At 35.8% G+C, this 1,020,094-nt stretch overlaps 2 protein-coding genes and 1 pseudogene across 2 annotated transcripts; 2 read left to right on the top strand and 1 right to left on the bottom strand.

The window, feature by feature from the left end:
* The first annotated feature begins 109,005 nt into the window (after positions 1-109,005).
* On the top strand, positions 109,006-867,899 carry SPAG16 (sperm associated antigen 16). The gene is made up of 16 exons (XM_054585688.1): positions 109,006-109,132; positions 118,604-118,650; positions 119,818-119,913; positions 123,923-124,041; positions 130,972-131,109; positions 141,425-141,532; positions 144,168-144,285; positions 150,033-150,102; positions 158,416-158,525; positions 218,900-219,027; positions 463,726-463,869; positions 503,863-504,048; positions 562,241-562,367; positions 632,948-633,013; positions 651,890-652,016; positions 867,724-867,899. The coding sequence occupies exons 1-16, from the start codon at positions 109,006-109,008 to the stop codon at positions 867,897-867,899; spliced, it is 1,887 nt and encodes a 628-aa protein (XP_054441663.1).
* Positions 867,900-871,726: 3,827 nt separating this feature from the next.
* Positions 871,727-1,010,624, top strand: VWC2L (von Willebrand factor C domain containing 2 like). The gene is made up of 3 exons (XM_054586177.1): positions 871,727-872,116; positions 893,505-893,634; positions 1,010,476-1,010,624. Exons 1-3 carry the CDS (start codon positions 871,727-871,729, stop codon positions 1,010,622-1,010,624), a joined length of 669 nt encoding a protein of 222 aa, XP_054442152.1.
* Positions 1,010,625-1,019,162: 8,538 nt separating this feature from the next.
* The window catches only part of LOC129080591 (tigger transposable element-derived protein 1-like), a 958-nt pseudogene continuing 26 nt past the window's right edge, over positions 1,019,163-1,020,094 (bottom strand).

The raw sequence follows: 1,020,094 nt of genomic DNA, 5'->3' as shown, positions 1-1,020,094 counted from the left end.
AGAACAATAAGAGGAACAATTATATATGACATAAAAGAAGCTGAGAAGTAAAGGAGGAAGAAAAAGTATCAAGAAATTCTGTTTATAAAAAGGCCACAGTTGAACACAAAGCTTAGTTCTGAACTCATAGCAACCAGGCAAAGGACAAACACACTAATTGATCTAATTGTCTGGGAAACCCAAACACAGACATAAAATTTCCCAGCTTGGTGCTCCAAGAGGAATTGGAGCCAGGTGATACTGACAGAGATGTCACTGGTGCCACAGTGACAAAAAGCCTTCAATCCAGACGGCCTAGGGGTCAAATCCCAGCTGTACCACATAATTGTTTGTTCACAGTTGGACAGATTTCTAGGTCTCTCTGTTTCCTCATCTGTTAAAAGTGTACTGTAATAATATAATTTACTTTACAAGTTTTTTTTTATTAAATAAGGATTAAATGAGCCAATATTTGTAACTGATCAAATCAAGGCTGAGAACTGCCCTGTACTCTAGTTCGGGTTATATTTTGTTTCTTTAATAAACTAAGCAACCCAATGTCCTGAAAAGCAGTTTTGCGGAGGACATTCTTAAATCAGTGTGATTGAAGTTGTATAGTTAATTATTGTAGTGTCTTAAAAAACATATTCTTTCCCACGTGGATTGGAATATCCATTTCTCATGCATGTTCTTCAAAATGTAATCCCCCTAATACAGTATGTCAGATTTGGATTTTTTAATACAGATCTCAGCCCACTGTAAATGAGCACATCTGTGTCACTCCCCAGAAAACCTCCTGCGGCAACAAGGCCTCTAAATTAACCCACTCTCACGCAGGTGTGCAAGGTCTACAGGAGTCTGCAAACTAAGATATCGCTCCTGAAGACTAAAACCTACCCAATTATTGTTTGTTCACCCTCACTGGGAGTCTTTAAAATGAAATAAAATAGACCAAACTTTTTTATTAAAAAAAAAAAACATTTATAGAAAACAACCTTTGTATACAAAAAGACAACCTATTCTATCACCATTATAAGGAGTTTTAGTTCTGTTGAATCACTAAACCACATTTTATGATATGTGTGCCCCTGAACTATGTTGCTACTATACATTATGAATACATGCTTTGTAATTCCATTTAGGTTAACTTACTTAGTATCAACTATCTACATCAATAATGTTTTCATTTAGTTCACAATAAGATTTATTTTTATGCATATGTAGCTTACTCCTTATAATCTTAGAGCAATTTTAGAGAAAGACTGGATCATCATCTTTTATGATTTCCTTATTTCTTAATGCAGTGCTTTACACAGATTTAGTGTTATCTTTGTTAATAAAAATTATCATAGAGATGGAATCCTTCATCAATAAAGTAGCATAAAATATTCCAATGCTGTGTAGTCATTCATTCATTAAAAAGTCGTTTAATGTATTTTCCTTTCTTTTTTTCTGTTGTCGAATGTCTATTATTTTTTTAATTTAAGCCTTCACACTTTGTCTGAATCAATGAAGCTATTATTGTCTTTTGCACTTATTAAACAAACATTTCTTTGGTTTCTCCCAAATCTGTGTAGTGTTTATAAAAAGCTTGCCTCTTAAGTGTTTTTATTCCTCTTTTAGAAGTTATATTATTATAGTATTTCAGTTCTCACTATATCCCTCAAACATTACTGTTTATTTACAGCACTGTATTCATATTACGTACTTTCAAAAAGTGAGCTTATGTCTTAAAATAGTGTTGACTTCAATATGATCGCAGGACTAAAACTAAAATTGAAGTCTAGCTCAGAAATACCTGTTACTTATTTTCATTTTTTTAAACTCAAACTAGAGAACTTAATGAACTTATGATTTTTGCTCTTCTATTTTTATTTGTTTGCATCTCTCAATGAAGTTGACAATTCAATTTTCATTTGAATGAAAATGAATAATTACTTTGGACATTAAGTTGAAAGTAAAGTTAAATGTAAATGCTACTACTTAATAGTAATGTAGATTTCCAGCCCAATGTATCTTAATCTTATCTTTTATGTTTTCATCTAAAAGATTGTTCAATAGTAGATTTCTTTACAAGCAATATATTTTAGGAATTGTCAAAACTGTTATTTTATCTCCTTTCCATTCAGTTTATATATTTCATTTAGCTATATAAAATTCTAAATTATTATTAGCAAATCTATGTTGTGAGTTGGATTTTTTTTTTTTTACTTCAGGGAGTGAGAAGTTTATTATAATTAGTTTCATTTTTATTTAAACTTTGATAAATCCTAAGAAATATTTGAGCTTTTGGTGAGTGATATTTGAGAATATGAAGAATTAACTTAGGAAGGTATCATCAAATGACCATCAAAGTATAGGATTAAATGTAAAGTGATATAATGAGAGCATTGTAATATATTGCATTTTGACACAACCCATTCATTTGGTATATTTTTTATCCTATCCGTGCATTTCAGGAGGTCATAGTCATAAACTTTGAATATCTTTTGTAAAAATCTCTAATAATTGAAGTAAAATTAATTGTAATATGAAGTAATAAAATGGTAAAAAAAAATCATAGCTTGCAGATTATTGTTACTGAGCTTTGATTCTTTACTAAAGTTGATATGTTGCTACCCATATCCATGGACAGAATAATGTGTGTTTTAGAAAAACTATCCAATGCATCTGGTAATAAAAGCCAAAAGATCTTTTCAATAGAATTAATAAATCATTGCTTAGATTTATTTTTAACAAAGCAAATTTATCAAGCCTTATCTAGCTAAGTACAATAATGACAATAGGGGAAAAATCAGAATCTCTCTCATTACCTGCTTCGTTAATTGTGCATGCATAAAGTATGCTGGGAGCCTTTGAAAGGAGGAATTGTGCCACCTGAATACTAATTTTGTGAGTACTGTAATCTCACGTCTGCTATCCATGTTAAAGCTGGATGTGCTTTGAGGAGCAGCTGAGATTTTATGGAAAACTTTGTAAAACATTCTATTTAGAAGCAATTCTTTTCCTTACATTATGTGCTCTGGGTATTTTTCTTCCTTTGTGTTTTATTTTGAGAACATTAGTATGAAAACAAGATCTTTGTTTCTCACAAGCCCATCTGCTCTTGCTTCTTGCAGATTATGAGAAGTCGTCATCCTCTGTGACATCATAATCATTGCCATGACAACCAGTTTGACATAATTTTTTTTCGAAAATATAATAAAAGAGTTACAAAAGGTTTGGGGAAAATTGGGGACAACTGTAATAGAACAACAATTTTAAAAAATTCCTAAAGAAAGAAAAAGTTACAGAATGTCAGTAGTGGCAAACTGTTTATCTCAAAACAGACACATAACAATTTCTGAGTTTTCTGTACCCACTGCATTCAGTGTGTTCATGTCAAAGCACCAAACTTTAGCCTAATGCCTTTATTTATTTATTTACTTACTTATTTATTATTTATTAAAAGATTGTATTTGTTTCCTTTTAAAGAGGGGGGAAGGGAGGGAGCAAGAAAGAGAGATAAATATCAATATGTGAGAGATACATTGATTGGTTGCCTCTCACACACACCCAAGTAGGGATCTGGTAGGAAACCCAGGCATGTGCCCAGATTGGGAATCGAACCTATGACCTTCTGGTTCGCAGGCCGGTGCTCAAGCCATGGAGCCACGCCAGCCAGGGCCCTAATGCCTTTAATTCCCTGAAAATCTGTGAGACCGTCCATTCCAATCATCCACAAACCAGAGAAAGATTAGAATTCTTGAGGAAACAAATTCTGAGTGACCAACCTTATCGTACCACAATGCCCTGCCCCATAGCTTGCCTAGTGTAAGTTCAATAAGAGAAGAAATATATGAGACCTTGGTGTTTTATGCTTTCCAGTCAATAATGATACAGATTTGAATAACAGCTGGAAGGAGCTTGAAACCCTTTATGTGAAATGATTTTATGAGCAGGCACTCCATTCACTCAGCCACTTCAGCGCTGTCACAACTGTGGTGAAATGCGGCTGTGAGACGCCTCAGAACATAGTCACATGGGTAGTGAGCCAAGGCTGCTAAAGAGAATTGGAGCGAGGAACAGACTTTGCGGCATGTTCTACTACATCAATATTTGTCAAATTTAGAGAGTTTTAGTCACAATAACCGAACAACCCATAAAGAAACATTTATTGAGTCCTTGCCATACATTGCGTGGTGTTAGGGATTGTGTGTGATATAAGGTAGTGCACACACAATCCCTAACCTCTCAAGCCCTTCTCTGAGGTTAATGCCTAATTATTGGTATCACTTTTTTTTTTTTTCAGCACAAAAAATATTTTTATTTCAATCACTTCCCCTTGTATTTAAAGTTTTATTTTATCTTATAAAGTGCATGTGTTTGATTTGAACCACACAATTTCAGGAGCTGATTCTGAATATTAAGGAAATATGGAGAGAGAAGGCTCAGGGGCCGCCGTGCCCTGGGCACACCTGGATTAGCAGGCAGCGATAAGATGCATGAGCTTGGGCCTGGGTGTGAAGCAAGGGTTGGTTGTACTGGTAGCACACACACTAGGTTGTGAATCTGAAGATGGATCAGGAATGAAAAGATGGGCACAAATGCTAAGGACAAAGCATCTAAATTAGGGGAAGAAGGCCTAGTGTCTTCTATCGCAGCAGAGGCGGGGAAGTTGTGGAGCAAGGTCAGAATGGCAGGCAAGTCTGAACAGGGGGAGGGGCGACCGTGTAGAGGTCTGACTGTGTGAATCAGGGACCTAGTCGAGCAGCTCAGGTAGGGGGTAGCCACTTATGATGTATCGGGGGACAAGGCAGAAACCAATAGAGAGGGTGTAAAGTATTAAATGTCCCATGATTGAGCATAGTTTATGCATATATTCATGTGTGTATTCATGTATTCACTCATTCACTCTTTTACACACAAGGGTTAAGAAAACTAACAAAGTTGACCTTATGACACACATTATACTGGGGAAACCAATGAAGAATTAATTCAGCAAATAGATGTATAATTAAAATGTGTACTATGTGTCATGAAGGAAAGAGACAAGGAGTGGGGATGGAGGGGTGCTCCTTAGGTATCACTGAAGGCCTCTTAGAGAATATAACATTGGATTGTTTTCTAATTTTCTTGACTCCACCCCTCACCTGCAGCCACTGTGGCCCCGCAAACTTTAAAACTATAGCTGTTTAACATGCACATCCATGGTTAGCCTTACTCCCAAGTTTTATAATCAACCAGTGGGCTCCTTGCACCCAGTGATTCCCACCAACAAAATATTCACATCCCTGAATTATCCCATATGTCTCTTCAGTCTCCAAGATCAGCTGACATCCTTAACTTGGTTTGTCTTGTCTCTTAAGCCTTCCTGATGATCCGTTCCTGAGTTAAAAGTAGCTTATTCTGAGTATGGAGGTTTCTTCTATTCGGAAGAGACTACCATTTGTAATAAACAAGCCCAAATATCATATTAGAAGTTTATTGTTTAAAATGTTTGGTGAGATCAAGACCTCTCTGAACTTGCTCAGTCATCCCTTTGGGATACTCAAGTCCTCTGCTCGCTTTTCCGCACCTGCCTGGCAGACAAGGGGAGGAAGAGCGAGGGCGTGATGAGGGACGTTTTTGTTGGCCAGGCACGGAACTGCTGGACACCCCTTCTGCCCACATTCTGCTGGACAGAGCTCAGTCATATGGCATCCAAACTAAGAAGAGGTCGGGGGGGGGTCCAGTCAATCTAATTTATTTTTCCCCTCGTTTTAGTGAAGACAATAATGTATCTTCTTATTAACCCAAAACTCCATTTCAATCTTTTAACTCTGCAAAGAACTTATCCTTTCCCCAAGTGAGACCACCCAAAGCCCCGCCCCCATCACAGAATCTGGCTCAGAGTCCAGGACCCGCAGGCCCATGTCTGTAGTGGTCCTCTCAGGTCCCGTCAGGACCAGCCACATAGGTGTGTGAGGTTCCCACACTCAGACAGGCCCCTGCAATTGCTTTAATGCTGTGTTCTCATTGTTATGAAATTACTAATCAGTTTATCTTTAAACTTGTGTTTTCTAAGTGAAGTCCAGTGGGATAATGGAGCACGCATATAATCAGAGCAGGTATGCTCAACATGTGCATTTGCCATGCCTTGCTATCCTATTCACGTACAGTGTTTGTATTGAACCATGAGCACAGAGTTCCAGTGGATTTATGATGCTTGGGAATTTAGTAATACTTAGTGTGGGCACAAGGTAAGCATGTTGTATTTATGATTGAGTAAGCAGGGTCCTGAGAGGTCATGTTTTCCATTTGAATCAAAAAATTACTTCAAACACAGGAAGAAGGTAATGGTGTTCTAAGAAACACAAAAGACCAAGAAACTCTGTTATACCCTTTTCTCTTGTTCTATTCTTTTCCTGGATTAGCCAATCATTTACACTGAAATGATGTCATAGAAGGAAAAGGAAAGATAGAACAACCATAGTTCCTTCTTTCATTCCTTCCTCACTCATTTGTAAGCCAAAGGTAGAGAGTATTGAAGAATGCGCACACATCATGAAGCAAAATAAAAACAGTCGAATTAGTTGTATGCCACATTTTCACTGTTCTGGAAGAACAAGTGCATCTTCAAGTAATTTCATAAGTTCCTTATTTGAGTTAAATGCTGTTGTATTTCCACTTAAAACTGGCAATGCACAATAAAGACATAAATAATGAAATTAAATATTTATTTAGAATGACACTAAGTAGCAAATATAAAATACAATGGTAAGTCATACATACTGTAAAAAAAGAAAGCTAATGTTTTGTATTTTAGTGCTTTAATGATAAGTTTTCCCTACTTATCGAATAAGGGGCCCTATATTTTTATTTTCCACAAATTATGTAACTTTCCTTGGACCTCGTACTCTGTGTCCTTGTCCCAGTACTACTGCAATAAAAGCTTCCAATCAGAAGAGGAAAGAATAAAATACACATAGCAGTCAATGACCCATAGAAATTATTAAATCTTTCTGGGCAGATACGGTGAAGGCTGACTACCCAGGAGCTAGAAAATTTCTTTTTCTGTCTCTGATTCTTCTTTCTGTGGTTCTTGGCTCCTCTTTCTGAGTTTCTTTCTTAACCATTATTCACCAAAAAAAAAAAAAAAGAAAAAAAATAGGATGATTGTTGAGGAATATTCACTCCTCGTGGATTGTGCAGCATTCTTATCTCCCTGTTTGAGGTAGTTATTAGCCCCTCCTTTTTTTTTTTTTTTTAGCCCTGGTTTATGGTTTCTTTGGCACTACTATTTCTTTTACAAAAATTATTAAGTTCCTGATCTATTTGCTTTCAGTTAGTTCCATGTGCCAAGGTTTTAAAATAGTTATTAAACTTGCCTTATTCTTTGTTTCCTGATCCCCACATTTTCCCTTCAACTGAATGGCAGCTACCTTGAGGCAATATGGAAGAGTATGAGGTGGAAAAGTACCTCTCTGAGCCTGATGTTTACTGAAGGGCTGAGTTGCTTGAGAAATCTCACTGCTCCTTTTGTCATTCTAGGCTATGTTTTACTTCAGGTCCCAAAGCTATTGACTTTTCAAACATGGAAGGCCCTTGACCCCTGAACTTTCTACAGTTGCCAGTTTCTGCTTGAAAATCTGCCCAATCTCACCTGAGTGTATGTCTTTCTTGCTGAGCAGTGGCCAGCACACCGTTGCTCTGGCAGCTCCACCTACTTCCCCTAGACCTACAGACTCAGTTCATAAGCAGTCTGCCATTCAGGCTCTCCCACAGCAGCTTACCGAAAATTGGCTGCGATATAACAGAAACCTCCTAATGTCCAGCCCGCTCTATTATTGTATTTTCCCCTCTGCTGGCCAGCTACTAAACCAATGACACTTACTTCTGGATTTTGTCACAAAAACAGCACATGTCAAAGTACCTGTTACTGTACTTATTGAGGTAGGATAGCTGCTGTCACTAAACACGAAAACCTCAGTGCTTACTATTCTAAGGCTTACCTTTATTTACATAAATTTACCTGTATTTACCTTTATTACCATGGGTTTATGATGAGTGACATACTACTCAGTGATTAAGAGGGCCAACCAGGTTCCTTTATTCTGAGTATGGAGATTTCTTCTATTCGGAAGAGGTTAACATTTGTAATAAACAAGCCCAAATATCATATTAGAAGTTTATTGTTTAAAATGTTTGGTGAGATCAAGACCTCTCTGAACTTGCTCAGTCATCCCTTTGGGATACTCAAGTCCTCTGCTCGCTTTTCCGCACCTGCCTGCAGACAAGGGGAGGAAGAGCGAGGGCGTGATGAGGGACGTTTTTGTTGGCCAGGCACGGAACTGCTGGACACCCCTTCTGCCCACATTCTGCGGGACAGAGCTCAGTCATATGGCATCCAAACTAAGAAGAGGTCGGGGGGGTCCAGTCAATCTAATTTATTTTTCCCCTCGTTTTAGTGAAGACAATAATGTATCTTTTTATTAACCCAAAACTCCATTTCAATCTTTTAACTCTGCAAAGAACTTATCCTTTCCCCAAGTGAGACCACCCAAAGCCCCGCCCCCATCACAGAATCTGGCTCAGAGTCCAGGACCCGCAGGCCCATGTCTGTAGTGGTCCTCTCAGGTCCCGTCAGGACCAGCCACATAGGTGTGTGAGGTTCCCACACTCAGACAGGCCCCTGCAATTGCTTTAATGCTGTGTTCTCATTGTTATGAAATTACTAATCAGTTTATCTTTAAACTTGTGTTTTCTAAGTGAAGTCCAATGGGATAATGAGCACGCATATAATTCATCTTGAATTATTTTATTTTGTACTACTAAAACTTATAATTTTTGAAAATCTTGTTTTAAATTTTTTTGTTGAAGCAATTAAAAGGTCTGTTTAGAAGTTTTTGGTTTAACACTTGCATTTGGTAGCTGTCACAGTTGAAAAAGACTCCTTCCAACCAAAGGTAGAACCAAGTGGAAGAAATATTTATTTGCCTGCACAAAAAAAATAATGGTACTCTATTTTTAATCCTGTTCATAAATCTTCAGAAAAAAGTAGTTTAAATTTTACTTATAAATTTAAATTTTCATTTTCCCTGATGTCATTTAGTAAGTCTTTCAAAGTAATCAAAAGGTTGACAAATTTCATTTTTGACAAATGCACTTCAAACACACTAAATTATTTTTAAGCATGTCAGAAAATTATGTTTTCAAATTTTCTAGGTATCAGCATATGTGAGATAGTTTTAAAGATGACAGTTACTTCCACTGTCTTAGTAATAAAATATATATAGTAGAAATCATCCTTTTCAAAATATGGCTTCCATAGCATGAGGTTCTTTTTAAAAGCAATTATTATTTCCCTCATTGTAAAAAATTACCTCTATCATGAAGGGATTGATTATTTACATTTTTGCTGCTGTCTAAACGGCAGTATAGCCACTAGTTACCACAGAATGTAACCAACCAGAATCTGACAGTCAAGGGTGCCCTTGGGTAGAGTGCCTTGAGGTCAGTTAACCGGGGTGCAGAGGAGAGTTAAAAAGAGTTGAAAAATAGATCTGGAGGAGCCAGTGAAAAATGTTTGATACGCCCATAAAATCACTTACCATACACAGACTGAATGTGAATGAATGAATGAGAGGACCATTGTCAAACCCTCTGGTTGTCAACTCCTACACTTCCCTCAGAAAACTTCCTATTATCTAAACAAACTAAGAAATAAAATGACATGTGACATATGAAGACAAATATTATTTTTATTACAAAAGCCTAGTTCAGAGAATGCAGCTTAATCTGAGAGTAAAATGGACCTGCCAATGGGCCCCGGAATTAGCAGACTCACCCAGTCCAAGCATGGCTTGTCTGGACAGACTGACAGCATTGGCTCAGAGGGGTGGAGAGGCCAAAAGTTTGACTAGGAAGCTCTCCTAATAGAAGTAACGTGCAAGAAAACAATGTTCCCTTCTACCGAAATGATATTTAACAGACAGATCTGATGAGGATGCCAGATTGAACCCATATATTAACTACAGGTATATTTTAATGTATTTCTTTTTAGATAAAAATGCATGTGAGTACAAGTTCTCATGTTTTTTTTACTTTCAACTCAAGAGATTTTTCTGTAGACTCCTTCGGGTAAATATACTACACCACTTTTGACGCCATTGGGCTAAAAAATATACTGTTGGACCACTATCCATAAACCTAGAAAGCAAGGTTAGTTCTAGCTTGGTTCCTGCTAAATAGCCTGGCCAAAGGCAGGAAGAATTTCATACCTCGTGTTTAGTTTTCCTTGAAACTATGTTGACTGTCATCAAAGTGTACTAGAATCAGCTTAGCCCTTTCTCCTCCCAGTAAAACATGGGGACCATCCTCCACTGAGCATTTTCTCTGGTTCTTTATGGATAGCTCAGCGTCCACCTGCCGCCACTGCTCAGCTCCAAGCTGAGCGGTATTGACAGTTTGTCAGCCTTATAGCTATGTACGAAGGCCAGCACATTATGTCAATGTACTTAGGTCTTTTCTTTATGTAGTGTGAATATTAGAATGACTTTTACTTTTTTATCTGCTTAACCCTCAGCAAATCAAGCAAGAGATTTTAAAAAGAAATAAAAGAAACCTTTTATAATGTCATTTATATGATATTCAGGATTTTATGTTTGTATCCAATGGCTTCATAGTACAAAGAGGACCTCAAGCAATAAAAAGACTAAAATGAGAAGCTAAATGACATCTACATGCCCTTCTACCATTTTCCCCCCAAGAAACCATTTTTAAAAATAAGTTTTTTAATTTTAGAATAGTTTTAGGTTTATGGAAAGATAGTTGCCAAGATAGTAAAAGTGGATGTAGAATTTGCTCTCAGTTCCAAACATTTTTAAAATATTTTGTTTGTTTATTTGGTTGGATTAATTTGCTTTTAATTTTTTTAATTATGTGCAATTAATGTTACTTTAACAACACATGACAATAATTCCAAGATTTGTGTAAAAATATACCACTTCCATATCCCAGGAATTCTAGTTAGAATAAGAATTCCACTTAATTAGAATAATTCAGAGCTATGGCCTCTGGCCTTCCTAACTAGATTTAGGAGAGTTTAAAACTGCCTCTCTGGGAAAATATTTAGGAGTTGGTGAGCATTTAGCCTCATTTAATGTACAGTTTGTCATTGATGTACCTCAGAGACTGACGATTTCTATTTATTGCTAAATGAGAGTGAACCTGGAGGCTACTGGAGTTCCTTGTCAGCCCCAGAAGAAGGAAGGAGATACATCCTGAGCAATGGACCAGTCTTGGTAAGGCTAGGAAAGTCACCAGTTTTTTGATGAGTTTGCAGTAGTTGAAAAGCTTGCTGCTCAATAACCCAAAGAGAATGAGCTCAAAATAAAGGAGCATGACCTCCCCTTTGCCACTCAAATGTCATGCCTTTAGGACATAAACTTCTTGGGGGCAGAGATCCTGATTCCCACACGTAGGGATTGTGCCTGGCACAGGGTCAGCACTCAGTATAAGGAATTTGGTGATCCTTACTCATTGTAAGGAGTAAGAAGAGGCTGCTGAGTTGTCAACAGAAAGGAGATACTTTAGGAGAGGGAACTTCATAATTTAGCTTCTTATTTTTAAACTTGTGGATTCTGCAGGAACAAATACATACACGGTTCACAAAGCAAACAAAAGTCACCAGCCCCTGCGTAGAATATGGGAAACCATTTCTCATTAAAATCTAGGACATCCAAATGACAGAGTATATTGTATAGCTGGAGATCCCACTGGCTAAGGCGGGGATTTGACTACAAAATCTTGTTAGTAGAGGCCAACAGTGAGATCACAGGTGAGCATAACTGAGCAATCATCCCACAGGAGATTCTCATTTCCTAGGACAGCTTTGAAATTACCTGTTGGAAGGGATGAAATTTGGTGTAAAACGTTGGTTCGCACTGGAGAATTCTCACTGTTTTTACATTATGAGACTTTAGATCTTTGGAAGCTACTTGCTGTAAAACATATGTTGCTATTTCATGTAATAACTTATCGACATGCAGTATGTCAGTATGCAGTCTTTTGCAGTTTTTAAGGAGCCACCTAGCCACATAGGAATTCCTTAGAGTAATAAGTTCACTTTATGCTATAGATATCTGATGATAACAGTATTTAATATTTCTTGAGCAATTAATAAGGTTTCAACAGAGTGCTAAATACTTCGCTCTAATTTTAAAACAACTCTATATGTTTGGTAGCGTTACAATTTCTATTTTAAAGATGAGGAACCAAGTCTCAGAGAAAAGTTAAGAATCTTGCCCATCCTTACACATCTAGTAAGCTGGATTCAAATCAGATTTTGTTGATTCCAGAGACTGCAAGCTTGATCACTATGTTACCTTCATTAAAAACCTAATAAATTTAATTTGTGTGCTTTCTTTTTACATTGTTCCAGGATTCTGTCACTGAACAATGTAGTTTAAATAAAATGTATATGGCCATATGATAGATCTGAGTTGGGGTCTGCTGCCTTACAATCAAATTTTTCTTCATTTACTTCATTCAACAGTTTTATTCTATGTCCCTCTTGTATTATCAGCACTGTGTAGTGGATACAAATAAACAAACATAAAAGACATAGACCCTGCCCTTAGGGATTTTATGTACTTGAGAATAAGAGCCTATACATACATATGACAAATGACATCATCATAAACTGTATGATAAAGTTCCAACTGAGGGGTCAGAAAAGTGTCAAAAAATCCAGAAGAAAGAGGAACCACTCTGCTTAAATGGGCAGGGAAAGTTTTATGGAGGTGGAAGTTGAGTGATTTCTTTAGAGAATGAGTAAATTTGGATAAACATAAATTTGGCCAATGGGGGAGACTCCCCAGCACTCCAACTGACTGTTTTGTGGTAACAGGAGTAACAGAAATTAGGGGAAGTTAGTTCAGAGAACTTAGAAGACCATCAAAGACATTTCCAGGCACTGGCTATTAGGAGAGGCAAGCCTCTTCACAGACATGGCCACACATAGATCAGTTTCAATATCTAGAATTAAATGTCTCCCACTTTTACTGATCAGGTTTCAGCTTTGAAAACTTTGACTTTAGGAGCTTACTTGGAGAAGTGGGGAGAGGAAAGGAAGATTCTGAATAAGATGTAGAAGTCAAAACAATTCTACCTCTAATAACAGCTTTCTCTGCCTGAAACTGAATGACTCTCTGGGAAACTTGAAAAACTGACATTTCATTATGTCTCATTCCAGTAAATGGAATACCACGGTGACCTTAACTTAACTAAAAATTTTGAAATGCCCTGCCTCTACACCTATTTCTTCCAACAGGAAAGAGAGCAAACAAGATTTCAAACCAATAATAATCACTGATGTGTCCATGGAGTAGTAACTAAACCAGTTTAACTAGAACATATAGTTTGTATTGGGGAACAGTGAAAGACACTGAAAATTAGAAACATGTAAGGAAAGTCTTGAAGGGCCAACCAAAAGCTTTATCCTGATGCAGCAGGGGAAGGGAGCTGGGATGTGCTGATACCAGGTTGTAGCAAGAAAGGTCAACTGGACTAGAGGAAGTGGGAGAAATCAAGTGATTAAGCTCTGGATGGAGGGGAAGAGTAGGTATGGTGGGAATGGGGCAGATGGCAGGTAAATTTATGGTGAAAGAGGAACAGCATCAAGACTGAAATTTTGGTGGGTCCGAAACCTGTGAAAATGCCATCTACAACAAGTTGGTCATGTTGTTGGGAGCTATTACAGAGGAGACATAAGTTAATGGATTTGAAGAAAGCAACGAATTATAAATTTATTACATAATGTGAGCATTCAGCAAAGAGTTTAATATTACTGATGATGACAACAGTTTTAAATACCAGAATAGATATGAGCCAGATTCTGAAACTCACAAGAGAGGATCAGTGTTTCCTGGGGCAGAAGAGAGAGATAGCAGGAAAAAAAGTAGGAAATGCAGAGAAGTTAGAAAGTGGCATTGGATGTTCTAAACATCAAAGGAAGAAAAATGTAATAATGATGAGCTAAGGATGTAAAGACCCACGGATCAGTCAGTTTCTCTTTTCCCCACTGAGTGATATGAGAAGGGCAAGATAATCTGTAATCTTTGCTATAGACTAAATACATGCTGCGATATTTTCTGAAAAAAATTAATATTCGATTGAATAATATTTAATATTCAAATTGGTGACAATTATAAATACAGAGGTGTGCAAGGAGGGTTTATATCAGTGAAGGGCAATTTTGCAATACACAGTAGAAAAAAAATGGACTCACTGTGAGAAACCGAAACAGAGAAGATAGAATCAAATTTGAGAGTCGGGAAGTGGTGGTGGGGAATTTTGGACCTTAGATAGTGTGAGCGTAACCAAACAAAAACAGAAGTTTGGCTGCCTGCCACTACAAAAGCCAAATTCATGAAGCAGGTGCTGGTGCAAAAGAAAAGAGATTTTAGTCAAGCGCAGTGCGGCCTGGGAGAAAGGTGGACCTCCGTCCCAAAGACCATCTCGTTTTCCTGCCCCAATCTGCAGTTCTTCCTGGGATAGGGAGGAGAGAGCGTTTTTTTTTTTTTTTTTTCTATCCAATTACCTTGCTCTCTTTTTGCGTGCCGGGACCCTAACCATTGATATTTATAGCTTTGCACTCCCAGTGTAAGAACCTCCCCAGACACCATTTTGGCCAATGGGGGAGACTCCCCCACTCTCCGACTGACTGTTTTATGGTAACAGGAGTAACAGGAATTAGGGGGAGAAGTTAGTTCAGAGATCTCAGAAGAACATCAAAGACATTTCCAGGCACAGGCTATTAAGAGAGGCAAGCCTCTTCACAGACATGGCCCCACGTGGGTCAGTTTCAATATCTAGAATTCAATGTCTCATAGTGCATTAAGCACCTACACTTACTGATCAGGTTTCAGTTTTGAAAACCTTGACTTTGGGAGCTTACTTTGGGAAGAAGGGAGAGGAAAGGAAGATTCTGGATAAGATGTGGGAATCAAAGCAACTCTACCTCTAAGAACAGCTTTCTCTGCCTGAATCTGAATGACTGACTTTCTGGGAACCTTGAAAAACTGACATTCTGTTGTGGTTTCACTCCAGTAAATGGAAAGAATGGTGACCTCAACTTACTCAGAGTTTGAAGTGGCCCCTCAAATCATCAAGAAAAAAGACACAGATTGTTGTTTATTACTTGTTCTTCAACGGTCACTTCAAATGCCCTCTCGTATTGAAAGGGGGTTGCGTATGGCTGCATGGGATGGACTGTAGAGGTCCTGCTTGCCTGTTGTCTTGTCTTCTTTTCACACTGCTCTCATTTATCAAGAAACCACACATTTTGAGTGAAATTAGGCCAGTCCAGCTCCTCTAAAATTGGACTCATTAGCTAATGTCAATCTGAATGACACAGCCAGGGGTACCCTTAGAGTAGAGATTGGCTCATGAAGGATGGGTCATGTTAACCAAGGCCTAAGCCGACTCGATACATGGAATTCTCCTGGTCAGAGAGACTATCCAAGGGTCAGTAGAGGATATACGAGGTTCAGTTAGAAGGAAGTACAAGACTTCAGTTGGTGTTTGGGGTAAAAATATTTAGCCAATTCATCATTCTCTTACTCCTTTTTTCTCTCACTCACACCTTTTTATTGCAGTTGTTGATAACCGTTTTGTAACCATAATGTTAACAAGTCTTGGAATAAATTTGCCACACAAAGAAAACTGAAGAGAAAAACAAAACTATTCCTTGGGAATACCACAGAGCTGCTGGGTCAAGTTTTACCTGCAATTTTCACTACTAGTAAAATTCTTTGTTTTTGAGCCAGTAAATTACCCTTATTGTCAAGGATACTTAAGTATCATAACTGAGACATTTTTCTGAATTACATTTATACCCATCTACTAAAATATTTTATTTTTCCCATTTATTTGAATTTCCATGCTGTCTCACTCAGAATTTATTTGCCTACATTTCTTATCTTTCTGCACAGACACTGTGTTCCTTGAGGGCAAGGACTGCAATTTACATGTTTCCCTGTTTCTCTTAGCTTTCAGAATATAGCTTTGCATATAGTAGTGCTTAATAAATATTTGTAAAATGAAAAAGTCAAACTTGTGCATTTGATCTCATTAGTACCATACTATGGTTAACACGTATTCATTATTCTAAAACTGTTGAATAAACAATATAAAAACATCATTGTTTATTGTTTGATATTTTGTTTATTTGCTTGTTTCTCTTCCTTGCTACAGGAAATGCTATAACAATGATGTGTTTTTTTACTTTCTTCCCCATGGACCACAAAAATTCCTAAGATGCCATGAAAGTTCATTTAAAGTTCTAAAGATTAGTAAGAAATAATCATTGTTATCAGTTCTACTGATGTAACTCTAGCTCAAAGCTGAGTATGTTGACATGGCTAATGCAGCTTATCTTGGATAAAGAGGAAATTTACATTGAGATTTGAGTACACTGAAGATAGCCCAAGGTTAAAAGAAATCTGCCTTGCTCTCAATTGAACCTTGACTCTTACTAGATATTTGACGTTGGCAGAATTATTTTGTTGTTCTTGGTCTCAGTTTTCTCATCTATAAAATGGAGGTCATTATACTATCAATCTCATAAGATTGTGATAAGGATCGAATGAATTAATAAAAAAGCAAGATACATAGATTAATTCCAGTTATAATAAATAATAAGTACTATTTTTCTTCTCCATTTCCCCCTTCCTTCTTATTGTTCTAAAATTATTCTGATATTGTTATTACCATACAAGTGGGGAAATAATTGCACTTTTTTTCATGTAAAAAGCAGCATTTCTACCTTCAGCAGCTATAAAACATTGTATTTACTGCTTCACAATAAAATAAAATAATCTTCCCATGTACACTGTAGATAAAATCTGGCTGCATTCTTTTTTAGTCATATACCAATATAACAAACAAATCTACATGTTAACAAATGAGACATGTCCTAGAAGAGAATACCAAAGTTATAAAAAAAATCAAATAAAATTTATAAACATAAGTTAGTTTTTAAATAAGGTAACACACAGTGGCTTTTCAATGCAATTTAACAATAAAATGTTTTTAATTTATAAAAAGTAGATTTTTAAAAAATTAATTTGATTTTTATTTTACTTCCCTTATATAATTACCTTTCATTTAAATTTTCACTGAGATTATTATATACAGGCATGCAATTGTAAAAAATAATACAGAGAGATCCTTTATACATTTTGTTTCGTTTCCCCCAATGGTAACATTTTACTAAACTATTATATAATATTACAACCAGGATATTGACATTGATTCAGTCAACAAGTTTAGTCAGACTCCCAGTGTTACTTGTCCTTGTGTGTGACTTTGCTATTTGGCTTAATCAACCCAAATTCCTATTTCACGTTTTATACACAACATTTTGCCCATGTTTATCAGATGTACATGACATTCAAATCCATTTATATAAGATATTAAAGTACAAATTTGTACTATATTTTATTTGTATTTTAAATAAAAAGATTTTTAACATAAAATATTAAAAATAAAAATTATTACTAGATGATCAGTATCCTTTAAGAGTAAAATTAAATAGAAACACCTATAGGCCAATAAATACATTGATCAGGTGTGAGAAATTACACACCCTTTAAATTTATGGCAGCAAGAGGGAAATACAGGAAGACGAACTTGGACAGTGTGCTGTACACCCTATAAAGGATGTCAGTGCAAAGCTTTCAGGAACTACTACAGAGAACACTTGCCTCGCTGTGTTCCCTTCCCAGTCATTGGCTCTCTCAGCTGAGACAATCTCTTTAGGTTTTTTTTCCACCAGGAAATGGAAATAAACCCATTATTTGTAAGAGATTAAATATTGATCATAATTTTATATTTATGTCATATTAAAATCTATATGTAAGTCTTCATTACTGAGTTCAGCTTCTGTGTGATTGTTCAGTTCAAAAAGCAGCACAGATGAATTTGCTTCTACTATCATCATAAGAAATATTAATACTGCATCCTAAAAAATGATAGAGATAACATTGTGTATCATTTTGTGAGGGACAGAGTATGACATTTAGCTCTCACCAGAAAATAACTGTTGATAAGTGAAAGGTCCTCAGGATGAAACACAGGGGCAAAGTAGCCGGAAAGAAAACAAACATGGGGGCCGTGGGCAGGGTGTAGGAGTTCTGGGCTCTGTCCCACAACAAGCAAAACACTCAGACTCTCAGTGCCTCGGTTTCCTCGTGTGTAAAATGGCAATAATAATAATAATAATAATAGTAATATAATAAAGTCTACTTTATAGAGTTGCACATGTTCAATTAGTTGATGCATGCGTAGCACTTAAAACAGGTGTGTATAACCTTTGGACACAGGCGACAGTGTGGTGATGGCCAGAGGGGAGGAGGAACGGAGGCTGGGAGGATGGGGGCAAAGGGGAGGTGGGCACACCTGCAACAGTGTCAACAATAAAAATAGTGAAAAAAAGATGCCCAAGTATATATTCATTGCTCAATAAATAAGCTGTGACTAAACAAGACATATTTTTAAAAGTAATTTCAGCTTTTATCCCGAGTTTCTTAATTGTGTAAAATGGTACTGAAAAATGTTGTTTATATCTGTTAAGACAGCAATCTCAGAGATCTTGCAATACTCTGAAATAATCATTGAGAATTAGCTGATTTTGTTATTAGAATTACTATTGCATTGTCAGACTGAACAATGAGCATCATGACTCTGTAACCAATAGAATTACACTGAAACCCAAATAAAAGTTTGCTAACTCTTCTCCACATGTTGATAAGGCATAACCTCCAGAGATTTTGGAGCGTTGCAAAATTTTACAGCAGTGAATGTCGTGGTGAGATTGAGGTAGAACGGGTATATAGGCTGTTAGCCTTAGTATGATAGTTCATTTCTGTCTTTTATTTCCTCTGTCATTTCTCTACTAGACATTTCCCAGCACCTTTCTAAACGTTATTGCTTATTTATCATATACCATATTTAATACCACACATGGCATTTTATTGATCAACCCATTATGTCTTTCCAGCTTGTCCATCTACTCTGTCCTGATGGTTTTACACATTAGCTTTTTTGAATGATGGTGTAATTTGATTCAGAGTCTCTTGGTGCATACTACTTCTTGAGAATATGTTAGGCACTTCAGAAAGCTGCTTTGCCCAGTAAGTTCTCTCCGGGCAAACAACAGTAGGTTTTCCTTTTACCTGCTGATCACTCCTTATTTTCCTTTGCAAGCTTTTCTCCCTCTACCTGCCTTTTATGTTTTCTTCACATTTTTATTCTAGGTTCTCTTCAAATCCTAATCTCCATGGTCTTCCTGGATGATCTCTTTTTCAATAGCTCCAATTATAATCTATATGGTAAATGATGCCAAAACCTAAACCGCTAGACTAGTCCTCTCTGTTACTGGCCTTATGATAGCTCCATATGGATGACCTACAGATATTTAAAATTATCATGACCACAATGAACTAATAATACCCAGAGCCAACCTATTGCAGAGAATGACATAAACATGTAAATTATTCCTAGCTTCTCACTTTACTGAACTCCCACAACTAATCAGTCACCAGTCCGTGATAAATTCGCCTTATAAAAACTGCCTAATTAGTCCTTTTCTCTCCATTTCTATCGCCACTACCCCATTCCAGGAGGCCACAAGCATCTCTTGCTTAGATTATTGTAAATCTTCCCAAATGGTTTTCCTCCACCCAAAATATTCTCCAGGGATGCTGTCAAAGTAATCTGCTTAAATATGAATCTAATGATGTCACTCTTCTATTTTAAACCCTTCAATAACTTTTTGCTCCCTGGAATAGAATTGAAAGCCTTTGACTCCTGAGGCCCTTTGTGACCTGGCACATCCAAGAGTCAAGATGTTTAATGGTAAAAGCATAATCTTTGAGATTACATGTCTGGATTTGGATCTTAACTATCCATCCAACCATCCATCCATCCATCCATCCATCATTGAGTAACCACTGTGTGCCTCTGTGAATGGAGCAGTGAAGAAAACAAACAAAGCCTGCCCTTCTGTAGGACAAGTATAGTATGTCAGATAATGCTGGAGTGCTCGAGAGTAGTAGTTATGATAAGATTGATGTACATATTTAGTGGCATTTCAAGAGAGAAAAAAGAAGGCAAATCTCCAAGGTAGAGAAGTATTAAATATAGTTTTGTGCCTCTTAATAACAGCAATGCATTTTGAAAAATGCTTTGTTAGGTAATCTAGATGGTATAGCTTACTACACACCATGGCTATATGGTATAGCCCATTACTTCTGGGCTACAAGTCTTTATAGCATGTTACTATGCAAAATAACACAAGATAAAGTCAAGCACAAGATAAAATGATACAATCAAGTGGTGTTAAACATGAGATGTATGAGGCTGCTAACACCGAAAATAACATACTGTGTTACAACAAACATTTTTTATAAGTAAAAAGAGTATACTGTAAAGTAAAAATAAAAATGTAGTACAGCAAATACATAAACCAGTAACAGTTGTTTATTATCATTATCAAGTATTATATGCTAAATATAATTGTATGTGCTATACTTTCTATACTTTAATATTACTGGTGCATAATATTACTATTACTATTACTATTACTATTAATATTACCAGTAATATTAATATTACTGGTGTTACTTCATAACACCATCAGCAGAAACAGATGAGTAAGGAGTTTCCTTGTGACATTACAACACGTATGATGTCACTGGGTGATAGGAATTTTTCACTCCATTGTAATATTATGTGACCATTGTCGTATATGCAGTTTGTTGTTGACTGAAATGTTATGTGAAGCTTGACTGTAGACTTTTTTTGTATTTTCAACTAAGGTTCTCTTGGGGTTAAATGTCTTTGCAGCATTTTAAATTTTATTTAAAATAAATAAATAAAATAGTAACTAAAAGAATCTTACAGCTGCTGCATGGAGAAGAGACTATGAGGAGGAAATGAGAGTGGAAGCAGGGAAATGGTTAAGAGGCTATTTGCAATCGACCATTAGAATGGTAACAATGGTCATGAGGAGCAGTCTGATTTAGCATATTTCTAAAGTAAAGCCCCAGGATTCAATGGATTGGGTTTAAAGGATAGGAGAAGAGAAAAAAACATCATGGATTGCTTAAAGGTTTTGACTCGGCAAACTGCAAGTAATGGAGCCATTCACTGAGATGGAACAAGGTAAGAACAAGAAAGATCTTATTTCAGGGGGGAAATCAAGGACCAAGAATTTGTTAAGATGCCTGGCGCATGTCCAAGTTAAGATGTGAGATAAGCAGCTAGACATGACACCATGAACTTCAGGTGAGTGGTTTTGACTGGAATATAACATTGGCTGTCATTTGCACATTTGTTTTCTTAAAAACCTTTATTTATTTAATTATTTGTTTATTTATTTATTTACTTATTTAATTATTTCTTCGAGACAGGGGAAGGGAGCAAGAAAGAGAGAGAGAGAAACATCGTTGTGAGAGAGGAATATCGATTGGTCGCCCATCGAGCTGAGCCACACTGGTCAGGGCCACATGGGCTTTAGAGCCTTGGGACTGAATGAGGCTATGGGCGAATGAGTGTTTATCAGGAGTGTGGTAGTATATGTTTAATGAATGACTCTGCATGAAAACATACGTCCACCAGCAGACAGTCTACCCATGTAGGCAGGACTTGCTCTCCCTCATTTGCCGCAGTCCGCACTACCCCCTTGGATATGCACATGTGCTTACAAAGGTCCTACTCACTCTCTATATTATCTGTCCTGCCCTTTTGACATTGAAGTTTGTTAGATAGGAGTAGTCCTTCTTTCTGAGTCTTTTTCATTTTGTTTATTTACTCCGTCCTGTGTTACATGGTATTTGTCTCCAATATCATATTGCTGGTGAAACTGTCATTAATCCCAGCTTGCTTAGGTCCAGACCAGTATCGGCTATGGCAGCAAAAGGACAAGATGGAAATACTCCACTTTCTAAATATGTTTTTCAATGCATGTAAAGATTATTATATTTTTCATTACCTTGAATTTGTTTAGTTTCTTCATGTTAAACTTTGAAGTTGGTACGCTGTATATAACTGCTGAGCTGTGCATGGCTCGGAAGCTGCGTTTTCAAAAGAAATTACCACATGGCCTTGGGTAATAATATACATGTTATGGATGACCCTCTTTAGGAGGACAATATTGTTGTATAAGGAATATCAGTACATTAGTTTTGATAAGTCCTCAAAATTGAGACCAAAAAGTTGAAAGAGATTTCTCGCCCTGACCAGTGTAACTCAGGTAGGTGTTGTCCTGCAAAGCAAAACATCACTGGTTCAATTCACACTCAGGGCACATGCCCAGGTTGCGGGTTCAGCCCCCGCATATGGGGCTTTTAAGGCAACTGATCGATGTTTTTCTCCCTCTTTTTCTCCCTCCTTTCCCCTGGCTATAAAAGTGAATACAAAATATCTTTTAAAAAGAAAAGAAAAAGATATCTAAAAATCCTTTTGAAAACGTGGTAAAGAAGACTCACTTTACCTTAATTTTTTTTCAGTAAACCAATAATTTCAAGGACAGTAAAAAGAGTGACAAAGGTAATTTATTATGGAAGTGATTCCATGTAGAAAAATTATACTCCAAATTATCTTTCATGAACTAGACTTGTCAGCAGGTGAATGAAAGGATCATAGGGTTACAAGAGGATGCTAAACATCGCCTGAATTAATTGCTCTCTCACTGAGGCCAGAAGGTCAGATTGCAGCCATATGCCATAATTTTTTAAGTGATTTTTCTTCATCTGGAGGATGTATGAGGTATAACAAAAAAGTAAGGGAAACATTTCACGTTAAACCCTAAATCATTATTTTATAGTCCAATAGAGGCCGTAACTTTCCCTTTTCACATCTTTATCTCTTTCTGTCTCTTGTCCTCTCTGCTCCACCTATCTTTCCTTTCATGGGTTTACATGTATTGTGATATTTTTCTTTTTCATGCAGAGCACCGCTATAATTTCCTGTGTGGCATTCATTATCTCCAAGACCTAGGATGCTTCTTGAGAAGTATGGTATGCTATTTTAAGGTAAGTTATAGCACAAAACTGCATTAGCTACCTCATTTGTAAAAATCATACAATTCCCAGATATGTGGTGAGCAGTTGCTAGTAAAAACACAATCCTAATGGTTTTCATAATTGATGTTTGCAAAACCAGAATAATTCTGACCATGTTGCATCCCCCTTTTAAGACTTTCATGATAAGAAAGAATTCTATGCTTTATAGTGTTAGTGGGATTACATTTATTATACTTAAACATTTTTATTGCTGTATTTTTATAGTAGAACAACTTAAAGAAGTTAATTTTCATATAGTAGTTTTTGAAATGCTAATGGAACATATGCGCATTTGTGGGTCTCTGTGTGTGTATTTCTACTTCTATTAGTAGAATGCCAGAATGTATTTTTGTGGCAGATGAGTCCACTTGGAGTACTTTTTCTTTTCAGTTAGTACTTTACAATATCTTTAAAAGAAGACATCATTGTACCACTCTGTTTACATTTTTCAATAAAATATAAGATTCCATGAGAGCTCTCCCAGTTAATTTTTAAATTATTTCTGTCCTACTTGAGAATAACCTTTGGAATTAAACTTTCTGCAGTGATTATTGGTCTACACATTAATTATAAACTGCTTGACCTTAATCAATTTCTCTTCTATCTATTAGTCCAAATTCATACTTAGTGTTTAAATAACTTAAGCAGCATGATCTGATTCATGAAAAACTTCCATTGACTTTTACTGGAGTCAGTGAAATTTTGTCAGACATCCAGAATCTAATTCTTTGTTACATCCCAGAATACAAACTATGAACGAGAAACTGGTGAACTTTGTGCCATATAGCAGGTTAATGTTCTTTTAATGTTTTTCCTGGTCTCAATGGGATTTTTTGATAAATACATAGCATTTATAATGACATTTAGATTCCTGGTAGATAAGCATTAATTTATAATATATACATCTACTTAATGATTATATTATATAAAATATTTATGTTACCATTTATTATCAGTATTGTTATTTTTTTAACATTAGTTTCTAGGCATCCTAGTTAAATGGAGTCTGGATACAGAAACAATGAATTATTGCTGATTATCCCTTCCTAAAATATTTAAATATAATTTTAATGGTGATATTAGGTAGCTGAAAAATATTCCTCATGTAGATGGAAATAAATTAAAGACTAGCTCAAGCTGGATGAATCAAAAGGAAGTTAACAATTCCAGTACAAGAATGACATAGGAGCACATGATTCTGCCCCAATCATAAAAGTATGCCTGTGATCAAAGTAAAGAAACCACAGGGGGCAGAGTGGGATGGGATGGGGGTTACTTATTTTGGAAATGATACCAAACACAGACCACAGACCGTCAAAGATTTTCTTCCAAATAGACTAGTTTAGAAGCCAATGAAAGGAAGATGCCATTTCTTTAGAGAGTATAACAAGCGTATGGAAAGGGATGGGAGTTCTGTCAAGCGCTGGTCATATCTGAGGGACCCGGATCACAGCTGCTGCAGGCCGACTCCGAGAAAGGATGGAGACTTGGAGCCTCTTCCCCAGCACAGTTCAACCACATTCCTGGGCCAGGCTGGCATCCCTGGAATGCACAGTGAGTGTCCAGCCCCTCCTCACTTTGTTCCTCTGATCGGGCCCTTCAGTAGCTTCCTGAGTTCCCTCCGGCAAAGGAGGGGATCTCCCTCATACAAAGGGGCAGGTCTGAGATGGGAAGGGACAGGAATAAGGAGGCCAGAGGACGTGGAGAAGAAAGTATCATGCTCAGGGCAAAACAAAACAAAACAAAAAAGGAAGCAGCATAAACCACAGAAAACTGAAACTAAGAGATGGGAGGAAAGCTCATTGTATAGTCAGTTACCCTGGGTTCCGATCCTGAATCACCAGTTCCTGTGTGCTGTAGAGCAAGTTTCTTAACTAGTTTGTGCCTCAGTTTCTTCATCTAGCACATGAGGATAATGAACATCTTACATGTAAAGATTAAATGATAATATATCACTTATACAAAAGGCTTTATGACAACATCTAGTGTATACTAAATATTCCATAAATGCTGATTGTATTAAATTAAAGAATTTAATACATTTAGTTTACATTATTAAATTAAATGTGGTTATTAGTAAATCTAAATTAAAATGTGTTTAACTCATTTACTTGAAAGATGAACCCTCTAATTAGGTTGAAAACAGTCTCAGGGATGTTTAAAAGAGAGATAACTGAAACAAAGGGGCTCAAAAGTGAAAAGAGGACAGTTTGACAGTAAACTAATTGCTGCTACCCAACCACAGGACAAAGGCCGTACTCCATCCCTTAACTCTGGACGCTCCCCCGCCCCTGCTACAGCTTTTTGGCTGAAGGGTGGACTGTTAATCAAGGATAACGATGCCATGATCTGGCTGCTGGCCTGTGCTTTGTGTTCTGGCTTAAAAGGCTGAGAGGGTCAGATTAATTTCTTCAATTTGGGGAATAAAACGAGCTGAGTGGAAGGGTACTGTTGGAGTTCATAGGTAAACCTTTGTGGGCTTAAATGAAGTACAGCGGGAAAAGGGACAGCGGGAAGGAAGCTTGTCCAATGGGGAACAGACAGGGAAATGCAGGGGTAGTGTATCGCAGCTGCCGGAAGTAGTTTCTGCCCCTGGTTCCGGCTCTGAGACCACTGAGTGACAGCAGCAGGGGCCTCTATTACGCTGTGTTTCTTTGGCTAAGATTGGGCTCCTGACAGGGACTGATGTTATCCCGGAGAATGAGGGGAGCTAGGAATGTTTGGCACCTGGCCTCCCTGAGGTACAGTACTTTCCCCTGTGGTCCCTTCCCAGGTGGGATGAGACTTCCATTTATAAATCGCTCCGGTGACCGAAGCTTGGAATGCAGGATGGGCTTTTGGAAGTAAGTGGAGGCAGATTAAGGAAGAAAGGCCCTTCGCTGTGACTTCTAACTGACGTTTCCCTTCAGGGCCCTAAGGCTTAAGCCTTTATTTCTAGAAGAATGGGGAGAGGAGGAGCTAGTCCCATTTGTTGCTAGGCAACCAAAGCTTTGCAGGCCACGTTCTCAGGTCGCATTTGCAGCTATTGAGAATCAGTGACAAGGTGATGTAGCAACGCAGGGAGAAGCCTCTTATTTCTAAATTTCTGACTCTGTATTTTGTTCTCAAGAACAAAATGGATTGAAAGCCTATCAGAGTTTTTCCTAATGGTATTTTTAGAAATAAGCCAGTCCCCAGGAGGAGGAATACATTTCAGAGCCAAACCAGCACAGCAGGGCATCTTATCTTCCCACGCAGAGTGCAGGCCCCAGACAAAGAATGCCCAGAATAAACTTAACAAGAAATATATACAACCTGTGTGAAGAAAAAACACAGACCAATCAACCAAATGAAGGACATAAAAGGATGTCAGAATGGAGAGATATTATTTGTTCTCATTGGGATGACTGGCATTATAAAGGTGTGAATTTTCTACAAATGTATTTATAAATATTACAGAGAGATCCTCTCTCTCTCTCTATCTCTCTCTGACATGACAATATAACCCTCATTTATTTGGAAAACTACATGTGTAGAGATGTTTAGAAACAATCTGATAAAGAAAAGGAATAAGTAGGAATTTACTAAAAACATATTAAGCTATATTGTTAAGGTGTGACAATTTAAAGCCATGTACTAGTGTGTGATACCAGCACGGAAATAAACAGGCAGGTCAAGGGAAGAGATTAAAGACTCCAGGAGCGGACACAAGTGGGAATTTAGCAAGCACTACAGGTGACATTTTTAAAATGACAGGAAATGAAAGTAGATAAAAGACTCTTGCTTGAGGAGGCTCAGGAAATCAAGTCTGTGGGTTTAGACATTTGGGGACAAGGACTCAGAGCTTTCCTGTGAAAGTTTTACGCTGTCTGTAGATGGAATGTGGCAACTGAGAAGGGTCCCTGCACCGATGAAAAAGAGTTTGAGAGGTACCCGGTCACCAGCCAAGTTTGTCTCCAAAACGCACCTCTTCAAGTGGAGGTTTATCCCTGATGTGGAGAAGCGTGCGTCAGGTTTTTTAAATTGTCAAAACCAGTTTTTAAGAGTAAAGAACCTTTTAACTCTTTTCGTTCTTACTATATGAAGTGTTGTTTGCTTGCTACATGAAGTATTGCTCATGTAGCAAGCTTTAGAGTTGTTTAGGTTTATTCTATAAGGGGCATGTTTGGTTTTAAAAGACCTAACACGTCCATATTGTATATGGCATAGAAAGGCGGGGCTGGGGCTTGCCGGGTGGGGGAAAAGGAGGGGGGATGGGGGACATCTGTAGTAGTGTCAACAGTAAAAATTTTTTTAAATAAATATTGAGACTTCCTCTTTTTTCCCTAAAAGAAAGTTCTGTTTTGGCCATCTATATCACACACTTTTGCCAATTTTAACTTTTTTAATTCCTAATACGTAAAAAGTATATTTTAAAATATGCCAAGTTTACTTTTTTATGGGCTGAATACTGAGTTTGTTGTGTTGATCCCATAACATATCCATGACGCTAAAATTTCCATGCTGGCATTTCTAATGGGAGAGAAAGAGCATACTGAATGATTTGCAGCAAGCCCAGAGCCAAGTGCTGAAAAAATATTTTTATTTATCATGAGTCCTTTTAAGTACCAACATGTATGGCTTCTGCATTTAGTATTGAAGAGAAAAATCAACAAGAAATGTATGATTATTAGGTTTTGATTACACATCATACTCCACGACCCTTATTTTTGTTTCTTTTTTTTTTTTAATAAAAAAGTACGTGCAAATTTGCAGCCACCTCTTCAAGTTTGCTTTCATACATGGTTGATGAAGTGTTCAGCAGTATGGAAGCAGCAAGAGAAGGCTGAGAACTCTGTAAAAGAGGGAACATGTCAGAGAGAATGTAGGTAAGGAAATACAGACCCTGTGGAAGGTGGAATCCAAACCCTGGAAGCCAGAAAGGGAAATAACAGACAAATAGAAAAGATTGAAGGGTGAGACATGGTACGTGCCAGGGGAGTTTAGTGTTTGGAAGTTCTTAACTAGAGTTACTGTCTCTCCTTTGCCCTAACACATATCCAGCAGAGGTGCTTCGCTTTTTCCTAACGGATGTGTTATTTTAATTCGTGACATTTTGAGTCAAGTCCTGTACTGAAAGTTTCCATTATATACATATTACATTTTAGAAAGATAAAAATTGTTCCTTCAAATATGTTATATATAGATCTAACATCAGCAAAGATTTCAAAAGAGAGATCAAAGCAACGTCGTTAAGATATTTAAAAAGAAGCAAAAATATAAGAGTAATTTAATCCATTCAAAATGTAAAATTTGATATGGGAAGAAGTATATATTTTTGAAAGATTGTAAGTGAAGAAAATCAGATGTAAGCTCTTAAGAAAAGTTTCTGAATGTCTGAGATAGTCATTTAGTCAATAAATATGTTAATGGGCACAGGATTGAGATCACTCCTCCTGTTTCTTTAGTTATATATTTGTGCTTAAAGAAATTTTGCCCCCAACAAGTAGATCATAAACGTGTTGTATTAAAATAACTTACAGAATTATGTAATTTATATTAAAATAGGCATATGTACACTTTATTACTAAAAAATATTTAAAAGCATTCAGCAAAATTAAATGTCATCTATAAATCAGTTTAGTAAATTTTTTAACATGAAAACTTATCTTTAATTATTTTTAAGTTTTAAGATATCACATTTTCTCAATCCATTAAAAAATTTTCCACTTTATGCTTTTTTTTTTTTTTAATGTGGTAAGGTTGCTAGCAACTTGGTACGTTTACGATCAGTTTTTTGACTTTTATTATACTTATTTAATATACATAACATGTTATTTAGAATATATATTTCCCCTTTGAAAGCATTTCCAAATGATATCCACAGTTTTCAGATTGTAAAAGTATAATTTCTTCTTTTGAGGCAATTGATGAAATTGCTTTGTAAAACAATTGGTAAAATACAAACTTTTTATAAGGGAAAGTTTCTAAACTTGAGAATGTCACAAAATGTAAAGGTTAGATGGAAATAACTGTGGTTCTGTATCATAAATACATTGTAAATGCTAATGAAAACATCCCAAATAAAATGTTTATGAACTCAAAATTATTCTGAGAATCAATGGATGTTAAACAAAATTCAATTTGTAAATGGTTACATTTTCTTTTTAATCTAGGAAGTAACAACACTCTCACTCTGAGCATTTGGGAACATGACTTTATATCCTTGACTCTCACTTTGGATATATATACTCATTAACAGTGTTCAAAGCCCTCTCATGAATTTATCTAATTTTATTATTACATAATGTCTTTAAGTTGAAATATCATCCTTACCATTCAGGAGTGGAAACTAAGAGTTATTTATTTTATCAATCATTGTATATTCACTGATTCTTATATGCCAGATATTGTGCTAGACTTTAGGATTGCAAAAGACACTGAACATCATCCTTGACTCCAAAGATTTAGTAACAATGACCATGGAGTGTAAGCATTGAGAGACAGCACCGTGTAGGGGATGTGCTGGGAATGCACAAGAAAGAAACCAAATTCAAGACTGGATCAAGAAAGGCATCTTAGGGAAGATGAGAGCTGAGCCAAGTATCTATCATGAAGAGTCATCAGACAGGCAGAGATGAGCAGTGAAAGAATGAGACTTCTTTTTTTTTTTTTTAAAGAAACAGCAGCCTGGGCAGAGGCACCAAAATGTGCCCATTTTGGGAAGAACTAAAGAACCCCAGAGGCCCCTTTTGGGTTGGGCTGGGAGAGGAGAGAGGAAGTGAGGGATGGGATAGAAGAGGTATCTAACGGCTAGATACGATGGGCTCTGTACACTGTTAAATGGACTTCATACTGAAGAATGTGGAGGAAGAGTAACACCCACCAGATTTGATTCTTTGAAGAGAATCTTATAGTTTGGAGCGGGGGCAGAATGGTAGGATGGTGAGTCTTTTGGGGAGGCAATTGTAATAAGCCAAATACAAAAATGATAAGGTTTTGAACTAAGGTAGCAGTAGTGGGAATAGAGAGAAATAGACGATGTTAAGTTTATTTAAGACATCAAGCCAGTGATTTTCAACCCGTGTGATGCAGGACATTTTAAAACATGCAATACTTGACTATTTAGTCAGGGGCACTGACCTCTTTTCCCTTAGATTGTCAAATCAAAAAAATGACAACAACCAACACAACAATAGCTGTCTGGTGTAAATGAATCAAAATTATACCTATTTATTTTGTCAGATTGGCAAAAAATATATCTTTTGGTGTGCTGCAGAATTTTAGTAATTAGTTTATATGTGCCATGAGATGAAAAAGGTTGAAAATCACTGCATTAAACAATTGCTTAATTTGGCAATATATTTCTTTAATTCACAATTTAAACAAGTAAAGATGAAAAAGACATGTGAACACCAAGTTTAGATGTCCAGAGTTCCTTAAGTGCAACATAGCAATGAAATTTTAGAAAGAATGACTATAAGAATAGCCAAGAAAGTTTTCAAAAATTAATAAAGAAAATAGGCAACTTATAAGATATTAAAGCCCTATAAAACTGACATAATAAAACAATGTGATTCTGATACAGAAAGAGCCAGGTCAATGGGACAAACAATAACAACAAAGGTATGGATGTCCAAAAACATCATAAGCAAAATTAAAAGGTGAACAAACTAGTAAAATGCATTCACCATGTAAGAAAGATAATGGATTTATTCATAACTTTAATGAATAAAGATCTCTTCCAATTACATTTAAAAATGGATATAACATTGACAAAAGATAAAAGCTTCTCCAAATATAAATAAGTGGGCAGTAGGCACAAGCTTATTTAAAGTCCCATTTAGTCTCATGTTAAGAATGAAGCCCAAATTTATTCTGATGTTAAAAATTATAACAAGGATATGCCATTTTTACATATTGAATTACCAAATAGTAAAAAATGGTCTCAATCCTTAATGAGTATGTGGGGAAGTGGTCACATTCGTTTATTCCTCATGTTAGTGAACACATGAGTGTAAACTGCAAATCATTCTTGAGAGCAATTTTGGCAACATGCTTTTAAACCTTCAAAATATGCTTTGACTCAGCAATTCCAGATAGAAGAATTTATCCTAAGGAAAGACAAATATGTGAAGAAACTTCATGTCTTTGCCTTTGTTCCCTGAAAGCAGACCCTGAAACAAAGGCCTACACATGAGTCCTTTATTGACATGTTATCCCATGAAGCAGAAGTGAGGACCAGGGAGGAAAGGAAGGAAGGAGAGAGAGCAGCCCAAGGATACTTGATCAATTCAGTCACCATATGGGCAAGAGGCTTCTTGATAGGTTCAGGCTCTCCGTATGAGGGGAAAGAGGCAGAACTAGGTACCTACTTCCATCTCTCATTGGGCAAGAATTCCCCACGAAGAAGTTAATGTGTCCACAATTCCAGGTTACACATAACCAGCTCCTCTATATCCCCAACCTTCCAGAACCCCAAATCCAGCTTGAATGTCATTCTACCTGGGCCTGAGGTGAGGTGCTGTCAGGCCACACCTGTCTGAACTGATCAATGACCTTGAAGTGGCTGAAATAGGAGGTTGGGAGGATCTGAGGTGGTGTACAGGTGATATCCAACGAAACTCACCCCTAGCAACACTGCCTGTGTCCTCCATTGTGTAGACTTCCCTACTACGTTCTGGGGCCTTCATTTTTTGGTGGGAATAAGTTGACCTCACTTCTCACCTGAAGGAAGAGATGTACAAGTCAAATTTGCTACAGAACAGTTCAAGGTCAAGGATAGTCACAGTTACTGTAAAGACTTAATATTAGAAGATGAGTGGAAAACAAGCAAACAAAAAGAAGACCAAACAAAATAAAACGCTTTACCATTCCCACTGATGTTGTTTGTCCTTCTTCCCTGGTTGAAGATTCCCCTCACCAATAGCCAGCACTTGGCCCTTGGAGTAGAAAGGGATCCAATATAATCAATCTGCCCAAAACTGGTTGTCTGACCTCCTCAAGGGGCAATACTATATCATCTTTTGCTCTCTGCGATACTATATCATCGGCAGTTCTGTCATTCAGCAGTGGCAGCAGGTAGGTTGCTCTTGATGAGAGGAAGGCAATACTGTTCAGTTTGTGCATTGTCTCTGTCACTGCCACTCTATCCACTGCATTCCTAGCACTGGTCCTACCAAGGAGAAGGCCAAGCCGTTATCTCAGGATAAGTCATTCCATTGTTTGTGGTGGATGTGTTCTGGTTGGCACGGAAGTTCGGTACAAATCCTCATGCTCTGTGCCCAATGATGTGCCTCTGTCACACTTCCATCTGTTTTCTTGTCACACTTGTTATTTTTAGATCACTGAAAAACCAGCCTAACCATTTGCCATGGTGTAGGGCTCTCTAAATATCCCTACCTGAGGTCGCTTTTCCTTCCATAGGAATCGAACAGCCAAGTGGTCTCTCGCCATCCTCCCATTGGGAGAATTTCCCCTTATCAGTGTCATTAGGTTATCCCTGAGTGGTGCTATAACGCAGCATCAAACCATTTATAATTAACACCAAAATAGTGTACTGATCCATCTGTGAACTAAACCCAATTATTTTTCTCCTCCATCAACTGGTCTATAGGGAAGGCTATCCACCACCATAAAGCCATGGATTTGAAATGATTAAGAGATACTGATGCAACAGAGAAGTTTACATGGAGTATCTGGGCCGCGTGTTCCTACTTAGGATACCGTAGCATGTTCCAGATCAATGGGCCCTTACAAACTGTATAGATGTGGCAGGCTTTTGAATTTTTATGGGTTTTATCATTCAAACTTTGATGGTTATGGGTCTTTCTAGGGAACCAGCTGCTCACCAAGTCCAATGGTATGAAGTCATTTACATAGATCAGTCAGTAACCTAACCTCAGAAATCATGTGGCTTCAGTTTAGCTGCATTGTGTTCAAAGAAGCAGTAACAAGCCTGCCCAGATCCAAACTCCCACTTCTTGATAAGCGATTGGCAAGTTTCTAGTATAACATGTGGGCTAAGGAATAATGTGGTCATCTTTGGAAAATATAATCTGTCACATGCATTCTCTGGATTTGCATAATCCCAAATTTTAAGTAACCATCCTAGGAGAGTATTGGAACCAGCTTTAGATATTCTTGACAAGATTTTTATTACAACACATTGGTTGTACATGCCTATGAGCCATTCCTACACTTTGAATCTTGTACATACAGAAATTCCATGTCCTGCAATTTTTGGTGTTTAAGCTAATTCTCTCAAGAAAAGAGACTGTATGTGATAAGTCATCAGATCTGACTTTGGTAATTGGCCTGGAGGCAGTGACACATTTCAAGGACAGGTCTTACATCACCTTGCAAGACACAGCCTCAGGCGAGGTCCTTGTACTTTCTCCATGCAGGGGAAATATCCTCTCTTCTGGCAAAGGGATTGCTTCAACAAAATGGCGGGTTCAGGAGAATGTGAGGGTTTGAGATTCTCAAGCTTTTCCATCTAAATGTTCTTATTTCAGTTCTCAGGTCTAAACCTTTACTTTTATGGGCACTGTTGTATGATTTAATATGGAGGATCTGTCCAGATGTTGCCTCATAATCTGATTTAAGCTCTGCCACCCTTACAATTGTATCTTGAGTCCGATATTCAGCCAAGGGGCCTTGGAGCTGGAGGAGATGAGATTCTCCATCAAAGAGGCCATAGAAGCTGGGTTTCACAGTTTGTTAGCATTGACAACTGACTTATGAGGTTTCATTTTCATTTTCAAGGTTCCCAACACAGTTAACAAAAGGTAACTTAAACCACAATCCTTATAATTATAATAATTATAATTACCCTTACCCCATTCAGATGTCTTACCTTCTACTTTCATCTCGTCTCAATCAACCAAAGAAAGAAGGCTTAGTGATTGTGATGCTATTCTATAGCAGGGTTTTTTTTTTTACCAACTCTTTGTGTGTGGAGGGAATCCTCATTAATGTCTGACTATTGAGTAATCCAGCTCCAAGATACTGTTTTGAGGATATGATTTCTAAGGTTATTCCTGATATCACATTTCTTGATTTATTCCCAAAAGAGCATAACCTAAAACAAAGGCTAATATATATGTGCCTTATTTGGAGAAGTGTGGTCAAGGGAAGCAAAGAAAAAGAAAGAGGAAAATCACTATGAATACCTAGTTGCTAAATCCTGTAATGCTCTCTGAAAACCTTATGAAATGTTTATCAGGTCTGTTCATCAGAAGAGAGAAAGGTGATAAGCATATATCCCCTAATGTTCATTCCTATCGGTCAAAACTTCATCCCATAAGAATAGGCCCCTAGGGGTTCCCTGGAATCTCATGCCTTAAAGCCAAAGAAGAATTACGGGATGGGAGGTGAGAGTCATCACAGGGACCTGAGGCAAAATGCTATCTGGCTGCATCTCTGTGAAGCTGGCCAGAGCCTGTGCAGTAGTGGCAGTCACACAGGTATCCGAAATAAAGACAGTTAAGAATGCAAGGACCTAAAGGATTGTTTAAGAGGTGTCCAATGCTACAGTCAGAAGAACATTCATCATATCATGAAAGAATTGAAAGTGCTATAGATTCCCATCATTTCACAACTTGTTCAATAAATGGTGGTATGTCCATTTAATGAAACAAAATGAGTCTTAACAAAAAACCCAATGATAGGCAGTACCTGTGACGATACAAAAATGTTCACAATAAATTTTAGATCAGAAAAGTCTGGTTAGACTAATGTAAGACATGATTTAATAAAATTAATTCTGTTTTTTCTAATTTCCTCATTTGTGGGGATGACTAAGATATAGATATATTTTTCTTTTTTGGTCATTTCTTGTTTTCTATTTATCTTGCTATCTATCCCCTGGGGTTCTACTCAGGCTACAGAAGATCTTGTTTCTTCTCTAGAAATTATTTCTAACTTTCTACCAATAAAGAATTTCAATAATAATAATTATTATAATAATAAAATAATACTTTTAATTTAATCTTTAAATAATAATAAAGTAGTAGTATTATTCTCCTCCTGTTCTTCCTTCTGCTTCTCCTCATTCTTCTTGTTCTTCTTCATAGATATTGCAAATGCAGGATAAGAGATAATGAATTAATGTTTCTTTTGGATGAATCTTCTCTCTTCTGAAATCTCTTATCAGTTACTTAACCCATTGTATTAGTCAGCTTGGGCTGCCATAACAAAATATCATAGCTGGGTGGCTTAAACAATAGGAATTTATTTCTCACAGTTCTGGAGGCTTTCTAAAAGTTGTAAGTTTGACTTGCCTAATTTTATAGTGGCAGACACTTGTCTGGTCATTGTGTCTGGAGACACAAGATTAAGGTGCATTCAGTTAGTTTCCCTAGACAGGGCTCTCTCCTTTGCTTGCAGATGGACACTTCCTTGCTGTGTTCTCCAATGGTGGGGAGAGATAGAGGAAGTAAGCTTTCCTTATAAGGAGACACCAATCCTAAACCAAATTACCCCTCAAAGGCCCCATCTCCAAATACCATCATGTCAATATAGAAATTTTGGAGAGGCACAGTTCAGTCCATAGCACCTGTTCTAATTGATTTTCTAGAATCAGAGTCTCTTACAATAGAATGGAATTTAGAGGGAATTCAATTCAATATTTTCTTCAAAAGGAGGGATCCTGGCCATACAATTTCTGAGAAATGATGACAGTATCATATATTTAAGTTATTAGTCTGTAGGCATAGAAAGTTTAATAGCCTAGAAGATGCTTTTCAAATGGTATACTTGTCTCTTAGGATCAGAACAACCTTGAGGAAGAATTAATTTTTAAATCTTAACACTAAAAATAATAATGACCACTTATTTTGTTCACAATGTGCCATGCATAGTTCCAAGTACTTTTAAAATGTTAACACATTTAATCTCCACTCTAATCCTGTAATATAAATGCTATTAGTGTCCTCATCTTCCAGATGAAGAAACTGAGGCACACAAAGTTTAAATAACATCTCCAAGGTCACATGGTTAAGAAGTGGTGGAACTAGGATTTGAAATCTAGCCATCTGGCTCCCAAGTCTGTACTCTTAAATATTACATAAAGAAAATAATTTCCAGAGCTTCCACTTTTATTTCCTTCCATCTCATTTACCATTGCTCCTTTATTTTTCATAAGGTTTCTAGGATCTCTAGGCCAAATGAGATTCCAAAAATAACAATTTTAATTTTCAAATCGAGGGCATGATTTCTAAATGGACCAAGTTATTTTTGTGAACCCTACATACAATTCAGGAACAGAACTTTGGGAAGGAACTTCCAGATGGCAATAAATCTTCCCAGTTCAGTAATTAAGCCTTTTGAGAATGTTACTCTGTTATGGAGCCACTGCCTGATTCACTGTACAATATCAATTATATGAAATGGCACTACTTTAATTCTGTCAAAATTTAGAGAAATCTGACATGCTGACATGAGACTCTATGAAGTGTGATAATGAGCTGCCAAGTGTCACAAAGTGCCATGAGTGTGTGTGTGTTGGGGGGGACTTGCTTTCAGACTGAAGATGTTTTTTTCTTAATTCATTTTAGAGTATGCTTTATTAAACACCATGGACATCCAGTTACATACACTTCTCCTATTTGAAATTAACAACCTAATCTTTTTTTTTTCTTTATAGGTTTCGTGAATGAAGTTCAAGTGATATAAACCAAACTTACAGAAGAAAATAAATACAGCATTAATTTTTGGTTAGGAATAATGATCTATCTAGGAAATTAGAGCCTTATACCTTTGTTTCCTGATTCCTGTGAAGAATGATTCTCAGAAAGTTAACTTTAACTTTCTAAAAGTTGTAAGTTTGACTTGCCTAATTTTATAGTGGCAGACACTTGTCTGGTCATTAAGGACAAATCCAGGCTATTTAAATAGCAAAGCTAGAGTTGTTAAGTGACAGGATCTTTCAATAAAGTTTAGCTTTCTTTATGAGATAGGCATGCCCTTTTCATAAAAAAATAGAAGAGACTTTATTAGAAATACAATATCATCAAATGTAAGAGCTTAAGCTTTTGTCAATACAGTAATAAGAACAGTTAAAAGGCACAGGCCACCCAGTTTTGATTTTTCCATCATTACTTTAATGCAATGTTGAAATATTTAATTTTCTCTTGACAAAAGGAGCTCTTCATTATGACTCAGAGAGATGTCCTTAATGAGCACTCTACCATGGAAAATTCATTCTTTTCATGTAGAAGGTAATCATCTCTTTCTGGACATCCACCATATATATACTTTTTGACTTCTTTTTACCTTCTTTCATATATTTCCAGTCAATTTCTGGGCATTTCCACTCAGAAATCCCAGCACCCCAATTGTCTAAACCCAACTCAAATTTGTCTAAAATCCATCCCATCAGTTTTTCCAGCCCCCTCCCAACTGGTGTCTCCCTCTCTCTTCTTTAGGCGAGACATCCTTTTCCAAGTTGTCCAAAGTTGAAACCTCAGAGTCCTCTTTATTTCTTCTTGTTAATGCTACTCTTAGTATCCTACAGATTTATAACTTATTAATTGAACCTTTTGAACTCAATAGGATGCAATCCCCCCCCCCAAAAAAGGGTTAATTTTTCTTGAATCACTGATTTCAATCAACACTCAAAACCTTGCCAACACTTAATGACATTTGGAGGAGATTCTAGTCTCCAGGAGTTCCCTGTACCATCGCTGGTAAGGTTTCTCCTTTTCCAGAACTCTTCCTCCGCTGTAGTTATCCTCCCTGCTACTCTCTGCTGATTGTCTCCCCACAGGGCATGAGACAGATTAAATTTTTCACTTGTGTTTCTTGGTTCCCAAGAAATATAGGCAGTCCTGCTATGATAAATGGTAGAGTACCTGGCTTATACAGGTACTCTACCTTCTTTTCTTTGTCCTGTAATTGTTTTCAAGTATATATTTTTCTTGGCTCAAGTAGACTCTGGTTAAAACAAAACTCCATCGGCTGAACCAGATGATGTCTCTCTCCGCTTCTGGCATGCCTTTTCAGTTTTATTTTTTTATGAGTGATTTTCTGATTTTCTTGAAGTTCCTCTCTTGTTGGTCTTTGGTAAGGGAAGGATCCCTCCCATCCCACTGTCTTCTTCCACCTGTGGTGGGACAAGGGGTAGGGGGGTAGGGTAAATAGAAATCACAGCACTTCAAGTCTGTGAATTCTGTTCATATAGACAGTAAGTCATAGTACAGCCGAGATAATACCTATCTACTAGGTAATTGCACCTGCTTTGCTTTAGCAAAATCCCATTGTATTCTTTGAAGTCAGAAAGTACATGTCAGTGATAGCACTTCTTACCAACTTCCCTGGACTACATGGGTCAGGTCTTACAGTGCCATTAAAGATTGTGAGTGGCCTCTTCTTATGCTTTCCTCAATATTTTAAAGAAAGGCGCACACTCTGAGCCCTCCTCTCAGACATGAGAAAAAAGACATATATGATATATACAGTTTGACATTTGTATGTTCCTAAACTTTGGGATTATTTCCTCCACATTATGCAAGGAAAGTTCTAGAATCTTATCTTCATCAGCCATAATCCATCACTGAATCTATGTTTCAGTTAAACAAACAAACAAACTTAAGATTCAGCTATTGGAGCTTATATATTGAACTCAAACTTTTTCCTGAGTACCTCATACTGATAACTTTGGTCTGATCCAAAGTCTATCCCATCCACTGGATCTAACATTGCTACAATTCATAGTCTTCAGAAATTTGTCAATATAATTAACAAATATCTCACAGTTCATTAGATACTTACTCCTGGGGGTGGGTAGGCTTGGTCTGTCTCTGGTTTTAGGTCTGGAATCAATGAAGAGTTTTGGAGGGTGTGAGGAAGAATAAGCTTTACTTTGCAAGGTAACTGGGTTAGTGAGTTTGGCTGTTGCAGGGTCCTCATGTGAGGAAATTGTTGTCTTCACAGGTAATAGAGAAATAACTACGTCTGCAGGCAAGGGAGTCTCAGGGAGATTCGACAGCCCTAGGCTCTTCTATTTGTCTGAGTACACGATTATGTGCTCATTCTGTGCTTCAAGGTCCATTTATTCCCAATCAAATCCCAACTTCCAGACAAAAGTTTTGGCAGAGCTGTGAATCCAAGTTATATTTTAATACTGTAACACATTTAATTGTTGAGTCTAAGTTCTGGCCATTTCTGCTCTATACTGAGCTAAGTTATCATTCGAGACATGTTTCTAAACAAACAGTGGAAGCTTATTATTCAAGGACCGTGCTGAGAGAACTATGTAGTGAGATAGTAATTGAAGTGTAAAAGAATTAAATGCCAAGGAGCAATGTGGGGCAAAGAAATTGGTGAAGATTTAAGCAAATCAAATTAAATACCAAGTCTTAAAATTAGACTAATTTGGGGGGGTTTCAATGTGAAGAAGAGCTAAAATACTACATGTGAGAGATTTGATGATTATTCAACAAATATCCACTTACTACTACTCTTCACCCTTCACATGCATCAGGAATATATTTCCCCACCAAATTTATGTTGGGCTTGGACTTGGAACTTTCTTTCATCAAAGAAATGCTAACAGTTGTAATGAGGGAAAAAAAGCTTGAAATGTGCATTCCTGTTGCTCTTGCTCTCCTGCTTTTTGCAACAAGAAGAGTGCGCTTCCAGGGAACCCTTGGTTCCAGGAAGATGGGAGCCGCCTGGAGCAGATGTGGGTCCAATGCACAGTGAGAAGTCAGGGATGAGCCCAGTCTCACTCAGCCATACCCAGATGACCTAGACACATAAGTGAGGAACGATTTCTTATTGTTGAGTGTTCCTGGGGTTTTGTAGTTGTCAGTTAAGCAGCATTGCCTAATACATTAGATACTAATGGATATATTAGATGTAAAAGCAGGGAAAATTGGGTTTAAAACATTCAAAGTTCCTTGCATTATTTGGGAGAAGAGATATTAGTTAACATATTTTAAATGATTATTTTTTGAAAATGTAATATATGGATATACCAAATTTAAAATGTACAAAGGATATTCAGTAAAAAGTATTTTCCTTCCCATACTTTTTTCCCCCAAGTGCCTATTTCTTCTCTCCGGAGTCAACTACTGTTACCAGTTTCTTAGGTACACTTCCAGAGATATTTTGTTCATTAATTTGCCTATGTATGTGTGCAAAAATAGTAACATATCATAAACACATAGAACTATTTCTTGTATTTTCTTATCAAACTGTGTAATTAGAGATTTTTCTCTGTGAGTACACATAGGAATACCTATTTTTAAAAAACACTTATTATAACCTTTTGTTTGAAGTGAAAACATTAATTAGTTTCCTCTGTAGAATAATTATGTTTAAATTTTGTTAATCAAGTAATGTATTACATTATAACAATAATCACTAAAACTATAAAAATAGAATATATAAAATTCTAAATTAGTTAAGAAAAAAATGAAGAAAGAAAAATCATCTGCCCATTAGAATGCAGGAAGAATGGGAAAAAATATCAAAGAAAACATATAGTAAATGTAAAGTTCAAATAATATGGTAGAAATAAATCCAAATACTCTAGGTAACATCACCATAATGTATATTATTAGTAAAACTAGTTAAAAGACAAAGATTTTCAAACAAATTTTATTGTACAAAAGAACATATGCACCCCAATGTTCATAGCAGCACAATTTACAATAGCCAAGTGTTGGAAGCAACCTAAATGCCCATCAGTAGATGATTGGATCAAAAAGTGATGGTACATATACACAATGGAATACTACGCAGCAGAAAGAAAAAAAGAAGTATTAAACTTCGCAACAGCATGGATGGAACTGGAGAGCATCATGCTAAGCGAAATAAGCCAGGGGGCGAAAGACAAATACCATATGATCTCACCTATAAGCGGAACCTAACCAACAATGCAAAGAAGCAAGGCAAATATGACCAGCAACACTGAAAGGAAAAGAAATCAACAGAGACAAGAGGGAAGGGGGGGGCAGGGAAAGGGAAGGGAAGGGGAAAGTCAAGGAACATATAGCAAGGACTCATGGACAAAACCAAAGGGGAAGAGCTGAGGGAGGGAAGGTGGGAGGGGGCAAGGGAAAGGGGGGGGAAGGCAGAGACAAATGTATTTAAAAAAGTAAATAAACTAGTTAAAAGACAAAGATTTTCAAACAAATTTTATTGTACAAAACATTCATTTAAACCATGATTGAATGTATAGAAATAGAAAAATTAATATCACAAAATAATTACCAAAAGCAACCTGGCATAAGTATTAATACAAGAAAAAATAAACCTTAAGAAAATATTATTAGTGTTAATAGAGTATGTATTTAATCATAAAGCTTGAATTCACCAGAAAGAGATAACACTTCTGATACTGTGGCATAAAACAGCATTGTCTCAAATATATAAAGCAAAACGGGCAGAATTATAAGAAGAAATGTTAAAATTTGTCATATTGCAGTAATTTAACACCTTTTTAAAAAGTTAATAAATTCAAGCTAAGCAAAAAGTGATAATGGTAAAGAAAATTTTAATAACATTTAAAAACTCAATCTACTGGTCAACATAGACTTTCAAAACAAACAAAATGTATGTTCTTTTCAATAACATATCAATTATGGAAAAATTAAACCATTTATTGGGCTGAGAGGAAACCTTTTAAATTATACAAATTTTATTAAATTAATTGCATTTTGATCAGAAAATACTATCTACATGTATATAAGGAAAAAAACCTCCTAGCCTTATGTTGGCTAACTAGGAAACTAAATTCTAAACATATGGGTCCAAAAATAAATGATAATGCAAATTATGAATTTAAAGCTGGATATCAGTAAATGCATTACATTACAAATTTGTGGGACACAGTCATAGAAGTTTTTAGAGGGATGTTTTTAACTTTTTATATTGAATATATAATCTAAGGGAAAACAAGAAAGAAAAATTTAATGAAGTAAGCATTGAACTTAGGGAGTTAAACTAAGAACAACAGAATAAAAGCAAGAAAACAGAAAATAATAAGCAAAAGCACAGATTAATAAAATAAAATATAAACAAAGGAGATCAATAAAATAAAAAGCTAGTTAAGGCTGGAAAGATTCATTAAAAACAAAAAAAGAAAGTACAAATAATCCATATTAGGAGGGAAAATGGGAACATAACTAAAATAAATTAATGTTGTATATTTGTTGGTCTATATAAAGGGCCAGTTGAAAAATAATCTTATGTCTTATACTAGATTCTTTCATGCTGTTCATTTGACTTATGCTTGTTTTGAAGCTTGTTTAAATAGCACTGCAGCAGTGCCTGTGACAGACAAACACAGGGGTTTTTTGGACACACACATTAGTGCTGTCTTTTGATATACCTTCCAATACAACCTTCATGTGGCATAGCTGGGTTGAATTCTGTAACAGCCTAGGGACAATTGTGAGAGGGTCAATTTCTGTGTGTGTGTGTGTGCAGGAGGTCCTATCTCTCCTTTGGGGGGTCTATATAATTTTTCATGATTCCATTTTTCTAGTGGTCAAAGACTAGTCAGTGACAATCATTCTCAAAGAATTTTTTTTTTTTGCTTTCAATCTCTTTCTCTATTTACCAAAGACTTATCTTAAAGAATTGCATAGTTGGAAAGAAAACAATAAATTAAGTTGTTCATGACCAGAAATTTTATATTTTAATGGAATTATAGACATCAAACCAGTGAAATGGGCAAAGCACTTTTAAATGTACAGGGCTTCAAGTACTCAGAAATATCTTGAAAGTTGTTTCCACTTGAGGTTGGCCTTGCAAAAAGGATGTCATCGAGGTCAAAGGTAGCATCTCTAACTCACCCCAGTCCAGGTTTTATGACTTACAAGTATGTAGAATTGGTTCTTGGAAGAAATTATAGATGAATGAGTACAACTTTATCTATATAAATAAAAAAAGTAACACGTTTAGTCCATGTTAGAAATCAATCAGCTTACTTTGGATAACCTTTTGGCTGGGTACTGCAGAAAAAGAACGTCAAAACCAGTTTGAGCAGGTCCAACTACGAAGTGAGTCACCAGAAGCTGCAATGCTAATCTTTCTTTAAAATAGCTGATTGTTTTTCTTTCAGGTTTCCTTCAGGGTCAAAGAGAGTTTCAGCATTCCAAGAAGAAAGATGGAACTACCTTCTGGTAGTAGAACATTTTGTCTTCATGTCACAAATATTGATGCATATATTCAACTAACTGCTATTTCCTGGCTAGAATGTTTCAAGATGATCTCTATTTACATTTCACATGGAGAAAAGAGTATGATCCCTTCAGAAAGTTATTTCTTCATTAGGACAGGTTCCATATCTGGCCATTTTGCAAAAGCCGATGTTAAAGAACAAGACTTGATATGAAGCAGTTTTTGTGAGGTAAACTACCAAATATTTCATTAGGAGTCCGTGGCAGCACTGAAATTAGAACTTGAGTATCTATACTATGAAATATTCCATAACATGGGGAGCAGATCCCCTATTTTTCGAATCTATAATGCATTGCTACTTCTTTTGTGTTAACTAAGGGATCTTATCAATATGAGAATTTAAAATGGAAGAAAAACATAATTGCATGTTTTTCTACTCACAGGTAACTTTTTTGAAGTGTTCAGTATCTCCCAGTCCCCGCCCCCCCAAAAAATACATCATATCCTTATGCAAACATTATCATCATCTCCATGTTACAGATGAGGCAGAAGAGGCCTGACAGAGTAGGTGACAGAGGTGACAGAGTAGGACTTCCAGAATGATAAGAACTCTTTCTCTCTGGAAAATATTAACTGGTGAAAATTATAAAAAGCATTCATGTATGCCTCAGAAAATTGTCCTAAGGGCATACAGCAAATGGGGAAGTACTCATTCAAGAAAAACTACTATGTCTCAGTGAGAACAATGAGGGTCTGTAGCATTTGAACCACGACTCCATTATTCACATGGTATTGTGTAAACTCAATCCCAGTGTGTACATCTAAGAGGGAATGCCTTTGCTCTCCAGCTCCCTGTCTGGGGCTCTAATATCTTACTGTGAGGAATAGGTTTCCAGAATTTTTATTACCCCCAGATCCACAGTGTAGAAGTAGGCATGGCCAAGAAGACTTTCGTACCCACTCAGCCACCATCTGTAAGGTAGAAGTTCTGTCCCCATCACATCACACCAAGAATATCGAGGTCCTGCTTATAACCCTCTGCTCCTTTCTTTTATCTCACTCACAGAGTTGAAATTCCATGTTGAGAAGGTCAAGCCAAGAAGTCTGGGTCAGTTACCACTTGTCCCTTGGCCACCTGTACAATAGAAGCATCTCTTCTGGAAAAGCAGACCCCCACCAGTGGCACAGGGGTTCCTCCTAGGGCACAAAGCAGGCCACAAGGAAGAAGAGCTTTGCTCTTCTACTTGAGAGAACAGACTTTATCTGGAACGGAGAGTGGAGAATCCATACCTAATGGTGTTGTCATCAATGACAGAAATCTTGGTGGAGATCAATCAAGAAGGGGTTGGTAGCTCTAATACAAACAAAATTGCCGAGGAGTCAGAAGTTAATAGAACAGGGAAAGAGACAGCCAAGAAAAGCCCTCCTGGGATAGTAGATGATGTTAGGAGTCAGAAAGTTTGTGCTCATATTTTAGGTTGCACATGGCCAGGAATAATAAATCTCCATTGCCTGGAACTGGTGACTTTGTTCTTCCTTTTTGGTTACTCCTTTCTTTTTTTCCATTTTCTCTATTTTTGAATGAATGTGTCAATAACTATTATCCTATACCTGCTCCACCATGTAATATGGGAATAGATAACTGTTTTTTAGATCCACAGGTCTAGAGATAGAGAAGAGTTTTGCTCCCAAATTGACCATACCCAGCACCTTAATCATACCGGATTAGATAATCAAATTTAGGACTTTTGAGAAGGTGATACTTAGATGATGTTTTGGACTTTGAGTTAATGCTGTCAAGAGTTGACCTTTTGGAGATTTTGAAGTGGAGTGAATGTATTTTGCATATGGAATATACATAAACCTTTGTGGTCCAGATGGCAGATTATGGTAGGCTGAGTCATGGCTTCCACAGTGATGTCCACTTCCTTATCCTTGAAACCTGGTCATATTACCTTATATGACCAAAAGGACTTTGCAGATGTGACTAAATTAAAGATATTCTGATGGGGAGGTTGTCCTGGATTATCCAGGTGGACCAGATGTAATCATAAGGGTCCTCATAAGAAGGATGCGAGGTCAGATAGGTGGGTTGACAAAGGGTACTACAAATTGTACCAAGTGTGGACTAGTAGAAATTTATGGGGAGGAAGAGGCAAGAGAGTTTAATGGCTTTATTTTCTCTTTAGTTCAAGAATTTTGAACTAAAGAGAAAGCAACTAAAATCTCTTTACACTAATATAATCTAACCTCATGAATATACAGAACAGGAGTACCTTTTTTTACGCAAGGTTGCTATGCAACTGTACCTACTATGCCTTTTTAATTTTTTTTAAAGATTTTATTTATTCACATTTTATAGAGAGAGGAAGAGAGTGAGAAACATCAATGTGTGGTTGCCTCTTGTGCTCCCTCTACTGGGGACCTGGCCCACAACCCAGGCATGTGCCCTGCCTGGGAAAACAACCAGTGGCCCTTTGGTTTGCAGGCCAGCACTCAATCCACTGAGCCACACCAGCCAGGGCTCTAGTATACCTTTATAATGTTGCTCCTCCATGTAAGAGATTTTTGCATACATGTGAACAATTATGTACCAAATATCATGTTCCTTGTTTTACTTAACTAGTTCTTTACTTACATGTAAGAACATAGTTTTTGAGAATGTAAAGAAACTTTCACAAACTCTAAGTGGCAGGGTTGTGGATTAAAATCAGCTCTGTCTGTCAACAGGGCCCTTGTTTTCTTTAGTGTAGCATGTGGCTTCTCATGGCATCACAAAATGGACAATTTAATATTCTATTTTTTCCTTAATGCAAAGAAGTATATGACTTTTTGGTTACTGAATGAGCTTTATCTATCTACATGTTTATGTTGCTCTTCATGTTTCATCACATGCAATGTATTCTGAGCTATTTTGGCACCTGTAATTATGCCCCAGCCTTTTCATGTGAGCACCTATTGGTGTTTGAAAGCCATTTAACTAGAATTTGGGCACCATCTGAGGCAGAGACTTATCTCCATAGGATCCAAGCAGGTAGCATAAGTGGATAGGGTAGGTCAGGTGTAGGACAAAGTGAGTAATGCTGGGCAGAGAGAGCCAATGGCTGCACAATATCCATCCTTCCTTTCATACTTAACAAAAGGCCTTGAATTTCAATCTGGGTGCATGTCCTTGAAATAATGCCTTCATTTCAAAGTCTTCCATATAGCTAGGACTGGCTCTGCATTAGCGTTCTTGACAGTGGTATGCAGGAGCTGTCTGGGCTTGGGAGAGTCAGTTGTGCAAATCTTTCCCCATCTCTGTTCGGTGACGTCAAGTGGGTACATTACTCATGGCCAGAGTATTTACATATGAACATTGAAGGCCATTTATCAAACATATACAAACACACTACTGTTTCAGGACAATAAGCTATACCTGTATTATTCTCCTATAAAACATCTTGCAGAAGCCCCTAGCAATTTTTTCCCTTGTGTCTCTTTTTCTGCTTGGCAAGGGAATGGGCTGGGTGCCGCTAAAGCAGCCCTCTTTTACTATGATGGTGGGAGGGGACTGGGCCCTTGATGACAAGGAAGAACTGTATTATTTGTTGACTGCCAGATGATGCAGATGCAGCTGGTCTGGGCACCATCCTTTGAGAACCGCTATTACTTAGTGTTTTGTTATATGCAGCTGCATCAAAGCGTGACTGATGTTGTTAGGAGATTCTGGTGAATTAGAGAAAATATATCTCATCTGAAGGCATATTTGTAGTTGAGTTTTTAAGACATGGAGCCGACCAATAATGCAAATCCACTGGCCTCACATCAAGCTGTGGAACAGAGTGGAAAGAACTGTAACCATGACCCACACAAAGCACTCTACAGTCAGCAACTGAAATCTCTCACCCCAGAAAAGAAGTAATGGGAAAGCAATATATGCATAACTAAATTAATAAAGAATAAAGACAGGTATCAGGAAAATAATTTTAGACAGTCGCCCATGTGGAGATTGGAGCAGAGTCAGTCCACACACCCCCATAACTTACTGCGCACTCCCCAAACTTGCTTGGATCTTTTTACAGTGCCATGCAGGCTGGCCTCCAATCTGCTTCACTCTTAAATTATCAGCACTATGTCTCTTTGCTGGAGGCTTTGCCTCAGGCTGCAAGACCTCACTTTGCTCCTTTTTATTAGAAGTACTTGGGATTTTACATCTCTCCAGCCACAGTTCTTAGCCAGTGATTGACAGGTGCAGGGGTATGTAAATTCCAGCTACTTTGTCTTGGTCAGGATGAATTGGAAGCATGACCTACGCTATCTGCAGTCTTCCTTTGTGGGACAAAGCTAGAGCTATCCTCCATAAGACTGCTTGATGACACCTGCCCACTTACTGTCCTTCCCTTACTAGACCCATTTTCCTACTCCTCTATCAGTATTTTTTTCTGGGAAACCTTAGTATTAATCATATTCACATGAATCTGTTTATGGGGGAACCCAGCTTAACACAGAGATAATAAGAGTTTTAATCTTCTTTGCAGAAAGCAGCAAAAAGATAAAGGAAAGATCAGTTATCTTGTCCTATCTTCTTGAATTTGAGCTTCCTCAGTGACATGTCTCAGCTATCTAGATGTGCTTGGGAAGAAAATCAACTCATTTTGTACATCAAGATTCATTTAGGAAGTTGGAAATATATGCCTGGACTTTAGGGGAGAGGTCAGGCTCAGAGATGAATTAAAACACTGGGTTGTCAACGGATAATGTATGTGTAAGGCTGATTTACTTTTCTATGAACTACTTGTCCATCCTCTCCTAATTTTAAAATTCAGTACAGCTGTGAGTTTCATTAAATGTTTATGATCTTATTATAGGATATATTTTTAGCCTTAATAAAAGGAAGTTGATAAAGCTTCATTGTCTGTCTTTTTTAGAGGAAGAGTAAAAAAATCTAACATCTTCCAAGTGAGTCTATAATATGTCACCGTAAATCTTCTATTTCCCGAGCCTTTGTCTCTCTCTGACATCAAAGATAAATGACTATTACTAGAATTAATATCTCTTAAATATATCATGATGCTTCAACATTATTAACCAAAAGGCTGTTATAAAAACTTCACTAAAACAGAATTTGATTTTCTTTCTATGAACTATAAGGGTGACTGTTATTTTTTAGTACAATACCTGTAGTGGAAATGTCTTCCGTATTAACTCAGCAGGTTTTCTTAGAGAAATAATTTTTTTTTCAACATGTGAGAAAGAAAATTACCAAATATAGTGACAAAGTTATTCTGTTTTTTATCTTTTGAACATTATGGCCATTTACATCACTTAGCTAGGAGAGGTTAGTATCACGGAGTCTTACATTAAAGTGGCATGAGCTTGTTAGCAAAACAATACAACTTAATTGACCCAGGAAGAGCTGTTAAGAAACATCCTCAAAATATTTGAAGTACTTCTACACTTCTACCAGATGCAAAAGATAATTTTAATGTAAGCTTCTTTGTACTATTGCGGGTTACAAACATAATTTCTCTAGAAATGTGTGTCCATGTAAATAAAAGCTCCTGTAACAGTTGCTATGGAACTAGTTGCTAATACTAACAATATTAAGGCTCATTTTGGATCGGAGGGAAATGCATTTGTAAGGCACTGAAAACTGCTTCTGTATTTGGGGCTGAGGAAGAAAAAAATTGGAGAGTGGCAAAAAAAATGAAAGTATTTGGAAGTGTTAGTTACCTTTGAATATTCTATATGTTTTTCTATAAAAATTTTCTGTAATGTTTTAATGGTGGTAGTATCTAAAAAGTAAGTATTTTACAGTATTATTTTATACATCTGCACCAATAAAAAGATATTTTAACTTTTGGAACTATGAGGTTTTTATTTTAAAAATTATATGATAATTTGGATACATAGGCAGAGTATTATAATACTGGCCCACATTAAATTTTAGAAATTTGCTTCTTTCTCTTCAGGTATTTGTTGATGGCGGCAAAACAAGAAAAAAATTAAAGAATTTTTTTCTAACCTAGATCCCTTAGGAATTTAGGGATTTTTATGTGTCCTTCATTCTTTCCCACTGTGAAAGCTTTTCTCTAAGATGGAGTCATTGCTGTAGAAAAGGTTGCCCCCAAATAGAATGCCATGCTGCCTACCAGTCCTTCCTCAATTTCATTTTATTTTTACTCTTCATAATTTTTCTCCTCTTAAACTTTTTCTATTTACTTTGGAAACTTCCTCAAATTCATTTTGACATGAAATCGAGGTATGAATACATACATAGAACTAATATGAATGATAAATGAAGGTTGTACAATAATTCAAATAATTTTATATTTATAGAGGTGAACGATTTTAGAACAGAGAGACAAGTGACTTGCCTCAATTTATTAGCAATTTTTTTTTTAGTTGCAAATCAGGCCTAAAACTCAAGCCCTTCAGATTCTTGACTCAACATTCCTCTCAGTGAGACCCCCGGCTTTTTCTAGGGCATCTGTGAAGCCAGGTTGTTTGTGATGGCCCTAACACCAAGTTTCTTAATTTTTATTTTAAATCCTATTTTTTATTAAAACGATTTGCACTCTGCAACATATTCCTTTCCAAGATTGAAACCAAAGATCTTAAAAGTTGGTGGTGTACTTTTAGTCAGCTACCAGGCTCTTCCTTACTGAAGACAAGCCCCACATGGAACAGTAGCATAAATGTGAGTCCTGCCATATTAGGTGGCTAAAAGGAGAAGACACTTGTTAAAGTGGTTGATACTGTTAAAAAAAAAGGCGGGGGGGGGGTATGCTGAAAACAAACTTCTTTATGTCAATATAATTACTTTCCTATTATATCATCCCTCAAGCTTCTGTTTGCAAACTTTTATTCTCATAAATGAAGCCTATAATAGGCAATGAAATTTAGTTTCCACATTATATTTGAGTTTTATTTTTAATATGAGGATCAGATACATGAAAGGATATGAGTTTGGTTATAATTAGAACTATATCACTTTTGAAACTTCAGAGTTTTTTCACTATTTTTAATTTTCTCAGACTTCCTGGATATTCAGCTTTACCTACTCATGCAGATTTTTATCATTAAATTGTAGATTTTGAGAGTGTTTCTTCATAATGTTCTGTTTCTTTTTTAAGTCAGTGCTTATATTTAAAACCAGAATATTTTTAATAACGTCTGTCAGTAAATAATATTTATGTCAAAATAATGAATTAAACAGCCACAGGTAACAAACACAGTGTTCCTCAAATGAGAGAAGAAATCTGTTATAGGTCCAAGGAGGGAAAAGAAAATCTAATGGAGAAAGAGGTGGATGAATGATTTTTCATTCAACAGCTATTTTCCTGTTGTTGAGATTGCTTTTACAACGAGTGTTCTATTTTTATTATTCTCCTTTTGCCTATGTTTGGCATTTTAAAAAGTGTTCTTCATGAGATATGCTATAAGATATTTTGTGCGTGCTTTTCTTTTGCATGTATTTTTCAGGATATATGTTGGCTAATTAAAATAGAAGTTTTGTGTCATAAACCTTTTATGAATTCAGAATCTACTTTTATGGATATAATTGAATAACTGTACCTTTAGAAACTCAAAATACAAGGTGATAAAAGGGTATGTTTTAAATTTACTACCTATTAAATAGGGGGAGGATGTTGGAGAATTATAGCTAACATAAATAAATTTAAAGCTAAATATCATTTTAACTATTGATCACTTACTGAAAACATTGCTTTGGAAAAAAATGTTAAGGAACTAGCTGTTTAACTATAGACAGGTCATTTGATATTTCCAAGTGCCATTTTTTTCCCAAAGGTAATATGAGGTATTGAATTAGATGAATTCCAAAATCTCTTTCAACTTTAACCTTACAGATGACTTTCTTTGCAACATTTTCACTTTAAAAATATTTAAGATAAGTAATAAGAATGTAGGGATATGCTTTTCTCTGTATGTTCCCAAACCTAATATACTTTTAAAGGAAGTACATTAGATTAATCTGGTCAGGCTATCTATTTTCTTTTTCCTGTGCATAATATAGGTCCAAGAGAAGCTGAAAAACATGATTAATAAACAAAGTGAAACAGAGGTTGTAACATAAGGAAGTGAATATGACCTGAGAGGCTGGGAAGAAAAAAAATCAACAGTAAGTTACACAATGAAAGGATATAATATTTGGTTCAAAAGAAACAACTGTTATTAAGAGAAGAACAAAGTGTCATATGTTAAAAATATATATTCCTTCATGAAAATCTATAGAATTATGGAGAGTATTTTTGTAAAGCTTAAAGGAGATTAGAAACAAAATTAGGCATGATCATAGTGGTTACTGGGCTGAACTTAGAAGTTGGATTGCCTGGATTCCTGTCCTGAATATGTCATTTATAGCTGGGGGACCGCATACATTTCATTTAATTTCTCTGTGCTTCAAATTCCTCACCTGTACAATGTGGATGATGATATTGTCTACCTCATAAGGTTGCTGTGAGGATTAAATGAGATTAAACATATATTTCCTGGCGTAAAGGAGGTGATTAATTAATATTAGCTATTATTATCAGTGTCGAAGTGTACTAGAGAGAATCTGACAAAGCAAGTGAATAGATTGAATTCACCTTGTACAAATGACAAAGTTAGACTTCAAGTACACATTCAATTGAAAATCTCATTTCTCGAAAGCAGAGCGTTTGATAAATTTTTGTCTTAGCTCACTGATAGTTTCATCCAGTAAAAGGTGAAGGAAGTTATTAGGGAAATTGGTACTAGCGACCTGACCTATCCATTTGCATATTGGAGGCATAAAAAAAAAAGAACAAAGTATTGAAAAGAGCCAGGGTAACCTCCCAGGAAATTACTGACAGGATCAGATTTTAAATTGGCAAAACAGGAGAAGAAAGGCCACATACTTAAATATTATGGTGATACCGACTGTCAGGATAATGTCAGAGGTGCTAAAGTCTAAAAAGAACTGTGATATATAAAAAATGTTAAGGTTAACAGAAAATTTTGAATATGTAAGGGAGTTTCCAGGTAAGCAGAATTACTATGCAAAATACACAGGGTTACGCAAAAGCAAGTTTACACTGTGAGTGTGCAAACAAAGAGCGTATTCTTGTATTTCTTTATTAATTATTGTATTATTTTCCATAAGAACTATAAAACCAACTCTCCCCCCCCAGCCTATATATTCTTTGTCAAAAGGTATTTAATGAGCAAAGCTTAAAGTTTGCTGGTGAAGGAGGTGATTGAGCCCAGTTGTTATTTAATAAGAAAGTGATCAAGGCCCTGAACCCCTTCCACTGGAGATTCAAAGTTGCTGAAATTTGTTGGGATGAGCTGAGGTAGCCTTGACCGAGGGCTCCCTAAGACTTAGTCAGCGTAAGGGGAAGGAAAAAGTGGGACGGCCGGGCTGCCCCGCCAAGCCAGGCCAGATGGCTGAATTAGGAAGAAGATTCTGAATCCAAAAGGAACGGTGCCCACGTACTGCTGCTGTCAACCTGGAGAAGGCCATGGAAGGCAGCGCAAGCAGCCTCAACACTGGCAGCCCAGACTGATGGTGACGTTTGGAAAGGGTTTTGACAGTCGAGGTTTCAGAAATGACAATGGGCAGAAAAAGCTTTTCATGTTGTCAGTCCTGGTACGGTTTCAGCCGGTAAGGGGAAAATGCTCTGTCACTAGCCATGTGGAAGCAGGTACAAGCATGGCCTCTACGAGCCAGATTTCACATAAAACACCAAGCCTCAGGTTTGATGGCCCTACGAGTATTGCGGCCCCATGTTCTAGTGCAGCTGCCATCAAGAAGTGACTCTGATTCCTTCAGCAACTAGGGAGCAGGTAAGATCACTGGCTTGAGTGTTGAGAGAATAAAATCAAGCTGACCTTTGAGTATAAATAAGCACGGGGAGATTCTATCAGGAGAGGAGGACGTAGGTCAACTTTCTATTCATCGGATAGATGTAGCCTAGGGCAGTCCTTCTCAAACTACGCAGAAGGAACATTGCCACCCAACTCCATTTGGACGAATAGCTTTGTAAAATAAGAATGACTTACTTGAATATTTACTTTTAAAAAAGATACATAATATATAGCACTATTTTTTATTATTAGATCCAAAAAACAAAATTAGAATTCAATAAATACAACTGTAACACATCGAGCATTGGGAAAATAATTACAAATGGCAGGGCTTGTTCATTGGGTAGGTGTACACAGGTGATTAATATACTTACACCCTTAACTAGAGCACTGAACAGCGTCTTAGCTGGTACTTCCCATCCTTACCACATATGGTACATATTGAGAATGTTAATATACTTGCAGTGCAGTGGAGTAATTATGTGAGGTTACTAGGCCACTGCAGGCCCTTCCTGGCCATCCCAGGACTGAGACACACCTCTAAGCCTAGGGGAAAATGAGGCTGAGCTCACGTAGTCACATATAGAACATATGGAGAGACAGCTGCTCCTGCTCTCATTCCATGTGTGCATACATGTTATGAGAAAGAGCACTAAGTTGCCACCCTTATTCACAAATAGTTCACTCTCTGTGACCAACTAATTGGAGACAACATGGGAAACCTTGAAACAAATCTTTCTGACATAATATAAATGCCTGGAAACTTGGGTTAATACCAAAAACTCTTTCATGAAGAACCTGTACTATGACAACACGTGTGCTGCATACAGCCCAACATTTTTAATGTCAAAATTCTTTTATTGTATTAAAATACACTATCCTTAATATATTACCATTCACGTTAGAAAGAATTAACACTAAATTTTATTTATGCAAGACTTTTATTTCACATTTAATTTAATGAGCAGTATCAAATTTTATGGTCCCAGTTTTTCAATTTTTAAGACTCAGAGGACATGGGTAATGTGCTGACTTGACATAAAGAGCTCTGAGCAGCAAATGGTGCGATGGGGTGGATCTCTGGAATGCCATCGTCCCAAAGTAAAGGTCCTGTCAGGAAATAAGAAATCAAGATCTCTCTTTATCCTCTCCCATGACTCAGTCTAGATGAGGTCTGTCCACATACAAAAGAAGCCAAGGCTTTAAAATGCTGGGGTGGGGAGTCATAAAGCAAGTTTATAGACGCCGTCTGTGAAGCAGGGCGATGGGTTTGGAATCGCACAGCCCACAGGGAAGCGGGAGAAGGAAATGCATAAGCATGCGCTCTCCACGGCCAGAATGTCTGGATCTGAGTTCAGGCCTCCCCACTTCCTGTTATATATTAAATGGTGAAGTTATCTGTAACGATGGCATTTTTCTTCACGTCGTCATTCTGAGAATTAAGTAAATTAATACACTTAAAGCCTGGATAATTGTAGGTCCAAAGTGTTAGGCAATTTGAACAACTGCAAACCAATGCAGGCCTATGGAAAATGAGCACAAAAACATTTCTTATATCACATTAAGTATTAATATATTTGAAGACACGTCATTAACCAAGGGCTATTCTGTGATTGGTTATTTGCCTTTATTTTATTTTATAGTAAGAGAAAAACACATTTTCTTTCCTCATTATTACCAAGTCGCATGATCCAAAATGTGTTTCAAATTATTTAGCCAGATTGCCTGCGGTTATTGGTGACAGAGAAGGCAGTCGGCCCCAGCAGCGTTGAGGTCTTCACCGAGGCGCCAGAGCTGGCCGTGCGGGAGAGCGGGGCTTCTACTTACCCAGCACTGGTCTCGTGGCCTGAGGAGGGTTTCCTTCCCTTTACCCCTAGGAATGCATCAAGATAGCTTGAGTTTCCATTTGGCAAATTATGGATCCTCAGTTCCTTTACTTAGAAACTGGGCGTAAGACCTATCTTGTAGGGCCACTGTGACCTTTAAACAGAAAAAAGTCATGCTACCTGCTGAGAAGAGACTTCAAACACACGTATGCTATGCCGCGCCGATTTTTATTCAGGTCTAGGGCTACTCAGGTTCTCCTTCCTGCTCCTCTCCTTGCCAAAGTGTCCTTTTAAAGTGTATGGGTAAGTATCATATTGTGTGTGAAAATCAGAGGCACTAGGCTAAAAATATATAACCTGGATTCTATTCCTGGCCTAGCTGCAGACTCCTGTTAACTTATTAATATGTGTATGCCTCAATTTCTTATACATATACATATAGAGATAGTTAACTCCCTCTCCCCCTCTTATAGGAATTTTGGAATGATGGATTGAGTGTCCATAAACCCTGAGTTCTCTTGAAAAAAGCAATATGCATATGCAAGCCTTATACTATTAGGTCGCATATGCTTCAATGAACAGAGTACTTTGGTGACAGAAAAAGGCTTTATCTATATCCTTATAGACAGGACACCGTGTTTATCTAATTGGAATTTACTTTTCTGATAAAATTTTGAGTTTTTATATAAAAAGTTTCTGATACTTAACTTTTACAAAATGAAAAATGGTTGTACTAACAAAAAGAAACTTAGCAAATACCCACTTCACCATCGTGACCTTAAGTGAGGGCAGACATGATTTGAATAACAACATCTGAAGATACGTACTCAGTTGATTGTCACACTCTATTAATTGCAGGTAAATGATCTTAGTTCTCTGGAATTGGAAAAATGGAGTATATGCTTTACCAATTATTTCTCTGCCAGATATGTTTGCTTTCTTTCTATGATCTTAGATTTATCTGCATGATAGTTACCTATGGAGACAAATATAAACACATAATTAATAGGCATTTGCATGTTAGGACTTCACCTCCAGAAATTCTGATGCATGCTGGCCTGCCCTTGGATATATAAATTTAAAATGGCTTACAAGTGGGTTTGAAATGTGTCCTTAATTAAACTGGAACAGAGCTTTCACAGACCTTTGTAATCTGAGGGGAGGTTAGCTCTGCCCCAGCCTCAACAGCCTTATCTGCAGAGAATAATCTATTGATATCCTGGAAATTTTGTTTTCCAATCTCATGTGTGTTTGGCTGGAGTGAAAAAAATAAGGATGTGGAAGAGAATGAATAGAACATAGTGATTTGTGAAGCCCAGCAATGAGTTCACCTGCATGTCAGATAGAACTGCTTTTGTGTTCTCTTGCCCTACAAAATTTTCCCAAACGAGTCCATCATTGTTATCAGAAGCACCAGAATTTAGGGGTTCTCTGTTAGAGGTTGACGACATTCCATGAAAGCTCAGTGTCACATAATAAAAAAGTATTCATTGTTTGAAGTGTTTTCTTGGACTTTAACATTTTCTGACTTGCGATGATTATACTACTCCTTAAATTTAGTAAAGTAATCACTTCAGAGGGCCGTTGTATAAAATATAGATGTAAATGAGTGAAGCTCTTTATAATCTGGAAATAATTTATAACCTAATTAAAAACCATTTTCCCAAATATAATGATCCATAGGATGCTAACCTTAAGGATACTTGATTATGTGTGTTCACTTAAACCTCACTTTTAAGAAAAAGGTTAAGGTAGTTTTCTTAGAGAACTTGTTCACCTTCACTATAAGAAATTGTTCAAGGTAACTGTTAAAAGAAAGGGTTTACAAATAATTACCAAAGTTCTGTGTGGTGATTGTAACAAAGGAGAGTGATGCAGTAATTGAAAAAGTAAGAAAATTGTTCCTACTCTGTTCTGCACTCCATGTTCCAGGGGCAATAACAACGAATATATTTGTATGCATTATTTTGGGATTTTATTTACACATATAGTATCTCTCCCTCCTGACCATAGCTTATTTTTCTTTTAGCAAAAGCAACTCATTTTTACATATAAGAAGTGTCCTCAACAAATGTTTTAAGTCACTTGTAAGTTATATGCTTAAAGCTTGAGTAACAACGTGCTTGTGCTAATTTTTTGACTCTGAGGATATCAAGAGTGAAAAGCTGTTCCTACCCAATTTTTCTAAGTGTCAGGGAAATGTACACCTGTTTTCATGTCTTTGCCTCTCTGTGTCTCCCCAGGGGATAAGGCTTTACTCAGGGGATTTCTGGTAGGGGGAAAAGGGTCTGCACCACAGTCTCACTCTAAGTGATTATTATCACACCGGTAAGTTTCCACTGTGGCTGCTGGTGCAGGCTGTGAACACATTTGAAGTCAGCAGGGGACCGTTAGAAACCTCCCCTTTGCTGAGAGGAGCTGTAGAAACCTCTGCTCCTCTGAAGCATACTTGCAGCCTGCGGTCAGTCGTCTCTTTTTTTCATGCAGTGCTGTTTCAAACTGTCTCCTATCCCACAGAGCAAAAACATACCCAACAAAAAACAGTACAAACAATCCCCATGAGTGTTTTTGAATTTTCCTCTGCTAATCTCATTGTTAATGGTATGAGGTCTTGCCAGGAGCCATTTGTGGTTTACACACACTAAATAACATAACATTCACACACTTAAAAACAATTAATATCAAGCATCAAATCAAAGTCTAGTTGATGCAAGACCTAGACTGCTTGGCTTTTCTACCTGTCTTATGGAAAAAGCATTTCATCTTCTTTAGAGGTTGCTGATTGCTACAAAAGGAGGTATATTTAGTAATCTGTAAAAGACGCAGGACGCTATACTTAATAATGATACAATTGCATAAATTACACACCTGTGAAGTGTGCGTATTAGATTATCAACAAAAGATTATCCCTTTTAACATAAAAATGTTCTACCATACTTAGTAGAAAGTGACTCAAACCTACATCCCCTTATCTATGTTTGTCCTTAGCTGGCTATGAACTTAGCAACAGTTAAATTCCTGTTTGGTATGAATTGAAATGATGTTTTTGGGATCGATTGCATCAATTTTTCTACCAAATGGAACTTAGGTAGAATTATCATTTATAGTAAGAATTTCAGGAGAAATTTTTAAAAATCATATAAATAAGAAAAGGCTCCTGCAACCATTATCCACAAGCCACCCACGAGTTTTAATCTTCAGTTAAAAAACATGGTATTAAATCTGCATCCTAACAGCTCTCATTCCTCTTCTCAAGGAGTTCAAACATTGATGGTGGAGATAAATTAAATTCTACCATCAAAGGACTGCTGAAACCATAGTATACCCTGGTGATGAGGTACGTCTGGAGGCTATTTGTTAATATATTTCTTGTCCTACTAATAAATGATAATGTCTTTTATAAAACCTAAACCTTGAAAAAATTATTGAGATAAAAAAATAGTAATGATATTTTTATCACTTTCATTTGCTTGAGAGAAGCAGACCACTAATAAAGTAAAAAAAAAAATTTGTTAGAAAACAAAATTACATAAAAACAATTTTTTCTATTTATTGGTCATTGATGCTGCCATTTAATTTTATGTTTGCCATTTGTACTTAAGAGCATTGACTTCATTATTTGGAACACTGATTTATTATGGGGGTTCAGAACTTCATTATCACTTTAATGTGATCTGGAGCCAAGTATTTAGCTTTCTGAAGTTTGTTGGCCTCCCTCTGAAACTGACACAATTATTTCTATCAATGCTTTGCTTCAAGAGTAGGGAAGGCTACCAGGCAGGAGAGGAAAACTCTGTGCTCCCTTCCCTTCCTAAGGTAACGCAGTCTCCGTCTCTACACCTGCCTCTGTCCCCAGAGGGTAGAGACAGTGTTCTGATTGGTGTGGACTCTCCTTTAAACTCTTGGTATTCTTGGTTCTTATGCTCCCAAGTGTTAAGAAGTGCCCTTCTTAGACTGCTGTAACTCCTGTGCCCTAGCCCTTTGGGTTGCTGTGAGCTCAGCCTTCCGGAGGGTCCTAAAAAGGGAGGACCTGCTGCAAGAGTAGGAGACCACTGTGACAACCTCAGGAGGCAACTCGTGAATGATAGGCATTCACAGGCCTGCGGTCCCACGTTTCTGTTTGTAGGGGGTGCTTGGAGGCAGGAGGTTGGTTGCCTGTCAGGTGAAAGAGCTCTCTAGGAGCTGGCTGCTCCTTGCCATTTCTCAGTTTGTTTCATTCACACTGTCCTTCGGAGAAATTCCTTGAAGAAGTGTTCAGCTAGCCACTGGAGCATCTTAATTGTCTCTGTGTTAAGAAATTATATTGTTTGTTATGTTTCCATGACTATTTCATTGGGAAATATTTCAGAGGGAAGGCTGGGGAAACTGAATTACATATGGTTATTTAACTGCCAGAATGAACCCAAAGTCTCTCAAATTGATAAAAATATTTTCTACACAAGTATCACGTTTCTTCTAGAAAAGTTATAAGACAAGGAGATGACTAAAAGCCATGACTTACACTTTCACCATTTTATATGGCTATTGTTAAAATGTTATTGTATATTCTTCTAGAATATGTCATTTATAGGCCAATAGATAATATATCTATGTTAATATTAGCTATTACTATTATATATAATATAATATTATTTATTATTCATTATATAATAGAATATAGACTATAAAGCTGTCTTATAACTTGTTTTTTAATTTAACATAATATATACATCTTTCTATATCAATACGTTCATTTTTACAATAATTTTAGTTGTTACAAGGTAGTCCAATTTCCCATTGTTTTTGTTTTCCTTTACCTTACCCTATATTTTTCAATGTATTTGTTATTGATGCTGCCATTTGATTCAGTAATTATAATTAAAAATGCAAAGCATAGGGATATTCCTTTATAATATCTACATTTTGTCTAATAAATGCATCTCGTTTTCAGTATCACTATTAATACTTTGTTTAGTGTATTTTTTAGTAGTATACATATTTGTCTGTCTGAGTTAAGTAAGGTGTAGGGTTCAGCCATTTTGTCACCGTGGAGTTGCTGCTTCTTTCTCTTAGCAGCTAACTCACTCTGACTTAGAGATTTCTGGTCTGAGGGTCTCTAGTCATGTTTGTTTTGTGTCTAAATGGAAGAGGCATCTAAATGACAACATATGAATCCTTAAATATACAACAGAATGAAGAGAAAACTTGAAGTTAATTAAAATTATTTTTTGCATAGATAATTGCTAACGTATCTATAAGTAAGCAGATAGGAAGTTTTGTTTTTTACTGGTTCATGCTATTAGGAATATTGATGTATATTTCTGTCTCAAATCTCTTAAGTTTACAATTTTTTACTTTTTAAAATGAAACTAAGTAGATTTATCACATACTTAGTGACATTAAAAGAGTGCTTCTTGTAGCAATTTGAGATGCCCAAAGAAAGGGCATTATGCCATGAAATGTCTGATCTTTCTTCTCATTCTGTTCAGTTCACCTCCGTCATGGCTGTGGCTCAGGGAACCACAGGACAATGAATTTCCTGAAATGGTAACTTTGGTTTTCGAGAAATCACTTTGTGTCAAACCATTCAGTATTCTGAGACAATTTCTGATCTTATGCTGCTGTTTTCCGGTCTGATTGAGCGAACTCCAAGCTTATATTTCTAGGGGAAATTCTGAGTAACTAACCCCAAAACTGGTTGAGTAAGTGGGTCTCCTTTTGGGAATAAGCAGATGCTTTCAGAACCTATATTCATACTCGAGGGAGGAATGTTAACTTGAGGAAAATATAGCAAGTGTCATTTTTTTGTGGGTCATAAATTAGATTCCTTTTTCACATGAGGAAGATAGCATCATTCTCTGTTCTTTTTTTTTTTTTTTTTTAAATGAGTGAGAGAGGCCAGAAGGAATCATTTGAACACATTTGATAATAGATTCGGGGGTATCGATGATCCTCCCAGCTCTGTGTTTATACATCAAAGTGTGAAAATAGACCAGTAAACATGCAAATGTCTTTTGTTTTTTTAATTAATCTGATTTTACCAGTGAAGAGAACTTTACATGTGTTGTAATTCCTTTCACATGCTGATTAGTGCACTGTAATATTTTAATGTTCACTTTTTTTAATGGGGAGAAATAGTGCCTCACTTAAACCTGTGATAAGAGAGGTTCCAAAATGAGCTGAACAGCTGTGGAGATATTTCTGCACCTCCTTGATGAAGAAGTAATCTAGTTTGATGGACGTCTTCATTTCTATCTTAATCACAGTATGCAAAATTAGCAATACATGTGTTTCACTTCAGTTAATTACTCAGAACACATGCACGATATAGGGTTTTTCTTCAATTAATTACTGTGAATTTCAATGCTTTAAGGAGAGGCAACACCAAAAGTGCCTGTTACAGTTCTTAGATGAACCTAATGAATGTTAAAGAAACTTCTTGTACCAGCATACTCTGGGTCTAGATTTTCTGCCATCATAGTGAAAAATTTGAAAATATAAACATGTAGAACATAAAACCATAAATCAGATAATTGGATGACCTAATATCCTGTCTTACCTATAGTCATTACCTGAGGATTCAAAGAACAGTGAAAAATGACTAGATTAACTATGCCGTGGTTATAGGAAAAAAAGGAAATGCATGTGTTCCTACTCATACATTGATCTACCATTTATGACCCTAACCATAAATTTTATTAGGAACTATTCTGTTGTGCTGGTCTTGGAAAAGTTTATAGATTTAAGATAAGGTTATTTTCTTATTTTTATTGTGTGTGCTAAAATGCCACGTTCTAACCAATGCCTGATTACTTGGTACAATGCAAGTAAACAATTAGCATTCTTTTATAGTTAGAAACCAGAAACAATCCTTTGACTCTGGGATATATGAAAAGCTTCAAAAATAGAGAAATAATAATAATAATAATAAATAGAATGTGAGCTCTAAAGAAAAATAGGCTAAAAGTAAAATAAAAAGCAGTGTAAGCTTCAGTTTCATTTACCAACGACCAAGGCTGGTAACTGGTAAGTATACCATGGAGAGAAGGCAGGGTGCTGATACGGATGCTGGAGTTCACAAGAAAGGTACCTTGTAGCTCCGGTGGGGGTGACTCAATTGGTTGAGCATCCTCCCATAAACCGAAAGGTCACTGGTTTGATTCCCAGTCAAGGCACATGCCTGGGTTGCAGTCACAGTCCCTAGTCAGGGTGTTTATGGAAGGAAGGCAACCAATCGATGCTTCGCTGTCACATCAATGTTTTTCTCCCTCCCTTCCTCCCTCCCTTCCCCTCTCTCTAAAATAAAAACAGAAAAGAAAGATACCTTGTAGAAATATGAAACTAAAAGTAACATAATTGTGTGGAAATCAAAGTTTATTAGAAATAACAGTTGCCAGGCAAAAGAAAAAAGTGATGGGAAAGACAATAGAAAGAGTATATAAAAGTAGGTGAAGAGATGTACTTAAAATTTAAAAAATAATGACAAGAAATAATTTTGTGTCTGGGACACTGTTAATGCATTATAACAACTAAAATTGATGATTGTACAAATATATATACTAAAAATGTGTCCATACCAGTTTGATAGCTTTCCATGGGCAGTATTGTAGAGGTCTCTATGAAAGAGGGAAAGGTATATTTTTATCTATTTTATTTTAAAGTTTATTTCTATTTTTAGAATCGCCAGATCAGCTGAACTGGGAAGAACCCACCAAGAGTGCTACAGAGAGAGAAGTTGATATTAACTTACAGCTCTCTAAGCTCTGGATATTTCATACGTAAAGATGTGATTTTTGACTCTCTTTATATATAGAGTCAAATGTGTGTGTGCGTGTGTGTGTGTGTGTGTGTGTGTGTGTGTTTGTAGTGCCCCAGTACCAAACCTCAAAGGACTTAGCTTAATTTCTGCACTCTGATAGAAGATGTATCTTAATTCCACTTATATCCTGCCTTAAGGGCAAAATTATTTATACAACAGAGTAATGGTCACAGGAATTTTAAGTGTGGAAACAATTGTTAAAGAATTGCCTTTCTAGTGCCATTGACTCCTTCACTAAATGAGCATTTGGAAGCTATTTAAAAAGAAAGTAAAGAAAACAAGCAAAAAAAATCTAGAAGCCTCAACAACCTTCCAAAATTCTGCTAAAAAAAATTCTATTGACAATAAATAGGGAAAATGCCAATGTGGTTCACGAGTTAAGTTTATAATGTAACACACGTTCGAGAGCCATTTCTAAAAAAAAAACCTGAGTGGATGAAAATACTTTATGAATTGCTGGTGTTTTCTTGAGAGAGAATAGTACAGTTGAAAGAACAGTTGCTTTCTGACTTTCGTTGGAAAATCTAAATTCCAACATAGTTGTTAGATGAAACTATACAATCCAAATCTCCTCTCATTGACAATGGAATTTGGCTTTGGGTAGTGACTACATTACTCATCTGTTAGTTATTCTCTGAACAAAAGCAGTTTTGTTGTTCCACCTAGAATCTGGACAGATAAATGTCTAACAGCCTTTGCACTGAGGCTTGGGGTGGTGCCAAAGCCATCCCCAGAGTCCCAGGGTTAGTGCCACAACACACAGGGATCTGTACATAAGGTTCCTTCACGCTCAATATCCATGGGCTGCAGAATATACAAATAATTGCTTTTCCTGAGATAATTTTTAACTTTTTTACAGTTACCAAACTGGAAAGTTCAATATTTCCAAAACCAAGATGTCACGTGCCCTACTGACCCAAGAACAACGGAAATAACTCACATTATAAAAATAGCAATCGTTCCAGAATATTGTGGAATAAGACAAAATGTAATGGGTCATTTTTATCTGCAAATTATAATGAACTATCCAGATATCAAAAAAGAGAGGCGGTTTGTTTTTAGTGTGTACTGGTTCATAAATGAAAAAATTAAAAAAAAAAGTTGTAAAAACCAAGTCCTCTTGTAGGTACAAAAATAAGGTGAATTTCCCTTACTGTGTATTTGGAAACCAGGCACAAGTTGCAGACTTGTTTTCATATCAGAACAATGATAGTGGCTGTTGCAGTGTTTGGTTTTGATCTTAAAATAAGGATATATAAAAAGTGGAATAAAAAAGACAAAGATTAATGTTTAGATGTTGGTTCCATTTTATATGACTTGATGTTAATATCCAACTTTTAAAACACACTGAACCTGCAGAATAAGTAAATGTTCAAAATTAGAACTACCTCTCCTTTGAGAGAGCACTGTTCAACACACTGCCAATTTTTTTGGACATTTCTACTTTAAAACATAGCTATTTTTTGTAAATCTCCTGCTCATTCTGTTCAGAAAAAGTCCAGCCATTGCTAATATAGTGAGAACGGTTTGGGCAACATTGATGTAACCTGGCAGCCAAGGACAGTGGCCTGGAATGCTCATGTTGTGTGAACAATGACGACTTCACTGCACTAGTCAGTAGGGTAGGAGACACCATTGAGTGAGCATGTGCACTGTGTGGCCGTTGCATTAAAAATGACTGAGCGAGTAGAGCAACGAATCTGCATCAAATTTTGCATTAAGCTTGAACCTTCCTTTGCAGAAACTATTCGGATGATTCAGAAGGCTTTCAGGGATGATGCAATGAATGAAGAAGCACAAGTAAAAATGTGGTACAAATGCTTCAAAGGTGATCAAGAACCTATCGAGAGTGATCCACATTCTGGAAGGCCCGCAGTAAAAAGAACACCTGAGAATGTTGAATGTGTACAGGCTGCAATCAACAAAGATTGGTCACTGACAGTGTGAGAACTAGGAGCTGATTTGGAGAATCCAAAATCTACTGTGTCTTGAGATTTTGGCACATGATCTTGGCATGAAACGTGTCATGGCAAAATTCATTCTGTGGCTTCTGCTACCAAAGCAGAAGGAACATCGTGTTGTAGTTGCTGATGACTCTGGGAGAACTGTGTGAGGTCCCAAGGTGCCTACTTTAAAGGGGACTGAGGAGTCATTGTCCTATGTACAATGTATCTTATGTCTTGTATCTTCTTCGATAAGTGTCTGTTTTTCATATTATGTGGCTGGATAATTTCTCGACAGACCTCTATACTGCATATAATGTGAAGATATGCTTCGAGACCCAATATTAAGTAACTATAATTAGAGAAGTTTGTGTTAGGTGAAAATCATTAGCATTTAAAAGTTAATACCTATTAATCTCTATGTGTATATACTCCTATACACACAGACACATAATATATATTTATATATGTCTCCATTAGCCCAAGGAAGATTATAAATAGTATGTATTTTTAATTTGATTCTGTTTTCACTGTATTTTGTCTAAAGAAAATTTTATTGAATAATAGTAGATATTCAATAATATTTATTGAATTTGTAAAATTATTTGTTTCACATACTTAAAGAGTGTTCAAGAGTGATTTCACTTATTTTCAATATGACAGGTTAATTCTGGAAAGTATGTTGTCTTTACTTTAAAACCATTGTGCCATAGTAGTTCAGTCTACCCATTATTGGGGAAAAAAATCGAAAGATGATCCTTATTTTTAGATTTAAATAACAACAACTATTGAATGTCCAACTTGGGAATATCTGCAGAACAGAAAGAAAAAAGACTTAGTTAAAACAAAGTAATGTAAATTGACACAATAAGTTGTCTCCCTTATTTTTTAAAATACCTCTCAGCAACTAGTAATGTTTTTCTGGAATAATTTAGAGGGTAGCAAGCCCAAATTCCTAGGGGCCAGACTTATCAGTACCTTCTAGAGTTGCTGTGTTGGTATTAGATTAGAAATGGGACATTGGCATACCCTCAACCTTGGTTTTTTTTAAAACTCTGTGCTCATCAAACAAAAGCATTTGCCTCCCTAATATTTGAGTGGAGCGACTGAACTAGCACGAACGTGCAATACCGGTTTTCCAGTGGCCTCTAGAAAGCCAATGCCAGAATAACTTGATTAGTTAGTCAGTGCAGATTCTAGTTCACAACTGGAGATTCTAATTCTGTGGACCCAGGGAACCATATTTTTATGCTCAAATGTATATTTCTAAGAATTTATTGATATCACTATATAAATAATCAAAAAAATCACACACATTTCAAAAACAATCAAGTCATCAGAAATGATAGTGAGTGACTGAGGTAGTGTTTGCTGAAATGAGAGGTACCAGAGGTGAGGCATTCCTATTGTTTTACTATTAGCTGGTTATACATATTCCTCTCTATTACATTTGTTGTGTTTGAGCTTCTGCTTTTGTAAAATATAGACACAGTATGTGATAGAGATCAAAGAAAGAGAGTAATTTGAGCAAGTAGATTAACACAAATGAATTCTCAATGGTCAGTGCTGAAATTTGTTTCTGTTCTTCCTTCCAGTGTATTCCCACTTTTTAAAAAGAAGCTTCCTAGGAGAGATAATGTTGATAAATATTGACACTTAACCAAAAAGCAGAAGTTGACTTAACTATAGGAACATAAATCTCAGTGTGTCATGATTTTCAGGGCTGCTATCAGCAAGCAGTTGTCTAAATTATATTTGTTTCCTTAATCTATTTTTTGTGACAGCTATATAGGGTAAAGAAAAGCTTCTACTGAAGCGGTGCAACAGATTCATCTTCCCCACTTTTTTCCACTTGACATGTTGGCCTCGCTGCAGTAGTGTCTTTGGTTTGTCACCCTCAGACCGCCATCTCGTGAGTGTCTGTCAACACCGGCTGTGTTGTTGCAGGCTGGTCCCTGAGTGGGTGGATGCACACCTGAGTAAGTATGCAGGGACCCACTCAGGGTGATGTGGAGTAGCCTGGCCTTGGATGGAGCCCAGGGAGGTGAAGCAATCTCAAAATCAAGAGGCTTTGGCAAGGATCCTTTACCAAAAATCTAGGCAGCGTAAGAGTCAAAGTGAGGAAGATGATTAAGGACGTGGGGACTTAGACAAAAGTCTTAAGTATTAGGAAAGTGTTGGGGGAAAGAAGTTTGCATTTCAGACCTAGAGTAACTACAGTCCTGAATAAGAGCCGTGGCAGAAACACCAGCAGCAAGGGACAAAGAAGAATCCACTCCCAAGAGAGGGGGACAAAGATGTCTCGTCTTGAATTCTAAGGTGCTTAGCTTCTTAAGGCAAGAAACTACTATTTAGCAGCTGAGTCTAAGATCCAAATGATACCTGATTCCAAGCTGATTCTCTGGAGTCTTAAAATCTTCCTGTTTAGCATCAAAGATTTGTTCCAAAATCAGATACCAGAAGTCAGAATTTAGTTGACCTGTTCAAGGTCAAAAGCTAAACAGTGCTGGGACCAAAATTATACTCCAGGAGTTTAATTCTCAGACTGAAGCTCTTTCTGCCATACCAGAAATGCAGATAAAATTTTGTAATTGTTCTTGACTTGTTCTCTCATCACTGTTGTTTCATTAATATAGAGTATTAGTTAGATTACTAGAGATATAAAGTGAAACAATTCACAGACGTATCTAGTAAAAATATACAGAAATTTGTCACGGAGTTTCAGAAAGCTGCAGAATTGGCTGATTTTCCAGATTATTATTTATACATTTCTCTAAATTGATTATAGATGAATTCATTATAGATTTTTAACCACAAGATTTTCGGATTAAAAATTCTGCTTTAAGCAAATTACTGTATAATACACAATATATTCTTTGTACTGATAATTTTTCCTTCATTTTCATTCTCCGAACTTGACATTAAAGAAATTTCTTGAGGTTTTATTTTACCATGGTTTGAAGTTTCCTGTGCTATTATTGCCAAGATTACAAAGTTTTGAATTAAAAGTTTAGACAGAATAGATTTCTGTATTACTTGAAAATTCAGCCATTAATTCCAAGCTATTAATGTCCTATCCAGTCATAATTGTATTTATAATTTTATGTTGTTTTTGCCTTATAGCCTTTAAAGTTAGCATAGACCCTTCTTTTCTTACATAATTGTCATTCCACCTCAAGTTTGCAAAATTGATATGAGGGATGAATATTTTTTATATTAACCAAAACATAAAAACAAGTATTGTTTCAAAATGTAGCAGGTAATGGTATTTTGGAGATGAATTGCTATATTACAGCACATAGTAGCTTTAGCTATCTTAGGGTTTTGTTTGTTTTAAACAGAATTGATTTTTTTTTTTTTTTTAACAGCAGAATCATTCAGCTTTCTGACCTTCATGGGCCCAGGACACTGATATTACAGTTTCATTTTTACACAGAATCGCACCAAAGAATTCAAGTGGGAATTGGCCTGAGCTAGAGACCGAGCCCTGCCATCAAGGTTCCTGGGGAAGCTGCAGGTTTGGGGAATGGGGGAGAAGGGGCCAAGGCAGGAGAAGGGGCCAAGGCAGGAGAAGGGGCCAAGGCAGGAGAGGGTTCTGCCATTGAGAATATAAAACTCAGTCAAGACACAGGATCAGGAGATTTTTATTTATTCATTTTTACCAACCAGAAAAGAAATAGAAAGTGGAAAATAAATGGCATGTCTGGAGACTGAGAAAAGTATTTGGAAGTGTTGGAAAGACGAGGAAAAAATGCTGTGTGAGAATATCGGTAACAGGCTGAAGGCTACCCTGCCTACTGAAAACGCGCGTCAAGAAGCAGCAGCATGAGCGCCAAAGGGGAACTGCTTCGAAAAGCAGACTCGTGAACCAAGATTTGCATTTTGCCAATATCCCCAGGTAGGTAGCATGCGCGTTAATGTTTGAGGTTAAAGTTAGGGGAGCCTCTTTTTGATTTTAAAGTGAATAAAAATATACATTGAAACATCACCAAAAATGCCTAGAAAGTTTTTCTCTAAAGTTAATCTTTTTAAAAATATGGGGAAGTATTAGAGAGCTTACCAAAATTTGTTTCTTCCTTCTTGTTCTCTCTCAATTTTCTTCTCATGAAACATTTAATTATCAAGGTATTTATAAAGTATGCATGGTCAAAGGGTCCCATGAAGTGTTCTATTGGAATATTAAAATATTTTATTTTTAACGGATTAAAATGACCTAGGAGCTTGCTTTTTAAGTTATAGTTGTGTCTCTTCCCTTTTTTGTTGTTGCATGGTAAATTTTTCTTTTACATTATTTTTAATAAACATGTGAAGATAAAGCATCGAGATCGCTTTACAACTGTTACCCACCTCCATTGTCAACTAGATACAGCGCTAGGTACCTCATTTTGTTTTGTTTCAAGTTGCTCATTAGCCAAGCTCACCTAATTACTTACTACTCGACTTCAAATGCCTTTTAATGCTGCTCAAAAAAACTGAAATCCACCACCCAAAGCAAAGTTTTGACAGAAACTGATGCTTAAAAAATGCGCTACCAGCATAAAAAACAGTTGCTAAAGACAAGCTGCAAAACACACTTTTAGCCAGGGCAGTACCAAGCAGGGTAAATGTCAGCCTCCCTGGGTGTCTGCTCTCAGGGAGTTTACATTCACACGTATATGCAGTTCTGATACACTTGCTAAAATATTCATTCTGTGGCCTTGAAAATATGTCAAATAGCTGAAGAAAGGGGAAAAAAAGGTAAAATTCAAATTGTAATTTTTTTTCCTTAACTCTAGGTGAAAACTTGACTTACGGGTAGAAACAGGGCAAAGCTGCTCACTATAAAAATGATAGAAGGTTCTAGGTCAAGTTGGCTATTGGAAATAAAGTCACTATCATGTTTCATCAAGTGTTAGGATTCAGTGCCAAGAGTTTTCATTATACACCGGGTACGAAATCCTTTCTAAATCACCATATCTGCTGACATTCAATTATATTCAGTCTTATTAATATGAACTGCAGAGTGTTTTGAGGTGTCTACTTGCAATAAAATCAGCCTTTTCATTAAAAAAGCTTGGCATTCAAACATGGCCCCCAAATTCACACACTACCTTTAAACATCCAAGATATAAATGCTAACCATTTTTAAATGTTTCAAACTACAGAATAAATACCTGAAACTTTAAAAATAAACACCTGTCTGTAAGTGAGGGCCTGATTACAATAGAAACACAGAACTTGTGCAAATCTGGGAGTGATTTTTGCAGGAAAAAGTAGTTCATATCTATTTCTATATGATCTCTATTTATTTTATACAGGAATAGATTTTTATGAATGGATCTGGTGCATTTATAAACTAATCTCGAAGTCTCCAGAAGAGGAAACACCCGTCTTCGTTTTTATAATTCCAGATTAATAGCCCCTGTGTGGAAGCGGTAGTGCTGAACGATGAGACTTAACATTTTACCAAGCTCATACTACCAGGTGACGCGGTAGTCATCTTTTCTTCCCATGTGGTTTTTTTTTCTTTTTAAGGATTTGGTGAAGATTTATCTTTTCCTATTTCCAGTCTTGCAGACACGTGTGCTTAGGATGAAGCCCGCTCTCAGAGCACGCACCACACACGGAAGGCAAGCCTCAGCCCAGCCCCCCGGCGCCGAGACGGGGAAGGGGGTGGCCACTAACAGCCGCCACCCCGCGCAGCACGCAGGCCGCCGCCTGCGCCGCCCGGGCCCCGCGGCGGGGCCGCGGCCAGGCCTCCCGCCGCCCTGTGGACGTGGGGCCGCCTGTTCGCTTGGTGTGAGTCCTTTATGGAGTCATTCTAACAACAGTATTCACTCTTTCAAAATAGGGAGGATTTTAACTGAATCGAGGTTACAGATCATTTTTCTTAAAACACTGCCTACATCCTCACTAGCACGGTCAAATTATTTATGCTCAGGTATTTATAATATCAAAGGAAATCTGCCACCACGTTTTTCCAGTAGGGTTACAGTGACGTGCTCCCTGGCGGGCCCCACGGGCGCGGCTGGGTCCGGGTTCGCGCGGCCGTAGTGTCCATCGCTCATCTCACTATGTCAGGAGCGTAGCGTTTCCAGAGCAGACGGACAGAGCGGCCGGCCACCGAGGGCCGGGCCAGCAGCGCCGCCGGCCAGGCCCCGAGCTCCGGTGTGAACCCCTCTCCCCTGCGGAAAGCCGCCGGCTCCAGTTCCTCGTCAGCAGGTGCTGGTGGAGGTGGTCAGACGCGGCCCGCTGTAGATCCGCAGCGCGACGGCCAGCAGGTGCGAGAGCCGCAGACACGGCGGGAAGACTTTGAGGCACTCGGCCGGGAAGACGCCCCCCTTCTTCAGGACGCCCGCGTGGCTCCTGCTGAGCGTGGCCGTGCGCTCCGGGTGCCGGAACGGGGACTCCTCGCGGGCGCGGTGTCCGGCCGCCTGGCCAGTCCCACATCCAGGCTGAGTTACACGTTCTCTTCGGCTGAAGAATCCTTACGCACACCTTTCAGATCAGAGGTTTAAAACACGGGCTACATTTGAGTCACTTATAAAGCTATAGATCCCTGGACCCGTCCCCAGGCATTCTGATTTAACGCTTTGTGGGATGCCCAGAGAGGGTGTTAGTATTTGATTGATTGATTGTTGTTGTTATAATAATAATAATTATTATTCCCTAGTAACACTAATATGGAATAAGGATTGATAAACACTCTTAGGTCCTGGCTGTTGGAGCTGAAAGCCTCAGTGTAATTTTTCAAGTACTAGAAAAGTGAACAGGTATTCTTGGAAGATGTTCTTAAGGCTATAAGAAATTTTATGGACTTTCCATGAACCGCACAATCTTTTGAGATTTATGTATATTGTACTATATATACATATAAATGCATATATAGTTGGATGCACGTTATGCCCTATATTTACATAGAAACAAATATTTTATTTGAATTCAATTTAAAATCAGCTGTTCAAAGCAAGGCATTTCTAACCTTAAAAGTATTCTCTTAGGAATGGAAGCAGCTTGATGAGAAATGTTTATCTATGAACACAAGGGGGTGCTAATGATCCGTAAATGTAAACGGTATAATTCAGAATTGAATTGGTATGTATATACACAAGTTTAAATTATTTGCTATTAACAAGTTTTTCTTTTCTTAGAAATAAATGTTATGATGTGTAGTAACAGTAACATAAACTACTTTCTAGGCTGTACGTATAATTTCTGCCTGCCCACAATGTAGTAAGAGGTTCTCTGCCTCTGGAAAATAACTTCCAGAAGCAATGTTACTTAAGTTTTCTGAGTAAAATGTTTAGGTATTGTCACAGTACAGAATTGTTAAATATATTTTAACGGACAGATAAGAATGTTTCCAGCATCTAACTAAAAATATTTCTAATCCCTAATTTATTTTCCATGAAAACATATTTTTATCAGAATAAAATGTAACATTTATTTTTCTTACAAATATGAAAGACTGAGCAGATTTAATTCATTTGTTTCCTAATTTATGAAACTCAGAATTGAAATGTGCTCATAATTTACAAATGTTAAAATAATTTTTTGATCATTTTAAAATTTTGAGGAGATACACATTCCACTTGGTTTAGACTTTTAAATAGTTAACAATTTTGCAAAAATTAACTTTGTAATCAAAGGACTTTTAAAATATAAACAGTAAACATTTACAGAATTTACTTCAATATACAGTATGAATGCCTTTTGTTGAGGCAGAAAGTGCTGGGATTTCCTGAATAAAGAAACGTGCAGTTCAATGAATTTAAAAAAGAAGTGCAGTTTAGTGAATTTATAAGTAGTGCTACAGTGGAGATCTAAGAGGTTTATAATCCCCTCCCCTCCACTCCTCCTCCCGGCACCGTTTTGTCAGGCCTCAGGCCTAACCCTCTCCCCTACAGGAATACTCACAGCACCCACCTTTCCGAGCACTAGAATCTCCATGTAGCACAGGGAGCTTGTAAGGCAAGCTTGAGTTCTGTCTCATAACAGGGAGCATCTGACTCCTTTGTAAACTATGGCTATGAGTGAAGCAGAGAAGGAATTGAACTAAGCCACAAAAAACCTATTTTTCAGTATTCCAAGAACAGCTGCTAACTCTGGAATCCCTTCCCAGCCGTCCTGTCCTCCAGCGGTCCGGGGCCGGGGTTGGACAGGTCCTCATTGCTTCCGTGTTGCAGCCCTTCCGAGACCTTGTCTCAGAGCCCTTCCTAACACACGTCCTTCACGGCAACCTCTCTCTCCACCTGTACCTTTCCATTTGCATCTCGTGCAAACATCAGTGCATTGGTATTTGTAAATACCTAGGCTGTATTGAGTCGGAGGCTAGTCTCTGCTTCCAAACATTAAGAACTGTTAAAAAGCCATCAGAGATGAGACCCAATGGAGTTATCCTCATTGTCATTGAAATCAGGATTTTCCTGCTGCTGAGATGCTACTCCTATTGCAGAAATAGCTGCCTGAATTCAGGTCACTGCTGCTGGGCTGTGAGCTTGGGTTTAGGATTCCTGAGGCCTGCTCTCATATACCAGCTTCCTGAGCCATGGATGTTGGACGAGGACGTGCCTCAATGCCTCTCTCCCTTCTTTTGAGATCTCTGGTTGATGTTTTGACTTCACTAACTTGTTTGGCCATGCTGTGGGATCTTATGAACTCCGATGCTTAAGTTTTTCGACTTGAGTCAATCACTTGGATATAGATGCTTCCCAGACCACTTCCATACCTGACCTTGATTATCTAATCTTGAACTGATGTGACTTCCCCTGTGCCCACCTGACACTGACCTGTCTAACTAATTGTTCCTTGTCTCACAATATGGCTTCTCCCCTGTGTCACAAATGCAATGGGGTCCTCCTCCTATCTGTGTTCCTAGTTCCTACAATGACATTTTCTTTTTTATTTCATCATCTATTGAAAACCTAACTTTAAAGTCACTGTCTATTTCCACCGCCAACACCTTTTGTTTCACTAGGATCTTTTTCCTGCAACCAGAATTTTCTTGTGTCTTCTTAGAGAACTTCCCTTTCTCTTCGTATCCTGGCTATTTCTTTGTTGCCCAGTTTTTAGGCAGATCTTTTTTTCATTGCTTTCTGGAGCTGACAGCCTTACCTTAGCGTCAATCCTGGGGCAAATTATTAATTTAACAAGAGTCAATGAGGATCTGTTATTTGCGATAAGCCTGCTGCTGCATTTGGTTTCATTAAAATGGGATTTGTTTTAAACATGTTGATAGCTGTGCACATGCTCACAATCAGTAAATGCGCCAAAATAAAGTTATACTTAAGTTTATAGTGGATAAAAATTGACTGGGTCGGAAAGAAAAAAAAAAAAGAGAAACGGGAGGGTATCTAGTTTCTTTTGTGCTTCAGGACAGACATATGTGACCACAGAAGTTAATATGAAGGAACAAAACTGTAAACAGAAGAATGAGACGAAAAAGAAATGAACTTATTAACTCAACACAGTAATTCAAGTTCACTGCTGTGACTGGTGGACCGGGGAGTACTGAGAGTCAGGGTTAGAGAGTCAAAATGAAATAAAGGGAAAAAAATGAACTTCAGGGGCCCCTGGGCAAGGTAAAAACTGTTCTGAATTGGTGGAAATGAATGGAGAGATTTTATAACTTGTAGAATAGCCAAGTGGAACAGAATTTCAGGTAGCAAAAGCAGGGCTTTCTACTGTACATCAGCAACATTCCTATGTAGCCAGCGCATACCCTTCCTGTTCATCCCTAGGTTTTCTACGCTATAATATGGGAATTTCTGAACTTTACTAAGGAGGGCAATTTCTGGTGTTTATATTGGCTCATTACTGACAAAGGACTTGCATAGCAAAGGAGCACAGTGGTGTTGTTTAAGCAGGAGATAGGAATGAGGCAGGGGTTAAATTAATGCCAGTAAGATGCATGGGATGGGAGGGTGTTCCCATCCTTCATCACAGCCCAGTATATATTTTGGAAATATCTTGCATTAAAACAGTGGCAGGATATCCTTGATTCCAAAATTTTAAAACAGATTTAAAGACAACCAACTTATTTTCTTACTACTTGGCCACTTGTAGTGCTTATGATATCAGTAGATTTCACAAGCGTAGTACACACCTTCAGGTCACATTTCATATTTAAAAACCTGTGCTTGTTGACTAAAGCTTATTGTTTTCCTCTAGGCCTGGTGAAATTTTGCCATTGTCCAGGTTACTTTTAGTGACTAATGTTAACAAATGCAATTAATCTATATGCCTTTTAATTAAGATTCCATGTGTGTGGTTTAGTTATTCAGGGACTTGAAAACGTATCTCCTCTACAGGATAGTTACTATATGAAGTCCATTAAAGAATTCACAATTACCATTGAACACTCATTATTGGCAATATTTAACAGCAATACAAGCAAACAGGCAGTAAAGTTATAAAACTGCCTGTTTCCTTTACTATCTTGCTTTGTGCAGTTTTCTCCAAAAACAAATCCTCCAAATTGAACAAGGAAAATTTCATTGTTAACGAGATTTAGAAAATAGTCTGGAAACTAATGGAAAAAAAAAATTTAAGAAGAGGGGGAAGTTTGTCCAAAAGTATCCATGAAATCTTTACTGCAATTGTATAAGGTATATTTTCAATTTCTCTTTCTATGATGTTTGTAGAAACAGTGTGTTAAATAATATACACGTGCATGAAAAAAAATAGCTGGTGAAAAAAGCATAGAATGGACTTCTTATCCATGTGAAAAGAGCACCCTCATTTTCCTGGATATTTTAGGGAATTTATACCTATTATCACGTAATTTAAAGATTTCCATCATAATAATAGTGCTAAAATCCACCAGTCACTTTAAGTGATACTGTATTTTCACAGCAGGTGGTGCTATTGTCCTTTTCTAAGAACATATGGTGCCAGCTGACAGAGGCCCATGCGTACGGGTGTTCTTTCATTAAGGGAAAAAACAGCTATCCAAGAATCAGTCTTGAAAGAAATTGTTAATTTGAACTAACATCAAGGTTTCATTCTCTGTTTTAAAAGCACAGAATTTCCCTCGCACCTTTGCTATTAACTAACTGCTGTGTGGCGTTAGCTACAATTCTTTTATGTGTGATTTTTTCTTTTAAATGATTCCAGTGCTTTTGCTGGCGTAACAGAACAAAGTCTCACAAAAATAATACTAAGAAAAAAATCTTTTTCTTCGTCATAAGGATAATAATAGTCCTTATTCATCTTGGATATTTATTATCCCTTTCAGCTATATTTCAACAGTATTTCCACAGCATTCAATAGCATTACATTGCACATGCCAGCGATCATAAAGGTTGGTGTAAACTCAGTTTTCATTAAGAAATTTACCTCTTTTTTTGCATTTTCTTACAAATTGCTGAAATTACCTCCTAACAGCTCTTTTGTCAACCCAAAATCCGAAATTTAGTGCTACTTTTTATCCTCAAAAGGGAAAGCGATAATAGCAACAGCAACAAACTTAGGTCCCTACATTTCCCTGCGGTGGCTGTGCTGTTTGCGTTGTCCAGTTTCATACCGAGTCAGCCGTCACTGAAGAATGGATTAGTGGATGGAAAAGGTGCACATTACTGACAGGCACACATGGATTGATTTCTAAGCTTTTCTATAAAAGTCCTCACTAATGTTCCTTTCACAGGCGCCGTTAAGCATGTCAGTCTCTTCTTGCAAAGTTTTGCTTTTGCTGCAAACAAAAAGAGAGGTTTGCCATCCTAGGATTTCATTTCGCTTTAATCACAGATATCTAGTTTGCCTTCCTAGTATTTTCATGGTTGATTGATGGTGTGAAATAATGTGTCGATAAAAGAATCATTTGGAGAAAACTCCACTGAGATCATCCTCTTTTGTTTTATGTGCTGGTGTGCTACCCTCTAACTCAGAAAATTGATATTTGGGCCTGTGTATATGTGTATAATTTTCTCTTCCATACTTGGGATGTCTTTCATCTGCTACAAAGACATATTTTATTCCAAGTAATCTGGGTATAAAGAGGGCACCCTGGGAGACCCCTATTCATTATATCTCGTCCACAGGAGAGCCAAGAAAGAAAGCTAACTTTTAAGTATCTGATTTGACAATCTCATACTTAAACAGAAATGGTATATATAATAATGTAACATTTTCCAGGACTATTCAAGGACAGGGAGATGGCATTTTGTTTAGATGCCTAGCTTCGTTCAGCTCTACTCTCCCATAGGTGTGACCAAATCAGGACAAAATTACTGTTATTCTTTATATTTAGGATTGAAATTAGATACCAAATGGCTTGCTGCTGGTATTGAATGCTTCAGCCTTATTAATAAGTGGAGTTATTCGAGACAAAATCATCTCTAATTTCTATTTCAATTTGGTTCAGTTCAATCAGGTTCAAGGCTTTGACCTCTTTGTTTTCATAAAAATTCATTACGACATGGCTTTTCTCTCTTCTGATATGTTAGGTGCCATAGTACATGCAAAATAAGAAAAGTCTCTATGTGCTCCTTGGAGTCAAGGAATGTTCTTATTTCTCTTTGTGGCCTGTGATTAGTATGATGTTTTATATAGGCTAGTATATTGCTTAGCAAATACTTATTAACTCTTTTACAAGCACAGTTGGCTCTCTGATTAAATCTGACAATTTACTTTTCAAAGTTTAATGTATTGGGGGCTACACACATCAGCCTGTCTTCTAAGCAGTGACTTGATTCTATTTTATCCTCTTTAGGAACCAGGAAAGTCCTGAAAAACAGGGTATTCTGTTCTACTTGATTTATGTGCCTTTCTTTAAAACATACCTGGAGATTTTTGTTGTAGGGTTGCATTTATTTTTAAATTTGAGACTTTATCAAGACAATACAAAACTTAGGTGAGAAGTATTGAAACCATATATGTACATAGTATATGATTTTTCACAAGCTATAAACCCCCCTGTGCAATCATATCACTAAACGTAGAAAGTGCGATCTAGTTATGTCCAGGCAATTTTGGTTATTGCTAAGATTTCTCTCAGGCATTGGCAGTCTCTGCTCAGTTAGAGTCAGGTTTATACCCCTTTCTGTCTGAATTTGATTTTAAATCACAGAGACTACACAGGTTAGGAGGCGGGGTCGTCGTCAGTCCTCTGCAGGCCCCTGAGGAGATGCACAATTGCTCTCTAGTCTCGGCACCTGCTGAGACTTCACAGGTCTCATTTGCTCCTGAGGGACAGGCACGGCCTCCTGTTATTGCGGCATCCCTCCTATCTGTCTGACATCCGCAAAATCTCTTTCTCTTTCTCTCTCTGGTAAATTTTGCCCTTTCCTCACGGACACTGGGAAGGGGCAGCCCCTCTCCTGTACTTCTTTGGGGTGTCGGAAAGTTGCTGGAGTTGCCTCAGGCGGTCCAACTCTCCCCTGCGGCCGTCTCTGCTCTCCTGCTCCCTGGCACAGTGGCATGTGTGAGGCTCCTGCTTCTGGGAGTTTTGGATGGACAGCCAGTGAGCTGTTCTTTTTTCCTCTTGGGGGCATCAGCCTTCTTGAAGAAGCCTTCTCTTTACCTGCTCCAGCTCCATGATCACCCACCCACTCTAAAGGAGCACAAGAGACACAGAACTTTCTGCACCAGGTTGCCCATCTCTCACTTTGCCTCCTTTGGTTCTCTGGAAGTTTGTATCTCATCAACATGGGAGGCAAAAAGCAAAGAAAACAAACAGCTTCCTCAGCAGGACTTCTTCTAAATACTTTACACCTAGGCTGGCCTTTTAAAGCTTCAGGTAAGACTTTGCTCTAGGTGTTCTGGCTTCTCCACTGCCACCCCTCCCTCTGGCAATGCTGGCGTCAGGGTTACGGGGGACTGTGGGAGTGGGAAATGGGAAGGAGACGTAGCTCGCGCCTCCCCTCCCGTCGCTGTCCTAACACCACGTAATGGACTCTGTAAGGAAAGGGTGCTAGGAACTTTAAACCTCTAATAACTCTGTAATCACCTCACAGGTGAGAAATGAGATTTAGCAAGATCAGGGTGTCATAACAACAGATTATAGAGCGGCACTGTGGCAGTGTGAAGCCAATGTTACCTATCAATCTTATCTCACTAAGATATTAGCGAAGAGTTTAGGCACAAATGCTGGGAGAATAGATTTCCCAATTCTGGCGTGGTTTTCTCTGGCCATCACCCCAGTTTTATGTCGTCTGCCTTAGCAGGATGGGATGGTCCGCAATCTCATTTTGATTCATGCTGGACGATGTCAGAATGGCCATTTACTGGTATCAGCACTGATAAAATAATTACAAGCCCATTTTCTCTCTGGCACTCTTAGTATAGGCCAGGGCTTCTCAGCTTTGTCACTGTTGACACTTTGGACAAATTCAAGTGACAAGGACAGTTGTGGGGAGCTATCTTGTGTGTTGGAGCAGCATTCGACCTTTACCCCTGGGTGCCAGGAGCACTCCCTCTGGGCACGACCATCAAACACGTGTCCAGACATTGCCAATGCCCCTTTGGTGGCCAGATTTTCCACCCCCACCCCCTCCATTAAGAACTACTGTATAGGTTTTTTATAAATCTCCAACTCTACCATATGATGCTCTTCTGGAATTATTTTTATTATTTATTCAAGGCTTCAAAACTCTGTGTGAAGACTTGTAATATGTTTGAGGGCAGATTCCAGTTTTGTAGGGCTTGACGTTTATATCATTTTGGGCCCCCTTGTTAAGATAAGGAATACAGAATTTTGTAAAAATAAAACTAAGCATAAAAGTTAACAATTACTTTAAATGAAAAAATGATAAGAAATTAAAAAATTTGTAAAAGCTGACAAATACAAAAATATCACAAAACCCAGGAAAAATAATATATTTAATAATTAGCTATTTATAACATTCATTTTGGACTACATGTGTGGCTACCCAGTCTTTGAAAACCTCACCCTAGGATGAGCAAAAAAACATTACTTTTTAACAGAGGAAATGGATAATTTAGGTTTTTTCTACAACTGGTCAATTGACATTTATTTGTTATTGATATTTAAGAAATGTTTATTTCAGCCTCACAACTTGTTATGTTTGTGATCCAATTATTGCAAAGCATAAAACATATGATTTTATACATAGACATTTTTTCTGCTTTCTGTATTGCTACAGGTTGGAGTCCTGTTCAAGAATTCTGATAAATCTTATTTCAGTGATTACCATCAGAAAAAAGACAAAATGTGAGGAGTGTTTAATCATGATTAATAATAATAAATGTGGCATTGTTGGGTTTATTCAGAACAGGAGGACGTTTCTGATTTGAATAGCCAACCGTGAGAGGTGAACTCTTTGCTCACAATACTACAGGTTTGATTATTAAAAGAATCTTCCACAGACTAGCTTATTTCAATAGTTTTCCTACTTCTGCGCCACACATTTGTGCAGTGCCTGTGCCATAGGACACATGCTTATGGGCACACAACCTTTGTCCTTCCACATTACTGCCACGGTCCTGTGTAAGCCACCAGGGACACATTGGGTACAGTGCACCTGGGCAGCTACCAGACACTTCATTATGCACAGAAACGGACTGGGAACCACATAAACATAGCCCGCCTTACCCAAACTAACTGCCTTCTCAACCCACTGTGCCCTCGACCAGGACCCTCCAAAGGCCAGTGACCACCTCAAAACCCCTCAGACGAAGTGGAAATAGCCCAGGGTGGACATTAGAGTGGAAGGAGACAGATGTCTTCGCTGATGGTAGTTGGGACATCTTCTTTTTTTGTAAATTTTACAAAAGTTGACTTCAGAGAAAATCCATTCCTACGGCCTCTCCCAGAGCCTTGGAAGCGACGTGCAGATGGGGGGCCCTGCAACATTTGAGGCGAACGCCTTGTCACTGGAGCTGCTGCTGTAGGACAGAGGGTGGGGAGCGGGAGCGGGCGAGAAGGCTGAGGCAGGGGGTTTATGTTGGGTCACGGGGAACAGAGAAAAGAGTTCAGATTTTCTAGTATTGTAGTTCTTCCTCCCTCCAACACAATATAAAAAAAAAAGTATTTTGTAACATTTGTGATACATGGTACATTCCCACTGGATTAAGATCACTCTTGATTTTATCTGTCCTAGAATTTCTTACAAATGGAATCAGACAGTATTTATGTTTTTGTACCTGGCTCTTCAGCTTGGTATAAAGTTTTTGAGATTCATCCATGTTGTTGCAGGCCTATCAATTATTTATTTCTGTCATAACTGAGTCGTATTTCACTGAATGTTGGACCATGATTTGTTTATGCATTCATCTGTTGATGGATGTGGATCATTTCCAGTCCTTGGGCATTATATGTGTAAAACTGCTATGAATGTTTATATTTAAGTCCTTATGTGACTTGTATGTTCTAATTTAATGTGGGATAAGTACCTGAATTGGACCATATGGCAAGCCTATGTTTAAGGAAATATGCTGGGCAAGTTACTTAATTTTTCTGTACCTCAGCTTCCTCATTTTCTGTAAATGGAGATGTTGCTATTTGATAGAGATTATGATAAGTCTAATCCAACAGCATGTTTAGCGCCATGTCTGGTACACAGTAAATATTCAATACATGAAATGAGGAAAGTCGATTTATCAGAGAAGAAACTTCTCTAGAACAGGAAAGACTGAGGCTCCAGCCTGTGGGGCTGTAGGCTGCTTCCCAGATGGAAAGGAGAATCAGGTTGCTGAGTGCCCACTGATAGCGCTGAAAGCCCCGCAGCGTTGCTTGGTTGCTTGGTTGCTTGGTATCCTTAGGAAAGTTCTTAACCGCTCTGTGCACAGTTCCCGCATTTGTAAAACTAGGCAAAAATCTGTACTGCTAGTCCCATTGGTATTATTATTTCCATATTATATTCAAAGGAAAGCCATTATATTGGGAAAGCATATTGTTTAAGTTTTGTGTAGCTTGATATTGAAACAAAAGGGGGTAAACTGCATTTGATAATTGACGGGCATATAAAGGTTTTTGTTTTTGTTTTTGTAATAACTGTAATTGACTGTCTCTCTCTGTTTTTCCTTGTAAATGCCCTGATGTTGGAGAATACCTTTGCCTATAACCTACAGCTTTCATGCTACTGCTCAATCAAAGCCCTCCCTGAAGGAGAGTTTTCTATTTTTACAACCCAAGTGGTGTTTATGGGAATAAGTTGATAGAGACCTTTTCTTCCTTCGGTGCTCTGTGAGATGTATGTAACTCAGGGTCCTGCGGTGCCGTCCCTGACGGGTGGGGAAGGGCACGGAATTCTAATGGCACTCTCGGACATGAGACCGTCTGGAGCTGTGATGCATCTAGAGCTTTTATGGTCTAATTTCCGTAGCACATAAAACACCAAAAGCTCGAATCCTGCCGTGCCTGGTCATGGCACTGCCTGGAGATAGGTGGCGATGGTGCTCGCCGGAGCTGGACTGAGAGGGAAACTAGAGAGCTGCTCTGGTGTGGAAAGGAGCCTTGCTTTGATCAGCTTTCATGGAAAATCATTGCTGTCAGCGAGAAGAGAGACACTATGTAAACTGGTCCCAGGAGGCTGTTGGGGATCCCAAGGTCAGTAAAATATCCTTCACTTTTGCTGGTCACAGTGTCTCTGTGTATCTTCATTTTGTGTCTTGGTATTACAAATTTCACTATTCTGTAAATGGCATAAAATAAAAAGTGTTTCCAACTGATTTTAGTGAAAAATAATGATTAGTGATAATCTTATAATTACTTAACTATGAGTACGCACTAATAAATCTAGCGTCTTTACTTTGCCTGTCAAATCATACAAATCTTCTAATTTTGATTGGTGCCTATGTTTTAAAAATTCAAGAGAAAACTTTTTCCCATGAATGTTACTGAGAAATTTATTCTCTGGCTTAGGGATTTTTCGAGGCTGGAGAATAAATGTCATCAATTCATTCATCCAGCCATCCATTTGTTCATTCGCTCATTCACCAAATACTTATCGAAGGTCTACCAATTGCTAGCCACTATTTTGGGCATGGGAACAACAGAGCTGAAAAGACAAAGTCCTTTCTTGGTGGTGAAAATAGGCACTAAACCAATAAAAAAATATGCAAATTGCAAGTAGAAACAGAAGATGTAAGAAAATATCATGTAAGACGTTCATGGTAACAGATTCCCAGGAGGAAGGCATAGCAACATGAAGACTTTAGGCCAGAATGAGATGGTTCGTCCAAGGAACAGGAAGAAGATGATTGTAGCTGGATGAAATAAATGATGGGGTTAGTGGACACCTTTTCCAACACAACCCCAAACCACCAGAGAAACAGCTCTGTCACTTGGAGTATATGGGAGAAATGAGGGCTACGGTTAAAAAGGGTCAGACTGTGGGAATGGCAAGAATAGAAGTTCCACCTTGTATGTCTGATACAATCGTTATTACTACTTACTATTTCTTCCTCTTTGCTGTAGTGCGAATGTTCATGGCCCCCAAAGTCCGTATGTTGAAATCTTAACTTCCAAAGGAAATAATACTAGTAGGCAGGGTCTTGGGGAATGCTTAAATCATGAGGATAGACTCCTCTTGAGCGGGGTTAGTGCCTGCTAAACGAGACCCCAGAGAGTGCTCTCGCCCCTCCCACCATGAGTGTACAGCGGGAAGCTGCTGGCTGTGAACCAGGAAGAGGCCCTCCTCAGAACATGACCAGGTCGACTCCTTGACCTTGGACTGTCCGGCCTCCAGAACTGTGGGAGACACATTGCTGTTCTTTACCAGCCACCCACTCTGCGGTATTTTGCTACAGCAGCCCAAATGAACTAACATACTCTCTACTGATGCAACATTTTGACCAAATGATTTACTATTCTTTGACAATGTTCCTTTCTTCCCAGGTATTTTTGCTTGTATACCTTTCTGCACCAGCAATGGTTTCTTTACTTTCCCATGTCCCCCCTCAACTTTATATGTTTTAAGGAAAGTTCAAAAGTGGATCCATCATGAAGAATGATTGGTTGATCCTGTGAATTGTCCATAATTTTTGGCATTTTTCATTGTTTATGTACCTATTTTTTGCTGTGTATTCTATAATTGTTATTCTCCCAACAATTGCTAGAGGGCGATATTCATGTCTCACTCACCGTGGAGAGTTTGCAGGGTCTAGCAGAGTGTTGGTCTTATTGGGTGTACTTACACTATAGCTGAACAAAAGAAATATACCTGTCCACTTTTCCGGTAAAACTCCTCTTACTTCCAAATTCAATTTTCAGCCACTTTGTACCTCTGATGCATAGTACCCCACCAAGGGTACAGGAAGAGCTCAGGATTTTAAATAAATAAAACACATAGTATTATTTTATTATAATTTAACAGAAATATTATATAAGGTTTTAAACAAATAACAGTTAATATGGAGAGGGCTAAAAGTAGTAACGATGTACCCAGCCTCTGTGTTTTCACATTTACTATAAGTAATTTTTAGAAGTGCATGATAGGAGGTTCTTGTAAAATACAGAAATATTGATTTATTGTTTTATAGGGCTAATAGCTTCTGTTGAACTGTTTAGGATTAAAATTTAGCTTCAGACTATTTATTTTCTTCATATAAGATTGCATCTCAGCAACATTGCTTGTTCTTCTATCTATTCTTATCATGTAGTCATTAAGTAGGGTAATAAATGATTGCTGTTGTCATGAAAGTCAAAAAAGTGCTTTATCACCAGGTCATTAATTATATTAGTACTTTATCTTGGCTACAAGTAGACTGTGGCTACAATAATTTGTCACCCTCATCCTTTTTGGGATAACATTTGGACTTACAGCCAAAACCACTTCAGAATTTTCTTCTTTAAAAAAAACAAAACTGTAACTATGCATGGATAGCTTTAACTTGATTAATTTCTTTACTGTGAATTTTAAGTAATTATTTTGTAGTTTATCAGTCACCATGTACTCATTAGCTTGCTTATATTTATACCAAAAACGTAGCATATGCTCATTGGAGCAAAAGGACACAGCAGCTTTGGAATTAGCAGCGGAGGGTTTAGAAAGGAAGAAGGAAGGCTATCGCCTGAGCAGAGCTAGCTCTTCTGGGGATTCTTGAATAATCGAGGGGCACTGAAGCCATCACCTCATAGACAGTGTCACGTAAACTCAAAGATCCACACATTTTCCTTATAAGCTGATAGATATATTGGGCACATTTAAGTGTTTTAACATGAAACAATCTCATGTCCAATTAGTCTTTCAGTATTTTGTTTTCTTTGATTGGCCGAATGCCAAAAATTTCATCAGATTCTCTCGGGCTAGAAACTGATTTGTGGCAATGTTTTAATAAATGATGTGGGGGAGAAACTATCTCTGTTAATCATAGTTTAGTACTTTTTTTATGACTGAGCAGAGGCTTTCTGACTTGCCAAACCATCTCCAACTGAGGCTGGTCTGAAGACTAAATTTAAGAGTGTGTCTTTCCAAAGTCCTAATTTTTCAGTCCTTGTTATGGTCTTATGGCAGATGCTTTCTTGACTTGATGTTCAGGATTCGGATGGATTTCTGGATTGGATATTTGAGTTTGACTTTGGTCAACGGGGATTCTAGTAGAGGGGACACTGTTGTGTGCTGTTATATGTGTGTTGTGTACCTCCGTTGTTGTGTGACATTCTTCAGCCTATGAATTACTAATATTATGCCTGGGCTGCTCCTTGTGCTTCTTATTATGATTGCAAGATGCCCACAGCAATGACTATCAGGAAGCTTTGAAACAAGGAAGATTTATTACTTATAAGTCGTGAAAATCACATGGCACACCTGGGGCCACGCAGTGAAGGCGTGAGGGGTCCGGGGGGCATAGAGAGACAGAGAGAACTGGGGACTGGGTTTGGGGTTTTGCTTTTATTGGGGTTGAAGGTGGGGACCTAAGTTTTCCTGAGCTCAGTGTTTATTGGTGAATTGAAAAATGACACCAGAAGGTGAAAGCACAGGAAGAGAAAAAAGAAGCCACCTACACGATCAGTTATCTAAACTAACCAAAATCTCTAAAAACAAAGACAGTTTGGGGGCGGAGCATCCTGGTTGTTTATCTAGCCTGCTGGCTGGCAATGTGTTTATTAGACATCGCTGTCTTTGAAGTGGGTGCCTTATTGGAAGTGGAAGCCTTAGCAATCCAAGCTTAAATCAGACACCTTACAAAAAAAAAGAAAACCTAGCTGTCGGGGCTTACAATACAGACTTGTACAGAGCTCTGAAATGTGCTTGAGTGGTTGATTTTGCCCATCTTTTGCTCTTTTTCTTCACCAAGGAAAGAACATGCTGTGCATAGCCTCTTATTAAGGAGGATGAAAGACACATGGAAAATATTTGAGTTCAGCCCAGACTTTGGTGTGAAGCCTAATCACAGCTGACTCACGAATGCATTAGCCAGAAGGTCTTATCGTTGGTCTGTTCCTGAGCTCTGGAGTGGTTGTAAGGCCACACTTCTGTGGTAGGAGCTGGTTGATAAGAGTTCACGATGTTCTACTTGATTAGTAGAGCTTGAGTTTCATTGTGCTACTGAGAAAAAGTGAAACATTAATTGACTGATTTTCCTAAGATCAGATCAAACTTCTGTAAGCAGTTTGAGACTACCTTTGTCTATATTACTTTACACTGAGTGAGGAAATTTTCAATCAGACTTCACAATAAACACCTTTGCTGTTTGTTTCAAAAGATTCCTGCAAAGCAATTTTTTTTTCCTGTACAAATAACTATCTCATCACAATGCCAGTTTACTCACCTGAATACACAACTCAGCTATTAGGACTTTCACCTTAGATGCTAAACTATTAGGACATTAACTTTGTCCAATTCTAACTAGATTGCCCCTTGAAAGACTCACCTTAAACCACTTTCAAGAAGGCTCCAAAACTCAAAATATTATTCCCTAAGCTCTATGTTTGAAATATTACTAGGACTATCAAAATGATAATCTTCCTTGTTGAAGTAAATGCAATGCCCTTAGCTTTGTTTGATTAACTGATTTTTTTTTTTTTTTTGGTAGTGGTGGCCTTTGGTAAAAATGAAAAGTTGAAATATTTTAGAATTATTCTGTTGAACATCACTTAATACATACATTAATAAGAACAGCAAAAACCTAGATAAGAGTTTATTGATTTCCAGTTTGTTTGTTTGTTTGCTCCCCCATTAACTTACACATTGATCTGTGCATCATGGTGACATCTGTAAGAGAAAGGAAGAGAATCATCTTTAACTTTCTATGTCTAAAATTCTGAGATCAAACACACTTACATGAAAATTACTGGAACGATGTTTTTATGTGTTTGTTCTTGATCTCTCTTAAGAGGAAGTGCCCAAATTGTAACATAGTTTAAATATAATTAACCTATTGTTTTTTATGTGTGATAAGTGTCCTTTAAAACATGGTATAATTTATCCTTTAAATTAGAGGGATTTTGTTATAGATATTTTGTTACAGATATAAAAATTCTTGTGGCGGCACACTGCTATGCCACAAGAATTTTTAAAACATGCGATACCTGCCTCTTTAGTCAGGACACTGGCCTGTTTTCCCTTAGGTTGTCAAATTAAAAAAAAAAATGACAACAGCCAACAAACTATTGCTATTCCATGTGCATGAATCAAAATTATACCTGTTTATTTTGTCAGATTGGCAAAAAATATATTTTTTGGTGTGCTGCAGAATTTTAGTAATTAGTTTCTATGTGCCATGAGATGAAAAAATTTGAAAATTGTTGCTCTACATATCAGGGGAAAAAAACCCCAAAATGAACTCTAGAGCGATGCTACACATAGGTATATAAACAGCATGTAGAAGTAAAAGAGAGGAGTTTATCTACTAAGGAAGAAATCACATAAGTAGCTATATGCCTACTAAGTGCAATATCTAGAGACATTTAAAATGGGTCAAACAGTTTCGCATACCTTTGATTTATGGATAGAGAAATAGCAGATGTTCATAATAATGGTGCTCCATCATCTGGAAGCTAACTTAGGGTATCAGCATACTTATTTAAGGATTCAGAGACAAGTATAATACCTTTTAGAAACATACACACACTAACATTTTGCTTTTTAACCTTTAAAGAAAATATGTGCCTATAAAATATGACCATTCAAAATGACAATTTATTCAAAAAGTTCCTGATAGCTGGGATTATAATACTTAGCTTTTAGAAATGTTACCTAATATTCCCTGGTTTTCTGCCTCTAAGTCTTATACCAATTTTATTGATTCTAAATTTTATTTATCACATACATTCCTTTAAAACTCATTATTTCAAATATATCAGGAGGATCTTATATGTGACTCACCGAGGAAAGGTCACCTCTAAGCAGGAAAATGTTACACTTTTGATTTAATCTGTTTTTGCTGTGGAAGTAAATGCAATTGATAGAGATTTTTTCCTTCTAAATCAAAAACTTTCATTTATTATGAGTAAGATACAGATTAATTACACTTTATGCTTCAGTTGTAATGATTTCATAACTTCAGCAGCACATAGTCTAGTCTCTGGGGAGGTCACTTTAGAAAGACACTTTCAACTCAGGTGTCACCTGCTGTCAATATTTTTGTCAGCTTAACTGCAGTATCTTTCATATAAGAAACAATTAGGGTGTTTACACAACTTACCAGAAGCATTTAAAGGGTAAGCAGTCAAACTTTTTTACTGCTTAACTTAGCACCAAGAAGATGGATATAGAAATGAATGAAAAAATAAGTAAAGAAAAAAATTGATACTTTCAAACATGATAGTTGAGATGAGTGAGAATAAAGTTATACTTTAGAATTTACAAATGGGAAGTTCCTACCACAATAATGATAGCTATGTTGAGAGGAAAAATCCATCCATCAAAAAAAACATTGATATATCCTGACCTAATGTTGATTTATGTTTTGACATATTTCAATTGACAACGGTTTGGGCACTTGATTTAGTTTTTGAATTCTCTACAGTTCAATTTTTGACAAGCTGAATAATAACCTTATCAGCCCTAGTTCTGTAGCTCTATAGGTATATTGTTAAATTAGTGAGAGCAAATGTATTTTAAAATAAGTGAAACACTATACTAGCTTCTACAAAATCAACTACTAATGTCCATTTTTGGGTGGTGCTATACTATACCTTTTTCCTTATACAAATATATTTTGTTCTTTTTATACAAAATAGTGTTTGAGTGTACACATTTATTTATATATCAGGTTGAAATGAAGTTGAACTAACTCTGTTTTTAGAATTTGACTATCAGGAAGAAAAACAGATGCTCCCTGTGGTCTTAGAAAATAAAGACTATGACTTGACCAACTACAACATTCTAATTCACATTTCTAATTTAGTGAAGAAATAATCAAGTGTTTTCACATATTTTGAGTTTAATGAAAATCCTATTAAACTCAGCATATTTGCTATTTCATTGTCAATTTCACTAAATTGGAGATGTTTATTTGGGAAATTATAGGACTTTCACTTTCTTGGGTGATTTGTTGTTAGAATATTTTCTCACTAAGGTCTTAGGTCTATTTGGGAGAATTAGCTTCCATTTTAAAATAGATATAAATAGGAATTAAAAATCGTATTAGTGAAATTTATCAGTGGCTGAAACACACTTTGAGAATCAATGTTCTTAGGTTTCCTGTTCTTGCTTGCTCAATACCTGAAGGGCTTGGAAGAGAAACACCAGGACAACAGAAATCTGGCAAAAGACATCCAGAAGTGCTTTAGGGAAAACTGTGGTCAACCTTGTCATTACACCAGCAGCTGAAATTTGGAAGATCTGCTAAGCCCCAGTAGACATACTGGTATTAGGTTAGTAGGTAAGATTTATTGCACTCTTGTGATGTTCCAAAAACTTTGCTACAACTACATATATGTTATTTTATAACTCCATTGTATAAATGAGTAATTGAGGCCCACAGGGTTAAGTAACTTTTAATATCACCCTACTGGTAAATGGTTTTTCCAGACTTGCACTATTTATGACTAGGCTGTACTGCCTCTAGTCACTATTATTCTCTTCTTGTGCTTGGATTTCTCCTCAATTTCTTGTGCATCATGACTCTGACAGGCATTCAATGCCAGTTCATAAGTTGTTTCTGCAATTCTATTGTGCATAATCTGTACACTGTGTTGTGTGTTCACCACCCTGAGTCAAGTCTCTTTCCATCACCATTTACCATCCCCTTCACCCTCCTCTACCTCCCTCAACCCCTTTTTCCTCTGGTAATCATCATACTGTTGCCTCTACACCTGAATTTTATTAACTAATGTCACCCCAATAAACTTAATACAATTTTTTAAAAAAGTTGTTTCTAGATCTTCATCTGCTTTTGTCCCACTTCGCTTCACCTGACAGGTGATGACAGTGAAGCTCCAGCACAGATAATGAAGCTATGGTTTGGTTAAGAGTCATATTGTGGCCCTAACAAGAGTGGCTCTGTTGGTTGGGCATCATCCCACACACAGAAAGGTCACAGGGTCAATTCCAGGTCAGGGCACTTGCCCAGATTGTAGGTTCAGTCCCCATCAGGGTGTGTGCAGGAGGCAACTGATTGATGCTTTTCTCTCACACTGATGTTTTTCTTCCTCTCTTTCTCCCTCCCTTCCCCTCTTCCTGGAATCAATAAAAAGAAAAAAATTTAAAAAAGAGGCATATTGTGCCTATGATATTTGATTAAAAATCAGTAAAACTACATATAAGGTTTATTATTCATTTATTTATTCATTTATTTATTAGCCTAAAGGTTGTATTGTTTTACCTATTATATCTGCAAATTTCACCTGGATGAAATCCATTCAAATAACTTATTATGCATTCATGTGTGTCCTTCCTTCAGTGGCAAAAGCATGGCTTGGATTCCTTTAGTTTTTCTTATTTGTCTTCCTTGGTTTGCAGCTATTTAGGATGTGTGATATGAGGCTGTTGAAATGCATTTTGTATGTGTAGTTATTTTCTGTTATGCTTTGTTTTGAGACTCTTCATTACTATTTGTCTCCTTTACAGATATACCCGCAGGGCACTGGAAATAGTAACCATTTTGGAGGTGGAGTTAATGTCATTGTCTCACTCATAGGCAATGTCATCTGGCCCTTTTTGAGTAGAAATTAGAGTAACACTGGGCATAGTTATGTATGGCAAAAAACTTTTGTGATTAGGAAATGAAGATGGGGTGGATTATCCAGAGATCAGGTTTAGTTAAGAAGCAATCTGGCACATGCTGGTAACTCCACCAATTCCTTAATGAGTGGCCAGAGACAACACTAAAACACTCTACTAAACATCTGCTTAGGTGCACTCTAATGTGTACCCTTACACTCAGGTGCATTGGAAACACCTGTTGGAAACTGGAAAGGTAAATGTGTTAGGGCAATTGTTCTTAAGTTTGTGTACATCAGAATCACCAGGACAGCTCATTAAAGTACAGATTACGGGGCCTTGTGTTAGAGATTCTGACTTAATAACTGTAAATTGGACCTTAATATGCGGTTCTTAAAGTCTCCAAGTGATGCTGCTGTTGCTGGTTTGAGCACTGAACTTGAAAATGACTTGGGAGAAAGATGTTTGTTTTGTCCCTTGAAATTATATGATCAGTTAACATTATAAATAGGAACTCAAAGATGAGATTAAAAAAATTAAACTTTATTCCAAGCCATGAAAAGCAAGGGCCTACAGCCAAGGCTGCTCTACCCAGCTAGGCTCTCCATTAAAATAGAAGGAGAAATACGGAGTTTCCCAGACAAAAGAAAGCTAAAAGAATACATCTCTACCAAACCAGCACTCCAAGATATGCTAAGGGGACTGGTTTAAGCAGATGAAGGAAAAGAATGAGACAGAGAGGAACACAAGTACAAAGAGAAAAGATGAGTAAGTTTCTATCAGTAATATCTCTCAATGTGAATGGACTAAATGCCCCAATCAAAAGACACAGGGTAGCTGAATGGATAAGAAAACATGACCCACACACATGCTGCCTACAAGAGACCCACCTCAGAGCAAAAGACCTACACAGATTGAAAGTAAAGGGATGGAAAATAATATTCCAAGCAAATGGACATGAGAAAAAGGCTGGCGTTGCCATACTTGTATCAGACAAAGTCGATTTCAAAGCAAAGGCCATAAAGAGAGACCCAGAGGGGCACTTTATCATACTTAAAGGAAGAATCTATCAAGAAGACATCAACATTGTAAACTTATATGCTCCCAATATAGGAGCCCCCAAGTTTATAAGGAAATTGTTGGATGACTTCAAAAAAGATATAGATAGCAACGCACTGATAGTAGGGGATTTCAACACCCCACTGTCAAAAATGGACAGATCTTCCAAACAAAACATTAATAAACATATCGTGGCGCTGAATGACACACTGAATCAAAGAGACTTAACTGACATATATAGAACCTTACATCCCAAAGAAGAAAAATACACATTCTTTTCAAATGCTCATGGCAGTTTTTCAAAGATAGACCACATGATAGGACACAAAGCAAGCCTCAGTAAATTCAGGAAAATTGAAATAATACCAAACTTTTTCTCAGACCACAAGGCCTTGAAACTCGAAATCGAACTCAAAGAGAAACTTCACAAACTTGGAAACTCATGGAGACTGAACAGTACACTATTAAACAATGAATGGGTCAATAATGAGATAAGAGAAGAAATCAAAAAATTTCTGGAAACAAATGAAAATGAACAGACAACTGTCCAAAACCTATGGGACACAGCAAAGGCGGTCCTGAGAGGGAAGTTCATAGCAATACAGGCTTACCTTAAAAAGATAGAAACATTTCAAATAAAAGACCTAACACTACAACTTGAAGAACTGGAGAAACAACAACAAATAAATCCCAGAGCAAGTAGAAGGAAGGAAATAGTCAAGATTAGAGCAGAACTGAATGACATAGAGACAAAAAGAACAATTCAGAGGATCAACCAATCCAGAAGCTGGTTCTTTGAAAAGATTCATAAAGTTGACAAACCTTTAAGCAGACTCATCAAGAAAAAAAGGGAGAGGACCCAAATTAATAATATCAGAAACGAAAGAGGAGAAATAACAACTGATACCACAGAAATACAAATGATCATCAGAAAATATTATGAACAATTATATGCCAAGAAATTTGAAAATCTTGATGAAATGGACAAATTTTTAGAAAAGTATAATCTTCCAACACTGAAGGAGGAAGAAACAGAAAGCTTGAACAGACCGATAAAGTTGGGGAAATTGAAGCAGTAATCAAGAAACTCCCAGCACACAAAAGCCCAGGGCCAGACGGTTTCCCAGGAGAATTTTACAAAACATTTAAGGAAGAGCTAACCCCTGTCCTTCTCAGACTATTCCAAAAAATCCAAGAGGAGGGAAGACTGCCAGACTCCTTCTATGAGGCCAGCATCACCCTGATCCCAAAACCAGATAAAGACCCTACAAAGAAAGAAAACTACAGGCCAATTTCGCTGATGAACATAGATGCTAAAATCCTCAACAAAATATTGGCAAACCGCATCCAGCAATACATTCAAAAGATTATCCATCACGATCAAGTGGGATTCATCCCAGGGATGCAGGGATGGTTCAATATATGCAAATCAGTAAACGTGATGCACCACATAAATCAAAGAAAAGACAAAAACCACATGATCATCTCGATAGATGCAGAAAAAGCATTTGACAAGGTACAGCACCCATTTATGATCAAAACACTCAGCAAAATGGGAATCAATGGGGCATTCCTCAACGTAATAAAGGCCATATATGAAAAACCTACAGCCAATATCATACTCAACGGGCAAAAACTGAAAGCTTTCCCACTAAGATCGGGAACACGCCAAGGATGTCCGCTCTCACCGCTTCTTTTCAACATCGTATTGGAAGTCCTAGCCACAGCGGTCAGACAAGAGAAAGAGAGAAAAGGCATCCAAATAGGAAAGGAGGAAGTAAAACTATCATTGTTTGCAGATGACATGATAGTGTACATAGAGAACCCTGTAGACTCTACCAAAAAACTCCTCAACCTTATAAGTGAATTTGGCAAAACAGCAGGATACAAAGTCAACATTCAGAAATCAAAGGCGTTTTTGAACACCAGCAATGCAATAGAAGAAGAAGAAATCAGGAAAAATATACCATTCGATATAGCACGAAAAAAGATAAAGTACCTAGGGATAAATTTAACCAAAGACACAAAAGACCTGTATGCAGAAAACTATACAACATTGAAAAAAGAAATTAAGGAAGACACAAATAAATGGAAACATATACCGTGCACATGGATTGGAAGAATTACTATCCTTAAAATGTCCATACTACCAAAAGCAATTTATAGATTCAGTGCAATCCCTATTAAGATACCAATGACGTATTTCACAGAAATAGAACAGACATTTCAAAAATTTATATGGAACCATAAATGACCTCGAATAGCCTCAGCAATTTTGAGAAAGAAACACAAAGTAGGAGGGATCACAATACCGGACATCAAACTCTACTACAAAGCCACTATACTCAAAACAATCTGGTACTGGCACAAGAACAGACCCATAGACCAGTGGAACAGAATAGAAAGCCCAGAAATAAGCCCAGGTCTCTATGGACATCTAATATTCGACAAAGGGGGCAGAAGCATAAAATGGGGCAATAACAGCCTCTTCAACAAATGGTGTTGGGAGAGCTGGATGGCTACATGCAAAAAATTGAAATTGGATCATCAGCTGACACCATACACAAAAATAAACTCAAGATGGATAAAAGACTTAAATATAAGTCGCAACACCATCAAAGTCCTAGAGGAGAACATTGGCAGGAAACTCTCAGATATCCCATGCAGCAATTTTTTCACTGATATGTCTCCTAAAGCAAGGGACATAAAGGAAAGAATAAACAAGTGGGACCTCATCAAAATAAGAAGCTTCTGCACAGCTAAAGAAAACATCAGCAAAATGAAAAGGGAGCCAACCATTTGGGAAAATATATTTGCTAATGATACATCAGATAGAGGTTTGATCTCCAAGATATACAAAGAACTCACTCGACTCTACTCCAAGAAGATAAACGATCCAATCAAAAAATGGGCAAAGGACCTGGGCAGATGCTTTTCTAAGGAGGAGATACAGAGGGCCCAGAGGCATTTGAAAGGATGCTCTGCATCACTAGCCATCAGAGAAATGCAGATCAAAACCACCATGAGGTACCACCTCACACCGGTCAGAATGGCCATCATAAACAGATCCACAAACAACAGGTGCTGGCGAGGCTGTGGAGAAAAGGGAACTCTAGTCCACTGTTGGTGGGAATGCAGACTGGTGCAGCCACTATGGAAAGCAGTGTGGAATTTCCTCAGAAAGCTGAAAATGGAACTGCCTTTTGATCCAGCGATTCCCCTGCTGGGACTATACCCTGAGAACACCAAAACGCCAATACAAAAGAACCTATGCACCCCAATGTTCATAGCAGCACAATTTACAATAGCCAAGTGTTGGAAGCAACCTAAATGCCCATCAGTAGATGACTGGATCAAAAAATCATGGTACATATACACAATGGAATACTACGCAGCCGAAAGAAAAAAAGAAGTAGTAAACTTTGCGACAGCATGGATGGAACTGGAGAGCATCATGCTAAGCGAAATAAGCCAGGGGGCGAAAGACAAATACCATATGATCTCACCTATAAGCGGAACCTAACCAACAATGCAAAGAAGCAAGGAAAATATGACCAGCAACACTGAAAGGAAAAGAAATCAACAGAGACAAGAGGGAAGGGGGGCAGGGAAAGGGAAGGGAAGGGGAAAGTCAAGGAACATATAGCAAGGACTCATGGACAAAACCAAAGGGGAAGAGCTGAGGGAGGGAAGGTGGGAAGGGGCAAGGGAAAGAGGTGGGGGGAAGGCAGAGACAAATGTATTTAAAAAGTAAATAAATTAATTAAAAAATTAAAAAAAAACATAAAAAAAAATTAAACTTATTTCCAAAATGTATTTTATATGGTTGCATATCGTCATATATTATGGAATCCTCTTTTTGTCTTTTTATTTTTTGAATGCGTTTTCTTCTAGGTAGAAAAACCCAGGCTGTGTCTTTTTCCTCTCTCTGATTGGGTAACATTTTCAAATTTTATGGTAATATATATTGCTGGAACAGTTATTCTTTCCTGAATTATTTTTTCAAATTAGAACTATCTATTAGATTATAAGCTTCTTGGAACAGAGTACCACATGCTATTCACTTTTGAATATCTATTTTCCTCCTGGTATTGATCATTGTACATAGAAATCAATAAGTATATATTATATTGAATATTATTGGATTGGCCAATAATATTGATTTGTTGTTTGTTGAAAACAACAAAAAGTTCATTTGTTGTTTTCTTTTGTAAGATGTCTCTAGTAGCACTTAGTTGTCTTTAACTTCATGTGAAACAATTTTCTTAGATTGTATTTTGACAGCTGTCATATCAAGTGTGCATTTAAAAAAACTTATCAAAACTGGTGAATTTTGTGTAGTTATTTTAATATTGAATGTGGAAGAACATACACAACATTTTTGGCATGTTATGCTTTATTATTTCAAGAAAGATAAAAATACAACTGAAACATAAAAAATGATTTGTGTAGCATATGGAGAAGGCACTAAGACTGATTGAATGTGTTAAAAGTGGTTTGCAAGGTTGAGGTTGATAGAGATCAAATCAAGACATTAATTGAGAACAATCAATGTTATATGACCCAGGAGATAGCTGACATACTCAAAATATTCAAATCAATAAAGGTATTGGTGAGAACAAAAAAAAAAATGTGTCTTTTATTTAATGGAAAAAACTACATGGACTTTTTGGCTAACCCAATACATTTTTACTCTTTTTTCTCCTGAAGACCAAAAACGTCGTGTATACAGTTTTTGATATTCTGAAATTTGCATGTGAGTAAGGCAAAAAATAGGGGAAAGAGAAGACTAAAGGACCAATAGTGTTAGCATAGTTAACTGGTTATTAATAAAAGAAAGGAGTAAATGAAATCAGACATTAAGCCTAATAACTAGGGAGCTGAATTGGACATTAAGCTTGATTTTCTAGGAAGCTATAGCTTTCACAGGCTACCCAGGGGACAGCCTCATCCTCCTGCCAAAAGAACTTAGTCTCTGACTGATCCCGGAGTGGGCAGGGAGAATCCCCCTGGGGTACAACTAGCCTGGTAGCAGGATTACTTGGGAAAGAGCAGGGAAAATTCCTTTGCTAGGGGCATGCAGAACAGAAATCACAATGGTGCAGGGAGAGGTAACTGCATGTGTTGTAGAAACCGGATGACACAGTGGAAGTTTGGGGCATGCTCAGTAAGAGCCAAAATGGCAATACAAAGGGATGGAGTCTAGCCTGGAAAAAGAAAGGCTGGATAAGGATGCAGAACCTGGATTCCAGGAAATGGATTGGTTAAGGGGAGCACCCAGCACAAGCCCCCAAAGGACAAGGAAGTAGGTTGGATAGTTTGAAAGAAAACCTGCTTGTTCTAAAAACCAAGAAAATATACGGAGGATCATCAGAAATCTCTGAGCAGTTGGTCCTAGAGCCCATCCACCCTCTATATCCCCCAGGTTGTATTATTTCCCTTCACCCCCATAAGTTTTGCCACTATACTTAAACTTCTGCCCCGTGCGTACCATTTGAAATTTCTTTCTGACAACACCACAAAAACCCATTTTTACCAGTAACAGTAGAAGTCCGTAGGAAGAGAAAGTAGTATGCAATAATTAAACCTGAATCAATTCAGATCTTAACTTATTAAGTCCTTTATTTGAATGTACCATGTTTCTTTATTATTTACTTGGTGTTTTATAGTGCAATATACCAAGAGGAAGCAATCAATGCAGATCTATTGATCAAAAATGAGTTATAACAGAACACAAAATGAAATAGTATTTCACCTGAAAATAGTTTTTAGAGGACACTGATTAAATTCAATAACTATTAAGTAAGTCAAATGAAATTCAATCATAGAGAATACTTCACAAGACAAAATGAAGGGATTTAAATCAAGGAAGTCATCATAACAGGGAGTTGTTATATGTAAAATATTTTCTCAAGTGCAAAAATCTAATCTCTGTAAAAGGTACATAGTAAATTATTTGCCATACTTTTATATATGTTTGAAATATTTCATGATATAAAAAATAAAATGTAATTGAAAGACATAAAACAAAATCGAACAAGTGGAAAGGTCTACTATGTCCTTGGACAAGAAACCTTATAGGAAGTTGATTCTTGTAAAAAAAAAAAAATATATATATATATATATATATGTACATTTAATGCAATGCTAGTTAGAATTCTAGTGTTATTTTTCTAAGAAGGAGGGGACTTACTTAAAGTAATATTGATATTTATTGCCTAAAATGAGCTAGAAATAAAAGAGGAAAGCAAAAGGGACTTGATGCGTTAGGTATGAGAACATCAAAACTGAAAATCCAATAAGCATAAATCAATATTGTATTGGTATAGGAGTAGACAAAAAAGTTATAGGAATATAGTATTCCATAAATAAATGTTATTAAAATGAGAATTTAATATATAAAATGATGATATGGGAAAGGAGAATTTTTTTAATTTTAATTATTTTTTTTTAGAAGGGGAGGGAGGGAGAAAGAGAAGGAGAGAAACATTGACCTAGGAGAGAAAAATTTGTTGTCTCCCGTCTGCCCTCCACCAGGGACCTGGCCCTCAGTGCAAACATGGTCCCTGACTGGGAACTGAACTGGCGAACTTTCTGTTTCCCAGGCTGGCACTCCACCCACTGAGCCATACCAGCAAGGGCAAGAAATGTTTTTTAAAGTTCTGTTATTAATGGCTATCCATCTGGAATAAATAAAATTGAGATCTATTTTATCTCTTTACATAAAAATAAACTCCAGATGAATTAAATATTTAAATATGGGAAATGAAATAAAAGAATGTGGAGAATTTTTAAAATTTAGAAGTGTGTTTTAATATATACTGTTTGGCAAAATATTCTTAATGAAAGCTGTAAACCCAGAAAATGTAAAAGAAAGTGTAGTCATAATTTACTGCAGAAAAATAGAATTTTTAAAATTTCAAAATATAGTATAAATAATGCAAATAATAAAATGACAAATGTAAACAAACATTTGTGACAGAATTAATATGGTAAGGCCTAATATCAGGTTTTTATGAATGACCCTCACAAATTGTCAAAAAATGTTAAAATAGGAAAAAGATAATGGCCACTTAATATTGCAAATTGAAATGGCAACAAACATAAAAAGACACTATAGTTCACTAGTTGTCAGGGAATAAAAATTAATGTGATATTGAGATGCCATGTTAGCCCTGGCAGAATCCAAATTTAAAGAGAAAGCTGTACAGGAATACATTGCAGATATAAGTGCGAGGGTTTCCAGTTTCTTGAGGAACACAATCTGGCAACAACTATTGAAATTGAAAACAAATATATCCTTTGATCCAAATCTTCTGTCATGTTACAGAAACTAGAAATCAAAGCCCCATTAGCTATGTTTTTATGTACATAAGCTTATTCTATTATTGCTTATGGTAGAAGGGTAAGTAAATAGCATTATATATACATTAAAGAATAAGATGCAGACACTAAAAAAAAAAAAGAACATTCTTTATACAAATAAGCCAGTCTCCCTCTCCCTGGGAAGCAAGCTATTACCAGCTAAGTAGCCAAGTTGTAGTAGGTAGTTAAGTTGTAGTCTCCCTGACTTTCTTCCTTGATGTACTTAGTTACATATGCGACCAGAGTCTGCTCCGTATCAGGAGATTGATAGGCCATATAATCTGGTGCATTCAGCGAGAACATGAAGTGATGCTTAGAGGCCATGGTGGGCTGCAAATGAGCATGGAGAAAATCTAGAAGGACATTATATTTTGAACATAGATAACCTTTGCAAGAGTGAGCTGATGTGCAAGAAAGGGTTAGGAGAGTGGAAAGAGTAAGGCAAACAGAAAAGAAATAAAAAATGAGTACATTTAATAAATACACAGATGATCACGTATATATGTATATGTACATATATACATTTATTTGTGATTATGTATGTAATTAAAGTATAAGTTACAAATAATTTTTTAAAAAGTTAAGAACCTAACAATTTGGCCATTTTACTCTCCTACTTAAATCCTTCAGTGGCCTCCAGTGAATTTTAGGATGATGTCCAAATACCTTGACATGGCCTATAGTTGCTTCTGTGTATACATCCTGCTTGACCCTTCATCCTCATTTTTGGTTGCATCCATTGATCTACGCCAGACATTTTGCATATTGTGGCTATTCCAAGGATCATGGAGCAAGAAAAATCACATGTCTATTTATTGATTTGCTAACTTTCAGTCATATTACAGTTGATTTACAAATGTGATTTTGAGAAGATCTATATATTCCATTAATACTATTTTGGAGTTTCATACTGTTCTAAAGAATGGTAGAAAAAGAGCTCTGCTGAATATGCAAATATTTTAGCCCTTCTGTTTATTAAAATTGGCCAATCACCATAACTTAAGCATTAGCTTTTGAAAGGTAATGGCTCTTTGTTACTTTGAAGAAGTATTTCTGTGAATACAAGTATGAGGCCTGTCAAGAAAGTATCCAGCCATGTAAAATGAAAAATAGAGACATTTACTAAAGAAGATATAAGACACGACTGGGCCTTCATGTCTGGATCATAACCATAGATCCATGATTAGTCTCCAGTTGTGACCTTCTTGAGGAAATCTGGCTCATTGGTAGTGGTTTGAATCAAGTCATCAGTGACTGTAGCACAATGTTCCTTCCACTCTGGTAGTAAAAGCTGTAGAATGAATTTTTCCATGATGCATTTCATGCCAAGATCCTGTGTCAAAATCTCAGACACAGTAGATTTTGGAATCCCCAGATCAGCTTCTAGTTCTCTCACTTGTCAGTTGCTGATCTTTGTTGATTGCAGCCCGTACACATTCAACACTTTCAGGTGTTCTGCTTGTTGCAGGCCTTTCAGAATGTGGATTGCTTTCAACAGATTCTCAACAATCTTTGAAGTGTTTGTGCTAAACTTTTATTTGTGCTGCACTCATTGCATCATCCCTAAAAACATTCTGAATCATCTGAACACTTTCCACAGAGGAATGTTCAAGCTTAAACCAAAATGTGATGCAGATTTGTTGCTCTACTTTCCCAGTCATTTTGAATGTGACAGCTACACAGTACACACGCTCACTCAACAGCATCTACCACCCACTACTGACTAGCACAGTGAAGTTGTCATTGTTCCAGTCCACTGTCCTTGGCTGCCAGGGTACATCAATGTCCTGCAAACTATTCTCATTATATTAACAATGGCTGGACTTTTTCCAGACCGACCTCATACTACCAATAAGAAAACAATTGGGAAATTTTACCAGAATAGAGAATTTTAGGATTCTTCCTGAACCTTTAATTCGTTGCATTTAATTTTTAAAAAATATTTTATGACGTAAACAAATTACAAAATCTTTAAATGTTATCTGTTTTATTACGTATGTAGCAGAAACTTCCATATAATACTTCAACAATGAATTGGCTGAAGGAATTCGAGAGCTGGGAAATGAGAGGAGGGACATTTCTGAAGGAGTATATGGTACATTCTTTTTGCCTTCCACTGTGGTCAGATTTGTTTAGAAAGAAGGGAAAATAATTGTTCTCATTCCTAGTTCAGTAAAGCACCAAGGCTTTATATAAGATCAGAATATTGGCTTGAAGTCTGCTTGGACAGATTATGATATAGTAACATAGAGGATAACAGGATAGCCCCTAAAAAGAATGTGCCTTATTCCTAAAAACTGACATCGATCAATGTCTGAAATATACTGTTAAGGAAATCTACATTATTTGTTTAGAATTTAGTAAAATTTGCTGTATATCCTAACTCTGAAAAACTCTGAAAGAGAACATGAACTCCCAGGGAAGGGTTTTCATTCCTGCTGCTCCAAGTAGGAGAGAGGGGACTTTGGTGAGCTTCACAGTGAGGCTAATTCTCCTGTATCAGGGACAACGGCATGCCTCCGGGGTGGAGCTTTCATTCCGTTAGCACTGCCTACATGAGATTGTGCAAGTTACTGATTCTCTCTGCATTGCAGTTTCCTCATCCCCCCTCAGTGACTATTTCAAAGGATTGTTGTGGGATCAAATGAAGAATTCCAGATGAAGTGTTTAGTCACTCAGTGGTTGCTAGTGCCATTCTCATTTTTACCATTGGAAAGCCAACAATAATAATAAAATAAAATTTCTCAGACTTTAAGGCTCTGTGTGGTGCCCAGCTCTCTACTTCAAGAACTAGATGCCTTTATGTGAGTGTAGTCATATGGTCGCAGAGGTAAGCGTGTGTGGGCCATGGTGCATGAGAGGACTTCCAGTGGCAGTGGGCAGTCAACTCAATGGTTTTCACAGTCATAAAGCCATATAGAAAGGCATATTTTTAGAAGTATTTTCCAGATTACTTCTTACTCTTAGAAGCCCAAATTGTGAACGATCTCATTGAAGAGTTTGTTTTTCTGAACTGAAGCTCTCTTAGGACAAAAAATATTTGTTTCCTCCTAAGTTAAAGTATATAATCCAGTAGCCATTGGACGTTCTGGTATGTTATTTAAAAATTCTTGATCACCCAGAAATAATTTTCATCATCCTCAGTCTCTGAGAACAATGGTCTCTATTGAAATGTTTTCTGGCTGCTAAGTTTACTCATATGAATATTTTATATTTTTTTAAAAATATTTTGAATGTTTCTCTGTAAAACAAAAAAATTATTCAAAGCATTGACTGCTTAAAGTATGTAAATATAAAAATAGCAGTGAAAGAGTACATTTACATGAGTAAACTTTGTCTGGATTTGGGAGTTATTTAAAAATTTAAAAATAATATTCTGCCAGAAATGCAAAAGCAATGTTAGGGAATATTGGTAAGATGTCAGTTTTCATAGATTTCTGTTAAAGTAGGAAAAATTGGAGCCTTTGTTATTGTCATCTCGGTGTGCCATCCTTGGCTCTGGTCCCCTTTCTTCGGCTCTATTTTGTCATCACCAAAGTCCCTCTGAAATTCTCATAAATCACAGATTATTTTTCTCCCTGCATATTTTACCAAAGCTTTAGAAGCACCTACTTTTGTCCAATTAATTTATAAGATTATTGAAAAATGCAAAATGTGTAAGTCCTCAAAATTAGGGTGTGTTTATGTCAGGTTGAAGGAGATGCCTCTAAAACAAAGTAAATTTATTAACATCAAAAATCCAATCAAAATAGGTTATAAATCAAGTGTGGATATTGAACTGAAGAATTTGCTTATTGAAGCAAATACAATGTTTTTTAAATTACAATAATTGAAATATAAGTAACTTTTTAAATTCACACATATCTTAGATTTTTTCCCCATTACTTACAATTTAATCTGTTAACCTCATTTTTCCTGAATTTGTGATTTGTGTGGCTCTGTGCTTTGCCTCTGGACACTCAGTTACACTCAGCTTTCTATCTTGGATCTCAACACTAAATTCCAACATTACCAGGAAATGATCATTCTGGATACAATGTGCTAACAGACCTATCTCCTACCAATCCTGTTTTCCCACTGAAGGAACAAAAGAAAAAAGAGTTGTCTTTTTAAAAGAAAGGAACATTTTGAACTTGGTTTTCTATCATTTCAAAATAATTGATCATTCCAGGTGTAAGTCTTAGAGGAAGGAAGGAGCTGTTTCCTTCTCTTCCCTCCCCTCCCCTCCCCTTCCCTCCCCTCCTCTTCTCCTCTCCTTCCTTTTCTTTTCTTTTTTTTCTTTTTCTTTTCTTTTTCCCTTGCTTTCTTCTTCCTCCTTTATTTCTAGTGGTATAGGTAATTACAGACATGCTAATAAACATTATAGTTGATCAGGGATTATAAAAAGCTTTAGATAAATCTGGTCTGTTGCTTTTAGTTATGGGAATGGAGCAGTTGAACCTGCAATTCTGGAAGAAAGCTCCATCTAAAAAAGGTGAAAAGGCTGTGTTGGAAATTGCTGTACACCCCACTGAATATGAACAGTGGAATTTACATAGAAGCTTCTACTACTTAAAGCGATCATTACATGTACATTAGATGTTCATTGCCAGGAATCGTCATGATGGTCTCCCAAGTCAGACACCCTTTTCTACTTACCCCTTCCCCATCTCCTGCCTCCAGTCTGTCCCTGGACTCTGCACAGTTCCTCTCTCCTTCCAATTGCTGCCATTGTTGTACTTTTTACCAATTTTTACCTTTCTCTTTTCAAGTTTAATGCACCAACATTGACACATTATTATTAGCTAAAATCTATACTTTATTAGATGTCCTTAGTTTTTACTTAATGTCTCTCTCTCTTTCTTTTTTTTTTTTTTTTTGGTTCCAAGATCCCACATTACATTTCGACATCACATCTCCTTTGGTGACTCTTGACTGTGATGGGTTCTTACACTTGACTTGCTTTTGACTGTTTGACTGTTGATTGTTTTGGGGTGTACCAGTAAGGTATGTTGTAGAATGTCCTGCACCTAAGATTTGTCTCATATTTTGTTCATGATTACTCTGGGGTTACAGGTTTCTAAGGTAGTGTTTGTCAGGCTTTTCCACTGTAGTTACCCTCTGGCCCCGCCCACTGCTCTCCATACTGTTCCCTGTGGAAGGAAGTCATCATGTACAGTGCACACTAAGGAGTGGAGGATAATGCTCTGCTCCTGGAGTGTGGGGCATCTGCATAGAATATTTGAAATTCTTAATAGAAGATGTACCCATTCTCCTCTATTTATGTATTTATATGATCATTTATTTATATCATTATGCATTTATGGATATTGGTTATATATTTTGGGTTATGTTTCAATGCTACTTTATTAACTTTGTTGCTCAGGCACATTTTAGCTTTGTACATTTTTTGGACTTCTTTCAGTTGGCTCTGGTGTCTTTTTGATATATCCCATATTTGTGAGATTTTTGTGCGGCACTTTTTAACTTTCTGGCTCTGTAAGGATCTACATGCTCATCTTCTATATTCACATCTCAGCCATAGATTTAGCCATTTTCCCAATGGCCATGGCTTTTATTGGAAAATGGTATTAGAAACCAAGACATGGGTGCTAGGTATGCTCATCGCTATGAGAGTATTGTTACTTCTAGGCTCTCTCAGCTGACAGAACAAGAAAATATATACATACACGCTTGCACACACATGTATAAACTAGGAGTTCAAGTGTTTTTTTCTGGACTAAGGCTTTCTCTTTCTTTCATCTGGGTCTTCCATGTTCATTCAGTTCTTGGACAGAAATTTTCTTTATATTTGCAAGGTAGCTATGGCAACTCTAGAAGTTAAGTTCCAAGGAACAGAGTGAGAGCCCCTTGTGGGGAGCAGGACCAATAAAATGGCATTGGTCTGGTCAAGATAGGACAGAGTATACAAAAGAAAGTAGACTCACTCATGTCAGCTAAGACAGCTGCCAGTCAGCCATGAAACTTTGGTTCAAGACCGAAACTGCCTAAATCATACTAGACACATCTAGCAAGGAGACACCCCTAAGATATCTGCACATGTGACCAGAATAGCTCGGTCTGCAGAGCAGGACCACCCACAGATAGGCTCCTCAGGAAATTCCCCACTTGCGACCAGGGCTGCCAAGACACTTAACAAGAGACCCGGAGGGTGGAGCACACCACTGTCAAGGTATAACTGAGGCCGGTTCCAGACCACTGCTGAGATAGCCGAGCTCCACACACCAGAGTGCTGCTCCACGCCACACTGATCTCCCTGGGCATCAGCTCCCTGGACTGAGGACTTCATCTTCCCTGCTGCCCACCTGGCTCGGGAAATTCCCCCTTGCAAGACACTGACGGCTCCCTTGCTCACTCTGCTGTCTTCTGGGTCCACAGACTGAGGCTCTGGGACTCAGGTTCGTTATCCCCCAATTCTCCTGTGTAATATCATTGCTGATTGTTTCTGAGTGATTAGTATTGTTATTAGATTAGTATGGATTTGGATTAAATCTACATTAGTAAAAGCTGAGTGAACCTGCATTAATGAAATCAGTGAATATCATAGTCACATGTGTTGGCTCCTTGTTATCTCTCAGTGCCAGTGTCACCTGTAGCACTGGTGGTCCTACATGTGGCTTGGTGTTTTCAGCTCTTAAGGCCTGGATCAGAGGACTGGAGCAGGGACCAAAGGCTGGTTTATAGGAAAGACTATGTTGTGACACATGCTCGCGAAACCCCTTTTCCAGAATTCCCAGCAAACTTCACCAAGTCTCATTGGTTCCTTTTATGTCACATGCCAACTTAGGAACTGGTCACTGTAGCCAAGCAAAATGAGATATTTATGTTAGCTCATGTAATACTTGCAGTCAGATTAATTACAGTGTGTGAACTACATGGGTTAAAAACATAGGAGACATGGATTTTCAAATTGGTTGGTATTTAAAAAAAGGGAAAATATAGTTGTAGGTTTGAAAATGATAATTTCCACCACAATTACCACCATTTACATGAATTCTGAAAGTCTAAAACTGCCTACCACTTACTGTGAGGATTTGAAAGAAAATTAGGTAGTTACTTTTTAAAAAATAATGCATCAGCAAATAGCTTGGGCTCTATTGAAAACAAATGAACATTCATAACTTCTAAAAATGGAATACTACTACTATATTTTTGCATATGAGTATTATCTGCTTTGAAACTGCAAATGTGAAGAATAAATCCATTGACAGATTACTTTCTGGTTTTGCTTTCAAAAATAATTTCACTTTTACAAAAGTAGAACATTCAGGTTTGGAGGCAATAAAATCTGTTGTCCTTTGTGATTGTTGCTTCATTTTGTCTGTCTCCATCAGTTTTCTTTATTTACCTCTTTCAGGAATATATTCAAAGGTAAACTAGAGAGCTTGCTGTTCATTCATCAAAATGTTAAGGCACTGCCTTTTTTTCCACTTCAAGGATGTTTGTAAAATATTTTTGAAAAGGAAAAGCTATAGGATGGAAATACTATAGGATAGCATAAAAACAAAAACCACTACTATAATTTGGAGTTTCTGGTTTTTCTTAGTGAGTCTTTCACATCACTTTTTAATGAAATCAGCAATTAACAAAACAATGGAAAAGGATTATTTTTAGATTCTCTCTTGCAAAGCCTTACTAGTTTTAAGATACTAGTAGTCACCACCGAAGATCGCATCTTAGTGTTTTTTTTAATATGTGAAAGCCATTTAATGGTTTCTGTTTATATTTTAGGTTATTTTTTCTTTTCTTTTATTGTTTTTGAAAATATTATCCATCCTTTGTAGAGATCTAAAGTTTTGCAAAATAAAATGATAAAGATGCTCCGAATTTGAAATTTTAAATGCACTGCTGTGTTAGGTTCCTGTGATGTGTTCAAATTGTAGTTGAGCCACAAATATCCTGGGGGACTTTTAAATTTAAAATCCATGAAGTGATGTTAAATTTGGAACTCTGAATTTACACATTGGCTATTTGAGGCCATTAGAGGATCAGACTTCGATAATTAAAAAAAAATTTTTTTTCGAGGAGTGCAGTAATGATACATATTAGAGCAGAAAACTCTGTTCTTTTCTTTTCTCTCCTTTTCTTTTCTTTTCTTTTAAGCTCTTGACAAGAATCTTTCCCATCTCTTGTCCACCTTAAGCAGGAGATAGTTGCCATAATACTTGTTCATATTTTCTTATGACTTTATTAAAATCGTTTCCTTTTTGGAGTGCTGGGTATGTCTAAAGATATTTTAGTTTTGTCTTAAAATATTCATATATATAGTAGTCCCTGACAAGAATAACATCCAATTTTGAATCAACATATCACTTAATATTTTAAGTCAATTTTATTGAAAACATTTTATACCAAACATGATGATAATAAGTGCTTTTTACATATTTCATTTACCCTTTATATTTTAGTAAGGTAGGTATTAAAATCTCAGTTTTAGAGAATAGAAAACTAAGGCTCAGAGAGCTTAATTAAGATCGTACAGAAGAGCCAGGATTTAAACCTATCAGTAGAACGTGACATACCATTGGTTTGACAAAAAAGTTCGTTTGTTTTTTTTCTGTAAGATGGCTCAAGTAATGCTTAGTTGTCTTTAACTTAATTTGAAACAATTTTATTAGATTGTATTGTGACAGCTGTCATATCAGCATGCATTAAAAAAATCAAAATTGGTGAATTTTTGTGTAGCCATTTTCATATTGAAGATGGAAGAAAATAAGCGGCATTTCCAGCATATTATGCTTCATTATTTTAAGAAAGATAAAAATGCAACTGAAAAGAAAAAAGAAAAGCAATGGATCCCCCAATTGTAGAGTGCCTTTCCTGTATCTGCAGCCACTTATAATTGTTCCTTGCATTTAATGCACTCTCAGGTTGTGTTTGATGTAAGGCATAAGGGACAGAGAGTAGATGATTACAAAAATAAATGCCAGGAATGAATTCTCCAAATATTATATCTGTGACCCTTGATTATTAAAAAAAAAAAAAGAAAAGAAGAAGAAGAAAACAAAACCCAAAAGAATTAACTTCAATAGAAATAAAATTTATTTCTCAGTGTCTACTACATGCCTGGTGAGTTCTTTATTCTTTATGTTGTTTTACCACTTGCAACAACGATTTAAGGTATGTAATCATTTTTCATCAAGAAATGTAGAATAAAGAATCGTGAAAGAAAAGGGTCCAGCCGATGCTTGCTTCTGATATATACGCAATATAAATCTCAGGAAGGTTCTGTCATAGCAAAAGGACAGCACATGATTGGGCAAATATCATGTATTATGCATTATGTTGGGGCCATTTGTACCTCATAATTCTTACGAAAGTGGTTTTACCTTGGCAAGAATCAATGCCCCAAATGCTATTCCAAGTCCCAGTGTATGAAATCGAAGTAAAGACAGAGGTACAGATAAATGTTTTGTAGGAGCACAAGAATGGATTGGACTGAGCCAAGCACCCTATTTCTTTATTGCTAAGCATCTGAGGATGGTAGTTCCCCAGTGTCAGTCTCTCAATCATGACTTCTAGGACTTTTTCTCCCCCTTCGGGCACCGAGAAACTTCTTCTTTTCCAGGAGTTTTTCCTGGGGATAATTGGGGCTCTACACACATCTAAAAATCGACTGATGATCGGCATGTAAGAACCAAGAGAGAGGCAATTTAGGCAAGATAACGAAGTAAGAAAAAAAATGCTAGGGTCAAAACGAAAGAAAACCAAGCTGTCTCGGTAAGAAAACGTGTGTAATCCAAGCCTACTGTCTCTTGCTTTTTACCGCGTCCACTCCAGGAGCAGCGTCCCAAGGCACTCTGGGCGTAACTAAGCAACTACGTTGCCGTGGTAACCCAGGACGCTCACAGGGCACCAACCCGTATCCTGGGGCAGCCTTTCCGTGCCCGGAGCTGGCCTGGGGGGTGGGGGTTGAGGGAGTGTCAGGCTCTCGCGAGAGCTGCGTGGGGAGGGGGTACTCGTTGGTCAGCGTCTTTAACGTTGCTCCTAAGGACGCATTGGGCCGGGGTGGGGACCCTGAGCGCCTCGATGGCTGCGCGGCAAGGCGGGACCGCCTCTCCCCTACGGGCTCTGGAAGAAGCACTGGGCATGGGCTTGACGGCTGCTGGGGAAGCCGAGGACGCGGTGGCCGCCGAGGGCACCTACTACCTGGAGCGTATCCTTCCCGTAGAGACATGGCCCCCGCAGGTGTCTGCCGCGGCAACGGGTATTAGGGGCGATAGCCGGGGCTTCCCACTGGGGGGCGCCCTGTGAGGCTTGGGGTCGCCCAGTGGCTGAGACGCCTGTCGGACTGAAGGGTGGTGTCTCTGCCACTGAAACCCCCAGTACACCTACGAGTGGACTTCTTGGCCATCTGTTAGATGGTTAGGCTGCCGCGTGCCTGTTGGAAGGCTTCAGGAGTTTCGTGCTTAGTAACCGCTCAGTGAACTTTGGATAAAAGTTTTATGGTGAAGGTGGAGCAGCAAGTGGATCCAACCCTCCTTTTGGCTTAGTGGTTTTCCTAAATAAGCCTCCAAACTTTCAGAGTACTGTTGGAACAAATTCAGTTGAGAAAGATTAGGGAAGGAGCCTTTGGGCTTCTAACAAGCTGAGGCTCAGAATATCCAACCAGTGTCCAAGGCTTCAAAGATTTATTTTGGTAGCATTAACTTCTTGGGTAGTTTCACTTTTGGCTATTTAAAATAATAATAATAACAACTTCTTTTTTTTTCTTCCCCTTTAGCCACTGACTGATATCGTGGTGAGCTGACAGGGCTCAGACATAGGTGTTGGGAAAAAGCCAGAAAGTGATGAGCAATTAACAGTGGAAAGAGCAGAAAAAAATCGAATACCCATATGTGGATAATTAAGTTCACTATTTATTGTGTAAAACTTTGTAGCTCCCCTCTTGTAGGCGTATAGATTAATTGGACTGGAGAGACAGGGACAGTTCATGAGAAAAAGATAACTTTTCCTTTCTTCAGGCAGGTAGGAGGGGTTATGTGTGTTATTTTTAAGTGTAAAGGAAACTCCAAATCTACCTTACTGTTTATTAATCTGTGTATTTAGTCCCACTGTTGTCGCTCCAGCTCTAATACATGGCTTCAGGGACCCAGTAATGGTTCGTTTTGTGAGCTTTGCCAGGCTAGTTAACCTGTCTTGACTCAGTTTCAGTACACATCTCTGTTACAGGGAACTTTGAAGAACTAAGGTGAAAAGATCAAAGAAAATTTGTAATATTTTACTCGAGGTGAATATGGTTTTTCCAGATATATAATTTCGAATATTTAGAAATTGATTTGAATGAGATGTGTGGGTGCTTTAGTGTCTTAAATGAGGTTTTATACTGTTTTTATAGCACTAGCTAGTTTTTTTTAGTGATAGTCTTTTTTAAATTAAAAAACAAAACAAAACAGAACAAAACAGGTCAACATTTATTTCAGAGCTATCTATGTCAAGTCTAAAGTTACCCAGTATTCTTGCTAGTGAATGATAACCAGACGTACTAACAATTTTTTGACTACATTAAAATGATTTCTATAACACATAGTATAATTGGTAACATGAGACAAACACAAAGAGGTAACATTTTGCAAACATTTTTTTGTGAAATAAATGGTGGGACTTCAATATAGCACAACTGTCAGCAATGAAAATCATGTTTACTTAATTGGCAGGGAGATCACTGAGTTGCAACTGCCAACACATGGCATTTTGCATGACACCTTTCTTATGAAGACCTCTCTTGAAAACCAGGTTTGCAAATATAAGCAACTCCAACTTTTCAGAATTTTACTCTCTAGTTTGTGAATTATGTAGGCCCTTTGTTTTTGTTTTTTTTTTCATTTTTTCTTTCCATCTCTCATTGCCTGAGTGACTACTATTTTGGGTTTCAACCAGAGTAGTCAGGGGATAGCAAAGCTAAACACTTAACCAGTCAATTTTCCTACGTTTAGTGCAAGCAAGAGGTATAGTCATGGGAGAGACTTTAACTCTTAGTTAAAATGAAGTTGGAGGATTTCTTCTGAATGCCAATTACCCCTGTATCCCTGGGCTCTCTTAACATGCGTAATTAAGAGTTGACTGTATAATGTTATTTGACATTGTTTCCTAAGGCAATTATGAGAGTTGCTGAAGTGAGATTTTCTTGGGTTTAAAGTCTTTAGCTCTCAGGTAATTTAATTGAGCTATTGCACTGGATAAAGAAAAGTTATAATATGCGCACATGAATCAGAAATCTGATGTTCTCTACTTTGCACATGCACCTTATCACTTCTAATCACCTGCATTTGATGTTGGACTTCCATATTTACGACTGAACAGATGCTCCTAGAACTCGAGACAACAAGCTATCGATATTGAGCAAGGCTTTGAAAGATGTTGACTCCCATTCTCCAGGAAATCACCCTGTTCTTTGTTTTTTAAACATTTAAATATAAAGAACATGGACACACTAGTGTGGCCCAAACCAGAAACAAAGGCAGGATCCATCATGGGGGGAATGGCTTCATTAAACTCCCCATATTCTTTACAACAGTTTAGAGAATGTATTCATGACAAAGACCCCTGCAACACCACTCGCTTTCAGCCTCCTAGCTGTAATAGTGCCACCTGTTTCTCTTCTGATGCACTTCACAGTATCATTGTTTTAATGCTTTAAACTTCCAAAAGATGAGATACAAACATACATGAAGTAGTTCTTATTTAATTATCACTGGTGCTTTAAGAAATCTGGTCTTGGAGTACATAAATCCCCTGGAGAACTCCTCATAAGAAAGAAATTTGCAGCATGTAGAATATAGGCTCCATTTTAAACCAAGTGATCTGTAAAGGGCCAAGTAGGTGTCTCTAGAACTTGTAAAGAAGGCTGGTTGTCTTTTGTGAATGAATCTTCTATTAGAAATCGATACAACTTGAGTGATGTTTTCAATTGTAGTCATGACTGTGGGCTACCTATTAATGTGTAGCTGTAGACATTTGGGCGTACCCAGATCTGTTGGGAGATGCAGGCTGGAATGAATGTACTAAGAAAGCTAATGCTTAATTGACTTTATTGCTCCCTGTCTAGAGAAAAACCTTGTTCAAGGAAGAGGCATGGAGTACATGACTCCAGGATAAAGTGGAGCCCACAAGATGTTGTTTTTGTTATCTACCTCCCTTTGCTCTGATCTCTGCTCCCCTAACTAGCTTTTGCTTATTCTATCATCTTTCCAGGCATTCTAACTCTAAAAATTTGGCTCTCTAAATTATGGACACACATTTTCTGGCCCCTGAAACGGTGTTTTCTGGCCCTAATAGCAATCTCTGAACAGCACTTTCTGAGAATTGAGTGCATTAAGCCAGTATTTTGAGGCAGCTCCAGAATTAACTTTCTCTGAAAATTCAAAATTAAGGATTCCAGACCCTGAAACAAAGCGATCACGCTAGCCTGATACCCATCTAAGATGCATGGTTGTCTTTTTAAGTGATATCCCTAGCTAATCTTTCATTGCAGTAGTATAATGTTCAACAATAACTTTGTTTAATTAAAATTGAGCTTTTGTCATTTAAGAACATTTTATTCCTTTTAACAAAAAAGATTTTCCCTCTGTTATGTTATTTATCTGGAATGTTTATAGTAGTACGTGAGAAGATACTCATAAAATCCTTAATAATCATATGTACTCAAGCTGTGCATTTCTTATCATCATTGGAAAACTCAGTTTGCCCACAGGGGGTTCGCTGCATGTTACATGTATCAAATAAAAAGGTAGACAAAGTAGACAATCTGAATGTAGGATCTAGACCAAGAGACATGTTTCTAAACTCACGTGCTGAATTTTACCTGCAGGAAAGTCACGGTCTATTTGGAAAGAAAAAATGTGTTTTGTTTTGTGTTCTCTAGTTCAGGCACACTTTAATGTGCATATGAATCAAAGATATGGATTTTTTCCTCTTTATTGAATTTATTGGGATGACACTGGTTAATGAAATTGTACATGTTTCAGGCGCACACTTCTACAACACATCACCCCCCGCAAGCCTCCGTCCGTCACCGTTTGTCCCCTCTACTCCCCACCGTCCTCGTTTATTCCCCCATTGCCCTCCTCCACCTCACCTCTCCCTGGTAAGCACCACACTGTGGTTACGTCTGTGAGTTCTTCCTCTCTCTCTCTCTCTCTTTTCTTTTTTGCTTTTTGCAACAGAATGGATGGACCTAAAGATACGATCTTTAAATGAAGGTTCTAATTCAGTAAGTGCCAGTGAGGGCTGAGATTCTGCAGTGCTAACAAGCTCCCAGGTGCTGCTGGTGAGAACTGTATTAGGAATGGCAAGGCTGTAGATAAGTATCTTAACCTTTGACCTTTATATTTTCAGATAGAGGTTACAATATGTGGAGTTGATATCTTTGGCTCTCCTGGATTACAAGTTGGAAAATTTACACTGCTACCTACTGTGAGAATTACGAGTCTTATATGTCAGAAGGAACTTATCCCCCAGTTTCTGAGGAAAACTTACACCACTACCTACTGTGAGAATTACAAGTCTTCTACGTTGAAAGAAACTTGTTTTCCAGTGTCTGAGGCAGAAGATGTGCAGGAGCTGTCTAGGGCGGAGGTGGCCAGTACATTTCCACCTCTTGGCAATGCTATTAAAATGGTAGTGGCTTCCTCATATGTGGTGTTAATAAGAATTCTGAGAGCTAATGAAGACTTGGTGAGAAAGACCGCAGGAAGCAAACAATGGAGAAACTGGCAGCAAACATGCCAGTTATTTACTATCTTTGGTTTATAGTATTCGGTTAACTTACTCTATTTAAACTGGAATTCCTCAGAAAGGGACCATGATTGGGATGTTTGCTATTTATAGTACTTTTTTTTTAAAACTTCAGTTTAGTAAGTAAAATGTTGATTATAGAGGATCCTGGATTTTAGATTGCCTCTGTATACATTGGCTCTGTAGTGATGGCAAAGATTACAAAGCAATTTCTGGCTATAGCAGCTTTGGGAAATCATGTAAAATATAATTAGCTGTATGTTTCACTCCAGTTCTTTATAAAGATGCTGCTGCTGGCAGTGATCACTACCTGTAAATGCAGTAGAGGAAGAGACTAGCGTGTGAGGAACTTTGAATGCTGCCTATATCCGAAAATTGTTTCTTCCTGGCTGTGGTCCATTTGCAGAACCTTGTGATAGAATCATACCAACCTGCACCTCAAGCTCTGCTCCATTACACCAGCTGAAATACTTCTCTGAGGCCTCTTGCAGTTGTATCTTCTGTTGTACTGTGAGGGATTTGGGGCTCCCGGGCAGTCTCAGTGTGGGTGTATATTGGTCGGTTCTCTGCTAGGATCTAGGAAGTCAGGATCTGGTGCAGATTCTGCTAAGGCGAAAGGTCCCAATCAGTTCATCCATGGTGACTAAGTACCCTAAGCACCAGGGTGCTGATTCATGCTATGCAAACTCACAAATACTATTAAATGCTTTTCAAGGCAAATAGAGATGGTGGGGTGGGGGTGGGGGAAGAGAGACCCTTGGTTTGAGCCTGGACTGTGACTCTCGGACACAGAGCCTGGCTTGGAAGTAGGCAGTGTTATGGATTGTGGCTGCAGACGGTGCCCTGGCGGAAGCAGACTGAAACCATGCGCAGTATTAAGTGTCACGTTAAGCTCAAATAGGCAGAAGGGCAAGAACCAGACGTGAGGGGAACAGGGTGGAAAAACATGAATTTCAGAACTGGAGTTCAGTGATGTTCTTTGGAGGAATACTGGGTAGATAAAGGGAGGAGCATTTTGCAAGGGCTCAGAGGTAGCTTGGCATTAAAAAACTGATTTTAAGCCAGATGCCAGCTTATTATTCTACAGTGGAAAAATAACTGCACTAGGATTGTGACCAGCTTAATTGTAGGGACATTTCCTGGGGAATAGGATCACCTAAGAGATTAGATTACAGATGAGAAAGTTTCCTAGTAAAAGTATTATAGAACCACAGTAAAGATTTCAGCTTTCAAGCAATTCTGACCAATTACCTATTTCCACTCTGGCAATTCTGCTTCTAAAGCAGTGCTTTTCACACGCGGTATTCTGTCAGATTCTGCTTCCTGCTGTCTTTCCGGCTGTCCCAAGGGCCAAGGGGGTCAATATCTGTACAGTCCACGGTGTCCTCTCCATGAGAAACTGGAAGTGTAATTTATTCATATTTTGAAACCAGAAATTGCTGTATATCTGCTGAGAAATGCATCTGTTCTCATTAGATGGATACTGAATTGATATCTCATTATATTCCCTTTTCACCCTGGCTGCTGGGAAGCTGAGAGTCAGATCCGTGGCTTACATTTAACAAAATTTATGAGACCTATGGCATGTACTGCATCTTTACCCTATTTCTACTATTTCCCTTTCTCTTCTAATTTACATATTCATTTATTTTCATATTATGTGATGTATGCATATTTGTAAACTGCCACAGAATCATTTTGGGATTTGTTCATGCATTTGTCCATGTGTTGCTAAGCAGTTAGCCAGATAGACAGATGTATACCAATATACATGCCAAAGTCCACTTATTTCTTCAGTACCACTGCAACATCACATTTCAACTGAGTCGCTTGTGGGAAGATTTTTTTGTGCGTCATATTACGGATACTAAAAATACCCATCAAAGAGGATACTAGTTCCTATTTTTCGATATTTGTTCTTTTTCTGATCTTTTGTGTCATTAATCTCTTGCCCTTGGTTAATTTAACTTTTGGGTCTGTAGCCCTTTTATACTTCTCCATCCTTTAAGGTTTTCACATTGAGCTATTTAAGTGACTTGATTTAGCTGTTGTTATTATCATTCTTAAGAGGTTGGAAAACAAATAGGTGAGGGTTTGTTACTTAGGCTATTGGCAAAAATTCCATATTCCTATTGTTTCACTGTAGAAATAATATGATTTACTTGAAAATTCTTGGCATTTATATTGAAGAAACTTGTCTTTGTTACTCATAGCTATGTCATATTAGGCTAATCTTTTTGATTCTGGTTTGTTTTTTTTTCTCACTTTAGAGATGACTGTATCTGTGCCATTCAATCTCACAAGGTTGTTACGAGAATGAATATGGTTATGTTCCATGTGACAATACTTTTTAAGCTTTACAAAAATGGTAGTTATTTTTTGTTAGTCTCTTTTGATTGTGTAGAAACAGAGTATTTTATTAGTGATAAATTCCTTTGCTTAGAATGTTTTCTGGGTAGAGTATACAGGTGTTGTTAGATATTTCCAAAGCTTTTAGAACAATTCATTTTTTCCCTTTACATATCACTATGTTTAGCAGACTTCACTTTCGTGTTTGCTCCTTACAATCTAGTCAGCTGTTAGTTAATTTACCATTATAAAGTCTATCCAGATCATGATAGAATATTTTTTATAGTATGAACGGTGATGAAGGGTATGGCATTGCTCTTCTGGAGATCTAATGACAAGTGATTGCTCACAAAATCAGTTTCTAGTAGTTGTCTCTCAGAAGGAAACATACTTTTCCATAAAAAAAGAGGCTGACTTCCTGTCTCTGATACGCAGGAACTTTTATCTCATTAAGTGAGACTGTGTCAGATAAATATGACTGTAGAAAAGGAGGAAGATTTAGAATGTCTTTTATCCATTCATCTTAACCTACTGGGGAACTGGGCCATGGGAGAATAAATGAGATTTTTTCCACAGGTACCCATCTCTTTCCAGAAGAGGGAAAATAGTAACCAACACTGTATAGACTTTACTAGAAGCCATGCACTTTTCTAAGTGACTTACATATGTTAACTCTAATACTCTTGAAAGCCTGTAAGGTGGTGGTGTAGCCAGCCTGCAAAATGATGCCCGGGGATCCCCACCTCCGGTGCGAATGCTCTTACATGGTGCCCTCACATACTGAGCAGTGTTGGCCTGTCTCACCAACGGACATTGAATAAGCGATGATTTGTGACTTTCTGAGGCTGTTCATAAAAGAAATTGTGGCTTCTACTTCGTTTTCTTGGCTCGCTTGTTCTGGAGGTGGCTGGCCACCATGTCTGGAGGAGGTTTAAGAAGCCTGTGGGGAGACTCGCGTGGGAAGGGTCTGAGTCTCCCAGCCAACAATATCAGTGTGCCTTCAGCAAGTAGACCCTGTTGCCTCAGTCAAGCCTTCAGGTGACGACAGCCCTGGCTGCCATCTCGACTGGGACCTCATGAGTGACCCCACATCACAATCCTCTACTTACGCCACTACTGAACTCTTGATCACAGAAGCTGTGGGATAATGAATGCTCGATGATTTTTTCTAAGCCCAAAGATTTTGGAAGTTTTTTGTGCAGCCATACATAAAAAAATACCAATTCTGATACCTAGAAATGACGTTTCAACATAAAAAGTACCTTAAAGTATAAGGGTGGCTTTGCAATAGAGCACTGAGAGAATTTGGAAGTACTTTAAGTAGGATGTTAGTAAAAGGTAGTTACTCTATAAGGCTGAGTTTAAGGTTATACTGCAGGCATGTAACTTTTTTGTGTGGTTATTTTAGTTTACTTTTAATGTTATTTTATATCCTAAATTACTTTTCACCATATTTTTGGGAGAGGCACTCATGTTTGACGACAAAATATTGGCCATTTGAAAGGTAGCTAGTTCCTGAGGGTTGGTTATAACTGAACTAGGCTTAAGTGTCTCCTCAAACAATAAGGCGAATACTAAAGAGTTATTGCTTATGATGGGGCTTAGTAACAAGATGTATTACCTATCTTTAGAGGTTTAGAACTATGTGGGATATAATTGGCAAACACCTCAAGTATTTACATGCACAGAAAACCCATAGAGAACAACGAGAGCGGGATATAGCATAGTGAAACCTGAACTGCTGGGGCTTTCTCCCAGCTTTGTTAGGCCCTAGCTGTGCAGCCTCGTGCCTTTGCGTCGCGTTCTGCAAAGCGGAGATAGTGATGGCTGCGGCCTCCCAGGATGAGGATGGAGTGAGTTAACGCAAGTATAACCCTTAGGACAACAGCTGGCTTCTGTTAAATACTACGTGTTATCAATTCATATTACAAACAATATACGTTGTTAAATACGCTTTCAGCTAACTCTTGGAAGACAGAATAACAGAGACAATTTCTTATAACCGGCAGCAAAATGCAAACGAGGCTAATCTCATCTTTGATTTTCATAACCATTCCTGTGCAGTAAAGTGTTTAATTTCATGCTTTTTAAACTTGGCACCACCAAGTCTGTACATTTGAAGAAAAAAAAGTAAACCTACCAACCAGCAAACTAACTTGATGTTTTCGTTTATAATTAGAATAACTTCTATAATTTTAAAAGTCTTACAGCAATGCTGTTAGAATTTTTATTAGAATCATTTGTGATATTTCAATGCTTATTTCTTGATAATTTATGAACTACTGAATTATGATTACTATATAATTTATATTTGCTTAAAAATTAGACTGCCTTTCCTGAGAAGAGCATTTAAAATTGAGAAATACATATAAGAAAAAAGTAGAGAATTAAATAACTTTCATTGATGAAAACTTTGAAATGTGTAAGCCCACCAAGTTGGTGAGCTAATTGGAGCTAAAACTGTATTTCAAGGTCAAATTGATTTTAAGTGTAATCATTTTATTCCATATATTTTGATATTAAGACTTAACAAAATGTTCAGAGGTCACCATAACCGAAGCATCTGAAGATGATTATGAATATGAAGAGGTAATTTGTTCATTTTGGGTATTCAGTAAATTCATTATGGTTGTTCTTGAGAAATATTTATTTATTCATTAAGAGTTACTAGTTTTTCAGCTGATTTTTAGCTAATCTCAGCTGATTAAAAGTGAGGTGTGGAAATTCTATTGAATTAAAAATTTAGATTGGTTAATACATCTGTCTGGCTTTTTGGGGTTTCCTCTTAATTGGGGAGTCATTCAAACTCAGCCCCTCATCACCTGCCTTGGCGATCGGTACCACAAACCGCCATCACCGTCTCGTCGGCATTAATGTCATCCAGCCTGCCCTTGGCCGGCCTTCCAAAATCACTACCAACCCATAGCCAGGGTGCGGGTCCTACGCTTCCTTCCAGCTAACTACACTTCTGTCTGGTGAGGTTGCTGTCTCACACCTCTCCTTTAATTGACTGTTCCACTGAGACTTACCATTACGTCTGAGACTTGGACGATAGAGACACTTGTAGAAGGCAGAAGCTGTGAGTGAAACTGTGTGGATGCAAGCCTGGCAATTTATGGCCTGGGCAAGCAAGAGATAGGACAAGCACGGAACATGGGCTTTTTATTACGGCTGGGACAATAGAGATAATATTGATACATACTGCATGAAGTTACTGAATGAGTTAAATAATTGCCAAGGGCTTAAAACTGTGATCAGCACATAAGAAGCATGCCATAGGTGCTGTTATTAATATCGCACTTGATTAGATTACATTCTTCTAAGAGCTTAACGTTCAGGCAGTGAGTTTTATTTATTTATTTTTTAATAAACCAGAGATTTGTAGTTGCTAGTAGTAATTATGGAAAAGTAATGGGGGAGAAAAATCTAGGATGAAGAGAGAATGGTGGCGTTTAGGTTACCTAACATATTTTTCAGCACAGACGTTAGTCTACATTTGTCATTATAGATAAAAGTAGTTGTCCATAAGCTAATACTGAATTTATTAAAAGTGACACTGAGTGATGTTTAAAATAAAGTCAGAAGGCTTCCTGCTTCTTATTTATTAATTTTTATAGATCTTCAAAATGATATGGTGTCTTACATAAAATATATTTCTTTGATCCTTTGTTTTGTAAGAAAAGACTGAAATGAAATAATGTATATTTATATTCTAGCTAACCCTTCTTCCTATCCTTCTCTTTCTCTGGGCTTTAGATACCAGATGACAATTTTAGCATTCCAGAAGGTGAAGAAGATCTGACAAAAGCAATGCATATATTTCAAGAACAGGTTACAGATACTCAAATTTTGGTGAGAATTTTGAACACAACCATAGCCTATAGTTTAGCAGTGATAACTTTTTATACAAAGTTTTGAAAGTCTATGTGAAGTAGCTGAAATAATTGAAAGTTGGAAATAATGTAAATAGTCTTTTGTTAAGTAAATTAACAAAACTTGGAAATAATGTAAATAGTCTTTTGTTAAGTAAATTAACAAAACTATTGAATAGTTGACATTTAAATAAATTCTTATGGCTATCTTTATACATTGGTAATATAGATGAAAAATTTCAGAATTGATTTCATGTTTTATTTCATAAACTTTAACTTGTGTATGTGATAAAATATCAGTTGTCTTAATATGTGCAATATTTCTTAACTCTGAAATAAAATATTTTTAAAGTGATTATTGAAAAAATTAAAAAAGTAGGAAATGTAATTAATTTGTAACAAATGTGTGGTTTGGTTATACTGTCAAGGATTTCTTGAAACTGAAGTCTTTTTTCTAAATATGAATATAAGTAGAGATAGGATACACGCACATTTATATTCCTTAGAGATATTTGTATGTATTTATGAAAATACTTACATTCAAGCTGGGTTTTCCCCTCTAAACTCTGAGCCTTCTTATTAATAATATTATTGTCATTTTGGGGGGTATAATTTGTTAGTCCCTTTGGTTCTTGGTTTTTGATGACTTTGGAGGTGTACTCTCAAAGATACTTTTCATTGCTATAATTCTCTAATAACTTAAAATTTTTATAAAATCAGAACTTTGATATGTAAAGACCGCAGTAGCAAGGCACATTAAAACAATTCTTAACTTTCCTGACGTCTCCTCTCCTCCTTCTCCATCCTCCCCTTCTTCCTTTGGGAATATAAGGGATTTCTTTGAAATAGTCGAGTGTTTTTGTAGAAGACGAGTTGATCACTGAAAAATCTGTTTAACGTGTTTATCAGTAGTTCTGAAAGTACAGTTGGTGTTCTGCCGGGGGTCTGTGTCATCCTCCGTTTTCTAACTACATATGTCTGTGTTTGATTTTCTTCATGTGGCTTAGCCAAGATAACATATTACAATAATTTGATGCAAAAGCACATATCAGGACCCAGCTGTCTCCTCTACACATTAAAGAGGTTTGCAAAACTTTGTAACAGTGTTACTCTTCATACTAATTTATTTATTTTTTGTTTTGGAAAATGTAGTTGTGTTTTATAAAACTATATTAATTTATGTTACTGGGTAAAAGTTTTATAGTTACTTAAAGTAAATATTTAAAAGTTTAATTTCTAATATGGTAACTTTTGATAGGTACAACCCATTTAAACAAAAGCTCTCTAGTTTTTGGGAACAAAAATGTACTGAGAACATAAAGTTTGAGAAGTTTTATAGAATTTTATGCTAAAATTTTTTTCAGTATATTAAGATTTTTTATCAAATTTTTTTTTGCTAAGAATTATGTTGCTATAACAAAACAGTCTAGGATTAATAAGTTTGTATTCCTTTTATTTAGAACTTCTTCATCCATTGAACTTCCTGTTTATTTATTGTTGTTTCTGAAAGCTTATTTTTTTCCATTACCAGTTAGCCCCTTACATCCCCTTCTAAACTCCAACCTAAGAGTCTCTGTAACAAAGCCTTTATGAACCTACTCCTTTATCATTTTAGAGAACAGCTCTCTATTGTTGCCCTTGTTATACTATCTAGAAACCTCCCTACTTAGGAAAATTCAAATTTATAATTTTAATATATAAAACTAAGCTAGAGTTACCTCTGTCACCAACAGATTTCTGAGTCATGTGTGAATGGAATGTATTTTTATAATTTGACAATCTTCAAAAAGAGGCATATTTGCTAGGTAGTAGAGTACTTGCTCTTTTGTGCTTATTCCGAGGTACTTTATTAACATCATCATTAAATTATTTATAGAGCCATAGGAGAATTGCATAGAATGTATAATTGAGATAAAAGTGCAGTGGAGGATTATGTAGAATTGTTAGTATGTGTATTCAATGTATTTAGGAAGTGAGAGAAAGAAAACATTTATTTAAGACAGCAGGAACCTACCAGCTGTGTCCCAACCATACATACCAACATACATACAAACAGCAGCCCACCGGCATTGTAAGAAAATAAAGTAGGTAACATTCTCTCTGTTTTTTCCTATTGTGTTCCTGATTCCTTCAACTATCATTCATCTAATCCTATAAAATATCATATTCAAGTTTATTGACCCCAAATTCCAAGGTAGTGTTTATTATTGTGTAATGAATGTTTTCATCCAGCTGTATGAGGCCCTCACCTAACAATTCTGAATAATCTTCCACTGGAATGCAAAGACCTGAAGGTGAGTATGATATACTCCGCTACTTTGGCATCTCTCAGCATGTTTTATATAGGGTCCTGAATATAATCAACGTTGTTATATATCTTTTTTTTTAGATTTTATTTATTTTTAGAGAGACGGAAAGAGGAGGGGAGAGGGAGAGAAATACCAATGTGTGGTTGCCTCTTGCGCGCCCCTTACTGGGGACCTGGCCTCCAACCCAGGCACGTGCCCTGACTGGCAATCAAACGAGTGACCCTTTGGTTCACAGGCCAGCACCCAGTCCACTGAGCCACCAGCCAGGGCTGTTATATAATATCTTTTAACAATAATTCTAGAAAAGAGATTCAAAGTTACTCTGCTCATTTTTTCTTAAAAAAGGTATTTAAAACCCCTAGTCATTTTAGGAATTTTCTATAACCCCCAAATTTGCTTCAGCTCCCCACCATTTTGAATGTGATAGCACCTACATGTAATTAATATCAGCATCAAATTGTGTAGAGTACTTTGAAAAGAACTTTTTAGGGCAACAGAGATTCTTTTTCCTCACTGTATTTCTATGTAATCATTCTGTGCGTTCTGAGTAACCTGGTGTGTAACTACTATCAGTGCAGGGAGAAGTATGAAGGAAAAGTCCACTGCTGAGTTTCTGTGTGTGAAACTAGATCTGTCTATCCAAATGATTGGTAGTTAAATGAAGAAGTTCCTTTAACTTCAGGAGAAGTTAAATGAAGAAAATGAATGCAAGCAAAAGGCAATGATGCTGTTGATATGTTCTAAGAATCTACCCACTATTTGATTTATTTTATACACTGAATTATGTGAGATAGTAAATTGTATGGCTGTCTTATATCTCACTTACTGAAAAGCGCCATTTTTCTAATTGAGGGCCATAGGGTAGGTTTCTGTTGCAAGTACTCCACTCTATCACACAGAGCAACAGCAGGCGCAGACAGTATGTAAACACATAGGAGTGGCTGTGTTCTAATTAACTTCTATTTCCAAGAACAGTTAGCTGACCTGTCCTCTAGTTGATAGATTTATTTATTCTCATTATGAAATAGTAGTGCAAGCCTCCTCCATTGCACATGATTTCTTTCTTATTATTTCTGTAATAAAAATCAAGGCACCAAAATTACTATACAGTATTTCTTTTTATAATGATAATAATTAAAATAATTTAAAGGTCCATCGATTTCTCTTTTTATTTAATGCATTTTGTGATATTGAGAGGGCAAGCTGACCTTATTTTTCTTCACACAATCCAATTACACTCTTGCCATAGGGCCTTTGTACTTGCTAGTGCTGTATCTGGAACCTCTTCTCTAGGTACCTGCTCAGATACTGCTTTATCAATGAAGTCTTCCTTCATCAGGGTACGTATGTGGCATCCAGGGTCCACACACATTTTTGCCCTAGACTTGGCTCTCCCAGGTTTTAATCCTCTGCTTTTTTAATGCAGACACTCGGTACCATCTTCCATACTATGTATTTTTACAGTGGTTATTCATTTCTGTCTTCATTCACTTGGCTATTAGCTGTGAGGACTGAGTCTCGTCTGTTTTTATCACTGCTTTATCCCTACTGATCATCCTTCAGTTATCTTCCATCTCAACAAAAATAGTTGAAAAAAATGAACAAATGAGTGAATGACTCAATGCTATTAATCAAAAATTTGATATTTTCAAAATAATTAATTGCACATTTAAATTTCAGGAGCAGAAAACAGTCCTTCCTTCAAAGCATGAAGTACCAGAAGTAATTGAAGACTTTCTCTGCAATTTCCTAATCAAAATGGGAATGACCCGAACCCTTGATTGCTTTCAATCTGAATGGTAAACAATTATGTAGATAAATAGTTTTATAGAAGTGCTAACAATATTTCATATGTATACTTTAACCCTCTTAAAATATGGAAATCACCCAATTTATGCAAAATGGATGAAATGGATGGAAACCTTTCCCATCCCACTACCAAAACCACTACACTCTGCCTCCCCCCCCAAATACACCCATGTAAACACACAAATGCACATAATCAGGATATCAGTTTCAAATAAATTTATATTAAACATATTTCTGAAATACTCAAAATTAGGTAATTTTCAAGTCAAGAAAATGGAATATGTCCTGGAGTAATATAATGTAATTCAAAGCTACTTTATGACATGCTTTTCCTAATATTTTCTGCAGAATTGGTAAGGGTATTATTTCCTGCATTATGAAATCCTACCGATAGCACTACTTTACTTGTTTTACTTGTTGTGGAATGGCCTGCCTTCCTCTACTCACACAAATGATTGATTCTCTTTTTCTATAAATTGTTTTTCATGCAGAAATAGAAGGAAGTGGAAAATTTTTCAAATGGTATCTAAATACAAGGTTTTTTTTTGTTATAATTGAAAATGTTAATAACTCATTGGTTATAAACATCAGCAGGTATGTTGTGTTTATTCCTTTGCTACCTCAGTTATGTCGCCAGGCCTGTTTTCAGAGTCTTAACATTCTTTAATGAAATATTATTATTATTTTTTAAAGATTTTACCCATTTATTTCTAGAGAGGAGATGCAAGGGAGAAAGAGAGGGAGAGAAACATCAATGTGTGGTTGCCTCTCGCATGTCCCCCACGGAGGACCTGGCCTGCAACCCAGGCATGTGCCCTAGACTGGGAATCGAACTGGTGACCCTTTTGTTAGCAGGCTGGCACTCAGTCCACTGAGCCATACCAACCAGGGCTAATGAAATGTTATTAAATGATCAGATATGAAAATGTTTGATCTTTAAAAACCATTGCATATTATAGAAAGAGGGAATTATATGATATATAAAGATGCTTATAATGCTTTTTGGATAATCCTAATTTTGAATAAAGGGTCAGGTTGTAATTTTTACTAATCCAGCTATGGTGTAATTCTTATTTTTTTCTTTTTTTTTGGTTCTCATCTACTTGGACCATGCAGATAGAAGAAATCAGTTTTAGTATTTTAAATTGCATCTCTAATGTTAATACATTAAAGTGTATTATAAAATAATACATTTTTATTATTATAGTTTAGGAAAAAGAGCAAGTTTGATGGCAGTAAAATAATACTGTTCTTATGAAATCTGAAAATTGTGTAAATGATTTTTATGAAAATGTCCCTAAAATATTTACAAATGCATTCCAAATACATTTTTGTAAAAGTAGATAGATGATTAATTTGTAGTACTAATGAAATGAAAGATTAATGTGGTTCAGTCACCTCTTATTTTTCTGAGAATATGTGTTAGGACATGCAGTGCTCACATGTTTGTTCAGTCTAAAGTGTTAAATGATTTCCATGGAGAAACGTGGAACCAGTATACTCTTAAATAGATACTTGTCATATTTTCACATTTAGCAGTTTGAATTGAGATGAAATTTTAGGAAACTGCAATTGTGGTAGGAATTTTAGAACACTAAGCATACCTTTTAGCATAATATTACAATCATAAAGTAAAATTTGTATAAAACATCCTAATATATGGCTTTAGTGATACTGTGGTTCAAATAATTTTATCCTTATCCCAGGGGGCCAGTCTGTAATGAGACTGCAAATTGTTTGTACTGAGGTTACACTGTATTGGACCCTTTTATTCACATGAAACAGTTTTTACTTTGATCAGAAACCTTTATATATTCTGCATAGTAGGATTATAGGAATATTAAATATATTACTTTTATCATTTTTATTATGGAGAAAAAACATATAATTGCTATGAGTTCTTTAAAACAAGGCTTTTCCGTTGTTGTTAGATTATAGAACAAACAAACAAACAAACAAACAAACAAACAAAAAACCCAACCCCAAAATCCTGGGTAGTGATATTTGACTAATGTCCTTTCAATCCTCAAACAGTAATAGAAGTAAATCCTTTAAATCTGGGGTCAACAAACATACCCTTGGGCCAACTCCAGCCTGCCTTTTGTTTTTGTAAATAAAATTTTATTGGAACAGAGGTATGACCTTTTTTTTTAAGTTATTGTCTGTGGCTGCTTCCACACTATAACAGCAAAGTTAATTAGCCACAACAGAGACCATATGGCCAAGAAAGCTTTTTAAAATTTTTTTCCTGGCTGTTTACAAAAAATAAAAGATTATATACATATATATGTGCGGGTTTATGTTATATATAGTATATCTCTTTAGAAGTACTCCGCAATGATAATTTCCCTGAAGGCAAAGATGAAGAGGGGGTTAAAATGGACAGAGTAGTAGTACACTCGAAGCACCCTCACCTGAGCATACGGTAATCAACACCTGACTCCGCAGGACCATTTCGCTCTCTGTTAACGCAGTCAAAACTTATTCACCAGAAAGCTCTGCTTTGCCTTTCCCTCTTATGATACCTCTTGTTCTCTCTAACTCTTCTTCCCATTATAAAATGTTTTGAAAACAAAGGTCTTTATTTTTCTTTCTTTCTTTACTCTTTCACTTCCTCTTTATCCTTGGTTATCTCCAGTTTGGCCTCTGCTAAAGGTTGGGTGGTAATAAAAATGCCATTACAGGTAATAGTAAAGTTATTTATGATATTTTATTGCTAATTTAATTTTTATTAATTATAGAAGAAATTATAAATTTTGTAGTAGTATAGTCCAGTCATTTTCTAAAAAGATAAATATTACTGCCTTTAGCCAATAAAATTTGGCATAATTTGTATAATTACTCAAACCTGGGCAGTATAGTTAAAACTTTCTGGGAATGGTTAGGTTGAAAGCCAGAGCCTAGAACTAAAATTAAACCTTATGTTGCCCAGTATGTGTGGGAAGTATATATGGTGCCGCGTGTATATTACTGTCTCAATGATTATTATACAATTAGTTTTTGTTCCTTCGTCATTTAAACTATAGCTGTTTTTTCAGTTGTTTAGGATTTGACTTCTGGTTAGGTGTCATGTTGTACTAATGTTTTTCTCCAACCAGGATTAAGTTAAACACGGAAATGTTGTGATTATTCTATCATGCTAATTTTTACTGTGCTACGATATGTTAAATTTGAGCTCTGTAAATATATATGCAGAGATTTATTTCTGTACTATGTTTTCAAGAAAGCAGGCTTGTAGATGAATACTTAACATATGCTTTGTAACCAAAACTAATAGTGCTCATTAAATATGAAAAAGTTAAAAATATTTAAGAAGATGAAGCCTAAGGTTTATCACTCAGGAATGAACTTTGTATCATTTTCTTTAGTTCAGTATGTTTTCATGCTTTTTCGCATTTACTTCTTCCAACAATGGTATATAGCAGGAAGCCACTATCATATCTCCATGATGTGGATGAAGAAATGGGTTTAGAGAGGTTAGGAAGTCTTGGTTAGTGGCAGCCAGTCACAGCCAGTAAGTGGCAGTCAACTCCTCTCCCCCCCACCCTGCTGAATTGTGGAATTGTACAAGGCATCTTGAAAAAATATCACTAAAGGAGTATTTTGATTTAGACTCCAAATTTGTACTTGTTTTCCCTATTAGCCTGAAGAATCATGGGACCAGTACTAAACTTGTTCAGCCATTTTGTATCTTTCTTGGGAAGGACTTTGTGCTTCTACAATGATGTCATGAGGGTGCTGGGCATTCCAACAGCCTCAGTTTTGGCAATAATTAAGGGAATTTTGTCTTGATTGGTGAAATATATCCCTAATTCTCTTTGTAAACATGGAGGAAAGATTCTCATTTGATGCTTATTATCTAGATGACTGTTTTTGTGGCTTTTATATCCTGTGCTTTATGCATAAAGGAAAAATAATGCTTACTCTTATTGCACCATTTATACATTCACTGAAATTCTATTCATAATAGTCATTACATGTGGCAGTGGGTGTTAAACTCTTTTGGTATATATACACATCTTATGAAAGTTTATGCATTTTCTCCATGAAATATATGTATTTATTTCTATATCATTATAATTGATTTATAGTGAATCATATGGTGAATTGAACTGATGGTGAATATGAAGAACATTAATGTAAATTTATTGGCAGTAATTCATTGGCAGTTCTATTGGTAGTATTTTATTTTCAGTTCTAATACTTACATGACAGTCTTTTTTCCCCATGTGAAAAGTTTTTTATTTTAATGGTAAGTGACTAAGGAGGAAGGAATAAAGACCAGGATATTTCTTTAAAATACACACACAGATACACCTCAGACAAAACCAAAAAATCTTATGTAGGAAAATGTAGATTTTATTGAGAAATATATTTCTAGAGTTTGTATATTAAATTTTGCAATTAATTTATAGTATTTTAATAGTTTTAATGAGTTTAAAGTCATGTTTGGTATTTTTGTATGGATGGCATAATTTTTGGTTGATAAGTGACTTTTGAATATCCTAAGATATATATATTGTAATATGTATTAGTTGTGTCGTTTGATTTTTACTTATTTTACCATATTCATTTGCATAGCATTTAATTTAGAGAAGGGTGCTCTATAATTGTTTTTCTTATTGAAATAATTTCTGTAGTGATTTTTTTCTGCATTAAATAAAGCAAGTTGCTGGAAACCAATTTTATGCTCAGAAAAACTTTATGGTCCAGTTCTTCTATCAATCCATATGCCTTTTCTTCTGAGATAAGTATAAATCACATTTCAAATATGGATAAAATAGTGAATTTATGATTAAATGCTTATCTATTTGCTGTTTTAGAAATTGTGGCAAATATTACCTAATAGTGATTCAACTATCTTAACCTTGTGAATAGTATGCAGGGCCTCTGTTGATTTTTTACAAAATTTCAAATAAATGGTTAACATAAAAACATATGACTATTAATGTGTAGTAAAATAAAGATTTGTGATATGAAAATACTGGTAATTAAACATTTTAAAACTAATGTTTAGCCCATTCAAAGCAAGCTTTGTGGGTATTTATTAATAACTTTATTACTTGAAATGTTTTTTATGCTGTGTTTTATATTCAGTTTTGTTGATTTCTATGTAGAATGATTCAAATTGTAACTGTTTACAAATCTGTAAATGATTCTCTCATGTTCCTTGTCATTTCACTGAGAAAATAGAAGTGCCCCGACTCCTGCTTCCCTCTCCAGCAGCCTGCTGCCTCTGTCCTCAGGCTTTCCCTCGGACCTGTCACAGGGCTGCGCCATACATGCTGTCACCTAAGGCCACTCCTCTTTGCTGGATGCCAGCTCCTCTGGCCTCCTCAAGGACATTGCTCGTGCAATTGTCCCCTTTCTATCCTGCATGTAAACTTTTCCCCTTCCTACTACATCATTCTCATAAACATACAGAAGTGCAATAATATGTCCTATATTAAAAGAAAGAAGAAATAAAAAAGTACTCTGAACTCCATATCCTTTTCTAGGTCCATCTTGATTTCTCGGCTCTAATTTAAATCATTTCTCCTTGGAAAAGTGTGTTACTGTGTCCTCCTTTTCAACTCTCTGATGCATCTAGTTCCACTTTCTATCCCATGACTCTCAAACTTTTTTCAGTGACTTCACCTTACCAACTCTCCGTGTGGTGTTTGTTACTGTCATTCATTTCTTCTTACAACACTTTATCACTTGGTCCCTGAGCCATAACTCTCATGCACTGCTTCCTCTCTTTTTTTAGTCTCTAGTTAGTAGTATTTCCTTTTCCCCCATTCTTTAAAACAGTCCTAGGCCTCTTCACTTCTCTCTTTACATATTGCAATTAACATGAATAGCAACAATTCCCTGATTTCTTTAACCACCCAATTTCTACTGCGTTTGTCCCCATCTCAGTAAATGGCTGTCTGTTGCTCACCCCAAAACCTTGGAGTCATCCTTGAATTCTCTTTTTAATCAATACCTGACAGCTGATCTATATTAAAATCCTGTTGGCTCCACCTTTACAAGTACGTCCAGAAGGGACCCATTTGTCATGTCTGCTGCTACCCATTTTGTCCCTGCCACCATTCTCTCTCTCTCTCCTGGACTATCGCAGCAGCCTCCAAACTAGTCTCTGACTCTGTTCTTGCTCCTCTAGAGTTTCTTTAAACAGATACCAGACAAATCTCTTCAACACACAAATCTGATCAGTGGCACTGATCTCCCAAAGCCTGCCTGTGACTTCAGTCCAGTTCAGAGTAAAATCAAGTTCTTCCCTCTGGCTCCCTGCAGTTTTCTTGACCCATCTCTCACCACTCTTTTCTTGCTCAGTTTGTCGGCTCCATCTCCAGATACTCTCGATATACTGGCTTTTAGCTCATTATATTTTATATGCCAAGCACTTCCTTGTTTCAGGGCCTTCACATTCGCTGTTCTAGCAGCTAAGAATGCTCTTCTCGCACTTTTCACATGGCTTATTCCCTCATTTCCTTCAGTTCCTTGCTCAAATATTACTTGGTCAGTCGTACTTTCTCTGGCCATCCTACACAAAACAGTGCCAACACCTCTGTCACTTTCCACTTCAGTCTCCCCCCTGCCACCCTGCTTTATTTTGCGTCCTACAGAACATGTCACCATCCACACTAGAATGAAAACTTCGTAAACACCATTAAATAGACTTGAACCATTTTGTTAATTTCACCGGTATCTACATTAGTGCATAAAACATAGCAGATGTTCAGTTATATTTTATGCACCATGATATTAGTACCTGATCATTAATTATTCTTTAAAAAAATTATAAACGTTGATAATTTATACAAGCAATATTGTAAACTAATTTATATAAACATTTGAATTTTTGAGTTGTACATAAATTAATCAAATTAAGAAGAAAGAAACAACATAAAGCTTTTTGTTTCATTTTATTCTAGGTACGAATTAATACAGAAGGGAGTAACTGAAGTCAGCGGTGTTGGGAATGTCCCAGATGTGTATATCCAGAACATGCTGTTAGAAAATGAAAACAAAAATTTGAAGAAAGACTTAAAGCACTACAAACAGGCAGCTGAGTATGTTAGTTTTTAATTGACTTTTTTCTTTATTTTGGACTAAATAAAAATAAAGAGTTAAATGAGACTAACATGTGGAGGGTGGTTAATGTACCAGAACTTTAATTCTGGAGAACTGAATTATATTTAAGTTTTAGTTGGAAAGAATATGAAAGGCTTCACTGGCAAATTAATTGGACCTGGGACCAGAACATTCACAAGTGCAACTCATCAACTGGAGAGGAATGCAGGGGGTTGTGTAGGAGATGGTTAATTTGTTATATAACTTTCACTTCCATATGTATTTTGATAATCTTTTCATGGTTTGTCAGATTTTCCCCTGTGAGGATAAGCTAACTGCTGAAATAATAATAAAATTATTGAAAGCAGAGAGGAATGAAGAAGCTATTGTATTTCTGGTAGAAGAATTTTAGTATTTGAAAATTCCCCAAAGGAAACTTATTTAGGAATTTTCTAGCATGAGTTTATCCATAGAGAAGAAACTTAACAAAGGCCAGATCTCTCCGCATCTTTCTCTCTTTCTTTTTTTTCTAAAATTAATGAGAGACATGCAGTTTTGGGTGAATAAATTTAAATAAACAGTGTTATTCTGGCAAAGACAACTATGTGAATGTGTTGACCTGTGTAAATCTACTCATCTAAGACAATGTTAGATGGAAAATCAATGCTTATATATTGAGTAAAGACAGTTCAAGTTTTGTTCATTAATTTTTATTAAACATATTTAAAGAAGGGCTTTCTTTGTAAAAGAATCATATTGGAACAAAAAAATTAGATAAACCAAAATACCATATAGGAACATAATATTTTTAAGATCTTTATAAAAAAGTTTACCTTTAACGAAATAAGACTTTGTATTGTGTACAGAAGGAATCACTTAACATAAGCTCCTAATTTTAAAAGGTGGTGGTAAATAAGAGATAATTTGTAAGGTCATTTATTCAGTTCTGTATACACTTATAGAAATGTTTTTTCAAGTTATATGAATTTAATATTATCTGTGGATGTACTATTTGGCATTTTACATTTTAGATAGAAGTGTATGATGATCCACAGAATAATATGTTACTAGAACCAGCATTCTGTCTATTCTCGGTTCCATTTCTCAGAAGTGATTTGTGCTGTTGGCCCTGATGCTCCCTATGATTTTGGATAGACACCTAATGGAAGCACTGGGAATTTGACACAGCAAATTTTTCAGAGTGCTGCCTGGCATACTGTTTCAGTTCCTGAATCCTTTGAATTATTGCTTGAGTTAGCTCATTTTCTTTGAATAGAGCCACTTTGTGAAATGAGTTTTACCTCAGTGGTATTAAATAATCATTGTTGATTATTGGTTGTTTATATTTATAATTATAATCACCATATAAACTATTAGCAATGAAATTATTAATGTAATGTTAAAAGAAACCAAGGTTAAAACAGATATCACTAAAATTAAATCTGTCCCTTGTTTATGTTTGCTAAATTATTAGATTACTGTTTACAAATTAAACTATTACTAAGATACAGTTTTGGTTAAACAACTTATGGCAATCTCTCAAATCTATCTTATTTGATAAACTTGAACAAATTAGAAAAGGAAAATATCTATTTGCTTTAATCTACCTGATGTAGAAAATTTGGAGAAAAGATGATTGGCCCTTGGTAGATGCCTAATATTTACATCATTGAATGAATATTAAGCTCATCATCTTTTCACAGTACATCTTGGTGAAGTGCGTCCCTGCAGCCTAATTCTACAGGAGACATTCTCAGAAAATGGAGAATGAAATTTGTTTAAAAAAATCCATAAACTATATCTGTTATGTCACAAGTTTGCCCCAAGTTGTAATGTTTCATCACATAGGTTTTAAAATTTGACTTGTGAAGATATTTTTCCAGTAGGAGTCAGTGATAAACATGGGATTTCCATTATGGAATTTACCCTGAAGTTTTTGTATGTAGGATTAAGCCTATTTCTTAAAGCAAGATTTGTTATCTATTATCTTGATTATACTGGAAGTATTTAATGATATATCTAGAAAAATCAGATCATAAAACTATAAGCTTAACATTTATCTAGGGGAGAGTTGCTTGGAAAGAGTTTTGAACTTAAAGTTCAAATACATAGCTTCCAATATTCTGCTACTTATTAACTCAGCTTTCTTATTGTTAAACTGGGAGTAATTATACATAATATTATTAACTCCTGGGGAGTGATGTGATAATTAAAAGAGACAATCTATATTAGAGAGCTGTGTAGATCACAAAGTGCTTTGAAAATGGCAGGTACTATTATCAATATCTAAAGACGGTCATCCCTAGATTTTTTTTTGGTCCTCAACATTGTTAACATTTTTTAAAATTCAGCAGTGATGAAGCATGAAGGAAGACATGAAAAGGCAAAATATTTCACTCTAAAATATCATTTGAATTGCTAGAATTGAAAATTAAATTGTCTTTCTGTTGTAAACTATGCCAACTTTAGAACAGAGGTTTTTCATATACTTACTACAAATGTAGACTACAGTCTAAAAAAATTTGGTGTATGGTATAGATGTATATATGGTGACAGTGTTAATTAGACTTATTTTGATGATTTTATATATATAAATATATATATATATTCATTATGTTTACACCCAAAACTAATACATTGTTGTCAATTTTACCTTGATATAAAAAGTATGGGAAATAACTTTCTGGAAGTTTTCCTTATATATGTTTTTAAGGGGGAAAATGTATTATTAAAAAAGATGTATAGTTACATTGAAGGTAGATGTATATTATGTACTAGTTTCTGGGGATGAATGATATATATGGTAGTTTGACATTCTTTTTTTTTGGCAAAGGAGAATATAACTGTACTTTTATTTTGAAATGTATATCAATTATTATTTTAAATTCAGAGGTGTAGAATTTAAGTGACTTGCCACAATTTTGTAAATTGTTTGTTGAATATAGACTACAAAGCATCATCGGAGTTATAAAATCTTCCACAGTTAAGATCTTGTTTTATGTGGTAGTTGACATGCTACAATATTCACCTCAGTCTAAGGCCTATAAAAACTATTACGACTTTTATTAATTAGGAACCTGTTTGTTTGATGTTTCTTATCTTGACTAGCATTTTCTGTCTTATTCTCATAATGTAGATACTGTAACTATGCTCAACGTGATGGTTTACTTCTAAAAACTTCATTCTGCTTGTACTTTCACAGCCTGTAGCCTGGCTTTCACCCCTCCTGCTCCACTAGTTCTCGTCCCTCCTCGGCCTCAGCTCTGAGACTGTACACTTTTCTGCCTTTCCTTCTGCCTCATCGGCAGGCGTCATTTTTTCTTCTCGCCGCCACCCTGGTTAGGGTAAGACTGCACTGTCTGATGAGACAGCCATTCACTGCGTGCGGATGTTGACAGATACAGCATGTATCAGGTGGCATAAATGTTGAGAAGAAAAATGACACGGGTAAAGGAGAGAGAGATAAATGGGGTGTTGTTTTAGGTAGGCTGGGGAGAGAAGTCCTCCTGAGCTCTTTGGAGGTCCTGAGGGAGAAGGCCATGTGTGAACTTGGGAAAAGGGAATTCTAGGCAGAGGGAGAAGAAAGTGCAAAGAGTTTACGGTTGGGACAGCCTGGCTTGTTTGGGGACGAACACAGGAGACCATAGGGACTGGAACCAGAGGCTAAGTGGTAGAGGCCTTTTCTCAGAATGTTTCTTTTTTCCTCTGAGTAGAATGTGAGGCTGAGGGACGGTCTTGAGGAGTTGGCTCTTGTGTGGAAAATGACTGGATGGCGGGACATGAGGGAAACAAGGAGAACGTTATTATATCCTACATAACCTTCTTATGGATGGACTTAGCTGGTTGTGACACAGTGATAATGAAGTCAGACAAGCTCCTTATGGGACAATTAAGTCCCAGCATCTGCCATTCTCAAACTCTCCGTTACTAACCCCACTCAAACTTTGGTTTAGAACAGATACTGATTATTAGATCAGGTGTTAATGAGAGAGCAACGTAAGTGCATGATGCTCTGCCACATATTAGTTGTGAGAGTATAATTTTCACTCCCCTTATATGTAAGTGAGGTAATACTACCTATTCTTGAGGGAATCATTTAAAAGTGGTCAGCACAATATCTAGCATGCAGTAAGTGCCAAATCAATGTTCTATATTACAAAACCGTTTTAAAATAAGTCACTACAGTTTATAGTTATATAACTGTATATTCTATTTCCTTATTCATTTTTCTCTATACTTCAGTAAAGTGATGGAGGCAACGATTGTGCTTGTCTTATCCATCACAATATAATGAGCATAGTATCTAATGTACAATATATGTTAACTGGGTAGAATAGCATCATTATCATCTTTATCAACCTTATTGTTAGCATCAGCAGCAACACTTGAATCAACAACCAAGAATTGTGTTTCTTCCAGAAGGCAGGTACGTGGCAATTTATTTATTTACCTATACTAACTTTTTAATTCTTAAAAAATAACAAGTATATAGAATGTAAACAGAATAACAAACCTCGTCGGCCTACCTGACAGTTTCAACTCATCAATTTTCTGTAAATATTTAATTCCTACCCCCGGTTATGCTCTACCCCACAAATAATGTACTCTTAGAGTTATATTTTACAGTTAACATGCATGGTTGAAATGTACAAGTTATAGCTATATAATTTGGATGAACAGATGATGTCTTGTAACTTCAGAACCATCTTGATACATAGACTATTTCTGTCCGTTCAGAAATCTCCATTGCCTGCCTTCTTGGACATTACCTACCCTAACAGTCACTGCTTTGATTATTTTCACCTTAGGTTAGTTACGTCTGTTCGAGAACTTTATAAATAGAATCACAAAACTTTTAGTCTTTGAGTTTGGCATCTTACACTCAGAATCAAGTCTGTAAAATTTATGTATAATTTTTGTGTTTATCACTAGTTTGTTCTCCTTTATTGCTGTGTACTGTTCTGCTGTATGGTGTATACCACACTATGTTAGTCCTTTTTCTGTTGATTTGTTTCCAACTGTGGTATTATAAATAACACTGTTATGGACATTTGTGTACATGTATTTTTATGGGAATGTGATTTCTTTATTTTGTATAAAAAGTTAGGAGTGAAATTTCTGGATCAAAGGGTAGATGTATGTTTAACTGTGTGAGAAACTGCCAGTCCATTTTTCAAAACAAAAGTTGGGTCATTTTACATTTTTCAATAGCAGCATATGAGATGTCCAGTTCCTTCACATTGTTACCACCGAGTGTCAGTCTTTTTAATTTTAGCAGTTATATAATGGCAGCTTGTTGTGGTTTAAATATACATTTTCCTGATCATAATTGATATTTAACATGATTTTAAGTACTTATTGGCTGTCCTGCTTTTGTGTAAATCTTTTGCCCATTTTTATTTGGATTGTATTGTTTGTTTTATCATTGAGTTGTAAGAGTTCTTTACATATTCTAGATATATTTTTTCCAGAATATTATATTTTCTCCTAGTTTATGACTTGAATCCTTAGTTTTTAAGTGGTGTCTTTGAATAAGCAGCGGTTTTAAATTTTAAGGAAATCGTATGTTTTTATAGTATTGCTTCTGATATTTTGTCTAAGATACCATTGCGTGCTCCCAGGTCACAGAGGTATTTCTTATAGTTTCTTCTAAAATCTTTAAGGATTTAGAATATTAATTTCGGCTGGCGACCTTACATTTTTATATATGATTTCAGGTAGGATATAGAGGTTAATTTTCTGTGGGAATATTCAGTTGTTCCAGCACCATTTTCATTCATCATTGAATGTCTTTGGCATATTTGTTGAAAATCAGTTTGTCCTGTAGTTGTGGGTACATTTCTAAACTCTATTCTGTCCCATTCATCTGTTTGTTTATCCTCATGCTAATACCATACACTTGATTGCTTTGTTCTTTTAAAAAAAAATAAATTTATTGGGGTGACACTGGTTCATGACATATGAGTTCCAAATGCCTGATTCTAAAATACATCATCTGTCTATTGCGTTATGTCCTCACCACCCAAATCTAGTCTCCCTCCATCGGCATACATTTGACCCTCTTTATCCTCCCTCTACCCTTAAGTAAGTCCTTGAAGTCAGATGGTATTTGTCCTTCAGTAACATTCTTTTTAAAAGACAGTTTGGTGATTATAGGTCCTTTGTATATCCCTATAAATTTTAGAGTCACTTTGTCAATTTTTATAGGAAGACAGGTATGTGATTAGCATTGGAATTTACTTGGATTTATAACTTAATTTAGGAAGAGTGTGTGTGTGTGTGTGTGTGTGTGTGTTATGTGTTTACATATAAATATATTTGGGGGGAGAAAGGGTTGATATATTTAAGTTTTAGTATTCTATTTTTGTGCTCTATCTCTTTATAGGTTATCTTTAATACTGTCTATTCATAAAGGAGCTTGAAACTTATGCCTTTTACATCTGATTAGCTAATGTATATATTTTGTTTTTACATTGTAAGTCCCATATAGTTCGGACTGTGTCTTGTGCTCCATGTGCCCCCAGGACCCAACTATAGCTGTTCCTGGCAAATAGGTGAGGGGCATAAATGAACGTGTGCTTTTAACATTTTTGGCTCTTTAATTAAGCAGTTAACCTTTTAATAATGAGTAGTTAATTAATAATTTTTGCCCCTTTCATGGAATTTCTTTGGAGTAGGGATCATTTTTCCTTCATGGTGGAAATTGAAATAACTTTGTGTAAAGCTAAGTCTTGCCACATTTATAGCACTGTCTTCCTTCGCTGGACTGTTTTATTAAGAAAGTGAAATGTAGACCAGAAAAGTTGTATTGAGAGGCCAGAAGATTTGGCAGAAAGTGACACTGATTGGGATTATTAATTAAAGAATTAAAATCTACCATTAAAATACTGAAATACTTTATTTTACCCTCTCCCAGAAAATAAAGACATAAAGAAATTATAATTAAATTACAATTAATTTTCAGGAAAAATTAGGTGCTTTATTATGGGGCCCTAATTACACTTACAAAATTCACTTTTATAAAAGGTCAAAGAGTACCCAGCTTTTCCAAAGACCCATTTAATGTAATGACTTTCAGAAACAAACACTGTGGAAATAATGATAATAATGAGGCACATAGAATTTTATGCTCTAGTGTTTAGGTAATTGCTTGTTAAATTAAGACAGTATTTTTTCTGGACGTGGGTATACCCCTTTCTTTTTTGGTTAAGAATATAATGAAAGTTTTGTTCTAGTCTGGTTGAATTCAATTTTCGTCTATTCCAAAATTATTCCAATATTAATTTTAGTGGGTTAAACTAATTCATTTATAACAAATCAAGATAATGAAATAATTGACTATCATATAGTATTGTTATCAGAAGTACATTGATTCAAGTTTTCACATGAGAAAAAAATGAAGGCTTGCTTTGATTAGTGCAGATAAACAAGAACATATTTATATACTTCCTTTTGCCAAATTATTATAACAAAATAACTCAATAAACCTATTATTGAATGGTCGCTCTAGCATTCTTAGTTAAAACTATTCAGCTAATAAAATCATTTTACTGGGCATACACTTAAAAATATTTTTTTAGAGCACACTATTAAGTCATATTCCTATGTGGAAACATGGTGCTTTAGGGACAGTGTTTTTATAGTAAGATAAAAATAAGACTATCTTAGTATTTTATACTTTAATTGTAGGTTTTGATATGCTGTATGCTGCTTTCCTGAAACGGGGATGTTAGATAGTGATTCTCCCATCTCCTTAAGAGAAGAAGCATGTAAAAGTGTGTTCTTTATGATACACAAACCTAAATAGAATGTTTCATGGAATACCTCTTACTTCATTATACTTGAAATAGAATCTCTCTGTTTGGTTTCTGTCTTAATAAAAGTTTATTTTTAACACAACATGCTCTGCTAATATAATGAGAAAACACTATATAGCTTAAAATATTAATTGCTTATAAATATTTTAAACTTTATTTTTTAGTACTTCTTTTATGTTCCTTTTATTAAGCTGATGGGCAGCAGGAAGGTCATAATAGGAAAAGCACCACCATGAAATGAATTTAAATTGTTCTACTGAGCAGACTTCATTTGTGCAAACAGAAAGCAAGTCCCAGAAAACCAATTTAATGGTCAGAGAAAAACTTTAAGGTCTAATACTTCAATCAATTCCTATGCTTTCTTTTCTTGGATGAGTACAAATAGGTCTTTAAATGTGTATTTAAAAAGTGAGTTGACGCAATGCTGCACACTTGTGATTCTGCTTAAGAAACTGTCCAGCATTATTTTTCTACATGCAGGTGGGTCAAATGTAGCTCTACAGTTGTGAGTATGTGAAACTCATTTTTGTATTATTTTTTATTATTGCATTATTTTCCATACACATTTGCCCCACCCTGTATTTTTAACCTAATTTGGCTTTAGATTCAGACAAGATAAATAGGACATAAGTTCATTTATATAGTTCATCAAGTTGTTGAAAGTTAGCAGTCTTATTACGTGTAAAATAGATGTTCATAAAAGTTTAAATTATTTATAAGTATGGTTTTACTAACGATTGTGAATTTTGATACTTTTGGCCCATCACAGGATATCTACCTATTGGCATGCCCCCTGTTTTAGGTAGATAATTTAGTTGTTAGAGGACCTGAATATAACTTTTCTACTATACTAAAGAATAATAATAATGATGTGATAATGATTATATTAACATTTACTGAATATTTTCCATGTGCCAGAGAGTATATAAGGCATTTTACATGCTTCTTCTAAATGAATGAGGATTCAGGTGTTCTTGTGTTTTCACAACCAAATGTCATCTTAGCTATTTGCCATTTCCAATCACTCTACTTAAATTCTTTCTTCCTCTTCCTGTATTATGCGTTGGCCACATGGTGGTGGCAGAGGGGGTCTCTCTTTACTAGCCTATCTTTATTCACACACACAGAGGGTTAAAAAAATGGGAAAAATAAATTATTTGTTCATCTAATAATTTGCATATTTATCAGATGAATTTTCAAGATGATATTTTAATGACTATTTTCTTGCACCTTCATGAAAATGAAGTTGAGTATTAGATGGTGGGAATAAACCAGGAGTATTGTGACATGTTTATTTACATGTAATAAACCCTACAACAGTGGTAATAAATAAAGAGTAATACAGGTCATCCTCCCTAAAAAGGGGAGTAGGGGGGAAAAAAGAAGAAGGCACCTTGGAAAAGTAGGCTACTGTCACCATATGCCACATGTGGCTTGATCTTGTAGCAAGAAATCTCACTGATCTTAATATGCTCCATCAGGAGCCTGAAAACTTAACCTCATCCCACTTTTTGGCAGCATCCCAGCCACTGCTGCTCAGTGATTGCTCTGATATAGCTCTTAGAAGATAAATCTATTTGTGCACATTTGTTTTATGTGAATCTGAATTTTGAAATACTGTCACAAGAGGAAGCAGATTTATTCCATTCTGATCATCTTGTGAGATGTCAGCACTCTAATTCAGTCTCTCCATTTTCAGAATGTGAGAGTTTCAATGCAGTAGTACTTTGTCATTTAACTAAGACTGTTGGATAACTACTTTTTCATTTTAAATTATATTTTACATTTTTATATTGAAGCTAACATATTATGGGATGAGTGAAATATTTTCATTAATTTTTCACATACAGCCTGGGCTTAAAATTAATATTCTTGCTTTATGCCACGGGTGCATAGAAGATATATCTAGTTGAAAAATGCCTCTGTATTTCAACACTGAATTTGAAGAACTTTCTCATCAAATTATCAACTATTTTAGTAATATGATCTGCTGGTGGGGTGTATTTCTCATATGTATTACCAGAATAAAATCTTGGTTTTTCCAGAACTTACATGCTTACTTTTTCACAGTTATCAGAATTAAGTAACTCAGTGCATTCTCTTTTAATTATATATTCAAGCAAGTTCAGAATTAAATTTCGTATTTTCCTTGTAGTTATTTTGAATTATCCTGTTTTATATGTATTTCAATTTTGTAAACATTCTTTTTGTAAGTAGATAGATTATAAGTTATTTTGGCAGCATATCTTTAATTTTTCTTTACTTAAATAAAATGTGAATAATGCTATTTTTGAAAGTACCAATTTAAAAGCACCCCCCAGCCCCGCATCCCAGTATACATCATGTTGGTTGGGATCCTTCAGAGAGACTTGTAATGGGGTCTGTGTTTTTCAATTTTCTTTTGAATTGCTCAATACTAGATTTTAGCTGATAACTAAGTAATATTTTTAGAAAGGAGTTAGCAGTGATATGTAAAGTTATATTTGTAATTTTTCAGCAAGGCTAGAGAAGATCTGCTGAAAACTCAGAAAGAACGGGATTTTCATCGAATGCATCACAAGCGAATAGTCCAAGAAAAAAACAAATTAATTAATGACCTCAAAGGGTAAGCTGCTAATATTTGTTGGCTTATTTATTTATTTATTTTATTGTTGTTCAGTTACCGTTGGCCTGCCTTTTTTTCCATTGCTCCCCTCTAACCTGACTGCCACCAGCACCCACACTTATTAAAGAATTATTTAATTTGTTTAGCAACTTGGTTATGGCAGAAGGTTTCAGGTAAATTTATTCAATATTTATTGAGCGTATACCAGGTGCCAAACACTATACTATGCATCTGATGTGCAAAGATGTTTAGGCTCTTGCTGTCCTTTACCCTCCTGTCTCCCAAGGCAGCTCGGGCATTTCCACCTTGCTGAGGGTTGACTATCACTTTTCCCACATTTCTGAGAGGCACTCCAGGAGTGAGCTCACCTCGTTCACTGCAGTTCTTGCTCCAGTACATGTAAAATTCAGTGTTTGAAGGAAGCTGTTCCAGGTCAATTAATTATTGTTTATCCAGTCTTAGTTTACAGCCCTTTTAATCAAGTTATTTCAAAGTTCAGTCTTTGGGCTACTCTGCTGGTTCCTGTTAGTATGTGCTGATTGTTTTTTGGAGAGGGTTGGATATACAGTCTCTTTCTGCCCTTGTCAGACCATTAGCTTGGCAGTCAGGAGAAGAGGAGTAGGAGTAACTCCAGGAGGAGATCTTTCATCTTGTGGTGAAGAGATCTCTGAGGCAGCGTTTCCTAGGGAAGGAGGGCCACCTTGGCAATCCCACAGGGCCTGAGGAGAGGGGCCTCAGAGCAAACATCCTCGGGGCATCCTGAGGACGGGAGAAAAAGAGGTATTCTCGTATTGATAAAAGAGCTAGCTGATCAGGAAGACAAATGCATTAATCTACTAGAGGAGTCAGAGTTTCAAAAATATATGGAGCAAAACCTGATAAAATGGAAAGAAAAAAATAAATATTTCCCCATTTACAACTGGAGATTTTAACACTCCTTTTTAAGCAATTAATAGAAAAATAGGCAAAATATTCTCTAAGTCTGTTGAAGAAGACATGTTAATGAGCATCATTGACCTTTCTTGAATTCTACTTTAGATTTTTCAAGAGCACATTGAATGTTCATCAAAATATGTCTGATGCTGAGCCATAAAATAACTGTCTACTAATTTCAAAGAATTGATGTCATGTAAAATATGTTCTCTGATTAAACCAAATTAAATTAAAATTTGATGACACAAAGCTCTCTGGAGAATTTCCAATTACCTGGACATTTAAGTAGCACACTTCTGAGTAACCCATGGGTTAAAGAAGGACATGTGAAAATATTTTGAACTGACTGATTGAAAATGAAGCATTTTAAAATTTGTCAGATGAAGCCAAAGCAATACTTAAGGTGAAATTGATAGCTTTAAATGCTTACATTAGGAAAGAAGAAAATTTTAAACCAGTGATCTAGTTGTGCACCTTAGAAGCTCAAAAAAAAAAACCACCCCAAATTAAATACAAAGAAAGAAAAAGAAATGAAATAATAAAAATAAGATCTGTAACAAACTAGCAAAGGGATAAGCATAAGAAAAAAATTAAACTCATATATCGGTTGTTTTAAAATATAATAAAACTGAAAAAAATTGATAATGGAATTGAGAAACTTTGGATAGACCAACCATTACAAAATGTTGACAAATTGTAGTATAAATTACAACTCAGCAGTTCATCTATGTTTTTTTTTCTCCTGAGAGAAATGAAGATCTATAATCAAAACCTATCTTATGTGACTGGTATAAGAATGTTCATGGCGACTTTATTTATAATAGCCCCAAACTGAAAACAGCTCAGTTCTTCATCAGCGTAATACAAAAGTTAACACATTTTAGATTACACATACAAGGAAATACTATCCAAAATAAAAAGGAATGAATTAATGATATACACAACAAAATATGGAAGAATCTGAAAAACATGCTGAGTGTAGGAAGCCAGTTTCACAAGAGAGCATATACTGTGATTCCGAATATATGAAGCTCTAGAATCTCCTGAGATTTTAGAAATGCCCTATATTTTAGTAACAACGTAGACTATCTGGGCATGCTATTTATTAAAACTCTGAACTGTGACGTTTAAGGTCTGTAGATTTTACTCCATGTAAATTACACTTCAATAAAAATAAAAAATTATTTGAAAACATTTTGAAATAAAACAGATTCTTCAAGGTGCTTATACAATGTGCTTAGTCAATTATTTTTTATGTGAGGTGTCAAAATATTTTTATACCTTATCTTCTTAATACAAGGTTAATCAAACCTGCTTTTAAGAACATCCTTTAGTTTATTTTGATGTGAATGACACTGTGTTTAATCATCTTTTGTTTGTAATCCTTGTCTATTTGAAAATTGTTTCTGAATTGATGAAAGGAATTCAGTTTTTTCCTTTTTCAGTGAATAGCAATGATCTTTTGAGTACGTATTTGAATACAGAGAAAGAGGACTTCCTAACTCCCACCAGGCTGCAGGGAAGTTGTACACCGTATAATACCTCTTGCACTTCTTGGCTCTGTTGTGTTGACCTTTATATGGTTATTCATTTTTTATTCTAATGCAAAAAAGAAACCCAAAAGAAATAAAGTGTTCAGATGTTAAATGGAAATCACTGATTTAACTGAATTACCCTTTAAGATGCCCTTTATTTTTCATAGGTTGAAGTTACATTATGCATCTTATGAACCAACTATAAGGGTGTTACTTGAGAAGCACCAAACTTTGCTGAAGCAGAAAATGCTCACCTCTTTGGAAAAAGACAGAGCAGTTGAGCAGGTAAAACGTGAGGTACCTCAAAATTATTTTTAACCATTTATTTTTTATAAGACAAATAGAAATATTGGTTTTGTTTCCGAGATATATTTTAAAAGTTTTCACCGCTTTTCATATTGTAAAAATGATTATTTGGAAACATTCAGAAAAATAATTTCATCCATTATAAATATTTTATCCATTTTATTTTATTAAGACATGCTTTAACCAAGTGTATTTGGTCTTTTATTGAAGGTAAGTTTTAGCTAACTAAAATGCAAAACAGCAGTTATGATTCTTTGTGCTCGAATTTTAATTTTGTATTCTTGAATGTTTAAGTTGTATTATTAGTGATATTGCATTAAATGAGTTTAATAATAATTTACATTTTAATGGCATTTCAGGTCACACCTTCTGAAATTCATCTCTTTTCTCCTTTTTATCCAGCCTGTCCCCCAGCCTCCCAGTAAGAGCCACAATTCTACATGTTGGTTTCCTGCAAGACAGATTTAGTTTGTTCCTACTTCTTATCTTGCCTTGAGTCCCACTTAAACTTTTGCTGCCCATCTTATTCTCCTCCTTCCCCTGGTCTCATGCTTATTTTCCTATTATCTTTCTCCAAGAAGGAATCCATCAGTGACCTGGCCGTACATTCCCGAGTGACCACGTATACTTTGGCATCTCTGACAGGCCACTCAGACTGAGTTTCACTCTTCAAGGATATCAGGGCCTTCCAGGCATCCATGCTGGCAAGTGCCTGCACTCCCCTCCAAATTGTTGATTTCTACACCTGCAACCTGTCCAGCGCTGGATCTGCCACTCAGTCCTCCTCTCTCTAACAGGAGTTTCTGTGGTTAGATTGAAGGCCATATTAAGAATGCATTTAGGCCACACACAGTCTTTCCATGTCAAATTGTTCTTCACTGATCTAGTTAGAAGAGCTAAGGATTGGGAGTGGAAGGTAGCCATGTGAATGTTCAGGTCATTTTACACATTAGTCTGTTTTCTCACCTATTAAACAAATAACTTGCCTTATAGTTGATACTGATCTGAAATGAAAACATTTAAAAAATTAACATCACTGTTTGTGGGAGGCAGGCTTGATTTTACACTCTACCATTCAGGTGTTCAGTGAATTTTGTTTTTATAATCCACAACTTACTTTGTCCTTGAACTCCTACCTCTGCTGAAGGCAAAAGAAAAACAGCCTGTTATTAAAGACTATTCAGATCTTTCTGGGTTACAACAGCTTCTAAGTTTAACACAGTGTGTTATAATAACTGACTGTTTAGCTATCAGTGTTCCTTTTCTGTCTTCAAGTGGCACCCTCTTTTCCACATTCTTTCCCAGATGATTCCTAACACAAGGGGCACTTATGTTTCCATAAGACCTGATGTCTACATACTGTCCTTTTAGTCTTCACCTTCTTTCTAGTGAAGTATGACTGGCTTGGCCATATTCCTGGTGTTAAGGTATATGGTTCTGGGTAATTCTTTTGGCTGCAAACTTAATGTACCTTGCGAAATCCAAGACCTCTCTGCCACAGCATCTGTGAGATCCTTAACATCTGTGGCCTCATTGTCCTGACTCTCATTCTTTCTCTGGTTCGGTGCTTCAAATGTTAACATTTTCGTGAACCCTACTGAGGCACTTTGAGACTTCTGATTTCCCTATACTGCAAATACAATCATGGGCAATTTAGAAACCATTTAACATATATCTACATAGATATACCTCCTTTAGTCAATTTTCAAATTCCACTTGGAGATTATGATGTTTATCCAGCATAGTGCAAAATATGAATGTCTATTTAAGGGGATATCAGTTTTCCTCGATGATTCCATGGAAAGCTAGGAGCAAATATAGTGTTCCTGAACTGTCTGGCTTATGTGCCCTTTGCTTCCAGCTAGCCCCATTTAGGGTTTTAGCTTGAGAGGTGAATCAGCTCACTCATATCTGACCTCACGTTTTTTCTTCCCCTCAGGCACAGAACCCTATGTATTTCTTTGTTCTATTGGATTGGATATCTTCCTGTCCTCTTCTATATTACTGGTTGTTGCTCTTCATCATCACTTGCCCCAGACACTTTTAAATTATACCTGTTATCACAGGGCCATTATTAATATCTTCCATTTTTATCCTAAAAAATCTAATTTGGAAAATCCTAACGAAGAAATTTTAAGAGTTTATTTCTTATTATCTAAAAACCAGCTGTTAGGATTTATAAATAGCTTTTCTCCCTTTATCAGTTCTGCTGTTTAAGATAGTAGGTTCATTATAATTCAAGGAAGTAAGATTTGAGTTGGCGGTGCCATGTCTGCCACCAAAGGTTTCGCTATGGACAATGCTAAGACTAGGCACTTGGGTGCCCTTCTAGATCTGTTTTATGGCTGTCAATGGAAACGGGATGTAGCAGCTGCCATTCTCAGAATGAATTCTTTATTGTACATGGTTCCTCACATCACCAGACATTTTGTTGACTCTCCAAAATGGATACACGTTATTGATGGAGCCTATGGAATATTTCTAGAATCCTAGTTACGAAAAAGGATTGCAACATCTAACATACACGGTGAAGGATGGAAGACTCACAATTTACTAAATCCAGAGTTCTGAGTGGCCAAAGTGACTGCAAGACATTCCTTATACCTGTATACCCTAGGATCAATTAGCATGTTTTCCAAATTAGGACAGAGAATATAGTCTCAGGCATATCAGGTCTGACCTTGGAAAACATGCTGAGGTTACCATTTAATAAGCTGAACCAACCCAGTCCTTTTTTTTTTTCTGTCGAGTCCTTTTTATCAGGTACACCCTGGGTACGCAGCCATGGATTACCCTTTAAACTTGAATCTGCTAATGTGTCATGAATCTGTGGGGTAAATTTATTGTGAAAATATATTGAAATGTAAGTGAAAATATGTTAGAGTATTTGAAAAGTTTCTGTATGATCCAAATGGAAGATGCTAATTTTTATGCTTATTTTTTATTATGTCTCAGTGTTTTCATGTAGTTACACTCTGAGAATTCATTCATTTCTAACAAAACTTTTATGATATGAACTAGAACAGGATGAAGTATATTGTGTTTTCTATCTGGATTCCTAAGCATTGCTTCCTTAAAAACCTTATTTTAGTGAACATTGAGCTTAATATGAATATCTTGCATGAAGAAGGATTAGAATTTAAAAATTTTAAATGTTATTTAGTTTGTGTATAAAAGACTGAAAAAGTATACTGTGAGATAACAAAAATCTGTATTTTCAGATTATTTTGATAATGAACATTGTAGCAACATTTTAATTTATTTAAATCGTTTAGAAAAACCTGTCATTTAATTATTTTAAGTTTGACAAATGTCCAAAATTCTGAATTAGAGTCCCATCTTTGAAATAAATGTTTTATTTATTAGCATGTATGTTTAATAAATTGTAGTTTATCATTTTGGGTCACAAGGCTCTAACTCAGGAGATTTTTTTTATATTTATTATTAGTTGTGACTCCTGAGAGGATCTAGAAATAATTACACTCCAATAACAACAAGTAAACCCTTTGTTTGGGTATTGGTTTCTAATAATATTCTTCAATAAAATGAAATAGGGCTTCTTGCAGAAGTGGCTGATTATAGGGTGGGCAGGGAAAACACAAGATGAGTCTGCAGTATTGGGAGCATCTTGTTATTCTAGGAAGTTGGAAATCAGATTGTAAGAAAAAGAAGAAAGAAGGGGGAAGGGAGGAAGTGAGGAAGGGTTGGGGCGAGAGAGAGAAAGAGTGAAAAAAAAAAGAAAAACAAAAAAGGAGTATGTGAGGGATTTGTTTTGGGCAACTGCAGAGGTAGATGGACTACCAAACAAATTTGTTTTGGATGTTGAGCCTGATGATGCCATAGACACACTAAGAGGGTATGAATACCGTTATTACGTACATGCGTGTGTTCTCTGGGGAAAACATTGCACGCCTACCATGCAGGTTGGAGATGGCGGAGAGCAAGGAAAGGAAACGGGCTTGGGGTTTTTATGTGGTTAGGATTTGAGGCCCCAGTGAGAGTTCTCATGTGCAAAGAGGGGTTTGTATGGTTTAAATCTTCCCCCAGTGTCGAAGGAGGGAGCACCAAGGCCTTCTTATCAGCTTGCCCAGATGTGGGACACAAAGGGAAGTGGGAGTGTGCGCTCTAAGAGCTTACAGCGGTCAAACATAAAAAATGGAGTCAGACAGGAGTCGCCTGAAAGAGCTTGCCATGGTCAAATTTGGAACAATTTGAGCAAGAAAATAAGTAATGCAGTATTGAATTATAATTCACAGTATAAAATAAATGTTCATAATGACATATATAAATGGGAGATGAAAGAGTAAAAGAGACATGAAAAATGTCCCCTCAAAGAATTCCAGCGACATATGTAGATAACCATTCTCTCAAGGAGGTCAAGCTCAATCCCTAAACTGTTTAGTGTGGCTACACTTACATTTGCTTCTGAAAGTGCAGAGGAAATGGCGGGAAAAAAGTAACTCTACAATGGTGAAACCTGGCAAACACTTCTTCAGAAAGGTGATCAAAGTTAGTATCATCAGTACTTAATGATGCTGATAGCATGTGCCCTTGATGCGACGTGTTAATAATAATGGCTCCTCTCCTCTGTAGAGTTCCTCCCTCAAACCCATAACTATAGTCTAACCATGAGAAAACATCAGACAAACCCAAGTTTATGGACATTCTTTGAAATATCACCTGGCCAGTATTCATGGGATCCTGGAACACAAAAAAGGATATTGGAAAACACTAATGAAGATAGAATAAAATATGGACTTTTGTTAATAATAATGTACCAATATTATTTCATTACTAATGACAAAAGTACCACGGCAATGCATGATATGAATGAGGGAAACACGGTGCAGTGTATACAGGAACTCTCTGTATTATGTTTTGAACTTTCATGTAAATTTTACTCTACTTTAAATAAGAGGTACATTTACAAATTTTATAATGCATTTGGCATCCAAGAATAGATATGAATTTTTTACTCTTTTCTAAACTCAGGCATCTCATGAGCACTAATCTGTGTATCATAATTTATTACTTGCTGTTTTCTATTAATAAAGAAATGTTGCTCAGTGAAATAAAAATTTGTATATCTACACATAATTAAATACATGGTATTTTGTGTTGGCATAATCATATACAATGAGGGATGAGATAACTTTTTAAGGTTGAATTTTAAATTCAAGTCTCTTGCTCAGAAAATATAGGGAATGATATGCCACCAAACTAACAAATGTTCTTAATTACAATATATGTTTAATAAAACAAGGAGTCTCTGTGGGTGGAAAATGAGTTAAGAGTTTTAGGAATAACGATAGTCTCTTCATATTTTACTTCCCAAGTAATACCTACTTCATCTTGTATGGACATAAAGATTAATTTAGTTGTGAAGCAATTTGAACAGAGGAGGAACCTCTCTCAAAGTAAGGATCTGAATATTTATCATTCAAAGTGTGCAGTTAGTATTTTTGATTGAGGAAACTGTGCTGTAAAAGAAATGTCTCAAATGCTTACTCGTAATAGGTAATAATTGCCTGTGGAATTTAATTTAAACTTAATAATTACCTTTTTCTTTTGTTGCCGTTTATGTTTAAAAATTTTAAATACATAGGACTTAATTCAAGAGAGAATAATTTTTTTTAAATTTTGCAATCAATACTTAAACATTGAACTTTTAAACTTTTTTGAGTTACTTAGTTTCTAACTTTGTGTCTTTCGATTTTATTTTTTAGATTTCTGGACTTGGAGCAACAATAAGGCATATGGAAAAAAAGCGTAGTCACCAACTTTCTAAAATTAGAGGTAAGAGTAAAATATGATAAAACTGTAGTTTAATATTGGTGATTTCACAACCTTATCAGAGGTCAAAATTCTAGAGCTATTTAAAAGTGAATAAATGGTGTGGTAACTATCTTACAAATTAAAATGTTAATGAAAAGATCAAGAGGAAGGATAGATGTGATACTGTGTAGGTTAATTTTAGTGAAAAATATAAGTAAACCATAATGGGAGGATTTCTGGCTATGATAGAGTACCTAGTACAGGCTAGTCTTCTCCCCATAAAAAAACTGGACTATATACATGAGGCACTGGAATACACACACACACAGATATATATTTCTGTGTGTGTGTGTGTGTGTGTGTGTGTGTGTTAAACAGTGGAAAACAGCACAAGTCTCAGAAGGCAAGTGACAGAAGGAAAATGGGTAAGTTGAACTGCATCATCACCACGACTTTGTGCCTTGGGAATTTTCCAATCTAAACTTCATGGAGATGGAGGTTAAGAAGATCATGGCACTCCTGCAAGACCTGAAAAGGCAAGCTGTGGAAGCAATTAGAATCTGTTGGAAAGGACACCAAAGAAGAGAGTCCTGCAAAAAGCAATGGTCCAGTTTGTGAAGAAGTTTACTATGATTCCTTAATTGATGGCTGGACTACTTATGCAAGAGTACCTGAGACTTACTGAGACTTACCAGAGAGAAAAGATTCTATCGGAGTAAGAAGAGACCAGAGATTCTAGATGTCAAGCAGTGATGGAAGACATTCGAGCTCTAGCCACTCCTGGATGGAGAGACCTCTTTAATGCCCTGGTAACACTATATTAACGTTCAGCATCCTGTATCCACCCTATAATACCAAAAACAAAGCTTACACTAAATTCCTGGAAGAAATAAGAGTTTAGAGTTTGAATCTTAGCAAGTTAGAGTACCTTGGGAAATATTTAGCAATTTCCGTGGATCTACCATACTAACAAAGCATAAAATTAAACCTCGAAATTCAAGGTGATCAAAAAGTTAAACTGTGTGCTAGAACAGAAATTAATACCCTTCAGAGGAACACAGTTGTCTGGATGCTTTATAACCTCTCATCTGTTATTGTCTTGTATATAATTAAAATTTTCTAGATATGTTATGGAAATGTGAAAATATGACCGACACTTAAGACAAAAAGCAATAAATGGAAACCTACACTGATATGGCACAGGTGTTAGATTTAGCAAGTACAATTATTAAAGAGGCTATTTTGAATATGATCAAGGACTTACAGGAAAATATGATATCAGTAAGTGAAGAGACAGAGAATCTTGGCAGATAAATGGAAACAAAAAGGAAATAGAAATTCTAGTACTGAAAAATATAACCACAACCAATGAAAAGTTTATACTTCTCAACAGATTGCATATGATAAAAATGTCAGTGAATTTGAAGAAATTAATAAAAATAATCTGTTGTAAAGAAGAAATAGAAAAAAATGAAGTAATGTATATGTAATTAGAGTCCCAAAGGAGAAAAGGATGAAAATGGGACATAAAAATATTTAAATAAAGGATGACCTGAAATTTTCCAAGCTTGATCTAAAACATCAACCTACATACCAGAATAAAAAAAGCATCTAACTATAAACACAAAGAAAATCATGCCTGGATGCATCGTATTTAAACTTGAAAAATGAGAAAAATCTTTTTTATGTGCTTTGTTTTGAATTCCATCTTTTAAAAAAAATTTATTGTTGTTCAGTTGCAGGTGTCCTGCCTTTTCCCCCATTGCTCTCCCCTGAGAAAATCTTGAGAGAAGCAAGGGAGAAAGGAATTACATAAAGGGGAAGAACACAAACACAGGCTGATTTCACACGAGAAATTGTGAAAACTAGGAAAAGGGAAATGATGTCTTTAAAATGTGGCAGAATTTTAAATCAGAATTTTATATACAAGAAAAATATTCTTCAAATATTAGGGTGAAATGTAGACATTTTAATATAAATGAAAGCTTAGGGATTTTGTTACAAGCCATTGTGAAGTACAGCAAATACTGAGATTTTTTTTTTTTGCACCAAAAAAAAAAAAAAATACCAGAAAGGAACTCAGATTTACAGAATTGAATACAGAGATTTAGAAATGATAAATTCTGGTTAATATAAAAATTAAGTTTTTCTCTTCTTAATATCCTTAAAAGAAAATATCTGAACCCTACATTTTCAAAGTATATATTCTGTTGTATGTAAATTATACCTTAATAAAATTGACTTAAAAAAGATGATGGAAACTCTAAATAATAGAAAGACTTTGAAATGCTGCATTTTCTTAATAAACATACTCTCATGTTATTTCTAGATGACTACTCACTGTGTTCTCTAATTAAGGCTTAAAAGAAATATGTAGCATTGTTATATTTGAAATGTTTTACTTAGCTTTGGTTCATTAGTTTCTTTCCTAACATTTTATGTTAAAGAAATATCAGTTATGCTCAGTGATGCCTAAAGAGACTATGCACAGGGACGTTTATTGCAATCATATCTATAGTAACAAAACAATGCAAGCAATATTAACCTTTAACTGCAAGTAAATGTTTAAATATAATTGATCATACAATACTAGAAAGTCTTTAAAAATATATGAGTAAGAAAATACTCATGTTATTATGTTAATATAATTTTAAGAAATAATATATAGTATGAGGGTAAGTCTGTTAAATATATGTTTAAAAAATAATTGGAGGATGCACAAAACAAAATGTTTATGTAATTTTCTTTCTGTGATGTGATTATTTTCTACATTTTTTGCTTACCACATTTGCTTATGTGTCTGTTTACATTAAAAATTATATTTCATGTGTAAATAACTTTTAAGTACATAATCAAATATAAATATGAAAATAGAATATGAAATTATCATAATCTTAGAAACTCTAGCTCCCAAAGTGACTAAAGATTATGAAAAAGAATACAAAAAAAGGCTTAAAGTTTGAGGAATGTTGCATTTGTTTGATGCTGCATCAGTTAATCTCTAATGCTACATTTTACTCTAATAGTTGATGATTTTACATGTTTATTCTTGAGATCTCTATTAAAATAAACTAATGGTGTAGATAGCTCCTTTATGAAGTTAGCTCCTGATATTTAAAATAATTAAAAAATGAACACATTACATGTTTTTCTAAGCTGATATTTATGTTACTTTAAATATTAAGTTTGTAATTATATTTTGATCGGTGATATTTTGAAGTGGCTTTTGATCAAATGGAATACATTCCTGTCCAACATCAAGAAATAACTTCTTTTAGTTGAATAATTCTAATTATGGGAATAAAATTAATTTCTTAAATCCTGTACTGAATAAGTTTTGTGCTTCTTATCTAGACAGACACCCTAGTTATAGACATAGGACTTGCAGTACCTTTTCCTAAGCTTCTGGTGTCAGCATTTGACTGTGTGATCACAGTATCTGTCATCACCCTGCCTGATCAACTTGGATCCTTACTTGGCCAGGGATTATAATTTAAGGAGTTGGCTTTATTGGTTAAGTTTGTTCCTCATAAAGAATGTGGTCCTTTATGATAATTTTCATATATTTAACACCTTCCCTCTTCCTTTGCTCATTTTAGTTTAATTTTTAAAATATTTTATTTTCTTTCTGTCATTCATCTATCCATTTATTTTCAGGCAGTAGAAATTTTTAAGATTACAATTATGTTCACTCTGTAGTTGGGGAAAAATGAGTTGATTGTCACACTGAACTTTGTGAAAAGGGCAGGTTAATTGTTGTTTAATTCAAATTTAGGGAATAAGACAAATATTGGACTCATTTGGAGTATAATTATCAAAGAATTTTAAGCATATGTTTTTGGACTAATAAGAGTAGGATGCTAATTTTATAATGGTAAAATACATTTAAAAAGTTATCCATTTAGTTGCTACCACCAGAGAGAATATTATTGATACTTTAGCACTTAACTTTCTCACCTGAAAGCATTTTTAATTCTATCTTTATTCTTATATGGCATGTAGAATAACAAAAGTTCCTAGGAGAAATAATGAAATATTATTTACTGATATTTGAAGTGACAATTTTGTACTCTTTTTTGTTATAAAAATACTATATCAAATATTTACAAGACAATACACAAAAAGCCTTTAAGTATTACATATTATGAGATAAAACTTTTTTGTGCAGATTACTTAATTTCAAAAATTTTTTGAATATGCTGGTTTTGATTGTTATATTTGTGTTTATATTACTTTGATTTCCTATAAGGTTGAAATTTGAATGTAATATTTTGTATTTCAAAAGCAGATTGTAAAGATACATATCATTGTATTTTAATATAACTTGCAATTTATGATAGGGAATTATGAATTCAAAATAAACAGCTAGAAATTGGAAATGTCTGATGAGGTTTAAAACTGAGTTAACTTCAGAGCTTCACAGAGGAAATAGATGTTATCCATAGTAAAGAACTCCTTAAGGTTTTTGGTTTAATTAGTAGCTACTTTTTTGAATCTGGGTATCTTGTTGCTGCTCAAAATTGCATTACTAGATGCCAATTTTGAATAACTATATGGAGTTTGTGATCTAGTTTAGAAAGATTTACTAACATTTTAAATATAACCTCTTCTGCCTTACCTCTATTACATTTCTAGATTCCGGTTAGAGTTCCTCATTTTAGCTTATATCTGTCCTAATCTTAGATATTTTCTAGTTATCTTTCTCGGCTAGTTATGGATAATTTCCTTAAAACCTTTTTTTTTCAGTAAAATAAATCTTTCAGCTGTTTATAATCTACAAGGAAGTGAGGGAATGGCATATTGGAAATACTTAAGTATTTATTTGTTACATGAACATATGAGGTTTGCCCAGAAGGTATCCAGCTATGTAATATGAAAAATTGAGACATTTATGAGGAAGATACAAGATACATTATATCTTCCTCAATAAATGCTCTATGCACTACATAGAGCAGTGACACCTCAGTCCCCTTCAAAGCACGCACCTTGGAACCTCACACAGTTCACCCAGTCGCCATCAGCTGCCTTGTCCTATTTTCTAGAATCTCACCAATGATCTGAAATCTCTTCCCTTTCAAAGACGATTTTGGTTTTGGGAAAAGCCAGAGGTCACAGAGCATCAAATCTGGGCTGTATGGGGGCTGAGTCACCTGGGTGATTTGATGTTTCACCAAAAATCTCTGCACAGGACATGATGCATGAACAGGCACGTTGTGGTGATGAAGCTGCTAATCACCAGTTGCCCATAGCTGTGGCCTTCTGAGTCATCTGAATAGTTTCTGCAGAGGAATGTTCAAGCTTAACATAAAATGTGATGCAGATTTGTTTCAGTACTCAGTCATTTTGAATGGGAGAGCCACAAAATACACATGCTCACTCAACGATGTCTCTTGCCCCCACTGACTAGTACAATGGAGTCATCCTTGTCATGCATGCGCATTCCAGTCCACTCTCCTTTGCTGCCAGGTTACATCGATGTCGCACGAATATTTCTTGTTATATTAACAATGGCTAGACTTTCTCTGGACAGACCTTGTATTCATTATTTTTGATATTTAACATGATAGGGACCTGAACATGTTCAATTAATGTTGGTTGAATGTGTGTATCCATGAAGGAATAGTTGAATGGGTGAAATTTAGCACCGGACTCACAATAAATAAAATTTCTGAAGCAAAAATGACTGTATTTGTTTCTTTGATGTTTCCTTTACTTCTCTTAAGGATTTGCACCTTCCTTAAGATGTTGATTGTGCCCAAGTAACATTTAGGAAACTACATAGCCCTAGTTAACACTATAGGCCTTGTGATTAATAAACATTAGATGATTAACATGAGGCTCTCGTGATAGAGACATGAACTTTGCTAGTATATTACTGAACATGAGGAAGTGCTATATGGAATATAAAATTTACAGAGACAAGAGGGAAGGAGGGAGGGGGGCGGGGAAAAGGAAGGGAAGGGGAAAGTCAAGGAACATATAGCAAGGACTCATGGACAAAACCAAAGGGGAAGAGCTGAGGGAGGGAAGGAGGGAGGGGGCAAGGGAAAGTGGTGGGGGGGAGGCAGAGACAAATGTATTTAAAAAGTAAATTAAAATAAAATTTAAAAAAAAGAAAAAGCTAAAAATGATACTGCCTTTTGACCCAGCAATCCCACTGCTGGGATTATACCCTAAGAATCCTGAAACATCAATTCAAAAGAACTATGCACCCCAATGTTCATAGCAGCACAATTTACAATAGCCAAGTGCTAGAAGCAACCTAGTGCCCATCAGTGATGAGTGGATTAAAAAACTATGGTACATTTACACAATGGAATACTCGCAGCAGAAAGAATGAAAGAGCTGCTACCCTTCGTGACAGCATGGATTTAACTGGAGAGCATTATGCTAAGCGAAATAAGCCTGGGGGTGAAAGACTAATACCATATGATCTCACTTATAAGTGGAAACTAATCAATGAAACAAACAAGCAAGAAAAATATAACCAGCAACACTGAAAGAAAAAACAAACTGACAGTAACGAAAGGGTAAAAGGGAGGGGGGTAATGGGCAAAATAAAGGGAAGGGTCAAATCAAGGAACATGTATAAAGGACCCATGGACAAAGCTAGAGTGGGGAAGGATTGAGGGTGGGAGGTGGGGGTGGGCAGGGGAAAGTGGTGGCAGGAAAATAGAGACAAATGTATTTGAACAATAATTATATTGAACAATAAAATATATATGTATAAAAAAATAAAATTTAGATGCAGTTAACTGTGAATGTGACACAGACTTTAATGTCTGAGACTCTCATTTGTTCTACAAACCTTTGTGTAAGTAAAAGTAATGTTTATCTGATGGAGACTGGAAATTATGTTTATTTTTGCTACATTGATAAGTAGGGAATGTTATTTATCTGCCAATTCCATATATATTCTGCAGTGTTTATTCTCATGTTTTGGTTCCAAATGTTGATGCTTTCCCCTAAAATATTATTAAAGTATGATTTTTTGGTCATTTTAGTTTGCTTGTGGAACAACTGCATATAATCATAAACCAAATTATTTTTGATTTTTGACTTTAATTTTTTATCCTTATTATTTTTCATTTGTTGCTTTTATTTTATTTTGCTTATGAAGTGCTGTTTAGTAATGTTTTTCATACTACCTGATATCTGCTCATATTCCTAGAATTATCTGCTGAAATCTTGAGTTTCTCCTTTCTTCCCTGTAGTTATTACTATACAAATTCTCCTGGTATATAAAGGAAATAAAAGGTAGTAAACATCACAGGATTATTGGCAGGATTTCATGACTGTTCAGGGAAGAGTATACACTTGGACTTCCCAGATGCTGTGGTTCTGTAACTAGTCGCACCACTGAGTGAGGACAGGCTATTTGGATAGCCAAGTGTCTGAGGTCTTTCAAGAACTTTCCTGTAAAACTAAGTTACACAAGATTCTGTTTTTATATTATAGTGGGGGTTATTTTGAGGACTTTCTCTTCTTTTGTCTGGAATAGATAGTGAATAGGAAAAATTAATTAGATGAGAGAAGAAACTAAATGCCAGCCATGTGTCCCCTGCCTTTATAACCTGTGGACTCTTTGAGAGCCTTGACATTGAAACCATCCCAGTATTTTTGTGTTCATTATCTTTTATCTATTATAATTTAGAACATTGAGTTATTTCTTTTAGAACATTGAGTTATTTCTTTTATTTATAAGTTAAGGGTTATAACATTATTTATTTGAAATCAGCTTGCTGTTTAGAAATACAGGAGAAAATTATGTATATTTAGATATGTATATAAAAGAAGGAAAAAGGAAATATTTTTCCTATCACTTTTATTTTTCCCTCAGATGATTCCATTAGGACTGTTCTTTATGTCCGAGAGAGTTTGGAGACCAGTTTTACAATCATATTGAAATATTACCCTGTGTTTTTCTTTCTGTTTTTCTCTACATTTAGAAGCATAGAGAATAATATTTTATTAATACAATATTATTTTAAAAATCTCTTATTTATTATCCAGTTCCACTTGGGAAATTTTGTTATTGCTTACCATTTTCTCCTTTGACCTTCTCCTTACACTCTCTTCTACTTTGTTTATAAAGACAAGAAACGTCATGATAACAGGAATTTGGATATAATGTAATTAAAGACTGGCTTCTGTGCTTTCTAACCAGCTTGCCATGCTATTTCACTAACCTTGCAGTAATGCCACCTGCATTTTTGGGGAAATGAATTTGAGACCTCACTTATGACATTTTGGTATGGTTTTAATATTATTAGTTGAAAATAAATGTATCATTACTTTGACTCTCATAATAAGAATAAATGTATTATCTCGTAGTTATTCCTGGCGGTAAGAAGGAACATGCGCAAGAAGGTCCTACTCAGAAAGGTCTTTGTGAGGCCAGGGAACAACACAAATGTAAAGCAAGGATGAAAGATAATACAAAGGTATGATATTTATTTTTGTTGTCATTTTAATTTATAGTTCACTTTCAAATCTTTAGATCCATGGACACATAGGGTATCATTATTTTACTGTGAAAGTTGCATAGAGCTTATATACTTCGGGCCCTCTAGTGTGGAGGTAGGAAAAGGGATGGCCTCAAGTGTTACGTAACTAGTTGAGGGACACACACTACTTAGCGGCAGAGACAGCTCAATGAACCCCTCTGCCTGTCCAGCCCAACTTAAGCACAGCCATATCTGCTCACCTGCTCCCTTTTCTGCTTAAAATTACTTCTGTCCAAAAGAAACAGCTCCCAGATAATTTCTTATTTTTTCATAGTATAACTTCAAACATTTTTAGTCTTCTTTAAAAGTAGAATGGAAAGAATTAAATCCCATTTAAGAATCTCCTTATATCTGAGTGCCTTTGCTTTGCAATTAAGCTGATAGTTAAAATCTTCTGTAATGATTAAAGAAAATGTTGTATTAAAAATGTCTGGTCAGGCCCTGGCTGTTGAGGCTCAGTGGGTTGGAGCACTGTCCAGTAAGCCAAAAGAGGAGGGGAGGGGAGGGACAAAGAGGGGGTGAGGGGGAGGGAGGGAGAAACCTCGCTGTGAGAGAAACATTCATCCATCCATTGACTCTTGACTGGGGATTGATCCTTCAGCCTTTGAGTGTATGGGATGATGCTCCAACCAACTGAGCTACCAGACCAGGGCTGGTAATCTTGTGTGTGTGTGTGAGTGTGTGTGGTATTCAGATTAATATTTTACTGTTCTTTCATTATCAGCATGAATTTCTGGATTTATGGTATTTGTGGTAGAACCACTTTTCTAATTGGACTACTTCCATCTCCCCGCCCCGGGGCAACAATTTCCTGTCAGGGCGGCAGGCCTGCTCCTTTTGCCACCATAACCCTTTTCCCCTCTGCCCCTTTTGCCTGCCTTTAGTTTAAGTCTCAGCCAAATAAGCAGAGCTGGTGGGTGACTGTTCCTGGCAATTCGTAGTGTTGTTCTTATGTGGGTAATTTTTGTTTATCTCCACAGAGGTTACTAGTTCAGGGAGCAAATAAAAGCATTCAGAACAATAAAAGAAAGAATAGTGTTAAGGATATAGATGTGATGATGGTGATTGTCATCAGGAACATTTTCATCCCCTAATGGCATTAAGTATTCTCTTTCCGGGGGAAAGTCATACCTAGAAATGATTTTTTGATTCATTCCCTAAGTGCTTATGGCTTGTAAGACTTTACATTAGTAATCCAAAGTGATAAAAAGCTACTAAAATATAGGACAAGTACATTATATAATTCTGCATAGTATATTATTTTTGGTGTTGCATTAAAATATTTAATATAATAACTACAACATGATGGAGAAACTCAGGTCTTACAAAAGAACTGAAGTGAAGAAATAGGAAATTATTCCTCTTTTCACTGAGGTATCATTTTTACTAATTAAAAAATATTTTATTTTCCAGCAAGTTTGTACACTTTGACTAATATCTCCCCTATTCCCCCATACCCCTGCCTCTGGTGACCACCACTCTCCTCTCTGTTTCCATAAGTTTGATTTTTTTAGGTTCCACATATAAGTGATATCATACACTATACTTTCTCTGTCTGACTTCACTTCAATGAGCGAAATGCCTTAAAGGCCAATTTATGTTGTTTTAAACAGCAGGATGTCTATTCTTATGGCTAATATTCCATTCCAGAGTGTGTGTGTGTGTGTGTGTGTGTGTGTGTGTGTGTGTGTTCCACATCTTGTTTATGCATTCACCCATTGACAGATACTTAGGTTGTTTCTGTTTCTTGGATATGGTGGCTCATCCTGTAGTGAACTTAAGAGTGCAGATATTTCTTCAAGATCCTGTTTTTATTTCTTTTTGAAATATGTCTAGGAGTGGGATTGTTGGATCATATAGTAGCTTAATGTGGAGCATTTTTTCATGTACCTGTTGGCCATTTGTATGTCTTATTTTGATGGAAAACTATTCAATTTCTCTGCCTGTATTTTAATTAGATTGTGTATTTTTTGTTATTGAGCTGTATGTATGTGTGCATATATATATACACACACATATGTAAAATATATTCAAATATTTACCCCTTATAAAATATGTGGTTTGCAAATATTTTTTCCCTTTCCATTCATTTTGTTGATTCTTTTGCTGTACAGAAAATTTTTAGTTTAACGTAGTCCCAGCTGTTGATTTTATTCTTTTGTTGCTTGTGCTTTTGGCATCATATTAAAAAAAATCATTGATCATTGATAAGACCAGTGATATGGAGCTTTTCCCCTATTTCCTCTAGAGGTCTTGGAGTTTCAGGTCTTATGTTTAAGACTTTAATCCATTTCTAGTTTATTTTTTGAAGATGGTATGAGATAGGGACCCAATTTCATTTTCCTACATGTGGTTATCCAGTTTTCCCAATATTTATTGACCCATAGAGTATTCTTGACTCTCTTTTCAAATATCTCTTGACTGTGTATGTGGAAGTTTATTTCTAAGTGGTCTATTCTGTTTTATTTGCCTGTGTGTCTATTTTTAGGCCCTTACTGTTTTGATTACTATAGCTCTGTAGTATAGTTTGAAACCAGGAGAGTGATGTGTCCAGTTTTATTCTTCTTTCTCAGGATTGCTTAGGGTGTTTAGTGTGTTTTGTGGTTCAGCAGAGATTTTAGGATTATTTTTCTTTTTCTGTGAAAAAATGCTATTTGAATTTTGATAGGGATTGCGCCAAATCTGTATATGGTGCTATGTAACATCTCACATGGCCAAGAGACCGTAGAAAGGGGCTGACAACTCCATTATTACATCAAGAATGTATTAAGGGAACTTACATATGCGGTGTGTCTCGGGCAGCAGCAAGAAGGCATGGATACCCACTCCCCCACCGTGCACTTCATGGAAGGTGCAAAGGTGTTATATAGAACAGAGTGGGATGGATAGGGGTACTGGGACGCGGCCCGCCTCAGAGAAGAGGGAGATGCCTTACTGCTTTCCCAGGGCAGGGCAACGGCCTGTGCCAGGAACCAACGCAAACCTTGCTCTGGGGCATCAGGGAGGAGGGGATCAGACCACCTTTGAGAGGATTTCAGGGAAGCAATCTCTGTTCTGACCTGGGTCTAGCTGGCAGGTCTTGCAGAGGTCAGGCAGCGGGCACATCATGGAATAGTCTGTCCTCCACACAGCTTTCGGCAGTATGGCCATTTTAACAAAATTAATTCTTCTGATTCATGAAAATGGGAATATCTTCCCATTTATACCTTATTCATTGTCATCCATGTCTTGTAGTTCTCATTATACAGATTTTTCACTTCTTGGTTAAATTTTTTTCTAAGTAACTTATTGTTTCTGATGCCATTGTGAGTAGGATTGCCTTCTTTATTTATTTTTCAGCTATTTTATTGTTCGTGCATAGAAACAACTGATTTTTTTATGTTGATTTTATACCCTGCAACTTTACTGAATTAGTTGAATAAGTTCCTACAGGTCTTTCATTGAATCTTCAGCATTTCCTATATATAAGATTAGAACATCTGTAAATAAAGGCATTTTTACTTTTTCCTTTCTGACTTAGGTGCCTTTTATTTCTTCATGTAGTCTAATTGCTCTAGCTAGGACTTTGAGTACTGTGTTGCATAAGAGTTGTGTGAACACGCACCCTTCTCTTGTTCCTGACCTTGGAGGAAAAGCTATCAACATTTTACTGTTTAGTATGATGTTTTCTGTGGGTTTCTTGTATATGACCTTTATTATATTGGGGTTTGTTTCTTAAATATCCAATTTGTTGAAGGTTTTTAATCATGAAAGGATGTTGAACTTTGTCAAATCCTTTTCTTGCATCTATTGGGATGATCATATGACTTATCTTTCATTTTATTACTGTGATACCACATTTACTGATTTGCTTATGTTGAACCATCCCTGCAACCCAGGGGTAAATCCCATTTGATAATAGTGCATGATTCTTTTAGTGTATTGTTGAATTCAGTTTGCTAATATTTTGTTGAGAATTTTTTAATTTGTATTCATCAGGGATATTGGTCCATAGGTTTTGTTTTTTTTTTTGTTTTTTTTTTTTGTATTGGGGTAATGCTGGGCTTGTAAAATGAATTTAGGAGTGTTCCATCCTCTTCAATTTTTTGGAAGATTTTGAGAAGGATTGGCATTAAATATATAAATATTTTGTAGAATTCTCCAGTGAAACTGTCTGGTCCTGACCTTTTCTGTGTGGGGAAGTTTTGATTACTTATTTATTCTCCTTGCTTATATTAGTCTATTCAGATTTTCTGTTTCTACATGATTCTTGGAATCTATCAATTTCTTCCATATTATCCAATTTGTTGGCATATATTGTTCATAGTAGTCTCTCAGGACCCTGTGCTATAAGTTGTAATAATTGATGTCTTCTCTTTCGTGTCTGATTACCATATTTTGCTGTGTATAATGTGCACTTTTTGGCCCAAATATTTGATGGAAATAAAAGAATGCACATTATACATTGGTAGTACTAATTCCATATCTATAGAAATGTTTTAATTATTTTATTTATGCTTATGCATTAAAAGTGTAACTCTAAAAAACAATAATGGTATCTGTATGCAAAATAATACCAAGAAATATTATAATTTGTGGAACATATTTACTTAAGTTAAATATTATTTTGATTGTATTTAGGGAATCTGGTGGAGCTTATGGGGGCTTTCGACACTAGCTTCCATGGATAGCTTTGGCCGCTTTCTAGACTGTCTTTAATAGTGCACCCTGGATGGCACTGAATATTTCTTCCTGAAATATGCCCCTATAAACTGGTCTTTTTAGACAACTATATATCTTTACTTCTCAAGTCTGTTAGCCATCTGGTTTTCAAATAGGTAATATTAATTCCTCTATATATTTCCATAACATTATAAAATCCCTTCTATAAGGTTAAGTTAATATAAGACTATACTTTAAAATTAATTCTTATGTTTTGAACTATTATCTCGAATTAAGGTAAACAATTTTTTGTAAACACTGGGAAAGCAGTTTCCTTCTGTTTTTAGGCTAATCATAGGTTACTAGTCAGTGGGTTAGTTTTGTAAAGATAACTATATATTATGACACAATTTCCTCTACCTGTGAAATATATTTTACTCTAAGGGAACTAAGAGCCATTACACAATTAACTGAATACTTTTATAATGACATTAGTCACAGTTAAGAGAAAAAAAATTACTACTTTAGTGAGACATTGAATGGTGATTATACATATGAAACTTTCAGTGGGCCAATATGTAAAGAGAAACAGAATGGATTTCATACAATATATTGAATTTTTTTCAATATAGTTTTAAAAGGTAATATTTCTGTGTAGAATTTATTTTTCATTGTAGAGGGGGAAAATCATACCCATTAACTGTAGTTCAAATCTGTTGTTTAATGACTCCCTGAAGATTTAAATTTGGAGCTTACAATCATAATTGTTATACATTCCAATTTATATATATTCAAAATCTACCACTTACCTTGTGTCCTGACCTATGTACTCAGTAATTATGCAGGAAAAGTGAAAATGCACCACTATTGAAAGTAATTCAATAAAGTGGGGAGAAAATTAAGAAATATAAGGGATTGCTAACTTGTTTCTTTCATCCTTTTGCTGCTTTATTTAATTCTTAATATCTTTTTGGTTGGATTGTAGACATGCTCTTCTAAATGAAAAGATCCTATCTAGGTTATTATGCTTCTATATGTAAACAGATTTATGTTCTTATTACCCCTTATATATTTCTGCTGGAAGACATGTTTTAAAGTATTGTAAAGATATTATCAAGAAGACATAGATGTTTCTTTTCCAAATGGATAGTAACAGAACATGTTGGGAAGGCTATATAAACATTATAATACAAAGTTTTCAAAATAGCTCATAACTTAAATATTTAAATGTTGTTAAAGGATAATAGGACAAATACCTCTTAGGTTTTAGGAAATATTCATATTTTCATACTTAAATAAAATTTAAAAATCTTACTAAAGGAACAATTAAAAGGCTTATACATATTAAAATTTTTAGATTACTTACCTAGGCAACAGCTGGTTTAGCAAAAATTATTCAGAACTTATTTTAAGAAAAAAAATTAACTGAAGTTTAAATGTTTTCCTTAAAGTAGCTTTTAACTTCAGTTAATAATTTAAGTTACATTATTTTTAATCAATGAATTTTGTATTTGTTAATCAATAATACATGTTATCTAACAATGACCTTTCAAAACTTGTAGTTTATACTACTGATATACAATAGCTATTAAAATAACTGCTTTCTAATAAGCTGTGAATGAGTTTTCATATATTTTTCCATTTATCTTAACTTCTTTTAGATCTTTATAAATTACATATGTGTATGTGTGTGTACATATATATATATATATATATATATATATATCTTTTGATAAGTGAGGAAAAGAATATTTTTTAGCCTTGATGTAGAGCTTTCATAATGTATCTTTGCATAAGTTAACTATCATAACCCTGTTCCCCTCAGCATAGCATCTGTTAATTACTGTAGCATGTTCTTTGGTAGAAGCTATTTATTAGAGTATGAATTACTTTGAAGCCTAATCTGTATTCGAACCAGTCTATCACTTATTACTTGTACAAACTTGGAAAAAAACTAAACTTCTATGCTTCCAACACTACAAACTGGGAAGACTATTATGTGCATGTAAGAGTGTTGGTCATAATTTAATGAAATAATATATATAATATATCTAGCATAGTGCTTATTTAGAATTGATACTGATGAGATGATAGTGTCTCTATGGAAGAGATTATTTAGCTAAAGATAAATAATACTTAATTGTTCATACTATTTCATTCTTTTGTGTGAAATATAATATAGGTAACACTCTATAGTAGTTTATTGAAACTTCTAGATTCATTCCTTTTAACCATTTTTGTCATTTTATTATACATTCTGTGACTTGAATAATTAGGCAATGGCTTTCTATGATTGTAGGCATCGTTTCCCTAATTCAGATTATATGCAGAGATAAGGAAATTAGAGCGTTATGGCGGCTAATTTGATGTTCTAACATTTACATTTTTCTGTTATGTGTTAGGAAATGCTGTTAGGTTTATAAACATTGTACACACCTCTCCACTTCTTTAGGAGCTATTCTGTATTTTGATTCGCTTAATGAAAAATTTAAATCTTATTTAATATCTTCGTCATGACATCTGTCAGTGATTATGTAAAACAGATTACAGTTTAAATATCATGAAAATATGAAGAGAAAGGGCTTCTTCATCTCTAGTATGACAGCGTATAACATCATGACGTGTTATGCCACGCTGGTTGTGATAATGGTATACTTCAAGATCAGTTAAATGCTCTTACATGGTGATACCTTGCATTTATTAGAGGGAGTTTAGTTGCATTTTGGCATCGTATTCTTGAATATTGCTATGTAGTTATTTATTTATTTGCTTAAAGCATCACTGTGAATTTGGCATCAACAAAAGATCTGGTGGATATTTTGCCAGTAATTGTGAATATTACAATAGGATGTTAAATCATTCTATTTATCAGGCATAAAGTTGCTAAAATGGAAATTAGTTTTGTATTTTTTTAGAGTTTAGAAATATGGGAGGTATTAAAAAGTCTATAACCATGTGCAAATGGGAATTTTAATGCCTATAATTTGATGATAATGTTGAATGTCTTCAACAGTTGAAATAATTAAAAATCCCTGAAGAGATATATTAATAAAAAATATTTATTCATAAAATCCTGCCATGTTAAATACATAAGGATTAACCCAACATGTTTATAATTCTGTTCTGAATAAAAATCAAATATACAGAAATATGTTATTACACTAAATATATTCTGCTTTCATAAAGAACAAGTAAATGTGAATCAGGATAAAATCAATTAAAAATACTAATTAGTCTCAGGTTTATAACTCTACTATTTATTTTGAATTATGCATAAATATAGATTATTTAGAAAATACAGAAATGAGATTACAATAAAAAATGCTTGGGGTTTTGAAAATTTCAGTTAATATTAATTTCTACATTATATTTCAGAATAACAACTTTATGAAACATTATAGATTTGTGCATTAAATTTTTAACCATTTAAAAAGTAAATATATTCAAGTAAATTCTAATTTAAATATATTATGTGTATCTTTGACCATAATATATAAATTAAATTATATGTATATTTTATATAAATAAATAACAAATGAAAGTAATATATAATATATGTAATCTTTTGTGGCTTGCTTTTTTCATTTGGTGTTTTTTTCCAAGATCGTTCATGTTGCTATATATGGCTATATAGTTTATTTCAAAATATTTCCTTCCCTAGTCTTTATTAATGCATGCTCAGGCTCTTTTCAAAGTCTTGGTCTAATAAACAATATGCTGCCATGAATATTCTTGTATGTCTCCAGGTGCACATATGCAAGATTTACTGTAGGACACTAATCTAGGAGTGGAATTGCTGGGTCATTGGGGGATGAGGATCTTACGAGATAGTGGCATATGCTTCTCTAAATTAATTAAACATGTTTATAATCCACACAGTTTCTATTACTCTAAATCCTTTCCAGCAATTGGTATTACTAGGCCTCTTGATTTTTGCCAATTTAATAAGTAAAATATGTTACCTATTGTGTCTTGATTTTCATTTTTCTGATTAATAATTAAGTTAAACATGTTCTCCTTTGTTTATAGGCAATTCATATGTTAGCTTCTATGAAATGTCAATTCATAAATTTTGCCCATTTTTCCATTAGGATATTGATCTTTTATTTACAATGAATCTTACATACCAATTTATGGTCAGTTAAATGAATACAGATATGTTGCCCCAGGTGGTGACTTATATTTTTCTATTTTACAGTGTGTTTTAATGAATAGAAGTCTTCCATTTTGTCATGTTTTACTACCAAAATAAAGTTTTTATTTTTAAAAAAGTGACTGGAAAAAGTTTTTCATTTTAATGTACGCAAATTTGTTAATACATTTTTATATAGTAAAATTTATTGATACTTCCTTGACATTCTGTCCTATCCTAAGGCCAGAATGCTTTGCTTGTATATTTTGTTTCAGTGTTCTTGTTTATTATTTATTTTTCCCTTCATCAAATATTTCAATGTATAATTTCTAAAAACATACTCTCTTACATAATAACAATATATATAATTATTTAATCAAGAAATAAACATTTTTACACTACTATATTTAATCTACAGAATTTACTTAAATTTTGCTCTGTTCTGCTAATGTCTACAATTTTTTAAAACCTTTATATTTTGAGACTTCCTGTAAAGATGGAGACATAGGTAGACACGCTTTGCCTCCTTGTGCAACCATAGAAAGAATTACAACCAGATTCTCAAAACTCATAACACCCAGAACTGTGAGAAAAATCAAGCTTTATGGAAATCCAACAAACAAGGATTTTAAGAAGACACATTCATCCAGACATGGAGGAGAACTGAAGTTGCAGAGACAGGCAGAGAGGCAGTGGGGGCGGTGGCAGCAGAACGGGGGAGGGACATCTTCAGAGTGAGTGATCCCAGCCTCAGGCTGCACAGCCCAGGCAGGGTTCCAGCACTGGGAATATAGATCCCCATTACCTCTTGCTATAAAGTCTACTGGGGGTTGGGACAGCAGAAGAAACTGCTGGATTTTTGCCTCTGAAAGTCCTAGTACTGTCTTAGGTATGCAAACTTACCCAGTCCAGAATTCCCCACTGGGGCAGGGATGAAAAGACAGGAAATGGGATGAGCACCAGGCAAACTGCCAGAAAACAGGCAGTGTCATTGCCCATCTCCAAGCCCTCTCCACATAGCCATGAAGCAGTGAAGTGGGTGCCCCACCTTGGCAATTACCTAAGGGTCTGCTCCACACAATTTGCAGGTGCCTTTCAACATAGGTCACACTACTAAGACAGGGAGTAAAAGCATCCCTACCTAACACACAGAAGCAGACACAGGGAGGCTGCTAAATGAGGAGACAAAGAAATATGGCTCAAGTGAAAGAACAGAACAAAACCCCAGAAAAAGGACTAAGTGAAATGGAGATAGCCTATCAGATGCAGAGTTCAAAACACTGGTTATCAGGATGCTCAGAGAACTCCTTGAGTATGGAAAAAAAAAAAAGAAGAAGAAATGAAGTTTACACCAAGTGAAATAAAGAATAATCCACAAGAAACCAACAGAGAAGAGAATGAAGCTGGGATTCAACCCAATGACTTGAAACATAAGGAAGAGATAAACATTCAACCAGATCAAAAAGAAGAAACAAGAATTCAAAAAAAATGAGGATAAATTTAGGAACCTCTGGGACAACTCCAGATGAGCCACATCTGAATCATAGTGATGCCAGAAGGAGAAGAGGAAGACAAAAAAAAATTGAAAAGTGACTTGAAAAAATAAAGAAAGAAAACTTCCCTTATTTGGTGAAAGAAATAGACATACAAGTCCAAGAAGTACAGAGAGGCCCAGACAAGTTGAACTCAAAGAGGAACACATGGAGGCACATCAAAATTAAAATGCTAAAGGTTAAAGATAAAGAGAGAATCTTTCAAGAAACAGAAAAACAGAGTTACCTACAAAGGAGTTCTCCTGAAGCTAGCAGCAGACTTCTCAAAAGAAACTTTGCAGGCAAGAAAGGACTGCCAAGAAGTATTCAAAGTGATGAAAAACATAGACTTATAACCTAGATTATTCTTTCCAGCAAAGCTATCATTTAGAATGGAAGGTCAGATAAAGTGCTTCCCAGACAAGGTAAAGCTAAAGGAGTTCATCACCACCAAGCCATTATTATATAAAATGTTAAAGGGACTTATTTAAGAAAAAAAAGATCAAAACCATGAACATTAAAAAGGCAACAAATTCACAATTATCAACAACTGAATCTAAAAACAAACAAACAAAACAACAACAAACTAAGCAAACAACCAGAACAGGAACAGAATCATAGATATGGAGAGCATTTGGGGGGTTGTCAGCTGGGAGGGGAAAAGGAGAGAATGGGCAAATGGTGTAGGGATTAAAAAGCATAATTGGTAGGTACAAAATAAATGGGAGAATGTTAAGACTTATACAGGAAATGGAGAAGCCAAAGAACTTATACACACGACCCATGGACAGGAACTAAGGGAGGAATTGCTGAAGGGAATGGGGGTACTGGGTAGAGGAGGGCAAAAGGGAGAAAATTGGGATAACTGTAATAGCATAATCAATAAAATATAATAAAAAAAAACCTTTGTATTTTGAGGTAGTTGCAGATTCACATGTGGTTGTAGGAAGCAATTAAATGTACTTTTAATCTGCTTTCCACCAGTGGTTACATCTTGAAAAACTACAGTACAATATCACAATCCAGATATCAACATGGATACAATCAAGATATGGAACAGTTTCATCACCACAAGGCCCCCAGCTGTGGCCTTTTTATACTCATACCCACTTGCTTCCTCCCCATGCTCCCAATTCCTAATCTTCAACTACTACTAATCTGTTCTACATCTTCATAATTTGTCATTTAAGAGAATTTTTTTAATTGTTCAAATACATTTGTCTCATTTACTCATCACCACTTTCCCCTGCCCCACCCACTCCCACCTCCCCTCAATCCTTCCCCACTTTGAATTTGTCCATGGGTCCTTCACACCTGTTCCTTGATCTGACCCTTCTCCTTCCCCTCCTCGTTATGCCCCTCCCTCCCTCCCTTCCTCTCTCTCTCCCTTCCTCCCTCCCATCCCCGTTGGTTTCTTCTTTCAATGTTGCTGGTCATATTTTCCTTGCCTGCTTGCTTTGCTGATTAGGTTCCACTTACAGGTGAGATCATATGATATTTGTCTTTCACCACGTGGCTTATTTCACTTAACATAATGCTCTCCATTTCTAGCTATGTTGTTGCAAAGGATAGTAGCTCTTTCTTCCTTTCTGCTGCATAGTGTTCCGTTGTGTAAATGCACCATAGTTTTTTGATCCACTCATTTACTGATGGGCACTTACGTTGCTTCCAGCACTTGGCTATTGTAAATTGTGCTGCTATGAACATTGGGGTGCATAGGTTCTTTGGAATTGTTATATACATGGAAATCATGGTATTTAACACCTGAGGGTTTACTTTCACACTCACCATAATTTGCTGAGATTCATCTAAGCTCTTGCATGGATCAATAGTTTATTCTTTTCTTATTGTTGAGTAGTTGCTAATTCTTTTTAAAATATTTGGTAGAATTCTCCAATGAAACCATCTGGTCTTGAAGATTTCTTTTTTGGGAGCTTGTTAATTACAAATTTAATTTCTTTAATGGTTTAGGACTACTCAGATTATATTATTTTAATTGAGTTTCAGTAGTTTGTGGCTTTTGAGGAATTGGTCCTTTCTAAATTATTACATTTATGAGCATGAAATTGTTTATAGCATTTCTTTATTATACTTATAATGTATATTAGTGATAGTCCCTGTTCCGTTCTTCATATTCATGTCTTCTTCCTTTTTTCTTTTTATAAGTATTACTTTATAGAGTTTTATCAATTTTGCAGAATTGTTTTTTAAACAACAGTTTTTAAATAACAGCTTTTTGTTTCATGATTTTTTATATTGCTTTTCTATTTTCAATTTTCTTGATTTCTGCTTTTATCTTTATCATTTCCTTTTTTCTTCTTCTAGCTTTGTGTTTCTTATGTTATCTTTCTACTTTGTTGAGGTAGAAAGTTAGAACAGTGATTTAAAACATTTTCTCTTTTGTAATGTAAGCATATAGTACTACAAATTTTCCTCTCAATACTGTCTTAGCTGCACATATTTTAATATGTTGTATATTAATTTATTCCTATATTTTTAAACTTTTGAGAATTTCTTTTTGATCCATGGATTATTTAAAAGTGTGTTAATTTTAATATATTTAATAAATTTTCCTGTTATCTTTGTTTTTTCTAGTTTGATTTGATTATGTTAAGAGAACACATTACCTTTTATTACTAGGTAAGAGGTCAGACCTGAGTCACCTTCTTCCATTGGGTAGGGGTGGCAAAATATTTTGCCACTGTGCTATTCTTCAATCCTAACATTTCTAACTAGTTTACCTTCCTATTTCCACTTTTCAGAGTTCTGTTTTGGTTGTGTCTTGAAATATTTCCAGGGTTTATAGTGGCACTTATCAAACAAGAACAGAAGGAGGAATAGTTTCTATCTCATATGGACTTGATATCTTCATAAAAGTTGCTTTCCAATTTTAAATATTTAATGACATTGGAACTTTTGTTCTTTTTTTAATGTGGAATGTAGTAGGAATCCAACTTCACTTGGTTTCATTCAGATAATTGCTGTCTCAGATAATTTATTTTTATGGTCCTTTTTTATCCCCAATGGTCTATAGTGCCAACTCTGTCATTTAGTAACTAGTTTCCATGTTTCCATGGCCTTGCTTCTGGACTTCTTAAATGTGAGGTTTTTTTACTCCTGTGGCAGTATGATACTTTTTAGTTAATATAGTTTTAAATAATGTTTGGATATATAATTTCCTCAACCTTATTCTTGTTCTTCAGAAGTATTTTAGCTTTTCTATAATTCTTTATATATTTTAAAATAGGATTGCCAAAATCTTAAAGAATTTATTTCTTGATACTTTTATTGGTATAGCTTTGGTTTTAGGGATCATTGTGCAGATAATTGGCATCTTTATGATAGTGCAGGTTTCAATGCATGAATGAACATAAATTCTCTTCCTATGTATTTAGATTTTGAAAATATATTTCAATAACATTTTTATACTTTTTTCCATACAGAAATTGTACATGTTTTTGTAAATATAATGCTGAGTACCTGATAAGTTCTGTTATTATAAATTATATTTACAAGTAGTTAAAATAAATAATTTGTCCTTTTGTTGGCTTTGAGGCCTCCAACAGAAATCGAGAGGAAACCTATGAGCTCAATGCAAGATCGACCCTCTGTCCAACTCGATGCCTCCATCATCAAGAGTTCAGAGGGAACTCTCAAACTTGGAATAAGACCACACCTCTGCAGAACACCGTTGGCCGTAGACAACAGAGTGTCCAGACACTCAGAGAAAGGCCCATATGCTGAACATCATACCTCTGCCCGCAGGAGCCAAATGGGAGATTCTGAGAAACTCATGTTCCCAGCCTGTCTTCCCCCAATTTCCTCTTCAACACCCATACCCTCTATCCATGCTCTTTTTGTTTTTTAGAAGGAGTCTAGGCCTGCCGGTTCATCATGTACTGCAGAACTCTTATTCTCCCTAAGGCTCCTTATATCATTTTTTCTCACCCAGTTTCTCTTTCTCCTTTTCTAACTTCTGAAACATTTCTCTGTGCTCCCTGGAACTCAAGATTTTTGATCAGAAAAACCGTCCATATTTTCAACCTATGTGAATGTTCCCTTCAGCTTCTGTGCTAATGGAAGTCTAGCTTTTCCTTGGTTACAGTTTCTCCTTCAGCCAGTGGAATTCTAGTAAATGTTCAACTCTCAGCCCTTTGGGAGGAAAATCCTTAGTTTTTCCTGATTTCCAGTTTCTGTGCTATAAATACTCATATCAGAGCTTTTGAGTTACCATCTTACTTCAAAAAAAGTGGAGTTGGGAAGGATGTCCGTGGTCAGCTCTCTGAAGACAGCTCTGGCTCACCATGTGGCACAGCACTGTTCAGGCTACCTGTTCTCTCTGCTCCCTCCTCACCCAGGCTTTGGGCCTGGATGTGATCTCATTGTGCCCTTGGCTGCTCATTGTGATTGCCGTTTCTTCTCCTGCTCCCTCTGCTCTGAACACATCCTACCTTGAATCTCATATCATCGGATTATCCCACCGACTATATATTTTTTTTATTACAGGCACTTTTTTTCAGGTTCTTTTTCTTGGTAAATTAAAAAAATCAAGTCCTGTGACATTGTCCTTCATAATTCTTTGTTATTTAAGTAGTCATGTGGATTATCCTTCGAACATGCTGGACTTTCAGTCCCTTGACAGCCTCTTTTGTTTGTGATCCTGTTCCATCCATTCTCAACCACTCAGTTTCTGGTCATTTTCCAGGCCCTGTTATTGCCAATAAATGCCATAATTTTCTATTTTCTTTACTGTTTGCTTCTCACCTCCCCAACCTCAGCATGTTGAGATGTTGTAGAGCTCCATTTTGGGACCTCTTTTTGCTGCCATCTCTATGTGGGTGTTTCAACAAGTCTCATTGCTTTAAATTACCTATATGTTAATGGCTCCATTGACATCTTCAGCTAAGGTTTCTTTCCTGAACTCTAGTTTTATATGTTTAACAGCATACTTGGCCCCTGCGGTTAGATACCAATTCTTCACTAAAGCTATGTTTTTAGCAATTTTCTCCATCTTAATTAATGGAAACTCCATTCTTCCAGTTACTAAGCTAAGAAACTAGAGTTGGCCTTGAGTCATTTCTCAACATTTCACATCAGATTAAAAAAAAACAAAACCCTTTTTCCATCTTTGAAAAATAGTCACACTTCTATATTTTGTTACCTGTTTTTTGTTTTTCCCATTATCTGTAGCTTGAGTTATTGCAGTAGCCTCCTAACTAATCTTTTAGACTTTTTTTTTTGTTTTCCTTCTGGCTCCTTTGAACACAGTGGCAGAGTGATTCTCTTAAAACATACGTCTGTCTATAACATTTCTCTGTTGAAAACTTTGTAGTTGCTCCTTATCTTTCCCAGTTATGAATAAAGTCATTATAGCCTCTGAGACCTGACATGATCTTGCCTGTTTTTACCTCTCTGACCTTATTTCTGGGTAGTCTCCCATCTTCTATTCAGTTGCAGCCACAGTTCCCTCCGACCTGTTTGTAGAATACTCTAGACATGCTCCTGCCCACAAAGCTCAGTCTTTTGCACCTGAGGTTTCCTCTGCCTGAGTTATCTTCTTTCACGTATCCTTTACTTCCCCTGAATTCCTTTAGATACACTCACATGCCCTCTTTTAGCTATACCTTCCATGGCCACCCAGTCTTAATTTTAATGCCACCCCTCATTCCCTGATCCTTCCTAGGCCTCTTTGCTTTCTTGCTTTTTCTTCTTACATGTCTACATATATTTTTCTTACATATCTCTGTTGTACTTAATAATTTGTTTATTGTATCTCTTCCCCAGTAGAATGTAAGCTCCAGGAGAGGAGGATATTTATCTGTTTTATTCACTGATATATTCTCAGTGCCTAAAATATGACTGGCAAATAGTAGTTATGCTATAAATATTTATATTTGAGTGAATGTGAAAATGAAAAAGATATGTTTTATTAGTTGTTATGTAGATATGAATTTGATTACTCTAAGTTGATCTTAAATTCAGTGACCTTATTAAACCCTCTATTTCAATAGTTTGTAGTTCTTCTTGATTATTTTATGTGAATGATATCTATGAACAGTGATATTTATGATTTTCCTTTTCCAGTTCTGGACAATTTTATGTATATTTCTTATCTTTGTGTATTATCTGGGACCTCTAAAAAGTGGTTAAAAGGAATTGGTTAGAGTAAGAATTCTTATATTGTTTTTGATTCTAAAGGAAATGCTTCTGAAGCTTCAGCACGGGAAATGATATTTATTGTCTTTGGTAGATATTTTTTCTAAGAAAAGAAAGTTCTCTCTGCTTCCACATTTGCTTAGTTTATTTGTTTGTGTTTTATCATGAGTTAGTGTTAATTTTTTAAATCACAAATTGTTTGTTTTCTCATGAATGAATACTGAATTTCTAGCTTCTGAGATAATTTTCTCTTAATATTTTATTGTGGTAAATGACAAAATTGATTTTCTAATGTAAACATTCTCTTCCATTATTGGGCTAAATTTACCCAAATTAATGTGTGTTATCTGGTTTATATATCACCTGGTCTAGTTTATTTTTCTTACAATGGTTACTTCTATTTTATGAAGAAAATTTTCCTGTAATTTTCTTTTTTAGTAACTGCCTTTTTCAGATGTTGGTATCATTTTCTTTGAAAGAGCTTTTATATTCTGGAAGACACATTCCATAAATATATGGTAGAAATCTTAAAACTAATAGGAGCTGATATGTTATTTATGGGAAGATTTTATTCTATGGATTCAGATTTTTTAATGCAGTAGAACTATAGAGGTTATCCTTGAATCAATATTTGTAAGTTATTAAGTAATAGTTATATGAATATAACCATTTTGTCTTAAGTTTCAAATTTATCAGCATGAAGGTATTTGTCATATTTTTATCTTTTAAATCTCTAATGGATCCATAGTTATATTGTCTTTTTATCTTTAATATCTCTTTCTCTCCCTCTCTTTTTACAGTTCCCCCCTCTTCCCATCTCTTATCTGTTTTCCTGGAGATATTTGAATTTATAGATATTTTTGAAGATTCAGTTAAGAGTTTTATGATTCTATATTATGTCTATATTTTTTCTTCATTACTTAAATGTACTTAACATTTTAAATTTTGTTCACTTTTAAGTGTTTTAAGATTTCCATTATGATTTCTTCTTTGTCCCATGGCTTATTTAGAAGACATTTTTAATTTTAATGTGTGCATGGGTTTTGGGGTATTTTTATTGGTTATTATATATTTCTATTTGAAACAACTCATGGAGCACCTAATCTGTCTGAAATAAATTTTTGAAAAATGTTGGGAGTTGCTGTGGCAGAGAATTCTAGTTCTCCAGTAAAACATATATTTTTATTCCATAATTTTCATGATATAACTAGGCATATAGTTAGGTACTATATTTCTCAACCTCCTTTACACTTAGATATTACCATGGTACTAAATTTTGCCAACAGTATATGCACCCTATTGGTGATGTCTATGGAATTATTTTTCAGAAATATTTACTCTTTTCCCTCATTTTCAAGGAAGGATACTACTCTGATGATTGATACAGAGCTTTGTCATGTGCTTATTTAGCCAATGATAACTTAGGAGATCAGACACAACAGAAGATTGAGGCATGCTTGGACATTTTGGTTTGCTCTCTTGTACCTTTGCCTTTGACATAAGAAGAATATGCCTCCTACCCTCTGGTCCAGGGAAAGCCATGAGCCTCAGTGCTGCACTGGGCCCACTCCATGTCAAGGACCTTTAGCTGATGCCCAATGCGTGAGCCAAATATATACTTCTGTTGTACAACACTGAGATATATGGTTTCTTGTTATGAAATACTAATACAGTGCCATTTCCATAGTCTTATCCTTAAAGGAGCATCGGGCTAGGACTCTTTATACTAATTTCCCTTCATTTTGTATGATCTACTTGTAACACATCTTGGACCATCAGACCATGTGTTATCTTAATACAATATTAAGACAAATTATATCTCTTACAAAATAAGTTATATCTTAGTAGTGTATTAAGTAAGTAAAACACCAAATTTAATATTAAGGTGACATCTGCTAATAAGATATAAAATTAAGTTATAAATTAGCATATTAACTAAGAAAATTTGTCATTTAATGGTCCTAAGTTTTTCAATACTAAATATTTGTTTAACAGTGAAATATCAGAATCAGAAATCAGGAAAAAATTCCCATTTGCTATGGCAACAAGAAAAATTAAGTACCTAGGAATAAGCCTAACCAAGGAGGTAAAAGACCTGTACTCAGAAAACTATACAATACTGAGGGAAGAAATTAAGGAAGACACAAATAAGTGGAAGCATATACCATGTTCATGGATTGGAAGAATTAATATTATCAAAATGCCCATACTACCCGAAGCAATTTATAGATACAAGGCAATCCCTATTAAAATAACAATGACGTATTTCACAGATACAGAAAAAACATTTAAAAAACTTATAGAGAACCATAAACAACCCTGAATAGCTGCAGCAATTCTGAGAAAGAACAAAGTAGGAGAGATCACAGTACCTGACATCAAACTATATTACAGGGCCACTGTAATCAAAACAGTCTGGTACTGGCATAAGAACAAACACATAGATCAATGGAACAGAATAGAGAGCACAGAAATAAACCCACATGTCTATGGTCAATTAATATTTGACAAAGGGGGCAGAAGCATAAAGTGGAGTAATAATAGCCTCTTAAATGCTGTTGGGAGAGCTGGACAGCTATGTGCCAAAAATTGAAATTGGATCATCAGCTGATACCATACACAAAAATAAACTCAAGATGGATAAAAGACTTAAATATAAGCCACAACACCATAAAAGTCCTAGAGGAGAACATTGGCAGGAAACTCTCAGATATCCCACGCAGCATTTTTTTTCACCGATATGTCTCCTAAAGCAAGGGACATAAAGGAAAGAATAAACAAGTGGGACCTCATCAAAATAAGAAGCTTTTGCATGGCTAAAGGAAACATCAGCAAAATGAAAAGGGAGCCAACCCTATGGGAAAATATATTTGCTAATGATACATCAGATAGAGGTTTGATTTCCAAGATATATAAAGAACTCACTCGACTTCACTCCAAGAAGACAAACGATCCAATCAAAAAATGGGCAAAGGACCTGGGCAGATTGCTTTACCAAGGAATAGACACAGAGGGCCCAGAGACATTTGAAAGGATGCTTGGCATCACTAGCCATTGGAGAATTGCAGATCAAAACCACCATGAGGTACCACCTCACACCGGTCAGAATGGCCATCATAAACAGATCAACAAACAACAGGCGCTGGCAAGGCTGTGGAGAAAGGGAATCCTAGTACACTGTTGGTGGGAATGCAGACTGTTGGTGGGGTGCAGCCATTGTGGAAAGCAGTGTGGAATTTCTTCAAAAAGCTGAAAATGGAACTGCCTTTTGATCCAGTGATTTCCCTGCTGGGACTATACCCTAAGAATCCCAAAATGCCAATTCAAAAGAACGTATGCACCCCAATGTTCATAGCAGCACAATTTACAGTAGCCAAGTGTTGGAAGCAACCTAAATGCCCATCAGTAGATGATTGGATCAAAAAATGATGGTACATTTACAAAATGGAATACTATGCAGCAGAAAGAAAAAAAGAACTACTACACTTTGCAACAGCATGGATGGAACTAGAGAGCATTATGCTAAGTGAAATAAGCCCGGGGTCAAAAGACAAATACCATATGATCTGACCTATAAGCAGAACCTAACCAACAAAACAAAGATGCAAGGAAAAGAAGACCAGCAACACTGAAAGGAAAAAGAAACCAAAAGAGACAAGAGGGAAGGAGGGAGTAATGGGCAGGGGAAAAGGAAGGGAAAAATATTTTAAAAAAAATAAAAAAAATGGGCAAAAGACCTGAACAGACACTTCTCCAAGGAGGACATACACAAGACCCAGAGACATATGAAAGGATGCTCAGCATCACTAGCCTTCAGAGAGATGCAAATTAAAACCACAATGAAATACCACTTCACACCCGTCAGAATGGCCATCGTAAATCAACAAACAAGTGCTGGTGAGGCTGTGGAGAAAAGGGAACCCAGTACACTGTTTGTGGGAATGCAGACTGGTGCAGCCACTGTGGAAAACAGTGTGGAATTTCCTTAGAAAGCTAAAAATGGAACTACCTTTTGACCCAGCAATTCCACTGCTGTGATTATACCCTAAGAATCCTGAAACACCAGTTCAAAAGAACCTATGTATGCCAATGTTCCTAGCAGCACAATTTACAATAGCCAAGTATTGGAAGCAATCTGTGTCCAACAGTAAATGAGTGGATCAAAAAAATGGTACATTTACACAATGGAATACTATGCTGCAGAAAGAAAAAGGAAAGAAGGGAGGGAGGAAGGGAGAAAAGGAAGGAAGGAAGCAAGGAAGGACTACTACCCTTCACGACAGCACGGATGGCACTGGAGAGCATTATGCTAAGCAAAATAAGCCAGGCTGTGAAAGACAAATACCATATGGTCTCACCTATAAGTGGAACCTAATCAACAAAACAAACAGGTAAGCAAAATATAACCAGCAACATTGAAATAAAAAACAAATTGACAGTAACCAGAGGGGAGGTGGAAGGGGAGTAACTAGGAAAAATAAGGGGAAGAGTCAAGTCTAGGAACATGTATAAAGGATCCATGGACAAAGTCAAAATGGGGAAGGGTTGAGGGGGAAGGTAGGGCTGGGTGGGGCAGGGGAAAGTGGTGGCAGGAAAAGGGAGACAACTGTACTTGAACAACAATAAAAAATAAAAGAAAAAAAGAAAAACATAAGAAAGGCTTTGTAGAGCAATTTTACATTCACAGGAAATTGAGAGGAAGGTACATAGATTTCCCACATATCCTTGGACCCCAAAGATTCATTGCTTTCCTAATTATAATCACCCCCTACCAAAGTGGTACACTTGTTATTGTTAACAAATGTACATTGACAGATCATAATCACTGAATTCCATAGTTTACATTGTAGTTCACTCTTGGTCTTGTACATTACATAGGTTGGACAAATATATAATGACATATATCCATCATTATAGTATTCTACCAAACATTTTCATTGCCCTAAAAATACTCTTGTGTTCCACCCATTCATCTCTTTCCCCCACCAATTTGTGACAACCACTGATCTTTTACTCTCTCTACAATTTTGTCTTTTTCACAATGTAATCATATCATATGTTGCAATAATATATGTTGTCTTTTCAGATTCGATTTTTTTACTTAATAATGTACACTTTAGGTTCCTTCATGTGTTTTCATGGCTTGACAGTTCATTTCTTTTTACCGCTGTATAATACTCCATTATCTGGATGTACCACAATTTGTTTATTCATTCACCTATTGAAGAACATCTTGATTGCTTCCAGGTTTGGGCAATTATCAATAAAGTTGCTATAAATATTCATGCTCAGATTTTGCGTGAATATAAGTTCGCAGCTCCTTTAGCTAAATACCAGAAAAAGAGCATGTTTACTGGATTGCATGGTAAGAGTACATTAAGTTTTTAAATAAACTGTCAAAATATCTTGCAAAGCAGCTACGCCATATTGCATCTCTACCAATGATGGGAGTTCTGTTGCTCCACATCCTTGCCATCATTTAGAGTTGTCATTATAATGAATTTTGACCATTCTAATTGGTTTTATTTTGACAGATCAATGATGTTTTAGTTTGCATGTCCCTGATGACATGATTGGAGCATCTGTTCATATGCTTACTTGCCTTTTGTGAGGGATCTGTGTATTCCCTTGGCTTCTTTGGTCCATTTTTCCTTTTTTTTTTGTTTCTTATGGCTTAGTTTTAAGAGATTTTTTTTATATTTTTGAGAACAATCTTTATCAGATGTTTGTTTTGCAAATATTCTCCAGCACATAACTCTCATGCTATTCACATTGTCTTTTGCAAAGCAGAATATTTTTCAGAACTTTAATGAACTCTAGCTTATCAATGATTTTTTCCATGGATCATGTTTTAGATGTTGTATCCAGAAAGGCGTTATCATACCCAAGGTTTCTCCTATGTTACCATTTAGGGATTTTATAGTTTTCCATTTTATTTCAAAGTCTGTGATTCATTTTTGTATTAACTTTTATGAAGGATGCAATGTTTGTGCCTACATTCATTTTCTTTTGCATGTAGGTGTTTACTTATCCTAGCACCATTTGTTGAAAAGACTATTTTTGCTCCATGGTATTGCCTTTGCAATGGGACTATATTATGCAGTATTTGGAAACTTACATATTTTTACTTATGCATATTCACCAATATTTACTTGATTCATCATTTCAATCAAAGATTATTACCTCCTGCTTTTCTTTTTAACACAGACAGAACATTGTAACTTATTGTTTTTTAAATTTTAAGTGGTTAGGAATTAGTAAAAGCAATGCAAATGCAGTCAAAATTCTTATTTAAAATATTTATTGATTTTAGACATAGAGGAAGAGAGAGAGATCAATTTGTATTCCACTTATTTATGCATTCATTGGTTGATTTTTGTATATGCCCTTACTGTGGATTGAACCCTCAACCTTGGCATATTGGGATGGCACTCTAACCAACTGAACTACTTGGCCAGGACCAAAATTTCTATTTATTAAAGACAATGGAAAGTATTTTAATTCTGTTTTCAGTGCTTGACTTGACTGTTTTGGAAAGAGACATTGATAGATCAGACAATATCATTCTTCAACTTAAAATTTCATTTCTTAGATTTCTTATACTGCTCTATTTTAAATTATTAAAATACTTGGAAGAAATAATTAATTTAAGTGGGAATTTAAATTCTTACAGACATTGTTTTATGAAATCTGTGTTCAAAGAACATTTTTTTGTGGTAAAATTGACAGAGAAGGATATAGTACAGTAATCCGCAGGTGGTACATTATGCTTTGTTACTATAAAATTAAGCTGTTCGATAATGCAGGGCTGTTCTGTGGACTGTGACCAAGCACAGATAAGAAGGAAGTAACTAAAATGTTAGTAGTTTGTACTATGTTCCAGGAACTGAATTCCAGGCTTAGCTTATATTGTCTCATTTTAATTTTACAAACAACAATTTAGGCTTTAGAAATAAGTTCCTTTATAAGGAATATATACTTAGTTGGAAATACACACTTACATAACCAATGGCCATGGAACTGTGATTTTTTAAAACTATAAACCATATTCTATAATACATATATTAAAAGTGTGCATATTTAGTTGCCTTCATAGACATATTAGATATAAATATTACATAATTCTGTAAAATATATGTACATTGTAATACCCTATTAAACATGCATATACATATAATAATACATGCAATTTTTATCTGTAGATGTATATAGATATTTTTCTCTGTAACTCTGTACAGAGACACACACACACACACACACACACGCACGCACTTATTATGGCAAGAGCATCCTACTTTGTTGCAGAAACCGGTGTCCCTAAAGTATGTTCCCAGCTCATTGCAGGGGATTCCCAGGGCACTGTCTGAAGGGTTTCCAGAAAGAGGCCCAGTCACTTTTTTAAAATTCTTTTATTATACCTGTTCTTTCTGTTTGCTACTCTGATGGGCATAGAAATCATCAACTGTTAAATATTTTTAAATTGAATTTATTGGAGTGATACTGGTTTACAAAACCATATAAGTTTCAAGTGTACAACTCAATAAAAAACATCATCTTCACACTGTTCGCGTGCCCATTGCCCCAGGCCAAGTCTCTTCCCATCCCCATTACCCACCCACCTTGTGCCCACCTGCTGGTAAATATTTTTGAATGCTGTGCTTGCTCATGGATAAAAAAAATATTATATTGTACAGACCAGCTTACAACTGTCCTACACCACTCTAGCTACCTCAAATTTTTCTTGGAGAGACACCTATCTTTAAAGATCTGTATTTGTAGTAAACTTTTTGTAGTTAACTTCCATACTCTGTCTGTAGGTTGTTCATAAAAATTGAATACCAGTAAATTCTTTTTCATTACTACAATGATGTAAATATTGTTTCCTATACAGCCAAGTAGTATTCTGTGAATGTGCGTATTTTTCTTTATGTGAAAGCTTTGGGTCTACTCAAAAGAGAATGTCCACATATAGAGTCCTGTTTTCACACCCTCACTGAATACTTGAAATTGGGCCAGATAATTGTGTTCTTTATTTGTAGCATGCTTTTTTGTGTACAGATTTTTTGCCTAACTGTAATTTCCAGTAGGAAGATGAAATGTGTGTTTATTTCTGTACTTCCAATAGTTATTATGTCTATTGTCTGGAGTCTGTAACGCTCTTCTTTTGAAGCCCACTGATAACCTGCTCTAATGAAAGTCGGTTGCTGATGCTGACTTTCCTATGCAGATTTTAATTTTCTGTATATTTTTCTCTGCCATTGTATTTCCTCACATTCTGTTCCTTTATCATGTCCCAAAGTTCTTTCAAACTCTGAATCATATCATATTATCTCTGTAATGAAATCTACCCTCTGCCTTGCTTCTGGCTTTCACATTTTCCTGGAGATCAGCTTCCCTTTGGCTGTGTTAGGGAGCGGTTAATCTCTAGGCCTTCTCCCCAAATATTATCCCAGCATTCCATTTGCTGTCCCTGGCTGAATATTTTGTTTCTTTTTTAAGTGGGGTTCACTTGCATTTTGCTAATGTATTTTCTGAAGCAACCTCCTAAGAAAATGTGCAATGCATACTAACTTTTGTCTCCTGATTGCTGTATGCTGTGGAGCAGTGTGGTAAGGGTGGCACAGCATCGAGAAGCAGGAATAAAACAGTCAGCGGTTGTGTGTAGACCCCTGAGCCCTCTAATTTTAACCTCTGTTTCTCAGTGCTGTTCTAAACCTGTATTTTTATGAGCTCCTTCTCTGTGAATATGTAAATCAAATTTATTATCTTTGAATTGTACTCCCTCCATAAAAATTCTGGGCTGTAGTTCCCTCTTTTTGCTCTCTCCGTCAGTATTTTCCAATCACTTTTTCTCCTTTCTTAATACCCTATTTTGGTATTTTTAACCTTGTGGGATTATATCTTTTTATTTTCCTTTATATTAAATGTTTTACCCATTACCCTTTGCACTTGCCTTCTCATTCTACAACCATTTTCTCCTTAATATGATTATAGAGAATATTCTTTTAGTAACATTAATTGAGGTCAAATGAAAATAAGAGTGAGAAGGAACATTATTTATAAAAAAGGAGCATATTCTAAACTTTGTAATACTTGCATGGTACTATGACCTGGTAGGCATTTAAGAAATAATGAAGTCCAATAACATTTAAAGGGTGCACATTTTTAAAAATGAATATTCTTTTTCTCTTTAAAATAATGTGCATTAAAAACACACAGTATTTTTTCTTTGAAAAGAACTATTAATATTACATATATGCAGCTTATTGTTATAGGAACTACATTGCAGTTTGGCATCCTAGATTATAGGCTTTGAACTGAAAGTGTGATTTAAAAGAACACATTGAATATGAGTATGAAGATAGTTTAATAATATAAGGGATCCCCATGAGTGAGTCGTTGTAAGGACACATTCTATTTCAACACTGAGTAACTTGGACTCTGGGTCAGGCTTTTCCATGCAAACACCTGCAATAAGGGAACTAGTTACATGTAGTTTTCTTCCTGCTCTTAAAGCAGATGAACAAATGACATGTTGCATTTATTGTGATTTCTGTGAACAATATTCCTTTCTCAGTTAATGCAAGATAAAATTAAATTATACATTTATTTTATCAAATATTAAACAGCAGTAAGAGCAGTATACAATGGTTTACAGTTTTAATTCCTACTGTATCTCACTTGCATTGTTGTCTGGCATGTGACATATCTCCCACTGATATTTGTAATGCATATCAAAGTGGCAGTGATGTTTATTGCTGTTTTTTTTTAACTTAACGTTCATGGAGAATAAACCCTGGATAAATGATACATTTGATCTGATGATGAAGGATAAGAATGATGATATGTACTGTCTGGAATAATCTATCACAAGGCACAGTTAGATAATCCCTAGAGTGTGTGCTCATGCTTTATAGGCCTTATTTTTCTTCAGAGACTGATATTACCCATTTTTGAGATGACAAAATGAGAACAGAAGAAAATGGTTTCTATGTGAAGCAAAAATGAGTATATTATCACTCACAAAATGTGTTACTGTAAACTTGAAGGCACATATACACATTTTCATTTTAAAAGACAAAGGCCAAGAAGGGATTTTACAATTTACACAGCAATGAAGATGTGAATGTAGGAATCATGTGCATTGCCTTAATACTCTTGAAGAAATTAAATGTTTCCCAAGGTAATTTTATGCAACCATACATTAGATTATTCTGTATTACATAAGCGTCCTGTAGCTCTTTTATTAACCTAATGCATTTACAGAGTTTCTAGAAACATTAAATATTAGGTATATTATAACTTCTTGGTTAATTTTCAAAATTGTTAGCTTAAATAAAGGTGTTATGCTTTTCCATAGACAATTAAAAAAATAAAACAATATCCATAAGCATGCATGTTCACACACATATATACTGAATTGCCAGGCTGTGTATTTGGCACACGGACAGGAAAACCAGAAATGGTACCAGATATCATGGAGCCCCTTGGCAATTATGCCATTTTCCAATTTCTGCCTCAAAATAGAATATCCCTGTGGCTATGCATTTACTCTTCCGCTGACACAGGGTTAATGCTTCCTCTAATTAAAGCTTAGGCCTCCGGGTACCGTCTTTTCCACCTTGGTGCAGGCCTGGCAGGCAGCGCGTGACCTCAGAGCCTTAGCCTCCAGAGGTAGATGTCACGCCCGCAGTAGCAGGCTGTCTGTGACGACCGATCAAGCGTTCTGTGCCCTTCTCCTCCCTGACCCAGCGCTGATCTGTTAGAGGAAGGCTGTCTTCTAATCAGTGCCTCCTTCACCATGGTGGTGCTTCAAACTCCAGAGGCTTGTATTTACTAACTTATGTCCTCTGGCAGAGGAATAGTGGTTTGGCTGTTACTGGTTTAATGTCTTTATGTTATTTAGGGGGATAGAGCCTTTCTCTCTCTGGGTTGTGTTGACCAGAACAAAAATCATCTCGTACTTTATGCTACATTTGAGCCAAAAAAACTCTTGCTACCTAAAATATGAATGTTTGTCTGGCCTTAGGATCTATTTCTTTCTCCAAGGGTAGAATCAAATATGCTGAAGAAAATATCCGTCCACAGGTCATAACTTACCTCTTTATGTTCAACTCCCAATATTAGACATAAACAAATGAATATTTAAGGAAGGGTTCATTGCAACGTTAGGCTACCTTAAAATTAATGGTGTAGTATGACAGGGTCATGAAGGTGAGAGACTCAGGAGCGAGGGGCGGTGACTGTATTCAGATGCTCGGTTGGTCACTTACTAGCTGTGTTGCCTTGATGCAGTTAAGTAGATTATTTGCTTTAATGCCTTCATCTATAAAAAGGGGTGGACTAACAACTGTGCCTACCACATTTAGTGTTTTTTTATTATAAAAAATGATAAAATAATTTATTAAGAATAAGTGAAAATTTATTCTAAACAGAGAACTGTATTTTTTATCATTCAATAATTGTAGCAAATGTATGTGCAGCATTGGGTGGGTATTTTAGTGTGAGTTTCTTTTTAAAAAATTTTTATTTATTTATTTTTTATTGTTGTTCAATTACAGTGGTCTCCATTCCCCCCCAATTACCCTCCCCCTGCCATACCCACCCCCACCTCCCACATTCAATCCTCCCCCCTCACCCTGTTGTCTTCGTCCATGGGTCCTTTATACGTGTTCCTTGATGACCCTTCCCCATCTTTCCCTCATTATCCCCCTTCCCCCACCCCGGTTACTGTCAGTTTGTTGGTCGTTTTGAAGTTTAAAGTGTTTAAAATAGCTCCTGTCTCACTTGTTAGCTATTATCACTAGTATTTTAATGACAATATGACACTATTAAATACAGACACTTTAAATATGTTATTTCATTTTGATTCTTTCAACAGTCCTGAAAGAGGAGATGTTTTTCCCATTTTGTAGGTAAGGATACTAAAGGCCAGGGATTTTATTTATTTGTAGCAAATTACACAATCAGCATGGGGCAAAAATAAGCTTAAATCCTAAGACTGTCTCCAAAGTCTTTGCTCTCTCCTTCGTTAGCCTTTCTTCATTTGCTTTGTGGAAGTGGGCATATTTAGTGAGGACAAATATTATCAAAGATACTTTATTTTTAGAGGGAATTTCAGCAGTGTAGATATTCTGTATTCAGAGCTGGCCTTAAACATATGGAACTTTAAGATATGAGGTGGGAACCCACAGGGCACTTTCCATGGAAAACTTAATTCCCCTATATACCTGCTCTAGAGATAGAGAGAACAGGGCTCAGAGCAAAGGATTATCTTAGCGCAAAGTCAGTCCAGTCAGGGCGCTGTAGTGCAGGCTGTGAGCCTTAAAGGGGCAGTATGAGAAAGGGGTTTGGAAGAGGGAAACAAAAGGTGGGCAGGAATATACAAGGGGAGTTCTCACACTTCACAATGTGCTTCATAACGTGGTTTAGGCCATATCATTGTTATCAGCAGGGACAGCAGACTATGAAATGACTTTTAAAAATGAAATAATTTCTGTGCAAGAATATATTATTTTGCCCATTACGGACCCAGCAAGAATATATTATTTTGCCCATTACAGATCCAACAATTTCCATTTACATTTAATCATATTCATTTTTAAAACCTGACTTTATGACCTAATAGGAAAAGATGGACACAATTGTCCTTTGCATTACTAGAGTCATATTAAAATACATTACTGAAACTCTATTAGTAAGATGAGTGGTCTTCTCATTATAACTGATTTATTTCAGTTATCTTTTTTAGATATCACTTTAAACTGTACTCATCTAGTCTTTCTTGAATATCCCATCTTTAGCTTTGAAAATGTTGATTTCCTGATGCCTAAATGATGCTACTGACAGGAGAAGACGTGGTACATTTATGTCCCAGTATGAGCTGGATGATGTCTGTTTCACTCAGATGAGGATCCCTCCCAGGGTTGCCATACTCCTCACACTTTTTTCAAAGATGTCTTTGTAGAATCTGGGATTTTAAATCTCTTGTTTAGGAGTGTATTCTGCTCCTTGGCTCTGGGCTTAGGAGGGAAATCATAGGCTGAAAATTCTGTCTCTGAGTTTCATTTTTTCTTTGCCATGGGCTGAGGGAAGCCTTTACATTTTGGAGAATTTTAGAAAGCAAGAAAGTGTGCATCCTTCAATGTCGGTATTGTGTCTAGTGTTTTTGTTGTTGTTGTTGTTGTTGTTGTTGTTTGGTCAACAGTAAGGGATGCACTCAATCCTGAATGAGAATTTGTGCTTGATACGTAACTTGATTGCTGCAAAAGTTCTGTATCTCCACATCTACTGTAATAACAACATTTTATATACCATTTTGTTAACATTCTATGTATGTTTCTATTAACGTTTTATATACCTTCTCTGTAATTAGTGAATTTTAAAAATCCAAAATCTTATTTTAAAAGCTGATATGGTATTTTACTGTGTTGAATATGGTGAACATTCTCCAATGAAAAGAAACAGGACTCCTTGGAGAAATAGTTGATGGTAGGGCTGGAGCAGGGAACATATGTGATGAGCCTGGACTATGTTATAGTGTTAGAAAGCAAAGGACAAAAACATGCGAGCATACCAAAGGGAGACTGGACACAGGAGTTAACATGAAGAAGCTGCCAATGACCAAAGCTGTAACAATTTGAACAAAATAACATGGTATTGTATTATCACTCCAAGTATAAAATATATAGGCACGAATTAATACTGATATAAATACATTTAAATAAATGATTCAATAAATAAAAGAGGTCAAATCTTTATTATAGAAGGATTCCAAAATAAGAACATTTTCTGTGTCATTCAATGTCATTCCACAATATCATTCTTAGTAATTATCTAGCACACCGTTATTTGGGTACAGCACAATTTGTTTAGAATATATATTTTGATATTTATGCTTTCTTCCCTATTTCCTTAATATAGTACATAATAGTCACTCAGATCCCTGCATATATATCTTTAGTCAGTTACTATGTTCTGTTATCAGGTTGTTGTGGGTATAGCAGCAGAAACTTTGGAAACTTTAAAAGTGTAACCATTTATTCAAAGGCAATGAGAAAATCCACACAAATAAAGATCATTTCAAGCTCTAGGTCTTGGAAAGGAGAGAAACCACGCAATTTTACTCTTGGGATGAATAAATTGTGTTGTTTCTCAGTATTTAGGTCAATTGGTTCAATGTTAAACTGTTGGTAGCTTATCTTGGGTTACCCCTCGGAGGTCAAGGTGCCACAGATGACTCTAACCAAGACTGCTCGCTAATACTGGAATAATTCCTCCAAGCACAACATGACTACTAAAACCAGGAGAAGGGGGGATGGACTTGAGTTTCAAAAATGAAAGGCTTTGCTTCATTACCATTGCATAACCTCCTGCAAGTGAAATTTTTAGGTGCAGCAGTATAAACATGTAAAATTTTAACATTCACTGCAAATTTTACCTCAGGAAAAGATAGAGCAGTTATATTTCCAACCATATGATTTTGTTCATATGTGGGATATAAAACTGAAAGCAACAAATGAACAAATAAAATAAACAAAAACACATAGACATGGACAAAAGTGTGGTGGTTACCAGAGGTAAGTGGGGTGGAGGGTAGAAAAGAGTAAACAAGGTCAAGTATATGGTGATAGAAGAAGACTTGACTTTGGGTGGTAGACATGCAATGCAATCTACAGATAATGTGTCATAGAATTGTACATTTGAAACCTATATAATCTTATTAACCTATGTCACCCCAAAAATTTATTTATAAAAATAAAATAAAAATGAAGAATACTCATTTTCTTATATTCTCACTGTGTTTACTATATTTGCCAATAGGACAAAAGACAAATATTTGCTCTTATTATTCATTAGCATCATTGGTTATTAGTGAACTAAACATTTTATTATGTTTATTGGACATTTGCAGTTCTCATTTAATTCTCAAATAAATGAACATGTCCTTTATTTATTTTCTACCTTTGTGATTTAATAATGTTTAAATAAGGATACTAAGCCCCTGTCTTACATTTACTTTGCAAATTATTGTGGTTCTTTCCTACTATTCTTTTAAATTCTTTTATGAAAATGTTCACCAAAGAAATTTTAAAAACTTTCTTTTGTAAAAATCACCACTTTTCTTATTTTACTGGATTTTTAAAAATTTTTCAATTACTGTTGACACTCAAAATTATATTATTCCACATAATGGTTTCACATTATATAATTTATGAGGAATCTCCCTGATAAGTCTAGTACCCCACCTGGCACCATGCATAGTTATTATAGTATTATTGACTATGTCCTTTATTCTGCACTTTACATCTGCATGACTATTTTTTAACTACCAATTTCTACTTCTTAATCCCTTCACCTTTTCCACCCAGTCCCCCAACCTACGCGCTCCTCTGGCAACCATCAGTATGTTCTCTGTATCTATGAGTCTGTTTAAGTTTTGTTTACTTATTTTGTTTTTTAGGTTCCACAGATATTTGTTTTTCTCTGACTTATTATACTTAGCATAATACCCTCTAGGTCTATCTATACTGTCACACATGGTAAAATTTTATTCTTTTTTATGTCCAAGTAGTATTCCATTTTACATATGTACTCTCTAGGTTAATTATTGAATATTTCTTAATATTTTCTTTTTTTAAAAAAAGATTTTATTTATTTATAGAGGGGAAGGGAGGGAGAGAAAGGAAGGGAGAGAAACATCGATGTGTGGTTGCCTCTCATGTACCCCCAACTGGGAACCTGGCTTGCAACACAGGCAGGTGCCCTGACTGGGAATCGAACTGGCGAACCTTTGGTTGTCAGGCCAGTGCTCAATCCACTGAGCCACACCAGCCAGGGCTTTCTTAATATTTTCATAAAAATTATTCTTCACCCAATTATTATAAAGGCAACCAAAGTTTTCTTCTAGTACTTTTATATATTTATATTTTACATATAAATGTAATTTATCTGGAGTTTATTTGGGCATATCTGGTGTAAGGATATAATCCAGCTCTCATTTTTCCTATAGCTAGTAAATGGTTCATTTTTCTTTAATTTGCACTGACCAAAAATATTCTCAAAATATGTATTATGTATAAACACTGCTTACTAATTTCTGTAATTATTTTGTTTTTATCCATATTTTGCTTCTTTGGCGGGGAGACAAATTATAACCTTCTTTTATAGTACCACCATCTCTAGAAACTCTCTGAACTGTTCTTTAAAAGGTTAGACATCTATAGATATACCTCCTACTTTAAAAGGCCACATTCATGCCCTCGCCTGGTAGCTCAGTTGGTTAGAGCATTGTGCCAATATGCCAAGGTTGCAGGTTTGATTTCCAGTCAAGGTGCATGCATGAAGCAACCAATAAGTGCATAAGTAAGTGGAACAGTAAGTCAATGTTTCTCTCTCCCTCTCTCCCTGCCCACTCTCAAATATCAATTAAAAATAATAATTAAAAAAAGGCCACACTCATTGGGATCATTTTTTGAGACTTTGCTCCTTGAGTTAATAGCCATTTTTCTAATATAAATTGAGTAAAAGAATGAATTTCTAATAGTTCTTTTTAGATTTGTGTCCCCAGCACAATGGAAACAAGGGCAACATTGAAACTCCCCACAGATAATTGCTGTATTAAATTATAGGAATATAGTTCATGGTATCTCAACTCTACTTGTTATAACTGAACATCTTGTCTGCTTTATAATGATTGTTTAGAAAAGACTGCTCTGGCAAATGGCTATCATTAAAATATACAGTGCAAATTTAATTTCCTTTGCTGAATACAAAATTCACCTAAGAAATAGTACATCTTATTTTCTACATAGTAATTTTGACAGAAATAGTGTTGAATGGAGAATAAAAGGCCTTGAGTCTTATTAGGTAGATAAATCAAACAAATAATTAAATGCTGATATGGAAAAGCAATGGGATAAAGTGTATTGAAGGATAACGTTTATTTCATTTAGTAATTTGGACATTTTTCATTCATATGGAGCTCAATTATATCACGTTGCACAAATTGTTCAGGACAGAAAACAAATCTAAACTCACTTGACTGCATCAGATTATCTGTTTTAATACATTTCATCAAGTAACAAGGTCATAGAGTCTGTATTTAGGGCCAGAGCTGGCAGTCTTTGAGACGTGTATCCAGGCTCACTCTACCGCTCTAGTACTACCTGCTAGCTGTGTAAACTTGGACAAATAATTTAATCTTGGTCTTTTATAATCAGCTCATCTTTTACTTAGTTGCCCTCGGTCTTTTTTATAATAGGCAGGTATGCCCTTTATTCCATATACCCTTTATATCTTTTAATTCCTATGTGCTGATAAACTTAGGTGTCTGAGAACTAACTTCATCATTCTCAAATCTCCAGTCAGATGTAGCTGAAAGTACATAATGTCCTAAGCCCTGAGTTTTAGCCCAAACCTTGCAATTTATTAGCTGTTTAGTGTTAAGTACATTACTTAATCACATTTGCTGCAGCTCTTTTATCAGTAACATGTGTGATGTGAATAGGACTAAATTGGACAATTGAAAACAGTGTTAGAGTCTTTTCAAACTTGAGGGCGTGAGGAGAAATGTCTGCTGCTAGTGGAGACATTGGATAAGGAAGGAGATAGCACAAAAATCAACATCACTTTCTTCTGAAGGCATTCATATTTATTTCAGATCTACATATCAAGCAATATAGATATTGGACATTTAGAAAACTGTGTAGTGCTGTAAATTCTGATGTTGTATACTCAATCTATATAATTTAACACAAATAAAATTACTTTTAATATAATTGTATAATTAGATTATTTTACTCTTATCATGCCATTCAAGTTGACTTAGTGTCTTATCCAGTCAGATAGCTTATAAGTTATTTGAGGGTCAGAAATACTGATTGTGTTGAGTTAGATATTGTATTTCTTCATGTTACCATGGCTAGCAAATCTTTATCTAAACTTATATTTCTTTCCTAACACTATTTAATTCCTTTTCAAATACCATTCAGTTCCTTTCTTTTTATGAGAACTTTTGCATTACCCACCACTAGCGGTAGCCCTGAGCTAAATCTTTTTCATTTCTTAGTTTGTAGTCTTTTCATTCTCAGTATAGCATGTAATACTATGCAAAAAAAAAAAAAAAAAGCCCTCTTACTTTAAACATTTTGATAAAAAGTATGAGGTTTAGAGTTACATAGCCCATGCCTTGTCTCTTACTAACTTAGAGACCTTGGGCAAATTAATTTCTCTGACCTTCATTTTTATCATCAATAAAGTCAGAATTATAATAACCCCTGTTTAAGTAACTTCTGCTGGAGTTAAATGATAAAATGTCTGCATAGCATTTAGTCAGGTTCTCAGCACACAGCAAGCCTTCATATTGTTACTCTTAATAAGAAGCTTTTTATATTTTTAAATTGTTTCTTAAAAATATTGTTTAAGCCTTTTGTTCCTGTTTACACCCAATTTATTCCACCACAAATTCTGACAAAATAAGGGTGACTTCAGTGTCCCCATAAATGCCTCCACATTACAGGTGTTGACTTGTTCTGCTATTGAGCTTTACTTTTGCACCCCAATCTCACAATAATACCCCAGTATTTCATTTTACATATTCCATGAAATTGGAGTGCCTGAATTAGGAAAACACTTGTTAAGTTTTGATTTACTTTGCCTTGATATCAAAGTGCTGTCCTTGCCTATTACTTTATCTTATTCCTCAGGCCGTCCCTCTGTCCACTTTGTGGCTAAGCAGAATATGTAAGTAGCTGTCATTAGTTAATGCAGTAAAAAACGTGGGCCCCTCTGTCACCTGTCAGGGCTCTCACTGGGAGGCGAGAGGGCAGACGAAGGCCCCTGACTCTGGGCCCGCTATGGGGGACTCAAGTACCAGGCAGGGGCTGTGGCACTGATAGCTCGCCTTGCTTCTCTCCTGGTTAAGCCTCGCAGTGGAGTGGGCAGTGAGTCAACGACAGTAAACTGGTTCCAGGGGAAGAGTAGAACCTACCAGGGAAAACACATATGTGGATTGTATGTTGTTTGAAGTTGTGCCCAAAAACACCTCAGAGGGAAGTAGAGGAGACTGTATTAAGAAGTGAGTTGATTGTTGACAGAATTTAAAAGTTGTTTTCTTTCTTTCTCTACCGGTTCCTCTTTCCTTCTATTTCTATACCTTCATTCTATCTCCTGTTTACTCTCCCTTTCTCTACTATGGCTTTTAATATTTTAGTATGATTTCCGGCTGTGTGTGCCTTTTCCTATTGGCACGTGGGGAATGTGAAACCACAGCCCTCCAGTGAAATTGCGGCCATGGCCGTATTACCATATTATTGGCTGCTTTTCCCTTCTTTACCATGTAGATAATTGTTTTATGTAATAGTAAATACAGAAGAATTTTGCTTTATTAATTTCAATGCTTCTTTTTTATGTTAACAAAATTTTCATCTATTTTTAAAGGAAGCAGTGAATATTTCATTCTAAAAGTCTAACATTTAAATATCTTAATATTATTTCTTTCCTTCAGTTACTACTGTACATATATTTTAGCCCATTGAACAAGATTAAGATTATATTTTCTGTATATTTATCTTGAAATGTATAACTTTGTTATTTTACATGTTTAAAACATAGTTAATAGGCTTGAAGTCCGCACTTTATTAGTATTCTAGATATGGTATCTTCAGAATTGCTTTGGAAATATGATCCCAAATTAATATTGTAGGTTAGATTTACTTCTTCATCTCTGGACTTAATCAAAATTTTCCCAGAATTAAAAATAATTGGTTCCCAAGGTGGATAAGTATATTGCTTAGGAGTGACTTTCTGAGTAGCCTGACGTTGTTTATTAACTGGACAGTTGGGCTAGGCCAAAAGATTTCTTGCTGCCAACATGTAAGGCAATATTTTTTTCATAAGCCTGAATATAGGACTGAACTCCTTTTATAGTTCGCTTTGTAATGACACACAAACCTACCACTGGAGGGGTCACATTCTGTGGGCCCTGGGTTTAAATCATGTATATTATTAAATTTTTTTTTATCTGATTAGAATGGACGAAAGTTTATAACCCAAGTATGAGTTGCTACACAAGGTTTCATTCACTTAATCAAGTTATAGTTTTATTCAATTATGATACCTACATATTTTCCCATTTTTATATTGTAGAAGTTTAGTTATATTAAGTCTGTCTCAAATGGTTTTGTCTGATATTGTGCTGTAAATTTATAAAGTCAATTTCTTTTTTTAATTAATTAATTTATTTTTCCAAATACAATTTGTCTCTGCCTTCCCCCCATCACTTTCCCCTGCCCCCTTCCCCCTCCTTCCCTCAATCCTTCCCCACTTTGGTTTTGTCCATGAGTCCTTGCTATATGTTCCTTGACTTTCCCCTTCTCTTCCTTTTCCCCACCCACCCCTCCCTCCTTCCCTCTTGTCTCTGTTGGTTTCTTTTCCTTTCAGTGTTGCTGGTCTTCTTTGTCTTGCATCTTTGTTTTGTTGGTTAGGTTCTGCTTATAGGTCAGATCATATGGTATTTGTCTTTTGCCCCCCTGGCTTATTTTGCTTAGCATAATGCTCTCTAGATCCATCCATGCTGTCACGAAGTGTAGTAGTTCTTTTTTTCTTTCTGCTGCGTAGTATTCCATTGTGTAAATGTACCATCACTTTTTGATCCAATCATCTACTGATGGGCATTTAGGTTGCTTCCAACACTTGGCTATTGTAAATTGTGCTGCTATGAACATTGGGGTGCATATGTTCTTTTGTATTGGCATTTTGGTATTCTTAGGGTATAGTCCCAGCAGGGGAATCACTGGATCAAAAGGCAGTTCCATTTTCAGCTTTTTGAGGAAATTCCACACTGCTTTCCACAAAAGGAATGGCTGCACCAGTCTGCATTCCCACCAACAGGGTACTAGAGTTCCCTTTTCTCCACAGCCTCGCCAGTACCTGTTGTTTGTTGATCTGTTTATGATGGCCATTCTGACTGGTGTGAGGTGGTACCTCATGGTGGTTTTGATCTGCATTTCTCTGATGGCTAGTGATGCTGAGCATCCTTTCAAATGGGCCCTCTGTGTCTCCTCCTTGGAAAAGCATCTGCCCAGGTCCTTTGCCCATTTTTTAATTGGATATTTTTGTCTTCCTGGAGTGGAGTCATGTGAATTCTTTACATATTTTGGAGATCAAATTCTTGTCTGAGGAATCATTGGCAAATATATTTTCCCATACAGTTGGTTCCCTTCTCATTTTGCTGTTTTCTTTAGCCATACAGAAGCTTCTTATTTTGATGAAGTCCCATTTGTTTATTCTTTCCTTTATGTCCCTTGCTCTAGGGGATATATCAGTGAAAATATTGCTGCATGGATATCTTAGAGTTTCCTGCCTATGTACTCTTCTAGGACTTTTATGGTGTTGCGACTTATATTTAAGTCTTTTGTCCATTTTGAGTTTATTTTTGCATATGATTTAAGTTGGTGGTCGAATTTCATTTTTTTGCATGTAGCTGCCTAGATTTCCCAACACCATTTGTTGAAGGGGCTACTTTTATTCCATTTTATGCTTCTGCTCCCTTTGTCAAATATTAATTGACCATAGACATGTGAGTTTATTTCTGGGCTCTCTATTCTGTTCCATTGATCTAAGTGTCTGTTCTTATGCCAGTAGCAGACTGTTTTGATTACAGTGGCCCTGTAATATAGTTTGATGTCAGGTATTGTGATCCCTCCTACTTTGTTCTTTCTCAGAATTGCTGCAGCTATTCAGGGTTGTTTATGATTCTATATAAGTTTTTTAAATGTTTGTTAGAATGGATGAAAGTTTATAACCCAAGTATGAGTTGCTATACAAGGTTTCATTCAACTAATCAAGTTATACTTTTATTCAGTTATGAAATCTACATATTTTTCCATTTTTATATTTTAGAGGTTTAGTTATATTCAGTCTGTCTCAAATGGTTTTGTCTGATATTGTGCTGTAAATTTATAAAGTCAATTTCTAAAGACTTTGAAAACATCTAGATTGATTCTAATTTAGTGGGGGAAAAGCCACTTTAATATCTTTTCTTTTGAAATCTATATTTTAAAAACACCTATTTAACAAATCCCAGATAATAAAATCTGTTTGTCCAAAATTTGAACTTTTGCTTATTTTTCTTATCTGATTAACTAGAGAGAACTTAAAAGTTCTCTTATGAGTAATTAAATGTCTTAAAGGATGTGATAATATTCATTGTTGCAGTCTACAATTTTAACTGAGGAAAAATAAAAACTCAAATTATGTTTTTTATTTGCTTAAGACACATATAAATGTTATATAATTTTTATTTTTTATTTAAAAATATTTTATTGTATTTTTCCATTACCATTTTAAATGTTATATATTAAATTATTATTCATAATAAATTATTCTAAAGTAAAATTTTTCATATTTCTTATTTTTAGCAGTAAGTTTAGAACAGTTTGATTCCTATAATTATATACATTCTTAGTCATGTTCTTCTTGCAAATTCAAGAGCTCCTAGGAATCTTTACCTTGTACCTCCTTTGTGACCTACAACCTGGAAGAACATACATAATTAATCACATACACTTTAATCCCCAACTCTACTAAGAGGGGGCCCTTTTCAGTTTGTGTGGCTGGGGAGAGATTATCAATGACTAGGAAGTGAACTTAGTGCAAGGAGGAAGCATATGCATTTGAGTGCTTATGGTTGAGTCAGGGAGGGAATGAGGGTTCCCAATTAAAGTCAGATATGAGTTGGAATCAAGTAATTATTATAAGAGCACCCAATTACTATAAGAGTGCCTTCAATCATACCCCACAATGTCTGAAAGAGCATAAGGAGTTCAATATCATTTTAAAAAGTTAAAAAACACACTTTATTATTAGTGGATTAAGATTGTTTCCAGAAAACTGTAGATTAAAAAAAAACTTCTCTGTAAGTTCACCCATACTGATTAAGCCTTAAATGGGAAACAGGAAGTCCTTCTTTGGTCTCTCTTCCAACTGCAACACACACATGCGCACACACGCACACTGGCCAAGATCTTGTTGGTAGGGCCATGGCAGACCATTAGTGCTATCAGTATGGGTAGGCTTAAAGTCTTTTAGATTCTTTGAATACAAAATTTTATCTTACTAACACTGTATATGTAACTCTAAGCAAATTTTCCATAGACAGTTTTGTAATCAAAGTCTCTGTCTTTGACTTTTTAACTAAGACCCCATATAAAAGCAGAAAACTACTTTCTGTTTTAGAAACTACAGGAGACGTTTTGTGGAAAGGGAATAGTGGCTGTGTATACAGAGAAACAATTTTAAAGAAAAGTCTCAATTGAAGAAGCATGAAAAAATGAGTTTAAAAGATTCCACGGATCAGAAAGGGGAAAAATGAATTTCCAAAAGTAGGACACCGAGCAAATGCAAATGTTTATAATACTACTTACCCACAATCTTAAACATATCTGTCACTGGATTTTTTAAGCATACTTTTTCATTTAGAATGATAGAACAAAAGTTATAGCTAATCCCTCATTCTCCCTCCTCGTATCTCTCCTTTTCTTCCTCTCTAACAACTAACAAGTATCTTTCCAGCAAACACTGGCCATGTTTGCCTGTGTTTGAAATGAATGTAAATTCACCCAGTATGCATGCCTTGTGCCTGACTCCTGTTATTAAAAAATATGCTTGTAAGATTCCTCCATGTTGCATGCAATGACAGTATGTTCATTTCTATTGTGCATTATTTTAATATAGAAATATATAAAAATTTATTTCTCTATTCCACTATTAATGGGCATTTTAAGGTATTTTCTTTTGGGGGCTATAACATAATGCTGCTACAAACATTAAATATGTCTTTTGATTCTATCTGTCCTGTTATATGTTCTATAGTTTTTTGACATAAAAGTAGGTACTGTAAATTGTGCATCAATAGTAATCTGTTGTGAATTAGGGCTTTTAGCATTAAAAAGTTCCTTTATTTTTCACATATAATTCCTTTTGCTTAAATTTACTTTGATGTCAGGGTCATTGCCCTACTCTTTTACTTTTTCATTTGCCTGTTAATCTTTTGTACATCTCTTTATTTTTAGTTTTCCTAAATCACCTTGAGGTAGAAGTGTTAATTGCGTATAGCGTGTAGTCCCATCTTGCTTGTGATCCAGATTGAAAAAAACCTTCTTAAACATGGAAACATGGGAGTTAAGCCCATTTATATTTATTGAAATGTGTGTTGTGTTTGGTCTTAACTCTTTCATCAGATGTTAAAATCATGCATATTATTTTATACATATATTATGCTCTCTTCTCTAAGAGATGTGTATTTTTTTCTTTAACAAAACATATTCTTTAATTTTTGGAGCTGTTTGTAATTTTTTTCTGGTAGTAAACTTTTGAACTTGCAACTTTTAAAATGCACTTATTCTCCTTTTTATTAAAATTTAAAATCTTGTCTTTTAATTTTAATATTTAACTATAACCTTTATTTTATTAAAATTTGATCTTCATTGTATTTTTTCCATCACCAATTAGTCCTCGTATAACCCCCTTCCCCCAGTAATCACCACCCTATTGTCCATATCGATGAGTCCCTTTTTTTTTGTTCAATCCCTCCAGCCCCTAACACCACCCCCCCAAACTAGTCACTAGCGTCACCCTTTTCTCCATCTATGAGTCTGTTCTCATTTTCCTTGTTAGTTCAATTTGTTCACTAGATCCCACATAGGAGTGAAATCATATGGTATTTGTCTTTCTCTGAATGACTTATTTCATTCAACATAATTTTTGCCAGGTCCAGCCATACTGTTGCAAAGGGTAAAATTTTCTTATTTTTTATAGCTGAGTAGAATTCCATTGTGTAAATGTGCCATGCTGCTTTTATCCACTCACCCATGGATCATGCTACAATGGCTTCAATGATATTGTACTTTTGTGAAGATGAACTCCGATAAAAAGCAAGTACTGCATGATAATCAGTGTGGAACTGGAATTGAGAGTGGTAGGGGCCAATCTGATTCAAGGTTTGAGAAGTGGTGTCCAGTTCAACAGGCTCATAATGTAACTAGTCGTACAGGTTGTTATTTAAGTATGAAAGAAAAATATTTTCTTTGTCTCTGTGTATTTTTTAAAATGTACTAGTATTTATTTCAGACATAAATACTCATTAGGTTGCTTGGACTTAATTGCTTAATAAACAAACTGTAAGGTATTTCTTCTGGCCTAGGGCTTCCTGGAAAAAATATTGAGACACTAAGGGATACACGAACTGAGAGACTTTGCGAACCTCTGGCCTATTCAACAACCAGTGTTCTTATCCCATTACCTTCTTTCTTTCTCCTTCCTCCATTTTGTGGCGGTTGTTTTTTTTCCCTACTTTGTCCTCACATATCCTATTTATACATTAATCATCCTCTCTTGCCTCACTTTTATTGGAGTCTTAGATTCATAATTCCAGTCTATATGGCAATATGATCACCCTTAGTCCTTTTGTTGAAGCATTTCCTGTTACTGTTGGCTGAGTGACTCTCTAATAGATTCCTCAAGAAGGGCATATTGGTATAGACTTCCCTAAATCCTTCTCAATGTTTAAAATTGTTTTTCTACAGCCCTGATACTTGGAGGACAATTTAGCCACATTTTAAATTCTTGGTTTACACTCTTACTGAATTTATGATTATATTTCAATGTGCTGCTTCATTGATACTTTTAATTCTTTTTGAAGGGTAACACTGTATAATTTTTTTTCCCTTTTACTTGATCTTTTTCCTAGAGATCTTGAAGATTTTATTTTATTTTTGAGAGGTCTGTTTTGCTAGGATATGTCTCAGAGTTGATATTCTGGGTTAATATTTCCAAATTTTCATGGACTTCTTTTACTATGTTGGTTTAAGTCTTTTTTAAATTTGTGGAAAGTTGTCAAGAATTTTAGTTTTAAATATTATTTCTGTTCCATTGTTTCATTTTACTTCTCTAGAGACTATTATTTTACAGATGCTATTTTTTTTATTTTCCATTTCTCTAATATTGTTTGAAAGTCTATGCTACAGATAACCCTTGAACAACACAGGTATGAACTGTTCGAGTCCATTTATGTGAACATTTTTAAAATAAATACTGAGAATATATTTTCTTTTCCTCATGATTTTCTTAATAACACTTTCTTTTCTCTAGTTTACTTTATTGAAAGACTATAGCATACAATACATATAACATACAAATGTATGTTAATCCACTATTTATGTTATTGGTAAGTCAACAGTAGGCTAATGATTTTTTGTGGAGTCAAAAGTTATACTGGGGTTTACAATTGGGTCGATGGTTGGCTTTCTTATTCCCCTCGTTATTCCAGGGTCAAAGGTGCTTTCTCATTTTTGTTACCTTGGTTGTTTTTACCTTTCTTCAGTACTCCATAATATATTTTAATTTGAACAGTTTTCCTGTAAGTATTTTGTAATTTATTTTTTATTTTTGAGATAATTTTATCTTTTCTTTCATTTATTTTGCGTTCAGTCAACTCTTTCTGTTTCTTCCTGTTTTTTGTCCATTTGTTCTTAACTTGTGAATTTACAATTCAAGATGTTTTTCCCTCAAGTGCTTCTTTAAATGTATTTAGTTCAGTTTTGACTTGTATTTTATATATTTCTTCTTCTCGGCTGTTTTTGTGGGAAATTTTTATCAGTTCAGATGAGACCAATTGTTTCTTTCTTTCTTTTTTGTTTTTTGTAATAACTCTGTCTAGATTTTTTTTCTTCTATTCATTTTCATTGATTTGTATTTGTTGTCCAAGCTCCTAATTCATAAATATCCTTTTTTTTTTAATGTCTGTATGTCAAAGCTGGTTTTTTTAGAATTTTTTTTTCCCTGATTGTGAGTGGCATTGTGTGTCATTCGATTTTTTTGTTTTCTTCATTTGTAGGATCCTAAATTTTTCACCTTGTATTTTTTCCTTTATACTGTTCATCTGCCAAAGGCCTCCTCTCTTTCTCTTTTTGTCTCTTTTCATTTCAACTCCCACCCTGAAACTATGCCTTTTGAAGACTACCACTTAAAGCTGCATATTTTTCTAATCCCTTTCTCCGTAATCCCAATCCTCTTCCAGGAAACAATTTTACTGTTTTCTTGCATAGGATGGGCTTGTTACTCTTTCTGTAGATGGACTTGCTTTACTCGCACTCCTTCCCTCACAGTTTTTTCCATCTTGCTCTTCATGAAGGCTTGCAGCAGTGGGGAAGGAGCTTGAGAGATTGCTTGCTGCAATTTGGCATTTCTTATCCTATTATAAGTATTTTTAAGCTTGGGAAGGCTATGTTGAAGGTTTGATTTTTGTGGTTTCTTGCTTTTTGTGCTCTTCTCTATTATTTTTGGAGGAAATATTGTGAGGTGCTGTCATGAGTATCATTGTTCTTTAAACTTTTGAGTTTAATATTTTGAGGCAATGTGCAGAAAGCTTAGAACTGTTATAGCTCCCCAATGAATCATATGTATTAATACCATTGATATTTCTTTTACTTGTTTTAGACTTTTTTAATTGAAGTCTTCTTATATTATTCTCACCAGATCAGATTTCTTTTAGGTGCTTGCTTGGTAAATATTTTTGGTTTTGTTTTATTACTTACTATGATTTTTGTTTCTAAGTGTTTTATTTTTGTATCTTAAATAGCATATGCTTAACTTTTGCTTTTGCTTTCTGTCTGAAAGTCTATTTTGAATATGGCATTTAGTCTATTGATAGTCAATGTAATTAGATAATGAGATAAATTTTACTATCTGATTTTATTTTTATTTGTCCTTATTTTATATTCCTTTTTTTCTTTGTTATGCCCCCCACTTTTTATTAATCTATTATTGTTGTTCAAAGTTTTCTTCTCTCTTGGCTTGCTAATGTTTAGCAGACATACTAGAGATTACTACCCGAATGCTTTGCTCATCAGATATTAATAAGTATTAGTAGTTTCACCTTTTCCCATGATGTTACAATTTCATTTATTCCCTTTACATTTTTACTATTCTACTCTTGGCAGATATCTTCATTTCTATATATTCTAAACTATATAAGACTTCAATATTGGCAATAAGGTCATTTTCCTTAGATATATTCAAATATTTACCTATTTCATTTCTAATTATTCCTTCAAATATCATTGAGCTTCCATCTGAGATCAATTGCCTTTTAACTAAAAAAAATTAAAAATTTTTTATAAATGTTGGCCTACACGTGAAAAATTCTCTATGTTGATTTATTCTAAAGATACCTTTATTTTACCGCCAGTTTTGAAGGATAATTTCACTGGGAACATATTTACAGGATGGCAAATATTTTTTCATCACTTTGATATACTGTTTCATCATCATCTACCTTCCCCTGGTTTTTTTTTGAGGTTGGCTGTAATTCTTACTCTTCCTCCTTTGAATGTAATATGTCTTTATTTTCCTCTGGCTTCTTTAAAGATTGTCTCTTATTCTTTGATTTTCATCTATTATATTATGAAATGATTATGGTTTCATTTTTATTTATGTTACATGTGGTTTGTCATGCTTTTTGAATTTGTGGCTTGATATTATTTATCAGTTTGGGAAAGTCACAGCTATTGTCTGCTCAAATACTGATCCCTCACCACTTTCTATTTCTATCTGGGACTCCAATTTACATTTTTTATAGATTTCTTCCTTTTTATTACATATATCTATCTATCTATCGATATATCTATTGATCTTTCATCTATCTAATCTTCTTACCTTTCCTATGTTGGCCAGGTTGTCAGCCAGGTTGCTTTCTTTGGACATCAGCCTTCCAGTTTACAGATTAACATCTGTGACCGATTCCTTCATCATCTCCATTCCTGTAGCTAAGTTTCTAATGCTCATGATTTCTATTTGGTTTTGATGACATTGTCTTGAATTTCATATGCTTGTTTTTGTTTATCTGTTTGTTTTGTTTTTGTTTTTTTTGAGTACTAATGTTTAAAAAAAATAGAAGTCTCTTTTGAGGCCCAAGAATGATATATATTATCTTCTTCCAAAGGGAGCTTATACTGACAATCTGGAGGTAGCTGTGCTAGAAGCATTATTAATTGCATATCATGTTATTCCGAGTAGTGATTTAGATGATTTGAACTTTAGCTTTGTCTTTAGGAGGTCAAGTCTGTTTCTAGTTCACTCATATTTTTCAGATTTTCAATCCGAAGCCTGGCATGTTCACCAGAGCCCATAATTTGGCTGGGCCCTGTGCGCTAACTTCAGTCCTCCTTGTTTCAATTTCTTAGCCTCCTCTATCAGAATTGTCTGGTAGCTACCAAAGTTTCAGGAGAAAATGAACTCCAAATCAGGTTTACTTCCATGTGTGTCTCTTTTCGTTTGGACCTTGACCCGTTATTACCCACTAACTTGTTAAAATCTGACACTTTCAAACACAGGTTTAAAATATATATCTTGACTATACTTTCCAGTTGTTTTCAGCTGGAAGCTTGTTTCATGTAATCTCATTCAACATTACTGAAAATCTCTTTTCTTTGAGGAGAAATATATATAAGCTTATATTTTTATGTAATTTAGGATGTATTGCCTATTGAATAATTTAAAATAGTATATTTTGTTGAAATTTGATATATTAGTTTAAATCCCATTTTGCCCAGAAATTTAGGTGCCTCTGCTGTCTTTAAAAGTCCAGTTGTTTTGTCTGGTCTTCTTGTTCCTTCATGGTCTTCTACCATTTGCCTTTCCAGTTTATCCAACCTCACCTACTTATACCCTCTGTTATTTCTTTTCACTTGCATTTGGGTTTCTCATTTACATACTCTGTCTCCCTCTAAAAATATGTGCAGTACCAGGTTTTGTTTTTCCTAGAGCCCATATTGTTTTTTTTTTAGATTAATGCATGTTATTTCTTTCTTTCTTGTTCAAAGGTCATTATTTGTCTACAAGACTGTGGTTCCCTAGATCTTGAGATCGGTTGGTCTGTATTCCTAGAGCAAGGCTATTTATTGTGTCATGATAGACCCATACCAGGGAACCTTCTCCTTCCTAGTTGCCTCACTCTGCTCAAAATTATCTGGCTGCAGATAAATTGTGCTTTACTCCCTTGTATGTGCCTGCTGATGTTGCAGGGACACTTGAGCAGGAAGGAAGCAAACTTGGACAAAGCAATTAAGATAATTTTGACCAGAGGACCAATGTTTGGACCTGAAACACAGGTTATTTTGAATTATTGCTGCGTAATCTTTGATTTTGTTATGAATGCACAGTAAGTTTGGCATATGTGTACATAACTAGAAGTCAAAAGACAGAATTGGAATCAGAATCTCTGAAAGGGTTTTACTAAAATATAAATGTATAATGGCTTAAAATTCACATTTACATAGTGTTACTGTTAGTCATTGTAAATCAGTAGATGCATTTTTATAGTCACTAAATCTTTAACACTCATTATCATTCCATAGTGCAAAATAAATAGTGCTTCCTGCCAGTCTCATGTAGGATTTACCACCTAGTGATTGAATTAGGGAAATAAAATTCATAGGTAAGTCCATGCACAACAATATAAATTATAGTTATTTTTATACCATTCCTACCTCAGAGGAATATATCAACTCTGTTCTGTGAATAAGATATGGACAACACATAGACTTTGGGGAAGGCCATTTGTTTACTAACTAGGCATTTATAGAGTGCCTATTATGTGTGAGATGCTATGCTAGAGAGGCAAAAGTGATTAATATGCTATACTTGTCTTCTACTAGCTTATAGTGGTATGGAAGGACTATGCAAGGACACTAGACACTATTGTGATATTCTGTAATACGTACAGTTCTCATTAATAACAGGGGTAGCTCAACAAAAGGGATAATGTGTCATGGCCTTATATTTAGAGAAGCAGTGGAAGGTGAAGTTAGAGGGGGAGGCCAGGATCATTCCCATGAGTGATCTATTATTGTAGGAGTTTAAAGTTTACCTTGGCAAAAATAGGGAGTCATTTGATGGCAATACATAGAGGAATGATATGCGAGTATGTATGTCTTTTAGTAATGTCATATTGGGTGTGGGATTCCTTAAGCACGGAGACATGTTGAAGGACACAGCAACCTCTTCTGGAAAATGATGGAAACCTATACTAAGAAAGTAACAAGTAAATACACAGGTAAAATGAATTTTTAAAATGTGATTCAACAAACATTAGAGTTTTACCAAACTTCAAGCTTGCAAGTGAAAAGTAGTGCCATTAAGATCATGAATTCAAAAAGCAAAATTGATTTGGGATGAAAAAATAAGAAAAAAATGTTTAGTGTTAGACAGTGAGGTACCTGTGGAACATCTAGGTAGAGTGAGATTAAAGCCAGCATAAGACCTCTCCAGAAAAAGTCCCACCATTGTTAATATAACAAGAAAGGTTTGTGTGACATTGACGTAGCCTGGCAGCCAAGGAGAATGGACTGGAATGCACATGCATGAACAATGATGACCTCACTGTACGAGTCAGTAGGAGCAGTAGATGCTGGTGAGTGAGCATGTGGACTGTGTGGCTGTTGCACTCAAAATGATTGAGTGAGTAGAGCAAAGAATCTGCATGAAATTTTGTGTTAAGTTTGAACATTCCCCTGTGGAAACTAATCAAATGATTCAGAAGTCCACAGCTATGTGCAACTGGTGATTGGCACCTTCTTTGCGACAATGCACCTGGTCACGCATCATGTCTCATGCAGAGTTTTTTGACAAAACACCAAATCACCCAGGTGAATGAACCCCTGTATAGCCCAGATTCGGCACCCTGCAACATCTGGCTTTTCCCAAAACTAAAATTATCTTTGAAAGGGAAGGGATTTCAGACCATCGATAAGATTCAGGAAAATACCACAGTGCAGCTGATGGTGATTGGGAGAACTGAGTGAGGTTCCCAAGGTCCTACTTTGAAGGGGACTAAGGCATAATTGCTTTCTGTACAACATTTCTTTTATCTTGTATCTTCTTCAATAAATGTTTCTATTTTTCAAATTATATGGCTGGATACCTTCTCAAGAGACCTTGTATACAAGCAAGGCTGTCCAACCTTTTGATGTCTCTGTGCCACACTGGAAAGAGATTTGTCTTGGGCCACACATTAAATACATTGTGACACATAATCACAAAAAAATTTCATAATGTTTAGGTAAATGTACAATTTTGTGTTGGACTGCACTCACAGCCAACTTGGGCTACATGCAGCCTGTGAGCCTCAGGTTGGGCACACCTTATGGGAAATCTTAGATATGGACAAAAAATGCTACAGGCTTAAATGTGGAATATTAAAAACAAGGATGATTATAGACTCTGGACAAGTTCAATTTTTATGGGGCAGGTCTGTATATGTAGCCTTCTGATCACTAAATTCAATTCAGTGGCAGTGCCCAGAAAGGCCAAAGAAATTGATGGCTAATATTAGATCATCTTGTTATAAATGGGACTTTGCTAAATGCTGAAAAAGTATTAAAAACTTTGGAATCTTAATAATACATAAAGTTGATAGTGAGATCTACAACAAATAAGTAAGAGGCAAAAGCATTCTGTTGAGTAGATTTAAAGATATTGACATGTTATCTTACGCCATGGCACTCAAGGCCACTTTTAAAGAATTGGTAGACTTTTGGGATGGGTTATAGCAAATTTTACATTAAACAGTGCAGGTAACTGTGCAGGTAATATACTATAGAAAAGGTAATTCAGCTGGACAGATTGTACTCAGTCATTCCTAACTGACACCCACAGCCATAATTTCTAGGCACAATTTTTAGAAATTGACTGGCATCCCATGCTGGATGTTGTATACAAAACAAAACCCTGATTATGTTTGGGGGAGACAGCTTGTTAGGTGAAGTTTAGCACCAGGGGTCTTTTAAGAAAAACAGATGACTACATTTTAATTTTGTATTTAGTTTATGTCAGGCCACTCTGACACTAATAAACAAATTCTTTGTGCTGTTTTGTTGTACTAGGTCTGGCCATATGAACAAAATAGTCGCAGCAGCAGTAGTAGTAATAATAATAGAGAAAACACCAGATACATGGATAAAATAGTAGCAGTAGTAACAGTACTATTAGTAGTAGTAGTAATAAACAAAATAAAACAGTAGGTATATTAATGTGACAATGTATGTGAAAGGGTTTTGTAAACTTTATCATGTTATAATAATGAGCACCAGAGGGAAACCTGTAGCAGTGTGGCTTCACTTGTTTTTGGAGCCTGTGAACATGAAAGTGATGGTAGCTAGTATTTACAAAACCATTCACTTAGTCCCTAATGTCTAATCTCAAGGATTATAATTCACTAGTAAGTTTCTCTTTAGGCACCTGTGAGTTCCCTAAGATCAAGGACTATCTCCCATATCCCTGTATTCCCAGTCATCTAGCACACCACTTGCACATTAATATATTTTTATGAACGAATGAATAGAAACCATGTGACCCATAAATTTTTGCTTTATTTCTGCTCTGTGAGTGGGGGGAAAAAACTAAGATTAAGAAGGATTCATTCAATTGTTATTGGCCATTTATTTTTTAATATTCTTAGTAAATTTCAATTAAACCAATAGTTTCAAATAACCCAAACTAAAAATTTTTAGCAAGTTTAATACATTAAAAATCATGGAGAAGGATTAGAAAATTGGCAATCAATATTTAGATGCATTTTGTTTGGCCCTGCCACTGTTAACATTTCTCAAGATTAAATAATCACTATAAATTCACCAACATTTATAATTCATTCTAATTTTCCTGATAATGTATCCCTTCTTTTCTTGAACCACCCTGACCTCCTTTCATGTTGGAACGACCATGTTCGCTCCCTCTTTTGAGTCCTTTTCTCTCTGCCTGGAATGCTCTTCTAAGTATCTTTTTAAAATTAATTAATTTATTCATTAAATTGTTGTTCGCTTAGAGTTGTCCTGATTTCCCTGCCGCTGTTCTCCTAAATTTCTTCATTGTCAACTGTCTTCAGGCCTTCGCTCAATGCCACCAAGCCTTACCCAGATCAGTGCATGCCAAATTTCACTACCACTCCCCACAACAGACCCATTTCCTGCCAAATACGCCCCCGGCCGCTCATATCCTGCCCTTTTTCTTGATTTTCATAGTAGTTTTTGTAGTTTAACACCTTATGTGACTTACTTCTTCTTAATTTTATGTCTCTCCAATATACTTTAGGCTACTTGTGGGCTCTTTGTGCTTCTGTTTCCTTGCTAGTCTTGTTTCAGGCAGTTGGTACATTGCCTGGTAAATTAGGATTATCAACACATGTTTGTTGAATGACTCATTGATAAACCCCAACATTTGGTTCCTTTTGAAAAGACATTTTGAAAATGTCTTTTAACATTGGGATTATGTCCATACTATGTTCCTTCCATTGACTGGAATTCAGTGCCAACCAGAGATGAAAGCAAGACGCAGATAGACTCCTCCGCCCCTGCAGCCCTCACGCCACGGCTGGCTGTCTTCACAGCACTGAGACTTACATGCAATGGGACTCTTCTTCATATGTCCTCTCGCATGTTTCTTACAGTAGAGTTGCGGTTAAAGTTAATTATATATTGTACTCATGTCTTTACCAAAAGAGGAAACATGGAATCAAGAAGGAGCAAAAAAGTTATATGTTTATTTAAACGAGGAGATTTCCTATGTATCTATGTATTTCTATGTATCTATGAAGCGATGAACTTATTTATATAATTAAATGTATGCAATGTATATCTTTCAATGCCATCTAATTAATTCATTTAGACTATGTTTCTGATACTTTGCTTTTTTATGTCTGACCCTGTTCTACATTGTCACAACTGTATCCTTCTTTAAAATCCATAGATAAGAAGGATCACCAAAGCATGTGTTAACAAAAAGATGATTAATATTGCAGAAGATAATATTAACAGCAAATACTTTGAATAACTCCAAGTAGAAGTTAGTTATTTTACTGTGAAACTTCATGACATCGTAAGTCACCAAGCCACAAACAGATCATCTCGATGAATATCCATAGAAAGTGAAGCTTCAGTTAGCTAAGATGTTATCACTTTAGGTACAGGCTTGCATTTGTATCTAGATATGTAAAACATGCCCATTGGTTGGAAGAGAAGTATTAGGCTTGTCCCCTTAGCCACTGATGCAAATTACTTACCTTTGCTACAGCCAAGTTTTGCCATTGAGGAATGGGCAGAGATAAAACCGGTGAGGACAGATATCAATAATTATCCATACTTTCTAGCCACAAAAATAATGAGAAAATCCTTGACATTTCCTGAGTAATGTCATAACTCAAGTTGATGAAAGTAGGAATTACTGATTTAGTAAATCCATTGAAATAGGACCACCAGTTAGAAAAGCTGCTCCATTATTGAATTTGTATAAAGCATTGTCTAGTGCTGCTTCAGCACCTGACGTTGACAGAAATGTTCTCTTGTTTCATCACTATAGTTCAATTTTCAGAATTTTCATGTGCTTTCTGCTACCTGTCTCTTTATTTCATCCAGCCTTTCTTTGAATATTTTTGACTTTGTAACACTTTTATGTGATTATAATAGTGTTAAACACAAGTTATAATTGTATAGCATTATTTTACATGTAATATATAATTAATGCTTTTTAGTTATTTGCATTATTGCATAATAAGCTTTATAAAAATGAAAAATTGGATGACTTAAGTTTTTATTAAATTATACTTATTAATTTAATAGCATTAAACCCAGGATAAACAGTTGAGCTAAGTGTTGCAATTTCAATTACAAAAATGTATGCTTATTCTTAATTTTGGAAACACACTAACTAGAGAATATTTTAGGCAGGGAGTGCAACTAGACAAGTCATCAAATTCAACAATTTCTAGCTGGTCAGATATATCTTCAGGCAAATTTAACCTTTGTAAGAATTACTCTTGGTCTCTACTACATAGAGTTCACACAATTGTCTATTTTAAGTGAAAATCATTGTGAGAGAGATATATTCCAAAAGCCATTGAAATTCCCACATCTGTCAATTTTAGTTTATATGCTATGAAGTGGGATTAATTAATACAGATTAGAAAGCATTCATTTTCAAATAAAACTGCTAGTGGAGAATTGCCTTACTTTACAAACCCAGATTGATTTTACTGGAAAATGTCCAATTCATTGACTTATGTCATAATTCAGTTAATTGTTTATATTTTTCTGTCAAATAGAATTTAAAAAGATGTTATAACCGTTTTCTTCCAGTAGTGAACTGACCTGTTTTAAAACCAGGAGGGAAATAAACAGTTGTATTTTAATAGCCATACATAAGCAATGACTAGATACTGTATGAGTGATCTGTGGCCTCCTTGAATCCTGCTTGGATTTTGATTAGCACCTGTTTAGGCTCCTGGGTACTGTGGGAGCCACCAGAGGGTGGCTTCCAGAGAAACCAAAGAATGCACAACCCAGCTGTGCTCAAAAATGTAGAAATGAATGCAAAATAAAATAAAAAGCATATAGAGTTAGTTACTGTTAATATTCTCACACTTCCTTCTAGCTGTACATTTATATATATGTAGCTATATCACACATATGTACTCTATATTGTGTATACATTTGGTCTGTATATGTTCTTTGTGAATATAATAATTATTAGCTAAATATAGTCTCAGCACCTGGATGCATGGTGTTTTAAATTCAATTAATCCTTTTTCTATTGGAATTTAGGTGTTTTAAGTACTTAAGTAATGGGGTGTGTGTGTGTGTGTGTGTGTGTGTGTGTGTATCTCCTAGTACATTGGTCTATTTTCTTAGAATACATATTCAGAAATAAATAAAAATAGAAGGTATTTAGTAATTTTTTCATGTTTGGTACATATGACCAAATTTATTTATAGAAAGTTTATATCAATTTATATTACCATTCACAGAGTATGAGAATATCTGTATCAATATCCTTCACCAATTTCCTCATTGAAAAATGTAGTTTACCAATTTTCAAATAAATAGCATGTCATTTGTTATTTTTGTATTCATTAATTATGAGTGAGATTGTATTGTTTTCCTGTTTATTGACTTCTTTATGGGTGACTTGTATATTTGTATATGCTGTACCTTTTCTTCTAAAGAGTTTTTTTATGATTTATTTAAAAATCTCTTTATGTTTAACTATATCATTATTTTAACATACCAACATTTTCCTTGCAATTTTTTATTTTATGTTTTAAAATATATAATCAAATATTGCTTTTTTCACAATGTCTTCCTTAATATGATTAGAAAGGGCTTCCATATTTCAAAGTCATATAAATATTTACTTCTATGTATTTTCTGTTTCTTTTATGATTTCCTTCTTTTAAAACATGGAACTCTAATCCATCAGGAATTAAACTGAGAGCAGAATAAGGTGCAATAGTCTACCATTTCCACCCAAATAGTTAAACCAGTTTTCGCAACTTTCATTGAATAATCCATATTGAGTCCTCTGGAGAATTCACTCATCAAAATGTAGATGCAACCCTCTAAGGAAGCGAACATCATGGGGACCTCACCGGAGACAAAGACATACATTAAAAATCTTGTAAGAGAAGTTATAAATCTATTTGTCCTTCCCTATATTTTTAAATCAAGCAAAATTTTATATCTGTTCTATTAGTTTATGGAACAAATAAGCAGGTGAGTCTAGAAATGTACTTTAAAAATATAAAGAACTAGAGGACTTTCAATTGATAGTTTCTTGAGTGTCCATTTTATTTTCTTAGTCTTTTTGCTTTAGCCTAATATGACATGGGTCAAAGAATGTCTCAATGGTAGCTTTAAAATGCATTGGATCAAAAAATTATGGTACATATACACAATGGAATACTACGTAGCAGAAAGAAAAAAAGAAGTACTAAACTTCGCAACAACATGGATGGAACTGGAGAGCATCATGCTAAGCGAAATAAGCCAGGGGGTGAAAGACAAATACCATATGATCTCACCTATAAGCGGAACCTAACCAACAATGCAAAGAAGCAAGGCAAATATGGCCAGCAACACTGAAAGGAAAAGAAATCAACAGAGACAAGAGGGAAGGGGGGGGCAGGGAAAGGGAAGGGAAGGGGAAAGTCAAGGAACATATAGCAAGGACTCATGGACAAAACCAAAGGGGAAGAGCTGAGGGAGGGAAGGTGGGAGGGGGCAAGGGAAAGGGGGGGGGGGAAGGCAGAGACAAATGTATTTAAAAAGTAAATAAATTAATAAAAAACAAAACAAAAAAAAAATGCATTGAAACTGCTTGATATACTAATATAGAATAGAAGCTTTAAAGAATAATTAGATATGTTAGGTGTATTATATCAAAATATTTTTCTCTTCACTTTTTAAAAATTTACTTTTTATTGTATTTTTTCATTAACACAAGTGAAAATAACATTTCGCAGGTATAATTCTTCTCACGGCAATCTAAGGCCACGATAATGTAAACAAATGTAAAGGTCAAGACACTGAACAAAAACTGAGTAAGGGAGACTTTCCCTGACTCACTCTCATTTTCATACTTAGACTGTAAATGTCAGCTCAATCAAGTCTTTCTGGTAATGTCAGCTGCCAGTCATTCCCAGGGAGTGACGAATGCCAGGCGTCGGCCGGCAGCAGACCACTGGAGTGAGCAATGAAGTAATGAGGGCACAGGAGCCAGAACAAAGTTTCCCTAATTCGGGTAATTTCCTCTTCACATGGGGACTTAAGACCCCTCCCGCCATATTCAAAGAGAGAAAAACCACATTAAAATTTGTTTTAATGTAGTCATTTAATTCAATGTCTATCTGAAAACATTTATCTTTTGACCTTGTATTTTTTTTAAAATAAATGGCCAATGATTGATCATCATCATTTCCCAACTGAACTTACTGGTCAATATAAGCATTATTAGCAGTATTGGCTGCTGCAAGAGATAGGCCCCCAAACCCCAAGTGCTTTTGCAGCGAAGATTCATTCTTAACTTGGTGGTGGTGTGAGTCCTCTGCATGGTTCTCTTCTGTTTATGACTCAGGGATATGGGCAGCCACTTTGTAGCTACACCGTCCAGGACATAGTTCTTTAAAAGCATAGTGCTGAAGGAAGAGAAATGGTGAACAACGCTGGAATGTTTAATGGTTAAGACTGGAGATGGCTTACGTTATTTCTACTCACATTCTGTTTTCAGAACCGAATCACTTAACTCAGTTTAACTGCAAGGAAGGCTGGGAAATGTAGAAGAGTTTTTAATAGTCTCTGTTACACATAGCAAACTTGTTTTATTCTGAATTGTTTCTTAAACCTAGGCTTTTAACCATATCATAGCTAGTTAAACCATGGTTTGAAAATACTAGCTCGATACCAATTGACAGCATTTAATATGTGCAGGACTATTTTCCTTACATATGTTACTTTACTTGAAAACAAGTAAAAATAATGCATACATATGGTAAACATTCAAACAGTAAAGGAAAGTATAATATAAAAAGCAATTAATTTTCTTTCCTTTGGTCAGGTCCTTTACTACATCCATTGGCAACCCTTGCAAAGGTTTTCTCTCTTTTTTTAAAAAATGTGCTCTAAAAGTATATACATACATATAAACATTTACATACATAGATCCTTTTCATTTAATAAAAATGGAATAATTTTGTTTATATGCTATTCTGTATATTTCTTTTTTAAAGTTAATAACATATTATAGAGATACTTCCCTGTAAGTACATATAAATTCAGAGTTATACTCAAAATATTTAACAACCATTATAGCATGAGCGCTGACCAATCAGAATGCGTGATGGGCATAATCAGCGTATATGCTGAATATAGGGTGGGAGTAAGGTCCTGGGGACCCAGATCTGCCAGGAGTTACCTTAATTACGGCACAATGGTGAATACCTCCGGGGCAGGGGTTCATACCCAAAGAAGGGGCGAGGGTTGTGTGAGTGAGAGGAGCACAGAGACTGTGCTCAAGGTATTAGCTATTTTCCAAGTAGTATGAATATCTTTTGGTATTTTAACAACCAAAAAGAGCATGCTTGTGCACTAGGGTTATATCGGCCCTGCATATACCTCATTTTATTTAATGTAGTATATAAGAATAATACTATAATTTAAAAAACCCAACATATTGATACACCATTAAATTGTTTTTAATATCTAATATTATAAAAATGCTGCAAATCGGGAAATTATCAATACTTTTGTCTACTTCATTTCAATAGTTTTATTGCTCATTCTTTAACCTTAATATCTTTTGCGTATTTCCACTGTAGCATTTATCATTGATTTTTTTTTTTAATTTAAGCTTTTTCTTTATAAGACTGCGAGTCCTTGGAGTAGAAGGAAGGTGTATTCTAATTATATTTGTGGTCTGTTGTCTGGTGCTAACATCATGACTGATATAGGATAGATATACAAGTGTTTGGTGAAGCATTTTGAACTTCATATTCTAAACTAGTCTGGGTAATTCCCATGAATGTGAGTTCACTGGAAAGCAAAGAACAAGATAGAGAAGCAGATATGAGTTGAATGGCATGGATATAGGGTATGGGAGAAACCTGGGTACCCAAGAAACTTATGGGGAAGGAGGCCAAATAGATAGTTGGCTTCTCAATTAGGATAACACAGGAGATGCCTAATTGGTGTATCACTGAAGTGGAGAGAAAGGTACCTCTCAGGTCTTTCTTTTAACATAAACAGCAAGATTATATTTAATCCCAACTGGCTAATGAAGGCAGAATCCCTTTTATTATTGATTCTGGGACAAATAGAGATAGCTATCAGTTAACTAGATTTGGGACTTCTGACAGGTGAGATCATATTTGAGTCTGCTTTAATTAATACCCCAGGAGAATATTAAGTCTGGAATTTGATTAAGATAGAATATTTTATAATAAATAAGTAAAGTATAAAGTAACTCAATGGATTTACTAATGTTGAAATTAACATGCCACACTAATTGCAGCAATAATAAAAATATCCATAGAAATACTTAACATTCATTAAGGGTTTATTAGGTGCCAAGCATGAGATGTGGGCTTTACAGGGATTATCTTACTTTATCTTCCACAGCAACCTATGAATCAGGTATGATTTTGGTTATAAGCTACAGATAGGAAAATACAGCTCAGAAAGTTTGTTAAATAGCTTGCAGGAATTTACATACTGGTGTGCAGTAGCGCTTAGTCACTAGGGAAAGCCAGGATTTTCAACCCTGACTTTTATTTCACACATGAAGCTTTAACATAAATGTCAGTGCCTCACCCCATAAATTATGACTTAATTGGTCTGGGGGTGAGTACTCAGTGATATTGGTATTTTTTAAAAACTGCCTGGTGATTTCAATGTGTAGTCAGAGTTGCAAAACAATGACCTGTCACAACATATTATTGACAGTTATCTTGTCCTCCAATTGTACATTGTCAATACAAAGAAATGGTAGCGATTATGTAGTTTGGAAGAATTGTTTAAGACTTACTTTACTCCCTCTATTCACTATGCATTTCTTTACTTATGTTCACCATATTTACCTTACTGATCCTGCCAGCCCATTTACTGGCTTTTGTCTTCTGGAATGTTTCGGTACATAGGCTGGTGATGTAAGAGGTCTTCTGTTTTCCCTCTGCCATATATTTAGATAGGGTTGCTATTAGTAGGCCTTTGCTGATCTTGTATATTATCTTTTAAATAATTGTTCAGTTATTATTGTATTTCCTATAGTCTTATCACCTACACTAAAATTGGTTGTAGTTGATTAGGCTTTATTAGACCCAGTTGATTAAATTTTATTGAATGCCTATTAATTTTATATAATGATTGGTTTAACAGTGCTTGTAGAAATTGCTGTAGGTAATAAGTTTATGGTTCTAGGTATTTTCATGTAGTCTAAAATTATATAAGACTGGGTTCTGATCCACCTTGCTGTATTTTTCAACATTATAATTTAGCCTCATTCCATTTCCAACCCAAGCTACATTGTTAAAATGAAGTATCATCACAATAGTAAAAACTGGGTAAAAGGTATACATATGCAGTTCAGAAAAATGAAGCCCAAAAAGGAAGGAGAAATACAGAAAAAGTTTAACTTAAGAAACATGAATGAATACAGTTTTATAATGAATTAGTAACCATTTTTTTCCATAGAGCTCTTACTGTATAGATATAATTTATGTGTATTAGGTTTACTGTCTATGGTGTTCTTGTACTGATATGCAAAGTCCACAAGTGAGGGAATTTTGTCTGCTTTTTTTTCAGTGATATTTTGTAAGAGCTGAAACCAGTTCCTGTCATGAAAAAGACACTCAATAATATATATTAGTCAAATAATTACTGAATGGGTTATTTTACATGAGTGTGTGCATGCATGCCATGTGCACATTTAACATAGACACGGTGAAATGCACACAGTAATAAATGACTGGCAGGATTATAAATTCATATAATATTTCTGAAGAGCACTCTGTGTTAAATATTTATTTTATTTGAATTATTTATGTATATTTCTAGAACTGCTTTAAGGTATATAATCAGTGAAATGTAGATTTAGAGAAAGAAAACTGTTCATAGCATTGATAATTATAAGGGAAACAAAAATACTGACTTAAATAAACCATGGTATTTATCATTTCTTCAGAGCAAAGTAAGTAATATGAAAATGCAGTGATACAATGCTCTCTGAAAACTAGAGGTTGGATAAAAGAGCATGATCTCAATTTTGTAAAACATGAGAAAAAGAGACAGATAAATTATTAAACCAAAGTGTTATTAATAATTACATCTGGATGGTGAGAATAAGATTGCTTTTAATTTTTTCTTTGTAATGTGATAAAAAGCGTGAAATTTATATATGAATATCTATTACTTTGTTAATTGGAAAAATAATTTATTTATACATTTTTTCAGCTCTGGGAATTTATTAAAGAATCTATTGCAATTCAGTCTCCATGAGGGCAAGACTTTTTATCTGCTTGGTTGATTGGTGAATTCCCCATGCCTAGAGTAATGTTTGGATAAAGTACCACTTATAAATCTATTTTTTATTTTTGTCCAATTATAGTTGTCCCAGTTTTCCCCCATTGCTCTACCCACTCACTCTTTTTTGAATAAATGAATGTATGCACAAATGAATGATATGCCTCACTCTCTAAAAGCAATTTTAAAGCATTAAATGTAAAAGGATTGAGTACTTCCTTTTTTGTAGAGTTGAGCAATTAAGTCATCCATCATTAAGTGTTGATTAAGTGCCTATTTATAGCATGTCATCTTTCCACTGAAGAGAAACTACTTTCTCATGGACTGAAAACGGTCTTTGATCTCTATAGATAGAGTTTGCTTGGTGGTGAGGGAGCTGGCTAACACATGGCACACATGGATTCTAATGAATGTGAAATTTAATAGGATTATGAAAGAAATCTTTTACTTTCAGTAAGTGACTTTAAGTTAGCACTGTGACCTGAGATTTAAAAGAAGAAAATCATAATTAATCAATTAGCAATTGTTATTATTTTGTTAACCAATGAAAGTGTTTTTTGTTCTCCATTTATAGAGTACAAATGCAGCATAAGAAAAATCACAGATTTTTGCTGACATTACTGTTGGTAATAGAAACTTATTGTAAAAAGACAATTGAATAATGAGACTACACCTATTGTGCGTCATTGTAATTTACTAAAGGAATGTTTTCAAATAATTTTTATCATGCAGCATTCAGTTTAGGCTTGTACAAAAAAATACGCGCCTTATTTAAAATTTTATCTTCTTTGCATATTTTCTTAAAAATAAACTAGGAAATGAAGGACTTAAGGTAAGTCCTGAAGTAATATAATAATAATGTTTATGTTGTAATTTAATATTAAATAAGATAACAGTGTATACAGTGATGTGGCTATTTTACATGAAACTCTTGATTTATTTTTTCTCTAGGATTCACAATTTCCTACAGATATGCAACCAAATCCAAATCTGTATTTACATAAAGAAGGTAATTTTCCAGCAAAACTTGACTACAGGCTGAGCACCATATTTAAACTTCATCAACTTCCAGTGAGCTGGTAGGATTTTCAATATTTTATTAATGTCTTTGAGACTTTATTATCATGTCTAAATTGTGGTTCTCCTACAGCCATTTATGGTTGAAATAGTTTGCTCTTAGCCTGTTTGCAAATTTCTTAATGTAACAGTGAAAGAATCTGCTTGTAGCTTTTGCAAAAATCTTCAGACTAATTGGTTTAGGCACTTGGTGGCAGTAAACACTTAAATGCACTATTGTGCCTATTTATTGTAGAGGTTGCAGCTCTGCCTTAAGACACAAATCATTTTTTGAGAGGTTTGTAGGATTTATTTTAAAGATAATACCTCAGCAACTATGCAAGTCATTTGTTTATTTTACTTACATTTTAGCAATATATGAATTTTTTATCATTAACAAATCATTAGTTTTATTTGTTTTGAGGACCATAGTTTTGTGACCCATTGGTTTAAAGACAAAATTTATTACTTGGTATTTATTAAAAAGCATTATTTAATGAATCTGTATATTTATATTCATAGAAAACATTTTTAATTTTATAATATTCTTATTATTCAGAGTTTTTGAGAAAGTGTTTCTTTGTAGAGAATCTATAAATACACATCTATCATGCCTAGAGTAATGTTTGGATAAAGTACCAAACATTAGTAGTTCTGTGGTACATTAAAATATTTGTTAAGTGGTCAGTTTTCTTAGATTATGAAGGATATATAATTTTGATTATGGTTTAGGTAAGTAATATTATTTTCTTACACATGTTCATATAATCCCAAGTTTATATCATCAATTTTCATTAATATAAAATTTGTACAAAAATGTATGGCAAACATTATGTAATTGCTTATGTTATGCTTAATGAGGACAAATGTCTCAGAATAGAATGCTAACCAACTGTAATACCTTACATATATTGATTTACCTGTGATAGTTATTTTCATTTGCAAAGATTCCCCTGTTCTTGATGACTATATGTAATCTAGTTTCTAAACCCTATTTGATAATTTTCATGTAGCAAGAATATTGTCTATGATAACTTACTTCAGAGCATGGCAGATATGTCCTTACCTGCCATGATCAAAATTGGTAGGTTGATGAATTGAAAATTCAGTTAGTAAAGGGAACCATAAAAATGGTTACATTCACACTTTCAGTATTTTATTGTGACTTAGTGCATTAACATTCACATGCAAATGTTTTGATATAAGGCCATGGCACTTTTTTTGCTTAAGTAAGTGTTGATTGGAATTTTACACCATATTACTTGCATAAACTATACAAGTAATCCTCTACAATTTCAATTTTGTGGATTTTTTAAGGATTTTATTTATTTATTTTTAGAGAGAGTGGAAGGGAAGGAGAGAGAGAGAAACATCAGTGTGTAGTTGCCTCTTGCATGCCCCCTACTGGAGACCTGCCCCCCAACCCAGGCATGTGCCCCGACTGGGAATTGAACCAGTGACCCTTTGGTTCACAGGCTGGCACTGAGCTCACTGACCCACACCAGCCAGGGCCTCAATTTTGTATATTTTTTAATCTGAGACAAGAACTTCAAGTCACTTGGCAGATCCCTCTACCTTTCCATAGTGTTAATTTTTGTCGATAGCCATTTTCCTGTCACACTAACATTACATCACCTTGATCAATCTTTGATTACATTACAATAGCAAACATATCTGGCTTACAAGGAGATTTAGGAACAAACTCCTTTGACTCTTTGTGAACATGGACTTTGGCTGGATGGACGGAGTAGCCTGTGCTGGTCTGCTTGGTGTCCTCTGAGAGCCCTGAGCAGTGAGCTCAGCTAGCGTGTCTTACAGATGGATTGAGAAAGGTTGGTCAACCCAACAATTAGGTTAAGGGAAAAGCTCATATTAAATGAAAATGTGGAGAAGGGCAAGAAGGAAACATGTAACTCTTAGGCAAAGACAAAATCTGGATTTTAGATTAACTTATTTACAGCCTTTGGAAAGATAGCCACCCTGGTAACTACTACTGCAATCCAGGGAGCCATTTCTCTGCCACACTCTTTGTTAGTAAGGTCATTAGGAGAGAAGACTCTATTATTATAAGTTAGGCAGGAAAAAAAAATCACTACTAGAAAGAATAAACTCTGATCTTCTAGAGTAATATATTTTAGAGGAAGATTAAGCTGTGACTTTGGGATAACTCATTTACGTGGGCCTTTTTTTTTTTAACCTGTCTTTATTTCCAATTGTTCTATGTTTCTCCTTTCTTATACTGCTATTTTTTTTGGGGGGGGGCATGTTTTTGTTTTTCTCCAACCTATTTTATCCTATTTCTTTCTCTTATTTCCTGTTGTATAGTACCAACCATTAAGTAGTCATTATATAAAATTTAATTTGTAAATGTTTAGTGTGTTTCAAATAATTTCTTCTTTTTTAAAAAATCTATTGTTCAGTTACAGCTGTCCCACCTTTTTCCCCATTGCTTACCCATATCCCCTCCCCAACTTCCATAGTCAATCCCCCGCCGATTGTCTGTGGCCATGAGTTCTCTATTTGTGTTCCTTTGCTGCCCCTTCCCAGTCTTTACCCTGTTATCTCTCTCTTTCCTCCCCTCTGGTCACTGCCAAGTTTGTTCTTTATTTCCAAGTCTCTGATTCTATTTTGCTCACTTGTTTGTTTTGTTGATTAGGTTCCACTTACAGGTGAGATTATATGGTATTTGTCTTTAACCCCCTGGATTATTTCACTTAGCATAATGCTCTCCAGTTCCATCCATGCTCTCGCAAAAGGGTAGTAGCTCTTTCTTTCTCCTATGTAGTATTCCAATGTGTAAATGTACCATAGTTTCTTGATCCACTCATTTACTGTGGACTCTTAGGCTGTTTGCAGTACTTGGCTATTGCAGTAAATAATGCTGCTATGAACATTGGGGTACATAGGTTCTTTTGTATTGGTGTTTTGGGATTCTTAGGGTATAATCCCTGGAGTGGGATTACTGGATTGAAAGGCAGTTCCATTTTCAGCTTTTTGAGGAAATTCCATACTATTTTCCACCATGGCTGCCCTAGTCTGCATTCCCACCAACAGTGTACTAGGGTTCCCTTTTCCCCACAATCTCACCAACACTTGTTTGTTGATTTGTTTATGATGGCTATTCTGACTGGTGTGAAGTGCTAACTCATTGTGATTTTAATTTGCATCTCTCTGATGGTTAGTGATGTTGAGCATTTTTTTAATGTGTCTATGGGCCCTCCGTGTGTCCTCCTTGGAGAAGTGTCTGTTCAGGTCCTTTACCCATTTTTTAATTGGATTGTTTGTCTTCCTGGTGTGGAGTCATGTGAGTTCTATATATATTTTGGAGATCAAGTCTCTTTGTCTGAGGTGTCATTGGCAAATGTTTTCCCATCTGGTTTGTTCCCTTTCCATTTCATTGATGTTTTCTTTAGCCATACACAAGCTTTTTAGTTTGATATACTCCCATTTGTTTATTCTTTCCTTTATATCCCTTGCCCTAGAGGATGTATCTGGTGAAAATATTGCTGCATGGGATATCTGAAATTTTCCTGCCTATGTTTTCCTCTTGGACTTTTATGGTGTCATTCTCTATTCTTAATTTAAAAACCAAATCACCCACTTCCCCTCTCCCACATACACATGCAGAAGCTTGGTACATTATAAGTCTTTAATATAATACTTATTGACTTGATTATGTTTAAGAAAATTTTTCTAAAAAGTTTTTGTTTTGTAATGACTTGAATTTATTGATTTATTTTTATTTCTCTTATGATGAGTAGAAATAAAGTTCTCCTATGGTATATAGGTTCCTTAATTTCATCAATATAATAGTAATACTAATGACAATGATCATAAAAGAATATCAGTAATAACAATGAACTGTGTCTTACTAAGTGTCTATAAATTTTAGTACTTAGCAGCTTTGACACTATCTTAGGCCTTTATATTTCTGTTAAGAAGTTATTATTTTCCCCATTCTCTCCTTCTCTTTGTCTCTCTCTCTCACACACACATACACACAGGCACTCAGACACACAAATAAGGCTCAGAATTACAGAGAAAGAATTTGCATCAGGTCCAGTCAACTCAGAAGCGAACCATAAAACAACAAGTAACCCACACAGTATTTAAAGAAAAATACCAAATAGTCTCTATTTTTACATTGAGCATACAATTTGCCAGTAATATACAACTATATGACTACGTGCCAAACTACGTGTTTGGCTAAATTACTTTTTTCCCTCTGATAAACATGGCCTAGAAAAATTGCTTTAAACTTAAATTTTAAAGTAATTAATGATATTTTTAAGTGCAGATTTTATGAATTGTATGAACATAAGTTGTTCATATAATTATATATTATATGTTAATATGAATTATATGAACATAAATTTTCCCTGGAAAAACTGATTTATTAAAATTTATTTTTGCTATGTTTTTCTAACATGGTTATAATAAAATATTTGAATATTAAATTTCAGGTGTTTAAAAAATTCCTAATATCTTACTAATTTACATTTTTATAATGTCCAAGTTTATAGGTCAAAGAACCAGAAGGATTTTAAATCAGACTAAAGATAGGTTTAAGTTCTGATTTAAGAAGATGGTCTAATTTTACAGGATTATTCCACTCAGCCTAGAAAATATTCTCCAGTAACTCCCATTACTTTAAAAACAATTCTTTCCTAGTGATGCTGAGCATCCTTTCAAATGCCTCTGGGCCCACTGTATCTCTTCCTTGGAAAAGCGTCTGCCCAGGTCCTTTGCCCATTTTTTGATTGGATCGTTTGTCTTGGAGTGGAGTCGAGTGAGTTCTTTATATATCTTGGAGATCAAACCTCTATCTGATGTATCATTAGCAAATATATTTTCCCATAGCGTTGGCTCCCTTTTCATTTTGCTGATGTTTTCTTTTGCCGTGCAGAAGCTTCTTATTTTGATGAGGTCCCACTTGTTTATTCTTTCCTTTATGTCCCTTGCTTTAGGAGACATATCAGTGAAAAAATTGCTGCGTGGGATATCTGAGAGTTTCCTGCCAATGTTCTCCTCTAGGACTTTTATGGTGTTGCAACTTATATTTAAGTCTTTTATCCATCTTGAGTTTATTTTTGTGTATGGTGTCAGCTGATGATCCAATTTCAATTTTTTTTATGTAGCCGTCCAGCTCTCCCAACACCATTTGTTGAAGAGGCTATTATTGCTCCATTTGATGCTTCTGCCCCCTTTCTCAAATATTAGATGCCCATAGAGACCTGGGCTTATTTCTGGGCTTTCTATTCTGTTCCACTGGTCTATGGGTCTGTTCTTGTGCCAGTACCAGATTGTTTTGAGTATAGTGGCTTTGTAGTAGAGTTTGATGTCCGGTATTGTGATCCCTCCTACTTTGTGTTTCTTTCTCAAAATTGCTGAGGCTATTTGGGGTCATTTATGGTTCCATATAAATTTTTGAAATGTCTGTTCTATTTCTGTGAAATATGTCATTGGTATTATAATAGGGATTGCGTTGAATCTATAAATTGCTTTGGGTAGTATGGACATTTTGATGATATTAATTCTTCCAATCCATGAGCACGGTATATGCTTCCATGTATTTGTGTCTTCCTTAATTTCTTTCTTCAATGTTGTATAGTTTTCTGCGTACAGGTCTTTTACGTCTTTGGTTAAATTTATACCTAGGTACTTTATTTTTCTTCTTGCTATATCGAATGGTATTTTTTTTTTCTAATTTCTTCTTCTTCTATTGCATTGCTAGAGTACAAAAATGCCTTTGATTTCTGAATGTTGACTTTGTATCCTGCTGTTTTGCCAAATTCACTTATTAGGTTGAGGAGTTTTTTGGTAGAGTCTACAGGGTTCTCTATGTACACTATCATGTCATCTGCAAACAATGATAGCTTTACTTCCTCCTTTCCTATTTGGATGCCTTTTATTTCTTTTTCTTGTCTGGCCGCTGTGGCTAGGACTTCCAATATGATGTTGAAAAGAAGCGGTGAGAGTGGACATCCTTGTCGTGTTCCCGATCTTAGTGGGAAAGCTTTCAGTTTTTGCCCGTTGAGTATGATGTTGGCTGTAGGTTTTTCATATATGGCCTTTATTACGTTGAGGAATGCCCCATTGATTCCCATTTTGCTGAGTGTTTGGATCCTAAATGGGTGCTGTACCTTATCGAATGCTTTTTCTGCATCTATCAAGATGATCATGAGGTTTTTGTCTTTTATTTATGTGATGTATCATGTTTACTGATTTGCGTTTATTGAACCATCCCTGCATGCCTGGGATGAATCCCACTTGATCGTGGTGGATAATCTTTTTAATGTATTGCTGGATGCGGTTTGCCAATATTTTGTTGAGGATTTTAGCATCTATGTTCATCAGCGAAATTGGCCTGTAGTTTTCTTTCTTTGTAGGGTCTTTATCTGGTTTTGAGATCAAGGTGATGCTGGCCTCATAGAAAGAGACTGGGAGTCTTCCCTCCTCTTGGATTTTTTGGAATAGTCTGAGAAGGACAGGGGTTCGCTCTTCCTTAAATGTTTTGTTAAATTCTCCTGTGAAACTGTCTGGCCCTGGGCTTTTGTGCGCCAGGAGTTTCTTGATTACTGCTTCAATTTCCGCAGCTGTTATCGGTCTGTTCAAGCTTTCTGTTTCTTCCTCCTTCAGTGTTGGAAGATTATATTTCCTAAAAATTTGTCCTTTTCATCAAGATTTTCAAATTTCTTGGCATATAATTGTTCATTTGAAAGGATGCTCAGCATCACTAGCCATCAGAGAAATGCAGATCAAAACCTCCATGAAGTACCACCTCGCACCGGTCAGAATGGCCATCATAAACAGATCAACAAACAACAGGTGCTGGCGAGGCTGTGGAGAAAAGGGAACCCTAGTACACTGTTGGTGGGAATGTAGACTGGTGCAGCCACTGTGGAAAGCAGTGTGGAATTTCCTCAAAAAGCTGAAAATGGAACTGCCTTTTGATCCAGTGATTCCCCTGCTGGGACTATACCCTAAGAATACCAAAATGCCAATACAAAAGAACCTATGCACCCCAATGTTCATAGCAGCACAATTTACAATAGCTGAGTGTTGGAAGCAACCTAAATGCCCATCAGTAGATGATTGGATCAAAAAATTATGGTACATATACACAATGAAATACTATGCAGCAGAAAGAAAAAAAGAACTACTAAGCTTCACGACAGCATGGATGGAACTGGAGAGCATTATGCTAAGCGAAATAAGCCAGGGGGGCAAAAGACAAATACCATATGATCTGACCTGTAAGTGGAACCTAACCAACAATACAAAGATGCAAGGAAAATAAGACCAGCAACACTGAAAGGAAAAGAAACCAACAGAGACAAGAGGGAAGGAGGGAGGGGGGCGGGGAAAAGGAAAGGAAGGGGGAAGTCAGGGAACATATAGCAAGGACTCATGGACAAAACCAAAGGGGAAGAGCTGAGGGAGGGAAGAAGGGAGAGAGCAAGGGAAAGTGGTGGGGGGTAGGCAGAGACAAATGTATTTGAAAAAATAAATTAAAATAAAATTTAAAAAAATCTATTGGTAAATAAAAAACGAACAAACAAACAAAAAAAGCCAATTCTTTCCTAACCAGACAACCCCCACCAAACCTATGCTGTTTCCTCAGAAGCTGCTCTGCTCATTTTCACTAAAAGGGTTGGCAGAAGCGCTGACTGAGTCAGCAGCCTCCACTCTTCCCATTCCTCCCTCCAGTGGGGTCCCTTCCCTCTTTCCTCTGCACTGAAACTAGTCTTCTCCATCATTTGCCACTTGTGTGCCTGCCACCCGTGGTTGCTTATGTGTTCTCGTTTTCTTTACCTCTCAGCTGCAGTCAGCACAGCCAACCATCCTTGTCCCCTTTCCTGACTCCCTTTATTCATGTGGCCCTGGTCTCCCAGTTACCCTGCCCAGAATCTTCAGAGGGCTGCTCCCCTTCTGCTGCAGGTCTGGTCCACAGATCGCCCCTGGGGTCGGCCTCCCAGCTTCATCTTCCCACACCCGACACTTTCTCTAGTAGCCCCTTCCATTCTCAGGCTTCAAATATGTTCCATATGTTGCTAATTCCCATGGTGATGAGACTGCCATTGTCATCTCCTCTGAACTTGAACATGTAAAAGGCTTCTTCAAATTATGTTAGAAAGAACTCTTCTTTTCTCCCAGAAAACTAGGTCTTCTAATCTTCCCCATATTTGCAAAAAAGGAAATGTGAACTTATGTGAATTTATTGGAGCTAAAAGCCTAGTAGTCATTTTGATTCTTTATTTTCTCACCCTGCAATTCCCACAATTAAATCTTCCAGTAGATTTGATAGGCTCTTTCTTTAGAATATATTCAGACTTTTTCCACTTCCCTCTATATTACCAAGGTCATCTTTCACGCTATAGCAAAAGCCTACTAATTCACCCTACCTTACCCCACAATAATTCACTAACTTCACAGTAGTCAAACAAATTTATTTAAAAATGTAAATTAGATAAGATTTCCTGCTTTAAGTACAACCTGTCTTCCCCTTGTTTTATAATGAAATTCAAACTTCTTACTGTGGCCTACCAGGCTCTACCACTTGAGACTGTTGCCTACCCCTCTCCGCACTGGCCACATGCCCTTCCTTCCTCCATTGCCCAGGCTCTTGTACGTGCTGCCTGGAAAGTAGTTAGGTTCATGCCAATATTAGTCCATTCGCTTCCATAGAAGCGGACATGAGAATAAAGAAAAAGTGGCTAAGTAGATTTTAATGTAAAAAAAAATTACACATTATTGAAGTGCATTTTTTTTACCATAGGTGAATGTAATGATAATTTTTTTGGCTGTGAATTTTATATTTTCAAGAAACCAGTAGTTATATTTTAAAATGTGAGTTTTCAAATTAAATAGTTAATTCTTTTTATATAATTTATAAAACTTAACTGGTATTTTGTAATGAATATTTGAAGAAGCTTAAATTATAATTTTTATGATGTGTATATCCCCCAAATAAATAAACAACTCTGAGCAAAGTATATATTTAACCTTTGAATTATCAAAGGCAAAGAACTTATAGTTTCTTGAGTTTTGAGAAAATTCTCTTTAGGAGGATAATAATTGCATGCAGATAAAATATTTTATCAGCATTTCATTACTTATCAGTGGTGAACAGAGTAATTTAAAACATTTTCTATAATATAAAGATATGTTTTATTTTATAATTTATGATCTGCTTGTTTGGTTGTTTACTGTCATGGTCTAATGTATACAGTTGCTTACATTAAATATGATAATATTTATGCCATTAACTTTTGAAAAGGAAGATGTACATGAATTTACAACAAATGTTATCATACATTTTAATAACCTATTCATATTTTGGAGTATATTTCATGAATAAATAGATCATTTAATTAAGAGACTATATCTTTAAGCTGTATTTCAGATTGTCTTTAGTGCCCTTACATGTATCTGTCTTCAACTTTAAATTAAGTTTGTTTAGACTTTTTGGGTTTGTTAAGCAGCTGCCACCTTCTAAGTGTTCTGATTGTTTTTTTTGGGTCAACTTACAGCTAGAATTATGGAAAGGTTTTTTCATTGGTCACAGATACTGCACAAAACGTTTTCAATTCCAGTATTTCATACACTCAGAGAGAGACCTATAGTTGCCCTTCTGGGTTATAACACTTTTTCATTCTATTTTAATTATCTAGATCCATAGTAATAACTGCCATGACCTACAAGAAGGCATGTTGGACATATTAAAATTCTATATAGAAATTATGTGTAACGCCAACAAAATGAAACCATACTTGTCTCTCTTAGGACATAGTTTCAATTTTTGAACAAATAAGTCATTCAGTTTCTGCATAAAACTTTTCCTGGAATATATTATTATGATAAGGCAAGTCAAATTTCCATAGAATGATAATACAGTAATAATATTCCAGTAAATGGAGAAGCCATCTTTCACTCCACCTTGTTGCTTAGCTACATATTGTTGTTTTCTATTACCTACTGTGTAATAGAAAAGTAGATGGAAGTTAAAGGCACAGGTTAAACTTTATAATGCACAATGTCAATGGGGATGGATCAGGACCATTACCAAGGTACCTCTTTGTTCTCTTTAACAGTTTATTTAGTATTTCAGGCTGCATTATATTCACACATGTACTTATAATTCAGTTTAAATACAGAGAGATAGAAAGACTTAATGAAATACTAGTAATCAGTGGTTCTAGCCATTTCTGCCCTTATTTGGGGGGGTGGCTCACCTATCTTGCCAAGACCTTGTATTTAATCTATGGCAAAGTTGATGCATGTGGAATGGCATCTCATAACTTATTTTTCCCCTGCTGTTCACAATTATATGGTGAATGAGTTGTAAACATCATTGCTGGTGCTCAGAAGTTCAGATCTTAAAACAGTTTTGGCATTTTTTATATAGCCAAGACTAGGATGACATTATCATGTTTATTTTATATTATTACATTTTTATATCAATAGTGTTTTATAATCTAAGAGTGAGTAATAAAAATTTTAGTAGACTTACACACCCAACATATATTACAACATTTATGCTTCAAATTCAACTTTAATTTAGAACTATAGACATTATCACAGAGCAATGACTATAAACTCAGAGTACCTCATAAAATAGGACATTTTAATGTGCATGTCCTGTGAACACCTCAAACTTAGCAGATCTCGAAGTCTATTAATTCCCTCTTTCCATCATCCCTTTCCTCCCCACCCTCACCTTCTTCTTTCTCCCATTTTGTTAGTGTTATTATCATGCATATAGTCACCTAAGATGATCTATGAATCTTAAGTCCTCCTTATGACTCACTCTCACATTTAGTCAACATACATCTGTATATTCTACATCCAAAATGAGTTGTCTAGCCATTCCTTTATTGTCAAAGCCAATCATCTGCCATTTAGGCTTCCCCAACAACTCCCTACTGGTATCTCTGCCTCCAGTTTCTACAACTCAAATGTATCCTCTAGTACCATTATAGTAATCTTTTTAGAATGTTCTTTCTTTCTTTCTTTTCTTTGCTTAAAAATTTTTAATTATACATCAAACCCTCAAGACATACTTGGCTCTTCCCAATCTAGCTTAAACCTCTTTTTCTAGTTCTGTTGTATGTCCTTGCCTCTTTATTACTAGGTTCTAGACTCAATGAAATCTCTTCACATGTTCATATCTTGGCTCATATTCTTTTGGCTTGAATGCGTTTACCTCCATTTTCTATTTGCAAATGCTCAAGTAACCTATACAAACCCCATCTATAAATCAAACCTCTGTTCTCTTCTCTTGGTACTAGAGGTAAGTACCAAGATATACAAAATACAGGGGCATATAAATAAATTGAATCTCAAGTTATTTATGCGTTGATGACTCCCAAAATTCAAGGATTCTTGAGGGCATATATCATGTCTCACTATGAATAGCCTCTGACATATAAGAAATGCTGAAGGAATGAATGCATGGATTGAGTGAAAATATTGTATGTGGTTATAATTCTATAGTTATATTTTAAAAAGTTAATATCCACTTATAATCTTGAGGATAGCTACTACCCCATTCTTTAAATTTAATTTGGCTGAAATGTCCAATGATTTCTGTGAATATCTGTGATATCATTTTTCTGTTCACAGTCATACCCATAAGTAGCATACTCTGTGTGAATAGGGTGGCTATAAACCCTACTCTCACAGTAACTAGAGTTACCTCTGGCATATACTCAAGGCCAAGTTCTCTCACATTTGGCAACAAGTATAAAAGGAGCCACTTATTTGCCTGGATTTCTAGGTTCCTGACTCTTACTTGTCCTCCATTTTATAGGTACTTTCTCCCCCCAGGTCCTAGTCATATGAATTTTTAAAAGCATTCTTAAGACTGTTGCTGGATTCCTGACTTTTCTTCTTTCTCTTACCCATTTGGTCTCCTTGATTTGTTTTTGAATTCTGACAGCTGAGGAACTTTTCACCATGACCTTCATGATCTGGACCCTGGGCTTTCATGCATTCATCTTCCAGATTTATTCCTTACCTGTCCTACCTGATTTTCTTGGCAACTATATTCCAGAATGTTCTTTACTTGAGGAGTAAAGATATATCCAACAAACCTGAAGATCGCTTTTATGGAGAAATGCAACAATAAATATAAATTTAGAATATATTGCTTATTCTGGAATGAATCCATGAATTTAGGAATGTTCGACTGAATTTAGGAATGTTCGACTGGTAAAGGATATGTGAGAAGGAAAATTAGGCGTTATAGGGAACTTGGATTGATGAATGTCCTGGATATGGGTCAGAGGTTGGTAAAATATAGTAAAAATCCTATCCCTCTTTCCAATTAGATCAACATTGAGGAGGAAGGGCATTGATTTGGTCAAGACCAAGGACATGATTAGGTCATATTGCTAAAACTTGGAGCTAAATGTGGGAGGAGAATAAGTGGTCTAGAATTGGGACTAATATACCTTTCTCCTTGATTTCCTTAATTCATTAAATAATTGTATATTAAATTCCTACCATGTGTCAGATCCTGTTCTAAAATGGTGAGAGAAGGAGAGAGGAAGCAAGAGAGAGGGTAGAGAAAGAGAGAGAGAGAGAGAGAGAGAGAGAGAGAGAGGATGTCTTTATGTTCCTGTTTATTATTGAAACAGTAAGACCTAGAAATGCAATTATAGACTATAGAACTAAAAGAAATGGACAGAGGAGGAATGATGTTATTTTAGGCCTTAGAGTAGGGTTGCAGGGAACAGAGCAAGGGAAATCCATGGGTCAAATCTAGGAATAGAAGTTAAATAGTTTGCATTTACTCAGTGCATATTCTGAATATTTTCTTTAGAAGAAGTAATGGCTGCCTGAGTAAGGATGTGAGCCTGCTAGTTTCCAAACAGCTCCAGCTCCTAATCACATCAAGTGATCTGTGGAAAGGGGCAAAGTGTGTTTAAATTGTGACTGTTAAGGGTAGTGAGAAATATGATTTAAGATATAGAATGTAGGCTTTCCCTACATAAATACATGGGTAATTCTGGGGAAGAGGAAGGGCACTAGCTGGCCGGTGTTCAGATCATGGATCTACTACCTTGTGACTCTGGTCAACCTACTTTACCTACTTATCCCTATTTCTTTGCATTGTCCTTATGAACATGGACAAGTTATTTAACCTCAATTTACTCCTATTCTGGAAAAAAAAAAACGAGAATTATTTTTATACTTACCCAACAGGGCTGTTACTATGTTTAAGTGAATTAATATTTGTAAATAACTCAATACATTGTAAGTACTAAATGTGTTTATTTAATAATAAATAACTTAAAGAATGACTGGATTATATAATTTCTATTAGGAAATTAGTGCAGATAAAACAAATTTTATTTTGGTAAGGGGTGTTTTATATTTCAAGATAACGGAATTCTATATTTAGAAGTTTTTAGAGTTTACTAAAGAATTTAGTTATATGAGGTTTAAAACTTAAAAAAAAATTTAGAATTATTTTTACCTCAGTAGTTTAAATTAAGGAATTAAGAATATCATGATCTTACTCAAATGTAGAAGAATAAAAGAAAGGTATCTTTTTTAAAAATCTTCTCCAGAGGACCCTCATTACTGAGAGAGAGAGAGAGAGAGAGAGAGATCTATGTGAGAGAGAAACGCTGACTGGTTGCCCTTTTGGGCAACAACCTGGGTATATGCCCTGACCAGGAATTGAACCTGTGACCCCTCGATCTATGGGATGATTCTCCAACACCTGGATTGCCTTACAGCATGGTATCTGACTTCCAAAGGTTAGGAAGCAGAAGTTGCTTCTCTTCTTAATATGTGGGCCCTGGGCCCAGAAGTCCCAGTGTAGTGATTTTTGTTCCATTCTATTGATGAGTCACAGACCAACCAAGATTCAAGGGGAGGGAAATAGGTACCTTTTGATGGATGGAGTGGCATGTACACACAGTGAGAGAAGGAATTTTTAGACTATTTTTGGATGTTATCCATCCTATCAATCATTCTGATTTTAATTAGCTACCTTCATTTCTGAACATATCATCCTTTTTCTTGCTTTCAAGTGCTGTATAGTCTTTTGCAACTACCTGAATCATTTGTATTCTTAATTATCATGCCCTTTAAGAAGCCTTTCCTGACCAAACAAATTTAAATTACCTTCTCTTCCCATGGGATCCCAACAAATTGTGGTTGTTTGTTGTTTGTTTTTTAACTAAATCATATACCACAGTTACCCACTTACATGTCTGAAAATCTGAATCTCCTACTGGTTATCAGCTTCTTTAGGGAAATGACCAGGCCTTCTTTACCATAGAATCCTAATGCATAATATAGCTGTGACACATAGTTGGCACTTAAAGCATAGTTGGTGGATACAGAAATGAATAAATGAACAAATTCCCAGATAAAGGGCCATTTGCAGATTTTCTGGCCAAGTCACATGAACTAGAGATGAGCCAAAAAGGGAGGATTTTTAAAGACCCTTCTGACAGAGATATAAATTAGCTAGTTTCTCAACTTTAGACATTTTTCCCTAATCACACCTTGTGCCTCATAAAATTTTGATAACATAGATATATATATCTGTTTGTATGTCATTGCCCTTCAGAGGTCCACAGGTCATTTTAATATCAGATATGTTTTTTCACTAACCAATTTTTGCCTCTTTGCATGGGGGAAATATTGCTGTCATTGAGAGTGTGCGAGTTAGGCAATGAGGGAAGACATTTCAGTGTTGAGTCCTTCAAAGACTGTAGGGTTTGGGTTTTGCTCTAGCTACCATATCTGTGTACATCGCCATCTAATTTTTACAATCCTTCCTTTTAGTTCTTTTCATTTCCATATAAAAATGTCATGTTAACATTACCTTAAAATGTTCTGAAAGACATCATGTGGAAGCATGTTTGACAGTGAAGCAACCATTCCCATTGCTCCTTGTCATCTCTTATCCCTTTCAGGCATGATTCAGGCCATAATGCCACCTCCTATTCTGAGGTGAGATTGTTTTTTTTCTTTTTGGAGAAGCTTCATTAAAAGGATGAGAACCCATTTATGGAAGCCACAGGAATGTTGCAGGGAAGTTGAGGGACAGAGGCCCCAACATCCCTTGTTTAGGGAAGATTTTCCAGTAGTGTAGTGCTGCTCTTAAAAATAAATCATAAAATGAGAATACTTTTGTGACAGGAAATAAAGGAAAAATTTTAAATGCAAATGAATTCGTAAATTCTTTAATAATTCTTTAAAAATAAAATGTGGTAATAGAAACATAAACTATCTTGAAATTCCAATCAAAGAAAATTTTTAAGAAATAAAATTGAGAGGTATAAAATAAAATAAATCAATAGATTAAATACTTAAAAGAAGCCAGAAAGTAGAAACATTAAACTAGAAGGTTAAAATTAAGAATGGATTTTACTATAAAAAAATGATAGCAGTTAGAGATGTTCTCTTTTTGTACCTTATAAACAAAAATATTTGGTGGAAAAAGAGAGAACAGGTGAAAATAGGGAGACTAAAGATAAGAGATACAGTGAACCAGTTGAAGTTGGAAGAAAGAGTAATTTAAACAACCAGCCCAAATCAATGTAATTGAAAATACCCTCCCCCCCAAAATAAATAATAAGGTGCTGCCGGGTAATAAAATTGTACATTGTGAAAATGTAAGAAAATGAGGTAGAAAAATGGGTGGGGGAAGGCCATGGAGGGTATATAAAAATTCCAAGATATGGGTGAGGTTGAATCCTGGCTAAATGTCCCTATGGAGACATTCAAGATGCACATCTTTATAAGAGCCTCTGAGCAAGCCCCAGTTTTCTTACACTCTGACCCATGCCCACCTAACATTGAGACACAGACTTGCACTTGTCCCTCTGGACATGTCTGTAGACAGGAATGTACTCATTGTTCCACAATCTTTTGCTCTCAGGCTTGCTCCACAGGCTAAATAGATACTTATTTTCATTCAAGGAAGAACATTCAAGCACTGGCATAAATTCAAAATATCATTTGTGTCATTTTAGAAATCCTTACTATTTATAGCAGCCAATGTTTTCTATAATCATAAGTGGATCTTTCTATTTGACAACTGTGACCTTCGATTTTACCTGGACTGTATAGATTTTATATAATGTCAATTTAGATTTAAAGAGTGATGTTGTAGAAATAAATGGAAAGGAGGTATTAGTTTAAAACATGCAATGTCTCAACTACTAGGTGCAGTGGAAATGAGATTTATATGTCAACAACATATTTTATTTTTATATTTATATTCATGTGTAATTTTCTTTTTTCTTTTTGCAATTATTTGGAGATAGTAAAATTCTGCTATACTATATTCTGATCATATTACTCTGCAAGACTTACTCTACCACACAGATGTATTTTATTAGTCTTTATTGTATTTCAAAAAGTTGTTTAGTTAGAATGTTGGTATTGACAATATAGATTTGTCAACAATATTATATGTGTTATGTAAAATGTAAAGTCATTTGGTTGGATAGGGCAAAGGACTTAATGATAGTAAGGACAGTTTTGAATTGCAGGAGAAATAACTAAATATTACATAATTATGTACAACTTTTGCCAACTTTGTTAGTTTAGAGATGACTTTTAATTACATATATTCTTTTTTTAAAAAATGGAAATACTTTTATTCTTTTGTTTTCTTATTACAAGAAAGATACATGCTCCTTCTTGTTCCACCAAATCCCAAAACAGATAAACACAATTACCCCTTTAGGTAACTATTTTCCTTTCAGAAATTTTTTGAACGTCCCATCCCTACCCACTATCCCCAACCCCTATTTAGAATCATATTATAATGACTGTTTTAAACTTGCTTTATGCAGTTAACACATTTTGGATATCCTTGTATGTTAACTATTGCATCCTTTTTTAAATGGCTGACTAATATTAACATACAATAACAATCATTTTATCATTTTCTAAATAACACAGCTGTGATTATATTTTATATAGTATTTTGTGTACTTATTGTTTAATTTGAATTCCTTTATTATTGCCATCTTGCATTTTTTTCTATTTGTATTAGATATTTATGAATGCAGTATATTTCTGGGGTTAAATTACCGCATCAAAATTAACTACAACCTATTTCTATGAATTTTGCTTTACCACTCAGGCTTAATTTAAACCAATAAGAACACTAAACAAGAAGTTATTTATAGATGCAATAATAAATATTTTTATGCCAACTGTAAAAGATTACATTTTCATGATCTTAACATGAATATATATTACTTTCTACCTAATTTCCTCCTCTGTTTGTTTTACATATGGCCCCATGTATCTCCCTGCAAGGTCACTCAGACTCGCGGTGACTGAAACTCTCTCCCTGTTACCTCCTGCCCTTATCGCAGCTCTGCCTGCACCCTGGCTCATTTTGAAATTTTCCGGATGGCCATTTTAGAGACTGTTTGTCACCTGGGCCATGCTGAGATCCCATCTGCTACCAGCCTAAGATGGGACATTTATATCGAGAATGACTGAAAATACAATGAAAGTTGGTTAAAAGTGAAAGGAAATTATTGGATCAATTAACTGAAAAGATCAGAAGTAGGAGTAGCTTCAGACCCAGCTTGATTTCACCATTTTTCTGTCATGTCATTTGTATAAGCATGGCCCTCAGGCTCCAGGCTCTCCTTACATGGGAGCGAAGTGATGGAAACAGTCCTAGACTTCACAGTCTATCCCAGAGCCATCCAGTGATTCAGAGAGGGTCTCCGTCCATAGATCCTCAAAGGAAGAGAAAAGATGTTCTCTTTCCCACAAGCTTAGGCAAATGCCTCCCTGTGTTTCATTGACTGATTCCATGAAGTGCCATTTTGGAGTTGAAAACTGTGACCTTGGAGAATGACTGCTGTCTGGACAGAAAACAATCAACACTTACCCTTAAAGTGGGGATGGTGACAGTCCACATGGTTCATGATAGAAAGGGGTAGCTCCTAAAAAAAAAATAAAGAAAATAAAGAAAAAAAAAAAAGCCTGGCTGTTGTTTCAGGAGAGAAAGGGAATGATTGCCAAACAAGCATATTATGCAGGTCTCTGTCTCTGCCAGGCTTTCCTGGTAATCGCCACTGCCAACCACTCCCCATCCCCCAGGTTGTATATTCCCATGCCTCCTACCTGGTGCCTGTGAGTGTTGGCTCTGCTATTCGTTTTAAAGGTTCTGTTTATATAATATATATCATTGTGTAATAAAACGAAAAATACCACAGGCCATTAGCCATTTATTTGGTAACATTTATCCCATGCACTCCAGACATTGTGCTATGTGCTGGACAGATCAGCAAAGAAAACACTTTTCGGAATGATTGCACGGATTAAATGAAATGATCTACATAATAGTATATGACATGATTCCTGGAGCCTATGTGTTGGGCAGATGCTAGCCTCTCATTTCTGCCTCTTTTCAGTCTTCATCCTCTTCCTGTGACTGGTCTTCTGTTCCTCTTGCTGGTCCTCATCTCATTGAAGCAGTGTCTTGAAATGGGGCTCCTATTACCTATGAGCATATCTTTAAGGCAGTTTGCCTACTAAGTTGTACCTGTATTACTACATCTGTTGACACTTGCCTTTGATTTCTGCTGCATAAACTTTGCAGAACTATATGTGAATTAAGTAAGAAACATATATGTCATCTAGAAAGTGTTTAATATGATATGCTTATGTCTAGCTATAATTAATATGTAATGTTATATTCCTAATAGTTGAGAATATTTATGTTACAAAAAGCTTATGTATTGTTCATTTTATTGAAGCCAGAGATTAAAATATTTGATTTTTCATTTAGTGATGTTAAATTGCCATTCAAATAATTCTGGTTTATAAGAATCCCTCAGTGATGATAATAGAAGTTTAACTTTAATTATGTTATTCTTGAAAAACTACTTTTGATTATTAAATATAAAAATACTAAATGGTGTATTTGGTATAGGTACATGTGAGTGTAAGGACTGATATAAGAAGCTCAACTTTTTTTCCAATTCCTACCCATCGCTCAAGGTTAATGTTAAGTGTCACGACCTCAGAGAGAGCTTCCCAGATCCATGGGAGAATTATTCACATTATTCTCTTTATAACACTGTTTCTTTTCTTCATAGCTTAAACCTCAAAGCTCAGGTTATTTTTAACAATTTGTCTCATTCACACAAAATAGTCCTATTTGGAATTCAGATGTTTACACATTAACTTACATTCAGAATGACAGGAGAGAACATTTTTAGATTATGTTATTAACTTTTTATATCAACTAAACAAAGGTAGACAGCTCAGGTAGGTCTGGATTTCTTGAGGAGGAATGAATTTCAAATGCCACCACTTTTGAAATATCAGCGAAAAAGATAACATGGTTTGAAGGCCAGTTTGAGAGAAAATATCATTGTTTCCAGATTTGGAAAATGTATATGGTTAATGAAATCACATAGTGTCTTCTTGAACTGTAATTCTGCATTTTTGGTAGCATTGTTTTAAAGTAAATTGGTTATAAAACAAAATTTGATTTAAGAATACAAATGTTAGATTCTCTTACTACATAATTATTAATTAATTAATTAATTAATTAATTTTTTCTTTAATCCCAAAGCACATTGGAAAGGATTGTGGCTGCTCAGAAAGGGCCTTTGTCTCATGGTTCATTTTTTTCTCTGGAAATTTTATCCTTGGAAAAAAAAAGCCATTCTAGCATTATATTTTAAATTTAAAATTTTCTGCTATCAAGCTTAAATTATTCTGGTGATACTTGTTTACCTTTCAAAAAGCACAGAATTGTGTTTCTCTTAAGGTCTCATGTTCATTCCAGTCTCATCTTTAATAGACATAAAGTAGTAGGTTAAAGGTTATATAAAACAGAGGGACTAATCTATAATAATAAAATATAAAATCATATTTTTATAATTTATTTTTTGTTAAGGTATTTATAATGACAATACTTTGATTATAAGCTGTGTTCTATTTATGAAACCCAACAAAGAATTATAGATGTGTAATATTCCCCTTTTGGAAGAAAAGTGAATTAAAATTTCACATTGTTGTTATAGGTAAGTGTGGATTATATTCACTTGATTAGGTAAAACGGCAAAAATCATGGTTATTAATACATAAACCTCATACTTAGAGATTTTTATTGCGATGATGAAATGATTTTCAATAGCACTGAAAAGTCAATGGTATGTAGAAATTTAATATAAAGAGAAAGATAAACAACAAACTAGACTTTTAGACAATGTGGTAAATAAACGTACCGATTCTACTCCAAATATATAGTATGTAGTATGATAAATAAAATTAAAGAGAGGGAGAAAGAGAGACTTAAAACCTGGTAAACCTCAGTTGTCGAATTATATTGAAGAACAAGTTGTTCTCTGTAATGGATCTTTAGCTCTCTAAGCCCATCAGGTCACATGAGAGAATTGCTTCATATATAACTACTGAAGAAACATAGAAGATTGAGCTGTTAAGTCACATCACCTGGCATAAAGCATATCTGTGTGAATTGACATTTTAATCTGTAGTCCCAACAATTGTGGTGGAAGGAGTAGCTGTCCTTGGAAATGACTTCAGGAAGGATGGGGCCTGGATGCATAAGCCAAAGGGGAAGAGCCCAGTGTTGTGCAGGCCAGGTTGACTCCAACCCACTATCCGTAGCTGTTTTACCAAACACTATAAGAATTATCTAAAAGTTAAGTATCCCCCATCATATATCATTCCCTGGTAGTGAACAAAACACAAGGCATCTTCTTCCAGGATGTCCTATGTTTGTTTGGTGGGACCTGGAAATGTTTAATCCCCATTGCCTTTAAAGGGACTACCAACGCACACATCATTCTTTATCAGTACCTCTGCATTTCCCACCAAGACTTGAAATAGACAATCCTGCCTCCGATAATTCCCGCCATCCTCAGCTTTCTTCTCTTCCATCCACATTGGTTATATCAACATGGCAGTTCTCTCGGACCCTCAGATTCTCCTGGAGCCTGCTGAGGCTGGTTAATGGAGGGTGGTTTGCAATGACTTCAGCTATTTTTAGAGTTATGCCATGTTTAATGCTGTCTATTCCTTGACTCTCTTGTCTACTCATTTCTCTCTCTCTATATATATTTTTTGTATTTGGAGGGGTAAGTTTTATTACCTAACTTCCTGACCTTTTGTCCTTGCTCTTTTGTAGAAAACTTAGCATATACATTCTCTGTGCTTCTCTGTCCCATAAACTCTCAGAGATTCTTTACAAAGCAAACAAGGTCGTGCACTGTGCCTGACTCATTCTATCCTGTCAGCGGATGCCTCACTGAGGATAGGGACCTAGGAGCTCTCCAGAAGTCTCTTTTCTATCTCTGCCTCCAACATTCTGTTCCTGTACATGTCCTTAGGCAATTCAAGGTTCAGGGACATATACAATAAAAGTCTGTCTCTCAAACATGCTTAATGGAGATTTTCCTATTTGGATAGCTTTCCTTAGCATCTGTTCTCCAAGTGGTGACTCCTGGAATCCCAAGGTTTAAGGATCTTTTTATTTTTGTAACACTGACATCTTCAATACAGGACCGTTAATGTTTTAAGAAGGGCAAAAAGAGAATGGAATGTCCCTCGAGGGGTGTTACAGTCAGTCCTGGGAGTATCACGTGCTACCAGCACTTAGCCATGTGGTATTGAGTTAGCTTCGAGGGGCACTGGGTAAGGTGTGCTCATGTTAGTAAGCATGTAGCTGGATCTCTGTCACACCATTTTTCTGTTTTATACTCAGCCTGATTTCCTTCATGTTTATGACCGCAGCAGCAAATATTAAGTCCAGTAGGAAAGAGAAAGAAAGATTTTTCTCTAACCGCTTACCTTACCCTAAAGCTGTAAGGTAAGTCCTACCTTATAGCTTTAGTCACAAAGCAAATTGCTGTATGTAGAGTTGGATGCCTAGACAAATCAGGATTCTGTGAAGGAAGGAAGAGGCAGTGAGGAGATGACTGTCAGGTCAACAGTGAGTATCCCAGAGAGCGAAGGCCAAAGGGTATCACGAAACCCAAGAGAGAGGAGAGATCCCAAAAGATGGAGTGGCCATTTTTCTTTTCTTTTCTTTTCTTTTGCAGAGTTCAATAAGGCTAGCATTTTTTAAAGAGGTTGATTTTGGAAACTAGATGGTCCTTAGTAAATTCACTGTCATTGGTCCCCCCAAAATTCATAGGGTCTTTCTCATGTTATGGTTTATGGGGGAGTATACGGTTGCTGAGAAATGTGCCCATAATGCTGCCTTTTGTGCAGTTGACTTTCTTTTGTAAGTGAATATTTTAGTGAAAGTGTAGCCTCAATAAATGAACACTGAACTATAAAGATAATATAAAAATATTATGATATTTATAGCTGACTTCATTAACAAGTCAGTTCTATTTATATTTAGCATGTCAGTATATTATTTATAGTTTTTAACTTTTTTAAATTCTTATAGATCTAAAGTGAAATATATAATTTATAAAATTAAAATTACTTATGATAGTGCAGATACAAGCCTATTCTAATTGCTCTAATAACCCAGATAATTAATTATTATGCATTCCTAAAATGGAATGCCATTAAGTTATTTTACTATGATGGATGTAATCATTTTGATAATATAATCTACTAATTTTTCTAGATTAATTACAGATGCTGTTCTAAAGCTTTTTTAATATGATGAATTATATTAGTTTATTTATTATCAGCATCAAGGGTATTCAAATTCTCATAATAATCATATTCAAATTTTATAACTGAGGAGTACATTTATTTCTTATTCAAAGTAACATATCTAATATGATTTATTTTCTTTTTTTTTTGTTTTTTTGTTTTTTGTTTTTTTGAAAAGTTGTCCTTGATTTTAATCAGAAATTTCTAGTATATCCATTTTCGTAGGATCTAGTGTTCATGGTATATGAAGGAAAGATTTTTTTACATGTTCTTTTTTTTTTTTAATTAATTTATTTACTTTTTAAATACATTTGTCTTTGCCTTCCCCCCACCTCTTTCCCTTGCCCCCTCCCACCTTCCCTCCCTCAGCTCTTCCCCTTTGGTTTTGTCCATGAGTCCTTGCTATATGTTCCTTGACTTTCCCCTTCCCTTCCCTTTCCCTGCCCCCCCTTCCCTCTTGTCTCTGTTGATTTCTTTTCCTTTCAGTGTTGCTGGTCATATTTGCCTTGCTTCTTTGCATTGTTGGTTAGGTTCCGCTTATAGGTGAGATCATATGGTATTTGTCTTTCGCCCCCTGGCTTATTTCGCTTAGCATGATGCTCTCCAGTTCCATCCATGCTGTTGCGAAGTTTAGTACTTCTTTTTTCTTTCTGCTGTGTAGTATTCCATTGTGTATATGTACCATAATTTTTTGATCCAATCATCTACTGATGGGCATTTAGGTTGCTTCCAACACTTGGCTATTGTAAATTGTGCTGCTATGAACATTGGGGTGCATAGGTTCTTTTGTATTGGCGTTTTGGTGTCCTCCGGGTATAGTCCCAGCAGGGGAATCGCTGGATCAAAAGGCAGTTCCATTTTCAGCTTTCTGAGGAAATTCCACACTGCTTTCCACAGTGGCTGCACCAGTCTGCATTCCCACCAACAGTGGACTAGAGTTCCCTTTTCTCCACAGCCTCGCCAGCACCTGTTGTTTGTGGATCTGTTTATGATGGCCATTCTGACCGGTGTGAGGTGGTACCTCATGGTGGTTTTGATCTGCATTTCTCTGATGGCTAGTGATGCAGAGCATCCTTTCAAATGCCTCTGGGCCCTCTGTATCTCCTCCTTAGAAAAGCATCTGCCCAGGTCCTTTGCCCATTTTTTGATTGGATCGTTTGTCTTCTTGGAGTAAAGTCGAGTGAGTTCTTTGTATATCTTGGAGATCAAACCTCTATCTGATGTATCATTAGCAAATATATTTTCCCAAATGGTTGGCTCCCTTTTCATTTTGCTGATGTTTTCTTTAGCCGTGCAGAAGCTTCTTATTTTGATGAGGTCCCACTTGTTTATTCTTTCCTTTATGTCCCTTGCTTTAGGAGACATATCAGTGAAAAAATGGCTGCGTGGGATATCTGAGAGTTTCCTGCCAATGTTCTCCTCTAGGACTTTGATGGTGTTGCGACTTATATTTAAGTCTTTTATCCATCTTGAGTTTATTTTTGTGTATGGTGTCAGCTGATGATCCAATTTCAATTTTTTGCATGTAGCCATCCAGCTCTCCCAACACCATTTGTTGAAGAGGCTGTTATTGCCCCATTTTATGCATCTGCCCCCTTTGTCGAATATTAGATGTCCATAGAGACCTGGGCTTATTTCTGGGCTTTCTATTCTGTTCCACTGCTCTATGGGTCTGTTCTTGTGCCAGTACCAGATTGTTTTGAGTATAGTGGCTTTGTAGTAGAGTTTGATGTCCGGTATTGTGATCCCTCCTACTTTGTTTTTCTTTCTCAAAATTGCTGCGGCTATTCAGGGTCGTTTATGGTTCCATATAAATTTTTGAAATGTCTGTTCTATTTCTGTGAAATACGTCATTGGTATCTTAATAGGGATTGCGTTGAATCTATAAATTGCTTTTGGTAGTATGGACATTTTAAGGATATTAATTCTTCCAATCCATGTGCACGGTATATGCTTCCATGTATTTGTGTCTTCCTTAATTTCTTTTTTCAATGTTGTATAGTTTTCTTCATACAGGTCTTTTGTGTCTTTGGTTAAATTTATCCCTAGGTACTTTATCTTTTTTCGTGTTATATCGAATGGTATATTTTTCCTGATTTCTTCTTCTTCTATTGCATTGCTGGTGTTCAAAAACGCCTTTGATTTCTGAATGTTGACTTTGTATCCTGCTGTTTTGCCAAATTCACTTATTAGGTTGAGGAGTTTTTTGGTAGAGTCTACAGGGTTCTCTATGTACACTATCATGTCATCTGCAAACAATGATAGTTTTGCTTCCTCCTTTCCTATTTGGATGCCTTTTCTCTCTTTCTCTTGTCTGACCGCTGTGGCTAGGACTTCCAATACGATGTTGAAAAGAAGCGGTGAGAGCGGACATCCTTGTCGTGTTCCCGATCTTAGTGGGAAAGCTTTCAGTTTTTGCCCGTTGAGTATGATATTGGCTGTAGGTTTTTCATATATGGCCTTTATTACGTTGAGGAATGCCCCATTGATTCCCATTTTGCTGAGTGTTTTGATCATAAATGGGTGCTGTACCTTGTCAAATGCTTTTTCTGCATCTATCGAGATGATCATGTGGTTTTTGTCTTTTCTTTGATTTATGTGGTGTATCACGTTTACTGATTTGCGTATATTGAACCATCCCTGCATCCCTGGGATGAATCCCACTTGATCGTGATGGATAATCTTTTGAATGTATTGCTGGATGCGGTTTGCCAATATTTTGTTGAGGATTTTAGCATCTATGTTCATCAGCGAAATTGGCCTGTAGTTTTCTTTCTTTGTAGGGTCTTTATCTGGTTTCGGGATCAGGGTGATGCTGGCCTCATAGAAGGAGTCTGGCAGTCTTCCCTCCTCTTGGATTTTTTGGAATAGTCTGAGAAGGACAGGGGTTAGCTCTTCCTTAAATGTTTTGTAAAATTCTCCTGGGCAACCGTCTGGCCCTGGACTTTTGTGTGCTGGGAGTTTCTTGATTACTGCTTCAATTTCCCCAACTGTTATCAGTCTGTTCAAGCTTTCTGTTTCTTCCTCCTTCAGTGTTGGAAGATTATACTTTTCTAAAAATTTGTCCATTTCATCAAGATTTTCAAATTTCTTGGCATATAATTGTTCATAATAGTTTCTGATGATCATTTGTATTTCTGTGGTATCAGTTGTTATTTCTCCTCTTTCATTTCTGATATTATTAATTTGGGTCCTCTCCCTTTTTTTCTTGTTGAGTCTGCTTAAAGGTTTGTCCACTTTATGAATCTTTTCAAAGAACCAGCTTCTGGATTGGTTGATCCTCTGAATTGTTCTTTTTGTCTCTATGTCATTCAGTTCTGCTCTAATCTTGACTATTTCCTTCCTTCTACTTGCTCTGGGATTTATTTGTTGTTGTTTCTCCAGTTCTTCAAGTTGTAGTGTTAGGTCTTTTATTTGAAATGTTTCTATCTTTTTAAGGTAAGCCTGTATTGCTATGAACTTCCCTCTCAGGACCGCCTTTGCTGTGTCCCATAGGTTTTGGACAGTTGTCTGTTCATTTTCATTTGTTTCCAGAAATGTTTTGATTTCTTCTCTTATCTCATTATTGACCCATTCATTGTTTAATAGTGTACTGTTCAGTCTCCATGAGTTTCCAAGTTTGTGAAGTTTCTCTTTGAGTTTGATTTCAAGTTTCAAGGCCTTGTGGTCTGAGAAAAAGTTTGGTATTATTTCAATTTTCCTGAATTTACTGAGGCTTTCTTTGTGTCCTATCATGTGGTCTATCTTTGAAAAACTGCCGTGAGCATTTGAAAAGAATGTGTATTTTTCTTCTTTGGGATGTAAGATTCTATATATGTCAGTTAAGTCTCTTTGATTCAGTGTTTCATTCAGCGCCACGATATGTTTATTAATGTTTTGCTTGGAAGATCTGTCCATTTTTGACAGTGGGGTGTTGAAATCCCCTACTATCAGTGTGTTGCTATCTATATCTTTTTTGAAGTCATCCAACAATTTCCTTATACACTTGGGGGCTCCTATATTGGGAGCATATAAGTTTACAATGTTGATGTCTTCTTGATAGATTCTTCCTTTAAGTATGATAAAGTGCCCCTCTGGGTCTCTCTTTATGGCCTTTGCTTTGAAATCTACTTTGTCTGATACAAGTATGGCAACGCCAGCCTTTTTCTCATGTCCATTTGCTTGGAATATTATTTTCCATCCCTTTACTTTCAATCTGTGTAGGTCTTTTGCTCTGAGGTGGGTCTCTTGTAGGCAGCATATGTGTGGGTCATGTTTTCTTATCCATTCAGCTACCCTGTGTCTTTTGATTGGGGCATTGAGTCCATTCACATTGAGAGATATTACTGATAGAAACTTACTCATCTTTTCTCTTTGTACTTGTGTTCCTCTCTGTCTCATTCTTTTCCTTCATCTGCTTAAACCAGTCCCCTTAGCATATCTTGGAGTGCTGGTTTGGTAGAGATGTATTCTTTTAGCTTTCTTTTGTCTGGGAAACTCCGTATTTCTCCTTCTATTTTAATGGAGAGCCTAGCTGGGTAGAGCAGCCTTGGCTGTAGGCCCTTGCTTTTCATGGCTTGGAATATTTGTTGCCATTCCCTTCTGGCTTGGAGTGTTTCTGTTGAGAAGTCAGCTCCTAGGCGTATCAGGGCCCCCCTTGTATGTTACTTTCTCCTTCTCCCTTGCTGCCTTGAGGATTCTCTCTTTGTCTTTGACATTTGCCATTTTAATGATGATGTGTCTTGGAGTGGACCTCCTTGGGTCCTTCTTGAGTGGGGTCCTCTGTGCCTCCTGGATCCATGAGAGCCTTTCTCTCCTCAAATTAGGGAAATTTTCCATCATTACTTTTTCGAGGAGGTTCTCTATTCCTTGCTCCTCTTCTTCTCCTTCTGGTATCCCTATTATACGGATATTATTGCGTTTCAGGTTGTCCTGCATTTCCCTAAATGCTTCTTCATTCTTTTTGAGCCGTTTTTCCATTTCTTGTTCTTTCTGGGAGCTTTTTTCTACCTTGTCCTCCATCTCACTGATTCGATCCTCAGCTTCATCCAGCCTGCTTTGGATTCCTTCTACTGTGTTCTTCAATTCAGAAATGGTATTCTTCATATCCTCTTGTGTCTTCTTGATAGTTTCTATGTCCTTTTCCAGGCTGATATAGTTTGCTGTAAGATCCTGATAGTTTCTCTGCAGTTTCTCATAGTTCTCTTTGAGCTGGCTGAGCTCATTGAGCTTCCTTAGAACCATTGTTTTAAATTCCATATCTGATAGTTCCCTTGCCTCTATTTCATTGAGCTCTCTCTGTGGGGAGTCCCCTTTTTCACTCGTTTGAGGGGAACTTCTTTTTCTTCCCATTTTTGTGAGAGTCTGTTAAGTATTTTTGTCCTTTACTTTTCTTTCTGGGCTTGCCTCTGATGATGTCAGTTGTTGACCCTATAGGGCCTTGGGTTGTTTGTTTGAGCCTTTCAGGAGTCTAATGCCTGTGTCTGACTCCTGCTTGGAGCAGCTCTGTGACCCCTTCGGTCAGGGCTGGGCTATTTTTTGGGATCTCTCTGCGCTCTCACGAGAGCTCCTTGAGCGTGTTCCCAGCGCGGCAGGGTCCCCCACCTGCCTGGGCTCGCATGTGTTTGCCCCAGACCAGGGGGCTTATTCGCGACCTCCCGTGCTCATCTGACCTCCCTGGCACGCGAGCTTCGCGGCACTGGTCAGTTTAGGGTCTTCTATTGTGTGTTTTCCCCGCTTTTGGCTCTTTGGGTGCGTTGCTTGCCCTCGCCAAATGGGGACTACGGAAATGGGAGGAAATCAGCTCTAGGACTCTCCGGTTAATCCTGTTTCTGGTCTCTCCTCCAGGGACTCTGGGCAGCTCTACTTATTTTGTGGGCTGCTCCGCAATCGCGGCGGGTAGGTCAATTTATGCCTGCCCTTGCCCCTCTGTGCACTCCCTCGCAGGCCGTATGGGTGCCAGTCTGTGGGAGGCCTTGCCGGCAGGTGCAAGCGTTCGCCAGCCCGCGTGGGTCACACACACGCTCGCCAACCCTCGCCAGTCACTCGGCGCAAGTGTGCGTGCCTGCTCTGGGTGTTTTGGGGGTGTCTATGTTTGCTTTTCGGCTTTTGGCTCTTTGGGGGTGTGGCCTCTTCCCGTGCAATGGAGACTTCGGCAAGGAGATGGAGTCAGGACTCCCCGTTCCTCCTCCCGTTCTTTCCCCAATGCCTCCGTTTCTAGTCTCCCCTCAGAGGCCTCTGGGCAGTTCTGTGACCCCTTCGGCCGAGGATCCAACCCCTGTGCGGACTGCGTTTCAATCGCAGGCCCTCTGGTTCATGCGCGCCCCGCTTCTGCCTCTTTGGGGTCGCGCCTTTCCAGCCCACTATGGAGACTACTGAACGGGGAGGGAGTCGGGACTCCCCGGTTCCTCCTCCCGTTCTTTCCCCAACGCCACTGTCTCCAGTCTCTCCTCAAGGCTCTCCCAGCCAGTCTGCACTCAGCCCCGTAGCTTACACACGCACAAGCTGTGTGCGGAGCGCACAAAAGGCAGGTTAATTGATTCCCTTATGCCTGAGCGAGATGGTAGCTGCAGGGTGGGAAGTGCGTTATCACCCGGGCTCCACCGGCCGCAGTGTCAGTTCTCTTCACAAAGTTTTCCTCACCAGTCTTTTCCCAGGCACCAGCCCACCCTGCTGCCGCCTGTACCCAGCGATCAAGGAGGGTGGCTGCCGCTGTAACTTTTGCGTTTGCCCTTTAAATGTCTTTTTGCATCCCCAGCCACCTGTCTCTGGCAGAGAGCGCCCCTAAGCTTTTTGGGGTTGCGTTTTGTCTGTATTTTCTCGGCTTTAGCTGCTGTAGTTTAGGGGTTCCTGTTTATGATTCAGACCCCGTTCTTCTCGGGGGGATGCTAACTGGCCGTTTCAATGTCCCTCTGGTGCCAGTGCCCGTGCGCACCCAGCCCACCCTCTCGAGCCTCCACCACAATTCTCACCCGTTGGGATGTGTGAGAGTCGAATCCGCTGTCCGCGGCACCAAGGCTCCTCTCCCACTATCGCTCCACTGCTTTCCAGGTGATTACTCCATTATTTAGTTGCAATTCCAGTTTGGTTTTTGGGAGGAGGTCAGCGTGACTCCCTTTCACTCCTCTGCCATCTTTTTCTCCTAAGATGATTTATTTTCTACAAAACAGATAACTTGTATGTAATTGTGAGATGAACTAAATAAATATTCAAACTATTAAGTAAATAGTTTGTTTTTATAAAAACCCATGCTATCTTTACCAAAGTTAAGTCTTCTTGATTTCCTACTTGGATTCAATAGCTTCCTACTAATTTCTCCTAACTCCAATTCATCTTCCAAAGTCATTAGATTCCTCTTTCAAAACAGGAAAACTCACCATGAGACACCCTGTTTTTTACATAACATTCATGACTTCTGTTACCAAATGATGAAAATCAAATTCTTCTATACTTTAACCCTGGCTTCACGTCCCACTGCTCTCAAACGGAGTGATTCCCGAGCTTTTCTTGTGCATCTGTTGTCCCCTGAACAACCATAATGTGAATCAAAAGTATTCTTGAAATATTAACTGATGCTTTTTACCATGGCAATTCCTTTTTCCTATTACCTTTATCACAGTTTAAGTACTTTGGTTCTGTACTCCTGCCTAGGGGAAAAATAAGACAGAAAAAATATATATAGAAAGAGAAATAAGAGAATCTTACTTAGGAGAGCTTGGGCTCTGAGCGGAATAGAAAAGGCTCGTGCTATAGTTAAAACACACTAGGAACACAGTGAGTTAACAGCAGAGGTTGGGCGCTTTACCTGTGCATGTAGATAACTTTGTGGTGTCCAAGAATACAAGAGACCTGGTCCCTGTTTCCCGGGCATAGCCCTAGGGCTATGACAAGGCCGCAGAATAGAAATGGCTGCATGGTGTGTCTAGACAGATAGCACCACCTAGTGTCAGCTTTCCTCCTTGGGGCAGGAATTGCCAAAGGATCCCTGTGTTACCAAGAATGGGACCAAAGTAGCAAAGAGCTACTGAACCAAAACAGGCCACAGGAAAGGAACCAAAAGTGTTCATTGAGACTTGTGTAAACTATCAATAATTTTTTTAGCGATGCCAATAAAACTAGGAATATTTAAGTTCTTATGGTCTCATCACCAGTATTGATATAAAGTGGGAAGCCCTAAGAAATTAGGCTCAAAGGAGAAATTCAGTTAAGGCAGAAAAAGATAAACTACATTTCTCATGCTCATGCAATTATACTCTGAAATTCACATCAGCTATGGAAATTTATACTTAGTTCTTTGTGTGTTTTTAAGTAATGGTTTAATACAAATAATTAATTTACTGCTGAGGTCCAATCATTTTTTTCCTTTATTAGGTGCCCATGCATTTTATTAATGTTTGGTAACAAAATGAAGCCTAAGATCTTTTGTAACATTTCATTCTTGTTCCTTGAAAAATGAACTGATGTTAATACTTTTTTACTTTTAAAGAAAATGATCTACATTTCTTACTTTCTCTGTAAGGAATGACTCTAGGTTAAAGATTGCTTTATAATTACTTATATGTCTTTCAATCATGGATTTATATACTCATTTATTCTAAAATATCTATTTAGCTATTAGTGTGTGTCAGGCATTATTACAGATGATGGAATTACAGAAATAAAGATAGTCCCTGTCCTCAAAATGAAGCGACATAGTTATAAAAACAATAAAATAATCACGGTAGCAGACCACTTACAGCAAACTGTGGGTAGTGTGGAATGCCAGAAAAGCTCCATTTTGAGTTGGTCTTTGAGTGTAAGCATTGAGAAACATATATATTAAGGGGAGAGGGGATTTTTTTCAGGAACATAATTTGGTTGCTTTTTCATTAAATGGGAAGTTTCAATGCAATCGATAATCATAATAATGAGTTTATTTAATGCACTGTGATATGCTATTACTTTTGCATTAGAAACATTTCTGAAATGTTGAATATAAAACTAGTAACTATGCCAACCCATCCCCTTACATTTTCTTACCGACTTAACATATTTCCCTTGAGCTATATTTAAGAATTTTAAAACTTATGCCTGGAAACATCTCTCTACCATTGCAGAATGCAAGGTTGGGCCCAGGGAAAAGTTGACAAAGCCTCAGCCAGCCCAGCCTTGCTAGGACCCTCATATGACTGAAATGGTCTTGCTTTTAACCCCCTTCTCTCTCAGTCACTGGCCCCTGCAGGGATATGACCTTGGGCAGGGCCGCCTCCTGCAGTGGAGGCAGACCCTGGAGAAGCTGAGAGCTGGAGACCCCTGCTGTTCACACTTCCCCCTGGTGTGCATTCTTTTAAATGGGGATCTGGTGACACATCTTTGTGTCTATCACAATTATAATAGCAGAGTCCAACTTTAGAGAGGTTTCTAAACAGAGTTTGAATATGCATAACACATAAATCTAACAAACCAACCAAAACATAATTTTATATAATTTTAAAATTATGGAGAGGCAGAGAGACAAGGAATTAATAATTTATTGCCTATTAATAACTGATCATTCTGTTAAAAGAATTGTCAATAAATTGATTTCCAAATTATCAATTTGAAATTAATGTGTTAATTATCAAGTGTCTAATTTTCTACAGCACTTTCTTCTCACCCCTGGGCTTTAAAATGTTTTCTTTAATATTTAAGATATCCTTAATTTTTTAACTTGTTACAAATTTTATAACCAGGACACACATGTATTTATTTTAGAAGAAATAAACAAATAGCATTCCTGTTGTAAAAATAATAAAATAGCATTTCTGTGCTGTAATTCTCCTCACTGCAAATTTTCATTCTCTGAAATCAAGCACTTTTACCTATTCACCTGTTATTTAAGTCCACATTTCTAAACAACTTCCTTTTAAATTTGGTTTCTTTTTATTTTAAACTTTGTTTATTCATTTCCTAATACAGAAAGCTTACCTTTAATCATCACTCATTTCTTTTTTCCCTGCCCGCCCACACACTTTCCTTCCCTTCAGCCTAGCCATTTTTCACTAATTCAATACCCAGTATTTACATCAACTGTGGAAATTCTGTATTCAGCTGAACCAAGTGGCAATAATATTCTCTGCACGGCCTTTTTCCTCTTGGAGACAGACCTCATTCTTCTGGCTGCGTGCTCTCCTGGTCCAGCCTGGACCGCGTGCTTTCTGGGTTGCCTGCACCGCGTCATCTCAGAGGCCCCTGTAGGCAGCACGTAGGCAAGTCCTTGACCTCTCTCTATTAAATCCCATTTTCTGGACACCATATTTTATTTTCCCTCCATTTATCACCTCGTTTTGGTATTGTCTACTGTGGGAGAGAAACGACTTCTCCTTTAAGCCCCTAGGTTGTTAGCTGGCTCTATGAAATAAACTGCAAACGGGCAGATTAATGAGAGCAAAGGTATACAAATTTATTCATTTTAATATTATGTGTACAGGGACATTACTGCAAAAAAGAAAAATACGCCCCTCCCCCCCCCCCAGCAGTGAGGTTTGAGAGCTTAGGCTCCATCACAGGATAGGAAGGGTACGGGAAGGTAGGCCCCACAGTGAGTCAGTGATTTTTAGAGAAGATGAATGGCCCTTAGGAGGATAGATGGGAGATGTGGCAGTTTGTGGGGAAGTTGGTCTGGGTGTGGTGCTGACTTCCAGCCTCCTTTGCTGTGATGAGTCGATCTGTGATGAAACTCCTGGGGAGGGGACATGGGACAGCGGAGCTCCTTTTGGAGGATCTGTCTTCAGGCAGATAAGGAGAGTTCAGAGAAAGCCTTTCCCCACATTTACTGTTTTACAAGTGCCAACAGTTCAAAATAATCCTACACTAGAGAGGTGTATTTTAAGGTGGCAAATTTGGCAACCTTCCAACATTGGACTTATGAGAACGAAGGCAAAGAAGAAGGTCTGAGAATGAGAAATTCTGAAAATGGCTTTATTCTTCATACTTGATTGAGCAAATTCCTAGATCAAAAATAACCTTCCCTCACAATGTCGAAGTGTTATTACTACAATGTCTTGAAGCTGAGGACTGGCATGGGTCTTGTCAAAAGAGCTCATCATAGGCTGGGGAACGTCAGGACGTCAGAATCCACAGGTGTTTTCTCTGTGCTGATTTGTGTTTTCTCGAGAAGTGGCCAGTGCCCTGCTTTGGCTGAAGGGGAGACTAAATTATCTCCTCCTTCAAAAATGTGAATCCCTCTGTTGTCAGTGTAGATTCTCCCCTCCTCAGCTGTGCCCGGTATCCTGGAGACAATACCCACCATGGTTCAACGTCTTCAGAGGGTAAACGTTTGCCTTCTGCCCAGGACCTGGCAGAGGCTGGAGGAGGACATGGGGGAATCGGTTGCGGGTGTAAAGTTTCAACAACTCTTCCAGTTTCCAGTTTTACTTAGTGCTTCCTATTCCCCATATTTTCAGGGTCGGGGAGAAAAACTGGCTTGCTTCTTGTGTGTGTTACCCCTGCGAGCTGTTTGCTCTTGGCCTTCTCCCAACTGCTGGATTGATTAACATTCACATGCTATGCAGTTTCCAAAATCTCATCATTTCCCCACAGCTATTGCTTTTCTATATTTTCTATTACTTTGTGGGATTTTTAATCAATTTATTCCCTGTTGTCATTTCTGTTGAATTTTATAGAGAGGAATTAAACATGTAGAGTCAATGTGTCATTTAAATTTCACTCTTGGATCAACAGCTTCAGTGGTATTTTTGCCTTTTTGTCTCTCTACTAAATTATTTCTCTTCTTGACATTGCGAATATCAATAATAGTACAGAAGTTCTGATCATATATGGGAGAGTGAATGTTTTGATTTCATTTTCTATTTGAAAAGCAGTACTAAAAAACTAGAAATGAGATGCCCAAAAACCAGACACACAGAAAACATACCAATTTCAAGAAATTGAAACCAGCCACAATTCCCAAGAGAATACTGTAAAGACTATCTCAGGAAACAGTACAGGAAAAATGCAACAGATTGGGAAGGTAAGGGTGCTAAGAGCATAAATTTAGTTCAGTCTGCAGAATTTGTCAAAAGTAAACTCACTATAGGAAAAAAAATCAAACTAGATGCAGGAAAATATATCATAACTTCTGTTGGAATAAATTTATATATATATGGGTGAGAGGCTTGACAAAAATCATTAAAATGCAAAATAAATGAAGCTGATTAGACAAATGAAAGAAGAGCCATGATATAAATATCAGTGAAGGTGGATATTGATAGGCTGTAAACATTCAATATGTAACAAAAGGTATGCAGCCTATATGACAGTTTAATTCTTAACAAACCCAAGTTTTTAATGAACTGAACACCATTTTAATCTCCTTCATGGTCAAAGGATATTCTATATTATCAGTGGATAATTTTCAGTGGGAGTGAAACTCTAATATTATGCAGGATATTTAGAGAAAAATAAGATTTGCTTCTAAAATATTAATACCTAGAAAGCTCATTGTTTGTAGGGAAATGTAAGATTTCAGTCACATTTGATGTTTCAAATAAAACTATAAAGTATTTCAAAGTATCATTTATTTTCAGAGTGGAAAACTTGATTTTACAAAAGCAACAAGCATTACATTGTTAATTTATGTATATATAATTTATATAATATAGCATGTATGCTTAATTTTGCATACATCACTACACTTAAGTTCATATTTTTTTCATTTAATTGCTTTCTCTATGCAACAACAAATTTGTTTTCATTTCCCCAGTAATGTTTGAAATCTGTCGTCCACCAAGGTTCACTTTTTTGTTCTCATTTTTATGGCTTTATTTCACTTTTTTCTACAAATAATATGAATATAAATTGGGACTTGCAATGAAAACTTCATCATTATTGGGCCTCTTGAACAGGAAACTCATTTGGAATCTTAGCATCAATGAACGATCTCAGTACCCTCCTTGGGTACTATCAACATTGTATATGGCATCAATATGTAGTTATAAATTTTTTGATTTTTATATGAGCTTTAGCTAAATGCTGAGCAATATCATCAGGTTTTGTTTTGTTTTATTCAGGAAAATATCAATATCAGAAAATTATTTTCCTCTGGAAGTATATGCATTTTGTAAAATCTCTGTTCCAAATTCTGGTCTTTAAAATTATAAGCATTATATTTGAAATTTAGAATATAATAAGGAAGATCCCTTTAATTGAAAGAACAAAATAAAATCTTATAAATTATTAAAATGTTGTATTTATAGATCTAATTTCTGATTTTATCACTGTCAAAATATAAATTTGTGTTCCTTAATGCTTCCTTTCATCAAGTCATTTTAGAAGACTTTTATAATCATTTGAGCCTTAAGTATAAAAATTATTTTTTTAATTCTCTAATTTAATTATTATGCATTCTTATTCCAAAAAATAATTTGATTTGGGGTGAGGATTGGGGACCCAAGAAAATCAACATTATGAAGATGGATTCAATTTATTGACTATAAGTTTCACTTTATATGGACTCAATTGATTTTATAAAACTTGAATACTATTTCATACTAAACTATAATTTTACTTTCTGAGTATTTTAAACCAGAGAATACAACTCTTACTCTACTATCTTCTAACAATCCATAGTTATTTAATTAACTCTATGTTTTAGTGTTATAAGTAATTTATATAAGAAATATGTGTTCATATTTTCCCACAAATTATATAACTAATACAACTAGACAAGAATATAAAGATTATTTGTCTCATTCATTTCCATGTATATTGCTATGAATGTAAGTAATTATTCTTAGAAATTTGATCTTCTGTGCCATATAATAGACATATGAATGAACATAGCTTTTATATATTAGTACATAATACTAAATGTGAAAATATATATACATGGATTTAAGTCAAATATAGTCACCTATGTTTCATATGTACACCAAACAACTCCTCTATGGGTGTCGGTGAAGCATACACACTCTTTGTGTGTGTGTATATGTAGACGTGTATTTTCAAGGCCAGATTAAGTAGAATGCTTTGAGTCCGCCCCCTCCTCCCATGCCTTATTCTTCTGCAGAGCGCATTCACTACTATTATCGAGTGGTTAGAGTTAGGCTGACACTTCTCAGGCTGAAAGGCAGAAGCATTTATCTTTACTGACAAACAATTTGGGAGTATTTTCCTTGGGTTTCAAGACACTTGCTCTAACACAATTCTCATTCTATTCTAATATTAGGAAACACCAGCCACATTTGGCATCTTCTTACTGGATTTGCATATAATGAGCCAAAACACAATACAGGTTTATTGTAATATATATTTAAAATTTCATGCAACCAATTGTTTTATAAAATTTAAAAAATAAAGTGGGGATGATTTTGCATACAGTTAAAAGGAAGAAATATTATCACATTTATTCTGAATATAAATTTAATATGTTTTTATTAGAAACTATGCAAACATGAGAAAATACCAAGAAGAGTATATGTAATCTAAGATAGTTGTTATTGATATTTTATATATGTCCTTTAATCATAGTTACAACTAAACATTCATTACATATATTTGGTGGTTATGTTTGAAATCATGTAGATTATATTTGTAGCCTTTTGCTTAATTATGAATGGAATTTTATGTCATTGAAATGTACTAAACATCTTGATAACTTAGTTTTTAATAGATGTATGGTATCCTTTTCTATGTGCATTCTAACATGTAATCACCCTCTCTTGTTGGATACTTATTTTTTTTATTTTTCTATTATAAATTACACCATTATAAAAATCCATTTTCAGTCATACCTTGGTACTCATCAGCTTCAGAACTTGTCAAACCCTATACTTGCCTCATTTTGATGAGAAAAAATATTTCAGCATTCAGCAGTTGCTGGGGACTCGTCACACTTGCTAGAACTTGTATGAGTCACGACACCACCCCACAAGAGAAAATGCTTCATCGTTTGGTACCTGTCAGTTTTGACATGGGTCACAAGTTCCAGAACAAATTAACAGTGAGTACCAAGGTACCACTATGTGCATTTTCATGCACATATATAATGGTTAGGGCTGTTTTATTCTTTGTGTGTAATATAATACCATGTCTTTAACAAACTTTTCATATCTCAATGTTTGTTTCTTTGTTTTTTTACTGATGTAGAAGAGTTATTTTTTTCTATTTTAGGAGAGTCAACTTTTCTCCTAGGAATTTACCCCAATAACTTAAAATATATGCCCCCAAAATACTTGTACAAACATGTCATTATAATGCTCAGCATAATAAGAATCTACTGGAAGCAACTTAAATTTACACCAAAAAAGTAGATAAAAATGGTGCTGTATCTATAAAATGTTCATCATTAAAGTAAATGACCTACAGATTCACAACTAAACATAGAAGAATCCCCAATAAACCATGCTTATTACGGGAAGCAAAATACTTTTATTATAACTGCATTCCATATGCTCAAGGATCTAAGAGTTTAAACATATTAAGTAGAGACAAAGAACATATAAAAAAGGCACAAATGCAATTTCTCGTGGTGACAATTACAATATCTGAGATGAAAAATATCAATTATGTCTATTCTTTCTTTGCACTTTTGCTAAATTCATGTCCCACTCTGAGATAAAATATTCACCCAACTTTCTTATGATTTCTTTGAATTTTCAATTCCATATTGAAATATCACTTGAAATGTATTTTGCATGGTGTAAAGTAGGATCTAATTTATTTTTCTATATTATTAAATAACATACAGAATATTAATTATATTGTCTATCATTGTATCATTTATTTGAAATGTTAGTTTTTAACATTCATGAGTGCAAGTATACATTAGTGTCAGTTTTTTCCTTTTTTTATTTTTTTGCTATTTTTTAAAATTTATAAATCATGTTTATTTTATTACAGTTGTCTCAGTTTTTACCCCTTTACCCCCTCCACCCATCCCACCCCCACCCCCTACTCCCATAGCCAATTCCACTCTGTTGTCCATGTCCATGGGTCATTCACACATGTTCTTTGTCTAGTCCCTTCTTCTTTCCACCATTGTCCTCATTCCCCCTCCCCTCTGGTCACTTTCAGTTTGCTCCATGTCTCCGTGCCTGTAGTTTATTTTGTTCGTTAGTTTATTTTGTTGAATAGAGTCCACTTATGGGTGAGATCATATGGTATTTGTCTTTAATCAACTGGCTTATTTCACTTAGCTTAATATTCTCCAGTTCCATCCATATTGTTGCCAAAGGTAGGAGTTCCATCTCTCCCTTTTTTCTTTCTCTCTTTCTTTCCTTCTTTCTTTCTTTCTTTCTTTCTTTCTTTCTTTCTTTCTTTCTTTCTTTCTTTCTTTCTTTCTTTCTTTCTTTCTCTCTAAATGCAGATTGATTTATTTTTTTCTTATACTCCTAGTTGAGAAAGCCACATTTGTTTATTCAATACATTTTTCTGTATCTTGATTTCATTTTGGCTTAGTTTGCAATCTGCATACTCATTGTGCTTGTACTTGTTCTGCTTCTTGGTGTAATAATTTATTTCATTAAGGAAGAGACTGTCAGCGTCATAATGTCTAATTGTCTACTGCCCTGCTATTTGGTTTGGTTATACCGGGTCTGGCACAAATAACACCACTTGTTTATTACAATCTTTTTTATTACAAAATCATAAGCATGTACTTCTGTAACATAACAATATCATATTCAAGCACCCCATGTGACATTTTAGGTGAAATGTTCAAGTTAAAAGTATACATTTTGCTCTCATATTGTTATCTTACCAACCACACTCAAGCAGGTGTTACTTCTGCTGGACCCTGTATTTGCGTGAGAATCTCGGAACAGCTGCTCAGTTCATGAAAATGGCGGGAGAGTTTTTCCAGTTCATTCTTATATCCAGCTATTCCTTCTTTAATGCAGGAAGTGTCAGTGGGGTTTATCCACTCATTCATTTGTTCTTTCATTTATTAATGAATTAGTTCAATACTGAACTAGGTATTGGTGATATCAAAAAGATTTGCAGTTTTGCTAAATTCATGTCCCACTCTGAGATAAAATATTCACCCAACTTTCTTATGATTTCTTTGAATTTCCAATTCCATATTGAAATATCACTTGAAATGTATTTTGCATGGTGTAAAGTAGGATCTAATTTATTTTTCTATATTATTAAATAACATACAGAATATTAATTATATTGTCTATCATTGTATCATTTATTTGAATGTTAGTTTTCAATAACTAGGTTTTCAATAACTAGGCCTCTAGGTTTTTGTCTGCCAAATTAGGCTAATCATCACAAAATAAAACAGTATTTAATTTGAATTTATGGTGTGTGGAAAACCTTCTTACAAATTTAACCTCTCTTTCACAGAAATGGTTATCTTACAATGACTTCAAGTTATCCTTCAATATGGTCCCAACTGCCCTACATATAGCATAAACTTCCTTGTAACACAGAAGAATGACACATTTTTCTGCTTACTAGGGGGTTTCAGAGTTTTCCATGTTTCAGATTCCTTTGGTCATTTCAATTAAGAATGGTAGGATATAAGTGGTGTCTTATATAAAATTTGTTTTATGTATTCTCAAGAAATTAGGGTACATTTTAATGAAAATCTTCCTGTGCCCCAGTAGAGTATGTTTTATGATTTCTTATGAGTAGCTTTCTCTGTATCTTAAAAGAAGATTAAAAATTTATTCATAATAACCCATTTCCTAATATAATAAAATTGACCGATTCATAGTTCACCTGGAGAATGTCAGTCATTACATGTGGTTATTAAGGAAATATATTAATAATCACTTTTTTAATGAAGAAAATTTTTGCATCAAAAGATTCTATGAGGTATATAGACAGTATATTAGAATTGTAAGCCTTAAACCTATAATAATTTTATTAATCAATGCCACCTCAATAAGTTAAAAAAAAATTAAAAATTAATTTAAAATGATTCTACAGTTACCATAAGATTTTCTACCTTATCTTGCTTTTGTTCCTCTCATGAATAGTTTTAACACTGATTTATTTAATATAAGGTGCTTTACATTTTGTATGTTCAATTCCTTCACAAAGCCTACTCTTTACCCTTAACAGGTTCAGAAATGTTCTGTGATAGCAAACACATATTTAACATCTATCTATCATCTATCCACACACATGCAGGCATACATGAACAGTAATCATTAATATTTAGGACAGACTATTTCCTATTTGTAGCCTTCTTTGGTTAGGTCTACCCTGTAAACATTTTATCAACAGAAATATATTGTATAAGTGTAACAGTGATCTATAAAATGTATTTACTTCATTCAAACTTAACAGCATGCATATATACTGGGTATCTTCTCATAAAGCTGATACACTTCTTCTAATAAAACCTGACTTCTGGTACTTTCAGGCAGTGTTTGAACAATGAGAGGTACATGACTGAATTTGCAGTGAGGAGGCAGAAGTGCTCTTAAATGCTGAAATTTCACAAATGCATAGTTCAGCACACTCTTTAGTGGTGGTAAAATCATCTCTTTAGAATTGTTGGTTTTTGTAATAGCTGTGAATATAAAAATCCGTAAGTGTTTTTTCTTGTGGCATCGGATAATGTCCCTCATGGCCACCTTCCAAATCCCCAATATGCATTCTATCTGAAAATACAGCATGTGACTACAATGCTTAAATGCTTATTAAACATGCTGACTGAACATCGGAAAGCTCAAAGTAAAATCTGGCTGGTCTAAAATTTACCACTTGAGTCACTTTTCAAATCGTACAGCTATCACTAGATGCTTATGAAAAAGTTCAAACAAGTTTTCGCTATAGAAATATTTGTTTCTCTGTACCTCTCAGGTCTATTTTGGTGTCTGGCAAACACAGCAAGCAATTGTAATTTTTTGACTTAAAAATACATAAATGAATGACTTCCAACTATGAGAATAATTTAGTGCTTCACTGAGTTGTAACCTAACAAAAGTGTGCACCACAATAGTCTTTGCTAATAAACCATACTCTTTAACTAATTTTGTCAAAAGCTTGATTAAACAGATAATAATAATGTACACCATTAATTAATCTTATTATTAGATTGCTGCTGATTTTCAAAAATTAAAGAGATTGTAATTCTGAACAATTTGTCAAAGAACAAAAGGTAAAATACTAAGTTTGGCATCATGAGTTCTTAAAATTTTGTCTTTTACATCATTATTTTAATGCTCTGACATGTTTCACATGTCACAATCACCTTAACACAATTCAGGTAAAGGAAGTGAAATAGAGCTTTCCCATTTGCACAATGATATTGTAATCTTGGAAGCCTAATGAAATGAGGTCATGAATGGCGTTAAAGTCACAAGCCTACAAGGAACTTTAGGCTATTTCTCTTATTTATTCTTTTAGTTTCTACTATTTAAAAAATAGCTACATTAAAAGATTGTTGTACTTATAACTGAATTCTCATATCGCTCAGTCTGAAGTGATCCAAAACACATTATATTCCTTGAGTTTGGGAATACCTCTATAGATATATATTTAGTCCTTTGCAGATATATATTACATTGTATATATTTAATTATATATTAAAACATCACATTTATTTTCAGAAATGTGAACAATAACTAACCTGAAATGGTTGAGTAAATTAACTTTTTATAAATTGGTGAACATTTCAGATTTTCTTCCATTATGTTTGTTTTCAGTTTTTAAATCTTAAATTAGTAGAGGTTTCTTAGCCTTGAGTTAATTGCTCTGTTAATGATTCTTTAATAAAACAAAGGCATTGGAGGACCTTAGTAGTGAGGAATATTTACACATGAAATATAATACTTTATGTCCTAAGTTGTTATATTTATAGTTCTTCACAATTTTGAAAAGTTGTAGAATGTTCAATGAGCTAACATATATTTATGCATTTACTAGAGTATTTAACGTAATTTTTAAAAGATGGAATATTATCTCTTATTTTTTTAGTATTTCCAAAACTAACTTCCCCAAATAAAATATATTTATCATTAAAACTTAAAACTACTTTTTCAAAATTTATATATGCATATAATAAGAGTTATCAGACTTAATAACTTATATTTTTATTTATTATTTTTTTATGACAAAGACTGAAGTCATATTAATCTAAACCTGGCTGACCCAGTTAAAAACCAATTTTAAATTTTAATTACCCAAAATTAATACTCAAATGATCATGTGGAAAAGTATTGATAATGTTGAAGTTTGTGGTTGTTGATACATGCTGGGGTGCTGGGTCCTGGTGTGATTAAACATTAACTATTGATTTATTTTTACTCCTTAAAGATGTAGCATAAAGTTTTAGAAGTCATGTTCCAGAACTTCTCGCAAAACCTCCAGCATAGCATGACCCAGGGTCATGGTCGTGTTTGTAATGATGTTACCAGTGGAAGATAGTTCTTGCAGTATCACAAGGAAAAGAATTTCCTGAGACCCTCAGGGGAGGGTCGGGCTCCGTGGGGAACTTTACTGATGGTGTAAAATGAAGGGGGTTCCCCTCTTGACTTTCCAGTGTCCCATCTTCCTTGGCTCTGCCGTGGAAAAATTCAGTCTTGCCTTCAGTAGAGCCAGGGAAAAGGCTGCTGCCCAGAGTTTCAGCTCCATTTTTAAAGTGTCGTGCAGTCCCACATCCAGCCAGTTTAGCGTGTGTTCCCAGGGACAGGCTGTGTTGGTTGTTATTGAGACTCCCTTCTGAAGCCTGCATGCGGAGTCCGCACCAAGGGCCTTGCGGCTGCTAGCGCCACAGGGTGAGAGAGAGAACCAGTGCATGCACGCTAACTCACGTGAGCGTAGGTCATTGGGCGAGAAAGAGAAAGCTTCTTTGTTCCCCTGAGGTTATAACCAGGAGCTTGGGTTTGAGACGGACTGGATGCTTTTTCAGATTGGCCAACCAACTTGCCAGGCTTTGGCAGGCTTTGGATGGGTTCACAACCCCCAGCTGGTCCAGCACCACGCCCCCCCGCCCCCGGCCCCGCACCCATCGTGCCTCCCAAAGCCTGGTACCAGAGCCGGGGTAGGGGAAGAGTGTTAATCCCCTTTGCAGAGCCACGCTGTGATCCTCTGCGGTGCGACGCTATAGCTTCCTGGCTAACCAAGGAGGCTTCTGCTCCCCAGTTTATTAAACTTTTGTCCCCCTTTTAAACTTATAATAATTAGTTAAATACTGACAGTAACAGAGATAGTGATATTTGATTTGGGGGAGTCACTTTTATAATTTAGAATAAAAAATTATCACCAAAGTGTAAGAGTTGTAGTGTGAGGGCCTATCATCACTTCTGTTGTCTTCTCTGTGGGAGCAAAGGAATTGAAGTGTTTAAATCACAGATGTTAATTTCTTATAGGCATCCTTTCTTTCAGCTAAACTTGACAACGCTTTGTGTTCCCTCACCTGTAAATGTCTTCTGGTGTGCTAAAAAAAGGCATGAGTCCCCTGTTTGAATGCTGGTTTTCCCAGGCCTCCCCAGGAATCAAGAGAGCGATGGAGACAGCAGTCCTAAAATGAATGTGACATTGCACTTCACCACTTACTAAGACCCCTTACGACCCAACGTGGCCACAAATGAAAACAATGGTACCTAGAATAATTTTTCCAATTAAATGAGGAAGTGTGAAGTAGAAAATTGGAAGAACAAAGCTAAAGGGGTGGATTTTGGGGGCACTACTGTGAAATAATGTAAAATGAATCAGCATGAATCAGCAAATAGTTTCCATATCTCTCCCTAACTTTTTACACTCTTTTTTTTTTTTCTTTTTTGCATATGTGTCTTCATAGAGTTTACAAGAAAAGACTAGGGGTTCTTACCTCTGTGAAGCTAATATTGTTATTCTGCTCCTGCTATAGATTAGAGTATTACTATAGGTTCCACAATCTTGCTTTTCTCCTGACATTTCTGTGGCTGTTTCATTTACAGTGGAAAGTAAAGGCCAAGGTGGGAGGAACTGACAAACAGAATTCTGAGTAGAGACAGGCAGTGGGCTGTTTGAAGTTGTTTCTTGGGAGACAGCTCCCAATCTTCAGAGAAACAATCTCTCAAAAACTTACATGCAATCAGTCAGGTGTAGAGAAACCACATGAACTTATGAAAAGATAAATAATAAAAAGTATAAAATACAAAGTTTTTCTTGGAAAATTGCAGTTAATTGCCAGTTTGGTAGAATAGATCAACAATTTTCAACCTTTTTCATTCTGTGGCACACATGATTAATTGCTAAGATTTTGTGGCACACCAAAAATATGTTTTTTTCCAATCTGACCAAGATAGTTATAATTTAATTGATTTTCAACAAAAATAGTAATAGTAATTCTCTACTTTTATTTTTTTTTGTGGCTCCAAAGTGACTTTTTAAAAATTCAGGTGCCTATACTTGTATATAAGGATTTCTGGTAACAAGAATTAGCCAGACAGATGCAATCTTATTATGTATCACTAATTTGAGAATTGCAAATTAAAACCACAATGAGGTATCACCTCATGCCTGTCAGAATTGCAGTTACCTGTAGTTCAACCGACAGCCCTAGCCAATGTGGTTCAGTAGGTTGGAGTGTCAACCTGTAAACTGGAGGGTTGCAGGTTCTATTCCTGGTCAGGGCAGATGCCTAGGTTGTAGGTTCGGCCCCTGGTTGTGGTGTGGACGAGAGGCAACCAATCAATGTTTCTCTCCCTCTCTCTCCCCTCCCTTCCCCTCTCTCTAAAGTCAATAAGCATGTCCTTGGGTGAAATAAAAAATATAAGTAAAAATAAATAAATCAACAAACAAGTGTTGACGGGGATGTGGGGAAAAGGGAACACTTGTGTACTGTTTGTGGAAATGCAGACTGGTGCAGTCACTGTGGAAAGCATTATGGGTTGCCTCAAAAAAATGAAAAATGGAACTACCTTAGGACTCAGCAATTCCACTCCTGGGAATATATCTGAAGAAACCTGAAACAGTAATTTAAAAAAATATATGCACCCCTATGTTCTTTGCAATGTTATTTACAATAGCCAAAATTTGGGAGCAGCCCAAGTGTCCGTTAATAGATGAGTAGATAAAAAATGGTCGCGCATTTACACAATGGAATACTACTTGACCATAAAAAAGAAGGAAATCTTACCTTTTGTGACAGCATGGGTAGACCTGAAGAGTAGTATGCCACATGAAATAAGCCAGTCAGAGGAAGACAAGTATAACATGATCTCACTTATATATGGAATCTAATGAACAGAATAAGTTAATAAAGTGGAGATAGACTCATGGTTACAGAGAGCAGACTGACAACGGTCAAAAGGGTGAGGGTTAGGGGATGGGTGGGAAGAGAGAGGGTATAAGCTAAGGAAACAAAGAAAGATTGGTGGACAGAGGCTACAGTATAGTAATTGCCCGAGGGAAAGTGGGGAGGGGGAGATGGAAGAGGGTAAAGGGGGGATCAATGGTGATGGAAGATTTGACTTGGGGTGGTGAACACACAATACAATATATAGATGATGTATTATAGAACTGTATACCTGAACCCTATATAATTTTATCAACTTATATTGCCCAAATAAACTCAAAAAGTAAAAAAAAAAAAAAAAAAAAGGTGGGTATTAATCAAATGTTAAACCTATTGATTTGGCTTCCCGATTTTTTTCTCTCCCATTTAATTTTTTCCTCTCATATTTTTCCACTCAATAACTTTTTTGACTTTATTCTGAGTTGCTTTTTATTTATTCTTTTGCTTTGGTCTCTGTTTATCTTATAGGAGGCTATCCTTCAATGTTTGATGGTGACCATTTATATTTAAGAAAGAAGTACTTCCTGCCTGGGAGGCATCTGCATGTATAGTAGTCAACCATCACCATTTTTATTGGGGCTTCCCAAATGATACTGTCTCTAGGTCTTTTCTCTCTGGAGAGAGTGGGCTTCCGTAGTGAATTTCCAGGGACAGGAACCTGATTTCTGTTGTACCAGAGCTGATTTGAATGAAGTAAAGGACTTATGAGACCCCTGCCATTTAATTTGCAGAATATCACTCAATCCCTTTGTTTATAGTCTGACACCTCACCTTTGTCCTACTCTGTAATGGTCCCTTAGTTTAGAGCCTTTACTCTGGAATTTGTTTAGTAACATATCTTACAAGTTTTCTATGCATGAACAGAGGGTGAGGCCAAGACTCTCAGATCTAACTGCTCCTTAAACAGACTGAGTCATTTCCTCTGCATATAGGCTCCTACCTTTACTTGAATCTTTCTTCTTTTTGCTCCTACCTTTACTTGAATCTTTCTTCTTTTTGTTTTTCCTTTCTGTAATCACTAGGTTTGATCTCTTCTCTGCTAAGTCATTGCTCTGTCTCTGTGTTTCCTGTATCTTGCATTACAGTTTGGAATTAAAGGTATTTCCTGCTTTGATCGAGTATAGCATATGTGTCATTGCTTTGCTTGTTTTTGATATATCTGTACCTTGCTGTGCTAAAACCAGAAGTTGGAAATGTATATATTTGAGTATACATTTGTTCATATTGGTCATAGTAGTCTCTGCATATGAAAAGAATTCCATAAATGTATATCTATGATAACATATACAAATGTTTAGTAAAAATAATTTAATTTAACAAATATTTTACCAAGTGTGCTAGGTAGTAGGGAACAACTTTCTTGTGGGTAAGAAATAATAACTAAAGTTAATGGTAAGTTCTATGAAAAAACCCCAGCAAATAAGGGCATAGTAACAGATTAGAAAGATATTTTAAGTAAGTTCAAGGAAGCCTCTGTTACTCAACATTTCCTTTTTTAAATACAATTTCTTAGCAAAAGGATCACATGGATCATTCAAAAATTCACTTAGAAATAAAAAATGATACCTGTAGTGGTTAGTAGGAGTTATAATTACTTTACAAGAAGTATATCTCTCCTCTTTGCTTTCTCTGCCTTTGGAGAATTGGAAAAATAAAGCTATTTAATGAATGTATGGTTTAAATACCCTTTGGAAATCTAAGTTGCTATTGAAAAAGATGTATAATGGAGTTATATCCCTTTGTTTATGGAGCTGGAGGAGCGAGAGAAAGAAACCTGAGGCTAATAGAAATAGATTGCATCTCACTTAGGGGGCATAGATTAAAATAATGTATTTTATTGTGGGTGTCCCTTCAGAATTCAAACTAAATATCATTTACTTTTTCCATTTAAGTCATAGCCTCAGGGCTTTAAAAAATCATTATCAGAAGATAACCTAATATATCACTGATATAGTTTCTTCCTATTCCAGTACCATTGATTGACAAAACATTATGTTAGTAATATCACCTTTTATAGTCTTGAAATGATAAAATAGAAAAAGGCTCTCCAAATGCAATTTTTCCAGTAAAATAATCCTGGGATATTCTCTATTGTCCTACTTTGTTTTATTGAAAGAGAAATAATTTCTAATACTTTCCTGTGCATTGCTTCAAAAATGATGATTTATTTGGTCTATTTCAGTTCAAAAGTTTATTATCTTTTGAATATTTTGCAGATATTTATTATATTATAGTTATTTAATTTAAAAGTTGCCCAATATCAGTACTTTACTAAAATCATTACACAAATATTTAAAATATTTTAACCTTAGTTTAATACCTATTATTAAAGAATTATATTTGACATATAGGAGCATTTTAAAAGTTTTAAAACTGTTCCCTTATGTTTTACTACTATAGTCAAAGACATAAACTTATGATGTTTTGCATATATAGACCTGTAGGGAAAGGCCCCAGAAGTGGAATTACTGAATATGAAGATCCATCCAGCCTGTTGTAATTTAATCATGTGGTATCATACCTGAATATATAAAACTAAATACCCAGTGAAATTCTCCCTCCTACCGTGGTCTTGCCTCTCCAGTCTCCATGCCACGTGTGGAAGTAAACATTTACTGTATCTTGTGCATCCAAAGCATTCTGCAGATGAATGTAATCCCTGTCTTCCTAAACTTTCCATGGTGCCAGATGGTTCCTAGACTTACTGTGGTGATCACTTCATTACATATATAAATGTTGAATAACTATGTTCTACACCTGAAACTAATGTTATGTGGTATATTAACTATATTTTAATAAAAATGTAAATGATAGATTTTTATTCTCAACAGGTTTAAAAATCTATTTAAGAATGTTAACAAGACAATATGGTTCTGTCATAAAAATATATGTCATAGACAGGTATAATACCATTAGTTCTTTGAGCTATTTGGAAATGCTCTGAATTTCTCTTTTAGTTAATTTCAAACACCCATTAAAGTAAAATGGTGCAATGTACCTCCATGTACCATTATTTAGCTTCAAAACAACATCAGCTTTATATCATTTAAAATTTTAGTTCTTTCTCTTCTTTCCAGAAATCTTTTAAAGAAAATCTTGACATTGTGTAATTTCACTCATAAATACTCAATATGTATCTCTAAATAGATAAAAACTTTAAAAACATAATTATAATAACATTATTAAATGAACAATATTGACGGTAAATCCTTAATAACATCTACAAGGTAGTCCTTATTCAATTACCTTTAATTTTATACAGTTCATTTTAGCCATACAAACAGTGAATGAAGTATTTAAGAAATAAGACTATTAGTTTTAACCTTTCATAAAAATAATAAGAAAATTACAGGTAGTAGTTTATTATGCCTTTATTTTCTAAAACAAAGTAATTGTTGTCCTAAAGAGATCACCTCTAAATTGTCTGCACAATTTCCAAATAGAATGGCTGTGTTTATTCTGGTTTCAATTTAGAAGGTCAGCAAGTACATAAACTTCTTGTTTTGTGATGGCAGTGTGATACCACACAGTTTTTGAGGAAAGGGATGTATTTAGTGTCAGGTGCATTAAAGCACTGCAGGTAATTGCAATCATTTTTAGGGACAAACAACAGGATTGGGAAATCTCATAGATTAAAACAAAAATTTAAGAGGCATGTGACATACATTGGTTCTTGTTATTCAGCAGCCAAATTACAGTGGAAAGATCAAGACAAATACAAATTACATTACAAATCTAAAACATGTATTTCAATTTTCAAATAAGTGTTTGTTCTCCTGAACGTTTACATATTTCAAGTAAATAACAAATTATGTGTTTAGCTTTGAATGTTGGTATATTTTTAAAATTTTCTCACATTTGTAAAATTATAGTGAACATTTTAATTTGTATTATTCTCACAGTGAGAGATGTGGAACATGCTGAAAAATATCCAAAACCTTGTAAAAATTTTAATAGCTTTTACTTACCAAGAAATATAATTTCTTAATGGAGTATAAGATTAAAGATCCATACAGATGATCATTTTCTAATTATAGATGTGTAACTACATATTTAGTTCATTTGAACACTAAAAAATGGCTAATGACCAACAAGGGAACACTTAGAATTATTATATTTCTCTATGAGTGATAAGTAGTATTTTAAAGACATTATTCTACTAGATGCTTATAATTTATATAGGTATTTTTTGTATTTTTATTAGGCCATAAATCCTACATACATAAAACTATACATCAACAAGCAAGTGAAATTCAAAGGTGAAAATGCAAACTGTTACCTACCCCACACAGTCTGATTGTAGACACATACTGCTCATGTATTGCTTGTACATTATAAATGTTGAATTGTGTATACAGTGTTTGAGGCACAGGGCGGAATCTGTCCTGCAGAGGCTGCTCTGGGCCGTCATGGATGGGGAAATGAAGTTGACCTAGACACTTTACTCTTGGTCTGCCAGGGGAAGGGGTGGCAGTTCCCTACAGTGGAGAAGGCCCGGAGCCCTTCTCCTGAAGTGGCTTTTATTGAGAAGCACATGTGTGGGGATATACAGCACGGATATAACCTCATCAATCAATGTCAAATGACTATGTTTACAGAAAACAAATAGAGATCATAGATAACAATTGAAGGAACCCAAGAGGTTTGCCTCAGGTCAGGGTGGTGCCCACTCCGCCCTGAAACCTGGGAAACTGATCACATTCTATGCTCAACCCCAAACATCAGTACTCATTTACTGGAGGGCGTTCTTAGCAAAGTAAGTTTCATAGTATACAACGCATTCCTTTTCCAGGCCTCATTCTCCCCAGGAACCACCCGATCCACTTTAGGGCTGTACTTGCCTTTAGCATTGTTTCAAGCCTGAGCCAGGCAGGTGGGGCAGAACTGCCAAGAGATAAGGAGACTTCTCTCAGATAGAATGAGGACCCCGGCCATATCAAAGCCGAGGGGTGAGGGTCTTTTTCCCCTTTCTCCATGTCTCCCAAGTTCTTCCCTGAGGCCCGAGTGGCTGTGCCTGTGTTAGGTTGCCCCTTCCATCGAGGGGCCTTACCCGTCATTGACTAACCAGCCATCCTCCAGGGCCAACCAGGGTGATGTGAGGGAGGCAGGGGCTGTGCCCCTGCCAGGGGGACAGGTTTTGTCTCCTCAGGGGCCTGTCTTCCCAAGGTATCCTTGCTCAGCTCCAGCCTTGGGGCCCTCTCGTCTGTTGGCGGGACTACAGTTCTTGAAACCAGATGGGACGTTTCTCAACAAGTGTTCACATAGGAAACACAAATATGAGAAATTATATTATCATGTCTTCTCTAATTATCTTTTTATTTACCTTTCATTATGAAACCTCTATAGAATAAAAGGAAGGTTTATTAGATTTGTGGATCACAGAAAAAACATTTAGAATATTAATGAAGTGTTAGGATATGGAGGGTCATAAACAACAGTGGAATGTTTATTATTTGAAGAAGAATAAAGCTAGAAACTATAGTTAGAACATTTCTAACTACTTAATCTAACAAAACCGATAATCTATATACAGACTTCCCTTCATAGGAAAAAAATAAAACCCCACACATTTCAAACCATTTTAGCATGAAGAAGAGGCTCTACTTAGGTATACATACAATATTAATGGAATAAGTTTCAGCAAACCTCAAAAACAGAATTTTATAATTTCAATATATGACCTGGAAATAAAAATGTACACAGCATTGAGGGAGAAAAATAATTGTAAAAGACTCCCTCTTACTCTGCATTCTTCATTCCTTTTATTAATGTATGGTTGTAAAGTTCTCTTTATTCCTTGTACCTCCTATCATTTAAAAATTTAGGTTTTGCTTTTGTTTTATCAATTGGATATATTTATAAGTTTAATTAATAAAAATTAACCATTATTTTGTATTCAACTATTTTAAAGTTATCTTTCACTTCACATGATAAATTATGAAGAATTTAGCATGTATTAACTTTCTTCCAATCTCCTTCACATCTGAGATTATGTCTGATATACTAGTACTCTAATAATTTCAGATACTGAATCATATATCAACTATAATTATCTTCCTTTTTTTATAGTAGATTAATTCTGAAATGGATTTTAACAAATACCATGTATAGTATTGTGATTATGTAGTTACTATTAACTAGGTGATGTGTTTGGGCTTCCATATAAAGTAAGTGTAATTTTTTACCTCTATCAAAACTTTTCTGTCTGAGGAGTATATGCATACATGTAGAACAATAGGCTCTCTTTTATTTATTTAATTTTTCCATTACAGTTGACCTATAATATTATATTAGTTTCAGGTGTACAACCCAATGATTAGATATTTATATAACTTACAAAGTGATCGTCCTCATAAATCTGACACCCATCAACACCAGCTTAGTTATTACAATATTGTTGACTATATTTCCTATGCTGTATTTTACATCCCATGACTATTATGTAACTACCAATTAGTACTTCTTAATGGCTTCACTTTTTTTACCTAATCCCAAAAACCCTGCCATCTGTCAACTATCAAAATGTTCTCTGTATCTATGAGTCTGTTTCTGTTTTCTTCTTCATTTATTTATTATTTTTAGATTCCACAAAAAGTGAAATCATTTGGCATTTGTCATTCTCTGTCTCACTTATTTCCCCCAGCACAATACCCTCTATGTCTTCCCATATTGTTGTAAATGGCAAGATTTTATTCTTTTTATGGCTGTCATATTCCGTTGTGTATATGCACCATTTTTTCTTTATTCATTCATATATTGATGGACACTTAGGTTAATTCCATATCTTTGCTACTGTAAGTAATGCTACAATAAAAATACTAATGTACATGTCTTTTTCATTTACTGTTTTGGGTTTCTTTGTCAAAATACCCAGAAGTGCAATTTCTGGGTGCTACTTTGTCTCTTGTTTACAGCTTTTGTTTTAAAGTCTGCATTGTCTCTTATAGAAATTGCTACCCTAGCTTTTGTTATTTTATTTTGTTTCCATTTTCATGAAATATCTTTTTTCACTGCTTTACTTTCAATCTGTGTGTATCCTTCACTCTGAAGAGAATCTCTTATAGACTGTACAGTAAGGGTCTTCTTTTGTTATCCATTCAGTCACTATATATCTTTTGATTGGAGCATGTAATGCATTTGCATTTAAAGTAATTGTTGATAGATATGTATTTATTGACATTTTATTGTTCATATTTTTATGTTTTTGTTTTTCAAGAAGGCCCTTTAATATTTTTTGTAATATTGCTTTGGTGGTGATGAACTCTAGCTTTTTCTTGTCTGGGAAACTCTTTATCTATTTTAAATGAAAGTTTTGGTGGATAGAGTAATCTTGGTTTTAGGTCCCTGCTTTTCATCACTTTGAAAATTTTACTCCAATCTCTTATGGCCTGCAAAGTTTCTGTTGAGGAATTAGCTGTCAGTCTTATTGGAACTTGACTGCGTTTTCTTAAATTTAATCTCTTGCTTAGAACCATGCTTTAATTTTATTTATTATTTGAACAAGGGTTTTTAAAAATAATGTTCTGTTTTATCATGAATTTCCAAGTGCATTCATTTTTATTTTTTAACCAAAAAAAAAAAAATGTTTAGTCTTTGTCATATTTCTAATCTATTCTAGCTCTTTATTTCATATTATGTCTTGAATGTGCCAACAAGTAATGATTTATTACTAGATTCTTGGGTTTGTCTTATATACAAAGTTTCTTGAATTTCAGTTTATGCTTACGAATTCCTCTTTTTTGTATCCCCAATTCATTTTGTTTGAGTAAAAATGTCTTCCAGTAATTTAAAAGAAAGTAAAGAACATGGAAATACATTTTCTGAATTCTTAAATGCCTTTTTTTTGTGGTTTTCATATTTCTCTGATGACTTTGTTGACAGAGAATTCAATATTCAAAATCATTTCACAGGATGTTGAAGATATTTTCCTATTGTCTTTCAGAATTTAGAGTTAATAGTAAGGAATCAAAGCTGTCTTTTTTTTTAACTTTTTAATTTTTTTTTTGCGGGGGTTGGGGGAGGAGAAGGTTCTATGTGTTTCTAAGAGGATCTTCTCCTGGTCCTTGTTCTGAAATTTAACCAGATACATCTTAGTATATGGAGTTTTCTTTTGCCCTTTGTGACATCTTTCATTCTGAAGACTTCTATTTATATTTAGCCATTGAACAGTTCATGCTCTTTCTTTAATCATTCTGTCTGTTCTTTTATTTTTTCCCTTTTTCTTAAAAGTATTTTTATTGATGTTGACTTTGTGAACAAAAAAGGGGCCATATACTAATCCTGGCAGGCTCAGGGGAGGCCTGCATGGTAGGCCTTTCAAATTCAGAGACCTGACGTAATGACACAGGGTGATCTGAATATAAAAATTCCTCAAAGAGAGTCATGGTGTGGAGTCACATCCTAAGCCTGTAGTTTCCTTGACAAAGGTCAGTCTTTACTTTAAATGAGCCTCTCTGTTGTCTTTTGCCTTTATATAATATATGGAATATCAGAGTAATCCCTTTTTTTCAGACCTCTCAGGGTACAACTACTGCTACTGAGCACGGGACCACAGAACTCCTCATTGATGTATCGTTCCCTGAATACTATCTCTATATGTTGTATATTAATCATTAACTATCTTGTACCCACCAAGGTAAAAGAAGTATGTTTCTCTCTGTTTTATTCTTTATCCAGATCTCCAGAGATTTCTCTCCTTTGCTTTCTCCCACCTCTCTAATTTAATTTCGATAAATTTCATTTAACCCTCCTTATGTTCACATCCTCCTTTGACTGTAATATATAAAATAAGCTGTAAAACTGCCATTCTCCGGAGCATTTTCTCAACCTGGCAATTGTTGCTTCGCAGCAATTGTTATCAGTTCAGATCAAGTAAACTCATAAAAAATTCTCTGCAGAATTGAATATTTCTTTCACTGATATTTTCAATTGATCATTTAATTTCTCTTTCTTCATATATTTAATCATTTTCATCTTTTCCCTTACACTGAGGGAAATTTTTTTAAAAATTTAGTAATTATATTGATTTTGTTTTTATTTTCACAGTTACAATTTTAACTCCTATGAACTCTTTCTTACTTTTTGATTGATTATTCTACATTATAGATTTTTTTTTTCATGTATACAGGATGTCATTTGGGATCTCTCTGAGAATGGTGAATATATCATTTGTTTCTCAACTTTGAATTATTTGTTTTCTGTCTCACTAAAATATTATCTTTGTCTTTCTGTTTCCTCTTGCTTTTATTCTACTCATCATCCTTGGTATTTACTGTTTGTACATATTTATAATTGAAGGAATAAATGTATTCATATAGAGGCTTCTTTTGGTTTCCTCTGACGTTACATTACCCTCCTCTGAGTGAGTGTGGTAATTGCAAAGATATGTAGATTGGTAAACCTGCGTTCTTTATCTGATGATAGGGACAGAGAGGAGGAAGGGGAGCTTTGTCACTGAAAAGAACAAACTGTCTACCTTCTATTAAGCCTTCTCTTACGCTGATCTGAGCTATGACTTCCTCTATTCACTTGAGAAAATGTGCTTGCACTATTCCACTCATGCTCTCTGCACTCCAACAAATGTCTTTTTTCTTCTTTGATGTTATTTCTATGATTGAAAAATTGGAAGAGGTGGCAAAGAGGGCAATGCATGTACCTGGTCCATCATCTTGAACCAGAAATTTCATAAATATTTGAGAATATTTTAACTTTGAAATCATAAAATTCTGTGAAGTAGCTTAATATATTGGTGGAATATTTAAAATGATATTTACTTGTAAATAACTAGTAATTTAAACTACCACTTGTACATTACTTTGGTGACCACTTTTAATGCATACCTTTCAGTACATGAAGCAATTAGAAAAGTAGCTCATTATGTAACAGCCACCACCACCTCCTAGTTTATTGAACATGTCTCAGGTAGCAAGCGCTGCTTTGAGTACATTTGTTCATTTTACTCATATACACGAGAACTTTGTGAATTTTATGTGACTATTAATTTCATTTTACAGATTAGGGAACTGAGTCTAGAACTATTAAGAGTTGTCCATGATGAAACAACTACTAAATGAGAGACCCAAGATTTAATCCTGTAGTCTAGCCCTTGTGCCTGCACACTTAATTATATCGATACTGTGATGAAAATGATATAATCAGAAAAATAAAATTTCGTATAAAAAGTAAAAATAACCCACTAGCTGTTTTATGGGCACTAATATGAAAATGTTTTTTTAAAAGTTTTATTTATTTATTTTTAGAAAGAGGGGAAGGGAGGAAGAAAGAGAACAAGAAAAACATCATTCTGTGATTGCCTCTCTCTCACCCCCAACTGAGGACCCAGCTTGCAACCCAGGCATGTGGCCTGACTGGGAATCAAACCTGCAATGCTTTGGTTCACAAGCCAGCACTCAGTCCATTGAGCCACACCAGCAAGGGCTGAAAACATTTGTTTTTAACAAATGTAGAAATATTTTTTTACAAGAGTTATTTAAATGTGATGCACCAGAGTTACTTTCAAGGGCAAGAACATTAGACCTCAATCTACTCCCATTACTACCACACACTAGTTCAGCTTTCTTCTATTTTTTCAGAATTTTCATCTTAATTTTGTAATAAATTTGTATGCATGTTTGTTTTGCTGGTACAAAAAAACTTGGATAATTTCTAAAGCATTTCTAGAGACTTTAAATAGCTAATTTTGATAATAATTTGAACATATTCATGAAATATATGAAAACTTTAAAGTTTAGAGTAATCTAAATTAGTGTGTATCAAACTTTATTGTGCATACTTGTCAACTGGGAATTGTGTAAAAAAGCCCAGTTTATATTTAGTAAGAATAAACTGATGTCTGAGGTTATACATTTCTAATAAACTCTCAGGTGATGTCTGTGCTATTGGTTCTTAGACTACAGTCCAAGAAGTGATGATATAAATAACTTCCCATTTTGATATGTTTGATTATTTTTTTCATGAGGTAAAGCTTTGAATATTAAGCAAGTATTATATATTAATTTCCTCTTGTGTAGGTAATATACTATTATTCTATCCTTTCACCATAAAACTGCTTAGAAAAACAGCCTAATCTTGTTTATCCAGTTTTTTTTTTCATCACCCCTTCTGCAACTACTTACAATCAAATTTATACCACAATACTCTCCATGGCTATTCCCTTAATGTTCTGTAACAACCCACTCATCTCCAAACAAGATTATTTATGCTCATTGCTTATAGCAATTTAGGGGTGGAGGGCAAAGCCGATATTTTAAAGAGAACAGGAGCTGTCTACATCAGAGTAATTGTGACAAGAGAATCAGACATTGGCGTATAAGGAGCTGAACATGGTGTTTGGGAAGGGTAGGAAATCCTGTGTGCCAAGAGGGATATCCTGGGATGAACACCTGCAGTTACAGGGGAATGTGTTCTTGTGTTGCTATACAGTGTTAAAGCACACTAGTGGGATTCATACTAACACCCGACTCGTACTTGTGAGGATTACCCTATACATATTTCATGTGTTTATATCACACATACATAGCAAGGAATTATAAACTGTATCAGGTCAGGTTTATTTTCCTCTTGGTCAGTTGTGAACCAGAGGGCAAGCCGTGGTGTTCCAGTCAGGTCAGCTTCTAATCAGTAGCTCTTTATAGACACACCAAAACACTCACAAATATAAATAATGGCCCACAACGGTTTCTGCAGTCTGCCTTCCCATTTGAACACTGTGGTCAGTTTCCACGGCCATTATCCATCTTTCCCATTAGGCCTCCCCATTATTGGTCCTGGCATCCTTTTGCATTTGAGAAGGACCCAACCCTTGCAGCCCTATTTGTGCTTCTCCGATAAACTAATGCTCCATGAACTATCATCTGTCAACGCTGTGCTGTTAGTTTCTCTAAAATCCTTGAATTAACAACTGCTTATCTGTGAAATGAGTGAAGAGAAGAGACTGACTAGAAGCCAAGTAATGCCCATATTCCAGATTGGAGGCATTAATTTAAATATCAAGATATTACCTGTGAGTTCTCTCAAACAGCCCACTGTAATTTGTATACTTTTACAGATTTTGGGGGAAGTATAATTATGTTGATACTTTGCAAAAAGCCTTAAAAAACATTAAAATGGAAGTCTGATATTTTTATAAATTAATGAATATTATTAAATTTTTGTATTTTTCATGACTTTTTAAATCTATTAAAGATGTATCAGAATCTTATTTAAATTGATGATTAAATTTTCATAATTCAGACCTTGGAAATGATCAATTATAGCTTCAGAAGGAAGCTTCTTTATAATGTTCTTATATATGAATTTTTTTCAGTAACTTTCACTGTAAGCACAGGCTGTTTAATAAAATGTTGACACGTTATTGGTCTGAAATTTCATGTCAATTCCCAATTGCTGGATTCAAAATAATTCTCTATTATATTTTTGTTTATTCAATTGTTCATCAAATGAGTTCAGAAATTCTTATCAACATTAAGGTATATTTTTATTAGTCAATGCACTGTGAATGGATATAGTTCAGTTACTTTGGTTGCTTCTCTCCATTTGAAGAAGTTTAAAGTCATCAAGCACCATACTTGTTTTTCACAAACAGTAGTTGCCTGTCATAGTTAATCATTTATTAATCTTTAGGTTTTTTCCTTCCCAAATCCTCCTTGCATTGTAAAATGGAATTTCTAATAATGAGCATATGCCAGAGGCCCATAAAACAATGCAATTGATTCTTACATTTTTCATACTATATTTTACTTTTCTTCGGAAATTCTCTTTTTAAGTTAAAAAATTGTAAGATAACAATTGTTCTCTCTTCCTCTTAGCTAAATCAGAAACACGTAATTAATAATGCCATAAAGAGTACATTTCAGTAAGAGCTCAGCATTATATGCTCTGTATGGAAAAGAATGGGAATGTTTAAATTAAAAAAAATCTTCCCGGTCACATTAGCCCAGATGGTTAGAAATGCATAGTTGGTCTAAATACTGTGCCTGACTTGAGCATCATTATAAGCTCAAAATCTTATCAAGCATAAGCATAAGCAAAAAAATCAAGCATATTTTAATCATCTTCATTTCATGAAAGGATCTCTGGTTCCAAGGAACTGAAATCCACTCAAAGTAGATTAAATATTGAAGAATACACAAATATTGTGCAAATGAAGTACAACCAGGCATTTTGGAGGTAAGTGCTGAGATCCTGAGGACAAAGATGATGACTCTAATTCTCGCTTTCTCCCTGGGGCCTCCAGCTCTCTGCTTCATCCTTCCTGTATTTGCTCCAATCTCCTGAGAAGAGGAGGCTGCCTCTGCTTCATGTTAAATTCTTTTCTCTGCAATAACTAAAACTCTTATGTAATGTTGATTATCATAACATAGCTCTATGTGGTCAAATATCTACCTCCACTCCAACTGTGATGAAAAAAGAAGCAAGGCATGTAATTCAAACAGCCAAAAAACAATTCACACGTGAAGAGGCTGCTTGCAGACAAGTTTCCCAAATACGACTTCCACTGTAATCTGCTATTTTGACCTGAAGCAGTGTAGCCGTTATTCACAAGTAATGTTTTCTTTAATGAAAAGACCATAGGATCTTAAAGATCTTGTGTAATTTCAATGTTGATGATTTAAATTTTAGAAATAATAGCAATTATCAGTAAAAGGGACATAACAAGAAATTATTAAAATTGTGGGGAACTACTTTGTAAATTAATATCACATGACAAAAGATAAGGTGCTGTTTTAGTTCAGGCATAAAAGGCCATAGACTGGGTAGCTTATAAATGAATGAAATTTATTTCTCACAGTCCTGGAGGCTGGAAGCCTGTCATGAGGACACCAGCATACGGTCAAGTCCTGTGAAGTACCACTTCTGAGCTGCAGACTTGTGAACCTCCCCCTTTCTCCTCAGATGACAGAGAGCAGAAAGAGGAGGCAAGCGGTCTAGTGACACTTATAAGGGCACGAATCCTATTCAAGAAGCCTCCGACCCCAGGACCTCATTAACCTGAATTATTTCCCAAAGGTTCCACTTCCTGATACCATCACATGGGGTAGTGGGGTCTCAACATACTAATTTTGGGGGGACACAACACTCAGTCCATAATAGGTGCTGAGCTCTCTATACTTAGCCGCTGAAATTATATCAGCTGTATAAAAACAGGCTTTTATAATGTTATTTTGTGTTTTTTCCTATATTTTACATATTCCTTATAAAGTTTAAAACATAAATATTTAAAAGTTTTAAAATGATCTAACATCTTATGAAAAATATGTGTAGTAAACCCTTATTTTATGGTACTACAAATAAAACCTAGGTTTTCATACACTATTTTAGGGGGGGAAATGCACTTTAATGAAATGAGTAGCTCTTATATCAACAAAATAAAGATTTTTACTGGTTTTCGTTTTTAATATGGATACAGAACAAAAAGACAGTTTTATCTGCTGATATTTTTGTAGAAATTTTATGTTTTGAAAAAATTTACAATATTATATATTGGCTTTTCTTTTCCTAGAAAATTTGTTCTTTTTTCATAGATGACCAGCGATCCATCCCGTTTCTTTAATATGTGCTATTACTATGGCTCAAGAAAAATGAACAATAAATAGTTGCCTAGGTTGACTTGTGTGTTTTATTATGAAAATTAAATATTTCTCAGTGTAAATATAATATTAAGAACCTTCATTGTTTCACATTAAGAAAACAACTGGATCAAGTCTCTGTTGTGCACATTCTAGACTACTGTCTTCCAAGTGTTTTCACTGTACATATTGTGTTCTCTATTTTCCATTGTACCTCTTTCTTCTACAATATCTTCTCTAGATCATTTTCATTTGAGGAAATTCTGGGTTTACTTTATAGTACCAATTCATTGTTTATTACTATTGTTCCATAAGTAGAAATTGTTTCGTTCTATGAGAAACTCTTCCAGACAAGAACAGGGCCAGGGCAGAGTACAGGGTTCTCTCCGGAGAGGGACGGCAGCTAATGCCGCTCCCCCAGGGTAAGCCAGGTACGCAGACACTATACTTGCATCTCGCGGGTCTCAACATCTTGGAAGCAAGATATTTTCTATTCTGTCATAGAACAATAATGATTTCTAATCCATACTTTGATTTTGGCTTTATTAATTTTTAAAAAAGAAAACCTACTTAAATAGTGGTAATTCTCATTAAGTTGCATTTCAATCAGGAATAAATGTATTCTTTTTTGATATTTTGTGCTGAAAAAGCAAAATAACTTACAGGTAAACTTTATTAAAGTATTCTCTGTATGCAGGTATCTAGATAAAGAAGGAGGAATTTTATAAAGTGTTTTCCTTTAGAAATGATTTCAGTTTACTGTTCTTTCTTCAGACCAATTTCTATGTGTATTTAATCAATTTGTCCATATTAAATGGAGTGCATTTGGACTGAAAAAAATCTATAACTTTATGTACAACTTTTCAATAACATGTCTATATTTTTAGTCAAAATAATTAGATTAGAGATAAATTCATTACTTTTCATTCTTCTGGCTCTCCTTATCAACAACTTTTTATCTGTGACCTAGTATTAATTGACATTGTGGTCATGTATGCTATCAGGATAAAAAGCACAGTTGCGCTGATGATGATTGTACATAAATATCAGAAGATTGATGTTGTGATCCGAATATCATTATATATCTCATTAAAACATTCCATGGGAAAGTATATCTAAGGTTTAACTGCAATTGATGTTGCTAGATTATTTCTCAAGATTGGAGTGATGCACAAACTCACCAACAATGGATAGAGTGCTATTTTTTCTAACTCCCTGCCAGCATTCACATTATTATTCTTTATAAATTTTTCCACTTAAAATGAAAAGTTGTCCATTGCTGTTTTAACTTGCTTTTTTTTTGATAACAGTGAGATAGGCCATTTTTTGACAAGTATATTGATGATGCGCATTTCTTCTTCTGTGAAAGTCCTATTTGTATTCTTGCTTAATTTTTATTAGTTTTCTGTTTTCATATAAATATATAAGTACTTATTGCTAGTCATTTATATGAAGAGGTTTTGCAACCATATCTCAGTTTCTCATTGTTCTGTTTTTGACTTTTAAATAATAAGCTTTATATAATAGTTTATTTTTTCTTTATGGGTTCCTTCCTGTTCATCTTAAAAAGATTCCTTCTGGATCAAAAGGCAGTTCCATTTTCAGCTTTTTGAAGAAATTCCACACTGCTTTCCCCAGTGGCTGCACCAGTCTGCATTCCCACCAACAGTGTGCTAGGGTTCCCTTTTCTCCAAAGCCTCTCCAGCACCTGTTGTTTGTGGATCTGTTTATGATGGCCATTCTGACCGGTGTGAGGCGGTATCTCATTGTGGTTTTGATCTGCATTTCTCTGATGGCTAGTGATGCCAAGCATCCTTTCAAATGTCTCTGGGCCCTCTGTGTCTCTTCCTTGGAAAAGCACCTGCCCAGGTCCTTTGCCCATTTTTTGATCGGATCATTTGTCTTCTTTGAGTGGAGTTGAGTGAGTTCTTTATATATTTTGGAGATCAAACCTCTATCTGATGTATCATTAGCAAATATGTTTTCCCATAGTGTTGGCTCCCTTTTCATTTTGTTGATGTTTTCTTTAGCTGTGCAAAAGCTTCTTATTTTGATGAGGTCCCACTTGTTTATTCTTTCCTTTATGTCCCTTTCTTAAGGAGACATATTGGTGAAAAAATTGCTGTGTGGGATATCTGAGAGTTTCCTGCCAATGTTCTCCTCTAGGACTTATATGGTGTTGCGGCTTATATTTAAGTCTTTTTATCCATCTTGAGTTTATTTTTGTGTATGGTGTCAGCTGATGATCCAATTTCAATGTTTTGCATGTAGCCGTCCAGCTCTCCCAACACCATTTGTTGAAGAGGCTATTATTACTTCATTTTATGCTTCTGCCCCCTTTGTCAAATATTAATTGACCATAGACGTGTGGGTTTATTTCTGGGCTCTCTATTCTGTTCCATTGATCTATGTGTTTGTTCTTATGCCAGTACCAGATTGTTTTGAGTATAGTGGCTTTGTAGTATAGTTTGACATCCAGTATTGTGATCCCTCCTACTTTGTTTTTCTTTCTCAAAATTGCTGCAGCTATTTGGGGTCGTTTATGGTTCCATATAAATTTTTGAAATGTCTGTTCTATTTCTGTGAAATATGTCATTGGTATTTTAATAGGGATTGCATTGAATCTATAAACTGCTTTGAGTAGTATGGACATTTTGATGATATTAATTCTTCCAATCCAAGCGCACGGTATATGCTTCCATGTATTTGTGTCTTCCTTAATTTCTTTCTTCAGTGTTGTATAGTTTTCTGCATACAGGTCTTTTACCTCCTTGGTTAAATTTATGCCTAGGTACTTTATTTTTCTTCTTGCTATATCGAATGGTATTTTTTTTCTTATTTCTTCTTCTTCTATTTCATTGCTAATGTACAAAAATGTTTTGATTTCTGAATATTGACTTTGTATCCTTTATTTCGTTTGATTTGTATTTGTCAAAACAAATATTGAATTTGTTTTGACAAATTCACTTATTAGGTTGAGGAGTTTTTTGGTAGAGTCCACAGGGTTTTCTATGTACACTATCATGTCATCTGCAAACAATGATAGCTTTACTTCCTCCTTTCCTATTTGGATGCCTTTTATTTCTTTTTCTTGTCTGACTGCTGTGGCTAGGACTTCCATTACGATGTTGAAAAGAAGTGGTGAAAACAGACATCCTTGTCCTGTTCCCGATCTTAGTGGCTCTAAGAATCCCAAAATGCCAATTCGAAAGAACCTCTGCACCCCAATGTTCATAGCAGCACAATTTACAATAGCCAAATGTTGGAAGCAACATAAATGCCCATCAGTAGATGATTGGATCAAAAAACTATGGTACATTTACACAATGGAATACTATGCAGCAGAAAGAAAAAAATAACTACTACATTTTGCTGCAGCATGGATGGAACTAGAGAGCATTATGCTAAGAAAAATAAGCCAGGGGGCGAAAGACAAATACCATATGATCTCACCTATAAGTGGAACCTAACCAACAATACAAAGAAGCAAGGAAAATAATACCAGCAACACTGAAAGGAAAAGAAACCAACAGAGACAAGAGGGAAGGAGGGAGGGGTGGGTGGGGGAAAAGGCAGGGAAGGGGAAAGTCAAGGAACATATAGAAAGGCCTCATGGACAAAACTAAAGGGGAAGGATTGAGGGAGGGAGAGAAAGGAGGGGGCAAGGGCAAGTGGCAGAGACAAATGTATTTGAAACATAATTAATTCATTAAAAAAGAAAAAGAAAGAATTCCTTCTAACTCAAGTTAACTTTTCTTTTCCTTTTTTTTACATTTAAATAAAAAGATATCATCCAATTTTACAAATGAAGACATAGAAATTCAAAAATTTCAATATTTTTGTTGAGTAACTATAGGTCTTTTCAATTCCTAAACACCTTTACTATATCGTAGCTGTTGTAATAATGTATGGCATCTGCTCTATTGAACATCTGTTTTGAGATGCCTGGCAACCTTTTTCCCCTCTTTTGCTACTTAAAGACCCTAAATATTTTTTTAGCAAACCATACTTTCCAACCATGTACTGTGTGATTTTGCTCTCAAGTCCAGATTGATCGTGATTGGATAAACCAATCATATCTCATTCTAGCCCAATTAGAGCCAGTGGATCTCTATGAGATGTTGGGGTAGGAGTGAGGGGAGGGGATAGCAAAAAAACAAAACAAAACAAAACAAAACAAATGTATTTCACTTTTCCTTTTGATTTAGTGGTATTAAGATGTAAAACTTAGAATATTTGCCGCCATCTTGCTACAATAATTAAAGCCAGCTAAAGATGTAACTAATGCTTAAGGGGAGCAAAGTTCAAACAGATGCTGTGATATGTGAAGTGTGAATCAAATCCCACCTGAAGCTCATCCTATCAATGGAACTCTCATTAAAAGAGCCAAAAAATTCCTTTTTCCATGACGCCATACTCAGGTGTGTCCTCTCCCCTCCCCTGTGCATAATAATGAGTCATCAAAGACATTTGCTAATTATGAAATATGAACTATGGAGAGGTGGGGGGGAGAATAATCTCATACCTTTTGAGCTTCTTTAATCTAAATATTTTTATATTTAATATATAATGTGGAAGCTTACCTTTTACTCTTGAAATACTTTTTTTTAGAGAAGTTTTGGGTTCACAACAAAATTAGGCAGAAGATACAGAGATTTTCTATATTTCCCCAGCCTCTACATATGCATAGCCTCCCCCATTATCAACCTCTCACACCAGAGAGATATATTTGTTATCACTGATCAACCTACATGGACACATTATTATCATTTAGAGTCCATAGTTCACACTAATGTTCAGTCTTGGTTTAATATATCCTATGGGTTTAGACATGTGTATAATGACATGTATCTCCCCTTATAGTGTCATATAGAATATTTTCACTGCCCTAAAATACTCTCTGCTCCTCTTAATCATCCCACCCTTTCTCCTCTAACTCCTGCCAACCAACCACTAATCTTTTTACTATCTCTATAATTTTGCCTTTCCAGAATGTCATATAGTTGGAATCATACAGTATGTAGACTTTTATGATTGGCTTCTTGCACACAGTAATACACATTTACATTTCCCCCATATCTCTTCATGAATTAATAGCTTAGTTCTTTTTAGTGCTGAATAATATTCCACTGTCAAGATGCCCCACAGTTTGTTTATCTAGTTACTTATTGACATGTAACTTGGTTAGGATGGACTTTCAATGTGTATATCATGTTGTCTCGGTCGCTAAGGCTCTACTACTACTGTTCTTTCTCCTATGAAGAAAGGTCATGGAGATATGAGTGACAAAGGACTCATTCCAGCATTGAGTCACCAGCATCTGAGTGTCGAAAGTCAGTGGTACAGCTGCAGCAGCAGCAATATCATTGTGATGTCATGGACACTGGGCTGGCTCCTCTGTAGGTCCAATAGAGGCCCTTGATGTCCACTCCATCAGCTTCACCAAAATCTTCCAAGCCCTTAATTTTAGTCACTAAATCCCTTCCTGCTTAAAATATCTAAAGTGATTTCTGTTACCTGTACTGAATACTGAATGATATAGTTTATTATTAAACCAATTAATTGCCCTATTTTAGTTTGGAGATTTTTTTTTCTCAGCTTCTTTTTCTTTTCCTTTTTTTTTTTTATTGTTACTCTATTACAGTTGTCCCAATTTTCCCACTCCCACAGTCAATCCTCACACTGTTGTTCCTGCCCATGGGTCCTTCATATATGTTTTTTGACTAGTTCTTTTTCCTCCTTTCCACCATTATTACCCTCCCCCCTCCCTTCTAGCCACTATATTTTATTCCATGTTTTGAAACACTTTTAAAGAGAGAATAGTTACTCTGTACACCATGCTACCTTTGATACTATCCAAAACCTTCTCTAAGTGTTCCAATTTATAATTAGATGACTTCTCACCCTATATTGTATCTTACTTAAATTATTTTTAACATCACCACAGATAAGATATCTTTTAGCATAGTCTTTAGTTTTTAACAGCCAACCATTCTAGGGAGAAAAAATAAGTTATTTTTAACAATTGGCTCCCAATTTTTTTTTTTATACAAAAGCATTCTCTAATTGGAAGGTGCTTGCCTACACAACTTTAATCATGAAACATGAGGTCTGAGATCATGGACTGAAAGGGAGAGAGAAACATAGTTGAACCTGTGCTATATCAGAAGTTACAGGGATTGGAGATTAGGGTAAGAACTAAGAGAGGAGTAGAAAATAGAGCTTTACAAAAACAAAGGTTTTGATATTCACTTTTGAGTTGTTTTCTGTGCTAGAGAATATGTTTTAGAAAGGGCATTGTGTACATGCGCTGGCATGTTGCTCAATGTATTCAAGCAAATTCAGCTGCAAGAGGTCATAATTGATTTCTCATGATCACTAGAAGTATTATTATTATTAATTATTAGTGGAAGAGAAGAAACTTAGCTTATTCTTTTGGTTCAATCTGTTTATGTTTTGATATAAAACACATAAAAGAAGAGTAGACATTGGTGTCTTCTCTTGAGTAAATGACATTAAAAACATACTATCTTGTCTGAGGTTTCAGTAACTAAATATTACAACACCTTATCCACTACCATTCCTAAAGAAAGAAATGAGTCTCTATGATGTTTTTTTTCCCCTAAAATGTGTTCCTCATTATGATCTCTTGATTACATCTGTAAAGAATTCAGGTAGACAAGGAAAGAAAATTTTTTTGAAAATCTGAAGTTCTCTGATATTTTTAAAGCAATTTTAGATGTTTTGCAGAAACTATTAGTGAAGACATTAAAAATAATTGTAGGTTTCAAAGGGTAACAATAAATTACCAACATAACAACTACAGACTGTACCACCCACCATTTTGCTTAAGAAAAAAACATCTGCCATTCATACATTTTATGAGAAAGTCATGGAATAGTCTAATTATAGAAATGTAAATTTTAATAAGATGATGACATCCTTCAAACTAGAGATTATATGACAACCAAATTCTGATGCTCTCAGTCACCCAACAGAGTGCCTAGTCTTCTGACATGTGGTGTTGGCTAAATCTATTTTAATTATTTTTATCCTGCTAGTTACTCTTTATTAGAGTTTTATATGATTAACATGTGATGCCAAATGAAAATGTAGTTGGATTACTGACCTTGGAGCCTTCCAACTGTAATGGATATATACTGTGACTTGAATAGAAAATGGCTAGAAAATGAGGTTTCAGAAGGAAACTGAAGTTGGGGATCGGAGTTTCCCAGAATATTATTCTGGGGGAAAAGTCACAGATTTTATTTTGTAGTATTTTCTATCCAAGAGAAAGTGTCAGAAACAAGCCTGAAAAGAAAAAAGGAAAAGAAAGAAGGAAGGAAAGAAGGAAGGAAGGAAGGAAGAAAGGAAGGAAGGAAGGAAGGAAGGAAGGAAGGAAGGAAGGAAGGAAGGAAGGAAGGAAGGAAAAAAACAGATATGTGTAGAGTAGGCTTTTGAAGGGAGAATTGGGGCAATCTAGGTGATATACTCCTGGGAAAAAAAGAACTTAGCCATTTCAACAACTCATTCATCAGCATTGTTCGCTGATGTCTTCACTTTAAGGATTTACTGGCAACTAAGAAATAATATTTTAATAGTAATGGGTCCAACTAACATGTGTTCTGGTGTGTTGGAGAAAGTATGACTAAAAGAAGTTCTTCCTTGTCTCTCTTTTTAAAACTAACAATAGCCTTTAAAGGACTCTTAAAACAAAATATCCTGACTCTTATTTGTGAATAATGGAAGATTTTTTAGAAGTATAAAGACTTGTCATATATTTCTTATTAAACATATTAATTTTATCCATGCAACTTATAGCAACATTTTTTCCCTTTATCTTCACTCTTTTTAAAATATGGAAATGTTTTTCCTTCTTGGAGAGGTAAAATACAGGCTGTGTCAAATCAAAAAATTAATTTGTAAACATTTATAGTTGCATAAGTTTAACCTTAACAAATAATTTTTGGAAGTGACAAAATTGTCAGAAATAGTTTGAGTTATGACTGTTGTTCGTGACAAAAAAGTAGAATCAAAGAAGATTAAAAGGAACTGCTTTGGAAACATTTATTACCTTCCCCCTCTTTTTTGTGCAAATGAAAGCATTTAAAGCAAACATCTCCATAACATATTATGATGTATATAGTAATGAATGCTTTGAAGAATACTATGCATTTAGGTTCCTATCTTCAGGGTTTACATAGAAAGACATAGTACATACAACTCATATGTTTTTTATAGCAATCTCTGTTATTTGAAATCTTTTAAGGTAATTTTAGTAGATATTTGGCTAATATTTGAAATAAAAGTATATTTTAAACAGTCAACATATGATTACCATCATGCAACACATAATAAAGTCATAATGCAACGCATTACTCACATGTTTGCGGCAATACTGGTGTAAACAAATCCACTATGCTGCCAGTCATATAAAAGTATAGCACATAAAATTGCAAACGTAGTCCATACCATCTAGGTTTGTTTAAGTATGCTCTATAGTGTTTGCACAATGTCAAAATCACATAACTACACATTTCTCAGAACGTATCCCCATCACATGAAAGAAAATCTAAATTTTTTTCTGGTAAAATTCTGTATTGAACATACTCATATGCTTCTTAAGAATCTCTAAAGGGCTAGGCAGAAATGGAAAGGTTAGAAACTGATCAAGAGGATCTTAGATTATAATAAGATAAACCCATATTATTTTACTGACTATATTGTAAAATTTATTTAATTTTATTAACGACCTGTTGCTCAATCTCAAAATGATCTTTTTAATAAAGTTGACATGTAAAATGAAATGTAGCATTCAGTTTGCGTCATGGGTAACCTATGATCAGTGTTTATCTGAGAGTTTTTGTTTATGATTAAGAAATGGTCACCCACTTCAGGGTATAAAATCTCAATAGTTTCCTTTTGTGGTTTAAGAAGGTGAATCTTGCAGGTTATCTGCCTAGCTAGTATGAGCAACTCTAGGTCACCTGGTTCATGAAGCATGCTCGAACTGGCAACCTTCACAGTGGCATTCTGTTTGTGCAGAACTACCACAGCATGCATAAGTAGAATTACAAGAAATTAATTAGGTTTTGCAGAGAAATAAACAAAAATATAGTAAATTGTTTATTACATTCAACAATACTGTTTTGTGAACAAAAAAGAAAGAATACCATGGAATACTTACTTGGTTATAGTCATGTGTAAGGTCTCCCCAGTTCTGTTGGGATAATGTAGATTGTCTCAATTTTTCAAAATAGCAGAAAATTAAATCACAATGTGGATAAGCAGAAATATCTTTGCCATATGACTTTATGTAACCTTAATAACCCTCATATTTGAAACATTTTGTCTACCACATACTTTGCTGTATCTCTAGATTTTTTTTTGATAAACAAATGGGGCTAATTTTTCAAGTCAGTTAAAAGATTTCTAGATTTTAATTAACTAGAAGAGTTGACTCCTAATTCTTCTCAATATTTCACTTGTAAGGATTTCATGACAGAAATTGGAGCAGATGAAACTGTAGCTATGACTGGTTAGTCAGGTTTTTTTAGTCATTTCCTGGGGCAGGGTAGGCCCCACTTCCCTTTTTCCTCCCCCTAACCACCACAGTTTTGCTTTCCTTGAGAATAATTTTCCTTGAATATTAGGAATTCTGGGTGCTCTATTGTTTTTAAAAATTTGTCGTCTGCACATCAGGGTGAATAGCATTCCCTGCCTTTCTTTTTAAGATTTGCATAGCCACGGAATTTTGAAAGTAGCAATGTCTCTGTATAACTTGATGTTCTCAACCAACTTGATAGTCAGAAAAGAGACAGCCTGTAGAAGTTCGCAGCATTTGTTATGAAAAACAGGCTAGAAAATGGCTGGTGTCCTACAAAGACTACAACACATAAATTTCAACAATTTTTACATATAACTGTATTATATTTTTGTTCCACAGTCTTGTCATCTTTATCTTCCAGGCTATAGGAAACACTAAGATCTGCCACTTAAGCTGTGTTAAATTTTGAAGTACACACGTTATTTATTTAGTTTTTATTTTTTGTGTGTAATTTTATTTTTTTATTGGAGTACACGTTTTAAAATGAAGTCATTATTTGCTTATCCTAAGGAAAGATCATTTAATTTTGGCCTTTAAAAATAATATACTGTCTTGAAAAGTTTTAGTCATTCATACTTTTGGAAAGACTTCTGCAAAGCTCTAATATCTGTGTTCTTTGCCAATATCAGTTAATACTAACGTAGCAATGTGTTTCAAGGGAAGACAGTGCCTCATATAAGAAGTCCACGAGCCTCAATTTAGGGAAGATATTCCAATATCTATTATAAAATTGAATAGTTATTCAATTATAGTAGTTTCACATCTATTATGACATTTCATAAAATCACCACATTTAAAATCCATTGACTTATATTTCTCATTTATATTTAAAATTTTATTTATATAAAAAGTATAATGGGGAAAGAAGGGAAAGGGAGAAGCATTTAAAACAATTTGTAAAAGACCTCTATGTGGAGCCTAATCAACAAAACAAATGAGAGAGCAAAATATAACCAGGGACGTGGAAATAAAGAACAAAATGACAGTGACCAGAGGGGAGGGGGGAAGGGAATAATGGGAAAAGAAGGGGAAGAGTTGTTGCGGGGAGCGTGGGGCTCCTGGATCTGAGGGTCACTGTCTGGAGCCAGCTGAGCAGGGAGCAGGACTCTGAATCCCGCACAGCCCGCCCCAGGGTTGTCACAGATTGGGGAATAAACACGAATCGTTGCAAACACTTCTCTGTTTGCCAGGAGAGGAAAAATGGCACTTCCCTCTAGTGGAGAAGCCCCCTGAACCCCTTCTTCCAAAGGCTATCAGTGGGGCTAGGTAATAGGAATGTCTCATTATATCAGTATGTTAATGTTTACAGAGAATAGGTGATGTTTTGAAGAAAACAAATGGGAGGAACATACCGATTTACATGGGTCCGAGAGGAGACTAGTAAACATGAGAGTGTAAACATGATTGCACCAAAGGGTTTAGGGTTAGGGTCTGTGAATAATGTACATTTCCCTCCCAGCATGAGCTGGCCATCATAGCTTTTGAGGGAGAAACAAAGCATGCTTTAAAGAATTTACTTCTAGGCCTGATTTCCCCTGGGAATTGCCAGATCCAGTGTAGGACTGTCTCCAGTATTATTCTGAGTCTGAGCCAGGTTTGGGGAGGGAGCCACCAGGAGACAAGGAGATTTCTTTCAGATAGAATGAGGACCCCGGCCATGTCCAAGCCGAGCTGAAGGGTGCGGGTCTTTTTGTGCCTTCTCCACATTCCCCAAGTTTTTGTTCTGCTGTCCATTTCCACTGTGTCTGGCTTAGGTTGTCCCTTCCATTAAGGCATCTTACCCAGCATAGACTACCAACCATCACAAGGCCAAGCAGGGTGATGTAAGGGAGGCAGGGGCTGTGCCTGGCTAGGGGGACAAGTTTCGTCTCTTCAGAGGCTTGTTTTCCCAAGGCCTCCTTGAATATTTCCAGCCTTGGGGCCTTCTCGCCTGTCGGTGAGGCTACAGGTCCTGAAACAAGACAGGGAGTTTCCCAACAAAGGGCCATCAAGGGACATGTATAAAGGACCCATGGGCAAAGACAACAGGGACGGGGAGAGGATTGAAAGTGGGAGCTGAGGGTGGGTAGAGTGAGGGAGAGTGGGGGTAGGGAAATGGAGACTACTGTAATCGAACAATAATAAAAAAAACCAACAAGAAAACCCCTCTAATTCCAGACATATAAAAATAAAATTATTTTTTACTCTGAGTAGTGACGTGTAACTATATAAAATCTATAAAGAATGGCATTCACCCACATACACATATCTATCATCATAAAAATGGCTCTACCTGCTTCACTCATGTTTGAAATGAATACTTTTAACAGGGGTCTCTGATTGAATTTATCTAGTATTTTATTTGTTATTCAACCTGATATTTTAGCTTTCTATTAGAATAAACATATCAAGGATTTATAATTATACATACTAATATTTTTTTCTGAAGTATTTGCTTAAAAAGTTAAAACTTTATAAAAGCTACATAGTCAGTAGGTCAAACTATTGGTTAAAAAATGCAAATACATTTAACAAATCAAATATCTGTCCTTGTCCTGCCTCTGGAGGTTCAGTATTCTGTGAAGCATCTGTCAATCCTAACAATCAGGGTAATATACCAGATGACTTTTTAAAGTTCTATTGAGACCCATGGGAAGTCCTTATTCATAAGATGGATCTTAGGCTGCAGATAAGAACTGTTATCCATGTCTGTTCTTCACTAAAGGGAGAAAGATCAGAGTTTGAATGGTTGTAATGAAACTCCTTGCTGTGCAGCACAGAGCAAGCAATTTGAGGAAGTTGATGTGAATGAATCTCTAAAATGGAATAACCCCTTTGCCAAGCTAAATGTACCTTCTTATAGCAGGTAGCACTCACAGAGACCATTTCTGCCTTTTCTTCTGTTTGGAGGAAGAGACAAGCATAATATATGGTGATGTATTTTAATAATTTTTAAAACTACTTTAAGTCTCCACTTTAATAGACATAACCCTGGCCTGATCACCACCACTGTGTTTGTCTCAGTTTTATTTATTCCTTCTTTTATCTGAGCAGGGAAAACAAGCATAAGTCCATTTTTACCCTATTTGGAGGAAAGCACTGAATTTATCTATTTGTCATTCAAAGATCAGCCAATGTCTTTTCCCGGAAGCTACCTTAGAAGTAAAACAAAAACAAAAGAACAAAATACCGATGTAGCACATTTGTAGCTCTGCTTCGTGGTATGCATGCTTCTTGCTGTTTTCACATGGGACTTGTAATATTTCCTCAGATGTAACTGAGTTTTCCCATGTGTCCACGTCCTGTCCTGCCACCTGACCAGATGCTGCATACTGCAATACTGTATTGACCTTGGCCAAATTTATGGAATGATAATCACAACTTTGACCATCTGGAAAGTGCATTTTTCCTTCCCCATTCATTTCCCATCATATGATTTATGTCTTCTTCATGCTCATGAGCTCTTAATATGACAATATACGTTTAAAAGTCTTTCTATTTGCGAAATTTAAGGTATTTTTACTTTTGGATTTGAAATAATATGAAGTTTGTATTGTTTATATTTGGATATTTTGTGAAGATTTGCTTCAATATTTAAGCTATTGATTAATAGTTAGTATTTTTCTCTAGAATCCTTCAAAATGATTTCTCTCTTTCTAGATCAGCTTCTTATTCTACGTCCCTATTATTAATGATTGTACCCCACCCAGAGAATCAAATTAGACTTCTCCTACTCCCCATATCTTATGAAACACTAATTCTTGTGGCTTTGATTCACATACATTTTTAATGTGTCTCATTTTTTCCTTCTGTACTGGCACTGCTATAGGGCAGACCCACATCATGTCTCATGTACATTATTCCAGGAGCCTTTTATCTCTCCAACTTCATCTCTTCTCCTTCCTCCTCAGTGTAATCTCTGCCCTAACCCAGTAATATTGCTCTCAAATATCTTCCTTCTCAATCCCTTGGAGCTCCCCATCATGTACACGTTTCAGTCCAAACTGGTCAGGATGCAAATGAGACCCTCAGTGACCTGGAATTGGGCTAATATAAAATAGCTTCTCCCTATACTTTATGTTTCTTTACATATCTCATGCTTCGCTGCAAGAAAATGGCTTGGAGTTCTTTCATATAACCATGGTGTTTAATGCTTTTATGCCTTTTTTCTTACTCCCTTCTCTGCCTGTACCACTCTTTCTGCCTCTTTCTATACCTGAAAAGTCCCTACCATCTTGTGTGCCTCAAGTATCATTGTTTCCTGAAATTTTTTCCATTTCTTCTTTGGGTTCACTGAATGTTCTTTCTTCTTGGCTCCCAATACATATTACTGCAATCAATCATCTTACATTTATTTTTAACTGCTTCAGCGTTTCAAGAAGAGCCTGGGAGTATATGGATCTGGGACCTGATAGAGGGCCAAACACATAAGATACAATCAACCAATGGGTATTGAACTGAACCAAACTGAACTTTTACATTCTATTTAAAACCTTTGTCTTAAATATGTACCTGTTGTAAAACAGTATTCATTAGTGTTTTAATGTACTTTTTAATCCCTGAATAACAGTCTCAGTCCATACCCACCCTGAATGCTCCTGATCTCATCTAATAATTGAATAAGGATTATAATGACTTTGAAATTCACTTAACATTATAATATATGTACCCATGTTTGTCTGTCTATCTATCTATCTATCTATCTACCTATCTATCTCTGTATATCTAAATTAGCCCAAGGTTTTAGAGGGCTTCTTTGACTTTCAACAGTCAATGTTTGACACATTATAAATGTAACTGTACTGTTAAATAAGTATAATAGATGAGTTTTCTGAGGGGGGAGAAATTATACTTAAATTTTAGATTATAATCTAGAGGCATGATACAAGTTAGCTTCTGATGTGTGCAAATTATAGGTTGCTATCCCATCAAAAGTAAGAATAACAAACTCAGAATTCATGTGCTCACCTATGAATTCTCCTTACCTCCAACATAATGCTTATGCAATTAGTTACAACTCATTGGGATACTGTGGTGAAAAATTTAACATCATGCATATACTTTCATTAATAATATCATTGATTTTGTCAAGCTACTAACATTGAATTTATCCAGCTGGAAAAAGTTAGACAAAGACTGATTGACGGTAACTCTTTATTGTCAAGTAGTTTGGGAAGAAATGCAGATTTTCTTTTAATATATATCAAACTTGACACATTTCATACTTTGTAGGATTACTTTAAAATGTTTTATGTAGTTAACTGTCAGCGGTTTAGGTAATTTAAGTTTAAGATAGTTATAGAGCTAATAGTTTTAGAATTTTCTTGTTATATCACATAAAGATTTTTGTACCACCTATGAAGACATATAACAGTAGAGTAGAAATATGTATTTCTAGTCAGCAAAAAAAATTATATTGCTATTTTAAGTAACATACTGAACTTTCAATTTCAAATGGATCTCAGGTCAGCAAATATTAGAATTTAAACACTCTGAGAATTGTTTTACTATATCCCCTGATTATATTAATCAACTAATCATTGTATATAAATGACAAAAATCACTGTTGAGCAAATTAGATGGAGATTTTTATTAAGTTTGAATGTATTTTACAAATTGTTACATTAATTATCAATAATATATTAAAATATATTAAAATTAACATTATGTACTACATCAATGTGCTTTTGTGTTTTATTAATTACTAACTGAAAGTTAATGTTCATCATGTGTCTCTTCAAAATAGATCATTTTGCTATTCAATGCCAAGACACAAAAGCTAAATTACCAGCTGCATCTTTGTTTAATTTCTTATTTTAGCAAATTCAAAGATCAAGCTGATAATATGTCAGATAAATAGAATAATACATTTTAATTTAATAAGCCAAAGGCCAGACACATTTCTCTATGGGGAATACTAACTCCTTGATTGAAAGCTGAAGGAGGTTTTAAGCTTTTGGGTAATGGTACAGAGCTTTTATATTCTGATTTGAACTGAATAATTGTGTAGTATCCTTGCTTTCTTAAAATGTGATTTATTTTAAGATTTTTGGTTTCTTTAGGACACTTAACAGTTAACTTTTATTAAAATAGCATTTTAGGTATGTGCGTAAACCACCTTGTGTTTGTTGTAACCTTCACTTTAGATCACACCAGCATCATTTCAGAGCACACTCACTTTTGAGTATACAACCTGAAAATGAGATTGAAATCCTCTAAATCCAAGGCCTTTCTCTCCTGTAATACATATGGTATTGGAAGCTAAGAGAGAGGACATTTATAAAAGTCAAGGGCACGGAGTGAGTGAGCTCTCAGATTGTGTATACCAATGAGGAACACAATGTAGGTGGCTATCCTAGCTAATGTTATTAGAATTTTGAAATTAAATACACTTTTATAAATCTGACTCCATAGTTACTAAGCATATCTCTGATTGTTTGACCCCCCTCTTAGTCTCTTTCCTTGTAGAGACAATGGTCAGTGATACAATGGCTAGCCAATCACTTCCCTAGTTATGAAAGGGCTGGAGATTATAAAAAAATTTTGCTGAGATCTGTGAAAATAAAATGGCCAGAATGCAAATAGAAGGTATTACATTTCAAGAGACTAAAAAAATGACTTTTTAAAGCAGACACAAACTGAAATAAAACTGGTATGAGAATCTGCCTCAGTAAATGATGTTGCCCAAGGTTTTCCAAATTGAAGATAGCAATGCAGTAAAATCTCACTTACTGTAGAAAAGTTTGGTGCTTAAACTCTGATATATTGTGAAAGTTATTCCCTATTCATTCATTTATATCTTTATTTGTTAATTCAATACATAATTGCTGCCTGCATTTCTTATCAAGGCACTTTGCTGGTCACTGGAGATACAGTGTTAACTATATATTCCAGGCGCAGGCCCTTCTGGGGCTTATAGTCTACTTAACATATATGTAACATATATGAGTATATATTTTTATGACTTTCTCTCTATTCTTAATTTGTGTGGTAACCACAGTTCTACAAATATCAGACTTTTTAAAGAACATTTTTCACACAATTATTATAGGTATACTGAATCACACATGCAGTAATTTCTAAATTTTAGAAATGTGCTAGGAGTTAGCATTTCAAATAAGATTTTATTTTGATCTTGTTATTTGATAGAATTTACTTGTTTCTAAGGTTAATTTATTTCAGTATCACTTTTGACTAATTATATATAGTAACTAAAGTCCATGAGCTTTGTTTTTCCAAAATCTTGACAAATGCCACTATTGTATTTAATAAACAGAAAGATAGTACTACACATTATGAGAATTATTTTAATCAGCGTCCAGATTCTAGAATTAATAAAATTTTATGTATATATTGAGCAGTTTAAATGTCTTTTGAAGTAATCCAATTAATCTTTATTAATAATGTGTCAAGAAATATGGTATTGTTTACAAGACTGCTAGATGCCAGCTTCACTGGAATGTAAAATTCAGAGCATCCAGCACTGATGAGCACTGGAAGAATTCCAGATAATTGAAGATTGTGAACCCAGTTGACTATTGAGACTTAAATGAAGTGTTATAAGAATGATCTGAACTACTCTCAGGAATTGCTTCTCCTATGTACTATGTGGTAATTTTTGTTCAAAGGAACATTTTGAGACTGAAGTCAGTCAAGATCTCCATTGAAATGAGATAATTAGTATTGCACATATTATTTTTGTAGGGGAGAGGAGGCATGTTTTGGTAATGGGTTCTAAAGAAGAAACCCAGCTACATTTTAGGAAGAGTCATCATGTTACATGAACTTTGGTGGGAAGACAAACTGTAGACAACCTAGTTACTTTTTGCTTTTGCATATGAAATATTTGACTCAGATAGCTGACCTTTAGAAAGTATTAGCTTTATGTCATCAAAATTCAGCAAATGTATATTAGGAAAGGTTATGTCTCTTTAATGTCATTTTGTTATATTATCAAATACCTATCATCTATTTTTTAAGAGGAGTCATACAGGTATGCCTGTACTTATATTTTTCTCTGGAGAAAGTTGGTAATTTGTCAGTTTTCCTGCCTTTGATTTCAGGAAGTTATTTAAATAATTTTCTTTCCATTAAGGCTAATAAGCACCTTTCAGTGTTGTTTAATTTTATACTTTTCTGTTTCAATCCATTTTTAATATTTTTCTAAAGCACTGACTTTAACTGTGGTTCTGTATATATATACTGTTACGTACAATACTTTTTTTAAATGACAAGTTGTCTCTACTAATTCTTGAGACCACAGATTCAAATCTATGCTCAAAAACTCTTTCTAATTTTGTGTTAACTGTGTGTGTGATAGGAAGGGAGCAAGGAAGTGGAGTTCACAGTTGTGATAGATATTATACTTTCAGAAAGGAAGCAAATCTACTGGTGAATAAAAAGCAGGCAAGTTTTTGATAGAGTTCTTTTTAGAAAAATTACCTATTGTGACATTTTGTAAAAGTGATTAAAAAAAACTGTTTATTCATTGGTCTCAGAGGCTTTACTTTATAGCAAAAATCAACTAAGAGCCTGAACATTATCCAGTGAATTTGTCCATTCTGAAAAGCAAAGTCCAAAACCCCCAGACCTGGATCCTTTTTGCAGCTATCAGCTTGATTCCCTACATTTGTTCTAAATTACAAGAACAGTAGATTATATTGACCATTCTAACACATTCCCTTACTTTTGACTAATTTCGCTCTATGGTAGAGAAATAGTAACCTCTTTTACTCTAAACTTATACATTTTGTGTATGCCATTTCTTCTGTCTCACTGTGGCCATCTTAGTTTTCCTGGCTTTTGTTTTCTTCCCTGCATAGTTTTAGAACATCCCTCTCTATTTTTCCATGTGTAAATGTAATCATTTACTAGATTAGCATTCTTACACACTATAGCTACCTGGTCCCCCTTTAGGACTCATCTCATCAATGACTATCTAATTATTTCCATATCTCACTAAACATCTTTCCAAGTTCTAGTCCTATCAAATTTGGTTACATAGCCTCTCCTATTATTTTGGACCCTGTCTTCTCAGGCCAGTTTTTCTGCCTATTCCCCCATCATTTCCTTTTCAGTCCAAACTGTCACTTACATGATTGTCATTATTAAAAATTCAGATCAATTCTATGTTCTATGTTCTCTCAGACTTTGTGGACTAAAAAAATTCAGCTTTTAATGATAGTAGTGATGGTGTGCTGATGGTGTATGTGCAGGTGTATTTTTAGTCATGGCCTTTACAGATTCCATTCCTGTAAGCAAAATTTAATATGCCCATTCAAAGTACATTTTACTGTAAACACCAAAGGCACAGAAAAAGCAGTTCTCATTAAGTCTTAGGCAGGGTCACGGTTGGCTGAGGCTCATGGGTGGAGTTCCTCCCAGCCCCTCTGTCATTGTTTCGGTGTTGTGTTTACAGGAACTTTTATTTCAATACTCCTGCCACTTTTATTTCATATTTTATGGGCTGATTTGTTTTGCCTTTATTTTCCTATGTTAATCATAACATCCTTGAATATTTTACTATTCAGTATATTTTTGGTTGAAATAAAAAATTTAAGGATATTGTTCAATGAGTATATAGTAAAATCATGTCTTTTACTATATGATTTTATAATAAGGAATCTGTACTAATGCATTACTACTGAAAAATAAAGCTAGTGGTTAGCTTACTGAAGAATTAAAAACACTTAAATAGTTTGAATAGCTTTTTAGATGTAGTGTAAAGGAAGATTCAATCCATTCTTAATGGCTTTGTTTGGCTTAACTGGAGTGTTCAGTTAACATTATGAATTATATCTTCTATTTTATTTACTTCACAGATACATGCACCATTTACCACCCAATTTTTTAGGAGATTTGTTATGTAAATTAGTAATAGAATTCCCATGAGAAATAGAATTTTTCACCAAGAGACATAATTTATAATTCACATATACCCTATTATTTCATTTGATAATGATATGTGATAACATATGCAAGTATGTAAATAGGGAAACACTAAGATTCATTTTAGAGATGAAGAGAGATATTTTGTTTCATATTCTTAACATTTTACAATTCAAAACAGGGATTTCTTTAATTTTTTTTTACAAGTCTTTAAAAACAAGTCTTCCTATTGTGGTTTGCAGAAAGCTACCCATTTTTCTTTTTTCTTCATTTAATTTTTTTTATTGTTGTTCAATTACAGTTATTTCCATTAGTCCTCCATCACTTTCCCCTGCCCTACCCACCCCCCACTTCCCACATTGATCACCCCACCTCGTTGTCTTCGTCCATTGATCCTTTATACATGTTCCTTGAATTGACCCTTCCCCTCCTTTGCCCCATTATCCCCTTCTCCCCTCTTCTCTGGTCACTATCAGTTTCATGTCTCTGGTTCTATTTCCTTTGCTTGTTTGTTCTGTTGATTAGGTACCACTTATGGGTGAGATCAGATGGTATCTGTCTTTCACCACCTGGCTTATTTCATTTAGCATGATGCTCTCCAGTTCCATCCATGCTGTCTCGAAGGGTAGGAGTTCCTTCTTTCTGCTGCGTAGTATTCCACTGTGTAAATGTACCGCAGTTTTTTGATCTACTTATTTACTTATTTAGGCTGTTTCCAGAAGGATGCCCATTTTTAATACTTCTTTTTAGGATGTTTTCCAAAAACAGCATTTTGTGTGAGTGGAATTCTGAAGGCAAAGAAGCAATAGCTTGATGATATAATGATAATAACATTAGTAATAAAAGTTGCAGTACTTTATATAAATACAATGGAATATGTTTATTAACCTCAAAACATGTGTATAGATTATAATTTTGGCTGATTCATACATATTTAATACCTACAGGAAAATAGGGTGAAGGTTTGAAGCAATTGATGACTATTTCCATCTAAAGTGTTATATCTCTCATCTTTAGTTTAGATATGGATAATTTGCATTTATTTTTAGTAATTAACACATATTAAATAACTAAGTAACAGATGTTCAAATAATATTCAGAGGAAAACTACCAGGATTATATATTTTGTACATAAGATATAAACATCTAACATTTTAAATGCCTTAAGATCAATCATTGAATTTTTTTTTTCCTCTTAGAAATATATCTAGTCTTAACTTACTGATTTCTAAATACTTGTCTTCAACCAGGATACCTCCTTTCTACTTTCTATCATCCATTAGATATTTAAAAGGCATCTCAAACTCAGCATGACAGATGTAACCTTCTGAACCTGCTTCTTTCGTATTTCAGTTAGTTTACTAACTCCATTTCCTCAGTTACTTCATTCAAAATCTTGGAATCATTCTTGAATATCTTCTTTCTTCTATACCAAATATTTCTTTAGGAAAACCTGTTGGTTCCTTTCTGATGATATCCACTATTCACCATTCCTATTTTAACTGCTTATAGTTCAAACTACCATTTTATATTTATGTAGCCTCCGAACTGGTCTCCCTGTTTATGCCTTTGATTCCCCCTTGACCCCAGCCAGGTCTATTCTCAAAACAGTAGCCAGAGTGATTCTAGTAAAATTTATCCTTCTGCTAACAAAGCCCATTGCCTCTTTTTTTAACTTAAAACCAAAGCCAAAGTCCTAATGACTAACAAGACCTTACCTGATCTGAAGCGCTGTTACTCTCTGACCTCATCTGCTGAAACTCCACTCCTTGTTCCCTCCACCGCAGCCATACCGGTCTCCTTGACTTGCTTTGACTGGACTAAGGAATTCCTTTCTCAGGGCCTTTGCACATGGCTCTTCCTGCTGCCTGGAACCATCTTCCCTCAAATGTCCACGTGGCTTTTTCTATTGCTTACTTCAGGCCCTCAGCATGTGACATCTTCTCCGTGAGGCCTTTTCTATCTAAATATTATAAGCATCCTCTGACACTTTCCAGTTATCTTTTCCACTTTTGTTTCCTCAACATGTATTTCTATTTAGGTTTTTATTCTCTACCTCTTCTGTAGAATACATTTACTATGAAGGCAGGAATTTTTACCTTTGTATTTTCACTGCTTTATCGCCAGTGTTTCATATATAATAGATGCTCAACAACATCTGCATGACTAGTTCTTCCTATTCCTCTCCTTATAGGGAGCAAAGTTTGGATGGGGTGGAGAGCATTGCTTAGTATATAAAGTAAGATTGTAAGTATTCAGTTCAAAGGTTCTAAATAGAAACTTTGAAGTATGATGAATCCCACCTCTTAGTCTCTTTTTCATGTGGCATGGTCAGGGACTAAGAACTCCACCAGCTTTGGGGATGGGATAGCAACCCACTGTATAATCCCATCCTCGTATTTTGTTGAAAGAATATCCTGACTAGAAATTATGGTAAATAATGTTTCCAAAACAAATTAGATATTGAAATCTTGTTGGCTGAAATACAACTATGAGGTGGAAGAATGAGGGTTATGGAATTATACAAAGTTGGGTATGTTTAGCTAATGTAAAATGACAGTTCTCAGCATTCGTTAGAATTTTTAATGCCTTGCAATAGTTGATTAAATTAAGCTCTCATGCATCTGCATTTTTATAACAAATTTCATTGAGAGCAATGTAAAATTCATAATAGGATACATGACGTATGTCTTTCTTTTCCCATCTTATCCTGCACTTCTCAGTGCTAGCACCGGAAGACAATCACTGCTGGGAATCAGTAGGCCCCTGTCAGTCTGAGGCAGAAAGAGTGGATGAGAGTTACTTTACATTCTCACTTCACCCTTTGATGCCTGGCCTGTTGCAGATATCTTGCCCTTTCTGTCATCAGTCCTCTGGAGGTGTCAGAGGGTGAGTAGCCATCACAACTGGGTTATTTTCCCTAGAACCTGGACACCCATTGCTTGATCTCAGAGGCTGAGAATTCACATAAATTTGTAATATATGTTTCGAAAAGGTATACTGTTCTTTCAGTTTGCCCATGAAACTCCCTCATTGTGCTTTCATAAGACATTTGGGGACATTATAGTACTCTTAGTATGTAATTATGCTTATAGCAAAGAGAATTTAGGATTGAAATTATGTATGAAAACACCAGTACAGAATTGTTGGCAGTAAGTTCCATAACATTTTACCCAAAGGTGGAGTAGATGATGAGGATCTCAATCTTTCCTCTAAATGTCTTGTTGCTACGGACTATGCTAAGTGCTTTAATAAATTTACTTTCAAAATAATGCTTCAACATTGGTATTATTAGAGCCATTTACTGATGAATAACCTGAGAATCTCAGAGTGATTAAGTGATATCCCCAAGATCAAGTTGATAGACAATCTGCAAATAAGTACTGAACATTTAGCATAGGCAGTTATTCCAGTGAAGTGATACAGACAATAAACATAGTTGCAATCCGTGTGAATGACCAGGTGAGAAAAACCCAGCAATGAAAACACCAAAATCGTTATTAGGAATACATAACATATTTGGATTCTGGAGATTTTGCTTATTGCAGCTATGTTTTAAAACAAACTTTATTTTGCAAGTGTAGAGATGATACTCCACTAACAAAATAATCTTATAATTTTAGCTAAGTCATTTATTGTATTCTTATTTAACATTACAAAAAATTTGTTCAGATTGTGTAAATGGCTGCAGCTATTCGTGAAAAAGTGAGGAATTAGAACAGAGCTATAGATAGTAAACTCTATATTGTGTTAAATGGTGTACAGTGTGCAGTTATCAGAATAACTATGAATTTATAGTGTTCCCTCTTATCCATGGTTTCATTTTCCACAGTTTTGGTTACCCATGGTCAACCTTTGTGCATAAATATTAAATGGAAAATTCCAGAAAAAAATAATTCCTAAGATATGCTGTGTGCCGTTCTAAGTAGTGTGATGAAATCTTGCATCAACTTGCTCTGTTCCGCCCGGGATGTGAACCACGCCCTTGTTAGGGTTGCCGATATGTACACTATCTGCCCGTTAGCCATTTAGTAGCCATCTTTGTTATCAGATCAACCATCTCAGTATCATAGTGCTGCGTTCAACTAACACTGATTTTACTTAATAAGGGACCCAAAGCTTAGAGTAGTGATGCTGGTAATTCAGGTATGCCAAAGAGAAGTCATAAAATGCTTCCTTTAAGTGAGAATGTATGTATAAGAAAAAGATACAGTGTTTGGTGCTATCTGCGATTTCAGCCACCTACCAGGGGCCTTGGACTGCATCCGTAACAGATGAGGGAGGACTACTGTAGTCCCTTTTACCTGTGAGGAAACCTGAGATCAACCTGGTTAATGGATGCTCAGACACACAAGTAGTAAGTGGTAGGGTGGGGACTCAAACCCACTTCCTGTACTGCCATTTTAGAGCTCTTTCAAGACACTCAGAGAGTATATAAACTCACTTCCTGCTTCTCTGTGTATGCAAAGAAATATCCTCCAGCAAATTGTTCTGTCTAATTTAATTGCATAATGATGCAGATTATAGTATAAATTAATGTGTTGGCACAGTTAACTATTTCTTATTTACTTTTCTTCCCTATGGAATCTGCTATCTGCAGGAGGCTTTTTAAATGGAAACATCCCATTGAGTTTCCTAATGCAAAGGTGGGAAAACAAATGTAGCAGTGAGTGTAGCCCTGAGGCACCCTGAATAGATGTCACCTCAAACGTAAGAGAGCAGTAATCATACAAGGAGTGTGACAGAAAGGGGAAACTAGAAGATAGTCTTACTTATATTTCTTCAAAATGTGATCTGCTTCAGAATTATTAAACACGGAGATTCCTGGGTATCAATCCAAATTACTGAATCTGGGGTTCCAATGTGTCATTTTTTTGCGTGTGATTTTTTTTTCATTCGGGCACATTAATATTAGGACTCTGAGAATCTAGTGCACTCTGAGTCAATACACTTTTGTTAGGGTGCTTGTCTGCACTAGCATACTCTTGCTAATTTAAATAAACTGGAATTTGCTGAGAGTTCTCAAAAATTAATTAAGGCAGAAAAAGCAGCATTGGGAACAGGAAGGGACACAATTGATTCTTGGGGTCTAGGAAAAGCAAACTACATGACCAATTTGTTCAGGACATTGTAGCTCAAACTGGATGGACATCAATCATCTTTAGTGTCTTTGCCTCCCAAGTGAAGCACAGGTCAGGACTGGCCTCTGGTCCAATGGGTAGCTGGGCCTCTGTGGAGTAGGTGTGTTCAACAGGGAAAAGATAATTCCAGTATGGAATCTGGGTACCGTTAGAAAAAGGAATTGATGCTGAGCATTCAAACACAACTGTACTCTCTCTAGTAGATAGGAGTTTAGTTTCACTACTGACAGAAGCATAATATTGCATTCTGCAAGCAACCCCAGTAAGACCTAGCCTGGAAGGGGCTTCCACGTACAGAAGCCACAGGCAGTCTAATGCCATCAAGTGGCAGTGAGCGCCAGGGCTTTAAAAGGCCTCAGTCCAGCTTACCTCAGCCCCTCGGTGGTATGTTGTGTCACTCAGCTTTCCCTGTGCACACCTAATTACTTCCCTATCCTCAACCTCAGGAGAGCCTGTCAAGTTTTAGGCTCTAGCCCCCTAGTTTGATTAATTCAATAATGTTTTTTTTTGTAAAAAGATAGCAGAGATAAATCACTTGTTTTATGGAATAGTGCCTGCATTAGTTAGTTATTGATTGCAGTTTAATGATTCATATAGCTATCGCTTCTCAGCCATTAGGTTTCCATTGTCTGCCCTCTGCCTTAACATTCCTTCTACCTGGAACACTCCTCCAGATCATAACACTTTGGGCTCCCTATTATCACTAATATCTCAGCTCAAATGAAATTTTCTTAAAGAGCCATTTCCAACAATCAAGTCTTCATAATCTTTCTCACCGCGGCCCCTGCCTTTCACCCTGCCCTCACTGCCTGATTACTGCCTAGGTTATTACCACATTTCCTGCAGAGCAGTCTCCATCAATCTGGGATCATTTACCAGTGCATGGGTTTCCTGGTCTAATATGTTAGCATGTTACCCCCTCACCCCCTCCACACACACATAAATAAACTGAAAAGTGTCTGACGTCTTCACCTCAGTATGCCTAAGAGTCACCTATTTAGAGTGGGACTTAATGAATTTATATTTTATCTGGAATACATAGACCTCATAATACCATTCTCTTTGGCTGGAGCATAGAAGGCCCTTTTTTTCCATCCTGTCTTTAACTGCATCTCACCATTCACCCCCTGTCTTAAAAGCACCACTGTGCTATATAGACTTTGCTGAATATGCTCTGGATGTACTTCCATTCTCTAAGAGGATTTCTGTTTTCTTTGCCTGCAGAAAAAAATTAACAGAGAGATATAGAGATGATAGAGATAGAGATAAAGATAGAGAGAGAGAGAAAGAGAGAGAAAGGTCACAGGGTGGACTGGGTTGTTAGCCCTTTTGACATCCCATGATTTCTTTGTCTCTTTTGTTTATTTTTATTTTATTTGTAGTTAAATTTCTTCTTCAGATTTCTTTGTCTTTAACTGTGCCTTGTACAAATCAGTAATTTAAATACAATTATTCTCTTAGTTACTAGTTCTAAAAATAGTGGGCTCACATTAACAAAGTCAAGCTTTTTATTTTGAAGCAAGCATTTTCTTTCTGGATGAAACATTTTAAAATAACTTAAATTTAGTATTTACTGCAAGTAGAAAATTATTATAACTTTAAATCAAAATGTAAGTTAGTTTTACCACAATTCAAGAGTGTTTAAATTTTAGCCAATGATTAGGAAAGATGAGAGGTGGTAGACCTAAAGTATTATAAATTGTGTTGATTAGGGTAGTATTTACACTTTTATTGTCAAATATAATTATATAACTATATAAGTATATGTAATATTAAATTCACATATAAAAGTTATTCAAAAATGATATTATATATTTAATTAAATATTATTTAATTTTATATTTGCCTACAATAAGACCCTGCAGATAAATTCCAGCGCCTATGAAATTCAAACACATCAGGGTTTTTACATTCGAAGCCTGGGTTCTCTTTCAAAAGACTGTAAGCCCATTCTAGCTATTTGGAAAATTGAAAAATGTCACTCTCTATTGATTTATACTGTTTGCTTTGTCTTTTTTAAATAAAAGCTAGTTTTATTACTTTTAATTTTATAAGGGAAGCTACTAAGTTTGTTTGGCTAACTTTACTGACATATAATTTGACAGAGTTAGGATTTTGATAGCAAAAATGAAGGAACTTAGATTTCATTACTTAATTTTAAAAATTAAATTAATGATAGATATTAAAATTGGTCTTCATTTGTGATTGTGTGAATTCTGAACATGGGTAGTCATGGTTTTCCAGTGGAGATACTAAGAAAATTTTAGTGCTTTTTAAAAAATGTGTGTTATGCTACAATTCTTTTATCGTTCTATGCATTTATAGAATTTAATATTTAAACTCAACTTATCAAATTAGAAAGACAATCTCATCAAATGTTTAGTATAATTAGCATTTTTCTCAGAGAATAATACAAAGTATGTATCATTTATCTTCCACATATATTAATGTGAAATTCTTAGAAATGAAACAATTAGTATAGAAATTTCACACTTCAGTTCATAGATTTGAAATCCTGTAGTGAAAATAAATACTGTTACATATCCTACTATTTTAAAGAAATGTACATATTAAAATTAAGGTAATTACTATAATCAGGAAAAATAAAGTTGAGGATATTTTTGGCTAATTATGAGTCAGAATATAACCTAATGTGTTATCTTTATTATTTAAGCTGCAAGTTTTATTACTCATGTATAATATATGAGTGTGGATATTAGTATATTTGATTTGTTATTCTTTATTAATCAGTAATCTAATATTTGAAGAAGAGCTTTATTTTAATATATAAGTTATTCAAGTTTCAGAAAGACACTAAGTGATCATAAGCCCTTAGAGTTTACTACCTATTTGGGGAACTTCAACACCCTCTTAAGAGAGAAAAAACAACGGAAGCAATATATTTCATTAGTAAGGCAAATATTATATAATATATAAATACCAATCTATTTTTAGAAGGGAAGGGCTGTGTTATTAGAAGAGGCTACTGTTAGTTTGACTATTGTGAAAAACTTCATAATACATGGAAGATTTTTAAGGGACATAGAAAATTGATCAATGTCAGAAGGCAGAATATTGATAGAGGGAGATAGAAGAAGAAATAGAAATAGTCCAAGAGACAGAGGGATGTGACTGTGACCAGTGAGAATCACTTGTGTATGGAATAGTGAGATATATTTGAAAGGTAGTTTAGAATATTTATAGGGATTCTGAAGTTTATTATAACTATATACTTTAGCAATGGTAGGTCATTTAAAAGTTTTTGAGTCTTTGGGAGACTTTTTGGAGAGAATATGGGATATGTTTATTTTCAAAGTGTGTCCACAGATAGACCTCCTCATGAAATTATCTGGGGAGTTGCTAAAAAATGCATATTCAAGGTCCCTAAATCCCAGCTTTCTGATTCAGTAAGTTTCAGAAGGATCCAGGACTGTGAATTTATAGTAAGATCTCCTATTTCTTATTTCACAGTGAAGTCCCAGAGCCTCTAGGGGAGAGGCCAGAGCCAGCGGAGCTTTACTTCGGGGCTGCTGAGCCCCCGTGTCTCATGCCCCACTCCAGGGCTTATCTTCAAACATGGAGCATCTCAAACATGTCACTTAACAATATACCTGGACAATTGTACATGATTCTATTTTTCTATGCTAAATGTGAAATCAGACATTGTTACTCTCTCCTAACCTGTGTTCAGAGCCCAGGGCCTCAAAGAACACTATTGGCCACCTTCATTTAATTGTCATCATATTAATCAGGACTATTGGTCACATGAAATATAATCCATGGAATATACAAATTCAACAATTCCATTTCTGTAACTATAGAAGAAATTTTACATATTTTTGTGAACAAGTTAGGAATTTTACCTGGGGTTTTGTTTTCAGGTTTTTTTTTTTTTTTTTAATTTTCATTTTTTAAAAGCACAGGTCCAAAACAACATTTAAGAAAAGAAATGCAATACCCATATTTTTAACTATTGACGAATTGGTTTGAGTCATTGATATAATGTCATGTGTTAATTAGTTGGGCACAGGTGGAATGTGTGTGACAAATAATGCAAGCCTTAATTTGTTGTTTAAGAAGCTGTAAAGTTTTCTCGTTTATTATTTGCCATTTGTAAAATCAAATCAGAGATCCTTGATATTTACCCAAAGGAGTTGAATACTTATGTCCACACAAAAACCAACAGATGGATGTTTTCATTATTGCCAAAACAAGGAAGAAAACAAGATGTCCTTCAGTGGGTGAATGGATCAATAAACTGCGGTACATCCAGACAATGGAATATTATTCAGCTATAAAAGAGCTATCAAGCCATGAAAAGTCATGGAAGAACCTTAAATATATATTGCTGAAAAGGTTACATACTATATGATTTCATGTTAATGACATTCTAGAAAAGGCATATACCTATGCAGAGTAAAAACATCAGTGGTTGCTAGGGGTTGGGTGAGGGATAGATAACCACAGAGGATGTTTAGGGCAATGAGAACACTCTGTATGATACCATAATGATGGTATATGTTGTTATACATCTGTCTATATCCATTGAATGCACACCACTAAGAGTGAACCATAATGGCGATTATGATGTGTCATCTTAGGTTAATCAATAGCAACAAATGTGCCACTTTGATGGGGAGTGTGGATAATGGGAAAGGTTATGCTTGTGAGGGGGCAAGAGATACATATGGGAAATCTCTGTACTCCTCTTAATTTTAATGTAAACCTAAAGCTGGTCTACAAAAACAGTCTTAAGAAAACAAACAAACCATTCCATGTTGTTCATTAGCTCAGTGTTGATATTCAGTATTCAGAATCTGTACCGTATGACTGATGAGTATAAGGCTGTCATGAAAGATGCCATGTAGAATTAAATGCTGAATTTGTTTTCCTATGAATAGATTGCTCATGTAAAATCAGTTTCTAATGCTGCTGATGTTTAAAATATAAACCTATTTGGACTGTTTTTACGCACAATACTTCTGACACCGAACAAATGAATTTTTTTTTAAATTTTATTTTTGTTCTAATGAGTTTTTAAATTCTCTGGACACCACTGGCTGGCCTACAAATCAATTCAGTTCTGACACTAACTACCCAGAGTTAACGCAAGGGCTTAGTCTCAAGACAGCCCCCACTTCAGGTGTCAGTCACAAATCCCACATTGCCACCTATAGTTCTGACCAACAGGCTATAAATTCAGGGGGTTCCTACAACTCCCTTCTCAGGTTTCATAATTTGCTGGAGCAATTAACAGAATTCATGAAGGTACTTTATTTACCATTACTTACTGTTGTGGTTTATTGCAAAGGATAATAGAAGAGATGCATCAGTAGTGGGGAAAGGGTACGACTTCCCAAACCCTTTTCAGGCTCGTCACCCTCCCACAACCTTGATGTGTTATGAACCAAGAAACTCTCTGGACCACATTGTTTAGAGGTTTTTATGAAGGTTTCATTATGTAGGCACAATTGATTAAATCATCAGTCGGCGATGAACTCGATCTCCAGCCTCCCCGCAACCACCCTCTGCAGAGATCAGGTGTAGAGCTAAAAGTTCCAATCCTCTCATCATGCCTTGGTCTTTCTGGTGACCAGCACGTATCCAGGGCCCCGGAGACACCAGTCACCTCATCAGCATGCAAAAACACTCAGCAGTCTGGAGGTGTCCAGGAGATTTAGGAGCGGTGTGCCAGCAAGCTGTAACTACGACCAAATATATATTCCTTATTGCATCACAACCCACCACTCACTTTTCTTTTAAAAAAATTGAAGCAATTACTGGTATATCCTGTGTATAACACTTTTCTTACTATGCTGTCACTAAATTGAAGGTAAAATTTTATGATTTTGCCTCAACTATGAATTCTAGCTTCTGTTGTAATAGATAAAATATAGACAAGTAACATATTAGAGGACTATGGAAAATATTCAGGAAGCATCCACTTTAGTGAATGTGAAGTAAGCAGGGTTTTCTTATTAGTATTCTACTTTTATATGATGTACTCATTTATATCATGCTCTTTTGTTCTATTGTCTAAGCCTAAAGAAATGTTAGCTTTCTACCTAGCAATTAAACTAGTCTCCTTTTTTGTGGAGAATGTCCATATTTTTTATCTACTTTGATACATAATTTAAATGGATGAGAAGGCAAATTGTTCTGGTAATAAATTTTTAACCAGGTGTAGGTTAAGTACTTCAAAAACCTATAGTAATACTTATAAGCCGTATTGGTTAATATTTAAAAATTGACATAAAAATCATACAAGATGTGTTTATCATAATCCAAGACATACCAGAGTAAACCATCTACCCCTCTTTCAATCTTAACTGTCTCTCAATATTCAACTTCTGTAACAATAAATATACTCTCAGGATGTGACTCTTAGACATTTATCAGTCTATTACTGGTATATTATCCAGCTTCATTCCTTCATGGTACATATTGAACAATGTAATAAAATTAAAAGGCACTTTATTAGGTTAATTACATGAGACTTAATTAGTAATTAAATAAACTATGATGTAACATATTTACACCAATTTAAGAAAAATGCTTTTTCTGATTTTTGAGTATTTTTTAATATCTGAAAACCTTGTAGAAGTTAAAATAGAGGAAAAATATCTGCAATCTGGGTTTTGATTATCAGTATTCTAAATTACAAATGCTTGCACTTGAACAAATTATATTATGGTAATTTTTTCCTTTAAAGGGAGAATATCAATGGTGAAAGAATAATGCTGGCTATTTATCATCATCTTTGAAAAAGTAGAATAACAATAAAACCCATTTAGGAGACACATTAATCTCCCATGTGACTCCAGAAGCAAGCTGAATTTTAAAAAGCATCTTCAAAAATTATTTGAAACATACCTCCTCTGTTCTCTAAGAATATATCTCTAACATTCTTTTAAAAAGTTAAGACATTTTGGCTGAGGCAATGCTGGATGCTTATGCTTTAGGGAGTGACGAAGTAGAAAAGTTTGGAGGAAAGCCTTGAAAAAACAGACTGAAAAATCTCAGTAGGGGAGCAGTCAATTACAATGGCAAAAACATCTTGTTTTCCTTTTGCACATTGTTATGTTAGAAAAATGACTGCTAAGTGACAGAGCTGGGATTTGAACCCAGGTTTGTCTGAATCAAGTCTGCACACAATTGACCACAATACCTTGATACAGTGTTTAAGAATGTATTTTTCTGAGTCAGATAACCAGAGTTAAACCCCAACTCTATAGTTACCAGCTGCATGACCCTGGACAAGTTACTTAAACCCTGGGTGTCAGTTTTTCAGCTCTAAACTGAGGTGATAATAACAACAATGGTACTTGCCTCATAATGTTGTTGTGAGGATTAAATGGATGAGTACATTTAAAGCTCTCAGAATGATTGATAGGACATAATAAGTGTCCAAGTAATTTAGCAAGTAGACTAAAGTAGTTACCTAGGGGTATGTTTATCATCAATCTTAAGAGTGTTTTATGAGAATTTATATTGATGGTTACATATTCCTTTTTTTAAATGAATTTATTGCCACTTGAGTACAGGTTCAAGTGGGGTGGTTTGTTGTTTGGGTTTTTTTTTTTTTTAATTTTTTAGTACTTTTTGCCATTTGAGAAACTAGTACATACAAGTTTCTGATTCTGGAACAAGTTTATCTTTCTAGTTCTCCACAGAGGCCAAATTTGTTAGTCTTTGAACGTGGCACTTGCTGTTGCTTTGCCAAGAATATTCTGCCTGGATTGTCATAAAGTCAGCTCCATCTCTTCATTCAGGTCTCACGTTGATGGCACCTCTTCAGAGAGCAACTTTCCTCACCATCCAGCCTAATATTTTGCTGCCACCACAGAGAACCCTGCTGATAATTCTTTGTCCCATTGCTGTGTATTAGTTTCTTCTATCATTTACCCTAAATATCATTCTCATTCACAATAAATGAACGTCTATTACTATTTTATTATCTGATTTCCCCGCTTGAAAGTAAGCTACTTGACGGCAGAGAGAACGCCCTGAGTAGGCCACTCATTGCTCATCTTTCCTCCAATTCAGCAGGCCCTTGAAAAGCACAGTCTTCTAGGCACAAGTTAGAAACACATATTCCTCTGTTCCTTACTACTTACCTAAAACTTAGTGATGGGCAAAATATACAGTTTTTGGTGGTCTCTGAATCATTTGTAGCTCTATATTTTCTTGTAGGAATTCTTTGTCTAATCCAAATTTTTAACCAGCCATTATCAAGTTATGGATCTGGCATCATCTTGCTACTCAGAAAATTGTAGAGTTACTTTTATAGAGCTGTGTTTTTACAGTATGCCTTCACCTACACTGAGGAATGTTATAAGAAACAGACTTATAAAACTTACTGTTATTATTTCAGAAGCTGCATAATTGAGGATTTGACTTGTGTCCTCAGTATAGGTACTCTATGAAAACAGAAACACCTTTAAGTAGTTAGAGCAGAAGGGAAGGAATTTGATGCAGGGCAGTGGTTATATGCACGATGAAAACGCTGAGGAGACAAATGAGGCAATGAGGTAAATGGGAAGATAGTGACAGACTGGCTATCATTGCTAGGCTGCAGGGACAAAGTAAATAGGTCACATTCCTGACCCAGGGATCAGTGTTCCTGGAAGAAGGACATGTATCTGTGCAATAAGATTCAGAGCAGGGCCCTGCAGGCAACACAGCAGCCTTTAGAGACTTCATGGTAGAAGATGAGAAAGAAATGTCCAGGCCGCTCCCTTTCTGTCCCCGTCCAATCTCCAGCCAGCACTTGACGTTGGCTGAAGCCAGCTGCAAGTCAGCTGTTAGGGGACCCTGGAGGAAAGTGACTTTCACATCATGTAGCACTAAGCAGAGGAGGAGAGGAGCGAGGGATAGATCTAAAGGCCGCCTGGCTCAGGACTGGCAGAGCACTCCATGAGGAATCATAGTTCAAATTGTCCTCAGTCCTCAGCATGGAAAATAGGTGTGGTCCTTCATGGCAATTGAGTAGTTTATATACAATAGGCACTAAAATATACTACCCATCATGATTCTTTCCATGGGATGGTTTCTAAAGAACATAAAGTCAAATTTATGTCTCTCTTTTGGCATCATGCACAGGAGTCTTCTGGAATATGTTTGGAGTCCTGTACTTATTCTCAGACTTGTCCCCTGAATGCTGTCAGTCACTTGGCTAGATACTGCAGCTACAACTGTGGGTTAGTAGCACATGCAGTCTGTGGCTCTGTGTGTTGGCAATGGCTCTGAGAAAGAGGCTGCTCTGACTCTTGGTGCTAACCATACTGACCAGTCTGTCCCTTGTCTTCATAGGTAAGGCTGTTGAAAGGACAAGGTCAACAATTACGACATACTGAGTTTCTCTTAAAAGTATGAGTCTCTGACTCCAAAACTTATGCTCTTTCAATTATGATGGCATTTTAATATTCCTTTCTAATTTTTCTCCAATCCTTAGCTTACATATTTCTTCCTCTGAGGAAGTTGTTCCCTTATTACCTCTGTCACAGCAATAAGAATGCTTTAATAGGACATGCACCTTGCTCTTTCTCTTAGATTCTTTAAGGGTAAGGGCATTGCTCTTTTAAATAATTATCAGTATTTATTTCAGGGTTTAGATACTAAGCAACTAGCTTTGAGAACACAGAGTCATGTTGGCTGATTTTAATTTAATCCCCTTTTGCTCCATTGCAACCATCTCCCGAACCACATGAAGATCTATCATGCATGATCTAGGATCACTTGCAATCATTTCAATAGTGTGGTTCTTTCTCAGATCTTGTGCCACAATTAGTTCTATACTGGCATTGTATTGCATACTGTCTGATACATGGTAGTTGGCTGAGTAAGATAGTGCGACTGTAACTTCATAGGAAGTGTGGAAGTATAGGAATAGGAAAACAGAAATTAGTGTAACATTTGTGTCTTTATCTATGGTACTTTGGCCTAAAATGAAAAAAATGAGTCTAATAATAGTATTTACCTAATAATTGATATAATTTTATAGTTGTCAAAGCACATAGATTAGCATAGCAATAATTCTATAGCAAGATTGTCTAAATTTAAATTTAAATTTGTAAACAATTATCAACTTCAAGTTAAATGGAAAACTATATTTCCTTAGAAAATATGGAACTTATATTGGCATTCAAAGATATGTAGTTTTTAATGCCTCTTTACTTATGTATTTGTTTAAAAGAAACAAAATTAGTTTAATGGTATCAATTATGGTACTGAATTATTTTGTAAATAGATTAACCCATTTCACCTTTGTGACATTTTCTTGAGAAAAGAATACAAATATGTATATTTTAATTTCTAGGATTATTGTTTCTAGAATAGAGAATAGCTATTTTATTTGGTATATCTATCATCTGTGGAAGAATATCATAAAATACATGTATTCTCTTAATTCTAGTAGCTATTCAAGGTGTAAAATTATATTAGCACAAAACATTTTATATTTGCTTAGAATTTAAATATTAAATAATAACGTTGAATTGTTATCATTATAAACTTCCTGATTTTAATTGAAGGGATTTTAAAGTTTTGTTGTTTAAAGTGATATTTTGTTTATTATGGTAAATAATAGTTATGATATTTAAGTGATTTTGCCTATTCCTATTTTTATAATGTCTATGTGAGGAAGGCACCTATTAACATGAATGTTAATATTTTTTTGGGTGGTTGATTTTTTTTTTCACTTTTCCTCCTCTTTTGCCTGTTCTGTGGAAAGCTTCTGAATTTTTCTTTGTTTTAGATTTTAGTTTGTTTTTGGTAACACTTGGACTTCAGGAATTTTCTAAGAATATACCTAATGTTAATTTTTTTCTCATTCTTTATACCTCCAACTGCTGATCATTTCAATCTGGAAGTGTCATTTTTTTAAATAAGTAAAATGTTTTTTGTCATTTAAAAATTGCCTTTCCTGCAACAATTCTTTTATTTCCTTTTTTTCTTCAAATTCAGTTATTTACAGTTCAGTTTTTCTGGATTTAACCCTTGAACTTCATACTTCTTTCTCTCATGATATTCATTTCTTAGTCTCTTGGCTTTATGCTTTCAGATATTCTTTCCATTTAGTATTCCAGATAACTAATATGGTTCTTGATTATGATAAGTATGCAATGCATTTGATGAACCTTTTTCTTTCTGATTTTTATTTTTTTAGTTCCAAAAGCAGCTATCTTTTGTATGGGACAGTGTCTCTCTAATAGAGACTCAAAAATGCTTATCCATGTGAACAATGACAACAAAAGGTAAAATTTGACTTTTGCTTACTCCACACACATAGACCAGCTCTAAATAGTCCTAAGAATGAAATGTCAAATAAAATTTTAAAGCCTTTTGTAGAGTCTTAAAGTCAAACTGTCTTTTTAACTTGGGAGGGGATAGGAATTAAATTAGACATAAAAACAACTATAGAATAACTTATAGTTGTTGATTATGTTGAGATTAGTAACTTTTGATCTATGAAAGACACTTTAAAGAAACTAAAAAATAAATAACAGACTGAGAGAAGGCATTCTGTTACACACAACTAACAAAGTATTAAATATCAAGAATATATAAATAAACCCTACAAATCAATAAAAAAGCACAAATAATCCAATTTAAAATTGGGTATAAATCATGAATGAATTGTATTTTATGGAAGAGGAAATATATCTTACCAGTAAACATATGAAAAACGTTTTGGACTCCATAGTGATCAAAGAATTATATATTCTACCACAATGAGCTCTGTTTTACATCCATTTGATTGGGAGAAAAAGAAAAAGCTGAATTATACCAAGTGATTAAGAGGATGTGAGTCCTCAGGGTCTCTTATACATTGTTTTTCTAAATATAAATTGGTACAAATGGTTTTGAAAGCAGTTTGGTATAGTTTTTCTTACCTAATGGTGAAGTAGTTTGGGGTATAAATCTAGGAGAAAATCTTCCCTGTGTACACTGGCGACGTGCACAAGGATGTTTAGAGCAGCTGTCTTCACAAGAGCAAATATGTAGAAGCAAATCAAATGTTTCTACAGCAGGAGGGTGGCTGGATATTGTGGAATAGACTGTTATAAAGCAGTAAGATAAATAAACTACAATGGCTTGATGGTTAATTTCATGTGTCAATTTGACTGAGCTAAAGGATGCTCAGATAGCTGGTAACACATTATTTCTGGATTTATTGTGAGGGTGTTTCAGGAAGAAATTAGTATTGAGTCAGTAGACTAAGTAAAGAAAATTGCCTTAACCTATGCAGGTGGACATCATCTGATCCACTGAGGAACTGAATAGAACAAAAAGGTGAAAGAAGGGCAAATCCATCTCTCTGCTTGAGCTGGAACATCAGTCTCCTCCTGCCCTCTGACATCAGCGATCCTAGTTCTCCAGCCTTGAGAATCAGACGGAGAATTATACCATCACCACCCCCCTGCCCCCGCCATCCCTATTCTCAGGCCTTTGAACTTGGACAGGGATTTACACCATCAGACCCCTTGGTCCTCAGGCCTTTGGATCAGACTGAATTACACCACTGGCTTTCCTTATTCTCCAGCTTACCAACAACAGACTGTGGGACCCCATGGTCTCCTTAATTTCATGAGCCAAGTCCTATAATAAATCTGTATGTTTATTGGCTCTATTCTCTGAAGGACCCTGACCAATACAACTAGTATGCCAGTATGCATGAGTCCTAGCAATATAAACCAAATAATTTAAATGAAAATAAAATTATATTAAGAAATGTAGATGAAGTTAAACTATATGGAAAGGAGTAGAAGAGAATGGCAAACATGGGCCTGAAAAGGGTTACTCTCTTGGGAAAGAGGTGACAGGGAATGGGATAAGGGGAGACTACATAAAGAGCTATGAGTGATTGGTAATATCCTACTTTTTTGCTTTACATGTGATGGATCTCAGTTGTTTATAATCCTACTCAAAAAACAAATAAAATAAGGCTATGCATGAACCATTTATAAAATGTCACACACCAAGACCTCTGATCGATCAAATTCTATATACCATGGTATAGAACAAAAGGTTGCTGTTTGTTTACTCCAGAGTGTTATTTTTCTAGAGATCAGTTCTTTCTCCTTTGTTTTGAGTGCTTATTAGGAGTATGCTGTCACTTTGTCCATTTGCTTGGGGCTCAGGTAGAACTAGTGATGTGCCTTTTGTGGTGGTGATCCCTAGAGTGGTGAATGGTTTATTTGCTCTGCTCTTCTGGGTCTTTGATTTAGCAACAGGAAGACTGGGAGTTCTCATTGAGGCCCCAAAGAGAAAGCTTCTTGGCTCATCAGTTTCTTTGTAGCCTCCTAGCCACAGTCACGTAGAGACTTTGGAGCTCCTTTTCAAGGTCTGAAGTTCAGCCAGACTAGATACGCTATTGGCACACTTCCCCAATTCTGAGGATCTCTGTAGACAAAGTTCTTGCCAGGGTCTGTCTTAGCCCATTCTAAACCATGAGGCTCTGTCTGCCCTGAAGGGTCATGTCATGCCCCGAGTATCAGGACCGAAGGAGTCTCAGTTGCCTTCTCTCATTTGTTCTTCCCTTCTGGCCATAACAGCTTGGCTCATAGGAGTAGATGAGTTAGACTTGAGGAAAAAGGGGAACCATGAGATTAAGAAATTATTTACCCAGAAAAGTCTACTTTCTGAAAAGATTCCTTTAATTTAAATACAGTTTTCATTTTCATAAGATTACCAGCTCAAAATTACAGAAATTTACTATTTTCACCATCTATTTGTCTGTCTATTCTTCATTCACTTGTTAATAGTGTTTATTATCCTTCATTTGCCAGTCTTGAATATTTTTCAATTCAAACTTTGCAAAATAAAGGAAAGAAAAAGCTCCAAGAATAGCATGCAAAATTTTAACACGTATAGCTGGCAGAGCAGATTTAAGAATAATCTAAGTTTGCAAATGACTACAAAGGGCGTTAATTAAGTAGCAGGTGTTTCATCACCTATGTCTATTTGAAAAAATGCAGCTCAGATGTAGATATCTATAGTTGGTATAATGAACTCTATATTCATTGGGTTCCATCTGCCACAATAACCTAAAACCACATTTAGTACCAGCCAGTTAACACCTTGATTAATTTATACACCACCTGCAGCTTCAGCAACGTAATGAATTCACTAACTTGTATATAAAAACTCATTGTGATACCTAGATTAACACAGCATTGTGAAATGGGAAAAGAATTCACACATCAGACTTAGCATGTTCACAAACACATACGCACACATACACTAAGGCATGTACACTGCTTGTCTTATGTCTGCTTCTCTATTTCTTCATTATCTCAGACATGAGATATTTGGTGGAAGGTCTTCGAGGCCCATAAGGACATAAACTACAAGTAAGAAAGAACTCTATTCTATTCTGTCAAGTCAGATTTGAAAAATCCTAGGCAAGTATTTTGATTTGCTTAGCTCCTATCACATGCTCTTCTGAACAGGATTGGGTACCCTGGTTGGCCCAGTATAGATTAGCTATTTAATCCTCTTGCCACAGTAACAGGGGCCTTTGGGGAAGAGCAAGTGACCAAAATATTTCTGGCTGAAAAAATAACTTCCATGAACAAATGAACCCTGTAGGAAAATTGGTGTACATGAGTATCGTTAAGTGTACAGTGTAAATTGTCTCATTTTTTAAACAAAATCTTCATTGTTCACTTACAGATTTTGAAGTGGATTTTATTTTTATACTGGGGGAAAAAAACACGGATATGCCATCACACAAAACTAAGATATCAGTTAAAATATTTTTAAGCAGGAAAACAACATTTCAATTTGTGAATTTCATGGCACCTTCACTACTAGCAGGATTTATTGGGAGAGAGGTGGGAAAATAAGAGACTATTATGATCATCCAGGTGTAATGATGAACAGGAAGGAGAGTTAGAGTTGAAGGACAGGTCTGTGTTTCCAGAGGGAATTTCACAGTGAGGGGGTATGTGGGTGACAACTAGGCTACTCATTCTGCCTCAATGATTGCAATAGCTATGGGTGAATTTTTTCTCAACTTATCATGGAAATCATGCCCCATTACGATTAAAAAAATCAGGCAGAATGCTGGAAGATAGGAAATGCAAGAACAGCAAAATAAACTAGAGTAAAAATAGATTTGATTTTGCACAGCTCATTTTATTAAGAAGCTCATTGCAAAGTTAGTTATTCAGGACTACAAGAAGAGATTCATCCAGTTATTCAGGACTCACCATCAGAGCGCATTCTTAACAAAGGGCCCAGAGACTGTTATGACCTTAAGCATTATCATTTCATACCAATCCTTCTATAAAAAGAAAGAAAAAGAAGTTCCTGAATTTCATTATATTCTACTCTCAAGAAGGAGAAAAGCAGTTTTTAGTTTAATTTATTTAATGTCTCCTAAAATTTAATTTAAAAGTCCTTTACTTATTCTGAAATTGTGTGTGGTTAAATGTAAAAGCCCAATAAACAGTCCCTGAAATGTTATGAAATAAAGGATTTGTAGCAGGGACCAATGTAATTTGTGGGGCTGATTAAATAATCTCTATAAGACTGTTGTCTTAGTATCTGAGGCTGGAAATTGAAGTTTTCAGAGAAGACATTTGGGAAGGGAGGATGGATGTAAATTTAGGGAGAGCAAAGACAAGATGCAACCCGTAGGCAGGGGCTGGCACCCATAAGGATGGACTGGGCATGTGTGAGCTCTCATTGCTCCCAGCCCTGAGGATGTGGATGTCCTGCAAGAAAAGCTGGCACCCTTTGTGTCAGAACTAAACACCTCACCCAGACGCTGCAGCAGGATCTAAAGGAGGGTCGAGCCTTAGTTTGCCTGACTGCTGCTACCTGTGCCAAAGAGATGAGCAGGCAGATTGATGACTATGTGCATGACCTACAAAAGCACCTGTTGACCCTGCCTTTACGTTCTGGGGTTAACAATTAATATGACTGCTGCTTTACTTCTGTCTTCAAAATTTAATGGGAAAATATACCTCTTTTGGTCTACCCTCATGAAAATATACAGAGAAGGGAATTCTGGCAAAGTTCAACCGGGCCAAGTTGACGCACTGTACAACCACTACAGTTTACAGTTTTTAACCTATAAGCTCCACACATACTTTTAAGCCATAATTTACAAGTGATCTACAACCAAGTAAACCAAGTCTTGCTTTTGTCTAATGTGTAAATATGACACAAATAGCCTTCCCTATAACTGAATATATGCTCATTCTCCCCTCCAATGGTATACAAAGATTCATTTAAAAAAATGTATTCTTCTTTTAGCTGATTCACAGTCTCTTTTTGAAATCCTATAACTTAAATAGTATGTTATATTTTTAAACTAATATTTACACATTGTATGTGATATAATTGGGGAATGGGAAGAAATAATATTTATTTGACATACACACACACTCACATACATGCACACTTGCATGCACACATACAACTTTCATTCCGATCAAATAAAGAAAAACTCAGCAATTATACCCTTGCGGTTGCAATTTCTGCAGTTGGTCCTGTGGTTGTAGGGGATATTTCCATCTACCTTCTTCCATTACCGACTCCATTTTCTCAGCCTTCCCTTATAAGTGAACTGTCTTAGGTAAGACAATTACAAGTTCTTCAGACAAGGGGAGACGTGCTTTATCATGCAGGGGTGGAAAGGATGACTCCTCTGGGCAAGGAGGCTTCAGAATGTTCCCTTGTCTGTAAAATGGGGGGTACAATAATATTCACTTTACAACAGGTTATGAGGAAATATATTTGAAATCTTAGCACAGTGCTTGATAAGTACTCACTGAGCATTAACTATATTCTTATTTTACAGTGATTTTGTATATTTGACTCTGTATATGATAGCTTTTAAAATTTTTTTCTTTTTTTTATTGTTGTTCAGTTACACTTGTCCCACCTTTTTCCCCATTGCTCTCCCCTGCGCCACCCCCGCTCCAGTCAATCCCTACTCCATTGTCCATGCCCATGAGTCCTCTATTCATGTTCCTTGACTTGCCCCTTTCCCTTCTTTCCCCGTTATCCCCCTCCACCTTCCCCTCTGGTCGCTGTCGGTTTGTTTTCTACTTCCATGTCTCTGGTTCTGTTTTTCTCATTTGTTTGTTTTGTTGATTAGGTTCCACTTATAGGTGAGATCATAGCAAAAAGGTAACCAATCATATGGGAATAAACAGTTGCCAATGATACCTCCGACAAGGGTTTGATCTCCAAAATATATTAAAAATATTTTTAGTAAGTAGAAAATCAAAATAATCACAATTATTTTAAGTAAATTACAACAGTTGTCCTGTTCAGTTTTTATAGCTTTATGTAAGTGTTGTGTACTTTTAGCAACTTTCTTAGTCCTTTCAGCAGTATGTTTCTAAGGAGTTATTAGTTTCAGGGTCTTAACATCTACTCCTTGGAAAAATCTTTACAGAAGGGAAGATAATGATCATAGAAAATTCGCAATCCTAAAGTTCCTCTTAAAAATCAAAGTTCCTTTTGTTACTAGTTTACTATCATGTTCTAACCTTTGTAAAGAATCTTTGTGAGCATACTAGCTTCTCTTTAAATATTTTAGAAGGAGAAAGAAACAGAGGAAGAGTTAGTAGAAGTTTCAGTATTGTATTGATGAGGATCAAGAATGAGTCTTTTCCCCTGGAATTTCTCTTATGATTAAAAAAAAAAACACCAAAAATGTGATATACTGTGTGAATTAGCTACTCAAAATTCATTCACAATTCTTTTATCCACCATCTTCCATTGCTTAAATTATTTATTTTCCAAATCCCTTACATTCAGGGTTACTCATGCAGCATGATTCTGGTCTGAGGAGGGGTTTGCTTCCTGCTTAAAAAGGCCCCAATTCACCAGGAGAAAATCTTTTGCTTTTTCTCCTTCCCCTGATATAAAATCTTACAAGACTACTTCTTCTTCAGTCTCATCTTGAGCTCTCTCCTCTCTCTGGCTGGCATGCTACTATTTTCACTTGCTTCATATACGCCCTTGCCCAGAATACCCTTCTCAGTTAATCTCCACTTTTTGGTATCAGTTTGCTAGTTTCTTCGTCAGCCCTACTTCCCAAACTCCTCCAGATTAGGTTGGGCTCCTTCTTTTATGTTTTACTGTATAGCCCTCATCACACCTTTACGAATGTGATGAAATTATCTGGCTATAAGCCACAAGCAGCAGGCATATCTTTCTTGTTTATCCCTATGCCATAAAGAGCCAGCATTTAGTGAGCCAGGCATCATGGGACAGGCACTGTTCTAACCACTGTACATTTATTAACATGCTATGTTCATTGCAATATTCTATTTTACATGTGGGGCAAGTGAGGTGGTATAACGTTAAGTAGTGGATGAGTGGCAGAGCTGGACTGATTGCAAGTAGCTTGCTCCAGAGCCTCTGTACTTAATCATGATGATCTGCTACCTCTGTAGGGATGTACTAAAGAATGAGAGTGTCATATCCCTTTGTATGAAAAGCAACACCAAGAACCATTCTGTTCTGTAATTAGAGCATATTTTAAATGCTTAAAGTATTTTTGTATTCTGTTCAGTATAACTCATGTCTATAAATATATTGATTTAAATTTATTTTTGCTACATCCCTTTGTTATGTTTGAAATCAGTTCTGAAGTACTAAAGTGTATGAGGAATACTACAGAAAACTTTAGAAACTATGTATACTCAGGCCTTCCTCACAGATATCCTGATTCAGCAGTATTAAGGTAGGAGCCCTATAATCTTAAAATAAATGTTCCTAGTGACTAACTGACAGAGTGAGCCCACTGATAGAAATTTAGATAAGAAAGATTTCCTTAATGAATATGGAAGAGGTACAACAGATTTTGTGTTAAAAATTCTGTAACTACAAAGTTATTGTAAGATATTCACCTGATAAAAATTACAAAATATAGAACCCTCTTTTAAAACTTCCCTGTGGGTGGAGTTATTATTTGTACTTTTCAATTCCCTCTGGAGCATGTAACTAAAAATGATATTGTGAGTGTTAAAAACCAAAGTAGACTAATCAAGGCTCCTAGGAAGTGATTTTTGATTTACAAAATAACCTGCTGGGTTTTTTATACACAGTTAAGCACAGTAAACAATGCCATCTCAAAATGAGTCAGATGGATGTTTTTCTATTTTAATACTATGCTCCAGTTGTTTTTTATCCATTATATGTATATTTGCACTTATTTTTTGAAGTGCTGTTAATTATATTTAACTTTAAAGCAAAATTGAACAAAACTCTTTTTTCTTGCTATTTATTTATGTGTTTGTGTATGCATTCATGCATGTACATAGGTATGCATGTAGATGAGCATGTGTGTACTTATATATGTGTGTATGTATTTAAGTGGTCTTAGTCCATGATGGTGCTAGGTCTCTGGTTGATGAGTCATATTATATACAGCACTTTCTATTTTAAATATGTTTAGTGTGCATAACATGTTTGGTGTTCATGGATGCTAATAAACATTTCTCTTGATTCTCCATGGTAGGTTACTTTCTCACTGAATAGAATTTTTTTTTTAGACTGGATAAAAAATGAAAAGAAATACATATATATAAAAGTATATATTCTAATAATTATTGTAATGTACATATTTTAATTAAGACCAACACTTAATTTGGTAATCAGTTTATATTCAGTGCTTATCTTCCTTTAGAATAAATATAATTAGGGCTTCTCTATCGTATCTTAATTTATTCTCAATTTTAAATGGATGGATCAATATTTATGTGCCTTGATATGTGAAAATAGGATATTTTCATTTAATTAAAAAAATAGATTTTGAAGACCTAATGCCTAATGTAGGCTTAGGGTTATACTGCTACTTTAATTCAAAAATATCCTTTATCATGCAATTTTGTCTTCTGTTTAAAAGGTCATTCTAAAAAGCAATGACATGTTAATGACAATGTAATTATTTTTCCTTGAAAGATAATGCTGATTAATTGAAATATTTAAAATAGTTTGTATTATTTATGCTTAGTTGTCAGGGAATAAAATATAGACAATAATTTCTGAACTAATCTGCATTGCAATTATTCTGGAGAACTTTGTTTCTGTATGAGGATATGCACCATCTTTCCTCATCCTCCTCCAAGATGATGCTGTTGTTATACCCATATAATGGTTAGGGTTCTTATGAATTACTCTGGGTTATTTTCTCAGGATTTATAATTAATATATAATGTGTATGTATAAAATTATTTTTCCCCAGCAGCTGTTTCAGTCTGTAACTTGCAATAACAATAAACCTTATTTAACACCTTTTTTAGTGGGAGGCACTAGTCTAGGTGCTATGGTTCTAAATCAAAGAGTCTGTTTCTCACTGACCTTAGAGAATGGACAGGGTGAGCGTGGGTGGAAAGGTAGACACCAATCATTGAAAGATTAAATGTAGAACTGAGATCTGAAGCATGAGTGGCAATAGTTTGGAGGATGTGTAGTATTTCCCAAACAAAAGGATTAGCCTGTAAAAGACCTGAAAGATCTTTGTAGAGTGAGCACAGATTATTCTAGGAATCAAAATAAAGCCAGTAGGAGGAGTCAAAGATCAAGGGGGAAAAGGATGAGAGATGAGGCTAGAGTGGATGGCAGAGACCACACTATGTAGTTTCAAATACACGATATTAAGGATTCAGGTTGCTATCTCAAGAGCAAAAGAAAGCCAGTGATGTTAGTGGTGTAACTAAAGTCTTTTCAGTATCTAATAGGAAGTTAATGGACACAGATATATTTACCTATATATCAAATACTAAATAAGGAGACTTCATTTGAAGTATGAAGATGATACTTAGGGCAAATTAATTAATAATTTCTATTTTCTTTTTATGGCATTTAATAATATTCCTTTTCTTGAGGATCTTATAGTTTTGTTAAATTGGGTAAACAATATACAAATAAATCTTATTTAATTTGAGAATATTTTGAATATTAAAAATTAACATCAGATAGTTGTGACAGATTATAAGTTGCTGAGTTCTCTAAAAAAAGAGTTGGCAATGAAGAATAAAATAATATAATTGAATATTTCAAGAGGGTATATGGCCTACATTATCGACAGGCTCAAGAATGAATAAGAATGACTATTCTGGGAAGATGGTGGAATAGGCAGCCCCAGGAATTCTGTCTCCCACTTAGATGGCAATCCCTCTGGCAGAAACTGTCTGATGTAAGTACTTTGGAACTTGAAGTCTATTGGAGACTTATGACTTCATGGGGATGGCTTGGAAGATAAATGGTGGTTAATTTCGGTCAATTTCAGCTCTTAGCATCATAGAGGCTGCCCATCCCTGATTCCCCAGCACATGGTACATGGTAGTGCAGAAATTATTTTAATAATGAATTAAAAAAAGAAAGGATATTTTATAGTGAACTCTTAAACCCTCCTGAGTTCTATGACTCTATAATTTTTTTAATCAACTATGGTCTTAAATACTTATGCATTGTCTCAATTTAACTATATAAAATATATTAAAAAATTTGTTAATATGGCATTCAGCATCTATACTTTTCAAATAATTTAAACAGAAAGTTATCTGTAAAGATAGTAAGCAAATAAAGTCAATTAAATCAATACATCTCATATATAAAATTAGCTAACATTTAAAAAATGAGAGCAAGGCTTTTTATAATTTTAAACCCAGTGTAATGGCTGCTCTCAAACACACTTAGGTATATTGTGATTGCTAAAGCTTTTCTAGAAAGCAGTTTGGTAATGTATACCAAGGATCATAAAAACATCCATTCCATTCAATTCCATATTGTGAAATTCTGACAATATTTCACAAGAAATAGTGAAAACTTCCTATAAGAATTTTGCATGAAAATATATTGTTAATTACTTTTATTTCTTAAATTAAATCTAACAACAACCTAAATGTCTAAAAGTAGAGTTGGGTAAGAGAATAATTGGTTCATATATTTGATAGGCTATTATTCAAGCCATAAAAATAGTGTGTACAGAGACTTTAATGGCATTAAAAGAGGTTCATGATGTTATGAAGAAAGTAAACTCTTATCTATGGTAAACAGAGTATATCAATTTTCCCTTGTCACTATAACAAATCAAATTCAGTAGCTTAAAACAACACAAATATATTATTTTATACTTCTGGAAGTAAGCAGTGTAAAGCCAATCTCAGTGGACTAATAAAACCAAGCTGTTGGCAGGGTCAAGTTTCTTCTGGAGGATCTAAGAGAGTGAGGCAGATGGCGGACTCTGTCCCACAGAGTACGCTCTGGTTTGTCACAGATGGGGAAATGAAATAAGTTGTCCTAGACACTTTTCTCTTGGTCTGCCAGGGGAAGGGGTGGCACTTCCCTCTAGTGGAGAAGGCCCCAAGCCCCTGTGCTCCATGGCTTTTATGGAAAGGTTATCAGTGGGGCTAGATAGTAGGAATGTACAGGTGATATCACTACAGCAGTATGTTAATGTTTACAGAGCATAGATGATGTTTTGAAGAAAACAAATGGCAGGAACATACTGATTTACAGGAGTCTGAGAGGAGACAAGTAAACATAAAAACATAAACATAAGAGTGCCAAAGGGTTTAGAGTCAGGGTCTGTGAATATTGTAAATTTCCTTCCCTGCATGAGCTGGTTATCATAGCTTTTGAGGGAAAAACAGCATGCTTCAAAGAATTTACTTCTAGGACCGATTTCCCCCAGGAACCACCCGATCCAGTTTAGGGCTGTGTCCAGTATTCTTTCAAGCCCGAGCCAGGCTGGGGGATCAGAACTGCCAAGAGGTAAGGAGACTTCTTTCAGATAGAATGAGGACTCCAGCCATACCAAAGCCGAGGGGTGAGAGCCTTTTGCCCTTCCTCCGTGCCCCCCAAGTTCTTCCCTGATGCCCATGCAGCTGTGCCTGTCTTAGGTTGCCCCTGCCATCAAGGGGTCTTACCTGTCATTGACTAACCAGCCACCCTCCAGGGCCAACCAGGGTGATGTGAGGGAGGCAGGGGCTGCCAGGGGGACAGGTTTTGTCTCCTCAGCAGCCTATTTTCCAAGGCATCTTTGCTTAGTTCCAGCCTTGGGGCCCTCTCGCCTGTCGGTAAGGCTACAGTTCCTGAAACCAGACGGGACAGTTCCCAACTAGTGAAAATGTTCTCTTCCCTTACAGCTTTTAAAACCTGTCCTCATTTCTTTACTCATAGCCCCTCATCACAGCCTTCTCTCCCTCTGCTTTCATTATCACATCCTCCGTCACTGACTCTTCAACCTTATTTTTATAGGGCCCTGGTGATTTCATTGGGCTCACCCAGATAATTCAGGATTATCTCCTCATTAAAACATTCTTAATTTAATCATATTTTCAAGTTGCTTTTCCTATGCAGGATAACATATTTATAGGTTCTTGAAATTAGAATGTGGACATCTATGGGGGGAATTAATTCTTCCCATCACAGATAGGATGACCATATTTATCACTGAAACTGGGATACTCTTGAAAATAAAAGAAGACAGTATTAATAATTAGTTCAGGGCAACAGAGGTAAACAAGAGCTGTTCTTGAAAAACCTAGGTAAGTGTTCAGCTAAGTATACAACTAGAGTGATAAAAAATGACAAGCTGTCTCAGTTCAATCAGATTTCCATTTTTGAAAGGGACCTGCTTTTGTTACTTTGGGAAATTTTAATTTCCCCCACTTTCCTTATAGCATAATCTGTCTAGATGTAGACCTTTTTTTTTCATTATACTCAAGGATATTTTTGGACTTTAATCTCAAGATAAAAACTTTTGTTAGATACAGGAAAATTACCTTCTATTATTACTCTGATTTTTACCTTTAATATTTTTTCTCTTTCCTCTTTATGGAATCATGTCTTTTAAACTCTTTCATACTTTCCACGTCTGTCTTTTTGAAATTCCAAGATTTATTTCATTTTCTCTTCCTATTTACTAACTTACTCAGGTCAACTTGGCTACCATCTCGATCTGTGGACTCTGGTTTGAAAGCATCTCAGATATTTTGGACAGTACTTCCTTCGCCGTCTTCCCTTTCAGTATTCCGGTATTTCCTTTTGTACAGTTCAGCTTCCTAAAATTTATAAAAGTCTCTGGTTCCTAATAATACTATTTTCTATTTTTAATGCTGATAGGAATTAATTTGTTAAACCTGTACTGTGATTTAAATGGCATTTGCAGAGCATATGTTATATTTCCATTAGCTTCTAATTTGAAGCTAAATTATGGCCACTTGTTATTTCACTATATGAGGAGATGTGGTTAATTTACCCATGCACTATTTATAAGTTATTGCTACTTTCTCTGCTCTTTTAACTATTCCATGTTGGATATATATATATAAATTGAGAGGCACATCTGTGATTATGTCCTTATATTAGGAGTCAAAGATATATTGACTTTGGTCCTTTCTTTTCCACAAGAAAGGTTGTGCATTTGCAGTTTCTATTAGCTTGGTAGGAGAAGGCCTGTACAGTCAATTATCCTTATGCCTGGAAGTTGTGTTCTATAAAGTTGCTGTGGAGACTGAATTAGTGAATACTGAACCATTGTTTTTAGAGAACATACAGGGTTATGTTCCTGAGAGCCTCTGGTCACCACATTTTCATAAACTGATCAACACTTAACCTTGTTTATATGCCCTTCTTTGTAAAGATACTTAATACACATGTTTATTCATTATTAAACTCAACAGCAGCAGCACTGTAACTCATGCCTGAACAAAATTTACCTAACACACATGTTATCTCTGTAAGGCATATCACAAATTTTTTTGCACTCAGGAACACTAGCCAGCACTCCATCACTATGCTTGGGGGCTGAAATCAAACTATTTAAAACAGAGAAGTTATCAACCAAAAGTAGAACAATGCAAAAGTACCACCAAAAAGACTATGAAAAGAACACTTTCATAGTATTATAACTGAATCAAAAGACAGAGCATTAACTTGTTAAATATCACCTAGAAGCATGGGGGTTGGTGACTCTAATTTGTTGCTGCTCTGAGAATGTCCATGCTTAACCATGATGTCTGGGAGACTATTGACTTAGAAGTTACGAAACCAGTTTAGTGAATAATCAGATTTGTAAATATAGAATCACTAATAATAAGGATAGACTGTGCTTTATTTCTATATATTCCATAACTTGACAAAATAAATAAGTGCCCAAATTCCTACCTTTTTCAAGAAGTATATTATTTTGTTTATTTCAGGGAGATCTCAAGTTTCTTGTTGCTATATTCACCAGATATTGAATATCCTTTTTTTTTTTTTTTGGTCAATTGCATAAAATTTGGAGTTAATACAACACTATCTTTTCCCTGTTTGCACTAAAATTATTGTGCGATAATTTTTTCCAGGGAGTATATTTAGTTAGATACAAAACAATACTTTCTACCTCTTTTATCAGTAATAATAATGTTACCATTTGATGAGTGCTTTCTACATTTCTCATATGTACATAAGAAGATAAAATTAATTCCTTTTTACAGATGTATAAACTGAGGACTAGATGTACTAATAACTTATTCAAGTTCACCCAGTTGATATATAATGAAATAGAAATCTAATCCAAGTAGTTTGATTCCACAATACACCCTTTGTTAAGTATCACTGTGCTCTCCCCATTGTGGATCCAATTGAATGATTACTTTTTATTGAAAATGTCTCTATTTTTTTCTCATTCTTTTCAGAGGAAAACTTTATTTTTTAGGTAATCAGATTTCTTTGTTTTCTTGCTGAATATTTTAAAGCATATATGAAAAAAAAAGTAAACACCTGCTTCATAGTCTCATTAAGGCATCTACTTGTTTTTTCTTTTTACTGTTTATTTATATTGTAAAGGCAGTCTGGGTACTAAAAAGACTATGGGAAGAAAAAGGAGTATGAGAACAATATTATTCAAATTTTGTTTTGCAGTAGATAACTGGGATAAGGACTTTATGATGTTATTTTATTTAATCCTCATGATAAATTTCTGAGATTGATACTGATTCTCACATTCTGAAATAAGAAACTGAGGCTCTGGGAAACATTATGAGACCTCACTTCATTCAGATAATAAGAGAAGGTTCCCATTTGCGTTCAGTGTCTTCTGGTTGAAGAATCCAGGTATTAATTTCCACACTCATTACTTGCCCAGGCCCATCGGGATTCAGCCACTGTAAAGTAAAAAGGAAATATCAAGAAAGGCTCATTTGTTGTTTGAAAGCCAAATTAACTTTTGGGCTGGAAGAGATTTTAGATCTCAGTGGGTTCAAGTCTTGTATTTTACAAATGAATTGATAGCACCCAGGAGGTTCAGTGTTTATCCAAATTCACACAACATAGGAGTATCAGAGACAGGCCTAGAATCAAGCTCCTTCCCCCCGACCCCCCGCCATTATTTCATTGCTCTTGTCTATATTTTATTGCCATATGTAAAAATTGCAGTACTTTATTAAAATCCAATCTAATGAAGAAGAGTAATTTGTGAAAAAGTTATACAAAATGACTTTTACTTAGATTTCAATTCTTGCCTTACTTCCCAACTCTCTTCCCCTTCCCTCCCCTCCTTTCCTTTCCCTTTCTCTCTACTCTCTCTCCCCCTCCCTTCCATGCTTCCCCTAAGTCTTACAAGGGGAGGTTAAATACAATTCTGTTTCTTGAAAGTGATAGGGAAAGAAGAAATTCTGTCATAGAGGATAAAAGAATAACAGAGTGTGGCATGGACAGTTATGGGATGGGAAAGTGATCTCTCAGACTGAGATGAAGATCAGAATCTGAGATCCTGAGAATTAAGATATTTATTTTGTGGGTGCAAAAGCAGCACTCACGATATTCAAAGTACCAATAATTTACTTTAAGTGCATCACTGCTCTACAATTTACATTTATTCCCACACATACAATTTAATTTTATTAAAATAAAAAATATTGTATTTAAAAACTAAGAATTTATAAGACTGGAAGAAGATAAGAATTTATTGATGTAATTGAATTTATCTGAACATGTAAACTTTACTTTTTGTATCAAATAAAAATAGTTGGGTGATTGGGATTCTTCCACTGATTACTTTTAGCTGTGGTTTCAAATATTAGCAGCTTTTAAAGAATTATGTGATCTGCTGAAAGTGACACCTTTGTGTCTTTATTCCTAATTTGAATGTTCTTTATTTATTTTGCTTGATTGCTCTGGCTAGGATTTCCAGTACTATGTTGAATAAGAGTGATAAGAATAGACACCCTTGTGGTGTTTTTCACTTTAGAGGAAAAGTTTTCAGTTTTTCTGTTGAGTATATTAGCTGAGGGTTTGTCATATATAGACTTTATCATGATAAGGTGCTTTCCTTCTATACTTACTTTTATTATTAAGTATTTTAATCATAAATGGACATTGTATTTATGAAATACTTTTTCTGCCTCTATTGATAAGATTGTATGATTTTTATCTTTTGTCAATGTGGGGTATTCCATTGTTCAATTTGCATATATTGAACCATCTTTGTCCCTCTGGAATAAACCCCACTTGATTGTGATGTATTACTTCTTAATATATTATTGTATTTGGTTTGCTAGTTTTTCTTACGGTTATTACATCTGTGTTCACCAGAGATATTAATCTGTAGTTTTCTTTTTTTGTGTTACCCTTGCTAGGTTTTGGTAGCAGGGTTATGTTGACATCATAAAACATGTTAGGAAGCATTTGCCTCTTCAATTTTTTGGAAGAGTTTGAAAAGGATTGGTATCAGATCTTCTTTGAATGTCTGGTAGAATTCACTAATGAAGAAACTTTGTCCTGGACTTTTATTTTTTCTGAGGTTTTTAGTGTTTTCTTTTCTTGTTTTTTCCAATTTCTTCCCTCCTGATGGATGTATTTCAATTTTCCAATTCTTCATGATTCAGTCCAGGGAAGTCATATATTTCTGGGAACTTATCCATGTCTCCTAAGTTATAGTATGATCCTTTGTATTTCTGTGATGTCTGTGGTAACTTTTTTCATTTTTGATTTTGTTTATATGAATATTTTCTCTTTTTTCCTTAGTGAGTTTAAACAAAGGTTAGTCAATTTTATTAATTTTTCCTAAGAACCAGTTCTTCTTATATTAATTTTTTTGCAGATTCCTTTTGTCCGCTATTTCATTTAATTCTGCTCTTATTTTTTATTATTTTCTCTCTTCTACTGACTTTGGACTGCTTTTGTTCTTCTTTTTCTAGTTCTTTAAAATGTCATTTTTTTTTTTTACTTGAGATTTTTCTTATTTCTTGAGATAGGCCTGTACTGATATAAACTTCCCTCTTATTACGGATTTTGCTGCATCCCAGAAATTTTTATATGTCATATTGTCATTCTTATTTGTTTCTATATATCTTTGATCTTACCTTTTATTTCTTCTTTGACCCAGTCATTTTTTAGTAGTATGTTGTTTAATTTCCATGTATTTGTGGGGTTTATAAAAATTCCATTTTGCAGTTGATTTCTAATTTCAAAGCATTGTGGCCAGAGAATGTGTTTGGTATGATTTCAGTCTTCTTAAATCTGTTGAGGCTAGGTTGTGACCCAACATATGGTCTATCCTTGAGAATACTTCATGTGCACTGGAGAAGAATGTATACTCTGGTGTGATGGGACAAAAGGCTCTGTAAATGTCATTTGTGTCCATTTGGTCTAATGTGTCAGTTAAGGTTGGTATTTCTTTATTGATTTTTCTGCTTGTATAATCTGCCTAGAGCTGTCAGTGGAGTATTTAGGTCCCTTGCTCTGATTTTGTTTTTGTCAGTTTCTCCCTTTAGTTCTGTTTATAATTGTGTTATATATTTCATTGTTCCTTGATTGGGTGCATATGTATTGAGAAGTGTTATGTCTAATTGATGTAGTGTCCCTTTATCTTTAAAAAATGTTCATCTGTGTCTCTTGTTACTTTTGATATCTTGAAATCTATATTGCCAGTTATAAGTATGGCTACATCTGCTTTTCTGTGGATTCTATTGGCTTGGAGAATCATTTTCCACCCTTTCACTTTTAGTCTGTCTTTGATTTTTTGCAGCTTAGATGTATCTCCTGAAGGCAGCATCTGGTTGGGTTTTTTTTTTTGTTTGTTTGTTCGTTCATTTTTTTAATCCAGTCTGCTACTCTGTACCTTTTTATTGGTGAATTGAGTCCATTTACGCTTAGGGTAATTATTGATGTATGAGGATTCCCTATAACTATTTTATCTTTTGTTTTCTGATAGCTCTCTGCCTCCATTGGTTCTTTTGTTCTGTGTTTCTGTCTGTTGTTTTTGTTTGGTGGTATTACATACATTTTTCCTTTGTTTTCTCTTTTTTTAAGTCATGTGTTTCAGTTTTCAGTTTTATGTTTGTGGTTACCCTTAGGATTATGAAAAAAAAGTTTCTTACATACAGTAGTCCTTTTTCTTTTGAATGTATTGGATCTCCTTTTCTTTTTTTTTTTTTTTTTTTGCAAATTCAGCCCTTTACCCTCTCCCCTTTTACATTTTTATTGTCACAAATTATCCCTGTTTATCCTGTGTTTCTTGGTGATCTTACTCATAATTTTGTGACCTTTTGTTCCTTGTTTCAGGTAGAATAACTCCCCTGAGTATGTCCTGCAATGGAGATTTTTTAGTGATAAATTCCCTCAGCTTCTGGAAATGTCTTTATTTCTCCTTTATATCTAAAGGATAACTTTGTTGGATTTATTATTCTTGGCTGGTAATTTCTCTCAGTAGTTTGAATATTTGGTTCCACACTCTTCATGCTTGTAGGGTTTCTGCTGAGAAGTTTGATGATAGCCTAATTGACTTTTCATTATGGGTTACTTTCTTCTTTTCCCTGGATACCTTGAGAATTCTTCCTTTGTCATTAATTTTTTGATAGTTTTAATACAATGTGCCTTGGAGAAGCTTTTTTTTGGATTGAGATAATTAGGTGTTCTATTTGCATTTTGGATTAAAGGATCTAGCTTTTTCCATAGGTTTTTGGAAGTTCTCATAAACTATTTGAATAGACTCTCTGTTCCCTTCTCCTTCTCTTTTTCTTCTTGTATGCTTATTATTCTTACATTGCTTTCTCTGATGGATTAAGATAATTACCATAGAGTTCTTGCACTTCTTTTTACACTCAATTCTCTTTTTTTTTCCTCCATCATTTCTAGATTTCTATCTTCAATATTAATACTTCCCTCCATCTTGTCTGCTCTATTTTCTAGGCTAGCTAGTTTATTCTTGATCTCTTTTATTGAGTTTTTCATCTCCAGAATTTCTATTTTTTAAGAGTTTCAATCTTTTTGTTAAAGTACTAATTTTGTTCATTGATTTTGTGTCTGAGATCATTAAACTGCCTATCTACGTTTTCTTACATCTTGTTTTTTCAGAGTTAAAGTCTTAAGCTCTCTGTCATTTAAATCACATATTTTCATATCTTTAATGTATTTTCTGGAAATTTTACATTTTCTTTCTTCGCTGCCTTGTTACTTTGGTTATTAATGGTACTTGATAGGCTCCATTTTTGTCTAGAAATCTATGTATGAGTGGCACTTTTATAGCAGATTAATAAGAAGTCTTTCTATTGCTTTCCAGTAAGTGGCTCAAAATCATGTGTTTTTAGCTCCCTTGCATGACCCTGGCTTTCCAGATCTCTGCAGAGTGATGGAAAATGGCCTGTGTTCCCTGGGAAGGTGGGCATCTCTCCTGTGATCCTGTCATTCTGGTCCCAGGGACCAACCCCACAGGAGTGCTTAGAGGGCAACGGGGCTCCAAATCCATGAAACCCCAGGGATGTTCCCCCCAGCCAGATACCACTGGCAGTGCAGCCTGAATGTGTGGAGCAAGGCGAGCTGGGGGAACCTGCTGCTTTCTTTGTGGCTTTGCTCTCCCAGCAGTGGTCACCTCAGACCTTTGCAGAGCCACCCTGCATCTACACAAAGCCCTGGGACTGGTTGCAGAGTGCTCTAGAAATGCATGGATTGTGTTTCTAAAGATACTTCAATCTTTGACTAACCAGTATCCCTATCAGGAGTCTATTTTTATTTTTACATTTACTTAACACTTATCAATGTCTAGCTGATTAGTTTATAGAGCTTTGTCCTCACCCACTTTGAACTTTATATTCAATCCAGAAGGGAGGAAACAAGGTCCACTGCTATTCATTCCATGGAAATTCAAGTATTCTATATTTATAAATATAATAGAGGGTTTGGTGTAGTTAGTGGAATAGGAAGAAAGGACTTTAGGAGTCACAGTGAGGCTTGGCTACATGGTTCTGTAGCTGGGGACATAAAACCAGGGAAAAGTGAAGTACGGGAGTCTAGACAAGAAGAGACACATCCTTGGCCTAGGAGAGTGGCCATCCTGATGGAGTAGAAAACTTGATACAACAGAGCACCATAATCTGGTTGCCTAATGCATTTCTGTGTAAAGTGCAAAGATGCTTTCGTATGCTTCAAGGTGTCTTGCCTATTAGGATGAGACTGGTGATTGAGAAAGGTAATGGAGAAAGGGTTTATTGCTCTCTCATGCTCATATTCTTCTCATTCCTGAGCATCCAGTTTTGAAGTTCTTATAAGAATAATGTTTTAAAAAAAATAAAACATAGCCCTGACTGGTGTGGCTCAGTTGGTTGGACATCATCCTGCAAAGCAAATGATTCCTAGTTCGATTCCCAGTCAGGCCACATGCCTGGGTTGCAGGTCAGGTCCCCAGTTTGGTTCGTGCAAGAGACAACTGATCAATGTCTGTCTCTTACATTGATGTTTTTCTCCCCCTCTTTCTTCCTGCCTTCCCCTCTCTCTAAAAACAAATAAATAAAATCTTATAAGAAAGAATAAAGCATAGACATGAATATGGATGGAGAGTAATATTTTTGTGTCAGTGACAGAGACAGACCCATGATATAAGCCTGATGCTGGGGCTAATTAATTTTCAGAGAGTGGTAAGGTGCATAGATTGGGCAGAATAGTTAATTATATATAATTATAATTGATCATATTTAGTTAAAAATTCTATTTAAAAATACATCTTATCCATATTTAGATAATTTTTCATGTTTTAGTATTAATATGAGTCCTTTTAAAAAAATCCACATACTATTGCCCTTAAAGACACAAGGACATGCAATAAATTCTATTAAAATAATTCAGGGACTCATCCATGCATACAATAATTATGATTGTGAGCATCTGAGAAAAATTAGTGTGTAATGTCTTAATTAAAGCTGGGTTACACAATTTTATTTACAGATTGAATTGTATTAAATCTTCAGAGTGGTATATTTTTATTTTACTTTCTTGTAATTAATATTTAGCATAGCTCTTTGGGTAGCACATTGCATTATTAATGTACATTTTGTGAGAAATATAACAGTGTGTAAAAAAAAGTCTTTTTGGAAAATAGCCCATAAATTTTTCTATTATATTAAAATGCAAATTTTGCCTCTGGCTTAACAATTTAAAATACTTATGAGTTGCATTTTTGCTTGTTTAGAGATATTAGCTGAGAAAAAATTGTTAAAATCTGTTTGATTTTTTGCATGGGGGTTTGTTTTCACATTTTTAAACCTGTGTTGGTAATCTTTCCCAGCGGCATTCTTAACTCATAGATATGATGTGACTATTGTTTCTGCTTTAATCCTGCTCTTGTTTTCTTTAGAAAAGCTGTGATTTGTATTAGTAGCATATTGCCAAAGCTACATGGCTATTAAAGTTTGAGCCTTGGGATAAAAGAGTAAAAATTTCAAATTCTTATCATTGGTCTTGTCAGAGGACATTGTTATTTTGGCTATGGCATTCCCTCTAACACAGCCTCTAAGAAAAACACCATTTATCTTAGTTTAGCTATGAGAAGTCCACAGAAATCCTTTCTTCATTTTTTAAAATAAGCTTTCAAAAATCTCCTACAAGTAGAGAACTGTAGTTAAGCACAAAACTGTGTAATGTTGGGTAACGCCAAATAAATCTTCTGAGCTTTTTTTATTGACAAAAATAATGAAGAAGGAGTAAATAAAAACTCCCCCAATTTTTTATTCCTTAATGCTAAAATAGGACTATGTGAATCCTCTATTAGTTCTCGTATTTCTCAGATTGGGAGTGAAAGTCCTCTGAGTACAATAACTCTGAGTACAGAGTTATTTCTGTGGGGTTGAAAAGAAAGTTGATTTCCTAACTCCAGGTAGTAGCCTATTAACACAACATTGTTCCCCATGCAAATGCCATTGGTCCCATCTCTCATTTGCTTCTGCTCATTCATTCTCACTTCCTGCAACAGAAACTGTGCCTCTTGGTGACTCTGTGTTCCTGAGCATCACCAGAGGAGACCAGCCTTTACTTAGCCATGCCAGCATTTGCATTTGCACTGCTTCTTCCTGGAGGATTAGAGTTAGAAATATGTGAAAATAGGACTCTACTATTTTTTATTTGGCAAACACGTTCTATCTAAATCTTAAAATTCACCTGAAAATTATTGTTGAACAGATAATTGTGCGTTGCATAGTATAATTTCATTTTTGTTAAGCACTTTTTAAAAACTGATACTAGTAATTAGCTTCATATCACAAAATGAATGCTTTCATAAACTTGCATTACTCAGAGAGTTTGAGAAGAGGGTTATTTCATGTTGTTCTCAAAGGATGATTTTCCAATGAGTTTTAGCTCTTTCAAAATCAAAGTTTTTCTCCTTGAGTTTAAATATTTAGTACGCCTTATGTGTCCTTGGAAACAGGAGAGGCTTCTTCATGTACTGATAATACACGCATTAATATTCCAAAGCTAACTCTCTAACTACCGTGGACCATTAATTTGTTCACCCTATGCATACAAATGTAAAACTTCTCTCTTGTGTGTTACTTCTAGTTTTTAAATGTTTGTAATATTTTAGAATTTGAGGTTAATTTTGGAATGTCTCAAATCAGCAAACAAAATACAGTTCATCAGAAAATTAAAACAGAGTTGGAATTTCAAGACAGAAAGATAGGCAATTCTCATGTGATAAACTAAAGGAGGTCAGAGTTATTTCCCCGATTATTTTTAAAAGCCTCCCTACAGAGCAAGAACTGCCACGTGTTTACCACAAAGTGTCTTCAGTGGTGGAAACAACTATGAAAACAATTTACTGCTGTCATTCATGATCAATTCCTAGATTATTTTCAAATTGAAAGAGGCTTAAAATTACATGTTAATTTTAAGGGGATTTATGGAATAATCTTCATTTCGATAACTGTATTTTTAACATACTAAAATATGTTTTATTAAAACAGGACTTTGACTAGTATTGTTTAATATATAGCTAAAACTGTTTATAAGTGAAAAAGTAAATCACTTTAAAGAAAACATTAAGGAAAACATAGGACAGTTGGAGCTTGGCTATGGCAGCCGTTCTGAAGGTGGCGCCTGACTCTCGCAGCTAAGGAAATGGCGGTCCAATGCAATCCTTTCATGTCCATAGCTATTAATTTTTGCGAAGGGCTGAGATTTCTCGAAGTCCTCTTGGATCCACAGGCCTTGTAATGGGGAAGAGACACATCACTGGGGTGTGGGTTTTAACAGTAACTGAAACAGCACTTTGGAGTTGCTGCTTTCACCACCTCCTCCTGGAGACCGGGTTTCTCTCCCTGCAGGTGCATCTGCTTGCCTCCCATTTCTTTTTGTCTCTTCCACAGACTTCTTTCTTTATTTATGATGAGCGATTGGTTCATGTGATTATGGAGGCTGAGAGTCCTGTCACCTGCTGTCTGTAAGCTGGACACTCAGGAAAGCTGGTGGTATAGGTCAGTCTAAGTTGTGAGGCCTGCAAACCAGGGAAGCTGCTGGTTTAAGTCCCAGGCTGAGGGTGGCAGACTGATGTCCCAGCCCAAGTACTCAGGCCAAAGAGGCAAATTCTCTCTTTCTGTGCTTTTTGTTCTTTTCAGCCCTCAGTGGATTTGGATGATGTCCACCCACATCGGGGACAGCCATCTGTTTTGAGTCAGTTGATTCAGATGCTAATCTTGTCTAGGAACACCCTCATAGACACACCCGAAAATAATGTTTAGACAGAATATCTGGACACCCAGTGATCCAGTCAAGTGGACACATAAAATTAACCATCACAGCCTCTAAGCCTAAATGGCCTTGGGTTAGACACCCACTCTTGTTATACTCAGATATGGCCAGTGTGCTGCAGGCACGCCAGGTCCAACAGAGCTGTGAGCAGGGCACTTTCATTTAGGCAGACTCTGAGCTGAAAATAATCATTTGTCATCTCTAGGACATCATTAATGTCACTGATGGGGAAATTGAAGACTAAGAATAATCATACAGCAAATGAGGACAGATTCAAGACTAGAACCTACTTTTGGTTAGACTAATGCTAATCAAATATTATCACCATTTATCTAAAAATGTTTATTATAGCACATAAGATATTATTACATGACTAAAAATGATTTAGACATTTAAGGTTTTTTTCTTTAGGAAACTAATACATAAAAGAGACCAAAATAAGGTGGAAGGGAAGTTAAAGGTCTTACAAGAAAGAGAGACTTATTAGAAAGTTATGAAGTGTTCAGGATCAGTTTCTGAATCTGCTAAATCACTTTGGCTATTTTTCATCTTTCTTTGTGGTTTTCCTTTCCATTCTAGGAGTCTGTTAATACCATGCTATGTTTTGGTCTAGAGTTCCCTTCTTTTCCCACTCAGCCCTTATCAGAATTTAAATATATTTGTTCCCAATAGAATAAATACTTCTCTCATATGTCTCTCTTTTTTTTTTTTTGACTTTTTTTTTTAACATTACCATTTGATACAACTCTTTCCAGGTTAGGATTTTTTTTTTTTTATTAAACTCTCACAGGGATTGACGTACCCATGGCACAGGATGGCTATGAATGTGGCCCTACACAAAATAGTAAATTTACATAAAACCTTTGTTTTCCTCACTAGTTTTTGTCAGTGTTTGTGTATTTAATATGTGGCCCAAGACAATTCTTCTTCCAATATGGCCAAGAGATGCCAAGAGGTTGGACACCCCTGCCTGGCACTGTTTATTATGATTTTATTATAATTATAGGCAGGGAGGTTGGTACTGCCAATTTTAATTTTAATTTTCTGGTTCATTTCAACATGTAGTTATTTTGATTTAGATATTATAATAGAATGGAAATCCAAATGTCTCTTAAAAAAGTGACTGGAAAAATAAATTGTGATACTTCCATATAGCAAAACATTACACAGTTTTGAAGAAAGATGCACCCATATTGGCATATGTCTTGCAGTGCTTTTCAGTGGGCAGCAAAAAAGCACATAGCAGAAGAGTTAGTAAAATTTAATGAAACTATGTTCATACACAGATTAGCGCACACATTATATATACACACACACACACTCACACACATAAACACATATAAATACACACACACACACACATACATACATAGAGAAGGTCTTGAAAATTATGCAAAACAAATTGTCAACAGTGATTCCTACTAGGAAGTGCAATAGTTACTTTATACATTTCATTACATTTTTGAATTTTGCATTAAGCCTGATTTTATATTATAATAAAGTGAATTTATTACAGAACAATAAAATAAGAAAAGAATACTTGAAAAATACCTACAACTTTAAAGGAAATATTCATTCCACCCCAGTCTTTTAATTATTTTGGAAAAAAACATATCATGTGTTATAGTGTGTTGTATATAACATGTTAACAATTTATAACAGTTACAAGTGTCATTTGTAAATAGATACATATTTTAAATTATTTTATTATCTTGGCTTTGTTTTTTAATGTGTCTAAAGTTTTTCATATTGAGAAGTACATGTAACATATCTTTAGCTGGGAATTATCAATTTTAAACAAATTTAATTTACTATGTGTATTTCAGTTAAATAGAGGACTTAAATAAGAATAACAATAATAACTCTACCAGTCAAAATGACAAGCTATTATAACTTTGTACTTCTAATATTTTATAGTTTGAAATTTCATCCAGCTCTCTAACACAACATTCTTGACTGTTTTGTGATTAGATTTTGGAGCAAATAAGGTGTGATAATTAGATAATTATTCTTTTAAGACATTGTAATCTAAAATTGCCCAGGCCTCACAAATCTTGCTGCTTATAGCTTTTATCTATACACCTTCGGAATGACAGTCTCTCTTGTTTCGTGCTGGAAACTCTCCCTGGTTTAAGGTTGCAATTCCCTTCGTTGTCTCACCTTCGTCCACTCCAAGTTCTTTCTTGCTTTTCTTTACCGGCCCCCAGCTGCCCAGTCACTGCTCCCCAAGCCACGCTGGGAGAATGCTGTTTCTGCCTAACTTGCTGTCTCCTGAGGCTCCCAAGCTGCGAAACAGAAGGATTGTAAATGGGCAACTTTTCCTTTCGGGTTTATCTTGCCAGAGCCCTGTTGTTTCAATTATAGAAATGGGCTGGACAGGGACACCCAACTCCTCAATTCTTTAACCCAAATCCCATCACCGGCACAGGTTTTTTTCCTACAGCCACCTCCTAGTGGGGCTTGGAAGAGTTTTAGGCAGAGGCTGCACTGGGAAATGCACATCTTTCTTTCCACAGTTTCTTTTTCTTTCTTGCTTCCTGGGTCCCTGCTCGCAGGCATGTACCAGACACCCTCTGTAGTCCTCCTTCACGAGGGACACCTTCACTGAGTGCGAAGCCGCTCTTCAGAATGGATGGCTAGGGGGACCTCAAATTCTCACACAGATCTACATATCAGTGTAAGCTTAGCCTGAAGTCCTAGGGCATGAAACAGGTTTGTAAGTTGGCTTAACAACATCAATGCACTATCATCATCAAAGCTGCCTTTACTGGAAATATAAACACACACACACACACACACACACGTATATATTTATATATTTATTTTTGTTGCCATCCAGTTTCTCTTTCATAAGCATAAACTTAACTCTGCAATCCAGATAGACTTGGAAAGGTAAGGAAAATAGGGAACTCAATGAACAGCATTGAGAGCATGAAGATTACAGAACGTTCCAAGCAGATGGGGGTGAAGGGTGCTGTCCTGAGCACCAGAGGGAATAGTCTGGCGGTCGATAAAACACAATTTTATTTGTGTTTTCACAAATTTGTGAGAGTTGTCCACAGTCAGGAGTGGCGATCTTCTTGCTGGACTTGCCGTTCCTGGGCCCACAGCACTCCATGGCTGTCACAACATCCATCCTGCCTTTCCTCTGGCCGAAGACCACGTACTTGCTGTCCAGCCACTCAGTCTTGGCAGTGCAGATGGAAGCCTGGGGACTGTTTGTGTTGGGTCCAGCATTTGCCATGGACAATATGCCAGGACCCTTTAGCTTCAGGATGAAATTCTCATCATCAAATTTCTCCCCATACTTGGACTTGGCGTCTTGTGCCACTGTAGCATGTGAAGTCACCATCCTGCACATAAATCTCAGAATAATTCTGTGAGAGCAGGAACCTTTAGAACCCAAACCCTTCTCCCCGGCACTCAGAGCATGGCAGTTTCCTGCTGTCTGTGGAACTTCGTGGGCAGACAACTGCCAGGAGATGTGACCCAACAGCTTGCCATCTACAGCAATGTCAAACAACACGGCGGGGCTGGCCATTACTTGGTGGGGAGCACTCCAGGGCGGTGGAGTCTGCAAGGCCTTCACTTGAGGAAACATTCTTTACTTACCATTTTTCTTTTGTTTTCTCTCATAATTTGAATTGCTATTTCCAAGAACCAGATCATTGAAAATTTCTTTTCTTTTCGGTCTTGCAAATCTGGTGCACCCAGCTAGTAGATCTAGCCAAGTAAGTAGTGTAATTTGATTTAAAATTGCACTGCTGGCCCTGATACTAAGAACAATTGTTAATTTTTCTTTAACTTCTTTTTTTCGTTTACTTACCAGACAGCATGGAAACTGTAAATACATTTAAATAGCATCTGTGGATAACCTTTCTTTTTTTACTTTCTAAATCATTTTCCTAACTGTATTTCACAACTCACTGTTGTTCCAACTGTTAGAGTGGGCAGTTAGTTAAATAATTAAGAAAAGATGGGAGGAGCGAAAGGAGCAGACCCCCTGGCAGTAACTGGCATTGTTCAGCCAAATGAAGCAAAACTTCCTGCTTACTCAACTAGGCAGAAAAGATAGATATTCAGCCACCTTCAGGGTAACTGGCACCTTTCTGCCTGACTGGGGAGGAAGAGAACATGAGGGGAATTCCTTTTACTGAGGGCATTCTCAGTAGAAGCTAAATGATGAAGCAGAACTACAAGGCATGTGCAGTAGGAGCCAAAACGGTGTGTCTAAAAGGGGGAGAAGACTAGCCTGGGGAAATCTGGGGAAAAGAGCAGACAGGAGAAGGGCACAAGCCCCAGGAAAACCAGGAAAGAGATTGAATGGTTTGAAAGAAAGCTTGTACTTTCCCAAACCCAAGAAAATATTTAAAAACCTGAAAACCTGACAAAGAATACAGCACATTCCCTCCTTGGGGCATGACTGTGCCCTTCCTTTTCTCGGGCATGTAGTTTTTGCCTTCTTTTCTCCTAAACTCTAAGGGTCTCCATTAGACTTGCAACCAGGGGAGCAGTGAGCAGCGGCAGAGGACTCTCCTTTTGCCTCTGTAACTTCCTTTCCTGAGTCCACACAGCCACTACCTCATAGCCTGGCCGCGCTCTGCCCATCCAAGAGAGTACTTTTTGTTTACACTGTAATAAATCTTGCCCCTATCGCTTAAAACTCCTCCTGCATGAGTATCCCTGAAAATTCTTTTCCTGCAATACTGCTGAAAAAACCTGATTCCTCTGGTTTATGTGTTTTCCATTTTATCTATGATAAAAATATTGGTAAAGTTACATTGGGTAGGAAGTGTCCATTAATTTTATGGGTGTGTGATACTTAGGATTGAAATTTTTAAGTAAATGTGGAGAAGATATTATTTTAGAGACATCAGACTATTTTTAAAAACATTTTATTTGTTTTTCAACAAGTATGTGAGATACTAAGGATAAGATGTCTGGAATAGGAGTCTAGATGTTAAGGTTCTCAGAGAAAGCACCTATTATCTTCTCAAACATAAATAAAAGGTTTTAATCACCTCCTATTCACCCGGCTGATGAGAAAGGGATTTTTGTTAGGGTTATAAGGATGATCTAACACTTGACATCCACCAGACACTAGACAGGTGAGCTCCACAAATTATCACATAAACTCTTAGCCAAGGTGGGCAGGGCACAGTTCACACTCTGGGCCACAAGGGGATTGAATTCAGGAAAAGGGTGAACAAGTAAAGGCTGGGGAAGGAGGCTTTGTAGTATTAAGAATGTAAGGTGACCCTTGACTCCCAAGAGATGATGTGGTTGACTTCTTTCAACGATACCAATGCTAGCAGGGAATTAGACCAACACTTCAAGCACATGCAGAAACTACAGGTAGCCTTTTTGATAAGGAGACTAGTTTGGCTAGAGGAGCTTAGTCGTAGGGGGAGCTTTGGGAGGGGAGCTTAAGATCAGGTCATTTAAGGCTTTCCCAGTTCCACCAAATGTCAAGACAGCACAGAGTATCGGATCTGAGTTTCAGGCCTTTCAATGCAAAATGACTTCTATGCTGTCTTTTGTTTGTGAGGAACAAATATCATTTCTGGAAATTTTAAAAATATGCTTAATTATAAAGGCAAAACAAAGACTCATGGAAATTCCAAGCCCAGAATTATGGGAAAACATCAGGAACCAAACCTGTATTCTGTATGTATTCTGTATCTTCTGTATTCTGTATCTTGAAGGATGGTCTGTTTTTCCCCCTTTCATGAGTGACCTGTTTAGCTATATGTTTCTGATCCTTGTTTTATATATTAACTCTTCTGCTACCAATAACCTTGGATGCTTCTCATAAGCGCCACTCTCCTTAACCTCGGCAGTACTTCACCTTATAGCTCTGATGCCTGCTAACAATTGGCAACCTCTTTCTATGTGTATACATTACAATTCTCAAGACAAAATCTTATTATCTTAGAGTTTTGCATTCTTGCAGAGGCAGCAATGGCCAGGCCAAGTTACATGCTCATGGCATTCTTATGAATGAGCTACTATTGAGAAAGCCATCCAGTCTTACCATACATGATGTTAGCTGATATGGGGGTATATGACAAAACATGGCTGAATAATGGGGCAAATAGCAGGGGCATCAGCTTCCTCAGTAAGGAAAGGTGTGAGACCTTCTGGAAGGTCCATACTGAAATAACTCAGAGCACCAAATCAGTTCCCCTCAGCAGTTTTCTCTTTCAGAAATTAAAACTGTGATTTCTCAACCGCCAAATCAAATTAGAGCATTAACCTGTCTTGTTCTTTTTTTTGCCCACCTCTTCACCTTATCTAATTTTTTGCACTAAATATGTTGCTTTTTTTCTGTTGTGTTTCTTTCTTACTTCCAAATACACAGTCTTTGCCTTGATCCAGACTCCTCTTCCCTTCAGCTTGGGGCTGTTAAAGCTATCCTCTGACACCTCCAGACTTTCTCTCTACCAGCCCCTTTTATACCCAGCCCAACTGGTTCTAATGAAACACCAATTTCAATAAGCTACTTTTCATATCTCTTCATCCTCCAGAATTGTCCTCAAAGCAATACCTTGAATTCATTTCTGTGTTTTTATGTGTCTGCTCTACTTGTTGTCAAAAGGAGACTGGGTCTTTTGGGAAATTTACATCTATATAAATGACTGGAATTACAGGGAAGGAAATCAAAACTTAAAAAAGATAATTATAACTCTCCATATTTTTATATGTTTTGTTTGGTTTGTCTATTTCCCAAACCAGAATATAACCCCCTAGAGGACAGGAACTAAGTCTCATGGTTCTTTTTGCCCCAGTACCTATTTAATAATGTACACTTTTGATGATAGCGATATTGTTGATTTAATTATGCTTTATAATAATTCATAGTGAGTTATTTGTATTATTTATTTAATTCAATTGCTTATAAGAAATTAAATATGGCTATTGTGTCTTATTTAATGGGATCACAGAGTAGAAAAATAAACTGGCTTAAATATGACATATAACATCTTAAAAGCCACAAACCGAATAGTGAACCCCGACAATGAATTTGTGATCTTTTTAGTGATATTACAAAAAACTCTTTTGTTGATGAAAGAAGGGGCAAAAATTTTTATTATGGTGGAAACATAGATTTTGATCTTTTTTTAAAATAGGTAAAATCCGTAGAATTAAAACAATGATGTATGAGTATTTCCTGAGCAGAAAATCACCTAATAATGAGATGAGATCTGATATACATACGAGTTTGAATTAAATAAGAATTACTATTTTAAATGCAAAGTATGCATCAAAAGATACACATATACCATTAACTATGTAATTTATTGAAATCAATGAATTATTATTATTTACGTTTTACTTTGATGTGAATTTTGTTCTTATATCAGCTGATTTTCTATTCAAGGGAAAAGGCCACACATGTGGAAATCAAATCTTCTCAACTGCAGGATCTCGTGTATTTTAGGTTTTTAATGCCATGTTACTGATTCCATATGTATGTATATATAATTTGATAGATATTCGGAAATGATATATTTTGAGAAACTAGGGAAATGCATTATGATCAGCTGTGGAAAAGTTTTCATTTAAAAATTTTCTTAAAAAATTTGAACAAAAGATCCTTAAATACTCATCTCCTGTTCATATAAGGATTAACATTTAGCTTATCAAAATTTTGGAATATTTTGATTTTAAATCTAGAAAAGGATTCCCTCTTCAATGTTATGGGTGTGTAAGTGCATAAAAAGAATTCATCCTGACTCTGAGCTGAGAACACTGAATGACAGCTGATAAAAGTTGTTAGACATGCCTGTCATATTGAAACTAAGTAGTACAAAAAGCCTGTAAAACCTTCAAGTTAGTTTGTCAGTATCAGCATTTCATTAAGGATTAATTGGGCCAAATTTCCTTGTTAATAAATCTCAAAATATCAATCAGTTTATCACTAAGGTGTGTGACTTGTATGTTATATCGTATGTCTGCATATTCATGGTAAAGAAATTAGATATTTTGTCTTTTTCTCTCTTTTTTTAGTTTATATTTAAGGCATGCAATGTGGAAAGTTTTTCATTAAGATCAGAGCAGAGCATACACACAGCCAAGACTAATTTTAATATTTTCTATAATTAGAAAAATATGGGACAATATCTCATTTTTTTGAAGACCATTCAGAATTCATTTTATACTTATTCATAAATTAGAGCAAAAATACTTTTATTTACAAAGAGAAAATATATCACTTCAGCTGTCCAACTTAGGATAAGACAGTAAAAAACTTATTAAAGTTTTACTTAATTAATTAACCAGGCCCTCATGACCCCTCTCTCTCATATAGCAATAATACAAATATCATTTATCATTAAATATAAAAATGCCTGTGCTACTTGACATCATTAATAAGCATCTTATCTAAATTAAAATAAGCTTATTCACTATGTAACAAGTATTTATTGACAATGTACTTTGGTCTCTGTATCCTGTAAAGTAATGGGGAAAAAATGGTAAGCAAAATAGACACATTGCTTATATTCATGGAGTTAACAGTTTATTGAGGAGAAATATTGGATACATATATTTAAAGAGTTTTATCATGCAAAATTACAGTTCTGACAAGTGCTGTGAAGGAGAGGAGACTCTAAGATAGTCTGTGATAGGGAGAGTTGACATAATGAAGCAGCTCAAGGAAGTGCTAAAGAGGTGACACTTGAGTTTGGGTCTGAAGGTTGATGGGAATTAGCAAAAGGAAGAGTGAATGAAGGATCTATCTGCCTTCAAAATGGCTGCATAAAGGCACATGTGCTAGATGGAGTTCAACAAATACAGGGACTGTTGTGGGTTAAATTGTTTACCCCAACAAAGATATGCAGGTTCAATCCCCAGTCAGGATACATCCAAGAATCAATCAATGAATGCATAGATAACTGGAAAAACAAATTGGTATTTCTCTTTCTCTCTAAAATCAATAATTTTTTTTTAAATTTAAAAATATCTTTCTCACTGTCAAGTTTTCCATCTTAGTTTTTATATTGCTTTTATTATATCATTACTATTTATAGTAAATATGGGAAAGGAATGATTAGTAGCAGGCCTGTAGGCCTCCCTTAACTGGGGACATTCCTGGGAAAGTTTCCTTCAACAGTGTTAGTGACAGACCCGCCCGGCAAACACCAACGATATGTGCTAGTGGAAGTCATTGTCTATGGACTGCCGTAGAAGGATGTCAAGGGTACTTAGGGGAACCAAACCTTGGATCTATGGATTTATGTGGCATGGCCCCCTGGGAACATCGTGTACACGAAGTCACACTCCTAATACAAAATAGAAACGTTCCAGGCCCAAACCACTCCCTTTGGTTAAACTATGCAACAATACATATATCCTGTGAGGCTTCATTTGTTAATCTGGGCCAGTGTATCCTGATTGGTAATAAAGGCCTGGGAAGTTGTGTTAATAATTCTGGATATTTCTCTGTTTTGTATATATATACAACATTTGATTATGTGAATCCTTAAAATCATTAGTAAAGCTTGATACCGTGTAAGTCTTATTGGACAACTAAAGCCTTTGTGCTTTATCAATAGATGTGGTGGCTTTCCAGATGACTGAAGTTGCTAGAAACCTCTCTAGATATGAGTCAATACTAGACTATTATTCCAACACAATTATCTGTAATAACCACAGTTCCCTTTGAGGCAATGAATTATCATATATAATGAAGGGAAGAAACATGTACATATGCATGAAATGCAGCAGCACGTCATTAATCTCTATACCTCTGGGTTTGCATAATGACATAAGAGCAAACCAGTCTGACCACGGTTTTGCTATTATAGAGCCTCTAGAATGTTTAGCAGCTAAAACAAATGATGTCTTCATTTGGCATCTAACTGTTTTTAAAATTTTAGAAATACATATATTTCTTTACTGAATTACATATAAACCAAATTTACAAATGGGAAATAATGTTAGCTCATTTTCAAAACATCCTGTCTTCTTTTGAAATTTGTAGCCTAGACAATTTAGGTATTATTTATGAGAGGTAGGAATATAACATGCCATATTTGTGTCTTTCTTTTGTTTTTGCTGCTACAATGAATATTACATATTTCTTGAGTATGTTATTTTCTAGATAAATGTGTATTCTATCATATTGTAATTAGGATCATAACATTTCCTAGAATGTTGCTTACATCTTAATGAAAGAATAATCATGCTACAAAGCTTTACATTTTGGACCTTATATTTACTTCTTCATGATTTTTTCACTTTGTAGAAACAATTTTCATTATTTTGCATTTCTAATGCATTGTGTACAAAATGGAAAACAAAGATATTCTTAGAGAATGGGAATGAGTGTTGCCTGTTGATAAGAATTCAAATGTCTACCTGAACCCCCTTTTCTTCCCTCCTTTTACAGATTTTTAAAATCCTCTGTTTCCTCTTATTAAAGGCTCTTTGGATATTTCTTTACATTGTTTTTCTTTCTGCCTCTTTTACAAGATGATCTATATGTAGAGAGGATTACAATTTATAGTGACTTGGGAGCCTCCAGTGCCATCTGGATCCAAGAGAAATGGAGTCAATGTCAATTACAGTGTAATAAAGTAGTAGTCCACCTTTCTATAGTCCTTTTAAGTTTTCAAATTTTTTTAAAATTTTTTAAAAATTAAAAGATACAAAATTAAAAGTTTCAAAATTTTAAGATACAAAATTTTTGTATCATCTAATGATATTTCTAATATATAAATGTTATCATCTATAGCACACAGAAGCTGAGATCTCAACTTGCTTTTGTTTACTGAATTATAATTGACAAACTTAAAATCTCAAAATGGATTTTCTTTGGACCATCCCTTGGAAGGGGCTGGTCCCTTCGTTGATGTAAATCAAGATGATTTAAGATTGGCCCTAAATAAACCATCTCCTCTTAGGAAGTGAAGCCCAACAGTAGTGCTGACACCCCAGACCCACTGTGGCAGGCTCTTTCCTGGGCTTTGTCATCTGTGTTATTATTCCCCTCTGTGCTCTGTCCTTCTCTGGAAGGATTTATGAGTGTCCACAAGGTTAACTCAGGTATACTCATAGGATGTGCTTTAGTCAATGAAATGTGAACAGAAGTGAAGGCTGTTACTTCCTGCCAGAAGCTTTGAGTTGGCACACTCTTTGCCAATCTCTCTTTTTTCCTTTTATGATGACAGATATATCTGAAATGACAAAACTGCAGTCAGCCAGAAATGGACATGTATGATAAATGAGGAATAAACCTTTGTGTTCTAAGTCACTGATATTTTGGAGCCGTTTGCCTGTTACAGGTTTGTGGAAATTATAATGGACTTTAATATCCTGTTCTCTAATACTGCTACTGCATTTTTAATAATCTGACCTAAATGTGGTCAAGACATTTCTCTTGGTTATCCGTTGCTAAGAGAGCACTTTTTAAAAGACTACTAAAACTAAATGTCAGAAAACTGAAACAAACCCAGAATCTAGTATAATTCCCAGAATCCAGCCTATTTTTACTGATTCCCTGATTCTGTATGGAACCTAGGATAAAACATCTTGCTAGAAGTGTGATCTTTTGTTCCTGCTCTTGGCTAGCAATTGAGTGGCTCTTACCATCTGTGGCAGACACTACAGAATTGCACAGATCAGCTCTCCTTTCAGTGAAGGACTCATTGCCCAGCTGTGAACACCATCTGTTAACTCCTTCAGGTCCACCTCAGCTTAGTCAGTGACTCAGGCAGAATGTGGGGAAAACACCCAGCCATTCCCTTTCAACAGGGACTTCTCTGGTGGGTAATCTTTATTCTGAGGCTCTCCACTGGGGTGGCAGAGCCTCTGTCAGATCTGCATTGTCATCTGGCAATTCCTCCCGCTCAACTCTGTCCCTTCAAAGATATTACTTTCCAAGATATTATGTAATCCTAACTTCAGTTTGGTTGGCATCCGTTTCCCAGAGGAATAAATCTATGTAATATTTACCTTCTTTTTGGGAGTACCTTCTTAGATAAAGTAAAAAATGAATGAATGAATGAATGAACGAAAGAATTGAAGGTTTGCCCCATTCTCATCTTCTATGGTTATTTTTCTCAGTGCCTGCCCCCTCTCTGTGGTTATTCACTGGGCAACTTTACCATGAGCAGGATAATTATACCTTATCATAAAACAGTAATTTATAGCAGCTGTTTAACAATATACCTGTGTGCACTCTTGGTTCTGTTGAAATTTTGAAATAAAATATTTTTGACAGTTTTCTCAAGTGTAAAGTCGAGATATTGAAAGTAACTTCCCCACTGAGTTGTAAGAAGAATCAATAGCTACCAGTCATTGAGTGCTCACCTTTCATCAGGTTTTGCATGAACAAACTTGTCTTACTTCTTTAGCAGGTAAGGGTAGGTACCAGGCCATAGAGAAGATAAGTAACACATAGTGAGTAGTAACAGGCTCAGCTGAGACTGGAGCCTACACAGAGCGATTCACAGCTCATTTACTTAACACTCCGCTCTAGTCCCTCTCTCAGTCGGCTCTGTAAACAACTTAGCATCATGTTTACCATGAATTTAATCTTACAATTTGTTGGAGTAGACATTCAATAAATGTTAACCACTATGACTATCTATTCATTTTCAAAGTTAAAGAAAAAACTGGAATATTTTGGATATAAAGTCAATTTAATGAATTTGGACTTTATCTTGAGGGCATCGAAGAGTATTAAGAACTGACTGACATTCATACACATTAAAAATGAGGCTCTATTGGTAGTATGATTAGTGAATTGAACTTTGCCATGAATGGAGGTAAGGAAATGGTGGAAAATATCCTGAATAAAGAAGGCCGCGTGAATTATGCCAGTAGCAACAAGCACTGGAATAAAATGATTTGGAAAAAAAAATTGGAAGCTCTAATTATAGACTTGGCCTTGCTACTAATTTGTGTCACATTAGACTGGACATTTAATCCATCTGGACTTCAGTTTACTCACTTGTGAAAAGGAGTCATTTGAACGAGCAAACTGCTAAAGGTTTTTCAAGTGATAGTATCTATTCAGGTACAGTGAGAAGAGCAAAGAACGTGAAGGGGAAGACGGGGGAGGGAACAGGCTAGGTGGATTTATAGGTACAAATATAATGGAAAAGACTTGGAATAATTTTAGAATCTTTTTGAATTTATCATATTAGAAAGTTTTTCTCAGGCAAAAATCTAAATTAAGTGCATTTTTTGTATTGTTGTTGTGTGTTTTTATTTTTTTATTTTTTTGCTCCATCCCTTTACCTTTGTTACCCAGCCTTGCAACTCCCCTTCCTTCTGACAGCCATCAGTCTATTCTCTATCCATGAGTCTGTTTCTGTTTTATTTGTTAGTTTATTTTGTTCATTAGACTCCATATATGAGTGAAATCATATGGTATTTGTCTGTGTCTGACTGGCTTAACGTCCTGCTTTCTGTTCCTCTAGCCTCTCAGTTTACTTTTAAACTCCCTTACCACAATAAACACGTATTTATCTAGTCCCTTGACAGAGAATTTACATCATCTTAGAACTGTCCCTTAAATATGAATAGAGAACATCAATCATAGTGGGGGTGCTTTGTAAGTTTGTGAAAAACGTTAAGCTCCCAATAAAACCAATTTTCCATTAAAAGAACTCTAGGATTTATGCAAATCCCATAAACTTTGGCAGTCGGGGAAAATAGATGTTTGCCATAAAGAGTAGTGACTTGAATCTATATCTCAAGCAATACAGATAATTGTAGGGAAAGTAAAGAAACATGCTCCACTTTATTCTCTTGTGCTTTGGCAAATTGCGTTGCATCTGCTACAGGCCTGGCAAAGTAAAGTGTATCATTTTGAAAATTGCTGCTGAGTGTGGTTATTGCGCACGACCACGGCAGAGATTTCCAAAGTCACCGCAGAGCTGAGCTGGCAGGGTCACTGAGTGTTAGTGCTTTCATGGCTCTTTGTCAGTCTGCTGAATAGCTGACATCAATTTCAAGAGACAGAAAAGTGCCAGACTATTTGCACTTGGCAAAGCTTCCAGAGATAATGGTTGAATGAATAAAACTTCTACTAACTTACTTGTACTTCAAGAACTCCAAGATGTTTCTTGAAGTGTTGAATTAACTGAGAAGGCTAAATGTTTACATGTTACCATTCTAAGATTTTTTCAGAAAGAATCCATATTTCGTTTTAAAATATCAGTAAATGTAAATTTAGCGATGAAGATTAATACAGTACTAAATATTTATCCTAGTTTGGGTAAATAGAAAAGAAACTTCATTTTGCCTTTCTGAAGTCTTTCTACACAACGTAGCCAAAGAGATTTTTCTGAAATGAAAATCTGATTATGACATTCCCTGTTTAAATATCTCATTGTCTCCCCTCCTATTTAGACAACTTCAGTAGGTTAATTCATTCACTAATGTTATGTAAGTAATTATACCAAATTTATTTGCCTAAAACAATAAAAATTACTTTTTTTTCCTTCAAATTCTATGAGTCCACGCTCAGCAATGGTTTGGATGGATGGTTCTGGCCTGAGGTGTCCCTGACATGGTGTTGACTTGTTCACTGAAGCTGGTTATATGAAAGCTTGTCCTCACAACTCAGTGGCTAGGTTATCCCAGACTCTGTGATTCAAGGAAGCAAGGCCGAGCTCTCCAGTGACTGTTATGACCTAATTTCAGAATTTACCTACTCATCTCTGCCATATTCTATTGGTCACATGGCCAGCCAGCATTGATTCATTGTGGAAACAGTCTATATAAGATGTAAATAATAGAAGGCAAAGATGATTGGGTACCATCTTGGAGACTGGCTATCATAGTTGGTGTTCATTTGTTTACTTTGTAATAAAGTCCCAACTCTAAGACATTACTTAAACCCTTCATGACATAACCATTTTTGCATCTTTAATTTCATCCTGCTACTCCCTGGATTCATGCTTAAGCCATAAGAAAATCCTTATGCAGTTCTTATAGTTCATCATACTGTACTCACCCTCCTCTGTGATCTCATATTCCTATTCACTTAATTGATTCAATCCTCATTCTAAAGTTATTAAATATTACTCTTTTCTGAAAGTTTCCTACACCTTGCCAATCATAGATTGGTGACTCAATTATATGTTCCATACTCTCTTCCCTTTTTAAAATAACTATATCTATCACACTTATTTCATGTGATTACTTTTTCATATTGTATATATATTAGTAGACTTTGATATCTATAAAAGGAGCATTACATATTTTGTTCATCATTCTACCTCATTGACCTTCCTGTGCCTAAGATGTAAAAATATTTGTTGAATGAATAAATGATTATACAAATTAATATATAAGAATATCTTGACTCTCAGTAAGTAACATTTAATTTACTTTTGATTTTATATGGAAAAAGACATGGTCTAATAGCTAAACTCATCTATTCATCATTTTTATTTAACTTATCTCTTTATCAACATTAAAAACAGAAAAAAAAACTTTAATGTAATATATCAAGACTAAGGTTTAGTTTCCTGTAGAATAACACTGGTAATTTGTTGGTTCCAGAAATACACATCCTATATTTTTCTTTCAAGCATCAGTAAAAATTAATGAAAATTATTTTATCTTTTTAAGTTATACATCAATACTTGACATCTGAGAATCAGTGAAAATCAATTTAGATTTTCTACCAAATTAAAAACTATACTTTTCAAAGCTGTAAAATTGCAATGTTGTTAAAACAGACTGAGTCAAATTTTTCATATCTTTAAATTTAGTGTCACCTTTATATGAGTTTTATATTATAGTTTTAAAGATGGACAAAACATCTTTAGCAAAATATAGTATTATTATTAAATTAGATGTAAAAAAATCGCTTACAGATACTTTATGAATTTGAACTGTTTTCAATAAATATGTCCCTTTCCCCCTAACTAAACATGTCACTAAATGTAACCGAATACTTGTTACTGTAAGATACCCTACTCAGCATTTCACTTTTAGAAATACTAGCATTTAACAAGAGTATTTCCTTTTTTTAAAATATTTTTTTAAGATTTAATTTATTTATTTTCAGAGAGAGGGGAAGGGAGGGAGAAAGAAAGGGAAAGAAACATCAGTGTGTGTGTGATTGCCTCTCATGAACCCCCTACTGGAGACCTGGCCTGCAACCCAGGCATGTGCCCTTACTGGGAATTGAACCAGTGACTCTTTGGTTCACAGGCCGGCACTCAATCCACTGAGCCACACCAGCCAGGGCTAACAAGAGTATTTCGAAAGTAAAATTTAAGTCACTGTTGTCTTATGTTAAAAGTGTTGAGGAAACATAAGAAAAGTGTTTCTTATGTTAAAAATAGGGGAAAACAAGAAAAGGATTAATTTATGTCTCATTTTTCTGACTTGAATCTCTGAATAAGCTCTTCATATAGGTTGATGTGACATCTATAAATACCATCCTAAACAGAACCTGGCTGGCTGGTGTCTTGTCTTGATTAGACTGATGTTTCTGGTATTAATGCTTTGGGGGCTCACATTTATACTTTGACTGTCTCATATGTAAACTTATGGGAGAAATTACGAATTTTTTCAGTGCAGCATTTATGTAGAGCAAAAATTAGTACATTGTTTGAAAACCACTATATAGTAATCTGTGGCCCTCTGTTTAGTGACATTATTTACACATCACACAGATGACATTTTGTGAAAAAAATGTTCTTTGATCATTTGTGATGTGAGACATAGATATACAGATATGATGGAAAAGGAAATGTGAGGTTTCTTTCTGTCTATGAAACATATAAGGTCTGTTTATAGGGGGAACAGACCATTTGCTTCCAGATTTGGGGGTATTTGAATATTACATATTTTTGCAAATTCACAAATATGAAATTTAGAAAAAAGAAGAAAATAAATCCAATATTTTGAGTAATGGTTCAGCTTATCAAAGTTTTGGACTGTATGTCATGGACTTATGATAGAAGCTTCAGTTGACTAAAGTGGGGTTCATTTTACTCTTACTAACTAAACAAAACTACAAAGAAATCATGATGTTAGGAGGAAAAATAAACAATGCCAAATGCTTATATCATGCACCTAAGTCCCTGTCACTTCAAGTAAAAGTGTAGAATTTTATTAACCAATAAAGAGAAGTTGTAAAAAGTATGAAGAATATAGTTCTACTTACGTACATGAATCTTTATCCTTCAACCCCTTCTAAAAAGTTAGAGAATGCTGACACATTTTCTTTAAAGAATGACAATAAATATTTGATTTTATAAATTTTAAGGGCATTTCTTAGAATACAGTAGTTAGTTTAAACATAGCCTAAATTCAAATGTTGATTTCAAAGAAATTTTATTTAGAAAATAAAATATGCTATAGTTTACATATATTATTTTGTTATTGAAACTACCAATGTGCTAGTGCAAGTTACTATACAACAAAACTTAGAAATTATAGGAGATGACATAAATATTAAAAAAAATTACATAATCTTATATATGAGGTCTGTCCAGAAGATATCCAGCCATGTAGCATGAAAAATAGAGAAATTTATTGAAGAAGGTACAAGATATAAGAAACATTATACATAGGACAATGACACCTCAGTCCCCTTTAAAGTAGGCACCTTGGGACCTTACATAGTCAATCCAATCACCATCAGCAGCCCTGTCGTATTTTCCTGAATCTCACTGATGGTCTGAAATCTCTTCCCTTTCAAAGGGGATTTTAGTTTTAGGAAAAACCAGAAGTCACAGGGCACCAATCTGGGCGGTATGGGGGCTGAGTCACCTGGGTGATTTGATATTTCACCAAAAACTCTGCAGGAGACATGATGACTGAGCAAGCACACAAATTGTTGTGATGAAGCTGCTAATCACCAGTTGCCTATAGCTGCAGCCTTCTGAGTCATCCAAATAGTTTCCACAGAGGAATGTTCAAGTTTAACATGAAATTTTATGCAGATTCATTGCTCTACTCGCTCAGTCATTTTGAATGCAACGGCTACACAGTCCACATGCTCACTCAATGGCGTCGATCACCCCCACTGACTAGCACAGTGAAGTCGTCATTGTTCGTGCATAGGCATTCCAGTCCACTCTCATTGGCTGCCATGTTACATGGATGTGGCACAAACCATTCTTGTTATATTAACAATTGCTGGACTTTTTCCAGACAGACCTCATATATGCATACATATATACCTATATTTTGGTTAGTATTGTTTTATTGTATTTTTTTTCCATTACTATTTATCTCCCCTTTCCACCCTCCTCCCTGCAATCACCACACTGTTGTCCATGTCCATGAGTCCTTTTTCCTTTTTGCTCAATCCCTTCATCCCCTAACCAGCCCCCAGAGCTGTCAGCCTGCTCTCTGTGAGTCTGCTTCTATTTTGCTAGTTTGTTCAATTTGTTCATTAGATTCCACATATGAGTGAACATATGGTATTTGTCTTTCTCTCACTGGCTTATTTCACTTAGCATAGTGTTCTGAAGGTTCAACCATGTCAAAAAGGGTAAATTTTCTCCTTTTTATGGCCGAGTAGTATTCCATTGTGTAAATGAGCCATAATTATTTTAGCCATTCATCTACTGATAGACACTTGGGCTGTTTTCACATCTTGGTGATTGTAAATAGTGCAGCAGTAAACATAGTAAACAATAATGCTTATATTCTTTTGAATTAATGTTGCAGGGCCCTTTGGATAAATTCCCCAAAGTGAAATCTCTGGATAATAAGGCAGTTCCATTTTTAATTTTTTGAGGTATAAATTCATGAACACTATTTTATATTTTTAACTTAGTTTTCTATAATTAAACCTAAGGTCTCTTAGGTCTTTAGCACCAAAATGTAAATATATGCATATATGTATCAAGTAATAATGTAACATTTGTCATATAAGTTATAATTCAGTATTCAGAAATGTACTTTGGGAAGTGAATCACATTGTATAGATGTGTTGTGTTGATGCATTGTTATGAGACCACTAAAAAATTCCTATTATTGTCCTGACCTGTGTGGCTCAGTTGGTTGAGCATCTTTTCACAAAGCAAAAGTTCCCTGGTTCAATTCCCAGTAAGGCACATTGATTTATTTTTCTCTCCTCCTCCTTCTTTCTCCCTTTCCCTCTCTAAATAAATAAATAAATATTTTTAGGAAAAGAAAAGTTGCTATTGCACTTTTCATTATGAAATTCATACATGCATATATAGAGAAAAATTTAAAAGTAAACAGAGAAGTGAAAGTCTGTTTTCAATTAACCTAGCAAAACAATTATTAGCACTTAAATATAATTCTAATTGCTTGCTATGTGTATATACATTTTTGTGTATAATCATATTTTTGTTTTATATTTTTCTATTTTGTTTTACTTCTATAGACATCTAATAGCATCTGTATCATCTAACATTATGCCTATTGAATAGGAGATTTTTAATAAATGTAGTAAGTTGAATGTATGACACATATTCCAGAAGAAAGCAAATTATTGCATTCATGTAAAAGTCCAAGGATTTTCAGTTTCAGAATATACTATTCCCAGCATCATCTATCTAAATAACATTTTCAAGAGTGTAACTCTGTGTATGTAGACTTCAGTGAGAATAGTGTCTCTCAGAGATGGGCAACACTGTGGCTGTGTACATGTATTTAGGTGTAAAACGTGTACTTATATAAGTAATACATAAATACATATGGAGACATAAGTGTAAAATGCTTAGCAGCTCGATGACTGCAGATAGTAGTGAAGAAGTATTCTTACGTTCCAAACTGGGGTCTGAGCTATCTATGCCAGAATTGTAAAAGGTGGCCAGAAAACTAGTTCTGCTGCTATCTCCTGTCCCCAACACTTCAGAGGAAAAGGCTGAGAATTCATTTGAATCTGAAGTTCAAAAGGGAGGACTTTTTTGAGCGAAGTCAGTCCTGTGTGTTCTTCCTCCTTTTCCTCTAGGTAGGGAGAAAGTCTCTTCTCCCTTCCTGCTCTATCAAGTGAGAGTGTTTCCAAGAAAACCATTGCAAAAATTGGCTTGAGTCCCTGGAATGGGAGGAATATCAAAGCTGGTTCATGATTTACTAAAAAATTAAAAGTAAAATAAAAGTGTCTTAAGGCAAGGGACTAACTAGCTGCCTTGTTTACCTGATAGTAAGGCAAGGAGATCCTGTCCTCACCATGCAGGGCACTTGTAAAGGCAAGGGAAGGGTCACAGTCCTTGTAGATTGGGTGTGGATGCCACACAAGAGGGATTACTGTGAGAAGCCTTGAAAAGGGTGGGTCCAAGAAGATGACCTTCTGAAGGTATAGAGTGACCACAGCACAAAGAGGCTGAAGGCAGAGTGCTAAGGGACATTGTAAGTCGCCTATATGGGGAGAAATCACAGTCTTAGGAATAACAAATGGTGGTCACCAGTGGGAGACTCTCTGACAAAGGGACAAGTACTGCAAAGAAGAAAAAATAAGCCCAGATTTTGGACCAGCCACTACAGAAGAGGTCAATGAACATAATTTATTGTAATTCAGCCTTTGCAGCTGTTGAAGCTTCCCTCTGCTCCTCATCCCTCCTCCATCCCACCTGGGGAGTCAGAGGAAGCATGGAGCAAAACGTCAAGGTGGAAATAAGCCAAAACTCCCTGCCTTGGCGATGTCAACCCAAGCTGAAACAGAAAAGATTTCATGCAGATGATGTATCATGGTTTTTATGCTAGACTAGGTGAGACTAAACATGGTATTTTTAATATTTAATACCATGTAGTAACTTGAAAAGCAATGGAACTTGATTGAAATTTTATCCATTATAGGGAAAAATGTATTTAAAGTGGAAATTGTAAAAAAGTAGTCATGTTATTCTTGTACCTTACTGAATCTAGTTCATTCTAGTAACTGGTCACAAAAAGCAATGACAACAAAGTATCAAAAGTTCAATAATATAGGAAATAAAGAATGTTACAGGAGGACAGAAAGAGCTGTGCTTCTTGAATTACAGTACTAACAAGTGTTCCATGATGGTCGATGTGAAGAGAGAGTGATCTTGGATACAAAGCAAATCCTACCTATAAAACTGACTGTAGAGGTCAGGCTCTCCAAACGGTGGGTGGAAATGCAGAAAGCGGGGGATTGAGTGGGGTCAAAAACTAGAAGAAAATCTATCTCTTGTACTTCAGGGTATGCTGTGGAATATTTTCGATGCACTCAACTTTCTGTTAGGGTGTCAAGAACTCACAAAAGCATCCCATAAGGGGGAAGAAAGCTTTAAAAACCTGTCAAGTTAAAAAAAGTTGCTAAGCCATTTTACAATAATTCCAGTCAAGTAAGAACTTTTATGCTCTTCTCATGTTTCTGTCCTCCGTTTGATCCTGGAGGGGAGATAGGAAATGATAGGGAAGGGTGGTAAAAGATCTTACAGTTGAACAAAATCTGAGGCCTAGATTTGAAGGTAAGTCATTCATAATTACTAAGTCAAACTGTGTTTTTGACATTAAAGCTACACAGAGTTTCCTCTTCCCTAGTAATAAGATTAATATATGTAGCCTCAATTATGTGCTAAGAATGGGTCTAAGAGTTTTTACCTCTATTTACTCTTTAATTTTCAGAATAACCCCAGGCTATAGGAATTGATAATATTCTCTATTTTATGGGGGATAAGACTGAGGCACAGTTAAATGACTCCCAAAGTTACAATTTGTAAGCGACACAGTTTGGGATTTAAACCAGGCATTCTGGTACCAGAGTACACAATCCTAACTACTCCTTTATATACTAAAAGTAAAGATAAATATAACGGATCTGCTCTCTTTTCTATCAAGTACTAGATGTAAGGAACCCATCCTCCATTAAGCATATTTGAATAGGGAGGGAAACAATAACAAAGTTACTTCTCCAGGAGCCCCCCTTGTTCACAACTTTGTTATTTACAATTTCAGTTACTCACAGTCAACTGTGGGCAGAAAATGTTAAATGGAAAATTCCTTAAATAAACAATTCCTAAGTTTTAACTGCTGCACCATCCTGAATAATGTGATGAAATCTTGTGCCCTCCCTCTGCATCCACCGGGGTTGCGAATCATTCCTTTGTCTAGCATCGCCGTGCTGAATAAACTACCTGCCTGTTAGCCACTTAGTAGCTGTCTCTGCTATCAGACTGACTGTCACAGTGTATAACGCTCGTGTCCAAGTAATCCTTATTTTACCCAGTAATGTCTTATTCACCTCACTTCGTCTCATCGCATAGACATTTCATCATCTCGCATCATCACCGTAAGGGTGAATACTGCACAATGAGACATTTTGAAAGAAAGAAAGAGAGCGTGAGCACATTCACATAACTGTCATTACATTACAGTGTTATAATTGTTCTCCTTCATTATTTGGTATTGTTGTTAATCCCTTGCTGTGCTTAATATATAAGTTAAACTTTATCATAGATATGTATGTGTAGGAAAAACAATATGTAGGGTTCTGTACTATCCACCATATCGGGCATCCACTGGGAGTATTGGAAAATGTCCCTAGTAAGTAAGGATGGGCAGCTACTGCACACCATTAATCCCTTTTTCAATGCACTGATTGCTTCATGTCCTTCAGCTATTAAAGGTAGAGAGGAATTTTTCAAATAATTTTTCCTGCAATGGGATCTGCTTTTTGGTGTGATCACTATGACTTCTCTGTAGATCAGCTTGAAGGGGCACAAGAGTGGAAGAACCCAAGTAGGTTAGAAAGACTCTTGTGAGCTGACGGTTGTCTGAACAAGGTAATGGACATAGACAGAAGAGGAGAGATTCAAGATATTGATTGGATGTGGAGATAAGAAAGAATTATGTGCCATTTATTTTTTGTGTGAAACCGAGAGACGACATAATAAAGTTAGAGTAAGGATTAAATTGGAAAATCCATGACAAACACTTGATACCATGTGCTATAAGTGGCTAATGTTTGCCAAAGTGGGGATGGCTTGGGTTCTAGCACCTGCGCACATCCTGGGACAAGCAACGTAAACCCTCTGAACCTTCTCTACCTTGTCTATGAAACACCAGTACTTTCCTTTGAGGGTATAGAGGGGATTGTGTGAAGAGATTCTTGGTAAAGAGATTAACATAGTTAATGGTACACAAAAGTTGTCAATTAATGCCACCTGTCTCTTACTAGTTTGTTTTCTTTTTCTCTGCCTGCATGAGTGATACGGATCTTTGGCGTCACTGAAGACAGGTAGTCGCTCCCAGAAGAAAATGATGTTTCAGGAGATAGTTCATTGCTCTTGTGTAAATAGTGAAAATCCTCTTGAGCTTTTTATCTACTGACAAAACTTCTCTGTTTCAGCATGATACAAGCACAGAGGGTACTGGGATGCTATCTGCTCCACATACATAATAGATGAGACAATTAGGTAGAAAGGAAAAATAATTGCAGACCAACTACAAAGTGCAATATTATGTCAAGTAGGAGGTGATAAAGCCCTGGCGAAGGGTTAAATTTCCCGAATCTATTTATTTAGTCCTCTTACAAAGCTGTCACATTCTCAGATGTTTTTGATATTTTATTTTCTGTATTCCACACATGTTCTCTAATTTGATTCTCTTTCCTTTATATTTAACTGTAGAGTAAATCTACTGAAGTCAAATCAACCCTTTTAATTCTATTTCACTTCTGTCAAATCCATTACATTGTTGAGACATACTTATTGTTAACAAAACTTGTACTTTTTTCTAATTATATAAAGACATAAGATGCAATAAAATATTCACTTTATTGCCAATCTGTTATTTATGTCAAAATGGCGACAAAGATAAAATGATTTATAGTTTTATATGTAGCTGCATCATATCATGGCTTGAAATGTTAATTAGCTAATATACAAGGTAATTTGGAGTGTCAGTAAATAATATATAGAAGTGTAACCTGTAAACAAATCAAACAATTCTAAGTTGAAATTTGTTTACATCTAGAAGGAAATGCAAATGTTGGATTCAAGGGAAAATCATGAAGGAGGAAGAGAGTAATAAAGATGTTTTCTTTAACCAAGATAGAGAATAAGAATCTTTCCCAACCAGGAAGTTGATGTCTTAAATTGCTATTGTTTTGGCATTATTTATAATCATTTATCAACTGGCTTTTGGGGGTAAATCAGTTTATCTTTTGTTTATAATGTCTTTGAGGGCAATTTAACTTCTTTTCTTAATCTATCAATTCTAATTATCTTCAACATTAACTCTGTACAATTCAAATCACATTTCACTACACGTTAGAGATCCTGGGATTGTCTTGTCACTATTTTGTCATCAGTATAATTCTATAAATTCTATTTGCAATATGTTGAATCTAGAGTGGTAAACACAGCCAGAATCAAAATGTACTGACAGGTGAAAATATTGAAGGTAAATTCTTTGATCTCAGTGGGACAAAGAGAAATGTAGTCATATAGCCTTGAATTCCACCACCTTCATGTTCTAAGCCTTTGAAGTTTTTCTTTCCTTGGCTGTATATCCCTTGGTTCATAGTTTGAGCTTTATTTTTTTTTAATGGTAGTGTTGGTCAATATGCTCAGAGTTGAAAGGACAAGGGTGTTATTTAATAAATATAGATTAATAGAGATAAATAATTACTTAATTATTTCTATTAGCCCGAATACAAAGGTCATGAAGAGGTGTTGGTTTCCCCACATTCATACTACATAGAGCAGCATTTTTCGAACTCCCAGGTGTATAGCAACCACCTAACAATCTTCAAAAAATGCAGAATCTGACATCATAGGTCTGTAGAGACCTTAAATTCTGATTTTCTAACCTGATTCCAGATGGCGTTCTGCGGACCACACTTTGAACTGTAAGAATAAATAGGACTAAGGGGTGGTCAGGATATCCTGAATATTTCACTTTAATACTTTCACTATGTTGGACATCTTAACATCCATTATTTGCTAATAACACCCAAAATAGCTCCAGGAAGTAATGTTATTCCTAAAATGTGGAAAAATAAACAGACACAGGCACAGCAAATCACAGTCACGAACTGTTCTCTCCACTCAATAAACAAGATGTGCACTGTGAAATTCCCTTCCTTCTGAAGGAATAGTTTCCCTTTTGTAAAAAATAAAAGATTTACCTCACAGAGATGTTAGAAGGTTTGAGATATAGGGAAAACATCTAGCATAGGGTGTGACCCATGTAATCCTATAGCAAATTATCTGTTGTTGTTATTATAACTCCAATTTTAACAGTATAATTTGCCAATCAACCGAGAAGAAAACAGAAATGCTTATATTTAGTGTTGGCCATTAAGAGAAGACATAATTTGAATTATTGATGTAATTGACAGATCTGTACTTCCATTGACCTAATTGGTTAAGGTACTTAATCATATAAGTATGATTTAAATAATGAATATTGGTAATAATCATTCATTGCAAATTATGAATGTACTGAACTTCTTGTAGTTTTCATTAGTCAGCACTGAGGCATACCGAGTGTGTGTTTTTTTCTCAGCATGGAAGAGTAGAAGTCAAGTAGTTGAACCCTAGTATGCCAATCATTTAGTAATTTCAACATTGCTAATTAGCATCATGTTGAAGTGGTAAGATTATCAGGGCATAATGAATTCATTTATGCTAATGACTACTTATTTTATCTTATACAAGAATCAGACATTTCCCCTAGAAGGAAAAAGAATTAAAGAACCAACTGGAAGTTTTTAATAAAACGTTTATGCATTTAAATGTGTGATCAACTTATAATCATATTAAAATATTTTGGTTTAAAGGAAATGATACAATAAAATGAAAAAAACACATTATTTATAAAAGGAAATGGTTTTCCTTTTAAATGTAATTGATATTTCAGTAACTGAGAAATAACTGTAGAAGCATAGGAAATATCCTTTGCCTTCAAGGAGAAAAAGATGTCACATGCAAATAATTAGAGACAGGCTCTAATTTAAATTCTGTGAAAATAGCTACAAACAAAATAAAAATGAAAAAACAGGACAAAGGTGGGTAATTAGAGACATGATGAGTGAGATGAGCTCAGGTTTGAATAACATACAAGTGGATGGTGGATAGAAATGAAAAACTACAACTTAAGAGATAGCATCTCCTTTTCTTTTTTGAAAAGCATGGGACTAAGGATCAGAAAACCCAAATTTAAAGTCGGTACTAGTTTGAGCAAGCGACTGTACATTTCTTGAATTACCTTCTCTCATTTGTGAATTACTAAACATATTTCCCTCACTGTAGTTCTTGAATTCTAAAATTCTATGCCTAGCTATCCAGGACTGGAAACAGAAGGGCGTGTGCAGGACACATATGTTAGGAGCTAGTAGGATATGAGAATTTGCCAAGGGCACGGGCCTACCTATGGCAGCCTTCAGCACCTAGTTCTTGAGACAGAATCATTACCAGCTGCTGAGGTGGCCATGTGAGAAGACAGCTCAAAAAGGTCAGGATTAAGATTTAGTTTCAAACAAGAGAGCTCATGGATATTGAAAGACAACAGGAGAATTCAAATACCTGGCAATACTGACAGAGCTATGTGAGCAACATGCAGACTGACTCGGACTGTCAGGTCAAAATTATGTGTCATGAACACTCAAGCAGTTGAACTGGGCTTTGTGTAGAAGTGTCAGAAATTTACAGGAAAAATTAGATGTCTAGAGTTCAGTCCAAGAACCTTAACGCAGGTCAGTACTAATGAGGCAAGAAAGCACAAACTAAGGCCTTAAGTAAAAGCATGGGGTTGAGAAGTGTAGGAGACAGGCATCAGACCAATGGCCAAGGTACTGAACCAGTATTAATCAACTAAAAAACTGATGACAGGGTCAGTGGTAAAACTAACCTCAATTTTGAACTAAATTCTTCGGCCTTAGCATGCCTTCTTTTTTTAAAATTATATTTTATTGATTATGATATTACAGTAGTCCAAAGTTGTCCCCACTCGCTTGCTCCAGCCTGCACCCTCCAATCTCTCAGGCCATCCCCACATTTTTGTTTGTCCATGAGTTCTGCATGTAATTTTTTTGGCTTCTCCATTTCCTATACTGTATTTTACATCCCCATGACTATTCTGTAATTTGTGCTTCTTAATTGCTTCACCTTTTCACCTGTTCCCCAAATCGTCCCTCCCATCTGGCTGCCATCAAACCATTCTCCATATCTATGATTCTTTTTCTGTTCTGCTTCTTTTCTTAGTTTGTTTTTTAGCTTCAATTGTTGATAGATACGTATTTATAGTTCATAGTTTTGATCTTTTTCTTTTTTAAAAATAAGACCCTCCAATATTTCACATAATAATGGTTTGGTGATGATGAGCTTCTTTTGCTTTTTCTTGCCTGGGAAGCTCTTTATCTGCCCTTTGATTCTAAAGGATAGTTTTGCTGGATAGAGTAATCTTGGTTAATGGTCCTGCTTTTTATAACTTTGAATATTACTTAACAACCCCTTCTAGTCTGCAAAGTTTATATTAATAAATCACCTAACAGTCCTATGGGAACTCCCTTGTAGGGAACTACCTGCTTTTCTCTTGCTGCTTTTAAGATTCGGCATTTTGATTATGATATGTCTTGGAGTAGCCTCTTTGCATCCATTTTGTTTGGGATTCTCTGTGCTTCCTGGACTTGTTTGTCTATATTCTTCACCAAATTAGGGAATTTTTTTTCATTATTTTTTCAAATAGATTTCCAATTTCTTGCTCTCTCTCTTCTCCTTCTGCCACCCCTATGATGCAAATGGTTATATGCTTGAAGGTATCCCAGAGGCTCCTTATACTATCCTCCTTTCTTTGGATTATTTTTATTTCTTGTTATGGTTGGTTGTTTTTTGCTTCCTTATATTCCAAATCATCGGGTTGATTCTTGGCTTTATCCACTCTACTGCTGATTTTCTATAAGTTGTTCTTTATTTCAGTTAGAGTAGCCTTCATTTCTAACTGGATCTTTTTAATGCTGTTGAGGTCCTACCTAAGCTCCTTGAGCACCTTTATAATCAGTGTTTTGAACTCTGCTTCTGAAAGATTGCTTATCTCCATTTGGTTTAGTTTTTTCCTGGAGTTTTGTTCTGCTCTTTCATTTGGGCTCTTTCATGTTTCTTTTTTCCTTATTTTGGCAGCCTCCCTGTGTTTGTTTCTATGTATTAGGTAGAGCTTCTATGATTCCTCATCTTGGTAGTGTGGCCTAATGTAATAGGTGTCCTGTGGGGTCCAATGGCACTGCCTCCCCTATCACCCAATCTGGGTCTTTGAGGTATGCTGTCCGTGTGGGCTGAGTACACCCTCCTCTTGTAGTTAAGCCTTGATTGCTTTGGCAGGTCAATGGGAAGGATTCGCCCAGGCCTGTCAGCTGCAAGGACTGGCTGTGACCACTGACCACCAACCTCCGCCCTCTGTGGACGATCAGCTGTGCGTGGGCCCACTACAAAGAGCAGGGTTTACTTCAGCGGGGCTCTGGTGCCCCCTTGTGTTCTGTCTGGGGCCACTGGGCATAAGCTATAAAGTGAACAGCAGCTGGCTGCTTCTTGAGCTGGGCTTGGAGGTGCCCTAGGTGAACCAAGACCAGCTGCTGCTAGTGCAGGGTTTAGGGCCACTTAGCAAGGTAAGGGGGGAGCAGGGTGAGGGGTTAACTGAAGGCAGCTGCTGTCTGTTTGTGAGAATTCAGGAAGATTAGAAGCATGTGCCAAGACGAGCCATTTGTATAGAAAAGCCACTAGTAATCACTTGGGAGGGCTACTTGGGTAGGCTCATAAATTGGGTGGGGCGGAGTCTCAGGGAATCACCAGGGTGGGGTTAACAGTGTGAGACAGGTTGATGGAGTCTCAGGTATGGCATCTACTGTGCTCTGTGGCTGTGGGGGGAGGGCTGAGGAGAGGAGAAATGGCCTCTGCAAGAAGTTCTATCCTGGAGAAAGCTGTACCCCAGCTCTTGCCCTGATGCCAGATATTTCAATTCCTCCTTGTGTGCCACTGGTGCCTTTCAAGCTGCTGCCCCAGCGCTGGAGCTCAGCAGGAGTGAGTCTAGTAAGTCCGTGCGTGGGCCCTTTATGAGAAACTACCTGGGAATCCAGTATTTTCTTCCACTGACTCAATCTCTACTGGTTTTTGCAGCCAGAAGCCACAGGGACTTATATTCCTGGTACTGGAATCCTGGGTTGGGGGGCCAGTATGGGGCTAGGACCCCTCACTCCTGAGATATCCCTCCTGATTTTTATGGGCCGTACTTGGGCACGGGACCAGCCCACTCAGCATCTCTGCGTCTCTGCGTCTCTGCGTCTCTGCGTCCCTGCATCTCTGGGTCTCCTACCAATCTGAATGGATGTGTTTTCTTCTTTAATTCTATGATTGCAGAACCTCCATTCAACTCGATTTCTGCCAGTTTTGAGTGATAGTTGTTCTATATTTTAGTTGTAATTTTGATGTGGTTGTGCGAGGATGTGGGCTGAGTACACCTACCTGCCATCTTAGAGACCCCTTATGTCACTCTTTATTAATTTCAATTTGGAGAAATTTCACACTAAGGCAGTAGCATCCAAGGTTCCATAGCTAGTAGTTTGTGGCTCTAAGATAAAAAGCTCTGTGTGCAGTCTGTTTCCAGGGTCCAGGTAGTAAAAAATGGGCAGAGCAAGGATGGGGGGCCTGGTCTAGAAGGTCACAGGGTGGAAAGCCCCTGGTGCCTAGCAACAGGCAAAACTGGGGAAACAAGGGCCTCACCCCTTAGGTAACCTTTCCTCCCCTAGCAAATCCACTCAGGGTGCCTTCTGTAAGCTTTTCTCAGGTCTTGAACTCAGAGCGGGGAGTTTTCAAATTAACCAGCACAGCTGACCCTTGGGAAGGTGTCACCATTTGATGGGATCTTGAAAAGACTAAATTCCTGGCCTTTTCACTTTCTCTTATTTTATGGACAAAAAATGACTTATCTGATTGGTAAGTTGAGCTCCTTTCTTACTTTTCATTTTGTAATCAGATAAGCTTTCTGGACTACTCTCTGCCATCCAGCAAGGAGCCTGCCTCTGTGGGATAGATGGCCTGTGGCTGTCCAACTTAGCTATTCAGTGAGATTTAGATACAGACTCCAAGGTAAGGTACCAGGAAATCCTGTGTCTGCATATCAAAGTCACGTTCTATAACCCAGGCTTCTTTTTCTATCATACTCTTCTGTCTATATCTCATTTGCTTCGAAAATCTGAGGGAACTGGGTGTTCTTATTGTGCCTGGACTAGCATAAAGAATCAGGTTGTCAAATTAGATGTATAAAATCAGACAGCTTACCTGGTGTCAAATTTTACCAGTCGTTTCAAGGATACAAGCGACATTTAGAATGGAGGGCAGATAAAGTGCTTTCCAGATAAGGTAAAGTTGAAGGAGTTCATCATCACCAAGCCCTTATTATACGAAATGTTAAAGGGACTCATCTGAGAAAAAGAAGATCAAAACTATAAAGTGTCAAATGACAATAAACTCACCACTATCAACAACTGAACCTAAAAAACAAAAACAAAAACAAACTAAGCAAACAACTAGGACAGGAACAGAATCACAGAAATGGAGATCACATGGAGGGTTATTAGTGGGGAGGGGGAGAGGGAAGAATGGGTTAAAGGTACAGGGGATAAGAAGCATAACTGATAGGCACAATATAGACACAGGGAGGTTAAGAATAGTATAGGCAATGGAGAAGCCAAAGAACTTATATGTATGACATACACAGAGACATGAATTAAGGGGTGGGGGGAATATAGGGTGGAGGGGAATAAAGGGGAGAAAAACTGGGACAACTGTAATGGCATAATCAATAAAATATACTTAATAAAAGGATACAAGCAAGAACATAGACAAAAAAAGGAGAAGTCTAGGACCTTCTCTGTGTCCCCTTAGTTCTATCTTTGCTGTATCAGATACCCATTCCAACAGAGTAATGGATGAAGTTTGTGGAAAGGTTTGCAAATCACCTCATCTAGCAGGGATTTTTAGGTTATGAATCATCTGTATTTTATAGCCAGATTGTTATAGGGCTTATGTACATTTTAAAGGCTCTGTGCTTCAAAATTCCAAGGCTCTAGGTTTGTCTACTATAAACAAACCAAACCAGGGACATCCTGCTAAAACAATTTTATAGATAAGAACTCTATTAAAGTCATTAGCTTATTTGCCAGGAAGTACTTTAGCAGTATGTTTACTAGAAGGACAATCCAGGTCTCACCCCTAGGCATGTCTTCTTATCTTTATTTTTTTTTTATTTATTGATTTTATCAAGAGAGAAAGAAGAAGGGAGAAAGACAAAGAGAAGCTTCAATCTGTTGTTCCACTTATTTATGCTTTTGTTGGTTGTGTCCTGTATGTGCTCTGACTGGGGGTTGAACCCACAACATTGGTATATTGGGGTGATGTTCTAACCAACTGAGATACCTTGCCAGGGTTGGGTTGTGTATGACTCCTAATAATCATAGAGGGAGAGAGAGAGAGAGAGAGATGATAGATGATAGATAGAGAGAAGAAAAAAGCACAAGCCACTGCTTCAACACCTTCTTTCACCAAACCACTAAATTACTCAGATCAAGGTAGGGAATGCACTTCTGGCATTAAGCCAGATAAATTCTTTTGTTTGTTATCAGCAGAAGTACTTAAAAAAACAAAACAAAAAACCAAAAAAACCTCTTGTCATGGGTAGGAGAGCCTAGCGAGACATTATAGAAGAGTTAGGAGTGTGTAAAAGGAGACAGATTGAGCAGTCAGGAGGCATGAGATGGTGAGTTTGAGCATTAAAATAATAACAATCACAATGGGGAGGAAGAAATGAAACCCAAGGGTATTTTAAAGAAAGAAATGGCAAAAAACTGGTACTTGAACATTAAGGATAGAATAAACGTAAGAGCAAGGGTTTACATACAGTTTACACTGAAGGTGGTAAAAATGAAAGTAGTAAAATTAAAATAAAGGGTATATTAGCAGAGTAGTTAGAAGTCATGAAAAACGAAAGAAAATCTGAATGTGATTGATGAGTGAGAAGACATGGCAGTCATTTAAAAGGAGGTAAGCCAGATGTATTGGGGAAAAAGCAGGAGTAGGGAATATGTGAGAATTTGGGAATTAGAAAAATCTAATGGTTGACACATTCAGTTAGCAAATATGTATTAAATGTAATACTGGCTTTTTTTCTAGGCATGAGAGATATAGATGTGAATAAGAGTTACAAAACACACAAACAAAAACAAACACAAATCCCTGCCCTTCATCCAATTCCTGTTGCCTCTCCTATCCAGTCCCTCACCACTTTAGACTCCCACCTCAGGGTTACAACCACATTCCGAATTTGATTGTCCTAGAATGTACCTCCAGCCTCATCCCTCATCAAGAGAAATCATGTCAGGAGCTATTTCTCCTCGAACACTTTTACCCTCTGTATCACGTGGGTCAGAGCCTGCGCATATTTATTCTCTCACCCAACCAGTGCCTACCAGTCTGATTTCCAGCTGCAAACATAATGGACAAATACATCCCCAGGAGCTTCCCTTCACTGGGGAAGTTCGCTTTGCCCCCTGCCCCCGTGGCAGTCAAGAAGTGACGGGGCATTAAGGGTGCTGGGAGAAACCCGCAGTCAGAGCAGGCAGTAGTCAGGGTGTAAGCCTTAGCCCTGATGTTAGAGATCGCTGAGGAATGTCTCCTGTCCTCAAGAAGTTCCCCAGCAGGGTTTAGGATCCAGTCCATACAGCAGTATCTGTAAGTACCAAGTGGTAGTTAGGTACCCTTCGTTAGCCACGTTTTCTTTCTTAGTTAGAATTACTGTAGGCAAGCATAAATGTATACACCCTTTCCTATCCAAAATAATCACTTACTGAAATAATCAGTCAGAGTTGTCCCTTTGTGCTTTCAAAAGAAAAAGCTAAGAATTGAAGCTGCTGAAAAACCGTTGCCATTCATTACTGGGCAATATGAAAATAGGTTGAAAAATCTTGGCAGTTTCTATTAGAAATGTGCCCCCTTATGCATGACACTAGCCTGGTTACTAATTGGCATTTGGCTTTCACTTTGAAAGTTTCAGGGCTAGAACAGCAATAGCAGCGATGTCAAGGGGGTCAAGCAGACATGACATGACACTACCCATGTCAGGATGAGGAGTGAGACTACTCGGTTCCTCTAGTGTGATCACACTCATCTGCCTTGTGTTAAGACGTCGAATGCTGCTGGAGGAGCTGATGAATCTGACGAGGGTAGAGCTTTTTACGCGGAAATTAGGTGTATGAATGTCAGAGGCAAATGTCAGATATTTTTTGTTCTAATCCACTCCTTTTAATTTGAGGATTCTTAAAAGGTAGTTAACAATGTATACATGCTCTAGACATCTTGTTCTGCAAGTTTAATTTTGAGCATGTAATCAAGATAAAATTTTATCTTTCAAAAAGTTTATGGACATTTTTATGCATTCAATCTTGCTATGAATCATCGTCTTTATGGTTGTTTTGATATGACTTTTACATTATCAAATCACTATCTAAACTTTTCAAGACATAATAAACATACACTAAAGTTGCAAGTAAATTTGCTTGCCAGATGTGCCTAGAGGAAATGTTATTAGATTTTATACCATGTAGAAATATCGGTTTTCCAGCCAATTTTATTCACTGACTCATTCAATCAGTCATTTATGCTGGGCACTAGAAATTGAGCAGTGACTGAAATATACAAAACAGAAACACCTGCCTTCATGGAGAATAATTCTAGAGGAGAATTTGGCAGTTATAACAAAGTTAAAGAAAATAATATACATGGTGATAAGTGCTATGGAGAAAAATATATAAATCAAGGGAATGCGATAGGACATGGTAAAGTAAGTTTGGGGCTTGAATAGCATTTTAAGCAAGGTGGTCAGGGAAACACTCACTGAGAAGATAATTGAGCAAAAACAGGAAGCGGGTGAGACAGTGAGTCAAGCCAATATTTGCTGCAAGATCATATCAAGCAGATGAACTGAGAAGCAGTGCATACAGTATTATTTTCAATGGCCAGAACGCCATCACATGGCTGTACCTAACAGCAAAGGGAGCAAGAAAACACTGTCTCAATCGTGGGGGGCAGGAGGGGAGGGAATGAGTTTTTCAGAACAAATTATAGTCTCTACCACAGGAAACAAAGGAGGAACAGGGACATGAGTTAGGAAGTTGCTGCTTTTTTCTAGTAGAGAGATGATGACGGCCAGACCACAGTGGTAGCAGTGGATGTAGTGAGGATGGTGCACTGAAGAATGTCCCTAGCTCTTCTTTTTTCTTTTCTTGGGAGATGGGAGTCAATGCTAATAGATGCTATATGAAATTAACATTCATCCTCTTCCTCAAAGTTGATGATTGAGATATTTCTTTTAACTGAGCCAATAACAAAATCATAGATAGAATAAAGATAAATTGTATAAAAATTAAATTTTTTTCCTTCAAAAAATAAATGGAAACTAGCATAAAATATGCTATTAAATATGTACAACTTTTAAAAAAATAGTAATCATACACTTGCAGTATAAATCTTTACCTTTAGAATCATAAATTGTGTATACAGAATTGTATAGAATCAATAATTCTCAGGGTTATAAGGGATCTTAAAGGTCAATTTCTTTTCTAAATTTAAACTGTTGGTTTTATCTAAGTTGTAAGGAAGGGGTCTTTTTTTTGATAATCAGTATCTTACTGATTTTTCTTTCTCTTTCATTTTATGAGGATTAGACATGCTTTTTTTGTGTGTGAATATGCATTTCTTCAGTTTTCAGTATCATTATAAGCCAGACAATGTGCTATTGATTTGTTCAAGTGATTTTAAATCTCTGGAAAAGTAGCCTTTAATCCAATAAATTCTGTAGTAATTAAATTAGATCAGATAAAGTGATTGATTTGTGTTACATACAATGTTAAAACTGGGACTCTCCATGCTCTATTTCAGTGTGTCTCAACCTTTTTTTCATTATTCTCCCAGGTTACCTCTCAAGATATTTTTTTCCCTATCACGACATATCCCGTGATGCTTATTACTATTACAGATACACTCAATATCTCTTGGATAAACCATTGCTTCCTCCCCGTGGGCCCATTTTCATCCCGTAGGATGCACTGTTGACCTAGTTGAGGGTGCATGCATGACCTCTTTGATTAATAAGAATAGTTTATTCATCAAGCACTTAACAAAATATGTGAGTGCAGAATATAGAGTCAGGATCTTTCGGTTAACATCCTAGCTCAACTAACAGATGTGCAATCATGAAAGATTAATTCAATATTCCTCAGTTTGTTCAATTTAAAATAAAACTAACAGCACTTAAATTTGTTAAAGTAACACTGACTGCTGTAACAGAACCTCCAATTGTATGATGTTTCAAATATGAAAGAGTGTATTTCTCACTAAGGTAAACACTTAAAAGGAGATTTTCCTGGGTGCCATGTTAGCTTTGTGCCAGGTATTGGCTCCTTCCATCATGGCTCCACTAACTTTAAGCCCAGGCATAGCTTCTGAGATTATCTTGAAGTTGATTTCCAGCCATTAAGTAAGACAAGATAATTGAGACTTGCCCATGAAGTCTGTATGGGCCAATGTGGAAATGATACACGTTACTTCTGTCCACATTCTGTGGACCAGAAATCAGTCTTATAACCACACCTAACTGCAAAGGAGGTTGGGTGATATGTTCCATCTCTGTTTTCAAAGAAGAGATGAAGTTGATTAACACTATGCTACAGCAGCTATTTTATGGCATTGTGGGAATTATTAAGCTATTTGAAAGATACACAATGCTTAGAACAGTCTAACAGTACAATGAGGTTTTTATAGGAATGTTTTAAGGGTGGGATATAGAAAATAAGTTTAAATGCCATCTTAGGCAGATGAAAGAGTTGAAATTTATAGAAATCAAGTAACTTGCTCAGTGTCACTAAGGTAGAATTTGAGCATTGGTCAATCATATATAAAATCTGTGTTTTTCCCCTCATTATGCTGTCCTCCCTTTAATGAATTTAATTAATTGCTTTTATTTTCTAAAAGGCACTCACATGCTTTTATTTTCACTGATAAATCAAGGATTACTCAAAAAGTGACATATTTAGACCACTTTATAAAGTGCTTTGGGCTATAATAATAAAGATAATGATGATGACTTTAATTCTTGAGTTTGTAATTGCTGTAGGTAGAGTTTTTAATAATATGACAATTGTAGAAAGTATGTTTCAGAGAGATAATAAATAAATAATTATTTTTTTAAATGGAGATAATACCAAAATGAGGAATAAATTTCTCTGAGACTGTAGAAATAATCTAACTGAAACAGATATTTAAAAATTCTTTCATCTTTTTAATAGTTGGAACAATTTAGAATCTTATAAAAATAGATAATCAACATTTTATCACTTTCCAATATATTCACTATGGCATTGAGATGATGTCTTTGTATACATTTATTTTTATTCATTATTTTTCTATAGAAATTCTGTGAAGCATAACAACAATTTTATAGCTGGTAACGTTTTAGAAAAAGTATGATTAAAAAAAACCGTTAAATAACACATGGGAGAACCAAAAATTTCTACACCTCTACACCTAACACTAATCTATTCATGTTTGCTTTTTCTTCAAATTTTGTTCATGTAAAAATGTTTTTCATGTCAGTGATTATAGCATACTTACCAGTTTATAATCTTTTTTGTTTCCTAATATAATTTTGTATTTCTGTGAAGTCTTTAAAGTGGTCATTTTAAAAAATAATCATTTTACACATTTTATTTAATAACTTTTAAAATATATCACATTATGTATAATATTTGTTTCTTTTTTGAATTAATTTTTAATATTTTTCCATTACCATGTGTCCTCCTTATATATTCCCCTCCCTCCATCACCACGCCGTTGTCCATGTCCATGAGTCCTTTCTCCTTTTTGCTTGATTCCTCCACCCTCTAACTGCCACCCCCTGCCTGCTAGAGTTGTCAGCCTGCTCTTTATCTATGAGTGTTTATGTTTTGCTTGTTAGTTCAATTTGTTCATTAGATTACACATATGAGTGGAATCATATGGTATTTGTCTTTCTCTGACTGGCTTATTGCTCTTAGCATAATGCTTTCTAGGTGCATCCATGCTGTCACAAAGGGTAAAAATTTCTTCTTTTTTTACAGCTGGTAGTATTCCACTGTATAACTGTCCCATAGTTGTTTTATCCATTCATCTACTGATGGGCACTTGGGCTTCTACCAGATCTGGGCGATTGAAATTCATACTGCAAAGAACATAGGGGTGCTTATGTTCTTTCAAATTAGTGTTTTGAGTTTCTTTGGATAAATCCCAAATGTGGAATTGCTGGGTCAAAAGGCAGTCCCATTTTTAAATTTTTGAGGTATCTCCATACTGCTTTCCACAGTAGCTGCACCAATCTGCATTCCCACCTACAGTGCAAAAGTGTCCCCTTTCCTCCACGTCCCCACCAGCACTTGTTTGTTGATTTATTGATGGTAGCCATTCTGACAGGTATGAGGTGATATCTCATTGTGGTTTTAATATGCGTATCTCTGATAATTAGAGACATTGAGTATCTTTTCATATGCCTATTGGCCATCTGCATGTCCTCTTTGAAGAAATGTCTATTCAGGTTCTTTGCCTATTTTTTAATTGCATTGTTTGTTTGTTTGTTTGTTTTGGGGTGTTGACCTTATCAGAACGTTCTCTTATGCTGTTGTATCATTGGTTACATTTAACCAATATCATTTCTTTTTTTTACTTTTCATTACTAATTCTCTTGTGTAGACTTTCTTCTTAGCATTATTAGTAAACATAGGTTGAGAAGTCACGTTTAATTTGTATTAGCATGGCATTTTGGCTTAATTCCAGCTCTATTCCTCCTGGGATTTTCTATCTTTTTAAAATTTTAATTTCTGCTCTATCTCTTTTTAGCTCTAGTTACCATTCATGGACTTTTCTGAATGATCATCTCCATTGTAGTTTTAAATAAGTCTGTTCTCTTTATAAACATCCTCCACTAACTTTGGCTTTCGAATAAAATCCTGTTTTTATCCTTATATAATACAAGATCATCTGGATGGCACTACTTATGGCACATTGATGACATTCCAGAATGTCATAATTCATTATTTTGTAGAGCTATCTAGGTATAACATGTTGATTACTGATAAAGGTAGTCCAGAAGATAAATGATGACTGATGATGATCGATATAACTGTAAAAGATTTTTCACATTCCTTTGAATATAATGCACATAAAGAGATAAAATTAATTTAATTTACCTTTAACTAAATTTAAAGCAGTGTTTAAATTAATATTCTTGAGATAAGAAAACCTAATTTTGGGAATTACCACTGTAGAGTTTTAAAAACTAAAGGTATGGGACATATATCAGAACCTTAGTTCTTATTTCAAAATAAAGAGTTCATAAAACATTAATCCTAAAGCTTTAAAAGTTTTATCTTTAAAAGTTTTATTGTTGCTTTCTGGTATTGGTTTACTATTATTTACTATTATTACTGGTATTATTAGTTTGATGCAGTTAAAAATTTATGAAAAATATGGTAGTCATTAATGCCTTTCACCAATTGTATGCGAGTCTTCATTTTCTGGGCACATGATAGGATTATGCTTTTGACCTCCTTGTTGGTGTGTTGGAGCTATGAGATTGAGTTAACCCGTAAATTTTGAACAGAAGTAGCCTGTGCTGCTGCCTATCAGATTTCACTGGGAGTAAAATATTCTCTGGAGCTCATTTTCTCTCTGATCCCACAACTAGCCTTGTTGACTGAGTAGCTGCTCTGTCCCCAACATTGGTCTTTATGCACATATAGGACAAAAAAGAATAAACCTTTTTTTAATTTAAATCAAAACTGTGATTTTGGGATTGTTTGTTACTGCAGTATAACCAGTCATACTCTGTTCATTACAGGAAAGCCAGTTCTTGCTTTATTTGACTATATACCATTTGCTGATCTAATTAGTCCTAGGAGGAATTAATGCCAAATGATAAATGAAGAATTCTGATTTCAAATTATTTTTTTTTCCATTGTAATCTCAGTGGGAAAAGGTGGTTTGGTTAATTTACCCCTATGATTGATTCTCTGACAAGTTAATTTTATAGCTTCTTATTTTGTAATGTAGATTACATTGCCTTCATACATTTCAGAATTAATATGTGTCTTCTGCATAGCAATATTTCATTTGCAGAATAAATGTTGGTTGGATAAATTAATGACTGCACACCTGTTGCTTTATTTTTTAATTCTTTATTTGCTAAATGCCATTTATTTTTTAGTTTAATTGTGTAGATATCCACATATTTATGAGGAATTCTCTATAACAAATCTCTGATTGATTCATGTATGAGAATATCCCAGGCATGTATTATTTTAGGGAGTATATCCTGACATATTATTCACAGGAATTTTTGTTTAGACACCATGTTGCAGTGTGTACTCATTTGATATATTTGTGTATTCCTTAAAACGTTAAATATAATTGGAATTTATATTAACACATTTTTATTTAAGATGCATTTGTGAGATCTTGCTTTTTAGAGCAACATTATTATGAATTCTTTTGGAGGGTCAAGATTTATTTTATCCTTATGAATAATTAAAATTTTATAAAATATTTAGAGTGAACAATCAGCATTATATTTACACCAGAATTAAACTTATGATTGCATTGAATGTAATATATTGTTAAGTCAGATTTGTAACTCTAATATAATTTATCATTACAAAATATTTTGAATAATTTCTCCTGGATAAGAGCTAACAGTGGTAAAATAATACAATCTTTATTTTGAGATTTAAAGATTCAATTTCAGGAATGTAAAGTCTAAGGTAGAGGCTATATTACTTGAGTGAAGTTTCTGTATAAAAGAATCAATAAACAAATATTAATATCTTATGAAGTTTGATGGCTCTGTCCTGGGGGAAAAAATAACCGAAAGGAATAACCCTCTCCCCAAAAGAGGCAAGTCAAGACTGTGCCTGTGGATAGGGCCAAGTTTCTTTTCAAGAAGTTAATTTATGTATTTTGGGAAAGATTTTGGTATAAGAATAGGCTTCTAATATTTTACTGACTGAAATAATAACATGAAAATTAATAAGCACAAGGGGAAAAACCCCTATCAGCCTGGAATAATATGTGACAGACTTCTACTGTGTATAGAACACATAGGCTCCTTAAAATAAAGTAATAAGAGTAACTTACTAAGCTCCTTAATGAGAATCATTAAGGCAGGAAGCCAAAAGAAAGAATAGCTGTTGGCTGAATACCTGAGTATGGAACAAGAGGTGGGACCTAAAGGTAAGAATGGGCTGTGGTCTAAACAAGGACTAATCCCTTGGAACCCATTTTACTATCATGTATTTGCTACACTTTAATCATAAGCATCATTTGCTGAGGGAATAAAAAGCATTTTCAAAAAAATTGAGACAGAACTACCTACTCTTTAATTTGTCTAAAAAAAAGGTTCCTCAAAAGTCTACCATACCGTAGTATGAGGTTAAAAAGGTTGGAAACATTTACTTGTAAAGCAGCAAGTACTGAGTGTTAAGACATTTAAACATTGATTTAATACCATATGACATTCATATAGTAATCAAAAGAAGTGAAAATATAATAAATTAAGGAGAAAGCTTATTAATGGTTATTAAAGATGAGAAAGTCATAAGAATACAGTAAAAATCAGAACAAAATCAATGTAAGTGCTTATCTACAAGCACTATTTTAAACATTTTATATGTATAAGCTTATTTAATCATCACAACATTTCTATTTGTTGTTATTTCCATATTAAAAACCAAGAAAAGTGTCTACAAGAGACCCACTTTAAGATATGTGTATATTAAACATAAATGGATGTGTAAAAACATCCTATGATAACACACATCAAAATAAAGCAGAAGTAGTTCTATTAATTTCAGGTAGAGCAGGCTTCAGAGTATAGAAAGTTATAAAGGATAAAATAGAATATTGCATATGATAAAGAAGTCAATGCTCCAAGAAGACATACAACTCCTAACATGCATTTGCCTAGCAATAAAGCATCAAACTAGATGAGGAAAAAATAATAGAACTGCAAGGATGATTACATGAATTCATTATAATGATGGGAGTATGTTAATACCCCTCTATCAAAAATGGACCCATTCAACAGGCAGCATATCAGTAAGGGTGTAGTTGAACTCAATGATACCATCAATCAACTGGATATAATTCACACCTATAGATTATTTTATCCAACTACAGCAGAATTCACATTTTCTCAAGCTCATATGGAACATTCACCAAGATAGTCCACATTCTGGGTTATAAAACACATTTTAAATTTAAAAGAATAGAGATTATACAATGTCTGCTCTTAGACATTGGAATTAAACTGGAAATCAGTAACAGGAAGACTGTTTGAAAATTCAAAAATACATGGCTATTAAACAATACACTTAAATACACATAAATGCTCATGACTTCTTCATGAGTCAAAGAAGAAATGTAAGAAAAATTTAAAAATAGTTTGAATTAAATTAAAACAAAAATATAACATCAGCTACTGTGACATCAAATGCATATTGCTAAGTTTAAAATGCTAATATGAAAAAGACTACATACTATATGATCACAACAATATGACATTCCAAATGGGCAAACCTATAGAGACAAAAAAAAAAAAAATCAGTGCTTGAAATGAACCAATCAACATTTAATTGATTCAGTTACTCGTAATATATGCTGCTTTGACCTGTGAACATTGGACCTGGAGAAACAAACCTACTGAATTGAGAAGGCTAGTAATTTTCCTCATACACTTACAGGCATTACTTGAAACAAAATATGAATTTTTCATTGCATTGTATCCATTAACTTATTGGTCTTCCCCAATTATCTCTTTTATGTAAATACTGTATGTATAAATCCATCTCAAATTGAGGATAATACTACCTCTAAGCTATCTTATTAATTTTGTAATAAGAATCTTTCATCTATAGTATTTGGGTCATCTTATTTGATGTTCTAAATTCTTACCACAGTAAAACACTAACATTCAGAAGTATACTATCCTTGAAATGGCTGTATTTTGAACTTGCTGTTTATATAAATCTCAACTTTATATAGCAGCTAACTTATGCAAGTTGACAATTTATTGTTAGTAATTACAAATGGATTTTTAGAAAGTTACTTTAATTATTTTAGATTATTTTAAAATTTATTAAATTACTTATTTTTTCTTCCAGTGTCTGTCATAAATTTATAGCACAGTGCATAAACATCAGGTTCCAAAAAAAAAAAAAGAAAAAAAAAGACTTATGAGGACTACATGTTTTACCCAAGTATATTTTATAAATATACATAAAAAAGAGAACATATTGCTAAATAAAAAATACTTTCTGTTGCATGTTTCAGAAGCACTTTTATTCAAGTCTGCTTAATGAGTAAAACTTGAGTGAACATCTGCTTAAGACTGTTTCATTCAAAACACAAATGGGTTTTACTTTCCTTGGGAACATAACCATGTCTTTAAAATAATCTAAATACAATTGCATCATAATGAGTTTATATTTCTTCCCTTCCTAAACTATTTTTTCTTTTTAAATCAAATTTGAAAATATATGAGGTAATCATTTACATGGTTATTGGCTATTTTGTTTTCTTAAAAATATAACCAGGAGGTATAAAAATAGTTCATGCCACTGAAAGTTAGTTATTTTGGTTATTTTTTACCAGTAGCATCTATTAACACATAACAGATTACAAACATAATCTATAAGTGATTATAAATCTTGTTATATACAGTTTTGTTTCCTTTTCTATATCCAGATATCCATATAGATGCTAAAAGTATAGACTGATACATAGATAATTTATTTTAATTTTTTAGAGATATATATATATATAGCAAATATCTTTCTCAGAGTTTAAGAAAACAGCATTCTAATGTCTTTTGTGTATAAAATTAATGTATTTGACTTATTTTGTGTTTGTTAAAAATCTGTTCAAGAAACTTTAATTACATCCACTTACATTTGACTTTGTGTCTTTGTCTATCCCTTATACTATATTCCTTGACATTTTTGTACATTTTCTCCGCACACTCTGGCAGCATAAATGGAGGTGGATGGTCTCATTGTCGGTTATACCTAAATTTTCCCATCCTCGCCGTTTGAGTCTGTGCTTTACAGGGTAAAGGCTCTAGGATCCAGGTTATGTTTGGTTGATGATGGCAAGTAAATGACAGCACCCAGATAAAAGCAGCATTAAAGAGAACTTCTGGTTTTGATCTTTTTCTTAAATAAGAGAGCATTTCTTAAAACAGAGAGCATTTGGATGGTTGCCAGATGGGCGGGGCTGCGGGGGAAAGGGTGAGGAGGTGAGGGGATGCAGAAGTACAGACAGGCAGTTACACAATAGCCATGGGGATGTGAAGTACAGGACAGGACATGGAGCAGCCCGAGAACTTATACGCATGACCCAGGGCCGTGAACAACGGTGGGGGAATTTCCTGAGGGAATGAGGGGGGTGTTGTGTGGAAGGGGGCCGAGGGGGAATATCAGGACAACTGTGATAGCATAATCAATAAAATATAGTTTTAAAAAGCTCTAGAATAATAGTAGGGATCATTGTATAATATTTATCAAATCCCTGTGGAATACACCTGAAACTAAGGTATTATATGTCAATTAAAAAAATGAAGTTCTTCTCATATGTCTACACTAGTATCCAGTTACCAGTTTGTGATTCTGCTTTCTTAAGAAATAAAAGGATTGTTTTATACTTTAATATTTAAATAGAACAATTTAGTAGATTTAAACTGCTTAATTTTAACATCTTGGCTGTCAACTGCCACTCTATGAAAATATTCTAGTTTATTGAATATTAAATAGATATTGTCTTAGAAATCCTTTTCATAATTTCTTTACTTGGACTACACGGATTATTTCTTTTTTCATCAATCTTTTTTTTTGTTATTACAATTTACATTCAATGTTATTTTGTATTAGGCGCTGGCCTGTGAACCAAAGGGTCGCAGGTTTGATTCCCAGTCAGGGCACATGCCTGGGTTGCGGGCCAGATCCCCAGTAGTGGGTGAGCGAGAGGCAACCACACATTGACGTTTCTCTCCCTCTCTTTCTACTTCCCTTCCCTGCTGTGTAAAAATAAATAAATAAATAAATCTTAAAAAAAATTGTGTTAGTCTCAGGTGTTCAATATAGTGGTTAGACAATCGTATATTTTACAAAGGGTTTCCCCTGCTATTTCTAGCACTCTCCTGACACCATACATAATTATTACACTCTTATTGACTATAGTTCCTATGCTGTACTTCACATCCCTGTGACTATTTTGTGACTACCAATCTGGACTTCGTAATCCCTTCATCTATTTCACCCAGCCCTCCACTCCCCCTCCCCTCCAGCAACTGTGAGTCTGTCCTCTGTGTCTGTGAGTCTGTTTCAATTTAAACCTGAGTTTTCTCTTGGCCAAGTCACCTCCTGTCTAATTTTACTGCTTTGTCTATATATTGAGTTATGGAAACCTATGTAGATATTCAATAAAAGTGTTATTCTGTAGCATAATACAGGATTTAGCATCAGAGAAACATTGCCTGAGATACTTTTAGTCTTATTTTAACCATCAACCCCCCAGATCCTCTTGGATTGCATCCTGAGACCTGACATTTTTCTGTATTCTGTATATTTACAGTGAGTCGAGGAGATACTCTATTGTATCCTAGAAACAGTAACTACATTGACTAACAAGGATCAAAAATAATTATTAATTTTACTTTGTTGTATATTGGCAGGACAAGTCCACTAACAAATCTGAGTAAGAACAGAAAATACTATAACACAAAGATTTTATAAAGGTTAGCATTGCTATAGTTATGCAAGCACATTTTCCCTGACTTTAGTGATGCCAGCTGTCTGCATTCAAAGTGACATTTTAACTTCAATTTCAATATTATATGAAATACTGACTAGAAAGACAATAATAGTTAAATCAAATTGAAATTTGAGTCATAATTAAAAATGAAGAAATTTAAACATGCTTTCATGTTACCTGCTGTCATTGTTATACATGAACAAAATCGAACATTTGAATTTCTGTTTTATAGTGTTATTTGGAAAAAAAAACATTTTAACATAATGTAAAGTTTTAAAAATATTTTTACAGTTATTTTAACCTATTTTTGGTATCTTCTTTTCTTTTTAAGTCCCAAGAGACTAAAAATTGACATTTCTATATTTAAGTGGTGGCTATAGTGGATTCACACTCACTCACCTCTCACTATCCAATCTTTCTGCACTGCAGAGGCTGGGAAGTTAAACATCTACACTGGCCAGAACCACTTGAAGCTTGAGTTCTGTGTATAATTTGGGTTCTGCCCATTAGATCTGCTTGAGTGAATCTTGGAAAGCGGAAAGTGTTCTTAAACTATGCATTTGAGGTTTTTCTGATGATGAATACCTGGTGGAATCATCTAATATCTCTAGGGTAATATTCCAGAATCACGGTTTCCTTAATCAGGGCTGTATCCTCATCATAACATGCTCATCTCCTAATCACGAACAGCTTCTAGATTATCTAAGATGCATTGACTCCCTGGGTTGTCTGGTTCTGTGGCAAAGCCCTTGTAGTTGTTCTGTTAAATGCAGAAAGCAACAAACGAACAAGCAAGAAAAACAAACAAAAACTCATAGACACAGACTAGAGTATGGTGGTTAGCTTAGGGAAGGGAGGTTGGGAGAGCTAGATGCATAAAGGGGGTCAAATATATGGTGACAAAAGATTTCACTTTGGATGGTGGGCATACAATGTAATATGCAGATGATATATTATAGAATTATATACCTGAAATCTATATAATTTTATTAACCAATGCTACTCCAATAAACTTAATTTAAAATGTACATGCGATTTAGCATGTATTTTTTCATATGATTCTGACAGTCATTTAAGCTTTCATTTTGTATTTTTTCTACTTGTATAGTAGAAATATATCCTCTGCACTTGAACCAATTGAGATTTTTAACAATATTTTAAATTTTATTATTGCAATTGTGAAATATTTGATGAGAGAAACATATTCATATGGTAATATAAACCAAAAATGTAGAGATGATCCTAGAGCAAACAATAGCAATTCCCTGGCTCCACTGTCCCTACCTCTAACCCTATAGCTAGTGACGATCACTTCTAAATATTTTGAAGTTTTGTTCTTTTGCTTGTTACTTCATTCTCTGAAAAATGTGAGAACTACAACAATCTTGATTTGCTCATGTTCCGCATGTTCTATTGATTTTCTTCTAGATTATATTCATAATCCTTCCTATCTCTTCTCCCTGTAACCAGCCAATATAGTTTTATTCCCTTATTGATTATGTTTATACCTTAAATATTATCTGTACTTTTATCCCCGTCCATAAACTCTAGAAATAACATTTCAATTCCACTCTCTGTAAGGCAAGGATACCACCTCCGCTCTCATCGCTCATCACCGCCGCAGCCCAGCTCTGCCTTGATTTCTTTCTCCTCTAGCACTGCTCCCTCCTTCCTGTATCTTTTCTGTAGTAATAAATATAGTGAATATAATAAATAGCACATTTTATTTCTCTTAAAACTTTCTATTGAACTTCAACGCGTTTTAAGCTTTATTTAAAAATACGTTGATTTGATAACGATGTTTTATTTTCCTCCCGTCAGATTGTTCCTGACATTGTTACCTCTTCTCATGGTCATTTAGTGCCTGATCTTTCACAGAAGAAGTTCCATTTTAGTTTGTTCTCCCACTGAAATTCATCTATTGCCTTGACTTGTTATTTGCTGTTCTCTTAATCTTTTCCTCTGCTTTGTATTTTGTAAAGCACCAGGAACTACAAAGTACTCTACAACATAACTAATTATATTTGGTAAAAAAAAAAAAAAAGACAGGCAAATGCTTTATTTTGGGTTTCTAAATCCTAGGAGGTTACTGCTTTGTTAACTTTATTTAGTTTTCAGTAGGAGAGCTTCAGGGAAAAATACACAGAGATATCTCGTTCCCTGTCTGGCCAGTAACTGATAGTTTGTAAACTATAATTTTATGTTCACAGATTATTTCTTCAGAATATTGGATTGTGTACTTGTTTATATTGAAGCTCATCGGCCAATTCTATGCTAACTCACAAAGTCCTATTTTCCCCATCTTACATCATTTAGCTTAGTATTCTCTTTCTCATTAATTGCTTAAGACTATTTGACACTTGATATTTCACTGGATTTTTTCCTCATTCCTCCAGATTAGTTGTAATCATACATGATATTTCTCAGGCTGTATTTATATATTTGTACATGAATTATATACATATTAATTAAGTATAACAAATATTAGAGTATAAAATTAGATAAAGGATACTAGTGTCTCATAGTATTAACTTTCAAACATGCTGAAATCCCAGTAATTTCTGGTATGGAGGGAACAGAAAACTGGGAACAGATGGATCCAGAGTCAGGTACTTCCCCTCACCCTGGAACTAGTCCTAAAGGAAGTGACAGTAATACAGATGACAGCGCTCAATGTGGGTGTAATGTGGAGGCAGGTTTGTGTAGGGCAAGTGAGGATTCTTGTAGATGGAGAGATGCTGTCATTGTAATTGTAGATGGTGTGAGTGATTTGCACGTGACTAGAGACAAAAAGGTGTGTGTGGTCTTAGGGAGAAAGGCATGTCAAGATATGGTCAGGCTATAAAGAACCAGAAAAATGTCTCACCTTTTAAAGGGAGAATAGACAACGACCAAGAAACAAAGGTATGATTCTAGTTGCACATTCTAGCCATGGCATAGGTAAGAAAAGATGCAGCACAGATGTATCTTGGGAGTTTATTTAACCTAGTATTTATCAGAATGTGACCTATCAAGATTCCCAGGAGGTCTCGCTAAAGATTCAAATCCTTAGTTCTATTCCAGTTGTTAAGCCACAGATAGGATTCAGTAATCTGTATTGAACTCCCTGGGAGATTCTTATGAATCTTTAAATGTGGGGACTTTCATCTCTAAGCAAACAAGATACTGAGTTTAGGACAGGACAATAAATTCCCCTTGACCCAGGGATTAAAGCCAGTCTTCCTAATCCACTGTCAGACTTGCAGGTGTGGGCAAAGGAGTGAAACGACAGTGCCTGCTGTTTGAAAGCATGTATTCTACCTGTGGAGCTGGGAGCGGGGCTGGAGCAGGGTGGGGCTGAGGAGGGCTTACACATTTGCTTTGTTTTCTACGCAAGCTGAAGATGTAAATAAAATGTGAAAATACATTTTAGCTCCACCATCTTCCACGTTGTTTTCCATAACAAATACTAAAAATTATATCAATAGGTGTAGCTTCCTAATGAATGTAAGACAATGTATATATGAACATATTAAACATTTTACAGTTTATGAGGTCTAACTTCCCTTGGTATACTATGTGGACATCAAAATATCTTTTTTTCTTTAATAAATATGAGAGCTAGACTAGTCTTCAATTAGTCAAAAATAAGTTTGAGATGGAGTGTTGACATAATATAAGGTTTCACAGCTAAATGACTATGTGAAGAATGAAAGCAAGCATGCCAGTTGGCTTAAATCATCTGGAGTGTGCTCAGCAGCATTACACCACAGGGGCCAAGGAGATGTTAAGAAATGTGATTGTGAGTTCACCTGCAGGCGTTTTGAAGGCGACTCATTATAAGACCCAGTTGAAAGCAATATCATGCTGGTGGCACTTGAGCTTTCTGCTGGAGGTTGTAATCCAGCCTTTGCAAACCTGCAATTACTCCAAAGTAATTCTAGGTTTTCATTATTGACTCTGGATATGTCTAAAAGGTACTGAGAAATAATACACAAACCAGGCATAGCAATGCAGTGATAAAACCAAGTTTTGTTTCAATAGTATTAAATTTTGATCTTTCTAATGATATCATGATAGAAGAACATTTAGTGTGATTGGCAGACTTTTTTTCCGATCGTTTTATTATTGTTTTTATAGTTACAAAACCTGTTAGACTTTCAAGTAGAAAAGTGTTTTATTCCATTATTCCATTATTATGAATTGTATACATCATAGCTTGATTAAGAAGTGAAAAATAGTGGAATTTTTAGATTAACTGTAAATATTTGTAACTATTTATTTAAGGTAAATACTTTAAAATAGTTTGCTATCAATAGCACTTTGCATAAAAATGTGGATGCCATAAGTATTTGTATAATGGAATGTCAATATATATTTTTGATTGTTAATTTTGAAAAAAGTTTGATAGAGCCATTGTTTCTTCTCTGAAATACATAGATAACATAACAAAGTTCAATTTTACACATGAATACATATTATACTTAGTACCATTTTTTGGTGAAAGAAAATGAAATTTTTCCTTTTCTTAAATCATTTCATTTTAATGTGTTTCAGGAACTGTCCTAGGCATAGGGAATAGAGTTGTGAAGAAGACAAAGAGTTTGCTCTTGTAGGCTGTATATTCAGATGGGGGAGAGAGAGTGAACAAGTCAATAACAATTCCAGACTGATATGATGATGATTCAGATGACAGTTGTCACAGTGGTGATAATGATGGCAGGCTTTCACAGATGTTGTAAAGTTACGTCCAATGTCATTGCATGTGAGGTACAACTAAAAGAGAGGGATTTATAATAACTGAATGCAAATGTTAAGGGTGTGAATTTATTTCTCTCTTCATAGTCTCAACTGGATCTCTGATACCCTGAAAGACTCAGAACTATCGTTCTTAAGTGTTATGGAAATATTAGTTAGGTATCTTGTGAGTTAATGAAGTCAATCAGTAGGATGATTATGTTAGAAAAGTGCTGACTTTATTAAACAAAGAGGTAGTAATAGATTTTAAAATACTGATAATGCTGTCTTTCCTCCTTTTACCTCATTTCTCCACTCCTTTGCCAATGGGGGATATTTTTTTCTATTGTAGTTTTTGAGACAGCACAAGTGATTGCTTGTAATGGTCTCTCTCTTTACTTTGTTTAGTTGCCTCACACTACTTTGCAGTGCTTATATTAGTATGTGTAACACCGGGCACATCCAGGGAAAGAAAAAAACTGAATAAGTTCAAGTTGTCAGTTACTAGATATGAGAATAATCTGCAAAAGACAATAAATTGACAGTGAGCTATAATGTGGCCTTAGATTTACATTTCGTAGCCTGGTAGATTATATGCTGTATTCCCAATACTATTTTCAAGCTCTCTGAGAAATAGAAAAACTAGGGTAGAAATAACTTCTAGGAACTTCTTTTATTTAGGTGGCTAAATTGTTTTATTTTTAGGGTTGGCCTCTCTCTGAATTCAGTTCTGGTGTTATAACCTTGAAAGAAAGCAAAATATTTGAAACTGCTGGGAGGAAATTGGATTACTCCACAGCCAGCATCTACCAAAGAAATATAGACGCAACTGTAAAATTATAAAATATAGATTTATAAATGAAAGCATTTAAAATCATAAACATTATACAATATAGTTAATAATAAATTTACTGCCATCTAAAACATTTCTTTATAACTCTAACACCATAATATTTCACTTCTAAAGAATACTCATCCTGAGAAGAATAAATATTTTAAGAACAAAAGTCTGGGAGACCATCGCGGCAGTTATAAACATTCAACCTGGGCAAAGGTCGCTGCTCCCTCATATGTTTGAAATGCCCCTTTCTTACCATTTCCAGCTGTCCGTTTCCTTTTACTGTCACTGAATCAGATGGAAAGCTAACAACAAACAGAAAGCCAACAAAATACATAGATGAAAAAGCAAACCAGAGCAGTCAGTGATCCTTTGATCAGGTTTAGAAGAATGGAGGAAGAAAAAGGAAGCAGACTTTCAGTTGGAGAATTACGTCATATGCTCTAGAGATTTTATATATATGTATTATTCTTTGCTTGGTGGAGCCCTGTCAAATATATCCCATACACAGGCATACCTCATTTTATTGTGCTTCGCTTTATTGCACTTCACAGGTGTTGTGTTTTTTTTAACAAACTGAAGGTGAGACCCTCCTCCAATAAAAAGATGATGACTCGCTGTATTGCGATGCTTGCTTCATTCTGGTGGCCTGGAACCGAACTCGTAATATCTCTGAGGTATGCCTGTATGCCCATTGTTTTTTTCCTTCCTCTAAAAGTCTTATCTCAAGAATACAAGTCTCTGAAATTAAGACTAATTCAGAGAGTCACGTTAGCTTTCAGTTACTTCAGAAAGATTGCTTTGTTCCTAACATTGAAGGGTAGCAGAGTCCTATTTTTGGTGGTGACAGAGGTCTGATGGCGCTCGCCATTAATGCTTTTGTGGCTGGAACTGTTATGGAGAAAGAAGAAACTTGAATAAGGAGCTATATAGATATAGCTTTAGGGCAGAGGGGTCAGGGACAGAGAGATGCCAAGACATGAGGAAGTGTTGTTCAGTAAATGTGAATGACTCAATGTCAAATGATAATGATTATAACATGTGCCTGGAACTGACCTTGTACTGAAGTACTTTGGCCTTAACACTGCATTTAAGCTCCCTTAGGGATGATGTGTGTGGAATTCTGTGCTCAGGACTCTGAAAAACAAACTGACTCACAACCCAATGGACTCACAACCACACATGGACTTTAACACTAGGCCCCTTATTATATGATTCCATTTACACAAAATGTCCAGCATGGGCAAATTCACAGATACAGAAAGCAGTTCGGTGCGTGGCGATGGTAGTGTGTGGGGTGGGGCCAGAGGGCATGGGGAATGGGACTGACTGGTACCATCAAGGGCTTTTCTATTTGGGGTGATAAAAATGTTCTGGAATTAGATACTCATCATGTTCACAACCTTGTGAATGTAGTAAAAGTAAAAAGTACATTTTGAATGGTGAATTTATGTAAATTATATATCAATAAAAAGAAATTGAGTCATTGGTTGGGAACTCTACAGTAATCTCTGTCAGTGGCTCAGCTGAGCTGGAGAGAGAGAGCTGAGCTGTCAGGTTCAGGCTGTTAAAACCTTAAACCAAACTGAAAGAGTTAAGCCTTCAGTCACTGACTGTGATTGCATACGCAAGAGGCTAAACCAGAGAAAGTGTGAACTCCCCCTGTTCTATTTGCCCCATGGTTGAAGCTGAGGTGGATCAGGGCAGAGCTGCAGTGTCATCTCACTGCTGAAGGAGCCCCAAACAAAGGCTTCAACAATTTTATGAACCTTGGGATGGGGTTGTGGAGGGTGACGGGAAAGCCCTAAGAATAGAAAAGTTCAAGTACAGGGCACCAAATCAGTTGGGGAAATACGTCTTTACACTATCTCTTCCTTATCTGTCCCCTCCCCTTCCACCCAATAAGAAGGCCTCAGCAGGGATGCATGAAGAAGACCTCAGACTGAGGACTCAGATAAAGACACCTAGGAATGACGATACCTGGCTAGAAACTCAAGTATGCAAAAAATATTGCCCACCAGGCCAGGGGTCCCTGACTCGTGGACTGCAGCTGTCTTCTGAGGGAGCGATGCACTGACCGTGTACCAAGTCTGGTGTGGGGAGGGGAGCTTTCCTCTCTGAGGCCTCCCAGGTAAAGCTTTGGTAATTCCTGAAAAGTCACACAGGTTTTTAATTGGGAGCCAGACTGGTTCTCCATATCACCAGTTGTTTTGTGGACACAGGCAGAGCTATTCCTATCATCCCTTGTATCCTTTGCATTAAAATGCCAAGTAGTAGGTTATTGTTTCATTTAATTTAAGAAGGAAAAAAAACAACCCTTCATTATCTTCTCGGTGTTAAAATAATTCATACGTTGTCAGGCTTCACTTTATCAATAAGTCAAGTTGTTTGAGCATGCATTATTATGTTCTGTAATCATATAATTAACTGATATTTAATACAAATGCATACAGTGCACTAGAGCATTATGTAGTAAGTGGTCTCCTCTTTAGAGTGAGAAACAAAAATTGGTGATTTAGATAGGTGTGTTAAAAAGAAATTCAATTATGCCCTAGCTGGTGTGGCTCAGTAGATTGAGTCCCAGCCTGCCAAGCAAAGGGTCACCAGTTCGATTTCCAGTCAGGGCACATGCCTATGTTGTGAGCCAGGTCCTCAGTGCGGGGCATGAGAGAGGCAACCACACATTGATATTTCTCTCCCTTGCTTTTTCCTTCCCTTCCTCTCTATTTAAAAATAAATAAATAAAATCTTTAAAAAGGAAAAGAAATTCAATTTAAAAAACTGTATAAAAATTCAGGTTAGAGATAAAGACTTATGAATCTTTTAGATAACTTAAAGGAGAACTTTGGGAATATAGATACTTGCCAACTATTTTTTTCCATTGGAATAACTAAAATTATTATAAATCAAGTTAATTCAATATTTTAGTATATTGAGCATTTTACTATGATCATGCAGTAAGATGGCTAAGAGATAAAATGGTAATGAAGTAGACAAAATCTCTACCATCTACAAGCATATAGACTATCAGAGGCTACATACAGGTAGGGAATTACTATTGGGTTGGCCAAAAAGTCAGTTTAGTTTAGTTTTCCTGTAAAATAAAAGACATTTTTCATTTTCACTGATAACCTTATTGATTTGGATATATTGAGTATGTCAGACACTTACCCTGTGGTCTAGTGTTGATTGTTCTCAATGTGATCGCTAACAACTTCAGCTGGTCTACCCAACTGTGGAGCATCATCCAGCGAGAAGCCTCCAGCACAAAACTTCACAAACCACTTTTGACATTTTGATCAGCCATGGCACTTTCTCCATACACTGCACAAATCTCTTTTTTGCATTTCAGTTGGTGTTTTTACCTTTCTTGAAATAATAAAAAGCATAATATGCTAAAAATCTTGCTTATTTTCTCTAATTTTCAATATTAAAATGGCTACACCAAAATTCACCAACTTTGATAAGGTTGTATTTAAATGTACATTGATATGACAGCTGCCATAATACAGTCTAACAAAATTTCTTCAAATGAACTTAAAAGACAGCTAAGAGCTACTAGAGCCATGTTATGGAAAAAACCAAACAAACTTTTTTGGCCAACCCAATATATAGTGAAAGAAATGCCCTGCTAAGGGAAATCAATTTGTTCAAGGGCCGCATTGAATTAGCCCTTAACTCAATTTTGCAAGGGTGGGGCAGTTAGGCTGGATTTTAAGGGATAGCTACCTGGATAAAGTTAAGATCTTATTCTCAACTTAAATAACGAACATAAAAAAGAAAGCAATACAAAGGAAAGAATATGGGCCAATGCCCACACATTAAGGTGTTGTCGGGGACCTGAGTAGAGTCTAACTTGGTGTGAGCGTGGAGTATTAAGTAAGACACTGAGAGCAGACGCTGGAAAAGGAGGTGAGGACTGAGTAAGGAAGAGTTTCTAAAACAGATTAGAGGGAAAGATTGAATATCACTAAACAGGGTGACGACATAATCAGATTCACAGAGTCCTCCTGACGTCTGCCAAGAATGGATTAGAAATGAGCAGACTGCAAAGACAGGAAAGCTATTCTGAAAGCTTTGGAATTAATCCAGGCAATATAATGATGTTCTAATTTAGGATAGTAGCCATCACAATAGAGAATGGTGTATGGTACAAAAAAAAAAAAAAACTTTAGGATTTAAAATGGTGTTAGTGAGTGGATATGAAATGTATAAGAAAGAATCTAAATTCCTACTTGTGGAGAGAGGCACAATTTAAAAAAGAGCAAAGAAAGAGAACTGGGTCTGAGAAGATGACAATAAATTAGAGATATGTTGAATTTATAATTCCTATGAGCAATCAAGTAGAAATATCCAGCAACCAATCATATATATGCTGGGTGTGAGGCTCATGAAAGAGATAGGAATTGTGGATGTATGATAGATTTAGAAGTCATCAAACTCTTGCATATTAATGTTAATTGTAAGAGATATACAGCAATGGATGTGCTTATTCAGGACAAGTATGCATTGGATAGGAATGCCTGGAACAGCAACCAAATGAACAGAAACATTAACAAAAGACAAGTGAAGAGGAGGCAATAAAATAGAGAGTGAGGAAGAAAAGGTCAGAAAGGTGAGAAGGAAACCAGAAAATAGATGTAATGAAATCCAGGAAAGAGACTGTTATAAAAAGGAAGTAGTTAATGATATTATAATCAGGTTAGAGGAAAAGATTTGGAAAGGAACTGATTTTCTTAACATCAAGGTTGTAGGTAGAGGAAAAGATTTGGAAAGGAACTGATTTTCTTAACATCAAGGTTGTAGGTAGAGGAAAAGATTTGGAAAGGAACTGATTTTCTTAACATCAAGGTTGTAGGTAGCCTTGGCAAGAGCACTTTGAATGAAGTACTAGGACTAAATCCAAACATTAGTGAATTGAAGGTAGAATTAGAGTGAATAAAGTCAACTCTTAAGAAGACAAACAGTAAAAAAGTTTGGGACTATATTTGTCAATTTTGTATGGCCAATTCTACCTAGAGAAATTTTGTCACCTTTTACACTTCAGTGGGATGTGCATTTTTTCCCCAATATAATAAAGATGTGCATAGAAGTGGAAAGTGTCCTATTCTTCATTCATTTGCAAAAGGATGTGAACAGGACATAGGCTCTAGTAGACTTCTCTTTGATAGCTGCTGATAAAAAGAAGCAGGACCAACAGAGTCCGTTTTCTGGCATGGGCCTTGGCAGCGGTGTATCAGATTGGCAGTGTGCCAGAGAGAGGACTGGGAGCCACGGCACCTTTTCTCTGCACCAGGGGCAGAGGATGGCATGAGAGCCTCCATCTGAGTTATCTGGCATGATTTTAAATATAGTTCTGGATTCATAACCTCCGTTGGTTTCTTCTGGTTTTCTTACCTGGCACTCCAGCCTTTTCGGAAATTGCTAACCACCCAATATCTTTTAAATATATCTTTATCTGCTTAACTGAGTCAGTTTATGCTCCTTCCACTTAAGAATTCTTATTGATATGCAATTTTTGACATAATTTACATAAAGTAAAATGCACAGTGTTCTGTCTTTTTATGGGTGAGTTTTCCTTCAATATATGAATATAGCACAGTTCATTAATTCATGAATACCTAATACTGTATACATATTTGATTGTTCTGTTGTTTTAATTTTTATAGACATGTCATCATTTCCATTGCCTATACATGGAATATAAGTAGCATTTTTAAGTATCAGGGTAGACATATTCTAAGCTTCTTAAGAAACTGAGAAGTGTTTTTTAAAGAAACCAACCGAAAGAATTTTGATCTCTATTATCATATTTTGTGTTTCTAATATTTCCTGGTAGTTTGTTGTATAGTTCCCATTGCTCTATTATTGTAAAATCATCTACCTATTTGATCCTATTCACGTGTTCTACTAACATACACTTTAAATGGCATAATACATTTTTTATAGTTATGTTAATATCGGGTCAGGTAATTCTAAAACCTGGGGTTTTTTTTGGTCTTCTTTTCTTTATTTTCTCTTTGGTCATTGATTACCCTGATAGTTCCCTAAAGCTGCTGTAACAAACTGTGATAAACTAGGTGACTTAAAACAGCAGAAATGTAGTGTTTTTGTAGCTCTAGAAGCTAGAAGACTAAAAACAAGGTGTTAGCAGGGTGATAATTTATCAATACTTTGAAACTGATAGAGGATTTCTCCACTTGATACATCGCTCCAATCCTCTCTTTTCACATGGCATTTCCCGTCTCCCTGTCTTACAAGGACACCAGTCATATTGCAGTAGGGGCCTGTCCCACTCTGGATGACCTCATCTTAACCCATGACAGTTGCATTTTCTTGTTTCCTCTCTCATACCATAATTTTAAAATCAAATACCAGGTATTTTGTGTAAAAGAACAGTAGATACTGAAATAAATAATACTTAAATCCAGGAGAGAACATGGCCCGTCTTCTCTGAGGCCAGTAGAATGGTAGGCTGAGTCCATCTAGTTTGTATTTGATGTGGGTCTGAGGTCTGGTTTTGTTGAGACTTTAATTAGATTCACTTCTCCTCAGACTTCAAATTATTTGAGAGCAGAATTCCAGAGGCGAAGTTCATGTCTCCTGCTCACTTCCCAGTCCCCAGCTGCTCAGCACACCTGTACCCCAGCATGGATGTTTCTCAGTACTCCTGCCTTGTCTGCGAATTTTTTCATAAAGCCTTGTAGAAAAGAGTTTGTGGGTTCACATTCTCTTTGTTTAGCTCTTTTACTCTTGTCCACATTTATGACATTTTCTTCTTTGTGCTGTTCTGCTAAAGATGAAAACATCATGTCCCTTCTCTTCCACATTGGACTTCTTACATTTTAGACTTTAGGTTTTTGTTTTTTCTTTTCATCCTTATTTCTCTGGTGGGCTTTACAAATCATGAATTGTATATCATCTTGTATTTTTTATTATCAGTAGGGTAGAATTGGAGTGTTCTTGCAGCCTTCTACAATCTTAGATGTAGAATTTACTGATATGCTTTGAAACCCTTTGAAAATTTCTCCTTTTCCTGCGATTATTAAGGGGAAACTACAATTTTTTGCTCATATCTGGGTATACTACCATGGTTAAGAAACACCAACTACACACCCTCATTCAGACTCCCATAGCCGAAGATTATTAGTAAACATCCCATAAATTAGCCCTAAATATCTGTGATGACTGACTGCTTTCTTCTCATGAGCTGTGTATTTGCCACTTTGGCATAAATGTAAGCTAGACAAGCAAAGTATTATAAATAATTTGGGTAAAGTTATATATAATGCAAGGCCTGTTGTAGGCAGAAAAAAATCCCTTCTCTCACTCCAAAGATGCATCTGTCCTAATTCCTGCAATATATGAATATGTTACATAGCAAGAGAGTCTTTGCTAATGTGATGAAACTTAAGGTCCTTAATTTGAAGAGATCCATCTGATGGGCCCAATCTAATCATATAAGTTATTAAAAGTGGAGAAATCTTCCTGGCTGTTGTTAGAGGAAATTGGTACTAAACCAGAATGAGCAGAGAGATGTAGCACTGCTGGCTTTGAACATGGAGGTCACTAGCCAAGGGATGGAGTGACCACTAGAAGCTGAAAAAGACAAGAAAATGGATTCCCATCCAGAAAGAAATGCAGCACTTCTGGGGCCCTTGACTTCCGTCCAAGGAACTCATATGTGACTTCTACCCTACCGAAGTATAAGATAATTAACTTACGTTGTTTTAAACCACTAAGTTTGTGGTAATATGCTATAGCAGCAATAAAAAAACTAATAAAGGACAGAACAAAAAAATACATATTTTTGCATACCTAGTTTTGAAAACTGTGCAGGCAAAGTGACAAAAAGAATTTTTTCCTCTTATTCTCCTCAATCTTTGGTTTGCCAGGGGAGTAATTTAAGAAAGAAATTAGAACACTGGAAGAAATATGAATATTTTTATAAACATAAAATTTGAAGACTCAGAAATATATATGTTTTAAATCCAAAGACCCCCAAGGCAAGATCTCATAACAAATTCATTCTCTTTCCAACATTCCATAGCCCTCGGTATCTGAGTGTTATCCTTCATATAATATTTACAAATGTTCCAAATAACATCATTAACATAAACTTAGGGAATCATAAGTATTTCATAATGAGATCTTTTTAATGGATCTATAATAATGAAAACAAGATATATTTGGAGTTGAGGATAATTCAGAAAAATAGCCAAACAAGAGCAACTCTTTTATTTATAGAAAGACATCAAATTTAATAAAACTTCATAGGTTTGTTGTTTCACAATTGAGAATATTATACCATATTTTTATTTTTCATTTATACCATTTGAAAAACACTTCCTGAAGACAGTGCTACTCTTCCTCCTAAAATACAACTTTTCTAACCCTGTGCTAACTGCAAATATTCCCATGGTTCTCTAACAAGTGGCCAGTTTTTTAAGCATAATTTAATTGCACTCCAATTTACCTAATTTAGTTGCACCCCAAGTTTTCTACAACCAGTCCCATTGTACTCTAAAATGTCATCTTCCCCAAGAGTGAAGCGAAAGAATCCTTGAAATTTGGCATTTTAGTTTTGCTCTTGAGATTATTATATATTTTCTGGCACAGGGACTGGCTATAGTCTTTCTGGCTATATCTAAACACTCTATATGTGAACTATATGATTCATTATAAATGAGTGTGAGAGAAAATCTAAACAAATAAGATGATTGTCTGATATTAAAGTTTTGTACTCTTAAATATCCTGATAGCAGATGAGAATTATATAAATACATGTATTATCAAATTACATGATCACTGCCATTTCCGGAGAGTGCTTACTGTCTTGAATCTATCTCAGTCTGTCTGGTTTTTAGCTTATAGTGTTCAGTTAGCCAAAGAGTTTTAGGGCTTTTTTTTTCCCAAAAGATGGCTCTATTAGCACTTATTTGTATTTAACTTCACTTGAAACAATCTTGTTCAATTGTATTGTGACAGCTGCCATATCAGTGTGCACTTAAAAACAACTTATCAGAATTGGTGAATTTTTGTGAGCCATTTTAATATTGAAGAAGGAAGAAAATATGCAACATTTTTGGCATATTATGCTTTATTATTTCAAGAAAGATAAAAACACAACTGAAACACAAGAAAAGATTTGTGCAGTGTATGGAGAAGGTGATATAACTGATCCAACATGTCAAAAGTGGTTTGCCAAGTTTCTTGATACTATTGACATTTTGGCCAAATAATTCTTTGCTGTGGGGCTGTATTACGCATTGGAAGATGTTTAGCAGCACTCCTGGCCTCTACGCATTAGAAGCCAATAGCAGGAGGTAGCCAACATACTCAAAATAACCAAATCAATACAGTTATTGGTGAAAGTGAAAAATGTGTCTTTTATTTTATGGAAAAAAAACCTATGGACTCATTTGCCAACCCAATATATAATCAGCTACAGTTAAAATAAGAAAGTCATTGCTAGACTTTTTTTTTTTTTTTGAGATTTACTATTTTGAGAAGTGATGCATGGAATCCTGACAGTGAGACTAGACTAACAGAGAAATAACTTTTAAAATAGACTCAATACGGTCAAATGATATTTGATTCTTTATGATAGAAGCAAAAATCTTTATACCCTTCACTTCCCAAGGACGGCATGCGGTGTGCTTTGTTACCGATCGTTTCAACCTTTGTCTCTATTCCTTGCATCTACATTATATCTTCATCTGAAGACTGATTATACCCTAGGATTTGTCATACTCTTAATGCCCAACCCTCTGATCATAGACCAAGAGCTTTCTAGCTCTGATTGGTAACATTTGTCCCCTCAATATATTTATGTTTCCCTGCCTTTTCTTCAGCCCCTCCCTGAATCCATGGCTCATCATTTCAACCATCCTCTGCCTCTGTCCTTGGTGTCTGTCCCCATGGATCCAACTGCATTAACTTAACTATGTACCAAGTAACTTTCTTATGAAACTTGGAAAGGTGAGAATTAATATTAATTAGTGATCTCCGGTGTCACATCTACAATGTTTCTCAGCAAGCCTTTTCTGTCCTCTTAGTCACCTCCCTTCCTCTCTGTCTAGTAACATTAAAATTTGTCATCTCTTCAAAACTAATTACATAGTCACCATGTGTCATTTTACTCACATCCCATTAATTCACCTACTTCTTTCCAAATAACATAAAAATCATCTTGACTAAATATAATCAACTTTCCCTCAGACCTGTAGTAAATGTTTCCATCTACTTCCACTCTCAACTTCCCTTATTTTTTTCAGAATAATTTCTCAAGGAACTTGCTCATCCTTTCTCTTTCTTTTTAAAGTTATATTTCTAACTTCTCTTTTTCCATGAGGTCTTTTATTGACTTCCTAAATATGTCTTTATTTCTCCCACATTATTTGTCAATAATATAAAAGTAAAACAAATCTTCCCTCAACTTCACATTCCATATGCAGGTCTGTTGCATTTTTCATAGCTTAAACTGCAAATTACAGTAACCCTGACTTAAAATTGACTAAACAATAAGGAAAAATTTAGCTTACATAAGAAAATTTCAGGAAATCATGATTTCATCCCATTCTTCTGTGATTTGTTCAGTTCTGCCTTTTTTATACATTGGTTTTGTTCTTCATGGTCAAAAGATGGTAGCCATGCACTAGTAAGACAATATACTACATAGCCTGCGGATATGCAAAGAGAGAAGAAGATATGTGTCCTTCAACTAAGAAATAAAAATTACTCCCTGACTGGGTCCTCTGCCTTATGCCTGGATAACTGAACCAACCAATCAGTGTCAAGAGGAATATGTTTGCCATGCTTGGCTTAGTCTAGTCAGGTTCCTTGTCTGGAAATCAAAATCAGGTTAACATCTCTTGGGTCCTAAGAACTAAGGAAGTTTTATGTTTTTTTCCCTCCCTATTAAGGAAAGTGTGGTACTGGATAAGCCACCAATGGTGTCTATTACACAAACAAACAGAAGGAATAAAGTGGACCCAAATGCATACAAGTGATTGCACAGAAATATGCAGAGCCAGGGTTCTATGAATATTCAAATCAAATTCCTAATTTGATGTTTGAAACAGCATTCTAGAAATGATGGTTCCTGTTCTTTCCGCCACCCTACCTCAGGACCTCTGTCTGGGCTGACTTTGGGCTACTGATCCTGGGAGCTAATCCTGAACCTCCGGCCCTCTGAGAGAGATGTCTAGTTTGAACATGCCTTGGCTGCTTTTCAGCCAGCCCGGGGGCCTCTCCCTGTCCAGCCCCCAACCTAACTCTAACTTGGATGAGAGGTTCTTTTATGTTTGTCACATGATCTCCCTACAAAATCCAAATTGTCCTACACTTAGAGATATCCTTTGAACTGTCTGGTCTTTCTAATTCCAAACTCTGTCTTTTATAACATACATATTCGTCTTTGGTATTTAGTGTATCCTCTCAAACAATTATGCCTTTTTCTTTTACTAGCTTTGACTGTTTTTTAGACCTAATATTTATTCAACTACATGAAGTCAGATGTTGGGTTCAAATAGGGCCTGCTGACATCTGCTCCTTTGCCAAAGCTGACCCAAACTATCTTCTTATCCTTTGGAAAAATCTCAAATATCTTGGGAAATTCCTATTGACTTTGGATTTCAGAACTGGATGAAATTGTTTACTTCTTTGTACATTTGCAAAGTAGAATAATTCATTTCTAACTCATATTCTCAAGGCTGAGAACTCTATTTAGTTTTCCTAAAGATGAACATATTCTTTTTTCTCTCAGGGAAATTGTCTTACAATACGTAACCATTTATATTTTGGCAACGGTGGAACCTAAACCATAAAATAACCATTACACACATAAAAATAAAGGGTGGTTTGTTTATAACCACTGTCTCCTAGTACACATTCCAAAGGGGTATACCTCATGTATAGTAAGATACTGATTGTAGCCCACACAAAGGTAGGCCTTTTTGCTCTTTTCTGAAGGTCCATCTCAGGATAGTGTTATGCTAAAAAGCCACCAAAAATAATGTAGGTTTCTACAGAATTGCTTCTTCAGGAGGTGGCAGTAAGAGTAACATTGTATATACTGTGTAACACTAGGCAAAACTTAAAGATCCCTTTTGGGCACATCTTCACTTTGATTCTTTCATTCCTCAAGCCCTTTATCTTCAGAGTTCACATTTCCCTTCTTTGGTGACTGTCTTTTTCTTATGCAAAGCAATTCGTTAGCCCTTGTTTAAGACTTCTCTCTCCTGGGGTGAGAAAAGAAGTATAGAGGACTTATGTATTTTGTCTTTGTCACTCATTGAGAAATAATTTGCTTTGGATGCATGGCATTAATGCTTATAAAACATTGCCTTACCTCAATTTAAAAAAATAGAAGTAAAAACTTGGGTGTTTTAAAGCCTTCAGCTCTCTTCCCATTTCTATAATCTAGAGTTTTCATTCTCCAAACTCTTCCCCTGTCCATACTTTCTTCCCATGGAAGAAACAAGTACATACCTTTAAACCTTATAAATGACTAAAACACCTCAACACAACTTCTCTTCACAGAGGTATTTGAATCCAATTGAAGCAGTATTTGATATTCAGGGGAAGAATCTTTAATTTTGGAGTTGCAGGCATCAGCCCTGTAACTGGAGAGGCTTTCTCTGAGCTGGGTAAATTTCCCAGAACTTCTGAAATCATATCAGGTGTTTAGTTTTCTATTTGCAGTTTGCTCATGGAGAAAATTATTCTTGAATTTATTTATTGAAGAGCTTTCCCTCTTGTGATTTTCTCTTGTAGTCTTAAGGTCAAAATATACCAAAGAATAATAAAATTTAGTAAAAATTTAGATTACAGTTTAAAATGTCCAAAATCTTTTTAGTAAATAATTCCATAGTGAATTGTATAACTAGAGAAAAAGAGAGCTAACAGAAGACTGTTTTCCATAACAATAACTACCTCCTCTGTGTTTCACCTCTTCAGAGGCTAATAAGACTGTCAAATTGATGGAAAGCTTCCTGCTTTACTAAATTATAGCACCTTGATTTACATTAGTGTAATATGTGCCAAAAATGAAATACTATCTCATTTCAAGGTTTGTGTATTTATTTTCTTACATGTAGTTGATTTTCCTAGTATTCTAAGCTATAATAGTCCTTTATAGTTTGCTGTTGGTATTTAACAAAGGAAAGAAGGAAAGAAGGAGGGAGGGAAGGAAGGAAGGAAGGAAGGAAGGAAAGAAGGAAGGAAGGAAGGAAGGAAGGAAGGAAGGAAGGAAGGAAGGAAGGAAGGAAGGAAGGAAGGAAGGGAGGGAGGGAGGAAGGAAGAGGGAACCGACTGACCCAGAGAGGAAAGGTGGGGTGGAACAAGGAAGGGAGGAGGAGAGAGAGGGAAGGAGGTAGAGTGAGAAATAAAAAACAAAACAAGGAAAGCAGCTGTGAACATTAGTGTTTTTCCTCTCACTGTGTTACAGGACAGTAAAATAGGGTTTGTTTTTTTTTCTAACTTTGCCTTCATTTGGTTTGAGTTAACCCTCTTCTTTTATTTTTTTCTTTGTTTGTGATGTTGTAGTGGTTATCTTGACAAAAACATTAATGTTTATTTTACCTCCCATATAACCTCATTTATTTGAGAGGGTCTGTTGTGGACTGTGATTTAATTTTGATAAGTAAAAATAATCTGAATAATAAAATTTACTGGGGATAGCAAAAGTAGAGAAGTAGAGAGACCTTATTCAAAAGAGAGGCTATCATCTAAGAATACAGAGAAATGTTCTCAAAGGAAACTGAGCCTTTTATACAGTGAAGTATGATATCTAACAGCAAAGCATCTAAGAGGAATTGTGTAGTTCCAAATGTCACAACTCAAATATGATTCCGTCACTGATTTTAAAAGAACTCTTTGTATAATGCTGATCTGTAATCCTTTTCAAAAAGAAATTGCAAAACCTTGTATCAATAAAAAGATAATGAAGTTAGGTAGAATTAAAGATTGAAAATATGAATATTTATCCTGGTCGTAATACAGAGCTTTTGAAAGCCTCACAGCACTACGGAATAGGTTGAGTAGATTAGTCTATTTTACAGATGAGGAAACTGAAGCTTGGGGTCAAGTCAAAGATAAAAGTAAGTTTGAGAGAATGGGCAGTGGGACATTGAAGCTAATGTTCTAAATTTAATGAAATTTTCACAACATCATACTATTTTTATTTTTTTGCTAATGGATGGTCTTCTAGTAAGAATTAAATTATTTTATGACTGTGATTTTCTTTATAAAGGAACTTTTCATTTTATCATTGAACCTTGCCTTGTCTCTGCCATTCCACACAGAGTGCAAAGCAGGCAGGCAGGTGCTCTGCCGCAGAACACGTGATCCCTGCTCCCAGAGATTCCAGTTCTATGTAAAGGGAAAGGGAGCAAATATCCTAGAGTTCTTACACTTCCTTTTTACTGGGAGCTTGGGCTGGCAATTTTTAACAATTATTTAAAATTTAATACGTAAGACCTAATTTCCCTACTTAAGTGTTCCCCTAGAATTCTGTGTGTAATGCTATTCATGGTGGGCACATGTATTGTGATTATTTGTAAATATATTTCACAATTATTTTTAATCATATATTTGGCTTGTGGAGTATAAAGATGAGTTTCAACTCATCCTAATTTTATAGGTCAAGCCCAGTGCTTGGTATACAGTAAATACTCAGTAGATACATGGGTTTATTATATGTTTATTATTAGAAAGGTATACACACCTTGTATAAAATTCAAGCCATATAGAAAAGTATAATGTAAAAAGGGCTAAAACATTATGTGAAAAAGTATAATGTAAAAAGGGTTAAAATATATATAAATTGGTACTGAAACAGATAAGGCTTATTTACAAGTAAAATTGATTACTATCTTTTTTGGAGGAAAGATGAAACTTTTCCATCCCTTTCACCAACTTCTGCTGCTCTCTGCTAAGCACTCTTAGCAATTTGATTCAGAACCTCCTACACATTTTTTACATGTACAAATACAAGGTGATTTTGAATTAATAAGTTAAATACATAAATTAAATACATAAGATACTTTAAGAATACAAAAATGACCCTTTAAAATATAGAAACTTTATATATGACTAATAACTTAATATTATTTATATTAAACTATTTTATTGCCTTTTGTAAAAAGGAAACAGTTGGATTTGACAATGACCTTGAAGCTTTGAGGTTTTATATATTATTAAGATATTTCACATGTCACACCAGCACTTTTAATTTAAGATTAACATTTTAATTTGTCAGGACAAGAGGTAGAAATATTCATTTCTCTCATCAATCATTATTATATTTTTATTTGCATTGTAATATTATTGGTCAAACTCAGTCTAACATAGGCTGACTTATTTCTATTTGTTTTGTTCTAAACAAGCAATGAGAAATGTGTTTCTACTTTGCAGTTCTCATTTAGTAACAGAAATAGTTTCTAATCCCTTGAGTAGATACCTAGATAGCTCCTATTTAATAAATGAATATTAAGGAATTTACACCATGTTTGCTATTGTTCAAAAGTATTTTTCTTTATGAGCATTAGTTTAAATATCCTCCCTAGTTTCCTTTGCTTTTGTTTTACTGATTCATGACTATCAATTGTCTTGATTGCTGATGGGCATTCGTATTTTTTTGTTGACATAAAGATGGAGCAGATGTGTGCTCTTTAGACTCCACATTACCTATAGTACATCTCCTCAGTTCTCTGGAGTTGAACTACTGGCCTTGACCTAAAGCCTGTGTGTGTGGAAATTATAAAATGTTTCAGTGAGAATTAAAATAAATAAAAAATGGTGCATGACAAAGAATAAATAATTTATGATTAAATGAAATAGATTTTTAGCTATCTGCATAGAAACCGACTGACTTAAAAAATTAGAATTTTCTGTTTTCTAAAACAAACTATAGTTAATTAATTGATATTTTTTATTTAGGAATATAAATAAGTGAATTATAAAAGATTATTTTGTAATTAGATTATGCTCGGTATGGCACAAACATTAAGTAACCTCAGAGGGAGGAAAATCTACCAGGCAAAGAGTATATCAAAAATAAACTATGACAGAAAAGCTCTAAGAATCATAACAGACTAAAAGCTTAATATGTGTCCAATAACAAGGTTCAACATAGATTAATGGAAAATAAACAATAGAATAAATTATATCCTTAAAATTGACTTGATTTAGACCTTAATTATCTCAATGTGCATTAATTTAATGGTGTATAAAAACTTGGAATAATTTTAATTTAAATTTAGAAAGGGATTTGAGATTTGAAATGATTAAGATAGTTAAAATAATTCTGATTAATTTCATGTGGGAAGGGCTAAAATATATATATAGACTAGTATGAAACGAATAGGCTTATTTATAAGTAAAATTGATTACTATCTTTTTGGGTGAAACATCTAAGGAAAGTTATACTATATTAAATGTGATATTTGTTATATGAAAATTGAGTATTATTAGATAAATTAGAAAGTTAAAAAATATATTAGAAGTTTCCACACTCTAGGGTAAAGATGACGATGTGATGAACGGTAATATTGATGGTTCTTGTATGCTATTGGAAATATAAAATGGAAATTACTCAAGAGCTATTATTACCTGAATTTTCATCTCATTCTAGGTCATTTTGGTATATTATTTTCTTTTAGGCCTTGAGCTGAAGAGTGTGTGAGAAACTGAATGACATATAATACAACTGTAACGTGGGATTCGAGGGAAACACGATGAGGTGACCTTGGAGACGGGAAGGCTGGACATTTTGGGCAGCCATGTCAATCATGTGCCCTTTATTCTACGGGCAATGAGAAAGCATTGAGAGCAATAAACAGCCAAATTATATTATTTTAGCATAACCTCATGTTAGTGAGGTAGTAAAGAAATACATACTGTTTTTTTGCAATGTAAGTTGATACAATGATTTTAGGATTGCAATGCTGTGTTATGAATTGAAATTTAATAACCGCCTACACTTTGACTCAGGAGCACAACAGCTAGAATTTATGCTGTAGATTCTGCTCACATAAATTCAATGACACAGCTCTGGCTGGTGTGGCTCAGTTGGTATGAGTGTCATCCTATAAACTGAAAGGTCACTTGTTTAATTCCTGATTGGGGCACATGCCTGGGTTGCAGGGCACTTGCCTGGTGGGGCACACCCCAGAGACAACCAATCCATGTTTCTCTCTCACATCAGTGTTTCTGTCCATCTTTCTTCCCCTCCTTCCCCCTCTCTAAAATCAATAAGCATGTCCTCAGATGAGGATAAAAAAAAATTCAACGATACATAAAACTTTGAGGATATCCATACAGCTTAGAAGATCATGCCACTACTTGAGAAAGGCAGCCCTATCATATGAACAAATAATGAGAAAAATCGTAACAGCTAGTGTTGTTGATAGTTTGGAAAATCGGCACTCCTATGCGCTGCTGCCCTTCATCATCATCATATTCCTGCAGGGTAATTTGATGTTTAAAAAAGACTTAAGATAGACTTAGAAAATTAACTTTTAGTTACCTCCCTAAGGAATGTATTGGATTGATAGTCAAAGATTTAGGTACAAATGTGCCCTTATAATATCATTTATAATAGTTAGAAACTAAAAACAAAAATATAAGAGTTTAATGAAGTATGATAGATTGCACAGTTGAATTTTATATGGTCATTAATTATAGATATTTACAAAAATAAAAAAATGATAATACTTTGTGAAAAGAGAAAAATGTTACAGAATCATGTATATACAAATCCTGTATAAAATTCATATACACATATATGTTAAAAACATATATAGGATAAATATATAGAAATATATATTGAAAAATATATCTATAGATATAATGAACACCTATTACAAGTTCTTGATAGCAGTAAACACATGATGATGGAATTTTAGGTGGCATTTGTTTTTGTGGTGGTGTTTCTCTCTACTTCCTAATTTTTCTACAATAATTGTTTGTTAATTGTTAAATTAAAAAAACACACAAAAGTTTTATATGAATTCTAGATCTCATCCCAATGTCCATAATAGCTTTGTTCTTTCCAGACCCTGGTAAATTCTTCACCTGGGGGATTTACCTGCTATGTCATTTCCCCAGGAGGGCCTCAGAATAGACTGGATTGCTGGGACCCTTGGCATCATTATTATTTATCCCTTTGTTCAGATATTGCTTCATACATTACCTATAACTTATTTGATTATCCATAAATGCTGAAAGAATTAGAGAAATTTATAAACCAATCTTTCAGCTTGTGTTACTGGTTTGTGTGTTTGCTTTATAGATGTGACACACTGACTGTATACTTGTGTGGCCTCCTCATGGTGGGATGTCACATTTGACTCTGGCATGTGGCATCACTCTGTACAGGGTGATGTCACTGTCAGACCTTATTTTACTTTAATATTTTAAAAAATTTGCATGAAACATTAAAATGTATCCCAAAAATTGAACAATAATCAAAGCGTGGCAGGCTTACATTTATCAGTTCTATAGACCATCAAACTCTTTTGATGCTTAATTGATACTCAGTTTGTTCTGGATTTTCATGTATATAACCTGTATCTGTAAGCTTCCTAAAGGATGTGTAAAAATGTTGTCTTTATATTACAAAATTACAACAAATCCTTGATCACCATGCCAGGTATCAATAATATTGATTTTGTAGATGAATACTAACGTAATAGCTCTCAAATCATTTCTCAATTTCCATAGTTGAATCTTTCCATTTACATTAATTCTATGTAATATAATTTCTTCTCTCTCCTCTTTTAGTATCATGTTTGTTTAATAAAGATAGATGAAAAACAGAGGTCCGAATATTTGTCCTGTTCTGTCACTGAAAGAAAAATATTGGTGCATTTAATGATAAGCCATTGAATGCTAATACTTTGGAAGGGTCATTTTAATCATTATGCTTATAGTGAAGCACTTAGAAATGCATGTAATTGAATTTAAAAATAGATAAAAAAATTACTTCAATAAATGCACTCACTCATTTGATTACTTTGTAGTTGGAAATAAAACCATTCTTTCTATAGACTATGGTATTTCATTTTAGGTTAATCATTGAATTAGATGAATTCAGTTTTTGACATTTAGTGTGAGTCTTAATGCTTTATCAAGTCTTTTAATAACTTTGACATCAGTGCTTTATATGATTTCTCACTGAGATTTTCCCATGATCATATACATCATTAAGAGTAAGTAAGCAGTAGCTATGCTTGTTTAATAAGTAAAAGCACAATGCTAAGGATTGTCATTGTCTCTGTGTTAAGGTGTGTCTGAGACATTGTCTAACATTTCTCCTGATAAATACACATGAGAGACTACTGGTATTTTGTTTGAGACACTGTTTGCAGCACTTCAATTTGTTGGTCATTCTCTCTTTTGTTTATCTAGCCTCTTAAAAGAGGCACCCTGTTGTAACAAACTGCATTCAACTTTTGACAGTTCTGCTCGGTGATAGCCTTATTTATTCATAGGGTATAATGACTCCTGTTGTTTTTAGAGAACTTCCCTTGGTCTTCTCATGTTACCACTGTATTATATCCATAGGCTCTATGATGCTTGAAATTCCACTAGAGTCATTTTCATATAACACTGAACCTATCATATCTACCTTATCTACTTTTAACCCCAAAATATACTAATCTGTTTTCCCCTGAAGTTAAAAATAATATGAATCCTTTAATTTTCCAATTCATGAAAATGACATTTTAATTATCCAACCTATTTTTGTATCAAAATCTTGCTGTTATTTTTGCTCTTTACTCTTCTAGATCTTTGTTAACCATTCATATTAAGACCTGCCCTCTGCAAATGACCTTTAGCTTTGCCTTTCTTGTGTGTTCCATCTACTTGTTACTACCTCTCAGTATCATTTAGCTTGATTATTGCTATTGCACTTAACTTCTAATCCCAAGACACCATTCACTCCCTTGTTCTTTCTCAATACAGTACTCTTTTCTTATGGCCAAAATGGTGCTCAAAATTATGTACTTAATTATTTTAAGTTAATTCTTAAACACTGCTGATGACACATCATTGCCTATAAAACAAGATGCATTTTTTTTCTTTTGGTATTCAAGGTTCAATTATAATTCCCCAAACTATCTTTTGAGCTCTATAATTCACTTCTATATTTTTCAACTTGCCAACTCTCAGCTCTCAATATTTTTACCTGGGGTTCATCCCCCGTGGATCTGTTAGTTACCTTTCTCTGAACATTTCCTTTTTAAAACACTATTGTCACCAGCTTAAATGTTCTCCACAGCTCAGATCATTATAATCAACAGTATATATTTTTTTGTTTCTTAATTTTAGTACTATTTTGTCAATGAAAGTTTTGTGGTTTATTTCTGAAATGTTTGTCAATTTTTATCTCTTTTATATTTGTATTTTTATTGATTTATTCAAAATATTAATGTTCTTTAATATATAGTATTTGTATAATTCTGTTTTATGAGTGAAAAACACCTCATTGTATGCCATGCATACATAACTACGAGTGTGTGTATATGTGCTCATGCATGCATAAGCATGTGTATGTGTTTGTGGGTGTGTCCACTAAGGTGGAAGAATGAAGGTTCCTTATGTTAGAAAGGGTAACCTTTGTCTGTTTTACATTTTGTCATGATCCAATGCTGGCTACTCCACATTATTTCAAATTGCACATTAAGATATCTTAAATAACTTTCTTCTGACTATTCTGACCTTTATTGTCTTACTTTAACACATCATCCAGCAGCTATCTGAGTATTTTGCTTTAATCTATTCACTACTCATCTAATTTAGAAATACTATTTTAGATGAAAATAGCATATAAGTATCCACTGAGAAATCCCTGGTGGTTTAATTATCGCTGATTTTTTTTTAGAAGCAATTTAAAATGGTCTACAATTGTGGTTAATTTAGCAATAAGGTTTCACTACTGTGGACATGGCAATAAGTGTTAAAATATTAAACAAACCGCCTTGGACTTACAGTGGTTTTGATTGTCAAGTTTCTTTTACAGCAAAACTAATGGAGGCGTCCTTATAGTCAAGGCTTCTTTACAAACCCAAACCTTTACTGAGTGTGTGTGTGTGTTTGTGTTTAAGCTTATGATGGAAACATAAAAGTCTCTTTGGGGAAAACCAAAGTTTGAAAACAACTTAAATCCTTTCTATATGCCCTTCATTTTTGAATCATGAGACATGCTCAGTAAAAGTGCTAAGCAAATACTATCAGTGATCTTTAATACAACTCCTGTTTATTTATACAAAGAAAGCAGATTTGTGGAATAAACTGACTGGTACATTGAGTTCAGCTGCTGAGTAGATAATCATAATTTTTATGGAAGACTATTTGACAACAGCTTAAGGGATACACAAAATAAGAGCATTAAACCATATAAAAAGATTAGACTGGTGTTCCCTCAGTAATGGGGTGAGTTGCATAAATCTGGAACTTGAAAGGGAAACGAAATGTGTGCATCTTAATCCTAAACATGAAAAACATGTCCACTCTTAAGTATACGTTCAACATTTTAAATACTACCCATGTTTTTTGTAATATTCATACAGATGTTTTAAACTCTATTATTTAGAAATATAAGTCAAGCATGGCAACACAAGTCCTTATAATTTAATGGAAGGGATTAGGTGAACATTTGTTTTATGGAAAAGTCCTAGAGACGTTTAATGAAAAACAAGTGCTAATGAATGCTTTAAAAATACTGCGCATGTCATATCATTTTATATTGAAGTTTGGTCGCTCATTAACATAATAAAGACCGTAGCATTTTGCAACACTTTGGAAGCCAACTTTCCTCAGATTTCAGTACAAGATACTTTCCCAAGCCACACACACTTTTTTTTTTCCCTCAAACCACCGTGTGAGTATTCATCAAGGCAAAAGCTCCGTCATATTGTTTTAAAATGTTATCAATTAAAAAATTGAGTAAGAATTTCTTGCAGTAGCCCAGAGTCTTCTACACATAAAGTGGAACTGTGGAGGCCCCTCGTGACTGATGTTAGGTGGAAGCGAGGTGCACCTCTCAAGGCACTGACCATGGTATGTTACATTTGACCTCACGGAATTTTCCTTTTCTTACATGTAAAAGAGCAGCAATTGAGCCTCCCTCTGTGATGTTGTGAGGGCTGTATACAGAGATTTATTTGATCAGCCTTAAATGGCTACAAAAATCCCCATGCTTTCCAACTTAATTTTGTCTCAGACTACCAGGCAACCTCAATTTTTCAAGTCAGCTAGGTTTTCACTTCCCACTGAAATGACTGTATTAAACAGGTTCTACTCCCCTCCCCATCCCTGAGGACACTCCACCAGCTGCGTTGCTCATTAAATGACTTTGCTTCTTACTGCTCAGTGAAAATGTAAATCTTTGGAGACGTCCTCAGTGTCCTGCTGCAGATCTATAAATTCACCTGCTTTTGACGATGCTTTCTTTCCTATTAAAATAGTGGTATACTTCCCTTACTCACAGGAGGTCTGAATCCAGCCCTCTTCCACATTCTCAGAGCGCTAAGCAAATTTTCCTTCTTTATCTCCAATTCTCATTGAGTTTGTCTCCTTTATATTTTTCTCATTAATATTTTAAAACAGGTTTTTGTTCCTATCAAAGAAAGAATAACAGCACCAATAACATACAAAAAAAATAAATAAAACAACAGCAAAACATGCAAACCTTTATTCTATATATACCCTCCAACTATCATCCTCATTTTCCCCCCATCTGGAGTTAATTTTTTGAAAGAGTTGTCTATACTTGCTCTCTTCTAGTCACTCTGAGTAAATAAGCCACCAGTCTGGCTCCTGCACATACAACATTACTCTCAAATTTACTTTCAAATAACTCGCAACTAGTTGTGTCTAACAACTTCAATATTCTTTAAAAAATATTTCAAGGTAACTGAATTCAAATTTCTAAGTTCCTGTGATTTACATAAGAGTTATACTTTACCTACACATAAAATCACTATTCTCACTGATAATTCAAGAAGGAATCCTCTAAAACATGTTAAATAGGTAAAGCAAGATTTTATATCCAAAATCAGAAATAAAAAGACAAGATTATGTTCGTGTTGCATTTTGAAAATGCTAGCTTCTTCCCGCTCTGGTCCCATTTGAATACCCAGAAGTCAAAAACTATCACTACTTAACAACTTCAAGTATCTCTTCTATACCTACATTATTTATTGATGGGCCATAAATAAATTAGACATTTCTCAATAGTTATGAATCTGCATTACTTTTCAAATGGTTGAGGTTGATTTCTTTTTTAAATAACTAATACCTTGAATTTAACCAGGTCTTTGTTTATAAACATAATTCATTAAATTCTAACCCTTGAGGTTACATCCAAATTTATGAAATTCTTTAACCTTTTACAAAGTATAATTAAGACTTCTCAGTATATCAGTGAGGTGTGTTTAAAAGGCCAGAGGTGTGTTTTGAATTAAGGTTCAAACTTCATCCTTAACTGTTCATTTTATTCCTATTTCAGAACATTCTTAAAATCAGGGAATTACTTTTTTTTTTTTTAATTAATTTATTTACTTTTTAAATACATTTGTCTCTGCCTCGCCCCCACCTCTTTCCCTTGCCCCCTCCCACCTTCCCTCCCTCAGCTCTTCCCCTTTGGTTTTGTCCATGAGTCCTTGTTATATGTTCCTTGACTTTCCCCTTCCCTTCCCTTTCCCTGCCCCCCCTTCCCTCTTGTCTCTGTTGATTTCTTTTCCTTTCAGTGTTGCTGGTCATATTTGCCTTGCTTCTTTGCATTGTTGGTTAGGTTCCGCTTATAGGTGAGATCATATGGTATTTGTCTTTCGCCCCCTGGCTTATTTCGCTTAGCATGATGCTCTCCAGTTCCATCCATGCTGTCGCAAAGTTTAGTACTTCTTTTTTCTTTCTGCTGCGTAGTATTCCATTGTGTATATGTACCATAATTTTTTGATCCAGTCATCTACTGATGGGCATTTAGGTTGCTTCCAACACTTGGCTATTGTAAATTGTGCTGCTATGAACATTGGGGTGCATAGGTTCTTTTGTATTGGCGTTTTGGCGTTCTCAGGGTATAGTCCCAGCAGGGGAATCGCTGGATCAAAAGGCAGTTCCATTTTCAGCTTTCTGAGGAAATTCCACACTGCTTTCCATAGTGGCTGCACCAGTCTGCATTCCCACCAACAGTGGACTAGGGTTCCCTTTTCTCCACAGCCTCGCCAGCACCTGTTGTTTGTGGATCTGTTTATGATGGCCATTCTGACCGGTGTGAGGTGGTACCTCATGGTGGTTTTGATCTGCATTTCTCTGATGGCTAGTGATGCAGAGCATCCTTTCAAATGCCTCTGGGCCCTCTGTATCTCCTCCTTAGAAAAGCATCTGCCCAGGTCCTTTGCCCATTTTTTGATTGGATCGTTTGTCTTCTTGGAGTAAAGTCGAGTGAGTTCTTTGTATATCTTGGAGATCAAACCTCTATCTGATGTATCATTAGCAAATATATTTTCCCATATGGTTGGCTCCCTTTTCATTTTGCTGATGTTTTCTTTAGCCGTGCAGAAGCTTCTTATTTTGATGAGGTCCCACTTGTTTATTCTTTCCTTTATGTCCCTTGCTTTAGGAGACATATCAGTGAAAAAATTGCTGCGTGGGATATCTGAGAGTTTCCTGCCAATGTTCTCCTCTAGGACTTTGATGGTGTTGCGACTTATATTTAAGTCTTTTATCCATCTTGAGTTTATTTTTGTGTATGGTGTCAGCTGATGATCCAATTTCAATTTTTTGCATGTAGCCATCCAGCTCTCCCAACACCATTTGTTGAAGAGGCTGTTATTGCTCCATTTTATGCTTCTGCCCCCTTTGTCGAATATTAGATGTCCATAGAGACCTGGGCTTATTTCTGGGCTGTCTATTCTGTTCCACTGGTCTATGGGTCTGTTCTTGTGCCAGTACCAGATTGTTTTGAGTATAGTGGCTTTGTAGTAGAGTTTGATGTCCGGTATTGTGATCCCTCCTACTTTGTGTTTCTTTCTCAAAATTGCTGCGGCTATTCAGGGTCGTTTATGGTTCCATATAAATTTTTGAAATGTCTGTTCTATTTCTGTGAAATACGTCATTGGTATCTTAATAGGGATTGCGTTGAATCTATAAATTGCTTTGGGTAGTATGGACATTTTAAGGATATTAATTCTTCCAATCCATGTGCACGGTATATGCTTCCATTTATTTGTGTCTTCCTTAATTTCTTTTTTCAATGTTGTATAGTTTTCTGCATACAGGTCTTTTGTGTCTTTGGTTAAATTTATCCCTAGGTACTTTATCTTTTTTCGTGCTATATCGAATGGTATATTTTCCCTGATTTCTTCTTCTTCTATTGCATTGCTGGTGTACAAAAACGCCTTTGATTTCTGAATGTTGACTTTGTATCCTGCTGTTTTGCCAAATTCACTTATTAGGTTGAGGAGTTTTTTGGTAGAGTCTACAGGGTTCTCTATGTACACTATCATGTCATCTGCAAACAATGATAGTTTTACTTCCTCCTTTCCTATTTGGATGCCTTTTCTCTCTTTCTCTTGTCTGACCGCTGTGGCTAGGACTTCCAATACGATGTTGAAAAGAAGCGGTGAGAGCGGACATCCTTGTCGTGTTCCCGATCTTAGTGGGAAAGCTTTCAGTTTTTGCCTGTTGAGTATGATATTGGCTGTAGGTTTTTCATATATGGCCTTTATTACGTTGAGGAATGCCCCATTGATTCCCATTTTGCTGAGTGTTTTGATCATAAATGGGTGCTGTACCTTGTCAAATGCTTTTTCTGCATCTTTCGAGATGATCATGTGGTTTTTGTCTTTTCTTTGATTTATGTGGTGTATCACGTTTACTGATTTGCGTATATTGAACCATCCCTGCATCCCTGGGATGAATCCCACTTGATCGTGATGGATAATCTTTTGAATGTATTGCTGGATGCGGTTTGCCAATATTTTGTTGAGGATTTTAGCATCTATGTTCATCAGCGAAATTGGCCTGTAGTTTTCTTTCTTTGTAGGGTCTTTATCTGGTTTTGGGATCAGGGTGATGCTGGCCTCATAGAAGGAGTCTGGCAGTCTTCCCTCCTCTTGGATTTTTTGGAATAGTCTGAGAAGGACAGGGGTTAGCTCTTCCTTAAATGTTTTGTAAAATTCTCCTGGGAAACCGTCTGGCCCTGGGCTTTTGTGTGCTGGGAGTTTCTTGATTCCTGCTTCAATTTCCCCAACTGTTATCGGTCTGTTCAAGCTTTCTGTTTCTTCCTCCTTCAGTGTTGGAAGATTATACTTTTCTAAAAATTTGTCCATTTCATCAAGATTTTCAAATTTCTTGGCATATAATTGTTCATAATAGTTTCTGATAATCATTTGTATTTCTGTGGTATCAGTTGTTATTTCTCCTCTTTCATTTCTGATATTATTAATTTGGGTCCTCTCCCTTTTTTTCTTGATGAGTCTGCTTAAAGGTTTGTCCACTTTATGAATCTTTTCAAAGAACCAGCTTCTGGATTGGTTGATCCTCTGAATTGTTCTTTTTGTCTCTATGTCATTCAGTTCTGCTCTAATCTTGACTATTTCCTTCCTTCTACTTGCTCTGGGATTTATTTGTTGTTCTTTCTCCAGTTCTTCAAGTTGTAGTGTTAGGTCTTTTATTTGAAATGTTTCTATCTTTTTAAGGTAAGCCTGTATTGCTATGAACTTCCCTCTCAGGACCGCCTTTGCTGTGTCCCATAGGTTTTGGACAGTTGTCTGTTCATTTTCATTTGTTTCCAGAAATTTTTGATTTCTTCTCTTATCTCATTATTGACCCATTCATTGTTTAATAGTGTACTGTTCAGTCTCCATGAGTTTCCAAGTTTGTGAAGTTTCTCTTTGAGTTTGATTTCGAGTTTCAAGGCCTTGTGGTCTGAGAAAAAGTTTGGTATTATTTCAATTTTCCTGAAATTACTGAGGCTTGCTTTGTGTCCTATCATGTGGTCTATCTTTGAAAAACTGCCATGAGCATTTGAAAAGAATGTGTATTTTTCTTCTTTGGGATGTAAGGTTCTATATATGTCAGTTAAGTCTATTTGATTCAGTGTGTCATTCAGCGCCACGATATGTTTATTAATGTTTTGTTTGGAAGATCTGTCCATTTTTGACAGTGGGGTGTTGAAATCCCCTGCTATCAGTGTGTTGCTGTCTATATCTTTTTTGAAGTCATCCAACAATTTCCTTATAAACTTGGGGGCTCCTATATTGGGAGCATATAAGTTTACAATGTTGATGTCTTCTTGATAGATTCTTCCTTTAAGTATGATAAAGTGCCCCTCTGGGTCTCTCTTTATGGCCTTTGCTTTGAAATCTACTTTGTCTGATACAAGTATGGCAACGCCAGCCTTTTTCTCATGTCCATTTGCTTGGAATATTATTTTCCATCCCTTTACTTTCAATCTGTGTAGGTCTTTTGCTCTGAGGTGGGTCTCTTGCAGGCAGCATATGTGTGGGTCATGTTTTCTTATCCATTCAGCTACCCTGTGTCTTTTGATTGGGGCATTTAGTCCATTCACATTGAGAGATATTACTGATAGAAACTTACTCATCTTTTCTCTTTGTACTTGTGGTCCTCTCTGTCTCATTCTTTTCCTTCATCTGCTTAAACCAGTCCCCTTAGCATATCTTGGAGTGCTGGTTTGGTAGAAATGTATTCTTTTAGCTTTCTTTTGTCTGGGGAAACTCCATATTTCTCCCTCTATTTTAATGGAGAGCCTAGCTGGGTAGAGCAGCCTTGGCTGTAGGCCCTTGCTTTTCATGGCTTGGAATATTTGTTGCCATTCCCTTCTGGCTTGGAGTGTTTCTGTTGAGAAGTCAGCTCCTAGGCATATCGGGGCCCCCTTGTATGTTACTTTCTCCTTCTCCCTTGCTGCCTTGAGGATTCTCTCTTTGTCTTTGACATTTGCCATTTTAATGATGATGTGTCTTGGAGTGGACCTCCTTGGGTCCTTCTTGAGTGGGGTCCTCTGTGCCTCCTGGATCCATGAGAGCCTTTCTCTCCTCAAATTAGGGAAATTTTCCATCATTACTTTTTCGAGGAGGTTCTCTATTCCTTGCTCCTCTTCTTCTCCTTCTGGTATCCCTATTATACGGATATTATTGCGTTTCAGGTTGTCCTGCATTTCCCTAAATGCTTCTTCATTCTTTTTGAGCCGTTTTTCCATTTCTTGTTCTTTCTGGGAGCTTTTTTCTACCTTGTCTTCCATCTCACTGATTCGATCCTCGGCTTCATCCAGCCTGCTTTGGATTCCTTCTACTGTGTTCTTCAATTCAGAAATGGTATTCTTCATATCCTCTTGTGTCTTCTTGATAGTTTCTATGTCCTTTTCCAGGCTGATATAGTTTGCTGTAAGATCCTGATAGTTTCTCTGCAGTTTCTCATAGTTATCTTTGAGTTGGCTGAGCTCATTGAGCTTCCTTAGAACCATTGTTTTGAATTCAGTATCTGATAGTTCCCTTGCCTCTATTTCATTTATCTCTCTCTGTGGGGAGTCCCCTTTTCCACTCATTTGGGGGGAACTTCTTTTTCTTCCCATTTTTGTGAGAGTCTGTTAAGTATTTTTGTCCTTTACTTTTCTTTCTGAGCTTGCCTCTGATGATGTCAGTTGTTGACCCTATAGGGCCTTGGGTTGTTTGTTTGAGCCTTTCAGGAGTCTAATGCCTGTGTCTGACCCCTGCTTGGAGCAGCTCTGTTACCCCTTCGGTCAGGGCTGGGCTATTTTTTGGGATCTCTCTGCGCTCTCACGAGAGCTCCTTGAGCGCGTTCCCAGTGCGGCAGGGTCCCCCACCTGCCCGGGCTGGCATGTGTTTGCCCCAGACCAGGGGGCTTATTCGCGACCTCCCGTACTCATCTGGCCTCCCTGGCATGCGAGCTTCCCGGCACTGGTCAGTTTAGGGTCTTCTATTGTGTGTTTTCCCCGCTTTTGGCTCTTTGGGTGCGTTGCTTCACCTCGCCAAATGGGGACTACAGAAATGGGAGGAAATCAGCTCTAGGACTCTCCGGTTAATCCTGTTTCTGGTCTCTCCTCCAGGGACTCTGGGCAGCTCTACTTATTTTGTGGGCCGCTCCGCAATCGCGGCGGCTAGGTCAATTTATGCCTGCCCTTGCCCCTCTGTGCACTCCCTCGCAGGCCGTATGGGTGCCAGTCTGTGGGAGGCCTTGCCGGCAGGTGCAAGCGTTCGCCAGCCCGCGTGGGTCACACACACGCTCGCCAACCCTCGCAGGTCACTCGGCGCAAGTGTGCGCGCCTGCTCTGGGTGTTTTGGGGGTGTCTATGTTTGCTTTTTGGCTTTTGGCTCTTTGGGGGTGTGGCCTCTTCCCGCACAATGGAGACTTCGGCAAGGAGAAGGAGTCGGGACTCCCCGGTTCCTCCTCCAGTTCTTTCCCCAGTGCCTCCGTTTCTAGTCTCCCCTCAGGGGCCTCTGGGCAGTTCTGTGACCCCTTCGGCCAGGGACCAAACCCCTGTGCGGACTGCATTTCAATCGCAGGCAGTCTGGTTCATGCGCGCCCCGCTTCTGCCTCTTTGGGGTCGCGCCTTTCCAACCCACTATGAAGACTACTGAACGGGGAGGGAGTCGGGACTCCCCGGTTCCTCCTCCCGTTCTTTCCCCAACGCCTGCGTCTCCAGTCTCTCCTCAAGGCTCTCCCAGCCAGTCTGCACTCAGCCCCGTAGCTCAAACGTGTACAAGCTGTGTGCGGAGCGCACAGAAGGCAGGTTAATTGATTCCCTTATGCCTGAGCGAGATGGTAGCTGCAGAGTGGGAAGTGCGTTATCACCCGGGCTCCACCGGCCGCAGTCTCAGTTCTCTTCACAAAGTTTTCCTCACCAGTCTTTTCCCAGGCACCAGCCCACCCTGCTGCCGCCTCTACCCAGCGATCAAGGAGGGTGGCTGCCGCTGTAACTTTTGCGTTTGCCCTTTAAATGTCTTTTTGCATCCCCAGCCACCTGTCTCTGGCAGAGAGCATCCCTAAGCTTTTTGGGGTTGCGTTTTGTCTGTATTTTCTCGGCTTTAGCTGCTGTAGTTTAGGGGTTCCTGTTTATGATTCAGACCCCGTTATTCTCGGGGGGACGCTAACTGGCCGTTTCAATGTCCCTCTGGTGCCAGTGCCCGTGCGCACCCAGCCCACCCTCTCGAGCCTCCACCGCACTTCTCACCTGTTGGGATGTGTGAGAGTCGAATCCACTGTCCGCGGCACCAAGGCTCCTCTCCCACTATCGCTCCACTGCTTTCCAGGTGATTACTCCATTATTTAGTTGCAATTCCAGTTTGGTTTTGGGAGGAGGTCAGCGTGACTCCCTTTCACTCCTCCGCCATCTTTTCCAATCTAAAATCAGGGAATTACTTTGATAATTTTCCTATTGTATTTTAAAACAGCTCATGAATTTGAAGTGAAAATTATTTTAATTACAGTGACAAAATAGTTAATATAACATTCCTTTCTGGAAGTTTGTCCATATGAGTTCATTCAAGAAGTGAAAATGTATTGGATATAACTAATAAATGCATTAGGTCGTTTAGGTATGTAAATGGTAGCTCAAATCATAATGATAACCGAATTTTCTGTTGGGTTTTTTTTGTGTTTTTTTTTTACCATTTCCAGTTCTCCTTATTTCTTTTTTAAAAAATTTATTTATTTATTTTTTCAAATACATTTGTCTCTGCCTACCCGCCACCACTCCCTTGCCCCCTGCCTCCCTCTCTCCCTCCCTCCTTTCCTCCCTCCCTCCCTCCCTCAGCTCTTCCCCTTTGGTTTTGTCCATGAGTCCTTGCTATATGTTCCTTGACTTTCTGCTTCCCTTCCTTTTCCCCGCCCCCCTCCCTCCTTCCCTCTTCTCTGTTGGTTTCTCAATTTTCTAAGCAGTATTTTAAAACAAAGTACCTAGGTTCTCTACAAATAGAAAGACAACTATAAATAGAGTTTTGTTTTTTCTAGTCCTTTTGCTATTTTGCTTTGTCTTTTTCCACTTCCTTATTATTATTGTATCATTTCCTTTTAAACTTTTCTTTCAAAAATCCCTTTAAGAACAGTTGTTGAGATAGGAGCAAAACTATGATTTTTGAGAATGTACCTGAAATCTCACAAATAAATGGGTAAATTGTATTTCGTCTTTTTAAAGTATTTCCTCATTTAATCATAACAGCATCCCTTTGAAACACACAATAAAATTATGCCATGAATTTCGCAAAGGGAGAAACTGGAAAGCCCTTTCCAAGTGCCTGCCCTCAATTTTCGAGTGTCCCCACCTCTACCACTGTCACCGTCACTTGTTATTTTCTGCCTTTTGCTTATATGTGAATGTGAAACCATATATTGTTGGAGTCATTATTTACATTTCCCTAATGACTAACACACCTGAGGAAACAATTGTACTTCTTAGCCATTTTATTATCTTTTTTGAAAAAAAAGTCCACTCAATTTCTTTGCTCATTTTTTAAATTTACCCTTTATTATTCACTCATTTTTAAAATAAATTCTGGATATAAATCCCTTAACAGATATATGACTTACAAATACTTTCACCCATTATGTAGTATCTTTTGAAGCATAAATGTTTTTAAATTTTGATGATGTTCAATTTATCAATTTTTAATAATTTTTTCTTTTGGTACAACCTCAGAAATCACTAATTAACCCAAGATCTTGAAGATTTACTCCTATGTGTTTTTTTTTTTCCTGAAAGTGTTATAGTTTTAACCCTTACAATTAGCTATGTGATCCATTACTAGTTAATTTTTATGTGTGATGTAGGGATCAAAATTCATATTTTTGCATATGGATGCCTACGTCATTTGTTTAGAAGATGATTCTTTTCCATTTAATTTTCCAGGCATCATTGTTAAAAACCAAATGACTATAAATATAAGGGTTTATTGCTGGGTTCTCAGTCATGCTACCTTTAGATAGATCACACAGCCTGTGGTAGTTTCTTCACATGCATGCACTTATACACACTTTTCTGGATACTGTAGTGGAGACCTTCTCTATAGCTTTTATTTCGTCCATTAGGCCAGAAGTCAGAAAGCCCTTCCTTAAAGGGCCAGACAGGAAATATTTTAAACTTGTGGCCATGCGGTCTCTGATGCAACTACTCAACTGCAGCACAGAAGCATTAACTGACAATATATAAAAGAATGAGTATGGCTCATCCAATAGAACCTTATTACTAAGACAAGAAGCCGGTCCATGACTCATGATTTTCTGACCCTTTTACTAGATTCAATCTTCTAAGCAGCCATGGGGACTTAAACTTTTATGGAATTAATGACAAAATATTGTTTGTATTCTACACCACTTATGTTATACCCTCTTTTAGGAACTCTTTAGTTCCCCTATGGCTCTCTTAAATTATGAGGTGGACAGAATGCCTTGACATATCCAAAGTATGGTGAGACTGTTGTCCGCTTTCTTCTGGAGAGCCATTACTTTGATCAACGTAACCTTAGTTTTTATGCAGCAGCCTTGCACTTTTGGCTTATTACCGATATGTGACCACATAATCTCCCAGTTCTTTTTGATGATTAAATTTTGTTGAATCATGCTTCTTTCATGTTTCTTGTGTACCTTCCATTTATTCTTTCTATATGTCATCATATTGATTTCATCCTATTTTCAGCCCACAGTATTACAATTTTAAACCAGATCTTCTGGCTTTATCTGCAACTAGAATGAAAGTACAAAGGTTTTTTTATGTTTGTTTGTCTGTTTGTGTTTTGAATGAAGCCAGCCTTCCAGGTGTATTCCATCCCCATAATCCCAAACCTTGCATCAAATCCGCAGTGGTGCTTTATATAAATGTAACACCGTAATCCTGCGCGAATTGGCCCCGCTCTACCACATGACACAGGGAGCTCTGCCAATGTCTGTCTAGGATTTCAACCAAATACCCTAAGTTTTGCAATGCAAGAAGACAGTTTAGTCGACTCAGAAAGCAGTGAACCTCAAGAATTTTACCATTATATTTCTAATCCTAGCCTTCTGCTGACTCTCTATTTTTAGAATTTTCATATCCCACCATTATTGTCTGTAGCATAAAAGCAATAAAGCCAACTGTTGTGAATGCTAAATTAGTCACTTAAGATTCTGTGATTTGTGAGAAAAACTTCCCAAGTATAGAATAGCCCATCCAGGGGCTCCAGGGTCAAAGCTCCCTGGCTGGTAAATTGAATGTGTATGGATTAAAATAAGGAGGCAATACTTCGAAGTCCTTATATATGTGTTTTCAGATCTGGCCTGGCATACTTTGGAAATAGTAATTGTCAAGACAACCATAAAAGAATATTGCACTATAAAATAGAGGAGAGATGAAGAATTTGTGCTTTGTTTCTTTTCTTCTTTTCTTTTTTTGTGAAGTAATAACTTTCTATTGTTTCTAATTTACGATTCTAGGAATTAGCTGTCTTTAAGATGATAATGCATTTCTTGGGAACACAAATATGAAAACTGTCAGTAAACTCTGTCATTTATTTCCATTGTTTTCATCATGCACTAAAAGATAAGAAGTACAAAGCTGTATTTTAGAAGAATGACAGATTGTCCAGCCATATGCCATATTAGCTCCATAGTCAAATACATGGTTTGCAGAACAGAGTCTTTTTCAAAGCTACCAATTGAGATGCAAGTCTTCTCACACTTTCCAAACAACCTTCTTATAAAGCAGTAAGACAGAAAAACTAAGGATGTCTTCCAAAGAAACTATAGAAAATGAGGCCAGGTATGAGATACCAGGAGAAAATTGGAATTGAGAGATAGGGCAAGATGGTGGGAACAGAGGGCCTGAATTAGAACCTTGAGAATGCTGTGTTGCCAGTCTCAGACTTACTAATTTATGGTCATAATCCCTGAATTTAGGAGGAAATTTGGGAAGAGATGAAGGTACACTAATCTTGGTAATAATTGAGGGGCTGACAGTATTGTAGGAACCAAATATTTAATGTGAATAATTAGCTTATTTGAAAGATTTCTTTGCTTATTCACTTATTTATTTACTCTATTTCATTTATCAGAGGGAAATATTTTATAAATTACAAGTCACATTGTTCCTTGTAAAATACAGGCATTTACTTGTAAAATATAGACATTTTCTTAAACATTGTGTCATGTATAGTAAATTACTTCTAAACTTTTCAAGTTATCAATACACAAATAATGATTGAAAAGAACATGAGAAAAGGCCATATATTTTGGTTTGCATTGCTCTTATGGTGTAAGGGAAAGCTTGTGATATCTCACTGCACCTTTTCTCATACAGTTGCTTTTATCTTGCTATGGTTTTGAGGAAAGGGACTTGTTGATGAGAGGTGAGAAAGGTGGAATGATTTAGATCTTGGCATACCTCTGATCGGTTCCTCAGTAATGAGTAGACAGATCAGGAGGGTAAAGGGTCAATCAGACAAAAGGGCGGGGGTGCAAAGGTATTAGAGACTCATCAACCTTCATAACCATTTGCCTATGCCCAGCCCTCATCTGAGTTACAGAATTTATAAGAAGCCAAAATTTCTGTGAAAAATACTCCTAAATGATTCATGTCTTCTTAAATATATGAGCTTGGACTTCAAGCTAGTATTGTGATTTGATTGCATAACTCAGGAGTTTTCTGAGATAGCCAAATATTGTATTTTTCCAGGTACAGTGTGAAAAAGAACAGTTTCTTTTGAGAAAAGTTAAAACAAAGCCTACCTTGATTCCAGAGACAAAGACAGTACTTTTAATAATTGGGTAAAAGAACCAACATCTGATATCTGATTCTTGAAGAGAAATAAGAATAGTAATTATTTTACAAAAATAGCAAAGATATTAAGAGGAATAAAATATGTAAACTGTCTGTGATTATTCAGAGTTTAATTTGTATGCTTTTCATTTGGTGAATTGTTCAGACTCACTCTCTCTCCCTCCCTCTCTCTCTCTCTCTCCTCCTCCTCCTTTTACTTAACTCTTTTCTTTTACCATTTATCACTTCCAGAAAAAAATGGACTAAACAGAAAGAAACCCTCAAATCATAGCTACTTCCATTTTCTCTCCACTATTCAGAATAATTTTTTTTAAAATTGCAACTTTTTAAAAACTAGTACAATGGAAACTGAAATTACTATACAAGAAGATGAAAGAGTTCTGAACAGCTATTTTAAAATAATCTTGTAGTCTTTTGTATCAAATGGATTATACTCCAGTTTACTGATACATAGGAATATTTTTCTGTATTAAATATATGTCTATAAAGTAGATATATCTGTGCAATATCTGTGTAAGTAGAAACAAGTAACGGAAAATTTGAGTAAACCAAATAATTACAGAAAAGTAGGTACAGAAAGAAAATAAATCACAATGAATAATTACCTATAGTAATAACTTCAGAGAAATAAGGTCTCCTATAATATTACAAGGTGATTGATTGGAAAAGAATTATAAATCCCAGTCAGAGTAGCTCCTCCCTGTCCTGAAAGTCAATAATGTAAAATGATCCTATTAGAATGTGATGAGGCAGTAACAAATGGACAAGTGCAACAAGATACCTTATGAAAAAGATCTGATGGTCTTAGGTACTAAGGAGGAAGGTACAGAGGTGAAGGAAGAGCAGAGAGACAGATTTTTACCTTTGAATTATATTATAAGCCACACTTTTCATGGTTTCAGTCTCCTCCAAGAGACAGCAAAGAGCTCTAAGAGGCAAAGTTGAGAGAGAGACAGAGAGACAGAGAAAGAGACAGAGAGGAAAAACCCTGATTCCAGAGGTCCCAACCGACAACTGGTTGCTGTCTCCAGTTCGTTCTCCCAGCACCACAGGACTTACTGAAAATTCTAGTCTGTTTCTTGGTGGCCCTTCCTGGCTACTAACACTTGGCATCTTAGAATCAAAGAATTCCTCAAGAGGAAAACACTGCCGAAGACTGAGTTCTCATCGCTGTACCTTTCTTCTTTCCAGAATCTCTGCCTCTCAATTTTTGGTTGCTTTGGCAGCCCTGAACTCCAATTTACTCTGCATAAATATTCATCGATTACCTCGTGTAGACCAAGTACAGAGCTAAGAACTAAGGGAAACCCAGAGCTAAGAACTGGTCTTTGCCCTCATACAATTTAAAGTCTATTGTATGACTCAGACATAATCAGATAATTACATACACACAAATAAAACTGAAATTGAGATGAGTGGGAGGATGGACAAAGTGCTATAAAACCATATATGAGGTGAATTTACTAGGGAGGTCAGGAGATGATGCTTTATCTCTGATTAGGGGACCAGAAGGGGCAATTAAGAGAGATGGAGAGCAAAGAGCATTCCTGAAACACGGAGCACAAAGGTACAAGTCTATGCAGCGCAGTGAGAATAAGAGATACAAAGACTGATTCACCTGAATGAGAGAGCTTTGGGAACGGTGACTTGTGAAAAGACCATGCATGGCAGTGGAGTGCAATTCATGCAGTGTCTTTTAAGACAAGCTTTATCTTTATTCTCAGAGCAACGAAGGGTCATTGAAAAATTTTAAGCAAGGGATTATTGCAATGGGAAGTGCTTATGGGAAATGTTAGCTGGCTGCATTGTAGCTAATGGCCCATACTTCATTAAATATTACAATAATAATTTTACTGTTGAGGAGACTAAAATGCAAAGAGATGATCAGACATATTCATGGCCTTATAGGGATAATAAGTGATGCAGCTGGGACTGGACTCAGAATTCTGTTTCCTGGCATGTTGCTCCTCCCTTTACTTCAAGTTGCCTTCTGTGGAAGAGCAGAACCACACATAGGACTTAAAGGTAAACAAGCACCCAGGGTTTGGCGTGGTTGTCAGGTGACACCTGGAGAGGAGAGCTCAGTCCTGGGCATTTTTTTCAGCTGTGTCCCACACATTTCAGAACATGGTGTTTTCATGACCTTTTAGTCCTAAATATTTTCTAACATCAATTAGGAATGATTTTTTTGACTCATAGGTAATTTAGAAATGTTTTTTAAACCTCTAATCATGAAATTTAACAATTAACTCTTAAATTAAATATGCTATGGATAATATACTTTCTATGTAATGCTGCTTCTTTGGACTACCTTAAGCCTGGCTTCGCAGACTAGTGAGGGGTCAGTTTTCACCGCTGTTCCATATGCACTGGAAGGCTGTGCATGTTGTTTTCTCTATCCATTAGCTCAAACATGCAAACATGCATATCGTTTGCATCTTCAATATCCACGACTTTGTCTGCCTGCCATATCAATTCCTAAGAGATATTAAATATCTCCCATTTTTGTTGTGAATTGTTGATTTCTCTTTGTTGTTGTATCAAGTTTTGAAGCTATGTTATTGGAACGCATGTTAGAACTGTTCTATCTTCCAGGTCGTTTGAACCCCTTTTCAATAGGTGGTCATAATCTCTATCATTAGCAGTGCTTCGTATCTTAAAGTCTACTTTGTCTAATAATACAGCCACACCTGCTTCTTTTTGGTTACAATCTCTGTCTTTTAACTGGAGTTTAGTCAAGCTAGTTTTTATTAATGCTTAATTGAAATGCAATTCATGTAACCATAAAATTCATCTGAGTTTTGTCAATTTGCATTCATTTTGATTGCCTATATTTCCAGATTGGACCCCCCCCCCCCAGCCACAAAAAAAAGGAAGGGGAGAGGGAAAGGAAAAAAAAGAAAGAATTTCTTTCCTGACTGGTAGAGAAATTGATGTCATGTGAGGAATAGCTGAAGTAACTAGGTATGTTTATCCTAAATAGACCAAATGTGGGTAGTGGGAGCATGTTCACAATCTTCAAATATTGCAGAGCATGAACTCATTCTTCAGGACTCCAGAGAGCTAACCAAGGCCAACGGGAGGAATATACAAGGTAACACATTTGAGGTGCTTAGAATTCTCTGGGGTTGGATGTTGTCACAACTGCAGTGGAGTTTTCCTGTTAGTGAAAGAATATAAGCAGAGCTGAAGAACAACGTGTTAATGATACTGTAGAAAACACCTTTTGGGTAGATAAATGAACCTTGTGATATCTGAGAGTTCTTCCTACTCTTTAATTCTGTGGTTATCTGATATAGAATTACATGTAATGCTTCAAATTTATTAAATGATAGAAGAACTCAAATATAAAAATGCAATTAAAATACCTATAATGCAAATACACCTATTTATAGTTCACACTGTTTTTTAATTTTAAAAATATCCCTATAATACGATAGTCATAATGCCTAAGAAACAGTGAGAAGCCAGTTTCTAGGTAAGGTGGCAAGTTAGAAATGCCCAGTTATATAATAAAATATTAATCTTTTTCAAAGCTTTCTTGAGATGTATTGATCATTAATAAAAAAACTTAGACAAGCTATAAATTGCTGTATATGTAAAATAAATGGAGAATTATTATCAGGTTTTATATCTAACTCAATTGTTGATATAAAATTGATGGTTCCTTTGTTAGCATGAGGCGTTATTAATGTGCTCAGCTTGCAGCTTGCAATGTTCCCAACAAGTACAGAGAGCATTTTCCTATTAAAAAACAGAAAACAAAAGCAAAGCTGTAAATGTTGTAGTTTTTCAAGTAAAGGATGATACCTGTACTCTAGGAGATTAATTTATGATTGCCCAATGAGGCCTGTTTTATAGGTTTGCTACCCGTAATGAATATGCCTTTTGCTTTTGCCACCAGATGGCAGAAGTAGGCATTACTTAGAGTTTACAGTTAAAGTGCTTTAACATTTTTTACCTAATTAGATTAAATCAGGACAGACTATTTGAATATTTTTAATAGCTCTTATAACAAGTTCAGTGATGGTAAAAGATGGAAAATATTAGCTATAATAAAATTTTTGACTTAAATTCACTACAATGTTTAAGTACTCCCTTAGAATAGTGTTTCTCTTTATTTTTTAAAAAAAGTCTCACAAGGAATTCCCATTGACATGTTTTAATGTACTAGGTAAATATTTCAATTATGTCTTTATAGATTAATAATTGCTATATCATCCTATAATTGGTCAGTGGACACAACATCAATAAGGGATAAAATACAAATCAAAGAAGGAATATATAATATAGTTATTAAGTTAAGACAGATAATTTTAAAAAGAATTAGAAGTATTATAAATAAGAAATGAATGATCACATATACAATCATATAAAATAACCTGACGGGCTTTAAAATGTTAAAAAATAATTAAAAGTCATTCATATAGATCATAGGCATTTTTAGAAATTCATTCCAAAGGAATACATATGTTTCTTTACTACTAGTGAATACTGATGCTAACTAAGAAATGTTCTTAAAGAACAAAGATGCATTAGTGGTTTTTCATATGAATTAATATTTTTGTTTAGTCCTTTAAAAATTCCACTTCCGTGTATCCTATTGACTCTTCAACCCTCTATGTCTCACTTTTGACAGAGAGAATATTCATATTTGGTAAGTTTGTCCAATAAGCATTTGTATGCACATGCTGTTCTTTGCAACTCAACAGACTATTTTTGATGATAATCTCTCAGTAGCATGTGACAAAGCAGCTTTCCATCTTAAAATGTGATCTTTTCTTGACTTCTATGATACCACCCTCCTTCACGTTCCCCTCTGCATTCCCTTTTAGTCTACTTGTGGGTGGGGTTCTCATCCTCTAACCCACCTGCAGATGTCAGAGATCATCGGACCATTTGTTTTCTCCCTTTGCAACATTTCCTCATGTGATGTCATTCATTCTCCTATTTCAAATGTTGTCTATACAATGAAGTCTTCCAAATGGCCCTCCCAACGTGTTTCTCTCCATTGATCTCCAGACTCTTATCTCCAACTTCTATATCCAACAGCCTTCTTGAACTGACTTTCTTGTATTCTAATATATCCCCTTTCTTGGAGACACTGGCTTTATGAATGGGCTAAGCTAATTTTCCTGCGTAATGTTCCACCTTCTCGTAAAAATGTCAAAAGCAGGCCAAAGTAAAACCTACATGATCTACATTCTTAATGTAAGTAAGAAAATGTCACTGTACAATAGAGGACAGTAATAGTTATACCATTACAGTATGATTTAATTTGCAGGGTAGATGTCTAAATAGAAACTAAATATAAACTTGTGTCAGTGGGTATTATTTTATAAATGTGTGAATTCATAAATCTTTTTTGAGATGACGATTCTTGGTTTATACAGGTTGTTTGATATTGAAAGATCTGTGATCTTGAATGTGCCTGTGATGTATATTTTATATTTACTGTTTTCACCTGGTTTGGAGGAGAAAACTGCCCAAAAGCCAGGCTCCCACAAGGCTAGCTGCTGGCCTGTGACATATCTTGGTGCCAAATATTCTGTTCAAATGAAAACAAGCTGTAACACAGGTTCACTTTGAATTTGAATCAAGAAGCATGGAAAGAATGAGATATTAAGCACTGGAATCTGCGGTTGTCAAGCCATGGATTAAATTGCTGACCGGTCATGATTGAGGCCAGATATGAATGAGGTTGTCCTTATGAATAATAATAGTGCTAAAATGAGCACCCTCTATGTGCCAAGCATTGTCCTGAGCCCTTGAAATACAGCAGTAAACTAGACAGGTGAAGTCATGGAACGTACAAATTGATGAGGACATAAGGACAAATTAATAAGTAACTAAATAAATATGCAAGATAATTTATAAGTAGGTATACATGCTATAGAGCTATAGAGTTAATAAAATAGGTGTTGTTCTGATTTGGGGTGCATCGGGGAGGTCCTGGAAAGCCACTTTGAGATGGTGACAATTGAGCTGAGATTATGAATGTTAAAAAAGGTGTTAATCTGGCAAAGCTTTCAGGGAAGAGTGTTTCAGGCAGCATGAAAAATGCATGAATAGGATGTAAGGCAGAAGCTAGAATAGGAAAGGACAGGGTGGCTAGAGTAGTGTGAGTGGAAGGTGTTCAGAGATATGGAAAGATGATCTGGAGATGAGTTTAAGGAAAAAGCAATAAAACTTTGAAGAAGGTAACATGATTGATTTAAAACTGCACTGGCTGCTCTATGGATCATGGGCACAAGCCAAAAGCTAGGAGGACAGCATAGTGAGAAACCAGAGTGACTGATAGATTTTTTTTTGAAGTGCCCAAATAGGGCAAATAAGAACTAATAATAACTAGAGGGGATGACACGGTCCAGGTAGTGCTGTTTTACCTTTGGTTTAGTTTTATGTTTTTAGGAAAGCTTTCATATATCTATATAGGCTTGAATAAAGTAGAATGAAGAGTAGGAGAGGTTAAAGAAACAGGTCAAGGAAAGTGACTACTAGTGTAAGTCCTGGCTGAGGTCCAGAATCTAATTCAAAAAGAGTTGTCTCTTGTCATGCCAGACGGATCCCATCAGAGCTCTTTCAAGTTATGAAAGAAATCAGGAAAAATTTCACAGCATCAAGAGTTCATGGTAGAACCTTTATTAGGGAAAGAAAGATCTCACATGGCTGGAATTAGCAAGAGTGAGAAGTAAGAGTGCCCCAGCTCTCATTGCGATCCCACAGAGAAACACACCAATAATGGAGATTCTGGCAGGCTTGAAGTATTTTCATTTTAGTGGAAGAACTCCTCAATTCCGCGTGTCTCCCTATTACTATAGCAAGCATGAGAAATGGCCTTGCATGTAGGAACATGCATTGGTTTGGGGCCTCAGGTAATCTGGATTGGGGTGCCAGACAATTATTAGGAATTCTTTGGAAAAGCCAGATGTTTGACATATGGGGAAACAGGGATTTAGGGGCCTAAGAAGTTCTTTAGTCCAGTCTGGCCTGAGGAGGAAGGCGTTGGTTCTACAGGGGCTGTTTTGGGTGGGTACCTTGAGCTGGAGAAAGTAGAGCCCATCCGGGTCCTAACAACCTCATTGTCCCTGCAACCCAGTGGGAGCATTTAAGGTCATTTGTGAATATTTCTAATAGCTTCACAGCCTTAATAAACAGAAGAGATACTCCACACAAAACTAGAGAAAAGACGTGATTATATAAAAGTTAAGGTATTTGAGGTTTGAAGGGGACAAAGAAACAGGAATTTAAGCAAGTGATGTTTCCAATTTTCTCAGTGAAATATGTTGGGGAACTTGAGGGGCATAGCGAAAGTTTGAATATGGAAATGAGAGAAGCAAAGAAAAACTGAAAAGATCATTAACAATGCTAAGGGTCCAGGTGATTTGTTTTTATTTGGGAAGGGGTTATGAATTTTAATGCTACTGACTTGCGCATGTTTATGCGAGCATGTACGTGCTTCCCTTTAACAACATTTAGCCTCTGTTTATAGAGATCAGATGAGTGACTCTAAAACTGATCCATATTTGGGATTTTTCTAGGTGTATGTGATAGAAGGATGGGCTCCATTGTCAATGAAGAAGCTGGTGAGAGATTAACTCATATGATAAACCATGCATCAGGGCATCTGCATAGGATGAGAAAAGGATTCAGCAATAGACCAATATTCTCTCTATTTCAGAAGCCCCATGGATTATGAGTGAGAATATGAGAGACGAGGATAGTTAGAAGCTCTTATCAGACTGTGGAGTGCTTATGTTTGCATAGCTTTAGTAGAGCCATTTAAAATGAGAGCTAGAATATAACACTAGGATTTTGTTGCCAAAGTGGATTGAGAATAGCACTGGAATTAAACAGATCCAAAATTTTTGAGTTAAGGAATATTAGATAGGTCATACACATGAATTCTGAAACCTTCTAATATTATAATGGGACTTCTTAGGAAAGAAAGAATGTGAGACCTCCCACTTTTTGGCAAATTGGAAGAATTTATTGGAAATTCAGTTGAGGTAAGTGACAAGGAAAAAGTACAACCTTGCCTTTAGTGTGGTGGTTAAGAATTGCTGGAATAGGTGCATAGCTAACTGTATTTAGATTCAAATATTCTGATATTAAGATGTTTGGGTTGCAGAACGGGCTAGGGGTCCAAGGCGACGGTGATATTTCGAAGCTGCAGACTGAGTTTAGTTTTGCAGAGGGACAACTCTGATCTGGAGAGGTGACTAGGGCCCTGGTGAGGCAGAGGCCAGTGTGGGTCCGGGGGTGGAGGAGCATTGGCTGGCTCTCCTTTTGGGCCTGACTCATGTGTAATGTGGACAATGAGGGAGAATTAGGGATGAAGCCAGACCATGCTGGAAACCTTGTTTTCATACTTATTTTATTAGATGTGAAAAGTAAGCAATAGTTAGTGTGTACACTTTTAAGAATAAAGAAAACATTCATTAAGATTCAATTTTTACAGTTCTGCTTATTTTTAAACAAAGATTTCTTTCCTGGTTTAACACTGTTAACATTAGAGCTTGTCACTCAACATACCTCTTGGAAATGCAAAAATCTCTTTTATTTATTAATGACTACAATTAAGGCACATGTTTTCTAAAAGACCAGTAATTAGGTTCCTTAATAAGCATACCATAGTAACCGTTAGCTGTGACAGATAAACCATGGCAAGACAGCGTTTGCTTCCATTTTTCTTTCCCTCTAGTTTATACTCCCTCTGATAAAACCCTTCGGTACCATTTGTGTGAGCATGTGCACGTGTGTGTGCTTTTTGCACATTACAAAGTCATAGCAGCAAGAGAGCAGTGGGCTTTGAAGACAGTGCAGAACAGGGTGATGGTCTTTTTGACAACAGGCTGGGAAATTTCCTCTTCCCATGTTACTCGTCTCCTTTCTCTCCCATCCTTCTCCTCTGCTTCTGCACCCTTCTCTGCCGGCAGGCAAGGGGAAGAGATGGAAAGTGCCAAAGAGGACAGCCAGAAAAAGAACAAGGGGCAGATGTCACAACAGACTGCTGAGGAGGCAAGGCAGCCACCCCAGCTGTGGCACTTAGTCAGGCAGGTGGTTGGGAACTGAGATGATTTTACACTGATAATTGGTACATTTTCTTTACTATCCTAACATAAAATCAGCTGCAGCCATCAACATGACTACGGGGCGACACCTTGAACACAGTAGGCCATGGAGAAATCAAGCAGTGAGGAGCCCGTGTTGGACACTGTAAGGTGGCCAAGACAACCTGGGTTGACTTGACTGCATGCCCCTGGAGGAACTGCAGGCAAGCAGAAAGTGTGGAAACCGATGATGCATAAGCATGTCTGCAGGGTTAGTGGACGTTCAGCGGGACCTAGGAAGTGAGCACAAAGGCAGGAGTCAGCAGCACAGTGAAGGGGAGAAGGGAGCAGAGCGGGGGAGAATAAGGGGAGCAGAGTAAGCGGAACCAGAGTCGTTGGCCCTTTCTCAAGGCAAGGCTCAGGGGAGGAGGAGAGGAAACTAGAGACCAGAACAAGTGTGCGATAACTTGAGAGGGTGCCACTTCGGTAGAACTGCGAAGTTGTAAGTCCAGTGTTATATTGAACTATCTGTTCAGAAGAAACCAGGGTTTGGCTGAGGAGACTATTTGTCTTTGACCTGATGTAGAACTAAGTCTGCAGCTGAGAGTTAAGAGACTCAGCTTCAGGTGATGGACAAAAATAAGGACAGGAAATCTAGTTAGTTGTTATGGCCAGAGGATCTTGTAAAAAGAATTGAGTTTGAGAGAAAAGTGATTCTTTCTGCTACTGAATAATTACCTGGTAGTAGAAGGGGGTTCGTTTTCAGGGAGGGGGTGCTGGGCAGTGCAGAAAATTGGTTCTGGGAAGAAGAGACTTGTATTTTTCTCTCAGAATGCATTAGGAGGATTTTTTTTTTGTCCTTTGACATCTATTATATTAGGTATCCAAACAGTTTTAATGCTGCTTAACCTAGTAGAGAGCTTTCGGTTCATTCATTCATACAGCAGCTATTTAATTTTTTGCCCTTAAATTATATATAATGAGGCAAGTACTATCTAATCTTTAGAAAACTGGAATGAGTATTTAAAAGTAAAACATATTTTCTCTTTGCTTTGACACATTATTTCTTATGATGTAAATTTTTGTGAATTTAAAAATACACGAAAGGTCATGAGATTTGTTTAAAGAGCAAGCTTAAGATTTTTAAAAGACTGAGAAACTATGTTCAAATTATAGTTTCAAACTTGGTAAGCAAAAAAATAAAACAAAGTTTATAAAATTGACTCCATTTCATGACAAACTTTATTTTGAGAAGTTCTGATTCACCTTAAAAATTGCAATTGTAGTAGATGGTGTGAACTTGTCAAAACTCATTAAGCTGTACATTTGTAAAGTATGAATTTTATTACAGGTATATACCTAAATAACCTGATTTTAAAAATACCCCCTTGAGGCAAAATTTTTCAGTTTTGGAAATTTTATATAGGCTGACTCGCATGAGATTTTCAAAAAGTGAAACAACAAGGGGTTATCTAGTACCTAGCTGATACCAAGGACCAAAAAACATCCCTTTAGACTTCTCTTTCTGAGAACCTTGTTCTTCTCTTCTTTATACGACTGCCTTCCTGCATAAATGAGCATATAGAAATGAATGAATGTATATATTCATCCTTCTGTGTATTTATGTTTTTAAAAATACTGGTTATATTTTATGTTTTAATGAAGTTATTTTTTAATGAATGTGATGACTTTATTTATAAAACTGAGTTCCAAGATGTACAGAGACATTAAGTAACATTGCTTTTTAACTCTCATGGTCTTTAGTAAAGCAGGCCCTATAGAAGAATAGTATCTAAACAATCTGTAAGGTAGTTTGGCATTTCTTTCTGTTTTCTGGGAAAGTCTATTCAGTGTATAACATGAGATATGTTCATATGGAAGTTGGAAAGACCTCCCTAATAAAAGTGCATTGACGTTAAGCCGTAATGTGGAACTAGTTATTAGCCAATATTTTATTATATATCTGTTTGTCTGTTTATTGCCTATTTTCCTTCTCAGAAGGTAAATGGAGCCTATTCCCTATGTACCTTTGGATTCTCAGTTACTGACACAGGTGTTCAATTAATATTTCTATATAAACAAATAAAGGAATGAATAAGCCATTTTTTGAAACTAATTGTGAAAATGAAAATTGACCTATATTCTTTGTTGTTTTTGGTAACATACTTTTTCAGGGAACATTTTTATTTCAACAAAGTTTACAAATTCCTTTGGTGATGGGCCCAAGAGATATGAATTAGCACCTGGGTGACTTTGTAACAGCTTTCAAAAGAATAAATGCTTGAAAAATCTTCATTTTTGTTTCCATAGTTACTTGAAAAAAAAAGTGTAATCTTGTTTACTGAGTATAAGGTATAAGAAACTTTCCCAGGATATTACATTATTTAGATTATTTTATGTATCTATTTTTCTGTCTAATCTGTTAATGACCGAGAAAAATATAATAAAGTTCCCTAAATAGTTGACATATATGTAGGTGACGTCCTGTAAGGTCTATATATGTTTATGACTTTATATCATCATGGATTGTATCTTTTATCAGTATTAAATGACCTATGTTACAAATTCTATTTTCTTAATGTAATTGCTAATTACGTAAAATTGGTGCTATCAACATTACTTATTATTCACTTTTTATACGTATATGTTTTTATTTATATCTCATATATAAATAATTATTAAATGTTTCCTAAGTTTGTCTACTATGCAAGAATCTGGCCATAGAGCGGTAAACAAATACAAGAACTTCTTTTTGAATTCTGATATTTACCTATCTTTCTTTCCTTAACATTTCTCTATTGAGTTTCTTATAAATAGAAATACATAAATTTTGTTGTGTGTCTGCTTTCTTTAACCCAGTCTTAAAGTCTTGTTTCTGAATAAGCTGTTTAAATCCCTTAAGTTCATTCTTCTGTCATATTGGTTTCTCTTTTTACACATTCATACAAAGTATTGACATTAACTTCTAACTTCTGCTTTTTGAAGTGTTTCCTTGCCTTTTTTCTTCTCCAGTAAATTGGGGAGCTTACGGCTTCTTTCTCATTCTACTGGGAGTTTACCCTTGCAGTTGTAAAACATTATTTAACCTATTCTTTCATCAAATAAAAATGCTGTAGTTTACGCATTTCATCTTCTCATTATAAAAAGGTATTCTACTTAGATTATTAGTAAATTGCTCTTTTATTAGTAAATTCTTATTTATTGTAAAATGTGCATACTCATTTTCAAAAAATATAATTTAATTTTTGTGTTTCACTGCAGATCCACATTTACAGCAATTATTTGACTTTATCTTATATTTAATTTTATTCAGTCAACTGTAATCTGTTTTACTTTTTGTAAGGCTCACTGCCTTGAAATTCCCCAAACCTGGCTTCTTAATTTTGATTCATATTTTGTTGAGACTGCCAAATATTTTTCAATATATCTATTCAAGACATTTATTATGAATACTGATTTTTGTGAGATGTTGAGTGGCTTAACTGTCTTTTTTTCTGACCTTTATATGTGAATGATATTTGGCAGAATCAGAGTCTAATTTATAATTCTTTCCTCTCAAAATCCTTTAGTTTTTACTTCATTTTATTCAAATTTATTGTTGGAAACTAAAACATGACTTCTTGTGGTTGACTACAACTGGTATTTTCCCCTGCCAAAGTTTTCTTTTTTAGATTTTTGGTTTAGCTTAGCTTTGTTTTGTTTAACAATTATTTTCAGAGAATTCCTTTGTTATACATTTCTATTGATTTAGATACACCCCATTAGCCGACATTTGCAGTTCTTACAGTTTTTGTGGTTGCCTTGTTGTGGTGGTAGTTTTTGTTGTACTTTATATTTGTTTATTTGCTCGTTTGTTTTCAGTTCAGGAAAAATTTTCTCAATTTGTGTCGTTGATTTTTATTTCACTTCAACTATACCTTTCTTCTGTGGAATTTGTAATCTTTAGCTCTGGTAACCCCTACCCCTCCATTTTCTTGAACTTGCTCTGCATTCTGGGAGTGCGTATGCACGCCACATGCTACGTCACCAGCTTGGTATTATTGACAGCTATCATATATTGGTTTAAAACTTTACAACTATTAATTATTGAATCCTCCTAATAATTCTATACTGAGGATATTGTTATTATTTCCCCATTGTATAGATGAGGAAACAGAGACAGAAACATATTTTACAATCTGCCCAATACCACGTAACCAGAAGAGTTCAAATCATCTTGCTCCTAAGTCCATGTTCCTGGCACCTAGGCTGTATTATCTCTAAAGTGCAAGTCTGGCTTTTAACTATCTATGATACAGAGTTTAATTCTGCTATTAAAGTTGATTATATAAGTTTTATACGATCCTTTCTTTGTCCAAGTCTTTCTGAATTTCAGTCTTTAAATTATTAGGCTGCCTTATTATTTTTTTTTCCATCGTGATTTATTCTTTCTTCATGGCATTTTAATTCTTCTTCTAGAAATCACATTTTTAACCTTCTTGTGTCCTAAATATTATTTTAGTTCCTATAATATATCCTTCCCTTCTGTCCCCCAGAGATATCCTTTCTCACCTCAAATACTGTTTCCTTTCTATTGTTGTATTTCTGAGTGATCTTAGGCTATTGTTGCTCTTATTGCAATTGATATTTTCTCTTTGTTTTCTAAAGGCGAGACCCATTGGATTATATTCTAACACACAGTGTATGTGAATTGTGTTAACTAAGGTCTCTTGCTCCCTGTGCACTGGTGTAACCTGATTTTCACACTTATTGTTGAACGGCAAGGGTGTGTTTGTGTGTGTGTAAATAGCTCTGGACCTGATTCATTCAGATGTCATTTAATGTGTCTGCTGGACCAACATGGTATCTTCTACCCACATGGCTTGTTTCTGAGAAGTTTAAACCAATAGGTGACAAGAAAAACTGCAGACCTTTTTTCTTGTCTCCCCATCTAAATGTCTTTACTTCTAGATACATGTCCTGTGAGAAACCCACCACAGGTACTTTTACTTTCTTCCCCATGTAGTAATTCAGACTTATTAGTTACCAAATCTGAGCTAATGTAGAAAAGACTTATATTTATGTAAAGAAGTCGTCATATTCTGTTTGCCTTCTGAAACTGCTTTTGACGAAGGAACACTGATAGGTTTTAGAGCTTGTTTATATTCTTTTGTCTGATTTAGGGGACAAATGGTTGGGTAGATTGCAATGTTTTCCCCATTTATTTTGGTCCTATATTCTCTCACTGGTTACTGTTTCCCATGCAAAAGCCATTTGAACATCCCCACCTCCAACCCAGATTTTCCAGGTCTCTGCTTCTAGGTTGCTGTTAGATTTATAACAGAATATTTTGGGCAGTTTCTATTTATCTGATTTGATAGACTCAAATTTAATGGGAGCCTTAGAAAACCAAGCTCGAAGAAATTTTATCAAGATACAAAAGACAAAGCTTAGAGATGTTAAATAACTTGTAGGTCCTGGTGTTGAGCCAGAGTCGGAACCCAGAAATGTCTGATTCTAGTTCCAGGTTGTGTCCACCCTTGTGCCCATGTCTGTTTTTCCATTTATAGTATGAAAATCATTTTTTCTCTATAAAAAACAAAGATCCAAGTAACTCACAGAAAATTCTGTCTTATAATCCAATCATGTTAAACTATAGCCCCATACTACCTGCTTGTCTCATAACTGTTTTGAGTAGGATGGATCTCAGAGAACCCCTTGATCTACTCAAACCATTGTTTTTCATTTTCAAGATGATTATAAAATTTACCTCTCAAATATGTTTTCTAGAATTTATGCTATATTATAGGCTCTTCAAGTTGGGTATCCCAACTTTACCTTATTTTTTCTAAGATTTTATTGCACACTGCAGTTTTTGTTTTTGTATTTTTTTCAGAATTGTGGTTGCATAATGAGACATATTATAATGGGAGCTCTATCCTCTAAAATCATAACGTCTGAAGGTTATAAAATGCACTAATTTGGCATATCAATATTTTATATTCTAATTGGAAACACACTGACCAATTTGGAGTTTTTAGAATAGTAACTGAAACCAGGTGAATTCACCCATTTGCACTTTATTTTAATATCAGAAGGTTATAATTTCTCATTTGAAGCAGAGTTAAAATGGATAGGTGGGTGTGTTCATGGCATTTTGGCAGGTCCCACTTATTCTGTGGTTTAAATAAAGCAAAGTTGTACCTACAGCCATTTTTACTACATGCTCTGAAAATAATTGTGTATTTTGATAAATAGATTTATTAATGGGGACCAAATTCAGTGGAAATTGAGTTACTAATGATAACATTATCTGTTAGTTTTCTGAGACCAGCAACATCTAAAATTTAAGTGGATACAGTGAATTAGTCGTACTCATTTTATGTGTAAGAGCCAATGCAAACTAAATACTTAAGGTGTTTTTCCTTTCCCATGTCTGAGAGAATAAAAAACAGCTGTGAAGCCATCGGGTATTATAATTACTCCTTACATTTTCTTCTTTTTAGAAGCACACCCAAGGAATATATTAGCCAAAGGGAAAACTAATTTTTCCAAAATTGTCTTAACTAAACATGAGAAGTGTGGGTTAGTGGAAATTCTTGGTCTGTCTAAATTAGAAAATTATTACTAAATTTTTAATTATTATATATTTTATCTAACTCTACAATTATAATAGAGAATATAAAACATTACTGTTATTTTGCATTTATATTAGGCATTGTATTGCTTCAGAATTACTTTTTATTAGTCCTATATGATGGCAAACAGCTATCCAACAGCTCTTTTTAAATTTCTCTATGCCTTCCAGCAACTCTGGTTTTTATTATGAGACTGACTGAATATTAATATTTTTATTTCCTCAATAGTGCTTTGTCTCTGTGAAATGAAGAGGTGGATATTAACTCCCCCTAAAAAAAAATATTTATTTTCTCTGCATCAACCACAGGATCTTCCTGATACTTTTATCTTTATCAGAGGCTCCTCATTTTAATTCGCCTTACTCTTGTTGCCACCATCAATTCCTTTCTTTTGTCATCCTGTAGATTCTTAGTGGCTTCCCTATTTTATGAATACCATATTAAAGGAATGAACCATGAAATATATTTATGTGCTCATACAGTGTTCTTTATTATCTACCCGGAGGATCACCGTAGTAGATAATAATTTAGCATTGTGCTAGGGAATAAGCTAGAGAAAATTTGAATATATTTACTAGATAGGCCTCAGATCAAGAATAAAAAGAGTTATTTTTTGTTATGTTCTAATACATGTGAAAATAAATTTCAGTTATATAACCTGACAACGTCTATGCTCTTCCTAAATGAAAATCACAACTGAATCTCAATTATGCCAAACTGTATCTGTTATTCAAGGGTCACTTTTAAACATGTAAACGTCACTTCTACCTCTTAGCATGTTTTATAGGTTTTTAAAATGTACTTTTTCTTACAGCCCCCGTATGATGTCACCATTTGCCGCTAAGAACATTGGGTTATTTTCATGGCAATGTTTAAGTCACCAGCATTCTAATCTTTACTTTTGCTGCAGGTAGAAAAGAATATAGTGGTAAACAGAATAATGTCCGCTCACAGATGTTCATGTGCTGCTCTGGCTGGTATGGTTCAGTGGATTGAGACTGACAGTGGATTGAGCACCGGCCTGCAAACCAAAAGGTCACCTGTTCAATTCCCAGTCTGGGCATGTTCCTGGGTTGCAGACCAGGTCCCCAGTTGGGGGCATACCAGTGGCAAACAATCTATGTTTCTCTCCCACATCGATGTTTCTCTCCCTCTCTTTCTCTCCTCCTTCCCCTCGCTGTATACATACATAAAATCATAAAGAAAAAGAAAAAAAAATGGTCATGTGCTCATCACCAGAACTTGGGAAGTTTATTTCGTATGGCAAAAGGGACTTTGCAGATGTGATTAAAGATCTCAAGATGCGGAGACTATTCTGGATTATCTGAGCGAGCCCAGTGTAATTACAAGGGTCCATCTAAGAAAAAGAGGGAGGCAGGAGGGTCTGAGGAGATGTGATGATGAAATGCCTCAGAGTTAGCGAGACATTTGAAGGTGCTGCACTGCTGGCCTTGAAGGTGAAGAAAGGGATCCTAAGCCAAGGAGTACAGGCGGCCTCAAAATTGAGCTAGAAAAGGGAAGGAAATAGAATCTCCTGGACCCTTCAGAAGGAGCCAGTCCTGGCAACATTTTAATTTTAGCCCAGTGAAACCTATTTTAAATTTCTGACCTCCACAAACATGAGAATATTTGTGTTAAGTCAGAGTTTGTGACAATTTGTTGAAAGAGCAATAGGAAATAACACAGATATCTGCGATCCTAGAATGGTTTCTGTAGCCTAAGCCCTCGTTAGTGATTGGTTCTGAGCGGTCTGTGCTCCTCTGACTGAAGAAGCCAAGGTTCCTGGCAGCAGGAAGAAGGCCAGTGGCCCAAAGGCTGAGTCCATTTGATTGGCGTCTGCTGGTTTGAGAATATACGGCAACCTGGAAGCAGCATCTTCCATACTACTTACCCGATAGTGTTAATTGTCTGTATAAAGGTGGTGAAAATGTGGGTATTGAATATCCAACCATTCACGGCTTGAAAATGAGTTATTTTTAAAAATATAATAGGAACATGAGAATGTACCCACTGATATGTTCTGTTGACAAGTATGTGGTCTTCATATCGCATATTTTTGAGCTTGAACAAATGTTTCACCAACATATTATCAAAGTTTAAAATTATTGGGTCTTTAACTTGTGCCTTGTTCACTAGAGCAGTTCCACATTTTAGATTTTGACACCAGATAGCAATGCAGTTTTCCTGGTGCCAAATTAAACATCAGGATGTGTTCAGCTGACAGAAGGCAAAATAACTAACATTCAGTTAAAAACATAGGAATTTATTTATTTCAAGCAGTGTAGGGCTAGCAAACTATCTTAGCAAAACCATTACGCAGCCTGATTCTTTTTCCTTCTCTTTTCTGATCTGTTATCCTTAGTGTGTTGCTTTTGTCCTCAGGGTTATAAAACATGTTGCTGTATTTTCAGGCATTATATCCATGATAGGTAGGAAAATAAAAAGGCAAAGGGAAAAAGTTAAAGGGCAAAAGTCAAAGGGCAAGGAGCGTTGTCCTTGTCCTTGCCTTTAGAAAAAATGTGTCACATGGTTACTGTTACTATCAAGATAATAAGAAAGTATTATAGCTTTCTGAGATAAGTAATGAAAAAAGAAAGAGAAATGACACAGTGAATGATTAGGGGAGCCAATCCTTAGAGACTACGAAGTACAAATTTTAATAAGTGATATCTGTAAGATGGATTGGTTAAATCTACTCTAGATACCACAATTCTTCAACTGCCATCCTATTTAAAACCCTCAGTCACAGAGCTTCTGTAGGAAGACATGGAGAATGGTCACCAGACTTACTATTAGTTTAGACTTTTGCTTTTATTCTTCTTTAATTCAAAAAGAAAATACTTGCTGTATAGAATTTTAACGGTTATCAATGTATTCCTTCCTTTCCATATATATGATGAAACATTTTTCATGATCTTTTTCCCACTCATAAAAAATATTGGATTCACAAATAATTCCTAAGGAAATGTCTAATAATCTTAATAGAATTTCCTTACCAAGAATTTAGACATGAAAATGGTTTCAAATAAATGATTCTTAACAGTTATTGTTGCAAAATTCTAAACCATTTTGTGTGTTCTCTCACATATAGTATCTAGCCAAAACCAACAATTCTAAAATGAGATCTTTTTTTGTTATGTATTGCAAGTTTCCTTAAGAGAGAACATATTTCACAACCGAGAATGTAACATTATTGTTGCTCAGCAGTAAAGTTGATGTGTACAGTATGTGGCATGCATCCAACCGTATCATCCATCACCAAAATTTCCGGGGTTGATTATATTACAGTACAATCCCATAGTAGAAAATTACCCACTTTCTCATGAGGAACCATTTAAAACATCTTTTTTGAAATGAAATTTGTGACTTCTTGCTAACAGCTATAGGAAGGAGAAGAGGAGGAGGATATAGAGGGGAAGGCTCTTCCTATAATGAAAAGGAAGTGAAAAAGAGAAAATATAGCAGAAAAAAAAACATTTAAATTGGCAATATCTCTAAAAGAAGCCCTCAGGCTCTGCAAGCTTTCCATATTCCAGCTTTATGACGGCTCTGGGGGTTCCTGAGAGGTTCTAAACCAGCCATTTGTGATAGAATGCATGCTTTTGTTGTTTTGAATTTGGATGCACTTAACACTAGGAAATTATAAATGCAGATTAAAATATTGATGGGAAATGTAATAGAGAAGGAATTTGTATTTGCAGTCACTAAACTTTAATAACAACCATATTTAGACAGATATCTATTTCTCAGTGAATAAAAGAATTGAGGCAGTTACTTTGATAGTTGAGACAAGATCATCCAGGGTATATTATCCAGTGTAGTTATCTGAATACCTGACAAGAAGCCTGAAATTGATGGTGCTTGTTAAGGAGGCACTGGGCTACTCAAATTGAATAGAATTTTTTTTTCTAGCCTGTGACAAACTCTTGCATTGTTTTTCTTTTGGGGAAGAAGTCATTTAAAAGGCAAATGAGAAATAAAATAGTGATTGTTTGACTTTGGAATATTACCTAAATTTTTAGATAGTTTGGTCAATGTTCACTGATTTGGGAATGTAAACTACTCTATTTAAGACAGTGTAAGATAAATTCCATACCTGTCTACAATAAACACCCTGGAGGTTCAAATGTGGAAGAGGAAAAACCAGTTAAAGGAAAGCAAGAAAAGCTTCTGGGAAGAGAATCTTTGAGACAGGCTATCTAAGTCTCAAACAGCTGGATTTGTCAGTGGGAAGAGAGATATGGGATTGCGTATCTTAAGGCTTGGTGACAATGAAGCAAAACAGTAAGATTGAAAGATACATTTTCTTTATGCTGGGCATGTTTGTAGATCAGGGAAGTGAAGTTCAGTAGAAAAATACTGGAAACTAAGGCCAGACGCTGTACTAATAGCCATTACAAATGAATAAAGAGGTGATGAGTTTCAAGCACATAGTAGGTCCTGAAAAGTTTCTCAGCCTGAAAGCGTACCATTTGCCAATGACTTTATGGCTCCGGTGAAGTTCATTTACTGACCACTAATCTCCCTAGGTATATAATATTTCTATTCATTCCTTCAGTGAAAAGAGAGTTTTCTAATTATCGTGCTGTTTTCTTTTTGATCGATTGCTCTAAAGATGAGAGAAACAGGCAGAGAGACAAAGAGAGAGCCACATGGAGAGAGAGTCTTTTCGGCTTGTTCTACCCGACCCTAAAAAATTGCTTGAGTGTGACAATTGTGGATCAGAGGATAAGAGCAAAGGACAGGTGAAGATAAGCTTAGTTAAATTGGCAAGATTGTTCTCTACTCTTGGTGGGAAGCTGATAGGGCACAAGACCATTTTAGATCTTTGTTGTACTTAATTGCTTGCCTATTTGCCTTATGGGTATATTAACGCCATTTTTTTCTGAAGAAATATCTTCTTTAATAAAATGAGTGAAATAATTACTTTAATCAAAATAGACTTAAAATTTGAAAATTATTTAATTGTAATAATAATTTGGATGGTTTAACATTATTCTTTTCATGCTTGCAGTTTTGACTTAATTCTTGATGTGTTTTTAAGGTGTCATTACTTCTCAAGTTTAGAGTTACATTTTTAAGTTAATGAAATATAATGCAGTTTATTTGGTAATTGAAGACTACTTTTTTTATACACAGAGAATAGTCTTTCTTGTGGACTGTAATTAGCTATGTTCATTATATCAAATTAAACGTGTATTATTAGTCTTTCAAACCCCATAATAAATTCTGTACATTACTGTTTGGGGGCTTTCGCTTAGTGGCACAAATATTTATTTAATCAAAATCTTAGTTATAAGAAAAACACTTCTCTCAATCTCTACATTCTTTAAGATATACTTTTTCATAACAAAAGAAACAAAGAATACTTTAATGGCCAAAGTGAGATGAGATATTTTTAGTAAATGATTTTTAAATTTATAATGAAGCACTAGTGTTCATGTTTATAGTCTTGTAATATAGGTCTGTATTATATAAACTTTTTGTTAAGGTTAATGAAATATGAGAGCATCATAATGCTCCACATAATACATGAACTAATAATTCTAGATTTTGAATAATTTTGTTCTGAAAATTATAAATGCATTTCTTTTCTGAATTTATAAAGTTTTAGAATCTTATGAAATGTAATTCTTTCATATGGAGAAGCATCTCCTGGATTTAATAATATAGGCAAGGGACTAAGAACTTAATAACATTATTATTGTGAGATATATATATATATATATAAAATAATCATTTGAAAGTGGATTTATTTTCTTGGCAATAGCCTCATAACTTTTTATGTTTGTTGGTCTTTTGCTTTCTTGTTTTGTTTTTTCATGATTAATTTAATAGTAAAAAACAAAATATATTTTTAACCAAAATAAAATATATATGCAATTTGCATAGAAACATTCAATTCCATTTCATATATCTTGCCACTTAGATAATTTTACTAAAAAGTAAATTGTTAAAAAGAGGAGATGAGTATATTAGGTGTATTGCATTGGTTGCCCAAAATTTATTTTTTTTAATATGTAAAACTAGATATTGTGGAACATCAGTGCATTAAAAAGTGAGTTGTCAGTGTAATATGTGAATCTCCTTTTGTATATGAATTTTCATTGAATAAGTAGACAGTTTCTTGATTTTAACATGTACATTTTCTGTGTTTCCAGAGAAAGCTGAAAGGCAAAACTAATTTCCTGAAATATAATTCTTAAGCAACATTAAGATTATAGAAACAATTACATAGAACATCACCAGTTTTGACCATTGTCCCATTCAAACCCGTAATCCTCATGATTAGCTATGACAAAGATAGATGATATATTGTTGTGAGAAAAAGGAATGGAAAATCAACAATGCTGTGTTACATGCAGAAAGAAAAGTACTGATAAATAGTTTTGGATCTTGTATACCCTCTGCCTATAACTTAACTTAGGAAATCCATAGAGATAGTTCTTTAGATGGTTTAATGTGAAGAAAGTATCCATCAATCACTTCTTTCCATTGGATCTATATTTCTAATGACATAAAAAGAGTGAACACCAAGAGGTAGCAATCTGAGGGGTTTTTTCCACGTTAAACAGTATATCAAGTATAATACTGTTTCGTAACAGTATGATGAAACAGTCTTGCTATTGAGCATGACTTTGAACAGTTTTGAAGGATTGGGATATTAAAGAAATTGAAGAGATGTTTAAACCTAATTATGTGGTTAAAAAGTGGAAATATAATTTTTTCTAAGAAATTTAAAATTTTCAAATTGATTTGTAAGTGTGGAAATAATGAAAAATAATAACTGACATTTAATTGAGCACCTAATATGTGACAGGTGCTTTCCCTAGTGCTTGTTATGTAATTTAATTTAAATTAGATTTAATTTTCCAACATTCATTTTCTATAAATGAGGAAACAATGTACAGACAGGTAACCCAGGTGATTTGTTCAAAGTAGGAGATATTATTTTAAATTCTTAAGAAAATTATGAAAGGAAAAGCATTACTTCTTTCATATCTAAAGGAAGCTTATTTTTGTAAGCAATTTCTAGGAAAAATGTGACTTTTAGAGTTTAATGTTGTATATTGTTTCATGAAGCTAGTCAATTAGAACCCCTTAGTCCGTGGTCACTAATCTATGTACTTGGCCCACGTTAGTTAGACCACCTGCAGGTCTGCAAAACCCACAGCAAACCTAAAAGTTCAAGGAATATTAGGAGCTAAACAAAGCTGCTAGGATCAAATTCAGAATGCCCCAAGATTATATAAACCATGTTATTTTAGTCTTCCAAATACTACTGCTTATTTCTTTCTCAAGATTTGGAATTCAGAGATGTAATAAATAAACACTCTCTTTCCTTGGTTAAGTCAAGAATCCACTGGGAGCTAAACATTGGACCCCGAAAGATAGAGATAAAACATTATCTTTTACTGATAAAAGCTATATGAGTTTCAATATGTTGCCGCATTGGACTTTCCACTACTCCGCTCTTCAAACAGGCTAACATTGTGGGGCAGATATGCTGACTAATAGTTGGCCTGTCACACTGGAGCCTATTGCCGCAACACGCCGCACAGAAAATCTGAAAATGTGTTTACTGCAGGCAGGTCAAACCAGAGAAAGGACAGAAGGTAGAAGTAGCAGAATATTGCAAGTCTCCGCCTTTACTCCAAAGATGAAATACAGCCATGCAGATAAGTTTTTCCTGCATCCTCAGGAATGAATGATGGGGTTGAAGGGAGGCCAGGGTTGCAATCTTTAAAGGAAATTCCTCATTAAAAAAACATAAGGCCTAGTGAGAGGCTTTCCTCTAACAATCTTTTATAATTACAATATATAAAAATTATAATTTTAATTATTTTCGAGCCATTTGTAAAAGTTGTAGATTGTTCATAGTTCAGAACAGCAGGCTGTGTGTGTGGCAGTGATATTGGAACTAAGAAAGCTAAAACCTAAAGGTCAAGGAGCTAGTTGCCTTCTAATTGCTGTCAGAGAATGGAGGGTCAGAACAGGGAACGCTCATTTTGCATAAAGATTTTCTACTTCTCTTGACATTTCCAACAACTCAATAGCATGACCAAATGAACCTGAATTAATGGATGGAAAAGTTAGGTGAGAGGAATATCTAATGCAAGAGATCTGTCTCAGCTTAATTAATTTTCAAAGAGCTGATGGAAAAGATGAAGTCAAAAAGAGAAAACAAAAATTAGAGGAAAATTATCATAATTGATAAAGAGAAGCTATACCTGATAGACGGAATAAAAATAGTAATTTTAGTCATCTTTAATTTCTAACAAGCCTGCCAAGGCTTACAGCAAAATGTTTTGAAATTTCTAACAGGTAAAAGATTATTAGGTCAAAGAAAATAAAATTTTAAAAATATATAATTTTATATAACATTCATAGTATTCATCTGTGTTCGGAAGACAAAATTAAATGCCTCTGATTACAAGTTCAATAACACAGAAAAAACATTTTATATTATCCTTGTTTTTATTGATTAGTGAAATCTTATAACCAGAGTAAACAGTCAATGAATGCCAAATGATTATGGAGAAAATCAAGGCTCTAAGAAACATAGTTTTAAAAAAATTATTAGTTTTAACCATTAGTATTATTTTATTATAGCAATAATTTGTTTTTCAATATCCTCCATTTCTATAGCACGAGAATGACAATACAACTTAGTGGATAACTTATCTATGCAGGAATAGGCTTTTGTACAGGGAGATTCTTCACAAATCAACTTCCCAACTTCTTAGTTTTGTATATGAGTAAACCAAGTCAAAGGCAAAAATAAGGAACTGTTCAAGACCATGTGCCCGAAATGGATTGATTTCCGAAACTAGATTTTTTTGAGTCTACTAATAGCTTACACCTCCATAGTGCTCATGTATAGTCACTCAACACTCTCATTATTCCAATAAACTTAATTAATTTTTATGCCCATTTATATATGAGGTAAGTGGCAACCAAAAAATTGAGTAACTTATTCAAATATATATGATTATTAACAGACAGATCCATGCTTTAGACCCAGTCAGAATGGTTCCTAAACTAAATGCCATTAGTGAATTTGAATTGATTTAAATTTTGTTTAATTTATATTTAATCATTGAATCCATTCACCAAGTTTAATGTTTTGGGTAGGGTAATTCACAAATGTATGCGTATAATGATGCAGTGAGATAAATGCAGTATGAGAGATAAATACAACTAACAAAGGCAACTCTAAAGAGCGGTTATTGAACTGGGTGTAAAATTCTGGGCGCTGGGGTGATGTGCACATACATTCACCTGTAAGCCCTAACGTTTATCTGGGAGACATTGGTCCTAAATGAAGTTTCCTGAGCCTCATTTTATGCATCAGTACAATGAAGGTGATATCGGAAGCTGTGTCAGAATTATTGTGAGACTTAAGTGAAATAATCGTGACAAACAGTTCACACAATGGGGATGTTCAATGCATTCCTTAGTTGTGCCATCTTTAGAATGGAAAAATGGTCTGTTGTTTCAGGAAAGGTTAAGTAACAACATGTGGAGATGCAAGGTGGGGATGGGTTTTGAAGATTGACGGCTTTATTTTTTGATTCACTTTTTTTTTTTTTACCCACTAGAACCACTCAGTTTTTTTGTTTCTTCCAGTATGTCTCACCGTGTCCTACCTCTCCCATTATCAATGACTTTGGCAAGCATTCTTTGTGAAAACTCAGGGAACTTCAAGACCATTTTCTGCTTAATTTTTTTTCCATTTGATCCACAGTTTAGTTTGTGCTGAGAGACTCCTATTGTATTTTAGACTATTTTATTTTATTTTATTGTTAAATTACAGTTGTCTCCATTTTTCCATTAGTCTCCCCTGCCCTGCCCAACCCCCACCTTCCACATTTGGTCCTCCCCGCCATTGTCCATGCCCACGGGTCCTTTCTACTTGTTCCTTGACTTGCCCCTTTCCCTTCTTTTCCCCCATTATCCCCCTCCCTGCTCCCCTCTGGCCACTGTCAGTTTGTTCTTTATTTCCATGAAATAAAAGTTATTTTTAAGTATTCAAAGTTATAGCTGTTTTTTATTATCTTTACTAATGAAAGGAAGCAATGTCATACAAAGTAAATATGTTTTAAAAATAATTATTCATCTACATGTGATATCACTTTTAAAAAATTGATTTGATTTCCCAATGAAATGTTACCATAGGATAATAAAATAATTTCATATACGTAGCAATGAAGCCTCAAAATGTAGGTAGCATTGGAAAGGGACCCTGGAAATAAGTGTTTATGACAATGCACGGGTAACATGGTACATATCCAAATGGGCAGCCGCTCTGGCTGTGTCCGATGTGTCTGCCTCAAAATGCTGAGTTATGTGATAGCTTATAAGCACTTTGTCTTGTATAAGCTTTCATAAAAAAAAAAAGTGCATATGGAAAAAGTTTTAAAATTCTTAATATTTTATTTTATTTTAAGTACTTAATTAGATTCCTAATCATAGGAACATAAAATTAGTGATAAATTCAAATTAATATACAACAAGAACATTTTATTTCAATTGCAGTAAATGGGGAAAATGTGAACAGAACTTTCTCCTGATTCTGAAAAAAGAGTATCTCAAAGGAATTACAAAGTATTATAAAATAATGTGTATGTATCAGTTAGCTTTTTAAAATCTGAACTATGTATAAAAAAAGCCATAAACCCTCAGTGTTCTATAACAAGTATTTACTGCTCAGGTACCGGAGGTAGTAATTTAGGCAATTCTTCTGTTTGCGGCTGGGCTGGGATGGTGGTTCTTCTGGTCCTCACTCAACTCCCGTTGTGTGGATAAGCTGATTTTGGGATATCCGGCTCATCCACACAACACTGTGAAACCCAGGACAGTGTTGGCCCTGGTCTGGGTGTGTCTCGTGTTCTCCTAGCGTAGGGAAGGTACAACGACAGAGGGCCAAAGAGAGGGAAAACCTAAACATGAAAACACTCTTTGAGCCCCTTAGATGTGCCATATTTACTAATATCTCATTGGCTGGTGCAATCCACATGGTAACGCTGATTTTCAGAGCGTGGGAAAGATGTTACAGTTATATGGCATAGGGGCTGAATACAGAAACTGGTGGTAGAGAAAATAGCAATAGTCTCAAAAGCTAATGTTTTTCTATATTATATAGAACTAAACAAATTTCAGAAGAGAAATAAATGTAAAATTGGTGAAAGAGGTGAAGGGTTAAGAATTACAAGTTGGTAATTACAAAATACCAGTGGGTGATATAAAGTACAGCATTAGAAACATAGTCAATAATATCATGATAACTATGCATGGTTCCAGGTTAGTATTAGAAATATCAGGGAGAACACTCTGTACATTATATGATTGTCTAACCACTATGCTGTACATCTGAAACCAATACAAAATAATATTGGAAATAAACTATAATTGAAAAATTAAACAGTAAAAAAATTATTGCAAAGTTACTATATAAAAATACTCAGCTTATTCTTATGTGTATTTTTTCTTTTGTCAAAAGTAAAATAGTTTTAATAATTATTTATCATTATATATGTTTGTATTGGAGCCATATATGTTTGCCATATGAGAATAACCAAAGATTATTTGGGAGTAAGAAAACTACACATAGCATAACAAAGTGGTTAATCAGATTATTTACGTTAGGTAAATTCATGTGTCTTGATTATTTTTTACAAGTTAAAATATAACAACTATCATAACATTAAGAAAACACTGCTGTGGATCTTATAAAGATTGAAAGTCATTATTTTAAAAATTAGTTTCAGCCTGCACTGGTATGGCTCAGGGGGTTGGGTGTCTCACTGCAAACTGAAGAGTCCTGGGTTTGATTCCCAGTCAGGGCACATGCCTGGGTTTTGAGCCAGGTCACCAGTTGGGGGTGTGTGAGGGGCAAGAGACTGATGTTTCTCCCCCTCTCTCCCTCCCACCCTCTCTTCCTCTCTTTCTAAAAATAAATAAATAAAAATCTTTTAAAAATAAAAAAATAAAAATTAGTTTCAGATCTATTTTCTAGGAAAAGAGAGCTTGTCATAGATTATTTTTCCAAAAATCTGTTAAAACCAGTTGGTAGCTATTTAGAAAGAAGCTTTAAAATGTATATAATATATTATGGCATAGGAGAAAATAATATGTAAATTATATACTGTAATATTATTCACTGGAGAGGAATTGCAGGTAGTTTATTTTATATACCTTTCTTTGTCTACAGTCTTTCTCACTCTGTTCTTGTGTGGTTTAAGACTGATAAAAATATCATTAGGAAAATCAGCCCAAGGCATAAAACATGTTTCAATTAGAATTATTTCATTAATTTGATACAAAATAATTATAAATAAGATATTAATGGATTTTTATTGGAAACAACTGGTCTAATACCATGAGACTCCCTTATATTAGATTCAAAATAAACAGGACTCACGGATAAGGATGGTAGTGAGGTGATTGCTGCAGGGGAGAGGGTGTAAAAGGACCAAATGGTCATGGGAAAAATACAGTAAAGATGAAATTTAAAAAATAAAGTAAAATATTAAAAACGGTAATCTCATATTCCATGAAAAAGACCATATGCTTTTAATAAAACTTAATCTCCTTAGTACCCACTATAGAACTATTAGTTCTCTATTGCTGCCAAAACAAAATATCATGAATTCAGTGACTTAAAGCAACATAAATTTCTTATTTCACAGTCCTGTAGGTCAGAAATCTGGGCAGGCTCAGTTCAGTCCTCTCCTTTGTACCTCCCTGGGTTAAAATCAAAGCACCAGCATGTCTGGGCTCTAGTCTGGTGCCTCTGAAGCAGAATACACCTCTAGGCTCATTCAGCAGGTGGGCAGAATTCAGTGGTAGTTGGTTGTAGGACTAAGGTTTTTATTTGCTTGATGGCTATCAGAGTGGACATAGTTCTTATTTTCTAGAGGCCCTCTCTGTCCCCTAAGTCATGCCTTACCCCTCCACCTTCAAAGCCAGCAAGGTGGATCAAATCTTTCCATGCTTGGAGTCTCTTTGGTCTATACTTCCACCTTATTTTCCTGCTTTTAATTGCTTCTGTGATCGTATTAGAACCAACCCTCCAGGATAATTTTCCAACTGAGCATATTCTCAGATTCCAGGGACTTTGGTGTGGACATCTTTGGGAGATAGTACTGCCTACCACTAAATACCAACGATGTGAGAAAGAACTATCAAAAATTATTTAAAATAATAACTGGAATAGTTAAATGTTACTGCGTATCAGGTATTACACTAAGGAATGTTTATGAATTATCTCATTTAATCTCCTATGCGAGCTAAAGATGCTTATTATCTCTATTTTACAGAATAGAAAACTGAGATTCAGGTATCTTTTCCAAGTGCCAGGTCCAGGGTATATAAATCACAGAACCTTCAGGGTCACTGCTATATAGAGCTCCTTGTTTAAATTTTTGCTGTGATTGTTTTAGCCTGTGTGTGTGTGTGTGTGTTTATGATCATGATATTTGAAATTCTATTTTTGTCAAACTAACAACATTTGTGTTATAACAAATTAATTTCGTTATGGAAAGAAATTCTAAAATAAGAATGATTTTTATCCACACATTTGCAACACTGCTTTCAGAATTGTCAGTGCTTAAGTTTATCCCAAATGAACTGAAGAAGCATTTCCCATGATTATCTGCCATATCATCCTTTTCCCCCAGACAGTTTGAACACTGCTTTAATTGATTAGCAACATTGATAAAGGTGTGAGTGAGGGCCCCAGGGGAGCAGCTGATCTGTTGTATAAGAGGATGGGAACATGCCAAGCAGAGTTTAAATAAAGTAAATAAAGTTATTAAATCAGATGAAATTCTACAGGCCATTGAAACCTTATATTGAGAAGAGATAAAACAGAGTGCGCCAGCACAGAGAACCACAGATTCTTGTGCATTCTTATCCCTACACAAGTGAAGAGAAGCGAGGACAACAATGCACAGAGGTGTTTTAACAAAGAGGGGTCAGGGGGTTGATAAACACTGCAGCAAACACGCCCCTCGCCGGCTGCCCTTGCAGTGACATGGCCTCTCTTGGCTAACGACAACAAGGTATTCGATCATAAGCCACACACATGCACGCACACACACACAATGCAAAGAGTAACTGGAGGCAGAGCCATAAGGTACAGGGGAAGCGTTGAGTAATTTCCAGAGGGGTCTGCACTGCAGATATTAAATGCTGCAATAAGGAGAGTAATCTGAGTTATTTATAAGAGGAGTGTTGATTAAGCTCTGTACTTGAAAACATTGGAAACGGTGCATGCCTTTTACTTCTCCCACTGAATTTGGCAGAACTTAGGGTAGATAATAAAGCACCAGTTAAATATATGTGCAGTTATGACTGTATTGTACAACTGAGGCATGATAATGTGAACTCATTTTCTTAGCTCATTTGAATACAGAAATTGCGATTCAAAATCATTTAGATAACATGATAATTTCAATATACATCTCTTAAATTCCAAAACTTAGTTTTTAAGAAGGAAATCTTACCCTTTGTGGCATGGATGGAACTGAAGAGCGTTAGGCGAAGTGAAATAAGGCAGGCAGAGAAAGACAAGTACCATACAATTTCACTGATATGTGGAATCTAATGAACAAAATGAACTAATGTGCAAAACAGGGAGAGACTCATAGATAGAGAGCAGACTGGTAGCTCTCCAGTGGGGCATGGAGCTGGGGGATGAGGAAGGCAGAGCCAAAAAGGAAAAAGAGAAAAAAAACCCATGGACGCGGACAACAGTGTGGTGATTGCCAGGTGGAGTGGGAGGGAGAGGGAGGTATAATGGGGGGATAAATGGTGATGGAGGGAGACCTGACTTGGGGTGGTGAACACACAATACAGTGAACAGCTGATGTGTTGTAGAATTGTGTACCCGAAACCTGTATAATTTTGCTAACCAGTATCTCCAATAAATTCAATAAAAAGAAAAAAATACCTTTTAGAAGGTATTTATAATGTATAATTAACTTTGTTTTTCTAATTGATTTATCAAATAGTACCAAAAATGGTTGTCAGAAGTTAAACATTATCACAATCATCACATTGGCTTAGTGGTTTCTCTTAAATTGGGCTGAGGTTAGACAGAACTCTGTACCATACTTCACCATGAAAGTTAACATCAATTCCATGTCTTAAATGTTAACACCTCCAGTTATTCCTAACTTATATATTGGTTATAGTTCTAAATATCCTCCATGAAAGAGATTTTTATGATAGAATTCTGACCATGGGGCAGTTTGACTTAAGCCTAAAAACACATATACTCTGTGTCACTAAGACACTAAGGAAATGTGAAATGGAAAATGTTTATATTCATAACTACACAGAATTCTTGTAAATTGCTGAAACATGAAATAACCAAATAAACTTTTTTATTGAAATAGCTTTCTTAAGAACATAAATGTATAATGTAACTTTCCAAACTTGTTAAACCGTGAAGAACTACAGCAATTTCATAACATGAAGCTCAATCTGTGTAAAACTATGTAGCATAAAATGTTCAGCTGCTAAGGTAGTGGGAAAGTTCCAGGAGATATTTTCATAAATCTGAAAGTAGTTAACCTGTTTTTTTAATCTTCCTCATTCTATTTACCAAGATAGTGGGGCCTGCCTTGTCCAATCTTTGGAGTTTATAATTTTATTTATCTGAATTTGTGAATCTTGAATGGTCTTTCACATATTAGAAAATTCAACAACTATAGGAGATATGACATTGTTCAGATTAGGAATATCCTTTTCTAATTTTTTTAATTTAGAAAATAAAACAAAAATGACTAAAGAATACAAAATAAATTATATCACTTTTTTTTAAATGTGAGGAAACAGAAACATAATAAAGTTAAATGACTTTTGCTCAAGGCCACTGGTCCCCCACTGTTAAGAACTGTCGTTTGAAAGATAGTTGGGAAGTGGCCTGGCTTGTGCACTCACAGCAGTGGAAGTTTTCCCACCTGACAAAGTGCACATACCCAGCTGTGTAGCTGAGGTGATGTTGTGTTTGGAAGATTATTAGGCTGCCTGTTTGTATATGGGTTAACGTCTCATCAGTGACATTTGAGTTGAGTGTTGGTAGACAATCTCTACATTTATGTGTGTAGTTGAGGACTTTTCTATAACAAAAATACGATTCTACAAATTTTGATAGAGCATTTACATTAGTATATAGAAGTAACAAAAAATGTTATTCCCCTTATTTATAAATAGATGATTTAATTAACATTAGGTAAAATTTGACTTTATCCAACCTGAACACTTTTCCTAGAGATGATTACCTTTGAAATTAAGCTAAAGGTTTAGTTTAAAAGCATAAATTTGTGCCTCCTACTCCGAGAATAAATCATAGATTTTTGGAGAGTTGTATGGATCTGCTTCTTTATATGGTACAAGAAAGACCAGACAATTTGTATCTTGTTAAAAAGGATTTGGGTTGAGTCTGTAAATTGATAATATGGATGATTGTGGTGATGTTACACTGTGTGTGAATTTGTGCTTTTAATAAATGGTCTTTTTCGATTCACGGTATCTATTATCTAAGTCACCGCTTGAACACGGATCTGCCTCCCACCTCGCTGATAACTGCGATTAGCAGCGCCAGAGAGGAGAGAGGCAGGGGGAGGGGAATTCATTATACATCTAAGGTTGGAAGAACATCAGTTTGGACTGGAAAATAAAAAGAAGAAATTAGCCTTTCTGACTACTCTCCAGGGTATTATTAATAAACCCACCACGAAGGCATGAAAATACCCCACCTATTCAGTGAAAATGAAAGGAAGGTGCTATTTTCCAGATCTTGACAATATAAATCCTACTTAAAATAAAATATATACTATCATAGTTTCTTTTTTTAACTGAAAGTAACCAGGGAAGTATTAAAATGTCGTATCTTCACATTTTCTAATTTCTGAAAACAGATGAAATCAGGTATCTAATTTTGACGATTGCTAATTATGTAGTTTTGTGCACACATTTGTTTCTGACTTTTGTCCCAGTTGTGCACTGCCATTTTTTTTAAACCCACTTAATTACTTAATATTTTTATTGGTGAGAACAACTGTGAGTTGGCTCTTCCTGAAAGCGATGGTGAATATGTCACCATACTAAAATGGCATCTGTCATACCTAATGAGGAGGTATATGTTAAATGGATGTTAAAGCCATTATTCTTAGCTTACTACTGTTTACTCCTAACTTATGTCTGTGTTTTTCTCCTGCCTCCCATTTTCTCATCTTCCACAGAGCTGCTAGAGAGAGCTTTTAAATAATTATCAATCACATAACGTTCTCCTACTTAAAACCATTCAATGATCTTAGGATAAATCCCAGTCTTTTCTCGGCCTGTGAGGCCCTACATGATCTGGTCCTTGGCTTCCTTCTGCTCCCCATTTATCTGTAAAACAGTCCTCCTTGCCTGACCTCCACAGTCAACCTGGCCTTCCTCTGTCCCTAGAATATACCAGCCGTAGCACTTTTGCACATCCAGTCACGTGTGCTGACCACCTGTCCTTAAATTGTCCTAAAGATGTTTGTTTCTTCTTGCCTCTCTCAACTAGAACATCCCATCTTCAGTGAGGACTCCCCTTACTACCTCATTGCACAAAACAGTCTTCCCAAAGCATTGTCATATTGCTTCATGTTTTTCTGTACAGCTGGGTTATTTTGTGTGTTTTAATGTTGCTGTTTGTTTCCCCCATTTACATGTAAGCTTCCTGAGAGAGATGCCTCTGTCTGTTTTACTGACTGCATCCTAGGGTTTTGAAACATATCTTCAGAAATAAATCCTGATGTGTATCCAAATATAAGATGAAATTATTAGCTGAGCAACAATCAGACAAGTCTTTTATACACGAGTATATGTGTCCTGGTGAGCCATATATGTAAAGTGTGAGTGTGGGCTGTCATTAAGAGTAGATAAGTGGTCACCAAATGTTCACAGGACACACATTTTGATATTGATATATTTTCAACTCTCACTGTGCATCTTCTGTTCTGGAAATAATTAGAGCCTGTGAAGCAAAGTGAAGGAAACATTCACAAGGCTGAATAACCTGAAGTGAAAACAGGGGTATCTAATTAGTCTTTCTTGTGACAATCTTTTTTTGGATTAATATTCTTCTCTTTGAAAAGTCTTACAGTGGTGCTTATGTCACTGACTTTATGGATAATTAACAGTGTTCTCCACACACCTACACATCCTCTCTCCAAAATATCCTCGTGTAACGCCACTATTAGAAGGAGCAATTTCAAGTACAGAGGAGAGCTTTTGAAGTGTAGATCAGATGGTCTGTTATAGGAAATGTGCCCTACTATAAAAGAGAGAAAATCTCTGCTAGGACATAATATTTTATGTAACATGCCTGGTATATTGTTTAACAAAACATTGTATGGGTACTTCATCAGGATATGACTTGATTAAGAAGCAGAAGTAGCATTCACCCACAGTTTCCTTTTTTGAATCCTTAAGATGTTTTCTGTACTATTTTCACCCCAATCACAAGCTTATTAACTTGGGAATGAGGTGACAGGGCCTTTGTCTCTGAATCTTGTAATTATAATTAATAGTAAGTTAAAGGGAAGCAGAGAGCTTATATTCAAAGTTTAAAGTAAAATGACTCTGTGGCACTTAGGGCAGGTGCCAGGGAGATATTAAGTAAGAGCTCATTATTCTTGTTAATTAAAACTTCAGGGAGACATCTCTGAGAGTGGAAGTCATTCTGTGGTTACAAGCGGGACGCCTATGTGTGGGCCAGGCTTGAGGAGCAGCGTTGTGCTGCCCCCATTTCAGCGGCCCCGGGGCTGCTGTGCAGGGACCATCCTCACAGCTGGCAACTACTTCGGACCAGTTCTGCACGTGAAGGCAGGGATAGGAGTCAGTGTGTACACACTGCCCAGCGTCTCTCTGAATGTGTTCCTGAACACTGGATCATGAAAAAACCCCACAAAATTTCTTCATGTTAATTTGTAAAGCATTATACATGAGGGCTACCATTTAACCAAAGGATTTAACATCAAATCAAGCCTAGCAGAGTCCGGGGTTTATCAAAGCCACATGGGAATATAATTTCTCTCTAAATAACTACAATTTTAAGTGCTAAACTTACTGCCCATGATCTCTAAGAGAGGCATGTGTGGATTATAGACATTAACTATTTGAAGGGCCAGTTATAATGACGTACAATAATGTTGATTAATGATAATAGCTACAACCTTTTGTGGTGAGTGAAGCATGTTCACATATTGTTCCAAGCACTTTATATAGATAAACTTATTTTATCCTTACAACATCCCTCTGGATCAGTTTTATTATTCCCTCCTTTTCACAAATAAGGAAACTGAGGCTGAGAGGTTGTGCAATGTAATCAGCTAATAAATGTAAGTGAGAAGCTAGTATTCAAATCTCGGCAGGCTAGCCTTGGAGACTCTGTCTCTCTGCACGAAGATAACGTGCGTTGAGTTTCTGCTACGTGCACAGCCCTGTTCTAAGTCCTTTTATGTATTAACGTATTTAATGCTCAGAAGTAGCCTATGAAGTCAATACAATAGTCTTCCCATTTTTCAGAGGAGGACCCTCTGGCAAAGGACGCCTGCAGGCAAACACTGGAGCCCACGCTAGCCTAGGCCATGCTGGGCACAGGCTGTGAAACAGGCTGTAGGAAAAGTAGGGCCAAAGGCCAAACCTGGCCCATCACCTGGTTTTGTAAATAAAGTTGAACTGGAACACAGCCTGGTTCATTTCATTTCTATTGTGTCTATTGCCACTTTCAGACTACAACAGCAGACTTGGGTACTTACAACGGAGACCATATGCCCCACAATTTTACTATCCTGTCCTTTACAGAAAACATTTGCCAACCTCTGCTTTAGAACATAAGAACTCCCTTCTCAATCATCTTTGATCCAGCCTTCCACCACTCTGAACCTAGCCAGTGCCTACCTAATAGCAAACAACAAGTGATAATAGTTAGAACCTTTCATACATCATTAGAAAATGACAGAAGAAAAATAGCAGTTTCTTAGGATCTTCAAGATGCACCTCAGTAAATCCTCTAGACAGAAATAAGACAACTCCTGACTTAGCTTTTACTCCTCAACTAGGTAAGGCAGCGGAGGCTCTGAGCTCACTCTATAGAAAGACAGGGATTCTGGCACAGTCCACTGGGATTGTTGCCCTGGGTCTGCCACTTCCTAAATCCAGGACCTTGAGCTGATCTCTTAACCTCTGGGTGCCCCAGTTCCACCATCTGCTAAGTGGGAATAACAGTAGACTTAACTCATAGGGTGTTCTGGCCATTAAATGAGTTAATGTATGCATCTTTAGGATAAAGAACTGACTCCTATGGAGTGGTAGTTATTTCTCTTTTTCCTCAGCTTCTTCAAAAGGCTGCTTTAGAGATAAATAGAATGATAAGAATTGAGGACTCAATGTACTGGGAAAATTATCAGTGCTTATTAAATATTCTCCTACATTTATTATTTACAGCATGCTCTATAAAATAGGTGAATAAAAAGGCAACGCTCTCTGACAACTTGAAGTACAAAACAAGGCTTATAATTTTAGCACAAGAAAACAAATTAAATACCTTATCAAGTGCAGAATGTAGTGCATCAGCACAGAAGCCTGATGTAGACAGGAATGTGGGAGGGCTACTGTCACCTCGTTGCTTCTACAACACAGGAGAATTTTTAACTCTGAAGGGTAGGATCCTCTAATCCCTTTAAGATTAGTATGCCAGGCAGTTCAGCATGCCAGTATACACCCTGACAATTCCTAGGTGGTTTCTTTAACTAAGGGTTTAATAATGACTAAACGACTTAAGCAGTTACTGGGAATGATAACAATTATTTTCAATCTTTATAATAACAATGATTGATGTTTATAATACACATATAAATAACAAACTGTGAAAGATTGATACTAAGTACACGTAACTAAAATCGTGAGCCTCAAAATCAAGCTGGCCTGAATTCAAAGTCAGTTTCTGTCCATTACCAGATGTGAACTTTTGCAATTTACACCTCAACTGCTGTTTACTTTGTCATAGAATCACAAAACTAATTGTACCAAAGTCTGGCTCCATCAGATATTTGACAAACACTTGTTGAATAGCTATGTGTCCACATGCTTGGGGATGACTACACAGAAAGTATGCAGCAAACAAAACAGCCATAAGCCCACCTCTTACGAGCATTCACTCACCTTGTGAAAATTAAAAGCATTCAGTACAGGTTCTCGGGCACATTAAGGTTTCAAACACTATAAGATATCATTACTGTTAATTGATGATGATGGAGGAGGAAGACTTCAGACACCAGTACCTCATCATGGAGTTGATAATAACATTGAACTTCTGTATCTGGGGAAGCATTTCTGGTCTACGTGTTCTCCATCTTGATCACCTCCCACATGGAGTGATCTGAGGTGGGAGTTACTTGATTGAGGATCTTTATCACTATGACCCAGTCTTTGCCGATGCATTTATTTAATGACCAAGGCAATAAACAAGTGTTTATTGGCTGATTGTTGTGAAGCATTAGATGCCTTCTGATATACTCTGGAAATATTTCTGTTCACTTAAAAACCATTTCATGGATAAAGTAAAAGACATTCTTTGAAAAATAGAATATCAGTATTTGACTGAACTTTGTGCAGAATGATTAGGAAAAGAAAACACTTATGAGAGAAATTTATAAAAAGAATCCATGTTAGAAAAGGAACGTGTGGGCAAAGAAACGAGAGCATGGGATCAGCGTGTGGGGTGGAAGCAGGAGTCGCAGGAGGGATGGAGGAGGCTCCTAAACAGAAAAGATAAGGAGAGTCTGGGAAAACACTTCCCAAATTGATTATGGGTTTGTGTTTATATTTTTCCTTAACTCCTACAAATAGTGCCCCTCCCAAGAGTCATTTGGGAAACTTATCTTTCAAAGTTTGTAAAGACATCGATGATTTAGTTATCTTTTCTTAAAGAGGGTAATTTATCATCTACTCAAGTGTGCATGTGTCTGCCAGGAAAGCTGTGAGTCCATATACATCACATTCAGTAGCTTCAAAGATTCGGTCTGCCTTCTTATGTGTATTTGAATATAGAATTCATTTCAGCCTGACTTTTTTTTTTTTACCTTTCATCATAGTTTTCTTCCAATTAAGTTCTATAAATTCATCCTCTACCCAGTTTGAGCTGTAATAAATTCCTTTCCTGAATTGGTCTCTAAAAGTCACAAACCAACACTGTGATGAATTGCAAAATGAAAAATTTCCCCTCCACTGTGTTTGTTTTGAGCAGGGAAATGCTGGAGAGAAATGAAACATTGTTTCACTAGAAAGAAGGCCCTGCTCATAGTGGTACATGCCAGTGATTTGAATGTTTGCAACACTGATTTACCCCAGCAGATTTCCAAAATTGTACAGGTCTAATGCAAGGAAATGAATTTTCAGTTCCAAATATTGAGGTTAAATGATATTAATGGAAGGGATCTATGGTGAGAATAGTTTTAATCTCATGTAAGTCCTGGAGCTACCCATGTAAGGATGGACTGAGACCATTATTTCTTTGGGAACTTAATTTCATACAGTGTATACTGAAGAAGAAAGGAACAAGGCAGTTCAGAGAATGTACTTTGAGAGAAATGAATATATAGTTTTTATTTTTTTAATTTATTCATTCATTTATTTATTTATTTTAGAGAGACAGGAAAAGAGGGAGAGAGGGAAACATCAATGTGTCGTTGCCTCTCCCGCACCTCCTATTGGGGACCTGGCCTTCAACCCAGGCACGTGCCCTGACTGGGAACTGAACCAGGGACTCTTTGGTTCACAGGCTGGCACTCAATCCACTGAGTCACACCAACCAGGGCTATTGTTTTTATCCTGAAGTCATTATTCCACTTCACTATTTGGGCAAGTAAAGGCATTATGCCTTAGTTTTGAGATGGCTATGTTGAAATTGAAAAATTTGCCACTAATATTTAGACTGATATTTTGATAGGTGCTTAACATTGGGCACATTTGTTCCATTACATCATAAAGCATAGATGAAACTCTATATAAATAAGATTAAAGCATTGGCATAGATAAAATATCAGACATTAACCTTATAGACTCTTGATTTTGGAATGGTTTAGTTCCAATATTTAAATAGCCCCAATGATCATAGCTGATTCAAATAATAAACTGTTTAATGTGTTAATCGTTAATTTTGCACACTTCTCTCTCATTTCCCTCTATGCCTTTATAGAGAGGGAATTGCCTTATGCATCCTGAATTCATTACTGTAATTTGTGTACTGTGCATCGACTGAAGACAATTTAAGTGGCATATTAGCACAGAATTTGAGCTCCTTTGCTTTGTGTAGATAGTAGGCCATGGAGTTAATGTTTCATTTATAGTGTTTATTAAAGGACTATGATACTGGTTATGATTCATGATCTTTTCCTTGATAATGCCTGATTTAAGATATACTATAGACTGAAAAGAATTTTGATTTTCTTAATAATAAGCACGGTTACTGGTCCAACTATCATAATACCAAACTAACATTGGCATCACTTTCTCCTCCTAAAAAAAACCAACAAAAAACAGAATGATTGATTTCAAATTAGAATTAGACATGAGCAATTACCTAAACCAACCATCTCACTTGACACGTAAGGAATCTGTGATCCAGTGAAGTTAATTAGATGGACGGTGATCAGAAAGCGCTTAGGGTTGGAGCCCTAGCCAGGTCGGAAAATCTCGTCCCTCCGAGCTCCAGCACCCAGCGAACGGTCCTGCCCTGCGGAAGAAGGATAACTACTGTCATTTCATTTATTCACAGCGCGAAAGCATTCCCTGTTACCTCCGCATCACCCTCTCTTCTCTCTCCCCGTGCAGCATCGTCGTGCACCCCAACAAGGACACCCTAGTCTCCTGCGGTGAGGACCGCCTCTGGAAGGCAGTGGGGCTCCCCAAAGGCGACGTGCTTCTCACAGGAACTGGCCACACCGACTGGCTTTCCAGCTGCTGCTTCCATCCCAGGTCAGTGCACGTGAGTCCCTGAACCAGCCTAATCTCTCCAAGGAATGCACTTGTGTATTCTGCTTCTCACTCCCCTGGCTTTGCAAAAATTGAAATAGGAATAACGGACAAAAACTGTATGTATTTAATATATGCAGCTTGATGAGTTGGGAGATAGGTATACATCCTTGAAAGCATCAGCACGGTCTATGCTATAAATACTTTTATCATCTCCTGTAGTTGCCTGCCACCCACTTTATTTATTATTATTATCACCATCATTAAAATACTTAACATAAGATCTACCCTCTTAGCAAATTTTCAAGCACACAATCCAATAGAACACTATGACTTACCTTGTATAAATTAAACTTTGTACTTCGCTGGTTTTGATGGCGCTTTTCTTTTTCTCTCTACAACATCATACCCTTACTGAATTTAGAAAAGTGTAGATAAATGCTCCTTTGGCTTTCATTATATTGACTTTAGATTGATTGCTTTTGATATTTGGAACTTGTAAAACAGTCCACGTGCTGATGCATTTAACAAGAGTAAAAAGCTTCCCAGAAGAAGTGTTATTAATGCTTCTTGTACTCACAAGCTCTAACAAGACACACAGATTTCTAGTCCATAATGCATGCTAGTGTTTACTTTGCCTCAGCTAATCTTGCAGGTTTTTCATTGTATTAAGTTATCTGGAAAAAAAATGATCGGAAGGCAGTGATCAATTTTGTTACAAATTCAGTGACACTCAAGATATTAAAGAGAACAAAGGAGAACTGAAAGTATAGAGTTCTGTAATTTTCAGAATTCATTGAATTTTGTACCTCAAAGGCCAAGGACGCAGAGGGAAAAATATTGCTAAACACACAGACACATTGAAAAGCTCTGCCTGTAGTTGCTCATAGTCAAGTCCCACCCCAATCCCATTGTTATACTCAGCCTTTGTAAACACACTTGAGTCTGGCTCTTGCTAACATTCTCTAGTCTCATGATTCCTGGAGACTCAAACTTCTGGTGTAATTTCTAAACCAGTCCTTTGGGAAATTTTGCTCTGAGGAAGACTCTTACTGATTTATTTTCATATTTTCCCAAAACTCCTTTAAAAAAAAATTTAGCTTGTTATGTCGTCAATGAAATTAGATAGTCATAAAGAAGCTAAGTTTTTCAAGAATTTGTGAGTGAACTAATTTTTTGAAGATTTTCTCAAAGTGTGATTTACCTTGAGTGCTACATGTTTGAATTTAACTTTTGAACATGTAGTGCATTCCGTATCTGGTATATAGAGAAACAGGGCCACATCAACTTTCATCTCTGAGGAGCATGAAGCCCATCTTGCAAGTAGAGAGAACACAATTAGAAGTATAGCCTATCACTTACGTAGCTGCTGGGCATGCTCATCAGATTTCCATAATGCTCTGTTGCCATGGCAGCCAGGGACTCAGATATTTCCTCATTAGTGCTTGACCAGCACAGGGTTCTTTTAATAGGTCTTCCTGTTTTCCCACTCAATTACTGAAATTAAAATAAGGTGAAATATAACATTATTCACTCATAATATGAGTTTGCATTCAGTACTGTCTAGCAGAATTTTAGTAAAATGCAGTTACATTGTTTGTTCTTTCCTAGTTCCTGAGAGAAAATACATATAACCATAAGTGTTTTTAAGTGAGTAATATTCAACAGCAAATGTTCCTTTGTAGAAGTAATGAATAAGAATGATTATCAAAAAAACAATAAAAAACTTTTAAAATTTTTAAGTAGATATCATCTTTTTTTAAAATTGTTATTTTTAAATTACATTTTATATTCATTATTATTTGTTTTGGTTTCCATCGTACAGCATAGTGGTTAGACTATCATATATGAGGTCTGTCCGGAAGGTATCCAGCCAAGTAATATAAAAAATAGAGACATTTATTGAAAAAGGTACAGGACAATAAACATTATACATAGGACAATGATGCCTCAGTCCCCTTTAAAGTCACACCTTGGACCTCACATAGTTCTCCCAGTCACCATGAGCTGTCCTGTCATATTTTCCTGAAATCTCATTGAGGCACTGAAATCTCTTCCCTTTCAGAGGTGATTTTAGTTTTGGAAAAAGCCAGAAGTTGCGGGATACCAAATCTGGGCTTTCGGGGGCAGAGTAACTGGGGCGATTTGATGTTTCGCCAAAAAACTCTGCGTGAGACATGATGCATGAGTGGGTATATTGCCATGATGAAGCTGCGAATCACCACTTGTCCATAGTTGCAGCCCTATTTGTCGTATTGCATCTCTCAACCAGTGGAGAGCATTGAGGTAGCACTCCTTATTAATTGTTTGGCCTGGAGGGGCATACTCCTGATGGTCAACACCCTCCCATTCAAAAAACACAGTTAACATGGTCTTGATCTTGCTAGGACTTTGCCTCACCTTCTTTGGGCGTGGAGAACCAGGAGACTTACATTAGGACAACTGGACCTTCATTTCCAGATCATAGCTATAGACCCACCATTCACCTCCGCTTATGACCTTGAGGAAATCTGGTTCATTGGTAGTGGTTTGAATTGTCATTAGCAATTGCAGCACAATGTTCCTTCTGCTCTAGTAGCGGAAGCCATGGAATGAGTTTTGTCATGACATGTTTCATGCCACCATCTGAGTCAAAATCTCGGACGCAGTAGTTTTTGGAATCCCGAGGTCAGCTTCTAATTTTCACACTGTCAGTCTCCAGTCTTTGTTGATTTCAGCCTGTACATGTTCAACATTCCCAGGTGTTCTGCTTGTTGCATGCCTTCCAGAATGTGGATCATTTTCAGCAGATTCTCAACCATCTTTGAAGCATTTGTGCCACAGTTTTATTTGCACTGCACTCATTGCATTACCTCCAAATACCTACTGAATCATCCAAATAGTTTCTGTGGAGGAATGTTCAAGCTTAACACGAGATTTGATGAAGATTCTTTGCTTTACTAGTTCAGTCATTTTGAAGGTAACAGCCACACAGTACACATGATCACTCAGTGATGTCTACTGCCATCACTGACTAGAACAATGAAGTCATCATTGTTGACACAACCACATTCCAGTCTACTTTCCTTGGCTTCCAGGTTACATTGATGTTGAGCAAACCATTCTTGTTATGTTAACAATAGCTGGGCTTTCTCCAGACAGACCTCGTATTTACCAAGTGATCCCTCTGATATTTCCAGTACCCACTTGATACCATACAGAGTTATTACAATATTATTGACATATTTCCTATGCTGTACTTTGCATGCCTGTGACTATTTTATAACTACCAATTTATACTGCTTAATCCCTTAACCTTTTTAAGCCAGACCCACAAACCCCTCCCCTCTGACAACCATCAGTCTCAGATCAATTCTGAAAAAATGTGAAAATCAGACTTCATTTTATGCTTAATGTATGCAAATCAACACTAAAGACATATACATGCAACATAATATATATAATATATGCATATAGTATCTATTTATATAATACTTATGTCTTAAAAGTTGTTGAAAGTCGTACTTTCTGAAACTTAAAATTATGTAATTTGATTTTTATTTTGGCTTATGTAATTAAGTCAGTAAAAAAAATAGTTTATTTTTGAAGATAACATTTTTTCCTATTTCTCTATAAGCTTTATCAATTATATAGTTTTAAAAATCAAACAAAATAAATTTTATTCAAATATAATAATTTAATATGTAGTTGTTTCCTTAGTTAATGAATGCAATGATGGTCCTCCTTGGAGCCCATCTTTGTGAACTGCTTGATTTTGCTCCCTTGGGAGAGACCCAGAATGGATACACTCTTTGCTAACGTGCAGGGTCCGGCACAGATAATGCCCCGATTTTATTATAAAATCATAAGCATGTAATTCTATAACATAACAATATCACACTCAAGGACGCCATATGACATGTTAGGTGAAATGTTCAAATTAAAACTATAAATATTATACCCATATTATTACCCTAACAACTACACTCAAGCAGGCCTTACTTCTGCTAGACCCTGTATTTCTAATTGTGATGGCCTTCCCAAAGAAAAGTAAGTTTGTACATTATTTTATTTTTAATTATAATTGCTCCTAGTTAAATGTTTTCTGTAACTTTCAATCAGATGTATTCTTAATCACTGTGACATTTGAGCCACTGTCTCTTCTGGCACAGTGACATGGCCCAGACATCTATTCGGGGTCAACGCTACTTCATATGACAGTAGTACACCTGGACTGACCTACTCAGTCTCCATTGCCCTGTTTCTTTTGCCGTGTCAGGTATTGTCAGGATGTAAACAACAGGTACAATACTTGTAGCAATATGAACATGGGAAAAAAGGAGGACCAGCTTGTAAAAACTAAACTGATAGGGTAACAATCACCTGAGGAATCAGACAATATGATAGTGAAATTTGTAGAATGTCAGATCTTACAAATATGCATTATACAAGAACACTCTGACAAAGCCATATTCACCAAAGATTTCACGGTGTTCTTGCCAGTTTTTAATCTCTCAAGTAAAAAAAATGATAATGGAATTTAAAAAATTAATAAACTAGTAGGTATATTTAATAGTATATATGTTGAATTTTGTACTTTTTGAAGAGGGAATACAGATTATTTGAAACCATTCATTGTTAGATTTTTTAAATGTATAAATTTTATACCAAAAATTCTGCATTAATGAATCCTTTAGGATAGTTATTACATAACCAATATTTGTGAGCAATATTCATAATAAAAGAAAATGACAACATATAATTATTAAAATATAATAAATCCTAAATTGTTAAAAGTCAACTAAATAAATATTGGTCAAAGAGAAACTGTTATTACCTAGTTGGTAAACAATCACAATAACAATACTTATCAAACTTGAGATGTAACCAAAGCTGTATTCAGAGTAAAATTCATAGTTTTAAATGCTGTATTATTATTTTTTTTGAGGTTACAATGAGGAAATGTTTATTTTTATCATACAACTTTATAGACATGTACAAGTATTTTCTAAGTTAAAAGAAACATTAAAATAAAACTTGTAACCTGTAAAAGTCTCCAGAGTTTAAATGCTGTATTATTAAACAAAAAGTAAAAATAAATGAATCATGAATTGAAATTAAAAAGTACAACTGGCCAATGAAGTACAGAAGAGCAAAAAAATGAATAAATAAAAACTAGAAATTAATAAATTAGAATAAGAATATTAAATATATTAACTCCAGTTTGTTCTTGAAAGAAAAAATAATAACATGAGGAATTACAATAAAATAAGCAGATACTGAAGGAGAAATACAAGTGAGAAGTATAAATATAAACCAAGCAATTTGGAATGAATTAAAGCCAAATATACAGAGACTATACACACACACACACACACACATACACACACGCACACACTCACACACATACACATACATGCACACATTTATATCTCTTTCTGTGGATTTTTTCATAAAACAATAGATGTCTATAAACAAGTATTATCAATATTAAGTTAGGATGAAATAGAAACCCAGGATAGATTACTAATTTTGAGAATAACTGATTTTGGGGACTTCTACCTTGTATTCCCATCTTGACCAGTTTATGACTGAGTTTTAAAAATTTTATTAAAAATATAAATCAGTTAATTTTTAGGCATATTGAATTTTTGGGGAAAAGGAAAATAAACAGGAAATTTTAGTACTGGTTTTATAAATATAGCATAAATATAATTCTAAACTAAACAAATAGAGTACCCCCACCACAGCTGTGGGCTCATATCACCATTACAGATTTAGAACCTTTTAAAACAAGGTAGAAAATGTAATTTTGTTGTATGTTTAAAGGGAATTTGCAATGATCAAGTAAAATTGGTACTTGAAAAGTATGGAATACATACATGATCAAATCATAGAGAGATATTATCAACTATATGAATAGATAGTGAAAGTTACTTTAAGATGGGGTGGTTAAGTTCCATGTTTTGAAGTTTACAAGAAGAATGGATTTTGTAGAGCTGGGAACCAAGATGATCCGGCAGGTGAATGTGAATCTGGATGTCATGGACTCAGATGGATCAAAAGAGAAATATGTGTTTAAAGGTAATAGGGCAAAGTGGGGCACACAGAACCAAACAGGCAATACCTAAAATCAGAATCAGAGGAGGGCTCATTAGTCCAAATTCTTACTACCTATTCAAGCCTAGTTCTCCAATTAGTGAATATTCTCAATAAATATTAGCTGTATTTTTTCTTTTTCTCAATGATAGTGATTATTTTTATTAAAACATTTTCAACAAGCCCTAGTTGGTGTGGCTCAGGGAATTCAGTGCCAGCCTGCAAATCAGAGGGTTGCTGGTTCGATTCCCAGTCAGGGTACATGCCTGGGCTGCAGGCCAGCTCCCCAGCAGGGGGAGCATGAGATGCAACCACACATTGATGTTTCTGTCCCTCCCTTTCTCCCTTCCTTCCCCTCTCTCAAAGTAAATAAATAAATATTTTAAAAAAGAAAAACCTGTGAGATCTTTAAAAAAAGACAGTTTTCATTAAAAAATATTTTTAACACTTACATTTTTAAACATATTTATACACAAAAACTAGAATGCATGTGGAGGTTAACTATAGTTTTATAAACTAAAAAAAGTTTATAGTTAAACTTTTAACTATAAAAACTACACAAATATACAGACTCTACATACTAAAGACATCTAAAAACTATTACAAAGGATTTATTGTTCCAGAATAACATTATACACATGACTGATTATTGCCATGTGTTATTTATAGTATAATTGGTTTTGTTTATATCTAAGTTTGTAAGTTCCTTAGTAGGACTTGTGTAGTAGGACTCTTCTTAGGAATGACAAGGATAACTCAATCACTGTAGAATTGGCTGTTATTGTGGAGTTAGCCATGGAGGACAATCACACATTGGTAAGGTAAAGCACCCTGTGCCTTTTCTTGGTAGACTGATGAACTAGCTGTTGAAAGTTACTCATTAGTCACTGAATAATGACTGAGTGGAGCAATGTGGAGGGTGTGCATTGGCACTGTCTTTGCACCATAAAACAACAAAAGTACAATGCTAACAAGAAGGAACCTTAAGCATATTCCAGTGCCAGGAGAGGTATCTAAATATCTAGCACATGGTGTCTGAGTTTCAGGTTCCCTTGATAGAATCCTAGCTTTACCTTTGCTAGTCCTGTCAGTTTTCTCATCTGTTAAATTGGTATAATAATAATGATACCCACTTTGTAGGTCAATTTTGAAGGCTATAATAAATGACAAACACAAATATTATTATTGCCTAGTACATGTAGGCTCAATAAATGTTACCCACTATTAATTTTTTATTCATTCATTGGAATTTTGAGAACTTAGAGAACTCATAGCCCAAAAATTGTTATAAAACAGGTAGCCTTAAATACAGTGGGCTAAGAAGGAAAAGAGTCTTTTGTGATGTCTGCGTTACACCAAGCTCCATTAAAAAACACTATCCAGGAAACAGGAATTGGGAACATCATACCTCAAGGTCTTACCAAGTTAAACATGGAAACAGTTATAAACTAAAGAAGAAATATAATTACTGTGAAAAGACATGTTATCTATCAGTCCTTAATCCTTAAATATATATATTTAAAAATTATACCAATTAACTCTTTTTATTCTGTTTTTACAGAAGAGAGAGAATTCTGCATATTTTATATATGTATATATACACATACATTTGTGTACATATACCAATTTATATATGTATATGTGTAAATATATATGTGCATGTATACATAAATTTGTGTGTGTGTGTGTATGATTTAGATGATGATTTTAGAAGAAAAATATTTTTAGCCAGAAAACCAAAAATAATTTTTAAAATAATTTTTTCATTTGATTCTGTTTTTTGAATAATGTAAAACACATAGTGTTTGACCTCCTATGACCATGGGCGTATTTTATTTTTGTTGGTCCATTTAGACAAACTTTGAGCAACTGAAATACAGAGTTGCATATCAGTCTACAGGTTAATATTAATAGATCAATAAAATACATTCTACACTAACTTAATAATATATTATTTCATCTTTATCTATACCAAGTAAATGCTCAATGACAATAGCATGGTTTTGAATGTAAACACGATGTCCATTTTTCTGGTGCTTAGGGCTGCATTTTCTTGTGTATGACTGCAGCTGATTATATGAAACAGCATGTATCTTCTCAGATATCTCTACAAAATAAAAGCAGCTGGGATTAGTGGTTTAAACAGTTTCACAGTGCTGCATTTCTTCCTGAGTTCACTGCCTGAGGCAGAAATAGAACGCCAGTATCCTGTTAAACATAGCTTCTCCCTTTATAAGGTGATTTATGAATTGTGAATGAATGGCCCTCTCCAAAATCCCTCATACTCTCCCTTCCCTGTATAAGCTACCTATTCATGTATTTATATTGTGCCTAAAACCAGAGTGAAAGCTCCTTGGCAAGGATATCATTTAGTTATTTAAAAGAACAGAAGCATGGAAAACCTTCTTATTTGCTAGAAACATAAAGTCAGGAGTTCAAATTTCAAAGCATAATGAAGAGATTGATGCACCATTTCCCTAAGACTGTGTGATGTTCTGTGCCTTCCTGAGTTTCAGAAGTAGATGCTTTCAAAATCAGAAACCTCATTAGATTTTTACCAAGACTGTTTTTAAATTTATTCATTTTAGAGAGAGGAAGAGACAGAGAGAGACAGAGAGATAGAAACACTAATTTGCTCTTCCATTTATTCATGCATTCATTGGTTGATTCTTGTATATGCCCTGACCGGAAATCAAACCCACAACCTTGGCATATTGAGACAATGCTCTAACCAACTGAACTACCTGGCCAGAGCTTTACCAAGAGAGTTTCTAGACATACCTATTAAATAAAAGCATTCTCCTTCATATTTTCCGAAGAGATGTATGTTGTTCTGTTCTTAGGGTAGCTTGTCACTTTTATAGGAAGGACATGAATGGGCTGAGCCCTGAAAGTAACAGCCTACTTCTTTAAATGCATTTCTGGTCTAGCTCTAAAAGTAATACATAATAACCATAAGATGGCTAAGAAAGTATTTTGCATAGTCTCACAGCTCAGTGAAAACTTGGAGAGACTGCCTAAGGGCCCTCCTCAGGCAAGTGACAGGATCTCATTGTGCATTAGAAGCACCTTCTAAAGTCAGAATTCTTTTCAAGTGTGGAAAGGACAGAGCAGCAGCTCAGTCATTTTATGTAACCTCTGAGAGCCTCAGTTGCTCATTTTAAAATGGGGATAACGTACTTCATAAGGTTTTCATGACAACTGCGTGAGAAAAATCTATGTAAAACATTAGCAGTCATGAGCTACGAGTAACCATTTACTAAAAGTACCATTGCTGGTATATATATATATATATATTTGGCAGATTCTAGCCTAGATGCAGTTTTCTCTGAAACCAATATTTTCTCTAGATCTATTGGCTTAGCCCCCTGTTTTTAGCACACACACACACACAAAAAATCTGCATAATACTCTAGGTGCATTAAGGGTAGTGTCTGTGTTCTTGTGACACAGCAGATCAATTGAAACATTGTAAGGAATCAGTAAATATTTCATTAATTAAAATGAACAGAATTGAAGACGTTAGGCTAGGAATTTGGCTGCTTCTTCTAATACTCCTGGAAGGTATCATGTGATCATGGGAATATCCTCACATACATACACATACATGCATGCTCAGACACACCACTTGTTATTACTGACATCATCTTATCAAAGGAACCCAAAACTAATGGTTGCCTTCCATTTGCCATAAAAACCCTAAAATACAAAATGTTCTCTGAATAATATTAGAATGAAGCTAACACCTCCTTCTAAATTTTAGTCAACACCTATCATAAGGAGAACTACTTCCAGAATGGCAGAATAAAAACCTTCAAAAATCTCCTCCATAAAAGCAAAAATTGCCAAAATTTTTCCAGAGCTCTAGATCTTAACCAACAGCCTGCATCAATCCAGAGAGCATTTATTCAAGAAAAATTGTGGAAGGAGTAAGAAGCAAAGTTTCTCATGTTTTGACGTGTCTCATTCCCAACCTCCTCTCCTCAACTCTGCGGTAGCCTTGTAAACCAATGACCTTGCAGGAATGGTAGCTGTGCAAATCAGCATCAGTGAGTATAGAGTCAGCACAAGTTTGGAGATCCCAGCAAGGACCCATTCTCAGAGAAATGTGACTATTTGAACATTCTGGAAGGCCCCTGGAAATTTACATTTGCAGGGCTTGTTTTTATTTGACCCGAATCAGAGCTTATTCAGTTAAAATGGACTATTTGCTAGGACATTTGTAGCAAACAATTAAGAGCAAGTGTTTAAAATTGCAACCGCCTGAAGACAAACTCCATGTAATCTCACTTATATGTAGAATCTAATGAACAAAATAAACTGATGAACAAAATAGAAACAGAGGCGTGGATACATGAAACAGATTCACAGCTGTCAGAGGTGAGGCAGAAGAGGGGCTGGATGAAAGAAGATGAAGGGATTAAACAAAAATGAAAACATACACACACACATACATATAACGGATAGACACAGACAACAGTGTTGTGATAGTTAGAGAGAAAGGGAGGTGGGGGTGGGTGGAGGTAGGCAAATGGGTGAAAAAGAGGATAGAAGGAGACTGTGGGGCAATGGGCACACCATGCAATGTGCAGATGATGTTTTGTTGAGTTGCACACTTGAAATGTAGTTTTGTGAACCAATGTTACCTCAATAAACTCAATAAAAATAAGTTGCAACTGCCTGAGACAGCAACGGACAGTTGAGCAAATAAATGGTTGACCGAAGTTCTTAAGCAGAAAAACTGGAGAATTAAATGTCCATAGAGGGTTTTAAAACACTCCGTCATATGTCTGAGAACATCCAAGGACTCATGCCTTTGGAGAGCTGTGCGAATATCCATTGAAAAATTGAGAAGGGTCTAACCTCTCACCTCTTGGCTGGCCTAGAAGGATTCTGAAAGTAAAAAGTGAAAGCTGAGGCAGAGTTGTCAACTTCCAGAATGTTTAAAATGTGCCCCATTATACACACAGAGCCACTGGCTAAAGATTGGATGATTTATTTGTTCAAAGCATTTAATCCTTACTTGTTCGATTTTTAGTTGACCACTGAGTTAAACAAGCTGACTTCTGTGGCCACATACAACAAAGAATACAGACTTTACTGAATTACTTTAAGAAAGTTACTAAAAAACAAACAAACCAAAAAAAAAAAAAGAAACCCTAAAATTAACAGCAGCAACAAGAAACCCTGGACAGGAGGAAATCTGATTTCTAGAGTTTCCACGTGGTATTTTTTTTATGTGAAGTTTTCAACAATAACAAAAAATAGAAAATATGAAAATAAGCAGGACAATGTACAGAACTTGTAAATATGTTGTGTTATACAATATAACAAGGCAAATTAGAATTGCAAATATTTAAGACTCTAATTAACTGACCTTAAAATAAGGTTATCCTGGATAACCTTATCCAGGTGGGCCCAATGGAATCACAAAGCTTCTTTAAATGTGGAAGAAGACAGAAGGGTCAGAGTAAGAGCGATGTGATGTGAGAAAGAGATTCTCCTTTAGGGACACCAGAAGGAACCAGTTCTTCTGACACTATGCCTTAAGCCTAGGGCACACACACTTATTTCAGAGTTGTAGTCTCCAGAATTGGAAAATAATAAATGTGTGTCACTTTAATCCTACTAAATTTGTAGTAATTTGTTACCACAGCAACATAAAATAATACACATCTTGCACTACTATTGCTACATTTATTCTAAGCATTCTGTTCTTTTTGATGCTAATATAAATGGATATTCTTAATTTAATTTCCAGGTTGTTCAATGTTAGGGTATAGAAATACAATTGATGTTTGTATTAACCTGGTATTAACCTGGTTTAAATATATAACCTTATTTATTAATTTTAATATTTGGTAGATTCCTTAGAAATTTTATGTACAAGATCATGTTATCTATAAAGATAATTTTTCTTTTCTAATATCAATACCCTTCATTCATTCATCATTTTTTTTTCTTGTCCAATTATTTGGCTAAAACTCATGGAACAATGTTGAAGGGATGTGGCAAGGGCAGATATCCTTAGGGGAAAAAGTCCAGTCTTTCATTATTAAGCATGATGATAGCTGTGAATTTTTTGTAGATGCCCTTATCAGGGTGAGAGAGTGCCCTTCCATCCCCAATTTGAGTGCGTTTATCATGAGAAGGTACTGAATATTTTTTAATGTTGTTTCTGCAACTATTAAAATGAGCATGCAGTTTTAATTATTTATTCTATCAACATGGTGATTGATTTTTTTTTTTAAGTTGCACGACTTTGCATTTCTGGCATGCATGCTATTGGGTCATGGTATATAATACTTTTTATTGAGGATGTTTGCATCTATATTCTTGAGAGATATAGGTCTATAGTATTTTTGTGATGCCTTTGTCTGATCTGGGCATCGAAGCAATGTTGTCCCCACAGGGTGAATTGGGAAATGTTCCCTCTTCTTGTGATTTTGGGAAGATTTTGTGGGGGATTGGTGTTAATTCTTCTACAAAGGGTTGGCGAGCCCCATCAGTGAGACAATAAATGTCTGAATACTAGCCCCCCAAAATAGATATTCAGTTTAATCTCTATAATAAAAACTAAAAAATTAAAAATAAATTAAAAATACATATAAAGTTGTATTTTAAGTTTGTGCCAAGTCATGCTTCCTCTCATATATAAGAATGCCCATTTTTGCCAACTCTGAATTTCAGTATTTTTTGTCCAAAGTCTTGGATGGGTAATGAGTATGCCATGGACATATAAAACTGCAATTATTAGTGAAACTGATCTTATATATTAGCTGTTTCTATTCTTCATTAGTGAATAGATTACTCAATATCTTTTTCTATTTTTTAAATTTATTTATAAGAATCCTTTATTTGTTAAATATAACCATTTTATACTATGCTATATATAAAGGTCTTCTGGACTTCAAATAACTTTGTTTGATAAAGATCTTTGATTATCATTTTTGTAGCTGTCATTCTGCTGTTTGATATTAAATCTTTCCAAAGTTTATATAGTATTATCTAACATAGAATTATTTTATGGTTTTTCTTTGCCCTAATACAAATAAAAGTTTTACCTAACCATTTATTTTTATTTCATGGTTCAGTATTTTTAAATTTTTATTATTTAATCAATTTATTTTATTCTGAATGCAATAAAAGAATATAGCTATCTTTCTTTTTGTTAAATACAACATTAAATTTAGGTTCAAATTGATCTTCTTATTGTTTATTGACCATATTTATTTTGATATCAGATATTTAAATAACTCTATGGTTAACTGGTGATATCACTTACTACTGGTGTTTTTATACAAATATTTTCCTCTTCTTAAGTTTTTTTGTTGTTGTTGTTTCCTTCAAGCATGGGTCCATAATATTTCTTAATGCGATGATTCTTGATAACACAAATTTTCTCATTTTTGAATAAAAAATATTGAATCTAAACATTGTATCTAATTAAAACCATTTTTATTCATATATTTTAATAATTAATGTTTTGATACATCTTTTTGTTCTTTCTGTTTGCATTATTCAACATGAATTTGAATTCCCAAGTCTATAATCTATTTATATTAGTCTCATCTAATTCATCTCTTTATCCTCTCCCAGGGGCAAAATTAAAAAATTAAATTTTTGCTTTACTAATTACCATTTATAAAATAACTTATTTATGTTTACAGCTCTCTTGCAGATTTTAGTTTGATAATTAATGAATTAAATTAATTTTTCTTCAAACCATTTGAGAGAGAAAGAGAAAAGTGGGGGGATGAGAGAAAGCATTGATTTGATTTTCCAGTTATTTATGTATTCATTGGTTGATTTTTGTCTGAGCCCTGACTGGGGATCAAACCCTCAACCTGGCATATTGGGATGATGCTCTAACCAGCTGAGCTACCCAGCCAGGGTAATAATTACTATCATTTTTTCTTTCTTTTATTTACTTTTTATTGTATTTTTCCAGTACCGTTTAGTTGCCTTATATCCTCCTCCCCGCTGCGATCACCACACTGCTATCCATGTCAGTGAGTCCTTTTTCCTTTTTGCTCAGTCCCTCCAACCCCTATTTCCTCCCACTTCCTTGGCTATCATCCTATCTAAGTTTCTCTCTATTTTGCTTGTTAGTTCAGCTTCTTCATTAGAGTCTACATATGAATGAAATCATATTGTACTTGTCTTTCTCTGACTGGCTTATTTCACTTAACATAGTGTTCTCCTTCTCTATCCATGCTGTGGCAAAGGGTAAAATTTTCTTCTTTTTTACAGCTGAGTAGTATCCTATTGTGTAAATGCCCCATAATTGTTTTATCTACTCATCTGTTGATGAACACTTGGGCCGCTTCCATATCTTGGCAATTGTAAATAATGCTGCAATGGAAGTAGGGATGATTATGTTCTTTTGAATTAGTGTTTTGGGTTCCTTTGGATATATTCCCAGAAGTGGGATCACTGGGTCAAAAGGCAGATCCATTTTTAATTTTTGGTGGTATCTCTATACTGGTTTCTACAGTGGCTACATCAATCTGCATTCCTACCAACAATGAGGAAAGGTTCCGCTTTCTCCACATCCTCACCAGCACTTGTTTGTTGATTTATCGATGATAGTCATTCTAACAGTTGTGAGATGATATCTCATTGTAGTTTTACTTGCATTTCTCTGATGATTAGTGATGAGCATCTTTTCATGTCTATTGTCCATCTGTATGTCTTCTTTGGAGAAGTGTCTATTCGGGTCTTTTGCCCATTTTTTAATTGTGTTTCTTGTTTTTATGGTGTTGAGTTTTGTAAGTTCTTCATAAATTTTGAATATTAACCCCTTATCAGATGTATCAGCAAATATGTTCTCCCATTCTGTGAGTTGCCTTTTTATTTTGTTGACATTTTCCTTTGTTGTGCAAAAACTTTATAGTTTCATGTAGTCTCATTTGTTTATTTTTTTCTTTTGTTTCCCTTGCCTGGGGAGATATATCTGATAAAATATTGCTATGAGCAATATCCAAGATTTTGCTGCCTTTGTTTTCTTCTATGATTTTTATGTTTTCAGATGTAACATTTAAGTCTTTAATCCATTTTGAATCTATTCTTGTGTGTGGTGTAAGAAGGTGGTCTAGTTTCATTTTTCTGCATGTATCCTTCCCAACACCATTTATTGAATAGACTGTCTTTAGCCCACTGCATGTGCTTGCTCCCTGTGTTGAATATAAATTGACTATAAAAGTGCGAGTTTATTCCTGGGCTCTTTATTGTGATTCATTTATCTATTTGCCTGTTTTTTTTGCCAGTACCATGATGTTTTGATTACTATGGCCTTATAGTGTAGATTCATATTAGGTAGCATGATCTTCCAAGTTTGTTCTACTTTCTCAGGATCACTGTTGCTATTCAGGGCCTTTCGTGGTTCAGTATGGATTTTTGAAATATTTGTTCTAGTTCTGAGAAATACATCATTGGAATCTTGATAGATATTGTATTGAATCTATAGATTGCTTTGGGTAGTATGGACATTTTAATGATGTTAATTCTTCCTATCCATGAATATGGTATGTGCTTCCACTTATTTGTATATTTTTCATTTTCTTTCTTCAGTGTCTTATAGTTTTCTGAGTACAGGTCTTTTACATCCTTGATTAGATATTCTTTAGTATTTTATTCTTTTTGAAGCAATTGTGAGTGGGATTGTTTTTTTAATTTCCTTTTTGTTAGTTCCTTATTAGCATATAAAAATGCAATTGATTTCTGGATATTAATTATGTATTCTGTTACTTTGCTGAATTTATTTATCAGTTCTAGTAGTTTCTTGGTGGAATCTTTGGGGTTCTCTATGAACACTATCATGTCTCCTGCAAATAAATAAACTTTTACTTCTTCCTTTCCAATTTGAATGCCTTTTATTTCTGCATCTTATCTGATGGCTGAGACTAGGACTTCCAGTACTACTTTGCATAAAAGAGATGAAAGTAGATATTCCTGTCTTGTTCCCGATCTTAAGGGGAATGCTTGTAGTTTTGCCTGTTAAGCATGGTGCTGGCAGCGGGTTTCTCAAACATCCTGGGAAGAACTAACACTTCCCCTCCTCAAACTACTTACAAACATTTAAGAGGAGGGAAGTCTCCCAAGCTCATTTTATAAGGACAGCGTTATCCTAATTCCAAAACCAGATAAAGACACAACAAAAAAAGAAAATTATGGGCCAATATCACTGATGAACATAAACACTAAAATCCTTGACAAAATATTAGCAAACGAATTACAGCAAGGCATCAAATAAGACCGTATACCATGATCAAGTGGGATTTCTTCTGGGAATGCACTATTAGTACAACATTTGCAAATCAATAAATGTGATTCACCACACAAACAAAATGAAGGATATAAACCACATGATCATATCAATAGATGCAGAAAAAGCATTTGATAAAATCCAGCACCCAGTTATGATAAAAACTCTCAGCAAACTGGGACTAGAGGAAGGATACCTAAACATAATAAAGGCCATATATGATAATTATCTTTTTTAGTACTACATAAAAGAGACCTGTACTTATGATTCTCTTAACTGTCTGTAAACTATTAAGCTACAACATGTGTATCCAGGTTTGGCATCACTCTTTCATTTCCTCTGGAGAGTTGGGAAGCATTGCCCTCTCTCCTCTTCTTTCTTCAGCCTCGCAATTCACACCCATGTCTGCCACCTGTCAGAGCGAGCGTTGGGGCCTACCTTCAGGAGCTCTAATTGGACTCTTATAAAATAGCTTATTCCACTTCCTTAGGGCTGTCTTTGTATGCAGTCCTGTTGTTCTACCAATTAATCAAGATCTAATTCCAAACTGAGTTATTGGCATGACTGGCAAATATTGAGTTTCCACTTACATAATATATCTATGTCGTGGATTCATACTCGACAGACTTGACAGAATACAATAGTTCACATCCACATTTTCCTTTCAATGTGGGATTCGAGAGTGACAGAGCTCCGAAGGGACTCTCTTGGTGCAGCCATGTGGAGCGCCTTGAGCCTTCAGCTAGCTGCTGACGCATGGTTAGGAACCATGACCCCCTCCTTACCTGGCCAGCTAAGATGCTCCCCACGGCCTTCGTTTTAACAAATACTTCTGTGAGGGTGAGCAGCAAGTGGTACTTGTTGAATTAGCAGAAAACATCTGGACACAAATATAATCGGTACTTTCAATTTAACAAAGTACATATTCAACATACACAGAAATTATTTATAGTTTTTAATGCCTTCTCTGAGTGGGGTTTATCATTTGGTATTCCATCTTTATAACCCCCACCCCAAGTAACACATTATCTTCATCTCATATTTTTCCTACATCACTATTACATACTGTAGTTTATACATGCTAAATTATTGCTGCTGAGTTGTCTGCACTTTTTAGAACTATGATTCAGCCACTTTCTCATTTTTTTCTCCTTCCTTTGTTAGTGAAGACCTCAAAGAAAGACATTTTCTCTGATTCTTTGCAATTGTCCCCTTTTTCTGACCTTCATCATCATTTCAAAGATCTTACAATTTAAGAAAAATTCAAGGTGAAGAAGAAATAGTGCAATTGGGAACTGGCCTAAGTGTGCTGCTGACTTTCCACTTATTTTATATCCCTCCAGAAAGAAGCCTTACTTTGTGCACTTCTGATTCTTTTTGTCCTGTCCCCAAAAGGAAGATCTGCTTCTGAGGTTTTGTGACCCATTCAAATCTAGAATGACCTCCTGCTGTCATCTCAGACGCTTGTTTCAGAAATATACTCCTTGCTGCTGTGATCCCCTGTGTATTATAACAACTCATCTCATAAATTTCCTCCCTCCTCTGAGAAGGTATTAGTGGGGTTTCTAGCTCTTCTCTGAATAGTTCTTAATGCTTCTGTTCTTTTATGGAAGGGAGACTGCAAATAAGACCTTTGTGCATTTTTACAATGATTTGATATACAGTACATTTAGCAGATATTCCTGAAATCCTTGGCTTTGAGCATGTTATTCCCTGTTTTCATCTTTTCCTGGTCATTCTTATAAACTCTGGGTGGGGGACATTAGAAGCCTGGGTCCATGTCATCATCTTACTAAGATGCCCTTATTTATTTTTAATAGATGATTAAACTGACCTTTAAGGTCATTTTTATTCTTGAGTTTTCACCTAAGCAAATTTTGCCCTAGAACTATTTCTGTAGGCAAGAAGTTTCTCAGGTCAAATAGATGCTGTCAAAATAATGACTCCAGGAACTGTTAAATGTCACAAGAAACTAACATTTTGCCTCTAGTTCAACCAAAAATCACTCAACTGTATCTAAGCTCTAAAGAAATATTAGCTTGTATGACCTAACCTTGCTGATTGATGGCCTGATTAAATTACAGAGTTACTTGGCAAGTTACTGCAGTTTTTAGAAAATTTTATTGCTGCACAAATATCAGTAGAGCTCCCAGTTCTCATCTTGGAAAGGGATTGTAATGTATGCAAAAGCATTGTAATTGAGAGGATGTAAAACCTTGAAAGACAGTATCAGGCCCTTAGGTCAAGAATTGTCATTCTGGATCCACCTTGTGCTTTGATGTAAACGTACACGAGAGCCACAGCCATTGGTCAAACTAGTTCATGGCATGGCTATTCCATTTATTTTCTACTCTCTTCAAAGTCTTTATCAGATGCTCAGCGCAGTCAATCAAAGAGAGACAAAGGCAGTGACAGGAAAGTGGCAAGTTTTCATACTTAAGGATTTGCTACTGATGCATAGCCAGTATAAAGGTATATAAATATAAAGGTATTAGTGATACATTAAATATACCATTGTTTTAACTGTGATAGCATCCTTGTCAAAAAGGATCTTCTGTATTGTACGCGATTCCTTCACAGATGAAAAACGATGGCAAAGGCTAGAGCACATAACCTATGGAGGCTTGTCAAGGTAAAACAACCATGTAGGCCATTGCAATGGTGCCCTAAAAAATGAGCAAATCCTTCTTCAATCTGGATTCTCCAAGGGAATGAAACTCTAGAGAAAATGATTTGAGTGAACACGTTCTCAGTTCTCCAATTCTGGAAGTATAGGAGATAAATGAATGTATTACCTTCAGTGGGTGCATTAGAATATTAGGGATTCTCTTGCAAGAACCCTGATTGAGATGGACAAGCCAAGGCCTTCTCAAGGAAACAATGATTTATAAAGATGCATAAAAGATAGACTCAGCAGGGATAGCTCTCTCCTTGAAGTTGGGGAAGAGTGAGAATGCAATATGATCCCAGATTTTTAACTTGGAAAATTGGGTTCCTTAGATTAAGGAAGATAGTCAAAGGAATACATTTGTGGAAAATTCTTTAACTTTATTTTCAGTTCTTTGAACTTGGACTGTCTGGGGTGATTCAGGTAAAGATATTTAGTATATGATGTTGTATCTCTGGGAGAGATTGGAGCTAGTATATGAGTTATCTACTGCCACAATATCGTTGCATAATAAACCACCTCAAATATTTTTAGCTTAATATAAGAATTATTCGTTCAACTCAGAAATTTGTGGGATAGCAGTAAAAATTGGGCCTGTCTGTGAAGATCTTCTGAGCACAGCTGGGCTCCTTCATATATCTATTTTCAGGCCAAGTCAGCTGGATAGCTCAGCTTCTGGCAGTATCAGCTGGCATGCTTTCAACATCTTGCACAGGCCTCATGCTCTAAATGCTTCTCGCATCTCTCCCACAGGCTAGGCTGGTGTGTGCTCACAGAGAAGCTTAGATGCAAAGACAGGCAAGCCCAACTGTGCAAGCGGACCAACAGAAGTGTGCACATCCCCTTGATGACTAGGCTGGAACTGGAACAACATAATTCCCTTCTCAATCAATTGGGCAAAGCCCAGAGTGAGAGACGGTTGGGACAACAAAGTGAGGGGTCAGGGGCTTGGATAGAGGAAGAGGTGGAGAATTCAACTTATTTTTGCATTCCATCATTTCACATGGGTGGATGACCATGCATCCAGGTTTATCCAGAAAAGTCTTAGCTTATTCCTGCTATCCTTATAGAACTATTGTTAGCAGCCGGTTCTTACTGTAAGAATTGTTCCAGCTTGAGTGATAAATTATACAGGAGTCTTCGATTCAGGAGGGTGTGACTAGGAATCGAACTCATTGAAACAGTATGTGAAGTGAGTAAAAGAGTCAAAGATTGGAGTCCATGAAGGCAGTGCCTTGGAGCAGGAGATGAGCCAGGGCAGAATGAATATGAGGAAACCAGGAGGGAAGATAAGCATAAAGAAGGCGGAATGAAAAGGTGAATACACTGAGGTGTGAAATAAAAGATGGACTGAATATGTCTAATGCATTTAACAACGTGCAGTCTGTGATGAGTGCAGTGCGAGGTTTCAGGGGAGCGGTTGCAGTGAATTAAAGAGCTGACCCCAGATCTTGCTCTCACACTGATTTAACATTGAAATTTTTTTATTTGACTCTTTCTGGTTTTAGCTTTAAAACCAAAAGGACTGGACTTTGAGGAATGAGGACCTTCAAGTCTAACAGCATTCTCAGGGTTCGAATACTAAATACTAACTCCAGACCAAAACCAAATGTATGAGAGCCAAGGCCTGCAGCTTACATTCCTTCCCTTTTCATCATTTTTAGCACTAAAGGAAAATGGTCTGATATGTATTCATTAGGAATTATTCTAATTTTATTTTATTGTGTCTGTAGATTCCTTTCCTCTGTGTATGTGATGTCTTTGATGGACACAAAACTCGGTAAGACCTACTGTAGTTACATTAAATATTAATTAGAGCATTATTTGAGACATTTGGGAAGCTGTGATAGCTCAGTCTCAATTGAAACCTTACTGAACATATTAAACATGACATTTTTAAGGCTGGCCAAAATGTTTTTGACAATTGTCCTAAGAAAAGATGAGACAAATAAGAAAATACCAGCTACCCCATTAGAGAGTTTACTTCAAAAGCTTTATAGATTTCACATATTGTAACAGTTTCTAACTACAAGTAGATACAGCCTTAATGGCAGAAAATGACAGTAAATTTTTTAAATAACAAAACCTGCATTTGAAATTAGGAACATAGTTTTTGGTGATTTGAAACTTCAAGGATAATTAATTGGCTAACACATAAAAGGACAGAAAATGTGACTAGTATTGACTTTTCAACAAATAAGAAAAAAAAACTGGAAGAGAAGAAACCCACAATCCTCATGTAGTTAAATCCCTTTCTTGGCTGCTACTTACACTTTACAAACCTATTTTGTGTGAGTGGACATCAAATTCCCTTCGGGATTCTCAATTCCATTTATTTTATCAATAAAAGAGTGTTCTTGTAGAGAAAGGAATAAATCTCATGTAAGGGAAATATAAGAGATTACACCAGGAGCTGAGCTTTTTACCTTGACTAATCCAATAGCTTTAGCCAAATAGCTCAACGTCAGAAGCATTATAAGTATTCTGGAAGGTATGTCTGGCAAAGAGAAATCAATAGCAAAGTATTAGATTTGATTAAAATGTTTACTCTTTCCCTCCACCTTTCCACTTCCCAAGCTATATAGCACTTTCCCTTGCTTGTTTGATCTCTGTTATGGTGATTGGCTGACTGTATTTCTTGTCATAATGCCATACACTTTAGGACTCATTTCTGAATCATATACTTTTCTGCCTCTCCATAATTTCAATATTGGAGTTTATACTCTAATGTTATGCTATGTGTCTCTGAGCTTTTAACAGCTTCAAAGAAAAAACAGAAACACATTTATACAAATTATTTTTATTCCAACAACTTCATAAATTCCAACAACTTTATGATTTGTACAGAAGGAAAAAAACAAGCTTAGCAATTCTGTCCAAACTTACTCAGATCGGCTACAGTTAAGTCCTTTCAATTATTTTGCTCATCAAAGGCACTTGAACTTCATCAAAAATTCCAGAAAACTGGTTATGATATTTATCTAGCACCTCAGGGCCTTTACATATTCTATTGTTTCTGCTTAGAATGTTCTTCAAACTCTCCCATTCCCTTGTCCTTTACACAACTACCATTTGACCTGTCTTCAGAGCTAAGTGTTTTGGTCACATTGGTTCCACTATAACAGGTATCATGGATTGGGTCGCTCAAAGAACAAACACTCATTTTTTATAGTTCTGGAGGCTTGGAAGGCCCAGATTAGGGTGCCAGTAGACAGTGTGTCTGGGAGGGCTCTCTTCCTGGTTAGCATATGGCCATGTTTTCATTGTACCTCTTCTTGCGTCTCTTCTTGTAATGGCACTTGCCACATCAAAAGGGCTCCACCTTCAGGAGCTAGTTACTTCCCAAAGGCCTCACCTCCTATATGTTCACACTGTGGTTTCAATGTATGAATCTGTAGCCAGAGGGGAGGGGGAAGGGAGAGACACAACATCTGGTCTAAAGCACTGAGCTTTTTTTAAAGTCACTTTTAGGGGCATTTTCCCTTGATCCTCTAAGAATAGAAAAATTCCCAAGATGTACTTTTATACCTTACATCTTATCAGCATTCATCACAGAAGAAGTGATTTTTAAAGAATATCTGTTTTCTTGAATGAATTGTGAACTCAGGGATAGCAGGACAGGGAACCCTAATGTTTACTTCTGCATTTCCAACATCTTGTGGCACTGAAAAATTTTGTCATCCTACTAATGGTCTGATTGCCATTTTAAGACTTCATGGTCTCATTGATGAATTATGGCACAAACTGCCTTTCTTTCCTGCCTGCCTCTCGCAAGTCCATATGGTACAGCCCTGACTGATTTGTTTTACTGAAACACTTTTTTATCATGTTACATTCTAGTGCAACCATTCTATCACCATGTTATTTATGGAGGGGAAAAAAAAAGATGCTTCTTAGAATAACATTCAAGACCCTCTACAATTTTTTTATTTTTTTTTTTAATTCTGGAGAGATAAATTAGATCTATTGCTGTTCTCATGACTAAGAACCTGAAATCCTCAGATGTCAGCCAATACTCTCAAGTGACAGGCTTCAATTGCTTAGCAGATTGTTAGTTTCTTCCTTATATTGTGATATTCTTGAGAGAAAGGAAATCCGTAACCTATTTATGTTGAACGTCTGATGGCTAGCACAGTCTAGATATTATTAAATATTTATGGAATTGAATCAATAGCCTCTGATAAACTCTGAAGGACCCACCATGACTTCATTTAAAGGCACATATAAATAATATCTTTTGGGAAATTTTAATATTCTTATATAAAATGTCAGGTTTTAAAAATCTCTTACTTCAATACATCCCATATTTGAGAATTTCTTTGAAATCTCTTGGTAGATAAACAGAATTATCTTGTTAAAAAACAAACCACCACAAACTGGCACACATCATTTTGGATCAAAACTTCAGGCTTTTAACTTAAATAAGTCAATTAGTTTGAATCTGCTCATGGAGATTTGAAAAAGGGTTGTCTGGAAAGTGATTAATGTAAAAAAAAGTATCTAAAACAACCATATCAAGTTCATTGTAACTTGTCTGGAGAAAGTATATGTTTTTGCAGGAAAAAAAAAAGTCTTCTTCATGGAAATAGTGGAACCAAAAGTCAGAATTTGTCAGGTACCTTTGTGCAATAAGGACAATAGCTTCCACATATCATAGATATTAAAACAATCCAACACTCCTTGTCTAATTTCATGATCAACAAATGATAGTGTACCCACAAAATGGTTTCCATTTCAGACTCTTAAGTTTGGATGAGAGAATATAAAGATTTGAGCACTCTACTATAGAACTACTAGCTTTATTTCTTACTAAGAATCACCATTATGCTTTATATTTATCCATGTTTTGTGAATTTGTATAGAATGAACAATGTTTTCCTGCCCATTCTGCCCTTGGTCCACCATAGCATCTTTCCTGTCCAATCTCTAAACCCAGGAGATGCTGAGTTGAGAAGCTCTTGAGTAGCCTATCAGGCTAGCTCTCACTTTACATACTTTCCTTTTTAATCAACACAATAATCTGTGCTTGTCAGAGTTCACATGTGCCTGAACTCTAACCTTTAGAGCAGCTGACAGCTCCGGAGAGGCTTAGGGAGTGGAGGGATTTGGCAAAAAAGGAAAAAAGACTCACGGACTTGGTGGGCAACAGGGCAGTGATTGTAGGGGGGAGGTGTATATAAGGGGAATAAATGGTAATGGAAAAAAATACAAAAATGAAAAAAATACCCTGGCTGGTGTGGCTCAGTGGATTGAGCGCCAGCCTGCAAACCAGAGGGTCACTGGTTTCATTCCCTGTCAGGGCATATGCCTAGGTTTCGGGCCAGGTCCCCAGTAGGGGGCACGTGAGAGGCAACCACACATTGGTGTTTCTCTCCCTCGCTTTCTCCCTCCCTTCCCCTTTCTTTAAAAGTAAATAAAGAAAAATCTTTAAAAAGATAAAATATAGGCCTAAATACTAACCTAAAAATTTTTTTAACCTTTCAATAAACCATTTTGCTTTAATAGCTAACTTTTTAGCATCCTTTTTTTCTGTCTTATATACAATTTTCTGGTTAATTGATATCAAAAATCAAAGCAAGGCTCTTTCACTTATCTTGAAGTATGGCTCTCTGACATACGAATAAAATGTGGGGATTCTCCAGTCATTTTAAGCTCTATGATTGCAAACTCCTTTGAGAAGAGGATCATGTTCTTCTTCAAGTCCTACCATTTTGTCCGCAACATCTTCCACTAGGGAAACGGCATAATCTGTGATTTCTTTTTCTTATTTTTCCATGGGAGTCATTTAACAATTCTTTTATTTTCCATCAAACTCCTGTTGAGAATGCTGTTTTAAAACAAGTTATTTTCCATGTATTTAGATGTCTTCAGGGCAGTTACCTCAAATTTAGTACTGGAATTATGTATTTTTTTAATTGTGAGATATTAATGGCAATATTTTATTCTTTTATCTTATGAATTATATTTGCTAGTATATTACTGATATGTTTCTCACTTATGTGTTAGAGCTTTCTGATATTTAGTTAGGACTGTCTTCAACTGAGCCATTTCTGTATGCTTTCGAGAGCTGTTATGTATGTGATTGTCATAATAAGAAAAATTAAATTAGATTAAAAAGTAGTTCTAGAATTGTACTCAATTGAGGCTATTTTTTGATGATTGGCCATACAAGAGGATTGTCTTAATCTTAGTTGTTAGTTCTTCAGACAAATAAATCAATACATATTTAATTCTTATTATATAATATATAATATATAATATATAATAATATAATATATATAATACATACATGCACAGTATGTATGTTATAATTTTATTCCATTATTAGTTAACATATATTCACAACATAAATTAAATAATAAATATGAATGTATATATGAATATATATAAATTGTTATTGGTATTTTTGCTAAATTATGTAAAGAGAAGTTTAAATTCTATCTTAGGGAAATATTTCAGGTAAACAATTTAAGATGTATTCAAATAATCTAAAAATTAAATAAATTACATTTAAAGGAAGGCCATGATGCATGATTGATAGGCAAGACAGAGAATTGCTGAGGCTGGGTCCAATTCATTCTTTCTTTTTTTAAAAATTTATTTTTATTGTATTTTTCCCTTACCATTACACACTCCATCCCCACCCCCACAATCCCCACACTGTTGGCCATGTCCACGGGTCCTTTTTTCTTTTTGCTCAATCCCTCCACCTCTAAACCACTGCCCTGCCTGAGCCGTCAGACTGTTCTCTACCTATGAGACTGTGTCTATTTGGCTTGTTAGTTCAGTTTGTCCATTAAGGTCCACAGAGTAGTGAAACCATACGGTACTCGTCTTTCTCTGACTGGCTTATTTCACTGAGCATAATCCTCTCCAGGTCCATCCATGCTGTCACAAAGGGTAAAGTTCCCTTCTTTTTTACACTCAGTAAAAAAGTTCCCTTCTTTTTTACACTCAGTAGGATTCCATTGTGTAAATGTCCCATAGTTGTTTTATCTGCTCATGTACAGATGGACACTTGGGCTGCTTCCAAATCTTGGTGATTGTAAATAACACTGCAATGAACATAGGGGTGCTTATGTTCTTTTGCATTATGTTTCAAGTTTCTTTGGGTAAATTCACAGAAGTGGAATTGCTGGGTCATAAGGCAGTTCCATTCTTAATTTTTTGAGGTATCTCCACACTGCTTTCCACAGTGGCTGCACCAGTTTGCATTCCCACCAACCGTGCAAAATTATTCCCCTTTCTTCATATCCTCACCAGCACTTGTTGTTTGTTGATTTGTTGATGATAGCCATTCTGACCAGTGTGTAAAACTCAACACCAAAAAAAAAATCCAATTAAAAAATAGACAAGGACCTGAATAGACACTTCTCTAAAGAGGATGTACAGGTGGCCCATAGACATATGAGAAGATTCTCAACATCACTAATTATTGGAAAAATGCAAATTAAAATCACAATGAGATGTCACATATTCATTCTTAATGATTCTAGTGAGATGCTCACTAGATTAGATTATGAAAAAAGATTGGAAGGAAAGTATTTTCTTCCCTCACTTTTACAAGGGGAAAAATATCCTTGAATGTACAGAGTAAAATTAAATCCACTTTGTAGTACTGAAATAATATTTATATGAATAACGTATGATGATATATACTATATTTCTGCTTTAACATGTGTTCTAACTAAAATTAAAGCACCATAAAATATAAAGGACTGTAACAGAGTTAAAGAAAACCATACCTTAACTGTATTTACATTATAAACTTCCCAACCAATATTTCTAATTCTTGAACAATTCAGTGGTTTGATTACAATGTCAATACACTGCAGTGTGCCAAGACAAACATTATATCCAAAATATGAATTAAAATTACCTCTGAAAATAAACAAAACATTTTAACTTTATGTATAAAGCAATGACTTAAATCATCTCTGTATAGAATGTATCATCTAAAAGATATCTAACCTCCCATGGAAACTATTTACTCTGTGCATTTTATCACTCTGAGTAAACCATAGAAGTATTATTCAGACATGTAGTTATTATATTAAACTACCAGGGAAAACTTATATTTATGGTTATGGTATTTCCTTGAGCAGTGAAATAGATATTTTTCCCAAATAAGTATCTTTCAGGTTAGGGAAAAGAGTAATGCTGAGAAAAAATGTTGTCTCTTGAAACATAACATTTTTTTTGAACAGTTAACATCTATTTATGTAAAGTACTTCACCAAATCTGAAAGTTTGAGAAAAATGAGAAACCTTTTCATGGCAAGCTTCTAATCTGTGAAATATTTAGACTTTGTACCCAAATAAAACCTCCTGGTTGTAAAATGTTTCATATCCTCTGAATATAAAAATCCCCTATACTATTATTTGAATATTGAAGTTTCTATGGAGTAAAGCTATAATGTGAAAGGTAGTATATGCAAATGAAATAATTGTAACATGAAAACATTTATATCAATAGATAATATTCTTTGTAATTATCTCCCTGAAATTAATATAATTTGGTTTCAAGTTCAGCAAACCAACATCAGCTATAAATTGGCAACCTTCAAGCCACTTACAGTTTCAAGCCTTATAGATACTGGCAATTTTAGGAGAGGGACACTTTTTAGAAAATTTCTAAGCTAATGAATTCAGTGACATTATTAAAAATTCACAGGTTGTGTGAGGGAAACCCTGAATACAGATATGTGAAAATTAAATAGAAAAACAACCACATTAAATATGAAAGATTATATTAGTAAATGATAATCTCCTTTCAGTAATCTTATTGTATTTCTCAATGACCTCAATTATTTATTTGCACCGAGAAAATGAGTAAATGTATATGAGCTCCAAAAAACATAATTGACTATTAGAAAAGTCTATTGTAATATTGAGAAATCTCAAATGTAGGTAATGAAATCAAAAGTATTTCCTTTGTTTTGCTTCCAACTTTCAATATCTTCACAAAAAATACAACAATTTAATTATGAACAATAATTTAAAATGACTTTCATTTGTTATTTTGGCAGGTAGAAAAGATTGTTTTACTTTTATTTATATTTTTAATTACTTCCTTGACCATTATTTTGTGTGTAGACAAGTTATATTTTCTCTTTTGCTAATTACCTGTTTATTAATTTTTCATGTAGAATTATTTTCAATTTGAATCAACCATGTATAATTCCAATATGTTTCCCTTTTTATGAAGTTTTAGTAACATTTTGTTTTACTTGTCGATTTTTTCCTTTGGTTCAATTTTAGAATATTTAATATTGGAGTTTGTAGTGTTTGTCAACATTTTGGGGGGAGGATGGAGGGATCTTTGTTTCCATGAATATATAGCTCAGAAAGTCATCCTTCACAGTCGGGTAATATTTGTTTGCATTTCTTGTAGTTTCCTGGAGACTTTATTTCTTTGTATAGCTGTTTTAAGTTTACAATATTGAGAGGGATGTACAGAGACTTCCAGAATGCCCTGTGCCCCACACATGCATACCTTCTCCCATTGTCTATGTTACTTAACAGATTGTTACAATTCTTTTAGTAAGGATTAACCTACACTGGCCCATCATAATCCTTCAAAGTCCAAGGGGGATAAAGTTGAATGACATTTATCCACCACTGTACTATCACACAGAGTATTTTCACTGCCCTAATCATACCCTGTGCTGTTTCCATTTGTATCTCCCTACCTCCCAATCCCTGGCAGCCGCTGGTCCAGTGGTCGGAATTGTCCCCATAGTTTTGCCTTTTGCTGAATGTCATGTAGTTATAATAATACCGTGTATAGCTTTTCAGACCAGCTCCTTTCACTTAGCAACATGAATTTAAGATTCCTCCAAGTCTTTTCAGTATAGGTTATTTATTCTAACATTGAATAATATTTCACTGTCTGGATGTTCCAAAGCTGATTTCTCCATTAACTGCTGAAGGCCATCTTGGTTGTTTCTACATTTTGGCAAATATGAATAAAGCTGCTATAAACATTCACGCACAGGTTCTTATGTGGACATAACTTTTCACCTCCCTTGAGTAAACACCAAGGAGCGCAATTGCTGGGTTGTATGGTAACAGTGTGTCTAGTTTTGTAAGAATCCGCTGAAGGGCACTCCAGAGGGGCTGTCCCATTTTTCACTTCTGTCATCAGCATATGGGAGTCCCGGATCCACACACATCCTTGCCAGGATTTGTAATTGTCAGCGTTCTGGGATTTGATCATTTTGATTAGATTGCTAGTGGTATCTTATTGTTGTTTTAATCTGCATTTACTTCATAATATATGATATGGAACATTTTTTCATATGCTTATTTGACATCTTTATAAAGCCATTTTCTTGTTGAGTTTTAAGAGCTCTTTGTATATTTCAGATTACAGTCCTTTATCAGATGTGTTTTTTGCCAATGTTTTTCCCACTCTGTGTCGCTTCTCAACATTATCTTTTGCAGGGCAGAAGTGTTTAGCTTTAATGACATATAGGTTATCTATTATTTTTTTCATGGATCTTTCTGGTGTTATTTCTACAAAGGCATCATCCTACCCAAGGCTATCTAGGTTTTCTTCTATATGCCATCTTCTAGAAGTTTTATTGTTTTGCATTTTAATTTAGGTCTGTGGTCCATTTTGAGTTATTATTTGGGAAGAGTGTAAGATCTGTGTCTAGATCCATTTTTGGTATATGGATATCCACTTGATCCAGCAGCATTCCTTGAAAAGACTGGTTTTTTTTAAAAGATACATTTATTTACTTACTTAAAGCAGCATGCTTCATGCAAGTAACAACCCTTTTAAAAACTATTATTGCAAGTATACAAAAATTTCAGTTCTATTGTCCACAGCTGCTTTGTAGATTATGTTTTGGCAAACATCCTTAGTTGGATACACACTAAGGAGCCACAGTAGAAAGCTATTGTTTCTTCCTTTTTCATGACTACATTAAATTCCAAAAAGACTGTTCTATAAGCCACAAAGCTGTTAAATGGCCACGATGTTACTAGAACCTGAGTTCTACCTTCTGCTAATATTCTAGTTTACCTTATTTCCAGAGCAATTAAGAAGTATTGAGTACTACATTTAGCACACATAAAGGATCCAATTTAGTTATACTTGCAAAGCTTGAGATGTAGAATTCACATTGTTAGAAAATAAACGAATACTTACCTTGGCTTCTATTAATTCCTTGATGAATGGTAGAGCCTGGTAAAGGATATCTAATCATGAAGACTTGGCAAGTTAAGTGGAATCTGTGTTGTTTTTCTAGAGTTTATTAGAAATGTGATGAGAATCTGCTGAGATTATATCTACTATTACCCTCTCCACTCCACTGATTTTGTGTTAAAACAGATGATGCTCTCAGAAGGGCCAGCAAACATGTTAGTTATTATGAAATCTTTGACAGGAAATTAGAAGACTGGGGGCGGGGGGCGGGGGATACATGCGTTGTTACCATCACTCCTTCCTCTGATCTATACTTGGCAGGGATGGAGGAAGAGGAAAGGTAAACAGCTGGTTTTAAACATTATTTAAACTAATAGAGTTTGGATTTTGGAAAAGTGGCTTCATAAACTAAAATGCTCATTTGGGTTCTTGGGTAGAAATACTATGTAGCTCAGGATATTAGAAACAGCTTTGTTTGTCCTGAAACAAACTGAGCTTATCAAAAGAACTTCAACCTGACTGTGAAGCTGGTCATTGGAAAAAATAGGTCTGCTTTAGAAAGGAAAATAACAATTTGAAAATGAAACACAAGAAGTAATTACTGAAGGAATAAGATAGAGTAATGCCTCAGAGAATGGATATTAAGCAAAGTGAATCTCATTTTTATATTAGAAGTACATGTGATCTTATATTTATTACTGAGATTTGAAAACAATAAGATACAGAATTGGAATATAACAATGGAAATATATGCCCTGTTCAATAGAAATAGACCAGTTACGAGTCAAGGTAAAGTGGAAGTACAGATTCTTAGATCTCTGTGAACTTCTAAAGTGGAAGTAGCAGGGAGGAGAATATTTGGGTGATAAGGAGATGAACAGATTATCATTACTAGGCCATGCTCTGCTCCAAAGGCTACTGAACAGGAGGGATAATTTGAACTCTGAATGATGCCAAGGATTATAACTAACTTTAACAAGGGAAAGTTTTATATACAAGAAAATCAACTCAATAAAAAGAAAACTTTCTAACAGAGCTACTCCAAACTGAGTGAACTTAGTTTTCTGTTGCTAAAAGTTTTAAATAAAGGAATGGGCAATGCAATAATTGAGTATCAGTAGAAATCATTAAAGTAAGGGATGTATGATTAAATTAGATGAATTGTAGGGCTCTTCTATCCTAGAGGTTGTAAAATTCTGTGATACATGAATTTACGTTTACCAAGCTCAGTTCAAATGTATCCCAATTGTCATTATAATGCTGCCAATTATAAAAACTTCTTATTTTATACCAGGATCAGAAACACTGCTTGTTAGGAACCATGGAAATATCCTGCTATGTTCATTGTAAGGCTTTCAGACAATGTTATTTTAGCAGATGTGGGTTATGAAAGAAAATGAGCTTAAGATTGAATGTTCCTTGCCAAACACACAAGAGGAAAAATTTTCTAATTACACTTTCCAGACTGAATGGAAAGAATAATTATTGGGAAAATACTGCCCCAAGTTCACTTAGAAATTCCACAAGTCTGCGAGAAGCAGCCTTCCTAATGACGCTTCTTGTCTTATTGAAGTTTGTGCAACAGCTCTCAGTGTCAAAGAAGAAGCTGCTAGAAAAAAAGTATTCCATTATACATTTAGTCATTGGCTACAGGTGATGAAATATGTATCCTGCCTCTATTGACCTTGAATACTTTGTCAAATCAATCCTTATAGGACTTGAACTCTGCATCACACCTGTGTATTTTGGTTACCACGTACTCCTGAAAGTCAGAATAGAGTACATTGAAAAAAATCTAAAATTCAAGATTTTTACCAAGTCACATCAGAGGCTGGAAGAAGGTAGAGAAATAGCAAGCATCACAGTTGGGGGGTTGGATTTCTTCCCAAAGAATGACATTTCCCCCCACTTTGCAATTTAGACTTGGAACAATTCTTTAGCTAAGTGAAAAAGACAAATATGTTAGACTGAGACTGTGACTTGAGAATCATCTACCAAAATCTGGGAATGACTGTGATCATACAAAGCATAGATCTCTAAATAATTAGGTTCAATATTTAAGCACAAGTCTATAATAGAAATCACTTTCAATTCCCTAACATATTTTCTGTTCTTTCTCTAACAATCTGGTCCTTGTCATGTTCCCAGAGTTATCAACCTAAAATTAATAGATGATTACTTTTCCAACTCCTTTTAAAACTCCTTAATCTCTCCTCATAGGCTATAGATGAAAACTCTTTAGTTCTATAACAGGAAAGGTCTTTAGTAGTTGACTGATTTTATCAGTATAACCTAATTTTCCATTATTTTTCTCTCTTTGAATGTAAAATGCTTAAAAATTTCTGAATATGCCACAACTTTCACATGTTGAGTATTCATCTTTTTCCTTTCCTATTTTCACATTGTAAACAATCTGCTTGTATGTATAGATTTTGACCAGATAGTTCTACCCTTTTAAAGCCTGCATAACCACCTTCCAAGCCTAGAACATTGATTACACCCTTCTCTGTCCTATCACTATATCCTGTATGTCATCTATTAAAACACTTAGAAAAAATATTAGTATTAATTGGTTACATATTTGTGTAATTAATTAGACTGTGGGACCATGGAGGGCAAAGTCTATATCCCCAGAATATGGTACCTTTTAGGGGTTTTAAACTGTTTTATATCATTTATTTTCCAAAGGAATTTAGATAACTTGTACATATAAGAAGATACATTTTTGAGAGGTAATTAAAGTAAAGGATAACTTTCCTTATTACAGGAAAGTGGAACACCACCACAGGTAACTCAGTAAGAGCAATTCCATGACGGTGAAGAGGAAGTGGAAAAGTGATTGTGGAATATACAAACTTCTAAATCTCAGGATGCAATCCAAAGAAAAATGTAAAGAATTTGAGGAATATGCATACTTTATATCCTTCAGATCTTGTGTATCCCTGGTAAATAGTGGATACTCAGGAGGAATTGAATAATTAATTGGACTTAAAAATCACAATAATCTAATTATAGCATGGAACTGATTTGAAAAGACCCAAAGCACTAGGGAAGAAGTTGGACTATAAAAATGTCCTCAGTATGTAAACCAATGTGGTGATGTGTAAGACCAAGCTGAAATATAGAGATCTATGGTACATGAGCAAAAATCCCATTCCCAATAAACAGTGGCTTCATTGTCCAATGGGCCATGTGGCCTGGAGCAAAGGGTTTGGAAATGGAGACGTCTTGCATCTGGTGCCGTGACAAAGAGACCTGGGTCCCATTCTGAAGGAAAAAGAGGCACTTTGTGAGAAAAGGGGAAAAAGCTGGGCCCTCACATTTCTATACACACAGAGATGGTAATTTTAAACTTTGTAAAATGGTGGGATTGAGGCTGTTCATGAATAATATGTTTCTGTAAGAATTGGATCAAGGCAGGGTATAGAATCTAACTGAAAAGAATTCATTATCTATATACCAAAGAGTATTTTTTATGGTTGAAGTACAGCTGTCTCCATTTTCCCCGTACCACTCTCCCCCAGCCTACCCACCCCCACCTCCCACCCTCAATCCTACCCGCTTTGGCTTTGACCACGGGTCCTTTATACATGTTCCTTGATGTCCCTTCCCCTACTTTCCCCCCCTTAAAGAACTGGGTAAAGCAGAGGCCCACACACCTGTGAGAGCTTGAGAACAGATAATAAACAAGAGAAACCAGTAATGTATATAGTAAGTTAATAATGATAAATGCTAAAAAAAAAAAATGCACAGGATGGGAGCCTATTGTGTCACCAGTGAGGCTGCATGATCGGATTTTAGGAAGTCCTCCCTGTTGTGTCTTTCTAGAACGTCCTGAAGAAAGGGAGTGAACAAGTCATTCATTGCTGTTGTGGTAAACGTTCTTGGAAGAAAGAACCGCAAGTACAAAGGCTTTGTGTAGCTAGAGTAGAGAAGGGGTGGGGGAGGAGGAGGAGGAGGAAAAATCAGAGTAGTAATGAGATAAGTTGTAGGAAGACCATGAAGAACCTCATTTCATCGTTAGGATTTTAGTTTTTCCTCTGGGAAATGAGAAACTATGGGAGGGTTCTGAGCAGAGGAGCAGCATGAACAAGACTCTTTAAGCTTCTGTACTGACAAAGAGACCGTAGAAGGACTAGGACAGAAGCAGTTAGGAGGCTACTGGTGTATAATTCAGTGAGAACATTGTGACTGACAGTCCTTTCATAAATTCAAATAGTACTGTTGAGTACATAGGCACAGGTAGATGAGACTACAATCTAATGTGAGTAATGAGTCTGTTCGCTATTTATAGAAATGTGGATATAATCGACTCCATATAAAAACTAAACTAGAGATCACAATATAATCTTTTTTTAAAAATAAATTTAACTTTGAATAGTACCTAGAACTAAAATGCACTGTTGTACAAATTCTCATATTTGATCTCCAATACAACACTTTCAGTTATACTGAGCAGAATTTATCCCTATTTTCAAATAAAGACAACGGGTTTCAGAGATGTTAAATATAAACGTTAAATGGTCTGTCCAAGGTCACATGGGCTGTCTAACAAAGCATAATAGCCAGGCAATCAAGTCTTCTTGCTTTTATACTTCCCACTTCCTATTTTGGGACACAAGAAGCTTGGAGTCTTTCTGCTCCACCCAGTTCCCATGAAACATGTTGAGCACATCTCTTTAAAAACAAGTAATTAGAGTCAATCCGAAACCTGTAACGTATTTACCTCTCAAAACTGAAATCATTTTTAACAGTAACAAACTCTAATACTTCTGCAGTTATGTGCTAAAGTCTGACAATGTCAATGATTTGCACTGAAAACATGCAAAATATGAAATAAAGTAATTACAGGATATATAAAATATTTATAAATACAATTGATACTTATTGCTTACTGTTTGTAAATTATAAATTGCTCAACCCAAACAAAATTGACATGATTTATTTGTAGATTGTTCATAATCTGCAAAAACTCATGTTAATATAAATAACATTTGTATGAAAATAAATATAATTCTCAAACAAAAAATTTAAAAAGAATGACATTATACTTTTTTAAAACCTCTTTAGTATCTGGCTTAATAGATGCTCATTTTAAAGGGCCTTTTTATTTTTCTTGTTTTTCCAGCCTTATAAAGATTTATTTATTTTATAAGTTTCTTCATAGAGTTACCCTTGGTCTTTATTGATCTCCTATTTTATTATTTTATAGTATATGTTTTTAAAGTCTTATGTTTAGCAAAAAAAAAAAGAGAAAATTTGGAGACTGCCTTTTTCATTATAAAGAGTTTAAAAAATAAATTTACCTTCAAAATATTATTTTGATTTTGCTTCATTGTTTTGATATGTTGCGTCTTTATTCAGTTCTAGTTATTTGAAAATAATCCAGTAATATTTCTTTTTTAATATATAGGTTATTTAACCTGTGTTTTAAAATTAACATAGGTTTTAAAAATATAGAATTTTGTTATTTATTCATACCAATTGAATCATGCTGAGAAAATATAATCTTTATAACAATTATGTTAAATTTGTTAAGACTTGTTTTGTGGCTTATTATATTATCTGTTTTTATAAATGTTCCATATATGTTTCAGTTAAATGTGTAGTCTCTAGTTATATGGTGAAAGATTTTATATGTGGCCTTTAAAATTTGTAATTTTAATTTCTTAAATATTCTATATCTTTATTTATATTTTGAATTGGAAAATTAAATTGAGAGAGGTGTGTAAATCTTTCATTCTGTGAATAGATTGGTCATTTATGATTTTATGGTTCTAATTGTTACTTTTTACCAGCTAAGATACATTTAGCATTTTTATGAAATTTAGTTTTGAAACATTTTTAGGAATGAAACATTTTATCATTATATAGGAATTCTCTTTATTTCTAATAACACACTTTTGCCCTATGGTCTATTTTGTCTGATATTAATATGTCTTCTTAATCTTTATTTCCATTTCCTTTACCTAGGCATCTTTTAAAAAAATCTTCTCTTATGTTCAATCTTTGTATATCTTTAAAAGTTTAGTGTGCTTCATGTAAACAACATATAGCTGAACTGTTTTCTTTATAGTCAAACCAAAAAAGTCTTTTGTCTTTTTATTGGTATTATTATGTTCAAATTCATTTCTACTGTATTTTTGGTTGGTTTTTCTGTTTGTACTAGTCATTCTAGTGCTTTTCCCCCTTCTTTTCTTGTTTTATTTTGCACATATGTTTATAATTTGGATAGATGTTTATAATTGTTAGCTTTCCTTGCCCATTCTTTTTTTCTTATACAAGTTCAGAAGGTATATGCTCTATTTCTGTTATTATAATAGTTACTCTTGACATTTTACTGTCCAGACATAACTTTAAAAAGTCTAAGGAGTATCAGTGTGTTACCTTTTCTGAACAACACAGAACCATTATTGTCGATGTTGTTGTTTTATTTTTATTTTTTCAGGGACTATTTGTGGACACAGATATTTGGATATACTGACATGTTGACCAAATTCTCTGCTCATGATTCCTTCATTTCAGATCTTCCTCCTAGGATCTTTTTTTTTTCCCTGAAATATATATTCTCAGTATTAATTGTTTCTGCAAGAGAGGCTACTTGGTTTAGCTGAAAATATTTTTATTTGCCTTTGTTTTGAGAGAAGTTTTGATGGAATTAGAGTAATATTATTTTCTCTTAGGTCCTTGAAGGAATTCTAGATCTGCCACTTACTAGTTCTGTGATGTTGTTCAGGTGTTTTGAAGATAATAATAGTGGTCATCCTATACAGGATGATTGTGAGGATCAGATATATAAAATATACCAAGTAGGATTCTATCATATATGACGCACTATAAAATACCTTTCCTGTTTTATCCTCTTCTCCTTACTCTTCTAAATATTATTGTTGCTTGTCGTGCTCTGAAGTTGACTAAAGTGAACATTTCTTTTTGTTTAAACTATTTATCCTGGTTGGTATACATTTTTCTTCCTGAACATATAATTCTATTCTTAAATTTTCTAGTTTTTGTAAATTCTCAACCTTTAATCCTTTGAGTGTTATATCTATCCTTTTATACCATTCTAAGATTTTAATTAGGAAAAAATATTTTTTATTTCATCATTCTTGTTTCTTAACTTCTATACTGTTATCAACTGAGTGTCTCTGTCCTGCCTAAATTCAATTGCTGAAGCCATAACCGCCGATGTAATGGTATAAGGGGGTGGGAGCTTTGTGAGGTAATTACATTAAGGGGAGGTCATCTGGATGGAGCCCCTTATTGAAGTTAATGTCCCTATAGAAGGAGGACGAGACACCAGAGCTTCCTCTCTCTCAGCCACGTGAAGACACAGAAAGAGCACAGTTATCTGCAAGCCATGGAGAAGGCCTTTGCTATGTATGAACTGTAGACTAAATTATCTGATACCTTGATCTTTGGCTCTCCAGCCAGAACTGTAAAAAATGAATTTCTATTGTTTAAGACTCCCAGTCTATGGTATTTTCTTATATCAGCCCAAGCCAACTCAGACACTGTTATTTCCTGGTCTATCTGTACTCTGGCAGGGGTAATTTTTTTTCAGATTTATATTCCAATTCACTCATTATGTCTTTTGCTATTTCTAACATGCTATTAATCCACCTACTAGTTTGTTAATTTCAATAATTTTATTTTTATTGAAAATGCTTTTTTTAGATCTGGTAATTTGTATAATATTTTGTCACTTGATAATGTTTATTTCCCCCGTTTTTGCTTTACACATTTCATGCATAGTTATGTTCTGTACCTTGTAATTAAAACAACTAGGGTCCTTTAAGGCGTATGTATTTATTAGTTTTATCTCTTCACCCTCAGTCATGGCTTTTTATTTCTCATTGTTTGGTAACTTTTTTTTTTTGTTTTGTAATGTCACATTTGGTTGACTTTTATCTGTGCAATACTGGGAGCCTTAATTAGAATGATTAATTCTATATGCTAATAACCTGGATTAGCTTTTGCTCTTTCTCAGCATTTGGCATCTCCTATTTGTGTGGAAAGGAGGGAAACCCTGACTTTTACATGACTTAAAGCAGTTTTGTATTTTAGTTTACCTTTTATTCCCTCTCTCTGCCTTTGTTTTCTTATGGATCAAAGCATACGATTTTCCATATTTCAAATCATGCTTTTTGAAAAAAACATTTTAGAACTTTATATTCTATATATCTTAGATTTGGTTGAGTTCATACACATAAACAATAATCTCAGTATATTATGAGACTATATCTATTGTTGACTATATTCCACTTGTAATTATGTTTATTGTGATTTTTGTTCCACACATAGTTTAAAGCAGGAGAAAAGTATATAAAACTTATTTGAAAGGATTTTTTCAGCCATATGCGGAAATATACCACAGCAATTTCTATTCTAGGGCAAGATTTATGTCCATATTAGCTTGAGAGCTCACCAGAAAGATTTGAGAAAGAGGCATGGTTAAATTACTTTTTATTTCTATATTTTTTAATATTTTTATAAAATATATTTTTGGTCTTTAATATTAAAATGTAAAATTTTGAATGGGAAATATATGTACAAATAAAAAAAGCTGCAAAGCAAAGGATGGTTTTTAATTCCTATCTATTAGTAAAGAACTACCAGTAATACAGCAATTTTTTTTAACTCTGCTAATTTGAAAATTAAAATAGATATTTTTTTATAACCTTCCTGAGAACTTCTTCATTCTGTAATTCACCTTTTCCTCATACACCTTTATTAAGCTCTCTCTCCAGTGGCTGTTTCTCTTCTGCACATAAACATTTAATTCTCTCGGCACAAAAATAAGCACCCTCTCTAAAAAAAAATGCAAGCAGCGAAACACTTCTCTTGATCCTTCCATTTCATCTCTCTCTTAGGAAGAACTGGCATCTTTACTTCTTCACTCATAGTGTAACTTCATTCATTCATTCAGTCGAATATTTTTTTCTGGAAACATTTACTTAGCACTTCAGTTGGTCAGTCATAATGCTTGATACTGTAGAAACAGAGAGGAAACACGGTTCATCAAAAACACAAGGAAGGAGAGAAAATAAACATTTAATTATGTTTAGTGAGAGAGATGTTCCTAAGAGAATACATAGAAAGATAATGCAATGCTGGACAGTGTGGAGAAGATAATGGAACAGAAATATTCTTGCATATGATGTTTTACAAAAAAATACATATTTCCACTTATGTTATTGATACCCACTCATTTCTTAAATTAGCTTGTGTGTCCACCACTTGAAAGGCACAGCTTTTTTTTTTTAAACATCTACTAATGATCTGAATGGAAAACCTAGTGACCCATCCTCAACTACCGAGCACTTCAAAGATTTCATCTCTGAAGACCTAAGTCAAACACCCCTCATTCCTGATTCACTTCTTCCTTCATTGTCCAAACTGTGCTCCTGAAGCATTTAATTAACACAAACATAAGCAACACCAACCTACTATTTTGTATTGTTTTTGAAATTGTCTTAGCCTATGTCTACAGTTTCATCATTCTGACCCTGCATCATCCACAGAGCAGAATATGTAATTCTGAATCTAACATGCTAAAAAAAATACAGGTTTAATAAGTTAATCTAGAGGATATAGAAGAATTAAACTAGAAAATGTGCAATGGCAGTTTCATCAACTTGAATTACTAAACAATACAAGTAAGCATCTAATTGTGTAGACTTAAGGTAATAAGATTTAGGCATTTAGATATGCCATTATAAGTAAAATTAACAAATACACACAAATCACTCACAGAATAAAACCACTTATAAAAATACATTGTAAATTGACTTTGTAACAAATTACTTTTTTATGTTTTTGCAAATAGTGGCAACAAGTTGGCTACATCCAGTGGTGACACTACAGTTAAATTATGGGACCTGTCTAACGGCAATTGCATTTTGACCTTTGAAGGACACAGACATGCAGTATGGTCCTGCACATGGCATTCCTGTGGTGACTTTGTGGCTTCTTCTTCATTGGATGCCACCAGTAAAATCTGGGATGTTAATAGGTAAGAGGTACTTTAAACATTATTAATCATGTATGTTGAAAAATACACATCGGTAATGTTTTTTGTTTCCCCTCACTGCTACCCCTGGGAAGCACTTTTTAAAAAACTGTTAGCTGATAAAATTATAGAGAGCTACTTAGAATCTCTGTGAAATCCACTTTTCACTCCATTAGTCTTTGTTGATAATGAGTCCTTTCCAAATGTAGGTATCAAGATCAAGCTTGTGTAATAAGATTCTAATTGCTTCATTGAAAGCTGTTTGTTTTAAGCAAGATAGAAAGAAATACTTTAAAGAGTTAGGTTGTTAGTTCTTTCAGAGGATTATCATCTCTGTATCATCAAACTAACAATTTAATAGACATAAATATGACAGAAATAATTACTTGTTTTGTGCTTAATTTTAATGTAATGTTTTCCTAAATTAAATGCTTGACAATTCAAAAATTATAATAACTTACAAAATTCATTGTCTACAAAGTCCCATGCAATATCTCATGAATATAAAAGTTTTTAATTTTGTTCATAATTCAAGACACAAATCTATTATGCTTTCAGTGTCAGAATACATGTAATTCATGTATATTTGGATGATTATTGCTTCCTGTTACGTGTACAAATAGGATATAAAGAGCTACTCTTAAATACCATGATTGCTTTAGCTAGCTAAGGTATTATAACTCATCAGTCAGACTTTAGATCACTTAAATTATTGAACAATACCCATATTCTAAATTTAAATCATAAGAACTCCCAAAAATTTAGGTCAACAGTTGTCACTGAGCTATTGTCATTTATTTTGTAAGAGAAAAATGGACTGATTTTATAGGTGGACACTGTTGTTTTGAGGTCATGTGCAACCCTGTTTTACCATTCTTCCTTGAACAATGGGTAACATGTTTAGAAGGGCAGAGAGTAAGGTACTTGCAAAAAGCCTGCAGATTTTCTGGGAGGATTCATCAAGAGTATGTGCTCTGTCCTATCTGTAAGTCGATTGTCTCCTAATGCCATGTGCCAAGTATTATTATGCTTGTTTTTTTCTTAGCACCAAACTCACCCTTCTACATCTGTTTTAGTGATGCTGGCAATTGGAAATTTGCAAACCACATTCTTGCTGTGCCAGCTGACTTTCTGTTAGGCTTTAGCAATAGGGGTTACTTGCAGAAGAATGCAAGGCTGGAGAAGGAAGAGGGGACTTGCTTCATCCTGCCTGCTTTCTGTAGGCTTCTTCTGGACTTACAGTTGCAGTGAGCATCAACCTAGCAATACTTCATCTCAACAACAGCAGGTCATTCTCATCACAGCAGCTGAATCCAGCTGGCAGTTTTTTAAATGCTTGAACAAACAAGTGCCTTGTGCCCTCATCAAAGACATTAGCCCCAGCAGATAGGTGCCCTCTCTTCAGAAGTACGTGCCCCCAGCTCTGCACGGCCCCTCCTCTGTGTTGCAGAGCACCAGTATCAACAGAAAAGGAAGTGCCGCCACACAAAGGGCTGAGTTTCTGCCCTGCAGGTACCCCTTTTCAAGGTTCTAAGTTTTAATAATTCCACCCTATCCACCCTTTTTCACTCAGTCCTATGAGGTAGGACTGCAGTTGATTTTCCATGATGTCTTAATGTTTCCCTTTTCTCTTTTTGACTACCGGTTAACAACTTATCCATAATTAACAATCCTATGTATTAATATTAAATCATTACTGTTAAAATGATAGAAGCAAAGTCTGTATTCTGACTAGACCTTGACAGGTACATGGCATTAATTAATAGATAAATAACATAACCCACCTAAGTTATAAAGGTATAATAAATAATGTTGGAATATACTGTATGAGGAAACATAGCTATGAAAAATCAATTTTAGACTTTTTTCTATTTAAAATCATGGCAATTTAAGGTGTGTTTTAATTCTCAAATGGGTACCATTCGATTATTTGGGATAATCAATCATATGTAATTTTTTTTTAATTTTTACTGCCATTGAATTACAGCTGTCCCATATTTTCCCTGTTGCTCTCCCCTGCCTCGCCTACCACCCCCTGCTCCCACAATCAATCCCCACCCTGTTGTCCATTCTTAACACTATGTTTTTAATTATGTGACTAGATTTCATAAATATTTGTTATAATAGATTATTGGAATTTTAAAAAACTACTCTATTGAGGTATGATTAACATACAAAAAGCTGTATTTAATGTAGACAATTTGACTAGTCTATAGAAAAGTATAAATTATGAAATCATCACTAACCTACTGCTGTGTGTGTGTGTATGTATTTCTATCACCTCCTAAAGTTTCCTCCTGCCCTCTTTATTCTAAAATATAACATATCTTTAAATTTCTTATACAGTCATAGTATTTAAATCAAACTGTGCTTAAAAATGAATTCCCAATAGATGCAGCCCTTCTTAGAATGATTTCAGACACTTTAACTTGACAACTTTTCCCCATGACCTTGGAATCCAAATATTGTCCACCAACTAATACTCAGTATATACTGATATAACAGATTAAAATTCCTTCTGAGTGATGGCAAAAATTCTTTACATCTCAAAATTCCCATCAATGTCAAAAGCTCCCTTTCATCATCAAAGACCAAAAACATACTAATTTTGAAGCTGAGGGAATAGACAAATTTCCACAGAAAAGGGAGAAATTGATTATTTATATAGTGGTTATTGACATACCTTTCAGAGTTATCATCAAAGCACTGAACTGTAATGTATGATTACTCATGAATCAATGCTGTGTAGATGTGTCTAAAACCAGTGTCTGATTTTAAAATTTCATAGGTTATTGGAACCAGTTTAGTGACTTACGGGGAGTGGTTATTTGCCTTGGTAAGATTTTTGTGCTAGAAGCTGTACTGTGCTGGGTCAGATATTCTTATCCTGCTGTTACATCATTCTTAATAAGAAAAATTACATTGATAGACTCTGCTGTTCATCGAAGTAGGAAGAATGTAGAATGTATTATTCTCACTTACACTCTGCTCACCGCTTAAGAGCCCCTGGCCCTCGCCCTGCAACTGCTTCTAAATTGCACATTATCTGTCGAGACCATCCAATTCACTCCTCACCACAGAGTTGGGTAATTGGTAATTATAATTAATGTGAAAAATAGAAATCAAAAGCCACTTTTACTAAATGCTAATACGAACAATGTCTCTGGCACCCTTAGTCTAGATGCATGAACACTCTACTAGGTTTCTACAAATAATTAACAATAGTATTGTACTATTGATGATCTTCTGAATGATCATTTATATAAAGTAGAAAGTTCTATGTGCCTCAATTCATAATCGTTTATTTTTACCTTAGTTTTCAAATGTATTCTTTAAAAATCAATCTTAAAACACACATTCATGCACTATTATATCCTAAGCAGAAGAGTGCTTGGCAAATGGTATTTTGGTTGTATTAATGATAAATGAAAAAATGTTCCATATTTGCATAACAGAATATCCTCCTTGCTCCCATCCACATTCAGACTATAATTTAATTGCCTTCATTTTTTATTAAACTTATTGGGGTGGCATTGGTTAATACAATTAAGTAGGATTTAGGTGTAAAATTCTATGAGACATCATCTGTATATTGCATTGTGTATCACCACCCCAAATCCAATCTCCTTCCTATCACTGTTTATCTCCCCTTTTCCCTCTTCTCCCTCTCGCCACCTCCTTTTCCGTCTAGCAATCACCATACTGTGGTCTGTGTCTATGAGTTTTTTTCCCTTAATTTCTTCACCTATTTCACCCAGCCCCACAAACTCCCTCCCCTCTGATTGCTGTCAGTTTGTTCTCTGTGAGTCTGTTTCTATTATGTTTGTTATTTTATTTTGTTGCCTTATTATATATGAATCTATAAAGTGATGAAGATAGGATAGGAAAATCAGAAAATATCTCAGTTGACTATAAAAATAATTTGTTTCTTTAACTTATAAAATTATCAATAAGTATTGAGTACTCATGAAATGAATTACCAGTGTTGAGCTATATTATAGACATTAGAAAATTCTAAGACTCCATTACTCCCCTCAGTGAGATTACAAGTAATTTTAAAATGCAGCAATTTTGAAGTAGTCAGAGAGTATGTATTGCATCTACCATTTATAATATCAGGTAGGGTGTTCTGATGGACTTCTGGATGCTTTTCTTCCAAGATTTCTGGATATTTAGCTGAGTAACTATATCATACTGTCACTGTGATATTCAGAAGGCAGGCCACGTCCCTGCTTTGTTGCTTGAGTGGAAGGAATTGGAGCCAAAATTACTGAGCACAGCTGCCCCCACTTCTTCTAACAGGACACTGTATAGGCATAAGCGGCATTAGTTGTCACAAGCATGGAAGGAAAAAGTGAGTTTTGAAAATTCAACAGCTTCTGGAGCCTCGACAGTTGCCCTTATATCCAAATGTATCTTTTCATATGACTTTAAGATTAAGTTGAGAGAGAAAAATGAAGCAGGTTTAAAAAACTCTGTTTAGAAAAGTAATTTGTGATTATTGCTGCATTTGCATTAACTGTAAGCAAATATATCAGAAACTAAGTTTTTGAGAGAATGATATTGGCAAAGAAACCATGAATCTATCCTCTGCATCCCCATTACTCTTCAAAAAATCATCTTCAGGGCCCTTAACTTATATCCAAAAAGAGGAACTTTGATGCACATGGAAGGCACAGGCCGGAGCAACACCCTCAGATATGGCTATAGAAGATAATGGACAATGAGAATCCTTGGCTGTGGAACAAAGCCAGAGGCCACAGAGACCCATGCACAAAGGATCTCCTCTTAGGAAGAGAGGCATGATCCAATCAAATAATTTTCTTCAGTGTCATGGTCAAGTTCCTCACGATACCTGCCCAGGATTCTACCACTGTTTGGACTAGTGACTCTCACGTGTTCCCATTTTTCTACTTCCTGTTTTGGAGTTTGCATTGCAATTATTCTGCCTTTGCTTCACTGCTGTACATTGTATTTGCAGTGGGGAGAGGGGGAGGCAGAAAGCTTGGCTTTTATTTTGCTGGGCACCAGAGCCCAAGTGACACCTCTGAACCCAGTGGAGCAGATTGTGCATCATGCAGGATCATGGACAGTGACATTCATGCAATAAATGAGTGGGACATTGTGTTGTCTCCTTTTGGGGGGATGGAGGGTTTCAGTGACTGCTCTACAAGTGGAAGGAAGGATGGCACAAATATTTGGTGAGCAAAAGGGCCAACTGTGGCAAGTTTTGTTAGCTGTTTGTCAGAATCCACTCTCTCCCTCTTCTGTTAGTTGGGCACCTGGCTGTCTATCTAAATTGTATTTCTCAGCCTCCCTTGCAGTTAAGTGTGGTTATGTCACTACGTTATCTACAATAGAATATTAGTTGAGGTGACATATACTGTTTCTGTATTTTCCTCCTTATGGTGGCCTGGAATATCAATGGCTATGACCAGGGTAATCTTAGAAGCCAGTGATGAAAAATGACAGTGTGATCATCAGCCTGCTTAAAGTAAAGCCACTCCACGCCCCCCGATTCCTTACCTCCAGTCAGCCTGCAACGTCATCTAGTCTAGATTATTTAACAATAAGAAAATAAATTTTATTTTATTTGATACACTATATTTCTAGTCTATTTGTTATAGTACCTGAGGCTGTGCAGTCTGATATAGGCACCTGGTGAATATTTTTTAGGAGATGTTTTCCCTTCCTGACATACTAATAATGCAACAAAGCCAAGCCCTGCAATATTCTCAAAATTATTTGAATAAGGTAATAATAGACAGACTGTGCTGATAATAGATAGCAATGCAACTCCCTGTAACTTTTTTCCTTTCCCCTTCTGATTTTCCTTGATGTTTGTTTGCAATACTGTTGGAGCCGCTGAAGTCCTACTTGCTGGTAATAGTGTCTATAAATTGAATAATTGGCTTACATGTAAGTTAATGGCTATAAAAGTAGCTGTAAGTTATAAGAAAATATCCAACTATAATATATTATGATCTCTTTTAGTGGGAATCTGAATCACTAATGATTATTTCATTTAAACCATATAAAGCTCTGTGAATCTGTTTTATGTAACATCAACTATATTTACCTGATGAGAATCAGTTTTGCAGATTGCAGTCAAACTGATGGAATACAAGTAGTTCCTTCCATGTGGCTGCCTTAACAATTTTTTTAAAAGTTTATTTATAGATCCAATAAATACATATTTAGCACTTACTCTGTTAATGTGCATTGTTTTAGTCACTAACTCATAGCTGTGAATAAAATAGAAAAAAACCTCAAAACTCCTGCCCTCATGTAGGTAGAATTCTATTGGGAGTCAGAAAAGAAGCCAAATGAAAAATAATAATTACATATACAATATTTATGAGTGATAAGCTTTGTACTGAAAAAATAAAATGTGGAAGGGTGGAAAGGAACGGTGAGCACTGGAAATAATTGCAATTTTAAACAGGATAGTCAGGTGCACTATCTTCTCTCCCCACCCCCATGCCTGCATGTTTCCTCCCCTTTTTTTCTCTCTCCTAACTCCAAGGGCCCTTCTTTTGCCTCTGTAACTCATTTCCTGAGCCCATGCATCCCAGTTGGCTCACTTCTTTTTACCTCTGTGACTTTCTAAATTAAAAAAAAAAAAAAGAAAGAAAGAAACAGGATGGTCAGGGATATTCTCAGTATAAAGTTGACATTTGGATAACTGGAAGTACGTGTGACTAAAAGACAAGATGGTATCCAAGAGAACATCCCAAGCTTTTTTGTGTAGTGAACTCCCTCATGGTGGTAGCAGGATTCAAGTGATTTTGAAACAGCAAGGAGACCAGTAAGACTAGAGTAGAATGAGCAGATGAGTGAATGGTAGAGGTGAGGCAGTTAGTTACATGGGTATGAACATATAACACAGGGCCTCAAAGCACATGTGAATGACTCTGGCCTTAATTCTCAATGAGATGGGAAGCCACTGGAGGGTTTTGAACAGTAGAGCCAATTTACACTTTGCAGTTTAACAGACTGACCCTAGTTACTGAGTTGAGATTAGACTGTGGCAGAAAAGGGGTAGAGGTACAAGGGTAAAGGCAGAAGACCAGATGGGAAATACTGCAGTGAGCCAGGCAGAAAGACAGTGAAGGCTTGAGGAATAATAGAAACAGTAAAAGTTTTAAGAATTTGTTTGTATTCTGGAAAGATTTGGTAGGTAAAGCCAGAAGGAATTGCTGCCGTATTGTGGGGGTTGTAAGAAAACAAACCACCTGTTATGTTTTGAGACACCTGAAAAGCAAAAAGTTTGTTCTCCTTGTACTGGAACACTAATGCAGACTTTATAAAAGGTTTTTCCAGTCAGATTCATCAAGTGAATCTCAGAAACAGCCGTAGAGTGAGGAATGCCTTCTTCACACTGTTCATCTAGCACATAATTTCCATTGAAGATATTTCAGTGTTCCCTCCTGCCCAACAGCATTGCTTTCTTTGTAATTTAATAATTAATTTTCCAATTATAACTCCTGGGCTGAGATGAAGGGAAGAGAAGGCTATAGGTAAAGGGAACAGTTAAAATTTAGAAAAAAGAAGTGCAGAATATTAATATTCTCTTATGATGTTACCTTCTTTTAATAATATGTACTATAAATTTCTTTTGGGCAAGTAATGCACCAAGGTAGACTCTAAAAAGGAAAAAAGTTTATTTTTTACTATAAAACTAGTAATTATAACACCAAAAAAGCTGTAAAAATGGAGGTTAGTATTTATAAAATGAAGTATTTCATCAATAATACATTTCATGTTCTTTATGATTCAATTGCAAAGTTAGATATTTTAAAGATGAAGAACATATTGTACAATATTAATGGTTTTAAAACAACGTACGAAATATGAAGACTCAAGGGCACAGATTATTACTACGCTAATGCCTGTCTTGTAAAGACCCCCAGTTTCCCTTCTTATACTTGAAAAGACACCTCAGATATATATATTAATGCACTGCAGAACAGTTCTTGAAACATAATTATGTCACATTAAAAGAAATGGTTACATACTGAAATTGATCTCTTGTGATTAATTTATCCTGTCCTAAGAATAATAAATCAATTTTTACATCTTTCTTGGATTTTCATTTATATTCAAGTTAATAGTTCCCCCTTGAAATATAGAGTTTAAATTACATCTAAGTATTATTGAGTATAAATATATAGATAAGCACAAAAAATGAATAAAAGAAAATATGATCTACATTTTTCACTGTCGTCTTTCCCCCAAAAGAGTGCATACTTAATGAGCACTATTCAAGGAGTGTTTAATTTAAGAAGAAAATATTTATTAAACCTAAATTTAGATTTCATTTAGCATGTTATACTATGATTAAAAAATTGAGAAACTCTCAAAACCAATATGACTTTGTGTGTGTGTGAAAAATGCTTTGAACAACATTGTCCACTGCAACAGTTTGAGGTGGACATCCTTTTATATCAATATCAATATAAAATTATACCTTATATTGATCGATATAAGATACATGTCCTTAATATTTTAAAATTCAGCTTTATACATTTTATTTTATGTAAATTAGTTATATAATTTGCATCTAACTTGCACTAAATAAGTTACACTGTTGTATCACAAAACAGCAAAACTGTATGTTAGAAATATTTTAGATGAGTATTGATGGAGCTAAAGATATTCCAATAAAACTTAGTGTAGCTATTTTATAACATGTTATATTGTTACTCTATTACCTCCAATTAAACAAGCACTTTAACATAAAAAAAGATGTAACACACCTTTTCTATCCCACTGTAAAAATCTGGTCCAAAGGTGTCTTAGTCTACCTTATTGCTAATAATTAATGGGTTTAATGGATGTAATTAATATATGTTAAAAATAATATATAGGCATAGTCTCTATGAGGTAAAAAACTAAAATATATCATGTATTTTCATATTTAAGGTTTAGTAATATATGTGTATACACATGCGTATATACTAACATGGTACTGTATATACATATATTAGTTTTAATGCAGTCAGTTTAAATATTCAGCTCTAATTTTAGAATGGTATAAATATTTGACTATCTCAAGTATGTTAAATACCATTTAATCAAAAGGTTATTTTATTTACTTATTTATGCTTTAGCTATGACTGCAAAACACAGCTTGTTTTAAAACATTTACTTGAAACAGCAAAGCTGATATTAACATGCCCCTGAAACATGGTTTTGGGATTACTGAAACAATTTTCATATTTAAAAAACTCTAAGGTTTTATTAGATTGTTATTTAAATGGTTTGAATGTCCAAGTGTGTCAAATCAAAATAAAGCATGTAAACTAGTCGATATAAAAATAACAAGCAATCAAGTTTTAGGTGGAATTAAACTACTTTCTTATATAAAACCATGTTGTTAGATACTTCCTACTTAGTTCTGTTCAATAAACCACTAGGGAACAAAATTTTCATAGAAATTTTAAATATTATTTAACGTTGTCTGACATGTGTTTGTGCAGAATCCTAACATGTACCTATAAGGGAAGAACTTGTTAGCATGTGTCCTGGGAAGGAAATAAAACTGACTGTCTTTGTTAAGGAATGTGGAACGAAGAATCCATGCATCTGGCCTTTGGTTGTCTCACAGCCTAGAACATATCCTGCAGGAAGAAATGCCTCTAGCGGGATTTCACTGTCTAGAAATGTCATGCCTTCTGATTTGGCCTGTAATGCTTTGGATCATTTACTAGATTTGACCTCAGAATTACTAAAATTTGCATTTTACTTAGAAATTGATTATTTGTGTCTTCATTATATACCAAGCACATACCACATCAGCCACTGGTTATCCACCCCTTTTAAATTATATAAATACAAATTTTATGAGGTATCTTAATATCAGTTAAGATATTTTAATGCAGTTTTCACACACAGAGTGAGCTTTCCTGTGATGCTTCTATTTCATTTTGGTTTGGAATTATCATGTCCGTTTGTTTTTTGTTTGTTTGTTTATTTTGAGTAAGGAAGAATCTGATGAATTTATAATAATATCCCTTAGCAGGAAATGATCTAAAATCATTCAGTAGTTACAGTGAGAAATCATTGCAATACGATGTGTGGTATCCCACCCTGCTCATGTTTAAATTTTTTACCACTGGCTAGTAAAAATGCATACCTAAATTATGTGTTTCCTAAATGTATAGGCAGATGCAGAGGGATCTAAAAATTGTTTTTCCTTACTTTAAGTAATGCAGACATTTAAAAATTCTTAAAGCTGTAGAATGAGGTAATTATAGTTATTTTATTATATTATTATTAATTACAATATAACATGTATATTATTAATACAATAAAATATCTATTATTGTCTGAATACATGTTTAACTACAACTTCTTAACCATAAATTTAAGATTTAAAGTTGCTGTTGGAAATTTATGGTGATTATCTCAGCATGCATTATCAAAAGGTGAAATGTTTTAGCTTAGAAACACAAAACACATCTTTATATGAAAGCCATAACTACTGTAAAAGGAAGTAGTAGGTGTTTAATATTTTTTCTTGATTATCTTTGTCCAGATTTTTGACGTTTATAAAAGCAATTTTGAGAGAATATAAATGTATCTCTAGAAAAAAATCTAATTTTACTGTTTTACACATAAATATTAGTATAGTATAGATATATGCAAAACTATAATAATAAATTATATGTCTGCACCCAAAGATATTGCCTACTTGCTTAATATTCATTATGAATATAAATCTCTTATACAAATAACATTTACTAATAAATATATGGCAATTATCTATGCAGTCACCTCTCCTCCTTGCTCTCATTTCCTCCTACCGATTTCTAAGAAGCTTATGCCTTCTTAGACTTGAGACTTTCAATGATATAGCTGACAGTAAGTTAACTCCTAACTATCTAAATTGTCATGGCTCTTGTTATCTATGTTCATGTTCTACCTAAGAACTCATTCCCCAAACTGGGACTGATTGTTTATCATCCCGTAAGTGGTCATTGCTATTAATGCCATAAGACTATCAGTTGTGTTTATTTGGATCACCTTAGTAAAGCCAATCATTATACTCTAGATATTGTCTACATATCCACCAATCAGAGTTGCTCCCTTGCTGCTCTCTGACATCCTTTCCATTATATGCATTGGAATTCAGTGCCTGTCATCAGCTAAATATTCCATATCCTCAGTCTCTTCAGTGTACACTTTTATCTTCTTGCTTAAACCAGCTATTCCTTGAGGAAATTGAGTCCCTTTTCTAGTGGAGCCTGAAACTTCCTCCCCTTAATTCTTTCCAAAATGTTTACAACTCACAATGAATGCTAAGCATGTAGACCCTGTCCTTGGGGTGCATACATAGCATTTATTTTTGAGTTGTGTGCACATCTCTCATATATTAATTCATACATATCAAATGGAAAAGTTAAATTTACTTGGGGTTATTGACACAAATTCCACCTGCCTCTGGTCCCAGAGGCTGTTTTCATTAATGTGTTCCCCCCAGTGCCCAAAAGACCTTGAAACACTGGGAGAGTAGAAAATATTTGTTTAATTAATATATAAATTAATGACATTTCCTCTATGTTCTTTACCATCACTTCTAGACCATGTTTCCTTCCTCCAAACCACAGCTTCTTAGAAGCAAATGTTTTGAAATTGTACCATTAGCTACTCTTCCTATAGTCATATACCAACCTCGCAGTTAACAAACAATTAAAGATGGTATACGTGAAAGCCCGTCAGAATTTGATTTTTTTTTCCATGAACCCTACCTTAGATGCTGTTCTATTTACTTATACTTTGGAATATAAAATTATTTTTAAAATTATTCCATTTTTTTTCCTTTTTACCATTATCCTTCTCCCAGTTTGATGTAGCTGCTTTGCTGGTGCCCTAGGCACATGCCCCGTCTTTCTGCTGGGTAACCCAATGCAGGCTTTTGTGAATGTGTTCTGTGGCAGAAAGCATTCATGTTTCTGCTCTAGTTCTCTTTATCTTCATTGACCTTCTGCCACATTACAATCTCCTGTTTTTGTTTACCTTTTAAAATACCCTATGTAGCCCCTAATTGTTAACTCATGTCATGTTAGCTCATGTTCTGTCTTATATTTTCACTGGAATTTATTCTTAAATCTTTACCCTTTTTAAAAATAAACTTACTTTTGTATTTTTATATATATATATATATATATATATATATATATATATATATATATGTTTCTTAGAGCTGTTCCATAGGTTGCAAATAGTTAAATTGCCCCCCCCAAAACTCTTCTCTCTTTAGAAAGATATATATATGTACACACACATACATATATATGTGTGTGTTTATGTGTGTGTGTATGTATATATATTGCAGTGTCTGAACTTGAATAAATAGTTCCTTATATGGAACTAAAAGTTATATTTTTTCATCCATTGTTTTTTGCAAGAGTGTCTCTTTGGCCTTCTCTTCACATAGCCATATTGAATGTGAACTAAAAAAACTTAGCACCTGTTGAAACTTTCTTCAGATGGATTACTAACATTACAAGATAAGGTGATTAGAGAAAACATATTAGATGAAGATAGTGCATATATGAATGTGTATAAACACACATATACACACATATATATTTTTTCCTCTGGAGGCTGCATCACCCCTCAACTACAGTACTTGTTTTTAATTTGCAGTTATTTAAAAACTAAATTCTCTAATGAATTAAAAACGTTTTGCCAAAATGACTACCATTTCTTACTTCTAAATATGTATTTGCACTGTGAGGTCTTTGGTATTCAGCCTTTCTCATTAAAGTAAATAATTTTTAATTTTATGTGTAGAAGAATATTCTCATTGCATATTTAACTCCAAAAATTATTTACCTTATCTACATGTGCCCATTATTTTGATTGTATAATCAAGTGTATGAAAAAGCAGGTTTGAATCTGACAAAATTAAAGACACACAAAAACTATGTAGAGTTTATTTTCTAAAACTAATATTAATAGTAAGATGATTTTGTTCTTTCTCCTTCTTTCTTTTGCAAACCTTTGCTCTATAATTCTACTTCACTGAGTACAAGCCTTACATGTGTGAACAAAATGTAGTCCTTATTCCGATGACACAAAATATGTAATGTTGGATCAGAAGTAACTGAAGCTTCTCTCACTGTAGGTATCTGTAGTTAGGTGACATGAACTGACACATATTTCTTATTCATGAGTTCTACTGCATGAGAAGGAGGATTCACCTGAATCTTAAAACTGTTATCAACCACTAACATATTCTAGCTTGGAATTAAATAAGCTGATCTTATTATACCAAAGAAAAGGTTCATGCAATGGCTGCTTCACACATCAACGCTTCTTATTTGAATTTCAGTTCCTGTGGCCTGTGACAATCTTTGCAAATGATCTTTATTTCCCTTTCCTCTTCTAAAAATTAAGGTAAAAAATAAGATTTTGAAAAGAAAATTCACACTCTCAAGTGACATTTTTCTCTTCTTATGGTCATAATTTTTTTTTTGTCCTAGTGCGTATGCAGACAAAAGAGGGACGGGTACACATGTACATATGTACTCATTTCACTTTTAAGCTCTTTCCCTTCATCTTTGGTCTATTTTAGTTTAATGCAAACACAGGTTACATAACCTTTTAAATATGGTTTCTCCTGTTCAAAAGGTTTCCAGAGCATTGCAATCATGCCAGTAGCTTCTAAATCACCTTTGTATCTTCTCAAGGCATTTAAAAAATATTATTCAAGATGTATCTCTTTTGCTTTAGAAATAAGTTCTTTCTCTTTTCCTCTTTCACATAATTTTCTTTATAATGTGTTTGGCATAAGTTGATAAATATTTTATCTCAGGAACACTTATTGTGTGGTAACTAAAATTTTTAAATTACAGTCCTCATTTCAAACATACAAGGTATATAACACAAATTCTGCTGTTTGAAATTCAAGAATTCATAATTTGAGGATACAACTCTCAACAAGTAGGAAAATTGAAAATTTTAGAAAATATAAAATCTACTTTCCTTTGTATTTACAGAAACCTGTAGTATTTAAATTTTGGCTACTGTGATGACAGAAAATAAACATTCAAATAAAAATGTTAGTTATAATCAATTAAATTTAAAAATTATCCTAAGTTAGCAGAAATATAGCTTGTGGATGAATTAAAGGTCACAATAGTAATATGTTCCTTTAAGGTAGATAAATGGTCGGAATTAAGATAGCGACATAGCAAGCCTGCCATTTCTCTAGTTTTGAATGTAAACAGCTATAACAACATACAAAAGACATAAGTATGTAAACAGAAAAAATGAATAAGAAGCAAAAGCATGCTTGAGCCAGGCTTAATTTCCACACTTAATTTTATTTATTTATATTCTTATTTTTTCCAGAAAATATTTAGACCACTGTACAAGGATAAACAAAATATGACAGAAAAAGAGAACAAATTAAAGTTGAAAAAAATGAGAGGATAAACACTGAGGAGTGAAAATGGAACCATGAATATACCAAAATGCATGCTATTATCCCTTCCTAATGCTGAGTAACACTTTAGCTTTAAGATTTCAAACAGCCATGCAAAGGCATTTTATTTGTGTAACTGAAAATATTTGAGATGCATTCAAACCTGGTAGTTAGGAAAAAAATTGTATTAGTAGTAAGGGAAAATTTTCATCAGAGAATTCAAGCAGCTGCATGAAATAATGATCCTAATACCTGATGCATACTACAACATGGCTGAAATTTTAGTGTACGACCCATATTCAGCTGTAATATAAAGAAATCTACCATCACCCTATTCCTGGAAGTTTTGGCCCCATGAGCTCTTTTTATAATTTTGTAAAACAAAATTTATTTTAACAGTTATCGGACAAAATAAGACCCAAGACAAATAACAAAAAGAATTTCATTATGGAAAGCAATACAGTAGAAATGGACACATTCTATATTAAATATACAATGTGCTGAGCATGTAAAAATGTATCTGCAGTTATTAAAATAGGATCTTAGACAATTAGTGAATATTTAGGGAAAACCCTCAAGTTTAAATACTAATTTTCCCATATAAACCAAAAATGTTAATGAGTTAATGAGTTAAAATTTTAAAATATGTATCACTTTCTGATATGAGGTCTGTCCAGAAAAAGTACAGCTGTTGTTAATATAACAAGAACATTTTGTGTGACATAGATGTAACCTGGCAGCCAAGAAGAGTGGACTGGGGTGTGCATGCGTGGACAATGAAGACTTCACTATACTAGTCAGTGGGGGCAGTAGAGGCCACTAAGTGAGCATGTGTACTGTGTGGCTACCATTTTAAAAATAACTGAGCAATAAATCTGCATCACATTTGGCATTAAGCATGAACATTCCTCTACGGATGATTCAGAAGGCTGCAGCGATGGGCAACTGGTGCTTTGCAGCTTCATTGCAGCAGTGGGCCTGGCCTGCTCGTGCATCATGTCTCCTGAGAGTGTTTTAGAGAAACATCAAATCACCCAGGTGACTCAGCCCTGCTAAAGCCCAGATTTGGTGCCCTGCAACTTCTGGTTTTTCCCAAAACTAAAATCACTTTAAATTGATGAGATTTCAGACTGTCAGTGAGATTCAGGAAAATGTGAAAGGCCAGGTAATGACTATTGGAAGAACTCAGTGAGGTCCCAAGGTGCCTACTTTGAAAGGGACTGAGGTGTCATTGTCCTATGTACAATGTTTCTTGTATCTTGTATTCTCTTTAATAAATGTCTCTATTTTTCATATATCATGGCTGGATACCTTCTTGGACAGACTTCATATGTTTAACAAAACTTTATTTTTTAACAAGAAATGTGTCCCAATATTATATTAGGTATAAAAGCAGAAACATGACATTATATACTAGGAGCCTGTCAAATATTAATATAAATATAGCTAAGAGTAAAAACAAATTTCTTAAATATACCAAAATGTTACAAATAATTTTTTCTGAGATAGGTGTTTGAGTTTTTTTAATTTTCTTTGACACATCTTTATATATCTCCAAGTCTTCTACAATATATACTTATTTAGTTATTAGGAAGAAAAGCATTATTAAAACTAATAATGCCTTCCTTAGACCCTAGACAATGTTTGAATGAATTTCATTAAGTGAAATTATGGCTGCCTCTTTGATCATTTTCCCCATCTTCTGACTACATTTGTACTCTCTGTCTTGGCATTTTATCTTGATTGATAGAGTATGTGACCTACTATGGCCACCTCCGTTCCTGTACTCACTAAAGGGAGCAGGAGGCGAAGATGAAGTTCAAACCCAAGCAATTGTTTCCTTTGCTTTCCTCTGGCACCAAGCTGCTGGGTCACACGTAGCTGTGGGAGACTGGGAGAGCTGGTGGCTTAAATGAACACAGAGGGAGGCCCCTAGACTGTTTCAACTAAATAGCATAGTTCAATCCAGTTCTGCTTTTTCTGGCTATAAATTCACATAGTCATCTTTATTCTTGTGATTTTTATATTAGAATCAGTTATATCATTCTAATGTAGCTATTCTCTTACACTCCATTGTCATTATTGTGATTTTTACATGAGAGCTGCTGTATCGTTCAACATGCATAATGTAGCTGTTCTCTCTTACACTCCATTGTTAAGAACATAAATACTGTACTAGATACTACCATTTTTTTTTCTTTTTAACCTCAGTATTCTGACAAAGTCTCCCATCAGCACCTTCTTTATGTGGAACTCATAAAATATGGCAGTCATCAAGTCTATTTACCTTATCTTTGGTATTTATTAGGGAGTTGGTTTTCTCTCACTTTGCATTTTACCCAATAAAACCCCTTAAGTCTAATAAAGCCAAATCTCAAAGGTAAATGAAAAAGATTAAAGGCAAGAACAAAAGAGAGTCATACTAATATCAGGTGAAATAATTACTAATATTTTTAATTATTCAGATACTACCATAGCTATTGGAGGGGCAATCATCTTTATTTGTGATCCTAAGGTCAATTTTAAATGTATATTTTAATACAGGACAATATAAAGACACAATGAAATACTTTAAGCTTTTGTGAAAAGAACAACTATGTAAATTTTACTCTAACCTCTGCTATGATTACTAAAAAGTAAAGTAAGATAATTATAAATTAAATTGTCATACTTTATGTTGATTGCAGCTAGCATCTTAGTTTTAAGTTAAATATATATTGTAGGACTGTAGTGTTTTATGGGCTTTATGCACATTTTATTGTACACTGAGACTGCATAATCACTGTATATACTACACTTAGGCCAATTTTATGGGACTTGAAGGACCATAGCATTACTTTAAATGATGAAAGGGGTTTACAGTGGTTGCACTTCCTTTTCTGGCATATCTGATTGGTTTATTTAATGGCCAATTATTAATGTATTTCTATGTGTAAAGGTAGTCTACTTCTATAATGTCCATCATATTATATGAAGCTGTCTACATAGCTGCCTCAATCTGCTGATTTATCTACAATTTCAAAATATCAACTGCTTTCTTTTATTATAGTATTAGGCTTCTGCTGATAGAATAGGACATTTACTGGGCTTATATTCAGAACTGAATTCAAATCCTATATCCTTGGGCAATAATTTAACTCTCCTTTTTATTTCATTTCTGTTCTCTATCTAAGTTATATAAAACTATCCATTTGAAATTGATGGGCTCTGATTTAAATCCTGGCTCCATCAAGTGCTACTAGATGTTTCACATTGGACATATTTCTTGATTTCTGTGATCATTAGATCCATTTGTTAAAATGGACATCACCTATCACCTTAGGAAAAACAAAAGAAATAATAAATAAAGGGTGTTTTTGCAAACTGCAGAGCTTCATTCTAACTTTTCTATGCAGCACCTATGTATTTAGTACTTATATTTAGGCTGAGTTCCCTTTGCTGGAAGAGGGCAGATACAAGTAATGTTCAACGAGAGTCATAACAAGCAGATGTGCAGGGGGCCGGCAGAGGAGCAACTCTAAATAACCACGGGGCCTTGACCGAAGTGGTGGCAATTGAGGTGGGTGTAAAAACAGAAGAGAAAAAAAGGCTCCAGAAAGAGCTGAAAGCGTGATCTTCAAACAGAACAGGCCATGAGTGGTGCAGTGTAAGCTAGAGAGAGGGATACAGGATGTAGGAGGAAATGGGGTGGGGACTGAAGTTTGCAAAGCATTTTGATACAGGAGAGCAGAGTCCCAGAGGCCAAGTTAGGAGTAAGGACCTTCTTGTTGGTTCAGTGTGGAGCCATAGGAACTTTTTAATGATTCTGTATGTGGATAATGGCCAAGTTATTCCTGTGCCTTAATACATCTCTAACCAAAAAATCTGCTGGCAGTGGCGGATGCCAGGTTTTTAATTCCTAAGACCTGAAAGCCTGAACACAAGCAACATAGTTTAATGAACTGAGTGTGGGTAACATTTGGAGGGAAAAAACATAATTTAACCAGTATGCTTATAATTATTTAACATTAAAAAAATGGTACAGTAGTAAAATGTTGACAGGTAATGCTCAATGTTTATAAAATACATTACTGATGAAAGTACTGGGTAGCCGTTCAGTTAATAGGATCTGCATGCATAGTGCATTAGCAAAAACTGTATCGTGGCCTCAGAAATATTTGATAGATGTCCTCCTTCCAAGTATATATACAAACCTAGACAGTTTATATAATATGTGCATGCATATGTTTATCATAAACAGTAAATGCTTAAAAATATGTATGCTGAATGAATATATGGTAGCTACTACATTTCCCCATTAAGTTTACATAATTACCCCATTTGCTCATAACACTGACAGAACTGGCCTAATTTTCATTAAGCATGACTACAGTTTTCCTACACTAATCATATTAATGCCATACTTGTTTTGATACCCAAGAAAGTAATTAGGTTGTTTTGATGAGAGTGAATATAATATGTATATTAACAAATTGATATATGTTTCATTTCATTTTTCATTTCAATTAAATATAATCAACAGACAATAATCCCAGACTGATAGTTAACAATTAAAATAATCATTCTTTTCCAAAAGCTTATTTAGTTTATTATTTGAAAATATGATTTTAGTAAATTTTCAATATTAATTAAAAATTTTAAGGAAAAAATTATGTTGTTGATAACCTAAATCTAAGAATATTAAAAAGCACTTTTGTCATCACAACCATTGTATGATTAGTGCAAAACTTTTTATTACTAATTGCATTAAGTACTTTCTTTATCTTCACATTGAATAGATATGTTAAAACCCTTTTTAAAAACACTGATGATTAGATCCAAGATGGCAGAGGAGTAAGTGAAAGGTGCACCAACTTCCTCCCAGGGCCAATTGGAATTGCAACTAAATTGTAGAGAAATCATCCTGAATAACCAACTGAACTCTAGCTGGAGAGAAACTTTATAATCAGGGACAGACAGAAGAAACCACTTCAGTACAATGTGACTGGTAGGGAGTACCAAGGAGGTGGGAGAGAGTTGGCTGGGCTCCCATGGGCAGCAGATGAAGTGTAGGAGGAATATACAGTGGTCGGCCAGGTTCTCCCTGAGAATTGAGGGGCCTAAATCCCAAGTTGGGTTCCGTAGTCTACAGCTCCACAGCCAGGAAAGGAACCCAGATAGCATCCAGCTGTGAAAAGCCGCAGGGTTTCTGTCCACTAGAAGACACTGCTAGAGACGCAGAGCCTCTTAAAAGGGTAATGCACAAAATTTCATTTGCAGCCACTTACCCTGGGCTCAGTCAGAGGGAGGGCAGAGTAGACTTGAGAAGAGTCTGGGGCCGGTGGCTCTGGGGAGAGGACTGACAAAACAACCACCATGATCCCTGTGCTGAGTCATTCCCCGTACTTCAAAGGCCATCTTTCTCAGTCAGAGCACTTCCCTCCAGGTGGCATGAGCCTGAGGGGAAGTAAAAACTCTACTTGCAGGAATTACTCTGAGCCACCCTAGGAGCTTGAGCCCAGCTGCTGAGTACAGCCTCAGGCTATATCAGTGATTAAGTTTAACAACAAAGACTGATTTCTGGGAGCTTTGAGACTTTAATTGACCCACCTTGGGCCTGGTGCTGGTAAATACCAGCCTTGGTGTACAGCCTCATTCTTTCTGCACATGAAGAGGCCCAGCAGAGAGAGCCACATGTTGTGTATTGCTAATAGCGCCAAACAGGTTGCCCAGCACCAGTCACAAGCAGTGCCTGACAAAGTCTACACCAGAGCCTTTGCAGAACTACCTAATACATAGAAACAAACACAAAGAGGCAGCCAAAATGGGAAGACAAAGAAACAGACCCCAAATGAAAGAACAAGAGAATCCTTTAGAAGTAGAACTAAATGAAAGGGAGGAAAGCAAATTATCAGAGAGTTTAGAGTAATGATTAAAAGGATGCTCAACAACATGAAAACAAGACATAGAAAGCATATTAAAGGACCAGTCAGAAATAAAGAATGCAGAACTGAAATAAATAACACACTAGAAGGAATAAATAGTAGGTTAGGTGAGGCATGTATTGAATCAGTGATTTGGAAGACAAAGTAGAAAAAACACCCAAGCAGAACAGCAAAAAGAAAAAAAATAATTAAAAAGAATGAAGGGAGCTTAAGAAAACTATGAGACAACAGAGAGTAAAAACATCCACATCACATGAATACCAGAAGGAAAAGAGAATGAGCAAAGGATTGAGAAGCTATTTGGAGAGATAATGACAGAAAACTTCCTTAGTCTGTTGAAAGAAAAAGACACACAAGTGCTTGGAGTTTCCCAAACAAATCCTAGCTGCACATCTGGGCTGGCTGCTGCTAGTGCCAACGCTGGGGCTCACTGAAGCCAGCTGTTGCTTAATTGATAGGATTTAGGAAGTTCTGAAGCGTGAGTCAACACCAGCCATTCATATGGAAAAGCACCTTGGGGTGCCTGTAAGTTGGGTTGGGTGAGTCTCTGGGGATCTCCAAGATGGGTCAAACAGTGTTATCCAGGTTGATGGAGTCTCAGATGTGGACCAGCTTGCTGGCTCTTTGGGGGAAGGGTTTAGAAAAGGGACCAAAGCCTCTGCTTGCCTTGATGTCTGACACTTTAGTTTCTTCCTGTATACCAGTGGTATCTTTCAAGCTGCTATCCTGGTGCTGGAGCTCAGAAGTAGTAAGTCGGAGTAGGTGAGTCCATGTGTGGATTCTTTAAGAGGACCTGCTTGGGGATCCAGGAGATTCTTCCACTGACTCAATCTCTGCTAGTTTTTGCAGCCGGAGGTTGTGGGACTTATCTTCCTGGCACTTGAACCCTGGGCTGGGAGCCTTGTGTGAGGCTGGGATTCTTGCTCTTGGGATATCCCTCATGAATTTTTATCCACCACACATGTGTTAGGAACCAGCCCATTCTGTGTCTGCTCCTCTCCTACCAGTTTGGATGCATGTGGTTTCTTTAGTTCCGTAGTTGTCAAACTTCCATTCACCTCGATTTCTAATGGTTCTGAGTGATGGTCGTTCTATATTTTAGCCATAATTTTGATGTGGTTGTGCAGAAAGAAGCCACGTCTACCTACACTGCCATCTTGGTGCAAGCCCAGAACAAGTAGCAGCCATCTCAGATTGCATTATTGCTCAGGCAGGTTGCCCTGAGCAAAACACAGGTAGAGGCTGACCTTGGCCTGCATCACTTGGGAAACCCCTGGGCCAAAACACCCAGTGGACAGCTACAGACCACATTGGAATAACGCCATCCTGCTCCTGCACAGGTGATCCTCCAAGGAGAGCAGAGATTGGTGGTCAGTGGTCACAGCCAGTTCTTGCAGCTGACTTGCCTGTATAAATCCCTCCCATTGACCTGTCAACAGCAATCAGGGCTCAACAACAAGAAAAGGGTGTACTCAGCCCACATGAAGGGTACACTTCCAGTACCCAGCTTTGGTGATAGGGGAGGCTGTGCCACCAGACCCTACATTACACCTACTACATTAGGCCATGCTACCAAGACAGGGAGACATAGCAGCTCTAACTAATACTTAGAAATGAACACAGAGAGGCTGCAAAAATGATGAGACAAAGAAGCATGGCTGAAATGAAAGAACAATCAAAACTCCAGAAAAAGAGCTAAACGAAATGGAGATAAGTAATCTATAAGATGCAGAGTTCACAACACTCGTTATAAGGTTGCTCACAGACCTTAGTGAAGACTTCAACTGCATAAAAATAATCCAATCAGAAACAAAGGATACACTAATTGAAATAAAGAACAATTTAGAGGGAAAGACAGTAGAGGGGATGAAGCTGATAAATCAATGATTTGGAACATAAGGAAGCAAAAAACAACCAATCAGAGCAACAAAAAGAAAAAAAGAAGCCAAAAACATGAGGTGAGGAACCTTGGGGTAAGAAATGTGTGAGAAAGGCCTTAGTTTTATGCCAAAAACCAAGAATTACTGTCCCTGCTCATAGAGGGAGAACCATACAAAAATGTATTGATAACTGCATTGTTGTGGTAATAAGTTTGGCAGCAGCCCTAATAGGTTTGTTGAGCCAAGAAAGGGGATTAGTGATATTAGTATAAGGGCTCATATCTGAACTTTTCGGTTATTAATAGATAATATTTGTTTAGATGTTAAGTGGATTAGTCATTGTTGCATAGCTACTAAGCAGTATAAGCAGCCTCTGAGATAATTTCAAGAGGCCCAACATTCACATCATAGGAGTGCCAGAAGGAGAGGAGAAAGAGCAAGAAACTGGAAATCTATTTCGAAAAACAATTAGGGAAGAAAATTTCCCTAATTCGGTGAAGGAAATAGACATACAAATCCAGGAAGCACAGAGAATCCCAAACAAGATGAATGGAAAGAGACCCACACTAGGATACATCATAATTAAAATGCCAAAGGTTAAAGAGAGAATCTTAAAAGTAGCAAGAGAAAAGGAGAGAGTTTCCTGCAAAGGAGTTCCCATAAGACTGTCAGCTGATTTCTCAGGAGAAAGTTTGCAGGCTAGAAGGGATTGTCAAGAAATATTCAAAGTCATGAGAAGCTGAAACCTACAGCCAAGATTGCTGTACCCAGCAAAGATATTATTTAGAATCAAAGGGGAGATAAAGAGTTTCCCAGACAAGAAAAAACTAATGTTCATAATTACCAAATCATTACCATATGAAAAGATAAAGGGACTTACTTAAGAAAAAGATCAAAACCATGAACATAAAATGGCAAAAAATCCAAATCTATAAACAATTGAATCTAAAAAACCAACTAAGCAAACAAGAAGAAGAGAGACAGAATCATGGATACAGAGAGCATTTTGATGATTGTCAGATGGGAGAGGCTGTGGGGGAATGAGTGAAGAGGTGAAGAGGTTAAGAAGTACAAATAGGTAGTTACAGAATAGCCATAGGGATGTAGAGTACAGTATTGGAAACGGAGTAGCCAAAGAACTTATACACATGCATATGAACAATGGCAGAGGGGTTGTCTAAGGGAGTGGGTGGTACTGAGTTGAGGAGGGAGTAAGAGAGAAAAAGCAATGAAAAAGGCACAAGTCAAGGAAGTGAAAAGAGTGACAAAAAGGATGGACCCAAATGGCCTACACCGAGACACATCATAATTAAAATGGCAAAGCTCAAAGACAAGGAGAGAATCCTAAGAGACACAAGAGAAAGCAGGTAGTTACATACAAGACATCTCCAATTAGACTGTCATCTGATTTCTCAACAGAAACATTTCAGGTAAGAAAGGATTGGCATGAAACATTCAAGGTGATGAAAAGCAAGGACCTACAACCAGGGCTACTTTACCCAGCAAGTCTTTATTTAAAATTGAAGGAGAAATAAGGAGTTTCCCAGACAAGAAAAAGCTAACAGAGTTTGTTAATACCAAACTAGTACTGCAACAAATGTTAAAGGGCTTGCTTGAAGAAGTAGAAAAATAAAAAGAAATAAGAGAAGAAAATAGTTTAAAAATAAAATGGCAATAAATACATATCTATCAATAGTCACCTTAAATGAAATTGGCTTAATGCTACCACCAAAAGACATAGAATAGCTAAATGGATAAGAAAAGAAAACGCATATATATGTTGTCTCCAAGAGACCTACCTCAGACTGAAAGATATACACAAGCTGAAGTAAAGGGATGGAAAAAGATATTTCATGCAAATTCAAAAGAAAAACAAAAAGCTGGGATATCAGTACTTAAATCCAACAAATAGACTTTAAAGCCAAGGCTATGGTGAGAGGCACAAAAAGGACGCTACATAATGATAAAGGAAAACATCCAACAAGAGGATATAATAATAGTAAACAGAGGAATATCTAAATATGTAAAGCACACCTTGATGGACATAAAAGGAGAGACCAAAAATAAAAAATACAGTCAGAGTAGAGGATTTTAACAGCTTATTGCCTTCAATGGATAGATTTTTAAGTCAGAAAATCAACAAGGAGATAGCTGCCTTAAACAACACATTAGATCAAATGGATTTAATTGATACCTGCAGAGCATTTCACCCTCAAGCAGCAGAATATACATACTTTTGAAATGTACATGGAATGTTTTCTAGAATAGACCACATGTTAGGACACAAAATGAGTCTCAATAAATTTAAGATGGTTGAAATTATATCAAGCATTTTCTCTGACCACAATGCTATGAAACTAGAAATCAATCACAAGAACATTGAAAAATACACGAAGATATGGAAGCTAAATAACGTGTTATTAAACAAAGGATGTGTCAACAATGAGATCAAGGGATAAATCAAAAGACATTGAATCAAATGAAAATGAGAACACAACAATCCAAAATCTGTGGGATACAGGAAAAGCAATCTTAAGAGGGAAATTCATAGCATTATAGGCCTATCTCAAAAAGCAAGAACCAGCTCAAATGCACGATCTAAGTTCACACTTAAAGGAACTTGAAAAAAAAAAAACACTAAAACAAAGCCTAAAGTTAGTAGAAGGAAGGAAATAATAAATAGAGCAGAAATAAATAGTCTTAAAAAATGATACAAAAATCAATGAATCCAAGAGATGGTTCTTTGAAAAGATAAAAAATGATTGACAAACCTTTAACCAGACTCATGAAGAAAAGAAAAAGAGAAAGGATCCAAATAAATAATATCATAGAATAATATAAGAAAAGAAATAACAACTGAAACCAAAGAAATACAAAGGATTGTAAGAAAAATGTTACAAACAACTGTATGCCCCAAAACTGGACCACCTGAATGAAATAGATAAATTCCTAGAAACGTGAAATCTTCCAAAACTAAATCAGGAAGAATCAGTGAATCTGAATAGACAAATTACATTTAATAAAATTGAAGCTATAATCAAGAAACTCCCAACAAACAAGAGCCCTGGACCAGATAGCTTAACAGGTGAATTTTACCAAATATTCACCTTGGAGGGAACTAATACCTCTCCTTCCCAAATCATTTTAAAAAATTCAAGAGGAGGGGAAGCTCCCAAGCTTATTTTGACAAGGCAAACATTATCCTAATTCCAAAACCAGATAAAAATAGTACAAAAAAAGAAAATTACAGGCCAATATCCCTGATAAACATATGTGCTAAAATCCTCAAAAATTTATTAGTAAACTGTATACAGCAAAGCATCAAAAAGATCATACACCATGGTCAAGTGAGATTTATTACAGGAATGCAAGGTTAGTACAACATTCACAATAAATGTGATTCACTACATAAACAAAATGAAGGATAAAAACCACATAATCATATTAATAGATGCAGAAAAAGCTTTTGATAAAATCCAGCACCCATTTATGATCAAAATTCTCAGCTAAGTGAGAATAGTGAGAACAAGCCTAAACATAATAAAGGCGATATATGACAAATCCACTGCCAGCATCATACTCAATGGACAAAAACTATAAGCCCTTATAATTTGTCCCTTATATCAGGAACAAAACAGGGATGTCCACTTTCAACATAGTTCTGGAAGTCCTAGTAACAGCAATCAGATAAGATGAAGAAATAGAAGGCATTCAGATTGGAAAGGAAGAAGTAAAACTGTATTTGTGGGTGACATGACACTAGACATAGAGAACCCTGAAGATTCCATCAAGAAACTACTAGAACTGATAAATGAATTCAGCAAAGTAGCAGAGTACAAAATTATATCCAGAAATCAACTGCATTTTTATATGCCAACAACAAACTACAGAAAGGGAAATTAAGAAAACAATCCCATTCACAATTGATTCAAAAAGAATAAAATGCCTAGGAATACCTAACCAAGGATGTAAAAGACCTGTAGTCAGAAAATTATAAGACACTGAAGAAAGAAATAGAAGCTAGATATAAGTGGAAGCACATACCATACTCATGGATAGGAAGAAGTAACATCATTTAAGTATCCCTACTACCAAAAATAATGTATATCATTGCAATTCCTATCAAGATACTGATGGCATATTTCACAGAACTAGGACAAATACTTCAAAAATTGATAGGGAAATACAAAGGGTCCCATAGAGCAACAGCAAAGAAAAAAGTTAGAGGAATCATGCTACCTAATATCAAAGTATAATATAAGGCTGTATTAACTAAAACAGCATACTACTGATATAAAAACAGACACATAGATCAATGGAACAGGATAGAGAGCCCAGAAATAAACTCATACCTTTATATTCAATTAATATTCAACATAAGAAATAAGCACATAAATGTACTGAAGACACTTTATTCAATAAATCATGTTGGGAAATTTGGACAGATGCATGCAAAAAAATGAAACTAGACCACCTTCTTACACTACACACAAGAATAGATATAAAATGGATTAAAGACATATATTAGATCAGAAACCATAAAAATCCTAGGAGAAAACACAGGCAGCAAAATCTCAGACATTGCTCATAGCAATATTTTATCTGATATATCTCCCCAGGCAAGGGAAACAAAAGAAAAAACAACCAAATAAGACTACATCAAACTAAAAAGTTTTGCACAGAAAAGGAAACCACTGACAAAATAAAAAGCCCATGAAATGGGAAAACATACTCACCAATTCATCCGATAAGGAGTTAATATCCAAAATTAAAAAAAAAAATTTACAAAACTCAATACCAAAAAAACCCCAAAAAAACCCAAAAACAAAAACAAGCAATCCAAATAAAAAATGTACAGAAGACCTGAATAGACACTTCTCCAAAGAGCACATACAATGGCCAATAGACATAAGAAAAGATGCTCAACATCACTAAGCATCAGAGAAATGCAAACTAAAACCACAATAAGATATTTACTCACACCTGTTAGAATGGCTAACATCAATAAATCAACAAGCAAGTGTTGGCAAGGATGTGGTAAATGGGAACCCTTTTGCACTGTTGGTGGGAATGCAAATTGGTACAGCCACTGCAGAAAGCAGTATAGAGAGACCTCAAAAATTTAAAAATGAACTGCCTTTTGACCCAGCGTCCCCCCTTCTGGGAATATATCCAAAGAAACCCAAAACACTAGTTGGAAAGAACATAAACACCCCTATGTTCATTTCACCATTATTTACAATAGCCAAGATATGGAAGCAGCCCAAGTGCCCATCAGTAGATGAGTGGATAAAACAGCCTTTGGATATTTACACAATGGAATACTACCTGACTACATGAAAGAAGAAAATTTTTCCCTTGGCATAGATGGACCTGGAGAACATTATGCTAAGTAAATTAAGCCAGTCAGAGAAAGACAAATGCAATACGATTTCACTCCTTTGTGGAATCTAATGAACAGACAGCTAACAAGCAAAAGATGGACAGACATGGAGGGGGAAGTTAGGGGGTAAAAAGATCAAGCAAAAAGAAAAAAACAACTCATGAACATGGACAACAGTGTGGGGATTGCAGAGAGATGCGTGTATAAATGGGTTAAATGGTAATGGAAAAAAATACAATACAAATTTAAGAAAATACTGATGATTTACGCAATATTGATATATTTGAATCTGAATTGTGCAAATCCTTAGAGATTATACGTGCCATCATCTGCTTATATAATTATTACATATATTACTTGAATGTAAAATAAATGCTCTGTAGTTTATGTATTTTATATGTATAAATATATGACTGCCATATTAATTATTTTTAAATATGTAGTTTGCAGTGGTACAAATTACAGTGATGTGCAACTATCACCAGACTCTATTTCAAAATTTTCATCATCCCAAACCGAAACTCTATCTCAGACTGTTAAACATAGAGTTACTATATGATCAACAATTCTACTTCTAGATATGTACCCAAAAGAATCTAAAGCAGGGACTCAGACAGATACTGATGCACATTCTTATGTTTAACTTTTTGAGGAACCACCGAACAGTTTTCACAATGCCTACACCATTTTACATCTCTGCCAACAGGGTACAAGGGTTCCATTTTTCACATCCTTACTATCACATGTAATTTTCTGGGTTTTTTTTTAATTTGTTTGTAGCCAATCTAGTAAGTCTATCTCCTGGTTTTGATTTTTATTTTTCCTAATGAATAATGCTGTTAATCACTTTTTTAGGTACTTATTGGCTATTTGTGCATCCTTTGAAAAAAATATTTATTTAAGAACTTTTCCCACTTATAAATTGGGTTGTCTTTTTTTGCTGTTGCATTGTGAAAATTCTTAATTAATATACTCAGTCCTTCGGGTAGTCCCCAGGCACGTTAGAGCAAACACAATACTGTGTTCATAAGGCCTGCTCTGCTCTGCTCCCTCCAAAACCAGAGATGATGGTCCCACACTGGGAACATAGACTTCTGTCTTCAGGGCTGCAGCCAAGTCCGGGTGGAGCTGGACGTAAGAATGCTACAACTTATTCCTACCATTTTTAAGTTGCCTTTTTCTTGATTCAGCTTTTGCATAATTACTGTATTCCTTTAACTATTTATTACAGCGTACTGAAAAGTTGGATCTGACAGTTTCTGCTAGTTTTTCAGTGTTTTGTGAAGAGAGAGTTCTTTGAAGCTGTCTGTACTATCATTTTGCTGATATCACACTCCTGTACTATAGTTTTATATTCTAACTAGAGTCAGTGGAATTAATAAGTAACGTGAGAATTATAAGACAAGCATAGTGCTAAGTACTCCAGGAGATGTACAGGTGAAAGACTGGCCCTCAAGGAATGTAGAGACTCATGTCATGCATATAAATTTCTGCTATACAAGGTCGTTTATGACCTGCTATAAACCAAAGGAGATGGGAAAGGATTAATAATGATAACTTTTAAGGTGGACTTGAGGGTTAAGTAGGATTTTAATAGTTGGTGATAATGGGAAGAAAAGGTTCAGGTGTGACAGCATAAGTATAATACAAGAATGAGAAATAAAACAGAAGAGTCGTGTTTTATAGGTAGGCTATTTGTAGGGTTTTGATGGAAGAGAGAGATGATAATTATTTCCAAATTCAGAAGGCAATGAAAATGAAATGTTTAAGCAAAGAAATGCTGTGATTAAAGCTATTGCTTCAGAAGGTTACATTGTCAATGATGTATGGAATGAATTGGGAACATGACGTATGTGTTGATTTGAGATGGGTGTATTTTCCTTAGTAGCTTAATTCTTATATTTTATATATGAGTAATTAACAATTACATCTAATTTGAAAAATTTAAACAAATTAATAGCTTAAAAATCTACCATATTTTATAAAACAAATGAAAGCCATTCCCTAGTGTTTATTATCAATTTATCACAAATTTTTCATTTACATTTAACACAATACAATATATAAAGGCCATATTTTGCAATAAAAATGTAGATTATCTATTAATGAATAAAGATTGTCTATAAGAGCCGACGTTTTTATTATGAAACAATCTTTCCCCTAGTAAGTGTCCGTTATACTGACTTTAAAGGCCAACACTGAAGTATGTACAGAATCTTCAGTGCCTTCTACTTATAGTATTTTGGCTCCCTATTTAGAAATAGTTACTATTTTCTACTTAAAAACATTCTAAGATATTAATTGATTCTATTACATAGGTCTATGTCAATCAACAATATGCTTTATTTATCAAAAGAACTTCTAATTTCTTTTTAATGCCCTGTCACGTTTTACCCACATTAGGTATTTAACAGAGGTAGTTTTCTGACAATAAAATATTAAGCCACTTTGTTACAAAAAATTCCCTGTAGGTACAGTAAAAATAATTTTCTGTGTTTTGATTCTTTAATATTAATTAACCCAATCTACTCTCTAAATCATCTCTGCCTCAGTCCTTCATCCACCAGAGTACAGTTATAATGACAAAAATACTTAGCATCTCTTCCATGACCATGGTATTTTGTTGGCCTCTGTGCTGTGGCTGCCTCCCATCTGCATTAGTTTGATGTTAATACCTAATAAAGATTAAAACAGATCAATCCATCCTAGAACTGATTGAAAGAAAAAATAATTTTCAAGTAGTAGAAAGAGTCAGCAAAGCTCACCTTAGCCATTCAAAACTGGTAGAATGCAGGTCTACCCATAGTGAATACAACTGAAATGAAATGCTTTCTACAGAATGACACTTAGCCCTGTCTGTAGATAGCAATTATCAATGTGTGAAAACAAGGTATCAGGATCTTACCTAGTAGAGCCTCAGAAATTACATGTGAGTTACTTCCAGTCCAAGATAGTAACAAGGCCTGTGAATTTTACTCTCCGCTTAAAATTTTTCATTACAATGTCAAAGGAAGAGGAAAAGAGAAAATACATATGCCAAACAAAAACTAGGAAAAAGCATCATCCAAATGATGCTTTTCCAGCCATCTCAATAATTAATTAAAATTAAGAATTCAAGAAACATGTGAGTGAAGCAGTGAGTAATAAAACAAGATAACATAGTAGTAAGTTCATATTAATTATTAATATGGATATTAACTTTTAAGAAATATTAAGCACTTTATAAGAAAATAAAAAGGGATTACAATAATAATGTAGATCAAATATCCAAGGTTATTGCTATAAAATCCTGAAAGAGTTTAAAGGGCTTGGAGATAAAAATGTAAAACAGAAAGTTATCACATTCCATAAAGAGAAATCAATATATACCACTTTATTTTTTACCATTAGTTAAAGAAAAGCATAATTTAGAAATCTTAATTATTGCAGAAAAATAAAATAAGACTCAATAGAGTAAAAGAAAGAAGTATTTTTAAAAAGACAAAGGATGGTAATAAAAGTAAAAATATGAAATAAAATGACGTGATAGCATTAGCTATTACAATGAATGTGATTATTTTAAACCTTTTTAAAATTCAGAGACTCTCAGTTTATGTCAATAAATAACTCAGTTTGCTTATTTAAAAACTAGACTAAACATCGTGACACCTCGGATTTCAAAATAATAGTCAAATGCAATTTAAAAAACAAATTGTGTTTTAAATGTCAATATAAATCAAAGTATATGTCAAGGAAATATAATAAATAGTATAAGAAAGATACTTATATAAATACCATTTAAAATTTATAATACAGATGATTTTACTATGAGCCAGTGTTTATTAGGTGCATCCTATATATGTCTGGCATTATCCTAAATGTTCAAGTAACATAGTAACCTATCAGTTAGGGACCATTATTTTACATCACACTCATTTTACAAATGACAGACCTGAGACAGATAAGTGAAGAAACATGCTTGTTACATAACCAGCAATTGGTAGAGTCGGAATTTGAATCCATTCACTCAGACTCTCAAAACTTGAATGGATTCCTGACATTGTCATTTTTTGTAACAGACATCAAACATCAGGAATCTGAGTGAGACATTATTAAAACAGAAAAGCAGCATCTGCACAAAGAGACATGAGAAAACTATCATCATCATCATGATAATGATGTTCAAATAATAATGTTCTGTTTTCTAAATCTTCAGCAGATCAAAAAGATAAATAAAAATCCATAGACATTCAATATGATACAAAGTAACATGATATATATATGTATAACACATACATATATAGAGACAGAGAGATAAATATATAACACTTTCTAAGATCAAATTGCTTCAAACACCTCTACAACAGTTACAAAGGTGATAAAGTGATAATGCCCTAGGGCAAAAAGTTAATATCAAAATTTTTGAAACATTAGAAATATACATGACACATTCTCAGGTCCTGCTGACACAATATTTAAAATTAATAACAAAATGTTAACTGAAATATTTAGTCATATGACAATTTAATAACATTTCTAAAAGAGATCTAAGGGAATTTAAAATGTAATTATAGAATTATTGATTAATGCAGGGAAGTGACAGTATTACATATCAAATAATGATAAAAAACAGCTCAAAGATAAAACCTATATTTATAGCAAAGGTAGAATATAAACAAACAAATAAAACTGTCATACTCAATAATCAAGAGGAAAAAATCCCACAAAAGTTAACTATTAATTCATTAGAAAAGAAAATTTGATAAATTTCAGAATGGAATTTTGGTAGGGAGAGGAAAAACTCCACAATAGGCTAGGAAGAAACTGGAATGTCTAATAAAGAGAGAAAGAAAGAGCTTAAGAGTGGGATGGTGGGTGGGGATGCGGGGGGAGGGAGAAAGAACTAAAGGTGGCCATAACAAAAGAGCATAGTCTGGATGGTTTGAACACTGGAAGTTTATTTGCCACAGATCTGTAGGGGCAAAGTCCAAGATACAGGTTCCAACTGATCTGATTCTTGGTGATGGCTGTCTTCCTGGCTTGCAGATGGCTACCCTCTCTCTCCGTTCTCATACAATGGAGAGATCAACCAAGATCTTTGTTGTCTCATGTAAAAACTCATCCTGTTAATCATAGACTCATCCCTATGACCTCAGTTAACCTTCATCATTTCCTTACTCCAAATTGCCACATTGGAGTGTAGGGCTTCAGCACATGGATGTTGGGGACACTTCATCAAGTCCTCAGCATTTCTTATGAGGAGAAAATGTTGTGCTTGGTTTTTGTGGTATTATTGCTTTCAAGAGGCTTTTATCTTGTCCACAGAAGGACTTGTCCTTATTTACATTATTTTTCTCATTATTAGTCTAGACAGTAAGCGTTTACTATATTTGTATTCCCTCAGTAAGTTGCTCACAATATATGGAATTCCACTATTGCTGATATTTTAGGGAAAAAAAAATCTCCTGAGTTTCAGATTCTAAAAACATTTCTTAAGTTTAATATTGTACATTGCATTTTAAAACACTTTTTTTAAAAAATTGTCAAAATTTGCCTGCATAAGTAACGAGTAGTAAGAAAGTAAAATTTTGAAAAATAAAAATAGCATTACCTGAAGGTGGACTTGAATTTGTTTTGCTCACCTAAGTATGTCCTTATTAGAAATGGGTCATATTGAACTTATATTAATATAAAGAGTACAAGTCCATTTGATACAGTAATCTCATTTTTATATATAGCCTGTGATAACTGTCACAGACTGTCTTAAGCTTTTCTCAGCATGCCCCTTCTAAACATACTGCAAACATGCTCACAAAAATAAAATGAGTTACTTGACAGCCATTTTTGAAGTAAATCAATTTCATTTATGAAAGAATACATTTTTGAATTAATATTTGTGTTTCTGATTATATTACATCTTTAAAATACTTTATATTTTTACTCTTTTAAGGAAAATGTGATGCTTACAACAGAGACACAGACAAGCTATTGAATACATTAAAATTAGTAATCATATGTTATAGTTTAAGTGGAAGAAAGAAATTTGGGCTCCAAAACTAGTAGTATATTCAGTTTGTATCAACTTATGTTAAATTTGTCAACCTGTCTTTCCGAAGTCAATAAAAGAAGAAATTAGAATGATTTTAAGAATAAATGTGAAGTCACCATTTGGCCATGTTTTGATCCATTAGTCTGCTCTCATTGTTTATTGCAATTATAAACTGCACACTTTCTCTGTCAAAACAGCTCTGAGAAGTCAATTGTTCAAGAATCTTAATTACATTTTCAATTTTATCATTTTCACTAATGAGTTAAAATATGATATATTGTCTTAGCAATTGAAACAAATTGGAAGATGCTTTTGTATTTCAGACTTTTTTTGCAACAAAGTTTTGAGACACTTTTTAGCTTTGAAAAGGAAATTACAAAAAAATAACTATTTGGAAATAAAATGAATTTTTAATTTAATAAAACAAAGACAAACAAGTGAATCCTCTCCCCAAGGTATAGTTTTTGGAGAGAGAGAGAGAGAGAGAGAGAGTATGTGTATATGAGAGAGGGAGAGAGAGAGAGAGAGGGAGAGGGAGAGGGAGTGTGTGCATGGTGTGGTTCATCTGAGATCACAAGTTGAAGTATTTGACCCAACACATGACAATAGAAGAGCACAAGATGATTGAACAAAATGACAGTTGAAAGTTAACCTCTGTGAAGTTTGGAAAAATACAAATTCTTTGTTTTGCTTTTAATTTGTGAGTTAAGGTCAATATTTCTTTCTCTATGAAAGAGTCATAGAAAATTTATAAACATATATTTTAATAGTATTATTATTTTAACCATTTTTATTTCTTACTATGCTTTAAAATACTTATCTTGAACTCTTACAGTCTAAAATACAACTCCTAACAAAATTTGCCATCTTAAACATTTATTTTAAATTATACTGTTCTCTATAAATTATTTCTGTGATTAATACAGTAGAATGTATAATAAATATTAGTTGATGCGATTGAAAACTTTGAAAATATGAAAATAATTTTTAATAAAGGTTTTAGCTTATAACTTTTGCCTATGATTTAAAAGTAAGAACTATAGTATTCTGTTTTGTAGATTTAAGATTGGGAAAATTAGTTGGAAATGTTAATATATCAATCATTTAAAGGTTACTTGAAAGTTTGACATTTCGCCTTGAAGATTGAGCAACAAGTTTAGAATAAGCCAGCTCAGGCTTCATTAATACAAAGTCTGAGGTGCTTTGTTTTCCCTTAATAACAATAATAATAGAAATAACGCATTACAGTTTCAGGTGCTACTTTATGTCAAACTGTTAGTTCTGTTTGGTTTCTAGGTAATTTTTTACCTATGACTTAGATGGCCTGTATCAAAAGACCTGCTTAACCTCCTAAAAATCTAATAACACCTCTTATAGATTATACATTAGAATTACATTTTAGTTGTAAAGATACTTTTAAGGCATATGATATTCCATGACAGAAGAATGTGAGTGCCATTTATTCTACCACGTAGAAAGAGAGTGAGTTTTGAATCAGTATTTTCAAACTTTCCCCAAATGAAATGTATTTTTCTTGAATATCAACAAAACTTTATTGTATCATTCATTTAGCTTATTTGTCACTAGTAAACATTATTTATTGTATGCCAGGACAATCAGGGGAATTGAGGAAGTCCTTGACAAACAGTAGTTGCCCATTATTTGTGGTTTTGCTTTCCATGGATTCAGTTACCTGCACTCAACAGCCCTTGAAAAATGTTATGTGGAAAATTCTAGAAATAAACAACTCCTAAGTTCTAAAATGCACACCATTCTGAGTAGCGTGATGAATATCTCACCATCCCGCTCCATTGTGTCCAGTGTCACCACATTGTATGTGCTCCCTGCCCATTAGTCACTTAGTAGCCCCCTAAGTTATCAGACTACCTGTTGTGATATCACAGTGCTTATAGTCAAGTAATCCTTATTGTACTTAATAAGGGCCCCAAAACACAAGAGTAGTGGTGCTGGCAATTTGGATATGCCACTGAGAAGCTCTTAAGTGGTTCCTTTAAGTATGAGCATATGTACGAATGCATAGGAAACATAGAGTATATTGGTATGTAGGGTTTGGTGTCACACGCAATTTTAGGCATCTGCTGGGGGTCTTGGAATGTTTCCCACACAGATAAGGGGGGACTACTGTACTGTTCTTATCCTCTAGTGCTTAGAACATACTATAGAATAAAAATGTGCAAAAGTATTACCTTAGCTTCCTAAGCATAGGAATCAGTAATATCGTTGTAGCAACATTGGAACAAATATAAAACTTACTATAAACCACTGCCCATATTACGTGAAAATATTAGAGGATGTCAAGTAGAAGGAATAAGCGGAACTGAGTGAGACAGACCTCAGGACTGGGAGATTTGGGGACTGGTATAGTGCTCTCTTCCTGTTCCGGCCGGAATCCCCAATGGTGAAGTGAAAGAGGCTTTGGTCATTATACACATGAATGAATATGATTGAAATAATTGATATGCTAGTCTATCATATCCAATTACATGAATATTATCAACTGACTAAAAAATCTAATTGATGATTACAGAACTATTATTTAAACTCTTCTCATGTTTCAAATTGATATTGTATATAATACTATATCTCAGTTATGATTTATAGGAACAATATGTTGACAGCATATATGTATGTGTGTGTATGTATGTACTTAATTTTGCAAGACAGTTCATGTAAACCTTAATCTTGATATGAATCACTTTCTCCAAATAAAATCCCCCCACGAATGTACACACAAAAGCACCAGAAGCAAGTGGGCAGAATCTAGAAGTTGGGATGATGCAGAGTTCTGGCTGGGTAGCATCTGGAACAAGAATCACCCCTTTCTGATATGTAAGCAAAGAGGGAGTGAATAAAAGGACAGAGTACCCAAATGATACTCTCATCAGTAAAAAAATCATTCCACTAATCAATCCTAACATCATGAAGGAGCATAGAGAGACAGACGGGGGAGTAGCAGAGACTGCTGAGGGTAGGCCATGTCTTTACATCTTCAAGGTCTTAGAACTTAGGGAAAGAGTAGAGTTACACAAGGCTCTGACCCTCCAACTCGCAGTGGCCAACATGTCAGTGAATTTGCTATGCTTGAGGTCACGAATGCTGAGAAATCAAATTGGTAACTTCTGTTTCCAGAAGGAGAAATGAGGGAAAGAAGTTGCCTTTCCTCACTGAAAGAAATGTGAGCACAATATATTAATAGACTATAACAATACAAGGCAAGAAGTAGTAAGCACAAGAAAATTGTGAGGCTTTATACTCCTGTGGGAATATAGAGAAAATGATCTTACCTTTTCTGGGGTGGTAAGAGAAGACTTCACAGAGAAGACAGGACTAGAGGTGGGCCTTAAAGGTTGGGTGCAATTCAGATTACCCAGGAGCTAGTAAAGCATTCTAAAATGAGCAAATCTTATGAGCTCTGGGGCAGAAATACGCAAAGAACTGATGAGTAGATAAAGCCAGCTTGATTATATTGTTCTCAATATTTATTTTAGCTTTTTTTCTGACATGTTTTATATTAACTCATTTAACAATAAATGACTCAATTCCATCTTGAATATTGTCAAGGGAAATACTTATTTAACAAACATTTAAATTAATGCTTTTAAAAGGCCATATTTTAAAATTTGTTTATTTTATATCTTAGCTTGGAAGTATACTGAAATCCGTGGGAAAAAGCTATAATATATTTTAGGTAAAGAATAAAATTAAAATTTTATAAAGTGCCATATTTTTAAACCTATAAAACACTAGAGTGGTTACAAAAGAAACAACATGATTTGTTAGAATGCCTCATAGAAATAATTCACACAGTTGGAGGGAAACCTTGCATCCAAACAGCTATTTTCATATTACTCTTAAATTAAAAAATACTCAGGTTTTCATATTTCTTTAGGACATAGAACAGGTTTTAAACCATGCCTTATTACAACTTGTAAAATTGGGGAGGGGGGAAGAAATTGGACTATGTATAAAACTATAGCAGTTTAATAAAACATAGTATAAGCTTTTGTCTTTTTTAATAATGCCAGTTAAATGAAAACAGTTTCTACTCAATTTTTCTGCCCCTAGCTTTTACAAAAAAAGAAAAGAAAAGAAAGTCTCAAAAATAAAAGTTTATTTTAAGATAGAAGAGTAACAAAATAAAATGTCACAATGTAGTTTTTAAATTAATCCTGAGCTCTGATCACACCTAACCTCTATGGAAATCCCAGTGGGAGGAAATAGATGAACAACTAAAGTTCTTTGTCAAGGTCATGAAAATCTTGTTAATTAGTCATGCATTATAATTCTTCCTTCCCCCTTCCCTTCCTCCCTTTCTCCCTCCCTTCTTTCCTTTTACCCTTCTTTTCTTTCCTTCTTCCCCTACCATACGCTAGACATTGCAGCTAGATACTGACTCCTTTCACCTGGCCCTGAACCCTGACCTTGCTTCTACACGGGCACTGACACTGTCCAACTTCCCTGCCATGCCCGCTGCCTGCCTACTTCATCTTTAACGGAACTGGGTCTGTATTAGGGCCTCAGGGGCTCACCAACCTGCAGGAGAAGGAGAGGCTAAATTTTGGATCCAGTACCATATTTAATGGTTCATGCTGTTTTCAGTCTTATCCTAATTCTCTGAAAAATCAAGTTAACATTAAAACAAATATGTTTGATAAGTCAAGTTAGGTTGTGACTTCTACTTCTGGACTGAGTTCTCTAAGTACCCATTCATAAATGAATATGTCATATCCCCATATTTAGTTCTCTGGCTTCTGTCTGAGACTACAATCGTAATTCTGAACAGTTCTAGTTACACCTACTTGGCTGATATTTAATTTCTCAATTAAGCATGTATTTGGCATTGTAAAGAAGGAAAAATATTGAGCTATGCACATTCTTTATAACAAACTCCTTAAATTTGAATAAATTAAGTTAATGACAATCCACAAGACTATGCTCATGCTGTAAGAGAGGAACTATATCTCTTTGTTAAATGTCTGTCTTTTGAGATCATAACAGCTTTCTAGGGTAAGAGTAGAAAGTACTTTTAAGTAGCTACATTTACCCTGTCAAATGAAATGGAAGAAGGAAGAGACTGTAAGCCTAGGGAGTTGGGATGATTCTATAAAATACAAATAGATAATTCATTGTATAAGTGCCTAAACTTTTCCAAAAGTATGTTCTAACCCATTTATATAAACCAAGGTCATCCATACAAATACATGCTAGGAGTACTTGATGGAACAAATACACAGAAAGTCAGTAAAGATACAGAAAATTTGAACAATGTCATCAACCATGTTTACCTAATAGAGATTTATTTATAGGGCACTCCACCCAACAAATCAAAACACATTCTTTTTAAATATACATGGAACATCACCAAGATAGACTGTATGTTGGGCTGTAAAACAAGATCAATACATTTTAAATGATTTGAATCATACAGAGTGTTTCCTGAATAAAGTTGAATTAAATTAGAAATCAATAACAGAAAGATATTTGGAATATCTCCAAATATTTTGAAGTTAAAAAACCACATTTTAAATAACTCAAAGGTCAAAGAAAAAAATCACAAGGAAATTAGAAACAATCTGATCAGATAAAAGCACAGCATATTAAAATTGGTGGAATAAAGCCTAACAAGGTTGAAGAATGAAAGGTCAATGAGCAAAAACAATCGTATTTCTTCTATACAATAAAATGCTCAATTGTACCAAAATTTTAAAAAAATCTATCCATGATAGTTCCAAAAATGGAAAAACTTAGGCATGAATAAAAAAGTACAAAATCTGTATGCTAAAACTACAAACTGCTACAGAAAGAAATCTAAGAAGACTTAATAAGTAAGAGACATAATGTTTATGGTTTAGAGGACTCAATATAAAAAAGATGGCAATTCTTCATAAATTTATGTACAATTTAATGCAATTCCTATCAAAACCCCAGGTATGTTTTTTTGTAAATGTAGACAAATAATTCAATTGCATAAAATGTGTGGCCCTATTATTGCAGTTATTGGACTAGCCAGGGCAAGTGTATGCAGCTTACATGCTAGGAATTGCAGGAGTTTGAAAGCTGGATTTAAATTTGTTCTGGGTACAGAGAGGATTCTGGATTTTATAATGGGCTGAAACCACAAGGACAGTGAGATGATTCTCCAGGTAGGGCTTGTATTGTGGGTCCATTTGTGGGTCCAATTTTCTGTAAATAGGACCTGGGGAAACTGAGGACACAGTAACCCTCCATTTATCTCCTCATTTCCCAAGACAGATTTTCCTAATATTAAGTTTGCCTATCCTCACCTTTTTCTCTATATCCTCTCAGGCCACCATACCAAAGATAAGGCCTTTATCCAACCCAGTTTTCATGAAGGATGAGCAAATGCCAGTTGCATTATATCCACATTTCCTTTGTCACATGGTGTGTTATCATGTTTTTTTTATTTAAAAAAATTAACTCTAATTTCTAAAGCTCCAATTAAATAAAATTTTTTGAGCATGCCCTCAGTAGAAAGATCTTCTCCATATGACCCAACTAATTTTCCTGTCTTCCTAGTTTACCACAGCCAAGAAGAGTCGTACTTGGATCATATCATACTTTGACCAAGTAAGATATGACTTCTGGCAGAAATCATTTCTGATGAGAATAATCAAAACTTGCATCATGCTAATAGAGAACGGGTGTTAATGATATTGCTTAATATTTAGACAGCCTTTTACAATTTTCAAATTGCTCTGACATTTTTTACTTTATACTGATTATATATGTGTAGAGAGTATATGTGAGTTGCTTATGGTCATGCATGGCAGAATTGATTCATAATCCCAAAACCCCAGTCTAGTAAATACTTTTTCTACAAAATTTTTGGGAAGTGGACGTGTTATTAAACAGCCCTGTAAGCATTTTATTATGTCAGTAAATTTAAAAAAAACACCTTGGATTTTAGAAGAACCATTTATTTTATATATTTCTTCTTTTATTCCAATAGTTAATAAGTGATTTTTTGCCTTATTTCAAAAGTGATTTGATATAGTGTGATCTTTATGTTTACTAGAAAAGTGTTAGATCTGAACTCAGTTCTTTCCCCATTTATATTTCTGTATCTTCATCTCTTGCTTTGTCATAAGGGTAATTAGAAATATGTATGGTCCCAAATTGAAGATTATATAAAAAATACTATACCTAGAATGTGATTGATATTTACATTTGAATATTATTGTATCTGAATATAGGTGATAAGTTGTTTTTAGTCAAAATACTAGAATTACGCTGTGCAGAAAGACCATATTAGAAGCTATGAAATTATTCATATTTTGCAATCTATCCATTAATAATTTGTCTAATAAGCTATTCAAAAAGCTACTCTTTATGGAATTTTAAAACCAGCTTTATAATTTTGTCAGATGACCCATTTTCTTCATAATGAGTTTGAATGATGGAAATAACAAAAGTAGTACCTTAAGGTTGGCAGCAGGGAAAGAGTTCCCCCACCTTCTTTCTTCTCTAAATCCTTCTGCTCCCGCCTGTCTTTGGTTTGACATCTTCACATTCCCTTTGTTCCTCTGACCCCACATATTTCCCGCATCCTGGGCCTCCTGGTCCTCCTCACTGGTCTTAGTTTACTCTGCCCCCTTCTCCTGGCATTCCAACCACTGGAGGGGACTAGGATAGTCATGGGTCACACACCCAACTGCATCCAGTGTATATCTTAGATGGATTTAAAGAAGAGCAGTAATGAATACAGAACTCGCTTTTCTGGAACCTTCAATGGATGGGTTTCAAAGTATTCATTTTGGAGCAATCCATGGATTGGTAAAAAATAAATAACCAAGGCATCTAATAGTTAAGTCAGTGGTTCCCGAGAGCAATGGGCAGTACCACTCCCAAAAGGAGGTTTGGATAATTCAGAAAGTGTTTTTTATTGTTTCAGCGATTCATTGGCCCTGCTGGCATGAAGTGGTGGGGACCAAGCATGCCATATATTTTGGTGAGTAGGGCAGTCCTGTGTGAAGAAAACGTTTTTTTTGTATACCACATGACTTCCAAATGCCCCTTTGTATATTCATGAAATGGAAAGAAAAATCCTGTTGATAATTCTTATTAAATTTTATTATTAGATAGAAGTCCACTCCACAATAAAAATAAACACAAAGCATTGTTTACTAAGTTTGAGTGATATACTGTTTTTCAGGAATGCAAATGCTTTGTAAATTTTTATCAGCATTAATTTTTACCAAGAGTTGTTTACTGTTACAGAAAATTACCTCAGTGGCAGTAAGACCCCTTGAATTTGAGTCTCTGAGAGAGCATGCCTTAACAGTTTGCATTTAGGGCATCACACCCATAAGGATTCTGCCACATAGGTGAGCCTCTGGCTCCATTGCTGTATCTCCTAGTGTTGGGCCTGAGCAGTTATGTATTGAAAAATGCATTATTTTGTTGCAAATTATTATATTTCTATTTCTTTTTATAGTACAGTCAGGCCAATATATTGATTTTTCTAAATTAAGAGTTTCTACTAATTTCACTTTAATATAGTAAATAGAACTACATATATATAAATATATATATTTGTTTTTCAGAGGGACCGTTTGAGCTCATAGAATTAACAATTACTGTGTGAAGTAATTAAGCAGACTGGTAACAACTAATAGGTGCAAAAATTGCTTAAGTTATTTAGATGAACCTAAGAAGTGCTAATTATATAAGCCTGAAAAAAAATTGTTGGGAATTATTGACACACTTATATGCACTGATGGATGTTTCCATTGTGTATAAGTGATGCTATACACAAATGATAAGACAAAGTCAAATAAAAGTTGGCCTTATAATACAGATGTCTAATCGGCATATGAGTCATCCTCATCAACTTTCAGCCATGCTGACCAGTCATGTAATGAAAATGGATGGCATCTGAATGAGAAAACAATTATGTGACTATCTGAAGGAGGCTGGCCATACCCAAAGGATAAACGAAATACTTCAAGCAAAACTAACAGCAACGTAATGAGCTAAGAAGTGACAGGCACAAGCACAAGCAGATCGTGTTGGCTTGAAGCAAGCAGAGTTTGAACTGCTTCACTGCCTCACTTAAACAGAAGAGTATGCTCGGCATGCAGCTGAGAGGCAGCTATGGAGAATGACACGCTGCAGGTAACAGGTGCTCCTACCACTCAAAGGACGGAATATAGAGATGGCGTATTTATTTATTTTTGCAATTTGTGAGGAAGCAATTGCCTGACATGAATCAGTCCTTTCAAACCCACTCTTATGAACAAGAAACCTCAAGGTCAATAGCCCAATCACACAGTGCAGAAGATATTGCCATATTTATGTGATTCAGTGGAATAGCTGAAGTCATTTTAACAGGACTATTGAGAATGTGTCATTTGCATAAATATAAATAATGTGCTGATTATTGTTTCTTAAGAAAAATAGACATTCAAAACTAAGCACCCTAAAGCATAATAATTTAATGGCACTGCCCTAGAGCCATATATTGTATTCAGCTTCTACGCTGGAAATTATACTCATATTGAGTAGAGTGCCAGGTCCAGGCCACGAAGCAGAAGAAATCCAACTTCAGTGGAAGAAATACTCCAGAAATATCTATTGCTTTTTAAGAAAGATATGCTTAATAGGGTAACAGTGTTTTCTCACATAAAAATCTTGGTTTTGTTTAAGAGAAATATTGAATCAAAGTTACAATATAGTAAACAAAAGATTCTTTATTGAAATGCTGGTCGTTTTATTGACATGAGTAATTGGGTATTTCTTATGAGCATCTACCAAGGAATAAAATAGAGGTCATAAAATGTAAAGACATGATAGGACAAATTTACAACCTCATAAAACAAACTGGCATTTTAATATCTTAATCTGGTCACTTTACTGTGTTTGTATATGAGTGCTCACTACAAAGTTCTGTCCCTGATTTGAACACATCACATATGAAAGATAAAAAGCACACGGTAGACGGAAGATACAAACGTCATTTTCCTTTATGATCTTTATCTTTAGGTTGGTAACAATCTGCCAACATGACCAAGCTCATAATATATCTTTATAATAATTTGTAAGACCCTGCATAACTTTTCTAACAATGTATTCAGATCCTAACAAATCAATTTGTGAAGCAAACACAGCAGGCGGAAGTTAAGAAGTTAGTGCAATATGATGTAATAAATATAAAGAAAAGCATGTGTGTCTCTTTCAAACTTGTTTTAATATATTTTTTACAGATGGTAGTTTTCTTTAGAACAGTAATTATTTCAGTGTTTGTGTGATTTTATGGGGAGGAGGTGTGAGCGGCCACCCTGACCGCAGTAAAAGGCAGTGAGCCCTAATACATAACTCATCGTGATGATGGTGAGCGACACACATCAGGTGACATATTTTAATGGACTGGTAAATGAATGGCCAGGAAAATAGAGAACGTCAGTTTCAATATAAAAAGTAGAGGGCATTGAGCAAATAGAGACATGAAAGCACAGTCTTAAAAAAAATTGTCTTTAAAATTTACAGTATCAAATTATTCTTTTCTGATCAAGGGAATCATAAACGTTTTATTTACTAGTTGCAGATCAAAAATGAGATCCTTTTAGAAACTGTCTCTCATAGTCTAGCTGTTATTTAAATTAATAGTTCAAAGAGAGATAATAATTTTCCTTAAGTTGTTTGGAACAGAGAGACCCAAACTTTTGGCACCAGGGACAGGTTTTTCCATGGATAGCGGCGGGGAGGCCTGTGGCTGGGTGTTGGGGCGGGCGGGGTTGGGAGACAGAAGGGCAGAAAGGAGGCCAAGTTCAGGCACGCTTCCCTCGCAGCCCAGTTCCTAGGAGGCCTGGACCTGTACAAGTCCATGGCATGGGGGTTGGAGACCTGTGGTTTAGAAAACTACAATGCAGGTAGAGAATAATTACTATTACTACTACCAAAGTGTCTGCTTCCATTCACTGAATATGAGACAGATCTGACTGATTTGCCTACACTTCATGGCTGCTTTTGTTAAGCAACCTCTATTTTAAGTTTTGTTCTCCACATCACAGTTACAATATAAAGGAGATAAAATGGATATACTTTGTTTAAAGATATCAGTGGAGCAAAATTATTTCCATATTCAAGAACAGATCCAAACACAGGCAGTTGATTTACTCATACAATTTAAGGGTTATTACAAAGTCCTTTGTGACCCAAAATATCTATTTTCCTACCAACTTACTCTTTTATTTGTTTCTTTTCTTATATGAAGTAATATTATTGCAATTAAAATGACTTTTCCTGGAAGAAGAATCAATAAATAGCTTTCTTATGGTTTTTATATAGTATTTATTACCATATTCAGAAGGTAACTATTAAAAATATTCTCTGGTGGCATGGACCCAAGGGGAAAGGGAGGGTGGATGCTAGATTAAAGCAAGCCTTCCCATGCACCCTTCTCATTTCATTAGCATTAGCATTAATTTATTAAATTAGCTAGAATCTCACCAAAGTCTGACCTGAGAATTATGCGGTGGAAAAGCTACTAAGTGTAAATATGTGTTGGACACAGCAGCAACACTCCTGAGGGACTTGGTGAGCTGCATGGACCGCTGTATGGTGGGTTTACATGGGGGAAGAGCCCAGGGAAAGCAGGTGCAGGGTTTGAGAGGACTGGCGGTGCACATGCGGTAGCGCAGAAAAGGCTGATTTCACCCCTCCTGACTCTTCTCACTCCCTGCCACGAATGACATACGTGGAATTACTTTAATTGTGTGATGAATATATCCATAACTGCTGAGTATGAATCTCTGCCTACGAATCAGGTGTGGAAGAAATATTTTATTTCCTTATTTTCCAGAAGTCAAGATAATTTGGACTTGAGTCCCTTCCTCATAAGCCTAGCTAGAAATTCTAACTTAGGCATCTTAGTGTGTCCATTCCCTAGACGTGTGCCAATGATCTAGGGCCTTTTTCACCACTAATAATCAGGAGCCTTTCCTAGTCATTTGTTTTCAACTTACTGTGCAATGTCCCATATTCACAAGGAATATTAGATCCTTTGGTGTCATACCTCGACTATTTCTGGACAAATGGTGAGCCTTGGGCCCGGGACTCCACCCCTGATGGGGACGAGGTGGCCTTTCTTTCTGAGGTCTGGCCCCTTCTCCAGGCACTGCAATGAATGGTACAAAATTCCTTCTCAGAGAATCTGACGAACACCCATTCACCCTTCCCGCATGGCAGAAATCCCTCCCACCCCTTCTCCTTCTCTGTAAAACGTTCCCAGCAGCTTTCCCTTCCTTGCTTGAGATGAGAGTTTTACAAAAGATGAGGAATACATTTGCCTTCGCATAGTTTCTGCTATTCGTCCATCCAGCATTCTAGAGGCAAGCAATTACAAAGGCTCTCTCCCTGTCTCAGCTGAGGGATTGGGGGAAAGCACCAGGAAAATAATGCAGATTAATATTTCAACAGCTTATACTGCCATAGAGGAATGGCCTCACACATTGATGTCACCAGGCAAACTGATGACAAAGAAATTCATTCCAAAATACAATTTTAACATAAATATTTAATGGGTAAGGTATGACAAGGAGTTTTGTCTTATTCGTTGCATCATTCATGTAACTATTTTGGAGACATAGAAATTAAATCATCTTTAAGGCATATTTCATATATCATACTTACTGAAAATAATGAAATTATACAAAATTAAGGTGGTCAGGAAAATCTGGAATGTATGGTCACTCTACTCAGTATAAAGAGATATTGAATAAAAACTGATATAAGATATAAAGCCATTGAATCTGTGACTTAAAATGATTGAGAGTATAGTAATGAGGAAGCTCTTCTACCAAAGCTATTACCAAGCTATTTGCCTTTTCTGTTTTTGTCTTTTTTAAAATGTTTTTTATGTATTTTATATTCATGTTCGGTGGGCAGAAAGCTCTGGGCTCTGGAAAGAAGGAGAGCATCCTCTGGGTAAATAGGAAAGTTGAACTTATTTAGAAAAATATGTATCTAAATTGTGTTTACCATTTCCTGTATCTTCATTTCTAGGGAGGACATTCATAAAGAAATGTATCCTGACTTAGGAAGCTCAAGCTGGGTTTAATTATATTTCGTCTAGAGTTTCATGTAACCTCTGCCAATGATCCCCATCTTTTATTCTTGCTTTCAGATATTACAGAATTTATTAAAGAGTAAGAAGAGAAAGAAACAGTAAGACACACCAGGGACAGGAGAATGAGAGTTTATGAACAGTTCCATACAATTTGTCTTTGGATGCTAAAAATGACTGTATCTGAAGTATTACTATAAGACTTTGTTGGTTTTTTTTTAACTCAGAATGGTATTAGATATATATAGCACAAGGAGAAAGAAAATGGGGAGCTAAGATTCCAAATAGAAATTTTTCATTTCACCATTTTACATCAAGTCACTGTGAGCAGATGATGGCAGCAACCACGGGGTAATTAAGTCGCAAAGGACACTTTGTAGTAGACATGTGGTGACAAAGCTGAAGGTCCCCTGAAAGGCTTAAAATATTGTCTAATGTTTTCTTTAGTGTTTCTCTTTTCATTCACACATTTAAAAATGTTCATTTTTTTCCTCACCTTTTAAAGCAACAGTGGAAAAATGGGACTGCCTATTGATACCATCAAGGTTGGTGACATAGATTTTATCAATTTAATACTTAAAAGAAGATTTGAGCCCTAAAACTAAGGTTATGGATTAAGATCAAAAGCTTGTAAATTAAGATCAGAAGCAATTAGTTCTTGGATCATTTGTGTTAATCATACAATTCTTTCTTTTTTAAGCTAATTGAAATCCACATAAGATTCAGTTTATTTCAATATAAAATCTGAAGGGAAGGAGATCTGATTAAGTATTGAGGGTTAAGTATTGGGAAGTAATGGTTTCCTTCAAGAGCATATAACTCTAGGCAGGGCTGATGGATAGGAGAGGGTACAAGGACAAAGATAATTGATCTGATTTCACGTGATGGTTGGTGAAATGAAGGAAACAAACAGGATGATATGACAGATGGGTGCTGTGGGTCCATTCAGTTTTCTGCCTCTTTATGGTCAGAAGGCACCACACCTGAGCTGAGGGAATCCCAGATTGAAATCTGTTTTCCCCCAAGAATCCGGTCCCTGGGTATCTAAGGATTTCACACACCTCCCCCCATTTTAGCCCTGCTTCCTCTCCTTTCTGCTGTACTTGCTGGGCTGCCTCCTTACCTAGAGCCCAGCTACTATGGCTAGAGATCTTGCCTCTTGTCATTAACGTTTTCCTCAATCCTGGTGTCTGCTTTCTGACTAAAACTCTCTTTCAGGAAGTTGATGTGGAATGGAAAAGAGGTATAAGATTCACGTGTATTAATTTGGCTACTTTTGAGGATATTATATTAAAATATTTTGTAAAAGAAAAGAAAATTGAAGATTTCAGAAGTGTTTTTTGGATTTAAAGTACTTAATGTTACACCTATTAATCAACTTACAGTTCACAATGAAGTTGATTATAATTATCTTTAAAGCTAATTTAGTTCCTATTTGGCTTAAAGCTTTATTTTTTGAGAAAGATATTTCAAAATGGCTCTGTTGTTCTGTTGTGTATGTAAAAAACAAGACATTAAATGATTGGTCGATAGTTTTAAATCACAGAATTTTTAGAATCAAAAGTTCTTTAAAAACTCATCTAACTGCAGAACATAAAAAGCAGCAGTGTATGACTGAAGCATATGAGCATTCACTCTTTCTTACTCAGGTCTGAGGTTCAGGCGCATGAAGAATTGGCTTTCACGGTTCCACATCATAAGACACAGGTTCTAAAGCATAAGTAACCATTTTATTTAGTCTATTAACTTCATACACCCAGACCATGAGTCAACTCAGCAATGTGTCATTTCACTTCTAGCTCTTTCTGTCCTTTATAATAATATTGAGGGAAAATAACATTTTAACTTTGTTTAGTTGGTATAAAATTATCCAGAATATGCAAATGGGAGGTAATGAACCTATGCTCTGGAAGTAAAGGATGAGTTAGGAAATTACTAAAGAAATAGTTTGGTATTGCATTCTTAAGAAATAAGGCACTTACATTTATTCTCACCATATTATATATGATGAATTTAAAAAAGAAAAGAAAAAAAGAAACAAAATAAAGAAAATAATAAAAGATGCAAAAGAGATGTTTCTCAATACATGCAAGGTGTAATCAGATGATAAATGGTATTTTTAAAGAAATCTTTAATTAATTTAACCAAGGATATAAAAGACCTATACTTGGAAAATTATAAGACACTGAAGAAAGAAATTGAAGAAGATACAAGTGGAAGCACATATGATGTTCATATATAGGAAGAATTAACGACATTAAAATGTCCCTACTACCGAAAGCAATGTATATCATTGAAACTCCTATCAGGATACCAATGGCGTATTTCACAGAACTAGGACAAATATTCCAAAAAGTGTATATGGAAGAACAGAAGACCCCATATAGCAACAGCAATCTTGAGAAAGCAGAACAAAGTTCAAGGAATCACGCTACCTGATATCAAAGTATACAACAAGGCCATAGTATTCAAAACAGCATGGTACTGGCATAAAAACAGACATATAGATCAAAGGAACAGAATAGAGCCCAGAAATAAACCCACAGCTTTACAATGGGGTAAAGATAGTCGACTCAATAAATGGTGTTGGGAACATTGGACAGATACATGCAAAGAATGAAACTAGACCATCTTCTTACAACCAAACACAAGAATAAACTCAAAGTGGATTAAAGACTTAAATGTTGCCCTGACTACTGTGGCTCAGTTGGTTGGGCATAATCCTGCAAAGCCAAAGGTCCCATATTCGATTCCTGGTCAAGGCACATGCCTGGGTTGCAGGTTTGTTCCCTGGCTGGTATGCATACGAGAAGCAACTGATCAATGGTTTTCTCTCACATTGATGTTTCTCTCCTTCTCTTTCTCCCTTCCTTCCCTTCTCTCTAAAAATAAATAAATAAATATTTTTAAAAAGATTTAAATGTTAGTCTTGAAACCATAAAAGCCCTAGAAGAAAACATAGACAGTAAAATCTTGGATGTTTCTCCTATCAATATTTTTTCTGATATGCCTCCTCAGGCAAGGGGAAAAAAAGAAAAAAATAAACAAATAGGACTACATCAAACTAAAAGATTTTTGCACAGCAAAGGAAATTTTCAACAAAATGAAAAGATAACCCATTGAAAGGGAGAACCTATTTGCCAATCATACAGCTAATGGATTAGTATTTGAAATTTATGAAGAACTTATATCTCAACACCAAAAACACAAACAATCCAATTAAAAATAAGCAAAGAATATGAATAGAGGTCATGCAGAGGATCAGTAGATATGGGAAAAGATGATCAACGTCACTAATCTTCAGAGAAATACAAATTAAAACCACACTGAGATATTACCTCATGCCTGTCATTATGGCATCATCAATAAATCAACAAACAACAAGTGTTGGTGAGGATGTGGAGAAAGGGTAACCCTTTTGCACTGTTGGCGGGAATGCAGACTAGTGCAGCCACTGTCGAAAGTAGTATGGAGCTACCTCAAAAAATTAAAAAAAGGACTGCCTTATGACACAGTAATGCCACTTCTGGGAATTTACCTGAAGAAATTCAAAAGAATACATGCACCCCTATGTTGATTGCAACATTATTTACAACAGTCAAGATTTGCAAGCAGCTCAAGTAAGTGTCCATCAGTAGATGAGTGGATAAAAAAGCTGCGGTACAATTACACAATGGACTATTACTCAGCCATAAAAAGGAAGGAAATGTTACCCTTTGTGACAGCATGGATGGATCTGTAGAACATTATGCTAAGTTCATGCTATACTGGAGATGAGCCAGTCAGAGAAAGACAAGTACCACATGATTTCACTCATATGTAGAATCTAATGAACGAATTGAGCTAACGGAATAGAGATAGACTCATAAATGGAGAGTAAACTGACAGCTCTCAGGGGTAGGTGTGGGAGCTGGGAGGGATTGAGCAAAAAAGAATAAAAAAGAGAACTCATGGACACTGACGACAATGTGCTGATTGCTGTGAGTCGTTGGTGGGAGGATGTGGGGGCTGTGGGGGATAAATGGTGATGGAAGGAGTTTTGACTTGGGGTGATGAGTGCACAGGACAGTGTACAGATGATGCATTATAGAACTGCGCAACTGAAACCCATATAATTTTGTTAGCCATTGTGCCCCCAATACATTTAATACAAAGGAAATCTTTAATTACAACAAGTTGGAAACATAAATAAATTCTGGCTAAACTAAAGAGATGAGGATCAGGCAGTGGTGTGCTTGTGAACCCACTCTCAGGAAAATGAAACCCTGATGTGCAGCATTTGTCAGTTTCCATGGTCTACATATTCCTACCATGACAAATTTCCTACTGCCCAGGTAAATTTACTAAATGTGGAATTGGGGAGACATGTGTACCGCTGTCTTGTAAACCAGTACAAATTGACTACAGGGTACCACTACGTCCGACCAGATAACAGTCATTTTATCTGAATTTAAAAATGTTTCTAATTTATAAAATTTATCTATCTGGGATTGTGGAAGGATAGGCTAACAGAAAATACTTTTCTCGATAATGAATATTTCACCTTGAGCACTGAAATATTTCAAATAGTAACTATTTCTTAAAGAAAATACCTGTGAAATGTATGTTATATTGTTCTGCTTGCAGAGCATGTTTTCATCAGTAGCTGATGTCCCAAGGTCCTCAGTTAACATTATATCGTGCTGTACATTGAAGAAGACAGTGTAAATAGTGATTAAAAGTACATGGCCTTAAGCCAACTGTTTGGGGAAAAAAGGCGCTGCCATCACTAACCACCCATGTTATACCAGTTACCTAGATTCTATATATTTTAGTTTTCTTATCTGAAAACTGTAAAACTTATCAGTAAAATTGGTCCTTGTTATTTAAGGTATCTATGTTTTGTAGAGTTACCACAAACACTGAGTTGGTGACTACAAAACCATTGCTCCTAAGAGAAACACAGGGTTAGTTCCCTGCAAGCCGATTCATCAATCAGACAATATATAAATCAGTCAATATGTAAACTTGTTTTATTAGTGTTTCTGTTTAAAGACACCTTATTTAAAATATATTGTTGACATTAACCTTGAACTCACAACCTACAGCACTATAGAGCTTGGGCATGAACAAAGCTTCTCCAGCATACATTTTCTGACTAAGTTATATCATGGCCTCCTTGCTCATAGGAACACAAGATAAGACCACACTTGAAGACCATTTTCAACAAAAAAAATTATGAAAATTACCCTAAAAAGCACAAAAGTGCAAGAACGGTGGAACTGTATATACTGCAAAAGGACCCGGTCTATAATATGAGACTTGAAACAAGAAGATGTAATTTCACCTAGTTTGAACTCCACAGGGAATGTGTATATCACGTGACTAATTTTTTTGCCATCCTGTGCATGCCCACATCTGGGAATGCCTCAAAAACATCTATTGGGGGATTGAAAATGACTGTTACCAAGGAGGCAATTCACAAATATGGAATTTACCAGTAAGAAGAGAGGGTCAGCTGTACTTTAGGGTGTTAATATATGTAAAGTACAACAGTAAGCACTCAATAAATGACAGCTTAAACTACAATGTTAAATGTAGGAACTGTTGTAATATGCAGTTACTTTCCTGTGCCTACTAATTTGCCCCAGGTTGCCATTCCAACATTTGGTCTTTTTATATTACTTTGTCTAGTTCCCAGTTTACTGGCATTTACCAATAAGCTCCCACTTTTTCTCACTGTCACCAGTGTGCGCTGCTGCAGCCTTTTAACCCCTCCCTGCACCCACACTCTTGGCAAAGGCAATTCAGTTGACTAACGAGCCTGAGTAAAACTTGGTACTCTGAGTCTTCAGCTCTATTACAGTTATTTTATTTACTCACCTTTTGCTTTTATTTTCAACATGCAGGCTGCATTCCAGGTGTTGGAGGTTGCCAAAAATCTCCCCTTTACTACATGGAGTTTTAGTACCATTCCAAAGTGTAATGTGCAGGCTGCATGACTATTGTTAGGGTTTTTGGACAACAGCTTTCCTTTGTCTAGGAGCTGTGACCTCTTCATGGTCTTTCCTAAGGGAGACACTCAGAACACATCATAGACTATTATTCCATGACGGATCGTAGTGATCTTTAAGGTGGAGCTTGGGGCACACTCCCTGGGAGATTGCATTGAAATACCACTTCCTCCACTCAATGTTTAACTGCATTCCATGGTCACAAAAGAGGAAACTATTGCATGATGAAGGATTTTATATGTTTGGGAAAATATAAAACACACAAAAGGCTCTCCTCCTTTGCCTTATATTAACTTCTGAAATCAAATTTCGGATGTGACCTAAGGATGTTGCCTCGTTGAGATGAAAATTTTGGTGGGTTTAAAAACTAGCATATACAAACTTAAAAAAATAACCCAGGGGATGGCCAGAATCCCTCACTGAATGTGGATGTTATGAATTGCAGTAGAAGGTTTTAAATAAGTTTCACTTACGTTTATTTTAGATTCTTCGATTTAGGTATTTCATAAAGAATTTTATTGCAGATAAACCCCACAATAAGTCTTATCATTTTATGTTGCCTCAATTATATAAATACTATTTAAAATCCAGGTCTTGCTAAGGGTTAATAAAAATTAATTCCAATTCACTTTTAAAGAAAAGGTAGGTATGTTGAGCCCTTTTCTTCATATTTACTTAAAAATATATTGCTCCTGCCTTTTCATAAATGTTCCATTAATTCCAATAACCACATTTTTCTAATCTCTAAATTCACACAAGCCTGAGTTTAAAGGTACAATTTCATATTCAATATTAATAGTGTTAAAACAATCACACCAAATAAAATTAAAAAGCTCTCTAAAATTGAATGCCTCACAAAGGAAAACTATGTTAAAATGGTGTCCTCTTATGAGTGAATGTATGTGTGGGAAATACCTTTTAAAAGAAAATGTAACTGCTCTAGAATAGATGCCTTTCCTTTAGCTTTGTTTTGCAAAGAGGTGGAAGTTCAGAGAACCATCCATCATTCAGTTACTAGAATAGTAAATTAAATCAAGGGGGCAGGAAAGAGAATAGAGGAGACAAAAGGAAATAAAGGAAAAGCAGGAGGTGAGTTAAGAATGAGCTATTGCTTGTGAACTATCTTCTGCCTACAAAAATGATAGGAAACAGCGGACAGGGCAACAGACAGAAAATTGCATCAGGCTTCAGTGTTTATGTTTTTGATGGAAATGTACAAATGATTTCCATTCCTTACGGTGCTGTCATGCTCCATCACTTTAGTCCATTTTCACCTTGCAGAGGAAGTCTGAATGGGACTTCCTTCTCTGGCAGATAATTAATCTCACAAGCCTGCTCTTGTAGCTTGCCTGCCTGGAAGGCCCCTCACCTTAAGCCAGCGACTCCTGAGCAGATTTCTTTCCCCCTCAAGCAGTACAAAGGCCCATCTTTTCCTTTTCATTGGGAAGTTAAGTGAGTTTTAATATAGCGTTGAGAAATTGCTCCCTCTAACCCACGACCATAAATGAATATGCACTCTCAAATAATTGAATTGGGTTTTAATGACAACAGACAAAGCCTGAATGTAAATTGTTAATGTGCACCACTTTTTTCCCCAATAGTGCATATAATAGGTAAGTAATATGTGTATATGTATTTCTTAGATCTTTATTGTGATGAAACAAGTATACTCATAATGCTGATGCATTTGCCTTAAAAATACTACCAAATTTTGCAAATAGGAGAATGCTTTTAGTTTAATAGCTAATTATGTATGTAAAAATATTAAGAGCATAATTTTATATATGTTGTAATACTTCAATTAAAAATAATAAAAATCATACTTAATGTTATTCTATTTAATAACTACAGTCTTTTACTAAGGTACCACAAATCAATTACTTACAAAGTTCATTGCCTAATTTTGTTACAGGTGGAAATTTTATTTCAATAATGGCTCATAGAAGGTTAGAAATATGAACCATAGTTTAATATTTTTCTGAAGCTGTTCACATATATCTTTCTTTTTATTGCAATTATATAAATATTTTCTTGCTTGTTTTTGTTAAATTTTTGTGAATTTTTATGTTTCATTTTCTTCTTACTTCCTTTTAATTAAACACAAAATGCCTCTCGTCAGCCATATATTTTGTGCCATTAGAAAGCAGAAGACATATATGTTAACAGAATAGGTATTCCAAATATTAAAGATTCTCTATCTGTGAAGATGTGACTTGACTCATGAATGTATGGAAAACACTATTTGACAAGACAATTAGATCACTATAAATATTTAATTATTCACAGAAATATATATGGGTCACATTTTCAACATCTTCATACATGTATTGTTAGCAATGAACAGGGTCCATTTGCCTGTGTGTGTCAAAGCCCGACAATATGGGAACAGGAGTTTTCAGCAAAATGAGTAAAAAATGAGCTAATGTTCAAGGACCTGGCTCCTCAGTAGCTTCTAGGAGATAAGTTATATAGTGTAAAAATTATTGATCATGGTGACTAAAGGAGTTAGACTTGTGGTCAAGGTTGTGATCTCTACTGACTGGTCAGCACTAGAATAGGGGGTAGGAGATCTGTTCGTCTGTTCCTGATGTCAGCCATGGTGTGGCTTTGTCTGGTTTCACAAGGATGTAGTCGGTGGGGTGGTTCTGGAGCTGAAACACAACAGAAGCCTAAATGTTACCTCTAGTTTTACTAAAATTCTGTCTCTGTGGTCAACAGACCCAAGGCTTTGTTCCTAAGATTATTCCATGCTAACCATAATCTCATTGTCCTGAGAACTGAATAACTAATGAAGCGGATGTGCAAGGGAGAAGGAGGCAGGAGTCAGGGTGCTAGATGAGAGAAGTTTTAATAAAAAGGAAAGAAAGGAGAAAAGGTCATATTAAAGAAATAAAGTTTCAGAACAGTTACAGTAGTAGTTGTTTAAAAATTGTATGCTGGATGTTGTTAATGGCAAATTGTAGGGAATCTGTATTAGGTAGCCTTTCTACAAAAAGTAGTGAATTCTGTTTCAGCAATCAGTTTAATTTGAGACAAATTACTTTTGCCCTTTAGGCTTGGTTTTACTCTTTGGTAAAACAAGTCTACTTTGGTTTTGAACTTAATTCATGCATCTGACCCTTACTTCTATGGTGGAACCTTTCTGCAGGATCAACTGAAAGTCTGAGGTGCTCAGTAAGTTCTCTCTTCTCCGGTTGTCATTAAAATCCAATGTCTTGCAGCAGTGGCTGGTCACTGGTATCACTATTTGGTTCTCAACCACAAAGCAAGAAACTTCTTCTAAGCCTTCTGGAATCTTACTCTGTAGAAATGTCATCTTGACGTTAGCCAACAATTCATAATAAATTCCCACACAAACTACTGCCGTTCCCAGTGTAGCTCCCTTTTCTCAGGTACCCTACACTGTAAATTTAGGTATCTTAGCAACCCAGACTGCTCTCACTGCCCCTTGGCTCAGTGAGATTTCAGTTCTACTGGGGTTCTACCACTGTAGTTGAGAGCAGGCTAATGTTTCTAAGCAGCAAGACACAGGTGTTAAGAAGCTCATGTTGAGTTTTTTCTTTCATTCAGGGACTTCCAAACCACTGTGTTTAGTTCGATGCCAGCAACAGTTGCCTAATACAATTTGTGTAATTTTATAGTTGTTTATGGTGAGAGGAGAAGTACACTACTGGTTACTGTATTATGGTTAGAAATATAAATCCTAGCAAGACATTTTTATTGTTAGATAAAGGAGCTAAAGAAGATTTCTATAGGCGAGGCAAGTGGTGGGTGGTAAGAGGGTCAGGAGCTTTCACAATTGATATAGAGTCTGTGACTTGGGGGTTTTGCAACAGCTATATCTATACTGTAAAATACACAAGTGGAGGAGAGATGAACTTCAGGGAACAAGTCGGTAACACATTTCGTGATATGTCGTTGTGGAAGACAATAAGTGTATTTAGAAATTAGTGATAACCTAAGTTCAATTTCCCTTCTTCTGCTATTAATCTTTAGCAGGTAGCTGTCCCCATACAAAGATAAGTTGCAATAAAAAGGAACCAAAACTTATGAAGAATTGTAAAAATAGAAGACTATGATTAGCAACATTGAAAGAAAGAAGAATCCGACAGGGATGGGAAGGAGGAAGAGAGGGGGTAGCAGGGAGAGGGAGGGGAAGGGTCAGATCAAGGAACAGGTGTGAAGGACCCATAGATGAAGCCAAAGGTGGGGAAGGATTGAGGCGGGGGAGGGGTGGATGGGTCTGGGGAGAGTGGTGATGGGTAAGTGGAGACAAATGTATTGTAACAATTTAAAAAAAATTAATTCTTTCAAAATAAAAAATACTAAAAAATAAAAGAATTGTAAAAATTGAAGAATAAATAAATATAAAACAAATTCCACTGAAGGACATACACTGCATAAGAAATGATCTAATTAAAGTTATCAATAATTCAAACAAAAACTACTGTACCGATTAGAGCTTAACTCGCTGATTATCTTATTAAACATGTACTTATACTGACTCACCCATTCACAGCATTATTAATTACCTTCCACTCTTTCCCTATTTTTAAAATAGATTTATAAATAAAGTTAATTAAAACCAATCAAACCTCACAAATGAAGAGTGATAGGACTGTATGCGTTTACCCTGTTTAATTAAGAAACAGCACTTTCATCAAAGAGAAAAAAAAGACAAAACTGCAGTTGTCTTTTCAGTTATTTATAATTGTTTAGATCAGGCATTCTCAAATTGTAGCCCCAAATCAGAAACACCTGAGAGTTTTTCAAAACACGGGTTGCTGAGTTTCAACTGCAGAGGATGAGTCTTGAGAATTTGCATTTTAATATGTTCCCAAGTGATGTTGATGCTGCTGGTCTGGGTAAAACCCTTTGAAAACCATTGGTTTAGATTCTCATCCCTAAAGGCAAATTATAATCACGGAAGAGGAGATGTTAATTCACACTAATACTCAGGCTCCATTTCAGACCAATTGAAATAGAATGTCTGGGGCTTGAGGCTAAGTATCTTAGGCAATTTTAATATACAGCCAAAGCTGAAGGGAAAAAAAAACAGAATGACTTAAAGTTTATCTAGTCTTAACACATTAGTGGAATGTTTTCTTTTCTCAGCATATTCCTTTATTAAATGAGAACAATTTTTATGTAGCCATTAATGATAAGGAATGAAAGTGTTTAAAGATGGCTTTATGAAGTACCTTTATAAATTAAGGGTAATTTAAACTTGGTCAATTTCATGCCATTAATTTATACAGTGCTTAGAATATAAGGTAATTTTAGAATTTTTTACAACTGTTGTTCTTATACATTTTGCCATTTATAAAACTACTTTATGCCTTAGATTTTTAAATTATCTTTGTTTGTGTTGTTCTATACCATTAGCGTAAGACACATGTGGGTGCTACCTCCTAACACTTTAGCTCTTAATTTCTCTCCCTGCAGTGAAAGATGCAGATGCACTCTGTATGGACATATGGATTCCGTGAACAGCATTGAGTTCTTCCTGTGCTCCAACACCCTTCTCACAGGTTCTGCAGATAAATCCCTATCTTTATGGGATGCAAGAACGGTAAGGAAATTGGTAACAGTTTTGCCACATTTTAATAAGTTTAGTCACTCTTTAGGTAATGGGTACAGCTTATAAAGTAATTGTGCAAGGGCAGGTGGAGTAAAAGAATGATAGTGAGTTTCTATTTAAAGACCCTGTCAATGTACTCTTATCTACCCTGCCTCTTAAAGGTAAGGACTATACAAATAATGTAATTAGATCATTAAACATTATTTCAATTATTTACTGAAATAGAAACCCTGCTGGTATAGCACATAAGAAAGAAAAACACATGGTGCTTCTCCTTAAGTATAATCAGGTAAGGAAGGAGGAAAAAGGAAATTATGAGACCTGGGTTAAAATGGAAGAATGTACAAAGTACAGCAGAAAAGCAAGAAAGAGAACCTCATTTGCTCGGAAGAGTGTGGATGGCTTCCAAAAGGAGGCTGTGCCTTCTTGAGCTGAGAGTTCTCGGGGAAGTACAATAATACATTAGGTAGTTTCGAGAAGGGTGGGTTCCGAGAAAGGGCAGTGCATGTACAAAGCCATGAAGGGTGAGTCTACAATGGCATATTTTGGGAGTAATAATATGTTTGAATAGAGCTGAGGGAAGAAGAAAGAAATGATAGGCAAGGGTACACAGATGGCCAAGGACAGGATAATGAGTATCTGATTGAAGTTTTATACTGCTTTGGAGGGTAACATAATCGGATTTGCCTTTTAGAAAGATTGATGGTAAGATGAGGGAATCAGTCTCATCGAGGAGGCTAATACAGTCAGGCTAGGGGCAGAAGAGAATTTGAACTAGGAGTTTGTGGAAACAAAAAGGATTGATGGATGGAAGATAGAAGGTTTAACTATCAGAATTTAAAGTGATTGTAGATGGAGATTATAGGAGAGGGTTTACGGCAGGATGAACAACTATCCCTGTTTGTCTACGAATGAGCGTTTTCCTGGATCATGGGCTTTCAGTGCAAAAACTGGACAGCCCAGGGCAACTGTGGCTCCTACAGTGATTTAGATGTGAAGGATTGGTGATAAAATGTTGGGACTACATCATATTGAAACAGTTCAGCTGTGAAAATGAAGAGGAGAAAAGGCTCTATCTCTAGAGTCAGATAAAGACTTCTCCTTTGTTTAGATAGGAGACAACATGCTTATTTGATTATACATAAGAGCAGGGGGAAAGGAAAGGGTTGAAAATGCAGAAAGGAGAAGAGATAATAGAGAGGCTTATTGAACACTGATTTTAGCAATGTTTAAAAGATCAAGATATGCAAAACAAGATCTCTGTATTCATTCTTAACCACATTTGGTGGAGATAATGAAGAAAACTAAGACCCCAAGAGACTATATGAAAAGAAATGAAATATCCATAGTATCTGGTTTCTTGGGCAATAAAGAAATACAACTATAATTCCTCCTAGTTATCTTCCCTTATACAACATATGATTGACATTGAAAGGGAATATGATAATGAGAAGCAGACGATGTGATCAGGGACCCAAGTTCAGTATGGGAGGCTCTATTTAGTCCTCTAAGGCAAATATATTTAATATAAATAAAGAACAGGATGTCTGTAGGTATAGCCGAAAGTGCCTTAGACGCCAACTTCACATGTTGCAGAGATTTAGACTTCTGAGGTGGCCGAAGTTAAGGGCACACTGTAGGAAAAGTGACCAAAGAATAAAATCAAAATGATTTGTTGTAGGGTACAAAGGTCCCACAACCTTCTCCTTGTTTTACAATAGCTTAGACCCTGATACAGTGGAGTTCACTTTTGCTAATGGAGCACTGATGGAAAAGCAAGGTTTTCAATGAATTTCGTCCAAATACTTAGATGTGAAGTGTGTATAAAAGCAATTGGTAAAGGAAAACCCATAGAGAAAATACTCATTTAGCAGTGACCTAAATTTTATGTTCATTTTCTCTTGATATCAGGTTTTTTTCTTTTCTGTCTCCCAAAGTGCTTTAACTGAATGTTTTCAGAAAGTGTGTCTCTTATTTACTTTCTCTCATGTGAAGGACTGAAGCACTAATGCCTGAAAGTACTACTGTTATTATGAGAAGTTGCCTCTCATAAATCTGCCTTATATGCATGGAGTTGTTTATTGACAGTGACCTTCTTACCTGATGTCGCGAGCTCTCTGTACTGTTTTTATTCCCCACAGTAGCTCTAAAAGCAGAAGAAGGGAGGGATTCATCACAGCACAGGGCCTTTAGCATACAGTAGCATATGCATTCAATGTATGTGCATAGAAAGACTGTAAATCCCAAAAATATTATTTTAATTGACATAAATATATATTTAACTGGTTCAATCACTAATTAAAATGGATACTATTATTTTGTAACTTTATTACTAACATGCATACTAGCTTTTTACTCATTAATACAAGGAAAAGGGCTATTTGGTATAAATGTAATGTTATTTATGAATAATTGTAAATGTATCAATGATTACAAATAAAGTTCATTTAATGTGTGTATTTTCTGAAAATATTTTCAAACCATATAGTAAAAAGTATATTTTTAAATTGGTGTCTGTAATAGAGATTTAGCATATAAAACAAAGGAAAATATCACTCTATTTAGGTTACTAATAACTAGACAATGCAAGGTGATAAGTAAAATATTGATATACAAATCTACAAATAATGTATGAAAACAACTCTAGAACTAAACAGACTCATTTCACTAAAATTGCATTACACACTGCTAGTGATTTTGTTTTAGATGTACTTCATTTATTTAAAGCACAAAACAAAACCTTGAAATAACCAGATTTTTAAAAATTAATTTTATAGACATAGCTTTAAAAAGGTACATGTTACGTACCTTTTATATATAATTATATATAATTATATATGTAATTACATATTATATAATTACATGTAATATGTAATTATATAAACAATGAAGGAGTTAAATGTAAATTAATTTTTTTAGTTGAATATTATGAGATATTGAAAAGAGTAACCAGGATAGCTATAGTTCCATCTATGTAATAATAAAAACTGCAAAACACATTCATATAGATGACATTATTTGACTTGTAACAACTGAATCCATAGTATGCCAATCCTTTTTGTAATGTTAATATTATGTTAATTCATTGATAAGTAATAAACTCTCAGGTTATACTAAAAGTCTGAACCTAAAAGGGGATGAATGACTCTTCTCAGTAAAGCAAGAACAGTGCGTTTTGTCACCTTAATGTGATCAATTAGTATTGAGACATCCTCTAAAATATTTTTGATTAAACATGAAAATGACCGGTGGATTATATTCCTATAAATTAGTTTTAAACCTGTTTCTCTGATTTCCAAGCATACACTAGTCTTAAATAATTAACCTAATCTAACAGCTTATTGTCAAAGATGATGGATGTGCCGATCTCTAAGGCAGTCTCTAAGTCTGTTGACAGATCGGCTCTGAGTTTTGTGGGAGAGGAGGAGAGGGGTATAAATCTCTAATTATCAAAGAGAGGTTTGCAGGTTGGAAATTCATGAAATTGCTCTGTTTTACAGGACTACATGCAGAGTATTTTTCCTCAAAGTTAAGAAATAATAAAACTATTTTATTAAAATTGAAAAATAAGATTTAATATAGCCAAAATCTGATGTATGATATACTACATTTAATGAAAAATTATAATGCCCTCTCAAAAAGTGACATGTGAAAATCCCAGCATATGTCAGTGATTTGGAAACCAATTTAAAATAAATGCAATGAGATTATTAGCCATTCACAAGTTCAATGAAAACATCAAGGCTTTTGATATATTTTTTAAACTGATGTGCTCACAGTATAGAAAAACATAGACTAGGATGAGTAATACATCTGCGAGTTGTTCAGAACTGGCTTGGCAATGGCCAGAGTTGCTGATATGTCATTTCTTGTGATGAATCAGACACAAGAGCTCATGGCCTGGACTGCCTTTGTTGGCCATGCCTTGTTACCCGGACTAACTGCAGGCTCTTGTCTCATAAATGGTGTTCTGACTTATCTTCAGTCAAAAGATCCAGTAACTGATCACTGAGAGTTTCAATAAAGCAGAATTAAGAACTCACCAATGAAGTTAAACTCTTGAGTCCTGTCTGGTACCTCACCCATTGTTGACACCATACTTCAACCTGCACCCTTCATGGACCTGTGGGTTTCCCGAAAGTGATCTGGTGAACTCTCAGAGGAGCCTGCTGTTGTTATTCATGAGCCAGAATGTGGAAACAAAGGCAAAGTTTGTACCTTCTTTCTCTAGGTTTTATGCCTAAGCCACACTCAACAGAGTAATATTTATGGAAGATCTTTGTGGCAAGCAGCATTCTGGCTACTGCACTGTTTACACTGACAGAGTCCCTGTCCTCAGTGAATGTATAATCTATTAATGAGCAGACATAAAGAGGAATTATCTTAAAATAATGTAGTAATTGTTATATACACGATGTAACTATATCTTTGGCTTTTTGTGCCAAAGCTCACTATTCAAGAGGTGATTTTATGATTAATACTCATTTTATGCCTATTAAGTGCCATCACTTTACCTATATCATGTATGTAATGCTTACTGGAATTACCATTATTATGTATATTAGGAATTGGAAAAACAAAGGCATAGAAGAGTAAAATAAATTGCCCGAGATCAGCCAACTGGAATGTAGTAGTCAGGAAGCAGGCTGACTCTCCAACCTCAATTCTATATTGCTATTTTTTGACTTCCAGTGGTTTTTTTTTTTTTTGGTCCTACTGAAAGATTAGAAGTATTAAAATGGCATTTCAATGAAAAAAAGATGATGTGCTTATATTCAAAAATAGTATTTTAACACTATAATTAAATGTTTCACCGGTCAAATCTTTGCTTGTCTGTAGCAACTATTAGAGTTACAAGCGATCCCTTGCAAAGATATAAAACTCTAAAGGTAAAAAGACCATCATGGTCTGTAGCTGTCAATTAGATATCAGATTGTCAAATTCATCCACCAGTTATGAAAAGGCATTTTTGTTAAAATTTTGCTAGGCACTTTCCCTATTCTGAAGTCAATCGGTTGGTCTTATATACCAGTTAGAAGTTTTCAAATATTTTAAAACAAAGTAGAAAATTCTGTCCCTACATTGTTAAAAGAGTTTGATTCAAAAGCTTTCAAAGGTGATTGCACTTCTGTAGTTCTGGCAGATGAAACACTTTCAAACAACTGTTATCAAATGTTCTGTAGAGCAAGCTTCTTTTGAAAATGGTTCTTTTTTTGTTTGCTGTTAAAATGTTACCTTTACTTTGATTATTATTTTTAAAAATATCTGCTTATAGCACATGGTTGACAAATGTTTGTGATCATATAAAATGTGAACAAATTATGTATGTTTTGTGGAAAAAAAACATAACTCATCTTTAAGGTCAACTTTTTTTATTTAATGTTTTGCTGAAATGTAATAGGAAATTCTCTGGGAGTGTGAAACATTTCTTGGTTATTTCAATTCATTACAAAAGATTGTGTAGGATATAATCATCAAAAAGCTAGTTCACATAAAATTAAGCAGCTTAAAAATATCATAGTGCTCCGAATTGCAATAATACATTGTAATACTTGAAAGATGCCTCACTGTATGGTTATCCATATATTGTGATACAGCTTGCTTTGGAGATCTTGATTCAACAACCTTGATATTGCACAAATCCTACGCGAAAATTTACTCCTCCTGCACTAAATAAATGTCAGCTACAATCAGTTACTAAACACTTTATGCCCTGTGTGAAATTAACCTATACATGCAAAAATCTTTTTTTGAAAAGGCTTCCCCTCTGTTATTTCTTCTATCTAACATACCTTTATACCCTTCAGCTGGTGAGTTTAGTATACTTTTATTCTTAAAGTCTTACTTTGCCTTTTCCAAAAAGCTCTCCAAGTTTGCCACTGTGGATTAGATGCCCCAAGAGGCCACAGAGAAAACTTGTACTACACAGAATTTACTAATTTTTTATTAAAATACTTAAAATATTAAAATGGACAAATGAGGCGCTTTTTTTCCCCACAAAACATAAGCCTTAGAATTTGCTGACTTTTTTGTGTAATAACTTCAGTAATGTGGTACAAGCAAATATGTTTGAAAGATAAATGTACGTAATTGTTTCTATAGAATCCTGGGCTTAGATCTTATGTTATTTTGTAATTATGTCAGAGAATAGCACAGTAATAGTGCACAGTCATTCAAACCCAAAATTCAAACCCAAAATCTGGTGCATATTGAGCAGTGTGGCATTGGCATTCATTGTCTAAAATCTTTCTGTTTTAATTTCCTCATTTGTAAAATGTGGATAATAGTATAGTACTTATTACGTAAGGATGCGATGGGGTTAAATGATTAACCATATAAAGTGCTGTCAATATTGACAGATATATATAAAAACTTAATATATTTTCGATATTTTTATGGCACTTGTCACATCATATTGCAGTTGTTTGCCTGCCAATGTTTGTCTATTATGAAACTCTGAGCTTTCTTCTCTGATTTCACAATGCTTGGTATAATAGATGCTCAATAGATGTAGAAGAAAGGGAGAATTGGAAGGGACCATAAATCAGATTTTTGGTTTTTATGCAGAAAAGTATTTTTTTATCTGAAAAATTTGCTGTTTTTTTAGAATTAAAAATAAGTATTTTTAATACGTAATAAAACGATCATGAATTGAATAAATTTTGTACAAGGGTTCAAACGATTGTTATTTAACTTATAAAATGCATTTTTATATATCTTATATACTAAATAAAATTTATGCTTAGTAGTCTAGCCAGTGGATTGTAATTTTTATTAATCTTTTAAAAAAATCAGCTTTTTGTTGTATTAATTTATATAATCTTTTTGTTCTTTATTTCATTCAGTTCTGCTCTTTTATTATTTCCTTTGTTATTCTAACTTTGGGTTACTTTTGTTCTTCTTTTTCTAGTTCTTTAAGATGTAATGTTATGTTGCTTACTTGAGATTTCTCTTGTTTCTTAGGCCAGTGATGATATACATGTCCCCTTTATTACTGCATACTGTGTGTTTTTTTCTTTTTTTAATTTAATTTATTTTTTTCAGAGAGAAGGGAAGGGAGGGAGAAAGAGAGAGAAAAACCAACATTGATGTGTGAGAAAAACATCAGTTGGTTGCTTCTTACATGGCCCCAAGCAAAGACCCAGCCCAAAACCAAGGCATGTGCCCCAACTGGGAATTGAACTGGCAACCCCTCATTTCAAAGACCAGCACTCAATCCACTGAGCCACACCAGTCAGATCATGCTGTGTGTTTCTAACTAAAACATGCTGAAACGTTAATTCTATAAGTTACTTAAATTTTTAAGAGCTAAAAATAATTTCTTTATACTTCATGCTGTTAAATCAAATCTCACAAATAAAGATGTAAAGATGTCATTGTAAGAGGGCATAATAATAAGTAAAATCCCTAACCAGTTGTTTAGAATAACAAACATTTTTAATTTAATCTTTATTACATTTTTTTCCCATTACCATTTAGTTCCCTTATTCCCTACGTCCCCCAGCAATCACCACACTGTTGTCCATGTTCATGGGTCTTTTTTCTTTCTTGCTCAATCCCTCTACCCCATAACCTCCCCCCACCAACTAGCTGTCATCTGTTCTCCATCCATGAATCTTTCTCTCTTTTGCTTGTTAGTTCAGTTTGTTTATTAGATTATGCATATGAGTGAAATCGTATGGTATTTGTCTTTCCCTGACTGCCTTATTTCACTTGGCATAATGTTCTCCAGGTCCAAAATTTTACAAAAGGTAAAATTTTCTTCTTGTTTATGGTCAAGTAGTATTCCATTGTGTAAATGCCCCATAGTTGTTTTCTCTACTCATCTATTGATGGTCACCTGGGCTGCTTCCATATCTTGGAAATTATAAATGGTATTGCAATGAACATAGGGGTGCTTATGATCTTTCAAATCAGTGTTTTGGGTTCTTTTATATATATTCCCAGAAGTGGGATGGCTGAGTCAAAAGGTGGGTCCATTTTTAAGTATTTGAGGTAACTCCATACTACTCTCCACAATGGCTGCATTAGTCTGTATTCCCACCAACAGTGCAAAAGAGTTCCCTTTTGTCCATATCCTGACCAGCACTTGTTTTTTTTTTATTTTGATGATAGCCATCCTGACAGATGTGAGATGATATCTCATTGTGGTTTTTATTTGCATTTCTCTGATGATTATTGACATTGAGCATCTTTTCATAAGTCTATGGGCAATCTGTAGGTCCTCTTTGGCGAAGTGTCTATTCTGGTCCTTTGCCCATTTTTTCATTGGGTTTGGATATTTTTGGTGTTGAGTTTTGTAAGTACTTTATAAATTTTAGATATCAGATGTATCGGTGACTATGTTCTCCCATTCTGTCGGTTAGAATAACAAACATTTCTGACAGCACTTCACTTTTGTCCTAATTAAGATACCCCATTGTGCTGTCTTTTATATTGAAGTGCATGGATTGAATGGAATTTTAGGACTGAAGGGGACAATCTAAAAAAACTGGGAGTAAAATTTTATTTTTTGAATAACAATAACATGAACTAAATCTTCTCAAAAACTTTTCCCATATGCATACCCAATTTTTATTTCCTTGGTAAAATGGGTTATTGTATTAATTTGAGAGTATTTATATTATTAGGAAATAAATGATAATCTAGAAAGGTATTAAATTTAGATAAAGTAGATTTAGACATTTCAGTTCTCTTATGTTCTTTACTACTATTTGTAATAAAAATAGCTAGTATTTATTTTGTCAAACACTATAGACACACGATTATATTTAATTATCACAAACAACATTTTAGAGACTATTTTCACCAAATTTTAGAAAATACTGTATATATACACAATAACATCTCTGAAGATCAGAGATGATGAATAACTGTCTTAAAGGTCTGCAGCTGTGAATGGTGACCTTATGACTGCTACCTTGTTCCTTGCGACCTCAAAGTCCATGCCCCTTTACTGCTACATTCTATCTCTATTTTAATATGACATTAAATAAATCTGATTCTCAAAAGGCATTTGTAAGCATCTGTTTATGTCACTGCGTTTGATAATATTTTGAGTAAAATAAAAACCCTCTAAGTCTAGTTCAACTTCATCAGCTTGACTACTTTGTCATAGTGTATGTTCTTAGGGAAGAATAAAGATTATTGTATGGTTAAACATATTTATTTAGTTTAATATCTATGGCTATGACCTTTGTAGATATGATAGACCTTACATCTGGTCTCTTGGCAAAAATAAATTTTTGGACCTATTTGAATTGAACATGATATAAGATGATTGTGTAAGAATAATGAGGGTATCTTATCATAGAATGCTTTTGACCCAAAGGAAACCTTATTGCATTGCTTCCGCCCTTTCTGTCTATAGTGTAGTGTAGATTATAGACTTTGAAATCAGATAGAATGGATTTTGAATACAGGTTTTATGACTTCCTGATTGTGTGTAATAAGGGATGATATTTAATACCTGTGAATTTCAACATTCTTTTTAAAATGGAAATAATAATTAAATCATAGTGTTAACAATGGGCGCATGTATTTGGAAGTCAAAAAAAGAAGTTATTTTTCCCTTAACTGGCAGCTGAAAATGCTAGTGTCAAGTTTTTTTAGTGATTTGTAGTTCTTTTTCTTTGGTTGATGGGTTAAATATGTAATAAAATTGAACAATTCTATTGTAGCTTGCTTCACCCAGTGTTTTGCCTATTGTTGTCACTTTCAAATACTCAGTGACTATAAATCATTGCATCAATTTGCAATTCTACTGCCCATATAACTGTTTATTTGATTGACCTATTTTGCTTGTAGTCCTCTAATTTCAGTTCAACATGTAGAAATTACGATGGAATAATATTGTCACTTGTTATTTATTCTTTTATGCATTCAATCCATTAATGCTTCAATAGTGATTACTTGGCTATACTTCAAGATAGTCTTCACTTTGAATCCACTGTAGCACTACGTGTTAATTATAATTGTTAGGTACCATTGATGAAACTAAAAATTAAGTGCAGCATTTTTGGCAAGGGTTTCTGGTATCCTATGGTGGTTTTTATCAGTGTAAGATAAAAGGCCACTTCTTTTTATGTAGATCCCAGCACCAAAAAATTATTAACAATTAATTAAAGTGCATTTCTAATGGATAATCATGAATGTTCCATATACTGGTTTTTTGGATTTTTTGTTTGTTTGGTTGATTGCTTTTTCACTTATTATACCCAAATCTTTCAATCAATAAAGGAAATAAGACCAGCAGCCCCGTCTACCCTCCATTCTTCATGACATAGCAGATTCTCTGGTTTTTAAGTGAACTTAAGTAAAATCAGACACATCAACTTGTGGCAGTTTTGTATTCTCTATTTAAAGGCAAAAGTTTCTAAGTCAGTCATACAAAAAAATGAAATTATAAGCTGCTATAAAAGATATAAGGAAATGGCCATTTATTGTTCATTTGACTACCAAGCATTTAAGAAATATTCTCTTCAAGGGCAAAATCAACATGTACACATGAAACTTGGAGGAAGGTAGGATGGAAGAGGTCCACACCTTCTTGTTTGCTTGTTTTTGTTAAGTGTGTTTGTCTGTTTTTGTGGTTTCCAGGAAGATAGCACACAGGCATGTCCATGTAGAACTATGAATTTAGGGGGAGTAATACAAACACAGAAGATAAGGTAGTAACAGTATTATTGAACCAAAATTTACCAAAGGCAGTCTCCTGGCTAGACTCTTCCTAGCAGGAATTTGACATTATTCAGTTAGTTTCCTTTAGTTCTTGCATTTTCCCCAAACCTTCTAAAATTTGTCTCTATTTAATGAGGGGGTGGTAGTTATCAAATATATTACTATATAAAGATTCTCATTTTCATTATCAGTGAATACATTATAATTAATTATATAGGTGAATCACTGTTTGCACAATCTCTTACTACTGGATATTTGGATTGTTATGTGTGTGATACTCTAAGCTAGATTGCACAAACACCTTTGCAGGTGCTTTTTCACACCTATCAGCTCATTTCATTAGTGTTTCTTGAAATATATTGTGATTCTCTTAATGGTACAATGCATGACTGTCCAGAAAATATTCAGCCATTGTTAATATAACAAGAATGGTTTGCATAATATCGATGTAACCTGTCAGCCAAGTAGAGTGGAGTGGAATGCACATACATGAACAATAACGACTTCACTGTACTAGTCAGTCGGGGTGTGTAAACACCATTGGGTGAGGGTGTGCACTGTGTGGCTGTTGCATTCAAAGTGCTCAAGAGAGTAGAGCAACAAATCTGCATCGAATTCTGTGTTAAGCTTGAACATTCCTCCATGGAAACTATTTGGATGATTCAGAAGGCTGCAGCTAGGGGCAACTGGTGATTGGCAGCTTCGTCACAACACCATGCCTGCACATGCATCACGTCTCCTGCAGAGTTTTTTGGCAAAACATCAAATCACCCAGATGACTCAGGCCCCCTACAGCCCAGATTTGGTGCCCTGTGACTTCAGGCTCTTCCCAAAACTAAAATCACCTTTGAAAGGGAAGAGATTTCAGACCATCAATGAGATTCAGGAAAATACAACGGGGCAGCTGATGACGACAGGGAGAACTGTGTAAGGTCCCAAGGTGTCTACTTTGACGGGGACCGAGGAGTCATTGTCTTATGTACAATGTTTCTTGTAACTTGTATCTTCTTCATTGAATGTCTATATTTTTCATAGTACATGGCTGGATGCCTCCTGGACAGACTGCATACAGTTGTTGTAATATCATCTTCCAAGTTTCCTACATTCTTCCCAGTAGTTTTCTGTGATTTGCAGCATGTGTCGGTGGTTGGATGATGGTGTGAGATCAGGGAGGCTAACCTACTCTTGTATCTAAATTGCTCTACTTCAGTTCTCAGGTTATAACAAACCAGTCATATCTTTACCATATTTTCTATAAGCTGTTCTCTGGGGTTTGCTGCTCTGATTGGAGGAAAATTGTGGTGAGTTTGTAAGGAGGAGAAAATAGGATAGGAGGCATAGAATGTCGGAAAGGAGAAATAGTGCACTTTATATTTTGCCTCAGCTCAAGGGATTTGAACCACACTGCTGTCAGTATCTTAGTTCATAGCGGGCACAAGACTCAGGGTCAATGGGCAGATGGTAGGGCACGTAGGAAATGTCTTCCCTGCCTTTGCACAATCAATCACTATTCCATGGAGCAAAGCTACAGCCTGGCATGTGCTATAAAGCCTGAAAAGGATTCTCAGCTCAGCAAAATTAAGAGTTAGGTAGTCCATTAGTATTTTTTAATGTGTTTACATGCTTTAGGCTCCTTTTGCATCTTTATGAATACTAAATACATCCTGGTAATCTATCACAATTTTATATCAAGATTTTAAATTAATGTTCATTTTATAAGTTTAAATATGTTAATGTTATTTAATATTCTTAAATAAGAATATTCTATAATTTCTGATGCAGTGACATTAAAATTCCTTTAAAATTAATTATTTCTCCATTATCTGTAAAATGACTTTTGTTATTTAAATATATGTATATGTGTGTGTGTGTATGTGTGTGTGTATATATACAGAGAGAGACAGAAGCCCAAAGTTTTTACTACTTGATGTAATTTAATCAACCAACATGTAAATATTGAATGCCTAATATGCAGAAGGCACAATTCTAAATTCTATAGATGCAGTAATAATTTTTTAAAAACAGACAAAAGACAAAAATTTCTCCCTTGGGGAGATTTTTGTGCAGAGAGGCAAATAAAAAAATAAGAATAATAGTATTTTAGATAGTGATACATGTTATAGCAAAAACGATTAGGAAAATAAGATAAAAAGGGTTCTTGACTGATGGGAAAGAAGGATTTATTGCAATTATAATGAAGCTACAATGTGAACAAAAAGGCTTAAAGAAGATTTAGGAGGGAATGTTGTGGCTACTTAGCAGGGAAGGGGTGCAGAGGAATAAAAGACGACTACAAAATTCCTAGGGTGGGAGCACGATTAGCATGTGTTTGAGAAAGAACTAAGGAGTAACTGGAATGGGTGAGTGAAGAAAAGAGCAGTTGGAAAATATAGAAAGAGGCTAGATGTGTGTTGGTGGGAGAATAGGGGTGTGTTTCATAGTCTTGGCGATCATTTTGGTGACTTTGGTCTATACCTGTGGCAGTACTGGAATATAATGGAGAGTTTTGAGGAAAAGAATGACTTTACCTTTTACTGTATAAACAGGATCTGCCACCAAAATAAAGTTAGGGGACTGTAGTGGATGCTGTAGATGCCTTGTCCCATAACCTTGCATCCCCCTGCAGTTGTGCCAGACAGTCCTGGGGCCCTTATCAACTTTCTGTGTCAAGGGCTTACATCCCCATCTTTCTATGGGTTCTTTCCCTGAGGGCTTTTCTTGGATTCCACAGTTTACTCGGCTCAAGTGGAGAAAGTTAATGTCCCAGAGGACAGATAAAAGTCAAACAAGCTCAGCATCCCTGTTCCCTGGAGGATCAATTGTGAATCGTATGGTGCCTGAAAGGGTCCTTGGTGGGTCCTAGCCCTGGCTGCTCATAGTGTGTCATAGCACACCCTTGGTTGGTGTTCTGCCTTGTTTCACCCCCCACTCCCTTGCATGGGCTTCCCAGGTTTATCTCCAAATAAGTGCCTTCAAAGTATTCATTTAGGCTATGTTTAGGGGTGTCTCACACCAACCCAGGTGAAAACCCTTGAATCAAATTGCTCATATCTAGTTCACAGAGCAAAAGGTTCAGGAATGTTCCCCAGGAATTCAGGAAAGATGATGAGTGGCCTTTTGGCTCTACCTTTCTGATTCCTTATGGCTCCCACTTGTTCACCATTACAGAAAGAAAGGATCTTAAAAAGCTATGGAGTTCTTGCTGTTCCCCTACCAAAGGCATGGTCAGTGTAAGCATGGTGAATCTGGCACTACTCTGCAATTAATCATTTTTGTCAATAGTCACAAACACAGCCATGAAATGCAGAATGAGTAATAGGGAGCTGAAAATTTATGAGCATATTGAGGAGATGTAATGATCACTTGTATCTGTAACAGAGAAGCAGGAATACAGCTGCTTGGAGCTTGGGCCAGTTTAGAGGGGAAAAGGAGACTTTGACAGAGGACCCTGTGTTTCTACCGTCTAGAGTAAAGCTAGGGAGAATTGAAAGTGCCACAGTCATCTGGAAGGCACAATTAAATTCACAGTTTGAATGAATTCTGGGGAAATTATATACTGTAAACCCTTGGTAAAGATCAGATCCTGAGATTTTAAGAAAATGAAGAATTTAAAAATGCAAAAATAAAATAACCCTCCTAATTCTATATTTATTTTTGATGTTAATGTCCTCTGGGAGTATAACAAGGGTTTCTGGTTTGAGAAAGTTGAGATATAAGGACTGTGGATGAGTAAATAGTCAACAGTCCTTTTCTTTACCTCTCCTGGTATAATCGGAGCCTCAGTAACAGAAATATCCATGCTGAGATCACTTTTGTTGTTGTTATATGAAGAATCAGAAAGACACAAGTTGTTCAGAGATCTGAGAAACTCTTAACAGCACATTCCTGTGCTACTAAAACATTTTTAGATAAATCAGGCAGCAGAGAACACAGGAAGTAGGAATTCAAGTTAGAGGCCTGGTATCATTTTTCTACAATGATAGGAAAAGTGAAATGTTTTTAATCAAAACAGTATGAACCACATCAAGGTATTATTATGTAACAACTAATAAACTTGTATAATAGGTAAAAATGCAGGAAATGTACAATTATGTGTTCTCCCTGAGATTGGTACTAAATAGGTTAATTTCACAAAATAAACACTTACAGAATGTCAGTACTCTGATGTGTACTGAGGTGTCAGCAAGAGGAAATGAGGCAAAAATCATAAATAAAGTGAAGGTTTTTCTTTCAGGAATTTTCAGGCTAGTGATTGAAAAAATACATAAACAAGTTATTTTAGTACAGTGTGAAAAAGGCAAGGGTCCCCCATTGAGTTAGATGCAAAGGAGCAACATCATCTGATTTAGAGTTTCAAGGAACTCCCCTGGTTATTCAGTTAACAATAGCCGGACAGGAGGCAGGCTGACAGCAATCCAGGGTAGGCTTGGAACAAGAGGGTAGCAGTAGAGATGGCAAAAAGTTGATAAGAAATGTTTTATTTGTTTATAATTTTGTTTATGTACCCATTCATTCATTTATTTAGGCATAGGTTCAGTCTTACTGAAAACCGATAAGAATAATACAATATACATTTTATCAAAGTTCTCTGAGTGTTCCATTTTATTGTATTTGCTTTATCCTTTTCTCTTTCTGAATATATGCATGCATTATGTTTTTGCAAAACATTTGAGAGTAAATTGTAGGTGTATCTCTTAACCCATGTAGTTCACTGTATAATATCTAAAAACAAGTACATGCTCTTAAACAACCACAGAAAAAATTACATAAGTCAGTAAATTGACATTGATATAATTACCTAATCTACCGACCTTATTCAAATGTGTCCAGATGCCCCAATAATGCTTTATAACAAAAGAAAATAAAGGATTATGTGTTACATTTAGTTGTTTCTTTTTTTAATGTTACTGCTCAATTAAGGTTTACATTCAACATTATTTTGTATTAATTTCAGGTGTACAGTATAGCAGAGAGACAATCATATACTATATAAAGTCATCCCCTTGCTATTTTAAGTACCACACAGAGTTATTACAGTATTGTTGACCATATTTCTTACACTGTACTTTAAATCCCAGTGATTATTTTGTAACTGCCAACTAATACTTTTTAATCCATTCAATTGTTTTTTTAGTTCCTTTTAACCTGGAATAGTTCTTCAGTCTTTTTTTGTGTTTCATTATATTGACAGTTGGAAAAGTACAGGCCAGTTATTTATAGAATGTCCCTCAATTTGGGGTTTCTCTGATGTTTGCTCTTGATTGGATTCAGCTTAGGCAAATTTAACAGAATACCTCAGAAGTGATGATCGTTTTGGGGAAATATATTAGGAGACACATGATGATCTATCTCATTACTGGTGATAACTTTGATCACTTGGAAGATTCTGCTAACTGTTTCCACTATAGGGCTGAATATTTCACTTTAATTAATAAATATCTTGTCATTCTGAGAGTATTAAACATCCTTTCTCTTCTCAAAATTTCACCTACTCCCTTTAGCATCCATTGATCATTTGCACCTGTGTTCATTGCAGTTGTCCATGGTGATTTTCTAATTCCATTATTTCTTCTCTATTTATTGGTTAGTCTTCTATTGAAAAGAAGAGCTTTCCCTTCTCTTTCATTTTTTTGTTGATGTCAAAATGGATTAATGTATGTATTTTATTCAGTTGGCTATAGTACTTTATGTTATTATTTTAATACTCAAACTGTTCTTGGTCATAGTGTCCTTTTGATATGTCCCCATAATTCTCTGAGTGCTTTTCTTTTAACATGAGATGTTTCAGGCTCATCTTACACTTTCCTTACCCTAACACTGAAATCAGCCATTTCTCCACGAAGCCTGGGTTCCTGTTAGTGGAGAATGTTGTTAAAGGTCAAGATCTGGGTTCTGTGTGTTCTCGTATACTGCAGGGAAGTCTCTGCTTCTAGATCTTCTCCATAAACACAGCTAAGAACTCATGTAAAGATGACTATATTCACATACACACTTCTACACCTATCAATACAGATCAATAGCTATAATAAAAGCTATGGATTCACACTGATACCTCTAAATTCTCTTCCAGTGACAAAATTCATTCTATTTTCTTCCTTTTGTACTTAAAACTCTCCTCTCTGCCAATGACAATTACAGCTCCCATTACCTACAGTATATTCACTTGTATGTTCAATCTTACAATGCACGGAAAGTAGTTTCATTACTACTTATCCATGTCTCTAAGAAAGGAAGTCTATGAATTAACATTTAATATTTGTTTAGAGTTCTTTTTGTCTTTAGCCTGAAGACATATAGGCCAACTACTACTGTTAACACATGGGTATGATCTTTCCTATCTCCTCATTAGTTAATGTTATTTATTTGAAACATGTTGAGTGTTTTGTTTCTGTTTGTGTTCAGTTTTAGGATTTGCCATTTTCCTTTTGTTTTATTTATTTTCTTTTCCTTTTTTATTGAGTCTGTGAAACATTAGTATTCTAAAAGTCAGAACCACATTAAATTCTACTTATATCTATATTATTTCCTTCCTTGTGTTTTCTTTTGGTTTAGTTTATTATAGTTCTAGATTTTTAAGCATATAATTTAATTAATTCATTTAAATATATTCTTTTATTTTGAACTTAAAACTATAGAATTTCCTGCAATCACTGTTTTGTGTCCCACAGATTCTGGTATGTGCATGTATCTATATATTTTATATATAGAGATTTTATGTATCTATAGATACACAGATATACATGTTCTGATTTTTATATTTTTTAAATGTTCTTGAATTTTTTTTGTATTTCCACATTTACTCAAGAATTACTTAACAAAAGATTTTTTGATTTGTTATTTCCAGTCAAAATTTCCTTTATCTACCTACTTAATTATTAAATAATTTCTAAGTGTTTATATTATTAGAACTTTAATTGTAATATTTATAATTATGAAACATTTTTGTGGCCTAATATGATTAAATTTTATGACTGTCCCATGAGTATGTGAGAAGATATATTCATTATTATCAAGGTATATAATATATATGTGATATCTATCTTATTGATTAGGTTTTTAAGACTTCTATATTCTGTCCTTGTGTCTACTTGTTTCATCTCATACTAATTCTAATGTATTAAAATTTCCTGTGGTTAATATCATTCTCTGTCTCTTTGCATACTTTGCAGTTTTTGCTTACAAAGGTGTTTGCTGTATTATTTTGATGCATCAATATTCACAATTGTTATGTCTTTACTGAAAACTTGAGGTTTCTAGCATTAAAAACAATAATTCCCCATTTAATACATCTTATTTTGAAGTTTATTTATTTTTATCTATTTATTTTTTAGAACAATAAGTGCCTTAGTACAGGAGCTAAGATAGGTGGGAAGAGGATTTATTTGCCTTCTGAGCCTTGATCTTCCTCAGCTAGCGCTTCCGCTCCTTGCCTTCTGGCATGTAGCCATCTATCTGCTCAGCCACCTTGGCCTGGTCTTGGGGTGATGCATACAAGAAGCTTGCCTGCTGAAACAGCTCCTCTAGAAGACTGCTGAGTTTGGTGTTCTTTTTCCATTCATCATATTTCTTCTGAATTTTCTTTGGTTATTTTTTGTTTAAACTCTTCCCCCTCAAGAGGCAGGTTGGCCTTGTTCTTGCAGCCCAGGGACAGCGCCTAGTGGAACTCCTACTACTGTCTGTGATAGGATGTCAGTGGCGCGGTGCAGTTATTTACTAGGGTCTTGGTGTGCAACAGTTTGTTGCTGGGTGCATTGTAGACAACATCAACAATGCTTGCTTTGCGTGTACAACACTTGGAGCCCCAGAAGTTGTTCACATCGAACCTCAAGGCTCAGTACTTCATTCTGCCTCCCCACACTCTGGGGACCAATCTTAGTGGTGGCAGTAAGGCATCCCAGCTCCTATTTTTGCTTCTTGTGGTGGGCTTTCTCTTCTCCAAAGTCTTGTAGCACTTCTCCTAGTTGTCCTATGAAATACTCATGGCTCAGCACCAACTGGAAAGATCTGAGGTTTATTTTGTTTGATATCAGTGTTGCCTGGTATGTCTTTGCCCATCTCTTTGTATCTTCTGAATCATTTTCTGAGTCAACTTGTCAGACAAATTGAAAATCATTTTCTTTTAACAGATGAGTTAAACCATTCATTCGCATTTATTGATGTGTGAAATGTTTAATTGCAACTCTATCATAGTATTTTCTGTAATAATTGCCATATATTTTGTGATATTGGCTTTATTTTTCTATATGATGTGTTTTGGCTCTTTCAAAAAAATTTTCTTTTGGTGTTTAGGAGAGACTAGTTTTGTTCCACGTACTAATTTTTTACTCATTTCTTTTTTAATCACCATATTTTCCTGATTTCTTTTTTTAACGTTACTACTTTGTTTGCAGTTTTGAATTCTAACTTTTAATTCTAACCTATTGCCTACAAACAATAACTTCCCTTTTTCCTCTCCCTTCTCTCAATTGTAGTTGCATTATTACTACTTTGTAGAACATATAACAAATACTATGTAGTGGATATCATAAAATACATTCCACACTTAACCTCACCTTTGAGCCTTAAATCCACAATTAAATATATTGAAAGCTCACCATCACTCTTATTGCTGAAATTTCCCAATTCATCTCTTGGTTGGGTTCTGTGAGCACTGCAAATTGTTTTACAATAGCATTGATCCTTGAGTGAAATGTAGACAACAGTGAAATCCTTGGTTAAATTTTTTATCCTTGAATTATTTTAAAATGCTGTTTCACTGGTATGTTATCTTGTATGTAGTTTTTCAGTAGTCTGATGCCAATTAATTATCTCACCCTCATTATCTATCTATTCACTGGAGACTACATAATCTTCTTTATTTGTACAAGTTCATAATTTTGCCATAATATCTCTTTAATTGATCATTACTGATCAGTTTTCTCTGTTATGCCATAAGGTCTTTCTGTATGTTGATTCATAAATTCTTTTAGTTCTGGAAGGTTATCTTGGATTATCCTTTAAAAAATAGTCCTTTTTAATTGCTTTAATTATCTTTTTTAGGGACTCCAATTATACTAAATTGAATCTCATTTGCCTATCTTCCATTTTAACCACTTTGTGTCAGACCCTTTTTATATCTTTTCTTACTTCATTTTCATTTTCTTTGTTGTTTTCTGATTATTTTTAAATGAGCTTTATTATGTGTCCATTTGTGTCCAATCTTTCTTGGGTATCTTGTAATTTATTTTTGTATTTTTTAATGATTTTTTTGTCTTTAAAAAACTTAGTTATTTTTCTCTTCTTAGTTTTTTAATTTATGGTTCCAGCTTTTTGCTTTGTTTTTATATACACATCTCAAAAGCTCATCATTGGCCTTGCTTTATAGAAGATAATTTTGTTTAGAGTGTTATAGTTTTCTTCTTTTTCCATTGGTTTCAGTTAGTTGTAGATCAGGAAGGTTGCGTTCTATTTTCTAATTTATCTTATTGCAGTTTTTTCATAAAGAAAGATTGTACTTCTGCAATTTTGTTTGCTTGGACTGGTGATTAATTATCAGTGTGAAAAAAGGAACACAGTTTTGGCAAAACTATATTGCTTTAAAGAGGTTATTGATAGGAATATGGATGTTGAAGGTGATTCTGATCAGACAAAATGAAGACAAAATGATGTGTGTTTTGGCTCTTTCAAAAAAATTGACAGACAAAATGAAGAACACGTTTTTACAGACTGAAGGAAAGCTAATTCCTGCTGTAAAGTAGCAAAGACCTTGACTGAATTGTTTTCTAGTGTTTTGTTAAAATTAGTAAGTGGGAATTTCGATATTCAGCCGAGGAGGTATCTGAGCAGAGTGGTGAGCGTGTAGTCTGTGTTTCCCCGTGCTGCTTGTAGTAAACTGTAAGGGGAGAGAGATTAGTTGATGAAATTAAGCCAGAACTTGAAGATTTAGAAAATTCTCAGCCTATCCATATAGCAAAAACAAATAAAAAAAAAACAAAAAAAAACAAAAATGAGAATAGATGTGAGAGGACACTGAGGGTGGGACTGGACAATAAACAAAATGAGATTATGGGTGGCACTCACATTTTGTCTCAGTCACTGCAGCAGAATCCAGAAGTAGAGATAGGGTTATTCCGGCATGAACACTGCTGGCTTGGACTAAAGAGGACAGAGATGGAACAAAATAAAAAAAGGCTGTTGGACTTCTGGGATTCCACATGATGGGACAATAGAGCTATCTGGCAGAACTATTTCCTCCTCAGTTCCAGAGGGTGGGACCAGCTCCTCAGTTACTACTGCAATAAAGCCTTAATTAATTTATTCATACTTAGTCTAATTAATACTCATATTTTCTTTATGCAATGGCCATAGTGATTTTCCAAACTGTACTCTGATCTGTGTATTCATACTTCCCTCTAATCCCGTCTCCTCCGTTTTGAGAACCCTAAATTGCTTTCCTTCGCTCCTAGGAAAGATTGAAGCTTCTTAATATGACCTATAGCATCTCAAATGACCTGAACTCTACCTATCTCCCCAACCTCATATTATCCTCTTCCTCACTCTCTGGCCCAGTCCAACTCACTTTCCGTTGTCCTCGTACTCACCAGGTACATACTCTGCAGGGCCTTTGCATAAGTTGTTCTCTCCACTTATAATTGTCTTCCAGCTTTTGTTAGCCTAGTTAACACCTACCAGTCCTGTAGATCTCAGCACTAAAATTATTTCCTTAGAAAAGTCTAACTAGGTAAGATTTCACTGTTATGGTCACTCATAGAACTGCAAATTCTTCTTCACATAATACTGTAAGCTACACAAAGAGAGGGGGAAAATTTTGCTCACATTTGTATCTTTACTGATGATCATTTATGCCCAAATCTGATAAATATCTTTGATTAAATGTATGCAAGCATGCATGCATGCATGAAAGAATGAATTTTAAATCTCAAAGAGAATCTTGCTTCATTACTGTCTGCTTTAATTCTATCTAGCTTTGTTTAATAATAGTTATTAAAAACCCATATAAACATTTTTATGAGGGAATTGGTTGATTTTAACTGTTTTATAATCACAATACATCTGTAAAGAGCACACCTATTTACCTAGAATAAATCAGTTAATACAAAAGTCATTTCCTAAAAATGAAAAAGGCACTATCAGCTCTTGATACTCAAAGTTTAATAGTCAGCACTGCTAAACATCTTTTCCCCTCTCTTCCCATCATTTTTCTCTCTCTCTGTGCCACATTATTTCTTCTCCAAGTTATTCAACTAAATTCTTGCACCAGAAAAATTATTATGGGCTCTAAAAAAAATTTAACCTACAAAAGAGATTACAGGGTGTGAGCCAAACCGTGACAGTCACTGGTAGAACGCTATTACTCATTTTTACTCTGAAACATTCTTGTTAAGCACTTACAGCTCAGAAGGGTGAGCCATGCCTGAGAAGAGGGGTTGCTTTTTTCTCTGAGGACTAGTTATGACTACTTTTTGAAACATATGATCGCAGCACTGTCTTACCCTTTAATATTGACGACACACTGGTTTGTGATGTTTTAATTTAGTGCTAAGAATAGCTCTGGCATTTAGCATTCCTTCTTCTGTGGCCTCCACCGGAAGGGGCCCTTTCAAGGACAGTGTGCGGTACTGTTTTGCTAATGCTAGTGTTTTATATGCCAGTCTCTCAGCTCATTGTGTTTCTTTTCTCTCTAAAAATATTTTATAGCAAAGGAATAATATCTCAAAAATAAAAAGCATTCATCAAACTAAGGTAGGGGGGAAAAAAAAAAGGATACCAAGAAGAATTGCCAAGAAAAGCTGTTATGAATGCTCCTTGTAAGTAATAGTTGCGGAAGCACGTTCTCAGAATGATGAGATGGGCCAATTTGGGGGTGGTTACCACACCTATTAGAGGGTAAAGTTGGATCAAGTTCATTTGCTTTTTATGTGCTGTTTCTTCCTCACCTCACTCCCTTTAAAGTTTGTATTTTCTCTTTCCTTATGCTATCTTTTATTTTCCTTTTCTAAATGATCACCGTATCTGAGGCAACATCCTAACTATGCCTTTTCCAGTTGCCCATAGAAGAGCATAAAATCTCAAGATAAACTATGCTCGTACCTAAAGAGTAGATGACCCTTGATGGGGAGGTTCAGATAGATGAAGTTCAGCAGAGTCAGCAAGAATCCTGACATTGCCGCAAGGGCTCTGCCTTCCTGGGTCTGACAGATGACATTCCTGTGGACCGTCAGCCTTAAGGGCTGATGCACATGACTTTCACTTTTCTTGGTAATCTATTCTTACACTCAAAGCAGCTGCATATCATAGGGTTTTTATCCTGTCATTAGCTGAACTTGATAAATTTTGCCCAAGAGGCAGACTTAATTTTAATATATTCATATTTATTTAATGAGTAATAGATTTCTTTTTTTCCTATAGGATTTGTAATGTGGCATATCGATATTGAATGGCACATACTTGTATACTGTTTTCAAACATGTGACTGTGGTACATACACTCTTTTCACGCCCATTGAAACAATAATTTTCAATTATTTTATTATTGTAAAATACTTTTATTGGTGGGACCATTTTTACATGGAATAGAAAGCCAATTTACAAAGCTCCTTAAAATATAAACATTAGCATTATTCCCTATCTAGCACCTTCTATGGTCTTTCATAAATATTTAGTTAATTACATTGAAATAGCTGGTCCAGCTTGCTAGACTGACTGGATAAGGCATGTGGTGACCAATGTCAACTACCAGGCGACCTTCTTTGAAGCAGAAATGGACCCTCTAGAAGTGTTATGACCTTTGTTGTCCTCACAGTGCTTTCAATTTTTTCTGGTTTAACTCAGCGTGTGGCAGAGAATTACAAAGCCAAAGAGATACCTTGCCCCTGGGAGACAACCAATTCATTTCCATCTAATTCATTCATATCTGGTAAACTCTGGCCTGCCTGCATCAGCCTCAGACGCTGATGCGGGTCGCACTGTGGCTCACAAGTTATCTGGAGTCGGGGTCCAGTGCGTTTCCTCCAGACTTAGTTTGGGAGAAGTTTTTCCTCTTTCCATGATATATTATAATAACAAGAGTATGAATTCAATTCAGAAGAGTTGTCATTTTTTGAACAGTAAACTAAAAAATCTCATCTGCCGATTTTAGTTATATTTTGGTTTTACCTATGTATGATGATAGCTGATCTCCACACAAGACTGATTTATTTTTCTTGTACGCCTCCTCTCCTTACAGAGGAGTTCTACTAAAAAACAAAACCAAAAACCCATACACATGTACACACAAATACAAAATGAACTCAAAAAGGAACAAAAAGGGAAAATGTCATAACATAGCTGGTGTTCTATAATTTGAGTGTGGGTCGGGCTCTGCAGTAAATATGGAAGACAGCTACTCCTTTTTAACCAGGGACTCAAATTTAGTCGTAGCTGAACTAAAAGTAAATTTAGTTTTAATTAATGCCAGCAAGAATTTGCAATTCATATTAAATCTTAATAGACCACAACAAAGCAAAATGAAAAGTAGATATTCTCTAGTTGTAATTAAAAACTGACCAAAATTATCTCTGATTAATGCTGCTTTCAAACCAAGGAGCGTTGTAGATGAGAACAGGTATACTATGCGTTCAGTACTCACTGTATGTCAGACCCTGTGAAGCAAGCGTGGGTCTTCTAGAACTAGTAAGCCCTCTGTGCAGTCACATTGTTTTTTTGACTTTCTCTTTCTATGAGCCAGGCCATGGCAGAGAAGCACAAATGAGGAACCTTCTCCCTGGGACATAACTGGCTTACTTCTAGATGATTCATTCCTGGAAAACTGACTTGGGGCACCAGCCATAGACCCCAGTGCTGATTGCAATATTGCACACAAATTATCAGACATCATGGTCCAAGCTGACACAGGTCTGCTCATGTAATGATCACAACGGCACAAGCGATGAAATGGAAACCCAGAGATGTGACTTAACCAGTCTCATGCAGTTAGGAAACGGCAAGGTTAGTGAGAATCTCTGTCTATCAATGCCAAAGCTTATTTTATTTATTTATTTTTTATCATTCCGCACTGTATACCTAGGTGAGGTTTAGACATCTTTTTTAAACTTTGGGTTGGATTAGTACATGTCACTAAAGAGAAAGCAGAATGTTTTAAGGTGCTAAAAGGAACTCAAAGGTTAATAATAAAACAATGAATAGCTGCTCTTTCCTTCCTCTTATTTGATTCTAAAGCTTTACCTCTTTGTTGCAAAATACAAACTAATAATTAGAAAATCTATAGGGAATTCTTAGCTCAAGGATTTATTTATGTAATTATCTCTGTCAGAAACTTTAAAAGTATTTCATAGAACATAAAAGGAATAAAAATAACAGATTTCTTTTGGGAAGTTTACTATACAACAAAGTCTGTCCAGAAGGTATCCAGCCATGTAATACGAAAAATTGAGACATTTATTGAAGAATATACAAGATACAAGAAACTTTGTACATAGGACAATGACACTTCAGTCTCCTTCAACATAGGCACCTTGGGACCTCACACAGCTCTCCCAATTGCCATCAGCTGCCCCATTGTATTTTCCTGAATCTCATTGACGATCTGAAATCTCTTCCCTTTCAAAGGTGATTTTAGTTTTGGGAAAAGCCAGAAGTTGCAGGTTGCCTAATCTGGGCTTTACTGGGGCTGAGTCACCTGGGTAATTTGATGTTTGACCAAAGAACTCTGCAGGAGACATGATGCAGGAACGGGTGCATTGTCCTGATGAAGCTGCCAATCACTACAGTTGCCCCTAGCTGTGGCTTTCTGAAACATTAAAATAGTTACTGAGGAGGAACGTTCAAGCTTAATGCAAAATGTGATGTAGATTTGTTGCTCTACCCACTCAGTCATTTTGAACGTGATGACCACACAGTACGCATGCTCACTCAATGGCGTCTACCGCCGCCACTGACTAGTACAGTGAAGCCAGCATTGTGCACACATGCACATTCCAGTCCACTTGCCTTGGCTGCCAGGTTACATGGATGTTGCACAGAGCATTCTTGTTATATTAACAATGGCTGGACTTTTTCCAGATAGACCTCATATTTTTAAAGTCTAATGGATCCTATTATTAATTATTTAATTAATCATTAACTAAAATCATGGTTATGAGGACTGAAGAATCTAGTATACCATTTCAATAACTTCTAGCTGGTTGTGACCTGCTTTGATGCATATTAGTCTTGGACGCCTCACAAAGAACCTTTGTTTCTAAATCGGAATGCATTTGTGTTACTCTGCTTCTCTATAGCTACATATATCATTTCAGTCCAAAGAGATTTTTTGTAGTTGCAAATTTAAGGTGATTAAAATGGTTTTTAATGGTAGTAATTTTGCAATCCTAATTACAGTGTTTATTATCATGAAGAATTTAATATAAATATATGGCAATTAACCACATTCTATGGGTGAAGGCTGAAAATAATTTGTCCTAATCTAGAGATTTTCTGAGTTCCATAATATGTGTACAGTAATCCCTTTGCCCTAATAATACCACTGTATAAAATAGCTCTAGGGATTTGTAAAGGTTAAAAAGATATTCACAGCAGGAGAGTGACAGAGCATATACAGGAAACCTAAATTCTGCAGCCATTTAGCAGGATTTTCCCCCATTAAATCACAGTAGCATAAAATTAGATATATAAAGTCACTTCATTACATTTATTTTTCAACTAGAGTTTATACATTTTTAAAGTGCCAGGGAAAACTCCCTAAATTTCTCTTCTTGTATTTTACGATACAAAGTCCTATGAGAATTTCCCATTACATTTTGATGATTTCCATTTTGATGGATAATTTAGGTATAGAACTTTAAAAACATCACTCCTATAAAGTAATTCTCCTGAATGAGCAGGGTTACTCTATCCATTAGCCATCCCGTATTACTAAATGGATTACTCTTCTTAATTAACTTGGCACTCTTCAGTATATAAAGAAGCAAACAATAATGATTTTTTAAAAAAAATATTTCTGATTTTCAAGACTTTATTTCACTCTCTCAATTTTAATCTGCCAAAAATGAAACAAATGCTTATGGTAAGGTAATTACTTTTTGCCTTCTTTAACTTATTTTTAATTAACTTTTAATCTACACTGTTACACAGTCAGCATCTCTTAATACAAAATGTGTCTAAAATGTAGGAGACAGATTTAAATGATTTAGATAAACATCTGCCTAGCACAGAGGCATAAAAATTACAAAATTAGGATATGGGTGGCTAAGTGCCAATTGTAGCTGTCAATGAAAGAAAGATATTGCCTTCATTTTTTAAATCTTTTACTTGCAAACAGACCAACTTAATAAATGCCTTCTAACCACACACACATATATTTTGGTTTATCCTACACAAAACTCTAAAAAAACTTTTGTATGAGACATTGCAGAAAAATAACTATGCAATCATTTATGAAATACATGTTTTAATAGAGAAAAATCAATAAATTGTGAAGTTAAACCATAAAGGGAAGCACTATATTGTTTAGTTGGAGTGCATTCTGTCAACAGTAATTTAAAATAATCAGTTCAATGATATGGTTCCTGGTTGGTGTTCAGATAATTACTATACTTATGTCTAGCAATTTTCATCTATTAAATGGATCACAGAGTGGCAAGACAGGAAGCTTTGACTCTGAACACCTCCTTTACTATATGTGTATAATTTTTCTTCTAATAACTAAAAGAACATGACAATAAACTCCATATGTACAAAATAGAAACCATCCTACATTCTTTATGCCTGCCCTGTTCACCAAAATGTCTTGAATGTTTTTGCACAAGATATACATGATAGAAGAACATGCATGCCCATACACAAGTACATACACAAGGAGGGCTGGCGGGGAGGGAGAGAGGTGTAAATGTTTATCTTCCTTTTGTATCCAAATCCCACTGAAGCAAAGAAAGAAAAATAAACACATGAATACATTTACAGAAACACTGAGAAGAATAGAAAGGGACATTGTAGATCAGAGATTTCTATGAACTTCTCATAGCTCTGGTCTCTCCTCCACTTTTTTTTTCCTTTCCCATATGATTCTCATTTTCTTGTACTTCTCTCTGTTCTAAGTCACTTCATACATTTGATCTTATCATTACAAATATCATTTTGAGCTATATCTGGCCTTTGACTTTCTTCACTCCTTATCAGTTTTACTTTGGGGAAATATTTATTGGATTTTGACTCATTCACCAAAATAACCATTCAGTGTTTTCTTTTTCTTTGCCTGTGTGTCCTTGTACACATTCTTGGCCTTCATACACATGGGGATACTATGGGTTTGTGAGTAGCACCGTACTTTTAGTGGGGTGGGAGATGGAATAAAATGAAAGGCCCAATTATTTTGCTCTTGGAGTTAGGCTGCATTATCTGTCAAGTAGGTTGTTTTCTCATAAAGCATGAAAGTACAGCTTCCTAATTCTCATTTTTTTCTCCAAGTCTAAAAGAGTGACTTGGATCAGGGAGACCTTCAAAAAATCACATGTAGCCAGTGTACAACCTCATCAAGGGAATTGGCAGGCTTCTTTTAATTGATTCATCTTAAGGTGAATTCCTCAACACCCCACTCCCCCATCCTCAGAATATCAGATGCATTCTCCAGGATCTGCCAGCTTATATAGTCTGGCTTCTCAATCACTCCAGGAAGAGTTGGGAGGGATAAGAAGCCAGGGATGAGAGCTTAAGTTTCCATTCCTTATTTTGAAAAGAAGGAGGCAGGAATGTTGTTAAATGTGGAAAAATTGCAATTGGGTATCTCTAAAGGCCAAGAAAATAAACTGAAATGCTTTTTGAAAATAATAAGAGAATTCAATAAGATGACAGGTTATTGCACGTCCAAAAATCAAACAGAAAACGAGCAATCAGAAAAATATAAGAAAAGAAAAAAGACCATTTATAATTACAGCAGAACTATAAAACTCTTGGAATGGAATCATTAAGCAATGTTTATAATAATAAAACTGTAACATTTTCTTGAAGAAAAAAACATCTGTGTTAAAAGATAGGTTATTCTTTTTCCAGATTGAAATATTTGCATTACAAAAAGGTCAGATCTCCCCAGATATCTATATGAAATCAGAAAAACTGTTCAAAATTCCAATAAGATTAATTTTTTGAGGGATGGAGATGGGACAGAGAGTTAGAATGGTATAATAAAAAATGAATCTCAAGTATATTATGTTCCCTATGAGAAGAGTCAGAAATTTCCAAATATAAAATATACTATAAAACTATGGCAATTAAAATGTGATATAAGTAAAAGAATATGTGACAGGAAATGCTTTTCAAGACACTGGACATTATACCATGAAGAACCGTGACTCCTGAGTGACAGGGAACAAATCGGGGACGCCCCGTGAAGAGCGCCTTAGCTGGCTTCCTTGGGAAAGTTTTCAGGCAATGATGTGGCAGACATCCTGAACTGAAAAGGAAGAGTTGAAAGGCCAGGAAAAAGGGAAACCTAGGTGGCTGGAGTTTGCAGGACAAAAGAGTACTGGAGAGATGAGTGTCTCCCATAGAACATCGGAGATTTCAAAGGGATCCCCTCAAGCATTTAGCAGAATACTGGTAGGCACTTGTGTGTGAGGAAAGTACCTAAGTTGGAGGAACTATACAGAAAGACTAGAGGAAGCAGTAGCTAAAGTACATGTAGTGCTAAGAACTGTGCCCTTTCCAACCAAATTGGGAAAACTCATAATTCTTGGGGCACTGGGTTGAGTGCTTAGGAAGGTCTTAGTATTTTACTCTGTATATTAGTTACAGGTCTCCAGAGAAACAGAACTAATGCTAGAAAGAAATGTGATTCAAATACAAAGGCATAAAAAGCATTGGAAATGACAATTAAAAGGGTAAATATACAGGGAAGGGCAAAAGTAGGTTTACATTGTGAGTATGCAAAACACTGTTTATTCTTGTATTACTATTTATTAGTTATTGTATTACTTTCCATATGAGCAACTGTAAACCTACTTTTGTCCCACCCTGTATATTTTTAATTTAAAAATATTTTTAAAGGATCATTGTTTAAACAAAAACAATGACAATATATTGTGAGCTTTATGACATGAGTACACACTAAATATATAACACCAGTAGCAGAATGGCAAAGACGGGAGAGATGCAAGTATACTTCTACAAAGTTTTTTAAGTATGGGGGGGCATGTATAATATCCCTAGAGGATTACCTGTAAAAAGATTAAACAAACAATAAAAAGTAGTTTTAGCTAATTGGTCAAAAAAGAAGATAAAGTAGAATCATAAACTCTACTTAATCTGAATGAAGAGTAAAGGGGAGGAAGAACTGAACAAAGCATGGATGGCATAACTAGAAAACAAATAACAAGATGATAGATAGAAGATAGCCATCTCAATAATCACATTTCATGCAAGTAGTCTAAATACCCCAATTAACAGGCAGGGATGGTCAGATTGGATAGCCATCAAGACCCAACTATATGCTGTCTTCATAAAACTCAATTTAAATAAAAAGACAAGTAAGTTAAAAATAGAAGAGTGAAAAAGGAAATATTTGAAGATGAACCTAAAGAAATCTGGAGTCACTATGTTCATATCAAAGTAGATTTTATATCAAAGAACATTACTAAGGACAGTGTTCATAATGGTAAAAAGGTCAATTAAATAAGAGAACATAATCCCAAATATGTCTATACTTAATAATAAAGAATCAAATAAGCACCTACTATCTTCCTCTGAAAATTAATCCAGGGTGCTATAATCCATTTCTTAGGGGTCACCATTGCATACCCCTACAGCTATTCTCCAGAAATATTCTGGGACCTTGACATTGTACAGATACGTTTTTGATGGTATATACAGGGCCGCCTGAGCTTTATTATTTAATTCCTAGAAGTGGTTTGATAAAGTGTTACTCAAATCATTATCTTTGCAATTAAATTGTAAGTCAACTGACTAACTGAATTATAGAAATCATATACAAACAAATGAGCAAATGTCTGCTGTTCATTTACTATAGTGATTTGAATTAGTTTAAAATAGACCCCATGGAAATTTTCTACTCTATAACTTCTACTGAACAGAATTCTGTAAATTCACTGAAGATGTTTAAGTACCCCATACAGTAATACAACAAATTTGTGTTTTACGCACATAATAAGTGTGGTTTGAATTAAAAAAAGAATATATGCTTCAAATAAAAGAGGAGCTATTTAATGGCATTTTTTATTTTATTGCTTTAGAAGGTGCACACTTTTAATTCAATTTTTCTTTAGAAAAATATGAAAATATTATTAGTATTCTAGTAGTACCTATAATTGCCACTATGCTGAGTTTTAAATATTTCATATGATTCTTACCACAAGCCTATAAAGTTCTTCCAATATTATTTATATTTTTACAGATGAGAAAGTTGAAGTTTAAAGAATTGAGGTAACTTGTTCATGCCCATGCAGCCAGTAAGATTAAAATCAATACAACCATGTCATATGTGATTTTATTCCAAAACCATGTTTTAAGCACTATGCCACTAATATATTTACCATCGTGAAACCAACAACCTATGATTATCTGTAAAAATAAATAGTACTAAAATTATAAGGGAATTTTGATCTACAATATTATAAGTCAGTTACATGAAACTGAAATGTATCATTGTATCAGAGAACTTAGAGGAACAACTAAAATATAATAGATAATCAGTGATATTGAACCAATGAAATCAGGGAGAATTTTGTCATTCTAAATCTTTACAATGAAGAAAAATAACATAAAGAGGGAAAGACAGAATGGCATGGAGAACTGTTAGCATTTAAAAATAAAAGGAATTAGAATTTACTAGACTGTAATCAGATAGAAGCAACTGATAAAGCTGGAAAGTGCCCAAATAACCTATGATGTGCCTATTTGAGGTGTCACTTGACAGATATATTTTTGAATACTTTGCATAAATAACACAGCTCTAGTGATTAAAAAATAGATCACCAAAGTTTATATAGCTGATAAAAAATATTTATTTCCTCAGGTAATTCTGTGCATCTTGAAATATTTGAGGGCCTAGTTAAAATATGAAACCCTCTGTGAAGACCAGATATAATGAGTCACCAGTTCTTCTCCATTAAGTTAAGAGACTTTGTTTCAGTCTCTGAAGTATCACCAGATACTTCAAGAAAGTTCTCTTTCTGGCCTAGTCAAGCAAGTTCTCTTTCTCTTTGACATATTTCTCATGCCAAAACTCCTCACCCACTTTCAAAGTATGGTATCACATTGGATTCTGTGTATATAGAACATACATAGTTTAGAGAATGTTCATAGATTTGTCTAGTAAAAGCATTGGGCATTTTAAGGAGAATAAAGCAAACACTGAATTTTGTTTAGTCTGATTAAAAAAAATTAACTCTAAGGGGGAAAAAATGACACAATATGAATCTAGAGTAGAAAGATAACATGCAGCATCTGAAAATGGTTATGTTTTGAAAATCATTTTCTTTGTTACCTTTATTCTTTTTTTTAAATCATGTTTATTCTATTACAGTTGTCTCAATTTTGACCCCTTCACCCCCTCCACCCATCTCAACCCCACCCCCCACTCCCACAGTCAATTTCCACTCTATTGTCCATGTCCATGGGTCATAAATGTATGTTCTTTGTCTATTCCCTTCCCCTTCTTTCCACCATTGTCCTCTTTCCCCATCTCCTCTGGTCATATTCAGCCTGCTCCATGTTTCCAGACCTGTGGTTTATTTTGTTGAATAGAGTCCACTTATAGGTGCGATCATATGGTATTTGTCTTTCATCAACTGGCTGATTTCACTTAGCTTAATATTCTCCAGATCATCCATGTTGTCACAAAAGGTAGGAGTTCCATCTTTTTCTTTCTTCTTTCTTTCTTTTTCTTTCTTTCTTTCTTTCTTTCTTTCTTTCTTTCTTTCTTTCTTTCTTTCTTTCTTTCTTTCTTTCTTTCTTTCTTTCTTTCTTTCTTTCTTCCTTCCTTTCTTTCTTCTTTTTTTCTTTCTTTCTTTTTCTGGTTACCTTTATTCTTAAAATACCTTGAGATTTTGTGATTTGGTGCTTTGAGTTTCATAAATGAAATAACCCAGTTTGCATATATTACTCTAGTTCACCTCATCTTTTGTTCTTTCTACCACTTCCAGTTCATCCTCTGTTGCACTAATGAAATCTCCTTCAAAACATTCTCCTTGTGCTAGAATTCCATTTTACTGTTCCGTGCCCCCCTCCCAGTGTCACCAGATTTATCTTCCTAGAGCTAGGATCTCTTCTTGTCTTGTTAATTCCATGTCACTTAAGTTTGAAACTTCCTCGTGAAATTAAAGAATCCCAGAATCTTGTTGCCGCAGCCTTTCCTGGCTTACCTTCCCCATGGCCTCATCATACATCTGAACTACAATCATAAAAAACAAAAATCAAACAAAAAACCCCATACATTTATGACTGCCCTCAACTGCCAAACACCATCTCACACTAAATCCTGTTTCCAAAATGTAGTTCTTTTGTCATCAAAACCCGCAAGCATCAAGGCTCAGAAAAGAATGCCATCTTCTTCATGATGCTTCCCCTGGTCTCCCCTATCTCACTCTCCATTCATAATCAAGCATTTCCATCCATCTTTTTTCATACCTTTTCTGCCGCATATAAACTCCCCATCATTATTACACTTGGTCCAGCACAAATAATGCTCCTTTTTTATTACATAAAAACATTCTATTATAAAATCATAAGCATGTAATTCAAATTGCCGTCCATCTCATGTGGGACAATCACATACCCTACCAACCACCCTCAAAGGCATTACTTCTGCTGGACCCTGTAGTTATCATCATGTATTTCCTTATTGAGCTTGAATTCTTTGTGTTCAAGTGCAATGGATTATTTAAGTGCTTCTCCTTTAGCATCCATGATAAGGCAATATTTACTGCAACAAAATCCAATGCAAAAAAAAAGTATGTCATTTCCTGAAATATGAAATAAACTCAAAAGCTACGATAAAATATTTTTAAATCCTTATAATAAAGATAGCCCAGGGGAGAGAACATAATCTCTATATTATAGAAATGGAACATGATAAAACTTGCATTGATAACTGGGTAAATTTAGATGGATGTCTTATTGGAAATGAAAATAGAAAAGCTGAAAGGAAAATATATCAAAATTATTCTTTGATTTCAACTTTTCACAGAGAAATTATTTTCAGGTACTAAGTGTGTCTGCTTTGGGAAGGAGCGATTTTGTAATTTCCAGAAGTGTCATCCTTTGTTACAGTGTTGTCCTTCGCCTACTGTGCTCTCTGGGGGTTTTTGGCAGACCTCACACCAGAAGCTTTGGGCACAATGGCACGGAAGTCTTGCAGCACAGGAAGGCTTGGTAATCAATTCACCACTTCCAGGTGGTGCCGTTTGGCTCCACTCACATTAAGTTCTCAGTGTTCTGTGTGAAGAAAGTCTCCAGATAGTGCAGAGGGAGGAAGAGCAATAAGACCAGTGATTACACATCAATCACTTTTATTGCTGCCAGAGCCAGTAGCAGAACGCAGATGATAGACAAAGCAATGGTTTTGTTCAATAATTGAGTCATTTGTTAGGGGAGAAAAGAAAGTCTTTTCAATATTCCAGTCTTTTAGAAAATATGTATATTGTTTCAAACATTAGGTGGCACACAATAGAAATATAAGTTTTAATAGTGGGCCTTGCTGTAAACATTGAATGCTATCAGGCAGATTTGATTAGACGTGAGAGATCAGCTCTACTGCAGGTATACAGCCAAAAAAAATTCGTGACACCTGTACCCATAAAAAAAAGGTGTACATTTCCTAAATTCGGGGTGATTCAGGCAAGGCAATACTGTTGAGTAAATATAGAAAATGCACTCAAAACTTGAGCAATGAAAAGAAAATGGAATTTTGTGCACATAGGTCTGTGTTTATATTTCTTTCTGTAAAAACTAAAGTTATGACAGTACTCTCATAATAATATAAACATCAAATATCTATTTGGATTTAAATATAACAGAGTATCTTCAAGATGGACCTTGCCAGGACTTCGTTGAAATGCCTTTTTATACTATCAGATGTTTTAATTAAGTGCCATTCTGGTATTTGTTTGTTTTTTTTAATTGGGCCCCTACTTTCTTTTTCATTCTTTTATGTCATTACCACCAAGAGTAAGCACACATTAGCTATAAGTGAGACAAAGAAAAAGTATAAAATATTCTTTAGTGTCTAGACAGTATTTTCTTGAAGAGGACACAAGACTATATAAATAACATAATTTTTGTAAATAGAATTCAAATTATGGATTATCTCCCTCATTCTGTTTGGTGGTTTTGTTTTTTTTTTTGGAAAGTAATGAGAGAATATTCAATCTATATGGAAGCCATGCGAGATAACAGAAAACGTGGGATAGCACAAGCCTGACATTTATTCCCACAACCACCATTGGCTTCTAAAATATGACGTTAGAGCTAGTCACTTAATTTCCAGAGTCTTCCAATCATATTATTAAAAGCAGAAACAATGGCACAGGTTTTTAATAAAAGAACATGAAAATATTGGGATAACATGTGACTATATGTTAGTTGCTCAATATGCCATGTTTGTTATTTTCCTGAAAAGATCCACTCCCAAAAGGAAATTACAGAAAATGAGCACTATTGGTGTGCACTGTGCTCTTAGGTATTTTCTCACAAACCATTATGCTGAACTCTCAGAAAGAGCATATTTAACCAGACGTAGAGCCTTTATTTGTTCTAATAAAACCCTAATTTATCGAAGTTCTATCAGTAACCATGGTTTCCACATAAAGCTCATGGAGGTGGCCTTAGTTTTTATTTCCTAATAAGACTCGCTGTGGCACAAGGTCTGACTCAGAGCTTTACCTAGGAATACAAAAAGAATAAATAAAAATATAAAAGAAAAATTACTAAACTATCCCTTGATAACTAAATGGTTCATCATGAATTGGAGTGTCTATGCAAATGAAGTAAATAATTAAAAACTCCAAGAACAGCATGGACTGGGTGGTTGATGACTGGCAATTATAAAAGCTGCATTTTTAATATGCATACATCTAAGGAGCCAGTAAAAATTAGCTCCCAGACTAATGGACTTGCCTTTCTTCTGAGGCAGAATTTTAATGAGAGCATTATTTATAACAGAGAACCCAAGAATCAGGGTATTCTTGCTCAATATCATTTTTTTTTTTTTTACTCCCTGACACCTTATCCATTAAACTATGAATCTCTTTACAGAAGAATGATACTTTATGCAGTAGAAAGTAAAGGTCAAAATTATATCGGAATTTAGTCACAGTATATATACTCTAAAGATGTACCACTTAGGAGAAAAGTAATTATAAAACTTGTGTTTCTAAATACGCGAGTAATATGTGCACTCATGCGCTCTCTCTCTCTCTCTCTCTGTATATATATATATATATATATAATTACATTTCATGCAGTTTTGCTGTTGATGCTACATAAATTGTTACTCTCCCACAAACTTTCTGTCTGATGAGATTAATTCCTATATAAAAAGGTTGGCAATTAAAAATCCTTGATACTACTATATTATTTAGCTGTAGAATTCTTTAAGACCATTGAAAGCGTTGCATTTTCCTTTGACACACCGTTTTATTATTGGCAGTCTGTATTATAAGCATCACAGAATCACTCAGTGCTCTTCTTAAGGTTAGGTTACCACTTTCTAGTCCCAGGATTTTAATCAGATATATCTCTGGTCTTGCTTATGTGACCCCTTCCCACATAGTTGTGACTAAGCAAGGAATGTACGGGATACAACATCCTTGAGGGTTTTATTGGCTGTATAACATCCCACCCAAAACTATGAGTCAGGAAAAGCCAAGTCCAAAGATGAGTCAGAAGGGTGGTTTATTCAGAGCGACTTTAAGCAGAAATTCACCAGTCTCCTTCCAGTTCTACCCTTCACCCTTGTGCCAACACTAACCTCAAATCATATGAACAAAGGTCAGGGATAGAGGAAGCATTACCAGGGCAAATATGATAAAGTGGCTGTCATCTGTCCAAGTGTTTCCCCTTCTACCGTCTTTGTTTAATCCCTTCAGCACTTTATAAACTTCTGTATATTCTCATAAATACTGAAGAATTTGGGTTTTCTAAAAAAAAAATCTCAGGTTTTATTAAAATTCTCAGGATTGTAGGTCCCTCTCTAATGTTCAACATCAGTCAGGAGGCAAATGCCCAGGGTAGCCTAGATTCTTGAAATCAGCTAGAGCAAAGCCAGGGTGTTCTCAATGGGGATTTCTGTTTACAAAGCTGTAATATACTAACATTGGATTGCGAATGCAGTTAAGTTCTTTTATATAGGTTTTGGCAATTTTTTAAAAATTGTCTGTTTTTTCCCTTGCACATTTTCCTACTGGATTTTTTTCCAAACTGATTTCAAAGAATTCTTCATATATTAAGATTATCACTTCTTCCCGTTTTGCAAATATTTTTCAGCTTATCATTTGCCTTTTAATTTTTAAATTCTTAATGCATAGATCTTGTTCTTCTGTATGATGAATCATATCCATATTTTCCTTAATGTTTTCTTCCATATCTTTATATTTAGAAAAGACATCCCTATTCTAATATCAGGCAAATATTTAGTTATATTATTCTGTAGTTCCAGTTTGTCGTTTTTTAAAACAAAAGTAATTCATTTGGTATATTGTATGGGGTAGATCGGTATTTATTATTCATTATTTGCCAAATAATTAACTACTTGTCCAAAGACAATTTATTAAATACAACTAGTATTTTAATGCTTTGACAATAATATATAATATAGTCATATATTATAAATATGTAATATATTTATATATTATAAGTAAACATATCTTATCTATAACCTAGTAAAATAACTAAAATACACCATATATGAATCTATTACTAGACTTCTTAGTCTGTTCAAGTCATCTCTTTTTAGTCTAATATCAGGAAATGTTTTATTCTAAGAACATTATAGAATTTATCAGACAATAAATACTCAATTTTTTCAATTGTCTTTTTAGCATCAACTGAGCTGACAGTATAGTCTCTCTTTTTTAGTATATCACTATAATGATGTAATTTTATTAATAGGATTTCTAATATTTAACCCTTCTTGCCTTTCTAAAATAAATCCTACCTAGTTATGGTTTTATTTTATTAACATATTACTAACATTCTTTGGATTTCTTCATATATAGTATAACTGAGAATATTTGATAATTTTTTTGATCTGTCATTGCCAAGGGATTTATAAGTCTTTTTTTGTTCTTGATTTATGAAATAAATTGGAAAATATAGTAGAACAACTTCTAAGAATATGGCTGTCAATCAAGGCACTTGGTGCTTCCCTTTTATATTCTCTACTCAGAATCTATAGAAATAACCAAAGAATTATAAAGAGAGGGAAAAGCTAAAAGCCTGCATCAGTACTGGAAACAAGGAAAGAAGTCTATCCACATAGCAAATAATATTGAGCAATTTCTGCTGTATATGGTGCAGATGGGAACGAATGGAAGAATTTCATGAGAGATATCTCACAGCTCTATGTCCCAAAACAATAGTGCAGTATCTTGGTAAGAAAGTAAATAAAATATAGGCAGATCTTTAATAAACCCCCTCATTTGAATGGTTGTGGCCTGAAAGCAAGAACAGAGCTGTAGATAAATGACATTTGAAATTTCAACCACCGCTGCAAACACGTGGCTATGCCAGCACATTAAATAGAAATGTAGCCATAATAGACCAAAACCTTCAGACAGCTGACCTTGTCCCAGGTGTGACATTAAAAGCTATAAAGAATAAAACAATACGGTAAATTACGTAAGGAATGTGGAAGAGAAGCTGGAGATGATCATCAGGAATGCAGGGGAGAGAGGGAACGTAATGAAAACAACTAAAGGAAAACCATATGCCTAGATTACTAACCATGGAACGCTAAGACATTGACTTTTTCTACAGTGGCCCAATGTGAACACCAACAGGAAGTTGGGAGATGTTAATGGGTGTCTCCATGTTTACTGCATCTATTACACAAGAGATGGACTTCCAGTCACTTGTTCCTATTTCCCTTTAATTGCCAATATCAATTGTAAAAATTCCCTAAGATTTTTTAAGTGAATGGTACCTCTCCCTCATTATCAGTTCCCCTTCCTTATATATACGATGGAGAACCAAATTGCTGCTTCTGCTCATCATATTCTTTTATCCATCCCTTATATTTTAAGGCAAGAACATTGTCATTTCATTAAAGTTCAATGCATTAACTCAAAGAGAAACAGTATAATATTAAAATCCCTTAGAGTAGATTTTAAAAGTTAGTGAGATATTTTTCCCTTTTGTTTGACAGTTTATTCTACAGTTGTCTGAAAAAAAATTTTGAGGAACAAATTCTTAACCACAATAGTTACAACCTGAGCTTTTAGAAAAGTAGTATGGTACAAGAAGCTACTTTTTATCCCTACTGTATTTTTCTAAACATAAATACATTATTTTTAACATGTCTAGTTTTCCAGTTGTCACACCTCCTTAAAATGGCAAGTGCAAAATATGTACCTTTTACATGAGAGGAGTAAATGTCCCTTGAAATACTTGACTGACAGATAAATTATAACCAAGTGAAGAAGAGCAAAATTTCTCATCTTATATAAAAAGAAAATAGAAATACCTAATGAAGGATATGAAGAAAGTTGTTGGCTATTTCTGAGCTGTCTTTTAGAAATAGCATTCCATTGTCTAAAGGTCTCAAATTCTATTAACAAAAACTACTGGAAAATATGTCTTTGTGAAATATATTCCATCTCTCCACAGATATACCCCCTACAGCCTCAATCCCCTCACATGCAAATCTGCCTCAGAATATTCTTTGTCAGGATTTGTTCCTTTGGTTACATACCATTTAAGACTGACATTAAAGAGAGACTAGGAAATCTGTTTAGTGAAATATGCTGTTCAATAAAATTGGCTTAGATTTAATAACATTGGTAATTGAAGATAGAAAAGTAGGAGTTTCATAGAAATTTAGACGACTGAAATAAAAGTATTTGAAAACAGACATTTAGCATATTTAAAAATGGAATCCAAGATGATTTTGCAAAATTTGTCATGCTCAGAAACAGTGTTTTAAAAAAACATTTTAATTAGGAAAGCATGGATTTTTTTAAATTTTTTAAAAAATTCAAACATAGTGTATTTCAACAATATAAGAGGGGGAAAGCTAATTTTTGGTAATAAATATAGATTTAATTCCTATAGATTTTAATATTTACATTTCTTTGTTTAATTAATTAATTATTTTCTCCCCCCAAATACATTTGTCTCTGCCTTCCCCCCACCACATTCCCTTGCCCCCTCCCCCCTCCCTCCCTCAATCCTTCCCCTTTAGGTTTGTCCATGAGTCCTTGCTACATGTTCCTTGACTTTCCCTTTCCCTTCCTTTTCCCCCGCCCACCCCTCCCTCCTTCCCTCTTGTCTCTGTTGGTGTTCCTTTCAGTGTTCCTGGTCTTATTTCCCTTGCATCTTTGTATTGTTGGTTAGGTTCCACTTATAGGTGAGATCATATAGTATTTGTCTTTCGCCCTCTGGCTTATTTCGCTTAGCATAATGCTCTCCAGTTCCATCCATGCTGTCGTGAAGTTTAGTAGTTCTTTTTTCCTTTCTGCTGTGTAGTATTCCATTGTGTATATGTACCATAATTTTTTGATCCAATCATCTACTGATGGGCATTTAGCTTGTTTCCAACACTTGGCTATTGTAAATTGTGCTGCTATGAACATTGGGGTGCATAGGTTCTTTTGAATTAGCGTTTTGGGATTCTTAGGGTATAGTCCCAGCAGGGGAATCGCTGGCTCAAAAGGCAGTTCCATTTTCAGCTTTTTGAGGAAATTCCACACTGATTTCCACAGTGGCTGCAACTGTCTGCCTTCCCACCAACAGTGCACTAGTGTTCCTTTTTCTCCACAGCCTCGCCAGCACCTGTTGTTTGTGGATCTGTTTATGATGGCCATTCTGACCGGTGTGAGGTGGTATCTCATTGTGGTTTTGATCTGCATTTCTCTGATGGCTAGTGATGCTGAGCATCCTTTCAAATTCTCTGGGCCCTCTGTATCTCTTCCTTGGAAAAGCGTTTGCCCAGGTCCTTTGCCCATTTTTTGATTGGATCATTTGTCTTCTTGGAGTGGAGTCGAGTGAGTTCTTTATATATCTTGGAGATCAAACTTCTATCTGATGTATCATTAGCAAATATATTTTCCCATACAGTTGGCTCCCTTTTCATTTTGCTGACGTTTTCTTTAGCCGTGCAAAAGCTTCTTATTTTGATGAGGTCCCACTTGTTTATTCTTTCCTTTATGTCCATTGCTTTAGGAGACATATCAGTGAAAAAATTGCTGCGTGGGATATCTGAGAGTTTCCTGCCAATGTTCTCCTCTAGGACTTTGATGGTGTTGCGACTTATATTTAAGTCTTTTATCCATCTTGAGTTTATTTTTGTGTATGGTGTCAGCTGATGATCCAATTTCAATTTTTTGCACATAGCCATCCAGCTCTCCCAACACCATTTGTTGAAGAGGTTATTATTGCTCCATTTGATGCTTCTGCCCACTTCGTCAAATATTAATTGACCGTAGGCATGTGGGTTTATTTCTGGGCTCTCTATTCCGTTCCACTGGTCTATGGGTCTGCTCTTGTGCCAGTACCAGATTGTTTTGAGTATGGTGGCTTTGTAGTAGAGTTTGATGTCCGTTATTGTGATCCCTCCTACTTTGTTTTTCTTTCTCAAAATTGCTGTGGCTATTCAGAGTCATTTATGCTTCCATATGAATTTTTGAAATGTCTGTTCTATTTCTGTGAAATACATCATTGGTATCTTAATAGGGATTGCATTGAATCTATAAATTGCTTTGGGTAGTATGGACATTTTGATGATATTTATTCTTCCAACCCATGAGCACGGTATATGCTTCCATTTATTTGTGTCTTCCTTAATTTCTTTCTTCAATGTTGTATAGTTTTCGCCGTACAGGTCTTTTGCCTCCTTTGTTAAATTTATTCCTAGGTACTTTATTTTTCTTGTTGCTATATCGAATGGTATTTTTTTTCTGATTTGTTCTTCTATTACATTACTAGTGTACAAAAATGCCTTTGATTTCCGAATATTGACTTTGTATCCTGTCCTTTGCCAAATCCACTTATTAGGTTGAGTAGTTTTTTGGTGGAGTTTACAGGGTTTTCTGTGTACACTAACATGTCATCGGCAAACAATGATAGCTTTACTTCCTCCTTTCCTATTTGGATGCCTTTTATCTCTTTCTCTTGTCTGACCGCTGTGGCTAGGACTTCCAATACAATGTTGAGAAGAAGAGGTTAAAGTGGACATCCTTGTCATGTTCCCGATCTTAGTGGGAAAGCTTTCAGTTTTTGCCCATTGAGTATGATATTGGCTGTAGGTTTTTCATATATGGCCTTTATTACGTTGAGGAATGCCCCATTTATTCCCATTTTGCTGAGTGTTTGGATCCTAAATGGGTGCTGTACCTTATCAAATGCTTTTTCTGCATCTATTGAGATGATCATGTGGTTTTTGTCTTTTCTTTTATTTATGTGATGTATCTCGTTTACTGATTTGCATATATTGAACCATCCCTGCATCCCTGGGATGAATCCCACTTGATCGTGGTGGATAATCTTTTTAATGTATTGCTGGATGCGGTTTGCCAATATTTTGTTGAGGATTTTAGCATCTATGTTCATCAGCGAAATTGGCCTGTAGTTTTCTTTCTTTGTAGAGTCTTTATCTGGTTTTGGGATCAGGGTGATGCTGGCCTCATAGAAAGAGTCTGGGAGTCTTCCCTCCTCTTGGATTTTTTTGAATAGTCTGAGAAGGACAGGGGTTAGCTCTTCCTTAGATGTTTTGTAAAATTCTCCTATGAAACCATCCATCCCGGGCTTTTGTGTGCCGGAAGTTTCTTGATTCCTGCTTCAATTTCCCCAGCTGTTATCGGTCTGTTCAAGTTTTCTGTTTCTTCCTCTTTCAGTGTTAGAAGATTATACTTTTCTAGAAACTTGTCCATTTCATCCAGGTTTTCAAACTTCTTGGCATATAATTGTTCATAGTAGTTTCTGATGATCATTTGTATTTCTGTGGTATCAGTTGTTATTTCTCCTCTTTCATTTCTGACATTATTAATTCGGGTCCTCTCCCTTTTTGTCTTGATGAGTCTGCTTAAAGGCTTGTCGACTTTATTTATCTTTTCAAAGAACCAGCTTCTGGCTTGGATGATCCTTTGAATTGTTCTTTTTGTCTCTATGTCATTCAGTTCTGCCCTAATCTTGACTATTTCCTTCCTTCTACTTGCTCTGGGATTTATTTGTTGTTGTTTCTCCAGTTCTTGAAGTTACAGTGTTAGGTCTTTTATTTGAAATGTTTCTATCTTTTTTAGGTAGGCCTGTATTGCTATGAACTGCCCTCTCAGGACCGCCTTTGCTGTGTCCCATTGGTTTTGAACTGTTGTATGTACATTTTCATTTGTTTCCAGGAATTTTTTGATTTCTTCTCTTATCTCATTATTGACCCATTCATTGTTTAATAGTCTACTGTTCAGTCTCCATGAGTTTGCAAGTTTTTGACGTTTCTCTTTGAGGTTGATTTCCAGTTTCAGTCCCTTGTGGTCCAGGAAGTTTGGTATTATTGCAATTTTCCTGAATTTGCTGAGGCTTGCTTTGTGTCTTATCATGTGGTCTATCTTTGAAAAACTTCCATGCGTATTTGAAAAGTATGTGTATTTTGCTTCTTTGGGATGTAAGGTTCTATATATGTCAGTTAAGTCTATTTGATTCAGTGCGTCATTCAGCTCCACAATATCCATGTTGATGTTTTGTTTGGAAGATCTGTCCATTTTTGACAGTGGGGTGTTAAAATCCCCTACTATCAGTGTGTTGGTGTCTATATCTTTTTTGAAGTCGTCCAAGATTTTCCTTATATATTTGGGTGCCCCTATGTTAGGTGCATATATGTTTACAATGTTTATGTCTTCTTGATAGATTCTTCCTTTAAGTATTATAAAGTGCCCCTCTGGGTCTCTTTTTATGGCCTTTGTTTTGAAATCTACTTTGTCTGATACAGGTATGGCAACTCTGGCCTTTTTCTCTTGCCCATTTGCTTGGAATATTTTTTTCCATCCCCTTACTTTCAATCTGTGTAGGTCTCTTCTTCTGAGATGGGTCTCTTGTAGGCAGCATATGTGTGGATCATGTTTTCTTATCCATTCAGCTACCCTGTGTCTTTTGATTGGGGCATTTAGTCCATTCATGTTGAGAGATATTACTGATAGAAACTTACTCATCTTTTCTCTTTGTATCTGTGTTCCTCTCTCTCTCATTCTTTTCCTTCATCTTCTTAAACCAGTCCCCTTAGCATATCTTAGAGTGCTGGTTTGGTAGAGATGCATTCTTTTAGCCTTCTTTTGTCTGGGAAACTCCTTATTCCCCCTTCTGTTTTAATTGAGAGCTTTGCTGGGTAGAGCAGCCTTGGTTGTAGGCCCTTGCTTTTCATTTCTTGGAATATTTGTTGCCATTCCTTTCTAGCTTATAATGTTTCTGTTGAGAAGTCAGCTCCTAGCCATGATATTTGCCATTTTAATAATGATGTGTCTTGGAGTGGGCCTCCTTGGGTCCCTCCTGAGTGGGGCCCTCTGTGCCTCCTGGATCCATGAGACCTTTTCTGTCCTCAAATTGGGGAAATTTTCCATCATTACTTTTTCAAAGAGGTTCTCTATCCCTTGCTCCTCTTCTTCTCCTTTTGGTATCCCCAGTATGCGGATATTATTGCGTTTCAGGTTGTCCTGCATTTCCCTAAATGCCTCTTCATTCTTTTTGAGTCTTTTTTCCATTTCTTGTTCTTTCTGGGAGCTTTTTTCTGCCTTATCCTCCGTCTCACTGATTCGATCCTCGGCTTCATCCAGCCTTCTTTGGATTCCTTCTACTGTGTTCTTCAATTCATAAATGGTATTCTTCATATTCTCTTGTGTCTTCTTGATAGTTTCTATGTCCTTTTCCAGGTTGATATAGTTTGTTGTAAGATCCTGATAGTTTCTCTGCAGTTTCTCCTAGTTATCTTTGAGCTGGCTGAGCTCATTGAGCTTCCTTAGAACCATTGTTTTGAATTCAGTATCTGATAGTTCCCTTGCCTCTATTTCATTTAGCTCTCTCTGTGGGGAATCCCCTTTTCCACTCATTTGGGGGGAACTTCTTTTTCTTCCAATTTTTTTGAGAGTCTATTAAGTTAGTTAGTTAGTTAGTTAGTTATTTTTGCTTCTGCTTCAATTGATCAGTCTGGATTTTCTGACTTTGTAGTTTAAGTTTCTGTGGTAGTAGGCAGGTCTTTTATTTATTTATTTATTTATTTATTTATTTATTTATTTATTTATTTTCTTTACGTTTCTTTCTGGGTCTGCCTCTGATGTTGACAGTTGTCTACTCTATCTGACCTTGGGTCGTTTGTTTGAGCCTTCCAGGAATCTACGGTCTGTGTCTGACTCCTGCTTTGGGCGGCTCTGTGACCCCTTTGGTCAGGGATCCACTATTTCCGTGGATAGCTCTGCACTCTGATGCCGGTTCTTTGAGCACACTCATCCTGCTCGCGGACCAGCGGTCTCGCCCAGCGGTCTTGCCCGACCTCGCGCTTGCCTGGCGCCGGGTGTGCACGCAGGCACTGGTCAGTTTAGGGTCTTCTATTGTGTGCTTTCCCCCCTTTTGGCTCTTTGGGGCTGTGGCCTGCCTGTGCAAAATGGAGATTATGGAAATGGGAAGAAATCATCTCTGGGACTCTCTGGTTAATCCTGTCTCCCATCTCTCCCGAAGGGTCTCTAGGCTGCTCTGTGACCCCTTCAGCTAGGGATTCACTATTTCTGTGGATTGCAATTGTGGACCTTCTGGCTCCCCCTAGGCTTCTACCTCTTTTGGGGTGTGGCCTGCCTGCGCAAATGGGGACTGCAAAATGGGGAGGGACTCTGCTCTGGGGATCTCAGCTAATCCTCCAGTTTTTTCCCCAACCCATCCGTTTCCAGTCTCTCCTCAAGGGTCTTTATGCAGCTGTATGTCCCCTTTGGCCAGGGATCCTCTATTTCTTCCAGCCAGTCTGCACTCAGTCCACACGCCCACAAGCTGTGTGCCGAGCGTGCAAAAGGCAGGTTAATTGATTCTCTTATGCCTGGGCCAGGTGGTAGCTGCAGGGTGGGGGGTGAGTTATGACTGGGGCTCCACTGGCCACTGCCTCTGTTCTCTTTACAAAGTTTTCCTCGCCAATCTTTTCTCCAGCACCTGCCTACCCTCCTGCTGCCTCTACCCAGAGATCAAGGAAGGTGGCTGCCACTGCAAATTTTTTGCCTTGGTCCTTTAAATATCTCTTTGCATCTCCAGCCACCTGTGTCTGGCAGAGAGCCCCCGCCCCCAGTAAGCTTTTCGGGTTTGCATTTTGTTGGTGCGTTTTCCTAACTTCAGCTGCTGTAGTCTAGGGATCCCTGTTTACGGTTCATACCCCGTTATTCTCGGGGGGATCTAACTGGCCTTTTCAATGTCCCTCTGGTGCTGGTGCCCATTGGTGCCCAACCCACCCTCTTGAACCTTCACCGCACTTCTCACGCGTTGGGATGTGTGAGAGTTCAATCCACTGTCTGTTCGCAGCTCCTAGGCTCCTCTCCCTCTACCGTTCTATTGTTTTGCAGGTGATTTCTCCACTATTTAGTCGCAATTCCAGTTTGGTCTTGGGAGGAGGTCAGCGTGACTCCCATTCACTCCTCGCCATCTTTTCCCTCTCAATATTTACATTTCTAATATGGTTATACATATGCAACCTTCCAGCACAAGTGAGAATATGGACATACACAAATATTTGACTGTTCTTACTTTTTATCACAAAGTTAAAAATTATAATGATAATTATTGCCCCTTTATGCATTTTATAAAAGTTGCTGAATATATAAGGTGAATATGCAAAATAAATATTAGTCTATAAACTTGCAACAAATTATTATAAAATTGGATTTAAAGTTATTACTTCAAGTAGCATTAAGATAAACCCAAGTACCTAGCAACTAATTTAATGAAGGTTGCAAATGTCCTATACACTAAAAACTACAATATACTGGAAGAAATTTTAAAAGAACTAAATATAGGTAGGAACATGCCATGTACATGCATTGGAAGAGCTCAATACCATAAAGATGTCAATTCTTCCCAAACTGATTTATAAATTCAGTGCAACAGCAATAAAATAAATTCATCAGTTTCCTTTGTAGAAAGAGAAGCTGATTCTAAAATTCATGTGGAAATTCAAAGGGTAAAAGGGCACAAGCTATCAGTTATATTATGAATAATTTCTGGGGATTAATGTACAGCATGGTGACTATAGTTAGTAACCCTGTATTTGTACTTGAAATGTGTTAAGAGATTGGTTCTTAGTATTATCACCAAAGAAAAAGTAACTGTGAGCTGAAGGATGTGTTAATTAGCTTGTTTGTGATAATCATTTCACAGTACATATGTATATCAAATCATCATGTTGTGCAACTTAAATATATACAATTTTGTTTGTTGATTATATCTCAGTAAACTGGGAAAATAAGTGACACTGAAATATAGTGGGAGAAAGGATGTTTTTCTAAGTGGTGCAAACCCATGTTCTATCTGTATAGAAAATAATGAATTATTACTCCAAACTTATACGATATACAGAAATTAATTCCAGGCAAATTATAGACCTAAAATTAAATGTAAAGCAATACATTTTCTAACTAAAAAGAAAAGATATTTAACCATCTTTGACTTTTAGCAAGGTGAGGATTTAGCAAACAGATCATAAAACATATTACTACTAAAGACTGATAAAGTAGATACTATAAAAATCAAGAAACCCTGTTCATTAAACTTACCACCATGGAGAAAAGACAACCAGAATATAAGAGAATATCTGAAAAGGAAAAAAAGACCCAAAACTTTAGCATACAGAAAAATAAAGTACTCCTATACATCATCATAAGAAGACAATTTCCAATTTGAAGAGGACATTTACAAAAGACGATATTCAAAGGACTAATAAATATGTTTAAAGGTATTTAATATCTTTAGTCATCAGGAACTGCAAATTAAAAGCACAAGATACATACCACTATACAACCCCTGCAATGCCTAACACTAAAAAGATGGAAAATAACAACTGTTGCCAAGAATGTAGACTAAGTGGAAAAAATATTCATAGAGCATTATTTGTAGTAGCCGTTACCTGAAAAACTTCTAATGTCTATGAACAGGAGAATCTATAAATAAATGGGGTAGCTTCAGACATTGAAATACCATAAAACACTAAAAAAAATGAAATACTGCTATACACATATTTAAAACCAGAAAAACATGCTAATCTATATTAATAAAAATCAAAATAGTAGTGACATTGTGGGGAGATAATGACTGGGAGGAGCAAGAAGAATGTTCTGGGCGCCAGATACAACCTGTGAGTTTACCTACGTGTTTTCACTTGGCATAAACTCACCAATTGAAACACTTATAATTCAGTACTTTTATGTATGTATGCTTTATACTTCCATAAAAATGTTTCTTGCAGAATAAAGTAGAAATATTTTATGGGCAGAAACTGCACACCCTCAACAGAAAAATAAAACATGCATCCTTAAGACAGAAGCAAAATTCAAATGCAACCCCACTCATTAAGCCCAAAACAAGAAAATACAAACATATGATGATAACTAAGTGAAACTGATTTATTTTTATCTCAGCCTACATTATCATAACTCTTTATTTCTTTACGTGTTATGCTTAAGGGAAAATGCATTCTGATATCTGCAGTAAGAAAGAACATAGTGTAAATTCAAGATCTGTGCTTGAGTTAAGACTTTTCAGAAGTAATTGTTAATTTTCTTAAGTACAGATTTGTGCCTTGATTGCAACTGATTAGTCAAAGAAAATTTCTTTCAGTTGTATTTCCTTATATGGAATCAAAACTTATTAAAATAAGTTAACTATATGCTATATTTTATATATTTAAGTACATATTTTATATAGGAAAGTATATATTTAAATACAGAGTCACACAAATACATATATATTCAGTCTTAAATGAATGGAAAAGAGTGTTATGAATAATCTAAAAATCATATTTCTATTTGAATTTAGAATGTCTTACATGCTCTTAAGGCATATTTATCATCTTGTTTGAAATTTGTTTAGCCTGACATTAAAATTAGTCTGCACTACTTGAAGACACAGCACCTGATCTTGAAGAATTATATATACAGTATATTGGTTAACAGAAATAAGTTACCTGGGGATTAAGTGTTTTGTACTAATATATATCCAAAAATATCAGCAACATACTGATAAATGAGAATTTGCTGTAAATTAAAATTAATCACTAAAATAAGGACATGCTTAAAGTTAAATGCAATTAAGAAATTAGCCTAAAGTGAAAATTAGGATATCTCAATTAATTTTAATCCTCCTTAGTTCTATTTGTATGTGTGTGTGCGTATATGTGTGTTGAGAGAGTGTGCTTTAAAAAAAAAGGTCAAAGTCTTCAAATTCTGGCAAAGATTCAAACACTGAGTCTGTTACTTTTAAGATGTATTAACAAGTTACTAGGCTTCTTCTAGTTTTTGTGAAAACATACGCCTTGGTCTACAATTGTGGGAATTTAACCACAATGGCATAAAAATTGTTAGCTTTTGGTGGTGCAAACTTAATAAGTAAGCAGAGGTCAGCTCATGAGTCGGAGAGGTACATGCTGGAGGATGATGAATTCAGCGTGTGATGTAGTCAGTGTAATGGCACCATGTAATTGTACTGTAATCAATAGCAAGATGAATTTGGAGAGATCTGGGCTGGAAATGTCAGTTAAAGAGTTATCGTACCTACGTGGCAAAGGAAGTTATGGGCCTGAGCCAAGGCCCCTGAGATGATGCTATATTACGAGACAAGAGGAGAGCCTAGAGTCTAGAAACCGACTAACATTTAAGAGAGGCCAAGACAAGAGTTCTTCTGAGTCTTATAACCTGATGGAGTGATTATTCCACCTACGCCATTTGATTCCACATACAAATAAAAACAAATTTGAACAAGTAGAGGAAAAGTATTTAATAAAAATAACAAGTCACAAAAGCCTCTAGTACCTAAAGTCCGGGTACCGAAAGGCAAGCGTAGCAGTGTATTTTGTAAGGGACTTGGATAAGAAGTCTTCAGGGATCATGAGAGTACGCTCTCTCAGTCTTTTCTCTGCTTCATCCTTTTTTATTAAATTTATTTTTTCAAGTACAGTTTACATTTCATGTAATTTTGTATTAGTTTCAGGTATACAGTTCAGTGGTTAGACAACCCTATCTTTTACAAAGCAATCCCTACCTGGCACCATACATAGTTATTGCAGTATTATTGGCTATAGTCCCTGTGCTGTACTTTACATCCCCATGACTATTCTGTAACTACCAATCTGTACTTCTTAATCCCTTCACCCTTTTCTCCCATGTCTCTTAAAGTCTGATTTATTTTTTTACATACAGACTTTACTTTTCCCTCTGAACATGTGTTAAAAGAAGTTTACCCCACAGATTCTAGGTTTTCTCTTTCACTCATCTAAGAAACCAACCAGGAGTAGAATTTAAGTCCTTACTGTGAGTTTTGTAAAAACAGTATTAATTCAGATATAAACCTTACGCAGTCTCCCTGCGTGCCGCAGCTCTACCAGCCGGGCTGCACTCCTGTGCCAGCGGTATTTGATCCCTTGTCTTGGCACAGCGGAGCCCTCTTCTCTTCCTGGCCGCTCCTCGCGGGCTGGCTGACCAGCCTTGTGCCAAGAAGCCTGGCTCTACCGAGCACTTTCATTCAATGAAAGACCGCCCTGGAGGGCGTGGAATCCGGCACGCTGGCTGCACAGCTCCTGAAGTACAAGCTGATGCTCCCCTGAAGTGGAGGCCGCTTTGATTTCCAAGAAGCAAACGAGCTGCATCCCACTCCTCCCTCCCTCCTATGAATCATTCGGAGACATAGTTCTGCCTGTATCCTGCCACAGAAATCCTGCCTGCCAAGGGGTACACGTGCCGAACAGCCTGCTGTTTGCTTCTGCGTAGTCGCCGACGCAGTGAACGCGGCATTTCTATCCAGCCCTGCCTCACTTCTCCTTTCTCACCTGGGCTGCCAGGCGGTTGCACCTTCCGAATGAAGCATGACCACCTTCATCCTTGCTTCGGGCTCAGTTCTAGGGAAGTCAGACTAAAGACGGGCAGGCAGCTTATTGCTTCGATGTGCTCCAGTTAACCCCATGACTCCATCTCCATGGGGAAGAAAGGCCAAGTACTCCCAGCAGGTCTGCTCCGGACCCCGCATGCGATTCTGTGGCTTAGACTGTACAGGCAGCTTGTTCCCAGAGGCGGAAGAACCACTGCCATCAAGTCACGCACCCCAAAATATGTCTGACAATATAAAAGTTTAGTCATCGAAGATTCTCCTGTTACGTCTCCCCAGCGTGTCTGATCATTGCAAATGCCTTCAGTTTACCGTTCCCCCCTTTCCAACAGTTAAACAAGCCTGATCAATTGAGGTGTTAACTTGAAATATGGTATAATTCTGTGAAAAAATATTGTTATTGGGAAATTTATTATAACTGATATTTTTTAGATTGAGGTAATAACATTATATTTATGAATATTTTTCTATAAAGTTAAAAATGCAATTATTTTCAATGTCCTTTTAACATACACATAATTACTTTCAGATGTATTAAATGCCCATATCAAGTATATTTTTTGCAAGATGTACCTTTTGGATTTCCAGACATCACACAATCACTGATTTGAATGTTCAGTCTGCTGAGGTAAAGTCAGAGGACACTGGCCCAGTTACTCCTTCTCCACAGAGGAAGGCAGCAGCGACCAGCGAGAAACTGGGTCAGGGCTTGACAATCGATCTTTGTGTGACCTGTGACATCGGTGTTTAGATGTCTCAAGGCCCCTTAAATCTTTGCCCTTCCGGTATTTCCTCTAGACCCTAAGACAGAGCTAAGCATTGTCAAGAATAAAAGATAGTCATTAGATAGAAAACAATATTAAATAACAAAACGTGAATATACTTCAAAATTAGATCTTTCAACCAGTGGGATAAAATAAATAAATCACTATCTAACTTTTCTTCACATATCACCTCAGCATCAGCAGGCACTATTAACTTTATTCTTTTCCTTTTAATGTGCTCAGCGAATTGTATGCAGCATATGATGTGCAGAGCGTCATAGAAGGGCATAAATATTAACCAAATTATATATCACTGCCCTTGGCAACAATCGCCTCGCAATCTGGTAGGGAATAATTTTGTTTAAATAATTTCTTATGGTCTGCATTCATGGCATTTAAAATGCTAAGTTTCACTATGGTTATAATGCCCTCTTACTCATAGCAATTCGTAAATGAACAAGTTAAAAAGAATTCCAGAGAAAGGCTTAATGCAAAAACTTAATTGTTGTGTTTAAATTTTCAATAAAAGTCAAGCAATACCTAGAATCTGGCAATCCAGTTGAAAAGGAATGCTTAGGACAAGTGGGAAAAAATAGCTAAGAAGCTTCCTGTTAACAAGAGGAAAGACAATTTGGGGTCTCATATAAATCATAGGCTTCTGTGACCTGTTTTAGTAACTGCACTCTTTCAGCAGTCAGATTTCAGACTCAGGAGAAGCTGGGAGATGGAAATCAGAGGGAGGGTGCTGACTCTGTCAGCCCCAATTGGAGAATCCAAACTTTTGTTTTTGTTTTAGATTAGAAAAGAGAGTTGAGAAAAACAAACTGATTCTTAGTTCAAGCAGTTATTTAGGTCTCTAAATTGAAGCAAAGTATCATAGTTGAAGGAAGATAGGCTTTGCAGGCAGTCAAATTGGATTTGAAATCTATTTTTTTGTCACTCCTTGCTGTGTAAATGTGGGCAATTTACTTAACCTCTTGGTGTCTCTTTTTTCATTCTTAAAAGACTGATAACATAGATGTATGACAAGTTTTTTTTGTAAGAAATCAGATATATCGCTTAATAGATGACACATGTAGGGCACCTGGCACATGGTAAACACAAGTGAGGCCAAGGATTTATTGGCAACAAAATTAGCTGAAGACTTGGAGCATTAAAACCACCAGCAGACTTTAGTAAGAGGTCCTAGCCCAGCACTTCCTCAGATAAGTTCTACAGAACTAACAGCAGCTTTAAAGGAATATTAACCACATAAAAGATTTAAAATATTCATGAGTAACAGAGTAACATTATGCTGTTATGCTGATCCTCTCTATTAATCTAACTCTGCAAGACACAAGATCTTTAGGCCAAAATACTGCAGCCAAACTAATGCAAACAGCTATGTTCCCTAATTGCAGGCAGGCTTCTCTAAGCAGAATCACCCAGTTTTAAAACCAGACTCCTCAGGGAGACCATAGATGATTGGGCACAACCTCCGGAGTTGTGACACAATGGGCCTGGAGATTTCAAACAAATTTCAAGGCAATGCTGCTGCACCTGGTCTGCCGACCACACTTTGAGAACTATTATAGAAGGAAATCGTCTCTCAGATGCTTTCGAATACAATGCTGTAAAGCAACAAAATAAATGGGAATATATATTTGTATACCTAGAAATTAAGTAACATGAGGGCATATGTATACTTTTAAGGTAGTCGACTGTCTCCTTTATCTATCCCCTCACTGAAAAACACAATTAAACTGAGACATCTTCTAAACTAGAGTCCTTCCGGAGGTAGGATCATGCCAAGACTCCAAGTTACATTGTGCTTTAAATCCTTTCATCAACTAAATTTTACCTAACAAAAAACCCCCTGTTGTTTGTTGCAGTGTGACCCCCAAAAGCATTTGTTCAAGTCCTAACCCCCAGGATGTATTATCCTGGATAATAAATAGTCGTTGCAGATGTCATTAGTTAAGATGAGGTCATGTAGGCGTAGGGTGGGCCTAATTCAATATGACTGGTGTTTTTATAAGAAGAAGAGGTGACAGAGACACTGAGGGAGAATTCCCTGTGAAGATGGAGGGGGAGGTTGGAAAGTTGCATCTACAAATTGGTATCAGTGGAAGTGGAGTTCTTGTGTTGTGGGGAAAGGAATTTCCTGAGACCCTCAAAGGAGGATGGGGTTGTGTGGTAAACTTTATTGAAAATGTAAAATTAAAGGAACTCCTTTCCTGACTTCCCCATATCCCATCTCCATCTGTCTTGGCATGAAAAAGGTCCAGTCTTGTCTTCAGCAGGGCCAGAATAAAGGCCACTACCCAGAGTCTCCGCTCCATATTAAAGTTCTGCCCAGTCCAGCTGGCTTAGCCTGTGCTCCCAGCCGCAGTCCCTTACTGAGCTGCGGTGTTCAGACTCCGTCCGGGAGCCTGTGTGTGGAGCCTGCAAGGTCCAGTGCCATGCAGGTGCTAGGACCACATGGCTATGGAACGAGGACACACAAGTGCATGGGGAGAGTATGGGTCACCAGCAAGAGAGACAGAGAGAGGGGGAGAGAGAGAGAGGGTGGTTCTTTCTCTCCCTGCCATTATGTTAGCTTGGGCTTAGAAAAGACCAGAAGCTTTTTCAAAAGTACCAATTAACTTTCCAAGCTTCCATGGGCTTTTCATACACCCATCTCCTACTTAGACTGACAGGCCTCTTTGGTCAAGCGTCTCTGCCTGTGCCTCTCCGCCCCCCACCAATCTGGTACCAGAGTGGGGAAGGGAGGAGGGCGAATCCTTTGGCAGAGCGATGCTGTGACCCCCTGGGTGTGAAGCTGTAGCTTCCTCACTGAGCGAGCAGTCTCCTGCTTCCATTTTATTAAGCTCAATGTCCAAGTCCCTTGTTCCCCTTTCTTTTATAAATACTGATGGTAACAAAACCAAGAAACATGAATGATTGCCAGTCATCCTCATATGCTAAGGGGGTGACATAAAGCAGATCCTCCCTCAAAGCTGTAAAAGAGCACCAACACTGTTGACACTTCAATTTCAGACTTCTAGACCCCAGGACTGCCAGAGAGTAAATCTCTCTGCGTTTATACCACCCAGTGTGTGGCCCTTTGTTAGTGACAACCCTGAGTCACTAATTCACCTTCCTCACCCCGGTACCTACAGGATTCTCAGCCTGCCTATCAAGTTTACTTCACATTTCAACATTTTTAGTGTATTTTCTCCCTCACTATTTTAGTTTCTCCTTGTTATGAGAGCAGCATTAAGAGGATGCGCAAGTGTGACCACCTCAGACCTTCACTGACTAGAGATCAAGGAAGCTGTCCCACCACGGAAATGTTCTCCTGGCCATCTCCCTCTGGCTCCACATCAGGGTGCTCAAGCCCTGGGCCCTGTTTTATTTGTCCTCTACTCTTAGCTTCAAAATCCTGGCTCAATTATTGAATTCTGGCTCAGATCCTTCACATTCCTCCTGGGTCTTCTTGCCCCTTGCTCTTGACTATGATACCCCTGAAGTGTCCTGCAACTGAACTGGTAAAACTTTCCATTTGCCCTTTGTTTTTGGCTCTTGCTACTTGAATTTATTCAGTTCTTCCTGGTCTCTCCCTGAGGCTATTCTTAATAACATAACCATCTCCTCACCTAAGAGGTCCACTTGACCTTTTACATTTCCTACAAATAAATTTCTCTTCATCAATCTTTCATTAAGGGAAATGTGCCCATACCCTAAAGACACCAGACCTTTTACACCCTTCTCCACTAGTTCTGCCCTTCTCCATCTCCCCTGACTTTGGGGAACCTGGTAAGTTGACTCTCACCACTACTTCAGCTCTTCCATTTTCAGCCATTATTCCACTGTCTCCATTCAGTCATCCTTCCTACTTTTATATCCGCTTTTGCCCTTTTCTCTTCCTTGTGCCCCTTGCTCTTTCCTGTCCTGCTGTCTGTCTTGTTGAGACACCACTCAACGTTTACCACTGCCTTCAATACATCTTTGACCCTGTTCTTCCTTTCCTTGTGGCCTGACATAATGGCTCTCAGCCCTGATTTCACATTAGAATCACCACAGAAGCTTTAGAAAACTGAGTCTCTAACAGCTTTTCGCCAGAGATTCTAATTTAATTGAAGAGTGCCCAAGCATTATATTTCTTAAATTTGCTTCCCAGGTATATTCAACTGTTCCCCCACAGTTGAAAACCACTGGCTCGGCAGTTTCAGCATCGATGATGAAGTTCTTTCTCACTTCCTAGCCTCACAGTTCCTCAGTTCCCATTCTAAGCGTTGTCACTTTCCTTCACTCATCCCATCACTCAGACGTGCCTTATAACTCATCATAACCTAAAATAACTCTACCATCTATCAGCATAGTCTCAAGACTCTTACATTGAACTAATTGCAACCTTCTCCTTAACCTTCTTTACTTCCAGTGAATAAACTTTAAATTTTTTTCATGACCCTATATTGTTCCTTGACTTTTTCTAATTTATCATGCCCGGTGATTTTACTTTCCAGTCTACACAGCCAGAAATGTGGCCAGCCACTTTTAATAGTGCACCCAGCTATTAGGAAGAAATGCTATTTCTGCGTTCATCACTTTTCCTCAGAGAGGAGGGAGCTTCTGTTTCCTAGGAGGAAAGTATCAGAGGAACACTTGAGTTCTTTTCTCTAGAGCCCTCCATAGACACACCCCCAAGGAAGATATGGTTCATAAGCTTCTCTTTGGTAAACATGGATGAAGAACCTGTGCACACATAGCTCAGTCTATATACCCGCTCCAATGAGTTGAGGATGCAATTTTTTTTCTTCTCTACCAAGCATAAGTTTAGTTTTGCAGCTCCTTCCTATGACCATGTGAATATGTTTGATTGAGGGAAATACTTAGATGTGGGTTTCCAATCTGTATTCTTTAATTCAGCTATAACAGTAACAAATCTTGTGTTCACATCCCTGGAAGCAGATTCAACTAATTAAACCCCTTTCATTCTCCTTTTGTTGAGGAGCTGATCTGGGAATGCAAAAAATAGGATTTGTGTTTCGTAAGTCCTCTTGTTGCTACTCATTTAGAGAAATGCACAGAATCATACTTACTGGAGCCACTGTAATTCCTTACTTCTAAACTCAGATACTCATTAGTGCATTATTTTTTTAAAATTATTTTCAATTTCAGTTTACATTCAATATTATTTTGTATTAGTGCTTCAGGTGTACAGCATAGTGGTTAGATAATCACATACTTTACAAAGTGTTCCCACTGGTATTTTCAGTACCCACTTGGCACCATATATACCTATTACAATATTATTGGCTATATTCCCTATGCTGTACTTTACATCCCTGTGACTATTCTGTAACTACCAATTTATACTTCTCAATATCTTCATATATTTTAACCAGTCCTCTAGCCACCCTCCCACTTGGCAACCATCAGTCTGTTCTCTGTGTCGGTGACACTGTTTCAATTTTGTTTGTGCATTTATTTTGTTCTTTAGTTCCACATATAAGTGAAATTACATGGTATCTGGTTTTCTCTGACTGATTCACTTCACTGAGCGTAATACCCTCTAGGTCCATCTACACTATCACAAATGGTAAGATTTCCTTCTTTTTATGGCCGAGTAGTATTCTGATATATAAATGTACCGCCACTTTCGTATCAGCTCATCTACTAAATGGACATCAGGGTTGCTGCCACATCTTGGCTATTGTAAATAATGCTGCAGTGAACACAAGGACACATATATTTTTTTGAATTAGAGTTTTAGTTTTTTTTCAGATATAACTCAGAAGTAGAATTGCTAGGTCATAAGGCCAGTCCCATTTTTAATTTTGGGGGGAAACTCCATACTGCCTTTGATGTGGCTGCACCAATCTGTATTCCCACCAGCATTGCATGAGGGTTCCTTCATCTCCCCATCCTCACCAGCACTTGTTGATTGTGGATTTATTGAAGACAGGCATTCTGACACATGTAATAAAATATTATTTTTTTAATTCCTTGTATACGCTTCCTGTTTAACTCTTTCTCCACAGCCATTTCTATCTTTCCTATCCTACTGAAGCTCTAATACTAAATCCAGCCCTCCCAAATTTTCAGTGAATAAATTCAGCATACAGTTAGGAGACCTTACAGCCACTACATACTTCCCTCTCCTCATCTTCACTTTAAAGTTTTCCTCAAAAATGAACACCTTCTTCCAAGGTCAAAGTTTTAAATTATTCTAAACATGTGATAGTTTTTGTTTTGTTTTGTTTTGTAATATGTCCTATATCCTTCTATTCCTACCTTCTCAAACAGTTCAACAGTAAATTCCCTACAGCAGGGTGGGGCAGGGCCCCCTCTTATATTAGCTCCCACGTCCATCCCAGCACCTTGCTAGAGGGATCGGTAGAGCTCTCCTAAAATGTCGGAAATGGTTCAGAGAGGTGGTTGGAAAGTGACAAGAGACATTAGCAGTATGTGCAAATAAAATTTGGCAACTGAAAATATGAGTTCATTATTAACTGGGAGGAGGGAAAAAATAAGAAAATAAACCTAATTTTGATGTATTATGCAGTAACCATTATGAACATAATCCTAATAAAATGTAAATACAGAGTATTAATTTAACTATAAATGTTGTATTAGGAGCATGTGGTGAGGGGAAATGGCATGCTATTTTAAGATAGTTTAATAATTATCCATAATAGATAGGAAATCAAAAACATAGCATCTAATATGTATGCATCAGTTAATAGCAGTTTAAAATTTCATTCCGGGATATGGAGGTGAATACTAAGATTATGTAAAATAAAACAACTAAAGGAGTTCCAATTTGATTGTCTCTAGAGAATGAAATCACTGAAAACTGGTCAGGTGACTACTGCTCTCAGTATTATAATCATACTTTGGCATTATAAATAAAATCTTAAACGCTTAAATGACTTTAAAAGTAATACTTGAAATTTTAGAACTTTGATTACATATTTGACAATATAAGAACTTATAAGTAAATTAAACCAGGGTATAACAACATTCATTTAACAATGATAATGTCTATGTGGGACAGAGGTGGAAGACTGGCCTTTAAATAGACTTACTGTGGGATTCAAATTGATCCACTGGATCAACAGGGCATTCTTACATTCTGCATTAAAAGCATTAGGAATCTATCATTTCTAATCTAATATCTTCTATTCTTAGAATTTATTTTCAAGAAATAGCCAAGATTATACTCAACCATTTTTATCATTTGACTTGTTAGTGGTTTCTTTTCCCATTGAAAAGATTTTCTTTATAAGTTTTGGCAATTAGCTTATTCACCTTTTATACTTATGCCAATTATTAACTTATGTCCTCTCAGCTCCAAACCCACTCTTCTCAACTTGCTTTTTGATTTTGGAGCTATGGCCTGCACACCACGCGTTTATTTGCCAGCTACTTCTGTGTCGCGCTCTGCCCATGGGAGGAGCAAGGATTGTGAAGCTGGAGAAGCCAGTGGGAACTTGATCCTTCCCGTATGCTTCCCCGTGGGGTTCTCGAGGCTCTTGGGGGTTGCTACTTCATCCCAGCGGCATGAGGCCTGGCCTATGGCAGCAAGCAGCTGAATACAATTGTCAGCTTTTCCCAAATTCTAGAATGAGCCTCATCGCACATCTTCAGAGACACTAACCTCAGACAAGCAGCACCACCTCTCAGAGGTCTGAGAGGAAACCCTTCTTCTAAATTAAGATTTGATCATTCAAACTTTTTCCCGTGGTCGGTCCCTTAGCCCTAAGGATTATAGCTGCTTCCAATAGTTACTGTCTGCAGGATTCTTTAGGGTTGTCTTCTAACCAGTTAGCTACCTGGTTAGGATATTTATACTTATAACAATTTTCCTCTAAAATTTCCTTTTTTTTTGGAATAAATGCTATGCTTTCTATCTCCTGGCTTTATAAATATAATAAGGATAAATCTCATATGTGTTTCTTTGTATTTTTACCACAATTAAAGTATATATATTTTACAGATATCGATATGGCTATGACTGTAGATGTAGATATATAGATATTTCCTCTTAGAAACCTTGAAAAAAGGACCTATTTTCCACTAGAAAAATTCTTTATTACAAATAACAGTAAATCCTTATGCAGGAATAAAATCAACAATGAAGTAAACTAATTTTGTGAACTTTGGAAACTTGAATTGTGGGGTACAATGGTGAAACAAATAATACAAAGAAATTCGTGGAAATTTAAAATCTCTTCTCCCTCCAATGTGATTTCTTTTTCTTTTCTTTGTTCATCAGAAGTCAGTGAGACTGACTCTAAACTTTAATAGCTGTCTTTCCCCCAACGCTTATACTAGATTTCTTTGACATTGTTTTCAATAACTATGTTTCTTATAAATGCCTCGCTTAATGTTTTCCACATGAGTTCTACGAGGCTGGTGGTTTTACATTGAGAAATTTGTTTTGTTAATGCCGAAGAATTTAGATATTTTGTCAATTAAAGGCATTTCTCCAGACAACTTTTTGGTTCATTTGATGCTGCCTGCCTCGCCCAGTGCCTGCATTCTACTTAATTACTATGTTGGACATATGGTGACAAAATGCTTTTCTTCATCAAACCTAATTCCCAGAGGTGATGCCACTTTGATGAAATTGAATAATTAGATATAATTGAAAGGAAGATGGTTGAAAATACATATAATAACAATTTAGTGCAGTTGTATGCTACCGGGAGCATTCATTAAAACTCTTCTTTCTAAGTGACACCCAGGTCCCATGTGAAGGTTTTTCTCCTCCTGGAAGAAAACAAAATAAAACAAAACAAAACAAAACACCTTGTTTCTTCAGCAATTCAACCTAGAACGAAGAAATCAAAAATCCCTCGTGCTGAAAAAAATCCTCAGCAGAAATTTCGTAGAGGCAAGGCAAACTAACATTAATAAATGAAGCTAATTAGGCTTGATTTGCATATTTAACTCATCTTAATTACACATGAATTCAGCAAACATTTTAAAAAGCTGCAATCAATCTTTCTCAGACATGGTTAGTTATTTACATGAAATTAAAAGAAAAAAACCAGGAGCCTTGTTAATGATTATGTTTTCAATTTATATGGCAGTGGAATTATTTCAGTAATAGTAGTAGAGAATACTTTTCTTGAACAATATGTAATCATGTTAGGTTAAAATTCTTTAATTTCACAAAGTTACTTTTATAAAAAAAGACTTGTGTAAACTATAAATGTTACATAAATTATTATATTAAATATTTGACCCTGTTCAAATAAAAAAGCATCTTCATAATTTCTTTGACATTAATATTTAAACTTGCTAACTAAAGTAATATCTATAATAGAAATAAGCCACATATAGCCGGTAGTGAGTAGAAGAATGATTTTCTCATAGGTGGTATAAACTTAAATCTGCTCACCCTTGGACATGGTTGGCTTTTTTTCTTTAAGAGTACTTTTCATTGATCATAAAATTTGAAGCAAAAATGAAAGGGCACAATATCACAATATAACTCTAACTTTAATAAGCTTTATTTAGAGATATCTTAAGAAGTTTTAAAAATAAGCACTCATTTTTTTTTTCACTATAAACAATGACTTCTAGAAATACACACAGGAATAGCGCTTTGGGGAAGCAGTGCCCCTGTGTTGCAGGGTGAGCGGCTGGCAGGACCGATGAGGCGGGAACTACGGGGCACTGTGCACAGGGAAAACCAGCCTACCCTTTTTTTAGTCTGTGCAACTGTCAAATAGGTGTGAAATTCAATTATTAGGGCTCCATTTCCTAGAGTTCCTCTTCTTGAGGATTCTGTTATAAAATAAAAAATCCTGAAAGGTTAATGCATTTGCCTGGATTGCCTTGAAAAAGTAGAGGTCACATGGTGGGGGAAAATAAAAGCTGGTGAAGGGCAAACTTATAAACCTTACTTAATAACTTTTCTAAGAATGGCCCTAGGGGGTGGTGTGTGTGTGTGTGTGTGTGTGTGTGTGTGTACTACTTCAAAACTATTTATAAATACCTCTCGTGAGCCAGCTCATCTCTGAGCTGCTGAAGTGCTGAAGATAATAGAAGCCGTCCCTGCTATTGCAGAGCTTGCGATCTGCATGTTGTTGCTAATAATTAACATTTCTGGAGCACTTGCTGTGTCCCAGGCAGCACTCTAAGCACTTTTCATGAATTACTTAGATCCTGACAATGATGTCACCACGTATATACTCCTATTATTCCTATTTTACAGATGATAAAGCTGAGGCTCGGAGCGTTCCAAAGACAAGGCAAAGTCCAAATTCAAATGCAAGCTGTGTTACTTGAGACCCTGTGCTCTTAATTTGTCTATCTAAATGTGTACTCGAATATGACATACAAATGAACTTTTTATTGGGTTGACCAAAACATTCATTTGCTTTTTTCTGTACAATGGCTCTAATAGTGCTTAGTTGTCTTAGTGCTTAGTTTGAAACTTCATTTCAAACAATTTTGTTAGGTTGTGTTGTGACAGCTGTCATATCAGTGTACATTTTTTAAAAAGCTTATCAAAATTCGTGAATATTTTGCAGCCATTTTAATATTGAAGATGGAAGGAAATATGCAACCTTTTCAGTATATTATGCTTTATTATTTCAAGAAAGGTAAAAACACAACTGAAACATAAAATAGTTTTGTGCAGTGTATGGAGAAGATGCCTGTGACTGCTCAAACATGTCAAAAATGGTTTGCAAAAATTCTTGATACTTTTGGCATTTTGGCCAAGTAATTCTTTGCTGTGGGGCTGTCTTATGCATTGGAAGATGTTCAGCAGCACCCTTGGTCTCTACCCATTAAAAACCTAAAGTGGGAGATCGCCGACCTACTCAAAATATCCAGATCAATAATGTTATTGGTGAAAGTGAAAAATGTGCCTTTTATTTTATGGAAAAAAAAACCTAAATGGACTTTTTTTGACCAACCCAAAATTTTGAGATTGCATATTAGCTCAAAGTATATTAATGTAATATATGCAAATTTATACATAGTACAATGAATACTGTAAGATCATAGTAGAGTTTAACTCTTGCAACTAGCTAATGCCCTAATGGCTATTGTACTCTCAGATATTTTATGAGTAGTGAAATAGAGGTCTCTTCAACCCACTGTTAGGGGCTGAATTGTGTCCTCTTAATTCATGTGTTGAAAACTTAATCCCCAGTGCCTCAGAATGTGACTATATTTGGAGATAAGGTCTTTAAGGAGGTAATTAAGGTTAAAAGAGGTCCTTGGAATGGTCCTATCCAATCTGACCAATGTCCTTATGAGAAGAAGAGGTTAGAACCCAGCTACATAGAGAGGGAAGACCATGTGAAGATACAGGAAGAAGACAGCCTAACAGAACAAGGAGACGGTTCAGAAGGAAACCAAGCCTGCCAACATCTTGATGTTGGACTTTTAGCCTCCAGAACAATGAGAACCTAAATTTCTGCTGTTTAAGCCACACTGTCTGTGGTACTTTGTAATGGTTATGGCAGCTCCAAACTAACACACCCTTAATCCTCTCTGTGGTGTCAAAGGATGAGTCCACCCCTCAATATCTGAAATGAACAAAAAACCCTGGATTTATCGTATACTCAAGCGAGGAAAAGTTATACTCATCAGAGTTATGCTCATTGAGCAAACCCAATTGCTGATCTTCTGTTCAGTTTTTGTGAAGAGTTACTTTGGATCATGACGGTTGTCGAGGCAGGAGTGGGTTAGGTCAGTCTTGGAAGAGCAGTTGCCTTGGTGATTGAGACTTGTTTTTTGTCTCTTACAGAAGTGGAAGAAAGTTGCTGTCAGACTTAGAAATATGTCCACTGTATTGAATCTTATGCCAATTGGCCGACTTTCAAGTCCTGAGTCTGATGTTACTTTGGCTTTTCAAGCAGTGTTCACTGAAATTAGTTGTTATTGATTAATTATATACGTTTAAAATAAGTCCTGGTTGTTTACTTCTAAGCAGGGCTATTCAATTGTTACTAATGGATTGGACAAGTTAAAACTAGTTCTAGTGTTTGTTATCATGGCTGTCTTTTCTTGGGAATGTGGTTATTTTTCATTCTCAGTAGCCAGCAAAAATTGAAAAGTAGAACAAGGACTAGAAAAAAAGACTACCAATTCATCTATAAATGGTAATATCTTTTACTTGTGTAGGCACTATGGTAATTACTTTCCACAAAGTTCTCCAACTCTAAGAATTTAAAATATTATCAATTTTGTGTGGTACAAATTAACGGAGTTACTGTATGTAAAGTACTTAACATAATGTTTATACAAATGAGAAATATTACTAATAACTTTCCAATGAGCTGGCGTTCTAAAGCCTGTAATTTCACTACACTATCATATTTTTCACCAGCACAATATACTGCCTCTCATAATAAAATCCACACAAACTATGATTTAATTTATGCAAAACTAAGGTAGATAACATGACACAGTAAAGAAAAGTTAACGTATATACACAGACTGTGCCATGAAATACACAAAAGACTGTTCCCTGTAGCTGCATTAAAGGATGACCTGAAATGGGAGACTAACTTTTTATTGGGTAGTCTCCTGCGATATTTATTTTTTCAACCACATACCTATATTTTTTTTCTCCAATAAAATGTAGTTAATAAAAAAAGTGTGGGGATGTTTTTACTGAGAAAGTCACGAAGAAACTTTCTGGAGCAATAGACGTGTAGATCTTAATTTGAATAGCAGTTATACAGAAAACACATAGATAAAAATTCATTAAGCTAAGTCCCCAAGATTTGGGCATTTTACCATATGTTATGCATTATATGTCGCCAAAGGTACTTTAGTACATCACAAAGACATTTTAAAAGGTAGCCTTGTTTTAAAAAAATAAAACCTGTATTGGGAAGGCTCCCTTTGTATTTTCAAGTCTTAATTTTTTTCAAAAGAATATTGAATCCATTGTTTAAATAAGTAAGTCATTATAATGAATATGAAGTTTGTGGACATTAACTGTTTATTGATTTTGATGATGGTATGTTTGGTTGTTTTACGATTATCTATAGGTTTATATTTTATGATTATCTAATGGTTTTATATTAGGCTTAATTTTAAGAGTTTTAAAAGTTTTGTCTTGAGTATTACTTAGGTTTCTGATACATAGTATTTTAATATTTTTCAAACTTTTGCATTGCCCTACTGATAGTAGAAAAGCTTATACTATTTGAGGCGACAATATCAATTTTCACACACAAGGTTAACGTCGGCCAGGCCAGGCTAGGTGGTGGTACGGCAACACACCGCCTCCGAATCACAGAAACAGTTTGTCTTGCTCATAGTCTGGGTCCTCTCTCTGTTGGAAGGGAGGGCTTTACTCATCACACTCACCTAGGATCCAGAACAATCTAGCAGCCAACCTGAGAGCTGCTGGTGTTTGCCAGGCATCAGGGACATTCCTGGAGGGTATTGCACCTCTAATGAAATGCTAGAAAGGTGGAGTTGCAAAGAGCATGAGCGGGGACAATGAAAGTAAAGTACTCAGCACAAGGCTTTAGTGACATAGTAAACACTCAGTACATCTAAAGCTGCCTTCTTCACCCAGAGTCATCAACTTGTCTCCACGCAGTTGTTTAAAATGTCTCCATATAGTTATTTAAGAGGTAATGGCAAAGTCAATGGGTGAATATGCTACTGGGTTACAATCACATCATGGCAAAGGAGCTGAGAGAATAAGACAGTATACATTGTATGTCATGACTGATTCAGGTGAAAACAAACATTGGGAAGAAGACCAAGCTATTTGTTCAAAAAGTAACCCATCCGAGGGCGGATTTTTAAAAATTTTGAGTTTGTGATCTCCATGTAACTTTAGTTTTTTGCTCACCTGTTTATCAAGTCCCACTAGAGCTGTCTTGAGCTTTGCAGATGACAGACGGATGGACAAGACAAACAAGTTTCCAATGAGTTGTCTCTTGGGGGACTTAATTCTAGTGGAAGGAAACTAACAATAAACCAGAAAACCAATTCATTAAATAAATTTCACTGATGAAGAATGATATAAAAGAGACAAAACAGGGTGACCTATTTGTTGGGTGTCAACATCTGTGGAAACAGTTAAACCCTGAATTCTCAGGGGTTTGACACAGTAAAAGCTTAGTTCCTATTCATCAAATATCTAGCCGGAAGGTCCCAATTGGCGGCTTTTCCCCTTATGTTGGTCAGAAACTCAGTTGTGTTCCAGGACTCCTTTGCCTACAGCCTGAATATAGGCAAAAATAAAGAGCTTAGAGGATTGTGTGAGATATTTTAAGGGCTGAGCCTACATGCGACTTATTTCATAGCTGCCCCTATTTCACTGGGCAGAGCACAGCCGCCTAAGTACTCCTGACCTCAAGTTAGGATGAGTGTCCAAGAGGGAAAGGAAAGGGTTTGAGTTAAAAGCAGAATGAGAAGGACAAGGACGTGTATATATCATCAGAGGAAAACATGCAAAGTAGATAAAACAGAAGAATAAAGGCAGGAAAGTCCTGTTAGAAGAAGAAGGAGACCCATATGACAGTGTTATGTTTTTATGTTTATATTTACTTATTTATCCTGACAGGAAAAGCAGGAGGTTGCTGGATCAGAGGCCAGACCTTTTATTTACTCACCAAGCAGTTTGTGTTAATTTGTCATCCCCCAGTCCCTCACGGGGAGAAGCAGTAAGAGCCGGTAAGAGCTTCCTACCCTGTGGGACAGGAGAGTTAGGCGCCATAACACAAAACCCCCGAACTACGGAAGTCAGAGCCTGGCTGCTGTTTCTCTGACAGAGGGGGAGGAGGGACAGAAGGAGAAAGAGAGGTCATTTGTTTTGAAATATAAATAAACCCTCTCTGGAAGGAGGAGGAGAAGGCTTCTAGGCTTGTAACTCTTGGAATGTAAACAAAAAAACAAATGCTTTACAGAGAGATGTCCCTAAATCTCTCCAAAGTTCTCTTTAGGGTTGCTATTTAATCATCCTTCAACCCAGGCATAGCCCCCTTTGCTCAGAAAGCCCTGACCATGTAGAAATATGAAAATATTCGAGGAACACAGTACATGAGAAGTGAAAATGGAAAAGGCTGAGGTCAGATAGCCAGACAGGTGACAAGCAATATAGAGCCTTTGGACCTAGGTAAAGAGTTTAGAATGTATTCTGAGCACAGTGGTAATTGTTTGAATGGCTGTAAGCCGGAGCATGGCATGATCTGATTCAGGTTTTATTGATCTTTCTGGTGACCTGAGAGAAATGGATGGGGAGAGGAGTGAGAGGAGGAGCAAGTGGATCAATAAGGATGCTCCTGCTGTCATCATGCTCCAGATGACGGTGTCCTGCGCTAGAGCGGCCATGATGGAGAGTGACCGAGAAGGGCACAGGGGAGCTGTGATATACTGGATGAGGTGTGGGGTGGGGGTGGGGTAGGGGAAGAAGGAGCGGTATCCTAATCCTCAGATTTCAGATGGCCTAGGTTTCGGGTGTGAGCAACTGTGATGCCATTTACTCAGAGGGAACAATTTGGCAAGAATCAAGATGGGCGACTGGGGAGCAGTGAGTTAAAAAGTCTTCTTGAGCATTTTATGTCTGACATACTATATCAGGCAAGTCACCAGCAGGACAAAGATGACACATGAGGAAAACTCCAGTTGAATATTTATAGAAACATGAACGGGGTTAATGGACCAAACAGAGCACTTCAGGGCTGGCAACTAGGGGAAGCCGGCCCTGCCCATGGGTCTGCAGGGCAGGAGAGGGGGAGCACTGCTGAGAACACGTGAGCTGTAGCTATGAGAGAGGACCTGACCAGCAGGAGGTGCGGAATTAGGCAGGGGACAGAGCCACCGACAGAATCACAGTTGAATGAGTAGTAGTCTATTTGTCCTCTCTGTCATTCTGCGCTTCCGTATCCTGTTGCTGCTGTCCTCTGGCAGAGTCTGACCTGAGGACAGAGGCCTGAGAGCCCAAGGTGATGCGATTAGTAGACAGCAGGCCACAAAGCGGGGCAGTGCCACATGGGGAATGACCGAGGGGCAAAGCGAAGAAACAGCCCCAATGTGTCAAAGACGCCTTCCTTTAGAGCGGCAGAAAGATGGCTGAGGGTAGAGAAGTTGATTTGGAAGTCATCAGCATTTTCAGTGGGTTATGCCTCAAGTTGAGAGCTAGTATTTGTCAAGCTCTTACTTTGAGCACTCTACCAACATTTCGTGTACATAATCTCATTTAATTTTCAAAACAAAACCACGGGTTAAATATTACCTCATTGGACACAGGTAATGGTATTGAACTTTGGGGTTTGTGTTGAGAATTAAATGAGGCAACTAAAGCACAGTGAAGTGAAGGAATTTGTTTAACATGTAACATGGCTAGAGGGAAGTGATTCTAAGAATTAAGTCCCAGGCGTTTCTATCCCCAGGGCCAATGATAGAAACCATTGTAGCGTTATTGCACACAGATCCTCTGAGAGAACCCAGTACTGGCACAAGGCATGTTAGGTCACATGATTACTTTTATTAAGACTCGTCCCTCTTTTTTATTTTTTTCACTTTTTTGAAATGAAACAATTCTGACAAGATTTCATCAAAGAAGTTATTCCAAATTTTAACGTCCTGGTTTGGGTATTGCTTTTGATTAAAGCTGTTTGCAGACTAGCATATTAGTAACCCACATATTCCCTATGCTCCTAAAAGAGTAGATTCACTTTTATCTTGGGAACAAAGCTGGATAGAAAAAGCTTTTTTAACTTTTCTTAATTCATGAAACATTTATCTTCCAGTCAGGTTTTGTTACAGCAGCACAAATGTGGTCCGTCAGCATTTCCATTATTTCCCCATATTTCCAGGGCTTTTCAAGAGTGCCTTAGAGACTCTACTTTAAATTAAAACTTGGCATTCAGGATTTGAATCAGAAAACTCCATTTTCCTTACTAATTAATCAAATAGGTTAGAGGCTTGCAATTTAGAAGAGGACCAAATGTAAAACTTTTATTAATGCGAGAAATATTTTGAGGCAAATTTGCTCATTTAAATATTTTTTTTAAAAATATTAACACTCACTGTACAAGCATAATGTTATATAACTGTTATATATGATACTACTTCTGAAATAAAATTAACCATAAAAGTTCCAAAGATAATAATATATGAAAACTAAGTATAACATTTTACACTTCACCATTTGGCCTTGTAAGTAATTTCTTTCCACTTTAAAGAATTCAGACAATTTGAGGTTCGCAGCATAATTGATGATGTTATAAAAGTATCAAGTTACTGAACCAAGATAACAGGGGCAGGGGGCTTCTGAGAGAGTGATGCAGTGTTTCAGCACATTTTTTTATGAAATTTAAATTCATGGGGGCAAATTTTACAGTGAAAAGGAGATAATAGCACCCATTAATTCTGTAAATAAATTTTTGCAATTTAATTTGCTGAACCGCAATGGTGAGTGCTAATTAGAGCCTAGTAGTAAAGCCTTCCCAAGTTTGCATAATTGCAAACTATTCCATGAATGTTGTGTAACGTTAAGGGACATGATGATGACTCTACCTTTAATGTCCCTTTTTAGGAGTCCTTCCTGTAACCCACCTTTCAGCCTTAAATGATTAAGGACTAAGTAAATACAAGGTAGTGAATGAGGGTAGATGAAGCCTTTCGAGCAAACCTACTCTTTTTTTGCCTGCCTTCTCCCCAGCCACTCTGGCTCCTTGCTATACATGCTGGGCAAACTCCCACCTTGAGACATTTGCTCTAGCTTTCCCTTCTTTCTGGAATGTTGTTTCTCCAGAGGTCTGTTTGGTTAACTCCCTCACTGACTTCAGTCTTTGTTTAAAACCTCACTTTCTGAGTGGGGCCACACATACTCTGCTTGATCATTTGTTTTGCCCTTAGCACCTCCGTCCCAAAATTCATGATAGCCTTTACTCTGTCTGACTTTCCTTATTTTCACAATACTTATTATCCCCAAACATACCGTACATCTTTTCTAAATGTCTGTTTCCTCCTTTCCTCCCTACAATGTAAGGTCAGTGGAGACAAGGATCTTTGTTTTTATTCATTGACATTTCCTGAGCACCTAGAATTGTAACTGGCATATGTTAATTGCTCAAAAGTAACTTGTTGGATGAATACATTGTTCAATGAAATCTGATTGTCAGACCATAACCAGACTCTACCAACAATATTCCAGCTATATTTTTCTCTCCTTCTTCTACAGAATTTGAATTGCTTTTCTCAGATAGTGAAGAATGCTCTTTGAACATTGGTGTTAAAATGAACCGCCCCGCCCCCGATTTAAATTCCCTTTGTAAGGTGTTATGGGCCACTTTTCCTGGACTCATTCAAACTGAAGCTTGGACATTTCTTTAGTTAATTGTAGCCTTGTTTAGAAAAGATGAACTGGATGGGTAGGTGTGAAGTATGGTTTTCACAAAACAAATGCTTATTTTGTGTTAAACATACTACTGTACATGTTTTATAGCACTTTTTATATTTGCAATGATTTTAATGCCAAACTTTGAAATTCAGGAATTAAAACATGATCTTATAGCTCAAAACAAAAAAGAAAAAAAGAACTCCACCCCCCAGCAGTGGTAGGAATCCATGGGCTTCACTACTTGCCCCCATGGCATGAAAACTAGGCTAACTGAAAAATACAGTCATTTGGTGAGGCCAGTGTAATGGTATAAAAGCAAGGGTCCAAGAATTTCAGTGTAGCCACCAGCCCAGGTAGCACGCTCATTCACACGGCCCTGTCTGATTCTGAATGTAGATGATACCGAAAGCCAACATTTTCATCGTGAGAATGACTTAATTTTATCATTGGACTCAGGCATTACTTTGAAGCAAATAAAGTTAATTATCCTTCAGTTGCTTTACACACCTGGAATGGAATTTATTTGACGTCATTTATGCTTTGTCTTCCTAGGGTAAATGTGAGCAGTCGCTCTATGGTCACATGCATTCTATTAATGATGCCACCTTCAATCCCAGGGTGAGTTCAGTTCTCTCTGTAATTTTTTTTTAACTCTTCATGTACACAAATTCATTTTAATGAAACCAAATACCAGGGGGCAATGTAAGTTAACTGAGTAAGTAGTAAAACAAATCTGGAAATTAATTATGACGATGGAAAAAACACAGAGATAGTATAGGGTTGCAGAAGTTACACAAACTCACGCAGTATACAGTGGCAGAAACCATGAGCAATTCACCTATTGTACTTAACGCCACGGAAGCACATTTTGGAAAGCTTCTTGTCTAATTTGGGCTTCAGGAAGGTAAGTGTAACATAGGTTCATAAATGTGAATGCAGAATCATAGAAAATAACAAAAATGCTTGAAAGGAAACATAAAAATAAACACCGTTAAAGAAACAGGGGCTTTCTTCTGGTTAGAATGCAACAAGCTGGAATGGATAGCTTTTCAATTCCTCATGGTAAGGTTTTAAATATTTCTTTCTTCATCTAAACTGATGGCTCACCCAAAGTGTTTTTCTGCAGCCTGAGACATTGAGATATCAGGACTATTTCTCAAACGATGAAAATTGTTAAACATTGCTTTGTGTTGCTGAGCTAATTGGGGTTATCTTTAAAAGGGTTCAGATAGTAATCATGGAAGGATGATTTAAGTTTGTTCCTTTTCAGATGAAAGCAATTTGACAAGATAGATGACCTCTCAAGTCCTTTCAAACTCCATGATTTAATTATATCTAACGTTTTAATTTGTCTCTAAGTTCCCAGCAGAGTGTACATCCTAATTCCATATCCCTCTTCCAATTAGCTAAAGAAGAAATCTGATAGATTCCCTACATTTAATTTCAAAATGAGAGCATAGTCAAAATTCTGTTACTCTCATGCTGTTATTATTTTTTAAGAAAGGAAAAACATTCATTAAATTTTTTTTCTGCTAAAGGGAGCTTGTTTGTTCCACCTGAAATTATGCCGATGTCTCTGTCAACCCTGGAATGTTAAGGATGAGCTCACCTACAATTCTCTTCTAACAAAGACATCTTAGGAAGGAATTTCCATTTTCCTGACTCTACTGAGCCAATATATTATGGATTAGTTCTAGATACCAAGCAAGATTATAAAGCCACTTAGCCCTACAGACCCATACAATTTGGATATTTATACAAAAAATCTATTCAGTGGCTTACAACTTTATGTACCCTAGGAAAACTAAATGGAACCCAAAATGAAGTAAACTAGTATTTTTTTTTAAGTTAGGCATTTTAGTTTGGTAAGCAATATCACAGCTGAAAGACACACCATTTAACATCCTAAATAGTAAAATTTAATAAATATGGAAATAGCCAAATTAGATTTATTGACTCAGCAATCAAAGGAGACATACATTAATTATACATATTTCAAAGGCAAGATGATGAATATGAGGTCCAGGTGTCCAGCATCACAGTGGCTAAAGTGTTTTTGTTTGCACACTTTGTTCATATCAAAATGACTATTACAGCACAGTTCTAAATCAACATAGCAAGGCCTCACTGAATCTTCCCATCAATTTATCTCTTCCTTCCCATAAATATTTAATAACTATTAAGGAAATGATATTTTGTTATGTAACTGATACTCCTAAGTGAAATTTATGCTCACTATGTCAGTTGATTTGAAGACTTTTATTTCACATACCTGCTGAGCAATTGTCAAGAGATTGGGAAGCAGCAGTTACTGAAAGAACAAAAAGGCTTTCGGAGGGTTCTTGAAAACATGGCATTGTGACACATTTCACATTCAAACAAACCATCAGACACGGTTTTGATGATAAATGCATTATAAGGTTCATATATAGCAGGCAGCAATTTGAATTACTTAGTATAAGATTTGCTAATTGTTTGATGTCTTTGGTTTATGCATTTAGGTTACATTAGTTAAAAACGCATTTAGCTATATAAACACAATTTTAGGAAAATTCTATGATTTTAGATCTATAAACAAATCACAAATGTAAAATTCAGTGTTATCTAGCTAGCAACCAAGAATCACAGATACACATACACAATTTATAACATTTATGTGTGGTCCCAAAATGGTATGTAAATTTAATTTAATTTTTATGTTATATAGCTAGTGATGTTATATATGTTATCTATTTTACAGCTCTGATGTCATTTTTTTCTTACTGACGTTTCTAATAGGAGACAATTGTTTTAAACCTCTTTTTAAAGTAATCTGTTCATGAAACCTTTTTTTGTTTTTAAAAATTTTTTTATTTTTGTTCAATTACAGTTGTCCCCATTTTCCCCCATTACTCTCCCCTGCGCTACCCACCCCGCCACCTCCCACTCTCATCCTCCCCCTCCATTGGCTTTGGCCACGGGTCCTTTATGTATGTTCCTTGACTTGACCCTTCCCCTTCTTTCCTCCATCATGCCCCTCCTCCGCCCCTTTTTAAGGCAATATGAACGCTTTTTACTAAGTTAATTTTGTAAAACAAAATAAAAAATAAAGTTGACAATAATTGCTGGAAAAATGTTAACAGATACAGACAATTCAATGTAAGTTAAAGGAAAAAGTAACTACGTAAAAATGCATGGCACGAAAATGAGCAGGGTCGATCTCTCAGAGAGAGCCTCTCTAGCTTCAATCACCCAGGAAGCTGACCAGGGTGGAGATTCTATCAAACCTTCTAGTAGCTTTGCGGGTGTTCTCCTAAAGGGATGACATGGTGGAGTGGGTATTCTTATCTCTCTGGGGTCATTCACAACTGTTCTAAGAGTCATGATGGCTACGTTGTGCAGACCTGGTGAAATCAGATGCGAACTAGAAATCAACTCTCTTGGAGTGTCACTTTATCTTTTCTTGAGAATATTTACCATCATTGCACTCATTTAAGCTTGGAATTTAGTCTCAACTCATTAATTGTTGAACAAAATTAGAAGACTGCATAATATAATCCTAGAAGTTCTAGAGTTCGGACCAGCACATGAAAAAGGATACTTTAGAATTACCTCAAGTCCTGTTCTCACTTTGTCTAGTTGGCCTGTTATATTAATTCAAAAATTGTTATATTATTTTTTTTAATGTAGCGGTGTGTACCTTTATTGGAACTAGTTATATCAAATATGGATATTCTGATTCTAAAATGGATAACAAATCTATATTCTTTGGCCTGTGCCAGAACAGATTTAAAAAAAAACAACAACAAAAACAAAACTAGAGGAAACTGTTATTTAATGTAATTAAGTTTAAATTTATGATTCTGAAGTATAAATGGCCAGTCACAACTGATCAACATTTAAACTATTTCTCTTGTGTGTCTGCTTTTCTATTTACTTAAATTGGTTTTATACCTTCTCCTTAAATATTCTAACTTCCCTTTCATCCACAAAATCTCATCTACATCTTCAACTTTTTCTCTAATGAGAAAGCAGAAGCCATCGGTGAAGAAACCTCATATCTTTCTGCTGCATATCTAAGTGCCCAGGCATCTCCAGGCGTCTTCTGTGTGGCCCTCCAGGCATCTAGGATGGAGTGTATCAGCCCCCAAGGGACTTTAACATTTCAGGTTGCGCTGTACATCTCATTTTTCTTTCACAGTCTTCATCACATTTTCAGTTATTCCTTGTTCTTACCCTTCTACAGGATTATTTTCATCTGCATATAAACATGCTCCAAATTTTTCTGTATTTGAAAGTTTGACATTCCATCTCTCAATCACTTGCTATCTCATTTTTCTTCCTTTTATATAGTCTTGATTTCTTCTGTAAATATGGGCCTATTTAAAATCACTTTTAGTTTCCAATATGTGAAATATTTGTATACATGAGAAAATTGAGGGCTCTCTGTGAACTGCTGGTTTAATATTTGATTACATATTTGCCAGTAAAATTGTCTTACTATGTCAGTTTTGAAGATTTGATAGGATTTGTTTACTGCCTGGTACCTGATGGCTTTTAAAATGTCCTATGTGGGCTTAGAAAGAATGTATGTTCTCTCTTGGGACATCGAGTTGTATTATTAAAATAAAGATTGCTATAACTAATTATTGTGCAAATCATGTGAAACCTGATTTTTGTTTATTTACTCTTTCACATTGTGAGGAAGGGATGTCAAAATCTTCCAGCATTATTACGGATTTTCAATTTTCTATTTTAAAAAGACATTATTATCGATTTTCACATTTTCTGTTTTCAGGTGCCATTTATATATATATGTTGAAACTAAATTGTTGGATATATAAAAGTTTATGACTCGTATCTTCCTTGTAAATGCTTTCTTTTATATTTATGTAATTTTTCTTTTTGACACAATTAAAATATTGTCTTTATTTATTTTTATTATATTTACATACCTTTTATCATTTCTCAATTTTCTTCCTTTTTTATAGGTTCATTTGAATTACTTCTCTTATGAGCAGTATATCCTGTTTTACTTTGTGCTTTTAGTAACATCTATGTCTTTTAAAAGCTGAATTTTAACTCATTTGTATTTATTGTGATTATTAATATACCTAAACTTGCTTTTCAATCTTACCTTGTATTCTAATGATTATGAGATTTCCTTGATTTTTTTTTCTTGTCAATGTCCAGTTTTAATAGTTAACCCTCTGTTTTTAACAGGCATACATTTTATTTCTCTAAAATGTATATAGTCAAACAATACTGTTATTCTCCCCAGAACAGCACAAAGAAACTAAAACACTCAAACTGTTTTTTAGACTTTTCCATATCCATGTTATTTTTATATTTTGCATTTTGGTCCCACCTTGACATTAGTCATGTAAACAGTTAATATTTATTAGAACTACTAACGTGTTTTACTTTTTGCCTACAATTGACTTAGTTTCCCTTCTACTTTCAGAGTTTTATTTTATTTTTTACTGTTTTCACTATTTTTAGCAGGGAGGAGGGAGAATGAATGGGTAGTAAGTGTTGTTGGTCTTCATATATTTCATTTTCATTCTTTTATTCCATTTTCTTCTGGAACTATTTTTACCAGTGAAAGTCTACACTCCATCTAGTTGTTGATCTTAGTTAGGTAACCTGCCTGATATTTATCTCATATATTTTAATATATTTGGTATTTTATCTCTAATATTTCTATGATGTAGCTACATGTGAATTTCTCTTGTTTTTGTCTTTCTTAAAACTTGATGATGCACTTCCTCAGGGTGCACACCCTTGCCTTTCTGCAATGCTGGAAAATCTTCAACCGTTTTTTCTTTATTGTTGCTTGTCAGTTCCCTCAAGTCTCTCCTTTAGACTCTTATAGTTCTGTTGAAACTTTTTAAGTCTCCAGGCCTCTTAACTTTTCTTTATATTTCTCATGCTTTAATTCCTTATATTACATTCTAATGGACTTCTTCAGAGGTCTTACAATTTATTAATTTTTAAAAATTGAAATAGAAATTTTATTTAGAAAGTTACAAAGCTAGCAGACGTGAAGCCAGCGGAGTGGTTCAAGCTCAGGAAACAAGTTACAGGAGCAGAAGAAGGGCCCTTGGGGCTTAGGAGAAAGAAAGGCAAAGGTGAGGGGCCCAAGGGAAGATGAGAGGGCAGGGGAAGGCCTGGGGTGCTCCTGAGAGAGACCGTGTGCCTAATTTACTAAATTTTATTTGGCAATATCTGGTTCACTACTTATTCTTTCTAATAAGTTGTTATATTTCTAGTACTACATTAACTATTTATAGAATTTCTATTTGATTCTTTTCAAATTTGCCTGGCCTTGTTTTATTATGTTTTGTTTAGTTCAGATACTATTCATTTTTTTAAATTTTAATCCATACTCTGAATTTTGAGTGGTAGTATTGTTTCTGTATTATCTTATTCCTCTAGGTATTTCCAGTATCACTTTCTTCTCAACCATTCACATATGAACTCCAGGTCAACAACACCCCTGAAATTTCTCTAGATTCTCATATTGTTACAGCCAGTGACCATTCCTCCATTATTATTAGACTTTACACTCATAATCACTTAAAACATTCTTCTTGAATCCTGAGAAGTCAAGTCTCCATGGCCATTGTTTCTCAAACTACTGTGCTGTTTTCTCCTTTACTACTTGACTGCTAAATATTAACAGGTATCAAGACTCAATCTGAAATCATATTCTCTTGCAGACTCTCTTCTTACATCATCTCATTGAACCTGTCACTTTTAATTCCATCTACATGTGATAATTTCAAAGTAAACCCCACTCTGATCTTCAGACCGCAATTAGCTGCTTCGCATCTCAGCCTAAATTTGTATAAGATACCTCATTTTACCAGGCTAAATAGAAAACTCTGGCTTTTCGTTCATCCTAATGGGTTATTTTCTCCGCCTTGTCATCTTAGTCAACGTTACCCACTTTACTGCAATGCAGAAGTTATAGTTCGCAATTGTTCTGGGACTTCCTGTTTGCTTATTTTATTGAAAAAAAAAAAAAACCTCTCTTCACATTAGAATGCAGTAAGAAGGAATGAGAAAAGGGATATTTAAACCTTGTCTGACTCCATATCTTCAGCATACAATATAGTTTAATTTATATATTGACTGTTTAAAAAAGGTGATGAATGAAAACAAAGTTCTGAACAAAGGAAAAAATAAAGATTTCATTACAGCATTGTATGATTATATCTTACAATACCTTTATCGACCTTACAAATTCTGTGGATATTGAACTGCAAGCTAAAATTATTTAATTCTCAGGATACATTAGTTGTTCCTTAGAAAGTTTTATAGCATCATAGTGTCCTCTGACTTTGGAACACTGGAAAATTACCCAATTTCAGTTATACTTGTCTCCTCCTAGTACATTTTAGATCCTGACTTTGCCATGTACAAGATCTCTAATCTTGAGGAAACCATTCAGTTCTTCTGTAAAAATGAATGATAAAAAGATAGTCAGCATTAGATAACACCTGTAGTGTGTTCAACTTAGTGCCTGGCAACTAACAAATGCTATTAACTACCATTTCTACAACTACCATCGCTATTATTATTGTTGTTGTTGTATTATTATTAGGAGGCTTTTTAAAAAAAGTATTTGTGTTCAAATAAGTAGAAATTAATAAAATAACACACACACAAATGAATGTTTAATTCCCATAATTTTATTTCATTTAATGTAATATCAATTTTATAAACAAAGTTGCAGAACATATTTTCCACTTTCACAAAGAAAATGCAATTCTAAAACCATATTAAATTAAAAATTATTTAATTGTATTTAAAAAGCTAGATCCTACTAAAAATGAATTAAAACTGCAGTAGGAGTATTTTGTAAAAAGTATTTTGTCCTTTTTACTTTAGAATATACCATTTAATAATTAGGCTATTTAGAGTGTTAAGTTTGATGAGATAGGTTAATTGCTTTTTCTAAGTTGCTAGTATATGAACATGAATTAATTCATATTCTCTTTTCTTAAAATCACAAATAAACAAGTACCTACAATTGCCTACCTAGAAAAGTTATCCTTAGTCCATTTTAGCAAAGAATGTTCAATTTCTGATTGTTTTGAATTTTGTTTGTGATTCAGTCTTAAACAGGAGGTACTTAATATCACTCTCTGGCCAATACAAATAACATTGAGGTCATGCAGCTATTGATCCTCTGAAGGACAAATTATGTCAGGCAGTGCCTATGCACCAAAAAAAAAATTATAATTTTGTTTACTTCTTCAGCAATCCCACTGGATGCCAACTACCATTCAGCTGGGCCCATATTGATATTTGATGTCAGTTCTTGTTCATTATTGCACCTAGATAATGCTTAAGTCAAAACTTTTAGGTACATGGTAAAAAGCATCAAAGCAGGTTCTATTTGAGGAAATTAGAAACAACAACAGAATAAAAAATTAAGGGACATGTAACATGCTGTTTTATTGTACATAATATTTGAATTAGTTCAATGCTCCTACCTATATAAAAACCAATTATATCTTTTAAACTAACCTCATACTACAATATCCTTAAACTAATCTTTTATGAAATAAGCTTGCCTTAACATGAAAAAATAATTTCTGAGAGAAAAATTAAAGAAACATAAAATTAAAAAAAAAAAGAATTTATACAAACAAAAAATAAAAAATTAATTAGAAATTTTTAGATGTAATAAATTGATAAATGTCTTTTCCCTTTATTTGTTCTTATAAACTTAACACTGTAAATGAAAAAGAATAGTACATTTAAGATTTTATCACCCTTTCCCCAAAGTTTAACCTGCAGTAATTTCTACAGTTACATAAAGATAAATTCAAGCATTTGTAATTTTCTTGATGGTTCTATGAAAATTTGAAGCAACATGATTATGTCATATTACTTGATACTTCCCTTTTGACTATATAACTAATCTTTTTAAAATATATATATATCTCCTTTGAATGATAATCTTTTGAGAATACATGAGAAATTCAGTACTGGCCTTTAACTTAGCAATTTTTTAAAAAGACTCTATATATTCATTTCTAGAAAGAGGGGAAGGGAAGAAGAGAGGGCGAGAAACGTCGATTTCATCAATCAGTTGCCTCTCGTATGCACCCAACAGGGACCTGGCCTGCAACCCAGGCATGTGTCCCAACTGGGAATCAACCCATTGACCTGGCAACCTTTCAGTTCCCAAACTAATCAACCCACTGAGCCATGCCAGCCAGGGCTAACTTAGCAATTCTTTACTGAGCCCATACAGTGTCTCAGGACCTGCTCTGAAGCTTGAGGGTACAGCAATCAAAAATACCAAGTCCTATCCTTATATGGACTTTATACTCTGGTAGAAACCAGAGACAATAAACAAGTAAACAAATAAAAAGTATCAAGAATAATAAATATTATCTAAACAGAATATATTAGGGTAAAAAGAGTAGTAAGGTGAAAGTTGGGGCTTATAATAGAATGGCCAGGGAGGAACTTGGAAAGAGTGATATTCAAAAAAACCGTGCAATGATCTTATGGAAAAATTCAAACAGAAGCACCAGCAAAGACCAATTTCCTGAGGTGGTAATGTGGTGTGATGGAGTAACAGCACACATGTAGCAAGCTAGGATTAGATTAAGCAGATGAAATGTTTTACATGTAGAGATAACTGTTAACCCAGATTGTTATTGGTTAAAATGCGGGATGGTTTGAGTCCATGTTAGAGTAACCTCACAGCATCATCTGCGGCTTCAAAAATATTTATTTGTAAAAATATAACAAATAAATCTAAAAAAATATATGCCCCACTACAGGCAGTGTAATAGATTCTTCTGGCTGAGTAATACCTTAACTTTCTTTTCCCCCATAGCTTTGGGCACAGTTCCTAGTACAGAAGGTAATCAATAAATAGTCATTGATTAGGAAATATCAGAAAGTCACTTTAGGTCAGAATGCAAGGGCTATTTAAAGAGAGAGGACATAATTAAGATAATGTTTGCTGTGACAGGATTAAATTTATTTTATACTATTGATCTTAAAATATTCTTTTAAAATTTAGTACAGTTTGCAGACTTCCCATGTTTATTCTGAGCATTTAGCTGCCCAAAATAGTTCAAAATATATGTACTACTTTTACAGAAAACAATGTTCCTGTTCAGATTATTTGACCATTTAAACAAGTGGTCTTCCAATGCAACTGTCTCATTTAAACAGTTTTCAGAGGACAGAACATGTTCTAAATAATATCATAATATCAATATAAAATTATACATTTTTCTCTGGTCAAGATTAATTGTAGTCAGTCTAGACTTGCATGTGATTTAAAAAGTTTGAAAAGCTATGTGTATGATAACAGCATGAGTTTTTTAAGAGGTTGTTTTACACGTAGGTATTAAGTATAACGCACCATCCATTATCCCTGAATCACATAATTAGAGCACAAAGAATTGTCACACCAATTTACTCAAAAGCGTAATTACAAGATAACTTGATTACCCCTTTAATGCAATTTTCCCCACTTAATTGCGTGTTCCTGGGCGAACGTGACCCTGTGAGTCCCTGCTTCAACAAGTGACTGCTCGTCAACATGCAAAACTCCAGGCAGGGCCAAAGAACCTGCCCTTCCTCTTCCAAGGTGTAATTTGTACACTCAGAGTGGCCCTGCAGGGAAAATGCTTTAAAAGTTATGTCTCCCCACAGATGGTCTGGAACTTCCTGTGCCTTACTTAACAATAGTCTTGGGGCCTAGTATGTCAATTGCCACCAGCTCTGCCTCTCACCGCACCCCAATTTAATAGCTGTTAGCAAAAAACTCACTTTTTCTAACAAAAGAAATTTAAGCTGCTATATTTAGATTGTATTCAGAAACCTAAATTTATTCTATTTTTCTTAAAGTATTCAAGTTTTCATACTCATTTATTTAAAAAAATTGCGGATATTCCTTGTACTTGGGAGGTAGGAAGCAAAAGAATCCTTTGTTTCTGACTTTAAATGCTGGTTGCATCTACACGTTTTATTGCACTGCACGTGAGCTAGGGGAAATTCGGACCAGAAAGACGGGGCTGGATACTGGAACTGAACACAAAGGTGTTCAAAATTTCTCTCCTTAGGCTGATGGGTAGAATTTTTTCTTAGAAATAGTAGGTTTTCCATTTACATATCCAAATACAAAATCACACAAAAAAAAACATTCAGTTATGGATGGCTCCCCTATTATGTTATGTTATGTATCTGAAAATGGCAAAAATAGGCTGTGCCTTTTTGGGATTCTCTTTTCTTTCTCCAAACAGAATTCTGTGGCTACAATTGGTATCTTCAAGAAAATATGATTGTTTCTCCAGGGAAAAAATTGTTTTTTAAAAATCTTGTGCCAACAGAAGCATAGCCTAGTAAAGCAATAGTTCTTAGAGAGGCTATGAATTTCAGTGAAACATATATAGCTTAATCTTTTAATCTATTTTTATGAATCAAACTGTAGATTTGAGATTATTTCATCTAATCACTTCAATATAGCTACAGCCGAATATAGCCTACCATCATAAACTTGAACCTTAGTAATGTAAACATTGTGATGACACAAACCTTTGCATAAATTATCAATTTTATATATATTGAACTTCCCTGATTTTATGCAACTGCACTTATGGACATATTAGAAGAAAATAAATTTATTGCAGGTTATCCCAGCAATGTTATTACAGTGAACATTATATTAATCAATAGTAATTGGCCACTTTAAAAGAGACTTCTGCCAAATAGAGTAATACCTCAGGCTGCTATCACAATAAATAAAACAGATTTAACAGAATTTGTGTGCATCTATGTATAATATCTTCTGCAAAGATTAGAGAACAGAAGGACAAAGGAAAAAAAGACTGTAATTAAGAACAGTCATTAAGGTGTTGTTGCTATGTTTGCTAGATGATTTGTTTTATTTCACCATAAAAGGTAAAAATGTATACATATTTTTAAAGCTCTAGCTGACCACTATATAGATGATTATTTTGAAATTACTAGAAATATGAATTTGTACCTTGTTCATAATAAGCACTCCATAAATATTCATGGGACTGATTTAGATAAATAAAAAAATTCACAATATTTTCCCAACCAAGAAAGAGATGGATTTGACTGGATATTTTGGGACATGTGCCTATGTCAGCTGCTAAGGGGGACCCTCACTGACCTCTAGTCACTGGCTCAAAAGATAGTGCTTCTCGAATTTTCGTTCCCTCCCCTGCCCCTTTCATTACTATGGGAATATAAAAGGACTGATTTTCTCCCCTGGTAAAGGACAACAGATTAATGAATTTAACTCTCTGAATCATTAAACCTGCCATCCCTTGTACACTATTTAAAGTGCAGTAGCAATTGTGGCTAGCTTCCACTCTTCCCGGGAGTCCTGTGGTCTCCAGGTTTTTAATGTAAATGAATGCAAAAGCTGCTCCAACAGTCCCACAAGCTGTTTACTTCAAACACCAAACAGAATGTTCTATTTCTTGATTTGGTAAATGGAAAGAGCAGCGCGGCAGTGTGCTGGGTTACAAGTTACCAAACAGAACATTGGTCCAGCCAGGGATAAGGGGGGTTAGGGAAGAAAGTGCTCTGTGTATTTTCAAGTGTGTTGAATAGGAGATTCACTTATATCTGTTTTATTCTCATGTATATTTCCACGATGTAAAGTTTCAGGACAATACATTTCATTTCATTTAGGTTTACAGATTTGTCTGAACAAGATGACGCAATAGCTCATTAAGGTCTAGGATCTCTGTCTTACGCATTTCCGCATTGCGACTTTCCTGTCCTCTCTCCCCCTCCCCACACCCCCATCACGGGGCACTAGGGCATTGCTTGTCTTGTCAGGATTTAATGAATGACAAATAATTGTATCAGAGCCCTTAAAAAACAAAAACAAAATTTTATCATCTTTTAAAATCATGTATGTTTGTTTCTTTGTTTCTTTGTTTGTTTGTTCCTCTCACCATAACAAAAGGAAATGACTAGTGGAAGGATAGAGATGTACTATTCTAGAAAAAGGGTGGGTTACAGCTGCTTAATGAAATGGATTAAAGAGAAGTTCAACAGTGGAAAAACTGGTTCTTAGAACATCTGAATGTCCTTTAATTCTCAAGCTGGATCGCCCATTACTGTGGGTTATTTTAGGAAGTAAGATCATCAGTGCAGGCTTCATTTCAATGTAACTATATATGACTTACATCCTTTATTTAAAAATGGTTGTTTAGAAAAAAATAAGTTGATGTGCAGAGGCCAAGATCTCAAGTGTTAAACATTTTAGGAAAATACCTGCTCTGTGTGTGTCTGTGTGTTTGTATGAATTATCCAGTTGGGTGACTACTTTAATTGTGTACATGTGTCATTATAATTGCTTCAAGGCTGGTGGGAAGACTATTGGCAGGTTTTAGTTAACTCTGATATTTCCCAGTTTAACAGGGAAAGTGACAAAAAAATGTATAAAAGTCCAGGCTCTACTCAGACTCTCGTCTGGCCAAGTTCACTAATGAGCCACATCACCACCGTCCCTCTCCCCTAATGTCTCTTACATGCACCGTCAGCTTCTGCTAGTTCCAAGGTCACTGTGACAAAATCAAATAACAATGTGCAGTGACATTAAATGTAAAAATCTTGAATAAAACCCTTCTACTTTATTTACATGTAAATTCATTTCTGTCTCTGTTTATCTAAGGAATTTGAAGTCAGATTGAGTTTCAGGGACCTTTGACCTCAATCTTCCCTCTTCCTGGATCCGGCTTCTTCCCCTACAGCACAGCTTGTCCCCACAAATCTTGTTGCTCTTAACTCAAAGGCCATCTACCTAGGAAGACCCTAGTTGGCCAGGCTATTTACATTTCAACATTCTTCCTGCCAGATGTTCCTTCTCTACAGTTTTTCTATTCTTTGTAGCTAATATCACATATTTTAATGATTTACTTTATTTATTGCATGATTCTTCCCACCAGGATACAAGTTCCACCTGGCCAGGACCTCTGTTTTGTTCACTCCCATATATTCACCACTTAAATCAGTGCCTATTATTAGGTAGTAGTCTCAATCATTATTTCTTTGATGAATGAAGTAAAAGGTTTCCACTGGCCCAATTTGCCTGGTTTCTAACTCTTGGTTAGACTTTTGGCACTAACTAGAAAGCCACAGGAAAATAATGTTCACTTGTTTTTCAGGGCCTCAGACACAATTTTGCACTGAACAGTACCTGCTTAACTCACTGAGACTACTGGCCTTCAAACATTCCTTTTAATATATCAATATTTATGTTCAAAACACATAAGAATGTTTTACATCATATATAAAATTCACATTTCTCTGTGTGAGCTCCAAAACTCTTCAGAATTTTCACACATTGTTAACTTCATCATGAATTCACCATATTCCCCACAGTGAAATATGTTAATTCCTGCTTTTGTGCTCTATCGTCATGTCATTTTTTAAATATTCTCACTAGAGGGTATGTGTTTTTTATTGCTTTTAGAGAGGGGGAAAAAGGGAGAGAGAGAGACAGAGGGAAACGTCAGTATGAGAGAAAAACATTGATTGGTTGCTTCCCCTATGCACTCTGCCTGGGGGTCAAACCCTCAACCTAGGTATGTGCCCTGACTTGGAGTCGAACCTGCAACCCTTTGTTGTATGGAACTATGCTCCAACCAACTGAGCCACCCAGCCAGGGCCTATTGCTCCATTTTTTAATAGTAATGATGCCTTCCTACCTTCTCTTCACTGATATCTGTTTGTAATCTTAATCTGAATGTTATTTTTAGAAACCTGCATACCCTTGATGGGCGTATCCTAGGGCTGCATTCTGAGAAGAAACCTCCAATCTCCAGGCTTAAGTTAGGTGTTCAATTTTTAATATAAACAACATTGTGCCTACTTCCAGCATTTAACTTTGTAGTAATTGCTTGATTACGACTCTGTCTTCAACAATAAGCTATTAAGTTTCTTTTGAATTTACATCTATTATATCTCTTGCTTCTGGCCCCAAACCAGGGCCGTAGTACAGCCCAGTAAATATTTGTTCCCATTATATACATTAATTTTCTTCATCTGTTTCTAATTAATCTTCTGCTCTATGAATTTAAATAACTGCTTGCTCAATTTGTTCTTTGCTAATACATATTTGTTGGTATTTTGTTAAAGTACTATTAGTTCCTTCAGGGTGTTCTGCCTTAATAACAGAACCTGCTCCTCAAGCACTTAAGCGCTCCTTCATTGGCTTCCATTCTCTGAAGCATCTAAGTCAGGGCATGCGAAATATTTCCCTTGTTAAGAGTTTAAAAGCTTGGATACTTCATTCAATTCGACTGGGTTTTAATCCTGGGTCTGTCTGACTAACAAAATGACTTTGGGCAAGCTTTACAACATTGCAAGTCTTGTTTTTCTCATTTGAATAATAATGCAATATAATCTAACCATAAAGATGAGGATTAAATGAGATAAATGTAAATCACTCTGAACAAGTTACTGTGATTATATTGTGTAGTGTTGTGTTCTGTAGGCGATAAGGAATTATTTTTGAGATGTCCAGCGTCCATATACTTGGGGCATGATGGCTGATATGTTATTAATGCCTAACAGATTGACAATGGCATAGGGAAGAAGTACATGCTGACATCAGCAATCCAATCTACAACTTTCCAGTGCTTTCTTTTCCCTTCTGCTTTAGCCTTGAAATCCTTGAGCACTCCCAAATTTTACTTTCTATTTCCATTCTAATTCCATAATTTCTTTGCCTTATTTGTACCATTAGGGTCCTGAGGAAATGGTGTAATGAGCTAATGCTTAATGTGGCACAGGCCTGTCCTAAGAGACACACTAATGTATCAGTATACTAAAAATGTTTGAAATACTAATTTTTCTCCTAATGAGCCTAAACATTTTATTATAGTTATACCTTAATACCAAGTTGCAGGTCATTACCTTCACATATTGAAAGCAGCTGATATTTTAGGGCTTAATGTTTCTGCCATTTGCTTGATGAACCCTCTCCCTTGTCCATTTTACATAGTAGAATTTTAAGTTATGAAAATTAGATCACTTGACAGGTAGTGTGTAGGATGTTTTGATTTCATTATTTATTTATTAAAATGTCTTTTCTGATTATATGATTATAATAATTAACATGTGCTAATTCCATTACATTTGAATTTTGAAAATGCTAAAAGGAACATGTAGAGAAATGATTTAACCTACCGCCTAAAGATTGTCATTTCTGATTTAGTTCCTACCACCCTCATTTTCAACATATGGTTTGTATGTGTATCAGACAATGTAAACAATTGTTTGCTCCTTGCATTGAACTACATATGCATGATTTCCCTCATATTAACAATTTTTGGAAATGTCATTATAATAGTCAAATTAGTAGTTTAGTTACATATCTATTTTTCCATTCATTGAGAATTATTTTCTTATATTTCTACAGCTCCCTCCTAAAAATAATATTGTGAGGACCATCTTTGTGACAAATATGGATCTAAGTTATTGACTTATTTAAATATATCCTAATGGGGAAATATATTTAAACATGTGTGATATATTATGCTATATATTTCTAAAATAGAATGTATTTGTTAAAATCTCAGACTCTGAAGTCAGCCAGACTTATGTGCTAATTCTCACTGCAAATCAATCTGCCTGGATAATTTTAGAAAAGTCACTTGACCTCTTTAAACCTCATTTTCCTCATCTATAAAATAGGATGATTGCACATAATGAAATATCTGTAAAAAAACATTTTCTTTGAAATCTCCCTTCATTTAGGTTTAGCACCTAACTATGCTAGTCATTGTTTTTCTTACCTAAGCAAGTTTTAGATAAATAATTTGTTTTTCCCCAGGTGGTCAGTTAATCCCTTTCCCACATCTCTCCATCCCCAGATTCCTCAAAACTCACACTATGCTGTTCAGATTAGCAATTATTTTAATATCTTCTCATCCCAATGGAAGGAAATTGACTGGCAGATGAGCTTCCATTTTGCATGAGGGAGGAGAAGGACGGATGTTGGGTCCTGAGGGTATTCCAAGTTTTTTGTTCTATATTCTCTGCGTCTTCTATCTCTTCCTTTCTTTCTAAATGATTCAGAACCATCAGGTTTAGAACTAATATTTACCTCAAGACTGCTATGGAAGGACTTGGACTAAAGTAAAACTTCTAGGTAAGCTCCACTGAGGCATTCTTCATCTGTTGGTTTAACAGGTGTTTTTTGAGGTGTACTATGCTCCAGACACGGCCATAGATGCTACATAGGCCTCACTAGCTAACTGAAAGTGTAGCTAAGTTGTTCCTTCACTTCCAGAAAATCTCTTGGTTATCAAATCTGAGCACAAACTTATTTCTTTATCACTTACTAAGTTGTTATATTCATTTTATCTAATGCATACTTTGCCGTAGCTTCCAACTATCTTGGAAAATGGAAAAAATCTGGCTAAATGATGCTATTCAAAATTGTTTAAAATAATCTTTACCTCTTTATTAATAAAACATTTAGCACAGTACTTGGTTCATTAAAAACACTTAATAAGTATTGACTATTATTTTAATATTATCAAACAGTTATATACTGGCCATTTGACAGCAGTACAAGTTAAATGTAAAAATACTAAAAGTATTTAAAGGTGTGTTTTTACCCCAAAAGTGATTGAATTATTTTTTATTGTAAGTATATTTCCTCAGATTTTAATATTCCATGGTATAAAACATGCTTTAAGATTAGGGTTAGTTTGTAGCATTCAGACAAGAAACGTGTATCAAGTCCATAACCTGCTATTGGTGTAAAGTGCATCCAAATTAAATTCTGATTAAAATTCATTCTGTTCCCAGAATAGGAAAAAAGGATTCCATTTTTTTGACTTCTGGAGGATATTTTAAAGCCCTTATATCTGGAAAGACTTCTAATTTCTAACATTAATATTCCCTGCTAATTCTGAGAACTTTTCTGAAACTTAAATTCACTGATTCTTCACAATTCTTACAATACATGTTTACATATTTGAAAATATTCCAAGTTCTCCATGTTCCTTTTTAGTCATAAAGAAGGTTAAATATCCCATTTTTTAAATTGGGGACAAGGTTGTTGTATTTCTTTGCCTATGGCTATGGTTATAGAATTTTACCACTAATGGCATTTGTTGCATTACTGGTGTGTTTAGGGAAAAACAGAGTCTGCTTGGAGTGTAATACAAGATGCACATTTTTGAAAGAAGGGATAGAAATCAAGGAGTAAGTGAAAATATTTGTGTGAGCTAGTTGAAAATGATAAGAAGCAAAATTGTACAATAATCAAGTTATTATCTTTAACATTTTAGAGTATTTAGGAAGGATACAAGTATGATTTTTGATTTGACATTAAAAAATTAAGCTAGAGCTGAAAGAGATAGTATATATTTATTAGGAAGCAGTATAATGACTTATCATAAACATTACTTATGGGCCTGATGTGACCAAAACTCATATTTAATTGGTTAGTGGATACAAAAATTAAATGACAGAATGATGAGAATGAATCTAGCTTATTGCTTGTCGGACAACAGAAACCCCTCTTACTCATCGCTACATCCCAGTCCCTGACGTGAAGCGGATGCTCAATAAACACCTGACAAGTCAGCCTGCGGGGTGCAAACAGACCTTGACTTATGATGTGATGCATCCATGCTGGTGCTCCCACATTGAGAAAAGAGCCTTCCTGTATCCATAACACTTGAATCCAATCACCTTTCCTTTTATTTTTCATTTCCCTTATCCAGTCACCTTTGTGTCCTTATCCTATCATGGATAACCCAGAAGCCCCAAAGATTTCCAGTAATTTTTTCTAACAGACTCTATCTTCTATGAGGAAAAACACTTTTTTCCTTATATTCATTTGTTCTCCTGTATTTTCACTTTTAAATTATCAATATAAACTAATTATGGCATATAAAGTGAGGTATTATCAATATTAACTATTTATAGCACATAAATGAGATGCCCTCTTAGTGCAGTACTTTCATGTATATAGTTTTTATGTGTAGATCACATATATCATACAGGACGGGACAAAAGTAGGTTTACCGTTGTGAGTATATGAAACACAGAGTTTATTTTTGTATTATTATGTATTAATCATTGTATTATTTTCCATACAAACAACTATAAACCTACTTTTGCCCTATCCTGCATACATGATATGTGTATGTGCCCATAAATAAATTAAAAGAGTGTGTGCATTTTTGTTTGATTACATGGTCTAATATAATAAAAATAATCAAAATGAATTGTTTTCTTAAAATTAATTATTTCAAAATTTACTATAGAATTTCATATATTTAAATTATCATTTTTTAACAACTTTCTCTTACAACAAAAGTATCATAAATACTTTTAGTTATGAGGAGAGTATACCTGTGGATTTAACAAAATTGTAACACAGGTCTCTTTTGTGTGAGTTACTATATATTTTTGTATATATGTAATATATGTGTATACACATTTCTTTTTTTATACACTTTAAAGGGTCACATAATAGCATCCTGTGATTCCTGTGGAGTTACAAAACTGTGGGACTTCCGCAAACTCTTACCGATTGTGTCCATTGATATAGGCCCAAGTCCTGGCAATGAGGTGAACTTTGACTCATCAGGTAGGATTTTGTGTAATATTTGTGACCAGTCTAACAACTTTAATATTTGTTCTGAAGCTATTTTCTATCTCTGCTTTAGTTTTCTCCTATGTAAATTTCTGTTCATACTATTATATTAGAATATATTATATTTTATTATATTTTGTATCATATGTCATATTATGGAAGCAATTGCATTTATTATATGAGTAAAGGAAGAAAATAGAGGAGGTAAGTGTGTGCTACTGTATATAACACAAATTCCTAGCAGTGCCATGCAAAACCTTGGAGCCTATGCTCCTTAGAATCACCACCTAAGGTAAGAAGTTGGTTTTTCTGAGGGCAAAATGGCTGAGAGTAAAGAACAACAACAATTTGGCAAGATACAATTAAAAAATTTCAATGGAATAACTTAGTCTCATAAAAATTTGCCAAACTACCCCAGATTCTCTAGATTTTATAATTTTTTTGAAATATATTCATTATATTGTTGCAATTATGTGCTCTGCATTTTGTAATATTATTATTTGTTTATGAACAAATTTTTTTACGAAATAACATAAACATTATCAATCTGATTAAATAGTTCCTCCTCGATGATGATAAATACTATAACAGCTGATATTAACAACTACATAATAATTCTAATGGTCTATTTAGGAAGTTAAAATTACAGTTACATCTTTATCTTTAATGACAGGCTTTTCTAAGTTAAAAATACATCTGTTATTGAGTAATATAACTTTATTTTGCTAGTGTGATACATGTTTTAAACTTTAAGGTTTGAGAATTTTTAAATTCTTTGATAGTTAATTTGTGGTGGATAGACCAAGTTGTAGAAATAAATATTTTAAGTGAAAAAATATATATGATATTTTATTTTTTAAAAATCCCATATTAATTGTTTATTCTAGAAAGTTTGTAGTGATTATAGAGACATGAGACAATTGTGTGTTTTGTGAGCCTGGTTTCATGATATTTCTATCACACAACTGAAATCTAGAATACTCTAAGTATGTTCCTGTTACAGATTAGTATATGAACCAAAATAATAACAATGGCTTCTTTTTGAAAATGTTTTAGCCATTAAGACGTTTATGGTTCAATAGAATTCAAAAATGTTTTTTTAAGTTCTGTAGAGAATAAAAGACCCCAACTATGAGAATTTCATTTTATAATATGACAGCCTACTAATTTCAATTTGTACTTTTTGATATACAAAATTTGCCTTGACATCGTAGTGCTAAAGATGTTTTATTTTGGTTTTCATAAACATTTTCACATCCTTAAATCCCTTTTTATTATCATAAGCTAGCATCTAAGTATTTTTGTCCTTGAATTTTGAAATGCTATAAACCTAATAAGTGATATTTAGTTTACTGTCATTATTAAATATGTTGCCACTTCCTTTTTACTGTCTTTGTCATACATCCCAAAATTTCTTCTCTATGCTTATTCAGGCAAACCTGATTTTAAATAAATATAGTATCTATCTTATTGTCATACAAGTCAATATCATCTTAAAGCCCTTGGTAACATCAAACCTATTTTTCTCTCCATGACTGTTATAGTCTTGGTAATTCACTAATATGAAAGCACAAGAACCAAGGGCAGAAGGGTAAGGAACATAAAAGGCAAAGAGTATAAAGTAGAAGCTCTGTTAATGAAACCACTCCATCAATCTGAGGGCATATAATTTTGGGTTTTTTTTAATTAAATTTATTGGGATGACATTGACTAGTAAGAATATATAGGTTTATCATTCATTCATTCATTCCTTTTATTAAATTTATTGGGGTAACATAGGTTAATAAGGTCATATAGGTTTCATTACCATGACACATGATGTGTATATTGCAGTGTGCCCACCACCCAAAGTCAAATACTCTTTCATCACCATATATTTGGCTCCCTTTACCCTCTACCCTGCCCCTAACCCCTTCCCTCTGGTAACCACCATACTGTTTTGTGCCTGTGCCTCTGAGTTTTTGTTTTATATCCCATGTGTAAGTAAAAGTACATGGTTCTTAGCTTTTTCTGACTGAATTATTTTACTTAACATAATATTCTCAAGGTCCATCCATGTTGTCACATATGGCAGTATTTCATCTTTTCTTATGGCTGAGTAGTATTCCATAGTATATATGTACCACATCTTCTTTATCCAATCCCGTATCAAAGGTCATTTTGGTTGTCTCCATGTCTTGGCCACCATGAATAGTACTGTGTTGAACATAGGTGAGCACATTTGAAACACTGAAAACTTGAGGGAATATAATTTCAACCTGACCTTTCCATCCTTTTGATTATTTCTTTAGAAAACATACTATCATTAATTTTCATTCTATCTGTTTGAGAAATGAATGTCATAAGCCTTTTTCTCATTTGCTAATAAGAAAGTTGTGCTTCTGCGGGAGAGAAGTCATTTAAATGAAGAGTCATTTAAAAAGGTTGACATATATTAGAAGTTGGAAGACCAAGGGAGAGCAAAACACAAGGTCAAATGAGAGCAGAAACAGAGAGGTGAAAATCACAAAGTCAAAGACTAGAAATTACATTCATTTTAACAAAGTAAAGAAATGCAAGTCAAGAGCAAAACAAAATCAAAATAAGAATAGAGGTGGATAGATCTCTTTTAATCTGTATTCAGGAAGATTCTTTAAAAGAAAAGTACAATAAAATTATATCATGAAAATATTTAGACTAGGAGGGTAAAATCAAATCTAACTGAAAAAGCTCAAAATATACATTTGCTTGACATATTTTTTATTTATTCCCAGTGACAAGCCAATACAAGCATATATGGGTCATTTTTTTTAAAAAATGAGTGTATGGATACTATTAACAATAATTAACATTTATTGAGGTCTCACATTAGTTAAGTTGTGCCAGCTCACGTTTCCAGGTTGAAATTCTGACAGAATTAAATTGTGCAGTTATATACACCTAAAAATTATTTGTCACAGCTTAACTGTGAGACAGGTTCTAGTCTGCTACTTTAGCTATGTCCTTGGACCTGAGAAATGATCATTAAAAACATATGTGTAATATCCCCATAATATTATAACATACATATGGAAATACTGATAGCACTTTGAAATATTTAACATCAGGAATGTTAGTTGTTCAATATTCTAAACTATTATGCAAACAAAAATTCTAATCATATTTTATGTTTCTGGATCAATTTAAGAGCTTCTTGAGATTATGAGGTGTTCTGTTTAAAAGAACTCTTTCCATATACGATGATTTATCTTTATAAACAAGGGATTTATTGTCACTGCAAATTCAACACAGTATAGAAATAAATTGGGGTAGAGCTCATTAAAAGGCTGAAATTGCTATTCATAACATTTGACTTCAAATTTGTATGTATATCAGAATTGCCTCATTATTAACTTCAAGTGTAAATGCTTCATTTTGAATTTATAAAAATAAATGTATGCTAATAAAATACTACTTTATTTTAAAATTGCAATTACTTATAGTGTATCATTTTAAAAATATATCTTTGAAAAAAAATTTGAAAACCAGTGGCATAGTAAAAGAGTATATATTATAATTTAGAGCCTTAGATATTCATCATTTTTAATACTTTAAGAAAATTTTTTAATCTCCCCAAAATAAAGTTCCCCATGGAGGAGATCATTTCTTACACTATTCAAATGTGTTTTGAAAGGATAATGTATATCCTATAATGTGGACATCCTCATATAGTCCCCTACTATGTTATATTCTAGCTAGAAGGGGTATTAGGAAGCCATTCCATTCATTTCAGGGATGAGAGAAAAATGTATGTATACACTGGTGTGCAAATAAGATGCCTAAGATTGTGTGCTAGTATAGGTTTCTAGTGAAAACATAAACACCAATGAATAAATATTAAGGAAACCAGGCTCAAAGCTCACTTTCATTTAATATTAAAAATAATTTAAATGGTTATCTCAGAAGTAAAGTTGTTTATAACATTACATATACAATGTAATTAAAATAAAAAATTTAAAGATGTATGAATCACCATCTAGAGTCTGGTTTTTCTGTTGCTGTTAAGAAGCCTGCTTTTCACACATTTAAAAGAGGAGGTGCATATGGCATAGTATTATTTACATAATGTTTTATTTGCAAATACGTTGTTTGTGACATATTATCAGTGTTTACAGATATATACATATATTAGTATATATTTGTAACTCATGTATTTGTAAAAGGATAAGTGTTCCTTTCTCATTACACAGAAAGCCTCCTGGTAATATAATGCTACACATTTCTGCAAATATTTACTATCTAAATAATATCTCTCACTTGGAATATGCAGATGCCATATGTTTTATCATTCAACAATTTATTACAATTTCAGAAAATGTGAAATAGAATTGTGTAAAGTAATAAAAATGAAATGTGAGAATTTATACTTACTCTTCCACATTTCTCACTTCCTCATGTTTATGTAGTTTGGCAGTGCGTGCATTTCTCTCCTTTGTCAAAAGTAATTCCAGCATGTTTGCAAAGCCACATCCCTAGTTAAATGCAGGAGCTAAAGTTTGAGCCAGATGAGGACCTTCCAGTAGAGAACTAATCAGTGTCAGATCGTCAAAATGGGCAAGGTTTCCCTCTCTTTGGAAAAAAACCTAAATATTCTCCACAAGCAGAACCACAATGAAAATGCTATAAAATTGGGGTGGGGTGGGGTGCGGGGAGGGCGGGCATCATCCCATTGGAAGATACAAGAAATATAAGACCCCTCCAAAATTTTTCAAAATATAGTACAATACCCACAAAAATCTTCATTCAAATTAGTTTTATTGATTTTGTTAGTAAAGGCTTTTCAGTTCATTGTTCTGTGTATAAAAGGCAGATTGTAGTTAATTCGTTCTGACGGAAGTAGTGTGGCGTAAAAGGGAAAGCACTCATTAAGAAGTTAGAGTCCTGTTTTTGAATTTTGTCTGCCATACTCCCAAGCTGAATGGTCTTGGTGAAATTTCTAAATATTTCTGAGCCTCATATATGAAGTAATGAAAACCTATTGGAATTTCCACTTCCAAGATAAAGAAACAGGGATCAGATTTACACTACTACCTGAAACAACTAAAAATATTTTTTTTTTTAAAAAACAGACCAAATATATAAAACCTTGTTTTTTCAGACATCCGATATTGGGCAATGAAAGACAGTTACACCTGAGAGAGGGACAGTAAATAAGATGAGCCCTATGACGGCCCCAGAATACTGCTCGGAGAAGTTTCTAGAACACAATTCAGGATGGACAGAAAGCAGAGGGACACCCGGCAGTCTCCCAGAGCAGAGGAGACAGAGCCGGCAGTCCAGGGAGGCCAAGGCAACTAGAGTTTGCAGGGCAGGCTTCAGGACCGGAGAAAGCAGCGTGGAGAGCAAGCTCAGGATTTGCAGAAGATCCCTGCTGGTCTCTGGCTGAATAGGAATCAGTATCTGATAACCTAAGGCCAGGGAAAAGTCTGTCAGAAGAGCTAAAAGGAAAATTCCCCCGGACTCATCCAAACCTAGGAATAGTTTGTGTCCCCATCAACCAGAGTAAAAAAAAAAATCTTGGAATTCAAAAGGACAGTAGGTAGAGCAAGGATTGCCAAATGCTACTGCCCACGGGCCAGCTTGACCTATGTTCAGACATGGTTTTAATGGAACACAGCCACCCCCATTCATTCACATATTGTCTTAGGCTGCTTTCACATGACAGCAGCAGAACTGAGCATTTGCAAAAGGGACCATATGGCTTGCGAAGCCTAAAATATTTAATATCTGCCTCTTTACAGAAAAAAATAAGTTGCCGAAGTAGCACGCTCAGAAGGGTATTAATTACCTCAGTGGTGAGGCAGAGAGGCAGCCTCAACCCACACTCTGGACCGAGTCCCTTCAGTGATGTCTATTGAACCATCTAAGTTGGCTCATGTAAAAACCTATTTAGTCTTTACTCCAGCTCAGTGAGATTTTTCGTTTTTCCCCTTTACGCAGATGAGAATACTGGGACAAAAAGTTAACCATAAGCCCTATGACAGCTAGCTAGTCAAATGGGATGATGTCAGAATTAAAAGCCAGGTGTCTAATTCCAGAGACTAGAATTAAAATTTATGTTATACTGCCTCTTGTTTTACTAACGATATTCAGTTTCATACTGATATATGATCTGTTAGGAGAAATGATTCATTTTCTATGAATATTTAAGTAATCCCACTCATGACCACTTTACAGTGTTTGACTCAGCTAACTAAGACACAGACTCCTGTCACAAGTTGTCAATTTGTTGTCTCTGGAAGAAGAAAGGAAAAGACAATAGCCCTACTACTGTATTATCTGCCAAGTTTTTATGTGTCTTATGCTCAAGGGGGTATCCTAAGTGCCTATATATTCCTAATGGGACCTGGAACTCTAACTCAAACCTCAATATAAATTCTTATCAAAGTAATCAGGACTGGATTATGCGAGCACCTACAGCATCCCTCTTTCTGCCATTTATTTTAAGCCCCAGCCTGATCAGAAACTGAAAGAATAGAAGAAAACACCTGACCTCTTTCATCATCTAAGGCATATGGCAGAGCCAATCTAAGTTGCTTCTCCTACAAGCAAGCCCTTCCTACCACCTTAATTTCCTAATTAAAAAAAGCCACAACAAAAGGGGATACAATGAAAGAGACGAAGAAGTGACCGGATAACCCTGCTCAGTTATTTATAATCTCATTATTTATCTCCTTTTTGATAGGCTGTATTGTACATGCAAAACTACTTTGTTCTAGAGTAGAATATGGGCCTCTTTGATACTGGAAAAAGGAACTGGAGGAGGTAAGGAAATCAGATTATGTATTTCCCTTGCAGACCCGAGTCTATGACTAATACCTGGAACAAAGTACCAGGTATATTATACTCTAGAAACTGGGCACAGGGCTTTCTTTTTTAATCATCCCTGGAGTGAGTGTGGTTCTATTTTTTTTCCATTCTAAAGAGTTTTGAGATCCTCAGTTACACATGTATATTAATAAATATACACATTTGTACAGTTCTGTGAAAGTGGGTTGCATTTCATTTAATCTTTAGCTCTAGAAAATTGTAAAGGAAAAATTTTAGAGACTCATAGGAGCTGTTATATAATGTGTGTGTGTGTGTGTGTGTGTGTGTGTGTGTGTGTGTGTGTGTGTGTGTAATTTCCCCCTCTTTGGTTTTTTTCATACTATCTCCTGTGTTAGAAGCAATTTTATTTATCTGATGAAAAATATGAGAAACAACATTCTAATAATAGCAGGGGCACCATGGAAACTTTCATTAAAAGTATATTGACCAAAGATATATTAATTCAGGGATAATATAGCTATACAAAGTGTTATGTCTAAACCATTTGTGATTGCCTACTGTTCATTCCAATTTATTGATGAAAATACATGACCTGTAAGTATTTAGACCATTTTTTCAATAATGGATCATCAATTCTGAGAACTGAAGTGCAGATGAATTGTATAAATTGACAGGTTACTATAAGTAGAAGTTACTGACTTTCAAAAATATCAGAATGCATACATGTAATAAAGTCTTGGTCCTTTCAGATATTGTTTGAAAGGCTGTATATTTATGCTAATGACAACATCGTTGCACAAACTATTAAGCCTCCCTTTTGGAATTGTCTTTACAGTTTTAAGCATAATTAATTAATATCCCTAATACTCCCAAATATCTGAGTCTGGATTGAATTAGCAGAGACATCCATAAATTATTCACAGCTCATGAGTCAGCAAAGGACATTTGAGTGAATCACAAAGTGAGCCTCTGAAGAATAAAGATTGCTGTTCATTTATGATTTGTAACATGAAGTTGAGCAGGACAGTTAATCTCTGTTGACCTCAACTCTATCATCTCTAAAATGAGAGATTTGAATCAGGTGACTTCATCAACTGGGTTTGCAATCTAAATAGTGCATTTTATTTTTTTGTGACCATTAGGACATGATATCCTGAGACAAAAAAATAAAAATAAAATAAAACTAAAATGCTTTTTATAGTAGTTAAAAGATGAAAATAAAATGTCAAAATGTAAGTAAAACATTCTACTTTTCCTTGATCAAAAGGGGAAAAACAAATTAATATAAAAATCAAGATTATTTTGAAAGTGAGCCTCAAATTTAAATGACAGCTATATTGCTCAGCTATACAAAACTTCAATTCTTGCACACATTCAGTTTGTTTCAACAGGGGTTTTGACCAAAAAATTTAAAAAGGCATAAGTTCCACATTTTAATAAATGAGTGACTTGACCAGACTCTTCTTGTAGAACCAAATGAGATAGTAAGAATTCGACCCATTCTGGTTGAATCAGAGCAGGAGATAACTTTTAGTTGCACAAAGTACAGCATTAGGCAGGTGCAATCAACTACTACAGCTGCAGTTACCTGAATGCTACAAAGAAGTCACAATTATATTGTTAATTTCTCACTTTCGTGTAGCATTTTTTAAAACAAGTGTAGTTTTAGTTGTTGCTTAGCTCTCTATTGTAGTACTATATTGAATTATATTCGTAATACAGGCATGGATGAGCAAAAGGTGGTGAAAAATACTTTTGTATATAAATAAAGCATCTCCTTGGAAGTCCATTACAAAGTTTATATTCATACTTACATATAAGCAATTTAAATCTAGAAAATTTTCAAATAATAACAAATTCAAAATCAATGTCTTCATATTTAATGAAAATTTATTTTATAGTATTAATGTGATAAACATTTTTCAAATGCATAATCAGTAGTTATATGTATATAACAATATGGTAATACCAAATTCTTTTTCAACATTTGAATTAAAAAGTTAAAAATAATTTGTATCTCTATATCAAGTGTGAGAAATAAGTTGCATGACTAACTATATCTTAATATCATCTAGGCAATAAAATATTCCAGTGCATATAATTAGCTATACTGTATGTTTTTGGATATAACAAAAATTACATGCACATGCTATCATAGCTCATTTTGAAATATGACATTTTTATACATTTATTAATCAAGAAAAACTGCATTTATATAAAGAAATAAGACAATAAGATCTTTGAGTTTTTCTAAGGTACAAAAAGTAATGGTATTAAGAGTAATGCATTATTTTAACCTAACAGCATATAATAGTTTATTAGATTAATATTTAATATGGGGAAAATTTGCAGTCACTTCATAGTCCAAAGACAAGTAGCCCAAGCATTTGTCTTCTTTTTAATAGACCTTATATACAAAATTATACAGGTTATCATCCTTAGTCTGCCAAACTGATACTATTTAATAGAATAATCCTTTAAGAGGAATTGCCATTTAACATATGTGCAAATCAATCCAGAACAAATAGCACGCCACTGCTGGAGACGGAGCCTGCACAGTTGGCACTTAGGATAGCTTGGGGTTATGCTTATCTAAAATTAAATTTCAAACAATATTCAAATATGATTTACTCAAATACGATTGAGCTCAGAAGTATCTTTTCACAATTGTAATATAAGATTATAAATAAAAATAGTTTAAAATCATCTTCACACAGCATCCCTTATATGCACTCTACTACCAAAAGAAAAAAAATTTTGAAAGAAATAACATGGCATTGGTATTATAAAAATCAATACTCTGTAAATGTTTTACAATACTGAGTTTGATAAACATCTCTGAATGATAAGTATACACTTCAGCCCATGCCTTCCATCCAATAATTTTATCATTCTCTCTTTTGTATTTTTGTTTGTCTAATGGTGGAAGTTATGTTAATTAAGTTGACAAGTATTTAGTGTAACAATACTGTCTTCCAGGTACTGTTCTAAATCCTGGGATTTAATGATGTAGAGATAGAAAAAAATATATTACAAAGTAAATTGAAGAAATAGGCATGAATCTGCCGGTAATAACTGGGAAAACTGTAAATTAAACTCTTCCACCTGTAATATGTTCTCTGTAACATCAGAAAGTAATTTGTAAAGAACATCTCATAGCTGTATGAGGAGCAGGAGGAAAGAGATGACACCCCTATGTTCACTCCATAAATTACCCATGTCTGTCCTCATGGATTCAGTTTAATGTGAAGTTTTGATTGCTCTGCTTTATTCTATTATCCTTTCACTATATCTTTCATAGTGTTGCATTAGGAACCACTTATGCTTATCAAAATTTAATTGTAATAGTGATGTTTCTTCTGCTTTTGCTTCTCTTTTCCACTCTCTACCTCTTTCCACAACTTCTTCCTCCTCTCACTTAGCTCCTTTCTCTTCATCTTATTCTCTCCCCTCTTTTTCTTCCTAATGTATGAAGAACTCAGTTAATCATATTACTCAGCAAATAATTGACAGTAATCATCAGATTTTACTATTATTCTCTTTTCATGCCCCATCCCTACATTCATTTACTCCCATCCTCCATGGAAGTTTTTAAATATTTTTGATACATTCCCTTAGAGTTGCAGATGTCTTTGAGGAATTATAGAATCTTTTTGTATATGCATGTATCTAAGACTTCTAAAAGCTATATTTTGTTACACATTCCATTCAATTTGCTTTTTTTTCTATAGTATGTTCTTAAGCTTTACCCATATTAATATGTATGTCTATCAGGTTTATCAGTTCTGTCTTCTGGATGGTATTCCATTGCACTCATCATTTTATTTTTCCACTGTACCTAGCGATGGGCACCTAAATCCATTTGAGTTCCTGCTATTCACAATATGCTGCACTAAGCATCTTTATATAGGGCTTCTGTGAGTGAGAGTTTCTCTGTGCTGTTTAGCCAGGTATAGACTTGCTATGCCATGGAGTGTACGTTATTTGATTTTACTAGGCACTGTCACATTGCCCTTCAGAATTGCTATACTAGTTTATAGTCCTTGCAGAAATCTCATTATCAACATTTAATTATGCTATGCACTTAACTGTGTCCCCTCCAAATTCAGATGCTTACACAGAGACATTTGACATGGATAATAGCAATGTTTTTATGATTAAATTAGTTTCATTTGCTTCTAAGGATTTCCTTGATGATATTCACATCTGTATAAGCTTACATGAGGAAAGTGTTTTCATGTGGAGGGAAAATTGTATCAGTGGGAATTTTGTAGTATTTTGCTAAACATTCTGGAATGGTGCAGCAATGAGGAAGAGTGCTTAGCGACTTCATCTCAACATGGGAGACCTGTTAGCAATAAAACCCTTTACTTGTATAATAATTTATCGGTTTTAATATTATTTATTTCACCAGCATATTTTCTAATGTTTAGTCCTGTGGGGTTTTCATGATCAAGAATGACTTTTCTTTTAAAGTGTTTTACACTATTATTTAATTGGCATTCGATTTTTTTGAGATAGTTGAACTAGGTCATAGTTCTATATTTGTTACCTCCAGTCTTCTCCTTAGACCCAAAGTATAATTTTTTTGTCTTTTTTCCCTTTCTGAAGTTGTGGTCTCAATTAAACATTCTACTGATAAGGGAGCCTTGATACAACATTGAAGTTTGAAGCAGTCAATTGATTATAATGTAGTGAATATTGTGTTGGCGGTAGTACTCAATAGCCCCATCACATCTCAGTCAACTAGGTTAAAATATCACTCTACTATTTTCAGTAATGAAGGTAGAGCGTGTGTTAACAAAGCTATATTTGCTACAATTCAAAGTGAATTAGCTTTCTCATGTAACAAAATTATTAGACATTCTCATTTTGTGTTGAATGATAAAATAAAGAGAGCATTATTTGTACTAATTATAAAAACATCCTCAAAAATAATTCAAAAGGGCATCTTTGACTGTCAATTATAAAAAGATAATAACTGAAAACCATTTGAAAATAAATTAACTGTGTGAGCTTAATAAGTAAGGCTTGTTTAAATATCTCCTACCATGGAATACCATGTGGCCATGAAAAGGTCATCAATGTGTATATAATTAAGTACAAAGATAGATTTTTATGACACCTGGTGAAGATAAAGCTAGTGACAGAGTATAGGACGTGATTTTAAAATGAATTGATAGATAGACAGATAGACTGACAGATCAGCAGGCGTATGTTTCTCCACTGTCTCTACCCCCGCCCCCCCCCCCCCATCCATTTCTATTCTTCTCTGCCCTCCTCTGTTCCCTGGATAAGCTGACTGGTCTATTCACTTATGTTTGTCATTGACTGATAAGAGGCGCTGACAGGAAGGGAGCGGCTGGAGAAGAGGTGGGAGCATTGACTCCTCTGCTCCCACCCGGCACGCGTTTGCGGTGATGGTCGCCTAGCCCGGCAGCTGCAGTGTCTGCAGGCAGCCCCACTGCTAGGCTCTCGTTCTCAGCCAGCATCCACTGAGGTTATTGCCACTCTTGGCCTGTTTAAGCCTAGTATAGGTTCACTTCCCAATGCTCCTCATTAGTGTATTTATTTTTAAAATTTCTTCCTTTACTTTTTCCCCCTCTGTAAATAGTCCCTTCATTAGGCAGTTCTTTAAAACGTCCGCCAGGATTTGCACCCCGTGCTTCCCGCCAGGACCCTGGCGGGCTGATGCGCAGGGAAAGCTGGCTTCGCAGCCACCCGGATGTGTGCAGGCACTGTCTGTGAGGGGGTTTCCCTGTTCTAAATTGTCTCAAGTAAATATGTAATTTTCAATATAAATAAAATAAAGTAAAAAACAATTCTGTACATGAAAGAGAAAAAAGAACATGCAAATTAGTCACACTGGTACAAAACAATGAAATGGAAACTTTTTAACTTATTTTAGTTGGCTAAATTAATCCTAATGATCTCCTACATCCAACCTGAAGTCCTACCGATCTCCTCCCAAAATGACCCAGAAAGGAAGGAGAGGAAGGACAGATAAAGATTAATCTGAAACCAAGTGAAAGGTGGTATTTTATGCATGAGAGGTTAACACAGTCCCTCTAATCTTCACTGTGGCATGGAGAAAAGGGACTGAATATTTTTAGCCCTTCCTGCCTTCCTCCCTCTGTGAAAGGAGCGTTTTGCTTAACTGAAGAGTTCAGAAAGAACCGAGCAAGCTCCGCTAAGTAAATTCCCCAGCGACCCTTTCCCTGGGAAAATCTGTCTTCGGATCACGTAGGTTCTTCCATCCACCGCTCTCAGCAGTCCACCCCAATAGCAGGAGCCTCAGTTTTTTGTGACTCTGCCAGTATTTGGCGGCAGGGGTAATTCATTATGGCAACAGTTAGGACATGGCAACAGGACACTGATTGAGGCTGCATATTCATGTCATCTTTTTAAATTCACCCTTATAACACTAAAGGTGATATTTTGATCTCTATCCCTATAGTTCCTATGTCTACTTCTCAGGACTTTCCAAATTTGAGCAGGAAAGGAAAGAGCATTTTACTGATGCCATCAAAGCACAGTAACGTTCAGTTTCCTTTTCTATGCCCACAAGAGGCATTATATTTTATATTTGTGTTTTTTGTTATTCTAAATGTTTTATATGATTATTGCTGATGTTTCCAAAAAAGCAAAATGGAACATATATAAAAGAAAAATAAATCATATGAAGTCACACAAATTAGAGAATAAAAATCATATATTTCCTATGAAACTGTAAAATTATGCTATATAATTAGATATAATTTAAATTTTGTGTATGTTACAGTAAAAATCCTATATGTATTCCTAAAAATAGTAAATATATATAATATAGTGTTTTACACTTTATATATATATATATATATATATATATATCTCCTAATGATCTTCCACATCCAACCTTATATCCTACAGTGTTCTAATAATATAGTATTTTATACTTTATATTGGACTTTTTTTCATTTTCATTAATTTCAGAGGCCATAGAGCAGTTAAAAGCAACAGCCTCCAGAATGACAGTGGTTGACTTTGAATCCAGATTTCACCCCTTCTTAGTTCTCTAACTTTGGGCATGTTTCTCAGTGTCCCTATGCCTAAACTTCTGCCTCTATGAAATGATGATAACAAAATAGCACCTGTTATGTTTTATGTAAGCACTAGAAGATAATCTATATAAAATGGTGAAAAGGATTAACTCTCCGACCTCCCATGTTTACATTCTAATTAAATCTTTTCCTCACTTTTTATTTTATTTTTTAATTTTTAAAAAATTTTGCAATTAGAGTTGACATACATTTTATTACTTTCAGGTATATAACCCAATGATTGGATATTATATAACTTACTAAGTGATCACCCCAATAAACCCAGTACCCATCGGACATCATATATACTTATTACAATATTACTCGCTATATTCCTGCCTCTCTGTCTCTCTATCTCTCTCCCTTTCCCTCTCTCTCTCTTACACACACTCACACACACACACACACACACACACACAAACTACAAATGGTATTAGATAAATAGAGCCATAGTAAGTGTAATAAGAGTGAAAGGGTGAGGAGTCGATATTTCTGATAAAAGCTGTTCAGGGAGGACCTCTGACAAACTGCAGTGCATGAAGTGAGGATGTGACGTCATGCATAGGCCTTGGGAAAGAACACACTAGGAAGATGGCTTAAGGAGACAAAGCTTGACTCAGAACAGGTTGAAGAGATGCCTGTGACAAGAGCAGAATGAAGAATGCAGAGGCTGGCATGACGTGACTTTGAAGAAGTAAGCAAGAGCTACACGGTGAAGGGCCTCAGCGAATATGGTGGAGAGATCGAATTTTACCTGAGTAGGACATGAGGAAATTGGACAATTTTAAGCAATGAGGGAATAGAATTTTATTTACATTAGATCAAGCCAACAAATAAAAACCAAGTCGACAACTCTGTAGACCAACACTCTATCCAGAGCAAGAGTGGGAACCGAGAGAACAGGGGGGATATCCCTGTTATGACCCAGAAATAAAGAACTCGGCCAAGGAAGCGACATACCAAGGGTGGGCCTTCAGGGATCTGTAAGTAGGGTGCACTGTCTGCAGAAAAATTAAAATAACAATAAAACCATCCCAAAGAAGGTCTGCTTTTTATTATCCCTATACTTATCGCAATTAGTTCTAAACACTAAACATCGGCGATCAAATACTCGTCCCCAGCGGGGCAAATGTGTCAATTGCACCTCCCCACCCTGTTTATGCCAGGGGACATAGCTGACAGACCAGAAATTGTTAAAATGCCATCAAATATTTGAGGACAGTCAGCAGAATTTGTTGATGAATGGGACCTAATATGTGAGAAAATGCAAATCTCAAACATGTTTCCTGCAGCATTTAGGTGAAATATGACACTGTGATACACTCTGTGCTATGTAATATGCATATAATAAACTTTACATATGGTCTAGGATTTGTTAGTAGATTATGTACCTCACTCCACTAATTTTTCTTTCAAATAGCTTGCCAGTTCTACACTATGTGAATTGTGTTTCTTTGTTGTATGCTTTAATACTAGGTAAATTAAGTTCCGTTTAATTAATATAATTTTTCCAAGAGTTCTTGGTTATTCCTGTTTATTGATTAATGTATTGGTGAAGACGCTTTTGGCTACAAGTAATCAGGAACCCCAACTGGAACTGATGAAAAGGAACCTTTTTATCTTACATGACAGAAAGTGTACAGGTAGGGCCAACTTCCTATTTGGTTGATTCAGCAAATGCAAGATGTTTTCAAGGAATCAGGTTCTTTTTTTCACTCGCTGCTCTGCCCTCCTCAGTATTGGCATCTCCACAGGTCATAGTGCAATGAGGCAACACCCAGGGAAGTGCTGAGGCCGCCTCTTCCAGTGGCTCTCAGAAGAAAGGAGCCCCAGCTCATTCAGAAATAGGTCATGTGCTCATTTCTGAATGAGGCCCCAGAGAGGGGAGTGTTACTTTTATATCCCATAGTGGTGGCAGCTTCCTCTTGGGGCGCATACGTGTGTGTTTGGAGGGGGTTATGCGAAGGAAGGGAGCTAGGCAGTCAGGAAAGGTCTAACTACTGGAGCAACATAAATTACTCAGAAGTCAGAGGGAATCTACCCCTGAGGTTATTTGGAGTGAAACTAGAGGAACATTGCTTTGGATAGGAAATAGAAAACCGAAGCATCAGAAAAAAAATTGAACTAAAGCAATGACTTTAGAACTTTATTGCAAGGACAACCCGTAGTGGGTAATTCCTCTTATATCACAACCTTAAAACAGTCATATACATTATAAGTGTGAACATGTGTGTGTATGTATATCTACAGCATATGTAAAATTATATATACCTTATATATAAATATATACAGTTTTATTCTAAGGAAATAAATTAAATTTTAAAGTGTTGAGATTAGAAGTGAGCCGGTGAATGTTTATTTTAATTCTTTTAAGAATTTCTGTCTCAAAGGCAGGCAGTATTTTGCATTTTGGTCATTTTTCTTTTGTGGAGATAATGAGGGTGGGGACTCTACAACTGCAGGCAATTGCTTTGAGATCTGAGCACTTTGAAGAGATTAGCCCCATTGATATTCTCTTCACTTTTTGGAGAGAAAGCCTGCCTTCCCCAGGGTATAAGAAGATGGACAGCTGTTGAATAGAAACTGCTTTTGTCTAGCAGATAGTATGGTATTAAGTATTCTCTTCTCAAAGACATATATGCACCATTAGAAAGCTCCTTAAGGTGGTCAGGAGCCTCACTACACTGACTTGTTAATTTTGTCTGAACCTGCAAAGTTAAATTTAAGATCATTTGCCTAGAAAATATTTTTAACAGAGTTTGAGCCTGGATTGTATTGTTATTAACCCAGCCAACTGGTGATGAGCAAGTTAATAATCCTGGGGATAAAAAGAGGAAATGGTGGCATGATTTCTGCCAGCAATACAATGGAAAATATGCAAATGAACTATTTAGAGGTCTGTTCACTCAGTAGGACTCTACTGGACAGTGGCCTATCTCTTCTATGTAAGTTCAATCAAAGATGTCTTTTTTTAAAATTTAATAATGTTACACTCTGCTAGAATTCAGATAAAGCCATATAAATATAAGCTGTATGCCAGATGATTTCACATGCATTATATTTTTGTTGTTTCAGAGAGGTTCAGTTAGCAAAAATCTCAATTCAAATGACTTTCTGTCATTAAAAAAGTCTTCTGTGTGAAAGATGTAGATATATAGATATATAAATATATATGACATATATATATATATGTAATTTTTTCCCAGTGCTTCAGTTCTATCCAGTGTCTGGCTTAAATACAAGAGCTTCATCTACTGATTAGTTTGCTCCGTCAAGCAATCAGTTGGATACTGAAACCTTTTGAAGGTCATCATATCCTTCCCTTTCTGAAAGCATCCCTTGAAGTTTAATAGCTTAGCATGTTTCTGTTGCCTTTATGTTCCTTGCTCTGTTATACATACATAAAAAGGAATGTTACTTTTATTCAAAGAAAGTAATAAAAATCTGTGATTTAGGAGACAAAGTTATCATCAAAATAAGTTTTTTATTTATGCTATTCGCACTATATTCAGGATATTACAACTATTGATCAATTTTGGGTCAATGGCATGTGTGAAATAGAAGTGGCATGCTATAAGCTTATGATTAAACACTATGGTTTGAATCAGAGAATGTGATGACACATTCCTGCACCCTCTTTGGTCTTGTTGCCAGTGCATTTGAGAGAATCTCCCTGTGCCAACGCTAAGAGCCAGTTTACTAGGAAAGGACCTGTGATATAATTTCATACATTTCTTCAGTGTGTTAGAAATTAAAAACTCCTACTATCTCTGCCCCCCCACAATATCATAATTCCAGTCCCGATATCATAATCAGAGATCCTGGGCATGCTCTCTGTAGCCCTGGGATGGAGTCATACAGACGGGTGTGTGATTTCCCGAAGGATGTCTCTGATTGGAAAACTGCTATTCTGCCTTTATCTCCAAGAGCACTTCACCGGGTCCTAAAAGTTGGTGATTCCTTAGCCCTTGATACTAGAGTCGATGAGATTTTTCCAAGATCAATATAACTTTCAAGGTAATTAGATAAAGTAGACAATTCTAACCTGCAAGTCTCATCACTTTTGCTTATGGCCACTGCCTAGTTATGTGGGCCCTTAGTTATGACGGTAACAACGTGGAAGACCAATTTCTGACTCCTTTACATTGAGATAAATTGTTTAGAAGCGCTTACAATGTTAAAACACTCCTTTTCCAGTGTGTTCTTATTTGATATACAAAATGTTTTATTCTTTTGTTGCACTTTGCTGAGTTATTTGCATTCCCCTTCTACTATTATTTAAATAAATATGTGTTGATTGATAACTACAAAGAAAATGTTTATTGATAGTCTTTAATCCTAGTCATTATCAGTGACTGGAATTTTTCCCTGAGCTTTTTAGGTGATTTTTCAAAAGCACCCATTAAACTCTTTTATGTTTAAATTGGAGCATCTTTTCAGCAATTTTGCCTGGCTTTTAAAGGCGAACTTTGGCTTTTTGCACCAGTATAGTGTACCAGTACATTACCTCTGCTCCTATGTTGTAAAAAGATTTCATCTTGTTCCATAGATTTAGTGGGTCCATAAATTACTAGTGGCAGAATCGCATTTGAAAATATTGATTTGTAACTGATACCAGTGTAGCAAATGTTGCTGAAGTTCTTAAGAACAATAAATAGATATTGTATACTGTAAGTGAGAAATTAATGTTGAGAAGTTCAGTTTTTGTTACCTGCGTGGACTAATTAGTATAATGACAGGTGATAAAAAAAAATCAATCCAAAAGTGCTAATTTCTCACTCTCATTAGTCCTAGGTGAGAAGAGTTCTCCTCCATGCAGCCTTGACCCAGGGTGACAAAGGTTCTTCTGTTTTCAGCACCCAGTTTTAAAGGTTACCCTGGGTCAACATCTAGCCAGTAGGTAAAAGAAGGAAGGGAAAAACAAAAAGCCTGCTCTTTATCCACCGTTTCACGGATGTACAAATAAATCTTTCCTACGACCAGAGATAGTTACTATAGATAGTTATTCTTAAAACATGAATGCAAGATTGAAAATTACAGGATAGACCTGTGGAAAATTGTAAAAATTACAATGCAAAAGTTCTCCAAACAGATCTTAATATGCCCCTCTTATCAGTTCACTCTATCCTGTAGCGGCAGTTTTCTGAGTAGGCTACTAAGTTGTCCTTCAAAGGTTTATTTTAGCAAATGGCTGTTCTGTCTATGCACAAAGAAAGTGAAATAACCCTATAATTTTGTGGATTTTTAAAAGTAAGCTAAGAAAAAGACTATTCTCCTTTTCCTTTGATTCCAAAGAATTCACAGTTGTACATTCTTTTCCATTGGGAGCTCAATAAAACAATCTCCCCCTGAATCTTTTAAGTGTCTCACATAACAATAGAAGTACAGTAATGGCCATTTTTACAAAAAGCTTCCTGGGCTTGCTTGCTCTCCCAAGAGAGACTTTAATGGATTTATTGTGTGCGCGTGTATACATGTGTGTGTGTTTGCACATGTTTTAAAAAAAGTTCTTAAAAAAACACAGAAAAAAACATGTTTTTTTTTTTAAAGTTACAGTGGGTTTTCCAGACATTATTAGCTGAGATCTGGGGTTAAAACTTTATGCTATAATATTTTTAATTTCTATTTTTAGAATATCTCTTATTTACTTATAATTAGTGCAAAACCCTAACTCCAGGAATACTCATAAATATGGAATGCTTATTAGAAAAGTAATTAAGGTCTAATTTGAAGGATAATGTTGGGAATATCAGTCTGTTAATGACAACTCTCAATATGTGAGTATTAAATTTATAAAAAACTAAAACCATCTTTCTTGTCAAGGGATATGAAGTCTTGTTGCATAAAAGAGTTAAGAAGTCCTGTTGGTCATGTATACCCCATTTTTATTTAAGCTCAGAACCCCTAAATTTTCTTTAACTTCTTTTTCTTAACTTATGAGCTATCACCAAGTGCTATTTTGCTTGAGAAAGAGCTGCAAAATCATCCCCCCTAGAATTGTCTTTAAAAAGGCTGACCGGATCATGGCAGTTTCCTTCTTCAAGACCCTTGGTAGGAGCTACCGTTCTACCAGCCATTTTGTCAGCAGCATCAGGATTTTACGTCTTTGCTCTGTGGATTCCTGTCTTCTCCTTTACCGAGTGAAAAAAATCCTTATTCATCCTTTAATGTTATAGTCACATAGCACTTTTTCTAATATCACTCTCTCACTTCTACTCCAACTCCATTCCCTAGAGCAAAATAAATTCCTTTCTCATTTATGCTCTTATTGCACTTTGAACAGCTCTCTATTACTTATCAAATTGCATTAGCATTAATTTGTGTTTCATATGTCATCTCCCTTGCAGGATTGAATTCCTGGAGAAAGACATACTTATTCACTCCTGTGTTCCACATCTTTGCTGTTCTGTATGGCTTAGTGTGAGTGATCAATGTTTATGGAATTACACTGAAGTTAATTTTATGCTGCAGTAGACAAGGTTAAAGAAGAAAAAATTCTGGAACTATCTTTGGCCTGAGACATTCTTGGACTACCTTTTCCCCAACATATTTGCATATAATAGTTAAATTTACATATAATAATCAGCTTATAAAAGTTATAATCAGGACTACAAAATGTAAAACATGAGGGCACTGATTCTTCAATTTGAGAATTTCTCACTTAGCTTTTCCTTAAAAAGAAATGGAAGTTTTTGGATCTGAGAAAATCAGATTATTGGGAACACAGTAAGTTATACCAAAGGCCTTTTGTAAAAAAAAAAAAGAAAGAAAGAAAGAAAGAAAGAAAGAAAGAAAGAAAGAAAGAAAAAGAAAATAAGGGTCTTCATGGCAGTCATTGAGTTTGCTTTCCAGTTTAAGTTGTGTTGATAATATCACTAAATATTAATATTGTGGTTTATTGAGTATTGATAACACTTCTGGTAGTGTCAAATGAAGTTTCACAATAGTTAATAAAAACCATGAGCTTCTCCCTATAAGCAGAAATTTAATATGAGTTAACAGTAATTTCCTAATTATAGAGAAGTGTTTAAGATATGTAATTTAAATGAAAAAATCAGGGCATATAGATATATATCCCCCAATTTTGTAAAATATATGTGTATGTTTATATATATATATACACACCCTAATATATATAAAGCACATATATATCATATATATTTAGGTTTGTATAACTAAGTATGTATATTTGCATATACACACATATAGAAGAAACTAAGAGAAGATGTAGCTGTTATCTTTTCTAAATTTCCTACAATGTGACCATTGTCACATTTAATTTGTATTACCTAAAGTCTTATTTAAAAATATTATTAAATCTAATATAATTAGATGTAATTAGGATATTTTTGGAATAAAAAGTACTTGTTTAACTGAATTATCTTTCTTTAGACAGGAGATGTTAGATTTTTGGAAACACTGTGGTATATTTTTAAAGTAAACTAATCTAGGAAATTGGAATGAAGGAGTCTTGAGGTTGCTACATTCTGTAGTTTGTAAAAATAAATGAAAGTGATGGTAATCAATGTAGAAAACTGCATATATAAAATTGGAAACAGATGCTAACACACAGGTGGTTGAACAAAAAATAATATAGCCCTGGTTCAGCAGTCTTGCGCTAAAGGAACATCTGGATGTGTGTTTTATCCCTAAGCTAGAACTAGCTAACAAGAAATAAAATCAAGAAAATTCTTGGGTAAATAGAGTTAAAACAAAAAGTGAATTTTATAATGATATTTAAGTCTCTATTTCTTTTGAATGCCTATAGAGTAATGAGGCTGATTCACTTGAGCCTCATGAAGATATGTTGCTAACAGATATCTCACTTGTATACATACAATGAAGTTTGTTTTATAGCACATGGTTTTTTAATATTAAAGTAAAATCAGCTTTACTACGTATGAGCATGCTAACAAATAGCTCATAGACATACCACATGTGTACACACAACAAAGCTTGTTCAAAGCACATATTTTTTAAATATTAAAGTAAAATCAGCTTTTATACATATGAGCATGTATATTATAAAAAACACCAGAGGCTACAGTACCTACATAGCCTGCAGCTGCAGAGTAATTTAAGGGGATTTCAGGAATTTACCCAGCAGTCTGTGCTCAAGTTTATGTTTTGTACACATATTCAGGGAAGAACATGTGTCCAGGTTGACATTTCTGCATATTTCATGTTATTTAGGAGATTTGTCCAGAGCAGAGTGGGTATTTTTGTGTTCTAATCTTCTTTTCTCATATGAGGCCAGACTGGTCTGCTGTGAGTGAACAGGTAAAGGCTACAGTACCTCAGTATTAAAGGATAGTTGACTGTGAAAATTTCCTAGAACTTGGAATTAGCATGTAGTCTCATTCCACTCTTTGGAATAGCACTCAGAGTTCAGATATTTCCAAAATAAATTTTAAATAACTTAAATAGATTATCATGTCTATCCAATTTTAATTACCAACAAACTCTGTCTCAGTCAGCATCCATCCTCCCTTTAAATGACCAGTAATTCAGTAAGAACAAGTTAGCATTCAGGCAACCAACATAGATTATTCTATAATTCTGTAGCATTATAGAATAATCACAAAACTAAGGAAAAAGAATGTCTGGTTACTAAGAATTTGGCCAAAAAACCACCAAGTTTTACTGTAATAAGGTACAAATTGTGAATAGCGTCTTTCTAGTATAGGCTCTGATGATGGTCTAGGACTGGATTTTTCTTATACCTGAAGAAATTTTCTGGAATAATTAATAACTCAGGCTGAATGTGAACATTCTAATATTAGACTGGTACAAAATAACCTTTCACCTTTCCTAAGTCTATGAGTCAAGCCAAACCCACCGGCAGCCACTTTTGGCCTTGAATAAATTGCGTTTAAAATCTGTGCTCTTTTCATCATCCCTGATTGGTTTCATTATCAGTTTTATTGAAGATACAAGTATTCTGTGTTACTCAAAAGTAAAGAAGACTTCTTGCTAATTTTACTTACTTAGTTTATGTTTTCCAACTAAATTTAGTAATAATTTTATAAAACATGACAGAAATATTGTTTGAAAGACATTAAATCAGCAATAGTCAGAATATAGATTTACAGAGAGCACCTGGGAAGGAGGAAAAGCAATAAATATGAGCAGATATAACAAAGGACTATCCAAAATGAGAAATCTGATTATATATTTGAAATTTTTGTATTTATAACACATCTCTCTCCTTAATACTAAGCTCACAGAAGTATGACAGCCCTAACATGACAATGAGCAGAGGAAAGGGAAGCCATACTTCTTAGCTAAATATAATGGTACCAAGTAGAGACCTCTCATTTTACAGGGCAGAAAATACCATGTGCTTCTCTCTATCAAGGTGATTCGGTGTGGCAGGGTCGGGGGCAGTTAACATAGCTTTCTGTTTCACAAGCAGTCTTTTTTCTCCTTGTCTAACTCTGCTGGCTACCAATGCCGCTGTATGAAGACAGTGATGATGCGTAAAGGAGGCGCGTGTAACACTCCCTAGTCGAGGACATTCTCTATAAAGGGTGCACAGGTTGCCTGGGCACAGCTCTAGCTCCACATGCTTTTGCATCTTTCCTTCCTTCACTTTTACCTCCTTCTTTACACATTTAGTTTTAAAATTTATCAAACAAAGTCATACGATTGTCTGCCATTGTCGCTTTTATAAGATATAAAAGTGACATTTTTCATCCTGGCAAGTATCCAGTAGTCAAGCAGATGGGTTTAGTATTTGTATTACTATAGACACAATAGGAAATGTCTAAACGATGGTTCTGATCTGGTCACGGTTGTGATTGACAGCTTCTGTAACTGCTATGCCTCTTGTGTCACAGCAACTTGACGTGCATTTAGAAGGCCCCTAGGACCACGACTGCATGCTATTCAATTTCATCCACCATGAACACACACCCCTCGTACACACACAAAATCATGGAGAACAGGAAACGCAACAATGATTTAAAACCCTATGTTATCTGAAGAGTTTTGTGGTTTTTAAACTTCTATGTATTTTTTCACTAGATTGAGCATGAGTAAAATGAACTGACAGTTTATCTCTTTCTCTTTTGCACCTCTTGCTGGAATGAAAAAAACCTATAATGAAAGAAGTGGGGAATCAAACTTAAGAATCTGGATGCATTTTACACTAAACAATGTGTCTTGCAATTCTTTTTTATGTTTAATGCAAGTGCCACACGATGACAAACATGTGCATTTTAGGTATATGTATTTCATGATAAGGATGAAAAAGGCTATTTTTTCTACTTCAATCTTCTTACAGCTACTGCATAATTGTATAAGCTATACAGGTGAAGCTTTACAAGATATGTAAGTGTTAATCTGATCCAGGGGGACTAAGACTGAATCAGATTTCAAGGGCCCTATTCAATTCTGGAATTTTCCTACTTGCCTTGCATTTTAGCCATTTTAAGGAACTTATCTCTTCATAAGGTGCCAGGGTCATTCCAATTTATTGTACATAAATACCATATCCATTAACCAGATCCTTTCCAAACTTCCTAACAAAAGTTTTTAAAAATGAATGCAATATATACTTTAAAAATTATTTTATCACTGAGGCCGTTGATTGTGTATTTGTTATATCCCATATTATCAGAAACTCTATAAGAAATCATAGCAATGAAGTGCTTGGCATGTAGTAAATACGCAAATACTTGGAGAAATAAATGACTCTAACCTTTGGGTATTTTTCTAATAGAGCTGGTTGGTGGTAATCTTCAGCTTCATTATTTTTTTTCTTTCAAAAACACAATTTGAGGTTTCACGGTGGCCCATCCTTTTTGAATTGCTGCCTGTTTCTCTCAATTGGAAAATGTAAACATCTACAAAATATTTTGTCAATGGTGGTTCTCTGAGCTCCAGTTTAATCATAAGCAGATCTATTTCTGTCTTGCTGTGTTACCTAAATTTTCTTCTTGAGATTACTGTGCCCTATTATCAGAAACAAAGTCACTCAGGAACAAATAGTCGACTAGCTGGTGAGAAGTGTAAACAAATAGGAGTTATTTTTCTCCAGTAGGAGAAATAGTGGAGGCAAATAGTTACCAGTGTTGGTGTAGAGGGTCAGTGTGGGCAAGGCAGGCACTTCAGCAAGTCCTTTCTTCTCTTTCTTCCCTTCCCGTTCTTCCCTCTACAGGGCCTTTCTCTCTTGCCTGTATAGGTGAGGAAACCTTTCCCTGTCTTCTCTTCTAGGTTCTTTGACTGGCCCTATAATTAAATTGACATAAAACAGATTAACAGAAGAAAAATTTACACATATGGGAGCCCATAAAAATATGAAACTCAGAGAAGTGACCAAAGCAGGCAGCTTTTATACCTTTTAGACAAGGAAGCAATACATTTGTGAAGAATTAACAAGACAAAGGAGTTGGGCCTTGGGTAGCAATTAGCAAAGAAGTAAAAAGTTTCCCTGATTCAACCTTCCCAGCCCTAAATTCCCTGTCTTTGGTGATAAGGATGCCTCAACCCTTCTGGTACAGGGAGAGTACCTTTGGATGGGAGATTTATTTTCTGCTTTCAGGGGACATATGCAGTCAGAATATTCTTCTTGTACTGGCTGTTTCTTAAGTAAATTTAATTTAAAACAATACACCAAAGTGCCATATTTTGCTCCCCTTCAGCAAAAGGGGGCCGCTGCAGCTCCAGGCTGTTGAAGTCATCAGGAAGGCCAAGGGGAGATATGAGCAGCTCCTTTCCTTCAGTAAAGAAAGCAATAATCCTAACAGACTTCTGATTATTCTTCATTGACTTGAGCCTCGTTACACAGAAAGCCCTTGCTGAAAGGAAAGCACAGCAAGGGCTGAGGGGATAGGTCAGTCCTTCACTCTTTCTGTGTTTCTGCTCAGAGCTGGCCTGGCTTTTTGTATTCTCTCTTTCTGTGGAGTCAGAGGTAATAGTGTCAGCTCTCAATACCTAACTTATTTTTATTCTAAGCAAAAGTAGCCTTCTTGTCATTTCCCCAAATGTACTTTCATGAAGCCCAAGAGTTTCATTGACCCTCCATGGATAAGATATGCCAGCTAAGATTATAAAGAAACAATCCCAAGTGGCTGAGGTATATTTAAACCACATGAGAAGTACATCTCTTCAAACACTTGAGGATTTCAACAAGAAAGCTGCCCCATTATCTCAATATAGTCTGTCTAATTTCCTATTCTAGTGTAGTATTTACTATACATTTATTTATACTACAAATTCTTAAATGTTTCCTTTCAATTTCTTATCTTATTTGGACCAGTAACAACAACAACAGTAACAACAACAAAAACATATCAGACCCAGTTTTCCAAATACATGTGACCTAAAATCAATATACTCGGACAGTAGACCCCCTGTTCATGGGAGATGTGTTCCAAGTCCCCCAGTGGATTCCTGAGACCTTGAATAGTACCAAAGCCAATAGATACTAGGTTATTTCCTATACCTACATACCTCTGACAAAGTTTAATCTATAAATTAGGCACAGTTAAGAGATTAACAATAATAAAAGAGAATAATTATAAAAATATGCTGTAATTACAGTTGTATGAATGCAGTATTATTAAGTAAACTAAGGGCTACTTGAATTCAAGCAATGCCACTGCATAAGATAATGTGACAGTGGATCTAACAGAGCCAGCCACTGACTGACTAATGGGTGAGTGGTGTATACATCTTGAATATACTGGACAAAAGGATGATTCACACCCCAGACAGAATGAAGCTGGATGGTATGAGATTTTATCATGCTACTCAAAACTGCGTGCAACTTACAATTTATAAAATGTTTATTTCTGGAATTTTCCATGCATTATTTTCAGACTGCAATTGGCAGTAAGCAGCTGAAAGTGCCGATAAGGGGAGACTACTGTACTCTGATATTTTGCTCCTCACTTTACTTTCACATATGATAAATATCGCTGTTTCTTCCATCTCGATGACAAAATGCATGATTCCTGGTATAGCATTTAAATATAATTTGATCATAATTATCTGATATTAAAAAGCCACAGGGCTTATTTATGTCACATAAATATAAAGTTATTTAAACCTTTTAAGCTTTATTAATAATTATAACAACCACTCATCTCAAAATATGCTCTCTATAATTGCTAATCTTCACTAGTTCCCTGTGAACAGAATTGGGATAGATGGTATAACCCATAACAGATTAATGTTTAGACTTACTTCTTTTGCCTTCCATAACAGCAAAAATGTAAGCATTTCTTTTGAACCTGCAATGCGCTCTGGAAGAACTGCAGTACATTATAAACAAGCTATTGGTGACTATTACCTGTACATTTCTTAAGGGTGAATATGCAACCAGTTTCAGGGCCAAAAAACAAAAGGGCATGATTTAATAAAAAAAAAAATCTTATTGCCGGATAGCTCACAGATATCTGTCAGCAGTTTTGGTTGCTTTTAAAGGGCAGCACATGGCTGACTAATCTCATAGGAGAATTTATATGTGTAATTATTGTCATATAATTCAACAAATCACTTTTATCACTGAAAACCTAAAGCTTTCAAATTTTTGCGTTTTAGTCATTGAGGTCTTAGGGAGATAGGCTTCTGTAAAATGAATTTTAATTCCCTTAGAAAGCCTTCATTAAAATTTAAGTAACTTAATGACAAAAGAGATATAATTATTTCAAGTCTTTAAAAGAAATCTAGTTTTTGCTTTAGGGTTTAGACTATTTCTATGGATATTTTTAAAAAGGCAGCTGGACCTTTTGGAATCAAATTACTTATTAACATCAAGAATTAGTTGTATTGACTTCCAGTCAAGATGGCAATGTAGGCAAACATGGCTCATCTCTTCGCACAACCATGTCAAAATTACAACTAAAATATAAAACAACCGTCACTCAGGAACATCAGAAATTGAATTCCATGGAAATCTGGCAACTATGGAATTAAAGGAATCACATCCATCTGGACTGGTAGGAGGAGCACAGACACAGAACAGACTGGTCCCATACAAAAGTTCAGGAGGGATATCTCAGGGGTGAGGAGTCCCAGCCCCACACCAGGCCTCCAAGCCTACGGTTCCAGTGCCAAGAAGATAAGTCCCCACAACTTCTTGCTGCAAAAACCAGTGAGGGTTGAGGTAGTGGACGAAACTTCTGGAGTCATTCCTCTTGGGGAACCCACACATGGGCTTAACTACTCAGACTCACTCCTTCTAAGCTCCAGCGCCAGGGTATCAGCTTGAATGGCACCGGTGGCATATTGGGAGATTCTGAAGTATCTGGCATCAAGGTGGGCAATGGCCATTGTGCCTTTTCTGAGCCCTCCCCCTGCAGAGCCATGGAACAGGCAGACTGGTACCATATCTGAGACTCCATCAACCTGGCTAACACTTTTGACACATCTTGGAGACCTCCAGAGACTCTGTCCCACATGACTAACTTGCTCACCCAAGCTGCTTTTCCATATGAATAGCTGGTCTTGGCTGATACTGCGCAACTTCCTAAATCCTCTCAAAAAAGCAACAGCTGGCCTCAGTGAGCCCCAGCCCTGGCACTAGCAACAGCCAACCTAGATTCATAGTTTGGCGTTGCATGAGAATCTCCAAGCCCAGCACAAGTAGCAGCCACCTCATTATAGCTCAAAGAGGGTGGCGCAGGGGAATACACAGGTGGGGGCTGACCTTGGCCTGCACCACCCAGGAAACTGCAGGGCCAGTGCACCCAGTGGACAGCTACAGACTATGTCAGAGTACCAATACACTGTCCCTGCACAGCTGATCCTCAACAGAAGGTGGGGGTTTGTGGGACATGGTCATAATCAATCCTTGCAGCTAACTGGCCTGGGTCAATCCCTCCCATTGATCTGCCAACAGCAACCAAGCCTCAACTACAAGAGGAGGGTGTACTCAGCCCACATGAAGGGTGCAGCTGGAGTACCCAGCTTGGGTGATATGGGAGGCTCTGCCACTGGACCCCACAGGACACCTAATACATTAGGCCACATTACCAAAACATGGAGTCAAAGCAGCTCTACCTAATGCATTGAAACAAACACAGGGAGGCTGTCAAAACAAGCAGATAAAGAAATATCGCCCGAATAAAAGAACAGATCAAAACTCCAGAAAAAGAGCTAAACGAAATAGAGATAAGCATTCTATCAGATGAAAAGTTCAAAACACTGGTTATAAAGATGCTCAAGGAAATTAGTGAAAACCTCAGTAGCATAAAAAATATCCCATCAAAGATGATGGATACACTAATTGAAATAAAGAACAATTTACAGGGGAACAACAGTAGAGTGGATAAAGCTAGAATCAAATAAATGATTTAGAACATAAGGAAGCAAAAAAACAACCAATGAGAACAACAAGAAGAAAAAAGAATCCAAAAAAACAAGGATAAGGATACTGTAAGGAACCTCTGTGACACAGCTTATAACTTCAAGCATTCCAGTATTTACCTCATTGGGGTGCCAGGAAGAGAAGAGAAAGAGCAAGAAATTGGAAATCTATTTGAAAAAAAAAATAATGAAAGAAAACCTCCCTAATTTGGTGAAGGAAATAGACATGCAAGTTCAGGAAGCACAGAGTCCCAAACAAGCTGGATGCAAAGAGACCCACTCCAAGACACATCATGGTTAAAATGTCAAAAGTTAAAGATAAAGAGAGAATCTTAAAAGCAGCAAGAGAAAAGCAGAGTTACCTACCAGGGGAGTTCCCATAAAACTGTGAACTGATTACTCAAAAGAAACTTTGCAGGCTAGAAGGGATTGGCAAGAAATATTCAAAGTCATGAAAAGCAGGGACCTACAGCCAAGATTGCTCTACCCAGAAAAGATGATTAGAATTGAAGGACAGATAAAGAGCTTCCCAGACAAGAAAAAAAACTAAAGGAGTTCATCGTACCAAACCATTATTATATGAAATGTTAAAGGGACTTATTTAAGAAAAAGAATATCAAAACTATGAACAATAAAATGGCAAAAATACATATCAACAATTGAATGTAAAAAACAAACTAAGCAAATAAGTACAGAAACAGAATCATGGATACAGAGAGTGTCTTGATGGTTTCCAGATGATAGGGAGCTGTGAGGGAATGAGTGAGGAGTGAGGACAGTAAGAAGTACAAAGAGGTAGTTACAGAATAGCCATGGGGATGTAAAGTACAGTATAGGAAATGGAGTAGTCAACTTATATGCATAACCCATGGACATGAACAGTGCTGGGGGGATTTCCTGAGGGAATGGGGGACATTGTTTGGAGGGGTACAAAGGGGGAAAATTAGGACACCTGTAATAGCAGAATCAATGAAATATAATTTAAAAAAGAGAAATCAAGTCACAACTCAACCACTCAGTAGCTGTATGGCCTTTGGCAAACCACGTAAGTACTTTAAACCTCTGTTTCTGATCTGTAAAATGGGATGATGCATCCTCATCTGTAAAATATGAATTAAAGGATGCCCACCACAGAGGGTTGCATTGTGAATTAATAAATTAATTACTGGTGTTTTGTGCAATAAAAAGACTATTATTATGGATTTAATTGCACTTTGTAAATTAGAAAGTCCTTTGTGGAATTTATTTTTTCTAAATGAAATAATATGCATGAACCATTGCTTTGTTTGGAAGACGGAGGTTACTTCGTATCAGTAGAGAAAGCAGAGGACTTGTTTATGGTCAGGTTTCTATTTTATTAGCACTGGAGATGATTTTAGAAAATAAACTCTTACTATTCCTACAAAAGAAAAAGAATTAGTTGTGCTTATTAGCATCAAAAAATTAACATGCATACTGATTGACAATTAAGGTAGATTTACACACAAAATAATTGACATGAAGAGGTTGAAAAATGCTTCAAAAAGTGCTCATTTTAGAGACAAGACTGCTTCCTAAGCACATTCCATTGTAATCCAGCATGTACAGACAGTTCAAGGAAGTAACCTCCTGAGCTTGGGTCTGCCTCTCTTATAAGGTAATTATATGCATAAAATGAGACACTTTATGTAAATTAGTGAGTACAATTCCTGCCACATAATGTGCACCTAATAACTCCTGGTTATTGTAGCTTATTTCTTAGTTATAGAGTAGAAGCACTTTATGTTTAGAAATGAGAATATTAATTCAGAGCAAAATAACAAAAAGAACAAAACATGCTTGCATAAAGAGATATACTTGTATTAAAGGTCCTCTAATTAATTCCTATATAATAAGAGGAGTTTACAGAATGATGATGATATGAATTCCATGTGGAGACAAGAACTAGAGAAATTACTAAGAGGTATTTCCTTAAACATGAAGCAGATATATAAAAAGCACATGTATTATCTTATTCTGAAGAATGAAGAGCTGTGCATGAACTGGATTGGTTTGAGAAGTTTTCAAAGAGCAGAGAAACTCTCGGAATGAAGGGAAAGCAAATTAGTGGAGACCTGATCATGTGCCTATGTAATCCAGCACTAAGAAACAAGAGGCTGAATGGGGTGGATATAGACAGAGTAATGTGGAAATCAGAGAGCAGAGGAACCTAACCATTACATGTAGAGTAGACCTACAACACACACAACACCATCACCCCTTTATCTCTTCATTCTCTTTATTCGTTCATATCAACTTTCACAGTCTATAATTCTATTTTCTCCACTTATTTAATTTACAATCTCTCTCCCCCACTACGGTGTAAATTCTATTAAGGTAGAGTCCTTGTCTGTTTTCTTCAGCACTCATATCAATGTACCTAGCACTGGACCAGACATGAAATACAGTATTAATGAACATGAGCTTAAAAATGAAAGGATTGGTTCTTTCAGTGGACTTTACTGGGAACACTGTGGAGGACATTGTCAGGTATGAGTCACAGAATCCCGTGCTTGCTTCACCCCACCACATAGTCATTTGCTGCAGAATGGCTCTCACTGCCACAGAAGGAGTTTTCATAGCTCATGGTGAAGCCAGAGTATAAAGCACTAGATTCTGACCATTCAAGTTTAAATTCATGTTCTGAGGATAAGAAAGAAATATTTGTAAGAATCTAACTATTTGGAGTTCTTCCCTCTTTAAGCTAAATAAAAAAAAAAAAATCTATGGGCTGGGATGGAAGGGAGAGAGTTAAAAGAGAAATAAGTCACTGGGGGTTGAGACCAAGAGGGAGTGATGATGATCAAATGACTTAGTTGACTCTTTTGGTAAGATTGTGGCAAGGAATGAAGGGATTTATGGATGCATCCATAGATGTTACTTACCTTGGAGGAGTGGCAGTGACCTAGAACTATACAGTTTTCATTCCTCCACTGACAAATCTTAAGTGAGTGCTCTGGAACATATGGGCCACGTGGAAGAGAAGGGATGAATGGAAGGAATGAATTCTAAGCTCACTACTGTACCATGAACTCTCAAAAGGAAGTTCTCCCTTATGGAATAGGAAAGAGCTCAATATAGAAACTTATGTAACATGCAAATAGTTTCAAAGGAGGAGCCAGGGGAAGTGTTTCTAAGTTTACTGTTTCAGGAGGAACTCTATATAGTCATAAAATAGTTATATCTTAAATATACATGCATTTATCAATACACACAGCCCCTCCCACACACACAAAATTTCATTATATTTATGTTTTAATCCATAAAATTCATCTCTTGTTCTAAATGCTTGTCAATTATTCATTAACTTTGAACAAGCTGCTTAGCAGGTGACAGGCAGTGTGGTGTTAAGTTGTCTCTCAGTATTTCGTACTAGTATGTTAGTGTTTTAAGTCACTGCAAAATGGCCAAATGAAATTTCAGTAATGCAATTTTATCATTTTTTCTTATTATGAAAAATAAGCACTCATCCATCTACCCATGATGTATTCAACAAACATTTGTTACTTTTTTCAGAAAGCAAGAGCTATTCCGGAAAATATCAGCAACATAAGTTTACCTCTTATTGTTCAGACAGGACAAATATGCCTTCCCTAGCAGCGAGGGAACCTGAGGAAGAGGGTCTTTCATGGTCTATAGGAGAAGGCAGCATGTAATAGGAGGGTTTGGAATTGTCATGTGAACAACATCTACCATAATAAATAATGGAAAGAACCTCCGGTTAAGATAAACCTGCCCAACCAAATATTAACTTTCTAGTTCTTTGTGATTACTATTACGATGCCATATTTCTTAGCATTCCCCCAAATTTCCTCCTGGACAGAGGGAAAAAATTAAGAGAAAATAAAATGAAGAGAATGATATGGGTTCCAAACTTTTGTACAAAGTAAAAAATCATGTTTTGAGCTATTTCCTCTATTCTCAACTCTTTTAGTTTATTATCAAAGTGCATTGTTCTCTATTTAAGAAATTTTCAGATTAGAGAGGCCTTCAGGATATACAACTTTAAAAAGCAGAGGCTCTACTCCAGCAACTACATCTACAACCTTGAGAACCCCAAATGATGAGGAACCGAAGAGGTCAGAATGGATTCTCTACCTCTGCATAGATCATGCCCTTCTTCTGTGTCTCTACTTCTTCCTGAATATCTGCTTCTCACATGGCTCAATCTATGACCTGACCATGTGCAACTGGCTCACTGCAGCTAAAGAATAAACATTTGCAATTGAAATTTGAGAGACACTGCCAATAAAGCATTAATTAGACATGCCATTAACTATATTTGAAAGTATAATGAGGATCTGTAAGGAGACTTATTTTTGTCCATACAATCCTTCAGAAATCTTGTGTATTCAGTCATTCAACACATGCTTATAAAGCATGTACTGTTTGTCAAGCACTACATGACAAAGTAGGTGTCCCCTGTACTTGGTCTTTGTTTAGGTACAACCATAAAGGAACGTCTGAAAATTATGTCTAGATGCAATTGTTCTTAATTATATGTGATTCTTCAAATCATAAATTAAAGCAATTGAAGTTCCAAATTTTAGAATGAATGAGGCTCATTAAACTAGATATATGTATTTTATCTTCTTTATATTTCAAAAACTAAACATTCTTCGATATCTAATACTCATAGAATATTTCTTCACATTCATAAAAATGCAAACTCTTTGTAAATGTAATTACTTAGTCTTCAGAGGAAGAAAACTTTACTTCTAAGCCTCTCCTTGACCTTATGTTTACCTGCTATGGTCCTGAACAATAATTTTTCGAAATATTGAACTCCTGTTAATTAACAATGTCTAAATGTGAAAATCTGTTAATGCAATCAACTCCATACTTCTTAAATAGCATATCTATCTTTGTAACCTGTCTTTTACCTATATCAGAGTCAGAAAATCATTTCAGGATAATCACTCCTCGATTCAAATGTGGGATTCTTCATCTCCTCATTTACAGCAGGTTGTAAAAGTCTGGGTGTGATTTGGAAAAAAATGAGTAGTATTTTCTACTCAGCAACCTTGTTTGACCAGGGAAGAGTTCGAGTTTTTACACAAAAATCATGGTGATTTTTCTTTTAGTCCTGTAAATTTTCAGAACTAACAAGTCAATTCATAGAATTACCTACTAATGCTTAGGTTTGCGCAGTGCATCTCACGATGATTCTCCTGACTCCTCTAAGCTTTTGGCTGGGAAATGACAGACTCACAGATATTCGGCTTGTTAGAGTAACATGAGAAAACAGAATTTGCATCTGGCCACTAGGCCTTTACTCATCAAATCAACAAATGGAACTAATGTGGAATAACAATGGGGAGAGCTGGCTTTTGAGAACAGAGGACTAAAAGGGATTTTTATAACAACATGCAGTTCACATTAAAAAAAATCACAAAAACCATTAAACACTGAGTGCATCTTATTTTTCATGTCAGCTTAGGTTGTCATTGTCTCTTCCAGGACATACGTGATTTTCATGCTGCAAGCAATGCTGCTGAGATTTTTTTGTTAACTGTTTTAAATGCCAGTCTTGTAAACAGGGTTCCTTGTCTTTGGATAAAATCCTATACTATACCTGTGTGTTTTGTACATTTTAAAACATGGGCTTAAATTGAAGAATTTTTTAAGGCTACAGTAAAATGTGATCCTAGGAGACTATCACAAAACAAGCAAATCCTAAACATAATTTTTCTCTATTAAATGCATAAACATCTTCTTTACATTTTTCTCCATGACATTTTGGTACAGTGATTGAAAATACTCCAGGGAAGTGAGAGGTTTTTAAGAGGTTCTTTTAAAAAATCAACTTAATTATATAGTTAGCTCCTTTACATGTAAATTAACTTATGTGACTGTTAAAAGTAGACTTGTATCCTTCTCTTTCTATCAAAAACGGAGCTAACATGGTTTATGTTGTGAATTACCAAACTACCAACAAGCCTCTTTAAGCACTGGTTAATGCCCCTTAAAATTTTCACATAAATTTTGGTTTCACAGTTGGAAACTATAAAATGATTAAAAATTTTAGTTACGGGTCAAAATGACCCATCATAGCCTAAAATTATCTTCCACTTCCCTGTTTCATGCACGTACATGCATGTTGTCAGTTACCAGGCACTCCAAACAGCCAGACTACAGTGTTGCTGGACTTTCCCCAGGTCTTTCCTACGTGTTTGTCTCAATTCAGGCACTCTCTGACATTGCTCTTGGGCTAAATGGAAGGTAACAAAAATTAAAAGAGAATATGAGTGGGACCTTTGCAGACTTCCTCTCTTCCTCACTTGCCATATTGCATTGTTTGCTTAGGAATTATCTAAGAGTTGGTTTAAAATTTTAGAGCAGAGTGCTTCTTTTCCCGCATGTATACCTGAAAATTTAAAAAACCGAAAGGGTTCTCACACAAAGTGGGTGCCTAAAATTATTTTATAAAATTAAATGAGCACAAGATGTTATCTCCAGCATTTTATGAATCATATAAGAATTGTAAATGTACTTTTTTCAAAAGCTTGTAGCTGCAGATTTAAATTAATCATTTTATAAAAAAATGAAAAAAGGTCAATCCCTATGATCAAACCAATCAGCCAAATCAGGCCCACTCCAGTATCAATTCAAATAAAAACACTAACATATGTTCTCAGAATGGCTATCTTTTTGGAATTCTACATAGAGAGATAAACAATTAAACAGTAGCATGATGATAGATACATAGATGATAGATGATTAGATAGATAGATAGATAGATAGACAGATAGATAGATAGATAGATAGATAATAGACAGACAGACAGACAGGTATATAGATAAGAAAGTGATGGTCTAACAGAATCGTCGGACCTTGCCTTGATTTGGTGGGGAAAAGGCACAGTCACCTCTAATGTCTGTTGCAAAGCTCTTTTTGCTTCTCATGTAAGACTCTTCCATTGGGAGCCATGCATTTTCTCCTTGCCCCTTGGTTTAGCAGGGTTCGCTTGGTCCTACCCAGGGTAGTGATATGCTTCTCTTTAGCAAAGTAAGGAAAAGAAGAGAAAAGGAATTTTGTAAGAAAAACCAGGGTGCAGTGAACCAGAATGCTGTGAACCAATTTTAGGAAAGGATTCCTATACAAACTGAGATTATAGAAAATGGTTATCCTGTAGCTCTGTGGTCACGTACCCATAGGACATTGTTTGTGACTCCCTGGAGTGCCTTAGACGGATTTAGAGATCACTGACCCCATCTCAGTAAAGATATAATTGGCATATAACTCTGTGCAAGTTTAAGGGCCCAAAGTGCTTTTAATGTGCAGATTCCTGAGCTTTATTTCCAGTATTTTCTTATTCAAGCAATCTGAATGAATCCCTGGATTTGACTTCGAGAAAACAGGACAGGAATAAAGGAATGAACAGGTGAGGAAGAAAATAAATACTATTTTAAGAGAAACTAAAGTGAAAAGTTTACAACAGAGGTTGAAACTCTGTGAAAGCATGGGAGTCCATGAGTTTTTTTTCTAAGCAGAAATTTGTGGAAATTTGGACCAAAAAATTAGAGGGCTTCAGAAAACCAAGCAATTCTGCCTTCCCAGTGGTAGTGCTCATTTGGTGATAAAATCACAAAATATTATAAAGGACACACATAAATGATTTATGTAGAACAAAATGGTCACTTTTCCTCTCATGCTCCACTTTCTTTAATATTTTTTCCTGATGCTTTAAGAAAATGCTTGTGTGAAATAATTAATGAATAATGTTCAGTTTGCTGCTGAGTAACTTTATAATCTGGTAACGGACTTTATTTTTTGGTTCGCAAGGAGAAAAAGAGATTTGTTTCTTCTATTAAAGAGGGTTTCACCATCCCCAGAGGCAAAAAATAAGGAGAAAATAGTATTGTGTTTGCAGTTTATTTAGCTCTAGTTTAGTGGTATTGTACAATCCTTTTTATCTTTATTCTCTTAATTTTCCAGTATTTATGCATTTAAAAAAGATTTTATTTATTTATTTTTAGAGAGAGAGGAAGGGAGGGAGAAAAAGAGAGAAACACTGATGAGATGTGAGAGAGAAATATTGATAGGTTGACTGTTGCACGCCCCCAAACCGAGGACCTGGCCTGCAGCCCAGGCTTGTGCCCTGACTGAGAATCGAACTAGGCAAGCTTTCACTCTGAGCGATGACACCTAACCTGCTAAGACAAGGCAGTCAGGGCTATTTGATGCCATTTTAGTTGGTTTTATTTTCCTTAAATGGCTTTTCATGTAATATTTCTCTGGTTAATAAGGACCCGTTGGTAAGCAAAATATTCTGCTTGCCAAATTGTACCTAAATAAAATGGTTGCTCCATTGCCAAAATGCATTTAAAAAAAAAAATAAGTAGTAAAACTGCAGTAAGCTTCTGTCTTCTATCAGATTCCTCTAGAAGAAGGGCTTAACCTCCTGAGGCAGGAAATCTTGCGCGGGGGAGTGCCATTAGGAGAAACTGACAGTGTCGCGACAGAAGAGGAGGGGGACCAGGTAGAAGCCGTACAGCGAGGAGACTTCTGTTCGAGTCCAGGATCAGACTGACACACGGAGCATTGCAACATGATTAACACTGTGGAGCCGTCCCACCTTCAGGCAAAATCAGCAAGCTATGTGCCCCTCTATCAGTCAGTGAGTGGCCGCAGAGGGCCACCTGGGGGTAGAGAGCGAGCCATCATTTCACAGACATTTCCAGGCAATATGACATTTAGCAAAAGATAATTTTTTAAAAAAGAAAATTGCACCTTACGAACATTCAGCAGCCGGCACACTCAGCAGCTGGGGGAGGGATGCTTCACTGGCTACAGACAGGGGACCTGGCAGAAGCCCCAGCAGCCTGCTAGGCCAGTCAAATATATTTGTGTAATTAAAATGTTAAGAGCTTTCATTAAAATTCATTAACATTCAATCCGAAGTCATCTTTCTTCTATGTGCCTGTAGTGGGGGCTGGGTATCATTGGGTGGGTTTGGTAAAAGCTCAGGAATGCTTCTGCCAAGTTTTGAGGCAGAGTGTTTCAGTTAAAAAATAAAGTTCTCTGGCAGTAAGAGATTTTTTTATGATTTATTTGCTCTGTGACCTTGAGTAGTTACTTAGCTTTTCTGGATCCAGTTTATTATCTTTGCATTTGCAGTCATAATACCTGTCTGTGGATTATTGTGAGGATACACAAGCAAAGTTGCTGACCGGGGGCAGATACTCATGTCATGACCTCGGACGCTTCCTTTGGAAACCAAAAATGCACCCAGTGAGAAAGTGTTGCTGTGTCAACACACGTGGCATCTTCCTGGGGTGGGGGTGGGGGGAGTTCAACACTGGTTATCACTTCTAGGTAAAAGATCAGAACATTTAGTTTTATATTTTTATTTTAAATAATAATTTTTTTCCGACGCCACTGAGGTGAATAGTAATGCACCATTCAAACGCATCGTTGCATCAGCAAAATTGGTTGGCATTCCATAGAGATTTCTAAAGAAAGTTACTCTTTACATAATACTCAAATATTATAGTCAGCAGAGAGTAAATACAACTTTTTTACTTAAGACTGTCACTGACACATTCTAAAGCAGTGTTATTATATAACCCAAAGGCATGAATGGGCTTTTGCTTTTCTACTGGTCACCACTAGATGGTGATACGTGAAATATTCACGTTATTTGTTTAAAGATCAAAGTCTTGACTTGGATCTCAAAAATCAGCTACAGGCAAATCTATCTCCCTGGATCACGCGTAGTTGCAAAGCACATGCTCTAATGCACATGTACTTACTCGTGTGTTACTGAAGTACTTATTAGATCCCCTTTCTCTTTCTCTTTCACAGACTCTACACTCTTACTTTACAAACTATCATAGTAAGCTTTGGATATTTGAGGTCTGAAACTACAGGCAATTAGGAGCAGGGAAATGAGATAGAAGAAGAGGATCAACAATAAACCTACACACTGTTTTCAAATTGACATCTAGCCGCCCCAAAACCATAATCCTTCAAATGAATGTACAAAGTACATTCATGCACATCATCACTTTAGATATACTTTACAATACACTATAGGGTTGGCTAGTCAAGTACATATTCTCATTTTACATGTGCAGAATGACCTAGCATGTTTTTGACTTTTGTAAAGTCACAAAGTTAGTAAAAGGCAGTAATTGGAGATCCGTATATTATTAGATCCACAAGGCTGCATGCTCATCACGTTGGTAGATTTTAACAAAGAAGACTGTTTTTTCATAACTCAGAAAGCTCTCTTTGGAATTCTTTTGATAACTGGAAGAAAGTACTACACATTTTCTATGAAAACTGAAATACATGACCATATATTTTCATCAATACGTTTTTATTGATACAACATCTCCATGTGGTAGCGACTGTACTAATCAGCAGAGATTGAGTGGTGAATAAAGCAAACATGCCATCCTCCTCATAAAACTTATAGTCTAACGTAGCAGGCAGATATAAAGCAAGTAGATACAAAAATAATTACAACATATTTTGATTGCCTTAAAAAAAAGACAGAGAATAGAAAAGAATAACTGGCAGAGACTACAGGGATGGCTTCTTAAAGGAATAGCATTTAAGATGTGACCTGCAATATGAGGAAGAGCAAGCCAGATCCACGTGTTATGTTCCCTACACAATGAATGACTTGCAGGAAGGCCCCGAGGCCAGAAAATACTTTGCAAGTTTTAAGAAGAGTCAGAAATGAAATGTAAGAGGAGAGTGACGAGTGATGGATGTTAATTGGAGTGATGAAGATATCAATATAGAAAGGAATCACATTAAACAGTTTATATTCCACGTTCAAATGAGTGCTTGATAGATTTCCAGCAAGGAACAGTGTTATGATCTAATTTACACTTTTTTAAAAGATGGCTCTACCACCTCTTTAGGAACAGAATTGGAGGGAGTTAGGAGTGAAGTGGAGAGACCCCTGATGGGGCTGCTATAGAGGAGTTCAAGACTGGGCTACAAAGGAGGCAATGGAGGTGGGGAGAAGTTAACAGTTTACATTGGAACAAAATTTGGAGGTGAAACTGACAGAACATGGTTATCGACTGTGGGGTGTGGAAATGTGGGATGGGAGTGACTAAGGAAGGTGACTTGAGCCCGAGGTTTCTGTCTTTGCCCGGTCACTGCAGGGTGTTCTGTGCCATCCCTGAGGTGAAGAAGATGAGAGAAAGGCAGAAGACAGGTTCAGGAGAGAAATGAGCGGTTCATGTCTGCACTTGGCAAGTTTGGGATTCTTTCGAGCACAAAGGAAGATTCAAGTAGAAAAGTAACTATGTATGTCTAAATTCTAAAGGGGAGTTTCATGCTGCAGTTGTGAATTTGAAGTCACCAACATTAACATTTTATTGCAAATCAAGTAACTTCTAGGATAAGAGACAGAAAGAAAGGGGGGGGAGAGAGAGAGAGAGAGAGATGGGGAGATGTTGATTAACAAAAATGCCCAGGACTGATGCTGACTAACATCAACACCTGGTGGTCTTTCTACTATTCATGTGTCATATTGCTTTCCTATAAAAATTTTAGAAATAAGTTTAAAATGTTACCAGAGCCAGAATCACCCCTGTTTAGTAATAATACTATTAGGCTCTGTAAGAAAGATTTTCACTGTTTTCCTGATTTTAATTGCATATTGCATGTCATGACCCTGCATTTCATGCCCAGAGAAGGTACAGTTGGGGGGTAAACTGAAGAAACTGTGTCTGAGGGGACAAAATGACACACCACTGCACTCATTCTTTCCGCTTTGTCCTTCAAATCCTCCGCCCTTTTCTCCATCTTACAGTCTTTAGCATCAAACTTAAGCGTGAGAGGATTTGACGTCTTGACACCATTTTTCTACTCCATTTAGGTCAGCTTTGTGGTGGTGTGGAGACTACTTTAGTAGGATTAAAAAGAAAACTGTCCTAAGATGGCAGACACAATATCTATTCCTAGGTGACAATTTCATAGTTAAGGAAATGAAGAATATCATTGCCTAATTCAGGCCAGTAGCATATTAAAATATCACCTAGCCCCATAATATTCTAATTTTAACTGAGGGGACCCTACACACCAACACAAATGCAGAAGATGCTCAGAAATTGTAGAGCAAATCTTTGGAGAGGAAAGATGAAAAGACAAAACCAATTTATAATGCCTACTACATTAGGGGTTGAATAAAAACAAAACACATATTCAAACTAGGCAAATTCCTTAATTTAATTGAATTTAATATTTAAATATTGAAACCAGACACTAATTTAGGCTTCAGCTAAAAATAAAGAGAGAGCTGAAGGATAGTATAATATGGTGAATCATATAGCACAACACAATCCATCAAAACCACAGAGCCTACAATTTTCTTCCTTTATATTAGATTGAAAAATTACTTCAGAGTATATGCTTACAAGGATAAGTGATGAGAAACCTAAGTTGAGGGAAAATGACCTGATACCAGCTTTATATGGTAATGTATAACTCTAACAGCTACAATTAATAATAAAGGCTTAAATGGCCCTGGGAAATATAGTTAACAGAAGACAGGTACACCTGTCAATATGAAGCTTTGGAACATTACTCATAAAAAGTTAACGCAATTAACCTGACAGCATTCCAGTGAATTTCTGAGCACAAATAGATGTTATAAAAATAATGTAGGTCAGAAATTGACTTACAATATGAGAGTTCTGACACATATTTAAATTAATCATTATTCAGTCAAACCAGAAATCAATGACTAAATTTGATCATGAAGTTTATGTGGACAAAATATATGGGAAAAGCCCTTACTGAATTTGTATCTTTATTTTGACATTAATATTATTTTAAAAGGCTGTTAATTCTATTTAAAAATTACAAAATTTCTGAACCAGTAATGTTCAGTTTAAATAAAACATCATTCTCTTGGGCACATTCTACAATATAAATAAACTAAATAGTAAATATCCATAGTAAATAATCCCAAATCTCCTACATTTTTACTGAAAAAGTTAAAATATTGTCATTGCAAATAAAATATCATTGGCATTATTGATAAATTGGTCTAGGAACTCCATATCACATAGTTCACAAAACTTTCTTTCAGATTTTTATGTGCTGAGAGCTCTATTTCTGTTTATACTTGAGCACTTTTTATTTAGAGTCATGTGATAGCTATGTGAGACAGTACAAGTATGTGACAATCATCTGTTTTTTGTGTGTTTTTCTTCTGTTGATTCGATCCATTAATTCTTAAAGTATTTTGAAAGTATTAAAAACCATAATTTAAAAAATAAATCATAATAACATTATGAAATAGGCATTATTACATTTATTTTCACTTATTTGGTCAGTAACATATTTGGACCACATTTGCTTTTGAGTTTTACCTGGTCGTTAGTTGAAATGGCCAAGGTTCTAATATTCTGTGATTTCATGTCTAAGTCACATGTAATCTAATACATAACTCTCTTCCATTTCATTTCTAATTTGATACCAAATTGACATATTATTTAATTATTTAACATGTAGAGGATGATGATAAGCCAACTGTACAAGTGAAAATCAAGACCAATATGATAGCTAAAAATTTTTTCCATGAAAATCAATTTCTAATTCATTCAACTCTTTTATTTCCTAAGTATGAAATATTTGTACTGTTTAAATTAAAATCCAACTGATTGAAAAAGTTAATGATGTATTTCTTTAATACTGGGATTCATTCTGAGAAATGGATCATAAAGTGATTTCATCCTTTTGGTCAAATCTTTAGTGTGTTCTACATATAGGATCATATCATCTGTTACCAAGGATAATTTTATTCTTCTTTTTAAATGTGGATATCTTTTATCTCTTTTTCTAACCTTACTGTTATGGCTAGGACTTTCAATGCTATGTTGAATAGATGAGGTAATAAAGAGTAAAAATTATTTTAGAGAAAATGTTTTCAGTCTCATACCATTGAGTGTGATGAGTACTGTGAGTATTGCATATATGGCTATATTATGTTGGGAAAATTTCCTTCTACTTTGGTGAGTGTTTTTATCATAAAGGGGTGTTGAATTTTTCTCTATGAATTGAGGTGATCATTTGGATTCATTTTATTCTGTAAAAGGGGTTTATTACCCTAATCTAGTTTCATCTATTGAACAACCCTTGCATTCCAGGAATAAAATTCACTTGGTCACGATAGTCATGTAATATTTAATATACTGTTGAAATCAGTTTGCTAGTTTTCTTGAATATTTTGGTATTCATATTCATAAGAGATATTGGTCTAGAGTTTTTTATTTTTTGTTTTCCCAGTAATATCTTTGTCTGGCTTTTGTATCATGGTAAATCTGTCCTCATAGAATGAGTTAGTAAATGCCCCCTATTCTTTAATTTTTTGAAAAAGTTTGGGAAGGATTGGTGGTAGTACTTCTTTAAATGTTTGCTAGATGATATGATCTGTTGCTAGAACTCACCAGTGAAACCATCAGGCACAGGCCTTTTTATGTGTAGAGATTTTTGATTACTGTTTTACCTCTCCCTACTAGTTTAAAACTTTTCAGATTTTCTCTTTCTTTATTATCTAATCTTAGTAGGTTTTATAGTTCTAGGAATTTTTATACTTCGCCATGTTATGCAACGTGATAACATCCAGTGGTTCACAATATTTCTTTACAATTCTTTTATTTCTGTACAATCAGCAGTGTCATTTTTGCTTCTGATTGAAATTTGAGGCTTCCCTCTCTTTTTCCTTAGTCAACCTTGCTCTCTGTGGATTTTATTGATATATTAAAAAACCAACCTTTATTCTTTTTCTATATTTTTTATTCTTTTATTTATCTGTATTCCGATCTTTATTATTTTCTTCCTTCTTCTGTCATTGGATTTAGTTTCTTCTATTATACTTTCTTAAATTTAAAATTTTTTAATTTAGTCACTCTTGTGTTTAATGTAAGCATTCATAGTTATACATTTTTCCCTTAACCCTGCTTTCACTGCACTCCATAAATTTTGGAAGGTTGTACTTTCATTTTCATTTGTCTCTAAATATTTTGTGATTTTTCTTGTGATTACATTTTTGATCCATTTTTTTTAAAATGTGCTTTTCAGTTTTTATAAATTTGTGAATTCTCCAGTATTTTCCTCCCATTGACTTCTAGCTTCATCCTGTTACAATGAAAGAGATGTTTTATGTGATACCTGTTTATAAAAAAATTTATTAAGACAATTTGTGGGCTAACATATGGTCTGTTGTGGGAAATATTCCATGTGCACTTAAGAAAAATGTATATTTTGTTGTAGACTAAAATATTCTGTATATATCTGTTAGATCTAATTAGTTTATTTTGTTATTTAAGCCCTCTATTTTCTCATTTATCTTTTCTCATTGTTCTATCCACTATTGAAAGTGGGGCATTGAAGTCTCCCACTATTATTATAGAATTGTTTATTCCTCCCTTAAATTTTGTCAAGTTTAGCTTCCTGTATTTTAATGGTCTCTTATTAGGTACATAAATATTTCTAATTATTTTATCTTCTTGTTATATTGAACCTTTTATTAATATATGTCTTTCTTTGATTCCTTTAATCCTTCTTTTTAACTTAAAGTCTATTTTGTCTGATACTAGTCTGATTTCTTTTGGTTACTATTTGCATAAAATGTACTTTCTGTTCTCTTGCTTTTATTTGTACCTTTGGACGTAGTATGATTATCTTGTAGTTGGGTTATGTTTTTAATCTATTTCACCAATCTCCACCTTGACTTTAGAGCTTAATCTATTTTATTTAAATTTATATTACATTTACATTACTGATAAGGAGCAATCTCTGTCATTTTGCTATTTGTTTTCCATATGACTTACACCTTTTTATTCCTCATTTTGTGCATTATCTTTTAAATTTATTTGTGTAGAAAAATACTTTAATTTCCTTATTTATTTTTGTATATTCTATAATTATTTTCTTTGTGGTTGTCATGGAGATTACATATAACATTCTAAAGTTGTAACTTAGGGTATGAGAAAGATGGCGGAGGAGTGAAAGGGAGTCACGCTGACCTCCTCCCAAAACCAAACTGGAATTGCAACTAAATAATGGAGTAATCACCTGGAAAGCAGTGGAGTGATAGTGGGAGAGGAGCCTTGGTGCCGCGGACACTGGATTCGACTCTCACACATCCCAACGGGTGAGAATTGCGGTGGAGGCTCGAGAGGGTGGGCTGGGTGCGCATGGGCACTGGCACCAGAGGGACATTGAAACGGCCAGTTAGCGTCCCCCCGAGAAGAACGGGGTCTGAATCATAAACAGGAACCCCTAAACTACAGCAGCTAAAGCCGAGAAAATACAGACAAAACACAACCCCAAAAAGCTTAGGGGTGCTCTCTGCCAGAGACAAGTGGCTGGGGATGCAAAAAGACATTTAAAGGGCCAACGCAAAAGTTGCAGCGGCAGCCACCCTCCTTGATCGCTGGGTAGAGGCGGCAGCAGGGTGGGCTGGTGCCTGGGAAAAGACTGGTGAGGAAAACTTTGTGAAGAGAACTGACACGGCGCCGGTGGAGCCCGGGTGATAACGCACTTCCCACTCTGCAGCTACCATCTCGCTCAGGCATAAGGGAATCAATTAACCTGCCTTCTGTGCGCTCCGCACACAGCTTGTACACGTGTGAGCTACGGGGCTGAGTGCAGACTGGCTGGGAGAGCCTTGAGGAGAGACTGGAGACGCAGGCGTTGGGGAAAGAACGGGAGGAGGAACAGGGGAGTCCCGACTCCCTCCCTGATCGGTAGTCTCCATTGTGGGCTGGAAAGGCGCGACCCCAAAGAGGCAGAAGCGGGGCGCGCATGAACCAGAGGGCCTGCGATTGAAACGCAGTCCGCACAGGGGTTTGATCCCTGGCCGAAGGGGTCACAGAACTGCCCAGAACTTCCCAGAGGCCCCTGAGGGGAGACTAGAAATGGAGGCATTGGGGAAAGAACGGGAGGAGGAACGGGGAGTCCCGACTCCTTCTCCTTGCCGAAGTCTCCATTGTGCGGGAAGAGGCCACACCCCCAAAGAGCCAAAAGCTGAAAAGCAAACATAGACACCCCCAAAACACCCAGAGCAGGCGCGCACACTTGCGCCGAGTGACCTGCGAGGGTTGGCGAGCGTGTGTGTGACCCACGCGGGCTGGCGAACGCTTGCACCTGCCGGCAAGGCCTCCCACAGACTGGCACCCATACGGCGTGCAAGGGAGTGCACAGAGGGGCAAGGGCAGGCGTAAACTAACCTACCCGCCGCGATTGCGGAGCGGCCCACAAAATAAGTAGAGCTGCCCAGAGTCCCTGGAGGAGAGACCAGAAACAGGATTAACCGGAGAGTCCTAGAGCTGATTTCCTCCCATTTCTGTAGTCCCCATTTGGCGAGGGCAAGCAACGCATCCAAAGAGCCAAAAGCGGGGAAAACACACAAAAGACCCTAAACTGACCAGTGCCGCGAAGCTCGCGTGCCAGGGAGGCCAGATGAGCACGGGAGGTCGCGAATAAGCCCCCTGGTCTGGGGCAAGCACATGCGAGCCCGGGCAGGCGGGGGACCCTGCCGCGCTGGGAACACGCTCAAGGAGCTCGCGTGAGAGCGCAGAGAGATCCCAAAAAATAGCTCAGCTCTGACCGAAGGGGTCACAGAGCTGCTCCAAGCAGGAGTCAGACACAGGCATTAGACTCCTGAAAGACTCAAACAAACAACCCAAGGCCCTATAGGGTCAACAACTGACATCATCAGAGGCAAGCTCAGAAAGAAAAGTAAAGGACAAAAATACTTAACAGACTCTCACAAAAATGGGAAGAAAAAGAAGTTCCCCTCAAATGAGTGGAAAAGGGGACTCCCCACAGAGAGAGCTAAATGAAATAGAGGCAAGGGAACTATCAGATACTGGAATTCAAAACAATGGTTCTAAGGAAGCTCAATGAGCTCAGCCAGCTCAAAGAGAACTATGAGAAACTGCAGAGAAACTATCAGGATCTTACAGCAAACTATATCAGCCTGGAAAAGGACATAGAAACTATCAAGAAGACACAAGAGGATATGAAGAATACCATTTCTGAATTGAAGAACACAGTAGAAGGAATCCAAAGCAGGCTGGATGAAGCTGAGGATCGAATCAGTGAGATGGAGGACAAGATAGAAAAAAGCTCCCAGAAAGAACAAGAAATGGAAAAACGGCTCAAAAAGAATGAAGATGCATTTAGGGAAATGCAGGACAACCTGAAACGCAATAATATCCGTATAATAGGGATACCAGAAGGAGAAGAAGAGGAGCAAGGGATAGAGAACCTCCTCGAAAAAGTAATGATGGAAAATTTCCCTAATTTGAGGAGAGAAAGGCTCTCATGGATCCAGGAGGCACAGAGGACCCTACTCAAGAGGGACCCAAGGAGGTCCACTCCAAGACACATCATCATTAAAATGGCAAAAGTCAAAGACAAAGAGAGAATCCTGAAGGCAGCAAGGGAGAAGGAGAAAGTAACATACAAGGGGGCCCCGATACGCCTAGGAGCTGACTTCTCAACAGAAACACTCCAAGCCAGAAGGGAATGGCAACAAATATTCCAAGCCATGAAAAGCAAGGGCCTACAGCCAAGGCTGCTCTACCCAGCTAGGCTCTCCATTAAAATAGAAGGAGAAATACGGAGTTTCCCAGACAAAAGAAAGCTAAAAGAATACATCTCTACCAAACCAGCACTCCAAGATATGCTAAGGGGACTGGTTTAAGCAGAGGAAGGAAAAGAATGAGACAGAGAGGAACACAAGTACAAAGAGAAAAGATGAGTAAGTTTCTATCAGTAATATCTCTCAATGTGAATGGACTAAATGCCCCAATCAAAAGACACAGGGTAGCTGAATGGATAAGAAAACATGACCCACACATATGCTGCCTGCAAGAGACCCACCTCAGAGCAAAAGACCTACACAGATTGAGAGTAAAGGGATGGAAAATAATATTCCAAGCAAATGGACATGAGAAAAAGGCTGGCGTTGCCATACTTGTATCAGACAAAGTAGATTTCAAAGCAAAGGCCATAAAGAGAGACCCAGAGGGGCACTTTATCATACTTAAAGGAAGAATCTATCAAGAAGACATCAACATTGTAAACTTATATGCTCCCAATATAGGAGCCCTCAGGTTTATAAGGAAATTGTTGGATGACTTCAAAAAAGATATAGACAGCAACACACTGATAGTAGGGGATTTCAACACCCCACTGTCAAAAATGGACAGATCTTCCAAACAAAACATTAATAAACGTATCGTGGCGCTGAATGACACACTGAATCAAAGAGACTTAACTGACATATATAGAACCTTACATCCCAAAGAAGAAAAATACACATTCTTTTCAAATGCTCATGGCAGTTTTTTGAAGATAGACCACATGATAAGACACAAAGCAAGCCTCAGCAAATTCAGGAAAATTGAAATAATACCAAACTTTTTCTCAGACCACAAGGCCTTGAAACTCGAAATCAACCTCAAAGAGAAACTTCAAAAACTTGCAAACTCATGGAGACTGAACAGTACACTATTAAACAATGAATGGGTCAATAATGAGATAAGAGAAGAAATCAAAAAATTTCTGGAAACAAATGAAAATGAACAGACAACTGTCCAAAACCTATGGGACACAGCAAAGGCGGTCCTGAGAGGGAAGTTCATAGCAATACAGGCTTACCTTAAAAAGATAGAAACATTTCAAATAAAAGACCTAACACTACAACTTCAAGAACTGGAGAAACAACAACAAATAAATCCCAGAGCAAGTAGAAGGAAGGAAATAGTCAAGATTAGAGCAGAACTGAATGACATAGAGACAAAAAGAACAATTCAGAGGATCAACCAATCCAGAAGCTGGTTCTTTGAAAAGATTCATAAAATTGACAAGCCATTAAGCAGACTCATCAAGACAAAAAGGGAGAGGACCCAAATTAATAATATCAGAAATGAAAGAGAAGAAATAACAACTGATACCACAGAAATACAAATGATTGTCAGAAAATACTATGAACAATTATATGCCAAGAAATTTGAAAATCTTGATGAAATGGACAAATTTTTAGAAAAGTATAATCTTCCAACACTGAAGGAGGAAGAAACAGAAAGCTTGAACAGACCGATAACAGTTGGGGAAATTGAAGCAGTAATCAAGAAACTCCCAGCACACAAAAGTCCAGGGCCAGACGGTTTCCCAGGAGAATTTTACAAAACATTTAAGGAAGAGCTAACCCCTGTCCTTCTCAGACTATTCCAAAAATTCCAAGAGCAGGGAAGACTCCCAGACTCCTTCTATGAGGCCAGCATCACCCTGATCCCAAAACCAGATAAAGACCCTACAAAGAAAGAAAACTACAGGTCAATTTCACTCATGAACATAGATGTTAAAATCCTCAACAAAATATTGGCAAACCGCATCCAGCAATACATTCAAAAGATTATCCACCACGATCAAGTGGGATTCATCCCAGGGATGCAGGGATGGTTCAATATACGCAAATCTGTAAACGTGATACACCACATAAACAAAAGAAAAGACAAAAACCACATGATCATCTCGATAGATGCAGAAAAAGCATTTGACAAGGTACAGCACCCATTTATGATCAAAACACTCAGCAAAATGGGAATCAATGGGGCATTCCTCAATGTAATAAAGGCCATATATGAAAAACCTACAGCCAATATCATACTCAACGGGCAAAAACTGAAAGCTTTCCCACTAAGATCGGGAACACGCCAAGGATGTCCGCTCTCACCGCTTCTTTTCAACATCGTATTGGAAGTCCTAGCCACAGCGGTCAGACAAGAGAAAGAGAGAAAAGGCATCCAAATAGGAAAGGAGGAAGTAAAACTATCATTGTTTGCAGATGACATGATAGTGTACATAGAGAACCCTGTAGACTCTACCAAAAAACTCCTCAACCTAATAAGTGAATTTGGCAAAACAGCAGGATACAAAGTCAACATTCAGAAACAAAGGCGTTTTTGTACACCAGCAATGCAATAGAAGAAGAAGAAATCAGAAAAAATATACCATTCGATATAGCACGAAAAAAGATAAAGTACCTAGGGATAAATTTAACCAAAGACACAAAAGACGTGTATGCAGAAAACTATACAACATTGAAAAAAGAAATTAAGGAAGACACAAATAAATGGAAGCATATACCGTGCTCATGGATTGGAAGAATTAATATCCTCAAAATGTCCATACTACCCAAAGCAATTTATAGATTCAATGCAATCCCTATTAAGATACCAATGACGTATTTCACAGAAATAGAACAGACATTTCAAAAATTTATATGGAACCATAAACGACCCCGAATAGCCGCAGCAATTTTGAGAAAGAAACACAAAGTAGGAGGGATCACAATACCGGACATCAAACTCTACTACAAAGCCACCATACTCAAAACAATCTGGTACTGGCACAAGAACAGACCCATAGACCAGTGGAACAGAATAGAAAGCCCAGAAATAAGCCCAGGTCTCTATGGACATCTAATATTCGGCAAAGGGGGCAGAAGCATAAAATGGAGCATTAACAGCCTCTTCAACAAATAGTGTTGGGAGAGCTGGACGGCTACATGCAAAAAATTGAAATTGGATCATCAGCTGACACCATACACAAAAATAAACTCAAGATGGATAAAAGACTTAAATATAAGTCGCAACACCATCAAAGTCCTAGAGGAGAACATTGGCAGGAAACTCAGATATCCCACGCAGCAATTTTTCACTGATATGTCTCCTAAAGCAAGGGACATAAAGGAAAGAATAAACAAGTGGGACCTCATCAAAATAAGAAGCTTCTGCATGGCTAAAGAAAACATTAGCAAAATGAAAAGGGAGCCAACCCTATGGGAAAATATATTTGCTAATGATACATCAGATAGAGGTTTGATCTCCAAGATATATAAAGAACTCACTCGACTCTACTCCAAGAAGACAAACGATCCAATCAAAAAATGGGCAAAGGACCTGGGCAGATGCTTTTCTAAGGAGCAGATACAGAGAGGGCCCAGAGGCATTTGAAAGGATGCTCAGCATCACTAGCCATCAGAGAAATGCAGATCAAAACCACCATGAGGTACCACCTCACACCGGTCAGAATGGCCATCATAAACAGATCCACAAACAACAGGTGCTGGCGAGGCTGTGGAGAATAGGGAACCCTAGTCCACTGTGGTGGGAATGCAGACTGGTGCAGCCACTATGGAAAGCAGTGTGGAATTTCCTCAGAAAGCTGAAAATGGAATTGCCTTTTGATCCAGCGATTCCCCTGCTGGGACTATACCCTGAGAACACCAAAACGCCAATACAAAAGAACCTATGCACCCCAATGTTCATAGCCAATTTACAATATTACAATTTACAATAGCCAAGTGTTGGAAGCAACCTAAATGCCCATCAGTAGATGACTGGATCAAAAAATTATGGTACATATACACAATGGAATACTACGCAGCAGAAAGAAAAAAAGAAGTACTAAACTTTGCGACAGCATGGATGGAACTGGAGAGCATCATGCTAAGCGAAATAAGCCAGGGGGCGAAAGACAAATACCATATGATCTCACCTATAAGCGGAACCTAACCAACAATGCAAAGAAGTAAGGAAAATATGACCAGCAACACTGAAAGGAAAAGAAATCAACAGAGACAAGAGGGAAGGAGGGAGGGCGGTGGGGAAAAGGAAGGGAAGGGGCAAGTCAAGGAACATATAGCAAGGACTCATGGACAAAACCAAAGGGGAAGAGCTGAGGGAGGGAAGGTGGGAGGGGGCAAGGGAAAGAGGTGCAGGGGAGGCAGAGACAAATGTATTTTAAAAGTAAATAAAAAAAAAAGAACAAAGAGAAACAACTAAATTAAAATATTATTTTAAATGTAAAAAAAAATAAAGTTGTAATTTATAATCTGAATATACTAACAATTTCAGTACTGCACAACCACATTAATGAGTGTTGGGTTAATTATTTAACTACATATTAATGTCTCAAAATTGTAAATTGTACATTTTATGTCCAAAAACATACAGTAATAATGGCCTTTTAATGCATTAGTTTCTTAAATTACATATGAAAACAAAAGTGGTGCTATAGACCATTGTTATAATAGTAGATATTATAAGTGCTTATATATTTGCATTTATGAGACCTTTTTATGTTTATAAATTACTGTCTAGTATTCTTTCATTTTACCCTGCAGGACTTCTTAAACATTTCTTGCAAGGTTAGTCTAGTGGTAACAAAAACCTTTAGTTTATTTGTGAAGTCTTAATTTTCCCCTCACTTTGGAAAGACAATGTTTCTGGATATAGAATCCTTGGTTTATAGGTTTTTCTTTTTTCTTTTAGTACTTTTGAAAGTCTCAGCCCACTGCTTTTTAGTCTATAAATTTTCTGATGAAATATCTGTTGATAATCTTATTGATGATCCTTATGTGTGATAAGTCATTTGTCTCTTACTGCTTTTAAGATTCTTTTTTTGTCTTTGGCTTTCAACAGTTTAATTATAATGCTTTCTCAATGGTTAATCCAAGTTGAAGTTTGTTGATTTTGTTTATATTTACATCTCTCATCAAATTTAGAAATTTTTAACAAATTTGATTTAAACAATCTCTCTGCTATCTTTCTCTCTCTTCTTCTGGGATTCTCACAATGTGTATGTTGGTACATTTGATTCTCACAGGTTCCTTAGGGTTTGTTCACTTTTCTTCAATCTTTTTTCCTTCTGTTCCTCAGACTTGATGATTTTAATTGCCTCATCTTAAATTTTCTGATTCTTCCTAACTCCTTGTTCAAATGTGACTTTCAACCTCTCTAGTGAATTTTTCATTTTAGTTTTTGTACTTTTCAGCTTCTAGAATTTGTTTTTGATTTATATTTTGGATTTTTATCTTTTCATTGATATTTTCATTTTGTTTATACATTTCTTACTTTCTCTATGTATCATTTTTTAAGGGCATCTCATTTTTTCTGGCAGTGACATACTCCTAAAGATGTTCAACTATATCTTCTTCCATCATCACCGAAATATAAAGAGGATAAACTAAACTTTTTCTCTTCCTCCCTTTCCCTTATCTCCTCTCCATGCCTTTCTTTATTTCTTTATGGCTGTCGTGTTAAAGTCTTTGTCCTGTATGTCTGCTTTCTGATCTTACTGTTAATTTTATTTATTTTTTGTTTGAAGAGGCCATATGTCCCTATCTCTTCTATGCATTTTGATCCTTTTTATTGAAAACTGTTAATTTGAGTCTAACAATCTAGTTAAAGTGGAAATCAGAATCTCCTTATTTCCAAGGATTTGTTGCTCTTTGTTTTTGTTTTGTTTTGTTTTGATTGTTGCAGGCTTTTTCCATACTTGAGGTGGAAATCTTAGGCATTTCCCTGGGAATGCATAATAACTTTCTAATTTTCTCTTATATGCAGTTCTTTGGAATGTTCTAGCCTTTAGTATTTGTCTCCCAAAATGGGAAAGAAGAAAAAATAAAAGGAAAGGGTAAATAGGTCTAACTTTTTTAATCCCCTTTAAATCCCTTCACCTGGATTAGGAGGGTCTTCCAACAATTGAGAATGGCTACATCTATGACTGACTGCATCTGTGTCTGTACCTCCATGATCAGAAGCACCAATTAGTAATTAGAATGCAGATTCTCTATATTTGCCTTCTCTGGCTCTTTCAAGCTCCATGCAGCCTGCTCCAGTAACACATGTATGTCTTCCTTACATGAGGCTAAAGAGCTGGTGATGGATAGCCACTTCTGAGCAAAGAGCTTCAATTGACTGAAGTTAAACTTTCTTTTAAAGATTTTATTTATATATTTTTAGAGAGACAGGAAGGGAAGGAGAAAGAGAGGGAGCGAAACATCAATGTGTGGTTGCCCCTCATGTGCCCCCTACTAGGAACCTGGCTTGCAACCCCAGGCATGTGCCTTGACTGGGAATCAAACCTGTGACCTTTGGTTTGTAGGCTGGCGATCCACTGAGCCACACCATCCAGGGCCAAATGTGAAGTTAAGCTTTAATTTATCTGACCAAACCTTTCTCTAGAAGTTGCAAGCTTTCCAAAAATGTAACATGTTATAGATTCTGCCTATGCTACTGTTTGTTTAGTCAAGGCGCCATTTTTCTGGTGGCTCCTACTCCAGCATCTTCTCAGAGCCTTTCCCATTAGCTGTTGATTTAAGAAATTAAATCAAGTTCAAAATACTTGAATCAAATAATACTTATAGCACAAGTAAAGACATTGTCTGAAACACAGAGTGACTCTAAGATATTTGCTTCTTTCAGCTAATGAATAAGTAATCCATTCAATTAACTCAGCTTTTGTTTTTGAAGAGAGACTAGACAGAAATATAGACTGAAAAAATGGTGTTAATATCACAAGATTAGAGATTGGCACTTTTTGAAGATCAATTAGCAAAATAACTGAAAAATATTTTTCTAAAGATGGAGCTAAATTTATCTATTTGCAATAATTAAGTGCAACAAATTGTTCCTTCAGCATCAGTGTATTGGTAAAATCTGAATAAATGGAGCTTTCAATACATCTATGCCTCACTTTTAATTAGTTTTGGAAAGATCTAGCTTCTAACTAAAAATGCTTAAATAACAAATTGTTTTTCTTACTTTTAATGGGAAAATTTGTGTGCTCTGTTCCAACTTGTCACGACCTAGATATTGATGCCTGTGTCTGCCTTTGTGTTTTTATATAAATAAATTCAGATTTCATTCATTTGTAATATGTGACAAGGCATACTTATGGTTTAGAATTTATATTTATGTAAAAATCCATTGAAAAAATAGATAATAGTATAAAGAGAATATTTAAAGCTCCTAAAATAGCAAACTTTTCATGTTCTTTAGAAACACCTATTCCCATATAATTAATTAGCCAGCATGCTACTTAGGTCATGTACTAGTTAGTAACTTTAGCATGTCCTCTACAATGTCTAATAGACTGAGTTTTATTGACACAATACCAATCAAAATTCTAGAATAGTTCGTATAATATTCTCTGACACAAAACGTTTGTGTAAAGTAAGTTGAAGAACATGTTGTTGGGTGAACTGTAATGTCAAAATGCCTCATTTTTTTAGAACATATTTATTAAGCCAGGGCTTCTTTTTTAGGGGGTCATGTATATGAACAAAAGCAGTCATTTAGAAAGAAGTTTAAATTTTTATCAGGACCAAAAGATGTTAGTTTAACAGTTGCTGTAGAATATGTCTTTAAATGGAGAAAAGACAAAGTAGTCTGAGGAAAGATAAGTTAGGAAAGGAAAGATAGTTAAACAACACGACAGGGTGCTAAATTTTTAAGAATATAAACGACTAAGATTTAATTTCAATTTTTCTATGTTCTTAGAATAATATTATTAAAAACTTTGGTAAGGTAAGATTGGTTACTATCTAAAAAGGCCTTGGATAAGCATTTAACAAAAATCATGGAGATGGAATGAATTCTCAGTATGGTCAACATCAGAGCAAAGGTAGTGAAACTCCGAATCAGGAAGGCTGAAGCACGAGAACTCTGTAGAGGCAGAGACGAGGAGCCGTGCACATCAGTGGGGATTTGAATGGGTTTTTAAAAAGACATTGTAATTTACTCAAAACATAGAAGTTGGGTTTAAGCTAATCTTGTATACACCATAAAGGACCAAGAGATAGAACATCACCTAGGATACATAAATATGTTTAAAGCACCAATATCCAAACATATTCAAATAGAAAAGCAAAGGAAACAAATTTTTAAGAAAACTTTTCTCTTTGTGTCACCACAGAAACTATCACAAGTGTGTGTGAGTGTGTGTGTGTGTGTGTGTTTCCTACTACCTGCTAAGTTTTACAGAATATGATCTTGAGAAACAGGCCTAAGAATTACCTACTCTTTTGGTACTAAAATGATCTTCCTAAATTTCTGTTTTTTGAAATCTCATACCAGGTAAATTCTGTGTAGAAATTCAAAGTTGAGATTTTTAGCTGTAGCAGTTTATTCTCTTTTATTTTGGCAAAAAGTGATTTATTCAAACTAAATGAAAAAGCTATTATTTTATATATACGAGATTTATTATTGATGATGAAGATAAGTATATCATGATGAAGACAAATAAATAATGTCTAATTTTAAAATAGAGTCCAATATTATTTTTAATGATGTGTCTTATTTAATTTGCTGGTTCTGGGATATTTATGAGAGTTTTTTTTACAATGTAAGTTGATAGCATATTACTTTGGATGGATGGTTTTTTAATTAATAGGAAGATTAAAACCATAAGTTTCTTACAAATATAATGCTCTCATTTTCTTATTTTATCATTTATAAATTACAAATTTTAAGTATAATTTTTATTCATAAAATATTTTTTAACTATATAGTTAGCACAGAATCATCTGCCGCACATCAACTTGGTTATATTAAAAAACATTTTGAAGCAAATCTTACCTAAGACTTTTACTTTAGTTGAGGATGCAAGATGTATAATCATCTAATAACTAGTGATCCCTACAAATAAAAATCATACATCAAAATATGTACAATATTTAAAATATGCTAAATATGTTATAATTTTTGAGGAGACGTTGAGAGACTGACCTTATAAAAATGAATCTCAGAAAAAGTCTAAAGGTCTAAGTCAGAGAAACCACTGCCAAATGTTCGATTTCAATCTCATTGAAGTTGATTCAGATAATAGAATGAGAGAGTCTTAAAGAGGTACCTTCTTTAGAAATGCTGGAAAACAAACCTCGTGAGAACTCAATTCTACCTGAAGGACTTGTATCATTAGCCTATACACCCTAGCATTCTGAATAGATGGCTCTTAACCTATGACATTTGAAGATTAGAGCAGTTTTATTAGCCTTTGTTCTTCAAAATTAAGATATCTTTGTTTCTTAGCATGCTGATAAAAAACCTTAATTGCTTCAGAGCCTTATCAGAAAAAGATGATTTTCCTTGAAATGTCTCTTATTAACTTCTATGACATTTGAAGTTCAGCCTGTCTAGAGAGATGAGTCATTCTGCTTCTTAGGTCTATTCTGTAGTGTGATGTATCCGCAGGCCAAATATTACCTTTGAATTACAATTTTGTAAGGGTATTCTTTTTTCTATTTCTGCCCACAATGGATACTAGAATCCTGGTTCTCAACATCAGATACAGTTCTCATAATTCAGATGCTTGTTCTTAAACAATTCCTGACCAGTGTTCTTTTGGACTTACCAAGGCAACAAAGGGTATATCATAATGACCTTTCTTTTCCCATATAAATACATCCTTTACCAATAAAGATGATAGTTTAGTTGATTATGCATTCACTGAAGATATACAGTGATTTCTGATTCCAAGTTTCAACATTTTCTCATTAAGAAACTGGTCCTATTCTTTCATCAGTTGGGCTGATCAGTATGTTTCTAGTTGTACTTATCAAATATTAGCTGCCAAAAGGTGGATTTATTTTTGAAGACCCTAGTTTTTCTTTAGAAACACTCAAAGCAAGGTTTTAAGTGCTGAAACTGTTGAAGCTATTTCAGTTGAAGGCATTGTTTTACATAATGGACCCATCAAAATATTGGTTGTATTGGAATAACATAATGTTTAAGAACAGTGGTTCTAGAGCCAAAAAGCCTAAATCTGATTTTCATCTCCTTTAGTTTTTAGCTGGATTAAGAGCTATGTGATCATGGACAAGGTACTTAATCTTATTGTACCTCAATTTCTGATTTTATAAATTGGGATTATAATAGTACCAACTTCATAAGTTTGTAGATAGGAAGAAATATGACAAGTGATTACAACACTGTCTGGCACATAGCAAATGTTCTGTAAGTCAGTATTGGTTGTTCGTATTTTATGGTTATGGAATAATGTTTCCTATTTGTTGAACCCAACTGCTTTTTTTTTAAATTATCATTTTTATTCTATTTTTTGGTTGCTATAATACCTATATAGAACTTTCTTTTTCAAAAAGCTATGATAAAATTTTAAATCTCATTAGCTGAGAGGATGGTTTCCTATGTAGAATCCAGACTCAAAATAGATGTCCATGCTGGATATAGTCTTCTATAGCCACTCTGAAATTTAGGTTGTTGTTCTCTTGCCTGTTTATGCCATATATCCTGGGGGCACAACTGAAACTCTGAAAAGGATCAAAGAGCAGAAACTTTCCAGCCTAACTGTAGAGAAACCCACTGCAACCTATCAGAAATAGAGATTTCAGTTGTGCTTCATTCCCCACCACCTCTGTCTCCTGACCAATAAAATAACAGTATACAAGGCTCTGATTTATTTGAAATTTTGAAAATGTGCATTACCCAAGAGCTGTTTAATTAATCTCAGAAAATTGTACAAACAAACCCACTGGTGAAATAAGTCACAGACAGATGTTCTCTATTTTCTTGCTTTAAGAACTTGAAAGAGTATTATGGGCCATAGAAAGAGGTATGTTTTTGTAGCTAGCTAACCTCGACTTGCCACAATAGTAGAGAACCCTGACTCTTGATCCCAGGTATTGCTAATATGATCAGTGCCCCAAATTTGTTCATTACTTATACTAATGCCCATAGCAAAGATGTCTTGGATTTTCCCAGAAATGTTAGCACTTCTACCTTGCAGTAAGCCTTACTGAGGTTATTAACCTGCAACCACAGTCAATGATATTATATGATATTAATTTGACACCAAGAGCCATGCTCCAGTAAAGCACTTGTATTTTTTTAAATGGAGATAACCCCATTTTTTTATTTAAAAAAAAATAAAGTTCTTAAAATCCATCTACTGTGTTTGTCATTTGACCTTTACAAACTCCACTATTTCACTATTCACCTTGTCAAGAAAAATGGTGAATTTAATGTTTGCAACAAATACCAGATGTTGAACAAGATCACCATCTGAAATCAATACTTCCTCCTACCTTTTCCTCGACCTGTTTGATCCGCTTGAGTAAGTATGATTTGTAAAAGCTGAAACTCAGGACAGGGTTAGAAGGTAACGAAAGAACGAAAAGAAGGGTCATATCTCCAGTCACTATTGTAAAGTATTCATTAATGACTGTGTTCTCAGATCCTCATGGTAATTTTTAATATTGCTGCTTAAAATATTGGTTCTGTTTTAACATGGCCTAAAAATTGTTTCTAGGCTCTAATTAGAACCCTACATTACCATATGTTTAAATAGAGGTTAACATATTCATGTTATACTAAAAGAATACACCTCCTAAGCGTTGTAAATAATTGGGAAAAGAAAGAATTATTGAATAAATGATATGGAGACCTTTGGTTACCCCACTATGATGGAAATGACATTGGTGGTAGTAATGAATTCCTACCTTATGCCACTTACCAATAGAATTACTAATGGAATAAAGACCTAAAGTTACTAAATAAAGCCTTCAGAGATTTAAAAGAAATAAGGGTGAATGTTCATATTGCATTCTAATGTTGGTTTTTCTAAAAAAATTAAAGTTAAAATTAAACAGTTGAAGATATACCTACATAAATCAAAACAAATGTATCTCAAACAAAATAATATAAATAAAATTGAAAACAAAATATACTCTGATTTTTAGAAAGTATTTATTTGCAACATAACAGAAAAGTGACAAACCTTAATATATAAAGAGGTGAATATTCTTAATCGATAAAAAGTGTTTCTGAGTCAATAAGAAAGAAAAACACAATAGAAAAAGAGGGCAATAGACAAATACATCACAGAGAAGAACGAAATGAGCAGTATACATATATGTAAAAATTCACCTTTGGCATTAAAAGCTTGTCCCAATTAAAAGTTTTTTTAAAAAATAATGGCACTCCATTCCTATGGAAAAAATGAGCACGTTTGTCCACTATTACTGAGTATTTTAAGAGAATCTTTCATTGGTGGGTGCAAACAAGTATATATCAAAAAACCTTAGAAATAGGTATAATTTTAACCCAGAAATTCTATTCCTAGAATTTTCCAAAGGAAATAATTGCTCTTAGGACAAAGTTATTTGTAAGATGATCATTATTTGTGTTATAGAAATAACAAAAAGAGCCATAATTTGGGATTTTTAAATATATTTGTATGTGTCTGTATACATATACATAGATATGACATTCATATGAATGACTATGTGATTGTTAAAATCATATCAATGTAGTGTATTTGATAGAAAAGGGAAGATGTCATAATACATTTAAGTGATTAACAAAAGCACTATATGTTCTATCATATTGACTTTGAAGTTGATAATGACTATATGGATGATCATGTTGCAAGAAATTTTTAAAACTTTGTTCTTTGATTCTCATGTATACTCCATTTCCCCATAATTATCATTTAATCAGGAAAAATTATTTTCAGTAAGGAGGGAATAAATCAACATTAGAAATTATTAGCCTAGATTATTTGGTATATGAGAATCACCAAGGGAGCTTTAAAAAAAAATTCTGAGACTTACCCTGACTTGCTGAAATAAAATGTGTTTTTGCATTTTGTCCTGTTGTTGATGATTTTAACATGATTTTGAAGTGATTCTTAAGTGGCCAGGCTGGTATTAGTCCACAATGGTATTTCAGTATAATTATTTTCCTTTGAGGAAAATAATACTAACTTCTCAGGATTTTGTGAGAACTAAGTGAAATGATGTCAGTGATCCAAGGATGATAGGTGACTACCATTGCTACAGCCTATCTCCCAAGTAAATCTGCCTCTGTAGAGTTTTACCTCTTTTGGAAGAGATGACTGTAAGCAGCGCAGTAGCAGTGGTTGTATCCCTCTGATACCTTTACTTCCTGCCTGTGGTAACAAACTCCAGCTCTCTGAAGAGGCATTGAGTTAGATCCCCACTGCATGGGGAAAGTCAGGTTGCTGAGGGACGGACTGAAGTCACCAAGCAGATGCGTAGCACACGCTAAGAACTGGTAGAGTTTTACTTCCAAAATCATCCCAGCTAGGACTACCCTTGCCCTTCTCCATCCTTTGGTTGGGTGGACCCAAAACAAAAAAAAGTCCTCCTTTTCTTTTTAATTTGAATATGATTTCTGTCACTTGAAACTGAAAGATTCCTGACTAATAGCCAACTGAAGATTCAATTTCAGGACACCGGGCATTTCGGGGGGAAATAATGAAACACCACAACTCTGTGCCTGGAATATTGTAATGTAGAGCTCCACACAGACAGGCTTTCCATTTCCCAGGTTACTCTCTGGATGCACCATGGGCCACAATTAAGGTCAATGTAGTCAAAGATTTTTCCCTTCCCCATCAAGGACTTTGTTCTTTGTGTGATTGTGTATTCTCTTCACCTTCCACCTGAACAACTCAGCCCGAGCTGCTTCTTACCCTTGCTAACCTTTCCTTTACCCTGTAGGTTTGCAGATAATTTCAGAGTTGGTTAGGAAATTTATAATCTTTCAAAATTGGGTCCACTTGGCTTCTGTCTACCTCCTACAGACTCAGCCAACAATACATGATCCATATTCTGTAATACCTTCAACCCTATCCAGTTTTAAAGCAGCCTGGCTATCAATCTATCCACACCCCTGGTTTTGTTTATACAAATGTTCACAGAAAGCTGCCACTTACTCCTGCATTTCAGACAAACAGGATGTCACAGGACTCCATGCACCTTGAGCAAACTGAGACCACCCCTGGAGCAGCATGAGGCAGCCTGGATGGGCAGGGAGCTGTGTCAGAGCCCAAGCCAGAGCCCAGCTGCCAGAGTCCTGCCTCCACCCCGAGGGAGCAAGTGCAGGCCTATGGCAGGTTTCTCAATGTAGCACTGTTTTTGGCATTTGGGGCTGAATATTCAATGTGCAGGAGCTATATAACCAGTGGCACCACTTTTGTCACAATCAATAATATCTCCAGACTTTGACAACTGTCCCCTGGTGTATGTGTGTGTGTGTTGGGGGAAAGATTATGCCTATAACAAAATGACTTCTATACAAAGGAAGAACTCATCTGATAATTCAAAAAAAAATCAGTTCCTTCCTTTGGATATGCTATTATCTCCTCAAAATAAGCAGTAAGAGGTCCTGACTAGGTGAGGGCCTCCCTCATCTTCAGAGAGCTGAACCAGTCTTAAGAGGTCCTGACCTTTATAACCCAATGAGGATCTATTAGAAGTGAAACTGGTCGCTTACTCTGATCTATTTATAGGTTTGAATTTTTAAAAAAGGTCTTCTTTTCTTTGGAGCCCTATTATTTTCATGGTCAGGGTTAAAACGTTTTCACTTACAATGCCTTTTATGAAAAAGCTCAGGCTCACCTCAGTCCCGGCTATTGCCTTGCATGTGTCCTCTGTCCAGACATATCATTTTTTTTAAATTCTATGGAAATAAATACTTTCTAATATTTCCATGTTATTCATACATGCTGTTACCGGGGTTTAAAGTACCTTTCCAAATCTTCCATATTTTCTCTGACATATTAATTCCTATAACATTGAAAAACTTCCTTCAACTGCTGTTCCTTGCTGATTCTTCCCCTTACAGGCCAGGAGGGTACTCTCCTCACTGATTTAAGTCTTACTGGTTATTCTGTCTTGCAAATGTCAGTTAGGTTTTTTTAACCCATCTTCCATGAGACACTTGAGGGCTGTATCTTATTTACGTGTATATTTACTTAGAATTAAGAAAGAAATGACAACAAATGACTGGCATTTTAAAGATTCATAATCCTCCTTTCCTAAGATCTCGTCAGCCAGTTTCCAGGAAAGGCTTACCTGGAAATAGCAACCTGGCTTTGCATGCCATTCAGAATGCTCTGCAGCTAAGAGCATCTCACACAATTTCTTTGTAATTGTGGGATCCCAGAGCTTAAGATTTATTACCTTTATGGTAAATCTACCTCTTTAAAACTAACCATTGTGTCTCCAATGCCCAATACAATGGTTGGACCATAGAAGGTACTTTATAAACATTCTGGCAACCATCAGTCTGCTCTTTGTATCTTTTTCTGTTTTATTTGTTCATTATATGAGGTCTGTCCAGAAAAAGTCCAGTCATTGTTACTATAAAGAAAATGGTTTGTGTGACATGTATATAACCTGATAGCCGAGGAGAGTGGACTAGAATGCACATGTGTGAACAATGGTGATTTCACTGTTCTAGTCAGTGGAGATTGTAGACACTGTTGAGTGAGTATATGTTCTCTGTGGCCTTCACATTCAAAATGACTGAGTGAGTAGAGCAATGAGTCTGCACCAAATTTTGCATTAAGCTTGAACATACCTCCACAGAAAGTATTTGGATGACTCAGAAGGCTGCAGCTAGGGACAACTGGTAATTGACAGCTTAACCACGACAATATACCCACTCATGCATCACATCTCATGCAGAGTTGTTTTGGCAAAACATCAAGTCATCCAGGTGACTCAGGCCCCCTACAGCCCAGATTTGGAGCCATATGACTTTTGGCTTTTCTCTAAACTAAAATCACCTTTGAAAGCAAAGAGATTTCAGACTGTCAGATTCAGGAAAAAATGAAGGAGCAATTGATGATGACTGGGAGAACTATGTTAGGTACCAAGGTCCCTACTTTAAAGGAGACTGAGGTATCATTGTCCTATGTACAGTGTTTCTTGTATCTTGTATCTTCCTCAATAAATGTCTCTATTTTTCATATTAAACAGCTGGATACCTTTTAGACAGACCTCATATTCCACATGTAAGTAAAATCATATGGTATTTGTCTTTCTCCAACTGACTTATTTCACTTAGCATAATAAACTCTAAGTCCATCCATGTTGCTAAAAATGGTTAAGATTCCATTCTTTTTATGGCTGTGTAATGGCCCGTTGTATTTATGTGCCACCACTTCTTATCCACTCATCTATTGATGGGCACTTGGGTTGAAGAAGCTTATAGTTCTTCAGGTCACAAAGGTCCCCTGATTTCAGTTGTCCCTTTCCCCAGCCATATAAGAAATCTCTTTCCCCTGAATTTTCAACAGTATCTCCCTACTAAGTCTGGATTTGTTTTTTATTTGACAATTGAATTACTAAAAAAATTAAAAAAAAAAAGAAGAGAAAAGTGTTAAAAAAAATGAATAAAGGTGAAATTCTATCAAAGTAACCAGCTTCCTTTGTAACTCTTTGTTGTGTGGCTACAATGATAGCATTGTTACTTGCCTCCTGATCCCATGTGACAACTGTTCCATCTGCTACAATCTACTTCTCTGTCAACCATAACTATAACTTAATTTGTCAATATTATCAAAGAATTCTAACCTCTAACTTCATTTTGTCTTAAATCTCACCTTTGACATCATTCAGTCTAGATTCTAATCCACTTAGATTTTTTCCTGGCTTAGTTCCCAAGAAGATATGACCTCTTTTCAGCAGTTTTGAGGAGATGAGTTTTTGCTTTGAAAGGTCTAATAGATACCAATTCCAAAAAGTTTGACAAAGGTCATTCCAGATGCAAACAACTGTATGTAAGCTCTTGGAGGTTAGAATTGCAAATTCATGCCTGAGGATGATAAAATTAACTTAATTTTATTTTAACTTGGTATAATAATGAGAGTTTAATGATATTCAGGTAATGGCCTTAATTGTTAGATAGAAGTGATTAAACTTGAGACAGAAGACCAAAATAGTGAAATTCTTGATTGTGATGGGGACATGATAAAACTAAACAGTTGTAAATGGATATGAGGTTCAGGGTAGGTAGGAAGGACTTGGAGAGCAGGAAAAATCAACCAATAGATAAAAGACTGAAGAAATAGTGCACTTAGAGGTGATTAGGATTCTGATTGCCACGGCTGCTTTAAAGAAAGAAACATGTTAAGAGTAGATATTGATTGGGATCAAGATTGTTAACTACTTTTTATGTGTGAAATTTCAGATACTGGCAAAATACACAAACAGTACTATTATCTATAGTGAATGAAAAAGTACCAGAACTATAATTTGGGAGATGTTAAAATTCTGTCACTTAAATATTTTGAAAGAGTGCTATGACTATTAGAAAAGAAATTCTAGAGCATAAAACACCTTTGCAGTAACCGATGTATTTCTCAAATTTGGAGTAAAATTTTAGTATGTTTTCACTTTTATAAAATATGTTAATTGAATTCCTAACTGATTTTACAACTTCAAGTTAATTATAAGATTTAGACAGGCTTATTTAGCACTAAGTGTTTTGAACATTTAAGTACAGTTAACATTTGAGTAAACTTAAGAACATTAAGTACAGTTTTGAAATTATTCTTTCATTGGTTGAAGTTATTGTGATAAGGAGACAAGGATAATAAAATACTACAAAGACACCCTGCATAGACCCAGGGCATATAAAAATGTGATTAAGATAATGTTAAATTATAGAGTCATTTTTATAATCATTATTTTATAGATTAAAAAAATACAAACTTCATCAGACATTAAAATCCATTATTTCATATACGGAACAATGATTTATAAGAGGCAAGTGGCAGATATAATACCACCTCATATTTTAATAAAAGTGTTACCAAGTTTTCGTTATTAAAAATTCAAAAAGATTAACATTTTAGATAAAAAAAGAACAAGGCACCAATCGATTTAATGGGAGATAAAGGGTAAAACATGCAATGCTCAGGCTTTAAAAATCCAATTATTCCTATTACTTACTCTGCATACATTAGGCCATCATATTTTAGTGCTAACCCATGCCTCGCTTGTCTTGCTGCCTCTTATCAGACCTCCTGTTTGCATTTTAATTGACTTGGGGAAAAGCAAAGGGAAAAAGAAAAAGAAGTTGTAAAATTAAAGAAAGGGCTCTGCTATTTGAAAGCATATGTGACCCTCTCTGACTGGGTTACGCCAAAGCTTTAAAAGCTGTTCTACTCCCTATCAGCCTGTTTTTCAATTATCTCATCCAAACCTAAATACATTTTATGAAAGTTTATGTCATCACTCTTAAGACCGCTTAATACCTATAAAGAGCCTTATTAGACTGACTTGAATCGACTTCCACTAGGCCATACACACTTTTCACATGGTAAAATAATGGACCATTGATTTGTTGGGTTATATTTTACAGTTATTTAATGTTTATACACTTCAGTTTCCTCATCTAAAACTGGGAATGGTGAGAGCTACTTTATAAGACAATTATGAGAATAAAGAGGGTAGTGTCTGGGCACGCCTAAAGAAGGGCTCTGTGGACTCTCTGTCTGTTGTTGATTCATGGCGTTTTGTTATGATTTTGAAGTGGTTTTGAAGTTGCTTCCGGGGTACTGCTTCTCAAACTTCTTGATCTTAAAACCACTCTTAAAAATTATCAAGAATCTGCCCTAGTTGGTGTGGCTCCGTGGATTGAGTGCCAGCCTGCAAACCAAAGGGTCACTGGTATAGGGCACATGCTTGGTTTGCAGGTCAGGTACCCAGGAGGGGGTGTGCGAGATGAAACTGCACATTGATGATTCTCTCCCTCTCTTCCTCCCTCCGTTCCCTTCTCTAAAAATAAAATAAATAAAATCTTTAAAAAAATTATCAAGGATCTTAAAGACCTTTTGCTTATTAAGATATTTTAAATACAATATTTTAAATTAAAATTTAAATGCATGTATAATTTTTAAAATAACAATTAATTACCTATAGTAAACTCCATCCTAACATTAAAAAGTTTACAAAAGTCTGTATTTTCCAAAACAAATAAACAAATAGGAAGATTGGCATTATTTTACAGTTTTCAAACCTTTTTTTAAAAGATTTTATTTATTTTTAGAGAGAGGGGAAGGGTGAGAGAAAGAGAGGGAGAGAAACATCAATGTGTGGTTGCCTCCTGTGCACCCCTACTGGGGACCTAGCCCACAACCCAGGCATGTGTCCTCACTGGGAATTGAACCGGTAACCCTTTTATTCTCATGCTAGCACTCAATCCACTAAGCCACACCAGCCAGGGACAGTTTTCAAACCTCTTTAAAGTCTAGTATAAAAGATCCAGATTCTAATATCTGCTTCTGCAATAAATCTTTCATGGTATATTGTTTTGGCTGAAGCATAGAAAGAAAACCAGGTCTCCTACAGATCTTTGGTTGGAAGAGGGAACACCTCAAGGACTTGGGGAGTCCCAGAAGTCCTGAAACCACACTTTGAGAATTACTCACAGTCCTAGGGAATAGAAGCAAGGGGAGGAGAGAAGACTGTTTACAACATTAGCTTCGAATATGGGGAAAGTGGACCAGAGAATACTGGAGACCCAGGAACCCAACTCTTATCTTCAAGCTGCCTTTAACCTGTAAAATATTTATTATTTCTCGGCTTTCTGCCGAGATGATCAGAGCTCTAGTCTGCACTCATATGACAAAAGAAATTGGAAAAAAGACAGGAGCTATTTGTGTAATAACACATTCATGCCGAGGAAGTTTTACTGCACTACAGTTTTGGTCAAATGTGGTTTGATTTATTGTTAGATACTGCATTGCATATTCTTGACCAAGGGAGATTTAACATTTGCTGCTTCACAAGTGGTCATGGAATGGCATGGCATGAATTCATTGTAAATTTGCTGAGGCAGGGGTTTGGAACAGCCCTCAAGACTGATGTGCAAGGTGGAGGGAGTTGTGTGACAAGTAGGCTTAATGGATTGAATTTACTGATGGCTACTCTTCTTGGAGGAACTGCTTCTAGAATATTTAAAGTCATTGTTGGAAGTCTTGAGATTTGGGAAAATATTGCTCTTTCATGGAAAATGACCTTGGGAAATGCAAAAGCCAACTACCAGTCATGATAATGGACATAAAGAGAAAGTAAAGCTATCTATGTAGTGTATGGTACTTGTTAAAAACCCATGCCAAATTTTATTTTGACCAAATATTTATAAAATAATTAAGTACGTAAGGATGTAACTAAATTTATGCTTTATAATATTCTACTGTGATAATTAGATATAATTTTTGTATTCACAAATTTGGGCATTTGAAAATGTCAGGAGTCTATTATATTAAATCAATTTTTAAACTGAGAATGTTAAACTAATCAGTATTGTTTTTAATTCTTAATTTGGTGTGGTTTAGAAATCTTTGATTAAAATCTAGTTTTTAAGAGAAGTTGAAAAGTACTAATTATTAGCTATATTGGACTACATCTATAAAAACATTTATAAAGTAAGACATTAAAAATTTTTTGAGTAGAGAATTGCTAGCTTAAATATATAATGTTTTGCTTATGTTAAATTTTCTGTACTATCTCTAACTTAAGATAATCTATTAAGAACTAAATTTAAGAGGTTTGGAACAATTACTTGGCATAGTATAAAGTGCTATATAAGATTTGCTATTTTTATACTTTCATACAAATACCAATAAAAAAATGTGAAAAAAATATATATAATTTATAGAGTGTCTGTTCTTTGCCAGTTACTATTTTAGGCAGTAGGGATAGAGAGCCTAGATTAGAACTGGATGGCATATGGTACACAGCACAAAATTGTATTCCATACATAAAATTTCCCAAATTCTTAGAAAAGAATCTTGCTAGTTTCCCTCTCTTTCTGTGTTTAGTTTAATACACATGAATTTACTCTCACTAAAAGTAAGTAAGTATGCTATATGGCAAGTTGACAGATGATTATTTCCATCTGAAATAAGCCAACTGTTCCTTTAGTTGCCATTAACTGATGATACAAGCTTAGAGTATAACCTTGTTAGTAAACTTAATAGGTTTAGAAAAACCTATTGATAGAGTCATCTTCCAGAGAAACATATTTTAATTACTACATTTGTTTATACTCCATATCTGATTGTCTATTTTATAAGGAAATTTTACATCTAGATAAAAACAATACATTAGCATATTAACTTAAAGAGAATACAAGAATAAGATAATTTGAAAATAGAAGACTTTAAGATGATTTTATATTAAGTTTAGTTTAAACATTATTAGCAGTAACTATTTAAACTTCATAATGAGAAATTTTACATATTTTTAAAAGCCTTGAATCCTTGCTCCAGATGGTCTTTTACCTAATAGTTTAGAAACTTCACCAAAATCAGCCTTGCCTCTCAGCCTGCCAACAGCCATAGAAAACTTGCTTGATTCTTCTGACTGGTTAAAAATTGTTTCAGATATTGGAGATTGCCTAAGTACTGTCTGTATGAGGTATGAAAACAATGTTTGACTGATTTCAATTGCATTTGAGCTTGTTAGTTTTTAAGCAATACAATTCTTTGTGTCCTTGATCTGAAAAGACTTACTACATGACCTGAATGTTACGAACCTCACCCCCATCCAAGCCCTCTCAGACCCGCGCTCTAACACCTCTCACGCCCAAACATATTTAACCATTCCTTCTCTGTGATGAATACTGTGATTATGGAATTTGTATTACAGCTAAATATGCTAAGTTGTAAGTTCCAGAAGGAACCAAAGGCTTCTGTTAAGGTTTCTCTAATGCTTAGCTGAGTGCCAGGGAAGTAAACAACCTCTCAACAAGTGTTTATAGAAGTCAATTAACTAATTAGTTAAGGTTTTTTTTCTTTAACTCAAAAGCAAAATAAAATTAACATGGTAGAAAGATTTCTGTCATGTAGTGGACATATTTTATTTTCTAGCTATTTTTTAAAATATTTTATTTACTTATGTGTTTGGGGAATACACCTACCACATTTTTTTTTTCTTTCATAAGGTTGAAAAAGAATGACTCTATTTCCATACCACAGGGTGGTCACCTGATCAGGACTTCTGGAGCTTCTTCTGCATCTCAATTGCTTAATTATAGGAACCAATGTATTCCTTTATTTTGCTTTAGATAATTCCGGTTGGATGTCAAACACATTCGACAGCATACTGGCTAAAACACTGTCTGCATTTTAGAACTCCCCCATTGGAAAAATTCATCAAGTTCACGTTCTTCCACTCATTCATGCTTTCTTAATTACACTTTACATGCAGATGCAATGTTTTGTTTTACTGGCTCATCCTACAGGAAGTTTGCAACCCCCACAACTAACTTTTATTTATTTTTCTTTTCATAATATTTCAAATATTTTGAGCCAAACCCAGACTATTTTTAAATGCAGATTTACAGAATGGTGTTTTTGTTGCTTGTCTTGTTTCTTCCTTGAGTGTCTAATCTCTGAGGACTTTTTCCCTCCATTTCTTTTTCCCACACTTGACATTTGTCTCTATTTTATTCAATGATTTACTTTTCAGCCCAATTTTCTCACTCCAGACAAAGAGAAAGGTATCAGACTTCAGCACTAATCACCTTTAAATGAAGCCCACACAATGGTGAAAGGAAGATGCGTCTTTGTATGTCATGGGTATTGATAATGGCTTATATTTTAACTTTCTTTATTAAAAGAGAGAAACTGCTAAAGAATAGATATTTGTTCCTTTGAATACATTTCTTTTGTTCCTGATGCCTCCCCACTTATACATGAAAAATAGGATAAAATAAAGATTTTGCATGTCCCAAACTGGCTTTAAAACTCTATGCAGAAGAGGAGTGATAAAGTAAGAAAAATATTTTCTCCTATCTTTATTATTTTCACTTTAGCATTTCAGTTACATGCTTATTAGTATACATTCGTCTTATGTTTTGGGGTTTTGTTTTTAGAGCTGTTTCGGGTTCACAGAAATACTGAGCAGAAGGCACAGACTTCTCCCACACATGCAAAGCTTCCTTCATTATCATCAGCCCCTACTGGAGTGAGACATTTGTTACAATGGATGAGCCTACATTAAATCTTCATTATCACCCAAAGTCCATAGCTTATCTCAGAGTTCAATCTTGGATGTTGTACATTCTGTAGGTTTGAACAAATGTATAATAACATGTATCCATCATTATAAAAACATGCACAGCATTTTCACTAACCAAAAAGTACTATGTGTTCACTCCTTCCTAACCACAACCCTGGGTAACTTCTGTTTTTTTAATTGTCTCTATAATTTTCCCTTTTTTTACAATGTTATATGTTTGGGATCATGCAATAAGAAGCCTTTTCAGATCAGGTTGTTTCACTTAGTTATATGCATTTAAGATTCCTCCCTGTCTTTGCGTGGCTAGATAGCTCATTTCATTTTAGTGATGAATAATATCCCATTGTGTACATATACCATAGTTTATTAATCTGTTCAGCTATGGAAGGGCATCTTGGTTGCTTCCAAGTTTTTGCAATTTTAAATAAAGCTGCTATAAACAACTATGAGCAGATTTTTGTATAGACATAAATTTTTCTCCTTTGAGTAAATACCGAAGAGTGTGATTGCTGGATTATATGGTAAGAGTCTGCTGGATTTTTTAGGGAACCCCTAAAATATCTTCCAAAGGTGTTCTACTATTTCGCATTCCACCAGGCAGAGAATGAGAGTTCCTGTTCCTACACATCCTCACCAGCGTCTGATGTTAGTGTTTCTTATTCTGGGCATTCTAATAGGTGTGTATTGGTATCTTGTTTGAATTTTCATTTCCCTAGGGACACGTGTCATAGGCAATCTTTCATATGATTTCTTGCTGTCTCTGTATTTTCTTTGGTGAGGAGTCTGTTAAAGTTTTTGACCCATTTTTTAAATCAGATTATTTGTTTTCTTATAGCTGGGTTTGAAGTCCTTGTATATTTTGGGTAACAATACTTTATTAAATCTGTGTTTTGCAAATATTTTCTCTCAATCTCTGACTGTCTTCTCATTCTCTTTGCATTGTCTTTTGCAAAGAAGTATTTTATTTTTAATGGTACCCAGCTTGTCATTTCTTTCATGGACTGTGCCTTCGGTGTTTTATCTAAAAATTCATTGCTTTGGTTCATTTCTGATGAATGTAGTACCATTTTTAGAATGTTAATTTGGTTAAACAATCAGCCAACACTATTTAAGAATTATTTTACAATTAATAAAGTGCTAGTTACCGTGTGTGGGGGGGGTGTGTGTGTGTGTGTAGGAATGATATGTATCTTTAAAAAATTGAATTCCTGGCTGGTGTAGCTTAGTGGCTTCAGTTCTGGCCTATCAACCAAAAGGTCGCTGTTTTGACTCCCAGCCAGGGCACATGCTTGGGCTGCGGGCCAGGTCTCCAGTTGGGGGCAAGCAAGAGACAACCAATCAATGTTTCTCACATGTCAATATTTCTCTCCTTCTTTTCCCCTTCCCTCATCTCTCTCTAAAAATAAATAAACTTTTTAAAACATTTGAAAAATGAATATTCATTTAAATAAAATTTTTATCATTCAGTCAATGGGACACAGAACCCAAGTAAATGCTTTTTGTTTAAAATAAACATTTTTTTCTGTTTTACGTATCTTGACATAATTGTTTACCATGTAGAATACTCACTATTATTAACATAATTATCAAAACTGTGTCAGAAACATCTATTTTTAGTCCAGTCCTGTGACTAACACAGCTAAAACATATATTTTCAAGAGATTCAGCTCAGGAGGCATCTATACGGGGATCTTCTAACTTACCTCACTTTAGCGTTATCTGGAACGTCTACAAAATGCCTACTGAACATACTGAATACCAATTTAATAGCAGTCTTTGTAGATAGGCCCTGGGTTACATCTCTGAAAACTCCCCAGGTACATCTAGGGTACAATCAAGGTGAAACACCATTTATTTGGGTCAAATGGGTATTAAGGGTCTTACTGTTAAAATTTTAGTCATTTATTGAGAAATATTTTCTTTAAAAAAAGACATTCACTTAGTGTTGAGGAAGTGACAAGTTTTTTTCCTTTTATTTTAAAATGTGAAATATGTTACAGAAACCCTTGGTAATCACAAACATCTACATTTTTAAAGATTTCCATTATTCTGAACTATTTTTGCTCATTTAGATTTTTGGGGGAGACTTTATTTCACTGGGAGATAATCTATGTTTAGCCTTAACTCAGAAAATGAAAGCTTTTCAGAAAGGCTTGTGGTGTACAGGTCATTAGCAAAGAGCTGAAATTGAAGCATTCACTGATGTATCCATTATAATAATGAATACTACATTATTATGAGATTTATTTTCCTAAAATATAATTCTCCCACATGGGCACTCTGCAACACTTTATTTTATAGTAGGTTCATTTTTGAACTTATTACTGAATACATGTAGTATATAAATGAAATCAAATAGATAATAATAGACATAGAACAAGAGAAGAAAATTTTTTTTTAAGTCAGAAAGAAAGTTAGGTCCAGACTTTGCTTCAGAACAAAAAAATGCAGACTAATGGAATGGAATGTTTTATTAATTTAAGAGGCAGTTGTTAAGTAGCAAAAATCAAAGCAATAAAAATAGTTCCGGTACTATTTAAAAGTAACAAGTTTAAGTAATCTGTATAGAATATAGTATTCATTCTATAAAATCTCCCCACAGAAAAGATAATAAAATATATATTCCAAATTATAATTTTTGAACTATTTACTAAAGCCAAGTTCATTCTCATACTCTACAAGAGATACAGGTATGAGTCAGAGATGACTTCTGTCTTGAGAGAATTATTTTGTGGATGACCTAGATATATGCATACAAATTGCATAAGGCCAGTGCTGAGGTACTGGGCAAGGCTACCCAAAGGAAAAGGCATTTGAAATGGGTTTTAAAGGATGGGGAAAAGTTTTCCATAGGGAGAAGAATGAGTAAATTGAAATCAATAAAATCTTAGAGCATTTGCAGAAAGGCAAGCTGTTGAATAAGTCCAGAACTTAAGAGCACAAGCCCAAAGAACAGGTGCTGTGGGGCAGCGGTCACTTTGATGCTGGATCATGAAAAGCCTTGAGTGAGGATTCTGACCTTCTTCCCAGGGACCATGAAACGCCATCCATACAATATAATTTTAAGTTGTTTAAGGCTTCTGAATTTTTAGCAACTTTCCTTGGCCCCAACACCAAGCTGTCTCCTCACAGCCATACTTTGGCTTTTTCTTTCATTAGTCAAGTTGCTAAATCACTAAATTTTTTTTTTACAAAAAAAAATCCATTTCTCTAAAATTAAAACAAAACACTGAATGTCCCATAAAGATAAATATATATTAGAACATATTTTTTATTCATATGAAAGATAAGTCATTATGATTGAGGTCTGTGATTTCATTGATGTGTTCAAGTACTTTAATTTGCTATGTCTAAAATGTAATCATTTATCAAAGACAATAGTATTTTGTAACAAAGATTTTCAAAACGCCTTGTGATTTCCTGGCCAATAAATAATACATACATCATATAAAAAACCTGAGAGTTCATTCAGAGGAAGTAATTGCAAAACTAAGGATTTGGGGAGGAAAGGCTGTACAAATAATTACCCTGAGAACAGAGCTCTGTTTGTTTCTTATTTGTCAGAGAGCAAGAACAGCTTTAGTCTGTAGGTTTATTTTATAATACTGGGAAATTTTAAGTTTTTAAGTGTTCAGCTTGTTGAAAACGAACACATAAATATTACAAACAAACATTCACTCATTTAACAAACATTTATAAAGCACCTAGCATCAGGAGGCACAGAACACGCAGCAATGAAACAGAACAGAAGGAACCCTGACCTCGTGGGACTCACATTCTAATGGCAGTTGTCATAATAAGGGCAGAGAGACAGCCAAACAATAATTAATTAATGCATGCTTGTAATGTAATATCTGATTTAAAAAAAAACAGTGAGGATAAGTGCAGGATGTTTGTTTTGTTCTAATGACTTAAATTGACTATATTATTGAAATCAAATTTACCAACTAAATGCCCGGGCAGATATTCAGAAGCCACTACAAATAAGCTGGTAATATCATATCATTCCTTACATTTTGGCCCTTTACAATCTAGAAATTATATGCTTTTTTCCTAGCAAGGTAGCCCTCTTGAATCAAGGAGTCTGACTGACTACTTGTGGAAGAAATCCAACAGCGGGACTTTGGTCCTTACTGAAATGTACGCTGGAGACAGAATCTGAAAAGGATTTTATTTGCAAATCACTGCATAATAAATCATTCTAAATTTACTGGCTTAAACATGAAGTGTTTATTACTTCTCACAAGACTCAGTGGATCTCAGCTGTCGCTACTTGTGCACAGTTTGCTGGTGGGTTGGCAGGAGCTGGCTGGTCTAAGACGGTCTTAGCTGGGATGCTTGGCTCTGCCCTTATGGTCTCTCATCTTATGAAAGGTTTGCCTGGAATTCTTCCTTGATGATGGTATAAGTCCAGGAGAAAAGTGAAAACTGTGCAAGGACTTTTTGAAGCCTCTGCTTGGGTCAAGTTGGATAATATTCTATTGGCCTTGGCCAAGCAAATTACATAGCCACATCCAGATGTAAGGATTAGGAAAAAAAGGCTCTGGCCATTTAATAAGAACTATTAAGACAAACTTAAAGCCATAGGTAAAGAACAAACAAAACAAATGACATTAACCATAAACACAAAAAGCATTAGAGCAACAATTTCTTTTTCAAGTGTCAAGTCTAGAAGACAAGCAACTTTCATTAAGGCCTTATTCCCAAAATTGACCCTGTGTTACTCACTAAAATTTGATTGCTATGCCCAGAGCAGCAAAATGATTTACAGGCTATTTAAAGCACTTGCACACATTCTTTTCAAATCTTACCCTGGTAAACACATTAATAGAATCACATAAGGTCATATTTTTAGCACTTAGTTGAAAAATAAGAGATCAAAACATGAAATTCAAGGAGTATTCAGATGGTAGTTCCATCTTTGAGAAGTGAAAAGGTGCTTTCTGGATGAGACTGATTTTCTGGCTTTTAAAATGTGTTTGGTTTCTTAAAATTTCAATAATCAGATCTTTGAAAGTTCTGCTTTATGCATTTATGTACCTTAAGCTTTTATACTTATCTTTTATTGATATCAGGCAGTAGCTAAATTGGCAATAAAGTATGAATAAAAATAATGCAAAGATAATTGAAATCTTCAGGGCACCTCAAAGACACAACAATGCACCAGTCCAGAGAACTAAAGTAGAAAATGTAAATAAATCCAATACAGTGTTTTTCAGAAGAGGTTTTAACATAAATTATTAATTATTTTTAATTGAGCAATAAAAATACTATAAACTTCCTGTCTAAAACTTGTTAAATTCTGTCTTTCTCCTGATAATTATTTTCATTAATTTGTGATCAAATAGTAATCATCAGCATTTTAGAGATTCTGCATCTTCTTTGTAACTTATTCGCTATAAACCATAATCTGAGTTATTTGCTGTCTCAATAATGTCAAAATTAATAAGCCGATGTCAGTATTGGGAGCTGCTTCAACATTTGCTGCCAAATATCCATAGAATAACTGTTCAAAACAAGACAGGAATAAACAAATAAAAACCAATGATATTAATATTTTATTTTATTATTCCCAATCACTACATATATTTTATCTCCTGTCATTCTCGCTTAGACTCCTTTCCCAGTCAGGACTGCCATATGTACTCACCCATCTCCCAAAGACCAACATGTTGACTTTGATCATCCCACTTTTTCTATAATATGATGCATCATCATTCTTGTCTTTCCCTTGTTAATTCTAATAGGTGGTGTAACTGCTCTCTATGATGGTTCTCTTCTTTCTGCCAAACATGGTAGCCATTTTGAAAATTCCAGCTTGCCAATGAGTAGCTAAAATTTTGTGTTATTAATAAATACTTTCCTTTTAGAAACTAATTATGTTTGTATCTATGCATGCATTTATGTATATACCATAAAATCTTTACTTTCCCTACCTTACTCTCTTTTTCCCCTTACAGATCAATCTTGGAATGCCATTATTTTATCCAGGTCAGGAACTAAGAATAGCAACTAGTTGAAAGATGAAAGTCTGGAAAATTCCTTTATTTAAGCAGTTTACCTGGAATTTTTTTTTCTACATGCCTTTTGCTGAGATTCTGCACTGTGTATATTTGTAAATATAAAAGCTGCTCCTGGAGACAGATGATTATTTACAGTGTTTTCTCTATTATGCAGGATAAATTATTAACAAGAAAATAATTGAATATTGAATATGCCCTGGAAAAGAAATAATCTTTCACTGAGTCTGTCACATAGTACGCTGCAAGCATGCATTCCAATTAGCAGAGTGGGCCAAGTAGATTAATGTACCAAATTGTTTAAATTCATTATGCAAACTTACATTTCTTAAGAACTTAATACAATTGTAAGTTAATTGTTATTCAAGTATGGTACCTTTCTGCAAGTTGAACTATATTTTATGACCCATGAATTTAAATGATAATTCAATATGCATATCATTGAAAAGTTTTCTTGAAAGCATTTTTTCATTTCAATACTATTATATCACAGCTGATCAAATCATTTGTCATTTTAATATATTAAAAATGTATGGTTAAAAATATATTATCTAATTTTTTATAAGTAAGTTTTCAAACTACAAAATATTGACATAGAAAAGATTATGATCAGCTAGGACATTAGTATAACTAGAATATTTGACAATTAAAAGATTATAATATCAACATAAAAGCAAACAAAACTGTTTAATCATTATATAATGACAATCCACTATATCAGTGGTTCTCAAAGTGCCGATCTTGCTTTGACAGCATCAGCAGTACATGGGAATTTGTGAGAAAAGAAAATCTCAAATCCCCAAATTTCTTTATCAGAAACTCTAGAGGTAGGGCCCAGATATCAGCATTTTACAATGACTTCAAAGCGACGCTGATGAACGCTAAAGTTGGACAGCTATTGTTCTATAGTTATTTATTCTTTTCAAGCACCCTTACGATCATAATGTTATTTTATCTGTATTTAGATAAAGTATTATTATCCACCTTTCACAGTTGAGGAAACTGAAACTCATCAAGGCTAGGGTTCACTTCTTCAGAGTTCTACAGCTAAACTGATGAAATAACCAGCACCTGGTTTGACTGTCACTAACACTTGTCTCCGTGAACAAACTCATAATTTTCACCTTAATTAGACAAATAAATAAATAAAGGAAAAGGAAAGCCTAAGTCAGGCAAGACATTGACTTTGACATGATACTGAATTAGAGGAAGAACAATCAACACACTAATATTTATTAAACATTATATACATAATAAGAGGAATTTCCTAGTCAAATGAAGGCTGCAAAAAATTATGTTGTTCCTACCGTGAAACATTTCTTTTTATATTTTTTAAAACAAATCATGTAACAGTAACTGTATTAGGTATGGAGAGTACAGCCAGGAGCAAGATTCAGTGTTTGCCCTCAAGGATCTTGCAATCTGCTGGGAGAAACACACCAAAAAATTGTTAATGTCAATATACAACAAAATATGCTACGGTACATAAAGAATGTCATGAAGAGCACATAGGAAAAACACTTCTCTCTCTGAGTTTGAGGGAAGGATTGACTGCTTCCTGTAATATTGTAAAGTCTTATAATAGAGTAGAGGAGAAAAGATCTTAACCCATAATAACAGCACACAATATGAGAAAGAATAGATGGACATTAATTCTTACTGTTTTGCCAATTTTTTGGAAGAAGGGTACATACATTTTCAAGTGTCATTTTTCTGGAGGATCTTTGTCTACAGATACATTTAAAATCCAGAGAAAGGTTTTGAACTGAGTTTCTTTATTGAAATACAATTGTTTAAAAAAACTCACAGCATAAAAATTAAGGAAACATTCTGTTAGAAACACTTTATAATTTCAAATATTAAACACAAAATAATAGTTTACTACTTAGGTCATGTTTTAGTGCAATCAGATAAAAAAGATGGGTTAATGTCATTAGGAATTATTTACCTAGAGCAAAAGTAGGAGTCAGCATTGAACATACTGTGGAAGAATAATAAAAGAGCTATAATCTATATAACCTTCTGCTCTGCTACAGAGTTCTTATAGTGTTAATCAATACATTTCCTTTTCATAACGGTATCAGCTAACTTCAACACAGTGATGTTGAACTATTCCATGTTTTCCTGGTTTAAATTTACCTTGAGTTTTCTTGTATCTTCCAATATTATACACAATGATAGAAAAAACAAGTGAACACTTAGTATATTGGAGAAGATGCAGTAAAATGTAGATAACTAAATCAAAATAATTTCTCTACATTTTCAGCATGTGAGACAATGAAAATGAAGATTTAATATGCAATAGCCTTTTCATTGCAATTATTCTACAACAATGAACCCATGGTGATTAGAGTATTTCATGTATTAAATTATATTATTTGGCATTATTACTACTTGATTCTGGATGATATTTATATCAGCTAGCTAATTGCTACATTAACCAAAATGAGTAACTAATAGACCAAAACATGTGACCAAAGAAAAGAGGTGACCTTAACCCTTGGTTAGCCCACAAAAATAGTGAATTCTAGAATACCTGAAGAATAAAATAATTTCACTATCAGTAAAATAATGTCAATGTGCAGTCCTGACTGACTATGCTGCAAATTCTTTTCACAGTATGAGATATAAATAAATGTGTCAATGTTAAATATTTATTGCATTAAACTTTTAAGTGTTGAAAACAACAGTTTATCTCAGGGAGAAATATAATAATAGTGTAAAAATTAGTTCATAAATAATTGTACATTTATAAATTCAGTAGTTTGCTCCCAGCAGGGAATTAAAATATACCTCTATGCACATGCTGGTGTGGAAGGCCTGAAATGTAGATTAGAAACTCTCTGGAGAACACTAGAATTCTGAGACTAGGGCCAGATAGAAGCTGGGAAATACATTCCAGTTTTAATTTGGTGTCTGACTTCCAAAGGAAAGTCCACTATTGTGATGTTGGAGGGGAGGCGTTGTAAGGGCATATTTCAGAAATAGCAGTTTTGGCCGTTATTGTGGGTGCAATATTACAAAGAATGTTTTGAAAGCAAGATGGGTCAAGCAGACTCAAACTGTCTCATTACCATCTTGGGAATCAATGCCATTATGGGAGAGATAGTTATTGAGAAACTCTTCACTGAAGAGGCCTTAACAGGAAGTATTGTCACAGGGTTCTAATGTCTTCTTTGACTGACTAGCTCCAGCTCACCTCAGCCTATTATGATCTTCAGTGTTGCCTGTAATAATTCTTGATGTCCTACCTCACTGGTTCCGGACAGGGTTGAAACAGCCAACCATATCCTAGAGCTGTGGTCAGCGGAAACAATGGACATGAGCTCAGCATCAGACCAAAACTTAATATCGTTCATGTTACATATTGATACATGTATTTCAAATATAACCTAACCTACAATGAAAAAGTAGACAAAACAATGAAAAAGTAGACAAATATAATCTAACCTATAATGAAAAAGTAGAATAGATATTAAAAATATCAAAAATAACTTTATAAGTGAATATTTCAAATCCAACACTGTGCTAGAACATAAGATTTCTACATATCTTAGATATGAAGGCATTAATGTATTAAGCTTCAGAACAGACTAAGAAAACCCATGGTTTAGAAGTAAGATGGAAAAAGTATCTACTGGGAAAAGAGTGTGGTCAAATAAAAAATATTTATGTCTTTAAATTTATAAGTATTACATAACATACTTATAAAATTTCACAGTATTCTTTCATTTACAATTTAGAAATTTCTATTAAAATAGGACTATTGGTATTATTTAATTATGATTTCTTCTATTAAAAGAAAAAACACATGATTTATGCTATGGGACAACATGTAGCCAGGAGGCATTACTAAACTATTGAGCCTCAAAAGGACAAAGGGAGGTAATAAGGTGGGGAGGAAGGGGCAAAGAGGGACTTCACAGAGTGAACTACACACATTTTGCCCTTCAAGAGATGTTGCAAATTTTAAAACCCATTGTCAGCTTTCATTGGGGAATATTATCTACTTTTATTTTCATCAGAGTGTGTGAGAACGTGCTCATGTATTTTGATTGCTAAACTAAAAATTAAGAATTCAATATGCTTTTTTAATGAGTGAGAATAAAATGTAAAAATGGTTTATTTTGTAAAAAGACAAGACAGTATATACAGCTTCATTCAAATAATTTTTATATCTGTTTATTATTGTACAACTGACTAGACATATCATGTAGTTTCCATGCATTAGTAGACATATTTTTATTTATTTTATTAGTAGATTTTTTTAAATTAAACTGATATAGTTTTACAGGAATAGAAGGAACATGTAATACCACATAAGACTGGCATTAGAGGATACTTGTCTGCAGTAACGTCTACTTTCTGGTACATCTGTTTTTAAATACACTTCCTTGGTCTTGCAGTAATAACTAAGAAGCTGTAGGGGAAAAGTAAACATATGGTAGATGCTATTTATTCTTTCTGGAAATAAGGAAAGTCAAATTTAGAATTTTAATCTAGAATTACCTCAGACTGTAATACCTTTAGTATTCTAAACTGGTATGGGACATTTTACTATTTCATATAAAACTGAAATAAATTTCTCTTTTATTATTTTCATTTTCCTGTTTAATGTTCCTTTTTGATAACTGCAACATTGGTGGTAAGTTTGATTTAGAGTTTTCAATGGTTGTGGAAAGTTCAGTTAGTCATGGAACTGATAACTATAGAATTTTGAGAATATTTTAGATCCTTAAAGTATATTTAAAAGCATAAATTAGAGGGATGCTTTCAAATATTAACTAAATTACCAATGATCTATTAATTTGGGGAAGGAGTTATTTCTTATTATATTACATTTCCTCAATATAGTCTTAAAGTGCTAAATGAAGATTTGAATGGTAATTCCTCTTAAATTCCTATAAATATAAGTACTCATATATAAAATAATTAAAATTTAATGTGCAGTCAGTGATACCTTGTGATATATCCTGTACATCTTTCTTTGGTAATTTTAAAAACTAACCTCAAATACATATGGTATCACCAAATTCTGAAGTGCTATATTTTTCTCTATTGAATAAATATAAAAAGATAAGGTCATTAGTTAAGAAGAGAACTAAGAAAACAACCCAAACATCAATCAATAGTAGAATGGATAAATAAAATGTAATATATTCATGCAATGGAATACATGCAATGATGAAAGTGAGTATGCAGCAAAACATAATTTTGAGGAGAGAAATCAAGCAAGAAGAATATATAATCTATGATTCATTTTATAAAAAGTTCGACCTCAGGCAAAACTATTCTTTGTTATTTAAAGATGCATAGTTTATGGGAATCCACAGCAAAACAAGAAAAAGGCGACCATAAATTAGCATAAAGGTTACCTCCAGAAGGGAGAGCAGGCGTTGGAAACAGGCAGAGGCACAAGGGGGAGCACTTCTGGGGTTCTGGCAAGGTTCTCCTTTTTGCCCGGGGGGGGCCCGTGACACAGGTGTTTGCTTTACAACAGTTGCTCAATCTCTATTAATTTATTAATCTGTAGTGCATGGATAGATCAGGTGATTGATTGCTATAAAATAAAAGGATTAATTAAAATTAAAATCAAGAAAACTAGAGTATTTGGCCCTGACTGATGTAACCTGCAAAGCAAAAGGCCATGGGTTCGATTCCCTGCCAGGGCATATGCCTGGGTTGCAGGTTTGTCCCCGGTTGGGGCACGTGCGAGAGGCAACCAATCAGTGTTTCTCTCTCACATCAATGTTTCTCCCCTCTCTTTTTTCCTCCCTTCCCCCTCCGTAAAAATACATGAAAAATTAACACACACACATAAAGAAACAAAGTATTTGATGTGTAGTTGTCTGTGTCATCCAAAGCATACTGTTGGACTGCCATAGAAAGCATAGCACAGAGGGTCATGGGAGATACTCTGCAAAAAGACTAAGAGACTGAGAACTTGAGTTTAGAATCCAGATCCATACTCACATATTTACATTCTGTTTATCATGGAAATTCACTTCACTTCAATTCTCATAGCCTTGGAGTTCTTATCTGCTGATTGGGAGTATAGAAAAGTAGGTGAGAATTTCAGTGGCATTATGCAAATTATTTAGATAATTAACTCCTCATCTCTATTCTCACCACAAATCCTCAGTCCTATGCTAAAAAATGTGAAAACAGTGTCACTTATAATTGCTGAAATGTGTGGAGTACTTTCACATACTTCAGACATTCATTCAATTTTTTGTTTAACAAAACTTCATTAAACAGGCATTGTGGTCATGAATAGAAAAAGGATGTTATCATTTTTATTATACACACACACACACACACAAAGACACTCACACGCACGCTGGTGTGTGCATACACACACAAAGACACACTGCTTGTACCCTTTGTCAGAGCTAAGCACACTGAGGGAAAAAACCATCAAGGAGTCAAAAAGAGCAAAGTTGTTCTTAACAGGGATTCATCTAGTATGATCCTAGATGAACATAGAACATAGAAACGGAATACATGATTATATGCATTAACCTGACTGAAATATGCGCACCTAGAATAAGGAAAAAGGAATAATATTTGTTGAGCATCTCTTCCTCTTTCACGCCATGCACTTTACTAGCCACTTTTTCTTATATTACTACATGTAATCTCACAGAAATATCACAGGTAAAATAAAAATTCCAAGACATCAAGTGATATTCCCCATACTCATAGAAATAAATGTCAGAATCAAGATTTCACCTCAGATTTGCCTGATTCTATTACACTATAGCACATCTCTCCCCTTTCATCTCCTACTCTCAAACATATGTCCATATACATACAGAGGCAATTTTTATTTTTTTTTTTACTTTTTTTATTGGTTGTTCCCTTTAACATGCCAAGGCAAGAAAAGAACCAACTAATGGCTCAACCAGGTTTCAGAAATATTTAGGTCACAGTCCTGAAAATTATAAACAATTCTTTCAGATAATGATCCTTTAGAGTAATTTAGAAATAAATTTATTTTATATTTAAATGCCACTGATGGATTAATAAATTATTGTAGACCTACATACTGTGGTATTTGTAAAAAGCCTGTACCTGAATGTTCATGTAGCTTTGATTGCATACACGGCTTTAATTGAGAGCAAGCTAAGAGTTCAACAGCGCATGTGGTGAAAGTAATTTTCTACAGCTACCAAAAATGTACACTAATTTTATTAAATGAAAGTCCACATTTAACATTTCTCCAATATAAAATTTTTTCAAATAAATATTGCATTATACCTTTCTCAAACATATATTCTTCAGGTCGATACTGCATCCTACCTTCCTCAAATAAATATTGAAATGTACCTGTGCTTTGAGGGTTCAAATATCTTGCATCATATACCTAAAGCTCTAAAGCCCCCTCCCCATGCCCTGAATAGAAACAATTCAATAAAAATTAGTTGAATGAAATTGGAAAAAGTGTATCTACCTCCCTTTTTATGCCACTAAATATCTTACCACTGGTAGGACAGGGTAGTAGTCTGTGGTCTCCATGGGTTTTTAACAATTACTAGGAATTCACTTATCTTTCATACTCATGCCCATTGTCAAAGGGATACTCATTGCAATGTTTCAACTATTTAGGTTTTGTTTAGTTTTCTTGTGATCATACCAATAACACCAGTGAACAGTAAATGGCTTGTTTGTTGTCGTAATGTATTATTGTTATCATAGCAGCACAATATATATCCAAATCTATTATTACATTCTACAACTACTAGTGTAATTAGAATTTATATTTGTCTATTTTTAGCATTTTTATTTTGACCTAATTTTAAGAACAGAGCAGTACAATTTGGTGAGTGAAGTGGGACAGAATCATTTGTTGTTCTGAAGAAGAAAATGTACATGTTCTATTAAAGGAATATCGTAGGAGTGTAAATATACTTATTTCATCATGACTTTGATAAATAGACTCCAACTGTCTTCTAGACTATATTATTGAGTAAATAATTACCATCAGGTACCCTACCAGCAAACTCAGATCAATTAGTACTTGCAACTGAAGTTCAGTAGCAATTACAGCTACATCTAGTGAGCATTTATTTCCTGTGTGCCAATCATGGCGATAGATTCAATTTAAGCTGTTCAAGTTTAATACGATGATAATTACATTAATATTGTAGGTGATTATAAAGCATTACTACTTAAAAGAAAACTAAATATTGATAACGTCTTCAAAGATATAATTTTTAATCACCTCTTATATTTTGATTGCCCGAGTATTTATCATCATGACTTACCAAATAAGGTGATGATCATGCATAGAGATTTTTAGAATGGGGCTTTATGTGCCCTCTAGATTCACTTGAGTCCCCTGAATATATTCTGCATCCTAAAAGTGACTATGGAATGAGAATTAACCATAAGGCTTATGGCTAAGCAAACAGTGACCCACCTTCTTTAGGAAAAAAGTCATGATTTCCATTTTAAACCTTTTACATGACATTTCCCCATTTTATTCCAGACTTTATTCTCCTCATAGTGACCCCTTCTTACCATATTCATAATGTGTACTTTTAATCCTTGGACTTCATCATGAAAGGATAGGTAGAACTTTACTTTCAGAACCGGAATATTTTTTTCTCTGAATATCAAGACTTAGAATATTGTGAGTCCTTATGTGATCAGCATTAATGTAGTAACAAGGAAATGCAGTTTCATCATTTTGCAAGCATATCGTTACTCTTCTCTTTATACTCTGGACATCGTGTCTGTTCTGACATGACCAAGTGTTTCTAAACAATGCATTTGTTAAGAGCATTTTTTGAGTTAATAGTTTTCGATGAGCTGGCTGTCAAACATTAAAAAAAACATAGATTTTAATTCATAAATTGTTGTTAGCATTTTATGAATAAGATAAATAGCATTATGTAATCATGAATGCTCTAGTCTCATGAGGAATATCTACAGGAGGGTATTTCTGAGATGTTTTCATATTGCATTACTGGATTTCTGAAAAAAACTCTGAATTTCATATGCTTATTTAACCCTAATATTTAAATGATTGTTTATCTGGGCATAGAACATAGAATTTCATTTAAAATGTTAAGAAGAAATTTACTAAAATATTTAACTCATAGAATTCTCCTGGAAAATGGGAAAAAATAAATTGCATTTTGTACTTATCTCTTACATCATTATAAAATGCAGTACTAATCTGGGAACCAACATTTTGTTGATTCGTATTTTGTCACTAACCAAACCAAATAATAGTATGCATAATATAATTCTGTTTCTATGACTTTATACTTTCCTTCCTGGAAGTAATTTTTTCTTTACTTCATCTAATTTTTCTTATAAAAAGTCATCTGGGATAAAAAAAAATACATATAGTGTAAAGTATGTTTTTGAAAGAATATGAAGGAAACAATTTAATATGACAAGTTCTATATATAAACATTAAAACTAACAGTTATAGCAGTTTTAATTGCTGTTTTTCACATTTAGAGACTATAGTATCATCCTTCTAAATCTACAAGCTTGTTGCTATAGATTTAGATATTATAGCATTATGTCTAATTCTAAAACAAACACTTAAATGATGAACAGGATCATATGCTGCAGAAATCTATTCTAATTTAGATTGTCAATAACATTAAGATTTCTTATTGCATTATAACAACTTTTAATTTAGTTAATTACATCATTTGTTTTTATAAAATGCTACGTTCCCATATAGGTTAGCAACTGAAATATACTATTTATAGCTTTTTAAATGTTACCTCAAGTTCAAGTTGTTATTGGTAGGACTGTATAACCTGGACAGACATGATATAAGATACTTTATGTCTAACTTTCCATCTTCTTGAGACATCACTCTTTCATCAGCCCTCATTTCATGCTGTCCAAAGTCCATGGACTTTGCCCCACTAAGCTTGTCAATCCCTTGAAATCAAACTTTCTTTCCTTACAGAATTATTTTTATGAACAGAATCATCCTGTGAATTATTTTCTATCAGTATTTTCCTGTGCTTGCATGTTCCATCAGTAACAGTGCCAAGTTGAGATGGCAAAACTGTAATTGCATTTTAATCAGAAAACTTAATTTAGTATATATTGAAGATATTTTGTTAAATTAGCATTATAACTGTTATTAACAAGGCAGTATTAACTGAATATTGTATGAATTAAATTAAATACTAGATCACTTCAATAGTTTAGGATTTCATGCACTGTTACCTCTAACCACAAATTCATGGCCATATGTGTTCGACTTGCAAAAACATAACTTAGGAGGTTCATAGGCATTTTAAATGATTGCTTTCCCTGATGAAAATAACTTATTTCCTAAAAAACATATCTGCAGCTAACGTTTCTCAGGAGTGAATGACATTTGTTATTCGAAAATTGGCATTCAGCCCTGGCTGGTGTGGCTCAGTGTATTGAGTGCTGGCATCCCAACTGAAAGGTCACAAGTTCAATTCCCTGTCAGGGCATACGCCTGGGTTGTAGGCCAGGCCCCCTTTTGGGGGCCTGCAAAAGGCAACCAGTTGAGGTCTCTTTCTCCCTGTCTTTCTCCCTCCCTTTCCCTCTCTCTAAAAATAAATAAATAAAATTTAAAAAAAAAGAAATTGACATTCAATTGCTGTACTTAGCTGTTCATTATAAAACATTATTTAGAAATTTAATTTTAAGATCTTTGAAGCTACTAACACCATAGTTCTGACATAGTTACTCATTGAACTGCCTTTTACTTATTAATTTACTTATTTATGTTAATTGTAAAAAAAACCCATAAAATTTAGCACCTTAGCTATTTGTAAATGTACAGTTTAGCAGCATTAACTATATTCACATTATTGCCCGGTAGCTCTCTGCAAATTTTTCATCTTGCAAAACTGAAACTCCATCCATTGAACAATGAACCACCATTTTCAAAAACTAGATAGGCTTTCTAGATTTGGCAAAGCTCTTTGCTTATTCATTATTCCCCTTTTCCTCCATGAAGGTGGACTTTAAGTTGAAACAAATACATAAGCCCTCGTTTTAATGGCCATGTATTAAGACTCCTTTTGTAATAAGAGCAACCCTGAATCTATTTAGCTGTTTTCAGTTTCCACAGCAGCTTGACAGACATCATTTCATTGCTTTTCCCTGCAGTTGCTTTGATACAGAGGGAGCAGCATTAGCGTCACACTGGAGACTCAGGTAGAAGACACACTGGTTGTCTTGTCCCAGCTCAGAATCCATGATTGAGGAAAGTTACTATTGTGGGAAACATAAAGGATATAATTAGGATTAAATGCCATAAATCAGCTATATAAACTGGGAGGTATAGGCACACTTTTCTGTTTTACTGTGTCAGTTTAAAACATTTTAAAATTTGTAAAATTCTCATTGAGAGAAAACTAAAAGCACAAAATTGCAAGAACTGCTACCCATAGGTACACTCTTTACCATCCAGTCTAAGTAGCCAGCACCCAATCCAAATAAGCACTGTATGTCCATGTTAGGGGCAGAGGTAATTAAAGAATGATGAGGAAACTGAACCACTGAAATCAATTAATGTCTTCCCAAATTCACATGGCACTGAGGGACACAACTGGGGATAATAGTTCTCATCCCTCCGTGCTCTTTCTACCTTGATGTTCAGAGAGGCCTTTCCTTATCACCCAATCCGGCAGTCTCAAAGCAGAATTGCCCTCAGATGACTGAACTATTGTTTCTGATTTCCCTCATATTAATTCCATGAAAAAAAAATCCAAAGCCAACTCATTCAAATGCTCAGGTGTGCTTGGATTTGTCATTTCATGTGTTTTTATGCACATCCCTGACCTATTTATCATCATATCCCTTGGGCTTTCTCCATGTCTGACTTATTGTGGATAGATAAGAAAGTTAGATAAATGGATGAATGATTGGTTTCCAGGTAGAATACCTGGAAAACTCTCCAATTTGTGTTCCAGCTGCACAAATTCCATGCCTCATACACACCACAACCAAAGCAGTGTTTAGGAAGAGTGTCTCAGAATCGAAAGGCAAACTAGATGCCTTAAAGTAAGAAATATGAAGCTCTTCTTCTTTATTTTGCCTGCAAATTTTCTAAGGATTTATAAAACTTACCTGTACAGTCTATCTCAGGTAAAGACTTCTAGATACTATTTAGAAATTGGCCAGTTGTGCCAGATGAAAATCATCTGAGATTATAATGCAAACCAGTCATCATCAAAAATGTATAATAGAGACATAGAATTTATACAAATTCTACTAAGCATTTATTTTATGTGAAAGAGGAATACATTCCACAGCACATACATAATTAAATGTAAATGCATGCTGAAAAAGCTCATAATCATGAAAAATACATATCCTGATGGACTACTTTTATTTGGCAACCTTTTCCTTCCAATATCTGTCTTAATATTCAACTGTAGATTAGAAATGATATCTATAGCCAACTCTTTCTATGAAATATGTATAAGGGTAGGTATAGATAATTTATTTTCCTTCAGCTGTACAGAGAGATGGATAATTACATCTTTCTGAAAACTTGGTGAAGCCATTAGAGTTCTTCTAACCTTTTATTTTGTCTTTATAGACTTTAATATTGTCAGCTAGTACAATTTAGTTGTGCACTATTATTTGAAGGTGACCATCCATTTTTCTAGCTTATTTTATGTAGTCGTAACATTTATACACAGCATCAGTGTATATGGCTTGACTGTGTGTCTTAAAGTAAATTCTTTAGTGACGACATTTCCAAGAGTAAGTTTTTACTATGTAGTTAAATAAAAATATATTGATGATGGGAACTCTTTACACTGTCTTAAAAGTATGGAGAGTTCTAAAACTGCTCTATAAATCTAAAACTTCCCTAAGGAATAAATTAATTAAAAAAATAAATTTATATGGAAAGGTTTTTTGAAGTATTACTTCTTTTTCAATAATAAATTATTTTAAAGTACTACTTAAACTGGACGAGAAGAGGAAGGAGCATAGTTTAATAATCTTGCAGTTATTTTACAGGGCATGCTAACTGCCTTTTATCCTCCATAAGTATAAGACAAGGAAACAGACTTAAACTGTCATAACAGAGATTTAAATTGTATAAAAGAAACATGCTAATGATTAGCATTTGTTCGTAGTACTGAAACTGATTCCTAGCTGAAACTTCCAGAATTTCATGACCTGAAAAGTAGGAGAAAGATCCAGGTGTTCAATTGTCTGGTATGACTTCAGTTTCTCTTGCCTGGAAGCAAGGAGATAAATTAGTGAGAACTAGGAAAACCAACCCAGCTTACTGTGGCTGTGAACCTTTATTTCCTGGACTCGATTGCTCAGCCCATTAAAAAATGTGTGCTCTATCAATTTAAGGTCATAGGTCTAATTCCTGTTTCAACCTTTTAGTTTCCCCTTCTTCTGAGGTCATAGACTCTACTCCTAACCTTGGCAAATTATTTTATAACTTTCATCCACTCACAAGTCAAGATCCTTGGAGTGCCCTTGGACCCAATTATCCCCACAAGTCTCTAGAAGATGCCAGAATCTCAATGCCGAAGGAAAATACATGCAAAAGTAGAGGTGGCTCATTAAAGTTTTTGTTTGTCAAAAACAAGCAAAAGCTAAGATTAGCCTAGCAAATTGTGGTTCACCTGTATATCAAGAAAAGACAGAGGGAACTTCAGGGAATTGTTCTATATTCTCCTTCAGAGACTTACTGACATTGAATTTTGCTTCTCCTCAAATTTCTCCTTTCCTGATGATTAAGAAACCTCTCAACTGTATTCATTGAATCCAAAATGTTTTGTTTTGAGAAATAAAGTCAAGAAAAAAAAGACATTTTCCTATATATTTGCTTTTTAACCATTTTTTTACTGTTGTTCAAGTACAGTTTCTCCATTTTCCAGTCATTCCCCCCCTCCCGCCCACCCCCACCTCCCATCCTCAATCCTACCCACCTTTGGCTCAATCCATGGGTCCTTTATTCATGTTCCTCGGCAGCCCTTCCCCTTCTTCCCCCCATTAGCCTCCTCCCCATACCCCTCTTGTCACTGTCAGCTTGTTCTTTATTTCAATGTCTCTTATTATACTTTACTTTCTTGTTTGTTTTATTGATTGGGTTCCTCTTATAGGTGAGGTCATATGGTATTTGTTTTCACTGCCTGGCTAATTTCATTTACCATAATGCTCTCCAGATCTATCCATAATGTTGCGAAGGGTAAGAGCTCCTTCTTTCTTTCTGCTGTATAGTATTCCATTGTGTAAATGTACCAAAGCTTTTTGATCCACTCATTTACTGATGGGCACTTAGGTTGCTTCCAGCATTCAGCTATTGTAAATTGTGCTGCTATGAACATTGGGGTGCATAGGTTCATATATTTGAATAGTAAAATCTTCTTAATCACTGGCTATAAAAAAATGAAAACAACTCATGTACTGGCTAATATATTAAATATACAATGAAGCCCTACTGTGTAAAATAATGCAAAATCTGTATTTCACAAAGTCATGATAATTTAAATACAGAAATCTTTGATAGTTAAAAAGAACTTGCAAAATGTGTAATGACTTCTGTCAACACATATGGGCATTTTTCACTTAAATGTAAATTTGACCTATTAACTATTATCTGGGTAGATGTGGCCATACACTGATTGTTTCATCCTTTTCATAGAATAAAAATGTACCACAGGAATGACTTGCTGACTTAGAAAACTGAATTCCTTTAAGATTAGAATGTGGGAAATCAATAATTGGGAAGATAAATGTTTGGGGACCTAATGAAAAGCAAGTATAATAAAATCCTCTCCAAGACCCTGAGGCGCCATCCAAATTTATTGGAGAGGTAACTAAGCATTCAAAGCCTGAGGAGCCTGGAGAGAGAGCCTGAAACCTGGTCCACATCTTGAAATATTTGTCTCTTTGTAGTGATTAATGAGTTTTAATCAATTTGGCTGTAGAAATAGAACCAGAAGGAGCATTATTCTAAGTGGTATCAATAATCATGGAAGAAAATCCAGATACTGTGTTCGCCATCTTTTTCAGCAGTTCCTTGAGATGAACTTAAGATAACATAAAAATGTTCCCATATTTATTTACAAAGTAGTCTCAAAGTATAGTTTATTTCTTAATAAACTTGTCTCCCTGGAGTAAGTGTTCCTAAAATTCATCTACAGAAACTGGCCTAATGTTTTATGAAGCCGTATGTTCATTATGTTAATGTGAATAGCTAATTAATTAGTCTCATGTTATGAGTATAACAAATCATCTTTTTATGATATCTTTAATATGCAGATAATAACATAAAAGGCTATAATGTATTATAAACCATGAATTTCAGTCTATAGTTTATATGCCACCAGTGTCTAATTTAACAATGTATATTTATACCTATCATTTCTTGTTTGAGAGTTTATATTTAATTGTTTATACTTAGTTTCAAGTGATCGCCAATCTCATATAATCAATGTGTATGGACAAATAATTTCATGGGAATTTAAATTAAAAAGGTATTTTAAATAGTGTCATGAAATATTGCTCCATGTACAGTTTGGATTGGTGCCAGTAAGTAGTGCAAAGCATGTCCCTGTTCCCGTAGCCTTTCCCCACGGCTTTTCTCATCAGATGCGCAGCCCCAGTTCAGATGTCCAGCATATTGACTGCCTTTTGCAGCATGTGAGTAAGAATGAAGGAATTCTCAAATCTTCTCAGTCAGCCTAGGGCCTGGGTTAAGTTGTGCTCCCAAGTCATGTGTCAGGTAGAAAGAAACAAAAATATAGTGTAATTATCGGTTGTGTTTCTGAAGTTCAAATTTAGAACTTTTGCATTCATTTAGAAATTCTTTCATAAGTATGATTTCAATCATAATGCCTTGTGTATCACATGAGCTCATTGTATGATGGTTTTCTTGGGGAGCCACTCAATCAGTTTATATGTATAAGGAATTTTTAACAAGACTTCAGATTCTAAAAAAACACATATTGAAAATAAACATTTAAATTGAATATATTTGAAATAATTACATGTTTATATAGAATTCCATGGGTCAGAATCCATACGAAAATTGGAGACATGTCTTACAGTAATCAGCTTCCAATGCAATTATAAAAACATTTAATTGACATTGGGATTTAAAGCTTACTTACTAGTGTGTAACAAATTAATAGAATTTTCAGCTCACTCAGCATGTGACTTCTTCAATGATAAGCTGAAATTATGAAAATAAAGACAAACTGACTATGCATAAGATTTTTAAATTACTCTCCACATTTCTTTGAGAAATCAGGAGAGTAAGTATAGTACTTGATTATAGGTTAAAATATTTAGAAAAAACAATTGTTACAAGTGAACTTTTATACTACTGAAACTTTTTAGAATGCAATTAAAAGTTAATTTTGAGAAAACTTTTCAAAATAGTTATGTGAAAATCTATTGCTATTTTGAAGTTTGTCATGACTACAGAACTCCATTGGTTTTTTGCGAATAATGACATTGAAATTCTGTTTTTATCATAATGATTTTTCCTGCTGACTAATCTAGGCAATTTATATCATTATACTATAATCAATTTCCATATTCAGCATATGTTTTAATTTCGTATACTCTAAACAAAAGGTTGGTTATGCATAGAAATTTCTGTAGTCTTACCTTCTGGACCTGTTCTAAAAGAATGACTTTATTACAAATATCTCTTTCTAACTAAACTTTCTTAATTATCTTCACAAACTGTAAACTATGTCTAGACATCCTTCATCCAGGCACCACTGGTTAATTTACTTGTATTTCAATGTCCTTAAACTGCTGTTGTCTAAATATGCATTCTAACTATAAATTATTTATGTTCCTCAAATACCACCGATAAACCCCTACTTCTCCATGCTGCTCCTTAATTGCCAAATTACTGCACAAGAATATTACTCTGACTATCCAGCAACATTCCCAAATCATCAGTATAGGATTAACGTAGATTCTTTAACACCCACCATGTCTGCAGCACTAGCGTCCAACGCACACCCTACAGTTCCCTGATTACCGGGCCTCTCCCCAGCAACACCCCTTCCCAAGGCAGCTCCACTCTCTTCAGCCAGCGTGCCTTGGGGGCCATGCCTAATATAGCTTAAGGATACATGTTCATATTTTTAAAATTTTGATGTTTAAAAGAGGAATTAAAGAAAATGGAAGTCATTGAGCAATTTTCCCTCTATATAAAATAATAATAATAATAACAACAACATGTTGGCTGAAATCTTTAGAGAGAAACTTGACCCATGGGCTGAAGCATTCCTTTTTTCATTACAAATGAAACCATTTGGGGTTTTAAAAGAACCTATTTCTCACAAAGAGGGTATCCTTTTGTTTTACAGACTATGCTGAACACAAGTTCTTGTGTGTACATAAGGCAGCATCTGAACATCTACCAATAAAATATAAGAGTATTTCAGGTCAACTCAAGCACACAATTTTCAGTTTTTCAAATGAAGGATTCATATCAATATTATATTATACTTGACATTTGTACTTCTTTATTGGGTTAGACCTCTAAGCAGAGGAAATTTCTCTAATTTACCTGACATGTGTTAAAATATCCCCCAGCACACTTCAAAGGGCCTAAAATGAGTTTTGAATGAGTGCGTAATGAAATGCATGCATTTGCAATGTAGACCTGATATGTTCATTTAAGACATTACATGCACAGATTTCCAGTATATGTTCCCACTGCATGTGTATTTTAGTTCTTTTAATGCTCAGTAGTCATTTTGTGAGCTTTTGAAATTCCCAAGCAAGTCACATCAACTGTGTGTTCCGATGTCCTGAATTTCCTTTTGGTACCCTTTAAGAAGCACTGTGCTGAAAAAGAGAAAAAAAAAATGGATCTGGAGGTCAGGAGTTACATGTTCTATTTCCAGCTCTGTCACTAAGAGAGGAACTTTGGACAAATCACTGGACCCCATAGTTTACAAACTAGTAAATTAAGAGGACAAAATGCTGTTTAGCTCTTATTGGCTGTGGCAGATTGTTTTCCAAAAATAGTCCCAACAATCTTTTCCATCCAACCTGCATTTCTACAATGTGATTTTGATACTCCTCCCTTGGAAAGGTGAGATCCAGGCTCCCTCCCACTGAATCAGGTGGACTTGAGACTCATTTGTCACTAATATTAAACGACAGAAGGTTGCCTATTCCAACACTGGGTGACTTTTGAGGCTTGGCCAGAAAAGACAATGTAATTTGGGACTGGCCCCCTAGAACTTTTGCAGTGGGGCCCTGCGCAATCCTATAAGCCCTCGCCTGCCCTGAGACCACCGTGCTTTCAAGAAGCCCAAACTAGTTTGCACAGAAAGATCGCTGGAGAAAACAAGGCAAGCACCAGCTGCAGCAGCATCCCACCATTTCAGCTCTCAGCAGTCTCTGATTGCGGCCACAGGAGAGACCCCGAGCGAAAACCACCCAGCCAAGACCTTCCCGAATTCCACAGCCACAGAACATGTGAAATATAGTAGAACAATTTTTGTTTTTAAGCAGCTATATTTTGGAGTGATTTCTTATGCAGCACGTAGTGACAGCTGTGAGGTGCAGAACACTATTTCATGCCATAAACTGCTCCTTTGTTTTATGAAAAAATAAAATAAAATCCTGCCTTTTTAGTTGACTATATAAATGTTTTTTGCACAGTTATATTAGCTAAGTGCCTTAAATTGTTTCAGAGTAACATGCTATAATAATAATTTTATTTTTTGAATCATGGGCTCATTAAGAGAGAGAATTTGTCTTTTAGTTGAATTAGGTACAATTCCAAACACATGCCAGAGTAGAACCACAGGTAAATTATTACTGAAAATGGCATTTCCAAAATCTACTCACTGGGTGTGTATAACATGCTTCCCACTTTGTTGCTTTCAGTCCTGGCTTCCCACCATCTTCACAGGTAAACTCTCTGTTAAGAATAACATAAATAAATAAATAAAATTTTTTTTAATTGCCCTAGCTGGTGTGGCTCAGTTGATTGAGCGCTTGCCTGCAAACCAAAAGGTTGCTGGTTTGATCCCCAGTTAGGGCGCATGCCTGGGTTACAGTCCAGGTCCCCAGTAGGAGGCGTGTGAGAGGCAACCACACATTGACGTTTCTTTCCCTCTGGTTCTCCTTCCCTTACCCTCTCTCTAAAAATAAATAAATAAAATATTTTTAAAAAGAATATCATCATGTATCTCACAAGAGTTGTGTGTTAAGTATAACTAAGATATATTCCATCATGCCGCCCTCCCCCCCAAAATATTTAAGATTTGAATTAGAGTCCTCTGAGGTCCAGTAGGTTTTGTTTTCTGTTTTTACACATTGAATTAGTGTGGCTCTCTCATACATGGTCTCTTGAGGGATATAACTGTTATACACTTACCAAATATCTTCCTGATAGTAGATGCTCAATAAATGTCTGATGACTGAATGAAAACCTATAAGAAACAATCTTTAACTAGAGTATGACTTTGAAAATTAGTCTCACAGAATATATAGTCATTACCTTTTGGTCAAGAGAATACACTATGTTTATAATTTGAGACACGCCTACCCCAACTAATGTCAACACACTGACTGCAGCTATAGCTTCATTCCAAGCCCTGGAGTAGGAAGGATGAACACAGTTCACAAACCAGAGCTGAAAGAAGAGAGCTTCTGTAAAAGACAATATTATCTCAGGTCGGTTGTTCCAAAATGCCATTTAAATGCCTGGCTTCAGAGAGGGCTCAGCGGACCAGGTAACTGAAAACCACCAGAACGGGAGAAAAAGAGAAAGGGTAGGCAAGGGAATCATATTTAAAGTAAATCTAAAAACCCAAATTCCTGAGTATTTTTAGCAACTTAATACTAAAGAAAGTAGCCAGCAACAACATAAAATATTAAACAAAAACAGGCTGATATGAAAAAGATCAATAAGAAATTATAGAATTAAAATTTATAGTCATTAAAATAAAAAATAAACAGAATCAGTGCTAAACTAGGTTTAAGATGGCATTGAGGAATTTATTCGAACACAGCAAAAACGATAATGAGATGTAAAAATATCAGTAGATACAATATGAATCCAACAATAGTGCCAGAACTCACAAGTTAGAGAAAATTTATTTGACTCTGAAAAAGTTTATCAAGTACCTACTATGTGCCAGGGGCTGTTCTAAATACTTGATATTGCAATGAACAAGCAAACTAAAACACACACACACACACACACACACACACACACACACACATACACATACACACACCCCTCGCTGGATTTAAAGTTTAGAAGGATATGACAAATAAATACACAAATAAATATATAAAGTATAGAAGTGATTCATATTGCAAGGAAAATCAAAGAAGGGTAAGAGAATAAAAAGTGGCAGAGAATATTATGAGATAATATGGTCAGGGAAGGACTCTCATTCAATGAAATTTGTGGAGACACTGGAGCAGCTTGATGATGTAAGCCTTGTAAATATCTGAGACAAGACTGTTCCTAAAACACAAAGGGTCAAATCTCTGAGGCAAGAATAGTTTTGGTATGCTTAAAGAACAACGAAAGAACCAGTGTGAAAGAGAAACAATACATGAAGAAATGACAGGTAAGTATTTCCAGAATTGAAGAAAAAACCATGAGACCACAGATTTCCTTGCCCTTTAAAGGCAAGGAAAGATAAATTTAGATCTAGATACACCGTGTGAAGCTGAAGAACTTGAACAATAAAAAAGAACGGTCCTCAAAGTTATCAGAGTGAGAATTCAGAGTGATTATCCTCAATGAAATATTCAATAAAGGCCAGCACACAGAGCGGACTTATTTTGAAAGCAATGATGAAAAAACTGTAACCTAGATTTTTATAAAAATAAAAATAGATTTTTATTCAATGGTGAGGACAAATTAAAGACATTTTTCAGCATAAGAGTTAGAATTGTTTACCACTGCAGATGCACACAAACGGAAAGAAGAACGGGGAGGAGTGGGGTGGGAACAGGATATCAACAGCAATACATGCTAAAATTGATAATGTCAATAAATTCAATTAACTAATCACTGAAAAAGAGGTTTATATGAAAATGGAAGATTAAACTCTTGACTATAACATGATGAAAAGTTAAATCACATTAAAGTTTGTATTATATTTAGCAGGAAAATAAAGATAGTGAAAAAAGTGCTTAAACATATTTTAAAAGTTTAAGCTGATACACATGAAGTATATGAGTATTTTCTAGTAGTGGTAGTACTAAAAATCTGATTAAAATATTTAAACTATTATAAATATTACTGATTCAAGGCCTCCTAAATACATATTATATGGGGAGAGGTAGCTTTAGATACTAAATTATTTGGGGAAAAAATACTAGCTTTGTTATAGCAACAGCTAAACCCTAATTTCAGTGGTTTACCCCAATGAAAGTTTATTTTTCACTAAGGAAATATCTCATGTGATTAGATGGCTCTTCTGGGTGGCTTTCCTTCCGTGATGATCAATGCTTTAGTCTACATTCATTTTGCAACCCTCCCATCTTGAAATTTGCTTCCAGCCACAGGCTAGGAGAGCTCAAGGTCAAGAAAACTTCCTTTACCCTCTCTTCAGTGCTTTGGACCAGTAATTATATATCACTTCTACTCACATTCTCATTGAGAAGAATTATTTACATGGGCATAACATAAATATTTGGTAAGCACTTCCTCTGCCACATGTATTGACAGTCATTTATCATTTTATATAAAAAGTTCCATATGTTTTTAACAAATAGGGTTCAAAACAAGTTAAAAGGAAATAAGTATCTTCAATGTGGAACAAGGTAAAAACCACTCAGAGGAGGAATATTGTTGATAACTAGGGCCTCAAGGTACTAAGGACGACCTATGTGACCTTCTAAATCTAACTATGGCCAATAACAACAGATATCAAGATTTATTTGCACCAAAGTAAACATGAATTCCATTCTAATGTCTTTTATGTTAGATATTTACATTAAAAAGTAAAATGATTGAGTTCACAAAGTCTCTAGTTAATTGCTTAATTTTCTAATCTTAATAACATTGGAATAAATTTAGCATTTTAATATCTGTAAAAGGAAGAAAGAAATTAAAAGCTATATTATTGTTATTGTACACTAACCTTTTGTAAATTAAAAAAAAATGCCTTTTCAGTTTGTAATATAACAAAGATTTAAAGTTCCTTTGGAAAGAAATGTATCTAAATGGCCAACCATTACAGTTTATAGAGAGATGAACAGAGTTTAAACCAAAGGAATTTTTGCCATGTTTTCTCTTAGAGTGTCTGATTCTCTCAGATGTTGATTCATAATTTTCATGATATATCCCAGTTTATTAGGTTGAAAATTAGTCATTAAAATACTTATTTTTAATTTTTATTAAAAAATTAGAAGCTCGGCTTCAAACCATCTTTAGCATTAAAAAGATAAAGTATTACTTTGTCCAGTTAGTACAGAAAACAATATTATTTTAGCACACCAAATGTATACAGTTTAATAGGAATATTTAAATATCTCATCCCTAAACTGGAATATGTTTTATTTTAAATGCAAATTCATATGACACGTTGCAATGTATGAGGGGGAAGCCCCCAAAACAGAATTTACTTATAAAAATTGTGTATTTATTCTTTCATGTTTAAACTTCAGTTGCCTTCAAAGACTCTCCTTTTGATGAAATACACCTATCAAGACATTTTTTCCACTGCTCAAAATAGTTTTTGAACTTGTCCATTTTGATGCCTTTTAGTGTTCCTGCCATTTTTTGTTTGACCTCTGCCACATCGGCAAAACATTTCCCTTTAGCACTTTTTTCCGTCTGGAGAAACAAACAAAAAAAAAAAGTTGCCCGGGCGAGATCAAGTTTTGGGGTCAAAAACTGGGAAACTCACTGCGATGTGGGCAGGTGGGCTTATAAATCACCCATCATGAAATGGGCAAATGCATTGAAAGAGTCTTCAAAATAAATTCACTGAAGCTGAATACAGCCTCTCACAACAACGCCACCTGGTACACTGGTAGAGCTGGGTCCCTAGTACAACACTCACCTAGTGGGGAAAGCCTGTACTACAAGTGATCTGCCCTCTGGAAGATAATTTTGGGGATTTTCAGGGTCCCTCCTCATAGATTATAACATTTTGATTATATACTTCCCAAATTAGGACCTGGATATGTTTACACACACACACACACACACACACACACACACACACACACACACACTTAAATATTTCAGGCTTTGGAATTTAGGGTTACTATGTTACAGAGAGAAAGAAAAAAAGATAATGTAAAACTCAGTGAATCGCAAGAGTTAAAAAAATAAGCAAAAGCGAAGACTAGAAGAATTCAGTTATTTACTTTCACTTTTATTTCCATACCATAAAAAGTAAATTTATCCTGAAAATCTTAGGTAACCATAATGACTAAGTATTAATCATGACTACAGAAGAAATATACAGCCTGAACAGACACAATGAAGATACCGAAACTTAAAAGTTTTGTTTACCTCGATTCAGTCATCAATTCAAATGGATGCTGCAGACAAGAAGTTAAAGGAAGGCTGAGACCTGGAAAGGAAGTGGTGGAAGAATTAGGAAAGATCACGAAGAGCAAAGGTATGTCTTCAGAGACCAAGGTTAAGATCATCCTCACTCTCATATTCCCAGTTAAGCTCGAACATTGCCGGAGGCAAAAATGACAACACTCTCCTACTTGCAATGCATCATGAGAAAGCCGGATTCTTTGAAAAAGGCCATAATGCTGAGAAGAATAGAAGGCAGCAGAAAAGGAAGAAAAGACCATAAATTTACAGGTGCTGGGTAGGGCTGCTGAGGACACGATACTGCGGACATCATTCATTCACAGGGTTGTCGGTAGCTGGAGCTGACTCATTGTTGCAAAACACAGGCGCTATTGATAAAGATTATTGATAAACATTGTGTGGTTTTATGTTATTGTCAGAAGTGTGATTGTGTGTGTGTGTGTGTGTGTGTGTGTGTGTGTAAACTTACAAAATTACTAAACAACACGTTCATTTTGCAGGTTTTGCCTAAAGATGCACATTACTGAATTTTGTGGTTTCTCAATCAGCTATTTCAAGAATGGTGTCATCCCGTGAGCTCGTTCAGCGTCCAACAAATGTCCTTCCTGATGTTCTTGCTTGTTTTGTTTGACTCATTACCTTTGGCATATTCCAGTGTTTCTGTTTGTATATGTTTTTTTCAGTTCAAGGTTAAACGCTTCATCCCTGAAAGACAGCACAGATTTTTTAAAAGTAGGGACTAAGTAGCCAAAGAGATGTTTATTTCTGTCTGCTAAAATTTTAGGAGTTAAAACACTAAAACGATAGCATAATACCTTTAGTTTGCATGTTGTTTCCCTTTAAAATCTGAGGAATTACATCCAAATTACAATAATCTTAAATGATTTGAAATTTTAAATATTAGCATTTTTTATTTATATTGGTGATTTTAAAAGAAGTCTTCTTTGTAAGTAAAGTTTTATTATGCCAAGTTATAAAAATATTCATATTCTCAGAGGAATCTATTTCCCACTATATAGGCAAAATCTATTAAAAAATTAAATTCTTTATAAATTTCAGGACCACATCTATTTCTGAAAGGCTGTGTGGAGATATAATACAAAGAGCTCTGCATTTGCAGTTGAAAACCTAAGTTTAATGCAGGTTTAGATGCTTGTAAGCCTGGGGAATAAATCATTTAATCGTCCACATCTATTAAATAAGAGGAAAATACATTGTAATACATTTAATAAATGAATACATCCTTTCATTACCAATGATTACTATTTTTGTCGCTCTAACATGAGATAGTACTTTATTACATGAAAGTTGCTAGTGCAAAATAAATCATCAGTGAATCATTATCAATATGATCAATGACTATCTGGCACTTTTGTCTCTTCTACATGTCCACTTCCTTCTTTTGGAAATATAATGAGCTCAGTCCCCAGTATATTTCTAACAGAGAAGAGTACTTCAAGATTTAACCCTGAATACCTGTATGTCCACAACACTCATTCCATAATTAAGATTTTACTATACTTAGTTTATCTATCCATCTATCCTACCTATCCTTGCATCGATGCATCTTATTTTTGATGCATTTAAAATTAAGTTGCAGGTATCATTACAGTTTCTCCAAATACTTCAGCATGTATGTTTTTTGACTGTAGTTCAGTGTTTGTTTTGCACAGATCTTAAGTGTGCCATTTGCTGACCCCTATGACATCTGGAATGTTATCCCAGAAAATTATTCTCTCACACCCCCTTCCACTCCCATTCAACCTGCGTTGCTCGGCAGCAACCACTGCCTGGGTATTTTTCAACCATACGTTAGTTTTTGACTATTGTAGAACTGCAAATAAATGGAATATTTCATGTAAGTTTCTTTCACTCAGCATAATATTTATGAAATTCATTTGTGTTATTCTATGTGTTGGTAATCCATTCCACTTTATTTCCGAATAGCATTTTGTTGTATGAATATATCAGTTTATTTATCAATTCCACTATTGATGGGCAGGGCTTTTCTGAGTTTTTGGATATTACGAATAAAGCTGCAATGAACAGTCTTGTACGTAGTCTTTTTAGGACATATTTTTAATTGATATTAGTACTGAATAGTGGAATGGCTACATCATAGAGCTGGTACAGGCTTAAAAGATCCCACTTCTGTAATAAGAATATAAGTTTATACTCTTGCTAGTAGTATGTGAAAATCCATACCCTCACCATCATTTGATGTTGTGAATCTTTAAATTGAGCTACTCTGAAGTTGCATATTTGGATCTAATAGTAGTTTACTTTTCATTTCTCTGATGTCTAATGATGTTTAACATCTTTTCATGTGCTTATTAACATTTGTATTTCTTTTTTAGTGAAGTGTTGTTCAAATAGATTGACCATTTTCAATTGAGTTGGTTGTCTTTTTATTGCTAAATTGTAGAATTCCATCATATATTCTAGATATCAGTCCTTTGCCAGATACATGCTTTGAAAATATTTCTGGCTTATAGCTTGCCCATTCATTTTCTAAACATATTTTAATAAACTGAAGCTTTTACTTTATATGAAGCCTAAATTATCATTTATATCTTTAATGGTTAGTGGCTTCTATGGCCTGGCCTAAAAACTTCTGTTTACTCCTAATTTACAAAAGTATTTTCCTTTGATTTCCTCTAAACACTTTGTGGTTTTAATGTATAAATCTAGGATCCATCTCAAATTGATTTTTCAATACAATGTGCAATTGGGTGAAAGAATTTTTTGTTTGTCATTAAAAATCTTTCCTTTCACCCTGGCTGGTGTGGCTAGTGGACTGAGTGCTGGCCTGCGAACAAAAGGGTCACCAGTTCAATTCCCAGTCAGGGCACATGCCTAGGTTGTGGGATAGGCTCCCAGTAGGGGGCACGTGAGAGGCAACCACACAATGATGTTTCTCTCCCTCTCTTTCTCCTTCCCTTCCCCGTCTCTCTAAAAATAAATAAATAAAATCTAGAAAAAAAACTTTCACCATTGGTGTTTCTTGGTGCTTTTATATAAAAAGCAATAATTGTAATAGTGTAATTTTCTTTCTTGTCTCAATATTTTGTTACAATACTTTGTTCTATTTGTCAATTCTTATGTCAGTAGTACACTATGTATTCATTAATGTAGCATTAATAAGCCTTGAAGTCAGGGAGGATAAATACTCCAAAAATGACTTTTTTTTTCAAGGTTGTTTTGACTATCCCAGTTTTTTAAGTATATTCCCATATAAATTTCATTTTTATTTTGGAAATGCAAAAGAATATTTAATTGCTCAAAAAGAAAAGGGCATAGGTGTTTATGAAGACTATTCTGGTACATATCCTCACTCAGGTTTATGATTTTAATTACACATTTAATTTTTTTAGTTTTTAAATTGATGAAAAGTAAAGGGGCATATAAGGAGAATTAAGACACACATTTTGATATATATCAGAAAACTTTCCCCACCAATTCTAATTATAAACCTTTACATATGCCATATTCAGTTTTTCTTACCAAGAAGATTAAAATTTCTATTTTGCTCCCTGTTAAAATCTCTCCTTTTCAAATTTTTTTCTGCTGATACATTAAAAAATATTGAGGGAACTTATTTTATCCACATAAAATATTCATTCTGCAGCTTTACAGTTTCTTGTCTTGAGTTCCATTCTCTGGGACTGTGCAGATGAAACACCTTATAAAGACGGCAGTGCAGTGATGCCTGAGGCGAGGGGACTATAAGGGTCTAAAAGGTGATTGGACAAAATACAATAAAGCTAAATAAATAGATAGAAATATGTAAAAAAGTTCTTTAAAATTACATTGTCATTGCAATTAAGTAAACTATCCATTGTTTAATAACCTAGAAATATTCTGCTGTAGAATTCAGTAAAAAGCTAATCCCATCTTGAACACACAAGGAGAGTTTACTTACTAATATGCTTAAATCGGTATAAATTTTTAAATGATCTTGCCAATTTTTACCAAAAGATTTCAGACAACTGGCTGTTATATGTTGAACCTAGAATTAATTTGAGGATAATTGACAAATTAACTATATTGGGTTTTGCAATCCATGTGCATGGTGTATCACACGATTTATTTGTGTTCATTAATTTTTTTCAGCAGTTGTATTGTTTTCACTGTAGAGGTCTAATGCTTTTTTTTTTTTTTTAATTCTTAAGTTTAACATGTCCTTCATAGTTTTATAAAGAGAATTTTTTTCTTATAGTTTTTTACTATTTAATGCTAGTATAGAAATTAAAACTGATTTTTGCACACTTAGGTTACTCCTATAACACTATTAATATTCCTCATTAGTTGTAATGGTTGCTTTGTACAGTTCTTAGGATATTCTACATAAATAATCATGGCATCTCTAAAGAGAATTTTACTTTTTTCCCAATTTTTATACCCTTTCTTTTGCTTGCCTTATTGTTCTGAGAAAATCTTCCAGTAAAATATAAAATAGAAATAATGTGACTATTCTTGCTTTGTCCCAAATGTATTAAAACTTCACCATCTCACCATAAAATATGACATTAGTTGTAGTATTTTAATAGATTCTCTAGTTTGCACCGTGAATAGGTATTCAATTTTGTGAAATGTTTTTCTGTATCCTTTGAGATACTCATATGATTTTTCTTTTTTAGCCCCTTCATATGGTGAAGGATAAGGATTAACTTATAAATATTAAACCAATCTTGAATTTGTATAAATAAAACGACAAAACAACATGATCATAATGCATCGTTCTTTTTATCTATTACAGGATAATTTTAATAACTTCTTAAAAGAATAGGAAGGACATTAATTTATAGTTTTATGTTTTGCTAATTCTGTACTCTGGTTGTGTTGTCGTCATAAAATGAGCTAGGAAGTGTTCTCTCCTCTTCGATTTAATGAAAGACTTTGCATAAGATTGATACTATCTCTTCCTTAAATGTTTAATAGCATTCATTACTGAAGTCATGTGGTCCCATAGCATTCTTTGTGGAAAAGTTTTTAATAACAAATGTATGCATGATAGATGCAGAGCTACTCAGGTTTCATGATTCATTTTTTGTGTTAATTTTTGTTTCCTTTTTCAAGGAATTTGTCCATTTCATCAATGTCATAGAATTTGTTGGCATAATTTGGATCTTTTAATATTGTACCACAGGTTCTTGTGACACAGTTTATTATTACTTAATCTTGTTAAGCATTTCTTCTTCAGATTAGGATATTTATATTGGTGTATATTCCATCATCTTCCTTCTTTTGTTTTTTTTTCTTTTTGCTTTAATAATTGCCATTCTAGTATTACTTCTATCTAGTGAATTTCACATTTCTAATATCATATTTTTCTATTAAGCAATTTCCATTCAGTCTTTTTAAATAGTTTTTATCTCTTTACCGAGCTTTAAAATGGCCATTTTATATGAGCATATTTTTAATGTCTTTGAGCATAATTTTCACAGCTATTTTAGACTCCTTTGCCAATTCTGACATCTGTATCATCTTGAGGTTATAGTCTTTTGATGAATTTTTCTCTTAAAAATGGGGCACATATTTCTTTTTCTTTGCATGTTATTTTGGATGTATCTTGTAATTATTTAACAATGGGATATAGCTACTCTAAATTATGTGTGTGTTTTTCCCCCTCAAGAATGTTGATTGCTCTTCATAGGTATTTTATTCGGATGAACTCAAACTACAAAATTTTTCTGTCCTGAAAGTGGTCAGCAACCCAAATCTCAGTTCAGTAGTTTAACTTTGGCTCGATTGTTTGGTGTCAGCCTTCTTCTGCATGCTTGATTCAGGGGTCAGCCAGGTATTTGAGAGGCATCTCTACTTTTTGGTTCTCTTCTTTCCTGGAGCAACACACACACACTTTTCAGTAGATATTTTCTACCCAAATTCTACTCATTGGTTCTGTGATACCACTGCAGGTTTTTGTACTAGTATTTTACCCATCCTTGTCCTGCAGACGGGGCCTCCCTCTTGCTCAAAGCAAAAAAATGCCCGAGCTGTGTCTTTCTTCCCAGTGTTCACTATCCTTCATTGTCTAACTAACAGCCTGTTGGTTTTGTTTTGCTTTTTTCACTTGCCAGTGTTTGAGTAATTTTGTGTGTGTCTAAATTTTGTCTCTTTAATAGGAAAAATCACAAACTACAAATCCCATAATGTGTTTTTGGATTTATTTTCTAAGTGAACTTTTAAATTATTCAGATGAGTTATCTACATAGAGAATCAGAGAGTGTGTCTGAAGCAGTTTTTATTTTGACCAAGCCTTTCTATTAAAGTTCAGGGACAAGAAGGTGGTTTTAAAATCCCGTTGTTGAAGAATGGTGCCATTTTATCAAAATTACATAATTTTTAATGTTTTAACACAAAGGATTAAAACAAATTATTTAGTAAAAGTGTAAACCACAGTAAGTCCTCACTTAATCATGTTGATAGGCTCAACAACTTTAAGTGAAATCACATATAATAAAACCAACTTTACCATAGGCTAATTGATATAAACAAGAGTTAAGTTCCTGTGGTCTCTCATCAACTTTTTAATGAAATGTCATTGAACAAAACAGCATTATTCAAGGACCTGTTGTACTCTCAGGGTTTAGTAACTAACAAAAATAAATAAATAAATATGATAAAAATTTTGTTATTATTGAGCAGTGTTTTTTTTATACAAGAAGCAGATAAAATCTCAGACCATAACCCCAGTGGTGAAGGAGTATAATATTGAAAAAAGTTTTAAATCTACTCATTTTCCATTATACGCCTCTGCCACCAGGTGAGAAGACTAATTTTGGTCATTCAGCAACTTCTCCACCCTTTTCCCAGGGATTATTTTCACAGTATAGGAGCTTATACATAACAAAGGAGAAAATTATTTATTCCTTGGACTAATGGGAATAACAAGATCTAGTATGTAAGACTGGAAGATGAATAGAAACAGGAGGTGAGGAGGTGGATTATATCAGTTAATATTTTGGAATACTACCTCACCACATACATTTGGTGTTTATATATTTATTACATTGCTTTCATTTAGGTGTTTACTAATTAACATTTTTTCTAACAACTTAAAAACGAAAATCAGAGTACAAATACGTACGTATACATAGGTATAATTATGGGCAAGAGTTTAACAGATAATGTTCTAGCTATTTCATTTCTTAAAAGTCATGCCAAATAATGTGTTCTATGCAATTTTGATGTAAACTTCAAAAAAAGTGTTGGTAACATAGGCCATCTTTCTAATCCAAGACATAATGCTGAATAATGAGATAGGCATCTCCATAAATAGGAAGTTGCTTTTGTTTTTCATCACGAAGAAAGAAAAGCTTTCAAATACTTTTATTTTACTCTTTCTTAGGTTCCGTATGTTCAGGTCTAAATATTAGACACATATACTAGGTAGCTAAATACATTGCACATCCAATATTTATTATTAGATAGCCTGATGAATATATCATTATCCTTTTGTAATTTTTCTTATTTCTAACTACTTTCTGTTTTTAAAATTTGTCTTTATTTATTTCAATACCCTATGCATTTTATTAATAAAGACTTCTCCAAGCTGTCCTTACCATGAGAAAATGGTAGCAAAGGGACATTTTGGAAATGGGAGTAGATAAATTAAAATTTGTAGAGTCAATTTCTTGCGTGAATTGTTATGTTTAAAAATATGCCATCTTTGGAAAGTCTCTGAATTACTTAACTTTTATAATGTAATTGCTTTCAACTTGATGTGCACTTGTTGCTATTTTGGGGTGTGATCTGAAAGACCCTTCACATGGAGGGCAGGGAGAAACCAAAGAAAAAGGCAGACCACTCCAGAGTGGTGGCTGGCAGGTTAATGAGCAGGGGAACTTACTACTGAGGCCTGTCTTGACCTCCAGACCTTGAATAAGTAGTTTTCTGCACCCATGTGCTAGAACCCTAGAAGTGTATATGGAAGCCCTGCGTCAGACAGGAGGTCTGAACTGGGTTCTGTTACATACCTAGCTCAGGTAGTCTCAATATCACATTTCTGTCTCAAGATTGTACCTTGGAGCAGTTCCTGGGAGCAGGAAAGGCAAGTTAAATACATATTCTAAGTATGCGGAGGGAGTGAGGAGCCTCAGTTGTCAGAGTCCAACTCGGTGATCAACTGGCAGTCACATTTTTTGACGACCTCCTCCAACAAATGTGATATTCCTGTTTCAGTGACCGTGAAACCGCCAAATCAGACTAAAGTAAATTTTCATGGCTTCTGTGCTGTATACAAACTAGTCATTAAAGATTTCCCTAGATGAAATTTTTGGAAGCATTTTGTTGAATTAGCTAAAATTTTAACAATGTATTTGATATTTGAAAATATTTTCTTTACTCTCAGTCTCCTTATCTACAAAATGGGGACCAAGTTAACTACGTGACCCTAAGGTCTTCTGTGACTCAAAAAGTATTTGATTCTAACAAATAATTAAATAATAACAAACAGTATTAAATGCAGTTAATAGGTATCAAATGACATGGTGTGTGTACTTCACTATCCAGATAATCTTTGTTTATAATAATCATGTCTCACTTGCGATTGTGAATCAGCAACGTTCTGATGTTAAATTGTGCTTGTTCATTAAATGATTCATTGAGGGCAAAGGTACAATGGCCCCACACATGTGTAAATTTCATATTTGCATTTCAGCTCCTTGACTCAGCATAATCCTCCTATCTACCCTCTCCAGTGAATTATTAATTACTGATTATTTATGTCTTTACCTGCTTTGTACTGTTTGCAAGGTTTGCAATAAATTCTGCGTATCTGTATACTCGTATATGTGTAAATGTGTGGGTATGTAGTAATGAAATCATTTATGTTCCAAGCACTGGATAGAAGCATATGTTTTTATATCAGCCTCACAATTTCAGGGCACTTTTGTAGACATGGGAGACCCTGCTTTATTTTGTTGCATCATATTGCAAAATAACCTTAGCTGTTATACTTCAAGGACTCGGGTGCTGAGTCATTAGCAGCTATGGAATAGATCAGAATTGCATTACGGCTGCACAGCTACCAACCAAGGGTAATCCAAGATCTTTCAGGCTTAACATCAGCATATGGGCAACTCCTCAGCGCTTGTCTGGAAAGAGAGTTAATTTGAGAATTTTGAGCTAAATTCCCTCAGGATGACTTCTCCAGATGATTTTTGACTTTTATAATGCAAATAGAAAGGCATGTGAAAATAAGCACTGTTCAATTACACAGTGAACAAACATTTGTGCCTACATCTTCCAAAACTGGTCATTTTATAATGAAATGGACTGGGGGAATATTTAGGTCTCTGGTAACTTGTGTACAATGATAGTAGTAATAGTAACTGTTCTATGAACAATTTGTCAGCATTCTTGAGTCTATACTTAAAGATTAAACACAAAGTAGCATCTATCAGAATTAGAAACAAGAAACTGAGTTGCATAACATTTAAATTACAAAAATGTGCATAGCTGTCTGGACTCTTGAAACCGCCTCCTAATTGTTCTGTCTGCTTAGACTCTCTCCCTGACTATACTCCCACCCATATCCCTGAAACCAAGTCAAATGGATTTGGGGAAAATCAGATCAAATATCTCATATAAACCCCAGAATGGTTTCCCATTGCATTTTGAATTAATTAAAAATGTCTTCATGGCCTGTGAGAGCTTTCATGACAAGATCTACCTAATGGCCCCTGACTCCATCTACTCCTCTCCCCTCTGCATTCCAGCCTCGCTGGCTTGCATGTGACACGTACACTTCTTCCGTGCTCGCTAACCCTTTGCCTCAGATGCCCTGCCACTGACCATGGATCTCCTAATGACTTTTCCTTTTAATTAATACTTTATTTTATAGCAGTATTTGGTTTACATGAGCAGACCCAACCAATCAGTAGAGCCCACGACCCCAACTCCATTAGTCACCACGACTAATGATTTTTTTCCCTATGTAATTCATGCCGTAGAAGCCATCAGGGAGTTGGGTCTTAGAATGCGAGCTCATCTGTGTGTCCAGGACTGGCACCACTCTTTAAATTAAAAAAAAAATCTGAAGAAAGCTCAGAGAGTTCACATATACTCCCTCTCACTTCACTCTTCCCTCACACCTCCATACTTTTTAATGCAATTTCTCCTATTATTAACTAAAATCTGTAGTTTGCATTGGGATTCATTCTAGTGTTGTACTGTTCCATGCTTTTTTATGACAGAAATGTAATGTCAGGTATTTGTCATTACAGTATTATACAGAATAGCTCCATTGCGCTAAAATTCCCCTCTGTTCCACCTACTCAGTTTTCTTTTCCTCCTCTCAAACCCCTGGCAACCACTAATCTTTTTATTATCTCCATAGATTTAACTTTTCTAGAATGTCATATTGCTAGAATCGTACAGTATATGGCTCTTCAGAGTAGCTTATTTCATTTAGCAATATGCATTTAAGGTGTCTCCATATATTTTCATGGTTTGATAGTTCATTTCTTTTTATTGCTAAATAACATTTCATTGTCTGGGTGTACAACAGTTTTTTCATCCATTCACCTATTGAAGGACACCTTGGCTGCTTCCATGTTTTGGCAATTATGAATAGAGATGCTATAAACACCTGTGTGCAGGATTTTATGTAGACATAAATTTTCAGCTCATTTGGGTAAATACCAAGGAAAACGGTTGCTGGATCATATGGTAAGAGTAGGTTTAGTTTTGTAAGAAACTGCCAAAATATCTCCTAAAGTTTCTGTACCATTCTATGTTTTCAGCAGCAAAGAATGAGAGTTTCTCTTGCTCCACAGCCTCACCAGCATTAGCTGTTGTCAGTGTTAGAAATTTTCACCATTTTGATAGATATGTAACAGTATTTCATTTTTGTTTTAGTTTAGAACACCATTATGACATATGATGATGAGTATTTTTATATGGGACTTATTTGCTATCTGTTTTCTTTCCTTGAGTGTCTGTGTAGATCTTTTGCCCATTTTTAAAGTTGGGTCTTGTGGTCTTACTGTTGAGGTTCCAGAGTTCTTTATATGTTTTACAAATACGTTCTTTATCTGATGTATATTTTGCAAATATTTTCTCTCAGTGGCTTATCTTCTTATTCTCTTTTTCTTAATTCAATCTTTATTGTCTTTTTATTCTCTTCAAATGCTATTCACAGAGCAGAAGTTTTTTTTTTTATTTTAATAAAGTCCAACCTATCTTTTTTTTTCTGTCATGTACAGTGCTTTTGATGTTGTATCTAAAAAGTCATCACCAAATTCAAAGTCAGCTAGATTGTCTCCTATATTATATTATAGAAATTTTACACTTTCTTATTTTACATTTAGGTCTATGACCCATTTTGAGTTACCTTTTGTGCAAGTTCTAGTGGCTTTTTGTAACTCCTCCTTCTCCTCATTTGTGTTCTCATTTTAATGCCACCCCTCCCGGAGGCCTTTCCTGATCATACGAGCTAAAACAGTTCCTCAGAACTATTCACTGACTAGCTCATTACCCTGCGTTTACCTTACATTATCACTATCCAAAATCATACTGTCTTTACTTATTTGCATGTTTAATTTCTCTTGGTCTAGAATCAAAGACGCACAGGTACCAAGACTCAGTCCATCTTTTCCTGTGCTCTATCCCTGGTGCCTAACATAATGCTCGGTACAGAGTAAGGACCTGGCAAATATTAGGTAACTAAATAAGAGATCAGGAAATACAGTTAACCAAACTCTTAATTACATCATGAAATATGAAAGACCTTGATGGTTTCTACAATTAATAAGAACAGGAAAATCCTAGGAATGAAAAGAGAAGACTACACAAAAGGAATCAACATGAGGAGAAGAGCATATCTATTTTGTTTGTTCAGCCTGGAACATATATTTAACCTAGGAGAATCTAGAATATGGTGTCCAATGAAGAATGTGACTCTTAGGGAAATTAAATGATTTGCATGGAAGTGTTTAGAGTCCCTGGTCAATTGCCAATAGATTTTATTTTTAGAGTAGGTCTATTTAATCACTGAACAGTCAATAGAAGATTCAAATAGATTGCTTCGCCTTTCCACAAATGCACATTAGCTCTAACTAATTTTAGTTAAGTTTCTATTAAGCAAATAATGGAAAAGAATGTATGTGTAATCTAGATTAGATTAAATGATAAAATATATCTTTCTCCTATATAGGAAAATAATTATGTGACCCAATCTTCTTATAGCCCTTATCGAATCTTACACCAAAAGCCAGAGAGGTTTTATAATTGTTTCCTTTGCTACCGATGGGCCATTATGAAAAGATTTCTTGAGTTTTAAAAGTATCATAGTCAGGTTTGCCTGCCATAGACCACAGATAAGTGCCTGGTTTATATTATAGTCATTATAACCAAGGAATTAATGTATCTGTTGGGACCAGTTAGTCATAAATCATTTGAATCTTTCTGGTTATTTTTTATAGTGCACAACCTATAAAAAATTGGATTTATTTTGGTCTTCCCAACTGAGTCTAATAATCCATCTTTCTGCACATATTCATGAAGGAAGTGAGGAAGAAATATTTATCTTTCTATTGTTTAATAAAATGCATTAGTTCAACAGTACTTATTGGGCAAACTACTATATGACTAAAACTGCTCAAAGCCCTGTGTTGGTTACCAACAAATATGTGACACAGTTTCTCCATTTAATAAATTACTGTATTTCAGGAGAAAATAAGACTCAGTTACTTAGAAATGAGAAAACACCAAAAGTGATACAAAATACCTGCTAATTTTTTCGCACTTCAAAATGGACTAATTAGTTTTATATCCAGTATTTTATTTTATTCTGAAGATGTTATTAATGTGATTTTTAAATGGGCAAAAATATTATTTACTAGAATTTTCAAGAAGACTTTACACAGAAACAAAAAATGCTGGAATAGAGCTTTAGGGAATGGATGGGAGATGACAGAGGGGAAAGAAAATTCTGGTGGAACATAACATAGAAATAATCATATCATCCCAAGAAGAAAGAAGAAACCAATATGACTAAAAATATATGGGTGGTATTTGCATTTATTCTAAAAATAACCAATGGAGAAATTATGGCTTGAGAAATAGAGTCGGGAGAGAGAGAGAGAGACAAGAAGAGAGAGAGGATGTTCATTGTGGATTTATGTGCCATTACATATACCATTAGCTTCTCGATTTCTTTATTAATACATGTCATGCATGGAAGAACAGTATAGAACATTTTTTCCTACTCTATTCCGAAGTCATATTTAAAAAAAGGAACAAGAGAGTACTATGCGCAAATGTTACTGATTTCTTTGAAATTTGTGACACAACAAATTAACTACTCTGATTACCTTCTGGGGGATCCAATCTGTGGCCCATGGGCCTCATGCATCCCAGGATGGCTATGAATGTGGTCCAACACAAAATCATAAATTTACTTAAAAGCTTATGAGATTTTTTTTGTGATTATGTGCCACAATGTATTTAATGCTGGTCCAAGACAACCTTGCTTCTTCCAGTGTGGTGCAGAGAGAACAAAAGTTTGGACACCCCTGCCTAAAGTTTGGTATACTGTCATTCAAGTGATAAAACCAATTCCTCAAAATTGCATTTAGTACTATTTTGCCAGATCTTTAATTTATAGAAAAGAGTGCTGTTATAAATACAGCTATTAAACATTTGCCTTTTCAATAAGATTTTTTTTCTGAGAACAATTTAGAAATATTTAAAATTCCACTTTGAATTTCAATTCTAAGGGTGGACATTTATGTTTTTAGGGTATTGCATGCAATATACAAAGAGTAAAATGTATGTGTTTCTGTTTAAACATGAAAATCCTAAGTAAGCTAGCATGTCATTATAAAATGAACCTCCTAATATTGTCTTCCTGAAGAGAAATGACATTTAAAAACATTTTTATTATAAAATATTACAGCATTAATAAGATTATGTAGAGAAGAAAATAAATCATGCAGTCTAATTCCACCATCCAAATACAGTAATTGATTTCTGTTTTAGGCATTTCCTTCTGATATTTAGATAAGTGTCTGTTCTTTGCATGGAATTAGTGAACATAGAACTGTGCATTTTTACACTAATGTGTGTGTATGTGTGTTGCTTAAATAGATTACATTACTATTTAATTAGTTAAAAGTCTATATTTTCTTAGTCATGCATTTTTATTTACTGCAGTAAATTTAATGTACATTTGAGTTTGCCAAATTATTTCAACTCACTCTACATGAAACTATGATTTATAATGCCACAGAAATTATACTGCATGTATTTTATTAATCTGATCTATTTACTGGAGTGGGAGAGGTGGTGAAACATATGGCATGTAGCTAGTAGAGGAGATTTTTGCCAGGTACTTCAAAAGGTTTTTATTCAGGAGAACATAATTGCAACAAAGAGTCTGTGCGAAGAATCTGCCTCAGGCACTTAAGCTGAAACCAGAAGTCCAAATATTGACCTCAAAATCATGAGGGCATCTCTTCTCCACTATTGACTTTAAAATTAACATTTGGTAAAGAAGCTTACCCTGATATGTTTGTTTAAGGGCAAATGTCATTTTCTGATCAAGGTCTTATGATAAATTAGTGCCAGAGATAGAACTTAGAAAAGAGAAATGAAATGTCTTTTGACATTCAGGGTTCCTACTAGGTTTAGTCTCATAGCTTTCTCCTCCTGTTGAATTTGAAATGCCTTTAAGATGAGAACTCTGTCATATTTATTGTAGTGTCCCTCAGAACACCAGGTACAATATCATGCATTCAAAAATGTATTGAATCGAATAATGTTCCAATAGAGTTTACTTACCTGCATAAATATTCAATTGGCAAATTAGACTTGAAATGATAATATTATTGAACGTTGACTGCATCTTAACAACTGTTCTGTTAATTCATTTGCATAGTCTTTGTTCAAGTATTTTACAGTTCATAGCTTCCTTTTCAACCATAATCCAAACATATTGAAAAAGTAAAAAATGAAGTTCTTCATGTGTATTTTTTACTTTCATAAGAACTAAGATGTTAAACTTGGTTGATAAAATGGAATAAGCATCTTAGGATATGACTTATCTTTCCAGATGCCAGTCTGAGGATTCTGTCACTCTCTGTTTACAACATAGTACACTTATTATAAAACCGAACTCCTCAACATGACACCCAGGAGCCGCTATGATATGGCACCTGACTACCTGTCCTGTTTTATCTTGAATCTACCAACCTCTTTCAATAATATTAGCTGTCTTTCTAATCCTAGAATGTCTCAATTCTGTGACATCTTAGAACTTTTCATTTGCTTTCCTATGCACCTTGAATGCTTATCTTTTGATTACTCCTGCGATTGACTCCATAGTCCTACAGGTCTTGGATTAAATGTCTCCATCTTGTCTAAGGTAGCTCCTCACCAGAATTGTTTGTTGCCACGTTACCCTTTTATTTCTTTTATAGGAATTGTCATGATGATAATCATATTCATTGGCTATCTTCTCCAACAAAGTGTAAATTCCATGGCTACAGAAACTTCTTTTTACCATTTCCTCTGATATAATAGTGCCCAAATAAACAAGAAAAATGCAGAAATGTAACATTTAATAATATAAGAAACACATTAATTTGGAGAGGAGATATAATTCTGAAGCTCTTTCACATTTTTGTCTAAAACCAATTACTAGATTGTCTTCCATGTTGTGAGTCAGCCAAACTGTACTATTATCAATAATTGAGTCTCTGAAATATATGAAATTAGATTTTCTAAAGCAAATAATAGAGATAAAAAAATCTTTGCACTCTTTTTATTAAGAGAAAAATAACTGAATTTATTTTAAAAATTTTTTTACTGTAAATAGGTGCTTTATGATAGCAAGTATTTTAAATTTCACATTTATATCAATTGTTACAATTAGTTTGGGCAGAATTTCATAAATTTAGAAGGTTTGGGGGAAGTTGTTACATCTAATGAGTTGAAAGAAAACAACTTACTTCAAACAATATATTAAAATCTTATTAAAATAAGTCCTAGGAGACCAAAAAATAATAACAGCTAGATTTTGTTTTATATAAATTTTGGTGAGCTTACTAAGTCTAACGATTGAACTTCAAATAGTTTTTACAATATACATGATTCTGATAGTATCTACCACACTTCAAAGGAAATCAGTGAAAATAATTTCCAATTAAATAAGGAAATTTGTGGTTTTAATACAGAGTGCTATAGTATTGACAGTATTTTATAGATGTGCTAAATTTTTCTTGCTTTTCTTTGACAATTTTGTATCAAACTGTTCCTTGCTGTCTGTACATTGTTAAATCATAATTAATATTTACCAGTCTGCTTTTTAAAACATGTTGCAGGGTAAGGAAAAGTGTTAACCTTCTTTTGCTTAATACAAGCTCAGAATCCAAGTTTTAGAGCTCCGAAGGATCACAGAAATCTTGCAATCTATCCCTCATTATATGAAGGCCACCTTTGGGGCCAATTTAAATGACTAGCCTAGGATCTGAAGAATAATTAGTGGCAGAGCTAAAATCAAAATTCAAGTCTCATAATATCTACTCCAAAACTGTTTGTGAGGTATTACGTGGGCTACTTCAACTTGCTATGTGTGTGGTAGCAAAACAGATTCTCTAAATAGGTTGAACAAGCCTTTACTTTGGACTGGCAGATGAGCTGAAAGAAGACAGAAAGGATCACGCAGGTTCGGATGAAAAATTGATGGGAGCTACCATCTAAATCTGATACTGGCTCAGAATGAGATGTAGAGATGACAGCAACCAGGACTCTGAAAGATTTGTATACGGGGGAAAAAGATACAGCCTAGCAAAAGCATAAAAGTATATAAAGGGTAATTATTAAGAATTATTAACAATTCTAGTACGCACTCATCTTCTGTCAGTAAATTGATTTTACTGTGCTCTCCTGGCTGGATCATTTGTTTATCTTGCCTTCATCAGTTCTTTTGTTGAATTATTATCATAATTATATGTGTGAAGCTGTTTTCTTGAAAGTGAAAGGACTTTGGTTACTTCTTGTTAAGTTTCGGTTCAATAATAATAGCAACAACAACAAAAAATAGCAAATAGGTATAGGATGCTAAATGTATATCTGCTACAAATTAGCACTATATAACATTTTACACATTTTCACTCCTTTAAATACTTTAGATATTTCTAAATATATTACATATTTTAACTCCTGTAATTGCCACAAAAACTTACAAATTTGGTGTTTTTATTATCTCCATTTTACAGATAAGAAAACTGAGGAAAATATACTAGGTTGTAGTGCAGAATAAACTCTCTAGGTAATATTCTCAACCATGCTTAAAATGTGTAAAATTGGCTTTTTAAAAAGAAGCTTGACACGTTAGCCAAAACTGAAAGAAAAGGTTGCATTCCAAACTGATCCTTTCTGCTGATATTGGCAGGATTTTTGCTGCTCTAATAGTTTCCACTTAATGAAAAAATTGCTTTAAGTACACATATACCACTATGGCAATAAGGATAAAGATATTTAGCCAATTTCTTTCTCATCTGCATAATTCCAATGCTGCCTATTTGTACAAAAGCATTCTAAATTTAACCTGAAAAAAATATAACACTTAAGAAATTAACATTACAAACTTTGAAAATTACTAATGCATAAAGGGGAGCCATAAAATCAGTCTTTTATTAAATAACGCACAATGGAAGCATTCATTTATAATGTTGTTATAAAAACAATGAATAATCAAAATGGATCCTATTGATTTGAGAGCTCTTCAGTAAGGAGACTTTCAGTAAGGAAACTACCACATTTAGCAATAAATACCATGCATACATACATACTTACATAAGGAATTTAATGAATGGTCGATAGCTTCATATAACACTCCCCTTTTTTCAGGGGAGTTATACCTAGTAGTGAATGTTCTGTAAAAGAGCCTGCTTCATAAGAAAAAAACACAAAATAAGGAGTCCCTTTTAAGATATTAAAAAGCCTCATTATTTTATGTCATATTGCTCTTTCTTCTCCTCTTTTACTTGAAAAATTTCATCAGCCCTCCAAAAGCTAGTTTAATTATCTCATCGCTGAAGTTCTCCTTTAGTTTGATCTCTGTCTCCTTTGACTTTCCCAAGTACTGAAATCTGCACACCACATCTAGCCCTAGTTATGTGGTATTTGTGCTGTTAATTACTGAATCCAACTACTATTCTGTGTGCATTAAATAATACACACCTTGCAGGTGGTGTCTGTCTTAGGTTTATTTAGCTCCACAGCACTTACCACAAAACCATAGGTAAGAGGCTCTCAGGAGCACTCCGGTCCCTTTGCCCAATCAAAAGTAAGTCAAGGAACATATAGCAAGGACTCATGGACAAAACCAAAGGGGAAGAGCTGAGGGAGGGAAGGTGGGAGGGGGCAAGGGAAAGAGGTGGGGGGAAGGCAGAGACAAATGTATTTAAAAAGTAAATAAATTAATTAAAACAAAACAAAACAAAACAAAAAAAAAAGTAGCGCATACCGAGTTTGATCCACAATAGCAACATAGGAAGCAGGTCAACTCACTAACTCCCACTCACACACTGCATCTACTGCTACACACAGAACAATTCTCTGTGAAAGACATTCAGAAACTAGCTGAGTGACTCCTACACACCAGGTGAATGAAAAATACCCACGTCCAAACAGGTAGGGAAAGGCTGAAATGTCTCTCCCCATAAACCTCCTCCCCAGGACAGAAACATTAACTGAGGAGGGAGCTCACAACTCCCAGCTTCTTCCTGAGAAGCAAAAGATGTGGGCCCTATATATAGCACCTCAACTTTTAAGACTCCCATCTGAGGGCACCCTTTCCTCTGAAAGCCAGCAGGGCTTGTGTCCACGAAACCCACATGATGACAGCGTCTGGCTCACAAGGACTTCCTGGGGCGATCTCTTCAGGGCTCAGCACAGAGGGGCAGGACTAAAATGCCCAAACCGCAGTCTTTCCCTGAAGGAGACCGACTGGCATATTTTCTCAGCTGCTGCCCGAGAATGCCATCTCTGCTGTTCTCCCTCAGCCCCTCTCCAGACAGTCAGGGTCTCCCTGAAGGAGTTTGTAAACACGTCTAGTTAGACATACAGAGAAAAAAGGAGGTGGGACTCAAACAAATATCAGAAATAAAAGAGGAGACATTACAACTGTTGCTACACAAATAGAAAAAATCATGAGACTATTATGAAAAATTATATTCCAATAAATTAGACAACCCAGAAGAAATGAATCATTTCCTGGAAACATCAAGTTACCAAGACTGAATCATGAAGAAATAGAAAATTGAAACATAATAAAGGTCATGTGTGACAAGCCCACAACTAACATTATACTTAATGGTGGAAGGCTGATCAGTTCAGGGAGAAGGGACATCTTGACAATATTGAGTCTTCTCTCCTGTGGAAACACTGTACCACTCCATTTGTGTAGATCATCTTTAATTTCTCTCAGTAATATTTTATAGTTTTTAATGTACAGGTCTAGTGTGCCTTTTTGTATATTTATCCATAATTATTTTATGGTTTGTATGTTATTTTAAAACTATAATTTTTGAATTTCAAATTCTGACTGATTGATACTAATATATAAAACTACAACTGATATATTAATATGAAAATTTTATATTCCATGACTTTGCTAAACTCATTTATTAGTACTAGTAGCTGTTTTATACATTACATCAGATTTTCTACATAGATGATCATGTCATCTGCAACAGTAGTTTTACTTCCTTTATTTCAAAAAAAAGAAAACTGAAAGCTTTTCCTCCAAGATGAGGAACAACATAAGCAAGGGTGCCCACTCTCCCCACTTTATTCCAACATAGTACAGGTAGTCCTAGCCAGAACAGCTAGGCAAGATAAAGAAATAAAAGGCATCCAAGCTGGAAAGTAAGAAGTGAAAACATCTATATGTGCAGATGACATGATATTATATATAGAAAACTCTAACATCTCTACCAAAAAACATTGTTAGAAGTAATTAACAAATTCAGTAAAGTTACAGGATACGAAATCAATATAAAAAGTGAGTTTCTTCTTATCACTAACAACAAACTAGTAGAATGAGAAATTAAGAAAATAATCTCATTTACAATTGCATCAAAAGAATTAAATACCTAGGAATACGTTTAACTAAGGTGAAATGTTTCTGAAACAATAAGACATTGCTAAAAGAAATTGAAGAAGACACAAGTACATGGAAAGATACTCCATGTTCATGGATTGGAAGAATTAATATTGTTTAAATGTCCATACTGCACAAAGTAATCTACAGATTTAATGAAATCCCTATCAAAATTGTAATGATATTTTTATTGAAATAGAGAAAACAATACTAAAATTTGTGTAGGACCACCAAAAAAAACCCCATGAATACCCAAAGCAATTTTGAGAAAAACAAAACTGAAGACATCATGCTTCCTGATTTCAAGCTATATTAGAAAACTATGGTAATCAAAACAGTATGGCATCAGAAAATACACACATTTATCAATGAAACAGGATAGCGAGCCCAAGAAGACCCCAGAAATAACCTCACACATATATGGTTGATTTATTTATGGCAAAGGAACCAAGAATATACAATGGAGAAAGTAGAGTCTCTTCAATAAATGGTGTTGTAAAAATTGAACAGCCACATGCAAAAGTATGAAACTGGACCCCTATCTTATATTTTACACAAAAATATATTCAAAATAAAGACTTAAATATAAGTCCTGAAACCATAAAACTTCTAAGAAAAAAAACACATAGGGAGTAAGTTCCTTGGCATTGGCCTTGACAATGATTTTTTGTATTTGAGACCAAAAGCAAAGGCAACAAAAGCAAATATAAACAAGCAGGACAATATCAAACTAAAAGCTACTTCACAGAAAAGGAAATTATCAAGAAAATGAAGAGCCTACAGAATGGAAGAAAATATTTGCAAATTATATATCCAAAATATATAAACAATTCATACAACTCAATAGCAAAAAAGCGCCTAATTTTAAAATAAGCAGGAAAACTAAATAGTCATTTTTCCAAAGAAGACATATAAATGGACAACAGACAAGTGAAGTCATGCTAAACTTCACTAATCTTTAGGGAAATGTAAATCAAAGCCATAAAGAAATGTCACCTAATACCTGTTAGAATGGCAGTCACCAAAAGGATAAGAGATAGTGTTGGTGAGTATATGGAAAAAAAGAACCCTCATGCATTGTTGTTTGTGGCAATGTGAATTGGTGAAGCCACTATAAAAAATATTAAGGAGGTCCCTCAGAAATTAAAAGTAGAACCACCATATGATCCAGCATTCTACCTCAGGTATGAATCCAAAGGGAACAAAAAGTGTATCTGAAAGGGCACACGCACTCCCATGCTCATTGCAGCCTTATTCATAATATCCAAGATATGAAAGCCTACGTGTTTATCAGTAGATGGATGGAAAAAACATTTTACATATATATATATATATGTAGATAGATAGATATAGATAGATAGATAGATAGATAGATAGATAGATAGATAGATATAGGCATATTTACACACAAACAGGGAATATTGAATAATGAGAAAGAAGGAAATTGTGCCATTTGCAACAACATGGATGGCCCTTAATGGCATTATGCTAAGTGAAACGATCCAGAGAAAGTCAAACACCACATGGCATTATTAATATGTGGAATCCAAAAAAAAAAAAAAAAAAAGTCAGACTCATAGAAACAGAGTAGAAAAGCAGTTGCCATAACCAGGGATTGGAACAAATAGCAAGTAGGGAGAGGTTGGTAAAAGAGTACAAATATTTTGGTTATAAAATGAATTAATGTCTGAATATCTACTGTAAAACTGGCAACTATAGTTGATAATACTATACACGGTATAAGGGAAGTTTGCTAAGATAGTAAAACTTACATATTCTCACCAAAACAAACAAACAAAAGGATAAAAATGTGAGGTGATGGATGTGCTTATTAACTGGGTGGGGAAATCCCTTTACAGTATGTACCTATCAAATCACCACAATGTACACTTTTAAATGTCTTACAATTTTGTCAGTTATTCCTCAGTAAAGCTGAATTTTTTAAGTGCATTTTTATTTGGAGGTGAGCATGGTACTAATTCATGTAAGGATGCATCAACTAAAGATTTTTCCTTTTTGAAGGGATTTGGTTAGTGATCTGTTGAGATATATAGATGCAGAAAGTTAAAAATCCAGTTAAGTATTTACTAGATTCAACCTAATGGATGCCATCACTCTAAGAAAGTCTGTTGGTTCTTGCAACAACTCATCCAACTGAATTACCAAATTATGCTTTGTCAAAAATTATCCAGTGATTTCAAAATGTTTCTACCAATGCTTATAAATTTACTTTTTCAAAGTCCATGAAAAGCCTCAAATAATACTGTAGAAAGACTAAATATTTTTTAAAAAATAATGATGGTAATTTGTTCTAATGTTCCTTGACATAGTGCCTTAGAATGATTGAAAATAATTAATAGATCCATGAAAATATTAACACTCCCCATAAAAAGCTAATGGTGGATCACTTAAATTCCATCTTCCTTGTTTATTAAATTGAATTGTAACTTGTTTGAATAATTGTGTTTTCTAATTATTTTAGAATAACTGAATTACCTAGGAATTAAGGATAGAAAGAGGAACTTAGTGATTAATAAATAAAGTATTTTGGAAAAGATGTTCTAAATCACATATTTATTTTGGTGTAAGATTTCCTACATCTCATGATTATATCCACAAAAATCCAAATCTTACTTATCTTGTCTTTTCTCCTTACATATTTAGCAATGCCAGTACCTTGAATGATCTGCTGTTACCTTCTAAGCCTCTTTCTATTAATTGTATTAATCAAAATGTTGACTTTGAATGATTGCTGAGCTCTGCTTATATAGACACTTAGAGCATCTAAAATTAAAAATAACTTTACTCTTCACTTCTTATTTCTTTTAACTTTGCACTATTATCAAACTTATCAGTGACTTCTTTCCATATTCCATTATAGGAATAGCATCATGAAATAAAATATATGCTGACAGTTCTAAAATTTATTATTGTATTTGATATATTCACATTTTGAAGAGTGATGTTCCACAGTTAAATGAATACAAAGAGATTAAATCTCCTTAAAATGAATTAATCCTCTCAGAGTGGTATCTTTTTTCCAGCATGGCTTGATTGGACCATAATTGGGTGTGAACGTTCAGAGACTGCAACACTTTTCATCTGCTCACTTACTTTAGGTAGAATTTTTTTGGTCTTAATATCTTAAAATATTGATTTTCTGTCTAATCATTACAATTGAATGCATTCACATTAGTGCATTTCAATAAAAGTATCAACACCAATAGAAAATTACATTTTGGAAGTAGATTTGATTCATGTACTTGAAAAACCAGTGTGCATGACAACTTAAAAAGTCAGATTTTCATGCATCTTAGCTTCAACTGTTTCAACTCACATGCCAGCTAAAGTTCTGGGAGATCTTAGCTCTCGTTCTATCGGTGAGCACCTGCCTACTTGAGTTCATGACTTGCCATCCATCAGCTATGACTATGGGTGATCTCCAGCCTGAGTTGACAGCAAATCATAGACCTAGTCACAGAGACTCCACTGAGGGCCCGGTGCTTGGCTGTACATATTCTATTCTTACCTGGCTATAAACAGCCCATGTTATACCTATATGTGTCTCTCCCTTCCCTAAAATAAGGGGAGTATGTAACCAACATTAACAATGGTTCTAATACACATGTAATTATACTGCCTCACAGAATGGAGAATGATTGGTTTATTTCAAAATAATGGTTGTGTCCATATTCCTGTGTGGATAGTGGATCTAGCTAGCCATGGTCACAGTACTATTTGCACAGGTTTTGGTTGAAATCAGGCCCATCAACTATGGTGATGTTGAGAGTAGAAGAGGTAGCACCCAGACTCATCATTAAGAGTTAGTTGATGTACATGATAGACAGTGCTCAAGGCCACCACTTCACTGTACTTTTGAGATCAGAGGCCTGCTTTCATCATTGCTCTCTAACAAGTCATACAGTTGACTCCCAGGGAAAGAAAGTGGGCAGAACATTTTATGGCTGATGAATCTGAGTGGTAATACTGAATCAATGCATACTTTACAGCAAATTTTCTGTTCATATCTATATGATGGGGATATAAATTATATATATAATTTAATTCTAAACTGATTCCATACTCTAATGAAACACCTTTGCTTCTAACTAGCATTTCTAAGAGATACATAGATATAGATATATAGATATAGATATATAGATATAGATATAGAAAACATATACAAATATATATTTGCATCTTACCCATTAAAAAAATCCTTAAGGGATTCTTTATACACTCCCTTCCTAATCTCTCCTTAACAGGAAAATAAGATTTATGAAATCAGACCAGAGCGACCAATCTGTTATACATTCTAAAATCATTTCCTTGGCCCTGTTCAGTTATTTTATCTTTTCAAAGTTTCCCTTTAATTGGGCCACTTTAAAATGTGATGTTGTCCGAGTTGTCCAAGAAATAATATATTCACTCTCTTGTGGTCAAAATGCGTACCTAAGCTTCTCAGTCTGCACAGTACGCTGAAAGACAGAGTGAAACCTACCCTCATGTCCCTCACACTGTTTTTTAAGTAGGAAGAATGAAAAAGAAGTTGTTATTAGATGGGAAAGATTAATACTGTGTGCATTTAAAAATGAAGAATTATAAACCTTCAGAGATAAAAGTATTTCCATACTAATGTGTTGAATTATCCAAAGAAAAAACACAATATTTTGTATGGGTTTTAGTGTGTGAAATATTTCCTTTATGATGAAAATGATCATGTTTAATGATGTGAATCATAATTTTTAACAGTTATGATAAATCTCTTAAACCCAAACTGAAAATTATGTGTCAGAGGCTCTCAAATTAAAAACAAAAGAAATACCCTCCCAGGATGAGTTAGTAATTTTTAGAAATGTATTATCTCTCAGTTTATGCACTTGAATGCCACTTGGTAAATTCACCTGCTGCAATAATGTGTACTTTGGTTTCATGCAGAGGTACAGATAGCTCATTATATCCTTTTAATATTTGAATCCAAATGGCTATGGAGAGAATAAATTTTATCCTGGGTGAATTTGGTCATATCTCCAAAGTGTGCTTGGGCCTGACTTTTAGCCCTTTGCATAGGGTGCTTGGTACCACATTTTTTAGTATAGGTTTAGGACAGTCCAGATCAGATCAACCCTTCTATACACACTCGTGGATGGAAACCCATGGATTGGCCTCTCTCCCAGTGTTCTAGCCCGCTAAGCTGCACTGATTTCTAGAAATTTGATCATCAACACTAAAGATGTTTTATCACTCTATGTATATGGAACCAAAGGCATTGGGTTATTATTTTATTGAAGAGCAATCTTTGCTTAGAATATGACTGATTTAGACTTATTTTTTAGAGGTATCATTCAGTTATTCTAACCAAAATGTATAATACAATGAAATATAATTAGCACCTCGTTTCTGTATGGACTTTCCGTTTCTTGCTTTGAGGCAGATTACTGCAGTTCATTTCTGCCCTGATGGATCCTGCCGACAAAGCATTCCAATCAGGTTATTGCTGTCAACGTGAGGTGGAAAATGAAAGCCACTCCTTAGAAAAAAAATTCTAGACAAAATAAAATCAGTATACAAAATATGACTACAGAATAAAAAAATATATAAAACTACTTGAACATATCATTTTGAATGAACAAACTCTGTTTAAAATTGTTTCAAGTAAACAAAATATATAAATTTTTAAAAACCAGGTAACTCAAACCAAACATTTACATTTCACTTATGATCTATCTAGGTGTCATCTTTAAGAAAATTAAAATCACCATTAATATTGTAAATAGTACAATATATACTTGTTGGTTTAGCTAATAGTAATATGTGCATTCCTGAAAGGGCCTTTGTAAATTTAAAATCACCTCTTATTTAATTTCAAGGAAACTTTCCCTAAATCTTTCTTTTCTCCTCTGCCAAACAATTCCCAAGGATTCAATTACATTTTATTTATTTAGATAGTTTCATAAAATATATTTTGGAAAACCTCTCTAAATTTTTTTTTTTTTTTAGTGAAATCAAGATATGTTTAACCAACCCTAAGCCTATTGTAAGACATAAATATACCTTATATACACAGCTTTGGCACATTAGAGTTACATAAATGTTAGCTATTATAAAAATGTTTTTTTCTTATTCTATTGATTATCTGTAACATTCACTAGTTTAAAAGGTCTTTTAAAATTAAATTCTATTTGTTCTCTTTTATTTTGTTTCTTTTTTTACTTTTTTAAATATTATTAGGAAATTAACTTTATCTTTATTAAGCTATCATAATTTTTAAGTAATTTAAATATGTTATTTCTAATTCAAATATTTCTGTGCACTAATAATTATTCAACTTAAATCTATTCCACAGTGGCATTATTTACTTGTTTACTTGAGGGATTATATTTGTATCTAGGCCTGATAACTTTTCACTTATAACAACTTTTTTTGTAGTTTAGAGACTAACATTCAATTGTTACTGGGTACTTCACTGGTAATTTGACAATTAGCAAACTTGTCTTACTTCGCTTTTGAAAATAAGTGCATAACTCTATTTTGCCTTGGATTATGTGTTTTTAGAAATGGAATCATTACTATCCCATTAGTAACATTTTTACACATTTAAAATATTTTTTCTTCTAAAGTTAGTTCCATTTATATAATTACAGTTTAGTAGCATGACATTAAAATTTATGGAGAACAGTTAATGTGAATATTTAGGTATACTTATTTATGTACAATTTTTAAAGTCCTTTCAGGAAGCCTCAAATTTACACTAAGTGCTCACTTTATTGTCTCCAAATTCTAAAACATAAATAAAATCATAAAGTTCCACTTTGAATTTCAGTTTTAATACTTTTAACAGTAAAGAGAGCAGACTTTAGAGAGTCTACCTCTACCTCTACTTCTACCTCTACCTCTCTCTCTTTCTCTCTCTATTTCTCTCTCTATCTCCATGTCTCTCTCTCTGGTATTTGGTCTACCACTGACCAAAGAAACCTCGAGCAAGTTACTTAATATCTCCTGGAATATATTTTTGATTTTGGGAGGATGACTCCTTTTATGATAAGTGGAGGCAGGAAGAGAGGAAATTCCAATAAACTGAAATAGCACAATGAAGGCATGAACAAGAAGTGGTCAGAAGGCCCAGAGAAGTATTGACCAAACCAGAGGATGCACACGAGTGATGGGTTGGGAGATGTTAGGAAATCATAGTTCGATTGGGTGGGTTCACATTACAAAAAATCCTTGAACATCTAAGAAAAAAGTAACAATTGAGCAGAAGATGACAGCTGTTTTCAGAGGTAATTCATTTATGTAGAAAGAAGGATAAACAGTAGTAACAAAGCGACAAAATAGCTACTGTATTATCCTGATGTATAGTAAAGAAGGTTAATTAAATATAATTTTAAGAAAGGCTGGAATATTGTGAGTGGATTTAGATGGAAGAATTGCCTGAATGGAGGTTCCTGGGTCCATTGCTTCCCAGTGTCCATTCCTAGGTCTATCTACTCTTTTCACTGTTTTCCAGGAGCAGGAAAGGAATTAACATCTCAGTGAGAAAAGCGTCAGTGAATGGGCAGGAGGTGCCAGGAGTGGAGCAGTCAGGTAACAGCTGTACTCTCTTGAGGGGCCTTTTTTGTATGTGCAGGCACAAAAGAATAGAGCCCTATACCAACTGTTTTGTTTTGTTCTTTTTATACCTGTTAACAACATATCTGAAAAACCACACCTGCCATTGAATTTATGAATAGGCAATATTTATTATTAAACATATTAAGTGATTGAGAGTCTTTTGCTTCCTATTGTTGGTTCAATTTTCATACCCTCAGTTTTGAAAAAATTGAAAATGTTCTGTTTCCCTCCAAACAGAATTAAAACCCTGAGTGATTTCATCTTGAAAATAAGGTCACCTAGGGAGACAATGTGGCTACCTTGAGGGGAATACATTTTTTTTTCCTTTTTATCATGTCATACATAAATATTTCTCTTATGGCTTCAGCCATTCAGATTTAGTTTAATATGGAAATGTACTTTTCAAGGCAGTACAGACCTCCGGCTTCTAATCCAATGATAATGGTGAATAAAATGAGATTAGAATATATCTTGTCATTTATCTGCACTCGCTTGTTTTGTGCATGGAGCATTAATAATGGAAGAGGATATTGTGCTGATATTTTAGTCTTCTGTATAACCAGCTTCTTTATTATACTAGCCTTGGTCACCTTGGTGACCGTGTTCCCTTCTGACCTTTCTTTTTAAAGAAGGTTTCCTTTGCAGCTTATGAATCCTGGGTGCCTTAGTGAGTGCCTCTGTAGGTAGCCTATCCTGCAGTGTTGTAATAAAGCAAAACAGTGCTCCAGAAAGGCAACACAGCAGTAATCCTATTAAGAAAGGCAGCCTATATCAGAGATAACATAAAGAACAGTTTCAGTGGGATAGGAGAACACTGTGGCTCATCCATGGGATACTGAGCAAGGGACTCTCTTAACCTCATCAACAGGTAGCTGACTATGGACTTTAGTTTTCATGTGTTTATCATGCTACTGTTCAATGACAAGCAGTTGCTCTTGCCTGCTTTGTTGCTACCGCCTTTTGGGGGGCTCGTTTAACAAGGACCAGTAATGAAAGTTGTGCTTAGTAACTGTGAAGAAGTCTTCTCTCCCTCCCCTACCTCTGTAGGTCTTGAGATTTGAATAAAATGTGTTTCTGTTCTTTAGGAAAATACTTCATCCATTAACTTCTGTAACTCTAAACCAGATTTGTAGATTCCTCAATAAATATGGTTTTCTTTAATGTTTTAATTTGGGTATTTTGTCTCAAGATTCTGTTAGGGTTACATGTTATAAGTAAGTCCCCGTATGATGACCTTCATCCAATCACTTCAAAAGCAGCTGATATGTTGCCCACGCCTTGGCCATTCTCATATTCCTACCTTCACGCTTAAATCCACTGTATTCAGCACTTCACCAAATGGTCAGTAGGCCTGTTTTGCCAGACCATGCACAAAGAGCACTGTGATCCAAACTAGTTAATTAAAAAGTTTTGTTATTAATCCAATAATAATAAAACTTTAGGCCACAGGCAGGGATACATAATGAAACACAGAAAATATATAAAGTACCTCCCTTTGTTAGAAACACCCCAGGATGTAGGGCCTGGTCCTGATTACTGGATGCAAATTGTGGGTATGTTCGCACTCAAGAAAATTAAAGCCAGAACCCCATTACAGGTAGTAGGGTGTAGCCTCCTGATTTAGTGATTTTAAAAAAGCACATCTCAGCAGAATTGTTACATTTTCTAACCAAGGTCACACAGAAATCTTGGGTCAACATAAGGACAAGAACCCAAGTTTTCTGACTTCCAGCCCAATGTTCTTTCCACTGCATTTTGCTGCCACAAAGTACAAATCATTAACAGTAGCATAAAATGGTAATTTGAGCACATGGTCCATTGAAAACAGTCTACGTTATAACATTGAAGATCCAAGTCCAGGAATGTAACCATTATAGTGTGAACTGAATGATAGGTCTCCCAAATGAAATGAGCATAATTTTAAACTCACTGTGCCTTTTGAAAGATGCCTGTCAGTCCCTAAGATTCCCAAACCTCCGCTAGGACATTTTTAGAACAGTTTAGATTCTTTGGATTGCAAGTATCCCAAAGGTTACTTCTAAAAGTAATATAGACAAGAAGGACTTAATTAATTTACAAAACAAGTTGACTTAAGGAAGGGAAGTTCCAGAATAAATTCATCAGTTCCACTGTGTTTCCCGGCATTATATGTAGCCACAGGCAGGAGAAAAAAGTGACTAATGTCTGTCTGTGTTCCTTTTTCAGAGTAGAGGGAAACTTTTCCAGTCACTCTCCCCAGTAGATTTCCTCTTATGGCTTATTAGTCAGAATTACATCACATGTCCTTGTCTAAACCAATCACTGTCAAGAAAATGGAATTACCACAATTGGTTTAGAGTGACCAACCTTCATTTCCCCTGAAGCAAAAAGCCTCCAAGTATCTGGACAAAATCAGAATTCTGTTGAAGAAAAAGGATTAGGAAATATTTGAGAGAGGATCATGGTCAAGTCACATAATTTGGGTATTTTTTTAATTACTAAGCATGTGTTTCTCATAGAAGATATTTATGACATAAGATATTATCAGAACCAGTATTCATCAGCATCTGAGAGGTTACTATACTACTAGCCACAAGTCTGGAAATATCCGTTGCAGGCGATAATGTGGCACCTGGGAATTTGTATTTCTGCACCAATTATGACTGATATACCATATTGGAGGAATCATTATTCTACTCACAGGAAAGGGAAACTCAGCAAATGTTTGACAACAAGACTTTTAACTCAAGCAATAGTGGAAGTTTTCATTCATTTTCCCACCCCTGCCCCCTGAATAATCTCATTGACTCTCCCAGAAATGGCGCTTGATGAAGGATGTAAACTCTTTAACAGTCAGGCTCCACAGCAGCCCCAAATTTAGACCAGACCTAATATAGCAGGGTGGCATTTTACAGTCTGCGTGGAGGGTGGGCAGAGGTAAGAGTGGACATCGCGCCTTCACATACACTGAATAGACTCCTTCGGCTCTAACAGAGAGCCCCTGACACAGGTCAGAACCCATCCTGAAGGGGAGCGAGCCAGGGGAGGATCCAGGTCAGTTGCATGCAACTAAAAAGATGCCACTGCTTTTCAGCTTTCTTTGCATTGCTTCCATCTTCATTGCTTCTTCTAAAGCACTCTCTTTATGTTGCTAGGAACCTCTAAGTGGACATACCACCTTAAATACACTTTGGAAACAATGCCAGTCTTGAGAATTTGTTCAGGCAGGGCAATCCTTTTTCTCTCCTTCTCCCAGTTATGCTTCAAAGTGGAGAAAAGATCACAAAGGTTCGATTGTGTTGGATTCTGAAGGTTTCCTTAATGTTACTCTAGATTATGTGGATTTGATACCAATGCACTAAGGAAATCAGAGGAAGGGTTTAAATAGAGCAGTGAAAGAGTAAAATCAGGGCTTTAAGGAGGCTAATGTGGCTTGGACTATGTAAGATAGGAGAGTGGAACAGGCGAAGGGACTAAAGGCAGGGAGTCAGGGAGTGTAATGCTGTACAATTCAAAAGGATGTGATAAAAATCCCAAACCAAGGAAATGATTCAGGCAGAGGGAGCCATTGCAAAAGAATGATAATAGGAATTAATGGAAGACTGTATGTGGAAAACCTGGTGGAAGTAGGAAGGTAGTACAAGTTGATCTAGTGGCCAAGGCTGAGTGACAGAAATTGATAGAAGTTGATATTTGTTTTAGAAGAATCGATGGTTGGCTTTTGTAACCTCAATATGTCCTTGAAGGGAGAGGTAGCATTCTCCTCATCCCAAACACCAGAATATCTAACACACTGCCTGCAATATAGTAGATGTCCATTAACATTACAGAATAGATGGAAGGCTTAGTCATCTGCTGTTAATGTATCTCTGAAACTATCGTATGGCAATGATAAATTAACAGTGAACCTGAATTTTGTAAACCATTTTTCAGAATAAACTTTTTTAAAAAGATGTCTTTACCTATAACATAAAACAGTGATTTTCCAACTTTTCATCTCATGGAACACATAAGCTAATTGCTAAAATTCTGTGGCACACCAAAAAATATATTTTTTTGCCAATCTGACAAAAAATAAGTATAATTTTGATTCATTCACACTGGACAGCTATTGTTGTGTTGGTTGTGGTCACGTTTTAGTTTGGTCATCTAAGGGAAAGAAGTCAGAGCCCCTGTCCAAATAGTCAGCTATTGCATGTTTTAAAATTCTCGTGGCACTCAGGTTGAAAATTGCTTAGAGCGTTGTTATGGCCATACTCCTTAAAATATTTGTCTAGGGCCAGGAAGTTGTGCACAGGATGCCAAGCCCGGGTGAGGTCGGTCTATATGTTAATCTTCAAAAGTCAACATTGCCTTAGAGACCTAGTATGATCCAGCCCCTGCCAAACTCTTCAGACTCATCTCTAGTCTTTCATCCTGCTCCAAACCCCAAAACGCTCTGTCCAGCTAGAGTGAATGTTCTCATTTCACACCTCTATGACCTGTCCTTTGGGTTTTTTGCCTGAAATTTCTTATTCCACTTGTACCTCTACCCAGCCCAGTCCTGCCCATTTTTACAGCTTCAGCTTAGTCACCTCCCTCCGGAACTCCGTGTACTCTCAGTCTGGGGCAAGGGCCTTTACCTGCTCCCATGGCGCACTAGCCTTTCTTCACATAGCACACATCACATGGTTTAATGGCTTCTTTGCTTGTCTACCACACTCCTTACTTGTTAACCACACTCTTGCAAGCCTATAGAACATAACCTGGTACTTAGCTGTTGCTCAAAAAACACTGCTAAATTAATCTATGCATTAATTAATGAAGAGAAATGATTTTAAGTGTCATGGTTGGCAAATTTATAAATGTATGTCGGAAAGGCCATAATCCTCTTACAGAACACATCAGCCTGTTGATATGTTAGTAAATAAGTATATTGACTGTAGATTGAAATATAGCGAAAGTATTACAGTAAATAATATTTCATCTAGTTTGTATTTCAATATTGCCTTACCAGGAAAAAAGAAAGAACAAGATAATGAATGTTAGAAAGAAAGAAAAATTACAATATCTTCATCAAAGATGGGTTTGTGTGACATGAGTGTGACTGGAAGAATTTCATATATGGGGTTTAATAAAGCAACGATGAAGGAAGAATAGTTGTCCTCAGGTAGTCCAGGAGAAGAAGAAATTTGCAAAAATCATGAACAGACGTACTCATTTTTTACAAGTAGGCTTACACTTCTCTTTAAAAGGTCATGTTCCTTCCTCCTCTCTCGTTGGTGCTGCCAGGTCAGGTACGATGGTGAACCTCATATGAAAATAAACTTGAAATCTCCCATCTTATACAAGTTTTGTAATCAAGCCAGTTAAATACTTCCTAAAATCCTAACATATAGGAAATACAGTCCCTTATCTCAAGGAAATCAGTCAGGGAATAATACTAATACCAGTAGGAATAATCAGGAATGCTAAAGATAAACCTAATTAGTGCTGGTTTATAGTGTACACTATATATATGCAGTAGAACTCTAGATCATTAAAGGCTAAATTAGTCAGGCAAGGCCATCTGTGCATAGAATCATTTATTTCACTAAAAAGTTTGCATGACCAACCCAATGTAAGGAGAGATCTAGCAACCTCCTGCTTCCCTCTTCCAAACCCAGCTATCCTGAGTTAGAGAAAAAATTCTGTAGGTTTTCTTCCACACTTTTCTTTTCTTATATATATTTATATTAATGCTGTTACCACAATGATTCATAATTATTTCATTTTGGTCTGTCTCTTGTAGTTTTCCAATGTTCCTCAATTCTTGATACACATTAGAATTGCCTAAGTTTTTAAGAAATTCAAATATACTGACATTCCCTCCCCCAAATCTTATTTTGTTGGTCTGACTCACTGAGGTGAAAACCAGGTGTGACTTTTTAAAAACCATCCCAAGTATTAATGGTACCTGATGTATCTGTGTAGTTCCCATCCTTTCCTCTTCCTACTCTTGAAGTTTCATTAAAAAAAGGTACCCATCGTTGTTGAATAAATTGATTGATTTTTAAAGAGACACAGTACCTTGATTAGCTGGAATGGAGAAGACCTACGTCTCGTGTTTCTAATATGTACACAGAAATGCCTCACTTTATGGAAAGAAATACATCTCAGAAAAGTTGATACCAAAGTATATTTCCAAAAAATAAATTACATTTCCTATAGTTTTACAGAAAGTTAAAATGTACTTTGTATAGAGGAACAACTGACTCTTAAAAAGTTTAAATTCTAAATTTTAATGAGCATTCCAAATATAATTAATGACAGTAAAATTAGTGGCTCTCCCACTTCATCTACCATGAGAAAAGTGCTCACCATTATTTGTAAAAATCAAAATTACAGTACCCTTCTTGTGCTCACGATCACCCTGCAGACCCAGAGCCCGGAAACAGACAATTTCCTGGGGCCAGTGAGTGACCCACGTGGGGGACCACGACCATGGCTCTAGTTTTGTTTCAAACTGAAACACAGAGGGTCTCTACAAATCCAGTTACTAAGCGGTGTAAGAATTTCTTTTTCAAATAACTAAAAGCTGTGGAGTCTTTTTTGGGCACTCCATTATTTTCAGTTCTTTTATCTAAAGGAATTTATTGTGTGCTTTGTTGCTTGTTCTCGACCGCTGGTTCTTGATTATTTGTTGAAGTGTATCTGTCCTGTTGTGGGCAGCTGTTGATATTGTTTATTTAGAGTCCGTCCTGTGGTTTTTATCCTAACATAAAAAGCCTGTTCTTTCTCCTGTGCCCTCCTCCTCCCTCCACCCCCGCTGGGCTTCAGATTGCTTTTAAAGGGTGATCCAGCAACCACTGCGGGCACTGGCACTACAAAATGCCCCTTCTTCAATTACTGTTGAAATGTTTTTAAAGAATATTATTTAAATAGTTACACTTGTATTTCAAAAAAGAAGCTATCTATGTAAAAGGATAAGGGGGTGTCCGGATCAAGTATTAGGCCGTATTTATCTCCGGCAGGGAATTGGGGCATATTTGAACGACTTGGATGAGGAGTGAAATAATGAGTTCAAACTACTTTTTTCTGAGCTCCCACCTGGCACCCTTAAATGTATTAAATCAAGGATTTTTCTCCCCATGATAAGTTAAATAGCAGGTGTGGTACTTAATGAACTGCAGCAATTTGGGCTTATTGGTGTGGCAAATAGATTGTGATATTCGTTTCCAATTAAAGTTCTTTTTCAGAGATCAATGAAGCACATTTTCACAAATTGAATTACACTAAACTAATAAACAAAATTCTCCCATCTCCATTGATGGCAAATTATTATTTCCTTAACATTTAAAAACCCATCACACTTAATTATAAGACGCAAGTGCTAAGAAAGATCAAATATTTATTCACCCATGTGTTTGTGTTTTGCCCCCACTTTGATAAGAAAGGTAAGAAACGTTACATATTTGTAAGGAAGCTGTGTAGGAATAATTTTCAAACCTGAATGTTTTTTTGGTGTTTGACCATAAGCATTTTTTTAATCTAGTAAATAACACACTTGTCCTAATGATTAAAGGTCTGATATTTGGTAAATTAGAAAAGAATCTGTTATAGAGTAACCTTTAATTAATGAGTGTACAGTATACACTTACATCAGAAACAATGGGATTGGTGCAAAAACGAAAACAGCTTAGGACTGTGCCTCTAGAACCACTGAGTTGCTTCAGAAATATTAAAATGTTAATTTAGCAATCTTAAATGTCACTAGTTTGTTCAAAGAATGCATAAATGTAATGACACTCATTTTCAAGGACCTGCTCACCTTTCACCTCCCCTTAATAGTTCTTTCAAAGTCTACTTCTGAGGAAACATTCTACATTTGCAGTTTTCTCTTTAAAGCGGTTAGTGCCTTGATATTAATGCAGAATAACGGAAATGGAGCCACCTCTGGCGCAAAGGGTGGGGTTCGAACACACACTTCTATTTTCAACCAACAAATGGGATATTTGGTGGGTATGCACATGCCAGCTTTCCCCTGGGGAAATCCCAGAACTTAAGAATGCTTTCCACATCATGGTCCACTACTTCTCAAGATCTTTTCCAGCAGTCGCTCGTGAGATGAACTGTATTTTGTGACATTACTGCCATGAAGAAGGGCTCATCAGATAAGGCTCTCAATTATATTGAGATAATATTCTCCTTGTGGTAATTTGTCAAGCCTCGTCTGTGTGGTCTTTCCAAAAAAGACCAGGCTGAAGAAAAAAGTTAAGGCAAATGTTAAGGAAAAATGAAAAGAAAAATTCCTTTTTGATATTCCACTCCACTCCCTCCTTTTTCCTCTTCTATTAATTCCACCCTTCTCTCCAGTGAATCATCTTCTAGTGACACCATTTTTAGATTTTATGGGCCAATAATTTAAAAGGAAAAAGTACTGTGGGTGTTCATCCAGATCTTTTGATAAATAAAAGATTAAACATTCATATACGTGCATGCTGCACATGACCATCTTCTATCATCATCATCATTTCATAAAAGAAATGAATAGTAGGAAACTCTCACTACCAGAACCAAAGGCATTTCTTTAAATGGAGTAAGTTCATCTTCACAACACACAATAAACACATTTTACTTGTTTTGTTACATATTGGTGACCTTTTTGGGAACTATTATACCAAATACCTTGTTTGAACATGTTCTGCTAGTTGGAGAAAATTTAGTTAACTTTTCAAAATGTAATACTACTTCTAACAACTAGGAATCTTGTTAAAATGAGTATTCTAGTTTAGTAGGTTTTGGTGCGGCCTGAGGCTCTGGTTCTAACAAGCTAACAGGTGCTACTGCTCCTGCTAATCTGTGGACCACGCTTTGAGTATCAAGGAACAAATCTTTCTTCCCCCAATATGTTAATAGCTAAACTGTAAAACATTATTCTTTCTAGGAGTTTTAAGGTAGAGGAGAAGAGCATATTATAATGAAAATTCTTAAAAGACACAAAGAAAGTAATGTGTCATGATGAGGCCATCGGGGCATTGTTTTGAAGAAAATGTTAACCTAATCAAACTTAATTCATTTACAAGTTGTTTTGTCCTTGGGTCAAATCATGCCACATTAAATATTATTATTCTTATTTAACTTGGAAAACATCTTCATCTCTATGTGTTTCTGACATGCTTTTTTCAATTATTCCCTATTATTGATCAGGTTCCTTTGACATGTGTTCTAGTTACAAATGAAAAGTCGCATTGGTGTGACATTTACTTCTTTTTCTCTTATTAGCATACTGAGGCAAAGAAAGCAGGAAGAGAAATGAAGATGTTAATTTTAAAGGGATAAGGATAACTGGCAGTTTTATACTATGTTGATTTCCAAAGTCCTGTAGCAATTAAACTGGCCCCCATAAGGTCAAAGAAACATGATGGCAGTTTCTCCAAAAGTTGTCCCAGCATCCAAGCCTTATCCCTGGAAAATAGTAGGTTCAGTGCATTGGATGGTGACCCCCTAAAAGGTGTTACCCCTTGGAACCTGTGAATGTAACCTTCTGGGTAAAAAGGACTTTGCATGTGTAATTAAGTTAGGGACCTTGAGATGCGAGCATCTTGTTACACAGGTGGGCTCTAAATCCAGTAAAAGGCGTTTTTATAAGAGAAAGAGGAGCCAACACAAACAGAAGAGGAAGCAATGGGAGGCCAGGGCCAGAGGCTGGAGCAGTTCCTCCACCAGCAGTGACAGGGGCCAGGGCTATGGCCTCCCCTAGAGCCTTTGGAGGAGGACCAGCTGCTGACATGCCTGCTTTCAAACTTCGGGCCTTCAGAACTGTAAGCAAATTGATTTCTGTTGTTTTAAGTCGCTAAGTTTGTGGTAGTTTGTTACAGCAGCCGCAGGTACCAAATACAGTACGCAAGAAAAGCAAACACGCATGGGATGATTGGGTAGCGGAAGGGCAGGTATTAGATATCCAGTGTTTAAGGAAAGAGAGGCCCCGAGTGGTGAAGTAACTTACCTAAGTTTGCTCAGCCCAGCCTGGGAGAAGTGAATGTCAAAACCCACATCACTGCATTTACTAGTGTTGGTTTACTAAGACTCGTCATAGTCAAACTGTTATAAGCTGTCTGTAGAAGACAAAGTTTTAGGTGAAAATATTGAATATTGGTGCGGCAAGGACTTTATGAATATGTTTCTCTGGAATGAGATTAAGTATTTTTTATTAGCATCTTTGTGACATCTGCTTATTAAAAGTTAAAAATTATAAAATGGTCAGATTAGAATCAAAATAGACTGTGTTTGTGAGACATCAGTGCTCCGGGTCAATTCAATTAAACAGCTGGTTACCCTGGTTACTTGCAAAAATAGGACACAATTAAGAATAAAAGGTAAGCAGATAGTTTCTGTTAGGAGATAGACAAAGGTTTGAATTAAGGTTCTACCATTTGGGAGAGGGAAACTTTGGCCAACTTATTTAATCTGTTTGTGCCTTAGCTTTTCAAGGATTAAAAAAAAAAAAACTGTACTTTCTGAAATGTGGGCATTAAATGAGAATACTTTACAGTCTAGAACCCAGACCCTGGCTCCTTGTGGTCGTTACTCTCCGGTGTCTAGCACACAGTAGGAGTTCAGTGAGTATTTGTTGAATATATTCATTCAGGGCTGCATTTGGACTAACAGAGATATTTTAACTGTCTTAATTGTTCAAATAGTCCCATGGTCATCGTATACTTTTTAAAGTGCATTTCAAGCTATGCACTTAGCTACATGGTCATATAAACTACAGATTCTAGATATCAAAGATATTCTTCCTTCTTTTATTCTCATGGGTTGCAAGACTTTCAAAGATATGCTGTTAGGTGAGCTTGCATTTTATGGAGAGTAAGACAGTAAGGTATGGCACAGACTCTTCCTTTTTTCTCCTCCCCCCCAAATGTTCATTTCTCTGAAATTGATTTCTCCTTCCTGATTGAAAAGTCTGGAATGTGTTGGCCTGCAGGGAACTTTGCAAGAGGCCCATCTGGTTCATCAGTCACTTGTCTGATTGATACTAGAGCATCTGCAGGGTGGGCCATAGATCATGGAAGGAATGATCTGACAGTCAGTTAATTCAGTGTCATCTGTTTGTATGTTCCTGGAGACTCGAGGGTAGGAGCGGGCTTATAAATAAAAGATAAAAGGAAGCTATTTGTCTAGATTAAATTAGGTTTCCTTCTAAATTCCCATAGTCCACGTGCATGACATAATTGATAATATATGTATAGGATCCCTAAGAAAAATTTGGTTGAAGGACAGTGTGTTAGCTCCCAGTGTGCTTTGGAGACCTGAGCTCCCACAATTCTCTTGCATGAACTTACTAAAAGCTGAACATTACACATTTGGGCAGTTCAACTGGACAAATATATATTTAAACCTGATATTTCAAGTTGCATGTTTAAATCTATTTCGTAAAATTCAGAAGTTCAAGTTTCACATGCTAAAGGTCTATATTAATGGGAATTTTTAATTTCTCTTGCTGGTATCATAATTGTTCGATTCTACTTTTGGTTGGTATTTTCTTCTCTGGCTTTTTACTTCATGAAAGTTTCAATTCATTCAGTCTTAACAATAGTAAATGTTAACACTCGTTGACTATTTACTAAGTTCCAAGCACTTTTTAGGTGAAAGTACCTTATTTATCTTTTCCTATGTACTGCACGTGTGTGTATTAAGCTTGAAGTGACTATTCAGGAAAGTAGCCTTATTTCTTCATTATGTAGATAAGAAAACTGAGGCAGAGAAGCCAAATTACTTGCCCAACCAACGACACCATGATGGTTAGAAACATATCATTGTAGCATCACATCTCTATGACAAAAAGAACAATAGCAATTCTGTGATGCAGAAACAAAGCCTTCTCACTCCACACTGTGAGAAGCAGGGCTGCTCAGAGAACAAAGCCGCCCTTGAAGCAGCAGATCGCTCTGTCTCAGATCTGCTCTGTGGGGGCCGAGGGGGGCACGGTGGGTCCGACGCAGCATGAAATGAAGTTCACAAAACTCTGAAGTTATTTCCAGCCCTTTGGTGTCAACCCTTAAAAGAATCATTATTAAATTTTATGTATATTTTTAACTTGTCTTCTTTAGCTTCTCTTTATTTTTAGCAAATCAGTTTAACCTTCAATATTCATTTATTCTACTTGATTAAATCAAACAACTGAATAGGTTAGATAGAAACAAATAGCAATATGATCTGTGCTAAGAAAGGGGCAAACCAAAAGGGTAAAAAAAATGCAAATTGAGGTTAGTGGATGCTTGTACAGGGTAGGAGAAAAGGTTTACCATTGTTGGTATGGACAATAATACAATAATAAATCATAATACAAGAATAAACTGTGTTTTGTATACTCACAACTGCAAACCTACTTTTGCCCTCGCTTGGATAGATTACTTTATAGAATTTCTAAAATCTTAGATGTGAATAGTGAGGGGAGAGATAAAATAGTTTCTAGAATAGGCAGTCAAATATTTGACTGGCTGTGCATGGAAGGTTAAAAAAATAACTACTAAGAAAAAGATTGAAAAGAAGGTTTTAGACTGTGGCATTTCTGTCTTGTTAGTTCCTACTAAAAATCCCTTTAGGTAGGATTTTCTTCCAAATACTATCCCTAAAGTATATAAACCAATGCAACACTTCTCTGTAATGGTATCCTAACCTGGTGAAATATAACAAGACTATAAAAGACTGCTCTTAGCAAGTTCCCAACTTTACACTTACAAAATCAATGAGATGTCAGCCTGAAAGCCCAGGTATGTTGGGACCATTAGAGAGAAAAGGAAGAGAAGATAGATTAAAGAGGACAGAAAGTGGACAATTTAAATGAAAAGTTTATGGGACAAACACAACTAGGTCTTTCAGCTCCATGGGAATAGAATTGAAGATAAATTAGGAAAATGGAAATGTTATGAGAAAATGAAAGGGCACTGCCTTATGTCAGGTTCCCCAAGAAATAGTGAGATGAAGGGTTATTGTAAAGGACTCTTGGGAACACCTGTAAAAGCATGAGAGGAGAAGCTGCAATGCATTGGCAAAAGATGCCTCAGTCAGTCCGACGAGAAGCTCTGGAGCTGAGGTAGTCCTTCTGATTGTCGCAAATCAAAGCAAGTGGGTAGCGCCTTTGACCCCTGCCCCATTCAGGTATTCTGTGCTGACTGGCCTCAGGAAGGGGGCAAAATCTTGGGCAAGACAGGTTCCTTTAGCCAAGGGCTATGCCTGGAGCTGGACCCAGCTGTGGGTCATAAGGAGCCAACAGACCCGACAATTAGTGTAATGAGTGTGGGCCCCAGATGGAGGCTGGAGGATGGGGGTAGGGGTGAGTTATTGCAGCATCTACTAGAGCTCAGTCTGTGCTGTTGAGATCTACTTGCTTCATACAGTTAATTCATCCCTCTGAGAACAGAACATCAAAGATTCTGGATGATTTCTTTCATGGAGAAGCCTACAAGAGGAAGGCTCTTTGAGACACAGCAACTCCCACCAGTGTGCTTGGTCCTGAAGCTGCAGCTGACACTCATTGATTCTCTTCTTTCCTGCCATTCTTTGTTTCTGCCATCCTTTGTAACATCTCTGTAGGTCTGGTAGGGCGATCCAGACCCTCGTTCCTAACAGGTTGGAGCACCTGGTCACCATGCCCTTTTCAGGCTGCAGTAGCTTTGCTTTACCATTTTTAGTTACTATTGATTAAGGTAAAACTATGGAATACAGTAGATCACCTGGGTCCCAAACTTCCTCTTTGTTGATCTCCTTATGTAACAGAGCCCTACCTCTTTTGAACGATCAAGAGTTAGTTCGTCCAGCTGGGATTGTGATTCTTCTAATTACCTGCTGGGCTTTTGGCACAAGGAGCATGTCAAGAGACTGGGTAACAGTCAGAGCTTACAGTTTAATGGAACACTGACTGTGCCCCCTAATTGAAGGGTTTTCCTGGGGGAGCTACAATGACATTGCTTAATGCCGCAGGGACAGAAAGCAAAAATTCCACAATGGGTCCGTGGGGGTAATGACCTCCACCGCCCTCCCCCCGCCCCATCCATGCAGTGTTTCCTCTCCAAGCTGGCCTCTCAGCTGCAGTTTCCGAAGGTCGCTCCAGAACTCAGGCTGACAACTTCGGCCTGGCGGACTCTATGATAGGGCCTATGGAACCTATCATCCTGTGCCCATTTTCATACCTGTTTTTCTGTGAAGAAAACCCCTGGCCCTGAGGTTAATTTTTTGTCTCCAGCCATATCATTTGAAGAAGTGCTCTCTGTAAGTCCTCTAATCGTGGAGCCGGTCAAAGCCTTGTGGTCAGTAAAGGCAAAGCCATCCCTGGAACAGGTATCCCTTGTAATCAAGAAGAAAGGCCACCTTTCCAGAGTACAAAGTGTCTAATGAAAACATTTGTCACAATGTAACTTTGTGGGATTCTTTGAGGGGTTTTGCTGCATAAATGACTTAACATTGGATTCTTTCAATGTCTCAGTGTATATTCAGAACAGCAGCTAGGTCAGCATTTGAGAATAGAATCCTGAGATGTGTGGTCCCCATGTGGCTCCCTCCCTGACACCACGGCTACTGTGGGGTGTTTGGTGACAGATGCTGGCTGACATAAAATGGCCTCGTCAGTCTGTTTCATTTCATTTCCTCCTGTCTCTTGCAATAGATGCTATTTTGTGGGCCTTACCATGTGGTTGAAAGGTGGTGTTCAGTGCTTTTACCCACATAGGTTTAGCAACAGTGTACCTTCTCCATTCTCCTTGTCCTCAGTCCCCCAGTCTTTCTTGTTCCAGGCACCTGGACAGCCAGGTAAATCACTTGCCACTTCCAGAGTCTTTGTGAATTCTTTCCTCAGGCTACTTTCCCTCTCTACATGAAACAGATAATCAGGTACTCTGCCTGACTCTCTGCCCATTAGGAGGATTCCCCACTCCATTGGCTTTCAGAACCCCCTCTGTGTGGGGCTGAATCAGCAGTCTAGTTTTTGGTTTGCATGCACACACTGAGTCCTCTGACTGACTTCCGCTCTTTCACTATTTCTGTCGTGTGCTCACATGCGGTCACAAGTGTAAGCTGAAGGAGAGGTGCTGGTACAAAGCTGGATGATAACATGGTAGTCTAGGCCACTCATGCAACCTACTTGTGGTTACTCATGTCTTCTGATCCCACTGACCACTAATCCCAGATGTGTCACTTCCATCTTGTTACATACTTCTGCTGTGCATGTCCAACCTTAGGATTCAGTGGTTATGACAGAAACCAGCTTGTGATGGGCAGTTTGGGCCACATGGTGCCTTGATCACCCGCAATCAGTGGTCTGTTTCTACCAGGGAGACAAGTATGTGAGCAGTTGTTTTTGAGTTGTATAAAGTTCTTCGAAGCAGATGGCATGATGTTGCTTCAGAAACCTGGCTATCTACGTGGTGATTCTCCTATACAGACTTGCCCTAAGTCCCAAAGTATACATTTTACAACCACTGGAACCTGTTATTATAAAGTCTTTCAGATTGTGTGGACCTGCTACAAAGCTCTTTCTTGCTCTGGAACCCACTACAAGCTGCCAACTTTTCATGTCACTCAGTAAATTGGTTGAGCCCAAAGTGGCTTACCAGGCATTATATTTTCCTGTTTGTGGTGGAAATTATGAGATGCAATATTTTGTCCTTTATTTGGGGAGTGAATGCCCTGATATGTCCGAGACCAATGGATCTCTAAAAACTTCACTAACATGGCAGACTCCTAAATATTCACAGGATTTATCTCCCGTTCTCTGGAATGTTTGTTTTACCAAGGCCTCTAACATTCCTGCCACTTGTTTCTCAGTTAGACAAACTAAATGAGTCATAAGTAGACCAAGTGTGTCCAAGTAGTCCCTATCCCATCAGACTATATCATGACAAGGGCAGAAGAGTTAATAGCCTTGGGACAAGGCCGTAAGTGTGTACTCTCCCATCCAATCTGCTTCTGAGGCTCCTTCCTGATGGAGATGGAAGAAAACACCATGCTTGCCTGCCAGGTACATGAAGCTGTGTTCCTCTGCTCTATCAGAGATACTACATCTGATGCCACGTTGCGTGAGGGCAAATACTTGTTTGCATTTGCAGTAGTCCACTGTAATTCATTAAGATGTCTCATTTCTGTAGGATCCAGACTATTTAATTAAATAGAGATATTATAAGGACTACCTCACTCCATCTTTTTAATTCTTTAAGAGTGGCACTGATCTCTGCAAATTTTCCCCATTGTGATAGCTGTTACACCAAGAGCCAAGGAACAAATGTGATATTCTGTCAATACCATGTAAGTGCATTCTAACTATACATTCAATGACCAGGGAAATGACCTCCCAATGGGTTTGTGGACAAACTTTGATCTAGAACTGGAGAAGGATTCCTTTAATTACCTACCTCTATCAGCACATGTGTTTCACCAGCTCTAATAAGGGAGGCATGCTGTGATGCTTTAGTCTGCAGGCATCAATGTCAGAAGTCCTAAAATTGTCTAGGTTTTTTTCCATTCTAATGTCATCTGAGGAGATGACCAGAGGTCCCTTTGAAGAAGGACCAAATGATGATTGCCATATACCCTTTCCAAGGTGTTGCAAGATATTTCTTTAGTCAGTAGGTCCTAGATCTGAGTGGGTCTCATAACTCAGATCAGGCAATTTGACTTTTTATTGACACAGCCAAGTTCACCCTCTTCATCATGCATACATGATTTCTTTAGATGACATAGATTGATCCACACTCTTGTTGGCTCCCTATTTATCTTATACCTAGGAACTAACATTCTAGCAACTGTGTTCATAGTTCTCTGTACATCAGACCACCGTGGCTGCCACTCATTTTCTCACTCTTTAACATTTCAGTGTAATATTTTACGTAAAGAAATGTAATCTGTTCCCAGTAAGATTAAAGGTAATAGGAAATGTGTACAAATAATCTAAAAGAACCAATATAGGCTTTCAATTTGCCAACAGTAAAGACTGTGGGACATAGGGATTCTTCTCTACTGCTCAGTGAATCTCCTAGGCTGCCTCATTTCTTTCAATATAACTGAACACAAACAAGTATAGAGAGACAGAAATTGAGGCAGTGCAGACTCCTACCTGCAAGTTCTTGACCCTAGTTCTCACTCATGAAAGGAAGTCATAGTGTTGGGGTCCCATCAGTACTTCTAAGAAATCATGGTATTGATCTAATCTATACAAATCCTTTGTGGTTGCTAGGGTTATTCCTGTGTCTAAACCAATGTTTTCTTTTTTTATAGTAAAGCTTCCTCACTTCAAATGGGTAAAAACTATATCACAAAGCAAAATGAGTGTTAAGAAAGCCTGCAATAAAAATACTGAACTTACCAACTTATTAAGAAATCCATTTCAAAAATCTTAGCCCTGGCCGGCCAGCTTGGTTGGTTAGTGTTGTCCTGATACACCAAGGTTGCAGGATGGATCCCTGATCAGGGCACATACAAGAAGCAACCAATGAATGCATAAATAAAATCAATGTTCCTCTCTCTCAAATCAATCAATCAATCAAATAAATAAATAAAATCTTAAACCTAAATAAGCAATTTGACCCATCTTGGATACAATTTTCTTATCTGCCACAAGTAAATAAAATATACATATATGGCTTTGAAGACCTCCACAGCTCTGTATTATTTTGTTGTGCAGATACCAGACTCATGGCTTTCGCTCTCTGGTTCATGTTACAGGAGAACAGCCTCACCATGGTGACAGTCAGACCCTATTACCTTTTAAATTAATGTAGGAGTACCTTTAGGAAATAGTATTGTCTGGCTGTTTTGAAACTAGCTCTACCATTCTGATATTCTAGGGAAAACAAGACAAAACAAAACAGATCTCCTATAGATATTTTTAACAAAAAAATGCATAGCTGCAGCGAATGATCCAGTTCTGGTTCTGACTGTGTCGTGAGTCACTTGCATGCATCTCTTCTAAGTGCTATATTCATTGGTGTTACATTGATAGTGTGATTTTTTTTTTCTTGGCCATGGTGGAACTCGTCTACATTTTGAAAATCAATAGACACTATAATCCAGGGTTTATTTTATTTATTTTATTTTATTTTACTTATTTTATTTTCAAGCTGAATGCTAAACATTTCTACTTGAAAGAATAGGGTAAAACTTAGGTAATTAAAGAATCATTTGAGGCCTTAAGAGACTTTTTTTTTCCAAGCTAAGGACTTAGGTTTCTTCTAGAAATTAAAAGTCTATTTTTTTTTTTAAAGAACAAGGCTAGTACCAGGGATAATGGGATTTTTGTCCAAACTAGTATATATAAGAAACCAAATATTTATTTTATATTATAAATATACCACCCATTTAAAGAACATTATGCATATGTAGGCAAAACCCAAAGTTACATTGTTCCATTTGTAAGTTGTTCATTTCAGCTTGTGCACTCCAAGAAGGGAGGCAACAGAGTTGAGAATTACCTATAAGATTAATTGAACCCACTTGGACCAATAATACATCTATTCCCTGCAGTCCCCAAAGGGGAAAAATATCCTCCACTAGAATTCCCATAGTTAAGAGATCAGATCAATCCTTCTTTCGATTCTTTCTTTCCTGTTGTTTCTGTCTTTATTATCAACTTAACTTCTAATAAGGATGGACAGGGAAAGAATGAAAAGGCAAACCTCAATTCTAGCAGCTTTTTCCTATTTTTAAAAGGCTTCTAAAATGGTTTGGTAAAAATAAAGGAAATTTTTGAACTGTGTCTGCGGTTATTAGAAATACGAACTATTTATGGCCCTCCTCTGTCCCCAGCCCTAGTATGTAATATTGCCACAAAAAAGTAGTTCTCATTGTTAATGATTTCCTTGGACAACTATTAAATATAATAATTGCTAGGACCATATATTTTTATATATTATAACATCCAATCCATCGCTTCATTAATACTGCTTAGTATTGGTTTCATTTTTCTGATGAGCATAAATGATGTCTCTACTGACAGAGAAATTTTTGCCACTTCATGGGTGCCCAACCATAGCAGCCAGAAGTCATAAGTAAAGACTAAGAAGTAAATAAATACCCAATCAAATGAAGCTATAATGATTGCTTCTGCTCAAAAAGAGTTGGATTTAGTGAGGTACTATTTAGAGGTTGATTACATTATTTAGTAAGCAATTGTCTGAAGTTTGGGCTAGCAGCTAAGAGGTGACTAAGTTGCCTTTTTTGGTAATATAACAAGGAAAGGCTGCTGTTTCTCCATTACAGCAGACTAAATAGCCAAATTAACCCCAGTTGTTTGTACTATAAAGGTATATAAATTCATTTATTTATTCAAATGTCTGATGGTCTATAATGAACCAGGCACTGAATAAATGTAAGACAGTAAGAAATTACTGAGATGAATAATTTTAAATTTGTTGTAAAGTAAGCATAAAACTTAGACTTGGATGGACCTTCTATTGACTAAATCAAAATAATATAATTTAAGTATACCTCACTATTTAACCTCTCTTCAAGATAGTCAAGCTATTCTAGGAAATGTCTGACAGGAAATTTGTTGTAAGAGAAATCCTCAGGACTTCAACATCTCTATTCAGCCAAACAACACACACTTCCCAGCTTGTAGGATTGTAGTACAATTGCTTATTGGTTCTTGCCTGCATCTAACTTATTTATCATTCTTGCAAAATAAATTTCTCCATACAGGTTTTTTTTGTTTTTAGAAAATGACACTTCCTGTCACCACTTTGTCTTCTTTTTAACAACTTTGAGGCATGATTGTCATACCAAAAAAAAAAAGAGTATATATTTCATATATATAAGTTGGTGAGTTTGGAGATAAGTATACATCCATGAAACCATCACCACAATATATGCCATAAACATGTCCACCACCTCCAAAAGTCTCCTCCCTCCCTCTTCATTTATTATTTGTCTGTGTGTGGAAAACAGTTAATATGAAATCTACCTTGTTGGCAAAATGTTAAGGATAGCATACAGAATTGCGCACTGCAGATGCTATGCTGTGCAGTGGGCCTCGAGGGGCTTATTCCTCTTGCATAACTGAAACTTGGAACCTCTAATACCTCCCTGCTCCCACCCCACCCCAGCCCTTGGCAACCACCATTCTACTCTCTGCTTGTATCACTATTTTAGTACAACTCTCATATTTAAAATTTTTAAAGTACTTTCAAAACATAAGAATAAGAAAGGACATTGTAAGAAAAATAATCCTTATTTTGCAATATGGAGGAATTAATAGATATTGCCTCAAGAAATGGGGTTGTATGCTACTAACTAGAGTTGCCAGCACAAACAATCTGGAAGAGAGGTATCAGGAAACTTACTTTTAATCATAGATAATCCTATATTATTTGATTTTTTTCATAATCATGAGTGACTTTGGTAAAGCATATTATTTTAAGCTTGATTGTATTGGGCCATTAGGGACTAATAGAAAATTAAATTTAAAAGCCAAAGTATAAAATGCTTGGTCAAACATTACAAAACATGTTTGTACATGTTTTTTATAAATAAAAATTTTATCAAATGTGCTTTATTTCCAGCTTTATTGCGATATTATTTATATGACATATGTAAGGTTAATGTGTACTATATGATAATTTGCTTTATGTATATATTGTGAAATGATTACCAAAATAAGGTTAATTCACACCTCCATTCCCTCACCTAATTACCATATTTTTGTTGGTGATGAAAATTGTTGAGAGCAGATCTTAAATTTTAAGTACATAATACCATTCTGTTAATTATAGTCACCATGCTTTACGTTAGATACTCATAAACTATGCATCTTATAGCTGGAAATGTTACCATAGTGACTATGATCTCCTATTTTCCCCACTTCCCCAGACCTTGGAAACCAACATGCATGGTGTTTTTTTTTCTTTTTTTTAAATCTACACTGGATATTTAAGTTGTTTTCATGTTTTGGCTGCTGCAAATAATACTGCATTGAACTTGGGCATGTAACTATCTCTTCATGACAGGGATTTCACTTCCTGTGGATATATACCCAGAAATGAGATCATTGGATCATATGGTAGTTCTGTTTTTAATTTTTTGAAGAAACTTTGTACTGTTTTCTACAGCAGCTGTATCAATTTACATTCCCACCAATAGTGTACAAAGTTTCCCTTTTCTCCACAGCCTCCCAACACTCATGGTCTCTTATCTTTCTGATTACAGCCATTCTGACAGGAGTGAGGTGATAGCCCATTGTGGTTTCGATTTTTATTTTCATAATAATTAATGATGTTGAACATCTTTTTGTGTACCTATTGACCATTTGGATGTCTTCTCAGGGTTTGCTTTTTTTTTTGTTTTGTTTTGCTATTGAATTATATTCACTCCTTATCAGATTAGACGATTTGCAGATATTCTCCCATTTCATTCTGTAGGTTGCCTTTTTATTTTATTCTTATTCTTTGTTGTACAGAAGCTTTTTATTTTGACCTAGTTCCACTTGTTGACTTTTGCTTTCGTTGCCTGCATTTAGGTGTTATATCCAAAAAAAAATTGTTGCCAGTACTGATGTCAAGGAGCCTTTCCCTTACGTTTTCTTTTGTTCCTCTTACAGTTTTAGATCTTTAAGTCTTTAATCCATTTTGAGTAACTTCCTATGCATGCTATAAGATACTTTATTTCATTCTTTTTCATGTGAATATTAAGTTTTCCCAACTCTATTGATTGAAGAGATTCTCCTTTCCCCCATTGATTATTCTTAGATCTGTTGTAAGGTATCAATTGATCATGTATGTGTGGGTTTATTTCTGTTCCATTTTCTATGTGTCAATTTTTTTACCAGTACCACGCTATTTTGAAACCTATACCTTTGTAATAATCTTTGAAATCAGGAAATCTGATATCTCTAGGTTTTTTCTTTCTCAGGATTGCTGTGGTTCTTCAAAATTTTGAGGTTCCGTATGAATTTTAGGATTTTTTTTCTATTTCTGTGAAAAAATATCACTGCAATTTTGATTAGGATTGCATTGTATCTATTGATGGCTTTGAGTAATATGTACATTTTAACAATATTATTGCTTCTAATGTATGAACATGCAGTATCTTTCCATTTATTCCATTTCTTTCATCAATGTCATGTAATTTTTAGTATACAAATATTTTTACCTCCTTGCTTAAATTTGTTCCTAAGTATTTTATTGTTTTTGATGCTATTGTGAGTGAGATATTTAAATTTTTTTCAGACAGTTTCGTAAGAGTATAGAAACACAATTGATTTTTTTGTATATTAATTTTGTAGATTATGTCTTAATATTAAGTGTTCTATGTCAGTAATTTATACAATTATTCCTAGTAGGTTATGGAACTAACACACATTTAAACCAACCAGATAAACTTAAGATACAATGGGATATTACATTTAAAAAATAATTAAAAGTTCTTGCTATTAATTTGATCTAGTTTCTACTTCAAATTGCCCTATAACTTCTAAATTTCAAATAAACATAACTAACATAATAACTATCAATATAGTAAATATTAATAAAATTGGCTGACATACTGAGCTTAAATAAGGGAGAATGAACAATGAGACAGAACCTGACAATGTCATGAAGGGAGTGTTCAGAATGCAGTTCTGAGTCTCAAGCTCAACCTTATGCAAGTGACTTGTGAAGAACAAGTGGGTTTTACTCACTTACTTTAATAATTCTGGATCTCCATTTCCACCACAGAAGTTTTTCCTTAACCCATATATTTTCAGTAAAAGCACATTTATCATCAAGTACCACTTATTGAAAATACTCCTCTATATTCAAGAGAGTATCAGTATGTATTGAAAAAAAAGGAGATTAAGTGTAGATGCTATGCATTTGAATGACCTTTTGAAACCTGACTTTTCCTGTGTAGAGGTGATAACACTTAATAAACTTAAAGTGTTCTCAATTGTTTAACTTTTAAAAATCAGAATGTCATAGCTTTGAGGTATGTGAACTAAAAACTGGCTTTCCTAGTATTATGGAAGCTTCACCTTGACTCTACTTTTAAAGCTTTAAACAAATCAAAAGATTTAGTTTAAGTATAGAATTTCTTGCTTTTTATATATATATAAATTACTTGAAGAAATTATTATTTTTACTGCTATAATAAGAACTTTGGACGGGTTCTTTTGAAGATCTGCTTTAAACAACATGATTCTATGCCTTTTTAACATATTATCCAGAAGCAAGGTCAATACTTTTCAAGTTTAATGGTTCCCTTATTTTTAATAAATAACAGAGGTCAAGGTAAAACTTAAATCTTTTTTTTAACATGATCATATCTAAAGTGTCATGCAAATTACAGTTCATGTATGGTTTGTAACATGGAAATGTAATGCAAGCCACTTCTATATACATGACTGTTCTTGCAGCTGAATCACATACCAAGCTGGGACTACTGAAAATGTACTTGCAGTTTTCACACTCGACTGTCCTCTGTTGACACCATCCCTGTCAACAAAGCAAGAAATAGACACAATCCTGAACTATCAGCCCCGGATGATCTTGTTCCTCATCTGACACAGATTGCTTCCTTTTTGTCTGGTAATTGGGATGTTAATTTATGCACATGCAACTAAGCCCTTCCCTTGAAGCTTAAGTGAAGTGAACAAGGTTTGACTACTGGACTCAGTATCCCAGCTCTGCTCCTAGATATAGGCTTTTTAGTGTATTCTTCTGGGACTGCAGTCCTAGAAACCCCATAATTTATTTTATAGCTGGATTTCCACAGTTTTCTAGCAGACTCTGTGGAAGTTGACTTGCCATTTTCATGGATCATGGGCTGTAATCTGCTATTGGTCCTTGTCTTGATTGCAGATGTAGACCCTATAAATATTTCTGATTTCTTTGATATGATCATTTCCATTCAGTCTTAGTGACAAATTAAACCAGTTTCCATCAGACTCTCATCTTTGCCTTTGCCTCCTTTCCTACTTCTATTTGCCTTAACTCATATTATTTTTATCTCTGGCCTGGACAAAATTTCTCCTGAACAGTCGTGTTGTCTTTTCTTACATTCCAAGCTATAATCTATTATATTTAAAAATTAACAGAATTTGCATCAAAAATGAAAAAAAATGATGTGTAAACTACTATGAATTGTTATAAGGTGAACATTCTCCTGAAACAACTACTCAGGTCCAAGAACAAAACAATACCAGCACCTCAAAAGCAACCCACAAGCCTTTTCCAATTATTTTTTGCTCCCTCATCCCCAGTGATAATCATTATCCTGAGTCCTCAGCATTTTAGGGTTCAGGTAGAAGTGGAATTTTCAAACTTCCCCTGGGATCTATAGATTTCCCAAACACCAATTTCTTCCACCAGATTTGCTGTCCCTGGACTTCCCTGCTGGGCTCCAATGTCCTCTCCAGTAGATGGCTTCTATCATGGTGAAGGAATTTGCTCTAACTCTCTCCCAAGACAATTCAATAGTGACTTCAGACTCATCTACAACAATGGCCCTCCTATAACACCCTATTGCTGAACTGCAAACAAATAGAAGCACACACGATGTATCTGTTCTCAGCTTCTCATGCTCACTTCATATCTGAGAGGTTTAACTTTTTTTCTTTTTTCTTTTCTTTTCTTTTTTTTTTTTTTACATTTATCCATAGGTAACTCAGTGTATTAGTATGACAGGATTTCATTTTATGAAAATTGACAAAGTATTTATCCATTGTATTGTTGACTAACATTTGAGTTGTTTCCAGCTCAGTCTTTTACAAATAATGGCTGCTATGAACATTCATGTATAAATTGTCAGTATTCATGTGTATACATTTCTGGTGGGTTATGATTAAGTATGAAATATTTTGTCATGGGATGTATATGTTCTACTATGATAACTGACACCATACAACTATACAACATAGTTGTGACAAATATATTCCCACTAGAAGTATATGAGAATTACCACATGCTCTCAAACACTTGATCTTGTCAGTCTTTTAAATTTTAGCCATTACAGTGGGTATGTAGTACTAGTGTTTCATTATGGTTCTAATTTTTATTTTTCTACTGAATAGTGAGGCTGGGCAGTTTTTAAAGTGTTAATTGGTCATCTTCATTGGAATCGTCTTTTATGAAGAGACTCTGGCTTAAATCTCTTGTTTATTTTTCTTTTGGGCCTTATAATGATTTTAAATCATGGCCACAAATTATTTGATATATCTATTGGAAGGTGTCCCCTCCTCTTGAATCTGTACAGGCTTGTAATTTCTTAATAATGGAATAGTGAAAGAGTAAATACTATGTAGTTTCTGGGGCTAGATCATGAAAGATCTTTCATCTTCTGCATCATTCACTGGAAAACCTGCTTTTGGAGCCCTAAGGTATGTAAGCCATAAGATATGATGTTACCAGACTAAAGGGGTGCATCAAAGCCTAATAAGACATGAACAAGAACTTGCAGCAAAGAAAGTAAGGGTTTATTTCAGAAAGTGGCCCATACTCAAGGACAGGTGAGCTAATAACACTCAAAAACCTGGCTCCCCCATGTCTCCCAGGGGATGGGTTATATAGGGGAAATGTCATTAATCATGGTGACTAAGGGAGTTTTGGTCATGGTCTCTACTGGCTGTTTGGTGCTAGGGCAGGGGGCAGTTGATCAGTGCACCCAGTCCTGATGTCAGCCACGGTTTGGTTTTGTGTGGTCGGTGAAGTCGTTCTGGAGCTGAAACACAATTGAAGCCTGGATGTCAATATTTCTAATTTGACTAAAAGTCTGTTACTGTGATCAACAGACCCAAGGATCTGTTCCTAAGATTATCTGATATTGACCAGAATCTCATTGTCCTTAGAGGTTAATGATTAAAGGAGTTCCTACAAGAGAAGAGAAAGTTGAGTTAGGGTGCTGGATGAAGCCAGTTTGAATCAAAAGGAAAGAAAGGAGAAAAGGTCATATTAAAGAAATGACATTCCTATGGAATTACAGTGATGCCTAGCAACCCTGAGACAGTCCTAAAGAGGCCACATGTAAGCATTGCTGTCAACCACTAAGCCCATTCTTGCAGTCATTCTCAACAAGGTACGAGAGGTGTGAGTGAAGCTGTTCTGGACCCTCAAGACCACCTCCTTCTCCAGCTGAAACCATTGAATGGCTTCCATTGACACCACTTGAAACAGAAGAATCACCTAGCCAAGGCCTGCCTAAATTCCTGATTCATTAAAGCATGATGTGCAATAAAATGGTTATTATTTTAGCCCATTAAGTTTTATGTCCATTTTTCATGCAGCAATAGAAAACTGAAACAGAATTTGTCACCTGAAAGTGGGATGCAGTCATAATAAAACCAAACATGTGGCATTGGATTTGGAAATGGCCAGCAGCCTGAAGAGGCTACTGGTAAAGCCTCAAAACAAAACAAGGAAACTGTTATTGGAGCTGAAAGAAAGGGGACCCTGGTTCTGTGAAAAATGTGGTAATACTGTTGCCCATGATGACATGAAAAATAGGAAAAGTACCTAATCAACTAAATGATCAAGCTGAGGAGCCTTCTGGGCAGAGTGTTGAACATACTGCCTGGCTTCTTGCCTCCTGTAATAAAATGAGTGACGAGACAGATATAGATGAACAAACTGAAGAATGAACTGTTCCATTTTTTAGTAGAATTTGAAGGAAATATAAAAGCCAGAATAGTCTTTATTATTCAGCAAAATAACTCTAAAGTAAAAGACAGCTTCAAAGCAACGATCAAACCCTGGGCATTGCCAGAGAACCATTGTCTCAGGGGAATCCAGGTGTTACTGTAAGATTCTTTGTTAAAACCTCAGTAAGATTTAAGCTAGAGCCTCAAATACCTTCTCATCTAAGCAAACAAAAAAAACCTTTAAGAATGTTAAGTGTATGCTAAAAACCCTCTCTGCAAGATCATAGTGCTTCTGCAGGTATTGTTCTAAAGATATTGTCACAATAAGCCCTGGGTAGAAAGGGTTTCATTGTGAGTGAATTTTTTGTCTAATAGATTAGACTATAAATTTATGTATTAACAGCTTAAAGGAAACTTAACAGCTTGAACTAGAGGGGATCTGACACAGTACACAATAAAAGAGGAATTTGAACCCCAAGCTTTTCGGACAGGGAGCAGGCAGAGAACTACTCAGCTGCAAACCTATGCTACCCTCTATGGAAAAAGGGAGACGCTGAAGGAAGAATCAAGACCGCAGAGGGCAGAGCCAAAAGTTGTGGAGAAGCATTGTGGCAGGAGGGTGTGCTCTGGGCCCTGAGCAAGGAACAGGCAATGGTGACATATGGGGTGGGGAAAAGGTAGGCTTACAGTCATTCATATGAAAAATAATATAATAATTAATAAATAATACAAGAATAAACCGTTCTGTATACTCACAACTGCACATACATCAATTAAAGAGAAATTGGCAGTCGTATCAGACAGATCTTATACATCCCTTCAGATTCTCTTTCACTTGCCTCCAGACCCTGTAGTACTTTGTATCATTTCTGCCGCCTGCATGGGCACAGGCTTCCTCTAGGTCAAATCTGAGAACAAACAGGCAAATGCCTGGAATATCTGGGTTCTTCTATTGTTTCCTGAGGGGGAAAATGAACAACATGTAAAAGAATTGGAAAGGAAGAAGTGAAACTGTCATCATTTTCAGTAAACATGATTAGGTATATGAAAAATCTAGAGATTCATTTTACCTACCACAGAGTTTCATAGAAATGGCATCAGGAAGTGTGCAGCCTTTTGTGTAAGATTTTTACTCAGCATAATGTTTTTGAGATTAATTCATGTTGTTGTATGTATCAGTAGTTTATTTCTTTTTGTTTCTGAGTCTTGTTGTATGAATATATATTACAGCCTATTTATCATTCTGCTATTGGTGGACACCTGGGCTGTATCTACCTTTTGGCCAATATGAATAAAGTTCTTGTGGACATTCTCGCAGAACACTTTGTGTGAGCATATACTTTTATTTAGTTGAGGTAAATGGCACAGAAGTGGAACTCTGGGCAACAGTATAGGTATATGTTTAGTTTTATAGGCCAGACCTTTTTCCAAATTGTATATATCATTTGATATTCCCACAAGCAATGTATGAAAGTTTCAGTTGATGTCAACAATGTTGGTCTAACTAGATTTGGCAGTTCTAATTGGTGTGTATGGCATATCATTGTGACTTAAATTTGCATTTATTTTATGATTAATGATGCTAGCACTCTTCATATGTTTTCATATGTTTAGTGAGAATTTGTATTTCTTTGCAAAATGTCCATTTCTTATTGGTTTTTATTTTCCTCTTAACAAATTTTTATTTTTTATTTTTTTTATTATTTGTTCAAATACATTTGTCTCCACCTTCCCACCACCACTTTCCCCTGAGCCCCTCCCCGACCTCCCTCCCTCAATCCTTCCCTACTTCGTCTTTGTCCATCAGCCCTTTATGCATGTTCCTTGACTTGATCCTTCTTATTGGTTTCTTTGTCTAATTATTATATTGTAGGGGTGCTTTATATAGTCTGAAAAGCAGTCCTTTGTCAGAGTCTTAGGTTTGCTATTCATTTCTTAGTAAGTCTAATTTTTCAATGTTTTTATTTATGATTATTGCCTAAGAAAATTTTGCCTATCTCCAAAACATGATGATCTCCTGGTTTTCCTCTAAAAATGTTGCGGGAATTATATCCCTGTATGTAATTTGTTATTTTTTTTTTTTGGCAAATTTCAGTATTTCTCTCACTAAATTTGGGTGTCCAGATTTTGACCATAGTGTGCCTGAGGTTTCCTTTTTATGTGTCCTGCTTGGTGCTGACTAGGTTGCTTGATTCTGTAACTTATATCTTCCAATAAATTGAGGAAATTTCAAACATTATTTATTCAAATACCTTTTTCCTCTTTCTCTTTTTCCTCTTAGACTCTGATTACTCACATTATTATATGAGTAATATAATACTAATTTATTATAAGACCCTTTGTTATTGTCCCTTCAATACAAGACCCTTCGTTATTGTCCCATAGGTCCCTGAAGCTCTGATATTATTTTTTTGACATCTTTTCTCTATCTTTGTTCTTCAGATTGGATAGTTTTTATTGTTTTCTCTTCATGTTTCTTACTGCTTTCCTCTGTTATTTCCATTCTGCTGTTATGCCTATCCAGTCAATTTACATTCCAGATATTGCAGTTTTCAGTTCTAGAATTTTCCTTTGTACTAAAACTTGGTAGGGAGATTTCAAGAGAACCACCCTGAGTGGATGTGTCCTTCGCTGTGTGAGAAAGCCAAGAACTGTCTGACTCTCACCCAGAGAAACCTGAAGCTGAGAAGCCAAATGGAGATGGCTGCACTGGGAGCAAGCTCCACTCCTGTAAACAGAGAGGCAGTGGCACATTATTTCCCTTGATCTAGGTGGCGTTTCCCTACAAGGCTCAGATTCACCTCAAGAAAAAGACTAAGAGAATCTTATGGAGCCATGGATTCCCTATTTAGTAATGAACTTGTGGGAGCCCAGAGGATAAAGAGGAAGTTGTTGACAGTCAGCAGAAGTGAAGGCAATGTCAGGTCAATGGAACTGGGATAGGCCTCTGACTTCAGTGGGGGATCTCTGAGAAATCTCCAAAGGGGGCTCATGAAGGAAAGAGATCTACCTCTGAGCTCAGTCTGGAGTTGCCTCAAATATCTGCTCAAACCAGAATTGGAGTAAGAAAAGAAATAGAATTAAACCGGATCCCCCTCCTCTATCCTTCCTCTATAAGCATCCAGCATGGTGTCAGTCAGAGCTGGGTTAGGGGAAGAGCATCATTTGGGTCATGGTGGGGATTTTGGTACAGCATGGGAATGGGATATGCGAGGAATAGACAGAAATAGACTTTGTTGTCATCTAACAATGATCAGAAGAGCTGTGGGATTCATCTAGTATTTCACTGAATAGCTGGGGAAAGAAAAATGAATGGCACAAAGCAAATGTAAAATTCTGAAAAAAGAAAGAATAAGGTTGGTGTCAGCCTGTATATATACTTATACACATACATGCATGTACTCCATAGCATTGTAGGATTACTGCTATCACTTCTATCAAATTATGTCCATATATTAGTTGCCTATCAAGTATATATCTTCAAGTTATATTTCTACATATATACATAGTATATTATTTATGTACATATATGGAACATGGAAATATTGGCAGTGACATAATATTTTGTGGGCTTTTTCTAATTTTCTACAATTACATGTGTTTTGTTTACATCAGGAAAAAAGCAATACAAAAATTTTAAATGATATATTGGTTAGTATGTTTTTGTTAATCAAGTATCCTAGATATTCTAATTGGGTCCCTGGAGATATCATCATTTTCAAAGTTTTAATTTTAATGATTTGAGACATTAGAGAGACCAAGCATTTTATCATTTGATATTTGAAACATAAATCACATTTTAGTTCCTTGATTAAGTGATGTACTTGAGAATTGACAAATGATTTCATAGAATTCTCCTTAGAGAATTTGTCTTCATTTCTGCTTTCTAGTCTTTAGATCCTGTCCTGAGGTTCAGACCTCAGAGTTGTAACATCTGTCACACAAGAAAATTAATGCTTTTTTTTTCTTCCTGATTCCCTCTGTGTGAGTATGTGCTTGTCACCTTAGTCTTGCATAGTACTTTTTTCTTCTCTCCTCCTCTTTGGAAATTGCTGACAGCATTTTATGTCCTCTTAAGTTTTTATTTTTTGAGATTGACATTTTAAAGTATACTTTTCAAATTCTGGTAAATCCACATGCTTTATTTCTCCCTTTTTGTTTGTATTTTGTCCTTTTACTGCTGGCTGTGTAGACTGTTTGTTCCCTTAGATTTTATACTGCCTTCAAGATAATTATTTAATTTTAATATATATTTTATTTTGTCATTGAATTTTCTTTCAATTTCCTCATACCTTTTACAGAAAACCTTTAGAGACTCAAGTAGTTACTGTATTACCCTTCTCATGGTAATAGCTCTCATATGATTCCAGATCTAAATCTAAATGGAGGTATAAGGATCTTCCCCTGCTTTTTTTTCTTCCTTGCAAATTTTTTAATACATTTAATATGTGAGTCACTGCCCTTTTCTACTTGTACTTTTCCTGGTTTGTTATGATTGGCATTCAAGAAGCTATAATATTTAATGTATACAACTTTATGCGTTTGGAGATAAGTGTAGACAGCAGTAGAACGACCACCAGAATCTATGCTATAAATATGTCCATTTCCCATGTCTCCTCCCACCCTTCATACTGCTCCTATTAGTATTTCTTCTTTTCCTTTTCCTCCTCCTCTTCCTCGTTCTTATTATTATTACTATTAGAACACTTAACGTAAGAGCTACCATGTTAGAAAATTAAGATACAATACAAAATTATTAACTACCGGCCCTATCCTGTACAAGAGACCTCTAGGATGTACTCATCTTGCATAACTGAAACTTTGACCAATACCTTCCCATTCCTCCCTCTGCCCCAGCCCCTGGGAACCATTACTCTGCTCTCTTCTTCTATGACTTTGAATATTTCAGATTCCTCATAAGAATGTCATCATAGAGTATTTGTCTCTTTTTTGGTCTGGTCTATTACACTTAACACAATGTCCTATAGGTTCATTTATGTTGCCACGAATGCTAAGACACCCTGGTTCTTTATTTGAGGTGTCCTATAGAATTCTTTTACATTATCCTATTATAAATGTGTCTTAATGCAAATATTGATTGAGCCAAGCATCAGTGCTGCTTTGTTACTTAAAATTCACACTAAACCCTAGAAAACTGCAGGGAAAAAAGAGGGAGGTGATTTTACCAAAAGGCTAAAAATCAAGCTGATTGTTCTGACCAGTGTGGTTCAGTTGGTTGGGTGTCATCCTGTAAATCAAAAGGTTGTGGGTTCAATTCCCTGTCAGGGCACATACCTGGGTTGTTGGTTCGGTCCCCCTTCAGGGCACACATGAAAGGCAACCAACTGATCTTCCTCTCTCACATTGATGTTTCTTTCCCTCTCTTTCTACTTCCCTTCTCCCCTGTCTAAAAATAAATAAATAAATCAAGCTGATTAATTTGACATTACTTAAATTTACTACTAATTATGTATGAAACGCTGAGGGGGAAAAAATCAACTCTTGATTTCATTTTCTAAATCCTGGGGTAACACTGTGAATAGAGATCAGTATAATAAATATCCTAAACCTAACTACCATGCTCGGAGAATAATTAAGGATGTTTTAAAGTCACATTCTCAAACCTACAATTTAGGATTTAACTTGTAGAATATTCCAGTTCCTAGAATCTATCTGCAAGAGATACGGGCATTCCTTGATGAAAGTTTCAGTAAATTTATTCCTTTCCTCTAGAGAGAGATCCAAAGATCAGATACTCTCTTTACAAATTAAGCTCAGCATTTCATTGATAAAATACCAAGTAAGTCAAGGATCAAATATCGGTAGGCAGAGTTGATTCACCCAGCAACGAAAGATGCAATTGCACAAAGACACAACACCTCCTTTAGCATTCTAAGGTGTTTAAACTGTCCCTGAATCTCAATTCCCCTTTAGCTACATGAAACTCAATATGTTATTTATATGGTTAGTGATAACCTGTAATTGCAGTTATTATCAAATAAAATATAGCAAAGCCACTAATTTGTAATCTGCTTCTATTATAATTATATTTTAAGCATGATAACATATCTCTTATCTGATTGAATTATATCAGTGAGGAAATTTACATCTGGAAATACAGGATAGATAAAACAATCATTTCCATTTATGTCAGTCTCTTGCTACTCATGTTATTCAAAAAAGATATACATCCCCTCCCAGAGTAAACAGATCCAGTAAACACATCATCCCCTGTCCTTTGGAACAGAGTCAAAAATTAGAAGAAATCCTTGTCCATAGGTAGGATTGCATATATGTGTTCCCAAGACATATAAAGTGGAAGAAAATATGTAAATACCTAGGACTCCATAATGTATCTACCTTTTCTGTAGAAGGCATTTAGTATGTATAAGAGAACAAAAGAATTCTTTTTAAAAATGCAGTGTTTTCAAAAGCACTTTTAAGTTCTTTTCCATTCTTTTGGATGTATTAAAAAGCCCTGCCTTGAGTCCTAGTTCCCTCCCTTAACTCAGAAGCTGTAGACTTTATTCCTGTTCTTTTAGCATTTACTCTAGAATTATTAACATAAATATTTACCGTAAAGGTAATTTGTGTTCACTCTCCTCCAGAACAATGCAAGGACCTTGAAACAACTTAACACAAGCCACTGCACCCTCTCTCAACTAATCTTTTATAAGGCAGTATTTTAATTCTATCTTAATTTGTTAATACTAAATGTTAAATTTTTAGTGACTTATTATTATAATGTGAGTAGTTTCTCCCTAGCTCAAGTTTTCTTCTTCCATCTCAGACCTTCTTTTGTGATCATTTTCATTCTGGGAATGCGGTTGGTGCTCAGTGTGCTCAGTGGTGGTCTCTAATGCTTTCATTTTGTCTACTGTCTTGAAAGTTTTGTTAGTATAGATGTGTAGATGAACTACTTTCTTTCAGCACTTTGCAAGCTAATCCTCTCTTCTCCTTCTGACTGCTTTTATGGAGATAACACTTTCAGTCTAATAGTCATCCCTTGAAAGGCGTCTTTTTCCTGGGTACCTCACAATCCTCTTTGTGTTTTGGGCACTCTATCTTTTCACTACATCATGCCTAGTATGAATTTCTTCAATTTATTATTCTTAGGATTGATGCTTTTCATCAAGTCTAGAAAATCATGATTTCTTTTTTAATACTATATCTTCCCATCCTCTCTACTATCTCTTACTGGTATGCCACTGAGAAACATGTCATATCTTTTCACTCCATTCTTCTTTTCTTACCACTTCCCTTTTATATTTCCATCTGATTTTCTCTCTGTGCTGCATTCTGTTTACTTTTTTTTTTATCTCTCTACTAGTTTATTTAGTTTCCTTTCAACTGTGTTGAAACTCTTCTTTATCCCTCCTACTGAGTTTTGAATTTCAATTATGTTACCTTTTTTTTAATGAAAATTTTCTCTGGTGCTTTTAAAAATATGCCTAGCTATTTGTACTGTCTCTTGTTTCTTTATCATATTTAGATACTGTCTTCTATTTAATATACTCAATATGGTTACTTTATATCCTCTTTAATAATATAATTATCTGCAGTCATTGTGGGACTGATTTGCAGTCTGTTATTTTCGCTAACTCTCCCTCATGTGGCTTGTTACCTGACTCACTCTGTAATTTTCCTTTAGGGTGATTCTGTTTCATAGGAATTCTTTGAAGATTGGATTTAAAAGAGTCCACTAGGGAGGATCTAGTTGTGCTTCTGGCAACTGTCTGAAGATGCTACTTTCCAGGAAAACTTCAAATAATTGAGTTCAGGAATTTTCAGGTTACACGGGTAATGTGAATTTGGAGCTCAAATTCTTAGAAATGTGAATTGATGATTAGCAATTTTCAGGGGATTTAAAAAGAAAAATCTTTTCCTCTTTACTGAGTGTCATGATGGGGACATGCACAATCCTTGATGTATCCTTGTGAAGTACAGGTTTTTCTCTAATTCACTCAGTGTTGGAATTTCCCAGAACAGCCATGTACAGCTTTGGAGGTCCACCTCACATCAGGCCCGTGCAGAGAGCCTGTCCTGCGGCTATGAGGTGCACAGTGTCTGAAGTCACATGTGATGGTCTTAGCATCCCCATTTGGGTATCTCAGCTTTAAATTAATCTGTGACCTGATAGCTCACCTTGCTTGAGCCAAGCTTGGTTTTCTATGTTTGTTGGTTTGTTTTTGTTTTTCCCCCACTTTGTCAATTAAAAAGGAAGTTCTACTAAGTCACCAGGAATGAGAAGATAGATTTCTATAGGACACTCTAGCTTTCATTTTAGTGATCTATATTTCAGAACTTTTACTTATTATTGTTTTTTAACTATAGCCCACTCTCTCCTGAAACCCAGAAGTGCATTGTAAAAGATTTTTAAGAATAGTCTATACAGTATTGTTTATGTTTTGTACTGGAAGAGGTTGTCTGGACCTTTGGTCTATCATATTGCTGAAAACAGAACCTATAGGACCTACTCTGAAAGCACAGACCTAGTCACTGTTACCACTGCTGTTAAAACCACTCCTGTGTCAAGGAATCTTTACTACCTATGTCTCCAGAGTAGAAGCTCTGGTTGTCACCAGAGAAATGGGCTGTTTGGGAGTCACGAGAAAAGAATTTCAAAGCACACATACCTGGCAGAAGTTTAAGTGTAGTGGTAAGATTTATTGGGGTGAAAAGAAATAATAGCCCTTGGAGATGTAGAGGGCAGGCAGGCTCTTGGAGCAACTGCTCTGAGGTCCTTGTTAATTATCCGTGTATTTTTTTGGTGTTTTTGAGCAAGTAGGCTGTCTTTTCAAATTGGCCAACCTGTTTCCTGGGTCTTCCAGGAGCTGCGCTGGGCCCTCCTCCTAACCAATGCCTTCCTTGTATCTTCCAGGGTTTTGTATCCTTATCCTATTATATCCTTTTCCCAGATTTTCCCAGGTTAGACTGCTCCCCTTTATGGTTGCTATTTTGGCTCCTACTGCTCATACTCCAAAGTTCTGCTTCAAGATCTGGCTTGTACTGCACGTAAACTTACCTCCCCTTGTGCCATTTTGGCTTCTACTGCACATGTGCCCAGGAAATAAATTTCCAGTACTGCTTCTCTCCCCCTCCCCAGGGAGAGCTGGTTGTTCCCCAGGGAGATTGTAAAGTGGTCTTCCCTGCCTGCCCAAGGGATTAAGCCCCTTGCTGGAGGATATGGCTATCCACTGGGGTGTCTGTGAAGCTGCCCCTTCCAGTGAATCAGACTTAATGTCTGATGGCTCCCTTATTTGGTTAATACCTACCTACCTAAAGCAAAATGGTTGTTGTGGTCCTCTGAGCTCTGGTGGCTTTATTTCATCACAGAGGTATACAGTCCAGGGGTGTCCAATCTGTGGCCTGCAGGCCGCATTGTGGTCCAGGAAGGCCATGAATAGGGCCCAACATAAAATCGTAAGTTTACTTAAAGCATGAGATTTTTTTGTGACTATGTGCCACAATATATTTAATATGTGACCCAAGAAAACAACTCTTCTTCCAGTGTGTCCCAGAGTCATCAAAATGTTGGACACCCCTGTCAGACTCTAATAATGACTGGACTAGGAAAAAATATAACAGGAGGGAGGATATACTTTTAACTTGTCAGGCTGAACAGCTGACTCTATGTTGGGTATTTTCAGTTTCCCCTTAGCAGAGAGAATCTTTTTAACAATAGAAAAAAGTCTAAAGTTTTGGCCTTTCATAGAGCATTTAATTCTGATGGCCTTGCCTGTCCTGTATTTCTACATCAATTGCAGATGAACTGTTAACTTTCAAATTAGTCGCTCCAGGGTCCTATTTACATTTTTAATAGAGAAAATATCAGAGGATCACAAGGCCTAAGTTAAATTCAAGAGAATTTTCTAGAGAAATAAGTGATCAGAGCAACAGAATGTATCCCAATGCCCTCTCTATCATTAAAGAGTTAATTAAATGTATTAAGCAAAATGTAGTGTCAATTTGCTCTAATTAAGAAAATTTTTGAGAGAAATTATTAAGACCAGACTTAAATGAAGAAGGCTTGGTTGGCATAATCTGCAGGAGACTTCTTTGGCCACCAAGGACTCCTTGCTAATAAACTCTGACTTGTTTAAAGTCCCCCTGAGAGAGAGTATTTAGTCTACAATTGGCTTGCTAATGGGCACTGTCAAAATGTAGATTGGTCTCAGGTGCTATACTCTGAAACAAGCAGAAAGTTTTCCTCCCAAGTCAACTTCTTGAACAGAACTTGGTATGCAATTTGACTTTCCCTCAGCCAAAAATCACAAATTGTTTCATTTTTCAGGACAGGGCACAAAGAATATTTATCGTGAGATGAGATGATTCATAATTTTGAGGACATCAGCCATTTCCCTTTAATGTCTCTCCCTATCAAATGGATTATACATTGTTAAAAATTAATGACTTGATATTTTAATAGAGTTAGTATACTAGAATATTCTTTTGGACAAAAGAAAAAAATATTTAAGACATTCAAGCATGTGTGTTTAACTGAAGCTGCTACAAACAGAAAAAGTCACTAAGAATAAACTCTTGGATGTTGTACTGTCATTTTAATCGTAATAAATAAATTGAAAAGCCTAGGTATAATATAGTTTTTTTACCAACATCTTCTTTATAAACAAGTTCTGAGAGAATTTACAATTTTTGGAAGCTCTAACACTTTCACAGAAACATAACTCTATAGCCACTTTATTATATTGTTAAACAAAATTTTTATTATCATTTATAAGATACCCCAAGGTAGATGCAAATCAATTTATCCTAAAAGACCATCACTATGGTGTTGCATACTGAAGTTAGGCTGCTCAGACCAGAGTTTTTCAAACTGAATGACACCACTTTAGTATAATAGAGTTGTCGACAATTTAAAATTGCATTTTGCCTTGTGCTAGTCAGAAGCTGCCTACCATTGAGTATCGATCAGAAAATTAGAACCCTTTATCTCTGATGTGCACTTTCTTGGTTTGCTGAAACCTTACTATTGCTCAAGTGTTTGGGACATCAATAATAATATCGCTTAAAAATATAGGTATCAAGTAAATTACAATTCTTAGACTATATCCCCACATGTACATATACACTTCTACATTAATTTATGTTTTTGTCTCTGTTATTATTATGGAGTTACATTGAATGGAAATTGCTTGTCTAACTATCATATCACTCCTTAATCTGGTCTTTAGTATTTTTGTTTTGTTTAGGTAGAAAACCAATTTGAAAGATTATTTTAGTAGAGAAGACTGGATGTCCAAAATCGGAAAATTTAGAGTCTCTGAAGATGAACTTCTATATGTCTGAGAAATGTCCTCATTCTTCTCTTTAGCTTCTACTCATTGTCTTTTAATTCACCTCCAGATGTGCTTTTTTTCTGTGAAACCTTTACTTATTTATCCCCACTGCTTCCAATGTCCACACACAGCTCTCACAAATCCACTATATCATATTCTACTTAAAGATAATTACTTTATAGTACTTTTAAATTATTCATTTGTGTATATCTTCTTTGCAGCTAGATTGAACATGTACCAGACAACAGGTCCCTTATCTTCATGGTTCAAGCTATCTCAGATGACTTCTCAAGGTCTGGTGGAGAATGCATCAGGCTGAATTGTTTGCAGTGGTAACAAACAATCCCCACATTTCAACAATTTACTGGAAAATTTTATTTCTCAGGCACATGATGTCCATGGCAGGGGCAGGGGTTCTGCTCCATACCACCTTCAGTACTAGGCACAGGCTGAGGAGTAGCCACTACTCTGTGACATTGTCAGTGTCTTGGCAGATGGGGAAAAACACCGCGTCAAAACATATCACTTCCACACTTTATTGGTCAAAGCAAGTTACACAGCCATTCATTCATGAGTTCATCAGAATGTGGATGTTTCCTTTCTCCATACGGAAGAGCCAAAACAAGTCTTTCAGCCAGTCTAAATTCATTGGGGAGGGGAGTATAACTCTTTCTCAGGGAGAGTAACGGCTCCTTTGAAAAATAATGCAGTCTATCATAGACAGAACATATGGAGAGATGATAAAATATATCAACATAATTTTCACTGGTTGTTTTTCATGGATATATCTACCTGATATCCCATTTTCACGATTTTTTTCTGAATGCGGAGTCCTAACAATCTCCTCCCCTTCTCTAGCCTCATAGCCTAGTGTTTTGCACATGGTTTCCTCATCACTGTGTTTAGTCAAAAAAGAGCTGTATAACACATACATGTTTAACTATTATTATTTAACAAGGTAGCTACAAAAATATGCTATAGCAGTTCCCCTTAAAGTGAAATTTACCAAGCACTGCCCTAAGCGCATGGAGGAAACACAAGAACGTTAGACTTGGTATCTGATTTTAAGCAGCTTATAATTTTTATAGGGGAGTTAAAATGCAAATAACTATAATTCAAAGTAGAAGTGATGCTTGCTTTAAAAGACATACAAAATGCCATACGCAGTAGGAACCATGCACACACACAACACCAGAACCATTGAACTCCACCAATTTTCATAATTTCCAGCTCTAAACTCAGATAGTTCCATCCATCTTTATTTGTTCTCCTACTACCCTAGATCACTCCTTCCACCGAGACTCTTAATTCCATTCCCTCCTTCCTCTTAAGTGTCACGCCCATACATTTTTTCCTTTTCTCCCATAGCTTCAATCTTCACTTTTCCAGTACTGTGTTTTCTTCAATGTATTACTTTCAGGCATGTTTTCTTCCCCATCAAAAATAACCTCTTTCTCTGAAGGTATCTGTATTTTACTTTCCTTTTAGTTCTAAAGATTCTTGAGCTGGAAATCTCTACTTACTACCTGTGCTTTCTCATTTCCCATTCACATCTCATACCACTGCAATCTGTCTGCCATCAGCCTCCTACGCTTGTGCCTTCTACGTTTATGCCTCCTACATTTGTGCCTCTTAATAGATGAATTTACATGACCATTCTTCACTATCTAAAGCTCCCGGCCACTCCTTGTAATCTCCTCTCTTAGTTTCTCAGACATTTCCTCTAGTTTCAATAAACATCTTTTTAAAAAAAATTCCCATGCCTTCAAATATTATTTGAATGTCGATGAGTCCTATGGGCCCATATATCTATTCAACAGGTTGAATATCTATTCATAGGTTGAAAAAATAACCCAAATGTTTTCCTTCTCTGGTATTCTCTAATTTAAGCAATTGGCTTATCATGCCTTCCAACCAAGAAACCCAACAGATTTAGTAGACTTTTCTACCTTCATACCCTCATACAACTAAAGATCAACCATTATCTTTTTGTATAACTAAAACATGTCTCTTCCTGCTCTTCTTGGTTCTTCCCACTATAACATCCCCAGTAATTAGTAACATCTGACATACAGTGGATCTACATAAATATTTGTTGATTAGATTGACTATTTACCACTTTTGGACACTGTTTCCTTCACATGGAATGTTTTTTCTTTGTTCTACTTGTAGAAATATCTCAAATCATGCCAGCTCTATGAAATGTTATTTACCTCCCTGAACAGATCTCTTCTGTGTACTCACACTACTTTGTTAATACCTTTATTTCAAGGAAGAATAGAAAATCATTTATGTTATAGTGATATTATTCTTAGTTTTAATGTTTTTTTTCTCCAATAGGCATTTCATTTATTGAGGATAGGCATCAAGTGTTATTTATTTTGGGTACCCTCACCATCTTTACAACACTGGAATGAATCAGTGCATGATTGGATGTTTGGAATGGGTATGAGCTTAATAAAAGCTTTCCATGGAAGACAGCATTTGAACAGGGATTTAGGAGTGAATTCTATTAAGGTATGATGAGAGTGGCAATCTGATTAAACTGAAGGTACAGCTTATTCTCTAAGATTACCCAGTATGTGAACTCAGCTAAAGTATTGGGGCACTTTGGAGAAAGGATTCACAGCAAGTATTTTGGAGGGTAGATCACAGATGAATATGAGGAACCTTGAATGACAGAGAAGTATATTTATTCTATTTTTTCTCTCTGGGCAGAGGAGACAGTTATTCAAATTTATAACTTTAGGAAGATTATTCTGATGTCAGTATATATTATGGAATGGAATGTAGGGTACAAAAACTATTAGAAAGATACTGCAACAGTCCAGAAGGAATAAATGTGTAAATGAGAACTATAAATAAAAGAACAGAAGAAAACAAATTGTAAAGCTACCAGCCAAATGTGGCAGCTAGAGGTAAAGGGAAAGAGAAGACAACTGAGGTTTCAAGCCTGAGTGACAGAAGGGACCTTCCTGCTTTTAACAAGAAATAGGAAATACAAGAGGAAGCAGAAGTTTGCAGGAGAAGATTATGAGTTCAATTTTGGACATTGTAAGTTTGAAGAACAAAAATTAATTTAAACCGGAATATCAGCACTTACGTAAACTCTTCATGACAGAATTGCTTTCCTTCTCTTATTAAGTGACTTAGGGAACTGCCACTTAGTCAGATGTTCAGGACCAAATTCTCCTGCTACCAGCAGCCTTCAATGAATGACTGCCATTTTGACTGGTTGCATGTTGCCATCCAAGTGTATCTAACAGCTGAAACACTCCTAATGAAGTGACTAGCAAACTTAAAACACGACATAAAAATGTAACCTTAAGAATTTTAAACAGAAGAAAATCCATTTCAGGAATACTCCTTATATGATATGCAGTAGTAAGGAGTAAGTAAATTTTTTAAAAAACCTAATTCCAAAAAATAGATTAAAATTATGGTTTTTCATGGCATTTCCATTAAAAATATGAAGTTGACTAATGCCCATCTCTTACATTTTATATATTTTGAAATATTTTATTTTTCCCTCTGTAAAAAATGAAATTCAAAAATAAGGATTGTAGAGGAAGATGACATCTTTATTACTCTGTCATACAAAACTAGTTCTTTACTATCCTCAAGATCTGTTTCTTTCTAAAAGTGACAGTTTTAATACATTCTATTATCAAATTCTAAGTAGTTTTGATAAAGCAGCCATACATTTATCCTTAAAACTGAAAATAAAAAGAAATTCTATAAATACATACCTAGGAAAATGTGAGAGGCTGGTCACCAGAACATTTAAATTTGTGAGATATCTTTTTAAAAACTCTACTCTGTGTTTTCTATGAATTACTGAAATTGTGACTATGGTCACATAGTAGACATTTAGCTTCTACCAAAAGACTTTTCTACTACTGAGTGATAGTTTGGCATAATCTACTTTTTCAAAGTATTACTGACACCAGACATATTTAAATATTTCTTCAGAGAAAAATTACATGACCTAATAAAAATTTTAAGTGTGTGTGTATCACATATATATCTAGTACATATATATCTAGTATGTATGTATATATGTATATACATATATATATTTCATGTATATCATCTGAGCAAATCGCAAGATTTGCTCTGATTTATTATATTCCTATGACAAAATTCAAGTCACTTTTGAAACTAATTCATGTGATCATACCATGAACTTTTGTTTTAGCTAAAACCCTAATAACTCTTAGAAATTCTGAAATTTCCAACTCTGCCTATGATATCTTAGCTTTCCAATTCTCCATCACCCCTACTCTCTTTAGCCTGTTCTGCATCATAAATTTTACCAGAAGCCCTCACTACTCACATAGTTCACCTTCTCCTTTTGTGGATTTACTTATATTCTACAGCAGAACCCCATGTTTAATCTTAATTTTTTTAATCTACTTAATCTACTGTTCAATCTACTGTTGCCTGGAGACCATGAATCTTGATGTTTTTCTTTACTTCCTGTCACACCTCTTCTCAACCTCCAACCATGTGTTATACTAAGAAATATATGAACTTAAAGACTGTATGGAAAGGAAAAAAAAACAGGTTTTGTGATGTAACTTGGACTAGAATCTTGTTCAACTATGCACTAGATGAATGATGTTGAAAGCTTCAGTTTTCTCATCTGTAAAATGAAGACAATTCTGAAACACCAATTCCAAAGAACCTATGCACCCCAATGTTCATAGTAGCACAATTTACAAAAACCAAGCACTGGAAGCAACCTAAGTACCCATCAATAAATGAGTGAATCAAAAAACTATGATACATTTACACAATGGAATACTCCTCAGCAGTGAAAAAAAGCCACTACCCTTTGCAACAGCATGGATGGAACTGGAGAGCATTATGCTAAGCAAAATAAGCCAGGGGGTGAAAGACAAATACAACATGATCTCACCTATAAGTGGAACCTAATCAACAAAACAAGCAAGAAAAATATAGCCAGTAACATTGGAAGAAAAAACAAACCAACAGTAACGAGAGGGAGGGAGAGAAGGGGATAATGGGAGAAAAGGAGGGAAGGGTCAGATCAGGGAAGATGTATAAGAGACCCAAGGACAAAACCAAAGTGGGGAAGGATGGGGGGGGGAGTGGGGAAAGGGGAAGTGGGAAAATGGAGACAAATATATTTGAACAATAAAAAAAATAAAGGTCTAGACATACAAAAAATAAAAATTAAATAAACTTTTACTGCAGGAAAATATATAATTACTTTGATATTGTATAATTTACACTTTTGGTCAATGAAAATTTAGGGAAAAAAATGAAGACAACTTATTGTCATATTATGGGGTTTTTATGAAAACTACATGAAGTAAGTATGCTGGCTCAGAGCAGACAATACATGACAATTCTGCCCTCTTTCCACTGAAAGAGAATATGACCTATTCACTGTTCAATGGTATTGATCCTTGCTTAACTCTTTTATTTCATTTTTTTCCTAAAACATATGACCCATGTTGATTCCTCCATTTCAACAAATGCCATAATTTTTTAAATTCATAGAATATAAATCATGAGGTTGTGAAATCCCTCAATTTTTCTTCCAAACATATCTAAAATTTCACATGTACTCTCTCAGGGGAAGGAAGAGCTCCTTCTCAAGGTTAACCTCTGTGGCAGTAACATTGATCTCACCATTTGCGCCTCCTCTGAGATGACACTCTCTCAATTATTTCTCCTCTGGCCTCATTAATCTCTCATTTCTGGATGTTTTTCCCACTCCATTCATCCATTTTACTCTTTAAAAAAAAATTTAAGAATACATTTCCACCCTCACCTTAGTATTGGAATTCTTTTTTCAAAGGTCAGAAGTAACCTGGTGGCCAGGAAGCCACAACAATTTACTCAGTCTTTATAGCTGCAGCTCTTAACATTATTGCCTGGAACCTGCTTCTTGATAATATATTACCTTCCTGTGATGCCTACAATTCTTCCCCTCCAGTTTTTTTTCCTCCTGTTTTCCTGACTAATCATGTGTATCCATCTCTACCAGTGGCTCTTCTAAAAATTCTGCCATAAAATCTCTCAAAATTGGCTGACATTATGTAAAGAAATGGTGGGTTTCTGTTCACTTTTGAGTAAGTAGGGTGATTTTTAGAAAAAGAAGCCATAACAGAATTTTTAGACTATTTCTATTTGACCACTTCCATCCATGCTTGAACTGCAGTGGGCAACATGCCTCTCACTCCAACTGCTGTGCTTCATATTACAAAAACTGCATTGCTCAGGCCCATCATGCACTGATTTCACCTCAGGGTTCAGTTTTACTGGAAAATCTAACCTGCTGCATTTCTCAAGAACACGTGTAAGAACAGATTGATTTAATAGGGCTATGTTACGGGAGTGAATAAATGAAGTCACATCTCAATGAATGTTTCTATACAAGTCCCCAACTCCTTGACACCCTCAGGCCTCTTTGTAGCTGAAGGCTTAATTTCCAGAATTTTAGTGCCCATCCGCTGTGGTTTTCCCAGGACATTTTAGAGTTCTGAAAGGACTTTCACGCTAGTTAAGTCATTGTCAGGTTCACAGGTGAAGGCGAACTGTTAGTAGGGTGATTCACTATATCTGACTGAAGGCCTCCAAAATATGGGATACTTCTCAGAATATTCTTTAATGAGATTGTGCTACTATACATAGTCTGTGGGGGAAAAATTGTTGTTCCTATATAGTGGTAGCCTACTCGGTTATTTAACAAGTGTACATTGGCATTAGCCTTTGTGCGTCTGTGTCAGGCTCTGGCTCGAGGTTGTCTGTAAAGGCAGTCAAACTTGAAAACACTGTAATTAATATTGTGGGCTTATATGAATTTATTTTCCTACAAATATTAGATTCAGATATATGTGTGTATATGTGTGTCTTGCATATAGTATATTACTAGACCTTCCCTGTCTTTTCCTAACTTTGAGATATACCATGGCCTCATAGGTCTCTTCTATGAGATCTCTCCTATTTTGAATAAAAATTGAAATACCATGTAGTAGACTTCTTCAATAGTGAAGGAACTGGTGATTCTTCACTTACTGGGTTTGAAGTTAGAGAATCATATATAAAGCCTATTAGGGACCCAGATTCCATGCTGTTTAATGCTTCATCTCTATAATAGAAATTGGATAAATTGCCTGTAGTATATTCTGTTTTTTTTTTTTCATGGCTAAATGGGACAAATCGTGATCTCAGCTTTCCTTGAAGCATCATAATAGTGTAATTAGTCTCTATCATTTAAGTTTCAAAATTAAACAAAATCAGACTTCCTTTCCTAAAACAAACAAAAAATCAAACTGCATGTAATCAAGGATACCACAAATGCTTGAACGAAAAAGAGTAAAAAAAACACGTAACTTTTCTGTTTAATGTCATTTGAAATAGATATTGGGAATTGTTTCAAACAGAAGAAAGCAAGCCAGTTTTTTGGTGAAGGTGAAAGGTGGGTGTCAGGGCTCGCTTATAAAGCCGTTCTCTCTGTCGTTTCTTCATTTGTTTAGAGAGGGTAACATGGATTTCAGAGACAACAAGACTCAACAAGACTCGGTCCCAATTTAGGGCATATGTCATTCTATTTGTAATGTCTTTTGATGACACAATTCCTAGAACAAAAAAAGTAATGGAAATAATTTTTGCTAGCCTATAGTAGAAAATCTCATTCTTTTCTCTGTTATCCCTGGGCCCCCTCCAAGAAAATAAGAGCCATGAGATTCTATTACCCATCTTGCCATTTTTAAGATTAGAAATGAAATTCGTATTAAGTTGAACTCTTCAAATATGTATACCACCAAATGGTGCTACATACATTTACTGATGCTCTGGAATGACAAAGCAATATTCAAGAGGGAAGAAAAATCATGATGAATGTTTTAAGTAACTCCAACTCTGTGAGACAGAGTATATCAAAGAATGTAGTAAAATCCTATGCTTTTCTTATTTATGAAATCCTGGTGAGTTTAAATATGACTGCAGACTGGCATTTTCTTAATAAAGAGAAATAATTGCTTCAGAAAAATTGCTTTCAGGATAAACTAATAATACCGAGGAATTTTTGTGCACAATTTTATAACACCTTTAATAAAATGTCACTTTCTCATCACCAACAGATATTATGATGATGATGATGATAGGTAGGTGCTATAGTCAAAGCCAAGATATAGGATTACATTTTCCCCTCCTGATACTATTAACTACATGAGACATGGCTATAAAATAATGAAACTGATTATAAGAGGCACACATTGTGGTGCAGTGCATCTTCTCAAAACAATATCAAATCTAGTATATTTGTATGGGTTAAAAGTAAATAAATTATATATTCATTTTCAGAATAGATATAAATTAGACAGTTTGTGATTTGCAAGGCTCAACTTACTATCAGTGAATGGAATACAGAAATGTCAGAGCAAAGCTTCCCCTGCACAAGAACAATGGCCCTTATTTTCCAATCCAGAAGCTCTGGTATTTCGTCCAAAGAGAAACAGATAGACAGGGGCAGAAATGGACAGAAAGTGACAGAAACAGAGACAGATCACTTTGCTTATGGAGTTCAAGCTTTAAGGGAGGAGGCTACTTTCATAAAGAGGTAGAGGTCAAGAAAGTAATTTATTTTTGATGCACAGCTTTATCTCATGCCAATAATGCATAACTAAAAGTAGTTCAGATTTCACTTTATCATAGCAACAGTTTCATAAATCATGGTTGTAATCAAAATAATGTGAACTTGTTCCTTATTTAGCAAATAATCCTTGAGCACCTACTCCGTGCCCAAAACTGAGCATGTTCCAGGGATATAGAGACAAGCAAAACAAGAGTTTTTACCTTTGAGCGTATCAGTTTAGCAAGAGCCCCAAACAACTAAAAGTCAAACATAGTAGGACAAAATGCTAAAACCAAACAGTGCAAAATGAGTAAGAAGCAGTGGCCGGAAATGGGGCTAAAGAGTTGGAGGCCAACTTGCAAAAACGTTACCTGGAACTGTAAGCAATTTGGATTTTTTTCTTACAGGCAACTTCTAAACACTGCCTTTATGCTAATTATTTTAGATGAACATCCAAAAGTGTCTGCTTGGCGGTGAGTGATAAACCAGGAAGGGAATCTGGAAATGACTCTAAAAATATCCGGAGTGATTTTCTTCAGATCAAATTCCCAAGCAAGCGAATTTGTCCAAAATATATTTGGCAGATGTTCAAGTTAATTTGCACAATTAAATATATTTGAGTATACATTAAACAGGAGGGGAAATGTGAGGAGCTACCAGCATAAGAACATTAACCTCTCTGGATATTTAGCAGATCTAAAATAAATGCTCATATTTAAATCCCTTACTGGTTTATTTCTCTAGCTCCTGTTGTCAGAAAAACTTTCTCCTTTAAAGTATTTGGTATCATAAACTCTTCTATCAAATAGAATGGAGCCAAGCAGAACATCAAAATCTCTAAATTTCTCAAAATATACAAAACGCTGGAGAGGCAGGCTGCACCTGCAGCCCCAAAAGCAAATGTGTTGAATAATCAGGGATCCCAAACAGAGCTGCACTAGAGTAATTTACTCAGCTAATCATTATATGAAATAGAACATTTGATTTCTGCACCAAAGTTACAGCAAAGTAGATGCATACTTCATTTGATTAAATAAAACACCACAAACAAAATCATTTAGCTCAATGCGTACTTCTTAGTAAGCACTCAATAAACCTACGTTCCCTCCATAGGGAGGGCACTGTGTTTCACTCAGGGTGTGTGCACTTCTAGCACATGAAGACGAGGTCTGCATGATTCAGAACACTGTTAGGTGACTGTGGTGACTGCCATCTAAATTCTTAGTATATTGTGGAAGTATAGTATATAGTATACACTGTGCTTTAAGATATTTAAGGTCCAAATGCCCTTAGGATAAGCATGGTGTCTTGGAGCTCACATTCCAGAATAGAGCTTCTCTCCTTTAATCGGCCATAGAACTAACATCTTCAGCCACTGGGTGCTAAAGACAAGCAGTACAGCAGCCTCACTTTCCTCCCTTTCCCTAGCACTTGCTTTTCTAGACATCAAATAACTTTGAAACTGAACTTTACTTTAAATGTTTTCCAGTGTAAATATAGGGTTTGTGTTTCTGAGAAGAAATGTGGAATTGTTAAAAATTGTAAAAGTTGAAGTAGCTCAAAGTTATTTTGGTTTTAAAGAAGCTTGTTAGAGGAAAGTTGTAAAAATCCAGTTTACAAAGTGGGGCAGAGATATCTCTATTTTATTTAATTGTTTTTTTACCTGGCCTTTCATAGTCTCTCTTCTGTCTGAAGAGAATATACAGATTTTCATGACTTCTCATCTCTAACACCGAGTAGACTCTACACCATTGCGTGGGTGCATGCTGGCACTTAGATTCTCCCTCAACTAACATACACATGCATGCATGCACCACACACTGCACACATTGTACTCATAGCACAGTATGTACTACACACTGCACACACTTTATACTCACAGCACGCTGGACACCACACACAACACACACATCATACTCACATGCTGCATGCACCGTACACACTCCACACACATGCACTGAACACAATGGAGTCATGCACACATACTGCACACATAGCTCAGACTACACACTACACATTGCACATACTGCGTGCTACACACTGTGGATGCTACACATATACTGCATATACACTGCACACAGGCAAAAACACTGTTCTGCAGTATCATTCCTGAAATGTTGCAGATATGCATGTGGAAACAGTGAAGAAAGGAAAGTATGTGGAGTCTTAACCATGGTCAGTTGGGAACTATACAATATCATGCCCCCTACAAGTTTCTTCCACGTGTCTATAGTTGGTATTGAACTGTGCACACTGGTTACCTTTGAAATGAGAGATATGAAGAGGGAAGATTTTCCTAATTTCACAAATTAACATCTCTACAATAGGGAATCGCTTTAAAATTGATAGTGTGCCAGCTTAATTGGAAGTGTTTGTTTCTTTCTAGTGGCACATAAAGTAGCAGTGCACATTACAGTCTGTGTGCCTTAGATTCTATAAGGTGTGCTATTGTTAAAGCGGCTGCATTGTGGCTGATTTTGCTTTCCTGTGACCTCCGTGTTTTCAAATTTTTAAATAACAAAGAGGAAGGAATACAAAATAAAAGTAAATGAGAGGAAATGCTGCAAAAACAAATTAGAAGCTGATAACAACACAATTTGTGGCTAATTAAATATTCTAAGATGTATTAAATGTATTTTAGTTATTTGTATACCTGTCCTACTTCTTATTAGAGTATAAGAGATCATAGTAAATGCAATTTACTCCTAGTAACTTAGTAACTCAGCAACCTTTGTTTAAATAAATAGATTATGAAGTGAATTCGCTTTTAAATATGTTGTCCAAAATCATCGGGACCACATTTATCACACTTCTTAGGCATTTTCCGCTTGACCGATGAAAACCTGACCTGTAGAAATCTAAAAATAAATAATTCAAAATAATAGGACCAGAATGGAAATTGATTAGCTTAAGACTATATTTTTCTTGATGATAATCTTGTGGTGTAGTGACATTATAATCTATGTCTGTGGTTAAAAAGACCTTATTATAACCAAATAGCCTAACCTTGCAATTAGAGTGAGGGTTCTTCTCTGCTCACATGGCTTCCAGTAAAGCACTAAACATTCACTAATAAGACCCTTTGACTACTTGTCTGCCCTTCCCTTTTAGAAAGGGACAAGGACCTATCCACCTTTGCAAATGAGACGCGTAGCACAATGTCCAGCATGTGGTGTGCTATAAACCATTAAATGACATGACTGAATTATAAATTTTTAAAAAATGCAAAACTTAATATTAGTAATGCCGATAGGTAGAAGACCACCAAGATCCCCGTTAGGAATGTAGCCACGTGGCTCTGTGGCGCACAGGTGGCAAGCAAAATGCTGGGCCCCTGAAGACATTACATTCTAATCCCCAGACTCTGAGGACCTTACAGGGAACATGAGATTTTTGTGCAGATGTGATTAAATTAAGGCTCATGAGATTGGGGGTCATCACGGATTTATCCAGTGGGCCCAGTATGATCATAAAGGTCCTGGTACTTGCGGGCAGGAGAATCAGGGTCAGAGAAAGAGATAATGACAACAGAAGTTAAGGTAGGAGTGATAAGAGTGACAGCCGAGGAATGGGAGCAGCCTCTAGGAGCTGGAAGAGGCAAGACAAGGGAGTCTTCCAAGAGCCTCGGGAAAGAATGGAGCTATGCTGCCACATTTCCGACCTCCGACCTCTAGGCCTATGGTCAATTTGTGTGTTTGAAGCCACTAAGCTTGTGGTAATGTGTAATAAGAAACTAATACAACAGATTAGCCTGTTAGAGATAATTTGTCTTTAAAGAGTAGTAGCCCCCACCCAAACTGGTTTAAACAGTAAGAAAGTGCACGGGTTGACATATTTGGAAGTCCCTTATGAGGCAGAGTGGGTCACTCCGTTGTCTCAGTGACATCATCAGTAAACTATTTAATTCCTTTCTGTATATTGGCTCTGTATTTCTGTTCTATTGGCTTCATCCTAAGACCAGTTCCCTTACAAGTTTGGGAAGGCTGCCAGTAACGATTGGAATTAAATGCTTCTTTGTTCATTTTTAGTAGGAAAGAGCCAGGCTTCTCATAATTATCTACCTTGACAGAGTTGGACAAATCAGGACTCATCCCCGGAGCTTTCCTCAATGACTACTGTCCGGGCAGATGCCCAAACAAAGTAAGAGCTCTGCTAGAGAGGAAAGAGAAGAACGCGTCCAGATAGGGCCCTAGCAATGCCTCAGCAAGCGCATCACACAATCCTGTGAATAGGAGAGTGTAGGGATCAAAGTGGTTAAACAAGGTCCAGGGACATTGTGCCCTGGGTCCCAGTTCTAGGAAACAAGTTCCACTTTTTACGTGGCAACGTTTTCCCTTGCTTTGTAAGGATAGTTGTATAATAGAAGGAACAGCAGCAGTTAGTAAAAACTCACGACTCATTCTGCCAGGCTCAGCCTGGCAGTTAGTGTGGACTTTTTTCTACCTGAGAAATGGCAACAAGCCCAGCACCTTGGCTCATCAGGTCGCTGTCTGGCATACCTGCTGCAGGTGGCTGAACTCCAGACTAGATTGACACCAGATAGCCCCTTGTGAATCATCCCCGAAGTGGTGTCGTCCCTTTGAAAACTAATATCTTCTTTTATGTACATTATTGTATCAAAAGCTGCTTTGTATGTGTTTTACAAGTATATGATGAGATAGTTCCCGTGATTTTCCTATCCACCCAGCTCTGTAGCCAGGCAAAGTAATACAAGGAGGAAAAAAAGGAGACAGAGGAGTCTAAGTGGGTAGTTATGAGGTAGGCTATATACTTTATTTACAAAATATCTAATCTCTAACTTTCAATGCATTATTTTTTGTTAATTTCACAGAAAATGAAATTTGGGAACTAAGTTGCAAAGCTTAAAATGTCAGAGCTGTTATTAACCTTCAGGCAGTATGGTTCACAAGCCCAGGTTCTTCCTTTTGAACTTGTAGGGGCCAATCACAGAGTGGGGTATAGACTTGACCTGTCTTGACCTGTGGGAGCTGCCCCATCCTAACGCTACCCTTGTGATTTAAGGCTCATCCCAGAACTGGCCCTGATGTCCTACAGGGAGACTGAAAAATGTGAGGAGTACCCAACTTTCCCCCTGTTTGTTAGAATTAGAGATACAGGTGATGAAAGGTCCCTCTAGACAAGTTTCAGAAGAAAGCTGGAATGGAACTAGTGGCTTAGTGGCTCCCTTAGGTCGGTTCACTTTAAGGTGAAATCCAAGTTCAATAACATTGATCAGGACTGATGCATAATTTAGCTTGCCAGGTAGGCCTATTCTTCCTCTATCACAGGTCTAAGTATTTGCAGAGGATTAACATCAAAGAGAAGAATCGCCCCTCCATTTCCTTCTGTTTCTGGGGACCATTTCAGAAACAACACACCAATTGCCTCAGCCTATCTACAGCTCAGGAGAGCCCAGGCTTCCTGGAGAACAGCTATGAATGGGCCACACTCAGTTCCACAAGGGCGGAGAGTGCTTGTTGTGAATGCTGCCTCTCCAGTCTGAAGCACAATACCTGGCCCACAGTCAATCACTGCCATTATATGAAGGACTAAATGAATGAAAAAATGGACAACTTAGTAAACATTTTGTCAGCAAAGAGAAAGGCAAGGATGGAAGAAGATGGGGAGCTGGTGGCAAACAGGGCTAGATTTGTGTCGTTGTCCAACAAAATTTATGGTGCATTGTGCCCCAAGGCAGATCCATAAATCCTACTCTTCTAGTGACAACCTTTAACATAGTGCAGACTCCATCACTGGCGTTCATGGGGTAGAAATGAAAGATCTTTTCTCCCCGTGAGCACCACATGAATTTTTAGGCTTTGCAAAATGTTAGTGTTTGAAAAGCCTTTCTAGTTACTGGCAATCTTCAAAAAAAAAAAAAAAAAAAAGCCTAAAACAGTTTTCAGAAATGCTTCTATTGAACTCTACTGAAATTATATTTTATATTGTCCTGTGTGATTGCTTCTGCTTTATTATTCAAGAATGGTTAATAATGAGTGAGAGTTTTAATATGCAGAAAACGAGCAACAGAATGGGATCCAAGGTTCTTTTATGATGTTTTTTAATAAAAAAAAAGTAAAGATCCTGTTAGAGTCAGTTTCCAGAGATACTTTACTGGCATATAATTGTTTAATTGATTTCTAATTTAGAGATAAATCAGTGTATTAAGAAGTTAAAACACAGCATATCTTCAGAATAAGATGGCTCAGAGGTGCTCAGGACCCACCACACAGTGTTTCTCAAGGCAGCTGTGACTTGAGATCACGGGATGGAAGCACCACAGCATCCGTCAGGCAGCGGCGGTGAGGCGAACATGGTCACCACTTTCCCATCCCCATTTCCAGGCGATGTTTTCCACAATGGGAAGTCAATTACGCTTTCACTCCCACATTAGTGTAATTGGTTCTTGCTCTCCAGAGGAGAATTTATTAAGGCAATTTCAGTAAATAAGGGAAAAAGGGTCCCGATTTGCTACTGAATCCACTGGGTGTGGATAATCACTCTTATCTTCCTCTAGATCCTAACGGAATTCTTGCATCTGTAAAGCCTTTTTCTCCATGCAAGAGCAAGCAGAGAACACTTTTTTTCCCCCAAAATTGGTATGCTTAGTGACAGCAATTCTAAGAAGCAGTACCTTTCAAAGTATTGATTATCGTATGTTTGAAAGAACACTCAGAATGTGTGCAAAGGTAGTTCCAAGAAATATATGTACTGACAGATGCCATTTCTAAGTATTTTTAAATTTCCAGTTGCTATTAAGGAAACAGCTGCCAAAGCTAAGTTTCCAACAGTTCCTGCCTGAAAACAGATCTTTGGTAACTTAGCAAAATCAAGAAGAGTTTTACTTTGGGGAAAGTTATTCCAAGTGCGAAAGAGAAATGGTATTTTCTCATGTGGGCAAGTTCTTGCTGAATAGACTGTGAGAGATGGGGAGGCATATCCCCAAGACGGTTGCCTCATTTCTGCCAATATTTTTCATTTTTAGTAAAATATTTTCGGAATGCCCTAGAGATTTCATTATTTGAATAGGGAGTGGAACATCACATGTACAGCATGTTGGGCAAACTTTGTAATGCAGTGTCAACATCAGAACCATCTACAAAATTGTTAATGCATTCTCCCCACGTTGGGGTGTTGAGAGCAGCAGATTCTAGGGCGAAGCTACATTAAAAAGCTCAGGTGAGGGAGAGCATCCACCTCTGTGCCATCTCTCGGGGGACGTAGGTGACCATAGATTTCCTGGCTTTGGAAAGCCCCGACTCAAAGCAGTAGAAAATTTGTTGCTTAATACAAGCTAAACAGAGCAAAGCAAACAAACAAACATTTTATTAGATGTCTATACAAATATTCTAGGGACTGAAACAATCATTTAATTCCAGGGAAGACAAGCATTTCTGCCTCTGTTACCTGGATTGTTGCCTTAACCCTCAGCTTTGCTTTGAAAACCAGACTTCACTTTCGCATCCTCAGAGCAATGTTAATCCAACACTGACTTGGATTTGTTCCCTGGGTGAAAGGTTAAGTGATCCATAAATTTATTTCCCTGTAGATTTGGAAAAAGTAAATATCACAGTGATTTGTTATCCAGCTTTTTTGCAACAACAGAATCATCAAATGTCCCTCCTGTCACCAGAGTCAATGCCATGTGGCAAATAGAAAATATTTTTTAAAATTTACGGCTTATTCACATGAATGATGCCAATAAACATAAAGATGAAATCCTCAAAGAAATCCAATCAGCAAGGAATCGTTCTAACCTGCTGCATATTTGACTAAGAACTAAATTCCATTACAAATGTGCAAAGCATAATCCATCCCTGCAAAATAGCTTTTTGTTAACACAACTGCACTGTGAAGAAACACTCAGTATCTCTAAATCACAACATATTTGTTGCAAAACAGAACTTACATTTTTTATGACATAACTTAGATTTTTGTGGTTCTCTATCCAGAGAGTCAACATTAGTGTAATATACAGCACCTGTCCAGAAAGTACCAAGCCAAATACTATGAAAAATAGAGATGTTTATTGAAGAAGATGCAACATACAACAGACATTGTATTTAGAACAATAAGACCTCAGTCCCCTTCAGAGTAGGCACCTTGGGACCTCACACAGTTCACCCAGTGTCTGTTCCACTGTTCAAAGTGCCCTGCAAAATTCTTTGTTGGAATCGCCATCAGCTGGCCTGTTGTATTTTCCTAAATCTCATCGACAGTTTGAACTCTCTTCCCTTTCAAAAGTGATTTTGGTTTGGGGAAAAGCCAGAAGTTGCAGGGCACCAAATCTGGGCTATAGGGGGGCTGAGTCACCTGGTTATTTGATGTTTTACAAAAAACTCTGCAGGAGACCTGATGCATGAGTGGACATGTAGTCGAGATGAAGCTGCCAATTTCTCATTGCATCATCTCTGAAAGCCTTCTGAATCATCTGAATAGTTTCCATGGGGGAATGTTCAAGAGTAATGCAAAATTTGATGCAGATTCGTTGTTCTACTTGCTTAGTCATTTTGAATGCAATAGCCACACAGTACGCAGGCTCAACGAGTCTACTGCCCCCACTGACTAGTACAGTGAAGTCATTATTGTTCATGCATGCACATTCCAGTCCCCTCTCCTTGGCTGTCAGGTTACATCGACAGCCTGCAAACTGTTCTTGTTATACTAACAATGGTTGGACTTTTTCCAGACAGACCTTGTATGCCTTCACAACTCATGACAGGTGCTGCTCTGTGCAGCAGATTTTGTGATTGCAGGTAATAGCCTTCAGATGTGAACACTCTCACAGAGGAGGGCATGCTTGAAAAGATAACAGTGGTGGAGAGATGGCACCATCTCTCTCAGCAACAATAGCTCAGTTATTGAGTACCTAGCAAGCAAATAGCGTTGGTCTATGCTCACTGCAAGTTTCCACATTGAATCTGAGCCTTTTTTTCTAAATGAAGAGCATCTCCTTCATGTCCCTTTGTGTCTTCAAATAATTGTTCAGTATGCAGCCGGAGATGAGGCTTTTCTCCTCTGAGAATTGTTTAAAGATGTGCCAGATACAGAAAATCATCTAGTACAAAGGATCCCATGAGACCAGCTTGTTTGGCCCTTTGCCTCTCCAAGCATGACTGTTGCTAAGGCCTTTCATAAAGAAGCCCCAAATGCTGTGGGCCTGAAGGCTTGCCATGGGATCCACCTCTGTACTGCGGCCATGCTGAAGCCCCACCCTCTCTCAGTGCCCTTTCCCATGCTCCTGTGCTGTAAGAACCAACTTCATTCAGTCAGCAAGCTTCTTACTGAGCACAACACACAGTGCTTGTCCCTGGTGATAGAGAGCTGAACGAAGTGGATGTGTTCCCAACCTTCACTGAACTTATAATTAGTGGGGAAAACAGGTGTTTTGTAAGATTATCACAAATAATAATTTAGGTAACTACATGCTACATGGTCTGAAAACAGATATAAGTACTCTAGTAGCATAAAACAAGGGGTCCTAGTTTAGTCTGAAGATGAAAGTTAGCCCCCAAATGGAGGTGCATTCAGACTAGCACCTGAAAGAAAATCATTTAATAAGGAAAAGGAGGTGTTTGGAGGGAAGAAATGTTCCAGCCAGAGAATATAACTTTGTCAAGGCCCAGAGGTGGAAGGTAGGGCAAGTGATGTAAAAGTAAATGCAACGGAGATGCTGTAAACCATAAAGCAAGTGGGAAGTTGTCAAAGGACAGGCATTGACATAATACGAGTTAGATGTCTTAAAACTCACTATTGTGTGGATATTCATTTAGACAGAGATAAGAGAAGATGCTGGGAGATCAGAGGGGAGGCTGTTGTAACAATTCATGCACATGGCAACCCTTGATGAATCTCTGTTGATAAAACAACTTTGCCTGTTAGCCTATTATCACTGGCATATTTCTTCTACCCTCCAGGTAATTAATACATATTTAAGACACAGGGTCTAGAACTTCTAAAATAATGTCATTGTTTTCAATAAGAGCTTCTAACCAGCCCAGGACCCTGTGAGATCATTTCAATTTAAAACCAAGTCTCTGCTCTTTAATGAATATATCAAGTGGAACAAAATTAAAAGTATTATTAAAATGTAATAGATTTTTGCCTCCCTTTGATCTTGGACACAAAAGTATATGAGTTGTCTTAAAGGACTTATTCTTCACCAAGGGCTGACAGTTACTACCTGAACTATATTTGTTACTATTTCCCCCCAATAATTTTCATTTTATATATGGGATTCTTTTTTCTACTTAAATAATAGTGACACTTGTTAGCACTCATATTTTCTCTAGAGATAATCCTGTGACATATCAAGTTATGGAAGTTAAATAGGACAATTAATATGAATCTATGTCTAATTATGCCTCTGTTTCTCCAGTGTGACTGTCACTCAGAAAACTGCTGAATTTCAGAGTGGTGCCATATTTCATATAAAGAAGGAAGATTTAACTAATTTTTCTCCTCACAACTACTCTCTCTGCATTCAGCTGCCCTAGCCCATTTATCTTATATATAAATCTCTTAAGTATTTGGATGCCCTCCTGATAAACACTCTGCATCCCTCTCCAGGTAGAAGATTAGATACGTACACGCCAGTGGCAGAACATGTTTTCCAGGCAGGAAAATTTTTTCAAATTTCTTCAATTTATGCAATAGGTCGCCAAACATGCCATCTGCTGACCTGGTTTCCAAAGCATATGGCTGCTTCTTCAGTCAGCAATGCAGGAGACAAACTAAAAGAAGTCCTATTTAGGAGAGTGTGACTAAAGCACATACAGTTGAGTCACTCTTCTGTGTATTTAAATTCTGTCCCTGGGTCCAGTTGGTAAGTCCTCACACTTGCAACAGAATTGCTGACAATGAGTTCCATTTTCACATTATACTTTTAACATAGACATTAGTAGTCATTAGATATAAAGCACTCCCAAAGTGATAGGCACATGGCTTTTATTGTTTCAGATGGGCAGCATAGCCAGCAGTTCAGAGCCAGGCTCTGGAGCCCAGACAGTGGTTCAATCACTCACTATTATATACTCTTGAGAGACTTAAGTTCTCAGTGTCTCATTTGTAAAATGGGGCAGGAGATAAGAGCTCCCACCTTAGGGGCTATTGTGATGATTAAATGACTTAATATACATAAGCACTTAGATCAGTTCCCAACATACATGGTTTGTCTGGAAAAAGTCCAGCCATTGTTAATACAACAAGAAGAGTTTGCGCAACATCGATGTAACCTGGCAGCCAAGGAGAGTGGGCTGGAGTGTGTATGCGTGAACCATGATGACTTCACTGTACTAGTCAGTGGGGGGAGTAGACACTGATGAGTGAGTATGTGTACTGTGTGGCTGTCGCATTCAAAATGACTGAGCAATAGAGCATCAAATCTGCATGAAATTTTGCATTAAACTTGAACATTCCTCCACAGAAACTATTTGGATGATCCAGAAGGCTTTCAGGGACAATGCAATGAGTGCAGCACAAATAAAAGTGTGGCACAAACACTTCAAAGATGGTCAAGAATCTGCTCAAAGTGATCCATGTTCTGGAAGGCCTGCAATAAGCAGAACACCTGAGAATGTTGAATGTGTACAGGCTGCAAACAACAAAGATCAGCAACTGATAGTGCGAGGACAGGAAGCTGATCTGAGGACTCCAAAATCTACTGTGTCCGAGATTTTGACACAGGATCTTGGCACAAAATGCATCATGGCAAAATTTGTTCTGCGGTTTCTGCTAGTAGAGCAGGAGGAACATTGTGCTGTAGTGGCTGATGACTTGATTCAAACCATTACCAATGAACTGGATTTCCTTAAGAAGGTCATAACTTTGAAGGGGACTGAGGCATCATTGTCCTATGTACAATGTTTGTCCTATCTTGTATCTTCTTGAATAAATGTCTCTTTTTCATAGTACATGGCTGAATACTTTCTGGACAGACTGAACACTATGCAAAGCTTACTTATTAGTATCCCCGTTAAGCCACAAATAATCCCCATTTTATATATGAAAAAAATGAGGCACAGAGAGCTTAAATAACTACCACTAAAACATTCTGACTCTAAAGCCTAGGATCTTGACACATTCTTCAATAATTTTTTTTTTTTTAATTTAGAGAGAGAGACAGGGAGAGAGGGAGAGAAAAAGAAAGAGAGAAACATTTTGTTGTCCCCCCCCATCTATGCATCTATGCATTCATTGGTTGCTTCTTGTATGTGCACTGCCTAGGGACTGAACCTGTAACATTGGTATATCAGAACAATGCACTAACCAATCAGGCTACCTGGCCAGGGATAGCACCTTGTTCTTTATGTAAAGACTCAAGAAAGGATATTTTTAGAGTGATATCTCTCTTTTAAAATTATGAACTTATTTTTTGACTCAGCTACCAGCAAGCACAAATCAAATTTGAAGTTCAATAATGAGGACATTATGTTGAATTTACTGGTTGCCATTCGTGTGTTCTGTTTTTCATGATCCCGATTTTCTGCTAATGTTTCAATTTGACTCTTGCACTGTATATACCTTTGGTAATAGCCACATCATAAAATGTTCCATAAAGGAAAAAGATATGAATATTGTTTTTTAAAGAATATTGCAGTCTGTAGAGGGAAAAGTCAGCTCACTATGAATAACAAAGTTCATCCAATAGGGGAAATTTGTTCTAACAGGGACTACGGAGGAATGAAAATAAGGGCACAGTATAAGAGTATAAAGATGAGGAGGGTTGCTTGCCTTCGGGAGCTGCCTAATTTTTCATTCCCAGCACTTATCAGTCATCTGCAGACCCTGCGCTCCAAACCTAATTTATTTAACTTCTCCAAACAAGTCAAATCCTTAACACTTCTATGTCTTTTTATATACTACTTCCTTCTACCCCAAATGTTCTCCAGTTCACTCTATTTTCCGTTCAACCTTTTTATATATTTAAAGAGTAAGCTCAAACATCATATCCTCTGTGAAGCAAGCATTGTCTGACACCTTTAAGCAATTAATATCTTCCTGTGGTTGAGCTCTCATGATACCTGATACATAATACTATTATGGCGTATTCTTGATTCACTTGCTCGCTCTTTTAACAAATATTCATTAAGGTCCTGCTGTCAGACACTCTGCATTAAGCTAGGATTATGATGCAAATGTTATTTCCACTTTTAAAAAGGGGCCCTGTTTTATCCATCAGAATACCTGAAACAAAGCAGGTTCTTAATGCATGTCTATTGAAGGAAAAAGTTGGCCAAATAAAATAATTCCATGATGTTGTAATCACATCCTGGTTTTTAGCCAAAGGTAACACAATTCTAATTGCTCCTCTCCTATCCACCAGACTTGGAATATCTTCTGATGTCTTCAAAAAATCAAATTTGTCCTAAGAAACCAACAGTTTACCATCACTTAAAAAATGCAAAAACATATGTTGTCTTCCAAAGTGTTGTTGGACCATAATTGTAACTCTCCCAAGCAATGAAAAGTTAAGTTGTTGTCATATATTTAATATCTTAAAATTGCTACAATAAACCTTGCATGTATTTCTTTGTATATTTGGCAAGTCTTTCCTGTTGGAGATTCACATTTGTGAGGCTGCTAGAACAAAAAGGACATAAATATATTCCAGATCTACTGGCCTAGAAAGCTGTCCAAGTTCAGGAATAGATCCAGACTTTGTGGAGTCTGCCACATAGAAAGTCAGAAGCCCTCTTTAAGGAAAAAACAAAACAAAACAATTATGAATAAAAAAAATTGCCAGAACCCCGACCGGGGCCCTAAAATATGCCCATTCAAATGAGGGTCCCTAGAGTTTTTGCATCATTTATTTCATTGTAAATCTTGTCCATGACCATGATACTTTGTTAAAAGGAAAAGAACAAATTACAGAATATATATGATCTGCACGTTCTTCTAAAAAATTAAAGCTTCTATGTGTTGTGTGTGTATTTTCATGAGAAGATGAACAGTGTGCAGTTATATAAAACAAGTTATTAAAATCAGCCTCATGAAGGGGAAGTTTAGCCAGAGGTTAAGGAAAGGTGTGGGTGGGGGGGAGTTGTGATCATTTTTATTTTAGATACTTTTGTGTATTTGCATTACTACAGTGATGATGAGCAACTGTTTAATTTTAAAAACTGAAATTCACTTTACTGATAATGAAAGCATGTGCTACGGCACACTCTGAAGGCATTCCAAAGGGGGAATTCTGCCCTTGTTTTGGGGAGACGTTGACATCTTCCCAAGGCGACCACGTGAAAGTACCACATATATTGGTTTTAGATGTTTTGCTGTGCAATAGTTGTTACAAAATTAGCCACATTCTTTTATGAGAACATTACTTATATTAATAGACTGCTCCCCAGGCCTCCCATAAAAACATGTCCCAGAAGAATCAGAGAAGAGGGAACACAAAAACTCAATGACTTACAAATGGGGTGCCAGGAAAACCATCTTTAGTAAATAAAAGACTTCTAGTATATCCACATGAAATTGCTTAAATCAGTCACTGTTTGAAACCAAAGAGACACATTCCTCCTTAAAGAAGACAAACTTAGCCCTGGCTGGTATGGCTCAGTGGACTGAGTGCCAGCCTGCAAACCAAAAGGTCACTGGTTCGATTCCCGATCAGGGCTAGGTCCCCTGTTCGTATCTCCCCACATCAATATTTCTCTCCCTCTCTTTCTCCCTCTCTTCTCCTCTCTCTAAAAATAAATAAATAACATCTTAAGGAAAATAAAAGGTATAGTGCCCCATTTATTAAAAAAAAAAAAGACGACAAATATGAATGCAGAAGCATATATAACCCACAAGAATAGACTATCATCAACAAATCGTGCCAAATCTCTTCACTTCTATGCAGGTGCCACTCGATTGTGGGAGAGCAACATCCAGTACACATTTCAAAACAACTTGTCATAAAAAGAAATTAAAGGAGATTCACACCGGAAGAAAAATGTTTTTTGAAATAGCTAGTTCCACCAATATATGTGCAATCTAACTTGGATGATATATTTAAGCCAACCGCATTTTCCAGCAAGAGATTCTACTGCTCCAAAAGGCAGAGTTTCATAGCAGTACAAGGCCAGCAATTACAGTGTGTGTGCTGGCCATCCCAGCCTCAGTGCCCAGCGTGAAGGCAGATGCCTCTATCTTAGGTGTTCTGACAGGCTGATATTAAACAGCAGCGTATGTCAGAAGATGGAGGAAACCAAGTGGCCCCTCTGACAGATTTTACAGTGGAATGTTTGTACTGTCAGGGCAGTGGGTATGACAGACCTGAGAGGTGACAGTAATAGGCATGTTTAGGTAAAAGAACAAGCTTAATAGAGATGCCACTGCTGACAATAACATGATTATGTTAAAAGAAGAATCCTTGCTTTCATTTTCTACAGGAAATGCCAAAGCCCCCTCTTGAGTCTATTGTTTCTAAATCTTACAGAACTACCTTTTAGTTCTCTGCACAGGCAGGCGACTTAACTGCCAGTCACATTTTCTCATCTGTTTTTCAAGATACCTCGGACCGTCATATTCTTGACATTTTTCAGTCAGGGCATCAGTCGGGACCGAAGCAGAACTTACGTAGAATTTTGAAGTGACTGTGAAATGACTGCCTATTTTTCTGGAAGGCACTTCAAATTAACCTCGGAGCCTAAGCTCAGGAATGGTTATTACCCAACATTCATACTGAAGTCCAACACTGTGTGCAGGGTACCGTGCGATCGTTCTAAATCAACTATCTCATTATTCTGCACCACAAATAATATGTATGAAACAATATAATCTTCCTCTCCACCAACTCATATACATTTTATATTTCTTACATTTCTGTAGATATTCAAGTAATTACAGTGTGTATATCACATCTCTAGCAATAACCTACTTCCAAGTTATTTGAACTCCTCCGGAAATATTTTACTCTAACCCCGCATGCATGCTGAGTGATAGAGCATTTGGGAGAATGAACTGCCAGTTGTGAATGATGCTAAATGAATTGGTATGCTGTAGAAAAGGGCCCTTTTCACTTGTGGGCTTTAATACTCATCTAATTATAATGATTTCAAATTCTCTCAAGGCTAAAATTAAACTTGGCTTCCTGCATAGCCAAACAACTGACTATTCTTCTACACCACCCAGCTCCCATTTTATCTCAGGCTCCCTTTGAGTATAAATTGGTTAAAAACAGTCATATTCTGAACACTGAATTAAATATCACTAAAAATATAATTTGAAGGGGCAGTTAAAATCCAACACCACCCAGTTAGAATGAGAGTAGAGCACTGTCCTTCCCTCTCGAGGAAAAGGGAGAGGCAGGTGGTGGTCAGGGACCACAACACTGGTTCTAGAGGAGAGTGTTGGTCATGGTGCTAGTGTCCAACTGGATGGAACATTTTTGGCCAGGGTGAATGTTACCAGAACCACAGTTTCAGTGAGAGCCAGATCTGACTCAAAACAAGGGTCTAAACTTGAGCTGCCCATCTACAGGAGGCTTGCCAGAAAAAACAAGCCCATGTATGACACAACTTGGCATGGACAAGGAATGCTTCACTAGAAAGGAGGCATGAAACAAGGGCAGAGCAAAGCCCAGAGATACTTCTGAGGCAGAGATCAGTCAACTGAGGAAGGTACTTGATTAGATATCTGTGACTTTAGACATGGTAGCTCTTGGGAGCTCTTAAGATCTACAGAAGATACCAGTATCACAGTAACAAAACCATGACCTGAGCATAAATAAACAGGCTGTGAGCATATGGGTAGGAGCAGAGATTTCAGACCAAGGTCGTTCTTGTCTGACCCAGGAATTTCTATTTTATTCTTTTAGATAGATTTCATTTCACCTGTTTTATTGAGAGTTGATTGACATATAACATTGTATCAAAGTTGTACAACATAATGATTTAATATAGATATGTATTTCTAAATGATTGTCACAAAATTTTACTAGACGTGTACCACTTCACATAGTTTAAAAATTTTTTGTGTGTGATGAGAACTTTTAAGATCTATTCTCTTAGCAACTGTCCAATATAAAATACAGTAAACTGTAATCACCATGCTGCACATTACATTCAAATTTGTTAGACTTATAACTAGAAATTTATACCTTTAAATACCTTTCCCCATTTTCCCCAAGCCCTGCCTATGGCAACCACCAATCTATTCTCTGTATCTGTTTTGTTGTTGTTTTTGTTCTAAGATTTTACACATAAGTGAGTTCATACTGTATTTGCTTTTCTCTTATTTCACCTAGGCTTCAAGGCCCATTCATTCTGTTGTGAATGGCAAGATTTCATTCTTCTTTATGACTGCATAATTCCACTGTATATACGTGTCACATCTTTTCCTATTCATCTGTCTGTGGACACTCAGTTTGCTTCTAGACCTTGGCTCTTGGAAATAATGCCACAGAAAACATGGGGGAATAGAAATCTTTTTGAGGTGTTTTCATTTCCTTTGATCAGATACACAGAAGTGGAAATGCTGGATTATATGGTAGTTCTATTTCTATTTTTTTGAGAAGCCTCAATACTGTTTTCCATAGTAACCATACCAATTTACATTCGCACCACAGTGCACAAGGGTTTCCTTTTCTCCACATCCTTGTCCACACTTGTTACTTCTTGCCTTTTGATAGTAGCCATTCTAACAGGTGTGAGGTGATGTTTCATTGTGGTTTTGATTATATTTCCCTGATGATTAGTGACGCTGAGCACATTTTGATACACCTGATGGCCATGTGTATGTTTCCTTTGGCAAAATGTCTATTCAGATCCTCTTCTTATTTTTAAATTGGATTGTCTGCTTTTTAATTTTTGAATTATATGAGTTCTTTAAATATTTTGGTTATTGACCCCTTATCAGATATATAATTTGCAAACACTTTTCTTCTACTCTATAGGCTGTCTTTTCATTCTGTTGATGGTTTCCTTTGCTGTGCGCACACTTTTAGTTTGATGCTGACCCACCTGTTTGTTTGTTTTTCTTTTGTTGTCTTGGCTTTTGGTGTCAAATCCAAAAGATCATTGCCAAGACTGTTTTCAAGGAGCTTACAATCTATGCTTTCTTCTAGGCGTTTTATAGTTACAGGTCTTATGTTCAAGTTTTTAATTAATTTTGAATTATTTTTTATCTGTGGGGTAAAATAGTGATCCAATTTCATTCTTTTGCATGTGGATATCCAGTTTTCACAACACCATTTATTAAAGAGACACTCTTTTCCCATTGTATATTCTTAGCTTCTTTGTCATATATTAATTCACCATATATATATTGTTTTATTCCTGGGTTCTCTATTTTGATCCATTGATTTACATATCTTTATATGCCAATGCCATGATATTTTAATTATTACAGCTTTGTAATGTAAATTAAAAGCAGAAAGTATGATGCCTCCACCTTTGTTCATCTTTCTTAATTGCTTTGGCTATCTAGGGTATTTTATGGTTTCTTACAAGGATTCAGTCAGGATTAATTGTTGGAGAAATTAAATAGAACCCCAAAATGCCTACATATAGTGACATTTGAGTATCACACAATGAAAATATCAGTTTGCTTTCCACTCTTCAGAATATTGTCACCATATACACCTGTTCTCAGGAATCCCAGAGGATGTATTTTTCTATGAGATCTATAGAGCTTGTTGATTTTTTTAAACCTCATGTTTCCTCAATAAAAAGTCAAAGGACATGTATGAATGACCGATGGACATGAACAATGGGGTGGGAATTGACTGTGGGAATGGGGGCTGGGCAGAGAGGACAAAGGGGGAAAAATTGGGACAACTGTAATAGAATAACAATAAAAATTAAAATTAGTTTTAAATGCAAATATCTCACATGGACACAGTCTTCTAATCTCTTTTAAAGTTAGATTAAGGACATTTTCATGACTCTCAGGTGGTTTGTGGCTTGCTTATCCTTGTCTTGCCTGAATATTATAGAGTTTTTCTATAATTATACCCTACTCATTAGTGGAAGCCCCTGAAGGAAATATGCAAGATTTTGCTTTGTCTTGCCTTGTCCTTTCTACCACAGGGTGGAAAATTTTGGTTCAAGAATATCCAAAATTGAGTTAAAAAAATTTATTGTTTTCCTTTTTACTAGTTCATTGAATAATAAAAGGTAAGCTATTGATTGGATTAAGAATGTGATAGATGAAAATTAATATGCTCAGATCTAGCAGGATAAAATATTTTTAATAAATATTTTTGCCAAAATTAATTATAGAATAGTTATCCAGTAAAATAAGTTGTCATTCATGTCAGTTAGGATCATTTAAGTCTATTATGTGCAGGATTAAACAAGACTCTATATATGTTCAAAGGGATGTTTGCACTTGATTGAAACTAAGAATATTTTAGACTCCTCATGTTTTACAAAACTTATAATATGAAGCTAAAAAAAGAAAAGGAAAATGTTGTATGTGAGAAATATTGACAATATCGTTTCATTCCCAGAAAAAAGAAGCAAATCAAGTGTTTATATTTGCTCTTAAGAAAAGTTTTAAAGGCCTAACTAATAGTGAGTTATATCAAAGAGATTCCTAATTTAGAAAGACCAAATTATGTTTAATTTTTTTAATATAATCTCTCCTCAGTCAGAGGAAATGTACCATTAGGACTATATAATCAATGTGAAGCAGATGGTGGAACAATTATCTGGTGTATTTGGAAACTACCATTGACCAATTTATAGAGTGCGGGCCAGGAAATTCATTCTGTGTTTTCAATCTGTTTTTTGGTTATGATGGACACTGTTCTTTAAATAAAAATCGTATTATTTTAGTTTCTATAGTACAAGCTGCATCTGCATGGGTAACTGTTCCTTTTCCTCTTTCCTTTCCTTCCCTTTCCTTTCTTTTCCTGCCCAGTTGAAGTTCTACAGTGATAATTCTAGAAATCTAATTTTGAGTTTGAGCTGTGATTACTTTTTAGTCTCAGCATGGCTTATTACTTACTATCAATTCTTTGTGTAAATAACTGTTCCCTATACCAATATACAAAGTTTAGTATTTTATTTAAGTGAGTTAAATATTAAAAAATCCTATGGTAGAGAATTCTGTACAAATGTTAAAGACTTTAAGAAGACATTTAAAGTGCCTGTTTCTTAGCACTTACTAACCTCATCTTAAGTGATATGTCCTTTCCTTTTTAAATTATAATTGAAAATGTTCCATTAATCTTATCTAGCTTTCACATCGTTTTTTCTAACACATTAGTATCTTTAGCATCTTTATTTATTACTGCTGATTCTGTAGCTGCTAACATAATTACTTAGACACATCATATATGTACCTAGTTCTAAAGCAAATTGTCTATCTCTTTAATAATAATCAAACATTTTAGTTCTAAAAATAAGAAATGACTACATAGTAATGATGCAGATCTTATTATCTGAATAATATTTTTACAACTTTGAATATAATTTTACAAATACATATAACAGTAGAGAAAACAGTATAATGAACCCTGTTTACCCATCACCCAGGTTCATCAACTCTCGAGATTTTGGCTATTTTGTTTCATCAATCCCCTCCCATCACATTTTCACTCAGCTTATTTTGAAGCAGTTTTGAAAGAATATTTTTAAAGTTTAAACACTGTCTACAGCAAAAATAGCAGTTTTTTCAAGATAATGGCTTCATAAAATAACCTTTATCTATTAGATTGTATGTGTTTTTATATCTTATTTCTGAAAAAAATGGTCTCTTTATTTTAGAAATAGCTGGAATAATGTTATTTTAGTATGCAGAACTATTTTCAGGACCACATCAAGACTGTCAGTGAAACTTAAAATATATTGCCCTGATAGGAGAGCCCTTAAAACGCAGTTTTCTTAAGTAATTTTTCCTGAGAATACTGAGATTATTAAAAAGCCTCATAAAAACTGTATGTTTCTAACTTTAGAGACTGAACCATTTTATTCTCTAACAAAATAAAGTCAGCATGACTTTCTGGAGTGGTGTTTCTTTGGAGGGGGCATATGGGAATGCCATTCAGATATTAATAATTATAGTATCTAGTTAATGCAAAAGAGGCCTGATTTTATGGACTATTTTTCATTTCCTAATATAGTGCTTGTTATATAGGTATTTGGTACTTTCGGTTTCTTTGCAACTGTAATTCCCACATTATCCCTCCCTCCCTGAAGTTTTCCTTGGAATTTTTCTGTATTTTTTAGTCTCACTATAAATCAAGATACCCACACAGGCTTCTGTTTACTACAAAATCAGCACAATTATTTTGTTAAAGCCAAATGAAGTTTGTTTGTCTAGGAGTCTTTTGGGAGGCAAGAGTATGGAATGAGATAAATAATAAAATGGAAAAAAAAAAAGGAAAATGAAGCATTGTTTTAGTGGTCTAGAATGTAGCCTATTTCAAAAATTGCCTCTGGTTTTTCACACCAAAGATGACTATCTAAGGAGGGTTGGTTTGTTTTCATGCAAAGGGTCTGTTCTACTTCAATAACAGCGTCTTGACCTCCCTCTGGGTATCTCTGTACTTTCAGTTGTTGTGGGCATTCAGCCCTGGCCTGCTCCCTCCTACCCTTCCACATACCAACATAGTAATTGGTTCAGGGAAAAATATGTGATTCAAAATAGCAAATGAGGGGCAATTTTTACCCAATATAAAACTGCTGGGCAATAGAGGTAATCTCTCCATAGCTGCTGAATATGCAGAGGCTATGAACCTGCTATAACCACCAAGTGAAGACGAGCTGCCTCAGAGTGAATTCAAGCTGCTGAAAGCAGAGCTGAGGGTAGAGAGATGGTGCATTTATATCATCCCAGCTTCCTGGTCCAACTAGTTCTGATTTCAGTGTACTTGCATTTCTGGGTTATAAACACATTCTTAAACTACTTTTTCTCTTTGCCTCTTTGAGTTGATTTTTCTTTCATTTGCAACTGAAAAATGTCCTAATATTTCATCTATTCAGGTAAGTTAAAACTCTGTTCCTTTAAAAAATTAATTGTAATGTCAACTTTGCCATTTTTATGTCTCATGTACATGTCAAATAATTTTGCCTCATTTTAACCCTAGTCAGTGCCCTTAATCTCAAATTGTCTCCGAGCTTTTAGCAAGTGCCCATTTGATACAAGTAGAATGTCAGGGTAAGAGGGTAACAGCAAGAACGTAGGATGGAGGGAGACTGAGTAAAGCACAAATGAGTCACATTTTGCCTTATATTTTTTGTGAGGTAGAAAGCCAGGTCATCAGAATACAATATACTAGAATATTACTTTAGATTTCATAAAGATGCCTCCACAGAATTACGAGTTAATATAAATTTATTTAACACTTCATGTAGCAGCCAAATTAGCTTAGCCTTCTGGCATAACTTCTTTACTTCCTCCCCAGGCTATAGAGTAGAACGGAATTAGAGGCAATCTTGGGTTGGCATTCTTGCTCTAAGTAGGTCTGTTGTGTTAAAGTTACTTAACTTCTCTGATTCAATAGTTCATCTATAAAATGAAAATAATGTTTTCTTCATTGAAAGGTTTACATAGTAAAATAGAAAATATTCTGGAAAAAGTAGATATTCAATAAATGGAAGCTAGTGGTTTTCTCTTTTATCAACCACTTGAAATCATTTTGAAGATAAAATATCAATAAAGTATTAGGACTTTGCATTTCCTCAAGTAAAAGATTTGTAATTTAGGCTAACCTCTTTATAATTTCAGAGACTTTGATGATTTTTTCTAAACATCAGCAGATAATTGAAGTAATTTATTTAGAAACCCTAAACTCATACAAGACTTTCTCAGTTGATTTTCCAGCTGTTCTTCTCCTCTTTGGGTGGTCGGTATTATCTTGGCTATAATTCTTTTCTCACATGTTTACATTGTTTTGACAATAACTATTAATGGTTTAGTTGTGCTGATTTATCATTTATCCAATGGAGTATCTTGCCCTGAAATGGAAAAGAATGAAGTTCCGAAAATAAGGATACAATTATAATAATTTACCACCTCAATATTAACAAAAGCTGACACTGTTTTCTTCCCCATTAACAAAACCCCCCATTCAGGAAGGGGGATTCCTCTCTAATGAAGTTAGTGTTGATCTCAAAGCCAAAACACTCCTAAAATATTAGAATTCTAAGTCTTTAAGTCTTAAAATGTAGTAAATGTTATGGTTTAAAAAAGTGAAAAATGAGAAGTGCTAAATAAAGGTGGTTTTATTACTTTATAATAAGATTAAAAAATTAGAGTTTTAATTAAATTTTTGGTTTAAAATAGAAGCCTTCAGGGCTTTCTCCTCTCATGAATAATGGGGAAGATATCACAGTCTCTGAAGCACGCTTTACCTCAGCTTGTCTGATCCCCAGCACAGACCTGAAACTAGACTTTCCTCTGACAGCAGCAAAAGCTTTTCTGCAATGTCTGCGAAGCCCCAGGTGCATGGGGTCCCTGAATAAATATTATCTCAACAGTGATCAGCTGCATAGGTGAGGACCAAGAAGCATGTCTACAAGGAGTTTTTAATGAAAGCAGGTGGCTTTTGATATTCTAAATAGATTTGATAATTAGAACATTTTTAGGACTTTAGGTGCATCTCACAAGGGGTTTTTATAATATTCAGAAGGCAGCTCATGGAGGAAAGCACCTGCTTAAAGAAATATTCATTCATGCTCTCCTAATGGGAGGAAAATATTTTAAAAACTACATATGGTGAGACTGAAAATTATGTTCCTTGCAAGGAAAGACACTTTTTGGATGTAGTTACCTGCTGAAGTTTAGGAATTTCTGTAGTACTAAAAGACTTCCTTGCCAAACAAGAGTGATTTCATGTGAAAGACGAAAAAAAATTAATGTATTTGAAAAAATTTATTTATGGCAAATGTATAAAACATACTCAGTGGATAACTCAATAAATAATATTCCATATCAAGTTTAAGTAATGGTAGATTTTATATTCAAGCTCTGTTTGTTGTACCCATTAAACATATTATCTATTCTAAGTAAGTAAACATATCTGCTTTACTTCAGTCCTAAATTAAGATATTGATGTTCACTCTATTGTCTTCTTTATTATATGAGTTTCTACAGATGCAATTTGAATGCATTTATTTTTTAACATATATTTATATTTTGACACCATTTATCTTTGTTCAAGCAGTACTACCAACAATAGCAAAGACCCTTTAGCAAGTATATGCATAGTAAAAATACTGAAAAAGTTTATAAATTGTTACTACCACTTAAGCACTTAAGCAAGTGAAATTTCCAAATAACGTATTTCTTTTTCTGAAACATATTGATTTGTAATAGGATGCAAAATAAACTAAATCAAATTTCACATCTCTTTCAATGGTGTTTTTGAAACTCTGAATAATGACTCAGGTTGAGCCATTAATGCAAATCCTCAAAACGTAAATAGTTTCTTGATACTTTCCATTTTGAGGCATCTTTTAAGAAACAACAGATGCCTCTCCACATGCATTCTAAAAATCAATACAATTAATCAATAATGCTCTCCACAGGTAATAAATGCTGAGAAGCATTTCTGCCTATCTATATTGATCGAGAGAATCGCTTCAAATTGCTTCTGATGTGTATAAAAATCATTTCCTTATTGATCAAAGACTCTTCCTCTCTGATATGTTATTTCATATATGGCACACAATTGTTCTAGACTTCATTCTTGTATATATGTGATAAAAATTTTTCCTGTGATCTGTATATGAGACTAATTTGAATGAAATGTAAAACGGGTATTTTGTTTTGTTGGAGGAATGCATTGCTTAAGACAAATACCATATGATCTCACCCATAAGTGGAACCTAATGTACAAAACAAACTCACACAAAACAGAAGCAGAGACACAGAAATAAGGAACAAACTGACAGCGACCAAGAAGGGAGGGGAAAGAGAACAAGGGAGAAAAGAAGGGAAAGGGTCTAGTGAAGGAACATGTATAAATTACCCACGGTAATGAACAACAGGCTGAGTATTGACTGAGGAAGCGAGGTTGGGGACGCAGGGCAGGGGAGAGCAACAGGGGAAAAATTGGGACAACTGTAATTGAACAACAATAAAAAATTAATTAAAGCATACATAATCATAAGAAATTACTAAAGTTATTTTAATGAGAAATGTGAGATTATTTCATTCACATTTTAATTATTTAGAATAAGCTTAAGTTTTGAGTTTGCTTCTATTTCTTATAAAAATTCCATTTAATCTAGAATGATGCTATTCCTGATAGTATCAATGGCAAAAAAAACAACATAGTTTTAGTCAAGTGTTGATTCATAACATTACTGGAAAGTTATATTTTTGTAACATGAGCTAACACATAAATGAATTTTGTGATCTTTTTGTTAATACATTACATATGTTGTGTATAGACATAGACTAATAAGAAAAGTATGTCTTCCTAAATAATTTTCTAAACAATAAGTTTGCAATTTCATTACATGCTGCATTTAATGAGTCTGATTAAATAGGACTTTATTCCTCTTTGGCACAAACAGTATAGGCATCCACAGTTGCTTTGGTTAAGAATGATGGCCACTGATGGCCCATTGGGTGAATGTTTTTAGATCGATTAAGAAGTTTTCTAAGAAAGCTCAACTTCTAACTCTTGAGACATTAATTAGCATGGTGAATTATTCCTCCAATAACAAAAAACATCAAAGGTTCCTATCAACATGATTTAGCAAATTTCATAACCTACACTACCTATTTTTCCTCTCTAAGCGTTCCATTACAAAATGACATTATTTTGTCCACTAAATGCACTACCATGGCATGTGTTGCTGAACCAGTATTTTCTTAAAACTTGACCACCAGTTTACTTTATTAAAAGGTTTCATTCACCTCATAATGTTTTATTTTGAATATCAGAGAATATAAATTGTCATATGGACAATTGAAGTTTCAATATCTTTTAGATCATTAATTTTACTTTATCAATCTAACAATTTAATTTTGTCCTTTTTTTAAATGCTAAAGGAATCTTTAATGCAAAACAAATTAAGTTGAAATCTTTTAACCAAACTAGAGCTATTTCTTTCTTTTTTTTTTTTCACTAACAATTAGTGTATTCCCAGAGGGCTAATTGCACAGGAAGATTCTCAGAGTCAATAAGTGCTGTTAGGGTAACCACAGAAGAGAAGTTTTTGAAATATTTCTGGTACTTAAGTAGGAATTAATTTTAAAGTATTCCAAGGAGTAAGCAAAGATTCAACTGGGAACCTGGGCTGCAACACCCAAGAGATGTTTGCTCTGACTCATGCTGTATTTTAAGTAAGGGCAGCTTAATCTTAGTGGGAGAAGCGACAGTGAGCCAATCAAAAATAATTCATCCAGAGGTACTAAGGGATGACACAGAGGATAAGAGCATGACTTTTTGGAGTCATACAGGCCTCAGATCCGGAACTCCACTACTTAAAAGCTGTGTGGTCTTGGAGAAGTGGCTTCTTCTCCCTCTAAGCCTCATTTTCCTCCTCTATGAAGCAGGATATACAAGCACTGGCCAACTGAAATATAATATGAGCTATATATACAATCTTAAGTGCTTAGTTAGCCATGTTTTCAAAAATAATTTTTTTCTTTTTAATTTATTTATTTTTTCAAATACATTTGTCTCTGCCTACCCCCCAACACTTTCCCTTGCCCCCTCCCTCCCTCAGCTCTTCCCCTTTGGTTTTGTCCATGAGTCCTTGCTATATGTTCCTTGACTTTCCCCTTCCCTTCCTTTTCCCCGCCACCCCCTGCTCCTTCCCTCTTGTCTCTGTTGGATTCTTTTCCTTTCAGTATTTCTGGTCTTATTTTCCTTGCACCTTTGTATTGTTGGTTAGGTTCCACTTATAGGTGAGATCATATGGTATTTGTCTTTTGCTCCCTGGCTTATTTTGCTTAGCATAATGCTCTCCAGTTCCATCCATGCTGTCGCGAAGTTTAGTAGTTCTTTTTTTCTTTCTGCTGCGTAGTATTCCATTGTGTATATGTACCATTACTTTTTGATCCAATCATCTACTGATAGGCATTTATGTTGCTTCCAACACTTGGCTATTGTAAATTGTGCTGCTATGAACATTAGGGTGCATAGGTTCTTTTGTATTGGTGTTTTGGGATTCTTAGGGTATAGTCCCAGCAGAGGAGTCACTGGATCAAAAGGCAGTTCGATTTTCAGCTTTTTGAGGAAATTTCACACTGCTTTCCACAATGGCTGCACCAGTCTGCATTCCCACCAACAGTGTACTAGGGTTCCCTTTTCTCCACAGCCTCGCCAGCACCTGTTGTTTGTTGATCTGTTTATGATGGCCATTCTGACCGGTGTGAGGTGGTACCTCATGGTGGTTTTGATCTGCAAAATATAATTAATTTTAATATATATCATTTTGTAATATATATCCAAAATATCTATGATCAATATAAAAATTATTAATGAATTTTTTCATATTAAATCTTTGAAACCTGGTGAGCATTTTACAATTATAGCACATTTCAGTTTTCACTAGCTGCATTTCAAGTTCTCAGCAGCCAGGAGTGGGTCATGACCGCTATGATGGATAGTGCAGGTTTTCAATATACAGCTACCCCATAAGAATGTTGTAAGGATAAAGTGAGACAATGTGTATAGAGGGCTTATGATAGTGCTCGGCAAATAATGGGCACTAGAAAAGATAATCAAGTATTGACTACAACAGCCTGTGTGCCAAGCTGGGAGTAAGGCAAAAACATGACATAACCCCTGGGGTTCCTGAGTAATTACAAATTTAAGAAGGTAGGACAAACACATAGTTAACTATTATTTGTGGCATCCAATTATCACATGAATGGTATGAATAAAATGCAAAAAAAATGTTCAAAAAAGGAAGATTGCTTGGGATGCTTTATACTGACTTGGTGAAGAGAGTCATTTTGAAGTGGGATTTAATAAACAGGTGACATTTTACTAGGAAGATATATAGTCAGGGACCATGGAGACAGCTAAGGAAAATATTCCACAAGAAATAATAGGAGTAGCAATCCAAACTTGGGAAAGCGAGAAATATATTCAAGAAATAATGGCACATCACTTGATGAACACAGCGTTCATGAAGGAGTGTACTTGGGTGAGTAAATGCAGATTTGGTTTCTAGTGCAGAGCTCTTAAAAGCCATGCTAAGACACTAGGACCACTATTCAGTGTCAGAGGGAAATAGTAAAAAAGAGCATTGATTTGGGAGTCAAAGATCTAATTTACCCAGGTTGTACAATTGCCCTATTATGCTTTCTTACCTAAAGCAAGTCAGTTTATTGTACCTGTTTTGTATGAGTCTAAAACTGTGTGTTGTTGTCACTGCTGCTTTTGTTTTTCTATTTGAATTTATGGTATTTCAGAATGGGAGTAACGTAACTGAAGAAACACCTTTAGAATTAATATAGGTAAATTTAAAAGTAAAGACATTGTAACAAAAAGATCATTTGAGATATCATTTCAATGGTCCTGACAGTCAATGTTAAGGTCTCTATGCCCCGACTGGGTGGCTACGTTGGTTAGAGCATCGTCCTCCATACACCAAGGCACCAGGGTTGCAGGTTTGATCTCTGATCAGGACACATACAAGAAGCAACCAACGAATGCATAAATAAGTGGAGCAACAAACTGATGTTTCTCTCTCTCAAATCATTTTTTTTAAAGTTAATATTAATACTAAAACCTAATATGAATGTTAAAATCTAACATGGTACACCTAACAGTTGGACATGGAAACATTATAGAAAGTAAAGAAGAATGAATAGTACTTGGGTTGAGGATGGAGAGGGAGAAAAGGTTAAAATTAAATGTTACTGCCCTTTGGAATCTGGAAAAAAAGAATATATTAGTTGAAATAAAAATGGAAGAACTAATGAAATAATTTTGCAGATATGGGAAGGGATATAATGAGTTTTTTTTGTTATCAGGTATGATTTTTAGTATATACAATATATACACTAAAAATGTGTGTATTTAAGGACTAATGGCTATATATGAAGAATGACCCTTGCAAGAACATGAATGTCTTAGGTTCAGAGTTTCACAAAGTAGTAAAATCAACATATGGTAAAAGAATTATGTAATTAACATATGCATTAAATTAAAAATCCTATTTACCTAATAAGTGTAGTTGCATTTGCAGAAAAGCTCCAAAGTGTCACTTACCTGAGTCTTAATTTGTGAAAGCTTTCAAGCCAAAAAATGAAGGAAGACTGTTGAATATAAAAGATTTTTATACAAATCCCAGCTTAACCTTAATTTGCCTAAAAGGAGGATATGTGTCTCTTGGGTTTGGGTAGAGAACATGTGAAGCTCTAATACTCAGTAAATGATGGCTACTATAAATATAAACTTATTTCAGTAGACCTAAAAGACAAAGAAATGGGTTCATATTCTTAGTGGTTTAAAAAACCATGAGACTCTGTGTTGCTATTTGTATCACACTACAACTACTAATGCAGCAAGCACGAGGACTTTCATGATGTCAAGTTTTATGACTGGTATAAAAAAAATATTGCATATTAAGTAGACTCAAAATTCCTAAGTTTAAGAACAAAAATTGTCTAGGTGAGAAAGCAAGTAAGTGTTGAAACATTTAATATAACTGTTGGCTGTTCTAGCTATATCTTCTTAAAATCAGATTGAATTATCAATATGTATATATCTAAAATTAATTTAAAATTCTGTATTTTGAAAAAGTGCTAATATTTTTTCCTTTTATGGGATAAAAGTTTCCAATTTACATTTGTTTGTCCAAAGTAATTACATGCATCCAGATAAAATTTTACCACTTGATTTTCATGGGCTAATTTATTCTATAAACTTCTTCAAAAGTTCTATTGCTAATGATACTTAAATTAGCAACTACACTGAAATATTTGAGTTTTTATATCAAATCTGATTGTCTGTTTTACTCAAGATATTACCAGATTTTTTCAAAAATCGCTTCTTAAGACAAAGTACAAAGGAGCTATATCATCTGAAGAAATTTGTAAGTTTATTTGGTATTAAAAATGAAAGAACTACTAATTTTTTAAAGTTAGCTTGTTCATTTAATGGCAGAGCAATACTTTGAGGGCAGGTGAAATTTAGTGCTTTCCTTAGCCAGGGAAGTTGGCAAACTTATCCAATAGGTTAAAATGCATAGCAACACATCCATTGAGAAATCCTTAAGAAAACCCAACTGGTCAAAAAAAAAAGATACTAATTTAACCAACAAGAAACTATTCTGAAGTCTTGGTAGATAAAAGTAAGCATTGGCCTGTTCAGAGACATGTGAATGGGGAGATAGCCATACATACTTATTATTGATATATACTAAGTTATATAAAATAATAACAATTACAAAACATTATCTTTTTAAAAACCATATCAATCTTCTCCCCAACTGCTTATTTTTTCCCATTCTGTGAAAAGTTTGGGCATCCTAATTAGTGTTAACTAAAGAAAAGAAGCAAGTCATTTTTCTACATAATTGATGTTCAAATATTTACATTTCATTATAAAATACTTTTATGAATTAATTTGGCTATCTTTATTTTTAAATCAATATTGATAAACTATACTACTCTGTTTTTAATCATATACTCTCAATCTACATGATTGTGGACTATGTATAGTCATAATTTGTTATAATTATGCTCATTAAAATATTATGCTAAATGATATTTTAACTTATCTATTCAGGAATTGCATGTTATCACACAGTTATTTTGGTTAAACTTTGTTTTATAAAGTTTTAATAAAAAAATATAATTTATTATATAATTTTATTTTACATTTTAAGAGGCATATTTAACATTAACATTATTGATATAATATTTCATAAATTTTATGGCACTATTACACATTTTCTTTATATTATATTTTATTCTATTGACTAAATTTTGGTGTTGCTAAATCTAATATACTCCCTAAAGTTGTCATTGAGACTTTGATATTGGGATGATAATAATTTGTATTGTTTTATTTTTCATTGTAAATCATTGGGATATTTAGAAAGACACCCAGGTATGTGTCTGTAAACACCATACTTTCTAGAAATGCACCAATAATTATATCATAGTTTTTGTATTTTGAGAGTGCCATCTCCCTCACATACCAACTGTAGTAATTGGCACATCCTAGTATGCTATTTTAAAAATTTTTAAACCTAGAAAAAACATAGGCAGGAAAATTTCAGATATCCCACGCAGATATCCCAGACAATATTTTCACCAATATATCTCCCTAGACCAAGGGAAGTAAAAGAAAAATAAACAAATGGGACTATATCAAACTAAAAAGCTGCTGCACGGCTAAAGAAATCATCATCAAAATGAAAAGGAAAATAACTGTTTGGAGAATATATTTGCCAATGATACCTTGGACAATGATTTGATCCCCAAAATATATAAAGAACTCATATGTCTCAACACCAAGAAGACAAACAATGCAATTCAAAAAAGGGCAAATAACCTGAATAGACACTTCTCCAAGGATGATGTACAGGTGGACCATAGACAAATGAAAAGATGCTCAACATCACTAGCCATTAGAGAAATGCAAATTAAAACCACTTATCACCTCACACCAGTCAGAATGGCCATGATAAACAACAAACAACAAGTGCTGGTGAGGTTGTGGAGAAAAGGGAACCCTAGTACACTGTTGGTGGGAATGCAGACTGGTGCAGCCACTGTGGAAAACGGTATGGAATTTCCCCAAAAAACTAAAAGTGTAACTACCTTTTAACCCAGTGATTCTACTGCTGGGGATGTATCCTAAGAATCCCGAGTCACCAATTCAAAACAACTTATGCACCCCCATGTTCGTAGTGGCACTATTTACAATAGCCAAATGCTGAAAACAGCCTAACTGCCCATCTACTGATAAGTGGATCAAAAACCTGTCTTACATTTACAGAATGAAATACTACACAGGAGAAGGAAGGAACTCCTACCTTTTGCAGCAGCATGGATGGAACTGGAGAATATTATGCTAAGTAAAGTAAGCCAGGCAGTGAAAGACAAATACTGTATGATCTCACCTATAAGAGGAATCTAATAAACAAATTAAACTAATGAACAAAATAGAACCACTGGCATAGAAACATGGAATAGACTGATAGTGACCAGAGGGGCAGGGGAATGCAGATAATTGTGGAAACAAGGGGAAGGAACTAGTCAAAGAACATGAATGAATGACCCACGAACATGGACAAAAGTGTGGGAATTGACTGTGAGAACAGGGGGTGAGATGGGCAGAAAAGAGCAAAGGGGGAAAAATTGAAACAACCGTAATAGAATAACAATAACAATGATTTAAATAAAGCATCTCAATTCTTAATAGAATTAATTTTTAGGTCAGCTATTATATGCCACATAATCCAATATACTTTATTTTTAGTACACTTTTATTAAAGTATAGTTTATATATATATGTTTATATATATGATATATATATAAAATACTTGTTTCAAGTGTATAACATAGGAATTCAATGTTTATATACCTTACTGTGTGATCACCGCAACTGATAAGCATCTGCCACCATATGAAGTCATTACATTTTATTGACTATATCCCCTGTGTCTTACCATACCCATGACTTATTTATTTTATAACAGGGAGTTTATGCCTAATTGTTTGTCTTCACTTTTGCCCATTCCCCCATCCCTCCTCTTTGGCAGTCTGATCAAATACTATATGACTTCACATATAAGTGTTTGTCTTTCTCTGGCTTAATTTCATTTAGTACAATATCCTCTTGGTCCATTTATGTTGCTGAAAATGGCAAGATTATATTAATTTTTATTGCTGAATAATATTCTATTATATACACTACATCTTTATATATTCATTTATTGATAGACACATGGGTTTCTTCCGTATCTTGGCTACTGTAAATAATGCTGCAATTAACATAGGGGTGCAGGTGCATATATCTGTTTGAACTAGTGCTTTCATTTTCTTCAGATAAGTATCCAAATGTGGAATTGTTGCATCAAATGGTAGTTCTATTTTTACTTTTTGTTTTTTATGGGGAGCCGCCATACTGTTTTTCATAGAGGCTGCTCCAATTTACAATCCCATCAACAGTACATAAGGGTTGTGATTTCTCCACATCCTCTCCAACCCTTGTTATTTGTTGAATTTTCAGTCTAAGAGGTGTGAGGTGATATTTCATTGTGATTTTGACTTGATTTCTTTGATGATTAGTGATGTGGAACATCTTTTCATATGTCTATTGGCCATCTGTATGTCTTCTTTGGAGAAATGCCTATTCAGGTCCTCTGCCCATTCTTTAATTGGATATTTTTTTGATGCTGATTGTCTGAGTTCTTTATATATAAGTTATGGCAAAAGTAAGTTTATAGTTGTTCATGTGGAAAATAATACAAAACTAATTAATACTAATGCAAGAATAAATGCTGTGTTTCTTGCACTCACAACTATAAACCTACTTTTGCCACACCCTATATTTTGGGTATTAACCCCTTATTGAGCATGTCATTTGAAAATGTATTCTCCTAATCAGTGGGTTGTCTTTTCATTTTGATAATAGTTTCCTTTACTGTGCAAAAGTTTTTAGTTTCATTTAGTCCATTTGTTTATTTTTGCTTTAGTTGCCCTTGCAAAAAGAGACATATCCAAAAATATACTGCTGAAATTGAAGTCAGAGTTTACTGTCTATGTTTTCTTTTAGGAGTTTTATGGTTTCAGGTGTTGCATTTAAGCCTTTATAAACTATTTTGAGTTTATTTTTGTATGTGGTGTATAATGAAGAAACAGAACTAACAAGCAAAATAGAGACAGATTAATAGATAAAGAGCAGGATGATAGCTAAGGAGAGGGATGTTAGAGGGTGGAGAGATTGAGTAAAAAGGAAAAAGGACTCATGGACATGGACAACAGTGTGGTGATTGTTGAGGGGAGTGGGTATAGTGGACTAAATGGTAATAAGAATATAAATTACAATAAAATTCTTTTTTAAGTTTTAAAAAAAGAAAGTGTGCCCTGGCTGGTGTGGCTCAGTGGATTGAGTGCCAGCCTGTGAACTAAAGGGTCACTGGTTTGATTCCCAGTCAGGGCACATGCCTGGGTTGCAAGCAAGGTCCCCAGGAGGGGGCGCACAAAAGGCAACCACACACTGATATTTCCCTCCCTCTCTTTTTCCCTCCCTTCCTCTCTCTCTAAAAATAAATAAAAGAAAATGGTCTAGATTCATTTTAATTTGCATGTATCTGTCCTTTTATTCCAACACCAGTTATTGAAGACATTGTCATTTCTCCATTGTATGTTCTTACCTCTCATCATAGTAGGTCAAACTACTATGATTGACTTTAGTAGCAAGGGTTTATTTCTGAGCTTTCTATTCTGTTCCATTGATCTATGTGTCTGCTTTTGTGCTGATTTTATATTGTTTTATTACTGTACTTTATAGAATGGTTTGAAACCAGAAAACATGTTTCCTTCAACTTCGTTCTTTTTACTCAAGATTGCTTTGGCCTGTAATGCATGCGCGTGTGTGTATGACTTGGGTATCAAGGTAATTCTGGCATCATGTAATGAGTTTGGAAGATTGCCTTCCCTTTGAAATTTTTGGTACAGTTTAAGAAGTACAGGTGTTAATTTTTCTTTAAATGTTTGGTAGAATTCACCTGTGAAGCTGCCCAGTCCTGGACTTTTGCTTGTTGGGAGCTTTTTGATTACTGATTCAATTTAATTACTAGTTATCAATATGTACATTTTGTTTCCTTTTGGTTCATTCTTGGAAGAATGTGTATTTCTAGAAATTAATCCATTTTTTCCTTTGTTGTCCAATTTGTTGGTATATGGTGTTTTAATATATTTTTGTGGTGTTAATTGTCACATCACCACTTTCATGTCTGATTATATCTACTTGGGCCCTCTCTCTTATTTCCTTGAGTATGGCTAAAGTTTTATTGGGTTGGCCAAAAAGTTTGTTTAGTTTTTTGGTAGGATAGCTCTCGTAACACTTAGTTGTCTTTAACTACATTTGAAACAATTTTGTTAAATTTTATTGTGACAGCTGTCACACCAGCATGCATTTAAAATAACTTATCAAAATGGGTGGATTTTTGTCCAGCCATTTTTAATATTTTTACCACTTCCGGTGTATTATACTTTATTATTTCAAGAAAGGTAAAAATGGAACTAAAAGGCAAAAAGAGATTTCTGCAGTGTATGGAGAAGGTACTGTGACTGATATAATGTGTCAACAGTGGTTTGTTAAGTTTCTTGGTACTATTGATATTTTGGCCAAATAATTCTTTGCTGTGGGGCTTATTCATTGGAAGATATTTAGCAGTACCTTCTATCCTTTATGCACTAGAAGCCAATAGCAGGAGATGGCTAACATGCTCAAAATATCGAAATCAATAAAGTTATTGGTGAAAATGAAAATTGCTTTTATTGTACAGAAAAAAACTAAACAGACTTTTTGGGCAACCCAGTATTAAGTTTGTTAATTTTTTCAAATGACCAGCTTTTAGTTTCTTTGATCTTTTCTATTGCTGTTAGTCTCTATTTCATTTATGTGTATTCTTACCTTATTATTTACCTCCTTCTACTAATTTAGAGTTTCTTTGTTCTTCTTATTCTAGTTCCTTTAGGTGTGCATGTACATTGTTTATTTGAACTTTGTTTTTTGAGGAAGGTCTGTAATGTTATCAACTGCCATCTTAGAATTGCTTTTGTTGCATCCCATTAGTTTTATAGAGTTTTGTTTCTATTTTCTTTTGTCTCAAGATATTTTTTGATTTCCTCTTTGACCTTTTGATTGTTTAGTGGTATATAGTTAAGTGTACATGTGTCTGTGCTTTTTCATGTTTCTTCTTGTAATTTATTTCAACTTTCATTTCATATTGCTGTGACTAGAAAAGATACGTGATATGATTTCACTTTTTAAAATTTACTTAGACTTGTTTTATAACTTAATAAGTGATCTGTCCTGCAGAATGTTCCATGTGCACTTAACAATGTGTATTCTGCAGTTTTTGGATGTAATGTTCTGTAAATATCTATTAAGTCATGTGATCTAATGTATTAAGGCTAATGTTTCCTTTTGATTTTTTTCTCTTTTTATCTACTCACATATGTAAATGGGTTGTTGTACCTACTATTATTGCATTACTCTAAATTTCTTTGTTAATATCTTTTTAATATATTTAAGTGTACTGATGTTGGGTCCATACATTTAAAGCAATTATTTATAGCTCTGGCTGGTGAGACACAGTGGATTGAGTGCTGGCCTGTGAACCAAAGGGTGGCTGGTTCGATTCCCAGTCAGGGCACATGCCTGGGTTGTGGGCCAGGTCCCCAGTGGAGGGGAGGTGCGTGAGAGGCAACCACACATTGATGTTTCTTTCCCTTTCTCCCTCCCTTCCCCTCTCTCTAAAAATAAGTAAAATGTTAATAATTATTTATAGATATGTATTTATTGAAATTTCCTTAATTTTGTTGTAGTTTTTGTTTCTTTTCCTTTTTTTCACCGTGGTATGCTGATTTTTCTTGGTGTTACATTTGAGTTTCTTTCTATTTACTTATTGTGTATGTTTTATAGGTTTTGGTTTATGGTTACCAAGAGGTTGATATGTACAGAGAAATGTCTATATATATCTAGATATCCATATCTATATTTAGAGAGATGTAGATGTACGTGCATACACACACACACACACACACACACATATAGTGGTCTATTTTAGGCTATTGGCATTTATGTTGGAAAGCATTCTGAAAATGCTACATTTTTAATCCCTTCTTCACACTTTGTTTTTAATGTCACCTTTTTGTTCTTTTTGTTTTGTGTATCCCCTATCTACTTATTGTATTTACATATGATTTTGTGAATATGTATTTTAACCTTGCATTTTGTATAGTGGTTTAAGTGGCTGATCCATTGCTTTACAAATTTGCCTTTACTTGTAAGATTTTTTTTATGTATGTTTTTTGAAATTTCTGGTTATTGCTCCTTTTCCCACTTAAAGAAGATTCTTTAACATTTATTGTAAGGTAGGTTTAGTGGTGATGAACTTTAGTTTGCACTTTTCTAGAAAACATTCTCTCTCCTTCATTTCTGAATAATAACTTATCTGGTGCAACTTGAGGCTGTGGGTTTCTTTATTTCAGCAATTTAAATATATCCCACCATTCCCTTCTGACCTGCAAAGTTCCTACTGAGAAATCAGCTCATACCCTTATCACGTTTCCCTTGTATGTGACTAGTTTTATCTTTCTCTTGCTGCCTTCAGGATTCTCTCTTTAATTGCAATATGTCTTGCTGTGTATCTCTTTGGATTCATATTGTTTGTAACTCCCTGTGCTTCCCAATCCTGGAGTCTGCTTCCTTCCCTAGTTTAGAAAAGTTTTCAGCCATTATTTGTTCAAGTAATTTTTCTTCCCTTTTTTTTTCTCTTCTCCTCTGGAATCTAAAATGTGAATGTTAATGTATTGATGTTGTCCCAGATGTCCCTTAAACTATTCTCATATTTTAAATTCCTTTCTTATTTTTACTTTTATGGCTGGGTAATTTCCACTATTCTGTCATCCAGGTCACTAATCTTTTCTTCTGTATTATCTAATCTGCAGTTGATTCCCACTAGTGATTGTAGTATTCAACTCTGTTTGGTTCTCTACTATATTTTCTAACTCTGTTGATGTTCTGAGTTTCTCCAATCTCCCAAGTTCAGTGACCAGCCTTAAGACTATTACTTCAAATTCTTTATCAGGCAAATTACACATCGCCATTTCATTTGGGGTTTTTATTCTGGGTTTTTTCTTGTTCTTTAATTTGGAACATATTGCTTTGTTGTTTCATTTTGTTTTACTTTCTGTGTTTGTGTCTATGTATTAAGTAAAACAGCTATCTCTTCAACCTTGCGAAAGTGGACTTGAATAAGAACAACCTTTTTGTAGACAGTGTATGCCGAGTGGTTTTGGCTGCCTCCTGAAGGTTAAGTGGGTGTTTCTGGCTCCTCTGGCACTCTGGTGCAGCAGCTGGAGAAATGCTGAGGTGGCCAGGGCTTGTTGTGGAGGCCTCATAGGGTGGCTAGAGTGCTTGGCCCAAGCTCCTGCCCACACTATCGAGGTGGGTGGGGAATGTAAACAATGGTGCTCACAAACACCTCTGATCCCAGACAGTTTCCACACACTCTGAAAGTTCCTGAAGTTGTCCCCCCATTTGACAGGCACCTGGGGTCAGTAAATGAATTTTTTTCATGTACAGTCTTAGGAGCCCTTTAGGTTGCTGTTTTATTGTTATATCCCAAAACAGGTGAGTCTGTCTGCAAAGGCCCCTCAGTAATATTACTCCCTACTACTGAATACAAGGCACATGTGGTGGTTGGCTTCACAAGATTACCATGTCTCCATCTCCCTATATGGTCCCTTTCTCATTTGTTGTGCAGAAGCTGTTCAACTAGCCCTCACTCCCTCAGGAGGATTTATTTTATATATAGGTGTATATTTGGTGTGTTCATGGGAGAAGTTGAGTTCCAGATCTTCTTACACCTTAAGTCCTGGCCTGTCTTCATCTTAATCCAATACACTTTTAATAAAATTAAATATGACTGTAAATTTATGCCCCAGAGTTCAAGTAAACATAAAAAAACCTTACCATAAACTTCGTGACTTAAGTCTGTTCTAGCACAGAGAACATTTTTTAGAACATCTGAGGCATAGTGCTGCTGAATTATATAAGCCTATCAAGTTTGTCCACATAAGAAATAATCAAACCTGTAGAGAATTTTTGTGAATTTATTTGAGCCAAGCTGATGACAATTGGCAGGAAGCAAAATCTCGATGGATTGAGAAATGCTTTCAGATAATGACAATGTAACACCTTATTTTATACATTACAATAAAAAGAGGAGGCATAAGATGATTGTAAGAAATCCATTGGTGATAGGTTAAGGAGGTGGGAGAAAGCAAAGTGGGGAAACCTCTGGGACTGGATAAAAAGTGAAATGATAGACACTTTTACATAGCTCATAGTCAACAATTAACATGATAGCAATAACAATGAGAGCATTTGTGGTCTCCCTTGGTGCGGTGCCTGTGCTTTGAGGGGTCTGGATAAAAGAAATTTGACATTCCAAATATATGTTATCATAGGTGCAATAAGACAACAGACAGGCTTAGTGAAGGTAAAGATTGACCTTTATTAGGGAAAAATATCAGCCTAGGGCACGACTACCTGCCATGAACTGCTTAGTTAGAAAGTTTTAAATTCAGACTATCCTATGTGGTTACTTCAGGTCTCTGAATTTGTAAGGGTGCCACACATGCCTCTCCTGAGGTATCAGGTTTTGCACTGTAGCTTCTTTTCTTCCACAAGTTCCAAAACTATTATTTCCTCCATTTTATTAAGCAGATTTTCAGAAATTACCAAGAACCTTTATAATTGTTTGTAATTATAATTTTTACAGATTTGACTTTAACAAAAGATCATGATTTAATGCTAATTTTTTCATTTTCTTTACAGGCTTTAATTCTGTTTAGTTTTCAAAATAGTAAATAAAATTTACCCCCTTCCTAGCTATTATATGAAGACTATAAGAAAAAAGTTATTTGGTTCTTAGAAAAGTGATAAGCAACAATTGCCTGTAGGGGCCAGAAGTGAAATCCGTATGCAATGCCTCTGTCAGCAAAGACTTTGTAGAAGAGGGTTTATAATAAATATTCACATCTGCTGCTTTGGACACTTTAATCCATCCTAAGGATCTTTGCTGTGTCAGGCTTTGTTTTGGATGAAGAAGCCCAGTAGTTATAAAGATTTGCAAATAAGCTATATTTATCATGGTTAGCTTTACTTTTATAACTTTTCTCTGTTTTAGAGATTTTCAGAACTATTCTTAGTACATTTTTGTGACTAAATATTTCACTGTGACTTTTATGGTGATATATAGAGTTTTCATGATGGAATGGACAAATTCTAATTTCACAGTATATCACCTACTTAAAATTTGCCAAGAACTCATCATTGATAACAATTCTATCTGGATGTGGAAAACATAATTCAAAGTGCTTTCGATTAAATGCTAGCTCCCTCTATATGTGTGTTATCATTGTTATCATCTTAAGCAAGTTTCTTAGTTTTTCCAAGTCTCTGCACCAATATAATGAACTTACTATTATTTCTTTTATTAGATTATTGTAAGGGTTATATGAAATTATCCATGTTATATTACTAAATCTAGTATCTAGCTCGTTAAAAAGGGTTTAATGAATTTTAAATGTCATTACTAAAATGATACTATATGCCTCCTAAGTTTTATTAGATAACCTCATGAATAGTACTAATACCATATTTATTTGCCCCATGTACTGAACTTATGTAAACATAAGCTATTGTTTTTACTTACCTCTAAATTTCTTGGTAGTTTGCTACTGAACCTTTAAAAATAAAAAAATATTGGTTAGGATTGGATTGCTGATATGTTTTTCCCTTTAAGAAAATTATTCACTCAAAAGTATATGGTATAAAATTACGAGAACACTCAGTGTTGCATTCAGTTCTCTTACATAACAAATTTAACAGAATTTTGAATTTTAAATTAGAGTTAAAAAACCTTAGTCATCTTTGAAATGGAGGTATTTTCTCCTCAACTCCAAAGAAATTTGCTGAGTTAATAAATGTCACAACTTTTAAGTGTATTATTATAATAAATGTATTATACTATTAAGTAACAACTTAGTATAATTATAATAAAAATTTTAAGCATAATACAAATTTGAAAATAAAGTATGCACTATATGTGTGTGTGTTGCCATACATACATCTGAAGCCTATGTTTTTAAACAATTTTTCACAAAAAATACAATTGAAAAAGAAAGCAGTGTTGCTTACTGCTTTCAATCTCATCTCCTCAAAATTACTTATTAATCCCAAATATAAGGAGACTAGCAGACCATTTGATGACCTCTGCATATAAAGTAGGTAAATCATTAGGTTTTACTTTCTCATTTTAAATTTTTATAATCTAATCACCAACCTGTCTTAACTTTGACTGGAATTATTTTCTATTCAGACAGGAGTTGGGTCATATTTAATGACTGATATCTAACACAAAATGAGTCTGTTGAATTAAAATGGAAACAAAACTATATATTCCATTGCTTAGAACCTGTGACTGCTTGAAATAAAACTTTGATATTCTCCCTTATCTCTCCCCTTACCCCTCCTCTCTCCCTCTCAGGTCAAGTATTAGCTCAGGCGAGTAGCAGTGGGGTCATTCATTTGCTGGACCTTAAATCAGGGCAGATTCACAAGCTGGTGGGCCATGAGGATGAAGCTCACACAGTCGTGTTTTCTGAGGATGCAGGAAATCTGTTTTCCGGAGGCTCTGAGGGCACTGTTCGAATGTGGTCTTGATGGTCAGCATATCCCACTGCAGAGAGCATTCTCTTTAAGGCTCGAACATGCCTCCTATAGTCCCAAACCAGTGACGAGCTGGTTAAGTATGCCAGCAGGTAACATTTAACATTGGCTTTAAAACATCCTTTGAACATGTATTTTAATGCTCATACTGTTACCAATAAAACAAACAAACAAAAAAACTTTCTGCTCATTTGTTTGTGCCTGGGTGTTTTTTTCTTATTTTGATAAGATTTTAGAGACAGAGCATTTTTGCTAGGAGTTTGGAAGAAACAGCTTAACAATGACGCCTAATGACAGACTAGATGAATTACAGGAGATTGATTTTGAATGTTAGAGAACAAACTGCAGGAGAACCAGGCGACTTTTTTAAAAATCAAATTCAAGCTGCAGGACGACTTAAAGTTTAACCATGTAGCACAGGGAAAGCGTTTCTTCAACCAGAATCAATTAGAATGGCCGAGAATACATTTTAGAGATTACTTGACAACGATTATGCTTTATCTATAAATAATAATCAGAGACTGCAGCTGGTTTAAATCTAAATGCAAGGCTCTTCCGGAACTTTCACCTCTGCAGTCCATCCAAGAATGCATTAAGTATAATTACAATGTTATTTTTTTAATTTTTTATTGTAATTTCAATGCAAATAAGTATCTCGCACGTAAAATGCGCCCCCCCTCCCCACCCCGCCCCATGCATGCATCAGCTGTATAAAGTGCGACTGCTTGGAGAACACTAGCCTGGTCTAAAGCAGCAGCTCGGGATTTCGGCCGAGATGGGCTCAGAAGCCAGTTGGCGCTGTCCGTGGTGCTGAGGAATTCCCGGCTGCCGGCAGAATGAGCTCCAAATCAGCAGTCTGCAAACTGCTCTCAGTGATGCAGAAACCCAGCTAAAGTTGCTCCTTTCCTTCACGTCCACAGTTAGTATTGTCTGGTGTGTAAGAGGGGATTCAAGCAACATATTGTGGATGATGCTGATGTTATTGCCAGCGGAGCGGGCTTTAAGCTACAGCATGCTGTTGCTGTTTGTGATCCACAGAGCCTAGCCAAATCACCTCTACTGCCGTAGCAAACACTGTGTAAGTGAACTCATGTGTGGAAGAGGCGTAATCAGCTGGGAAATTTCATAGAAGGATCTGAGAAAATGCTAAAAATAAGTTCAACACGATTCTGCTACCGAGGTCTGGATTTCTACAGGACCAGCTTTGCTTCTTGCATTGAATTTTGAAGACAGGTCCAAAGCATATTTCTTATGTGTGTCTGCTGTATTTCTCTCTGGAAGGGTGGGAGACTGCTTCTTGACTGTGGTTTGAAATGGGAGGTAGAGAGAATGGATTGCCTTTAATTCAAGCCTGAAAATGTGTTCTTTGGATAATTAAAAAGGAACTGATTTCCTAAAACATTCCTTATCTTTTAGTTCATATTGGTCTATGACCCCTATCACCACCATTAACCTCCAGAGTGATTAGGTAAGTGTATCTTATGACATGAGTTATGTTTGTTTTCTTAAAGAAAGAGATGCAGTCATTTTAAATCATATGTAGCAATGTGGGGAGGGGGAAAGTTTATCTAGAAAGTGATCTTCCATTTAGTAATGTTTACTTATTAAAAATCTTCATATAAACATTATATTGGATTTCTCTATTTTTTTCCTCTTAAATAGTGTCTTAAACTGCACTAGAGCAGCTCAGTTATAAAGTGGAATTTTTAAAAAATAGCCTAAGAACTTTGTTATATTAAATAGAAAACCTCATATTCTCCATGCAGATTTTTAAAGGTATTTCATATAAGTATGTTTAATGTTTATATAAAGTGGATATTACACCCCTTTTTACCTTTTAAGTTTACATTTACTATAACCTGATATTAATGCCTACCTGTAGCTTGCAGAGAGATCATTTCTGTCTATGTCCTTTTGAAGCAGAATGATATGGGTATTTTATATGGCTTATCTTGTATGTATTGACAGGTGCTACTGGAATACTATAAGGAAGCACACTAGCTCTTTTTTTTCCTCCAAGATAAACTTTCTTAATATGGGAGAGATGTATAAAATGCATGCCTTAATTAGTAAAATATATATGTGCCTTTTTCAGAAGCTTCTGTTATGTTTGTAGCCTCTGTAGTAATTTGAGAGAAAAAAAAATGCTTTGTCAAAGGGAGCTTCCAGCCTCTAAAGTAGAATTATAGGTTTGCATTTTTTTGTTCTGTCATGACTCATTATTTTTGACATATTTCAAGAAGAAATCCATCTCAGTTATCTTTATCTACCCTAAAAGAATTCCAATATCAGAGAGCAGTTTTCTCTTGAAGGGAGGGCATGAATATACTACCTTACATTTTACTATCACTAGAATTTGCATATCTAACTTAAAATGCAAATGTTAATAAAGTTTCCTAATATCATCTTTATCTTATTTAAAAGTATCACCTCTATGTTAGGCTAAAAACAGATGGTTTATCACTGGTCCCATTATAACCTGAAAATAAACCAATAAATAGTATTTATAAATGATCTGAAAATATCCTATATACAATTTTATTGACATTTGGCATAAATCCAAAAACATTTAACAAGACAAATGAATTACTTGACAACACTTCTCCTTATCTATGACTCCATAAAGTCAGTTTCCCCAGAGTTTTCATATGAGTTAGTCACTCTAAACATTTATATCAGAACCCACTAGCAACACTCCACACCAAGCAGTAAGTGAAGTATATGAGTTAATGCCACCACACTAATAAGGTATATTTTCTATGAATGGCAACACCTCATTACTATTCTATGAAACCAATAAATATTTGACACTGACATTTTTTGGGAAAATATCTTTGGCTTGTCAAAAGAGATATATGTTTTCAAGACTGTTGAATGGCATTTATTATATACTGAAGTAATTCATTCAAATACTATTACATGAATACTAGATTCAAGTTGTAAAAAAAATCCTCAGACACCTCTTTCCTGCCCACTAGAAGCTTACTCTCTGAGTAAAATAAAGGTGTGTACAATAATACAATACAAACAAATTTAAGGACAGGGAGTTCTCTTGTATTGCATTATTTATTATTTTCAATTTTCTATCTCATTCACTGTGGAATATACACACTATTTTTCTTCTTAGCTAAATTTCAAAATCCAGATTTATATTGAATGAAACAAGTAACCCACATTGAGACCACTGTTGTTCTCCAATTATGAGCATAAAGAAGTAGGAAGACCTTTATACTAGCACCATTCCAATTACAATTTACATTCAATTGTTGGTTTTTTTCCTTTCTCTTATAGGTAGAATTTTTCTCACTAATTTCTTGAGTTTTCATACAGATGATTATAACATATATTCATTCTATCATTAATATGGTTTAAAGAATAGTAGAAAATGTGAATTCAATTATTCTTGAGTTATTTGTAAGTAACCACTTGTACAATCACCTTTGAGGGTCAGCAACATCACTTCCTATAATTTAGAACAATCCAGACCTTTAAAATTCAAAAGGTAAATTCAAGCTAAAGGTTCCTCTGTGAAATAACTCCAAAAAAGATAAATTTTAATGTATGTATTACCAACGATCAATTCTCCAGACTTCATAATAAAGTGCAGACAGTTGCATGAACTTAGTCTATTTGAGGTCCATCTTCCAAACAGCTCCCAAGTAAACAGGTTAAGATCATAGGCTTAAATAAATCTACATTTACTTTATATATGTCAAATTATTTTTTAATCTTTATTTTCAGCCTACCCCTCTTGTATTCCCATGGAAGGAGCTGAGTATATTTAATATTAGGAGCACATCCAGAATCCTTTGAGGAGGGGGATGGCTCTTCATATTCATGAAGCTTGCATACTTCTGTTGGTCATACCTGGATTGGTCACCTCTGCTGCCATCAGTCATGAAGACTACCCTGCTGATGAAGGTGACCAGACCTCCAGTAATGACAACCTGATCTTTGATGATTATCGAGGGAAAGGGTGTGTGGATGACAGCGGCTTTGTCTACAAGTTGGGAGAACGATTTTTCCCAGGGCATTCCAACTGTCCATGTGTCTGTGCCCTGGATGGACCTGTTTGTGACCAGCCAGAATGCCCTAAAATTCACCCAAAGTGTACTAAAGTAGAACACAATGGATGCTGTCCTGAGTGCAAAGAAGTGAAAAACTTTTGTGAATATCATGGGAAAAATTACAAAATCTTGGAGGAATTTAAGGTATGAGTCACCATCCATATTTATTGAATACTAACTTTTCACACCACATACTTAGTAGATTACTATATTAAAATTAAAGTTGGAAAAACATTTTAATTTCTCTTTAATTTACAACACTACTCCAGTTAGCATAAGAACTATTGTAGTCAACAAAAGCCAATTGGTTTGTGGATCAGGGTTTCACAATAAGCTTTTCCTTCAGAAGTATTTGTGGTATGTTAACATCTATTTTTTGCCCTTAATCATTTTTCCTGTGTTACTACAAAATATATTTTCTGATAGGAACACTTTTAATTGGAAGCTATGTGTCTATTAAGTTCACATTTAAATTGTATGAAATTTTTGTGTGTGTGGTTTATTCGTCTGTGTTTGGTGCCATTTAATTAGAGCCTAGAACTATCTGTTCAATGTGTCAAAATGCAAGTGCTATAGAGACACAATTATGAGCTGTGGTCTTCATAGTAAGAACATGCATTGGACCTACTTGTTGTAGAGCCTGTTCCCCATTCTGTCCTCTAATCATTAGCTTTTGTTTTTTATTCTAGGACCCCAGAGGGGACTGAAATTTTATCATAGTCCATTGTAAAAGCTGTAAAAAAAAAAACTTTTTTTTCAGCCTCCATGCTATTTCTTGACCTTTCTTTTATGCTTGTATCTTATTTTCAAGGAACTTGGAGCTCACTTTTATCTCTTTTTAGAGTTTCTTTTCTCCAATGGCCAGTTTTAATTAACATTTTCACAAGCCAAATGAGAACCCTGAGATATACATTAATATATCAAATTACTCCCTTTAATGTAATGGTAGTTTGTGCCTCAGAGTGTCTGTCATACTGATGACCTGATATAAAAGATTTTAATTTCTTCTAACCAAGTCCAGTGGCAAAGCATGCAGAACCTTATAGGCAAAAGAAGATATAGCTATTTTTCAGTGTGACTGTGTGTGTTTGAGAGGAGAATGTTCAGTTATTAGCACTGACCAAACTACCACAAGAGCCAAACGGTGGAGGAAGTCAATATGTGGGAAAAAGGTTTAACTGTTAATAATCAGAGCATTCTATACAACAGCAATTTATTGCATTCAGTCCACTCCAGATCATGGCTACAAACCAGTTGTAATTTACCCAAGGATACCCAATCATTCTACCTAGATTCTCAGGGACATGAGGGGAATTTAAAAGATAATTATGACATTCAACTATTTGATACATCGATGTTATTCTAGACTTTTGTCTTTTATGTATTATAATACTTTGTTGCACAATATTGAGAAGAGGCCTACAAGTCTAGTAAAATTACAATTATTGACATTGAATAGTAGTTTAGTGTAGTACATTTATTAATGCCTTTATTGTCTCTAACATGTTGGCTACATTTTAACATTGGCAAAAGTAGGTTTGCAGCTGTATGTATGAGAAACAAAGTTTATTCTTGTATTATTATTTATTAATTAATGTGTTATTAATTAATTATTATTAACCTACTTTTGCCCAGCCCTGTATGTTCCTGTTATAGTCATTATATGACTCACTGATGTGCACCTGACTCTTTATGCCATGAAATTTTTAACTGTAATTTTTTTTAAAATGCCACTTTCCATAACAATTTAAAGATTATGGAAGGCAAATTCTTAAGAATGAGGATCTGAGACCAAGAAAGTTTGTTACTTATCCAAAATTGTCAAGTTATTTAACCTATTTCTAAACACTGCCATTCTAACAATAAAGTCTATGTAACTTCTCAAAGCACTTTGGCTTGAGAGCCAGGTAGACCTGGATTCCAGTCCCAAATATATCACTTAGAAGTAAGACTTTGGAAAGAGTCCTTAAACTTCTTTTTAAGCCAGAGTGCCATTGGCTATAAAATGACCATCATAATAATTACTTGTCTTGGGAGGAGATATTGGAAAGTTCTAGTGAGATAATTTATGTAAAGTTAGCAGCCTTTTGATGACTAGTACAAAAGAGATATTGAGTAAACAGTGTTCCTATTCTTCTACACGCTAATGTCTAGGGATTTACACTAAGTTGTAAATTCCTCTATGTCTTTATCTATGTTTTACAATGGAAGATCAACTTTAAAAGTCATTCAATTAAAAGAATTTCAATACCTTTTTTAAATGTTCTACTTATCTATGTGAAGTATATATATATATATCTAAGTAAATATCAGCTATAATCTGTCATCTTGATTTTCTTTCAATTCAGCTTGCAAGAGACAAGTAACTAATATTTAAACATGTATGGAACTTTTACATAATAGTCTTGTCATGTTATTAAGGAGGTTATATTATGAGACATGTTTACATATAATATATTCATCTAACAAGCATTTATTGGGCTATTTATTATATAGGATACTGTAGATGGACTTACATTGGAAAGCAAGATATCTAGAAGACAACATCTCCACTCACTAGAAAATCCTAGACAATGTGGAGAGAGATGGGGTGGAGGTGGGGCTTAGGAAGAAGCAGGCTGAAGCACATGACTGTGGAGCTCAGCACCAAGAAATGTGGTGTCAGAAGCTTATCAACATGATGTGTGGTTTGGTCAGCAAACTTTCTTTTTCTTCAAGATGGTCAAATTTGAGCCTGTTTTTAAAGAAGTAAGTGAAATTGATCTGGGGAGATTAAAATTCCAAAGAAGAAGCTACTTGAACAGAATCAGAGACTGGAGTGAATAAAATCTACAAGGAGAGGAAGTAGATGGGGACAACAAGCAGCCAGCTCTTACAAAAACCCTATTATAACAAGAGAGGTGCATTTGTATATATGTTTTAGACAATGGAGAGACAAGCCTGAATACTGGGCCAAAATATTTAGATTCAATCGAAAGAATAACAAGGAACAAAATGCAGGTTTATGTGCATAGAAATGGCCTAGTTAAATATGTTTTTCTAAGCAAGATTACCTTGTAGCCAAATACAGAACTGAGTAAGAAGTGAAGATAAATTAATGGCTGGGGAGGTGAGGCTGCTCCAGAAAACAAAAGATGAGCTGACCAGCATGCATAAGGATGCAAACATTCATGAGAGTGTTTAGGATAAGAATCTAAATTCCCTGGTATAGTCTAGATTCAACTGATCAACCTCTCCAAGTGTCTCTAATTCTCAGTGACTTCTCTTCTCTGTTTGCTTGTGCATGCTGTCCCATACTTCTCACCATTGCAGACTTACATAAACCCTACAAGACTATTTCAAAACCCCATTTAAATCTCATCTCCACTGGAAAGCCCTCTCTGATTGTCCTACTGCAGTATCCTGGGCCGCATCTCACTCTTCTCCTATATAATCTCACTGCAAGCTATGAACACCATTAAAACAAGAACAGTAGTCATAGCCATGCACTGTTAAGACCTTTATGTGTATTAAAATGCATTTCATTTCATAATATCAGTATGAGGATTTTACTTTTATTAGCACCATTTTACAGATAAAACAGAAACATCAAAGTGTAAGTTGCTTGCCCAAACATCATGCAGATCTGAAATATATGAACTAGGACTCAAACCCAAGCAGCTGGACTGCAGAATCTAGGCTCTTCACCACCTCTGCTGTCTTTATCACACTACAGAAATATAACTTGACACCACCTATCTCTCCTGCGAGACCGTGAACCCATTAAACCTAGAGACAGTATTTTATTTTTTTCTCCCAACCTGGCGCTACATGTATTCAATACATTTTTGGTGAATGACATAATGATCCAGGTTATAATTTAACCTAGTCAATAAAGCAGTTAATTAGAGTTTCTTTAAAATGCCTTAGTTTCTTTCTGTTTATGTTTTGCTCTCTTTATTTTAATTAGCTAAAAGAAGAACTCAAAGTTCAGATAGAGAGTACTCTTTGGTCCCCTCAAGGTGACATACCTTTTTCACAGAGCCCCTGTTTCCGTCCTGTGACTTTCTACTCATCTCCCTTCCCCTTCTAAACCAAGGCTCATCTTGGAGTCTGTCTCCCTCCCAGTGCTATAATGACCACCCAGTGTTTTAGTTGCACTGTCTGCTGTCTCACTCTATACAGTTGCAAAGCGTATGTCCCTACTTCAATCTCTTCTGATCACCAAATTCAAATGTAAAATGAGCCACAAGTAAAATGAGTCACCTGATAAGAATAACATTATGTATATGGGTTGAATTTTTTTGCAATATGAATGATGCAAGCTTTGAAAATGGATTTCTCTCTACTTGTTTTGAAAACTCTAAATTTCCCAGTGTTCTAGTAATATTGTCGTAAGATAGAGGTCACGGTATAGTGGGTCCTCTCATCTTCCTTTTATGTGTACCCAGGTGAAAAGATACTGGACCTACCTTTGAAGAAAAAAGGAGTATAAACAATAAATTACAATAGCATTTTCTACAAAACTATTGATTGGAAATGTAGGCTCTGTCAGCTTTAGCTGTGTGCTTAACTATCTTCTGCCGAGTTTCCCAAAGGGAGAAATAATTGCTTATTTTGCTCAGTATTTTCATAAGTCACTCAGCTATAATTAGCCTTTTTGGATATTTTTTATACTTTAAAACTTGTGCTGATTTAGTTTTAGGTCAGACACTGAAGGTTATACTACATGCAGCTAGAAGAGATAGTTCAGGTTTCCATAGCCTGTCACACTTCAAAGTGATTTTCTCAAGTCAACACCAAGTGCTTGTAATTCAGGATTTGGATTTGCCAAAGATCTTTCTTTCTCTGCAGGCACTGACCTTTGTCCTTTTCCCAAAGACAGTAGATCAGGATTTTTATTTTTATTTTTAAAAGGTTCAGTGTAATTTTTTTCTCATTCCTCACACTATATGTACATTTGTTTGTTTGTTTAAGTAAATGTATTCTCCTGTTGTGGTGAACTGCCTAGATTTTGCCCTGAATTTTGAGAAATGAAGCAAAGATGACAGTGAATAAATCATTTGAAGTATTTTCTCAAGCCATCATCCCCATAAAAACTGTTGATGCCAGTTGAGGTTTTGAATCAACTTGCTCTTGAATGGGTATCTTTGCAGGAAGATAGGTTTTCCAGCTTTCTCATTAATTTGTGCTCCATCATTAATGTCTGATATTGTAACATTAAACCTATAAAAGTGTTTGAGTGGGAAGGATTTGTGAATTTTTGTTTGAGAAATTTGATGTTTCTTTTAACATTAATATGGTAAAAGAATGGAAAGCAACATATTCTGGTAGCTAAGGACCACATATGTGAAAGAACAGGGGGAAATGGAGGCTGTAAAGAAATCTCAGTTGAGGGGACAGATAGCTAACACCTCACAAAACATAATTTACTGCACCTCACCTATCCACCCAGCCATCACTGCACCAGTCTATGAAAGGCAGAGAAAGTATGGTATCCACAATCGGCAAAGGGGTACAGTGCATCTTTCTAGAGGTGTGAAGGTTGTATTTATTTTAATAACAAAAGAAATGGGTGGACCTTGAGTATATGGGTGATATTTTTTAATATTGTAATAAGAGGGGGTTCACATATTATGGACAAATGGTTAATGGAGTTACTAGGAACATCTGTAAGATCCCATCTAAAGAAAGTCCCAAAAAACATCATAATTTTTTATGATAAGAATCATTTAGAACCTTTGTTGAGAGATTAAGACTAATTCTACAGTTGTTGACTCTGCAAAATAGCTTTCTGTATTGCAGAGCATGCTGTGGTTCTCAATATTAAAGTTGCCTTTGAATAAATTCAGAATGGATTCTCCTTTCAAGTTTCTACAAAATAACACATATTAAGTCATTTCAATCAGCAATGACTGTTGCTTACCTGAGGCTCAGGCCCAGCATGCAGAATAAAAGTCTCAGGGTGAATCTTCTCCATGGGAAATTCCTGTCTTTGTAAATAACTAGGGAACTTCTACTTAGTATGTATACTCTCTGACTAATAGCAGAGATAAAAAGTCAATTTTGTAAAACTGAAATTTAGAAAGTTCCTTGCACCCTTTCTCAATGTTTTTATATTGTGCTCACTTGGCATTTTTAATTCTATAAAATGACACTAAATCTAGGAAGTAGATCAGGTTTATACAATAATTTATTTTTTTTCAAACATTACAGTGACTATTCAGGAATGATTTTCATCATTTAACACTTCTTAAAATGAAGAAGTATAAGTGGCTTCCAAGATAATCCTGGAAGCAGTAAAATTGTCTGATTCTAGTTTAAAAAAAAAAAATCTCTCTTGCTTCAAATTTTAGGAGAATTGATGGCCAGCCAGCCCTTCAGTGAGTTATACATAGAAAGAGTTTTTCATTCTCACCCACTGATATTTATTGCTGTCCTGTGTATGGCAAGCTGCTGCTGCTAATGATGGTAGCTGTGTGATAAGAATGACTGCAAGGATTTGTGACCGGGCTTCTCTGCCCTGTGCACATGGGGCAAATCGGTGTTTGATTTGCAGCCACCTCTGAGATTTGTGGGACTTGTCACTGTTAGTGACTATCTCAGACTTGAGGTCAGCCTTCAGCCATTTACAGACTCTGCTGCCCATCCCTTACTGACGTCCAATGATGTAAGAAGGTGAAACCGAAAAGGGAGTGGACCCAGTAGTCCCCCTTCCAAACTTTAACTCCAGTTGTACAAGGTTTTGTATATTTTAGAAATTTGCCTATTTTTAATTATGGCTTTAATCTCCAAAATACATAATTGGTCCATGGTATGATATTAATAAGCATAGTTGTTTCTATTTTCTATGTATTATTTTATAAACCTGATCTACATATTTCATGTAAATTTTGTAGGTAAATCTAGATAATCTAAATTGAGAATGTTGTATACATGCATTGAAGCATGCGTGTGTATTAAATCTGAGGAAACTGGAATGTTTTTACTTCACAAAAATCTTACTTTAAAATGATGTGAATCTTTTGTTTCTACTTCTTATTCACCCTAACCATATTTTTGTTTTGTTTTGTTTTCCTACTGCTTGATTTATACATGAGGCAGTGTTTTATAAAGGACAGCACAGGAAAAATTTATTGGTTTATTTTTAGTTGTACTTTGCCAAGCTTTTGAGGAAGAGCTTGAAATAAATAAAGGGGCGATTTGAAGTGATCAGTGAGTTTGCTTATCCAGGAGATCTTTCTCAAACAATGGCCATTGTTAATTGGGAACTGGCTTATTTTATAGTCTATAATTTGTACTTTTATCATCACTATTGATTAACATCAGTAATTTCAGTCTTACACACCTCCATTGTTGATTTCCTTGCCTCTGGCCTGCCGTATAGCACATCACAATAAAGCCATTTTTGTAAGGATTTAATGACACCATGAAAAGAGTGAATGAAGTACTAAAGTGACAAGAAAAGTCATTTATCTCCTGAAAAAGTTTTCAGATAATATTTTATAGCTGTATAAATTTTTCTGAAGTGGATGAAAGTCCATTGAGCACAAGTCTTATCTTTTCCCCTATGTCACATGATCATGAACAAAACTTAATTTTAATCTTTCTAGCTATAGGGTGGCACCTACAATGTCATCATATATGGCTTATGAGAATAAATATATTGGGAATTTTTAAATTATAGTATTACACATTGGCTTATAATGAAATTCTAACTGCCTAAAAGGTTTTTTAAAGTTAAATATTACACAGATGGGTTTTTTAAATCATTTTGTCTTGATACTTGATGCTTGACTACCATTGTTACTTCTTGGAATAGAATTGGATTTCTAGTGTCAGAGGTTATATAAATTCTATATATAAAAGGCAAGTATCAAGGTCTGTTTTTCATAGTCTAGGCCCTTCATATTTGTAAAAACTGACTATAGAATTTTAGATATGGAAAAGAACTTTAAAATTATTTTGTCTAACTCCCTCATTTTACGAATTGAAAAGACAAGGCCAAGGGAAACAGTGACTATACCACCATGACATAGCTCATAATTGACAAAGTTGATACTAATACATTGCTTTCCTGTGGTCTTTTTTCTACATTTTACTACCTTTGGTATAACAGAAAAATGCTGCTTATTTGCATCTTTCTTTCTAATAAATATGTTAGATGCAAAGATTTATTTCAGCCAACTGTCTATAGAAATGTGATATCAGTACCTGTCACCATGACAACCCAGAGTTACAAGTACACAAGAACAATAAAATATTGGCATCTCTAAAATCAGTCTGACAGAGTCTCCTTTTGCAAACTGTACTCTAAGTTTGCAAAGGCTCTGATCAAAAGGCTTTTTTTGTCTAAAAATTAAAAATTCTCTAATTAAACCAAAGTAAAACAAAAATAGATTAAATACCATCTATTTATTATCACTAAGGCTATACTAGGAAGTAATAAAGGAACTAAATTGCCACACATTGGGTGATTTTAGGAATGTAAGACTGAAATCTCCCACCCCTCACTTCATGGCAAGAATGGAGTGCGCAAAATGGATAGGGTAGGCAAAAATATCTAGTGACATGTCATTAGAACAGAGGCATGTCCTTAAATTGGCATATTGTCAGTATCATCTAAGGCAGGAATATTGAAAAAACTCAAACTTGATCTCTCCCTTTTTAATTCCAACTGAAATAATTTAAATGTGTATTTTCCTAAAATTTCCTACATGAGTCTAATGGTCAGCTAGATTTGGGAATGGCTGCTATAATATAACCTTTTTCAGACTGTCTTCTAGGAAACACTAGGACCCTGTGAGACTCTTAGTAAGGATTTTGATTTTTTTTTTGTCATGGTCAAGTAAATTTGAGAAATAATGATTCCTTTAACATCCATTGGAAACGCACAGAGCACATTAGTATACTGACAGTGCTTGAACGATTTTAAAAGGTTTGCTTGAGAGTCAGTATGTACAGTTCAACAGCAAAGAGCTCAACAGTGTGATTGAAAACCGGAGTTTAGAGTGGGCTCTACCACTTACCAGCCAAGTGACAGAGGCAAACGTTACTTTTCCTCAGTATGCCTCAGTGTGCACATCTCTCAAATAGAGACAATAGTAAAACTTGGCACACAAGAAAAGATTCATAAAAGCTATGTGACATTTTTACTATTATTACTTCTAAACTGAATTTAATCCAGTATTTCACAAATCTAATGTAACAGTAAAATATTTTTTTCTCAGGACTTCTATTAACATTTTAAAATTAATAATATTTCAGTGATATACAGTTTATTTTGAATTATTAGCAAGATATTTCTTAATCTTTTATTTTTTTGACTCTTCTGGGCAGTTAATGATAAAAAAGTCTTTATGTCTCAGTTTATCTCCTATTGTCTGGTTATTTTTAAAGTTCTCAAAATTGCATTTAATATTATTATGGTAATTTGTTAATTTTTATTACATGAAACAACTTAATTGAAAAATTACTTATTTAAAATTATGATGACAATGATGCCAGTCACATATAATCAAAAAGCTAAGACAGCTGTCAGCACACTGTGAGCCATTAGCCAAATCCACCTCACTCTCTCTTTTGGTATACAGAGTTTTGTTGGAAAACAATGATGCTTATTCACTTATGTCTATGGTGTCTTTTAGGATAGAATGCAGAGTTCAGTAGTTGCTCCAGTAACTGTATGACCCACATGGATTGAAAATATTTACTATCTTGCCCTCTATAGAAAAAGTTTGCTAACTTCTGATATATGATCAAATTCTTCTTCCCTCAAATTGTTCTGTCATCAGATCTTTCTAACCTGCATTCTTGAAGGTTTCAAATTCTTTGTATATTAATAAATATAGGACCTACTTCACTGGTGGAAGGGATCTCTTTTCAGACCTGTAAATTATAAAAGGCATCTAGATTTGCCTATTTTAAATGTGTTATGTACATACTTAACAGTAGACATGCTTAGTCATATCTCTTTACATGTTTGTCTCCAAGGAGTATAATTTTGCTCTTGGATATATAATAATTTGCATGGATATATAATATAAATACAATATTTATAATTCCCTAAATATATAAACTATGACATAAAATAATTTAATACTTTCTACTTATTGAGAATCCTCAAATGAAATAGATAAGCAAAGATAATAAATATTCCATTATTTTGATATCCCATGTGCTCTTTTAATGGTGTGACAAGTCAAGTAGGTATTTTTAAATTTTTAATATTATGTAGTAGATTTCCTATTGCATCAGTAAGTGAAAATATACATACTGTCTGTTTCCTTAGACATTCAGTCCATTATTACATTTTTTCAAGTCACCTAACATAATCCATAGTTCAGTTTTATTGTGTCTCATTTTACCAAATATCCCTTACACGTGAAGAAGCGGTAGGTCTCAAGGGAGGTATACCAAAATATATGACAGAAATCTGACCCTCCAGGTGCACCCAGTCTATCAAAAGGAGTAACACAAATACCACTAATAACAAGTGTAGTGACTGCTTTAGGAATGCATGGAGAAAGGAGTAATTCAGTCTGAAGGACTGTATCTTAAGAGTATGAATTTCAGTGCATTGAAAGCATGTTAGACAAAATAGGAAATTTTGTGACTGTAAATGCAAGGCATGTACAGAGAAAAGGGAACTAACCCTAGTGGCCAGAACGTAGGGCATAGATGAGATGAAAAGTGAGAGACCAGAGTGAGCGTGTGAATGCCAGGCTGAGGAGTCTGGGCCAAAGTCCGCAATGAGTAGAGAGTCACCAAAGGGCTTGGATCAGGGAAGTGACACAACCAGATCAAAACGAGTATCTGCTGACAATTTTATGAAATATTTTGAGCCAGTGTTCCCTCATTGAATTATTTAGCTCTAAGACATATTTATTCTCATTTTATAAATGAGAAGGAAGGGCTTCTTACTCTAACTCTAGTATTCTCTCCATTACACCTGACTAGCTTCCATAAGTTCACTACGGACATTATGCAAGATGTGGCAGAGATGGCTTATTTTCCATTTCAGTATGTACATGTCCTATATTCTGGAATATGCATTCAATTATAACTCATATTTCACATTAAGCCCCATATCTTTCTGATGGAAATGTAGTACATTGCTAACATGAGGAAAATTCTTTCCCTGCACCACATTTTACAGGGCTCAATTTGTCTCATTTTAGAAACTCCCATGGCCATAAAGAAGTAAGCAACTAAAGAAGCACATTCCCATCCATTAGAACAAACAAAACCTGCCTTCTGAATGCAGTGAGAATTGACTAGGAATATTTTTGTGATTTTAGGAGCTTTTTTTCCCAATTCCTACATCATGTCAGTGAAATACAAATTTAAAACAACAAACAGACCTTGATAATAACTTTCGCAGACTTAGAAATTCCATAGTCAAATGTAACATGTTCTAGAAGTTAAAAATTAAGTCACTTTATAGGGAAAAAAAGAACCACAGCTATCTGAAACTGCACTTATTTTTTTACTGCATATTAGTTTTATTTCCCTCTCCTAAATATGACAGGGAAAAAGGACAATAACAGAGAACTTTCCTTCTGAAAACAAAACTTTAGGACATTCACATTGTAACTAGAAGGTACTGAAATCAAGACTCCAAAACACGTGAGCTCAAGTTACCCTTTTTAAAAAAAAAATCTGTTCTTAGCACAAATCTGATTAAAGGTTGAAATTTCATCTTTGTAAATAAGAAGATAACTATCTAGAATGTGGCCCAATGTCATTTTCAGTCTAACCATAATCTTAATGCAAATAGTGAAACCCCGATTTTCAAAACTCTAAGCAATATTTCTTTACCAATTCAATCCTTCAAATTATCTATAAGAAAATGATTAGGCCATCATTTAATAAAAATACTGTATTTTGCTGTGTATAACGTGCACTTTTTTGCCCAAATTTTTAAAGGAAAAATAAGGATGTGCATTATACATGGGTAGTACTAATGTGAACTATACATGGGAATTAGTACTAAAATGTGGATGTGCATTATACATGGAAAAATATGGTAATTCATGACAAATATAGAACTTCCTTGAAAAATACATGACCGTTGATAATATACAAATGGAAATAAAAGAAACAATGGTCAAGTCGAAAGCTATGATGAAGATGATAGTCATTTAACGAATGTGACATAATCTAAAAGCTCTTTTTAGATTCCTAAGAATCAAGTGAGAAAATTAGAGCCCTGTTAATATTAGGTTATTATTACTTCCATCTAACAAATGAGAAAACCCAGGTTTCAAGTAATCAGTCCAAGGTAAAACTACAGTGTCTGACTGCAGGGCTGGTACTCCAAATGTGCTTATTGCACACAGCCAAATCCTGTGGGCACCAACACCAACACATTTTACACGTGGTTTCAAAATCGCGACTGCATCTGGTGTACCTTGTGTAACAACGCCCGCTAAAGTTGAAAGGTTTAGCAAGAAATTACACAGTCAAGATTTTTTAAATTAAAATATACTTTTATCTTATTGCCCACAAGCCATCTCAATATATTTTGTGGAATGAGGTAAGCTATAAGTTAAGTAAGCATCAAATAATGAAGTCTAAAATTTAGTAGAAAATTGTTGTTTGGACTTAAAGTTGACTATTAATACATTTTCATATCAGCAGTTATAAAGCACTTAATTTTATTAACTTTTAATGACTCCCTCTTTGTAACATGTAAAACAACATTACCAGCAAATGGGAAATGAAGAAAAGATTTCAACTTTTAGAAAACTTTTGCCCAGGGAAATATTGAGAGAGCGGCAAAGAGATTCTTAAGTAACAATCTGATTGGCACTCCCAGTACCAACAGTTTGGTTTTACCAGAACTATAACTCCTATTTCTCCCTGACAATGAAAAACCCTGAATTTTGTGTCACCATATAAGGTTAGCTGGCTGAGTTACAGCCCTCTCTGTTTTCTATTATCTCCTCCTTTTAATGTCTCCAATAGAATAAGACTGACAAATTTGTCTCTTATGTAATTCTTTCAGGTTGTAGAATTCTAACTGGTGATGTACTCCCCCATCACACCCACACAGGGCCTTGTTTTAATAGATGACTAGCTTTTTAAGTGATATCAACCATCTGTCCTTTCCAGTGTCAACAGTAAGGTTTTGAAGTTACACTGTTACTCACTTTTCTCCTTCTGCATAAATGGTTGATAAGTGGAGCATCCCTACAATGAAGACATAACAGACTCTACTGAAAATACTCAGTTCATTGTCACCAAAGTCAACTGCCAATCTATCTTATCAGTGAAGGACTAAAGGCTCCTGCTTTTCTAAGCTATTTCACAAATATAGCTGTGATACTTTATACACATCTTTATCTTGAATCCTTTAGGCTTTGTCTATTCCATTGGGTTCTCCTAAGATCCTAGAAGTGGAAAAACACATTGTCTTTTTTTCCTGTAAAATGCAAACTGATGTTTCCTTGATAAGTGCACTTGCCTACTTTAAAAAATACATGCGATTGTAACTGAAGAAAGATAGTTTGGCCCGCACTCTCCTTATCTATGTTTTCTTTTCTGTATACTATTCTTCATATTTTAGAAAAAGCTGCATTTTATGGTCATGGGGCTCCTTGAAAACATTCAGAAAAAAAATTAGTTCAATAGACCATCAGTTTATCAGAACAGTCAGTATATAATTATAGAGTTTCCTGCCCATAGAAGATATGCCAAAGTCTATAAGAACATTTTTCAGAAAAATACTGTTAGGAAAACAAAATAAGCCATTAATATAATGTCAGTGTTGTGTTGCAACTATAATGAAGAATTTTCAAGAATGAGGGGACTTTTTTTGTACTTTGTAACTAATCATTATATATTGGGCATTTTATCAACTGTTTTGCAATATTCATGAGTTTTACATTAGCTTGGAGTAATTGCAAACAAAAATAGAAAAATTAACTCCAATAATCCTGTCTTTCATTATAATAGCACCATCAGTTATTTTTATTAAAAAAATAATTTGTTTTAAAACATTAAAATTTATTTTTATAGATATTTAGATTTCATCATTGTCTTTTAGATTGACATTTATTTAGGGCAAGCTAGATATGTTGATCATCTTGGTTTACCTCATATACATTATCATGTATATAATATACACTATCATGTATAAACATACACCTAATAAATATGCCAAATAAATAATTCTAAAAATTTATTTTATTTCTGAATTTTGATTTATTAGTTACCTAATTTATATCTACATAGGCAAAGCTGTGTGCACATTTAACAACCACTTGGCAAAATGTTTGTATTTGCAACAAACATGAAGTACCTTTTGACAGACACCTAAAAATAATATTCCAGGATGTATTACCAAAATAACAACTTCTCAGAAAAAGTCAGAACAGCTACTATTTAACTTGTTACTCAAATGATAACCAGCATACACATTTTCTGACCAGCTGAGGTGGTTATATAAAAAAATTAGGCCTCTAATTTTGTATTTGCTTCAGCAGTATTAAAATTATTACAGAAGTTCCAGCTTTGTGTTCATAATTTGATAAGACTTACAACCTCAGTATTTCAAATATACCCTAATCAATAGGGCAGATCACTGAAGAGGTCACCACAGTCCCATTATACGTAGGACACTGAGGAGCATTTTAATCAGTAATGTGATGGGTCTTCTTTCACATGATGGTGAATTTTGGTTAAAGCCCACTGGATGCATTGATTATTAGGTGATACCAGTCGCATGTAAATTACTGGCTGCGAGAGTGGCAGTGGATGCTAAATACTCTTGTACTCTGTAATTCAATGTATATTTTAATGAAGTGAACAGTGAGATTCCTGACAGGCATCAGCAACTTTGAAATAGTGTCTTCCAAATTTCTCATACAGTTTGAAAGTAATGAGATTTGTTTCATAAAGTGATGAAATTTATGCCATAAATTATCTCTAAAAGAAGAGTGCTTCTTAAAGCAGTATCTTTTCCTTGGTAGAAATCAGATTTTAAATAGTTGTTTAATGGGAAGCTTTTGCAAAAGTAATCAGAGCTATCTTCTTTCTTGATAATTTTTGTCAATTATCAAAGAAATAGAGCCCATGATATCCAAAATATAGTATCACATGGTCAGAAGGAAAGTTATTGAAACCATTAGTGTGCTAACTTGGCACTTAAAACATACCCTGTCCATTTAGGTCTTCCTCCTTTCAGACTTCAACAATATGAGGAGGCCCCCCAAACACTTGGAATTTCCTTATAAAAAAATTGTGTATTCTTACATGTGTAAACTCCAGTCACCTTCAAAGTACCCTTCATCTGATACAATACACCTATCAAGACTTTTTTCCACTGCTCAAAAGCAGTTTTTGAACCCATCAGTTTTGATGATGTTTAGTCCTTCTGCTGTTTTTTTGTTTCACCTCTTCTGCATCAGCAAAACATTTCCTTTTGAGAACTTTTTACATATGGGAGAACAAAAAATAATCACTGGAGTGAAACTGGGTGAATAGGGAGGGTGGGGCACAGGGGGTCGTGCCATTTTGGGGTCAAAAATCGCAGAACACCTGGTGCAGAATGGGCAGGTGTGCTTGTAAATTACACATCATGAAAAGGCAAACATGTTGAAAGAATCTTCAAAAAAAATTCACTGAAGCCAAATGCAGCCTCTCACAGCAATGCCAGCTGGTACCCTGATACAGAGGAGTTTCTAGAACACTCACCTAGCGGGGAAAGTCTATATTATAAGCAGCCTGCCCTTCAGAAGATAATTCCAATTTTGTGGCGGGGTCCCCCCTCCTATCCACAGATGGCTTTCTAGAAATCAAGTATTGTTTCTCAGAATATTCAGAATGTTCTGTCAGACTTTGTATACTAACCATCCTTTAGGAAAATGGACATGTCTAAATTCAGGGCTTTTCCCTAAAAAAATATAATATACTGAAACCATTTTGTTTAATAAGCAACCATTAAACTTGACACATATGACAAAATAAGACTAGTGTTTGTCAGATTCTCTAGCAATTCCTCTATATGTATTCTTGTCCTGAATTTAGTCATCATGGCACTTTCTAGTGCAATAACATTCTGCAATCATCTGCTAGATCGTCTAGTCAGTGGAGTGCTTGAAGGATGACTTACCTTGTGATCCACACAATAGATATGAATTTCAAATTACCTTTAGAGAGTGAGTTTATGTTCATTGCCATAATATTGAAACTGAAATAGTTATTTCCTAACTCATAGTCAAAAACCTTTTCCTCTAATGTGCCCTTGAACACAGAAGAAGCTGCCCAGAGGTGTGGCTTCACAAATAAGAAAACATAAATAATGCATAAATGATTATGAATATGTTAACAACTGTTTATTGAATATCTATCATGTGCTAATATATCTTCTTTGTGCTGAGAATATAGAGATGAACAACATGCTCTAGAAGAAGTTTATAATCCATAGGGAAGTCAGGTAAGAATAAATTGTAAACAAATTCATAAGATAATTTTATGAACTGATCAGAGCTCTGAATGGACAACGTGAGGGAAGGAGATGATTGAGGGATCTCCCTGGAGAGAGGGCATCTGAGTTGACATCTAGATGATGAGACCAGGAAAATAAATTAAGTCTGTTTTTCTTTTTCTGAGTGACTTTTAATAGTCATTTCAACCATTCACAATTATTCTTTATTTAGAGGCTTCTAATAATTTTAATGTTTCTGATATGATCAATTCTATTAGTTCACAAATCCCCTTCCACCAAACCAACTCCTATAAAACTTTATCACAAACATTATCTGCAATCAGATTATACTTTGAACAAGAGAAATAACGTATTATTCTTTTAAACAGTCTTATGGTTCCAATTTTATACTTTTTGAATTTTTTTCTGAAAGCCAACACTAAGTGTGCAATAATGATGATGGTTATAATATTTCTTATGTATTTTTATGTGCTTCGTGATAACTCTGAAGTCAGTAATACTATTATCTTCACTTTATACATTAAGAAACTAAGGCACAGAAAGGTTATGCAGGTTCCCCAAGATTTCCAGCCAGTAAGTAGAGTACCATGGTTATAGAGAACTTCCTTTTAGCCATGACACCACACCACCCAAATAAAGCCCAGTAAGTGAAATATGTTTTCTATTTTTTTCTAATTTAGAGTTCCTAAACTTATGTGAATATTGTCATCTTAAAGTTTACCAAATTAAAATCATAAACAGGACACTAATATGACCCTTGCCATTTTGAGGTTTGAATTTGTGTAACAAATCTTAGAGACTGTTACCATGTCCCCCTGGGCACTCTATGAACAATGCCAATAACAGTTTTCACATAAATATTGATGTATGGACCAAACATCCAGGCTTTCCTCAGGTATGGTTACAGAATACAAAATAAATGTGCTTTTTCATAAACATTTGGAAAATTCTAGGTAACCAGTCTATAATAACGTGTTCTAATAATCCTGTGTTGACTGTTAGCTTCCAAATTCTCACAAGGAACATGTTTGACAATTTTTCAGGAGTTACTCGCTTATTCATTAATTAAATTACTGGTTCTCATTCTACTTTTTCTATTTCAAAACATCACGGAGCATTTTTTTGCTTCCAGGATTCTGGTACCTGTCCCTCAATTCTCCAAAAATCTTCCAAAGTTATAGACAGGGACATTGGGATTTCAGTTTCAAGGTTTTTAGAAGCTAACCATCTTGAAAAAGATATGAATTGCCATGTTTCCATTCTAATACAAAGGAGGAAAAGTCGGATTCAGTCACCCAAACCAATATTTGAGAAAGAGTCTTCTTTTACTCAAATATGTATGTATATCAGAAAAATCCCCTGTGAAATTTGGGGGCAGCTGGGGCAACGTTTGGATTCACCACACAAACATATTCAGTGATAGCAGGAACTACAGGTGAAATGCAAGGTTTCTGCTTAAATAGGGTCCCACATTAAATATTCAAAACACTGAGCTGGGAGAGTAGGAGATCATAGCAGACATGTACTCAGATCATTGAGTATATATAGTAACCAATTAATTTGACCTCTAAACCTAATTTCAATCAAGATTTATATAAAGGTATATATAATGAATGTTACTTTATTTTCCAAAGCTTTCAAAGAAGTAAAACATTCTTTGACATCTCTTAGAGAAATATTTTCATGGTATAAAATTTCAGGATGGTGTCTTTTAATCATCTCATCAAATCTCTAGCTGACCAGACCCATGTACTAGACAAAATTCACATGTTCCTCTACAAAAAACTAATCAGAGTAGTTTTTTCCGAAGTACTTATTTCAGTGTCCTCTGTTCCTCTAAAGAGAGTGCTATTGTGTAATCTTTGGTTTTACAGGGACATTTTCAGATCTACTCTATAGTTTTCATACTGAAGAGCCTGACAGGAAATCTGTAAGCAACTCAGTGCTTAAGACGTATAGATTAATTCAAAGCACCAAACCTTTCAGAGTTGTACGCTCTTTGGTGGAAAGGATTTTTAAACACTGGACTTAATGTCAAAGTAGCACACTGCCCACTCTTAGGAAGCATCTCAATATTTACACAATGTGTTTTCAGAAGTGCAGGGAAAATGAAGGCAGTGAGGGAAGTCACGTTGGGCAAGAAAACAATGGTGTCCGAACTGGTGAGTTATGGAAGAGGAGAGCAAGAGAGAGAAGGGGCTATAATGGGGGACCAATGTGTTAAATGTGATGGACTGAAATAGGGGAGGAGAGAGACATAAGGAGGCTTACAATGAAAAGAAGTAGACTGAAACAGACATTCCTCAGGGAAAAAAAAAAGAATGAAAAGAGGAAACAACATGTTTCAGACAAGAGATTGTGGGCCAGGAAGGGACACGAGAATGTGGCACATGAATAAAGCCAATGGCTGGGGTGACATTTTTATTTTTCTAATTTATGTTTCTGATTATGCAAAATCCCTTAAAATTAGGCATAAAAGTATAAGCAGACATACTTTTACCAGGAAGCCTTGCAGCCTAAGCCTTGCAGCCTTAGCTCTTACTCAGAGTATTTCTCGGGATTCCAGTACACACTCATCCAGCCTCCACTGACTTCAGTCAGATGCTCCAGGGCCTTCATTAGACCAGTATTCATCAGCGCTTTTCCCACGTAAGCCCAAGTGTAGCAGCTCCCAGGCTCCCAGGCTGGAACAGGCCAGGCTCCAAGAATGTGAGCCTCCATACAACCTGATGTCACCCTACTACAGTTCTCTACGAACTCACATTAGCAGAAGGTCAAAAACTCTGCGGCTCCATAATAATCTATGCACTTACTACCCTAGTTAGTGAAATCTCCTTCTTAGCAGGAAATATCTATCCTCTATAAGTCAATTATTTAGTTGCTAGTGATTATTCCTGAGGATCTTGTCCATATGAAAAAGTGTACAAATCACTGAAAAATAAACCACTCAGATGGGAGCACACAAAAGAGTGATTCTTGCTGCCTTGTGGCAGTACAGTATTGTGGTTAGGCCGTCAGAGATCCATACCCTGACCCCGCCCATTACAACCTATGGGGCCTGGGGAAGGCACTGAACCTCTCTCAGAACAGATCCTCATCTGTGAGATGGAGAAATAACAAATCTTCCTTCACAGTGTAACTACCCAGTAGTTAATAATGTTCAAAAACATTGGAATTAGAATGGTATTCTTCATCAGTCTGTGCTGAGAATCTAATTACCCAACAAAAAAAATCTTTCTCAAAGAGCATAGTTATTTTGAGGTCCACATTTTACATGGGAACATTTAAGGAATCTTTGGGATTTTTAATGCTAGAATCAGTCCATTGGAGTTGCTCAGATCAGCCCCACCCCTTCAGCAAGACGGGAACCAGCCAGAATAAATAGTCACAGCTGTGCAAGGGCAGGGTGGAAGCCACGATAACAGTGGCTCCTTTTTCTCTCATATTAGCAGGAAATGCAGGCCCAGTCCTAGCTGTACTTTTAGAAGGCTGTGCAAAACTACTGCTTTGCTCTTAACCAAGGAAACATGGATACTTTCTGACAGTTTTTCTTGGGGATGTAAGACATTACTATGGAACAGTATAGCAGCAAGAATTCCCATCTCTCACAAGGCTTCCTCATTAAACATTCTCTCCATCAAATAGTGTGCTGTGGTAGCAAAGCTTTCCCTTCATGTGCTGAGTTTATTTAGTAGAGGAGCTTCAGGAAAATCCCAGTGCTTGGAACAATCCAATAAATTCTTCTGAAATACTTAACACAAATTGCCACGTGGTAAAGAGCTTAACTCTACCCTACAACAAACTTATTAACCATGTTAAAAATTAGCAATACTTTTTCCCACAGATTCTATGGCTACTTCTCTTGTTACTACTAAATTTGAAAGTAAAATAATTAATTGAAAGCTAGATTACCATTCTTCAAGCAGAAACCAAATATAAAATTAAAAATAATTAGCTGAAAGATCTCTATCCCCACAGGCTACCTGAGTCCAGGACCACTAATATTACCCAAATTTTCAGGTTCAAGAAAAAACAAGAGCTGACAGTAGTGATGGAGAGTAGCCACTAAGACAAAGGCAGAGGACTTTAACTGACATGATCTGGAAGGGAGCAAGGCAGAATTTTCTGGAAGCAAATGGCTTGATTTGAGAAGTACAGACCAGTATAACATCCTAGACCTCCAAGTTGTCATTCCAGCATTCCAAACCTGTGTTTCATGAAAAACAAGAGCTAGAATGTGTGAAGAATGTGAAAGTCACAGACTGGCCACTGTTTGTGATTATTTGTGGTATAGGCAGTTTCTAAAAGGAAACAGAATCCCAAACTCACTCTTGGTCGGTAAGTACTTGGAAGACAAAAATTGCTTTCTGATTTCTTTCTCTCTTCTTTTTCAATTACAATTTACATTCAACTTATTTTTCCTCTAAATCACTTTTCAGTTATATTTTCAGAGCCTTTGGCTTTTAAAGAGTGACTTTTAAGTTGATGGATTTTCATTCATTCATAAAAGTAAGCAGGCAAAGGTGCAAGGTATTCCCAAAATCTTTCAAGAAGCAGTACCTGGATGTTTGGATGCCAAGTGCAATCTCCTCTAAAATTTACATTGAAAACATGCCATTTAGGTTTAGGTTAGCTCAAAAAAGAAAGAGTTTATACAAAGGTTAAGAATGTCCATTTACCATTTCCTTGTTTCTCAGTAAGTTTCTTAGGAAGAAAAATGACAAATGGTACAAACTGATTTCATATGTTCCAGGCTCACTCCTCTTTACCAGAGGAAAGCAGAGCCATCAGCACATCTGGAATCAACCCAGGAGGAGACAGGCTAGTTGTGCAAAATTTTTTTTGGAAAGTAGGAACATAGACAAGGACAGTCATATGTGAGGGCCCAGTTGCACATGGCCACCCGAGCCGCACACGCCAACCTGCAGTGGCTTAGATGCCAAGGTTTCCTTCCATTGGGAAAAGATAATCCTACACATGGTAAATGGAGTTCATACATTAAAGCCAATATAAACACTAATGTTTTGTCTTCTGACAGCATATGAATGTGCAAGCATTAAGTTATAGGAGAAAAGGGGCTAATTTTAGATTTGTTCCTAGCCCTCTCCATGTGAATGGTGTCGCTGTGAGCCCAGCAATGAAGTTCACTGTGTTGTAGCAGACTGCGCAGTTCCTGAGTGTGTCAACCCAGTCTATGAACCAGAACAATGTTGTCCTGTCTGCAAAAATGGTAAGACCATATTGCATTAGCTTTCAAAAAGGGGTTAGTGCAAAATACAACTATTTCACCACTGCACACCATTCAATGCAAGAGCCCTCTAATCTAAGATCTGCCTGTGGTTTTTCAATATGGGCATGGCCAACTTATATTTTTATCCCATCCTAAAGTGAAAACAAACCAGCAATGGGTGAATCATGAAGCTTTCCAGTGGGGAACTAAATTTCTTATAAGCTGATTTTGTTGTGATGCCTATTATTTATTATTGATTTATAAGGACGATATTGGAAAGAATAAGTACCATCTTTTGGTAGTGACTGAATTTCTCTCTTGTGGAGGCTATGAAGCAGTTTATGTCATTTCATTTCATAGCACACAGCCTAGAATCAAGAGGATAAATGCCAGGTATTTTGGGGGCGGGGGTGGCGGGCAGGCAGGCATATATAAGACTTTAGGTTTAAAGTTATCAAAGAAATACAAAATTTAATTATTAATGCACTTCAGTTGAAGTAAGAAAAGTGTAGAAAGTTTAGGACTTTTATTCTAGGTTCTTATTACAAAGGAATCTTGCTCTTCTAGTAATTTTGCTATAGAGGGGAACCTGCTTCATAAGATTATGGGTTTCTTTTCGGCCCCCATGGAATGGAGAGATAGAAATGACTACAGAACGTTAATCACCCCAAATCAAGGTGATGCTTCAGAAAAGACACTGAAATGCCATAAATCCAGAATAGCATATCAGCAGAGCCAATATTATACTCTTCCTACTAGTTATATGTTACCAAGAAATGAAGCTTTGCTAGGTAGCACTCCACCAATATCCCTTTTTGCATTAATATCTGCTTGGAAAAGTGGTGCTAGCTCTTAATTAAGCTGAGGTCACTCAAGTGCTGAATCCCTATGCCCTTTCTTGAGTGAGCACTGTTCATCCTCCTCTATTACACTTTTTTTGGCCTAAATTTGGCATGATGTTAGCTCACATATTAATCTTTTACTTTGCAGAATTATAATTAGTAAAGAGAGGTATCAGGTTACTTAGTTCAAGAAAACTCAAAAGCAACTCTGATTGTTTTAATAATTTTACATTTTGGTATCTTCCCAAAGGACTTATAAAACATTCTCTAACATTTTTTCCAGGCAGAGTTTTTACTCTTTCCGATCATACAAACACACTGCGTTGAATATGGGTCTGCTTACGTGCCTTCTCTTTTTCTTCTTCTCCCTCTCACCCAACTAGCCTGTGCCATGGTGGCCATCGTTCTGACTCAGAGTGGGGAAATAAATGTCCTCCCGAAGTTCTAATCTAACTAATATAAGCAAAAAAGTAAAATTTGAGACTCTATGTTTTTAAAATGATTTTGGAAGAAACTGGAAAAGATACAGGGAGAACCATAAGGTGGTTTAATGGTTGAAGAATAGGACCTATGAGGACAGGCTGAAGGAGTTAGCATAATTTGTCCTGGAGAAGAGAAGGCTCAAGGGAAACCTAACTGTCACAAAGCATATGAATGGTTAGTCTAAAGTGGAAGGGGACCTGTTATTTTTCATTTTCTCCAAGGACAGAAGGAAGAAAAAATCAGCTACCTCATCAATCTTTAAAATTAGGATTGACATGGCTTTGACTGAAGACTGTTATTTTTTTTTTCCTAGAAGCAACTGTCTAAACAGGTCCTTGAGGATCCTCTCTTCCCTTAGTGGCCCCGGTTGGCTTTCACATTTAGAGTAAACAAAAATTATGCTTACAGTTAAAAACTCTTGTCTGGACATACTCAGAATACTCACAGAATTAAAGCGTATAAGACCATATATTTAAAATAGAGGTTTACACATGTGTCTACCACACCATGCTAGCTACCCCACACCAAAGCCTATAATATATCCAGAAATAATTTCTGTGTCAAATGTTAAGTAGGCCACTACAAGCTAGTCATGTTTAATTTAATGTCACTTAAGATTATCCTATTTCTCTCTATCACGTGCCAGAGTAGGAATCTGTCTTCAAATGAAACCCTCTTTGTATAAAAACATATAATGAATGGACTTCATTGTTCAATTAACTAGTTAATTAATTAGTAACCCATTGATATTCCTGAAGAACATACAGGGTCTAGCAGAAGTAACACCTGCTCGAGTGTGGTTTGTAGGGTACTAATATGGGTGTAATAATTTATAGTTTTAATTTGAACATTTCACCTAAAATGTCATGGTGTTCTTGAGTGTGATATTGTTATGCTACAAAATTACATGCTTATGATTTTGTAATAAAATGTTTTATAATTAAAAGGGGGGTTATTTGTGCCAGACCCTGTATGTTGCGAGAACAAAATATATTAGTAAAGTTTTCCAAATTTTTATTCACTAAGCAGAGCAAAATGACCACTTTCATTCCCTTTGGCCCTTTCCAAGGAATTACTTTTTAAAGTAAGACACATGGACCTAAATTAAAAGTAGGAGGAATACTAGCTCTTATTGTACTATAACATCATGACATTATTCTTTATTATTATATACCAATAATTAATCACTTGTGCTCAAAAGTAAAGTATAATCATTGTCAAAGAAGAACATATTAAGGACCACTAGAGAATCTTTATGACCACCAGTGTTACCACTATTTTTATTGAGACAAGAGACTGAGTCCAAGTCTTGCTTGCCTCATTGGAAGCCTAGCCCAGTAAACAGAAACAGATGACCCATTTATAGAAAGGGGGGGGGGATGCATGTTTATTATAAGAAAATATAACTAGAACAATTTCCTAAATTTCTAACACATGATAAGCCCATCTCATTCTGTATGACAAGATTAATTAGCCCATTATAATGTAAACTATTTTCAAAGTATGCTATTATTTTCTTATATCTTAAAAAAAGGTAAAAATCTACCCAGTGGGTCCAGTGTAGAGGCACTAGATCTTAATTTGTAAACAGTCTTGTAACATTTTCTACAATTTAAAAATCTTCATAAATATTGAAAATTTTCAGTTTGCATAAATGCTGATTATCTTGGCTGCCAAATGCTTTCCTTTTGCATACTAAGATTTTTCTGCCTTCCTGAATTATAATATATGAAGAGCAGGAGGCATTAAAGATATAAAAGTTTAAAGCAATACAATCTACCACGCCTAATATTAAATCTCAGTATTTGGCTAATAACAAAGTCTTCTCAGATTATTTAAGAGCAAACAAAGCAAAGAAGTATAATGACATGTGCAGTTTTCCAGAAAGCAGTAGCTTGCAAATGCAAATGTGATGATTTTCTCTAGATACAAGTATTTTTAAAAATATTATAAAGTGTAAGGTAATATGTTCCCTAAACAATGATAGCTCATCTTTATTGTCGATAATACAATCTTAAAAATACATTTAAAGACATATACTTCTAAAATTTTTCTGTAAGTATGTTTTAAAAAAAAGAAAGGAAAGAAAAAATTTAATTTCCTGGTCTCAATGATTACCTCAAGCAAGATTTTCAATGGTTATCACTGAATATAGCCAAGCCATAAAATATACTCCATTAAGTTAAAGTTAGTTTAGCACCAAATAAAGACTCAATTTAGTCTGAATAAAACAGAAACATTAAGGAAAGGTGTGAATGGCACACACAAACCAGGAGGAGCAAGAGAACAGTAATTATCTATTTGGGAGGAATCGGGGGGTTAATATAGGAATTTATTGTTTTAAAATTTTTATTAAGCATTTGCTTCTCCCTCTTCTATATATCTGAAAGGGCTACTAATTCAAATCCCTCCTGAACAATATGACATTTCCAGACTGTTTTTCTTTTCCCAAAATGGCATTACTTTGACCTATCTTTCAGCCCCAGTCCTTTCCATGTGAATTAATGAATACTCTTTATGGGTTTTGTTGCTGTTTTTATAATATGAAAAAATGGGTTAGCACAGTATCTGCTTGAAGAAAACATGCTACATTGGAGTGTCTCATAAATATTTCAAATATTTGGTAATTTATCATACTTTTGACTAGTAAAATAGATGATATTAAGGCATCCAAATGACTAACTGCATTTTTTTACATTTCATCACTCAGTATGTCAGTGAGCTCTATGTTTTGCTGGGATATATAGTCAGTCAGTTTTCATGGTTCTGAAGGAAAAGTCTCTTCATGAAAAATTGGAATAGACAGGAAACACCCAGAAAATCCTCTACACACGTGAAGTCAGGCATTTTCATATCCTTTCTAACTAAACTAAAGTTGTCATAAGCCCTGTTTAAATATTTAATTCCATATCCCTACTCTCTTCTAGTTTAGTAGTGAAACAAATAAAGCAGGAAACAGATTAGCCAAAAGGGCAAATGGAAAGCAGGCAATAAAGGTGGGGCAGCTCACAAACGAGAGAGCACGCAGTGCCTTCTAGAGGCACTTGGGAGAAAATGTTCGACAAGCATAATTGCTAATATCCCTAATACATAAAGTGTTCCTTGAAATAACAGAAAAACAATTCCACAGGGAGGAAGGAAATGAGAAAAGGGAATATAAAGAAAATTCACAGAAGAAAACCAAATGCATCATAAACATATGACTATTGGCTTCACCTCACAAGGGATCAAGAAGATAAGAAGTTAAAGGGATAACAGTATCGTGTTGATAATAATTTGAGAATGACATCAAATTAAGCAAAAGTATTATGGGTGGAGAATGTTGGAACAACTTTTAAGAAGGTTATTTCTACCACAAGTTTCATGTAACTTAAAGTCAGAAATTCCACCTCCTATACTTTGCCCCACATTCATGTCCTAAGAGGGAAAAGGTGAGAGAAAATATAGTAGTTCTTCAATGGTGTAACCAAATATAGTCCATCCTTTAAAAAGAGCTTACTGACATTTTTTATTGCTGTGTAAAATAAGCAAAGAGTGTAAACTACATATTATTTTATACCCAATATTATAATGTGTCCTATCTATAATACATACATTTTAAGCGATATATTTAAAATATTTTTTATTGTTAACTGATATCATTTTAAATAACTATTAAGTTCGTATGTACATAGGAAAAGAGCTAAATGGATACACAAGAGAAAATTAACATTGATTCAATGGTTGCTTGTAGGAAGTAGAAATAAGAAGTAAAAGAGGGAAGGGAGACAAGAGATAATCTCTCTAAAACATTAAATCCTTACAAGTTGATGTTAATAAAAACAACAGAAAAGTACACAAATGGGCCAGTCACAAAAATAGAAATGTTTAAAAGATATGAAACAGTAAGCCTCATTAATAAATTAGATTAATTTTTAATTATTAAACTCTTTTTTTGTTATTTTTGTACGTGGCATAACCTTTTTGAAGAATACACACCAAATTTTTAACAGTGATCCCGTGATCAGAAGAGTAATTAAAGAGTAGAAATGAGAAGGTAAAAGCAGAGAACTTTGATTTTTTTATTTCATGGGCCTTTTTATTGCATGAATTTTCAACAAACATTCCATTTTAAAATTTAAAAGGTTATACCAATTCATTAAAGAAAAGATAATTATAATGTTATTTAATCTCTTCCAGAGGAAAGAGAGAACAATTTTTCATTTCTTTTTCTTTTCTGGAGTAAAATATTGATACAAACCACAGATTACACACTAAGGAAAAGAAAGTAGAGGGCAACCTTATTTATGATTAGTAATGAAGAAATATTGAATACTAAATCCCCAATGTAAATCCATTGGGTTGTGGATTTTACAGAGGAAATGGAGTTCACATATTGTATAATGTATTACATTGCCAATGGCTCTAGTACAGCATTCTTCAATCAATCACATGAATGTTTCTACAGCAAAATATATGATAATTACACTACAGAGACCGAATAGATATAGAGCCTCACATCATCTCAGGTCAGGCTTTTATTCCAACTGAGTTTTGGTATAAAAGTTATGAAATAATATTGGAATTTCAGTGATTGTGGGAAAGAGATTGCATATTTGTGTTAGCAAACAGAATCTAGCAGAGGGTTAAAATAATTATTTATCCTGACCAAGTGGAATTTACAAAAATCGTTTAAAATTAGGAATTGTCTAAATATACTTTATTGTATAACTAAATTGAAGAGAAAGAGCATATTATTATTTCTGTATATACATGAAGACGCTAGACAAAAATGACTAAAAACTATTGATAAAAACTCTTCATCAAATAAGACTGAGCAGATAATTTTTATACAATAAAATACATCTACCTTGGGCCAAAAAGAGAGAACAATGTTTAAGGTAAACACTGATGCATTCTCAATAAAGTCAGGAATAAGACCAGGATGTCCACTATTTAAAATTTCAAACAGACAGGAGATATGAACTAGCTAATATAATAAGAAAAAAAAGGGGAGGAGAAAAAAATGGAAAGAAGGAAAGAAAACTGTTATATTGGCATATGATATAATTGTATACTTGAAAAGCACAAGAAAATAGACTCAAATTACTATAAAGATAGGTAATAAATGAATGTACAGATCTTTATATATATGTATGCATATATATTATTAAAATAAAATTATGGCACTGATACATGGTACAGAGATATTAAAAGGATATAATAGAAAGTTTATAAACAGACCTAACAACCGGAACATTTGGTGTACAACAGATAAAATAGTACTTTAAATTAATGGCAATAGCAGAAAGATAATTTATAGAAGACAAATAGGATAAGTTGCCTGAAAAATATTTTTAAATTCCTGTTTTCTCTCATACTTCATAAAGAAAATCAGTTCAACAGATTTAAACTATTTTCCAAAACAGTACAAGATGTCCCAGATAATTTGATTTCATAACCTTGAAGTGGCTAGATTTTAGAAACAGACTAAATTCTCCACCTAGCAAAACAAAACAAAATATTACAGTAAAAAAGTTAAAAACTAGGTGAAAAACTTCATCTTATATCCCAAAGGTTTAATCTCTCACATCTATACAGAGCTCTTAGAAATTGATAAGAAAATTGTCCAACAACTCTATCTTTAAAATGGGCAAAAATTTCAAAAGTCTTTACACAAGAAATAAAACAAAAAGTTCCAAAAACATATGAAAACTTGCTCAAAGAAGAGCAATGGGGAGAAATAGGAACAACAGTAATTGAACAACTATAAAATTTTAAAAATAAAAATAAATTAAAATAAAAATTGGTACCACTTTTTACTTACAGGTTGGCAAAATTTAATAAAACAGACAATCTTTCATATTGCTGGTACATGTATAAATTGGTACAACACCTCCTTGAAGAAATTTGACAATATATGTCAAAATCAAAGTGTATATACCTTCTACCTCAACAATAACACTTCTATTTACAGATGTGTGAAATGACAAGTGAGCATTGTTCCTCATTTTCTATGTTGTACCTCCAATTTTCTGATTAATGAAATATAATCAGAGAATTTATAGAAATAACTATAGATTTAAAATTTTAAATGTGCTATTAGTTGATAGTCAAGAAGAACTAATTTCTTTTTTTAATAACCAATGAAACATTTTATTGCATTATAATTTAATTAGCTTTCATTTACCTTTCTTTTATTTCTTCATCTCATAATACATTTGTAAACTTTAATTGTACATTGCTCAAAATTGTGTAATAGAAATCTACTTAGCATCAATACACAGTTGGCTATATTTTTAAATTGTTTTTTTGTCCTCACCTGAGGACATTTTATCAATGCTTTGAGAGAGGGAAGGGGAGACAAAGAGAGAGAGAAACACTGATGTGAGAGAGAGACATTGATTGGTTGCCTCCAGAACCTGAAACCTAGGTATGTGCCCTGATGGGGAACTGAACCTGCAACCTTGTGGTGTGGGGGATGATTGATGCTCCAACCAACTAAACCATCCTGGCCATGGCAGTTGGCTACTTTTTAAAGAAAAATAAATAACTATTAATGTTTGGTGGATATATGTATACCCATTTAAAAATTACAAAAACTTACTAAGATCTATTTTAAAAATAATAAATAAGACATACAAGATTTTCAAATGTGCAAACTCAAATTTGGCATGTTGCTATTTCTCTAGTGATAAATTACATGGAAATCCTAACAAATTTTCAAAAATGATATAATTTTTTGTAAATTCACAACAATTGGAAAATTTCAGTGCATGAATGAAAAGGAATGCACTTGCTCAGAGTGAGAAATTCAATCTACCAGGTATGTTAAAATATATAAAGATATAATAATTCAGTATGATACTGAAACAAAAATTTATGGAAAAAATTACAAAGTACCAACATTTATAATACAATTTAATACACAACTAAAGTGACATCCAAGTGTCTGATGACAGAAAGTATTATCCTAAAAATACATTTTAAAGGTTAATCATTTTTAAAGTGAAATTACATTTATGCTTTACCCATTGTATAAAAATGAGTTTCAGCTGGATTAAAGATCTAAATCTAAAAACTGAAATGATAAAGACATTTTTTAAATTATGTGAACATTAATTAATTCTCCGAATAGGAATGGTTTTCCTAAACATAAAAGTAAATAAAGAATTTATGAAAGGAAAAATTAAAATGAAAATTAGGTAACATAATTTTATTCATAAGTTATAAGAAGACACTGTCTATTTTGGAAAGGTAAAATACAACTGGCAATCTCCTGCACTACAAGTGAGAACATAAACTGATGTATTCTCTCTGAAGGGCAATTACAGTGTACTGACCTTTGATCCAGCAATGTCACTTCCAAAAATTAATCAAAAAGAAATAATCAGATAAGTATATAAATATGTGTATATAAATGTATTTATTACAAACTTGTTTACAACAGCAAAAACTCAGGAAAAGAAATACCTAAATGTTCAACAACACTGTGGGTTTTTTTAAGAAAAACTGTGCAATACCTACATTAACTGACTACTAAGAAGCATGACAGGTAATAGTATAGAAAAAAATTAAGAACATCCCCCACAAAAATAAATACATGTGCAGAGTATGTTATTAAAATAAACTCTTAGCGCCCCAGGCAGTGTGGCTCAATGGGTTGGTCATCATCCTACAAACCAAAAGGTCACCAGTTCAATTCCCAGTCAGGACACATGCCTTACTTGTGGGTTTGGTCCCAGGTTGGGGCACATATGGAAGGCAACTTATCAATCTCTTGAATCTATGTTTTTCTTCTTCTCCGTATACCACTACTTTTATCCCTGTCTAAAATCAATTAATTAATTAATTAAATTTTAAAACCTGTTCTAAAACATTAATAAAGATAAATAAAATAATTAGTAGGTCAGAAGGCAATATAATTCCATTTTTGTTAAAAAGAATATATATCATATGCATAGAAAATGACAGGAAAAAGATACTTCAAAATGTTAATGTTACTTAACTCTTTTACTTTCTTCCCTTTGCTAACCCATGTTGTCTAAATTTCCTACAACAGACATGTATTATCCTTGTGATTTAAAATTATGATTTAAAAGAGAAAAATAGAAATATTCCTTTAAAAGATTATGTAAAATTTTCTATTTTATAATTTAATAACTAAATAATCAATGATGTGTTACTTATTAGATATTGCATTATAATTCCTTGTTGCAATTTGTACTCTGCAAATTAATTAACCAACTAACAGTTCTACCACTTGACTTCCAGCTCCTTAAAGTGAGATTTTTTAATGAAACCTTTAGATGAACATCATTGCCCATTTTATGTGCCTATTAGGACAATTGCTAAAATATTCACTTAAGTAAATCCAGTTATATTTTCATGAATGTATTGTGCAAAATCAGCCTTTTAAGTTTGAATACTGGATCCAAGTCTCTCACCTTAATTTGATATTTTCTCTTCTCCTCAAAGGTAGACAATTAGTAACAAGTGAAACACAGATATTGAAAACAAACACACTGAAGATGAAAACATTTCTGGCTACTGCACATATACATTTGCTGCAGAGCCCCTGAAAATAGTCCATGATGAAAGCCCATCCTATGAAAGGCAGTTTCAAAGTCTGCATTTCATTGACTCCATAACTGAAGGTCAGAATTATCATATTCGTATAAAGTAGATATCAAAACAGTAATTATAGATAGCTATTTTAATGAGCCACAAACAATAATTTCCTATTGCTTTCATAGAGCTTCCATCAAAGTATGAAAGAAAATATTGATATTTATGTTGTCTTAAACCATCAGGATTCCCTCTTCATTCATCAGCAAATTATATTTCAAAAACATGATTGTACAATGTTGACACAATGAAAATTAATGCCATATTCATTTCCTGCTGATTACATCTCTTTTCCAAGTATCAGGACTACCTGGTCCTTCAGAAAATGAAAGAAGGCCAACACATGCAAATAAATGAACTTCTGTGTCCTCTTCCACTTATAGGAAAAGCTTAGGGACTATATTTCCCCTACAGAAAGGTTTGGAATGTCGAGTCCAATCCTCCCACAAAACCCACACATACTCCCATAGGAACAGACACGTTAGGAAGTTGCACTCCACCCTTGAAGTGTCATGTAGCACTTTAATGTTCAGTATGCCACCCCCACAGGGCACCTGAGAGACCAGAGGAGGAGTAGCAAACACACATATGCTGTCTTTTCCTGAACGTTCATATAACCTCAAGGCAATCTGTCTCAGAACTAGTAGCTTGGCAAAGTGTTGACACCTCCCAGACCTGACCATGCATTTCTGTTCTGTTACTCTTGAGCGCCTCTTCAATTCTGTTTTTATAGAATATTGCTGACTTTCCGGATTGTATTCAGTAATCTCTAATAAAACAGCTCTGTGAACTGGGGATGTAACAGGGCAACTGGTTCCTTGGGATGTAGCAGGTTCCTTGGGAGCTGGGTTGGATTCTAGGAGTAATTAAGTGGAGTGAGGTCTGACTGGGAAGCCAAGGCATTTAGTCTGGCCAAGGTTTGTGAACTCTGAGAAATAATCTCATCTCTCTAAGGGGGGCTTATGTCATTGGCCATGGGAGAGCCACAGAAGTGTGGAGCCAGCAGTCTATAATGACCCTCACATTCTTCCTTACATGCTCAGACATCCGCATTAACTCAGGTACCAAAGATTAGCGGGTCACTGCTGACAATGAAGGCACAGATTAAGTCTCAGAGTCTCACTTCACCCAAACCTCATTTCTGATGCAGACACATGAGGAGGTTGTCCTCACTCGATCTCACGTCAGCATTGCCACGTAGAAGCACAGGCTTTCCAGAAATGGAGGTCCAGATCAGGCTCCACCCCTCACCCACTAATTCCCCCACTAATTCCCCGCCCCTGACTAATTCACGTCCACCCCCAATAATTCATGTCAACCTTGTGCAGCCAGATCAGACAGAACCCCTTGTCTGTCTGATCATGCCAATGGTAACGAAAGGACCCAGAACTCTGAGTGTTCCTGAAAACGTCCTAACACCTCTTCAGCCACCAGTCACAGCTTCACCCTCACTGTTAGACTTGAGATACTTGGCAATAATTTTTCCCTGCTTACCTCAGACACACCAGGAACCTAGGAACTCAGCCCTGGCCTCTGATCCCCACATGAGTCTGTGAGCTATGAGGTAACACCCCAAACTACCACTTTCCATTGCCTTTCTGCACAAAAGCATAAACTCCATGTAGGCAAAGATTTTTGTCCATTTTGTTCCCTGTTGTATCCCTACAACCTGTAATACGTTGTAGGTATAAAGATACATTTTTGAGTAAATGAATGAATTAACAAACATCCATAGTGTTCCTTTGGAAGAGTAAAAATTAAATGAGAAATGTGATTCTTTGAGTTATTTTTACATTCTCTCTTGAAAAGTACTGGTCTTCTATTTCATAGAGAAGAGCTGTCGCGCAGTCTAGGATGCACTGTGCAACGAGAAGGGGGTGCTTATTAGATTTCTTTCCTAATTTTAGTTTGTGACTAAGATTCGTGGTACATACGTTGATGGAAGGTATATCTAGGTGATTTAGAAGAGACGGGCCAATTGCCAGGGGTAAGCAAGTTCAGCTTGACGTTTTACTGCTTGATAATCTTGCCATAGACTCTTAAAGCTTCTGTTTCTTAAGAACTGATTTAACTATGTAATGTAATGGGTCACTTTAGTGCAAAATTAATGTAACCCTTTAGCCAGTATTACCCTTAATGATATATTTTATCCAAAAATAGGGATTAGACTTTCCAGATTGAAGGAAGCCACGAACACGGACTGAATATGTGACCTGTCAGGGTTTGGTGATATCAACTGAACTTAGTATGAAGACATGAAACAAATTCAGAAAATGAGACTTGATAATGGGGCAGAGGGAGAAAAACCTGATTGCAGGGGATAATAATTACTTCTAGAAATCAAAGTATGCCACTGGGAAAGAAATCAGAAATATGGCATAAAACCAGGGCAAAGGAAACTTGCTCAGCGGAATTTTTTCTGGGAACTCCCCAAGGATCGCTGCGGCTGAGGCAGGAAGCTCCCGCAGTCACACCTCTGGTATTTAATGTAGCTCTCAGCTGCCTCAGATCAATCCATCAGGAATGTTAAACTCCCTTTTAAACGTATTTATGGTTGGATACCCCTCAACTGAGAAAAGGGAAATGGGAGGTTCCTGCGTACACACTTACTCAGCTTCCATGCGCTTTCATTTGCACGAGGTGATGGCATGGAGCAGCCATAAAAGCGGCGGCTTGTCAGGGCTCGTAACAGCGAGTCCTCCCTTCCTCTCTCCCTCACTTTTATGTGCTCTGCAGAAAAGCCCATAAGGCAACAGCCCTGCCTTCTGGACGGCTAAGCCCAGTTACTGTCCAGCGTCCTTAAATAACGAAATAGTCGGCAGTGCTGTCTCCAAGCCTTTTCAAATAGGGGCACACATGCAGCACTAAGGCTGATGTCGTGGGTTCAAGGTGTGCTCCCGGCGTCTGCAACCTTTGTCCTGCCTCCTTTGACGTGATCATTTCTTTTGTGAAATAAGTAAGGCAAGAGAAAGACAAATAGCATATAGTTTCCCTTAATGTGGAATCTAAAAACAAAACAAAAGAAACAAACAACAAAATAAAAACATGCCCTAGCTGGTGTGGCTCAGTGGATTGAGCGTCGGCCTGCAAAGCAAAGCGTCCCTGGTTCAATTCCCAGCGTAGGGCACATGCCTGGGTTGCAGGCCAGGTCCCGAGCAGGAGGCACGTGAGATGCAACCACACATTGATGTATCTCTCTCTCTCTTTCTCCCTCCTTTCTCCTCTCTAAAAATAAATAAATCTTTTAAAAGAAAATAAAAACCAGACCAAAAAAACTGACCAAAGGGATGGTTACCAGAGGGAGGTGGTGGGGAGTGGGGACAAGTAAAAAGGGGAAAGGGAATAGAGTCAACAATATTGTGATGTTTACCTGGTGCCAGGTAATGATTAGCATTCGTGGGGTGATCACACTGTAAGGCATAAATATGTTGAATCATTATATTGTACAGCTGAAACAAGATTGTGTACCACCTATACTTAAATAAATATACATTTAAAATAAAGAATGGAGATACATGACAAAGAAAAGCAATGTAGAAGGAAAGCTGCAGGGAAGGGAGAGCATGGGAGGCTTTCAAACCAGAATTCCCGCAGGCTGATGGGAAAGAAAACAACAAAAACTTAATTGGATTCTGTTTTAACCCCCAACAAAGGCAACAGTCCCGTCCCTGAGCTGAGAAAAGTAATCAGCCTCCTCCAGCACATCCTCCGAGGTACACTACAAACCTTTTCATCCCATCAAAAACAGAGCCCCTTCTAGTCTGCCAACTACATGTCCACATACACGCATTTATAAGGATTTTCATGCTCATGATTTCTTTTGTTCCTAAAATGTTCATAATTAATGGCACTAAGAATCTAAGAACAAGAGCTAGGATATCAGGTATTATATGACACCAATTAAGTCATATATAGTGTAGGGGCTTATCGGCTGACTAGGTCATCAAATTGAGGCCCAATTAGTTTAAACGAGGGGAAGACCAAACCCGGGCTAAAGGGAGACAGTAGGAAGGTCCCGGACCAGAGAAAGAGAGAACACCTGGAACAGGTGCTAGTAAGAAGAGTAAGGGAGCCATGAATGCTGGGAGATTGAAATGGAAAGAGATTTCTGCTGATGGCACACATTCTGAGAGAAATTGTTTCCTTTTTCTTATATTTTCCAAATAGCTAGCCTATGAATGATAAACTACTGAGAATAACACAAAGTTTCATTTATTAAGTCCTCACATGTTCTAGGTGTTTTGAAGATATTAACATATTTAATATTTTCAATTTTCCTATAAAGAGGAAACAATAATAATTAACAATTTTCATGGGAAGAAACTGAGATTAAAGTTAATAAATTACCCTCAGATACACAGCTGAGATTTGAACCCTCTCTCCCAAACTCTAACGCCATGGGTGTTGAACCAGTCGTTCTCAAAGCAGTCCCATGTCAGCAGCATCCGCATGATCAGTGAACTAGTTAGAAATATAAATGTTGGGACCCATCCCAAACAGACCAAATCAGAAATTCTGGGACTGGGACCCAACCTTCTGTGTCTTAATGAGCCTTCCAGGAGATTTGAATGCTCAAAGTGTGAGAACCATTTAGCCCATTCTCAGGTGGCTGAGAGGGAGTCTGTTCTCTTTCAAATGAGAGAGAAGTGTGTGTGTCGGGGTGGGTGGGGGTAGTAAAAGCTGAAATAATCACCCGTCAAAGGTGCCTGAGATCCTGTTATTCCAGGATAAGAAGTAAGACAAGGCTGGAAGGGAAGGGTTGGACTACAAAATGCCCTAGAGCCAGACAGGTCCCTTAGGTTGGAGAGGATCTAGGGACGGCAAATTCCGGCGGGGGCAGGGGCATGGCCCCGGGAGGCGAGGAGCAGCAATACACGTGGGACCTGCCGGGGAGTGGATGTTCCTGTTAAGCTGTCAAATGATTAGACCTAAAGATTTTTTCTAATACCAAAGCCATGATATCTGAGAGCTAATTTCAACTGATTCCTAGAAGCAGCAAAAGTCACTTGAGAAGGCATAATAATAAAAGGAAAGGCAATGTGAGACAAACATAATTATCACTGATTCCTCTGTCATGTTCCCCTTTGCTCCTTCACTATGAAGAAGTGATCGTTTCAAGTGAATTGTTCTCTCTGGACGTAAATTATTGTATCTGTTAACATTCTATAAGTCATAATTATAGTTAAGAATAGTTAATTTTTTAAAGTTACATTGAGGCCTCATTGACACAAAATTAGCTCTACATTTTTTAAGTGTGCAATTTGATATTTTGACATATGTATACTTGTAAAACCATTACTATAGTCAAGAAAGTGCTCATAATCACTTTAAAACTTTTTTTGTGTCCCCTTGTAGTTCTCCCCTCTGCCCTTTTCCACATCCGTTGCATCCCAGGCAACCTCTGCTCTGCCTTCTGCCGTTGTACCTAACTTTGCATTTCTTAGATCTCTGTATAAATGGAATTATGCAGTGTGTACTCTCTTTTGCTTCCATTCTTTCATTCTGCATGATTATTTTAGAATTCATCCATGTTGCAGCATGTATCAATAGTTCATTCCTTTTTCATTGCTAAATAGTACTCCACTGGACAGTATAATTTATCCATTCCCTGGTTAATAAATATTTGAGTTGCCTCCAGTTCTATTATAAATAAAGCTACTTTAAAGATTCTTGCAGTCTTTGTATGGGTATAGGCCTTATTTTCTTGTGAATATATCTAGAAGTAGAATATTAGATCATATGGTCAGTGTATTCTAGATCACATATATATCACTATCTTTTTTAATACCAATAATTTCAAAGTGGCTGTACTATTTCAAATTCCCATGAAAAAATGTCTGAGAGTGCCAGTTCCTCTATATCCTCACTGGTTGGTGGGATTTTCAGTCTTATTTAATTTTAGCTGATTTAATAGAAGTGTATTTTTTATGGTGTTAAATTGCATTTTCCTAATGAATACTGATGTTGAGTATCATTCCATATGCTAATTTTCCATCTGTATATCTTCTTTAGAAGAATGTCTATTCAAATCATTTGCCCGCTTTTTTTATCAGGATGTTTGTTTTCGTATCATTAACTTTGGAGAGAGGTCTTTGTATATTCTAGAAAGGAGTTCTTCATTAGAAATATACTTTACAAATATTTTCTCCAAGTCTGGGCTATCTTTTCACCTTCACAGTGTCATTTGAAGAACAAAAGTTTTTAATTATGACAAAGTGCAATTTATTAATGTTTTCTTTTATGAATTGTGCTTTGGTGTTAAAACTAAGAAATCTTGGCCCAAGCTAAGGTCAAAATGATTCTTCTTCTCTCCTAGAAATGTTTTACTTTTAGATTTTATGTTTATGTTGATTATTTATTTTGAGCCATGTTATGAATATGATGCAAGACATTAACTGAAGGTTTTGGTACCATTTGTTAAACAGACTACTCATTCTCCACTGAATTATATTTGTACCTTTGATAAAAATCAGTGGTCCATATATGCATATATATATATATGTAAATATATATAAAATTTTCATCTATTTATGAACTCTCCATTCTGTTCCACTGAAGTGTTTTTGGCTATTCTATGTCTTTTGCACTTCTATCTGAATTTTGGAATCAGTTTATAAGATTCTACCAACAAAAAAAAATAAGTCTATTTCCATGGGCATTGAATTGAATGTATTCATCAATTTGAGGTGAATTGACATCTCAATAATATTGAGTCTTCCAGTGGGTGAACATGGTGTGACTCTGTTTTGTTCTTCTTTAATTTCTTTCAGCATTGTTTCGTACTTTTGAGTGTACAAACCTTTCACATCTATGGTCAGTTTATTCCAGAGTATTTTATGTTTTCATGCTATTTTAGTCAGTATGTATTTTTGAAATTCTATTTTATGCTAGCATATAGAAATAAAATTGATACTTATGTATTGATCTTGGATCCTGAAACATTGCTAAACTCAATTATTAGATCTAGTTGCTTTGTTTGTAGATCCCACTTGAGTTACTACATAGACGATCTTGTTACCTGTAAAAAAAGTCAGGTCTATTTCTTCCCCACTAATTCGGATGCCTTTTAGTTTTTCTTATTGCATTTGCCAGAACATTGCATACAGTATTGAACAAAAGTACTGAAACCACAGATCTTTGTGTTATTCAGATATGGAAGAAAATTAAGTTAGTTTTTTCCAACTAAATAGGATTTTCCCTGTAGGTTTTTCATAGATGCCCATATCAAGCTGAGAAGTTCCCTTCTATTATTACTCTGTGAAGATATTTTATTAGGAATGGATATTGGGGTTTTTTTTTAATGCTTTTCAGTATCAATGAAGATGATTATGTGATTTTTCTTTTACAGTTTTTTGATATATGAGTTATATTGATTGATTTTCAAACATTAAGCCCTGACTGATGTGGCTCAGTGGATTGAGCACCAGCCTGCGAACCAAAGGGTCACCAGTTCAATTCCCAGGCAGCGCACATCCTGGTACCCAGTTGGGGGATGAGTGAGAGGCAACCACACATTGATGTTTCTCTCTTTTTCTCCTTCCCTCCCCCTGGCTCTAAGATAAATAAATCTTTAAAAAATAATTAAAAGAAAAACATTCAGCCAAACTTGCATTTCCTAGAATAAACTACATTTGGTCAGGAAGAGCTATCCTTTTAATATTCTGCTGGACCTCATTTGCTAAAATGTGTTTAAATTTTTTTTAACAATATTGAGTGTTCTGATCTAAGTTTATGAGAAATTTTTGTCTCTAGTTCTCCTTATCTGCAATATCTTTGCTAGGTTTGTCTATCAAGATATTGCTGACCAAAGAATGAGTTAAAAATATTCCCTCTTATTTTTCAATTTTCTGGAAGAGTTTGTGTAGAATTAGTATTAATTTTCCCTTGTATGTGTGGCAGAATTCACCACCAACCTATGAAGTTAGCTGAGCTGCAGGTTTCTTGGTGAAAAAAAGTTTTTAAAACAAATGTATTTAATAGCTATTGTGGTATATGGGTTATTACACGGTATGTGCTTCCAATTATTTGTATCATCTTCAATTTCTTTCTTCAGTGTCTTACAATTTTCCAAGTACAGGTCTTTTACATCCTTGGTTAGGTTTATTCCTAGGTATTTTATTCTTTTTGTAGCAATTGTGAATGGGATTGTTTTCTTAATTTCCCTTTCTGTTAATTCATTAGTGGCATATAAAAATGCAACTGATTTCTGGATATTTCACCTCTCTTATTCTACATAATACTGGAAGCCCTAGCCACAGCAATCAGAAAAGAAGAAGAAATAAAAGGCATCCAGCATGGAAAGGAAGAAGTAAAATTGTCATTATATGCAGATGACATGATGTAGTACATAGAGAACCCCAAAGATTCCACCAAGAAACTATTAGAACTGATAAATGAGTTCAGCAAAGTAGCAGGATACAAAAGTAATATCCAGAAATCAGTTGCATTTTCATTTTTTCTTATTGTCCCTTTTTTCTTCATTTCTTCATTCCCTTTCCATCTTTTCTGCCTTTTTTTTGGATTGAGTTTTTATGGTTCAATTTTATCTTTTGTTGGTTATTTAAGCTATAATTGTTTCATTTATTGTTTATTGGTTCTTTGGGGTTTACAGTATACATCTTTAACTCATAACACCAGACATTCACGTAATATTATTCCATATCATATATAGTATAAGAATCTTAAAACAGTATCTTTGAATTTCAACTCTTCAGACCTTTGTACAATTGTTATCATACATTTTACTTTTATATAAAACAATACTTTGTTTCATTTTTATTTAAATAGTAGAAGGAGACTTAAACAATAATTTTAAAAATTATGTATGTCCACAGGTAAACTTCCAGTGTTTTACATTTCCTTTCTGTAGACCAATATTTCCATATAGCAGAGTTTTCAGTCTGAATAACTTTCTTCATTATTTCTTGTAGTGCAAGTATGTTGGTGAATTCTTTAAGCATTTTCATGTCTAAAAAGTATGTAATCTCTATTTTTTTAAAGACAGTTGTAATGACACAGAATTCTTGGCTCACTTTTTTCCATCATTAATTTAAAGATACCGCTTTACTGTCTTCTTCCTTTAATTTTCTTTTCTGACAAAATACCAGCTTTTATCTTCATCCCTAAGAAAGTAAGATGTTACACCCAATCCCACACCCAGCTGCTTTTCCAATTTTCTCTTTATCCCTGTTTTTATGTAATATAACATTATTCATTTTGATTAGTGTTCTTGGTGTTTTTTAAGCTTGTGCTTCATTAAGCTTCTTGAACCTGTGAATGTATAGTTTCTACCAAATTTAGAAGTTTTTCAGCCTTTATTTCTTCAAATATGTTTGTTTCTCCCCACTTTTGGGAATCACAATTATACATGTATTAGACTGCCAAAGATTGTCCAACATCTCATGCCATTTTGGATTTTCTTCTGTTTTTCATTTTGCATAGTTTCTGCTGTTATATCTTAATGTTACTAATCTTTTCTTCTGCAGTATCTAGTCTGCCAACAACCATAAACAGTATATTCACACCTTGTCATTTTCATCTCTAAAGTTCAATTTGTTTTTGTTGTTGTTGTTGTTGTTGTTGTTTGACTTTCTTTTCCTGGCTTCTACTTAAGTTTTTTGAATATATAGTATCAAGTTATAATTGTAATTTTTTTTCTGCTTCCTATACTCTCTGTGTAAACTTTACATTTTTTTATTGATTGCTTTATCTTCTTACTATGGATCATATTTTCATACTACTTTGCATGCCTGGTAATTTTTTTTTAATTGAATATCAGACCTTGTAAATTTTACATTGTTAGGTGCTGCTGGACATTTGTTTTTTCTATGAATATTTTTGCGTTTTGCTGTAGTACAAAGTTAAGCTACCTGGAAATCTTCAAAGGTTGATTTTCTGTCTGCCTTTAAGAATTCTTCAGCAAGACTAGCATAGTGTTCATTTTAAGACTAATAGCTTCCCTACTAAGGCAAGAAATTTTGAGAAACGTTGCCAATGCCCTATTAATCATAAGCTTTTACAATCCAGCTGGTGGTGACTGGCACTTTTTCCATCCCTTTTCCCTAGGGGTTCTTCCCCTGGCCTTAAGTAGTTTCATCACATGCATATACTGATATGTGCTCATTTCAATACTCGGCTGAATACTGGAGGAAAACCACCTGCAGGCCTCCAGAGCTTGTCCCTGGGAAGCTCTCCTTTCACCAACACTCTGTCCTGCAAACTCAAGCTCTCTTAGTCTCCCCAAAACCTTAGCTCTGTTTCCTCAACTCTGGGAGTCACTTGGGTTTCACTACCAAGCACCAGAAACCCTCAAGGCAGAAACATAGGACAATTGTAGAGACAGAGATTTCTCAGGGGTCTCTATCCTTCCTTGACTTACTTGTATATCTATTGTCTTGAGAATCACTGTTTCATATATTGCATTCGTTTTTCATGATTTCTAGTGAGGTTATAAATCTGATCAGTTACTCTACCTTGAAGAAACTGGAAGAACATAGTTTAATTTTATAACTCTTTGTCCAACAGAAGCCCAGGCTCATTCAGTCTCTACCTGTCATAGCAATGCTGAGCAATTGAATAGTTAAATGCATTAGTTCATTGTTCCCACAATAACTGCCAGGGGTTGTCACTCAATAAATATTGAGTACATACTATGTCTTAGCCATTTTGCTAGATGATTTCTAGTCTTAATAACATACTATGTGGTTTTACCTCTTTTTATGTTACCTTTTATGTATAACAGGGAAAGTAGGTTTAGGAATATGAAATAATGTGCCAAATACCTCATAAATGATGTATTTAGTTTTTAAATCCATATCTTTTCTGATTCCAAAGACTTTGTACTCTCCTTAGTGCTGTGGTTATTATTTACCATAAAATAGAAATAGGCCATTTAATAATGGATTTTCTAATTATGCTTTCCAGCTAAGCACCTTAAAATATTTCTAACTTTGCACCTTAAAAGATTTAGCTGACTAGCAGAATTTTAAAAGAGATTTTCTGTAGATCAGCAGGGAAAGAAAATTCATATCGCAAGAGTAAATGGAATAAAATAAAAAGACTATAAACTGGTTAATTTTATTACTCAGTGTTATGCCTTGTACAGAGAACAAGAATTTGCAGTAGAAGAGAAGGGGCCAGAGAAGCCAAACCCAACAAAAGACTCCGGAGGAAATGGGTTCATCTGACCAACCACCAAATCCCATACATGAGGGCTGACATGAACAAAACTTTTGGACTTTTTGGTGCCTTATAAACTCCTTCTCAGCTGTTGACAGTATGAGCTTTTTAAATATCGATGTTATCAATTTCATCTTCTTCTGCAGTGTCTAATCTGCCAATAACCATAAACAGTATATTCATTAAATGTATTAAATATTTTTGACATGAAACTGTTAGCAAAATTTTATATTCTTTTGATTTAAAGACACTCTCGGATCTTGGTTTAAATATTTTAAAAACATAAAAATTTAATAAATATGTTCAGTACAAAAAATTATCATTTTAAAAATTACTAAATATGTTATTGTGACTGCCACAAAATGTCAAATAATTGCATTTTACCACTGAATTCAACCAATGATAAAAATACACAAAGTATAATAAAGCTAAAATGACATTTCATACATATTACGCAAATAACTCTTATCAAATAGTCAGGAACAACTAACTAATAGCTCCAGTATAATCTATGCAGTCAACTATATCCTGACATGAGAACTGGACCTGATTCAGTTCATACTTTCTCACTCGGAGCTCTTTAAGGTATCATGGGTATATTGTATTGTATTTGAGAAGATGAAAAGAAGATCTATATAGCATTTGTGACCTCTATATTCCCTTAGGGAAAACTGGAAGTAAAATATCACCTTGAAAGGTATTAGGACAAAATAATAAATTATCTAGAACTGCTCTGTATTCATTTCAGCTATTTAAAATTTCCTACATCTTAACAACATTTAAACTTCATTTTGTTCCTGTTGAGGAGAGGCCTGAGAAAGATCTTGGCTGCACAAATGAATACTCATGATATGATTATTTTTCTTTATAGCATGGTTGTAAAGAATAGAAATGGAACTTCTTTTCCCTATATCTCGGCATTCTTCAAGCATCTACGGAAATTATAGCCAATTCCTTTTAGAGGGAGGAAACTTTGATACCTTTAAACATGGTTTGACTTTTTTAAAAAGGCAAATGGAAAAATTATGTTACATATAATTCATCAAATGAACTATTAATATATGCAAAATTGTATGGTGATAATACCAGTACAAGTATGGACCCATTACAGAATATAGTTCTAAGAAGGCTGAACTGCCGATTCTGTAAATGAATTTTTTCCAAGATTACTTTCTAGATAAAATTGGAAATCATAGAAGAATAGAATTTTAAAGCTGAAAGAGGCCTTGGAAATGATTAGATATAAATCTCTTATTTTATACTTGAAGAAAACCCAAGGTTGAAAGGTGAAATATTCAAAAGACTACAGCAACTAGAACGAGCACCCAGCTCTGATCACTCTCAGGGGACCCACGTTTTATACTCAATAAATACATATTCTGTATTGTCCCAAAGGTATTCGTTGGTTTGTTTTCATTTAACAGAAATGCTTGTACAATTTTATGACAAGTATTTTATAGAATTTAATTTGTTTTTATATGCCGCTAGGTGTTGAGTGCCAATCAAATGGTTCTTAAGGTTATTTTTGATTTTGCAAGCACTTGTGCACCTACAAGTAAAAATGTGTGGTTAGAATGTTAATGGCAACATTTGCTCAAGAAGACTGGGATCTGTGATGTTAATAAGTTTGGGAAACACCGTGCCCCAGGCTAACTATGAAAAAAATAAAAAAGAAAATCCATTTCAAATTACTTCTTAGGAGAAGAAATCCCAAAACTTTTTAGTAAAGTGTTGAAAAATGGCTGATGAGCGTTTCTTTTTAGCATCTATATGTTCCCAGTGGCATGTTTTGTTACCGTCATGATGAATATATTTATAGCACAATAACATTAAAATAACACTTTTCTGTTCAATTTGGCTTAGCAAGTATTTATTGTCCGTCTTCACTTAGTCAACACATATTTATTGAGTACTCATCATTTGCCAGAAGTTGTACTAACTGTTAGAAATACAATGGTGACTAAGATTAGTCCCTGTCTTCAAAGAACTCCCAGCTTTCTGGGAAATCTGGGCAAGAAAACAAGCAAAGAAGCAACTAATTGTCATCACAATATGCTCAAAGAAAATTGTAGGAAAAAATCTGATAAAGAGTGCTTGGGGGAGAGGGGGGAGGGAAGTAAACATAAATTTAAGTCACTTTGGCCATATTAGAATTAATTGTAAGAATTAATTGTAACATGGAACAGTATATTGGTCCTTATGCTTTCTCTTGTATAAAATCTTTGAAACTTTATGCCCATCAGTAGAACACAGCTGAAAAGATTTCATGTACTTGTAATTTAATAAATGTTTAATATCTTTTTATTGGTGTTTGGTTATGTAGAGGATTGATAGAGTTTTAGAAATTGGCAGGTTGAAGAGATTTTTGTACTGCTTCCTGTTCTCTACTCCCACATAAGAAACAAAAACCTGATAAGTGAGTATTTAGGGAAATAATAAAAATAATTTAAAGAGTAGAACGAAGGAAATTAAAAAGATACAGAATGGAAAGTTTGAGAATCTCAGAGTTTGTTTCCTTCTCTTCCCTCTCGTACCACTTGATATTTCTCACTCACTTTCCCTATCTGTTCCTCTCATGATCCTAGCTACTCATATGGTCTATGATCCCACTTAAAACACCAGCAAGTAGAGAACAACCTAATTCCAAATGATGGCATCTGTGACTTGTTCTTAGAAGTTGAAAACATTACCTTCCACTGTCGTTTCAGGGATTTCAGCAGCAAATGCCTAAGCAGGAGTGTCCAACATTTTGGTGTCTCTGGGCCACACTGGGATAAGAAGAGCTGTCTTGGGCCACACATTAAATACATTGTGACACATAATCACAAAAAAAAATCTCTTAATGTTTTAAGTAAATTTACGAATTTGTGTTGGGCTGCATTCATAGCCATCCTGGGCCGCATGCGGCCTGCAGGCCATGCGTTGGACACCCCTGGCCTAAAGTATTTTGAAAGACTCCCTATAGGAAAATAAAGACACTTGTTTCTCAACAAATAAGTAAGGTGAAATAACAGAAGTTCAGTTTGTAGCCCTCAAATGAGACAGGTGATCATGTCACAGGCAGATTAAGACTAGGTTTAAAATTAGGCTTGAGGTCATATTTTAATGAAATGTATCCTCTTGATTACAAAGTGTTTTCCCCACAAGGATTTTTAAAGGCTATCTTACAATTTGTCAGTAACTTTTATTGTTTGTAAGAATATCTCAGTAATCTTCCCAGCATGAGGGAATGACACTATCCAGATTAGCCATGCTTTCACTGCATTATAGTTCTGGAAATCTGTTGGAAGAAGAAGAGTTTCAAAGCCTAAATCGTGCCCCACATAGAGCTTGCAGACTCCTTACTTTGCATCTCAGAGATATATGATTATGTGTAATGTATGTAGAAAACTAAGGTTACTCATAGAAACTCATTGGGGATTAAAATTGATGAATGAATGAATGAGCTAAGGCAGTAATGGTTATAGTAGGCATTGTTTTATGCACTGAAAGATAAATGAGATGAAAGTATAGCTGTAGAAGGTAAATTTGTCCATAAAACAGACATTTATTGAACAGCTAGGTTTGGTACTGTACACATGTAATCTCATTTAATTTTTCAAACAATCCTTTTACAGATGAGACTAAGGCTTAGCAACTTATCACTGGATCACATGGCTGAAAAAATATGCACACCTATATTCACCACCATTTCCCAACCAAATTGCATGCTCTTTCCACTAAACCCTACAGCTAACATATGTTCTATAAGCAGACTACTGTGATACAGCACTTTCATTTAAATATATTCCATTAACAACAAAGAGCAAATCTTATTGCAGGCTTGGGGCTCTAGAACAAACTCCTAGGACTCTATAGACTTTCATACAGTAAGTGTGCTCTGCACTCTACCTTTAATTTCTTATTTTTTGTGGTTGCATTTATGAGGACCAGCTCAGCTATAAATGACCAAAACACTCATCTTCACTTGACTTAGCCAAAAAGTTTTATTTTACATATTTGAAAAATCTAAGAGCACATGGTTCTAGGCCTAAATGAGTGAAAGGGCTTAGACAATACGAGGACTTGTCATTTCTCTTGTAGGTTGTACTTTGAGGCCCTTCATGGTGACAAGTGGCTGTCAAAATGTTTAGGCTTTATTTCTCATATGTCTATATCTAGTGGAGGATAAAGGAATGGATGGCTTGTTTATCTACCATAAGTACTTGGCATGACTGAAACTGGCCTGAATTGAGAATAAACAGATTCCTGAACCAATACCCCTGAACAGAAGAATGTGACTCTTTGTTGGTGGGGCTAGAGGCACATTCCCGTTCCTGAAGGTAAAAATGGAGACAATAGCACTAGAGCGGCATGGTGGTGAGGGGGGGTATTTTTCCAAGGAAAATAGCAGTGCTATTCTCGGGGTGGGGGAGGGGGGAGTTAATGTTTCCTAAATGTCAAAAAACATGTCATTTCCACTCTAGTACAGGATTAGGAAGAAATTAGAAATAGTCACTGTAAAAAGTCTGTGTGCACATGCATCAAAGCTATAGGTGTTTGCCAATAACAGTGACAAACAGATCATACATAATTTAAGACCAAGTGAACTTTGATACGAAATATAATCTGCTCCTGCTTCTGCGTGTTCAGCTCCTATCTGATGAGTGAAAACTACCTTTCAATATAAGGAATCCTTGTGTAGAACATGACCCCCAAAAAGGCAATAGGTTTAAGAGACCTAGAACATCATCCCTTTCTCCAATACACTGGCATTTTGTGTCACCATGGTGGTGTTAATCTCCTTATTTGTTCAGAACATCTATTAGCATTTGATGGAACAATTTAAGAAAGGTTGCATTCTTTTCCACCTCCTCAGCAGTGAATATCCATGTAGAAATATAGAGATATACACCTAGCTAGCACAAAAATTCTGATGCATTTAGGAAGAAAAGCAATACATTTTACAATTTTGGTGGTATCGATAAATCCAGTCTTCCCCACGACCTTTTGGAAATGTGTCAAGGCCAGGGTGCAATCTGTATCTATGGACATAAGCAAAGCGAAATGATTATCTTGGTCTCATTAGCACATGTCTAGGTGAGTTGATCAATTACAATCAGGTTCACTGAAATTTTGAGGATAGAACTTAATCATCACACACACCTCTCAGAGATGGCATGTCAGTCTAAACTTTTATCCATGAAAGATAGGAAAGTCTGTGGGTTTAAAATGAACAGATTGCTGTCATCGGTATAACCCAATTTCCAATAACTTCTATGTTTTGTTATTATCCATATGGCCACACTGAAATAAAATAAGAAAGAAGAAAATTTTTTACTGTTTACATGGAAGGCAGATTATTTTTTCTCAATTTGTGAGAGAAGAGGTGCTTGCATACATACTTAGAAGCTTACCAACCATCTAGCCTAAAAGAAGGGAGGCAGCATGGTACCCTAAGAAGTGGTGGGATGTGGCATATGAACACTGTTCAGTTCCCTTAGGAGCATGACCTGAGCAAGTCACTTCATCTTGGTAGGACCTGGTATTTTCACTTGCAAAATGAAGCCAGTGAGACCTATACAGCCTGCCTCCTGAGTCTGTTGTGAGCGTTAACTCTATGTGGAAATATTTTGTCAAATATCAGTTATAGGGAGAAAAACACATGTTCATATAAAACTATTACAACATTTGAGGGGGAAAATAACTTCTATTATTGCATGAGTAAGGCATTTATTTTCTTCCCTTATCTTTCTTTGTCAAAACCATTAAGGCCATTGTGCAATATAGTGAAGTGGTTTTGAGCAAAGCCTGTGACAATAGAGAGACTAATTCTCCAATGCTACTTGTGTGATCTTGAACCAGCTTTTTAACCCCCCACCACCTCAGACTCCTCATGTAAATTGGGAAAACTAATACATTCCTCATAAAGTAATTATGAGGATAAAATGAGATAACATATGTAAAATGTTTTGCATAGCACCTGGCACATAAATGCTGGCAATTTATCGTGCCTATTATAAGGAAGGCGATGAGGTGTTATTTATCTCAGGCTTGCTTCTTCTACTTGCTTCCTACCCTTCCTGGGTCTCTTTTTGGGGGAGGGTGAACCATAAAACAACTTGATACAGTGCCAAGCAGGACAGAAATCTTGGGTTCATTGTGGAAATGAAAGAATATAGGGAGAAATGAAAATCTGGTTTGGGAGAACCATTCTCTCTAGCACACACTTGCCTCACCAGGTCCCCTGAATTCATGCCCATAGTTTATAACTATTCAACAAGTGGCCTGCCTGGTCCCCGGGGCCCTTCTGAAAGCTTTACGTTGCATGTGTAAAAGCCCTTCTTCTGGCTGTTAGCCCCTGACATCTTCTCAAAGAATTCTCTCTTTGGTATACATCAATGGGACATTAAAAAGAAGGCATCTCTTAAGAACTTTCTACATGAAGTTATAGAACTATAGCATTTTATGCCCAAATAGACTAGGGATGAAAAATATGAATGGCCAGAGAGGCCAGGTAAGTAACATAAATAAGTAAAGTAAGGCTTGTACTTTTTCAACATGCGCTCTCTCTGTTAGCCTATTTAAAACCAAAGAGATAGTCATTAAAAAAAAAAAAAAAAGTATTCTTCCCATAGAGTTTTTAAAGCCAAGCTGTCTAGGACTTTTGTGTTTTTCGCTTTAGACAGAGATACAGAGACTGAAAATATAGCCATACTATAAGAAAACGAACAATAAACATTGTAAGTGGAATGAACATTTAGTCCCAGCTCTGGGAAGAGAATAGGGAGTGATGGAGACTGAGAGACAGGGAGAAAGCACGTGTCCTGTTGAGTGACTCTCCGTTCTGCTCTGGTCCATTGTTGCCATGTAGCAATGTGGGACTGGGATTTAGTCTAGCAGTTTTTTGATGGAGGCCAGAGATCTGTTTGTTTGTTTGTTTTTAAATAAAATTTCCCAAGTTTTTAGTGTTCTGAAAATTTTAAAAACATAATGCAAGTGAACAAAAGGTATCTATGGACCAAATATGCTGACCATGAGAAGAGCCTCTGTTGCCGAGAAGTAACTGAATGACTTGCTTAAGGTCACATTCATATTGGCAAAGCAAGAAGCTGAACCTAATCTGGTGCCCCAGCCCAGGAAAATCAGTCTGTTGTCATCTCGCATCGAAACCAGCCAGAATATCATTGAAAACAGAATGCATGAAAATAGAACAGAACAGTTAAATGCACATGTTCTTATTTTTTCTTCCCCCCCCTTTTTTTTTCTCAAGAGATTTCTCCATTTTGTTCATATACTATCCAGGCCATGATAAAGCCGCCTTTCTCTTTGCTTAGCGTGATGATAATTCTCACACTCACAGAAAGCAATCTTTTGTGTGACAGCTAAAATCTTTGTAGGTTTAAGGAAATATACTGCATCCAATGTGCAGAGAAGGTTGGTACAAGAAGCACGTACTGTATCATTTAAATCAATATTTTCAGTGACGTATATTCAGAACAAAATCATACCCATTCTAACTGCTAGCTTGCATAGTTTTTAACATCCAGCTTACAGACCACAGAATGACATTCTGGTCAAAAATGATAGTTTCCATACAGCATAGCAATGGTAAAAAATACTCATTTGGTTACAGATCCAGGCATCAAATGCCAAATATTAATGAAAAGAGGGTTTGGGGGTTTTTTTTTTGACATTATGCATCTATTTTTCCAGCTTCTCACGCTCTGCTGCACCACAGGCTCAAACTAAAGAAATGACCTGAGGTTACCTTGTGAGCTAATGCCACCTAACCCAAAAGCTATATGACAGCAGATGTTGAATAGAAAATTATTAGGTAGTGGGGAAACCGTGATTACAGCCTGACGCTGGCCTCGTTACATCCATATATATTTATTCAGCAGGTTTAGAGGAGAAACCACATTTTCACCTGCCTTTCTTGTTCTCTCTTTCTTTTTTCTTCTTTTGAAGTATTGAAGTGTTTTTATATTTTATCTCCTTATTAGCAATGTGGAAACTCAGTAAGGAAAGCGGAACTTCAAGTATTTATATTGTCAGTTGGTTAGGTAGCTAAACTAAGGGGCTCTCTCCATGTTCAAGAACACTGGTTAACTTTTCTTAAGAGTCTAAGGCCCTTTGAGAACTTCATACCCAGGCAAACTGGCTTTTATGCTGCGCTAAAGTAAAAAGTTCTAAACAGGCGGCGAGACAGAGAGACAGAGACAGAGACAGAGACAGAGAGAGATGTTTCCAATGTTAATTTTTCTTCCATCTGCTAAAGCTCTATGATGCCTCCAGCTAACACTGCCGCTTCAAAAGAACTGAAGCATCAGGAATACACACACGTATGTAAGGGGGAAAAAAAGAGATAAATTTCAATTTGTCAGAAAATGCATTTGTGTGAACACTCCACTCTCTAATGAGGCTGTGAACTGAGTTCTTACCATCCTATAACAATGCTGGAAAATTCCCCAAGGAATGGAAGGGGCCTTGATATTTTCTCCTTCAACCCATTAAGTCCTAGAAGCTATAGCCATACATTCATATCGCAGGCAAACCTTGAGAGGTACACAGAGGTCATTCCTGGTTCAACTCTAACAGGGACTTGCTTCTCTGGCACAGATCGTGGTTAGGAGATTTGCAACACCCACTTGATTTATAAGATACATACCCTCAGCCCCTTTGACTGCAACCTCAGGGAAGGGGACAGTCCCGCCTTGTTTCACGACTGCCCCCAGAACCCTAACAGAAACGACAGGTAACTTTTGTAGAGCCTCGATGCTCTGTGGTTGGGAGCTCATTGAATCCTCACGGCAAGTTAACGAGACAGCTATGATTATTTTTCCCCCATTTTACAGCTAAGGACACAAAGGCTTAAACATATTACGTGTCTTACCTAAAATCACACAACTAATAAATGATGTGGCGGCTTTGCGTCTTGGCAGGCGGACTTTTAATCCCTGTGTCATGCTGAATGTACGGTGAAAGGCCTCACTTTTCCTTGAGTTGCAGTCATTCCTAGATAACACCTTTATAATTTTAAAGGAGTTATTTAGGTTATTTCCCAGCTTTAATTATTTTATGGTTCTGTTTGCTTGTTTTGTCACTTTTCTTATACATATTTTGTATTTTACTTCGTTCTTTTATTTTTACTGTGATAACACTTAACATGCAATCTACTCTCAACAAATTTTTGAATGTGAGTACATCACTGTGGACTATAGCTACAATGGCACCTGGCAGATCTCCGGAGCTTGTTCTTCTTGCCTGACTGAAACTTTGTCCCTTGATTAGTAATGTCTTGTTGTCCCCCGCCCCCTAACAATGATCAACCCACTCTTTGATTCTCTGAATTTGACTATTTTAGATATATCATATAAGTGGAATCATGCAGTATTCGTCTTTCCATGGCTGGTTTATTTTATTTAGTATATGTCCTCAAGGTTAATCTATGTTATTGCATATTGAAGAATTTCCTTCTTTCTTAAGGCTGAGTAGTATTCCATTATATGTGTATGTCATATTTTTTTATCCACTTATTTGTTGAAAGACAATTTAGTTTGTTTCCACATCTTGGCTATCGTAAATAGTGCTGCAAAAAAAATAGGAGTACTAACATCATTTGAGATCCTGATTTCAATTATGCTGGATAAATACCCAGAGGTAGGATTGCTGGATCATATGATATTTCTATTTTTAATTTTTGAGGAAACTTTATATTGTTCCCAGAGCAGCTATACTATTTAGCATCTTCAACAACAATGTGCAGTTTTTCCGCAGTTTTGTTAACTCTTGTCTTTTTTTTTTATTATTATAGCCACCCTGACAGGTGGGAGGTGATACCTCTTTGTTGTTTTGATTTAATTTCCCTGATGATTAGTGACATTGAGTTTTTCATAACCCATTGGATATTTGTATATAGTCTTTAGAAAAATATCTACTCAAGTCCTTAATCCATTTTTAAATTAGGTAACTATATTTTTTTCTTACTATTGAGTTTTTGAAAGTCTTTATATTTTGGAGGTTAACCCCTTATTAGATATATGATTTAAAAATATTTTCTCTCATTCTACAGATTGGCTTTTTACACTGTTTTGTTTTTCTTTCTGTGCAGAACCTTTTCAGTTTGATGTAGTCCCTCTTAGTGCCTCTTCTTCTGGTGTCACATCAATAAAGCATTGCCAAGATGAATGTCATCAAGCTGTACTCCTGTTTTCATATAGGAGGTTTAGAGTTTGGCATCCTATGTTTAAGTCTTTAATCCAATTTGAATTTATTTTTTTAAATAGTGTGAAATAAGCGTCCAATTTTATTGCATGTGGATATTAAGTGTTCTCATCACCATTTGTTGAAGAGACCATCCTGTTCCTGTTGTGTATTCTTGGCACCCTTGAAGATTAATTGACTGTACATGCATGGATTTATTCCTGGGGTCTCTAAGCCATCCCATTGGTGTAGTATATTTCTTTGTGCCAATACCATACTTTTTAAATTATTGTAGCTTTGCAATATAGTTTGAAATCAGGAAGTGTTCTCCCTCTAGCTTTGTTGTTTCTCAAAACTGATTCATAGTCTTTTGTAGGGTCATATGAATTTTAGAATTTTTTTCTATTTCTATTAAAATTTCCTTTTGGATTTTGATAAGGATTTCAATGAATCCTATCAAAAATATTGGTTTGGGTAATATAAACATTTTAGCAACATTATGTCTTCTAATTCACGAACATGGGGGGGTTGTCTTCACATTTGTGTCGTGTTCAATTTCTTTCATTGATGTTTTATAGTTTTCAGTATAGAAGTCTTTCATCTTTGTAGTTGTTTATTCTTAAGTATTTTATTCTTTTTGATACTATTGTAAACAAGATTGTTTTTACTAATTTCCTTTTGCGATAGTTTGATGTTAGTGTATAGAAATGTAAATGAATTTTTATGCTGATTTTTTATTGTACTGCTTCACTGAATTAATTACTTCTAACAAATTGTTAATAGGATCTTTAGGGTTTCCTATTTATATTTACATTTAGAATTAAATTCATGTCATCTGCAAACAATGACAATTTTATATCTTACTTTTGGATTTGGATGTTTTTTATTTCTTCTTCTTGACTAATTGTTCTGGGGAGGACTTCCAATATTACGAGAGCATCTCTGATTTTAGAGGAAAAGTTTTTAGTTTTTACTGTTAAGTATGATGTCAGCTGTAGGTTTTTTAATATATGGTCTTTAATATGTTGAGCAACTTCCTTCTCTTTCTAGTTTATTGAGAGTTTTTATCATGAAAGGGTGTTGAATTTTGTCAAACACTTTTTGGCATCTGTTTAGATAATCATGTGATTTTAATCTTTTTTTCTGTTAATATGTTGTATCATATCAACTGATTTTTTTTATGTCAAAACATTCTTGCATCCCAGGGATAAATTACACCTGGCCATGATATATGATCTTTTTATTATGCTAGTATTTTATTAAGAATATTTGCATCTATATTTTGAATGTCTATTCATTGGGGATGTTGCACCGTATTTTCTTCCCTTGTGGTGCCTTTGTCAAGCTTCAGTATCAGGGTAGTGCTGGCCTCACAAAATGAGTTTGGCAGTGTTCCCACCTCTTTTATATTTTGGAAGAGTTAGAGAAGGATTGTGTTAATTCTTTTTTATATGTTTGGTAGAATTCTCCAGTGACACCATCTGGTACTGGGTTTTTCTTTGTTGAGAGGCTTAGAAAAGAGCTGTTTTAAAATGACACTTTTGTTCAGCTAATGTTCTTCACGTATTTAGTTTATTGATCATGGCTAATATAGATCATGAACAAATGCAACTTTATTTTTGACTGTTATCTTTTTAAAAACTTCTTTGGTGGATGTTACCTTCCCCAGATCTTAGATGAGAACTCAGCCAGGGCGTTAAATACTTAGTCATAAACATAGTTTCAACTCATTGATTAGAATATGTAGTCTAAGATATTAATCAACACTCCAAACCTGATATAATGTCAAATCTCTACTTCTCTAGCTTCACTTGGAAGTCAGGGTCGGGTAAGAAGGTATGGTCCTACTGCTCTGTGCTTTTCCTCAGGCTTACCTCCTCCAGCCACTCCCAAACTTCTGTTTCCACTGAGGTCTCCTTGTCCAGACAACTCCACGTGGGTTCACTTTCTTATGTAGCCCACAGCTGGGCAGTAGACAATACCCAAGCCCCTCTTCCTTTGACAAATATGAGCGGCTCTCTCCTGGTTCTGACACAAAAGGAGTAAGCCAGCCATTCACTTGCCTTCATTATTCTCCAGTTCCTAATCGCTAAGCCACTGCAGCTTTCTCAAGTGTGAATCAGACATCAGTCTCTTATATCCTTCCCCCAAATGCAGGGACCATATTCCAAAGCTCTCTCTGAGGCCTCCTCATTTGGCTCAGACTCAGGAACCAGTACTACCACATATCCCCCTTCCAAAGTGAGGGATGAGGACTCGGGAAGAACAGCTATTTTCACAAAAGTCTTTAGCAATGTTGCCTCCTCACTCTGACCCACCATCAGATACCCCCTAATATTCCTGATCTGTAGAGGGGCCCTAAATCATGGAACAGGTTATTCTCTTTGTAAATTTTGCATATGGGTGAGATCGCCATCTCAGTTCATCTTGTTCTCATGTTATCATGTCATTTAAAATTGATAGGGCAAACTTCCCTTTCTTTTATTTGTATATTCACAATATACCAACAATATTATATTTTACTTTACATTATCTATAAATTTTTTCTTTGTTGTTACAGTCACTGTGTTTATCATATCATTTCCTTTTGCAACCACCAAAAAGAAGTAATCAAAAATATAAAGCCCATTAAAGGGTTTACTTTCTCAAGAAATTGGCTGTTCCTAAATTTTTATTATATTAAAGTAGAGAAAACAGTGGGAACAGTAGATCCAATTAAATTTTATTAGTTCCCATGTTTTAGTATTTTTAAAAATAATGACTAGCTCCTGATTTTCTATGTTAATAAAAGAGACAAATAACCTGAGTTAATGAAACTAGAAAAATCCAAAAGTCACTGATTTTTGGTGATGTTTTAAAGTTATGGTTGACTAAATGCAAGAAAGAAGATAATTAAGTTTCCATCTCTGTATGGTATCAAAAGAGGAATAAACAACTTGATAATAGATTCAGTACATTCTGAATGGCTCTCTAATTATAAAACAAAGAGAGATATGTAAGCATTCAGGTTTATCTATAAAAAGTAGAGAAACTCAAGGAAGAGTGCTCAGACAACTTAGAAATGTATTTCTCTTTGACATTCAGGAAATCTAGAAGAAAATAGTCCAGGGCTGGTGTAGCATTTCTTGGGGTCAAAGGCCCAGAGATTTATCTACCCAGTTAAAAAACAAACAAGCAGAAAACAAAAAAATGACAACAACAAAATAACAGGGAATTTATTTTTGATGAAGAAGAAAAAAATGGATTTTGAAGGAAAACTAGCAGTGTTTGCCACAGGAAAGTAAAGTGATATATCTACTCATAATCTAAAACCAAAGACAGAGTATTTGGCCATGTGGGAGGAAAGCTCCAGGGACAGAGATACAAACTGCCACAGAAGGAGCCAGCTTAGCGAATGACGATAGGGTACACAATAATAACCCCAACGTTCTTTCTCTGTGCACATCCCTTTTCAGTGTGACTCTCATCCTCCCAGTGAGACGGGGTAGAGTCTAGTTCTCTATGCCTTGAATCTGAGTTGGTGTTAAGAGTTGCTTTGGCCAAGAAAATTCAGCAGAAATGAAGCTGAGAGATTTGTGAGGCTAAACCTTCAGAGACCTTGCAGCTTCTTATTTCATCACCTTTTACCACTCTCCCCATCACGTGAGGAAGCTAGCTCGTCTACTGAATTTGAGAGACCACATAGAGGAAAAGGTCCAGCTAACAGCCAGCACCAGGATCTCAGACATGTGAATGAGGCTATTTTCAGAGCTTCCAGCACCATCTGAGCTGACAGCTGCCTGGAGCCTTATAAGAAGCTCAGGAGAAGAAGCCCATTGCCCACTCAACCCACAGAATATGAGAAATAATCAATCGTTGCTCTTTGAAGCTACTGAGACTTGGGGTGGTTTGTTATGCAGCAATAGACAACTGATACTAAGGTAGATTTAAAAATCATCACGTAATAGATGTTTGATATCTGACATACCTTGAGATGCTGACTTTTAAATTTTAACAAACTATATAGTCCTGATGTTAAACAAACTCTATTACAAATATCAAAAATATTGACTTGAATTCTAACCCTGAAATACAATGGCGCTGGAACTATCAAGCTTACCTTCTTTGAAAGGCATCACACAGACTTTATTGAATTCTTGAAACTAAAAGTAACACAAAGCCTCATTACTATGTTTGTACAAGATCAAACTCTTCCAAGATACCCATGCCTAGTATAACTTCAAAAAATGTTCTTGATTAACAAGGTAAAGAACTGTTTAATACAAGAAAGATAATGCAGTACGTGGGAGAGGAGGACGTGGCTAAAAGAAAACCAAACTCTTTAATTTACAGCACATATGCCAAAGGGGGCAAGTAACACCACAATCTGGGATACTGATAATGGAAACATTGGAAAAAATAGAATAAAACTTACATAGACATACAGAACATGGCAGGATAATTAACACAGTCAAGGAGGGCCAAAGACATAAAGGGCAGTCCATCACCTTACGAAAAGTGTAGATTGGCTGTCAGCCTTCATCCTCACTCTCATCAATACCATTTGCTACCCTATATGTAAAAGATTTTTTTTTAAGTTCTAATAAAGGACTAAATAAAGGACTCCAAAGGGAGTAAAGCATCCCTTGTATAAAAAACACAGTGCTCCATTTCTCTTCCCTCACAGCTCCTGAGGATGTGAACCATCCCTCTCTCACTGAGCCCAGTACCAGTTTAAAGAAAATGTTCTCTTTATCGCTCTCCTATTCTCTTACACTAGAGCAATAACTATGTCTGCATATTGTTCACAGTGGTAGAAAAATAAGATAAAATAAAAATGTTCATTCAACATTAATTTTAGTCTACCTGATGGCGTTTGATTTTTTTTTTCTCTATTTCTCCCTAAAGCCTGCCATCCTGGATTTTGAGCACTTGCCCATTCCAGGGGCGAGTAGATGCATCAAAAGGCCATTTGCACTGAAAGTACTTGTGTTCAGTCTCTCAGCCCATTCCAGGCAGCAAAGTATCTACCTTCCTCCCTCTCTCCTTTGTTCACAAGCAGCACTACACAAACAGTAAGCTTGAAATCAATATACTCTCTCTTTGCTCCCCTCCCCATTATAAGAATGAGGGGGGATTGAAATATGAAATTCTAATTGCTGGTTCTCTGTGTGTCATGTAAACAAAACCTAAGAGCTTCAGTCTAAAATGGCATTTCTGGTGTCAGAGCCTGAGCTTTCAGCCTAGCCTTACTCCTGTGTGGTTATAGATTGAGTGCAAAAAGTAACCAGCTATAATAGCTACCATGTCCAAGAAGGCAAATCGATGGAGAGCTACAGATGAGTTTAGACTCTGATAAACCATAATACAGTAATCTGAGTTAATGACTCAACCTTGTTTTTTTCTGTTAGACTTTCAGTTTCAATGAGGATGGTAAAAATCAGAATGATCTATCTGGCACAAAAAAGAAAAAATAGGATTTTGAAAATTGCAATGTGCCAGTCAATTCGGTGGGAATATACTCCTCAAATATCAGTATTTCTCATGTACTGACCTGCAATAATCCATGCTGTTTTAACCATTCTAGATCTGAAGACCTACAATACCTAGGAAGTCATTTCTCCACATTGTATTCCTATTTGGTACAAAAGCAAGCAGCAATACATTTACATTCAATTTAAATAGATCACTGCTTCCCGTGATGAGATTTGAAGTGACTTACAGCTAATGGGAACAAAAACAGCACTAAGTGTGTTTGTCAGGTGTGAGTGAGAGAGCTGTTCGCTTTACAAATTAAAATGCTGTCCTTCATTTTTGAGGGTAGGACTTAACCCACTGGCTGTGGCAGCACACTTTGGGGTCTTCATCTAGAAAGAAGGATGCCCAACTTGAGCCGTGGGTAAGCAGAAGGGATTGTATTCATTTCCTTGTACTGCCACGACAAAGAACCACAAAGTGGGTGGCTTAAAACAACAGAAATGTATTCTCCCATAGTTCTGGAGACTGGGAGTCTGAAATAGAGACAGGCTCTTAGATAGTGAGCAGGCTGACAGCTGCCAGGGTCAGGGAAAGGGCTGGGAGTTTTGGGGGGATTGAGAAAAAATTCATAGACATGGACAACAATATGATGATTGTGGGAGGGTTGGGGGAGGTAGAGGAGAAAACAGAGGGGATAAATGTTGATGGACAGAGTCTTGACTTGGAGCAGTGAACACACAATACAGTGTACAGATGTCGTGTTGTAGGATTGTGTGCCTGAAACCTATGTAATATTGATAACCAGTGTCAACCCAATAAATTCAATAAAAAGAAAAAGAGAAGTTTGGCAGGGCCATGCCACCTCCAGAGACTTTAGGAAGAATTCTTCCTTGCCTCTTCTAGCTTCTTGTAGGTTAGTCTTACTTGGTTCCATAGGTACAACACTTCAATTGCTGCCTCCCTGGTCTTCTCCCCTATGTATCTGTTTTCAGTTTTTGTAAGAACACCAGTCATTGGATTAGGGCTCACCCTAATTCAGTGTGACCTCATCTGAAATTAAATCTGCAACAACCTTATTTCCAAATAAGGTCATATCCCAAGGTCCTGGGTGGACAATTCTGGGAGACACTATTTAACACCGTACAGAGACACTAATGAGGGATTCAGGTGGACTGAACTCTACCCTGAGATTCACCGCTGGCTGATTGCGTGACACTAGTACCATTCACCGCCTCAGCATCTTGTCTTACAATAAAGGGCTTTGAAGCAGATGTGCTCAGAGAGCCGTCCGAACTCGAGCCATTTTGTGATGCTCTCATGTCCTCAATATCAGCTGCCCCAATTGTCCCTTCAAAAAGAATGGTCAGCCAGGCAGAAAGCAGTGCTGGGGCCCCAGGACAACGGTGAATGGTCTCCTGTCAGGCAGCTCGGTTAGTTGCAATTAGGCTTTTACGTGGAGTCTATCTTAAGATATAGAATCTCATAAAAATCAGTGATGCTTTCACGGCTCAAAAAGTATGATTTATTTTTCACATGTTTAAGGTCCTTTGAAAAGCCTAAGATATGGTGAAAAAAGAAGAAACAATATAGCAGCTGTGTTATGTCCTTTCATAATTAACTTTGATTTTTTCATGTTGCATGTTCTCACAAATTCTTGGCATCAAGGTAATGTCAATGTCAGACATTTCATACTTTTACACAGTACTTTTCCTGGATTATCTATATTTTATAAACAGAAAAATATATCATCTTGACAATTATTAAGGGGCTGCTTGATGCTGAGACCTGAAGAACAACCATTTCCTACCTTTAGAACTCAGTATGCTAAACACAATTTGTTGGGGGAGAAATAGTGCACAGTTTTAAAGAGAGAAGCCTGGATTTGATATCTAGCTCTGCTCTTCATTAGCTGTGTGACATCAGACAAGTCACAGAACCTCTCTGAGCCTATTTTTCCCCATCTGAAAAATGAGGCTAATAAAAATATTTTCTTCATCAGGTATCCAAGAGACATGAAAAATAATGTATGAAAATCACGTAGCTCAGTGACTGTCAGAGAGAGGAAAAGAAGGAGAATCTTACTGAAAAACGTGGTGGGAGGCTGAAATTTACACATTCGCCTCATTCACATAGGAAATGTGCTTCATCTGCCTGTGTGCCAGCGCTGCTTTACATGTACCTCAACCTGCACCCAGAGTTTAAGATTGTAACTGCCCTCATGTTGCTTGTCCTTAAAGACAGCAACCATGCCTCTTTCACCTTTTTCTCTCCAGTGCCCAGCAGAGTCGACACTGTCAAATAAATGAATAAGTGAATTAAAAAGAAATAAATACTAGGGAGTTTGTCCCAAAATGTAAATTACTAAGGGTATAGTTAGCATAGACCCTGACCTCTATATGTGATCACTTCATCTCAGAATAGTTCTAAGTCTTTTTTCTTCCCATGCAACGTAATGTATGTGTGTAGACCCTTTTTTATGTATGAACAGAAAATAACCATTGCTATATTAAGCTGTAATTATATACTCAGAGCTTATTTTATTTCTTATTTGTCACAACAATCTGATGAAGAATGTCACCAACACCATCATTTTGCACAGCGAAGACCCTGAGTCTTAGCAAGGCGAAGTGGAGTGGCTTAGTGAGGTACATGCAGGAATCCATGGCAGCGCCGGACATAGAGCTTGCCGCCCTGGACTCCTCGGCCATCGCTTTGCACCACTGCACCTGAGCTACCACTGTTTGTAATCATATGTTCTCACACGACATCTTAGGAGCCTGGGGTTAAAAAGTGATCTGCGGCAAATTGCTGCCTTCCTTTATTCTTTTTTTCTTTTTTCTTTTTAAGATTTTATTTATTTATTTTTGGAGAGGAGAAGGGAAGGAGAAAGAGAAGGGAGAAACATCAATGTGTGGTTGCCTCTCCTGTGCCCCCTACTGGGGACCCGGCCCACAACCCAGGCATGTGCCCCTGACTGGGAATTGAACCAGTGACCCTTTGGTTTCCAGGCTGGCAATCAATCCACGGAGCCACACTAGCCAGGGCTAATTATATATGTCTCTCAACGACTTGGCTAACTGGACCCTTGTTTTGTTTTTCTATAAAGACTTATTTTTTTAGAACAGGTTTAGGTTTACAATGAAACTGAGAAGAAGGTACAGAGATTCCTGCATACCTTCTGCCCCTATACATGCACACCCCTCCCATTTACCACTATCACTAATCAGAATAGCACAGTTTCACCAAGCACGAACCTACATTGAAAAGTCATAATCACCCAAGTGCACAGTTTACCTTGGAGTTCACTCTTGGTATATAGATTGTCATTCTATAGATTCAGACAAATGAATAATAACATATAGCCATTGTTATATTGTCATGCAGAGTAGTTTCACTACCTTAGTAATCCTCTGTGATCTACCTACTCCTCCCTCTCCTACTCCCTAACCCCGGCAACCACGGGTCTCCACTGATCTTTTATTGCCCCCATATCTTTTCCAGAATGTCATATAGTTGGAATCATACAGTATGTAGCCTTCTAAGATTGGTTTCTTTTTACTTAGAAACATGCATTTAAGGTTGCATGACTTCATACCTCATTTCCTTTTAGCACTGAATAATATTGCATTGTCTGGATGGACAACAGTTTATTTATCCGTTCCCCTACTCAGAGGCATTTTGTTGCTTCCAAGTTTGGGCAATTATGAATAAAACTGCTGTAAATATCTATATGCAGGTTTTTATATGGACAAAAATGTTTAACTCCTTTGGATAAATACCAAAGATCACTGGATCATATGGTAAGAATATGTTTAGTTTTGTAAAACAAACCAAAAAGAAAAACCAAAACACCAAGCTGTCTTCCAAAGTGGCTGTACCATTTTGCAATTCCACCAGCAATGAGTAAGAGATCCTGTTGCTCCACATCCTCACCACCATGTGATGATGTCAGTGTTTTGGATTTTGGCCATTCTAACAGGTGTGTAGTAGTATCCCATTATTATTTTAATTTTTGTTTTGCTGAAGACATATGATGTGGAACATCATTTCATTTGCTTATTTTCCATTTGTATATCTTCTCTGGTGTCTATTAAAGTCTTCAGCATATTTTTTTTTATTTTAATTTAAAATCTGTTTTCTTTCTACTGAGTTTAAAGAGTTTCTTGTATATTTTAGATTAGTTCTTTATCATATGTGTGTTTTGCAGATATTTTCTCCCAGTCTGGGGGGGGGAGTTCTCTAATTTTTTCGATACTGTCTTTCACAGAGCAGAAGTTTTTCACCTTAACAAAGACTAGCTTATCAATTATTTCTTTCATTATCACATCTTTAGTATTTTATCTAAAAAGGCATCACCAAACCCAAGGCCATCTAGGTTTTCTCTTGTATAACCTGCTAGGATATTTACAGTTTTGCAGTGAAATCTAGGTCTAGACCTGGCTGGTGTGGCTCAGCGGATTGAGTGCCGGCCTGTGAACCAAAGCGTCACTGGTTTGATTCCCAGTCAGGGCATATGCCTGGATTGTGGGCCAGGTCCCGAGCAGGAGGCACATGAGATGCAACCACACATTGATGTTTCTCTACCTCTCCTTCTCCCTCCTTTACCCTCTCTCCAAAAATAAATTTAAAAAATCTTTTTGAAAAAAAGAAATATAGGTCTATGGTCCATTTTGAGATAATTCTTGTGAAGGGTGGGGCTTGTGTCTAGACTTGTTTTTCTGTATGAACATACAACCAGAGCCTTTTATTTTTACTTATTTCTTTCCTCAGTGTCAGCTAGAACTTCTCTGCGTAATCACTGGATCTGTTTTTAGGTGACTTCACTTCACTTTTAACCTGCTTTGCCCTTTACCTTAAAGCAGAACTCAGAGCTTACAAGGAAACAACTTACTAAATTTGTTGATTTAGTGTTATGGGATGAATTGTGCTCTCACAGGTTGACATCCTAACCCCCAGTACCTTAGGCCGTGAATGCATTTGGAGATTAGATCCTTAAATAAGTGATTAATTTAAAATGAGGCCATTAGGGTAGACTGTAATCCAGTATGACTGGCATCCCCGCAAGAGGAGATTAGGACACAGGTACACAGGGGAGGCCCTGAAAGGCCATAAGGAGAAGACCACCTTCTGCAGGTCAGGGAGAGAGGCCTCAGAAAAAAACAACCCTACTGACACTTTGATCTCAAACTTCCCGACTCCAGAATTACGAGAAAATAAATTTCTGTTGCTTAAGCCATTCAGTCTCTGATACTTTGTTATAGAAAACTAATACACTTAGCAATTTTAATCTTATATTTACTATAAAGGAGCAAGCATTGGCTTAAAGAACTAAAGGTATTCACTCCATTACTTAGTGAGCACATACTATGTGCCAGGCTCCGTCCAGTTGCTGAACATACAATGATGAATAGCTGCTGCCCTTAGGAGGCTTGCGAGCCTTTAAGAAGAGATCAAAAAGGGAGAGAGGATGATCACAAAGTGTGATAAGTTAGCAATAAAACAGATATACACAATGTGCTATGGGGGCACAGAAGAGAGACACACAATCCAAAACATGCTGGAGAAAATAAGGTTAAGATAAGGTATCCAAGAGACATTTGTAACAGAGTTATGCTTTGAAAAATGAATAGAATCAGCCAATGACCAAAGGGCCTCCCATGAAACAAGGAGACACATTTGAAAACACAAGAGGAGCCGAGCACAGTGTGTGCAGGAACACAGACCACACCGACAGCATGGACAAAGCGTCCGATGTGAGTGGGCACCAGGGTAGGAAGCTGCAGGGGCAAGCATAAGGCAAGTCGTGATGCCTTGTAGATCATGTCTTTTGGTTACAAGCAACAGAGATGCAATATTCAGTTTAATTCGAGTGATGGGGCTTTATTAGATTCGGTAGGGGAATGAAGAAACAGAGAAAACATCTCATAATCCAACCTTCAGGTACCACTGTAGAAGTTGAAGGTGGATAAGTCTCCTACAACAACTCTGGGGTTATTGATATTTTGGTTACTTCAGCAAAAGTCATCTGCTCTGAAAAGCACATCTGTTACTCCAGGGATTCACTGCACCTTAGACTTGACTTTGCTTGGCTTTGGATTCTACCGTGACTAAGCCTGCATCTTTCCCACACATCTGGTGTCAGAAGTGTTGTGAGCACAGTAGTGGTATGGAAGTAAAGGAGAAACACAGCAGGAGAGACTGGGTTTCCCCCTTTTCCCCAACTCAGAACCAGTCACTAAGATAAGGAGCACTGGAGAGAAAGGGAAATTAATAAATGTGTTTTGGGGCATGTTGAATTTGATCTGGTTGTGAGCAATACATTATTCATGGTAAGTCATGTAGTTATAACTTTTATAGTTCAATCTCCCAAGTATCAGGGGCTTAACACCATAAAAGTTTATTTCTTGGTCAGTGGTATTGGGATGGATGGTGGTGACCTGCTCTGTACAATCACTTAGGACCTTATATAGTCAACATGTGCCTTCAAGGTCACCTGGCCAGTGTTCAGCACTATATGGAGGGAGAGAGAGAGAGACAGAAGGAAGCATGCCTACTCTCAAGCACCCAAATCCAGAAGTAACGTATCACCTTCAGTCACATACTTTTGACAAGAACTAGTTGCCCAAAGCAAAGGGACTGGGATTATGAGAGGAGGCTGGCAATAGTGTAGCTGTGTGTCTGAGGAGAAGACAGAGCCATTATCCAGCCAGTATCTGCCACAAATAGCGGAGTGGAGTTTTCAAAGGCACATAAACATCCAGAGAAGATTTTAAGCTGATGATAAATTTGGGAATGGATCAACTGGATCCCAAGGGCAGGGATGCAGCCAAACTCAAGGAACAGAGTGAGGCCAGGGCTCTACAGGCTCACTCTACTTACATCATCTCTTTTCCTTGGTTTCTCAGACCATATGGTAAAAACGTGACCTCTGATAGCTACCAGCCTCATGCACTTTAGGTAGGCACATGGAAAAAAAAGGACTAAATCTAAATATCTTTTTTGGTTCCAATTATAAATTTCTAGGAAAGGTTTCTGATTGGTCATATGCCTATCTCTTGACCACTTCATTGGCAGAATCATGTCACAGGAGTCTGACCTCCAAGAGTCTCATTAAACCATATGTCTGGGGGAGGGAGGGAGGACCACACCCAAGAGATGTGGGAAGGGGAGGGAGATAAGAAAGAGAGTAGAACAACTCAATAAGTAATCACTATAAAAATTGATTGGAATAAGTATGGCAGCTGAAGCCTTGGAAAGAGGTAAATGATCAAAAAGAGACCATAATGGAAAATATGCCCCAGCTAGAACCCTAGAAAATATCAATAACTAAGTATCCGGTAGAGAAAGATCAGCCTGCAAAGAAGTTTACAAAAGAACCTTGTGCGCACATGATATCCAAGTAGGACATGTTTGACTAGAACAGAACATGAACAGAGGGAATGAGGAACAGAGTCAATATCAAGAGACCATAAGTTTTCCAAAGCTACTTTATAGCTACAACAAAGATAAATCTTGGAATCATTATGCTAAGCGAAACCAGTCAAACACAAAAGACCACAAACTGTATGATTCCATTTCTATGAAATTTCCAGAATGGGTAAATCTATAGGGACAAATGCTGACTAGAGATTGCCAGGTGCTAGGGAAGAGGGAGGTGGAGAGAAACTGTTTAAGAGGTATTGAGTTTTTTTGGGGGGTGGTGATATAAATATTGTGCAATTAGATTATGGTGCTGGTTGTACAAGCTCATGAATACACTAAAAGCCACTGAATTATATACTTTAAAATTGTTAAAATGATGAGTTTTACCTCAATAAAAAAAAACTAAGCTACAAAAGCAGGGCAAGGGCTGTGGCTTGGGGCTTGGAGGGGTTCTTTTTTACGGGAAGAATCTTGAGTGTGTTATGTGTGGATGGAGAGACACAATGAGGAGAAGTTAAATGCTTAGAAGAAGAAAGGGATAATGCATGGTTTTATCCTGACTGGAGGGGGGTATTTAGAAGACATAGCATAAGTAACAGGTTCAGCTTGGATTGATGAAAAGATGCCTTTTCCATCAGGGAACCTCCAAGGAAAGAATGAATCCTAGAGACAAAAATTTGGTAGGAGAAGGGCAGTGAATGGAAGGAACCTCTCCACTCTTCTCCAATAAAGTAATGGGCTTTAGTGTAACCATTTTAGATCCATAGAATGTTAGGATGCCTTAGAGTCATTTTTTCTCAACTCTGTCATTAACTAAGAAGTTTAAATTACTTTCCCCAAATCATGGTTTCCCTTCACTCCTGAGAACTTTTTAATTTTAAGAATCAGAAGTAAAAAAGAGAGAAGGGGAGGGGAACTTTGGAGACAGTTGGAAATAATTGAATTCCAGCTCCATTACATATTGTACCTTGATCATGTTACTTAACTCCGTAGTTTTATTCTCACATACACAAAATAGGAATAGCTACCTTTGAATCACTACAGTTTCTAACCCAAGAATAAGCACAAATTAAGCTTCCTTCTCCCCCTTTTCCTCCTATATTCCGACTTCACAAGAGCTGAAATTTGTAGAAATCTGGCAACTGATACAGGAGACAGGACCATGTTTTTATTTGACACGTCTTTGTTTGGACAAATATATAAAGGGTAAAGTAGCACAGCTCACAATACTGCAGGGCCTCCAGAATATAATGTCAGAGAGATAAAAGCAAGCACAATGACAGCAGATCTGGGAGAATTACGCATGATGAACAAATCAAAGAGGGGAGAAGTCAAAGAGTGATTTTCTGTGCGTAGTTCTGGGATCTGCAGTGTGACATGCAGCGACCCACTAAGGAGCACAAAGCCTCTTAGAAGCAAGAGGGCACGCGATGACTATCCCCAGAGGCAGGGGTTGGTATCAGGGATGTACAGACCTCAGAGCGCCATGTGTGACAATGGGGAACAGCTGTTCAAAGAACTCCACAGTCCATCAACATGACCACAAAAAGCTATTACAAAGGAGGCGCTGCTGTGACAAGTGTCTTCTTTTGTGACATTTGTTGGCAGAGCAGCTGAGGAGTTGTCAGCTTAGAACAACAATGCATCAAAAGATCTACAGAATCAATAGCATGATCCCAGAGCACTGAATGTGTAAGACACACAACAACCAGAGCTCAGGAGAGATAACCAAGGAAGAAAATGCAATTATGTTACATTCAGGATTGGGGGGATCTTTGTAATGAATGTGTTACTTTATCTTGTGTAAATTATTTTTTTTTGGCAAATTGAATATTATAAATGCCTCAGAGGAATCTGTAATTTAGATACCCATTGGTACTATGAATCATTAACTGTAAGTAACCATTTTTTCTTCATTTTGGGCTTTGCTATGCCTAATGTATCAGTCAGTGTTTATTAGGTTTTGCTGAGGTAACAAACAAACCCCCCAGTCTCAGGAGCTTACAGTGAGGTATTATTCCTTGTTTACATTACATGTTGGATGTGAGTTGGCTATGATGCTGCTTCCCCACAATTTCTTCATTCTGGAGTCTAGGCTGAAGGAGCAGCCCCAATCTTGTACCTGTACTTTTCTTGGCAGGGGAGGGGGAAAGCAACAGCAGAACATTGTGATGCCTCTTACAGGTTCTGCTCACATTCAGGGGTCACCACTTCCATTCAAATTGCATTGGTCCAAGCAAGTCACCTGGCCAAATCTGTGTCAACTGGGCAGGGAAATAGAATTGTTATAGAAGGAAAGTGAGATAAATAATTAAGAACTATGTTGAAATTTATCATACATATTCCTAATGTGGGATACTCCTGCTTATATGTTTCTGTTAAACTTTTTGAAATTGCACAAGCTTAGGTTGGATGATACTTTCCCTTGCTACGAAAACCAGTCAGAATGTAACAATATCTTGCCATTTCAGAAGACTATCTCAAGGAGGAAATTTATGGCTTCTGAGAGCCAGGGTTAAATGACTAGTTCAATACGTATTATTCCTATTAACCCATATATTATTTGATTAGGCAACCATCTCCAGGCAAATAAGAAAACCTGACCCCGTGTTAACAAAATCCAAAAGAAAACTATTACACATGCAACTGAGAAATCTAAGAACAAATACAGTTTTATGCATGGCTAGGCTCACAGGCCCAGAAATATCTTACAGATCCTGTCCCTTTGCCTTTCAGTACTCTGGCACTTCTCTCCAACCTATTCCCTTCACTCTTTGGCATGATTTCCACCCTCATCAATTTTTGTGGTAAAGACAGCACTGACAGTTTTTTCTTCTACCAGCCTAGCAGACCCGGTGAAAAAGGGGATGTCTTTCTAACAGCTCTGGCAAAATTTCCAAGGAGGAGCTGTTTGGTTCAGCTTGAGCCACGTGTCCACCACTGAAACCAGAACACAGAGCATCCTGAGGGCAGCCTTAGTCACCTGTGCATTTAAGCTGCTAGAGACAGGGGTTGGGAGGGCCACCTGAACTTCACAGACTGAATAGGATGGTTACAGAGATGACGAAGAGGTTGCTGACCAAGGAGATGCTGGGCAGAAGAATAAGCAAGCAAGGTCCATCTGATAATCTACCTGTAAATGTTTCTGGGGTGAAGTTATTTCTTATCCTATTCACCACATGTCAGTTGTTTTTTTCACTCTGTCTCCACAATGAATTAGTCTAATACCGCCAGCTCTTAATAAGCCAAAGGACTAACATAGAGCCAAATTCTACAATTTTACTCCTAATTTTTGAAAGTTCAAAAGGAAATCAGTGGAAAAGTACAATCTACTTTGCTCTAGTTATAACATTTCATACTAAATGCATCTTCCATATCCTCATCAGTACATGATGAAACCATAGTTGTCTTATTTAGCATAACCTCATTCCCATGTGAACAGGGAATAATGTAAATTATCTACGGTTTTGTTTCTTGCTACAATACCTTCAATTATTTATCCAGTCCTAGAGGTAACAAAATATTATAATTCATTCTCATAGACAAGAAATAAAATACTTCTCTACTTCTCAATTACTCTGATTTAGGTTTTGTTTTTTGTTTTTTGTTATTTTTTTTTTTGGCAAAGCAAACCACTTCCCCCTGCAGAATGAGCACAAGGCTATTTGAATGACTTAAGACAGATACATTTTGCCAAAAGCCTTTTAGTAGAAACTCAAACAATAAAACCCCACTTTGCACGGTGCTGAAGAGTTTCTCAGTTGAGGATCGAGAATGAATTTGACCTTCACCCTCTTCAGAGACTCTCCCACTTGTGACAGTCTTCTGCATTTGGGGAGGAAAGTCGCTCAGCTCATCTTTGAGTCTCCAAGTCTCTTCCCATCAGCTTTGTTTACCCCTTCCTCGCAGAGGTTCTTCAAGTGAAATCAGAAATTAAGGTGTATCAGAATTAGGCAGGTGTTGCTGCCTCGAGACTTGAATGTGCTTAAAATTCATCCTTGAAATGTTATACAACTATTTTTTTTTATAGCACTCGGTATTTTTTTTAAGTTTCTAATTTGGTGTCTTGGGTGTTTTCTTCTTGTTTTTCCTTTCAAGGACACACTTCACGTAGAAAAACTTTCTGGGAAAGTTACAAATATACTGCTGCTCTGAGTTGCCGATTAAAGTTTCCACCTAGAACAATTCTTAGGCTTCTAATGCCTTTGATTGTTTCTAGGCTACCTTCTTATTCATCATACGCTTTAGCTGGTATTTTCAAAGTGGTCTGCTCTATGTAGAGTTTTCATAAACAACTAAGTATTTCACACCTTAATGTTGATGACTAATTTAATTGTTGTGTTTTACTTTATTTTACATTAACATGACATTATGTTTCTCTGGATTGGAAAATATTCTTCTAATACTTTTGTTTTGTTTTAAGAAAAACCAGAGCCTGACAGTAGTTACAGTGATAAGAACTGGGTTTATTCAGGAACTACTGCAATAAGAGAAAAAAAATCTCAGCATAGAACTGGCCTCAGAACTGAATACAATGTGGACAAGTAAGGATTTCCAGCCAAAGCGGGTGGAGGTGTCAGGGAATGCAAAATTATTCTAAAGAGGTATTTCTGGCTAAATAGGCTTGATAGGATTTTTGCTGAAGGCAGGCTGGGTGATCAAATATCATCTAGGGGGTGTTGGAGAATGCGGAATTTAATCAGATGTAGAGAATGATTAGACATCAATGGTGGGAATCCTTGCTAAACTGGTTTAGCAATGCTGTGCTAAGTTTGGGCTCTGCAAAGATGGACATAACAGTCCAAACTCAAGGCCTACTTGGCAAGAGAGTTGATAGGAGCCTGACTAAGGTTTGGTCAAGGGGGAGTGTTTGTCAACAATCCCCTCCCACTGCCAAGTCACCAAGAGTTGCAGAAATAAAATTCCCAGGGCTGCTGAGCCAGTCCCTGCTCCCCATCTTTCTCTGTCCCCTCACTGCTGCCTTTCTACCCACCATTCCCCAGGGCGGAGCTGGCCTCCACGCTGAGTGCCTGTTCCGCAAGTTTTACTTTATTCCCCTTAGAGAACTCTGAGCTTCTTGGTGTCAGGGATCTCACTTTCTCATCTTTGTTTCACCTGAAATGCCAGAGTAGCTTCTTAACAAACATTTCTTCATTTGAACGATTTCATTTTCCTGTAACTTGCTAAGAGAATAAATCAAGGGTCCCTTTCAAACATCAGCTTTCCTTAGTCAACTGACCAATGTTCAGGAACCACCACCAGACAACCCCACCGGCTCACTAGTATGGGGGTGCAATGTTTCAGCAGATCGCTTGATCTCTCTTTGTTTCAGTTTCCTCCTCTGTAGGTGAGAACCAATGCATTCCGATCAATATCTTTCCACCATCTACTGCACGGGGCTACTGTAAATGCCAAATACATTTGTCGGTCAAAGGATTTGGTAACCTTGAAAATGCTATGATTATTTTTTCCTAAAGGAACACAAGCACCTAAAATATCTACCCTCAAATTATATCATTTTACACAAGAGCTATAAGCTTGAAGAGCAGCATGACCTCCATCTGAATCATAATGACCAGCTTCAAAACATGTAAACTACAAGGAATACTGTTTCAAAGAAGGCAGCAAGTCAGATCGGGTATTGGCAAATCGATTACCTCGCAGTTTTGAAAAGAAAGGTGCGCTAGAAGAGTTGCAAGCATATGAAACATCTTCCTCTGCATGACTTGGCGATAATTTACTCAAGATATCTGGCATCTTCTGGCAGGCATGACATCTGGGGCTGTAGGGAATCATTTTACAAATATCAGCTATGCTTAGGGCTCCAGGCCCGTCAATCTACCAGAGCACTAGGTTTCAGAGCATTGATGGACCCCTAATTGATTTGCTCTTTCTAAGAGCATGTTCACCACTGTGCTTGGTTCACTTTAGGGTCTGATTTCACTAGTACAGAGCAAAGATGTTTTTAACTAGTTCGCTTTATTTCCCAAAGTAAGCACGGTCAAATTCTATATAGTTCTATACTATACTATAATATACGATTGCTTAAAGCTGTGGCTGACCAATTAAATTGTCAATGATTAAGTGTTTTTAATTGAAACAAAGTTATAATTTTATTTACCATTTATTCTAGAAGTACACTTCTTTCAGATCCTCTTCTCACCAGATACTTGGTTCTTAATGGAAACTTGGTAGTGATAATACCTACAGTATTTATCATATGGCCTCTAGTTCACCGGGAATAGGAGCACATTTTTCATGGTCCTTAATAATATGTATTGATTTGTATATTTTGGTCTTTTAACTTCTTTAATTGTACACATTACACAGAACCAAAAGACCATATTTCTTTGAGCAGAAAAGAATGACCTCTTCCATGTTAAGGTGAAATTCAGATTTCCCACTAAAGAGCAAATTCTACCTTTCAGATGGTTGAATAGACTGATGCTTACAAAATCCCAGCTGGTTAAATTTAGAGCATTGGAAAAGATCCAATCCAAGAATAGTCTTTGGATGTAGGCCTGTATCATTTGTATTTGATAGTGTGTTGGAAAGGAAAAGGAGAAAAAAGCACTCATTTTAGGCTCTTGCCTTTTCACATGTTATTCTTCTCCAATAGGCGAATGGGTGTAGATAGCGGTGTTGCCTCAAAACCATCACTTTCCTTAAGTGATTTATTTTAATTGAATTATGCCAGAATCAAGGGGCTTCTGCTTGCAAATATCTGCACTGAAGCTATCCTCTCTTGACTGTCTAAATATCAGCCACTTTTTTGAGCCTCACCCATCTTTGCAACACCGTCTTTGAGCCCTTACCCTCCTTGAAGCATGGCAGAGCAGGCGCGTCTGAGCATTAGTGCTCATTGCTGCCAGAGGGAACTTTCCTTTGACCATTTTCCCACTTACTTCCTGGCTTCTAATACATTCAGCTCACACTTTGGCTCAGCAGATAGCCGCTGCCCATTTCCAACCCGAGGCTCTGTGTTGCCATGTCTGCAGATCTACTCACTTTATCAGTATTCCTCTAAATGTGCATCTAAATCACCTAGAATGGTGATGAAAATGCCTATTTCTGGGCCCCATCCCAGAGTTAATGAATCAGAATCTGGGAGTGAGGCCTAGAGATTTGTATTCATAAACAACTTTCTCCCAAAAGACTCTGAAGTTGGAGAACTGCTCTCTGCCCAGCCAGCTTTCTCTAATGATGTAACTTCATAGCCCCTGTGAAGCTACAGCAATTGTGCACTACTTCTGGGGCAGTGCTAGGTACGGTAACACCAAAAAAGCTGTGGGGGGAGATGCTCTCTTCTAGATAGTCTTTATGAGACTGAGCCTAGGAGAGGTTCCACTTTCTTCAATACATGTTCTCCTAGGTTACTCTGCACATAAAAATCCAGCCAGTCACCCAGGGAAAAGGGGGTGGAGGATCACCAAAGCTATGCTTATGGGCCTGGCCTGGAAGTGGCTTCTATCACTTCTGCCCCTAGTCCTACAGCAAGAACTTGAGAGAGTCAGCCTTGATGCCTGGCAGGTGCTGGGAAAGGCAAGCACCAGGCATCTGTTTCCCAGAAACTACCACACACTATGGACATGGAGCACAACTCGACTGGACCTCTAGCATCTCTGCCACTAAGTGCCATCAGTGTAAAGAAATAAATTGCATGGTTCCACCACATACTGTGGAGCATCAAGGGCCTATAATTCAACTACCCTCACTTCCAGAACTTCCTATCCAAGGAGGTAAGCCAGGATCCCCTCAAGGTTTATCTCTAGAACTATTTGAATCCTCAGTATTTCTTTTTCTTAACATTTCTGACTGGTTATCTTGAAACACAAACAGAGTTTATTAAATTTTGCAGACGAGCTTTATGAATAATATAGTATACAAAAATTAATGGGTGGATCTTCAATACATTCCTGATATTGAGAAACAAAAAAGTTGTGTGTGTGTGTATGCGTATACAGATATTGGGTTGGCCAAAAATTTTGCTTGTTTTTTTCCATTAGATGGTTCTAGTATCACATAGTTGTCTTTAATTTCATTTGAAACAATTATATTAGATTGTATTGTGACAGCTGTCATATCAGTGTGCATTTTTAAAAACATCAAAATTGGTGAATTTTTGTGCATCCATTTTAATATTGAAGACGGAAGAAAATAAGCAACATTTTCAGCATATTATGTTTTATAATTTAAAGAACGGTAAAAACTCAACTGAAATACAAAAAAAAATTTGTGCAGTGTATGGAGGTGTTATGACTGATTGAACATGTCAAAAGTGGTTTGCGAAGTTTCATGCTGGAGATTTCTTGCTGGATGATGCTCCACAGTCAGGTAGATCATTTGAAGTTGATAGCAATCAAATCAAGACATTAATAGACAACAATCAACGTTATACCATATGGGAGATAGCTGACATACTCAAAATATCCAAATCAATAAAGTTACTGGTTAAAATGAAAAATGTGTCTTTTATTTTATGGAAAAAAACCATATGGATGTTTTGGCCAACCCAATAAATATTTGTGTAAGTATATATACATATAGTTGTGTATGTGTATATATGTCTGAGTGTGTGTATATATGACTATATATTTATCTATATGTGTGTATATATGTGTATATTGGCAAGTTCTCACATATATATGTACACACAGGGGTAGGCAAAGTAGGTTTACAGTTGAGTGAAACACAGAATTTGTTCTTGTATTATTTATTAATTTTTGTGTTATTTATTTGTAATGCAACTGTAAACCTACTTTTGCCCACCCCTGTACATATGTACACATACCAATCATATATCATATGTACATATTCATTTATGTACGTTACATATATATCTGCAACTGAGTTTCGGGATGTGTGTATATCCTGACATACAACAAACTGCAGTGGCAGATATATTTTTCATGAATGTAAAACATCACTTTGTGTTTACTTTATTACTAAGGAGACATAGGTTGTATAAGCCCAAGGAAAATCATGGATTCTGTGGCCAAGTCAAATAAAGGTGATATGAATTCTTTCCTGTGCCCTTTGAGGCTTATATCTCACTATTCCATTTCTCTCAGACAAAACTCAAAGGAGGAAGTCAGCAAAGTTTGAAAAATTGCATTCCAGCTTAAACACTATCCGTTACACTCAACAATTGTAAAGGCCATGTGATTTTAACAGGCACAGGACGACTCTGAAGTTTAACGATATATTTGAGGTTTTCACCCTGAAGTGAGAGCTATGAGTCCATAGCTTTATGCTTGCATAGATTTGTCTGTAGTTTCCTCAGAAATCTTCCAGGATCAAACATGCATTAGTTCTGCTTTACTCCATTTATTATTCAACTGTTTAACAAATATTCTTTGAGCAACTACCAAGTGAAAGACTGTGGTAAGCACTGAGGAGACAGTAATGCACAGTTACAAAGTAAAGATTAGGGAGTTAATAGAGTAAAGTTATGGAGAGTGGCAGGGCTATCACTGCAGAGCATGACTGGAAAGGGTCTTCTGAGCTGTGGGCACTTGAGCAGAGACCCCAGTGAAGGGCAGGTGTGTGCCACGTGGAAGTTCCTAAGAAGAGTGCATCAGGCAGATGTAAGAGGAAGTGCTAATGCTCTGGTGGAAGAGTGCACCTCACCTGAGAAATCTCTATCATATGTACTTATTAAAAAATTCCCCCATATAATCTTGAATAACTATTTCACAAAATGGCATCATCTTTCTTAGGAAAAGTATCAACGACATATGTGTATTTGCCTGCTCTAATAAAATGGTCAGTCAGGAACTGTGTTCAACTGCAAAGAGAAATATTAAAAAAGGAGCTTTAACAAAAAGAGGGTATTTTCTTCTTTTCATGACAATGAAGTCAAGGAGTGGGTAATGGAGGGCTGGTACAGGGACTCCCTTATAACATGAAGGTCCCAGCTTCCTATCTTTTTGGCTTTTCCTTTCTTCGTGCATGTGTTTCTCCTTCAAGTTTACCTCATGGTCACAAAATGGCTGCTGCAGCTCTCGACATTATAGCTGCATTCCAGGTAGGAAAGAAAGGAAAATAAGCACTTTGTATCTGAATCTGCTCCCCAGGTCCCTACCTTTGCTGCTAACTTCTGAGGAACTTCCCCATGAGTCTCACCTAACAGCTTCTGTTTTTACCTGTCACTGGTCAGTTGGGTCATATGGCTCCTTTATCTGCAAGGAAGGTTAGGGAATGTGGTTTTACTTGAATGCATTACAGTCCTCAACAAGATTCGAGGTTTACAAGGATAAAGGGGAGAATCAATGTCAACAGATCCCTCAAATCAAAAAACCAGGGCTTTAGTTACAAGAGGAGGCTCTAGAACCTCCATTCTCTAACCAAATATGAGCCTAAAGTCCTATTACCCTGTCAATTATTTGTCCTCCCTAGGTTACAGAATACTTCTCTCAGTATACATTTTCATTCATCACTTACTCTTTATCTGTTTCCTTTCAGTCCCTGCACACACCTCATCATTTGTAATCTCCTCAGGCTGTTGCAATCCCTGAGGAGGACTATAAATAGCATCCTTCTTTCCTGAATTGAGAAATGAAATAACACAGTAGCAGATGGAAGCCAGTATCATTTTGGTTACTCATAGAGACTAAGTTAGAGGGCATAGTTTCAGGTTCATCAGCCAGGAGCTAACACTGAACCCCAAAATAATACAGACTTTTCTACCTACAATGCTAGACTCCTCCGACAGAAACCGCTCACTGACAGTAGTCGAACACACTCAGCTATTTTTCACAAATATAACAATCGGATAAGCCACTTCATCACCCAGTAGCAGAGTATTTCAATGTCACCTCCATCTGGAAAGAAATCTAAGGGGGAGAAGAAATTCCCCCAACTGCCCTGGTCGCTGGCACACTGGCAAACCCAGCAATCATGTGTCTCACAATTCACACTCTGTAGCCTCCCTCTAGACTCTGCTTGAACCAAAAGAATGCATCAGCCCTAAGCCTAAGTCTTAAGAAGGTCACTTGCTGCTTAGATTGCTCTCTTGGGACCTGTGAGCCAGCTTTCCTGCTAGAAAGGCCACAGAGAAAGGCCACTTAGAGAGGAAGAGGCCCTGAGATGACAGAAAGAGAAGGAGAAGTCGCCCAGTCCCAGGGTCCAGCTCAGCCCAGGGCCTGCTGACTCACGCGCTTCACTGCAGCCCCAGGGGCAGCCACCAGCACAGCACGACGCACAGAACTTCCCCGGGCAAGTCAGCTTAGATGGCAAGATGGGAGCAAACAAAATTACGGTTTTATTAAATTGCTACATTTTGGGGTGATTTGTTACAGATCAATAACCAAAGCAATTACATACTGCTATTTATTCAGCAGCATTTTTCACAGTTTCCTTCTTATCTAGTCTCAGCTTCAGTATGTTTTACTGAACTTGAAAATATTGGCAAGTTCTCAATATTAGCCATTATTGTGGAAGTCCTTTGTAAGTGGCAAGCGTTAAGTGTAAACATTCAGAGTAATAACCACTTTTGAGCATTGTTTGCCGCCAGTTGCTTTTTTGAAATTCTAAAATGATACCTAGTCTTCTTAGTGATCTAGAATTGTCATTGTCACACACGGTTTTCTGTAAGTTGTGGGCCTCCCACATTTTGGTGTAACACCAGGCTGGTCTTTCTCATTTGCTTCCTCTTAGAAGTTCTTGTGAGTGCTGTTCCTGCTCCATATTATGAACTACCTTCTTACCGAAGCTATGTCATTCCTATTCCATTTCTCTTCCCTCCCATTCTCCTGTTTCCAAATGCCAGACTCTAGCCCCTGAGCCCTAAGAGCTGGTATCCCTATGGCCTAACAATTCCTAGACATGTATTTATATGTGGTGGTCAAAGGCGTTTGTTAGTGTATCACCTAAACAGCATGGTAATACTTGAGCAAAGTTGAGAGCGAGGGTTTCCCCCACGTTTGCACTTGCTAGTATTCATGCCCAGGCACCCAGCTCCAAGCACAAGAACTACCTGCAATTATCTTCATACACGTCGTAGCCTCTGAACTCCAGTCAATTGTCATATGATGGCATGTCAAAGATATGATGTGTTTAGGATCCATAATAAATTTTCAGAAGGTTAGATTACCAGTTTCCTAGGTTGATTAGTCCTGGATTCATTCTGGGCTGTAAGAGAAGCAGATGGCCCAGTGCCTAAAGTAGTTTTATGGGCCCATGGAAATGTTTTATTTTTATTTCTCCCCTTCAGAAGAACTGAGGTTGAAGAGAAAAAATAATATTAAAATATTCATCTATATGCCAAGGCAGTAGTCAAATATCATTTTAAATATTTTTATGGAGGTAGAAACCCACAAAGGTAAAAGTGCCTAGAGCCCATGAAAGTCATAATATGGTCCAAGATTTATTAGGCTAATTGTTCTCAAAATTTAGAAAGCATAAGACTTTCTTATCCTTTTTTTTTAATGGATTCTCAGCCACAATAGCAATGATTCTGCTAAGCAAGGCTAGAATAAATCACAGGAATCTGCATTCTTAATGAGCAATTTATGTAATTCCACTACAGACTGAATTAGAGAAAAACTAAAGTGAAACCAGAATGAACGTTTTTGCATCTAAGGAGTAGAAGGGTAGGACAAATAAGGCACAAGCATGTTGCTTTTTGTTAGAATTTTTCTATCCTGGTGATTTGTTCTCACTACATGAATGTAGCGAGGATTAAACTGTTGGCTCCATGGTCAGTAGAGTACCTGTACTGCCTTGAAATCCCCCATCTGTGTATAAATGATTCTGCAGGGAGGAGAGCAATTTGGGGACTACGAGAAAGTCACTTACATTGTACACTGGCAAACAAGATAGATCAGGTTCACCTTGAAAAGGGCTGAGATTCCTGTGCATTTTACAAATTGTAGCTGGGCCTGTGTACAAATGCGACCATTGGGTAGATGATTGAAATACTACACAAAGGAAAAAAATTCAGGTTTCAAAATAAGAAGTTAGAAAGGTTTCTTAATGTTGATTTTGAATTGCTTTAGATGCTTTTGTTTCCCTAAAAAAAAAAAAATAGTGAAATTAAGATGTTCAAGGCAAAGAGAAAATAAGAAATAGTTGAGTTGGAATGACTGGAGTTCAAACTGGCCACCTGTGACCCATGCGCCCATTGGATGAGTCCAAAGCACCTTAAGAATGGACTGTTCTCCTTATATGAGTATTTGGGATCTCCCTCATTTGTGGTAAGGTGTGTAACAGCAGCATATGCATCACATGATTTGGAGAGCTAACACTTACTAAGTTCAGCCAGATTGCCCAGCAAAAGTAGGTTCCAGCCAAGCTAATTATACACAGGCCAGTAACTTATTCTTTAATTAAGATGAATTGAATAGCCATGGCTGGCTAGCTCAGATGGTTAGAGCATCATCTCAATATTTCAAGGCTGTGGGTTCCATCCTTGGTCAGGGCACATGCAAGAAACAACCAATGAATACATAAATAAGCGGAACAACAAAGCGATGTTGCTCTCTCTTTCTCTTCCTGGCTCTCTCTAAAATCAATAAGTTTTTTTTTTTAACGATGAATTGAATAACCACCAGAGAGTTTGTTCACAGGGTGGAGCCTGAACAAAACTAGAAATCTTACCCCATTATAAATGGCGACATCTTCTCTAGGAGAGGACTGTGATGTGTCCTCCAGCATGAACTGGAGCTATTGGTTATTCCCTCCAAGTCCTAGGAAATACAATTGTGTTTAATGATTGCAAAGTGCCTCATAACACTCATTATTTTATCTTCACAACAAGCGTACTGGGCAGCCTGGGGATGTGATTCCCATTTTACACAGGAGGAAACAATCAGAGGGAGATTAAGTAATTCACCCAATGTTCCAGAATGAAAGAGGGTAGACAAGTCCAATTTTAAGCTGTGAATTTCCAGCACATCATTTAGCTCATTGCCTTCCTTGCTTAAAATCCCAAAATACATTTGACTGGTCTGAACATTTAAAAAGATATCATAATTAGTTAAATTAAAGATGTCTTGATGGACTTGGATGCTATTTCTTGTCTGCCCCCATCCCCCTGGATGTGTTCTGTTAAATTTCTTTTCTCAAGGACAGTGTTGATTTAATTGGAAAGAATCATGTTCTCATTTCCTATTTTGGCTACTGCAGTACCCCCAGCCATATGCACAGTGGCCATCTGGAAAAATCCGTTCCTAACTTCAGGGACTATTACATCAGTTTGCCCTAAAACTGTTTACCCACTGGCTCTGCTCTTCATTTTTCAGAAGCTGTATAACTTCTACTTGGGTTTACTTGAGATTCTGCCTAATAACCGAAACAAACAGTGGTACATAAGCCTCCATGGAGAATCTGAGCAATATGTAGACAATGCTCGCCCAGTGCTGCCCTATAATTTGTTCCTTTTTTGCCAGTTTTTGTTTTTTTTATAAAAAGTTGTTTAATTCAGCTTTTATTCAATGTATTCATGACTACAGACTTGTTTTTTTTTCTTCCCTTTTTTTCAGATTAAGAAATACTCAAAGGTATAATCAGGTCCTTCCACAGTATTTAATTAGCCATAATTAAAAGACATCTACACAAAGCATGGTGTTTTCAAAGTCTTTTCTTCTGTTACATTGCTAATGAATTAAGAAATTAACTGGCATTGTGAGTTACAATAGGAAATGTCAATGAGAAAATTTTAACTGTCTTATAAAATTATCCTTTTTGTAGATCATGTGCTGTCACTGTACTAAATGCAGTGTCATTCCCAATCACTAAAAGAAGAAAAAAAAGGCAAAGCATAAGAATTGGGAGAGAGAGCAGAGAAAGGAATAAGGAACGTTCCTATTGATCTATATTCTAGGAAGATTATTTAAAAATGATCAAGTCTCCAAGATATGACATCAGATTTCGGAGAATTTTTAAATCATCAAATCTCTTACAGACCATGGGTGGGGGTGTGGGGCAGGGGATAACAAGGATTATCAGGAAGAAGATGAACTTATTTTCATACCTAACTATCTGACTTTATTGCTTAATAATATAAATGGAAATATTACATATGTGATTAACCCTAACAACGATAACAAGGTCTCATAAAGGACAGGTAAATAAAAATTTAGAAAATATTACCTTATGGAAATCTTTAGTCTTTCAGAAGGCTGTTTTCCATAGATATATGTAAACTTTATACTTGTACTTCAAATAATTTAAAATGATTTTTACTTAGGCAAAAAAGAGAAATCAAATATAACAAATTTCTACTATTTAGAAATAATGTAAATTCCAAAACAGTAAAGTTTAAAATATATTGATTATCCATTTATTATCCTAATAAAAATATTTTTGAAGATTATATAATGACATAGAGAAGGACTTATAATCTTTTGTGGAAACAAAATATAAAACTATATTACCTAAATTTTTGTAATGTATATCTAAGCATGTCAAAAGAATAAAAATACATTAAAATATTAACAAGTTCATAACTGAATAGTTGAAATTACTAGAAATTTTCTTCACTACCTTTTATAAAATGCTCTACAAAGAAAATGTGCTATTTTATTATTAAAAATATAAAGTTGACTTTATAAAACAAGGCTAAGAATGATGTTTCTTCAAAAGAACAAACACTCAAGCAGAAGCATAATTTTAACTTCAGACTTCTGTCATAATTAAATGTAACTGAAAATATTTATAAACTTAATCTGTGTATCTGAAAGGCCTTAATGATCCTACAGTCATACCATAGATATTTTAGCTTTGTTAAGGAACTTTCTAATAAATCTAAAAAGACAAATGCCATTAGCTACCCAACATAATTGAAGAGAGTTTAATTTCAACTTGAACTTTATTTGGAGTCCTTAATTCTATGCCAAACAATTTGGAAATCCACTAATTATTGAATCAGATAGAATAATAATCACAGAAATAAAGATTAATAATCATTAGTAATCATTTTCATATATATTACTATATTTGACCTTGATGTTTATAAACAGGAATGATGCTTTCTGATCAGAGATATGGAGAATCTTATTAGAGCAAAAGTAATGGAGTTGCCCATGTCTCTTGGCAAGTCAGAGATGGAACCGCCTTTGACCTTGTACCTCTGACTTCTAATCCTGGACCAAAGTTCAGAGTTTGTGCCAATGTTCCATGCTGGCACCCTAAAATAATCACTCTCTCTCATCCATCGATGTAATTCTGCCAAAAATATTTGCTCTTCAAGCTAAGTATCACATCATCTGCAACCCATGAGTTTAATAACAACACACATTTCTAGAGAACTGCCTTGGAGACAGTCATGAGCCTGAAGTGGGCTCAAATTTCCACTAGATGGCATGTAGCCTGCTTCTCATCTGGTGAATGAGTTGCAGAAAAATTGCAGCTATTTGTCACATTTTTAAATGTAATTTAAGTAAAATCTTTGATATTACATTCACACTGTTTAAAAAATTAATTAACGTAAGGGTTTCAGTTATGAATAAGTTACTTCTATCTTATTCCAAAACTATAGAAATGACCTCTGAATTCCCCAGTTTGAAAGACGAAGAAAATCGTGTCTCTCCCTCTTCCTTTCACCCTACCTTTCCCTTTCTATTTTTCATAACTACCATCAGCACTTTTACATGATCAAAGTTGGTAATATTTACAGTCTGTCAATCAAACTTTGTTCATAGAATGATTCTAAGTGATGGGACTATAAATAGAGTAATGTTATAAATGACAACATAATTTTTTTTCACTAAACCAAGTAGTTAACTATAATCACATTCTCCTTCCTATTTAACTAGTGTATGTTTGTTTTAAGGTGAAATTTTCTATCTCCTTTTTCTCATAGAATTCTTTCACTTTTCTTCTAATACTTTCATGGGTTTCTTTTTAAACTTGTAATTATTTTTAACTTCAAGTTTTCTGATTTTACTTTTTTATATAATATACTATTCTTTTACTGAGGAATATTTCTTTCTCAACTCTACTTGAGAATTCAATATGATTTTGGAACTTCTAACCCATTTCCTGAAACAGTACTATTTTCTCCATGATTTTTCTTTCCTTCCTTTCGTTCTTTTTTCCTTTCTTTCTTTTTTCCTTCCTCTTTCCTGCCTTGCTCGTCTCTCTCTTTTTCTGCACAAAGCATCTCACAGGATCCCTGCCCTCTGTTTGAAATGGTCTGTTTTCCATAGTGTCCCAGAATTCCTCAGTGAGACGGAGCCCCAGCTGTGCACAGGCTCCCATTGGTTCCTTCCCTTCCTGGTCTCACTTCCTCACTTTCCCGCAAGGGTTTGTGCAGATCCCCTCCCAAATAAACTACTTGCCTCTAAATGAAGACAGTGAATTTTCTAGTGTGCTCCATCTTTGACTGCCCATTCATACTAAATGTGAAGCAACTGAATCAATGTTGATAAGGTATTCATTTTGTTGCAAGATTCCTGCTTAACCAAAATTGGATATTTTGCTCTTCAGCAGTAATACCATTACTATCTGTAAGCCTCTAGTTTCTAAAACACTGCCCATTTGCTCCCAAGGCACATTTCTTTAGTGTCTATTTCTATAAAGAAAAATTTTACTATTTAAAAAAAAAAAAAAACTTGTTTGTTATTGATGTTGAATTTGCCTGGGATGTAAATGTCTTAACGCCTGTATGTTGTAGGTTTGGATGGAGGAAGGAAGATAGTAAAGAGGGATACAACTGATTTGAAGACAACTTTATTGTTACCCTGTTCTTCACTGCTGCTTCCTCTGGTGAACCAAAGAGCATGTGACTCTCTGCTTGGCTATAACCCCTTACTGCAAAATTTCAGCAATAGCCTTCTCCTCTCCACTTCATAGCTCATTTTTCCAAATGGTTTTTGAAATTTTCTACTGATGATGGCTCCCCTCCAATTCACTTCATGATGTAGAACTTCAGCATTCTTAAGTCAATCACTTTATGATCAATTTACAGGTGGCCTCTTGAAATAAAGGAAACAACTGTGGTGACCGGAGTGCCATATTAAAAGGGAAGCTAGCAGTTACCTTTTTAAAATAAAGCTGCCAGAAAAGTGTACTTTATACCTTAGGTAACTATGAACCATTAAAATAACATCCCATTTGCAACTAGAGAGTTATAAAACGTACACAATTTTGATGCAGAGGGCACCTGGCTCAATTTTAATGGGCCTTACTTTTTAATTAAACCTCTATTATATCCCAAGCTTCACTATAATTTTATTTTGTCTCTTTTCAAAATTAGAAAGATGTGATACTTATTCTAGAACCTTTTGAACCCTAGTAGCTCATTAATGGGAACCAGATGTAAGGAGAGTTGACTATCAGAGATTGGGATGATCATTTATGTTTGTACTTCTGGGTTCTCTGTAGCTCTGCTGAAATGTTTAGAAATTATCATTTATTCCCCTTACACTTTAGATATTATGAATTAAATATTTAATTCACTCACATGTTACTTAAAAACTACATTATTTCCAGTTTTATCTCCACACTCTATCCTTCAATTTTCTCTTCTACCTAAAAGGGGACCTTATGTAGTAAATGAGCTTACTCCTAGTTTTCCTTCCCACAATTCTGGGAGGATTTGCTTAATGTAATGTAATGTAAGACACTGAAGGAGAGGCTAATCTTACTTGGGGCTTTTAATGACCCTGTACACACATTCTAATGGCTCCTTTAGTCAACTAGAATCACATCTTCAGCATTTAACAATGGACGCACAGAAGGCATTCCCTGACATGTTCACATTCCCTAACAGATAGTTACTGAATAAATAAGTGAATCCTAGAATAGCTCTACACCTTGACTCATGTAGTAGGAAGAATAATAACTCCTCTAAAGGTTCTCACATCCTTACCCCCCAAAACCTATGAAAATATACCTTACATGACAAACTGTATTCCACAAATGCTATTACAGTCATTGATCTTGAGATGGGATGACCCCCTGGATCATTTAGTTGGACCCAATCTAAACACATCAGTCCTTAAAGGCAGAGAGTCTTTCCCAGCTATGGTCTCAGAGGTGAAAGAAATCTTGCTGGTTTGGAAGTGGAGGAAGGGGCCAGGAGCCAAAGAATGCAGGTGGCCTCTTGAAGGGAGAAAAAAGCAAAGAAATGAATTCTCTCCTAGAGCCTCCAGACGCAAGTGCAGCCCCGCTGACACTTGAGTTTTAGCCTTACGTGACAGACTTATAACCCACAGAAGTGCAATTTAATATAGTTGTGCTGTGGTAAGCCACTCTATCAGTGGTAATTTGTTATGTAGCAATAGAAAATAATATGGCCTCTATGCCTAAAATATCCTTTTGTTTCTTCTTGTTAAAAAAAATATATATCCATCTTCCAGCACCCATGTGAAATTCCACTTTCACATGAACCCTTTCATGCCCCCCCAATGAATTGATCTTCCCTTTTTATAAATGTTCATTGGCTATTATGATGAATTAGTGCGTGTTTGTAAAGTGATCAGGAAATAAAAACTTGTAACCACACTGCTGTAAACTTAATTCTGTCCCCCTCAAATTCATATGTTAAAGACTTAACCCCCAATGTGACTGTATTGGAAGATGAGGCCATTAGAGGCTATTTAAAGTTAAATGTGATCATAACTAATGGTGGAGCTTTAATCTGATAGAAGAAGGAAGAGAAGAACAAGAAGGTGAAAAAAGGGGAAGAGAGAGAGAGGGAGAAAGAGAGAGAAGGAGATAGAGGGGGGAGAGAGAGAAAGAGAGAAAAAGAGAGAGAGGAATGGAGAAAGGGAGAGAGAATCTGCCTGCAATGAGAGGACACTGCTAGAAGCTAGGAAGAGAACCCTCACCAGAAACCTAATCAGCCAGTGCTATGATCTCAGACTTCCCAGCTCTGAAATTGTGAGAAATAAATCTCTGTTATTTAATACACCCAGTCTATGGTATTTTGTCAAGGCAGCCCAAAAAGACCAATACACACATCTGAAAAAGAAATTATAATATACTTCTCTATAAGAGGTATATAATATAATCTCATGAAATCCTACATTATTTAAACTGAAAACGTATAAAGAAGGTTGCTGCGTTGAATAAAATTATATATATATATGCACATACATACGTGCATTGGTCTTGCTCCCAAGGGGTGATGAACTTAAATTTTGCCATTTGTGCTCCTCTTTTTGAGCCATGTTATTTTTAAACTCTCCCTCTTTCACAGTTAAGATCAAAGGGACCATCCATTTCCCTTGATATCATTTGATTATAGTCTTGATTTCATTTGATTATGGATGTAGATAAGGTGTATGAGAGGGATTAAAATGTTTTTTTTTTCTTTTCCTAACAAATTAGCTGGGAAGCAACTGTACAGCTACCTGCTCAAGCAAAAATAGGTCAGCAGCTCTTTTGTTTGCTATGCTTACTCTACCTTCCTATACTATTGTGATGTGATAAAAATCATCTCTGTGCATTTGAAATTGATCACCATTACTTTCTAAATATTATTTTGTCAATGTAACAGGTGTCTGCTGATGAACTATAGGGGTTATACTACAAACCAAAGACCAGTGCTATCAGGTCAAAATAAAAAAAAAATTCAAGAGGCAATGCATTAAATTCAACATCCAAGAATCGCAAATCTAAGGGCTATCAAAAGGAGTGATTTCCCCCTACCACAGTGAGAGACCACAAGAAGAATGTATACTGTGAATGTAACTGGAAACCGAATCGTTTATGACTTTATATATTAAGGTTGGCATGATAAATTATAGATAGAAGTAAAATGATCACATAAACTACATTGCCTAAGAGAAATACGTGCTAGAAAATTCTTCCTGAAACATCAGTGGTTTTCAAGACTAACTCCTTACAGAATGCACTGAAACTGTGGTGATGTTCAAAGTTGAATGCTTATAGAATACATTGTTTTAGTAATCCAACTATAATGAGTGAATAAAGGCAGAAAAACTATTGAAAAAGGAAGCCTGCATCGTGGTCATTAATATCAATTAGATTCAAAAAATATTGCACAGCTACAAACAAGGGGAGCCTTAAAACGGTCACAGTACTGATGGTAACATTTAGAAATGACTAGTGATTCCTTTAAGGTCAAGGACAGCCAGCGTGGCTCCCCAGTCATTACGTACATTAGACCTTTAACCTGACCTTTAAACTTTACTTCCTTTATTTTGAAATTCAATCAGCCTTCCAAATCAGGATTATCCAACAATATGCAAGCCAGACTAACGTCTTTGAGAACTGATTATTAAATGATGCCTAAGACGCCAAAATAACAGTCCTGAGTAATGTTTCTGAAGATTACAAAATGTGATTCATTTTTCCATTAGGCCACTATCAGAGGGACGAGGATCCTGATCACCTCATATTTCATCAGCAGTGCAAGAATTATATTTGAGCACTTACAATGTGGCAGCAAAGATTCTCACCATTGTTCCTCCTGAGTGAAATAGGGTTCAATATGATATCTGGACAGAGCTGTTATTCATTCATTCATTCACTCACTCATTCATTCAAATATTCGACATATAATCTTGGAAAGCTAGTCAGTGCCAAACAATGTTTGCTAATGATGGTCCTATTGAGCCACAATCTTTTTTTCATGGAATAAAGAACCAAGTTTGGGGACACAGAACCCTCTCTTCAATGCAATAGTATCATCTCCAGCACCCCTAGAGCAAGAAGTCATCCAGTCTCTGGTTAAAACCAAATACAAATAGTCAGATGTATGAAATCCGCCCCTGATATGATGACTGGCAGACACAGTGCTGTCTCTCTTTCATACGGCATGCTCAGATCAGTCAGCATCCTGACAGACTGCTACTCTGCTGGGAGTGGTCTTCAGGATGACAGCAGGGGGTTGGTCCAGCAAATATCTTTGGCTCTGGGTTCTAGTTATCAGTGAGAACTGATTGATCGTTCAGCCCATCTACACAGACTCGTGCTAACTGCTTCATCTTTACAGCTCTAAATGTAACGCCATGTTCCTTTGGATAAACAGTTGTTAAGGTTTATTTTGTTCTGTTGTAATTTACTTAACGTTTTAATTTTTCCCTCTCAAGCCTTCCATTTTAAATTGTTCAAAGATCATCTCTATGTTGGTACTACATATAGACAGAAAGCATCTGTATTGTGTCAAGTACAGATGAGAGAAACGGGAAAGCCTCAATGTCTGATCTTTAGGTACTATTCTTTGTCTTTTTTGGCACCATTTAATGTAACACAGTGAAATATGATATTAGAATATCAGGACAAAATTCTATATTTTTAAGTCTTCCTTTCTATTCATTTTCGTCTTCGTCCAGATAAATAGATAGATAGATGATAGATAGATAGACAGATAAACCTATCAATCTACAAATATAATGGAATGGTATTATTTTTATAACTAAGTTCCACCCCCGACTTCAGAATATTCAGTAACTATGTGGCAACATTTTGCCAAACAGATAGTGTTGTACGAGGAAATCATCATTACTTCTTTTGCAATCTTATGTTCTACAGTAGGTTATTAAATGTCTATAGCACTTTTCCTAGAAACCTTTTATAAGATCGACAGCACACGATCTAGCAATGGCAAAAGGAGGACCAGATCTTCCAATACGTGCACATGTCTGAAAACTAGCAGTCACTTTTTTGGTGGAGATGTGTTATTTGAAAATTGGTATAATCACAGTTTCTACCTCGTTTATGACCAGCATAAAAAATTGCATAAAATATCATGCACAGCTGTAGTCAGAAGGAAGATTCAATTTGGGCTTTGTGTGGGCTTGACTCACTGCCAGGGCACTTACATACATCATCGAGGGCTGTTTTTAAAAGGATAAAATACAATTTTAATTCTCATGGCACATTTAATTTTTTTAAAGAGAGATAAAATTGTTAAAATCGATTATAAACGGCATTAAGTCCCTCCCTGCCCCCACCCAGTCTATCTCTTGTTAATATAATGTGAAAGGGTTAGCAAAAGATGAGAAAGCCACACAATTAAAGGTTAAGACTGCAATTCTGTCTATCCTCAGAACAAGAAGTTATCTGGTGTGATTGCATACTCCTTTTCATTATTTAGATGGCCTCGTAGGAAATATTATATGTGGACAGCCTCAAACATCCCTGCTGATTTCTTTGAGAAATCTCAAAGGCCAGAGTGGTAGAGAACAGCTTGGGCAAGCCACTGAGGAAAGACCACATTTTCATCTGAAACCCAAAAGCACAATGTAGCACACAGTTTTACAAGATTTTCTCCACCCCTGCAGAGAAGAGGGCTCACTCCCATCCCTGCACCACTGCATCACAGCATCTGCCAGCTCTCGAGAGCTTTAAAGGGCCAGCTGCTTCATTTCCTGATTGGGGATCCAAAGAGGATAAGTCACATGGCTAATCATGGACTGAATCAGAACCAGAACAATATTCTCTGGAATTTGAGTCCGGTGTTCTTTCTACCTTTTTAGACTACTTCACTTTACACTGCTTCAGAAAGTGCTTGGCAACACAAGGAATGAGTGAGAACAACTACTTAGAGATAGAGAAAAAACATGTTTTTATTTCTCATCTGATGGTGTGCTAAAGGTGGTTTGCACAATTTTTTTTTTTTTTGCCTTGAGCACCTACTATGTATACCAGACACTGATCTAGACACTACCTTTATAGCAGAATACAAAACCGACAAAAATCCTTGCCCTTACAGAGTTCCTGGAGCTCACATTATAGTGAACTCAAATACCACATAGAGAAAATGACCAAGTTATGAACCAAAAAAACAACTCCGCTGAGAAGTAACAAAAGGGATTCCCTACTGTTTAAGTGGGAAAGAAGCAACGAAGTCCCCTTTGAGAGTCAAATGTTCTCACCTCTTCCTAACCCACAATGGGTGACTTCAAGGTGATAGCTTGAAATTAGTCATGGTGGGAGTCTCACACCACAGACACGGGCAAATACTGCAAATCAGGGTTCTCCTTTCCCCTAGGGCTGGGTGTTAAAACATTTGGCAGCAAGCCACTCCTCTTATTGCCCCACCCAAACAGTTAGCTCTTTAAAGTTTAGGTGTAAGGCGGCTCTCGCCTACCAAGCCTCATCCCCTACCTCCCATCTGTAGTTACCAATTGTTCACAGCACAGCTTGTGAGAGGCTGCTGCGAGGTTCCTTGAGAATTACCTGTTTCTAGGGGGTTAGGGTTCTACCAGGGCACCCGAAGGCAGGAGAGAGCAGAACAGGAAGTTTTGTCACAGAAAGCTACTATGCTCAAGAGTTTTATCAGAGCTTCAGGTTCCAAAGATTTATTTCTTTTAATCTAAACAGTGCATTGGCACCTTTAGTTTTTGTTGATTATGTATAGCTTGTCATTAAGCAGAATTTTGCTGCAGGAGAAACAGGTTCTTGAAATTAAGAAAAGAAGCTGAGGAAGAAATTATGAAATAATTTCTTATTATAGAATCATAGGAAATTATGATGAATATAAAGCCAATTCAGCTGCAACTGAAAGGATATTTCTTACCAACAAGAGGCAAGGGACTATAATTGCTCAGAGCTTTGTAGGCAGTTAGACTTCTGTTCCATCCCAGCTCTGACAACCATGAGCTCTAGGACCTTGAGCAAGTTAGTGACCTAAGCCTCACTCTCCTGCTACATGCAATAGAAATAAAAATAGACTTGCTTCTTAGGGCTATTGCAAGGATTGAATGAGACAAAGTACACCAGACCCTGTCCCCTTTTACCTATCCAAGAATTTTGCTCTAGCAACATTCTTCCTTTCTCTTCTGGATCTGCAATTCTTTGTTGTCTACTCAGGGTTTTATTTCTACTCCACTGACTCTGTTGATCTTGTCAAGGTTTCCAGTAACCATGTTGCTAAACCCATCGGCCAAGACTTTGCTCTTATCTTATTTGACTTTATATTCAACACAGCTAATCAAGCCCTCTTTCCTATCATACTTTCTTCACTTGGTTTTCACTACCCCAGACTCTAGGACTTTGCTCCTCGCTATGGGCCTTGCCTATTCCAGTGGTTGAAGGGCTATAAAGGACAGCTGCATTGTATTGTGACTGATTGTAACAGGGACACTGAAACCTAGCGAAGGATGTGGAGATGTTGCAGGTAACATATGAAAAATAAGTAGGGAATGTTTAGACCAGTGGTTTTCAATTTTGGCCCCACATTTGAATCACTTGGGAATTGTTGGAGCTCATGGCTCTGGCCATGGCAACTAAATCAGAGTCTCTACGGGTGAGAGTAAGGCCTCAGGACTATTTGAAGCTCCCCAGGTTAGTACAATGGGCAACCAGTCTTGGGAAAGCTGATCTAGATAAGGAAGAAGAGGAAGTAAAGGCAGATCCCAAGGGGAGGAAGCAGGTAATTGAGTACCACAGGCTGAGAAAGGCAAGTCATGCCAAAGCAAAAGAAGTAAGGAGATTATGACATTGGTATACCAATGCCTAGAATACAAGACAATATTGTTTAAAAGATGCCATAAAATGTAGACTTACAACGTACTACTTAAGAAATTTAGAGTGAATAGAGATGATCTGGGCTTGTGATAAAATATATAAAAATGAAAATTAAGAGAAATAGTGCTGTGTGTCAATGGATAGGAAGAGCGAAGTCAGATTGGCTGGATTTGAAGTCCTACCTAATAAGCCACTTTGTTTGACCTTGTACGAAGTCCCTCAGTTTCCTCATCTGTAATAGGTGTATAGCAAACTTATCTCATAATTCATATACAGCTCTTAGAACAGCATTTGATGCATGGTAAACACACTCTAAATGTTTATGTTGATTATGAGGATAAAGTATTTACGAAAGTGGAGGGAAGTAACTTCGCCCATGTTTGGGCTTTCAATTCTAAGAACCGTGACAGATGCGAAACTGTATTTTCCCCCTCCATCCGTCACTCTCACAGGGGACACTGCGAATCATGAAAACCTTATCTCCGATTGGTGTGTCCATCCTCGTTAAGGCACGTTCCTCCACCCCTGCCCTTCAAGACCAGGATTTTTCTACATGCAAATACCTCCCAGCAGAAAATGAGCTGAGAGCAGTACCATTACTGAGATTGCTTTTCTCAGTAGGACTGTATCTTAAAGTTTTATCTGCAGCTGTGAAATGAACAACTTTATACTCAAAGGGATGTTAGCAATCAGCAAATTAAAATAATGTAGATGAAATCACTTTTAATTTATAAGTTGCAATATAAATATTAACCTTCACATTGGATAACTTACTTCTACAAAGCCCCTGAGTTACTCAGGGGAGTATCCCATTTACTTGCCACACATTTAGCAAAGCAGTTATAAGATCTTACTGGAAGGCTGAAATTCCTCACCAGCAGCGCAATGATCCAGGCTTACAGAAAAAAGACTTGACTGCAATGAACTACAATGAGGACTGTGGCAAAGAGCAGGTTTGCAGATTGCTGATAAAATGTCTGTTCTTTAGAAATAACATAAAAATCACATTGACTTATTCATAAATTAGGGAGCAAAGGGAAAAGACAAAACACGAGGACACATGAGTCCACGACTCACAGAGCTGTCACTATCAGATCCTGTCCTTTCGTCTGGAAGTCCCACTTCTTATCAATATATGGCTGGTCCCAAAAACCATTGCTGAAGCACCCAGTGTGTGCCAAGCACCTTTGATTGTACTGGAGCTATAAGCATGAGCAAGACATAGTCTCTGCCCCTAAGAAGCTTGCAAGACAGTATGCAGACCACTTAAGTAAATATTGATAGATGAGGCCTAATGTGCCAATTTGGAAGCAGGCGTGTGGTGCTGTGAGCACACCGCTCTCAGCCCACATTGGAAACCCTTGTACCACAAGTGGGTCTTGATGATAATAGTGTAGCCAGGAAAAGAAATATGCAAAGAACATTCAAGATGAAAGAAAAAACAAAGCAAAATCATGATGTGGCCACAGCAGCACACTGGTTAAATCCTCTCCCAAGCAGTGGGCCATCCTCAGAATACCCTGGTCTCCAGTTTGAAAATACTTTCTCTTCCTTCCAGGAGAAGCCACATCATTTCTTTCCACTGTCTTAGGAAGCGGTATCATTTTCTCCCTCCTGATCTTGGAGGTGCATGTCCAGGTGTTTGCATGCGTGCACCCACACACGGGCACCCAGGTTTACTTGTGTGACTCAAGGATGGCTTTGCACTGCAAAGAACAGGGTCCAGAAGTGCCAACAAAGATGTTTATGTACAAAGACCTACAATGCAATTATCTACATATTTTTAAAAATACCAAAAAGGGCTAAGATCATTATAGTATATCCATTAAATAAAACACCTTTACACTCTAAAGCTATTAAAAATACATAGTTCTGAAATGTTAAGATTATTTAATAACATAGGAAAATACTCAAGATATAATGTTTGCATCTGTTTCATATGTGTGTGTGCATATATAGGTATGTATGCATGTATGAGTGGGTGGATGGATGGATTTGTATTTCTCAGTTTTTCCGCCTTGAGCATTGACTTATATAAACATAAAAGGTATATATGTGTGTGTATGTATGCATGGATGTATATGTATATATGTAGATGTGTATATGTACAAGTATATACTTACATACATACTCAACTTTTATGTTTATATAAGCCCATGTACGAAGTGGAAACTTTGTGAAATACAAATAAATAAATAAGTAAAGGCTTAAATGAGTATCATATATAATCCCAACAGCCAGAGATAACCATTATTAACATTTAGAAATATATATACATTTTTAGGCCATTGTCTATACATACCTGTTTTTTAAAATTCTAAATTGCATTACTGGAGCTTCACATTATGTATTATGCTTATTCCATATAACATCATATCAAAAACTCTTTTTATATTATTCTTTGTAAATTTTATTTTAACATTTGTCCAACATCCCATCTTTTGAATGGAGTGTAATTTATTTACCAGTTTCCTTAGAGTGAACAGTAATAATTTTTTTTCTCAATGAACTACGTTGACCATAAGTCATTGTTCACATATGCACTTTTCCATAAGACTATATTGAAGTAAAATCACTAGACCAAAATGTAGGTGACATTTAATGCTCTTGAAATACAAGGTCTGGCACAAATAACGTCTCTTTTTTATTACAAAATATTTTATTACAAAATCATAAGCATGTAATTCTGCAACATAACAATATCACACTTAAGCACACCATATGACATTTTAGGTTATATGTTCACATGGCTGCCAATCTCATGCGAGACATTCACATACCCTCCAACCACACTCAAGCAGGCTTTATTTGTGCTGGGCCCTGTATATTTCCTAAATTGCTTTCAAGAAAGGTTATACTGGCTGATACCCCGCACCAACGATGTTTTGCAGCACTCATAGCTGAGTCTGCAGTGTTATCTTGTATCACCATTGCCAGTTTGAAATGTGAGAAACAGTTTCTCTCTTTGATGCCATGTTACGTTAAAGAAAACAAAGTCTACAAAATTGTACATGCAGTGTGATCGCAACAATGGAGAAGTAAGCTTAGAAAGACATGAATGAAAAGAAATATATGAAAATGTTAAAATGTTTAGTAATTGGTGGTAGAATAATAGATTATGGCTATTTTACATAACAACATTAATACAATTTATGTCTACTCAAAAGCTATTATGTCTCTGGAAACATGCTAAGTAATTTACACACAGTATCTCATTTAATCTTCAAAGCCCTACAACATTTATTACGCCATTTACCAAGGAGTACAACTGTGCCAAGAAAAGTAGGTAGAGGCCAGGCCAAGACTTAAATCCAACCTAAACTAATGCCACAGTTCCTTCTTTTACTTCTTTCTCTTACATTCCCTTATTTCTGTATGTTTTTTGTCATTGACTGTTCGTCTTTTTTAAACCATAAAAAGCAATAAAAGCTATATTCATAGTCATTTCCAAATAAAAAAGTCCCTTACTACAGCAGTTGTCAACAATACTTGACCAGCTTCCCTGGAAAAGAAGCTCATTCTCCAGTCGAGGAGACGTGAATGCGGGTACTTTCGATGGCCCACTCTGATTGTGGGTTGACCGAACGCAAGGAAGCGTCAGGGTCAACACTTAAAGCATCGCTTCCTGGCACCACTGAAGCCACACTGCACGGGTGGCTGCTGATCCCAGGAGATGTTATCTGGGCTTTGCCTTGTGGCATGTCACTGTCTGTGAGAAATGACGCCCCTGGGAGCAAGGTGGCTACATTGGGAGGCAGGCAAAGTCGGAAACCTGCTGCCCTTCTTGCATTAATAGGATGCTTGTACTTTTTAGTATTAATAAGAATTTTAATAATTTTAAAGAAGATAGTAACCAGGAATTGATGGTATAAACATATCATTTATATATATAAATGTTTGTGCATGTACACACACGTACACACACAGACACACATAAATGACAATTTGCTTTGTTTAATTAAAGTCCATATAATAGCTACGCAATTTCAATGGTAGTCTTTAAACATTCACACATTATTTTAAATATATATTACCTACCCCTCCAAAAAAATTAACATATTTGTAAAGGAGTCATTCTAACTTATCTTTTAAAGATATATTTGAATAAATTTCTGAAAACATACTGCTTATTAATGATCATTATGAGTTATGGAAATACACATTTGTATATGGATGAATACAATAGCTATTTTATAGAATAAAAAGCAACTTTTCAAACTTATATTTCTGTTTTAGGTTTTATTAAATCTTGATATGTTAAATATTTATATTGAAAACACAATACACAGAACAATAAAAAAAGAAATAAGAGATATTTGTATGTGAGTAAAATGTCCCAAAGCTAACTTTTTTAATATTCAAAGAACTTGTTGACGCTTCATGTAATATAATTCAGACACATCATTAGACATCGTATCAATACAGAAAGAAGCATTAACAAACCAGTCTTCGCTATTAAACTTGCAGGTGAAAGGAACCAGCTCAACATTTTCTATTAACTTTTATCAGAAGAGAAATAATTTTCATAACGATTCCACCATTTAGTGACTTCCGTTTCTAAGGCTACCATGTCAACATCCAGACCCCATTTCCCGGCCCCAGGGCATCGCCTCATTTCATTTTAACTCCAGTTATCCCTGGTCGTTGGACCTCTGTGAGAACTTGCACTCCTGAGGGAAGTACAACTCAGTTACCCATTTCTTGTTTTCCAAGAACAGCCAAAATCTGGGAATCTGATAAAGTTTTACATTTCATTGAAGGTGTACAAAACACTTTCCGGGTAGTTTCACAAGCTTCTATTTTGCTAGTTGTTCTTGTGAGGATTCCTCATTAGAAAGGAAGGGTATTTAGAAATCCAAATTTCACCCTTTTAAATTGAAGCCTGAGAATTTTTTCAAAGATGAAAAGAGAAATGATTTAAGATGCCAAAGAGAAATTAATATGAAATTAGGTCTTAAAAGATTCAAGTTTTGCCAAATTGTCTCTATTTACTGGTGACTGCTACTTCCTGGGTTTGCTATAACTATGAAGGGAGGCAGGATGGATGGAATGATTTAAGGTTAATTTAGGCAGAAAAATTAAGAAATTCATGTTTCATATAGCCATAAGCTTATTTTAAAGAAATAATTGATTATTCATTACAGCACAAAAATAAAAGAGAAAATTTCAAACAAATAGAACCATACGATTTTCTGTCCTTTAGAGCAGTTTTTAGAAAGCAAATTACCACCCTGGCCAGATGGCCCAGTTGGTTGAAGCATCACTTCATACAACTAGGAGGTTCGATACCCAGTCAGGGCACATACATACGTTGTGGGTTTGATCCCCAGTTGGGGCATGTACAGGAGGAAACAATGTTTCCTTTTCACATCAGCGTTTCTCTCTTCCTCTATCTAAAATTAATAAACATATCCTCAGGTGAGGATTAAAAATAATAATAGTAATTTGAAAAGAAAGTTATCATAATATAGTCCTTGTCACCTAAGAGCAATAAAACTCATGTATATTTGCCCCCTCTTTGTCTGATTTGTATCTTGCCAGCCTCTCGGCTTCCTGGCTCTAGCCATCCAAGTTATTCTCAATTGTTAAATGTTGAAGTCCAAGACCATAATGTCACCTTAATACTAAAAAGAACAATATCTTCACCTTCTAAACTTGTCCCAGCCCGGTTCTCACAATTCTTGTTTCTCGAGTTTCTACCTTCTCTAAAATTCTTAGATCTCAGCCAGGTTCTGAGAATGCCCCTAAGTTAGTCTGACTTGGAGCCTACATTTTCTCATGTACAAAAATGAAAAGATTAAGTAAGCCAGGACTCCCTCAACTTTTTTGGCAATAAAATGAAAGTTACCTTGATTCTGATTCTAACCAACTTTTTCTTCGCTCCACAAGTATTGGGTAAGCACTGCTACATGCCAGGTACTGTGTTAGGGACCAAGGACAGGACGGTGGGGAAGCCCACCCCTAACGTACCCCCTCATGAGGAAAACACTGGTATTGCATCCCTGCCGCCGTTCACTGCTCTCTCTCTCATGCCCTGGTCTCTTCAAGTGAAAGACTCCACTTTTCACAGCTTACTTTAAGAGAATCAGATCATTTGATCATCAAACGAAATATATCATAGACAGTTATCATGTAATCTTGGCTCAACCAAAGGTTAGAGGACCACAAAAATATTTTATTTTCATTTCTTTGCAGATGACTCTAGAGCCAAGGGCACTTTGGCTGACTTTATTCTTTCTTGAAATGCCAAGTGTGAGGCAGGTCCGCCCACTCACCGAGTGGTTAGCATTTAGAAAAGCCTGAAGGCAGGGCAGGGGCGTAGGTATTCTCACTCTCACTTTTCAAATTTTCAATTAATAATGAGCTCATTAGTTTCTCATAAATTCTTTTTACACTAGCTAAAAAGAAAAAAGACAGAAAAGGATTTCATTCTATCTGGTCTGTTTCTATGCAGGGAAAATCCCTATCTGGGTTCTTAACCAACCTCCTACATGCCATTATTGCGAGAATTAAATGAGTTAATATGTGTAAGGCACTTCTCTTGGTGTCCAGCATATAAATGGCTTCATGAAATTGCCAATATGCATGTCTAAATCAACGTCTAAATCAAAATCACAATGAGAGATCACCTCACACCTGTTAGAATAGCTCTCATTAAAAAAAACAAGAGTTAAGTGTGGGTGAAGATATAGAAAAAAGGGAGCCCTTGTGTACTGCTAATGGGAATGAAAATTGGTACAGGCACTATGGAAAACAAGGAGGTTCCTCAAAAGACTAAAAATAAAACTACCATATGGTCCAGTAATTCCACTTCTAGGTATATATCCAAAGAAAATGAAAAGTGAACCTCTAAAAGATGCCTGCGCTCTCATGTTTATTACAGTATTAGTCAAAATAGCCAAGCTACAGAACACTCTAAGTGTCTGTCAACAGAGGAGTGGATAAAGGTGGCATATGTATGAAATACTATTTAGCCACGAGAAAGAAGGAAATCCTGCCATTTGTAACAACACAGATTGACCATGAGGGTATTAAGCTAAGTGAAGTAAGCCAGGCAGGGGAGACAAAATACTGCATGATATCATTTATATGTGGAATCTAAAAAAGCCAAACTCAGAAAGAGACCAGATGGTGTTTACCAGGGGCTGAGGGTGGGAGGTAAAGAAGAGTAATGGGGAGATATTTTTCAAAAAGTACAAACTTTTAGTTATAAGATAAATAAGTTTTGGAGATCTAATGTATAGCGTGGTGATAGAGTCAACAATACTGTAATATATTCTTGAAAGATGCTAAGAGCGTAGATCTTTAATATTCTCAAAACAAAAAAAAAATAGTAATTATGTGAGGTGAAGAAAGTGTTAGCTAACACTATAGTACTAATATTTTTGCAACATATAAGTGTCCCAAATCAACACGTTTTACACCTTAAACTTACATGATGTTATAGGCCAATTGTATCTCAGTAAAGTTGGAAAAATTAGCAATTTCTTAGAGCTTGATCCAATATGTAAGGCATATATAAACAAAATACACCATCAACATGGTTCAGGTGAAGAACAAATTAGTTAATAGAGAGTCAGGAACATGCCTAAGATCACAGGCTCGATACAGTAATAAGAAAACTAGGGTCAGATCAGAAACCAGACTCCTGATCAAATGCTCTTGTCATATATCACGTGACTTCTACCCAAAGCCAGCCTTTCTGATTCCTACAGAGGAAGAAAATGTGTTATCTCATGAGGCTGAGTCTATCCTCTTCTCCATGTTCAAAATGTAGAAATGGAATTTTGAGAAGTTTATCAACTTGGCCAAAAATCACAAATTGGGGAGCTGAGAATTCGAACATGGGGCCCTGAATCCAGGGCAAAGCTCTCTTAGCCAGTGTGACGCTTTCAGTATCTCACTGCTACTATTTGCTTGTACTACTACTAATAGTTCCCAGGTTTGTGGTATCTTCTGATCTTTTTTTAAAATTTGTAAACATTAATAGAAATTAAAAGCTCAAAATCTGTTTTCTCGATGTATTTTTTGTAAGCCATTACTTCTTACAAATACACAAGACAAAATATTTCTTTTATGTCTATAGACAGTGGAAACCATGGAGACAATCTAGAAATGACTGAGAGGCAAAAAGCACTTGTACAGCCCTGGCTGGTGTGGCTCAGGGGATTGAGCGCCAGCCTGCAAACCAAAGGGTTGCAAGTTCGATTCCCAGTCAGGGCACATACCTAGGTTGTGGGCTGGGTCCCCAGTAGGGGATACTTGAGAGGCAACCAGACACTGATGTTTCTCTCCCTCTCTTCCCTCCCTTTCCCTCTCTAAAAGTAAATAAATAAAATCTTTAAAAATAAACATCACTTGTACCAAAGCCATCGCCAGGTACAGGTTTTTGTTCCATTGCAGTTTTATATCTAAATTATGAAGCTTTTCTACAAATTGGGCCCACAGGAAAAGTGCTGAGTCATTTTCATTATTGTGCTGATTCTACACTAGGGCAGCACCATAACGTTTGAGGAAGTCGAACAGTTACTGTGCTGTTGTTGTTATTGTTTTTCATCTATATCTCAGATTTACAAAATTATCAAATCATATCTGTACCCCTGTTAAAGTAATTTATGCTTAAGCTCTTATATTTGATAGCTTCATCTTTCATCTTCTATCCAGGTGAGGGACAGGCCCTTGCAAAACCCTCCATCACAGAGCCCTATAATTCAGTAGATTCAGTAGCATCCTAAGTTTGAAATCACAAGTGTCATCCAAACGGGTGGTTCTTTGGATTGCACAGCAGCAGCAGCCGAAAGAGCAATAACCATGTCAAAGTCATGAGAATTATAGTAGTTCAGAGAATAACTTACCATGCAGAGAAAAAATAAAATTACTCTCTACTTAGGTGTCCATTTTCTTTGCAAAGTACTTTTAAAATGAATCTGTGCCAAGTGGGGCCCAAGCCAAACCTCCTCTCCTTCACAGCTCACCTTGCCTCAGTTAAAGTGCAGGAGCCGGGACACCGCCATGTCTGCAGCACGGTGCTAGGTGGGTCGCAAAGACAGCCGGCAATTATTCCGTGAGGTGGGAAAGGTCATGCCAGGAGCAGAGGGGCTCAAGCTCGGCTATGGTGGCAGAGTTCTCCTTCTCTAGTATGAACTACTGATCCCCATTTAGTCATTTTTTTCCAGTCCACAGGAGGTAACATTTATCTCTACTCCAATGCCATAGCATCCAGGCCTGTAGGACAAACACACTCTTTGCCCTCATAAAGCCAGAAAGATAGGCAGACCTGGACAACCCCTCTTGACTCATGGACTCACAAGTACCTGAGGGAGTGAAGAGGAGCCACTTGGGAAATCAGGAAATGGAGCATTCAGGTGGTAAGAAGATAGAGAGATTAGGGATTGAAACCAATTTCAGCAAATTATACATAACTTGTGCAAGTTCTGAAAATAAACTAGTGTCACAAGTACCTGGTTATATCTGTCTCAATCCCATAGCAAGTTAATGAGGTAGATATACGTGAAATTTGTGCACACATATGAGTAAAACTCATTACTAAAACAACATGAATATGGGCAACCATATGAAAAGGAGACCTCAAAATCTCTAAGCCATTGCTTAAACTGCCATAGTAACTGAGTGCGTGTTTTAGTTAGTGGTCTTGGTAACCGTGTTACTATGAGTAAGTGAAAATGAACAATACAGTAACATCTACAAGAAGGCTGATTTAACATTGCAACCTACTCGGTAATTTTAATGTTTCCCAAATCTAGGATATTTCCACTTTCATTCTTAAGTGAACTTGACTGTGTTTTGGCATTGATCTTGCTTCTTTCCCATAGACTCAATAAGATTGAAAAGAAAAATGGTTACTCCCCAGGGACCCTTCAGACAGCACCTCCACAAATCTTGAGTTGTGTCAAGGGAAACATGAAAAATGCAAGTAATACAGGAGAACAGGCAGAGCAGCTCGCAGGTCTACCTCGTCGGCACCTATGCATAGGATTTCCATGTGTAAATGCATTCTGATGTGATCGTGTGCAGACTGCGTTTGCACGGACACATTTTTCTGCTGAGAATGTAAAGAAACACTGCCAAAAAATTATCACTGGGAAGTAACCAATGCCTTTTAGATCAAGTTATTTTTTCCTTCGTATGCCATTCCTTTTTCCAAATGTAGAGTTGAGCAGGTAATTTGTTCTGGCGCAGTGGAAAACTGTGAAAATAAAAGAAGCAATTTTGCATTTTCTCTGTATTGAAATATTGGGTCTATTCTGCAGGAAATCAACTTTTCTTAGAGTAAAGAGTTCTGTTTTTCAGGGAGGGAGATCTTTTCAGTAGGCAGATGTCAAGCAAAGCCATTTCTTAAGTGGGCTCTTTGCAGAAGTGGTTGGCTTTACATGAAGGCAGAGTCAGAGCTACGAGTGACTGACAGGACACTGCAACAAAAGCAATTTCTCCTGTGACTGGCTGTCCAGGGGAGGCCCCGCCCAAAAACATGACTGTCAATGGAAGCTACCAGTGTCTTACTCTCTTACTGAAACAGAACAGGTTTGAATGCCAGGGGTTCAGGTTCCCAGAGTTATCTTAGCTCTCAGATTTAAAAGGATGAGTAAAAATGAAAACCATTAGTAACATATCCAAGTGCAGTGCTACGGTAATTCCCCTTACACATTAATTTTACATTTTTGCAATCCACAGTCTCAACTTTCATCCAAATGGAGCTACCCCATAATATTTGCTATTTTTCTGTAGACACAGTAAGACTAGGGGAAGAAAAAGAAGCCTGCTTCCCTGGGAATTTCCCGAAAGCAAGGTTATAGACCTTAAGATCAAAAAATGCAAAGGTGGCCTTAGAGAAAGGAAACATGGACTAGGGGCCGACAAAACCCTTCTCTATGGTTTGATAGAATCCACTCCTGATCAGAGTGAGGTGCCTGCATTGCACTTGGTACACAGCAGGGAAGGGACAAAGAACTGAAAGTCACCGTACAAGAAGTAATAATATTAGGAGTATCACCATCTTTATTTTGGGTTCTAGATATAAAAAGTGGTAATAAAACTTGATTTCTTGCTTTGTTCACATGGATATTGCTGAGGTAAGAATGTGCTTTTTTTGATAAATGTACTATAAAAAAATAATAACTCACTTTATTGGAGCCACATTAAGAAACAGATAGCACATAAGCCCCTTGAATAGCCTTTTCACTGACATGAAGGACCAAATTCCCTCCTTTCAACAGTTTAGTGTCGTTCTTATTACCATGCTGAAATATCTCTTAAATTCATTTCTATTCTGTTTGTACCAAAATTAGGAGATAAGGGGAAAGGCGAATATCTCTTCACATTCAATTCCACAATAATTTTGCAGGCTTTTATAAAACTATTGAGTATTTTTTTGTGTGTTCTTGTATATTTTGTTTTTAAGTCATATATTTATGAACATCAAAAAAAGGACAATGGCAACTTTATCTATTTGATGGTTTCAACTAACTGGACATAGGAGGAGGAACAGGAAGCATTGAACGGAGCTCATTTCACCTGGCAGTGCAGAAAGCTAAAACTTTCTCCCACTCGACACTTTGCCACCTGAGGCTGGATAGAAAAAGCCAGAGGCAGTCCCATTAACCATGCAGCTGAACAGGAGAGACATGTGCCAGGGCCAGTGACCTCATGCTAAGGAGTGGGCCACTGGTAAGCTGACTGTTGCATTCATTTGCATGACTCCCTCTTCTCAACTCAAAGACGTTCTGATGCGTCGCCCAACTTCCAAAGACGTGGCTCCTTTTGTAGAATGAAATCCAGGAAAGCCTACAGCCCCTCCAAAGGAGCAGAATCAAATCCTGGCTATGCCAATGCATCAGATTTACAGCTCTGCTCACAATTACCTGACAAACCATTTAACCCTGCCATGCTCCAGTTTCTTCTGTAACCCAGAAACAGTAATGTGCAAATCTACCTCATGGGATTGTTCTGAGCAGTAATCACACACACACACACACACACACACACACACACACACACACACTCACATGCACACACACGCACACACACACATGTATTAAAACACTTCAGCTTTATAAAATGCTCTAGCAATATCTGAAGATAAAATCAGAATAACTGAATAAGCCTGCAGCTATAGCAGGCCTACTTTCTATGCAAAGTTGCTAGTATTAAACAGCAAGACTTAGATCTGGTCTTCTCAGGTCCCTACCCCCGGGCTCTGCCACTGACTTTTGATTCTTTCTGCCTCGACATTCATCTTTAAAACAATTTAGAGTGATGCACTCCTTTGCAGGTCTAAGGAGGAGAGAAAAAAGCCAAGGGATTTAATAAGTGTAATTGAAAAAACAAATAACAGACAGGATACATCCCTCAAATACTTGCTAATTCTATTCACACAACTGTCAATTCTGCCTAAGAGAAAAAATCACAAAAAATTCTCTGATTTAAGGCATTTGCCTAGGAATGGTCACAGAATTTTTCTGGTTTTAGCTGGCCAAGTAAAGAACAGGAGGTTTTAGGGACTGCCTATAACTTTGCCCTGAGTGATTTATATGTAGCTTCTATAAATTAAATTGTTGGGGTTATCTATGGATAACAGCAGGCAGAGTTCAGCCATAAACCTTCCAAGTAGCCGTGACTTCCTAAGCCCCTCTTCTAACATATTTCTGAACTGTTTTCCTTGACTCATTGCCAATAAAATGGATGGAACGCTTTCAATTGTCTCTTTTTCTTTCTTGGTCATAGCTTCAGAACCCTAGCGCTGCTTTGATTCCCTTCAGTTGCAGCTATTGGTGGCTGGAATCAAGGGCCAGGCCCCAGAAAAGTTTCACAGAGGGGACATACGGAGGGCCAAATTGGACCCTCCAATTCACACCGTGTATCTCTGAGACGTGTGGTAAGTGTCTGAGGTACTGATAACGCTGCAGCCAACATGGTGCAATAGGGCGGACACTCTGCTCACTGTCCTGAAAAGCCGTGTTGCATCCTCATGCCCATTGTGCTGCAATGCATATCACTCAGGCCATCACTCTCCTGGGTGCTATGCATTTTAATTGCACATGCTGCAATTAAATTTTAGGATTCAAAAAAAAAAAATCATTGTAATCATTGTGTTTCCAGGTCATTGTCTAGTATCTCTGCAGTTTTTGACCAAAAAAAAAACAAACAAAAAACAAAACCACCCTTAAAAACCAAAGTTGTGATATAGATGGAGTCTTAGGGACTGTTTTTAAGCACCTTCCACTTGAAAAGAAGGAAATACATTACCAAGAATGAGAAAGCAATGGTGGGGGTACAGCTGCTGCACAACTCTAAAGGGACCCCATTTACTCAGATCACAATGCGAACAGTGTTCCCTGGAGTTGTGCCATTAAGAATTCCTTCAAGACCCCAGACATCCCTAGGGAAAATCTTCCAAAAGGACAATTGACTCCAAAAAATTAGAACTGTCCATCTAGAAGACACAAGTTCCAGTTCTGCTCTTGGGGATCTGACTTTTCTCACTGTAAACAAGGTTACATGAGATCATCTCTAATATTAACATCAGCTCTTAAACTCTCTAATTCTGAGTCAGGTCCAATGAATAAACATCAAGTGACAGAACTAATATAAATGGCTTGGCTCCCTCTTTCAAGAGGTAACTTGCAACTAATGTCTTAATAGAGAAAGGAGGAAGAAATTCCACATAATTCCCAATTGTATTAAAGGAGGTCTTAGGCAAGAATTTAAATCCCTGGATTGCCTGAGTAGTTTAGTTTCTTTCAGAAGTATTGAAAACATTGCTTAAAAATGAGACAACATAGAATCATTGAGGAAAGGAAAGTTCCATTGACTCAATAGAGGTGGTATTTCAAAAGCGAGTTTAGGAGCTTTGTTTTCCCAGGCTGAAAACATATTCTTTGAGCTATATAATGAAGTGTGCTTTAAATCAAAGACAAACTAAGCAACACCCTTGATTTGGGGCTGTGTTACAGATATATATATTTAGAAAATATGCTCCCTACAATGTTTTCTCAAACTATCTTTTGCCTTTCACCAGCCAAATTCTTTATTGAGCTTTCCATTCTGCCATCTGATTTATAAACATAGTAAATATGCTGAAGATATACCTTTTTTTTTTTTTGACATTTTCCCTGTTGCTCTCTACTCTCCTGGTCCAAGATTTTCATACTGCATCATGAATCCCCTGTATCTACATTGGCCTATTGAAATGTGAGCCAAGCTTGGCTTCCTGATAGGAAACTCCAGATTTATTACACACAAACGGACCTAGTAAACACTTTAAAGACTACAATCCAAGTGGCACAATGATTACTTATAAACCATGAGCTTTTGTTTTAGATATATAAACAGAAGGCTGATTCTTAAAATTGTGTAAGTTATCCCAATTTCAAACATTAGGCATCGGCTGGCAGCCTGACTCGGCCTGGGTACAGCCACACAGTATTGAGCTCAGCTAGTTACATGGAATTTTACAATAGAAATTAACAAAAATCATGACAGAAATTAAACATAAGTTACCAAACTGAAAACACACAATACATACAATATTCTATACCTGGGGACATCAGAGACAGAAGAGAAGACACGGGACCCTGACTTTACAAAGTGAGTAACAAATACTTTCTTCCTAAAAGAAAATAATCATACATCGTCTCAGTCTCTTGAGCTAAACTTCACCCTGGGCAGTTCTCCTGGGCATATCTGTTTAAGTATTTTCCAATATCCTTTATTGGTACATGGAAGATGCGTTTCTCCTAACTTCACTCTCATCTATCCAGTATCACACTGCACTCTAAGTCCCATGAGGTCCTCATCTTCCCTTCAGAGTCCCAAGGGCTATTATGTTGCAAGACACAAATATGTGTTATATTACTAAATAAAAGACAGAAGAGTTCTTTCATTTGCCCCTCATAATGAATGTGAAACATCTTTATTAAGTACTTACTATAAGTCCTTCCTAGCGTTTTGCAGCACTCAGTTAATGTGTATGTAAATTATAGTGCAGTTTCAATTCAAGGTTAGCTAATAGAATAAGAAAAAGGCTGCAATGGACTTGAACTAGTTCCTCAAACAGCAGTCCCTTCTATATTCTCCGTGATCACCATAAGGAGTGAACTTCCCAGCCTTGGCTCCTTCCCAGTTTTGTGTGCTTTGCAGCGAGCAAAGAGACTGTCTCCCCTGCCAGTACCCACTTAATCCACACTGGAAAACTTGATACCCTAGCGACATCCAGTTGTAGCTAAAAACTTCACATTTGTGGATACAAATAAAAATTAAGATTTCTCCTTTATCCATTTGTAAGCATATATAGGTAAAGTATATATATAATATATATATATTATATATATATTATATATATATCTTTACTTTTACTTCTAGAACAAAAATTATTAGCATTGTTCTTATGATTCTACAAAGGCATTTTACTTCCCCTGCCTCTACAGAGTTTTCTAAAAATATGTATAGGATCTCTTCACCCCAGGCTTAAAATATTGCCCAACGCCTTCAGCATGAAGTCCAGATTCACACTATGACTTACCAAAAGCTTGATGATCTATCCTCTGCTTATTCTGAAAGTTTATGCCCTCGCACTCCTCTCAACAGTAACCCAGTAACACCTACCACCCCCATATAAATCTGTAATACTGGACGTTTCCAAATATACACCTGTTTTTTCTGCTATTCCCAACTCCACAAACTCAGGTCTCTCCCTCTCTCCCCCTCTCATACACACACACACACACACACACACACACACACACACACACAGACAGTCCACCAGGCTAAGCGCTATTCAACTTTTTAATTAGCTCAGAAATTGTTCTTCCAAAAAGACTTACAAGTCCTTGCCCATCACTCCCTCCCATAATCTGGGTGGGTGTTTCTCTTAGGTAAAACCTATGCTGAGTTAACTCTCTTGTCTTCTCACCCCTGCCCCAAAGGTCTGTAAGTGTTGGAAGGCAGGGTCTGAGACTTAACGTCTTTGGATCCCTAGCAACAAGCTCATGCTTATTATTATAGTCAAAACTCAATAAAAATTAATGAAATAAAGAAACAAATAGATCCATGACTTTTTTTTATTTGTTTATACTTCCCCTCAAAGAGTCTGCAAGGATTTGTTATTGAACCCATTAAACTCAATGCATAAAACCAAACAAAGCAACCAGGGATGAGTAGATTGCTCCCAAATGGGTTGGGGCTGGACCGGTTTTGGCAGACTGGCTAGGGATGAGATTTGGAACTGGAACTGAGTGAACACACACCTCATCACGCTTGCCAATCGCCTCGCCACCATCCCTGAGCAGCTTGCTTTTCCAGTCTCCTCTTTGGAGCACATGTATGCTTCCTGCCATTTTTCCATGAGAGCACTGTGGAAGATGGGATGGTTTTGCTCAGAACTGGATTGTGAGAAGACACGAGAAACAATGCGCCAAGCATATATCTCAGTGTCTGCATGACTGTGACAGACAAAATAAGAGACCGGGAGGCAGGCTGAGCATTACTCATTGACAACTGCTGAATGGCTCTTCATGAACTATTCATTTGCTCTCATACTTGGGAGCTGTTATGACACTAGAAAATTATCACTTTGGTTAGACATACCCAGAGAGAGCCTCCTACACCCTGTAGGGGAGTACAGTTGGCTTCTTCCATGAGTAGAGAGGGAATGAGCTGCTCAGCCTATTTTATGCAAGTTAAATGAATACTATCATGTTACAAATGTCTCTGATTCTTGCAATTCAACAAAAATGTGTCAAGCAAATAACTTTGTGGCTGCAAGTGCAATAAGTAAGGACATACTCCAAATAAAAATGTAAACAGATCCTTAGAGTTTATTGTTAGTATAATTTTAGTATCAGTTAGTATACATAGTAATTCATACTTATAATTTAGTATAATAGTGTACTGTCCCTTAAAGAAAGGCATCCTAATAGCATGTATTCTCTACCTTCTCCCAAGTACATTTATAAAATATTTTATTTTATGCTACCTTAATTTTGATATTCTGTTCTGTCAACTTTAAGTTACTTAAGAGCTAGATGTGGTTAAGTGAGTAAATACTGAGTCACTTCTGTCAAAATCCTCAGTTCCCAGTTATCTGAGAGAGGAATTAGCTGTCTAGCTTATTTGCACAACTCACATTAAAATACCCATTGGGGAAAAACCTTCATAATTTCTAAACTGAGCACTTTTAAATTGAATCTATAGATCTTCTTGGCATGAGTGGATATCTGGCTTCATATCTAGCAATGCTTGCTGCAATGCCTCCTCATAAAATTAAGCAACTGTACAATCAGTTAAATTTTTTCCCAAGCAGTGTGATGATGGTCTCCTTGGATGCCACACTGGGTCTGATTTGTTCGGGGACTACTGTGCTTGACAAAGAATGATAACAAACACTTGATAACATTGCAAAGGAGATGTAAATCAACTCAGAGGAGCAGCAAAGCATAACCCACTTGGCAACAAGAGAAACTACGTATTCCCTAAATGTGTTCCGCTCCATCACAGAAAAGTTTATAAAATTATTTCGGTAGCTCTTAACAAAACTTCGTTCCTGTTTCCAAAATTTGCCACAATTAAAATGCAAATGAAAAATTAAGTGTTGTGATTAGTTCACTGTTAGTAAAGTTGTCACGGCTAGCTGAAATCTTGTGTGTACCTTATACCAATTAGGAGAAAAGATCAATGAGAATGAAAGGGACCTTTTAGTTCCATTACTGTTTGACTACTTATTATTCTGAATCATTAAACTGAGGACATAAAATTTCAATACTTATTCTCAAACTTTGTTAGTGAATAACGAAGTTAGGCTGACCTTGCTTAGTAGCCAATCTAGGCTCAGGGCTCTGCTCTGTATTCTATATCCCCTTGATGTATTGCTGCTGTTCGATAGGCAACCTGTAATTAGATTGCATAAACTCTTTACAGTTAATATTTTAACAAAGATGCCATCTTTCCTAAAGCAGACTGTTTTATATTCCTCAGAAATAAATTACAACTTTAAAGCATCACTGATATCAGAAAATAAAATATATTACAAAATCTAATCAGTTTAGATTTCACCTCTAAAATGGTTTTTAGAAGTAAAAAGATTCATTTTGACCTTGGGTATATATTTTTTTTAATGTTGCAGAGGGTTTATTTGTGTTGTGCATTTGGTAATTTCACCAAAAAAAAAAAAAAACACCTTAAAAATGTCAGATAAATTAGCTGAAGGAATGGGATATAGAATTTAGAAACTATCACATTTATTTATCCTTCTCAAGAAAACATGCTTGGAACTGAGTACGCCTGCAAGTGTTGATAGCTGTTTGGTGAGAAGCCCATGAAAAATAGTGGGTAATCTAATGTTTACCAAATGTTTATTTACTGAATAGAACCTAGATTTGCTACATACCACATAAGCCCTCTGTACTGGAAAACTTGGTTGAAATAAATATTAGAAAGAAGATAACAGATGATACTATCAAGAATAATATTTAACTTTCACTGAGGCTTTACTAAAATTTTTCCATGCTTGATCTCTTGAAACTTCACTATGACCTTAGAGCAGAACAGCCCATTTTGCAAGTGAGGACACTGATTCTATAAGAAGTGAGGAAACTCAGGCAAGGTCCTCAGATAGCAAATTCTAGATCAAGACCCAGACCCAAGTGGTGTGGCTCCAGGGCTCCATGGGGACCCATGCAGTCTAAAGGCAAAATACTCTTTTCCCAGAAAAGATGGTTTCTCCCTATGGAAATTGAGAAGTTGGTGTCTTTAATGTATATATAACCGACATCTGTACTTGAGTGGGAGACATTTATTTCCAGTTTGATTTTCAATGCTAACGAACGTTAAATTCTCACTAAGATTTACATGAGAAAAATGCAGACCTCATGTGAATTAGAGGAATCCCGGGGAAATTAATTTGCTTCTGGAGCACTGAGTGGTAAATAGCAGACAGCTTTTCTTCTAAAATGCTTTGCATCTGTAAACAATACATTAAAAAGCAAGGCGAGAGGCTGGGGACGGATTTTTTTTTTCCAAGCTGACTTTTTTTACTGATGCTTAAAGCACTTCTAGTGAATAAGTGGATACATTTCTGGTGGATTTTATGATGATGCAACATATTCACAACAGTGTCAAAGTGTTCTCTCCTTCACCAGGCAGGAACTAGAGTGGGAGCAAAGACTTTCTTTAGACAACACATGAGAAGAAGCCAAGAAAGCCCCATCAATGTATTCCACTCCCTTTTACCCCCAAATGTCCCTAAATTTAGCCTGTCCATTTCCATCACAGGCGGCACCCCGCCCGCCCCCCTCCCCACCCCCTGAACACACTAGTTAGAGGATAATACTTGACAGGGATAAAAATCACAAGAGACTGGTACTTGAACTACTAAAATTCAAGGGGAGGGGCGGTTATTTATACCAACTCCAAAAATACCTGGCTCAAAGTGGTGTGTAAGAGGACACCTGGGCTGGGGTGGCCAAGCAACATGCTCTCTCTTCTGTTATCACCTGTCAAGGTCATTTGGGTCCTTATAGAGTTTATTCTTCATCTCTTTCTATTCCCACATTTTGTTTCCAGTATCGGCACCACCTCAATAGGAAAACAAACATGCAAACCTGTCCCTTCTCTGACTTTTCCTTGCTCATGTCTCTGAGAGACATTCAGCCATTTCCATACCCGACCGAACCACCCAGACGTAGCTCCTTCTGCTCATCTGAGAGCCCCTTATCCCATCCCCATTACAGCTGCCTGATCGCTCCATGCGGTCTTGATTCATTGGTTTAGCATGCTTCCTGGCATGGAATAGGAACTCAAACAACATCTGTCAAAGAAATGTTTGAATAAACTTGCAATTTATAATGAACGATGAGCTTGGGAAGAATTTTCTGGGTAACGCATGGGTAAAAATGGCCGTGTGCGCAGTGAAGAACTTGAGCTTTGGGGCGGGGCAGTCTTCACCTTGCGCCCTCGCTCTGTCCCGCATCGGCAAGGGCACTGAGCTAGTCACTGAACCCCACCAAACCTTGGTTTCCCCATCTCCAAAAATGGGACAGTTAGCTCGCACCATGTTCAGCTCTGTTGCCTGACACCAAGCAGATACAAAATAATATCATGGTTAATTTTACTGATTTTTGGTGGTAAGCAGTTAATGCATTTACAATTATAATGTGGAGATTTTAATGTCACTGAATCTGATATATTCAAGGTGAATTTTAGAATAGCGTTAGAGCTCCGGGGAAAAGTAAACCCTGTTTATTCTTTATTTTCCCCCTCCTGAGTTAAAAGTGTTAAATTCAAAAATATAATAAGCAACCACCAAAGGGAATTCAGCCGCTAAAGGGTTGTGTGGTCATTTTCCCAGGCGGGTGAGGTCACGCATTACGGGACAGAGTCGGGTCCCTGGGACAGTCTGCCTGGCATTAATGGCTTCCCCCCAGTTTAGGTGGCCTCACAGGTAGGTTATTAACAGAGCCCATTTAGCTTGCTCCTGTGTACAGTGCGCTTAAATTCTGGGAAAACACGCTGTGACCACCAGGGACGATTTGCATCGAGTCATTTATACACAACCCACCGAGCTTCTAGGCAGCTTGGAAAATTGCGTGAACACCTCCAAAACCGACCGGGATCGCGGTCCTCTCTGGTGTCTGATACCAGCAGCTGGGATCCTTCCCTGTCTGGAGACCAGCATTGCCAACTGCCTTTCCGGCTTCCACGCTTGGCGCATCAGTGAGCAATCACTGCTGCTGACAATGGTCCTGACAGAGGTGGGAGCAAAGTTGAAGTGACTGAAAACTTGTCCTGCTGCTGCCGGGCTCCGACCGAGCCGGACACCATCCAGAAACATGCAGTCACTGCGCGATGGCAGATGGCTGGTGTGAGAGCTGCCAGGGCTGCCCAAGTCCCGTTTTTAGCTCGTGTCCACCAGGCAGGTGACAGGGGTGCCCTGGGCAAGCGAAAACCGCTGCAGGCACCAGTCAAAACAAGCTCCCTGCATCTCATTATCCCCCTAGTGTGCCTCTCCGATGCCCTTCCCGATCTTTCAACCTTCATACTCCCTCTGACTTTCCCGCGCCAGGAATGGATTTATCCCGGGCACGATCACAGCTAATGGCTGTACAATTTTCATGCACTTTCATCCAAGACATATTTATATAAACCTTCCCATTACTGAAATGTCTGAACAATTCAGAAACGATGTGCCAACTTCAGGTTCATCCACTCAGCAAACATTTATTGCACCCCCACCCCGCGTTAGGCTGTCACTGTATCACACCGAAGCTTTCCCCTGGCAAGTCTCTGATAAGTTTTCATTGAAAAATCTAAACTGTACTGATAAAATGACTTGCCCCTGAAAGAATGTAGTACTCAGTTTGCATTGTGGTCTTTCTGGCAGATATTCAGTAGCAACATCAACCTAGTGACGGCAGCTCTTTCAGGCTAATAGGAAAAGCTGACTTCCAAATTAGAATACCAGAGACCCCTCCCATTCAAATACACTCCCTCACCTTTCCTCCAGGGTTCTCAAAAAGGTCGAATAGGAATGATTTCATTCAGATGTGTTCAAACAGAACTTTCAACCTAGCCAGACTTTAATTCATTTCTGAGGCCTCTCAATTCTCGGGGGAGTGTTCACCTTTAAATACATTTGGTTTAACCACATCAAACCTACCTGTAATAACAGTAATTTCATATGGATGTGGTTCAACCTAAATAGAAAGTATAAAGGAAAAGCTAACTCTATTTTACAACTTTAAAAATGTTAATCAAGCTAACCTAATTAATATCTTCAAGCTTTCCCTTCACATTTTATAAACAGGGTTTGTTTGGTTTTTTTTTTTTGAAGATTGTTATTAAATATAATAGTCAACAAAAATTATTTGTCTTATCCAGAGCACTGTTCAGAAATGCACACTTGCTCCCAGAAAATTTATAGATTAGTTATCCTCTAACTGAATATGCTGACCAAAGAAAGCAAGAGAAATAAAAGACAGAGAGGAAATGAAAATGGTTGGCAAGGTCTCTCTATTTAATTGAATAAACAAGGGAATTCTAAATAGTGTCCTACATGCCCTCTCAAAGCCAAACCTGTTTGGCTGATTCTAAAGTGCTAAGTGGTTCGTACAGGGTATTAAGAAGTCCTGGCTTTTGGCCAGATCTGGCTTTTGGCCAAATCTGCCAAACAGCTTTACTTTCCCCGTGTTGCTGGGTGAGGGGAAAACCTAAAGTCTGTACAGTATGCCCGAAGTGTGATTATTTGCCAATATCATGACGATGGAAATGAGACAGATATCATGGTGCTCTGCAAATTACAGAATTAATTTCTCATTTGCTATTTTAGTTGGAATCCTGCAACCCTATGAGGATAAAAATACAGGTATGATACATTGCTACCTGTGCCTAAAAGTGAGGATTTAAGATGTAGAAAGATCAAACAGCTGAAAAGACATAGAACCGAAACTAGAACTCCTGGCTTCTGATTCCATGGCCTTTGCTTTGTGTTTGTCAAAGGGGACAAGGGGACTCCAGGCCTGGACAACCAAAGTCTAGAATTCAAAATAATCTGGCATATGTATCTGTATAGGCATAGAAGTGCAGCTCAGAGTTACTGACCCATTTTTTAGCTAGAAACCAAAGCTGTGAGAAAATCTGGTATGTAAAGCCTCAAGAAGATAGTTGGCCTCTAACAAGCAGCCATTTGGAGCCACTGACCCAAAATGGTCAACACAGCCCCTCTGTGACTCGGAAGTTCATTTGGCCTGGTAGTCTTCCAGAAAATTCCGCATAGAGCTGGCTGTCTTTCCCAGCACATTCCAGCATGAGACTAGTGCACTTGATATTTTCTGATCCTGCACTCCATCCTCATGGTAGGACGAAGAATTTCACGCCAAGACTTGGTAACCAAACAGGTGCTTAAATAATGATGATTGGTGCATGGGTTTTGGAATTGACCTTGGGCAAGTCTCTTAAACTCTCTGAGTTCCATTTCTTTTTCATCTACAATAAGGAACACTATCATCTTTTCAAATTTGCTGAGATTACAAAAAGTAAATGGATTAATCTCTTATTGTCTGCTATGGATCAGGCACTATTCTATGCCCTATAGAAAACCTATGAGGTGAGTACTATAGAGAAAACTACAGCACAGAGGATTTAAGTAACTTGGCCAAGGATATATATAGCTAGTAAGTAGCAAAAATGAATTCAAACCCAGGTTCCCAAGTTCATTGCAATGCTGCTTCCCTACTGTCCTGAATTTTCACATACTCCATGCCACTGAAACTGCAAAGTCTTTTATGTTGGTAAGTTTGGACAGCAGGGACTAAAAGGCCCAATCTCCAGGAATTTATTGCTAAATATGTGTTCTAATAAGTATAGGTTAATGGCTATGAAGAGTCTATGATGTCTATAGAACTTTGACTATTTTGCTACTTTGCTTTTATCTGCTATTTTATGATTGCTCAAAGTCATTCTGGAAAGTTGAATTATGGTTAGGAAGGTATTTCTAAGGATTAGTAAAATCAAAAAAGAATCTTCTGGGTGCTTGAGGAGCATTGGCATGTACTATACCTGTGTAAACTCTCCCTTTGAAAGCTGTTGTTATTAATTGCTCACCTTTAAGTAATATCTCTGCCAGCACACTGACTAGCAGCTCTATCCAAGTTGTTGCAGAAAATATAGAATGATCCATGGCTCTTGCCATTTGGATTAATGACATAAATTATTTTTAACCAAGTATCTCAGTAGCACAAGATCATTGTTTTAAGCAAGTCATCATTTTGCTCAAGACACGAAAGGTATCTGTGACACCAATACTAAGTCTAAAAAAATATATAGCGTCTTACATGAAACAAAATTTTTTTAAAAAATGATGTTTCTGAGGTTTCAGAGCTGACAGAGCCCTAAGGAAAGGCATTGATGTCTCCCCTGAAAATAAATTTATCTCTGTGTTAATTTTATAAAATGTTTTGTTGATTTCAATCAAATTTAAACTATGATTTAAAAACACTTTCCTGGTGGGACTAACAAGGAAATCATGAAATTCCATCAACACTCTTGATGACCATATTCCAAGAATCTAACCACAAAGACAACCATGACATCCTACTTGGTCCTCACTATCCAACTAGAGGCAATGCCTCGTTTTCCTTACTCCCAGACCCTAAAGGAAAAAAATCCATGAAATTGTTTAATATTGTAGCATCAACTGATTTAAATTATTTATGCTGGATCTAACAAAAATAACTGAGGGAAGTTCTCCAAAAATAACCTATTTCCTTCCTGAAAGGCAGTATTATATCCACCCTTCTATGCCCTCCTCCCTATCCCTGCTCATTCTCTTCTGGGTTTGATTTTCACCCCCATGCTACGGCATAAATATCAGCATGCTTGGGTTTGAGTGGGGGCGGTAATTTGTATAAACAAGGGGTGTAACAACCCTAGCATAGATCTAGGAAATTAACTGCCCCTAAAACTGTCTAGTGAGCTGAGCCTGAATGATTTCTGCTTCCTCCTCAGGTTGAGTCTTTGATTTCCTCTTATGCTTAAGCCCATTTACTAAGCAGTGAGAAAGAATCGCTGTGGCATTTGGCACAAAGCTGCCAAGATGTACAAAACTTCAGTTTGATTACCATATGTTCATTGTGTTAATTTTCTTTCAGCCAAATGCTCCCTAGATCTTGTTTGCTGTCTCTCTTAGCTTCTTGCTAGATTCTCCTGAATTCTAATGTTTTTCTTCCTTGCTCAATAATGCTCTGGTGGGGAGCATGCAGAAGCTCTGTTTTGTTCTAGAAATGGCCACAGTAGGAGTGATATTGCACTTCTATGTGGCAGTTGTTCTCATTGCCAGTGATTGTTAGTTTCATAAAAATGAAGTGTAATGTTCACAGGCAGGCCAAGTAATTATTGCAAATATCAGATTTTTAACAACGGAAAATTGCATGCATTGTTCATCAACCTTTGCATGTGATTTATGTTATAATGTTTGCATTTTTAAAACCTATGCCTTTCTGCCATCCCTGAAGTTCCACTTTTAATACACATCATTTTTAGCAAACACTGAGAACACTGAATGTTACAAACCATGCAAGTGTTGCTAGAGTTGTCATATTCATTTGATTCTGTGCCCAAACCAAGTGTCACAGGGGGAATCCCAAGGAGGATGGGATTTTAATACCAGAGACAAACCTACTTTCGAGTACTCTTGAATAAGTGCTAAATCATTTACTGAACTTGCACAACTGTGCTAAATGCATTTGTGGTTGTCCAAGTCCATGAAAATGGGCTTGTGCATAAACTCTCTTTTCTGCCAGCTTTCATAACAGAGGTACAGAGCACAGTGCAGGAAAGGCCCTAAGGGCAGGACCGTCAGCTCAAACTGGTGGCATTTTGTGAATCAAGTTCCAAAGGTCCCCTGGAATACCACTATACATCTGGCAATGAGTGAAGGACCTGAGTAAATTCTAGGAAAACAAATAGAACACTTGGGATTATATCCCAAATTTTTGAGTTCATGCTCTCCTAAAATCCTTGAATCAATGGTAGAACTAAAGCATGGATATTTAGAAGCCAGCGTAGAACAAAACAGATAGGTCCAGAGATATACAGCCTGCTATGGGCTGGAGAACATTTCACATACACAATCTGGGGCGAGGTAAACTTTACTAGGGCTGAAAGCATAAGAAATATTCAAACACTTTCACCAAGTGTTCTGTGATTGTTAACATCTGTGTTTCTAGTGCTCATTAAAAAAAGTGCCTCAATTAATTTTTTAATGATAAATACTGGCCTCAACATGAAAGTTACCAGGGTATATACAGGAGATTAATTGAACAGCACTTACTGAAGACCATCACAGAGCAAAACTCAGCAAAAGTCTGCCTAGCTTCCTTCTCTAGTAACAGACTCAATCATTAAAGTGCTCTAGGTGCACTCAATGTCACAGATACCAGAAAGTGCAGAGATTTCATAGGAAGCAATAAGCAAAAGCTCATTCTCCAAGCACCTGGGTTTCAGTGGAAAACAGTCTTGCCAAGACCTCATTAGTTCTCAGCTTAGTACGACCATCCTTCCATACTAATAGTTGGAAGCCAACCATTTTCCTGAAAAAGTGCACTGTCTAGTATACAGTAGACACTGAGCAGAACCTGTGGGGTAAACCCATAAACACATGATTTTTCTCTTCTGTATGCATGAGAGTTTTTATTTCTTCTGACAGCTTTTTCCATTGATTTAGGTTTCACACTGAGTTGCACCCATTAATGTAAATTTTGCTTTCTTCAGCTGTCTTCTCAATTTCGAGGCAATGCTGATGTAATTCTAGGGTTGTCATTAAATCTACAAAAAATTTATGACTCATGGCTGTTTTCCTGTCTGGGGCTCTTCACCAGGAGTACAACTCGCAGAACAATCAGTCACTCATACTACTCAGAACTCTTGTTTGTTCTGCTGGGCCACGTGACTGGCTGTCTCTCCTTGTGTCATGGGTGTTCCATCACTGCCTGACAACACAAGGGGTACAATTTACAGCTTCAAACATTGGCACAATTTTTTAAAACTATGCGATATTCTCTAGGATCTGCATGAGGATTTTTTTTTAAACTGTGTATTGGCAGATAATGTACTTTTGATTTCTGAAAAATGAACAGTACAAGCCAGGACTCACAATTTATAAATAAATTTTCATGTTTTCCCTGCATGATATAAACACTCAAAAAACACTGCCTGCAAATTCACATATGACCAGGGAGTGCAACCAAATCCAATGGATGATGGTACTCCATCTAATGTTCTAAGAACATTACAGAATTCTCAATTTTTTTTTTTTTTTTAGTACATAAAGCAGTTAAGGGTAGACCACAAATCCTTCAGTCAAATCCAACCAAGCTGTTAACACAGACAATTTGTCAAGTGGCTACTGTGATAAGTATTTTAACCTTCTCTGTTTAGGCTTGTTAGTCTTCTGCGTTTGTACCAAATCCTTACCCTTCCAGAGATCCTTTTTAAGAGCACTGATAACAGCATTAGTAATCAATATGCAGTTTGCAATTCCTATAAAATCTATTGGGAAATTCTGCTTATGACTAAACTTACCCGTCTGCTTCAGTATTATCTACAAGTTGACTCAAGATTACAGCTTCTGCAACAAATTACCACAAGCTCACTGGCTTTAAACGACACAGATGTATTCTTGTAGAGTCTGGCAGGTCAGAAGTCGAAAATCTAGGAGCAGGCTGGGCTGCTGCATTCCTTCGAGAGGCTTCAGGGAAGAATCAATTTCCATGCATTTCCTAGCTTCTAAAGGCCACTGGCATTGCTTGGTTTGTGACCCCTTTCTCTCATCACTGCAACCTCTTGCTTTCTTCATCATATTTCCTACTACTGACTCTTATCCTCCTCCCTCCCTCTTACACGGAGCTCTTGTGATTGCATCGAACTCCCTGGATAATCCATGAGAATCTCCCCATCTCATATGCTTTCACTTAATCACAAGTGCAAACTCTCTCTGACTGGGTACGGATAACATATTCACTGGCACCTGGGATTAGGAGACAGCCCATCTAGGGAAGCCAAGTGCCACATACCACAGGTAGGTATACCAAACAGAACACAATAATAGCAGCTCCATTTAATTAAGACAGTATTTCCCCTCTAAACCAATGAAGAATCATGGATGAAAATAAGCAATCAGCAGAACATTGTTATGCAAGTGCAAACACACTGTATTAAGAAGTTGGCCTAACACGATAGTTATAAAAATTGAGATCTGAGCAGAATTAAAGAGTATATTCTTGGATCTTCCTTCTTGATTCCTAAGTGTACCGTCCTTGATGCCTTTATTACTGCCCTGTCTTGATGCCTCTGCTAAGTCAGGCTCAGAGACAAACACCGAGCTGCATCATCTTGCCTGGTCATTCCACAAACTTCCTAATGCAGAGAAGAGACAAACTCAGATATGTTTAAAAAGTGCCTAGCTCAGTGTTTGGAACCAACTTTCTGGCTTGAAAGATTTTGGCTTGGAAATCTGAATATGAAATGCAAATGCTGCACAAATCCTCTTCATTGCTCAAATGCTCCAGAAAGTACAATCCCTAGCGCTGTGCGGTGCCATTTGGAATGAAAACGAGCATCATATGAAAACTTGGGTGTATCTAAAGGTCAGTGGAATTTCAACCAGATGCTTTGCTTCCCCACACGGTGCTGGCAGTAGGAGTGGCTTATAAATTTCACCTTGGGGAAATAAGTGTAAATATTTTTAATAACATTTTCCATTTCAACCTTGGCTCTTTAAAGTTCAAAACATAGTCTCATATTCAATTTTTGCGAATGTATTCAACCAACATTTATTACCATAAGTAAAATATTTTTAAATGTCTAAAATTGAATTCATCACTCCCCACCCTCCACATATCATCACCATTCCCTCCCTTTGCAATGAACCAGTGTGTCTCTCTGTCCATCTCAGTGGATGGCCCACCTGTGTCACCTAATCCAGAAACCGGGACAAGCTATGCACTTCTTCCTCTGCCTCCTCCCCTATATCCAATGTCATTACCGTGTATGAAATTAGAATATTCCTGTCCAGGCTCACGTCGCTCACATAGACAATCATAATGCTGCTGTGCCTACTACCCTTGTCTCTCATTTTGCACCCCTGTTTATCGTCTTCCACACTCTAGACAGAGTGTGCCTTCAGGAATGTTAATATCATGTCACTTCCCTACTTTAAACTTTTCAATGGTTCCTCACTTTAGGTGAAAATCTAAACATCTAATTCTGGTACAAAAGGCCTTTCATAATCTTCTGCTAGCCCTCCCTTTGGCATCATCTACCCCATTCCTGAAACCTGTGATTCAGCTACAGAACCTCCTCTTTTTGTCCAGCATCACAAAAAAATTAGCCAGGCAGCTCCTGCTATTTAAGATTGTACAATATCTTAGAATGTATAAAACTGTTGAAATATATATATATATGCACACACATAAATGTATATAAATGGTGTCATAAGGGAGGAACAAAGTGTTTTGATGTTTGAAAGTTAAAGAACATTTGGGGGAGATCAGTGTAGCATTCATAACATACTTCAAGTATAAATTTTACAAACGGTTATAAAGAAAATAAAGGGCATTCAAGAAAAGAAAGAACATCATTCTGATATCACTCAGATTTTATAAGTCTTCTTATTCCCATTCAAATAACTGAGAAGCTGCAGATTTCAAAGGAAGCTCTCTGAGTGAGCAGTTTCATTGCCTGGAGCAGCCTGGACCCTGGCTGGATAGGGGACGGGGAAGGGAAAAGAACAATTAATATTTTAGATGGGTTATTTGTAAAACATGAACAAAGAGACTGTGCAGTGGGGAGGAATAGCTCTTTTTTGGACAAGCAGCCACTGTTGCGGGCAGTGTAATATTTCTCATTTCTTTTCATGACTATGATTGACCCCCATTTCCTTCCAAGCTCTCAGTTCTCACTGATTTTTATTGACTTCCCTTTTGAACCCAGACCTGTTCATTAATTCACCCTCTTTCTTTCCAACTCCCGTTTTGGTAGCATAATCCCAAACCTACATCAATCTGAGTGTCTGCCTCCTCCGATCCCAGCCCGAGGGTGTTGGAGACATCGACACAAACACTCAGCTGCCTGCGACAATCAACTCCAGGGCTTCTCTCCTCGCCAAGCCCTCGGCGCCCCCATTCCAGCCCCAGGTGCTGGCTCTCTGACCGTGTGCACTCCCTGCCCTCTCGCTCTCAGGAGATCACTTCAAGGCTTCAGAGCAAAATGAGATCGCATCATTTTTAACCCCCTTGCTTGCCAACATCAAGAAACGTGTGTGTCCTTATCTTCGTATCTTCCCTATCTTCATTTTGCAGGGGAATTTTTCTTTTTTCTTCCAAGGCAGATTCTGGCGTAGTAAATCTGGGTGGGGCGCGCCACTGCTGGTTTCCAACGCAATCCCTGGTGATGTGAAGGCTGCTGGCCCTGAGATAGTGGCGCTTTAGTTAGCAAGTCCTAGAACTCATTCAATGAGCAAATACCCAGAACTGTCTCTTCTCCCAACCTGCGATCCTTCCTTCACCACGGGTTCTCTCCTCTTTGCAAATAGATAGGGACAACTCTCTGACCTTAAAGAGGAGAATACGGGCCTCCGAAGTTCAAGGGCTACATTCCAGCCCAGTAACCACTCTTGTCATTTAGCCCCACAACTCACCTTCTCTTCAAAACAAGGCTTCTTTTTTTTCTTTTTCTTTTTTAATTTTTCTAATGCAATTTACATTCAATATGAGTTTCTATTAGTTTCAGATGTACAGCATGGTGGTTAGATAATCACTTACTTTACAAAGTGCTCCCCCAGATAGTTCCAGGACTCATCCGGCACCGCACACAGTTATTACAATGTTATTGACTGTATTCCCTACGCTGTACTTTACATCCCTACGACTATATTGTACTTCTCGATCCCTTCACCTTTCCCACCCAGTCCCCCAACCTCCCTCCCCTCTAGCAACCATCAGGGGGCACCCTGTATCTATGGGTCTAAATCAAGGTTTCTTGAATGTGCAGCTCACATTTTTCTTTCCCCACATCACTTGAAACCCACTGAAGTCAAGCTTCATCACCACCATGACATGAAAGTTGCTTTTGCTTTCTGTCTGCTGGATACTAAATTCAATGGTTGTGTTCACCTATGTATCCCTCAGCCTGCAGCATTTGACTCCTGACTGGAACCTTCTTCATTGACTTCTCTCACATCTGACTCCCATCTCCACGTCCCACTTATTTACAATGGCCTTTTCAGGGCCCATTCTTCTCCTCATGATTTAAATGTTAGTTCCTTGGGGTTCCATCCATAGTAACCTTCCCATTATTTATTTTCTCTTCCTAGGAAGCCACTGTCATGGATTCAGTAACCATCTATACCCGGAAGACTTCTAAATTGATGCTTCTTTTACAGCTCTCTCCCTTGAGGTCTCAACTATTCTAACTACTTAGTTTAATCTTTCCACCAGTTACAAGCCAGAGACATTTAAAACTCACTCAGGACCTTCACCTAAACTTGACTATCCTTTACTTCTCCTCTCCATGAGAGAAACTTCCTGCTGTCCATTACAAAAGAAAGAGATACAGACATCATTTTATTTCCTCCCTCTTTCCATACTACTTATATCAACTCTACTCCCTTTCTCATTATCCTACCTTGTCCCTTCTTCTCCATTCCTACTGCCACTGTTTCTTTGTGGGCCTTTCTCATTTATTTTCTGGAGCAATCATTATTCTTGCTCCTTCCAGACTGGGGGCCTTCCCACCGCATACAGAAGCAGCAGTGATCTGGCTAAAGCACAAATATGATTGTACCACTCCACCATTTAAAGGCCTTCAATTTCCCCTCAGTGCTATCATAGCAAAGCCTATTCTATTCTGTGTAACTGACAAGGTCTTCTCGAACCTGGCCACCGCCCCTCCTCTACTTTCCGCTTCCGCTCCCTATGTTTCTCCTGGGAACTTAAGGTCCAGCCACGTAAAATTCCTTATATTTTTTTCCCAATGGGCCATAATCCCTTCTTTGCTCATGCCACTAACTTCCCACACACCACTATCACCAAAATAGTTTCTGTTCACTCCACAAGATCTACTCAGTCTTCATGTGTTGCACCAAGATTTCCTCTTTCTCAGTTTTGATCAGGTCACCTCCTACATTCTCCTGTCAAATCCTATTTCTAACTTTGGACTTGCCTTTTTCTGCCAGAGGATAAGCCCACTGAGAGCTGAGAATATGTCTTGTTATCACTGTATTCCGAGTGATTTGCACAGTCTCTGCTACATAGGAAGCCTTCAATGAATGCTTTAAAATAAATGAGTAAGTTATTCTCAATAACTGACATCTGTCAACTGGCAATTCCTGGGAAGGCAGCAGACTCGGGAATACCTTTGAGATAAGTAGGGTAGCATTTGCATGTGAATTACCCTGATCTCTCCCCACCTCCACCCTGCCCACCTCTAGGTGTTTCCTCTAATTTTAAGGAAAAATCACTTGCCACAGGCAAGAATAAACCAGATTTCCAGACTCCCATGGGACCAGGCCCTAGTCTATAATTGTACTTTATTTACTTGCTTGTTAGTGCATGAAACTATTTCCTTATTTTCAAATATGTCAGTGTAATATTTTTTCCATATAAAACTTCAATCTGAATGACCGTCTAAAATGTATTCCCAGAAACAAATAGCACCTCTGAGTGTCTCAGCACATCAGCAATGCAGAAAGTTCCTTTTAAAGTTCAGTTGCAGAGGCTGTTTATTCCACAGCAACTCAAGCTTAGGCCAAACTGATTGTTTTTCTGGTGTAAATTGCACTGCAGACCTCAAGGAAAAGAACATAAACAGTTGGCAAATTTACAGCCTTTAAATAAAATTGCCTTAACTTGAGGGGATTCCCTTAATATTGCTTGTTATATATTTTTTTTTCTCATTTTGAGAACTCTCCCATTTCATAAGAATTCAGAACATGAAGAATCACACACAGGCCATGCTGCAAGCTAAAGTTAACAGACACACACACACACACACACACACACACACACACATCTTTTTAATGTAAATTCCTTATGGATTGGGGACCACAACCAAAGGATAGAATAGGAACTGGAATGAGAGAACTCAGAGTGTTATTTGTTTTTCATCAACACTTTAAATCTGTCAATAAAACTAGCATCCTGTAATCTGAGGCCAGGAATCCATACCAGGAGGAATTTCAGTAAATAAAAAAATCCTTTAGTGATTCCCAAACTCAATGGTTTCACTTCCCTTGTTCTCCAGTTTAACTCCTTAGTCTACAATTTCAACCCCTCTCTTGTTAACATCTCCCATTCCTTTGCTCCTATCTCCCCATGCCTGCCAAAACCCCAAAGCTAATACTCACAGAGCATATACCATATGCTAACTATTCTCATAACTGCCCTGTGCCTTAACTCTGTTAACAATCCCAACAATTGTATCAGGTGAGTGCTCTTATTGTTCCCAGTTTACATGTGAGGGCCTGGAGATAGAATAAGTGACTTGCACAAGGTCACACTGCTATTAAATGATGCCTGTCTGCCTGGGCACTCATAAGACTGCTGAGCTCCAATGGGAAGGATGACGTGCGCAGTCAAATTGGTACCACCACAAATTACAGTCACCATCCTCATCTAGACCTTTACCCTGTTCAACAATTTTATTGCACTTTCCCAGTCATCTCTATTTCATTCTTTGGAATGACTTCATCTTCTCTCTTTACTCTCAGCCTATTAGTACCCCTCCTTCTTCCCAAAGATAGTAAAATTATCAGACAGAAACTCCTTTAGCTTCCTATTGTCTATTACAATAGAAGACATTCCCTGTCTTCTCTCTTAGAACACGAATTTCCATTCCGTCTTGCTTTCTCAGCGACTCCGTTCTCTCAATTATTCCTCCCCATCCAGCCTTTCTACATTCAACCTCTCTCTCCCCTTGAGTCTTTCCCATCAGCATTTAAACATTTTAATCTCTCTCCCGTCCTAAAACCCTCCCTCAGCCCTGGTCTTGTATGGCTACCAACTGGGCTTTCTTTATGTCTATGTCCTCTACCACCTACCCGTTCCTCCACCTCCTTTAGCCTTGCTCTGGTGAGTCACCAATAAACTTGTCTCAGCCCACACCTCATAAGCCATCTCAGCTGCACTAGACATTGCTGTGACTGTTCCTACCCAAAATGGTGCCTTTGCTTGGCTTCTCTGATACCATGTCCTGCTGTTTTTTCTCTTTCCTCTTTGGAGACTTCCTTTTCATCATCTTAGTTGGCTCCAACTCTTGCTGTCTGCTGTCCTGGGCCCTCTTTCTTCTTTCACTCCATCAAATGCTCAGGGTAACCTCACTACTCCCCTTTCTTCAGTCACAATTCATTTGCCAGATAATCCCAACTCTCTCTCTGCACTCAGTCAATTCTGTTTCCTCTACTCACTTCCACTTAGATGATTCATGGGTGTACAAATCCAACCTTTCTAACATCAACCTCACTCTCTTTCCCCCAAATCCTGCTACATTATCAGTGTCCTATATACTTGCTCAAATCAGAAACTTGATGGGTATCTTCTTATTCCACACAGTCCATCTACCACTGAATCACATTGATTCTATCTCCTAAATAGTGCTCACATCCATTCACTTCTCTCTATTCCCCTGGCCACCACCCTAGACTAGCCCACCATTATCTTTGCCTGGACTAATGCAAGAATTGATTAAATCGGTCAGCTTTCTGTAACACAGCCCTCAGCTATGATTCAACTCATTATCTACAGTAAAGTCTGTGTAATCTGTTTAAAAAGTAAATCTGGTGATGTCATGGTTTCAATTGTTCTTTAGATGGAATCCAAAATCCCAAATATATTTCTTAAAAATTTTATTTTATCTTTTAGAGAGAGGGGAAGGGAGGGAGGAAAAGAAGGAGAGAAACATCAATGTGCAAGAGAAACATCAATGTGTGAGAGAAACATCGATCGGTTATCACTTCTGGGAATTGAACCAGTGACCTTTGGGTTCACAGGCTAGCACTGAACCCACTGAGCCACACCAGCCATGGCCCAAATACAGTTCTTACAAAGCACCCAGCACTAGCTTCTACTTATGTCCACATACTTTTATTTTGGTCTCCCTTCCACTGGCTCTCTACTCTGCAGTATCTCAAATGCTGCCCTATGCTCCAAGCTTTTATTGCATGTAGGAGCTGTTCACATGTGGCTTCTTTGCCTCCTCCCTCCCGTTATCATCCATCACTTTCTTGAGGTGACCGTCTGTGACTTCTAATCTAGATTAAATCCCCTTAATATGTGTGTGATTTCTATTTTTTAATAAATTTTATCCCATTATTATTTATATTTGATATCTACATTTGCCATATCCATACAGGAAGGAAATGTGACCGGTCAACATTATATTTCTAGACTAAAAATATTTCTAGACTAGATTTATTATACAGTTTGAGGACTGTTTTTACTAATTTTGTCATCATTTCTGTGTCATCGTTATTAGCTATTGACAGGCATTGTTAGGTAGACATTAAAGAAAATATCATTTTGCTACTTAATTTACCTGTGGCATGTCTAATAATACAGAGTGAGGCAGAACTAGATTTACACTTTTGAGTATGTGGAACACAGACTTCATTCTTGTCTTATTATTTATTATTGTATTATTTTTCATATGAACAACTATAACCTACTTTTGCTCTACCCTGCACATTACTATGAAAATCCTGCACATGTCTGTAAGGCAACTTTGGTCATATGTTCAATAATAAAATGATCTACCCATCATCTTTGTTTCCAGTTACGAAGCATATTATGTCTTTGAATACAGAGAATAAAAATTGAAAGTTTTCTGTTTCATTTCCATTATGAAATGTGTGACATGTGTGAGGATGGGGGTGCTGCCCACTTTGTTGACCAGCATACCCCACGTCCCATGCCGCTCTCCCCCCGTGAGGATGTCAATTTTATTTTCGTGTCGTCTATCAAGCATATTATTTTAAATAAAATAGAAATAAAATAGATTGGTGATTCTTGCATCAATGAAATAGGCAGTGTTCAAAGGTGATACTTAGTTTGAAAAGTAGAAAACTTGTTGTTTAAAATAATTTTATTTTTCATATGAAAGATAGATAAGACTGAGTCATGCAACCTTTTCTGACTGGATTTTATCCAAAGTCTGAATATATACTCTTTTCTTTCCAGTGACAACCAACCGGTTTTTGGAAAGTGAGGTCATGAAAGCATGCAAAATGGTTCCAAATGCCAAGTTTCACACATGACTCTTTGATTCTCAAAGCCATCATGGAAGTAAAAATCACACTTATCAAAGAAAGAAACACAATGACGACGGCTCAGAGCTCAATGCCGAAACTTGAAAGTAATTGAACCATTTAACCACCACTTACCAACTCAGAATTTCTCCCTGGGAACAACCCCCTGCTAAAAGCCTATGTCCTTGTAGCATGCTAAATTCATTGCCTTTTAGGATAAGCTCACTCTATGCTGAGGCATCTTCCAACACTCAGATTGCACTATCTTCCTAGTTCCCAATGATATGGTTTTTATCCAAGTTGTCTTATCCTAAAGCAGGGGTTCTCCTATCTTAACCTGCATTAGAATCACCAGGAATGTTTGTTAAACCAGACTGCTGGGCCCATAGCCACAGTTTCTGATTTGGCAGGTGGTTGATGGGGATGAAGAATTTGCAGATCACCGCTGTTCCTGGTGATGCTGATAACGTTGATCAGGGGCCTACACTCTGAGAATCCCTATCCTAAAGACATTCCCTTTTCAACAACACTTAGTATTTCTTCCTAGCAAATTATGTAAAACTTACGTCCTTCTTGGTCCCTCCAAATGCCTCTTTATTCTTTCGTTAATTCCTGTAGGCCAGTACTGACTGATAGAAATATCAGGGGAGCTGTGATATTTTCTACATTTTCTAAAATAAAAGTTTCTAAATTAGCCCCATTAAAAAAGTGAAAAGAAAGAGATGGAATTAATTTTAAGAATATATTTTATTTCACCCAATCTATCGAAAATATTTTTGCCCAACATGTAATTGATATAAAAAATGATTAATGAGCGATTTTACATGCTTTGTTCATGTTGAAGGCACACCAAGGCTTGGCGATCTGATGTGTATTTTTCACACTTACAGCACCCCTCACTTTGGACTAGCCTCACTTCAAGCACTCCACGTATGGCTAGTGGCTACCGCAAAGGACGGCACAGCCCTAGAAGTTCAGAGTCAAGAAAACTCGAGAACCTATGGCTCTGCTTGGTTTATCTCCCTCTGATTTTCACTACATTTCCTCTGTTTAAAACATGCCTGATTTTCAGATGCATTATCAATTTCAAAATACATTTTAAGGACAAAAACAAAACCATTACCTCATTAAATACACACGTTGATTTTAAAATGTGTGCCAATATAAGAATGTTCTACATTTTTATGCAGAGAAACAAATATAAAATGTCCCGATGCACCTGTTTTTCTCCTGTTATTTGTGTTCTACTCAAATCCTCCCCCATCAAAAACCTTTCCTTCCAGCAAGATAATGTGTTAACAATGCAGTTTTTGTGCTGTTTTTTTCCTTCTTCCTCGTATAATCCTATACAAACACACAGAGAGAAGTTTGTCTATATTTGTTTTGTAAAAATAGGATCATCTTATACCTACACTTCTGTGCATAATTCCTTTCTCATTCAATAATAACTCACAAAAATCCCTGTAAGTCAGCAGGAGGTTGTAATTCATTCTTTTTTAATGGCTACCGTAGAGTCCATGCAGTGAGGAACCATAATTTATTCAACATGTCTGTTATTGGCAGGCATTCAGATTTTATCCTGTATTTTCAAGCACTGAGAAATTGTTGGGGGGGGGGGGGACCCTTTAGATAGATATTTTGACATATAGGTCTATATCTTGCCTATTCTCTCTTTTATTTAAATTGCAATCTCTTTGTTAGCCTCTAACCTAGACTTTTTCCCACCATACCTGAGCCCTTTTTTCCCAACAAACAAAAGCGGTTATCTCCAGTAGCCTAGACAAGCCACTTTAAGGCATTTTCCTAATAAATGCTTCCACAGTCAACAACTGGATCAGACTAGCACTTCTCCCTTTAGCACCCACCCCCCAAGGACTCTGTCTCTATTCGCAAGAGAAATCCACATCAAAATGGTTTTACTTTTATATGCTCACTTGCTCTGCCAAAAAAAAAAAAAAAAAAATAGTTGACATCGGCAAGATTAATTTCTTCAATGATGTGTTTAAATTAACAAAATAAAATTTAGACTAGAAATCAAAGGACTTGGGACTCTATAACCTACCCAAAGTGGCACGGATTGTAACTCAGGTAATAACTATAATCAAAATGATAAATAGCAACAACTAACATTTATTAAGTGTTAGGATGTGACAGGCACTGTTCTAATTGCTTTACATATGCTAATTCATTTACTCCTTCAAAACTTCCATAAGTAGTCCTGGCTGGTGTGGTTCAGTGGACTGCACACCAGCCTGCAAAGCAAAGAGTCGCCAGTTTGATTCCCAGTCAGGGCACATGCCTGGGTTGTGAGACAAGTCCCCAGTAGGGGGTGCGCAAGAGGCAAACACACATTGAAATTCCTCTCCCTTTCTCCCTCCCTTCCCCTCTCTAAAGATAAACAAATAAAATCTTTTTAAAAAGGATTAAAATAAAAACTCCCATAAGTAGGTACTCTTATTATTTTAATATTATTCCCACTTTACGCCTGGGGACATTGAGATCATATCTCCAGTAAATCGCAGAATCCGGACTGAAATGTGGATGTCAGACTCCTAATCTCCTCTCCTAGAAGTAAATCGACTCAACTACTCAATAAGGAAGTAGTAAATCACCTTAGCTCCCCTCTCTTTGAACCTCAGTTCCTGGTATTACTGGTACAATAATGCCAGTTCTACCAACCTTAACGATTGCTGAGGAAAAAAAAAATAGGAAAGTGATTTTAAAACCACTGAAAGCTCTAACAACAGAGGCTGTCTCATTTCAGCTCAGAAAATTTGGCTGGGACTGTTCCTTCACCCGCAGCAAAAAACGAAGCAGAAAAAGGGTGTTATGTAACGGCCAACCGAGGCATATACTGACTGCACACACCCTTCTGAAGGGGCAGCCAGACATGAAAGGCCGGCTAACACAGAGCGTGAACTCCGTTGGGTTCTCACAGCCTCCTGATTTGCCTGAAATTAGAAAATGAGCAGCCAAGCTTTCCCTGGATTGTGTAGCCTGACCACCTCCTTCCTCCCTGCTCCAGCCCTTGCAGCACTTAATTGGAGCACCGGGCTATAAATCTTACATACTTAAGGGCCAGGAGACTCTGTGGAGCCCTCACACTGAAATTTGCGTGGGAGTTCAGCAATATTGAATTTTCAAATAAAATGATTAACAGGAACCTGTAGGGCAGCCTCAGAGAAAACAATTCTTCCTGAATCTTGCCACCTTCCTCTGACGAAGCTTTTTGTTCTTAGGTTTAATAAAATGGTTGGAAAGGGACAGAGAGAGGAGTGACTCAAAGCACGAAGAGAGAGGCACTCCATTTTCCCGTCTGGAAACTCCCTTTGGCAATCAAAACCTTGTCACTGCTCTCTGTCCAGGCCTAATAAGGCCATTGGAACATGTCACTGGGAAGGGTTCAGTCCCTTAGTTCAATTTTCACTGCAATCAGCTCTAATTACCGGTTTTTTTAGAAACATTTCCTCCAAGATTTTAATAGTCTGAAATGGGCACACCCGATCAGAAAGCCTATTTGCTTTTCCATAGCATAATAATGTCTATCGGACTTCATGAAGCAGAGAATTAAAGTCAGTTAAAAAGGAAGAACATAATCGGATCCAATTCAATCCCAGACTGAGGCCTACATGCCTACTCTTTGCTGAAACAATGATTTAGATGCTCTGCCAAATCAATATGGGATGTTTATTGTCTTACACAATAGGAATCTGCCTCATTTGTGCAACAGGAAGATCATTTACAACCAACTCTAAAAGACACCATGCGTCAATAATAAATACTCAAATCAAGGCCAGAAACCGCAACACTCCAACAGGGACCACTTAGCAATATGAAGTTGTTGTCAGAAGAAGGATTTTCAGGGATGCCATACCAATTTATAATTTGGAAGCATCTGTAAAATGATCATGACTGGCCCAGCTGTCCTAGTCTCTGGGAAGGAGGAGGCTTAGCGGGAGGGAGGATCCGGGTCAACAAGCAACAAGGACAGGGCATCTCCTACCGAGAGATCTCAGTGCCAGTCCGCCTGCCTTCCGAGGTGATCACTGGATTCACACTGTTTTCTCAGCCATATCTGCTTCTTGGGAGCAATTCTGCTTTGCAGTTACGGAGAACAGTCGAATAAAGATGTGGCAGGGACCCACTTCTCTGCCCCATGTGGGAGTTCGATAGCCAGACCTACCCCTTTTCCATTCACTACTATTTGCCTATTCACCCCTTTATCTACCTTTTTATTCTCTCTCTTCCCCTTCCCCTCCTTTTCCCCTCCCTGACCCCTCTCTCCTTCTCCCTCTCCTCCTCACTCTCCTCCCCCTCCCCCTTCTCCAGGAATTTAAGTGTTCTAGCCTTTTTCCTCTAACCCATCCCAGGGGCTATTAAAATATGGAGCAAATGAAAAGTAGCTCCTACGCACAGAAAGACTGACTTCTGGAATGAAGCACAGAAAAGTGGCTGTGTATCCCTCAGCTCAATTATTTACTAGTTGGGTGACTTTGAGAAAGTTACTTGACATTTCTGTCTCATTGCTTCACCTATAAAACAAAGACAATAGTAGCTCATGTGAGGAGGAAAAAAGGTCATGCATGAAAATTATTTAAAAGTATTCAGAAAGTATTCACTGAATTCAGCGTTGTCAACTGGATCTGGGTTTCACATAAGCTTCCTGCAAGAGAAAACCGAGTAGTCGGGAGCAGGGGAATGTATGAGTATGACTGATGTTTGGAGTAAATAACAGCACACATAAAGAGTCTCCTCAAAGTAGTCAGCCAGGGATCAGAACAGAGGGTTGAGATTTAAGCTCTCCTGTTGTTTACTTCTCAGCCTTTTATTGGTCCGTTAATCTCTCTCAGCATTATTTTCCTCATTTGTGCAATAGGATTCATGATAAAGACCTTATAGCATGATGAGGAATAAGGAATAAGAAAACATATATCAACATGATCTGTAAACTATAAAGAATTTTTCCACTCTGGGTCTAGGCATTCAACTGCATTGTTTTGTTTATTTCCTTCATAGCACAAAATGATTTGAAATAGCTCTGCTTAATTGATTTTTGTCTGATTTGCCCTAAGAAGGTCAACTCCCTGATGGCAGAATCTGTCTCTTTTTTTAGTGAATTTATTGGGGTGACATTAATAAAATTACCATACTTTGCCATGTATAAAGCGCACCCACATTTTTGTGTGCATTATACATAGGATTATCATACCTATTATTATATCCACAGCATGTAAATATTATACCCACGTATAATGTGTGTCCTTATATTTCCCCCAAAAAATTAAACAAAACAATATACATTACACACGGCAAAATACAGATAGGTTTCAGGCATTTAATTCTATAACACATCATCTGCATATTGTATTGTGTGTTCACCACCCCAAGTCAAGCCTCCTTCCATCATCATTTATCCCCCCTTTACCCTCTTCTACCTCACCCTATACCCCTTCCCTTTCCCTCTTGTAACCACCATGTTGCTATTTCTGTCTATGAGATTTTTCTCTGTCTTATCAACAGCTGTATCACTCATGCTTAGAGTAGCCTTGTTCTGAATGAATAAATATTCAAGACAAACATACTGGCAGTCAGCCCCAGGGGAAAAAATTGAAGCGCATAAAGTTTCCCACATTGATCCCTCTCCCCATCCCTCTTAGAATCAGAAATGAATTGCCTCCTCCCTATGATTAGGGAATTCTCTTCATATAGAGAAAGCCCATCACTCCCTAGAGAAGCTGCAAATGCCAGATATTCATGTCCCAGACTCCCTTGCAGCTAGGGTGCAGGTATTTAAGTAGGCCCTATCCTCAGGCTTACCTGCTGCAGACTTTACATTGAAAGCTAGCAATTTCAAGAAGCTTTATTCTAGCAAGACTGATAAGAAAGGCAGCTGTGCCCATGGTTCTAGCAGCAGCATCCAGGGTCCTGGGTTGGTGATGTTTATGTGGCAAGCTGCTATATCTGCACCCAAGGTGTATATTCACTGGGTCAAATCTGTGAAATTATTTTGGCCCTTGTTCTTCATTGCTTCATTGTATTATGCTCCAAGCTTGGTTCTCTTGGCTATTCTGTATAATCTCTAAATACGACTTCCTCTAATTTGTGCCTTTTGTCCAGGATTGGTTTTTTTGCTTGACTGGTAAAATTCTCCTCTTCCCCAAAATGCCCAGTAGAATCTACATCAGATTGTACATGATCCTGGTTCCCTAAGAGCCTCCCTATAAGTTTTTCTTTTTTTACAAATTACCTTCCCCCTCCAGGTCTTTTCCTTCTCCTTCACTAAGATCAAATCATACATTTCCTAGGCCTTGTTTCCCCTAGGACCTTACTTTCTGGCATAGTGTGATTGATTAATTTAAGCCAATTTATTAATAACTGACATTAATCTAATATTACCCCAGCACCTTAGCAGATATTTTTAATACCTCAAAGCAAAGGAGAAAGAAATGTGTTTTTACTACCACACGGTGAAGACTCTCGTCTGTCTGTAATCTCAAAGGACCTGTGTCCATTGAGATATCATGTCTAGTCTGACCTTAGGCGCTCTGTGGACTAATCACATAGTGACACTGTGCACTTCATGTAATCAATGCCTTTACTTTATGATTGTACACACACACACAGACCTACCTAAAATAGCTCAAGAGCTTCCCACGGCCTTTAGAATAATGGTAGAAATCTTTAATACACCCCAAGTCTTTCCATTTACCCACAGCCCAGATCAAGTATTCTGTTACAACCTTCCACAGCTCCCTGTGGGAGCCTACCCTTTAGAGCACTGATTCCATGTTACATATTTGTTCCTTCATGCAGCTGATATGATGTTTAACATCATAAGCAAGCATACCTCCACAGGATGTGAGATCAGATTAGCTAGAGACTCCTTTTTCCATATAGTTTCTAGGTACCTGTTTATGCAGGAAATGTGAGGGTTTACAAAAAATAAATGTAATGGATGAGTTGAATATGCTCAGTTCCTACAACCACAAATATGAAAGACTCCTTTCTATTTTCTCATGGTTTTCTTAGGTTTTTGAAGCTGGAGGAGATCATTTCAAATACCTTTTCTCTAATCACTAGATACTCTGGGTAGATGTCTTTGCGAAGCTGAGGTAGGGAGACAGGAAAAACACTGCTGATAAGGCAGGGTGCCAGGCTCCCACAGCCAGCTCGCCAGATTGGTCTTCCTTATAAGATGATTTTGAATGATTTTTAGTCTGGAAAAAATGTTTGCAAACCAGTTTTTATTTTACAGGTATACAAAATAAGTGCCCTGACAAGTATTTCCAACAAGGAAAATTATTGATATGTTTCATGGAAAAAAATGTTTTTATTTATGAGAATTCCTAGCCTGCTTTTCCTTCTTTCCTCTTTTGCTCCAACCCCCAGTAAAGATTCAACCTGCAGTTCCCATTGTATTGCATTTTCAAAATTATGAATCCTTTCTGAGACTAGACAATATGGTCTCCCATTTGTATTCAAGTTACAGAGTGCTTGCCTAAAGTTACATACATAACTAATTGTAGAACCACAACCCAAACCAGGTCTCTGGTGGAGCAGTTTCCTTTCATTCACAACCAGTGGGATCTGCTGCCCTGCAAAAAGCCAAAGTCCCGTTCTGCAAGCATCTTCTCCATGGTAACTCCCTTTTCGTTGTTAGATAAATTAGGTTTTCCAAAGATGCAATCTAATACCAGTGGATCTGATAAAGACCCATAGAAAAACAGTCTCACGTTTTCCTAGCCATCCTATTTCTTACCTCAGTAGGCATCCTCAAATGAAAATCAAGTGGACTTCCAAATTCTGAATAGAAACTCAGGACCCGGGCAAAGAAGGCACTCCTTGGATTCCTATAGGTCAGGGAGATTTGACTTCATATCCCATTGATGTCACTTACTAGATAGACGATTTCACACAAGTCATTTTCCATCTCTGAGGCTTAGTGTGCTGAGGATGAAAATGTGGACCTTATATGGTTTAATGGAAAGATTAAATGAGGCAAACTCCTGGCATGAAGTGCTCAAGAAATTATCACTCTGTGTTTCCTTTAATTAATAAATTTCTATACCTCATATTACTAGGGCTAAGTCTGATGTGTGTATATGTGTGAGGCCTGATCTGTAAGTTCAGAAAATAATTTTGCTTCCAATATACAGCTAGTCTGTTCATCCTATGTCATTCAGTTAAACAAACATATAATGAGTTTGTCATATTTGCTGGACACAGTGTTAGGTCTGGACCATAACAAATGATAGATATTCAGTTCCTGTTTTCACGGAGCTAATGATTTAAATCATACCTGACAGATGAGACATCCTGTGTTCCTAAAGATCTCTAAGAGAGAAGATCTCCCCACACTGCTGGGAGATCTGCCACACTCAATTCTCAGTTCTCTGAGCAATTTGGGTGTGTTTACAGTTCCTTGACAATCAATGTGTCTCCATTTTCTCTTATGCTAGGCGTCAGAATAAAGAAAGAACAGTTGGTCACCATTTTTCACCTAATAAGCCTTCATTCCCCGAGAGTTATTGAGTTATTCCTCTGTCTTCTCTTTCTAGATTAAATAATTCCAATCCCTTTAACCTTTTCTCGGAGGTCCTATTTGCCAGCCTTCAGTTTAATCATTTTCACTGCTCCCCTCTGGAGTGTCTCCAAGTCTTCTGCATTAAAATACGTTGCTTTTGCTATTGAGTTCACTCTTCGAAGCATCTTATTCTTTCACATAAACCAAGACAAAAGGAAAGCAGCTCCCAAATAAAAGAAACAGGCAGAAGGGTAGATTTCTTATGTAAGGAATTCATGTAGAACACTCACATGCTCAAAGAAAATTAGCATTTACTGCCACCACTATTAAGAAGGACGGGCCAAAACCAAAACAGTTTCTGCATTGTGCTAACCATTCTGTCTGACAATTAACTAAATTACTTTTAAGCAGATCAGACTATTAACAGCAAACTCGAGGCTTGCTCAAGCTATACCTGAAATTTTCAGAAGGGTGCTAATAAAAATCACTGTTAATGAGATAAAACAAGATTTTTTGATTCTGTAAAGTACCTCTCTGACTGCCAACGAAACTGTAGATAAGTCATCATGTTATTCACGGGCAGTGTCTTTGGTCAGTCTTAGCAAAGTGCAAAGAATCTCTCTTTGCATTCTGTCAATCAATACAAATTAATATTGCCTGAGCTGAGTGCAGCACATTCTAAATGACTTCTAAGAGATGATGTATGGAAGCTGATCAAATACATACTGATCAGAGTATGGCACTGACATAGGCAAAAAGGGGAAGATAAGAAAACCAGAAGCCTAGTAAAAATAGCCCCTCAAGACATGCACAATGATTTGTCAGAGTTCTTTTTTTACAATCGACATGAACTTGACCTCTGTGAGCCAGCAAACATTCCTCTACACACACACAGTTAAGATTCTTCTGACAAATTTCCAAATCCTCTCAAGAAGCTGGGAGGACACTTACTGAATAATATTCTGCCTACTTAAGGAACTTCTTTAATTTAAAACCACTGTTTAGATTTCTTTTTAATTCCCCATCTTCAAAAGTTAAAAGTATACCATTGGGGTAAAAAGAATTGGTTGGAAGTAGAGAGGTGGAGAGAGGGAAACGGCTGCCCTCCCTGGGTGATTCCAGGGTAACAGGCGGTAGTTGTCATCCAGTTCGATTTCTGAGTTTGGCTCTGGCCAGGTTTTACCTAGAACTGGCTGCACTGAGAGAGGTCTCTCAGCAACAGCCATGGGAGAACTAGCCATGTTCTGGAAATGCCTCCTTGCCAAGTTCTCTGAAGATTCCCTCAGTTCTGGTAACAGGACACATTCATGATTTGGTGTGACCTTTTCCCAGGAGGGTGTAGCCTTAGAGGCAGTTGAATCTCTCAAACAATGTCTAAGTCCTAAGACTTATGAAACTGATACAGTGATCTTTAAATAATCAACAATTAGGATGGCCAGGGGCTTATAACCACAGCATCATAAGAGGTTCCTGCCTGGGTAAAAGTAGAAGTTCATTCTGTTTAATTGTCAGCCTTGACCTATTCTATCCCTCCTACTTTTACAAGTTCTCCATGTCCAGGCAAGTGTCTAAGGTGTTTGTCTACCAGAGTGAAGGAAAGTCATAGGTACGTGAATACCACTGGGAAGTGCATGCACAGGTGAGGTCTGGGAGTTCTAAAACAATGTGTGGTAAAATCCATAACATATTAAGTAGTTTTATGTCAATAAATAGACCTTGTTACATAATAGTTACCATTTTTATAAAAGCAAGGTTCCAGTTATGGAATAGAACTACAAATTACCCATTTTATTTATTTCATAGTCAATATAGTCTCGTAAACTCCTACCAAGTGGTAAGAGAGTGAAAGTGGGGCACCGATATTGATGTATGGTGCCATGTGACTTTGCAGTGGTTATGGCAAGAGGCCAGTGACGCTGGCTTAATAAATCACTGCTAGACACAACACTGTGTTCCCTCTCTTTATCCTAATATGTACTTCAGAGACATATCAAATTATTTCAAAGAAACAGCAATTTGCAATACCACACTATAATCCACTGCACCCTTGGAAGCAATTTTTATTCCATTTGAGTCTGAAAAATAATATCACCAACATGGAACACTGGCATTTGTACATAGGGAGAGTAAGAAAAAACAAAGGGAAAGTCAGAGAAAGGAAAGGCAAGAAGTGAAAAACTGATACTGGCAAATTTTAAAAACATCCATCTACAGTGAGCAAGTGGAATTTTCAGTAAAGAGTTTCTGAATCTGAAAAAGTAAAATAAAATTCCAGTTGACTTTCAAGAGCCCATCATTTGGGTCATTCTTTAAAAAAAAATAGATAGCCAACAGATTAAAGGAGCTCCGTTTATAAAAATCAGATGAACCTCTAACAAAGCTTGTTTGGGACATGAATAAATCATCTGGACATGAATTATTCATTATTATCAAGAAACAAGCTGCGGATTCCAGGAACTGGGCTTAGGGAGGTGCAAAAACTGGGGAGTGAGTGAGTTCATCATCCCATACCCACCACGGGAAGCCAGAGAAGAGGTCACGGGCGTACCATCATCTGATGCAGAACTTGCTAGACCCCCACTCGAGTTTCAGAGGACATTTTGGCAGCCTTGATACCCCAAAACATAACAAAGAGAGTATAACTTATAAAACCTTAGTTTAGAAAACTGCATGTACTCAGGAACAGAAAATAATATTTCTGAGCATTGGATCTTTTTTTTCTTTAAATGCATAATATGCACAGGGAATACTGGCTGTGTGCAAAAGATAGTAGGGACTGAAAGATTTTCTTTAAAGGAGATGGCTAGAAAATCCTTTAAGGATAAACTGTTAAGTGTAGTCTGACCTACTGATTCATGGCACGGGGGTTGGGTTTTTAACGGGGGCGGGGTAGGGAAAAGAGAGAGGGAGCCTTTCAGATTCAATCAAATAATCAACGTATGTGTGTGTTCCAGGTCCAAACTGCTTTGCAGGAACTACAATAATTCCGGCTGGCATTGAAGTGAAAGTGGATGAATGTAACATCTGTCACTGTCACAACGGGGACTGGTGGAAGCCGGCTCAGTGTTCAAAACGCGAATGCCAAGGCAAGCAGATTGTGTAGGACAAATTCCCCACCGATGACGAGTTCTTAGGAGAGGATGCTATGGCTTCTACTCTGCACACGTTTAAAACAAAACAGAACAAACAAACAAACTCCTGCCAGCTACAACGGGGTCACCAGCAAAACCTTTTAGGGTTGACAAAAGTGAATATTTTACTAAGAGGAAATTTTTCTCTTTCTCTCTTGCTATATAAAATATATAGAGTATAGAGCTCTCGAAACCGCTTTTGTAATTTCCATGCTTGATGGTGACTTGACGGCTGCATTTCTGGAACAAAAACAAAGATACAGCCTTGTCCAGGCTCCTTCTCCGGTGACACCTCTAGCCTGCCAGCTCACCGTCCGCCGAGTTCATTCATTTTTACTCTCCTGTTCATCACACACGGCATTTTTCTCTTGTAGCATTTCCGTTTTCCCATTTAGAGTCTAAGGGGCCAGATTTGACCACACAGCACAGTTTTGAGTTGTGTCAAACAAGCTTTGGTAAAGAAATGTCAGGGTGAGGACCCTGCCTGACCAGGAGGACCAAAAGCATCCAACGAACCAATCGCTCCCCTCGAGTGACTCATGTTCTCTAGGCTGAGAAAAGAGAAGCGCACACAGACGGACCTGCTGCTGGGCAAGGCAGGGACCTGGTGCTCGGTGCATTGTTTGGGGGCTCCCAATTTCATTCTTACAAACCATACATTTCATCTGCAAAACCTTGAAACTGCCAATCAAAAACTAGTATGTGAAGTACACCATGAACGGGACTAAAGAATCCAAAGGAGACAGGTATTCAAAATTGTAGCATTAATCACCAAACTTTCTCATGACGCTGAATTTGAGTTCAGCTTGTAACTAAACATACTCTAAACCCACTGTCAGCTGGCACTACAAATACCAGAACCAGGGTGAGTAGCCCCACTGTGAATCTGAACCCTTCTGAACACTACTGGCTTTTGAGTTCCGAGTGGGCGGAAAGCCAGTAGGACACACAGGCAGTTTTTATGGTTCAGGACCGTGATTGCCATGTTAAAGTAATGACCGCTCAGCCCTATGTCTAAAACACAGATTCAGGACACTCTTTCCACCTCAAGTGCTGACTTAAATTAAAGATTAGGGTAGAGTGAGTCTTGCACAATACAATTCCATTTGTTGAACATTTTTTAAAATGTATATATTAGATACTGACCAATTAAAGTGAACCTTTGAAGAGTCTCAAGGTTGCCCTGGTAATGCTGCTAGTATAGTAACAGAAAAAAATACAATACACAGGGTATCTGATGCCACCTCGAGTCAAGTGCAAATTTAGCAATTCTGAAACCACATGGCATAGTTAGTTGCTTATTCCGCTTTCCTGTCTTGAAAACCCTGGTGCAGATCTGGTAAGGTCCTTGAGGAAACTTTAAGGTTGTCTGCATTATCATTGTTCTTTCCTTTTCTGCTCCCACCCAACCGGGGCTTTGCCATAACTCCTGTGGAGTGCCACATTCTTGAACAAGGTTTCTCAACCTCAGTGCTATTGACATTTGGGGCCAGATAATTCACTGTTGGGGGACTGTTCTGTGTAATTTTAGGATGTTGAGCAGCATTCTTGACCTCTATTCACTAAATGCCAAGAGCAACACCCTCGTTGTAGCCACAGACTGTCTCCAGGCAGTCCAAATGTCCCTAAGCGGTAGAGAAGTGAACGGAATGTCACCGGGTTGAGAAGCAGTGGTCTAGAATAATCAGTATAGAGTAGTTTCTACCAGCGGACATGTAAAACAAGCTCTGGCTAAGTCTGGGCTTGGGTGAGCCTCTGCACCCTTTGGGACATGCACAATCCATAGCTCCAAGGGGGAGGGCTCAGCGTCCTCCAAAAAGAGTGATGCTTCTGTGCCACGGGTCCACCCTCAGGACACATAGTTCTTGGGTCTCATCAACTGGATTTTAATTTAAAATTGTCAATCTCTCGTCCCCGGAAGCACCTCCTTTCATCAAGAAAGAGTTGTCATCCAAAATTAACGTGTTGACGAGTCGGACCAGACACTGCTCACGCACCCCGTGCTTGTAGTATGATACGAGCAGCCATGCCGGCGCCATCCAAGGAAGAACATCAAGCCGCCTTCCCTTAGAACACCAATTTGCAGTAAGGTTGGTGCCTTTCAGTTGCCACCACGGATACGTCATATAGACAGTCATGAATCATTCATGAACAATTCTGCATGATTTACTCCTGCACTCCAAAGTAAAGGCATTCCATATTTCAGCTTGCGTCTAGACAGAGATATATTACAGAGCTTGCTTTGCCCCGAGGTTGTCTGCTTCCAGCTTCAAAAAGCCACACTCTTGGAAAGAAATAATAAAAATAAAAAAATGACAGGAATAAGGTTTGAAATGCAGAAAGCATCATTAATGGAGCCACGTAGCATAGTACCCTATGTATTATTAAGGCGTTACTATGTCCTTTTTAGAAAACAGAAAGAGAATGCCACAGGGAAGCCAGAGTGCAGAAATTCTGCATCGGAGTCTTGGCACTCTGATGGTCGTGGTAAGAATCACCTATGAGAATGAAGTATAATATCCACCAGGAGACTCTCTTCAGAGAGTCTGCAGAGTGAAGGCTGATTGGTGGCCTCTGTGACCAGCCAGAGAAAGGGATTTTCTTTTTTTTATCATTGTTGTTCGATTTTGTTTTTTTTTCCTCCCTCTTAGTTTCACTGTAAGCTGTTTCTTTAAGACTTTGTAGCACTGACATTTTTCCCCTTTTAGGGAGAGATGAACCTATACTGTGACAATATCTCATGAACCATAAAAACTGGCAACTTGCTTCTCCTACCCAGGTCATTGAGGAAATCTTTCGAAACTCTGCACAACAGAGCTGTGGTCTCATCTCTTGTTATTTTTTTTTTTTTCCTTTGAAGGCTCTGTCTGCCACCACACTGTCACCTCTATCCTTATATTCCTCCTCCACGCCACCTTTGGTTCTCGGCTTTAACTACAGCTATGCTTAAATAAGGGATCAACAGCCTGTTTGTCAGCTGATGCCTGTTTAGAAAAAAAAAAAAAAAAAAAAACAAGATTCAGTTTCTAAAATCTTTGAAAAATGGTGTGCCTGAAAACTAGTGAGAAAAAAAATTAAAATCTAAACACTAAACTGTAAAAAGGGGGACTCTAGCAACAATATTTGATGTGTAAAGAATATATTATTAAAAAATTATTTTGTTAAATATAAAGTGTGTTAACCAGCGAGCATTGTGCGTGGTATATTTTCCTTCCTGAATTTCTCCCTTCTCCCTACCCTCGTTGTTTAATGACTAATTCTCAGTCACTTCTATCATCTGAATGTACATGTATCATTAGCACGATATTCCATTAGAACTAAGTGTTAGCTTTAGCATTTGCCTGTGTACATTTTCATTTTTCACAATATAAGCCAAGGCTGACTCGAGGGTCAGAATGGAAGCTCAAATAAGCCAGCAGTGAGGATGTGACAGGAAACTGCTTTCCTGGCTTGCATCCATACACAGCACTGATGATAATCTATAATTCCTGAGTGTGTGCTCTGTGGCGGGCCCTGCGCTATGCACTGAACCCATGGGGTCTCGTTCATGCCACACAGCACACCTATAAGGAAGGGACTCTTTCCTGTGACCTCCACTTTGCAGTTGAGGAAAGCAAAACATAAACAGGTTCATTTGTCCAAAGTCACAGGGTAGGAAGTGGCAAAGCGGGAATTTTGTATTATAAAAGTTTCACACACACATAAAAATCAAGAAAAGTGGATAAGGAACCTTCATTTACCCATTGCTCAGATTTAACAGTGTTGGGATTTTGCGTAATGTTTCAATTATTCTTCTTTTCCTTCGAAGATTTTAAATCAAATATCAAACAAACATTATGCAGTTTCTTCCCTATTTCTTACAGAATTCATCTCTTTAAAAAGAATCATCTTTTTAGAAAACCTAAAAAAATTAATAGGAATTCCTTCATAGCATCTACTGTCCAGTCCATGCTCCAATTCCTTCAACTTTCTAAAATATAAGCGGAAGGGGTATTTGCATGACCACCCACAACACCGCATTTGGTTGTACCCGCTCCTACGCCCAAAGCAGGGTTTGAACCTGCCAACTAGCAGCTGTGAATTCTGACAGGCTCCTGGCTTTGCTGTTGGTATTGGAGGGTTTGTGGTGGGATAATTGCTCTTTGTAGAGCTCCACGTTACACTCCCTTCTAGAACCTGAACACGGCAAGCAGCCGGCAAGAAGCTTTCTCCCCGTTGACCTTCAAGGAGCAACAAAGAGCCCAGAGCAGGAACCTTGCAGCCGGCCAGCCCCAGAGAATGTGCTTTTCATGTGCGTGTCAGCTTTCCTTGGGGAGTAACAGCAAACTGTTATTTTTCTTCTCTTTGAGACAAACACATACTGCCTAATACAGAGTAAACCTGAACAATAGTTTAGAAATTGCCATCATCTTCTGCACTATTGGAGGAAAAAAGAATAAGCCAGCCACTAAGGAAACATCAGCGTGGAGTCCCTAAACACATATCCGCACCCCAACTCCACCAACATTTTCTTAAAATGAGATTACACGATTTTCCTTTTCAATTTCCCATGCGTCCAATTCTCTGCTCCCTGTATCCCTTGCAAAGGATTGTTTACAGTTCATTTCTAATTCAAGTTTCATGCGAGAGTACTTCAAAGCATAGGAGAGAAAGCTATGAACTATGATAGCCCTGGACTTGTGGTTACTTGAGGGTTATGTTGGGGCTATTACTCCTTTTGAAGGACAAATGTTGTCTCTGAGCAACCTCACCGATACTTTCTTCCCACATTTGTAAGGGATTTATACCTTGAATCGACATGATAGTCTTATCTGTGAGCCTCAAACTGTACTGGTGTGCCCACTTGGTTCTCCCTGATCCACCATCTGCATCTAGAAGGCATATTGTTCTTTTGACGAACGAGACATAACAAGTGCCATCGTGCCTTTCACAGAGTAAGAGTTAAATGAATTTCTTTGATTTAATTTTAAGGACTTAACATTTGTTTTATATTCCAAATATATTCAGTGGTGGTAATGATCTGAAGACTGATATTTTAAGGCAGGAAAATGAATGAATATAGGATGAACTAAAGAACCAGAGAGTGATGGGGGAAGATGGAAAGGTTAGATATGTTTTTGATTTTTTGATTACTAAAGCATGTTAGTAGAAGAGTAGCTAGAGTTAATAAAAGCTAATTTATAATTTTGATTTTAAAAATTCCAGAGGACAGAATATACTTCGTAGAGGCAATAACCTCCCAGGAAAATCACCTAAAAGTGTCTCCACGTCTAGCTTTTTACTTAAGTCGTTTATTTATTTTGTAAAATATAAACAAATAAATAAATATGATTCCACACTTTCCTTAATTGCTAGGTTAGCGCTGAACATCTTTTTCTGCCAAAAATTGTTTATTAGGTCTTATAAGGGAGCCCCAACCCTATACATATATATCAGGCAACCCCTGGTATAAACCACATTTTGTATGCTGCAATGTAAACCCTGTGCTTTTTTTAAAGAATAGTATAATGAACCCAATTTAATATAATTCAGCTTCAGTAATTAACTCATGGCTAATCTTGTTTCATGTATTACCTCTTGTCTCCCCAGATTTTTTTTAAAGGATGACGAGTGGGAGAAATGAGTGAATGGGAGTCAAATGATAGCTTTCTTTTTAACAAAAATCTTGACCTCATAATTCTTTGAAGCCCAAATTCCAATTTAATTAATCCCAGTACTTACATTGCTATCTGGCTTTGAGTCAGGGCACTTTTTTAAAGCTATACTTTTAGAATTAAGTTTGAATTTTAAAACTTCCCAAATGAATAGCTCCGTGAGGTGGGCGGAGTCGGGGAAGAATTTGGACAAACTCTGGCTACCATTTCTTAAGTCCCTCTGTGTGTTAGACACTACATTGGCCACCTTGCATGAGACAATGATATTTATTTATTAGTTCAACCATCTTCATAACCACTATGAAACTATAAATTGGCATTCCCATTTTGCAGACTGGGACACTGAGATTTAGAGATATTTTATGATTGTTCTCAGTAGAAAGAGGCAAAACCAGGTTTTTATTATCAAGATATTGTTAAGTCTTAAACAGAATGCTACCCCAAAATTAGCTTAGACTAGAACCTGGAATATAACAAGAGCTTATTTTATATTAGCTGATTTTAGGACTGGTGGTATCATAAGATAGATCACATGGTTAAGGTAACTCTATATTTAGACTTTGTAGATTGGGTACAAGTTGGGCAGGTAATTAGGGAATAATACTGTACTACAGGAAATGAACAGTGTATTTGCAGTGGGACAAGCAGTCTGGTGTCATGTGAGTGTGAGGTTGGAGATGGGGGCCAGACATGGTAAGGCATGAGTCTAAGAAGAAACCCAATTGTTAGGCCCTGGAAGATCTTCCTGAGAAAATTGGAGGTGATTTTCTTGATACTGTGGATTAATTAACATTAAAAAGGGGGAGATATGGCCATATTTGTGTCTTGGAATAACAATCCTAATACCAAAGTGAATGGTAGATTGGGGTCAGGGATACAGAGGTAAGGACTCTAGCGAGAGACAATTAGAGGAGTTCTGGAAAAAATGATATGGATCTGATCCTGTAACTGGTGAGACGCAAAATGACCATTTGGGCAACAGGACTTCATAGAAAATGAAAAATTAATAGGAATTCAAAAACTAAAATAGCTAACATTTGTAGTTCAGGTGATTAGCAGGATGTTGATGTTAAGTGCAACCCATTACTTTCCTTGGGGTTGGCACATGATCTCATTTCAGACTATACCAGAGATGCTGGCATGAATCAAGCATTTAGGATCAACCTCAAATATGCGGGTGTCCAGGGTAGCTCAGTCTGTTTGTATTTGCCAATCTGATTTTCACTTTGGTTTGAGTAATTGCCATTTGAATAACCAAAGTTCACTACTGGTCATACACTTGTTCGTAGTGTTCTTGAAATGGAAGTCAAAGGTTGGAATGAGAAGAATACAAAACTTTTCACTAATTTGTAGCAAATACTAATTTCACACCATAATAAAATAAAAGTTATTGGCATACTGTGATATACACTGCTTATAAATTTCCGACACCTCTTTTTGCTCATGCCCCGTCAGAATATAAAATGTCAATTATATTTTTATATTGTTGTTGATCAGGGTCTTGGAAATTCAAGAAAAGATTATTTAGCCACCCACTATGACCTTCTCTCATTTTCCCCCCAGAACATATAGGAATAAATGGCGAATTAAGTCCTGGGAGAGCTTTTTGATTTGAGATTTCCAAAGATGCCCATCCTGCTCCCACTAGATTTTTCTTTGCCATTGTTTGTTTTTTGGTTTCATTCTCTTTTTAATTAATCACAACATTGGGTCAGCCAGACCCATTAACTGCATTTCTCACTTAGGCCTTTCAGAGATGCAGCTGCAGATGCAATTTAATTTGTTGACCCATGATCGATAGCAATTAATAGCATCTCTTTAATCTTGTTGAAAGGTCTGTCTTTGAGTTCCAGTAGCCACCATCTCAAGAGAATGGTATCCATACAGACATATACACACAAACAGGTTATTTAGCTTCTAGGCAATAGTTGTCCTCAACCATCTACTTTTCTCATGACTACTTGGCAGCCATTTCTGAAGTCATTATTTTCTAGAGTATTTTCAAGTATTATAAAAAGAAAGTTCATCTGTACTCTGTTATAATGTTCCTCCCTGAAAGTTCATCATGCCAATGTTATGGACCAGGAACTCTGAGAAAAATACTATAAAGCACCTTTTTTAATTCAGAAAAATAGATTTGACTTTTTAAAGTGCACCATGTTAATAAAATAAATGCTCAATCTTTTGGCGACTTCACCATGCTGTCCTGTGGCTAACCCAGTCACTGCAATCCAGTCTTTTCCTTTTACCTGCCAAAGTAATTTTAGAGTTTATTCATATCCATGAATAAATAGTGACAGGAGATTTGACTTTAGGTGGTAAGTACACAATGCAATATATAGATAAGATATTATAGACTTGTACACTTGAAACCTTTATAATTTTATTAACAAAAGTTTTAAAAGAGGAATGAGAGAAGTAGCCAATGCCCTCCTACAGTTTGTAAGATGAAGTTTCTACTGCTACAGGCCAGACCATGTAACTGGCCCATGTTGCTAATAACGAAATCCATCCAAATCAGTAAACACGTGCCTGGAAGCAAACTAAGGGCTTTGAGCAAACTCTTTAAAAAAGAAACAAAAATGAGTCACCTCAATATTGTGAAGGAATCATTTATTTGTCTGGGTGCCATAGGCCCTCCTGCTCTATATGGGCAGACCTTGGACATGGTGGGTCCAGTTCTAGATGGCCACAATAAAGTGAACTATCCCAATAAAGTGAGTCACACAAAGTTTTTGGTTTCCCAGTGTATATAGTATGTTTAGACCACATTGAAGTCGATGAAGTGAGCAATAGCCTTATGTCTAAAAATAAAATGTACATACATAATTTAAAATACTTTATTCCTAAAAAATGCTAACCATCATCTGAGTCTTTAATAAGTGGTAACCTGTTTGCTGGTGGAGGTGCACTGTCAATGAACAGTAATATTTTTGAAAGTAATCTTTTTTTCTGAGCAGTAGTCCTCAACAGTGAGCTTCGAATATTTAATAAACCATGTGGTAAATAAATGCACCATCATCAAGGCTTTGTGTTGCATTTAGAGAGCACAAGCAGAGTAGAGTTAGCATGAACTCCAAGGGCTCTAGGGTTTTCAGAATGGTAAATGAGCACTGACTTCAACCGAAAGTCACCAGCTGTAGTCGCCCCTAACAAGAGAATCAGCCTGTCTTTTGAGGCTTTGACGCCAGGCATGGGTGTCTCCTCCCTAGGTACGGAATTCCTAGATGGCGTCTTTTTCCAATATAAAGCTGTTTTGTCTGCATTAGGCGTCTGCTGTTTAATGGTGCCACTGTTCTTGATGATCTTAACTAGATCTTCTAGACAATTTGCTATAGCTTTTATATCAGCACTGGCCACTGTAGCTTGTATTTTTACATTATTGTTTCTTTCCTTAAACCTCATGAATCAACCTCTGCCAGCTTCAACCTTTTCTTCGGCAGCTTCCTCACCAATCTCAGCCTTGAGGGAATAGAAGAGAGTTCGGGGCTTGCTCTGGATAAGGCTTTGGCTTAGGGGAATGTTGTGGCTGGTTTGATCTTCTAACCGGACCAGTAGAATTTTCTCTATAACAGCAATAAGGCTGTTTTGCTTTCTTATCATTTGTGTGTTCACTGGAGTAGCACTTTAAATCTTCAAGAATTTTTTTTTTTTTTTTTTGCATTCACGACTTGCCTGACAGTTTGGCGTAAGAGGCCTAGTTTATCGCCTGTCTCAACTTTTTACATACCTTCCTCATTAAGTTTAGTCATTTCTAGCTTTTGATTTAAAGTGAGAGACGACTGTTC

Source organism: Pteronotus mesoamericanus, unplaced genomic scaffold (genome assembly GCF_021234165.1).
Source record: "Pteronotus mesoamericanus isolate MK-2021 breed Mesoamerican mustached bat unplaced genomic scaffold, CSHL_Meso_final contig_90, whole genome shotgun sequence".
Lineage (NCBI taxonomy): Eukaryota > Metazoa > Chordata > Mammalia > Chiroptera > Mormoopidae > Pteronotus > Pteronotus mesoamericanus.
Note: the sequence above shows the minus strand (reverse complement) of the source record. Positions and strands in the feature narration are given on the sequence as shown.

Excerpts from the sequence above, each read along its gene's own strand:
- SPAG16 (XM_054585688.1), top strand. The coding sequence starts at position 109,006 with ATGGCTGCGCGGCAAGGCGGGACCGCCTCTCCCCTACGGGCTCTGGAA. Across the intron at positions 158,526-218,899 it reads GGATGAAAGATAATACAAAG|GATTCACAATTTCCTACAGA; the intron begins GTATGATATTTA and ends TTTTTTCTCTAG. Across the intron at positions 219,028-463,725 it reads CATCAACTTCCAGTGAGCTG|CATCGTCGTGCACCCCAACA; the intron begins GTAGGATTTTCA and ends CTCCCCGTGCAG.
- VWC2L (XM_054586177.1), top strand. The coding sequence starts at position 871,727 with ATGGCTCTTCATATTCATGAAGCTTGCATACTTCTGTTGGTCATACCT. Across the intron at positions 872,117-893,504 it reads AAATCTTGGAGGAATTTAAG|CCCTCTCCATGTGAATGGTG; the intron begins GTATGAGTCACC and ends ATTTGTTCCTAG. Across the intron at positions 893,635-1,010,475 it reads TTGTCCTGTCTGCAAAAATG|GTCCAAACTGCTTTGCAGGA; the intron begins GTAAGACCATAT and ends TGTGTGTTCCAG.